At 43.9% G+C, this 1153433-nt stretch overlaps 5 protein-coding genes, 1 long non-coding RNA gene and 4 pseudogenes across 18 annotated transcripts in view; 4 read left to right on the plus strand and 6 right to left on the minus strand.

Moving 5' to 3' along the window:
- The first annotated feature begins 25032 nt into the window (after positions 1 to 25032).
- Positions 25033 to 142313, plus strand: RAB3C (RAB3C, member RAS oncogene family). Its single transcript, XM_066616097.1, has 4 exons — positions 25033 to 25260; positions 71651 to 71769; positions 134372 to 134496; positions 142126 to 142313. The coding sequence occupies exons 1-4, from the start codon at positions 25033 to 25035 to the stop codon at positions 142311 to 142313; spliced, it is 660 nt and encodes a 219-aa protein (XP_066472194.1).
- Positions 142314 to 205561: 63248 nt separating this feature from the next.
- Positions 205562 to 829769, minus strand: PDE4D (phosphodiesterase 4D). 10 transcript variants are annotated; one of them, XM_066614472.1, is made up of 16 exons: positions 829722 to 829769; positions 742871 to 743106; positions 354966 to 355157; positions 346417 to 346453; positions 344948 to 345021; positions 343786 to 343835; positions 281874 to 281986; positions 228527 to 228620; positions 223038 to 223210; positions 221378 to 221476; positions 221120 to 221284; positions 218838 to 218937; positions 212137 to 212291; positions 211301 to 211423; positions 210655 to 210837; positions 205562 to 210296 (listed from the first exon to the last, which is right to left on the minus strand). In XM_066614472.1, exons 1-16 carry the CDS (start codon positions 829755 to 829757, stop codon positions 209871 to 209873), a joined length of 2256 nt encoding a protein of 751 aa, XP_066470569.1. In that variant the 5' UTR covers positions 829758 to 829769; the 3' UTR covers positions 205562 to 209870. The 10 variants fall into 10 exon arrangements, with proteins under 10 accessions (XP_066470569.1, XP_066470570.1, XP_066470573.1 ...); XM_066614473.1 differs by lacking the exons at positions 742871 to 743106; positions 829722 to 829769 and adding an exon at positions 631193 to 631670; XM_066614476.1 differs by lacking the exons at positions 742871 to 743106; positions 829722 to 829769 and adding an exon at positions 555388 to 556635.
- Positions 483837 to 511261, plus strand: LOC136639877 (uncharacterized). 3 transcript variants are annotated; one of them, XR_010793743.1, is made up of 5 exons: positions 483837 to 484066; positions 494446 to 494606; positions 499414 to 499589; positions 501700 to 501801; positions 510764 to 511261. It is a non-coding gene; the product is annotated as an uncharacterized lncRNA (long non-coding RNA). The 3 variants fall into 3 exon arrangements; XR_010793742.1 differs by lacking the exon at positions 499414 to 499589; XR_010793744.1 differs by lacking the exons at positions 499414 to 499589; positions 510764 to 511261 and adding an exon at positions 503473 to 504829.
- Positions 633328 to 633445, minus strand: LOC136642976 (5S ribosomal RNA; annotated as a pseudogene).
- On the plus strand, positions 636695 to 636813 carry LOC136643201 (5S ribosomal RNA; annotated as a pseudogene).
- LOC136642259 (5S ribosomal RNA) lies at positions 784679 to 784795 on the minus strand (annotated as a pseudogene).
- A 170272-nt stretch (positions 829770 to 1000041) lies between the features above and the next one.
- Positions 1000042 to 1037989, minus strand: DEPDC1B (DEP domain containing 1B). The gene is made up of 9 exons (XM_066616424.1): positions 1037742 to 1037989; positions 1027826 to 1027961; positions 1027426 to 1027553; positions 1025012 to 1025142; positions 1021302 to 1021349; positions 1019411 to 1019551; positions 1011281 to 1011447; positions 1004891 to 1005067; positions 1000042 to 1000203 (listed from the first exon to the last, which is right to left on the minus strand). The coding sequence occupies exons 1-9, from the start codon at positions 1037972 to 1037974 to the stop codon at positions 1000042 to 1000044; spliced, it is 1323 nt and encodes a 440-aa protein (XP_066472521.1). The 5' UTR covers positions 1037975 to 1037989.
- A 9455-nt stretch (positions 1037990 to 1047444) lies between these two features.
- On the minus strand, positions 1047445 to 1072036 carry ELOVL7 (ELOVL fatty acid elongase 7). Its single transcript, XM_066616708.1, has 7 exons — positions 1071973 to 1072036; positions 1064931 to 1065121; positions 1061686 to 1061766; positions 1060902 to 1060958; positions 1059092 to 1059197; positions 1048681 to 1048817; positions 1047445 to 1048024 (listed from the first exon to the last, which is right to left on the minus strand). The coding sequence occupies exons 1-7, from the start codon at positions 1072034 to 1072036 to the stop codon at positions 1047815 to 1047817; spliced, it is 846 nt and encodes a 281-aa protein (XP_066472805.1). The 3' UTR covers positions 1047445 to 1047814.
- A 41076-nt stretch (positions 1072037 to 1113112) lies between these two features.
- Positions 1113113 to 1113234, plus strand: LOC136642851 (5S ribosomal RNA; annotated as a pseudogene).
- A 20930-nt stretch (positions 1113235 to 1134164) lies between these two features.
- Positions 1134165 to 1153433, minus strand: part of ERCC8 (ERCC excision repair 8, CSA ubiquitin ligase complex subunit) — a 21637-nt gene continuing 2368 nt past the window's right edge. Inside the window, exons 2-12 of one of the 2 annotated variants that reach the window (XM_066616128.1) lie at positions 1152272 to 1152367; positions 1152021 to 1152122; positions 1149806 to 1149929; positions 1146563 to 1146644; positions 1144987 to 1145055; positions 1143432 to 1143498; positions 1140574 to 1140677; positions 1139477 to 1139601; positions 1137227 to 1137424; positions 1136125 to 1136211; positions 1134165 to 1134433 (exon numbers count right to left, since the gene is read on the minus strand). In XM_066616128.1, the coding sequence (XP_066472225.1) occupies positions 1134362 to 1134433; positions 1136125 to 1136211; positions 1137227 to 1137424; positions 1139477 to 1139601; positions 1140574 to 1140677; positions 1143432 to 1143498; positions 1144987 to 1145055; positions 1146563 to 1146644; positions 1149806 to 1149929; positions 1152021 to 1152122; positions 1152272 to 1152367 (1126 nt within the window). In that variant the 3' untranslated portion in view covers positions 1134165 to 1134361. Of the gene's footprint in view, positions 1134434 to 1136124; positions 1136212 to 1137226; positions 1137425 to 1139476; positions 1139602 to 1140573; positions 1140678 to 1143431; positions 1143499 to 1144986; positions 1145056 to 1146562; positions 1146645 to 1149805; positions 1149930 to 1152020; positions 1152123 to 1152271; positions 1152368 to 1153433 lie in introns of those variants that run through there. The other variant, XM_066616129.1, reaches the window with a different exon arrangement.

A 1153433-nucleotide genomic window follows, 5' to 3' on the forward strand; every position in this document is an offset into this window, starting at 1 on the left:
GTTTTACCAGCCGCTGCTCCTGCTTTAAGAGCAGCTTTCTTTGCAGACATTAACAGGTGATCATGCTGGAGAAATTTCACCCTCTCATTTCTGCAGATCACACTCCTGCTGAAGTCACAGGGAGGTCATCTTTTCCTGAACAGCTGGCAACCTCACATAAGATTTTCCAGAAAGTGATCTTCATTCATTCTAAGGAAACCCATTACAGTTGCAAAGTAAAAGCCAATGCCCAACAATCTTCCCTCCAACAGCCTCAGTAAATCATTCCACGTCATTAGTGAGCATACAGAACACCAGTGAATTTTGAGCATGGTGACCAGGTAACCATGGCAACGACAGTGCTATGGTGATAAGTTATCCTAATGCTTTCTTCAATCACAACAGGGCACTGATGATTTATCTCATTTCATTGTATCTCTGTCCACAGTGATAGGGAATCCAAGGAAAAAGGCTATGTGAAGTGATTGCCTCCCTAGCTACACACAGCAATGTACTGTGAATCACATTTAGAATGACTTTGCTGACAATGGTTTCCATGATGTACATTTATGTTCATATGCGTCTTTCTGCTGTGACACAACTGTGTTCATAAAGTGGGGGGGGGGACCCAGCTTTTGGACACTAAAATTACCGTCCTGAAGCCCTTCGGCATCACAGGCAAACTGAGGCTTCAGTCTCTTCCTCTTCCTCAAGTTCTGCTTGATGGGCTCATGATGAATGCTTCACAACACCAAAGACCTGCTCTATACATGTGGCAGAATGGGGTGAGAATGTGATGGTAGTGTTCTGGAGGTGGTAGAATGTTATGTACTACTTGAGAGCATCACATTTTGTCAGGCTCCACTATGTGAAAAATTTCCTCCATGTAGAAATGAGAACAGCAGTGAATGAGCTGGACTAGAACCATATGTAAAATACATGTAACATAATGTCATGTGCTTAAGGGGGAAAGCCCCAGGGTGCCAGCAAGTGGGTATTCACTAGAGGTCACAGCAGTGGTCACTAGAGGTAACAGCAGGGAAAACCAAACAATCAAAGCATCTCCTTTCCTCCCAATATGACTTCAGTACAAACCCTTCAAGCATCCCTACGATAGTAGGAGAGAGGCTCCAGATTTTTGCATAGGCTGGCTGAGCTGTTATTCATGTGATGAGTATAATATGTAGTTAGGTTCTTATATCAGAGTTTTCTTTTTACCATTTCAGCTCTCATGGCTTCCCCCAAAGGATATTGGGAACTATAACTTGGTGAAGGTGCTAAGAATTTTATATTAGAAATCCCTAACTCCTCCTTACAAAATTGCAAAATTAAAACATCTCTCCAAAACACCTTGGAGAGAGAGGTGCTGATGATTAAATCAGTTCAAGTCCATTGCGTGGATACTCCCTTTATTAAACACTGCTTGGACGCCAAGCCTTGGAGGCTTCTAGATATTATCACCAGTGTGTCAGTTTCATTTAACCCAATGTTTTGGGCAGCCCAATTCTAATTTGCGCTGGAACAGGCAGGCCAGCGGGCCTTCGCTGTATCCAGCGCAAGTTTTGGGCTGCTCATGGGTCAGCCTGAGGCAAGGGGAGACCCTTATGTTGTCATGAAAGAGATTTTCTGCACTTTCACGACAACATTGGGCTGGCACAAGGGACTTGCATTGGCCCAAGGGCGCCTTTAGATTGTGCCCTCAATGTTTGCTCCCCGTCACACTACTTTGCATGGTCTACCTATTTGAAGTACCACTGGAAGTAAGTGGCAATGACATCATGGCCAGTTACTTCTGGATTGGGAGGCCAGAAGCATCCTGACAAACACCTGTGGAGGGCTGTTTGTTGTGTTGCATTCCTGGTCTCTCTGCCAATGAGCAGGTGTCCAGGGGTTCCACAAGTACCACGAGTCACCATCACAAAGTACCACTGGTGGTACCCGTACCACTGGTTAAGGAACACTTATTTAACCTAATGTTTCATATTGTATTTCCCAATTTTGATTCACAATATATACTTCTCTGACATAGAAAGGAAATAACAAAAACCATTGTATTAGAAATAAAGTTTCGGATTCATCATAATATTTAAAACTGATCTTTTGTTCAGCACAGAGGAATGAGATATAAATTGCACCTGCAGAACGTACAACTCTGCTTTCAAACAGCCTTTAATCAACACAATTGCAGAATACAATTAATAACTTTTTTCTGTTCTTTGGCTGCTTTTGTTTAAAACTTAAAGCTAGGATCATCCTCAGATGGGAATGTCCTTGCGATAAAATTTCACCAGATTTGAGTCCCTTCAGTATTTTATTGTCAAAAACTACCTGAAAAATGATTCTTACAGGGTCCAATCAATCTTTGTTTTATGCTGTTTCTTTTGTGAGTAAAAATATACTAGCGATTGTAATCAGAACAAACTGTCAGACAGTTCATTCATGTTGCATTGGAATCAACACAATAGTTAAATAATTGCTTTTACCCAACCGTCTTTTCATATAACACTCTGAAGTATTCAGTTTAATTTAAGGGCTTATTTTCAATCTGTATAATTCCATATTGTAGGAATTAGAGATTGCTTCTGCTCTTTTCTTGCATTAAATGGCTGAAAATCAGAGTGGCTCATTCAGAAAGATGCATAAATCAGATGCATGACTATGCTGAACTCTTGAAACAACATTTTGACCCAATTTGCATATTAATGCACTAGAAGATTAACAAAATCACAGAAACTTATTATGAATATTTCCTGGTTAGCTGGAATGCCTTGGCACCCCAATATAATCAATGTATGACCCAATCCTATTCAGCTGGCAGGCTGTTACAAACATGCCTTCCATAAATTGCATAAAATTGTATAAATTGCATAAATTGCATAAAATTTATGGAACTTCCATAAAGTTCCATAAATTGCATATTGGTAGCACTTCTAGCCAGTGCACTGGTGGGAAGGTCAGAGCCTTCTTGTGTGTGCTGTGGTTGCAGGGACCTGCTGGTCTAAGTAAGTTTGGTGCAAGGGGAAGGGCTGGAAGGAGTGGATAAGCACAGGGGAGGATGGCAATGGGGTGGGGCAGGTGGAGTGGTGCAGGATTGCTGCTGCAGGTCTGAGTTGGCCCATTTTGGCCACTGGGACTTACCCTGGGGCAAGGGAACAAATTTCCCCTTGCCCCAAGGAGTCTTTAAACAGCTGAAATCCCCCATAGGATGCTGCAAAATTCCTCAGTCCTTCACAAATTCCAGTCCCTAAATCAGAATTTCCACAGTCTTCCAGGTGCTAGATTGAAATGAAAACTAGAGCTGAGTGTCTTTAGGACCAGGCCAACAGTGCTATCCCGTGGAAATAGGAGCAGAGCCACCATAAAACTAAACCCCATGAGTATCTGCTGCTTGTGTGAACTAGGATTAATAGGGAGTCACACTAGGATTCAGATGGGGCCTTCAGAGTACAGATGGCAATGGGGAAGATTATTATGGTCACCTAACTGGGTAACTAAGGCTACAATCCTATCCACACTTTCCTGGGAGTAAGCCCCATTGATTATAATGGGACTTACATCTGTGTACACATGCATTGGATTGGGCTCTAACTCTCTCTTGCTGACCTAGGAGAAGCAGATGGTGTAGCTTAGACATGTGACACTTTTCTTCTAGGATAACAGCTGCAGGTGCACACACATGCTTGCACTTCTGGTCTTAAGTATCCATGGGATAATAAGTATGTATGCAGAACAAAATTCTCCATATCAAAACATTGCAGCAATTGCAGTTGTGCAGAAGCTCTAGCAGGTGCAATTACACCTGGATCAATGTTTATCTTCAGGTTGTATAGAAAGCATCACCTGCTGATTTTTATATATCAACAGCAGCCCACTAGGAAGTGGCCATTCTCCTGCTGCTTTATGCCAGTTCCCCAGGACCTGACACCCCCCTTGTTTAGTCTTCCCTGTTTCTTTCCTCTCCTGCCTGTGTCCTGCTTTCCCCTTTTCAGTTTGCTTTCCTTTTCTTCCTTGTTGTCTGCTCATTCTCCCCTTTCACTGCTTTCCATCCCTTCACATCTCATCCATGCCTCTTCTAGCTTCATGCCTTCTTTCATCATCTCCATTTGCACCTCTTGCAGCCCCTTATGAGGGCTTGGACCAGCTGCCATCACTTGCTGCTGATGGTGGAGCAGGAATTAGGCCAAGTGTTGGAAGCATGTGAGGATGATATCACTAATGGATGTCTCCACAGAGGCTTACTGCAAGGGGGTGATACCAGCATGGCTTGTGGGTGGAGTCAAGGAAGCTATAAATGACAAGGAGGCTTCCCTCAAAAAAATCAAAGTCTTGCTGCAATGAGGACAACCAAGCGAAATAAACTCTGACAAAGGACATGTGATAATAAGAGACAGAAAAAAAAAAGGTAAGGAACACATGGCTAAAAACATCAAGGCAAAGTATTAAAATACAGCAAAAGCAGGGAGCCTGCCCGGGAGGCAATTATAGGACACAAATAACAAGGGAATAAAAGAGAAGTTTAAATGGGGTCTGCAAGGTTGCAGCAAAGCTGAATGAATTATTTGTAGCAGAAGAAGACAAAGGGCAGATAGCCATGCTTGAACTGACCTCCTCAGAGATAGAATCTAAAGATCCAAGTCAAAACAAAAGTGACAAGAGATGAGGTTCTGAAGTGCATTAACAAATCACAGGGTCCTGGTGGCATCCACCCAAGAATTCTAAGGAACTCTTAGGAAATGTCAAATTGCTTAACTTCTTACAAAGGGCCCACTCCTAATAGGCCTCTGTGCTGTTGGAACTTCCATTCCAGTGGCTCAGTGGCCCTTCTGGTGTGACAGAGTGTGCTGGCACCTGCAACTGGGGGCCCAATCCTATCCAATTTTCCAGCAGCAGTGCAGCCGCAATGCAGCCCCAAGCTAAAGATACAAACATTCCCTTATCTTGAGGAGGCCTCTGTGACTGCTTCCCCACCAAAGGATGCAGTGCACCAGCCCACTGGCACAGCTGCACCGGCACTGGAAAATTGGATAGAATTGGGCCCTGGGTCAACACTGGAAACAGTAAGTGGTGGCCGCTACACAACAGTAGGACATCCCAACACTAGTAAGTTGGAGTGGGTGCATGGGTGAGTGGAATGGGGAAGGATGGAGAGGGTGTATGTTGAGGTTGGGGTGATTATTGGCGGCAGTGACTCTGTCAATATCCAATTCCCCTTCCCGGCCTTGATCCACCTCCCCAGGTTCACCCAGAGTTGCTGCAGCCAAAGTGCTGACTCAGTTCTGAATAGACCAACAGGGAAGTGGAGGCTTATCCTGAAGTAAGGAAAAAAAGGTTCCTCTGGGATTGCCCTCCCACAGGATACAGCATGCACTCTGTTGGCATTGCTGCATCAGCGGGGCAGAGGATTAGGCTAAAAAATGTGTAATTTGTCCTTTATATTGGCCCCCATGCTAGAGGATAAGAAGGTAATTTAGCACAAATCTTTAAAATTTATTTAATGATTGACAGCCCAATCTTATCCATACTTTCCTGGGAGTAAGCCTCATTGACTCTAATGGGACTTACTTCTGAGTAGACATGCATAGGATTGGGCTCTTATTTATTTAATGATGATTTAGCACAAATAATTAAAAAGGGATCCAGGGGGATCTGGAAAATTACTGGGCTGATCAGCTAAATGTCTGATAAAATAAAATTACTAAACATATAAAACAAAAAACCTTACTGAACAACAGGGTTTCATCCCTTGAAGAATTTTACCTTGTTCTACACCCATCAAAACAGTTCAGAGCTCTACCTTTTGGAAGTCAATGAGCTCAGCCACATTTCCAAATGGTCTTGGAAGAAAATATTTTGTGAAAGAATGAAGATGTTCATTCTCAAGGTCTTCAGTTCTAGGGTTGCAGTGCTGGTCTATGGCAAATCCCAGCTGTCATCTTTGAAGCTGTTTTCCATTTCATTGCTACAGATAATAACATGCTGACAAGGTGTCATCTCAACCAGAAAAAAATGCATGTGATGGTCTTGTCAACAACTAAAACCTTTTAGTTCTCCCCCCCCCCCAAAAAAAAATGTAGTTTAGAGAATAAAAATGTAAAATGCAAAGGGGGTGTCATGAGTAAGGGACTAGTTTCTGTCTGCTGAAGTACACAAAGATAAACATCACAACATTAGTCTATTTTTTGACATTTCCAACCCCTTTTGCAGGTCAGTGTACTGGAAGCAGTTGCCAAGTATATGGTGGAGGCTGGAGTTATTCCAGTTTGAACATCTGGCACTTGTGGGATGACTTTTTATCCTGTAAACATATCCTTGTAGAAAATTACACTGCAGTGACTTATCTGCATGGCTCTTCTGGGACTAGACACTGAGCGATAGAAGGACTTGCTCTATCACAGTGGTTCCCAAACTTTTTAGCACTGGGACCCACTTTTTAAAATGATACTCTTTTGGGACCCACGTAGTTTTATGAGACAACACAAGATAGGGCCCCAAAGTGGCTCAGATAGAGGTAAGGGGAAACACTTCCCCTTACCCTGGGTAAGCCACTGCAGCCCCAATGGGTCTCCTCAGACTAAGGTGACATAAGTTCAAGGAGAGTGGAGTGACTTGAAGCAGCTCCATGCTGCTCAAGAACAGGGGTTGGGATCCTGCATAAAAGCTGGGTTCCAGCCCCACCTCCTGCTTCCTGCCTGCCCACCCCAGAGTCTTGTGTTAGCTGAGCTCAGCCAAAGAGAGGCTCCCCAGCAGATTCGGCACAGCAGCTGGATTCAGCCTCCATGGGCTGGCGTGCATCCTTGCACCAGCCCAGCTGACTTATGAGGAGGCACAAATGTGCTTTATGGCATGTTTGTGACCCTCCTGGGCTGGCGCAAGGGACTTGCAAGGGCCCAAGGGCACCTCAGGATTGCGCTCTTTAAAAAAAATTGAGAAATTATTTATTTACAAGTAATAATTCCAGAAAAGATGCTTAAATATTTATCTCCATATATTTACACATGCTTGCAAACTGCTGGAGCTCAGTTTGCAAGGATCTGACTCTTTGTAGAATAAGCATATGAATTTTGAATAGCCTCAGGGCTTTAGACAGTTTGGGAACCACTGCTCTATAATATTGTCAGGCCTGTGGTCCACACAGTTTACTGGTCTCAAACCTGCCTGGCAGGGTTTCTCAAATCAAGAAGTTCCTCTATCTTGCTTGGCTGACCCATAACAAACTGCAATGACTATATCACAGTCTCCCATGTGCTGGGTTTAGAAGTGACTCCCACCTCCCCCATCATAGAAAACCCAGGACCAAAATCATGTTGTACACACTGGGAAATAATGAGTAAAAGAGATGAAGGCCTGTTGGTGCGATTCTTGCACTTTCTGTTGCCTGGTTTGGTGTGGCATTTGTTTTTGCTGTGGCTTCATTGGTGCTAAGTGCTTTTTCCTATAGCAAACATACTGAGTGCAAACTATAGCAAAGTTTTCTGTCAGCCTAGAGAGCTGGACATTGTATTGGCAACCTTCAGTCTCGAAAGACTATGGCATCGCGCTCTGAAAGGTGGTTCTGGCACAGCGTCTAGTGTGGCTGAAAAGGCCAATCCGGGAGTGACAATCCCTTCCACACCGGGAGCAAGTGCAGTCTGTCCCTGGTCTGTCTCCCTGGCTATGGGCCTTCCTGACTGTTGGCAAAGTGTCTCTTCAAACAGAGAGCTGGACACACCTACACTTAGACTGGTGAGTGTTCTTCAACAGGTGGTACACACAAAGCAGGGATCTGCAGCCAATCGGAGCTCAAGAAGGGCTGAGACAAACCCAACTGCTGTTCCTACTTGATGTGTTTGCAGCAGAAACACTGATGGAGCCACAGCACAGCAAACAGATTGGAGAGTAAAGCATGAAGCGGTTATGCTAGCAGTACAATAGTAAACCAAACCGTCATGATTTCAGAAGAGCTAGATATTCTTGATGGAGCTCTTCACCTTTGAATTGGTACTACAATATGTGGACATTCAATCACTCATGGGTTCTTTGAAGAAGAAAAAAGTATGTTTGAAAGCAATGTGGCAATCCTAAGCATATTTACCCAGGAGTTGGTCCCATTGAGATCAGAGAGATTTACTTCTGAGTAGACTTGCCGAGTAGACTTGCTAGGACTGGGCTCTGAGTTTAGATAGCTTGTTTCTCCCATCTGATAGCTATTCAATGAGTTCATTGGGTAGACAAAGGTTGGCAACCTTCAGTCTCGAAAGACTATGGTATCGCGCTCTGAAAGAAACAACTTTCAGACAGTAGACAACTTTCAGTAGACAAAGAAACAACTCGAAAAAAAATCCTATACATCTAACTGGCCCTAATTTTCTTGATCATCCTACATCTTAAGAGGAGGCTTTGAGTGCCTCTGGTAAGTGTTCTATCTCCTTTCAGATATGAAGCTATTGTACTGTCTTTAAAGCAATCAAAGTATTCTTTGATCTGTACGATACTTGCAAACTACAGCAAAGCTCTGCTATCAGCCCACAGAGCTCAACACACGTGCACTTGGCACATAATAATAGATTTGTCCAGTGATTGGAGCCAGATTCATTTACTGTTTTCTTGACTTAACTCTTTCTCTACCTGTTTATTCTTGCTGATGCAAAACATCCAGGCCTCCCTTTCACTCCCACAACCTGTGCCACAGAAATGAATGAAGACCTTCGGGTCAAAGAGTACTGTATTTCTGCAAAATTTGAAAGAAATGAATTCACTCACACAAAATTAATCCAAATGCTGTCAATAAGATTACATTTGGCTCTAAAAAAAATTGACTCTATTCTGGAAAGCAAAAGATGTAGTTAGTGTAGTGTGTGTGTGTGTGTGTGTGTGTGTGTGTGTGTGTGTGTGTGTACAAAAACAGAACATAAAACTTCATTGTAACTGCTTGCTTGCTAGCTCACTTTCTTTCTCTCTCTCCCCCACACCCAGTTTTCTTGATGTTTGTGATTTAAAAGCTGTGAAGCTGTTCCTAGGCAGAGAAGAGTTTAAACAAATGCCAGGATGTTGGCATGCAAACATATGGGGGACACACACAACATAGGCTATATATGCATATAAGATGCTTGCTTGCTTTGGGGGTATTCCAGATGCAACAGCTCTCCTGCCTCATAGCCTACATAAGGACTCACATAGAGAAGATTTAGTTGTACATGGTGACAAATAGACTAACTGAAGAGGGATCTAATTATTCTCTACACTTGTGGCCGTGTTGCTTGATCTTGGTGATTTAATGGCTTCATTTTATATAACTGGCTTTGTATAAATAACCCTTCTTTCCCCCCCCCCCACCTCCCGCCCCAGGGCTTCTCCACCTGCTGTTCTTCTGGCTCGAAGTTAATTAATGCAAAAGGTGCCTAAAGGGAGGTTGGTGGGGGTTGTGCTAAGCTAACGCTCGTGCTAATATCGCTGCTAGGAGACTGGGCTCTAGGCTGGGATTGGTAAAGCTCCGGACTGCTACTTTATTCCACCTGCCAATCTGGGGAAAGAGGGAAAAAAACAAGCTTTCCAGCTTCCTTCCACTGCACGATCAACCAGGCTCCCTCCCTCCCTCTTGGGTGGACTCTGGTGCTTCATCTCCTTGGAGAGATATAAATGGAACTGTATGGCAAGGTAAGGTCTTGTGCTCCTTTTTCCTTCTTGGCACCTCTTGCAAGCATCCAATAGTTTCTTCTTCTTTTCCCCCCTAACTAAAGCGATTCAACAGCATCCAGTCTTTTAAAGGAAGACTCTCCAGGCACCTGATCTCTGCTTGATCAGCCAGCCTGGAGAGGGGAACTGAATTGCATCTGCAGCAGCCCTAGAAAATATTTCTTTTTTTTCCATTTAGAAAAGCTTATGAAATGGGGTGAGGATGTGAATTCACTTTTCTCTCCAAGCCAGTCTTTGCAGGCAACACACACACAGCAGGATCCTATTCTGGACACCTGTGAAGCTGGTGGTGGGGTGGCATCATGTCTGGTCTCCTGCCCAGATCCTGTGGGGCCCATGGCTAAGGAGAGCCAAACGCCCGGGCAACCAGGACTCACCCAACAGCTGTCCAACTAGCTGGCACAGCTGTCTCACTTAGTTTGTACCAAGCCAGTGCCAAGAGAGAGAAAGCTGAGAGGTGGAGCTAAAGGTGGGCGCGAGAGGGGCTTCCTGGGAGTTGTAGTTGTGGGTCCAGCTGGTTTCCCTTCCATCCTGGCCAGAGCCCTGCGCAGGTTTGCACTACAACTCCCACAGGCAGCGGCGGGGAGCGCTTGGAAAAGCCCTGGAGGGAGGCGAGCAGGGTGGACAGCTCCGGTGCTGATCTGTTGGCTGCTTAGTTCGCGCTGGAGACGCGGGTGCGCGCGCTGAGCCAGGCGTGCCTGCTGGATCCGAGCGGTCATCGTCGAGGGCAGGGAAGGACCCCTGGCTGACAATGAGGCACGAAGCCCCTGCGCAGGTTGGTCACTCCGAAAGGGGAATGCACAGGGAACTCCCGGGGAGGGAGGGAGGGGAGAGGGTTGTGGCTTTGGGGTGGGGTGGGTGGGGGTCCTCTTTTAAAGTCCCTCCTTGCTTTTCTGATTGCTGTGATTGCCCATCTGCAGCCTGACGGGCTGGGTATTCGCAAAATGGGGTGCTGAAAGGAGACACCCAGGCAGACATCGTGTGCTACCCCCATCCGCCCAACTCGGAGCTCCTTGTTCTTTTGCAAGGCAGGGTCTGAAGAGGAAGGCGAGGCACTACTTACTGCCCTTCTTCCCTTGTCAACATGCTTCCTTTCTCAGGGGCTGGTGATCACAGAGACCATCTCTACATAGAGTAAGATCAGAGATCAGGTAGTAACATCGGAGGAAAACTGGCTTCTGTTCTTGAACAGTTGCCATAAAGGTGCTGCTTTTTCGAGTAAACCTCCAGTATTAGAACCCTTGACAGTCCTAGTCGTTGCATGTTTACTCAGGAGCAAATCATACTGTGCTCAATAGGGCTTACTGCCAAGAAAATGTGGTTAGACCAGCCATTTTCAACCACTGTGCCGTGGCACACTGGTGTGCCATGGGAGTTTGGGGGAAGATTATTTGTTAGTAGGGCCACTGGGGTATCCAAGCCCCTGCTGTCAGTGCAGTGTGCCTTGTCAACAGCCAAAAAACAGAAGGTGTGCCTTGACAATTTTAGTGTCTTGTCAGTGTGCCATGAGATGGAATAGGTTGAAAATCACTGGGTTAGACACTTGGTGAGAAGCCCCATTGCATTGTAAGTCAAGGGGACTTATTCCTGCATAGACATGCATAAGACTAGGCTGAGAATGTTGACTTGTCTAATGAGTGGTATCTTCATTGATAAGACATTTTTTTTGCCTGAGAAATCATGGAAGAGTATGATCCCTTAACCAGTTGGCATTAGAATTGATTATAGTATAAGTTCTTAAAGCAATATACAAGTCTTTTGTTGCCATTACATTAACATTGTTAACTACATTGACAATAGCCATTTATTTATTGAAGAGATGTGGCTGTTCTGGAATAAAGAATGATGTATGATTCATAAAAATTAAGAGCAACCTTTTCTTAAACGTTTTGGTGTGGAAATGTTAGCTTTTCATGCTAGGGAAATAGTTCAGGCATTTGTAATTTAGATGGGTATACATTTCTGTAGCCTCAAGGAAACTGCTACTGTTGAATGAGAAATAATTTCTTATTTATAGTGCATGGCCATTCTCACATCCATTATGACTGTGATTTTAAATGAAAACTCTACTAAAGTTTCATTGACAAATTAAACTGAAGTCATTTTTGGTATTAAAAATTTGGCTACAAATCTAGGTGTGTAACCTAATGAATGCTTGCAGTGTGTAAGTGAATAGGTGTGTTTCTAAGCCTATAATGTGTTTGGTGAATACTGTTTCGTATAACTTCAAAAGAAAATGACATTCTAGCTTTGACAACATTAATTCTTATGTAGTATTCCTCTAATCACAACTCTCTATAGCTAGAGGTGTTTGAAAATGGTGTTATTTACCTTACTCAACCCACTGTGTTCAATAGGACTTGGACTGTAAATCTAGCTTACCCACAGGAAACAAACACTTCTAACATATATTGAGCATATTTGCCTTGCAAAGGTGATCTTTCAAATCCATAGTTCATAAAATTTGAGATGCTGCAATCTTTTTACCCACAATAAATTACAAATAAATCAATATACTACAAGTATTGCATTCAATCTCCTGATAAAAGATTATGACAGCTGGATAACTGAGTGCATATGCAGTGAATCTTCAGGATATCATTTAAGCATATTTCACTGTCTCTTATAGTATCATAAGAGTAGAAATATTGTACAAGAACTAAAATAATAGTTCTGTTTACCTGTATAAAATTAACTTATTGAGGAGACAAATAAGATATGTTTTATCTGGATTAAAAAGGTAGGTTAGTTTGCTGTTGGATGAGTTATCACATCTGTTGAGAAAATACATCAAGAGCATCATCCTATGCACACTTATTTTGGGGTATGTTCTATTGAACCTATTTGTAGTTTGAATAAATGTGTATAGGATTAGTCATAGGATTAGATTGTTAAAACTTTTCTAATTTTGTAGAAACAAATGGTGGCCTTAAAGTAATACAAGAAAACTGTTTGGTCAAACCTATGTTACTTTGCATTGGTGCATTTTCTTTTTGAGCATTATATCTGGATGTCTCAGGCTGCCCATGTGGTTACAACTACCCAGTTCCCATCCCTATGTTTCATCTCCTTAAGCAGCAAAAGGTAAAAGAGCTCATTTTTATATAGTGTGGTAGTAGCAAAGCTGTCAAAAACAAAAATGGGGGGAATACTGAGATGGACTAATCATGTATTTTTTCCATGTCTCCTCCATAATTATAATTACAGAGCATCCAGGATTCTCTCAGATATGAAAATGTAATCAGGCAGAGTACTTCAGATTAGCATTTTAAGTCCACAAATACAAATGCTCTCCCCCAATATGTCTAGAGTTATTCTTATTAAACGTTCAAACAGTTTCAAGTTCCATCATGAGGATGTCTTCTGATGAGTCTCCTTTTTCCAAATGCATTTCACAATCCTTGCAAAAAAAAAAAAAAGCTTGAACAAACTAGTTGCTTAATTGGATTCATTTTAATTTGTCTGTAAAAGGAAATGTTATCTTCGTTTTCTTTCAAAGCTTTATATAATTGTGTGTTTAAAGTACATCACTTCAACGGGCATTTTTGTTACAGAGCAGATCTTGTGAGCCTTAGATCCCTCTGGATTAGTAGAATAAGAAGTCGGTTGTTGAGCCTGCTGGTGTATATGAATAGTTCGAATCAGCTTCAAACTTTCCAGTAGTTTGAACGGCAGCAATCAGAGCATATGTTACCAAGCATGTGGACATCTACCAAAGCCATACAGTAGTTGAAGAAATTCAACACATGAGAGTACCCTCATTCCAGGAGTTGGATGGGCTCCTGTAATTTCTAGTCCTGAAGTTCAAACCAGATTAGTTGAATCAGCCTACACTAGCTCTGGCTGTTCATGTGTTTGTTAGGGAGCAGTGCACATTGTTGAAGAGTTCTTTGATATCCCAGACATAAAAGGTAATCTGCCTTTCTCCAGGACGTTTCTCAGTTGAGTGCTAGAGACCTGATCCACACATACATGCTCACTGCTCAACAGTTTGCCTCTAGAAGTTGACAATCTTCAGCTAAATAGGTGACATGCCTGCATTGAAAACATTGTGCTTGAGAAGAGATTATATTGGGTGATAAGAGTGCTCCATCTGTAGTGTTTGATCAGTGACAGCTGTTTCACACATGCAAGGCATCACCATTCCACATCATCCAATATCCCATTTCTTACTGTCACACCATCTGATCCCTAGAAAAGGAGAGTGTATCACCATTCAGAAACTGTCAGAAGTGCTGAAAGTTAGGATGTGACTTCAAGAAGACTCAGAAGTCTGTTCTTTAACAGGCCTGTAGCAAGCTGGACAAGAGCAATGGTGATAGGTAGAGTGTACTGCGATGTCATAAATGTCTCCCTGGCCACAAAAAAGCCTTTTCCTGTCACAATGAAGATGATATAGGAGACAGTTTGGGACTTTTGCTTGGAGGTCAAAGACCATGCATGCATTAACATTCTGAGAAAAAACGTACTAAACATGAGCCATCCACAAGGTTCTGATTAGTAGAATATCTACTTGCATGACATCCTAAAGATATTTTGGCCATCATGAAGCCAACAATATTGGCAGAACCCTATGTGGTGAGTCTTTGTTTCTAGCAACTTTTTAGGATAAGATTGTAACTGACAGGCAGAATATTGCAATGGACTTGCATCTCTTGCCAAATATCCTGCCTCTCTGCAACATAAGTACAGAGACCAATGGTAGACCATTATGTGAACAATTGGAACTCACCCACCTAAGAATGGTAGGTACTTTCATTGTGGTTTCTAAGCCCCACACTATTTATTTATATGTGACAAACAGGTAAGTGCTTATACAGTATAGAGACTGGCAGCCCAATCCTAAACCAGCTCCCATTGGTGGGACCTGCACTCAAGAGGTTGCAAATGTGTCGTAAAGCACACTGCAACCGCGTGGATGCTAGTGCCACCAATGGAGAGGTCTGCACTGGCAGGCCTCTGCCAATATTGGCTCAGTGCCTGCTGATCCTAGTAAGGCCAATGGGGGAGGACAGAATGGGGGCAGAAAAGGGTGGGGGAAGGGAGGGGAGGAGGGCAGTTCAGATTCTGGTGGAGGGCAGGGATGACAGCCTCCACCACAGCCTAATCCCCTTCTCATGCCTGAAAGCCCTACATGGAGCTACTTGGTTCTGCACCAGCGATTGAGTTGGCACGACTCCAAGTAGACTCAGACACTGCTGGGGCTTGACACAAGGTAAGGGAACAAATGTTCCCTCGAGGAAAAGCCCAGCTGCCTCTACAGGATACAGCAGCAGCCTTTTGGCACCACTATATCATTTCGTGAGCACCCCAGATAGGATTGGACTGTAAAGCTCATTACATAAGACTCTGTGATTAACAGCCCTATCCTATAGGTGTTTTGTAGTGGATTAGGTGTGGGGGGGATGGTGGATTCGGAGGCTTCAGCAGGGAAATCCATTTACCCTTACATAAGCCTCCAGCTCCACCATGGCTATCTGATCCATGCTAGTGATTGTGCAGTGCACATCCAAGGAGAGAAGGGGGGCCAGGGAGGCTGATGCTGGAGGGGATACAATTCAAAGTGCAGCACCACACTGGATTTGCCCCCTCCTGTAACCTCCCTATCCCCTGTTACATCCCCTTCCACATCTTGTTCTGCCTCTCCTGCTGGCTCATCTGCTCTGGTGGGCAGTGGAAGAGCCAACAATGTACATGGGAAGTCACCAACCTTCCTGCTGGTGTCTCAGCAGCGCACTACTCAACATACTGACAGAAAGTACTCTTGCAGCAGTTAGCAAGAGCAGAACTCACATTCTGCTGGAGGCAAGGTCCAATAGGATTGGGCTGTCAGTTACTGACAGACCAGTGTAGTGTCTTGGTGAGCAACTCTCTTGCAGTTCTGTCTGGTTTCAAAGATGTAGCACAATTTGCTTCACCACCTGGTAGAATGCAACAGTTCCATGGTCTCCTTTTTGTGGTGAATGTTCAAGCAACTCACCATATAGCCAACAGTTGTCTATAGTGACAGTCGACTTCATTTCTAACCCATTGAATTCTAGGGTAAGAGTAAACAAAGGGAAGTAAAATCACTTGTTATGATTTCAATTGTTATGAAATCAATTGTGGCTACCAGTGAACACATCTAACTGTTAATAGAGAAAAAGAAGTACAGTACATTAAAGAGAACTGCAGCAAGCCTTCAGTTTCAGAGATGAATAGGTACGTTTTGTCAAAGAGAGGAGTGGGAGTCTGTTTCTATGTGGCAATATTACTAGTAATCCTGAATCAGACAGTGTTGTGAATCATATATACATAAAGAACTGACACCCTGTTCTTTGAAGTGCTCTGTAATTCATCTGTCTGGAAACACCCATCAATGATACAAACTTCCCACTATCATGAGCAGATACTGCCAGTGAATGTTTAAAGGGAGGAGGGGTGACCCATTACATAGAGAAGAAGAATTGTAAGGCTGGCGAGCACCTGAAAAATACCCAGCCCAACCCACTGCCTTGATCAAGCACCCCATCCCATCCCACCCCACCCAGTTTAACATCTTTTCTCGATTTGCCTATATCATTTACAGCCTGATACGGAGTAAATTCCTCTGTGCCGATGCAACAGCACTGGCATGGCTTGTACTGAATCCCACAGGGGAATTTAGAAGGTGGAAAGCCTCCTCAGGGTAAGGGAACATTTGTCCCCAACCTGCACAATGGGTCTAACCAGACTTGCACCAGCTGTATAGCAGCTGCAAGTCAGTGTTGATCCTTGCTTATGAATCAGGCCCATGAAGGGGGATAGGATGCAGCTCATGCCCCCCACCACCACCAATCCACCTTCCCCATAACACCCTTCCCTGCCTTTTCCTCGCCCCCATGCTGCTCGGCATGGAACTCACCATACACCATATCCTGTTGCCAATCCCGTGCATGTGTCAAGGGTGCCCTTCACCCCAAGTCTGCTGCTGTCTCTGTCCAGCCTGCTGCAAACAGAGCCACATTGGTCCACTTCCTTGTTCCTTCCTTGCATGGTTCTTTAAAAGAAAGAAATGCTGGACTTCATGTTTTCTTTAAATAGACGTCATAAGGAAAAAGTGAGGTTAGGGGGTAGGAAAAAAACTCACAACTTCCCATGCAGGGGGGGGGGAACAACTATGGAGGTAGAGATCTGTTTCCCTTCTCCTTACCTGCACAAGAAAGGAGAATTATGAGGCAGTAGGGAAGTGCTCCTTCCTTGCAGGTTTGAAGTTTAAAGGGGCCAAGCAAGGAAGGATCACTTCCCTATCCCCTCACCTCACTCCTTCCTTGTTCAGTTCCTTTTAAACTAAACAGGAAGTCACACACTTCCTGTTTCTGGAAAATACCATGCAAGGAAGGAGCACATTGAGAATGTAAAGGCTTTTTTTTTAAGCTTGTGTGTATGCCACAGCAGCAGCAAGTTGGAGCAGCCTTGAGTGCTGGACCTGATTAGGCCATTCCTGCTTTGAAAGTAACCCAAAGATGAGCTTCATTCAGTCAAGAGAACTGCTCAGAATAGTCTGGCTTAGGCATTCTCTCTTACGTGGAAAGGGAATGCATTCTGGGCTTCTCCAGAATGAGTGTGGTCACTATACCTGCACTGATGATATGCTCTGGTTAGCCCAAGTCTTCTTGTAGTGTTTGTCTGCAGGTGCAAATGCTGAACAGGTGCATAATCTGTATGGGCAGGACTATTGAGGACCATCCCACAGAATCCATCATGTGTTCCCTCTCTACAGGTGAGAGAGGGAAGGACTTAATATGACTAGAGAGACTGTTCATTCCAGCAAGGTTAATGCAAAGATGAATTTTGAGAGCTAAATTCAGCAACAGTCCATCAGGAAGCAACATCAAATTCAAGGTTTAAAATAAGAACAGAAACAAAGTTGCGCATGATCAGATGTTAGTACTGTTCTCTTTGAATGCCAGGGAGCAATTTCCTAAGCATTATTGCCTTCCTACTTTCATTAAATTATTATGAACATGTTTGGTAACAGTGAATACCAAACAGTGTAATAACACTTGTAATCTTTAGCACTTTGAACTGTTGCTATATTATTTATAATGGAGTAAAGAAAGCAAGAAGTCAGTGTTCCATTACAAAATGGAAGTCTTGCCCAAATGAAGAGAATGAAAAGGAACAAAAACTTTGGTAAAAGAAATGAATGCTAGCAACAAGGATTGTGAAGAAATGATATGTGATGGAAAAGCATCCAAACAAACAATAAAAAGTTCTTTAAGCCATATCTGCCCAACGTTGCATATACACAACAGGGGATCAAATGTGTACACCTGTGGGCTGGCAGAAATGGTTTAAATACATCAAAAGGAGGTAACTTGCTGGGGAGGTGGTGGAACCATTAGATAACAAGAGAATCAAAAGGAAGCTTAAAGAGGTTATGGAAATTGCAGAGTAGCTGAATAAATTATTTGCATCTCTCTTCACTGCAAAAGACACAGGGCAGGTAACTATGCCTGAATAGGCAATGAAGTTTTACAGCATAGTGACAAAAATTAACAACTCACTGGTCTGGATGGCAACAACCCAAGAGTTCTTAAGGAACTCAATTGTGAAATTGTTGCTCTTCTACCAAAAAACATGTTCTTTAAATCAAGCTTAATACCAGAGGACTGGAAGTTAGTCAATGCAACACTAGCAATAAAAAGTGATCCAGCAGAAATCGGTTATAGACTGCAGAGTTATAGGCTGATTGGCTTAGCATCTCCTCTGAGTAAACTGGTAGAAAGCATAATTAAACTTATTAAACAACCTTGCTGAAGGAAAATTTGCATAGTTTCTGCAAAGGGAAAACCTACCTAAGCGTGTAGAGTTTTTTGAGAAAGTCAGTAGGCATGTGCACAAAGATGATCCAAATGTCATTGTGTACTTGGACCTTCAAAAAGCTTTTGACAAGTCCCTCACCAAAGACACCTGAGCATGTTTAGCAGTCATGGGATAAGAGAACATGTCCTTGTATAGAGTCATAACTGGTTTCAGCAGAGAGTAGGAATAAATGCACAATTTTCATAGTGGAGGAAATGAGAACCCCAAGGATCTATCCTGGCCTGGGACCAGTAGTTTCCAACTTGTTCATAAATGATCAGAAAGATGGCCAAGTTTAGAGATAGTACCAAATTATTCAGGGCAGGCCTGGCTGCTGCATCCACCCACCCAAAAAACTGCATAGAAAGTGGTGATCTGTCCACCTACCTCCGAGCTTGCTCCTTTCTCCTGTGGTTCCTTTTAAAAAAATCAGAAAGTGTGGGAACACACTGGCAGCACTCTTAGCATGTTCCACACTTCCTGTTTTGTTTAAAGGGGTCATGCAAGGAAGGAATGAGGTGAGGCAGCAGGGAAGAGGTGTTCTGCCTTCCAATCTGCTTTAAAAGCAGGTTGGAGCAGCTCCATAAATGGCAGGTTGGAGAAAGTGGCAGCAGATGTGGTGTGAAAGGCACTCCACAAGTGGTGTGCAGATGTGGTATGAAAGGCAAAGTTTCTTTGCTCCTCCATACAACCTGTCACGCACATTATGGATGGCAGCCATGATTCAGGATGGTAAAAGCAGATTGTGAAGTGCTCCAAAAGGACCTCTCCGAACTGGGTGAATGGGTAACCAAATGGCAAACACAGTTCAATGTTAGTAAGTGAAAAATGAAGCCCTCCCCAGCCCTCTGAAACCTTTTTAAAAACTTTAAACATAACTTCTGGTTTTAACCTTCTAAGGCCTCCAGAAGGCCTTAGAAGGCATTCTGAGGGTTGGGGAGGCCGTATGTGGCCTCCATGGGCCTCAGAACACCTTCAGGGGTGCATGTTGGGCCAACCCTATGGGTTCAGGACCTGTGGATAATAAAATACATGCAGTTCACAAGCATGTATACCCACTGTTGGCTATTCCTTTTGTGTGGGTGTGGACTCTTTGTGGCTGGTCAGAGCTCATGGAGAGAAGTCAGCATGCTTGGAGTAGGTAGGCGGGCGGGCGGGCATCCAAAAGGGACAAAGGAAAGGTTGCCTCTTAGGGCCAAATCCTATCCAGTTTTCCAGTGCTGGTGTAGCCATGCCAATGGGGTGTGTGCTGCATCCTGTGATGGTGGGACAGAGACCTCCTCGAGGTATGGAAACATTTGTTCCTTTACCTCAAGGTTGCATTGCGGCTACACCAGGGCTGGAAAGTTGGATAGGATTGGGCCCTTAGTCATCTGGACAGTCTATCACCACCTGGTATCCTGTAGGCAGCATTGTACCTATTTTCCAAAACTTTCCAAAACTAGGCAGAGACAGGTGATTTGGAGTCCACTGAAGGCCCAATCCTATCCAATTTTCAAGGGCTGGTGCAGCTGTGCCAATGGGGCATGCACTGCATCCTGTGGTGGGGAGGCAGTCACAGAGGCTTCCTCAAGGTATGGGAACATTTGTTACCTTACCTCAGGACTGCATTGCAGCTGGAAAGTTGGATAGGATTGGGATCTCAACTGCCTACCCCTTCCCTGCACTTATAAAGAATGCTGCTCACAGCCTCCCCACTCTGTCCCTCTTCTGTTTACAATGCACACAAGCAGGGAATTCTGAGTTTCCAGCATCCCCTGCACCTATTTACTTCAAACAAAAGAAGTTCAGACTGAAGGCACTGTGGGGCGTGCACTTTGTAAGTAAATGGAGGGGGCGAATGGAAGGAGAAGCATGTATAAGCATTTAAAGGCGGGCACAAGCAGAAGCAGCAGTGGGCAGCAGATTCAGGTGGCGCAGAGGCACATACTTTGCTGGTAAAAACAGGTATTAACAGAGACATGATTGAGACTAACAACACAATCTTTTGCATGCCTTCTCAGAAGTAAGTCTCACTCTAAGCTCAATGGGACTTACTCCCAGGAAAGTGGGTATAGGAGTGCAACCTTTCAAAATTATGTATGGTGTGGATATGCCAGCTATGGAGAAAATCATTAGGTTTTCTGGCCAAACCACCACGGGCCTTGCTTTCTCTTCAGTAACAAGCTCAGCCTTTCTGGCATTTGCTGAGGACCAGGAGACATCGTTTCCACCCCCACTCAGATACAAATCCAATTATACCTAATGTAACTTGGGAATTTTCCCTTCCAGGAGAAATCCTTTTATTAAGATTCTATATGACTTCTATTCCAGTCTGTCATTTAAAATGCACTCAGGATTTATGTGGCCTCTGCAGTTCTGGCTTGTTCGTGTTCTTTTTCTTCTTGTTCTTACAGCAGTAGTTGTTTTCTCTCAGTTTCCCCAGTGGCGGACTTACCCCTCGCTGCTCCTGGAGCAAAGGTCTGCAATGCTGCCCTCCCATGCGCTATGCCGCCCCCTGCACAATGCCACCCCTACTTTTAAAGTGTGACGGAGCCTCACGTGACTCTAGGACCAACCGAGGAAGCGTTCCGAGTCTCCCTGTGGGGTCCTAGAATCATTTAGGCTCAGCGCCCAAGGCATTTTCCCTGTTTGCCCAGCACTAGGCCCGCTGCTGAGTTTTCCCATCTTTCTTTATCCCACATGGATGCAAGAAGTGTTAAAACATGTGTAATGTCCTGGTTAAGAGACTGAGCTGAATTGGAAAACTCCTGGTTCAAATGGCGCCTGTTTGAACCTGTTTGCCCCTGTCCCAGACCCATCCAGATCCCCATCACAGCTGACTGCTGTTTAAAGAGCAAAAAGCAAGCATGTGCTTAAAGTAGTGTGTAGGTTGGCACTCACTGGCTGCTCTTAAGTAAGCCACTCTTTTCCAACCTCTGTTCCCAAGGGAGGTTGCCTACTGAATCAGGGACCAATCCTATCCAACTCTGCAGTGCCAATGCAGCCATGCCAGTGGGGTGTGGGCTGCATCCTGCGGTTGGGGGCCAGTCATGGAGGCCTCCTCAAGGTAAGGGAACAAATGTTCCCTTACCTCAGGGCTGCATTGCAGCTGCACCAGCTCTGGAAATTTGGATAGGATTGGGCCCTCAGTCCATTGGCCAATCTAGGCCCTTACTATAGTATAGCACAGTCTGGTAGGAACTTTCTATTATTTTAAACAGGAATTTTGCCCTACCTTAGCCAGAGATGGAACCTGGAACCCTCTGCATGCAAAGCATATGCTCAGTCACTGAGATATAGCCTTTCCCATATGTACTGTGGGAATAATTATGCTATCCGTCATCCAAACAAATCTTTGCTGATTAATTGGTCAAATTTTGTTTAAATTTGCTTAAAGGTAAACAGAAACTTCTGAAGCAAGCATGCTTCCTTTGTTTTTCCAATGATGTATGCATGTGTTGCAAGAATCACCATGGTAGGAGAGATGCTCCTCCTCCTATGTAAAAGAGAAGGGGAAATGCATCTCTGAAGATGGTTGCTTGGCTATTTGCAGCTTTTATAAGTTCTTTTATTATTATTTCTCAGAGACACAGTTTTAGCAGATTCACTTTTTAATAATTCAGAGCCCAATCCTATGCTTGTCTACTCAGAAGTAAGTCCCATTATAGTCAATGAAGCTTACTCCCTGGAAAGTGTGGCTAGGACTGGGCTCTTAAACACTGCAGCCCTAATTATAATACCTTATTGTAAGAATTATGTGTACAGGTTAATGAAGCAATATATACATATGAAAAGCACTCTCTGCTAGTTATATCTGCTGGAGGTGGTGTGCCTTAATTTTTGTATGCATCTGTGGTAAATATGCATTTTTGTATTTATTGTGGAGATTTGTTAAAGAGAACAGTTGTTGAAAGCATTAAAAAAAAATAAAGAAAACTAGATTGTTATTCCCCTACAGGTGTCCATTGGCACTTGTTCTGAACTTAACTTGCAAGATTAATTATGTGATTCATTAATATTAGATTCTGGGTAGGCAGGAGAAGACAAAAAGATGCCAAATGATGTGGGACCATGCCAGAAATTCTGCTAGCTGCCTGAAATTTTGCACATTTACTCAGAAGTAAATCCCAATAACTGTGAATAGGACTGTGTGGTTATGTAGCCTGATCATGTACAGAGTTACATGTGTGTGAGCACTTTAAGAGAGGGGTTCATTCTGGTTATGAAAAGGATGTGTTATGCTTGGTCAGTTAAGTGCAAAATAGTGCCTACCTGATGCAGTGTTTATCAAGTCTTGAACTCAAGATGTGGATCCCTGGGTCCAGAACTTTGCTTAGTCATCTTTACTTAGTCATAGGCTGCACGTAGGCCATACCTCAGGGCATTCATTATCTCTCACTCTATCCTGCCTCACAGGGTTATTGTGAGAGATGAGGGATAAAAGTACGCTGCCCTTTGGAAGAAGAGACATATTGATCATTACATATTGCTACTCTAAAAAATAGCAGCGTTTCTAAACTCATGCAAATGTTAATGTAGACATGAATAGTTTCAAATTGCAACAAAAATAGACCAAAGCAGCAAAGCAAATGACCAAAAAAAAAAAAAAAAGAAATTTTTCTACTTCCTGGCCTGACAAGTGAAATTGCTTGTTTATTCATTCTGTCCTGCTGAGGTCCATAAAGGCTTCTACTGCTTTTCACAGCAATTAATTTTTACTTCAATACTGCTGCTACTTGAGGAACTGTTCCTTTACATTGCTGTTTATGTAGTACTCATTCTCCCTGTCCTAAGTAACCAGCCATTATGACCTTTTGGATAGTTTTTCAGCACCTGTCAGCATTTAAGTTCAGGGTCAACAATTAGCTTTTTCTGCTACTGTGCCTTTTACTGCTGCTATTTGTTCAGAATAGAAATGTTGACTGTGGATATCTGGGTAATAGGTGGGTGGGGGCGAACATAACTTTGTGGTAAATGTGTCCTCTAATACTCTGATATTCAGTTCTGGGGAACACAGTAAAACATTTTTCTTTTTGTTTTAAGCATTTTATTATTTCTTTATTTTGTTTAAAATATATGTACGAGTATTTTGCCCTTCTCCTCTCACAAGGGAGGTACTCAAGGTAGCTCACAACATTTTAAAAACACAGTAAAATACTATAAAATAAAATCAATAATTAATACGAGCAACAAACAAGGAACACATTCAGCATTTTACAACACCAGAAAAAAAATATTAAAAAAGTATAACTAAGAGGAGACAAAGTAGATAGACATAAGCTGAGGCCTCAAAGACTAAACAGATCAGAAAAGTTTTCAGTTGCTGTTGGAACAGTGGAAGGGATGGAGCCAGTCTGACAGTTTCATATGGGGAGTGGCAGGTTTTCAGATATTTTGGCTCCAAGTCATTTAGGGCTTTAATGGTCCAAACCAGCACTTTGAAATGCAGGGCAACCCCAGACCACCTTCTTGAATCTACCCATCTGTAAAGACTGGTGCCATTGCAACATAGTGCCCCCAAGGCCCGCCCCAGTTTGGTAAGCCAGTAGGCTATAATGATTGATGGTACTGAAAGCTCCAAGAGGTTCAGTAAGTCCCCAGCTTAGATCATCAATTTGGCATCCAAGGCCTTTTCTATTCTAAAACCTGAAGAAAAGCCAGATTAAAATGGATCAAGTTAATTTGTCTCATTCAGGAATACTTGTAGTTGGGGTGGCACTGTCTGCTTGAACAGCTTACCCAAGAGTGAAACTTATCTGTCAGTCACAGTTCTGAGTTACATGTAGCACTGAAACTCATCTTTCCAGTTCTAAGCAGTTCAGAATTCACTATGGTTCACTCACAGCACAAATATACACATCTACTCAGAAGTAAATTCCATTGTGTTCAATAGAATTTACACCCAGGTAAGTGTGTATAGGATTGCTGCCTCAGCCATTTTATCCTCACATCAACCCTAGGAGACAGGTTAGACCAAGACTTATTGACAGCCCAAGGTTACACAGTTTCATAGATGGGGGCAATTTGAACCAGACCTCTCCAGTCCAGGTCTGGTGCTTTAACCCCTAGATCAATAGCTCCCAAACATTTTAGCACCAGGACCCAGTTTCTAAAATGACACTCTATTGAGACTCACCTAGCTTTACGACAGTAAAAAAAAGTTTCACCTTATCAGCCCCTCAAGATTTTGTTTTTATCCTTTTTACTATGTGGGGAGGGAACCAAATTCTGAATCATTTGTTGAGTTTCATGTTCATCAGATTGGGACCATTCTGGTAGCCTTGCATTCCCCTTCACCTGAGCTTCAATAAGAGCTCAGGCTCGATCACTTACTATCAAGTAAATGCTAGTGTGCATATGCTTTTCATAGGACTCAATACATTTTCCTTGGCAGCTATCAACCTGCCATTTTTGCAACCCACCAGAAATCATGTCATGACCCACTGATGGGTCCCAACCCACAGTTTGGGAATCATTACCCTAGATCACATTGTCTCTGTTGAAATGTAAGCATTTAGGACTTGCAACAATGCAAAGACAAAGCAAATTCTCTTGTTTTTTCTAACATTGCAGATGGCATCTGCTCAAGACTCCAGGTATGGCCAGAAGGACACATCAGACCAGAACTTTGATTACATGTTCAAATTGCTCATCATCGGTAACAGTAGTGTTGGGAAAACCTCGTTTTTATTCCGTTACGCCGATGATTCTTTTACATCAGCTTTCGTCAGCACGGTTGGGATCGATTTCAAAGTAAAAACGGTTTTTAAAAACGAAAAAAGAATTAAGCTACAGATCTGGGTAAGCTGAACATATTTCTCTTTGGTAGTTTGGGTCCTGATTGTTAATGGCAGATCATCATATTTGTAAGGGTGACCAACCAGTTCCTCTCCTGGGAGTCACTGTGCTTGCATGAAGATGGACTGTGCCCCTTAGTGTTCTTTTCTTAATGAGCATCCTTTTCATTTTCTCACTATGCTATGGGGATTTCACCTTTGCTATCCATATATCCCGTCTCCCGAATCCTGTATCCTTTTTCACACTTTGTTTCTATCATTTGTGGTGTTCTGTGATCTCCTGAGATCATAATCACCCTTGCCTTCTGCGTTTCCTTTGTTTAACATTTCACATGATGTTAACATGTGGGGCAGACTGTATAACAAGGCGCTTGCTATCTTATGTGAAGTCCGGTAACTCCCTTAGAAACAGCCATGATAACATGCTAGTGCTTGTTGATGCTACCTCATTATCGCCTTGTAATGCAGTAATAAATTGCTTTCCTGCCAGAGACTTTACATGGCTCTTTATTCTGAATATCCCTCAGAATGAATATAATGGATCAAATCTCCCTTTGCTTTGGAGGATATTCATACAAGTGTGTTTACAGTTGAATTCTGGTAAAGCTCTCTCCCAGTTTTTTTCTGTTGATTGGCAATCTAAGATGTGTATTGTTTATCTGGAGTTAAAGCGCTGTAAATAAGATGAGGATTTCTTCTGTATTGAATTAATAACCTTAAGTAAGCCTTCAGTTCCTTCCAAACAGACTTACTTTACAGTAAGATCTGAGTAACCACATGCCCATTTCCTGCAAGAGTAACCATCTGTACTTAGTGGCTACCCACAGTTTTCAAGCAGCACAGGTGGCTAAACTCCGCCATCACTTCAGCCTGATCTTGCAGTCTGCTCATGAATGGCCATGATGACCTACTTTTTAGCGCAATGTCCTGGTATAGCATAAAGGTGAGGAGCATTGTAAAGACAGTTCAGGCAAACAAGTAACATCCTCTAAAACTTGATTCTTCTCAATCCTTTGGTAGTGTCACGTCCTAGTGTTTTCTGATGTTGTGATGGGTATGTGTGAATCATGGTGTTGCTTAGTGCCAGGGCTAATCAATCCACCTCACTGCTAGAAAGTACTTCTGGTGGCTCTGCTTCCTCCAGAGGTGGAGGAACGGTTGACATAAAATCAGGGGTAAGAAATCTACCCTATCTAAGAGGGAACAAATGTAGAAATGGTGTGTATGCCTGAACTTATGACGGGGATTCTAGGCTGCTCTCACAGTCAGATTTGATAGACAATACTATAACCTCTACTACTTAAGACTGAAGGTCCTTGTTCTCCTTTCTGTTCTTTTTCCACTTCTGCTGTTTAATGGCAGGATGATTTCATTGCCGAACATCTGGAGGCAGCAGCACTGCAGGTTGCGACACATTATACAGCTGCTGAAGGGGTCTATGCACTGATGCAGACCCCTTAGAGCAGGGGTGTGACGTCCATGGCTGGCGGAGACCCCGCCCCTTTGGGTGTGCCCAAGCACGGGGGGCTTACCCGGACGATGCGTGTCGGTCGTCGGCGAAAAGAAGACCGTGAGGCAGATATAGTGGATTTACACAGTCGGTTTACTCGGGTTAAGTTCTTCACACTCATGGGGCCTGTTACGTCACAGGCCCCTTTGTTTTACATAGACTGGTGGCGTCGGCGCATACCCGGCCCGTTCCCCACGACGGCCTGACCCCTTGAGGCTTCAGACCTGGCTCTCCCGCTGCTGTCCGTCGGCCAGGGGTATGGGTGCCCGAGAACTGCAGTACCTTGGCTGGGGGTCTGCTCAGCTGTCCTCAGGAGGGCCCCTTGTATCTCCGGTCTTGCCCCTCGAATCCCTGGCCTCCAATGGGGTTTGTTGAGAGGGGGTCCTGGCTGTTGTAGACTCGCCTCTCTGATTTCTACCCCAGGACCCCAGGCATGACTAGGGTCTGGAGGCTCCCAGCCCCTGGCCCTTCTCTCCAGGGCTGAGGTCTGCCAACTTTCCTGAGGAGCCTCAGTTGTCTGGATGAGGCCGGGGTGGCTACCCCCTTTCGCCTCCTCTGGGATCCCTCTCCCGACTGGAGAGGAGCGACCTCTCCCTAGGCCTCCCAGCCTCCTTATGAGGCTCCCCTTGTTCTGCTCCAGCCCCGCCCTTTCCACCCACGTGCCTGCTGCCTGCTCCCAGGAGGCACCAGGGCCTGCTCCCTGGGAAGGGACTTGGCTGGGGTCCCAGTCCTGATAGTAGTCCTGTTTTACTCCGGAGGAGGCCCTTACCCCTGAGGAGGACCCTGCTCCAGGTTGATTCCAAGCCACCTGGGCTGGGCCTAGGTGACAAGGGGTCTCCAAACATTTTGGCCAGAGGGCTGCATGAAATATCTGGCGCAGTGCTGAGGGCCAGAAACAAATTTAAATATAAAGTTTAAATAAATAAATTAGAGATGTAAGATGAATGAATAAATGAATGAGTGGGCTCATTCATTCAGCCTCTCTGGCACTCAGAACACCCTCCAGATGCAATCAGAGCACAGCTCTGGTCATGTTCAGTTGAGTGGGCCACAGGCTTTCAGGGGACAAGAGACTGGCCACAGGCCGGATAGAGGCTAGCTGCGGGCTGCATCTGGCCCCCGGGCCGGTGTTTGAAGACCCCTGTCTTAGAGCACTGTTCTTCAACCTGTGGGTTGCAACCCTAATGGGGATGCAAAGCCTTATTTTGGGAGTACACTACAACCTTTCCAAGCCAGTGCAAGAGAGGGCTTGGATCCAATTCAATGATGGTATCACCTAATCAAAACTGAGTTCCTGATATAATCTTGCACAGCCTCTTCTCACTGTCTTGCCCTGCAGTTCTTAAAGCTGGCTCAGCTCAGGCTGCTACTCACAGGGTTGTCGTGAAGACACAAGAATTAGGGAGAAATAGGGGGAGTGGGGGTAGGTAGATCGGGTCCCAGTAGTGGGGCAGGATCAGCAGGACCAATCTCATATTTTATCTATCTATCTATCTCTCTGTAACATGAAAAAGGTTGAAGACCCCTGCTTTAGAGGGAACAGTAGTCACAGCATCAAGATTAAGAACAGTACCAAGTTCAGTACATGTCTATACTAGACCATATGGTCTAGTAGAGTTCACATCATTGCTCTGTCACGTTTCTTTCTTTTTGTTTTAACTACACTTAGAATGTCTCTTGTGATGCCTCAGCTCTTTCTGTATCCCCTACCCTGGTCCCAGTCTGCCAGCACACAAACCAGTGAGAGAGGAGAACCCTGTGGCATGGTGGGAAAGAACTTGAACTGAGCACCAGTTGGAGCCCAGGGTCAGCAGGAGAGAAGATGTCTGCAGTAGCAGTTGCAGCTGAGAACTTTGAATGTTACATTAAGAACTTGGGGCAGAGAAGGAGAAATAGGGCAGGAGTCTTGGAGTTACAAGTGGAGGTGGCCAAAGGCATTTTGGAGCCTGGGGCCAAAAAATTAAATATTATTAACAGTATTTATACAGTAAATACTGTATCCCATGGTGGTAAAAATTAATAATTAATTGACAGTGTGTTTTCTTTGGACAAAATGTGCTGCCTGAGGCAACCTACCTTACCCTGTCTCACAGTAGGACTGAACATAGTTGGATGACAGTATTTTGACCTGACAATAGGGAAATTTGTTCTTTTAGCTGTAGATATATATAAGCTCAGGCACCAGAGATGTAAGAGTAGTAATGTGCAGTTTGTTGCACAACGTGATTAACTTTGAAGATATTTGCAAAGAGAATATTTGCAAGAAATACAGAAGGAAAATGTGGGGAAAAAAACCAGAAGCATAAAAATTGGCTGTGTGTTGAGGCAAGAGAAAGAGGCAGAGAGAGGGAGAAAGGAGGTTGTTCATGCAACAAATTAATGTTAATCCAAGAATGGGTATGGGGTTGTTCAATCCTCATCTGCTGCTCCACCCATTAAACTGCATTATCTCTCAGGATGAGAATTGGTGAAAATACTATCTCCTAAAAAGCCTTGTCATTGTAAAATGAATTGCAGTCCTTACTGCTTCATACTGTTGTCTGCTCATTTAGATTTAGTGCTGTGCATTAAGTCATTTGTGTTGCACTTAAGCCAGCTAAGGTAAAATGGTATGACTGCTTGAGGCCCTTGAGGCTACTAATGAAATAAGATATGAATCTTGAGAAAGCTGTTCCAGTGAGCAGATTTTAAATAAATGGAACACCTTCACCTCATCTCATAACCTGCAATGACAGCTATATAATCCTAAGTGTGGAGGAGTGATACCTGTAGGACCAGAGGATATTCTGTTTTCTTGTTCTTTTCTTGCTATTCCGTTTCTGAATGGAACGGAGCTCCTGGACTATTCATTTAATTTTGAAATTGTTTTTTTCTAGAGTTTTTCTCCTTTTCTCACACCACTAGAACCAAGGGTCAACCAATGAAACTAATTGGTGGATGATTTGAGATGGACAAAGGGAGGTACTTCTTAATAGCCTCACTTAGCAGGGCTTTTCTTACACCCACTACAACCCCATGAGATCAGTTAGGCCACTCTCCTTCCACCTTGGGGGTCAGGACCTCAATGGGGTTGCAAAGCCTCAGTTGTGGGGTCATAGCAACTTACAGGAATGAAAAAGGTTGAAGACCACTGGAATAGACACCACCAAGAAACAGGGAGGCATCTTGTATACCCCTTCAGGTACCAGGAAATTTTGTCCCAATCCTGCTCAGGTTCTTAGCAATTGTGCTAAAATAACTTTCACTAATGCCAGGCTTCATGGTAACTTTTTCTGCTCTCTTTAATAAGAGAGAATTTTTTTTTTTACAGTAAACAGTGCCAGGAGGGCATAATGGGGGTGGAGAGTGGGTGGTGACAAGGGCAGGGACCAAGTGGATAGGGTCCCAGGAGGGGAGTGGGACCAACAATGGGCCCCCTGTCACTTTATTTATTTGGGTCGTGGCATGAAAAAGGTTGAAGACCACTTGATTAGGTTGAGTGGTAGTGATTGACCAAAGGTAATTTAGCAAGCTTTATGGCTAAATGGCAATTTGAATCCAGGTAACCTCCTGGCTGGGAAGTTGCCTTCTACTAAGGGAGCCCATCTCGGTCATTGTTGTCTGTGTTGCCTGGGCACAGCTTCCCAGGGTTTTAGATGGGAGTCTAGCCCAGTCCTGCTTGGAGATACTTGAGACCTCTGCATGTAAAGAGTGCTTGTCTACAGAGCTTTAGGTCCCTTACAAAGTCCTAATCCAATTTTCTTACCATTATACTACAGTGCCTTTATTGTCCCTGCATCACACATGGCATGTCAGCCTACATGATGCTCAATAAACTTCCAGTTTTTGCAGTCCTGTCAGGCGTTTTTTTCTGTTTACATTCAGTGCAAATGAAGAATGCCATCCGTCAGGTTGACTATTCTATATAATTATCATGAATCATTAAGCAATCCCGGTTTGTCAAAGCCCTGCAAATGGTAGTGGGGGTGAGGGCAAGCAAGGAGAAATTGTTTGTGCACTCACTTGGGTTCATTTTATGCTTATGTCTTCATAATTCCTTGTGAAATTCTAACTGCAATGCAAAATGTGCTAAAATAACTCTTGTCCCTTGATTTACATTTCCTCACTAATCCCAACATAAAATTAATGAGCTACTCAGGAGGGAGTTATAGGAATGATCAAAGGCTCTGTGGTGGACTCTCTTTGATGGCTTTAGTGAGCCATTCTGGAGATGGGTTAACCCAGGGATTGAGCTGTACAGTTCTTAGTTTCTAGGAGATATAAAGCATTTTTGAAAGATGTGTATAATCTATGGAAACTCTTGGCAGTGATGATTGATGGTAAATGAGCATTTAAATATTGACAGAATTGGCGATCCTTGTCTGCAATATTACTTGTTTGCGTTGTATTTATTATTATTTTCTTATTTATTATTCTGGGGCCCACAGACACCAATGGATTGGGACACAGGCCTGGCACGATCTGGAAGCAGCCTCCTGAATCTCCCAAGAAGGCATTGCAGTGCTACAGGGAGCACTGACATGACCCAGCACATGGGTTCGTGACCCACCTCACATCGGGTCATGACCCACCAGTGGGTTGCAACCCACAGTTTGAGAAACCCTGCATTACAACATTTACCTCCATTTTTCAGGTGGTGTTTTGTGAAAGCTCCAACACTTGAAAACTTTCCCACATTTGTGATCTTGCCATTTGGAGGCTGGCAAGGTGCTAGCTACATCTGAGGGAGAGGCGAGTCTCCCTTTATGTGCCTGGATGGGTCAACTGCCATTTTGTTTTCTTGTCCTTGCTGCCTCAGGGCCCAATCCTATCCAACTTTCCAGTGCCGGTGCAGCAGTGCCAATAGGGCATGCACTGCTTCCTGTGGTGGGGAAGCAGTCACGGAGGCCTCTTCAAGGTAAGGAAATGTTTGTTCTGTTATTTTGGGGCTGCATTGTGGTTGCACCGGTGCTGGAAAGTTGGATAGGATTGGGCCCTGAGTCAGTAGGCATTTCACCTCTGAGTAAGTTTCAGAGGGAGAGGTGAGAACCAAGGCTGACTGGGACCAAGCGCCAAACTGTTTTCTGCAGTGATGGTTTCCCCAGGTCATTATGTGGCTTGATTGTGCAAGACTATGTAGATGACTTTGCTTATTTCCCTCCTTCCTTCTTTTTCCTTCAGTATTGTGTCCTGGGGATTGTATGTCATTATTGTAAATTACCTGAAGGGCTAACACACAAATGTATTTAAATAAGTAAATTAATAAGGGGTTTTCTTAGGGAAATGGAGGAGAGTGGTTGGAGGAGATAGTAAAAAATGGAGAGGCACATGGGTTTGTTCACTTGGCAGCTCCCCCAGAGGCAAATGCTACTGTTCTGAGATGAGCAGGCAAGTGGCAAATTGCAAGACCAAAGGTGGAACCAAGCCCTCATTGCAGTTCTCCCATGGTTTGACTTTGCTAATCAGCAGCCTCACAGGAACACTTTGAAGATCCCGGATGTGGTTCTCTTTGGAAAGTTTTAACCCTTTGCTCCCATTTCTTCTTTCTGTTGTGTCACATATATAGACAGAAGCTACTATTAGCTCTGCGGGGGGGGGGGGGATAGGTATAGTGTTACTTTTCTTCCATCCCTCCTCTTGGACTTTAGTGGGAGGGAAATTAGGGGAAAGGGCATGACAGGAAAGTGTAGATGCCAAAAAGGAGCAAAAAAATTCCCCAATGAGAATTTTCAGCCAAACTTGCAGAGGGATCTGCCTTGCATTGTTCACATTTTTGGTTATGGAGGTAATGGGGCAGTAGTGGCAAAATTACTGGGACTCCTCCCAGTGGACAGCTGCCATTTTTTGAAGAACACTCCTCCAAATGCTAGGTCATGATGTAGCATTCTCATGTGAAAATGAGAATGCCATGAAAAATTGGTGGCCTCCAACTGGGAAGTGTACTGGTAAGCTTTGCTTGTCACCTCTGAAAATTGCTGCAATGGCCCCTCCCCTCCACTCTCAACACCTGCCAACAAGGCCACAAAATTGTGGGGGCCATTTCAGCTCTCCTCTGCTGTCCATCCTGTCCAAGAGCACCAGTTCCCTAAATAGCATATGGCTGCTAATTAGCAAAATTAAACTACAGAAGTCTTATTAATCACGGATCTCTCACATCACACCTGGTCTGGCTCTGAGCTGATTAGTTTTCAGAATATCTTGGAGGATGGGGTTGCTTAGAATTTCTTTAATAACTGCTGTAGAAGGAGTAACCCTTAGCTCTTGGTGTTCTGAAAATGTGTTTTATTATATGAAAGAAAGCCAAATAAAAGGTGTTTTTTTTTCTTTCCCAAGGCATCTGAGCCACTTAAATACTACCTGCTATAGGTACCCTGAATCAATTACTAGAGGTTATAAACTGAGAAATGAGCTGACAGTAGTTTCCTGTTTTCTTTTTCTCTCTATAAGAACACGAACCCGAGAGATGTTTTGTAACTGCACCATAGAGAAAAGACTGTGGAGTTAATTTCCCCCGATCGTGAATTGTCCTCTTCTGTCTAAAAATGGCGAAACCTGCTGCTGTTCTTTGTGTGAGGCTAAACTCAATTGCTTATTCACTATTTTGTGATTTTTCCCCCCTAAGTCTTCATAGAGGGAAAATAACTCCCCATACATTTCAATACTATATCCTTGGAACAAAGAAGCCTGTTAGTTTTTCAGCTTCCAAAATGAAGGGTTCCCTCCCTTGAGGATGGATAGAGGAAGCAATAATTGAAGTGGCATATCTGGTACTAAGATTCTCTGATTATTTCATGTTGGGATATTTCTGCTTCAGGAAAATAGCCAAAATTTATTTATTTGCATTTATTCAAATTTGATGTCACTTTGAAGCAGCTGCTATGCAGTTGTGTACTAGTTTTGTTTTGTGCCAGTAGCATGTATGGGACGCTTGAATCCAGAGCACAGCAGAGGGTAGAAACTTTAACCCTTTACCTCCACTGTAATCCAAGTCCAGTTTTGGTCACCCCCATGGCTGCTATCTGACTAGGGAAAAAAGTTCCAGTGACACCAATGGGAGTTTTACCCCCTGATCAAAGAGTAGCTGGGGATGTATTCTGTCTGAACAAGGACCATGCAGAGGCAAAGGTCCTTTTTGTGCTAGCTGTCCCAAATGGAGTGTGTCTATACAATCAGCAATAAGTTGTTTCAAGGCCTGTGTCTCCTAGGTGATACCTACATTACAGATTTAGTCTGGTTTATACTGGGAACAATAGTTCTGTAAGGGGGTTCTAGAGATCTCTAACAGATAATTTTCATCACCTTCATCAAACTACAGTTTCCAAGATTCTTTTGATGTGTCATGGCCATTTAATTGATGTAAAACTATATAAAGTGTATAGTGAGTATGTAGTCCTCTGGTATTCTGTTCCTAAGGTGGTGAACTCCCACCTGCAAAGACCTAAGATTGGAGGGACAGAAAAGGTGGGTAAAGCTGGAGGTGATTTGCTAAAGGCTTTTCAATCTCCAGAGAGCCTCCTCTCCTCTGTCATTGCAGTGGGACCCTTTTATTCACAAGCTTGGCATCCACAGATTTGACCAACAGTAGATTGAAAAATTATTTTTAAAAATTCACATATCCAGCCATTGCTCAGTGCTTGGTCACCTTGTTCATCTTGCGCCAACCTTGCAATGCCATTAACAAATGTTTAAGCAATTTCCATGTGTCTTAGGCAATTTCCATATCTCAGTGTTCACAGTGTTAGGCATTGTACACTATTTGTGCAAATGTATGCAATTTTCTTAAATTTGTGCAAATGTGTGCAATTTTTGTAAATTTTCACAATTTCCACATATTAACAGCATTTTCTTACCAGGACTTTCAAAAGCCATTTTTATCAACACCAACTCGAGCCACTTCCTGCAGGGCTACTTTCTAATTTTGTATCCAGGGCTACTTTCCAAATTTTTATATCCAAAAAAAGTCAATCAAATCCACAGTCAAATTAGGTTAGTATGCCTTTAAATGACCAAAAGAAAAAAAAAATTCAAGCCTCTTGCTGAGAAACCGAAACCGAAACCAGCAGTGTCCAAGCTTAAACAAAGGCTTTTTGCTGGGAAAATGAAGGTAGACTTTATTTCCTTCATTGAAGATTACTTATTTATTTCTCTTCGGTACATACCATTAAAAAATATAATCTTGTACTTACTCCAGCAGGGGAAATACCAATTCACCTATTCCCCCCCTGGGTGGCTAATGGCCAGCGTGAATAATCTTGAATTATCTCCTCCTCCTCCAGACTTCTTACTTACAGTTCTCAGTAAAACTTAAGCCAAGTTCACTCACACCAAGTTCACTGTTCATTTACAGTTCTCAGTAAAACTTTAAGCCAAGTTCACTCACTCTTAATAGCTTTTTTCGCTGCGATGTTGTTGTATCTAGGGCGTGGGAGAACGGGTTTTCAGCTCTCCGAGTTTCTCAAAGATGTCGCCCGGGATAGATATGCTTCAGCACAGAGCAAAACAAAGAGAAATCCTTGAAATTGCCTGTTTCTAAGGACCCCCAGTTCAAGCTCTCAGCTCTTCGTACCGTCTTCCTGGCACCAAAGCGTGCCTTAGTTGTTTAGGCACATGAAAACATATCTATTTCGCAGTCTCTTCGGGAACCCCCAAAGTTCACTGCAACTTCGCTGAAAGTTAGCTCCGCCCCCCCCATTTTCTTACCAGGACTTGACCATCTGCAGAATTTGTTGTTCTCTTTGTTTGTAAATGTGAAACATTCTCTAATAAAAAAGTTGATTTGTGCGGGGTTCTGGAACTGAACCCCCTTGCATAAGGAGGACCCAATATACATACCTGCACTTGTGACATATTGAAAGACTATATTATAATGACATTGCAAGCGTACAGTGGCTGCTGGCTGTATAGCAGGTGAACATATTCCCATTGACTTGCAATGGACGCTGATGTAGCTGTGTTGGCACAATCTCCCTGGGCACAAGCACAGTACCATACACTGATGGGACTGGGGTTGTTGTATTTTCAAAGTGAGAATAAACTGATATCAAGCAAGCATCATTTTCCAACAGCTCAAAGAAGCTCAACAGCATTGTGATTAAGCTATAGCTGACTGGAAAATCAATTCTTCAGATTAGCATTGTGTACCATCAAGAAGATTTTTTACTATTGGATAGCTTTACACACCTTACAGATTGGAAGCTGATGACTGCTTAACAGGGATTGTCACAAGGCATTTAAGCACAACTGTTTCAAATCAGGAGTTTTAACTGGTGTGTTAGGATGAGCAGATCAATTCCAGCAGCCTAGATTAGCATGATTGTCTCTGTCCCTCTTGTGTCATGCTTACATCTACATACTCTGATGTGCAGTAGCCCATAGCACAAAGGGCTATTTTGGACTGGGTGGCTCTGACAGATTTGCCATGGACAAGAAGTTGTTTTGTGGCTTCCTGGTAATGCACGTCAGGTACATAGGGTAATCTTGGAAGTGCTGGCTGTCACTGATTTACTGCTATGCATTTCTGATATTCATAGTGCAATCTCACTCATTAAGATTTGCATCTATTAAACAACAGCAAATGAACCTTGGAGAGCCTTGCCTTTGGAAGCTGTCACTCTTCAAGCCTTAGAGACTCATTAGGAGCTTCGAGTTTGGTTTCCATGAGGAGACAGTCTATTGCAAGAAAAATTCAGAACCTAATTTGGCCCACTGCTCATGCATGAATGGCACTCCCATTGACATCAATATGGTCAGTGCCCAATGTTTCCCTGGGCAAGAGCTGACCAGCACATTATAGCACATCAGGTCTGAAAATATACAATGCAGAAAGTAACAGTAATAGATTTGGGCTGCAATCTGTCTGCATTAAAATCAACAAACAATTTTGCCAATTGTTTATCTTGGAATAGAATTATACACTTCAAGAGCAAACTGGCAAATTTTGGTTGGGTCTAGTGATGCAGCAAGCCCATAGAACCAATTGCATTTTTTTAACCTCTGATTCTAGATACAGAATGTTTTATGAATCTGCAGAATAATAACAGCATTAAGCAACAATTGAACATTTTTCCTTTTTTAAATAGGAGTCTTAGGAGGCCCTGATCCAGTTAAAGCTCCTCATTTTCCCACTGTGGTCCTCCTCTGGATTGAAGGCCCCCACAGCTGCTATTTAGAAAGGAAAAGTTGAGACACACAACTATTCACCATGCAGTAAAATCTCATGTATTTTGACCAAAGTATGCCGGGGGGGGGGGGTGACCTAATCTCATCATGTAGGCCGAGTTCTTGTACAGGCAGGGCTTAACCCAGAGGTGTCAAACTCATTTCATACAGAGGGCCAAATATGATGCCTGCTGAGGGCCAGAAGTTATGTCATCAGGCAGGAAGTGATGTCATTAAACAGATCATAACCAAAAATAAGAACCTTTTCTCACTTAGGAAATCATTAGCTTCAAATGACAGAAGAGGAATTACGCAAATCCAGATCATATTTCAAGAGATAGGAGAGCACTATTTTCATGTGGGCTGCCCTTTCAGCAGTAACATCCCAGCACTGATCAGCAGCTGAGAGCCTGAGGGCCGGATAAAAAGCCTCCATGGTCACATCCAGCCCCCAGGCCTTATGTTTGACACCCCTGGCTTAACCCATTGTTGCCCAGCCCACAGGTGTACACATTTGGTCCCTGTTGCATATGTGCAATGTTGGGCAGAAATTAAAACCGTGATTTCAGAGCCTGCAAATGATTTTCCCCTTTTCACTGGAGGAAAAGGAGTTGAGGGAAAGGAGCTAGTCTGACATGCCTGAGGGTAAGGAAATGAGAAGATGGCATACAAAATGTTATATGGGACAAGTGATTTTATTTTCATCCTGTCCCTCCATCTATCCATCCTCCATCCCTAAACTGATGTTGTTTGTTCATTCTTGTATTGGAAATTCTCCCCCACTCCACCATCGTCTTTCACACTAAATGTAAGCACAAACATAGGCAGAAAATGAAGCAATGTTTGTATGGTGTGCTTTGATGGTGCACTGTTAATTGTGGTGATTTTGCAGAAAATGAGAAACTGACAAGAGCCCTGCTAATATGTATTATTATTGGGACTTTTCACTCATTAAAGTTTTAGTAGCTTTTTAATCATCCATCCTCTGATTGATTAAATTTAAATAAATTTAGAAAGCATTTCAACCTCTGTATATTTCAGGGTATTGAAGAAAGTGTGCATGTAACTTGAATGAACAAAAGCAGTTACTCTTTGAAAGAAGTGTCATTTTGAAAAAAACATTTTCATCCCCATCAGCAACAGACCAGGCTTAAAACTGTTTAAAGCATGTTCCAATCCATGTTAACTCAGGAGTAACAGCCCAATCCTGAGCTGCCTGACACATGGGGCTGCCACGGTGCCTAAAATGGCTACTGTAGCATCCTGAGCACAATCAGGCAGGTGGTGGCAACTCCTTGGAGGAAGTAGACATTCGTCCCCTTCTCCTAAGTAAGGGAAGCAGCCCCTCAGTGGGGCTACTGACTCTGCATCAGCTATCACCCCTGCTAATTGGGTAAGAGGCACTTTTTCAAGTGGGTGCTCCTTCTTTTAGCAGGGGGAGAGTAACTGGCCCACCTCACCCCAGCACTGTCTGTTCTAGTGGCTGTCTGCTGGTATTCATTTGCAACTTTTTAGATTGTGAGCCCTTTTGGGACAGGGAGCCATTTAGTTATTTGATTTTTCTCTGTAAACTGCTTTGTGAACTTTTAGTTGAAAAGCGGTATATAAATACTGTTAATAATAATAATAATAATATTTAGCTGGCACAGAATCAAGAAGACTCGGACACAGAGCTCTGGATCCAGCGGAGCTGAGCCCAGCTGGTCCCACCCCACCCCACTCCCTCCCCTGTTATGCCTTCTCCCACCCTCTCTCCACCTACCCCAGAATGCCTCCTCCCACCTCCCCCCACACCCCGACTTACCTCTCCATCACCAGGCACTTTGCATAGAGTGCCTGGCAGCAGATCGCCAGCCTCTGACTGGTGCTTTCCTAGCATGGGCTCACACTGGGCCAACTCCTGTGCAAGGCAGGTACTAACCCCAGCAAACGTGCCTTATGGCTGAGACAGTGCACACCAATGGTGAGCTGGCATGCATTACATAGAATTGGGCCCTAAGTCCCACTGAGTTGACTGCAACTCTGAGCAGAATCCTATACATATCTACTCAGAAGGAAGTCCCATTGTGTTCCATGGGGCTTACTCCCAGGAAAGTGTGTGTGTATATAGGTTTACAGCCTTATTCTCAAGGAAAGTTTGTCTAAAATTGCATCCTTTAAGGACATGCAATTATAAGCTTTCAGTCTTAGCCCTACTGATTCATATGTGTTCTCACCAATAAATCAATTCAAACTTTAGCTTGATGGATCTACCAATTAAATTAATTAATGCTTGCAGTGGTAATTATTATGTGTGGCTACTGAGATTTAGAAAACTGCCTTGCCAGCTCAGAGTATGAAAAGAGCCTAATCATTAAGGAAAAATAACTCTTAGCTTGTAGGTGTCTTTCTACTAAGTCAATATCTTCAGGCAGAGGCAGTCACCTGGTTGCAAGGCAATTCTCTAAATCCCCTTTTGACACAAGTATATATGGCAATGAATCAATGGTTGCTTTTCAGCAGTCATAAATCTTTCCACTAGCAAATACATTTATCTTGGCCTGACAGTGTGTAAAGGTTTCAAATTAACCACTTGCTACTTACATATAAATATTATGGAAGAAAAGTAAAATCAACAGTTAAGTCATTGTCAGCAGCACAAAATGCTAATTAAGACCTATTGCAAACGCCTGGACTTATCAGGTGCACAAAGGGATGTTTTACAGCAACTCAGCAAAAAACGAGGGAAGTGAAGTCTTCATGATTTTGGCAGGTTTGAATAAAGGCAGTTAACCTTCTTACCCCCATTAAAAAGTTTAAGCATAGAAAATTTTTCCCTCTATCAAGACTCATGATTTTGTAAGTCTTGCTTATGTCACACGTAACCCTTAGTTATCTCTTAGTTTTCCTCTCCAAACTGTTCTGTCCAGCATGGACAAAGCATTATTAAGACTCTTGGTGCTGTGCAATTAAAATGTAAAGAGGACATGTTTAAATTCAGCCCATTTTATTGATTCCCCTGGCTGGAGGATCAATGCAAGGGAATCAGCCTCTCACATAGCCTTTCTAAAGCTTCAATCCTATGCATGCTTATCTGGGAATAGACTCCACTGAACTCATGTAGTTTCCATCTGAGTAAAACATGCATTGGCTTGCACTGTAAAACCGTGTCATGGTTTCTCTTCCCATGGGGTCAGCAAAATATGCTGACCTTCTTTGTGGTGTTGCAGAGAGGAGTTATATATGTGCTGATTTATAGCTACTGCATTTCCTACTTTTATAGCCTGGTCCTTTCTTGGTCTGGCTCAAACTCTGCTACATGTTATGGCTGGCTGAGGACCAGGCAGTGATGGAGAGGTAAGTAAAAACTTACTGTGTGCTGCCTGGTCCCCAATGGATCTGCACCAGCTCGTTGGCTGGCGTAAATCTGAGGGGGCCGTAGGGGGCATGTCAAACCCAGGATAGGGGCATTGGATATCACCTATGCCACTACTTACATTATTTGCCCCCAGTCTACCCTCAACACACCCCTGATCCAGCCAGAGATTCCCTCTATTGACCTATCTAGTCTGGCTGCCAGCCATTTGCAGAATTTCATTAGCGCAAGCCCTGGATAGATTTGGGTTGTGAGTGTATACTTTAGACTACGATCTTCAACAAATGTTCCACAATGTTAACCCCTGCTAATTGGGTAAGAGGCACTTTTTCAAGTGGGTGCTCCTTTTTTTAGCAGGGGGAGAGTAACTGGCCCACCTCACCCCAGCACTGTCTGTTCTAGTGGCTGTCTGCTGGTATTCCTTGGCATCTTTTTAGATTGTGAGCCCTTTTGGGACAGGGAGCCATTTAGTTATTTGATTTTTCTCTGTAAACCGCTTTGTGAACTTTTAGTTGAAAAGCGGTATATAAATACTGTTAATAATAATAATTAATAATAAGTGTGCTGCAGGAGTTAGGGAGAGGGTCATTAATTAATGGGGCCATTGGGTGATGTGAACCCCCCACTACCAGCATGGTTTGTCAATTGTCAAAAAACTGATGGTGTGCCTTGAAAGTTTTTGCAGCTTGTCAATGTGCCATGAGATGAAAAAAGGTTGAAAACTGCTGCTTTAGGTTGAGGTCTTTGTCTTGAATATCTAGTTGTTCCTCAAGTGCCTCTCCTCTCCCTCAGGTTTGGCTACATCTTCAGTTGACAGTTCTTATTAGTACTAATTTCTTTTTCTCCAGAATAAAAAAGCTTCAGAGTTCCTGATCACATATTTCAACACTAGGGCAGCAACCAAACCTAAAGTTAAACATGCTTAAGCCTGTTGACATCAAAGCCATTCCTGCAGTTGTTTATGCTTTCAGAAACATCTCCATTTTTTCTCTTCTGTCTCAATACCTTTTGGGAAATGCCAACATTGTTACAATGATTATCAAGTGTAAAGGGAATTTGGCAAAGTCACCAAAGCAACACTGTCCTCAGTTAACCTTGTGTTGCAAGCTAAATGTCACCTCCAGAGGTATTCCTACATGTATTCCTATAATAGCTTCCTGGAACAAGATCTTCTGGAACCTACATAAGGGGAGTCAACCTTTGCTTTAGCTTCAGGCAACACCCAGGACTTGTTCAAAGAATAAAGTGCAATACAGATTAGACTAATTCAGCATTCTCGTATGAGGAGAAGGGGCCACCACCCTCAATCCTGACCTAACTTTCCCTCTAAACTGCTTTTTGCCTACTGCAGAAAATATTAGGGCCCATATGGTACCTAACTCTGTTGCATAAACATAAAAACTTAACAACAACTCTGCTGACTTCAGGTAAAAGATCCATCTTAGACAGTAACCTGTTTTGTTCAGCAGCCTATCAGCATCCTCTGGGAAGCCCACAAGTGGGAGAGAGAGGCATATTTTTCTCTCATCATCACTCCTCTGCAGCTGGTATTCAGAAATATATTGCTGCTGGACCTGGAGGTAGCACACAGCCACTAGTAGCCATGGAGAGACCAACCCTACCTCTGTGATGATTTCCCAGTGAAAATCTCACCTTAACTATGAAATCACTAGATGACCTTAAGACAGCTTCAGACTGTGCCTCTTCTAGGTTGTAGTATGAGATTTAATAATAATGACAGTGATATTGTATGGATTGCATACATAGTTCACGTGAAACGTTTTAAATATTTGTAAAATATTCAAACCCTCTCCCTCAAATGCTCCTGTTGTTGTTTTGTTTATCTTTCTTAGATATGCTTGACAGATATAAGCCCCAGTCTTGCATGGAAATGCTGTAATAAAAAGACCTTCACCTGTTTAATTTTTGCCCATTGTGCAGCATAGAAGCCCTGCCAGGAAAAACAACAACATGGCACCCTAATCCCTCATTCTGCAAAGATGCCAACCTACCAGAAATGAAGTCCTTCATTATCTACTTTCAGTTCAAGACAGAATTTTGTTTGTTGTTTCTTCAAAAAAAACTCCAACGTCATTCCCCGGTCACTACAATTTTGCAAAAGATTTGAGGGGGAAGCTAGGAAGAGAATTGAAGCACCCAGCCTGCCTCCAGAACCAATACTAACAGACAGAATATATTAGAATATTGACATTTTCTGAATGCCAGAATCTCCTTTCTGTATTGGTTTAATCATTTCTCCCACTGGTACATTTTAGATAGGAGACAATGAAAGGATATGACTCAGTTGTTTAGCTGGAAACCATCTTCTCAGGTATCAAAAACAATATCCATTGTTTTCTGTTTGCTCTGCTCACTCCCTTCCACAGGAATAATTAGTTTTATACTTCTGATGGAGCTGGGCTACTTTTTCTGCCAGCTCACTGTCCACTGTCCAGAATATGATTTATTCTGCTGAACTCACTAATGTCTCTCCATTTAAAGGATCTAATAACATTCAGTTCTAACTAAGAGTAACTGTTCACCCAACACTGGTTGCTGCCTTTGTATGCTCAGCTGGCATGCTCACATGCAAAGTGCATACTATGATTCTGGAGGTGGAAGAAAATAATCGTGCATGATTGTGCACAACCTTGTGTCTTGATGGGGCGGGCTATAGTTCAGTGATATACCACCTACTGTATATACCTCCCTCCCAGTGGCATGGCTAGGGGAGTATGGGTCACACGAGGTGACGCACATGGGGGAGTGACACCATTACTGGCCAAAATTTTTAAAATCTTGGCATTTTCTACTAATACCATCACATATACCATACGATGCGTAATTTCATGCAGAATTTAATGAAACACACAACATTTAAATATCTCTATTCTATCAAAAGTTATAGCCAAAAAACCAGAGGGGGCGGGGCAATGGTGCATCACCATGCCTACTATCCAGGGCGTTGCCCTGCGCACTGCATGGGAGGAGGTCCATTATAGATAGGGATGGCTTGCTGGCCTCCTGCACCAGGTGATGCAAACACCACTGCCCCCTCCCAAATTCCAGAAAGTTACTGTCAGTCACAGTTCAGAGTATATGTACCATTGGTAAGGCAGCCTTCATATGCTTTTCCTGTGTAAAATGGGGGTGGGAGTCATCTGGGCTTAATTCTTCTCTTCCTGTCATTTCCCCTCTCTGCTGCCTTTCCTCATCTGAAATTTTAGCCCCTTGTTTGCAGTGGGAACATGGGCTTAGAACTTGGGTGAGGTGCACAGTCCAGTCAAAACTGGACAGTTTAAGTTTTAAGTCCCATTGACTTCACTGCTTAACAGTGCACTCCTGTACCTTTATACTTGAAACTGGGAATTACCTACAGGGGTATGTGTTTGTAGGATTGCAGTCTAATAGCACTTGTAAAATGGCCATCGATGAAGCTCGGCATGCTCTATTGGCAACCATTTTAAAACATCAGAAGTGTCTTCTGCTGTTGCACAGAGGGGTCTACAACACTTCTGCTGTCATAAAATGGCTGCTGATGAAGCACGTAGTGCTCTGTTGGTGGTCATTTTGCAAGCAAAAGGTAGCAGTGCAGTACTCCACCAATACACCTGCCGCACTCGCTGGACCGGGTAAAGTAGTGGTGGAGTGGGGGGCATGACGAAGGTGAGAGGGTCTGTGTACTGGTGTGCTCAACTTGCACCAGTATGCTATCTCTCCCCTAACCTCACCTTGCCCCCTTTGTTTCCTCAGACTTGCACAGGCTAATGAGCTGGCGCAGGTCCAAAGAAACCCATTGGCAATTGGGAGACGAAGTTAAAAATTGTTCCTTACCTCTCCCAAGCCTCCCAATCTGCCCCACCACAATCCCATGATGCAGTGCAAGCCTTTTTGGCATGACTGCATTAACAGAGGGAGGGGAGATAAACTGGGCTCTCAGACTCCTATTGAAATATGTGGGACAAGGAAGCACTCAACTTTAGTTACAACTGCACACAGTATCATATCATGTTTGCCGCTGTATCCAGAGCAGAAAGACTTGCCTGATTGTTTACAGAAGTGCATGGCTAGCAATCCATTCTCAATCGGGCTTTACAGTTGTAACTAACTGCTGTCCCTTGGACTGCACCGCAAACTGCTTTTTAAAATTCTGAGCAGATTCAGAAACAGTTTGCAGTGTAGGGCGATGGCTGCTATAAAGGGGAAGAGAAAGGAGGAAAGCTTTGGGTCCACAGGAGCTCTTCTGAGCATCTACATTGCAGCTCATGGCTCAATTTCTTTGTGGGCTCATAAGGGATTGTCACTCACAAAATCACCAGTTTTTCTATGACATTTATGCTGCTGTCACTCACATGGCCTACCAGGTAAGCCAGTATTAAGATGGAAAGCAACTTGCCTACTTAGGTATGCAAGTGGCTGTAGAAAAAGATTTACAGGCATCCAGAATGCTATTCTTGGTTCTACTTTGTTTATGTATATACTATACTGTAGCTTCGTAGGATCACGTCCCATATAAATACTGTAGGTGTAGGTGTTGGTCTTGTCGTCCCCCCACTTTGTAAGTGGCTAGCAGATTCATTCTAAATTCTCGATATTAAAAGTTAATCATAATAATGGTTGCATTACAGACAAATTGCTGCCTTTTCCCTTTAGCGCAAAACAAATTCAGACACAAATTCCATGGAAAATGCCACTTTAAAATTAAGAGGGTACGATTGCAACAGCTTGCAAAAAAAGGCTGTTTTACAATCTCACAAATGTAGCATCCCCTTACCCATATACTGGCATCATTCTTAACTTTCTCATGATCCCTCCAGGTTGCTTGCTAGTGATCACGCATGGGCCAACTGGAATCTAAATTGAGCCTGAGTGAATAAGTGGAACATGACACTTGTTTGAAAGTCTTTTTTGCTTTCTTGCTATTAGATGAGGAATGGAAAATGAAGCAAATGGCAAACAGAGATGCTTTGCCAACAGTTTTTTCAATCAATAATAGTGTGGGGGGTTTGTTTGTACTTTTTGTCAGCCTTCAGCTATGATACTTAATGACAGGCAAATATCCTTTCCTCTCTTCTGATTGAATTCACCTGGAATAAGCAGAACAATTTCCCCCACAAATTAGGAAATAGCTTGTTTTACTTCAAGCTAAACCAAGTTAAATCAGACTCTGTTGCATCCCTGATCAGTCGCCAACTGTTTGATTCCTCCCTTGACCTCCTCCCCTATGACATGAGCTTCTGAATGCATGAATAGAGTGTGAAGGACTACATTTCCCAGTGCCCCTGGCATTTGGCTTGCTGCCTTAGCAGTGTCAAGCACCGTGGGAAGCTGAGAGAAAGAGACAACAGTATTTGGCAAGCGTTGCCTGTTATATAGTGGGTCCATGAGAATAAAGGAAGGCATAGTGATAACAGCTCAATGCGTTTATTCCATTTTCAGAACAGAACCTAGCAAAATACAAGGCAAACCCCTGGCTTTTTATAGCCTTTAACTCCTCCCAGACTTCCCATGATTGGTGCAATTGAAACCTTAATTAGAGGACCAATTGGATGGTAGGATTTCAATCCATCACCTGATTGGCCAGAACTTACATTAACTAGAGGGCCAATCAGATGGTAGGGTTTCGATCCATCACCCAATTGGCCAGCCATAAGTCTGGGCCAATCAGTTATGCAGGATTTTGATCCTGCATAACTTACATACATAACATTGCCCGTCCTGTGATTTGTATTCCGGGCCAAATAATTGGTGCCATCTCTCATGATAGTTGCTGTGTTAGTAATGCACTCTACAGTGCTGCTAGTTAGCATTAGGAAACCCCTGCTGCAACTAAGAGGTGGATTTTAGAAATCAAAGGGAAATTTAAAAGAAATAAAAATGGAACAAGCTGAAATTGGAGCAAATCTACAGGCAAAACCCCATTTCACTTTACATTTTATAAATTATTCAGCTCTCTTCTAGATCACTTTAAAGCTTTCTTCCTATTTGGGTAGTGCACCCTGTCAAGATGTCAGCTCATCACAAGCAACCTTGTGATTTCAGGGTATGTTAAACACACACACACACACACACCACACACACACACACACACACACACACACACACACACACACGTCAAATATTCATAATTCCTACATGCTTGTGTTTTGTCACTTTCAGCCCTATCCTTTATAGCCTCTGCTGTGCAAATTATGTCATATTACTTTGGGAGCTTAAGCAGCATCCTGTGTTTAGCAAACAGCCCAGAGCCACCTAGTTCTGCCCTGTTTGCTGGACAAGATGTCTAGCTGTAGCAAAAGAAATATGTGCTGTGCTGCCATACAGTGCTCCGTAATGCTGCCGAAGCTCAGCCAACTGTTCAAAATCAATTGCTGGAAAGCTAAATGACTCCTGGTTTTTGTTTTAAATGAAGAGTTACTGCAAAGGTGCTGGCTTGGAATAATCAGCTAGTGTTCAATAGTATCTAGGGCATGTTTTCCACTCTACCAGTAAAAAACTTAAACTCACTGTGTCACACTCTCATGAAATCAATCATTTATTCTGGTCACCCTGAAAATAATTATTGGAGCTCAGCTCAAGCACCACTCTGCCCTACAAAAGATGTCTGCATCTAACTGGTATCAATGAAAGAAAAGGTATTTATAAAGAGAACAGTATTACTCAGGCTGGATTTTTTTTAAAGCTTAAAATGCATTCCCCGTAAGTGATCTTGGCAGCCTAATTCTGCATTATTTAAGAATAGCATCAATTTAATTGTAGCAGCTGAAATAAGAATACAACCCTTCCCATAACTAAATGAGAGAATCCATAGTTCTGTGGTAGAGTGAATATTGTGTGCCTATATATTGTCCCAGGCTTGTTCCTTGGCATCTTCATTTGAAAGAATCTCAGGTAGCAGCTTTAACACAGTTTTGGAAATCCACAGGAGAAACTTCATAAGTGGGGGGCCATGATTTAGAGCAGGGGTGTCCAAAGTTTTTGGCAGGAGGGCCACATCGTCTCTCTGACACTGTGTCAGGGGCCGGGGGGGAAAAAAGAATTAATTTACATTTAAAATTTGAATAAATTTACATAAGTTTACATAATTGAATATATTAAAGATGAACTTATATGAATGAATGAAGGTCTTGCAATAGCTCAAGGCCTATAAAAGGCCTTGCACAAAGCAAGGCTGGCCTTTCCTTTGCTGCCACTACTGCATCACAGATGTGAAACAGCAAGCAGTGGAGGGAGCCCTCATCCCACAGCTCATGCGAGAGGTCAAACAGTCGCCCTCACAATGAGAGCAGTTGCGTTGGGCCAGTGTGGGCTCCAACAAATCTCTGGAGGGCCAGAGGCTCATTTTAGATTAGGGGCTCCCTGAGGGCCGCATTGAGAGGCCTCGAGTGCCGCAAGTGGCCCCAGGGCCGGGGTTTGGGCACCCCTGATTTAGAGAGAGGAAGCAGCAGACAAGGAAACACATTCCACCAGCAACAGGAGATAGGACCATGCCTTTACAGTGCAATCCTGTGTGTTTGTTTACTTAGAAGGAAGCTCAATTGATTTTCAGAGGGACTTATTCTCAGGTAAGTGTGCATATAATTGCAGCCTTACAGCCCAATCTTATCCAATGCTGTTGTAGTAGGGCCACCAGGCGTGCTTCACCATCCCTACCACCCGCCTGGGCCTGAACCGCCCCCTTCCCTGACCTCCCCCATCCCAAGATATCCTCTCCCTGCATCCGTTCCACCCTTTCCCTGCAGCCCAGCACAGCACTTGCCTGCCCTGGCAGCCCTCAAGCATGGGCAGACCTTTCTGCCCTCAACACTTACTTGTGCAGTGTTGAAAACCACTGTATGGTGCTTTTGACACCCAGCACCGGTGGTTTCACCACAGCACTGGAGCTTTATGCTGCTTAGGATTGGGCTGTTAGTCTTCATTTTTTTCCTCATGCATCTCAGTTCTGCCTGCCTGTCTCCTCCCCCTCCCCACCTTTAGACAAGAATACAGTGTCTCCCTCCCCTGTGGAGTCTGTAGACCAGCACTGAATCTTAATCTTATTTATGCTCTGTAACAAACAGTAGCATTAGCCTCTGCTTAAACAAGGTCAAAGGAAAGTCCCAAATTCAATCTCATATTGGTTTTTGTGGATTATGCTGACAGTGTTTCATAGTTCTTAATCAATATATGCTGCTTGTTTTTAGACTTTGATTGATTTATTCATTTTAGCATGTATGAGTTTTTAAATTAAGTGCAAAAATCTAGCAACAAATCATTAGGGTGCAGTACTTTGAATTAAAAAGAAAGCCATTAGTGAATTTGACCAAATAAAGGGCTGGAAGGACAACTCAAGTCCTCGTGCTCAATAGAAGCTAATTAAAGAAGAATGTTCATAAATGGCAGTGCTACCAATCCCCAGAACTAGGAACATGAGGGCAAAATAAAAAAAACAAGTTCACATTAGCCAAAAGGTGAGGAGATAGCTGCCAGGCAGCCATCCATGCCTACTTCCAACTCCAGCTGAGAAAACCTGCACCTGGCCCACCTCAGCATGCAGCAGATGCCAGCATAGAGCTGTTGCATTGTGGAAGGAGAAGCAGTAGTGAAGTGATCATCCATTGTGCCTGGGGATTGCGCAGCCTGGGAGCTGTGACACCCACCCCACCCCCCGAAACTGGAACCACTGCGTTCGCCCTTAAGAGGAGTGGCCACAGTGGTTATAGTGGCAATTGCACTTCAGCAATCACACTGCTGCTGCCAAAAAGTTTTTTTTTTTAAACAGTACCTGGGAGTAGCACCTACTATTCAGAGGAATGACCCCCTCTGCAGGCCTCCCTGCTGCAATCATGACCCACTTCTGGTTTGTGATAATGAAGTATAAGTCAAGGAATCAACACAGGGCCAAAGGGCTAGGCCTCCCCTCCTCCCATTCCATGACTCTGATTCAAACCACCACCATCACCACCACCCCATTGATTCTGGGGAAAAAATGAGGAGATGGAACTCCCACACTCATTGTTGGCAACAAACTACTGAACTTCGAACATAGTTTTGCTGCTAATTACAATGGATTCCATTTTAGTAAAAGTAATTGGGACTATTTTGTAACTACTTCAAAGTAGTTGAGTACTGTTTCAGCTATATTTTTATAACCACTCCCTTAGGGGTTGAAAATAAAAATATTAAGTACCATATCTGTTGAATAATTTAAACAAAACACTTAACTGGAGTTTAGGGACATTTGTGCAAAGAATACCCGTTCCTGGAGGCTTGAGTCCTGTAAGTAGTCAAATTCTATACAGGCAAGAGTTGTGAGCGTTCTCCTCTTGGGTCATGTGGAACTGCTCGAATATTCTGAACACAATCAAGCCCCTTGGAAATGCTACACACTGAGCATGCAACTAGGAGTGGAAAGGAGGGTTGCTACACCCTCTGCTGGTAATTGCGGACATGCATGTATTCTTCTTAAAGTGGGTGAGAAACTATTATCTGATTCTGCATTGTTTCTGTAAACCTGTACCCATCCCTTAGACATCAGCCAAAAACCTCACAAAATTGTTCCCCATGTTGACTGGACTGAGTTTAGGGCTGATCTATTCCTCGCTGTCCCTTTTCTCCAACTCCAAAAATTCTGGACAAAATGGGGGAGGAGTTCTTCAAGTTTTGAGGGTACTCCATGAATATTGCCCTATTTTTTATGAAAGAGGGCTTCCTGGGGTGGCAGAGGTGAGGGACCTTTCTATTTTTTTGGGGGGGGGGGTGAACGGGACACCAGCAAAAGCTATGTTGGCAGCAGGGCTTAAGTGTTACTTCTGTGTTGAGCACCTGGCTGTTGTTGGGTGCTATTTGCTGCATGCCCTGTGTCTAGCACACTCTTAACAGCAAGAGCTGGGCATCCTATCCAGAAGGGTGCTTTCAGCCCTGCTGTCCCTGAAGCTTTTGAACACTATTATTATTATTTTAAGGAAAGATCTCCCACCCCACCAATAGTGCCTGATCCCCCAAGTAGGTGAAGAAAACTCATTGGCAATTTGCTCGAGCTGCAAAACTCGTTCAGCACTAAGTGGACAGGGTGCTTCTTTGGTCTGATTAAATTCAAGGCAGCTTCTTATCAGAGCAGATTAGTTGACCTTTCCAACATTAATGTAATTTTCAAGATGCATTCGGGAGGTTTCCAGCAAAGGCTGGAATCTGCAGATTCTTTTAAGTTAGATTTATCATCCGAACATAATTTTTATATGGGTCATGATGGGAAGTTAACTGCTTTGAAACAGATTGCCTGAGCCATTCTTACAAGGGCTACTAACATCCTGACTGGTGACATGCCAGCTCAAATAAGGCCCAGTTGAAATACTTTCATATGCTCTTAAATCTGTTTTAATTTTGCTGATTGTTCTTAAGGCTTCAGTCTCTCTGAGGTCAATCAGTGCTTATGAATTTTATTATTTAAATCAGTTGTTAAAAACTACCTTTATTCATACTAAAATTAACCAAATGGTCAACTCGGCAATCATATCAGAGTTTCAGGCATGGTGCTTGGTGAATAGGGCCATGACCTTAGAAATGGCTCATAATTCCATCCTCCATTTAGTTTGGAGTGGAGTGGAAGAGCAGGATAAAAATGATAAAATAAAAGGTATTCCCCCTTCTGCCCTTCATTAATACGTCTTCCCTTCACTTATGGTAAATGGAAACAAACAGCAGGTCCCCAACCCCAATCAGAAGTTGCTTTTTAAATGCAAGGAAGGTTTTAAAGCAGATTGCAGTGTGAACACAAAAGCCATTGTGGGTGGAAATCTGAAAGTCCAACTCATTGCATTTAGCTATTGGATATATGAGGACAGCCACATGCAGCTGATCTAGCAACTCACTGAAAAAATTCAGAGCATAATAATTATATTGATGGGAAAGAACAAGCAAAAGCAAAACTGCCAGATCATTCAGTCTTAAAGAGATCACACAGGCCAACCCATTCCCTCAACCAAAACTGGTCCCCCAATTCTCTTAAGTAACCTTTGCATCCTGAAGCTGTCTGGGCTTGCCTCTTAAAGAGACAGTACGGACAAAAACAAGCCTTTTCATGAGCCCAAAGAGGCCTGCTGGATTATGATCTAAATGAACAGACCAGACTTTCCCTGTATGCACAGGGTTTCCAGTGCCAGTCATAAGTTTGAAGTTCCATGAATGTACAGGACTCCATATCCACCCTTTAAGTCAAGTTGAAAAGTTGATTACTGTTACCTATCTTATAAACCAGGGGTGGCCAACTCACAGCATGCCACCTGCCACATTTTATGAACAGAATCTTGAATGTGCCACACCACCTTAATGTCACTGAACAATGGTGTGGCAAGGTGTGTTATCTCAGGAAGGACTTCTTGGCCTAGAATCTGAAAAGGAACTACCCATTTGGGCCATTGTAATTCAATTTAACATTCAGGCAGGACTTGTTTTTGCTAGCTATCCTTTGTCAGACCTCAAGCACCCAGATTTAATCAACCATAGAGGGGGCCTTTCCTTGATAGCCAGCAAAATCTCATCCCTTTTGCACTTCAGCAAGGCCTGCCCAACTGAAACCAAGATGGAGTCAGTTTAAACTGGACAGTTTAAACTGGTTTGGGGAAAGGGGGTGTCTATAACACATCCCACTTCACAACCAGCAGGTTTATGATTCAGTTTAATTTGTTGAGCATGTGAAATACCCCATATCACAATCAAATTGTGGACAAAACAATCCTTTTGTGGGGGAGGAGGGTTCCATTCTCAGATCAATGAGATGGTAACACAATTTCTAATGAACCTATTTCCAATTACCATGTTATACTCAAAGAAACAGCACTTGGGTAAACAGAACCCATATTAAGAGATGAAGCTGTGGTAAAACATACAAGCCTAAGTGTAAGCATAGCATTATAGAGATCAGGGGTGCTCAAACCCCGGCCCTGGGGCCACTTGCAGCCCTCAAGGCCTCTCACTGCAGCCTTCAGGGAGCCCCCAGTCTCCAATGAGCCTCTGGCCCTTTGGAGATTTGCTGGAGCCCACACTGGCCCAATGCAACCGCTCTCAGCATGAGGGCAACTGTTTGACCTCTTGATGAGCTGTGGGATGAGGGCTCCCTCCACTGCTTGTTGTTTCACATCTGTGATGCAGTAGCAACAGCAAAGGAAAGGCCAGTCTTGTTTTGTGCAAGGCCTTTTATAGGCCTTGAGCTATTGTAAGACCTTCATTCATTCATATAAGTTCATCTTTAATATATTCATTTATGTAAACTTATGTACATTTATTCAAATTTTAAATGTAAATTAATTATTTTCTTCCCCGGCCCCTGACACAGTGTCAGAGACACAATGTGGCCCTCCTGCCAAAAACTTTGGATACCCCTGGTATAGATGAATTCACACACGAATTTCCTGTGACCAAATGTTTAACTCAGCAATCACAGCAGACTTATAGGCATAGCATCTCATGAATAGGGTTGTAACCTTATAAATGGTTCATAATTCCAACCTCCATTTCCTAAATTCATAACCTCACAGGACCATTTTTATATTGCATTTTTCAACATTCCCACAAGTACCTTATGCTATCTCAATCTCACTCCTTTTTCAGTCTCAGTTTGTGTTTCCCTTCTTTATTTATACTAAATCAGGACCAAACCAAGCATTCAGCATAGTCTGACTGTGTCTCTGTAAAATCTAAAAAAAAATGGTAGCATGGAAAAGAGCCTGATTTGAAAGGGAAATATGTTTGGGGAGGGATCCTGACTCCTTTACCCGCACACTGCATCTCCCCTGCACTCCTCTTCCCCATCAATTTTTCTCCATCCTGCAGCAAATGCAGCCAAGACATGGCAAATAGAGAAAGGGTTAAGCTGCTAAGCTCTTACTTAGAGGTTTAACTCTTTAACTTAGAGGTTCATTTGAAGCCCAGATTTCTAGAATCAAGTCTTCTCAAAAGAGTGTGTGTGTGGAGGGGGTGCAATCCTATCCAACTTTCTAGCACCGATGCAGTCCCAATGCAGCTCCAAGGTAAAGAAAACAAACATTCTGTACCTTAAAGAGGCCTCCATGACTACCTCCCCCAACAGAGGCTGCAGTGCATGTCCCATTGGCACAGCTGCATTAGTGCTGGAAAGTTGTATAGGATTGGGCTCTCTGTGTGTGAACATCTTGTGATGCTTCTTGTTAATCTCCCTTCAGCTTTTTTTTTAAGTTTTGCACATCTGTCTGTTTTACAATCCCATGCAGAGTTTGAAAATTAGCTAGTGCACCCACTATACCTGAAGCAAAATACATGCAAGGAAGCAATCTGAAAACTCAGCAATACGGGAAAAAAATAAGGCAGGGAACATATGTCTAGTTATAATGTAATTATCAAAGCAGGAGAGCCATAAAAACCTTTAATAGGCTTCTGCTTGCTTGCTTGCTTGCTTTTCTTTCTTTTTAAAAAAACCTTATAATTCATATCCCACAATCCACTGGCGCACCTGCTGGCTTAAACTGATAAGAAAAGCATTTGAAATGTTAGGCCTTTGATATCAGAAAATGAGTCTTCAAAAATGTCCTTACTTGCTCTCTAAAAGGGCATGTTTGTAGCTATAAGGAGAGAAAATATTAACAACATATTTTAATAAAAACACATCTGTTTAGTGTCAAGCCACTTAGACTGGCTGCTGGCTCTATAGCGTAGCACGTCTGACTTCCTACGAGAAACCTTGAAGCTTGTCAGCTTGCTAGTTATTACTGTGCCTTCTCAAAGGAAATATTTGGGCCTTGAACAGGTCTGCTCTTAATTCATGAACCGATTGCACGTTGCTTTTAATTGCATGTTCATTCGTTATAACAGGAGCAAGGCAGAGAAATGCAAAAGGTAATTCTGTGGGGATAAATATGAGTTGGGGAAACCACTTCTGGCTAGCAAAGTAGCCAGTTTTCATGGTACTGGACAGTTTTCATGGTACTCTGAAGCTTCTCTTTCTGTGTGCCAAAACTGACAGTCAGGCATTCTATTTAGAAAGGATGGAATAGGGCTCACCACCCCTTCTGCCCTCTGTGTATTAGATTAGTAGTTCTTAGACTGTGGGTCATGATCTAATTTTTGGTGGGTTGCATGCCAGTGCTATCTGGAAGCTGCAAGGCATTTTGGGGCATGATATGGCCAATGAGGTGGATCATGCACCAGCACTACCTGGAAGCTGCAGGGCATTCTGGGGTGCTATCGGGGAGCTGAAAGGCATTCTGGGGCACAAAGTGGCCACTGCTGTCAAGGAAGTTGGTCGTGTCGGTAAAAAGATTCAGAAGCACTGTATTAGATCATATAGGCTTATTCATCAGGAAGAACTCTGATTATTATGTGGTATAAAAAGTAACTACAGCATATACTGTTAAAAATATATTAGTGGTGATGGTTGTCTTGAAATGTAATTTTCATTGTCCCTAAAAGGATATCTCTGAGTCAGTGATACATTTTGCCCCCCTCCACCTGTGGAAATCTGAAATCATGCCTTGCCCACCATGATGGTGATGTACAAAACACCAGCAGTGGGTCAGGTGCCAGAGAGGCTATATGTTTGAATGAATGCCCCTCTAGTCTGGCCAGCATCATAAGCACATCTCCTTCCATGCCTGTTCTCAGACCTAGATGGTGTTATGAGCCTATCAGGCTACATTCTGGCCTTGATAGTGGTGCTTGAGTTGGAGCGGTATAGCTCAGTGGTAGATCACTGCTTTGCATGCCAAAGACCCAGTTTCCATCTCTGGCAGCATCTCTAGGTAGGACTGGGAAAGACCTAGGTCTGTAACCTGGAAGAGCTGCTGTCAATCAGTCAACAACATTTTGTTGTTGGATGGACCACTTTGGATAGACCAACAGTCTCACTCAGGGAAAGGCAACTTCATATATAAGCGTGTGACTTGCTATAAGTGCATGGTTGCATATTCTTCACCAATTGGGTGATATGTGTGTCATTAGCCCACAGCTACAGCATAGCCTTCTTTTATGAAAATGTCCTGTGCATGTCTACTCAAAAGTAAGTCCCACTGAGTGCAGTGGCAGTTACTCTCAGGAACATGTGTACTGTATAGGACTGTAGCCTTAGAGATGGTACACATCTTAATTTATCTTGAAAGTGACATGGTGAATTGTTTGAAGCCCAAAGATTTATGAAAGTTACATAGATTAAACATGTATGTGTGTGCTAGTACAAACTTTTGAGAATAGATCAGTACAGTGAATCCAAAGGAATCAGTTGTCTCAGTGTCACCCTCTTGCACTGTAGAGTCATGTTCTACATCATTTGGTCATTAGTGATGAGTTAAATGCAAGGAAGGAACAGGAGTTGTCTTTACAAACTTTATCTCTATGTAACTGACAAACCAAGTCAGTTTCTGAAAACATGTTGATGAAGCCAACAGGGCATTAATATTGGATGAATTGAGGTTACCAATGAATAAATGAAGCACCAATTTATAACTTTACCAATGAAGCACATTTATAACTTATGATGTGCTAACAACTTCTTAGATGTTCCTTGCATTTGTTGAATGTGCTGCAGGAGCATCAATGTCCATTGTAAATACAGAGTAGGCATGAATTAGAAAATAGATAAAATTTTATAGCATCTGCACTTGCTTGACAGGAGGAACCTTCAAGGAAAATACCCAATACCTGTTTTGAATGAAAGTAAGTCAGGGAAATGTTTAAAGAATTCTTCAGTGATTTGATCCATTTGTTTTAGGAAATTGAATAGTTATTAGGAACGTTAGAGCTGAGGAAACCCTGAAACGTAATCCTTACTGGATAAAAATGTGAGCACATTCCTCCCTCATATTTTCTCAAAAGTGATATTATGTTAGCAATAAACTGACACATATAAGGTGTAATTAAATTTTTATTACTATCTATGTTTGTTCCCTTGAAAATTCATATCCATTCAGACTTGTAAAAGAACCCCTTTCAGTGCTTGTAACTTTCCCAAATGGTAACGGACTACTTGTTTCTTGTTCTGAGAAGGTGATCACATGATGCACTTCTTGTTTCTTTTAACCCAGGGGTTCTCACACTTTTTTGGCTTGAGAGCTACTTTGAAACTCAGCAAGGCCCGGAGATCTACCAGAGTTTTTTTACAATTTTACTTAAAATTGGAGGTAACTCGTTGACTAGCTTGTTAGTTTTGCTGCACTTAGCGCCGTTGTTTGCACATGCGCCGTGACCTAAAGGTCAGAAAAAATCAGTTGTCATCTGAACGGTGAGGTGAACGGCAGATTCAGGAGCTATCTGTTGGGACATATATTTGAGTGACAATCCACTTGAAATTAATAGTGAACAGTATTTGATTAAGGGCACAATCCTAAGCAGGTCTACTCAGAAGTCAGTCCTATTGTGTTCAATGGGACTTACTCCCAGAAAAGTGAGGTTATGCACACTTCCCAGACAGTAAGCCCCAATGAAAACAATGAACTTACTTCTGGGTAGACAAGCATAGGATTGTGCTCCAAGTGGTATTTAATAGAAGAGAAGGTTACTTTTATCAAGTGAGCAGTACTAGACGACATGGACTAGGCTTGTGGACCTTAGAACAATCACGGGTTGCTCAGCATCCTGCCTGACCTGCTCTCCTTCCTAGCTGTGAGAAACCTTGATTGCCAGCTCCTTGGGGCAGACACCTACCTCCTGCACTAGAGGAGTGGCAGCAGCTCCTTCCCTTTCCTCTTGCCCCGGAACAATCTTGGGCTGCTTAGCTTCCTCCCCTTTCTGCTCCTTTCCCTCCTGGACTGCAGGCCCCTCAGGGCAGAGACTTGCCTCTTGCACTGGATCAGCAGCAGCAGTACCTGCTCCTCCTTCCCTCCCTCTTTCCCTCCCCCTGGCACAGTCTTGAGCTGCTGCCCAGTTCTTACCCTGCCTCCCACCTTCCCCCTGGACTGCGAGCCCTGCCCTCCTCCCTCCCTACCTGCCCCCTTCCCTCCTGGATTGCCAGCAGCCCCTCGGGGCAGAGACCTGTCTCTTGCACTGGAGGAGCAGCAGCACCCCCTCCCCCTTGCCATGGCAGGGTCCTGGGCTGCAGCCCGGCTCCTTCTCCCGGCTGCCACCTTCCCCCTGGACTGCAAGCCCCTCGGGGCAGGGACCTGGAGAAGGAACAGCACCCCCTGGCACAGCCCTGGGCTGCTGCCTGGTCCTCACCTGCCTGCAGCCTCCCCCTGGCCCGCCAGCCAGCAGCCCCTTGGGGAAGAGCCCCCTCCCAGACCCTCCTGCACTGCCAGCCCCTCGGGGCAGAGACCCCCCCAGGGGAGGGGAGCATGGCCATACTCACTCGGTGCGTGGCCACCTTCCCCTCAAGTGCTCCGGCGGGGACGCCAATGGCCGGCCGAGGCAGGGTTGCGAGGGGGGGTCACGGAACACCCTCTCTGCCGAGCCTCCCCGCCGAGGCACCTCCGACGCATCCTGGTCGCTCCATCGTGTGCACGCCACAGCTCTGCCCCCACCTCCCGCACATGCGCGCCCCACGCGCCTCCACATAGGCCTTTGTTTGGACTCCGCGCGCCCTGCGCACGCGCGCTGAGGGTATGGGTGGCCACTCAACCATCACTGGGCGGCCAGCCAATCGGAGCGCACACCACGGAGGCGGGAGAGGCAGTTGCTAGGAGACGGCAGGCTGGGTTCTCTCCATTGTCCTGTGGGCTGGAGTCACCCGACCTCTAGACTCTCGGAGTCTAGACTCTCAGCCTGACTCTAGACTCAGCCTGACTCTAGACTCTCAGACTCTAGACTCTCAGGCAGGGGTGCTCACACTTTTTTGGCTCCGAGATCGACTCATTTTGCCCTCACGATCGACCGGTAGATCGCGATCGACATATTGAGCACCCCTGTTTTAACCCGTTTGCCTATACAATGAAAGATGCATTTTCAGGTTCCACTCTGTATGAAATGCCAGTTTTTTTGCAGTTAGTGGAATCCTTAGCATTGACTTCAAAGGTATTCTGGATGTTAATACTTACTAGTTAAGGCTCCTTCTTGAACACTCTTTGAGCTTTCCCACTTCCCTTAGCAGACATTCAAGACCAATCAAGGGTTTATAGACATCTAAAGTATCATTAAATGCCTCCAGGGAATCTATGTTACGAATTAATCTATCACTAGTAGTTGGCAACCTTCAGTCTCGAGAGACTATGGTATAATCTATCACTAGATAATAACTTTGTAGCTCCAGAAGTAGTTTGAAGTTTCCTGTTCACAGCCAGGCTAAAGATGGAACTAGACGTGATGAACAATGTGGATCTGCTGCTGAAAATGGCAGTCCTATATTGACTTAGGAACATGAGAACATGAGGAATTTAGGAACATGAGAAGAGCCGTGCTGGATCTTTTCCACCAGCATCATGTATACTAACGGCCAACTGATGCCTATCAGAAGTTCACAAGCAGGCAACGAGGGCTATAGCCCAGTGTTTCTCAATATTTGTCTGCTGCGTACCACTTTGCATGGTCCTCCTATTGGAAGTACCACTTGCCATAGCCTGCTCCCTCAATTGCTTCCAGTCAGTTGGGATCCAATTGTATACTGCCTCTGAACCTTGGAAGTTCTATTGAGCTGCAATGGCAATCATTATGTTAAGCAACATCATTATGTTATGCATTTCCTTGCGCTGCTCCCAACAGCTGTCAAAAATGTGCAGCAGTGGAGAGGGGGAACTCACAATGTGAGAACATTTTGTCACACATTTCCATAACAACTTGTTATGGGCAGAGGAGGAACTCAAAACAAAGTTTCTGTTTTTGGTAGCAAAACCATGTGTCAAGCCTATCATTCAATTTTTTTTATATCCTACCTTCTGTCATGGAACTCAAGGTGGAATGCATCAGGGCACAATAAGTTGGAAAATCAAGGTGGGTCAAGGGTTATATTTTCTTTCAGTACTGCAGTCAATGGAAACTTCCCTACCAGGAGTAGAAGCAGCTTTGATGGGCAGGGCACATTGTTGATCTGTACTTCAGTGCTAGGGGAAAGTGTTACACCCCTGTACATCATGGTCTCAATCCCAGTTGGAGCCGCTCCCCCCCCAGGTGCTATTTAAATTGGAGGGGGGGGAAACGCGAAGGGCCAAATTACACATTTAAGCTAGCATATAGTTTGGCTTTGAGTCTTCAAGTTTTGAGGCAAGAAGGTGCAAGCTGCAGAATCTCAATTCATTCATATTTGCTGGCTCTTCTAAGAGATGTACTTCTAAGAGTACCCGAGTTAAAATCAGACAGAACAAGTATTGCATTGCAGTTACATACAGGTTGAGCCTCATTATTCGAGTGGGTTCAATTCCAAGCACTTACATGGATGGCAAAAAAAAAACAACAATGCACTTTAGCAAATCAGTTTAAAAAACAAAGTTTCTTTGCTCCAGTGATTTAAAAACAGCCTTGATTACCTTTGTGATGTAAGATAAGAGTCATTAAGAAGACAATCCATCAATCAGTCCTCCTCCAAGAGCTTACAAAGAGCTGAGAGCTTACACTCAACCCCTCCCTTCACCAATGCAAAGCTATCACCTTTCTTTCAAGTGCTCAGGAGGAAGGGAGGGGTCTGCTAGAGAGAGAAGGATTGATGGATTATCAACCAGCTTCTCTCTCTCTCTCTCTCTCTCTCTCTCTCATTAAGGAGGCTATTGTTAAAGGACTGTTCAGTTTTTTAAACTGATTTTAAAGGGATGCATTTTTCCCCTTCTCCAGGGATCAGCACATTTCTTCTCATTTGCAGGGGCCATTCCTATTGAGTCAAATCCGTGTATAAAAAATCCGTGTATAAGTAGGCTGGACCTGTACAGTCATTTCTGCTATAACGCGATAGTTATGTTCTTGTCTGACCTTGCACCATAGAATAGCATGCAATAAAAATAACAGAAATAGGGAAAATAGGGTTGGGGAAGACCATCAAAATTATTACTCAGAATTGCAACAAAACACTATATAATATCTAGCTTCTCTTCAAGTGTTATAGCCTTTCTTTTACACTCATCACCTGCAATTTTTTCATGAGGGCACTTCCTATAAACACTTTTGTTACTTTGTCCTCCCATATTTAGGGAAATATAGCAAAATTTGCAAAAAAAAGAAAAGAAAAAAAGAACAAATTACACACCTTCACAACAAAGCATACAAGTCAACTGAACATGTGATGTTGTTGTGGAGACTCTGCTGGCTTAACCCATTTCTGCCCCAGCCCACAGGTGTACCCCATTTGGTCCGTTTTGTATATGCAACGAATATACAGGTAGAAATGGTTTAAGCATTGTAATCCTCTGTGCACTGAAGGAATCGCATATTAGCTGTGCCAAAGTTCGTGTTTTACAAAACACGTTTACCTATTCATTTATCATTTTACAGATGATTTGCATTGACAAAACGTGCTTAATAGCAGAAATGACTGTGCAGTACTGTAAAAATGGCAACCCTACATTTCTGTTACAGTACCAGAAACTCCAGTATGAATGAATATTGTTTTAGGAAATCAGTTCCTTAATTTGTGCCTTAATCTATTATATTGCTATATGATGCCCCTGAAATTATATCACATAACTATCCTTTTTTCTTCCCATCACGGAATCTGAAGTGCTGCTAAAATTGCCTCCCAGAAAGAAAAGTGAGTCCGTACACACTTTTTGTGAGGAGAAGGTGATAGATCAGGCGAGAAAACCAAAAGCATTCAGCACATCTGTGAAGGAAAATAAAACCCCAGACCTCCTGTATGGCAGGAACATGTCTATTTTTGGGCGATCAAGTGTTCTGTGGGCAGAAGAGCCAATATTAGAAACTCCATCAAATTGCAAGAACCTTTTGAGGTCACTGAGGCTAAATGACAGAGACGGGTGCTCTTTAGAAGCTGGCTGTCTTATAGGACATAATAACCTTCCCGTGTTTTTCTGTGACAAAAAGAGAGAATGTGTGCTTCATAGCTTAAATGGAGCAAAACAACGTTTTAAGCTTGAACCAACTGTCAGGTACGGATAAATTTTGTATTCCATTAGAATAGATGCTGACACTTTAATTCTCTGGACAAGGAAGCATTTTTCAGCATAGTTCAAATTCACGTATCAGGTCTAATAAGGACTCTTGTGGCTTCTTAAAGATTGACAAATTGATTGTGGCATACACTTTCATTGGCCAGAGTTCACCTTGTGCATCATCCTGCATTTAATGAAATGACTTTGGCCCACAAATGCTTATTCCATAATAAATGTGCTAGTGCAGCACTTCTCAAATGGTGGGTTGAGACTCACTAGGAGGGTCATGAGGCAATTTCAGGTGGGCCCCCGTTCATTTCAATGTGTATTCTATTTTTACTATATTAGACTTGATGCTACCATGGTATGTGACAACATTTGGGGAAATTTTACAGAACTCTACTTTCAACAGGCTACTATGTATATTCATTTTAATAATGATAGTCAATGGGGCTCACTCCTGGGTAAGTGTGGATCAGATGGCAGCTTCTGGGATGTTTGGGGAATTTTTTTTTTTTTTAAACAGATCAGCAACCGTTTGGGAGGGTTAGGAGGGATCTTTATTTTAAATAATTTTTTTAACTTATACTTATTGCAGTGGTTCTTAAATTGATGGGTCGCAACCACCAGCCCAAGAACCACTGCCCCTTTCCCCTTAAGGGGTGGGGTGGGGGGAAGGCAGCAGCACAATCCTCAGGATCATGCTGCTTCTGGGTTCTGAGGAGTTTTGTGTTTAACATCCCTCTTGCTCTGGCCTCCCAGGGGTGCAGGGAGCCTTGCCGAACCCTCTGCAGAACTCCCTACATCTTGGAATGTTAAAAAAAAAATGCAAAACAGACCCACTTCCAGTTTGCAATCATGAAACTGGAAGTGGGTTGCCATCGCATTTTTTTAACATTCCGAGAAGCGGGGAGTCCTCCAGAGGGCTCTGTGGGGCTCCCCGCACCCCCAGGAGGCTGGCACAAGGGGAGTAAGTTGAACACAAAATCCCTCAGTCCCTGGCAGTGGTGCTATCCTGAAAATTGTGCCGCTGCCTTTCCATGACACCCCCCCCCCCACTCCTGCAAACACTTAGTGGTTTGTAAAATCTACACGGGATCTTGAGAACCACTGCTTTAATGTAAATCTTTAATTTACTTATTTAATTAATTGATTTGATTTGATTTTGTTGAATGGGGGGTGCTAAAAATTTTTCCTGCTTGATGATTCCACTTCCAGCCATGGCATCTTGGCCAATGACATCACTTCTGGTGGGTCCAAACAAACTGTCATTCTAAAAAGTGGATCACAGTGCTAAAAAGTTTGAAAATCACTGTGCTCCTGTATTTAAGATGCCAAAACGCTGTTGTTTTCTCTGCCACAGACTAATATGATTATTCTTCTAGAATTTATCAAGACTATCCAAATTATACATAACTTCATTTATCCTTTTTTTAATAGTGTTATCTGTTTGAACTGCTAATGATATTTGTTTTGTTAAGGCCTTACAGCAGTTAGTAAATGTGTTCAATTTACTGTTGGAGATTTCATTTCATTCTATCTCAAAATGATATGATTGTATCTTTTCAAAATTTGGTAAGTTGTAGCCACATGAAACTTCACACATTGGAGGGCAATAGTTTATAATTGCTGGACAACCCAATCCTGAGCTGCCAGCCCGCAGGGCTGTAGCAACCCCAAAAATGGCAGCTGCTGCATTCTGCACACTCCAGGCAGCTGCTGCCTCCTCCTTTTGTTCCCTTCCCCCGGGTAAACTGAGTGGCCCTGCAATGGGGCTACTTGATTCTATGGCGACCCAAAGGTCGCCATAGAATCAAGAGCCTCCATGTCAGGTGGTCAACCCAACACGGAGGCTCTGGATCCAGTGGAGCAAAGCTCCACCTGTCCCACCTCCCTCCCCCGGCAGCCTGCAGTTGTGGCTCCAGGTGATACTGAAACTAGGATAGCCACTGTCTCCAGGAGAAAAGAAGCTGTGAAGTGCGACTGATTTGGGCTGGAACCACTTTGAGGGAAACATCCCTATTCGCCTGCACCATGATCCCAATCCAGATCAGTGTTCCTGCGGCTGTTATGTATAGATCTTGGGTTTATTTTAAAGCACAGAAGTACAAAGGATGTGCGTTTTGGAAAGTACAGCGTGACTGTATGATGCTCCAATGTGCAGGAATTCACCCATGTGTATACAAATGGTTTATATTGTTCTTTTCTGAAAAGCAGCACCTTCCCAGTCATGTCACAGCAGTTAGTAATAAAATCTTCTGAACTTCAAACTCAGCATGTGATATAATGGGGGAGGGGAATGGACAGGAAGAAAAGTGCTATCATGAATTTGGAAGAGCTGGAAGAAAATAGAGACTCCAAAAATTGCATACTATACTATACTGCAACCTCTATACTGCAACCTCTGCTGCAGTCTTGTTTGAAGAGTATCTTCTTAATGTAGCTATTTACAGTGAAAATGAAAGGTACACTGCCCTTCTCCAGGAAACCGACCTGACTAAGCATCACCTCTGAGACCTTACAGAAGCTTAAAAGTGGTTCTAAGCATTACTACATCATGCAGGGAGGAAAGCGACAAAGGCATACATTTCCTACACCTTTTGTTCTCTGTGCATCTCCTTAATGTTCAAGGTTTTCATAGCTGTCATGGCCTTACTGGTCTTGCAAGTATTGAACGGAAGGAATTGCTAGTAGATTAGAAGATGATGCACTGCTAAACTCATCTATTTTTTAGGGAACAGTTCATTTGGCCCAGCAAAACCCAATGCAAAAAAAAAAAAATAAATCATCATTCAGGAGAAAAAGAATCTGATAATAAAAGGCAGATTTTCCAACAACACATCAAGTCAAAACTCATTGCAATAAAGGCAGGGCTACTAACAGTGTCCTGGAGAAGGGTTTCTCCCCTGCTCCCAAACTAAAGATGATACCTGTTGCCTGTCAGCACCTTATGTCTTTTAATTGAATACATAAAGCATGACATGCATGTATACATGTGAACATGGTGCTTGGTTCCTGCCAGGAGAGCATAACCCAAGCCAGTAATGAAGCTTCAAATCTCACAGGCATAGAGGAAGGCCTAATTGTGAGAGTATACACACACATACACACCCCCACCAGTGATCAAGCTAACTTAGCAGGATCCTTGCCTGACCATAGCTCTTTGGAAAGTTCCAGGAATGGCCACACCATGCTTGCATGGTGCATTTGACCTTGTGAACAAAAGCCACATCATGGGAGTCTCCTGACTTGAAATGAAGAAGTCATTAGCAACACAAAAGAAGGGTCCCCAACCCTAGCTATCCTTACCAACCCTAGCTATCCTTACCAACCCTAGCTATCCTTACCTTATCCTTGCCAGGAGTCCATGCTAATGAAGCAGTTGGCCACCAGAGTTTGTCACAAGTTCTTTGTGTCAAACAAGTAAGGTGCCAAATGATAGTGGCACCCATTTGGGGCCAGGGATGAGCACTCAGGGCCATCAATCCCGAAAGAAGGTCCCTTGATGAGCTTATCTCACAAAAGATCCAATAGGAGTCTATGATAATAATAAGCATAAAAGGTTTCAGGGAAAAGAAAGGAGGACAGGATCATGGCCTTCTGCCAAGACCCTGCCCCCAAAGCAACTCCTGCACAGCCTACTCCCCTGCCCAAACCACTCCTGATCCTGTTCTGGCAGGGTGTCCATGAGCTGTTGTCACTGTTTGCATTGGAGGCCCTGGCACCAATGGCTTTTGTGTCATCAGTTTTGGACTTATGGTGGCAGATCATGAGATCCTCTGCTGTAAGCCCCGGATAAGATTGAGCTGTCAGAGTAAGACAGCTTCATAGATATTTCTCAAATAGGCACGAAGCTGTCACATCAAAAATACTAACATTCTGTGCCTGCTATTGTCTGGTGTTTACTAGTCTTATTTCCTTTATTAAATCCATGTTTGCTTTTAAGTCCAAAACATGCTGCAAGGTGTGCCTGGAAGGAGGAAAGGATCTTAATCCACCCAAAGCGGCCTCCAAACACTTCTTCTTCCCCCTGAGTATATCTGGTGGCTGGAGAGGGTAGCCCTGCACCCAAAGTGCTTAGCTTTCCCCTTCTTCCCTCCTGTCTTTCACACATTCCTTGAGTCCTCTGGATCTTTCTTGTCTCTTCCTTTTCCTTTCTGCTTGCCTTTTTCTGTCTTGTCCCTGTACACTCTCCTTCTCCCCTTCTGTCTCTACCCTGGCAATCTTAATTTGCCTCCCCAGCCTCTTCTCATACTTCACCTCCATAGCACTCCATTTCTGGTCACCTTACTGGTCTTCCTTCTCCCACTCAGCTCCATCTGCCCTCTCCCACCTGCTTTGCCTCTGCCCCCCTTTCCACTCTTCTTCTCTTTCCAACTTTCCCACTGCCCCTCAGCCCCACTCCAAGACTGCTGTCAGCTGTGAAGCAGCCAACATCTCAGGGAACTCTGATGCACAGAAATGATGTCATTGCTGAGCACCAAGCCAGCTGACCACATCCCCTTCTGGCTCCACAAAGGAACTTGAGGTGCCTTGGCTCAGAATAAAATTGGGCTGCAAGACTGCAATTGGGACTTAACTATTGAATACAGTGGGACTTGCTTTTGATTAAATATGCACAGATTGGACTATAACTGCTGGATATTTCCTACTCCAAATTCCACATGGATCTTCACTGGAGGATGTCTGTAAAACAGCCGCCAAGATGAAAACAAATTTGAATCTATTTCCTGCATCTAAAGCTGTGACCATTACACCTGAATAATTGCTTTGTACTAAAGTGAAGAAAGGGCTACATCGGAAATCTTTATGTATTTCTCTGTTCATCCAGGAAGAAGATGGATTGCCATGGTAACACCATCACGGAAGAATAGGTCAAGTTTTTATCAATATTCGTCAGGCTTATGCTATTAGATTTTGCTTAGGAAGTGACTCTGGAGTAAAAAGCAAATGGTTTTTTGGAATTAAAGATAATCTGATCTGTGGGTAAATTAATATCAGTTCATAACCAAGGCTGAATCGATAAAATAACTAGTTTTACATAGAGCCTCATGTCAAGGTTTAATGAGGAAAATCAGGATTGATTTACAGCAAGAAATGTAAATGAAATATGGAAATTAATTCTGCCGTGTTTTTCATTTGCATAAAAACCAGGCATAATAAAAGCAACAAGGGGGCTACAAATTCATTGTATGGAGAGATGGATTGAGAAAATAGAAGTGTATTGTTCTAAATAAATGAAGCAATTTTGTAATAATATCAATGTTAATACTAACTATAAAATTCCGTCCATAATAAATTAAAAGTATCCAACAAGAATTAAGATGCTTTGAATCTCATTGTGATGAATGAAACTTAGCAACACTATTAATTTTTTCTGGATTACTCTATATGGGCACAGTCCATCAAGAAATCTCCTGTGAAAGCCCCACTGAGATGAATGGAACTATGTAAGAGCGCATGAGTTACTCTTTCTTTGCTCCCACTTACTTCAGTGGGGGTTGAAGAACTATGAGCATTTTCTTCTTATATGTATATTCACTTAATATTGAAGTAACAGTCTATAAGACTGAACACAATAAGGGGGGGAGAGTGAACATTTAATGAAATGTTTAATTCTATGTTAAACTTTCAATTTCAATTCAAATGATCAATATTATGGGAGCTGTATTTTGGTACCTTTTATTTTCAGCTGGTAGATATCAGTTATGCTTTACCAGTATTTCTCAAACTGTGGGTCAGGAACCACCAGGTGGGTCATGGGTCAGTTTCAGGTGGGTCCCCAATTCATTTCAGCATCTATTTTATTTTTAATATATTAGACTTGAAACTACCATGGTATGTGACTGCATTTGGGGACATGTTACAGATCTGTACTTTTAACAGGTTACTGCGTACTGTATATGCTTTTAACAATGATGGTCAATGGGGCTTACTCCTAGGTAAGTGTGGATAGGATTGCAGTCTTTAGGATGTTTGGGGAAAGTATGTTTGGGGAAGTTTTCTTTAAACAGATCAACAACTGCTGTGGAAGGTTAGGAGGGTTCTTTATTTTAAGTAAATTTTTAAACTTATACTTATTGTAAACTTTTAATTTACTTACTTAATTTTGTTGTATGGGAGTGTTACAAGTTTTCCTGCTTCATGATTTCACTTCCAGCCATGATATCACTTCCAAGTTAATGACATCACTTCCAGTGGTTCCCATCAGATTGTCATTCTAAAAAGTGAATCCAAGTGCTAAAAAGTTTGAGAACCACTGCTTTACACAATAGAAGATGTGAAAGTTTGGAGAACCAGACAAGACCATGGTATTCTTCCTAACTTTTTTGATGAGGGAAATATAAATATAATCTGTCAGGGCCACATTATCAGTCACTTCATTGTGGAACAAATACAGGTTGAGTTTCATTATTTGTGAGGGTTCCATTCCCAGGACTCATGTGGATGGTAAAAAAATGCCCTAAAGAAACAATTTAAAGAACAAAGTTGCTTTGCTCAGGTGATTGCCTTGCTGACCTTTTGAAATGCACACAGAGGCAATCAGTCTCTCTCCAGGTGCTCAGGCTTCACTAGGAGGCAGCAATCCCTCCCTTCACCAGGAGCCACAGTGGAGGAGGTGATTAAGGAGGAGGTACCATTAAGATTTCTTTCACCATTAAGAGCTCCTCAGGGGGAAGGGGGGAATGAAGCTGGAGAGAATGATTGATGGATTGTCAGCCTGCTGCCCTCTCTTGCATTAATGAGGCTATTGTTAAAGACTGTTTTTAATTTAAGGGGTACTTCTCATCATGTTGAGATAGAAAAATCTGTGGATAATTAGTTTATACCTGTAATCACTTGCATGACTGTCTCTCTACAACAGTAAAAAGCAATTTTTAAAACTGTGATTTTAAAGGGATGCATTTTTCCCCTTCTCCAGGGATCGGCACATTCCTTCTCATTTGCAGGGGCCATTCATGTTGAGTCAAATCCGTGTATAACAAGGTTTGACCTGTATACACATTTGCAAATTACTGTATTTGTCTATACAGATGCAACCTTGGTATCTGTGGATCCAGCATTCGAGGATTTAACTCAGTGTTAAATAATTTCATTCCATTCCATTCAGCACCTTTAGTGCTGGCAGACCCAGAAGTGCCTACTTTAAGTTATTTTTAGCCCTGAGAGCAGTGGTTCTCAAACTGGGCCATCGCGATGCCCCAGCCTGACAGCCCTGGGCTCTGCCCCATTAAGGGGTGAGGAAAGCAGAGACATGATCCCCAGGATCACTGTCTGTTAACTTCCCCATTCACTTCAGTGAACTTCAGGATGTAACTCTACACACAAAAGGCTATGTATTCAAAGTTGCCATCTCCATTAAGTCAAATGTGCAAACAGCTCCTACAGAAAATTTCCTGTGCATGCTGAAACATACTGCATTTGGAACACCAGCTCAGGAGCAATCAGGCTATGTAAGTTGATGTCTGGGTGGGTACTGTAAGTCAATACATTTTAGAAGGTGATACAGAAGATCATTTGTTGTCTCATCCATCTATCCATTCGTGCATTCCATATCAATAGTAAAAGGAAGGACATGGAGTCAGTTGAGGTAGGCATGCAAATGCATCTTCAGTTATGAGACTGGGGCTATGAATGTGATAAGCATTGCAAAGTGCTGTTTATCCCACATCCCGAAATCATTATTCAGTCAAATGCATTCCATCATACGGCAAGCATTTTAAATTCATCCATGGGTCAGCAAAACACACAGATGATTGACTTGCTAGATTGGACATTCAGAAATGGAAGCTTTCTGTGAAGGCTCTTTGTGCTTTCACTCACACCCCCCAAAACATAGTGTACTGCAGGGTTTCAACATACTTATCATGCCCCAACTCATGATAGCCTCATCTAATGCAGCATTCTGTTTTCAGGAGTGGCTAGCCAGATGCTTCTGAAGTAGAACTCAAAGGCAGGAGCATTTTTAGTTTGTTGGTTCTTTGCATGTGGTCTTCATGGAGATTCTGTTTACTGATCAAAGCTAATCACTACAGATAGGCCCATCTTCTATGAACTTGACTAATCCTTTTTTAAAGCCATATATTATTGATTTATGGGGAGATGGAGGCAAGGTAAATAGAAAAAGTATATGCACCTGTTTCAGTTTCACATTCATAATTAGTTTAATTAGGGGGGAGGAGTAAAAGAGGTGGTACCAAAAGCTTCACAGAAAAAGTGGATTTGAAGAACGGATTTGAAGGAAATTAGCAAGGAACACTCTTGCAGGTGCTCCAGGAGGCTGTTCCAAACAATGTCTAAACCAGTGATTCTCAAACCAGTGGGTCGCAACCCACCAGTTCATGTAACGCTTCCCCTGTCCCTTTAATGGGTGGGTGAAGGGGAGGGAGGCAGGACGCTGGGGATCACATCACTAGGGAGGGTGAGGGGGGTGCTTTGCACTTACTTCAAGAAGGCAGGGCTGCAGCAGGAGGTGCGGGATGCCCTGCACAGTGCCCCCCCCCCAGGCTTGGAACGTTCACTAAAAGCAGGCACAAAGCACTTCCATTTTGCAGGAGGTGCTTTGCACCCACTTTTAGCAAACGTTCCAAGCCTCGGGGAACACTGTGCAGGGCTCCCTAAGCCTGCTGCAGCCCTACCAACATAACATGAGTGCAAAGCACACCCCCTCGCCCCCCTTAGCGATGTGATCCTGGGGATTGGTTTGCTGCCCTAGCCCCTCCTCGCTCCCTCAGAGTTTGAGAACCTCTGATCTAAGCTAATGGCTATCACTAAATCAGAGGTGTGACTAGGGTTTGTGCCACCTGGTGCAAGAACTCATTGTGTCACTCCCATGATGGACCTCCTCCCCTACCAGACCATACAGAATAAATTACAATATCATACACACAGCCTAAGTACAGTGGCATCACTAGGATTGGTGTAATCCCCATTAACTTTATTTATTTTAATATATAATAATAACAATAATAATAATACAGGTATTTATATACCACCTTTCTTGGTCTTTATTCAAGACTTTATTCAAAGCGGTTTACATAGGCAGGCTTATTTAAATCCCCGTAGGAATTTTTACAAATGAAAGAAGGTTATTTCTTTCAAGAACCACAACATTCAGGTGTTTCTATCTGATCTGGTTTCACATTCTGGCCTCCATCGTAAGGCCATGGAGAATTATATGACAGGTATTATATGACAAGAGAGGTATATGAATTATATGACAGAACAGGTCACCCAACAAATCACTAACCAACAGAAAACCAGTGGCCAGCTTGATGACATTCACACTGAACTGAATAAGAGTTCTGAATTGAAAAAGAACTGAATAGAACTGAATAAAAGTTCTAGTATTAGCTCTTATACATGGAAATGAAAGCTGACTCATATTGATACCTTACTGGTTCCCTGCTGTGTCATAATAACACTTCATTGGCTCTTGGAACAATCAGCAACAATTCTGCATTAAATTACATATCAAATAGATTTTCACAATTTTGGCCAGTAGTGGTTTCAGCCCCCTGAGGGTGTCACCAAGTGCAGTCCACACCCCTTGCACCCTCTGGTGAGGCCACTGCACAAAATCCTGTGGCAGTGAATTCTTTCAACTGCTTGAACCTAATTCAGAGATTAGTAATCCATCATTATCCTGGGTTGAGCAATTTATTTATCATTGGTGGTCACAATGAAATTACAGGCAGTTATACATAGGTGATGTCTGATGAAGTAGACTGTAGTCCAGAGTCTGCTACAATAAACTGTTAATCTTAAAGTGGCTGCCACAAACTAGCTCTCTGGATTATTTGAACAATAAATCATCTAGAGCCGCTGCAGCCACTCAGTAATTTACAACACCAGGATCAAACTTGACTTTGATTTCCTGAATCCCAAGCTTTACGGACCAGAGCTACATGTCAAGCAGAAAACAGGGGATTCCTGACATTGCATTGGCTGCTACATGCAAAGTGGCATTTGTGGTGAAGAACCGTGGGTCAGAGAGAGGGGATCTTAACCCTTCTCCTGCAGCAGTTGTGTCTCTGCAACATCTCTTCCAGATGTGTTTCCGCAGCCAGAGTTCTAAAATATATATGCTAGTCAAGCCAGGAAACACAGCAAGAGGGTGGTTTGCATGTGAAAAACAACAGGCAGTGGGAATGTTGAACACCTCTCCTGCAGTGCAGCACTTCTGCCTTGCGAATCTCCATCCTCCCACTTCATTAGCAAACAGGGGCCTCACCAAACAGCAAATAGTATCCTATTTGCCATCAAGTATGTGACCACTCTGTAAAATGTCTGTCTCGTTGAAAGGGAAGCAATGCTTTAGAATTTCACTCAGTTATGGGCTAAACAATTCAAAATGTCATTACTGATTTTAACAACAGGACTTTTGCCTAAGTAGCCATGTTATGCGTATATTTTATTCTTTCAGGACACAGCGGGCCAAGAGAGGTATCGGACAATTACTACAGCCTACTATCGGGGTGCGATGGGTTTCATTTTAATGTATGACATCACCAATGAAGAATCTTTCAATGCAGTGCAAGACTGGTAAGTAATGGGACTAAGCAGAATAATTTACTGCCACATACCTGTTGCTGTTGGGAAACGTCTCAGACTTGTTCACTAGGAGTGGTCACAGCTTTATTTTTTTTATTACTTTCTAAGCAACATGAACTTGATTCTGTGAACATTTTGCACTCCCTTTCTCTCCATATTGATTTCAAGTTTCTAGTCCTCACATTTAAACCTCTCCATCCCTCATTTCAGACCAGCTCACAAGATCAACATAGAGTTATGTTTACATGAAAAAGCTGCTAGAACAGTGTTTCTCAACCAGTGGTACATGTACCACTGGTGGTACTTGAGGTGATATCTGGTGGTACACTCAGGACCCTAGACCCCCACCACCTGGCAGCGAGACCAGCAATGCAACACAACAAATAGCAATAGGAGGCTCAGCTTGGTGGGTAGAGATCCAGTATGCACTTTTCCCGTGCTCGAAAAAGCTCTCCCATTTACCCTGAACCTCTTACCAGTTTTGTTGCATCACATCTGACCTCCCAATCTGGAAGTAACTGATGAAGACATCACTGCCTGTTACTTCATGTGGTACTTCCAATAGGTGGACCATGCAAAGTGGTACATCGGGGGGGGGGGGGGGACAAATGTTGAGAAACAAAAAGCTGTGCTAGAAGGATCATTTGTGATGTAACTGACTGTGTTAATGTTTGGGCATGGTTGGGTGAATGTTGCTGCTTAACCTGTAGGTAATGGAAATGAAATTGGCAAGAAGTTTAAGTCTTCAGCTGATTAAGAGGAAGTACATGAGACTCTCCCACTGTTGCTTCCCATCTTCCCATCAACTGGCATTCTGATGAATACTGCCTTTCTGAACCTGAAGGCTAGAATTTTGCCATTATGACTGTTATACTTGTCCTCAGTGAATGTGTCTCATTCCTTTTGAAAGCCATCTAGGTTTAAATATTCTTACAACACCACTCTTAGGCAGATCAGTATAAGGGTCAAACTACATGTTGAATATGTCTTTGCCTTTCAGTTAAAATAAAAAATAAAAACAGCTCTGGTGACCTCCAGTGACCATGGCATGGAGAGAGGAAGTGGAAATGATGGAAACTGCCACTCCCCAGTGCTGTTGTTTGGCCCAGGAGCGAAGCTGCCCTTTGCAACCATAGCAGCTTCTGTCCAGGGTAGCAGCAATACTCATAGTATCATGATGAGATGTGGAGTGGGAGAATGGGTCATTTCTGTGTTGTCATTGTAAGGGGTATACAATGTAAGGGGTATACAATGTAAGGGGTATACAATGTAAGGGGTATACAAGGACATCTGCAAGAGGGATCTGAAGGCCTTAGGAGTGGACCTCAACAAGTGGGAAACCCTGGCCTCTGAGCGACCCGCTTGGAGGCAGGCTGTGCAGCATGGCCTTTCCCAGTTTGAAGAGATACTTGGCCAACAGTCTGAGGCTAAGAGGCAAAGAAGGAAGGCCCATAGCCAGGGAGACAGACCAGGGACAGACTGCACTTGCTCCCGGTGTGGAAGGGATTGTCACTCCCGAATCGGCCTTTTCAGCCACACTAGACGCTGTTCCAGAACCACCTTTCAGAGCGCGATACCATAGTCTTTCGAGACTGAAGGTTGCCAACTACTATTGTAAGGGGTATGTGTGTCTTGCCTATCACAGAGAAATCAGGGCAGAGGTAACATTTAAATCAAGGACTTCCTAACTACAGCTCATTCTTAGCTGCTGAGCTATTCAAGCAACCCCTGCTTAATTTCAGCAGAATCTACACATGAGAATTACTCTGCCAGTTGTACCTTAATTAAACAGAGTCTTCCTTACCCACCTTATTTAATTCTGAATGTCCCAAAGGGCATAATTTCTATGCTGAGAAAGACAGTACTTGAAGCTCCACTACTTTATCACTCATTGGGCACTCCAATGCTCATTAATATTTGAACATTTGTACTTTTGCTTTCGATTATTTATAGAATTAAATCAAATGTGCCACTAGCATGAAGAATCATCTAAGAAGAAGAGCTACACTAGGGCATGCCGCGATGTGAACATGTAGGAGGAAATCATAATGGCCGCTTTGAGATGAGCTTTGCAGTTCCCACCCATTTCCCACCCATTTATAGGCATTTTCCAATGTTGTTGACAGTAACACTGTACTTAATATTCTGTAAGCTGGTGTAGCATAGAGATGAGCTATAAACAGGGACTTCCCTAGTTCAACATGCCTCTACCAGGATTTCACCAGGTGGCCTTAGGCAAGCAGACTCACCACAAATGCCAGTAGATATCAGGGTTCACATTTAAAAAGTTTTAAAAAGAAAAAGGTGCCAAAATCATGTTTCCTACCTTCACACAGCCAAATCACGCCATTTCCCAGTCTGCAGAGCTATTTTTAGCCCTTAAGATGCACACTCAGTTCATATGCAGGTCCCTTGCTCCTCCCAACCTTGCTCTAGAATGCATTGATTCCGGAATGGAACCCCCATGGATACCAAGGTCCCACCTGTACTTGCATATTTGTTGTTGTTCCCACAAGATCATGGCTATGAAGCATTTTGAATACTCGAAAGGACAATATGAATGCTAAGTATCATTCTGTTGTTGCACTCGCATTTGTCAGAGGCACGAGGAAGATGGGAAGGTTTCAAGAGTGGGAGGATAACAAAGCCATTCGCAGCACCATGCACTGCCTTCTCTGTGGCTACCCTTGAGGGCACAGTAGCGAATGTGGTATCAAGGGGAAGTTATAGCATGTAGGGCTTTATAAAACAAATAATGCAGAACTGGACATCTGAAGAGGAGCTGCACAGCATGTGAGGCTAGCATCCACATTCAAATGCTTCAAATGCAAAGCTAAAAATGGAAAGTGTGTTTTCAAACCCTCTGGCATCCAAATTGATTCATCATAGGCAACAACTGGTCGCTTTAAGTGTACACAGCAGTTTGCCTCTGTTGATGGACCTGAAGGAGGACCAACTCACTCATGAACCTGCCCATATATTAAAGTCTTCTTTGGAGTCTCCTCTGCAAGTGCCATGGCTTCTGAAGTGAGTGGAATGATGACTAGAGTGAGAGTTTTTTAACTGTAGTGCATCCACCTGTAGAACACCATCTCCAGAGGGCTTGCCCGGTGCCTACTCCCCTATCATTGAGGTGCTTGACACAGACCTTTTCTTTTTCCAGGCCTTTATAAATTCTGGTTGGCTTTTATTTTTCTGCTGTGATTTTTATCTTTTTATAGCTATGTTCTTTTTAAAACAGAAAAAATAAGGTATGATTGTTGAAAAGGTTTTGAAATGTTTATTTCAGTAATTCACAGAATTTGATCATTTTAAAACAAACTCCACCCCCTTATTAATTACAGCCCTTGTATTCCCCACTGTATTCACAGAACTGGTTTCAGTCATTTCAGGTATCCATGGTTCACAAATTCTCCCCGTTGTGCAAACCCAGGTTTGCCTCTGTTTGATGCAAAAAAAATGGCCAGAGGAATTTTGCCAAGGAACAGAATTAGCAGTTCTAAGACTTGTGCCTGTGTTTGTTTGCAGAAAAAAAGTTTGCTGAAAATCTGAGTGTATAAGCTTCTTCAGGATTTAAGTTTAAAAAGGATCCATCTATTTTTGTTTTGTTTGCCCATTTGCAGCCCTCCAAACTGCTTCCTCTTGATGCCTGCTTGTTAGCACTATCAAGCAGGTGCAAAAAGGAAGCCATTTGGAGGGCAAGCACTAACTAGCAGGTACTAACCAGCGAAGAGGAAGCAATTTGGAAGGCTTGCATGGAGCACAAGAAGTATAGGGTTTGCTGTTATCTGCAGTTTTGGGTACTCGCAGTAGCAGCAGAAACATATCCTCTGCTGATACAGGGGGATGACTGTACTTCTTTCCTTGAATGTGCCAGCTGTCTTTGAAATAGTAATATTGAAGGGCAGACTATAATGTTTTTAAATAATAAATGATGTGTGAAATGGCCCTGACAGACACATGTTGCAAGCTTGTGCGTCATGGAGGTCTGTTCATTCATGTCTGTTCAGGGAGTCCTAATTGGTTGCAGCTCCTTGTTGAGTGAACTCTCAATGGCAAACCCAGGTTTGCCTCTGTTTGTTGTAAAAAAAAAATAGCCTGAGGGATTTTGCTGAGGAACAGAACTAGCAGTCCCATGACTTGTGTCTGTTTTTATCTGCAGAAAAAAAATGTTGCCGCAAACCTGACTGTATAAACTTTCTCAAGATTTAAGTTTTAAAAGGATCCAAATTCAACCAAGTACTTCTGTCTAAAATGGAAATGAGCTTTGCCTGTCTCCAATGATAATGTTGGATTCAAGCCATTTATAGCTACAAGTTCTTTGAGTTTCTTGCCTGGAGCCTTTTTTAAAAATAGGAGCAAAGTGTAAGACTATTTTTTGTTGTCTTGATTATGCCTTCTTGCCTGATTGCCTCCCTACCTTTTTCATCTGGTGCTGCTTGTCAGTTTTCCATGCCCAAATTAACAGTATCTGAGTTACCTGCTGAGAGAAAAACAGAAACCCTTGCAGAGTAAAAGCTAAGATGAGAAATACTTAATCCATAAAGCACTGAGATAATAATAGGCAATGCACTTTCCCTGTGGTTTTGAAGGGTCTGTCGGAGTGTTCTGTTTGGCATCTGTGGGATAACTTGCACCGTTCTTCTTGTGGATGTGTAAACACTTGAACACATGTTACCAGAATATGTCAGACATGCAGTTTTTTCAAAGACTGTCCTGAAAGCTGGATTTTATATCCATTTTGCAAACTGTGCAGGTGATAGATTGAGACAGTACTGTAGAATGCTTTTGTACCCCTTCAGTTTCTAGGTGGGTGGTAGTGACTTAAGAAGAGCCTTTGGATCAGACCAAAGGCCCAACACCCTGTTTGTGACAGGAGTCAGCCAGATGCCTCTGGGAAGCAGGTACTGAGGGTCCTCAGTTGCTATTGCTCCCTTGTAACTGGCGTCCAGAAATACACTGCCCTTGAACCTGGCGGTAGTATAGAGCCACGTGGCTAGTAGCCATTGATAGAATTGTCCTCTGTGATTTGTCTAAGCCACTTTTAAGGCATTACTGCCCATTATCAAACCTCATGGCAGAGAATTCCATCAGTTACACTGTGTGAAGATGCACTTTCTGTTGTCTGTTGTGAATCTCTTCCCATTTAGTTCCATTGGATGACTCTGGATTCCAGTGCTTTAGAAATGTTGTGTTCCTCCTTTCTTTGATAATTCAAGGAGGCTTACAATATAATGTAAAAAAAAAACCCATAAAAATACAATAAAAAAAACAAAAAGCAACTGAGAGAGTGAGGAAAAACTCTTTCTACCAATTTTCTCAATACCAGTGATTCTCAAACTTTCCCTCTCCATGACCCACCTTCAGTGTGGAGCTCAGCAGCCCAGAAGTGTTGGTGGTGACATGATGATGTCATCGCACCACTAACACTTCCAGGTTGCTGAGCTTTAGCATTTTTGTAAATGTGAAAAGCCTTCTAGAGTGTGTTTTCCCTGACAAGTGTGTTTTTGTCAGCAAGAACACACCACAACTTGGCCCAGAGCGGACCAAAGACTGCCAAGCAGAGCAGACTGCCAAGAAATTGAGTCACGATCCATTTGTGGGTCACAACCCACAGTTTAAGAAACCCCGCTCTATACCATGTATAATTTTATAATCTTCTATCATATCCCTCCATAGCCACTTTTTTCTCTAAATCAGGGGTGTCCAAAGTTTTTGGCAGGAGGGCCATATCGTCTCTCTGACACTGTGTCGGGAGCTAGGGGGAAAAAAGAATTAATTTACATTTCAAATTTGAATAAATTTACATAAGTTTACATAAATGAATATATTAAAGATGAACTTATATGAATGAATCAAGGTCTTGCAATAGCTCAAGTCCTATAAAAGGTCTTGCACAAAGCAAGGCTGGCCTTTCCTTTGCTGCTGCTACTGCATCGCAGACATGAAACAACAAGCAGTGGAGGGAGCCCTCATCCCACAGCTCACGCAAGAGGTCAAACAGTCACCCTCACACTGAGAGCAGTTGCGTCGGGCCAGGGTGGGCTCCAACAAATCTCCGGAGGGCCAGAGGCTCATTGGAGACTGGGGGCTCCCTGAGGGCCACATTGAGAGGCCTCGAGGGCTGCTAGTGGCCCCAGGGCCGGGGTTTGGGCACCCCTGCTCTAAATGAAAGGCCCTGAAGTGTTTCAGTTTTTCTTTATAGGGAAGACATATATTTGAATGCTTCCCCACATTTTAGTTCACTTTTATACCCCATTTCTCTACGCAGAAGTGCACTAAAAATCACTTACATTCAGATAAAATGGCAATATTTAAGTAGAAACAGATATCATTAAGGACAGCAAATGCTACATCGAGCAGTGAGGAGATGCGGTAGAGCAGAATGGGAGGGGAGAGTGGGTGTTTCGGGGTGGAGGAAGACAGTTCAGACCCCGGAGGGAATGGGGATGACGAAGAAGGCCTCCACCGCATCCTAACCCTTGTCCCAGGCCTGAAAACCCTACATAAAGCTACTCAGTTCTGTGCCAGTGATTGAGCTGGTGCAGATTTGAGTAGACTCATATGGGGAGGCCCCTGTATCCACAGCTCCCATATCTGCTCCCCCCAAGCACACTCCACATGTGCCCCCTCCAGTGGTGAGGGGAGCTCCCCTTGCCTCCCGAGTGTCCTCTAAGCTCAGCAGAGGCAGCAGACATCCATTTGCAGCCTCTGCCAGGCTCAGATTGAGCTCCAAGGGTTGGAAAAAAATGCAACTTCCAGTTTCACTGAGAAACAGGAAGTGACATTTTAAATACCTTATAAGTCACTGGGAGCCTGGGAAAGCCCTAGGCCCATTCTGCAGGGATGGACGTTTGTGGTATCTGCAGTTTCAGCTATCCACAGTGGGAGGTTCCAGAACAGAACCCCTGCAGATAAAGGGGCACACCTATAGAGGCTGCCACAGCACAACATGGGATAAGGGAATTAATGTTCCATTATCTTGAGGAGACCTCTGGCTGCCTCTCTGGCTGCATGGGATACAGAGGTGGCCATTTCGGTGCTGCTGTATTGTGGCATAGGCAACCTGGATAGCGCGACTGTTAGAGCCCAAGATTCTTCCAGCTCCGTCTAAACACCCTTTTTCACATAACATGTAAATGGCTCCAACTGATAGTTTGTTGTAAATTCAGTGGTAACATCAGAGCTAGTCAGAACTCCACATCTGGACTGATTTTTGGAAGCAAGGAGGATGTTTTAGTGGACGCATGAGGGTGAGCATGGTTAAGAACTGATCAATAGTCAGTGTGAGAGCCTAGCTGGCACAATGCCACATGTCAGGAGGAGGTAATTTCCACACAGCTGCCCTCCCCCGCTGCTCTTGATCTCCACTTTATTGCTTCCATTTCACAGTTCGTAATTGTTTTCAACGAGCTGAGGCTCTCACATTAGTACAAGGCATAAAACTGTTGCCGACCACTGTGACAATCAGAAGAGCTAAAGGACCCTGCAAATGGCAATGCTGCATTACACAAGTTCAGAAAGTGCAAATAAATATCTCTGAGCTTTGCTGGAACTTTACAGTCAGCTTTGCCAATAGATCTAGTGAATCAGCTCCTACAGGTCTACCATATGTGTTCACTGGCCCTGTGCAGTTTGTTTCAAAAAGGCTGTGTATGACAACCATTTGGATATGACCCACCCCAGAATTCAGCATTTTTACATTCCATTGAAATCAATGGGAAAGTTTAGGCACAGATTTCAGTTTCTCCCATTGAGATAGAAGGTATTTAAAGTTCTTTGCTTTGGCTGGATCATGTCCATTGACTGTTAAAATTCTTCAGTATTTGATAAAAAGAGTACAGTTTAAAATGGCACCTCATTTTAAGTTCTATATCAAAATGGGGTTAGTTTGTTTCTACATAGGTACAAATGAGCACAGGCAGCTCCCTTGTGAAAGTGAGGCCTCTGTTCTTTCAAGTTCAGCAGCCCTCCAATGTTTCCCTGTTCCACTTGCAGGAACTGAACAAGGAACCTTATAGAGGTTCCACACACCCTTATAGAGCATGTGCTTGTCCAATGAGCTAGAATCAGTTTATTCAGAGGGTCACATCTCAGAGCATGCTTCTGACACCAGTTTCTCCATGTTTCTTGCACCCATTTTTACCCTGATTTGAAGTCCTCTGTCCCACCTCTGGTTCCTACTTCACTATTCTGCTGTAAGTGTAGACCAGGTGTAAGTTCAGTGCTTTCCCAGGAAACATTGCAGTTTTTCAACCAGTATTTTTGCCACCTCTAGCCAGGATGCTAGCTTTTGCAAGCGCAGCTAGAACGACTTTGTTGTTCAGTCTTTGAAATCTTCTAGTCGGCGGAAAAACATACTCGTCTGCTTGTGGGGATGGGCTTACCTTTTGTGATAGTATCAGGGAAGTTTTTTTGTTTTATTTATTTTCACCATGCCTCTGAGGGCAGAGAGTGGGTGTCAATGGGCAATTTTCACAATGGAGAGAGGTGAAAAGTGGTGTGCCCCAAGGATCTGTCCTGGGACCGGTGCTTTTCAACCTCTTCATAAATGACCTGGAGACAGGGTTGAGCAGTGAAGTGGCTAAGTTTGCAGACGACACCAAACTTTTCCGAGTGGTAAAGACCAGAAGTGATTGTGAGGAGCTCCAGAAGGATCTCTCCAGACTGGCAGAATGGGCAGCAAAATGGCAGATGCGCTTCAATGTCAGTAAGTGTAAAGTCATGCACATTGGGGCAAAAAATCAAAACTTTAGATATAGGCTGATGGGTTCTGAGCTGTCTGTGACAGATCAGGAGAGAGATCTTGGGGTGGTGGTGGACAGGTCGATGAAAGTGTTGACCCAATGTGTGGCGGCAGTGAAGAAGGCCAATTCTATGCTTGGGATCATTAGGAAGGGTATTGAGAACAAAACGGCTAGTATTATAATGCCGTTGTACAAATCGATGGTAAGGCCACACCTGGAGTATTGTGTCCAGTTCTGGTCGCCGCATCTCAAAAAAGACATAGTGGAAATGGAAAAGGTGCAAAAGAGAGCGACTAAGATGATTACGGGGCTGGGGCACCTTCCTTATGAGGAAAGGCTACGGCGTTTGGGCCTCTTCAGCCTAGAAAAGAGACGCTTGAGGGGGGACATGATTGAGACATACAAAATTATGCAGGGGATGGACAGAGTGGATAGGGAGATGCTCTTTACACTCTCACATAATACCAGAACCAGGGGACATCCACTAAAATTGAGTGTTGGGCGGGTTAGGACAGACAAAAGAAAATATTTCTTTACTCAGCATGTGGTCGGTCTGTGGAACTCCTTGCCACAGGATGTGGTGCTGGTGTCTAGCCTAGATGCCTTTAAAAGGGGATTGGACAAGTTTCTGGAGGAAAAATCCATTATGGGGTACAAGCCATGATGTGTATGTGCAACCTCCTGATTTTAGAAATGGGTTATGTCAGAATGCCAGATGCAAGGGAGGGTACCAGGATGAGGTCTCTTGTTATCTGGTGTGCTCCCTGGGGCATTTGGTGGGCCGCTGTGAGATACAGGAAGCTGGACTAGATGGGCCTATGGCCTGATCCAGTGGGGCTGTTCTTATGTTCTTATGTAGTAGTGGCTTCAGCAGCACTTGATAGTTTTTCCTGATAGTTTTCCCTGCATTTTCTGTTTTCTTTAAAAATGCTATTTGTGCCATGGCCCTGTGGACAATATCAGCTCTAGCAGCTCTCCCACTACTGGTAATGTTCTTGGCAGCGTCATTTTTTCCCCTTTAGGAATACTGTTGTGTAGGGTCATTTCTTTCCCATTCTAAAGGAAAAAAAACAAAACATGTGACAGGCAGGAGTAAGTTGTGATGGATACTATCAGCACTTGAGGCACTGCTAAAACTGCTGTTGCCTGCAGAAGCACCACAAAATGGTGGTTGTTTATGTAAAGAATAAAGCCTTGTAGCAGCTACTCACTCAGACGTGAATGCATAGTCAACAGCAGAGACTGGCCAAGTGGTTAGCGACAATGCTGGAACAATTTTTTTTCTTCTAGAATAGGATTGTGTCTCCTTCATATAACCATCAATGTCCTGTACACCTGTCAGCCATAAACACTAGGAAGTAGTTTACTGGCTTAGGACGAAGCTGGCAGCCAACTCAGAATGTCAACCATGCTGCAGTCCTGTACACAATTTCCTGGAAGTAAGTCCCACCCAACACAATAGAACTTGGGGGTTGGCATCCTTCAGTCTTGGAAGACTATGGTGTCACGCTCTGAATGGTGGTTCTGGAACAGAGTGTCCTCTCCAGTGTGCGAAGCCTGGGTAAAGTAGGTATGGAGGATAGGCTGTTACCCATGCAGCAAATCCCCCCTCTCCACGTCGCTGAAATGGTCCAATGGAAAGGCAGAGGCCAATACGGTTGGTTCCAGCGGCGTCGCAGGAGTTGCCAGAACATGACTGTGTTCAGCCATGAACTGCCTCAGGACTCCGGCTCCGGATTTTGCCTCGAGGTTGACTCCTGAAGCCTTTTCCATAATTGGATGTAGCCACAAGGCAGTGGAGGTTTGGGATCAGAGTTTTCCTTCTCTCAGATGAGCTGCCTTCCCAGGCTGACGAGTCCCATCTACCCGGTGGCTGTTTAGTCGCCTCTTACGACAAGTACAGCCAAACTGAGGGCCTATTCTTATCCCCAGCCCCCAGGGGTAGAACTTACTACTTTGTAAACATGCATAGGCCTTTAATATCAAATATCTGAGTATTTGGTAAAGGATTATTAGTCTAAAACCACAATCTCACAGAGGCTACTTTTATTCAGGAAAGGAAACTGATATCCTATCCTCAAATATTTCATAGATGAAAATAAGCTTATGCTGGTAACACCCTGGTTATTATTACAAAAATCATTCTGTGAGTCCCCTCCACAGTTACATGTTCTTCAGTGTTCTTCATGATACCCTCTGTACATTCACTTTGCAATAGTCTGCCCTCCTTATCGAAAAGCCAAACTTGTTTTATACTAGAAATACATGATTGTCCTCCAATAGATTGAGAACAATTCAAAATACAGGCATCCATATCTGCGAAACCAGCATCCAGTTTCTGTTATCCACGGATACTGGGAAACCACTTTAAAAATGGGTAGAAAGTAAAGGAAAAAGCCCAATATAGCTTCCCCTGCCATTATGCAGCAGAACCACTGCATTTTGAGGGCTTCTGAGCTCCATGCAGCTTCTTCCTGGTCATGCTGAAGCCCCTCCCTTAACTTAGGCTTTATCTTCTTCTGTATCTACTTTACCTGTTGGATTGCTGGCAATCCAGCTCCAGTCAGATACTGATGGGTCCCTCATCACAAGAAGACTACCACAGAATAGCTGGATATGTTTCTGAACTAGTGTGCTATTTACATCAGTCTAAGGAACCCATCAGTCTAATGGGTCAAACCAGGGATACGTTCCCTGAGATATTCTCTATCCCTGTCCATATCCAATGCACAGAGACATATACAGTGGTGCCTCACAAGACGAAATTAATTCGTTCCGCAAGTCGTTTCGTATTGCGAAAATTTCGTCTTGCGAAGCGCGGTTTCCCATAGGAATGCATTGAAATTTAATTAATGCGTTCCTATGGGCAAAAAAAGTCAGAACAAAGTCAAATTTGTTTTACAAAGTGTTTATTAAGTGCTCTTTAAAGGCATACATACTGAACAGAGGATTTCTAAAATTTCAAGTACAAAACTTCAACTTTTTAACCTCCAGGCACAATGCATCCTGGGTATTAACGGTTGTGCAATTTAAAACAAACCAAAACAAAGAAAATGCAAAAAAATTCATCTTGCAAAGCACGGCCATAGAAAAATTCGTCTTGCAAGTCACCAAAAAATTGCAAAAACGCTTTCATCTTGCAAGTTTTTTTGTTGCGCGAGGCATTCGTCTTGCGAGGCATCACTGTATGTTATATTTTGGCTCATTTCCAGTCTCTGTACATTTTAGTAACAAGCGTACATTATAACATTTCAGTGAAATTAGATTAACTGTCATGATTCTTTCTTTCCATTTTTTAGCCTGTTAGCTACCACTGGGAGTAAAAACACTGTATTATGATTTTACATCCCCTCCTCTTTGGAGAGAGGCATAATTGATTGTGATGGAAAATAAGGCTGCAATCCTAACACTTTCCTAAGCCCCACTGAACAAAATAGGACTTACTTCTGAGTAGACCTGGTTAGGATTGTGCCCCAGCTTGCACAAAGTTTCCTTCTGACTGTGTCTTTATGAATCAAGCTGCAAAATGCCCTATTGCTGAATTCTGTACTCATCGTCTCCGAGATCCATATAATTGGGTTGCTGGATTTAATTTATTTTTACTAATTACCTTTACCAGATTTGAACAAGAAATAAATTAATGCTGAGAGCCATTTCATGCAGCGTTCATGCACCTTATTGGATTAGTTCTGAAACAGATTACAATGGTGACTGTTCCTTGTCTTCTGTATGGGGCTACAGTCTGTGTGTGTTTGCACGCCATTTGTTCCAGCTTGAAGAAAATATATAATGGCTTCTACTGAAGAATATGGCAATTCAGCAGATTGAGTCTCAGAGTGCAGCCTGTTGGTACAACCACTGGGCATGTGTTAGCTAGGAGAATGCTTGAATAAGCTGCTTGTTTTGTTTACATGCCAGCCAATTAGGTACACTCACTTCCACATGCAGTATTCAACTTTTGGGACACCACTGCAAATTCTCCAAAAGGGGATGCTAAAGTGGTACTTTAGAAGCTGAATCCTATAAAAGAGAATGGACGCACAGAGGTGACTTGCCACAGGCTGGTAACCCACATGGGCTTTCTATAATCCCTCCTTGGCCCAGTGATCATGTGAGCCCACAGTTTTCTCTAAATGTAGGCTCGGTATTGACTGCATTCCTTGCAGGAACTCAAGAGAGGGGATTAGTCAGCAAAAGAGGTTCAGCAACCTGAAATTCACTGAGGTTGTTCTGAAGAGAGAACAGCAGATTGCAGTTTTAACTCTTTTGACAGTCCAGAGGTCACTACCACATATATTCACTCCTCAAAAACATATCACGAGACTGGATGTGTTCTGAACCTAAAAGCGCTCCTTCACTTCCTTGTCTTTTTAGTCAAAACCTTGCTAGCTCTCCCAACTCCCTAATTTATATTAGATCTGGGGGCTAGTTGAATGGCTGATTGTCGCTTCCATCATGCAATAAGGAAGTGTTCTATGATAGACACTACACAATTGTGCTGCCATGGCAGAGGGGCAATTATTAGTTATAGACATAGTTGTGTATGTTGACGCTTGGCCAAGCTAATCTGTATCTCCTAAGAAACTTTTATCAAACTGTTATACACAATGACGTGCATATTTCATTTGCAGGGAAACCCTCTTGCATGTTCTGTCGCAGTCGGAGGCTTGGCTGGTGGTAACATATACAAGGGCATTTTTTTCTGTTGTGGCATCTGTTATGTGAAACTCCCTGCCTTGTGAGAGTCAATCAGGCTCCCACTTTGGCAGTGTCCTGCAAAAATGCAAAACAATCTCATATGGGCTATCTCGGTGGTTCCCATGCTATTTAGCAACGCAACCCACTTCTGATCCAAAAAGCCTCTGCCCCTGGCTCCCCCCCCCCCACTTCCCCACTCCTGCTCACCCCGACTGCTCACCCAAGGGAAATACCATTCCAATAAATTCCTCCCCCATAGTTTCCACAGAAGCTCTTAAGTCAGCACCGAAAAACTCACCCCAGGGGGCCCAGTTGCCTCAAGGAGAAGATATGGGTGCAAACAAGGCCAGATTCAATTGCGCATGTGCACTCCTGCTGATGAAAGAGCATCTGTTCTGATGAAAGGGCAGAATTGTAATACTGTGCTTCAGGATAAGAACAGAATGGGGGTGGGAGGAAGAAAGAACTACAAGACCAATGGAAGAGGAAATTGTAGGAATGCATTATGCCGCTAAGCACCGTGGGACGTGTTTTTGGAAAAATTAAATGATCCTCTGGGTTTGCCCCCCACCAGAAATTGACTTGCCACCTCTGGTGGGGCATGACCCACGTTTGGAAACCACTGGCACTATCTGGTAAACATAACTTTCTGCAAGCAAGTGGAAGAGTACACATCAAATAGTGATGTGCTAACCACCTGTTAGATAAACATGCAAAATAATGTTTCCAGCCTGGGTTCCATTCAGCCTGTTTCTTCTGTTGTAAGTTGTAGATAGCCAGAGATTTTGAAAGTGTTATTTATTTTATCTTCCAGTCACAGAATTTGCTTTTGGTAGCATTATGGCTTATATTCCCCAGGGGCAACAATGACCGATTTTATTGGCTGAGCAGCAGCCAAGGTGCTCTCTTCATTTTCTACTGTCTTTTATGTGCTGACAAAATTGTGCTGTCATTCAGCATTCCCAAATGAAATTTCTGTGTCCAGGAAATTGAACGTGAGTGCTCTGCTACTGACTGCATTATAATAATAATGAAACAGCTACACTTAAATGAGGAAAAGGATTGAAAAATGCCTTATAGGTAATTTTAAAAGAAAATCACCTTTACTCCATGTACAAAATCCAAGGAAGGGGCATAGGCACAGGTTAGTTCCCTATCGATAGAGTTATATAACCATGTGCCTGAGAATATAACCACTGACAGAAAAGAATAATTTTGCCTAACCAAGCAACCAGCACAAAAATTTAACAGTCTGAAATGTTTTAATGATGCATAAAGGTTGAGTATCCCTTAATCAGACTGCTTGGGATAGTGTCTGGATTTTGGATTTGTCTAGATTTAAGGAAAATTGCATAAATATAATGAGAAATGCTTCATCTTGCTCTTTTTACTGTTACCCATATGGCTGCAATCCTATGTACAGTTGCCTGGGAGTGAGCAGCATAGACCAGTGTTTCTCAAACTGTGGGTCAGGACCCACTAGGTGAGTCACGAGCCAATTTCAGGTGGGTCCCCATTTCAATATTTTATTTTTAATATACTAGACTTGATGCTACAATGGCATGTGACTGCATTTGGGGAAATGTTAAAGCTCTGTTCTTTTAACAGGCTACTATGTATATGCTTTCAACAATGATAGTCAATTGGACTGAGTCCTGGGTAAGTGTGGGTAGGATTGCAGCCTAGGATTGTTAAAAATTTTCCTACTGGATGATGTCACTTCCAGTCATGACATCATTTCCAGTGAGTCCCGAGAGATTCTTATTCTAAAAAGTGGGTCCTGATGCTAAATGTGTGAGAACCAATGGCATAGACCTGAGGTATTCAATCTGTGTGTCCCACCTCCCTAGTGAGGCAGGGCTAGCCTCCAGGGACATCGCCAGGAGAGAGGCTGCTCTGCTCTGCTCCATGTGCTGCCTGCTGACTTGCTGCTTTTCTGCAGCTGTGAATGAGGTGGGTGGGGCAGTGTGAGGCTGGGAGGGCATGTGAAACATGCTGGGGGGAGGTGGGAAAGAAGGCTGGCTGGGCAGGCAGAAGTGCTGTATCTCATCATGGGGTTTTCTCCATGTGCAACCTCGCCCCAAGGACTACATTTCCCTGTGTGCCCCTCGCCCTGGGCATCCTGGGATTGGCCAAGGCTGATTGGGAAGGAAGGAACAGCCTGCTCCTAGTGTGGGGTGTCCAAATGCCCCAGCCTGTGTCCTTCCATCTTGCCTGTGGGAACAGGGGTGGCATCTGCATGTTGGGTGTGTGTGTGTGAGCAGCCCCTATCTACTTTGGGGTGAGTTGTAATCTTGCTGGGTGTGGCTGCAATCCTTTCCACACTTTCCTGGGAGTAAGCCCAATTGACTCAAATGGGGCTTACTTCTGAGTAGATCTACTTAGGCTTGGGGTCTGTGTCAGCTTAACACAGGATCCTCACATTTCTCTTTCCCCCCCTTCAAAAAAGAAAAAAAAAGCCACTCTTGTTGGCTTTGTCTCCAAAAATTGATTAAAAATAAAAATCCCCATTCCTTTTTAGCCATTTGCCTTTTTCCTCCTGCCTCCTTTTTTTTGGGGGGGGGGGGTACTCTGTTGGCTGCTATTGTAAGACAAAAGCCACAATCCTAGCTAAGTCTACTCAAAAGTAAGTTCTATTGTGGTCAATGGGACTTACTCCCAGGAAAGTGGGGTTAGGATTCCAGCCAAACAGTCTCTAGGTCTCAGTTTGCATCAGTTAGCAATTAGCAGATACATACAAATCAAAGTCTTCCCCTCCTGCAAATTCATCACTTCCCCCCTCCCTTTCCAAAACCCTGCAGGTGTGCTTCTAAAAAACTCAGGGCACAATCCTAACCAGGTCTACTCAGAAGTAAGTCTTATTTTGTTCAATGGGGCTTACTCTCAGGTAAGTGTGGTTAAGATTGCAGCCTCAGAGTGCTGGCAGCCTTGTTTCTAGTGTGTAATTATAACACTTTCATCCCCATTTTGGGGGTAACTGAGGTGAGCCGTGGGGAGCCGTGGCCAATGGCTACAAGAATCAGGGGAGGCGCGAGCCAGAAAAGTTCGAGAACCACTGGCATAAACTATTCAGGTTGAGTATCCCTAATCCAGACTGCCTAGGATGGGAAGGTGTCTGGATTTTGGAATAATTACATAAATATAATGAAAAATGCTGCAGTTCGCTCTTTTCACTGTTACCCATATGGGTATCTGCAGGCCACGTTGATATTTTTCAACGTTGTCAGTACAGGTACACATCACAGAGCAGAGAATAGAACTTGCAGACTGTACCTGCTTTATATGTGGGAACGAGCACAAGAACTTCTAGTGTTCACACTACAGAAAGTTAAGAAAATGTCTTAGACAAAAATGTCAGGATTTCAGAACAGTTCAGGTTTTGGATGTTCGGATAAGGAGCAATCTCCATAAGAACATATAAGAACATAAGAAGAGCCCTGCTAGATCAGGCCAAGGGCCCATCTAGTCCAGCTTTCTGTATCTCACAGTGGCCCACCAAATGCTTCAAGGAGCACACAAGACGACAGACACAACCTGCGTCCTGGTGCCCTCCCCTGCATCCGACAAACAGAGGCAGCCTGCCTCTAAAATCAAGAGCTTGCACATACCTACAATGCCTTGTAACCCGTAATGAACTTTTCCTCCAGAAATTTGTCCAATCCCCTCTTAAAGGCATCTAGGCAAGATGCCATCACTACTTCCTGTGGCAAAGAGTTCCACAGACTAATTACACGCTGGGTAAAGAAATATTTTCTTCTGTCTGTCCTAACTCTGACAATACTCAACTTTTGTGGATGTCCCCTGGTCCTGGTGTTTGTGAGTGGGAAAAGAGCGTCTCTCTATCTGTATACAAAAGTTTATTCAGTCATGAGGTAAGACGCATAGTTCGAAAACATCCAAATCTGAAGCAAGCATTCTCATACATGCAACAATACAAAAAAGCATTTAAATAATAAAATAATAATCTTATTAACAAATAACTACTGATGAAGCCATTTCAATACTTGAAAGTGTAAAAATGAGGGGCTGAAATAGCAAGTCACAAAGTGCACTTTGACCGTTTAGATCTTCTTCAGGGATTCACAGGGCAATTTATTCAGGTTTTCTCAGAAGTAAGTCCCAGTGGCATCACTAGGGTTTGTGTCACCTGGTGTGGAATGCCAGTGTGTTACCCCCATGATGGACCTCCTCTCATGCAGTGGGCATGGCAACGCCCTGGGTGGTGGGTGTCATGATGTACCATTGCCCCACCCCACTAGTTTTTTGACCATACCTTTTGATTGAACACAGATATTTCAACATGGTTTTTCCATTGCTTTCTGCTGTAAATTACGCATCAAATGGTATATAACATGATGGTATTATTCCTACAAATTATGATTTTAGCTATTTTGGTCACTATTGGTGTCACCCCCTGGGAGTCACCTTACTAATACCTTTTTGGTTCCATGCTGTATCATAATATCTCATTGGCTCTTCGAACAAGCAGTCTCCTTGGTCCATTTTGAATTAAGGAAATTTATTTTTTAGTTATATAAGACAGTTGCATTTTTGTTTTCTGATTTTTTTGGCCATAACATTTGATAGAATGAAGATATTTCACTCTGGCTTTTTCATTGAATTCTGCTGCAAATTATGCATTGAATGGTATTTAACATGATGGTATTATTCCTACAAACTGCAATTTTTATTGTGCATATCATCCCCATGTGCGTGTCACCCGGTGCAGCCAGCACCCCCAACCCCGCTACTAACACCATTGGTAAGTCCTACTGTGTTTAATGGGGCTTACTGCCAAGTAAGTGCGTCTATAGAATTGCACTGTTAATTACAGTAAGTAGCAATTTTCTTTTTCCAGAGATGCATTGATAGTAATTTCTAAGCCAATATTCTGCAAAGAAATTCCAAAAGACTTTAATATCTTTAGATATATGTCTTCTTTTTCTTCATGTAAGTGCAGCTTTTACAGGGTCTGTCTTGCAGCAAGTCAAGAACAGTGTCAGCCTGAAAAAGAAGTTGGTGACATATTCTTCTTGGCAGCCAGAACAAATTATAAGGAACTGGAAAACAGTGAACTGCTCACTTGGAGAATCTAAGGACAAATATATGTTCTGAGCATGTAGGGTCTTGTGAAAAATCCTGCAGGCCTGTCAAAGCGTCACCACATTAACGCTGTGTAATTGTCACCAAAAAAGGCTCTAGTTACAGAGTTAACTAAGACCCTTCAATAGGAAATTACATTTCTTACTTGAAGGTGATAGGCAAGGAAACATGATTTAGGACATCCATCACACAGCTCCATTTGGTTCAATTTGTATTATTAGTTTTGTTTAAGAAGCTAGGAAAAAAGGCAACTGTGTGAATTCAAAGAGGAAAATACTAAATCAAACATATCCATAGTGAGGACCATTTGATTTGTACTTCTGATTTATAGCTACTTAATATGAACTTGCTCGAGCTTGTTTCAGTTTCAAGCCAGGTTGCCTTTTCCTCAATCTAGTTAGAATTATTAGCACACAGTGATTTGACATGGGATTAGATTCGCCACATGCCCAGATCACCAGCTTGTCCTTCTGTCACTTCTTATACATAGCCAGGAAGAGTGCTGCCAGATAAAAAGGTTTGCAACCCAGTTTACTTGAAGTAAGACCTAATGATCTTAGTGGGACTTTTCCTTAAAAAGTGAGGAAAGAATTGCAGCCTGATTTCCACCTGCCCAACACTTCTGTCTTCTAAAACAGAAAACCTTGTTTCCCTGCCTTCTCCCCTCCCCCCATGATGGAAATGTAGACAGAGGGAGTCTTTGTTAACTAAGTAAAGATGCAAAATGAACCCTGCAGAGGCTTAAGTGGGGGAACAGCAGCCGCAGGGATCTGGGCTCCATCTTCCTGGACAGATGCTGTGCCAGGAGTGGGACATCCAGGGATTTTGAAATGGTGTCTGGGAAGGATTGCTATTGTTGTTCTTTCCCCCATTGGTCAGTCAGCAATGGGGATGCTTACTGAGCAATGAGGGCAAGCAGCAACAGTGGGCCAATTGCCAGGGTTAGTGCTAGAAAGTTGGATAAAATTAAGCCCAGTGTCAACCGGATTGCCCTTATCCACGTGCAACTTCAACAGAACTCTGGAAGATTAGTAAAGCAGGACTTGTCTTTGTAAAAATTATACTGCTACTTCTTCAGCAAGACATCAGTTTACCTGGAACAGATGTTAACCTCACCAGCCTGTAATTTCCCAGATCCCCACCCAGGATATCCAGTCCTATAAATCCTGGACTTTCTAAAGCTTGCTACATATTATAGAAGAAAAACAAATATTGGCTTTTTGACTCTAAAAATGATGAAGCACCATAACAAAATCTTGTACAGTCTTGACAGATGCAAGGGAGGGCACCAGAATGAGGGCTCTTGTTATCTGGTGTGCTCCCTGGGGCATTTGGTGGGCCACTGTGAGATACAGGAAGCTGGACTAGATGGGCCTATGGCCTGATCCAGTGGGGCTGTTCTTATGTTCTTATGACTTGGTATCCACGTGGTTTCATTTTTAGAACCCTCTCGGATGATGAAATCCGCATATAATAAAATCCACAGGACAGGCACCCTGGAGTGGTGCTCCAGTTGCATCCAGAGGACTATTTAAGGGACAGGGAAGCCTCGCCAACACTTAGAAGGTCTTCTAAGGCCTCTAGAATGCTGCATTACATTCACCACCTCTAGTGGCCGAATGCGGTATATTCTGATGGTGGGAGACCCTTAAGTGTATCTTTAGAGCTCTTTTTAGCCCTGAGAGGCTTGGAAATGGTGTGGTTTTGTCATGCAAAGGTAGGAAACTCAATTCTTGTGCACTTTGTTTCTATCTAAAGATATTTAAACTGAGACCCCAGCATCCACAATGAGTCCAATCCATGGATGATGGATCAATGGATGCCGCGGTCAGACTTTAACATAATGTAACTTTCAGCCCAATTGCCTGGCAGCAGGAGAACATGTGATCCACTGGCACTAACTGCGGCAAAACAGTCGGCGCCATCTATAACAGGCTCAAGACTGTCATTCAAATATACTTAAAATTGTTCTTTGGTCACCATGGTAACCTTTTTTGTGGGGGCTGCCACTGCAATCAATCTAAATATAAAGATAGGAGGTTGTGCATTATACTTAGATTATGCAGTCGTATTTAGATGACTTCTTTACACTTTCACCTCTTCATTTTGCTCATTATAAATTAACTTATGCCTCTTGGAGAATTGTTGAATGAATTTTTTTCTTAAAGACATTTTTTTTTAGTTAATGAAATTACTAACTTAAAATGTGTGGCTGTTCATCTGCCAATGTGTAAAGAGAAACTGACTCCATAAATACTATTTATCTTCTCTTTATGAATCAAACTGCTGAACATTTTTGCATAGGCATCTGATGATGATGATATCATTTAGCTTACTTCTCCACAAAGGCCAGATGTGGCTTGCTAACACCTGAAGGCCCAATGACCAGGACTACTTCTGTTTACTACTTTTATTTAGAAATAAATTGTTAAAAAATGAATGATGATTTTTGGTGATAATTAGATTTGTGAGATATGACTGAGAGAGAGTCCTGGTCTACAAAAGCAGCACAATAAGGTTCTGACATGATAGAGTGGAGTGTAAGTAGGTGTGGCATCAGGGGTTGACTACGTCTGGCACTGGCCAAGAGTCCACATCCGTCATGGGAAGATAAACCTTGCTAGGCTGACCTCTCAATCCCTAGTACCTACTTCAGGGCTTTGTCCCAAAGAATTTGATATCTATAAAATTGTGCAGGGGATAGAGTGGATAGAGGGATGTTCTTTTCCCTCTCACACAACACAAGAAGCAGGGGACATCCACTAAAACTGAGCATCAGGAATCTTTGAACAGATCAAAGAAAATATTTTTTTACACAGTGTATAATTAATTTGTGGAACTTCTTGCCACAGGATGTGGTGATGACATCTGGTCTAGATGCATTTAAAAAGGAATTGATCAGATTTCTGGAAGGAAAGTTCATCATAGTTTACAAGCCATGATGGGTATATGCAACCTCATGGTTTTTAGAGGTAGGCTACCTCAGGCTGCCAGGTGTAAGGGAGGGCACCAGGATGCAGGTTTCTTGTTATCTTGTGTGCTCCCTGAGGTATCTGGAAGGTCATTGTGAGATACAGAAAGCTAGACTAGATGGGTCTTTGGCCTGATCCACCAGGGCTTTTCTTATGTTCTTATATTCTTAAAGCCTTCAACAATGTGGCAGTGACCCTGATTGGTACAGGTGTGGCATAAGCTACCTGGCACCTGAAACCATGAGGCCCCACCCGTGACTGAAGTGTTGTATGAAGTATAACACACACACTTTCCCCTTCACTCTCTGATTGTTCCTCTGCAGGAAATTTTATCCCAGGCGCTATTCTACCCTCTTCCAATCACAACCTCGGCAACAAGCTCTGCATTGGGATCAATATTAAACCTACAATAAACTGAGATATTTTTCAGTAGATCTAGATCTACTGCCTGCCTGCCCAGCACTAGAGAGCTTCTCAGTCTGTTCAAATGTGAAAAGTCACTTCTGGTCACAATTAGATCACACAGCAGCAACACACAGATGTGTTGACTGTTGAGTAGTCTCCAGGAAGATTTGCTTGTCCTCATCAAGCTGTCATAAATCCTGTACTTGTGACCATTAGTAATGAAAGACTGCTTGAGGTGACTTGTGACAGAAAAGGTTATCCTGGGAAGAGGGTAAAAGAAATCCAAATGGAAGTTTTAAATATTGCTCATCTTCTGTAATTGGAGTGCACTGCTGATGTGCAGCTCAGTAACCTTGGAGAGAGTCTGCTTGCTAAGGAGGAACCCAACTGCAGGATTGCACCTTGAAGGCAAAGCTCTGTTCAGAGGAAAACTGTAAGGTCTCCTTCACAAGGTACTTTGCTAGAATGAAGATTAGTGCTGAATATGTGAAGAAAGGCATAAGACTGATAGCACAATCTCCCCCACTAATGCAGCCGTACCATAGAGAATGAATGCACTGTATCCTGTGGGTTGGGGCAGTTCAGGAGGTCTCTTCCAGGTAAGGAGATATTTGTTCCTTTGCCTGGGGTAAACCTTGACTACCATGATAAGTCTACTTGGACCCAGGAAGGGGAATTGAGGACCGTGAAGGGGACAGGATATTGGTGGAGCTGCTGCCACCCATACTGTCCCCTTCCCTGCCTCAACACACCCCTTCCCTAGCCTGTTCTCTGCCCCAATCCTCTCCCTCCTGATTCCACCCGCCCACCCCATCTCCACGCTGACTTATTGGCACCGGGGCTTTTAATATCTTTTACTGAGAGCACAATCCTAGGCATGGTTACTCCATTAGTCCCATTGAGTTCCATGGGACTTATTCTCATGTAAGTGTGTATAGGATAGCAGCCTGAGTATCTGAGGCAAAGAAAGAAAGAAAGAAAGAAAGGCCATACTACCTTTAGTGCTATGCTTTTAATATGCCTTTTCTTCCCCTCTGACACAGAAATTTAGGGTGTTCTTCATACATGAGCCTTCAAGCTGTTCTTGATCCTTTTGTTTTGTTACATAGTTGCAAAATCTGTATTAACCAGCATGCTTAGTTTAGCTGAGTAAGTTTAATTTAAAAGTATAGATTCTTCCTGTGTGTCTTGTAATGCACAGATCAAGAATCTATGAATGATAATACCTGTTGGTGTTCTTGAGCAAGTATCTCCTACCGCATAGCTTAAGATTTTCTTTCCTTGCTGTTTTTTTTAAAACTATAGCTTCAGCACTTGACAGTCAGCATGGATGAGTTCAGTCAATGGCTCCTAATTAAGCAGCTGAAAGCTATGCAGGCTTGGGAGGAAGCCTATTGAGCATTTTGTAATTAATTGCATTTTTTTTCTAAGGCATCTTTGATGAGCATTTCCCGAATGGTAGCAGTGTTTGATGCTGATTAAAAACAACAGGGAAAAGAGGGTGGAAAGGAGAGGCTTGGGGAAATGTCTCTCTGGTTGTGGACCGACAATTTTAAAGAAAACTCAGGTGGGGGGGGGAATGGTAAGTTGTGCAGGTGCCTCAACTCACTGTATAGGTGGCTCCTCCCCCTCCCCTTTGGAGCCTTTCCTGATGGTGAGAGCAATGCAGAGGTGTCAACTCCCAGTTGCTGACATCATCTGGAATGGCTTCAGAGGTGAGGTGAGGGGCCACTTACACAGTGAGTTGAGATACCTGCACAACTTGCTGTTTTGCCCCTCGTCTGGAAGCACCACTACTGCTCAGGTGGTGCAAAAGAGTTACTGACATTGACCACTCTGTACACCCTCATTTCTCTTTCACAATTGTCTGCTCAAACAAGCTTGGCAGATTTCTGAAGCTCGGCAAAAACCTGCAAAGCTTATTTGGCCAGAAATGACTGTAGTTCAGAAAATGCATCTATTTACCATGGATATTTAATGGGCTAACATTAATGCCCATTTCTAAAAACATTCTTCAACACTTGGGGAAAAAAATGGCCCTGTCCAGTCTTAAAATCACCAAAAATCACACAAGAGGTGGCGCGGGGTATTAGAAGAAGCAACTACAGTCACATAATCTGCATTGTATTACTGGTTTATTTCTTTAAAAAATTGTCCTGGCAAGAGCCTGTTTAAAGGAGAAAATTGTGACTTCTTGAAGGATGGGAGAAGTAATATGGAAACCTCAGACTCTGGCAAAAAAAAAAAAAATTGATCTCTCAAACAGACCAAAAATCAATTCAATAGATTTCTTGATTTTGGTATTCTTAATTCCTGGTGTGTTAAAATAGCTTTGGTTGATTTATTTGGAATCATTGATAAGATGGAAAATAAGAGAGCGTATACTGATATCTTCTAGAGCAGGGTTTCCCAACATTTGTCCTCCACTGTACCACTTCACATGGTCCACCTATTCAAAGTGCCACCAAAAATAACTGGTGATGACATCATTGTCAGTTACTTCTGAGTTGAGAGGCCAGAAGCAATGCAGCAAGCACCAGTGAGAGGTTCAGGGTGGACAGGAGAGCTTTTTCAAGCATGGGAAAGCATGCTTTTGAGCTCTGCCCACCAAGCTGAGCCTCCTACCACTGTTTGTTATGTCACGTTCCTAGTCTCGCTTCCGGACAGCAGATGTCCAGGGATGCTGCAAGTATCACCAGACACCACCTCAAGTACCACTGGTGGTACCCATACAACTGGTTGAGAAACCCACACCACTGGTTCTAGACCAGTGCTTCCAAAACTCCTTCAAGGGCGTTGGGAGCACTGTAAGCGTGTGCGGGGAAAGGATATAGCAGCAACACGATTCCTAGGATCACACTGCTGTCAAATATGGGAGGGTTCTTTTTCTTTTCTTTTCTTACCTACCAGCAGCCATCACTGGAGTCCTGGGGAGTCGGGGGGGGGGGGTCCAGGGAGCCTCCACAGGACTCCCCACGTCTCCAAACATGTTAAAGAAAGAAAAAAAAGGCACTTCCAGTTTCAACAAAAACCAGAAGTACCCATTTTCTCCTTTTTTAGATGTTTAGAGACCCCACAGGACTCTGACATAAATACTTTTGTAAATAAATAAATACTATAAAATGGGTGGACAAAGCATAAAGAAGCATGTTTCAGTCAGCACTAAAACTGACATCACCCTGTTTGCTCAGAACAAGGTAAGACAGAAAGTACTAAACAAGGAACTCTCTAAGGCTCCAAAGTTAACAAGATTACAGCTTGGCTCTGGATCGTACGTTCTTCCATAAGTGGAACTGTTAGCTGAGGTCATTTTCTATGCTTCTGTTTCTAAGGCCTCCCTTGAGTAGAGTGGGCATCGTGCTTGGAAGGCACTGAAGGGTACCAGATGCACAGCCTGCAGCAGGCCTCATGTCTCTGGCTCAGAACATAACCGGCCAACATTCTCAGACTAAAGAGAGAACATTTAGTTAGAACGACACCACTTACTATGGACAAATGGTAAACTTCTTTTACACGATTGTAATCTGTTTTGAAGTTTTTACTCCCATTTCCCTACATAGCTCCCAAAGTAGCTTACAAAAAACCTCATATAAATTTACAATCATAAAACATAACAAGCAAAAGATAAATAGCAGAGAGTAGTATAATCACTACTCTATAATATTTATTTCCAGCTCCAGGATGTCCCATATTGAGATGGAAAGGCTCTTCTAAAAATGGCCCATCTTTACTGGCCTTAAGTGAAAGATGATGATGAGCTAGAAAGATGAGCCTTTCCAGAAAAAGTGTTCTTTTAAGCACTGGTGCTTAAACCAACAAGGCTCTGGTTTTTGTCACCATTCTTTGTTCCTCTGACAGAAGCAGCATCCATGACAACTGTGATACCAGGAGAGGCTCTGTCATGACCTAGGTTGGGTGGGAGGTTAAAAGGGTCAAAGGGTTTGCGAAGGAAAGAGAGAATAAAATGCAGGAAGGAGAAATAGAGAAGTGGAAATGGAGAGGGATACCCCTGCAAGCAGAAGAACGTACAAGCCATAGCAAAGACATTTATGTAGCATTGTAACTTTTTCCCTAGCTATGGCTTTTGGAGCTAGCCTGAGCAGGTGGCCGACCTGCTGCTCATGGCTGCTTCACACCCAAACAAAGAATGGGTTTCTTTCTAGGACAGCTTCTAAGTTACTCAGTCAGGACAACCTGGAGACATAGCAGGCACAACACACATGCTGCCCACCATTTTTCCCTACTCTGGGTGAAGGGAGAAGGAGACAGACAGGAAGGAGAGAGAGAAAACCTTTCATCCAGGTTTGCCACACCGAACCTTATATTGGCAACCTTCAGTCTCGAAAGACTATGGTATCGCGCTCTGAAAGGTGGTTCTGGCACAGCGTCTAGTGTGGCTGAAAAGGCCAATCCGGGAGTGACAGTCCCTTCCACACCAGGAGCAAGTGCAGTCTGTCCCTGGTCTGTCTCCCTGGCTATGGGCCTTCCTTCTTTGCCTCTTTGCCTCAGACTGTTGGCCAAGTGTCTCTTCAAACTGGGAAAGGCCATGCTGCACAGCCTGCCTCTAAGCGGGCGGCTCAGAGGCCAGGGTTTCCCACTTGTTGAGGTCCACTCCTAAGGCCTTCAGATCCCTCTTGCAGATGTCCTTGTATCGCAGCTGTGGTCTACCTGTAGGGCGCTTTCCTTGCATGAGTTCTCCATAGAGGAGATCCTTTGGGATCCGGCCGAACCATGGATCTCAAAATGTGTACTATAGATACTTGTGTCTATGTATTGCCAACCAATGTGTGTTGGTGAAAGCTTGCAATTTGTACCAAAGCTGCCATTTTTTACCACCCCCAAAAATCTGAGACTATTATTGGACTGTGGAGTGATAAGCATGAAAAAAGAATTAGCACATCTTGTGCTCATGGCATTTTACTTAAATGCCATGAGCATTTACTTTTACTCAACCATGGCATTTTACTTAAATTTAAGGCTCCAGAAGTTGTTGTATGGCATCTGCTGATATCAAGGAGACCCTGGGAGATGCTACTCTGCTCAGGGACCATATTGCATGGCAGTAATGTTGCAGTGAAGAAACAGCAGTAGTTGGGGACCCACAACATTTCTAGGGCCTTCAAAATGAGTCCTAACTATGCAGTGATATGTTGTTTCCAGTTTGGACATTCTGTCCCCGCATGACCATGCGTGGGCGGGTAGCGAAGCATCTGTGCTCTTTTTTGCATGCTCAGTTTCCACCAGGCATATAATTCAAACCAGCCCATTCAATTCAGGTGGCTCTTTAAAATGTACATATTTGCAACAATATATTGAGCCGCAGACACCTGCAAAGAGTAAGGTATCAAACCTCCACATTTTTGCCTGCATTTTTCATATTTCAAAGCAATTGAAATCATTAAATAATACGTGTAAGGGAAGGCGAATTAAATGTGAAAGCCTCTTATGCTACACAAATGTCGTCGTCCCCCAAAGTGCCACCTTAAATCCTCGTAAGGCAGCAGTGGGAAAAAATAGGCCAAAATTCTGCATCTTGTTGTTTGACAAAAGATTCTAAGCCTGTTTCCAAGGTAACCAATCTCATCCTTTCCAAAACCCCTGCCTTGATCCCACCTGTTTCCGCTAAATTTAAATGCCTCTTTTCCAGGCCTCTTGGAAACATTTCACTTTTAACACACCTGTCCATGCTTCTGATGTGGCTTGTTCTCTTCAAAGACAAAAACAAACATGAGGAAGTTTAACGTTGAAACTGTTGAAACGCCTTGCCACTGTGCAGCTTTCATGGAGGCCATTGTTGGTGGTGATGACTAGCACTAGAACAAATGGCTCTTCTAGGAAAGGTTGATTAATTTTGGCTGTAGTCCTGGGTGTTTTCTTTCCGGCACACAATGGTTTTCTTTGTTCTGCTATCTTGTGATGGAGCAAACCTGAATACCAATGATTGGGGCAAGGTCTGCAGGAAGGGAGCTTTAAAGGAAAGGGAGCCAGGCAAAGACTGTGAGTAGAAAAGGAGGTTGCGGAGATGAAGGAAATGGTGAAGAAGGCAGGGACAAGGGCAAAAATGAGGGCAAAGAAGGAGGAGGAAAGAAGGGCATGAAACCAGGTGAAAAGATGGAAGCAGGGTGAATCTAAGCAGAGAATGGGAGACAAAGGTTAGGGATCCACAAGAGGAGAGAAGCGGTGGAAACACAAAGCGTGAAGAAGAGGGGAGAACTGCAGCAGCAGAAGGAGGGGATTGCAAGGGCAGGAAGACACAGGACAGGAGGCTGCCAAGGACAGGTGAAGAAAGTTGGTGGGTTGAAACACTGGAAGAGGGAATCTGAAGGTGGGGAGGAACTGGCCCAGGAGAGGATGGGTGGGACCAGCAGAAGCCTCATCCTCAGGATTTTATCCTTCATGCAGGGTTGAAAAGCCGGACACAGAGGTTCTTAAGTCTATGCCAGCAAAATCCCCTTCGAAAATCCCCTTCCCCCGAGGAGACCTGCAGCAACTTCCCAGAACTTGTGGGATACAGCAGGCGCCATTTTGGATTGGGCTGAGAAGGATAGGATTGGGCTGTAAATCTCCTTTTGAAGATGCCATATTCCCTATATTTCCCTAGGGAAAGTCTATGGGTACCCATATGGTACCTGCATGTCTCCCTTGGGGTAAATAGCATATTGGGAGGGTCCAGATTAGAGAAATGCTGGAAGAGGCAAAGTGTTAATCCAGTTGAAAGCTTCTGGATTGGACACGGACACACACACAGACCTAGTCAACAGCACAGCATTTTCTGACCCTGTTTCTCAAATTGTGGGTTGGGACCCACTTGTGGGTCATGACTTGATTATTGGTAGGTCATGAAACTGAAACTGACAAGCAGATAGCTGACAAGGAGAATGTATGAGCCCTATGGAAAGTGAATGTGGAACTTAACAAATGCTCCAGAACACAGTCCCCACCACCACCATAGTAAAAAGGAGAAAAAATAGAGACGAGGTAAAGTGAAACTTTTTTTAACTCTAGTAAATCAAAGTGGGTGCTGATGCAGGGTCATTTTAAAAAGCGGGTCCCAGTGCTAAAATGTTTGGGAACCACTGCCCGAACATACTGGTCTGTACCTGAAAAAGAGCGAGCCAGCTGACATAGGACCCAATCCTATCCAACTTTCCAGTGCTGATGCAGCTGCAATGCAACCCTGAGATAAGGGAATAAATGTTCCCTTATCTTGAGGAGGCCTCCTTGACTTCCTCCCAACAGCAGGATGCAGTGCTTGCCCTGTTAGCACAGCTGCATCAGCAATGGACGGTTGATTAATATTGGGCCCATAGCTATTGGTGGTTTGCACCACAGGGAACATTTACTACCCCATACATTAGTGCCTCAGGCCCAATCCTATCCAATTTTCCAGTGCCGGTGCAACAGTGCCAATGGGGTGTGCACTGCATCCAGGAGTGGGAAGGCAGTCACAGAGGCCCCCTCAAGATATGGAAACATTTGTTGCCTTATCTCGAGGCTGCATTGCAGTTGCATTGGTGCTGGAAAGTTGGATAGGATTGGGCCCTCAGTTTATTACACAGAGTGGCTGTAAATATTATTTTCTACCACTCTTTGCTTTGTGCCTTTTCGCTATTTTCTGTTACTTTGGGCACAATCCTAATCAGGTCTACTCAGAAGTAAGTTCTATTTTGTGCAGTGGGGCTTACTCTCAGGAAAGTGTGGTTAGGATTGCAGCCTTTGTCTCATAGCCCATAGCTACTTTTAAAAATATGTTCCTGCGGGGCCTTATCAAAAAACTTTTCAAAGACTATATGAATTGGATTAGCCAATTGGTTATTTTAACAGCTTTCTTTCTTTTTCTTTTTTTAAATTAACTGTTCCTCAAATATGCAGTAAGTATATAATAACTCCTTAGTCATCGCAGACATGACTTACGGCACATTTGTGACACTCCTCAGCCAATGCAAGGGACTTGCACTGGCCAATAGAACACCTGAGATTGCACTCTTAGGCATCTGGCACCCAGAGGCACAAAAGTGTTTACCACCCTCCCACACAACAAAACAAAATATAATTAAATAAAAGTTTACAATACATACATACATTGATACATTGATGGTCCATGCTCATTGGCAATCTTTCCAATGTGGCCCACACTCTCTCCATGTTTTTGGGTCTAGTGCGACTATTGTCCAGTGCGGCAGTCCCTGTTGTTTAAATGACCTGGAAAAGGTATCTGACCAGTGAGTAGCTGGTCGACCAGGGGTTCTTTTGACGTGGTATGGGATCCAGTGTGTGATTCTGGTGCTCCATCGGTTGTCTGTTCGGTGGATGACATGTCCTGCCCTGTGCTTTGAAGAAGCCACGTACTTGAGCGGGTCGCGGATCTTGGATTCTTGCCAGAGGTCTTGACTTCTGAGACCATGTTGCCATTGCTTTTGGCAGTTCATTCCAAGGAGGCATCTTTCAAGTGCCTGGTGGGCAGTTCACATGGCAGTAACTATGGTCTTGTTGTTGGCCCATGTTTCTGTGGCATAGCAAAAAGCCGGAAGAGCTATGGAGTCAAACAGGTGGGCTCTCAGCTGCGGATCCTGGATCTGACTGGTGACTTCTCGGATTGATCCCATGGCGGTCCATGCAGCTTTCCTTCGTCTCTCGATCTCAATCGTTAGATCATTGGCCATGTTCACTTTACATCCCAAGTAGATGTAGTTGTCAATTTTATCCAGGGTTGCACCACAGAGTTGCACATTGCCATTGTCGCACCATTGGTTGGTCATCGTCTGAGTTTTCTTCATATTCATCTCCAAGCTGATAGCTTTGCCTACTTTATTCAGCTCGTTCAGCATCTCGTTAATCTCCATTGTATTGTTGCTGATAAGCATGATGTTGTCTGCGAACCACAGATTTGAGAGCTTCTTTGCATTGATCAACGGACCCTTATGGTCCCAATCAAGTTGGCTCATGGCATACTGAAGGGCTGAGGTGAAGGCCTTTGGGGAGATGATGTCACCCTGTTGGACTCCTTTTTCAATGGGAATGTGCAGCTTGCGGTCAAACAATTGAATGGTTGTTGATGTCCCGGTGTTGCATTGTTCTAGGATGTTAATGTATGACGGGTCCACTCTGGCATGAAGGAGAGAGTTGAGGATGGTGTTGATGGCGTTGAGTCAAAGGCCTTTTTGTAGTCCATGAACGTCAGTACAAGCGGCATCTTGTACTCTCGGCATCGCTCGATCAGCTGAGCCTGTGGCCTGATCGTGGGGCTGTTCTTATGTTCTTATGGGTAATGGTTTGGATATGATCCATACAGCAAAAGCCCTTTCGGAAGCCGGCTTGTTCAACTGGCTGGTACGTGCCCAATGTTGACTCCAGTCGGTTCAGGATGATCTTGGTAAAGGCTTTGTAGGGGATTGATAGCAAAGCGATTGGCCAGTAGTTGCCGATGTCTTTTTTGTCACCCTTCTTGTGGTTCAGGACCATCTTTGAGATTTTCCATTGGTCCAGGATATTCCCAGTCTCAAAGTAGGAGTTAAAGTGAAAGGCCAGCAGTTTGTAGATGCTTTTGCCTCCTGCTCTGAGGAGGTCCACAGAGATTCCGTCAGGTCCCGGTGCTGTTCCCTTCTTCAGCGACTAAATCGCTTTCTCGACTTCACAGGTGAGGATGGGTGGTGGCTTCTCATCTGTTGGAGAGGGACACCTTGGGACAGGCGTAGTGGATCGGTATAGCTCTGTGTAGAAGTTTGCAATGTGTTCTATGTCTGCTCTTGCGGTTCTCAGCCGTCCTGTGCTATCCTTCAGGCAGGCGGTGACAAGTCGTATGTCGGTAAGGTCTCTTCAACAGCTTTTCAGACTACCTCGCTGAGCAGCAGTTGAGAGGAGTTTCTTCTTCCAGTACTCAGCAATGGATTCTTTAATGGCAGCGTGGCAGACCTTGTTGATGATGGTTCTGCAAGTGTGTGGCTGCTGGATCTCTTTTGGTTTCTCCTCGACGCTTCACAAGTTCCTTGGCTTTCGCATTCAGCCGTCCTTCTTCTAGTTCTAAGTTCTTCATGGCTCTCTCTGCACAGTGGGTGAGTCCCTTGGCCAGTTCTTCATAGTCTCTTATGGGGTCCTTGATCATCTTCCATGGATAGTTGTTGATGGCCAGTTCCAAAACTGTCTCACTGTATTGAGGGTGGCGGATTGGAGCTTGACGGGGAGTGTCATGTTTGAAGAATCGGACATTAAGGCGGATCTTGGCACGAAGGAGCCGGTGATTGGATACACAGTCAAAGGAAGGCAGAACGGTAGTATCCAGAAGACTCCATCTATGGTTGGTCAGGATGTGGTCTAGCTCCAAATGGGTAGATCCATTAGGGCTTTCCCAAGTCCATCTTCGATGTCCTGGCTTTTCAAAAAGGGAGTTGCCGTGGAACAGGTTGCATGAGGACATCAGGTCTAACAAACGGAAGCCTTTGTCATTCCTTGTTCCATTTCCATGTCAGCCCAGTCTCCAGTTGCCATCGGTTCCATTGCCTATGATGGTGTTGAAGTCTCCACAGGTGTACTTGTAATAGAACTACTCCTTCTTGATGGTGGCATCAAGAAGGCATCTTTCTCCTCTTCTTCAGCAGCAGAGGTGGGATCATAGCAGTTGATGGTGGGTATCAGCGTAGTACAGCTAGTCCGTAGTCGTAGTACAGCGAGGCATGGGTTGAGGACTTCGTGGGAATGGACAATTGGTTGTATTCCAGGATGCATGAGGAAACTGACTCCTCCAATATTTTTTGTGCTGACCTTTTCACCCATGATCAGCAACTCTCCATAGTCCATCTAGAAACTTCTTGCTTGCAAGAAACGAAGACAAAAACCGCATAAGTTTACAATAAGTTTTAAAAAATATTTAAAATAAAGAAGCATCAATAATATACTAAAATAAAATATACATTTCATGTATATGAATTACAATGTGTCATCCACAGGTTTGCAATTAGTGGATTTGGCCCAATGCAGGTCCTGACCCATGTCAGGAGGGCCACACTGTACCTCCTGGATGCAACTGGAAGAGTCTTAAGAAAGTCTCAGAAGGCCTCTTTGAGGCCTTGTAAGGCCCGGGGAGGCCACATGCTGCTGTTGGAGAGTTCTGAAGGGCTGGGCTCCCCATCAGTACCAGCTATAGAAGTGGTATTCCCCATGTGACCCAGAGGCCTAGAACCCAAGGCCCTGTACCCCTTGTCCCCCCCTTAGGTATGCTCGAGGTCAGTGTTCAGAATGGAGCTGACATGGCACAGGTCTGCCTGATTCCATTCCTCTAATTATGAATTCTTTACCCCTCGTGTTTCTATGCCCAGGCCAGATGGCCATCCAGAAAGTATGTGGGGATATGTCAGCCTATCTGGCCCCAGGGCCTTTTTGAGCAATGCGCAAGAATGCTGGATTCTGATGGTCAAACCTGCCCATTTGCTATATTCACAGACCTGACCATAACTTGGGGGGACGGGTCCAAAAATAGGGCTACGTTTACTGCCTCAGGGCTGCCAGAGAGACACGCTGAACCTTATCTCCAGGTGCACCTTAAAGGGAACAATTTGTTTTGAGAACTGGATTTGAATATCTCTATTCAGTGTTTATTGTACATTATTGTATTACAAATATTTCTTTTATTTTTTAATTTTTGCTGACAAGTACAATGCACGTTGTGTCCAAGACAGAGCAAGTATAGAGCAATGTTGCAGACTGAGATGAGCTTCCTGTTTTTCTTTTTTTGCTTCATTTCCAAAACCAAGTTCATTCATTCTCCTCGGAGCATGACTCCTTGACTCTTTGGAGCATTGCTGTTAAGGTTTTATTTTGCCTCATACAAAGGCATCTATCTCAGTATTTCAAACAAAAAGTCATTTTCCATGTAAATATTTATCTGATGAAGAAGAAGCCACCCACGTCCAAACTGCTGGTGGGACATTAACAATTCAACTTGGATTTGGGAGAAAAGATAATAAAGCTCAGATATTAAGTGCACATTCAGTCTAAGCAGGCAGAAAACATCCACATGGATTAAAAACAATTTTGGATTGTCTACATTGTAAACCCCTCAGGGCAGGGACCTGTCCTCTCATTCTTTGAAAAAAGTCGCAGGGATGGGCAAGTCCAGCAGGGTTTGACTCAAGTCGAGTTGCCAAGCCACCATCCCCCACGACGACTCGAAAATGAGTCACCATCCCCTGTGACACAACTCGAAAACAAATCATAATGGGCACTTTCCAAGTCACCGAGTCACCCTTTAGTGACACTAAAAGACTAAAAGTTGAGTTGCCCCTCTCTTTAAAAAGCCCATTGTGGAAAAAACGGGGCTGCTGCCAAGGGATGTGTGTATATGTCATTTATCTTTACTCACTCCTCTGATTTCACCGCCCATCTGTAAACAGGGTGGGAGGGACTGCGAAAGAATGGGACAGAAGCGACAAGAGGGAGGAGGGTCACAAGCAGCAGCTGGGAGGCTTACCAGGATGACCTAATCCTTGGCAGCCCTGCTCAGAAGTAGTCCCACTGCAGCTGGTCATTCATTAAGGCTTCCCCCTCCCCCCATCCATGGTGGAAAGCATGATCTCTATGAACTGCCTTCCTCCCACTTCCCCACCCCTCCTGCTAGTTGAAGGCAAGAACCCCCTTGGGCTCCTCCTACTACCTTCCCTCAGCCAATAAAAATACTAGATGCCCCATCCTGCATCCAGTGATCATCCGTTCCTTTTATCACAGATGAGCAAAAGAGCTTTCTCCTGCGTCTCCCCTCCTGCTCAGATGCATTTACTCTTTCCTGATTCTCAGCTGGCACTCGCTGCTGATCTCCTGGTTGGAATGCTGGGCCCCTCCTCAGTTTTTCATGCTGAGAAAACAGTAAGCAAGTACATCTAGACACAGGCAGACTCGAGTCAGCATGAGTGAGAACGAGTGCTGAGTCGGGGGATCCTGACTCGAGTCTTTTTCAGAGTTTTCCGAAGCACTGGGCCCGTGTTCTGCTGCCCAGTGCTCCATGTGAAGCGCCGGCTGGTGGAGAGGTAGAATGGGGTGGGGGGAGATGGGGGGGAGACATTCTGGGGAGGGGGGGAAGGTGTGGCAGGGGAAGGGAGAGAGGCAGGGGAGGAGTGGGACCAGCGGTGAGCTCTGCTGGATCTGGAGCCCTGTGTTGGGTTGTGCGGCCTGACACGGGACTCCTTGATTCTGCACCAACTAAAGAGCTGCTGCAGAATTGAGTAGCCCATTGCGGGAAAACTTCCCTTACTCAAGGAAAGAGGAAGAATGTCTTCTTCTGAGGAGTCATCAGTGGCTGCCTGGCACTCTCAGGATGCTGCAGTAGCCATTTGGTGCCACGGCAACCCTGCACACCAGACAGCTCAGGATTGGGCTGCCCAAGGTACCAGGAATAGGTTAGCAATGGGAGCTGATTAGCAATAGTTACAAGCTAGTTATTTTCGTACATTTACCCCTGCTAAATGGGTAAGAAGCGCTTTTTCAAGTGGGTGCTCCTCTTTTTAGCAGGGGGAGAGTAACTAGCCCTCCTCACCCCAGCAGTGTCTATTCTAGTGGCTGTCTGCTGGCATTCTTTTGCATCTTTTGAGATTGTGAGCCCTTTTGGGACACGGAGCCATCAGTACAGACTTTTCTCTGTAAAACACTTTGTGAACTTTTAGTTGAAAAGCGGTATATAAATACTGTTAATAATAATAATAATAATAATAATAATAATAATAATAATAATAATACATTTTGTTGTGTTAAATCATTTTTTGTGTATTTCTGTGCTGTACATCAGGATCTCTAAACTTTTCAGTACAAGGGCCACATTGCATATTTGACACATTATCATGGGCCTAAAAAAAATCAGTTTTATAAATGAATGATGAAATTTAAATGAATGAATAAGTTTTACTTGGATATCTTTTGTAATCAGCATGATATGATTCATAACAAAAGAGAAATGTGACAATTGTAAAGAAACAATATCATGCTTGCACTGAGGAATGATATATAATAAGTAAAAATATCAAATATTAGCAAATGCTCTGCCAAAAAAGCAAGTTACTATGGGCTGGATAAAATCTTGTGGTGGACCAGATTTGGTCCCTGAGCCATAGATTAGTGACCCTTGCTATACATCACTTGTTGAAAACACTTCCCACCAAGATAATGAGAGTCCCTGTGTCATCTTCCCCACCACAACTGATTAGAAAAAGGCTCTGCCGTCGGCAGCATCCACAGAGCAAAGTATTTGGTCAGTTCCCCCTGCCCTCAATGGAACAAAGACGAGTTATACCGGTACAAATAAAAAGATTAATGTTAGATTAAATTATTTTTCCTTTCACCACACGATGGCTTTGTAGCCGAAGCCATTGTTTATTTTCTGTACCAGGTCTGCCCAGAGTAGTCGGCTGGGAGGCTTTGAACTTAACTGATGTGCGAAAAGCAAGCTGTTCGTTTTAATCTGCACACTTAATTCTCCCTGCTTTGCATGCTGCTCCATGCTGTCTTCTCCTTGCCATATAAGGATTCGGTGGTATCTTCCTGCAGCACCCCTGTCTCTCCTGAAAACAGCCAAAGATGGCTTTGTTGCATATTCCATGTCTGTGCTGTAGGCCCCACTCCTTCTGGCTTGCAGTATAGCAGCTGTTTCCTTGTGCATCTACCCGCAGGTAAGTAATATTCAGGTTCTTTTTCCATATCTCTGGGGACTTCTCTTTATTTAACATGCTGTTTATTATCACTGCCCCCTCCTGCCGATGAATGACAAGAAGTGAATCAGCAAACAGAGTTATGCTTGGGTTTGAGGTTGTTTTTTTTTTAATTAGTGACAGATGTCTTTTGCCTTAAGTGCTCCTTTTTTGTGTGAAAACATTGCTTGGATTTCTGCTGAAATACCCCTCATACATAACCCTTAGGAGAATCCTTAATGTGATGTTTGAAAATTGGAGTAGCAAACGTCTCATCCGCAACATTCACACTCTGTGAATTCACAAGAGGAGAAATGATGCTGCAACCAGCATAAAGGTGATCTATACTTTGCTTATAGACTTCATTATAATTCTTTCTGCAGATAGGTTTGCTCATGCGTGCTCATGCATTGTGCACAGATATACAATACAACATAGAATCTCTTAGTGGCATCTTCCTTGTTAGTCTTTGCTCTGAGTGGTATTTGTATATGTTTTTCCCCTGATTCATCTCACCCTTTCAAACAGTTAAGAACTAAATACAGTAATGTCCTTAAGTTGAATTTGCAGGAATGTAAATAAACAGCAGTAGGTGACCTTGCAATGTCCAGAAGTTCAAAATACTGCTTTTCCCTCCCCAGAGGACTGGGTTCAGGGAAGTCCGTGGATATCTCCCATAGTTGGATTTGCGGCTCTGCTTCGGGTTATTGGGTCTGTTGAACTTCAGAGACTGAGGCACAGGTTGGAGCTGGGGAGCTCAAGGGCAGAGCCTACTGGGAGCTCAAGGGCAGTGATCCCTTGATTTTAAAGTGATCCCACATCTCCCTGCTTAACAGATCATGGCAGGATTACTGGTTTGTTTTCTGCGTGTTTTCAGAGTATATTTATTACATTTATCTTGGAATCCACTTCTCAATCAGAGAGGGGGGAACATCTTGGAAAACAGGGGTAGTTGAATTAGGAGGATGGTGAGAATGGGCCCTGTGGAAAATGGTTTTGTTTCTTCTGGTTTCTTACCCTGTTGTTTATGTACCTTGATAGGAATGCATGTGGATCCAAATGAATGTATGTGTAAGAGGGAGGAAGCAACATCATGTTAGAAGGCTTTGCCCTAATCGATTAACATTTATTAAAACAGGTGTAAAGAGCCCTGTACACATGCAAATATACATCTGGGGGTTCTCCCACACGTTCTAATGAAAATGCCTTAGTTGGGAGAGGTGCTGCACAATCTGACATGGGGCTCCAGACTGGGCAGAGCTGAGCTTTGCCTGTCCCGCCCCTCTCATGTCCCACTTCCTTCCTCTGCAATGCCTTCCCCCTGCCCACCTCCAGCTCTCATCCATTAGCCCTCAAATCTTGAAAGAGAAAATGCAAAGGAGTTAACACTGGAAAATTCAGCTCACGCTGTAACTCCTGGTAATGGTAACTCTGCTTCATTAGGTGTGAACAGTCATCGTTTCTATAGTGAACTCAGGGCCAAATCCTATCCAGTTTTCCAGTGCCAGTGCAGCTGTGCCATTGGGGTATACACTGCATCCTATGGTGGGGAGGCAGCCACAGAGGATTCCTCAAGGTATGGGAACATTTGTTCCTTTATCTCGGGGTTGCATTGCAGCTACGCTGGTGCTGGGAAGTTGGATAGGATTGGGCCCTTAGGCATCATGGGAAGCAGGAGCCATGCAAGCACATTCAGTCTGCATTAATTAATATACTCTTGTTCTTCCTCCATGTGACTCCTCTCCCAGTGTCTGTTGTCAGCTACAGGAGAATCTTAGACCACACTGAACTAAAGGGTTATGTGTGATGCGCCAAAAGCCACTCCCAGCACATGGTGCTATGTGGACTCAGGCATGCTGGGTGTATGCAACTGTTGTATTCATGATTGAGGCTGCTGGCAGTCAGTATAGGGCCTGGCTTTTCCTTCAACGACCATGGGCTACAACAATTATAAGAATGAGCCTTTGGTGTGAACAGTGCAGAAGCTAAAATGCATTGATGACACAGGCACAGATTTGTTAACCGAAAGTAACTATTCCTGTTAACGTGGTTCCAATGTTTCAAAAAACAAGCAAACACATCTGCCCACAAGGCCAGAATTGCATGATACGTATTATACTTTTGGCCTCTTTGCATTTTTTATTATATAAAATATATAATTTATATTTTTTTTATTTTATATGTATTCAGATGTCAGCTAGGATAGTACGTGAAAGACACTGGAGAAGCAAGCCTGAATCCACCAAGAAAGAGCAGCTCAGGAAAACATAAAGTTGGTTAGACTCATAGATTAGGGCTGGAATCCTAAACACAGTGACCAGGAAGTAAGTCCCATTGAACACAGTGGAACTTACTTCCAAGTAAACATTCACGGGACTGCGTGGTTAATCACAGTAGCCAGTAAATCAGATTTTGAGACCAGAGATAAGAGATATGGCAGCCGCATAGGTTTTAAATGATCGTATTAATTAATATGATTACACTAAGGGTGCAATCCTGAGAACTACTTGGCGGGAGGGAGGCGTTCCTCAGCGGGGAAGGGCAGGCTGTGGGTGGGTGGGTGGGTGGGTGGGGAGCGGGAGGTGGGGCTGCCCTTCCCCCCCAGGGAGTTTGGAGCAGCATGAAGCCGTTCCGCTCTCCTCGGGCTTGTGCCACCTCAGGAGGTGGCGCAAGTCCAAGGAGACCCATAGGGGCAAGGGCACCTTACAGGAGGTAAGGGAAAAAATTCCCCCTTGCCTCTGGCTAAGCCGTCTTGGGCCCCTATCCCGCGATGTATCCAGCACAAGCCTCTTGGCTTGCCTGTTCCAGCGCAGGGTAGGATTGTGCCCTAATACATGCATACCGTATTATGCCTAATGCATACCGCTTTTCAACAAGTGGTTCACAAACCAGTTTACATAGCTCAATACATCAATAAATGGTTTCCTGCCCCAGTGGACTCATACTATGAAAAAGACACAAAAGAGACACCAGCAACAGCCATTGGAAAAGACACCATGCTGGTCTGAAAAGAGAGAGCTGCTCTCTCCCTACTAAACATAAGATGGCACCACTTTAAAAGGTGCCTCTGCAGAGTCAGCAGGGGACAAAATGTTATGACATGGCCATAATTTTTGTAAGGTCATTAACAGTAGAATCCAATTATTCCTCTATGCTGGCGGAGCAAGTGCACCACTAGCGAAGGCTGTGGCAACAGTGCCATAAAGTATGTTGCAACAGCACAGTAGTTAGTGGCTCTGGCAGGAAGGCCTGTGCCATCCTGCTAGTGCCAGATTCAGATATAGTGTGCTCCAGAGCAGGTAAGGGTTGCTCTGAGCAGCACAGGGGTGGGGGAGGTCAAGGGGGGTCAATGAGCAGGGAGGGCAGTGGTGGGGGTGGGGTCGTCTGATTGGGCTTGGGAGGGTGAGGTGCACAGTGCACCTTGGTGCCACATTGGTGGCAGCAGTGCACACTGTATCCTGTCCCCCTTCCTAGGCCACATATGCCGACACCAGGCAATGTGGACTTGTACCAGCTATTAAGCTGTTGCCCCATTGCAGCAGCTGGGGCTTACCCCAAGGAGACTTCCTGCATTGCAGTATCCTTCCCATAGTATGCAGTATAGCCTGTGCTGGCATCGCTGTGTTGGCATGGACGGTTGGATAGGATTGTGCTGGTAGTAGTAAAAGTGACAGTATTATTTTTATAGGAGGGATTCAATTCTTTTTGACAACAATTCAAATGATGCTGTACAGTGGCATAGCGAAGGGGGTGCAGGGGGTGGCAGTCGCACCAGGCAACAAGCTTAGCTTGACACCAGTGGCCAAAGTTGTGAAAAAACTTGGTTTATATGAATAATGCCATCATGTTATATATCATTGGAAAGGTAATTTAAAGTGGAATGCAATGAAACAAACCCCATTTGAATATCTGTATTCTATCACAGGTTATGGCCAATTAACCAGAAAACAAAAACGCAACTGCCTTATGGAACAAAAAGTGGATTTTCTTAACTTAAAACTGACCCATGAGACTGATTGTTCTGAGAGCCAATGAGATGTTATGATACGGCTTGGAACCACTAAGATGTTAATATGAGTCAGCTCTCATTTCCATGTATTATAATAAAGCTACTCCTGCTAACTGGTAAAGAGGCACTTTGTCAAGTGGTGTTCCTCTTATATTTAGCAGGGAGAGAATAACCATCCCTCTTTACCTAACACAGTGTCTCTAACCAATAAGGGGCACACTTTTTATTTATTTACTTAATTAAATTTGATTTTGTCATGTAGGGGGGCTACAAAATCTTCTTTGTTCCCAGGTAGCATATAGATGCTTTAGCTATGCCACTGGCTGGTGAGAGGTGGCAGATCAAGTGTGTGGTGAACTGCTGAGGTAAGGAGGCAGGTTTCCCCCAATATGCACTTTTTAAAAAGCCCAAGTGTGACATCACTTCTTGGGCATCATTTTGAGCTCTGCACTGGGCTACATGTTCATTAGCTATGCCACTGATGCTGTAAATGTTTTATGCTTTGAACACAGTAATACAATATATTCTTCAAAGACTTAAAAATGCAGATAGTGCTTTACACTCAGTGGAACAATTTCTGCTTCCTGTTGCAATCAGTTATGCTTTAAGAAATCTGCTCTCTCTGCTTTTGATGTTGTCTGTTCATGCAGTTGCAACACAAAGTGGCCCACATCTCCTCCTCTGAGAGCCAACCAATGCTTTTGAAAAACCATTTTAATTGTTTCACTCCCACTGTCTTGCGAGTGCCAGCCTGACTCATCAATATCACACTGCAATTAATGTAATTACGGTTTGGCAAATCTCATTACAGCCTCCTGAAAAATAATGGCATGAGCGCAAGGGTCAATAATTCCACATTTTGAACTTCATTTGTGGTTATTAATCTTCACAATCAGATTAGCCATCAGGCATACAAAGCAGCATTTGGTGAGAGATGTTATCTCTTTAATTCTATTGTCTAAGTCCAAATGAAACCTAGTATAAGAAGTATACCAGTTATTAGTGAGGTTAGTAAGAACACCCTTATACAAACCCATAGTGCAGCCACAATTGGAATATTGTGTGTTTTTTTTCTGAACACCTCATCTCAGAAAGGATATTGGAAAGCTAGATATTGGGAAAGGTGCAGAAAAGAGCAGCCAAAATGATCAGGGTGTGGATGGAGCATTTCCCCCATAACATTTTGTTTAGGTTTTTTTAAGCAAGGAAAAAAGTGACATGATAGAGGTTTGTACAATTAAGCACTGTTTTCAGAAAGGGGATACAGAAAATTTTTCTCTCCCTCAGTACCTGGTCATTCAATTACTCCTACCGGCAGGGATTCAGGACAGATAAAGGAAATGGCAATTGCTGGGAAGCAACAGTGGGAGGGCCTACCTGCCTACATGTCCTGCTTGTGGGCACCCACTTTAAAAGTGCCTCTTACCCAGATATCACAAAGGCAGGCAGGCAGTGTTTGGAAAGGAGATTAAATGCAAATGTTAGCAGTCCCCTGCTAATTGGGTAAGAGGCACTTTTTCAAGTGGGTGCTCTTCTTTTATTTAGCAGGGGGAGAGTAACTGGCCCACCTCACCCCAGCAGTGTCTTTTCGAGTGGCTGTCTGCTGGTGTTCTTTTTGCATCTTTTTAGATTGTGAGCCCTTTTGGGACAGGGAGCCATTAGTTATTTGATTTTTCTCTGTAAACCGCTTTGTGAACTTTTAGTTGAAAAGCAGTATATAAATACTGTTAATAATAATAATAATTAATAATAATAATCCCTGCTAACTGGGTAAGAGGCACTTTTTAGTGGGTGCTCTTTTATTTAGCAGGGGGAGAGTAACTGGCTCTCCTCACCCCAGCAGTGTCTTTTCTAGTGGCTGTCTGCTGGTGTTCTTTTGCATCTTTTGAGATTGTGAGCCCTTCTGGGACAGGGAGCCATTAGTTGTTTGTTTGATTTTCTCTGTAAACCGCTTTGTGAGCTTTCCATTGAAAAGCAGTATACAAATACCATTGCTGTTATTGTTATTAATAACAATAATAATAACTATTTGCTTTTTGGTACATACCTTGCTTCAATTCTTTGCACTCCCCTCCTCTTTTTGATATATTGTTCATTCAGCCTTTTAATAAACTCATGTTTTTACTGATTTACCTTCCTGGTTCAAGTTCAGTGGAATAAAGAAGTGAGTTATCATGCCTACCAGGTGGCTTATGTTCCAGTACTGTTTGGCTTCAAGGAGGAACCTTGCAAATTTAAGATGTCTTGGTAACCTGGGAGAGGGTCTTTCCCAAGGTGACATATTTCAGTTTGGGCTTCTTAGTCTTGGGTGATAGCAGTGAGAAGACTACAGTCAATTCTCATCCACCAGGGTTCAGTTCCTGGAAACCCTGACAAATAGCACATCCACAAATAGAGAGTCATTGATCCTATGGGATCAGTGGGATGAGGGGGTGGGATAGCTTATCTGCCAGCAACAGAGACCCTCCAAAATGCAGCTGAGACCTTCATAAAGAGTACAGAAAGCTTTAAACTTTAGAATGCCAGCAGATAGTACCCCTTGGCATTTGGAAGTTTCCCATGGCCATTTTAAAACTCTCTGTACTTTCGCATGTGCCATTTTGAAGGTCTCCACTGCATTGCTCTCTGCTGCATTCTGTAGATCTCCACTGGCATTCTGAATGCAGCTGAGATTTTCAAAATGGCTTGGTGATCTTTAAAATGGCCCTCCCACATGGAGACCTTTAAAATGGTACATGTGAATACATTCAGTTCAGCTTTAGGATGGTTGTGGATGGTGCAGAGATCATGGATAGCCAAGAACAGACCACAAATTGGGGGAGGTGCCAATCCTGCTTCCCTCAGATAAGTGAATCTTCAAGAAGCAAATTTGCAGGTAGCAAGGACTGACTGTACCCAGTGGCGTAGCTAATGATTGTGTAGCCGGGTGCCAAGTTCAAAATGTTGCCCCAGAAGTGATGTCACAACCGAAAGTGACATAACGACCAGGCTTTTTAAAAAGTGAAAATTGGGAGGAATCTACCTCCTCCCCCCATTGGCTCACCACCCACTTGCTATGTTGCCTCCCCCCAGTCAGTGGCATAGCTAAGGCATCTGCTACCTGGAGTCAAATAAGATTTTGTAGCCCCCCCATGACAAAATCAAATTTAAATAAATATAAAATTATTAGTTCCATGCTGTATCATAACATCTCATTGGCTCTCAGAACAATCAGTCTCAAAGGTCAAAACGCAAGTTAAGCAAATCCACTTTTTGTTCCACAAGTCAGTTGTGCTTTCATTTTCTGGTTAATTGGCCATATCTTTTGATAGAATACAGATATTACAGTGCAATTTGTTTCATTGCATTCAGCACAAAATTACCTTTCCAATGATATATAACATGATGGTATTATTCATATATGCCAAGATTTTCACAATTTTGGTCACTAGTGTTAAGCTCAGTTTATTGCCCCCCTAAATCTTGATGCCCGTTGCAGCTGCTACCCCCTGCACCCCCCTAGCTATGTCACTGACTGTACCAATTTTCCAGTAACCCCAGTAAGAAGAATGAAGAGGTGGCAAGAAAGAAAAGGGTCTTCACTAACTGCTAAGCATTGTGGCTGCAATCCTGTGCACACTCACCTGGGAGTAGATCCCATTGACTATAATGGGACTTACTTCTGAGTAGACACACATGGGCTTGGGCTGTGTGTCGGTTTTGCCCTCCAACCCTCTTCCTTCACACATGCCACGAATACAGAGGCAGCATCTTCCACTATTGCAAAAGTTTGTTTTCCCCATCACTGCAAGTTGTTCCCCTAAGCACCTGTGCAGTTTCTTGTACCATCTTCTGAAATGCCTAACTATGGTTATAGTCAGAGATTGGATATCACTTTATACAGGAAAATGATCTCATCTGATCCAATTTCAGTGCTCAACCATTTTTGCTGTGATTGCAACTTTAGGCCTCCAATTTTCAAGTGGCTCTAGTTTGCAGTAATTAGAAGATTTAATAGGTTTTTCTTACAAAATAAAGCACGGCTTTAGGTCCTTTGCCAAAAGGCAACTGTGAGAAAAACACATTTCAATCCAGGGGGATGAGGAAAGTTGCTTAGAGGGTAATCTTGAGTAGAAAAATTACATGGGGGGAGAATCAAACACACACACATCCCAGTGCCTGGAGCAGTGCGACAAATACCACTTTCTCCCTTGCATTGTGTCTTGCCACACCAAGACACATTATGTCCTTCTCCTGCTCCCTGAATTTGACAAGGAAACTGGGGTAGAAGAAAAAGTGTAGACAAGAAAAGAATCACAGGCTGGAGCATCTCAGACAATTGTTTCCCCTCTTCCTTGTCAAATCCAGGGAGCAGGGAGAAGAGTATAGGAAATGTCAGCCTCATAGGTAGGCTACCCTGCACACCTGTTTTCAATCCCAATCCCTCACCTGGAAGTTTTTTTTTTTTTCTGGTTTGAAAAGGGCCATCAGGGTTACACAAAGCTGGTTTGGTTGCGAGAAAGAAATGGGATGATGAAAGAAGGAAAATGGCAGTGAAGGTCAATGAGTTCTTTGCTTCAAATTGCACTGAAGAAGTTGCTGGAAAGATCCTTCACAGCTGAGCCAGAACCATTCTGTTTGGGGCATTCCTCCAAAATTAAAGGTGTTTATACGCATGAAGATTGAGTTGAAAACTTAAGGAACATGGTAATCAAATGTCTTGGCAACTGTCTTGCCAAATCCCAATCCACTGGGCCTCATGCCCGCTTAAGGCTGATTAGTTTCCCTTGTGAAACTCACCAGTGCATCAAGCAAAAGTCAGAGTCCGGTTCCAGTCCACAGATTCCAAGTAAACCAGTCCAATCAATGAGAGTTGCCAAATCAGAGTCCAAAGCCAATAAGCCAAGTTACAGTCCGAGGTCAGGTTCCAGGTAATCAGTCAAAGTATCCAAGTCAAAGTCATTTAAGCCAAGTCACAGTCAGATTCCAAATTCAATAAGCCAAGCCAGTCTCCTCTCCAACCTGCACTCCTTCTATAACCCACCCCCACTAGTTCCTCCAGATGCTGTTTATATGCTCCCAGGTTCACTTTAGCCTCTAGTGGCTGCAGCTGTGCAGCACACCTCCAGCTACCACCTGGGCTTTAACCCTGCATTTACCTAGAGCAAGGGGCACTGTGGACACCACACTCTACCTCCTCGCCAGTTCTTCCGCTATTCCACTACAGCAACAAACTGTAGCCTGCTTGCAAATGTTCCTTCATGAAATGTATGTTTTTTTGTACAACCATTGTCTTCTCCTTTAAACCCTAAACTTTAAAAATGAGACATGTTGTGCATTTGTCACACAAGCCATGAAGGCTCATAATTTAATGGCAGGTTTCCCTACAGGGAGAAGATTAAATGTACAAACTTTTCTTTTTATCATGAACCCCTTAATCACTTTTGCACAATTGGGTTCAGTGAGAAATATTGTGTATGATATAAAAACTCTCCATTAACATGCATTGTTATCATATCTCAGAGTGGAAAATACGTATATTTAAGGATCAAACCAAATGTAACTCTAAATGTTATACTTACTGTAAGCCTCCTATCTCCCTTAACATTTTGGGGACTGTTTCCCTCCCACCCACCCAACGAGAGAGATGTACGAGTGGTATTTCCTTAAAAAACAAAACAGACAGAAGAGGAAGGAACACATTTAGGGGCCTTGTTCAACCCTTAATGAGTTAGCTCATAGCTCTTCTATGGCCCATGTGTCAGGTAGCATGACCTAGAGGTGCAAATTTGCAATTAATTGCTGGGGGTGGCAAGAAAGGTGGGGAACACAATGAAATACAGTGGGCTCACCTTATCCATGGGCTGAGCCTCTGCAGTTTCTTCAGAGGGCCTACAGGGGAGTTGGGAGACAGGGAAGTATTTGACCGGAAAGGGGATTTAATGAGGGTCCGGTGTCGCCCCCAGATGAGTACTCTGTGGCACCATGACCGTGGTCTCCTGTGGATTTCATTATCCACAGATTTATGTATCCACAGATGGTCATGGAACCAAAGCCCCTCTGATACCAAGGGCCCCCTGTAACTGCCAAATCCTATCCTCTCTCTCTCCCCCCTCCCCCTCCCACCCCCGTGCAGCAGCACCAAAAAATAGGTGCACTGTATGGGGGGGATCAGGAGGCTTTAGCAGGGAAGCGGGATTTAAATTCCCTTACCTCTGTGTAAGCCTCCCACTCTGTGTAACCCTAAACCTCCCACTCTGCAGTGGGTTTTGCAGACCTGCACGAGCAATTTTGCTAGCACAAGGAAAGTAAGGGGGCATGGAGGAAGGGGTGCACAGAAGGGGCATCACCATCACCACAGTAATTACAGCGGCAGCCATCGCTGCTATCCCTGACTTCCAGTCATGTCTGGAAGGTGTTCTGAGGCAGGGGAAGGCCCATGGCCCACTTCCTGGGCTTTCCCTGGTGTCAGAACACCTCCCTGATGTGGTTGGATGCCAACTGGAAGTGTCTTCTGGTTGTGTCTGGGAGGCCTTCTAAAAGGCCCAGAATGGCCCCCAGGTGAGTACCTGCAGCTCCACAATCTTGGCCTCCTGTGGATTTCATTATCCATGAATTTATGTATCCACAGAGGGTCGTGGAACCAAATCCCCTCTGATACCAAGGGGCCACTGGAACAGCCCAATCCTATCCCCCCCCCCACTGGTGCAGCAGTGCCAAAAACAGGTGTGCTGTATCTAGCAGTGGGTGGTGGTGGTGGATGAGCAGAGAAAGGGGATTTCAATCCCCTTACCCCTGTGCAAGCCTCTTGCCCTGCAGTGGGTATCCTCAGACCTGCACTAACAATTTTGCTAGCACAAGGAAAGTCAGGGAGCATGGAAGCTGCTCTGGAGGGGATAGGATCCAGTGCACCATCACCACCAGATCCACCCCCTTCCACAGCTTTCCACTGTTTTTTCAAGCAAGTGAGATGGACCAAATAGAAACACCTTTGTTATAGAATAAAATGTTCTTAGATATGCAAACAAACAAATAAACAAACACAACAGATAAGACATCAGGTCTGCCTTTTCATTGCCTGTCGGTGGTTTTTTCTACCTTCATTTCCCATTGTTTTCCATGTCTTTTTATATACCTGCTTGCCCAGTGGAACACAGACACAATCTTGCAAACAGAGGACTTGGGCTTCTTCTCAGTACAGGGTTACTTGGTGATGAGCATGGGTTTACTTAAGGAAGAGCAACTGGAAGGCTCCCAGTCTGTAGATTTGTAGTCCCTTCTTCCCTCTCCATCCTTGTTCCACAGGGTATATGAAAAATAACTGAGCATTTTCCATGAGTCATGCAACTGAGTAGTGGCCAGAAGCCCTGCTAAAAAGACAACTTGGAAGTGGTTGAATTATTAGGAGTTAGCAGCACTGATGGCACATAAATGTTTCTCTGGCAGTATACAGCACTACAGTTAATTGCCTACTCCTGATTCAAACTAGCACCTCAAGGAAACTAGCACATCAAGGTTACAGTGTGTTCCCAGAAATTTGTAGAATAAGGAGCGTGCACAAACCCCTGCAGCAGTATCTGTGGGGCCTCTACCTAGACGGAGTATGATTTGCAAGGTATTTCATCTCTTAAATCACCAAAACACAGATGTTAAATTAATCCCTTTAGGTTAGAATACTGTGACATTCTTTATCTTAGTTTAGAGATATACCCACATATATGCATTCACAAAAGAATGAATCTGATCTCCATAAAATGTACCCTTCAATCTTGCCAGATCTGTTACATGAGAAAGTGTTTTCTTTTGTCAAGAGTTCTGTGTGTGATCTAGTGTAAACATTACTAATATAAAACAGGAGCAGTCCTGATTTAATTTCAATGGGACATCATTCTCAGAATGAGCATCAGCAGACAGAAATTAGTAGTTTCCAAATGGAAAAAGACAGTGCTGTGGGCACTGAAGTCCATGCAGCAGGAATGGTAATTAATTTTGATTTTATTTTAGATGTTCTCCGGTAACAAACATTCATGCTCCAAAGTCACAAGGAAAGTGGGGAGAAATAAACCATTCAGAGAATAATTTAAAGGTGTCACTGATACAGAAATAGCAGAAAGCTCTTATATTGCAGCCCAAGCCTAACAAAATCTCCCTCTGCTGGTGCAGCATTGTCAACAAAGTGCATGCTGTACCTTATGGGAGTCCCAGAGGCCTCCTCGAGGTCAGAGAACAAATGTTCTCTTACGCTGCATTAAGCCTTTCCTTTTCTGATAGGCTACTCTGACTTGAACCAGCACTTTGTCTGGCTCAACTCTGAGTGGATATGGGGAGGTGGATCAAAGCTGAGAAGGGGGGTAGGATATTGGCAGAGCCACTGTTACTGATAACCAAGTCTTTCTCACCCTCAACACACCCCATTCCTACTACAGTCCCTGTCCCATATTTCCCCCACTATGTCTCATTCTGGTCACCCCCCCCCAACCTGTACCAACTCACCAGTGATGGGACATCTTTGTGGCCTACTATTATGTGCCTGCTGCCACCACTCACCATTTCTAGCTGCAGGCCCAGTTGCACATGGCAGTGCATCATGTTCTGTGATTCAGAAAAGGCCACTGTACCAGAACATAAGTTTCAGTGAGTTGCTATAATGCAGCAGCCTGTTAAGATTGGGATCTTAGCAATCAAACTCTTTAATGTTACTCTCTACTTCTGCCAATATTTGGCAGCATGAGTGCCATTTAATGAGGGAAACCGAATCCTGAGATCTCAGCACCCTTTTTATAAAGTTAAAACTCTAGATCTCGTTGAGGGAGAGTAACACTTGAGAGAGCATGGTGACACAAGTTCTAAAGGCTTAGACAAGGTTTTGAGTACAGCTTCCAAAGGCCAAATGATGGCACTTCTGGGAAAGCACTTCTTGCCATTAGCGGATTCTCGTAACTGTAAAAAAAAAATAACTGTTTAAAATAATTCAGAGTGCATTTACAGGCAAGCATTTTGTCCGTTCCTTTCTGTGTTGATGTCTCCACTAAAGATGCACATGTAATGCATGCCAGGGTGCCACAGTTCTGAACTTTAAGTGCCTCTTCTTTCATTAAAAACAGCCACAGGTTGGGTCGGTTCTGCCTGGGAATTTGACACAAGGCAAGGGGGTGGTTCATTCATGGTCTTTCATTGCTGAACACACCCCTATCTTTTCTTTGCAGTTAAGAAAACTGCAAATGGCCACTAGATGGGACCATTTTCAGTCTGGTCAAGGCACAAAGGGAAAGTTAACTTCCCCTTCTTCCCACACATTCCTATTCAGGATCCCTGCATTGTGACTCTTTTTAGTGAAGGAAGAGCCCTGGTTCCATTTGCTTGACTGGTTTGACCTTGTTTGAGACCTCTTGTTTCCTTGGTCAATTATTGTAATAACCTGTTCACATTTGTTTGCTCTTTTCTTTCCTTTTGGTTTTCTGTCTTGAGATTTTTCATGTATGTATCATCTAGTGTTCACACTGGCCTTTGTTCCTCAGCCTGAATCCTAGTTTGTGGTGATGTTCTCTGCTTGACCTCCTTCTCTCTTCTTTTTTGCGCCATGTCTACTTGAACCAAACTCGGTGCTACATCACTCCAACTCCCCTTTAATAAAGAGAAAAGCCCCTTTCAGCCCTGGTGAGGTTCTGAAAAACCTCAGGGCAGAGCTGGATTTATGCCCAAGCTAAGTAACCTGCAGTGTAAGGCTCACAGTATGAGGGAGAGGGCCCTTTAAATATGAACATTTCAAGTTTTACATAATCTGTTGAAAAATAAGAAAGAGTAGGAAGAAATGCTTTTTAAAATTGTTATTTTCATTCGGATATAACTAAAATTTAGTTGTATAGCATCAAGGTTAGATTTGTCCATATTATTTTTTGAATTCTGGTGAAATGAAAACATGTCCTGTTTTCTTTCCAGCCTAACATTTGAGGACATAATGAATGACTCTGTTTTTTTTAAAAAAAAGATCATGAAATAAAATGTTTTAAATGTTACTTGATGTGCAGAGAGACATGTTGCAGGGCAGGGCCTCTGAGAGGGGGATACAAAGGCCTCTGAGAGGGGGATAAAAGAGGGCCTCTTTTATCAGGGGATACAAAGTTTCTTTTGGGCCCCTTTCCCAAAGGCAGAGGGGGCAAAACAGTACAAGGGGAAGGGGACAATAAATACAATACCCCCTGTACTCCCTCTCTCATGGGCTCTGCCATGCCAGGGCCCCTCACCTAATTGAGCATCTGGACATCCACTACACATGTACAGATTATGCTAGTCATGCCTGGATGTCCCAGAATGAAAACTTTCAATGAAGGGTTGCTTTAGAGCCCAATCCTGTGGTCGGCAGCATGGAGGCGTGCCGCCGACCACAGTCACAAAGATGCTGTAAGGCACGTTTGCAGGGCTCACCGCTGGGCTCCCACCAGTGCTAGCCCAGCTAGCCCGGCTGGTGCTGGGCTAGCGTGGGGCCGTTGCACAGCTTCCACAGCTCAGCGGTCTCCCAGACCACAGAGCAGTGGAAAGGCAGGCGGGGCTGTGAACGGGGGCGGGGAGGAGGCGTTCCAGGGAGGGGGGAGGCCAGCGGGGGGCGGATAGAGGGAGGCGTGCCAGGGGATGGGTGGGAGGCATGCTGGTGGGTGGGCGGGAGGAAGATCCATGGAGCTCTGCTCCACAGGATCCAGGGTACTCGTGTAGGGCTGTGCGCCGTACATAAGCACTTTTACCTTACTACCAACCTTTTGGTCAGCAGTAAAGTGAGTAGCCCCATTGCGGGGCTGCTTACCTTACTCGGGGAAAGGGACGAGCGTCCCCTTCTCCCAAGGTGCCTCCCGCAGTAGTGCGGGAGGCACAGGATTCGGCGACAGCCCTTCTTGGTGCCGCCAAGCCTGGGCACTCCGGACAGCTCAGGATTGGGCTGCCCGACTCCTGACTTGAAGTGCATAAGGAGCAGAGTGAGCTGAGACTCCAAATAATGATGCCATCTCCAGCACTTCCAGGAGATTGGTCAGACAGTGGGCATCTGATTGCCTGAGGGTCTGGTTCTGGCCCTCAGGAATGTTGAGTCATGCAGGGAGTTCAGTTTCCCCTTTTGCGCTGAGAATTTGAGCCATATTGGTAGATTTTGCGTGATGGGGGTGCCATTTTTCCACAACTGCACAGTGTGTGGTTTTGAATTCTCCATGATTGTTTACCAAAGGGTCATTGGAGAAGAAGGGCTATAAAGGAGCAGCCAGGGAACACAAACAATAGGGCATCTCTGGGACTTTCCCCCGACCTGTCAATGGATCCCCAGCAGTGAGATCAGCAGTTGACTTGGGCTTGCAGAATTCACTGATGGGTTAGAATCTCTGGTATGCAATGGAATCAGTTGTTTCCAGTCTTTTGGGAATACCTGCATGGGCACCATTCATCATATGTCCTTCTGCTGCATCTTGGCAAGATTAACCTCAGGCAAAGGAACACATTGTCTTTGAATTTCAGTGCCAGCAGGGATTTTGTTGTCAGTTAGGTTGGGTTGCTGGGCTGGGCATTCCTTAGTTGGTGTGCAACCTGAGGTTAACTGATTGTTTAAAGGGTACAGATGTCTGATCTCAGAGGTCTTAGTAGGTTAAATGCTGGATGTAGCATCTGGATGGGCAAGGGCTGCAGAATGAGCCCCAAAGACTTTGCTACTTGGAGCTGTACCTGCAATTCATATCTTCTTTAACACCCCCCCCCCCCACACACACACACACACACACACAAACACACCTCATGGGGCATAGACAGTGAAAAGCTGGGAATTGTCATTCAGTGATTCTTGGCTTCAAGTCAGGGATGAACGCCCTAAAGTGTGATTCCCAAACCTTCTGGCGCAATGACCCACCTCATCCTTCCCAGTGGGTTGCAACGTGCTGCTCCTTCTTACTAGGTCCCAGAGGCCTCTTCAGGGCCTATGACCCCCTCTGTGAGCCTCAGAATGACCTGCAGAAGCATCCAAAAGTCACTTCTGGTTTTCGGACGTCACTTCTGGTTTGACTGGGAGTGACTTCTAGATACTTCTGTGGGCCATTCTGAGGCCTGTGGAGGCCAGTAGTGTGGGTCACCAGCCCATGAAGAGAACGAATGCTTCTGGCATGTCTCTGGTTTGAAGCCATGTGGAGGCAAAGATGGGCAGGAGGGCCCAGGTCACAACTCACCTGGAATAGCCTCGCCACCCACTTGCAACCCACACTTTGGGAAGGTCTGCCATTAAGTGTGACCAGGGGAGCCGCGTAGAGAATCTATTTAATAAATCCATGAGACACACTGACAAATCACCAGGTCCACCGGCATATCCTGTGGGCTACCTTCTGCAATCCTTCTGCATTCTATAGAGCTGCTGAAGGTGTAAGACCCTTGGAATCTCAGGCCACCAGCAGCATTCCTCAGACTGGCCATCAACTGGTGTCAGATGGCAGGAGGGACAGATCAAGGGTGAAATGGGGGGAACTTGGTGGGACCAAAAGTTGCCAAATCCCATCTACTTGGCCCGGCCCAGGTATTCCCGCTGCCGCTCTTCAGATCTATGCCAGCCAAAGAGCTAGCATTGATATGAACTGGAGTGGGTGCCCCAGCACAGCCCTGCTCCATTGGGGTCTGCTGGCAACAAAGTCCTTCAGCTATGACTCACTGCCTGCCTGCCTTTTTCTCTGGTACAGAGCCCAGCAGTCATGTGAAGAAGAAAAAAAGGATGATATTGGCCTTTGTTGCCAGTGACTCTAGAGCAGGCTGCTTGCCTCCCACTTGTCTCCAGGTTTCCCCATAGACACTATAAAAGGCTGCCCTGCTTGAGGATAGGAAAGTGCAAGGCCTCTGAGGAGGTACAAAGTTTTTTTCGGGGGGGGGGGGGGCTTCCCTTCTCCATTGGATCATAATTTCATGCGATCACTGGATCAGAATTTCTACAAATTACGATATAAAAAACCATGTAGGCTTGCAGAAAATGTGAATGCTAGTCTTCACACAATATACACACACATTTTCTGAGATCCTGGATCTAGCTCCCCTCCTTTGGCTTTCAGGCCCCCTTTTTGACCCCCAGTCCAGGTACAATGTATCCCCTGCACCTCATGGGTCCTGATCAGATCAGAAAATGTAAAATCCCAGGAAATTTGTGGGCCCCCTCCTTTGGTTTCTGGGCCCCCTTTTTGACCCTGGGCCCAGGTACAATTTACCCTCTACACCTCCCTCTCCTGGGGGTTGTACTGTTGCTTGAGCCTGCTTCCATTTAGTAATAGTTGATCTGCATAATTGACTTTGGGTTGCTGTAGAATGAATATTTTTATATATGTTAATTACAAAATCTGAGAGATGAGATATCTAACTTAAAAGAACATCATAATGCAAAAAAAGCTTAGTGGGTGTTATTTATGCTTAACTATTGTAGCATCTTCACCTATGAATATATGCAAATATGAAGCTTTAATACTGTATTTCTATTTTCTCGTTCCTTTCTCTTAGAATGATAAACTTTTTTTATATAACGTCACGGGACAGGGCTTCTTAGGCTTGATATAGTGCAGGGCCCCAGCATGGCTTAATCCAGTCCTGAATAGAGAAAGGGAAACTTTACTGACCTACTACTTCCCCTCTCCCATAGCTTTTCCCCTGCTAGCATTTAAATGTGGAGAAGCATGTATTTAAACCCATGAGAGGAAAAACCCATGGGCAGCCTTCCCTGTAAGCTGCACAGCAGTCAGCTCTAATTGAAGCCCTGTGCACCTTCCTTCCCAGCATTCTGGAGATAGCAATGATGTCATCACTGAGCACTACACATCTGCCCCTGTAAAGCCACCATAGGACTCTGCATATTCCAGGGGAAAATTAGAGGGAGCATTGCCCATGAAGAAAGGATAATGTGGAGTGGGGAAATGGTGGGTATGTAAAAGGTTGTGCTCCGTCTCCCATAATTGCTTTCCCTAATCCAATCATCCAAAGGAGCTTCTAAGCGATCTTGCATACGTCTTTTCTAATAACCGCAATCCAGTGTAGAACTGTGCCTTGATTTTTGGCTCAGGTCTCTGAAATGCTGTCCTCTTGTAGATACTAGAGCTTCCCTTCTCCTATGATAACTGTCTCCATTAAAGATGGGTTGTCAGAGGTGGGAATTATCCAACCAGTCCTACAGTATTTGCCTATTGCTGTAGTAGCACTGTGGTTTATAGACAGCACTGTGGTTTATAGTCTCATCCCTCCCATACTCACACTGCAATATTTATTTGCCAAATGAAGTGGAATAATGAAAATATTAATCTGGGGATTTCTGAGTCTTTAAAAAAAAAGAAAAAAAAAGATTATTTTAAGGAAAATTCCAAGCATTTCTTTATGAAAAGACATTCCCTACTTTGGCACAAAGGAGCTGATGCTTAAGCAGGGGATTGTGTGTGCATGTGTATATTGTATATCTCTTGTCTTTCTGGCTAGAGTGTGCACATGGTGGAGATGTGGTTGGCAAGTATCATTATACTACCGACTGCAGGGCAGAATGAAGGAACTGTACGGTATTCTTGCTAAAAGGGTGTTCCACCACTGGCCTCCAGTATGCCCAATGAGCTAGAAAAGGTGAGCAGAGAAGCTTGCATTGTTCAGGGCTTCTGACTCCTGAAAGATTTACAAGACAGGTTTCTATTGACACAGGGCAGGTCAGCCAGAGTGCTGTCATCAATTCGCTACAAACATCAGCTCTGCCTTTTCTTAGCTTTTATCCTTCTAAGGCTAAAGCTCACTTGGCAAGCAAAGGGAACTGTGCAGCCTTTGACTTGGGGAAGTAACATTCTTCAGTTGAAAGAAAACCACATACATAAAAAGAGAGGATTAAAAAAAAGAGGGGGGATAGTAATGTCGACATTGTGGCATGTTGTAAAAATAATATAATCCAAAGCTTGTGTGAAGTTGGTGTGTAAATCAAAAAGAAAGCAAAAGTGGGGGAGCCCTATTAAAAAGCACTGATGTACAGCCAGGGGGCATGGTGGGGAGCGAAGTGTATTCAACGGGATTCTCTTTGAGATTCACTTCTATTTCTGAATTACATATCTGTAAATGGAATGGCATTAGGTGGTAAGATGTCTGCTGCAAGACATAACTTGTGCCAGTAGAGAGTGCCAGTACAAGTGGATTGTACTCTAAATTAGTGTTTCTCAAACCATGGGTTGGGACCCACTAGCTGGGTCACGAGCCAATTTCAGGTGGGTCCCATTCACTTCAATATTTTATTTTTAGTATATTAGACTTGATGCTACCATGGTATGTGATTGCGTCTGGGGAAATGTTACACATCTGTACTTTTATCAGGTAGTATGTATATGCTTTTAACAATGATAGTAAATGGAACTTACTCCTGAGTAAGTGTGGGTAGGATTGCAGCCTAGGATTGTTAAAAATTTTCTTGCTTGATGATGTCACGTCATGACATCGCTTCTAGTGAGCCCCAACAGATTCTCATTCTAAGAAGTGGGTCCCGGTGCTAAACGTTTGAGAATCACTGTTCTAAATTATTTGAAAATGAAGTTATCTTTTCTTTTTTTAAAAAAATGGGAGGGGGGAGATTGTCTCAAAGTAGTAAATGATCCATGGTAAATGCCTTTGCCAGCTTTTCCACCCCTCAAGCACCCTCTCCACCAACCTTCTACTCTCCCAATACACTTTTTATTTACCCCACCAGCTGCTGGGAGCTCCTTTCTTACCTCCTCACTAGCAGAGGCAGCAGCAAGTTAAAACTATGTGGTATGTGGCTGCAAAGTGATGCCTCAGTAGAGGCACTTCCTGTTTAGTGTCACTTCCTATTTCCTGTCACTTTCTGTTTAATGATGTCACTTCCAGCCCTTGGTAGGCGCCATGAATGCTCCCTGTTTGGCTCCCTGTATGAAGTGAGTTTGACCCACCTGGACTGCAACTTCCTGTTTTTGGACATTCACATTTCCATTGTGGTGTAGAATTTCGAACTCCCCAAATTTAATCAGAAACCCACAAACTGACAACACATCTAGGTATAATGCTTATCTATAATATTCAGACTAGGACAAGTGGGTTCAAATTTGAAGACCTGGGTGCAAATTCGCATGTTTCTGTGAAGCTCACTGAGAGCTCCATCCTATCCAACTTTTCAATGATGGTGCAGCCGTGGTGCAGCCCAAAGAAATGGAACAAGTATTTCCTTACCTGTAGGAGGCCTCCGTGACTGCCCTTCTACTGTGGGATGCAGCGCATGCCCTGTTGTCATGGCTGCACCAGTGCTGGAAAATTGGATAGGATTTGGCCCTTGGGCTTGGGCCAGTTACCATCTTTCAACCTAACTCATCTCACAGAGGTGTTGTGAGGATAAAAGCTGCGAGAGAACCATGTGTGTTGCCCTGAGCGCTTTGAAGGAAGGGCAGGACAAAAATAAATAAATTAATTACTAAACCTGTACTGTCACAAAGCAACCATCCTGAAAAGTCAAAGGTGTAGCTCAGTGTTTCTCAACCAGTAGTATAGGTACCACCAGGTCACCCAACAGCAAGATCATGTGTGCAACACAACAAACAGCAGTAGGAGGCTGCAAAGATTTCTACCTCACTTTTCCCTCTGAGAAAGCTGGGAGCACCCAAAGCAGCTCAAGGAAGCCCTCCTGTGCACCCTGAGCCTCTTACAGGTGTTTGTCGCATCACATCAGGCCTCCCAACCCAGAAGTAACTGGCAATGGTGGCACTGTCAATCGTTGGACCATATGAAGTGACACAGTGGAGGACAAACTTTGAGAAACACGGGTGTGACTCATTCAATCTTATATAAGACATTATCACTGCAGGTAAATAAAATAAAGAGCTAAGTAAAACTGAATCCACTTAAACAAACCTGATGTTTGTCAGAAATCCATATGCTTAAAACAGATTCTTAACACCCATGTATATGTTATCAGTTTATGGCATTTGTTGCAATACATTTTGTTCTTCGTTTCTGTGCTATTGTCGCAAATTCTGCACTGTAATATTTTCTCTCTGTTAAACCGAAGGCAAATTTTAGTTAAGTTCTCAGTAAAATGGTCGTATTTTGCCAAGACACGTACTAGTTCAGTGAATTTCCTCCTTGGCCAAGGGCAAAAGAGACATGTATCAGTTTAGACATCACTAATTTTTCTCAGCCAGACCCAGGGAAGTGGGAAAGGATAGCAAGGGAAAGGTGAAGGGAGGGTGCAAGGACATGAAAGGTCTAACTGCCCACAAAACTCGGCAGGACTGGCTTTCAGAGCTGGTGCAGAGTTCATCACACTGTCTTACTTTGTAAATTATAGTGATGAAACTTTGATCCTTGTGCATAGTAACATGATATTCCAGCACATTAACTAAACCACAGAACTAGTTCCTGGCTGTGCAAAAAGCAGGTGATGCTCATAATATTGGCATCATTGCATGGTAAGATACTAGTGCAGGCAAGCTCTGGCAGTCCAGTTTGAAGAGGATGCTTTAACCACAGCAACGCAAGCATCTAAAACAGCTTCTGCTATGTTTAGCAAGTAGGGCAGAGCGATGCAACTCTGCCCTACTTGCCATATAAAGCCCTGAAGGCTCTTGATACACAGAGAAAATAAGAAAGCAGGATTGTACTGATGGAAAGGCTCCTGGGCCAACCCGAATAGCTCAGAGGATGCTGCAGAAGGCACCGGAATCATTGAAGCCCCCTGTATAGCACAGCAGTGGCACACACAGGCAGGAAGAAATCACCAGCCCTGTGCACTGGAACTAAGATGCTTACAATTGTCTGATCCTATAAATGGCAGTGCTTTCACAGTGTTTCAGGGGCAAACTATGTATTATATGAAAGCATAGTTTGGTCCTTGCAAACTTGTTGTTGTTGTTGTTGTTAAAAATCAGGTATGGAGGGCGATCAGATCATGATGGTGGTGAAGAAAGACTTTAACCTTTTCCCTGTACCATAGCCCACATCCAAATCCCTCTCTCTCTATTTCTGCTAGGCGGGAAGCTCCAGTTGGTGCCAATGGGAATTTCTGTCCTGGGGGACATATCTGCAAGGCCGTCAGATCCAGATTTGAACCATGACAGGGAAAGCATCAAGCTTCTTTCCACTCTTGTCATGGTCCTAATCCAGACTGTAACCCTAAGGCTTATTATTATCAAAAGCAAACCCCAAAAGCAAGTATGAGACATTTAGGCCCAAATCCTAACCAACTTTCTAGCAGTGGCATAGCTGTGTCAATGAGGCATGTGCTGCATCCTGTGGTTGGGCAGCAGTCACAGAGGCCTCCTCAAAGTAAGGAGATGTTTGTTCCCTTACCTTGGAGCTACATTGCTCTTATGTCAGTGCTGGAAAGTGGGTTAGGATTGCACCCTTAATCTAATGTAGTTTGGCTTTCAGGGAACTAGTCTGCTAAGCCAGGGTTTATCAGCCTTTTTTTGCTCATGGGCCCAATCTGAACTTGTTTTTTCAAACACCTGACGGGGGTGGAGAAATGGCCGCCTACCACGTTGTATTTGCCAGTCGCTCCTAGTTGTTTGTGCTTTTTTTCTTCCTTAGACTGGTTTCAAACCCCTGGCAGTTGGGTGGCCCCCTTTGAAACTAACTATACCCCCCAATGATAGTTTTTTCTTTCTATGTGACTCCGTAAAAGTATGACATGGCCCCCTGAGGTGCAATACAGCCCATGCTGAAAACCACTGCACTAAGCAGTCATTTTAGCAGACTCCCTCACACTGAGTTTTATTGCTGCGTTCTTTGGATACCCTTAAATATAAAAACAATCATCAGTAACTGTGTCAGTCCATTTGGAAAAAAAAATGCAAAGTAGGACAACGCCTTCATTAAGACCAGTTAAAATGTCACAAAGTCATGAGCAGCCTTTTGAGTTTTTCCAAAAGCTTCAGGCTGTGTGTTAAAACAGAGAGAGGGGTCAGAGAAAGATTTAGGCAGAAAGGAAAAGTTTTCATTTTGTAACAGTCTGGAGATGAAGTGCAAGAGGTTTTATGCAGACTTAATTAAATGAACCTCCTCTTTGGACAAGACAAATTACCCTTTGCTCCAAAGAAAACTGGGACAAGGAAGAAAGAATGACTATCCCCCCCCCCATTATCTGAAAATGTAAAATATCCTTGGTTCTGCCAGCACTATGTAAGAGTGGAGCATCATACTGAAAGCAGATTACCACTGATGGTGTTAACATGACTATTCATCATGACCATGTCCACAATCGCTGTCTATGGTGGTCTCTTATTCCTGTATACTAAGTGGATATGACTGTCCTGATTTATTTCTCTTGAACTCTTTGAATGGAGAAACCATTTAAAAATGGGTTCTCTAAATTGATGATGAGTAAGAAGAAGCAGGAAGGCAGTCAATCAGGCCTCATTCATCTTTGCTGGAGACAGAAAATAGCTTGAAAAATTTTGAAGGTAGTATGGGGGCCTTGGCATTCTCACAAGGTTTTGAGCCCCTACAAAGACCTGCACAATTGTTTTGACCAGAGGCAATGGGAAGACAGAAAAAAAAGTGCCACACAATATAGGCAGCGATGGCTCATTGTATCACCTTCAGCTTTCTTACAAAACTATCATGTGCACACAACCTAGGAATTAATTCACACAATGCTTTACAGAAGAGGGATTGGTGGTTTCTGAGCTTGTAGTGAATGTTCCGCTTTCACCAAAATAATTATATACCTGGTGCAACTTGCCCTAGCACAGTGATTTTCAACCTTTTTCATCTCACGACACAGTGGCAAGGCACTAAAATGGTCAAGGCACACCATTGCTTTTTTGACAATTGACAAGGCACACCATGCTATCCCCGGGGGGCTCACATCCCCAATGGCCCTGCTAATAAATGACCTTCTCCCAAATTCCCATGGTGCACCTGGGGACCATTTGTGGCACACCAGTGTGCCACAGCACAGTGGTTGAAAATGGCTGCCGTAGCACCGGCCACTCAAATTTCAGATCAACCCATGAAATGCTGAGTGAATAAACAAGGGAAATTGAATCAGGCTCACCAATATCAGCAAGTGCACTTGTGAAATATTGAATCCCTTTTACATCAGTTGGATTTAATGTTTTATTGCAGTGTTGCCCTTGAAGGTAAGTGGCTGAATGGTAACATAAAAAATCATAATTCTTACTCTGCCTACAGTTTATAGCTTGAAACATCTTCCCTATGTTAATGAAATACAGTTAGACGAGTAGGCGCTGACTCACAACTGATCAAAAAAACGAAATCTTCTCAGGCCACTAATGGGCTGACACTGTAAGAGGTCTGAGTTACTGCCATTTGCAAGGTTACCATGGTGACCAGTGCATCTTTTGTAAAAAACCATTTATCGTATTTTGATTAGCCACAAATTCCTAAAGAACACAGCAGGCTTCCCAAAAATATATATATTTCTACCAAAGTGGATTTATGACTCCTGCCATTAAAAGCAATGGTTCATTTGAAACCAAACCATGAATATTAATGCAACTCTCCCCTCTGACCTCGGTGTCTTATCTTAGCTTTGTGACCTTGCTTGAGGGTGCCCTGTAGGAAGCAGTATTTGCAGAGCTTGCTTTTTAAAAAAAAAAAGTAGTCTGGTATCCAATTTAATTTAAAAATAGCAATGAGAAACTAATAAGAAATCTACAGTTCACCCCTCCTTGAATTCAGTTAAGCATCTTCTGCCACAAGCAGATGGGACAGCAGAAGCAATACTGTCTTGGGGATGTATGAACATCCCCAAGAGGCATGCTGCAAATATGCTCGCCATGTAAAAGTCCTGGTTTTTATATCACCACTGTGTCGTGGGAGTTGCTTCTACATGTTTGGATCACATGTTGTCCTGGCAATGACTGTATACAAGAACCACAACAGATCAATGGATGAATGGAAGTGGGAATGGAAGTGGTTTTCCTAGCACAGTGGTAACACTAAAATCAGTACTAACATGACTTTATCCAGAAGTCCCTATCTTGAATAAGCACACAACTACTGTGGATAAATGTAGTATACAAAGGGCCCAATACAATACAGCATAGGAGTAGCGGCTCCAAAAGGCTATGCTGGATGCAAGCAGGCCCGAGTAAAGCCCCAGCCCGCTCAGTGGGGCTACTCAAGTCTGCACCAATCACTGCAGACTCGAACAGCCCCGTGTTGGGTTTCCAAACCCGACACTGGGGATAGAATTCGGTAGAGGAGGCCTCTGCTGGTCCCACCTCTTCCCGGGCCAGTCCCTCTCCGATCTGCCCTTCCTCCACCTGGAAATGCCTCTTTCCACCCTCCCACCACCCTCCCCATGCTCTCCCACTGCTTGGCACTTACCTCTGCTTTGCCAATGGCCAGTGGTTGATCTGCACTGTTGACAGGCCCTCCCCACCAGTGCTGCTTGCTCTCTGAGTGCTGGTGCTGGGGTTGCAGTGCCATCAGAGGCATAACTCACTGCCCCAGCACCCAGGGCAGTAATGTAACTACATCCGTGACATTGTGATGTCACTTCTGGGTTCTCCCCAGAGGACGGGGCACTCATGCGGCAGCTTTGTGCCCCCCACTTATTCTCCTGTGGAGGCTTCCCTTTGAAGGAGAAGGAGCAGGGGGCATGAAGCTGCCAGCGCCTTCTCTGTAACTAGGGCAGAGACTGAGGGGCAGTCATGCACCCTCCCCTTTGGCACAGTGCCCAAGGCATTGGCCACTCAGGCTCCACTCTAGTTACACCTCTGAGTGCCAGCACTGAGGCAGCTTAGGATTGGGCTGCTCAATGGCAGGTCCACAACCCACATAGGTCTTAGCAACAGATTATCTTGCAGAGATAGCCCAGAACATTTTGGTTCCTGAGACAGAAAATTCAAATGGCTACTCCCTCTACACATTGTGGTAAAATGTAATCATAAATGAAATAATTTACCATTTGCAGCCCTTTAATGGCATGCGATGATCTGCCGACTGAAGCAGGCCACTTCACCCAGCCTAATGGTAAGGTAGCTTTGTTCCACTTTTGACGGATTTTCTTTCTCTTTCTCTTCTAAGGTCAACCCAAATAAAAACATACTCTTGGGATAATGCCCAGGTTATTCTGGTTGGTAATAAATGCGACATGGAGGAAGAACGGGTAATCTCCACTGACAGAGGAAAACATTTAGCAGAACAACTTGGTAAGACGAGAAATGGCAAAAGAATTTTGTTATTGTTTATAACATGGAACACTTTACTGACACAAATTATTACAAGAGTTCTAACAAACTTCAGTCACCAGCTGTTGTAAAAAACAAATGGTAGCAATTGCGAAGTGATGAAATAATGACCAGATGACATTTGCATCCCTTGCAGCTTTATGTTTCCACAGTTCCTAACTTCATTTTTGTGAAATATTTCTTTACCACACACAAAGTTTCTTTTTGGTTCATTCTAACTTTACTATTAGACAATAGAGCCATTGTTCATAAAAGAGCCATTGTTCATCCTCGGCGACTTCAATGCTAGAGTTGGTGCTGATAACAGTTCGTGGCCCACTTGCTTAGGTCAGTTCGGCACTGGGAAGATGAACGAAAATGGTCAACGCCTGCTAGAGTTTTGCTGTCATCATGGTCTCTGTGTCAGCAACACGTTCTTCAACACGAAGCCCCAACATAGAGTCTCTTGGAGACACCCAAGATCAAAGCACTGGCACCAGCTCAACCTGATTCTCACCAGACGCTCCAGCCTTCCCAGCATCAAGATCACACGCAGCTATCAGGGTGCTGCCTGCGACACCGACCACTCGCTGGTGTGCAGCAGAGTGAAACTGCAAACAAAGCGACTGTACCACACAAAAAAGGAAGGAAGACCTCACATTGATACGAGCAAGACCCGGGATCAGAGAAAAGTGGAGGAATTTGCACGAGCGCTTGAGGAATCTCTTCCAGGCCCGGTCGATGCAAACGCATCCAACAGATGGGAACATTTCAAGAATGCCGTTTACAACAACGCCTTGTCCATATTTGGCAAGAAGACCAACAAGACGGCAGACTGGTTTGAAGCCCACTCTGAGGAGTTGACACCAGTCATTGAGGAAAAGAGGAGAGCTCAAGCAGCATACAAGGCCTGTCCCAGTGAGTGCAACCTGCAGGTCCTCCGAGGTGCTCACAGCAAAGTCCAGCAGACTGCCAGGAGATGTGCTAACGACTACTGGCTCCAGCTCTGTTCCGAGATACAGATAGCCGCTGACACGGGCAACATCAAGGGGATGTATGATGGTATCAAGCAGGCCCTAGGTCCAACACAGAAGAAAATTGCCCCTCTGAAGTCTGCCGCAGGCGAAGTCATCCAGGATCGGGCACAGCAGATGGAACGCTGGGTGCAGCACTACTCTGAGCTATATTCCAGAGAAAATGTAGTCGCCGAAGAAGCGCTGAACAACATTGAGTGCCTGCCTGTGCTAGAGGAGCTTGACAGTGAACCAACCCTAGAAGAACTTCACGTGGCCCTGGACTCCCTTGCCTTTGGCAAGGCACCTGGAAAAGACAGCATCCCTGTTGAAGTCCTAAAGTGCTGCAAAGAGATCATCGTCACTGAGCTGCATGAAATCCTTTGTCTCTGCTGGAGAGAAGGTGGAGTGCCTCAAGACATGAGGGATGCAAACATCATCACGCTGTACAAGAACAAAGGCGACAGGGGTGACTGCAACAACTACCGTGGCATCTTTCTCCTTAGCGTTGTAGGAAAGTTGTTTGCCCGAGTTGCACTAAAGAGGCTCCAGGTTCTTGCAGAGAGCGTTTATCCAGAATCACAGTGCGGATTCCGAGCCAACAGGTCCACCACTGATATGGTATTCTCCCTTAGACAACTGCAGGAGAAATGCAGGGAACAACGACAGCCACTCTTTATAGCCTTCATAGATCTCACGAAGGCTTTCGACCTGGTCAGCAGGGATGGCCTCTTCAAGATTCTCCCCAAGATTGGGTGTCCACCCAGGCTCCTCAGCATCATCAGATCCTTCCACAAGGACATGAAGGGCACTGTTGTCTTTGATGGCTCCACATCAGACCCCTTTGACATCCGAAGCAGCGTGAAGCAGGGCTGTGTTCTTGCACCAACCTTGTTTGGGATCTTCTTCACTGTCCTGCTGAAGCAGGCCTTTGGAACTACAACAGAAGGCATCTATCTCTGGACCAGATCAGATGGAAAGCTCTTCAACCTCTCCAGACTGAGAGCAAAGTCCAAAGTCCAGCTGAAATGTCTACGTGACTTCCTCTTTGCCGACGATGCAGCTATCACTACCCACTCTGCCAAAGATCTCCAGCAGCTCATGGATCGTTTTAGCAAGGCCTGCCAAGATTTTGGACTGACAATCAGCCTGAAGAAAACACAAGTCATGGTTCAGGATGTGGACTCACCTCCCTGCATTACAATCTCTGCACATGAACTGGAGGTTGTCCATGACTTTGTGTACCTTGGCTCAACGATCTCCGACACTCTCTCGATACCGAGCTAAACAAATGCATCGGTAAAGCAGCTACCACGTTTTCCAGACTCACAAAGAGAGTCTGGTCCAACAAGAAGCTGACGGAACATACCAAGATCCAGGTCTACAGAGCTTGCGTCCTGAATACACTTCTGTACTGCAGCGAGTCATGGACTCTTCACTCACAACAGGAGAGGAAACTGAATGCTTTCCACATGCGCTGCCTCCGACGTATTCTCGGCATCACCTGGCAGGACAAAGTTCCAAACAACACAGTCCTGGAACGTGCTGGAATCCCTAGCATGTATGCACTACTGAAACAGAGACGCCTGCGTTGGCTCGGTCATGTCGTGAGAATGGGTGATGGCCGGATCCCAAAGGATCTCCTCTATGGAGAACTCGTGCAAGGAAAGTGCCCTACAGGTAGACCACAACTGCGATACAAGGACATCTGCAAGAGGGATCTGAAGGCCTTAGGAGTGGACCTCAACAAGTGGGAAACCCTGGCCTCTGAGCGGCCCGCTTGGAGGCAGGCTGTGCAACATGGCCTTTCCCAGTTTGAAGAGACACTTGGCCAATAGTCTGAGGCTAAGAGGCAAAGAAGGAAGGCCCATAGCCAGGGAGACAGACCAGGGACAGACTGCACTTGCTCCCAGTGTGGAAGGGATTGTCACTCCCGAATCGGCCTTTTCAGCCACACTAGATGCTGTTCCAGAACCACCTTTCAGAGCGCGATACCATAGTCTTTCGAGACTGAAGGTTGCCAACAGGAGATTAGACAAGAAAAAATAATAATGACAGAGAACCAGTAATTAAGAGTCTAATCCTGAGCTTGTTGCACCAGCCTTATGCCGGTGCTGGGTGTCGCAAACATGCTGTAAGGCATGCCCGTGACCCTCAGTGCTGGGTCAGCACTGGGCTGGCCCAGCACCGGCCACAAACCGACTGCATGCCACCTGGCGCAAAGGACATGCTCCAGGAGGCAGATAGGTTTGTTGGGATGGGAGGGGGGAGGCCTTTCAGGTTGGGGGAGGTCAGGGGAGGGTGGGGAAGGATGCAGGGCAGGAGGGCAGAGCTGCCGGATCCAGAGCTCCGTGTCAGGTCTTCTGGCAAAATAGCCAGCACAGACTTGAAAACCCCATTGCCGGGTTTGGGGCTTTCCCCAGGGGGGTCTGGGGAGACCTCCAGCTGTTTCCCTGAGCCCGCTGGTAGCCATTTTGGTCCCGCTGCTCCAGCAGGTGCTGGGAAGTTTACAATTGGGCTGTAAATCTCTCCCACCACTACCTCTATAGGAACAGGAACTTACACAAGGGGTAATGAAGAGAGGCTATTCAAGGGACAATTAACAGACTGTTCATCAGTAATGCCACTGCTGTGCTCAGCAGAAAGCAATAAAAAGAGCAGAACTGGTAAGCAAAAAGATTTTAATTAACATGGCAACAGGACTTTTACTTAACAGGACTGACTTCCAAGTAAAAATTATAGAAAGATCTATAGATGAGTATTGTGGGATGAAATACAGTGTTATATTAAACATTATGTGAAACTACCATTTTAATTCCACTCTGATCGGATTGTGGCAAAGCAATGCCTCAGCAGGACTAAAGGGTCTTAGTCTGGAAGCTATATAGATCCTATATTCTGATCCCCTATCCATGCAAAACAGATTCTGATATGCAATTGCAAGCATAAAAAAATTGAGCAATCAAGCCAGTAGAGGGAGCCAGTTAATGTAATGTAAGTCTAGACCAGCAGAAAAGCAGAAGCTGAATTTTAAAAATCTTGCTCATGTACTGACACAAACCATGGATGGATCCAACCATTGGTTTAAGTCTTTCACCTTCCCTTTGAAAGATATATGAAACGAAATGAAATATAACTAACAGCCCAATGCTATCTCCCTCACCATTGCATAGCACATAGCGCCGCTGCTGGAGCTTTTGTTGCATGCTATGCGGGCGGGGGGGGGAGAAACAACAACTCAAATAAATCTTACTTGCATCCCTGTAGGCTGCCAGGCCTCCAATGGGTCTCCTAAAACCCTCACCAACTATTTTGCTGGCATTAGTCCAAGGAGACTCAGGGAGAATTTGGGGGTAGGGAAAGGGGAATCAGATCTCAGTGTGCACCACAGCAGCTGAGATCCTCCCCTCCCTACTCCTGCTGCTGACCTACCTCCTCCAGGGGACATCAGGAACATCAGAGGATGCGAGATCTCGGTCAGTTTGCACCAGCAGCCCTGAAGCACACAGCAGTGACACAGCTTTTGCACCAGCCTCCCAGGCTTCATGGTGTCGGATCACAAGATTTGCCACCAAGGCCCCCATATGATTCAGCCACAAAGCTGCAATTCCTGCCTGGGAGATTTTTTTTTTTAAAAATTGCTGTCTGTCTTCAGAATGTTAAAACAATTGCTCCTGAAACTGAGCTAAAACTGCTAAAGTTGAGCATACTATAATATGTAGCTTCAGTAAACACACCCTACTTCCTTATGTGATGGGCTTGATTGTGCTGGCAACTGTTATTTATTATAAAGCTGTATACCCTGCACTTTCCCCTCCTACTCAGGAGGTACACAAAGCAACTAACAATATAAAAATTAAAAACAGCAATAAAATCACACAGTCAGAGAATTAAATCCCTCTATGTTCAATGGAGCTCATTCCCAAGTAAGCATATATAGGACTGCAGCAGCAGTCAGGCTCCCATCACATACAATTTGGGCTTCAGACAGGTTGGAACAAATAAAGCTCAAACTTTGCATGCAAGACAGTTCCATTACATTGACAACCGCAGCATGAAATCATTTTCTTCTCCCCTGAGAAATGCGTATTCTGAAGTCCTGGAGCCAAGATGACCTTTTAAAAGTTATGGGTGCTTTTTGGTTGCTTGACCTTTTCTTTCAGTCTTAGTAGTAAAGACTAACTAGGGCTGGCATAGAGACTACTGCCAGTTGGCAAAGTGTACCTAAGAGGCCTATGGACTCTAGGAGCTACAGAACACAGGTGCCAGTCAATTCCTTGTTGCCTTGAACAGCAGGCTGTATTTCTGTGTTCATATTGTGAAAATGCTGTCCCCATCTGTAATTGCCTCCTGCATTTTTCGTTGGGGCTCACTTACGAACTGTCTAGAGCAGTGATTTTCGATCTTTTTCATCTGGGGCACACTGACAAGGTACTAAAATTGTCAAGGCACACCATCATTTTTTTTAACAATTGACAAGGCACACCATGCTGTTGGTGGGGGCTCATATCCCCCAATGGTCCCACTAATAAATGATCCTCCCCCCCCCCCCCCCGAACTCCCATGGCACATCTGCAGACCATTGGCACAGTGATTGAAAATGGCTGGTCTAGAGAGATTGAATAATAAAGAGAAAATATTTGCATTTGTCTTTGTTTTTCTCAGAATGCTTGAGTTTGTGATCATCCAGTTGGTTGACTGGAAGTGAGGTTAGGGCACTCCTGAAGAGTTTCTTTGCAAACAATGAAGGATTTAACTTTGTGAAAGATTAGACTAAATTAAACTAAATCATATAGAGGATAGCCTCAGGGTACCATCAATATTCAGAGGCATGGTACTGCTTATTGAAAGAGGTCAAGGACAAACCAAAAGGAGTGATGATGAATTTCAACATGACTTCCTTATGTGCTTCCCGGGGCCTCTGGCTGGAGAACTAAACAGCTTTTTGGTCTGATCTAGCATGTGGCAAGTCTTGTTTTCTTAATAAACAGTTCCAGTGCCGCTCTTGGATATACTAACATAAATACTGTGCATTCATGTGAATTTACGTACTTCACTGAGTGATGGATATTGTTGGTTACCTGGTTTATTCCAACAGCCTGAGCCATAACTGTGTGACAGAGCACACATTTTGCATGCCAAGGCTCCACAAATCTCAGCCCCCAAAATGATAAATTGTCACCAACTGCACAGATTAAGGCTGATGGTATTTCTTCTTTATTTTAGCAAGATTTACACCACAAAACATGTAAAATAGGCTATAGATTTGCAGCAAGTGATACCTCAGCAGAAGCAGCACTGCTGAAAGGGCAGTGCTGGAAGAGCTCAGTTATCACAGGGGCTTGATAAAGAGCTTCTGGGAGCCGCATCCAGCACACTGGCCTTTTGTTTGACACCCCTGCCTTAGAACTTGTCAGAAATGTCAGGTATATAGAACAAAATTTTATAGTCAGTCAAAAAAGGCACAGTACTACTGAAAGCTTTGCAAGTATTTAAGTGAGAATAACCCAGCAGCTTTTCTGTGCCTAAATTCTGCGCTGTCACTACTGCTAGTGACATGACCTTTGTAAGTATTCTACAACCCCAGTATAAGGGATCTCATGCCCCAGATTTCAAACACAACCTGTTTTAAACCTGTTTTAAACAGGGCTTTTCAGACTGGGGCATCGCGACACCCCAGTCTATGGGCCCTGGCCTGTTTCCCTTAAGGGGTGGGGCCAGCTTCAAAGCTTCACAAGTGAAAGTGGGTCGATAGCATGCTGCTTCCACAAAACTGGAAGTGGAGTGTGATCGCTCCACTTTCACTTTTGAAGTATCGGGGAGCCCAGCGAACAGCCACGCAGGGCTCCCTGCACCCCCGGGAGGCTGCAGGAGGCTCTGGTAAGTGTACCCAAGCCCCTGCAGCCTCACTGAGTGGCACAATCCTGGGGATCAAGCTGCTGCCTTCCCCCTGCCCCCGCTGCCTCTCCCTGCCCCCGCAAGAACTTACTGCAACTTTCAAACTCCCTGGGAGTTTGAGAACCGCAGCTGCAAAAGATTGATGAAGCCTCATGCTTGCAGGAAGATCCTCTGCACAGCAGTTAGCGCAGCAGAAGTATGGATCAGACCACCTGCTTTCACACACATAGGAAGAGGAATCCTGCTGTTTTGGACATGACTGAAGCAGTGCATAAATAATTGTCAGGATGAAGGGGGTGTATACTGAAATCAAGGTGTAAGTCTTGCAAAAATCATCACCATCAACCTTATTCTGCTCAGATGGCAACAACATTCCCTGGCATCTCTGCAAAAGACTCGTCTCTGAAACTGTGGAAAGCCACTGCTAGGCAATGTAAATACTCATCTAGATAGATCAATGGTCTCCTTCAGGATCAGGCCATTGTCCTGACTTCCTTCCCTCAACCCTGTGCAAAGATTCAGCTGTTTAAGCTCTGGCAGTCAATCCATGTGGCCTACTGAAGCCAGTTATTCTTCTGCTTGTGTTGTTTTTTCCTCTGTTCATCTACATTTGTCCCACCCCCAAGTGGAATTAGACATCACTGAGGAAAAAAGGCCAGCAATACCTCCTGACCACAACATGTTCTGTCTGTTTTATCAGGTTTTGAATTCTTTGAAACAAGCGCTAAGGATAACGTCCACGTCAAGCAGACGTTTGAGCGGCTCGTGGACATCATCTGTGACAAAATGTCAGAAAGCCTGGAGACAGATCCTGCCATCGCTGCTGGTAAACAGAACACAAGACTAAAGGATACCCCACCTCCACCGCAACCCAACTGTGGCTGTTAATAGAGTCATCATCGACAGAGGCAGCTCCAGTGTGTTCTTTTGCCAATAGAGTATTTCCATAGGGTCTATATGCCTTTATTTATAATGTCTTACTGGTTCATTTCAAGGGGGGAAATATGTCTTATTTAATGTCCACTGCTGGTACAGTATGTGCATAGATCTCTTGGGTGGAACTGATTGTAAATGTCTAAGGAAAGGACTTTCCAATTTGTCTGCTTTTGGCCTCTGCATGTAGATGGCTGTCTTTTCTCTTATGTTTGCCTTTCTTCTACACATATCTATTATTACTTCAGCTGGTGCTGTGACCTCAGGTCCAAGTTTTGTCTGGACTTAACCCTTCTTCCATCCATTCCAAATTACATTCAATTACGGTGAGGATTCAGGAATAGGATACCCACTGCCCTGCGCTCCAAATCAATGTTTCTATTGCAGAGGAGCAAACTCATCACACAAGCAGAGCAGTGTCTTCCTGGTGGTTTGCCAATCTATATTCCCCAGAGGAGGTTCATGCTGCAAGGCAGTGGAGTAGCTAGAGGGGGTGCAAAGCACTAAGTTTTGCAGGGAGCCCCACCGCAGCATGCAAGCGACCCCTCCCCCTTCCTTTCCAAGCCATTCTGGGTGGGGGAAGCATCCGCCTCCCTTTTACTCCCCCACCCAGAATGGCTCTGAAGGGGAGGGGAAGGGACCACTTGCACACTGTGGTGGGGCTCCCTACAAAACTTACTGCTTTGCACCCTCTCTAGCTACTCCACTGGTACAAGATGAAGGTAGCCTTGTGAGAAAAACCATAGGAATGTCTCTAAGTAACAGCAAGGGTGGAACTTTAGGCTTTCCTGTTCTTAGTCATGGCTACCTGCCTCTCAAATGACTCTCATGGTGTGGGATATCCTGTGCTCAGAACCAAGATGTAAAGTTCTCTGGCTTTCAGCCATTCACCCTGCGAAGTCTGATTGTTTATCAAGTTATCTAGGACTTTGGGATTTCCTTCATGGGAACATTGCCTGTTCTGAGGGATATTTGTCCGTATTTCACATCACACCAACTTTTACTTTGGTTAATTATAAAAAGCACCCCTGTAAACCCTTAACACTCTGTAACTTCTGTAAGGATCTGTAAATGGAGGGAATACTTAAAAAAAGGAAGGAGCAACAGCATGGACTATTTCTTAGAGTAGGTGGCTATTGTAACTCTTCGGTTGTTTATCATGCTCGCAGTCAGATGTGAAACTTTTTTGTTGTTTCAAGAACCACCTTTTGTGGATACCACTTTTGCAAGTACCACCATTGCCATGGAGGCTGTAAGCAGGAGGGGCAAGTTTGCCCCACATTTTTCCCTACAGCAGGGGTGAGCAAATTTTCAACTTTAGGGATCCTAAACAATTGTATAGAAAAGGGAATTTCAGCAGGTGCAGCTTCTCCACTCACAGATGACAAGCTGTACCTGCTGAAATTATCTCTCCTGCACAATTGTTAAAGGTCCAGGTTCCATAAAGTTGAAAGTTTGCCCACCCCAATGTACAAGAAGAGAGAGGCTTCTTCAGGGGCTGCTGCCTCCTGATCTTTCTTTCACTTGGTACCCTCCCATCTCCAAACTGTACCAATTTTCAAGGGCCAAGCAGCTGCACAGCTACATCTTGCTCCCTGTGCACCACAGTCCCACCCATTTCCACTTCCAGTGCATTTGGGACTGATGGGACACTGCCCCATGGTCACCATGACAGTGAGGCCAAGCACCACCTGCCATACTTTGACAAATCACTAGCGGTGCTAGTACCACTAGTTAAAAAACACTGCGTTAGTTGCACATGGAGGGTTCCCATTATGTGTGCCAGGCTTTCTCTACATCCAAGTAAACAGAATACCCCTGGTATATGGAGCTCCATGTGTGCACTGAACATCTGCAAAACTTTGGCAGGTGCCGTTAATGTGGAAGTATATCCCTCTGAAATCACAGGGACTGGTTCCCACATGCATGCTCATCACAACACTAGTTGACTAAGATTAGGTGATCAGGCCTGTGTGAATGACACATTGCAGATGAATCACCACAGCTAGCGCTTTAGTATTTGTATTATACATTTTGACCCTGCTGCTCTGCCCAGGTGCTCCCAGGGTGCCTGCATCACCCAAAGTCCACTCAAATGCAGTATCTTTTTTTAAAAAAAACTGGAGAATGCTTACATATACTATTGAAAGTTAGCAAGTAATGTATGTGTAGGTGAACTGGCTTTGGGCTCCAATTCTTTTCTTGGCCAGCCTGTGCAGTGCAGCAGCATTCATGCAGCCTCCAGTGCATCTTGTGAGCTGGCTGGGGCCATGACATGATGGAGAGGTAAGTAAAATAAATGTTTACTTACCTACTCTGCCATGCCATAGTCCCTAATGGGTTTATACGAATCTGGGCTAGCTCTTTGGCTGGCACAAGTCCAAGTGGACCCAAGGGGCAGGACAAGGCCGGGCGTGGGGGCATATCATATGGGTGGCAGACCCAGTTCTCGCTCTCCCTCCTGACCCCTTACTCCTCCTCCCCACCCACTGCCTACCATTCACACTGACCTGCCTCTGCTAGGGGAACCAGAGGAGCCATTGCCACATGCGCGGTGCCACTTGCCATTTGAGACAGCAGCCTGGCTTGGCTTTCATGCCGCCAGAATGTGCCCTGCACTGCTAGAACACAAAATCCAGCAGCATAATCGGTGGATAGGATTGGCCAATTAGTTTCATGTAAAATACTACAGAATAACTTTATCTTTGTTTCTTATAATGATTCATTTCTTCCCTCTGATACCCTTCTGGTTAATAACAGTGCCCTTGGAGTTGCCTGAGAGGACAAATCTGGGTCATTACTTCAGAAAGGCAGCTTGCCCCAAACTTTCTGGTTGATGATTTTCTTATGATGAGAAAGTCAGAATTTGGCAGTGTTTTTAGAAGCCCCACAAAAACAAAAAACCTCCTTGAACAATTTCTAGAAGCAGACCATGCAAACTGATTATCACAAAAACACTGTGAAAACAACATGACAAACATGTAGAGTATTCTAAGTGTTTCTTTTTGTTCCCCAGATATTTATTTCTCACCCTGTTAATAAGCTCCCTCTCTGGTAATTGGAGCTGCTTTTTCACCTCTTCACCCTGCAGCATCCATCTTGGCTGCTCTATCTGGGTCACAGCAGTGAAGTTTTTCAAGTAATTGTCAGTTTCAAAGACATCTTAAGCACTTGCAGTTCTTTTTAGATCATCTTTAAGATGATCTAAAGTGTTATCGGTTTGAAACAAAGGGAGGAGTGAAAGGAGTGGGCATTACAGTTTGCTGCGTAGAAAACTGTTGAAGGCCCACAGCTGCAAGGAACCCCCTTGGCCCCATTCCAGCATAGCACAGCATCACAGGGGAAAGCTCCTATCACACCGTAATCATGAACCCCAATCAGCACAATCAGGGCTTGTGTGTGTGTGTGAGAGAGAGAGAGAGAGAGAGAGGAAAAAAAAATTCAGAGAAATTTCAGAGAGACAGAAAAAATGCAGCAAACTGGAACTGGGTGGAGAGAGGGCAGGCCAGAGGGAAGATTGGGCTGGGAGGGGGCGGAGATGGCGGCAGACTGCTGCCAAAGCCTATGCCCCCTCCCAAGCCATGGAGTCCTGAACAGGCCTCTCAGTTCCGCACCTGCTGAAGAGCTGGTGCAGCTCTAAGGAGGCCCAATGGGACTGCCAGGTTTTGATACAGGGTAAGGAAACATTTGTTCCCTTACTCTGAGGAGACTCGGGTGCTGCCCCAGCCCCGCAGGATTCAGTAGTGGCCATGTTTAAATGTGGACAATTTTGTGAGTTTCCACCTGTGGTCTGAAGTGTTGTCCATATACAGATTTACCATCTCAGGGAAAACTAGGCCAATATCACCTTGGTCAGCTATGTTGTCAAGATCTCTTGACCATTCATACTTTAGGCCCTCCCGTGCAACTGAATTCAAGAAAGTTCTTCACTTCCCTTATGGCTTTTTCTTCCTACAGTGTGCTCCTGTAGAAATATCCTGCTTGCCAAGCAAACTATTATCCTGTAAATCGTGATAATAATAATAATTAAAAAAGCAAAGTCCTTCCCATGTTAAGATGATAGTGGAAGTAGACACAAAGTCAATTCTACAAGATCCAGGTTCATGTGTAATGAGAGGAAAATATTAGGGCCAAAAAAAAACCCGTTCATTTTTCCCTGTATTTTTGTGAGTGTGACTAAACGCAGCCTATCAGTCACCAGCCTGATAGAAAACTCTTTTGAAAACATTAGTAACCTAAGAGGGGGTGTTTTTTTTAAGCAATTCTTTATTATTTAAATTTTCAGTTATTTACCCATTTTCTCTTAAAGATTTGGGGAACAAGTTTTTGATTTTCAGAGTAGCAGTGTGTATAACAAAAGAAGTCCCGGGTATGTTTTCACTTATTTTTTTTTAATTATTTCCCCAATTGCCTTCTCTTTCCTACTCTACAGGCACAATCCAGAAGAAGTATGCCCATGAAATCAATGGGAATTTAAGAGTGATTTCTTCCCATTGTATTAACCTTCTCTGGATTGCATCTGAGGTATTTTAGACAGCAGTTTGTAGCTGAAGGAAGAGCTTCTGCTTTGTATGCAGAAGGTCCCAGGTTCAAGGCCTCTCCAGCTGGGGTGGGGGGATTCCTGTCTGAAACCTTGGAGAGCTGCTGCCAGTCACTGCTGACAGCACTGAGCTAGACAGACCAGTGATCTGACATGGTTTAGAGCAGCTTCCTATATCCCTAGATGGGGGGGTAGGGATTGGGCAGAAGACTAGTTATCACCCATTCTGCTATAGTCAAAGTGCATATTAAAAGGAAAAAGCAATATGTGATCAGTAAAAGAATGTATAGTAACAAAAATAAGTGAGGAAGTACTAAAAATACAAACCTTTTTGGTGCATAAAAGGACCAAATGAAAATTATCTCAGAAATTGTAGTGTTGATGTAAAGTCCAGGTTCAGTATGTGTAGATTTTCCAATGAGCGAACTTCTATTGCATCATCATTTTGGATCCATGCAATTGTCACCATCATCACCTTTCTTTTCTGCCACCCTTCAATGATGGATAAATATTCTTGCTAATGGACAAGCCACTAGACAAGCCTGACCCCTCAGCACCAGCTGAACTATCACCACTCAAGAATACAACAACAGCCACTCTACAAGTATAGCAATGCCTTGCATGGTTTAAAACACCCACTTGCCCAAGCAGGGCCTTGCTTGATCCCTGGGCAAAGTATTGCTCCTGAGTTCCACATACAACCAACTGGATCATGGAGGCATGAGTTGAATGCTACAGTGTTCGTGAACACATGTACCAATGGAGTCTATCACAATGGTCTAGTACATCTTATCGGTGAAGTGGCAGGTTTGTGTTTTGATTTATATAGAATGACTCATTCTCTGATATGACAAATGTGCCTGTCCGTTTTAGTGCCATTAATACAGAATGGCGTTTTTATTCCTGCTTATTTTTAGATCTGGTTGTTTGGTATCTGAAATACTGATGAGCTGGCCTGCCTTTCTGTCGAAACCGCTTTCTGTCTCTCTCCACTGCAGTTTATGTGACTGTTACTGGAACCATTTGTTCCTTTGTGCTTATACTCAGAGGCTCTCCAAGCAATCAGTTAATAATGCAATGGAGGCACAATTGCTCATGTTTGGGCAGAATACAGGCATCTTTGCTAATGGGTGTTTTTCTGCTTCAGGATACCATATTTTCTTAGGACTCAAACAGCAATATATTGTTGCTGATAAAATGAGATTCTTTCCCCAGCTAATGGGACAATTGTGATCTGGAATTTTGATGTATGAGTGTCACAGGCTCCTATAGGACAGTGTTGGTGACACCATAGATAACACAGGCCTGTGCAATTGAGAGTCAGAAAAACTTTTTTTCAAAAGTTATGATGGTTTTATATGAATTTGGGATGCTGATTCCAAAAATGGCATTTTTTGGAATCAGTTTTGTCCTGTTATGTCTAGTTTCTGAAATATGGCATAGCCTTGTTAGTGAATGGTTCAAGCAGCTTCCTCATGAGGAAGCCATGGCATAGGCAAGGAAGCTGCTTGAACCATTCACTAACAAGGCTATGCCATATTTCAGAAACTAGATGTGACAGGACAAAACCAATGCCATTTTTGGAATCAGCACCCCAAAAATACCCAGGAATTGGTCTGACATTTAAGACAGCAAAATGTGTGTTGGCCTGACTGCAGCATGCCTGCACTATATTGTGATGCTAGCACTGGCACTCAGCCTGAAAAAAGGGACTTGTACAGGTGCTAAAGCTGATTGGTCTCATAGCAATGTTCAACCAAACCCTTCCCCTACAGCAGCAAGCTTTCAGACTTTGCTTTGAGATTTCTTAGAGTCATTGACCAATTTAATCTGACTTAACATTTTCTGGATTTTGCTTTGAGAGCAGCAGCAATTCAGTTTGATCCCTGTGGCCAGTCCCTCTCTGCAACCTGAGTATCCCTCATCATGTACTAGAGAACCCTGTTTTGAAATATCTTAAGTGGGGGAATAGGAGTATAGATACCCACTTGTATCTCAACCTACCCCCTCTTCTTTCTGTGTGTTCTGGACATTGCACTATTGCCTGTGATTTGGAATAAGCCCTTGATATACTGCATAGGGAAACTACCTGAACAGCAAAATCTATGTGGCCTTTCCAGAGTGTGAGTCCTTTTCTTTCCGCTTGACTCAGCTCTGTTATGTCCAGCTGTACTGCCTGCACCTTATTTATTTTAAGAATTAAGTGCTATTTAATGGTACACTATGTTCACTGGAGTTTGATCCTAACTTGCAGGATTGTTGGAATGTTTTGTTTTCTAGGAGACAAATGATGGTGCAAGATTTACGTCTGTTGATAAAGTCTTTGTCAGTCACAGGAAGTTCCTAGACCTAGTTTTCATAAGCATGTTTGATGATGGCACTGTGTAAATGGGCATCTTGTTGAATAGGGGTATTTTTTCCATGGGTTACCCATAAACATCCATCTTACATAGATCAAATACCGTAACTGCTCCTGTTACAGCAGGGTTTGCATTTATCCCATTCAAACCATGTTAGACAAACACAGAGAAATCTGCAGTAATTCTGAAGTGTCCATGGGGATCTATGTTGAATTGTCAATGGAGATCCTTCTGCAGTAGTGAGAGTGTACTTTTTTTCTCTATGGATACAAGCTTCTGGCATCTGTTCATCCCATCAGATCACTGTGATGCTGGAGTTACAAGAAACCAAGGGTCAACTTATGGAATGTGTTTCTAGTAGATGTGGGCAAATTCTCATGTACCTGCTTTTATGTTAGAAAGTGTTGACTCTCAGGTAGCTTTGAGGCACTATTGAAGTATAGAGTCTTTTACCTAATCAATAGAAAATTATCTACAACATGTCCAAGAAGTGAACCCATTTCCTTTGACCTAAGTCCTTTGGGCACCAGTAGATTTATGGCACAGCTGGATTCATCATACAAGACACTCAGTTGTTGTCCATCATCATAATCCCATTAAGACCAATGCAACCTAACTTCTTTCTTTCAGACAATCAAGTCAACGATAGGTTTTTCTTTCACATGCCACAAGAACTTGGTTTTGTCAAGATTTTCTATATATAAAACTTGAATTTAAAACACAGTGTGACAACTATTTAGATTGGTAAGCCAGATTGTTGAAATGTATTTTTATTTTACTTCTGTCAAAGGATATTTATTTTACCTAACAGCTTATCATTCACTTTCCTCATCCCAAGGCAATTTGATATACTGGTTTAGCTATGGTTAAGTCATTTCATTTACTGGTCTTCCCCTCTTCTCCCCCCAAATCTTTCCTTAACCCCTTCTTTTGTGGAACTTTCCAAGAAATTCACTTTGTCACTAGCAAGTTCCTGTGGTCATTTCACAAGCTGTAGCATCCATATTTATAACGGCAGCAAAACAGATAGCACACTGTTTGGTTACATGGTATTTATTATAATAGGGGAGAAGACTCATACCCTGCACCTTCCAGCAATGTTACACCCCTGCCTAACATGCGAAACAGATGCTGGGACTTGCTCAGCCATTACCGCAATGAAGCAACCTAAATGGGTAATCCTGACATGTACTTTGCAACTTAGTGTTCAATGGAAGCAGTGCTGTAATTCCCGTTCAATTTATTGTTGGTAATGTCAGCTGTTTTGTGGTTCAGTTGGATTGTCCAAACGTGTATACTATTGAGTAGTGTTTGTGGAACTGAAGTGTCTTAAATGTTGCATGAAAATGTTGTTTAAAAAAATAGATTTGTTTTCTATTTTTGAACACCTCTAACCTGAGGGATCATGGGCCAATAAGTGCAATATTTAATGACTTACTCAGTGTATATAAACTTTGTGTGAAAGAGAGACGCATTGTGAATGAGTGGGCTGCTGCTGCTGACTGGAGACTGCGTGGCTTATTTAAACAATTTCTAGTAACTGTTACATGTCCAATAGTCACATTTATACTGTATAAATGCTTTTAATTGTGTAGTGCAAGAATCTTCTATTCCTGATTCTGTTAAAATATTTTTCCTATATGAGATAACTATAAAAAGATGTCTATATGTTTCCTTGCAAGTGCATGTCAATTTTACTTCTAGAACCATGTCTTTAAAAAAACAAAACCAAAATATTGTCCTATAAATAAAAACAATGAAGAAACTTATTTTCAGTCAAAATATCATAGATTATTCTCAGTCAATTTGTGCACATTTGAGAGACATGTTCTGTAAGAATGTTATAGACTACCTAGAAAAACATTTTTTTTCTGAGGCATTAGCTATGTATTCTGCCAGCTTATGTAACCATAGGTGAATGTCTCCAGTAGCCGTTTCTACATTCTAGGATATTATTCATTTAGGTGATATATAGCCCACTTTTCAATTAAAAATATTGTCAGACTGGGGTACAATTATAAACAAACAGTAGCAATGGATGGGATAAGACTAGGATCTAGTACTGAAACAGAAACAAGAAAACAGAACTCATTGTAAAAGTCTTGTCTGAAAAGAAAAATCTTGAGCCTTCAGAAGGAAAGGCTCACAGATCTGCTGTATGGTACTGGGAAGCTGGTGCCAAAGCTGAGAGCCCATCACCAGAAAGCTCTGTCAGTCAATGATGGAACCTCCTCACCAGATCTTTGAAAGAAGGATATACTGTACAATATGGTCATTATGGTTCAGATCATAACGTTAAATAGAATTATCGTGGTGGGGGTTCAATTGGCAATGTTCCATTTGGTTTGCCCTCAGTGCATGGGCAGGATAGAACTTCTGCATAAAATCATAGAATGTTAGCGTTGAAAGAGATCTCGGAGGTCATCTATTCCAACCCCCTGCTCAGTGCAGGCAACTACAGATAACTAGAGCATCTTACAGCTAAATTGATAGAAAGATTAATGAAAACTTTTGTAATTACAGAATTATAGAAAAAGAGGATTTCTTCCAAATTATGTTTCAGGAGACTTCCACAAGAGACATGTGTTTTTGTAAATATGCAGAGGGGTACATTATGGAGCCACTATTTGGTACAGCTCCCTGATGCATTTCATGGATATGTTTGCGTGCACAATGTCTCCCTTCAAGCATTGGTGTTTGCCTTGTGGAAACTGGGAAGATAGCTACCACATGAAATGGGAAGTTACTTCTGGAAAGGATGTTAACAGTTCTGTTTTGTACAGTTTGAGGACTAGTTCACGTATTACAATTCAAGAAGCATGATTACTGTATTTTTTATCATTTCTATGCACAACTAATAGAAAAAACCATTAGTCATAAGCACCATCCTATGATATGATATCATAACTACAATACAGAGGGATCAATTGGGTCAACACAGAGCATCTTGCCAGGGTCACCTGTGAGTGCAACTGAAATGGGATTGAATACATGTGCACATTCATTGCTCTTGCCCATTGGACCATGTTAACTAGAGAAAAAAGTTTGTATAGCATGGGTTAAATCTGTAGCAAGTTTTTCCTGTGCCTCAAGTAGCACTTTATGCAGGCATGGGCAAACTGTTTAGTTGTGGAGTTGAGGGTGGAAGGAACTCTTAACTGACCAATCATGCCTAGTCAGCATATTACAATAACCTAGAGATGTTCCTATGGTAAGCACATTCTCTTAAGCAAAAGGCAAGGCTTCCCTTTTCTGTTTCAGCCACAGAACCTCAATTAGAGCTGTGCAGAGTAGTTTCAGGAACTGAGGACCAAACCACACATGGCACAGAAGGGGATCTTCTAACTATTAAACCCCCCCCCCCAAAAAAAAATAATTCCAGGAGGTACAGGAGAGTGGTGCTAAGGAAGGGACTGTCTAACCCAATTATTTTCAACATTTTTCTTCTCATGGCACGCTGACCTCTATGGTCTTTTCTTCTTGTGATATCACTTCTGGAAGACTCTTCTGGGTTCTGTGGCTCTGTTTCTAGAGCATCTGTCTGTAGTAATGAATTGTCTGTCCCTCTTCCCCCACCGGCAGAAACAGCCCTAGAAACAGAGCCACGGGACCCAGAAACGTTTTTCAGTGATTTTCAACCTCTGTGCTCCAAATTTCGGTGGCATACCTATGGGCCTTTCACAGCACACCAATGTGCAGCGGCACACTGGTTGAAAATCAATGGTCTTTAATCCTTTCCCTCATACTGTTGTTTTTTTTAAGTGAAACACTCCACTCATATAATGACTTTTTTAGGAGACGCAAAGTAAATCTTTTAGACAGGCAGGCTAATCACAGAGGCTCCAATTCAGCTAAACTTAGTCAACATTAAATCCTTATGAAACCAGTAGGACAAGGGAGCAGTGACACATCTAAGGATGCAACTCTGTGCACCTCTCCAATTCATGCAGGGTGGAACATACAACCTTCACCGGATGCCTCATCTGAATTTGTAGCTTTTGCAGTTCCTGGTTGCCAACCTACAAACCAAATAGAGAAACGGCTGGAATTCAACTCCTTTCCCTCATCCTTTAACAACTACAAGGTAGTGACTGTGCTTCTAAAAATAATAGTTCAAAATGCTGCTGGGTGATATATGTTGTGAAATCTCCTTCATTATGTTCACAGGAGTTTTTGTTTGGGTGTAAGTACCAGTATTATCCATGTGAAGAGTCTTAATTATATGTGGAAGTAAAGACTACGTGTAAACCATTGGACATTCTAGTTTATGTGAGTTCTGTATAAAAGTGCACCTGTATTAGTTTGTCATTTGGATGAATCTGTAGAAATGATTCAATAAATACTTAAGAGACTATATTCATGAATTCAAGTTGTGTCGAGATAATTTTCTGTTATTCCCTAATGTCACCAAATGGGCGGCATTCATCACATCACACATCAGCAAAATAATCAGTGAGACAGAAGCTGACATTCCTTTTTATGTTAGGGAAGAACAACATGTTACAATGAATGTAAGTCTGCCCCTGAAAATGGCAGGCCCGCATAGAGCCCCTGCCCTGCCCTGCCCTGCACAATGTCTAGTTCAGCCCAGTCATCACGTCCTTTTCCTCGCCTCCATCAGCGGCAGGCAGTGATTTAGAGCAAGTTCAGATAAATACAGATTGTAATAAATTGGTATAGTGTAGAGTTCCATTCAGACCCAGAAGGAATGTGCACATGTATCTCTAGCTGTGGATTTGCAAATCCAAATGAGTGCTAAATGTGGGATTCCTAGCTTGGTTCAGCATAAGAACATAAGAACAGCCCCACTGGATCAGGCCATAGGCCCATCTAGTCCAGCTTCCTGTATCTCACAGCGGCCCACCAAATGCCCCAAGGAGCACACCAGATAACAAGAGACCTCATTCTGGTGCCCTCCCTTGCATCTGGCATTCTGACATAACCCATTTCCAAAATCAGGAGGTTGCGCATACACATCATGGCTTGTATCCCGCAATGGATTTTTACTCCAGAAACTTGTCCAATCCCCTTTTAAAGGCGTCCAGGCCAGTCGCCATCACCACATCCTGTGGCAAAGAGTTCCACAGACCCACCACACACTGAGTAAAGAAATAATTTCTTTTGTCTGTTCTAACTCTCCCAACACTCAATTTTAGTGGATGTCCCCTGGTTCTGGTGTTATGTGAGAGTGTAAAGAGCATCTCCCTATCCACTCTGTCCGTCCCCTGCATAATTTTGTATGTCTCTAGCCTTTCCTCATAAGGAAGGTGCCCCAGCCTCTTCTGTTCCAGCCAGCAACTGTTCCAGCCAGCCTTCTGTTCCAGTTCCAGCCAGCAACTGGAGCTACGTGCAACCCTGTCAGAAAATGAGCCACAGCACAGATCAGCTGTTTGGGAGGGAGGACTCGACTCAATCTCCCTTCTGAATAGTTGATCAGCACAACTGCCGAATGTCTGCAAAGACTATGCGTATGTAGCCTCACTCGGCTGTTATGTGAACATATGGTTGGATCTGGCCCTACAATCCAAGTAGATTGTGTTGCAATTTGTCAAAGGTTCAGGGGGGAAAAACATTATTCAGGCCACAATCCTATAGGCACTTTCCAGGGAGTAAGCCCCATTGACTATAATGGGACTTACTTCTGAGTAGACATGCCTAGACTTGGGCTCACAGTCCTCTAATTTCTGCCCTCCATAGGCAGATGTCTTGAATAAGACATCACAACTACTCTTTTGGTTTAAGAGAGCTCAAATAATGTAGCAGTGAGCAAACTGTAGCAAGAACCTGGCAGAACTAGCCTCTAACTTTTCTTTAAACTTCTGAAATCTGGATTTATATCTATCCTATTGTCTTTTCTCTACCCACAGTTAGGGCAAAATGTGCAGTATGTAATTGCACAAAAATAGTAAAGAGTAGCACTGGGATCGAAGAAGGATGATTAATGCTGGAAAAACATCTGGTTGATCTCTGAAGTGGAACTTCCCTTAAGCAATTTCTTTTATTTCCCCATAGTCTCTTCCCCCCTCCCGCCACTCAACCCTTTGTTTTCAAACTGAAAAGGTGTTCTCACACCAATTCAATGCACATTCCATCCTCTATCAAATCCAGCAGCATTTCTGGCTCTTGTTGCACCCAAGGCTGTCCCTTCAAACACCACTCCCTGACTCCGAAGTAACCGTGGTGATGTGAGGATGTCATCACTATTACTTCTGGTTGTACACCACTCTGAGCAGCTGCCTGCTTTTTTCACTTTGAAAAAAGTGGAAGAAGCGGGCAGCCACTCCAAGTAGCTGCGATGAGGGGTTCCTGGCAGGCAGGTTGCACAGTGCAGTTGATAGCTGTGGGCCACCCCCTACAGAGTGCCACCCCCTACAGAGTGCCACCCAGGAACACAGTCTCCCCCCTCAGCTATGCTACTGATCAAATGCAGAGTACACACAACCCATCAAAAGCAACTTTAATGGAACAATGGTTTGCTATAGATTATAGACAGTTTGCTCTGAGGACAGCCAATGCTGGGATTAAAATACATGAGCCAGTCTCAATTTGGCATGGGGGGGGGGTGGATTATTTGATCAGCTTCCAGCATGTCTACTCAGAAGTAAATTCCATTGAGATCAATGGAACCTACTCCCAGTTAGTATGCACAGAATTGCATCCTGATTCCTTTTCTTCTGTTTGCATTTCTGGATACTGTATTTATACAAAGGCCCACTTTCTAGCCCTCTCACCTTTCAGTGCGCCGAGAAGAGGACTTCAAAAACCCTTCTGCAACAGATGAATCACTTTATTAAAATGAAGTACATGCTACCTTTAATAATAACTTCTGTGTGAGCCAATAGATCTTCCTCTTTCCTCCTTGACTGTCATGCGAATATAAGTTTGTGATCTGCTCACATGAGATTTTTACCCCCCATATAACATGAAAATGCATCTCTAATGTGGTCTGCACATCCTATTTTTGGTTGTCTCACTTCATGTCTCACTTGGCAAGACTGCGAATTAATATTATTAAGAATATACTGTATACCACATTTCAACAAAAAATATTAATATAGCCATATACAGAGAAAAATCAAACAAAGAAATGGTTTCCTTTCCTCAAAAGGGCTTACAGACTTTTCTTCGGACACATCCAATGTCAGTCACAGAACATTACCCTTGGTCTCAAAGATATTGTGAAGAATACAGCAACCACCACAGAAGCAAATTGTTATTTGCATCCACATATCCTTCCATGCAGTGCCAGTGATATTTGAATCTTCCAAATGCTTGTTCAGCCAAAATCTTGTACTTATTGGGTACACTGTTGAACTTCACTTATGGGACTGTTTTGAGGAAAAATGGCCTCATTGATCTACCTCTTCCACTGTTTTTGTCTCACCAGAATACGGGGGACTTGTAGCCATACCTAAGCCATACTTACTTGGAAGCAGGGATTAAATACAACCCCATCTATGCAAGGAAGCTTGCAGATCATTTTCCACTAGCCTGTCTTCACTAGGTAGCTGATAATGTTTTTCACTGCATGCTCTGTTAGCCCTGGGGTGTCAAACATGCTTCATAGAGTGGGCCGAACTGCATTCATGATGCCTGCTGAGGGCTGGAAGTTGTCATTAAGCAGGTGATGTGGTTAAGGAGGTTATTACCAGAAATAAGTGCACTTTTTTCTTACTTAGGAACTCATCAGCTGCAAATGACAGAAGAAAAATTGCATCTTTTAAAATATTTTGACAATATGGGAGAGCCCAAGTATCATACAGGCTGCCCTTTCAGCAGTGACACCTCAGCCCAGCTCAGCAGCTGAGAGCAGCTGATGGTGGTGCCAGGAGAGCCTGAGGGCCAGATAAAGAGCTTCCAAGGGCCACACCTGGCCTGTGGGCCTTATGTTTGACACCCCTGTGTTAGCCACAGGTGTACACTTTTTATTCCTGTTGCATATATGCAACATTGGGCAGAAATGGTTTGGGTTTCTTTGGAAAGAGTGACATGTTAAAAAATAAAATTAAATAATGTGTATTGGATTCCTACTCTGGCATCTAGACTCCCCCATATTTTCTTCTATCAGGGCTGCTGTGCTTTTCCCCTGACAGGAGACATTCAGTAGGGCAGGTAGATACAGTTTGGGGGAAAGTTTCACCTGCTGGTTTTCTGCCTGCTGTGCAGCTGTTCAAGACACAAGTGGGGGGGGGGGAAGACTTGGAAACTCTACTTCCTAAGGCAGTATCCCTCTTAGGCTGTGACCCTCTACGCACTTTCCTGGGAGTAAGCCCCATTGAAGACCATAAGGCTTACTTCTGAGTAGACAGGCCAGGATTGTGCTGTTAGTGCAATCTAGCAAAACAAGCAGCTTTTTCTTCTGTTTGTGGTGGTGGCTTATGACTGTTTTATTACTGTTGCTTCATGCTAGATCAGCCATTTTCAACCACTGTGCCATGGCACACTGGTGTGCCACAGATGGTCTGCAGGTGTGCCGCAAGAGTCTGGGGGAGGGTCATTTGTTAGTAGGGCCACTGGGGGAAGTGAGCCCCTCCTGCCAGTGGTTGTGACTTGTCAAAAAACTGATGGTGTTCCTTGATAATTTTAGTGCCTTGTCAGTGTGCTGTGAGATGAAAAAGGTTGAAAATAACTGCGAGATACTCGCATCTCCGGGTTTTTACTGCCCCTCTTCTTTCCTGCTGTCGCTTTCACTGCATTGCCAAACCGCATGGGGTCGCTGCAAGGCTCCTTTTTTAATGGAACCATCATTAAATGCAGGCTGCGGATTCCCGACAGCTTTGTTTCCTCCTCCTCTTCCTAGTCACTCTGCAGCTCCAAAGATCCCCCACTTGCCAGTGGCCACTGGAGCCTTGGGTCCCCTTCCAGGGTCGTGAAGTCGGACATCCCTCCCACTCTGGCTCCTTCTTGAGCGCCAAGTGCTGCTCTCCAGCAAGCGCTTCCAGTGCCGTAGCTAGAGGGGGGGGCAAAGCACTCAGCTCTGCAGGGAGCCTCACCGCAACGTGCGAGCGGCCTCTCCCCTTCAGAGCCACGCCTCCCTTTTGCTCCCCCCGCCTGGAACGGCTCTGAAGGGGAGGGGCCGCTCGCACGCTGCGGTGAGGCTCCCTGCAGAGCTGAGTGCTTTGCCCCCCTCTAGCTACGCCACTGCGGGCTTCCACGCGCCTGCTACAGTGTAACCCTCCGTAGGTTGGTTTCAGGCACAGCCAAGGGTGCTCCAGCGCGCCACCTGTCGGCCGTTCCGCAGCACTGCTCCACAGACCTTCCTTCCCCCTTCTCAGCGGTCTGCCCGAGGCTCCGCTTCACTCCCCCGCAGAGGAAGCAGCGATGTAGGGCGAGTGAGGGGGGAAGCTGCGGAGCCCTCAGCGCCAGCAGCCTCCCAAACCACCCCTCCAGCCAGGGGACTGAGGCTGCAGTCCCATCCACACTTAACCTGGGAGTAAGTCTCATTGACTGTAATGGGACTTACTTCTGAGTAGACAGGCAGAGCGTGGTTTGTGAGATGCCTGTCTACTTAGAAGTAAGTCCAACTATACCCAAATGGGACTTACTCTTAGGTAAATGTGGATGAGGCTCTAGAGCCCAATCCTATGTGTATAGGATTAACTGACTGTGTATAGGGACTGACTCAGAAGTAAGTCCCATTATAGTCAATGGGGCTTACTCCCAGGTAACTGTATAGGATCGCAGCCTTAGAGCCCAGTCGTAAGCATGTCTACTGAGAAGCAAGTCCCACTATAGTCAATGGGGTTTACTCCCAGGTTAAATGTGGATAGGACTGCGGAACCCAATCCTATGCATGTCTACTCAGAAGTAAGTCCCATTATAGTCAATGGGGCTTACTCGCAGGTAAGTGAGGAACCGCTTAAAAGGAGAGGAAGGGCCGGACCAAGACGGGGTGGGGGAGGCTCCATTGCACAATCCTCGGCAGGGCTACTCAGAAGTAAGGCCCTTGATGTCAATGGGACTCACTCCCAGGAAAGCGGATGCAGGAGTGCAGCCAAACCAGGCGGCAAGCCTGGCCGGCGCGTTCCCTTCTCATCCTTCCCCAAAGCGCAGCTCTTCGCCGGGCCGCCTGCAGGGTCGGGCCAGCTGGACGAGAGCGGGAACAAATCGCCACCCGCAGCTGCGCAGGATCCGGCCGATCAGCCGCTTGGAAACACCCTGCGGGGGCGTCACAGTCCCTCCCGACTGCCCTCGCCCGAGCGTGGGCGACCTCCTGAATGGCAGGCGAGGTTGCTGGAGGGAGGGCTGGCAGGGAGCCGGGCACAGCTGCGCAGAAGGGGTGAGGCAGCCTGGACTCCCCTTCCACGCCCCCTTCTGGAAAAGTCTGGAAAAGTCCGGTCAGGGTTGGCATCATGTGGCTGGAGGAGATGGTCTCCCCACAACCTGCATGCCGCAGTGGGGAGTTTCTGCATTAGGTTGACACACACACAGGCACACATTGGCAGAAATGGCCTACGCAAACACACGCATCTATGGGCAGAAACGGCTGCACGTGCACAACAGGGATCAAATGTGCACATCTGTGGGCCTGGCTGAAATGGGCTAAACATGACAGAATGTTTTGCACCAGTGCAGAGGCCCACATTTGTGCCCATGTTTGTTTACAGATTTATGTCCTGCTTTATCTCCCCAAAGAGCATTCAAACTGGCTTACAACAATAGGAACATTATAAAAGTATAAACGTCAAAATAACCGGAAAACAATATAAAATCTGAAAATCTCATGAAAAGCCAGCAGCGCACAATAAAAAGAGCAGAGCTCATAAAACCTTAAATGTCCGTGTTAAAAGCCTAAAACTCAGAAGGCAAGTGTGAAAAGAAATGTCTTCCAGGTTATATGGAAGAAGATGATTCTCTGGCCCTAAACCATACAGGACTTGTTACAATCTTAATTTTCAGGTTAACATAAGAAGAGCCCTGCTGGATCAGGCCAAAGGCCCATCTAGTACAGATTCCTGTATCTCACAGTCACAGTGGCCCCACAGGGAGCACAGAAGACAACTAGAGATCTGCATCCTGGTGCCCTCCCCTGCATCTGGCATTGTTAAGCAGTAGATGTGTCTCTCAAGCTTGCTTAGCCAAGATCAGTGAAGCATGTGTCCTGACAGTTCTTTTTATTTTATAAAGCTTATCTGCTACCACCCACAGAAGATCCAAACCTGCCTTCACCATAATCATCAAAACAATAAAAATCATTATAAGCATAAGAATGTAAAACATAAGAAGAGCCCTTTGGATCAGGCCATAGGCCCATCCTGCTGTATCTCACAGTGGCCCAACAAATGCTTCAGGGAGCACAAAAGATAGCAAGACACAGCCTGCATCCTGGTGCCCTCCCCTACATCTGACATTCCAAGATAGTCTGCTTCTAAAATCAGGAGCTTACACACACCTACCATGACTTGTAAGCTGTGATGGACTTTTCCTCCATAAATTTGTCCAATCCCCTCTTACAGGCATCTAGGTGAGATGCCATCACCACTTCCTGTGGCAAGGAGTTCCACAGACTAACATGTCCAAAAGTCAAGTGAAATAAAAAGTGAGTAATAACTTGTGGTGCTGCCTAATGTTTCTCAGAGAGCCACTTTTTGATCAAATTTCTGGTCCCTTAGAGAGCAGCAGCAGCATCTCTGACCGCGGGTTTAGTAACACAGTATTTGAATAATATTAAGGGCCCAATTCTAGCCAACTTTCCAGCACTGATCAGCCACAGTGCAGCCTCAAGGTATGGGAACAAATGTTCCCATTGGAACAAATGGGAACAAATGTTCCCATACATTGAGATGACTTCCTTGACTGCTCTCCCCCCCCCCCCCCCACTTCAGGATGCAGTGCTTGCCTCTTTGGCACGGATGCATCTGTGCTGGAAAGTTGGATAGGATTGGACCCTAAAGGTATTGATACTTTTAAATGTCACAAATATAGCAACAGTACAGTGTTAAGTGCCTATAATGCACTTGATGTTCATAAAGTTAGGAACAGATAAGGAGATCAATATGCCACAGAGATCCCCCCCTCCCAAATTAAAACTCCTAAAAAATTTACATCTCTAGGTTGGGGTGTGTGTGATTTTCTACAGAAAATAAGCACTGGAAAAAAGCCCCTCACTACACACAATTTTTTTTTTCACTTCAAATTGCAGCTTCAGGGACTGACAGCCCAATCCTATCCACACTTTCCTGGGAGTAAGCCTTATTGACTCTAATGGGACTTACTTCTGAGTAGACATGCATAGGATTGGGCTGTGAATGTATAAAGAAAGGAGACATCCAAAAATAGAATTGCATGATGTATCATTCCACCCCAGATCTTGGCTCTCAAGGAAATCACTCAGTGATAACCCAAAACTTAAGGGCGCAGCTGAAAGGGCTGAGTTTTCAGTATGGCTTTATGAGAATTTGCCTGCCAGTTGCTTACAGACATAATGAAATTTCTTTCCAGTATCTAAGTTGTGGCCCATTTGGGTCACATAATGAGGGATCTTGGAGTCATCATTTCCTGACTGATGTCAAGATCTGCTTTCCTCTCTATAATTTCGTAACAGCACAACATGCCAAGAGTACATGCTGTCCTTAACTAGGTATTAAAACTGTAATTGCACTGAAGGGGACAATTGCGTGACTTCTTCCTCTTCATTTAAGAATGTCTCAATAGGTATTATCCCAATGACGAGTCCTCTTCTGATCAAGGCAAAGGCTGAACGTTTGGCTTGGTTCCTAGTCCTCTTATGAAACCTCATGTCCATTTGGTGACATGAGGTTAATCAACTCAAAAAAAATTCCTTTTTTATTTATTTATATTTTATTTGGAGGAATTTCTGTGTTGCTTTTTTGTCTATAATTAAAGTGGCTTATAAAATAACAATGATATATATCAAACATCCAATAAAAACATACCTATGTTCAAAAAAAAGAACAGCACAGAAAAGCATCAGCAGCAAAATACCAGTTGAAGCAAGTCACCAAAAGCAACCAGGAATGGAGCCAGGTGGATCTCCACACTTGGGTGCAACAAAGAAGACCCTATACTTGTGCCTGCCAGTAACCCATCTTTCAGTGATGAGGTAGAGAATATGACCACAGATATCAGCCCAGATCTTGGGCAGTTTTTATTCTGTTCAGTGGTCTAAATCTCTGTTGCAGGACAGTGAAGGCAACACAATGCTTATGTGCTGGGGGAGCATTTATCCCAGGGAATACAGCAGTCATAAACCCAAGAAATATAATATTTAATCTTCATCACAATGAATCGTATATACAAAAAGTGTTGATTCATGGCTGAAAATAACTGAACGTTGAAATAAGTCTCCATTTGGTGTTTATTGGATGAGAATTGCTTTAATTGAACACCAGAGAGAGCCTTTGAGTAATACTTCAGAACCTGCGCTTCATTCACAAATGCTGTACACAGGCCAAAAGAAACTCAATCAAGCACAGAATAGTTGAGTTCATTCAATATACTCAGGCACAGTTTTAGGCCAGCAACTCTTCTACGTGTAGTTAGTTTCAAAGTACTTCTGTCTTTATGGTGTCCAACAGCACCTGGGTAATTCAGTGGATGGAGGGATAGTTCATAGAATGTGCTGGAAACCTGTTCAGTATACCATATGCAACCTGTTGCTGTCCACATGGCTTGTTTACTTTCAAAAAGAAAGAAGCGTGTACTGTTTGAGTGTTTCTATTCTCATTTTATTTCAAATTTTGGAAATGGCCACTAAACAAATAATAAGGTCATTACCTTTTTTTTCCTGGCAGAAATCTTGTGCTATTCCAGTAATGTATGATTTGGGCCTCAGAGGACTGGTTTGCACATGTGTGTTCATCCCTTGTTGACTAGCATCAGAAGATGACTTGCACATTGGAATGAAGCACTGCAGGTTAATCACAGATGTGATCCCTATGCAGATGTTATCTTTCTGAATTCATTGAATGCAGGGGGAGGGTAGGAGGAGAGCAGTTTGCCTACATGCTCACTGGGCATGCCCCCCCACACTAATCCACATTTTAGTCACTTGTCTACAGATACCAGCATCTAATGCAGGTACAGGGCTCCTTCAGAGCACAATCCTAACCAGGTCTACTCATAAGTAAATTCTATTTTGTTCAATGGGGCTTACTCTCAGGAAAGTGTGGTTAGGATTGCAGCCTCAGACAGTGTAGAATTCTAAGCCATCCCAGGGCTATCCTCTGCAGCCGAGCACCAAACATATTAAGGCCTTGGGGAAGTGGCAGCCAATAGCATGGTTAACGCATGCACATTCCCTCCTACTTTTCCCCTGCAATGAATGATTGGCAGAAGATTTAAGTACAGGGAGGGGAAACCACATAACGCATAATTCTATGGAGTTTGCTGCTGCAAAATGTGGTGACGGCTGTCCTTTTAGACTGCTTTTAAAAGGCATGAAAGTCATGGAGAAGAGCTTTCACTGGCTATTAGTGATATGGCTATGTGGCACATCATTTTTCAGACTAGGAAACCTCTTTTTGGTCCTCGGTCATGTGCTCAGTGCATCATGACAGCCATTACTTTTAACAAAGAACTTGTTTCCTCTCTCTCAAGGTCTTCAGTCCACAGCTTATTCATTATTGGAGCATGAGTAACTGCAAGTTTCTGAGAACCTGAGGAGGAAAGGAATGGCAGAATGTTATGAGACATGCACATATACCTCCCACTGAAGTAGTGGTTGGCCCATCACCGTGCATGTTGAGGGCCAGCCAAAGAGACAAGAGAAGAAAGTGATTCTTCTGGCAGTTGGTTTCTGTGCAGAGGGCTGCACCCATTGAGGGTTGGATTGTACCCTATGTCCATATATATTTAATGGCGGATAATTGTCTAGAGAGTAGCTACCTAGCTTGACATTCCCACAATATCTGTTGAAAAATGAGTGTACAGAAGTATTCTTGGAAAGCTCTCATTTGTTTTGGTGGTTCATGTGAACTTCCTGGTGGATTGAGCAATTGGTCCCTGCAGTGGATAACAAATGAAGCATCAGTTAACCCATTTCTGCCCTACGTTGCATATACCCAACAGGGATCAAATGTGTACACCTGTGGGCTAGGCAGAAATGGGTTAATGCAGCAGTTCCCAAACTCAGGGTTTTGCGATTATGTCCAGAAGTGGGTTGTGTTTGCATTTTTTATTGTTTTGAGGTGTGGGGAGCCTGCAAGAGGGCTCCACAGAACTCCTTGCAAGCCCCCCCCCCCCGCTAGTGCAGAAGGGGTAAGCTTAAAAATGCCCCTTGGTCCCCAGCAGTGCCATGATCTGGGGATTGTGTTGCTGCCATCCCCCCCACCCCTTTAAGGGCCAAGGACAGTGCTTCCCAGGTTGGTGGGTCACAGTCTGCCAGTTTGAGAACAACTGAGTTAATGAAGTGTGAATTTCAACTGGAAACAGGTTGCTGAGGGACAAAGGTTTGATTTCCCCCTTCCCAAACAAACTTTTTAGATCAGATTCTGCCACCACTATTTGTCCTGTGAGAGAAAACACAAAGGTATTTTACAGGTACCTGTTGTTTGTTCATAGGGCAAAACATCCTTAGTGCATGATTTCCTTAGGGAAGTATGGGGAGAAAGGTTTAAGCCCATCTCCTCTGGCACAAAAGTCCCAGTCCTAAGTGCTTCCCTTGCAGCTGCTACTGATTAACACTTAAAAAACAATCCAGGAGATTCTGTTCACAGATCTTTGTGCTGTATTGCATCTACAGTAGTTTCAGCCTTCAGTTGAATGTTGCATTACTTGACCCATTAATTGTCCTCCCACTCTTTAGGTCTATGAAAAATGGTTGTATCTGCAAGCCTTTTATCATCATGGAGTGATTGATGTAAATGGTATCATACTCAGAGAGGACATGAGCCTGACAAGAGTAAGTGTTGATTGTGACTCAAAATGATAAGTAGGTGATATTGGTATATAGATAGCACCTTTTATTTCACTGAAGATATGAACAAACTGTTATACTAATTTTGGATAAAAATATGAAATTAACATTCTTGCTATCCCCACGTCATTTAAGGCAGTCCTACTGCACTATTTATGCATTTTTAAATTTAGGAGAGTAATGGGTTTGCTTAACTCTCTTCAGTCCCTGTTGATAATTTCTATTGCTATTTATAGATATTTCTAGCTTCTGCATGAATTAGACAATGTGTTGGTGATTATATGTTAGCAATTTTTCTTCTAATGCTTTGTGGAAGTTTTGGCTGTTTTATTTATGGCAGTGCCAAGAATGGAAAGTTCTCTCATCTTCATTTGGTTGATTGGTTGATCTGGTGGGAGATTTTGAAAAGAGTATGAGTATCTCTTGGAGTCATTAAATATGGGATCTATTGGTAGCTAATTTGAATCTTTATTTTTTAACTTTTATTTTCTGAAGTACTCACTTGGTAACTTCTCTGAAACTGATTCAGTTTTAGTACCAAGGTCATAAATGTAATTTTATTTCCAATAGGCATATTTCTACGTGAATTGGTATAACATGAGCATATTGGCATGGGTCACGCAGCAGGGCCTCCAATGTCATCTGATGTTGTCTGACCACAAAACAGGGACATGCAGGGTGGGGGATGGCAGGTGAGGCAGAACCATCCCATTGGAGACTTTCGAAAGTGTCGCCACCACTGCTGCCATGTGAGGTGTGCACATATGCACAAACCACATGCTCCAAATAGTGGTTGAAACGCATGGCTTGTGAGTGCTTGCACACTCACAGCTATGGCAGTGGCCTTTTTGAAGGACTCTGGTGGGTGAGTTGTGCCTCACCTGCTGCCCTCAGACAGCACGTCCCTCCCCAAAGGACAGTACCACCTCTGTTCTGGTACTGAGATGCTGGCATGCACTGCTGAGATAAGTCCATCTGGTCCCATCGCTGCTTGTCTTCTGTGGAGCAGCTAAGCTTCATCCTTTTCAGTGGACATTCTTGAGCACTGACTCTTGGCTGTTTAGTACTGCGTTGGATTAATCATTCACATTATGCATCTGATCAAGTTCATGAAAGCTTATGCTGAAATAAATTGGTTAGTCTGTAAAGGTGCTGTAAGACCTTTTGTTGCAACAGATGAGCAGCCCAATCCTGAGCTGCCCATTGCGCTGGGACTGTCACAGTGCTGAAACAGCTGCTGCAGCATCCTATATGTACCAGGGCAACCACTTGGCAGCTCCCTGGGGAAGGGGACTTTTTTGTCCCCTTCCCCTGGGTAAGGCAGGTAGTCCCGCAATAGGTCTACTTGATTCTGTGGCAACCCTTGGGCTGCCATAGAATTAAAAGCCTCTGTGTTGGGCCTGCAGCCTGAGACAGAGGCTCTGGATGCAGTTGGAGCAGAGCTCCACTGGTCCTGCCCCTCTCCTTTCCCCTGGCATGCCTCCTCCCCACCACCTCCTGCCCCGAGAACACCTCATCCCCGCCTCCTTCCACACCCCTACCTACCTCTCTGCTGCTCAGTGGTTCCGAGCACCGATGTTCCACCAGCACTAGGGGCTCACAAATGCACTTTACAGCACATTTGCGACAGTGCATGCCAGCGTGCGCTATTTAGGATTGGGCCCTTAGGCTGCAGTCCTGTACCTGTTTACCTTGGGGTAAGCCCTACTGAAACTAGTGGGAGTTGCTTCTGAGGATGGGATTATGCTGCAACATAGCAAATCCTCTGGAAATGTTGAACTTGGTAACTTCCAGGGTGTGTAGCTTTTCATGTGTAACTGGAATGCTCTTTACTATCTTGGGTATCTTTATAGAAAGTCAATAGAAATATTGGAAATAAAGAATGAAGTTTGAGCCTTCTCAGATACAGGCAACTTTCAGTGGGCATCTTTCTTCACTTTGATAATGGTCATTGAAGGAATATGGTTGGAAAATGTTGGCATCCTTCAGTCTCGGAAGACTATGGTGTCGCGCTCTGAATGGTGGTTCTGGAACAGAGTGTCCTCTCCAGTGCGTGAAGCCTGGGTAAAGTAGGTATGGAGGATAGGCTGTTACCCATGCAGCAAATCCCCCCTCTCCACGTCGCTGGAATGGTCCAATGGAAAGGCAGAGGCCAATACGGTTGGTTCCAGCGGCGTCGCAGGAGTTGCCAGAACGTGACTGTGTTCAGCCATGAACTGCCTCAGGGACTCCGGCTCCGGATTTTGCCTCGAGGTTGACTCCTGAAGCTTTTTCTATAACTGGATGTAGCCACAAGGCAGTGGAGGTTTGGGATCAGAGTTTTCCTTCTCTCAGATGAGCTGCCTTCCCAGGCTGACGAGTTCCATCTACCCGGTTGGAAAATATTGGTCAGATATTTCATCTCTACTTGGTTGGCAAAGCTGATGTGGAGAACTCTTGCTCTTTGAGGCCTCTTTTTAAACACAATTATCTTTTTCTCCGGATACCCTGCACATGCCATCACCCACTCAACTCTTCAGCATATATCAAGCACCCCAGATGCACACAGTCAGGAAATTTCTGCACTTTTCTTGTCTGGGGGCCAACCTAGACAGGACATTAACCTCCTTGTTTGGCCTAGCATATTTTGCGTTAATGTAAACAGCATCCTGATCCTAATTTGGATCAAGATGGAGGCAGGTGCAAAGAGTTGCATCTTTTTTCCCCTTGAGGTCTTGCAGTATGGGGACCTCCACAGTTGTTGTTTGTTTTGTTTATCTTAAATGCACGTACAAGATCAAATGACATGATTAATGCCATGTCTAATTTTGCCTTAACAGTAAAGATTTGGAGTACTCTGCAGTTCTTGTCTGTGTCTTCCCTTCTTTTGATCTCTTCCTAGAGAGATCACAAGGCTGCCTGGAGGATCTGCCTAGTCCCAGGTATCAAGGCTTTACCCTGAAGGAATTGCAATGAAGGAATTCTTTCCTACCCTGAAGAAATTATGGGAAAATCTCCTTTTATTGGCTAGACTAGAGGCTGGAATCTTCTTTCCACTTCCTAAGAGGTGATTGGCTAGACTGTTCTGCCTCAATTCACTCTCACTCAGTGGCAATGCTGAAAATCCTCCATCTGCCCTGTGGTTTCGGCTAGTGTTTGGCACCTTCAAGAACATGCTCTTCCTAATGTTATGTGTAGGCAGGGCTCATGCTATTATTAGGGCAACCAGGTAGCCACTGAGGGCGCAGAACGTAGAGGGGTGAAGTACTGACCTATGAGGGGCACAGTTTTATTCAGATTAGTGTTTTTAACCCATGTAAAAAAAATTCCTGTATTTTTTATTTTAAATTTTATTGCTATGGAATATAATTACGGTACTTATAAAGAATTCTGAAAAATTTATATATTTATATTTTTAATATATTAATATAAATATTTTTAAATATTAATATAAATATATTAAATATTTATATATTTTTTAATTGCTCACAATGCAAAATAGCCTGGCACCAGCCCTGTGTGTAGAACCCACCTAGAAGTGTGTCGGTAGGATGGAATTTTCAGAGCGGTGATCACATTTGTTGCAGTAATCACAAGGAATCTTGGGGCACAATCCTAACCAGGTCTACTCAGAAGTAAGTCCTATTTTGTTCAATGGGGCTTACTCTCAGGAAAGTGTGGTTAGGATTGCAGCCTAAGAATCTTAATGATGAAGTGGCTTATTTCACCATAAGCTTTCTTGGACTCCAGTCTATGTCATCAAAAGCTCTTTTTAAATTTTTATTTTAATGTTCTCTGTTCAATACTTTGTATTGACCTACCCTGATCCCAATAAACTGTTCTTTATCTTGGCCTCTGGGTTTTGACTAAGTGCCTTTTAACTTGTGGAACTTTTCTGTCATGAGCCAGGTGACTCCTCCCCTTCTCGGGTTATGAGAAGAGGCAGAAGAAGACAGCAGACTAAAGTTTTGCTCAGTAGTGTGTGTGTGACAGGGATGGAGAAACTGTGCCCCTGTGTTTTGTTCAGAGTTTAACCTATTTTGTAAGATGGATCTGATATAAGAGCAGAATCCGAAAAGTCTTGCATGGAATCAGTGGTAAGAACTATCCACTATTTTGGCAGAGTGGGGCCAGCCTGTGAGTCAGTGGCAGCCTTGAGTCTGTTGTACTCATTCATCAAGAACTGATGATGGATGGATAGATGGTTTGGATGAAGTCAAATGTTTTCTCATGTATTTTTGTGGCCAGTTCTTAAGTTTTACTCCAGGATACCAGATGGAGCCCAAATGTTATATGGAGGCAGATGGTGCAGGATGCAAATAATTTTTTTCTTTAATTTTTTTTTGTTCTTTTAACATACAGTAGTTGGTAATAAACATCAGTAGTGCAAAAATGTGGCTGTGGTTCAACTTCTTGGAAAGAAATGAACTTGGTTTTCATAATATATACTGTGATTTGTCAAGAATAGATATATCCTTTCATTGAAGCATTATGGTTGGCTGATACCACTGCAAATCTTGGCAACTCGGCCAAAAATACCTCTACTCTGCTTTTCAACTGCAGTCTAGTTCAGTGGTCTTCAGCAGGTGGATCAGGATCCAGAAGTAGGCCATGGCAGTGCTGCTGCCAATATTTTATTTTGAGACTCAGTCCTTCACAGTTTGAGCAGTAGCTGGGGCTCACCATCCTAAATAATGTCAATCTGCACCCGATACTTTGGTGGAGTTGCTTTTAGCAAGCCCCCAAATTTAACTCGGCATGACTTACTTCTAAATGCATAGGATTGCACTGTAGAATCTTTCTCCGTTAGACAGCTCTTGACGGCCTCTGTGTCCAGGAATAGAGAGGTGTAGACATAGCATTTGGTGTGCTGTGTAACAGAAGCCTTGTATCTGCAGAACAGCATTAAGTGCATTCCAACACATATCGGATAAAGGGCTGACCCCTTTAATTCATTAAGTAGATTAGATAATCCATTAAATATCCTTCTTTTTAATACAAGTATTGAACTGCTTGTCCCATCTGAGAAGAGGCATTCCTCCTTCTCTTACATTTTTGTAGGATTAAGCCATGTAGGCCTGATATATCTCTGTATGTTTGTTTCCCTTGGCTTTGGAAGTTCATATACTATTCTATACTGTGATATACTGTCTTCGGAAGTTCATATACTGTCGTCTTTTTCTTTTTTCGTTCATTCCCTGTGCTTTAATATGCCGATAAAATATAAGCATCGGCAACTGTCTGTCGTCCTCTTTCTTTGTTCTGAATGGTATTTCTGCAGTTCTTAGCAGAACTCTTTCACTCTTTCTTTGTCCCCTCCTCCTCCTCCTCCTAATGACATATGGGGGAGAGGTTTTTCAGTCATACTTGAGCTGGACTAGCCCATTCTCTCCTATATAGCTACCGATCTCCTTCACCTTTTCTACTCAGTCTATAATAAAATGTCTGAGAAACTAAACTAAAAATTAGAACATTGAAATATATATGAAGCTGTCTTTACACTAAGTCAGACTATTGGTCCATCTATTTACTCATTCCTACCTACCAATCCTATCTACACTTACCCAGGAGTAAGTTTCCATTGGTTATCATTGTTAAAAGAATATACATAGTAGCTTGCTAAAAGTACAGGTCTGTAACATTTCCCCAAATGCAGTCACATACCATGGCAGCATCAAGTCTGATATATTAAAAATAAAATATTTAAATGAACAGGGACCCACCTGAATTTGGCTCGCGACCCACCTAGTGGGTCCCAACCCACAGTTTGAGAAACTACTGTAAAGAATTTTTTTTTGTGATTAAATACCTAGTATTTGCTGAATGAGTGGGTAACATTGTCTCACTAAGGTGCTGCTAAGTCACCAAATTATTTTTGAGTTTTTGAGCTGTATTAACATTTTAGATGTAAGTAGATGGTTATCTTATAGGATGAAGTATAGTTTCAGAAAGTAATTGTGATATGTGTGTTATTACTGGACACAATAGTTTTTTCTCCTTTAGCGAAAATCATTGCCTTTATCCTAAAGTTTAATACTCAATTTAAAAAAGGGAAAATTATCCAGTACTGAAGCATAGTATGTCCTTACTTTTAATCTACATTCAGTTGTGTGTGATTTCCCTACAACCTACACAGTGCGTTTTAGCTTGGGTCTTAAAAGTAGAACTTAGGTGGAAATAACTGTTGCTGTTTAGCTTCTCTTTATCATAGGAATAGGTCTTCTATTTTTTTTTTAGATGACATGACCTTGTACTGTATCTGCAGTAGTACTCTGTGTGTCCATTACAGCAAACCATAGAGAAACTCTGAATTGGATCACAGCAGGAGATGAATAACTGAACAAAGCAGCCCACAGTGACAAAAATAAATCCCTTCATTGCTTTGGTATTGGAAGAATGCTTTCTGTAGGCCATGGCTCACAAATATCATGCATCAGTGCAAGAGCAAATTTATTTTATAACTTGCACTGGGCTGTATATTTTGTAGACTGCATAGCCTAAATGCATATAATATACCCATTGCGACTTACAGTATATGTATTTAGAAGATAAAGTCATTGTTTTGCATTGTTTAAGATGGGTTAATATAGGAGAAGGGTTGGATGAGAATTGCAGGTAGATTTCTGGGGACTTGTACAATGGATCAATAAGGGATTCTGGGCCCCAATTATTGAACTCCAGCACCAACAGGAATTCTCCCACACCACAGCCCACGTCCAAGAAATTAGGCTGAAGGTGGTAGGGAGAATAGTAAGAGTGAAATTTTGTGTGAATGAACTGTGGACTCAGCTCTGGCACTGAAAGCAATTTTCTGGTCTGAGCATGTGCTTGGAGATACCAGTTCCTTAATAATTCTGTCCTTTCCTTCAAAGCTGTTGCTTCACATCTGACTCTGGCTGGTGCATTTTGAGATTCTGGTGAGAGCTAGAAGGCAACGAAGCAGAAACCGCAAAACTGATGTCCACATACCCATATTTAGTTTAAAAGGGACAAAAATTGTTTTTCAAAATAGCATTATTAAAGAATTGCTACCAGATGCCATTTTCTTTGTTCCATAGTTTCTAACAGTCCCCTCTCCCTTATATGGCTTTCAAGGGCTGTATTCAGAAATCTGTTCACCTTGTTTTTAGCAGGAGCCTCCAAACTATGGCCTGGGGGCCACATCCAGCCTGTCACTTGATTTTATCCAGCCTGCAAGCAACCTTTTTTTGTCAGAGCACTTGCTAATGTTTGACATTTTTACTCATTGTATCTAATTTCTTGGTTTAAGCACAGCACTGTTTTTTGTAATTGTCACATTTCTCTTTTGCTCTGAATCATATCATATGCTGATTATTCAAAAGATTCAAGTAAAACTTATTCATTAATTTATAAAACATTTTTTGACCCATGAAAATGTGTAAAATATATGATGTGGCCCTTGTACTGAAAAGTTTGGAGACTCTGGTTTAGAGGAAAGGTCTTACAGTACATTATCCCTGTGCATTTTCCAAGATGGAAAGCCATATAGGCAGCGAATCTTCTGTGTTATTGTCAAAGTTTGGGGCTCTGCAGTGAAAAGAAGATTTTTCTCAGTCCTGTACATTAACACAGACAGTCTCTTACAAAATGAAGTATGCTTGTTTTAACTCTCCTTGTGCGTTTGGAATCATAAACTCTAAAAAGTCTGTTATCAAAAAATGATTAAACCTTTCCCTTTAACCCATTGGTTCCCAAATTGTCCTGTGTTTGGGATTTCATTGTGGCAATTTTGTCGCTGCCTTTGCCCCTCCTGCCACACACTTACCCAGTTTGGGTAAGTCTCCAGTTTGAGAACTGGGGTAAGTGTGTGGAGGAAGGGGCAAAGGCAGTGACATAATCACATGATCACATCACTTCTTGGGCCAGAAGTGGTTTATGATAGCTTTTTAAAAAGCTTTTTGGCGCCTTGGAGAGTCCTGCAGAGGAATCTATGGGGTTCCCCACACCCCCGGAGGCTAGCACTGCCTTAGATAAGTCTAAAAAAACAAACTCTTTGGCCCTGACAATGATGTGATCATAGTGATCACATTGCTGCTTTCGCCCTTTCCCCACACATGCATATCCCATTTCCCAAACTCCCAGAGTGTTTGGAATGACTGCAGTACGGCACCCAGGCTTTTGCTTTCCAAGCATAGCAGGTGGAATACAGAGATGTCTCGTGACATTTATTTTCTGGTATAGCGAACTTTGGGATCTGAGAGGAGGGGCACACAAACTAAGAGGCCTTCCCGGAAATGCCGAAGGAAGGGGTGAGCAGACAGCATCTGATACACTTTGCTCTTGATGAGGAAGAGACATGTGAGAAGCAGAAAGTGTCAGGTACAGAGGAGGATGTGAAAGTTAGCAACCATTAAGTCTGAAGTGTCAAAGAGGGAGAAAAAACTGTGGCAAATCATGTACATGGTTTTCAGTGCCTTTCACATTTTTTTATCTCTCAGAGCCTGATCTCTGGTAGTGGTGCTGGCTGTTGAAACTGTACAGCATATGGCAATAAAGTGTAATTGAGAAACTATGAGGGAAAATAGGAGAACATGGTTCTCCCAGGACTATTTGGAGAGAGCTCTTGTTCCTTGTAAGAATGATATTTAAGAAATTGTGAGATGTTATCTGGGAAATCGGCTAGCTACAAGAAATGTGTCTTGTTAAAGTTCAGGAACTGTGAAACTCGTCACCTCCACAGAAAGTAGTTGTTCTTAAAAATATCAACCATTTTGTCAAGACATGCTGTGTCTGTGAAGAGCCCTACCAGGAACCAGATTTTGGAGTAAACTGCATCAAGTTTGGAACTACTGCAAATGAATTTGGAACAAATGGGCACTGGCTATAGAGTTACTTTGAGGCTAAATTCAAGGCGCAATTGCTCACCACAGATACTTGCCTATAAATCAATCTTACAGATAATCTGAGGACAGGTTTTAAGCCAAAAATCATGGAATTTTCTATGGTCCTCAGATTAAGTTGGGTGAGTTAAACGTGGGGGGGGGGGGTGTCTGAATATAGTTTTGTCTGATCTTACATAAGAACATAAGAACAGCCCCACTGGATCAGGCCATAGGCCCATCTAGTCCAGCTTCCTGTATCTCACAGCAGCCCACAAAATGCCCCAGGGAGCACACCAGATAACAAGAGACCTGCTTCCTGGTGCCCTCCCTTGCATCTGGCATTCTGACATAACCCATTTCTAAAATCAGGAGGTTGCGCATACACATCATGGCTTGTACCCCGTAATGGATTTTTCCTCCAGAAACTTGTCCAATCCCCCTTTAAAGGTGTCCAAGCTAGACGCCAACACCACATCCTGTGGCAAGGAGTTCCACAGACCGACCACATGCTGAGTAAAGAAATATTTTCTTTTATTTGTTCTAACTCTCCCAACACTCAATTTTAGTGAAAGTCCCCTGGTTCTGGTGTTATGTGAGAGTGTAAAGAGCATCTCCCTATCCACTCTGTCCATCCCCTGCATAATTTTGTATGTCTCAATCATGTCCCCCCTCAGGCGTCTCTTTTCTTGGCTGAAGAGGCCCAAACGCCGTAGCCTTTCCTCATAAGGAAGGTGCCCCAGCCCCGTAATTATCTTAGTCGCTCTCTTTTGCACCTTTTCCATTTCCACTATGTCTTTTTTGAGATGCGGCAACCAGAACTGGACACAATACTCCAGGTGTGGCCTTACCATAGATTTGTACAACAGCATTATAATATTAGCCGTTTTGTTCTCAATACCTTTCCTAATGATCCCAAGCATAGAATTGGCCTTCTTCACTGCCACTGCACACTGGATCGACACTTTCATCGACCTGTCCACCACCACCCCAAGATCTCTCTCCTGATCTGTCACAGAGAGCTCAGAACCCATCAGCCTATATCTAAAGTTTTGATTTTTTGCCCCAATATGCATGACTTTACACTTACTGACATTGAAGCGCATCTGCCATTTTGCTGCCCATTCTGCCAGTCTGGAGAGATCCTTCTGGAGCTCCTCACAATCACTTCTGGTCTTCACCACTCGGAAAAGTTTGGTGTCGTCTGAAAACTTAGCAACCTCACTGCTCAACCCTGTTTCCAGGTCATTTATGAAGAGGTTGAAAAGCACCGGTCCCAGGACAGATCCTTGGGGCACACTGCTTTTCACCTCTCTCCATTGTGAAAATTGCCCATTGACACCCACTCTCTGCTTCCTGGCCTCCAACCAGTTCTCAATCCATGAGAGGACCTGTCCTCTAATTCCCTGACTGTGGAGATCCAGATCCTGAAAAATAACCTACAAGTTAGCCGAGCCAGATCCTGAAAAATAACCTACAAGTAATTGTTATCTAAGAACTATACATTCTCTATTTTACTAAAAATTTAGTAAAATTTTACTAAAAATTTACTTAAAAATTTACTAAAAATTTAGTAAAAGATCCTAAGATATATTTTATTCATTAATGTTTTTAATTCTGGTCTTCACAACCTTTTTGTAAACACTATCGGAATAAATGCACTGTAAACAACATATCAGTAGAACCATTAATCAAATCCTTCTTTAAGGTGGTGTATTAAGCCAGAGACTCTACATATAAAACACATAGCTGGAAGAGTGCAATTCAATTCACAGTGGAGAGACAAGCAACAAGGAATGACTGTGAACAAGTAGAGCTACACATAGTTGCAACCCTATTTACTCAGAATTCAACCCTCTGCTTTCCATGGGCCTTTATTAGGCATACATTTGATAGGTGAGAACTCTGTACAGAAATCGTAGAGAGTATAAACCTAAATAGTGCACAAATATATGTATAAGTGCACACCTATGTATACACACAGATACAATGTACATTACATTTTACAAACAAACATGAATTATTTAAAAAACAGAAACATTCAGTTACTCTGCGGATCTTGCCAGAATGTAGCCTACTCAGTGATTACTTGGTACAGAAAGCTTGGCTTGATTCAGGATACTCAGATTTAGGAACTGTGCGACTGAGAGGGTTGTATGTTCTACATCACCTGCTAGAAGGAATTGAATTATATCTTTCTCAGAATGCCCTGTTTTGGGATGGAGCAAGGGAGAGAGAAATTGCTGCCTTAGTACTTGATATCTAGGACAGTACAACATGATGTGTATGGATGATTCTACTTCGCCTAAATTGCAGCAACATAAACGGTTTTCCCTGGAGGCGTTTCTAAATCTGCCATGCAAGTCATTAGAGGGGGTCATATTACAGCGTGCCAAGGTAAAAGCCCTTCTCTCCAGGGGGTGGCTTTCCATGGGTGTTATTCTTAAGTAGTGGTGCACTGAATGGTAGCCTGGGACTTTGTTTCAGATGGAAACAAGGATTACATCCTGGTGTTTTAAAAAAAAATACAGACCTCTGCCAATTATTTGCAAAACGGAGGGTGCAGAAGGGTCTGAAAGAGAACAAGGCTTACTTGATTTAAATGGAAGCCTTGAGCCCTGGCTTACTTTTTTCCCAGGAGGAGAATAAAAGGTTAACTCTGGCTGCAACTTACAGCCTCCTTGCCAAGGAGATTGATTGCCCTGTCATTATCTCTGCTGAAACAGCCCTGACCCCTCAGGGTCCTTACAGATAAGGCAAGGAGATTATTTACACTTGACTTATTGGCAGAAATTTCTTGACTTATAGTTGAGTATCTTCTGTATATTTAAATCCCAATATGTCTTCAGTTAATGTGATGGAAGAAAAAGGAGAGATGGCAGAGGTCAGATGAGGCACAGCACTTAGTGGTTAGTGACTGCCCTGCTCTTCCACTCCACTGTTCTTACTGATCAGACTGGGCTTAAACTGGTAGTCTCTTCCTTGTGACCACCCAGGCTAGGAAATCCAAGGAAAAAGAAGCTGGGGGAGTCCCTAAATCTGACAAAATGACAGTAGTGGAATGTGATGGTCAGCTTGCTCCTGAGCAAACTTGACCAGGCAGGCAAAACATAAAAAAGCACGGCGTTTAATAAAGGGCCAAAGGAACAAACAAAAAAGGACAGTAACTCATGTTTAAAAGTGGTATTCTTTTTGCCAGAAAAGAACGCCTTGCCTTGTAAAAAATATGGTTCATACTTTATTTTAATATGCTTTTTTAAAAGGACAAATAAAAGCTAAACATAAGCTGAAGAAACAATGCAAAGTATAATTAGCTCCTATAAGATGTTGGAAAGATAAACAAAGGATTCAAAGGAAAGCTTTAAAAAGTGACAAATGATAATGTATATAAATAGAGGTGTGGAACGCAAGCTGCTGGAAGTTATTTAGCACCATATGAGATCATTCAGGAAATAGTGGGCTTGATTCCCCCCCACTTGTACTTATGACTCACTTTGACACCCTTCCCCTTATGCCCATTGTGTCACCAATGTACTTTGCCTTTACTACATACCCTGCATTACATACCCACTATATGCTGCTCCCTGCCCCAGTCAAATTCACAACACCAGCTCTCTTCCCAAAGACTGAGAACAAGTGGGTGAATGGGGTGAACTGATAGACATATTCTTGGATCTTCATCCTGAGTAATTTGGTATCATCTGCAAAGATCTCCAAGCTGGGTGTCTCCAAGCTTGGATCTCTCCAAGCTGGGTGTTGTTGTTGGCATCCTTCAGTATCGGAAGACTATGGTGTCACGCTCTGAATGGTGGTTCTGGAACAGAGTGTCCTCTCCAGTGCGTGAAGCCTGGGTAAAGTAGGTATGGAGGATAGGCTGTTACCCATGCAGCAAATCCCCCCTCTCCACGTCACTGAAATGGTCCAATGGAAAGGCAGAGGCCAATACGGTTGGTTCCAGCGGCATCGCAGGAGTTGCAAGAGCGTGACTGTGTTCAGCCATGAACTGCCTCAGGGACTCCGGCTCCAGATTTTGCCTCGAGGTTGACTCCTAAAGCCTTTTCCATAACTTGATGTAGCCACAAGGCAGTGGAGGTTTGGGATCAGAGTTTTCCTTCTCTCAGATGAGCTGCCTTCCCAGGCTGACGAGTCCCATCTACCCGGTGGCTGTTTAGTCGACTCTTACGACAAGTACAGCCAAACTGAGGGCCTATGGTAGACAAGGCTTAGTACAGAAAGCATGCAGTGATGCATACTGAGACTGAGGGCCTGGCCCAATCCTATCCAGCTTTCGGCACCAATGCAGCCCTGAGATAAGGGATCAAATATTCCCTTACCTTGAGGAGGCCTCCGTGACTGCCTCCGCCCACCGCAGGATGCAGCGCGCTGCTGCATCAGTGCTGGAAAGCTGGATAGGATTTGGCCCCAATAGTATACACTGATGGGGCCTGAACCAGGGTAACTAATCAGGAAAGAGATGTGGATGGGTCAGTGAAAACTCAGTATGCAGGAACTATGTACATACAAATTTTGTTGAAAGACTGAAAACTGAAAACATGGTGTGTTTTTGCTAATAAAAAGAAAAGGCTGAATATTTGTGCCAGATTGTGATGTGTTGCCCTATCTGTAGTATTTGATTGATTAGTTGGATTAACTGATTAAAATAAAACCTTCTGATTGGTTTAGAAGTGCCCCATGCAAAATATTTTTTGTTCTAATGTACATGCAAGTACTTTTGAAGCTGCAGGTGGCAAGTACCTTCCTAAAATCCTACTCCCATATCAGCGTGCCCATTCACTGGGGTCATCTTTGGAGTACCTCCTCTGAATGCCCTGCACTCTGATAAGGGTAGCAATGGGGGGGAAAGGCCTTTTGGTGGTGATGCCCCATCTTTGGAATGTTGCCCAGGGAGCCTCGCCTCATGCCCACCCTGATGTCTTGACACTGGGCATTTTCCCACTCTTTTGGTTTCTAGTTCCTATTATGTTTTTATGATACTTCTTTGCTGGTCTTCCTCTCGTCGGAGGCAGCGCATGTGGAAAGCGCTCAGTTTCCTCTCCTGTTGTGGGCGAAGAGTTCATGACTCGCTGCAGTACAGAAGTGTACTCAGGACGCAAGCTCTGTAGACCTGGATCTTGGTATGTTCCGTCAGCTTCTTGTTGGACCAGACTCTCTTTGTGAGTCTGGAAAACGTGGTAGCTGCTTTACCGATGCGCCTGTTTAGCTCGGCATCGAGAGAATGAGTGTCGGAGATCGTTGAGCCAAGGTACACAAAGTCATGGACAACCTCCAGTTCATGCTCAGAGATTGTAATGCAGGGAGGTGAGTCCACATCCTGAACCATGACCTGTGTTTTCTTCAGGCTGATTGTCAGTCCAAAATCTTGGCAGGCCTTGCTAAAACGATCCATGAGCTGCTGGAGATCTTTGGCAGAGTGGGTAGTGACAGCTGCATCGTCGGCAAAGAGGAAGTCACGCAGACATTTCAGCTGGACTTTGGATTTTGCTCTCAGTCTGGAGAGGTTGAAGAGCTTTCCGTCTGATCTGGTCCGGAGATAGATGCCTTCTGTTGCAGTTCCAAAGGCCTGCTTCAGCAGGACAGCGAAGAAAATCCCAAACAAGGTTGGTGCAAGAACACAGCCCTGCTTCACTCCGCTTCGGATGTCAAAAGGGTCTGATGTGGAGCCATCGAAGACAACAGTGCCCTTCATGTCCTTGTGGAAGGATCTGATGATGCTGAGGAGCCTGGGTGGACATCCAATCTTGGGGAGAATCTTGAAGAGGCCGTCTCTGCTGACCAGGTCGAAAGCCTTTGTGAGATCTATGAAGGCTATAAAGAGTGGCTGTCGTTGTTCCCTGCATTTCTCCTGCAGTTGTCTAAGGGAGAATACCATATCAGTGGTGGACCTGTTGGCTCGGAATCCACACTGCGATTCTGGATAGACGCTCTCTGCAAGTACCTGGAGCCTCTTTAGTACAACTCGGGCAAACAGCTTTCCTACAACGCTAAGGAGAGAGATGCCGCGGTAGTTGTTGCAGTCACCCCTGTCACCTTTGTTCTTGTACAGCGTGATGATGTTTGCATCCCTCATGTCTTGAGGTACTCCACCTTCTCTCCAGCAGAGACAGAGGATTTCATGCAGCTCAGTGACGATGATCTCTTTGCAGCATTTTAGGACTTCAGCAGGGATGCTGTCTTTTCCAGGTGCCTTGCCAAAGGCAAGGGAGTCCAGGGCCACGTGAAGTTCTTCTAGGGTTGGTTCACTGTCAAGCTCTTCCAGCACAGGCAGGCACTCAATGTTGTTCAGTGCTTCTTCGGTGACTACATTTTCTCTGGAATATAGCTCACTGAGCGCTTTCCACATGCGCTGCCTCCGACGCATCCTCGGCATCACCTGGCAGGACAAAGTTCCAAACAACACAGTCCTGGAACGTGCTGGAATCCCTAGCATGTATTCACTGCTGAAACAGAGACGCCTGCGTTGGCTTGGTCATGTCGTGAGAATGGATGATGGCCGGATCCCAAAGGATCTCCTCTATGGAGAACTCGTGCAAGGAAAGCGCCCTACAGGTAGACCACAGCTGCGATACAAGGACATCTGCAAGAGGGATCTGAAGGCCTTAGGAGTGGACCTCAACAAGTGGGAAACCCTGGCCTCTGAGCGGCCCGCTTGGAGGCAGGCTGTGCAGCATGGCCTTTCCCAGTTTGAAGAGACACTTTGCCAACAGTCTGAGGCTAAGAGGCAAAGAAGGAAGGCCCATAGCCAGGGAGACAGACCAGGGACAGACTGCACTTGCTCCCGGTGTGGAAGGGATTGTCACTCCCGGATTGGCCTTTTCAGCCACACTAGACGCTGTGCCAGAACCACCTTTCAGAGCGCGATACCATAGTCTTTCGAGACTGAAGGTTGCCAATACAATTGCTGGTCTATATATGTTTACATTTTTTTATTCTAGTGTACTTTTTGTTGTGTACCATTGAAACATTGCTGTACTATATGAAGAATATTTATATGCTGTACCAATTTTAAGCAAAAAAGTTCACAGAGCATTTTCCTGAGAAAATCAGATTACTGTATGAAGAATATTTATATGGTGGGGCCTTGGGATCTGCTTGGGATCTGTTCCCGCCCCGCCCCCCCTTGCAGATACCAAAAACTGCTGATAAGGAAACCCATGGTTTTAGGCCTTTTAAATGCTTTGAAGGTGACCAGAGCTGCACTCCAGTTGCCTCTGGAGGGCTTTCTAAAGCACACATAGGCTGCATGCATTTACCTGCAGGCTTTAGAATGGCCCCATAGTGCAAAAAATTGCTACTTCTCGTTTCCCTTGGGAAGCCCCTCTGGAAACTGGAAGGGACATTTTTATGCCTTTTAAGGCATTTTGAGGCCTGGGCAGGGCTTTCCTGGGTTTCAGAATGCCTTAAAAGGCATAAAAATGTAGCTTTTTTTTTTTGCTATGGGACCATTCAGAAGTCCACAGAGGCTGTGGGTGGACGTGCATGACCTCTGTAGGCTTCAGAAAGCCCTCCAGAGGTGACTGAAGCATTGCTCCAGTTGCCTTTGGAGGGTTCAGCTCAGCGGCTTTCCTGGGGGTCCCCATGCCCAGGGCAACCCCCAGGATTCTGCCCCATTCCCTGTTTCACCCCCCTTCTCCGCCCCCGCGCACCTGACCTGGAAGTAATTGCGATGACATCACCATCACTGCAATTACTTCCACGCAGCTGCCTCTTCCATTCCCCTTTGAAAACAAGGGAAGTGGCATGCGTCCCCTCCAACTTCAGAGGGGGCTCACGCAGCTTCCGTTCCGCCTCTGAGGGATGCCCTCAGAGGCGGAGCAGGGGCACCCAGGAGCACTCCTGGGAGGTAGCAGGAAGCTGCCTTCCAGGCAGCATCTCGGCGCCAACTGGGCTGCCCCCCTCCTTTGTAGGAGGAGACAAGATGGGCGCCCTAGAGTGTCAGTGCCTCTCTAGGGCACCTGTCTCCTATCCTATAAAAGAGGAGGGGCGGCTCAGTTGGTGTCCAGGTGCTGATGGAAAGGTAGCAAGCTGCCTCTCCACAGCGCTCCTGGGTGCTCCTCCTGGGGGGCGGGGGTGGGGCAAGGGCGAGGCTCCAAGGCACCCCTGGAGGGTCAGCGCTCGGGGCATTTGCCCCGTTTGCTCCCCCCAGGTATGCCAGTGATTCGGGTTGGGCCAAGTCTGGCTCAACACGGTTCCAGGGGATCTGCATTGGACCAGACTTGTGGATAAGTAGGCTCAACCTGTATACCTTCCTTCAAAAAAGTTCATGAAGTTTTTTCACAGCTAAATAAATCATTGTATGTTCTGAATGGCATGGTCAATATGGAAAATGAATGAGGCATTTCCTTCTGTCTCATGCACAGGAGTTAATGCCTCTGCAGCTAAGATTATGCTTCTTCCTGTGACATATGTGTGCATCTTCTTAAAAAAAATTGTCCTTTGTTTCAAGAACCTCACCTGTACTTATGCAACTTGAACCAATTAATGAATTGCTCAACCAACTAAACTTTTTCATTGTGTGGCAGCATGATTGGAAACCTGATCCACAGAGTCTAAATTAAGTAAACTCTTCCCCGTGGGAGTGAGAAGTCAAAAAAGTGTGTACTGTAGTGCCTGTTTGTTGGAGGCTCTCCTATGGAGAGGACCCTTCTTTCAGCACATTCTTTTCTCCTGTCTTCACTGCTTTAAGTCTCCTGTGGGTTTGTTTTTTTTAAGAGTGCTGATCCCTCCCACCTTGCCTTTTCCCTTTCTCTCACCTCTCAGTTCACACTGCCTCATTTTTCTGTGACAGGCTGGCACAAATTTACATGTAAAAGAGGCACTTATGTTTCACCTGGAGATCAGCTAATAGCAAAAATGCTTTCTTCTGCATGTCAAATAAGGCCCCTAAGAAACTCTCTGAATCACATTTACAGATTCTGTTCAAGCGCACTGGAATTGCTCTGGATTCTTAGAACCCCAAACTGTGACTTAGTCTCATTCAAAACACTTGTACTAACCATATAATCATGTTCCTTCCAATGATAACTCACACCACCATTTTCAGAGTCATGACTGAGAAATGATTGGTATGAGTGCAGTTGATTTCTTCTTACAGGTGTTTGTTTTGAATTGCTTGTGTTTTTTTTTCCATTGTTAAAAGCCAAAACTTACATGTCAGGAAATGTGCAATTTTGTTTTTCAGATATATTGTTTGGTTCAGTTGTCCACAGGGGAGTATATGCACAGAGATACCTACGTGCACAATTTTTGAATATATAGAAGGACTATAAAGTTTAGTTAAGTGAGCTAATTAATTTTTTTAACATCTTTGCCCTGCTTTTTAAAAAATGGATCTGATTAACAGCACCACAATGCTCATGTTCCAACATGTAGAAGAAGGTGGCCTCTCATCTCAGCTGGCCTGTTTTGAAGTAATTAAGTACAGAGCAATTTTTTTTGTTGGCAACCTTCAGTCTTGAAAGACTATGGTATCGCGCTCTGAATGGTGGTTCTGGAACAGCGTCTAGTGTGGCTGAAAAGGCTGATTCGGGAGTGACAATCCCTTCCACACTGGGAGCAAGTGCAGTCTGTCCCTGGTCTGTCTTCCTGGCTATGGGCCTTCCTTCTTTGCCTCTTTGCCTCAGACTGTTGGCCAAGTGTCTCTTCAAACTGGGAAAGGCCATGCTGCACAGCCTGCCTCCAAGCGGGCCACTCAGAGGCCAGTGTTTGCCACTTGTTGAGGTCCACTCCTAAGGCCTTCAGATCCCTCTTGAAGATGTCCTTGTATCGCAGCTGTGGTCTACCTGTAGGGTGCTTTCCTTGCATGAGTTCTCCATAGAGGAGATCCTTTGGGATCCAGCCATCATCCATTCTCACGACATGACCGAGCCAACGCAGGCATCTCTGTTTCAGCAGTGCATACATGCTAGGGATTCTAGCTTGTTCCAGGACTGTGTTGTTTGGAACTTTGTCCTGCCAGGTGATGCCGAGGATGCATCGGAGGCAGCGCATGTGGAAAGCGTTCAGTTTCCTGTTGTGAGCGAAGAGTCCATGACTACCAGTAAACCCCATTCACCCCTAACACAATCTTTTCTTCCCAGCTCCCCCTGCTTTGCTCCTTGCATCCCAGCAGAATGACCAACTGCCTTCCTGGATTGTTGCCCATTTTAATCTGTAATCTGTGGGCAGTAAACCATCCCATGCTGAGTCATGTCAACAGTCTCATAACTCAAGCATTCATTCCTGGAAACTTCTGTCTTAACTTCCACTTCCCATTTGTAGAAACATCCCCTTTCCCTAGAACATTGTGTTTTCCTCATACCACACTGATTCTGAGCCAGTTGTAAGGCTTATATGGCAACAATGTGGCAAAGAAACAATCTCAGTAGCTATACCATATTTATGGAACTCCACCCTATAGATTCCCCAAGATCCAAGCCTGAGCATATTTCAGATGCAGTGTACAGAGCAAACATAACATGGAATTGTCATCATCCAAGTGTTCTGATGGTGTCTGGAACAGGTAGCTCTCTTCTTAGTTGAGGGGATTAGTAGTGGAGGAAGGCCCAGGTAGTGCTGATTTTTTTTTTTAAGGAGTTAAGAGCTGCGGCAGTTCTCCTCTGCACTCAAGATTTCAATTTACAGTCGCAGAAGTTCTTGAAAGGGGAATACTGAAACATTTGTTGTAAGAACATAATTTGAACCTTCCGTTCTGTGGAACCCAAGGACCTTCCTCCAGTATTGTTTCCATGTAGAACTTGGGTAGAAAAGCACTATTGGTTGGTGGACTACTGATTTGGTATAACACAGAAGATGCTAGAATGCAATTGGTTCTTGCTGGAATGTAATTTTGGGAACCTGTACACTTGTTCTCTGTTCAAAAGTATCTGTTCAGGGCAGTGATTGGCTTTTGTGGTCAGCTAGAACATTTTGTAAGAACTTTAGTAAAATGATGCACATTTGGGGCAAAGCATGTCAGATGCAGATATCTACTGATGAAATCAGAGCTGCTGGTGATGAACCAGGAAAGAGATCAGTGGTGGAATGAAAATGAATGTTGGCCCAATAAGTGTGGCAGTGGTGAAGAAGATACATATCCTACTAGGAGTCATTAGGAAAGGTACTGAAAACAAGACTGCTGACAAGATGTTCCCCTGTCCATGGTGCAGCCACATTTGAAATAGTGTGTACACTGTGTGGGTGACTTATTTTAATGTAACTCTGTACATGGTATTTGAGATTGTAAATTTTGGTTTCTGAGTGCCTTCTTGCCTATATTTTCTTCTGCTTTGTTATCCCAAAAGGACAAAATAATAAGCTTTCATCCCTAAGTCTTTCTCATGAAGAGTTTAGTGAAATCAAAAACTCACACATCCTGGTCCAATGAGCATAGGTGCCAACACTCTTTTGCCCCCCAGAGGCACCATCGTGAAGCAAATGGATGGACTATGCCTTGGCTCTGCAGTTCTCTGCAGAGGTAGGCATGGTTAAAGCTGTTGATTTCCCTGGGTTTAGGCATGTCTAACTCTGCATGAGATTGAGCTGCAAACACCTAGCTCTCCTTGATTCAGGGGCAAAGCAAAGATAGACAGTAGTGGTGTAATCTTACTGAAGTGGCTCTCCAGATAGTACACAAGAGCAATTCTATATTGTCCAATTTAGCTAAATCATTTGTGTCCTCAGCATATAGTATATAATTTATCATGCTTATGTTGCATTGATTTCTAATGAAAGCCATGTTAGTATATTCTCCTTCCTACTCAAACACATTTCAGCTGCTGGTCGTCTTGACCTTCAAAAAAAATTGTTTCTATCTGTACTGTCTTTGGATGTAGGAAATACATGGCATGCACATACACAAACAAATCCAATGTGTTGTATGAAACTAGTGGAACCCATCACCCAGCTGGCTCTGATCTGTCTGGCTTTGCTCCAGCTGTGATTAATGCACCACTTAAATTTGCTCATGCCTCTGGCACTAGTCAATGGTGAATTCAGAAAAAAAACACAAAGTATCTTGTTTTTGCTGGAATCAGCAGAATGAAGGTGCTGTTTTGACTCGGTTGGTGGGGTGGGGTTGTAACCTTGGTGTGGAGGGACGTGACATTAGGAAATGCCTCTCTTGTATAAGCCAGCTCACCTTTTGAGAATGGTGGAAGAGGTCTTCTTTTGGGGTCCTCCTCACTATGGGATGTTTACCTCTGGGGACAATGAGTGGGACCACCTCTGTGGTAGTTTCAGGACCTAGCTGTCCAGGTAACCTGGCTTGCTGCAAGGTTATTTAGAAGTCTAATTACAGTATTATTGTTTCAGCTCATTTTGTTAGATGATATTTTGTTATTTGCAATCTGCTGTTTGTACATGAACTGGGGAGGAGGGAACTAGAACGTAGGTAGGAGTGAACCCAACTCCTAATGCCCAGGTAAATGCTTTTCTTTTATCTCAAGTGCCAATGTCTGGTAAATGTGTGCATTTAACCAACACCAAATGGCCCAAAACTGCACCAGGGAATTTAGGGGGCTGGAATGCTTGGCTCCCATAGTAGTCCTCCCATAGCAACCCCCAATGCTATTTATAGTTGTTGGGTTTTTTTGCAGGTTCTGTAGAAGATTTAAAAAACGATGAATAGTGCTGTGGTTTCAGGCTGATGCGCACCCTCATTCCAGGGCTATTTGTACATAACTACATTTCTGATGCAAAGCACACATTTGCTCTGTAACTCTCCCCTGGTTCCCCAGTAGCCTCATTTTACCTCTTGAACAAATTATTTCCTGGATACATTTATAATTAGTCACTTTATTCATGTACCTAATGTTCTCAGTTTTGCTCATTAAGGTTAGGTATTGGAACTGATTTCCAGTGTCTTGCTATAGCGATTAACATATTTCCAACTTAATGCACAATTTGTGGTGGTTTGTTTTTGCATCTGTGTAAGTGGCTCTGCAATAGCTGGAATCTTTTGCAGTATTGGGCTTGGACCTGACCTGCAAGGTCTGAGTTCAAAATCACAACTTGTCATGAAGTTCAGTGGGTGTCTTGGGTCACCCACTCACTCTGTCAGCCTATATTTCATAGGCTGCATCTCTGTCTGCACTTCCTTGACAGTAGGTGCAGCTTAGTAGGACTGACGGGGAGATATGCAAAAGATTGGGCTGTTAGTTTTTCCTGGGCTGTGAAAGAACCATTTACAAACTGTGCCCTCCCCTCCTTATCCATGGGGCTCTTATACTGTCTCGCCTCCATAGCAGCAACATGCCAAGGCTCTGACACACAAAGGAAAAGTTTGAAGATGGAGGAATGCTGGACCAGCGAGCCCAAATAATTGGATTTCATGTCTTGTCATGGTAATTTGCCAGGCACTGGGGCTATGAGTAGCTTAGGGGAAGCCTACCTATAAGCCTACCTGAGCATCTCCATCCTTATCGCCAAAAAGAATGGTCAGTGGGGGAAACCGGACTGCCGGAGGGGGGGATAGGATCCAATGCATGCTTATTGCTGCCGGATCCACCTCCTGCAGCCACCCTGCTCCATTCCTAACATCCCTCCCCACCCCCTTTCTGCCCTCCCCCACCCTCTTACCTGCCTTGGTGGATTTTTGGGTCTGCTGACATACTTTCCCACTGGCTTTTTTTCCACCAGTACTCAGGCAGTGCCCTACTAGGCTGCTTTTCAGCTGGTTCGGTTGGTGGCTCCTAGTGAGCTGTTAATCTCTGAGTGTATTTTCAAGCCTTTTTTCCGTAACTTAGTTATATAGTACAATTTTGTTCCTGAATATATCCTTGCTTTGTACTGGCTGCCTTGAATCTCTCTTTGGGAAGTGGGGTGGGAACACTTTGGAAATAACAATAAAACAGAAGTGGATCATACCACCTCTTGTCACGAATGCCTCTCAGGGCTAAATTTCTTCAACTAGCATGCTCAGCACTAAATAGGCTAAAATGCATTTCCTCACTGGATGGAACAAGTCCAGAAGAAGTGGTTGGTGGACTGCAGCCTTGAGCTACTTTTCTCATATGTCACTCATCTGCTCCAAATTGGCTTGAAATAGGGGGTAATTTTGTGCTGCTTAAGGATGCATGAAAAAATAGCCCTTTAAAATTGGGGGCAGCTGCAAAATGGAGTGGGGGGAATGACTCCTGTGATCTTTCAAAGCAGCTGATGTCCCCAGCCGGCTCTCCATTTTTCTTGCCTGCATCAACTGGCTTTGGAATCTCATGCTGTGATCCAGCCCTTCTGGGGACCTGGCCTTGTGTGGATCTGTAAGGTGGACATGAACTTCCCCCAGTTTATTATAAGTAATAATTTGTAACTGCCAGTCTGCTGGTTACTGATTATTGGTTTGGTTTTCATCCTCTCTTTTAGATCTGCCATTTTAATGAGCAATACAACATAGGTATTGTTTGTTTTGAATTATATGTACTGTATGTATAAATTGTAATTTTTTTTAATTTCTTGCAAGCTGCTTTGAATAATCTGTTAGGGTTAAGTAAAGTTGGGTAAAAATATCAGAATTAACAATATTGTGGAAGTTCCACACCTAACACATGACTGAACCACCAGTGCAACTCAGGTATATCAGAACGTCTTCCCTTGTCCTCACTGTTCAGTAAAGCTTTATCTCTACCCTGAATCTTACTGTATTCTTGGAATCCTTCATTTCCCCTTGACTATCAACATGCTTTGAATTTTTTTAGCTGCTCTAATTAGCGTTTGAGAAAAATGAGGGAGGGGATTTTTTGTTTGGGTCTTCCAAAAGATATAATCTCCCTTTCATGAATCCCAGCACAGTGTAGGCTGTGAACATCTAAAAACATTCTCTGCCTTCCTTTTGTCACGAAAGACAATGCAAAAAGACCACGTAGTTTCCCCGTGGATTAATTATTAACAAAGCCTGAAGTGTGGTTCAGCTTGAAGATGGCACAAAGGGTGGGAGAATGATTCACGCCATTATTGCGCAGCCGCTCTGCCAGGTTGGTAATGCTTTTGCATTGATTGTCTATATTTACAATGACCTGTAATTTAAGCCCAGTTATTTGTTTTCAGCAGACACCAGACAGTGCCCTGTACTTAGGGGGATTTAAATATAATTATCACACATGGAGTGCCTAGCAAGACTCTGAAGGACAAGCGTATAGACTCAGGAATAGACTGCTTCCAATATGAATCTCTGGGTGCATGTAACCCTTTTGGGGCTCCTTTTAGTTAGGAATTGAACTACCTTGCCCCTCTCAAAAGGCTTGGAATGGGAAACCTATTAAAATGACACTGTAAAACCAAAATGCTAAGTTCAAGGTATCCCACTCTCTGGTGAAGGCACCTGATGCCACAACCTAATTTCTTTTGTTGTTTGTTTTAAGACGATTTTCATTCTGACCTTTTGCCCTTGTAGAGGCCACCATTGCAATTCACAACAGTTAAAGCAATGAATACAATTTAAAGCAAGACAAGGTAAAACAAAGATAGTTTATAACAGGGGTGTCCAAAGTTTTTGGCAGGAGGGCCACATTGTCTCTCTGACACTGTTGGGGGCCGGGGGGGGGAAGAATTAATTTACATTTAAAAATTTGAATAAATTTACATAAGTTTACATAAATGAATATATTAAAGATGGACTTCTATGAATGAATGAAGGTCTTGAATAGCTCAAGGCCTATAAAAGGCCTTGCACAAAGCAAGGCTGGCCTTTCCTTTGCTGCTGCTACTGTATCACAGACGTGAAACAACAAGCATTGGAGGGAGCCCTCATCCCACAGCTCACGTGAGACGTCAAACAGTGGCCCTCATGCTGAGAGCAGTTGTGTCGGGCCAGTGCGGACTCCAACAAATCTCTAGAGGGCCAGAGGCTCATTGGAGACTGGGGACTCCCTGAGGGCCGCATTGAGAGGCCTCGAGGGCCACAAGTGGCCCCGGGGCTGGGGTTTGGGCATCCCTGGTTTATAAGAACACAGCAGAAAAAAAGTAGTAAAAGAACAGATTTAATATGATCAGGACAATAAATCAGGAAAAAAAACAGTTGGTTATAAATCAAATGTTGACAGGAATAAACAAGACTAAATGGGCATTGAAAATACCTGGTGTCTAGGCCATTCAGGCTTCCCAGGGGAGGGGATTCCAAAGTCTGGACACTGCTGTTGCAAAGGTCTGGTCTGCCAGCCACAGCTAACCTTGAAGCTAAGTAGGTGTAGACGTGGTCAGTGTTTGGATGAGAGCCCCCCCTCCCAGAAATCCCTTGTGCTGTAGTTCTGTATATGCTTACGTGAACGTAAACATTGTTGAACCTGGCAAGACTTTCAAGTAAGCATGCACAGGGTGAGACTGGCAGCCCAATTCATAACAAAATGTCTTGTTATGGATTCTTTACCCACAGTCTTGGATTCTTTATCCACAGGCAAAGCACAAATCACGTGGAAGAAGCCCATGTGTATTCAGACCTGGTAGGGGAACATGTGCCAGCAGTCCATCTGGAGGGAAGGATGTTTGGCAATGCTACCAGCAGCCATCCCACAGGGAAACTGCACTGTGGCCCAGCTCCAAGCACAAGGCTGGCAGAGATCCAGGTACAGAAGTGGAAAAATTGACAGAGCAGAACTCTCAGGGTTGGCAGCCACCCGAGACAAGATAGCAAAAGGCAGTAATTTAACAGAACCTGCTAAAACAATGAAAAACAACTCCCTGTTAGCTTGCAAAATGCTGTAATCACTCCTGGCATTTGTGTACCTACATGAGCACCTGCTCTTTTTACCCCTTATCAAAGTGACCCTTTCAAAGTCAGGCTCATAATGCAGATTTTCTGGAGAGGAAAAAGGGAAAATGGATTCATGCATTTTGTACTTAACATTGCTTAATATTAAGAAAAACTGTGACACTAGACATGTCCTTTACCTAACTTATGCTTCTTCAGATTTAAGAGGGACCCAGTGCTATGCATTGCTGTTTGGTGGGTGGTCAATGAACTCCTTATGTATTGAACTCCTCAGGTAGCTCAGAATAACATGCTTACACTGCATCAGACTGAAGGTAGTCGTAGCCCAGCATGCTGTTTCCAATAGTGACCAGCCAAGTGCTTTTAACAAGTTCAGGACATAAAAGTGATAGAATCCCTGTCTTCTTCTTTTAAAGATTACTCTCTCTGAACATGGATGTTCCATTCTTAGCTAATGTGGCTAACAGCCATTGAAAGATTCATCCTTTTATTTTTAGTTTTCTATATATACTCGTACGTACAATCCCACAATCTACCACCATTCTACGGTTATAGCTAATTTATCATATAACCTAGGTAGTAGCAGTAGTTGGCAACCTTCAGTCTCGAAAGACTATGGTATCACGCTATGAAAAGTGGTTCTGGAACAGCGTCTAGTGTGGCTGAAAAGGCCGATTCGGGAGTGACAATCCCTTCCACACCGGGAGCAAGTGCAGTCTGTCCCTGGTCTGTCTCCCTGGCTATGGGCCTTCCTTCTTTGCCTCTTTGCCTCAGACTGTTGGCCAAGTGTCTCTTCAAACTGGGAAAGGCCATGTTGCACAGCCTGCCTCCAAGCAGGCCGCTCAGAGGCCAGGGTTTCCCACCTGTTGAGGTCCACTCCTAAGGCCTTCAGATCCCTCTTGCAGATGTCCTTGTATCACAGCTGTGGTCTACCTGTAGGGCGCTTTCCTTGCACGAGTTCTCCATAGAGGAGATCCTTTGGGATCCGGCCATCATCCATTCTCATGACATGACCAAGCCAATACAGTCCTGGAATGAGCTGGAATCCCTAGCATGTATGCACTGCTGAAACCTAGGTAAGTCTTTTAAAAACTATTTAAGGCATTTGTACCCTGACGTTCAGTCAACAAGGCATTTAGAGCAATTGCCATAAAGTCAAGCAATGGGAAAATAATTACTACTGCAAAAGTGGGGTCGGGAGAGAGGGAATAGGCCTGCCTTTCTCCTCCTCCATGATTTTGTCAACACTCCGTGAAGTCTTCTGAGGACCAAACTACATGCAAGTTGGAACTATGGAGGGTGGTTTAAAACCCTTATCTCTGCCATAGTCCTGAACTGGCTGCTATTCAACTTTGAAAAATGCACCCATTGGTGCTTTTGGAACCAATAGCAGCTGCTTGAGGAGCCCAGGCATGAAGGCTGTGGTTGAACTGTAGGGCTAAAATTCCTTGCTGCTCACTAGTTCTCATCCATGGGGATGAGGTCATCCAACTTCTATTGATGAAAGCAAAACTAAGCACATCAGGGCTAACTGCATTGTAAACATTACATGCTCTTTGACCCTACATTAATTGGAGAGCTCCTAGTGCTCGCTGTAAAAGGTTCTGAGATCCCTGCATAATTTATTACATGCCCATCTGTATCACATATACCAACAGACCACCTCACATTGGCAAAACTGCCTGTGTCATATTAGGCCACCTCAAAGCACTGCCAATTTTCTATAATGTTGCCCACATCCTGTTATAGCTTCTAGTGCCTACGTGTAAATATATACTATGAATTGCATGGTTGCAATTCCATGGTTCTTCCATGCCCCAATGGCTATCTAGATAGACATTCTAAAGACGTTGTTACCCCTGCTTTCTATTAGATTTGTAGTAGCTAGTTTAGGGTGACAGTGGTTTCACAAAAGAAGCAATGAACAGAGATGCTACCTTTTACTTCAGCAGTGGGGTAATTACTCCAAGAACGCTCCTGCCAGCACCGTCACTTCAATGCTATTATTAGATCTATTTCAGTTTCATGTTTATGTATGAATTAAAAGCTGTTCACCAAAGCCCCAACCCTTTCATTATCAGAATGTTTAAAATCAAAGGTTAGCAGTGATTCACTTGTTCTTGTGCAGTTTCTGTCTGAGTGGCACAACCCTTGCTTCTAGTGTCTCCACTGCATAGTACTGCATGAAGATTTCTGCCTCAGTCCCAGATTCTCACTTCTTAATATGGTTTGGGGTGACGATTCTAATCTGGTGTTCCTGACAGTGTCAGATGCTTCATTCCCACACAGCAACAGGCCAACCCAATCAGTTCCCCACAGCTACCAATCCCCCAGCAAAGCTACCTGGCTGTTGTGTCTCTTGCTGTTGGGCAGGTCTGTGAAATGCCCTCTGCCTTTGCAAGAGGAGAAGGAAGCAGCTGCTGGGCTTGTGTGAATCAGGTGCCCTGATATGGGACACTTCTCCCAAGTGCTTCCTGCTAACTAGAACAGAGGGCGAGATCTAGATTTCCAAGTACAGTGCTAGGATAACCTTAATAAGTAGCACCTCCATCTTCAAACTTTTCCTTTGCGTGTCAGAGCCTTGCTTCTGCTTCTTCTCTTACCTTGCTGCACTCCATCGCTTTCAGCAATTTCCTCTCTGGCTTGCTCACTTCTAATATGCCAGCCTGAAGGAAACCCCCTTGAGGCGGTGGAATGCTGTAGACGGGACTGGCTTTTCCTCTCTTCCCCCAGTTATGTTCCTTTTTGTGTAAAGAGCAGACACCCCACCCCTCACTTTATAATTGAATGGGGTAGGCATATGCATGGCATCTAGTTTGCTCTCAGGGTGAAGACAAACCCAAGCCTCTGGAAGTGAGTTGGGAGGGTGAGTGGAAGGATTCTATAGAGGTCTCTGTTGGCCTCAGAAGGCTCCCAGCAGCTGGAGAATGTTCTGGGAAAGGCCCTTATGTGGCCACTTTGTCTTCCTATCAGGTGTATCTAAATTTAAAACATGGCCCAAAATAACCCAATAATGTTTGGCAGAGTGTCTGATGTCCTATCAACTGAAGCATCTAATATCTTCAGTGCTGGGTTAAATATGAAAGATAACGCAGATAAAACAAGCAATCATTACTAGTATATGCAGGGGTTCAACACTGTACATGGAGCCAATCTGGCAGTTTATCCTTTGGCTATGTGTGTGGCATGGGTGATGGATGGCAATGGTACAAAGACCTGTGTCAAGAAACGGTCTAAGGCCAAAGTGCCCAGCCTCTTGCCAGTTAAACCTTTGCCAATCAGACCTGGAGTCAGGAATAGGCAGCAAGGTGTCCATGTTTGTGGTGACACTAAACTTTTCCTGATGGTGAAGACCAGAACGGATTGTGAAGAGCTCCAGAAGGATCTCTCCAGACTGGGAGAATGGGCAGCAAAATGGTATATGCATTTCAATGTAAGTGTAAAGTCATGCACATTGGGGCAAAAAATCAAAATTTCATATGTGTTCTGAGCTAATGGGTTCTGAGCTGTTTGTGACAGATCAGGAGAGAGATCTTGGAGTGCTCATGGACAGCTCAATGAAAGTATTGACCCAATGTGTGGTGACGGCTGTGAAGAAGGTTAATTTCATGCTTGTGACCATTAGAAAAGGTATTGAGAATAAAATGGCTAATATTATAATGCCATTGTACAAATTGATGGTAAGGCTACATCTGAAGTATTGCGTCCAGTTCTGGTTGCCACACCTTTAAAAGGACATAGTCGAACAAGAATAGGTGCAGAAGAGAGCGACCAAAATGATTACTGTGCTGGAGTACCTCTCTTATGAGGAAAGGCTACAGCATTTGGGGCTCTTTAGAAAAAAGGCACCTGAGAGAGGACATGATTGATACATACAAAATTATGCATGGAATGGATATAGTGGGTAGAGGGATGTTATTTTCCCTCTCATGCAACACCCAAACCAGAGGACATCCACTAAAATTGAGAGTTGGGAGAGTTAGATCAGACAGAAAAAAATATTTCTTTGCCCAGTGTGTAATATAAGAACAGTCCTGCTGGATCAGGCCATAGGCCCATCTAGTCCAGCTTCCTGTATCTCACAGCGGCCCACCAAATGCCCCTGTGTAGTCTGTGTAACTCCTTTTCTCTGGATGTGTTGATGACATCTGGCCTGGATGCCTTTAAAAGGGGGTTGGACAGATTTTGAGAAGAAAAGTCCATCACAGGTTACAAGTTGTGGTAGGTATATGCAACCTCCTTCTTTTAGAAGTAGGCTACTTCAGAACGACAGGTGTGAGGGAGTGGCAATAGGATGCAGGTATCTTGTTGTCTTGGGTGCTCCCTGAGATGGGCCACTGTGAAATACAGGAAGCTGGACTAGGATGGGCCTTTGGCCTGGTCCAGTGAGGTTCATATTTGTAAACCCCCTTTAATTTTCCAGATGACCCAAAGGAAAGGACAGTTGCAAAAGCCATAGCAAAATAATCTTGAAGATATGTCCTCAGTTGAGTCTGATTAATGCTGATGAACGTACTGATTCACTATTCTTGAAAGCCATATCTACATACCAAAAAATAGTTCGTTGCCCTCAGAATCCGGCAGGATCTTCTTGATGCTCCTATGCATGCATACCTGTGGCTGTAGTGCAAACCAGGAACATAGTGCTCAGGTTGTGCCTGGCAATCTGCATCTGTTTCTGTGTTCCTACAGATTCCTTAAATGAACAGTGATGGGGGAGTGATGATATGAGCTAGGAGATGTGCAGCTTTGTTCAGGACATTGTGTGGGCACTATCCTGTGCATGAGCATGGACTCCCAAGCATATTGGTCTTGGGCTTGTTGAGACCAGACAACACAATCTGTAGGGGCTGTTTGTAGGGGGCATTCTGTCAGCCATGCAACTGGTGCTGGCAGAGTGAGAAGAATTAACATCTCCTCCAACACCACCATTGCCAAAAGAATTATAGATAAATTTTTTAAAAAATTGGGCATTGATACATTCCATACAATATTGTAAACAACTGAATTATTCACTGCTCATTTGATAATTCTTGAATCCACAGTAGATGAAAATAGCGAATTTCACTTTCCCCAGACATTGGTTTAGCAAAGAGACCCTCCTACTCCTAAAGCACACAGTAGCATAAAGGCAGCCAGCAGATGTTAAGATGAAAGGTTTGAAAGTCTGATTCCTTATAAGCATGTCAGACAGTTAACCAACTTCCTTAACATCTGATGAGTGATCAAAAGCACTGTACCCGTGGAAAGGTGGTTCGGCAGCAGTGAATAGAACCTGCAGGGTTAACTGATGTGTCTTGTATAATCTCACAGATCCATGATGATAATCCATCAGTTCCATATTAACAAGTACTGTATTTAAGGAAGTGACCTGTGCCAGTTAGCAGTCTGTAAAAGTGTTAAGTATAGTACCAATTTTTCTAGTCCAGGTGATGATTATGAAACGATAACTACTAATACTTGATGAACATTTCCTAACACCTGGGACAGAAATTACCATCAGCCCTGGTACAGTAAGGGCAAGGAGCTGATATGGGCAAATGTAACACAGTGAAGTCTCCCAATTACATTGTTAAAACTCTGCAAGTACCCCAAAGCAGTTGATTAGCATGTGAATGTCTGGGAGTAGCATTGCTTCATTGTCCTTGTGCCCACCAAGCCCCCTAGGAGGGTCTTTCACCCCCATGTACAGCTATTCAAACCCATGCTAGGGTCACAAACAGTCCAGACACTAACTCCACTGCAACTAGTAGGCAGACCACAGTCAGGTCCTGCAACTACTTATAGCTCTCCCAAGGCAGTGGAGTAACAGGTACACTGGGGTGGCAGGACCTCATGTGCCATAAGGCAGGCCCCAGTATAAAGCAGTGTCAGTGATAACACCCCCATATGACAAAATCAAATGAAACTAAGGAAATAAGAAAATTAAAAAATTCCACTAAGTATAAAAATTTATTTAAAATTAAGAATCCTCCTAATCAGTTGCTGATCTGTTTTAAAAAATTCCCCAAACATCCCAAAGGCTGCAATCCTATCCACACTTACCTGGGAGTAAGCCCCATTGACTATCATTGTTGAAAGCATATACATAGTAGGCTGTTAAAAGCACAGATCTGTAACATTTTCCCAAATGCAGTCACATAGCATGGTGGCATAAAGCCTAATACAGGTGTGCACTACTTAATGACAGATATGTTCTCCGATACCCATTGTTATGCGATTGTTGAAAGGCCAGATGTACATCTGCTGCAGGTATGCAGTCAGCTCAGGGCATGAGGTCTGGTCTAGAGGTTAGAGCCTCCATTAGCCCGAAGATAACATCAGAAGGTCGCCAGTTCGTGGGCACCGGCAGCTCCCTGAATGACTGAGAATGGAGACCTTGAGGCAGCTGACAAGCCGAGCTGAGTGATTCCACCTGCTCTTGGTGTGATCAAGAGGGGCTGCCCTCCATGTGAGAGATGGAGCTGCTTGTCAGCCTGCATGGGAGGCAACTGGAGGCCAGAAGTGAGACCAAACCAGGGAAGACCCACTCTGCAATGTTGTTGGTTCTTGAAAGAGAGAACCTCTAGGATTCTAAAAATCCCCTTGAGGGATTTAGAAACGCCTGCCTATGTAAACTGCCTTGAATAAAGTCAGAGGAGTAATCCGATGACCAGAAAGGTGGTATATAAATACCTAGTTATTATAGTTGTTGTTATTATTTTCATGGAAGCAAACAAAGCTGAGACAACCTGCTTCCTCTCTGATGTCCTCACAGTGAGAGGAAAGAGCTGCAACAGTCGTACGAGTTGATGACTGCTGGTGGAAATCATGGAAGAATTATCATGATCAGCTAGGAAAGATTGCCCCAGTCTTCAGGAAAGCCATCGGGAGACATGACAAAGTATAATATTTCATGCTTGTGAGGTAGTTGAAAGAAGTTATGAGAAAGTTATTTCCGCACATATGGATGTTATGCTTCTGCTGTTGTACTTCCTGACCACAAAAGCACTTTACGCATGGATGGTTCTGGAACAGCTAGAAATTAAGCTGGTTTCTATTATGTGCCATTGCCAGCAGGCTTTCAAAACTAGTAAAAAACAACTTGCTATGCTATTGTGCAGAAACAGAGTGTGACATCATTCCTCAGTGGTTATGGAAATGAGTCCTTGCTGGAAGGGTGTTGTGTTTCTTGTTTTTAAACACCTCATCAGTGATATTGATGGGTATCAATATGATGCAGAGAGCTTTTGTGTCCCATGTATGGCACCCCAAATGGAAAAACCATTGATGACATGAGACTGCAAAGGTTTACCAAGGGCAAGAGGAATCTGCAGGTGCTACCATCAATGAAGGATGGTATAGGATACCATATTGTGTCTGATAACCACAAGTCAAAAATCTGGCCACAAGCAGATCAAATTCATATGCTGTTCCTCCCGAATGTACCTCTGTTTGGAAGGAGGAGTCTGATGTGTCATCAGCTGTCAAAACTTGGTTATCTTCTGAGACTTCTCCTATGTGGGTGCCACACAGCAAGCTGCACCTGTTTCAAAAGTATGTTGAGATATACAGCTCTCTGTGTTGGCCTCAACTTTGCTTTTGCACAGAACTGTCAACTGTGCTCCCCCCCAGGCTACTAATAGCCATTAAATGCCTGAGAATATGGAATTGGGGTTGACCCCTCAGAATAAGGTTTGGGCCACCCCAAAACATACACTTGCTGCTCCAGTAGACTACAGTGGGGTAGGGCCCATGTCTTTGGTCTCTGCAGACTCATGTTCAGTTTGTAGCCCCACATACAGTACAATCCTATGCATATTTACTCAGAAGTGAATCCCATTTTGTTCCATGGGACTTACTTGAAGGTAAGTGTGCATAGGATTGCAGCCTTTGTGTCTAATGCCCAGCTTTGTGTCATTTGCAAACTAAATATTATTATTATTTATTATTAACAGTATTTATATACCGCTTTTCAACAAAAAAAGTTCACAAAGCGGTTTACAGAGAAAACCCGACCAACTAATGGCTCCCTGTCCCAAAAGGGCTCACAATCTAAAAGATGCAAAAGAACACCAGCAGACAGCCACGAGAAAAGACACTGCTGGGGTGAGGTGGGCCAGTTTACTCTCCCCCTGCTAAAAAGAGGAGCACCCACTGCAAAAAGTGTCTCTTAACTAGTTAGCAGGGGTAAGTATCCCATGTTTACTCTCATCCCGATCATCTATTAAAAATGTAGAACAGCACAAGGCCCAAGAAAGAGTCCTGCTTATTGTTCTTTTCTATCCCCATTCCCCTAATTTGTTTTAATACTTTCCCTCTGGCTGTTTAATAAACTATTTAGTTTTAGACTCTTTGCAGGCTTAGTCCATGTTCATGGGTAATTCAGTGGGTTGTCACATCTGATGGCTCAGTGGTGGTCCTGGGGGCACCACGCCACTAAAACCTTCTGAGGCCTCCAGAGGGCTGTTAAACAGTACTTTCAGTTTTCAGATGACTTTTGTAGCACCACTGGACATCACACAAGGCTCTGTAATGGCAGTAAGTCTCCTCTTTGGGGGAGCGCAGGGGCCAGGTCTGCAACTGCAATAGCGCACGGGTACTGCTGGTGTTTGATGTTAAATAAGAACCCCCAGAGTTCTGTGTTCTCTGGGAGGGTTTTTTCCCTAAACAATCCCTCTCTGCCTGGCTTCTTTAGCCTGGGATAGTGGCAATAGATATAAATATTAGTTTTCATCCCATGCAGCTGCTGACCCAGTAAAAAGGGAGAGAATTGGAAGAGGTTAGCACTAACCCCAAGACGCTACAGTGTTCTGCTCTGTCAGCCTGCCTTTTCTAGCTACCTTCACTGACCATTTCCCCAAAACTAGCCTAACCCAGGGTTGCCCAAACTTTTTGGCAGGAGGGTCACATCATCTATCTGACATTGTGTTAGGGGCCTGGGAAAAACAGAATTAATTTACATTTAAAAGTTGAATAAATTTACATAATTTACATAAATGAATATATTAGAGATGGAACTTACATGAAGGAAGGTCTCAAGAGAGCTCAAGACCTTGAGCAAAGCAAGGCCGACCTTTCCTTTGCTACCGCTTCACAGACATGAAACAGCAAGCAGAGGAGGGAGCCCTTGGCCTGCAGCTCGTGGGAGAGGTCAAGCAGTTGGCCCTTGTGCTGAGAATAGTTGCAGTTGTCTAGTGCGGGCTCCAGCAAGTCTCTAGAGGGCCAGATGCTCATTAGAGACTGGGGGCTCCCCGCAGGCTGGATTGGGCTTCTTGGACACCCCGGGCCTAGCCTATGTCACGTGGTGACTTTGACATTTAAAATGATATTAAACATTTTTGGGGTGAACTCCCCACATCTTCTCTGTCATCCAATGCACAATGCCTCAATGTGTGTGAATAGCCACATTTATTTATGTATTTGTTTTTTTGTAGTATTTTTGTCTTGCCTTTCTCCCACACCAAAGGGGACTCAAGGCAGCCACATTTTACACACAACTAAATTTTCTAAGCATTTTTTGGTGTTGATTGGTCAAGGATTGCGGTTTGTAGGAAGTCTCCAAGTTTCTGGCAGAAATGTGTATCAACCTGAACAGGGTTTAGCAGCCCCAACAGTCAGCCATGACAGCTTTCCAAACAAATAATCAGAGCCAGCCAGATTGGCCAACACAGGAGAAAGAGGGTTGTTCAGTTCATTCATAAAATTGATTGGCTCTTCAGCAGCCCAAGACAAAAGAAATAATGCCCGCAGTCGCATTGGGACCAGCCTGGACTTTCATTCAGAAAATGGTCATGTACCCAGAGCATCTCTTTTATACAATCCCTACACGTTTAATTCTTTATAAAAAGCAAGTGGAGCCACACTAATGCTCCACAAGGGATGTCATTTATATTAATGGGAAGGCAGCATGTGAAAAGCAGGCAGGAGGGAGGATTCCTGGGCTCATTCATTTTGCACATCAGATTGCTTCTCTTTCACAAAAGGTTGAATGGTGCTTCATTCATACATGGCACAGCACATGGCTGAAGTGCACTGCTGTCAGCTCTTATTTCAGCAAAGAATAGAAATGATGAACACGAAGCTAATGCCAAGTGACACAGAGTTAGCAGCACAGCACATCACAGGGCAGTGATCAAATGTGCACTGATTTTTTCTTCTTGTGCTGAATGACTTCCAAGTCCCTTTTGAGGGAGAGCAAATAAACAGGGTAGCGTTGCACGGGGAGGCTGCCACGTGCCTGCCAAGGTGCACTCCTGACCCGGCAAATGTCCTTCACTTTCTCTGCCAGCACGTGTGGAAGTAATAGGGCAACGCACGGCACTTGAGCTCTCTCTTAAAATAGATCCGTTCATAAAAATAAAGCTCTTGGAACTCCTGGGGCTAGAAAACACTTTGGTATTTCTCAGTAAAGCTTTTTCTTGCTTAATTGTGGAGGAAGAAAAAGAAAATTAACCACTTGCATTACACAGCCCTTTACAAGCAGCTGAAGTATAAAATGGTTCTCTCAAAAGAGGGCTGGTTTGTGGCCAATCCTACCTAAGTGGCACGCTAATGGAGCCTCTGTTCCACCAGCTGCCAGGCCTTCGCACTATCGTGGATGTGCCATAAAGTGCTTTGCACCAGGGTGAAGGCTTTGCATGCTGGCAGGAAGGTCAGAGCCTTCCTACTGGTGCCAGCGCATGGAGAGAAATCCGCCGGAGCAGGTCAGACCGGTGTAGGGGAGAGTGGGAAGGAGGTGGAAGGAGCAGGGAGAGGGTGGTGATGGGGCAGGGTATAAGTAGCTCAGGCCCAGGAGAGAGGCGGGCTCAGTAGCACTGTCACACAACGTGTCCTATCCCACTTCCCAGGCCTGATCTACTGACATGGATCAACTTGGACTTGCATCAGTGATATCATTGATGTAGGTCCAAATTGACTCATAGTGGCTGCTGGGGCTTACCCCCAGGGCAAGGTTACAAATGTCCCCTTACGTCAAGAAGACTTCATTGGGGGGGGGGGTTAACTTGGGCATCTGAGTAAAAGCAATCATTCTGAAGCCTACAAACATAAATCTCCTTTCCCACTCATCTGGGCTTACATTTTGGTTCGGGGGGGGGGTGGGGGGTTCATGGATCATTTCTGGCAATAAAAATATTTTAGCCCTCCTCAGGACTAATCGGAGAAGAAACGAAGACATTAGACTCAGCCATAAAAGTAGCTCTGTAGTATAATATTCATTGTGGCTGAGCCAGACCAGCAATGCAGAGCACTTGTCCATGGCAAATGAGGGTCAAATGAAATGAAAAGCACAAGTTTCACAAGGGCTCTCCCAACATTTTCACTTTTCCTTAAAGCAGTCACTTGAGGCTCCAATTTAGATCGAAGCAGTGGTGCTGGGGAAGAGTCCTCCAGGATCCTTGCGCTCCTTTCTGACGATGGGCGCGGCTACATGTAAAGCATATGTTGTACCCCTAATTTACGATTTTGCTGGAAGACCTCCAGGATCCCATTAACCACTCAGGTTGAGGGGTTTTGTGACCCATACTGGTGGGTCTTTTGTTGGCTGTGATTTTGTATAAAGAGATGCAGCCAGAGAACACAATCACTTTCCCAGAAAGTACCTTCAGCATAGGCACAGTGGCCACCAAGCCAGCAACTCTCACTTGTAGGAATGTGCTAAATACATGCTGATGCATGCGAGGACTTCTCCTTATCAAAAAAGCTTGTCAGTGCTGTCATCTTTAATACCTGTAGTGAGCATTGCCGCTTTGGAAGCATCAGTATCTGGATGCCATTCCTAACTCCACATATAGTTGACGCTCAGTATTGTCCATGCTGGCATGATGGGCCAGGTGGTCAGAGATGCACAAGCTCTGTTTCACAGCATGCTCTCTCTCTCTCTCACATACACACACGTTATAGGATTGTTTGTTTGTTGTTTGTTGCATGCATACAGATCCCATCTAGGAATGCGAGCCAAATGCACATTGCCCTTGTTGGATTGGGGTGAGCAGATTCATGTGGTTTGTTTCCCTAGGGCAGCTGCAGCCTGATTCAGTCAATACAGCTTTAACTCATTTGTAATGGTCCCCCCAGGGCATCCTCAGTGCCTGATTTTTTGTTTGTTTGTTTGGGGTTGCTGTGGATTTGCGGAATATTCCAGTATAAAAACTCCAGGTTACTTTGGCATTGCCCAACCCTTGCACCATTGTTGTGCGTCTTGTGAGATGCCCAGTTTTGGGACTGTGTCTTAAAATGTGGCCGCATACATAGGTCGTAACTAACTTGAGCAAAAAAGCATGCCAGCTCCATCTTCTCTTTCATTCCTGCCCAGGATTGCTTTAGCTTTGCCTCCACTTCCTTTCTCTTGGTTGCTAGTTGGGGCAGTTGGCAGCCATCAATCATCTTCTCATTGCATCCTAGGACTGTCCTAGCTCACCCAGCTAATTCTACTACAGCATGCCATCATTCTGATATCTGCTGCCTCCATGCTCAATTCCATTGTCTTTGTCCCACCTGCTTTTCAGTTCTACTTGTTTAGAGCCCATCAATAGGGCTGGCCCAGATATTCCAATTGGAACATGTTTAGAAGCCTGGCTTATTATGGGGTAGCTGAGTACACGTGCAATGAGCAAACTTTTCTTTTTTTTAAAGGGTGCATTTCCTTCTTCTGTCACTCAGTTTTCCCAAGTAGCAGATGAGTAGCACCAGTATTTGACTATCCTTGTACATTCATAACCCCCCTTACCTTTTTCTGGTACTTCAGTGCACATGGAAGATCACCGCCCTCTGAACCAGGTTATTTGTTTCTCAGTTTTTTTCACCTTGACTTCTTACTGTATGCAGGACATTTAGGTTCCCTGAATGCTGTACATGAGTATCCACAACCAAGTGGCCAGATGTGTTGTCTCTGATGAAGCTTACTAAAGCTTAGCCTGTTCCCTTTTGAAACTATTCTCTTCAAATGCTTCTTCTTCCCCCAGTAAGTAACCCTGTTTGGTTGCTAAAATGTTGGCTTCCTCATCACTGAAAAACTGATCAGCTAGTACTTGCTTTGTTATCTTCCAGGCCCACTCTTCCTTTGAAAAGTTTAGCGTAACTTATTTGGAACATCAGTGAGGGCCCCACCCCCAGTCCAAGACCTGCTTAGGCTTTCCTAAACAATAATTATGTTGCTAAGCTGTCTGCCATTAAGGAACTCCTGATATGCTTTGGAGGAACCCAAGGGTTCTTGGGAATCTGTTTTGTAGCTGATGAACAGAATATATGAGAAAACGCTGCCTAAATCCTAGAGAGAGTACCATACAGTATGGCTAAAAAGGATCTGAGGGGAAAGCTGTTCTCAAGACGTGGACATAGCACAGGGTTTCCCTGCTTAGGGATTGGGATGAGAACATTCTTCTAAACTCTGGAAGTTTCCAAAATGCTGTTCTGGGTAGGCATGTTAACAGTGTGTGTGCACCCTGTGTAAGAACATAAGAACAGCCCCACTGTAAGTGCTATGCATGCCCCAATCAAGCAAGAGTGAACACTTGTCAGTTCCTCCAGTGGCGTAGCATGTGTATTTGACACCTGGGTCGGTATCATCCCTCCTCTATACGTTGTACCACCCCAAGAAGCCAGCAAGAGGAAGGGTTGCCCTGTGAATTGACTGGTTGGTCTTGCCCAGTTCTTATTTGCATGTTTTAAATTTGTCTGGTTTTCTGTTCTGTAGCTTCACTTAAGAGGATGGGGTGGGAAGCTGCAGTGTTTTGCATCAAATATAATTGTTTTCAGATAGAAGTACAAAATTATTTTTCTATTTTCTTTTGGTAGTTCTTTAGAATAAATCTTATTACTGAGGGGCACATAGTACAAGAGGTTTATTTGTAAAAATGATTGCCAAGTACAGTATCTAGGCAGAATCAACCCATGCTTTTATTTCCATTGCATATAAAAATTTCATATGAAGGTATTGACGTACAGTACTATCCCATAGGCTGTAAGAGAGGCTAAGAAACCGTTGAATTATTTGCAATGTTCACACAACTTGCCACTCTAAAGACATACCCAAAGGAAACAAACCAAATTGAAAACAAACAAAAAATATTGTTCAATAATTCTGTTGTTATAGTGTCCCTTTTATACTGTTTAAAACAAAAGCAATTGTATTCCTTTGGGCCAGGGCTGCTATAATCTACAGTTTGTGTCAAAAAAGGAGGCTCAGTTTTTTCCTTGAAAAAGCATCTCTCCTTTCACTGGACAGTCAAATGCTACAAGGGCTGGGCATGGAATGGAATGGTGACGAGGTATCCAATACTACAAAATTTTGCAAAAACTAATGATAGTGTTTGAAAGATCTAAAAGATTGCATTCATTCTTTACACTTATGCTACACACACACACGTACATACGTACGTACATACATACATACAGAAGCAAGCTTTGGCTGCTTGACATTTAATGTTAGTGTTTTTTGGGATGGAGGGAGTGGTTCAGAAAAGTTGCTTTACCATGAAAAATAAAATGTCCCTAACCCGGGGGAGGGGGGGGAGAGAGAATGTAGTCATAAGACTAATAATGGGCACAATCCACTTGAACCAGTTCCTGTATAAGCCCTGTTGAAATGATTAGGAATTGACTTGCTCATTGCAGCGTGGCAATGAATTGTGCCCAACCCTGTGTGCTATGTAAAGCAAACACCATCAATATTTTAAGAAAGAAAAAGAATGGATAAAGTAATCCCTTAACACACATTGTGAAGAAGGGACAGTACTCCACCAGGCAGGTAATGCTTATCAAGCACATATGTATTTGAACGTCCAATGTGATCTCAGCTATGTTGGAATAGGGGCGGTGGCGTAGCTGGAGGGGGGCAGAGCACTCAGCCTGGCAGGGAGGTGGGCAAGTGACCCCTCCCTTTAGAGCCATTCCCAGCGGGGGGGGGGGGCAAAACGGAGGCGTTCAGCTCCATTTTGCCCCCCCCTGCTGGGAATGGCTCTGAAGGGAGAGGCTGCTTGCCCATCTCCCTGCCAGTTTGAGTGCTCCGCCCCTCTCCAGCTATGCCACCGAGTAGGGGCCATCCTACGGGGGACACACAATGATGCAAATCCCTTAAAAAAAAAACCTAGTGGAGATATGCCCAGCCCATGTTCCACAAAGACCTCTCTTTCAAATGCAGCAAAACAGAAGAAAATATTGTTTAAAGTTAAGGCACAGCCCTGGGACCAAAGACCTGCAGCTTTAAATTAATTTATATATCTATGTATTTTATAATTTTTCTCAACTCTTCCATAAACAAGCTCTAAGGTGATATCAGGATATATTACAGGAGGAAAAAAAATGTACAAGGGAGTATGTATACACAATATTAATTCTCTCACCAAGAGTTTCAAATATAGCAACACCACCCTGGCAAGGGTGATGTTATAATAAGAACTTATAATTTACAGTTAACATTACAGTATATACATTACAATAAATACGTGGTTGTAAACAGAGACAAACAAGACTTATTACAAGTAAGGTCATTTGGTGAGAAAAAAATATGCATGGCACAAATAAAAATAAATAAATGCATTTTAAAAAGAATTGTCAAAAGCTTTCTGTAAAATTCATTTCATTCATAAGTTTTTTTTAAAAAAACCCTTGAATGCAATTTGTTCTACCTCTATTGTCTGATCACAATTAAAAAAACAAACAATGACATAAAAACCAGAAATGAAAACAAGCACAGCATTACTGAGTACAGTAACTTGCAAGCTAAAGTGTAGACGCAAAGTCAGGTTCCCTTTTTTCTTTTCCCCCTCACTGTACAGTATCCAATTCATTGCATTTTTCTTATGGCAAAAACACAGAAAACATGTAAAGTTGCTTCTCAACGGTTTTGTTTTTTTAAAGCAGTGTGCAATGCTAAAGCACACTTTCGCAAAATAAAAACAAAAGATTGTACAGTGCATTCGATCCCTGGCTCTAAAAATTATTATGTTTTTTTACCACTTGATTGTCCGTGTGTATGGGTTTGTTACACAATATGGTTGCATTTTCTTTACATCTGGTTTCTATGAAAGCTTAATCTTACACAGTGGTGGACAGACTAACCAGATCCAGCAGCACACAAATACCCTTTAAAACCAAGCAGTTGGAAAATCGCATTAAAACCAAAGGTTCTCATGTGCATAGGGCCAGAATTACATCAACTGCAGGCTAAATGCTCAGTACCTTGTGTGGATTAAGTTAGAATGTGCTCCAATTCATAGGATCAAGTCTTTAGTGCAGATAAAATACCCTTCCAAGTCCATACTGATTTTTGGAACTGATATTGCTTTTTTCAATAAGATTCCAGGCACTCTTGGGGACTGAGCAAATGTTTAAGTAGAGAAGGGAGGTCATGAGCCAATGCTGACAGTAACATGGCAAAATTCTTTCATTCACTTCCCCAGCTAGGTTTTTTCCCCAGTGAAAGCCATTAAGAGCTAAAAGATAGACTAGAACACATTAAAATGCACATTAAAAAAAACAAACACCTCTTAGTACTTCCAGTAAAATCTATTTAGGCATGTCCCAAACATTCCCTGTTTCAGCCACACTAAATGCTCTTCTTGTTTTGTTGTGCCAAAATAGTAACCTATTTTTTTTTCTTTTTTAACATCATAGGACAAAAGATGCTCAAATTCCAGAATCACTTTATCTCTACACTAGGAATCTTACATATTCAGATGTTTTTTCACATTCATAAAGGAACTGCTGGGTGTTGCTGTGTACAGGTAATGGACTGCGATGATACAGCACCAGATCCACTGGGATATTTAAAGAATTGTCCTGCACATTTCTCCTGTCCAATTCATACTGATATGCTATTTATATAGAAATTAACCTTGGGAAGGAGACTGGGCTTTCAGAATAGCTGAAACTTGTATACCTATTAAATGATGGCCCAGTAGATGTGCTGGTGGACACTGCTAATTTTCTCTTGTCAGTTGCAGAAAAGTATGGAAATAGGCCAGTGTGATATGATTTATTTGTATTTTAATCTTAAAATTTGGGTTTTTTTTCTTCCTTTTCCTTTCCATATTTATAATTAATGACCCATTTGTTGGAATAGATGAGTTGATGCCAATAAAGGTCTCTCTTTACTCCTGCACATACCAATGCAACCGGTACAGTGCACTAGATGACTGGATGTCCCTATGCAGATGAATCTGCATCTGCCATTGTATGGGAGGATCCTATGCATAGAAGTAAGCTCCATTATAGTCAATGGGATTTACTCCCAGGAAAGTGTGGATAGGATTGTACCCTTAATCTTATTAAAATCAATAGACAGTGACTTTTCACTCTGTTATGGATTGCAGCCTACGCTTTTCTGGACCTGTGAGTTTTATTGGGCATTTCACACCCTCTTATTGTGTCCTTAACAGATCAGCAACTCTAAGCATGACCTCTTAATAGGGCAGAATAAAGCAAATAAACTTTTTTAAAAAGTCAAAATCATGGATCAAGCAAAAATGTAGGATCCTTTCCATAAAATTGGCAGATGTTCATTTAAAAAACATTCTTGCTACATTATGGGCAGAAGCTATATATCTGAACTTGGAAGACCCTGAATGAACAACAGACCCTACAACAAAGCTACTAAAGGTGACTCAGTACAAGGGAAATGTCCAAGCTGTTTTTGACACAACAAAACTCTTGGAAGGTATTAGTTTTTATGTACTCCAATCTTGATTCCTTATACAAGCGTAGTGCTGCATCCTCAGTAGCCGTCAGTGCAATCCCATCCTTTGCATTTATTTGCTGGCACAGCAAGTCTTTGGGGCAGACCATTAATGATGTCAACCACAGAGCTAGACATGGCCTCCCGGGAATAATTTCATTAGCAAATAAAATATTTGCATTTATAACAGAAGAGTCACATTTATACTGGCCATAGTCCTGCAAATCCCAACTCTAGCAACAGTTTCCCAACTTTTCAGTATTAGGAATTACCATTGAAGAGATTTCCAGACAATGGCATGAGGTCCCATCTGCCCACACTAATGTCATTGCCTTCCATCCTCTGGACCCTACTGCATCTGTCGCAGGCAGCCCGACACTCAATCGGCAGGTCTCCTGCCACCCAGCAACAAGTGGCAACCAAAACTTTTGGGAACGGCTACTCTAGTGGTCCACTAGATTTCAAAAAAGGTATTTTTGGTAGAGCACAGATAGCCCACAGCAGTGGGTTTGCAGGACAAAGCCATCTCTGAAAGTAAAGAGCTCATCACAGATTTTGTATTGCTGCTCTTGGAAATTACAATTAAAAAAGCCAGATATTAATGCAAACAAACCTGAAGTGTTTTCTGCTCCTTAGAAGGTGACAAAAAAGCCAAAGACCATCCATACATTATGGATGAAACTTGTCTACAAAGCAATGAGTTATTCTTATAACATTTGAAAGAATTGTTATGAAAATCTAAGTGCAAACAAATATAAACTTGATTTATCCAGTGTAGCACATATTTGTACTGAAAACTTGCAAGTTACTCTTTGGGGGAGAAAAAGAACCAGTGGCAGATGAAATTCTCAGGGTGTTGCATTCTTTAAATATAATACCTCAATACATTTAATAAAAGAAAACGCTACAAAAAGATTTCTGTTTTACATATTATACAAAATTCAGATGCCAGTGCAGCCCACTGAGCTACACTTTTTCAGTCATGTGTCAGGAAGACTTGAAATTAGAAAATTATGTGATTTCCACAGCTTTATCTTCCTACTGGTAACAGATTCATGTTGTGTCCCGTTATTTGAGTGCATTTATTTTCTACTAGAAACCTTGGTTCACTTGCTGGCTGCTTTCTTTAGATTCTGGTGATTGCTACTCTCTCTCAGAAAATTAAAAACCAACACAAAAACACACACACGCACACGCACTCTAGCTTTGGGCCAGCCTTTACTTGTTTTCAAAACAGCCTGGAGTAGATACACACACACACACACACATACTCTCTCTCTCTAATAGTTTCTGCCAAGTTGAGCTCTTATTAAACTGTTCTTTGCAGGTATTTTTCTTTGCTCTCTGATGCCATGGAGATGAACAATTCTGGTTACAATATTCCTGAGTGCCAAACTGAGTAATCAAGGTCAGTTTTTGATCCACAAACATCCCTGGCAGATGACAGTGAGGCGTGACCATGGTTGTGCCGTGTGACGTGCACTTTGGAAACCATTTTCAATTTTGAAAGAGAGAGAAAGAGAGAGGAGGACAGACAGAGAGTTAAAGAGCCATCACACTGTTACGTGTCAGGAGAACGCTCTTCTTCTAGGGCACAAGGTTCTGTCTGGCTCTCCCCCTCCTCCTCTTCCTCTACCACTTCCTCTCCAACTTGTTCATCAAGTGGAATTTCAGTGGATTCCGAGTCTTGGGTGCAAAGAGTCTTGGAGTCACTGCAGCTGGTATCTTCTTCCACTTGACTTCCACTGTCCTTTTCTGTGTCTGATTCACCATCTTCCTCCAGCGTTAGTTCAAACTGGAATTTTTCTGTTTGGCCCTGTCTACCCTCCTCTTGGTCATCTGGGGCAGGAGAAGGACTCTGAGGAATTGTGCTCTGGTACCATTCACGATTGTCCTCCAAGGTGTCTAAGATATCCTGGGCATCCGGGTGTACAAGATCTGCCCAGGTCTCCCAGAGAGGATGAACAATGTAGTCTATAAAGCCCACCTATTGCAATGCAAAATTAAGAGGAAAATGTCATTCCCAAGTTAGAATACATGAACCTTATCAATTTGTCTTTTAAAATTAACTAAATGGAAAACAAGCTCAAGAGGCATACTGTAACCCTCCTGTCTGCAGTCACATATTACCAAAAAAAAAAATCATGGCAACACAACTCACCAACTTTCCCTAGAGTATAACTTTGTTATTTATGTAAATAACTATTAAGATCTCAAATTTTCTGAGTATTTTCATTTTAAATTGTGAATTGTAAAATATGGGAATGTTACCACAAAAAGGCATTTAGTTGTCTGTGAACCATATTCCACATTGTGATTTCATCCTTCTGTGTTTAATGGATTACCTGTGATTTTTCTACTGATGCATTGTGCTTATCACACATGGGACTTATCTCCATGCCCCTTTCTCTTTCTCGATCTCCCTGACGAAAGAACTCTTCCATTATTCTATCTGTCCATTGGCGATACAGTTGAAGTGGCTTTGTTGGATTGCTTAGATCTGCACAGTGTACCATATTTTGCAGAACCTAAAAAAGACAAAAAAATATTTTTCTCTAGAGAACCTGTGGTGTTGTTTCACTGGAGACTAAGGCCCTTTTTCCATTTTCACATCTGGCAGGCGTGAAAACAGAATCTCGAAAATACATTTAGTGCAGGGTTTATTCTGAACAGCAAAATGATGATGTGTCTTGTGTTGTTCACACTGACATTAATAGCTTCCCAATTATCTCACATCTGTAGCTTCTGGTTATAACAGGCCAAAAATGTTGTAAGTGCAAGACTGATTAGTTTCAAAGAAATTTGGAAGTTAGGCCATAGCAAATTCAGTCAAGAAGAACAGAAAAGACAATCTGTGACTAACAGAATGTGGTAAAGCACAGTTAACATGCATACTACTACTTGAGGGAACTGGCAGCTAGTTCAGAAAGCAAGATGCGTGGGTCAACTGAAAGGCATACGATGGCAAGGAGAAAGCATGTGGCATCTCACCTGGATCCTGTCTGAATAGTTATCAAGGAGCAGAACTCCAGAGCTAGTCACTTTCTTTGTTTCAACCATTGTCTTCAAATCAGCCAACAGATTCATATGCTTAGACATATCTGTTGCAAGTACCTTGAAGGAGAAAAGATAAGTGACAGATCACTAAAAACAGTCTACAGTCCAAGTTTATTACAGATTCGGACAGAATTTAAACTGATATAGCCAACAGCAGTGTATATATTCTGAAAGCATTCAGAATCTACAGAGGCACCAACTATACTAAGTTTGGCTAGCACAAAACAAATTATATTGGAGTGTGCCACGAAAGGACAAAAACTTATGAATGGCCACTTCACACAGGACAGCCATGATCTGGACAAGGCTCATTCACATAATTTCAGCAGCAGTTATTCAAAGCAGGTTGTCAAGCTCAGAGAACAAGCTCTACAATACTGCTCTAAACCAGACCAAGCAGCAGGGCAGACAAACTACAAGGGCTCATCCCAATTAAAAGAAAATAACGCACAACATTTCTCAAATACACGTTTTGTTGTGCTGTATTTTTCCAAACAGCTTTTCATTTCAAAAATTTAATGTATTTATTTATTGGATTTGCAATCTGCCTTTCTTCCTGAACGGCACCCAAGGGGGCCAACAACAGTTAATACATAAAATATATGATACAAAAGGTAATAAAATACAGATAAAAGCTGTAAAAACAACAATAAAACAGACAATATAAAAGCAAAGCAACCAGCAATAAAATGCATATAAATAAAATAAAAAATTCTACATCTTGTTTTTGCACACAGTGCAAAATAAAAGAAATTCCAAAGGCAACTTACAATGTCGATGACCATTTTCCTTAATGACTGCCTTTGCTTTTTTGTCAGATTCTGGAAAATGTCGCAATTCTCTTCCTGCAGTAACTTGAAGCCCACAGCTAAATGATGGTTTTCTAGGACTGATGAATCGTTGTACATCAAGGCAAGTTCAGAGTCTGCAAGATATCCATAAGGCAGAATTTTACAAAAGCTTGCATCTCTTCTTCTATCCATTCATAAGTTTTATTTCTGACTCCTCACATTCTCACGATTTCCAAAAAGCTTCATTTATCATTCAAATATCAAGAAAAGCACAGTGCTTTCTGATAACAATATCTGGTACATCTCTCCTTCTGTTGACACTGGCATGCATCAAATACCCCTCTCCACCCCAAAGCCAAATTTGATTTAAGCTGAATATAGCCTAAAACCATAACCAAAGAGCTTCCTTTGGTTACAGTTGCCTGTACTATTCTCCAGAAGAAAAGAGGCTTTCAGAATTCCACAAGGGAGAGAAAAATATCAGCACATGAAGACTGATCATCACCAAATTCTGCAGCATGGACATACTCTGAAAATGAAAAGTACTCAATAAATCTGTAAGGAAATTATGCAGTGTTTTTGAAACTCTCTCTCTCTCTCTCTCTCTCTCTCTCTCTCATGTATGTATTTCAGATGGGGCAGAAGTCCCTCTATTACAATTACTAGAATTAATACTTTTGTCAAGCTTAGAGCCAGGCACACATAGGTGATATGTTGTTCCTTTACTATTATTTTAGGGTGAAGCAACTGCACTGTAACTAGTTCCTTGTGAGATGATGTAATTCATTTCTTGTTTCTTTTCTCCCTTGTGCTCTTCTCCCACACTCAGTTCTTCCAAATGATTGTTCAACACAGGCTAAGCATTGAGACCAAGAGCCTGCTCTTGTATCATGTTATACTGACTTCTCTCAAAAGACAATTCCAAACTTTTCACTGCTGCCAACTCCAGCAAAAAGGAATTTGCTTTCTAAATGATAGCTTTACAAAAGGAATGTCTGTTTATATTTGTCTGTACATGACCAAGAAATCTAGTAGGGCTCACATAACTTCTTCGCCACATCTCAAAAAGCACATGTGTGTGTTGGCAACCTTCAGTCTCGAAAGACTACGGTATCGCGCTCTGAAAGGTGGTTCTGGAACAGCGTCTAGTGTGGCTGAAAAGGCCAATTCGGGAGTGACAATCCCTTCCACACTGGGAGCAAGTGCAGTCTGTCCCTGGTCTGTCTCCCTGGCTATGGGCCTTCCTTCTTTGCCTCTTAGCCTCAGACTGTTGGCCAAGTGAAAAGGACATAGTGGAAATGGAAAAGGTGCAAAAGAGAGCGACTAAGATGATGACTGGGCTGGGGCACCTTCCTTATGAGGAAAGCCTATGGCATTTGGGTCTCTTCAGCCTAGAAAAGAGGTGCCTGAGGAGGAACATGATTGAGACATACAAAATTATGCAGGGGATGGACAGAGTGGATAGAGAGATGCTCTTTACACTCTCACATAACACCAGAACCAGGGGACATCCACTAAAATTGAGTGTTGGGAGGGTTAGGACAGACAAAAGAAAATATTTCTTTACTCAGCGTGTGGTTGGTCTACGGAAGTCCTTGCCGCAGGATGTGGTGATGGAATCTGGCCTGGATGCCTTTAAAAGGGGATTGGATAAGTTTCTGGAGGAAAACTCCATTATGGGTTACAAGCCATGATGCTATGTGCAACCTCCTGATTTTAGAAATGGGCTATGTCAGAAAGTCAGATGCAAGGAAGGGCACCAGAATGAGGTCTCTTGTTATCTGGTGTGCTCCCTGGGGCATTTAGTGGGCCACTGTGAGATACAGGAGCTGGACCAGATGGGCCTATGGCCTGATCCAGTGGGGCTGTTCTTATGTTCTTAGAACATCCGTTTAAAGAAACACAAAACCTTGCATTTACTAAAACCCACTTAATGAGGGGCTCAATTGCATTTCGACAATATACAGCTGGATTTCATTCCCTCAAAATCTGTCCAGATACCTTTGGATTCAAGGCTTATAAAACACAAGGTCATTCGTTGACATTCATTTCTGTTTGTTACAGTTTCCACATCCTGAAGTCCTGAATCAGCCTGCTTCACTGACAATCCTTTCAATTTTTAATATTCAGCCTTGAAATCCCTACAGCTCAAGAGGACTGCAAGCAGCAGCTCTTGTACTTAAATTTCAGGAGCTTTATGGTGCACCACGCATGTGAGCCAATAAATTCTCTCTTTAGCTCTTTTTCTCCAAGTGGTAGTCAGAGGGCTGAAAAAGGCCTTGTTTGCTAGTGTCAACCTTTTCATCTAGTAATCACATCCAATAGGTATAAGATATGAAAGAAAGAAACAAAATCTTTTTTAGTAAAGTGACTTCCTACATGGTGATTAAGAGCCCAATCCTGGGCTCAGCACGCCAGTTCACTGCAGGCGCGCACTGTCGCAAACATGCCATAAGGCATGTTTGCGGGCCCTATTGCTGGTAGTAGCCCAGCACTGGGCACCCGACGTCTGCTGCTTGGTGGTCGCACAGACCGCTGAGCAGCGGAGAGGTAAGTGGGGGCATGGGGGAGGTGGGGAGGAGACATTATAAGGAGGCGGGGAGAGGGTGTGGGAGGCATGCTGCGAGGGAGGGAGCGGGGAGACAGGACTGGTGGAGTGATGCTCCACTAGATCCAAAGCCTCTGTATCGGGCTCACCACCTGACATGGAGGCACTTGATTCACCGGCTTGCCTGGGGGAAGGGGACAAAAGTACCCTTCTTCCGAGGAGCTGCTGGCAGCTGCCCAAAGTGCGCAGTATGCAGCGGCAGCCATTTTCGGAGCTGCCACAGCCATGCACTCTGGGCAGCAGAGGATTGCACTGTTACTCATACAATCTTCAAGCTTTTAGAGTTCTGTAGTTTTGAAATGATTTTAAGATAGGGAAACATGGGAATAAAAAAATAACCTAATCATGATCTGTCATGGTGGGGCAAGACAATAGGGAGTACCCAAAGGGATTTTTCAAGACATTAGCATTTTAGGAATGAGTTGCATGCATTGCTTTATAACAAAACATTCTTCTTCAAACAAATAATTGCTTATTTACTTATTTTCACATTTTTATACTGCCCTTCCTCTAAAGAGCTCAAGGCAGTGTACACAGCTGCTCCCTTCCATCTGTCCTCACAACAACCCTGTGAGGTAGGTGAGGCTGAGAGAAAGTGACTGGCCCCAAATCACCCAGGAAGCTTCATGGCTGAGGGGGGGATTTGAACCTGGATCTTCCAGGTCTAAGTCCACCTCCCAAACCACTACACCACCCTGGCTCTTTCCACCTGGCTATTTCCAGTGCAACAGATATGTGGATTACTGGAAAGCCAACTCCGTACACTGAGTTTGTTTCTCAAACTTTCTGAACTTTTCTCTCAGCCATTAAGAGTCAAATTGCATGTTACATTAAACACATCACAGGATCTGATGCACTTAATTTTTGCATACTAAATAACAGCTGTTTAGAGGGAATCCTGATTGAGACCACAGCATAAGGAGAGTCTTTCATCCTTTGCCCCCTTTGCAATCCCAGTTTGAATAATCCCTCCCACAGCTATTTGCCCTAAGAGGAGACAAAATGTAGGTGCCAAGGCTGTTGCTGAAGGTGGACCAATTTATGTAGTAACTATTTTCTCTCTGGTCCTGGATAACATTACAAAAGTTGTTTTCTCCCTTGTGGAAGAAAGAGATGGTCCACTCCTTGTGGGAAGAAAAGCAGTGGGGGGAGGAGATTCTGAACAGAAAATCCACCAGAGTTGAAAGAGTCAAGAAACTATGCCTGACTACCCATTGACCCCCCCCTTACAACCACTACATCAACAAAATAAAACATCCAAGAAAAATGACATGCAAATGTCATTTGAGCCTGAGAACCAGGCTACAGACAGAGGCAACCAGGGACTTCAGCAGCAGTCACTATAAGTATGTACTGAAGAATGAATAAGCTATATTGGTGAGGAAATGGGAGGGAAATTAGCTCTACAACAGATAATTATACTCTTGCTTTTATTATTCTTTTTCCCTACTCCCTCACTCGTTCCCCTTCTCTCCCCCCCCCCCACTGCCTTTAATCTCCTATTTTGTTTGTACCTAATCATTTTCTTCTCAGGAAGTCTTTGTGAAAAACAGCACAATAACCTACTCCACCTGAAATACTACAAATGTCTTATCAGAGCCATTTCTTTTAACCTCACACAGTTCTATTTAGAGTACTCATCTTCTATCATTAGAAAATAAGCAAAAATGACAGTGGAAAGCAAGGTAAAAGGAGGAAGCCTGTGGCATTTTATGACCCCCTAATCCCATGTGGGTCAAAACAACAAGGGAAGCTGGAGAAGACATAATCACACCAGTCATGGCACCTCTAGTTAGAGCTCATATTTATAGCTATTAAAGCACCAGAAGAAAAGAGAGACAGAGACAAAGATGCTAGGAAACAGGAAATGTTTGCAGCCAGTTTACTTTCCCCTGTAGCTTCCTAAAGCTCTATTTATATTGTGATGTTTCATATTATTTTGTACTTATTGTGGTCATTACTGCTGTCAGGCACAGCCCAACCAGATCCACCACCCTGTCCCACTACTGCCACTGCACACACCTGCACACTCCCTCTAAGCCCTGGGCAGAAGAATCCAGCCCCTCACCTCGCTCTTTCCTGCGCAATCCTGTTTGACAAAACAAGAAGTGCAGGATATGCTGGGAGCACTAAGCGTGTTCTGCACTTCCTGTTCCACTTAAAGGGAACATATGAGGAAGGAGCAAGGTGTGTGGGTAGGGAAGTGGAGTGCCACCTTCCATATGTTTTTCAGTTTGTTTTTTTTAAGTGGGTAAGGTCTTTTCCCCCTACCCACTCACTTTGCTCTTTTGTTAAAGGGACCTTGCGAGGTAGGTGAGTGCACACGAAAGTGGATGATCCATTTCCAGCTTGCTTTTAGAGAGCAGGAAGTGGATTGGTGCTACTCCATGTGCAGCAGGCTGGAGAAAGGTGGCAGCAGACTTGGGCTGCAAGGTTCCCCAAGGTTTCTCACTCCCTCCTGCTTGTTGCTTTGTCCCTCACTGTCTGCTTTATGGATGGGCTAGCTGTGCAGCTACCAGAAGATTAGACATCTATTACGTAATTTGAATAAATTAGAAATAGCTGGATGTGAGTATAAAGTTCTGTTTTACATTAACAGAACTTCAGTATCTTAAAACACCTTGTGAGCTGCTCTGATGTGTTAACATTCAGACATAAATACAGTGTCACTTAACGACAGGGACGCAGACTGGCACTCTTGTCGTCAACCAAGGCTTGATGCTAAACAAAGCCTCCAAAACCAAGGGGAGCGGTGCTCCCCTCGCCTACAGAAGTTTTTCTGAGCCCGGAGAGGCAGCACACATCCATGCGTGCTGAAACCGTCAAAAAGATGTGACTTCCATTGGGAAACAGGAAGTGACACCTTTTCGCCTTATAAGGCATTTAGAGATCTGGGGAATCCCTCCAGGGGCTTGGGGGACTTGAGGGGGAGGGGGACAGGGGCTAGCACCAGCTGTGACATATGCAGGCCATCGCTGGTTGGAATGTCACTAAACAACATTCACTTGTACATTTAGTGGAGATACAACAATTTAAAAAACTTGAATACCTAACAATACTGAATGAAATAAAGCTGCATATGAAACCCACTTCTGTGACAATTTCAAGCTCTTGTTTTCTGAGAGAGGTACTGGTCTGGGGAAGACCCTGGGCACATTTGTAAAGTGCAGTATAATGCCGAGAGCACTGGACTGCACTCAAAGGCTGAATGCAGAACAAGTGGAAGGGACTGTAGCTCAAGACAAATTGATGCTCTGCATGTGTCTTCAACCCCAGGAATGTTCCATGTTGGCATCCTTCAGTCTCGGAAGACTATGGTATTGCGCTCTGATTAGTTGTTCTGAAACAGAGTGTCCTCTCCAGTGTGCGAAGCCTGGGTAAAGTAGATATGGAGGATAGACTGTTACCCATGCAGCATATCCCCCCTCTCCACATTGCTGAAATGGTCCAATGGAAAGGCAGAGGCCAATATGGTTGGTTCCAGCAGCGTTGCAGGAGTTGCCAGAACGTGACTGTGTTCAGCCATGAACTGCCTCAGGGGCTCCAGCTCTGGATTTTGCCTCGAGGTTGACTCCTGAAGCCTTTTCCATAACTGGATGTAGCCACAAGGCAGTGGAGGTTTGGGATCAGAGTTTTCCTTCTCTCAGATGAGCTCCCTTCCCAGGCTAACAAGTCCCATCTACCCGGTGGCTGTTTAGTCTTATGACAAGTACAGCCAAACTATTCTTATCCCCCAGCCGCCAGGGTTAAGAATCCTGGTTAACCCCAGGAATACCTAGGAAAGAATGAACAGACTCCTGCTTGAAACCCTAGGGAGCTGCTGTCAGTCAGCATAAATGCTGAGTGAGGTGGTCTGGCTCAGCGTAAGACAACTTTTATATATTTATATTTTTTACATAAGTCCTATTATATTTATCCTATATATATATTATAGGATATATTTATATAATAATATATAATATATATTTATAATATATATTTATATTATTTACATAAGTCCTATTTCTGTGTGCAGAGCTTGCAGAACAAGTACAAGGAGCTGTAAATGTTACTAGAAATAAACCAAACTTACTTGTGTTGATAAGAAATTGGTTTGAAACCCCCGGGTGATCTACATCGTGTATTGCACTGGCAAAAATAGCAGCCAAAATTTCCAGGTCCGTGAACACCGCCTGAGGAGGAGATTAAAAGAAATTATGACATGGAAGGCACTTTTTTCATGTAAGATGAGGGCACTGATTCTCCCGTTTTGTTCTAACTGTCTAAATATAGATGTGTGAAAGAGGGCCTATGTTACCCCTCCTTCCTTGTAAGAGCTTACTTAAATACAAACGTATTTGGGCAATGGCTCACCATATATTTCAAAGTCTTTCGTGGCTTTTTTTTGGGGGGGGGGTGTTCCTCAAATCAAGCCATTTTATTTCTAGAGCAATGGTTCTCAAACTGGTGGGTCGTGACCCATCACCTTATGTAAAGCTTCCCTCGTCCCTTTAAGGAGCAGAAGGAGGGAGGTAGAACACGATCCTCAGAATCATGTCGCTAACAGAGGTGAAAGGGGCTATTTTTACTTACTGAGGGCTGCTGGCAGCTGCAGGACTTGTGAGGAGCCCTGAGCAGCCCTCCACAGGGCTCCCCCAAGGCTTAGAATGTTGAGGTAGAATGTTAGAATTTTGAGAAAAATTGGTCGCCAAGCATTTCCTGGTTGCTTGGCAACCGGTTTTTCTCAACATTCTAAGCCTCAGGGAGCCCTGCAGAGGGCTGCTTGGGGCTCCCCCCAACTCCTGCAGCTGTCAGCAGCCCTCAGTAAGTAAAAGCACCCCCCCCTTTTCACCCCCTGGATGAAAGTTCTGGAGGATTGTGTTGCTGCCGTAGTCCCTCCCCTGCAAAGACTTACTTAAGGAGTAAAACTCTCCCTAAGTTTGAGAACCACTGTTCTAGAGTCTAACAATTGGGAATTCCGCTGTTTGAAACCAGAGTGTCAAAAATTAAGTCTCAAAATGAATGTTTTTCCCATCTACAAGGAGCCATTCTAAAATTTCAGCCTGCCTTGAACCAAATCTTAAATATTTGCATTAGAAATTCATATTTTCAGTACAGGCAGAATATCATGTTTTGTGCAGGAACAATAGCAAGTATGTTGCTTTCAAAGCATTTACTTCCTGGCATGGCGAGTCTTACATCTGTTCTCTGGGTACAAATGATGCATGCACTGATATGCCTACATTACAATTCAATATAGCATGAATTTATTTCATTTGTTTTACTAAGCAACAACTCCCTTTCCATCCGCCGCCCTGAAGCTAATCTTGAGAAGATTAGACTTGCTTAATTCAGCTTCTTTTAAACACACAATTAGATGTTGAAGTTCCACTGATTTGAAACAGATCTCCTACACTCATATCCAGCTATTTCTAATTTATTCAAATTAATTTAAAAAAAAACAACAACAGGCACTGAAATACTAAGTTTGCTGACCCTGTTTGAGTATTTAATGGCTTGTGCAAAACAGGAGTATTGGGTGTTCATTTCAGAGAAAAAAAGCAAAACAAACAAAGCCACTGTCTTAGTCCAGAAGGGGAATGTATACTTGTGCATGAGTATTTTGCTATGCTGCCGTAAAAATGAAACTGCACTTCCTTCAAGCCACCAGTGTAGTACTGAAGAGGGAATGTGCTGAAGTTACTATACTTTACTAGGCTGGCTGCATGGTAGGTATAAAACAGTGGTGTAGCATTTCACATTCTAATAATGCAAATATGGGTGCAATTCTGAGGTGCCCTTGGGCTGGCGCAAGTCTCTTACAATGGCCCAGGAGGGTTGCAAATATGCCATAAGGCATGTTTGTGCCTCCTTGTGAGTCGGTTAGGCCAACATACGGAGGTGCACCAGTCTGCGGAGGCTGAATTCAGCCAATGCAAGGCTCTGGTGTGGGTGGGGAGTAGGCGTTCTGGGGCAGGGGGAGGGCAGGCAGCCCCAGGGATGGGCAGGGAGCGGGAGGCGGGGCTGGGACCCGGCAGTTATGCCGGATCCCAACCCCATTCCCCGAGCAGCACCAAGTAGCTTCAAGCCACTCTGCTCTCCTTTGACTTATGCCACCTCAGGAGGCAGCGCAAGTCCAAGGAGACCCATAGGGACTACAGTGACTTACCCGGGAGTAAGGGGAAGAGTTTCCCCTTATCTTCGGCTGAGCCACTGTGGTGCCCTATTTTGCACTGGATACAGCGCAAGCCTCCTGGCTTGCCTGTTCCAGCGCAAGATAGGATTGCGCCCTATTACTGTTATGCCATTGGATTTCTGTAGGAAAAGGCAAGCCAGATTTCCTGGTTTTGTTTTCCTGCCATGTTGTGAACTTACCTCCAAGGCTGGGGTTGACAACAGCACGTGCGTAGATTGCACTACATCAGCAGCATGTATGTTGTTGTGATATGCCACGTCTGCATGATAATGATCCTCCAGTGTCATCAAGTATGTTATTAACATGTCTGGTGGAATTTTAAATGTCTTCAACAAGTCCCGTTCCTGGAGTTTTGGAAAGAAAAACAGCTGCCTTTACAACACATGTAAGGACTGCAAAGAAAAGCAAAATGGAAAGCTGCCTTCTATTAAACTTACCTGGAAAATGGTATACATGATGACAGTTAAAGGTCGGTTCCCAGATAATTCCGCTATTTTAAACACCTGCAGGCCCCATTTGTTTACATCTTCTAGTTCCTAAGGTCAAATCAAATAGAAAACAATCTAGGTTTGGTTTTCCAATTGGTTTATGTGTGAAACAGCAATATTAGACTACTGTTATTAGTCCTCTTCGTATTCAATATCTCAACAACTAATTTTCTAGACTTTAAAAAGGTACCTTGCTACAGAAGGGGAACTGATAAAATTATCTTGCACAAATGGAACTGTAAAGCTTCCCTCAGGTCACCTGTGTAAAGCAGTGTTTCTCAAACTGTGGGTCAGGGCCCACTAGGTGGGTCGCAAGCCTATTTCAGGTGGGTTCCCATTCATTTCAATATTTTATTTTTAATATTGATGCTCCCATGGTACATGACTGGGGAAATGATACAGACCTGTACTTTTAACAAGCTACTAGGTATATTCTTTTAACAATGATGGCAAATGGGACTTACTCCTGGGTGTGTGTAGGATTGCAGCCTAGGATTGTTAAAAATTGTCCTGCTTGATGTCACTTCTAGTGTGTCCTGAAAGATTCTAGTTCTAAAAAGTGGGTCCCAGTGCTAAATGTGTGAGAACCACTGGTGTAAAGCTTTAGACATGATCAGTGCAGCATTTCTCAAACTGTTTTCGGGACCTACTTGGTGGGTTGTAGCTTGATTTCTGGTGGGTCCCATAGAGCCTCCAATGAAAACAGAGTGATAGAAAGATCATATAATTAATTGCCACAAACCCTGAGACTGCTAACTGCCCTGCAAACAGCTGAGCTCCTGTAGTTTGCAAGATAGATGCTAATTGTCCTGCAAACGGCTGAGCTCCTGCAGTTTGCAAGAGTTCCTTGCACTTTGCGAGCTTGTGTAAATACAGGTCATGACTCGTTATCCACCTTGGTTCTGATCCGGAAACCTCAGTGGATAAAATAAAATCAGTGGATACCAATTCAGTGGAAAAATAGCTTTAAAGATCCACTTCTGGGTTTCGTGCTCCTCCATTGTTGGCCCAGAATGTATTGGTATAGACCAGCCATTTTCAACCACTGTGCCGTGGCACACTGGTGTGCTGTGAGTGGTTCACAGGTGTGCCACAGGAATTTGGGGAAGCGTCATTTATTGGTAAGGCCAATGGGGGATGTGAACCCCCCCCCATCAGCAAGATGTGCCTTGTCAACTGTCAAAAACCTGATGGTGTGTCTTGACAATTTCAGTGCTCTGTCAGTGTGCCGTGAGATGAAAAAGGTTGAAAATCACTGGTATAGAGGCTATAGGGAGATACATGTTTGGCATCTTTGTTCTGATGTGTTTTTTTTCCAAGTCAGTCAATGACAGGTAGTGGGAGCAGGTGAAGGCTGGGTTGAATAACTAAGCCTCAAGGCTATTCATCAGGGCTGCCTCATTATAAGAAATGGATCCTTTTTTTGCAAATAAATGTTATTTACAAATCAAAATATAATTTCTTTCTAGATCACTTTTTTAAAAAATCCTCATAAAGCTAGGCAGGTCTTAATAGAGTGTCATTTTAAAAAGTGGGTCCCAGTGCAAAAAAAGTTTGAGAACCACCGTCCTATAGTACACAACTGGTTAGCCATTAGCATTGCTCTTACCTTGGCCAGAATATCTTCTTGGTCAGTTTTGACTCCAAATTTGGGGATACTGGAATTTGTTAAACTGGAGCTATGCATCAGCTTTTTCACTCCACTGATCTGAGACATTGGCCGTTTTTTCTTCTCTTTCTCTTTCTGTGTTGGGGATGGAATTTCCACTTCATGCTGTTTGTCTTTGAAAGGAGGGAAAAGAAAAATTGTAGTATGCTTGTATACTAGAGCAATCTTGAAGAGATTCAACACTAAGCCAAACACAGTGTTTGTAATCTTACCAAATGATTTTCAAATTAATTTACAAGTTATAGACTGAAGGGAGGGGATTCCAGCCAACATCTCTGAATGGTCAAAGTGTTAAATATTGCCATAAGGGAAAAAAAACAACTTTAGAGTTCTCATTCAAGTTAAACCATAGATCCACTCTGTGTTTTAACAAATATTCTCAATCTTATAGTACTATCTATAAGCAACAGGTGCGATTTCTAATACAGCAATGGTGAGAGTAATGGCACCGATTTAAAAAAACAACACTCTGAACATTGCAAAAGCATTCTTTTTAAGAACAGATCTTTCACGTTCTATTCCAAAGGTTCAGAGTGAATTATACATCCTTACTGCATTTAATATTCACAATCACCCTTTGAGGAAGGTTAGGCCAAGAGATAAGTTATATTTCCTCCATAGCTGAACAGGGAGTGAATCGAGGTCTTCCATGTCAAACTCAAAATATTTTATTTATTTTTCACATTTTTATATGTGAAAAATAGCTCCTCCAAGGAGCTCAGGTTGGTGTACATATTTCCTTCCCTCCTTTTGTCCTCACAACAAGCCTGTGAGATAGGCGAGGCTGAGTGGCCCAAGGTCACTCAGGAAGCGTCATGACTGAGCAGGGATTTGAACCTGGCTCTTCCAAGTCTAACACCAGAACCACTATGTTGCTGTGACTCAATAATTCAGCTACCTCACATTAGGACTCTCCCTGAAGTGAAATGATAATACATCTCAATATATGATTTTTTCATATTTGAAATGTTTAGCTCATGCAAAACATTTGACTTCGAAGTATCATATGGAAGTTAAAGTCTGAAGTTCTTGCCAGACAATGCCAAAAGGCTCATATTCCATTGCCAGGTAATAGACATTGCTGTAAAAACAGGAGAGCAAATGGGTATTTGTGTTGCTCAGAGCTGAGATAGTTGCTGAACTATTCAGCTCTGACATTTCCAGAAATAGGCAGCAAGATTTGATTAACTACAGAAGCCAATATCCCAGGAACAAGCCTGCTATTTTTCTACAATCTTTTTATTACTACAAAATGGAAGGGGGACACCTTAGATGTGATACAGCAATGACCCAGATAAACTGAAGAGTCAGGATTGCATTGTGTGACTTTTTTTAAAAAACAGAGCTCAAAGAATGATTTCTGCCTTAAATAATTCTATGCAAAGGTCAATGATAAAGAATTAAATGAGAATTTCACTCCTCTCCACTTTAGTTTGGTAGTCTATGAAAAATCTATGCTTTACTTCCAATGAGCTCTTCAACATACAGCATGAAAGAATGGAATGTTCTTCATGGTACGAATGGCAGCAGACATAAACGCAATTTATAAGACAACTGGTTAAAGAGAAAAGAAGCTTCATATTTTGCTTTGTTTTACATTAAGATGTATTAGATACAAACATGACAGGATTTTTAAAACAAATCATTTTCTATCTTTAAGTACAGCCTTGTTTCTTCCACACTTTGAAGGAAAGATGTTGGATTAACTCTTCAGATCTGTGTTGAAAACTTTGGAAATTTGTTGGATTAACTCTTTGGATATTACCCACACTCACAAGATCAGAAGTGGCTTGTGGTCTTGCTTCCTGCTTTTCCTCTTCCATACATAGAAGATAATGATCAGACTGGGGATCCCATGTTTAATTCAACATAGGTGCTCCATGACTCTTTTGTCACATTCACTGATTGCTTAGGAGTGGGAATCCATATCACATCTGCAGTTCTCACTCCCTATCTCTATGCATTCAGCTGAAGGTGGGCCATTGTGAGATACAGGAAGTTGGACTAGATAGCCTTTGGCCTGATCCAATGGTATGAACAGAGCATAAGAATATACAAATTGTACATGGAGGCTCTCTTCCTGAAAAAAGCAGAATCCACAATTGCACAAAGGAACAAATTTTAAGCTAAATACAAGGAGATTGTGGCCACTGATAGTGGATGCACTCTGGTCACCCCCCTTCAGATGATGATGATGATGATTAACAACCGTATTTATACATTGAATGAAGTTGTATCATCTGAATAGGGCTACAGAACCAGTTTTTCTTTATGGGGAAAGAGGGATAAGGAGGAAGTGGGTAGCCCAAGATGCAACTGAAAAGACAAACAACAACCAAAACCCCACAGAAATTGTGCTGCAGATCCAAAACATTTAAGAGATGTGCATATATTTGTTCCACCTAGAGGCCTATATGAATGAGAACAAATGAAACTGTAACAGCATCGCAGCTACATCTCTACATATTATTATTTTCTTTCTTTCTTTTAACCTGTCAGAAGGGTCTGGCACTTACTGGAAGCAGCAAAGAATTCTGAACTGCAAACAAGGGAAAATGTCACCAAGCTTTTGCCCAGCGGCACTCAACCCCCTAGCACAGATCACTGCTTCCCTCTGATCACCAATTAAGTAAAATGGGGAGGAAGGAAAGAGCAGGTGATTGTTGCAAACTGGAAGTAGCTGAAGAATAATGACTCCTGTGCATATTTTGATATTTATGATTTTAGTCATATGTACAAAATTTAGAGTCATCAAAGGGAGGAATCATAAAACCAGCTGTCAGATGAATTCAAGTGAAAGGAAGTGTCTGTCTGGAAGATTTTAAATGAGCCATGGGATTCCATGAGGTTTTGTTCAAAGTGAGCAGCTAACATTATCAGTTCTGGGTGTATTTCTGAACTCTGAATCCCACTGCTACCTTTTCTCAAAATTAGTGCTTTACAGAATTACACACTCATTTAATAGGTCCTATCACACTCCTTTCCCACAGGGAACAGAGTAATTGTACTCAAAAGAATGAAATAGGATTCAGAAATGTCACGCTGAAGCTGTAAATGCAGGCTCAGTGTTATGGATGAAACTATAAAAGTATGTAAGGCCTTAATAATAACTGACAGAAACAATTTTCAAGAGATTTCATGAGTCAGAAATACTTTCAGTAGTGGGGGGGGGGGGTTCATGATACAATCTTCTGCATGACTATGTGTGATCTGTCCCAGTCAACTGGGCAAGAGCACTTTTTCCATTGGTGCTCCTCTTATATTTATCAGGGGGAGAATAAATGTCCCTTTTCACCCCAGCACAGTGTCTTTTCTAATGGCTATTTGCTGGTATCAGCATCTCTTTAGACTGTGAGCCCTTTTGGGAAGAGAACCATTTAATTATTTGATTGTGTTGGTAAACCACTTTGTGAACTTTTTGTTGAAAAGCAATAAACCATTTGGATTAGAGCTAAAGCTTTAGTCATGCACCCATTTAGGAGCTACTAAAACTATCTGGTCTTTGCAATGGACCTGTGCTGCCTCACTTGAGACACGGCTGGAGCTGTTTCAATGCTTTTTGTAGGCTAAGACAGATTGTGGGCTGATGGCAGTGCATATCCTTAACTTTTATTTTTTCTCCACATGGAAACACAGACAGATGCTGAAGTCTTGCTTTTTTTAGTGAGTGGGAGCAAGAAGGATCTTCTAAGTAGGTCAACTCCACAAGCAATCTTATTTCAGGGTTTCACAGTTTCTAAAACTAGGTTGACAACTTCCCTGCCAGGGTACATGAAATTCAGTTTTCCATCTGATCCACATTAGGCTGGTGGATTGAATTCAAATGGACCTAAACTAACTAGAAAACAAGATTTTCTTTTCAAAACTGTAACACCATGAGGACAAGTTCTGTTCTAATAAGTTGTTAAAACAGAAATTTATTAAAGTCATGACTGTCTACTGTAGCCTATTCTTGTTCTCATAACAGCTAATAATTACAACTGGAATATCAGATGTTAACGTCAGCAAAATGTCAAATTCTTTGAGCTGTAGGCCAGCATGGTAGGCCACAACATTGGGTCACTGACTGTTGGCAGTAATTCCAGAGCACCACGGATGCTCTTGCACCAAATGCTAAAACTCTGCCTGGCCCTAGCAACGCTAATCCATTCCCATGCACCTCAGTATGGCACAGCGAAAGCACAGGGAAAGCTCTGCTGAAACAGCAGCACCCAATCCAATAGGCAGGGTTCAAGCAGTCCCCAGTGAAGACCAGGACCAGACATACCTTGGCTTTTGGTGCAAGTATAAATGAGTACTACACAGACTATGTTAAGTGGGATAGCCCTGCCTCATATATATTTTTTGCTAATACTGTGCTGGGTTTTTCCAAGTCTCTTGTTCTGTGTTCCTTGGCCAAAGGTATTCCCCAAACAATAATCTATTGGAATGCAGACTTTGTTGTGTTTATCTGCCTTTGCGTCACCAAAGAGGGAATAACAATGGGCCACCTCTGTGTGCCAGTAGATTTCAGTTGCAATCATAAGAAATAACATGTTGGTATGGGGCACAGCTGGGCACACAGCCAGAGTACTGTTTGATGCTGATGCCACAGAATTTCCCACTGTCAAAGGGACAAGGTGCTTAAAAACTGTCTGGCAGCATGTCTTCTCAATGAGCAATGAGAACTGCCGCAGAGCCAACATTAAAAAAGGTATGTGTTCTGGGTCCAGACGTGGATATATGGACTGTAGCTTCAATGTAGTAGTTTTTAGTCATGCAATTAAGCTAGAACATATTTAGTTGACAGCCGTATATCTCATGATCAGAATGGGCACACTGGAAGCAAGAATAACCTTTGAAAGCATGTTGTCGAAAAACATGGCCTTTTTATAATGTTTTCTTTCATGTTCCTAGAACAAGGATTTGTAGAAAGGCAGCATTCCAGTTTTAGAAATTGTAATTAGTAGTTGTATCATGTATTCTTTTTGAGCTACTAAAGCATCATGTCGTTTTTTTAAAGTTGTTGGTATTACTATATAGAGCTGGTCCTCCAGCTCCTAAGTGGTAAATTAACCAGGATAGTGTGGGTCCATCATGGAGTCGTATGAAATATCTGTGCACATCCACACAGCACACACATTCAGTGAAGGGAAGTGAAATTTGGGGACTGTCCAGTGGAACTTTCTGAACACAAAAGGGCTGCATACAATGTAAAGATGAAAACCCATGAAAGAAGAAAAGATGAAAAACCAAAGATGAAAAGCTTTGCATTTTATTCACATAATTGTTATCTATCGATCTGCATGGAATGCACTGTGAAATGAACAGTATTCCCAGCTTTGTGGGAATTGCTATAACCTATTGGATGTTAGTGATGGAAGGAGGAGAGCAGGGGGGAAAAGCAGGATAAAGCACAGAGGGTACTGTTTTCACAATAGTATGCTTACCTAAAAATGTGTTGGATATATATTCAGAGACCTGATTGCCTGATCGGCTCATTTCAGATAAGTGGGTTAGCTCTCGATTGAGCATTCTTTTAAACTGCAAGGGAAAAACAAAAATAGCATACATCAATGACTGAGATACATGGCCTTTGGTATAAGAAAGTTCACATTTCTTTTAACAGACAAACAGTAGTCACATATAAGTTAATAAACCACCTAAGCTCAGTAGAGTAATGAAGTGTGAAAGCATCAAATTTCCAGAAAAAATTCAAAATAATCATATCACTCTACAATATTTTATATCAAAAATTAATTGAGGGTATGAATAGGTACCAATTTTATGCTCATGTTCACAAATTTCCTAGATCTTAATTTAGAGAAAAAAAATTACTCCTTTTTAACTGCTTACACTCATATAGCCCACCTTTGTTCTATGTAAGAAAGAAAACAACCACTTCCCTCAAGTTCTTGTATTTCTTTAACATATCTCTTGTCATCACCATAAACTGAAAATTTTCAGCCCCCTGAACAATTGTCAGGATCCTTGTACGCAGGAGTAGATAAAGGTCAAAGCTCTCCTCTATTCTCTAAAAGTACATCTGTGTATCTAAAGTTAGGCACCCAATTTGCAAAAATTTGATCCAATTACCATGGGAACCTGAGTACTGTAATTTTGTTTGGGAATAGATACAGCTTTCTTGCAAAGAACAGAGCATTTCTAGAAAATGACACATTTTTAATAGATTCTGGGTCATGAAGCTGTAGGTGGATGTGACCTTTGACAGTATGATGTCCTCCAGTGAATGCTAACACTGTAGCACAGTGGTTCTGAAAGTCCTTCTTGGACTTTAAGACCACAGTAAGTAATTGTGGGAGCAGCAACAGGGCCACAACATCATGCAGCTACAGCAAATTTGTGGTTTGTAAACCTACTTGGGGGTACTGCCAGCAATCAGGAGGGTAAAAGGGGGCTTGCAGTCCCCTCAGTGGACCTCCCCACTGCAAAAGCAAAGCCAGAAGTGGATTGCGATTGACGAAGAGAGCAGTTTAGAGCAGCAGGGAGGCCCACAGAGAGGGCTGCGAGCTCCCCACACCATCTAGATGGCCAGCACTACCTTGCAGGTATGCTTACAAGCCCCAAATTTGCTGCATTGCCGCAATTGTTGTGGTGCTGTCAATGCAGTCATTTCTGGGCCACTCCCCTTAAGGAGAAATGGGCCTCTTCTGGTTCTCCTGGAGGGTTGCAACCCACCAGTTTGAGAACCACTGCTGTAGTGCCTACCAAATTCATATTGAATGCCCATGTTTGTGAGATATTGAAGACAATGGCGTTCTGAGTAATTGTAACAACTGCAAGGAGGAAAACTTCTTGCCATCATTCCTAGCTATTTTTCCTAACTATTTATTTATGCCCCCTTTTTCTGCCATGGTGGAACTCAAGGCAGCATAGTCAGGATTCCCAAGCAGTATCCAGGCACTGAAAAGAATCAAACCTTCAGTAAGGTGGCTGCAGCACCTGTATTCAGATGCTGCACTGGTGTTAGGACTTGCAGACCTGTAGAACTTTAATTGGGGAATGGGCAGGGCATAAGGGGTCAGTGGTGGGCCCACCCACATCATGCTTTGCAAAAATTCCTTCTGCAGTCTTTCCTAACCTAAGGACTAGCACAAACAATTGCTGCTGGTTTGATGCAAGCAGTGAGGCCAGCTCTCAGCAAGGACACCAGGTTTGCGCTGGGAGCTCATTCTATGTGCAATATGTACAGAAGAGCATAGGATGAGGCTATAAGTGAGACACACTCTGAACTGTGATTTCTACATGGACAACTGTGTTTGCGACGCTGTTAGGGTAAAGTAAATTTTGAAGTGATGATCTGTCAAATTTTTCTATGTTGAGCAAGTCAGCCATCATATGCAATGGCAATGAGTTGTTCAACCTCCTTTCTTTTCAGTTTCCTTCTACTGATTGATTCCTGTCTCATGTAGCAGTGAAACTCTTCTGCGTCTAGGGACGTTTTCGCACATGACCCATAAAACAGCTATTGCTTATGAATGTAATATCAGTGCTAACTATTGTAAGTTGCACATTTGCTGGAGAGGTTGCACACCTGCCATCACAAATGCACCACCTCTAATTTCTCTTCTGACTTAATAACCAGGCAATAAAAACAGTATGGAAGAAGTTCACACATGAAAAAAGCTACAGTGTAGGATGAATAAGCAAACTGCCTCAAGCACAGAACTGGGAACTGAGTATGTTTTCTCACCCCATTCTTATTCATGCTATCCATTCTCCTGCACATTCTGCTTATGAACTATTTAAAGTTGCAATGGAAGAAATAACTGGGTTTTCGGAAGAAATGGAGTAAGGAGATAATAAAATATCCACCTATTCACACCTGGCTCCTTCTTCTGCTCTTTTCAATTTCCTTCACCTCCTCTTCCCCCCCCCCCCCCCGAGTATTATTTTTACTGCACTCCCTTTGTGCGTCAGTACCTACTTTAAATTGCAAGTCTACAGATGCAGGAAAATATTGAGAGTGTCAAAATGCTTCCCTGTGCCTCCACCCAATCTTTCAAAGGCAACCCTTACGAGTGTTCTCCCATGCATTCTGCTCCTACGGAACCTTCTCAGAAGGGCAACATGCAGTCACTAGACCCGAGTGAAGACGGAAAGTGAGACTGGGTGGAATAATTGTATGGCCAAGGAAGTGGGCTCGGCTCATTTCCTTGAATCAAAATATAAGAAGCCACAAATACCGCCCCTCTCACAAGGTCACTCTTGGGACAAACATTAAGTTAAACCCTTCTCTTCCCCTCTGTACTGACCAGAGGAAGAGGAATGGGGGAATTCTGGCTCAGAGCCAGGGTGCCCTTTGACCCCTGTTTTGTCAGAGAGCCCAAATGATTGCGTCAGTGTTGAAGGGTGGCTGAGTCCCTCCCTTCTCCTCCAAAGCAGTCATTGGAGGGAGGATTCTTTCCATTGATTTCTCCACATTAATCTTATGCAGTTTAAATAGATCTGAACTCGGAATCACAATAAGAGTATAAAACTGAGCAACAAGCCACACCTCCCCCCCCCCAAACACAACAGACACACTTAAGCGAATCAATTTATATTCTTATAGGGGCACCAGCAAAAGCCAGAATGATCACTTTCCTGCAGTGTCCGGGATCCTCCTGTTATACTTTGGGCAATACAACAAGATGTTTGATCCTCATTCTGGGCCATTCTTTAACAGTGAATACCTTCTGGCTAATGCCAGTCATTCTTGGGGCTCAGCCACGGTGCTGGGAGACCACATATCAGCCATTATGTTAGTGGGATCTGCTCGTCTCAAAGCAATACAATTCAGTAAGCAGGGAAGGGGCTAGTGATAGAGCATGGTCAGGATACAAAGACTGAAAGCACATCAGCCTTCAGTGAGCTGAGCACACTTTTCTCAGGCTCAGGTTTGCTGTTCCTTTTGTAATCTTTCTCCCTTTTGAGCAGTTCCTACCACCCTACCTACTTAATCCATAACAAAGGGCAAACAAGTGTGGCCCATATTTTGGGCTTCAGTAAGTCATAAAACACAGTACTAGGAAGATGGATTGGCAGGAGATTGAAGATGGAGAAAGGGAGTGACATCTTTACGTAGCACACTATTAGTCTGTGGAATTCACTGCCACATGATGCGATGATGGTTTAAAAGGGAATTGGACACATTCATAGAGGACAAGTCTCTCAAAGGTCACTAGTCACAATGACTACGCACTGCGTCCAGGTTCAGCAGCAGTATGCCTTAGTACCAGTTGCAGGGCAGGATTGGTGGGAGAGAAGTAATGCTTGTGGGCTTCCCAGAGGCAGCTGCTGGGCCACAACCAGAAACAGGATGCTGGTCTAGATGGGCATTTGATCCAGCAGGGCTTTTCTTATGAGTGGGAAACTCCTATCTCTTCTAGAAAGAGGGCAGAAGTGTACAAACAACCCAGAGCAAGCTATGCATACTTAACCTATTTTTGCCCAGCCCACAGGTGCGCATTTGATCTGTTGTGTATATGCAACGTTGGGCAGAAATGGCTTAAATCTTATTCCCAAGAGTACTTAAGTGCCTAACTCCCATGTATTTCAATGAAACATGAAGTGAAGTCCTGTGTGTGTTTAGTCAGAAGTAAGTTGTACTGTGTTCAACAGAGCTTGCTCCCAGGTACACATGCACAGGGCAGCACTGTTAATATGTGGAACTTCTTCTGTATATGCAGAATATTCTTCTGCCTATCAGCCCAAACACTGTTAATTTCAATGCCATGAATACCAGCTGTGACGGCCTTAGTATTCTTTGAATTGTTCTTACACTCTTCATCCTACAAGAACCTCCAAAGTGTACATCCTCTGAAGCCAGAGACTCTTCACATCTGAAGCAACAATGCTGTGACTACTTAATATGCATGATGAGGCGGGGCTTAATGCTGATAAAAACAGAGTGCCTCCAATCATTGTTAAATTAAATGACAATTGAAGATTCTGTTCCTCTTGGAAAACACACTTTAAAGTTATTTAAAAAGGTGTATCTACAATAGGTCTTGAAGTGTAATCAGTTCAGTTTCAGTATGAAGTGTAATCTATAATAGCGTCCTAGAAAAGGAGATGAAGAAAAAAATCTAAATTACACCAATCTGATCGATAAACAGATTTGCAGCCTTGCCAAAATAAATATTATAGCTGCAAGTTTTGCATTATGCATTAATTGCAGATTTATGGAGGGATTTACCTTCAAATCTAAATTTCTGATAAATACATTTGGAGTTAATAACAACACATAACCCATCCATAGGAATATTGTTTACTTTTTAAAATGATTCGCTGAATAAACTTGCACAGGTAAAGGATTTTTTCCTCTCCGAAACAGCACATAATAAAGCAAAAATATGAATAATCTCTCTAAAACATTTTCAGCCATTTGGTTAAAAAAAAAAAAAAGCCCCTGCCTGCACACCTGTATATATTCTGAAGCCATTTATGATAATGTCTCATCAGAGAAAGCTCTTACTCTGCTAAAGTTCAATTATCAACAGTGTATATCTTGTAAAGCTCAAAGCCCCAGTAAAAACACCCTTGCGCTCAGCAGCCTATATGTGGGTTGATGTCTCCAGTAATCATCTGTAGACTGACTGCTTGGAGTGCTGATCACTTTGGGGTGGAGAGAGGGAAAATTGTTGTCTGAAGGCAGCCACCACTATTAACTGCCCATGCGGTTCCGTCAAATGCATATTCAAATTTGTTTTTTCCAACAAGATCAGGGCAGCATAAACATCAGTTTATCCCATTTCAGTGGTGTGTCCAAGGCTACCTGTAAGCTTCCTAGTGAGGCAGGGATTGGAACCTGCTTCTCTTTAGTCCAAATCTAGCACTCCAGGCACAACACCACTTGAAGTTGCAGTCCTGATCCTTGGTACTATCAGGGCTCAGATTGCTACCTATCCATTGATGCTAAAGGGTGCAGAAGCACTTCACACTTTTTTTCTGGATACAGGATGGGAGTCCCTTTTGGCAGGCAGTGACCACACTAAGGAGGAAAATCTCATGCATGAGAGCCAGTTTTTGCATGCAAAATTGCTGTTGCTGATCAAGAATATTGGTCTGTCTTTGATCAAGTAATGATATGGTATCTGGGGAAGTATTTTGAACAAAGACAAGTTTCTCAAGGTCTTGAGTAAAGTAGTGTCCCAAGGAAATATAATATAAGCACCACATGATTTGGGGTGGAATTCCTGGAGGAATTTGAAATAAAACACATGGGGAACATGGGCACATGGGGAAATTACTTCTTCAAAAATTAGTGAGAAAATTTTTTCAGAAGATACAGGAAAACATTCAGCCTAATTACTTAACCAGCTTTCGATTGTCAAGTTTTGAAACAAAAATAAATATTTTTATCTATTATATCCAGGACAATATATTAACAACTTAGAAAATTGAAGAAAATGAATTTCCTTACGCTGGGCTGTTTAGTTGAGAGAGGATCAACAATTAAGTGAGAAGATGGACTTAAAATGTCATTGAGAGCCCCATGTATGTCTACTCAGAAGTAAGTCACAGTATGGTCAATGGGGCTTACTACCAGAGAAGTATGGATAGGATTGAAGCCTGCATTTTAGATTGATGCATTATTAAACACACAAATATCAGTTATTATTTGATAATTATTTAAATGTATGTTGTCCACATATAAATAAAATACCTAATCTAATAAAGTACAGGATTCTGTCTCAGGCTTATTTAGTATTATATTCTCGACAGCATCAATACTGAATGAATCACTTTTACATACACAGCTTTATATAAAGGAGGCAACTCAATCTGATTTTCTTTTTTTAACAGCCTTATATCTCAAGGTGGATTCTCAAGAGCTCTTCATTGCAAGTCACTGAGGATGGAGGATCATTTTCAGTCTACCATTACTTTAGAGAAGGTTTTAATCAATGCAAGCTTTGTATCACACATCAGAAGCCAGAAACTGATAGGAAAACAAGTCCTTGGTCACCTTAATATACTCAGAAAGTCATATGAATTCATGTATTCTGCCATTATTATATACCTATTGTCTATTATTACCTATTAATAACCAAAAAGTAGCTGGTTTATGGAATATGGTACCACATCTGAAGCTTGATTTGCTTTTCCCCAAAAGCAGCTTCTCTCTGAAGGATACATTGCTAAACTTTTAACATAAATTGTCTTTATTATAGACAGGTTTACACAGGCATGGCTTGGAGCCTCACAAGGAGAATGTCTCTTTCAACCCTTATTAGTGACATATTACAACCTGTTTCACTGTGCTAATACAGCCTCGGTCTACAAAACAGCAGATCCATGTTGGATGATTTAAAAAAAACAACACATTTCTCTCCACAATTATATTTGTCCACAATTTATGTTTTCATGCAAATACATATGGTTAAAAACGTAAAGACATTCCTACCTTGATGTAGCCCCAAGATACTGAGAGTAAATAATTTGCTTCGGGCATTTTTGATTATTTTTTCAGTAGTGCCAATTTAAACAGAAATGCTCAGTCCTCTGCTGCTCTTGAGATACAGAAAGAGAGTGTGCTGGAATCTTTAAATCAGTTTTTTTTTGTTCTCAGTTTTGTTAGTTCTGTTGACCTATAGATTCCCAGCAATTAGGTACACAAGAGTATATCTAACTGGCTTTCCTGTTGTGGGATCTCCTGGTTATATAAGATCCATTTGCAAAATCCAAAAGTGCTGTAAAATTCAAGGACCAGGCTGGAAAGACATATTGCACAAGCTGAAGAGAAATCTGAAGAGCAACTAGAAATCTGCATATTTTCAGAACACAAGTCTTAATGAATTATGTATGTCAAGATGCTCAGCTGCTGGAAAACACTTGCTCTATGAACAGCGTACCAAATAAGGCTCTGCAGGGAAGCTACAACCACTGTCAGGTAATCCCTCCCATAAACCTCAGATAACAGCCAATCATGTTCTAGCTGAAAAATATATAAAAGCAGAAGAGAAAGCCATAACACATGTGTGCTATTTTCGGATTGGTCAGCATGGGTGACTCTCCTGGGAACAGGGTGGTTCTCTTCTTTTGTGCTAAATGCCATTTAATAATGGCTTCCCTGCAGAATTACATCTATGCAGACAAGATTAATTAGCTTAACTTTTGTGTGTGTGTCAGTTGCATTTACTAGCTCAGTTAGAAGGATTCATTGAACCCATTCACTGAAGCAGACATGGCTGCTTTAGATAGACTAAATGTCATTAACTTAGTTTTTCTTAAGAGCTTAGTTTTTCTTAATTTTCTTTAAAAAATTCTTTTTTTAAGAGCACGTTTTCTTCAGCAAAAACTTGAAAAAACCACGATGAATCTTGAGCTGAAGCACAGCAAACCTTAGAGTACAGCACTATGACAGCAGCTCATTCAGTACAGCATTCATGCAAAAATGAATCATTATGTGCCTACTGCTTTGGGTCAGCTTGGTGCAGGGGGTTCCCTGCATAAATTGGGGCTAGAGACTAGCAAGCTTGGCCTTGTGACAAAAAAAGACTTATATAAGAGAACTTTCTACCATAAGAAATAATGTAAATATGGGCTAATGGGGACAATACATACATCCATGCTCATATATGGACTTAAAGAGCAGAATTTAACCCCATAAGAAACAATGGGATAAAATAGATATAGGGAATGTAGAGAGTGGTATGCAGTTTTGAACATGTATAAACCAGCATGCCCTCCTCAAAGGCAGCCTGTCCACGGTACCAGTTCAGAACTTTGCGTCAGGCAGCAAATTGGAGGAGTCAGTGACTTGGCCGGGGGGGGGGGGAATCCCACACTCATCTATCACCTCCCCAAGCCTTCTGCATCCATAGGGTCCAAACTGGCTGCATCCTCTTTTTGTGCTATTGCATGCAAGAGAAGGATGAGGAAGGCTCTCTTCTCTCCCTTGGCATCCAGTGCCTCCATCAGGCGCCTGAGGGGGGACATGATTGAGACATACAAAATTATGCAGGGGGTGGACAGAGTGGATAGAGAGACGCTCTTTTCCCTCTCACATAACACCAGAACCAGGGGACATCCACTAAAGTTGAGTGTTGGAAGAGTTAGAACAGACAAAAGAAAATATTTCTTTACCTAGCATGTAATTAGTCGGTGGAACTTCATGCCACGGGATGTAGTGCTGGCATTTTGCCTACATGCCTTTAAGAGGGGATTGGACAAATTTCTGGAGGAAAAGTTCATCACAGGTTACATGTCATGGTAGGTATGTGCAAGCTCCTGGTTTTAGAGGTAGGCTGCCTCTGATTGCCAGAAGCAGGAGAGGGCACCAGGACGCAGGTTGTGTCTGTTGTCTTGTGTGCTCCCTGAAGCATTTGGTGGGCCACTGTGAGATACAGGAAGCTGGACTAGATGGGCCTTTGGTCTGTTCCAGCGGGGCTCTTCTTATGTTCTTATCACCTCCTCCTCTATTAACATCCAGCAGCCATTAGAGGAAGCAATGGTGCTTAGCGCCAAGGGAGAAGTAAGCCTCCAATCCCACCCTGCTTCACTTATCTAACTTACCTCTCTCCCTCAGTGTCCACTACTGCCTCCTCTTATGGCTGCTGGTTTCCCAGCATTTCCTCACAACTGCTACTGGCGGAAGCAGCGGCAGTAGTGCTGTTGGACACTGAGGGAGAGGGAAGCCCTCTTGCTGCTGCCACCTCATCAAATGGCTGGTGAACAGAAAATCGGAAGTCCAGAATTTCAATTACAGTCATTATAGGAAATGGCAGTGGTGCTGGATGCCAAGGAAGAGAGATAAGGAAAGCAGACAGGGACTGGGGGCTGCTCTTCCTGTTACTCCAAATAATAACAACAACAAAATTGAAAATACTGTAATAAATAATGACGTTCCTTTAAGAGCTTGGAGGGTGTGGAGGGGAGAAAAGAGGGTGCAGGCCCAGCAATGACAAAATCTAAATACCTGGGATGCTGCTTTAAGAGCTTGGAGAATAAAGAAGATATATAGGCAAGGCTACAGTGGTAATGGACTTTAAGTGTGGTTAATTTTTATGCTTAGTTCCTCAAAAGGTTGAGGATTTAAATGTGGGGGGAAAATATTGGGGACCCCTTTTAGCTCACAAAACAAGAGTCAGGGCGCAATCCTAACTTGCAGTTCAGCCGACCCAAGTTCCTTGGGCCAGCCTGTGAGGGTCACAAACGTGCCCTAAAGCATGTTTGTGCTTCCTCGAGGGGAAGCCAGGCTGGCACTCCGAGAAATGCCGGCCTGCGGAGGCTGACAGACACCTCCGCACCAGTTTTCCCTCTGGTGCATGCATCAGTCCTGCAGTTATGCTGGATCCCAACCCCCATTCCTGGAGAGGAACGGAGCTCTCCTCGGACTTGTGTCAGCTCAGGAGGTGGCGCAAGTCTGAGGAGACCCAATGGAGCCAGCAGCCCTTACCCGTGGGTAAGGGGAATTTCCTCTTGTCTCTGGCTAAGCCACTTCTGGCCACAGTCCTGCACTGGATACAGTGCAAGTCTCCTGGCTTGCCTGTTCCAGCACAGGTTTGGATTGCACCCTTAGTTAAGATGGGAGTGTTTGTATGCATCACACAGTGCTATTTGTGGTCAGGTGAAAACATTTCCTAGAGTAATATGGACAAAGAAACTGCAGCAGCAATGCAGAATTCTCTTTTTGCGTCACAAGGAACAGAATCAATTTCTACAGGAGTGTTAGGCTTACAGTAAACACAACAGAGTTTCTTGGCATCTTATACCTCATGGCATAAGCTTTTCTGGACTAGAGCCCACTTCATCTGATGCAGAAATGCTATTCTTAGTGTTATCAATTTATGAAGTTGTTTAGCCGAGGTTCTCTGTGCCCACTGTGAAATCCCAGTGACAATCAATCCTAAAGCAAAACACTGTTCTCAACATACATCCAACTAGAATGCAATGTGCTCCGAGATGAGTATTTTTTTTTTTAAGAACATGAATACATTTTGTCTAAATTAAACAAAGTAACTTTTGACCCAATCCTATTTTCCCATTGTGCCGGCAGAGTGCAAGCTCCACCACACACATTGTTGCAACTGCGCCATAAAGCACTTTCTGACAGCGCTACTCCCAGAAGCACTGGTGTGAAGGCCAGAGCGATCCTGCTGGCACCAGAAGACATCTGGATTCCTACAAGTCCAGGTAAGTCTGGCACGGGGTAGGGAAAGGTGAACAGTCAGATTGGGCAAAGGAAGGGGCAGGAATAGCGGTGCTGGTGCATGCCATATCCTATCCATCTTCCTGGGCCTGATCTGCCAACATGGATCAACTCAGACTTGCGCCAGCGATATTCCTGGTGCAAATCCAAGTTGATCCATAGCAGCTGCTGGGGCTTACTCAGGGACAAGGGAACAAATGTCCCCTTACCCTCAGGAGACTTCCAGCAGCCAGAATTCCTCCATAAGAATGCAGCAGAAGCTGTGCTGATGTGAACTGGGCTATGTGGAAGTTTGTGTGTATGCACACATGCTCTATATACATATAGTGTCTGCAAACAAATAGGACAAAGCATACACACACCTTTTCCTAACTACAGTTTTCACAAATGTTATCTCAGTTCTGTCTTCTAACAGCCATGGAGGTAAACCAATATTATCATCCTCACATTAAAGATAGGAAGTTGAAGATAAAGGTTCATGGTTTGTCTAAAGCTACCATAGTGAGTTCATAACTGAGCGAAACACCTCAACTCCATAACCCATGTTCTGTTTTCTATGCTGTAGAAAGAAGGCACTGCATTACTACATCTAACTATGCTACACCAACTCACAGTGTTTTAAAATAAGTGTTCCAATCAGCAGACTCACATGATTGAAATGAATTAGGTTACCATCTGGCATTCAAAAATCCCTGAAATTTCAAGAAGGCGGTAGGTAGGTTAACTTGCACCATCATGTAGGAAGCTTGTTTCCTGCTATGGCTATGGTTTGGTGTGAACCAGTTTAGCTAAAAACTGGTTCACACCAAACTGCAGTCTGGTATCACGAGTGACCCTTAGACTACTCAAGTGCCCACCCCAATTCAGAGAGATACTTCCTCTTTAGTACAAAATATAGTCTTGCAATCACATCTGAATTGACAGTCAGGCTTGTGCTTGCCTTCTAAAACAGGATTACAAATCAGTTTCAAATAATACTTTGCAATCCGGTTCGGAGGACAAGCAAATTAAAAAAAACACAATCCTTTGCCAGTTTGGATATAGCAATGCAGCATTCCCTTTTTGCAGCACAACAAACAGAATAATTTATAGAGAGTGTTAGTCTGTTACAGCAAAAATAACAGTGAGCCTTTACTGCACCTCCCTGCAAAAGGGAAGGGTGGAGGCTCTCTGAGTGCAAGTCTTGTTCACATAATATAAAACTGTTTTTTGGTGTTACTTCTGACCTGAACCAGCCACCTCTACTGAGCCACAAAACAGAAACTTTTTTGTTAGTATAATGGAGAAATGCCTCTGGCCAAATGGTCATTTCAACGGTATTTGTGCAGGAGCACACAAGAACTGGATGAATGGCACACAGCTACGGAACTTAGATTGCATCCACTGCATTTGTGAGGGAGATGCAGATGAACGCTCCTGTTTCACTGAATGCTGCTGCAGGGGTTTATAAAGCAGTACACACGTACAATTAACCCAGAATTCTAGAAACATTCCCAAGAAAATAAAATAAGAAGAGGAAATAAGGATACATGCATTCAGCATGTAGGATAAATTCAATCAATCAATCTAGCCCTTAAATAGTGGCAAGAACAAGAAAAACAAAATAAACCATATACAGTAATATGGCCATTTGAAACTCAGACAGAGGTGCATTTCTGTTAGCCAACAATCAATGGGGGTCCAACCACCTCTCTAATATCATAGTCCTGCTACACATATTTTCTTTGAAATATGTTGCAGTGCCAAAACAAGGCCAAGTTATTGCAGCTCTCCCCATCTGTCTTGCCAAAACCTTGCATGCATTGCAAATATCCTATGCACGAAACTCAGCATGTCCTTTCGCTGCTTCTCCCAGAATACAGCACGAGCCAACTTAATTCATTTACACCCCACCTACCCCAGTAGCTCATAGACCAGATATATACAACCCATGTACAAGGACCTATCTGTTGAGTCTCTCATGAAACTGAGTTCTCAAAACAGATGGGTTGGCTCTTTAACTTCTTTTGGGGTGGAGGAGGAGATGGATCTTGACACCATACGAATAAGAAAGCAAAAATTGCCTAGTCTGAACTTGTTGCAAAACCACACTATATATAAAATGCATTAAAAAAAACCCCTTAAGATACAAGATTCATTATCAAAATAATAAACCAACTCTCCTCCCAGGGAAGCCTAGATTAAAAAAAAATAAAACAAGCTCCACAAAAACAAAAATTCAAGTTTTTCTGATACACATAACGTACATAGAAGGATATTCAGAGATTATCCTCCTCAGCAACGATTTGCTGAATAGAGCAGAGTAACCTAATTGCAGGACAGATATTTATTCAAAAGGTTTAAGGAAACCACAATAGCAAGAGCTGTTGTAGACTGTTCTCCAATTTTACTAGCCCAACTCTAATTCATTTGTCTATTCATTTTACTTTAATACAACTGAAGATCTCCATAAATGGAGCACAATGTTAAGACATAAACACTTATTAATCCAAATGTAACTGAAAGAATGAAACACATATTATGCATGTGCTATGTTTTTCAGTATTATCTATCCATCTGATATTTACACTGCTTTCCTTTCAGATGGGCATCAAAGTGGCTTACCCAAAACACAAACAAAATATACACTTAAAAAACAAAGAGTTAAAAATATTAATGGGAAGGATCTGGGCCAAAGAGAAAGTATGCAGCATTGGAAGCACCAGAGTACACTGCAAGGCATGTGTATCAGAGATATGAGAAGAAGAAGTACATGGAGTTAGTTTCATACCACTTTCAACCCTCCAAGAGCCACTGGCCTGGTCGAAGTGTAGTGGGAAACCCTGGTTTCCCATTAAAAGAATAAACCCTGGCTATCTGGGCTTGCATGTTCCCACACCTTGTTGTTTATGAGAAAAGGAAAGAGAAGCTTATTGTTTTAATTTGAAGGAAACTACATGCTGTTACAGCCAGGCTCAGGAACAATGGTTTGTTTCCTAACTGTGGTTTGAAGTAATCAGGAACCTAAACCATAGTTTGATCCTGGTTCCCCACCCCATCTTTGGTTTGAGGAAAAGCATAGCTTTTGGAATTCATTCATGATGTGGAAGTGGTTTCCTTCAGAACTAAAGTGAACACTTTCCTCCCCAGTCCCTCAGTGGAGGAGGGGAGGCACGAGTTCTTGGGTTGCAGAGGTTAACTCATACACTGGGGAATCAGTTCCTGGTTATGTCTGAACCAGGCCACTGTCTGTCTCCAGCTTTAGATATATCAGAAAGATGATATGATATTGAGAATGTCTTGACATTACAGGAAGAAGCTTTTCCAACTACATTACTTTCATTCTGCAGGAATTTAACTATTGGAGAGGTGACAGGCAAAGAATATATTCAGGTTGTATTATCTATCAAAATGCTGGCTTATCATTGACAGGGAGCTGGGTTGCCACTGGAAACTAAGAATTAAACAGAGGCAAGCTAGAAACTGTCCAGGTGGTCACTTGGAGTCCCTAATTTGTAGTACATCCCACAGTGTCATGAATCTAATTCCTCCTCCCCCCCATCTGCCACCTCCTTTAAATCCACTGAACATGCACAACGCTGGTTGAACTCTTGTCACTGAACTAGTCACTTACTGAGCTGAGTCAGTAGGTTTGGTGCCAGAAGCCTCTTGCAAAGCCTTTTGCAAAGAGTTTGTATCCTTTCCTTGCCTCATCAAGACACAGTACAATTTACGTAAGGGTTCAGTCTGTGCTCTGTAAGTGGTCTCCTGTCTTTGTTTACCTTTTACAAGCTCTGAGTGAAGTCACATAAAGAACTATGTGATGATAATGCCTAAGGCCTAGAAAAGAGGCGCCTGAGGGGGGACATGATTGAGACATACAAAATTATGCAGGGGATGGACAGAGTGGATAGAGAGATGCTCTTTCCCCTCTCACATAGCACCAGAACCAGCGGACATTCACTAAAGTTGAGTGTTGGAAGAGTTAGGACAGACAAAAGAAAATATTTCTTTACCTAGCATGTAATTAGTCTGTGGAACTCCTTGCTGCAGGATGTGGTGATGGCGTCTGGCCTCAAAATGGCCACGGTGCCCGAAGATTGGAGGATAGCAAATGTCACACCGATCTTTAAAAAGGCAAAGAGGGGGGACCCGGGAAACTATAGGCCGGTCAGCCTAACATCCATACCTGGTAAGATGGTGGAATGCCTCATCAAAGATAGGATCTCAAAACACATAGACGAACAGGCTTGGCTGAGGGAGAGTCAGCATGGCTTCTGTAAGGGTAAGTCTTGCCTCACGAACCTTATAGAATTCTTTGAAAAGGTCAATAGGCATGTGGATGTGGGAGAACCAGTGGACATTATATATCTGGACTTTCAGAAGGCATTTGACACGGTCCCTCACCAAAGGCTACTGAAAAAACTCCACAGTCAGGGAATTAGAGGACAGGTCCTCTCATGGATTGAGAACTGGTTGAAGGCCAGGAAACAGAGAGTGGGTGTCAATGGGCAATTTTCACAATGGAGAGAAGTGAAAAGCGGGGTGCCCCAAGGATCTGTCCTGGGACCGGTGCTTTTCAACCTCTTCATAAATGACCCGGAGACAGGAGTGAGCAGTGAGGTTGCAAAGTTTGCGGACGACACCAAACTTTTCCGAGTAGTGAAGACCAGAAGTGATTGTGAGGAGCTCCAGAAGGATCTCTCCAGACTGGCAGAATGGGCAACAAAATGGCAGATGCGCTTCAATGTCAGTAAGTGTAAAGTCATGCACATTGGGGCAAAAAATCAAAACTTTAGATATAGGCTGATGGGTTCTGAGCTGTCTGTGACAGATCAGGAGAGAGATCTTGGGGTGGTGGTGGACAGGTCAATGAAAGTGTACCCAATGTGCGGCGGCAGTGAAGAAGGCCAATTCTATGCTTGGGAGCATTAGGAAAGGTATTGAGAACAAAACAGCTAATATTATAATGCCGTTGTTCAAATCTATGGTAAGGCCACACCTGGAGTATTGTGTCCAGTTCTGGTCGCCGCATCTCAAAAAAGACATAGTGGAAATGGAAAAGGTGCAAAAGAGAGCGACTAAGATGATTACGGGGCTCTTCAGCCTAGAAAAGAGACGCCTGAGGGGGCACATGATTGAGAAATACAAAATTATGCAGGGGATGGACAGAGTGGATAGGGAGATGCTCTTTACACTCTCACATAACACCAGAACCAGGGGACATGCACTAAAATTGCGTGTTGGGAGAGTTAGAACAGACAAAAGAAAATATTTCTTTACTCAGCGTGTGGTTGGTTTGTGGAACTCTTTGCCACAGGATGTGGTGATGGCGACTGGTCTGGGCGCCTTTAAAAGGGGATTGGACAAGTTTCTGGAGGAAAAATCCATTATGGGGTACAAGCCATGATGTGTATGTGCAACCTCCTGATTTTAGAAATGGGTTATGTCAGAATGCCAGATGCAAGGGAGGGCACCAGGATGCAGGTCTCTTGTTATCTGGTGTGCTCCCTGGGGCATTTGGTGGGCCGCTGTGAGATACAGGAAGCTGGACTAGATGGGCCTATGGCCTGATCCAGTGGGGCTGTTCTTATGTTCTTAAATCTGTGTACAAATGCTAACTGAAGCCTTCAGAGGCTACAGTTTCAAAGAGACAAACAAATGTAGAATAAAACATTGTGTTTCATATAATGGAAACTGGCAAACACTGAGGAACAGATTTTTTTCTGCACTTACTTTCCTAGTGATGGGAATAATGATGGAGGAGGGACTAACAGAAGTACAGTGTAGCCAAGCGTATAAGGATACAGGGGAGGAGCAGAGTTCAAAAGTGTTCAGGAAACACTCATAAGTAGATAAAGAGTACCAGAGATGCAATGATTCAATCTCTTCAGAAAGCTTTTCTGTGCCTCTGACCTAGATCTGCCCTCTTTTTAAGTATTTAGACTAAAGAAAATAATCCCATTTATATTAGCCACCTCCACCGATTATAGCTGAAGGTGCTCACCAAGCAATTCAGGGCAGCTCTCTGTGTGTGGTTGAAGAGGGACTCCTCGTCAAGGGTTGTGAGAATCTCCTCCCATCTGGATATTTTAATTGTGAACATGATTTACATACTGAGTTTGTGAACTTGGTGGGTGGTTTGGCACCTGTACTGCAGTAGTCTGACATTGCCAGGCTGTGCATTTATGAGAGTCCAGATATAAAACCTCTGTTCTCTAGCTGGAGGCAAAAAGTTCTGAAGAGCAAAAACCAGAATGAGACTGTTTGAACTAACTTCTAAAATTCCCTGTTTCAAATATGGTTTAGAACAGTCTACAGCCCAACATGGAGATGGCAGACAGCTTCAAGAACAAGATGTCTTGTGTCATGAGGAGCAGGAGGAGTTGAATGTATACTGAATTTCCTGAATGCTCAGACCAATTTACATACATTGTCTCAGCAATCCTGAAAACCATCGTGAAAGGTACGGCAGTATTATGAACTGGAGGGCAGGGATGAGGCGTGCCAGGGGAGGGAGTGGGTTGGGACCGGTGGAGCTTTGCTCCACCAAATCTTAAGCCTCTGTTTTGGGCCACTGGCCCGACAAGGAGGCTCAAAATTCTATGCTGACCCTATGCACTGGCTACTTGGCTCACCCAAGGGAAGGGAATGAAAGTCCCCTTTTCCCAAGGAGATGCTGGCGCTGCCTGCAAAGGGTGCAGGATGCAGCGGCAGCCGTTTTCAGTGCCGCTGCAGCCCTGGGCACCAGGAGCGCAGGATTGGACTGTCCGTCACAACTTAGTTGTAACATCTATTTCAGTAGTGCATAGCCATGATTAGATTTCTTAGGATGTAACCCAGTCAGTGTACACCCTAGAAATATCCTTTGCAATGAGTACAGATGAGTCCCAGAATCCTTTGCAATGAGTACAGATTCCTCAGCGGAGAACACAAAATGGAAATGGTTCCCTGAAGGCAGAAAATTTGAGACACACTGCTTTAGGACATACTGCTGTCGTCTTTACAAACGTCGTTTTACTGAATGATGGGATCTTTCAGCAGATGAGGCAAAGAGCATACATCTGCACTGTTTAAAGGCATGGTGATTGTTTTTGCAAGCCAGAAGATTTGGGTATTTCTTGGTGTGCACACTGTCAGTTCCATTCCGTTTGTACTTACTGCCCTCTGGTGATGACAATAACAATAGCTCAGAGCAGCAATTTTACCATTTTGTTACATTATAAACCCACTACTAAGGTGTTCTTTCAAGATCATTATATTTTTATATTTTATGGCAAGCTAACAAGAAATAGTTCTCCATTAAGATGCAATTGTTACTGCACTCTGAACATTAATGTTCATTCATGACTGTAGTAAGAGTCTGGTTTTGTTTTTACATTCTTGGTAGTTTGGACATATCCAAACTCTCAAATTATCTTCATAGACATGTTTATGCTCTCTTTCTTTCTATGTTTTTCTTCTTAAACATTTTAATTTTCAATTTTAGCCTGAAATATTTTTCTGTTGCTTCAACTTTTTGAATTGTCACAAGAAATGATGGGGGTTTTGCTGAATGCCCAAACGAGTGCAATGGGGTACCTTTGTTCAAAAGAGTCACTGAAAATGCTGAGTATGTGTGTTAAAGCAGGGCCTCATTTTGCTCAGCCAATACAGGACATGAAAGAATGCAGTTTTCATTATTAACCCTGGCTACTGGCATGGTAGGAACTTAGATCATGTATTCTTATTTCAATTTAACAAACAATGCTATTAGAGACTCCAAGGTTTGAACCTCATGAGACTGGATGAAATCAGGCATCAGAGCCCAATGCTATTCAGGTAGATAGTTGTGTACTAGCAGTATGAAGCCTGGATTGGGGAATCTACAAATACAAGGAGACTAGTTTTGCGCTCTTGCATGTTCAACAGAGCAAGACTTTCCACCTGCTTCTTCAAGTTCAATCTCCAATTCCTATCTTCTGAGAATCCTGGGACCTGGACGACACACTCCAAGTCTGAATCAGGATATGGCTGCCTTTGGTCCCAATGAACATTGTACTGTATTTTTCTCAGTAAGGCTGCAATCCAATGCACACTTACCACTGACTCTAATCAGACTTCCTTCTTATTAAACATGCATAGGATTGGGTTATGATGAGGAGGCAAAAGCAATGATCCTTTTTAAAAAGAAATGTATGAAATCCTATTACTCCTGATTTTGCTTTTTCTTCTGAACATTAAGAGACTAGAGCTCCCTCCCTTCCAAGGGTGATCTGTGTCTGCCATAGAAACGAAGACTCTAGAATAGGTGTGGGCAGGTGTATGGAAACTACTTTATTAGAAGCCTAGGTCTATCAACTGGAACTAAATTAGTGGACAGCTACAGCAGGAGGCATTGGGCCGAATACAAAATGGTGCCTCCAGATGAGTGGCCAGTTACTAGCTGTACCCCATAAGAACTGGAATGTTTGACACTTACAAAGTACAAGTCTTTATCCAAATCACCCCCAAGTTAGGGATAAAGTAGTATTTTTACTGCTGCAGTTTTTTAGACAAAAACCCTTGCTCTACTGCAAATCATCCTGCAATCAACAGACAGATCCCCATCCACTTTCTGCTCATCTCCGCACTGGAAGGTTGAGCAGAGGAGATCTGTGAGATGATACACGGCATCGCTGAATATGATCCTCCTTGTGAAGGAAGAATATAAAAGTACATGAACAGAAGTGGGGCAGGCCTTCTTGAAAAATCTCTACAGAGGGCTTCATGCTGTTTGATTTGTAGTTGGGAATGCAGACTTGTGGAGGGAGGTAAGTGGAATGGTGTCTAACCCAGCTTGGATTCCCCCTTACTTTAATCAGGGATGATCTGGATCCTCACTGCAGGCAGGAGGTTTTTTCTCTCACCACACAAGGAAAAGGACAGCAGTGTATTACTTTATAAAACATTGCATTGGAGATTCAGGATTTTACGCAAAACTCAGTTTCAGGATTTTACACACACACACACACACACAGCCCAATCCTAACTAACTTTCATGAACCAAAGCAGCCATGCCAACTGGGTGCATTCTGTGGTGGTGGGGCAATCATGGAGGTCTCCTTAATGTAAAAGTTTGTTCCCTTATCTCGTGACTGCATTGTGTCTGCATCACTGCCAGAAAGTTGATTAGGATTGTGCTGTAATAAACCTACACCCTGCCTTGCAATGGATGCAAAACTCTTCATGGTGGCAGTTAGTACAATTAAAAAACAATAACTCATCATTAAAAATTCAAAATACAACAAAGCAAAACTAAAACAAGACCAAAAGCAGCAGCACAGAGTAGAAGTAGCAAAACGAACTTAGTATGTTTTCTCAGTGGTATTCCAGCTCACCATACAGTGATTTCAAAATGACTCTACTAGAACAAATCCAAATGTCACCACATGAGGGCTACATTGCACAACATTTTTCTTGTCTGCTTTCTCCTATTATTTGTAGAGCTCGCAAGGTCAATTTTAAGCACTGTACACCACTTGTCAGAATGCAGTCATAGCAGCACACAAAAAAGATCAATAAGAAACTAGGATTTCATGTTTGTTCATAACTATAAGGTCTTGGTTTTATTATAAATTGACATTGTTTTTCAAACTGGAATCTGAAGACCATCTTCCAAAAAAGAATTTTCTTTTCTTTGCATAGCAACTAAGTTCATTTAGTGTGAAAACTGCAATAAAAACTTGAGACTCTCCAATCAGCACAGCACTCCTTATCAGAAGAACAGAGCACAGAATTTGACCAGGTGAAAGACTACAATGCCAGTATACTCCCCCTCCTCTCCCTTTCTTTCGCAAACTAAGAGAAATACTAGCACGTCCCAATTTCAATACGGTGTTGAGATCATGCTGAGTCTTGTTCGTTAGCTGATTACTCCAAAACAACACCATGGAGCATTTGAAGCCTAAAATACCCCAATAAAAATAATGTATGCAAGAAAATGTGAGGTTTGCATAGCCTGGAAGGATACAAAACCCAGTAGTAGTATTGGCAACCTTCAGTCTCGAAAGACTATGGTATCGCGCTCTGAAAGGTGGTTCTGGAACAGCATCTAGTGTGGCTGAAAAGACCAATTCGGGAGTGACAATCCCTTCCACACTGGGAGCAAGTGCAGTCTGTCCCTGGTCTGTCTCCCTGGCTATGGGCCTTCCTTCTTTGCCTCTTTGCCTCAGACTGTTGGCAAAGTGTCTCTTCAAACTGGGAAAGGCCATGCTGCACAGCCTGCCTCCAAGCGGGCCGCTCAGAGGCCAGGGTTTCCCACTTGTTGAGGTCCATCCCTAAGGCCTTCAGATCCCTCTTGCAGATGTCCTTGTATCGCAGCTGTGGTCTACCTGTAGGGCGCTTTCCTTGCACGAGTTCTCCATAGAGGAGATCCTTTGGGATCCGGCCATCATCCATTCTCACGACATGACCAAGCCAACGCAGGCGTCTTTGTTTCAGCAGTGAATACATGCTAGGGATTCCAGCACGTTCCAGGACTGTGTTGTTTGGAACTTTGTCCTGCCAGGTGATGCCGAGGATGCGTCGGAGGCAGCGCATGTGGAAAGCGCTCAGTTTCCTCTCCTGTTGTGAGCGAAGAGTCCATGACTCGCTGCAGTACAGAAGTGTACTCAGGACGCAAGCTCTGTAGACCTGGATCTTGGTATGTTCCGTCAGCTTCTTGTTGGACCAGACTCTCTTTGTGAGTCTGGAAAACGTGGTAGCTGCTTTACCGATACCAACAAAAAAGGCAGCCCCGTGACAGAGAAATGGTGAAATGCTGGGCCTTATCTGTGATGTACGATAAAGGCAAATTATTTTGATAAATTTAACCCAATTTATGGTTTGGGGATTAAAACCTAGCATGTTGAAAGATATATAACTACAAAAAGCCCAATGTATTTATTTGCTTTTATTTATTTTAAATTATGTATTATATTTGTATATCACTTTGACCCTTGTGTAAAGCAGGATAAAGTATGAGGCAGGGTAGGCCTTGCACATTACCACCAATGCTAACTAGTTGTGATGGCAAAATGCTCAGGCATCTGGTTGGCCTCCAAAGGACCAGGTGAGCCTTTGGCCCAATCTACCAGAACTCTTCTTATGTTCTTACTACAAGGGCGTCATGTGGGATCTCTGTCAGTGAGGATTAAATCACCAGCATTGGTGTAAAGCACAAGAATTGCCCTGACTAAAAATTTACCCAAAGACGACACTCTGCTTTTACCTCATAGAGACAAATGGCAGACATTCACTTCTATGGAAGAACATGAAGTCAAGTACTTGTACTGGAATAGAGGCCAAACTTGCTCCCTGACTCTGATCAGCCCACATGCTGACACTTAAGCCTGCTCCTATCTCCAAACACATCCTGCAGTGTTTTTGTCCTCCTTTGGTTCCTATCACTATTATTAGTCACACTGAAATGTGATAGTATATTAGCAGGTATTTGCACTTCTTGCAAAGATTTCTAGAGTGGTACCTTTTCTTCACATAAACCCCATAAAGTACTGTGAACTAGCCAATAAGGGAAACCTAGATATTTGCCTAGTCACCCAGGGACCATCACAGTATGTGGATTTGAATCTGGTTATCTCCCTTCCAAATGTAACATTCTACCCACAAAGTCCACTGACTCCTCTTTTTGATATCTTCTTTATGCATGTTACTTTTTATCAATGAAGACATGCGTCACTCCATGACGAAAGATACTGCTGTTCAAAACAAAGGGAAGGTAGCAACGCAAGCTCCTGCAAGCATACTTTTTATCAGAGGAAGTAAAAATGAACACAAGCTAAGTTGAAAGATAGGATAAGGTCAGCCAGTGAAAAACACAGGAAACCAGAAATGTGAGGAGCAGCTTCCTAAGGCAAGTGCATTTGGGGTCAAGAATGAGACTTGCTGATGGTGTTTATCCAGAAGCAGTATGTAGAAGCTTGTGAACAGAAACAGATGATGAACTAGCATGCGTGGAATGAGCGACATTAGCCCATGAAGGGAGAACAGAAACAGCCTTGAAAGCAACTTACAAACTATGCAGACAGATAAAACAATGATAATAATCCTATGGCAAAGGCAGGGAAAAGTTGCAAGCAAGCACAAAAGTGAAATTATTCAGAAAGTTTGTAAGAGGCAAAAACCCCTCTTCAAAGAAAACAAACCACCACACAAGCATTTAGTAGTTACGAGCGAAGACCTGAATGCCAGCCTTTAACTGAGATGCATTTGGCAGGCACCAGAGACAGGGTCTTTTTGGTGGCAACCCCACAACTGTGGAACTTTCTCTCCAGAATAGTACAACAGATTCCCTCTTTGCTATTTTTAAACAGTAGCTGAAAGTTTTTCTTTAAAAAAGCATTTAACTTTTTAATTAGCAAAACCAGGTGGTTAGTTTTATTTTGAAACTTAAATTAATGTTATTATGTTTGTTGGCAGCTTTGTGATGCTTTGATGAGACAGGCCCTCAAAATACACACCGACATGGCGCTCAAATGCAGCCTTCCTAGATTTCTGTTTAGGGTACACACAGCAGCAGCACTTGTGCTGTTTGTTCTACACTTCCAAAGGCCAGAAAGTTGTTTCCCTGCAAAAAGTGGAAGATTTTTACTTTTTAAAATCAGATTTTAAATACTGTTAATAGTAATAAAATAAAATAAAATAATAATAATAATAATAATTTAACACTCGAGAACCAAATAAAATTGCTTGAGACTGAAGACCTGCTTTCAGGCACACATCCTGTAGTTGTTGTTCTACATAGCCTATACAATACAAGGTTTCTTCATTGATATAGTAATCTCCTGGTTGCAAAAGGTGGAGAGGTGGGGGGGGAGCAAAGATACTCCCAGGAAAATTAAAGAGCCCCCTTTATGTTCTCCAGTGGGGGGTCAGCAGAGCTGACCCCAACTCTGTCCTGCTTGCCAAAAGGCTGAGGCCAGACTGGGGAAGTCCAGGCAGCCCCTCCCCCTCAAGAAGTTCTGGCCTGCTCACCTGAGAGGGAGGAGCTACCCAAATAGAAGACTAACCCAAACATGGAGATCCCACTGGAGAACCCCTTATTTTCAGTTTTTACTATTTTTTTTCCTGGAAAAAAGAACACACTTGAATTCAACTGGCTTAGCTTTCAAGGATACAGCTGAGAAACTGGCAGCCCAATCCTAACCTGCCCTGTAGTAGGCAGACTGGCTGACCTGCACTGCATCCAGAACAGGGTTGGGGCTGGCTGTGGCGCAACCCAGGGCAAGTGAAAGTAATTCCCCTTACCCTGAGCAATGCTGCACCAGGACAAATGGGGCTACTCTGATTTGCGCCACCTAAATAGATGGTGAAGATCCTAGCAGCCCGGTGTTCAGCGGGCCGCTTGGGAGGCGGGGTTAGGATCTGACCTAAGTGCAGGATCCTGCACCACCCCCTCCCATGCCTTGTCCACCCACCAGACCATTCCCCCTCACCCACCCCAGAACACCTGTGTTCCGCCCTCCCCAAGCCTTATGGCACTTTTGTGACACTCCCAGGCTAGCACAAGGGACCTGTACCGGCCCAAGAGCGATGCTAGATTGCACTCTCCTTCCCACAACCCTTGCGGCAAAGTACATCTTAAAAGATCTCAGCTGATGTTATGTGAGCTTCCACAAATGAATGGGGTATAGGCAAGTATTAATGTTTTGCATACATTTTTTTTGCAGTACAGCTTCTGTGTCAAATTACATTAAAATGGATTTACTAAGCTTCTTGTTGACAAGAACAGGTGTCCTACCCAGGTTGGAAGACTGCCTACGCTGGTGGCCTAACTACACCGCTTGGTATCCGGTATTGTACTTAATTAGTATGACATCTGATTGTGCAACAACAGTGACAAAATAAAAGCCAGGACAAAAAAGACATGATCTGGACAAACCATATCAAGGAAGCAAGAGATTATAATTCTTATAATAATGGCTAGTGTTATTGACACCTGCTTTTGGCACTCTCAAAGCAATTTTCTTAAGCTCTTTTATGTTACAATGCAGCTGTGATGGCACCAGTTATTTATATACCAGTGTATTCCTATTCCTACCTACTATATAGTATTCCTTTCTATCCAGCCTTGTCTATTTTCTTTGCCCATTATTCCAGAGGCCATTTCAAGCTGTGCCCAAGGCAAGGTAATAGACTTGGTGAATCATGAGGGAAGGAAAATAACTTAGAAAATGTATTCCACCCAAAAAAAAAAAAAAAAAATCCAGGTTCCTTTTACAGTAACATTTCTCCAAAGAGGAAGTTCTGCTGTCTATGGAAGTTAGCTACCTATCCTATTTAGAATGTCACCACTTTTTAAATGTGGTACTACACAACAATGTAGCATACATTCCTGAACATAAGTCAGTTGGAAAGGTTTAAGTTGTGGTCTTCAATCTTTTCAGACCAGGAGCCACTTTTGGCTACACTGGACCACGTAGGACCCACTTTTTTGGGGACATGCCTCAGCATCTTCCTGCTTTTCTTATGGTGACTAGCTGCAAGAGAGAACAGAGCTCCTATACCTTTTGCCACTGCACAGAAGTTGGGTTAATGCAGTTTGTCATGCAGGGCCAAGAAAAGCTACACCTACCAAATTCCTTCTTCAAGGTGGCCACAAAGTCCCTATGCAGTCTTAAATGGCTTCAATCCTAAATTGAACATTGAATTCGGTCAGGGGTCTCCAAACCCCAACCCAGGTACCAGATGCAGCCCGCGACAAGCCTCTATCAGGCCCATGGAAAGACTCTGAACCCTTCTAAGCCTCTGACCCACTCAACCAAACGTGACCAGAGCTGACCTGATCAGAGCTGACCAGAGGGATCTGAAGGCCTTAGGGATGGACCTCAACAAGTGGGAAACCCTGGCCTCTGGGCGGCCCGCTTGGAGGCAGGCTGTGCAGCATGGCCTTTCCCAGTTTGAAGAGACACTTTGCCAACAGTCTGAGGCTAAGAGGCAAAGAAGGAAGGCCCATAGCCGGGGAGGCGGACCAGGGGCAGACTGCACTTGCTCCCGGTGTGGAAGGGATTGTCACTCCCGGATTGGCCTTTTCAGCCACACTAGATGCTGTGCCAGAACCACCTTTCAGAGCGCGATACCATAGTCTTTCGAGACTGAAGGTTGCCAATACATGACCAGAGCTGTGCTCCAGTTGCATCTGGAGAGTGTTCTGAGGGCCGGGGAGGCCATGTGCCTCCCCTAAGAATACCTTCGAAAGGCCTAAAAACATCACTTCCTGGTTTTCCTGAAAAACCAGAAGTGACATTTTTGGGTCGTCTGAAAGCCTTAGGCTTTGGAGGCTTTCTAATGTATTTATTTAAATTGTATATTTAATTTTTTTTTTTTTTACTTTTTCACCCCTCAACACCATGCCAGATATTTGATGTGGCCCTCTGACCTAAAAGTTTCTATACCTCTGGGTTAGGTGAACAGGTTAGAATACTGTTCTGCTTGCAGAGTATCAAGTGTAATGAAGTAGTAGGTTTCAAAAGCAGCCTGAAATAGTAGGCATCACTAGCCTGGGAGTAAGTCTCATGGAACTAAGTAGAACTTACTTCCAAGCAAAGAGCCATAGAACTGGTGGAAGAAGAAATGGTTTAAGCCAGTGGTTCTCAATCTTTTTCAGCAAGACATTCTGTCAGGAATGACACCCTGAAATGATGTCATGGCCAGAAGAGACATCATCAAGTTGAAAATTTTTTAACATCCCCCCATATGACCGAATCTAATTAAGTAAAAATAACATGGCTAGCAAGGTCTTTGTTTACCTCTTCTTAGAGGTCTTTGCAGAAGAACTGCCAGCTTTGTTTCCTGCCCAGGCTCCTATGCCTTTAATGGCAGCATGACATACAAAAATCCACCAAGGAAAGTCTTTCTTGGTTGGGAATGCAATGAGGGGAAAAGCATCACCTGCTATTACAGGTGCTCTATAAGAGCTTCTTAGATATTACAGAGACTGCAGAGCTGTTGATGAGGAAAAAAAATTGAGAACTCTTCTTTAAGGTCCTCTGAAGGTATAATAGTAGGAAAGTTAGAAGTGTGAAATAAGCAGGGAACTGCTGCACCAGAGTTCAGCAACACTCAAGAAAAGCAGGGAGGCAAATAAGTGATTGTGTTTACACTGCTTGCAATAATTACAACAGGAAGGGTAAGAACTGCCTCCTGGTCCAGCCCAGACATCCAAAGGCCTTTTGAAAAAAGATGGTGTTTCTTCAGAAGCTTTTTAGATTGTGAGCCCTTTGGGGAAAGAGAAACAACTTATGTTTCAGTTAATGTTCTCACAGCATCATCCTATGCCTGCTTATTCAGAAGTCCCACAGTTTTCAATGGGACTTACTTCCAGGTAAGTGAGCATAGGTCTGCAGCCTCAGCAAACAGTGGCAAAATCATCAAAGATTGTCTTGGCAGCTTAAACATGAAGAGGAGGAAGTCCAGCAATGAGTATGAATTTGCAGGGCTTTGCATGGAATGGTCTTTATTTCGAACACGTATTCAAAATTCATGTGGAATCTGAGGAATTGATAGTATCTAAGCTGAATGCCCTAGGAATATCATTGGCGCAAACAAATTCATTCCCATTTGCTGCTCCCACCCACATTCCCCTGGAAAAGACATAGGGAAGACAAACATGAAGTTGAGCTGTGTAATTCTGCTTTCTTCTACCTGTGTCGATTTCTCTCTCAGAAAGGGCAAGGCAAGATTTCAGTACTTCTGAAGGATATATAGGACAGCAAGCCAAGACCGAGGTCTGCTCATCCTGGACATAATCCAGTGGGAATATCTGCTCTGCAAGCCTCACTGTAACAAATGGTAACAAGTGCAAGAACATAGGGGAGCGTTCTTGTGAAGGTTCCATTCAGTTCCATGGGATTTGCAGCCCCAGTTCTTGGTACACTTTGCCTCATATTCAGCCAGACATCCAAGGACAAAAAAATCTGAAATTTAAGTTTTCAATAGTAACTGTTACAAATAATACAGTAAAGAACTCTAAAAAAGAAACTTGGGATCTTCAAAATAATGTTTTATTTTTATCCTGCCTTCCTCCTCCCCATTATGGAACTTAAAGCGGCATACTTAAAGGTTCCCAGGAGGTGTCCTATCCAGTCCTGCTCAGCTTCAGCATGCTGGCTGCAGCACCATGTGTCTTTGGACAAAGGTCAGCTGGAAGCCACATTCAGCTTTCAGATTATTATTACTATTACAACTTGCCATAGGAGAAGTTGAGGAACTCAAAAATGCATTTCCCCCTCCCTGTAATGCCAAGTGTTTCTGTGTGAAGGCAAATGTAAATTGCAACTGGAAGTGAGGCCGCCATTCTCGTCACCCACCTCCACTTTTGCAGAGTCCTGCTGCCTGAATTCTTTGTGTGTCACCTTTTTTTTAGCCACCACTTCAGGGAGTGCTAGGTAACGCCGCTAACACAAAAACAAACAAACTCAGTAGGGCCCCAACACGTACATGCCAGAGCAAGAGCCTCTAAATCATCCTGACTAGATATCAGGATTTCAAAGGCACACTGCAAGCTGTTTCACAGAGACTTGTTGATTCAAGCTCCAGTTGCTATTAAAGCATGACTATCATCTCCTTTCTGAAAAGGGTAACTGGATGATATTACTACTCCTTTAACGAAGACATTCAGCACTGGGTCACCCCAATAGACCCTTCCTGTTTTCCATGTTAAATTTATAATTGGATCCATTATATATTTTAACTGCATGTGTAAAACACTGACATTGAGTCCTGCAATATCACTTCCAAGTTGCTTCCCAGGCTGATGTGCCATGTAGGCATACAGGGGAATGACACAAAAGAAATTCATTTATTTCTAATAGGAAAAAGAAAAGTGAAAAGCTCCATTACTATAACCTGGTAAATTTTGGAGTTTTTTTAGGGAAAAGGTATTAAAAATCTGCATAAATTCAATTTATGCTGATAAAAGTTAATTTATTTAAAATATTTGTCTCTCATCTTTCCCCCTTCCCATCAAGAGGATAGGCAGATGCTCTTTACACTCTCACATAACACCAGAAGCAGGGGACATCCACTAAAATTGAGTGTTGGGAGGGTTAGGACAGACAAAAGAAAATATTTCTTAACTCAGCATGTGGTTGGTCTGTGGAACTCCTTGCCACAGGATGTGGTGACGGCATCTGGCCTGGATGCCTTTAAAAGGGGATTGGACAAGTTTCTGGAGGAAAAATCCATTATGGGTTACAAACCATGATGTGTATGTGCAACCTCCTGATTTTAGAAATGGGCTATGTCAGATGCAAGGGAGGGTACCAGGATGCAGGTCTCTTGTTATCAGGTGTGCTCCCTGGGGCATTTGGTGGGGTCGCTGTGAGATACAGGAAGCTGGACTAAATGGGCCTATGGCCTGATCCAGTGGGGCTGTTCTTATGTAGGTGCCCCAGATGATTGACAGTACATTGAAGCCTCACTTTAACGGACTTTGATTTAGCAGATTGGAAACAATGGATGTTTTCTGCTTAATTAAACTAGTTGTGTACATTTTGCACATGCACATCTCCACTGACTTCAATACATTCAGTTCTAAGGGACTTTCAGCACAGACACTCCTCCCCTCCTAGTCTGTTAATTGAGGATTCAATGTATTTTCTCCACTACATAGCCCTGTCTTGAAGGGGTTGGCTATCCTAAAAAAATGATCTGGGAAATTAAGAGGGCAAATAAACTATAAAATAACATTAAAAGGACAATTCTCCTCCTCACTGGCCCATTGGTCGCCCATTTCTAGGGCCACTGTGAGGAGAGGGGAACAAACAATAGCAAGTGTATAACATTTCTAGGTAAAGCTCAAAGGCATACAAAATTTAAACAGTGACTAAAGTATTCACAAAAGCACCGATTAGCAATAGCGGAGGCTCTGCTAAGCTAAATTAACGACTATAGTGGGAGAGGAACATATGATCTCGAATGAATCGAATCAGATTGCTGATAAATTCTAGCTTGGCAATTTTACAGTGCAATCTTCCTTCAGAGTCTGTTTCACTGAAAAAGAATGGTGACTTTCAGCATTCAGCAGCAGCATCCTCGGAGACTGAAACATTCTCCCACTGGCCTTTGAATGCTCCCACTGTTGAGGACATGTTTGTCCTGGATAGGTGATGGCATATTTCACATTGGTAGCTGAGAAGATGAATGAGTCCCTGACAGCATGGAAGCAGAAGGGACAGTGACAGTGCACTGCTTGTTGTTCCCTACAACTCCCCAGCTAAAACCACAACAAGGTGCCATAATATAACACAGCTAGTCATTAGCAACAACGGACAACCAAACAGACATAAATCCAGATTCTGCATGTCAACATTGTCCCTGGATCCACATTAGTGCAGGATCTAATATCATCTTGTGCTTATTGACACCTACTCAACACCTCTGCCAGTCTTCAGAAAGCCAGGATGGTAGAGGTTTGGGAGTTAGACCTGGAAAATCCAGTTTCAAATCCCCGCTCAGCCATGAAGCTTTCTGGGTGACCTTGGGCATGTCACTATCACTCGAATGCACCAACCTTACAGGGCTGTTGTGAGAACAAAAGGAGAGGAGGAACTATTACACCATCTTGAACTACTTGGAGGAAATATGAAAAATGAATAATAAAAAATAAAATCCCAGAAGAAATGTTCCTAGTCCTAAACCTGCTACCCTTCAGTCTCAATGAATACAATATTATTGGTCTTGATCCACAAACCTGAACTTCTCTGCAATGCAACGTTGAGGTTAGATCCAGTAAATTATAGCCTGATTGATGTTGTTGGCAACCTTCAGTCTCAGAAGACTATGGTATAAAAAGAAGCTCTTCCCAGCTGTTTTTCCCCTTTTAGAGAAAGACCTAGAAGAGTGCAATCCTATCTTGCGCTGGAACAGGCAAGCCAAGAGGCTTACGCTGTATCCAGCACAGGATAGGTGTCCAAAGTGGCTCAGCCAGAAGTAAAGGGAAACATTTCCCCTTACCTCTGGGTAAGCAACCCCGGCCCCAAGGGGCTCCTCGAACTTGCACTACCTCCTGAAGTGGCACAAGTCCAAGGAGAACAGAGTCGCCTGAAGCTCCCCACCTGCTTGCCCCTGGAGCCTCTAACCACCCGCCCTCCCCCCCGCCCAGGAACACCTCCCTCCCGCCTCCTACCCACCCACCCAAGGGACTTGCGTTGGCCCAGCTCGGCTGACGGAAGGCTTGGTGCCTCTGTCAGTGCGGAGGCTTATGTCAAGCTCTGCAGGCTGGCACACCTCCGCGTGCTGGCCTAGCCGACTCACAAGGAGGCGCAAAGATGTTTTATGGCATGTTTACGACCCTCCTGGATCGGCACAAGTCCAAGGCAAAGTTTGGATTGCGCTGGACGTTTTATAGCAAGCACTCTTCCAACACTACTAATTCTCCACATTAAATTACCCTGTCCAGAAGCTTTTCCTTAATTTTTTAAAAAATTGTTTTGTTTTAACTACACATGTGTGTAGTTAGACCAGCAATTTTCAACCACTGTGCTGCAGCACACTGGTGTGCCGCAAATGGTTCACAGGTGTGCCACAGAAGTTTGGGGTGGGTCATTTATTAGTAGGGCCACTGGGGGATGTGAGCCCCCTGCTGGCAGTGCAGTGTGCTCTGTCAATTGTCAAAAAACCGATAGTGAGCCTTGACAATTTTAGCGCCTTGTCAGTGCGTTGTGACATAAAAAGTTTGAAAATCACTGAGTTTGTTAGACCCTTAGATTATGAGGGAAAAAAGAGTTGTGAGGGACCCCATTCCCACAAGACAAACTCCTGGTCAGAGACTTATGTTCATTATCTGCAGAAATGTAAAACACAGAAGAGTCAATGGATCTGTATTTTCACCTCTAATCTTGTGAACAGCCTCAGCATCTTCCTTTTGCAGCAGCTCAGAGCTTTCAAGGGAAGAGGGGAACACAGATGAAAATTTCCTCACTCAATTTTTGTCACTCAATTCCTCACTCAATTCCTCACTCAATTCCTTTGTCAATTTTGCCTTTGCTCACAGTGATATCAATAAAATGATAAAGATGTAAAGAGAGTAGACACATACTCAATCCAAACCCATTTTAATGACTACGAATAAAGTCCTCACTGGCGAAAACCAAGTCATAACTGAATCCAAAGAATGAGTCATATTAAAATAAGCCGGTTTGGGGGGAATCAAACAAAAATCTGATTTCCTTCATTGGAAACAATTCAACTTCTGACGATTCAAGATAAAAACATGGAACTTAATAGATACTTGATGAGGCAAATACAGCACCGTCAAAAACAGCAGAATCCTTATTTTGAGCCAATTTCTCTACTGTCCATTGATATCAAAGTTAATATTGGAGAATATTACAAAAGCACTGATCATAGTTAATTTTCCATTCAACATGGGCAAAAGAAGGAACAGTCTTATGGATCTCTATGAGTTTTCACATCTCATGGATCTGCTACAATAAAATATATATAACAAAAGATCTCTGGCTTCCAACTCTGCAGCTGAGTCAGTGATAGGGGACGTAATCTGTATAAACGCTCAGAACACAGAGATAACTGCTGCAGCAAGACATCTTTTCAGATGTTATTATGAAATAAAAGCAGGTCAACATTTTCCAGGGTGGACTAATTCTTTCAGGACCAGAGGGTTCCTCTTTCTTCATTCTTTCAGCAGAAGCACTGTAGCAGCAGGGAGAAAGGCAAACCTGGCCTGGATTCTTGTGTGTACTTCAGAACGATTGAATCTTGTTTAGGAAGGAACTAAACAAGTTCTTCATTCTCTTTGGACAAAGTAACAAAAAGAAGAATGGGAATCGCAAATTCTGAGATAGGTAGGACCTTTCCAAATGCTATTATTGACTCGCAGGAAGACAACAACTGTGCTGCTGTATCTCAATGCCATCGCTAAAGATGACACCAACCCTCATGTTGAAGGCGTATCGCTGTTTACTAGTACCCCGACTGGTAAACTGCCCCTCTTCACCCCAGCACGGCATCTTTTCTAGTGGCTTTTGCTGGGGTCTCTTCTGTAATTTTTTAAAGATTGTGACTCAACTGAAATAATACTAGCACACTGAAAGAAAGAAAATGGTTAGCAATGATTTATCTCTCACCTTTCCCATCAAATAAACAGAGAGAGCAGCACAGCCCCCCACAGACTGTCATCTGGAAACATCCTAATAGGCTGAGATGAATCCTTTCCAATTTCTATTGGATCAGAATCCCTCCCTCGCCCCCCCTCTCTCCCATAGTAATGTCTTGGCTAGCCTGAAAAACTCAAGTCCAGCTAAAAATTCCAGGCTTGGAAGCATTTCTTTCAATTTCTCGGCTTCTTTTATAGCTGGGAATTTCCATTCTTACCCGGCTTGCCGCCATCTAAAGCCACCTGCCTTGCTGCAGGCCATGTTGCTTTTGCAATACTGTTTTCAGCCCTCCACGCTCGAAACTGAAGATTTCATTATTTATTTAAATCACCACCATCAGAGGCATGAAGTTATTCTTGAAGCTATTCTCCTTCAGAGTGTATGTACGAAGTGCAACAATGCCTGAATTTGTAGCACTGGTTCCACACGAGGAAGGTGTAGCCAAGTTCTATCAGTGTTCTCTGTCACTCAAATACATTTAATCAACAACTAAGTGACAAAGAAAAATGGCCAACTCATAGTTATTTCATACCCAACAAAGCAAGACACACCCACACAAACTCAAGCAATGAATTTATTCAGGCACCAAGATCCAAAAGAAAACTGGGGGTGGTGGGGAAGTCGTTGAAAACTCAATCCTGTACTGTTGATATAGGATGGCAGCAAAAAGTCTTTCCCTGTAAAACATCTAAATGCAAAACCAGAAAGCTACCGGTATGCAGAACCAGAACTGGTATGCAGAACCAGAATAGCAGCACGTTTTGTAAAGTTCTTACTATTCCATTTGAAAAGAAGGACCCCTGCGTCCAAGGTTAAATCTAAAAGCAAGGACTTGTAGGTAAAAAAGGTTTTACTTTCAACAAGGATAGTTCATTCTGCACCCAGAGCATGCTAGTGAAGACCCTACGCTAATCGTATCACATTTATTTATGGCTTAATTCTCCATGCTCATTGAATGATTTGGGATCTTAAAAGTCAGTAAGAGATTTCCCTCTCAGCCATATGCATGAATACAAAAAGCCACTTTATGCAACAGTACTATTACAACCACTCCTCTTTTCCTTAAAAAAAAAAAAATCTATTCAAACATAGTCTTAACAAAAATGGCTAAATACTTTCTTCTGTAGTTGTATCATGTAACCACTATATCTCCTCAGTTTTATTACCATTCCATTATGCCCTTTAACTGATCTTTCTGCAAGACCTGTAAATATGAATAACCAAAAAGAGCTTCAAGTATGCAGAAAAGAAAGCAAGAAAAGAAGGGGGGGAAAGAGGATACATAGTTCCTTTTCATCATCCTATCTCAGGATTGCTCAATTCTGGCGACAGTTCCCTATACTTTCCCAATTTCTCTTTACTTTTTCTACTTTCATACAGTAATTTCAGGCAAAAGGTGGGATCCTGTAAAACAAAGGCTTTACTACAGCCAGTTCCAGAAATTCCCAGCACATGCATCTGACAAGATCATTCGGTACACTGTAACAGCATCTTCATACCATCAAGATTTCAAAGCGCTCCAATCAGCTGACATTTAAACCCCGGCTTCCCACACCATACCAAAACTGCTGCAGGGTTCCTCTTTTCGCAAGCTATGGAATGTATTCACTAACTTAATTCATTCAGAAAGTTGAACAAAAAACAACAGGTCAGTTATCAAACATTTAATGGAATCTTACCTGCATCCAAAATTCAGGTGCACAAAACTTTGGCCATACTTCGTAATGTAAGGAACTCACAGTCATCTTACTCAGAAAGATGTGTCTCCTTTCAGCTTTAATGACTAAGCAACCAAAGAGATCGCCTCTGAGCATCCAGATAAATATTTCTTAGGTGTAAATGCACTATCATTCTCCAACAAAACTTTCTATTGCATTTGGAGGAAAAAAAAACACAATTCAAATAAGCCACTTAAATGCCCCCAAAAGTTTGCATGCAATGATGCTAGTTTTGCAAGCTGCCTCTCCTGCAAACAGCGTCTCTTGCAAAAGCTCTGATGTATACATAGAGACAGCTTTTGAATCCTGTCAGGTACTTTCCTGGCTTCTTGTAGAGCTATACTAGCCTGCATATACTCCAAAATGGCAACCTCATCTCTCCTCGTTGCTATGGACACGCCATACGTCAGACCTGCACTTTTTTCCCTCAGACCTGTTTGTTTATGACAGGCCTAGGTGCTTCCTATTATGGTGCCTGCATCAGCACAGCATGCCATTCGCCAGTAATGAGAGCTCACGGCAGCCACTGAGGTGATCAGCATGCGGCAGAGGACAGAGATGCTGAGGAATCCGAGCATGCTCCTTGCAGCCCTGCACAGAATGGCAATTTCAAGAACGGTTAAGCAGCATACAAATCACAGCAGCTGGATTCACCCGGACCAGCCTTATTTCTGGTGGGGAAAAGCTTAAAGGCAGGCAAACCGGTGCAAATAAAATCCTGGAAGAGGACAGCTTTAAACAGCGATAACAAATTGACCTCGAGAAGTTTAACTTAATTTGCTGCCTGGAAAGCCACTGTGGAAGATTGCGTTGACGACAGCGGCAAAGTCCCCAAATCTCAGGACTGCCACACAGTCTGCGCTGCTATTACTTATCCTTTAGCGGCTCTCACTTTTGACCTTTAGAAGTATACTGCGTTTCCACTGGCTGCAAAAGCAAGTCTGCTTTGTTTCTCCTATGGACTTGATGGGAGGCTGCCCTTGGGGATACAGGAGACATAACCCAGAAGGAAGACATGACAAGTCTCAGACTTCCTATTTGCCAACACTGCCAGTCCAATATACACAACCTCCACTTAGTTCAGCCACCCTGCCAAATGACCTCACTTGGTTAGATGAGACAAGGCTGAGCTCATACTTGTATATCTGGGTCCATTCACTATAAATTTTGAGATAATACAAATAATGGTCTTTCCAGTTTCCAGGCAGCTCCAGGCTATGTAAATCTTTAGCAGGAGCAGAGGCTATGGCATCACTGACCATGTTGAAATCCATAAGAATGCCCAAGGCTTGCAATTCTTGAGTAACCACAGAATCAGCAGACATCTGCAGATCTGTCAGCACCCTGATAAAAGAATGATTGGAGAAGCACAATTCAAAATAAAAGCCTTCCTTTACACATTTATTTTTTTTTAATTACAGAACTCAAAAGTATTTCAGAACTTGACTTGTACAAACTCTGCACTTTTTTTTTCTTTTTGCTACAGAGGAAAATTTGGATTCTGTATCATAAAACACACACTGAAGCAAAATAGGATTTCCAGTCATCCCTCGGATGACTTTTTTTAAAGGGGGGGGGGCTAAAAAGAAGTAGTCACTTTTCTCCTGATTATGCAGGGAGACAACATATTTTAGCTAGGAAACCAGGGCATTGAAACCGTGAAATATCTTGCTTGAAATAAGGAAGAGAACACAAACCTACACAGAGTTAAGAGTGTTCAGCGTGCTTGATTCTGTTAGCCTCTATTTCCAGCATTCATAGTTGGATACCATAATATCGACACCAACTGACTAGCTAGGTGCAGTTCCATGGTAAATAGAACATCTGCCTGTAAAGCCTTTCCCATCCAAAAATGAAAGGGTATGAGTGACCAGGAAAGAGGACTTTTTCCTTTTCTCCTAGGGCACCCCCTCCCAATCAGCCTTGTGTTTGGATAAAGTATTTACTTTTCTTATCCTTCCATTCTTCCAGCAGCAAGTTGTCAGCTTAACTTGTCCCTGCTGTTTGCAGCTAAAAGAAGGACAAAGTTAGAGGTTGCTGCCTCCAGTACCAATGAAGAGAATGGCTCTAAGGCATGTTGTTCTCTGCTGTGCTGGACAACACAGTACATGAACATTAGAGATGCTCTTGTGACAAATACACATTAATCTACAAAAACATCCAAGCTAACCTACAGAACATTAGATGGCGGACAATATTTGTGATTCAGGATCCCAGGGTACTGTGTGCAAAGAAGCAGCAATGAGGCAGACACAGAGTAAACTACACCAGTAGTTCTTAGGGGAAAGGGGGCAGGGATCAATTTGAGCCAAGATTTAGTAACAGATTGCTCTATCAAGATCTTGGCTTGTATTCAAACAATCACCTAAAATACAGGACTTATGCATCAGTGTCTTGGCCACCAACCCCTCCTCCACTATCATCCCTAACAGCATTCTAAGTGTAAACATGACCAAAGGGATTCCAGACCATTTCCCATGGGGCAGGGGAAGAGTCAAGCGGGTCATGACTGAAACCTGGAGTAAAATAAATGGCCGACAATGGAAGAGCAACTCCGCTAGAACCCAGAATGTTCAGTAAAGGTTTCTTGAGTTCTCCCCTTCATACTTTGATGCTGACAATGGCAAACACAACTGGAACACCACTGATCCTGCCCTGTTGCATGAAAGTGCAAACTAACCCATAACTGAACTAGAGCTAAATCTCATTTTCAGAGACCTATCTTTGGGGTCTGCCACTGCAGATTTGGGGACACTAAACATTTTAACGTTTTTTGCATGGACAATTACAATGCATTCTAAAAATGCAACATCCAAGATGGACTTCAAGCAGAGGAAATTAGAATATGTTCTTCTTGTACTGCTTCCTTCCCTGGAAGACCCCCCAACCCAAAAATGTTTGTGTTGGTTTTTTTTGGTAATCTGAAGACTTAACAGCATATCTTCTGTCATGAGTCGCCTGATTTTTTGTTTCATATACTCTTTCTTTGTCCAGTACACCTTGACATTCGTAATCATTACCTAAATTCTTGGATTTCCTCTGACCTAACCCCTTCTGATATTACTCTCTCCAGGTTCATGAGTGATGTTTGTGACTCTTTAACTGCAGCTGTTGCTGGTTATTTATCCGAGATTTTTAAAATAACGTTGTCAGAATGTAAATAATTCTGGTATTTTGTTTTAAATTGTTGGGTCGTTATGCAAATTATTATGACAATTGTAAAGTATAAGTGTTAATTGTGTTGTGTTGATATGCCAATAAAGGTTTCAGAAAGAAAGAAGATTTAACAGCATGTCCTGTTTGAAACTCCATTAAGACTGCATACTAGGGAGTGAGCAAACTGAACACAATGGGACGTACTTTAGAGAAATTGGACATGAGCACTTTAAGCGTGAGCTCCAATTTACTTCTCCATTGTGCAAACATGGGAGACCCAGATGTCTTAGCAAGATTACTTCTAGATCTGGACCATCTGAAGGGTATGGAGTTGCACAGAACTTCCATACCTTAAGCTGCATATTAGACTGCATTGTACCAGCTACAGCTTTCCCCATTTCAAAGTTATAATGAAGAGAGGAGCCAGCAGAATTTTTCCTTCTATGCATCTCTTTAAAACCCAAGAGCCATCTCAAAACCTGAAAACTATACATAGCAATCTCTCTCCCCCACAACCTTAAACAAAAAAAATGAACATGCTCCTAAAAAGAAAAAATTATGGGCAACTCAAAAATCCACACTATGGATTTTAAACACAAGCACCCAATGAAAAGGGATTCTCTCATCTACTCTATGCAAGCCTCAAGGAAATGAAGGAAGCTGTTCAAGAGCCTGGTACTTTTGTTCTTGCTCTACCCCAATTCATTTTTAAGGGGCACGCAACAAACAACTTCCCAGTGAATTAGTTCCTCTGACTTTGATTTAACCTTTATGGACCAAATAGCTTCCCCATTTAGAAACACTGTGTGGTCTTCTTGAATCAACATAATGACAGGAAATAGGGATGTGCAATATAATGGTGGAGCATTCACTCCATGAGTTTGTTCATTCTTTCTCATTTTTGAATACTGGAATATTTCAGCTTAATGTTATTTATCACAAGTAATGAAACCAAACCTAAATGATTTTTACTGTAAGTAACAAACTGAAATAAGTCATGGGTTGGGGCTCTGAATTTCTGCTTCACAGTAAGAGAGTTATATATTCATGTAACTCCTCTTTATTAAAACTCTTTTGAAGCAGCCAGATTGTCCACATTCAAGAAAGTTCTATGTTCCAACTGCTCCACTCAGCAGAATAGGATAATATCCACTTTGAGATTTTGTTACGACCATCAAAATGTCAGTACTGTTCATTCCAGAGTGGAACCAACATTAGTATGTTGCAACAGAAACTACAAGGAATTTGAAAGACTCAGGGCCCAATCCTAATTAATTTTCCAGGGACGGTGCAGCCATGTCGATGGGGCGTGTGCTGCATCCTTTAGAGGAGAGGCAGTCACAGAGACCTCTGCTACAGAAGTGGCAGTGCTTCACACATATTTATAATGAGGCCAAGTACCATCTAACTCTAACATATCATGCAATACCACCAGCAGTAGTTGTATTACTGGTTAAAAAGAAGTGCTCTGAGTGCAGACAATGATCGGATTAAGGACATTAAAAACAACATTATAGCAACTGTATGGCTGAAAGGCAGGTAGGGACAGTGTTTTTGGCTGCTATGACCATACAAGTGGGAAGACAAAGGACTTTAAGAAACTGATTTCAGACAATTAACAAGAGCCACAGTTCTGGGGTATTTGAGAGATTAAAAGGAAATACCAACTAGAAAGAGAAAAGAAAAATTTGGAATAAGGAATTAACTCAGACAAACTCTCAGGTATGAAACTACCTTTTTTCATAAGTATATACATCTGCATGCATATTTATCTGTAAAGTGATGTACATGGAGGCCAAAAAACGAACTTCAGATGTATATTGATATATGAGCTGTTGGTGACAAATGAGGAAAGTGACTTGGGGGTCTTGGTGGATAGCTCAGTGAAAACACTGACAATGTGCGGCAGCGGTGAAGACAGCAAATTCCAAGATAGGGCTCATTAGGAAAGGGATTGAGAATAAGACAACTACTATTATATTGCCTCTGGATATATTTATGGTGCAAGCACATTTGGAATACCTTGTACAGTTCTGGTCATCACATTTCAAAGGATATTAAAGAGCTAGAAAAGGTGCAAAAGAAGGCAACCAAAATGCTCAGAGGGTTGGAACATCTTCCTTGGGAAGTAAGATCACAACTGGAGAATGGTTGAGTGTTCTTAGTCACTCTAAGTTGCTTTCTAAATTATGATTTTCACTCATGGCACTGACTCTTGTGAATGGCTCCCCAAAATGAAAGGATTTATACACATGACTTTCTGCCGGTGAACAAGAGGTATGCCAGAAATCCCTGAATCCCTGGTTTATCAATTTGTATTCTGCTTTTCTCCCAAAAAAAGACACCCAAAGCAGCTTGCAATAGCTATTAAAAATAACTATTTAAAAAGTGTAGCACAAATGTCACTGTTCTACAGATAAATGCAAGTTTCTCTCCTTCACTACAACTGTACTTACAAGAGTCACTTTCTGGAGGATTTCTGTGAGTGAAAGACCTCTTGTTTTTCTTCTAGTGAGAAAAAGACTTCCACTTCTTTGTGGAGTCCCACTCCTACAGGCAGCTGGGCCTGTCCTGGTTCACAAATACAGGGTCCCTCCTCCAGTCATTATCACCACTTGATTTGCTTCTCTCAGATTAGCTCTGTGACCTGCTATCCTTGGCAACTCATCCTCTCTCCCTAAGAAGTAGCAGTTCAGCATTTGTCAGGCTCAGGGACAAGCCTTTCTCAAGAAAGTGTAAAACCCCACTCTGCACACCTCTGCTGTAGCTGTGTGGAAAGTGAACAGGGTTTTTGCATATTTGCTTTGTAGCCTTGCCTTCTGCACCATGCCCTTGTGTCTGCAAGCCCTTTCTACAGGGGAGAATGATGTCTACGCATCCCACCCACACTCATCTCCATGGTTACCTGAGTGGAAGTCTGTTTGCTCCAGCACTACCTAGAGCAAGTACGGCTGAGACACGAGGCACTCCTTCTTCGACACAATGTAGAACAAAGACTCAATACTCTTGTATCTCATGCCAGCAGCATAAAAAGAAGCTGCTGAGTAGGTGGAGAGGCATTATTTAATTAATACATTAAATATAATCCTTTGTGCACGCATGAAGAAATATTTAGCTAAACTTTTTTGCTTTATTCCTTCCTGCAAGCTATGGTTAGTTTATTGCTCTAAACAAAGTGGTTCCCAAACCCACGGCTTCCCATTAGGGCTACAGTCCTATACATTGATAGGATGGCAGGTTTTTCGCAAAGATTCAGTGGGAATCTGTACACTTTGGGAACCACTGCACTTAAGGCAATCCCCATGTAGAGTCATTCTCATGCAGTTCCTGAGCTAGTTGAAATCTGATCATGCTTTGTTCCAATCATCGAAGGCAGTGTTTCTCAAACTGTGGGTCGCGACCCACTAGGTGGTTCACAAGCCAATTTCACGTAGGTCCCCATTCATTTCAATATTTTATTTTTAATATATTAGACTTGATGCTTCTATGGTATGTGACAACATTTGGGGAAATGTCACAGACCTATACTTTTAACAAGCTACTATGTATATTCTTTTAACAATGATAGTTAATGGGACTTACTCCTGGGTAAGTGTGGGTAGGATTGCAGCCTAGAATTGTTAAAAACTTTCCTGCTTGATGATGTCACTTCTGGTCATGACATCACTACCCGTGGGTCCTGACAGATTCTCATTCTAAAACATGGGTCCTGGTGCTAAATGTGTGAGAACTACTAATCCACGTATCACATCCACATCAAATTAGCCCATATCCAGTCTACACACTATACAGAGAGAGAGAGAGAGAGAACGCAAGAAAGATGCTGTTTGTATCAGAGCAGTCTGGAAAATTCAAGAAATCAGCATACTTAACCTATCTAAGGCCACAACCCTGTGCATACTTTCCTGGGAATAAGAGTCACTGAATACAGTGGGACTTCTGGGTAAACACAGATAAGATTATGCTGATTCAAGTGAATAAATTAAGGGCATAATCCTAACCAACTTTCCAGTGCTGGGATAGTTGTGCCAGTGGGGCAAATGCTGCATCCTGCAGTTGTGGGGCAGTCACGAAGGCCTCCTCAAAGTAAGGCAATGTTTGTTCCCTTACCTCAGAGTTGCATTGTCCTTACCCCGGTGCTGGAAAGTTGGTTAGGATGGTGCCCTATGTCACACACCACAGAACCAGGCAGAGCAGCTCCAGGGTCACATTCCCATCTGACCTGGAAAATTACTTTCCTGTGCCAATTCTTGCAACCATCTTAGAGCCAGATGATTAAGCAAAAACCAGCCACCAAGACTCTCCAAAAGCCATTCAGACCTTAAACATTTGCATACCTGGCAGAAAAAGTAAAAATGATCCCCCCATCTCACACATCTTAACTTGGTTTTTAAGAAGGAAGAGAGCACTGGAGGAAAGAAAATGGCACTTACTCTGAAATTGGCTACCTGAGTGTTTTATTGACCCATAAACCCAGGTCTCCAATGTTCTGCCCAACCCAATTATTATCAGTGGCAATTAATTTAATGCCGGGGGGGAGGGGAGAAACAGAAGAAAATTCCTGGATGATTTGGTGGGAAAAAGAGCTTTCCAAATTGTAACAGGCAACAGATAAGGAATAAATATATCTTCCATAATTTCATACCCTGTTTTGAAGTCTACTGCTTATAGTTGGAATACAGGAACTATTCAACAGGGTCACAAATTTTGAAAGGAAACAAGTATCAAAATGCACACCTTGGCTTTAAAGTTACTTAGAAACTTGCAAAAACGTAATCTACAACACAGAATCAGATAACAACAAGTTTGCAAGGAGCTGAACTGCTGCACTTTGCAAGCTTGTGTAAGCTTGTGCAAAGCTTGTGCAAGCTTTGCAAGGGACATAAATGCTGGGCAGTCCAAACCTAATGTGCCCTAGAGCAGGCAGGCCAGCCGGCCTGCATTGCATCCAGAGCAGGGCTGGGCTGGGTTGCAGCGCAACTCAGAGTAAGGGGAATAAATTTCCCTTACCCCATGTAACATGGGAGCTGCCCATATGGGGCTACTCAGATCCGCACCACCTAAAGAGGTGGCACAGATTCAAGTGGTCTGGTGTAAGGCCGGGCCACCTGGAAGGGGGGGTTAGGTTCCAGCCTACGTGCCAGATTCTGGTCCTGTTCTGGGTCTGGTCCTCCCACTGGCCCCCCTTCACCATGCCCGCCCCAGAATGCCTTTGTTCTGCCCATCCCCCACCCTCCCACGCTGGCTGCCCTTGGACAGCACAACTAAGTGGCCAAAATCCAGGAAGCGGCATCAGGAGACTGACATGTGTCCTACACCAGCCTCCCAAACTCTAAAGGAAGCTTCCAGGTCAGTGCAAGGGACTTGCGCTGGCCTAAGGATGACCCAGGATCGTGCACCAAGCGTCTTTTTTTCTGCTGTGTTTCCCCCCCTCCCCAGCGCATTCACGACAGATAGTGGGGGCAAATGAAGGCTGGAGCACATAACAGGCAGCCCAATCCTGAGCTGCTTGGAGCATGGAGCATGGAGCTGCAGCGGCACAAAATGACATCTGTGACATCCAGTGCCATCTCCTTGGGAAAAATGGATGCTTGTCCCCTTCCCCTGCATGAGCAAAGTAACCCCTCAATGGGGCGATTCAATTCTGCACCTGCTATCGAGCAGGTGCAGAGTAATGGTTCCATGTCAGGCCGACAGGATTGATGCGGGGCTCTGGATCTGGTGGAGCTGACTCCACCAGTTCCCGCCCCCTCCGCCACATCTCCTTCTTACCCTCCACCAGCCTCCCCCCCTCCCCTCACACCCCCACTGAACTCTTCGCCGCCAGGAGGTCTGGGCGACCACCGAGCAACGGATGCTGGCCTCCCACCGGCACTGGCTCTTACAGCATGTTTGCAACAGTGTGTGAGCCGGCGGTAAGCCAGCATGCAGAACTCAGGATTGGGCTCTAAGTCGCTTAAGGCAATTCAACAGCGCTGGCTCATTATGATAAATGGGTTTTTTTTTGCTAATAAATAAATAAAATATTACTTTTAAATAAAAATATTGTTCCCTTCTCAATCATCTTTTTTAAGTCTCATAAAGTTAGGTGGGTCCTGACAGAATGGCATTTTAAAAAGTGGGTTCTGGTGTAAAGGGGTTTGAGAACTACTAGATAAGTGGTTTGGGAGCTGGACTTAAACCTTGAAGATCCAGGTTCAAATCCCCAAACAGACATGAAGCTTTCTGGGTGACATGGGGTCAGTCATCTCAGCTTCACCTACCTCACAGGGTTGTTGTGAGGACAAAAGAAGGGAAGGAAGTATTAAACCACCCTGAGCTCCTTGGAGGAAGGGCGGAATAAAAATGTGAAAAATAAATAAAATAAATATACACCAAGCTCCAAGTAACCATGAATTCAGTTAGCCAAGAGTGAAGGCATGGCCAGACATTATATAAGAGTAATGACACTTAATGAGTTGCAGATGTTAGGGAATCCTATTATCAGCTTTCATGATCTTACTATGATCACTGGGGCATCTGCCTGCTTTGCAAGAAGCAGTATTTACATTTATAACAATAAATTCTCATTTTCACTATTTTGATATATGCAGTGGTTGAAATGCAAGAGATTAGCTGATAAGTAAATCCTTTTAAATGGAATGTGACAACATGATCCTTTCTAATTGAAAACAGGTTGTCTATGGTGGGAGAAGCTTACATCAGTGGTACAAATGCATCACAATGCTGAAGCTTATGGAGAGGCCTGGTATGCACTTTACTATTGCTACAAGGAGGCTGCTTTGAAATAAGCTATGTGTAGCAGTTACCACAAGCAGCAACCACAATGTGTAGAGTGGCTTGCCTCATGCATAGTATCCATTGCATGGAGCTTTCATCTCTCCAGCAGATATTCCTAGCAGAAGTTGGTGAGCATTGCGTGTGCGCGCGCGCGCGCGCACGTGTGTGCGTGAGAGAGAGAGAGAGAGAGAGAGAGAGAGAACACTCTCCTTTTATACATGCACAGACTTTAATCTTTTTTAAAGTTGCGAACAAGCAAATCTTACAGCACTGGGGAGAGGGAATCCCCGGGCTCCACCCAACATCATTAACTCCAGACCCTTTGTCTCAAAACTGTAAACACCACCTGGTAGGGGGTGGGGGGTGGTTTACTATGTCTTCCGTACACCAGTATCGCTCAAACTGTTTTTCAAACAGTGTTTCTTATCTAGTGGGTCCCGACCCAATTTCAGATGGGTCCCCAAACATTTCAATATTTTATTTTTAATATATTAGACTTGATGCTACCAAGGTATGTGACTGCATTTGGGGAAATGTCACAGATCTTTACTTTTAACAAGCTACTTGTATATATGCTTTTAACAATGATAGTCAATGGGACTTACTTCTGGGTAAGTGTGGGCAGGATTGCAGCCTAGAATGGTTAAAAATTTTCCTGCTTGATGATGTCACTTCTGGTCATGACATTACTTCCTGTGGGTCCTGACAGATTCTCATTCTAAAAAGTGGGTCCCGGTGCTAAATGTGTGAGAACCACTGCCATACACAGTTCCAATTTGAGACTAGCATTCCCAATTCACATTACAGTTTAGCAACCTAGCAACCTGGGCATTTCAGATGGCAGGGCGGAGGGAGAGAAATCTTCTGGACCTTTTTGAGGTCTTCCAGAAAGTGAATTTAGATACCTTCATTAAAACTGAACTAATAGGCTGTGGTTCAATAATAATTCTCACAGTCTGAACACCCTTTACTTGCCTTGCTCAGTATTTTGTACCTCCCTTTTTTAGCTATAAGGTATGTCTGTTCTCTGGTCCCATAATTTCGTTTTCCCACAGTAGAGGCAACAAAGTGCAGACGACAGCAGCAGGTAATACCTCAAAGGTAAAATCCAGGATGGAATCCCAGGGAACACTCATTCACAAATTGACTCCTCTTCCTACAGCTGACAGTGAAGAGGTGGGTTTCCCTTTTCTCTTCTTTGCCTGTCATCATCACCTGAATTCTCATCTCTCATAGCATAGCATGTCCAGTTTTGGTCGCCACATCTCAAAAAGGACATAGTGGAAATGGAAAAGGTGCAAAAGAGAGCGACTAAGATGTTTACGGGGCTGGGGCACCTTCCTTATGAGGAAAGGCTACGGCGTTTGGGCCTCTTCAGCCTAGAAGAGAGATGCCTGAGGGGGGACATGATTGAGACATACAAAATTATGCATGGGAAGGATAAAGTGGATAGGGAGATACTCTTTATACTCTCACATAACACCAGAACCAGGGGACATCCACTAAAATTGAGTGTTGGGAGGGTTAGGACAGACAAAAGAAAATATTTCTTTATTCAGCGTGTGGTCAGTCTGTGGAACTCCTTGCCGCAGGATGTGGTGACGGCATCTGGCCTGGATGCCTTTAAAAGGGGATTGGACAAGTTTCTGGAGGAAAAATCCATTATGGGTTACAAGCCATGATGTGTATGTGCAACCTCCTGATTTTAGAAATGGGCTATGTCAGAATGCCAGATGCAAGGGAGGGCACCAGGATGAGGTCTCTTGTTATCTGGTGTGCTCCCTGGGGCATTTGGTGGGCCGCTGTGAGATACAGGAAGCTGGACTAGATGGGCCTATGGCCTGATCCAGTGGGGCTGTACTTATGTTATGTGCACGTGTACAGCTCTGATATCTGGGTCTAGTGATGCAACTTCAGTTTTGGGAACAAAATGCCAAATATTAGTTTGTATTACTATAGATACTACCACAGACAGTAGTATTTCAAAGGCAGACTTCACGAAAATAGCAAAAGGAAAGAATTTCATTGGAATGCACCTTTTTGTGAAAAAAGACAAATTTGGAAGCATGCCTATAAAAAGACTAATTTGCAAGAGATGCTTCTGCTTTAATTATTTACTTAGACTGCTAAATTATTGCTTATCTGTGTCTTTTGTTCTATATGCAATCAAAAAAATATGCACTTGTTCAGTCTTGCTATTGTTCAAGTAAGTCAAGCATATGCAAGACAATAATACATAAAATCAAAAAAGCTAAAAGAATGCTGTGTTGAGGAACCAGAAACTTATTGCTGCTTTCTGTTCCCAGCAATAAATGCAGTGCCTTCCTTCCAAACCACAGCACAATTCTCCGAACATGCATACATGTGTGCAAGGAGTGGGAAGGTTCTGCAAGCCATGAAACAAATGATGCCATTTGCACTGAGTGATGGATTGGGAGGGAGGGCAGAGTGGGTGGTGATCAGATGGACACTGCCTTTTCCCCCAATTCCACCACCATGGACACAGCCAGCCTCCTCACTTGCCCCTCTCTTTGAGCAGGCTCTTTAATAAATTAGGAAATGGAGGGATTGCTGGGATTGCTCCCAGCACGCTCCATTTTTCCTGCTTGATATAAGGAACCCACAGGGAGTTAAAAGCAAGATCGTTGCATTCCAATCCTTTAAAAGAGCTCATGGGAGAATGGAGCAATGTGAGAAGTGGGCAGGGACACACCAATCCTGCCCACTTACTCAGCTCCTTCCTCTGCCACACTTTAAACAATGCAGGAAGTGAAGACCATGCTGGGATCACTCCCAGCATACGCCACATTTCCTACTGTTTTAAGAGCCCCTGCAAAGAAAGGAGCAAGATTGCTTTTTCCTGCACATGGGTTCTTTATGCAATGCAAGAAATATGAAGTGTACTGGAAGCAATCCAATGCTCTGCATTTCCTGCTTTCATTCAAGATCCTGTGTAGAGGAGGGAGCCAGGAAAGGGATACACGGGCTGGGGGGAGAATTAAATCCTCACAAAACAGGGGTCTTCTAGTTTCAGAAATCCACAGCTCAAATGCTGGATCATCAACCTGTTCTTAATGGGGTTGCATTCCCTGTGCTAGAGTAGGTTCGCAGCTTGGGAGTCCTCCTGGATTCATATCTACTCCTGGATCATCACGTGGTGTTGATTGCCATGAGGGACTTTGCCGAACATCTGCTTGTGCACCAGATGCAGCTGTACACAAGCAGGTTGGACCTAACCACAGTGGACCATGCCTTGGTAACATCAATATTTGACTACTGTGATGCAATCTCTATGTGGGGCTTCCCATGAAGACTGTTCAGAAACTGCAAATAGCGCAGAATGTAGCAGCACACAAGATGTTATGAGCTTGGTGGTTTGACTTAGTCCAGCTGCTGCTCCTTCACCTAGCCTGGCAGCTGGTTCATTTCCAGCAAGGTGCTGGGTTTGACATTAAAAGTTTTATATGGCTTGGAACCACAGTATTTGAGGAACCATCTCCTTCCATATGAACCAATCCATTCTCTAAGATCAGCTGAGGGGGCCCTGTTGTGTGTGTTGGCCACACAGGCTGGTGGTGACAAGGTGCAAGACCTTCTCCATGGCAGACCCACCATTACGGAACTCTCTTCCAAAAGAATCAAAAACTATGCCCTCCCTACTACCAGCAAGGCCTGAAAATGTTTAATTCTATTATCTTTAATATGTTGGATTTTATCTCCACTGTCGTATTTTGCATTTTTTATACTTGTTTTGTGCCTAATTTACATATGCTTTTGTATTTTATTTCGCACTGTCTTTATTTTATTTTGTACTGATGTTTTACTGTTTCTGGAGGAAAAATCCATTATGGGGTACAAGCCATGATGTGTATGCGCAACCTCCTGATTTTAGAAATGGGTTATGTCAGAATGCCAGATGCAAGGGAGGGCACCAGGATGAGGTCTCTTGTTATCTGGTGTGCTCCCTGGGGCATTAGGTGGGCCGCTGTGAGATACAGGAAGCTGGACTAGATGGGCCTATGGCCTGATCCAGTGGGGCTGTTCTTATGTTCTAATGTTTTAACAGCTGTTTAAATAGCAAGCTGCCTTGAGAGCCCTATATTTCAGGGAGAAAGGCAGGATACAAATCTTTTAAATCAATGGTTCCCAAGCTGGGGTACATGTACCCCCAGGGGTACTTGCAAGGATCTTTAGGGGTAATTTAATAAGAATTGAATAATGGTGGGAAAAGGCAGGTCTGTACTACAATGCCTTAAAGGGCCGGCAAGGCAGGAAGGAAGGTAGAGAGCTGGCTGCAAAAGCACCACCAGCTGCTAGTTTCTGGTCATCAATTCATGTACAGTATTATCAGATATGGATCAGTAGCTGAAAACATATAAATCTGAAATAACAGAAGCTATATTAATTGCAAATATTTTGCTAATATGAGGGGTACATATTTATGGAAATGGGCCGCCAAGGGATACACGAGTGAAAAAATGTTAAAACCACTGTTTTAAATGAATAAAAATTATGCTCACACTGTATGCTCACTGGCCATTCTCAGCCATGGAAAAGCTAAAAAGAAGAGCTTGCTGCTGCTCAGTGGCCAGATTACTGTGCCCAGCCTTGTGCAAGTTCCACTTGCTGATCTTGGGGATAAGGAAGCCCCAGAAGCCAGCACGGAGAACCAGGTTGAAGTATACATACAGCCGAAGGACAGGTTCTCTAGAAGTACAGTATTTCTCCTCAAAATTGTCCTTGATACCCAAATCCAAATTGTATTTATTTGTGCAATTTTAGTTTTACAAGTCAAAGGCACTCACGGAGTTTAGAAACTTGAAAAAGAGTGAGGAGAGCTGATTTACAAGATACACTGTATGAAACAGTTCTGAACAGAATTATCTCCTAAACATACAAAAAAACCTACTTAGAATTATTCAGAACAGGTACTTTCACCCACCAAGGATATCATGCAAGGGTATCACAGAGATTTTGTGCTGACATTGCTTTCTCAACAGGGGGAAAAAAAACTACGGAGGGAAATTCCTTTTAAAAAATTCCAGTTTCTTCTATGTAGGGCTGGAAAATCCCAGGCAGTCTGGTTGCCTGGGTTTCTAAAACCAGACTGGTGCAGGTCTAACATCCTAAAAATTTGGTGCTGGTGCCCAAAAATGTGAGTCTGTGGAATGCCAATACAAAGGGGCCTGGCAGCAGCAGACTCCAGTATCAGGCGTTTCTTGAGCTGCCACTTTCACTCAAGTGTGGATCAGGCTACGGGCAAATTGCCTGAACAACCCTTTCCATGTCTACAGAGAAGTAAGTCCCATTTGTGTTCAGTGGGGCTTACTCCCAGGCAAGTGTATACAGGATTACAGCCTGCAGTAAACTGCAGGCAGCAAATAAATTAAACTCCTTCATTTCTATTTTACAGACTAAAAAAGTCCCAATCATTTTGCGCCTGCTATATAAATTTTCAGTGCTGATGTAAGGAATGGCATCATTCAGAATGACCTTCAGAGTGGCTATGGCAACTTAGCTCACTGTACATCTCATACAGGAAACCTTGGCTATACAATCTTATTTCTGGGATCATGGGGAGAGCAGCTCCCTTGTGAAATGTTTCCTTTTCTCTCATATTGCTGAAGGTTCTTTAACTACAAAATTAATCAAATACACAAAACAGCTCTGCAAGGGTCTTCATGAACATAAAACACCTCGCCAGACAACACATTAGCAACCATGTAACCTACCTTTCAATTAAATAATGTTTTCAAGCAACTTCTGAATATCTTGCATTTGGGAAAAAAAATGTTGTAATAAAAACCACAACCCTGTTTCTTCAGGTCATAAAAATGCCACTGTCTTACTGTTATTGCCAAATTAACCTACAAGCTAAGATAGTTAATAATATGGGGGCGGGGGGGGGGGAAGAGGAATATGCTGATAAGGGAGACAGATAAATCAGCTACTCACTAAATTGAGAACCAGGATGGTGTAGTGGTTTGGGAGTCAGATCAGACTTGGACCAGGGCTATCTGGGCTCAAATCACTGCTCAGACATGAACTTCCTGGGTGACCTTGTGTCAGTCACTATTTCTCAGCCTCATCTACCCCACAGGGTTGTTGTGAGGACAAAAGGAGGGGAGGAACTGTGTACCTGAGCTCCTTGGACAATGGGTGGTACAAAGACATAAAAAATAAATAAAATAAAGAAATATATTCAAAAACTGGCTCACTGCTTGCAAGAAAGATTGTTAACCAGAGCTTTCTCATTTGCAGCTACTGCCACATAGCTGTCATCAAAAACATTTCACCTGTTGCATTGTTTAGGTGTACCCCCAAGATGTTTTAAGTGTTCTTGGGTCCCTTTGGGGAGAAAGGCAGGGTATGTATGTATGTATGAATAAATAAATAATTCTCCTAAAAATGTAAGTGCTGTATCTGTTGAAAGCACATTTGTCAAACAGGTACACTTTGTGGGAAGCTGCAATTGGATCTGTTCCCTGATCCAAGGTGGAAGGTGCCACAAGGTGGCAAATGAGAGCTCAAAATTATATAATGTGCAGAACTACTCTCTGTGTGCTAAACATATGCCTAAGCATTTGCGGAATTAAATCCTTAATGAAAGTTTGCTTTGCAATAACTTTAGGCTCACTGTCATTAAAGGAAAAGACACAGCCATTAAACATCCAGAGCCATGAAGAAATGCCACACAAACACACAACTAAGGAAACACACCATTCTTTATGCTATCATTTTGTCACCCAAATAAAGCATTCCAAATACTGGAAAGCGTACAAGGGTGAAATCAGTGATAACCTCCATAGCCTAATTCAGATGCTCGAACAAAGCAAAGATCCACCAAAGTATACCATAGTTTGATAACCTGTTTTATTGGAATCTCTTGAACCATAGTATCCTGATTTGGATGTCAAGGAAAACTGTAGTTTAACAAACCATGCCACTTCACATTGAATTGCATTGCACTATGTGCAGAAAGAGGAGGGAAAAAAAGGAGGAGGAGAAGAGTGCACGCAGGTTCACTGACTTATTCACAAGCCAACAAATTATGCTTTGCTGAATTGTCTTATCCAGGTCAGCAACTCCAATGCCATGATCACTGGGTGGATGCTCAATGGAACTGTGATAGTCAGAAGTATCTCCCCCATCCCCTGCTAATTGTGTGGACATGCCTTTAACCAGAAATGTTCAGGACAGTGCAGGCAAACACAGAACAACAGTGACTAGTTACAACAATAATACAACACAGAAGTAGGAAAATATTGCTCCTTTGCAGAAATGTAAACGAGTTTAATTACATTTTAAGAACATAAGAAGAGCCCTGCTGGATCAGGCTATAGGCCCATCTAGTCCAGCTTCCTGTACCTCACAGTGGCCCACCAAATGCCCCAAGGAGCACACAAGACAACAAGAGACCTGCATCCTAGTGCCCTCCCTTGCATCTGGCATTTTAGTGTTAACTGAGTCTCACTGGTCATCTACAAAGAAGCAAGATGACATTTTTATCGTTACATATTCATGTGTGCTGCAACCTTTCAAAATTATTTCAAAAACAGGATGACAATGTGGATCTTTGCCCAAACCTAACCAAATTTAACTCAGAAGTAAGCTTCTAAGAAATCACTGGGATTTGCCTCCAGATCACTATAAGCCTTCCTAAGTGCAAAATGTAGCATCTTCTATATAAGTAGCACTCGTGAATGATACACACAAATGCGTATACTAATCTGTTTCCCCCATATACAAGACCTTTCTTATAACTATCCTGTGAATGGAGAAAAAGCAACAGGCCATATAACCACATCTGTGACTACCTTCAGTAGTGACATTTACAGCAAAAGCCTGTGGGTTAGTTGCCTTATATAATGTTGCACAGACACTATTTTCCCATTCTGTTTTGTTTTTTTTAAAGAGGCAACTACGCACAACCTTTAAATGACACAGGCAGCTACAGACCTCAAACTGTACAACCTCTTTGGATCTCCTGTCAGGGTCCATTGTACTTTTTCCCCTTTTATAATTCAGTTGCAATGGGCAAAAGAAAAAAAAATTGTTGACTTGTCAAACATCATATGAACTACTTTTCAAATTCACCCTTCATTAACTCACAGTTGCACTTTTATAAAAAAAAGGAACATTCAGCAGTGTTTAGATCACTGTAACATTTTGCAATCCTATGCATGCTTATGTGGGAGTGAGTCTTCCTGAATTCAGTGGAACTTGTAAGCAAACATGGATAGGATCGAGGGGACCTTCAAGTGTGTGTAGACTGCAATCCTATACACACTTACATGGAGTAAGTCCTATTATAGCCACTGGGATTTGCTTCTGAGTAGACATGCCTAAGACTGCACTGTCAGAACACAAGGATTCAAACAGTTATGCAGTCCAATGCATCTTCACTGCCGCCGGCGCAAGGAGAAGTAGAGCGACCAGGAAGCGTGTTAAGTCCCATCAATTCCAAGGAAACCAAGGGCACAATCCTGTGCGTGTCTACTCAGAAGTGAGTCCCATTGTGTTTAATGGGGTTTACTCCCAGGAAAGAGTGTACAGCATGGCCCCTTGACTCCCAGAGTTGCACCCTGGAGATCTTCAGTTGCATCTGATGCAAGCACACCAAATAACTATTCCGCCAAGGGCCAACCACAAAAAGTGTCCAAGCTGCGTGCACACTGGAATGGGCGACCAACAGTGTTGTGAACCAGCTGCAGCCTCCCAGTGGCCAAGGATGCCATGCCCCCTGGCACAGGCGGGCTAACCAGCAGCACAAGGGCTGCTGCCAGTGGCCAGGTCTTGCTGGAGGGACCAAACAGGGACAAGGCAGCGGGGGGGGGGGGCGGAGAGAGAGAAGAGCCGGTGGTCCTACCTTGTTAGAGGCCATCTCGCTGACGGAGTGCCTGGTCTGCAGGGTCTCCAGCTGGTCCAGGCACCAGTCCAGCTCCTCCAGGGTCTCGCTGGCCAGTTTCTGGTAGGCCTCCTCTGCGAAGAGATAGGGAAAGGAGTACTCAGTCCGCAGGCGTTTCACGGGGCTACCAGCCAGCTCCAGCGGCTCCATCCTGCCGTACGCGGCCATGGGGGGATGCCCAGTGCCCACACATGAGTGCTGCTCCTTCATATTGTTGGGCGCGGGCAAGGGGGAGAAGGGCGGGCTGGGGGGCTCCACAGGGAGCCGACAGGCGCCTCCAGCCTTTCGCCAGCGAGTCCCGGCCGCGGGAGAGCCGGGCAGGAGCGCTCTCTCCGGCGCACGGGCAGCTCTGAGCGCGCGTGCTGTCGCCTGCCTGCCTGGCTGGGGAGGAGGAGGAGCAGGGGGAGGAGGCGGAGGCGGGAGCCGCCACTGCCTGGGGCCGCCGTGCGCCGTCTGGCGAGCGGGAGACTCGGGGCGCCGCGCGGCAGCTTCCCCGGGTCGAGGCGGCACCTCCTCGCCTCCTCCCTCCCACTCCGGGGAAGCTCCGAGCCCAGTGAAGCGGCGCGGCCAACACGCTTCCTGCTCGCTCAACTTCTCCTTGCGCGGCGGCAGGCAAGAGAGGCGCTGCTGCCGCCCCTCCAAGGGAAGCCCTGCTCCGGCTGCGCCCCGCCCCCCGCAGTGGAGCTGCTCTGCCTCCGCGCGCTCCCCCCGCAGCCCGCTCCTGCTTTGGAAGCGAGGCTTGTGCGCAACGCTGCGAGAGGGAAAACTCGGCGCCGAGCCCGCCGCCCGCTTGCGCCCCAACACACGCAGCCGGGCTGCGGCCGGGCTCCTCCTTCACAGAGCTGCGGCCATCCGCACTGCACGGGTGGGGAGCAGACACGTGGGGAGGCTCTGCCTCACCGGCCATGCGCTTTTACGCATGGGTTGTGAGCGCCTGCACGCCTCGCACGGCGGCAGCGCTTTTCGAAGGACTGGTGGGGAGGCTTTGCCTCACCTGCTTCCCCACGCAACGCCAGGGACGTGCGGTGAGTAGGGAGGCAAGCGAGACAGTGCCTTCCCCCCGGAGTCCTTCCAAAAGCGCCACCGCCGTGTGAGCTGCACTAGCACTCACAACCCACTCGCAAAAGGACTCCGGTGGGGAGGCACTGCCTCACCTGCCTCCCCACCCACCGCATGTCCCTGCCCAACGCACATCCCTGGTGGGGAGACTAAGGGGAAGCGCAGCCCCTTCCCCCGCAATCCCTCAGACAACAAGCACCTTCTGGAACCCCAAGCGGGCAGGCACAGGACGGAGCTCTGGGTATTGGCTTGGAAGGGAGCGACATGAGAAGGGGGGGGGACGACGACCCTGTTGTCCCAACCATCCTGTGCTGGCTGGCGGCATGCCGCCACAGGAAGAGCGTCGTGAGGGGACCCTGCGCTCCACCGTGTTCCTGGTGCCGGTGTGGGGATGGCCCTGTGGATGCACTTTGCAGAGCTGTGCTCACTCCTACACGGAGCGACAGAGGCAGGAGACTGGGGCTACCATCATAATCCATATTGAAGTGAGAGTAATTTCTCTTGACTCTAATGGGACTTACTTCTAAGTAGACATACGTAGGCTTGAGCACTGGTTTGGCATCAGCTGGCATCCAACAAGGGCAAACCTCCCCAACCTTTTTTCTCCATCTACCCTGAACCTCTTGATCCTTTAAAGGGGATTGGCTCTGAGATGGGCTTTGAGAAGGGGTTCTGCCTGTCACTTCTCAAGGCTTCAAGGGGTGGAGAGTTATGTTCTAACAAGGTACTGTGGAACCTGAATGGAACGCACCATCCCTGCTTCTCTCCCTCTCCTCCCCCCCACCCCAACCTTGGAGCATTCTTCACTGATCTGATCACAGCATGCTGGATTCTTAATGTCCATACCATGCTTCCTATCTGGTACCATTATTGTTACTAATTGTTTATATAATCCAGTTAATGAGCAAAACATTTTACCATCTTTCAAGATAATCAAGATGCAGATAAGCACTTTTATGTCCCTGTTGACTTCAACCAGGAGGGAGTCAATGACGTCATGACATCTCCTCCTGAAATCAATAACACCAACTTGTGCGTAACTTTGGTTGGATCCTGCCTATAATCTCTTTTGGCCCCAGCACAACACTTGGAAGGAGCCTTTATGGTTCTCACATTTCCAAAGGGGAACTGAGGTCATCTTGTACGGAGGTGATATTTGGACCCAGGTCTCTCCTATCTAGATCTGTCTGACCACACTGCCTTTGTTTACAACATATTCCTTATTTTCTTTAGGTAACTGTCATGCATTCTGAGAATTTCAGTTAATATTTGCACAGTCCATTTTAAAGCAATGTATGTCAGTTGGTCTAGCCAAAGATTCAGCAGGAAAGACATTTACAAACACTGCAATATATTTACTTTAAACCAAAACCCAGGGGAAGCAGTGTGTATTATGTGTGCATTACACAGTTTGCTTTGGGAGGAAAAAAAAATATGCTTCCAAAGATTTACTTCAGAGACCCAGTATCCCATGGGTTTTGATTACCCTTCTTTTCCCATATGAGAAGGTGACCCAGCAACTGAATGAGTCTAACAGTGCAATCCTATGCATATCTATGTGGAAAAAAGTCTTAGACAATTTACTGGAACTGACTCCCAGGTAAATGTGCATCGGATTGAAGGCTTAGAGACAGGGCTACATTTCAGCCACAGTTCACAAGGATTGGAATCCCACCATTTATTTTCAATACTCAGCTCTAGAATATGCAGAGTGATAATAAAAAGGTGCCTTGGGGCATCCACATCATGACTTTCCTGCATTGCTGAGTAACCAGAAACAGCCTCCAGGAATTTGAGGACAGATGTAGGAATAGGATTGCAGCCTCCATTCCCTTCTGAAACAAGGGTGGCCAACCTGCAGCGCGACACATGCCACTTTTTATATATACAGAATCTTGAACATGCCACCCTCAACTTATTTCAGACTGACATGCTCAGGTGGTTTCGCTGGCCCACATGATCTGCCCAGCCTCTGCTTGGCTATCTTCACCCCGCCCTGGGCCTTATCACTCCCTTTCTGTGCTCTGTGCTGGGAGAAGCGCCTTGGACTCACAGCTGTGGAGCCCTGTGTCGGCCAGCACAGCCGTGACAGGCAACTTTGCGTGCGCCACTGAGGAATTGTCCATGTGTCACTTGTGGCATGCATGCCACAGGTTGGCCACACCTGTCATTAAAAGCCTTGCAAGAACTGGCTGAGAGGCTATTAGAAACATGGCCTATAAATGATATGAATTGTGAACCTGAGTCTAATCCTATCCATGTCAACTAAGAAGTAAGCCCCATTATCTAGGTAAGTGAGGCTAGGATTGCCACCTGAGTCAATCATTTTAGAATTCCAAGTTGGCAATGCCTGAAATAAGTGTTGTGCCATTTTTGTTACCTCCTTACCACTATTGCTGCACTGGACTGAATGGAAGAAGTAACAGCATTGTTCAAAAGAAGATCTTAGTACCTAAAAGCACCCTTTCTACATTTTCCTAGATGACATTTAATGCAATCACAAAAAAAACAAAAAACATTAAGCCACTTTTAAGGAATGTTCAGCAATGGCTGGCTGCCACCGCATATTAATGCACATTTTGCTGGGTTTATACATGCTTCAACTACACAATTCACACACAATAAGCAAGGGAATGCCTCAGTCCATATGAACAATAAATGCTTGTCCATATTACAAAGGGACTTCCAAATGTTGCAGAATTTTTCTCATATGGAGCAACTTGGAGCTTTGACAGAAATGCATTAGCAGAATGATACAAAATGAGTTGCCAGGCTCTGCCTTACTGTGTCTTTCAGTTCAGCATTAACACTGTTAGCCACTCACCTCTCCAGAACAGTGTCCTTCAGATATAGATTCTATCCCATGCAAAAATATCTTGTGGCATATAGAAATGGGACTTTTCCATGAGTTTAGGAATTGAAACAACCTGTGATATTTGTGGAAGAATGTATGTCACACTTCAGTGGCTGCAGTGTTACTAATACAAAAGAGGACTGCTAAAGAGCTGGCTTGCTGAGAAGCAAATTGTACCAAATTTAGTGGAACTGAGGACTCATTCCTAGTGCATGTTAGCATTTGACATCCAGGGATGACTTGCATGTGCAAATGAGCAAACACCAAAGAACTTTCAATCCCCTTGGCCAAAATGGTCTGCTATGGAACCCATTCACGGCACACTGTCTTACCAGTCATTAGGTGATATTGCATGCATTTGCGAAGCACCCCTCAGTCCCTTTGAGTACGATGGAATTTTCTTCCAAGAAAATGGTCTTAGGATTCAACTGGCCACAAGTATTTATCCTTGGGGCAGCAACTGTGACCTATTCTACACATGTAGACCAGGAGGTCTGGTCTAGAGGGTAGAGCCTCGGTTAGCCCGAAGATAACATCTGAAGGTTGCCAGTTCGAGGCCACCAGCAGCTCTGTGAGTGGCGAGACCTTGAAGCAGCTGATGAGCTGAGTTATTCCACTTGCTCTTTGGTGTGAGTGAAGAAGCATCTTGGCTGCCCCTCAAGTGAGAGATGAAGGAGCTGCTTGTCAACCAGCATGGGAGGCAGCTGGGGGCTAGAAGTGATACCAGACTGTGAAAGATCCATCTGAAATGTTGTGCGGTTCTTGAAAGACAGAACCTTTCTGTTATTGTAAAAATCCCCTCGGGGGTTTAGATATAGTCTGCCTATGTGAACCACCTTGAATAAAGTCAGAGGAGTAATCCAATGACCAGAAAGGCGGTATATAAAAACCAGTATTATGATGATGATGATGTAGCAAAATGAAGGTGGTGATAGAGTCCTGGGGACATAACTTTTCGGGAGCATTCAATGTAGAATGCAACTCCTGTACAGCATTCTATTTTATAGGCGCAAAATGTAGGTGATGATGTAGATGAAAGACTCATGCATGTGGCTGCACAGAGATAAAGATCACACTTTTGTAATGTTCTCTGTGTTTAAAAAACTCACAAGTAGAAAATGAGCAGGGCAAGGAATGTGTTGGGTTTCCACTTTATTTGCTAGTTCATTACATGCAGAGAGGTTTTTGTATATGGGCAGGGGCATTCATAACTATATCCCCAGCTTTAGTGGGCTCTCTTGAACCACCCCATGATCCCACCATGTTCTATGTTGCATACCATCTTATCCTTCTGCGTATGCATGTGCATACATGTCCTTCTGCATGTGTAGGGTCTTAAGCTATACCAGTCATCTGTGCTGGCATGCATCCTGGTTTGAATGATGAGAAAGAGTGCTACCAGGGGCCCTTATGGCAATGTATTCATTTAATGAAAATATAGTAAAGTATTCTGATAACTTTGAATTGGATGATTTTGTTCAGGCTAAACCAAATTTAAAGCAAAGTTACTGAAGCACACTCTCTATAAGCTAGCAATTGAGGGTCCAATCTTATTCAATTTTCCAATGCCGGTGCAGCCATGCCAATGGGGCATGCACTGCATCCTGTGGTGGGACAGCATTCACAGAGGCCTCCTCAAGGAATGGGAACATTTGTTCCCTTACCTTGGGGCTGCACTGCAACTGCACCAGTGCTGGAAAATTGGATAGGATTGGGTCCTTAGTTGGCTCCTTGCCAGACTTTAGCCTGCCTTTCAATATTATTCTGAAGTTGAGAAAATTCAAATTTTCACAAGTACTGTATCCCTTTGGGCAAGATGGAAAACAGTAAAAGCAAAAATGTTAACTGTAGTCAATAAACAAGTGTGATGTATCTATTCAAAGGCCACATCCCACACTTAGGAGGTGTCAACAGTATCAAAATAAGTTATGAACTTTAAAATGTCTATAAAATGACTTCCTAAAGGATTGTAAGAAACCTTCCTAAAGGATCATAATTCTAAAGGATCTCAGATCACCCGACTACTATCTGTGAGATACAGGAAGCTGGACTAGAAAGGCCTTTGGCTTGACTAACAGGGATCTTCTTATGGGTTGTCTTTTCCTCTCACTACCAGAGAACTAGAATTTTCAGATTTCAGGTTCCAGAGGTAAACAGAATTCCCCTGTATTGGCATTAGTCACTAGTGTTGACGAATCATTGGTTGGTTTCCAGAGGGTATTCCAGCTCTGCTATCTGGACTGGGGCATCACGATTACACATAATGGGGCATCAGCCTAACAAGGAACTACTTGTGGCATGGAAGCTTACATGTAGGCCTGGGTCTCACTATGCAGGTAGAAGTGGCTGAGGGACAGAAGACTTACAGAGGAAAATGTAGTGGGCAGGGGAAGGATTTAGCAACCCCTTTCTCCTCTACAAATGCTTGACATATTTTTATTTTACAGCCCAGGGGCAAACACAAGAGCTGGCTATTCCATGTTTGTCACCAAATTAGTAGTTTTAACTTTTGACAAACACAACTCCAGGAAAAGTCAAATGACCTCAGTTACACACTCAGGCCCAAATCCTAACTAAATCCCTCTCCCACTGATGCACACATGCTAGGAAGGTGTGTGCTGCATCCTGCAGTAGGGGGGCAGGACTAGAGGTCTCCTCAGGGTAAGGGAATGTTTGTGCTTGTACCTATGCTTTATCTGATTCTCTTATGCATCTCTTTGGTTCTGTTCCAGCTACTTTAATGATGCGGAAGGGGATGAGGAGGAGGAGTGTAATGGCAGCAGAAAGCGAGAGGATCCGGCTGCATGAAAGTGACACAATCCCATACCAGCTTGTTCCAACTCCTTCTCTGTCCAGAAACTCTCCTGTTTCTTCCACTCCTTTCCAGTCCCTCCCATTGCCTGGCCCTACCACTGTGATTACCTAGCACCAGAAGATGGCGTCTTCGCCACTGGTGAGTGCACGGTGCCAACAACAACAATATCCTGGCATTGTGTGCCAGGATCCAGCCACTTCCACCAGGATCTTGCTGCCTCTGCCGGTGGACTGCACATTCCACCAGTGGAGCACTTTTAATAGGATTGAGTGGCCCGTCGCAACACAAAAGAAAATCAAGGCAGTGGCGTTCCTGGGGGTCCCCGCGCCTCGGGCAACCCCCAGAATTCCGCCCCCACACCCCGTTTCACCTCTCTTCTCCGCCCCCTGTGCACATGACCCAGAAGTAATTGCAGTGACATCATTGTCACCACAATTACTTCTGCGCAGCTGCCTCCTCCGTTCCCCTTTTGAAAACAAGGGGGAACGGAGGAGGCAGCCAAGGCCCCCACGGAGCCCTCTGCGCCGCAGGGGTCTCCATGGCAGCGGTCTAGGGCTGCTGTTAGTGGCCCCAGACCACAGCAGTGGAGACTTCTGAGCAGATTGTAAGCTGTGCGGAAGGCTCCGTGGGGGCCGGGAAGTGGCATGCATCCCCTCAGAAGTTGGAGGGGGTGAACGCCGCTTCCGTTGCGCACCTGACGGACGCCCTCAGCGATGGAGCAGGGTGACCTGGCTGGAAAGTGACGCACATCCCCTCCGAAGTCGGAGGGGGCGCGCACCGCTTCTGCTCCACCCCTGAGGGACGCCCTCAGAGGCGGAGCAGGGGCACCCAGGAGCACTCCTGGGAGGCAGCTGGACACTGCCTCCCAGGCAGCGTCTCGGCACCAACTGGACCTCCCCCCTCTCCCCTCCTCCTTTATAGGAGGAGACGAGATGGGCGCCCTAGAGCGTAAGTGCCTCTCTAGGGCACCTGTCTCCTATCCTCTTATAAAGAAGGAGGGGAGGGGTGGCTCAGTTGGTGCCCAGGCGCTCCTCCTGGAGGGGGTGGGGCGAGGCTCCAAGGCGCCCCTGGACAGTTGGTGCCTGGGCTTTTGCCCTGCTTGCCCCCCCCCCCCAGACACACCAGTGAATCAAGGCCTCGCTCAACTGTTTCTGGGCTTATACAAGTAGTTGCAGTTTGATTAGCCAGAGGCCAGTGCTTTGAGCAACCACTACAATGCTGAGCGCTTGCTTAGTGTAAATCAAATGATTACTACCAGGTTACAGCAGGTCAGACGGCAATTGATCTCAAATGACTGAACCTAGTCCAAATGAAATGCAATGTTTATCATGAGGTGTGATGAAATCTGTGCCATCTGAAAGTATGCTTTGTGTGACAGGAACAGAAGTGGCAGACTGGAAAGCCACGGAATCTGTCTACTGGAAATCTCTGAGGGTGTGAGGCACTTTCATGTGGCACAGAACAAGTACTGCAACTATGATGTTTGGGCAGCTGGAACTGTTTTATAGACTGCAAGAACCCAGCACTTGAACTTTGGTCTGCAGAGACTCTGGAGGGGCAGCCAGTCTATCTACAACTTTTGTTGACATGCTGTCATAGTCAAGGAATCAGTGTTTGGGACTGTTAGGGTGCAATCCAAACCTGCCCTGGAACAGGTAGGCCAGTGGGCCTACACTGCATCCAAGGCAGGATTGGGGCTGCAAACGCCTCACCCCGGGGCAAGGGGAACCCGCCCTCCCCCACCCCAAAACACCACCTCCCCGCCTCCTCCTTGCCCTCCCACACACCCCCAGACCAACGCAACCAACCATTGGCCAACACAATCTACCTGCCTCCTGGGTCCCGCTTCAGCGTGGGGAGACAGGTGCATGTCCGTGTGCCAGCCTAACCCCACTTAGGTCATTGCAAAAGTGCTTTACCGCACTTTTCTGACAGCGTTGGGCCGGTGCAAGGGACATATGCCAGTCCAAGGCCTGGTTTGGATTGGGGCCCTTAATCTAGTACCACACCTGGCTCACCTTTCTTTCTGATGGTCTTACACAGTCCTTATTTCTACATAATAGCAGGTTACACAAGGGTATAATATCATTCTACCAAAATGCAGGGAAGAAAGTATGACCATCATTTTAAAAAATCTTCAAATGCCTTTCCTCTGCTGCTTTTGAGCACTGTTATATGTATTGTACACTATAGATACTGGTTTTATAACACTGTGGGCGCAATCCTAACTCCTTATGTCAGTACTTTCCAGCAATGGGACATGTACTGCATCCTGCAGTTGGGTGTCACTCACAGAAGCCTCCTCAAAGTAAGGGAATGTTTGTTCCCTTACCTCAGAGCTGCATTGCCCTTATGTCAGTGCTGGAAAGAACTGACATAAGGGGTTAGGATTGCGCCCTATGACTGACACAGCTTTCCCCAAAGACCCTTTGGGAACTAAGGGTGCAGAGAATTTGCTATTAGAGATTTCTCACTCTCCTCACAGAGCCACACTTTACTGGAGAGGAATGACTCGTAACCCAGTTTAAGTTTCTACTGCGTTTAACTCTATAACAACAGTTGGTGGCAGGGAGGGTTAGAGGACCACTTTCCTACAGAGACCCAACCACATATGATTTAGCACAGAAGCAGAACAGGTTCAGCCTGCTAGACTGGATCCTGGAAGCCTGATAGACAGGAAAGAGCCATTCCATGTGTTTCGGAGTGAGGGGAAATTGGAGGGGGTCCAAGAATAGCTGGCAGAGAAAACAGGAGTAAAGGGGTGTTTAGAAGACTGCTTGATTTTACACAATCCTACCTATATGTTGAGATCTTTGAGGGAGACCTTTCTCCATGACCTGCCACCGCCAAACGTCTGGTTGGTGCAAACATAGAACAGGGGTCTTCGCAGTTGCAGCACCCAGACTGTGGAATTCCTTCCCTAGGAGCCCTTCCTTATTAACCCTTAGATAGCTGGCAAACTCTCCCCTTTCAACATGCCTTCCATAATACTTAATTCCTGCCCTGCCTGTGATTAGGTTTTGAGTACATTGTTTGATTTTGCTGTGATTCTGTTCATTTTGTCCTCAGTTGCTCAAATATTTATTTATTATTTGCTCTTATATCCCACTTTTCACCCAAAGTCCCAGTCGCTAATAGTAGTTTTTTATACCTGTTAATGGTTGAATTCTTGTTCATTGCGTTGTTTCTTTTTCTGTTTTATCCTGCCCTGAAGGCTCTTTTTCAAGTGGGAAACCAGCTTATACACTTTGATATACATTAATGTATACATTTAAATAAAATGAGGGAAGGGAGAGCCCCATTTGTTTGGTAGATTTCTGATAACCTGAAAGCCCAGTTTTGAAACAAAGACAAAGAAGCACAGATTTCTAATGCTTGCCTTGCTTAGAGAACAGCCTTTCTTTCTTGGAACCTTTTTAAAAAAATGTTCCATCCTATGTTTCAAGAAGACCACCTTAGACCCAGCTGTGCTATCATCGGAGGATGACAAACAGGCTGATTTTTGGCATGTGATGATCTACAAAATCCCCTTGACACATCAGCTTAAGTTATGCCAGTGGCCTCAACAAAGCATGTCAAAACAGCCTTCCCTTGTTCAGAAGAAAATGTAATAGCCTCAAGAGCAACAGGAGTAGCTGACTGCTGAAAACTGCTCCCTTATGCAATACTTCCCAGGCTGCCTGGGCCTCTCATTTTATACAGCTGAAGGCCATAGTTTTACACAGACAGATGTGGGACAAAACACACAAGGAGCTATGGAGACAGACTCATCAATTACAGAGTAACAAATTGGGGTTTTTTTTTTTCCTATACACTTAAAGTTAATGACTGCATTTGGTAAGCTCTGTTTAGTATTTGGGGGAAAATCTTCCCTGCCAACGTAGGTGCTTGATGCCATGCATGTGATGCAAAGCAACTATAAAGGATAGCAGTTTCAATTGAGGCTGGATAGTACAAGAGTTTTTTTGCCACTGGTTCCAAACCCTTTTCCAAGACCTTGGCTGTATTCAGTAGCCTCTCACCCGCCACCAGACTGCAGATTTTCCAGTCACAACTCTCTCATGCCATTCTCTACCCAACACGTACTTCCAACAGTCTGGTAACCCCCACCCATAAGGTTTCTGGGACCAAATGGTAGACTGAGGTTTTATGTTGTGTCTTCTAATAGCATTCTTCAGCAGGGTTCAGGTTGAATTTTGACATTTGTTGATGCTCTACAACCAGAATTAGTATTTGAACACAGTGATTCATTCATTGAGATAGGACCCAATCCTATTCCCCGCTGGCCCATAACACACAATGCAGCTGGCAGAGCGCTCACTTCATGCTATGGGGTGTGTGTGACCAGACAGCCCAAAGGAGATAAGTAAAACTTTTTCTTACTTACTTCCCTGCAGGCCATGTGGTCTCCAACAGGTCTCCTCAGACCTACACAGGTTATTTTGCTGGTGCAAGTCCTAGGAGTCTTAAGGGGTAGTTCAGGGTGGAGAAATGTGGATAGGATTTTGTTGTGAGCTTCTGTAACCAAGATCCTGCCCCTGCCTGGCCCACTCATCAACCTGAACCTCCCACAATCCTCCCTGAACTTCCCCCACTCCTGACCTACCTGCTCAAGTGGGGCATCTGGAAGCCTCTGCTGCAGAGCCTCCACTGCAGTGTTTCTGCACTGTGCAGGATAGGATTGGGTCATTAATAATGCCCCCCCCCCCAATTTCTTTTTTTCAAGTTAAAAGTCTGGATACTTTCAAAAGGAAGACGTTCCAGCCCTCTGATCATTTTGGTTGCCCACTTTTTCATGTTTTGCAGCTCTACAATATCTTTCTTGAGGTATGGCAAACAGAATTGTTCACAGGATTCTAAATGTGGCCACACCAAAGATTTGCTTAGGGGTATTATAATATTAGAAGTCTTATTACAGGTCTCTTTCCTAATTATCCCTAGCTTGGAATTTGTTTTCTTTGCACACTGGGTCAAGGTTTTCATTGACTCTATCAGGACATATGTGAAGTTCTGATGTTTGGCCCCAATACGTATCACTTACTGATATTATTTAATTATTATTTCCACCAGTTTACCCGGAACACATGTTAAGCTGACTGACTTGTAATTTCCCGAATCTTCACTGGATCACTTTTTAAATATCACTGTTGCATTGGCTAGTTTCCAGTCCTCTGGCATGGAGGCTGATTTAAAGGACGTTGCATACTTTTGTTGGAAGTTCAGCAATTTCACATTTGAGTTCCTTAAGAGCTTTTGAGTGGATGCCATCTGGTCCTAGTGATTTGTTAATTTTTTCCTTGTTATCTGTTTGAATCAGTTCTTCAGAATCCCACCCTGAGAAGGTCAGTTCAAGCATGAGTATCTGCCCTATGTCTTCTTTGCCCTATGCAAAGAATTCATTCAGTTTCTCTGCAATCTCCATATCCTCTTTAACCTTCCCTTTTGTTCCCTCATCATCTAATGGTCCAACTGATTCCCTGGCAGGTTCCTGCATTTGATGTATTTAAAATGTTTATTGTTTGCCTTGCTGTTTTTAGCCATGTGTTCATGATATGTCATTTTTTTGTTCCCTTATTATCAAGCTTACATTTCTTTTGCCAGAGCTTTTTTACTCTTAAGTGTAACTTTTTGTTCTCTTCATTTGGGCAAGATTTCCATTTTCTGACCTTACTCATGAGCCATGCTGGCATCCTTCTAGATCTGGGGGCAATATTCCTACATATTGGAATACATCAACTAGAACATATACCACAAAGTAGGGAAGAAAGCTCCATCTAGGAGGACACCAGTTTGTTACTGTGGTTTTAAATAACTTCTATATACTCTGGAGAGGTTTGACTCTCTTGACTTCTGCTTTCAGCTTCCTTTTTACTTTTCCTCTCATTTTTCAGAAATAAGTTTTCAGAAATTTTCCATTTCTCAGAAATTTTCCAGTTCAATATATATTGAACTGACTAGCACTATTGTCACTGTCCCTTACATCTCACAGTAGATCCTGGGCACCACATAGGAGTACGTTGGGAGATGCCTCCTCTTTGGTCAGTTCCAAGACCAACTGTCATTTAGGGTGCAATCCTAACCCATTTTCCAGCACCGAGGTAAGGGAACAAACATTGCCTTACCTTGAGGAGGCCTCTGTGACTGCTTCCCAACTGCAGGATGCGACACATGCCCCACTGGCACAGGTATGCCAGTGCTGGATAGTTGGTTAGGATTGCGCCCTTTGTGTATCTATAAATTTTCTCCCTTAATCATAGTCCCAGTACAAATTTACAGAGTCAACATCAGGGTAACTGAGGTAATCCATTACTACAACAGTTGAATCAGTCGATCTCCTTGATTTCTTTTCTCAAGTCAAAATCATCCTCAGAATCTGATCAGGAGGGTGATAGCATGTCCCAGTATTACATTGTTGTTTGGGTCTGGTATTACCATCCGAAATGATTCAGCAGTGCAGCGTTTTCCTCCTAAATTTTCTTTGTTTGATTCTATAACCTTTCTGACATACAGAGCTACACCACCCCTAATATGCCTCTTTATGTCCTTTCTGTAGCATTTGTGTCCTGGAATAATGGTATCCCACTGTATTCTCTCCCTTCCACAAGTATCCATGATGCCCACTGTAAATCTTAGCCTTTTCAAAAAGTACTCCGGTGCCTCCAACTTGGTATGGAGATTGCAAGTATTTGCATATAAACACCTCTAAACTGTATCCTCTTCCAAATGTTGGTGCTTTTTTTTCTGCGTGGTTTTTTGCTTTCTTTGATCAACTGTCCTGTACTACTGTATGCTAATTTCCAAATGGCAGTCTTTCTCCTTCTGAATGATCTCTAGAACATTTACACCCTCATCCCTTAGGAATAATTTGGTCCAAACTAGATGTCCCCCCAGTTCCTGTCAATTTTCTTCCAGAGGTTAGTTTAAAAGCAGTTCCATATAAGTTTTTATGTTAAGCACTTTGTCTAGATTCCATCTCTGTTCAAGTGGAGTCCATCCCTTTTGTACAGGCTTGGCAGCTCCCAAAATGTTCTTCAATGCCTAAAAAGTCCAATCCCCTCCTGATACTACCACATGGTCCTCACACTGAAGTTTATCTAGCTGACCCTGAATGTGGTAACCTTTCTGAAAACACTACTCTGGAGTTCTTGGCTTGCAGTATATTATCTAGCAACCTAAATTTGGCTTCTAGGACAGGCCATCTATATTTTCTATTAGTGTCAATGTGCACCATGGTTGCTGTATGCCCAACACTATCTGCTAGCCTATCTAGACAAAATATGATGTCCTCCACACTCCTCAACATAGCAGACAAATCACCATGTGGTCTACATGCCCCATCATGAACCCATCTTTCTATATTCCTAATGACCAAATCCCCCACTATGAGTAGCCCCTCATTCCTAGATGACTGTCCTCAGTATGAGAAGATATGGGTGCATCAAGATATGGGTCCACAACCATCAAGAGAAAAGGACAATTTTCCTCTTTCTCAGAATGACACCCTCCTTTCTCACTCTCTTTGATTGTAGTGGAGCTGTCAGTCCAGGACTGGGAAAGCTCTATCAAGTTCCTGAAGGTTTCAGCCACATACCTCTCTGGCCTTCTCTGGGTCAGCAACTTTGGCTTCAAAAGAACAATTTTGTTCCTTAGAGCCAAGAGCTCATTGCATCAAGACCACATCAAGACCACACTTGCAATTTCTGCCCAACAGATAGATAGGCTTCATACCATGCTCTAGGAAGAACCCAGTCCCCTGCTGGCTTTCCACCTTCATAAATATTGTGTTTTATTTTGTTTTCTTTATCAGAATTTTATGGATCGTTTACTTAAAAAACTAACAGCACAATGCTATGCATGTCTACGTACCCCATCAGTAAGTTCCATTGCTTTCAATGAATTCCACCATGTTCAATGGAGTGCATACAGGATTGCAACCCAGGTCTTATTTTGTATTTTAGTTCCATATTTGCTCAGCTTGCACAGATGCTTACATTGCCTATTTGCTTGGGTATAGATGTCATTGGTACTTACAAGTAGATCTATTAGGAGTGCTGTCCTGCATTAATCTACTTGTGCCTCATTAGACTTAGAGACAAGTAAATCAATGCAGGGTATCATCCTAGTAGATCTACTCATAAGTAGATCAACCTTGAACCTACCTTATCAAGCTTGCCTGGTTTGAGATACTTGGGACAATCATTTGGGACTCTATAGAGAGGATTGTTAGGGCTGCTCTGAACTCCCATTCCTATTTCCATAGTGGGGGAAAAATGCTAAAAAACAAAGCTAGTTTCAGGCATCGCTATGTCCTGTTTGTTATTCTACAACATTGTGTCACTAAGTAGGGAGGGAGCAGAGGAAATAAAAGTGCCACCCATCAGGATGTCCTTCGAATAGCTGGGTTGTTGAACTTTATCGTTAGCAGAATTAAACCAGCATGAGATATCAACCTGTAAACTACACAGGCTGACTTTTTCAGTTTAGTTCTAGGGTCTTCAATCTTCCTTCCCTAAGATTTACATGACCGCATAGTATTAAAACAGTAGAAGTCAGACCTTTAACACCCTTTTTGACACAGTAATATGATTGTTATTGTGGTTACGCTATATGGCATACCAAAAGATTACCACTTGGTGTTAGAGATCAAGAATCCAGGCTTTAAGGACTCTGCGCATGTATTAGTCAGACATTTAATCTGTGCTAGTGGCTAGCGTCTTTCTGAGTCAACCTGTTGGTTTTACTACATTTCCCTGTCATACTGTCTCAGGAAATCAGCCTAGAGGCTAATAAGCACCACAAGTTTCAGTTAACAGCAACCTGATAAACTGTTGAGAAAGAGCCAGCTGGGAATGGTTTGTTTGACGTGACAGGTAGGCCTCTGGAACACATCATAAAACAAAACCACAAAATGAACCTGCTCTTCCAAGTGTCAGGAATAAAACTTGAGAAATCTTTTCTTTGTTTTTCTTAAAACCAAATTTTCCTTCTTTCATAATAGTAATTGAAGCAGCCTGACTACTTCTCTGAAGAAGAAGAAAAAGCATACCTCTGCAGGATTCCTTTCCAGGTTCTAAGAAAGAGTGAGTACTTGCAGATAAGAATCTGTACGATACAAAGTTGTGGTTTGTTCATGATGCCTATGGGGCAAGGCTTGTGTAGCAATTTTTCAGGGGCCCATATGACTCAAATCAGATGCCCTTGCTCAACCTTTGAATCTGCCTGGATCAGTCATGATTTCAGCTAAATCACACACACAGGCTTTGCTTTAGGGAAGAATTTACTAAAGGATTACCCCTCCCCTCCCCAAAGGCTACTGAAAAAATGACTAGGCTTCAGTTTCAGACTTGAGTGTTATGAGGACTGGAAAGAGCAGAGTTTAAGAGCATACACAATTATAAGGTAGCAATGCCTGAGAGCTTGCTATTAAAAATGGGAAACAATCAGTGCTTAATTTCTAAAAGAGAGGTGCTCGGGTTCAAGCCTTCTAGAAACTCTATCCTTCATCTTGATATCTTTCCCATTCATCCCCTATACTCAGGGGCTGGTTGAAGCTATTCAGTAATAAGCAAAAGTACTTTGTACATGGTCAAAGGCACTGCCTTCTTTAATATTACTTCTTATGTTTCATTGGAAGCCCAAGACACAAATTAGGTTTGAGGACTGAACCCCAGGATCTGATAAAACCTTAGGAAAACATTGTCTTCTTTGAGAACGAAAAAAGTAAAAAATCTGGTTAATTCATTGGTATGGTGCTCCCACCCAAAGGACATATTCTTGTTAGTGAAATTGACAAGAATTGCCCCTCAGCATTGTTTGTTTCATCAGAGAATAGGGTGGAGACATTTCTCTAATGCAGTTGTTCTCAAACTGGTGGGACGAGACCCACCAGTTCGTGTAATGGTTCCCCTGTCGCTTTAAGGGGCTGGGGAAAGGGAGAGGCAGGGAAGGGGAGAGGCTCCTATGGGGAGGGCCAGGGGGGTGCTTGTGACTTACTTTATGAAGACAGGGCTGCAGCAGGCTGCAGGAGGTATGGGGAGCCCTGTGCAGCTCTCTGCAGTGCTCTCCGAGGCTTGGAATGTTCGGAGAAAGCGGGCGCAAAGCACCTCCTGCAAAACGGAAGTGCTCTGTGCCCGCTTTCTCCAAACGTTCCAAGCTGCACCTCCTGCAGCACTGTCTTCATAAAGCAAATCACAAGCAACCCCATTGCCCCCGCCCCCTTAGCGGCATGATCCTGGGGATCACGTCGCTGCCCTAGCCCCTCCCCCGCAAGAATGTACTGAGGGAGTAAAGCTCCCTCAAAGTTTGAGAACCACTGCTCTAATGGTACCATTTTTCTGGGGACCCAAGAAGGGGAATTGTAAGGAAAATCACTGGTAAAACTACCAAGTTTCAGTTCCACCTAAGACATGGTGTGGGGGAGGGGGGGAAATGAAGATAGTGGCTGTGGGGTGAGCAGGTAATGTGCTGTCTCACTGACACCAACCACATCATAATATAATAATAATATACAGTATTTATATACCGCCTTTCTTGGTCTTTATTCAAGACTTTATTCAAGGCGGTTTACACAGGCAGGCTTATTAAATCCACGCAGGGATTTTTACAAATTGAAAGAAGGTTCTCTCTTTCAAGAACCACCACGTTCAAGGTGTTACACTCCGATCTGGTTTAACATTCTGGCCTCCATCCTCCCACGCTCCGAGCAGATGGAACAGCTCAGCTGCAGCTTGCCAGCTGCTTCAAGGTCGCACGGTGCCGGTGGCCTCGAACTGGCGACCTTGTGGATGTTAATCTTCAGGCAAATGGAGGCTCTACCCTCTAGACCAGATCTCCTGCCCCTACATCATGATGGAATTGTATCTGAGCCTACTGGTCAGGCAACATGGGCCAGCATCAGAGAGAGCCTAGCGGGGGACTGCCCCTTCCCAGACTAGGAGGAGCCATTATGGTGATCTTTAAAGCACGATAAGGATAACTTGCTAATGGTGACAGTGCATACTAATTGACCCAGGAGAAGATTTCCATGATCATTAAGCTGGTAGAGACTAGTTGTAGCTCGAAGGGGCACTATTATTATTTCTGATCATTTTTAATATTACTACAGAAGCTCTCCATGGACTTAGGCAGAAGGACTGTCCCGGACCTCCTGCCTGAAATCCTTTAATGGCAAATGCCATGGACTGAACCTGGCACCCTATGCAGGGAAAACCCAGGTTCTACCACCAGTGGCATTACTAGGGTTTGCATCACCTGATGTGGGAGGCCAGCGTGTCATCCCCATGATGGACCTCCTCCCATGCAGTGGGTGTGGCAACACCCCAGGTGCTGGGCATGGTGATGTACCATCACCCTGCCCCTGCTAGGTTTTTTGGCTGTACCTTTTGATAGAACACAGATTTCAGTGCAGTTTGTTATACTGCATTCTACATGACATTACTTGCTGATTGATATATAACAAGATGCTATTATTCCTGCAAAACATAATTTTATTTTGGTCACTAGTGGTATCACTCCCCCCCCCCCTCCTGCCTTACTAACACCTTACTAACATGCTGTGTCATAATGACATCTCATTGGCTCTCTGAACACTTAGGGCGCAATCCAGAGAAGAACTTGGGGCAGCGCAAGTCCATTGTGGCGGCCAAGGAGGGTCACAAACGTGCTGTAAAACATGAGCTCCTCATGAGCAAGCCGCACTAGCGCACAGAAGTGCACTACCACACGAAGGCTGAATGCAACCTCCATAGCGGTTTGCATGGCGAGCCTTCTGTCAGCCCAGTTGGGCAGGAGGTCTGGTCTAGAGGGTAGAGCCTCCATTTGCCTGAAGATTAACATCCACAAGGTCGCCAGTTCGAGGCCACCGGCACCGTGCGACCTTGAAGCAGCCGGCAAGCTGCAGCTGAGCTGTTCCATCTGCTCGGAGCGTGGGAGGATGGAGGCCAGAATGTTAAAACCAGATCGGAGTGTAACATCTTGAATGTGGTGGTTCTTGAAAGAGAGAACCTTCTTTCAATTTGTAAAAATCCCTGCGTGGATTTAATAAGCCTGCCTGTGTAAACCGCCTTGAATAAAGTCTTGAATAAAGACCAAGAAAGGCGGTATATAAATACTGTATATTATTATTATTATTATTATTATATTAAGGCTCTGGGGTGGGTGGGGAGGAGGCAGGGAGGAGGTGGGTGGGGAGCAGGAGGTGGGGCAGCCAGATCTCAACCCCCGTTCCGGGGGAGCTCGGAGCGGCATCAAGTTGATCCACTCTCCTTGGACTTGCGCCACCTCTAGAGGTGGTGCAAGTCCAAAGAGACCCACATGGGCCAGGGTGCCTTACCCAGAGGTAAGGGGAAAAGTTTCCCCTTACATTGGCTGAGCCACTTAGGCCCCTATCCTGCACTGGATACAATGCAAGCCTCTTGGCTTGCCTGTTCCAGTGCAGGGTAGGATTGTGCCCTCATCTGTCCATTTTGAATCAAGGAAATGTTCTTTTTTTGTTAAATAAGACAGTTGCATTTTTGTTTTCTAGTTTCTTAGACATAACGTTTGATAGAATGGAGATATTTTACTGCAGTTTTTTCATTGCATTCTGCTGTAAATTACACATCAAATGGTATATAACATGATGGTATTATTTCTAAAAACCGCACTTTTAGCAATTTTGGTTACTAGTGGTTTCACCCCAAGGTGCATCACCCAGTGCGATCCGCACCCCCACCACTCCCCTAGCAACACCACTTCTGCCACAAGCTATGGCATCACCACACTTCTGATGGAGCTATGGTTTCCTATCTCTATGCTAGTTGGAAGATATCAGACAATGAGTGAACTTTTGACTATTCCTACTGCATAACTTTTGAATTTTCTGGCAAGCTGCTCTGAAGGACCCTGGCAACACTAGTGCTGACCCCTGATCCTGCTGGTACTCAGTCAGTATCAGTTTTGTCTGCTCATGGTTTAATGCTCACTGAGAACCCCTTGCCATTATGCAAAAAGGCTGCTTGGAATTCATACAGCTTAAGAGTTAAATGGCTATACTTGCTTAGAAGAGCCAGAAGGAAATAAAGCGAGGTCACCGAAAGGTGATTTGAATGATTTGAGTGACTTGACAGCACTTAAATATACTGCTCTGTTTGATCAATTGTTCAATATAAGATCACGCCCTTTTTCCAGTTTGAGATCTTTTTTTTTCCACACAGCACAGAAAGTAAACTTGGTATATGATATCCTTTTTCCTTATATACAGGGATAGTGTGAATTCATGGAAATGTTCTGTGCTACCCATGTAAGAAATAATCTAGACAATTTATTTCCCGTATAATAATTTTTTCACTACTGTGTAAGGTAAACACAATTGTTAGAGAGTCCATGTTTATACACTTTTTTTGGTGCCAAAATGAAAATACAATACCTTTATAAATTATATGTAAGACCAGGAAACAGCACACTTGCAAGTACCCAGGTAGCAAAACAAATGGAAGTAGATTAATTACTACCTCCATCTTTTTTGCTAAATGTACAAGCTTGCCCTTTATTGCCTTTTTACCTTACTGTATATCTATACCAAGCACAAGATAGGAAGCTAAACATCATTTTATTCACACTGGCTATCATCTAAGGCTAACGTATGACCTGCGGAATCTCTTTATTCGGCCCACGTGATAACTGGGCTCTCTCAGTGCCACCCTTTAAGCAGCACTGCTTCTGCCAAGGCTCTGCAAGGGAGAGATAGAAGGAGACCTCAAATGCAAGGAATGCTGTGAGGAAAGGCACAGACCGAGAGGGATGAGAGGGCAAGACACTGCTGAGGTACTGGGAGAGCCCCATTATTATGCAGGCCTCCATTTCAACAGCACCACTTCTGACAAGGCATCACTTTGCAGACCACCTCCCAGCTACTGAGCTATGAAGTGATGCCTTGGTAAAAGCAGAGCTGCTAAAAGGGCAGCACTTTAATAATTTGGGCATATCCATATCTTGAAAATATGATCAAGATTTGAACATTTTCTCTTCTGTCATTTGCAGTTAGTGAATTCCTAAGTGAGAACAAAGTACTTATTTCTGGCCATCATCTGCTTAATGACTTCAGATCTGGTCCTCAGCAGGTTCTGCTATTTGGTCCGCTGTGTGAAACACGGTTGACACCCCTGATCTAGACAAACAATGCAATTCTGTATTCTAAATGCTTCATTCTGAGCAGTCGAGGACATAGCATATGCCCTTGGATGCTAGTAGAACTTTGCTGCAAATGCACTATGTCACAACTTCACCCCAACCCTGGCAGCAGTTCAGCCTGACACTCACACAACTCCAAAGTGATGGATCACAGACATTTGCACAATCTTGCTGATGCAAGCCCCTAATTGGGGTGACGACATGAACAGGAGAGGGACAAGGAGGAAGAGGAACAGACATAGGACATATCCTATATCCACTACAGATGTCAGACACACCCCTGACATTGGCATAACATTGCTGCAAGTTTAAATGAACCCACAGAAATCAATGGAGAGGAGGGAAAAAGCACCAAAGTCCCAACATCCCCCAGCACTTCCATCCTGCTCACTCTGCCACGACAAAGTGTAGGATACAGACAAGCAGCCTAAACCTATTTAGTGCCCATGCTGTTTCCAGCGCTGAAACTAACATAAGAACAGTCCCACTGGATCAGGCCATAGCCCCATCTAGCCCAGCTTCCTGTATCTCACAGTGGACCACCAAATGCCCCAGGAAGCACACAAGACAACAAGAGACCTGCATCCCGGTGCCCTCCCCTGCATCTGACATGGCCCATTTCTAAAATCAGGAGGTTGCAATACACATCATGGCTTATAACTAAGAAGACCAGAGGTCTCCTCGGGGTAAAGGAACATTTGTTCCCTTACCTGGGGGTAAACCCTTGCCACCTGAATGAGTCTACTCTGACCTGGGCCAGCTATATAGTTGGCGCAATTTCGAGTGGATCCCGGAGGACAGAACAAGGCTGGGATGGGAGAGAGGATATGAGCAATGCTGCTGATGATACTGCCCTCTTCCTGGCCTTGTTCTGCCCTTCTCCTGGTCCAATCTTCAGACCATTCCTCCCCCTCCCTGCCCTGCCCCTCTGCCCACACTGACTTACTGGTGCTGGACAACGTGGACAGCCCACTGCCATACAAACCCAGTCACTTGCTGCTTGTGGCGTCAGCCAGGCTGTGCAGTGCTTGCAACAACTGTAAAGGGCCTTACACAGGCCCCAACCAAATAGAATTAGGCAGCCAGACTACAGTCCTGAGTGTGCTTACTTGAAACCAAGACCATGTGAATTACTTGAGAAGAAACATACACAAAAGTGGGCTTTAAATGTTGTTTTTTTTCTCCAGTCACTGATTTTTGCTTCAAATATATTTGCTAAATGTTAAACCAGCAAATTTACAAGCAAGAATGAGACAGAGCCTTTTACTAGTAACAGTCTAGTAGGTCACGATAGTTTCATTCAACATCTTCTGTTTCTTCTTTTTTTTTTTTGGCAGCTTATTACCAATGATTCAACTTTGGCAAAATATCTTGTCTGATATCATTTCAAACCATTCCCTATCTAGCTGTCCCATGTGGTAGTAACCTTGGCTACAAACAGAAAAACATTTATTTTATCACCACTTCCCACCTTCCAGCAATATGGAAAACCCTGTGTGCTGTAGGATATTATGTAATACGACCAAAATGCTTGTTTTCTTGTTCGTCCTCAGATAAATGTTAAAAAAAAAAAGTGGTCATTTCTAGAGAGAAAAGGTAGCTCAGTACATACATCATCAGCCCAACATGTCCTGCTTTCTTTGGATTTCTAGGCCAGGCTTTTGACTTACAAGGTCCACTTTGCTTTTTACAAGAACCCCTTGAACTTCACCAACTAGATCCAGATGCAAATGAGTGGGGGGATGATAGAGATGGATCCAGGTACAAATTGGTAGCTCGGGTGGTAGAGCCAAGTACACCATGAGCCATAAGTTAGAATAACCTACATCTGAGTTACTGTTGATCAGGGCCTCTAAATTAGAAAACTCTGAGACTTGCCAGCAGAACTGCACAGAGACAACCCATGAATATTTATATTTTACAGGTAAGGAACACCGAAGTTGAGAGATGAGTGACTAGCACATGACCAGCCATGACAGACAATTTTTTTTAAAATCACACAATTTAATTTGGTATTGTCAACCTACAGAAACCTTTGTTCATCTTCTGCAAACTGTCCTGAGCTCTACCAGCAGAATTTTGGGCCCAATCCTATCCAACTTTCCAGTGCTGATGCAGCAGTGACAGCACGCTGCGCACTGCATTCTGTGTAGGGGGGGGCAGTAATGGAAGCCTCCTCAAAGGAATGTTTGTTCCCTTACCTAAGGGCTGCATTGTGGCTGCATCAATGCTAGAAGGCTGGATCGGATTGGGCCTTTAGTCTCCTTTTTGTCCATCCCCACATGATATACTGCAAGTTTGTGCAGGGGTCTTTCCTGTGCTGCTCTGAACTAGATCGATGATGACCAACTGGTAGGAACTGTGAGTGCTGCCCAGGTCAAAAGGAGTCCCTGAGAGTCTTGTGATGTTTGTAATACCTTCTGTTAGTTACAATGCCCCTTGCTGCCATGCCTGCCATGCAACATTTCAAGACCCTTTATAAAAATTGCTTTACATTTTACCTATCTTGTCGGCCCAGTGGCATAATCAACTGGCTTGCTGCCCCCAGACATGCTGGTCAGCCTGCAGCACCCCCACCTGACGTGGAAATAATTGTGGTGACATGATGAGGATTCTCCAGGGGTGGGTTCTGCCTGCCCCTAGATCCTTTCTTGGTGCAGCTGGAACTGAGCTGGTGGCTTCTGAGGAAGTGGTCAGCTCTACTCTGGCCACAAAGGAATGCTCTAGGGGCAAGTTCAGCCTAAAACTTCTTCGGCACGACCAATCAGCCTCACCTGAAGTAATTGTGGCCAATCAGCCATGCTGAGGAAAGCTCCAGTCTCTCTTTGAGCAATCATGAATGGGCCTCAGAATGTCTTATATGGCATAAAAATTTCATTTCTGGTTTCCCTCGGGAAACCAGGACTTGCATTCTTTCAGCTAAAACGGCTGTTCTGAAGCTCGCTACCTCTGCAAACTTCAGAAAGCCCTCTGGAAGCAACCAGGGCATAGTTTCTGTCCCCCTTGGAGGGCTTAAAGGGGCCTTGTGGATTTGATTATCAGTGAATTTCGGCATTTGCAGGAGGTCCAAGAACAGATTACCCGCAGATACCGATGCCATCTCTACAAATGAAAACAGTAAACTAAAATCCACCTGAATTGTGCACTCTAGGTTCCCACTGCAGTGTAATAAAAATCAGATTGCTGGTTATAGATTGCTTACACTTACCGCCAACACTTTGTTCTCTTTGTAATATTACTTTCTTAATACATATTGTGCTGGGGTTATTGAAACCCAGACCCATTTGATCAGGACAAATAAACAGCGAGGACAGATCAGTAGAGATAACTAGAACTCCTAACCTTTTCAAACTGTGATAGAGAAGAAATCACACACCTAAACAATGAGGGCCAGTAACAGTTTCACAAGGAGGAGGTCTTGGAAAAGCCAGCACTTCTACATAAAACTTACATGTGCTAACAAGTTAGTGTTGAGTTGAAGGTGAGCAATCACCTTGACCAGCCAAAGTGACTGTGGCTTCTACAGAGGGAGGCCTGAGTTGATAAATACCTCCACAGGAAGCACTCAGTTAGACAGAAATTTCCAGAGGAGGAGAGATGGTGAAGGAGTTATTTGCTCTGCTGATTTTTGGCTGCTTTCCTGCCTTAGGCAAAGGTTGCCCCAAACCTGAATTTCTTTTAAAAAAAACAACAACAAAAAACCTGCGTAACTGTCACCTTCTCCATTGTTGGGCAACATACATAATCTCAGTTAAGAACAAAAGTTTTCCTGCTGGGGGCCAAACCAGAAATTATGCAGAGCTGCTACTGCTATGGAATTCTTTTACAGAGGGAGAAGAGACATGGAGTAGTGGCAGTTCCATGACTCTTATTACCTCTACCCTGGTCCTCAGATATAAAATCTGAGTTGTGTCTCTGTGTGACCCATTCACTGTACTTTAGCTTTGAAAGAGGCTGCCTAACTGCTGTCATGTTTGTTTTCCCATTGGGCAGTAAGGGAGGGAGAGCAAGGATTAAGCAAACCAACAGAATCCCATCTTGGGTCTGCAAAGTTGAGAATCTTGAAAAGCACTGTGACTGCTTTATTCCAGGTACCTATAATACCAGGTTATTTAAAAAAAACAAAACCGCTCTGACAATTCCAGTAAAATCCTGTTCCAGTGTCTAGGTTAACTGCATTGGAGGCCTGGGACAGAATGCACAGGTCACAGGATGAAGCTGTGACTCATCTCCTTTTGAGAAAGACACAAGGGTACTAAGCCTGAAATACTTAACTTGGAGACATGCACATCCCTAATGAATACTCTGTTTACATCAGAAGTGAACTTCCTTTTACATGGCATAAATAGTGGTTTCTTAGAAGTATTCTTTGCTTAATCCCCAGACCCATTCATTAATCCTAGTGTGCTAGTGATAATTTTTTTGTTGTTAAACAGAAGAAAAAGGAACTACCAGAACAACTAGGAGGGGATGTCAATTAGGGATTTGCACATGGCAGTGAATAGACTCCTGCTAACTCTTTCCTAATCTGATGAACTGTAAGCTTTGACTCCTAGCCTCCCCAACATGGTGTTCAGCCTGCTTTATAAGCATACACAACTCCAACCAACAGGAAACTCAGTGTGCCACTGCGGACTAGTAAAATGCTTTGAACTGCAGGCAATACGCACACCCAAATTACATACTGTGATTTTCACAATATTTGAGCTGTTCCACAATGCAGAAGCCAATTATTCTTGGCAAGAGCTCCCAGCGTGCTTTCCAGCTCGCCATCACTCACATGTGGAACTGTGCCACATCAAACGAACCAAGTCATAAATTCCATAAATCCCTTGCAGATGAAAGTCAAGTATGTGAGGGGAAAAGGGCTTGTGGTGTGCAGACCGTTTAGAATAAACAGGCTGTCATTCATCCGCTCAGAGGTGTTATCACTGCAACAGGAAAGAATGATGGCTAAACAGTCAGCCAAGGATTGGCTGCTGACCATCACCAATGAAGAAGGTCCAATACGGATTTTAAGAAGCGGCAGACCAGCGTTCTTGTGAAGAAATAACATTGCAACAGGAAATGCAAATGTCCCCCCAAAACAGGCTGCTTGTATCTTGCTACTTCATTGTGTCCTGGGCATTTTAGGCATTGTTTTCTGCTGGAGTTTCATTATTTGTGGTGTGACACCAAAAATACTGGCATTCAAAGAGCCTTTGGGTCTCCAGGCAGAAGCTTCCAACCCACAACCCATCCTAGGAGGCTAAGGAAGTGGTAAGATCTTCCTGTCTGCCGCGTTGGCATCACAGGCTAGGCCAATGTATTGCCCCACACACACTGTTGCTCCTGATGACTGTTCAGAAAGTTCAGCCCCTGAAGGAAATGACACGGGCTTGCCTCCCGACAGGACTGGGCGATTGAAAGCATATTCCATCAGGACTTCTGCTTCTTGCACTCAATCTGGGTTGCTCTTGCACAATTCAGAGCATTTATTCTTTACTGGGGAAGTGTTACCCCTGAATTACTGAGAAAAGGAATGCGAGAAGAAAGCACTTCTTAAGACCAATATGCATTTTCTATCATTTCACAAGAGAATGCCAGGACAGCTGGAATGTTTAGCCACGGTCAGTGCCAGTGCAAATACACAGTGTATTATTCATCTTCTATAATAGTCCAGGGGTGCCCAAACCCCGGCCCTGGGCCCACTTGCGGCTCTTGAAGACTCCCAATGTGGCCCTCAGGCAGTCTCCAATGAGCCTCTGGCCCTCTGGAGACTTGCTGGAGCCCGCACTGGCCGGATGCAACTGCTCTCAGCATGAGGGCGACTGTTTGACCTCTCATGTGAGCTGTGGGATGAGGGCTCCCTCCACTGCTTGCTTTTTCACATCTGTGATGCAGTAGCAGTAGCAAAGAAAAGGCTGGCCTTGCTTTGTGCAAGGCCTTTTATAGGCCTTGAGCTATTGCAAGACCTGGAGATTCATTCATTCATATAAGTTCATCTTTAATATATTCATTTATGTAAACTTATGCAAATTTATTCAAATTTTAAATGAAAATTAATTCTTTTTTCCCCTGCCCTGACACAGTGTCAGAGAGATGATGTGGCCCTCCTGCCAAGAACTTTGGACACCCCTGTGTAATACTAATAACCTATACCACGGCAAGTTTGTTAGCCTCTGTGTCCATCTAGGGAACCTGCAAACTTTCACGTTGTCAAGAGCTTTCCAAATGCCCCTTTCCTATAGGGATTATATGTGGGGAATTTTTGTATTTTAGGGATTCAGCACTTTAATATCAGAAGTCTCTACACCAATTTTCACACCCTCCTCTCAAATCTATTTGCACGCAGCAACAGAGTTAGAGAGGACCGTCATGCTTAATAGGCCTGAAACCAAAAGCGCTAGAATGGACAGGCTTGTGGGTTTGGCATGAGGTGTCATCAATATGCAAATGACTGCCAGCTCTACTCCTCTTTGCCAGTCCCCCATTGGAGAAACAGTGGATATCCTGAATCAGCGCCTTGAATTGATGAAGCACTGGATGTGGGAAACCAAACTGAGATTAAAAGCAGACAAGACAGAGGTTCTTCTGGTGATGAAATCTGCTGATTTGTTGTTGGTGAGTTTACTTGTTCTGAACAGGGTTGTACTCCCCTTGAAAAATCATATTCGTAGCTTGGGAGCACACACTCCTGGATCTAGCCTTGTTCCTGAATACACAGGTGATGGCTGTGGCCAGGAGTCCTTTTGCTCAGTTTTGGCTGGTGTACCAGCTGTGCCCATTTCTGTCTCAGTGGTGTGTGTGTTTGTGGGGGTGGGGGCTATCCTACCTTGCACACCTGATTTAACCTCTGGGTGCCTCAGATGCTTTGATAGGGGAAAGGGCTGAATCACTCTGGTCCTCTTCATAAGGCAACTGTATGGAGCCTCCACTTAGGTACATTCTTAGATGCATGCTATTTAACATCTACATGAAACCACTGGGAGAGGTCATCTGGGGATTTGGAGTGGAGTGCCATCAATATGCTGATGACACCCAGCTCTATCTCTCCTCCAGGGTGGCGGTTGAGGTCCTGGAGCGCTGTCTAGAGGCAGTGAGGATCTGGATGGGGGCTAACAACCTGAAATTAAATCAGGATAAGACAGAGGCTCTCCTGGTTCGGAAATCCTCGATGCAGGTGCTGGACTATCAGCTTGCGCTGAATGGGGTTGCACTCCCCCTGAAGGAGTAGGTCTGCAGCTTGGGCGTCCATCTGGACTCGCAGCTGCTTCTGGATTCCCAGGTGTCGGCTATGGCTGGGGCGCCTTTGCTCAGCTTCAGCTGGTGCACCAGCTGTGGCCATACTTGCATCGTGCAGACCTGGCCATGGTGATCCATGCCACGGTGACATCAAGGTTAGATTGTAATGCGCTCAGTGTGTGGCTGCCCTTGAAGATGGTTCGGAAACTGCAATTAGTGCAGAAAGCGGCAGCCTGAGTACTTACTGGTGGTAGGCAGTTTGACTCTGTCAGTCCGCTTCTCCAGCGGCTGCACTGGCTGCCCATTCGTTTCTGGGCCCAATTCAAGGTGCTGGTTTTGACCTTTAAAGCCCTATACTGGCCTGGGCCAGGGTATCTTAGAGATCGCCTACTCCCATACAATCCGACTCGTCCTCTTAGGTCATCAGAGAAGGCCTTTTTACAAGTGCCGCCACCTAGGGAGGTACGTGGGGCGGTGGCAAGAAATAGGGCTTTCTCAGTAGTGGCACCAATGCTATGGAATTCCCTCCCCCTTGACTTAAGAACTGCTCTGTCTCTTGAAACTTTCCGGAGAGGCCTGAAGACTCTTCTGTTTAGACAAGACTTCTGAGTTCCTGGCCTTTTTAGCATTTGTTTAACATCTTTTAACACCTTTTTAACACCTGGTTACAGACCTGATCCTTTTATAAACTGCTGCTCTATGCTCTTTTACGCTTTTATCTGACTACTGTTTTTTAATGTTGTGTTGCAAATATGTTTTTATCTGTTTTTAAACTATGTTTTTAAATTTGTTTTTAACCTTTGTTGTAAGCCGCCTTGAGTCCCTCCGGGGACCAGTAGCCTGTCCTTGCTCTTTCCTTATCAACACATTACTGACTGGTTTCTTACGTGCTCCCATTGTCAGCTGTGCCCCATTTCTCCGCCCTTGCCCTGGTGACCAAGGAGGCCAGAACAGGAAACCCTGGCTCCTCTCAAGAAAACCAGAATTGCCCACCATTTCCTGCTGTGGCTTCCCCAGTGTCTCTTCTGCCACCTGTGCATCATCCCAGTGTTGGTGTTGTCCATAATGGAGAAAAGGTGTGCCATGTTGGACTCCAGCCACAGTGGACCAATTGAATTTATCCAAGCATTTGTCATCTCCAATTTGAATTACTGTAAAACAGAGTTGATCCTGAAGACTGTTTGAAGCTTTGGAACCTTCAGCTGGTACAAAATACAGCTACATAGGTATCAAAAAGGGGTAGATAATATGATCATGTTTTGCCTTTGTTATTTAGATCAGTGGTGTCCAAAGTTTTTGACAGGAGGGCCACATCATCTCTCTGATACTGTGTCGGGGGCTGGGGAAGAAAAGAATTAATTTTCATTTAAAATTTGAATAAATTTGCAGAAGTTTACATAAATGAATATATTAAAGATGAACTTATATGAATGAATGAAGGTCTTGCAATAGCTCAAGGCCTATAAAAGGCCTTGCACAAAGCCAGGCTGGCCTTTCCTTTGCTGCCACTTCTACACCACAGACATGAAACAGAAAGCAGTGGAGGGAGCCCTATCGCACAGCTCACATGAGAGGTCAAACAGTCGCCTCATGCTGAGAGTAGTTGTGTCAGGCCAGAGCGGGCTCCAGCAAGTCTCCAGAGGGCCAGAGGCTCATTGGAGATTGGGGGCTCCCTGAGGGCCACATTGGGAGTTCCTGAGGGCCGCAAGTGGCCCCAGGGCTGGGGTTTGGGCACCCCTGATTTAGATGGCACTGGGTTGCCAATTTGCTTCCAGGCATGTTTAAGTGCTGGTTATGACTTTTAAAGAATTAAACAGTTTGGGATCAGTGGCATACCAAGGGCAGGGCAGGAGGGGCAGTTCTCCCCAGGTGTTAAATACACCTGGGATGCCAAATGCACTAGTGAACATCCAATAGACCTGGATCCACCAGGCGATCTCAAGGCAGAGGCCATGTTTACTTGTGGCTTTGAGTGACCCACCATTGGTGTCAAATACTATGAGACTGCTTGGGATCCCACTATTTTCTGAGGTGCAGCCTGCTGAGCTGCATGATAAGGGCCTCTTCAGTGATGGCCTCCTCTCTATGAACTTCCACATAAGTTCATTTTGCTCCTTCCCTCTCACTTTTTCAGAGAAGGCTGAAAACACACTTGCTTTGGTTGCCCTTCCCCAATTATTTCTAATTGTGCTGTTCTCTCTCTCTCTCTCTCTCTCTCTCTCTCTCTCTCTGATTAGATGCTTTGTAGTTGCTGGTTTTGTTCTTATTATTTTTATTGTATTTAATATTTTGCTATAAACTAACTTCAATCATAGGGAAGGGCAGGATAAAAATATTAAAAATAAATAAAATATAGCAACAACCCACTTGGTTACAGTCCAGTTTTACAATCAAATTTTCACATACTTTCCCATCACTTGACAATAATACCACTGTGACAAGAGATGTTGTTGAAATTTTTTTTTAAAGATAACCGGAATCCAGAGGTGGGTTTGTAGCTTTACTTTAAGCAAACCCAGTCCAGACCAAATGGGAGGAGGTGTGAGGCTTACCAGATCTAGTGGGGATTCTGCCAAGGGCCTAAAGAATTCATAAACAGTATAGGGTACATCTATGAAAACATGGGACAAAGATGTAATTGTAACAGGAGGCCTGGGCACATGTTTCTTCTTAAAATTCAAGACCCTGGAATTTATGGGAAATAGAACTTTTATGAACTGAGAGGCAACTGGTTTTATGTATCTTTTATAAAGGAAGCACATTTTTTTCCTGAATAAAAACTTAAGGAAAAATGTTTACTATTTCCATTGTTTAATATAAACCAATTAAAGAAACAACTTTTAATCCAGTCAAAGCACTAAACCTACAATGTGAATATTATTCAGAAGGGTAACGGTGTTTGCAAACAACTGTTATGGGCCCTGCAATAATTTTGGTCATATCCTCCCTATTGCATTTTGTAACAGTTCCAGACACATCCCATTTGCTGTTACTGGAAAGATGAACAGAACATACAACTGCTTTTGTTTAAGCCACAGCATATGCCGGATGGCGTCTTTTTCATCATGTAAAATGGGAAATTCCAGATTTCATTGAGATTTTCAATGAAATTTCTGCCATGGAACAATGCAGGATTTCACAACAATTTTTTTACTGGATTAAAAAAAAAATCGTAACTCATTTGAGCCCCAGCATAATCTACTGGTATTTTGTGTGTGTTTATAGTGGAAGCACCAAACCATTGTCATGTACATCAAACATAGGACAACAATGCCTGGACAAACAAAGAAATGAAATGGCAGGGATGAAATGGAAACTTACTACTTTTAGGCTGCAATCCTAACCATACTTCCCTGAGAGTAAGCCCCATTGAACAAAATAGGACTTACTTCTGAGTAGACCTGGTTAGGATTGTGCCTTTAAAGATTTTTCTGTACATCAGACATTCTAGTTCAAGCAATTTTGTTTTATAGTAACTATAATGCACATGGAGAGGTTTTAAGAATAATTATGGTCCTTAAAATGCTTAGCACCAGGTTTTCAGAATCTATGTAATTCACAGTGGCACTGAGTACTACTTTCTCCACTGAGAACATGGAAACCTGTACAGACAAGATAACAGACTTCTTGCAAAAATATTTGTTTTTTTCTCCTCCTTTTCAGCAAGAGGTCATGCAGGAAAAGCACCAACAATTGTCCCATTGTTAAGACACCAATGAGATACCATTTGAAAATGAATTATAGAAAGGATGATCCTGAGGATGTATTGAATGGCAGAAAAAATTCTGGTTATTGGAGATACAAAGTGATGCTACATGATATATGGCAGCAATGTTAAACATAAACTAGATCAATGGCAGAAAGATGTAGCTCGGAAAGTACGAGATCGAGATGAAAAGACACACACAAAAACAACCAACTACCCAGGAAGTGAGCCAAACATATGACAGATGAGTCCATATGGCAACATCTTTGGGAAATCAGAACTGAAAACAGTCTAAATGGAGAATTAGCTCCCATTTTTGTAACGGGACAAATATTCAACAAAGATTTCCCTACATCCGGGGAGACTGCATTCATCACATGTATATCCTCACTTCTCTTCCATGAAGTTCTGTGAGCGAGAAGAGAGGTGGACTAGCCCAAGGTCACTAGTGAGTTTCATGGCCAAGCAAGGGTGCTTCCTTTCGAGGACAAAGTAGCCACACATTATCAAATAACTTTTGACTGGTGGGATGTTCAAACTGAGAAAACAATGGTAGCTGCTCAACATAGTTTGCCTCCAAACCAAGAGATGAATCTGTAGAGTAGTGCGTTTCAGTCCTTGTTTGGGGCAAATTGTGGTTAACAGCAACTATAGTTTCCCAGCTTGGATGTCACAGCAAACAATGGTAGTCTAAAGCATGGAAGTGAAGGAGGGAAGACTGCACTCAGGGCATGATCCTGTGCTTCGCGTGCTGGCTTACCGCCATAAAGCACGCTTGCAGGGGTTAGTGCTGGCTGAGCACCAGAGCCAACCCAGTGCAAACCCACACTGGGACAGTGCCAGTGGGAGGCTGGCGATCTGGTGCCAGGTGCTCTTTGTGAAGTGCCTGGGGGTGGAGAGGTAAGATGGGGCATGGGGGGAGGCAGGGAGGAGGCATTCTAGGGGCGAGTGGAGGGTGGGGGAGAGGGATGGCAGGGGGTGGGGAGTGGGGCGGGAGAGATGGGACCGGCAGAGCGCAGCTCTGGCGGATCCAGAAGCCCATGTCGGGCCGCATGACCCGACGCGGAACTCCTTGATTCTGTGCCAGCTAAAGAGACACTGCAGAATTGAGTAGCCCCATTGCAGGGCTACTTCCCTACCTGGGGGAAAGGGGCAGAAGTCCTCTTCCCCTGAGGAGCCAGCGGCAGCTGCCTGATGTGCACAGGATACCACGGCAGCCATTTTTGGTGCTGCGGCAGCCCCGTACAGCTCAGGATTTGGAAGTGACTGCCCAATCTATCTAAACCTCTCCACACTGCTGCACTGTGCTGGCAGGGGTTATGCTACATCCTGTTGGGGAGTTCAACTCAGACCCCTGCCAGCGATATCACTGGTGCAAGTCTGTGCTGATCTGTGTTGGCGAATCAGAACTGGGAAGGGGGATAGGATATCGTATGTGCCAGTACAGCCTATCCCATCCCTCTCCTGGGCCCATTCTCCATCCCGTCACAGCTCTTCCCGCATCCCTGCACTGTATAGCATTGAACTTGCATGCTCCGGTGGGTGTCTTCTGCTGTGCCAGCATGCACGGGAAAGCTCTGGCCCTCCCACTGGCACTACTAACTGTCGAGCTGTTGCAATGTGCATTACAGCACGTTTGTGACAGCTTGTGCTAGACGAGTGCAAGCTCCACTGACACAAACCACAAATAGGATTGGGCCATAAGAGACTGTCGAAAGGAAAGGGTGGGCATGACTGCAGTGGTACTCCCATGGTTTGGCTGTCAGCAGTTATCTCTGAATTTATCTACTGAATGACTGACTGGATAAGCCCTTATTAACTACATGCATGCATGTCAGGAAAGTGGACTAGGGGGTATAAAAATTGTGAATTTGTTGACTGCCAACATGCTTCTCAGCTGTACTCAAGGTAGCTAGAAAGCAAAAAAGGGAGAGAAGCTTTTTTTCTTGCTCTTTCAATTCATTTTCACTAGAGAAGCTTCTTCACTAGAGAAGAAGTTATTCTAGGTTGTAGTTGCTACTTCGGGGATGAGTATTTTCTGTGCAAGTGCTGACCTTGAAGTATCTTTGGCGGCTTTGATGCCTGGAGAGCAGTGTGCCTTACTTTCATTATTTGCTGAGTGCTCACAGACAACTTAATAAGTAATTAATACTAATGTGTTAAAATTAATACCAACGTGGGCCACTCACATGGCATTAACTCATTTGAATGTAGAGTTCACTTATCTGTGGACCTCAACCTGTGTATCACACTGCTTGGCCACCCTTGTGTGGAAAGGATGCCTGTTACGCAAACCCAGACCACTGCGTCCTGCTTACGCAGCATGTATCCTGTACCCCTGTGGTGTTGCTGATAGTGATCTGTGGCTGCCCTTCTCCAGACTTTCATGTCCTGTTGTGGAGAAGGATTTCACAATTGCTGTTTGTCATGGGCTGTGGACGCTGGTACACATGGTCTGGCTTCTAAGACACCATCTGCATCTCTTCCTGGGCAGTTGTGTTCATCTGCATAGCTTCGGGGGAGAGGGGACCATGATATACTTGCCCAGCTCCCTTCCCTGTTGGGTTCTACTCCGCTATTCCAGCAGCACAGTGTTTGCCTAGCCTACTGCCATAGCCATCCCTGTCATAACTTGAATGCCGATTAGATCACGGCCATAGTTTCTATTGTTCCCCAGTTCCAGACATTTGCTTTCATTTTGCAGATAAGAACCAAACTGTTTGGAGGGTGGTGGGAAGGGACATAGGACACCCCCCCCCCCATCACAGCTCCTGCAATATACCTTTGAGACCTTTCCAAACTGAAGGATGGAGACTTTTTCTGCAGATGCTTGCTTTCCAAATCTTTCTGATTCAGCCCAGAAAAAATATGACACTTCAGGGGCACTGGAAATTTTGTTTTGTTTGGTGGCCAAAGGCCCCTGACCAACAACCCACATGGGTGGCACAGCTTGTTTTCCTAGAAAACAAAAAAGGCTCAGAAAATCTAATTATCCCTTTTCGCTTGGGTGAATTTTAAGTACCTTCATCAGTACACTGCAGCTTTTTTCCTCCCTTTTATTTACAGGAAATGCAGAAGCAACTGGAGAGTTCAGCTGGAGCCACAGCTTCCCTCGCCTCCTGCTAACAGCGGCTTTTAATTTTCAAAAGCCCTGCAGTTGCTTGGTGTGGTTTCAAGAGCAGGGGTGCATTCTCCCTGCTGATGACTGTGCTGACGTCAATGGCATTCTTATCATGCTTAGTACAACATCAGAAACCAACCCTCAGAGGCTACTCTTGTTCAGCGCACTTTGGCTGCTGCTAATCTCTGGACTGGAGTCTTCGAGCAGAAGGGATTGCACAGACTGCTCTTGGTTTTGCAAGACAGCATGTCCTGCAGAGAGATGCATGTTTCTGAAAGGGTTACAGATTCCACTTTTGTTTTTAAGAATTGTTGAAATGATTGTAATTAGCCACACTAGGGCAGTTTTACGCATGGCCCTTATGCATGTGGAGAGAAAATACACTATTTATAACACAAGCTGTTTCAACCTCCTCTTTCTCTTTTTCCCCTTCCCCTTTAATATTCAATTTCCTTATGCACAGTGTCCCTAAACTTGGCGCTCACCTGCCAAGTGAACCTACGTGGCTGGCACAGGAGGATTTGTCTTTCTTGAAAACAGGAGCTGCCAATTTTTTCTTGTGTAGTTCTGAAATCTAGAATGTACACACAGATGACACTTAAATGTGAATGCTTGCTATGGGTCAAAGGGAAATATAAATTCATACTGAATGAGCATTCCAGAACACTCCTCCATCTTATTTATAAATAAGTGTGGCATTCCCAAAATGACACCGCACAGAACAAGTGCCCTTCAGCACAAGCCTATGCACTGAGTTCAGTGGGGCTTACTCCAAGTAAAGTGTGCAACTGGATTCCAGCCTCCTTGTGTCCAATATTGGTATATTATCATTATTTATAAAGTGTCATCTGTGCATATGGTGCTTTATAAAGACTAAGAGGAGAATGAGAGGGGCTTGCAGTCAAGATGTAGACACAAGGAGGCGACAGAAGAAGGGAAGGGGAATGGAGCTTACAGCACAATCCTATGCATGTCAAGCTGCTCAAGCCTCTGTGGCTATAATGGTTATTGGACAGCAGTGCTTCTCCCCAAGCAGCAGGTTATTTAATCCCTGATGCATATAGTCTAATCTACCTTGTCAGTTTTGGGAATGACCACCACGAAAATTGGGTTGTGACCCACTGGTGGGCCATGGACCCACAGTTTGGGAACCACTGGGGTAGAGGATTGCAGCCTTAGGGCCCAATCCTATCCCATTTTCCGGTGTCGGTGCAGCTGTGCCCATGGAGCATGCACTGCATCCTGTGGTGGGGAGGCAGTCAAAGAGGCCTCCTCAAGGAATGGGAACATTTGATCCCTTACCTCGAGGCTGCATTGCAACTGCACCGGTGCTGGAGAGTTGGATGGGACTGGGCCCGCAGTCAGGAGAAATATGCTAATAATCATCTTAAGATCAGCTTAGGTTTCTTGGCCTTCCCAGTGTGGGATCGAGATGGATGTGTGCAGAAACATGCCTAATTAAAGACATAATTTCATTAGCAAATTATCCCGTCTAAATTATATAATGGCCTCCGTTGTCTCCTTTGTAATCCCCAACTGCATCACCCAGACTATCCCTTAGCTGTCCGGACTGACTTCAGTAGGCTCCTCTTACAGTTCAGTGAAGGCAGCTTTCTGGTCAGGTGTCTCTGGATGAGTGAAAGAGGGTTAATCTTCCAGTGCAAAGAGGGGTGAATGCTGCTGAAGTTTTTCTCAAGTTGCTGTGTGTGAAGGAGAGACTGGTTGCAGGATTCAAACTCTGATTTCTTAGCCCAGCAGTATTACATGGTCCCTTCCTCATTTATTTTGTTTCCTTTTTAACCCCTACCCCATATAATGGTGGACAAACAAGAGATTTCCACCGATTTGGAGATCGCTCTCCGATTTGGAGATCGCTCGTTTCAGATTGCTCTCTCTGTGTGTGTGAATTATGCAGTTGATTTAAACTCTGTGGTTATCAAAGAATGCCTTTAATTAAAAACCTTAGTTTGTGAAGATTATTTTCCTCTTCTATGCAGTTTACACCTGAGTAATATTACTGAATTGTCCATGGAATTATTTATTATTAATAAAACGGCAGATTATCTATTATAATTAGTTGGGGATTGTAACTCAATCTCTTACACTGTCATATTTTCATCTCACAGTAATTTACTTTGGTGTGCCAACCCAGATATCCTTACCTCTCTATGTCTGACAAACTGTTCTAGTAACTCCACGTCTGACAAACTGTTCCAGTTTGGGACCAGAAAAAGGAAACTTAAATCACGGTTTCTGAGCTTACAATTGGGCAGTTTACCTCTGGGTTAAGGGCTGACTGCCGTGCCATACATGTGCAGGCTTTTGATTTACTCCAAGGCGAAAGGAGATTAAGGTGAGCTGCTTTGCATGAGCTTAGAATCAGGTCTCCTGAGCCCGCAACAGTTTTCCTTTGCAGCTGTGCAGCTGGAGACCTGTTTTGTGAAGATGCCCTGCATCATATTCAGGGTTTGTGAATGTTACATTAGCTTAACTGATTGCTGGGGGAAAAAAAACAGTGCAAAAGTGAAAGCACACATTCAGAATAAGAGCAGCAGTTAAGAGAGGTCAAGGCCGTTTATATACACAGAGGGAGATATGACATGGAACTGCAGCGCCTGCAGCACAGAAGACAAAAAGGACAAAGCTGTTCTGAGGCTTTATAAAATTAAATCCCGTGTTGCTTCAGCTAGAGGGAGAAATGTGATAAAACGTCAAGGGTTCAAAAAGGCAGAGCCAAAAGCTGAACAGATGTGGAGATGACAGTTTTTACTCTCTGTATGAAAATATGCAAAATCTAAATTACATTTCCATTTCATGTGAGTTTTGCTGTAATAGTCATTTAAACTTCACTTTACAAATACACTGTTCTAGTTTTTCCCTAAGGTATCTCTTCTTCCAACGTGGTGAACATAAATAGACATTGAGCACGATCCAGTGCAGGGTTATGCATGCTTAAGCCCCCTCCCCCAAGGACTTCATAACTGTGCACTGCATTGTATTGTATTGCAAAGATATGAGCTGCCTTATCCTAAGTCGGACCATCTGTTCACCTAGCTATGGTCTACGCTGACTTGCACCAGTAATTCAGCATTTCAGGCAGGGGTTTTTCTCAGCCCTATAACAGATGCCAGGAATGAACACGTGTCTCTATAAGTAATACAGTAGGTACACACACACATACACACTTTACACACACTTTACTTTGCAACTGCAAAAATACTCTATAACAGTGATAATTAACAATATTAAAACTGTTTGGGTTTGATGGCTGTGGTCCATCTCCTATGTTTCACCTGCAGCTTTGGCAGGATTTTTAAAGGTACAGAAGCACCAGAGCACTCCAAACCATCCTGGCCTCCTGAGAGAAAATTGCACTTTATAGATAGCAGACTTGGCTAGTTGCTAAGCTAGATCGTTAATTGACAGTGCTTCCACATGACTCTAATTGAGCAAGGCAGCATCTACCAAACCACAGCCTGCGGGCCAGATCCATCGTGACACTGAATCCCTCCCCACTGTGAGCAGCACTTACTGTTCCACTATGCTGCTCACAAGAAGTCCTTCCATCTTTGTCACACAACCATCTGCGCAGTCACATCTGCCTGGAAATCCAGGCATGAAGCCTGCTGGGTCAGTGGGCTGTAGACGCGACTGCCCAGCATTGCATGATGAAGATGGAGGGGCTTCTTCTGAGCCGCGTGACAGACCGGTAAGCATTGGCCTGAACAGGGACTGCTTTTTAGTGCAGTGCAGCAGTTGTGAGTTTGGCGACCACTGGACGAAGGGATTATCTGGGTGTTCACTGGATTCTTAAAGAAGAATCTGACAACTTTTTCTGCCTGTCATCCTGCATGTTCTTAAAGTCCTGTTCTTAAAGTCACATTTTTAGGACAGGTAGCCAGGCATTGCTAACAATCAAGGGTTATTCCTTTCTATTCATGTTGTTTGTATGTTTCTGTATTTCTGTTGCCTCCCTATAGATGCGTGGGTAGTATTATTTGATTATAGATCATACCCGGGTGTGTTCAAAATCCATCCGGTGGCCCGTTTTCGGGACACGTTCAGCAACAGCTGATTTTTCTGGTTGTTGTAAACTGCGATGTCTCTTCTGTTTTTATTTTTGTGCTGATAACTTCTTTTTGTGGTGCCAATGTACACTTCTTCTTTTTTTGCGCAACTACAGGGAATGCGATACACCCATAGTGTTGAAAAGTCTGGGTCTTTGGCTGAGCATAGAACTTGCTGCTTCTTACATGTAGGCTGACAAACAGGTCTCAAATTGGCTTGTTCTAACACTCTGCCAATATAACCCATCACGCTACTTATATATGGTAAGGACACTTTAACTCTTTTGTCAGGTTGCCTGTTTAGTGATGTACCTCCCTGCTAGAGTTGCACTGCTCTTCTGATTTCTCACCTGGAATTTACTTGCAGAACCTGTGAGATATCGTCAAGCTCTCCCTGGAGATTCTGTGGTTCAGAAATCCATTCTGCACAGGACATCAGAGTGTTTATTAGTGAATTAGTGATGACAATGTACAGATGAGGGAATTTCTTCAAGATAGAAAAAAATACCCTCACCAGATGTATTTATTAGATTTGGACAAAGGGATGAATATTCAGGTATAAGTCTATACTATTTGTTTTTGTATTCAGAGATTGTCAATGAATAATCTCCCATGTACTTACTACTGTACTTGTGTTCTGTTGGAATCTACTTCTGATAACACCCACAGTACCTTGTTACTTGTCTCCTGTTGTCTTGTGACTTGTGCAGCACATAGGCAGAAGTCTTTGCCAATCTTGCTGCTCCTGGTAAACAGAGAGGCTGCCAGGGACCCCATAAAGCATATACTCTACCACTGAGCTTTGGCACTCACTTTGGTAAAACCAAATTTGGTGTGTGTGTTGTGCTATGCTCTTGAAACATATGGTTGATTTATAAAATATTACACAATGGAACAGACAACTCACTGCAACCGTTTTCTGTCTCTGTGGAACTAACTGGCAGCTGTTTGAATTCAGCTGGCTTGCTTTGATCTCATGAGTTGTTTCTACTGCTTGAGTTCTATACTGCTGTTAGTGATGAGAGTTAAATGAGAGGCTGCTCACCTAAAAGGAATAAAAGTGAGGGCAAGGTGACATGACAAATCCACCATGTGTCTCCCCATTTTTTCTTTTTGGACTTGGAGGTGCTCTGACAGCTTGTTGTCAAGATTGCTGCTTAGTATGTTAAAAATGGTTATCTGAACTGGCTGTTAGATCCACATTAAAAAACTCTCTGCTTTCACTGTGAGTGCATTGTAGTGTTATATGATGGTGGAATTACACCATGAATGCAATTTCATTATTCTTTTTAGAAGCCTCTGCTTTCTTACACAATGCAGTGACTGAGACCACAGTTTGAAAGAGAAAAGTGGAATGCAACAGATATGGAGACTCTTTGACCAATACCATGGACATACTTTTTTCAAAAGGTTAAAAACAATCATAAATCCCATCTGTGCCTGTGGGTGTACACATGCAACATATAGGTGCTGCTTATAGGACATGTGGGCAGATATGGGTTAAGGTTAATTTGACGTTCCATGCACCATACTAAAATATTGACTTGGCATTTTGATTCCTTTCTCAATTATCATGATGTACTAGATCAGCAGTCTCCAAACTGGAGACTGCTGTGTTTCAAAAATCCCTTCCTCCGCTCAAATGGAACTTACCATTCTGCTGGGGAGCTTGCTATTTTCATTGCTGATCTCCACTAAAGTTCACGCCAGCCAGTCATATTGGCCTGGAAATCCAGGTGCAAAGCATGCTGGCGCAAAGGAATGCGGAAGTGGCTGGCTGGCACAAACTTTAGGGGAGATTGGTGATGAAGATAGCAGACTCCCCTGTGGAATGGTAAGCTCCATTCACATGGGGGAGGTACTTTCATGAGCGCTGGATCCAGCCCACAGGTCTGGATTTGGTGCTTGCAATACTTGATAAATTACTATCATATTGCTATTTAAAAATTTCCACTCTGCTGGTTAAAGGTGACATTCATTATCCACAATTATTTCTATAGTATTAACACTGAAACATCATGTTAAATCTAAGAAAGTTCATCAGTCACAAATGATTACATTGGATTGTGGGAACCAATGTGGTGTGGTAGATAGATTTTTGGACATGGACAGACCTGGGTTAAAATCATTAAGCTCCCTGGATGACCTTGGTGACCACTTTACTTGAATACACCAATGCAAGATGTTATGAGCTCTTTGAAAAAATATTATATCTGTGCAATGCTAACATCAGTATAGTGGAAAAAATACGTAGACTTTATTATGATAACGGGTCCTTTAACTCTAAAGTGAAACCTATGAGTTGTACCCTATAGTTTCCTTCCTCCAGAGGAAGAACACCTTAAGATACACTCCTATGTCACATCTGTTTAAGCAGTTTGTGTAGGACAGTTTGTTCAGAAAGCTGTCCGATTTCTTCAGCAACATTCTATTATTGCCTAACAGCAACAGAAGAAGAACAGAGTCTTGTGGCATAACTAACCAGTTGATTTCAGCATAATCTTCAGGGCTACAAGTCCACTTCATCAAATGCATGATGTAGTCCACAAAAGTATACCCTGAAATAAATTGGTTAGGTGAGGTGCTGCAAGACTCTTCGCTAAGTTGGTTTCAACAGACTAACACAGCTGTCCCTCTGGAATCTATTGGAATCTGGCCCTTAATGCTAAAAATTCACAAAACAGGGAAAATAAAATGCCTACACAAATTACAAAAGGCTGTCAGTCTTTTTCTGAAAGCACCACATGTTCACAAAATGATGCTCCACCTGGAAAATCTTAACTTGGTTTTGCTGACTCATTACTGCAGAAATTTCATTATTCCATGCTGCCAGAATGAAGGGGACACAAGATGTCAAATGACTAGACCAGACAGGAACACAAGAAACAGTGAAGCATGGGACAAACATGCTAAACTTAATTTTCATCTGCTCATTATAACTGTTTTGTTAATGGGGATAAAAGCAAACACAAAAGCCTTTTCATAAATTCTACTGAACTAGTTATCTGCTTCCTGGTAGCAAACCACTTCTTCCTGATTGGGGAGACATGGCTGGAAGATAACAACAATGCCAGTTCTGGCCCAGGGAGGTGTGGTGGCACAATGTGTCACTGTGTTCCAAGGAACAGAGATGTGGATTACTCGACAGGAGTACTCAATGAGGACAGGCACACACCCATTCTAAAGAGACACTGGCATCACCAAGGGCAGAAAACCAAGCCCAGAAGATTTTCCTAACAAATGGACTCCAGGTCAGTAAAGGAGACCTAAAAAAAAGTAGTGGGTGGAAACTAACAGTGATTTTCAACCTTTTTTATCTCAGGGCACACTGGTAAGGCACTAAAATTGTCAAGGTACACCATCAGGTTTTCTAATAAATGACCCTCCCCCAAACTTCCACAGCACACCATCCGCGGCACACCAGTGTGCCATGGCACAGTGGTTGAAAATGGCTGTGTTAGAGTAACTGTGCCATCAAGCAGGATGACCAGATCAAAGAGTTGACCACAACTCCTGTACCTTTAAGAGCTTTCTAGGAGAAGGAACGTGGCAGGTTCAACTTTTCTTAGCCTGCAGCTGCTAGGATATGACAAGCCAGGGCAGTCAAAAATCCCTCTTCTAGACCACTAATAAAGAGCTGTGTCTCTGTGGCACTGGGTCATCCCATTCCATAGTGCAGCAATTCTCAAACAGTGGGTCTGAAACACACCAGTAGGTCGTGACACAATTTTTATCGGGTCACAAAATTGACAGGGCAGATCAGGCTATGCCAGTGGTATTCAAACTGGGATGTCTTGATGCCCCAGCCTGTGGGTCCTGGCCTCTGCCCCCTTAAGGGGTGGGGGCAACCAGGAGACGGGGGAAGGCAGCGGTGCAATCTGCAGGATCACGCCACTTAGGGGGGCTGCAGGGGCTTGGGTACACTTGCCCAAGCCTCCTGCAGCCTCCCAGGGGTGCGGGGAGCCCTGTGCAGCCTTCAGCAGGGCTCCCCAGGTCAGGAAAAGTGACAGGCTTCTGAGGGGGCTGCAGGGACTGGGGTGCACTCACCAGTCCCTGCAGCAGGTGTCCCTGTGTGCGGAGAGTCCTGCGCCAGCACCTGCAGGGCTCCCTAGGTCAGGGAAAGGGAGAGTGGGGCAATCGTGCACCGCTTCCGCTTTTGCGGAGGCAGAGCAGATTGCTCCACTCTCCCTTTCCCTGACCTGGAGAGGCCTGCAGGCACTTGTGCAGGGCTCCCTGCACACAGGGACAGCTGCTGCAGGGACTGGTGAGTGCATCCCAGTCCCTGCAGCCCCCTGAGCCACGTGATCCTGGGGATCGCATCGCTGCCTTCCCCTTGCCCCTGCTGCCTCCCTCCCGCCCCTGCAAAGACTTACTGCGGGTTTCAAACTCCCAGAGAGTTTGAAAACGCAGGGCTATGCGCATCAAGGGTTAAACAAGCTGCAGCTTGGGGGGAGAGCACTGCTACCCAATCACCATTATAGCCACACCCCTTGGCATTTATAAATCAGACAGCAGCCTCTAGGTTCTCTAAAAAGTTTGAGAACCACTGCCTTAGGGTTTGGAAGGAAAGTCAATTAGTGGTTCTCAAACCTTTAGCACTGAGACCCACTTTTTGAATGACACCAGAAGTGATGTCATGGCTGGAAGTAACTTTGGGCACAATCCAAACCTTGAGTTCGGCCGGCCCAAATCCCTTGGGCTGGACTGGGTGGGTTGCAAATGTGCCGTAAAGCACATTTGCGCCCCTATGGGAGGAAGCCAGGCCAGTGCTCCCAGACGTGTCAGCCTGCAGAGGCCAACGGAGGCCCCCGCATTGGCTTTCTCTCAGCTCCTTGCATCAGCTCAGATGAGCCGACACAAGGGTGACAGGCAGGCATGGGAGAGGTGGGGAGGGGGAGGGAGGGAGGCATTCCTGGGCGGGGCGAGGAAGGGCAATGGGCGGTTCCTGGGTCGGGTGTGTGGAGAGCCGGAGGTGGGGCTGGGGTCCAACAGTTATGCCAGACCCCAACCCCCATCCCTGGGGAGAACGGAGCAGCTTCAAGCCGCTCCGCTCTCCTCGGACTTGCGCCACCTCAGGAGGTGGCGCAAGTCCGAGGAGACCCATTGTGGCCAGCAGCCCTTACCCAGAGGTAAGGGGAAAAGTTTCCCCTTGACTCTGGCTAAGCTGCTGCTGGCCACAATCCTGTGCTGGATACAGCACAAGCTTCCTGGCTTGCCTGTTCGAGCGCCAGTTAGGACTGCGTCCTTAATCAATTTAGACTTCAAACCTAAGCATAAGGTCAAGAGTCCCATCAGTCAAGGGTCTCATTACGCAGTGCACTCATGCTGTTATTTTGCATAGCTCAGAATTCAAACACTCCAGCTCAGAAGTCAAAGTAGAATGCAGACTTGGAACTTCCTCCAACCACACAGCCCTCTACTCTTTCCAGTGTCCAGTCTTCCCCCTTATTCAGAGTAAAGCACCATGCTTCTTTCCCACTGGGAGCCTGCCCTGTGCAGCAGCTCTGTACTCTGTATTTTCAGCTCTGCATTTTCAATGGCAGCTGAGTTAGATGTTACACAACCCACCTGAAATTGGCTTGTGACCCACCTAGTGGGTCTCAATCTACAGTCCGAGAAAGGCAGAATTAGAGAGAGAAGGCACAGAGACAGGAAGGACATTTTTCTTCTTCCAGGGTCTCCCTTGATCTCATAATTACGTCCTGGATTATGAACCTAGGAAGCCACCTTATACCAAGTCAGACCACTGATTCACCTGGCCAGCACTGTCTACCCTGACTGGCATTATCTCTTTAGGGTTTCAAACTGGGATCTTTTCTAGCCCCATATGCAGATCGCAGAGACTGAGCCTGGGACCTCCTGTGTGTGCAGAGCAAGCAGTCTTCAACTCTTTTACTGTATTTTACTAATAAATATGGCCTGATACTTGCCCAGACAGGAACCCTAGATCTGGTTTAGTCTCACAGCTATGACCTGGAATCCAGAAAAGCCCCTGTAGCACAAATGTTACCTCAATACTCGAGTGGCCATAAACATGAGACTGATGTCTTAGCCTCACAGCCCAATTTACCACAGGGAATCAGCTGGTTTCCCCTTTGTATCAGCACCTGTTGCAATAGGTGCTCCAACAGTGTGTAGGCCTGTGCCTTCCTGCCCCATCATCCAAGGTTTCTCTGCTCACTGTAGCAAGTAAGATGATGGAAGAGGCGGAGGGCTGGAGGGAGGGCAGAACAGGGCAGGGAGGGCGAGTGCAGGGGATAAGCAGATCTGGTTCTGGAAGGGGACAGGATAAGTGGCACCAGCACCAATGATATCCTAACCCCCTTCCCAGGCCCAATTCTGTGGCATGGGTCAACGCAGACCTACACCTGCAAAATAGGTTCATAGGTTTGAGTAGACCCACACACAATGCTCCCTTGTTCCCTTACCTAGAGGAGACCTCCTGGACTGCCCCCACCATAGGACGCAGCAGTTTTGGTGCCACTGTACCAATGGGTGGCAGAGGAGACAGGATTGGGCCCTCAGTTGCTATCTGTAGTGTAGAAATTAAAACAACAGTCAGTCTTCCAGGGCTGCTGAAAGGATTGCTTTGAGAACGTGTGTGGATTGTTTTGAACTGCCAAAGAGGACCATGTACATGCCAAGGATTATTCCAGTAAACAATATGAGAAACTTGAGGTTCAGCTTGATGCACATGCCAATAGACTGTTGAAATTCCTTCTGGTTTAAAAGTTCTACATTGAAATCTGTCTATTCACAAGCATTGGACTGGTTTCTGGTTTCACACTTCTGAAACATTCCATTGCAACCACTATTGGGCCCTTGGTTGCAGAGGAGCTGAGGAAAGCTCAGCTCCAGAAAGACACAGCTTGTGCTTCTAATCAAAAGGATCATGCATGTATTATTTCCAGCTGGGGTGGAGGAGTTACATGTGATAGATCTACATTACTGTGTTTATTGTACTTTTCCATCGACAATCAGTTAACTTTGTGATGGGTTTGACACGAAAAACCCACAGTGAAAGCAAAATTGGAGAGTTCAATTTAAAGGGCCTCCCCATTATAACCAACACAGGCCTGCACAACCTGTGTGCAATCAAGGGAGATATGGCTCCCCACCCTCCCATCCATGTACTGTAGCCAACTTGGGGCTTAACAGTTGGTTCTCCCTGTTGGAGTTGATTTTGCAGGCCCAGATAGGTGCTAAAACAGTACGCTTACCAAGACCCTTGTAAGCAGCCATTCATGGCTGGGGGGGGGCGCTTTGGCTTCATTCAATGGCAGACCTGCCATTAAATTAATGGGGCAAATGCCCAGGTGTGGAGTCTAGTGCACCTTTAGGACCGTGCAGACGCCTCCCTGAGGCTTTCGACATGGTCGGAGACTGTGCTTCCAGTTTGCCAGAAGCACAGTTTAAAGCATCGGAGAAGCTTCAGGAGGCTTCCCTGACACATCGTGCTTCCCGTTTTGTGGAGGCAGAGCGCAATTGCCCCACTCTCACTTTCCCTGACCTGGGGAGCCCTGCAAGCGCTCGTGCCTGGCTCCCCGCAGCCAGGGACGGCTGCTGCAGGGACTGGGGGGTGCACCCCAGTCCCTGCAGCCCGGTCAAAAGGGAACTTGGAGCGATCATGCTCCACTTCCAGTTTAGCGGAGCGGGGCACAATCGCTCCGCTGTCACCTTCTCTGACCCAAGAAGCCCTACCGAAGGTCGCGCAGGGCTCCCTGCACCCCCAGGGGGCTGCAGAGGGCTTGGGCAAGTGACCAAGCCCCTGCAGCCCTCCTGAGCAGTGCAATCCTGGGGATCGCACCGCTGCCTCCCCCCTGCCCCCACAAAGACTTACTGCAGGATTCAAACTCCCTGCGAGTTTGAAAACCGCAGGGTTAAATGAAACTTCTTGCCAGAAGGACTGAGCAGTCCTTACAGAATCAACATCAAATTCTGCAACAGCAGAAGTAGAGTTGTCATTGGAATCAGAGTGGTAAAAGATAATAATGAGAATTTCCTGTAAGAACTTCCCAGCTAAAAATCATTTACTCAAAGAGCCCAATGCAATTGGTAATATTCTTCTCCCTACATAGGAGACTCAATACTGACAATGAGCACCCCAGGTAACCAGCAAGCCTGTGTCCACCATGAGAAATTACAATTTGTTCAACTGGGAATGAAGGCACAGTTGGGAAGGAGGTATAGAAGGACATGAACAAAGCTACAACCGCAGGCCTCTTTTTGTATCATTGTGGAAGTCACTGAGACCAAGGGCAGCTGAAAAGCCACCCAGACGGCAAAAAACTTGACTCTTGAGCAGCTTTGTTTGCTATGTGAATTCACTGCAGCTGCAACACAGAATACAGGCTTCTACAGTTTCTGTTGAACTGCTGCAAAATAATGTTGTGAACTGAAATCTCAGCTTGACAGTGAATTTGGATTCAGTAGAGGGTATATTCCGGAAATTAGAAGTTGCACGATACTTTGCTAGTAAAAGCCAAGTATTGTGGAGTAGCAGCCTCAGTGTGCTCATTCTAGAGTACCACAGCCAATCAAGTCCAGGCTGTAGATGTTTCGATTTAAATAGGGTGAGGTCAGGTCAGGCCTTGGAACTCTGGCAAATGCTGGAGGTAATGCTCTGAGAGTCATATCAAAGTTCTGGAAGAGGCTCACAGGAGTGCAGGGCTCGTCTTTTATTCTTGAAAGAGGGCTGTTAGCTATACTTTTCATCTCAGTGAAAATCCACTTTAGATAAAGCAACCACTTTTCCTGTGCTTTGGAACTGCTTTTCACCCTCAATTTCCTGCAGGAAAACATCAAAGCTGCATATTTTCTAGTACTGTACACCTACCTAAGACAGACTTGAAGTAGCTGAGAGCCCCAAACTTCTCCAACAATAAAGTGGATATGAGGAAGACTTTTAGCCTTCAGCTACAAGACTAAAGTCCTATCTCCCACCACCTTCCGCCATGCAGCTGTGCAAATACCTTTTTTGCCACCTAGTCACCAATGGTCTCCTGAGACCTGTGCCAGCTATTTTGCTGGCTTAAATACAAGGAAAGGAAAGGGGCAGTTCAGGCTGGAAAAAGGGGGATAGGATCTGGGTGCATACTACTGACACTGAGATTCACCTCCCCAAACTGCCCCCTGCCCTAAACCTCTCTGAAACACCCATGACCCAGCCTTGTTGTCACCATACCTGCTCTGGTGAGAGGATGGGTCTGTCAGTGGCAGGTGTGTGTAGCTGCTGGCCATTTGGGCTGGTGGCTCCAACGCTAATAGCAGCAGCATGCCATTTATGGCACTGCTGCAGCCTTTATGATGGCAGAATGCAAGATCCGTGGGCGAAAAGGCCCCATAGGATTGGCATATAAATCTAAGAAAGAGACACATGTGTTTTGCTATAGAATCAAACCTCTTATATGTGTTTGTTGCTGTTGCAGAGAAGACAGAAGGTTCTACATGCATTAAAAAATATTTATGTTACATGCTGCGGTAAACAGATATCTACTGCCAGACAATAGCAGCATACATCCCTTTGTGTCCCTACAACCTGGATGTGCTTGCCATACCAAGCCCCAGCTATTCACAACAAGAGGCAACCATGAAGTCACTGGTTTGCTCCATTCATTTGTATAGGTCCCAACTGCAACTATGGCTACCATGCATATTTTTTTTTACTTCAGTTGGAGTCAAAACTAAACAGTAGTTCGAGAATCCCTGTTCCATGGTATTGACGCAGCTCTGGGGCTGGGGCACAAATGACAACTTCCTTGGAGTTTCATTTGCAAAAACTGGCAATCATGATCTGCTTTGTGAGGCTTGCCATTGACATTTTCTCACATTTGAAATGCAGTCTAGAGATGTAGTGAAATTCTCCCTCAGCAGGAAGATGATACCAATAACTGGCTTCTCATGTGGCTGTAAGCCCATCCTGGAATATTACCACTGATTAAAAGGGGGGAAAAATGTTTCACATCTATATACCGCCCTTCCTCTAAAGACCATATGTTGCTCCTTCCCCCTAAACGTGCGAGTTGGGTTAGACCACTGGTTCCCAACCTGTGGTCCATGGACCACAGGTGGTCCATGAGACCCTGAGAAGTGGTCCATGAGGTCTCAGGAAAAAAAAAATCACCTTTGATCACTTCCAGTGTCTCACCGAGCAAGCAATCTCTCACAGACCACCAATGAGAGCAAAGAATGGACTGCTCACAGTCATAACTACAGAAGTGTCAGCTGTAGCTGTGGGTGGTCCATTCTCCGTCCTCTCTGATAGTCCATGGGGGAGCGTTGGGGGACAGACCACCAGAGTGGGCAGAGACCAGACCCCTCACAGTCACATGTGGTCCAGGATGATTCCAATTTTTGCTTCAGTGGTCCATGGGTTCCTAAAGGTTGGGAACCATTGGGTTAGACTGGGGCTTCCAAGGTCACCCAGTAAGCTTCATGGCTGAGTGAGAATTTGAACCCAAGTCTTCCTTTTCAAAATCTGAAACTCTAACTTAGTGATCCTCAAACTCTCCTAGAGTTCAAGAACTGCTGGGATGTGCTGGCAGGCGCAGTGACTGGGAGGGGGAATGTGCTCCAGCAGCGCTGCAGTGATTGCAGTGCTATGGGCACCCAGAGGCTTGTCTCTCTATCGGGGCGGGAGAGTCTGCAAACCTCAGAGAGGGTCCGGGAGGCCCGCAATCCCTCTGCAGATTTATCGCTCCAATCTGCAGGTCGAAGCAACTTCTGGTTTACCAGAAGTATGCTCCAACCTGCAGATCAGAGTGATAATACCGCTTGGGGGAGACCCACAAAGGGGGCCCTTAAGGGGGAATGCCCTTTTTTAGTTCCTATGGTGAGTCATGACCCACCACTTTGAGCACCAGTGCTTTAACCTTGACACTGACTCTGTGTAGTCATCTGTATTCACTTTATATATATACAGTGATGCCTCGCAAGACGAAATTAATTCATTCCGCGAGTCGTTTCGTATTGCGAAAATTTCATCTTGTGAAGCGCGATTTAAAACAAACCAAAACAAAAAAAAATGCAAAAAAATTCGTCTTGCGAAGCAAGGCCATAGAAAAATTTGTCTTGCAAGTCACCAAAAAAATCACAAAATGCTTTCGTCTTGCAAGTTTTTTGTTGCGTAAGGCATTCATCTTGCGAGGCATCACTGTATAGTACTCCCCAATCCTGCTAAGAATTGGGCTCTGTGTTGTTATCATCAGATGCATCTATCGTGAGATTCAGGGAGGCAGGATTTGCAAGGGTAGCCAGGGACGTAAGACTGAACATAGGACAAAACTATAAACGAGATGGATTTTTCCCTTTCGTGCATCTTAGTGATCCTCAAGATTGGGAAAGATAAAAAGCAGTGGCTGCCAGGAACATATCTGTCCTTGAACATGGTTTGTTATATTTACTAGTGGGATATAAACATATACTGACTGTGGAAGTACTTGAATTCTTTCTTAATTAAGGCTTAATTCTGACATTAGTTTTTAAAGTGGCAAAGTTTTTCTTTTTTGAGTAAAGGATATTTCTTCTGTGCACATGTGATGGGATTTGTGACATCATGTCAGTGGGCTTCAAGACTGTAGTCTGCCTATGTCTACATCCAGAAGAAATGTTCACCATGTGAAAATGATGATACAAGTCACACTGTGGTGACTTCACTACTTAAAAATGACTATGATGGCCTAGCTGTCCCTAGTATGACCTAACTGTCCCTATTAGCTAGGCCTATTATGGCCTAGCTGTCCCTATTGGGACAGAACTGCCTGTCTCTATGGAATGTGGTGCGCTGAGTTCTAGGTTCGTGTTGTTAAGTACTATATATATTGAAAACAGGCAATGCTAGGAAAATGAAATTTTTCATTCCTTCCTTCCCATTTAATCCTCTGTTTGACCCAAGGCCTCACCATTGCCCAGGAATTTTGAAGCAAGGGCACTAATTGCAGTAAAAAAAAATTACCTACAACTATTTCTTGTACACAAATGCAATCCTGGATAGATGGTGACCAAGAAACAGGCATTCTAGAAAACGGGAATAACAGTTCGGCTGCAGAAGTTGAGTACCAGCATCTGGAACCTTTTACCCATCAAAGTGAAAAGCTGGAATATTACACACAGTTCCATCATCAAAAGCCTTGCTCAGTAACATGATAGATGCAGTTCAGAGTCTGGCCAAATGGGACTACCCACCACCTTGTGTCCTCAGTCAACCTTTTCTCCAAATCTCCACTGTATACGAGAAAGAGAAAAAGTCATGCCAGATCTCTCTCTCTCTCACGCACTCTCTCTCTCTCCTCCCCTCCCTTCTTCTTCCCCAAATAATCAAGGTTTCCCTTTTCTCTGTTCCCCTTGCCTGGGTTCAACAATCTTTCCCTTAACGCATTACAACGGCTTTCCAGCCCTGCCACTGGATTCTTTCCCACTTGGATCACTCTCCTCATGTGTCAGACCTTTGCACGCCCCATGAATAATGTTTGGTCAGGCTGGGTAACTTGGTTATGTCAAACTGTTTTCAGGAGATTTTCCTCATCATTTGTTTTGGCACCGTCCACACTAAGGCTTTTTTCTTCATCTTCTTTCTGTCATCTTTGCAGTCCTTTTCATGAAAGCTAATTACTCAGTAGCTCCTGCTGTCAAATTAGTAGGCCACCAGTAAAGGGTTTACCAGGAAGAGAATTTTAACAAGTCGACTGACCAATAGCCACTTGCACAACTTGACTTCTGAGTTATTTCCTGTTCCCTAAATACAGTAATAAGTTAGCTGTTCACTTGGCAATAAAAATCACACAGACGTAATTCTGTAGCATTCACAAGGACAGACAAAATAAAGTAATTCTTCACATAATACACAACTAACTTCAGGAATTTGCACAAGATGTGGTCATCACCACTAGCTTAGGCTTTAAAAGGAGATTAGACAAATTCTTGTGGGATGTCTATCAAGAACTATTAAGGCCCAATCCTATCCAACTTTCCAGTGCTGATGCAGCTGGAATGCAGCCTCCAAGTAAAGGAACAAATGCTCCCATCCCTTGAGGAGGCCTCAATGACGGTCCCCCAATGCAAGATGCAGTGTGTGCCCGGTTGGCATAGCTGCATTGGCGCTGGAAAGTTGGATAGGACTGGACCCTCAGGATGCAATCCTATCCTACTCTGGAACAGGCAAGCCAGGAGGCTTGCGCTATATCCAGCGCAGGATAGGGGCCAGACGCAGCTTACCTCCGGGTAAGGGCTGCTGGCCCCATTGGGTTTCCTCGGACTTGTGCCACCTCTCGAGGTGGTGCAAGTCCAAGGAGAGCGGAGCGGCTTGAAGCCGCTCTATTCTTTCTGGGAACAGGGGTTGGGATCCAGCATAACTGCCAGATCCCAGCCCGCCTCCCTCTCCCTGCCAGCCTGCCCCCAGGGCCACCCACCGCCTGCCCTCCCCCCACCCAGGAACACCTCCCTCCCTCCTCCTCCCTGCCTCCCTGCCACCTACCTTTTCCGCCTGCGTTGGCCCAGTGGGGCCGACGCAAGCACCTGAGGGGAAGCCGGTGCAGAGGCTTATGTCAACCTCTGCAGGTTGGCACTTCTCAGAGCACTGGCCTGGCTTCCCCTTGAGGAGACGCAAACACGCTTTACGTTGAGTTAGGATTGTGCCCTCAGTCTCTGATGTATGCTTCTGAGGCTGCAATCCTAACCACACTTTCCTGAGAGTAAGCCCCATTGAACAAAATAGGACTTACTTCTGAGTAGACCTGGTTAGGATTGTGCCCTAAATCTGACTTTCTGGGACAAACAGCTGTTACCTTCATGTCCAACTGTGGACTTCCTTGTAGCATCTGGTTGGCCAATGTGAGAAACAGGATGCTGGCCTAGATGGACCTTTGGCCCAAACGCGCAGCAGCGTTCTTACATTTTTGTATTCTTACAAATATTACCTGTAATCGTCCCAGTTTGTTTCCCCATCTTTGAGTAAGAAAACTCCTTTATTGCATTCCTCTCATGTTCTTATTTCTTAATAGATGAATGATTAATAAACATAAGTACTTTGAAATATGACATGGAAAATCATATTGTGTACCTGCTTAATAATGTTTGTGAAGAAAAAGAGACTGATGGATTGACTACACTGAGAAATGGAATAACACTTTGGAACTTGATTCAATAATGATGTACAACTCAGTCATTAACTGCGGCAACTTTGAAAGTTTTCAGAAAGCCAACCCACACAGACTTTTGTATGTGGTATTGCCAGCACTGACCTGACCAGCATAGCTAAAAGGCACCATGTGCTAATTAAAAATGGTGACTGCCAAAACACAGAAAAGGTCATGAGTCTCTGCCCTCATTCCCGCCCCATAATTTCAAAGAAGAATTTCAGCTGCTCCTCTGTGGAAATACATTTCACAGCAATCTACCTTACAGCAGCAGGACAAAAGTTGTGGTTTTTGCAGACTGACTGTATGCACATGCATGTGCGCATGTGTATCACTCAGCAGACCCCAAGTATCTGATGAACAAAGCTATCAACAACAAAAAGGGTCCAATCCTATCCAACTTTCCAGCACTGATGCAGCCATAATTCAGCTCCAAAGTTCCCCTACCTTGAGGAGGCCTCCATGACTGCCCTCCCACTGGCATGGCTACATCAGTTCTGGAAAGCTGGATAGGACTGGGCCCTTAGCCAGGATACAGTAAAAGTTTAGGCCAGTTTCAGAAAAAGATTGGTGCTTACTTTTCCATCATCCATCAGCTATGTCTTTTTTGCAATGTTTCAGGGGCACTTGCCTATATAGAACAAGGGGACTTGTCCCTTCTGTAAGGTATGAAAGATTGCTATGGCTCCAATCCTACATACATTTACCTGGGATTAAGCGCCACTGAACTCAATAGAACTTCTGAGTAAGCACTGTAAGGATTGCATTGTAAGGCATTTTCTGTCTTTTTTGAAGACAACATTTCATGTACTCTTCCAGTGGAGCAGAAATGAAATGGACAGTAATATGGTAGCTTCAACTCTAGGGCCATTTAGAGATCCTGAAGCATGGCTTTTTCACAATGGGCTGGAAACTGAATTAAAATGGAGGTTCACACACACCACTGCTATATTATCCAGCAATCCCTTTCCCAAGATCAGGATTCTTTTATGATGCCAACTCATAAATCAGTTCAGCAAAGCTTCTTTCTAGTGCTAATTAAAAGTGTCCTGGTGGCAAGCTCAGCCTGTTGCTCCTCAGATTGGTTTAGCTGGGTCCCCAGTGCTAAATTGCCCCTTATTTAGTCAGGCTTTATTTCTGTGAGGAACAGCTATGATTACCATGAAGTGAGGAAGGGGAGCACATGAGGGGAGGAGTAAAGCCAGGAGCCTGAAGCCCATTCCAAATGGCCAAACCACGGAATAACTTTGATGAGAATCAAATATGAATCTATCTGTCCATTGAGATCAGAGAGGGAGGTTCTCTTGCATGTCTTACTGCACTCTACAGTGTGGATGAATTGATACACTGCATCTCAGCAGTGGCCCCCATTATGTGGAATTCCCTGCTTAGTACTGTGTTGTTGTCCCCTTCATCATCAGTATTCTGCTGGTGCTGGCTCTTTTAAAAAGCTTTCTCCAAGCTACTTTGATCTGTTAAGTTATCCTGATGATTTTTCTTTGCTTCATGTGCTGCTGTTTGCTCTAGTTTGCATTTCTGCATTAATTTCTTTAAGTTGATACAGTAACCAATCTGGGAGAAAAGTGGACAGGAGAAAAGTGGGCAGATTTTCCTTTAATAAAATTTAAAAATCCCTGAACCAGGTCTACATCTTTTACAATACCTGCAAATTACTGTTTAATTTCAGAGAGAGAAAACAGGTTTTCCTAACTGGCCCTCCATTTTATTCATTTCATTTTGCCACTGATTGTTCTCTGAAGGTTTGGAACCTAACATTTTGCTTGCTGACAAAGCTCTCTTATTTTTAAGGAAGAATAATGCAGTGCAGTGGGTAAACCACGATAATACTTTACTCAGTGGTTTATACTGAATGGGTGGAAACATGTACAATACACAGATCTAATCATCTGTTCAGGATTGAGGGGGAACAAAATGGAAAGTATTGAATCTGTTCCCCCCTCCCCACTTTTCCCTTATCAACAGCCGCAGTTTCTGGATTGGCCTTCTAGCCCAGGGAAACGCACACACAGTTAGCATCACTGTTCACCAGATGGTTGGTTGGCAACCTTCAGTCTCGAAAGACTATGGTATATAAGCCTACAGTACCTGGTATTCCCAGACGGTCTCCCATCTGAGTACTAACCAGGCCTGACCCTGCTTAGCTTCTGAGATCAGATGAGATTGGGCATGTGCAGGGTAACAGTTGCTTCACATTTATGTTTCTGCATATTAGATGGATGTAAATAAATGGCTGCTTTTCTGAAAAAAGAAAGAAGACATAACCTAAGGGCCCATATCTGCATGTGTCTCAAGGTAGTAGGAAGATATTTCAAAGTCAATTCACAAGCTTAATACTGATGACAGTTTCTGTTGCAGTTGCTTCACGTATCTAGGGAATTATAAATATTTCCCATAACAACTGTATTTTTTTATATTTAAAAATTATGTTGGGGGGGGCAGTGAAACCTCAGATAACTATTGCTTTGTTTACAAGTATGTGGAACATTTCAATTTTCTACCCTCAAGCTTTTACTTTTCTATCCTCAAGCTGAAGTCCCCCGCAGAACTTCAGATTTAGCAGCAAAACCTCAGCACTGAAAGAGATAAATGCTATGACATTTTCTGCTCTTTGCTGCCCCCTCATGTGGTTTTATGTGTTAACAGATAACTTTATGATTTGTCATACAAGTGGAAAAGGCAAGCACCCACCTTATCTCTCACTTTATTTTGGCTGCAGCAGGGCAGGCCCAGGACTACCTGATGCCTGAGGAGGCATGCCAAATGCTGCCTCCCTTTATCTAATGATGTGCTCCTCCCACCCTACAATTTTCCAGCTCAGTACTCTACTTCCTTCCACATTTCCTCTTCCTCTCTGTGTCCCCCTCTTCCTTTTCCAATCCTGGGAGTGGAAGGAGAAGGAAGAGCAAATGGAGCCAAGTAGGCAGATAGAGATGGGAATCTTCCACCAGTCTGGTGACTGAGGCAACCACTTCATTTGGCTTCATGGAAAGGCCAGCCCCAGCTTAATAAAATCCATGTGCAGAGGACTTGAACTTGGGGGACAAGCAATGATCACACTGACTCATCCATCACCAACTTCTAAGCATTGATAAAATCTTCTAGAATCTAGTTGTAAGAACAGCCCCACTGGATCAGGTCATAGGTACATCAATCCAGCTTCCTGTATCTCACAGCATTTGCCCACCAATTGCCCCCTGGAGCACACAAGACAACAAGAGACCAGAAACCTGGTGCTCTCCCTTGCATCTGGCATTCTGACAGCCCATTTCTAAAATCAGGAGGTTGTGCATACACATCATGGCTTGTACCCCGTAATGGATTTTTCCTCCAGAAACTTGTCCAATCCCCTTTTAAAGGCGTCCAGGCCAGTCGCCATCACCACATCCTGTGGCAAGGAGTTCCACAGGATGTAGTGATGGCATCTGGCCTAGATGCCTTTAAAAGGGGATTGAACAAATTTCTGGAGGAAAAATCTAACACGGGTTACAAGCCATGATGTATATGTGCACAGTATCTGTATACTGTAAATCAATATGTGGAGGTCAGACGTGGGCCCAATTTTGCTTTTCCCTTCCAAGCATTGACAACTGTGTTTTCTTCTGCTGGAACTCACAGTGACATCTTTATGGCTGCAATTTTAATTAAGTTATGCTTTGTTTTAATATTGGGTTTAAATCAGTGGTTCCCAAACCGGTGTGTCGCAAACCACCAGGGGAACCAGAGGCAGAACACTCCTCCTTTAGGGGAGTAGCCCTGCTCTGATGGCAGCAACAGTGCTGCAGAGATCACAGTGCTGCTGTTGCCAAGTTTATTTCTTATCTTGGGGGCAGATGCAGCCCCCTCCAAAGTTCTCCAAGGCTTCTGCAAACAATCCTTATCTCCAACCAGCTCCAAGGTAAGAAATAAGCCACTTGGTGGCAGAAGTGCTGCAATCTCTGCAACACTGTTGCTGCCCTCCTCCCTGCCTCTCTCCCCACCCACACAAATACTTACTTGGTTCCCAACTCCCTGTAGGAGTTTGGAAACCACTGGTTTAAATCAAAGGGCATTTAAAACTATCAGTGGTTTGGGACCCGCATATCTGAAAGTGTGCAGAAAGTTCCATTTCCTCCCAAATGAGACTCTCTACACACTTTTGTCTACAAAGGCAGTCCTTCTGACTCCATTGGAAGCATAATTGGCAGAAACTAGGGACAGGACCTTATTAGTAGTGGCACCCATACTGTGGAACAGTTAATTCTATTCAATTTAAAATTACTCTTTAGGTGAACTTTTCAACAACATGACTGATGTTTTGATGGCTGTTTGGTATTTTAAATTATTTGGTATGTGATTAGAAATTACCAGCAAATGATCACTTGTGGTGTCTTTTGAGGATATGTTATTGATGTTGCCAACTGTCTTGGATGACTCAACTGCAGAGTGGACAGATGGGACAGCAAGTTTCCAAATCAAAAATCAATGATTTTTTTAAATTTCATAGCTCAGTGAAGGAAACCACAAATGAAATAGCAACTTTAGTGGCATCTTAAACCTCTGCAGTCTTGATGCAATGCAAATAATGGGCACAACCCTGCCAAAGTTCAGCTCGACAGAATCCCCCTGGTTTGATGGAAAAGCTGGACTTGTGCATCAGTCTCTCCAACTCAAATTCAATGAGGCTTAAAAGTGCTTAACTTTTGTTGGACTGGGCCCAATGTTTTATTTACTGAAGGCTTTCTTTAACAGGCATGCTTCAGTGCATTCAGCTATGATTTACTGAAAGGGAAACACCTGGCTGGCTGGAGAGTAGAAAACAGTAAGTTTTGAAAGAACACAATAAGCTCAAGCCATGTTGGTTTAGAAATACCAGGTTTAGGCAACTGGAGGCAGTGGTGTAGCTAGAGGTGGGTGCAAAGCACTAAGTTATGCAGGGAGCCTCACCACAGCTTGCAAACAGCCCCTCCCCATCCTCTGGTGGGAGTGGATGCCTCCATTTTGCTCCCCCTGCCCAGAATGGCTCCAAAGGGGAGGGGGAAGGGATGTTTGCATGCCACGGTGAGGTGCCCTGCAAAACTTAGCACTTTGCACCCCCTCTGGCTATGTCACTGGTTGGAGGCTTTGCTCCTATAAATGCTCTCATTCCAACAGGAGGAAAGGTAACAGCAGCTCCTGCTGCCCCAATTCCAGTTTCCTCATCTCCAGTCTGTTGGAAATAATCCCTGCATAATAATATTCAGAAACAATATTCTAAATATACTATTCCACAGGAAGTGGAGGAACCAGCAATGGAGCAGAAGGAGCTGCTGCTGCTTTTTCTTCTATCAGAACAAAATCTTGAAGGCAGGAGGTGATCTCTTATGCCTAACCAAGCAACCCTAGTACGACTACGTAGAAATGTTAATGCCCAACAAGCAACACTACTTTTTGGCATTGTGCAATAAGGGAAGAGAAAAGTAGGGGTCAACAACAGGGGAAAGTGGATTCATACATCAAAAATGTTAAGCATAGATATGGGGAAGGAAGCAGAACTGTGGAAGTGGGAATTAGTTGCTACAAGGATTCTAGGAGACCCTAACTGCAGTTTAGTCCAGGTCAGGTCCTCTCCTGAATTGGCAGGCTAGAAGGCACTCTTGGCAGAAGCACCAGGAGTATTTTTACAATGGGCCCAAAGGAAACTGGGGATACTGAAACTATCCAGTGTTTGCTAGTCTTTTAAAGCTTCAAGTCTTGATGCCTGTTTCTGAAGGTCTCCATGGTATACACTAGCTAGGAAAATGACAAAGAACCATAAGAGACAGAAAGAGAAAGCAGCAAAGCAAGAAGAAAGCAAAAGGGACAAATGATCTAGTACTCTGTCACATCCCCCTTCCTTCTGGCTTCACAAATGCCATAATACCTGAAAACTTTGGGCTTATTCTTCCAGGTCATGGCAACCGGCAGACTTTGCCTCTTAGTTTCTCTGGGTACTTTCCCTTTTCTACTCATTCATCCTGCTCCAGGACCAAGTCCTTGCAACTACCCTTTACCAGGATGAGCAAGTGAGCCCCCATGAAGAAGCAGCTTCCCATGTTGGACCTGGGCAAATAAGCGCAGGGGAGTCAATGGCTCTGCTTTTTATAATCTGTTGGTATTACTCTGCTTTACCTGTGGGATTGAATATGGGGAGGGGTCACCTGAGCCACTTGAGTTTCCCACTCCTAGAAATCAGGTGGCCTTCATAGCCCAATGAGGTGGGTCAAAGTCAGGCTCTTTGTTTACCATTCGGCTGGAGAAAAAGATGATGTTCAAACAATAAACACCACCATGCAAGAATGGAGCAACCGGGAGCACCACCACATAGCACACCACATGCTGCTGTGGCAAGATTTTTTAAAATGCCTCTTACTGTGCTCCAACACATAGTTTTCGTAAGCCAGGAAATGCAGGTATTTTAAAGGAACCATGTGACTGATGGAGGTGCTTGCTTCAGACAGTCCCCTTAAAACTATGTCACTGCAGTTCCTGTTTCATGAAAACCATATGACAGAGCATGGTAAGAAAGTGGATCAGTGTGCCTCATATCCATGGTGGGCTGAAGGGAGATGGCAATACACTTGGGGTGATGAGAACCCCAAGTCCACTGCCCCCCTGCCCCCACCATCTGCCACTGATATCAGCTGTGATACCAGCTGTGATGGGCACCCCAAGTCCACTGCCCCCTTCATCTGCCACTGATGCCAGCTGTATCAGCCGCTTCATGGCAAGGCTGGCCCTGCCACTTCAATAGAGCAAACCTGGCTACTATTGTGAAGGACTCAAGAAGCCCTTTAGGATGTTGAGGCATCACTGAAGCTTCTGAGATGACTGAAAGGCCCCAAACATGTGAAAAGTAGGCAAGGCAATAGGAGAAAATCAATAATTTTCACAAGAGCTTGCCTTTGTACGCACTGAGCAATAAACGAGGAACTTTCCAGCAGTAACAAAGACAGGCAGGCAGCACTTCTCAAACACCCTGGCAGCCTGTGAGGAGAAAAGCTGGTGCCAAATTTCTAAATTACTGCAAAAGGGGGGGAGGATTGGGGGTAAAATCCTCTATCATCCTTTCCCCTTTGGCATAAAGTCTTCATATAATGTACACTGGCCCAATTACCAGGTGTTTCTAGCCCTCTGGTAGCAATTCTGTGCTTGTGCCACAAAGTCTGTTGTTATGGCAACACCTATAACATCAAACAGAGCACCTCTGACTCGGGATGGGCCAACCAGTTCAGGCAAAGTACTATCTGAGTTGAAACTCGGGTGCACCTCAAGTCAGTGCATCAGTTTAGCATTTCCACAGTGTAGCCAAACCATACAGTCAAACTGCAGCCAAACCGTTCAGGCACCAAAACACACCCTTCAATTGAAAGTCAAGGTTGGTAAAGTTGGCAGAGCTTCTAATGAAAGACGAGTCATCTAAGCTCACAGCTTTTCCAGAGGAAAAGCTGGACTCAGCCCAACACTGCCTCGCTTCTTCAGTCTTTGGTCCCCTGAAACACTTCCTAGTTTCCAAAATATTTTACTGCCCCTTTTACAGTTAGGATGTAACTACAACAGTGCTCACAGTTTATGGACACAAGCTATTTATTGTGTTTGTGCACTCGAAGGGATTAAAGCAAAAAGGAAACTCTAGGCCAGTATCCAGTTTAAAGAAGAAATAACAAACTTCAGAGATTATTGGCTCTTCCCATCTTGGCAGGAGCTGCTGCTCAGGGGGAAGGAATTAATATAATACCTGTTAGACTGTAAAATATAAGTGACCACAGACTGACCAAGCATAGCAACGCCTATGCTTGGTTCCATGTGCATTGAATGTGCAGGAACATAACAGTATGACAAAGGGGCAGTTAGGTTTGTTGAGCATGGCTATTGAATACATAGCACCAGTTATCTCATATCTGGGTGTGCCTGCAGGATCAGGGCACCCAGGCTTAGATTGCCCCATTCAGGGGACATGATCACCATCTTTCTGGCCATTGCAATGGCCATTGACAACAGAAGCAACTTGGGAATCATCCAAGCAGCGCAAGGCTGATTCAATCAGTGCCTCCATCGCTCCAGCAACTAAGATGTTTGATCTGGGTTGCACAGGAGAAAGAGAAGAGAACAGAGCCTGCACAACCAGCTAGAAGGGTTTTTAAAGTTCAGACAAATGATGAGAACCAGAGGGCAGAAGGCCGAGGGCTTCCTGCCAGCCTCCTAGAAGTAAGAAGGGCTGTTAGCCCAGAGAAGCAGCCCATGCAGGAGCTGGGTGTGTTGAAGGAGCTGTTGAAGTTCTCACAACTGGCAAACGAGTTTGAAAACCAAACCACATCTTAGAGTATAGCCATAAAAACAATAAGGAAAGGTATTTTGCTTCATGTGTAGTTTCCTTGCTTGTATAAAATATACATGTATATATAAATGTAATATAAATGAATAAAATGTATATAAATGTATAAAATATACATTTTAAAATAATGTATAAAAGAACAACTGTAGTCACTAGTATTTAAGTCACAGGAAGAAAGAAGCACATCTTGGACATCACAGAAGGGCAAATGTTACAGGCAAAAATGGGCCTTTTAAAGAGCTAAAATTGAACATGTACACGATTATAACTTAATAACATATTATCTAGAATTTGGTGGATTTCACTTTTTTGATTATAAAACTGTAACCATGATAATATCTCATCAAAATGGTGTGACGACATCAAAGTATCTTACCTGTTATGGTTGCTTTGTTGATGGATGGTTGGTTACACATGGGTGACCGCCTGATGAAAAAAGATATAATGCAAGGCATAAGCTTTTCTAGGTGTGGAAAACCTGGGTTCAAATCCACACTTAACCATGAAGCTGGTTGGGTTGCCTTGGTCTCTTTCTAGCCTATCTCACAGGGCTGTTGTGTAGGCAAAATGAGATAATTCCTCCGATCTTTGGAGGAAGGGCAGGATAAAAATGTGATAAATAAAAAAACAAAATGTATGCACTTTTAAGACCTACTGCTTTCGATGGGAATGAGTCTTATGTTACCAAATTATGTGCTACATGAATTGTGTGGCCACACCTCTAATACCTAGGATAACTTGTCCTGACATTGCACCACTGTGCATTTTTCCACTTCTTCCCAACAGTAGCCAATGGATTGGAATACAAGTGGAGAAAGCACAAGGTCAGCACAGAAGTAGGCTGCCACAGATATTATGAAGGATAATGGGGGAATGAAACACATGGTTGCTGTTTCCAGTGCTCTTCAAGAATTTAATGTAACCTGTGCTCTTGACCTGAATGAAGAAAGGTCACTGCTGTACATGCAATGAGCCAGGAGCCATCTCTGCAGTGGCCTTTCCCAGCAGCTGTGATCACAGAAATGGGCAAATGGTTGCTAGTTCACCATATATATGGACATCCTGGTTCACAGTAACCATGTCAATCAAGATGCGAATGCAATCACATCATTGGCCCTGCAAATTCACCCTTTCTCATGTAAATAGAATGTGTGAGGAACCCCAGACCAGGCTGGTACCATAATAGGCAAGGGGGCTTTAAATCTACCCTTATCATGGTCCTGATGTGGACCTCTGTATGTTATTTGCCCTGAATAGCTCTCTACAGACAACACCAGCTCATCCCCTGCAAAGGGCCCCCAATTCAGACCAGGACTGTGTAGGGCTAGGAATAAAGCCTTCCTACCCCAGGCCCTGCTCTTGATTTCTATTTGCATAAGAAAAAGCAAGCATGACAGAGGCGGTAAATGACTAAATACTCATCTAGGGTGGCCCCATAATAAATTTGTATCTGCATAAACAATAGCATGGGGGAGGGAGTTAGAGTGTGAAGGGGCATGAACTCAAAATGTTATGGAGAAGAAAAAACCCACACTTACTTGCTGGGTGCTCGATCCTGTAGGTTGGTTAATGCAGCAAAGTTATTCCGTACAGTACGTAAACTGGCCAGCACCTGAAACACAGAAAGAGGATGCTTCATTCTCGGTCTGTTCAGGTGTGCTATGGACTCCTCTGGACAGATGGCAAAAGACTCCCTAAATGGGCCATTTCACTTTGCAAAATTGTTTTGGTGTCTTGAGCCTTTGACCGTTACTCCACAATGAGGTTGTTGTTAAAACTAGGACAATAGTTTTGTCACTTTCTTTCTTGCTAAAGAAACCATTATTTGTTTAAAAGCAGCCTTGTTCAAAAAGGAGGAAAATTTTCTAACAAAATGCTCTTTGTCTTTCCAAACTGACCAGACTTGGAAAAGAATGGGCCATTGCTATCCAGTACCCATTTGAATCACGATTACTACAGCAGTTAACATCTGCACTGAAAGAACCTTTGACATTTGACCTCCGATCCACGCAAAGTTATTATCAAATAAATTCATATGAGTTCATAAATCTGTGCACAAACACTGACAGCACATGTGAAGGAACTCACACTGGTGTCGTCGTTGTGAGAAGAGTAGCAACAGTCTGAAGGTAGGTTCCTAAGGCATAATAGCCTACACTTCCACACCCACTAAACACTGTGGTCCTGATTAGTGGGGATAGGACTGAACACGTGGGTGTGGGTGAGAAAGTGGTATGGACAGACACAAAATATCCCTTAGCAGACTCTCATGAAGAGCTGACTACCACAGTGAAGCCAGATCCAAGGGGGGCATGGGTGTGTGCCCCCTAACTGTTGCACCAGCAGGAAGGGCATCTGCTGGGATGAAGAGCAGTCCAAGCATGGCTGGGACCCCAGGTCTACCGACCTGGAAGAGACTGCTTCAGAGGGCAGTTGGAATGGGAGCCCAGGTCTACCCAGCAGGTAGATCTGGGCTTCAAGTCCGGGCAGGAGCCCTGGTCTACCCACCCAGCAAACCTCAGCCACAGAGACCAAAGTTCAGCTGGGAGTCCAGGTCTACCTGCCTGGTTGATCTGGACTCTGGAGTTAAGGTAGTGCTTACGCCCCAAACAAAAACACTGGATCTACCCCTGAATGAAGCTGACCATGTTTCAATAGCAGTTTATGATATAGTATAGCAAGGTAGTCTAATATTCGAAGAAAAAAAAAAGTAAAATAATTCCATAGGGTTAGCACAAATCCTAGTGCATGAGGCTAAGGCACTCTTTTGATCCTAGACAATGGATGTTTGGCATTGTCTGATACATCTCAAGTCCTAGGTCATTGCACTGCCAAGCAATAGGTAACAATGGAGGCAGTTCCATTTCAGAATGTTATTTTTGCTTGGCTACATCCCACGATCAGCAAACAATTGCAGCGCCCTTTCAAATGTAGGGTTCAACATCACCTAAATATACAGCTTACCCATTTGATCTTTTCCCAGGGCTACTTGGCATGTTTCACCTACCTGAGCAAATGGTGTCACAATCAAGTCATCTCCATGTCTGGAAAAGAAAAGAAACAAAAAACAAACATCAGCATTAGGTGGGAGGGGGGCCTTTTTCAGTGTAGATACTGCAAAAATTACCCTACGAAAAGATCAGCTCACAAATGATGATTGTCTACATGATTTTCATTAACTTTACCATAAGTTACTTCCTCAACCTGCATTTATTCCAGCTTTGCTATCAGAAGTATAAAAGCATAGTCTAGCTATAGCATAGTCACCTGAAGACAAGTAAGTGCCCATGACTTCAGTTTTACTTTTTTACATAGCAGTAGAGAAGTCAAATGAGCAGACCGGATCCTCTGGCTTGTGTTTCCCCACCTTTTAAATTCAATGGAATCCTGTAGCTTTAGAATTAAGCTAGGTATTTCCTGGAAGTTGATAGCATCCGCAATTACCATTTATTGGGGAGTCCAGCCCACTTAAACACTGCAAATGATTTGCATTAAATGAGATTAACAGATAATAATTTGTGCAAATTGGACAAGCAAGTAACTGAAGATGACAGGAAAGTGCTTCATAGGCTAATAAAAGCCCAGTAAAACTTTTTGACTGACTCACATGTCCGCAGCATTACCGAGTGTGTGCTGTTGCTAGAGCAACGGTACCCACGTCACACTGTGACGTAGGAGCAAAGTACCAGGGTGATGTGTCTTAGCGGGCAAGGGGAACGAGCGAGAAGATCACCATCATAACCACAGAAAAATAATCTTCCATCAGGTCCAAGATATTTCTCACTCTCACAGAAATAAAACTCCAGGGTTATGCAATGTTAACCCACGTAGATACAGGTTATGTGCAATACCTTGTTTCAAGCACCACTTAATAATCTAAGGGAAAATGAACTAAGGAGATGGCAAGTCATTCATTATTGTTGAAATGTTCACAAAGACCAAAAGCACACAGCCAGGTCAATCTTTCTAGCATCACAAAATTGGGAAGCCCTGTAACTGTAAACAAAGAATTCTATCAAAAATATGTCTTGTGTGAACTCTTTTTTATTTATTCTGGTACATAAACTGCTTTGTGAACTTTTACATAGTAGTAGTAGTAAAGATAAAGGTTACAATTCTGCTCCAAGTTCATTTCTTTGAAGTTACCAGGATTACACACATGTAACTGGCTGCAGCCAATGGCTCCCTCTTCAGCTAAGGAGGAGGAAGAACTCCTAGTACAGCCTTTAGGCTCCTTCTCTCCTCCCTGACCGGCTCTATGACTTCGGTTGCATTGCTACATATGTGGCTTTCCCCCAGAATGGCTTGGTTCTTAATTACAACTGTGTGCCACTATGTGCTTCCTCTATATGAAAAGAGTTCAAGAGAGGGCAAAAGTAAAGGATTTCTGCTACAGCATGGCTCTCTCCCCATTAGGAAAATTTTTGAATTGCCCAGACTGAGAACAAGGATACTGGAACACATAGGTTCACAAAGAAATATCATACAAATAGTCTCTTGCATGTGTGTGTGGGGAGGAGGGGCGAGGTCTCTTTCAAATTCAAAAGATTTCAAACCCAAACCCTGGAGTGTTGTCCAAGTCTATGTCTGCCCGTCTGCTTAGAAGTGCTATTCAGGCACAAGGCCCCTTCTCCCCCATCAGAGTGAACAGCAACACCACCAGTCATTGCAACTGGTGTGCCATGGCACATTGGTGTGTTACAAAAGGTCTGCAGGGGGTCCATGGGAGTTTGGAGAACAGCATCGAAAATCACGGAAAAACTCTTCTGGGTTCTACAGGAGTCAGTGGAGGAAGAGGAACAGACTGTTTGCTACTACTGACAGTTGCCCTAGAAAGAGAGCCACAGAACCCAGACAAGTCTCACACAAGCCGGAAGTGACAACTTCCTAAGAGGCTAAGACCATAGATGTCAGTGCGCTATGAGAAGACAAATGTTGAAAATCATTGGCTTGGACCAAACCCTTCCCTTACAATGTGGCATCGCCAGTCCTATGACAGAAACAGCCAGGAGCAGTTGAGGATAACTCTGGCTGAGCCTTTGTTGCCGGTCACATTGCAGTCACATTAAAGAGTTTTGTAAGGCAGTACAATGGAATTGTGTCTTACGTGGGGGTTTGGTTCTATAGTAAGCACATAAGGTGAAAATTGCATATTGTCAAAATTACTTTGGTTTCTTTGGTTGAGCAGCATATGAAGTAGTTGGTTTGTGTTTAGGGACCACATTGTACAAAAGAAATACATAGTGTATCTTTAAAAAAATTAGAACCACACTGTGAGAGGCATACAGGAACTGAGACCAACACAGGGAACAGCAGATTCACACCTCCCAAATCACGCTCACTCTTGGAGTGAAATGGCAGGTGGGATCTCCTGCACAATTTAAACAGATACAGAGGCACCCCTGTATTTGTGTGTATGTGTTTATTTTATCCATTCTGTCGTGTCCAACTTTTGGTGACTTTATAGGTGAGAACTCTCCATGCTACCCCGTCAAGCTCAGTTTCTTTCAATGGTTGGACATGCATCTTTGTAACTGTTTGATGGTATCAAGCCAGCGCATTCTTTGCCTGCCCCTTCTTCTTGTTCCACTGACAATCCATAACATCATTGACTGCTCTTGTGAATTCACACATATGACATGTTTTATGTATTTTGTGGTATTGATCTTAAAAAATTTTTAAAAATCATTTTTATTGCATTTATTGCAGTTGCATTTTTCACATGGGTTAAAAAACTAATCTGTATGAAACTGTGCCCCTCAAAGGTCAGTACTGTGCCCCCTCAAGTCTGCACCCCAGGCAGGTGCCTAGTTGTCCTAATGATAACATTGACCCTGGTCACACCTGTGCACATCTTTCCTCAGCTGTGGAAGGAGAAGCACATATTCAGCTAGAATGCCCCTGACAAGGGGCAAGGAAGCAAACAATAGAATACTCTGCAATTCAGGGCTTTCATCACAGAGGAAGCTACGCTAGTCCCTTTTCCTGCACTGCCAGTCAACCTCTGGCAGACTTCCTAACTCTGTAGGAATCCCAGAAGCACTTGTGGTGAATGATGCAGGAGTTTACCTCTGAGGCAGTGGCATCACTAGGGTTCGTGTCACCTTGTGCGGGATGCCAGTGTGTCACCCCCCCATGCAGTGGGCGGGGCAACACCCCAGGCGGTGGGCGTGGTGATGTACCATCACTCCACCCCCACTGGTTTTTTGGCTGTACCTTTTGATAGAACAAAGATAGAACACATTCTGCACGAAATTACGCACTGATTGATCTATAACATGATGGTATTATTCTTCCACATTATGATTTTAGTCACTTTGGTCTCTAGTAGTGTCACACACACACACACACACACACACACACACACACACACACACACCCCTCCGGTGTCAACTTACTAACAGTTTATTGCAGCAGTTCTCAAACTTTTAGCACTGGGACCCACTTTTCAAAATGACAATCTGTGCAAGACCCACCAGAAGTGATGTCATGGTGGAAGTGACATCAGGCAAATTAAAATAAATAAGTATAAATAATTAAAGTAAAACAAATAATTAAATAAATAAACAGAATCCAACCCTGTAGCCTGCCTGCAATAACACCCTCCCCCCAATCAGTAAGGTTTTCAGCCCTACCCAGTGCCCAGTTAAATAGAAGAACTTCTGTTTAAACTAGTTCACTGTCAGGATCCACCTGGCTTTGTGAGTCTTGAAAAAGTTCACCTTATCAGCTGAAGCCTCCGTTTTGATCCTTTTTTTGGGGGGGGGGCTGCCTTCTGGAGCACTTGTTTAGCTCCAGGTGCATAGGATCAGGACCATTCTGGTAGCCTTGCACTTTCCTTCACCTGATCTTCCACACCAGCCAAGGCACGTTTGCTTACTTGCGAGTCAATTCGACCATGAGGCTTAGTTTCGCTTTCCATAGGGCTCAATACATTCATCTGCTTGGAGGGAGGGACTTCCTTCTCAGGTGTTTTTGGGGGCTGCATTCATTGGATCAGGACCATTCTGCTGTCGTTGGATTCCTCTCATCCTGCCCTTTCCAAAGGACTAAGGCAAGTTCACCTACTCGCCGGGGTGGGGGGGTGGGGCCAGAGGCAACTGAATGGCTGTACTTTTCTGAGCTCTTGAAAGCTCTTGGGAAAGCATGCTATTTCCTGCCAAAAAAACGTGGGTCTGATGAGATCCGAGGATCTGTGATCAGGAGAGAATCAATCCTACAGAAGGTGTATGGTTTCGGAAAGGAAGGGTCCAGCCAGGGGATGTTTTTTCTCCAAGGGAACCCAGCCATCAATGTCAGTGTTGGTAAGGATTCATGTTGAAACCAAGCCAAAGGCCCCAAGCAGGGAAGGATGTTGGAAGAACTAAGTGAGTGTTGTTCTGCTGTGTGTGTCTGGCATTGATTGATTAATTGACTGCCTGATTAAGCTTTTGCCTGAGGGAAGAAGAAGGAGGGGCAGGTTTTCCCCCCTCTGGAAAGAGGGCAGAGGCTTTCTCCGCTCATTTGTTTGCTTGTGTGAGAAGAAGCTTTGGAGGAGACCTGCCAAGATTGTTATGGAAATATGAGAGCATAACTCTAACTTTACAAATCTAAAACTCATTGGATTACAAATTAATCATTTTGGAATATAAACTTTGCTTTGAAACGTCCAGTTTCATTTTCCTGTGGATATCTTAGAGTGCCTGTGGAGAGGGCAGGAGATCTGCATTTCTTTGTTATGCAAAATCGGTTTCATTGTTTTGAATTCCTTGGACTATCTCTTGGAACAGAATGTGGTTGATATAGCAACAAACGTAAGCAATAGAACCAAGATAACAGAATAAGAAGAATAGAACATTGGGGACATCTAGTTGATTTAAAAAGACATTGCAAGGATAAGAACAGGACTTGGCAAGTGAAGTAAGGAGGGCGATACCCTGAGGACACCTAGTGGCGATAAAAAAACATTGCAAGGCAAAGGTTTATTTGATTTAAAATTTCCCTATGTTGGTTTTTATGGGTGAACAGTTGAATTTTTTTTGATGATGTGATGTATGAGTAACTGATAGTGATAACAGATATTTGAGTTTTACAGGAAAGAAGATATAAGAAGGAAGAAAAAGGATGGCAGGAAAAGGAGCGAAAGTTAGGGGCTCTCCCGCCCAGGAGTCAAGCTTGGGAAAACTAACACAAGAGGAACTGAAAGGGAAAGACTGGAAGCAGACATTACAAGACAATATAAAAAAATTAGTGATGATGGGACAGCAGCACACAAATCAATTTTTGCAGGTTCAGGTTAGTCTGGATGTTTTAACTATACAACTAAATGATCTTAGTGTGCAACTGAAAGCCTTTAAGATCAAGCAGATGAGAATACACAAAAGATTAGAAAATTAGAAAAAAAGACAACAAAAGATCAATCTAGAATACTGGAGATAGAACAAAACAAATATGATGGAGAGGCAACTTTAATGAAAATTCAGATGGAGAGTGCAGCTCGAGTGGTGAGAATACAAAATGTACCAGAACAGAAAGGGGAAGATACACGACATCTGATTGGTGATTTAATATCAGAGTGGATCAACACGCCAACAGAGGAGATACTCATGGATCTGGATTCAGCGAGAAGAGTAAGCACTTTCTATCTAAGAAAACATGAACTACCAAGAGAAATCCATGTGAAATTCATCAGAACTTTTTACAGAGATAAAATATTGAAGATCTCACAGGAAAAGGAATGGATGGTGGAGGGTAGCAAAGTGAAAATTCAGAGACATGTCCCATGGAGAGTGAGAAATAAGATAAAAGAATATGAAGAGCTAGTAAAATTTTTAAGAGGAAAGCGAATACCATATAGATGGCTTCTTCCAGAAGGTATGTTTTTTCAATTCCAGTCACAGAGATATAATATAAATTCAACAATGAAAGCAGAAAATTTTTTGAGAACAGTGATGAAAGGTGAGACAAGAAATGAAGAAAATGAGGAAGAGGAATTGAGAAGAAAAGAACTAGAAAGTGTAGAAATGGAGCTGGAAGAAAAGAAATCAGATGATTCAGAGACAATTGAGGAATCAGAGAAGGAAGAAACTAGAGGCGCGAGGAGGCACTCACCGATAGCAACAAGAAGAAGACAAAAAGAGGTGAATAGTAAAAAGAAACATGATGGTTAAGGCAGGATGGAGTATTTACTGTCAACATAAATGGCTTAAATTCATCTCAAAAACGAAAGTCTTCCTTCAATTGCAAAAGTTATTTGCTTAATATTATCTTAGATATTATAAAGAAATATTATATAATAAATGTGAGGCCTCCCTGTGGGGGAGGGGAGGGCCCGCCCGGCCTTTCTGAGGGGGACCCCCTTGTGGAGGCCTCAGATTCATTCCCCACAAGAAGGGGGGGTTGCATCACCCAGTTCCCCTTCTTTGGGTTGGCAGCATTTGCTAGTCAGGAGCAGGGGCTGCTAGCAGCAGGTCCTCCTGCCTGCTCTCCTAACCCCCAACTGCCTTGTCATCCCTGGCCTCCAGGTTTATGTAGGGCAGACCCCTCCCCTTTGGCCCCTCCCCTTCCCTCACAGGGATGGTATAAAAAGGGCCTGTCTCTGGGCCTGCCCTTCCCTGGGCTTACCATAACTCCTCCCCTTCCTCTCTCTGTTTCCCTCCCACCTCCTCTCACCTGGAGTTGCAAGGGTTGTTCCTGAGAGGGCTGGGAAGGCTGCTGCCTCTGCTCTGGTCCAGAAGCCTCCTCCCTGGGTAAGCTGGGAACTCGGGGGAGGAGGGGAACCCCAACAATAAAGATATTAAAGAAAATGATGTGTATTTAGTTAATATATTAACTGCTATAAGGATTTTATATGCTAGATACTGGAAAGTTATTAAAATTCCAACGAAAGATGAATTAATAGAGAAAATAATGAATGTGGCGGAAATGGATAGGCTTACAGAGACTTTGGATCAACCGCGTAAACCGACACAGATAGAGCACTGGAGAACATTTTATGCTTGGTTGAAAATGAAGTTGTAGATGTATGAGATAGGGCATTTAGATGAATATATTGTATACATGATATATTATACAAGATATGATATGATAGATAAATGATATTAAGAGGCTAAGCTAGAAGAAGAACAAGATTAGAAGATACGTATTGACTGATTAGATATATTGATATATGATTGCCTGTACCCTCCAATGGTGTTTTTGTGTTTTGTTTGTGTGTGTGTGTGTGTGTGTGTGCTGTGTATTGAGTTTGTGTTTGTTTATATTTGTTGTTTGCTTTTATTTTGGAAAATAATAAAAAATAAATTTTTTTTTAAAGTTCGCCTACTTGCAAGTAAACACGCTATATGGCTCACTTTCACTTTCCGTAGGGATCCATGCATTTTTTGTTCTCCAGTTTTTTTTACCATAACTTTTGATGGAAAGGAGATATTTCACTCTGGTTTTTTGCATTGCATTCCGCTCGAAATTCTGCATCCAACGGTATATAATATGATGGGGTTACTCCTAAGCACTGCAATTTTAGCATGTCACCCCCCGTGCATGTCACCCGGTGCAGACTGCACCCCCCGCACCCCCTAGCAACACAACTGCTCTGAGGCTTTGCTCCTGTGAGGGCTGGAAACTAACAGATGCGCCCATATCATATGAATCCCCACTCCAACTTTCACAGGGGAGTTCCTCCCCATGCTCTGCACCTCTGGTTTTCAACCAAAGAAGCAGGGTTCCCCTAACAGGAAACACATTTTGCTGGGATGTATTTCCCAATCCTGGTTCTTTGGAAGGATTTTTCCCAAGTATTAAGTGAAGTTGGGTTCTCACTGCTGCAACCCACTAACCAAATCAATCACTGTGCACAATATATCAACCAGCACTCAATACATGCCTCTGCTTCCCTGTATGCCAGTGGTTCTCACACTTTTTCAACTGGTGGTTCCCTTGACCTACTGGGCCATTGGCCATGGCTCCCCATAAAGGGCTCCAATCCTATACATTGTATAGGGTGGTGGGTTTTTTGCAAGGATTCTGTGGCTCCCCTGGCTGGTTTCTGTGGCTCCCCAGGGAGTCAAGACTCACAGTTTGGGACCACTGCTGTAAGTACTTTCTCAGGTTATACTAAATGCACATAGGAAGGAGGGCAACACCAACACAGACAACTCTTAATGTATGAAGAGTCCTAATGTTACAAAGCAAGGCAGATACACTTTGATCAATACCTCACTATTTTTTTCCACCACATGGTTGACAGGCAACAGATGTAAAAAAAAAAATAAAAAAATAAAAAAGTAAAACTTGTGCCACTAAGCTCATTTTAACATGAGAGGATTTTCAGATTCAGGTAGTTAGGACTCCACCTTCCACAGCCTTGGTGCAATCCTAGCTGTGATGCCAGATGCAAGGGAGGGCACCAGGATGCAGGTCTCTTGTGATCTGGTGTGCTCCCTGGGGCATTTGGTGGGCAGCTGTGAGATACAGGGAGCTGGACTAGATGGGCCTATGGCCTGATCCAGTGGGGCCATTCTTATGTTCTAGCCTATATTAACAGAGGAGACCAGTTTAGATAGTGAATGACATACTTACATATCACTGGCAATGGAGGAGTTCCTGGACATGGATTTTGGAGAGAGGTCATAGTCACTGTCTGACCGGTAGAGGAAGGACTCTCTACGTTGACTGTGAACAAAGTTAGCCTGGAGAATTAGCCCTGATCCAGGGCTTGTCATGGGATCCAGGGGACTCCGTCCCGATGAGGTGCCATTGTCAACGTCAAAACTGTAAGAAAGAAAAAAAAGTTTAATGCTAAAAACCTAACAAATCTTCGGAAAAATAAACAGCTATTTCCAAAGGACGCTTTCACTCATTTTGATCTCTTCCTGTGGGGAAAAACCACAGCTAGTCATGAAATTAATGGCCGGTATCACAGATGCATTAGAAAAGGTGATATCTAGAAAAGAATAATAAGGGAGGAACTGACAAGGAGACACACTATGACAATTATTTTCTTCTATACAAATTTTAAAAGCAGAGAAATTTTCTGGTTTACTTAAGCTCCCCAATATGTTACATTTCAGGTTAAATTATACCTTTAACCTGCTTGCCACACTTGAAACCTCTTGTAAAATAAAGGTTCCTTTATTCTCAACTATGCTTCCTGCAGACAAATATGCTTCCAATGGTTTGGAAATGAAAGGCGGGTTCTAACAAACAGTTGATGATGGGTGTAAACCTGTGTCTGGACTATATAATTTCAGACTGCAGGTGGGTCTCTTACAGTGGAAAGCTTCTCAATGAAAAGAAAAAAAAAAGCCACATTTCTATACAGTTAGGTTTTCTGTGAGAAAGACTGCAATGCTATCCGCATACATAAATTCAAGGAGCTATCACACATCATGTGATTCCTTCTTACCCACATGACCATAAGAGAGGCCTGCAAGAGAAGCCTGCCCCCGTTGATATCAAATTGCCACCCTGGAATGAAGCAGAACCCGGAGGGAGCATAACACTAGTGGAAGCAAATCTTGATACGCAAAGGAATCAATGCACAAAATTCCTTCTTCCATAGTAATGCGCTATGAACTAGATGCACATAGGAAAGTCCATATATGTGCACTGGAGCTATGGCATCCATAAGAGATCACTGGATTTGGGCCACTGGATGCAATCCACTAAGCTCTACTGCTATACAACTCCATCAATTCAGTAAGTCTTGTATGGGATGTTTATTATGTTACTCTAACTCAGGGGTGTCCAAAGTTTTTGGCAGGAGGGCCACATTGTCTCTCTGACACTGTGTGGGGGGGGGCGGGGGGGGAAAAGAATTAATTTACATTTAAATCTGAACAAATTTACATAAGTTTACATAAATGAATATATTAAAGATGAACTTATATGAATGAATGAATGGTCTTGAAATAGCTCAAGGCCTATAAAAGACCTTGCACAAAGCAAGGCCGGCCTTTCCTTTGCTGCCGCTACTGCATCACAGACGTGAAACAAGCAGTAGTAGAGGGACCCCTCATCCCACAGCTCACTCGAGAGGTCGAATAGTTGCCCTCACGCTGAAAGCAGTTACGTCTGGCCAGTGTGGGCTCCAACAAATCTCCAGAGGACCAGAGACTCATTGGAGACTGGGGGCTCCCTGAGGGCTGCATTGAGAGGTCTCGAGGGCCGCAAGTGGCCTCAGGGCTGGGGTTTGGGCACCTCTGCTCTAACTGAAGAGAGGTACACACATCTCTGAGTGTTGGGTAGCCCAAACTTGCACTGCATCCAAGGCAGGATTGGAGCTGAGAGCGGCTCAGCCGGGGGCAAGGGGAATCGTTTCCCCTTACCCCAGGTAAAGCCACAGCAGCCCCAATGGGGCTACTCAGATCTGCGCCACCTCAAGAGGTAGTACAAATCTGAGTGGTCCGGGACTCCCCAGCCAGCTCAGGAACAAGGTTAGGATCCAACTTAACTGGCCCCGCCTCCCACTCCCTGCCTGCTCCCAGAAATGCATGTCACGCACCCTCCTCCTGCCCTGAAATGCCTCCTCCCCGCACTCCCCACACCTCCCCCAGAGCCCTGCGTCAGCCGAGGTTAACTGATGCAACTTGCCTCTCCCTGGGGCCCACTTCAGTGCAGGGAGGCTGGCACACTCCCTTCCAAGTGGTGCAAAAGTGCTTTATGGCATTTTTGCGACACTCTTGGGCAAGGGATTTGCACTGGCGCAAGTGAAGGGTGGAATTGCACCCTGAATGACTTAATTGCATAAGTGTTGCATTGCATGGAAAACATTTTTTCTCTCCTTTTTCAAGGTGTTGCAATAGCATCCCATATATCAATCAATCCCAGGGGTGTAGTCAACGGGAAGCAGGACCCTGGAACTTCTCCTATAGCAAAAGCAGCGACACCATCAGCAAGAGTGCTCAGGTGCTGCCTTGGAAACTTATTTTTCAAAACCCAAGAAGGAGCATCAGGCTCACCAGGAGGCAAACTAGAGGCAAACCCACCAGGAAGTAGGAACTCTTATTTCCTTCCTCTAGAGTGCAGTCTGACTGCCTGCACATTCGGGTCTTCAGTTAAGCAAGACATAATAGAGACTATGGGTCTCCACATTAATAAATATTATTAATGAAGGTAATAAATGTTGATGTGTGTTGGCAACCTTCAGTCTCGAAAGACTATGGTATCGCACTCTGAATGGTGGTTCTGGAACAGCGTCTAGTGTGGCTGAAAAGGCCGATTCGGGAGTGACAATCCCTTCCACACCGGGAGCAAGTGCAGTCTGTCCCTGGTCTGTCTCCCTGGCTATGGGCCTTCCTAAATGTTGATGTGATGTACCTATTCTCTACAGTTTTTACCTATTCTAAACAGTCTTGTTTAACCAAGCCTTCTGACGTTATGGCCTTTTTAACATCTTTTATATATCTTTTAGTTGCTTTTTTACAACTAGGCCCGATTCCTCTAAGAACTGCTGTTTTATGCTCTTTTATTCTGACTCTTCTGACTACTGTTTTTATGGGTTCTGCTAATGTGTTTTTTAATATGTTTTTATCTGTGAAATTATGTTTTAATTTGTTTTATATGTTGTTAGCCGCCCTGGGTCCCTTTTTGGGAGAAGGGCGGGATAAAAATAAAGTTTTATTATTATTATTATTATTATTATTATTATTACAGTTAGCAAATGAAAATACCATTCAAATGCTAGTTTGAAATAACCAAGGTGTTAATTGGTTTATTTATGTAAGTTCATTTGTTTGTTTGTTTAAAAGATTTAGACCCAGCCTTTCCTATCTCAAGGGAAATGCCCAAGCAGCTCACGCAATTCATACTATAATATACAATATATGAGACAATCATTAAAATAACAACAGATGCAATAAATAAAACAATTGCAGGGATAACTACTAACACCAAAGCATTATTATAGCATAATCAATTTTCATTTTTCAGTTCAGGTTTTCTCACACCTAGGACATCTGTAAGTTTTCTCTCTGTATAAGTATCTATCAGTATGAAATTATTGAGGGAATGCTTCTTTGGCTTTGTTAGTATTTGACAATAAGATTTTTTTTTTAAAACTTCTAAGACCCAAGAGTTAAGTTACCACCACCCTCACCAACTGTCTTATTTTAAAACTAAGGGCACAATCCTAAGCAGGTCTACTCAGAAGTAAGTCCTAATGTGTTCAATGGGACTTACTCCCAGGAAAATGAAGTTAGGATTTGCAGCCTAAATAACAAACATGCAAAGAAAAAACTGCAACTGAAACATTTGTAATTTGCCCCAAGTGATGCAATTTTTCTACTGCACTGTAACAATATGGCCACTAGGTGGCAATCCACAACAAAACCAGCTTCATCTATAAATGACACTATCACTTGAATGGAGAACTGATTGAGAGCCGAAATCAGTCTCTGCCCCACTTTGGCCATTTTAGCATCAAACATGGATTTACAGGACATTAATCAACATTAATAGGAAAGGTTGATTAACTTCAAGTGTACAAAACAGTATCGAAAATGAAAGTACAAAGCTTCCATGAGGACAGATTAATAATAATTTCTATTGGCCTTTTCAATATCTTGTGCTTCACAGTTCTGATCTCATTGATCATTAACAGAACAAAGATCTGGTGGATACAGTATTAAAATTCTTGCCCTGTTACAAAGTCTTCAGGTACATGCAGTAACCTGAAAAACAGAGTATGGATAAAGGACACGTTTAATTTCAAAGGAGATCACTGATACGTAACTGATTGGGTACAAACTGCGTAAGAACCAAACAGGACATTAAATACAGCATTTAAAATCTTAAAATAGCATCACATGAGGGCCCAGTTCAGACTGGGACTGCAGCACAGAAGTAGAGAGTGTTTATTCTTTTAATTCCAAACAATTTTTCCCATCAAAAATCGCCACTCAGAGGCCGATATGAGCCCACATAGCTGCACTGAAGCAAGTTGTGGTGTGAAAATGGCACTGAATTAAAAGACTCTCTGTTGCAGTCTTGACAAGATCAGGCCCTTGTATAGCAGTCATTCTACACTTTAAAACCATCCCAGACTAGGTGATGATGAGTTCAATGGTATATCTAGTTTGACCCTTTGTTTCACCCTTTTCAGAATAATGTTTGAAGGTGAACTCAGGGTTTTGTTTGTTTGTTTTTGCTGCCATCCTTCATCAGTCAGGCTGTCAAGAGCAAGGGAAACCCTGTCATGACATTTGTACCAGTCTCTTATTTTTAATATTGATCATGACAAAAAGAAACTGATTTAGAAACGTTGGGTATAGGACTGGCCCAAGATCACCTGAGGTGGTTTCCCAAATGACACCTTCCTTATTCAATGATGTGCCAGCCTCTGCTTCTCCCATTCCCCAATGTTCTACCTCAGCACTCCCCCCCCCCACATTTCCTCTTGTTGGGGGATGGAGAAGGCACCTCCCACCAATCTGTGGTCTGAGGCATCCATTTCAGCTGGACTCATGGAACAGTCAGCCCTGCTTGGGAATCACTGACCTGTGTATGAAAATATTTGAAAGCAGGAATTGGGCCAAAGCTGCTTTGTTCTTCTCTTTCCTTGCAGCAAGCCTGCCTTATCCTGTCTGTCAACCACTGGTCAGTCCCACTCACCATTGTCTACACTAAGAGTGAGTCCCCAGCAGGGATGGGAACTCGAGTTAGTGACTCACTCTCAAGTCACAAAAATGCGCGTTTTCGGTGACTTGTTGACTCGTGAGACGCATGCATGGAAGACTCTGAAAAACACTCAAGTCAGGGGCCCCCTGACTCGGCCCTTGTCCCCACACATGCAAACTTGTCTGCCTGAATCTGGGGGTGCTTGCTTACTGTTTTCATGGCATGAAAAATCTTATGGGACCAGCATTCAAACCGGGCGAACAGCAGGGAATTCCAGCAGGGAGGCAGGGAAGGGTTGATGTTTTCCGCTTGCAGTGAATAGGAGGGGGGAGGCAGCAGTAGGTCTCTGATAGGAAGGAAGAAACCCAAGGGCATTCTTGCCTTAAGATTGGCTACAGAACCCCCTGGGAGGGAGAGAAAGGAGGCAGGGAAGTTAGTGGGGGAGGGAGGCGGTTTGTTGCAATCACACTTTCCTCTGCATGGCTATTACTTGGGCAGAGGAAGCCTCACTGAATGACTGGCTACAGTAGGACTACTTCTGAGTAGAGCTGCCAAGGATCAGGCCATCCTGGTAAGCCTCGCAGTTGCTGTGCATGAGCCACTTCTCTTCTGCCGCTTCTGTCCCCACTCCTCATGGAGTCCCTCCCACCCCTTCCTGCCCTCTTTACAGATGAGACAGGACAGCAGAGGAGTCTTTGGGGGGGCAACTCAACTCAAGTCCTTTAGAGTCGCAAAGGGGTATCTCAGTAACTCAAAAAGTGCCCCATTATGACTCTTTTTTGAGTCGAGTACCAGGGAGCAGTGACTCTAGACTTGACTCGAGTCAAGCCCTGCTGGATTTTCCCATCCCTGGTGCCCAGGGTTTCAGTCAGGAGTCTTTCCCAGTCCTGCCAGGGGATGCAAGTTAATAAAGAGCTGAACAATAAAGGTGTGTGGGGGGGAGGGCATTATTGCAGGCAGGTTACAGAGAAAATTCACTTGGTGGAACAGGGCTGGCTTCCCCTTATTTAATTATTTGTTTTGCTTAAATTTAATTATTTATATTTATTTTAATTTGCTTGATGATGTCACTTCTGGTCACGGTGTCACTTCCAGTGGGTTCCGGACAGATTGTCATTCTAAAAAGTGGGTCCCAGTGCTAAATGTTTGAGAACCATTGGGCTAAACAGTGTTCAATTCTTGCCATCCTATCTACGTACCTATGAACTGAGAGAACTGAAAATGATATAGGAGAAATACATCACATGATTGAGGGCTGGGTTTGGTACCTTATAAAGGAAGGTTAAAAAGTTTCATTTTGAAAAATAAATTAACTGGGGAAATGACCACGCAATTTTGTCTAAGCAAAAACAAAAAACAAAAAAAAGCGCCAAACATTCTGCTCTTACAAAATTTACGAACTGCAGTTCTTTACATCTTCTGTTTCTTTAAATTAAAAATTGCAATGGTGAACTGAATAGACATGTTCTTTTTACCAGAAAGCAAGAGAAACTTTTAAAAAGATTTATGACTTTGTTCTGTTTATGGCAATCTTGATATAAACTTGTACTGGCTGATGGACCCAAGAATGTCTCAAGCTAAGAACAAACTGAAAACATGCTTTTTCAAAGATGGAGCATCAACACTGGATGATCGCATTGTTTATCAAATAAACTTGATTTGCAATGAACACACAAGACCTTTAGCGTCACATGGAACATCTTTCCTTTCAGATAGCTTAATTGCAACCTTTACATTGACATATTTTAACTCCAGTTTACATTATCTTTATAAAAAAAATACTTTTTAATTAAAAATTCTACAATTTGCATGTGCCACTTAGGACTTTCGGCTGCTGTCAGTTACAAGGTACAAACTACCAAAAGCACAGACTAGGTACTCAGAAAAAAGTTTTAGCACCAAAGCAAATTTTTTACAAGCACTGAATAACTAAATTCGCTGAGCTACGTACTATCAGCAAAGACAGCAGTATTCCAAGAGCCAGGCCCCAATGAAAGGAAACAGCTAAAGTGCTGCATTTCTTTTGTCTTCAGACCACTGTTTGCCAAAATCAATGGCTATATAGCCTCTGGGCAGTGTAGGTGCAGAATTGCAATTTTGCATTCCTTATGAAAAGTGGTTCCTGAGAGAATGATGTAGGGAGCATATTACGTCATGCCATAGCATCATTCTGGAAGCACTTCCTGGGAAAAGAGGCAGTGGGATGGAGTTGACCATTTGGGAATCCCTCCAGCTCATTCAACTCTGCCACTGCCAATGCTCACAGAGGTACAGCAGAACATCATTTTTTAAAAAAATGAACAAGGATTACCCACTTGTGTCAAGAATTTCACATCCCACCCCTGAAAATTCATTCTTTCTTTCTTTCTTTCTTTCTTTCTTTCTTTCTTTCGCGAGTATTCAAAGTGGCACTTACAGTCCAATCCTATTCAGGGACTGGCAGCGAAAGTCATGATCCACAGCCATAAACCCAGTTCTGGTTGCATGAAAACAGCACCACCATTGAGTGCTTTGGAGTCACTGCCACAGATGGCTGGCGGCTCTGTACACATGCTAGTGGCTCCCAGATGTCCTGCCAGAGCAGGTAAGGTTAAGGTGGGGCAGTTTGGAGGGGGATCAGGGTGGGGACCAGGTTGAATAGCACATGGGAGGTGGTGGAAGGGATAAGACTTTGGTAACAGCAGTGCACACCAAGATCCTATGCCCCTTTCCTGACTCGATATGCCCCTTGAGGTTTCTTGGAGTTACATCAGCTAAACAGACCCATTAGTAGCCAGGAAGCTTTCAGGGAGGTAAGTAAAATGAAAGAATGACTTTTACTTACCTCCCCAAAAGCTGCCTGGCTACTAATAGGTCTGTTTAGCTGGTGTAAAAGAAGTACAAGAAGTAAACTGACTTTTACTTACCTCTCACAGGCCATCTGGTTGCCTCAACACCACCACTCTGTTGGTGCTGCTGTATCATGCAGGCTGGTGGGGGATAGAATTGGGCTGCCCACGGTCCCCCTCATTTTAACCACCTAAGAATGTGACCTATTCAGGTCATCACTAATCCTAATGTAACATCATTCTGAGGGGGTTCTGGGGGAAAATGGCAGTTGCCAGAGAGCTGAGAAATGTCTCAGGCCCTCCCCGAAAACTGGTGGAGAAAATAAGAGAGAAATTTCAGATCAGTGCTCATAATAACAGATTCTGCAAGGCAGAATCAGATCTCTTTCAGTTGTAGAGCTGGTTTCCTGGCTCTTTTCAGTCCATTTGACAGGAGTTATTCACTGCAGGTTTACAGTTATCTCCTAAATGGTTCCTATCTTATGTCTCCTGGTCACAGCAAAGTCATGCTGTTTGATTGCTTGCCAGGCAGCGTAATCTTTTACAGTGTCTAGTATGTCTAGTATGTCTAGTATGGCAGTGTCTAGTATGGATCTATCATCAGTGTCTACAGCGTCACTTACTGAGTGCCTGGAAAACCGTCCCATGACCTCACTATTCAGTATTTATTTGCTGGCAGATCCATTTGCACTAAGCAGGTTGGATATTCCTCAAATGCCTGAAAGTGTCTTCTTGAGGAGCTACTCCCTTTGAAGCTAAATGCCCAATTCATATCACATATCATGTGATAACATATCATGAATGCTCAATTCATATCTGCTCTGAAGTGCTTTTGGGTTTTTTTTAAATTGTCCCTTTGAGCATCTGTCCATGGATGCTTGCCTAATGGCAGTATCTTCACTTGGGGATCCTTGTTCCCTGGCAATCTTTTAACTTACCAGTTGCTTCGAGTACCTTTTCAGGGGATTGCCCCTCTCTGTTTAACACTAGTTTTGCATAACACTAGTCTTTCCTTTAAGTGTTGGTTTTCAGATGAAGTGCTGTTATAATCTATTTGCAGTGGTTCTCAAACTTTTCAGCACTGGGACCCAATTCTTCAAAGGACAATCTATCACAACACACACATCCATCTAGTGCCCTGCCACCTTTAGCCCTGCCTCATTAGCTGCTCCTGTGACTCACAAGGGCCCTGTTCACATTGTGCTCTCCACCACAGTGTTCCACTCCTTCCTTGCCACCTATCCAGATGAAAGCCCTGTCAGCCACAGCCCATCCAACAGCTCTCACATCACTGGGAGGGGGAGGAAGTCACCTCCTCAAGTTGCCAGTGGCATCCAAGCTTGCTGTGCCCTGGCGCTCCTTTCCTTGCCAAGTGCTGTGCCGGCTAAATAGCACCCCAGCAAGTCTTGTGCACAGCCTGCAAAAGGCCAGCCACAACCTACCAAAAACCGGCTCACGACCCACAGTTTGAGAACCACTGATCTATTATATTACTGCTGCTTTTGTAATTTAATAACGCATTCCTAAACATGTCTACTCTGAAGCAAGTCCAACTTTGTTCAATAGCACATATTTCCAAGAAAGTATACAAAGAATTCTGCTATAAAAAATAAAAACAATCCACCTATCAGTGAAGTTCTGTTTAGAAGCAAACCAAACTGAAAATTTGCATTTGTTATACATAATTACATAGCGTACTTTTAATAAAATTAAATCCAGAAACAATGTACTGTTAAGATTACTTTTAAATTTTCACTTGAATTTGTCCTAGGGCTTCTTAGGGCTTCTTATTTTTCATGGGTCTCTTTTTTACATTTCCAGTGCTCAAGCAGAAACAAATATGATATTTCAGCATAGTTTTTAACAAAAAAATAATAGTGAAAAGACTAAAGTGGCAGAATGAATTTATGTTGCCAAAAACAAAAATGTCAAAGGTAGTTTTGCTCAGGCTATGCACAGTTGCGCCACTGAAAAGGATTGTCAGAACACTTTGACATGTCGCTTTTCCTTGAGAAAGTTAATCAAAATGCCTTCAGGCATGCTTTCCAAGTGAAATGGACTATCCACTTATTTCATTTACTTAAGTCCACACATTCCTTGAATGCTGATAAACAAATTAGTTCAAGACTTTTTAAAACAATATTGCACTTAAAATACTAAGTTCTAATGTGACGTTTGTGACTATTTGTACAGGCAAAAAAAAAAAGTACTGAATGTTCCTGTGCCAGATGCATTTTAGTTTGATCAAGAGCAAAGATAAAGAACATTGTGTTTAAAACATAGCCAGGCTTTCTTTGGACCAAAAACTGATCTTAAAGAAAGGGGAAAAAAACAACCACTACTTAGGCCAAGCCCCAGCAAAAATGACGACTTCTGCTTTCTGTCACCAAAAGCTTTTATGAGACCTGGCTTGGAATAAGATAATTATATTTAATAAAAATGAGCTAAGAGTTGTTTGTAAAGACCAAAGACAAATTAGAGAGGGCTTTGAAGTTTTCTCAGAATTCAAAGGATCTAGAACTGTTCCTTGGAAAAAGTGATTGAACTGCAGACCAGAGAGGCACAGGAACAGAACTCTCTTCAAGCTGCTGTATGAATGGGGGGCTCTAGCTCAGACTGCAAAGAATCAGTATCACTGCTCTTGACTTTCTCCACGTCTTAGAGCACTGCTTATACCAAGGGTGTCAAACATAAGGCCCATGGGCCAAATGCAACCCCCCCAAAAGCAATTTCTTTGCTCCCCATTATAAATGGGCTCTCCCAGTTTGATAATTGGGCTCTCTCATATCCTGAAAATAGTATCAAGATTTGCACATTTTCTCTTTTGTCACTTGCAGCTACTGAATTTCTATGTGAGAACAAAGTGCTTATTTCTGGCCATCATCAGGTTAATGATGTTTCTGTTTAATGATATCACTTCCAGCCCTCAACAGCCACCATGAAAGCTAGTTGGCTTGCTGTATGAAACGAGTTTGACATCCCTGGTTTATGCATTTGAACAAAACTGTGAAAACAGTCCGCACTGAATTTTCCACAGCGACTGGGAATAGAATCATTGCCACCCATTAAAGATTAATCTAATAGTGCAGCTATGAGAACTCCAAGTCCCTACGATATGAGCTGACCCCATGCTAACTCAGCAAGTCCTGGAACCTACGGGGGGGGGGGTACCACAACAATATATAATAATTCCCTAGGAGAATAATTAAAATATTTTTCTCCGAGGCTCTAATCATTTTAGAAATTTGGGGTAACGTTCTGAAAAATGGCAACAAGTCCCATTTTCAAAACAAATGATACCAAGGATACAGTTCCAAATTTTGCTAATTTAAGCCCCACCTATAGCTGTAGATCTTGAGTACGCAGAATACTTCTGAGATTCCGTTCGAATGACCTCATCATAGGGAGCATTGTGTCAGCAAATAAGCTGATTATACAGGTGTTTGTTCCAGATAACTGCTAAGACAGAGCAATGTCATGACACGTGGCAAGGGACATCTCCAGCTGATCTGCCACCCACAATGGTGACTGATGTGTCAACCCACCCTCTACCAGGACCCCAGCAACAGGCAGTGTACACACCCCCCCATCCTTTTGCTTATTTGTATGCTGCTTTCTCTGAGCTGGTTGAATCCCAATGGAGGAGTGTTAAAGTTGATGGTGGGAGGAGTCAGGAACCTTGCTGCAGTGACAGGGGCACTCCCACCCTCCACTGCCACAATCTTTGGCAACAGTGCTGGAGGAGGCCCCACAGCAAATCTGCTCACCCACGGTCCCCACTTGGTCCACGGACCCCACAGTCCTCCACTTGGATGGAGGTTTTTCCTCCTCCATCTTTGCTGGCTGGAACAAGGAAGTCAGGAGAAGCACTGCAACACTTGCAAGAAAGGTTTCCCCTGACTTTGCTGTTCAGGCCTGTTCTCCAGCTCTATTTCAAAACAGCAGCACAGCAAAGATGGAGGAGGTAAGCAGGGACAAGATGAGGCAGCTGCAGAGGTGGCCAGTGGGTGCAGGGTGCAGCCCGAGTCTATTTGTATCCTGAGGCAGTCCACCTCACCCTTTCCTCATGAATAGGTCTGCCCTGCCTGCGGTGCTGCAAGATGATCTTAACGGCACAGAATCAAAAAAGTTGTTACAAGGCACATTATAATGGCTGAAGAGAAGGCAGAGAAGTGGTCTGAGTCAGAATTAGTGACCTGTTTAGCATCAATATCCAAAAACCAATTACAAGAAAGATAAATTGCAATTGGCTACTCCTGTGCACAGTCATAGTTTTCTGATAATGGCAGTGTGGTGGGGGGTAGAGGTACCTCCCAAGACAGCGCAATGCATATCTATTTGTGCAAGTGTCCCTGAGATAACATGCATGCTCAGCGTCATATTTGATTTGCTAAGCCCACAAAAAGCTAGAATCGGGTCTATTCAGTCACTGCAGACTGATACAGAATTATCTGTCTTACTGTCTGCTTTAGGGCACAATCCTAACCAGGTCTACTCAGAAATAAGTCCTATTTTGTTCAGTGGGGCTTACTCTCAGGAAAGTGTGGTTAGGATTGCAGCCTTACTGTCATTAATGGGATTTCATCTGGCTGCTCTCCACTCAACCATCAGATTTTCCCCATCCATGCTACTGGCACAGCTGTGTAAACACAAACTTCTGTGTGCATAGTTGCAGAAATGCTTACATTTAGGAGTCAATACCTTTAAAATTGAAGTGCCTGCCAAACTTAAATATAAACCTTATTCGTGATACTGATAGCACAGTCCTGTGTGTCTACTCAAAAGTAAGTCCCATTGTTTTCAACAGGCTTACTCCTAGGTATGTGTAGGATTGCAGCCTTAGAACCCAATCCTATGCATGTCTACTCAGAAGTAAGTCCCATTACAGTTAATGGGGCTTACTCCCAGGAAAGTGTGGATAGGATTGGACTGTTAGAGAGTGTGCCTATATCACAACCACAGCCCATACTTTTTTTCATCGACAAGCAAGTTGAAGCCAATGTACTTTTGTCAGCTGAAATATTGTACATGGTTGTGGCGATAATTTACAAGTAATTTATTTAGGATGTTGTCTTCTGTTTTTAGGAATGGTAATCATTTTTATTTTATATATCCGGGATTGCATATGCTTTGCAGAGGACTGTGTTCACCTTTCACTCTGTTCACTACAGGCTTTGGTGACAAAAATGACAAGGGCTTGATTTAACTGAGTGCTAGATAAGAATGCACATCTAAATGACTGCTAGACTATGAATTAACTGGGTAAGCAAGTAATCATACCACAGGTTCACCTCACACACAGCTGTGAACGCTTGTGGAACAGGAAAGGCAGGACCCAAATATTTTAAATAAATAAATAGCAGTAGTTTTGGGAGGACAAATGAGGAACAAGGTTAACATACTCTTAGTGCTGATATCACAGAGTGCACCCTCCATTGCCAATCCTGCACACTCAGCCCAAACCAGTCAGGCCTGCTGGGCATATTACTAGCCTTACATAAATAATGCTTTACTGGTATGTCTCTTTGTCCCACTGGGCTTCCGGTACAGTGCACTCTCCTCTCCTATAGAGGACTGTGTATTCCTGTATGCATGCACGCATACATGAAGCAAGGAATAACCACGAGACAGTGAAACTTTGTATGTGTTGTACCAAGATCTAATACCCCCATTTCCACAGAATAGCTCACTATGGAGATGCCGCGGCATCAGAGTCGCAAGGGCTGCCTTATCCTTGTTTTATGGAAGCATGTTTAATACCACATTTTGTCCAAGGTCAAATTTGGAGGTTCCTATGTGGGTCACATTGGGGAAGCGGTGGAGAATTGTGAGGGAAGTCAAAAGTCTTTTGATAAAACTTATCCAGGAGATTTAATATACATCTCTTTGGCGTCAACAATAATAAAGTCAGCGACAATAATGAGAGTTTTTATGGATATGCAATTACAGTAGGACGACAGTAAAGACAAACCTTTGCTTTTCCTCTGACACTGAGAGATCTGGAGCCAGACAAGTTTACTGCCATTTCAACCAGGAGTCCAATAAATGCAGCTCTTTCATTGTCTCCCATAGGAATGAATGACTCTTATTGCCTTCTGATGGAGAAGATAACTAGTACAGGTGGGGCCTCCGTATTCATGGATTTTGCATCTCCAGATCTAACTAAACACAGGTCCCCTGGAACTGCATTGAGCCAGTCTTGGCCCCACCTGAGCCCTGGAAGGCTTCCTTGGGCCTCAGAATGCCTTACATGGCAGAAAAAGTCACTTCTGTTTCTTGAGGGAAACCAGAAATAGCGTTTTTTGGCCAGAAACAACCATTCTGAAGCCTGCAGAGGCACTGGGTGGACATGAGCTGCCTCTGCAGGCTTTCGAAAAGTGGTCCAGAGGCAACTGGAGCACAGCTCCAGTCCTCTTCAGAGGGCTTATGAGGCTGAAAAATGCAGATTTGATTATCTGCAATTTCTGGCATCTATTGGGGGGGGGGGGTCCGAGAATGGCTCTCCCATAGATACTGAGGCCCTACCTGTATACAATTAGGTATGCCTTGAGGCAGAAGACTTTATCTCCCACTCCAAATACACGTGATCCCCCCTCCCCAAGGATTGTGGCCCTTTTATCTTTCTCCATTGACGTTAAGAAGAGTCATTCTCTTCCATGGCAGAAAAGAAATACAGTCTATCATAGCGATGACCACTTCGCTAGTAAATTATGATAGCCAAATTGTCACTAAACTTGGGCAAAAGGCTAACTCAAAAACTACATTCACACCAGAAATTTCAATACAGAAATTAGCTACAATAAGGGCCAAATACATGAAACACCTTAGAGATGTGATGGATCTTATTGTGTGCTTTGGGTGCAATCCTATCCTGTGCTGGAACAGGCAAGCCAGGAAGCTTGCGCTGTATCCAGCACAGGATAGTGGCCATAAGCAGCTCAGCCAGAGGTAAGGGGAAACATTTCCCCTTACCCCTGGGTAAGCGTTGCTGGCCCCAGTGGGTTTCCTTGAACTTGCGCCACCTCCCGAGTAGAGCGGGGCGGCTTGAAGCCGCTCCGTTCTCCCCAGGAATGGGGGTTGGGATTCAGTATAACTGCTGGATCCCAGCCTGCCTCCCGATCTCCGGCCACCCGCCCCCAGGGCTGCCTACTGCTCGCGCTCCTCCCACCCAGGAACTCCTCCCCGCCTCCCCCACGCCTACCTTTTGTTCTTGCGCTGGGAGGAAGTTGGTGCAGAGGCTTCCGTCAGCCTTTGCAGGCCAGCACTTCTTGGAGCGCGGGCCTGGCTTCCTCCCAAGGAGGTGCAAACGTGCCTTATGGCCTAACTACCAGTTAGGATTGCGCCCTCTAAAATCAGATGCTGACACTTGAACTAGACTCAGTTTATCTGTTTTTTTCTCCCATGCCATTCCTGCAAAGGAAATCATGTCTCATACACACAGTGGCTACTGGCTCCACTGCTGAAAAAATACTGGTTCATATATCATGGCTGTCTTTTTTTCCAATAGAGCTAAAAACAGCTGGAGGGGGTAGCACAATTCTGATATTAGAAACAAGACAGGGAGAAAGGGTTAATTCCCTCCAGATGTTGTGGCTCTAATAAAAATCAGAGCCCTCCAATCAGAGCTATTGTATTTTTTTAATCAGGAGATCTAATCATGGATCTGCTTGATCAGGGCTGTTCTTATTTTTATTTATTCACTTGTTCATTCACAAATGTATATCCTGCTCTTCCAGCCCAAGGCAGGTGACAACATAAAAATATACACAAGACACTTTACATTTCAATAACCAAAAACTACACTAAAAACAGCAGATAACAAGAGATGAAAAAACAAAGGGATGTGAGTCCCTTAGAAAGCAGCATAAAATTCAGGATATTATCCATCATTTGTAAAACAACACAACAAGGACACAGTTCCATTTATAGGTTGTGAAGCTATAGTTCAGTTTATCTACATGTTCCAAGATGTGTCCTTGAGGTTAGGATGGAGAGTGATGTTCAATGTGTGCATTTCCTTATTACTCATCACTCGAAGAAGAATATACTTCTACAAAGCTATAAAACTCTGATTTGACAAACATGTGACCGTAATCATTACCTATAAAAGAGAGAGCAAGAGAAAGCTGGTATTACCAACCATTACTACTGGTAATGAAGATGGGGACAGCCAGAGAAGATTTTCAACAGAACTGACAGGCAGATTCACATAGGAGCAAATGGTCTATCACGGAACCTGGCCCAAGACCATTTATGAGTGTATAGATCAAACCCAGCACTTTGAATTGTGCCGGAAGACAGATTAGGAGAAAGTGAAGTTATAGGGGAGTCATAATTCAAGGTAACAACTCAGACAAGGCACAGGTTTTAAACAGTCTCAGAAAGCAGCCCCATTTGGTAACACAGCAGTAATCAAGCTTGGAGATGATAAATGTTGGAAGCATGACAGCATGCGAGCTAGATTTAGAACCCACTGTGAATACCTAAATCAGTGGATACCAGGGATGCCCCCTGCTCTCTGGTGCAAGGGGAGCTGTGCTCTCCTTGCCTCCAGAGGCTCTTCTGAGCCCTACAGAGGCTGTGCGTGTCTGCCCGTGGGCTCAGAATGGCCTTTGCAGCAGAAAAATGCAGAATGCAGAATGGCCATTGCACCTCTGGAAGGTGTGGGGCGTGCAGAGGGTCCCCCCCCCCGCATCCGCAGTTAACTGAAACTGCAAATACAGGATACGCCTCCCCGTATACGTGTTAATTCCCATCAGTAGGGGAAGCTGACACCTATTCAGTTCCTACTTTAACCTACGTATTACTGCCCGACCCACAGGTGTACACATTTGGTCCCTGTTGCATATATGCAACATTGGGGAGAAATTGTTTAAAGGCTTGTGATTGCGCTCTCTTACTCTGATTAGACTTCTCATTAGTTTCTATTCCTGTCTTGTTGCTTTATTTCTCCCTGCTCAAGCAGCCTTGACCAGTTGCTTCTCTTGCTCTTATTTGGCGGTACGTATAAAAAATGTTTTATATAGCTCAGCTCTTCTGTGAATGAATTTTTTTCCATAGCTCTGCTAACAACAAAAACATGAATGACTCTACTGGAAAGGAACGTAGCTGGTACTGAACTTGGAGAAATGTATCATGTGCTACGGATACTGGTTGCATATCCATTCCCAAGACTGGATCTAATGGGACCCCAAACTGAACCTTCATGGTTCACATAGATTCTATGTATTTGCTATAGATTACATAGCAGCAGTACTTCTGTCTTGTCTTGAAATATCTTGAAAGTGGAAAGTGACTGCTCCTGGCTACCACTGTGTTCCTTCTTAATTCTACAATGATCAGGAACACCAGAACCAGCTTTACATATGGTAACATTAGTACTTGTCAATAGCACACATCGCTTTTCTCCAGCCTTGGTTGCTACATCAATTGTGATAATTCTGGGAAAAGTGTACTTTGACACTGTGATGTGCAGTGGCAGTATTGGAACGTAAACTAGCCCCTAAGTGCCCCACCAATTCATTCTGTAGGTGTCATGTTTTCTTTATGTGTGAGTTATACAGAAAGTGTGAATTTAGAGTCCTTGTGTGACAACACGTTCAAAGTGGATTTTTTAAAAGTCATGAGTCCTGTGGTAGCCCAGAACCCCTCTAAGGTCCTTTGAAGCAAGCCTGTTGGCCACTGGGGAGGCAGACCACTTCCTCCTCCAGGGGTCAATGGGGCCAGTACACACTGAAACAGCAGGACGGTTCCTGGCAGGATTCCAGGAGAGGTCTGAGGGAGAGGTCTGAGGGAATTGCCCAGAATGAGCCACAGACGCCTGGTAAGCTGCAGAGGAAGGAAAAGGATGAGGGACAAGCTGGAGGTACGGAGTGAACTGAGGGAAGTTCCGAGTGGAGAAGATGCAGGTGGAAAATAGGTCCAGAATCAGGCCATGCTACAGGATCTGACAGAACCTAGCATTGAACCACATAATTTGTGCTTTGGTAACATGCAGTCTTGTTTCCTGCAGGGCATTATGCATCTTTCAATGTCTAAATATGGTGAAAAGTACTGTTTGAAGGAGCACAATATATCTAAAGAAGGGCTTATAAATGTAGCAGCTACTACGTACATATATCTCTAGTAGTTCAGAGGCTTTGCTAAACTGAAAACCATGGCTTGAGGCCAGTTGGAAAAGGGGATGGGTTTAAGCCAACGTTGAGCAAAACTAGACAAACTGGAACTTATTCTTTGGGAGGCACGTGGGTGGTCATGCATGGGTGCTTTGAATGCCGTCCCTGGAGCCACCTGGCTAGCCCCAAGTGAGCAATGAGGATTTTGGCTCTTTTTTGCTCTTCTTACAAAAGCATCTCACAGCACATGACAACTTTTTTTAAAACACAGAATTTCACATGTGATGGATAAGGTTTGAACACATGGGCAGTAACTGTGCAAGTCTAGGCATGCCTACTCAGAAGTAATCCCCACTGAGCTTACAGCCCAATCCTTTTGGGCCCAGTCGCCAGCATAACGCACATTCCACTGGCGGGAACTGCCTTATGGTAGTCATACAAAACACTTCAGCATGTGCAAAACAGAGCTGGTGGGAAGGCCAGAACCTTCTTGTGCATGTCATTGGATTACCAGCAACCCACTGAGGAATGTAGGATGGCAGAGAGGTGGGATGAGGTGGGCAAAGGGCAGAATGGGGCAGCAACAGGACAGGAGAGGATGGATCAGGTCTTGGAAGGGTGAGTTCAGCAGCTGCAGTGGCTGCTGAATCCTAGCCCATTTCCTGAACCCAATCCCGTGGCATGGGTCAACATGGACCTGCACAGCAAATTCACTAGAGCAGGTCTGAATAGATCCCCCACTGCACTGCGGAGGCTTACCTGTGATCTCTGTGATTGTCCCCTACAGGATGCACTGGTAGCCATTTTGGTAGTGCTGCATCAGCAGTGGGGGGGGGAAGGGGGAAGAATAGGATTGAGCTGGTAGTGGAATCTACTCCTAGGTACATCTGAATAGGATTGCAACATCTTCAAACCGTTCTTCAGACCATTTCCACAACACTCAGTTTGTGAAGTCTGTCTGCAATCTATGCAGATTCTATGCAGGAGGCTATTTGAGGAAAACAGTCACCGGTCCCATTGCATTGGGAGTGCACATCATGCGATTCGCTGAACTAAGGACGTTTCCCCTAGTGATGCACTTGAACATTACACTTAGACCAGTGTTTCTCAAACTGTTTCTCAAACTAGGTGGGCTGCAAGCCAATTTCAGGTGAGTCCCCATTCATTTCAATATTTTATTTTTAATATATTAGACTTGATGCTACCATGGAATGTGACTACATTTGGGGAAATGTTACAGACCTGTACTTTTAACAAGCTACTATGTATATTCTTTTAACAATGATAGTCAATGGGACTTACTTCTGGGTAGTGTTAGGACTGCAGCCTAGGATTGTTAAAAATGTTCCTGCTTTATTTATTTATTTTTATTTATTTTCACATTTTTATATCGACTTTCCTCCACAGAGCTCAGGGCGGTGTACACAGCTACTTCCCTCTTTTTGTCCTCACAACAACCCTGTGAGGTAGATGAGGCTGAGAGAAAGTGACTGGCCCAAGGTCACCCAAGAAGCTTCATGGCTGAAGGGGGGATTCAAACCTGGGTTTTCTAGGTCTAAGTCCATCTCCCAAACCACTACACCACCCTGGCTTTCTTGATGATGTCAGATGGCTCATCTTGATGATGTCACTTCTGGTCATGAGATCACTTCTGGTATATCCTGACAGATTCTCATTCTAAAAAGTGGGTCCTGGTGCTAAATGTGTGAGATCCACTAACTTAGGGCACAATCCTACCCTGTGCTGGAACAGGCAAGTCAATAGGCCTGCGCTGTATCCAGTGCAGGATAGGGGCCCAAAGCAGTTCAGCCAGAGGTAAGGAGAAACTTTTCCCCTTATCCCTCGGTAAGGCACCCTGGCCCGAATGGGTCTCCTTGGACTTGTGCCACCTTCTGAGGTGGGAGTCCGAAGAGAGTGGAGCGGCTTACTCCCAAGGAGGCACAAATGAGCTTTACAGTATGTTTGCGACCCTCCTGGGCCAGCCCAACTCATTCTCAGAATTGTGCCCTTAGACTGTTTCACAAGGGTCAGAATGGAAAAACAAATGTTGGAGTTGCAGGAAAACTAAACCCCCATAAGGGTCATATGCATGGCCCTCTTACTCCCAATTCATGATGGCCACTTCTTTTGCATGCACTTACAATGGCTGCTAATGGCAAATGGATCTTCATGAGTCTCAGTTCATAAGCAGAACCTGCAATTTTGTATGCCGCTGCAAATGCATTTGAAATGGTCACTGACACTGTGAATTCATGGTGATGGAGTTGGACTAGCTCACCAGAAATGGGGAGAGGTTACTAGATCAGCCAAGCAGTCTTGTGTTTACTGACTATGTGCCAAGACAAGATTGAATGGGTGGTAATCCCTCTTTGGCAATGGGAAGGCACCATGTCTATTGGCTGCATATGGCTTCCTGGGCACTACATGCTGAAAGGGACCAAGGAAGTTACTATGTAGCTGACATGCCTGCCTCTTTCCTGCTCCTTCTTGGCATGTGGGGCTGTAATCCCTCGAAAAAATAGGGTGTGGTGTCAACAGTGGCCCCTTGCTCTGGTAGGCAAGCATGGGGTTAACACTAGGGTGTTAGATTGCAGTGAGTGTGCTGCACAGTTGAAGCCACTTGGAAGCAAAAAGGCCCTCAGGATTAAAAGCAGCACCTGCAGGAAGGAAAAGGGTGCAGGTAGTAGAAGGAGAAAGTCTTGGAGGAAGGAAGGAGAGAAAACTAAACAGATGTATTAATGCTGTGGTTTTCAAACTCCCAGGAAGTTTGAAAGCTGCAGTAAGTTCTTGCGGGGGGGGGGGAGGCAGCGGGGGTGGGGGGAAGGTTTAGTGGATGTGGAGCGCGATCACTCCACTTTCACTTGTGACGCTATGGGGAGCCCTGCAGATAGCCGTGCAGGGCTCCCCGCACCCCTGGGAGGCTGCAGGTGGCTCTGGTAAGTGTACCCAAGCTCCTACGGCCCCCCTGATCAACGTGATCCAGGGGATTGTGTCATTGCCTCCTCCCTGCCTCCTGGCTGCCCCCTCCCCTTAAGGGGAAACAGGCCGGGGCCCACAGGCTGGGGTGTTGCGATGCCCCAGTTTGAAAAACCCTGGATTAATGGACTGTCTGATGGATTACTGGACCTGTTGTCTGACTAATGAACTGACAAATGAACAGATGGGCAAAACGACTTCTGAGGATTGCTAGAAAGGGGGCTACTGGAGACACTGGAGACTTCAAGTGGGCATAGGTTCTCTAGGTGAAACTTGGACAGGAAATTTGGCAAAACAGGCTCAGGCAAACAACAAGATTTGGGGTTAAGATGGTGGAATGCTGCCCCTAACCCAGACATGGGATGCTGCCATCCCTCCTCCACAGGTACATTGAGCATGCAGTTTCACAGCCAGTGTGCAGATGGGCTAGGTCATCTCTACCGCTCTTAGGCTACAGTTACCTTAGAGTAATTCCCATTTAATTTGAAGGGGCTAACTTCTGAGTAGACATGCACAGAACTGTGCTGTTAACTGTGTTAGAAAATACAGTATATAGGGCAAAGAGCTGGATCATTTCCAAAAGAAATTCCTTGAGATTAATAATGCAACAGTCACATCAATTTTGTCTTAGAATGAAGTAAATGTTCACGACTGAATGTATAAATACATCAACATCACTATTTCATGAAGTGCCATCTCATTAGAACTCATGGTTAAGCAGAGATTGTTCTTTATGTTTGCCGAGTTCTCCAAATATCACTTCAGCATGGAGTGTTCCTCTGCATCCTTTTAATCTTTTTTACATCACTGAACATGCCTACCACTGAAAGCACATCTGGGTAGAGTGGAGGGGGGCAGCAAAGGAACTATTCACTCATATAAAGGAGGATCTCTTAAGGGCCTCATTTCCATTTTATGGATGCGAAGAATGCATTTTTTTTTCTTCCACTGAGTGACCCTCTTGGGTCATGTTCTACAAAGCTTCGGTTTTGGTATTTTAGCTAACACTTTCACTTTTGAAAAAAAAAAAAAAGCATGACAATTTATAAAAATCAACTTTTAAAGGCAAGGGCATCATCTTAAGTACCTTATCGTCATAAGCTTGTTAATTTGTGTTGATCACGCTTATCCATTATCACAGAAGTGCAGCAGATGAGATGGAAATGAAGTAGAATGGACTGTACCATACCATTTCAGACTGCAGTGTATGGTGGGGTGTGCAGTGCATGGCACAAGTTCAAAGAGAGAAAGGCGGTGGGGACACTGCCCACAGAGGGGATAGAATCTGCTGCTTGCTACTTCCCCATCCTGTTCTGCCTGCTCCCTGTCCTCCTCCATAACCTCCTGCCTCACCTAATGTCCTACCTTCCTCTACAGCTCCAGCTCACTTCTCTGGTAGGCACAGGAAGGCTCTGGACTTCCCACTGGAGCTTCAGCAGTGTGCTGTTTCACAAGCTGCCAGAGTGCCTTTTACAGCAGCCATAAAGAAGGTAGCACTAATGGAACATTAAAAACATAACAGCCCCACTGGATCAGGCCAAAGGTCCATCTAGTCCAGCTTCCTGTATCTCACAGCGGCCCACCAAATGCCCCAGGGAGCACACCTGATAACAAGAGGCCTCATTTTGGTGCCCTCCCTTGCATTGGCATTCTGACATAGCCCATTTCTAAAATCAGGAGGTTGCACATACACATCATGGCTGGTAAGCCAGAATGGATTTTTCCTCCAGAAACTTGTCCAATCCCCTTTTAAAGGCATCCAGGCCAGATGCCGTCACCACATCCTGTGGCAAGGAGTTCCACAGACCAACCACACGCTGAATAAAGAAATATTTTCTTTTGACTGTCCTAACCCTCCCAACACTCAATTTTAGTGGATGTCCCCTGGTTCTGGTGTTATGTGAGAATGTAAAGAGCATCTTCCATGTCCCGGTCCCATTAGAACGTTAGTTCTGCCAGTGCCACCAACCCATAGGATTCAGCTGTTACTTCTGAGTAAATGCTTAGAATTGCAGATGCAGAACTGCACTGTAAGGGGCTGAGGGCCCAAACCTGAGCTCACTCAGCACCGGCTCTGAGCCCTAGCGCTGGCGCTGGGTACCGTAGACATGCTATAAAACACATTTACAGCACCTGGGGAATAAGGAATTCTGGTGCTGGGCCTGTGCTAGCAGCAGTTCGGACGAGGTGAGGAACCAGGACAGGAGGGGGGGTGGGACCATTGGAGCTCTACTCCGCTGGATTCTGAACTCCACGTTGGGCCACAAAGTCAGACGCTGAGTCTCTGAAGTCTGTGCTGGCAAACTATCTCCCCTCCCCGAGGAGACCTTTGGCAGCTTCAGCAGTGCCGCTGGATGCAGTGGTAGCCTTTTTGGTGCCACTTCACCCGGTGGAGCTGCCAGCTTTAGGACTGAGCTGTGAGTGTCTGAATATATAGACAATTTCTTTCAGAACTGCCCCATCCTCAAACACCAGGGCAAATTATACTGTGATGGCAGCCTTTTGACTTTTTAATATTTAATTAAATATTCATATTTAATTCAGAAGGTCATTGTCTGCAAAATACTACTGCTCCTTCTCACAAATAATTTACAAAGTGGCAGATACACTAGTGTCAAGCTCAATAAATCTATGAATGCAAGTGGGACTGAACAGTGGTGGATATCAAAGTGCTTTGCAAGATTAAGCAAGCATCTTTCCCTACCATTGCGCTCATGTTTATTCATTTATTTAAAACATTATATTACATTTTAAGTCATAAGAACATAAGAACATAAGAACAGCCCCACTGGATCAGGCCATAGGCCCATCTAGTCCAGCTTCCTGTATCTCACAGCGGCCCACCAAATGCCCCAAGGAGCACACCAGATAACAAGAGACCTCATCCTGGTGCCCTCCCTTGCATCTGGCATTCTGACATAGCCCATTTCTAAAATCAGGAGGTTGCGCATACACATCATGGCTTGTACCCCATAATGGATTTTTCCTCCAGAAACTTGTCCAATCCCCTTTTAAAGGCGTCTAGGCTAGACGCCATCATCACATCCTGTGGCAAGGAGTTCCACAGATCGACCACATGCTGAGTAAAGAAATATTTTCTTTTGTCTGTCCTAACCCGCCCAACACTCAATTTGAGTGGATGTCCCCTGGTTCTGGTGTTATGTGAGAGTGTAAAGAGCATCTCCCTATCCACTCTGTCCATCCCCTGCATAATTCTGTATGTCTCAATCATGTCCCCCCTCAGGCGTCTCTTTTCTAGGCTGAAGAGGCCCAAACGCCGTAGCCTTTCCTCATAAGGAAGGTGCCCCAGCCCCGTAATCATCTTAGTCGCTCTCTTTTGCACCTTTTCCATTTCCACTATGTCTTTTTTGAGATGTGGTAACCAGAACTGGACACAATACTCCAGGTGTGGCCTTACCATAGATTTGTACAACGGCATTATAATACTAGCCGTTTTGTTCTCAATACCCTTCCTAATGATCCCAAGCATAGAATTGGCCTTCTTCACTGCCGCCGCACATTGGGTCGACACTTTCATCGACCTGTCCACCACCACCCCAAGATCTCTCTCCTGATCTGTCACAGACAGCTCAGAACCCATCAGCCTATATCTAAAGTTTTGATTTTTTGCCCCAATGTGCATGACTTTACACTTACTGACATTGAAGCGCATGTGCCATTTTGCTGCCCATTCTGCCAGTCTGGAGAGATCCTTCCGGAGCTCCTCACAATCACTTCTGGTCTTCACCACTCGGAAAAGTTTGGTGTCGTCTGCAAACTTAGCCACTTCACTGCTCAACCCTGTCTCCAGGTCATTTATGAAGAGGTTGAAAAGCACCGGTCCCAGGACAGATCCTTGGGGCACACCGCTTTTCACCTCTCTCCACTGTGAAAATTGCCCATTGACACCCACTCTCTGCTTCCTGGCCTCCAACCAGTTCTCAGTCCACGAGAGGACCTGTCCTCTAATTCCCTGACTGTGGTGTTTTTTCAGTAGCCTTTGGTGAGGGACCGTGTCAAACGCCTTCTGAAAGTCCAGATATATCATGTCCACGGGTTCTCCAGCATCCACATGCCTGTTGACCTTTTCAAAGAATTCTATAAGGTTCGTGAGGCAAGTCTTACCCTTACAGAAGCCATGCTGACTCTCCCTCAGCAAGGCCTGTTCGTCTATGTGTTTTGAGATCCTATCTTTGATGAGGCATTCCACCATCTTACCCGGTATGGATGTTAGGCTGACCGGCCTATAGTTTCCTGGGTCCCCCCTCTTTCCCTTTTTAAAAATAGGCGTGACATTTGCTATCCTCCAATCTTCTGGCACCATGGCCGTTTTGAGGGACAAGTTGCATACCTTAGTCAAGAGGTCTGCAACTTCATTCTTCAATTCCTTAATAACCCTTGGGTGGATGCCATCAGGGCCCGGTGACTTATTGATCTTTAATTTATCAATGAGGTCTGAAACATCTTCTCTTTTAACCTCTATCTGACTTAACTCCTCGGTCAGGTGGGGCCGTTCGGGCAGCGGTATCTGCCCGAGGTCTTCTGCCGTGAAGACAGATGCAAAGAACTCATTTAATTTCTCTGCCATCTCTAAGTCTCCTTTTATCTCCCCTTTCCCTCCCTCACCATCCAGAGGGCCAACCGCTTCTCTGGCGGGTTTCCTGCTTCTAACATATTTGAAGAAGCTTTTATTATTCCCCTTAATGTTGCTGGCCATGCGTTCCTCATAGTCTCGCTTGGCCTCCAGTATCACCTTCTTACATTTCTTTTGCCACAGTTTATGTTCCTTTTTATTCTCCTCATTAGGGCAAGACTTCCATTTACAGAAGGAAGCTTCCTTGCCCTTCACAGCCTCTCTAACTTGGCTGGTTAGCCATGCGGGCACCCTCCTGGATTTAGTGGAACCCTTCTTTCTTTGTGGTATACACCTCTGCTGGGCCTCTATTACTGTTGTTTTAAGCAGCCTCCATGCACTCTGGAGAGATTGGACTCTTTTTACCCTCCCTTTCAACCTCCTTCTAACCAGCCTCCTCATTTGAGGGAAGTCCGCCCGTCGGAAGTCAAGGGTTTTTGTTAGAGATTTGCCTGGTATTCTTCCCCCAACTTGCACGTCAAAACGGATCGCAGTATGATCACTGTTCCCCAATGGCTCAGTAACGTTTACATCTCTAACCAGGTCCTGCATACCGCACAATATTAAATCCAGAGTCACCTGTCCTCTGGTGGGCTCCGTGACTAGCTGATCTAAGCCACAGTCATTTAGCACGTCAAGAAATCCGGTTTCCTTATCGTGACCAGAACACAAATTGACCCAGTCAATATGAGGATAATTGAAGTCCCCCATGATTACAACCCTGTCCCTCTTTGTCACCTCCCTGATCTGTTTCCTCATTTCAAGGTCCCCATCAGATTTCTGGTCTGGAGGACGATAGCACGCCCCCAGTATTACATCGCTGCACAAGCCTGGTAATTTAACCCACAGAGATTCTATGGTGGAGTCGGACCCACCTTCAATCTCTACTTTGCTGGATTCTATCCCTTCCTTAACATAAACGGCCACCCCACCTCCAACACGCCCCTGCCTGTCCCTCCTGTAGAGTTTATAGCCCGGGATTGCGGTATCCCACTGATTCTCCGCATTCCACCAGGTTTCCGTTATGCCCACTATGTCAATATTTTCCCTTGTCACCAGACATTCCAGTTCTCCCACATTTGCTCGTAGGCTTCGGGCATTCGCATAAAAGCATTTGTACACAGAATGCCCCAGGATGCGCTGCTTATTCACTCCTTTGTCCCCGCATCCTCTCATTGTGCCAAACCGTCTATCACATCCCATCACACTACCTTTCCCAATTTCTTCTCCTACTCTGCCTTTGTCAAATGCTTTCAAAGTCGGTTACATATGACAACAGAATAGAAGCGCATTGATTACAAAATAAAAATCAATTAAAACACAGAACAGACTGCAATGAAACAATGAAGCAGGAAAGTAATAATACAGTGGAATGAAAAGCAAACAGCAGAGATAAAGCAATAGTTTGCTGATCTTAAGGAAGTATGGACACATGGGAAGAGAGGAGTCCTGCATTTTCACTGTGGGCATTCCTGCATTTATGCCCAGTCAACACATTAACAGCTTTACAGCCTGATAGGCTTTGTACAAGACAAAGCTGATAGGCTTTGTACAACCTTCTTCCCATCCCCAATCCTAAAAAGAAATGCTGAATTCGGATTCAACTAAACCAGAGAGACAAAGTATTATTAGATGTATTCTAGTTCAGTCCACACGTCCCCATGAACCAGGGCAGCCATCCCTGCGTATGTGCCATAAGGCAAGCCAGAAACACTGGCAGGAAAGCCCATGCTGGCCCATTGGCGCTGCATCCAGAACCCTGGTTGCCTGTACAAGGAGGTAAGGCAGCATAGGGGAATGGGAAGGGTGGTGGGGAGGGGGCTTTTCCGGGTGGGGGATGGCAGAATGGGGGCAGGCCCAGGAGGGGGTGGGATCTACGAAGGCCTCCTATGCCATAACCTAAACCCCTTCCCAGGCTATCCAGTGTTACACTGGGTTTCCCAGATTTGTTCCAGCTAAATATGGGCTCAATACGGGTTCAGGAAGTGGTTCCCAAACTGTGGGTCAGGACCCATTGGTGGGTTGTGACCTGATTTTTGGTGAGTTAACAAAGGGTGATGGAAAGATCAGGTAACTAATTGCCTCAAACCCTTAGGCTATTTAGAAATGATATACTGTAGCTGCTAATTATCCTGCAAAGAGCTCAGCTCCTGCAGTTTGCAAGCATGCATAAATATAGGGAGATAAATGTTTAAGGGTCTTTTTCTGGTTATTACTTATAAATAATTATTTCTTTCTAGATCTTTTTTAAAGTATGGTAGGTGGGTCTCAACAGAGTGTTGTTTTAAAAAGTGGGTCCTGGTGCTAAAATGTTTGGGAACCATTGTGCTAAGGGTAAAAATATGCGCTTACCCTGAGGTGACCTCCTGCCGCCTCCTCACCTGCACGGGATACTGCGCAGGCCATGTGGCCTGGCTGTGCCAGCACAGGTTAGGATTGGGCTACCTGTGAGAAAAAAAATCACTGAGTACTGTATTGGTGATATCAGATTTCTCTCTTGGCAAACCAAGCACAATAACGCCAAGTCTGCAATTTTTAGTTAACGGAGGCTACAATCCTATACATACACATCCGAGAGTAAATCCCACTGAACTCAATGAGGTTTTCTTCTGAGTAGGTATGCATGGGATTGCACTCTGAATCAATCAATCAATCAATCAACTAAAGTTTTAGCTGATAATTGGCATGGGGAAATTTTAATCAGTGGGACTGATTAAGTTAAAAAAATAACTTCAGCTGTTCTGTTACTTGAGAGTTCAACAGAGATTATGCATAAGTGAGCAATGCTGGCTTGTTTGACCATTTGGTCATTGACAAGATGACAAGTCATGCACACTTCTTGCAGCTTGCCATATGTACATCACGCGAATGACTGAGTAAAAGAGTAGCCTCCACTGATCTCAGAAAGTAATTTGCAGTGGGAAACCAGTCAAGGGAAATGATGGAATCCCAGTAAGAACCCTTTGCCCAACCACCGTAGGCTTTTGGGAGAAAAGGTAGCATTTTCAGCAATGAATTCGCTTACTAATGCAAGCGGGAGCGTTTTCTGATGTGACCCACAGTTCTTTCCCTTTGTAGAACATACCACATTAATCTCCTAGCAAATACACAGTTGACTATTTATAGCTGATGCAAAGTTCTAACACAGTCTTGGGAAAATTTATTTTAAAAAGATGTGTAAAATTAATCTGAAAACCATTTGCATGGGAGCTGTGCTCTGGAAGCAGAAGGAACGCTGTAATAAGAAATCTGGCAATCGTGATGAAGCAAAGGTCATTGGGTAAGACTACAAAAAAGCATTCCAAAAATTAGGGATAAACTGAAAGCAGTCAGGATAGCACAGAGTTGCAATGTGAGCCATGGAGGAATGGAGGAAAGACAGAATAGGAATGAGCTTGCCATGTTAGAAATTCCACACTGGTTACATACACTGGTTACATAGACCAACCCAGAGGAGATGGGATTGTGAGTTGAAAGAATTGACAATAAAAAGTTGATCTGTTGAAAGAAGGAAGGTAACTCAGCGGTAGAGCATCTGTTTTGCAGGCAGGATCAATCCCCCAGCAAGCCTGAGAAGGATCCCTCTCTGAAACTCTTGAGAGCCACTGCCAATCAGTGCAGACAACACTGATCTAAATGGCCTGACTCAATTTCAGGCAATTTCCTGGAATATTGCAGGAAAAGAAATAGTTGGTCACAGCATATGAACCGGCCTTATACGGAGATGCCTGCCTTACAGCATTCTCACGGATAAAGGAAACATTTCAGTTCTTCATATGAGAGCATACTCAATTCATACTTACAAATGACAGGATTATTCCGGCAGAAATTCGGTAATCATTTACTAAAGATGGTTATAACTGTGCTCACTACCATCTACCACTTAATGCTAGGAAAAATGACTTGACGAAATATGTCTATGTCAGGGTGCACTTAAAAGTGTCTCTAACACAGCTGAGGACTGATCAGTTCATATTTTAACTATGTAAATTAGTAGAACAAAGAGTCACACAACATTATCTGAATGCTGGAAAAAAGAGCTATGTCTCCCCCCCCCCCTTTAAGGCAAAGCCAAAAAGGAAGGAAAGGGATGTGGTTTCTTAGGAACTGGCAAAAACGTCCAGGATACAGAGTGCTTGTCTATAAAACAGCATGCAGAAGTGTCTGTGACGTCAGTCAGGGTTTTGCCTGAATAAGGATTGACGATGACAATGTTTGCTTATGTTTCTCAAAGACTTGCCTCTCTTAACACAGGAAAACTGGCAACAGCTTACTATGAAATTACCATGTGTGTCACGTCTGTGGCTGACGTTACTTAGCACCAAATCAAATGCCTCTTCTAAAGGCACGAAGTTTAAATAGCACGAAGTTCAACAACCAACCCTAGTCTCACATTCTGAGTACTTTTAAAACTAATTTTGCTGTGATTCTCCAATCATTGCCACTTTCATTAATATTTCCACCGATCTATATTAATAATTTTATACAATCAGGTGTGTTCCTGCCCAGACACAGCAGCAAATAAACTACATTTTGTCAGGGGAAAAATATGTCTTACTGACTTGTGACGAAAGCTGGTACAAATTACACAGCTTAGTTTATACTTTGCTTTTCTGTGCATGCAGCCATAAAAGATGACGTAAATAAAAGCAATAGAGTAACAGGGCATCTAGAAATAAATGGAGATATGTCTACAGGGCATGCATAGCAGTGAAGTGCTACGTACTAGCCAGCAGTCCTAAAAAGTATTATGATTGTATTATAGAACATAATATAAAATGGAATACAACTTTGCTTTGAAAATATGAAGAGAAATATATATATATATTATACACACAGACACACACACACACACACACACACACACAAACACACACACACCAATGTTGCCTCTAATCTTGGGCTCCTTAGAAAAGGAAAACACACTGCTAATTTTTTCCTCCTTTAAAATGTTGGAAAGGGAAGAACACAAGATACAGTCTCTTGTCATATCACTATACTTTGGTCTGTTTTCCTGCACAGTGTACGATTTGTCATTGCTTGGTTTATTAAGTGCAGGAATAATAAAAGAAAAGGTATCAAAAACTAGCCATTGGAATCAACTATCTTGAGGCTCCAAAAACACAGTCCAGAAAGTTTTTCATAAAGAGTCAAGATTCCGATTTGTCTCACGAAAGCTAAACATTAATACACCTCCCTCCAAAACCGGGTATGACTGTGAGTTTAGACTAAACCTCACAGCCCTTTATCTAAGATCACTATGCAAAATTTATGACCACACAATAAAATAGAACTCAAGAGTATTTATGGAAAGAGGGGAGGGGGGAGAAGGTGGAAACACATTACCAAGTTGCGTCTGCGGTTCTTAAGGAGCTGGTAGATCGGGATCTTGGTTTCATAATAATGCTCATTTTGCACATAAAATCCCAGGTATTTTTAGCAGTGAAACTTCAGTTGTCCTTGCACAACTCCCATCCCGCACCACGTATTCCATTTACAAAGGAGGCTTGTTTTAAAAATCCAGGCTTTGGGGAATGCATACTCCTTGCAACCACCTGGGCTCTCCAAGGCAAATCCTAAACCACTGGAATCACTTTGCTTTTTCCTCACTTCATTTACGCCAGCACTGTTTGGAAGTGACACTGTTTTTCTCTTCTGCTTGCAGTGCCGGGGGGAGGAACCGCATTTTGAATCTATTCTCCATCTAGGTCACATGGGAATGAAGGCAGCTGAAAGAGCCTCTTGATCGTTTTTCTCTCGCAATCCTATAATAACAGGTTTAAAGGTCAGCTACATTCTAAAACTGTTGATGGGCAGTCAAAAGAAAATGTGAAGATGAGCTGTAGGAGCACCAGTAAGTACCCAGCCAGAGAAGCCTCATTGTCAGAAGTGTGATGGAAAACGGAGCAGAACAGCCTTGTGCCCTTCTGTTTCAACCTGCAAAAAATAATTATTTGCTCACTTTCTGTCCAACCCCCTGCTCTCTCTCCTGACAGTTTCCAAAAGAAAATCAGCTGCTTAAACTTGCAATAACCGAAGTGCTTAAGAGCCAAGGGGAGAACACTGCAAAGAAATTTAAACAAAAGAATGTACAGGAAAAAATGTTACTTGCTAGTCAATTTCTCTCTCCCCCTCCCTGCTGCCTGCTTACTCAAGAGTCACAAGTTAGTGTATCATGTAGTATAAATAAATATTGTATCGTTTTATTACCGTATTTATAGGTCTGACTCAAGTAAGCATGCACTGCAGCCATAAGTCCTGTTTCATACATGGGGGAAGTCATACATGTGCTGCTCTTTGTTCAAGATGCCCAGAGACCTACCCTCTTGAGTAGCTAACGTATCCAGCCAACCATTCATCGTAATAGCTTCCTGCCTAAATGCAGCCTCATAAATTCACCAAGTTAACATGCTCAGCTTGTGAAAGGGGTAACGCACACTCTATATTACATATAATGGTGTGTGCTAAACATATGAGATTTCGAAATGCACTGTTGTGAATCTGCTTCAGAATTTGCATTTACAACTAAGACGGCTATGTCCCTGGCAAGTGGCAACATGCAGAGAAACTTTTCAAGAACAGTAGGTTCTATACTGCAGAGGATTGAGTAACTGTTAGGAAACCAAGCCTCTTTGGGCATGAAACTCAGTTCATGTGATCTTACGGTGCTCTTGCTTACCTTTTTCTCCACAATGCATTAAAATATAAAACAAAATCTGGGCAATGAGATTTGCATCCATACCTGGATGGTTGCCAGTAAGTTTCTCTTGGAATCAACCAGGGTTTACCGGTTGTTATTTTAGGAGCTACAAAACGTGCACCAGGGTCTTATGTACCATTCATTGTCAAGAAGGATCCTGTCTGCCCTGCAGGCTTATACCAATCATTTCTGTGCAAATTGTTCCATGACAACAGAAAGAATTTTAATAAGGCATCAAATCACCCAGTCACATCTTCCTGCTACCAAGCTTTGATCTTCCGTGAAACATTTAGTGGCAGATGATTAGGGATGTTGAAAAAGGATCTTGGCCAGAAGGCCAGGTCTACTAGGTGAGTAGACCTACACTCCACGTGGGAAGCCTGGCAGACCTGGGATCCAGAGACCTTTCTGACTGTTGCCACCCTCCCCCCGCCCCATTTACCCCCATTCACCCTATAGCTGCCCTCCTCCACCCTGTTTCGCCCCCTCCCCATCCCCTTTGGGAAGGGACACAAAAGAAATTTTATACCCTTTGATAAAATTCCTCTTGGAGGCCCTGCACTCAGTTATGCTAGCTCTAGGTTTAGAAGATTGTGTGGTGAAGTGCGCCCCTCCTTAGTACAGGGTCTGAAATGCATCAGAGAGAAGTCCAACAACAGATGTGTGCAGTCTCAGATCTCTAAACATCTCAGCCCTCCTTTAGAAGAGAGCTTTTGGCAGGACAAAGAGAGAAGAGTGATAAATCCAAAGTAGGTCCAAAGTGTGATTTTGGAACATTAATGTGGTTTGTTTGCACAGAAAAATGAATTTAAACAATTTGTCTGAAGCATTTATAAACCTGCCATGTTAATTATGGATAATTAGCTGGGTTTTCTCTGCTATTTACACTGATGCCAACGTTGACCTTTCACAGCATAGCAGCTGCCTTTCAAGGCCTGTTTTTTTCTTCAGTGCTCTGCAATATCTTTCACTGCTGCTTGCGAAAAGATTTTATTTTTTGGAACAATTTAAAAACAATTCTGATGATCAAGACAGTTCTTTGGACACACACTTGCAAAATCTGGTTTATTTCAGAAAACCTTCCCAGGTCCATAGCATTGAAAATAAACACAGAGCATGACAGAATAGCATGCATTCAAAATAGGATTTGAATCCTATATTGAATCCTATGCAGGAAAAAAAAAGATAAGTTTTCTTTCTGACATGCTGTGTGAGAATTGGTGCAATAAATCGGCCTGTGGCCCAACAGGGTCACCCCTACTTCCAACAAACCTTTGTGCCCTTCCCCCTTCCATGGAATGTGTTAGTAACCATGTGCTTCGTTTGGTAACTTCATGTGCATAATCTCAGCTGTACAGCTATTTTTTTTAAATTAACTGTTCGCTTTTGTGAACAAGAGTTTGGGAAAAGCGAATGCCTGCTTTTCAAATTATTTGTGAATAATCCACAGCCCCCCTTCTTTAATAAACGTTTCCTATGAGTAACATGGGTAGGACAATAAAGGCCCCAATCCTATGCAAGTGGTGCACTGGTGGAGTGAGTGCCCAACTGGCTTGCCAGGCCTTCATACTGTCGCAAAAGAGCCATAAAGCGTTTTGCGACTGTGCATCTGTTAGTGGTTCTGGTGGGAAGGCTAATGTCCCCTTATCTTGAGGAGAACTTCAGCAGTTGAAATTCCCCAGCAGGATGCAGGGTAACCCACATCTGTACTGCAGCACTGGAGCAGAGGAATTTAGGTAGGATTGGACTGTCTGAGTTTTGGAGTACAGACATGAGGTGGGGCTTCAACACTGAGGCTACAATCCTATGAATACTACCTGGCATTAGGTCCCACTGGATTCAATGCAGCTTACATCTGAGCAGACATGCATAGGACTGTGCAGTAGATCATCAACTGGTTGATAAATCAATTTAAAAGATCTGACTGATCAAAAAGGTGCCCCTAATCAATCAGGTAGTCGATTGCCTGGGGGGAGAAATGTTTTTTAATTCCTTTGAATACCAATAGTTAAAAAAAAAGGTGGGTGTTTGCGTATCTTAAATGTATACTGCTTTGTGTTGCTGTAGGGAGTATACCTTTTAAATAAATAAATAAATATATTTCCTTAAACACATTAAAAATGATAAGTAGCAACTACTACGTAGAAGAGGCATTCCCCCTTTCCTGCTCACTTCTACAACCAGTGGTGTAGCGAGAGGGGATGCAAAGCACTAAGTTTTGCAGGGAGCCTCATCACAGCATACAAACGGTTCCTCCCCGTCCCCTTAGGAGCCATTCCAAGTGGTGGGAGCAAAGCAGATGTAAATGCTTCTGTTTTGCTCCCATAATCCGGAATGGCTCTGAAGGGGTGGGCCGCTTGCACACTGCAGTGAAGCTCCCTACAAAACTTAGTACTTTGCACCCCCTCTAGCTATGCCACTGTCTACAACAATACCTATTAAGGAATATATGCATAGCTTCTGAAAGCCATTTTTAATTCACCCAGAGTTATTTTAATAATTTGCAAATTTAAGAAATTAAAACAGATTAAACACTCAATATTTCTTTGAATGACCATCTCAGGTATTTCCACATTACAGGGAAACTGGAGAGTAACAAATGGATGGTCATAATACAGTATATCTATATTCAAAAACCTCATTTCTTTACAGCTCGGGTCCGGGGTATTTGAGGGATCGCCTCCTTCCTTACAATCCTGCCCGGGCTCTTAGATCATCAGGGGGGGGGGGCCTTTTGACTGTGCTGCCACCAAGAGATGTGAGAGGGGTGGCGGCCAGGAAGAGGGCCTTCTCGGTGGTGGCCCGTGAACTTTGGAATGCCCTCCCCTTAGAATTGAGAACTGCTCCCTCTTCGCTAACATTTCGGCATGGACTGAAGACCTTTTTATTTCAATAAGCTTTTAATTGTTGACAGGCTTGCTGGCTTTCTTGCTTTTTTATATGAGAATCCACAGGGTTTGTTTTCAGATTTTTAATTATTTGTAAATTGTTTTAATTATTGTTTTTAATGTTGTATTTCTAATTGCTGTAAGCCGCCTTGTGTGCCCTTTGGGCATAAAGGCGGGATATAAATTAATAAAATAATAATAATAATAATAATTTCCTTTATCCATCCTTTCAATCCCTACCTGACCAACTACTGCAGAAATGGCCACAATCTGGGATGTTCTTTGATGTTACTGAACAGTTAATCCAAGGTGCTACCTTGTCAGAACTGATACTTAAGATGTTCCCTGGATGAAGCCTCAATACAATCAAGATGCCCTGAGGTGGGATGATTCCCTTTCTAAGAGACCAGTGGGTTGGTTCAAATGGATAGAACCTGCTTGCTAGAGCAGTGGTGTCAAACTCGTTTCATTCAGAGGGCCGAAGTTAGCATTCAGGATGCCTGCTGAGGACCAGAAGTAACGTCATTAACCAGAAAATGACACCATTAAGTAGCTGATGGCCAGAAATCAGCACTTCGTTCTTATTAACTGCAAATGACAAAAGAGAAAATGCACAAATCTTGATCATATTTCAAGATATGGGAGAGCCCAATTTTCATGTGGGCTGCTATTTCAGCAGTAACACCTCAGCACTGTTCAGCCGCTGAGAGCCTGAGGGCCGGATAAAAAGCTTCTGGGGGCCGCATTCAACCCCCGGGCCTTATGTTAGACACCCCTGTGCTAGAGCATACCACTTCAGATTCCAGACATGGACCTAAATACTTGAATGCTCCCTCAAGCCTAGCCTTTAAAAAAAAAGTTATGTAGAAAGATTATCCTTTTCTTTCTCAATCTGAATCAGCAACAGTCACTTCTGACCTTGTTGATCTGAAGCCACAACAAACAGCACAGCAGATTTACCTTTTTCTATCATTATTCTGTCAGCAGTGAAGGACATTCTTCAAATGAGTTTCTCTAATTAGAAGTCATTTGAGTAAAGGCTTGTTCTATTTTTTATTTTCTTAATAATGATTAAAGATAATTCCTTAACACTAAAAATTCCCATGTAGAGTGGTACATATACCACTGAATAAAACATATTCTTGTTTTAATTGTTTTTAAGTGCTTTGTATTTTTAATGTTTATCTGTTTCCTTGTTTCCTTGTATTTTAACTTGATTATTAGCCGCCTTGGGTGCCCTTCGGGGAGAAAGGCAGAATACAAATCTAATAAATAAATATACATGAGTGCACCATCCACTGGGAAGAGATCATGGCATTTCATTACCCATTGAGATGTATTGTTTATTAAATAAATGAATGAAGTTTGTGTGGTACTCTTGCTCAATTTCAATTAATTCCATTTTTGCATTTGCAGAAGAGAAGTTCCCACTGGATTATACTCTAATTACTCTAATTTGGTTGCAGTCTATTATTTATCCTCTTCATTGCCTGCCTTTTGGGACACAGCATTAGAAGCAGATACAGTAAGAAATTAAATACTTGATAAAACATACAATTTTATAAACTCACAGTAAGACATCTATTGGTCTTAACTACCTCCCTCAAAGATTCATAATCTGCCATAAACTTGTTCAGGAATAACTCGTTCATAGCCAAAGCAATCCGGGGGTTATTGAGTTGAAGCTGCATCAAGAAGATCTAGATTCTGGGTCCTTTCCTGCTACAACCTCAGTGTGACTATTTCTCAATTCTCCATCTATAAAAGGCAAGACTGGACAAAGACAAGTTGGGGATTGGACAAGTTTTTTTAGAGGAAAAATCCATTACGGGTTACAAGCCATGATGCATATGTGCAACCTCCTGATTTTAGAAATGGGCTATGTCAGAATGCCAGATGCAAGGGAGGGGACCAGGATGCAGGTCTCTTGTTATCTGATGTGCTCTCTGGGGCATTTGGTGGGCCGCTGTGAGATACAGGAAGCTGGACTAGATGGGTCTATGGCCTGATCCAGCGGGGCTGTTCTTAAGACCTTCCGGTGATTGAGGTGGCTTTCCAAAAGCTGCTGATATACTGGTATGATATACCAGCATCTGCTACTTCACTTCCTGGATTAGAAAAAAGAATGAAGGGTTAGACAGTAGCATCGCGTCAGGGGGCACAGCACTAAGTTTTGCAGGGTGCCTCAATGTGCTGTGTAAGCTCCCCCCCCCCCCCGGTTGGAGCCATTCCCAGCAGCAAGAGGAAAGCAGAGGAGGAGATGCCTCCACTTTGCTCTCTCCGCTGGGAATGACTCTGATGGTGAGGGATAGGGGCAGCTTACACAGCTCATTGAGGCACCCTGCAAAGTTTAGTGCTGTGCCCTCCCCCCCCCCAATAGCTAGACTACTGCGGCTAGAGCATGAGAAGAGAATGGTGAGCTAGGGCAAGAGACGCTAGCCCACCATTCTCCCCTCCTCCGTCCTTCCTTTTTCATCAGCTGCAATCAGCTCATTTCCGTTATTAATAAAAGAGATAACATCAAGACTGGGATAACTTGTACCCCAAGTTGCTGAAGAGGAGAACTTAATATGAGTCTGTCATTTTTAGTGGCAACCCCATGTTTTGCAAAGCCAAAAGATGTCCTTAAAAACCTCTCCTTCTAGTCCTCCTGCTCCTCACCTAATAATTGTTGCTTGCATAAGTGTGTTTCTTTCCTTTTTGTGTCAGCCTTTTCAGACTCTCACATACAATCTAGCCATGCTTTCAGCACTCCTGCCCACTCTGGTCTGAGATAACATTCTTTCCAAGCCTCAGTCTCTCACTCCTTGGTAGGGTAAACAAAAATAAACATACTGTCTGGTCCCATGCAGCTTACTCTGAAGTAATTCCCAGTATGCTAAATGATGCTTACTCTCCTAAGCAAGTGTGCACATGACTGCTATCTTAAGACCAAACTGCACATGACACCAACAGCCCAATCCTACCCTAATGATATTTTGATTCATTGGGTGGTTTTGTCCTTAGATTCCTATACCACATGAGCAAAAGTTTCTTTTAGAGTTTTTTCTTTTTCTGTAATTAAAATGTCCACCAACTTACTACTATTAATGCACTTTCCACCAGAAGATGACCTAGATTCTAGATAATTATTCCATGCTACTTTGCAACTGAAAGATCATATTCACACAAGGAGGTCATGGAGAAAACTCATTAACCCTTGAACCATTTTATATTTACTCCAGCCACATTCAGCAACAATTGCCAAGGGGCTCAGAGGAATTCAACTTCCTTGTTCTGAAAGAAAACAACAACAACAACAAATTACTCATTTCAAAGGTTTATTGTATTGCTATGTGCTCATGCCCTGTTTCCCTGATGAATGAGTTGTTTCAGGCATTAAGCACTATCTGGATTCTGTTTTCTTTTGGAGGAACATCACTGGAGTTTTATGGCCCATTAGAAAACATGCAGAAGCATTTATTTTGAAATATTTGCTTTATTTACAAGCATACAGGTTTCTACATTTGTACTGAATCAAGCAGCACACTCTTGCAATGTGCAATGACAGGTTATTTCCCTCACTGACAGAAGTGTACCTTTGCTGACTCTTTTCTTTAGCACCCATTCCAGCCCCCCCCCCCACCATCACATGCTGCCTTTGTTTCTCTTAGGGCGCAATCCTAACCCACTTTCCAACACCGACATAAGAGCAACGCAGCTCCTAGGTAAGAAAACAAACATTCCCTACTTTGAGGAGGCCTCTGTAAGTGCCCCCCAACTGCAGGATGCAGTACATGTCCCATTGGCACAGCTATGCCAATGCTGGTTAGGATTAGGTTATGTTAGGATTAGGGGATTTGGGCCTTACTAACTCAAACAACAGGGGAAGGAATCACCCTGTACCCACCCTGCTTCAGTACAGAGTATGGAATGCAAGGTCCCATTCAAGGAACTTTTTGGACCACTATGTTGTTAATTTTGTCAATTCTAGGCAAACTGGCTAGGGCTTAGGCCAGCCATTTTCAACCACTGTGCCGTGGCACACTGGTGTGCCGCGAATGGTCCCCAGATGTGCTGTGGGAATTTGGGAGAGGGCCATTTATCAATAGGACCATTGGGGGATACGACCCCCATTGACAGTACAGTGTGCCTTGTCAATTGTCAAAAAGTTGATGGTGTGCCTTGACCATTTTAGTGCCTTGCCAGTGTGCCGTGAGATGAAAAAGAATGAAAATCACTGGCTTAGGCATTGACTCAGGGCCAGTCTCTAATGACGTATTTATTCACAACATTTAATAGCAGCCTATTTTTTTAATCAAAAGCAATATTAGTCTGATGAATATTGTTTGTGCCCTGACAAGGTAGTAAAACCAAAAGTTTCAGAATAAGAATAAGGGAACCAATATTAGTATGACAATAAGAGGAAAATCTCATTTAGTCCAATGCTTGCCAGATTTCTTGTAATTGGGACATGGAGAAGTGGGGTTGGAAGCAAATTGCACTCAACACTCAAATAGATACACAGGTAGTTCCTGACTTACGTAGATTAAGGAACTGCATTCTGATGTAATAACATTTGTTCTGTTATGGGTATGTAAAGCTTTCTGGGTATGTAAAGCAATTGCAATGCCCTGTCTTGATGCTGCCCTTTATAACAATTCTGTAAGGTGAGAAGGATCATTCCCATACTGCAGCTATGGAGTTGAGGCTGGAAGGAAGGGTTTGCCTAAGGTCCCCCAGCGTGTTCATGGCAGAAATGTGATTTGATCTGAGGGAGTCCTGATCAGCAGATCAGGCTCCTAGTCGCTATACTACACCAGCTCTATGATATACCCATCAATGCATGGGACACAAGGGTGGCACCAGGGTCAGTCAGGCCAGATACTGATTGAGGCCAGCCGGCCTGGTTTTCAGTGAGAGAGCCAGACTGGCCTGGTTGGCCCCTGAACCTTCAGTACTGGTGGTAGTACCCAATGAAACACGTCATCAAGGGCAGGAGGGGAGCACTATGAACAGTTCAGGACTTTGTGCTGACAGTTTGGACAAACTGCTAGATGTTTTTGTTCACCATCTTAACTCTTTTTATATGCGGGTTAATGGAAATCCAAATGAAGGTCAGCACCAAAAACACTCGTATGGTCTATATGGCCCATTTGATTCTCAACCTTTAAATTATCACACATGTGTTGAAAACTTTTACAATGGGCCCTCCTTATCCACAGGTTTGGCATGCATGGATGCCGAGCCTGCACCACAGAGCGCCCCCTGGCTGCGACCAGAAGTTGCCTGCACAAACTGGAATGGCTTCCAGTCGTGTCCGGGAAGTTTTACAAGAGACTGGCAGGCTGTGCACAACCTCTGGAGGGCTGGGCATGGCCTCCAAGTAAGTTTTGTGGCACCACGTCACCCCCGCTGCAGATTTCATTATCTGTGGATTTTGGTTTTTGTTTCATGACCCCCCATGGATCCCAAGGGCCCACTGTATTAAATATTTATCTATGATAGTGGTTCTCAAACTTTTTACTCCGGGACCTACTTTTTTAGAATGTCAATCTGTCAGGACCCACCTGAAGTGATGTCATTAACCTGGAAATTATGTCATGGCCAGAAGTGACATCATCAAGCAGAAAAAAATTTTAACACCCCAATATGACAAAATCAAATCACTCAAGTAAATTAAAAGTTCACAAATTGTAGAAGTTTAAACGCTTATTTAAAAATAAAGAACCTCTGAACCCTTCCAAGCAGTTGTGATTTGTTAAAAAAAATTCCCCAAACATCCCAAAGACTGAAATACTATCTATACTTGGGAGTAAGCCCAATTGAATATCATTGTTAAGAGCATATACACTGTAGTCTATTAAAAGTACAGATCTATACCACTTCCCCAAATGCAAGTCACATACCATGGTAGTATCAAGTCTATTAAAAATATACATTTAAGTGAATGGGGACCCACCTGAAATTGGCTTGCGACCCACCTAGTGGGTCCTGACCCATAGTTTGAGAAATTATGATCGATGACATTTTAAACCCTGCTCTTTCTCTAAGGATCTCAAGATTCTGTCCCCCACCTGCATTTCATCCTCACATCAGACCTGTGAGATAAGTTGAGAGATATAGTGCCCAAGGGCATACTGGGAGCTCCATGGCTGGGAGAAGCATACATATGCCAACCATGTACCATGACCTGCCAACTGAACAATAAATCTCTTATTTTGCAGATCTACGCAGGCGCCAAAACCAGGATGTTTATAAGCTCTTCCCTGGAAAATGGGCTTATGCAAGTTTCCACTTGGAGTGTGAAACCCAGTAAAGAATAGGAATGTCCTGCTACTTCATAATTATAGAAGGTGGGAAGAAGGGAACCGCCTTCTAATGGCCTCATCCTCTGTGCCCAGCGACTAACCGTACTTCTGTCAACTGCAGATTCTCCATAAACTCTACACAAACGTTTGTGAATGTTCCCAACAGTTTCTTTCTCCGCAGTGAGAAATTCAATGACGACACGCTGCTTGTTACGTACATCACTTACAGACGCCATTTTGAAACACTGCTGCAGCTATGCTATCTGCCTGAAGAAACCAAAAATTTGTGTGCGCACTCCTGAAAATTCAAATAATGTATATCTAAAGTTTCGCATTCGTACCATTACTGTAGGCTGAGAAAAAAAATGTGGTGCATTACTTTCTGGGCGACCCTCTCGTAGGTGATGATTAAAATCTATGCATTTTATGCTGGTGAAGTTATTCAATCTGAGTTAGAAAAACATATCAAAATTCAAAGCTGTCAACTGCAATTCCATCTTTGGCTTTCAATCAAGAAGCTGTTTCAGTTTAACACGCCTGCAGGCCTGAGTTCAGAACATTTAATATCTAATGTTAGCTTTATAGGGCTGAGTCTTCAAAATTGTCTGAGTCTGCAAAATTCCCTGCAGAACATAGGCTAAGAAGAGAATTCAAGGAGAAAAAGAGTATGCAAGCATTTGTAACCACACAACTTTGTGGTTGCCATGGGAACCCCTTGCAATGGGGAACATTTTCCCTTGTTAAGGTTATGAATAAGAGAAGTAGCTAAACAGTTCTGAATTCCACACTCAAGGCCCTTGGAAAAAGAATCAATGCAAGAGGCTGGAGTTAGATCAGTATTCAGTAAACCACGGCTCATTTATTAGTTGCAATAACAGATAACTTTTCAGGAGTGCTTGAAGTGGGAGAAAAAAGCAAGTGGGCTGGTTCTGTTTCAGATTAGATGAGACACAATTACATCAGTTGAAAAGATGTTGAGTGGTTTTAGGCTCCCCTGAGAAGCAGTGGGATGGCACCCTACTCCAATTTTCCATATTTTCTTATACAGAATGCACACATGACTCAGGATGAATACAATGCTGTGTCAACGCCTTCCCCTCCTCCTAAGTCCTACAGTTCAATCAGCACAAAAGATTTTAAAGGCAAGGGGTACAATCAAGCAAAACCTAGCCATAACTAAATCCCACTGAAATCAATGGAACTTGCAGCCAATCCTTTTCCCTGACACTCCATAGCAGGGTCTAGGAGAGGGGGGTAAATTTGTACCAGGGCCCAGGGTCAAAAGGGGGGCCCAGGAGCCAATGGAGGGGGCCCAGAAATTTCCTGGGATCTGACATTTTCCTATCAGACTTGTTGCCCATACGGGATGCTGGGGACACTACCATGACCGGGGATGCTGGGAACAATACTGATGCCACATGGGTGGGTAGACCTTGGCTCAAAAGACTTTTCCAGCTGTGTCTACCCTCCCCTCACCCTGCTTCGCCTCTCCCTCCCATTCTGCTCGCCCATCACCACCCTCCCCCACTCTGTTTCATCTCTCCCCCTTTGCAAAAGGGCCCAAAAGAAACATTGTACCCCCTGATAAAATTCCTTTCAGAGGCCCTGCTCCATAGCATGCAAAAATGACAACAGAGGCTGCATTGCATGCTGGGAAAGACAGGACCAGAAGGCAAAACAGAGGTAAGTGAAAACTTACCTCCAAGTAGGCCTTCCGGTCACCTATGGGTCACCTTGGAACCACTACAGAAAAGGAGCTGGTGTAAGTCTGAGGGGAAGAAAGGGGCAGGATGGATTGGGAAAGAGGGGACAGGATCCTGGTATGACACCGCAACCAGGATCTACCCCCTCCCTCCCCCTCCCACCCCCAAGCTCCCCCTGCCCTCTCCCTCCCTATCCATGACATGCTCCCTTCACCTACATACCACAGTTGGTACAGTTCAGGCTCTGCAGCGGCTGCAATTCGCTTGGCCACACTGAGATTGTTGCTCTGCTTTGGGAGAAACATTGTCCACAGGCCCATTGGATTGGGCCATTAAGCATGTCATTCCCCCAGACAACTATGATTGAAAGCATATACATAATCTTATATAAATGGATTATGCTATTAAGTTTCAAATACTAACTTCCTGATAATAACCACTTGAAACAAAATTTCATGTCATTAAATACTTTTGGAATGCTTTTTAGGACCCTTGGGGGATAAAAGCAGAGTATAAATTATGAAATAAATATATCATCCCTCTCCCACAGCCCAGTCCTGTACTTGTTTACTCAGAAGGTTGTTCCACTGGCCACAATCCTGCAGAGAGTTTGTTGGATTGGTTTCAGCTCTGTGGTGGATTGTGACCACTGAGGCCAATAGCTCTTATGCCCAAGAAAATGGATGGGGATCTCCTAAAGGAAAACATTTCACATCACATAGTTCTCTTGCAATGTTTCTGCACACAGTCCATGAATATGGGGAATATGTAATATTTATGGATGGAGCTGACTCCCTGCATATCCTGATTTGAGCTTTACTTTTGCTCTGTGGGTGTTTACAACTAGGATATCCTACATGAGGAGCACAGAACATTCTTAAGCAACACCCATGTCACCTTAAGAGAGCTCCATTCACATAAACAACTATGAAAACTGAGTCTTCTTTGCACAGTTTGACCTGATATTGCTACTCCCATTTCACATATCTGGGGAAACTGATAATATGACTAGCAGTCGCCCGCCACCCCCATGACAGCATGCAGTACATCTGGTTTGGGCACGGCTGTGTGCAATGGTGTGGAAAACCATAGGATTGGGCTGCTAGTTTTCTTGAATCTTCTGGACTCTTGAGAATTCTGGGTTCTGTTTTCCTGGAGGACTACTGTTCTAGCTTTTAAAAGTGAAGACTCTTATATGAGCAGACCTTAAAAATAACTTCCTACACTATGGATGCTTCTTTATTATATAAATGTCCCCATCTCTCCCTCCTTTCTCTTCCTGGGTAAGAATTCATTTAAACCAGCCATTTTCAACCACTGTGCCGTGGCACACTGGTGTGCCACGAGTGGTCCACAGGTGTGCCACAGGAATTTGGGAGAAGGTCATTTTTTAAGAGGGGCAATGGGAGATGTGAGCCCCCACTGGCAGCATGGTGTGCCTTAGCAATTTTCAAAAACCTGGTGGTGTGCTTTGACCATTTTAGTGCCTTAGCAGTGTGCCATGAGATGAAAAAAGTTGAAAATCACTGATTTAAACAGTCTGCAGAATCGAGTGGTAACACTTGAATGCTTCAACATGGGGGGGGGGATCCTCCCTCATATAGTAAACTGTCATGTCTGGGAGATTGAGCTTTCTCTTGGAATACTATTTTTCTATGTGCAAATATTTTTCACAAGATACAACCCCCCTCACTGCAACCTGAAATGATGCAGTTCAAGAAAAGCTTGACCACTTCATTGACAAACCCTCAGAATTAGTGAAGCAAGGACACCACCTCAGGAAGACAGGTGCCACCAGCCTGTGGTATCCCATGGAGGTCTCAGGGCTAAACCTTGTTTCCTATGAAAAAGGGACAATGTAGCTATTCAACCACAGCTTTGCACAGTGTTTAATTAAAGTCGACAGGAAGAATGTTGTGTTTCCCATCACAACTGGTATGTGTGTTATTTGTGCCTGGGGAACAGTTAAGACCTTATTTCTGTATTCTACCCTTTGCCAAAAAAAAGGCTTTCTAATGCAAAGGGGTGTATTGCTTGAGTAAGGCCCTGAGAAAGTGACCCTGGCAAGGTTATATAGCCAGGCAGTCTATGATAATAAGCCACAAAGAGGCTGTGCCAGCCTGAACTGGTAGAGAGAAACATGCAACATACTACACATATCTCTGGAATTTAAAAGGTGCACCAGATGCTTGGGGCCTGTTCCTCACATTTCTAGTAAACTTAGGAATAGAATGTGGTGTGAGATGGCACCTCAGCAGCCCTTAGGAAGTGCTACTGTAGGGATTACTCCAGTTAGGCAGCACAACAGAGGACAGAGGGCAATAGGTCCTTCTTCTAACAAGCTGCAATGGGAATGCAGAAGGTAGGATGCCAGCATTCCTGGTTCAAGCCACAAACTGTGAAGGGTATAGGCTGATGGTGCGGCATACACAGAGTCTTAAACAATGTCCACACATTTTAATGAGCTCTCATTTGTGCATACTTCACAGTAGAAAACCTGCAACACACAAACATCTAAAGCAGGCAATTGAAGAGATGCATGGAACCATACAGGCACACACGGTTGCAGATCCTTTAGGGTCCAACTTTCCAGTGCCAATGCAGCTATGCCAGTGCTTCATCCTGAGGTGCGGGGACAGTCATGGAAGCATCCTCAAAATGAGGGAAAATTTATTCCCTTAACGTGGGGTTGCACTACGGCTGTATCGGCGCTGGAAAGTTGGATAGGATTGGGCCCCCACTCAACAATGTCAGCAGTGTATAGATGCCAATGGGGAACACTTTGAGGACTTGGTCTAATTCACTAAGTAATTTAAGCAACTGATTCTGTATATACTATGAGCAGTATATATGTGAATTATAGTATTTTTGTATATGTATGAATTAGCGGTTCTCAAACTGTGGGTTATAACTCAATTTTTGATAAGTCACAAAACTGATAGGGCAGATTAGGCTATGTGCATCAAGGATCAAACTGCTACTTGGTGGGGAGCACTGTCACCCAATCAGCATTATAGCCACACCCCTTGGAATTTATAAATCAGGCGGCAGCCTCTAGGACCTTTAAAGTTTGGGAACCATTGTGTTTCTCAATCAGTGGTACAGGTGCCACTGTGGTACTTGAGGTGGTGTCTGGTCATACTCACGGGATCCCTGGACACCTGCCATGTGGCAGCGACACCAGGAATGTGACACAACAAACAGTGGTAGAAGGCTCAAAATCAGGCTCGAAAAAATCAAGCTTTTTCCATGCTTGAAAAAGCATGGGCAGGAGGTCTGGTCTAGAGGGTAGAGCCTCCATTAGCCCGAAGATAACATCAGAAGGTCGCCAGTTCGGGGACACTGGCAGCTCCCTGAACGGCTGAGAATGGCAAGACCTTGAAGCAGCTGACAAGCTGAGCTGAGTGATTCCACCTGCTCTTGGTGTGAGCAAGAAGCGTCTTGGCTGCCCTCCATGTAAGAGATGGAGCTGCTTGTCTGCCTGCATGGGAGAACTGGAGGCCAGAAGTGAGACCAAACCAGGAAGATCCATTCTGAAATGTTGTTGGTTCTTGAAAGAGAGAACCTCTATGATTGTAAAAATCCCCTTGAGGGATTTAGAAATGCCTACCTATGTAAACCGCCTTGAATAAAGTCAGAGGAGTAATCCAATGACCAGAAAGGCAGTATATAAATACCAAGTTGTTGTTGTTGTTGTTGTTGTTAATAAAAAGCCCTCCCTTTCACCCTGAACCTCTCACTGGTGTTTGTCGTATCACATCTGGTCTCCCAACCCAGAAGTAATTCGCAATGAAATCTTCGCCAATTGCTTCCAGTGATACTTTGAATAGGTAGACCATGTGAAGTGGTACAGCAGAGAACATATGTCGAGGAACACTGAATTATAGCATATTAAATTTGACACTATAAAGTGTGTGTACATTTTTTGAGACACCTTGTATTTTTCAAAGTGCTAAGGAATGCGCTTGCTTCTGACATTTGTATCCTGCCTCTTCTCCAAAGAATTCAAGGAACCTACAAGCAAACAATGCTCGAGATTCCTTAATAAAATGTAAAAAAACCGAAACCTGAGTTTTTCCACTGAAAATGCCCATCTCATCTTTGTTTCATGTTTCCCTATAAGGTACAGATAGCTTTTCTGAAAATTATTTTTAAATACAAATGAGAAAAGGAAACATACACAGCTTCAGATCCACCTGGTAGTATAAAAATAGGAATTAACAAGACACAAGAAAAATAACTACACCGTTTCCCAAGAATGAAGAAATCATATAATTGGCAGTCGTTAGAGTGGGTGAGTAAGTGTTTGACATTTACAAACTGATCTAATCTGATCACTCTCTGTTTGCATTGTCTGGGTTGTCACTTATCTGGCACATTAGGGAGTGGCTCCATAGTAAATTTACCTAAGTGAAATTAGTGTAAAGACAGAGATAGTGGTCCATGGATAGATGCACACTCCATGCTAACTCCTCAAGGCCCACCAATGACAGCCAGGTGCAAAATTTAGCTTAGAATGCCAGTTGAGCTTACAATGAAATAAATCTTAGTATGTGCTCAGCCAAGAATGTGCTTCCAGTATCACACTTGAGCTCACAGTCCTTTCTCACAAAACCCTCTACAAGTTTCCTCCCAAGCTTTCTTCATTTCACAGCAGCTTAATTTAGCAAAGAAGGCATTTCACTGTTGATAAATAAATAACTGGTTGAAGAGTCCTACTAGTAGATGCCAATTTTCCTGCTACCAATCCCTGGGCTAGAAGCAGCCTTTGACAGACAGCAGCAAGCAGCATGAGGCGTCAACTAGATGCATCTCCAAGATGCATTATTTTTCTAGGACCCACAGCATTTCCAGGGCTGAGGCTTCATTAGGTGATGCTGACGTCCCACTGTTCCCACACATCTGCCTGGCTTGCTTGCCTCCTTGCCTCAGCTACCAACCTTTCCAATGAAATTTGAACCCCATCTCTCTGGTGGTTCACGCAGTAATGGATGTCTGGCAGCATGAACGAATGGCTATGTTTTGAAACAGAATGCCAGTAATAGCACACTTTGCTTGGCTAACACAACCGAGTAAGTAAATGCACCATCTGTGTCCTATTAAATAAAGTGCCTGCACATCAACAATTAGCAATATTTTGCCATATTTAGATTTGACAAATGTAGGTAATAAGCCTGCTGGGCCCAGACTCTCCTCAGTGCTTCAAAAGATGCTGAGTACACATTTTCAAGGAGTGTTTGGTTGTATCACAACAATTGCTTTGAATGATAGGTGATGTGAAGTCAAAGTCTCACTGGTCCTTACGTCCCATCCATTCACTCCACCATTTGAGTAGGAACGAATGACAACATGTGCTAGGAAATTTCCAAGCAATAAGTACCCACATTTACAGACTGATCAAAAAGAGTAAAATTTAAAGTCCCAACCCAGAACCCAGAAAGGACAGGGGGAAAGAGAACAGTCCAAGCCAATATACTAGAACAGCAAGAAAGAATATACAACAGTGCAATCATGCATGCTTTCTCAGAAGTAATTCCCATTGTATTCAATAGGATTTACTTCCTAGTAAGCTCATCTTCAAAGGCTGCCCTATAGCCCAATCCTAACTCACTTCCTGAGCAGTGATGTAGCATTCCCAACACACCCAGAGACCGCTGGTATGCAGAGCCAGCGACTTGCAGCAGCCTGGCTGCACATTCCAGCATGTCGCATTTTATGATAGCCAGAAAATGCCACACACAGCTGGAACAATTCTTCCTGCAGTGTACGGCTCCAACAGGACTAAGCTTCACGGCTGTGATCCTATACAGACTACCCTGGGACAGTAGTGGACCTGCCATTTATTGAAAGGGGAAAATGCCCCAGGTGTAGAGCTCTGCATGCCTCTAGGACCATGCGGAAGACTTACTGAGGATCCTGACGCGGTTGGAAACTGTGCTTCCAATTTGCCAGAAGCACAGTTTAGGAGTGCTGGGATGGCTTCCCGGTTCATTCTGGAGTCTCACGAGGCTCTGTTACAATCCTGTGAGAGGGGGGATGCCGCCACAGACCATTACCCCAGGTGTATAGTTGGGGAAGTCCACTATTGCCCTGGGACTAAACCCCACTAAACTCAATGGGACACATCTGAGTAGTCATGCATAAGCTTGCACTGTTAGTTTCATGATCAAAGTTCAGTGATGATGAGTTTGTGTGCTCTTATTTTATCACGCCCATAAAATAAATCCCTCCTACTTAATATTTGACAGAAGCCTTTCACTAATATGCACTAGTAGACCATTATTCAAGTGCTAACCTTTTCTTGCATATAAAACCAAACCGCAAGAACCAAAATATTGCCTTCTAAGTCAGAGAAATAACAGACTTCCTCTCTGATGCATCTACATGTGTGGGATCTACATGTGATCTACATGTGTGGGATCTCCAATTTGCACACAGGGTCCCCCAATATGGAACAGCTTTCCCATATATTTCAACAGAGAGAGTTGTGCATTTCTTTGTTCAGGTTAATCGGCTTCCTAAGCTTAAATGAATGAAACCCCCCCCCCCGTACATCACATGTACAACAGAGCAAACACATACATTTTCTGGATTAGCATATCTGAGTGCTGAAAATCCACCAAGTTACTAACTGTAGACAACTCCCACCAACATCGTAGGCCATGCCCTGAAGTATGAAGCTGTAGTAAAAGCATTGTACAAAAATGCATATATTATTAACATATATTAGTTCAGTCATCTTTTACAACAATCCTGTACATTCAGCTCATATTATTACAAATGCAGAGAGGGCAGGGAGTGGGGCTGAAGCTCAAAATGTGTTGCTTGTCCAGGGGTCACCCAGTCCATTCAGAGATATATTGACATCACACTACTCTGATTCTAAGTCTCAGATCTGCATTAGAAGTAAGAGGCCATGCTGAATTTTACATTTGAATTTGGGTACAGACACCCAAGTCTAAAAGATAAAACTGAGTGTAAATGGCCAGCAGATGTTTAATTGCTGTTTTCTTCAATGAAATGCACTGAAGGGACCCAGTCAAGAAATGCAATGAAGACATGTGTGCTGGGGGGTGGGGTATTGTGTACTCAGATATCCCTACTATACTAACTATAAAATGAGCATTGTCCCCAGTATAGGTTGCCAGGATTGCTTTAGTGTGCTTTTAGCATACTTTCTGCCATTAAACACAAAGCAAATTTTAGTAAATGACACACAGTTACCACCTTCAGGTTGCAGATGGGGGGGTGGGCTGGCGCAAAGTCCTGCACTGATACCCCTGTGGTCTGGCCCACCAGATCTCAACAGCATACTGGACACTACCAGTGCCACCAGGGTGGGGGTTCAGGAGTCTTTCAGCCAGGTGGCTCCTCAGTCTGTGCCAGACACCACCCTGGCTCATATGGCAGTATGCTACTTCTTTCACCAAAGAAAGGCTATTATGAACCATAGTATAAACCCCCAAAATGTTTAATGATTCCTATGACTTTCACAAACAACTAGCACTAATCAAATGGCAGAAGAACATTTCAGTTGACTGCCTATACCAGGTTTATTCATGAGGCTTCTAAAAACTGTTCCTAAATTCTGGCATAGTACATGCTGATCTTGTGTCAACAAGTGTATCTGATGTATTGCGTATCAGTTCTGATGTCTGCTCTATTTATAGCCCTGAGGGTGTTTTTTTTTTTTTTTTAGAAACACGAAATTTGAAATGCAAGCCCATAGGAACTAGAGACTCTGCACTGAAAGCAAATAAAACCTTGAGGGAGAAGAAAATTTTTAGATCACAATTTCTCTAAAGCAATCTTGTACAATTACTACCATTTCTCAAAGATACTAAATCAAACTGTAAGAGAATGATGAAATTTCCACTTGCTACACCAACACAAGTCTTTAAGAATCAGAGAGCAGCAAAGGGCTTCACAGCTCCTGCCCAAGGGCCTTTAACTAGTCATTAAGGCTAAAACTAGAGCACTGTAGCAGCTGAATGTAGCTACCAAGGGCTCATTCCCACATTCCACTGGCCACATTCTTCATCTTTACCCCTGAATCTTTACCCCTGTGCTTTTAAAGCCTGTTTAAACTCCCTCTGCCAAGCACATTTCACTCTATTCTAACCACTAGTCAATTTGTCACAACTTGTCCTGCCTGTTACTTGATATGTTCCATATTTGGCCCCTGAATAGACAATACACATGAAAGAGAAGACTAACCTCAGGCACATTCTCCAGTCAGTGCATTTCAAAGACTCCTGAAATTCATGTTTTCATTGGACTTTTGCAATATGGATCCAAACCGTGTCCATTAGCAACAGTGATATTGAAATAGCTTGTGTTATTGCAGCTTTGCCGATCAAGGCTTAGAACACAATTTAGTGGTGTACGAAATATAGTTAAATAACTGCGTTGAGTTTATCTGCTGTTGCACAAACCTCTTGAACATCTGCCTAAGGAAATGAGCTGTTGGCAGCTGTTCACCATCACATGATCAGACATTTTGGCCCAAAGAAACATTTGAGGTGGAAACCAAAGAAGGAAAAGGAAGCGGCCAGTAAAACAAAGGCACACTCAAAATATGATCTTCCATTACTTTCCAAGAAATACATACAGCATGAGAGAAAGAAAGAGAGATGATCATTGTCCAGTACCAGAATTTAAGCAAAGCTTAGATTAGACAGACCTGGAATATTTACTTGCTTACACCTTGATCCAATGCTGATTTACTGAAAAGTAAGTTGCAACGGGTTTATTGGTTTGACACACTTGTGAGAAAGCACTGGGTTGCAATCTTACAGCTCAGTCCTATGCACACTTGTTTGGCACAAGGAGTATGCTTTTTCATAAGCCTCAGGTTTTGTTTTGTTTTTTAATAAAATCCCCCGTTCACATGTCATGCAAAGAAGTGTGTTAAGACAACTGAAGGTTCACGACTAACAATATTTGAAATCTTATTTTCAAAGTAAACATGACTACAAAGCAAAAATTTGGATCTTGGCTTCATAAAAACTCGATATGACCCCCCGTATTGCTTCACTTTCTACAAACATAGGAGACATAAGACTTCACTTCCCTGCATGCTCTTGGTTTGTTTGCAGTACAAAAAAAAGAGAAAGATTTTGACCCTGTTCAGAGGTCATGCTCATAGCAGTGCTTTGGAGATCGGCCATTGGTTGACATGGATTCCCCTTCCCTTCCCTGGTTTACATAACTATAGTTTCCTGTGACACGTGAAATGAGCAAACCGCTAACCAGGTTTAGGGGAGGGGCAGGAGGTCTGGTCTAGAGGGTAGAGCCTCCGTTTGCCTGAAGATAACATCCGCAGGTCACCAGTTCGAGGCCACCGGCACCGCGAATGGTGAGACCTTGAAGCAGTTGACAAGCCGAGCCGAGTTATTCCACCTGCTCTTTGGTGTGAGTGAAGAAGCATCTTGGCTGCCCTCCATGTGAGAGATGAAGGAGCTGCTTGTCAACTTGCGTGGGAGGAAACTGGAGGCCAGAATGTGATACCAGATCAGAAAGATCCATCTGAAATGTTGTGGTTCTTGAAAGATAGAACCTTTCTTCAATTGTAAAAATCCCTACGGGACGTTAGGACAGCCTGCCTATGTAAACCGCCTTGAATAAAGTCTGAGGAGAAATCTGATGACCAAGAAAGGCGGTATATAAATACCTGTATTATTATTATTATTATTAACCAGTAATTGTCTCCAAACAACAATTTAAACCTATGGCCAATGAATATGCATATAGTGGTTTAGAAATGATCCTTAGGAGCACAGCTCATAAATTTACTAATTTTGACAGCACAGGTGCCTGGTAATGCAAATGAGGACAGGGAAGGAAGACTTCATCTGTGAGAGTGGAAGAGGCACTGCACAAGGAGTTCCCATGACACATTTCTGATCCTACAAACTAGTACTTGGAATGCTGAGAATGTAACGCCTGAACTGAGCCCTTCTATTATTTCTTCCATTTGAGATGCAATATAAATATAGTACCTGCACTTGTACCTAGAAATCTTGTGGTTTTCCTCTTCTAATATTTGCAGATTTATAGAATTTTCCCCTGGCAGTGTGGCCCCTCCTACCCCCCCCCCCCCGCTTCCTCGCAGGGGGAAAGGAAGGTCCATGTTAGGTGGGTTGGGAAACGACAGTATTTAGTTTCAATAGGGAATGAACTCAAGACACTGAGAGATGCTGATCAATTCCAGGTCTTTATTGGGGGGAGTCATGTGCAGGGAGGATATGATGGGGGGAAGGTCCTTCAGGGTTAGGGGCTACTTTGTTAGAGTGACCCTGCTAGAGTGCCACCTTTCTCTTGCCTCTTAAGAACACAAGAACAGCCCCACTGGATCAGGCCATAGGCCCATCTAGTCCAGCTTCCTGTATCTCACAGTGGCCCACCAAATGCCCCAGGGAGCACACCTGATAACAAGAGACCTGCATCCTGGTGCCCTCCCTTGCATTGGCATTCTGACATAGCCCACTTCTAAAATCAGGAGGTTGCACATACACATCATGGCTTGTAACCCATAATGGATTTTTCCTCCAGAAACTTGTCCAATCCCCTTCCAAAAGCATCCAGGTCAGATGCCGTCACCACATCCTGCGGCAAGGAGTTCCACAGACCAACCACACACACACAGTAAATAAATATTTTCTTTTGTCTGTCCTAACCCTCCCAACACTCAATTTTAGTGGATGTCCCCTGGTTCTGGTGTTATGTGAGAGTGTAAAGAGCATCTCTCTATCCACTCTATCCTTCCCATGCATAATTTTGTATGTCTCAATCATGTCTTGTCAGACGTCTCTTTCATAGGCTGAAGAGGCCCAAATGCTGTAGCCTTTCCTCATAAGGAAGGTGCCCCAGCCCAGTAATCATCTTAGCTGCTCTCTTTTGCACCTTTTCCATTTCCACTATGTCCTTTTTGAGATGTGGTGACCAGAACTGGACACAATACTCCAGGTGTGGCCTTACCACCGATTTGTACAACGGCATTATAATATTAGCCATTTTATTCTCAATACATTTTCTAATGATCCCAAGCATAGAATTGGCCTTCTTTACGGCCGCTGCACATTGGGTCGACACTTTCATCGACCTGCCTACCACCACCCCAAGATCTCTCTCCTGATCTGTCACAGACAGCTCAGAACCCATTAGTCTGTATGTCAAATTTTGATTTTTTGCCCCAATGTGCATGACTTTACACTTACTTACATTGAAACGCATCTGCCATTTTGCTACCCCTTCTGCCAGTTTGGAGAGATCCTTTTGGAGATCCTCACAATCACGTCTGGTCTTCACCACTCAGAAACGTTTGGTGTCATCTGCAAACTGTGCCACCTCACTGCTCAACCCTGTCTCCAGGTCATTTATGAAGAGGTTGAAAAGAACTGGTCCCAGGACAGATCCTTGGAGCACACCACTTTTCACCTCTCTCCATTGTGAAAATTGCCCATTGACACCCACTCTCTGTTTCCTGGTCTTCAACCAGGTTGCAATCCATGAGAGGACCTGCCCTCTAATTCCCTGTGGAGTTCATTCAGTAGTCTTTGGTGAGGGACCGTGATGAATGCCTTCTGAAAGTCCAGATATATAATGTCCATGGTTCTCCCGCATCCACATGCCTGTTGACCTTTTCAAAGAATTCTAAAAGGTTTGTGAGGCAAGACTTACCCTTACAGAAGCCATGCTGATTCTCCCTCAGCAAGGCCTGTTGGTCTATGTGTTTTGAGATTCTATCTTTGATGAGGCATTCCACCATCTTACCCAGTATAGATGTTAGGCTGACCAGCCTATAGTTTCCCGGGTCCCCCCTCTTTCCCTTTTTAAAGATAGGCGTGACATTTGCTATCCTCCAATCCTCTGGCACCGTGGCCGTTGCATATTTTAATCAAGAGATCAGCAACTTCATTCTTTAATTTCTTAATAACTCTTGGGTGGATGCCATCCGGGCCCAATGACTTACTGAACTTTAATTTATCAATGAGGTCTGAAACATCTTCTCTTTCAACCTCTATCTGACTTAATTCCTCGGTCAGGAGGGGCCGTTCAGGCAGCGGTATTTGCCCAAGGTCTTCTGCTGTGAAGACAGATGCAAAGAACTCATTTAATTTCTCTGCCATCTCCAAGTCTCCTTTTATCTCCCCTTTCCCTCCCTCACCATCCTGAGGGCCAACCACTTCTCCGGCAGGTTTCCTGCTTGTAACATATTTGAAGAAGCTTTTATTATTCCCCTTAATGTTGCTGGCCATGTGTTCCTCATAGCCTCGCTTGGTCTCCCGTATCACCTTCTTACATTTCTTTTCCCACAGTTTATGTTCCTTTTTATTCTCCTCATTAGGGCAAGACTTCCATTTATGGAAGGAAGCTTCCTTGCCCTTTACGGCCTCTCTAACTTGGCTGGTTAGCCATGTGGGCACCCTCCTGGACTTAGTGGAGCCCTTCTTCCTTTGCGGTATACACTTCCGCTGGGCCTCTATTACTGTTGTTTTAAGCAGCCTCCATGCACTCTGGAGAGATTGGACTCTTTTTACCCTCCCTTTCAACCTCCTTCTAACCAGCCTCCTCATTTGAGGGAAGTCCGCTCATCGGAAGTCAAGGGTTTTTGTGAGAGATTTGCCCAGTATTCTTCCCCTGACGTGCATGTCGAAACGGATCACAGCATGATCACTGTTCCCCAACGGCTCCGTAACATTGACATCTCTAACCATCTCACCTTTTGTTTCCAGCCTTTTGCTTCCAGCGTCTCCCTCTTTCTCCTCTCTCTCTGCCTTCCTTACCCCTTTCGAACCCTCCTACCACCATGTTTCCGCCCCCAGGAATCACCATCAGCTATGAGGCTGACGGAGTTCCAAACCTTAACTGCTCGGCGATGACATCACTGTCAAGTGCCAAACAGGGAAGTCCTGGCCAGGACAAGCCCCATGCAGTGTGGATAACTGTGGATTCGCTGCCGAAGGCAATGAAGTTGTTTGACATTTTGGCAGTTCTGACTCCAGTGTGCAAGACATTTTTACAGTTAATTCAGCATCACAGCAGGAATAAAACAGAGAATTACTTGACTGATTCTTCCAGAAATTATATTTAGGTCCTATGTCTGACAAGGCAACCTGGAATTTAGATAATTTTGAGTAAGAGTGTGACATTTGCTCATGAAAGCTTGCAATTTAAAAAGCTTAATCCAATTACACAGAAGTTTCACTACTATCTATGGAACTTAAGAATGGGCCCTTTACTGGATTTTTTTTATTCCACGCATAATTTTTTCCTTCTTTGAAAATACTAAGAGAAAGGGGGGGCTGTGTGTGTGTGCGAGAGAGAGAGAGAGAGAGAGAGAGAGAGAGAGAGATCACTTACACAAACAGCAAACTATGAGGCACAACTAGGGCTGGGCAGCCCAATCCTGAGCTGCCCGGAGTGCGGGGCTGCTGTGGTGGCAGAAACAGCTGCTGCGGCATCCAATGTCACCGCACCCTTGGGAGAAGGGGACATTTGTTCCCTTCCCCCCCAAAAGGAAGTAGCCTCACAATGGGGCTACACTATTCTACGGCAGCTGAGGAACTGCCGCAGAATCGGAGAACTCTGTGTTGGGTTGCAGGGCCTGACATAGAGTTCAGGATCTAGTGGAGCTGAGCTCCTTCCACCTACTCCCTTCACTGGCACACCTCTCCTCGCCCTCTTCTCACCCTCCTCCCTGCCTCCTCCCTGACTCTCCCACGCCCTCAACTACCTCTCAGCCGACCAGCGGTTTGGGTAATCACCAAGTAGTGGAGCACTGGCTGTCCACCAGTGCTAGCCTAGTGCCAGCTGCCACTGGGCTAGCTCCAGCACTGAGTCAGTGCTGAGGGCTCACAAACATGCATTACAGCACATTTGCCACAGTGTGCGCTGGCAGTGAGCCAGTGCGCACTGCTTAGGAGTGTGCTCTCAATTATGTTCACAGTGATATATTCACATGTGCACATTCAGGAGAAATAACAACATGGATTGAAAAAATTACAAAGATACACTAGTGTCTTGGCCCTCATATTTTATCTTATTATTAAGATGAAATAAACACTTCTCACAGAGAAAATCATGATGACATTGCAACTTAGAAGAAAGAGATCACAAATCTATTCTATTCATCCAGAAATGAATAAATGGCCTATAAATTCCTTGAAAACAATCTTACAGAACAATTCTATGCAAGCTCATTGAGTTCAATGGAGCTTACTTGCACTTTAGACTGTCTGTTTAGAAACGCAGCCTCTATCAGTTATGTCACATCAAAATAAAGCTAGTTATCCTGGAACGTGCTGGAATCCCTAGCATGTATTCACTGCTGAAACAGAGACGCCTGCGTTGGCTTGGTCATGTCGTGAGAATGGATGATGGCCGGATCCCAAAGGATCTCCTCTATGGAGAACTCGTGCAAGGAAAGCGCCCTACAGGTAGACCACAGCTGCGATACAAGGACATCTGCAAGAGGGATCTGAAGGCCTTAGGGATGGACCTCAACAAGTGGGAAACCCTGGCCTCTGAGCGGCCCGCTTGGAGGCAGGCTGTGCAGCATGGCCTTTCCCAGTTTGAAGAGACACTTTGCCAACAGTCTGAGGCTAAGAGGCAAAGAAGGAAGGCCCATAGCCAGGGAGACAGACCAGGGACAGACTGCACTTGCTCCCGGTGTGGAAGGGATTGTCACTCCCGGATTGGCCTTTTCAGCCACACTAGACGCTGTGCCAGAACCACCTTTCAGAGCGCGATACCATAGTCTTTCGAGACTGAAGGTTGCCTGCTTCCAATTATCAAAATAAAGCTAGCAATATACCAATTTGTTACCCATTTCTACACAATGAAAAGAGATGAACTGTACCAATTCTGCTGCCAATATTTTTCCTACTTTTACAGTAAATTTGCAATGATTTCATAGAATCACAACCTCTAGGATAACCCAATAAAACTAATGGATTTTCCAGAATTGAAAAGGTCACAGTCTGTCCTGTCTCTGAACATACCATTAATTTTCCTTGTCCAATTTTTAAAGGCTATCTAAGCTAAGAGGCCACCACTGCAATTCGTCACTTTGTTCTTACAATGGGAGGAAATAAACAGTAAGATCCTGCAAGGATTTGTATCAGAACCTGGCTAGCCTATACATGTTAAATAGTAGCTTGCATTTCCTTTCAGGCCCAGTGTTGCTAAAAATGTAGCATGCAAAATTCCTTCCCAAGTGCTATATGCAATGAAGGACAGTGGAAATGTGGAATGCAAAAAGGGAAATGGCTAGTGGAAATCTAACACAGTACAGATCACTTAAAATTATTTATTTGCGACACTTTTTTGTCATTTTTCTATCCTCAAAGCAACACAGAAAAATAAAGCCTAAAAATAAAACCTGACTTTAAAACCATATTTGAAATAATCAACAAAAACAGCAGTGAGTTTCATCCAGTGGCAGAGCCATATCTAGCCCAGCAAACGCCTGCCAAAATCACAGTGTCCCCATCCATACTCCCCAGGCATAGCAATACAGGTAAACTGGCATATGAATCAGGTATCCATCCATTGCCTGGTCATCCAGAACCCCTGCATGCAGTATGGATACCTGGTTCACATGCTAGTCTACACATGGTCTTTAGTTGATAATGAAAAGGCATACAGATAGTGAACCATCTATGTAGGAAGCTCCTAAGGGTGGGACTTACAGCTAAGAAGACCTGCTGTGTGTGCTTTCTGTGATTTCACCTGTGAAATAGGTGGGAGAGTCAGCAGAGGCTTCCTTAAAAATATCATGAGTTAGGACAGACAGAAGAAAATATTTCTTTACCCAGTGTGTAATTAGTTTGTGGGACTCTTTGCCACAGGAAGTAGTGATGGCATCTTGCCTGGATGCCTTTAAGAGGGGATTGGACAAATTTCTGGAGGAAAAGTTCATTACGGGTTACAAGTCATAGTAGGTATGTGCAAGCTCTTGGTTTTAGAGGCAGGCTGCCTCTGATTGCCAGATGCAAGGGAAGGCACCGGAACGCAGATTGTGTCTGTTATCTTGTGTGCTTCCTGGGGCATTGATGGGCCACTGTGAGATACAGGAAGCTGGACTAGATGGGCCTTTGGCCTGATCCAACAGGGCTCTTCTTATGTTCTTAAAATGGCTAAATAGTGAACTTGGCTCTCTGGACTTCACATAAGATTTGATTGTACTTATTCAGATGTTAACTATTTTGTGTACAATGGCTCAGGTTAGATTAAAAAAAACAGCAAAACATAATATTCTGAGAGCCAAGATGGTGTAGTGGTTCTGGTATCAGGACTGGAAAACCAGTTTCGAATCCCAACTCAGCCACAAAGCTTCCTGGGTGATCTTGGGCCAGTCACTATTTCTTAGCCTACCCTATCCCACAAGGTTGTTGTGAGGACAAAAGGAAAGAAGGAAATATGTAGTCCACCCTAAACTCCTTGAAGAAAAGGAATTATAGATATGTGAAAAATAAATAAAACACACCTTTTAAAGTCATTAACATAACTTTTACAGCATATTCAAAATTAGCTATCTGAAATTACTTTAGCGCATTGGCTTGTTCTACAGCTCTTCTCAACAGTTTGGCGCCTAAGGAATGAAAGCTTTATCGACCATTGAAGATGATGAAATTATTCTGTGTAGTTCTAAAGTGTAAACATTTGTGCTCTTTTCTAACATTTATTTCCAATTCAGAGAATATTCGGAAGCAAAGCCCAGAAAGTAGAACAGCTCTGAAAACGTGGACTCCACGGCTGTGGTACATTACTTTTTTGAAGATCACAGATACTGACACTGTCACCAGATATTTCAGTGACGGGGAGAGACCTGACAACTGACGAAGGCTATATTCTTAAGTTACTGTGAAACAAAGTACTGTAATGTTCTGTGGTAGGTTTCCAGACGTAACCTAAAGTGTGAATGAAGCAGTAGTGCTGGAATTGCAGTAGGCAAGATTATATAAATGTTCCAACTTCAGCATATTTTTTTCCACTATGAAGTCTGATTAAAGAACAAAATGTAGGAAATTTGCAGTCAATTAAGATTGAGCCTTCCCACATTCTGCACCAATTTTGTTTTCAAGTAGCTATACTTCTAGTACACTCGGAAAATCTTGAAAACTATACAAAGTATAAAATACACAATACTGTTTTATTGGGAAGTCAGTGGATGGAATCAGGTTCCCTCCCTGACCCTACCAGCAAAAAGGATGAATAATCCTGTTTCAGTTGCAAGCAGTAACAACTTATTTAGTTGTGGTTTCATGCGTGCATTTATGTGTGGGTGTATGCATATGTGCATCTGAAACTCCAAAAAGCAAGGGTCTGTGTGTGCTTTCTTTCTTTCTTTTTCTTTCTTTCTTCTCACACACAGTAAGACATACTTTTGCATGCCTGAAAAGGTATGCATGAGCAAAAACATGTCTCCTAGCACAGATTGGTGCGATTGCACTGGATGAAGACATAGGATTTTTCTATGTCAGAGTCTGACTGAACACAAATCAGACATTTTCATTATAGTAAAAAACCCATCCCACATAGACAAAAATACTAGCTTAGAATGTCTAATACTCAAATATTAATACTAGTTTAATGTTATTTAAATTTTTAGTAGCCAAATAGACGCACCAGTGCCACTGTCTGGTTGCTAGTGGCCCTGGAACAAAGCCCTGGAGTGGGCCCTCATGCCACCCCCCGCCCACCCACCAGCCACCTCTCCATGATACAATGGGTGCTACTACTATCATCAGTACTGAGGATTCAGTGTGTACTGTGTGTACTGAGGATGAGTGTGCCCTCTTGGCCATGTTCAACCTGGCCAACCTATGAGATCACTCCAGATTGGGAAAAAAAATTATAAATACACATATGTAGGTTGAACTCAAAGAAGGATAGAAAAGAACAATGAAATGTTAAGATATGAATGAGATCTGTGATTGTAAGGTTAACAACTCATAATAGCTATAATTACATTTCCTGTATAATCAGATCTACTTAAAAAAAACACAACAAAGCAGACTGTTGGAGACGGACTACCCATTGATTAAACATTTAATTTTCTTGTCCTGAAAGAAGAAATGCCTGTAAAGTGTCTTGTTTCACAAATAAGACACAAGAAGGAAAAGAATTGTTTCTTGCAACGGCAATTGATCCTCCTGATATTTATTCAAAAGCAAGTTGCATTACTTTGAACAGAACACTTGGAAGTAGGTGTGCCTCAGATAAACTTCAAAACACTTGTCTATTGTGCTGGAAGCACCAGATTCAGTTGCTACATTCCATAATTCCATAACACAGTATATTCAATTTCTAAATTCAACAACTTGCCCAAAGCCCCTTTAATGTGTTCCATTTTAAAAGAATGATCCACATTGTTTGGAGTAAAATTGCTTTTCTTATGCCAAACTAATCTTCAGAATTTTGAGCCAAGCTGCTAATTTAGAAGTATTAGAAAACAACAACATGCAAAAAAAATATGTATGTTGCATGAAATCCTTTCTAGAATAATTAAAGCTCAACTAGAATCTCATTTTCGTATGTACTATAAACCTTAGACAAAATTATAGACAGATAGAACCACCATCCACACTAAGAACAGTTCAGATACCTGTATGACTTCAAAAAAAGAAACCTCTTGCTCCTTGGAGAAGAATTAGGGACAGATATTCCCAGAGGATCCCGGACAAAGGCCATTTACCAGGGCGTGCAAAAGGAGACTGGAAGCAACACTTGATTCTGCAGAGAGGCACCTCGACGAAGGTGCCTTATGCTATTCATAAAAGCACTTGTGGCTGTCTAAGGGAATGTCCTTTCCTTGGGCTGTGTGTTGGCAGCAGTGACTCAGGCTGAAAGTGCAAGGTAGAAAGGATCACCAGGATTTCCTGCAGGGTGACACTTGCCCTAAACAAGAACACTGGCAGCATTCATGGGCTTATCTCATTATTAAAGAGAGGAACTCTCATGGAAAAGCTGTTTATAAATACAGCACTGATTACAGGAGAACAGTGACATGTGTTGCTGAAAAGTACACAGAGCAGAGCAGAGGAGCAAAGTGTAGGAGTACAGATCAACAACTTTGCTCATTGTTACAGACTTTAAAACAAAGAGCAGCCAAGCTTAAGAGTGTGTGTATACACACACTACAATAATTTACCAAGACACTGAGACACTGAGCTTGACTCAACTGAAATCAACCAAAGGGGGAAAAACATAGAGGTCCAACCACAACATTGACCTTTGACCTTGTTGGGTCAAATCTGCAGGTCCCAAATCTGCAGATAAGGAGCATGGACCTGTATTTATTATCCAGTTGGTGTTGTGGCAAGGCAAAATTAGTAAATGGTATCTCTGCAGGTAGATTCACAGATTCACAGTGCTGCCTAGCAGAACGTCCCCTCCCTGAATGTATGATAGAGCATGCGTTGCACACAAGTTCACCCTGGTTAACCCTGCGAACTGGGTAAGAGGCACTTTTTCAAGTGGGTGCTCCTCTTTTTAGCAAGGTGAGAGTAATTGGCCCGCCTCACCCCAGCAGTGTCTTTTCTAGTGGCTGTCTGCTAGTGTTCTTTTGCATCTTTTTAGATTGTGAGCCCTTTTGGGACAGGGAGCCATTAGTTGTTTGATTTTTCTCTGTAAACTGCTTGTGAACTTTTTTGTTGAAAAGTCGTATATAAATACTGTTAACAACAACAACAACATCCTTCTTCTCAAAGAAGGCATAAAAGGATTAGGGGAATTCAATATCCATGTTTACATTTTACACCACACCTAAACATATTTTGTGTGTGATGGAGTAACCCCACTACACATAAAGGATTTTAGGGTGGTGATGGTGAGCTGGCCCTAAGAGCTAATTACTCTATCCACTTTAATTTTACTTCTCTCCTCCAGAGAGCCATCCATTTATGGAGCTAAGCAGCTTTTTGTTCCAGCAGGACATAATCATTTGTGAGGCATCAGCCAGTCCAGGAGAGAGAGAGTCTCAGATGGGTAGATTATTTTCAGACCTTTTGGCAGCTTTTCCGTCCAGAAGGCTTTGTGCCTTTCTCCTATTACAGTGAATGACTTTGACAACTCAGCTCTGCTTACTGCAAAGCTAGACACAAGAAGTACTGTCAGTGTGCAGGTATTCTGAAATTCTACTTTTTAAAGGCCCAGAGACTCTCTTCCCCAAAACAAGCTCTGATTGGCTTAGAATTAGACTGGAAGTAGATGTGTTACCACATAAAACATCACTTATTCAAACTATAGTAAAATCATGAATGAGTTCACTGTTGAAGCACAAAGCAAATACAGATTTGATATTATACTTAGGCTACATTTTAAGAATAGCCCTAAAGGTATAAGCCAGTGGTTCCCAAACTTACCAGGGTTACTGCGCCCTTGCAGCCTTGTGAGAAAATCTTGCAAGATCCGAGATGGGGGCACCAAAATCTCATGAGATCTTGAGCAATTCAAGGTGGCAGAGCCCACATCGCACAAGATCCAAGATGGCAGCACCCAAATTTTGAGGGATTTGGATGTTGCTATCTTGGGTCTCGCAAGATTTTGCAAGATCCAAAATGGTGGAACCTTAATTTTCACTGATATATAAATTACCATATAACAAAATAACAATCAATATGAAATAGTTTGTCTTCAAACCATAATACCTATATAATTAGAATTCCACCCGTCATAACATCAAGTTGAAATATGTATTTGTTGTCAGAAACAATTTCACAAGCTTCTCTCAACAACCTTAACTTGAAAAGCACTAAAGCAAGTTTGGGTACAATCCTATCTAAGTTTTCTGCACCAATGCAGCCATGCCAATGGGGCATGCACTGCATCTTGTGGTGGTGGGGACAGTCATGGAGGCCTCCTCAAGGCAAAGGAATGGGGCTGCAATGCGGCTGCATTAGTGCTGGAAAATTGGATAAGATTGGGCCTTTAGTTTCACTGTTATGCAAGGGCTGGATATCGTAGGATATTGTTCCCCAGTTCCTTCCAACCTGTATTTAAACCAATTAGCACAACCAGACTGAATGAGGTCAAAGAAATAAGCTTATTACGATTCAGATTATTGTCAAATAAATTTTATCCTTGGACAGGAATAATAGGAAAACCTATCTGGAAGTAAGTTCCTCTGATATAATGGGAATTCCTAGTAACCATGTCTTACATTCAAACACAGATTGCAAATATACTTATTGATTCATTGCAATGAGCCATCATAAAAAACTACAGGAAGCCAGTCACATTTCAGATTATTGTAAGAATATACGATGAATATACAAGCACGTGTGAGGCAGACACACAGTTGTCTGCTCTTTGCTACTTATAACAACATTAATAATTTTATTCCTGAAATATTTTGCAAGCTTTAATTTGGAAAACATACAAACATTACCGTGCAGGGAAAACCTGAACCACCACACTGTAGCAGCTAAAAGACTGAGATGAAAATTAGAACTTTCTTGGTTTGAATCTTGTCTCTAGCATTAATTTACTAGGTGGCCTCCTCATGAGACCACTCCCTCTTATCCTCCAGCTGCAACATGGGGATAATAATACTTACCCTGCAGGATTGTTGTAAGGAGAATACACGTGAAACATTTTGCATTCTGAGAAAGCATAATATAGCAATGATTCTCAAACTGTGGATCAGGACTTACTGGTGGGTCGTGACCTGATTTTTGGTGGGTTGCCAGATGGAAAGATCAGGTAACTAATTGCCTCACACCCTGAGGTTATTCAGAAATCAGATACTGTGGCTGCTGGATTGTAACTGTACAGTAGCTTGGCTCCTGCAATTTGCAAGCATGAGTAAATAAAGGGAGAAAAATGTTGAGGGTCTTTTTAAGGTATTATTACTTATAAATAATAAAATATTTTTTCTTTCTAGATCTCCCTTTTTGAAGTATGGTTAACATAAGAGGTTATTGAGGTCATTTATATATAAGAGGTCATTGAGGTCAATATAAGAGGTCATTGAGGAAAAGAGGAGAGCTCAAGCAGCATACAAGGCCTGTCCCAGTGAGCGCAACCTGCAGGTCCTCCGAACTGCTCGCAGCAAAGTCCAACAGACTGCCAGGAGATGTGCTAACGACTACTGGCTCCAGCTCTGTTCCGAGATACAGATAGCAGCTGACACGGGCAACATCAAGGGGATGTATGATGGTATCAAGCAGGCCCTAGGTCCAACACAGAGGAAAATTGCCCCTCTGAAGTCTGCCACAGGCGAGGTCATCCAGGATCGGGCGCAGCAGATGGAACGCTGGGTGCAGCACTACTCTGAGCTATATTCCAGAGAAAATGTAGTCACCGAAGAAGCACTGAACAACATTGAGTGCCTGCCTGCGCTGGAAGAGCTTGACAGTGAACCAACCCTAGAAGAACTTCACGTGGCCCTGGACTCCCTTGCCTTTGGCAAGGCACCTGGAAAAGACAGCATCCCTGCTGAAGTCCTAAAATGCTGCAAAAAGATCATCGTCACTGAGCTGCATGAAATCCTCTGTCTCTGCTGGAGAGAAGGTGGAGTACCTCAAGACATGAGGGATGCAAACATCATCACGCTGTACAAGAACAAAGGTGATAGGGGTGACTGCAACTACCGCGGCATCTCTCTCCTTAGCGTTGTAGGAAAGCTGTTTGCCCGAGTTGTACTAAAGAGGCTCCAGGTACTTGCAGAGAGCGTCTATCCAGAATCGCAGTGTGGATTCCGAGCCAACAGGTCCACCACTGATATGGTATTCTCCCTTAGACAACTGCAGGAGAAATGCAGGGAACAACGACAGCCACTCTTTATAGCCTTCATAGATCTCACAAAGGCTTTCGACCTGGTCAGCAGAGACGGCCTCTTCAAGATTCTCCCCAAGATTGGATGTCCACCCAGGCTCCTCAGCATCATCAGATCTTTCCACAAGGACATGAAGGGCACTGTTGTCTTTGATGGCTCCACATCAGACCCTTTTGACATCCGAAGCGGAGTGAAGCAGGGCTGTGTTCTTGCACCAACCTTGTTTGGGATTTTCTTCGCTGTCCTGCTGAAGCAGGCCTTTGGAACTGCAACAGAAGGCATCTATCTCCGGACCAGATCAGACGGAAAGCTCTTCAACCTCTCCAGACTGAGAGCAAAGTCCAAAGTCCAGCTGAAATGTCTGCGTGACTTCCTCTTTGCCAACGATGCAGCTGTCACTACCCACTCTGCCAAAGATCTCCAGCAGCTCATGGATCGTTTTAGCAAGGCCTGCCAAGATTTTGGACTGACAATCAGCCTGAAGAAAACACAGGTCATGGTTCAGGATGTGGACTCACCTCCCTGCATTACAATCTCTGAGCATGAACTGGAGGTTGTCCATGACTTTGTGTACCTTGGCTCAACGATTTCCGACACTCTTTCTCTCGATACCGAGCTAAACAAGCGCATCGGTAAAGCAGCTACCACGTTTTCCAGACTCACAAAGAGAGTCTGGTCCAACAAGAAGCTGACGGAACATACCAAGATCCAGGTCTACAGAGCTTGTGTCCTGAGTACACTTCTGTACTGCAGCGAGTCATGGACTCTTCGCTCACAACAGGAGAGGAAACTGAGTGCTTTCCACATGCGCTGCCTCCGACGCATCCTCGGCATCACCTGGCAGGACAAAGTTCCAAACAACACAGTCCTGGAACGTGCTGGAATCCCTAGCATGTATTCACTGCTGAAACAGAGACGCCTGCGTTGGCTTGGTCATGTCGTGAGAATGGATGATGGCCGGATCCCAAAGGATCTCCTCTATGGAGAACTCGTGCAAGGAAAGCGCCCTACAGGTAGACCACAGCTGTGATACAAGGACATCTGCAAGAGGGATCTGAAGGCCTTAGGGATGGACCTCAACAAGTGGGAAACCGTGGCCTCTGAGCGGCCCGCTTGGAGGCAGGCTGTGCAGCATGGCCTTTCCCAGTTTGAAGAGACACTTTGCCAACAGTCTGAGGCTAAGAGGCAAAGAAGGAAGGCCCATAGCCAGGGAGACAGACCAGGGACAGACTGCACTTGCTCCCAGTGTGGAAGGGATTGTCACTCCCAGATTGGCCTTTTCAGCCACACTAGACGCTGTGCCAGAACCACCTTTCAGAGCGCGATACCATAGTCTTTCGAGACTGAAGGTTGCCAATACAATACAATAACATAAGAGGTTCCTGACAGAGTGTTGTTTTAAAAAGTGGGTTCCAGAAAGTTTGAGAATCACTGTTATATAGTGTTGTGTATTTGTTATACAGGCCTACATTTTTTTTTTAAGTTGCTAAGGATGTTTAAATGGATTTAGGATATTTTGGGGGTTCTGAATCAAAAAATGGCATCAGTTTTGCCCAGTGCTTTTTTTTGTAAAAAAATAGGTGCAGGAACTCACAACTTTTTATTTATTTATTTTTAAACCATTTTTTATACATGCGTGCGCCCACGCCCACGCCCACGCCCACCCGGTGTGGGCTCCCTGGTAGCAAAAGCACTCCTGCCACAGCTGGAGTGAATCACCCCATTTTTTTTTTTAGGTGGGGAGGTGCTCCATTGGGCTATAGGAAACTCTCTCCATTGGGCTATAGGAAAGCCTATACAGTAGTTAAAGTGTTCAGAACAAATATATAAGGTCTTTAGCCCAGCTGGTGGCCATCAGTGCCTCAAGTGTTAGTTCCAAACACTTTGAACCTAAGACCTCTGGTGGCTCAGTGGTTAAATTATAGATCTGTGGAGGTGGAGGCCTGGGGTTCAAATCCCACTGAGGAATAATTTTTTTTTTTTTTTTAGGTGGGAAGGTGCTCCATGGCTGCAAAATATAAAGGTTGGTTGCTAGTTGCCAAAAGGGGGGCCAGTTGAGGCTGCAAAACTCCTCAAAGTTCAGTCCCAGGCAGGCTCTTTTTTGAACTTTTTTTTTTTAAGTCCCAGGTAGGACTTAACCCACAGCCTCCAGCAGGGGGCTCACTCCAGGAGCTTAACTGTGGGTTAAGTCCTAACTGGAACTTAAAAAAAAAAATTGGTGCAGGCAGGGGGAAAAAAGGTGGGGGCAGAGAGGAGGGGGAAAAAAAGGTGCCGGAACGCCGTTCCCGTGCGTTCCATTACAAAAAAAGCCCTGGTTTTGCCAATTGGCTCTAGTTTCGGGACTTTGGTATAGCCACCTTATATGCTGATTCAAGCACCTTCCTTTTAAGGAAGCCATTTTTGGATTCATACCCCAAGTATACCCAAGAATAGGTCTAACATTTAATACAGCATAATGTGTGTAGGCCTGAATTATTATATGAACTTTCACAGTCCACCAGTTTGGACTGGCATTTTTTCTTCTTTTTTGGACTCTTACTAGTTTGAATTCTAGCCAAGAATTTAGGAGCTAGTGAAGTATTGTTGAAAAATTTGACTTGTTCCCAGTAGAGTGACTTTTTGCAGCTGTTTGATTATCATCCTAACTATGACAGCATTGTCCAGATGTTTCCAGATGCTACAATGCCCCTGTCCCTATCCCTTTAAGGGGCAGGGAAAGACAGCAATGTGATTACACTGCTGTTGGGGATGGGAGAGTTTTTTTTTTTTTTAAACTTACTAGGAGCCAGCACCCTCATCCAGGGTGTGTGTGTGTGTGTGTGTCTATTTTTAAACATTTGGAGGCACGGGGAGCCCTGTGAAGGGCTCCCCAGATCCCCAGGACAATGGTGTTGGCTCCTAGTAAGTTTTAAAAAAAACAAACAAAAAAACCCTTCCCCAGTAGCAGTGTGACCCTGGGGATCGCTTTGCTGCCTTAGCCCCTCCTCCCCACACACTTACATTCGTTCTCAAACTCCCAAAGAGTTTGAGAATTTTGGCTTTAAGGAAATGTGGAAATGGAAAGAGTGGAATTGGAAAAGGTGCAAAAGAGAGCAACTAAGATGATTGCTGGGCTAGGGCACCTTCCTTATGAGGAAAGGCTACGGTGTTTGGGCCTCTTCAGCCTAGAAAAGAGACATCTGACAAGACATGATTGAGACATACAAAATTATTCATGGGAAGGATAAAGTGGATAGAGAGATGCTCTTTACACTCTCACATAACACCAGAACCAGGGGACATCCACTCAAATTGAGTGTTGGAAGAGTTAGAACAGACAAAAGAAAATATTTATTTACTCAGCTTGTGGTTGGTCTGTGGAACTCCTTGCCACAGGATGTGGTGACGGCATCAGGCCTGGATGCCTTTAAAAGTGGATTGGACAAGTTTCTGGAGGAAAAATCCATTATGGGTTACAAGCCATGATGTGTATGTGCAACCTCCTGATTTTAGAAATGGGCTATGTCAGAATGCCAATGCAAGGGAGGGCACCAGGATGCAGGTCTCTTGTTATCAGGTGTGCTCCCTGCAGCATTTGGTGGGCCGCTGTGAGATACAGGAAGCTGAACTAGATGGGCCTACCTATGCCTGGTCTAATCCAGTGGGGCCGTTCTTATGTTCTTATGATGTCACTTTCTGCGTAATGATGTTACTTCCAGCCAGCAAGCACCATGAATGGATGTAACAAGTTTGACATCCCTAGTCAAGACTCTTCTCAAATTTTTACTTACAAGTAAATCTGCACAGCAGATATTTTCAGTGCTAATTAAAAGTTTTCTATGTGCATGTTCGGCCCGTTTTATTGCTTTCTGTTGTGTGGGGCTCTGGGATTAGTGACAAATTGCTTGTTTTTACTGTCCCATCATCAGTCTCTGTTCTTCAGAAGGGGAGCAAGGAGGCTTTAGTTATTTGATTTCATTTTTATAGTGACGTATACTCTGTTTTGCTATAAAAATATGACAAGGAAAAAAATAATGTAAGGAAATAAGTAATTAAAACCACCTCTAAGAACAGAAACAGATGTTGTGGAAATTAAAAGCAACTATTTAAGAGCCAACTCAGGGAGAAATTTTTCACAGATCTTCAATCAACAGGAAGCAATTAAATGGACAGAAACTGCAAACATGATTGTTAAATAAAGGAACAGGCACCTCCAAAGCATCACTAGTTCTTTGTCTGTTCAACAGAACAAACAGGTAAGGCAATTGTGTTTCATTACAAACAATAACATATTGCCACAAATTAGAACAACATAGTTAACAGTGGATCGAAATCTGAATGCCATCTGAATGCTTTGTAAAAAGTGAGTAAACAAAGGATGGAAATTCCAAAGGGTTAATGTGGAAGCACTCATGTGGAAAGTCAGGCAAGACACAGCCTTTAGAAAACTATTATCAGTGCATTCTGTTAATGAGTCCCCAAGAGAAAGCTGTCTTCTCTTTCTGTTTTCAGCTGATGATGAACTTACAAGGACAAGTGGCATCTCAAAAATCACAGAGGAAACCTAATTTTAGTTCAGATGAAATTGAAGAACTTGTGCAAATGATTAGCAGACACCTTGACAAGTTTCAGGATAAGATTTTCAAAGCGAACTTGATCCAAGAGGGAAAGTTATAGGACAGCAAACATTCCCTGTAACACTTCCAGTTGTTTTAGGAGATTTCAAATACAACTTCAGCTCTGCTTTAGAATACGGATGTCAGACGTACGGCCCGCAGGCTGGATGTGGCCCAGAGAAGCTCTTTATCCAGCACGCATAATTGTTGGGCTGTACAAGCACCACCATCAGCTGCTCTCAGCTGCTGAGCTGTGTTAAGTGTCACTGCCAAAAGGCAACCTGTGTGATAATTCGGCTCTCCCATATCTAGAAAATATGATCAAGATTTGCATATTTTCTTGTCTGCCTTTTGCCGCTAAGGAGTACCAAAGTGAGGACAAAGCACTTGTTTCTGGTCATAGCCTGCTTAATGATGTAAATTCCTGCTTAATGACATCTGGTCATCAGCAGGCCTCGTGAATGCTATTTGGCACACTGTATGAAATGGGTTTGACATCCCTGATCTAGAACAATAAAAGCTACACAAAAAGAATGATTCACAACTCTAACACATTAACCTGTCAACCATAGCCTGGGCCCAAACAAAGGTCCTAAGGAGCTGAGGCCCAATCCTATCCAACTTTCCTGCTCTGGTGTAGCCACAATGCAGCCCTGTGGTAAGAGAACACATGTTCCCGTACCTTGAGAAGGCCCCAGTAACTGCCCCTCCACCAAAGGATGCAGTGCACACCCTACTGGCACAACTCACCAGCACTGGAAATTTGGATAGGATTGGGCCCTGAATCTGTGATGTGTACAAGATGCAAAGCCTTATACCTATGTATGCAACATAACATAATACAGTATAAAAGTCAGTTAAAATAAAGCCTGGTCCAGGGCTGGCCCATCCATGAGGTCAACTGAAGCAGCTGAGGTGTCCATCTCTGTCCACCTACCTGCCTTCACTGCTCCTCCTTCACTTTCCACTCCTTGGACTAGAAAAGGAAGAGGGGGGCAGAGAGGAAAAGGAAATGTGGAGGGGAGGTGACTGCTGAGCTAGAACACTGGAGAGTGGGAGGAGCAGTTGCCGGCACATCCATCCGGTAAGGGAACAGCATTGGCCTGCTGCCTTAGGCAGCAGGATGTCTTAGGGCCAAATCCTATCCAATTTTCCAGTGCTGGTGCAGCTGTGCCAATTGGCTGTGCACTGCATCTTGTGGTGGGGAGGCAGTCACAGAGGCCTCTTCAAGATATGGGTACATTTGTTCCCTTACCTTGGAGCTGCATTGCAGCTGCACCAATGCTGGAAAGTTGGATAGGGCTGGGCCCTTAGGCTGGCCCTGCCTGGCCAAATAGAAAGGTCTTCATTTGGCACTGAAAAGAAAATAGTCTTTGTGCCAGGCACCTTCCACATATGGGTTGCCCTCACAGAGGAGGCCTTCTCACAACCCCTCACATTTGCTGGACTTCTGCTGCTAGTCTCTAAATATTGTGGAAACAAATTCTCAAATATTGAGTCTTCTGTGGAGTTCTGCCTAATGATCCTAGGCAAAGGGAGTTTGTGGAGGATACTGGAGCAACAAGCAGTCCTTTGCCTTTGGTTTCTTTGAGATAGGCTGCAGAAATTGAGAAGCATTCTGCCCTTTTTTTAAATAGTCTTTGAAGTCATGTGCTGTTGTTCATTCCAATATTATATAAACCTCTGCCTCTGTTTCATTCTGTTTCAAATGGAATGTTCTACAAATGGGTGTTCCATCCTTGCACAAATTGATGAAGTGTTTCACCTTTTGCTAAAGTGCTTACCTCATCAACATACTAAAATTGGAGGAAACAGAGGTGACCTACCTGAAGCAAATGTGGGTTTTTTGTGTTTTTTTTTACAATCCCTTTCGGAAGCTACATTAAATGGTCACATTCAGAATTTAACACAGGACAGATATATAAAGCTGCCTGGCATGAAATCACTTTATTTGTTCACCCGACTCTGTGGTGTCTGCTCTGACAACATCTCTCTAGGGTCACAAGTGGAAGTTTTCCAAGGCTTGCTTCCCAAGATCCTTTTAATAGGAGATGTGAACTGAATCTGGAATTTGCAAAGCACGCACTCTAATACTAAGCTTTGGACTGTTCCATTCCAACTCAGACCTCAGTAACTATAGGTGTGCCTCGGTATCCACGGGGGTTCTGTTCCCAAACCACCCACCCAGGATGCCCTCCGGAGGTGGGTTGCACTCCCCTCACCTCTGGAGGCTCTTCTGAATCCTGCAGAGGCTGTGCAGATTTGCTTGCAGCTTCTGTGGGGCTCAGAATGACTGCTTAGGCTGCAAAAACATCAATCCCGGCCCTCCTTATGCCGCCTAAAAACTGGCCCTTCCCCAGACCTCCTACTGCCTTTTAAAGGCATAAAAACATCACTTGCGGTTTTACAAAAAAATTGTAAAATGCTGGCAGCTTCTGCGGGGCTCAGAAGAGCCTCTGGAGGCGAGAGGAGCACTGCTCTCCTTGCCTCCAGAGAGTGTGGGAAGGCCTCCCTCTCACATCAGTGGTTAAGTGAAACCACAGATACAGGATCCACAGATAAAGGGACTCCTCTGTACTGGGAAGGGGAGAGGAAAAAATATTGTTCAACATGAGATTAAAAGATAAATTAACATACCAATTACAAAGGCGATACTATAACATGAATTGACTGACACTAACAAGACTCAACTTTGCATAAGTTTCCCCCTGCACACATACATTTCTATGAGTGCATATGACATCCATCACTTTCGCCTATGAAAAATCAAGAAATAATAACTGTCATTCTTTAAAATGCCTGATTAAAGTGATTCACAGTCCAATCTTATGCATGTCTATTCAGAAGCAAGCCCTATTCTAATCAGTGGGACTTACTCTTAGATAAGAGCACATAGAATTGCAACCTAGTTCAGCTCCTCTTCTAGAATTCATTCACAAAGATACTCCATCTTTCTGAAGAATACACTTCTATGCCCTCTAGTGTTCAAATAATATACATGAATTAGTATGAAAAAATAAACAGCAGGCACCTGGTTCTGTGGGAGAACCAGAACAGGGGGGACAGTTCATTTTCACAGAACAAATCAGTTCTTTCTAAGTTTATAAAGCCTTCCAAATAGAGACATAGAGGTAGCATAGCATAGTGGCTAATATTTTGAGACTGAGATATGAACCAGAAATACCCTTTGCCAGAATAGTGTATCTGCAAAGTCATAACATCATCATATTTGTATTGCAGTGGCACATTTGGTATACCTGATCTTATGTGCTGAATCAGCAACTCTTAAAATTTTTTTTTGGGGGGGGGGGTGGTAGCAGGGAGGCAAAAAACTTCCTCTCTGGATCAGACCAAAGATTCACCTTGTCTAAGATCCTGTCTACAGCAGTGGTAATCCGAGGAATACAACTTTAGAATATAGAGGTTCCATTCCTACTTGTTATGCCATAACAAAAGTTTACTCTGTTTTTTTAGCTTACCAATACTCCCAGGATGGCTTGCTAAAACAACAAACAAAAGCAAAAATACAGAAGAAAATACAAAACCCCCAAAGCAGCAATGAAACCACAAAGATTAAAACAGCAGAGCCAGTAAGAAACAAAAAAAGCAATTGAAAATTCTTTAAAAGGTCTCAAATGACTATTGACAACCATAACTTCCATAATCATGTTCACAGAAGATAGATAAGTGTTCAGTAGACAATACAATTTTATCCCTCCAACATCCGCATCCCTCCACATCCTTAGCTGAGCTTGTCTTGATCTCCCAACCTGTCTGCAAGCTAGATGGGGATGATAATTAAAACAATGTAGGCCGTGTCATCCATGCAACACTATGGTGCACCTACTTTTTTTGGGACAGTCACTAAAATGCCAGACTGAAACTAGAAGGTAACCCAGTAGTGTAGCTAGAAGGGGAAAATGGTAAGTATTACAGGTGCCACAATGTGCTGTGTAAGCAGCCCCTCCCACTTACCATGGGAACAATTCCAGGCAATGATGGCAACACACAAGTGCTTGCTAAACCAAATGGCATTTCCTACACGTTGCTGTTGCTGCCTGGAATGGCTCATATGAGGAGTGAGAGGGGTTGCTTAAACAGCGCATTGTGGCACCTGCAGTACTTACCGTTTTGCCCTCCTTCTAGTTTTGCTACTGAGATAACTCCATGAATACGAGTTATCATTTATCATACATAATCATTTATCAGATTGTCCTGGACTCTGGAGAAATCTGGTGTCAACTACACATAGCCTTATTTGTATGGCCATCCCTTTGATGAGTTTCCACTGTAACATCTATCTTGCTAGTGTGAAATCATGACATGAATCCTATGGCATGGAGTTTCCACACCAGCAATGTTCTCCAAGAAGTGGTGACGAAATTTTCCGCAGAATTTAGATTTAGAGGAATCACTTGACGAGTAGGCTAGAGGCTAAAAGCAGGGTGGAGTGGAAAGTTGCTACAGGCAAGAGACTACTATGTAGATATTATAACCTGTAGCTCAAAATTAATGCTGAACTCTGGCATACTTTCCCAACAGTACATGTTCACTGGTGCGCTCTGCTCTAGCTCTTGTGCACACAAGCACCTAAGTCTGGTTGAGCATTTCAGATTTGCAGATATATTAGAAAAGCAGCAAATGGAGAAAAAGTTACAGTCCTACCTGCCTTATGCCAAAAATGAAATAAATGTTTCTGAACTTAACTGCAAAGAAAAAGAAGCACATTATTCATCTCCTACACAAAATAATTCTTACACGAGGTATAAAAGAGCAGCTTTACTGATGTAGTCTAGTCAATAAATTATGAAATGAGAGCTGATCAGATAATGGCATGACCCAATTCTATGCTGGTCTATGGCAGCATCTGTCATGATCGGCTGCCATAAGTCCAGTTATAACCATGAAAAAGGCACCCCATCATAAAGAGCTCTATTGCTACTGGCACTGCCAACAGCCTGTCTATGGTGCACTGCATCAGGTAATGGTCATGGGCAATTTGGTGGAGCATCCCAGTTTAGGGAAAGAACCAGGGGCATCTGGGGACTGGGAAAGGTTTGGATCCTAGCAGCAGCAGCACATGCTGGATCTTATCCTCCTTTCCTGGCCTGGACCTATCCCCTAACTCTCCTAAGCCAGCAAAAAGAGCTGTCCTGGGACAAAGGCAACCCACTGGTGATCAGGCAGCCTACCAGGATGTAAGGAAAAAAGACCTTTTCTTCTCTCTAGCCGGCCATCTGATCCTCTCCCTGTCCACCATACCATGTAGTGAGCGGTTCATCAGCAGCACTGTATGCTGTGGGTTGGTGGGGGATAGGTTTGGGTTGCCTATCACTGTGTATGACAAAACAACCTTTTCTTCAATCAACAGATCAGCAACTGTTAAAATCATATGGTTGTATCTGAATAATATTCGGTGAATGAAAGGCATTTCTGTCTGAGCAATGGGGAGGAGGGGTTTGCTGGTTGGTTCCCCCTTAATTCTGCAGCCCCCTGTATTCCCTGAAAATCAGCAATTAAGGATTGAAGGAATCTTAAGAGTAGGATGTCATGCAGCATGGAATGCCGCAGTAGGAAGAGGGTGTCGGCAGAAATTATTATTAATAATTATATATATACATACTTTTCAACAAAAAGGTAGCTTACAAAGCAGTTTACATTACAAAATTAAATGATTCCCTGTCCCCAAAGGGCTCACAATTTAAAAAAAAGATGCTAAAGAGAAACCAGCAACAGGCCCTGGAAAGACATCACACTGGCATCTTTTGCAAAAATAGAAGTTCCTTATGATTACAGAACAATCACCTAGGATACAACCTATCAAGAATTAATTCTCACATAAGCTGAAACTGATGTATGACCAAAGATAACTTGATGACTCAGTAAATGTCATGCATTCCAAATGCATTTGCTTAGAAGTGAGTTTGGGGATTTCGATGTTGAAAGCCTGCAGTTTAACTTCTAAGTAAGTGTTTGAGTTCAGGTGCAAATTGCATTAACAGAATGCAAGGACTTAGTGATATAAATAATCCACTTTGCAACATAAAGATCTATCTAAATTGACTTTGCTACATTTGCTGATGCCATAAATCCCGAGAGAAGTGGTTGGTCAGATTGACATTAGCATCTTCTCTCTTTCACTAGAATGGAAACAAGCAGGATAAAATGCATTTTAATGAGAAAGTTGTATGCCTGATAAAACCGTGCACAACTTCCGATGGCAAGAGTACTACGCTGCAGCACAAAATGTTCAACTATAAGTACTGGTGGAAGAATATTGCACTTTTCAGAATAGTTTTATCTACCTAAGGTTTAGGTAGGTTTTATCTTAGGTTTTATAAAACCTAAGTTTTATCCTATTTTTGGACATTGTTCATAGCTATTTGCAGTCATTATTTCCCTGGGTTACTGCTTTGACAGTACAGTGGAGTCATATATACATGCATTTAACTTCTTCAACTAGAAATGTACGTATCCACTCAGACCCCTCCCAAAAATATGCCAGAGAAAAGCAATTTCAATAGTGTGGTTGATTCTGCCTGCCATTCCAGTCATTAAGGGCATGCCCTGGAGTGAGTATAAGATGGAGACCTGAATCTCCTGTTCCCTCAGTTGGTCTCAGTTCCCATGTGCCTCTCATAGTGTTTAAGGATATGTTTAGACAAAGAGTTGAAACCTAACTCACTCCCCACACAGCGATGCAGCAGTACCAACATGGCTACCACTGTATCCCGCAGGGGCGTTAATGCCCTTTGGAGGCCTCCTTGGGGGAAGCCCCAGCAGCTGCCATGGGTCAGCTCAGACCTGCGCCAGCAATACAGCTGGTGCAAGTCGGTTAGAATTCAGGAGGTGGCAATCGTGTTGGATTTTTTCTTACCTTATATCAACCAATATAGATGTAAATTTATTTCCAAAGCAAAAGGAAAGAGCTTCAGTGGTAACAGCATGGCTTGAGAGTCTAGGACTGAGGAGGCGGGAAAGCTCATCATGTTGGCAACCTTTAGTCTCGAAAGACTATGGTATCTCGCTCTGAAAGGTGGTTCTGGAACAGCATCTAGTGTGGCTGAAAAGGCCAATTCGGGAGTGACAATCCCTTCCACACTGGGAGCAAGTACAGTCTGTCCCTGGTCTGTCTCCCTGGCTATGGGCCTTCCTTCTTTGCCTCTTTGCCTCAGTCTGTTGGGCAAGTGTCTCTTCAAACTGGGAGAGGCCATGCTGCACAGCCTGCCTCCAAGCGGGCCGCTCAAAGGCCAGGGTTTCCCACTTGTTGAGGTCCATTCCTAAGGCCTTCAGATCCCTCTTGCAGATGTATCGCAGCTGTGGTCTACCTGTAGGGCGCTTTCCTTGCACGAGTTCTCCATAGAGGAGATCCTTTGGGATCCGGCCATCATCCATTCTCACAACATGACAGAGTATTGATTCATGTCCCAATGGACAGTGGCCAATCACAATCTTCGTATGATGTGAAATAGTATTTCTTTGCAAAAGGTCTTCTTTGCAATCAAAATCTTATTGCAGGAAACCTATGAGTAATTTTTAATATTACATGCTTATTGTAGCCCTAAAGATTTTACTACATAATAGTTGCTGTGAAATACTATCTTCTTCTCAAATGGCCCTTTGCAATTTTCTAATGATACCACTGGTTTTAGGTAAATCCCATTATCCAAGGAAATCACACACACACACAAAAATATACTATATATTTTTCCTGTACTTGACCCAGGGTTGAGTTTGCTGTATGGCAGGGAATAGGTCTCTCCACTAGATGTCACTGTCTTATGCAATACCATTCTTTCTTAGATATAAAGCATGAATGAAGAGTCTACAATTGAGCAAATGCACTTCTCTTAGAGACGACCTACACAATTTATGGCCCAGCAAGCCAAACATAGCCTGTGAGCCTTCTGGATCACATTTTAAGACTATCCCCCCCCCCCAAGTTGTTATTTGTTGATTTCTAAAACTGAGTAATCAATCAACTAGCCCAAAGGGTTCTTGTAACAGCTTACAGTAAGACTGCAATAAAATACCATTTCAAGTAAAAACAGGTACCAGTTAAAAATATCAGCATCTCCAGAAAACCAAGCACCAGGAACAGCAACAATATATGCAACCCTTACCTCCAAACTGCTGCAAAAAGCAGGGGGAAAAATTGTACATTTTACAACAAGAGTGAGGCTCCATGGACTCACAGGCTGCCTAGAAACCCCCCCCCCCCAACCACAGTGACCTTTGGGTAAGTAAAAAATCCCTTTTGTCCCCATCAGCTGTGAAATAATGATAATTACATGGTCACCATTGCCATCGCCCTGCCCCTTAAGGGGGCAGCGACAGAGGTTCCCTGGCTGAGGCATCGTGACACCCCAGTTTGGAAACCTCTGCACTAGGGTCGTGCAAAATGGTCACCCACAAATATTTAGGGGGATAATGTAGTCTTTCCTATGAAACTGAAATATTCCCTGGAGGTAAATGGGGTCAATATCTTTCTGCGCACTGTCCACAGCTGTTAGCAGCCACTGATTTCCTGAACTCTTTCACCACCTTTTCCTTGTGATTTTCCCCCCATTTCTTTCAATTATCCCAGTCAATCAAGGATTATGGAGAGAGTTTAACAACATTACTGATGGTAAACAAAGACAAGTTCGGGTGAGGACAATGTTTCCAGGACTGCTGTAGGCAAGAGGTGTGCTGCTTCTCCTCTTATCAGAACCATGCCGCGAACAGCTGTCAAGGTGGAGACAGGAGCTGAGAATCAGGAGCCAGAAACCACAGAAAATGGGTTTAGAATCAGGAAGTAGAGGAATGAAGCCATGAGTCAGAAAAGCAAGAACACTCACAAGGCAGAAGGACAGGCAAAGTCCCAGGTAGGCAGAGAACCTCTTTGTACTTCTTGCCTAGGAGGAGCACATGCCAGCTGGGATTGGTGGGGTTAGTCTGGAACCTGAGAACTCTTCACGGAGAGCTACAAACTGCAGTCCTGGTTGCTCACCACATGATGCTAGACATGCACAGAGTTAAGAACACCCAGTTCATGGTTCCTGACACCTCTAAGCAAGCAAAGGAACACATACTTGCAATTACCCAGAGAGGGTCAAGGGAAGAGACCTCAATGCTCTCAAACCACTGTGCTTCTCCATGGCTTTGGCTCTATCTCCCTATTATTCAAGAAGAGTGCACACAGAAACACACAGCAGAAGCAGCCTTCTCATCATCACTCATGGTCTCTTGGTGTCCCCCTTTCAGCACCTTTTCCTATAGGTCAGTAGTTCTCAAACTCTCTCAGAGAGTTTGATCCGCTGTAAGTCTTGGTGGGGGGGGAGAGAGTGACATGATCCCCAGGATCCTGTCGCTCACAGGACTGCAGGGACTGGCATTTACTTACCAGTCCCTGCAGCAGCATCCTGGGGGGTACAGGGAGCCCTGCACGAGCGTCTTCAGGGCTCTCCAGCCTCCAGAAAGTGAAAGGGGAGCAATCACGCTCCACTGTTGCAAAACCAAAAGTGGAGCGCAATCACTCCACTTTCACTTTTAGAAGGCTGAGGAGCCCTGCAGACACTCATGCAGGGCTCCCTGCAGCCCCAGGACGCTGCTGCAGGGAATGGCAAGTAAATGCCAGTCCCTGCAGCCCCCTGAGTGATGCAATCCTGGGGATCATGTCACTGCCTCCCCCCTGCCTCTGCCCCTTAAGGGGGCAGAGGCCAGGGCCCTCTGACTGGGGCGTTGCGACGCCCCGGTTTGAAAAGCCCAGCTATAGGTGAACACTTTTAACCCATTTGCAGTAGCTCTTTGGCTCCTTTCTTGGCATCAGACCTATGGGTCTATTCGGATCTCCACCAGTGAAATAGCTGCTGCAGAGTCAAGTAAACTATGTCGGGCTTTCAGGCTTGGGCAGGTGGGCGGACAGGAGCTAGGATTCTGGGGCAGTCTCTGCCGCCACCCCTGGACCGGAACCCTCTCACTGGTTGTCCTCCCCCCACCCAAGAAATGCCTTCCCACCACTCAGTGGGACACTAACTGACAGGCTCTTGCACCGCTCCTGCCATTGGTGCAGAATGGCACAAGCCTCCCTGCCGCTGCCTCCCTTATGGCATGTTTGTGATGGCTGTTGTCCAGGCAGCGTGCAACAGTGAGCGGCACTGCCCATGTGTAGATCGTACTGTGAGGCAGTAGACTGGCAGGGGGCATCCACCTCTGTTCATTCATTTGTATGGACATTTCATCTTATATCTGGGGGAGGGGGTGAGCAACTGTTCCTATTTACCCCACTTCATGGGACCCTTTCAGGTAATTGTTGCTGGTGGTGTGTGTGTGTGTATGCATGTGCTTAAGGGCACAATCCTAACCAACTTTCCAGCAATGACAAAAGGGCAACTCAACTCCAAGGTAAGGGAACAAACACTGCCTTACCTTGAGGAGGCTCCATGACTGTCCCCCAACTAAAGGATGCAGCACTTGCCGCAGTGGTACAGCTATGCCAGTGCTGGAAAATTGGTTAGGATTGTGCCCTAAGTTTGTGAGCCCTTTGGGGATAGGGAGCCATTATTTCTTTCATTTATTTTGCTATATAGACTGCTTTGTGAATTTTTTTAAAAGAGAAAGCAGCATATTTTTGTTATTATTATTTAATTTGCCTCTACTGCTGCTCCTCCTTCCACTGCCTGAATTGGAAAAGGAAGAGCTGAATGGAGCAAAAGAGGAAATATAGGCCTCCTCCCTCCCCCTCTTTCCTTTCCAATCCAGGGAATGCAAGAAACAGAGGCTGGCATGTCATTGGGTAAGGGGACCAAGCAGTTGGCATGCCACCCCAAGTGCTAGGGTGTCTTGGACTGGTTCTGATTGCAGTAATTTAGCCCTGAGTACAGTACTGTCTTACCAAAAGCTGTAGTAAAGGAAGTTTATGCAGAGATCAAGGGAGGGACAGGATTGGACTATAATACAAATTATATTGTATTGGCAACCTTCAGTCTTGAAAGACTATGGTATCGCGCTCTGAAAGGTGGTTCTGGCACAGCGTCTAGTGTGGCTGAAAAGGCCAATCCGGGAGTGACAATCCCTTCCACACCGGGAGCAAGTGCAGTCTGTCCCTGGTCTGTCTCCCTGGCTATGGGCCTTCCTTCTTTGCCTCTTAGCCTCAGACTGTTGGCAAAGTGTCTCTTCAAACTGGGAAAGGCCATGCTGCACAGCCTGCCTCCAAGCGGGCCGCTCAGAGAAATGAGCACTCTTTTAAATTGTTTTTTTTCTTATATACACATGAACCACATTTAATAAAATCGCAGGGGAAAATATTACAACACAATTTCATGGCCTTTACCCCAACCACCATTACACATTTTTATATAATAGTCACATAGCTTGCATTATAGGGCTCTTAGCCTACAAAAAATATTAATGATTAACTGTTACAAAAGCACATGATGGAAAGGCATTGACTGATATGATATACTGGATGATTCATAGGTAGAAACACATGGGTGTGTGTGTTCTCAACTCTCATTGCAGTAATGGGGTCATGAACTAATGAGAGTCAGTCTAATCCAGTGGGGTCAAAAGCAGGAGTAGGACAGATTCCTGCAACACTGATTTCTCAAAGAGCTTTTGAAACCATTGGTCTATTAAGTCTTCTCTGATTGGCACCAGCTCTCCTAGATTTCAAGCAAAGGCCTTGTTATCTGAGATTGTTAACTTGAGATGCCAGAGATTGAACCCAGAATCTAGCTTGTAAAGTATGTACTTTGCTACTGAGCTACAGCCCTTCCCAGCAATGTTCAGAGTTGTATGCTCCTCCCCCAGTTAGAGATTCCTAACTTTTAAAACAGTAGCCACAGCAGGGAGGCAGGCACCATGGGCTATCAAAGACTGGCTCTTAAGATACATTGCACTAAACCCGATTATTGGTTCATCTATCCCAGTATGTTCTATTAAGAGTGATAGTGGCTCTCCAAATCTGAAGTCCAGTGATCTGCTGCTAGCAAGAGCCTTTCCTTTCTGTTCTAAACTAGCTTCATTGTCTCTCCTTTGCCACTTGAGACTTCCATATTTGGCCTTGATCCACCCTCCTCCCGCCCCATTCTCCACTCCATTCGCCCCCCTCCCTGGCACCCTTTCTGCCCCCTGCACTGACTTAACTGCTCTGTTCTGGATGATTAGCTTACTATTTTTGCATTTTATATTTCATTCTTATGTATATTTCATTTTATATTTCATTCTTTTGTATTTTAATGTTTTTCAGTTAAACTGTACACACCACCTTGAGCGTTTTGGGGCAGGATTGGGCTTATTCAAAGAGAAACATGGGAAACAAATTATTTCAATAGGTGACAGTAGTACTAGAACGCTTTCCACATGCCTCCTGTACGCTAGTAGTACTAGAACGCTTCCTCATGTATCCTTGGTATCACCTGGCAGGACAAAGTTCCAAACAACACAGTCCTGGAACAAGCTGGAATCCCCAGCATGTATGCACTGCTGAAATAGAGACGCCTGCGTTGGCTTGGTCATGTCGTGAGAATGGGCGATGGCCGGATCCCAAAGGATCTCCTCTACGGAGAACTTGTGCAGGGAAAGCACCCCACAGGTAGACCACAGCTGTGATACAAGGACATCTGCAAGAGGGATCTGAAGGCCTTAGGAATGGACCTCAACAGATGGGAAACCTTGGCCTCTGAGCGTCCCGCTTGGAGGCAGGCTGTGCAGCATGGCCTCTCCCAGTTTGAAGAAACACTTGACCAACAGACTGAGGCAAAGAGGCAAAGAAGGAAGGTCCACAGCCAGGGACACACACCAGGGATAGACTACATTTGCTCCCAGTGTGGAAGGGATTGTCACTCCCGAATTGGCCTCTTCAGCCACACTAGACACTGTTCCAGAACCACTTTTCAGAGCACGATACCATAGACTGAGACTCCTGAGACTGAAGGATGCCCATGATGAACTACTAGAAGAGCTCAATCTTAACCTGCACTTAAACCCACTCAGATTCCTTGTGCTGCCTTCCAGGCGTCGCAAATGTGTTGTACAGCATGTTTTTGCCACATGGGAGTCAGTTAGGCCAGCACAGAGGCCCATGCTATTAGAGGCCCATGAGGCCATATCCAGCCCTGGACGCTGCGAGTTTGTGCTGGCCTGGGTAGGCTAGTGCAGAGGATAGGACAAGGTAGCAGGAGGGTGAAACAGAGGAGGGGAGGGACATTTTTGCGTGGGGGAGGGAGGACCAGGGATTGGGCCCAGAAGAGGGTAGGATCGGCTGTGGCAGCGCAGGCCAGGGATCCCCCATCCCTGGCCCAACCAGTGTTGGATTTGCACCTGCAAAACCACTGGTGCAGATCTGAGTGGCCTCATGGGTGACTGGGGCTCAACACGAGGTAAAGGGGAAAATATCCCCTTTTTCCAAGTTGGGCTCCAGCCGGTACCTACTTTGCACTGGATGCAACACAGGTAACTCACAGCCCAATCCTATCCACGCTTTCCTGGGAGAAAGCCCCATTGACTGTAATGGGGCTTACTTCTGAGTAGACATGCATAGGATTGGGCTCTATGTCTGCCTTTCCCAGCATAACTCAGGACTGCGCCCTAAGTCTGTCAAATTTACAAGTGCAGCACTCAGACAGCCTATTCACATACCTAGCTGGGCAAGCGGTGGCCAAATGGGGGAAATGTTGCCCCCAACCTACAGCAGGCCAGTTACTGCACCTCCTGCTTTGCAGAAGATTTGATTCAAGGGAAGAATTAAACATAATAGAAAAAAGCCAGAAAGCAGGAGCCACAGTCCCAGCATTATGCAATTCTTCCAAAGCAAAGGGTGCAAAGCCTTGCATTCTAGCCTCACTTCTGGTGACTTAAGAGTTTCCCAGTTGGGTGCTGCAGGCTATTCTCATCTATTACGTGAAGAATTAGCCACTTTAAATAAGCTTTTATAGGCCTCTTCCTAGAAAGGCAGGCCTGTAGCAATGGGTGGAGGAACCAAAAGAGTGACACGGTCTCTCCTCATCTACTTCTGCTTCTGCCAAAATAGGAAATACAGGTTGAGTTTCATTATTTGTGAGGGTTCCATTCTAAGACATGGATGGCAAGCACTAAAGGAAATCAATTTAAAAAACAAAGTCCCTATACTCCGGTGATTTAAAAACAGCCTTGCTGACCTTTTGAAATGCACACAGAGGCAATCAGTCTCTCTCCAGGTACTTAGGCTTCACTAGGAGACAGCAATCCCTCCCTTCACCAGCAGCCCTAGCAAGAGGGAAAGAATGAGTGATAATCACTGCCATTTAGCCTTCCTTCACATGCTCAGGGAGAAGGAAGGGGTTTGCCTTGTGCATGGAGAGGGAATGATTGATGGATTGTCAACCTGCTGCCCTCTCTTGCATTAATTAGGCTATTGTTAAAGGACTGTTTTCCTTTAATTTTTAAAGGATACTTCCCATCACATTGAGATAGTAAAATCTGTAGATAATTAGGTTATACTTGTAATCACTTGCATGACTGTCTCTCTACAACAGTAAAAAGCAGTTTTTTAAACTGTGATTTTAAAGGGGTACATTTTTTCCCTTCTCCAGGGATCAGCACATTCCTTCTCATCTGCAGGGGCCGTTTGTGTTGAGTCAAATCCGTGTATAAAAAATCTGTGTATAACAAGGTTGGACCTGTAGACTCCAATGGTCTTTTTAAATGCGATATCTTATAAATCCATCACTGGCCCAGACATACTTTAATTTTCCTGTGGTATGAGGCAGAGACATCAGGGTGCAAATGGACAATGATGCAGTAGCTTAGCTGCAGGGGGGCCATGGTGTGGCAAGTACTGCAGGCGGTGCAACATGATATGTAAGCGGCTGTCACCCGGGCCTGGACCAGAGCCCGTGGGTTTCCTCGGGAGCAGGGGTCTCTGTGGGAGCATGTAGCAAGTACCATCTGGACTTGGCTCTCATGCTGAAGGCCGTACTGAGAGTAGGGCCCAAGATCAAACCGGTCACATGGCTGGAAGGGGTGGGGTTGACCAGGCTGGCTGCTGGGCTCATAAGGAACACAAGGAGGAAGGCCACATGAGGTAGATATTTTGCTCTTCCCTTGCCTGTCCATGGCCTGGAAGGCGTCCTTGAGGCCCTGGCTACAGGCAGAACCCTCTGGGGTTCAAAATGGGCTGGAGCCTGTCCCTCAGGGGAAGAAGCCCCTCCTACCCTTGGCCACCTCAAATGCCCTGCAGGTGCCAGCTGTTGGCACCCAGACAGCAGGGACTTCGCTGGGGGATGCTCTGAATCAGGCCACCAGCTCACTGCCCAAAGTCATGAGATCTGGCCCAAGAACAACCTTGGACCCCTGTTGGACTGATCAGACCCAGCCTGGGCCTCAACACGGACTCTTGGTGGCAGGTGGGAGCAACCGGCCTTCCTATAAGGAGGAACTGGAGGTGCTTGTGCTGGGGCACCCTTTTGGTGTAACAGGGACCCCATGAATGTTATTTGATTTTCTCTATGAACCACTTTGTGAACATTTTGTTGAAAAGTGGTATATAAATAATAATAATAATAATGAATGTGATGGCCTTTACTCGAGTAAACCGTTTCTGCAAAGCTATCCATTCAGTCTCTTCTGTCTCCTAGAACCCCAACCGTCTGATACAAGGGTAAGCACCCCCTGACCGGCATCCCCTCAGGGGGAGGGGCCCCACACTGCAACAGATATCACAGCGGCCCCTCCCACTTGCCACTGGAGCCATTCCTGGCCGTGATGGCAATGTGCAAGCACTCCAGTATGCTGTCACTGCTGCCCAGAATGGCTCTGACGGCAAGTGGGGGGGCCGCTGACACGGTGCGTTGGGGTGCCTCCAGTAATTACTGTCCTGCTCCCCTTGTAGCTATGCTCCTGCCAAGATGGGGATAGTGTGTCTTCCACTAGCGTCATGTGCAATCTTTAATACTGTACTCATTGAGTACAATCCATATAAACTGGCCCCTTTTCATGCACTCTGTCTAAGCTGAACTACATGTTATACATAACCATATAGTAGTTTTCACCTCACTTTTCCTCACAAGAAAAAAGAAAAGCCCTCATAGGAAGGTGGAATATTTACAGGAATGCCTATTAGGTGGTGAGGGGAAACTACTTAACCTTTTCTTTGCCATCCATTTCCCTGCTCAACATGCCTTTTCCCCACACTAATTTCCCAGTCACAGGGGAAAAAAAAAAGCTATGGGCCCCAGTCCTTATTTTCCCACACTGACAGAAAGGAAGCTATGGGGAATTTTCAGCAGACAAACAGCTGGTATGGAAAGGTTTAAAGCAGCCCTTCTCTCACAAGTCCTCCATTTAAGATCGTAACTTGCGTTGACTGCTTTTCCTTGAGGGAAAAAAGGCTGAGGAAAAAGCATCATGTAACTACACATAACTAGTAGTTGGTCAAAGTCTCCACAATCCCACTAGGGGCCCTTTAGGCAATGAGGATTCATTTAAAAAAGAAATTACTGTACACTGCGCAGCTTCTGAGAGAGCCTTCCAACTTGATCTTGTAAATTTCAAAGCCTTCCCTTAATGCTAATGCATAAACACTTATTAAAATTGCATTTTAAGAAGTTATGAAACGCTTCTAAGAGGACTATTGGATTTAACTGTATTAAATGTAACTATAAAATATAAATGCAAAAAGTAAATACTTCGAAGTACAGCATTACAAAGAGCTGTTGCTGTATTGACTGCAAGCTCACATGCGATGGCACACATTTGCTGTAGGGTAGCCAAGTCTTCTGAGGTTGGTTCCTAGGACTCCCTGTGCCTAGTGATGCAGGGAGTCATAGAAGAGTTGTGTTCTATGCATCAGCTGTGCCTAGGGCAGTTGTGGCCCATAGCTCACAAAGCATGACCCACCAGAGCCCAACTACGGCCTGAAGGCCATAAAGGGAATGGAAAGAGAGCAAGGGACACTGATGAGAGCTCCCTCACACACCCTGCATTTCAGTTAAGCCACAGAAAGGCTGGATTGGGAACTCCCAATCTAAACCTTGTAGATTTTGTAAGGGTCATGGCTAGAGTGAGGGAACTACCATGGGCACAGAGTACATTCTGAAGTCATGTTGTCAAGGCTTTCACAATAAGCACATTTGTTTTACAGCTGGTCCCATTTCCTCCATGGTGATGCTGTAGCACCAAGTGGCTACCGCTGCATCCCATGGGAGAGTTTCAGCCTCCAGATGCCTCCTCAGGGTAAGGGAACATTTGTAAGCCTGTGCTAGCCTGGCAGGACTACTCAGAGCTGCACCAGCAATAGTGCTGGCAAACATCTGCATGGATTCGGCCTCTGAGAGGGTTAGGATTCTGCAGGCATGGCTGTCACCAAACCCGTCCCTTCCCAGGCCGATCCACCCTTCTCCCCATCTCTGTCATCAGCTCATTCTGCTCATTCCCCACCCACCCTACACCTACCCCTGACTTCCTCCTACTTCTTACATGTTCTTACCTGTGGCAGCAGGCAGCAGGTGTCTGCTACCACATGGAGCAGGCCACTTGCTGTGCTCAGTGGCAGCCAGCCCATGCTCCTGCAGGTCACATTTTGTGACTGCCAGAAAGTGTGATATGCCCCTGGAATGCTCGTTTCAGAAGCACAGTGTGCAAGTAGATTTGAGCTGTTAGATATGCCTAGTGGATAGAAGGTACTTGGTGGATCTGAAGGTAAGCACTTCTGTGCTTACCATTTCCCTGGAAAGGAAAGTGCTTGGAACTTGCCATCCATGGCAGGTAACTTGGTTTTTATCCAGCTTCAAATCTGTATCAATAGTCAAAATATGTCAAAAAATTAACACTTTCCAGCTCCATTAACAGGTTCAATTTTGGTGTATACATGTTAAAGGATGTAAAGTATTTTTCTTTCATCTCATATCATGTGGTTGAGCGAACTTCACTATATTCATAGGTCATTTTTCCCTATGACCAAGTAAGGAATAGGCCTTCAGAATAACACTTTCCAGCTTGAATTTCCTGGCTTTTGTTGATTTGTCTCATAACTATTATGCTATTTAAACACTGGAGGTTTTGTATTTAATAATGGCAATATAATAAGCTTACAATTGCAATGCTTATCTAGCGCTCAACATCTGTTGCTCTGTGGCTGGTTCTTAATATTTACTTTTTGCAAGATATTTGCTGGTGAAGTTTCAAGATTCAATAACCTTTGCTAATGGCTATTTGTCTTCACTTCTACTGAGAATTAATGAGATGTTAAGGAAATATACAATCCTATTATGTGCTTACAATTCATGTATCTTGTAATTTATCAAGGCCTTAGTTGATTTCATATAGGTGGGGGATGAGGCTGGGTAAGACTGGAGGTTTCTTTCTAGTAATTTAATAACATTTCCCACAATTCATAGCTGAAGGTTGGGTGAAGTTAGAGTGCCGTTACAGATATCAGGTGGCTAGACCTGGGATTAGAAAGTATCCACTGTAGAATTGCCTTTTATCCTCACACTCTTTGAATACCTAACTATAGGTGTCTCAGATCTGAAAGTCCTATCCTTTTAATATGGGAAATAAATTTTATACCATTTCTAAACTCTTTCATAACATTGTTTATGAGGCATTGCAAATCAGACACTGATGGCACAGCTATCTTCATTTAGGTCAATCATGCATTATTAGGACTCCAAAGATTCAACAGAAAATGGGGGAAAAAGGAGCAGCAATGGAATTTATTAATGAAAAACACAACAGGAAACCTAATGCATTCTGAGTTAAAATGAAGTGAACTAAAACAAACTGAAGGCACTTGGGTTCTTCTGCAAAACTGCACTGTGTTACTAATCACTCTCCCTTGGACACTAGAGAATGTAAGTGCAATAGGGGTAATAGAGCTGTGTGTGTGTGTGTGTGTGTGTGTGTGTGTGTGTGTTGAAGTTATCGGTAGAATTTATTTAGCACTTTTGTGCCAAATTATCAAATGCCTACCCACTGCATTATAGCCATTGCTGGGTACTTTGATATGCATCTTTTTAATTGACAATAGCATGATAGTCCATCTGTGCATAATTGATTCAGGACATAGCTTTGCTGTGGAGTGATCTGCCTGCTGTTTATTTCCTTTCAAAACAATCTGTCTAGCTGTGCCTTTCTTACAATTTTTTTTTAACCTTCACAAAGAACAGTTGGGGGGGAGAGGAATAGTAGCATTGCCAATTTTTTTCAATATTATTAAAAACAACTAAAGTGTAACTTTTGGCTCTTTGCCACAAAGGTGAAACAAATGTTTTTGTTTGTTTTTGTTTTGCACACAGCAAAGCCTTTAGAGACTTTATGTAGAGCACGTGTTCTACCACTGAACTACCACCTGTCCTTATACACTGCTACAAATCTCTTATGATTTCATAGCACTGTATAAGGACATGTGGTAGTTAAGTGGTAGAACATGTGCTCTGCATATGGGAGGCCCCACCTTTAGTTCTTAGGCCAGAGGTGTCAAACATAAGGCTCTTGGGCCAGATACGGCCCCCAGAAGCTCTTTATTCAGCTCCCATGATAACTGAACTCTCCTAGTGCTGCCCTTTCAGCAGCACAACTTCTGCTGAGGCTCTTTGAGGGAGAGGCAGAAGTAGACCACAGAGGGAACACTATGGGGGAAAGGGCAGACCAAGTGGGGTGAAAGGAGATGCTGCCGTGGTGCTTGGAAGAGCCCAATTATCATGCAGGCCAATGTTACTGCTGAGGTGTTACTTCTCAGCTGCTGAGCTATTGTGATACTGTGTCAGAAGCGGTGCTGTTGAAAAGATGGCCCACATGATAATTCGGCTTGCAAATATGATCAAGATTTTCACATTTTCTCTTTTATCATTTGCAGCTAATGAGTTTCTATGGGAGAACGAACGGCTTATTTCTGGCCACTTAATGACATCACTTCTTGCTTAATGACGTTATTTCCAGCCCTCAGCAGGCACCATGAAAGCTATTCGGCCCGCTATATGAAACATATTTGACGCCCCAACTTAGGCCTGTAGCAGGGCTGAGAAATTTTCTCTCTCTGTTTCTGAAATCCTGGGCAGCCTCTGCCAGTCACTTTGTAGGCATTTACTACTGAACAAGCAGGATCAACAGCCTGATTTTGTGCAAGGCAGCTCCCTTGCACAGAATCTTTGGAAATAAACTTTGGAAATAAAAACACACAACACTGCTTTCTGCACTTCTCATTTTTGTGGGGAAAAAATACCAAAAAAAAAAAATTAAAAAAAATAAACTGCAAAATCTGGGAAAAAATAAAAAATAAATAATGGGCTAGGCTGGGGCTGTGTGCATGGGTAATGACTGTGGCTGCATTTGCTGATACTATACCACTGTGAAACTAATACTGCACATTAATACTCCAAGAAGCTCAAGGGGCTCCCAGACAGTCATCCATCCAGGCACTAACCAGATCTAGATCTGCTTAGCCCCAGCAAGGTGGCAGGATCAGATGCTCTCTAACCATGCCCTGGATAAATGGCATTTTACCCTATTTGCAAAAAAATAATAATAACAAAAAACTACATCAGCTGGTTTCATTTTCCCCTAAACTATATTCACTTATGCTGCAAGTGTGCTCCTGAATAGTCTTAGCTTATGTCTCACAACTCTCAGGTTTTTCTTGAATGGCATTAAATACATACAAAAGGATTGTCTGATATATATCCGACCTTGGTTCCAGTCCATTACGCACAGTGAAGGCAAGTGCTTGTAAAGTCAATAACATTTGCATACTAATTTGGAGAGAATTTATTTGTTTGGTCTTTAATGTCCGAGTCATTACACTGTTTGCTCAGCATGTCAAACAATGATCTAATATTAAATTCTTTACATTGTGTGAAGTGCAGTTTGAAAGATATTCACTTTATATACTTATATCAATTTTATATACTTTATGAGTTTCATACAGTTTCAGCCTCTGCTTTCACAAATCCTTTGTGGCCACATCCAAGGCTGTAATCCCAAGTGACTAACTGAAATGAGTTAGGTAGTAACTGACAGTCCAAACCTATTTGGAACTATAGGCTGGCAGAACATGCATTCTGCCTGCACAGACTGCCTTATGGCAGTCATAAAAAAAAAAAAAAACCCACCCTGGCAGCATGTGAAGTTGTGTGCTACAGGAGCACTGGTGGAGAGGCCACAGCAGCCTCTTGTGCACCGGTGGATTGCTGTGGGCTTGTCAACAAGCTGGCAGGGGAGGCAAACCGGGGGTAGGGGAGGCAGAAACAAGGCAGTGATGGGGAAGGAGAAGGCTGAATTGGGTAGCACTGGGGCAGGGGAGGGTGGATTGACTCAGGGAAGGTGGCAGGTTTGCCAATAGTTGACAAATCCTAGTACCCTTCCCGGGTCCAACCAGGCCTGTGACAGTGATTTAGCTAGTGCAAATCCACATAGACCCCTCTGTGCCATGAAAGCCTACCCCCAGCTAAGGGAATGAATGTTTCTTTACCCAGATGATACCTCTGTAACTGCCACCCCCACAGGATACAGCAGTAGCCATTTTGGCGTTGCTGCATCAGCAGGGAAGGAAGGTTAGGATTGGACTGTGAAGGGTATCTGCATCACAGGCTTAATTTAACACTCTTTCCCCAGAAACCCTAGCTGTTATTTATTATATAAACCCAGTTATGAGGCTAACTGGGTCTTTAATTCTCTCTCAGCACTCTTGGTTAAATCCAATGCTACGATTCTTTGAAAGAAGCCATGACAGTTAAAGTGGTGCAGAACTGATGTATTTCTAGTGTAGATCTGTCCTGACTGTAAGATGATATAAGCTACTGTAGACACCTCTTAATTCAGACAGAAGGGCAGGGAAGAAATGTTTTAATAAATAAAAATAAATACTTAAAATGATGAGGACCTCCAATTCATTGGAATGTTCCTAACTGAAAAAGTATAGGTTTTTAGCAAATATTTTTATATTATAGTATTTATACTATAGTATTCTTTTGCTTGAACTGGTAACAATAGTCTCCTTTCATGCCACAGTCCATGTCTGCTTAACTTTTTCAAAAACAACCTTTCAACACAGTGGAATTGATGGATGGAATAAAGCTAAGGGTCAAACTAGATATTACACTGCACACCCATGGAACATTTTCCCCCAAAGAAAGCAGCATATGGGGAGGAGCATAATTGGGATCAGTACTGTGGTTGGACAAAGTCTTAAAACTTTCCTCCTCATGACGTTTTGCCCCATTTCACGACCCCCTTGGCCACTATTTTATTTTTAAAAACTCTGGGCTAGGTTCAACATTCTGTTTGGTGTGTAGCTTCACACTTTGTGTTTTTTCTTGTTTACAAGACAACTTGGGAATCTCAATGTACTGCATGAAGCAATAACCTAACTTTCTTCCCATTTTCCATACCAGAAGAGCTCCAAGTCCGTATATTAAATTGCCAAAGTACAACTTAAAAAGAACACTTTATTTTTCTGTATACCAAAAGAAATGACTCTGTTATTCAAAATGTTGGGAACTGAAATAGAACAACCATTTTAAACACCAAGGCATAGTAAGAAATTAAGAGTTCAAGAAATGCTAAGCTTGCAGTGTTTACTCCACTGATCCTATGGACAAGGAGAAACAAAGTAAATACCGGACAATACCTGCTAAAGAACCAACTTCTGCTGATAAAAATATGGATATAATAACTTTTTTCTCTCTCTCTTGACTGGGAACAGTCAGCACCCTGCAGCCCAAACTTAAGCTCACAGAATGGGCCTACAGTTCCTAAGGCTAGCACAACCTTCCAGGCTTATAACTCCAAATAGGGCAATGTTTCTCAAACTGTGGGTCGGGACCTACCAGTGGGTTGTGAGACAATTTTTTTGTGGGTCGTGAAAAGTTTCTGAATCATTCAAAAAAAGCCACTTTGCAAGCACTCTTGTCTGGTGCAGAAAAAAACTGTTAGCTGGAATGCTAACCTATAATCTTCATACCCCCAAATTAAGTCATCACATTTTCCATTTTTCTCTAGTAATTAGCCAAAGATCACATGTGAACCCAGTATCAGCCTTTTATCTGGCCTGGAAGTCCCTAACTGCATATCCTGCTCTCCAGTTCAGCCTTCTGGGTACCCTGGAATGACTGTAAAGCACTGGTTCCCAACCTGGGAGTCAGGACCTCCAAGGGGTTGCCAAGCAGATTTTTAGAGGGTCTCAGAGAGCTCAGCAGAGCTCTGAAAAGCAGAGCTTAAGAACATGGTTGGAGAGAACATGAGGTGAGAGCCTGAGCATTAGCAGTTGTTCTTGGAGCTGTTGTTCATTTGTGATTGTTTGGTAAATGAATATGCTTTCCTGCTGTCTTTACAAAAGATATCGTCTTTTCCGTGTTTCTCTCCAAGTGGGCATGTCACACCTTCTCTGTGCATACCTAGGTGAGTCTTAACGCACAGGGAAGATATCAGGATGAAGAGGTGGCATGAACCTGGGGGAGGGTAGTAAAGGAGTGAGGGATTGCATGAATAGATATGGAACGTCTGGATCTTGAAGTTTAAATATTTTTGTGGGGGCAAGAGTAGGGAGTAGGAGGAGTGAGAGTCAAGGTCTGTATTGAAAGATGGTGATAGAGCAGCAGGAGGCAAGGAGAGAAGGCTTTTGAGAGCCAGCTGCAGGTTACAGGCTATTGCTGGACCTCTGTTGCAACGCCTTTCCTCCTTCCTATGCTTTCCTCCCCCACCCCAGTCATTCACCTAATTTTCATTCCATTCTTACAGCCTTCCACTCCAATCCTGAAATTAATTTGGTGCTGGTATTGCTGCAGTGTCTTTTTAGCTGCATTTCCTCCCCATCCCTGTCTCTCTGTCTGCCTCTGCATGACATTGTGTGTGTGTGTGCATGCAGAGGAGTATTTGCTTGCCATTGATTGTATCAGTTAGCAAAAGTGTAAGCCTCCACTCCAGTTAGAAGGAAGCACAGACAAGTTGCTCCCTCTGCGCCTCACTCCCTGGCTGCAGTACAGAGACATAATAATAATCATTTGTGAATAGCTGAAAATTGAAAATCTCTGATGGCTTTCTTACACACAGATCCATCCATTTTCCACCCATCAATTTCTGCAAATGAGGCTGTTTATGAATGGGGCTCTTTATCCCAACTTTAAAAATGTAATTAATTCAAAAAACATCATTAAAAACAATGACTTCACTTCCTGCTTAACATCATCACCTCTGGCCCTGCCAGCACAATGGCATCACTTCCTGTTTCCTGCTTAATGACATCATTTCCTGCTTAATGACATAACGTTTGAGGTTGTACCTAAAAAAGGGATCCTGGTGCAGAAAAGGTTGGGAACCACTGCTGCAGAAGTTTGGGGGAACTGTCCTTGAACTCCATTTCTAGGAAGGGTCTAGCACATGTCTATACACACATACTATATATAATATCTCTAGCAACCTTGGGAGTTCAGGACCCTGATTATTATTAATTAAAAATTAATTATAATAAGTAAAAATGCTCTGTCTTTTGTCTAGTGCAGGGGTGCCCAAACCTTGGCCCAGGGACCACTTGCGGCCCTCGGGGGCTCCCAATCCGGCCTGCAGGGAGCCCCCAGTCTCCAATGTGCCTCTGGCCCTCCGGAGTCTTGCTCGAGACCATGCTGACCCAATGCAACTGCTCTCAGTGTGAGGACTGTTTGACCTCTCACCTGAGCTGTGGGACGAGGTCTCTCTCCACTACTTGCTGTTTCACATCTGTGATGCAGCAGTGGCAGAGAAGGAAAGGCTCGCCTTGCTTTGTGCAAGGCCTTTTATAGGCCTTAAGGTACTACTTCATTCAATCATATAAGTTCCATCTCTAATATACTCATTTATGTAAATTTATTCAAATTTTAAATGTAAATTGATTTTTTTCCCAGCCCCCGACACATTGTCAGAGAGATGATGTGGCCTTCCTGCCAAAATGTTTGGAAACCCCCGGTCTAGTGTGTCATGATAGACTGTGATTTTAAAAGTGTGCCCCAGCGCTAGAAAGTTTGGGAAGGACTGAAATAGGGTATTCCACATGAGCAATAACCTTCCCTGAATGGCATGGTAGGATGATGTTAGTGAAGATATGCACCTCTTTTTATTTCTGAAATACTGAGAACTTCATTTTGCAAGATAGTAAAACCACTTGATAGTCTCTCTCTTACTATTATTTTCAAAAGAAGAGTGTACATGTTCTTCTGGTGTTAGCCAAGTAAAGAAAAGTTGGGGGTCAAGGTAGGGCATTTGCTTCAGAGTGAGAGAGACCACACACTCCCTGCAATCGGTTTCTAATCAACAATACTGATGTCTGTTAGACTTTCCATTTTTTTTAATTTTATTTCTCAGAACCCGATGTACTCTTCAACAAAGCTCATCCTAGTGCACGCTGAAGGATACTGTTTTCCATTTAGTATTTCTTTCTATTTTTAGAGGCACTAAGGCACAGCTAATAACAACGCCATAGTTTGGGTCCCAGTTCCTACCACGAGATCATTACTGTTGATTCATTTCCATAGATACCATTCAAACAAGACAATGAGCTGACTGATGGCATGAAATAATTCTGTCTCCAAGGCCTTTTCTCTGAAGGTTTACCGTTATGAGGCAATGCCTCCTGATGACACAAATTAAATGCTGCTCTTCATGTTCCAGCAGATGCATTTCACTTCTCCTCAAATTCTGTCCACAAATACTAACCCAAGAACGTCATTATTTGGTTGGGTGTTTGCACAGAAATACACAGAACTCCCAGATACAAACGAAAATAGTTTTCCAAAATAGCTGTTGGCTGGTGTGTGAGTGTGTTTTAACCACCAATGGGAGGGAGAAGGATGTACATTATTACTGGAACTAATAAGATGCCCATAATGTACAGATCCACTTGTGCATGCATGCACATAAACTCTTAATTTGAAAAACAAAACAACACCATTTCTCAACAGAAAACAAGGATTTCCATTTTATGCAGTTACCTGCACTTAGCAGGAGGGGACTGAACTAGATGACCTCCAAAATCCCTTGCAAATCTAACATTCTATTATTCTATGCTGAGAAACACCTTGAAAATTAAAAAAAAAAGTACATCCAGCAGATCTCTTAGTGTGGAAGTATTTTCAGCAAAGGTTCAAAGGATTTAGTGGGTGTCACCACAAAACATTCTCAAACGATATGAAGCAAGGGATTGATTTCTGGTAGCTAGAGACACTGTTGCTCAGGAAGACAGTGAGACAGAAGCCAGACCAGAAGCTATGCAGCAGATGTACAAACCAGTTCTACATACAGTCTTTAGTGGGAGACTACAGTTTAAGTATTACTCCTATTTATGCAGCGTCACTAGTATATATGGTGCTTCAGTTCCCAGCCCTGATTGGCTTAAAACCTAGATTCTGACAAGAGAGAGACAGTAGGGGTAAGTGTGTTGGATGAGGAAGGCATGTGAGCTGAGCCACCCAGTGATATGGTCAGCCAGTGTGTTAATGTTCGCCTCCACCAGTGGGGGATGTTTATTGCCAGTTTGGAAGCTTGTTGGTTGCCTTCCTTCCTACATCAGATGGACTACTGCTTGGCTTCTTTTCCTGTCTTGTTTTCTTTGTGTAGCAATGGCTGCAGTTCTCTCTATCTTCAAGTAAAACACTTAACAAAGTCTGTCTGTCTTAACAAACTTAAAGTTTGTCTGTTTTGCTTTACCTATAGATAGCTGCAGTTCTCTCTTTGTTCAAGTAAAGCAGTTACCAAAGTCTGTTTTGCTGTGTGTGTTTTAATTCCTCAGCTCTGCCAGCAAAGGGAAGAAGAGGGAAGCATAAGCAACTACTTCAGTTACTTGAACTTAGGCTTAGTTACAGTGGGGAATGAGGACGGAGATGCGATGCCAATTTTATGAATACTATTCCTTGTTTCTGCTTCTAACTCAGCTCTATCCCTTTTACCATTTTCCCAAGGTAGATCAACAGTGGTATTCCATAATTTATGGAAGTAGGAACTGTCAGAATTTGAATTCACACCATGCAACACCTATATTGTGGAATACTTTGCCAAGCAAAGCATGGTGGGTTACATCTCTGCCAGCCTTTCACATCTACACGACTCTATCAGAAAACACTTATTGTTGGCAGTCGGAGCAGATTTCTCTCTGCAGGGACTGAAGTTGAAATCTTTTTGGCTGCATTTTATGCTGGCTGAGTTCATTTTCTATTGTTTTGGGAATGTTTTCATTGCCATTATGACGCACAGTCCTCAGTGCTGTGTCTCTGGCAAAGAAATGTAGGACCTATTTTAAATATGCAGACAAAAGGAAGTGCAGTTCCACACACTATGCACCATCAACTTATGGCATTTGCTCCTATAATATAGAGGGAGGGTTGGTACCTCAGATGAAAACCCTATGCTTAGGGGGAGTGTATTGTTTGAATATTAGGTTCTAAGGGGTGAGCAGCTGGGGAGTGTGATTGCTGTCTTTCCCGGGTGGAACTCAGCTGGTCAGTACTGGGAACAGGGTGCTGAACTAGATGAACACCTTGTCTGATGGTTCTTTATAAACACGCTTGACCCTATGTCCATAGATCGCATGAGTACCTGTTCTCAGCATTTCCAAATATTCGCCATCTTATCCTAATAATCTCCTGCAAGTCCTGTTAGTTGACTTTTCAAGGTAATACCAAACAATAGAGGGGTACTGTAACAACTTACAAACAGACCTCTGGAACCTAACCTGTTCTTAAGCCCTAAGTGTGTGTGTGGGGGGGGGGGGAGTGAATGTGTGTGTGTGTATTTATTTTAAGTAACATATGAAGTCTACCCTCTCCCCCCCTCACAAGGGAAGTTAATTCTACACCAGGGGTGTCCAAACATTTTGGCAGGAGGGCCACATCACTTCTCTGATACCGTTTCGGGGGCTGGAGAAAAAAAGAATTAATTTACATTTAAAATTTGAATAAATTTACATAAATGAATTTATTAGTGATGGAACTTATATGAATGAATGAAGGTCTTGCAGTAATTCAAGGCCTATAAAAGGCCAGCCTTTCCTTCTCTGCCACTGCTGCATCACAGATGTGAAACAGCAAGGAGTGGAGGGAGCCCTCGTCCCACAGCTCAGGTGAGAGGCCAAACACTTGTCCTCATGCTGAGAGCAGTTGCATCAGGCCAGCATGGGCTCCAGCAAGTCTCTGGAGGGCCAGAAGCTCATTGGAGACTGGGGGCTCCCCAAGGGCCTGACTGGGAGCCCCTGAGGGCTGCAAGTGGCCCCCGGGCCGGGGTTTGGGCACCCCTGTTCTACACTAAGGAGGAAACATACATGTCCCGTAGATAACAAATAACATATCTTACCACATGGGGTATTAGTTAAAGGGAATTAATACATTAAGTGCACATTATGGGGTGCAATGGTGCAAATGACTTCAAAGTCCACTTGAGTTAAGAAACTTGTTGTCAAAAGCATTTGGTGTCTCCCTTCCCAATCAAAGAGTAGCAATGTCTGATCTGAAGTATCAATGCTTGATATTGAAAAATACAGTTGTAAATAGACGTTTATTTCCCCCCCCCCAAGACCTTAATTCCACTGTAAAAAGGAAGTCGTACATATATATACTTTCCTATCAATTAACAAATCATAGAGCCTGTGTGTTTGGGAAGAAAAGGAAAATTACAGAAGTTTGAAACGCAGTTGCAGAAATGGGGAGCTCACAAAACAAGCATCTAAGCAGGATATTACACTGGTGGCATGGATATGATCATATGAATTTATGAGCGCTTGGAAAAGAAAAACCAACGCTAAAGATATTGGAAAGTCAGAGCCATTCCAAATAATGCAGAACGCTGGAATTTCACCATTGGCTTCAGTGGGATGTGGTTTACGCCCACTCAACAGCAGGGTGTATTGATACACCTAGCTTCCTTGTATTTATGAGCTGAGATCCAAAGAACAAGTTTAGGTAATTCCAGAAGGGTATTGCTTACGCTTTCCCACTTCTGGAGAACCCTTCCATGCCCCATCACAAACTGCTTTGTCAAAACCACTTCAGTTTCAAAGATGTTCTTAAACAGAGCAAAAAAGTCTGCTGTTTTAGAAACACACCTCTTGGAAGACTGAACTATGTATGGAGCTCTCTAGACCTTGGTTGTGCTCTTTTTATTTTAAAACCACAAGTCATTGCTGCTTCTTATTAAAGAGCTTACACAGGCATACAATGTGCAAGTACCAGGATCAGGCATTGTGTGTGGCTATAATACTTTCCCTAGTTACTGATGCATGCCCTACGGAAGTCATTACACATGCAGTCCTAGTGTTATGACTGCACATTTTGCTTATCTTTATTTTGCACAGAACGATCATTTAAAGCAAGAATAGTTGGCTATTTTATCACACAGATAAGCTGCTTTAAAAGTTATCAACTCCAACCCAGCCTTCAGAGTCAAAGTCAAGACAAGGCAGTTGTAATTCCCGGCTTCCCCCCCCCCCCACAAGCTTCCCACCTTCCCCATGGAATGAAATGTTATAAAAGATATTTTGCTAAAAAAAGTAACCCCACCCCCCACCAAATTACCGTTTCCTCTGTTGTTTAATATCAATTGGCTTGTTAATAGCATAAGGAGATCCACGAATGAAGGCACTTCGAAATCTAGCCACTTTCTCCAGAGTCAGGTGCTCACAGCTGGATGGCAAACTCATTTTATCCAGATACAAGCTGTAAAAAGCTAATGGCAAAAAGGGCACATTCCTAGGAAAGCTGGAAACAAAGAGCTGGGTGAATGTAGCTTTGCGCTCCTCTGCCTAGGAGGGAAACGGTCCTGGTCCCTTCAGTTGCTGCATTCACCCTGATGGACTGGCAGCTGCTTACATCCATTCAGAGCAATCAGAGAGCGGCGGAACAGATAAAATGGAAAGCTTCAGTCTTCTCAGGAGCTGGTTGCTGCTCCCCAAGTGCCAACAGACACTGAGCACAGCTGGATCAGCTGGGAATTCGGTCTCAAAAAACTAACTCTCTGCCAAAACTGTGCAGCAATAGGTGGCTGAGATGGCTTATTTATACCCAGATGACGCTATCCCTGGGTGAAAGAGAAATTACTTATTCAAATTTGCTGGTACTTCTCTTGCAAATCTCTTTTCAGAGGGCATTTTCTGCACCCAGAACAGTCAACATATATGTGAACATTCATGACAAACCTCAAAGTTATTTATATAGGGAATCAGGTCTGTTTCACATGAATCAGCACTTAGGTACAAGCTAAGCATGGCATCTGCTTCTATCGTGTAAAGTGTGCAGCAGGACATATCTTTGTCTTCATGGCATGCACGCTCTGAAAACAGGGCTAATTGTGTCTTCCCACAACTTATTTATGCAGTGTACACACAGTGAACACCAGTCACGTAGCTACTTCACTCAGTACAGAGTAGCAGAGGTACACTGAAGCTCTTATGCATGTTCTGCTTCTATGGCAACATGTGAAGCTGCTCCAGGTGGTGGGAAGCTTCTAGGTGGCTGAAGTAGCACCTCCAAAAGCTGCTACAGCTACCTGCAGAGTGCCTCGTTTCCACCCTCTCTTAGCAGCATTAAAGGTGGCCACAGCACTGAGAGAGTGCTGAAAGGTGGTTCTCTTTTAGCAGCTGTAGCAACCTTTAGAACCTCTAGCTCAGTGGTAGTCAATCTGTGAGGCACAAATCCCAGGAGTGGCACAATGAATATACAGGGGGGTGCGGGATGCCCACTGCCTGGCAGGGAAACAACACTTCAAACAGAGGCAGGAGGCTTGGCACAGGGTAGAGCATCAGCGTGTGAAAACTGCACACTGGGAAAAGCCCTCCTATCTGCCCTGACCTTCTTACTGCTGTTTGAAACAGCGCACAATGTCTCTGAACCAAGAAGTAACTGGAGATGATGTCATCACCAGTCACTTATGGGAGCTGCACACTGCTGCTAGAGCATGCGGGTTGTCGCTGAGCCGGTAAGTTCAGGAAGTGCTGCCCTAGCTGCTACAGTTGCAGAGAGGCTTTTAATCACATAAATCCTTGTTCATCAGCTGCAATGTACACATGGTGAACACTGTAGATGCTCTACCACTCAATCTCATTGCACAGCCATATGAATGAGCTCAAATTATTTCATTTTTTGAATATATTTAGAATATCTAAATTACTACAAGATAATACCCATAAACTGAATTTTCTTGATTTAGTTTAATCAGGGTTCAAACAAAAGTAATGCAGAAACTTCAAAGTCAGAAATAGTTGTCTATGGTTCTTTACCTTGGAAGCTAAGCAGGGTCAGGCCTGGTTAGTACTTGGATGGGAGACCGCCTGGGAATACTGGGTGCTGTAGGCTTATACCATAGTCTTTCGAGACTGAAGGTTGCCAACCATTTTACCCAGGCACCTCCCAAGAAGGACACGATATGGAGGCTTTGGATGACTGTAATTTATTGAATTAATAAAAATAACCTGCAGCAGGGAAAAATTAAGCTAGTAAAGACCCCAAAGCTGCTGGCCCCCAAGAACTTGGGAGAAAATGGTACTAGCCGTTTACTTCCCCTGAGACCCCATGGATGTGACATCCTGACTCCAGGCAACATTCCATCAGAGACAGGTTTAGCCTATCCCAGCCAACCCCACGGGGTCAAGGCAGCTAGCCAGCACTGACCCACACAGGCTAAGCCATGAGCTGGCCCTTGTTTAACAAGTCAGGGGGCTTGCCAGCCAGCCTCACCAACCTGGACAAGTGTTGTCAGAGCAATCCTGGTTCACACCCTGACCTTGCTTACCTCAGCATGCATGCCACCCCATTCCTGGCTACCCAGCCAGCACACCACCTACCACACGGGGAGTTAGCCTAGCACTTAACCCCCACCACCCCACAAAAGGCTCCGCAGACCCTGCTGCAGGTCAAAAAGAAAAGTATATCAGCCCCAGCCGTGGACAAAAGTACTCCATCACCTCTGAACAGTGATGGTGAGCAGAACATAATACTGGGTGAGAAATAAAAGTCCTACCAAGCTGAGACACAACTGTTCTGAGAGCCAATGAGGTGTTATTATGACACAGCAGGGAACCAATACAGTATTTGTATGAGTCAGCTCTCATTTGCATGTATTAGAGCTAATACAGTACTAGAACTCTTATTCAGTTGTGTGAATGTCATCAAGTTGGCCACTGATTTTTTTGGTTTCTGATTTGTTGGGTGACCTGTACTGTTATATATTTAAACGAACAAATAAATGAAGTGAGTGGGGGTTACAACATCCCTAGTGATGCCATTGCATTTAGGCTGTGCATATGATATTGCAATTTATTCTGTATGGTCTGGTATGGGAGGAGGTCCATCATGGAAGTGACACAATGAGCTCTGCATCGGGTGACACAAGCCTCTGAACCTAGGGTCACAATCCTATACACACTTGCTTAGGAGTTAGTCCCACTGAATACAAAGGGACTCATTTCTCAGAAAGAATGCACAGGATTGTGTTGCGGGTCTATGTTCCTACTCAAAGGTGTCTAGGCACATTTGAGTTTTTAACATTATTCTCTAAATGATGTATGTGGCACAGAACTGCAGGTAAGTTCAAAGGAGAATGCAAATGGTTCAGCATTTGCTCAGGATAACACAAATCCTGAGAGCAACCTCTAGGGAAAATAGACAAACTGGGATTTATTAATGCTTAGCAATGTCAATAAGGGATACGTATCTGAGCAGGCTCATGTGCTGATGTTCCTATTTGGTTAGCAAGGTACTGCTAAGCCTGACAGCAAGAGGATATGGGCCTGTTTGTGATGGAAAAACAGAACAGAGATTGTACGCTCAAGTCTTCCAGCAGGCCAGTGTTTTAGCAAAATTGCCCCCAAATGGGAACAATGGTCACTGGTCCAAGAAGCGTTAACTGAATGAACATTCTTTAGTAACCATTTAAAAGCTGTATCAGGATGCTTAGTTTGCCACTCCACCTCCTGCATTCCTCAAGGAAAAAGGGCCTTGCCTTGGAAATGCGGGGAGGGGGAATGATAGGTGACATGGGCTTGTTACTACACAAAGAGAAACTGTGCAAGGCCTCTCCCAGGGCTGGCCCATCCATGAGGCCAACTGAGATAGTTGCATTAGGCAGCAGACTGGTGGGGAGCATCCATGTCTTTCTGCCTACTTGCCTTCATTGCTCCTCTTTCACCTTCCAGTCTCTGGATTGGAAAAGGAAGAGAACAGAGAGGAGAAGGAAGAGAAGAATGCTTAGCTGGAACACTGGAGAGTGGGAGGAGCAGGGGCTGCCACACCATCAGGTAAGAGGGGACAGCATTTGGCATCAGGAGGGCTTGGACCAGCCCAGGCCTCTCCATAGTTGAAAATGAGGCTCAGAAAAATAGCAAATATTGATGTTTTTAGTATATAAATTTTTGACACAACTGCTGGATCCCTATGAGACAGTTGCTTCAAAGGAGAAGTTAAAAAGATCCAGACGTCAGCTTTTGACCCATTGCTGCCATTGTGTATAGAGTTATCTATTAAAATACATGTGAAGCATATTGCTGAAGCTCCATAGCAGAACAATTGTGTTTATTCATCGTCCTAGGTGAGTATCATGTGTGAATATCAGCTGTTGTTGCTATGTTTAGAATATCTGGGTTGTAGCACAAATGTTGCTTATTGAATAAGCAAAATAAAGACATTTTAGAAATGTTAAGTCAGCATGTATTGTTAATGTATATTAGCTTTGTGGCACATGGTGTATCAACTGCTGAAAATTAAATTTGCATTCTCTGTAGAGACTGGCTGTCTCACTTTTAAGCATGCATGCTGTCCTTTTTTTATGCAATATCACCTTCCACGGATTTACTTTCCAATTTAAGGTAAAATGGATATGGATGGAAACAAAATATGTATGCATGTATTTACACATTACGCACCTGGCTGTATTCAGAATTAACAATTTATAGCTAGAAATCCTTCTCTCCTATTACTAATCCTCCCTCTGCCACCTAGTTACCAGGAAGATTAGTAATAGGAGAGAAGCATCTCTAGCTATACATTGTTAATTTTGAACATGGCCCTGGTAAGTAACGTCCAATGAGAGAGGAAAACATACATAGCAAATGTCTAAACCCATGAAAAGCATTATGGATCTGCCTTGCAAAAATAGTTAAATTTACAATGAGACAAGAAACTAACATATATGTTTGTGAGGCACTCTTTCTTGTAAGACACTTTAATGTCCAGCCTTCTACAACTTACTGAACGTGAGCAAAATTCATCCACCAAGTGAATGTTCAGGGATTATTTTCAAAGAATATGCAGGGAGAGATTTGAGTCTTGAAGCCTACGGCATACTATCAGTACTACCCCCAACAAAGCTCTTTTTAATGTCCTTGACTGCAGCTATTTTTGCTCTTACAGGTTCCATTTTATCCATTATTTCTTATTTATTTGAGCACATAATTGTATTGTTAATAAGTTATGCAGTTCCTCTACCTATGTGATAATTTCCATTTTATATTCTGGATTGTGCCTTATTAGACTGTGAGCCCCCTGGGGACAGGGAACCATTTATTGATTTATTTGATTACGTAAACCACTATGTGAACTACAGTTGTTGAAAAGGGGTGTATATACAGGCATTCTTAATGATAATAACTGTACAGAGAAGTCCAACACACCTACCAACATGGATATTCTAACCATGATTCTGTTTTCAGTATAATATCTTTCATCCTGTACAAACAACAGCCCAATCCTAACTTGGAGCAGGCAGCCAGAGGCTCAACCATGCACAAGGGGAGATGTTTCCCCTTACCCCAGGGAGAGCCACTGCAGTCCCAATGGGGTTACTTGGATTCGCACCATCTCCGGAGGTGGCGCAAATCCTAGCAGCCCAGGACTGCCTTGGGCCACATGGGAACAGGATCAGGATCTGGCATAACAGCTGGGTGCTGGTCCTGCCTCCCACTCCCAGCTCGCCCACCCTCGGGAAGGCCCGCCACCCGCCCTCCCCCTGCCCCAAAATACCTCCCTCCAGCCTCCTCCCCTTCCTCCCCAGCCCCCAACCCCTGCGCCTGCCAAGCTCGGCTGACTCAAACTCATCATCCCCAGGGCCCATGTTGGCGTGGGGAGCCCAGCGCACATTCTTGAGCCAGCCTCCCTCCTCTCCTGGTGGCACAAAGTGCTTTTCGGCATTTTTGTGACACCGGTGGGCCGATGCAAGGGACTTGTATCAGCCCATCTTCTTCTTAGGATTGTACCCTAAGTCTTCCATTCTGCTACACAGGTTTATACAATGTAGAGAGACCTCAAGTGCTGCTTTCCAACTTTACCCAAAGTCCTAACCTACTAGCATGACAACTTATAGCCTATAGCCTCATCAGATACGTATTTCATTCTTAACACTTCATTTAGTACATATTCTCATCTGCCTATCAGCAAATTAAGCCTTTTTTGTCCTAAGAAAATTATTTCTGTAAAATTTAAGTACATATTTGAATGTTCGAGATGATTACAAGTAAAGAACCTTTGAAGCTTGCCCCGCCAGTAATTTATATTGTCCAGAAAAAAAGGTGATAAAGATGGAGACTATTATTACTTAATCTTTATACAAACATTTGTGTGTTATCTAACCATGCAAATATTTGGAAGGATGCTGTTGAAAAAAATAAGTACCTAGTTCCATAAAGAACCACAGCATTCACCCTTATTCTTTCAATCCCAGTTCTTCAAAAGGTCTACCAGTCTTATTGCTAATAGCAAGGCCTGAGCCTGCTACAGACCCTTGGGATACAAGGACCTCCATGTAAGGAGGAAGTGAGTCTCCTATAAAGAATTTTCCAGACTGTACACCTTTCTGTTCCTTGAATGTGCTCCATGTACTTGTATAGTAGCCAACAGCCCAATTCTAACCAACTTTCCAGCACCAATGCAGCTGTGCCATGCTGTATTCTCTGTATAGGGGGCATTCATGGAGGCCTCTTCAAGGTAAGGGAACATTTGTTCCCTTACCTTGGGGTTGCATTGCATCTGAATCAGTTTTGGAAAGTTGGTTTGGATTGGGGTGCAAGATTATTTGGATTTGCACTGCTTCTGTTCCCCAGTTGTGAGCCAATTCTTGGCTGCCTTACTGGTACATAATATGCACTTTCACAGACTGCAGTACAAGGAACACTCTTTAAAGAAAAATATGGTGAATTGCTTGAGCTCTGATCCATATCACCACAATCACTGGCCGGGGGGGGGGGCGAAGAATTGCAATGCCATCTGTTGGCTGATTCCACACATCACATAATCATAAAAACTCAGTGACATTCTTGACTACGAATATACCATTCCTTAACTGGATTTCTAAAGGGTAAAGTAAAACTTGGGCAGCCCAATCCTGATTTGCACTGGAATGGGGAGACTGGTTGGCCTGCCCTATATCCAGCAAGAGGTTGGGGTCCAAAGCAGCACAGCCCAGGGCAAGAAGAATCACTTATCCTAACCCCTAGGCAAAGTCACAGCAGCCCCAATGGGGCTACTCAGATCTGCCCCACCTAAAGAGGGAGATCTGAGCTGCAGCTGCAGATCTGAGCAGCTCGGAGCTGTGTAGGGCTGCCTGGGAACGGGATCAGGATCTAGCACAAGTGTCATATCTCGGCCTCACCCCACCACGCTCTCCTGCCACATGCCCACAGGCTCACCCCCTGCCCACCCCAAAATGCCTCCTCCCTGCCCTGCCCACGCCCCTCCGACTCCCGTGCTGGCTGAGCTCAGTCAGCGTGAACTTAACCCGTCCTTTTGCCACGGAGGCTGGATCTGGCCTCTGAGGGCTGGCGCACCTCTATGCACCTGCCTGGCTGACTCCAGAGGAGGCACAAATGTGTTTTGGACATGTCTGCAACACTCCTGGGCCGGCATAAGCCCAGAATTGCGCAATCTCAGAATTGCGCCCTCAAAGCCTCAATCACATAGTACAGTGGAGGATTCCTCATAGGTTCAAATGGGACTTGGACCATGCACAAGTGGCATAAGAATATAATGACATCACATCATACTGCTGTTGTATCAAATTTTGGAATGAGTCCTCAAAATGAATTAACCCTCTTTGCACTGTTATGTAGTCCCAATCCAAATCATGCAACTCTCCTATGAATGCTTGGGGGGGGGGGAAACCCAGAAGTTAAGAACATAAGAACAGCCCCACTGGATCAGGCCATAGGCTCATCTAGTCCAGTTTCCTGTATCTCACAGCAGCCCACCAAATGCCCCAGGAAGCACACCAGATAACAAGAGACCTGCATCCTGGTGCCCTCCCTTGCACTGGCATTCTGACATAGCCCATTTCTAAAATCAGGAGGTTGCACATATACATCATGGCTTGTAACCCATAATGGATTTTTTCCTCCAAAAACTTGTCCAATCCCCTTTTAAAGGCATCCAGGCCAGATGCCGTCACCATATCCTGCTGCAAGGGGTTCCACAGACCGACCACACGCTGAGTAAAGAAATATTTTCTTTTGTCTGTCCTAACCCTCCCAACACTCAATTTGAGTGGATGTCTCCTGGTTCTGGTGTTATGTGAGAGTGTGAAGAGCATCTCTCTATCCACTTTCCATGCATAATTTTGTGTGTCTCAATCATGTCCCCCCTCAGGTGCCTCTTTTCTAGGCTGAAGAGGCCCAAACGCCGTAGCCTTTGGGAAGGAAGGTGCCCCAGCCCAGTAATCATCTTAGTTGCTCTCTTTTGCACCTTTTCCATTTCCACTATGTCCTTTTTGAGAAGAGGCGACCAGAACTGGACACAATACTCCAGGTGTGGCCTTACCATCGATTTGTACAATGGCATTATAATATTAGCCATTTTGTTCTCAATACCTTTTCTAATGATCCCAAGCATAGAATTAGCCTTTTTTACTGCCGCCGAACATTGGGTCGACACTTTCATCGACCTGTCCACCACCACCCCAAGATCTCTCTCCTGATCTGTCACAGACAGCTCAGAACCCATTAGCCTATATGTGAAGTTTTGATTTTTTGCCCCAATGTGCATGACTTTACACTTATTTACATTGAAACGCATCTGCCATTTTGCTGCCCATTCTGCCAGTTTGGAGAGATCCTTCTGGAGCTCCTCACAATCACTTCTGGTCTTCACCACTCGGAAAAGTTTGGTGTCATCTGCAAACTGTGCTACCTCACTGCTCACTCCTGTCTCCAGGTCATTTATGAAGAGGTTGAAAAGCACCGGTCCCAGGACAGATCCTTGGGGCACCCCGCTTTTCACCTCTCTCCATTGTGAAAATTGTCCATTGACATCCACTCTCTGCTTCCTGGTCTTCAACCAGGTCTCAATCCAGGAGAGGACCTGCCCTCTAATTCCCTGACTGTGGAGTTTTTTCAGTAGCCTTTGGTGAGGGACCGTGTCGAATGCCTTCTGAAAGTAAAGATATGTAAGGTCCATGGATTCTCCCGCATCCACATGCCTGTTGACCTTTTCAAAGAATTCTAAAACGTTTGTGAGGCAAGACTTACCCTTACAGAAGCCATGCTGATTCTCCCTCAGCAGGGCCTGTTCGTCTATGTGTTTTGAGATTCTATCTTTGATGAGGCATTCCACCATCTTACCCGGTATATATGTTAGGCTGACCGGCCTATAGTTTCCCGGGTCCCCCCTCTTTCCCTTTTTAAAGATAGGCGTGACATTTGCTATCCTCCAATCCTCTGGTACCGTGGCTGTTTTGAGGGACAAGTTTCATATTTTAGTCAAGAGATCAGCAACTTCATTCTTTAATTCCTTAATAACTCTTGGGTGGATGCCCTCCGGGCCTGGTGACTTATTGATCTTTAATTTATCAATGAGGTCTGAAACATCTTCTCTTTTAACCTCTATCGACTTAATTCCTTGGTCAGGAGGGCCGTTCGGGCAGCAGTATTTGCCCGAGGTCTTCTGCCGTGAAGACAGATGCAAAGAACTCATTTAATTTTTCTGCCATCTCTAAATCTCCTTTTATCTCCCCTTTCCCTCCCTCACGATCCAGAGGGCCAACCGCTTCTCTGGCGGGTTTCCTGCTTCTAAGATATTTGAAGAAGTTTTTATTATTCCCCTTAATGTTGCTGGCCATGCGATCCTCATAGTCTGCTTGGCCTCCCGTATCACCTTCTTACATTTCTTTTGCCACAGTTTATGTTCCTTTTTATTCTCTTCATTAGGGCAAGACTTCCATTTATGGAAGGAAGCTTCCTTGCCCTTTACGGCCTCTCCAACTTGGCTGGTTAGCTATGCGAGCACTCTCCTGGACTTAGTGGAGCCCTTCTTCCTTTGCAGTATACACTTCCGCTGGACCTCTATTACTGTTGTTTTAAGCAGCCTCCATGCACTCTGGACAGATTGGACTCTTTTTACCTTCCCTTTCAACCTCCTTCTAACCAGCCTCCTCATTTGTGGGAAGTCCGCTCATTGGAAGACAAGGGTTTTTGTGAGAGATTTGCCCAGTATTCTTCCCCCGACGTGCATGTCAAAACAGATCACAGCATGATCACTGTTCCCCAATGGCTCCGTAACATTGACATCTCTAACCAGGTCCTGAGTACCACACAATATTAAATCCAGAGTCACCTGTCCTCTGGTGGGCTCCATCACTAGCTGCTCTAAGGCACAATCATTTAACATGTCAGGAATCCGGTCTCCTTTTCATGACCAGAACACAAATTGACCCAGTCAATATGAGGATAATTGAAGTCCCCCATGATTACAACCCTGTCTCTCCTTGTCACCTCCCTGATCTGTTTCCTCAGTTCAAGGTCCCCTTCCGGTTTCTGGTCTGGAGGATGATAGTACGCCCCCAGTATTACATCGCTCCTCAGGCCTGGTAATTTAACCCACATAGATTCTATGGTGGAGTCGGACCCACCTTCAATCTCTACTTAGCTGGATTCTATCCTTTCCTTAACATAAACGGCCACCCCACCTCCAACACGCCCCTCCCTATCCCTCCTATAGAGTTTATGGCCCGGGATTGCGGTATGGCCCCAAAATGTGGTATTTTCCGCATTCCACCAGGTTTCCGTTATGCCCACTATGTCAATGTTTTCCCTTGTCACCAGACATTCCCGTTCTCCCATCTTTGCTCAGAGACTTCAAGCATTTGCATAAAAGCATTTGTACATGGAATGCCCCAGGATGGGCTGCTTATTAGCTCCTTTGTCCCAGCATCCTCTCACTGTGCCAAACCGTCTATCACAACCCATTATGCTACCATTCCCAATTTCTTCTCCTACTCTGCCTTTATCTTGTTGTTCTCTAACCTCCCCATTTTCGTCCCATAGGGATGAGGAGGCCCGAACCGGATGCCCCTCGGCTCCTGTTGGCTTTCCCCCAGGGATCAGTTTAAAAGCTGCTCTGCCACCTTTTTAATGTTATGTGCCAGCAGTCTGGTTCCATTCTGGTTCAAGTGAAGCCCGTCCCTCTTGTACAGGCCCCGCTTGTCCCAAAATGTTCCCCAGTGCCTAACGAATCTAAACCCCTCCTCCTACACCACCGTCTGATCCACGCAATCAGACCCATGATCTCTGCCTGCCTAGCTGGCCCTGTGCATGGAACAGGTAGCACTTCCGAGAACGCTACCTACCTTTGATGTCTTGGCTTTCAGCTTCCTACCTAATAGCCTAAATTTGTTCTACATATCAAGCTTGCATATCACATGATCATCCAGTTTGGGTCCTTTGTGGTTGGTGCAGGCTGCTGTGTCAGATTGGTATACAGTTCATACCATGCTGTTCCTTTTCTCTCTTTAAGGAATTTCCTTGCAGTTCTTGTCATGAGGCCGATTTCTCTGTTTTGAGCAGCTGCAAGCAGCTTCTTAAAATTTCGCTCAGCAGGCACACAGCTCTTAGTCACATAACACTTGCCAATCAAATCTCATAATGAGCACAGAAACAAAAGCTCTCTGCCTGGGAAACTCATACAGTGACAGATATCAATATTTGCATGCACACACACAGCTAGGTCTTTTGCATTAAGTCTTTTATATTTATACTAAGATAGGGTCTGAATTGGCTGGGGCTACCCAGGAAAGAGATCTGATTGACTGAGAATTGTGCGATGGCAGGCAGAGGGAAAAAAAGGAAAATTTCAATTGGGAATTATTAGGAAGAGGTACAGAAAATAAAACAACAGGTTCCAAGCTGTCATTATATTAGTCTATGGTGAAGCTACATGTGGAATTCTTTGTACAGTTCTGGCTGTCCCATCTCAAAAAGTATATGACAGAGCTGGACAAGATATTGAAACAAGAAACTAAATAAACTCTAATAAAGGGATTAGAGTAGCTCCCTATGAAGGCCTTCAGCTTTTTAGCTTGGAGAAAAACTGATAAAGAAGAGAAATCCACCTTCCAGTAGATTGGGAGTGACCTTTGGTTCAAGACAGACAGAGGAAGTGCTTCACGGCATGTACGTCAACCTATCAGTGGCATCACTAGGGGGGTGCAGGATGCACTAGGTGATGTGTTCGGAGGCGGTGACAACACTACTCGCCAAAAATTTTTAATATTTGGTATTTTTGAATAATACCATCATGTCATATAATGTTATATATTAATCGATGTGTAATTTCATGCAAAATGCAATGGAACAAACCACGGTGAAATATTATTATTAACAGTATTTATATACCGCTTTTCAACTAAAAGTTCACAAAGCAGTTCACAAAGCACAAATATCTCTATTCTATCAAAAGTTATAGCCAATGGTACATCACCCTGCCCACAGCCCAGTTGCCCTGCCCACTGCATGGGGGGAGGTACATCACAGGGGTGATGCACTGACCTCCCCCCCCTACCGGGTGACACAAGCCCTAGTGACACCACTGCTCACTATCACAAAACTGATTATGGCCATTAGGTTTAAATAAGACTCACTTTAAAACAGATAAATTCATGGAAGATTAACTTCTACCAATCAGACATACTGATTTCCCCTGTCAACAAAATGGAACTACCATATTCTACCATATTGCATTTTTTAAAAACTGTTAATTGTAAGCTGCTTTGGGCATCTGCTTTCAGAAGAGGAAAGGCAGAGTAGAAATCCTTTAAATAAATAAATAAATAAATAAATAAATATTCTGAGTGAGTATACAGTATGTCTGGTTATAAGATGTTGGGGAAAGCTAACAGGGGAAGGCCTTATATTCATATTCATCTTGTAAGTTTCACTATGCATATATTAAAGTTCATATATACATATTTTTCACTCAGTTACTATAACATCGATGAGTTGCATGTGTGCAACAGTCATTGTAGGAAATGCCATACACAAGCTTTCATAGAATTTCTCTCCCGGAGTTTGAGAAGTGTGATAAGTCTTTGTGGGGACAGGGCATGGTGGTGACGCGATACCCAGGATCACACCACTGCTGGAGACACAGGGGCTTTTTTTAAAAACTCACCTGTATCTGCACCAGCCTTCAGGGGGTGCAGGGAACCCCACAGACCCATCTGCAGGGCCCATCACGGCTTAGGAAAACTAAAAATTGTGATCACGACCCACTTCCAGTTTCACAATCACAACCCTGAGTCCCTGGCGGCGAAGCCCTTGTGTCCCCAGCAGCAATGTGATCCTGGGGATCACGTGACTGCCATCCCTTGGCCCAGCCCCATAGAGTGGCAGAAACAGGACTTCTCAGACCAGTGGCTCATGACCCACCAGTTTGAGAACCACTGCTCTAAAAGACATGCCTTACAACTCTTCTGAAACACACAGAGGGTTCACAGTTCCTTTGCAAACAAACTGATGTAGAAAGCCATTCCCCAAACACAGGAAGTCTGAAAACCACAGATGATGAGCAAAAGAGCCAGGCCTCAAAACAAAGATTTTTCTGACACCTCCAAAGCCAGGCACCTGTTCGCTATGCATAACCATTCAACCCAAAACAATTTCTCTCCCCCTTTCCATTTTAGCAAAGGATCAACCTGTGCTTCTGAGATTGTGATTAATAGTCAGACTGATCATTTCAGCAGCAACACCTGCTGCCCATACAGACAGCACGCAGGCACAAATGAATATCTCACCATCATAAACCTTATTTTATGTTTTCATATCAAAATCAAGCAAAAAGTCGAGTTTCGGTTCCCAATTTGCAAAAACAGGAATCCTGAAGCTGTTCTGAAATTCTTACCCGGGGAAGCAACGCTGACTTTCTGCTCCTTGACTTGTTTTTATACCATTAGAATGCAGGCAAGAAATTTTCTATCAGCTTAAAGTAGAAGAATGACGTACTTACCTGTAAAAAAAAGAGAGAGAAGCACATTCATTACTGTGTGAAATACTGCAACCTAACTGCATCATTTATATTCATTGTTCTTTGAAGAATATTTATTGGCTTTTCTGTCACATTCCTATCTTTCCTTTCTTCAAGGAGCTTCACAAAGTTCAAAAGCAGCCTCCTGTTTAAAGACTGGAAAAACCTGGCTTCAAAAATTAAGTTGCATTAAACTGCTGTGACACAAACAGAATAGAGAATCTTGCAGCACCTTAACAATTAAAAGGAGTATTGGGACATTTTGTGGACAACAGCCTCCTTCAAATAGATGCAAATGACAGTTCTCCTTTGGTAGATGTGTGGGCATCATATATATTAGTGTGCAATTTAAACAATTGCATTTAAATCCCCTTACCCCTCAGACCCACAATGGGTCTCTTCAGACCTGTGCTAGCAATTTCACTAGAGCAAGTTCCAGAAAATGAAGGGGTTGGGGATGCAGCTGGTGGATCCATCTCCTTCCACATTCTCCCCAATCCTGTACAACCTCCTCCCTGCCCAGTTTTGCCCCTTCACCCTTTTAAATCCCTTTCTCTGCTGAAACCTACTGATTTCCATCCCACTGGACACAGCATGCCCTTTTTGGATGTGGCTGCACCAACAGAGAGGGAAGGACAAGACTGACCTGGAAAGCATACATACTCTTGAACACTATGACGACTGGGATCTTTACACTCCCTGCTGAAAAGCTTACATGTAGATTAGGAATAAGAAGGGACATAGGGACACATAGGGGCAGGAGGTCTGGTCTAGAGGGTAGAGACTCTGTTTGCCTGAAGATAACATCCACAGGTCGCCAGTTTGAGGCCACCGGCACTGTGAATGGTGAGACCTTGAAGCAGCTGACAAGCCGAGCCGAGTTATTCCACCCGCTCTTTGGTGTGAGCAAAGAAGTGTCTTGGCTGCCCTCCATGTGAGAGATGAAGGAGCTGCTTGTCAGCTTGCGTGGGAGGAAACTGGAGAACAGAATGTGATACCAGATCAGAAAGATCCATCTGAAATGTTGTGGTTCTTGAAAGATAGAACCTTTCTTCAATTGTAAAAATTGCTACGGGGATTTAGAACAGCCTGCCTTTGTAAACTGCCTTGAATAAAGTCTGGATGACCAAGAAAGGCGGTGTATAAATACCTGCATTATTATTATTATTATTATTATTATTATTATTATTATTATCTTGGAGGACTTTCCAGGACATCTGAACTTTGCCTATTGGGTGATTCCTTCTCCCGGGATTTTTTGCACTGTCTGTATGTGGTTGTGGTTAGAGCTTCTCAGTAAAGTTTGAAGAAAGAAATTAGGAAACTTACAATGGGATTTGTTTTGGGGGGGGGGAGCCCAGGTGCAAACTTGATGCCAAAATGTTACCTGTGTGTGTGTGTGTGTGTGTGTGTGTGTGTGTGCCTGTGAGCATATGAGTCTGTTAGACTTGGGATTGTATTCGAGCAGTTAAGTGGCGCACAGAGCAATGGTCTGAGAATTTGATTGTACAAATGCATTACGTTGATGGTGCTCAGAACTAGTCCCCTGTCACATCCATGTGTTTCCAGCTGCCCTCTTTTTAAAAGATCTTTCTTCATTCCAGACCACCCAAGGTTTCACAGAAACTTAACATCTCTCACTGCACAAAAATGAGCGTTGAGGCACCTCAAAGATGAACAGATTTCTAAAGGCCCACGTTTTCATGGATGACAACCCACATCTGACACTAAGAGCTCTAGTCCACCAAAACATATAACACAATAAATTTGTTTATCTGTTCAGCTGCCCTCTCTGGAACTTCTGGTTTCAGAGATTCGCCAGCTCAATTAACAGCCTCAAAACCAAGTTTCCTTTGTTTTGCATACTTTGATCTGGAAACCTAAACTGCATAACTAAACTAACTTGGATAAACATATTTGCAACTCAGTGCATGAAAGGAGCCACTATTGTTGCCAAAACATTAGTTCATGGACTTTTAACTGCTTACCATGGGATCTTTCATGTTTTCCCTGCATTTTAATGTGCCCCTTAGCGCTACAGCATTTATACTGATCTAGGTACACTTTTGCCACAAGCAGACTTTATTACTATTGCTTCCAGATGCCTCCTGTATAAACCAGGCATTCTAGAAATCTTAGATACAATCAAATGGTATACTGCCACCTACTGTGAGACAGGACTGCCTGCCTAAACTACATCCTGTGGCTCATTCCTTTTGAAGGGCAGATTGCTCAGGGGTGCCTTCTGGTTTTTTTCATGCTTCTTTTTGCTGTTATATGTATCAACTGCCTGGATTAAGCCAAAAGAAATAGGAGATATTGTGAAGACAGCCAAAATGATTAAGGAGCAGGCATACAAGGAAAGTTAAGATAAACATGCCTGAACTTTTCCAAATAACATAGGAAACTTAACACAAGAACATAAGAACATAAGAACAGCTCCACTGGATCAGGCCATAGGCCCATCTAGTCCAGCTTCCTGTATCTCACAGCGGCCCACCAAATGCCCCAGGGAGCACACCAGATAACAAGAAATCTGCATCCTGGTGCCCTCCCTTGCATTGGCATTTTGACATAGCCCATTTCTAAAATCAGGAGGTTGCACATACTCATCATGGTTTGTAACCCATAATGGATTTTTCCTGCAGAAACTTGTCCAATCCCCTTTTAAAGGCAACCAGGCCAGATGCCGAACTTGCTTCATAATAACAATTTAAAATATTTAAAGTTTTAAATAATTTAAAATAATAATTTAAAATATTTAAAGTTTTAATAAAACTTGCTTCATAAAAATTTTCTGATCTATTTTATGTTCTGTGTCTGTACAACATAAGCATCTAGGACAGATAGAAACTGTTGGTGGTATTCCAAGGTACACTTGGAGGGATGATAGGAAATTCTAAGATATTTGCAAAGGAAGTTGAGTGGATATTATTAAAAAGAAAATGGGACATCTTAAATTGCCATAGGAGCCCCCCCCCCTTATTGCAACTGGCAAACACACATCTACCTTTACTAGTAAATGCCACAAATTGCCTAATAATTGCATCACAGGATTTGTTTGGACATCTACCGACATGACTTGGTAAATGTCATCCTGCCGTGATCAAAGGGGTTGCTTTCCTCATCTGGCGCCTTGGAAAGGCATGATGTAACAAGAGCAGCAGGCACTCATACCACCCCAGCCTCTTAGCAGAAAATCCATCTATATATTACAGTCAGTTCCAACATTCTATCACATATTTATGTGACCAAAAAACAGAAATTAGGATGAGGCTCTATAGATAGTTGATCCTCAATAGTTAGTGGCACCAAATGTAGGGCACAAGCTGAGCCCACCCCTCTGAATCTGGGTGCACTCCTTTACCTTGTCTCATATTAGAGAATGATGAACGCCCATGAACGCCAATGGGGAAAAATTAAAGCATTGAATCTGGAAGCCCTGGTGGTACTAGGGTATTTGAATCCTGGAAGATCAGAGTTCTGGTTTGAACTCATGATCAGAGTTCATGCATCTCAGACATTGGCATCCCTGGACATTCACATCTTTATTTTTTAGCATCCCGGTCATTTGCATCCCAATATAACTGGGCAACAAACCCCATTATACGTATAAACTAAACTTCTTATCCAGTCCTAATCCTAACCTACTTTTTTCGTTTTAAAAATAAAAAGTATATTGGGACACAAATGATTGGAACTCAGAAAGAACAAACTCAAATGACCAATACGGGGATGCCTTAAACTGGGATACAGTTGTCTAGGACATGATGGTCCTGTCACTAGCCCTGATGGAGTGGGTAAAAGCTGCTCTAAACCCCTTAAGCCTGAGTTGGCTCAACCCATGCTGACTTTGGTCTTCTCCAGTCTTTTTCCTCTAAGGATGCAAGTTATCTATGTGTGTGGAATGCAGAGATGCACTTGCCCCACACCAGAGACAATACACAAGCTATCCCTCTGCACACAGCCGCATCACAGTGATGGCTATTCCACTAGGGTGTTCATCTGTGCAGAAAGCAAAAGGGAGTCAATGCAGAGATTAACAGGGTGGTGAACTGTGATCACAGCATTCATAGGGAAAGAACTATGACCTTGGATAAATGGCTTTAGCCTTCTTGGTGCATTAGTGCCAAGAAAAAAGATGCAACGTTGGTGCTCGTATTTGGTCAGTGAAAGCAGAGTAGTAAAAGCAAACTTGGTGTAGTTTTGGTCATTGGTTCCGATGTTCTTGCTTTTTTCTTTTTTTAAACAGAGCAAACTATGCACACGTGTGTGTGTGAGCGGGTAAGGTATCCTGATGGATTGGTCCTTGTGTGCATTATTTGCCGGGGAGGGGAACCCTTTCATTGCCTCCACTGGGTCAACTGCATGCGTAGGGAGGCCAGATCCAGGACCACAATGAAGGATAGGGTTAAAGATCCCCTGCTCTGACAAAATCCTTATCTGGTTCTTTCTTTGTGCCTCTACCTGTGTTATTTACAGAAACACACCCACACACATACACAACAGGTCCAGTGATGTAACTGAAGTCATGCCCACTTTGATTCTTAGGTTAATTTGTTCTTCTGCTGCAGGGAGAATGCTGTCTTTTGAACTTCCTTACTGCAGCAGCAGCAAGGGACCCTGAGAGATTATGCCCCTTTCTTCCTAGGAAGAATATCACCACGAGAGAAGGTCAACCTCGCATAAAACACAAAACAATGAAAGAGCAAAACCAATGTAAAACTGTTCAACGTAAGCAGAAGCAATGATATGGCTTGGCATTTTACTCCTAATACATTTCAAAATATGATCATTTTCCAAGGGAAAGCAATTACTTGGAAGATGGAAACAGAGCATTTGACTGCTATTCCACAATCAAGAGTTTTGTTTCAGTCATTCTTCTAGTATAGAAGTGAGACACTCACCACTGTGCTATGCTCAAAAGATGGGGGTTCTGTGCATAAATCATGCTTAACTTCTTCCTTTCATGGTTTCTCCATGTGTTTCCATGACACAGCAGGGACTATGTCCCCAGGACACATTGGGCTAACCCCCCCCCCCCATTTCCCTAAATACAGAATAGGAGATTCAGTTCCAAAATTTGCTACTTTCTTTGGCTAAGAGCAGCTTTATACATTAGCTTTTGAGATATACATCTCAAAACGCAAGGCACAAAAGCTATGAATATATTTCCAAATATGTGTTATCGTCATATAGTGCGCTTGTGAGAGGGCTGGGATTGGCTGCAACTTCCCATACACCGTACAGCTGTAAAATCTGGGATTGCTGCCATGTGAAATGCCCATAGGGGAAAGCTGTTCTAAAGAAAGGCAAGAGGGCAAGATGATGTTAGCCCAGCCCCACAACACAAGGTGCCAAAGCAAATAGCTTTGAGAAAGATAAGTATATTAATTTAAGGTAAAAAAAAAAAAAAACCCCAAGTGTTGGCACTTTGACTCTTGGCACAAGCTAGACACATGCAACAGAGAAGAGTACCAAGGAGGAGCCCAAATTGTCCACACCTCTCAAGGGATGTCCCTGTCACACTTTCAGAACCACCCTCTGGGAGCATGTTCCATATGCAGGGGTTACCTATAATAGGTTAGGATGCTACTGATAAGCATAGTATCAGTGATGGAAATAAGGACTGGCAACCAAAGGTCTAGGTGTTGTTTACCACTTTTTAGCTTTACAGGTGCATTGGTTTGTGAAACAGACACACATCATTAGCTTTCTTGCAGCAAAGGCCATGCTTGCTATGATCACAATACACAGGGAAGCTCCTCTCTAACAGATTTCTGTATTATTAGAGGAGACAAGTATTAAAATACTTGTCATTTCATGAATGCCATCACAAAAGAAAAAGGAATTCAACTGGGATGGCAGAGATATCACATGATATAAAACAAAATGACAGCAGGAGTGAGATTCAGGATCATTTGAAGGATTCCAAATCTGAAAAGCCTTTGTTCTAAACAACTCTATCATGGTATTTAAGAAGATGGGTTTTTGATTTGCTAACTGTGGGAGCTCCAGATCATTTTTGTCCTTCAATTTATAGCAAGTAGGGATCTATGAAAATTCCTGGCAGAAATAAAAGGAGGAAATGAGCGGGAAGGGGGGGGGAGAGTAACTGCATCCATTCCTCCTCTTCTGATCATCCGTTGGTTATCAAGGGGACAGTTGCTTTTTACTGGTGAAAGGACTGCAGAGAAACAAGGACTGGTGCAAAACATGAGGAGAGCAAGTATAATGGGGAGCTCCCATTCCGGTGGGAACAGAGAACAGGTGGGACAGGGAAGTGGGAGGCAGAGCGAGCAGGACTTCTCCTTAAAACTGCAATGGTTGGAAAGCAAAGGCAGACCAATAGGGCAGAGTCAGTTTCATCAACATTATAATGAATGCCAGGGAACCAAACCACAGTAAGTGAGGACTTCCTGTAACTGAAGAAACTCTTAGGAGGAACAGGAATATCTAGAAATAATTACACAAAGCAAATTAAAGGTAGGGGGAAAGTGGCACACAATGACCTGAAAAGGCTTGCACAAAGTAGAAAAGGGGGGACTACTCTACTGAGAGACAAAAAGGAGGAGACTCCTGCTATGAAACAAACACTGTAGGAGAAAAAAAGAAACAGCAAGGCTTCCAGGGAGCATTTAAATTGTAAAATTATCTTATACACAAAAAGCGCCATGCAAAATTAATCTCCAAGTCTGCTTTCCTCTTTTTGCACAAATGAGTATATTAGGAAGACTCTGAAATCAACACAGTGTACTAATAAGGTCCGGTTCAGTCCTAGGTAGTGTGCAGAATATATAAAACTTTTTTCTAGAAGGTGCCTCTTGTGAGGGAGATTAATTGTGGCCTCGGAAATTGCTTGTAATCTTGGAATGCACTTGAAACATTGGCTTTATAAGCACAGCATACAATACCCTTCTTTATCTCCCCTCAACAGTGCTGCAGGCTGAACCAGCACTGGAAAGAGTTAGCCTATTTTTTAAAAAGTGTTCTTGAACAATGATGTTTTACCCTTTGCCTGCCTCCCCGCCCCCAGTCCCCATAGGCAAAACCATAAAGCTTAATTCAGTGGTTCTCAAACTTTTAGCACTGGGACCCACTTTTTAGAATGAGATTCTGTCAGGACCCACTGGAAGTGACATCAAGCAAGAAAATTTTTAACAATCCTCAGCTGCAGTCCTACCAACATTTACCCAGGAGTAAGTCCCATTTACTATCATTGTTAAAAGAATATACATAGTAGCTTGTTAAAAGTTCAGGTCTGTAACATTTCCCCAAATGCAGTCACATAGTATGGTAGCATCAAGTCTAATACGTTAATGAAATATTGAAACGAATGGGGACCCACCTGAAATTGGTTCGCAACCCACCTAGTGGCTACCAGTCCCAACCGGTTGAATTCATATCAAATTTTTATCCACACCTGGGTATATTGTGAGTGCTATCTTATTATTAGTTAGTTAGTTGGCAACCTTCAGTCTCGAAAGACTATGGCATCGCGCTCTGAAAGGTGGTTCTGGAACAGCGTCTAGTGTGGCTGAAAAGGCCAATTCGGGAGTGACAATCCCTTCCACACTGGGAGCAAGTGCAGTCTGTCCCTGGCCTGTCTCCCTGGCTATGGGCCTTCCTTCTTTGCCTCTTAGCCTCAGACTGTTGGCCAAGTGTCTCTTCAAACTGGGAAAGGCCATGTTGCACAGCCTGCCTCCAAGCGGGCTGCTCAGAGGCCAGGGTTTCCCACTTGTTGAGGTCCACTCCTAAGGTCTTCAGATCCCTCTTGCAGATGTCCTTGTATCGCAGCTGTGGTCTACCTGTAGGGCGCTTTCCTTGCACGAGTTCTCCATAGAGGAGATCCTTTGGGATCCGGCCATCATCCATTCTCACGACATGAGCGAGCCAACGCAGGCGTCTCTGTTTCAGTAGTGCATACATGCTAGGGATTCCAGCACGTTCCAGGACTGTGTTGTTTGGAACTTTGTCCTGCCAGGTGATGCTGAGAATACATCGGAGGCAGCGCATGTGGAAAGCATTCAGTTTCCTCTCCTGTTGTGAGCGAAGAGTCCATGACTCGCTGCAGTACAGAAGTGTACTCAGGACGCAAGCTCTGTAGACCTGGATCTTGGTATGTTCCGTCAGCTTCTTGTTGGACCAGACTCTCTTTGTGAGTCTGGAAAACGTGGTAGCTGCTTTACCGATGCGTTTGTTTAGCTCGGTATCGAGAGAAAGAGTGTCGGAGATCGTTGAGCCAAGGTACACAAAGTCATGGACAACCTCCAGTTCATGTGCAGAGATTGTAATGCAGGGAGGTAAGTCCACATCCTGAACCATGACCTGTGTTTTCTTCAGGCTGATTGTCAGTCCAAAATCTTGGCAGGCCTTGCTAAAACGATCCATGAGCTGCTGGAGATCCTTGGCAGAGTGGGTAGTGATAGCTGCATCGTCGGCAAAGAGGAAGTCACGCAGACATTTCAGCTGGACTTTGGACTTTGCTCTCAGTCTGGAGAGGTTGAAGAGCTTTCCATCTGATCTTGTCCGGAGATAGATGCCTTCTGTTGTAGTTCCAAAGGCCTGCTTCAGCAGGACAGCGAAGAAGATCCCAAACAAGGTTGGTGCAAGAACACAGCCCTGCTTCACGCCGCTTCGGATGTCAAAGGGGTGTGATGTGGAGCCATCAAAGACAACAGTACCCTTCATGTCCTTGTGGAAAGATCTGATGATGCTGAGGAGCCTTGGTGGACATCCAATCTTGGGGAGAATCTTGAAGAGGCCATCCCTGCTGACCAGGTCAAAAGCCTTCGTGAGATCTATGAAGGCTATAAAGAGTGGCTGTCGTTGTTCCCTGCATTTCTCCTGCAGTTGTCTAAGGGAGAATACCATATCAGTGGTGGACCTGTTGGCTCGGAATCCACACTGTGATTCTGGATAAACGCTCTCTGCAAGTACCTGGAGCCTCTTTAGTACAACTCGGGCAAACAACTTTCCTACAACGCTAAGGAGAGAGATGCCACGGTAATTGTTGCAGTCACCCCTGTCGCCTTTGTTCTTGTACAGCGTGATGATGTTTGCATCCCTCATGTCTTGAGGTACTCCACCTTCTCTCCAGCAGAGACAAAGGATTTCATGCAGCTCAGTGATGATGATCTCTTTGCAGCACTTTAGGACTTCAGCAGGGATGCTGTCTTTTCCAGGTGCCTTGCCAAAGGCAAGGGAGTCCAGGGCTACGTGAAGTTCTTCTAGGGTTGGTTCACTGTCAAGCTCCTCCAGCACAGGCAGGCACTCAATGTTGTTCAGCGCTTCTTCGGTGACTACATTTTCTCTGGAATATAGCTCAGAGTAGTGCTGCACCCAGCGTTCCATCTGCTGCGCCCGATCCTGGATGACCTCGCCTGTTGCAGACTTCAGAGGGGCAATTTTCTTCTGTGTTGGACCTAGGGCCTGCTTGATACCATCATACATCCCCTTGATGTTGCCCGTGTCAGCTGCTACCTGTATCTCGGAACAGAGCTGGAGCCAGTAGTCGTTAGCACATCTCCTGGCAGTCTGCTGGACTTTGCTGCGAGCACCTTGGAGGACCTGCAGGTTGCGCTCACTGGGACAGGCCTTGTATGCTGCTTGAGCTCTCCTGTTTTCCTCAATGACTGGTGTCAACTCCTCAGAGTGGGCTTCAAACCAGTCTGCTGTCTTGTTGGTCTTCTTGCCAAATATGGACAAGGCGGTGTTGTAAACGGCATTCTTGAAATGTTCCCATCTGTTGGATGCGTTTGCATCGACCGGGCCTGGAAGAGATTCCTCAAGCGCTCATGCAAATTCCTCCACTTTTCTCTGATCCCGGGTCTTGCTTGTATCAATGCGAGGTCTTCCTTCGGCATAGCCACAGGTTGCTTGCTTGCGGGGACTTAGGATGCCCTCAAGGTATTCTATGATTTTAGATTATACTTTTTTTGTGGGGTGGAGGTTGAATCTCTTGTCCTTTTACTTGTGGAGAAATAAGGACAAGTATTCAAGGGGATTCTACCAGGTCCTCAAAAAGAAGCAACACTAACAACACAATCATATCATCAGTGAGGTGGCAAAGTTTCCAGACAACACCAAACTATTCTGAGTGGTGAAGACCAGAAGTGATTGTGAGGAGCTCCAGAAGGATCTCTCCAGACTGGCAGAATGGGCAGCAAAATGGCAAATGTGCTTCAATGTCAGTAAGTGTAAAGTCATGCACATTGGGGCAAAAAATCAAAACTTCACATATAGGCTGATGGGTTCTGAGCTGTCTGTGACAGATCAGGAGAGAGATCTTGGGGTGGTGGTGGACAGGTCGATGAAAGTGTCGACCCAATGTGCGGTGGCAGTGAAGAAGGCCAATTCTATGCTTGGGATCATTAGAAAAGGTATTGAGAACAAAATGGCTAATATTATAATGCCGTTGTACAAATAGATGGTAAGGCCACACCTGGAGTCCAGTTCTGGTCGCCTCATCTCAAAAAAGACATAGTGGAAATGGAAAAGGTGCAAAAGAGAGCGACTAAGATGATTACTGGGCTGGGGCACCTTCCTTATGCGGAAAGGCTACGGCGTTTGGGCCTCTTCAGCCTAGAAAAGAGGCGCCTGAGGAGGGACATGATTGAGATATACAAAATTATGCAGGGGATGGACAGAGTGGATAGAGAGATGCTCTTTACACTCTCACATAACACCAGAACCAGGGGACATCCTCTAAAATTGAGTGTTGGGAGAGTTAGAACAGACAAAAGAAAATATTTCTTTATTCAGCGTGTGGTTGGTCTGTGGAACTCCTTGCTACAGGATGTAGTGATGGCATCTGGCCTGGATGCCTTTAAAAAGGGGATTGGACAAGTTTCTGGAGGAAAAATCCATTACGTGTTTCAAGCCATGATGTGCATGTGCAACTTCCTGATTTTAGAAATGGGCTATGTCTGAATGCCAGATGCAAGGAAGGGCACCAGAATGAGGTCTCTTGTTATCTGGTGTGCTCCCTGGGGCATTTGGTGGGCCGCTGTGAGATACAGGAAGCTGGACTAGATGGGCCTATGGCCTGATCCAGTGGGGCTGTTCTTATGTTCTTATATATGCATTTGCTTGGATGTCAGATCAACAGTGATCAATGGAGTTTGCTGCCAGATAATTGTGCATAAAATTGTAGCTTAAATCATTTTGAACATATTAAGCTACCTTTATTTATGTTTCAGCTGTTCTGCAATGATTTCCAGTCCCTCACCATAAAACATCCGGCTACAGGCCTACTTTGCTACTCCACAACACATTAGGAAATCCTGAGATACAACTGCAGGCAGGTTCTGGATATTTTACTACATTTCAGAACTTATGAAATCTTGACAAATCTAAACAGTTTTAAACAAAATACACTGCAAACATTTGCATGCCTACTCAGAAACAAAATCCAATGAGTTCAATAGGACTTACTCCCAAGTAAGCACGTATAGGCTCACAGTGTAAAAATGAGAGTTGGCATTCAAAGGAAAATGCCAAATGTAAGACATGGTCAAGAAAGCAGCAACACATTTGTTGAATAAGACAATCTTGTTTTACTCTACTCACATTTGCTCTCTCTTTATACAATGCCTACAACACCAAAGAAACTTAAAAATGCAGAGGAAGACCTAGTGTTGCTTTCAGGGGCTCTAGCTCCTCCATCCAGAAGTCAGGCAACTAGATCATCATCAGCTGCTCTTTGCATCACCCACAAGCCAATTTGACCTGATATACTAAAGAAGAAGCCACACATTATTCAGGTTCCGCAGAGGAGCAGCAGCACATATCATGGCACTGCTGCTCACACTTTCTGCACACTCCCTCAAAAATGCTTGCAGCTCTCCCAGCGCTGGAGGGAAACTTTGGCCTTTTGAGTTTTGGGTAAAGATGTACACGCACGCACGCACACACACACACACACAGAGGCAAACACACAGTGCTGCCGGGGGCTCGGTAAACCCCCTGTTTATGCTGTCTGCCTAGGAGCATAAAGCACCTCACAGTTGGCTACAAATACACAGCTGGTGGGCAGCCTTTGGATTAGTGATTAATAAATCAGGCAGGCTTACATGAAGGGATTTTCCTCTGTTCTGAAGTGTGCAGACACTGTAGACTACGAAAGGTGAGGTCAAATAGGCCATTACTGCAGAGACAGAGTTTGGAATGCCATCTTACAGCCGACCCTACTGAAAGTTCTGCACTGTGATCCAGCAGGACCGCAGCAGTCTCTGTCACATCAAGTGCGGGACTAGAGGCTGCTGGAGATGTCCTCAGGGGAAGTGGACATCTGTCCTCTGAGATAAAGCCTCTGAGATCCGTGGCAGCAATATCTGCAACAGTAGCTGCAGTCGCTGTCCCCACCCCCTCCTGGCCTGAACTGTTCCCTCGGCACCCCAGGCCCTGTTTTGCCTTCTCCCTGACCCCTGCTCTGGCAGGTTTAGGCCTCCAAGTGACAGTGGCAGGCCAACGCAGGCCTTGCCACCAGCGTGTGGGCCTCTGTGCTGCTGCAATGTGCCTTACGGCATGTTTGTGACAGTGCACATGCCTGTTTCACTGGCACGAGCCATCATAGGATTGGACCGTTGATTAACTACCCAATTTTCTCCTGTCGTCTGAAATTTAAAACGTGAGTGACTAAGTACAGACTAAACTTTGTGTACAGAAATCTGCAGGAACTGCTGACTGGTCTTTACATAAACTCACACACATATAAGCATTTTATCTTCCCACATTTGGCTTTCTCCTCACACAGTTTCTGCCTCACTGCCTCGTTAAGCAATCTTTAGCATGTCATGTGGAGTCAGGCACATCAAACAGTTAGGCAGATAGGAAAGGCAAACTGATAAATGAAATGGAAAGAAGATTGCATGTTTCTGAATCTTCTGCTTCTTTTCCAAAGCAAGAAGAAACCTTTGCCTTTCTTTAGACAAGTATTCTGTGCATATTTAAATATTCATTCAGACTGAGGAAGTGTGGGTCCCCAAAACACTGCATAACTTTATCTATGTGTCTATGAGCCAAATTCTAAGCATATCTACTCAGGTGTAAGTTCCATTATAGCCAATGTGGCTTACTCCCATATTAATGTGGACAAGACTGCAGCCTATGAGATTTTCATCCTAAACCTATCAGCATATTATGCTGGCAGAACATGTGTTCTGCTGGCAAAAAGTGCTTTACAGCCTTTGTAAATGCAACCATGCCAGAGTGTGGCCTGGCTACCACTAAAAGTGGCATATGGTGGGGTTCATGCTCTGACAGACTGGGGACTCCCACTAATGCAGATAAGGCCACACAGGGGGTGGTACAGGGTGGGGGTGGGCTAAATGGGCGGGGGTGAGTTGAACTGGGAGGAGATGGGGTGGAAGGCAGATTGGGCCTGAGAACTAGGCATGTTTGGTGACAATGGTGCCCACCTAATCCTAACCTCAAGCCCAATTCACCTTCATGGGTCAACACAGACTTGTGCCAACTATAGTGTTGGAGTAAACACAGGTTGACCCATGGCAGCTTCCCATGCAGCTGGAGCTTACCCCAGGACAAAAGAACAAATTTCCCCTACTCCAAAGAGGCTTTGACAAGCTGAAACATGCTGAAGCTGCATTGGCACCGCTGTATCACCACACAGAGAGTTACACAGGATTGGGCAGTTTAATCTTAGACACCATTGGAAAGAAGAATATTTAGCGTATTTACAGTACATTTCAATGGACAAATAGTAATTTGCCAGCTGAAGGGCTACCATATTTTGAACGTCACCTCAAGAACTTCAACTGGTAGGAAGGCTCAATAAAGCGCTTGCTTTGTCGATAGCATTAAGCAGAAATGGTAATCGTAAAGCCAGGTGAGGTTCAGGAATTTTGTTTAAACAATGGATCAGAAGATATAATCTACTGATTCTGAATTTTCTCAATTTCCATGGCAGCATGAAAAATACCTGGTTGGCCTATGATTGGGGTGGGGATGGGAAATACACCTGGAGAGAACAATAGAATGCTGAAGAGGGGGAGAGAGACTTATTATTATTATTATTAACAGTATTTATATACCGCTTTTCAACTAAAAGTTCACAAAGCGGTTTACAGAGAAAAATCAAATAACTAAATGGCTCCCTGTCCCAAAAGGGCTCACAATCTAAAAAGATGCAAATGAATACCAGCAGACAGCCACTAGAACAGACAGTGCTGGGGTGAGGTGGGCCAGTTACTCTCCCCCTACTAAAAAAAAGGAGCACCCACTTGAAAAAGTGCCTCTTACCCAATTAGCAGGGGTTACAGATAAAGGTGGGGCCTCGGCATCTGCAAAGTCTCGTTCTCAGTCCCCCACAGATACCAAAAATTGCAGATTAGCGAACCCATGATTTTCAGCCTCTTATGCCCTCCAAAGGGGATGGGAGCTGTGCTCCAGTTCCCTCTGGAGGGCTTTCTGAAGCCTGGAGAGGCAGTACACATCCACACACGGCCTCTGTGGGATTCAGAATGGCCCACAGAGCCAAAAAAAACTACTTCCTGTTTCCCTCAGGAAACTGGAAGTAGTTTTTTTTTGTTTCTACAGGCCATTCTGAAGCCCGCAGTGGGCGGTTGTGCGCTGCCTCTCCGGGTTCCAGAAAGCCCTCTGGAGGGCTTTGGAGCATTCCAGGTGAGGCCCAAGCCTGATTCATAACGGCTCCAGGGACCCACGTTGAGCCAGGTTCGCAGATATAGGATCTGTGGATACAGAGGCCCCACCTGCATAAGCAGCTGAATTCACAGAATATTAGTCAATCCATGGCTGGGACCTATGTAGTCTGAAGCAAACTATGATGCTGCAAGCTGGTCAGACACAGTTTTCTGAAAAAAATACAGTATTACTTTTTCATAAATTCAGATGTCTCAAGGTCATTAATTAGATTCAACAACTCAGAAAATGCCCTTGTGTCTTTATTAAAAAGAGCAAAATATAGACAAGTTTTCATATTACTCTGAGCCTGAGCATGTTCTGACATTAACCAATTAAAAGCACAGATGCATTCATTGTTGGGAGAGTGCATGAGGAAGCCAGCTTCAGAGCTGCCCGAGGCATTCCCAGAGCTCTGACGTCAATTTATATCAAATGTTGATAAAAGGCTCTGTCAGCTGCCTGATTCTCCTGAGCGCATGAAATATCCTTTGTTTTACAGCTAGTTCTAACCTCAAGATTACAAAAGCAACTTTAAAACCTTGACAAGAAGGGAGATTTAACACATAACTAACCTAAAACAATAGGCCCCATCTTCCATGCTGCTGTGCAAAATTATTTTATACTAGCGTGCTTTGAATAGTGTTCTCCATCACTGATAGTGGGAAAATGGGCACATCTCTCGAGATTTTCACAAACATCAAGGTAAGCTGGAAGATTTAAAAACTAAATGGCAATGATAATGATGATTTGAAGGGCACATAACTTGATGAACATCACTTAAATGTCCGTTTACCTTCAGATTATTAAAATGGTTTCTTTCAGCCATGTCATTTATTTTCAAGCAACTTTTGTATTTTAATCCTTGGGACGTGTTTATCTTCTGTTACACCCACTGCAGTAAATCACTGCTCATGTTACTAGAAGTGATTCCTAATTAGGTTGTGCTTTTCGGTGTCCTCTGATGTTGCTCTATAGTTCTCATTTATTACTTTTGTGTTCAAAGAAATATAGTTTTTATTTTATTAAAAAGGGAAGAAAAAGGGGGAAGCCATTTATGACCGCAGCACTTAACTTCCCGGGGAGGAGGTTCTGGGGTAGGCAGCAATTCTGCACCACTGCAAGATTTTGTTTCGTGTTTTCAGAACACACTTTGGTCTTAACGAATGACAAGACAGGTGCCACCTCTGACTGCCTCACAGCAACTGTTGCCAAGGAAACCATATTCTCCTGTTCTCTTCCTTGGCCCCTCCGGATTTCTTTTCACTAGCTCAGCATCCTTTCTAGCTTGGGAAAACAAGAAAAGAAATGGTTTCCATGGTTGCTGACAGATAGGAAAACTGTGATGCCTTCAAAAGCTTGTAGCAACCATCACAGAATTCCGATATGATAACAAATTATAAATACTTCTTGTCATCAGAAAGCCCACACCTTTTTGTCCCCTTACATTCTGCCACAAATAAAGCACAAATAAGGCACACTTAAACCCCCCCCCCCCAGAGATAATGGATGATTTGTAAGTATTGAGTTGCCATTCGGGGTTTCAGTGCATGGAATATCCATTGTTTCTATTGCACTGCAAAGAGGCATGACCAAGAAATGCGGTTGTATGAGACCGAACATTAATTGCTTGTAATCAGATAGTACAATAATTCAGCATTTATTTATTCAGCAAAGATGCACTGGACAGATGAAAAGAAAAACAGCCACAACAGATTTTCATATAAGGAGGAAAAACCACACACTAGAAAGTCAATGGATATAATTGGGCTTTTAATTACTTTTATACCTTTGCGCTTTCATCAAAGAGTTCAGATTGACATACATGGGTCTTACTCCTTTTTATCCTCACAAGAATTCTGTTGGGTAGGTTAGGCTAAGACATGCGGCAGTGCAGAAGAGAGCAACCAAAATTATTAGTAGGCTGAGGAAACTCCTTTATGAGGAAAGGCTACAGTGTTTGGGGTTGTTCAGGCTAGAAAAAGGCACCTGAAGTAGAACATGATTGAGCCATACAAAATTATGCAGGGGGTGGATAGAAGGATGTTATTTTCCCTCTCCCAACACCAGAACCAGGGAGCATCCACTAAAATTGAGTGTCAGGAGAGATAGAACAGACAAAAGGAAATACTTGTTTACCCAGTATACAAGTAATCTGTGGAACTCCTTGCCACAGGATGTGGTGATGGTGTCTGGCCTTGATGCCTTTAAGAGGAGTTTGGACAGATTTCTGGAGGAAAAGTCCATCACAGGTTACAAGCTGTGACAGCGGTGTGCAACCTCCTAATTTTACAAGTAGACTACTTCAGAATGTCAGATGCAAGGTAGTGGCAACAGCATACAGGTGTCTTGTTGTCTAGTGTGCTCCCTGAGGCATCTGGTGGGCCACTGTGACTGATGGACTAGCTTCCATCAGACCACTGTGATCGATGGAAGCTGGACTAGATGGACCTTTGGCCTGATGCAGAGAGGACAACTTCTTATGGTTGTCCCAAGGCAAGCTTCAGGGATAAAAGGAGATGTGAATTTGGGTCTCCCCAGTTCTCGACCAGCACTATACCATTCTGACTCTACATCAGTTAAGTATTGCATTTTCTTCACTGGATTATGCGGATGTACACAAAAGTCAGGACCTGCAGCCATAAGTCTTTCCAACTAGGACAGAGTGCCAAGCATCTCTGTGTGAAGTCACTTGAGTGTCACCTTATCCACTTGTTCCCTGTTCACACATAAATAGACACATGCAAAGGCAGGCTTCACTTCCCAGTCCTACTAACCTTATCTCTGCAATCTGTTATTGCTGTTCTTTGAGATGGATGAGGTAAGAACATATGCCCCCGTTACCCCTGGAATACATTTACAGCCCAAACCTAGACTCCAGATATGCCAATGTATCTCTACATACACCAAAGCAGTAACAGCCTCACACACACAGAAGTCCACCTGTTAAAAGATGAAGTCCACCATGTATCAACATGGATGCTGATACAACACTGGAGAAACAGCACACTGATTTAGCTCAGATATCCCTCAGATGCCAGTTCAACTTTGCCAGTGGAGAGTTCAAAATGGGGAGGAGATTTGAGCGTAGCATGGGAGGGATGAGGAGGAGTCGATGCACATCATAAACTAACCCCCTTCAGAAGATGGACACGCCTCTGATGTCAGAAAAACACTACACCAACAAAGCTGATGTAGGAGTAATCCCATAAGGAGCAATGTGGAAGGGAAGGGACAAGCCAGGTGAGCTCTCTGAAAGGTGTATGCCTCTGACCTATCATCAACTTCTAATTATTGTCTTTACATTTATGCAATTTTAAAAACTGTTCTGTTTTTAAGCAAACTGCTTTAAACGGAGGAAAATTCTACACAAACGGCTGAACTAGTTGAATGAATGAATATTTTACAGTTTTGCTTTTAAAAAAATATTAAAACAATGCTTATGTTTATTATAGAACAGACATAAATCAAACACATTCAGAAAGTTTTACTATCTGGATAAACTTTTATAGTTGGTACATGGAAGGAAAGCACCACAGAAGCATTTTGTTTCCATATATGCATGTATTTACATGCATTTGTCGTATCCCACCCCTACTATATTCTTGTTAGCACCAGATCAGAAGTAGATGAGACTCCCTCAGTGGAAGTGAACCTATCATTGGCCATGAGTTGGTGGACACAGAGAACCTTTCCTAGCTCGTTATCCAGGATGGCACTGAACTCAAAATGGCTGCAGATTTGGAAGACTCAACTGAACCTAACCAGTTTCAACCATTCCCTAGCATCAGCTACTCTAAAATCATCACCTGGACCTCAGGAGTAGAAGTGACACGTATGAGCAGTGCCCTAAACCTGAAGGTACAGTGCCCATCTGACAGTCTGCAATCTCTCATCCCTACGCCCTTCTTGTGAGAAGACAACCAAAACCAATGCAGGCTCTAGATCAATGCCCCACTGATGCTTCAGGAGGTGGTATGGGGCAGAAAAGCTAGTTATAAAGCTTTTCAGTTGGACAGTAACATAGAGCTAAGCTCATAGTTCCAAGTGACTCCTTAGTCAGACAGCTCCCCCACTCTTTTGAACCATTGCTCACTGACCTGCTTGGGTAGTTTCTGGCCTTACCAGTAAAGTGGATACTTGAGACACACAACATTGGTAGCAGAAATGGGACTGCATGTGTACATCAAGATAGATCTAATCTTCACTCAGATATTTAACTTTTAGAGGGAGTGAGAAGAATCCTGAAGAACCTGTATGTTCATGTTTTGCTAACAAAAGTTAAGAAAGCCATCACCAACATCTCTCCAAAAAGCCAGAAAAGGAAGAAACCAGGACAGTGTTTTGGCAGTGACAAGGACAAACAGAAAACAGGAACTGTCCCTGGTAAATGGGCACAGCTGAAGCATATGTAATCAATAAGACATCAACTTGGGGAACAAATCTCAGAGATTGCTAGATTTCGCATTGGTTTAAAGTGAGGTAATGCCTCAAAACCCCTTCTGTCAGTGGCATAGCTAAGGGGGTGCAGGGGGTAGCAGTTGCACCGGGCATCAAGATTTAAGGGGGCAACAAGCTGAGTTTGATTTTAGAAATGGGCTATGTATCAGAATGCCAGATGCAAGGGAGGGCACCAGGATGTAGGTCTCTTGTTATCTGGTGTGCTCCCTGGGGGCATTTGGTGGGCCGCTGTGAGATACAGGAAGCTGGACTAGATGGGCCTATGGCCTGATCCAGTGGGGTTGTTCTTATGTTCTTATGACACTAGTGACCAAAACTGTGAAAATCTTAGTATGTATTAATAATACCATCATGTTATATTTCATTGGAATGGTAATTTAATGCAGAGTGCAATGAAACAAACCACACTGGAATATCTGTATTCTATCACAAGTTAGGGCCAATTAACCAGAAAATGAAAACACAACTGGCTTGTAGAACAAAAAATGTATTTGCTTAACTCCAAACCGATCTATGAGACTGATTGTTTTGAGTGCCAATGAGATGTTATTATGATACAGCATAGAACCAATAACTTCTTATTTATTTACTTAATTAAATTTGATTTGATCATGCAGGAGGGGGCTACAAAATCTTCTTTGACCCCAGGTAGCAGATAGATGCCTTAGCTATGCCACTGACTGGGGGGAGGCAGCAGAGCAAGTGGGTGGTGAGCTGCTAGGGGAAGAAGGTGGGTTCCTCCCAAATTTTCACTTTTTAAAAAGCCCGGGTGTGATGTCACTTCCAGTTGTGACATCACTTCCGGGGCAACGTTTTAAGCTTAGCACCGGGCGATCATTAGCCACAGCACTGCTTACTGTTTTTTTTTCCTGTTTTTTAAAAAATAGTGAGTCAAAATGCATTGCAAAACTTATGATAACCTTTTAAAAAAACTCTTTTAAAAACAAGCTGAGTTTGAATCAAAAGTGATTGCAGCAAACACCACATTGGAGCTTAATATCTTAAAATATAGATTGCCCGATGACTCAATGCCTGGAGGAATAGGGACTAACCAATCCTGGATGCAAGAATCATCTATTTCTAGACTCGGAGGCCAGAATAGTACGTATTTGCAGCCAGACAGAAGGCAGAGTGCTTTCAGCTGTTCCCGTATCACTGGGTGTTGAAAACAGATAAATAGATATACTGTATGCAAAATTTCAAAGACAAATTGTGTCAGTTTCCAACAAGGCTAAGGTAAAAAATTCATGGAGCAGTGCTGATAGTTGCAAGTAGGGGCTCTTGGGAACTGACCTTCATTGTTTTATTAGCTACTGACTGATGATTGCCAGACCTCTTTATGGCATGTGATATTATCACATCACAAAAGTGCACAGTTTGTAGGACTCCTTTCCTAAAGAAGCTCACCTGTGCAGCTGAAGGAATGATCATCTCCACATCCATCTGCCTTGATGATAAGGTAGTCTATGGAGGCTCTCTCCTCTTCCTATGGGTGTCCCACTACATGAGGTGAAGCAAGAGGTCACTGCAAGGAGTATTTTCTCAGTGGTGGCACCCATCTGTGGAACTCCTTCCTCAGAGAGGCTTGCCTGGAACCCATACTGCTATCTTTTTGGCACCATGGCAGGACCTTTTCTATTCTCCCGAGTCTTTTTATATCTTATTTATGTACTTAATACATTTTTACCTACCTTTCCCCCACTGCACTGGGTGCCCAAGACAGCTTACATAAAATCAACTATGTGCGTGTGTGTGTGTTAACAAACACACACACACATAGAGTCCAAAAAGTCTCCACCACAAACCAACACTACATAACACCCACCACTACATAAATGCTAATCTAAATAACCTAAATAAGTTTTAAGCCCTTTGCACTTCAGTGAAGGGGGCAGTTCATAACTAATAAGGGAGGGACTTCCAAAACGGGGGTGCCATAGCTGAGAAGGCTCTACTTCTAGTCCCCGCCTCCTCATTTCTGTTGGGGTTGGCACTTATAAGAAAGCCCCCCTGATGATCTCAGAGAGCAGGCCAGAATGTGTGGGATCAGGGAGTCTCTCAGATATCCTGCTCCCAAGTCATAAAAACTCAGTTGTGCTGCTGCTGTCTATAACTGCTATTTCAAAATTGTTATTGTGATGGCTTTATGCTTTTTAACTGTAAACCACCTTGAGAAACTTGTTAAAAGGTGAAATATAAATATCCTAAACAAGCAAATCATGTACACAATTCCAAACTTCATCATTTGCATTACACCCTGTGGATGGTCTCACTTCTAAAAGATAAGCTTGTTGTTAATCACTGTGGATTCTTCACTTTGCTATTCCGGAGGAAGGCAACAAAGTAGCCCCACACAATGAACACACCTTAAGCTTTTTGGGTCATCACTATTTAGAAATAAATTATGAGAACTTCCATTGTAGGGGATTGGGTTGTATGTCCTCTAAGAGCCCTTATAACTGTACAAATGCAAGTCAAAAAGTCCATGGTGCCCGATGTCATTTAATGAGAACGGAAACCAGGGCACACCCACAGATATTGCTCAATATTTGTGTTCAGGCCTCCCTTCCCTGCATTCACAAAAAGATTAGCAGAATGCCAGCTGATAAGTTAAATGGATAAATTTGAGTGATATGCCTCTCCTATCTTACAACAAACAGCAAGGAAAGCACAACACAGGTTTCTTGAGTGTTTTGTTTTACCTAGTTCAGATATTAATACAGGCAAATCCTACTGCAATCAAAACACCCTTTAGAATGGGAGCAGTCATCTAAATAACTTACCCAATTGTTTTAACTATTGTTTTGTCAGCAGCTTGCCTTAAACTCAGGTAATTTTTTGAAAGGAACCCTGTGGCTCGCCCTGACTATCCATGCAACGTCATCTGTGCTCATTAATACCATGGCGTAATATGCTTCATGCTTCTCTAGTGGTGATAGATTGGCCAATCTGGCACATTCATTTGCAAACCATTGCTTGTTAATGCTTTAGCATTAATCATAGTGGCATGGGCCAGGACCAAGCTATTCAAGGGCATCCTAATGCCTTTCTTCCCATTGTTTTCAGTTTTCATTTTTGCTGAGCATACAGCATTTCAGGAATGTTGGCGCTATCACATAGGGGATTTCTTACAAATCTGGCAGCTTTAAAAGTGATTAAGCTTCAGTATAGCCAAAAAGTAGCCAAATTCTTATGCTGCAGATGTTTATCTTTGTTGACCTTGCTCTAGCATTCCAACAAGGCCCCTCTCCCAGTACGCATCTTTTTTTTCTTTTATCTAGAACAATGGATTTTCACTTTTATATACCATAGACATACGTCAAGATTTCCAAAGAGCTATTTTAGGTGTGTTCAAGGGCTAGAGGATATACCTGGAAGATTTTTAAAAATTTTCCTTTTCTTTGAACAGCAAGTATTCTTGCTCTATTACAGACTGCTCCCCCTCTTTGTTTAAAAGAGTAATCCCACATGGCAGGGAAGGTTGCTTTAGAGACACACAGAGACCCCTTGGGCACATGCAACAAATAGCACAGTTCTTTGTATCCCACTGATTACAATAAAACAGGAAATCATAAAACACCTGCTTTCTTCTTGTTCTAGATTGGTCTAGACCTAACAAGATTAACACTCTTTGTAAGCTACCCATTCTGTGTTCACTGAACATGCATAGGGAGGAGTGGGACTGCACTGGTTAGCTACACCTCCACAAATACACCTGGACACCCTCACTGTAAGAACTCAATGGATGGGGCACTGCTGAGCATGGGAGCAGTTCCTTCATGTAATTTAGAATTCTGACCAGCAAGCACAGAATGAGGAAATGTAAAGGGCATGGCCAGTGGGCATGTCAGCAAGGGTCCTGGCTAGCCAACACACTCCTGCTATCAAATTCCTGCTAGTCTCAGAGGAAGAAGACTTGGATCTCATGAATGGCCCTGACACCAATTGTGAATCAGCCCATGAGGAGTCAAAGGAAATGCTCCCTCCTCACCAAAGTTCTCTCTGGTAAGCCTGAGATCCCAGGCAATTCAGCACATACACTTCTATGGAATGCTGGATCTACTATACATCCCCATTTATCTCTCGTGGGTCCCCATGAACAGAGGGAGCACAAAATCAGAGCCAAGGACCAAAACTGGTATAAGTTGCTTACCAGGTTGTCCCTATTCCTACTAGGTCTACTCAGGAGGAGGTGGACGCAGGCATGCTCACAAGCCCCTTGATTGTTTCTTGCTTCTAGCCTTCTGCTCTTGCTATGGTTTCTGACTCTTGACCTCCTAACCTGTCTCACCATATCACTGCTCTGAAGGCCACCCCAGCATTTGCTTATGCTAGCCAGACTTGCCTCCACAGGCTAATCAGGAGCCAACACTCACTGCCTCCACCCCCTCCCCCCCCCCCTCCATAGGAACATGGAATGGTAAGGGATGAAGAGGACAAGTTTCTCATTCAAAACTAGTGCTTCGTTGAATGCTCTCATTTCAACACTCATTTATGAAGAAGCACATCCGATGCAGCCAAATGACTGAAAAAAACTCCCTGTCAAACATTTGCATGGTTATGATGTCATCTGGTTGGTTCCCTTCACCCCTCTGAATGCTGCTTCTTGGCACTATCCTTCTCTGTCCTCACTATCCTCAGCATCATTTACCCTCACTGCCACTTAATCCAATTAACTGTGGCAGCCCATGCAATTTTGTTCATGTGCCCATAACATTAAAATGAGATGCAGCATCATGATGGCGTTGACACTACCACATGGGTCAGCACAGTCGATAGGGTTACTGAGGGCAAATTGTTCAATTGCACTGAGGGCAACTGAGGCTGACGACAGAAAAGGAAAATAGGGCTGAATGTGTCCACAACAAGTGTTGATAATCACAAAAAATAAGAAGAGGTTTTCACCAAGTTATAACCCAGCCTCAGATCCCTGAAGTACTAAGTTGAGGCATGCCTGAAAAAAATTGTACTGTTCATGTGTATGTTGTGCATGTTTACTCAGAAGTAAGTGCCATTGTCTTCAGTGGGGCTTACTCCCAGGAAAGTGTGTACGGAACTGCAGCTTAGTCCTGTGGGTCTAAGGCTCAGTCTAGCTGAGTCTAGACTCAGTCTAGACATTTAAGTCTAGACATTTGAGGCTCAGTCTAGCTGCTACCTACAGATAACCTAGTGGTTGGTTAAACTCTCCAGTTTCTTTCTGTAACAACAAAATTAGATTTTGATTGGCATGGCAGTTTGCTGAGAAACAGGACTTTCACTTGGGAATGGTAACAAATTACCAAGTGTGATTGTTAGCTAAAAGATCTAACTTGTACATATGTATCTTTTATATTCCCATCTCAGTATAATTTTGGGATTGCTGTCTAAGGGCGCAATCCTAACCCCTTATGTCAGTGCTTTCCAGTACTGACATAAGGGCAATCCAGCACTGAGGTAAGGGAACAAACATTCCCTTACTTTGAGGAGGCCTCCGTGAGTGACACCCAACTGCAGGATGCAGCACACGTCCCATTGGGACCGCTATGCCAGTGCTGCAAAGCAATGACATAAGAGGTTAGGATTGCGCCCTAAGCTAACATTCAGAGGCAGAAAAGTCTGTATTTAACTATCAAGGTTAACTCCCCCCCCCCCCAAAAAAAAAGAAATTACATTTAAAGGGAGATACAGCTTGTCACTTTGTCATTGGTAACGTTATAACAGAAAGCAGGTAAGGTGATGTAAGGATACTAAAACATGACAAAAGCAAAGCCAATAATAGTGTGTGCACTGATAAAGAAAGCATTTCACACACCATATTTTTACTTGTGGAATGGATGGTTTTACAGTTGCATTGCAACAGTATAACATGTGTCTGTATTTATGTGTTAGATCTGTGCAGCAAAGCCAAAACTACCTCTCTGTCTAGTTTGTATTTTCTCTGTGGTGCAATCAGAATTTATCTATAAAAAACACCAACCACTAAATCTCCAATTTTATACACCAATCGCAATTTGCTATGGTGGCTCTACAAAACTGCTACAGTGTATGCCCTGAAGTGAAAGTAAACACAGAATGAAATAACATTTATCAGTAAGGACTTGTCTTGAGAGGTTTGGTAGGTTTCATTGCCCTTATACTCCACTAGCCTTTACTAACTGCACTGGCAGTAAAGTGTCATTCTAAAATAGGAAATAAGGGGGGAAAACACACACCCTATCACAATGAATAGACGTCACTTTCCTGCGTCATCGCAAAGCTCACTGATTAGGCAGCAGGCATTTTCAGCCTTTTGTTTATACACAGAGACGCCAAAATACTCCAATATGATTGATGAAAGGCAGCCCACAAAGCTTCAGGATGAGATAGTGGAGTGTCCTATTACATAATGAATTAAATGTGTTACCTAAGCGGGGTGGGGGAATCTTTAACATAGACACATAAGAAAAATTAACCCATAAGTACACTTCTAAGTTTGAACTGAAATCACAATATGAGAACAGGAGGGAAAAATCAGATCTAGGAATACTGCGTGTCTCCAGCAGGACTATATGCTATAATTCATATAGCAGAGCAGTATAGAATTCTTATGAGATCTCTAACACAGCCGTTCTGTAAAACAGGTCGCTATTATTCCTATTTTACAGGTGTAAAACTGCAGCTGCGTGGCAGTAGTTTGTCGAAGACCCTAATATCCTTTTATTTGCCACAACCTGCTGCCACTAGAATCTCCTGTTTTGACATCTGGTGCTACTCATCAGGTATTTCACGTCTTCTTTGCCAACCTGCATCTCCTGAACAGCAGAAGGTAATGTACTTGGAGGAAACTTACTGCTGCTCCAAAACCATTTGCTGCTCCAAAAACATGCTGGCTCTTAAGAAATGAGGCATTAGGCAGCAGCATGGGATTGCAGGACTGAATCTGACTAGAGTTAAGGAATATTTTAAACATTTTTTTCCATCCAGAGGGGAGATGGAAAAGCTCCACAGGCACTTCCCACGCTCACACCCTGGACGCGATGTGCCTTTATGCTTGCAGCTGGGGGGAAGGGCTTATATTCTTCAAACAATTTAAGCAGAAGCTTCAAACAGTGGCATAGCTAGACAGGGTGCAAAACACTAAGTTCTGCAGGGAGCCTCACCATGGCGCACAAGTGGCCCCTCCCCCTCCTGCCTGTAACGGCACCCAAGGGAAGGGGGAAGGGACACTTGCAGAGGTTGTCTGCAAAATTTAGGGTGCAATCCTAACCCCTTATGTCAGTACTCTTCAGCACTGGCTTGGCGTGTGCTGTATCCTGCAGTTGGGTGTCACTCATGGAAGCCTCCTCAAAGTAAGGGAATGTTTGTTCCCTTACCTCAGAGCTGCATTGCCCTTATGTCAGTGCTGGAAAGCACTGACATAAGGGCTAGGATTGCGCCCTTAGTGATTTGTATCCCTTCTAGCTATGCCACTGGCTTCAAAATGACTCTCATGGTTCTGTAGCTGGTGCAAGTCCAAAGACAAAAAGGGGGGAGGTATCTCATAGAGGAGATAGGATCCGGCACGCACGATTGTCACCAGATCCACCCCTTCCTGCAGCCTTCCTATCCCCATTCCTTCCTCTCCCCACCCACCCCATTCCTGCTGTTGTCTTACCTGTTCTGGTGGGTGCAGCAAGTTCCAGTGATGGCTGGGTAATGCTACTGATCCCTGTAGCAGTACTCCCAAAATGGCCTCTGACAGAGAGCTCTGCATGCTTTCAGCAGTCATTTTGCAACAGTGGAACTCTATTCCACTTTTGCGATGCACTGCTGCCAGTAGCCCAATCCTGCACAGGAAGGGCAGAGCACAGGGATGGGGATGGATTGGGTCCAGAAAGTGGGTGGGTTCTGTGCCAGTGGTGGCCACCAAATCCGAACCACCTTCCCGGACTCAATCCCACAGCATGGGTCCATGCGGACCTGCACCAGCTATATATTTAGCACAGTGCGGGTTCAAGTAGACTTCTTGCACCACAGAGGATTAATCTTGGGTAAGGGAATGATTATTACCCTTTGCAACTCTCCCCCCCCCAAGCAGGATACAGAGGTAGCCATTTTGGCATCGCTGCATTGGCAATGGGAGGGGATGGATAATAGGATTGGGCTCCAAGTTGGGCTTAGCCAGCCACTTCACCCCTTTCAAAACATTTTTTGAAAAAATTTTAAAAGGGGGAAAGAAAAATCACATGAAAGTGATCTCTGCATAATCAGGTGCATATGTGGAGTCTCTAACTCATGTGGCAAGTTATTTTTGGGAGAGAGGGGAGAGGCTCACAGTGCCACCCCACAATGCTTCTGCCAGCTCTTTCTAGATGTATAGACCAGGACTTGCTCTGAAAGATCAACCTTGCAATCCTCAAAGAAGAAAAAGGATATATGAAAGCAAATAAGCAATTTCTTAAAATTAAGAAATCAAAGAAAACAACATAGAAACAAAACATAGAAAATTCTCCAAAATTCTGTATCGCATTTGAGGTTTAAAATATCTTGTGAAACAGACGACACACTACAATGACAGGGATGAATGCAAGGAGATAAGCAGTTGCCGAATAATTGCCTTAAGAAATTATATTTTGAGAGATACAATTGATTGGAAAGTGGAAGAAAGGAAGCTGCGCCACGCCTGAAGCAGCACAAGAAAAAGACAAACACAAGTAAAAATAGAAAACATTTCCAAAGTGTATGACAAACTGTTGAATGACAATGTGAAGGAAATTTTGTGCTAACAACTTTTATAAGGGTAGTGCAACAATACAGTATATGACAGAAAATCTATCTCTCAGTGTGTATAACATAAAACTACAACTTAATACGAAGCACAGAAAAAGACAATTCGGTAGTACGTTAAACTGAGGTGAGCTTTCACTGAAGAGTGTGACTGAACCACACTTATAGCTCAGAGAAATGAAGAAAGGTGATGGAGGTTCTGGCTAATGACAGGGGTGGGTGGGTGGGAGTTGTCTTCATCATCCCAACCTCTTCAGCTCCACTGAACCATTGGTGCTGCAGAGAGGCCAAAGTTGCCACTGCTTTTGGGAGGTGGAGAGAGGTGAACTTCAGTTCCACCAGACGGGCCTCTCCAGCTCAGCTGAGGGAAGACGGCCTAGAGCAAGGTTGTCAAATAGAAGGCCTGTGGGCCAAATGTGACCCAGAGAACCAATTTATCCATCCCTCACCCCATTATAACTGGGCATGATAATTGCGCTCTCTCACATTTTGAAAATATGAACAAGATTTGCACATTTTCTCTTCTGTCATTTGCAGCCTATTAGTATCTATGTGAGAATAAAGTACAGTGGTGCCTCGCATAACGAAATTAATTTGTTCCGCAAGTCCTTTCGTATTGCGAAAATTTCGTCTTGCAAAACACGGTTTCCCATAGGAATGCATTGAAAATTAATTAATGCATTCCTATGGGCAAAAAAAGTCAGAACAAAGTCAAATTTGGTTTGCAAAGTGTTTATTAAGTGCTCTTTAAAGGCATACATACTGAACAGAGGATTTCAAAAATTTCAAGCACAAAACTTCAACTTTTTAATTTTAAAAATTCACCTTGCGAAGCACGGCCATAGAAAAAATTTGTCTTGCGAAGCACAGCCATAGAAAATTTGTCTTGCGAGTCACCAGAAAAAAATTGCAAAAATGCTTTCGTTTTGCGAGTTTTTCGGTGCGCGAGGCATTCGTTATGCAAGGCACCACTGTACTTATTTCTGGTCATCATCTGCTTAATGTCACGTCTGGCTCTCAGCAGGCAGGAACCATGTACACCACCCTAACTTCATTGGAGGAAGGGTTGTATATAAATAAATACTCACTAGGCTCTCAGTCTGACAATACTCCCATTTTCAAGAAACTTTCCATGTCCAGTTCTTTCGATTGCTCAATTCTAAAATCACATTTCCCTCCATGAACCTTTTTCTTGGGTCCTCCTTTCCTCAACTTTTATGCTTCTACTGTCCACAAATTCCTTAAATCCCTGCTGCCTTTCCCTCACACTCTCTGTATTCTGTTTCTTTCAAACACCCTGACTAGTACGGTAGAACTGAATCACAGTTCCCTATGCAGAAGTTCAAAGCATTCATCAAAACACAATATGCTTAGATCACAGCACAGGGACTGAAGGCCAGGCTACATCACCCAGCAATTAAAAATGATCTCAGCTCCAGCTACCTACTGTACACTACCCAGCATGTGCATATCTATTTTGTTCTTGGTCTCTTTCCAATTCCCTCATAGTTTGGCAAGGGGCTTGAATAAGGTTTAATTTAACTGAATGTCAAGGAAAACAAGGCTTGCAAAACCAGAAGAACCTTTGCAAGGATCAAAAGTGATATTCTAGTAACTGTGGTAGAAATGTTCCGCTGCCTCACCTTGAATGTGATTTGGTGATAGCATTCTTCCTGGCATATGTTCAAGCAGCATTAGCAGGACTAGTTGCTGAGAAAGGCACAGGAAATTGCTTTTCTTACGCCTACCCCGCCTGACTAGCCACTTTCAGTGTGCTTTATATATAGTCATGCACAAGATACCAATAATATTTGCAGCAAAAGCTATTAGGTGAACTTTAAAAAACCCAAATATGGCATGACAACAGCAGGAGGGTTTTGAAAATAATGAAACATGGGAGAGGTGTTTTTCTGAGGCTTAATTGTTCTGTCTTGATTATGATTGTCATCTAGATTTGCACAAAGAGAGCCTTTAAAATCCCCAATTGCTTGCTGCTCACAGATCTTGGACTATCCTGAATACCACCTCACATTGCTTAAAACGTAAAGAGAGTACAGTACTTTATCTTTAAAGACTTCATTCAACATGGTTAAGAGCAAATTCAAACCATTAGAGAACAACACACACTTCAGCACACCAGTTCCAACATGGAACACACATCAATGAATACTGGTTTTAAAGTCCTCTCAGACCAAGATCAATCTCCTTGCACTAGGAAGAAGGAACCTCACCAACTCCTCTGATCTTCCACCGCCCTCCAGGGTTCTTAAGAGTTTAATCTACCTCTTGTCTCCACTTCTGTATTTCCTGCGCTATTCCTAACTGTCCCTTTGGCTCTCATCCTTGCACTCCAGTGAAATTGCTTACCATCAGAGTCATTCTGGACAGCAAAGCACAAACCTAACTAGCATTAGTGTGTTCAGCTATGTTGACAACAGTGCCTTAGTTGAAACTACAGGGATATATACCTACACAAGGATAGTTAACACTACTGGGATATCTACAATATTACCTAGAATTTTGGGGAAGCACTGAGACATGTAAAGGTACATCATGAAGACAATCATCAGGTACATTTCAAGCAAGTGATTGGGAAAATTTCAGTGGTTGATTTTCTGCCTGGATTCAAACCCCTCCCCCCTCCCCAACACTGAGCTGAAAGTCTAAGGCAGAGTATGGGTACACAGAAGCAATTTTCAAGGCCAGCATCACACACAGGACTGCACAAAGTTTTTAGTGCTTCCATGATGTTCAAGTTAAGGTGGCCACCTTAAATTCCTATATTCACATATTTTGGAGCAAAAATGAAATGGTTGGTTTGTCTCAACTAGTAAGGCTACCTCTTCTGTCATTAAATATCCAAACAGCAGGGGGAGCTGTAAGACAAGCTGGCCTGTATAAATGAAAGAACATAGCAAGGGTTGACCTTCAATAACAGAACTGCTAGAGAAGAAAAGGCAAGAAGACTGGAAAACTGAAAACAACCCAGATGTTTATAGGAAACAATAACCAAGTATATAAACAAACACAAAACATGACCAAGGTAAGTGTGGAAAGTCTGACACTGTGTGTCACAGACAGTGGCCATCATAATAACATGAAGCAAGAAGCTGTAATGGTTTTGCTTAAGTGGTAAGGTATAAAACTTTGATCCATTTGTAACAGGTAGATTTTTGTATATATGTATCAGGAACATGAGCCTTACAAAGCAGCTCTTGGGTGTTAAAGACCTAGGGCACTTTTAAAATAACCTCCAAAGTATCTTTGGGTTAAGCCAGGGGTGTCCAAAGTTTTTGGCAGGAGGGCCACATCATCTCTTTGACATTGGGTTGGGGGCTGGGGAAAAAAATTAATTTACATTTAAAATTTGAATAAATTTGCATAAGTTTACATAAATGAATATATTAAAGATGAACTTATATGAATGAATGAAGGTCTTGCAATAGCTCCAGGCCTATAAAAGGCCTTCAACAAAGCAAGGTTGGCCTTTCCTTTGCTGCCGCTACTGCATCACAGACATGCTGTGAGATACAGGAAGCTGGACTAGATGTTCTTATGAGCCCTCATCCCACAGCTCATGCGAGAGGTCAAACAGTTGCCCTCATACTGAGAGCAGTTGGGCCAGTGCAGGCTCCAACAAATTTCTGCAGGGCCAGAGGCTCATTGGAGACTGGGGGCTCCCTGAGGGCCGCATTGAGAGGCCTTGAGGGCCGCAAGTGGCCCCAGGGCCGGGGTTTGGGCACCCCAGGGTTAAGCCATAGGAGATAAAAAGGTCAAACACTTAGGTCCAAACACCCCTATGTTGCTTTGTAGAACCCATTTCTTGTATGAATATTGAAAAACTCAGTTCATTGCAATTGTTGGGAATTTACTACTTGAGCAAAACTACACATCATGTTATGATCATCATTAGCTCCTGAGTACTTGCTTTTTGTTTCATGATGTAGTTGTACAATTAGGCTTGATGGAAGGCAGCATGGAAGGGAGATTATTAAATCTCTGACCCTTGCAGCAGTCCTAGCTGGGACTGAGAGACTGAATGCCATTTACCTCAGGAGACAAATCAACTGGGCCGAATCTGCTGGTGGATGGCGAAGGGCCTTCAATATTAGTGATCCAGTTTGGCGGAGCGGCAGTTGAATTGGCGTGCTCTGTAAAGCATCATTTTTTCCTCAAATGATTAGCTGAGGTGCTTTCCAACACTGCTGGTCTGTGTGGACATTGTAAGCTTCCTTGGCACAGTCCAATTGTTGGCAAAGCTTGGCCTAGACAAAGTGTGTGCATTAAAGATGGGCTTCAGCAGCCACACAGGGCAAATAAAAACTTAACAGCTGCTTCAAAATTGGGACAATTCAGAGGTGGCATCTGGACTGTACAAGATTCTGAATATTGTGACTGTCCCACCTCTGTCCGTTGGAGCAGGGGTCTCCAAATTTTTTAGTATGAGGGTCACATTGTATATTTTATACATTTTCATGGGCCCCCCCAAAAAATCCGTTTAGTAAATGAATGAATGAAATTTAAACGAATGAATAAGTATTACTAGGAGCTTTTTTTTATAATCATGACACGATTCAGAAGAAAAGAGAAATGTGACAGTTACAAAGAAACAATGCCGTGCTTAAACTAAGAAATATATATATATAATGAGTAAAAATGTAATGAGTACAAAATGGGTTAAAAATATATCTAATGAGTTAGCAAATGCTGTGACAAAAAAAGTTGCTGCGGGCTGGATAAAATTTTGTGGCGGGCCAGATGTGGCCCTGGGCCATAGTTTGGAGACCCCTGAATGGGAGGGTAAGCCACTGCAATCCAGAAATGCACATTTCCCCACTTGTGAGCATGGCTGCCTCAAAATGGAACAGAAGTAGCAATACTTCAGTCGTACACTCTCGCCTTTCCCATGGCACTGTTCCCTGCACAAGCAAGGCTACTCAACACCAGCTTGTGCATAGTGTCTAAGGACAGCATGCAACACCAGTGCAAGAAAACTCTCTTTATCCAAGTACCAGTTTGAGAATTGCCTGTGCTATAACTATAATGAGTGGAGAATGATAGTCTCCAAATCTGTAAGAGATCAGTTCCAATCTGTAAATGCATTAGCACAATGTAACACTGACATGAACAAAACATTCTGTTCTGCTTTTTAGCAAAATCTTTCCTAAATGTCAGAAAGATTCCCAGAACTACCACAAGTGTTCTCATCTGCTTAACGTTCCCCTTTCAGTACAGAACGGAGGACACCAGATCTGGTGAGTAAATGCCTGAAAAGCAACATGCACCCCAACCTTAGGGATTAGTTTTTGCTGCATGTGATAAGATCACATCTAGCAGGACAGCTTCCCATGCATACAACTGCTCTTCATTACAGTAAGGTCCTAGGATGTCATTCAGTGAGACAGGGACTCGAAAGACTGTCATGTGGTGCTTGTTGAAACTATACCCTGGCATGAAGGCATCAATTATATGATTTACAGCAGGGGTGAGCAAATAAAGGCCTGTGGGCTGGATCTAGCCCATATAGGGCTCAGCTTGGGAGGTGAGGCCTCCCACCCAATTCACTGCACACTGGATGGGTAATAGTGGAGCCGCCTGCCCAGGCTCAATGAGTCCCTGTGCCGCTACACAGAACAGGGACTCTGTGAACCCATACGGGTGGCTCTTCCATTTCCCATACGGCACATGACAAATTGGGCAAAAGGCCTTGCCTCCCAAGCCAAGCTCTGTGTAGCCACTTCCAGGAGCTCAGCAACCTGGAAGTACAGCAGTGGCGCAATTATGTCATTACCGAATGTCCGGCCCCTCTCCTCAAAAAGGTTGGCAACCCCTGGTATACAGGATCAGAAGGCACAATTTCTCCTATTATTTAACACCTGTATAATATCTAGCAAGAAGTCCAGTGCTTACAGAACAGAGAAATGACACTATCGCAGCCAGATCGTTTATATTCTATTTTAGATGGAACTGGGGTCAAGGATCTACAGGTGAGCAGTGAGTGATGTGGCTCAAGAACGTCTAGTGTCTGTGGAGGAGCAGATAAGGTCAAGGTGGTTCAGGAACGGCTTAGTTAAGTAACTGGATTTTGTAAGAGAAGCTTAAAGAATGAGAGGATAAGGCTTGATAAAAGGCCAATAAAAGGTATGTAGACTACATGCCTCAAATGCAGAAGGTTCTAAATCCAATCCCTGGCACCTCAGGCAGTAAGGATGGAAAAAACCTCTGTCTGAAATCTTCAAGAATCTTGCTGCCTGTCATAGTAGACCGGGGTGGGCAAACATTTTGGCAGGAGGGCCACATCATCTCTCTGACACTGTGTTTGGGGCTGGGGGAAAAACCAATTTACATTTCACATTTGAATAAATTTACATTACATAAATGAATACTTTGGAGATGAAACTTATATGAATGAATGAATTTTACTGAGTGTATTTATAATACACATGAAAACTATAATACAGGCAAGTAGAATCACATGAGAACTATGAACTGTTTGCCACACACCTCTTGCACAGTGAAAACATACAGACCAAACCAGACTAAGCCAGAAACACATGGAGACATAGATTGTTCAAAGGCAATGGGGAGGAGGGTTTAAAATAATGCCCAGGCCAAAACAGAAAACACATGCAGACTATAAAACGCCTTGCTCTAACTTGGCCTGCAGCTTGCATCTTGCGGTCACGAGCGGAAGTTGTGAGCCAGCATAGTTGCCAACAGTCTTCGAGTGGCCAGAGGCTCATTGGAGACTGGAGGCTTCCCTGCGGGCTGAATTGGGGGTCCGTGAGGGCCACGAATGGCCCGCAGGTCAGCGTTTGCCCACCCATGGAGTAGACAATGCCTGGCTATAAGGACCAGTGCTCTGATTTAGTATAAAAGCAGCTTCATACATATTTATATGAAGAGACACACTGTTCCATGCCTAGGACACAGCATGGTAGAAAGCATGAAGGGGTGCATCAGATAATACAACAAAGAAGGCCAGCAGAGATGCATCCAACAGTCAAAAATGAAGGTATCAAGAGCTTGGAGACACCATCCAATTCATTCAATGTTTACTATTAAGTCAATACCCTCAGAAAATGTTCAGAGGATGTGGTCTAGATTCATTCAGCCAGCAAGAGCATAAATGTCACTTCATTGTACTTCAAACAGCAATACCAGCTGTGCCACATGGGGGTAGCCAATCATCAAGAGAGCATATTTCCACTGTCATAACATTAGCTTTTATTGAAGAATCAGCACAGCTGGAGGATGCAGCAAGACACACAGAAATGACACACCAGCTTCTCCAGCTTTTGCGATCTACTTGGAGAACGAACTGCAGGTAGCAATCTTTCCTCTTTACCAGGGCTTTCTACTTCAGCGTCATTTGGCAAACCCTGAAGTGCAATCTCATTTCAGAAAAAAAGAGGCTGACATTAAATATTTAGAAGCCTGTGCAACACTGCTTAGCTTCTGTGCACATCTAAGGCTAAAGTATTTGAAGAGATTTAAGACAACTTGAAAATAATTAATACTGTCAGCTGTGATTGAATGACAATTTTCTCCCACCCTGAATGGAACATCTCATATTCCCTGTGCCAACCAGTTTTGAAAGCAGGAGGTGGCAGTTGGCTTGAAGAAATTTTGAACCAACTGATCCCAGTGGGAAAAAAATGCAAAAGAAATATGCTCCTGATTACAAAGATTTCAACTGGAACAGCAGTGTTAATGGCATTTATGCTGCAAGTTCTCAATTCACGTACGTCCATCACAGTCTCATTAGCTTCAGAAGGACTGTTCAAAGCAAGTACTTAGAGCATCCTTCAGACTGTAGCCTAGTATCTGAATTTCAGCTTGCAATCTATATTATTGTAATGCCTTTCAGTGGTTCTCAAACTTTTTAGAGGCACCAGAAGCTGGTGCCTGATTTATAAATGCCAAGGGGTGTGGCTATAATGGTGATGTAGCATTGCCCTCTCCAAGTAGCAGCTTGTTTAACCCTTGATTCACAGAGCCTAATCTGCCCTGTCAGTTTCACAAACCACCAAAAATTGAGTCCCAAATCCACAGTTTGAGAACCGCTCCAATAAGAGATTTGGAGGTAGTGATGAAGTTTTTGGTAGTTACCGGTGGGACCTCAGTATCCACGAATTTGGCAGCCACTGATCTGACTCACCACTGATACCGGGGCCTACATTTAAATGCCTTATAACAGTGGTTTTCAAACTCTCTGGGAGTTTGGAAACTGCTCTAAGTTCTTGCAGGGGGGAGGCAGTGGCGCAAAGGCAGCGGCGCAGTCCCCAGAATCGCGCCACTCAGGGGGGGCTGCAGGGGCTTGACTGTACCTACCAGAGCCTCCTGCAGCCTCCCGGGGCTCCCTGATGCTTTAGAAGTGAAAGTGGAGCAATTGCACCCCACCTCCGCGAAACCGGAAGCGGAGCGCAATCGCTCCACTTTCATTTTTGAAGCATCGGGGAGCCCTGCAGACAGTCGCACAGGGCTCCCCACACCCCCGGGAGACTGCTGGAAGCTCTGGTAAGTACAGCCAAGCCCCTGTAGCCCCCTGAGCGGTGTGATCCTGCTGCCTCCTCCCTGCCTCCATACTGTCCCCGCCCCTTAAGGGGAAAGAGGCCAGGGCCCACAGTGATGAAAATGTGGACTGTTACTGAACAATGGCAGGCGGGGTGGGAAATGTAAGTTGGACAGGAGGAATCTGAGATGGCAAGAAAATCAGGGAGAATGTTAAAGAGTTATGTACATGGCTGCATAAAAGACAAATCTGAAGTCCTCACAACTGGTGCTAAATATTGGGCTGCAGGCAAGGTTGGCCCAAGACCTCCTGGGGCCTATGACAGCATGCTAAATGCTATCCTCCCATTACCTGGTGCTTTGCCAGCCTCTGTTCCTCTCCCTCCCTGGATTGAAAAAAGGAAGAGGGAGATAAAGACAAAGATACTTGGAGACGCTCTAACTCAACCCCTCCTCTCCCCTCCTCCATACTTTCTCTTCCACTCCACCCAGTCTGTATTTTCCAGGGATGGGAAATGAAGTAACTGAGCGGGTGGACAAAGGCAGCAGCCTTAGCCAGCTGCATGGGTAGGCCAGCACTGTCTGGAAGCCCCAGTACAGTTGCAATGTTCCTGCGGTGTCTGTGTACTATTAGGGCTTTGTAATGCAGTTCTGTTCTGTTGAGGCAGAAATATGAGATAAATATGCTATTTCTTTCATAGCATTTATTTGCCAGTGCAGCAAGTCTTTAAACTGGCCTGTTGTCTGGGCGTCACAAGTAGCTACAAGAGAAGTTGTTTGAAAGTGTACCCATTAGAGCCCTGAAAAGCCTCTATTTCATAAAATGTTCCATGTTTTTTAGGACTTATGGTTATTGGTGGTGGTGGGCAACCTTCAGTCTCGAAAGACTATGGTATAAGCCTACAGCACCCAGTAGTCCCAGGCGGTCTCCCATCCAAGTACTAACCAGGCCTGACCCTGCTTAGCTTCCGAGATCAGACGAGATCGGACATGTGCAGGATAACAGTTGCTGCAATGGATAAAAAAAAAGGCGATGACTAACAGAGGGTGTGAGTGGAATCAGGAAGAAATTTTTGACGGTAAGGGTGGTTCAGCAGTGGAACAGATTACCGAGGGAAGTGGATTCACCCCCACTAGAGAACTTTAAAGCAGAGGCTCGACAGGCACCTGCTAGAGATGCTCTAGGAAAATTTTCAAGTGTCAAATATAAGACCCACGGGACAAATGCAGCCCACAGAAGCAATTTATCCAACCCCATTATAAATGGGCTCTCCCAGCGTGATAATTGTTCACAATACCTTGAAAATATGAACAAGATTTGCACATTTTTTCTTCTGTCATTTGCAGCTACAGAATTTCTATGTGAGAACAAAGTACTTATTTCTGGCCATCACCTGCTTAATGATGTCATTTTCTGCTTAATGATGTCACTTCCAGCCTCAGCAGGCAGCATGAATGCTAACTTTGGCCCTCTGTATGAAACCAGTTTGACATCTCTGGACTAGATGATTCTGTAGGTCCTATGGTACTCATACTTTAGTCCAGTGGTTCTTGAACTTTTCCGGCTCGCGTCTCCCCTGATCCTTGTGGCCATTGGCCACGGCTCCCCATTACAACATCTCACCTCAGTTATCCCCAAAATGGGGATGAAGGTGTTATAATTATACACTAAAAACAAACAAACAAACAAAAAACAGCTGCCAGCACTCTGAGGTTGCAATCCTAAACATACTTACCTGAGAGTAAGCCCCATTGAACAAACTAGGACTTACTTCTGAGTAGATCTGGTTAGGATCGTGCCCTGAGTTTGTTAGAAGCACACCTGGAGGGTTTTGGAAAGGGAGGGGGAAGTGATGAATTTGCTGGGGGAGGGGAAGACTTTTTTGTGTGTGTATCTGCTAATTGCAAACTGATGCAAATTGAGACCTAGAGACTGTTTGGCTGCAATCCCAACCTCACTTTCCTGGGAATTAGTCCCACTGAACACAATAGAACTTACTTCTGAGCAGACCTAGCTAGGATTATGCCTTTTGTCTTACAATAGCAGCCAACAGAGTACCCCCCCACCCGCCCCGCCAAGGAAGCAGGAGGAAAAAGGGATGGCTGAAAAGGAATGGGGATTTCTATTTTTAATCAATTTTTGGAGACAAAGCCAACAAGAGTGGCTTTTTTCTTTTTTGAAGGGGGAGGAAAAAGAGAAAGGTGAGGATCCTGGATTAAGCTGACATAGACACCATGCCTATGTAGGTCTGCTCAGAAGTAAGTCCCACATGAGTCAATGGGGCTTACTCCCAGGAAAGTGTGGAAAGGATTGCAGCCAGACAGAGCAAAATTACAACTCACCCCAAAGTAGATGGGGGCTGTTCACACACATACACCTCAGCAGATGCAGATGCCACCCCATTCCACCCAGGCAAGACGGAGGAATGCAGGCTGGGGCATTTGGACACCCTGCCCCCACTAAGAGCAGGCTGGCTCCCTCCTTTGCTGAGCTGCGCTTCCCTCCCAGTTTGAAGCCAAGCCAGCGCGCCTTGTTCTGATGAGATGCAGCACCTCCACTGTTGCCCAGTCAGACTTCGCTCCCACTTCCCCCCACCTTGTTTCACACGCCCACCCCACATGGCCCCACCCACCTTGTTCATAACCAAAGAAAAACTGAGCAGCTGTGCCCCCCTCTCTCCCCCAGATGCCTCAGGACCTCCCTGGGAGCAAAACTTACTCTACCCTTCCAGTTTGAAGCCTGCCAGGAGTGCGCCCTGTGCTGATGAGAAGCAGCACCTCTGCACTCTTCTCTCCTCCAGCTTTGACCAATCCCAGGATGCACAGGGAGAGGGGCACACTGGGAAATGTAGTCCTTGGGGCAAGGTTGCACATGGAGAGAGCTCCATGATGAGATGCGGCACCTCCGCAGCTACCCAGCCAGCCTTCTCTCCCACCTCCCCCCACCATGTTTCACACTGCCCCACCCATCTCGTTCTGAGCCTCGGAAAAGCAGCAAGTCATGAGGCAGCACCTGCAGCTGAGCTGAGCAGAGCAAAGCAGAGCAGCAGTGGCTACCTCTCCCCCCAGATGCATGGCGATGCTCCTGACGGCTAGCCACGCCTCCCTAGGGAAGCGGGATGCACAGATTGAATACCTCAGCTTTAGTCAAATGTAGAAGTCAGAATCTGTAATGCTTGGATTATTTACACCAACAAATTTACTTCATAACTAATCTGTAAAAGAGTGACAGAGAGGCCTACAGAAGCAGGGGGGAAAATACTCAGCTTCTATGTCTTCTTTTTTGTGCACTAATCATAATTATTATTGTTCCCTGTATTCTGTTTATAACCCTTAAGACAGGAACTCTGTAATTTGCTTTTTTCCATTTAAAGTTATAGGGACCAACATAATTAAGAGTAGAATACTACAATCCTCTCCAACCTAGCTGTCAAGTACCCATTTCCACATGGAACACCTGCAGTGTATAATGAAGTATAGATGGACAACTTAGCTTTTCCCAAGTTTCCATCTATGACCAGTCAGTTTAGTCCCTACTATCCATTCCAAGCATAATTTGGGGACGGGGAGTACAAACTTATAACATGAAACATCTCGCCCGCCCCCCCCCACACCACAATTCCATTTTAAACATACAATCCCATGAAAAAGTTTCCATTTTAATTCTAATATTACATGTTCTAGATGTAATAGACATCCCACAGCTCACGCGAGATGTCAAACAGTCGCCTTCATGCTGAGAGCAGTTGCGTCAGGCCAGCATGGGCTCCAGCATGTCTCCAGAGGGCCAGAGGCTCATTGAAGACTGGGGGTTCTCCGTGGGCCGGACTGGCAGTCCTCAAGGGCCGCAAGTGGCCCCAGGGCTGGGGTTTGGGCACCCCTAGATTTCTGAAATTATGCAATGGTACTTTTCTACCTTGCCCCCTCGCTTTTCTATTAATTTTGTCTAATAAAACATCCAACTTGAAGGAGAGTCCTACAAAGCTTGCAGGCTATTTTGTATGTTTGTTTTTTTAAACTCTAATAAAGGTTTTATTAAAATGTTGATTTTTTTTCCTATTCTAATAGACCAATGTGGTTGAAAACCATTTTTAAGTAGACCAACTCAATTTAAAGCTTTGTTTTTTTCTGATCCTTTTCACTGTAAAATCATGAATTATCTCCCCAAAGTTAATTTGTCTTGCAAGTTCACACTTGTTAAAAAAAATAGCTAGGCAGCTTAACTTGTTCCTGCTCCATAATAGAACATCTGTAGGTTGCTGGAACCTCTTTCAATTTCCACCAGTCATTGACAGCATGCAAAAAAATCTGCAGGGCAAGGCATACTTGGCTGAAAATTAGCTGCAGTTGTTTTGGTGACCTTTAGCTTCTTACAGTTCCCTTTGTTTAACCTCTGTGCAGTTCAGCAGCACAGACTCCCACTATCCCCAGGGTCATCGTCCTTGATTATTATGGTGCTTTGTCCTGCCTGCATCCCTCCTGCCTATGCACAAGGACCTCTGGGAGCGATAGTTCTTGAGAAAGCATGTCACATAGAGAAGCATAACCCCCTGTCTCTCAACACTACAAGTTCTAGGTCTGGGGAGTCCAACTTTTGGCAGCCAGAGCGGCCACATGACCCTTCCATTACCCCAGCTGTGCCGATCTAGAAGTAACTGAAGGCTTCGTGATGTTGTTAACACCAATTCTTCCGCTTTCTGAATCTGCCGAAGTCATTTGGCAGGCTCAGAACAAGAGGAGCAGAGGCAGAGGTGGGTGTGGCAGGGTTTTTCTATCTCATTGCAGCTGGAATGGCACGGCAGGGAGACCAAAAGCTTTCTGAAGCAGTAGGAGGTGGGGGGGGCCTACGGCCTAGCTTTCAGGGGCAGCCAAAAAGGGCCTTGCAGGCCACATGCGACACATGGGCCTCATGCTGGACCACCATGTCCTAGATTAATGGTAACATAAGTACACTGCTCTCTGTTCTAAATAAAAGCCTAGGTTAGCAACTCACCATTCAGAATGTTGCTTTTTCTTCTCTAACACTGCTTTCAATTGGCTCCAGCAAATCTCATAAGAGGTACATGGATCCAGGGAAATATTTGGTGTCAGTGTACCCTTCTGATACCTGCCAACAGCCTATGGATCCAGTCCTTCCCCTCTGTTTTCCCACTGCTGATTTATTTTATAAACAGAAAATCATTCAGCTTTTAAAGATAACACCGTAAGTAGGAAAAAACACAACAGTAAAGGGAAACATATGGTAAGAACTGAAGGCCTACGGTCATTTTGATAAGCAAGCTAATGTGAAATGAGTGCAGCTGAAAGTAAAAAGGAACTCAAAAATAATGGAAAATTAATGTATAAAGAGTATTATTACTACCAACTATTTATTAGTACAGTGTTACCAATATAGTTGTTCACATGACATATATAATTCTGCAGTACAAAGTGTGGGTCCCTTTGGGGAGAAGGGCGGGGTATAAATAAAGTTTATTATTAATTATTATTATTATTATTATTATTATTATTATTATTATTATTATTATTATTATTATTATTATTATTATTTGCAAGCCTTCTTTTGTTAAGGCTTACACCATACTTGTGATGAAAGTGATATCGGTCTGAGGGACACTAAAGGCTCTTCTCACTGCTGTGCTGTTGTTCCAGCCAAAGTTTCCTATACGTAAATATCTTTAGGTTTCTCTTCCCTGTATTCAGATGTTTTCAGAAGGAAAACTCTGACCCCAAACCTCCATTGCCTTGTGGCTACATCCAGTTATGGAAAAGGCTTCAGGAGTCAACCTCGAGGCAAAATCTGGAGCCGGAGTCCCTGAGGCAGTTCATGGCTGAACACAGTCACGTTCTGGCAACTCCTGCGATGCCGCTGGAACCAACCATATTGGCCTCTGCCTTTCCATCGGACCATTTCAGTGACGTGGAGAGGGGGGATTTGCTGCATGGGAAACAGTCTATCCTCCATATCTACTTTACCCAGGCTTCGCGCACTGGAGAGGACATTCTGTTCCAGAACCACCATTCAGAGTGCGATACCATAGTCTTCCAAGACTGAAGGATGCCAATGCGATTCAGATGGTGGAACTTGCTTGTGAACTGGAAGTGCTTCAGTATAAAAAGTGAAAAGAGACCCAAGGATTGCTAAGCTAAACTTCCTAGGCAAGAATTTTTAGCTTCTTCAAGTGCAGTGCCCAGGCAATGGCACCAGGTGGGCCGCACTGGGTGACATGCACGGGGTGTGTGTGTGTGTGTGTGTGTGTGTGTGTGTAACACCACTACTGGTTAAAATTGTAAAAATCCTGGTATTTTTGAATAATACCATCATATTATATATCATTTGACGCAGAATTTAATGCATAATGCCATTAAACATTCATGAAATGTGAAATGAAACATGTTGAAATACCTCTATTCTATCAAATGTTACAGCAAAAAAACCCAGAAAAGGAAAACATGACTGCCTTATGTAACAAAAAGTGGATTTTCTTAACTCAGAACTGACCAATAAGACTGATTTTTTCAAAACCCATTGAGGAGGTGTTATGACACAGCAGGAAACCAATAGAGTGTTAGTATGAGTAAGCTATCATCATTTCCATGTATCAGAGCTAATACTAGAACTTTTATTCAGTTGTGTGAGTGCCATGAGGTTGGCCACTGGGTTTTCGTTGGTTATTGATTTGTCGGATGATATTTAATATTTAATATTGATTTGTTGGGTGATATTTAATATTTATTTATTAAAATAAATACATCAATAAAGTAGGCTGTGTGTATGATATTGCAATTTATTCTGTATGGTCTGGTACAGCAGGAAGTCCATCATGAGGCTGATGCAATGAGCTCTCGCACTAAGTGACTAAATGTTAGTAACACCTCAGGAGCTGTTCACCAAATGTTGCACTGTTTGTGTATCTTATTTGTCCTCCTCATTTTTAAAGAAATTACAGTGCAAGTTCGGGGCTGGCTGAGGCCTCAATAATTCCCTTTCACCTGGGTAGAACTGCAGCAGCCCCAATGGGGCTACCTGGATCTGCATCATCTAAAGAGTACAATTTAAGACCACGGGGAAGCCTCAGAATGCTTCCTCTGTCAGACCTAATGTTTCATGAGGCTCCATTGTGTTTGAAAGGTAGGGGGTTGTATTGCAGACCTTTGCCCTGGGAGAGGGGAGGGACAATTCTGCCACACTGGATACCTGACCCTCTTTGCTATTGCAGCAGCTTGCAGGGAGAAAAGGCCTCTGTCTTTTCTGCTACACTGCAGCACCACAACTTAGATGGCCAAGGAGTGGTCTTGCACCTATCAGTTCAGTAGAGATCATGCAACATAAGAGGTAATAGGGTTCCATCTTGTTTTGCACAGCTGCTGGCTTCGGTCCTCAACCTGCACAACTTATCATTTGGGCACAAAGTGAGCTGCTCTTGAACTGGCCATCCTTGGTTATCAGCAGGCCTGACTCGTGCCTGCATAAACTGAATGTGTTCCCCAGAATTGTGTACAAAGTGCATGGGGAGGGTTCATAGCAGATGACCAGAGGCTCCTCAGCAAACAAGCATGTGGAAAATATTTCCCTGTGGTGTGAAGTTATGGAGCATCAGAGTCAGACGTGCATCGGATTCCTCTGGCACTGGGGAAAACTGTGATGCTCCTCGTCCCATCTCTCTGTTCAGAACAGCTTGTTCATAAACGTGGTCCTATACCTGGACTCAAGGAAATAGCCGAGGCTGTTTCAAGGATTAAGGATATGGTGCCCAAGCCCTGCACCATGAGCTTGCTCTTTAAAGCTGTAGGTACAAGCATACCAGATGCTGCGATCAGTTGTGAGCGGGGACTTATTTGAAATATTTTATTTATTTATTTATTAGATTTGTATTCCGCCTTTCTCCTGGAATACAAAGGATGGGCACCCAAGGCGGCTGGGTACAAATAGATACAAGAAGAACTAGAAAACATTGAAGAGAATGTGCCCATCCCACTTAATTCTCTTAATGTTTTCATCTATGCAGCGTCATGCAAAAATAAACAGATTCTGTTTCTCATGGTCAGCAAGTGGATCAATCTACACATAACAAATCTGGCCCTATCACAAAATAAATGTTTAATAAGGAAACAGTGGCTATAATCCTAAACACATTGGACTTGGGAGTAAGTCCCACTGGACAAAATGGGACCCGCTCCCAGGTAAATGTGCTTACAGCCAATATTTGCAACAATAAATTGAAGCTTCATTTGTTTGCTGTCTGTCACTTACTTATCAAGACCCTGTATCACTTCTGTAATTTACAATGTCAAAGCGGCCCATTCTGTCCAGAGCAGCTAGACACTGTTGCGAGTGTCTGTAGGAGCTGAAGGCATTATTATGACCTATTACAAAAGATTGCTTTGGGTGTCCTTTGGTGAGAAAAGTAGGGCACAAAACGAGTAAATGAAAAAATAAATAAAATGCTAGCATCCTTCTGTGTGTTAAATACAAAATTATCAGAGATGAAGGCAATTCAGGATGCCAGGATTGTAAGACCAGTAAGCCTCCTATTCAGTTGCTTATCAACAGTCACCTTCATTTTAAAGCCTTCTCTGGCATTTAAATTTCTTCACATGTCTTTCCTCCTTTCAGCTTCAGCTTAAAGCAATCATTAAGCAAATGATGCCCGGAGACCAAGTTGTGTCTTCCTTCTTTGGGCTTCAGGAATGATTGAAAGAGAGATGATGAAAGTGAAGCATAAAGGTCAAAATGGATGACTCTGCTTCTCAAATAATTCATATTCTCATAATGATAAGTTTAGTTCGCGCTCCTTATAATCTTCCTGGCTAAGGGCACTTCCAGATGGAGGGCTTCTCAAGTGTCAGGCAGGCACACTGATTGAGCACACCCACCTCTTTGGAGGCACATAGGAAATGCTAGACCCAGCACTGGATTGAAACCTGGTTGAAGACCAGGAAACAGAGAGTGGGTGTCAATGGACAATTTTCACAATGGAGAGAGGTGAAAAGCGGTGTGCCCCAAGGATCTGTCCTGGGACCGGTGCTTTTCAACCTCTTCATAAATGACCTGGAGACAGGGGTGAGCAGTGAGGTGGCTAAGTTTGCAGATGACACCAAACGTTTCCGAGTGGTGAAGACCAGATGTGATTGTGAGGAGCTCCAGAAGGATCTCTCCAAACTGGCAGAATGGGCAGCAAAATGGCAGATGTGTTTCAATGTAAGTAAGTGTAAAGTCATGCACATTGGGGCAAAAAATCAAAACTTGACATATAGGCTAATGGGTTCTGAGCTGTCTGTGACAGATCAGGAGAGAGATCTTGGGGTGGTGATGGACAGGTCGATGAAAGTATCGACCCAATGTGCGGCGGCAGTGAAGAAGGCCAATTCTATGCTTAGGATCATTAGAAAAGGTATTGAGAACAAAACAGCTAATATTATAATGCTGTTGTACAAATCCATGGTAAGGCCACACCTGAAGTATTGCGTTCAGTTCTGGTCCCCACATCTCAAAAAGGACATAGTGGAAATGGAAAAGGTGCAAAAGAGAGCAACTAAAATGATTACTGGGCTGGGGCACCTTCCTTATGAGGAAAAGCTATGGTGTTTGGGCCTCTTCAGCCTAGAAAAGAGACACCTGAGGGGGGACATGATTGAGACATACAAAATCATGCATGGGAAGGATAAAGTGGATAGAGAGATGCTCTTTACGCTCTCACATAACACCAGAACCAGGGGATATCCACTAAAATTGAGGGTTGGGAGAGTTAGGACAGACAAAAGAAAATATTTCTTTACTCAGCATGTGGTTGGTCTGTGGAACTCCTTGCTACAGGATGTGGTGATGGTGTCTGGCCTGGACACCTTTAAAAGGGGATTGGACAAGTTTCTGGAGGAGAAATCCATTATGGGTTACAAGCCATGATGTGTACGTGCAACCTCCTGATTTTAGAAATGGGCTGTGTCAGAATGCCAATGCCAGGGAGGGCACCAGGATGCAGGTCTCTTGTTATCTGGTGTGCTCCCTGGGGCATTTGGTGGGCCACTGTGAGATACAGGAAGCTGGACTAGATGGGCCTATGGCCTGAGATCCATTGGGGCTGTTCTTATGTTCACTGATCTCTACTAGACTGAGAGAGGGCTGGTCCAGAAAGACCACCATCACCACACATTTGTTTGGTGCCTTCTGAGTGTGCAAAATGCTTCACACATATCTTGATGAATTCCTCAGTACAGCCCTGTAAGGCAAGGATTCACAAATTGTACATTACTGTGACCCCCCACCTCCAAATAATACATACCAGGAGTCACCAAACTTGCTTAACATAAGAGCCACATATGATAAACTTCAGGTGCTTGAGAGCCGTAAGAGAGATGTTTGAGAGCAGCAATATTTAAGAGGCATTTAAATTCTTCAATATATTTACTCACCATGAACATTAAACCTACATTTCAACCCAATGGACTCTGATTATACCTGGTAAATAATTATAAAGCTTGAAAATTTGTGCACTTTTTGTGCACGTATTGATGCAAAATGGTGCTCAGCCAATGTATTTCTGATATCCGCACAGTATGCATAAAAGAACCAAGCTGCGGTTTGGCCACCCCCAGATATACATTTACATAACCACCACCACCCCCCCAATATTACAGCTAGTTGCAACCCACACCTTAAAAAACCTTGGAGTAGGACAATTTGTCTGCCTAGCTCAGTTTTGCACACACTTACTGGCTGCAACTTTGAGGGTCTCAGAGGGGGTCTTCCTCAACCTTACCTCGAGATTCCAGGGATTGAACCAGAACTTTGTTACTTCCTCTGAAACTGTTTGTGACTTCCTGGGAGTCAAAACCCACACTGTGAGAATCCCTGCTGCAAGCCAAGTATTGCTTTCCCCATATTGCAGTTGGGAAGGCTGACAAGGAGCAGTTTGCTTAAGGCCACCTAGTGAGCTTGAGGCAGAGGGGAGATCTGAACTGGGGACATCTTGATTCTGAGCTCAGGCTATTAGCCATGATGCTACACCGGGCACAGGAGCACCACCCAGATTTCAGGACTTGAACAGAAAAAAATCACACTACAGGTCTAGCCTATTTATACATGGATTTTTTATACATGGATTTGACTCAAATCCAGATGGCCCCTGCAAATGAGAAGGAATGTGCTGATCCCTGGAGAAGGGGAAAATGCACCCCTTTAAAAACAGTTTAAAAAACTGAACAATAATGGTCCTTTAACAATAGCCTGCTTAATGAGAGAGTGAGAGACAGGGCAGCTGGCTGACAATCCATCAATCCTTCTCTCTCCAGGAGACCCCTCCCTTCCCCCTGAGCACATGAAAGAAAGGTGACAGCTTTGCATTGGTGAAGGGAGGGACTGAGTGAAGCTCTTGGAGGATGACTGATTGATGGATTGTCTTCTTAATGACTCTTATCTTAGAGTCAAAAGGTCAGCAAGGCTGTTTTTCAATCACCAGAGCAAAGAAACTTTGTTTTTTAAATTGATTTGCTATAGTGTGTTTTTTGCCATCCACATGAGTGTTTGGAACAGAACCCATGCGAATAATTAGTCTCAACTTGTATATACCAAAATCCTACTTTTGGAATTACACAAGATTCTAATTCAAACAGCATACAGCTTTAAACAGTTCTAAGCAGTATATTGCTGTGGCATTATTTGTTATACAATGAACCCTCTATCTAATGGACTAATGGGGGAAAAGGTGTTCAGTAATACTGAAAGCTTGCTAAATCAAAGGCATTGGAGTCAGTGCAGACTGACTCCATGTTAGCATGCACCAAACAGCATCGGTGCTACCAAGTTGGTTAGGACTGGGTTGGAAAAGCCTTTTTTAAAACTCAGTTTTAATCCTTACTTTCTCTGGTTCACACTTCCATTCCAGAAATCAAGTATTCAATCTTGACATGTGTCAGAAGTTGATTAAGTAGAGGATAAGGGCTTCAAGAAACCCATATTTCTATCTGGGATCCTCTGTTTGTGCTGGAATAGAAATTACCAATCTAGTTTTCATATTCCTTGTTCTCTACTTCTAACTGGACTGAACTTTTTTGCTAGTTCAGTTTACCTTTTGTTAATTATACAGTTACCCAGGTTCTTGTAAAAGGAACTGTTGTGACGCTGGAGCAGGTTGTAGAGATAAAAACCACCTATGAAGTCTTACTTCTGTTTTCATTGAAATCTGCTGAAAGGTCATTTTCCGCAGTACAAATATGGGCAACGAGGTAGATGATAAAACATCTTTACTGCTGGCACCAGCAGATATGACGCCTACTAGCTATTGATCCTTTTAATGTGATTATGATACATCAGGAGTTGCCAAAATTGAGTTAAAGTATTTTCTTTACTCAGCATTTTACAATGTGTGATCCATTCACTTAAACAGCTATGTAAAAAAATCACTTTTATTTGAATAGTTGTTTTTTTTTTATCACCATTGGGTTAATAATTTTATCTATTATTTGCACCCTCTCATCTCCATCATGCCCAGATGTCTATATGTGGGCAGGATATTTCACAGGACATGCACACACAATGCAATACACATGACAACTGGGCCTCACTCCAGGACTTTTTGGGAGGATGAAAACTAACTGGTACTGCGATCCTATACACACTTCCCTGGGGATAACTCTCATTGAACTCAATGGGACTTACTTCTGAGTAGACATGACTAGAATCGTGTGGTATGTTTATTTGGGCTTACCTGGAATGGATTTTACGCACACGTATGCCAGAGTTACACCAATGTATGGATATCCAGGGGTGCTGGAGACAGGCCAGCCCAACCCTGCCCAGTAGGCAGTGCAGAAAGGAAGGCATGATCTTGCTCCCTCACTGTGCACAGGTAGAAGGTAGGAAAGGACAGCATCTAAACTTACCAGTGTTCTGTTGTGGGCTTTTGTCCCATTTAAAATAAAAGTAGCAGCTAGGTAACATTGTTGAAAGGGCTAATTTTGGAACTGTGGCCTAAAACAGCTACAAAAACATGCTAAAAGCAAATAAACGGTAACAACATTCTACAAAGGCACATTTACTTTGTTCACTGCAGGCTTGAAAACCTCTCTATCTTCCAACATGTAGGAAGAGAATACCCTAATGTAGCACTGTTCAAAGGGTTGATTTTGGTATTGAGATTTAAAGCAACTATGAAAACATACTAAAAGCAAATGAATGATAAGAAAATTCTACTAAAGCAAAACAGCTTACTTTGTTCACATGTCTTACTATGTAAGACATTCAAGACAGACTTGAAAACCTCTCCATCTTCCAAAGTATAGAAACAAAATACCTAACCTGGTCGAGACCTGATGTCTTTACAGGCTATATGTGGTGGAAGAATGGCATGGGAACCAAGACTCAGAGCCCAGACCTATTCTACATCTCCTCGCTGGTACAGCCGCACCAAAAACAGGCACACTATGGGGGGGGGGGGGAGGCAGATTGGGATGCTTCAGAGGCAAAAGAGGATTAAACCCCTGATACCTCTTTAAGCCTTCCACTACACAATGAGTCTCCTCTTCAGATCTGCACTGACAATTTTGCTAGCACAGGTCCAAAGAAAGAAATGGGGCAGAGAGGCTGCAGGAAAGGGGGATAGGATCTGGCATGTGTTATCTGGCATGTCCATGCTTTCCCAGAGCCTTCCCACTCTGTTATGCTCCCTCCCGGCCATGTTTTGCCCCTCCCCGCCTTGTTACACCCTCCCCCACTCCTTCCTGCCTCTTCTGCTGACTAACTTGCTTCAGTGGGCAGTGGGAGAGCCAACAACGCACAGAAAAAGGCTCCAGCCTTCCCACTAGCAGCCCAGGCAGTGCGCTATTCAGTGCACTGCCAGAGCACCTTTTACAATTGGCACTGACTGCTTTATGACAGTCAGTACCAGTGGAAGAGGTGCTCCAATGAGGCAAGCCCAGATAGGATTGGGCCATAATTATCCCAACTGCTATGAATGCCTGTTCCACTGAACATCCAAAGATGGGCACCTTGTTTACAGGGGGCCAATACAAAAAGGATCCAACACATCTAGTCTCACAGACCATGTTCCATTGTCAGATTTTAAGAAGAATATTGATTGAACCTACGTGCACTGAATTTTTCATGTGAAACTGCCATGATAATGAATTGCCCACACTTAAACTTCTAGAGGACCTGGAAGTAAAACTGATGACTGCAATCCTTCAGTCCCACCGCATATAACTAGTAGTTATCAGAACTCTTTCATTGCATGGATAAACCCACCATAAATTGAAAGTTCTTGTATTTTTAAAAGGGGAGAGCTATTGTCCCTCTATATTTCAGCATAGCATCACTCTCAGGCTAGTATCTTCATAGCGTTCTTTAAAAAAAAAAAAAAGATTCTGAACACGGTAACACACTAATGTTCACTCTCTCTTTGGAGGGTGCTACTGCCATTAAAGTCCCCTAGGCCAGGAAACCACTTGGGTCAATCAGGTTTATTGTGCAATCCACAGATAGTCACTTCTATGAAAGTGGGTCATGGAGGGGTTAGTTGCCAATGACGAAAGTGCAATGTACCTGCAGAGTTCCTAGGTTGAACAACCTGGTATCACTGACAGATGCCTTTATATGTTTCCTCCATGGAGGAAGGTTACAGTGGGATCTACTATTGCAGGCATGCAAGAAGGCAAAAAATGCAGAACAGAATGAAGGAAGAACATCAGTAGCCTTCCACCTGCCTTGAATTGTACAGTACCACTTGTATAATCCATAGTAAATATACTGACTAGAAGTCAACTTACTTATATCTTCTTTTCTTCCCTCAGCACAATGATAATATAGAAGAAAATCAGATCTTGAACAAGTTCCTGAATACAAGCAGGTTTTTCAGTAATTAATATCCAGTGGCACATTTGAAATTAATGCCAGATCAGGCATCGTACAATGTGTCAGGTACTTGTCATAATTTCTAGGTAATGAATTGAGTGAAATGAACTGGTTTCTACTTCAGTCTGTTGTTGGTACGGCAACCTTTGACAGACAAAATCCACAATTTCTGTCCTCTATGTAACTTGCAGTTAACAATATTTATGCTTGGCAGTAAGCTTCCCATTCTTCACCTGTATCTAGAAAACAAGTGGTTGAGTCTCCTTTGTGCTGTCATGGCATAAACAGCTTCCTGTGGGAGGGAAATGGGGAATCAATTAGAATGAGTCCCTGTGGCCTCCATGTGCTCCCTTGCTGTGTTATGTACATCAATTTTAATGACTCTGTTATCAGAGACTCTAAGCTGAACATTTTGCAAAAGTCCAAATACTGTCCTACTTGCAATAAAGGGGTTAGATATTCTCTTTCAGTATGGATATCCCACTGTATCCTATTACAAGGTTACTGAGGTAATATAAATATATGTAAGGTATTGGATGGTTGCGCACATGTCCTAGTAGCTGTGAATGAAGGTACAAGCATGTCTCCTTATCCATGGTAATTCCGTTGCGGAACGCCTGCATAGATAGCTGAAATCATGGATATGAGCAAACACCCATCCCTGTGGTCTTGATCCTCTGGAGGGTAGTCCAATTCCCCTCCCTCCAGAGGGGCCCCTGAGCTCAGCAGAGGATGCAGTTGTCAGTAGCGGACCTAGGGGGCAGGGGGTGCAAATGTCCAGTGAACCAGGAATTTAGGCACCCGGGTGGGCAGCACTATGACCCACTCCCCCGCCCCACCATGGTTTTTCAAGTGGTGGGGAACTAAGCATTTCCATGCTGATCTAAGGATCGCCCTCCTCTCCTCCTCTTTCTTTCAAGGGAAGGAGGGGGCGGCCCTCCGATCAGCAATGACCTAGAGTGCCTAGCACTCCTGGCGCAGTTTCTGGCTGAGTCAGAAACTTAACTTTAATGAAAGTGGAGGCGGGGAGGGTGGCTCTCAGAACTGCTGAGGAGCGTAGCATGTCTTCTCCAATTTTGGAGACGCACACCACTTCAAGCGCCAAAGAAGGCATTTGCGCTGCTTCTAGTGGCGCAGTTGGCTCCTTTGGAGCTTTTTTACGCCTTCCAGTGGTATGAGAAAGCTCTGTTGGAGCCTGGGCTACCTCCTCCCTGCCCCCTTATTTCAAAGGGGAATGGAGGAGGCAGTGCACTGGAGGTAATTGATGTGATGATGACATCCGGAGGCTCCCCTAGCCTCCAGAGGGGCGTGCATGGAAGGGGGTTCGGGGGGGCCATCGCCTCAATCCACAGATATAGGGGCCCCCATTATAATGTTTCATATCTCCTAGTTACATTGCCATGTTCTAAAGATGCTATGCATGCAAAGTATAGGTGGCAGATTTCATACAGGAAAACTGACAAAATGCATTCTGTGGGGGTATATTTATGATAAGGTTGCGTTTCCTGCAGATCTATTTCAGTCAACACCCCAGATTATTAGATAATTTGAGGTACAGATCTGTCTAAAAAGGATCCAAAACATAGCAGTGGTTCTCGAACTTTTCCGGCTCGCGCCTCCCCTGATCCTTGTGGCCATTGGCCACAGCTCCCCATTACAACACCTCACCTCAGTTACCCCCAAAATGGGGGTGAAGGTGTTATAATTATACACAAGAAACAAACAAACAAAAAAAAAAAACAGCTGCCAGCACTATGAGGCTGCAATCCTAACCACACTTACCTGAGAGTAAGCCCCATTGAACAAAATAGGACTTACTTCTGAGTAGACCTGGTTAGGATCGTGCCCTGAGTTTGTTAGAAGCACACCTGCAGGGTTGTGGAAAGGGAGGGGGAGGTGATGAATTTGCAAGAGGGGAAGACTTTGTTTTGTGTGTATCTGCTAATTGCAAACTGATGCAAACTGAGACCCAGAGACTGTTTGGCTGCAATCCTAACCCCACTTTCCAGGGAGTAAATCCCATTGAACACAACAGGACTTACTTCTGAGTAGACCTAGCTAGGACTGTGCTTTTGTCTTACAATAGCAGCCAAAAGAGTACCCCCCCCCCCAAAAAGGAGGCAGGAGGAAAAAGGGGAATGGCTAAAAAGGAATGGGGATTTTTATTTTTAATCAATTTTTGGAGACAAAGCCAACAAGAGTGGCTTTTTTTCTTTTTTGAAGGGTGAGGAAAAAGAGAAAGGTGCAGATCCTGGGTTAAGCTGACACAGACCCCACGCCTATGTAGGTCTACTCAGAAGTAAGCCCCATTTGAGTCAATGGGGCTTATTCCCAGGAAAGTGTGGAAAGGATGGCAGCCACATACAGCAAGATTACAACTCACCCCAAAGTAGATGGGGGCTGTTCACACACATACACCCAACATGCAGAGGCCACCCCTGTTCCCCCAGGCAAGACGGAGGGATGCAGGCTGGGGCCCTCAGACACCCCCCACTAGGAGCAGGCTGGTTCCTTCCTTCCCAAGCAGCCTTGACCAATCCCAGGATGCCCAGGGCAAGGGGCTCACTGGGAAATGTAGTCCTTGGGGTGAGGTTGCACATGGAGAGAGCTCCATGATGTGATGCGGCACCTCTGCCTTCTCTCCCACCTCCCCCCACCATGTTTCACATGCCCTCCCAGCCTCATGCTGCCCCACTCACCTCATTCACAGCTGCAAAAAAGCAGCAAATCAGCAGGCAGCACTGCAGCAGAGCTCAGCAGCAGAGCAGCTGCCGGCCACCTCTCTCCCCGAGATGCCTGGCGACGCCCCTGGAGGCTAGCCACGCCTTACTAGGGAGGCAGGACGCACAGATTGAATACCTCAGCCTTGTAGGTTGTGATGCCCTAGTATGCAACAATGTCATCATCACCATCAGTCTCGTCATCAAGAGATTGAGACTCAATTGCTGCCTTCAGGGCAGAATGGAATTCCTGCCTCATACCACAGCTCCATGCAGATATAACATGTGGAAGGCTCAGACTTCTGAGCCTTCCACAGCCTCATACTGTGAAGGCTCAGACTTCCACAGTATCCTTCCCTGCTTTTCCTCTGCACTGGGAAACCGAGATGTCTTCTGAAGCCAAAGTGAAAGCTTTCAATTCCTTTCACTTGGGAAGGAAAAGGAAAAAAGAGACGAGAGAGGGGTATGTACAAGCCCCAGTGTTCCTGAGCTCTGCATGCAAACCATGTATGCAGCCAGTGTGTAAGTTACTGGAGGCAGAAAAATAGCAAGAGGACTCCATACATGGCTCAAAAGCTGTCACAGGCTGTGCATGTGCTGTGTGTCTTGGAAGCTGGGAACTTCTGGAGCAGGGCTGACACCAGTTTTTTGGTGAGCTGCTGGACAAAGTCCTCCCATTTTGCACAGAGTTTTCTCCCCTCTCAATTCCCCACTCACTGTTCAACTCCTCTAATTCACTGCTTGTCCCACACTGGCTTCCCACACAGCTTTTCCCTTCCCTGTTCATTCCCCCAACCCAATGCCTTGGTTTCCACTCCCCCAGTTCCCTACGTATCCACCCAGCTCCTCAGTTCCCCACCTGAAACACCTCATGCAGATTCTTCTTTTTTTGGCTCCCCAGTTTCCTACCCAGTTCCCCCCAATTCTCTGACTGTCTCCTCACCCAGTTTATGAGGCAGAAGCAGGACTGTTTCCCCTTCCTTTAGGGTATCCTTTTCAAATTCCTAGATCTCAGGGCCTAAACCTATCCAATTTTCCAGTGCCTGTACAGCCTTGCCAATGGGGTGTGCACTGCATCCTGTGTTGGGGAGGCAGTCACAGAAGCCTCCTCAAAGTATGGGAACATTTGTTCCCTTACCTCGGGGCTGCATTGCGGTGCACTGCACTGCGGTGCTGGAAAGTTGGATAGAATTGGGCCCTCAGTCCCCTGATGTGGGTGAAGAGGATAGTGCATCTGGGAATGCCAGATTAACCATGTGCAGAGTTACTGAAAGAGAAGCTGCTGCTGTTGCTGCCTTGTAAGTTTTCTAGAGTTGTGGAAAAGGAGAAAAGAGAAAAAAAAGACAACAGGCAGCAATGGTAGGCACAACAGCTCCTTGTTCAGCACTGCCTTGCATGTATGGAGCAGCAACACCATTCAGCACTTGCTGGGGATGGGCCTCACAGGTCAACTGTTGGCCCCTGGAAGAACATGGGCCCTTCAGCCAGGGTTCATGTTGGCAGTCTCTTGATGCCACCCCTTTAGGAGAATGATGATGTCATTATCCTGCAGGAAAAGCCTAAACTGAAGTCCAGATTAATTTACAGGGTATCCAAAGGTGGAAGTGGATACATGTACACAGAAAGCATTAAAAAAAAAACCCTTGTCTGTAATCTTTCCCGTTTACATACACAGAATAATGGTTTATTTAAGCTTTCCATAACAGCGATGTGGAGTTAAGAAATCCTGAAATACAACAGGTCAGGTGCAACTGCCAGTTTAACGGCAGAAATTATAGGAATATGAACTCGTACTGTAGCCAAATGTAAAAGTCAGAATCTGTAATGCTTATATTATTTGCACCAACAAATTTACTTCATACCTAATCTGTAAAAACATGCCTCAGAGAGGCCTACCAAAGCAGAAGGGAAAATACTCAACTTCTACATCTTTTTTTGTGAACTAATCTCTTTTCATAATTGTTATCATTGCCTGTATTCTGTGATAAACTCTTTAAGACAGGAACTCTGTGATTTACCTTTCTCCATGTAAACTTATAGAGAACAGCATAATTAAGAGTAGAGGATTATAGTTCTCTCAAACCTAACTGTCGTTTGCCCATTTCTTCATGGAACACCTGCAGCGTATAATTGTGTCCAAATTATTAAGCTATTAAAACCAATACTGCAACAAGCATAGCTACTTTTGCATTCCCAAAATCATGGTTTATATGTAGACACTCCCATTATTACTAGAGTTACAATAAATAAATAATTACTTTCAGTAAGGTGTTTTGTTTTGGGGTTTTTTCCCTCCACTGGGTGGGTTAGGATGAGGACATCATCATCCTAGGATTACCAGCATGTAGTTAGTCTGTGGAACTCTTTGCCACAGGGTGGGTGATGGGATCTAGCCTGATGCCTTTAAAAGGGGATCGAACCAATTTTTGGAGGAAAAGTCCATCACAGGTTACAAGCCATGATGGGTCTGTGCAATCTCCTGATTTCAGAAGTAGGCTACCTCAGAATGCTAGATGAAAGGGAGGGCACCAGGATGCAGGCCTCTTGTTGTCTTGTGTGCTCCCTGAGGCATCTAGTGGGCCACTGTGAGATACAGGAAGTTGGACTAGATGGACTTTTGGCCTGATTCAGCTGGGCTTTTCTAATGTTCTTATGAGGACAAACATGCATTCAATTTCCAAAAAACATGGGTGTTATTACGGGAGTAATGGGTGTTCCAATAACATTTATGTTATCAAAAAACATTTAAAAAGGCAGTATTACATCAGCCCATTAAGAATAGTTACTGAGATATTTAGTCTTGCTATGTTCAATGGCAACTATTCCCATTAAATGCCCTATGAAGTGTTTGTCACAAGTGAGTGTCAGATCTCCTTGTGTCTGTGTGTCCGTGTCCACTTCCTCACAATATCTCATGAATGACAGATCATGGTGTGGCCTACCTAGCAAAGCTGCCATTAAATGTTATAGGAGTTAAAAGGCATGAGTCATCTGTTGGGAGGGCTATTTATTCATTTCTGTTTGCAGATGAAATTGAGCAATAGAAGCCAGAGGCCAGGGACAAAACTAAAGACTAAACTAATGGTTTAGCAGTGAGGCTTCATCCCAGGCTCATTTTGTCTTGGGCCCCTTATATCTGCAGCATGCAGCCCCAGTTCTCGCAGGTCCCTTCTCTTCAGCTCACTTTTTATTCTGCCCATTTCCTTCAACTACCCCAACTCCTGTCCAGTTCCCCTGCTTTCCCAGAACCCTCACCTATCACAAGCATATCACCTTAGCAGTCTTTAGCCCCTGCACTCCTAACTACCTTTACCTTCCCTTACCTCCTCTGTCTTTTATCTCCAGAAGTCCACATCTCCTTTTCTCTTCCTACGCTCTTGTTTTTCAGCTCACTCCCCATGTTACACCCTTTCTCTGGGCTCTCTGCTTTTCTGTTTCCTTCCCTCTTTAGACCTCTTCTGATTTAGCTTGCCAGTCCCTGCCCACACAGCTTTTTCTGTCTTCCTAGCCAGACTGACCTTCCTCACAGCAGCCACCCTGTTTGCAAAATATTGCAGCTCATAGTTTCATTCTCTCAGTGTCATGCTTGCAGGACTTCTACAACATCACAATATCTCAGCCAATTGCTTCCAAATGTTTTAATGCCATTACAAAATCCTTTAACTCAGGGGTATCAAACATGTTTCATACAGAGGGTCAAAGCTAGCATTCGTGGCACTTGCTGAGGGCTGGAAGTGATATCATTAAGCAGAAAGTGACATCATTAAGCAGAAGATGGCCACTTTGTACCCATATAGAAACTCAATAGCTGCAAATGATAGAAGAGAATATGTGCAAATCTTGACCATATTTTCAAGATATGAGGGAGACCTTTTTTGACAGGGGCCAGATAAATTGCTCCCAGGGGCCGCATTCAGCCCATGGGCCTTATGTTTGACACCCCTGCCTTAACACATTACAATACAGACTTGCAACTAACATTCAGCTAATGTTGCTGGGACATTTATCTAGAAATAAAGGCAAATGTGATGCTTAATACAGACAACTTGCCCAGTTAAACTTATTCAAACTGGGCAAGGTGGCATCTTTTAGAATAGTATCCTCTTAGAACGGAAGGAAGAGCAATTGCCTGTCTTCATCCCAGCATGGCATCTTTTCTGTTGGTGGTGTCTCTTTTGTATCTTTTTTTCAGACTCTGAGCAGTATTTATTCTTACTACTACTACTACTACTACTACTACTACTACTACTACTAATAATAATAATAATAATAATAATAATAATAATAATAATAATAAACCAAGTTCCATGACCACATCATGAGAAAACACACCACCAAATTGTCAGAAAATCTTTATTTTTGCACTTCCAAAATAGATGTTTCTAAAACAAATACCTTCTTCTTTCCAACTTACATATTCACTTTGCCTGACCAGCTGCACAATGTGTCAGTTCACCATGGTTTGGACACTATAAGCTTGTGCACTTACCAAGCCTCTACTATCTTCCTGCCTTTCCTCCTTCACAGCAAACTATAATTTGCTGTTGACTATAACAGTCAAGCAGGTAAACTTAGGCTTTTGCTTGCCTCACCCCTACCCTCCAAAAAAACCAGAATTGCAAACCACAGCTTGACTATAGTCTCCTGTTCCAATTTAATTGGGCACACAACTGATTGGCTAAAATTATACCCTCTGAACATTCCCAGAATTAAGGAATCCCTGAGCTCAGTCCTGGAACTTGCTTTCAGTACCAGAACTCAGCCTACATCCTTGCAAAGAAAATCCTTCCACCTCACCACCAAGTGTTCATCACTTCAGCAACCTAACTGCTAAACAACTGAAAGTCAGAACCACTTTCCTATGTACAGAAGGTCTCCAGAGACCTATCAGGGAACTCCAATTTACCTTCTGTTCCCCCCTAGAACAATTGTTGCCTTTTATTTTTTATTCTGCTTTGGTTACTGTGACATGTTGTAAGCTTTTTTTGAAAATTTTGAAAGACACCCTATGTCCGTTTTAAATTGATACAATAAACACAAAAAAATATTCCACCAAGTTAAAAAAAAAAATCATTTTCTTGCTTAGGTTTCCATTTTCACCAAGAAACAAACACACTGCAGCCAATTTAGCTTGGGTGTTTGGCTACTCAACTCACTCCATGATCTCTCCAGAGTCGAGCATATGTTAAAGGCTTAGTCTTCTCTGACTGAACTATGGCTTTCCCCCAGCAATAGTAGAAGTAAGGAGGCAAGAATTGACTTAGCTGTACAAAGTGCTATCGGCATCAGCTTAAGAGGAGACACTGTTAGAAATCTCTTATTGGTGATGGAGTAAGCAGTATAGAGTAGGCAGTGCACCCTTCCTTTGGGCATCACCTCAGGGAATCTCTCCCACCCAGGCTGACTGCTTTTAATAGAAGACACACAAAAGGCAGAAGCTTGGTAAAAAAGGAAATTTAACGCACAGTTTCATTGGATGCATATTTACAGCATCTGATTAGGATCAGAAGTTGAACTAACACTTAGAGATGGCAAGGCCCTGGAGCTGCCTCGCCCTTCATGAGGCAAGCTTAAGATGGCAGGGACATCAGAGCCCCTGATATGCACATCTTATCAGGTTGGTGGTCAAAGGACAAAAGAAGATGCAACTTGTCCCTTAAAACGGCAACGGTGCCAGAGGATTGGAGGATAGCAAATGTCACACCAATCTTTAAAAAAGGAAGGAGGGGGGACCTGGGAAACTATAGGCCGGGCAGCCTAACATCTATACCAGGTAAGATGGTGGAATGCTTCATCAATGATAGAATCTCAAAACACATAGACGAACAAACCTTGCTGAGAAAGCCAGCACGACTTCTGTAAGGGTAAGTCTTGCCTCACAAACCTTTTAGAATTCTTTGAAAGATCAACAGGAAGGTGGATGTGGGAGAACCCATGGACATTATATATCTGGACTTTCAGAAGTTGTTCAACATGGTCCCTCACCAAAGGCTACTGAAAAAACTCCACAGTCAGGGAATTGAGGAAAAGTCAGGGCAGGTCCTCTCATGGATTGGGAACTGGTTGAAGACCAGGAAACAAAGCCCGGGTGACAATTTTCATAATGAAGAGAGGTGAAAACCAGTGTGCCCCAAGGATCTGTCCTGGGACCGGTGCTTTTCAGCCTCTTCATAAATGACCTGGAGACAGGGTTGAGCAGTGAAGTGGCTAAGTTTGCAGACGACACCAAACTTTTCCAGATGGTGAAGACCAGAAGCAATTGTGAGGAGCTCCAGAAGGATCTCTCCATACTGGCAGAATGGGCAGCAAAATGGCAGATGCGTTTCAATGTAAGTAAGTGTAAAGTCATGCACATTGGGGCAAAAAATCAAAACTTGACATATAGGCTAATGGATTCTGAGCTGTCTGAGACAGATCAGGAGAGAGATCTTGGGGTGGTGGTGGACAACTTGATGAAAGTGTCAACTTAATGCGCAGCGGCAGTGAAAAAGGTCAGTTCTATGCTTGGGATCATTAGTAAAGGTATTGAGAACAAAACAGCTAATACTATAATGCCGTTGTACAAATCTATGGTAAGGCCACACCTGGAGTATTGCGTCCAGTTCTGGTCACTACATCTCAAAAAGGACATAGTGGAAATGGAAAAGGTGCAAAAGAGAGCGACTAAAATGATTACTGGGCTGGGGCACCTTCCTTATGAGGAAAGGCTAAAGCGTTTGGGGCTCCTCAGCCTAGAAAAAAGGCGCCTGAGGGGAGACATAATTGAGACATACAAAATTATGCACAGGAAGGATAGAGTGGATAGAGAGATGCTCTTTACACTCTCACATTACACCAGAACCAGGGCGACATCTGCTAAAATTGAGTGTTGGGAGAGTTAGGACAGACAAAATAAACTATTGATTTACCCAGCGTGTGGTTGGTCTGTGGAACTCCTTGCCACAGGATGTGGTGATGGCATCTGACCTAGATGCCTTTAAAAGGGGATTGGACAAATTTCTGGAGAAAAAATCCTTCATGGGTTACAAGCCATGATGTTTATGTGCAAACTCCTGATTTTAGAAATGGGCTATGTCAGAATGCCAGATGCAAGGGAGGGCACCAGAATGAGGTCTGTTGTTATCTGGTGTGCTCCCTGGGGCATTTGGTGGGCCGCTGTGAGATACAGGAAGCTGGACTAGATGGGACTATAGCCTGATCCAGCAGGGCTGTATGTTCTTACGATGTGCTCAGAGAGGAAGGGAAGACAATAGGGTCAAGGCCAGGTGTGCAAAGATCACAGAATGAACAGATGAGAAGGGTCTGGGTCACTGGGCATTAGTTGCCCCCTTTGGACAATAGCCTGACCCCTCTGCCAATTCCCACACACACGAAGATTGTTCTCTGGACAGGGAAGCACCATTGCTCTGTGGTGAAGCTCCATGCGTAAGGCCTCATGTGCAATCCCTTACACATCCAGAAGCAGTTGCCAGGAAGTAGGCTGGGAAAAGTCTCAGCCTGTGACGCAGGAGAGCTATTACCAGTGACAGGGGGCCATCTGAAAATCTTGCGCTGACTTAATGCATGACTCTCACAAATTGGCCATCTTTACACTACCTTTTGACTTAACGCCACAGTTTCGTTCTCACCATCGTCACCTGCAGCTTCTCCTTTATACTCATTAACAGGCCCTCCAGAGAAATGACTGTTTTGATATTTTTAGCTGCAGTGGCTCACATTTATTTATTTTCTCACTACAACTATCCTTCATAATCAGGGTTTTTTACCACAATAACAGTGACCTGAAATGCCAATGTTGATAGCAGGTAGCATATATAATAGCGCTTACAGGCCATTCACAAGAGGTACTGTATATTTTGTTCATGAAACTCAAACAGATGAAGAACAAAATTATCTAAAGCCTTATTTTAAAGGAAGTTTCCTAGAATCCTGATGGCCACATGTGTTCTTTGGAGGAAAAAGATGGTCAATTTGTTTCGGTGCTTATTTCCACATAGTCAGCTTGACAATGGCCGCAGTTCAGCCTGTCATACTTATGTTTAATGCAAGGCTGTGTTATTTTTTGATAAGCTTCAAAGAGAAACATGCTTGTAAAGAAAAAAGGGGGCGGGAGCAATGCGCAGCCTTAACTGCCTGCAGTCACTTTGGTATAGTATGATTTGCTTGGAATGAAAGGATGCTACTCTCTTCCTGTAGCAGACAATAGCTACTTTGTCAGACATGGCTCCTGACAACAGTAGGAGATGGGGACTTGTACAAGGCAAAGTACTGTACAAGAAAGACAGCAAAAAGTCCTTTTGCTGCTCAGATTAGACGTTTTCATGGGGGGGGGGGTGGGACTGTCATGGACTCCAGGACATCCACTAGCTCAGTGGTTCCCAAATGATGAACTGTTGTTACTCAGGGAGCTGAGGAAACCAGCCAGGGGAGCCACGGAATCCTTGCAAAAAATCCACTGCCCTATACAATGTATAGGATTGTAGCCCTAATGGGGAGCCACTGCCAACAGCCCAGTAGGTCAAGAGAGCTGCCAGTCGAAAAAGCTTGGGAACCACTGCACTAGCCTGTTGTTGTGAAGAAGCTTCTAGTCTGGTTTGGCTAATTCCTGGTCATTCTAGCCGTTGGTAAGAACTAATTGGTAGTACATAGAATGGATCCCTGCCTGGCATTTCTCCAGTTCTCAGCAAGTTGCAGTCCTGCCAGCATTTGCTCATGCCACTGAATTGGTAAAGGCCATCCAGGGGCAGCTTGTGCCTCCTAAAAATGGGGATGTGGCTACAAGTTCCACTCAGTTTGCCAAGCCACTCCCATCAGCAGAAACTGGCAGGTTCAAGAGGTGGAGTATGGTAGACTGGGAAGCTGATCCTACCCTATACACTGTTCCATGTATCGCTCTAAAGCACACAGCTACTCATGTGCTACCAAGTCCCCTGCTGCCAAACAATGCCATCTGTACTTCCTATCAGGCCACCACGGATCACCACAACCCAGACTAAAATTGTGCCACGATTAGAATATGGGAAATACTCCACATGCAAAACATATATCTCAAGAAAGTGAACTAAGCCACACACAATTTGCATTACATGACCAAGAAATTAAGCATATAAAAACTTTTTGTCAAAAATAGTCATGTCAGGGAAGACTGAGAGCTTGACACAAAGTCTAAGAGGTAACACACATTGCATTGCTCTCTTTCCCCCTTTGAACACCACATGCTTGAGAAAAACAGGGGAATGCTGTTACCCTCATGACATGCTTGTGAGCTTCACAGAGGCTGTTTGGTCGGCTTCCAGCTAGAAGCAATGTGCTACACTAGTCCAGACTCTGGCCCACAAGCCAGATCTGGTGCCCTGCCAGATCCTGCATTAACTGCACTTACCGTTCCACGGGGAGCCTCCTGTTCATGCCTCAGATCGCCCCCAAACTTTGTGCTCACTAGCCACTTTCAGGTTCTTTCGCCGCAGCAGGTTTTGCACCTGGATTTCCAGACATGCACAGCTGGCTGGTGCAAAGGTTGGGGACAATCTGTGGCACGAACAGGTAGTCCCAAGGCAGAACAGTAAGCGCCATCTACACCGGGGACAGCTTTACCAGCTCACAGCAGCCTCCACTTTGGAGACTGCTGGACTAGATGGAGACAACAAATGAGACAAGTGAGTTGCCCGAGGCCACAAATCAAAGTGAGTTGCCCAAGGCCACAAATCAAATAGTAAGCAGAGATGGAGATCTGAATCTCACTACTGGTCCTTACTACAACACAATAGCCCTTATACAAGATAAGCTCGTAATTTTCTAAGAACCTACCCCAAAGCAAATCTCCTTCATCTAACCCCCCTTAATTAATTGCCCTTCAGATTTGCCAAAATTCATGTTGCTGCAATTGATTTATCTCCAGAAACTTGCCGTTCAAATCACCTCAATTAATTCCCAATACACAATCTTATTATTTGAACCTGGTCATGTGAACATGAACCCCAGGCCAGGTCTCTCTCCTCTCCTCCCACCTACAAAACTGCAGTCATCCTGTGAGTGCCGGATCAGAAGAGCTTTGAACTTGTTGAACTTGTTTGGACTTGTTTGTTTTCTTAATCACTCTGTGACACTAATTTACACCTTCACACAATTCTACTAGGAGGGATGCTCTATTCCCTCACCATCAGTTGCCCATAGAAACAGTTGCAGGTGGATTTCGCCTGAGACTGTTCTGAAGTATCTTTTAAAGAGCAACTCCTTCCTACAGACACCTTTTTGATGTAGGAAGGAATGATATTTGTATGTTAGCCCTCTGCTCTCTTGCAATCAAACCTATCTAAATTGTGTTCCCAATGGATCCATTAGTGCAAACTGTTATTAATATGAGCCAAGGTGCTGTGTTAAACATGCTTTTTGTGCTCATTTCACTCATGGCACATCCTGGTGTGTCAAACCAAGTTTTCAGGAGCTTTATGTGTCTCTTTTAAAAAGTGTTATAAATGTCAAGGTCATTGAAGGCTAAGACATGAGCGGGAGAGTGCAGTTATATGGCAACAGGTGCGTGACAGGTTGTTAGGCTAATATTCATCTGACTGCAGGAAAAAAAAGACGACCCATCACATGGTATCAAGAGCCCACGCAAAAGTGAGTGGCAGCTGCTCACATCTCAGGGGAAGCACAAGAATTGCCAGATGCAGTAAATTAAATATGTTGAGTTATTAATATATAACAATTTTGTATAACAGATTATACTGTGAGTGCTTTGCTGGAAAGATATAGCCCTTTATCTCAGGAAGGGTTATAGCACAGATCTATACTTGACACAGTAATTGCTATACTGAATATGGAACATAAGAAAAGCTCTGCTGGATCAGGCCAAAGGCCCATCTACTCCAGCATCGTGTTTCCCACAGTGGCTCACCAACTACCTCTGGGACATCCATAAGCAAGAGAAAAAAAGCAAACTTCTCTCCCACTATTGTTCCCCCATAGTTGGATACTCAGAGGCATAAAGCTGCTGAGCCTGGAAGTAGTACATAACTATCACTACTAGTAGCCACCGTCAGACCTCCAGGAAAGTGCCCACTACCCTTTTAAAGTCATCCAAAGTGGCCATTACTATATTATATGGCAGTGGTTCTCAAACATGTAGCACTGGGACCCACTTTTTAGAATGAGAATTTGTCAGGAAGTGTTGTCATGATTGAAAGTGATAACATCAAGTCAGAAAGTTTTTAATAATCCTAAACTGCAATCCCCCCCATACTTATTGAGGAGTAAGTCCCATTTACTATCATTGTTAAAAGCATATATACAATAGCCCAGGGGTGTCGAACTCATTTCATCCTGGGGGCCACATTGGATTTATGGCACCTGCTGAGGGCTGAACTCTAAATGTGGCACCTGGAAGTGACCTCAAAACAGGAAGCATCACTTCCTGTTTTTTCAACAAAAAACAGCGAGGCTTCCCCCTCACTCTGCTACCTCACCCCACCCCAGACCCCATCTTCTTAACACCCCCCAAGCAGCCTCTCTCTTCTGCCTCAGCCCCCCAGACCCAATTCTACCCCCAAGCAGCCTCTCTTCTGCCTCAGTCCCCCAGACCCCATCCTCTTAACCCACCCCAGAGAAGGCTCTGTGGCTCTCCTATCTCCTACCCCCAGCTTACCCCCCTCCTGCCCTCTCAGCCAAGTTCCTGGTCGCTGCTCCAGCCCCCACCTACCTGCAACTGGAGGAAGTTCCAAAGGCCGGGGAAGGCGCGCGCAGCTCCTCCGGCCCTCGCTCTCCCTCTCCGGCTGCGGACCAGCTGTGCCCGCAAGTGGGGATGGACCAGAGACCGGGGTAGACACGCGCGGCTGCTCCGGCCCTCAGAATGACGTTCTGAGGCCTCATAAGGCCTTGAATGGTCGTTTCTGGGTTTTCCGAGAACCCGAAGTGACCTTTCAAGGCCTTATAGGGCCTCAGAACGTCATTCTGAGGGCTGGAGAAGTGGCGCGTGGCATTCCCACCCCTTAGAATTTACCTCCAGGCGCAGTTGGAGCAAGTGGGTGTGGGGCGGCCCCAGAACTCCCCCAAAGCCTGGGGGCCGCCTGAAATGGCTCTGTGTGCCGGATCCGGCCCGCAGGCCTTATCTTTGACACCCCTGCAATAGCCTGTTAAAAGTAGAGATCTGTAACATTTCCCCAAATGCAGTCATGGTAGCATCAAGACTACTATATTAAAAATAAAATATTGAAATGAATGGGGACTCAAGTGAAATTAGCTCGTAACCTATCTAGTGGGTCCTGACCCACAGTTTGAGAAACACTCAAAATAATATATGGCAATGAATTCCATGGATTAACTATATGCTTTTTATTGTAAGATATATGAATAACCAGCTACAGCAACCACCAGCAACTAGCAATCAGAATACAACATTTATACAGAGTGCAAATTATAATGGGCCTCAGTATGCATGGGGCATCCTTTCCAGGATCCCCACAGATACCTGTTTCCATGGATACTAGGGTCTGCAGAAAGTCCTCAAAGATCTCCTGAACATGCCTGGAAGCACCTTCCACTCACATCTGGGAGGTGTTCTGAGGCAAGTCCAGAGGCGTCCAAAAGATACTTCCAGCGAAAACTGGAAATGCCTTTCCGACACCTTTCAGATGCAGGGCAGCTCCTGCAGTGAGTCAAATTCACAGATCCAAAACCTCTTCCCTAAATTTCACAGTACTAGCAACACATGTAGAGAGCTCCCCATGGGGAAACCTTGTGCAAACAGGAGTATGATGTGGGAAAATAGTGAGTTTTCCCCTATTTTCTCATAATTCAGGGTCATCCAGTGAAAGTGATTAGCAACAGATTCAGGACAGATGAAAGGAAGTGTTTCTTTATACCACACAGACAGCCCAACCTGTCACTGTTAGTCCTAGAATGACAGTGTGAAAGTTATTCTGTCGCTTGGTGGGTCATGGTTGCCAGGCAAATGGTCAGAGGCCGAGAGCAGGTGACAGTGGCCACTGAAGCACCTCCATCTTGTGCTGCCACTAGTATGTCAGCAGAGAGGCAGAATGGGGGGGATTATCAGCAGTTCAGGGTGGGCCAAATTGGGGGCAGGATAGGAAGCATCTCATCTGTGGTAGTGCACATCAAATCCTATCTCCCTTTTCGCAGCCCATCCCCTAACTCACCTCAGACCTATGGCAGCTAAACAGCTGAGGAGACCCACTGGAGTTCAGGCAGGCTACGTGGACGTAAGTATAAAAGGTTTTTATACTTTGGCTGTCTGGTCCCGCCCTCCCCATGATAGCATGCAGCACGTGCTCTCCCAGTGGCACTGCATGCTATGGGCTGTTGGAGGATAGGAATGGATTCAACTGTTAATTAATTTATGGAATTCCCTGCTACAAGATGTGGCGCTGGTTTCAACAGTCTTAGAAAGTGGTAATTCATGGAGGACGAGTCTATCAACAGTCATTAGACATGATGGCTAACTGGGACCTGAAGGTTCAGAGGCAGTATGCTACTGAAAGTCAGCCATGGAGACCCAACAGTGGCTGCCACTGTCAAGCCCTGCTTGTAGCACATTTCATCAGCAGCAGATTGTGACGGGTCTGGGGGGGGCAGCAGACTTGGGGTACTGCCAGTGCAAGCCACAGTGACCTGCTTCCCGCCTGCTTGAGGAAAAAGCAGATCATTCCCTTTCTTTACCATGCTCCTCACACACTGCCAGGAAACCCAGAAGTGTGGGCCTTCTGATTTCATTTACAAGGACAGTGCAAGTGCATGAGAAGTCCCTCACTTCTGGGTTTCATGGCAGGGTAAGGAGCACAATTGGTTTTTATTTTTTGACACAAGATTAGCATACCCAATACAACATCAAGGGCCATTCCAGACTGTGCAACCCTTGCTTCCAAAGGCACTTGGCTGGCAATTGTGGAAACTGGGATGCTGGACACGATGGACCTTGGATTTGATCCAATGAAAACCTTCTTATATTTTTCTCACACGCTTCCTATAAACATCATAATTCAGATTCCTCTACATGGGAGGAAACACTGGAGCAGAGCAGTAGATGACAGCATTAAGTACAACATCAAAGAAAAACATCAACACTGATGGGAAATTCCAATGTGATGCCTTCCACTTTGGGAAAAAGAGGTAACAGCTCATGTGCATTTATAAGTTTGAAAGGTTGTTTTCAATAAGTCCTTGGTCACATCACAGTACATTTCATCTTACTACTGCAACTTAAATGTATTTCCACACCACGACAAACCAGGCCAAACATGAAGTGTAATATTATTAATGCAAATGGCAAAAATGGAAAGGAAACTAATTCAGATGCATTACCACTTATATGTAGATGATTGCAGAACATAAATGTCACTTGCGATTATAGTAGTAATCTTATTTAAGTTACTGTATCATTCAGTTGAAGGGTTCCATAAGGAAAGAGAGAGTGGAGGGATCAGATTCTATGTAACCAGTGCCACCCTCTGTTTCACCATTTGACCTGGGATTAAACTGGTTGTTGCTGTAATCACTCAAGACAAGAGGAAATGTAGACAGAAGGAGGATGACTTGGGGAAACTCCCTGTGAGAGTTCCCTGTATAGCAGAGAGCCCCCAAGGCCTAGGGAGTCTTTTGAAGAGCCAGACGATAGCTAAGTTGAAAAATAAACTTAACACTAATGTATCTTTCTGGATGCTTTCCCTATACATTAAGGTTCTTAGTTCCTACACCACTCTGTGCTGGAGTGGCTGAACCTTGCTGGTCTATCTGACACACCAGATAAGTAACCAGGGCAAATGTGCCAAGAAGTGCTCTGACTTTGCTTTATATAACCTGTGGACATTACCTCAATTGACCTGTGGGATTAGACACTTGGTGCCACCTGAGTCCCTTGGCCTTCTCAGTCTTGGGAATCAGGTGGGCTTAAAGGTTCCATAATGATCTGGCTCAAAGTCAAGTTTTTGTTTACCACTTAGTTGGGCACAAAGGAGAAGGCTGACAGCAACAAAGGAAAAAAGTGCTGATGCTCCAAAATGATTCAGCAGCTCTTCAAGAATGTGAGAAGAAGTTTCACCTGTTTCAAAACAGGTGAAAACAGAGATTTTCCCACAGTTGGAAAATGTTGAGCAGTGTGATCCATTGCAAAGTCCATCCCATACATTCCGTCCAGTAGTGCGTTTAGGATTTAGAACACTGAGTACAAATGTTTGCCTCTTGTTCCTTCTGAAATGCAGAAGGACTCTGGTGCCCTTCTTCAATGACAGATGATGACTCAAACCTATCATGGACTGGGCATAGTAACATAATCAAAGTCTCTTTTGGCATCAAGAATGGCTCTTGAGCAATAACTATCAGTGTCACTAATGGAAATTATAATGACAACAGCACTGCCGGTCTTCACAGGTGAACAACAGAAAGTGGAAATCATGCACTCATCTCAGCTTGAGTGATCAACATTCTCAGGGTACTCTGGCCTGAAAAGCAGCCAGAGTACCCTGCTGAAAAGCAGCACTGAAGAACTGGGCATTACAAAGGCGATTCCCCAACCCCCACCCCAATTAAACAAACTGTTCTACTCTTTACTGCTTTGGTCAAGGACTCTATTCATTGTTACTTTCGCACCACAGCTCCTTCAAAACTCCTTTTTTACCTCTTTTATACTGTACGCCTTTGAAAAGTACATTTTCTACTCCTATGATAAGGGCAAATGACCCATTACATCACAACCACGTGCAACAAACGCTAGTGCCACCCTCCCCCATTCACACCATTTCCTCCTGTCGTTCCTCCCTAAGGGGAGAAGAGCCATCAGGATTTTGTTACAGCTGCAACACAATGTGCAGCTTGAATTAGCAAAAGGCACTACTTTTCAAGAGTGCCTTCTCAAAAGGATAAGGTAAGGCCTCAACTTTGTTTCCCTGAAAGGTGTTGAACCGAGCCTTATAAAATGTATAATTCACGGGTCTTTCCATATATGCCATCACTTTGTACAGATACTCAGTTTGCATTCTAGAAAAGTGCTTCAGGTTGTTAAAATCACTGCTGCCCCAGGGTAGACGAAATAGTTCATATGAACTCATGCCCTACTTTGATGCAGCTGAGAGACTTAGAGCACAATCCTAACCGCTTATGTCAGTGCTTTCCAGCAATGGCATAGCGGTTCCAATGGGAAGTGTGCTGCATCCTGCAACTGGGTGTCACTCAGGGAGGTCTCCTTAAAGTAAGGGAATGTTTGTTCCCTGACCTCAGAGCTGCATTGCCCTTACGTCAGTGCTGGAAAGCACTGATGTAAGGGGTTAGGATTGCGCCCTTATTCGATTAAGGTGGAATATTTGTATTAACGCCATTTACTAGCTTAACTTTAAGTGATCTAGCTTAAATGGCTTGTTCAGTACTGCAGTGCCCCATAAATTGCTGCAGTGATGTATAAGGCACTAGGACAGTGCAAAGAGTCAACTAATGCCATTGTCCACAGACCAGTTCAACGGTTGTAATGACAGATGTTGCTACTATGACCCTTGCCACCTCTCTGCTTCAGGACCAACTCTCTGCTTTCCACTTGAGGTAAGCAGGCAGTTATCTGGAATAGGGCCCTTTTCATGGTGGCACTGAATTCTCTCCCAGGGGAAGTGCAAGTGACAGGGCCACCACGTCCTGGACAACTGTGACCCAGTAAAACCCATCCCAGTACAGGACATTTGCATCCATTCTTTTTGCATCCCTGACATTTGTGACCCAATATATCAGTGGTTCTCAAACTGGGGTGTTGCAATGCCCCAGGCAGAGGGCCCTGGCCTCTGCCCCCTTAAGGGGTGGGGAAGGCAGTTACGCGACCTGCTAGATTGCACCATTATGGACGGGTGGAGGAGCTTGCTGCCACTTACCAGAGCCTGTAGCAGCCTCCCGGGGGTGCGGGGAGCCCCTGCACCAGCCTCCACAGGGCTCCCCAACATGCGGAGATCCTCAAAATCACAATTGCAACCACTTCCAGTTTTGTGAACGGGATTCACCATTTGCAATTCACAATTTTGTGAGGAGCCCTGCGGAGGCTGAAGCGGGGACTCTCTGCACCCCTGGGAGGTTGATGCAGGCTCTGGTAAGTGGCAGCAAGCCTCTGCGCCCCTCCAAAGCAGCGCAATCCAGCGCATTGCGTCGCTGCCTTCCCCTGCCCCCACACACACTTACTGTGGCTCAAACTCTCCCTGAGAGTTTGAAAACTGCTGCAATATATGTATGTTGCAAGGTCAAAAGCAAAGTCCAAAAGCAAACTCAGTAGACAAGAGTGGTGATCATCTGCAAGCTTTATTTCGTTGCCAGCAACGGGCCTCTCAGGGACTCCTTGTCCAAAGCGAAGAGAACAATGAGAGCCACGTGGGAGCTCCCAGAGCCCTCAGAGAGAGCAATTTTCCAGTGTGAGCCTCTCACTTATATTTGATTCTGGCTCCTTTGTTTGAGGAGTCTTACACTTCTCATTGGCTGGTGTGTGACATCAGAAATGGGGCTTTCTCAGGATTAGCTAGAGATTGGTTGGTTTCAAGTTACAAGTTCCAAAAAAGGCAAAAACATACATTGAGACATATAGAATTTAAAGATTTCAACAACCACTAGGTGGCACTCTTTATTCATTTATTACAGAACTGGATTTTTTGGTATGTCTTGTACTTATCTCTGACCTTGGCAAGAGTTACTAGTGCTATCTTTCTAAATTCCTTTCTGTCTAGTCTCATCAAACACTGTGGGCTTTCTGCCAACCTCTGTTTAAACTAAGCCCTTTGGTCTTTCCTCTATTTTATGTGTGATTCTCTATATGTGAACTGTTACTGTGATGTATAGTGGTATAAACACATATTTAATACAAGACAAACTAACCTCATTGTAAAAAGGATTTTAAGAGACCTTTCTTATTCATTTTAACTAAATCCAGCTTCTTCTGCCAGCTTTTAGCTCAAACAGACGCTCTCATTATGTTTTGGCTTAATTAGAGGACTTTCCCATAGATGTTATTTCTGTTATCTTCTGTCTAGCTGGTATTTGTAGGTGTCTGTATCTCAGAAAATGCTATTTTTAATTAGCAACAGATAAACTGTCCTTGCCAAGGCCTTTCTATCTAATGTTGCTAGTGTTCCTCAATAAAATGTTTCTAACCTGTGTATAACCTTTAGTTTTCTTGCTTCTTGGTGCCAAGAGATATAACTTTTCCCAATTAATTGTTGCAAGTGCACCCTGCTTCCTGGCTACTCCCTATTTGTTCTCCTGTATTTTGTATCCAAATCTCTCTTTGAATTGTAACTCCCTAGTTCCAATTAAAAGTATCAGGCAGGACCTTGAGTCTACAGAGGAGATACAGAGTTAGAAATGCTTTTGCCCAAGATAAGAGTCTTATCTGTGAGGAGTAACTTTATCCCACATTCCAGTGTCTCCTTATTAGACTCTTTTAATTAACTTTTGCCAGACATCTGCCTCTCAAGGTTACATTTTCAGACCTGTGACTTTAAGCTTTTTAAATAGCGTTTCCACCTTTCTATGTATTTTATGCTTTGATCAAACTATTCTAACAGCTAAAATTCACTTTATACTACTATATATTGCTACTAACATTAATTTACACTTTTAAGCAATAATTATTAAAATATTAAAGAATGCATGCAAACATTGGCACTTCTATGATACTTTGTGATCTTTTAACATGAAACTTTCTAAATAGCTCTTGTTGACATGAAGCTTTGGTGTAAATAGCTCTTCCCAGTGCATATTTTGGTTTAAAAGGGAAAGCCTGTTTGAATTATGTTTTAAAATCCAAAATGCTTCTCTGTTCAGCCTGACATGCAGGCATGGACCATGGCTTGGATGCATTTCAGCCTTCTCCCTTGTATTCTATGGTGCATTGTTTAGTTCAAGCAAGCAGGAGGGAGTGTGTGTCACTCCCAACCTCCCTTTTCATGTATCTGATGCTTTGGCAGTCTGCCAAGAGACATTCCTTGAGACTAATTTAACAGCCTATCTGCTGCTTGCAGTTTCAGACTTCTTCAGACAAACATAGTGGATTTCATATGCTTTAAGCATCATTTTCCCATTAAGCTGCTAAACTAATGTGTTTGTGAGCATGCTAAGCATATAAACATTTTTTCCCCTATTTCTTAAATATATAAACCAATAATTTGTTTTAAAATAATTTAGCTATAAACACCCATAGCATGGCATAAACATTTGGTTCATTAAGTTTGTAAACATTTGATTTGTTAGCATAAGTGGCTTTCATGGCCTTGTCTCATGTATAGTTATTTTAAATGTACTGTGTAGTGGGATACAAATAACTGGGATGGGGGGGAGAGAAACCAGATGTAAATGTCCAAGGACACCAATGACCAGGATGCATTTGATCAAGACGCAGTTGTCTAGAATGCAAATGCTCGAATATGGTATTGAGAACAAAACGGCTAGTATTATAATGCCGTTGTACAAATCTATGGTAAGGCCACACCTGGAGTATTGTGTTCAGTTCTGGTCACCTCATCTCAAAAAAGACATAGTGGAAATGGAAAAGGTGCAAAAGAGAGCGACTAAGATGATTACTGGGCTGGGGCACCTTCCTTAGGAGGAAAGGCTTCGGCGTTTGGGCCTCTTCAGCCTAGAAAAGAGACGCCTGAGGGGGGACATGGTTGAGACATACAAAATTATGCAGGGGATGGACAGAGTGGATAGGGAGATGCTCTTTACACTCTCACATAACACCAGAACCAGGGGACATCCACTAAAATTGAGTGTTGGGAGAGTTAGAACAGACAAAAGAAAATATTTCTTTACTCAGCGTGTGGTTGGTCTGTGGAACTCCTTGCCACAGGATGTGGTGATGGCGTCTGGCCTGGACGCCTTTAAAAGGGGATTGGACAAGTTTCTGGAGGAAAAATCCATTATGGGTTACAAGCCATGATGTGCATGTGCAACCTCCTGATTTTAGAAATGGGCTATGCCAGAATGCCAGATGCAAGGGAGGGCACCAGAATGAGGTCCCTAGTTATCAGGTGTGCTCCCTGGGGCATTTGGTGGGCCGCTGTGAGATATAAGAAGCTGGACTAGATGGGCCTATGGCCTGATCCAGTGGGACTGTTCTTATGTTCACATTCCACACTTCTCTGCTGACATTTCTGCAGAAAACAGACATTTCAGAGGGCTTGGAGGCCCTCTGGAGCTGATGTATAGGGGATTGGATTTTTTTTTTCCCTGCTGCTGATTGGATTGTGGTTTTTCTACTGCTTAAAACTATTTTATGTTTTTAATAAGATTCTGTGCTTTTTTTTTTTTAAGTTGTAAGCCACCTTGGATTACTCTGACACAAAAGGTGGCATCAAAAATGTTACAGTAAATAAAAGCACTAACCAAAGGAGCACTAGAATGGCTTCCTCTGACAGAGGCAGAATCTTGTGAAACTCCACCCCATGTGATCACACTTTTGACCGTCCAGATGCAATGTAAGCCACTCCTTTGGTTAGTGGTCCAGGTACATATTTGTTGTCCAAATGAAAGCCTTTTTTAAAAGAATGCCTTGCTCTTTTATAGAGCACTGGGGAATCAAATGTTTGTTTTATTGTCCTTCTCATTGCTGTTGAGCAGCAAACTGCTCTTTAGATGCCGTTGAAAGGATAGGCTATTTGGAAGAAAGTGAACAAAAAGAATCTGTTTATCTCAAAAAGTGTGCTGTTATTATTACTGTGTGCTTCACTGCAGGCAGAAAGGTGCCTTACTGCATTTGAGCAGTGACCTTAAATGGTGCCTGAAGCATACTGAGATTGCTATTTAGCCTTGGGATTACCTTTCCTATTTACCAACCCTACACTGAAGTGCTGCTTCAGTTTATAACCTGTTTATATGTTTATAACCTGGCCAGCATTTTGCTTCATCAAGCATTGTTAAACAGAAATCGTTGAGCTTTCTGATGGGCTAGGTCCAATTCCCAGCTTCAAGAAAGGAATTCCTGAGCAGCCATGTTGCAGGTGCCACAGGGCTCAAACCAAGATATTAACTCTTTTCTCACTGCACCCCTAGAACAAAAGGTTAGAGAAGGGAAACTATACATCCTTCAAGGCAACAGGCAGAAATCTCTGGAATCAATTACACACAGAGAAACAGTCCTTCTATAGCAGTCCCTGAGGTTTAGGTGAATTATTTAGGAATCAGGTGTCAGAGGAACACCCACTGGGCAGGTGTCAAGGAGATTGGTTGGAATGGGAGCCCAGGTCTACCCACACAGCAAACAGCCACAGAGGCTTTCAGCTCAATCAGGAGCCCAGGTCTACCCAAATAGGTAGACCTGGGCTGCAAGTCCAGGTGGGAACCCAGGTCTACCCATCCAGCAAATAACCACAGAGGCCTGAGGGGAGACATGATTGAGACATATAAAATTATGTAAGGGACGGATGGAGAGATGTTCTTTTCCCTCTCACATAACACCAGAACCAGGGGACAGCCACTAAAATTGAGTGTCAGGAGAGTTAGGACAGACAAAAGAAAATATTTCTTTATCCAGCATGTAATTAGTCTGTGGAACTCCTTGCCACAGGAAGTGGTGATGGCAACTTGCTTAAATGCCTTTAAGAGTAATTTGGACACATTTCTGGAGGAAAGTTCATCACAGGTTACAAGTCATGATAGGTATGTGCAAGCTCCTGATTTTAGAAGTAGGCTACCTCAATGCCAGATGCAGGAGAGGATACCAGGATGCAAGTTGTGTCTTGCTGTCTTTTGTGCTCCCTGAAGCATTTGGTTGGCCACTGTGAGATACAGGAAACTGGACTAGATGGGTCTTTGGCCTGATTCAGCAGGGCTCTTCTTATATTCTTATGTAGGTTATAAGCTCAATCAGGAGCCCGGGTCTACCCAAGCAGGTAAACCAGGCCTCCAAGTCCAGGTGGGAGCCCAGACCCAGGTCTGCCTGCCCAGCAAATGTCCACAGAAGCCATAAGCTCAAGCAGGAGCCCAAGTCTACACAGCAGGTAAACCTAGGCTCCAAGTTCAGGCAGGAGCCCAGGTCTACCCACCCAGCAAATGGCCACAGAGGCAATAAGCTCAAGCGGGAGCCCAGGTCTACCCAGCTGGTAGACCTGGGCTCCAAGTTGAGAGTCCAGGTCTACCTGCCTGGTTGACCTGGGCTCTGAAGGTAGTGCTCATGGCCCCCTCCCAAATACAGACACTGGATCCACCCCTGGTTCTAAGGAGATTCAACTCTCAGAAAGCTGAGAGAATTCGGCTCAAGCAGGTAGATTCAACAAATTCAGATCTGATTCAACTCTCAGAAAGCTGAGAGAATTCGGCTCAAGCAGGTAGATTCAACAAATTCAGATCTGTACTTTGCTTTTTAAAAGTAATGAATATTGTAAAAAAAAAACTAGTGTTCCAATGACGTTACTGTATTTGACTAGCATATCTTTCCTCTTGCTTTTATGTAAAGTAAATAAATTTTATTTTAATATGTATCAATGCACCAATAATGTGCCATCGACAAATGTTATATAGGTGCTAGATAGGTGTTATATAGCATTATATTGGTGCTAGACAGGCACTATATAGCTGTTAAATAGGCGCTATATAGGTGTTAGGCATTATATAGGTGCTAGATAGACGTTATATAGGCACTATGTAGGCGCTATGTAGGCGTTATGTAGGCGCTAGAAAGGTGTTATGTAGGCACTATATAGGCAGATAGATCTTAAATAGGCACTGTAGAGGTGTCAGATATGCTAGATAGGTGCTAGATAGGCGCTGATCTGCCAGCGCCTATCAGAAACCAGCACCCACCAGAGCAGGCAGGCTGTCTGTGGTTTGGTGAAGGTGTGAGGAAAGAGTGGTGGGGAGAGGGTTAATGGGACAGGGGGTGGGTGGTGGATCTGGCCTGGGAGGGGTGTGGGGGTGGCAGCAGAGGCTCCTGCTGGATCCTATCTGCCGTTCTGGGCTTGATATGCTGACAGGAGACTGCTTGGGCCTGTGTCAGTGTTTTTCCTCATGCGAGCCCAAGCAGCCCCATAGTGGCTGCTGGGAGACTCCAGCGTGAAGGAGACATTTGTCCCCTTCCCCCGGGGTAAGCTTTCCATGCTGGATGCAGCAGAGACCGTTTCAGCACTGCTCCATCATGGAGCGGAAAGGCTGGACTGGGTTTAAGCGTATGTTTTTAAGGGAGAATGCAGGGAAACTTGAGAGAATTACCACAGAGCAAAAATTGGTGGGTTCAAAAAGTGAGGAAGAACATTTAAATTAAATAGGGGAAAATACTAATAGTGAGAATAGTTGCCCAGTTAAACAGGGTAGCTAAGAGAACTGTAGAATTGCCTTCTTTGATGTTGGTTCATGGCATTATGGTCTCGGATAGTGGTGATGGTTTTCCAGAGCCCCCTGGATGTTGAACTGCACCCCTAAAAAAAGGAGAGGCCCATGGCAACAGTGCAGAGCAGAGCTTTACTAATTTTCTTGTCTTGGATACTACACTTGTACTAATTATACAATCTGTCCCCTCGTCTGACTCATTGCTGACTCATGTTCCATTCAATGTACTGTCCATTATAAGTTAGCCTTGGATTCTACCCCATTAGGCTAGATACCAATTCTCACTTTTTCACTTTTATCCATTTGTTTTCTTCCATTATCACTATGTGTCATGATTAGTATGCATTGTTACTGGGCTTTATTTTGCTTACAGATGAAATATCTACAATATGAAGATCATTTGAGGCCTCCAAAAATCATTGCAATTTCTCTCCGTTTCATGTCATCTGTAGATCTGATGAATGTATGTTCTATTCCTTAAGAACTGCTATTTCATAAATATGCAAAACAGAACTATTATTATTATTATTATTATTATTAATAATAATAATAATAATAATAATAATAATAATAAATTATTATTATTATTATTAACAACAGTATTTATATACCGCTTTTCAACTAAAAGTTCACAAAGCGGTTTACAGAGAAAAATCAAATAACTAATGGCTCCCTGCCCCAAAAGGGCTCACAATCTAAAAAGATGCAAAGGAATACCAGCAGACAGCCACTAGAACAGACAGTGCTGGGGTGAGGTGGGCCAGTTACTCTCCCCCTGCTAAAAAAAGGAGCACCCACTTGAAAAAGTGCCTCTTACCCAATTAGCAGGGGTTATTAAATGCCTGAACTAAATGCCCAAAGCACCAAATTTCATATTAATATAGAATTTTACATAATCTTTTGGCAGGTCTTTTCTGTCAACATTGTTACTGAGCATTTTACAAATATGCCTATCCATGTGACAATCAAGTGGAATACTGTTAAATGTTTTGCTAATAATACCTTATACCTATTTTATTATTCATATACATGAAATCAATATACCTTGCTATTGCTGGTTAGAAACCATGACTCTCCTCTATGCCTACTGAACTAGAGCAGCAGTTCTCAAACTTTCAGATCTCCGTATCCCTTTACACTCCCTAAAAGGAGCCCTGGGGAGACACAGAACGCTGGTGCATGTGTGGAGTGGCACAGCACTGAGTGCAATGCCAAATACCAAGGAAGAACGAGAAAGGAATGAGGAAGGACAGCTGCAAACAGGGGAGGCGGGAGGAACAGATGAGCAAACCAGGCAGGGGCAGATGGCAGCTACTTATGGTATGCTATGGATTCCCTGAAGGGGTTTCAGGGAGCTCCAGGGCTCCTAGGAGCTTGGCAACCTTCAGTCTCCAAAGACTATGGTATCGCGCTCTGAAAGGTGGTTCTGGAACAGTGTCTAGTGTGGCTGAAAAGGCCAAGAAACACTGAACTAGAGCATTCAGTAAAGGTATCCATGACAAAATCCTAAGATGTGTAATATGCTCTTTTGCTAGAATACCAGATTGGTCAAGAAACATGACAATCTCTTAGCCTGTACCCTAACACTTTGTCAATGCTGAAATCTAAAGTGCATGTTCTACATCCCAGAGGTCAGTTGCTCAGGCCAGAAGTGCAACAAGCAGAAGATAGTCATCTCTGGGCTAAGTGGGGGGAGGGGGCCAGGATCCTAGCACTGATAGCAGGTCTGGCAAACCCAACCTCTTTATAGTACTGCCTGCCATTAAACAGGATGATATTGCACATCCTATTCCAGTGATGGCTAACCTTTTAGAGACCGAATGCCAAAATGCAACCCAAAACCCACTTATTTATCACAAAGTGCCAACACGGCAATTTAACCTGAATATTGAGGTTTTAGTTTAGAAAAAACAACTCCTACATTAACATCTTTTACCCACTATTATTCGTAACCCTTAATGAACTTTTCCTCTAGAAATTTGTCCAATCCCTTCTTAAAGGCATCTAGGCAAGTTGTCATCACTGCTTCCTGTGGCAAGGAGTTCCACAGACTAATTACATGCCAGGCAAAGAACTATTGTCAGGGAGGGGGTGGCTGCAAGACCTTGCCACTGCTCATTTTCTCAAACAAGAAAACATATTTTTTTAAAAAGACCCACCACAGAAGTGGGCTCTAAGGCTGCAATCCCAGACACTCTTTCCTGGGAGTAAGCCTCATTGACTCTAATGGGGCTTACTTCTGAGTAGATATGCACAGGAGTGGGCTCCAAGGCTGCAATCGCAGCCACTCTTTACTCAGAAGTAAGCCCCATTAGAGTGGATGAGGCTTACTCCCAGGAGACACGCACAGAAGCAGACTCCAATCCCAGGCACCCTTTCCTGGGAGTAAACCTCATCCACTGTAATGGGGCTTACTTCTGAGTAGACATGCATAGGAGTGGGCTCTCAGGCTGCAATCCCAGCCATGCTTTCCTGGGAGCAAGCCCCAATGACTCTAATGTGACTTCCTTCTGAGTAGCCATGCGTAGGCTTGGCCTCTTAAACTACCAGCACCCCCCCCCCCCTTTTGACTAGGGCTGCAATCCTACCCTCACTTTCCTGGGAGTAAGCCCCACTGACTACAGTGAACTTACTTCTGAGCAGACATGCAATCCTACAGTAGGATTGGGCTCTGAGGCTGCAATCCCAGCCACACTTTCCTTGGAGCAAGCCCCAAGCAGCAGCAGCAGCTTTGCTGAGCCCGCCCGACACGCTCGCTGCAGCCTTCCGCCTTACAGGGGAGGGAGGAAGCGCTCCCATTGGGCTGCTGGGGGTGACTCCTCCCCCGGGGGCCTGGCTCTTCCCCCTGCTGTCTGTTCCTTTCCCCCCCCGCTGGCCTCGCCCCTCCTTCCTTTGCCCCGGCTGCTGGTGCCTTCCAGGGGCTGCGAGCAGAGGCTTGTGCCTGGCAGCTGGGGCGATGGCTTCAAGTGCCCACCAACAACTGTGTGGTGGGCACTTGTGCCACGTTAGCCACGTTAACGTATGGCACGCGTGCCACGTTAGCCATCACTGTCCTATTCCTTTATGCGCCTCAGGGGGTCCCTGAATTCTATGCATCCACAATCCTATAAAGCTTCCTATATGCTATATCTCAATCTCAAAAATCATGACATTTCTGATGTAAGCCCAAAAACTGACCAATATGAACCCACTACTACTTGTAGACACATCTTAAGTGATTCCTGCTACCTCCATCCCCTCTCCCCAAAAAGATACAAGAACAAATACGCTCAATTTTCCAGTCTTCCAACTAAGTTAAGAACTGGGAAAAGATCTACAAAATGCTTGTCTGCCCCAAAGATACATCCTGTAATTAGATGCAATGCTTATCTTTTCATTTGGCATTAAAAATATTTAAAAGTGTTGTGTTTTTTTTTTCCCTTCAAACCCTCAATAATGAAATGCAGTGGATATTGTTTAAGTTCTTGGAAATAAAGCAGATAATATACTGAAGATTCCTCACATATCCATTCAAAACTTAACAGATTTTATTAGAGTAGAAACAATTGCTATTAGTTGGTAATAGCTGCTAACAAAAGACTTCTGAGAAATGACAAACTTTCGTTATACTCTCCTTACCAAAGATATCCAGTTTATTATACTGAGTTATTGGCATAGTGGTGAAGAAGAACAGAACTTCTCTAGTCCAAGTCTCACCTCTGCCATGAACTCACCAGCTAGCTTTGGACAAGCTGCTCCCTCTAAGACTCAACATTCCCACCTGCAATATATTACCAAAATTACTCTGTTCTTCTGTTCATACAATTCACTGTACATTGGTCACATATTCTAATGGCCCACTCCTAACCAAGGGAAAAGCCAGTGTATTGCCACATGCCGATACACATGCCCCTCCATCAGTGAGCGCTACAGATGCCAGTGCAGCAGCAGAAATCTACGTGCTGTTTTTAACTAGGCTCAGAGCAGCTGCTGGTGTAATCCAACCAGCAGAGAAGCTATAACAGAGTGGAGAGCGGAGCAGGGGCAGGATGAAGCAGAGCCAGAGGATGAAAGATCTCAAAACCCCCTGCCCACGCTAGACACATCCCCAAAGGCTGCGTAGCACTACACCAGCAACAGAGCTGGCATCGCTCAGAGAGGTCCCCTAGGAAGCTAAGCAGCAACCGGAAAAAGCTCATAAACACTACACCTCTCACCCTTCTCAACCAGCCTCTCCATCATGACATGTTAGGGATGCATGACAGAAAACAAAAGAGACACATTTTAAAGTTGATGGCTCAGGACCGGTAAGAAAGTGTCTTCCAAGACAGAAGGGAAGCTGCCCTCTACAGGGACAGTACTTCTGGAACAGGAGCTAACTCCACAGGAGGAACCTGAGATCTTGGGAGATTCAGTGCTCCCAGCCTGGATCCTTAATCATGCTTCATTATTAAGGATTATGTCCTGCATTACCCCCAGCAGTGGAACTGGGTGAGAGCCAACTTCCAGAGTCAGTGGAGGAATATCTACCTGGTTGCCAGATGCCTCTCTTTCAATGGGCGTATTTTGAAGGAGGGGGCTGAGCTGTAAGCACAGGCCTTGGATTGGGGTTGAATTATCTTATATAAACCCGGTGTTTCCATCTAGTACAAGCTAGTGCAGCACCTCGACCCAGGAAGCTTCCTGAGAGAGGGCTGCTTCAATTCTCTTCGTTCCAGCTTGGCTGCTGCTCCCTATTTACCAAACCAGCAATCTACCTACTTTCCAGAAACCCAATTACTACCTTTCTTGCCCTATCGGTCCCCGCTCCAGCCTTGGCACTCACCCTGGTCACCTGCCTTGCAGCTGACATGGCCTCAGCCTGGGCTGCAGGAACTGACATACGACAAATCAAATCAGGAACCAGCTCTAGAGTTCTCCATGAAGTTATCTTATACTGAGTCAGACCATTGATTTGTCTAGGTCAGCACTGTCTTCTACAGTAACTGATAGCAGTTCTCCAGGGTTTTCAGACAAGGGGTCCTCTCCACCCCTATCTGCAAGGAAATGAACCCAGGGTCTTCTGCACGCAAAGCAGAACTATGACCTCTGAACCACCACCGAATTATGGCCTCATCCCCCAATATAGTCTGAGGTTGGAGCCCAGAGAGCAAAAGCAGGAGGCTCTGCTCTGTTCATGACAGGGCAGAAGGCCAGGCGACTAGTATTTATGCCTTGGTCTGTCAATGCAGTGGTCACATTATAATGCTTTCTGATCAGAAGGACTGATGTTGCACATTCCTGTTCTATTCTGTGCCTGAAATGGGATTTGGGAACTGAGTACACAGTCTCGGTTAGCTCAACAGTAAGGCTTTTCATCCTTTTTGTTGTTACAACTACCACTTTTCCAAGTGCCACCAATGCCACGAGAGAGGCCAGTTGTGCACAGAAGCAGATGACTTGGCCCACAGTTGGGGCTTTACTTTGCACCCTCCTTCCCCAACTTAGGGTCCTTCCCTTGCTGCCTGATAGCAGCGTGCCTCTTGTGACATCATCACTTCCAACATGGTTGGACTAGGTGAGACAATGACTTATGGCTAACAGAATGGTGGAGCCAAGTACTACCTCTACTATCACTGCCAGCACCAGGTTGCTGAAAGCTCTGGGGAAAAACTTTGCACTGAGTCCCCCATGGCAACTCCAACTCCCTCCACTGACACTATCACAACCACCAGTACTGAGAGGTCAGGGGCTGGCTGGGCCAGGTGGGACCTCCAATATGTGTGAGACCACAGCCAGTGCGTAATTTAGCCAAACTGTGGCACCAACCTTGCAGGTATCTCACTGGTTGCAAAGCAATGCTCTATACCGGGGGTGCCCAAACCCCGGCCCGTGGGCCACTTGCGGCCCGCGGTAGGTCTCCACCCGGCCCCCACGGGGTCCTCCCATCTTCAATGGGCACCCAGCCCTCACCACAGCCCGCGCTGGCCCGATGCGCGAGCTCCGGCTCTGGTTTTCCCTCACTGCCGCTCACAATGGCAGCGAAGGAAAGATCAGCCAACTGCGCATGCAGTGCCTTTTATAGTGGGAAGGTAACACAAGACTTGCTGGTCTCGCATTAGTTCAAGCCTTGTAAGTGTCGCGTTACTTCCCACTATCAAAGCCCTGCGTGCACGCTGGGCCCGTCATTTCCTGGCTGGCAGGTTGAGGGCAGGCAGGCAGGCAGGCGGCTGGAGGACCAGGCAGGCGGGCGGCAGCACAAGCCACCTGAGCGAGTGGGCAGGCGGGAAGGGCGGCTGGGTGGGCAGGCAGCCGAGCGAATGATTGAGCAGGCAGGCGCCTGCAGCACAAGCCGAGTGAGTGAGTGAGTGAGTGAGTGAGTGAGTGGGTGGGTGGGTGGGTGGGTGGGCTGGTGGGGGAGGGCAGCTGGATGGGCAGGCAGCCGAGTGAGCGGGCGGGCACCTGCAGCACAAGCCACCTGAGCGGGCGGGCGGGTGGGGGGGGAGGGCGACTGGATCGTCAGGCAGCCGAGAAAGCGAGCGAGCAGGCAGGTGGCCAGCTGGTCAGCCAGTTGCAGCACAAGCCGCTGGAGGGAGGGTGGCCAGGCAGCCGAGCAGGCAAGCAGGTAGCTGGGAGGGTGGCCAGGCTGCAGCACAAGCCACATGAGGGAGGGAGAGAGGGCGGGCAGGCAGCCGACCGGGCGAGTGGATGAGTGGCCAGGGAGCAGCACATGCCACCCGAGTGAGGGAAGGAGGGAGGACGAGGAGGCAGGCAAGCTGGCGCGTGTGTGTCAAAGTGTTTAAGAACTGACTGAGGGATGCCCCCCCCTACCTGAGTGTGAAAGTGATTAAGAACTGACTGGCAGATCACCCCCTTTCTGTGTGTGAAAGCGCTTAAGAACTGGTTTGAATTCATTCATTCATATAAGTTCCACCTCTAATATATTCATTTATGTAAATTATGCAAATTTGAAATGCAAATTAATTCTTTTTTTTCCGGCCCCCGACACAGTGTCAGAGAGATGATGTGGCCCTCCTGCCAAAATGTTTGAGCACCCCTGCTCTATACGCTAGTTCCTATACATCCACTTTGGGGTCTTATTTTTCAATCCTTGCAGATTTTTGTTTTCTCTGTGAGGATCAAATCTGGGTGTCATGCACAAAAAGGGATCTAGTCAAGGTGGAGTAACGCTTCAAGACCGCTCTTATAGCAGGAGTGCTCAGGTGCAACTTTTGAAACTTTTTTCAAATGACTTTAGTTGAGAAGAAACATCAGGCTCAGAAGAAGGCAAACTAAGAAATTTGCCTACGTGCACATGTTAAAATCTAGACCATTCTTTTCTTAAAGACTACCCGAGAGATAGTATGTAGCTCATCTCACATTAAGGTTCCATTCCTAAGCACATTTTCCTGGGGCAAAGCCCTACTGAACACAGTGAGTTTTCTTCTAAGTAAATGTGCATAGGCTAGTACTCTCATACACCTTTTATATTTATTTGCAGTATTTTAAATCCCATTTTTAAATGTTTATACAGTGTTTTCAAACTATTGTAGCCCATTCCAAGAGTCTGGAATGAAATTAGCTAGGTCTTCAACTGTGTAATCCTATCTTGCGCTGGAGCAGGCAAGCCTGGAGGCTTTTCCCCTTACCCCTGGTAAGCCACTGCAGCCCCTATGGTCTCCTCAGACTTGCGCCACCTCCTGACTGCTGCTGCTCCATAACTGCTGGGTCTCAGCCCTGCCTCCTGCTCCCCACCCTTCCTTTCTTTCTTCCTTCCTTAATAACACTTATAGATAGAAATTTGAGGCAAAAAAAAAAAAAAAAAAAAGGTGCTCCCTCTGGAATCTGAGGCTTGAACCAGCTGGTTTACATTGTTTCACAACAGAACCAGCCATGATCACTGAGTTTTCCTGCAGGCCTGCTGGTAATCTGCACTCCTGCTAGGCCAGCATACCCATCAGAAAGCTCCTGTCCAACCTGAGACTGGATCAGGATGGGATGCCAGTCACCTTTTCATATCTGCTGATCTGTGATAAGATAGCAACAATTGCCAAGTTGATTCTGGATCATCCCATACAGATGGCTGCTTCAGATGAAAAGGCACCTACCTCCTTTTTTCAATCTTTCCCCTCCCAGTCAAACTTTATTATCATAAATGGAAAGTCAGAAGAATAGGGAAGAAAATAGAGTAAATCTGAAACAGAAAAGAATAACTTTCTAATACGATTATTCCAATGTCTTGTTTGCGGGCCGCGTATGCTGCCTTCTGCACATGATGAAAAACTGAAGATGTGCGTAAGATAATCGACATAAGGATGAGGGTGGAAATGTTCACTGAACAAGAAAGGAAATCTGGGATATATGTGAAGTTCCGAGGATGTGGTTGCCACCAAATGCCTTTAATGTGTTGCTCCAGGGCTGAGGAAAGCCCTATTCAAGGCAAGGAGCATCAATTAATAAAGCTTTTAACGAAGCACTACATTAATTGGGTCACATAAAAAAAAACCTTTTCCCCCTGTTAGTCCATTACAATCTTCGTAATGGATGTGAGAAAGCCATCCAAAGCTCCCTTTTCTGCAGCAGTTTTCAATATATTACGTGGAAAGTTGCCATGCTTGATAGTGTATAGGTATGGAAAGATTCCCTTGCAGATTTTCAAAACAGAATGACTATGATTTTTGGAAGCCTGCCTTCAAAAATCTGCTTGCACTTCGCATTTCACGAATACACAAATTTGTCCAGTTTCCAGAGCACAGTGTTTAACAACCATGCAAGCAATCAAACCATTTTATTATATAATAAAAGAGGGAGGGCTGTAGTGCCAGGATGAGCAATATAATGAGCCAATCCATTATTTTACTATTTTATAAATATATATGCAAATAATCTCAAATTGTACATGCAGAACATTGAAGTGACATCACATACAGAAGAAAAAGATTCCTTTTTCTGTGCAGTTCTTAGAGAAAGCATTATTCAGATTCTGGTGCAGATCCTAGCAAAAGGGGGTGGGGCAGAGGGAAGGAAGAGGGGAGAGAGCTAACTGTTTACTAGGAAAAAAAGGGGGAAGGGTGGAAACAACCCCTTTTGACCAAATATCCCTTAGCTGGACTGGCAACAGCATAGAGTGGAAAAACACTGGACCTAAGAATGAGCTTCAAAGGGTTAAAAATCAAATTACTATGTTCTTTAAAGTAGATCCCAATTCAACAAGATATGGGGGGGGAGATGTGTATTCAGGGGACCTTTTCCTTTCTTTTATTTTTTTAAAAGAATGACAACATGAAATATACATGTGCTTCCTGCTGGGTGGTTCATTGGCAATAGCTTGCAAAACTTGTATTAGGTCATCACCATTTTTGTTTTAATGCGCAGCTTGATGACAGTCCTCACTTGCATCACTGCCACTCTGTGCTAAAAGAATCAGTTAGCCGACTGTTGTTACAGTGTATAGCAAACAAGCACTGGAATGCAACCTATGGAAGTGTGCGGCGGCAGCAGCTACTCACCATATCCACGAGTGCCTCCTGAATGGAAAATTGTTCACATGCATCATGTTCATAGCTCTTTCAACACCAGTCTTTTCCTTGTCTGAAAGCTTGATCAGTTATGGTATTCATAGGTACATTCCACAACAAACTGCAGCATCAGTTAGTGTCATGGACTATTGCAAGAAAAGTATTGTATTCCACATTTGTGAGAATCTCCAGGATCCAAGGACAGGTTTTCTAGCTATGTGTCCATCCATTAATGCAATTCACTGAATTATTTTTTTTCAATCGCAAGAGTAATCACCTATGTGTCAACAGCTTATTCTAAATGAAGGCAACGGTTCCCACTTGATAAATCCCAAGTATAAATTAAAGCATCTTCATGTGCAGCATTTTAAACAGTAGGAAAAGGTTAGTCAAAAGAGAGTTTCTCATCATCTGTGCTAGATCTGTTTTTAAGAGGAAATGCAAAACTTCAAACTGTTTTGCCATGCTGTCCTTTAGAAACAAATATTGCTTTTTCTTTTTTCTTAAACACATATTCACCAGCTGTCACTTTAACGCACTTTCCTTTTTCTTTCAAGAAAAAAGGGACAAAGGATGGAGGTTAATCCGATACAAACAGAGCAAACTTTTCATCTGGAAACGTATCCTCTCAATTCATTCCATGAGAGCAAACCCCAAGGAAGTTGGCTTGTAGGCTGATCCAACAGAAAGGGCTACAATGAAATACCACCACAAACTGAAGTCGTCATGTTCCAATTCATTGTTGCTGCCTAACCCCATAATAATGTCGTCTTCCTGCACATAAAATGACTGATGCTGCAAGTCTATGCCCCTTTACTAAGGAGTGAGTCCCACTAAAACAAGTGGGACTTACTTCCAAGTAAACATACTTCAGATCATGCTGAATGCTGTCAATTCCTTCTAGAGTTTATTTAAAAAGCATGCATGGGCCTCCATGTTTTCTTAAAAGAAAGTAGAGTTTACAGTCCTACGTAATCTAAGAATTCCTTCTCTCCTGGTTTTTGTCCCCAGCAATCGGCTCTTCAGTACAGGTTCACTCCTGAACGGCTGGCAACATCCTTGAGCAGACTGTGAACTTCAAGCTAAGACAGCCCTTGTAGAGCTCCCGACAGGGCAGGCGGCAGGATCTTGCTCGCTTCCTTCTAACGATAATTTCCAGCCTACCCTTTGAAACCTTTGTCTCCTTTCTTACAGTCGGCTCAGGACACTTGCAGGCTAGTCTGTGGCACTATAATTCTGCAGCAGCATTAGCTCCAGGCTGCAGTGAATGCTGCCCAAAAGAGGATGTGCTAGCGTCAAGGGGGCCCTCTAGGTGGGTTCCCCACATCTTGGGCTCGCAAGAGCGTCGCCTCCTGTGCTTTTCCAGCAGGCAGCCAAGTGGAAAGATGCTCAGTTAAAGGAGTAGGGGGGAAAAATAGGCAGTTCGTAACAGCCTTGCCTTGTCACATCAAAAATGTGGGCAAATACAATCACACATCTATAAAAATTAAAAGCACACACATACCAGAAGCAAATATTTCACCATCATATTTCAAGTGTCTGATATTTTCATGGATTCTAAAAAATTCATTCTGTGTTCAACCTTCAGGCTAAAACAACCACAACAGTTTAATCTACCAAGAAAACCTTGCAATGTTCAGAGTTTCCTTCAGTAAACGCTGTTTACGGGTCAAGCTCCACATGAACTTGAACACTCAGCCATTGGGACAGGAAATCCTGTACTGTGAAAATCCTCAGCAGGAACAACAATGCCATAAACTACATCTTTGATAACAGCCTTTTCTAAGGAGTGTCCATGATAAGAGATATTGCAAGGCATATATACTGGCGCTTCCTATTTCCTTAAGAATGACTCTCATGCTGCTGTTCACAGCTGCCTTCCACAATCCCTTCAAAGAGCCCCAGCACTGTTGTCATTCTGGAGCAAGAATCAGATAGTAAACTATTTGAGACTAATAGGCTATTGGGGATGAAATCGCCTTTGTTGCAAGCTCATGAACAAAGCATCTGCTTCTTATTTGCAGGCGGACTAGACAAATGTGCATTCACCTGCTTTAAATGCAGTTTCCCAACCCCCATTCCAAGGCTGTTGATACAGTGAGTTTTGCATCTCAAAGGGAAAAGGGGGGCGTGGCAGCCTGGTCATTTCATGCCAGTTACAGGGCGGGAAGTTTCCTCCCTCCCCCCTATAAAGAGAAAGACAGTGTGTATACCTCATCATGTAGGAATAGATACTGAAAATCAGTGAGACTGTGATCATTGTAGGAACAGACACTAAAAATCAAAATTTTGCATAATAAAGATAGGTCACCAACATCATTCACTTGTATTTACCACCTGCAAATGCTTCCATTTAAAAATATATATATATTGAAAGAGGAAAAATTAATAAAACAAGTCAAAATAAGAAATAATTTAACAGGACAGCCAAACTCTCCCTCCAAGAAAGGCCCCAAAGTACAGTCAAAGAAGGCACAACTAAAAGTGCAAAAATGAAATACTGTGAACATTGCATTTCTGCCTTTGCCATTTCCATTCATTCACTGCCTGCATTCTCTCTCCCTGCTGTTGGTAAAGGCTATGACTCATCTTGCTGTAGAATGTCTTGAATACTGTGGATGCAATGAACATCTTTTTCTTTTCCCCTTGCAACACTGAGATCACTTAAAAGCATCATGTGCTATCATACGTATGGAGAGGGAACTTCTGCCCCAATTAATATACATGCTGAGCAGAGCATGTATGTACAGGACATAGCACAGCAATAGGCAAAAGACTAAACATTACACACAAAGGCAAGTTCAGACATACATGTTCGCCCATTGAGGAGTGCAGGAAAAAGTGATGTATGTGGAAGAGCAGACATCACAGATGGAATGCCCAAGACAAAGCTTTCACAGACCCAGCTGCTATGAGCATGTGAAGCTGCCTTATACAGAGATGGATGATGGGTCCGGCCAGCTCAGGGTTGTCTAGAGTGACTGACTGTGACTGATCACCTGTAAGAGAACTTTCCCAGCCCTACCTGGAGATGCCAGGGATCAAACCTGGGACCTTCTGCATGCAAGGCAGGTGCTTCACCACTGATCTACAGATTCTCTCCCAAAATGACCCACCTAGCCAAATTATAAATTTTGCTTGGCAGTGGCAACATACTTACATTATAATATACTGTATATAGTAAGAAGTATATTATATACTTTGCTTCTCCAGGGTTTCAGACTGGCCAGGTTTGCTGATATCGTTGAACAGGAGAAGCTGGACACTGAACCTGGGGCCTTTTGTGCGCAAAGCATATGTTATCCCACTGTGTTATGGGGCTCCGCCACAGCAACCAAGATTGCAGCAGGGGAGGGCAGAGGGAGAGCAAAGCAAAAGTGGTCTTTAACCAACAACAACAGATCTTCTAGTTTCTCAGACCCCAGCGCAAGCCTGAGCCAGACGTTTTCCCACAGGGTCAGGGAGTACCACCTGACTCACTCTAGCTGATTGATGGAACCTTCTTGGCTGGTCTCCCTGTAGTCTCCCTCCTTTGCACAAAGTGGTGACCCACAGAAGGGATCCCCAGCTGACATTTTTCTAATCATCAGGCCGACATCTGCTGCAGGCTCAAGTGCCAACAATCACCTTGAACACAATACATTTTGACAGAGGTAGGTAACATGTAGTACCTGCTTTGCCATTGGAAGGGCCCAGGTTTAATCTCTAGCAGCATCTCCAGGTGGGAAACCTTTCTCCAGGCTGGAGAAAACCCCTGCCTGAAACTTTGGAAGGCTGTTTCCAGTCAGTGTAGATTAGTGTTTCTTAAACTGTGGGTTGGGACCCACTAGGTGGGCTGCGAGCCAATTTCAGATGGGTCCCCATTCATTTCAATATTTTATTTTTAACATATTAGATTTGATGCTACCATGGTATGTGACTGCATTTGGGGAAATGTTACAGACCTCTACTTTTAACAAGCTACTCTGTATATGCTTTTAACAATGATAGTCAATGGGACTTACTCCTGGGTAAGTGTGGGTAGGATTACAGCTTAGGATTGTTAAAAAATTTTCCAGCTTGATGATGTTACTTCCTGTGGGTCCCAACAGATTCTCATTCTAAAAAATGTGTCCCGGTGCTAAATGTGTGAGAACCACTGGTGTAGATCATACTGAGTTAGATGGTCTGACTCAGCATAAGGCAGCATCATATAGACTGAAAAGGGTTTTTAAAAAATGCTTAAAGTGATGCATTTAAGGGCAGCAATTAGAGGACTCAATAAATTGATTAAAGTAGCATTTATTTGTGTGTTGAAGAGTGGTTCAGACTTATTCCCCCCTTACATACACAAATAGGTGGCAGGGGGTGGTACAGAGGATAGGGGGATGCCAGATGTCCTCCCCCCATGTGTTTGAGACAAAGGCTGGCAGACTGGACCAGTCCTATGTCAATTCCACATTATATGCCATGCTTACCATATAGATGTGCTTAGAAAAGATATTTCGAAAACAAACCCAAGGCCCTCTCACAGGCTAGGCTTAAGCGGAGTTCCTATTTCAACCAGCTTTGAAATGAAAAGTGTATGCAAAGTGAAATGGAAACCTGTGCTTCCCAGAATGTTCATTTACATTACAACTGCCTGTCTTTTTCCCATTACCAGAGAAACAGAGAATCCCATAAATACGAGCACTGGTAGCACTAGAGAGGCTCAAAGGATTAGCTAAGTGCAGAAAAGTCTATATTTGCCCACCTTGGTGTTCATGATTGTGGACATAACTGTTCCAGCAAAATGTCTGATTAAGGCATAGATATTTTCAGGTACCAACTCAAGTTCTGAAAAAAAATGTTCAGATTACAGAGGAGAGGGCACAAGTGGCCTGCCCCCTATCTTTTATGTTGGCCCCACTGGTTCCTGCCTTCAAAAGGCCCAGGAGTGGCAGAATTTGGCAAAAACAGGGAGGAGGCTTAAGGACCCTCTGCCTTTTCCACCTAAATTCAAATGCTACCTGAAGTACCTATTGCAAATCAAGAATATGAGCAAAGATTAATTTCACTGATGCTCAAGAGCACTGAGGAGCAGCACACAGAAGTCACTACAGGTTATTCGTTTTGCCAGAAAACTATGTAAGTGTTATTTCCACCTCACCATTTAGGCTATATTAGTTGGTACATAATGAAAACCTGTAGAAAAAGTGTTCTAATTAATTTAATGTTGCTAGTTTGGGGACTAGCTGAGATCAAAGATAAAAAGCTAAATTTGTTTACTTTCCAGGTCTGAAACACACATCACACAGGTCTGCAACTAAATCTCCCCCCACCCTTTTGAAGCAGTTGCAGAGGGTTCCAATTTGATCAGAGCACCAGCACTGGGAGATGGAGCATATAACCCAATGTGGTGTAGTGGATAGCATGACAAACTAAGCCTGGGGAGACTTGGGATTAAATCTCCATTCAGTCATGAACCTTGGGCCATTCACAGCCTAATCTACCTCACAGAGTTGTTGCAAGAATAAGACACAGGGGAGAACCACACACATTCTTCTGAGAAGAAAGGCATAATAAATTGTGGTAAACATTTTGCCCTCCCCTATTTCCACAATCTAAGTCTGAACAGTCCCCCTCCCTCCCACTTCTGAAACTGCTAGTAGACGTGCAGTGTAAAAGAAGTACCTACAGAATGCCTGAGTTTTTCCCACTGGCATCTAATAGCAGCTGAGAAATCCAACAAAAACTCCTGAATTGCAGTTTTAGAAGATCCAAGCAAATGTTATGCTCTTATATTCTTATGCTGTTGGGAGACCCAATCAGAGATTTCCCATGTCACGGCTGTCTGAGTCCTCAGCTTCAAAGACAGATATGTACCTCCCCAGAATAAAAGTGGCATCTCCTTCATCTCTCTCATACAAACAAAACCTGATCCATCATACAGTCCTTTCAGACTCAGAGGAAAGAAGAGAAAGGAAGCATTTTCTTATCATTTATGTAGAATTCCCTTATTCACAGGCAGAAGCATAAAAGCAGCTGCTTTACTAATGGTGAGTAAAGACCTCATCACCTAGAATTATGACTGGCATAAGACACTTAGGAGGTCTCTCTGGGTTGATGCCCCATTTTTACGTGGTGAGTTTACTGTGTGATCACTTCCACAAATCTACACTGCGAGTCAAGCAAATCACCAACATGTGAAATCACAAGCCCTCCCAAAGCAGACTGAACAAAGACATAAGCCCTAGTCAGGCATTCCATCACCCTACAAGTGACATGATCCAGGGTGGTAAACATAGGATCTCTCCCTCTGTTGAGCACTGGTCACTGAAGAGAAAACCTGGTCACAAGGGAGTGGGGCCACCATGCAACTGTTAACAGCACACTTCTGGGAAGCCCTCACTCATTCATCTCCACAGAGAGGTGAATGCCTGGATCGGGTACATAGAAATCCCAGATCTCTTGATTTTGGCCCTGCAGAATGCAGTAGCAGGGACACCAAGGCAACAGGAAAGGCCAATTTCACATCTGAAGGCAGCTGGAGGATCACATTTTGAATGCATTATTCACTTTTGGTTAAAAACCAAAAGAAACCAGCATAGCAGACACAGATACTAGGCTAGAACCATCTCTTTGATATACTGTACTACTTTGCTGTTTGAAGGGAAGGTTTTTTGGTTTTTACAAGGGAGAACATTCAAATCCAATGGCCTTCGCCTGTTCCTGTTCATTCTCCCACCTCATTCTGCTGCAACCTTCCTAAACATTGTTTCTATTGTTGAACTGCTGAAAGTTGTCGCTCATGTTTAAACCCAGAAACATTCTGGAACGCAAACTAATCATAGATACACAAACCAGCTTTTATGGCCTTGGTGTATCCATCTCAGTATCATCTACACACTGACTGGCAGTGGTGCTCTAGACTCTTGGGCAAGGGGTCCTCCCTGAAGATGTCAAAGTTTGCAACCTGGATCCTCTGCAGGTGCCCTGCATTGAGCTACCTCCTCTAATTTCTAACCCTCCTCTAACTTCTTCCCACCTTGTCCTTGGTGAATATAGCCAGCCATTCTTCACCTGTTCCTTTGTAGGATGCTTTTAAATACCTGAAAATGATCAGCATCTCTTTTTTTTATCCCTCTTTTTCTTAAGTCTTTTTTCCCCTTTAGGCTAATAAGTTTCAAATCCCCTCAAGCTTTCTTCTCATGATTTGCCTCCCAGATTCTCTGTAATCTATGTAGCTCTCCTCTTAATACTTTACAGTTTGTCAACACTCTTCTTGAACTGCACTGCTTAAAACTGGAGCCAGTATTCCAATAAAATTCTGAGAAACACTAAAACTGGGTGGGACCTCAATTGCTGTATGCAGATGATGCTTCAGTTCATGCAAACTAGTATTTTTTTTTAAAAGCCACTGCACAGGCTGTTGACCAGTATTCAATTATTCATCACAAACACTTCCATTTCTCTTGCTGCTTCCACAGAGAGGACACTTTTTGCTAATTCAAGTTTACTCCCCCACTACTAGTCCCAGAGGATCTGCGCTAGTTCTGGTACTGATTTCCAGACCAGAAGATTAACAGAGTTAGCACATGTGCTTGGTGGTACATGTGACACAGTGCAAACAGGTGACTTCACTGGAGCTGTTGCATACACACCTTAAAACTCTCTCTCTCTCTCTCCCTCCATCCCCCTGGGAACTGTATCCTGGACTTAGTAAATTATGTAATCCGCTGTATATGAGGCTACAGCTTGGACATAGCCTCAGTAAGGCTACTGCCCATTGTGTTATACTGAGTTCAGACATATTAACAAGCACTGAAACAGGAAGCCCAAGTTAGTTGCTCTTCTGGGCTTTCTGTCCTTTCTACAGTATTTAAAAATGAATACTCTGCATCACTGCAAAGGGACAGATCAGGGATGTCAAACATAAGGCCTGGGGGCCGGATACGGCCCCCGGAAGCTTTTTATCTGGCCCTCAGGCTCTCAGCTGCTGAGCAGTGCTGAGGTGTTACTGTTGAAACAGCAGCCCACATGAAAATTGGGCTTTCCCATATCTTGAAATATAATCAAGATTTGTGTATTTTCTGTCATTTGCAGTTAATGAGAATAAAGTGCTGATTTCTGGTCATAGGCTGCTTAATGATGTCACTTTCTGGTTAATGACGTCACTTCCGGCCCTCAACCTGCCCCCAAATGCCGCTAATTCATATGCCACTCTTTCCACCACCTACCCACCCACCCCCCTGTGCCAGCCTCCCTAGACCAGCGTTAAATCACCAGGTCTGTTGCTGCATCTGGTGTCAGTAGGCTGGCATGCATCCTCTTACCAGCCTACCCAGCTTACAAGCAGGTGCAAAAACATGCTTTCTGGCACCTCTGTGAAACTCCTGGGTCAGCACAAGGGATTCGCTCCAACCCATTCCCCTCTTTGGATTGCACCCCAAATCTATCTTCAGTCTTCATTGATGCACAATATCAGCTCAGGAACAGGATCCTTCCCATGAGCTTCTGAAATCTTAAGTGCCCTTTTAGTGATGGCAGAGGAGTGAGCAAGGAGACAGTCATCTTTACTCAGCAGTCTCAATGATATGGAGTAACAAATCTGAACACTAATGCATTAACATCTGATCAATAAAGGCTTCAATTCTATGCACTTATTTGAAAGTAATTCTCCCTGAAGGCCATGGAATTTTCTTCAAATATGCCCAGGATCTGGCTGCATCATTGCTTTTAATTCTTTGACAGCAAAATTACAGTAGTTGCATTATATTTAAAATGTTTCAACAATACTTGCTTCAACTAACACTTAGCAGCGGTTTAGTGGCTCATCCTGTCTATATTGTTAGAGGTTGACTTCAGAAGTCAGTCCAAGAGAGATTAATGGCCTCTCATGTCCTATTTTCTTTTGTTATTATTAGAAACAGCCTCTATGCTCTTAGTAATGCTCTACATTCGTTGGCACAATGACTAGTTAATGAGACAGACACTACACCAGCTAGTGGGCGTTCCATCTTCTGCTTGTCAGAGCTTGGTATTATATGCTGCAGTTAAACAAAATAGCATGGATGTAATGTTGGGCGGCTTGGAACCATTTCAGGTTTCAGTATTGTAGTTTTAAATGTATTATTATTATTGTCATTGTTTGTGATAATCTCTTCAACCTCTCCAGACTCAGAACAAAGTCTGATAATCTCTTCAACCTCTCCAGACTGAGAGCAAAGTCCAAAGTCCAGCTGAAATGTCTGTGTGACTTCCTCTTTTTTTGACGATGCAGCTGTCACTACCTACTCTGCCAAAGATCTCCAGCAGCTCATGGATCGTTTTAGCAAGGCCTGCCAAGATTTTGGACTGACAATCAGCCTGAAGAAAACACAGGTCATAGTTCAGGATGTGGACTCACCTCCCTGCATTACAATCTCTGCACATGAACTGGAGGTTGTCCATGACTTTGTGTACCTTGGCTCAACGATCTCCGACACTCTTTCTCTCAATACCGAGCTAAACAAACGCATCGATAAAGCAGCTACCACGTATTCCAGACTCACCAAGAGAGTCTGGTCCAACAAGAAGCTGACGGAACATACCAAGATCCAGGTCCACAGAGCTTGCGTCCTGAGTACACTTCTGTACTGCAGCGAGTCATGGACTCTTCACTCACAACAGGAGAGGAAACTGAACGCTTTCCACATGCGCTGCCTCCGACGCATTCTTGGCATCACCTGGCAGGACAAAGTTCCAAACAACACAGTCCTGGAACGTGCTGGAATTCCTAGCATGTATGCACTGCTGAAACAGAGATGCCTGCGTTGGCTTGGTCATGTTGTGAGAATGGATGATGGCCGGATTCCAAAGGATCTCCTCTATGGAGAACTCGTGCAAGGAAAGCGCCCTACAGGTAGACCACAGCTGTGATACAAGGACATCTGCAAGAGGGATCTGAAGGCCTTAGGAGTGGACCTCAACAGGTGGGAAACCCCTGGCCTCTGAGTGGCCCGCTTAGAGGCAGGCTGTGCAGCATGGCCTTTCCCAGTTTGAAGAGACACTTGGCCAACAGTCTGAGGCTAATTGGCAAAGAAGGAAGGCCCATAGCCAGGGAGACAGACCAGGGACAGACTGCACTTGCTCCCAGTGTGGAAGGGATTGTCACTCCCAAATTGGCCTTTTCAGCCACACTAGACGCTGTTCCAGAACCACATTTCAGAGCGCGATACCATAGTCTTTCGAGACTGAAGGTTGCCAACATGTCTGTGATATGATTGGTCTTTTATTTTTTTTTAAAATGGAAGTTGGCTCATGAAGGATCCAGAGTTTCTCTTCCTCCAGAGAAAGCATCTCAGGATGTTATCTATAATAAATAAATAAAATGTAATAAACCGATTAAGGGTCCAATCCTATCTAACTTTCCAGCACTGATGCAGTGACAATGCAGCCCCAAGGTAAGAGAACAAATGTTCCATTACATTGAGGAGGCCACTATGACTGTCTCCCTTACACAGGATGTAGCATACACCCCATTGGAATGGCTGCATTAGCAATGAAAAGTTGGATAGGAGCGGGCCCTAAGGCAGCAATCCTATACACACTTGCCTAACTCAGTGGTACCCTTGATTAGGTATGTACATCCTTGTGCTGTGAAGAAAGTAGGGAGAGAAGATTCACAGTAAAGCTCCATACATAGTTTGAGTCAGGGTATCTAAGGCCCAAATCCTAACCCACTTTCCAGCACTGGCATAGCGGTGCCAATGGGACGTGTGCTGCATCCTGCAGTTGGGTGGCACTTACGGAGGCCTCCTCAAAGTAAGGGAATGTTTGTTCCCTTCCCTCGGAGATGCATTGCCCTTATGTCGGTGCTGGAAAGTGGGTTAGGATTGTGCCCTAAAGGCCCGGCCCCTCCAACATGATCCTGCCCACCCTCTGGGATTAATAGAGAAGGCCATGCTCCATGTACCTCTTCCCTCTGGAGCAGCGGTCTCCAAACTGGAGACCACTGCGCGCTGCAAACAGCCTCCCCAGTGTGACCAGAGCTTACCGCTCCATGGGGGGAGCTTCCATGGTCGCTGCTGATCACCCCCCATGTTTACTTTGCCCTGCCATGTTTGCCAGGAAATCCTGAAGCAGAGCCTGCTGGTGTAGCAGAACGCAGAAGAGGCAGGGCAGAGCGAACATGGTAGGCAATCAGTGGCAACAATGGAAGCCTTCCACACAGAATGGTAATTCATGTGGGGGAGGGATTAGCAAGGGCGCTGGATCCGGTCCACGGGCCGGAGTCTGGATAGCCCTGCTCTGAAGCATGGGTGGTGGGTAAATGGGATGGGGCACTGAAGCTTTGGAATTCTTTTCCTCAGGGAGTTCCCTCTCTTTTGGCATTTGGAAATCAGGGAAGCCTATCATTTTAAGAGGAGAGATTACTATCCCTTGCACTTTGGATTCTGTTGCTGCTGTGATGCAATATCTAACTATAATAAGAGTTGGCCCATCCATGAGATCAACTCAAGTGGGTGCTGCAGGCAATAGGCTAGTAGAAGGGTGCTCATCATCTGTTTGCCTTCATTCCTATTCCTCCTGCTCCCTAGATTGGAAGCGCTAGAGAGGGAGAAAGAAGATGATGAAATGTAGAGGTGAGGCGGATGCTGAGCTAGAACATTGAAAAATGCCAAATGCTGCCATCCCTTTACCTTATACACAACCAGGTAAGCGAGACAGCATTTGGCATTCTGTCTCAGGAGTCAGGAAATCATGGCCCAGCCCTGATTGCAATTTTGTATGCTGCTTTTAAAGCAATATATTGCTTTTAAAATATCAAAAATTGTTCACTACTTCGGGCACTTTGGCTGAAAAGTGGCATACACATTTAATAAAATAATAAACAAAGCAAGCTCAGTCAGACAAGCTGTTGCAGACAACCCAGATTTCTTTCAATTTCTCCTTAAACAACCCAAATAACTTTTATTGTTGTTAGCCATGTTAAAATAAAAGATTTCAAACCAAAATCATTCTTCAGGCCATTCCATCCTGCACAATATGTTTATTAAAAGAAACACAGTCAACCCAATATTTTTGCCTGCATAGTAGCATGTTAGTAAATGCTCTAACTCATTGCCTTATTATCCTTGTTGCAGATGGAAATTTAGGCTAATGAAACCTTTCCAAAAGCACATTAGAAAAATATGTGTCGGGGTTCCCCTCCTCCTCCAAGTCCCCAGCTTACCCAGGGAGGAGGCTTCTGGACCAGAGCAGAGGCAGCAGCCTTCCCAGCCCTCTCAGGAACAACCTTGGCAACTCCAGGTGAGAGGAGGTGGGAGGGAAACACAGAGAGGAAGGGGAGGAGAGTTGTGGTAAGCCCAGGGAAGGGCAGGCCTAGAGACAGGCCCTTTTTGTACCATCCCTGTGAGGGAAGGGGAGGGGCCAAAGGGGAGGGGTCTGCCCTACATAAACCTGGAGGCCAGGGATGACAAGGCAGTTGGGAGTTAGAAGAGCAGGCAGGAGGATCTGCTGCTAGCAGCCCCTGCTCCTGACTGGCAAATGCTGCCGAACCAAAGAAGGGGAACTGGGTGATGCAACCCCCTTTCTTGTGGGGAACTAGTCTGAGGCCTCCACAAGGGGGTCCCCCTCGAAAGGCCAGGTGGGCCCTCCCCTTCCCCACAGGGAGGCCTCACAATATGAATGCTCATCCAAAAAGTAAAGAATTCCAGAGATTGCAACATCTCAGCGAGATTTCCAGGTCTTTAATACACACACACACACACACACACATATTAATGGAAAGAATGTTCAATTGTATTAAAATGTGCTGATAGGAATTATTAAAACATTAACCATTTACAGAAAAGCCCTACATGGACGATACCACTTCTGACTGCGGGAGGGAGGGCCACCTACTGTATTTGAATGCCTCCCTCTGTAAATGCAAGGAAGTTCAACCAACTTCCCTTCTGCAGTAATCATTCATACCAGGGTGAAAGATTCACCATCTGTGTGATGTTTTGAACCTCAACCCGACTTTAGCAGCACATGACCACAGCAAGTTGTCTTCTAAGGAATCAGACCAGTGGTCCAACTAGCTCAGTTACTGTCTACATGGACCACCAGGGTTCACCAGGGTATCAGGCAGATATTTTTCCTAGTCCTTCCTCAAAAAAACCAGGGATGGAACTTATGGCCCAATCCTATCCTGGGGCTGTGCAGGTGAAGTAAGCACTGGTGAGAAGGCTGAAGCCTTACCATTATGCTGGCAGACTTCTGGATCACACACTGTATCCTATCGCCCTTCCTGGGCCTGATCCTCCAACACGGGTCAATGCGAACTTGAGCCAGCAATATTGTTGGTGCAAGTCCAAACTGATACAAGGCTGGGGCTTACCCTGAGGCAAAGGGACAATGGTTTCCTTACCTCAAGGAGACCTCTAGAAGCCGCAATTCCCCTGCAGGATGCAGCACAGCCAATGCTGCTGCACTGCCACATCGGAATTTGGTTTAGATTGGGTTGTTAGACTCTCTTGTATACAAAGCAGGTGCTTGGACACAGCTATAGAACCTCTGCTACATGAAGCGAGTCTCACAGTCAGTACCAGACACTGGGGCACTCTGACTTTGATTTCAAACAACTTAGGAGAGAAAAAAAAGATCTAAAAGGATAATCTAGGCCCTACCAATGAATCATAATTCTTTTAGTAGATTTACTCATGATTTATTCAGAATATTTTTAAATTAGATGAAACTTTCCCTTGGGGGGCTTAGTCAACAGTTTTATACCTTTTGTAAATACATAATCTAATAGAGGGTACCAAATCAGCCTTTAATATATCTGAAGTGATTCATATTGAGGAGGTTTTTCACCTAGCTTAGAAGATGAATTTTACTGGCGACCCACTAGTTCCTGCTCACCCACAAGGATCCTTCCAAATATTTTAGGACATAAAGATTATATCAAAATGTTTTACCAACTTTTATGGTCAGGGACCAGTTCTGAGATTTTATTTGCTCTCTTTGAACTAACACAGGGGTCAGTTTCATATAGTGGGACCCATTTCATATAATGGGTCGAACAGCATTAATGGCACTTGCTGAAGACAGGATGTTACCTCATTAAGTAGATGATGGTCAGAAATAGGCACTTTGTTCTCACACAGAAACTCACTAGCTGCAAATGCGCCACATTCAAGAAACTCATCTCTATGCTGGAGTTGGCTTTGTGCCACAGTACTAGCCCTCACACCATGGTGCAATGCCTTGATGACTTTTTGTTAATAGGGCCAGCAGGATTGGACCAGTGCCAACAGTTTCTAGATGGGCTCATCAAGCCCATATCTGAGCTGGGGGGGGGGGTCCCCCCTTTGGGGAAGATGCTAGGCCCAATCCTAGGCATGTCTACTCAGAAGTACGTCCTATTATAGTAAATGGGGTTTACTCCCAGGTAGGTATGGCTAGGATTATAGCCACAGTCCCTAGTTTCTGTCAGCTTCTGCTGGATAAATTGCAAGCTCTGGTTGCCACTATGAAGGATTGTTTGTCGACCAGAAAACAGACACTGCCCCAATTGCAAGAGCTGGTCTGCCATCTCAAATTTTCTTGCAAAGCTGTGGTGCCTGGCAGGGCATTCTTAAAGAAATCATGTGATGCTATGTCAGGTGTACTGATCTAGCAATACGAGTAAAGGCTGATCTGCATTGTGGCTTGTGCATTTGGTTAGAGTTTTCAGAAGACTTTATTATCACTTTGGTGAGCTGACTGGCTTCTGGAGATGGAGCTCTAAATTCACTCTGAAGCTATGGGTGGAATGAGCTTTGGGGTTTATTTTAGTGCTGAGGTCCTCAAACTGGGGCGTCACAATGCCCCTGCCTGAGAGCCTCAGCCCCTGGCCCCTTAAGGGATGGGGGAAGGGGGAAGGCAGTGATGCGATTCCCAGGAAATGGTTTGCAAAACTGGAAGGGGTTTGTGATCGCTTTTTTCAGTACTCTAAGGATTCCGGGAGCCCTGCAGAGGGCCGCACAGGGCTCCCCGCAACTCCTGGACCTTGTGCCAGCCCTCCGCCTACCTCAGGAGTTTTCCTACCGAGAAGTTTGATAACCCATTTTAGTGGCTACTGTACTCTGGCCCGAGGAGCAGATACACAAGAGTATCAAGACTGACTTGACCAACAAGAGCTGACATCGACTGGGCCACTATTACATTGATCTAACTTGTGAAGTCCAGAACTGGTCCAAGACCTCCAGACAACTGAGGAGGCATGCCAAAAGCTGCCTCCCCTTACCCAATAATGTGCCAGCCTCTGCTCCTCCTGCTTTCCAACGTTTAGGCTCAGCACTCCCCTCCCCTCCACATTTCCTCTTCCTTTCTACCCCGCTCTTTCCTTTTCCAATAAGGCAAAGGAAGAGCAATGGAGGCAAGTTGGTGGACTGAGATTGATGCCTCCCACTAATTTGCTGCCTGAGGTGACTGCTTCAGTCAGCCTCGTGGATGAGCCGGCCCTGGTGAGGCCCAACCTTATTCATCTTGGTTGATATATAGGTGGTTTTGTCTTCTAGCAGTGGATCAGGCATGATATTTACAGTCCTTTTCCATCTTGTCAAATTCATTATCTGTAGCACCCCCTTTTCAGTAGCAACATGAATTAGATAGGAGGTGAAGATGAAAAAGACATGTTAGAAAATGTATGAACATTAATGTTTAATAGACCTGGCTGCCTAATACGCCATTTGCACTGCTTTAATTATTTAAGCAGAAACCCACATGAAAGGTATCATTTTTTCCTCTACCTTGCAAACCTGTCTTTGCTGTACAGTAAAAAACAGGGCAGATTCTTCCAAATCAATGAGGCTTGCCAGAGAAGATGGAGAAACCATCAGCAGAAAAGCCAACTATAAATTAGTATGTGTTACAATATGCTTTACATTTGTACATCATACCAGTCTCCATTTGACTGGTTATCCACAAGCTGCTTATTAGAATTCTAGAAGTGGTGAGGGATGGTCTACAACTGAGAGTCACAATCCTGTATTTACGGTTAAAAATGTTACATATTCAGGATAGTTATGGGCAGAAATCAGTACTTCTACACATCACTGTATGTTTAAGCCTTCAGCTCTCATTCACATGGTTTTCGGAAACAATAAACTTTGGGGGGGAGCTTATTGGGAAGAAAAATTAATATGCACTTAGCATTTAATTTCATGCAACAATGGTGAAGATGTACCTAGAGTTTCTTCCCTTTCTTAGGACAGATTTGGACATATACTGCCTGGCTCATGCTTTTTAATTCCTCTGAGTGTCACCCTACTCCACACACTGACATACATCTCTATGCATACATCAATAATTTATCCTGTACTGCCAGGCACTGGTAAAGGTCTTTCCAGACAAATTTATTCTTCTGGTGTGGACTGGAAAAACCAAATGGAATGGCTCTCCTGTGGGGGTGAGGTGGGGAGTTTCCCAGCAGTGATATCTCCAGACAGAGTTATTTGTAAACCGCAATTCCGAACCCCGCCTTGTAAAACGAGTCACAGTGCAATTGTCCCAATGATAGTGCAACAGCAATTCAGTTGCAGTTATGAGTGCACAGAAAGCGAATTAGGCTGCTTCTCCACATGGCCAATTGCACTTCTTGCTGTTCAGCAACTGCCAGGCCCTTGGGCAAAGGACCTCATTTCCTTCAACATGATCTATCAAGAGATACAAGGTCCCTTGCCCAGGGGCTTTCAGATGCCTGCAGAAGTACAGTTGATCATGTGGAGAAGTTGAGTAATATGCTTTCTACACCCTTGTAACTGCAACTGAATAATGAGCTGATTGTTAAATCCTTAATGAGATTTATTAAATGAATGCAAGTCAAACATTCCCAATCTACTAAGCCTTTATTGCTTTCCTTTAAATCTAAAGCAGTCCAGCCAGGAGCATGTGATAGTTTAAATCATAAATCTTTGCTGTTTTCCAATTAAAGGACATGTTTGCATGATGGACTTTTATTAAGTGTTCGGCAGCCCATGATGATGCAGTGTCGTGGGCTTTGCTGCATCCCACAGGGCAGTGGTTCTTTTCACACACATTTAGCACCGGGACCCACTTTTTAGAATGAGAATCTGTCAGGACCCACCGGAAGTGATGTCATGACCGGTAGTGACATCATCAAGCAGGAAAACTGTTAACAATCCTAGGCTGCAATCTTACCCACACTTACCCAGGAGTAAGTTCCATTTATTATCATTGTTAAAAGATTATACACAGTAGCTTGTTAAAAGTACAGGTCTGGAACATTTCCCCAAATGCAGTCATATACCATGGTAGCATTAAGTCTAATAAATTAAAAATAAAATATTGAAATAAATGGGGACCCACTTGAAATTGGCTCGCAACCCACCTAGTGGGTCCTGACCCACAGTTTGAGAAACACTGACACAGAGGATTTTTGGCCACAGGAAGTCTCCTTGGGGTAAAGAGGCATTTGTCCCTTTGCCCCAGGGATAGCCCCAGCAGCCACTATGGGTTAATTTGGAAATGCGCCAGAGGTATCATTGGCACAAGTCTGTGTTGATCCATGAAGGCATATCAGGCCTGGAAGGGGGTTTGAATATAGCACATGAGACAGTTTATATTTGGATCACATCTTGTATTTCCTTTATCTTTATGCACACGTGCTATTCAGAAACATCCCTTGGTTTTATATTTATTTAAACTTTTATATCTCACACTTTACAAGCTCTGGGCAGTTCACAACAATAATCTAAAGCAGTGGTTCCCAAACTGTGGGTTGGGGCCCACTGGTGGGTCGTGACCTAAGTTTTGGTGGGTCCCACAGCAGAGCTTCTAATGAAAACATAGGAGATGGAAGGTTCAGATAACTAACTGCCTTAAGGCTTTTCAAAAATCAGAGAGCTACTAACTGTCCTTCAAACAGCTCCTGCAGTTTACAAGCATTTGTAATATAGGGAGATAAATGCTGGAACATCTTTTTTCTGGTTATTATTATGTGTAAATAAATAAAAGATTATTTCTTTCTAGATTTTTTAAAAGTCTCATAAACCTAGGTGGGTCCCGACAGAGTGCCATTTAAAAAAAGTGGATCCCAGCACTAAAACATTTGGGATCCACTGATCAAAAGCTCAACTAAAACACTCCTACATAACAATACAATCAGCAGGTATTGTAGCCAGTAGACCACATCTTCCAGGATCACAAATTCCTTATTCTTCCTCATCTTTTGTATGATGTGTTTTATACCAATAAAAGATGGTGATGATGATTCCTTTATGGACTAATGATGCAATCCCATTAACAGCTGGACTTCCTTTGATACTTGAGACTACACCAGCAATGGCACTTGGAACAGGGCTCTTTCATTTGCTGAACATCTGAGGGTCTAGTTACATGTGTGCTTAATTGCAGAATTTACCCAAATCAAGAATCAGATTTAATAGTAAATAGCAAATAGGAGGCCATAGGGGGCCATGAAATAGGGGGAAATCACAGTGGGGGGAAGGGAGCTTTCATAGTTTGCATCCACCATGGTTTGGGCTTGATCAGCCTCCCACCACGCCCACACACCATTTTAATTTTTTTTTTTTAAAGCTTCTATTAAAAGCCAACAAAAGGCTCCTTTCATTTAAAAATCAAGTACTGTGGTGGGGACAATCAGGATGAAAGCCACGATGAGGGCATACTACTAAAGCCCCCAAATTCCCAGCCTGCTTTTGATATTAAACCTAAGCCTGTTTGGGGCAAGTGGAGTAACTGAGCACATGTAGAACTGGGCCCTTTATAAACAAGGGGCTAATATTGAAAGAGGTAGTCTGTCTGAGGTAGAGTCTCCCCAGACCACATGCAGCTTTATAGATATTTCAGCTAGTCAGTATCATCACATTCATACAGGAAAAACAGACAAATTAGAAAAGTTTAATTTATATGCTCTAATTGTTCTTCTCCCCCAAACCAATGTAAAAATACAGTATGAGAAGAAATCTGCAGACACGATTATATCCATTTGAAAACTTCATACAGGAGGGTCTTGGTGCTTGATGCCCACCTGCAACATAATAAGTCAGTCTGCAATGCCATTAATATTCCCAAGTGCAAAGGCTGCAAGAATGTTACGGAGCTGATGCTTGGCAAAATCCCAGGGATCTTGGCTGACCTTTCATGGCTAATCCTCTGAAGCACTTCAGGTCAGTCTGTCTTAGTTTTACAAATAGCACTCTTCATTTCTTAACCAAGAATGGACAGTGGTATTTATCTGTTTCCGGACTTCTAGTAAAATCTGCACTTCTGTAAATAATGGATTCCAACTTCCCTAAGGAAATGGGGGAGTCAACAGGAATCTTTGCTGAGGCTGTTTCAGGGAAGGAAACACAATTCCCCCATCTGCTAAAAAGGAAGTTATACATAGGTGTGGTTGAATTAGCAGGGTCAGTCAGTATTCCAGACTCCTTTTAATTGCCCCTTAACAAAATTTAAAAGTTATATAAAACAAAAAGTACATTAATAAATTAAGCTCCAGATAATCCTTAATTTGGCAAACACAAAAAGGTATTTCAGCATAATATTTTATGCATAACAGAGGCGTTTCCAGGCTTTCCTGTGCCCGGGACCACTTCTGCCTTGCCGCCACCCCCCACACGCCTGAGTTGGAACTAATTGTGGTGATGTCATTGTCACCACAATTATTTCCGTGGGACTGCCTCCTCCGCTTCCCCTTCGAAAAAAGGAGGAGGCAGCCCAGGCCCTGACAGAGCCTTCAGCATCACTTGTAAGCAGAGCAGAGGGCTCCATCAGATCGTCTTGGAGCAGCTGGAAGCAGCACCCAAGACAGGTGAGAGCTGCTTCCAGGAGAGAGGTGGCCTCACTTCCCCCCCCTGCCACTTTCAGTGGTCCCAAACCACTCCAATGGACCACTCTGCACCACTTACAAGTGGTGCGGAAGACTCCATCAGGACTTGGGAAGCAGCACACATTTCCATAATTGGAGGAATGGCATGCAACTTCCATGCCATTCAGAGGAGCACAGCCTCCCCTCTCCTTTCCCTAAAGGAGAAGAGAGGGGGCAGCCCTCAGAAGCATCTGAGAATCACGCCAAGAGTGGCTGCAGGAGAGCAGCCACTCTTGGTGGGGTTCCTCGCTGCTCTGAGCGCTGCACACCGCTTCTCCCCTTGAAGGAGAGGGAAGGGGGTCAGCCCTCAGAGCAGTACTGCTCTCGGTATGCTGTCACCAGGCCATTCCCCCTCCCTTCCTCCTTTATCAGTGGAGAGGAAAGTAGAGCCCTAAAGCACCTGCACATGGAACTTACAACTCCCTGCATGCTGATACTCTAGGGTGCCCCTTTCCCCAAATCCAGATGAGATGAGAGAACGCCCTAGAGAGCCAGTGCACTGGGAGTTGCTACTCCTGGGACGATGAAGCTCTAGGGCGACCTCTCATCTCCTCCTACAAAGAAGGAGGAGAGAGGGGACGGCCCAATCTGGTGCTGAATCGCTGCCGCCCTCTGTCAGGAGGAGGGCTTTTTTTTTTTAAAGGAAGAGAAGCCAGTGGAGCTAAAAAAAACAAACGGGCAGCATGGGGGGCAAGGCTGGCGGAGGCACTCCCAAAGGGTTGGCACATGGGGATTTTGCCCCGCTTGCTCCCCTCTAGGTCCACCACTGATGCATAATCAAATTGACTATCAAAAGACAATTTTGCTAATACAAAGAAATTCAGGAAAATTCTTCTGCAGAGATTTGCACTGTCAGGTCAGAAGTGAAGGCAAACATTAAGTATTTCTTCAATGCAATACTACTGGAGGTAAGCAGAGTTCAAAGTACTTCAGTATCAAGCTCTGGGTCGAGAGTCTTTGACATTGTCTTTGTATATTATTAAAAGTTGGAAATCTAAGTGGACTTCAGAATAATGTGAACAACATGCACTGGGGGAGCAAAGTCATGGCTACCTAATCTGCAAGCACCGGTCTATATGTACTGAATATTACATTCATGGAGAATCTGTGCATGCATAGTCCAACTCATATAGGCTCCACAGCACTCCAATTTTATGGTTTAGAATCACACATAGGGCCATACAGGATGACATTCAGTCTCAACAGGGCAGTCTAAAATAAGGAACATCCATGATGTTCCTCAGATCTGTATCTACCAACTTTGTGTCAACCTTAGCACCTACCCTATCCAGAGTAACCCTAGCTTTCGTGCTTGTTGCACCTTTTTTTGTTTTGTTTTATTTTTGCAATTTGCATGCCCAGAAAGCCCTGCCTGGCTTGGAGAGGAACTACTGGAATTATTTCCAGGAATTGTATTATGCCTTCCTTTTTGCATTTTTTATGGTCTGTTCTTAATGTTTTATAGCCTGGTTTTATTTATCAGATGGGGGGGGGGGGTTAGGTTTACTGTACTTTAATTGCAAGATGCTTTGGAGCCTTTGAATAGAGAAGCAGAATAGAAAATATTTCTTTACCTAGTGTATAATTAATCTGTGGTACTCCTTGCCACAGGATAAGGTGACGGCAACTGGCCTAGATGCCTTTAAAAGGGAACTAGACAAATTTCTGGAGAAAACGTTCATCACAGGTTACAAGCCATGATGTGGAAGTGCAACCTCCTAGTTTTAGAAGTAGGTTACCTCAGAATGCCAGATGGGAGAGAAGGCACCCAGGTCTCTTGTTGTCTTCTGTGCACCCTGAGGCATCTGATGGGCCACTGTGAGGAGCTGGACTAGATGGGCCTTTGGCCTGATCCAGCAGGGCTCTTCTTATCAGGGTTGGAAACTCGACTTGCATGACTCTGACTCCAGTTGCAAAAATGTGCATTTTTCGCTGACTCATGGACTTCTGAGTCACACACATGGAAGACTTGGAAAAAACACTTGAGTCAGGGGCCTCCTGACTTGGCACTCGTTCCTGCTCATGCCGACTTGAGTCTGCCTGGGTATACTTGCTTACTGTTTTCACCATGTGAAAAACTGATCATTGGACACAGGATGGGGGTCTTGGTATTTTCCTTGGCTCAGAGAAGGCAGGAGAAGAGTCCAAGGGGGTTCTTGCCTTATGATTTGCTGCACAAGCCCAGGGAGGGGGAGGAAGCAGGGAAGCTGGGGGGGAGGCGGTACATAGCAATCACGCTTTTCACTGCATGGCATGGCTCCTCTGAGCTCCATTGTTACATGGGAGGAAGAACCATCATTGAATGACTGGCTGAAGTGGGACTACTCCTGAGTAGAGCTGCCAAAGATTAGGTTGTCCTGGTAAGCCTTGCAGCTGCTGCTCGTAACCCTCCTCCCTCTTGCTGCTTCCGTCCCCATTCTCTTGCTGTCCCTCCCACCCCTCCTGCCCTCTTTACAGATGGGCAGGGACAGCAGGGGAGTGAGTAAAGAAAACTCCGAGAGAGAGAGAGAGAGAGAGAGAGAGAGAGAGAGAGACACACCTCAGCAGCAGCAGCCCTGTTTTTCTGCAGTAGGCTTTTTAAAGGGGGGGGGGAATTCAACTCAAGTTCTCTAGAGTTGATTCTACAACTCAGAAAATGGCCCTGTTCTGACTTGTTTTAGAGTTGAGTCACAGGGTTTGGCATCTCTAGACTCAATTCGAGTCAAGCTGTGCTGAACCCTCCCATCCCTGCTTCTTAGGCTCTTAATAAATATTCAAGAAATTAAAAAAAATTGAAATAAAAGTTTTCTTCCTTTTTTTCACAGAGCAATTCTACAAGGAAGGGACAAGCATTGCCACAGGGGATGTCTCTAGGCTGTGGCAAGTACAATTTTCACCTAGGAGCACTTAAGTCTTTGTAGAACAATGGAGTGGCAGAGTCTGATGAGAAAACAGCATCACCTGAGATGCTGAATGCTTGAAAGGCTCTTGGGGCTGCCAAGTAAAGCTCATTAACAGTTCTTCTAATCAGTGAAATTGTGCACTCTCACTACAATGCCTTTCTTCTTCGCTCACAGAACAGAACCCAATGAAAATCTACAGGAACACTTAATGAATTGACTTGTTAATCACCGGGCTTTATTGGGAAAGCAACCTGTTGCTTTTATTACTCAGCAAATCTATTCCCAACCACTATACTTAACTTCTTGTGGAGCCAGTGTAATTTATGTTAATAGAAGGTTTTCTTTGTTTAAACTAACTCTTATATATGCCTATTAAGTTAACTAGGAGGGAGGGCAAAACTCCTGTACAGAAAATTACCAGGTTTTGCCAGTCATGATTTTTGGAAGTGTAGGACAGCTAATACCACCCACAGAGCCAGCTGTCCTTTGTTAGAACATTGGAACTTAGACCCCAGATAGCATCATGAACAACGGAAGTTCCACGTTCCATTTTTAAACACTTAGGCAGGAACTGCATTCCACTACGCTCCAATTTAATCCAAAAGGCTTACATAGATGAATAGCTGGCATAGAATTTGTCATCCTATGAATCTCATATATATATGAATCTCCTTTGTATATTTCAAGAAAAACTTGGAAGAACGTGAGCCAAATTTAGGGAAAAGCAGAGAAAAAGGAACTGCTTTTAGTGGTACTGCCTGAGTATTCTTTTGTTAGGTGGAATGATGGTTAATAGTACAGGATGGCAGGTTATTATTTATCAATGTGGTTAGAGATGCTCTCCCATAGCTAGTGATCTCTTTGTGCTTTTGAGGGAGTAGTGTGGAGATAGGGGCACCCTGCCAGTTCAGAGAAGGGAACAGGGGTGTATGTGAGGGTGGGTGGGGCTGGAGGATCTTCTCCCAGGCATAAAGGGAAGCACATATAAGAAAGACACCATAAGTTAGCAGGACGTTCTCATTTAAGAGAAATTAATCCTAGGAGCACCGCTCCCAGAATATCTCACTGCTTGGGGATGTCTGTGATACTTTATGTATGTACATAATACTTTAATAACACTATGCAAACTATCACCTGTGTTTCTCCATTCCAACCTACCTCTTGACCTTCATGGGCACCTAGTTCTTGAATGTTTGAACAGTGTAAGTTTAGAAGTCCCACTTTGGAACTTTGGAGGTTCCAAACATAGATCTTGATAGTCATAAACTCTTTAGGTTTTTGAAGCTTTCTACATCCAGAAGCCCTTTTGACACTTGTTTGCCAGCCATGGAATCTCTGCAGGCCTGCTATGGAACCCCTATACATTGGGCATAATGTTTATGGTCTACACCAAGTTAAAATGGGGCACTGAACAGATATAATGCAACACATTATTGCCTTGAGATAACTAAAATATGCCCTAGCTCAGGGCGTCAAACATAAGGCCCATAGACCTAATGCAGCCCTCAGAAGCTCTTTATCCAGCCCCTTGATAATTGGGCTGTCCCGATACCATCCCATAGCAGTTCTGCTTCTGTCAAGGCTCTGGAAGGTAGAGACAGAAGGAGGCCTCAGAAGGCAAGCACTTAGCAATGCATGCACCTAGGCCAGCAATTTTCAATCAATGTGTTGCAACACATTGGTGTGTTGTGAATGGTCAACAGGTGTGCTATGGGAGTTGGGGGGGTTCATTTATTAGTAGGGCCATTGGGAGGGTGTGAACCTCCTACTGGCAGCATGGTGTGCTTTGTCAATTGTAAAAAAAACTGTTAATGTGCCTTGATAATTTTTACACCTTGTGCCATGAGGTGAAAAAGATTGAAAATTGCTGACCAAGGGCCAAATCCTATCCAATTTTCCAGTGCCAGTGCAGCTGTGCCAATGGGGCGTGCACTGCATCCTGTGGTGGGGAGGCAGAAACAGAAACCTCCTCAAGGTACTGGAACATTTGTTTCCTTATGTCAGGGCTGCATTATGGCTGCACCAGTGCTGGAAAGTTGGATAGGATTGGGCCTCTAGACCCTCAGATTCTACTACATAATCCCAGGGGAGAAGCCACGAGACTGAGATGGCCATACTGCATGTCAGAGAGTTTGGGCAAGTCCATGAGGTTCAGGGATCTCTTTCGGCTGTGTTGTGCTGGGTAATTTCATTACATATTTTGCTGCTAAGTGTTCATTCTTGCTCATTCTCTGCTTCTGGTTTGGCTTTTCTCATCTCACTTATTTGATGTCTTCAATTTTATATTGATTTTGTCAGCCACCTTATGAAGCTATGGCCCAAAAGGTAGGTTACAAATGTTTTCAATACATAAACCAATACTGGAGCTCTTATGCATTAATAAACACACCCAACAACACAGAAGTAGTGATGGCCACAGGAAGTAGTGATGGCATCTTGCCTGGATGCCTTTAAGAGGGGATTGGACAAATTTCTGGAGGAAAAGTTCATTACGGGTTACAAGTCATAGTAGGTATGTGCAAGCTCTTGGTTTTAGAGGCAGGCCGCCTCTGATTGCCAGATGCAGGGGAGGGCACCAGGACGTAGATTCTGTCTGTTGTCTTGTGTGCTCCCTGGGGCATTTGGTGGGCCACTGTGAGATACAGGAAGCTGGACTAGATGGGCCTTTGGCCTGATCCAGTGTGGCTCTTCTTATGTTTAGAAGCAGGATGACTCCCTGCATAAGTAGGAAGTTCCCCAAATCTAAAGGCAATTAATTATAATGTAATCAAATAGCAACTGAAGGAACAAAATAATAAATCCCCAAACTACTGGCCCTTCAATTTCAAATCAGCAAGGATGATGCACAAAAGCCTCAATGAAGTCATTGTTTTTAACATTATCAGTTGCAGCGACTGAGGCACTTCACCTTGATGTAAAACAAAGCAAGGTTCCAAAGACTTTCACATCAATGTATTAATAAATAACAGGTTCCATCTACCATAAAAGCTGGTGTGAATTCAAGCGAACTCACATATCAGGCCATGATGCTTCCACTGGATGATATGTTCTGATGGGCTTCTCCCTTAGGTTGCTTCTTAGAGACAGGGAGATTTTAATCATCTCTCTAAATTTATTTTAAACTGATTTACAACGCAATTCTGTCTTGTGCTGGAACAGGCAAGCCAGGATAGGCTTGCGCAAGATAGTGCTGCAAAGTGGTTCAGTGGAAACTCTTCCCCTTACCCCCAGGGATCTGAAGAGACACATGGTGGCTGTGGAGGCTTTCCCTGGGGTAAGCAAACAAAAGTTCACTTACTCCAAAGAGACCTTTCTGAATGCCCCCTCCCTTTGTGTGATCATCAACCACATGGTGAGTTCAAATTTGATCTGGGAGAGATTACAATGGACGGCAAGAAGAAAAGTAGACCCAGATATGCTTAGAAAACACGTGTAGCTTGATTGTTTGAAGGAGTGTTGTTAGATAACTCCATTCAAATGCTCAACCCTGTAGACTAGTAAATAAAGCAAATATTACAACAATACCATAAGCCTCCATTGATTTCTCCTCCAAAAGAAGGGCTGAACCTTATTTCATTCAGATAAGTGAGGCACAAACTAATACTATAAACCTACATCTGAAAGCATTCACTGCATTTACAGTTGAAACTTAGTGGAATACTTATAAATAAATGGATATGAGTGCAGACACTATAACAAGATAAGGCATTGTTAAATGCACCAAATATAATTAAAGCAATAGAAAACCATCAAAGTGTTTACAATGATTCAATAAATTGGGAGTGGTATGGAATTAGGCCACATCCATCATTGCTTTCAATTGATTGTAGATTTGCACACAGATATATGCACAATAAACAAAATTAACTATGAAAATCATCTTAACATGCACAGGTTAACATAGTTTGGATCATGGATTAACCTTCAAAAGGACAGGATTTACAATTTGGAAATGACTGTTAAATGAATTATTAATATGAATCTCTTTATAGACGCATTATATAATTGTATTGCAAACCTACAATGAAGTACAGCCTCCATTTAGAAATATCAGATCTGCCATTTGTTTTGTGAACTCATGGTGGTGCTAGATTCCATGTCATAGTGACACTGATTATGACTCTGGGAAAATTTCTGCCTGAACTACAGCTGTACAAAGTTTAAACTGGCACCTCTTTCTTCAACAGATACTAGTCTTTCAGGATACTCCATAACTAGTTGAGAAAGAGAGAGAGAGAGAGAGAGAGAGAGAGAGAGAGAGAGAGAGAGAATGTGTGCTTGTGTGTGTATTAATAATTCAATTCCATTCATCAGTGGAACTAAACAGGCTTAAACACAATTACTTTGTCTTAAGGAATCAGTTGAGTTCTTGATTTAGGAATAAAGAGAGACTGTAGAGAGACTGAGCTGCATGGACCAACAGGTTGACATGCTACCAGTTTCATATATTCATATGTCATCCAATGGTTCTCCCATTGCACTAAAATTTGCTTAAATACATGCTACCCATACCCAATACATACAGGTGGGGCCTTGGTATCTGCAAATGATCCATTCTCTGACACACACACACACACACACACACACACACACGGATACTCAAAATCGCAAATAAGCAAACCCATGGTTTTCAGACCCTTAAGCCCTCCAGAGGGCTTTCTGAAACCCATAGAAGCCACATTGCTGCCCGTGGCCTCTGTGGACTTCAGAATGCCTCCTAGAGGCAAAAAAAAACACTACTTCAAACTGACATTTTTATGCATTTGAAAGGCATTCTGAGGCCAGGGAAGCCTCAGAATGCCTTTTAAAAGCATAAAAACGTCACTTCTGGTTTTCCTCTGAAAACCTGAAGTAGCGTTTTTTGCCTCTAGGAGGCATTCGGAAGCTCACAGAGGCCACGGGCAGACGTGCACCGTGTCTGTGGGCTTCAAGAAGCCCTCCAGAGGTGACTAGAGTACAGCTGTGGTCGCCTTCAGAGAGTTTAGGTTGGCCAGATCTGGCTCAACATGGGTCTGGGGGACCCGTGTTGAGCCGGAGCCAATGCTATAAAATCTGCTGATAAGTAGGCTCAACCTATATGTTACAACGATTATTGACAATGTGGGGATTACACAGCTGATGATCCTTTGCATTCACATTATAAGTCAGAACCTGCAGACAATTAGCACTGACACTTCTTCCAAAAATGTACAGACCTTAGCAAGACTAAGTAGGGCAGAAGCACATGGCAGTATAAATCCCATTGGTGATTTGCAATAAATTATATTCATGAAAATGAAAACCAGCCCACGCAGCTCCTAAGCTGTCATAAACTAAGCGCCCAATCCTATGCAGAAGTCCCATTATAGTCAAGGGATTTACTCCCAGGAAAGTGTGGATAGGATTGCAGCTGTAGCTTTATAAGTGTGTATGTGCAACCTCCTGATTTTAGAAATGGACTATGTCAGATGCAAGGGAGGGCACCAGGACGCAGGTCTCTTGTTATCTAGTGTGCTCCCTGGGGCATTTGGTAGGCTGCTGTAAGATACAGGAAGCTGGATTAGATGGGCCTATGGCCTGATCCAGTGGGGCTGTTCTTATGTTCTTAAGTGTCTAGATTTGAAAAAGACCACAACAAAACAACTTAGAGAAACCTAAGTTGTAGAATAACCAATACCTAAAGTTTTTACTATGGATTCCTGACCACCTTTTTCTTGAAAACCTTCGAAAAAGACACCACTGATCCCTGGCAGTTCAATCCATCAATAGACTCTCATATTACAAGCCAAATGGTGTCATAGACGCAGACATTGCAGCACCATTGCAAACCCTTCTTTTACTCTAGTCCACTGGTTCCCAAACTTTTTTGACTGATGGCTCCCTTGACCTTCTGGGCTGTTGGCTGCAGCTCCCCATTAGGGCTACAATTTTATACATTGTGTAGCATGGCAGGTTTTTTGTGAGGATTCTGTGGCTCCCCTGGTTGGTTTCCTTCCTGGGGAGCCACAGCTCACAGTTTGGGAACCACTTCTCAAGCCTATTATAACACTGCTCGTCTGGGTATCACAAATGCCAGCTAATGTTCATGTTTTGTTGTCTGCTCAAATTCCCAAAACTTTCCTGGCAATGCTACTGCATGGCCAGTTATTCCTCAAGTTATATTTTCATTTGTTCTGGTCTTCTCTTCAGAGTACACTGCCTCCTCCCTAACTGGGATGAATTGTAATTAATCACCTAGTGATGAAAAACATTTTCTTTAAAAGCATCTAAGCAAGCTATTTGTTCTGTCTTTGCAGAGTTTTTCACAGATGGGGAAAGAAATGAGGCCATTAAGCATTCATCACCACACACACACACACACACACACACACACACACACACACACACACACACACACACACACTACAGTGCAAAGTTTCAGACCAATTCCATAGATATGGCCTCTATGTAAACTCAAAGATATCAAAGACCAACACTACAGTTTTGTACCTCGTACCAAACTTCACATCTGAATCTAAATATATATAGCCAGGCTTTTCCTGCTTGCGGATAAACATTTTAAATATTTATGGCTCTCCTTCCTGTGCTTTTGACCCTCTGCTGATTTTAGCTGGAATTGCAACAGAACAAAGCATAGGTGGAAAATGTGCAACAATTATAGACCAAAAGGGTTTTAAAGATGTCATTTTAAGCTTTAGCTATGCTAAACGGGAGGACGGGGGACGACGACGACGAGACATTGCTGTCCTTTCTGAGTTTATCTTAAAACATGAAACAAGGAAACTGTAATCCGTGAACCAACACAGTTTGTAACTTGAGCACTCTTTGGCAAGACACAGACTTCCACAATATCAATATCATGTATCATGGAATTGCTTATGAGGTTTCAAAAGAACTGTCTTTGAAGCAAACACTGTTAACTCTTAACTGTTCTTCAATATATTCGTCTCTAGATGTTTACTGTTTGGATGATGTAAAATATGTGACTAACAATTTACAGAAATATACACTTTCCTTCCCCCTTAAAGATATGTGTAAAAAAAGAGATCCAATTTAACTCTCCAACTGCAAAGCTAAAGAGGCGACATTCTCATCAAGTGAGACATATAGTAAACAACCTATAGTAAACAAAATACTTCTCAGCAGTGTCCCAGCCAAGTTAATGAACAAACAGACCATCCATGAGCTATGTGGCAAAGATCTTTGCTACATGGCAAAGATCAGCTATTTTATCTTTGAGCTCCAGATTCTTGGGCAGATGACATCAGGATCCACTGATTTGCTAATCTTCAAATTTTCAACACCTTCTAGAAACTTACATCCCTTGTTTCTCCTTATTGGACTCAAGATGCAATTCTACCAAAACTTTCCTGGGAGTAAGCCCCACTGACGATAATGAGGCTTACTTCTGACTAGACATGCATAGGATTGGACTCTCAGTTCTTCAGACTTCATTCTTGAGGTGATCAGTTCAGGCATAGTTTACATCTTTTGTAGTGAAAACTGATGCAAATAATTCAACCAGCTACTCCACAGTCTCCATACTCCCTTTTATTCCCTCACGGCTGAATGAGGATTTGAACCCAAGTCTGCACCTCTGCAACTGAATTTGCAACCAGAAACTGTTCTGGATGAGAATAGTCCCTTAAATTTTTTTTTTTTGCAAAGTGCAACAGGGATATTATTAAATATATCAGCCTGAATGGCTGCTTCTCCTCTTCTTTGTGTCCTGATTTGCAACAGCTTGGCTCTTCTATTTTCTTTAGGGAAAGACAGAAGAGCCTTTCATGAATTCCACAAACCCCCACCCTGACATCCCCCAAAAGCTCAGGTAATTTTAACTATGCCAGCATTTGAAAAAGAATACCATATGCAGGTTTGGCAGCCCCTATCAAGTGTTAAGCCAGGGAAAGCCCAGATATGTGCCAAGTATTCTGCCAGCACAGGGCATTTCAGCTTCCACGGAAAGTAATGAATGACTTTCAAGACAGTAAAGGGTCTGCCTGTTTTCAATACAGAATGCAGATAAGTAAGCAAGAGAACCTGGATTGTATGGCACACAAGTTACAAGAGGATCTGTGAACTCTGTATTTAAGGATTCTTCAAAGAAAATGAGATTACTAACTATAGCTTAATCTAATACATATAAATTAGAGATCAGCTTATCCAGTACTGCAAATTTCAGTCCTTTATGAGCTCCAGCTATTCAAAGGCAGAGTATAGCATCTTTCAGATAAGTTACAATCAGGCAGATGGCTTCCAAAAAAAAAATCTTGATTACACAAAAGGGTTTCAAGCTCTTTCAAGAACAGCATATAAAGAGATTTTTCAAAAACGTTCCTATCCAACAGCTTGCAAGATAGAAGACTATCTCTGGATAAAGAGTACTGCAATTATGTCACTGCCATGATGGGTCATATTAGCTTCTTCTAAACTTCCTACTATCTTGGTAAAACGCACAGGATATACACTTCAACCAATAATGTTCATAAACTGTTACTGGCCAACCCAGCCCAACCCACTCATTTTCATTGGGGAATACAAATGGAATTGATTAAACACTTACAATGGTAGTTCCACAACTGGTATTTAAAGCACTTGCCCCAAAATGTATTGTTCATAATGGTACTTACCTACAAAAGAAACAAAAAGAAAATATGTCAACAATAAGGAAAAATTTTCCAGGTACACTACTACTGAAACAGCACACTGGATGAAGGTATACTTTTAACAATTATAGAGGACATTTGATACACAAGAAAGAACATAAGAACAGCCCCACTGGATCAGGCCATAGGCCCATCTAGTCCAGCTTCCTGTATCTCACAGTGGCCCACCAAATGCCCCAGGGAGCACACCAGATAACAAGAGACCTCATCCTGGTGCCCTCCCTTGCATCTGGCATTCTGACATAACCCATTTCATAGCTCTTCAGCCTAGAAAGCACATAGGATGAGAGAACCACAGAGATTAGTATTCCAAGTTGTAGGATTTTACAACAGGCAATGAGTGATAAGGCAAAGTATTCTTTAATAATCCATATGTAGCCTCTCCATAAACAGGTTTTATGGAGGAAAAGTTCATCATAGGTTATAAGCCATGATGACTACAGGTTGTGCCTCGTTATCCACTGGGGTTCCATTCCAGAAGCCCCAGTGGATTAAAAAAAATCAGTGGATACCAAATCAGTGGACAAATAGCTTTAAAGACCAACTTCCAGGTTTCTTGCTCCTCCACTGTCACCTCAAAATGCATTAGTAAAGATGTTATACTGCATTCAGCCACTAGATAGGGTGAATAATGGAATCTAATGGAATGAAATTATGGCTGAATGCCTTATAGTGTCTATACTAATGCATTCTGGGGCAATAATGGAAGAGCAAGAAACCCTAAAGTGAGTCTTCAAAGCTATCTTTAAGAAGCTTGCAACCAGTGTGGCTTACACAGTACAAGACATTTAAAGGTGAACCCTGGTATCAGTAGCGAGTCAAATCAGTGGATGCCAAAGCAGTGGATACCGAGGGTTCCACCTGTATATGTAACCCTCTGTGTTTTAGAGCTAGCCTACTTCTGAATGCCAGATGCAAGGGAGTGGCAACAGGATTTAGGCATCTTGTTGTCTTGAGCACTCCATGAGGCATCTGGTGGGTCACTGAGATTCTGGAAGCTGGATTAGATGGGCCCTTGGCCTGATCCAGCAGAGCTCTTATGTTCTCAGGTGCTCCACGCGAGATACAAAATATACTAATAATTAATAAAACATCATTGTTAAGCAAGTTTACAACAAACTTTCAATATTAGGAGACAGCAGCGCACAATACAAAGGCATTACATTATATAATAAGCGTAAGTGGCTATTGGCCGTTGTACAAATCTATGGTAAGACCACACCTGGAGTATTGTGTCCAGTTCTGGTCGCCGCATCTCAAAAAAGACATAGTGGAAATGGAAAAGGTGCAAAAGAGAGCGACTAAGATGATTACGGGGCTGGGGCATCTTCCTTATGAGGAAAGGCTATGGCGTTTGGGCCTCTTCAGCCTAGAAAAGAGATGCCTGAGGGGGGACATGATTGAGACATACAAAATTATGCAGGGGATGGACAGAGTGGATAGGGAGATGCTCTTTACTCTCTCACATAACACCAGAACCAGGGGACATCCACTAAAATTGAGTGTTGGGAGAGTTAGAACAGACAAAAGAAAATATTTCTTTACTCAGCGTGTGGTCAGTCTGTGGAACTCCTTGCCACAGGATGTGGTGATGGCATCTAGCCTGGACGCCTTTAAAAGGGGATACCATTACGGGGTACAAGCCATGATGTGTATGCGCAACCTCCTGATTTTAGAAATGGGTTATGTCAGAATGCCAGATGCAAGGGATGGCACCAGGATGAGGTCCCTTGTTATCAGGTGTGCTCCCTGGGGCATTTGGTGGGCCGCTGTGAGATACAGGAAGCTGGACTAGATGGGCCTATGGCCTGATCCAGTGGGGCTGTTCTTATGTTCTTATGTTCTTATTTCTCCTTCCCTCTACCTCAACTTGTACGAGTGAACTAAATTCTTCAGTTCTGAATATTGCCAATAAATAAAAAGAAATTAACAGACCAACCTTATCCTGGGTGAGTATACATGGTGAATTCATTGCAATCTGTAGGCTGGCTGGGAGAGGTAAGGAAAAATTTTACTTACCTCTTCAGCCGCTGCCTTGTTCCCTATGGGACTCCTCAAATCTATGACAGCTCTTTTGCTGGTGTAGATCTGAAGAGCAGCAGGGGCTATGTCCAGGCCAGGGTTACAGGAATTGGCACCTGCTGCTGTCACCAAGATCTTTCTCCATCCCACCCTGATCTGCCCCCATTTCAGGATAATCCTCACCCCAATCCATCCCCCACTGCCTGCAGTGGTGCCGCCCACAGTTTGACGGGTTCCACTGCCTGCACAGAACTTCTGGGCCTTGCACCAGCACTCCACAGTTCAGAGGAGGGACTGGTTTGGGATCTGCCAGCATACCGTGAAGATAGGATTGGGTCATCATAAACATGAATGAAAAGCAACCAGAACTCTCAAGGTGGAACTATGTTAACTGGGAACATAAAAATACTTAAGTAGAGGTATCATGAATAAACAGGGTAAGAATCAGTGGTGAATCAGTGGGCAGTCCCACCCAATCAGGAAGAATCAGTGGACAGTCCCACCCAGCCCTGCGCCTGGTGCAAAGGTTCATGAAGCCACCCCCCCTGTGCAAAGCTGCCCCCACTCACCTGAAGCGAAACGGAACCCTGCACAGCTCCAGGACCGACCTGAGAAGCCTCCTAAGGCTTCCCTGCAGTCTTACTGTGCTTCTGGCAAACCAGAAACACAGTTTCTGGCTGCATCAGGAGCCTCCATCAGGTCCTAATGGTATATGGACTCAGCCCCCGGGACATTTGCCCCATTCACAAAGCACCAGGTCCACTGTTGGTATGAATTCCAGAAATGCACATGTAAACCACCTTGTGCCTGCCGATTCCTCCCCACAACTCTCCTCCAGCCATTCCCAACCCACCCACTTATGATGTTACACCCGTTTTTGGAGCCTGACCAGAAGAAACTGCTTGAAAATTACCTGTAGGACATTTGCAGAGAGAACTGGCAGGAACAACACAGACAGCAAGTATCATGTCTCAATATTGACATAAAAACCTGCCTGCATTTCTAAGTTCGAATGGAAAAAGGAGCACTTATTTAAAAGCATCAGTTGCCAAGCAGAGTCTATGGTTTGTTGTTTCCATTTCCCTTACCCAAGCATTTTAATTTATATTCTAAGAATGTTTGAGTTGATTTGAGTTGGCCTTCTGGGCAAAATATGTATGCCAGAGGTCTGCTGAAGAATGAATGGCTATGATTTTAAAAAAAATTAAGTGATTTTTAATCTTAACCTATCTGTCAAGTGCAATCATTTCCTAGTGTGGAGGTATCCAAAGCCTGGAATTAAAAAGTCTCTTTTTCAGAGACTTCAGAAGAGACTGCAATATTATTCCCTTCCCTACAATAAATTTTCAGTAACATAAATAAGGGTGCAATCCTAACCAACTTTCCAGCACTGACATAGCTGTGCCAATGTAGCGTGCACTGCATCCTGCTGTGGGTGGTAGTCAAGGGGGGGGCCGCCTCAAGGTAAGGGCATATTTGTTACCTTACCTTAGGTCTGCATTGCGGCTAAGTCAGTGCTGGAATATTGCTTAGGATTGCACCCTAAGTCAAACAGCAGTTGTCAAGCACTGAAACCCTATGAAGCATCTTTATTTTTTATTTTTTTAAAAGCAGACAATTGTGCTGCACTGTTAATCCAATCTTAAATCCAATTACTTAGAGCTGGGCTGTCAAACATAAGGCTCATGGGCTGAATGTTGGCAACCTTCAGTCTCGAAAGACTATGGTATCGCGCTCTGAATGGTGGTTCTGGAACAGAGTCTAGTGTGGCTGAAAAGGCCGATTCGGGAGTGACAATCCCTTCCACACCGGGAGCAAGTGCAGTCTGTCCCTGGTCTGTCTCCCTGGCTATGGGCCTTCCTTCTTTGCCTCTTTGCCTCAGACTGTTGGCCAAGTGTCTCTTCAAACTGGGAAAGGCCATGCTGTACAGCCTGCCTCCAAGCGGGACGCTCAGAGGTCAAGGTTTCCCACCTGTTGAGGTCCACTCCTAAGGCCTTCAGATCCCTTTTGCAGATGTCCTTGTATCGCAGCTGTGGTCTACCTGTAGGGCGCTTTCCTTGCACGAGTTCTCCATAGAGGAGATCCTTTGGGATCCGGCCATCATCCATTCTCACAACATGACCAAGCCAACGCAGGCGTCTCTGTTTCAGCAGTGCATACATGCTAGGGATTCCAGCTCATTCCAGGACTGTGTTGTTTGGAACTTTGTCCTGCCAGGTGATGCCGAGGATGCATCGGAGGCAGCGCATGTGGAAAGCGTTCAGTTTCCTCTCCTGTTGTGAGCGAAGAGTCCATGACTCGCTGCAATACAGAAGTGTACTCAGGACGCAAGCTCTGTAGACCTGGATCTTGGTATGTTCCGTCAGCTTCTTGTTGGACCAGACTCTCTTTGTGAGTCTGGAAAACGTGGTAGCTGCTTTACCGATGCGCTTGTTTAGCTCGGTCTCAAGAGAAAGAGTGTCGGAGATCGTTGAGCCAAGGTACACAAAGTCATGGACAACCTCCAGTTCATGCGCAGAGATTGTAATGCAGGGAAGTGAGTCCACATCCTGAACCATGACCTGTGTTTTCTTCAGGCTGATTGGGCTGAATACGGCCCCCAGAAGCCACTTATTTGGCCCCCTGTTATAATATCAAGTTCTCCCAGCTTGATAATTTGTCTCTCTCATATCTTGAAAATATGAACAAGATTTGCACATTTCTGTCACGTGCAGCTAATGAGTTTCTTTGTGAGAACTAAGTGTTATTTCTAGCCATCATCATTTCTAGCCATCATCATCATCTAGCCATCCTCAGCAGGTACCATGAACGTTAACTTCAACCCTCTCTATGAAACAAGTTTGACATCCCTCACTTACAGGTTACAGATTTCCCAAAGATTTCAGTGGAATTTATACCATGGGCCCTCTATCAACGAGATCAATTTCAGGACTCACCCACCCCATGGATACTGATTTCCACAGATAATTAAATTTGCGCAAAACCCATTAGTTATCTCTTGGACATGACCAGAAGGCCCTTCTGGCACTGGGAGGTCATGTGAGGCTCTCCCGTGTGGTTGGCATCCATGTTGATTCAAATCCACAGGTGCTGAACCCACCGATAAGGAGGGCCCACTATATTTTAGTACGAATTTCCAGCTGTGCTCATTAAGTACCTTGACTATAACATAAGAACTTTAATGGTTTCAGATTCAGGTCTGCCTCAGTCCTACTGAGAGATGTGAGGAACCTGGGATCTTCTATACGCAAAGCATATACTCTGCCACTCAGCTACAGCCCTAAACCTCTGCTCAGTCCGTGTTGGTTTAATTCTGGCTGTGGCTACAAGAGCAACTTTTGTACTAAAATCAGGAACAACTGTTGCTCCTGAAGGATGCCGCGGATACCTCATTGGCATTACTGCATCACCATGTGGGGAGTTAGGTAACATTGGGCTATAACTATATAATTTCAAAATTATATAATACATAATACCTTCAAAAATTCAAGGTGTATTATGTATATAATTATACAATTATGTATAATTGTGCATAATTTCAAAAGGAAATGTTTGTAAGTAATTTAACTTTTCTCTGAAGGATGGAGATCACCATAACTCATTGTCGTCATCCCCCCCCCCCCAAAAAAAAGTCATTTAAGAGTATCTACATTACAGATTTAAAACGGGCTTAACCATCATTTCTAGGGAAACTTGGGATCATTCTGTGATTTGAGTCAGAAATCACTGATACAGACTTCTTATCACCCTCAACAATTTACAAATGCCAGGATTCTTGGGGAGAAGCCATGACAATTAAATTGGTATAAAACCGATATAGGTTTGTAACATCAACAGGCCCTTAGAGGACAATCATGTTGCAAGTATTGCTTCAAAAGCATCAGGCAGCCAAAAGTTCCTCATGGGAAAAGAGCTTCCAAATGAAACATGAAAAGGGAACTGCCAGACAGACCACTAAAAGTATATTCTTGATCTATAGAGAAAAATGCACACAATCTAGAAATGTATTTGATACAAAAATATTGTTTCCAGAAATAAAATACAGAAAAGCCAGCCAATGCACTCATGCATTATGTAGCTGGACATATGTTTCTGTAACAGCTGGAGTTATGGAATGATAGTGGTAAAATCTTGTTTAGAAAAGTTATACACAATGACCAAGCATATCTGGAAGAGAGCAGAATTAGGGAAATGCATTGGTGCTATGTGTGAAGAGAAAAAGTTACATAAATGCAATCCAGAAGTACACTTGGGCCAGCACAAGTCCTTTGGGCTGGCCCAGGAGGGTTGCAAATGTGCCAGGGACGTTTGCACCTTCTTGGGAGTTGGTAAGGCCAGAGCGCAGAGGCGCGCTGGCCTGTGGAGGCTGACATAAGTCTCCATGCTGAGAGAGGCACCGAGCCTTGCATCAGCCCATCTGGGCCAACGCAAGGCTCTGGGGTGGATGGGGAGGAGGCAGGTGGGAGGGAGGCGTTCCAGGACTGGGGGTGGGTGGGCAATGGGGGGTCCCGGGAGCAGGTGGGTGAGAAGCAGGAGGCAGGGGTGGGACCCAGCACTTATGCCGGATCCCAACCCCCATTCCCGAGGAGTTTGAAGTGACTTCAAGTCACTCTGCTCTCCTTGGACTTGTGCCACCTCAGGAGTCAGGGTGCCTTACCCAGAGGTAAGGGGAAACGTTTCCCCTTACCTCTGGCTGAGACACTTTGGCCCCTATCCCATGTTGGATACCGTGCAAGTCTCTTGGCTTGCCTGTTCCAGTGCTGGATAGGATTGCGCCCTAAGGGCCTTGCAAGCCCTAGCACTGGTGCTCTGTCAGTGCTAGCCCAGTCACAGTTGCAACTGCCCAGTTGCACAGACCGCCAAGCAGCGGAGAGGTAGGTGGAGGTGTTGGGGGAGGTGGGGAGGAGGTGTTCTGGAGAGGGAGCGGGCTGGGAGGGAGACGGGACCAGTGGAGCTTCGCTCTATTGGAGGCTCTTGATCCAACACCAACCTTTGGGTCACCATAGAATTGAGTAGCCCCTTTGTAGGGGCTACTTGCTTTACCCAGGGGAAGGGGATGAAAATTCCCTTCTATTGAGGAGCCACCGGTGGCTGCCTGGAGTGCACAGGATGTGGTGGCAATCATTTGTGACACCACTGCCACCCCACATGCTGGGCAGATCAGGATTGGGCCATTATGACTGGTTGAGACAATAATGTCCAACACTTCCCCACCCCCATTATGGATATGTATGAGCACATCCTGATCTCCCTTCTGATAGCAGATCATTCCATTTTTGCTAATTGTGGGGGATCTCTCTCTCTCTCTCTCTCTCTCCAGACACACATGTCTGTCTGTGCACGCTCACACATGAGCACACGTATTTTGCCCATGCTTAATATTTTCAATGTTGGATTGTTTTGGTCTTGTTTGATCCTTAAAAGAAAGAGTTTTGTGTGAGGAAAAACAGTAGAATGTGGCAATTTTTCTCCAGCAGAATTAAGTTCTAGATGGGTATCCAACAAAATGTTTCAGGCAGACAAAGTAGTTAAATTGCACTTCTGAATGAATGAATGTATCTAACATAATTTAAAATTTCATCAGCATATGGCAGACTTTTCATTAGAGTCACCTATTTATTCATGTGTAAAACAGGGTCTTGGAAACGAAAAGTGTTAATTGGAATCCTAGCATGTTCTGTGCTGTATAAGCAAATTAGAAAAGAAAAGCAATGGTTTATGTAAGCGCATGCTGGCACAGGAGACGGGCTTGAATGCATAATTAAATGAGGAATCAAATATGGCCATGGAACGTGTCATATTTCTTTTTCTTTCTTTTTTTACCATTAATTGCAAAGGAAATGGTTGGAGAAAAAAGGTAGCTCAAGCTGGGCTCCATCAATCACTCCAAAATTATTATTATTATTATTGCAGAAACAGAAGGAGAGAGAAACTTCAAAAGTGCATGATTTGTTGCTGTTCCATATTCCGTTGACTCTGATGCAGCTGCTAAAAGGTGTGGTAGGTCAGGACTAATCTAAGTCCTGCACTGTAGTTGCCAAGTACGTACTTCAGAGCTACGAGAGTCAACTGTGTAGTTAATTAAATATTACGCAAGTTGAGTTACCCCAGGGCTGGAAACTTTTATATATTTCTTTTTGGTAGTTTAGTTATATTTTTTGACTGTGATAATTGTGCAAAACGCATGTATTCCAGAGAGCTTTGCTTTCTATGGCACCACTGTATGTAGTACCCCTTAATAGCTGTTGAAAATCATACAGCCCTACCTGGGGCTGCTCTGACATGCTGGTTGTTCATCAGAGAAGGCCTGTGGAGAGGCAAAATACTGTAGGGTTGCACAATACGTAAAATTTAGAACACGTAATAAAAATATATGAATGTTGCGTCTATCAACCACCTATAATTCTGTAATTACATTGCTGTAATAGAGATATTGTTCACCTGCTCCTTTGTGACTATAGATTCATATCAGGAATTAGCAGAAATCATTTTGAAATATGTGCTCATTTACTCTTTTTAAAAATTAAATTTAAAGTAATTTTACACTGTTGAAGCGAAGACCTAGGTGTGGAGCACTTACCAATCAATTACATTTCATTGCACAGCACAGATAATATATAGAATATATACTTATTTCTCCCTTTCTTCTTACAAAAAAAAAAACAAAAAACACTTAGCATGAGAACAGATAATTTTAGGCACACTGGGCAGCTGCCACTAAAGCACATGTGAAAATAGCTTCCTCATCTTGTGGTTGCCATGAACAACCATACTGTTTATTTGGCTGCTGCAATGGAAAAGCGCTTGCAGGCTAAGGGCTGAGTTGCTACAAGCAGCTGATCTCACAGTGACAGGACAACATCGACTGAAAGTTTGTAGAAATGTGTTCCAAATAGGAAGAAAGGGTGTTTAGAAGTGTGCTGGAGGTACAGGAGATGCCTTTCTGTCCAGATTTAAGCAATTTACTGCCTGACATTTACAATCCATTACAGTATTTTGCTGTAGCTGATATGAAAAGGCTTTCGTTATAAACCCCTTTAGTCTTTTCCAGCTTTTTGAGAAATACAATTATTTCTCACATATCCAAGACCCAAACTCTAGCTCCAAACAGAGAAACAACATGTATTTTGAGCAAGACAGTGCTGCACACAAGTTACACCACGAGCCTAGTTACATCAACTTAACAATAGTCCATAGCCCTATACTAACTAGTCCAGCACAAAGAGCAAGAAGCAAAAGAGCTTTAAAACCCCAAGTTGAAACGCTGTCCGCTGGTACCTAAGGCAACATCCCTTGCATGTTGCAATCATCAGGCAATTTGCTGGCATTCTCTCCACATGGGCGAGGTATGGAAAGCGCCAATCAATACGTAGTAGTGGGGAGACACTACCATGACATCAGCGCATCTTATCCACAATCTTCCTGAGACAAGGATGCCACTGCATCTTTTATGGGTCTGCTGATACTATGGCATAGCCAGAATGCCAGCACTCAGTTTGACTCCTATTATGCCACTCACATAAACCGAGTGCCCTTTTGCCATAGTCCCCATTACCAAAGTTCCCCTGTGTGTGCTCCAGTATGAGGCTAGAGAAGTATAGTCCTATACCATGCCTCCTATCATTTCATTTGTGATCTCCAGGATGTGGAGTGGCATTGCCATCAGAGTGGAACTGCATTGGTGCAGGGTGAGGTTGCTGACATAGTGCAGTCAGAACACAGTGGCATACAAAGGCCATTTGGAACCCAGGGTCCATAAAATTTTGGCACACCTGTAACAACATTTTTCAATAATAATAATAATAATTAGTAGTAGTAGTAGTAGTAGTAGTAGTAGTAGTAGTAGTAAACCTTTAATGGCATAAATACATCTGTAACAAATTTTACAAAACAATGATGCCAAAGAGCATACAGGACAAGCGACACACATCAAGGAAAAATCAATCCACAAGAGTAAACTGTTCAGCCAGCCTTGTCTGATCTTGGAAGCTAAGCAGGGTCAGGCCTGGTTAGTACTTGGATGGGAGACCGCCTGGGAATACCGGGTGCTGTAGGCTTATACCATAGTCTTTCGAGACTGAAGGTTGCCAACCACTATGACTAAGAAATCAGTGCTCAGGATCAACTGTAGAGCATTCTGGAGATACCCACAGCAAATGAGAAAATAAAACAAATCACAAATTTTGCAAAGCAAAATGCATGCAAACATGCTTTGACTTCAAATTATTTTTTTCACTCTCACTAATCCACAGTTGAAAAAAGCCTTTTTGTTAGCCCGTTTTAACATATTCCCTTCTGCAGTACATTATGGTTGTTTTTTGCGTATCCCATGAGATAAACGTCTTTGTTTATTTTGTAAGGAAGTTCCAGACACTCTGTCTCATATATTATTTTTCTGTTCTTATCATTCTTCTCTACGAAAATTATATTTAGCCACCTGGTTTTCCCATTATCCTCCTTCATGTGAATTTTCTCTTTCAAGGTTTATGGAAGATGCTACTGGGTCCCTGACATTTGCTGTTGCCAGATACTTGGCTCTTGTTTTATCTAAAACTCCTGCTTTTGGGCAAGTTAATCTGTCTTTGCAATAATAATTAATAATTAATAAATAATGATAATGATAATGATAATGATAATGATAATGATAATGATAATGATAATGATTATTATTATTATTATTATTATTATTATTATTATTATTGAAATTGAGATTAGCCATTCCCCAACAGATCAGAGCATCCGCGTCTTTAAGCCACACATGACATGCCCAAAAGGGTTTAGCGATCACTGGGGGGACATGTACTCTGCACACACTCAGAGGCAACTTCATTTTATTGTTGCACTCAGATTAAGCATTCCAACAGTTCGGAGCATACCACACAATTCCCCTCACCGCACAAAAACAGCATCCTTTGAATAGCAGCCCCCCAACACATATCCAACAGCTTTTGTTCTCCTTTCTCCCAATTCGCCCTTAGTCCCCCCCATCTGTTTCACCCTCACTGAATTCAGCACAAGCAGGCAGCCTGAGTAACTCAACTCTCCCTTGTTCCTCCTCACAATCACAACCAGGCAGACAGCCACCATCAGCCACTGGCTTCTCCTTTCTCCGGCACGGCACAAGGTTCCCTCCTTGCATGAGCCACCATGAGGAGAGGGAGAAGAAGCATGAGCTCCTTCCCTCCTCACTCCTCCTCCCAACTGCAGACTACGGGCAGCACCAGCCAATCAGTGGATGATGTGAAATGTTGTGCTGTGAGGGGATCCGCTCTCATGGTTCCCTACCCCCTTCCCCTTTGGCTGGGCCAATAATGCTATTGGCACCAGCCAGGCTCACCCACTCTATTGGCCCCACACTCTCCCTTACCCCTGCAGTCACTGGCTGGCTCCCCCCCATCTCTCAGGGCCATGGTTACCACCAGCTGACTGGCCGGCTTACTCAGCTGCCCACCTGACCTCACTGCTTCCCAACCCCAGTGGGCAGCCGCCCCCTGCCCGTGCTAGTCGGGACAGGGAGACAGCTCTGCTTGGTTGCAAACCCCACGTTGCTCTCTGTCGTGGGTGCACCGCCAACAGAAGAACTGGCACTGCGGCAACCTCCAGCTCCCCCCCATCAGAAAAAGGGCAGGTACTGCCATGCCACCCAGGAGCTCAAATAATGTTAAAGCAAACTTCAATCACACTACAACAGAGTTCACGGACACATTGACCGACTGCCTGTTCTGAAAGTAATCCTGAGATATTCAGGATCAAAGGCAAAAGGGAAGCTAACAAACTCACCAAATCAATGATGTATTATACTGTCATGAATATGTACAGTCTAGGCCTAGTAGCATGCAGCGCCTGAACCAAACTAAACCAGTAACAGAGAAGTGGCTTGCAGTTCCTAGCTGCAAGGATGTGAGTAACAACAGCCAACGGAATTTACAACTCAATGGAAGGTGATAATAAAGCACCTACACAGACAGAAAGGCACCCATCAAGGAGGGGAAGAACTAGGAGGACTAGTATCCAGCCCCACTTTGGGAAGATTCTGTCCCCAAGAGTTCTGATTGGGCAGTTTAAATGAGTACAGAGTCACCTCAGTCCTGTTAGCCTGAAAAGAACAAAGCCCAAGGGGTGTGTCGGGGTCTTTTTGGGAAAAAAACGTTGTGGGTGCAACATCCTGCAGGGAGAGCCTGGTCCACCAGGGCCATGCGGCCTCATAGGTAAAGGAGCTGAAAAATCTACAAAAGAAAGCTGACCCAGGTGAGAGTAGGGAATAATAGAGATAGCCAGTTAGCTTTGTTATTTTAATGCTGATATGTTTCCTAGAAGTTTTATGCCTCTAGCATTTGCTGCCTTTTGTAACTTATGTAACCCTATGTATTTAATAAAGTAAAAATCCTTTTACTAAGTTGTTGCATTGTCTGTTGGGGACAAAGTTTCAGAATCCTGCCTAGCCGTTCAGCAAGCTACCAAATACTCATTGAGGACTAGTAACGAGGATTGAGGCTTTAATTAAAGAAAGTGCTCAGTGCCTGCAAGGGATAGAATTAAGCCTAGAGGGTCTCAGTGTCCCTGGACTGAGACACTGGCACATACAGGGTGGTGGCAGTACTACCGAACAGGGGTCCTTGAGAGCTCTAGGGTTCAAGAACCAAGCACTCTGAGCAGCCCAAAAACCTGGGAGTGTACGACATATACTATATGAATGAGAACTGAAATGCATTTTTTATTGAAATTGCACAAAACAATGCATGATTCACAACAGGTACAGAACTGAACTAGAAAGCTCTAATATAAGACCTAAGAAGAATGAAATGGATGAGTGCTATCATGCACTGGTATATATTGCACTGGTTGCGTCCAGACTTCTTGGGCATGATTCAAGTACTAGTTGCTACCTTTGAGGTCTGATATCGCCTAGGTCAAAGACACCATAAGGAGTTCCTTCTCTCATATGCTTCTATCTATCCTGTATAATCTGGAAACAAGGCCTTTTTTCATGGCCTGCTGCCTTTTGTGACTGGAGCACCAGTTGGAGCAGCCTGCCATGTTAAGTGTGCCCAACTTCTTCTTCACACAGATTTCAGCACAAATTAAAGACATGGATTTTCCAGCTGGCTTTTCCAACTCTTCCCTGATTTTGTTTCTCATATAATTTTGTTTAGATTGGGTCCTGCCTGATTGTAGTCCTTGATGTACTTGATTTAATTTTGCTTCTGTATTGCTCTGCTGTTTCCTATGGTTATTTGTTATATTATGTTTTGTGAACTTCCTTAAGTCCACTGTGGGGGGAGTAAAAAGTGAAATGTAAGTGCTAAAAATAAACAAATGCTTCAACAGCTTTACAATGGATGTTGGGAGAATACAGGAAGTGACTTGAAAACCACATTTATTATCACATTTACAACATTTAGGCTACAATCCTATTCATGCTTACCTGTGAGTAAGCCCCATTGACTATAATGGGACTTACTTCTGAATAGACCTAGGATTGGGTTCTTATTTAGTCAATTTATTTATCACAGTCATGAATACATCTACTGTCCAATCCTATTGGCAGGCTCTGTAGCTGGAAATAGTATTCCACAGCAGAACATGCTTTATGGTGTCACAAACACTGTTCCGCTGGAGAGCATTGCCATGTGCTTCCAGATTGCCACCAGAGATTATATGCTGCAGCAGTAAGGAAAGTCTCCGCTCATTCCAGTATATTGAAGGGTGCAGGGAGAGGCCATTCCTTGGTGGATCAGGGGGAAGATAGGAGGTATATTAGAGGGAGGAGGGGTATATCCCAGTGCAAGAAATGTGTGCCAGGATGGCATCCCCTCTGGAGCCTCCTGGCATGCCCCCTTTCTTTTCTTGGACTTGCGCTGGCTATATAGCTGGTACAAATTCAAGGAGACTCATAAGCAATCAAGGGGCTTATGGATGGGTAAGGGAAAATATTGTCCCTTGGCTCTCGCAAGCCCTCCCCCAGAATAGTATATAGCACTGCCTGTTTTGATGCACCTGCATGCATCTTCTGCTAGCAGGGGGAGAGAGACAGTATTGGGCGCTGAGTCCTATTTGGGAAGATTAGCTGGAAAACAGTTTCTTTGATTAATAAGATGTTTGCTGTCAGATCTTTGTTCATGTGCAGTGGGGAGAGCGAAAGGTCCATTCCTTGTCTAACAAGATTAAGACAATGCCTGGACTCGAGAAGTACATTACAAAAGAGGATATAAATAGAAGAAATTGAAAGCTTCATTGTCCACTGAGAAATATAAGAACTCGGTGAAACAGATGTACTGGAGCCAGCGGTGTAAACACTGAATGCGAAATACATTATCATGCATAACAAAGAACTTCTGACACCTTTACACAGCAGCAATCCACTCTGGCAGTACAAAGCTTGTCGTCAGCTCTGCTTAATGTCAGCAATTCAGTGGGAACAATTTGAAGTTATTTGATATAGTTGCATGTGTGATAAAAGCCTTTTGTATGCACAAACTCCTTTCCACCTGTGGTTACAAGGTTAGGGTGTGTGGGAGGAACCAACACTTATCCTGGGCTCTTGGTAGTTGTGTTTCACGTGGGCGGTGAAACATTCAAGGAAGGGATGGTTGAGTTTTCACTGGATCTGTGTGTGACCCTTTACCACTGTGGATAGGCTTCCCAACCTTTTCCCCTTGCAGCATCTTTCTTACTGAAAGATATGACACAAGACATTAATATATTTAATGTATTACAGCCCTACGATAACTTTAAAGAATTTATAATTTACTGTCCTTTGCTGTTACTCCAGAAACCGGAGATGGGCCAATTAATCTTGCTTAATGGTTCAAAAGCTTTTGAAACCATTACCTAATTAGGTTATCTTTTTAGAGGTAAACTCAGCCATGCTTCCGCTTCTCTTCCCATCCAGTGGCCGCAAATCAACGTGTGCTGCTGCTGATACCATTGTTGGGAACTCGAATCAGGTGACTCAGACTTCAGTCACAAAAATGTGTTATTTTGGGTGACTGCAATTCATGAGTCACACATATGGAAGACTCTGAAAAAGACTCAAGTCAGGGACCCTCTGACTTGGCACTCATCCCCACGCATGCTGACTCAAGTCTGCCTGTGTCTGGGGGTGCTTACTTACTGTTTTTATGGCATGGAAAACCTCGTGGGTCATAACTGTGACGAGCAAGCACCAGGAAGTTCCAGACAGGAGGCAGGAAAGGGTTAAAGTGAGCAGGAGCAGGGAGGCGGGACTGGGATCTCTCATAGGAGCGGGTGATCATTGGACAAAGGATCGGCAATCTCATATTTCCATTGGCAGAAGTATGGCAGGGGTATCCCTCATTGAATGACCGGATGCAGTGGAGCTACTTCTGAGTAGGGCTGCAAAGGATCAGATCATCCTGGTAAGCCTCCCAGCTGCTGCTCGTGACCCTTACCCCTCTCCCTGCTTCTGTCCCAGCTCTCACTTAGTCCCTCCCACCCCTCCCGCCCTGTTTACAGATGGGTGGGAAGAGGAGTGTTCAAAGAGAGCACTGACACTGATACACAAACACACACACAGACTACCCAGCAGCAGCACCATTTTTTCCACAGCAAGCTTTGTAAAGGGGTGGTGACTCAAGTCTTTTAGAGTCACTAAAGGGTGACTTGGAGACTCAGAAAGTGCCTCCATTATGACTCTTTTTCAAGTCGAGTTAAGTGGGGGCAGTGACTTGGTGACTCGACTCGAGTCAAGCCACACTGGGTTTTCCCGTGCCTGGTTGATACTGTGTCATTTTGCCTCTTCTTTCTTTCCAGGCCAGTTGGAAGATGAGGAGGGGCAGAAAGTGACATGACAACAGCATGTGCTCAATTTTGAAAGGTTGAAGGAGTGAATGAGAAAGCAAAGGGAGGCAAGACAGAGAGCAGAAGGAGTGATACAGTAGGAGTGTTCACTGAAGATTGGAGGACTTGGCTTGGATCTGTGTGGGACCCTTTACCACTGTAGATAGGCTTCCAACCTTTTGCCCTTGCAGCATTTTTCTTACTGAAAGATATGACCCAAGACATTAATATATTTAATGCACTATGGCCCTACAATAACTTTAAATAACATCTTGCTTAATAACATCTTGCTTAATGGTTCAAAAGCTTTTGAAACCATTAGCTAATAACCCCCCACCCCCGACAGCGGCACAGCTCATTGAAGACCCTGAGCTAATTGGAGAAGAGGAGAAAGGGTTGCATACAAATAATATACACATAAATACTGGAGGTCAAATTTATGTTGCCAGTGGTACTTCATAGTCATTTCAGATGCAATTCTAAACAAGACTAATGGTATGGCAGAGGAAAGATGATGCACTGCCTGTCACCCCTTCCAGAATTGGCTTCTAATTACACTTGAGACCCTTCCATGTATTCTACCTGACTGCACCCTCAACTCAGAAGGCTTTGTCTATTTTTCTCGCTCTGGAGCTCATCACTCATATTCAGAGAAAACTGCAAGACTGGAATCTTGTGAACATGTTCTTTTGTCCCTAAAATAGTAATTACTTTTTAAAGAAATTATTATTAAAATACGTACATAATGCTTTTCAACAAAAAGTTCACAGAGTGGTTTACACAACAAAGAAAAATACAAAAAGAAAAGAAAAGATGGTTTCCTAACTTGAATGGGATGATGATCTAAAAAAAGATGCATAAGAAACACCAGCAAATAGTCACTGGAAAAAGATGCTATGCTGTTCAAAAGAGACAGTTGTTCTTCCCCTGCTAAAAAAGGAGCACTCAATTAAAAGTGTCTCTTTGTGTCGTTAGCAAGTGTTGACTAAACTGGATCTATTTCACAGAAGAGCAAGAATCTATAATTAATTCATTCTTTAAAATAAATTCAGAATAAATACTATGGCTGCAATCCTAACCTCACTTTCCTGGGAGTAAATCCCATTGAACACAATTGGACTTACTTCTGAGTAGACCTAGTTAGGCTTGGGCCCTTAGAGCAGTGATTTTCAACCTTTTTCATCTCGCGGCACACTGGCAAGGCACTAAAATGGTCAAGGCACACCGTCAACTTTTTGACAATTGACAAGGCACACTGTGCTGCCAATGGGGGTCACATTACCCAATGGTTCTATTGGGCAGGAGGTCTGGTCTAGAGGGTAGAGCCTCCATTTGCCTGAAGATAACAGCTGAAGGTAGCCAGTTTGAGGCCACCGGCACCGTGAACGGTGAGACCTTGAAGCAGCTGACAAGCTGAGCCGAGTTTTTCCATCTGCTCTTTGGTCGCCCTTCAAGTGAGATATGAAGGATTGTCAGCTTGCATGGGAGGAAACTGGAGGCCAGAATGTGATACCAGATCATAAAAGGATCCATCTGAAATGTTGTAGTTCTTGAAAGACAGAAACGTCTTCAATTGTAAAAATCCATATTGGGATTTAGTATAGCCTGCCTGTGTAAACCGCCTGTAAAAGTCTGAGGAGAAATCTGACGACCATGAAAGGCGGTATATAAATACCTGTATTATTATTATTATTATTATTATTATTATTATTATTATTATTATTATTATTATTAGAGTGTTAAATCACCACCACCAAATGCCATTTATGTACTGAGAGCTAGAGAGAACCCAGGGCAACAGACTGAACTGAACACACCTTTACAATTTAATAATTCTGTCCTTTACAAGTTGGAGGACAGGAAGAGTTAATCAGTCTACCCATCAAAAAAAAATAAAAGGACATTTGTTCAACTCAAGAGAACTTTTACATCCAAAGGTAATTCATTTTATTCTCAGCAAGGCAGAATTTATGCTGAACAACCGCGAGACTGAAACACACATTTGTGAAAATGAATACCGATTTAAGCAAGAACCAACAAAAGGCTGAGATAATCCTTTTAGCGCATGTTCCTCTGAATACATTCCTACTTAAATCACTCTAGTTCTCCATCAGCAATTAATCTCATTGTCCACCTCATGCTTCTGCTGTATAATTAGTAATACAGTACTTCATTACATTACAACTCTAGCCCCAGTCACAGATACTTTATTGTGGACTTCTATCCAATGCTTTCTGAGAAAGTCTATTGTCCATAACATATGCAAGAATTTGAAAGAAAAATATTTGCTCAGCTGTGAAAATGATAATTTGCCCTGCACAAATAAACCACAGACCATTATCAGGGCAGAGTTATTTACACAGAACCTGGTAGAATGGCACTCTTATCCAGCCGGGAATCTTAAGTAATACCGGAGCATAAATAATAAACCAAACAGCAATAATTTATTTGCCCTGTGCCAATGTTTAGTGTTCATCTACATGGCAGGAAGGAACTGAGATGCTGACCGAGGTGTTAAAACCTTAGAAACAAGAGAACAATTTAGATAGAAGGTGATTGGCTGAATCCATTGGCTTAGTTGCAGCAAGGAAACTAAAATCTCCTGATTTTAGAAGTGGGTTACATCAGAATGCCACATGCAAGGGATAACACCAGGATGTAGGTCTCTTGTTGTCTTGTGTGCTTCCTAGAGCTTTGGGTGGGCCACTGTGAGATACAGGAAGCTAGACTAAATGGGCCCATGGCCTGACCTAGCAGGGCTGTTCTTATGTGGCTTTATTTGAAAACAAATTAGGAAATTATTTCTACTTCATGACTAACCTCCATGACACTACCATATTAAAAATAAACCAACCAAGCCAGGGTTCTACGCCAATGAATTTAGAAACAAAATTTGAACAATGGAGAGAGAAAGAATTAAAACTGGTTAGCTGTTAAGGTCAATGAAATCTGGGTTGGAGAAGTTGTTTCAAAAAAGTTATAGAAAATAGAACAGAAATTGTAAAAATAAACATGCACACACACACTCTAAGGGTCCAGTTCTATCCTCCCCATCCCCCCAGTCCACTTCTATCCTCCTCCTCCCCCCCCCCCGTGCCCTGTTGGCAACCTTAAGTCTCGAAAGACTATGGTATCGCGCTCTGAAAGGTGGTTCTGGCATAGCGTCTAGTATGGCTGAAAAGGCCAATCCGGGAGTGACAATCCCTTCCACACTGGGAGCAAGTGCAGTCTGTCCCTGGTCTGTCTCCCTGGCTATGGGCCTTACTGCTAATTGGGTAAGAGGCACTTTTTAAAGTGGGTGCTCCTTTTTTTAGCAGGGGGAGAGTAACTGGCCCACCTCACCCCAGCACTGTCTGTTCTAGTGGCTGTCTGCTGGTATTCCCTGGCATCTTTTTAGATTGTGAGCCCTTTTGGGACAGGGAGCCATTTAGCTATTTGATTTTTCTCTGTAAACCGCTTTGTGAACTTTTAGTTGAAAAACGGTATATAAATACTGTTAATAATAATAATAATAATAATAATAATAATAATAATAATAATAATAATAATAATAATTACTGACTGGGGACTGCCCAGCTTAAGGCGGGCGGTAGCTGCCCAATGAGATGCAATGATCTCTCCCACCATCAGAAGCAGCCCCTGGTGTCACGCTCTACGCCAATCGAGCGAAGACTTATAACTGGTAAACTGCTGCTTCCCGTGTTGTGCCGACGCCGTATGGCGAAGTTGGAGTGTCCTTTCCAGTGCGTGAAGCCTGGGTAAAGAAGGTATGGAGGCTAGACTGTTACCCATGCAGCAAATCCCCCCTCTCCACGTCGCTGGAATGGTCCAATGGGACCCCCCCCCCGGTGCAGCTGTGCCAAAATTGAGCACGCTATATTGAGCAGGGGTGGTGGTGGACCAGGAGGCTTAGGAAGAAAAGGAAAATTAAATCCCCTTACCCTTCTGTAAGCCTCCCACTCGCAATAGGTCTCCTTGGACTTGCGCCTGCTCTTTAGCTGTGTTGGACAGATTGTCCTAGCTTTGTTCCTCACATGTTGGGTGGTACATTAAAAGGGCCCCTGTGCAAATGTATGGATGTTGGTGGCAGAAGAGGCATACTGAAGGGCGACAGAGAAATCCATATCAAATTCAACTACATGATTCTTAATGAGATTCTTTAAAACCTTACTAATCAATGCAAGGAGTTTCAACAGACATTGAGAGCACATGAAAGCACTGAGCAAAATACGTATGAACTAATTTCTCTTCTGCTGAAAATCCTCCTAATCTAGTAGGTGGAATTTTAATAAAATGTTCGCATCAATTCATAAGAGCAGAAAACCCAATCTGAATATGCAGAGAGATGAAAGAAAATCAAAACAATTCATTTTCATTCATAAAAAGCTACTAACGTGAATAACATTTACAGAGAAGGGAGCTGGCTATGCTCGGTGAAGAAAGGAAAGAGAAGTAGATTAGATTAGCATTTCTGTTTATCTCCTCCCTTTTGTAATATGGTTAAGAGAAAATAAAGAACTGGTATTCTTAGCATCACTTTATTAACTTCAAAGGAGTGGCTGCTTTTATACATAAAAATAGAAAGCCCTGAAGTGGCAGAGACAAAAATGGGAGAATTAGAACTTTGTATTCTGATCCACACATCATAATCCACCATCATATTCATACCAAAACTAACACAACTGGAAGTTCTAAAATCCCATGTAATGCTCTAGTGTGGAATGAATCTGACCTTTATTATGATAGGGCAAGAACCATTCCCAGCTAAGAAGGCTCGGCATACAGATGAGTGGAGCTCTCATCCCACCTCTCTAGATCACTTGAACATTTGAAGGGCCTTATGCTGCGCTAGCTCGAGGTCTGTTCAGCCCCCATATTACCTATTTTAATTGACTGGAAGCAGCCGTCAAGAGTTTCAGACAGACTCTTTCCCAACCCTATCTGGAGAGAACAGATATTGTTTGGCTTGGAGGGAAGACCCATCACTAGATAGGATATGTGTAGGAGATGTGCACAGGCTCCCCAGTCTGGGCAATGAACAGCATGCTACAATTCATGGTGGTCCATGGCAAGATGGGGAAAGAATGGGGGGAGAAAGAGGAAAGCTCCCCTGAGCCATCCAATGATTCCTCCCTGTTTGGGAAACTGCACCGTCACAGTGATAAACTGTGCCCTGTTTCTTGGCTACTGTATTTTCAAATACAGAGCTGGAACCATAATATGGCATGACTGGTTCCTTGAGCTGTAGGGAGATATGGTTCTTGAGCAGGAGTCCCCCATGCTCTATTCCAGGGTGGGCTGAACCCCGGACCGAGGGCCAGATTCGGGGTTTGGTCGAATCCTTCCCTCCTGTGACCGGCGCTTACAATTCCGGAGCACTGCAGGACTTAATGTTCCCAGATCCGGCAGTCACATCTTTGCCTAAATCCAGAAGCTATGCCTACTGGGACACCATAGAAGTGACTGGCCAGAGAATCACGTCATCCCAATCTGGGGACATTAAGTCCCACAGTGTGCCAGTACTGTAAGTGCCGATGGAGCCGGGGACCACATTCCCAGTGTGCAGTGGGCTTGACTTTGAGCACCGCTACTCTATTCCAAACATTTTTAAAGAGGAAAGTTTCAAAAGCAGTTTTTCATATGGCTTGGAGATCTGCCACTCATAAGGAAAATGCCAAAGATTTTAGTGGGCAAGCGCACGTTCTTAAATGTGCCTAAGGAACTCTTTGGATCCAATGACAGATTCACACTGCGTTCTTTTACTCAACAGTCCAATTGTGGATGCAATATATTCACAATGCAATCCTATACACATCTACTCATATGTAAGTTCCATTAAGTTTAATACAGTTTACTCCCAAGCAAGTGTGCACAGGATTGCAGCTTCACTCACTCTTTTTTAAAGCCCAGGATCCACTGACTCCTGGAAACCCAATGGGAAAAAAATGTGACTGCATTAGAACACATCTAGAACAGAACCTAGAATTATTGAGAAGCAAATTCCACTTCTGAATTGGTTACAATTCAATTGTAATGCCAATTTTTTTTAACGAGCAAGTGAAAGACATACGTGCATAGAGCATATTGCGTCACACACCAAAGGCTGCAGGCTATAACTTACTTTATCAGTGCCATTAAGTTGACTGCATTCCTGATTAAATGGCACACCCTACCAGCAGCTCTTTCTTTAGTAGGCACTTATCCCTTGGTATCTTACTGGGAAAGCAAGCAGAAACACATTTATAATGGGTGGGGATGTGGGTTGGTAATTAATTGAAACAGCACACATAGCTCAATGCCCCTTTCCGGTGCATTCAATATCAAACCTATTATTTGCAACCTGTAATAGAAAACCCAGGAATTGAAATATCTATACAGGTAAGTGTACATATATAGTACCATCACAGTGTGTTGGGGTGGTAATGCACACCAGCACTGTTTTCTTCCATAATCATAGCAGACTTCTGTTATTTTATTCAACTATGCTTGGAACAAAAAAAAAGATGTAAGTTTCTGTGAATGCCTACAAGGACAGGCTTGAGATCTTGCATCAAATTTGTCTAGTCTAATTAACAGTGCAGTGCTATGCACTGAATTCAGTGGGACTTGTATCCAAGTAGAACACTGCCCACCTGTGTGGCACATCCTCCAATCCACATCTTACAGACTCAATTTTTTCCTCCTGTTCCACAACTTCTGCCACTCTTCCTCTGCCACTTGCACTGAGGCAAGACTAAGGCACATGATGTCAGAATTCTGAGTGCGCAATCCTAACTTGTGCTGGAAGCAGGCAGGCCAGCGGGCCTGTGAATCCAGTGCAAGTTTGGGGCCAAAAGTGGTGCAGCCCGAGGCAAGGAGAAACATTTCCCTTTACCCTGTGTCACACTGCAGTGGCCCCAATGGATCTTCTCCAATCTACGCCACCTGACGTGGTGGTGTGAATCCGAGCAGCCCAGGAATGTTCTGGGCTGCCCAGGAATGGGGTCATGATCCGGCATAACTGCCAGGTCCTGGCCCCGCCTCCCACTTCCCGCTTGCCCCAAAACACCTCCCTCCCACCTCCTCCCTGCCTTCCCCATGCCCCCCCCCCAGACCCCTGTGTTGGCTGAGCTCAGCCGATGCAACTCACCTCATCCCCTGGGCCACAGCAGCCTATTGCCCCTTTGAGTGCCACTTTTGTGACACTCTTGGGCTGGCGAAAAGAACTTGCGTTGGCTCAAGTGCGGGTCTGGGTTGGGCCCTAAGTCACTCAGTGATGCTGGTTGCTCAGAGGTTCAGGACAGAAAAAAGGAAGTACAGTACTTTTTCATGAAGTACACTATTTGAGGAATTTGCTTAGGCAAAGGCGTTGGCTAACATTCTATCTATCGATGGTTATTAACCATGAAAGCTAAATATAATATCCATATGTTGAAGGTCCAAAAGTATCTGTTTGGCCACTATTTCAAACAGAACTGGATGAACACTGATCTGATCCTACAAATTGTGTTGGACTTGAAATGTACTTTCAGATCTCTTTAAAAAACGCATTATTTATGCTGTCTCTTGTTTAACCAAAACCAAATTTTATCTGCTTGTACAAGGCTCTGCACATACTTTTCTGTAGTATTGACAAACCAATTTTTTAAAAAGCTATTCTTTGTGAATGAAGGATAATGATCTACTGGAAGATTCCTATGAGAACTTTATGTCAATACATTTCAAAGAACGCATCCTTGTGAACACGGTGCTAATGCAACAACGATTAGAATTCTTATGGCTAAAATGTCTTTTTCTCATGGAAGGTGACATGACTTTGGCACCAACCTTGACAGCAATAAAAGAAATAGAAAGAAATAAAAATAGAAAACAAGTAAACATCATCACAGATATGAAGAGTATACTGTTTAGCTTATTGTACGTTCCAAGAGCTCTTCTGACTCAAGTTAAATGTCACAAGCAATTGTGCCTTCATATAAAAAAGCGTGTCCTGCTTACTCTGAATTTTCATACTTGCTGTGTTAGGCGTTGCTTATATTTGTTAGTAAAAGCTCAAGCAAGCAGAATATATCTCTCTGAGGAACATTTCTACACCTTGTTTGTGCTTTTCTAGCAAGTGCAGTTGCAACTAGTGTTCCTATTGGTCACCATTTGCCAGAATTCAGTTGGGCTCCTAGCCACAGAGCAAGCATATGAGTCTTACTTCTTTAAAACTCTGATAAGCAAGGAAATAAAAACAAGTCCATATAATTGTATAAGTGGTATTACATTTCAACAGAGCTTTGCCTCCTAAAATCAAGATAAGAAGACATGCCTAGCAGAAAAATATGTCCAAAAAACATTCTATAAGATTATTCTGACATCACATAGTTCTTATCTTTATTGTTATCAATTTTGTATTGATTTAGTGTAATAGCTTTATTCAATGTTGATTTTGTTAGGATCCTCAAGTATACCAATGGAAAGACAGTACAGACATCTGACAGAATCAGAGCACAATCCTATGCAGACCTACTCAGAAGCGAGTCCCACTGTGTTCTGTGGTATTTTCAAGTGCTTAAGCAGAAGCACACAGAAAGCCTTGGTGCGATGGCAATTGCGGGCAAACCCCCCTTGTTAAACGGCAAACCGACAAGGCTGCTAGTTCCCAGGCTGAAGTGTGACAATAGCTGATACAGCACTCTGAGAAAAGAAGCACCCATTGTTCTCACCCCTGTATGAGATTCTAATGTGGCTTTATCTGAGAACTGAATGTAGCAATGTTGCAAGTACAATAAAAACGCAGGAGGAGGCTAGTAGAATCAGCTTCTCTCTCTCTCTGCACTCTCAACCCTCAATATGTCTGCTGTCTCTTGATTTTCTGTCTGACCATTCATTGCTTCTGCTCTCGCACCTATATCCAGCAACCTGACCCCTGGGCTTTGGTTGCTCCCCCAAGGGTCACTGCAACAGTGTTCAATGGGAATTACTCCCAGGAAAGTCTACTTGGGACTGCAGTCTTAGACAAGGAGAGGGACAGAGGATGAGCTGTCTGATCTATGGGAACGTTCAGGGGCTATTTGAATATGATGTACAGAATGACATTGATATTAGTTTAAGGACTGGAAAAACACAACCAAAGGGTGGTCTAATCGCTTCGGCCCGGTACCTTGATCCTATAAAGCAGGGGTCTCCCAACTTTATGGCCAAAGGGCCACATCTGGCACAGTGTTGAGGGCCAGAAAAAAAATTTAAATATAAAATTTAAATAAATACAGATGAAACTTAGTGAATAAATGAATGAATGGGCTCATTCATTCAACCTCTCTGGCCCTTAGAACACCCTTCAGACACAACCAGAGCATAGCTTCAATTGTGTTTGGTCGAGTAGGCCAGAGGCTTTCAGGGGACTAGAGGCTGGCTGCGGGCTGGACAGAGGCTCGCCGCAGGCAGCATCTGGCCCCCGGGCCAGGGTTTGGAGACCCCCGCTATAAAGAGACATAAGCTGCAAGAGCACAAAGAGGCTCATAAACCAGTTTTAGACTAGATGGATGGCAGATAAAGAATGGAGAAACAGACGGTCCAAACATTTTTCTTTAATGTTTTTCTTTATTTTTTCTAAATCAATTTTTTTCTACTATATTGTTTTTCTAATTTTTCTTTAATTAGGTTTTCAAAGATCCCAATACACACACGTAAAAGACAGTTGACCTATGGACATAGACGAGAAAGGACTCAAACACAGTAAAACATTAAAAGAACACACGGCGTGGCCCAGTCCCAGTTAGGGCTGGACCTGCTTTAATGACAGTGGAACATGGTTCTGCTGTCATAAATTGTTTTCTGGAGGTGTGCACAGCTTTTTGCTAGCAGCCATTTTAGAAGCAGCGATGCAAATGATGGTAGTGCTGGGGGCTCACTACTAGACCAAGCTACCCCCACCACTGATAGTAAATCAATGGGATGGGTGGAACAGTGAAGGGATCAGGGCTTGGGGGATGGGAATGGGTGGAGGGCTGTGATAGCTACACCAAAATCCTTCACTCTCTTTTGCCCCCAACATGCCAGCTTGCATCTACTTGGATTTGCACCAGCTGAAGAGGTAGCACAGGTCCGTTCCGAGTAGACTCATACAGACCCATGCAGGAGATAAGGAAGTGAAAGAAGTGTTTACTTACCTCTCCACCTCTGCATGGACTCTGGCCGCCCTCAGGATGCAGCGGAACCTGTGCTGGCGTCATAAGAACATAAGAACATAAGAACAGCCCCACTGGATCAGGCCATAGGCCCATCTAGTCCAGCTTCCTGTATCTCACAGCGGCCCACCAAATGCCCCAGGGAGCACACCAGATAACAAGAGACCTCATCCTGGTGCTCTCCCCTACATCTGGCATTCTGACTTAACCCATTCCTAAAATCAGGAGGTTGCGCATACACATCATGGCTTGTACCCCATAATGGATTTTTGCTCCAGAAACTCGTCCAATCCCCTTTTAAAGGCGTCTAGGCTAGACGCCAGCACCACATCCTGTGGCAAGGAGTTCCACAGACCGACCACGCGCTGAGTAAAGAAATATTTTCTTTTGTCTGTCCTAACCCGCCCAACACTCAATTTTAGTGGATGTCCCCTGGTTCTGGTATTATGTGAGAGTGTAAAGAGCATCTCCCTATCCACTCTGTCCATCCCCTGCATAATTTTGTATGTCTCAATCATGTCCCCCCTCAAGCGTCTCTTTTCTAGGCTGAAGAGGCCCAAACGCCGTAGCCTTTCCTCATAAGGAAGGTGCCCCAGCCCCGTAATCATCTTAGTCGCTCTCTTTTGCACCTTTTCCATTTCCACTATGTCTTTTTTGAGATGCGGCGACCAGAACTGGACACAATACTTCAGGTGTGGCCTTACCATCGATTTGTACAACGGCATTATAATACTAACCGTTTTATTCTCAATACCCTTCCTAATGATCCCAAGCATAGAATTGGCCTTCTTCACTGCCACCGCACATTGGGTCGACACTTTCATCGACCTGTCCACCACCACCCCAAGATTTCTCTCCTGATCTGTCACAGACAGCTCAGAACCCATCAGCCTATATCTAAAGTTTTGATTTTTTGCCCCAATGTGCATGACTTTACACTTACTGACATTGAAGCGCATCTGCCATTTTGCTGCCCATTCTGCCAGTCTGGAGAGATCCTTCTGGAGCTCCTCACAATCACTTCTGGTCTTTACCACTCGGAAAAGTTTGGTGTCGTCTGCAAACTTAGCCACTTCACTGCTCAACCCTGTCTCCAGGTCATTTATGAAGAGGTTGAAAAGCACCGGTCCCAGGACAGATCCTTGGGGCACACCGCTTTTCACCTCTCTCCATTGTGAAAATTGCCCATTGACACCCACTCTCTGCTTCCTGGCCTCCAACCAGTTCTCAATCCACGAGAGGACCTGTCCTCTAATTCCCTGACTGTGGAGTTTTTTCAGTAGCCTTTGGTGAGGGACCGTGTCAAACGCCTTCTGAAAGTCCAGATATATAATGTCCACGGGTTCTCCCGCATCCACATGCCTGTTGACCTTTTCAAAGAATTCTATAAGGTTCGTGAGGCAAGACTTACCCTTACAGAAGCCATGCTGACTCTCCCTCAGCAAGGCCTGTTCGTCTATGTGTTTTGAGATCCTCTCTTTGATGAGGCATTCCACCATCTTACCCGGTATGGATGTTAGGCTGACCGGCCTATAGTTTCCCGGGTCCCCCCTCTTTCCCTTTTTAAAAATAGGCGTGACATTTGCTATCCTCCAATCTTCTGGCACTGTGGCCGTTTTGAGGGACAAGTTGCATACCTTAGTCAAGAGATCTGCAACTTCATTCTTCAATTCCTTAATAACCCTTGGGTGTATGCCATCAGGGCCCGGTGACTTATTGATCTTTAATTTATCAATGAGGTCTGAAACATCTTCTCTTCAGTCAATATGCTGAGGGCAGCCTTTAGGTAGGATTGGGCCCTAAGTGGGCCCTATCTTTTTGCGAAACAGCAGCAAACGTTTTGTAATCAATTTAATTAAAATTGGACAGCAAGAAGAGTACTGCACCCCATCAGCTTCCCAGTCATGTGAAAGGGCAACTGAGACATCTCATCAGGTTGATGAAGTATGTCTTGCAAATAGAAATAAATTATCTCCCAAAATAAAAGTTCAGCAAAAATTGGCATAAATACTTTCTAATACTTGAATGGAAGGCCGTCTAAACCAGGAGATTACCAGATTCCAGCCCCTTAATAATGACTGACATGTCCTTCTCAGTAACAGGATTATCCAAGCTAAGTCAAAGGCCCCAATCCTATTGGAGCCTTGTGATCCCTAGTGTTTTTGCAGCCACGGCCCTTTTCCACAGCACACAAGTTTTTTTTATTTTTTACTTAACATATGAGCTACTGATTTATAGAACTTATGGCCTTTTTATAAGAAAAACTGTCTACTGATTATTAGATCTTTACTAGTTTTAGAGTTTCTTTAGTGACATTTTCCAACTGCAATTAATTTATCCTGAGCCAGATAATTTATATTGATGCTCTAATGTTGCTGTTTCTTGACAAATAGCTCAACTGTCTTCCTTGTGTTTGTTATTCAGTTAAGAAGAAATACGAACAAAATTAATATAGGACTTGTATCATCTCAAACATTCAAATGGTTCACCTCTAGGATCTGATTATTAAACTTTAAAAAACTCATTCAATAAACCACCCAGTTTCTGAGTGGTTGGGCAATCACAGGAGAGGCACAGATGACACTGCTGCAAACTCTCAAATGGATTTTCCGAGACTGTCTAAGAGCCCAAACCGCCCAAGTGCTAGTGCTAGTGCCGGGCTAGTGCGGGGCGGGCGCCCAGCCTCCACAGCTCAGCAGTCTCACGGACCGCCGAGCTGCGGCACAGTAAACAGGGTGGGGAGGGAGGTGGGAAGGAGGCGTTTCGGGGAGGGGGTGGCCGGCAGGGTGGTAGAGAGAGGGTGGCGGAGGCATGATGGGGAGGCAGGGGCAGGTGGGAGGCATGCCGGGGGAGGGAGGGAGGTGGGTCCGTGGAGCTCCGCCAGATCCAAGGCATTCATGGAGGGCTCGGCGCCCTACACGAACGCCTTTACTTTACCGCCGACCTTTTGGTCGGTGGTAAAGTGAGTAGCCCTATTGCAGGGCTGCTCACCTTACCCAGGAGAAGGGGACGAAGGTGCTGCCCGTGGTAGCCCAGGGCGTGCAGGATCCGGCGGCAGCCGTTCTCAGTGCTGCAAAGGCTGGGCGCCCTGGGCAGCTCAGGACAACAACAACTTGAGACAACAACTTGCATCAGTGACAGTGTCTGCTGTGATTGCAGAGACACTGGGGCTTCCTGGTAGCTCTTAGCCCCCCTTGTGGCATGACGTCACCCAGGGAGCTCCATGTGCTGTATCTCCCCAGCCTGGGACTTCAGGGCATATCCCTGTAACAAAGTATTGCGTCTCCACTGGAAGGATCTCTTTTTTTCTATTCTGAATTCAGAATTGGGTTATGATCAGTGTGAAGATCAGGCCCTATTGCTGTCAACTATACCAGTATAACAGTAGTTTCTTTCCTCTGGATGGAGATATCTCCAAATATTAAGTAGCAGCAATTTCAAGTTTGGAAACAATGCCCTTCTTGCCAGCACAAAATGAGACCTTTCCCAAGATACAGTTAATTAATGAATTCGTTATGAGTGAATTTTCAGGCCATAATAGTTTCATGTTCAAAAATCTGAATTAATTTTGTAAAAAAAAAAAAGACTAAAAAAGAGCATATACTTTTTCCATTAGATTTCCTTGATCTGCGATGATATATTCTAGCCTTAAAATCATCCACTATACAACTACGAAGTCTTCTTCCTTCTTCCAAACTGAATATAATTATTGTTTTTCCTTATTCAAAACCATCAACTTGAAAGGTAATCCCCATAGTTACTTCATACTTAGTTCTTGAAGATCACTCGTAATTTCTTTTAGCTTCCTGTGTTTATACAAGGCACAGGGATTTAAATCAGGAAAAGCAGATATTTCACCCTCCTTTGTTAAAGGTTTATGTCTAAAAGAGGTATCATTAGCTGCTAAGTCTTAACAGCAGATAATTTACCCAAAGCATCTCATGGACTAGAAGTCTTCCTGGGACTTTGCGAATTCTCATTGCTGATTCTCGATGAATTCGTTCATGTACAGTAGAACCTAGTTCTCCCACAAATGTAGTAACGTTATTTGAAACATCCTCCAATGTCCCTTTTAAAATACTTTCACCTTTTCCAATATTTTTTATCTCTAATTCTGAACGCCCCAATCTTGTTCATTAGATTGCTTTTTTAAGTTTCTTTATCAGGTCTATAATTTCCCTGCTCTGCTCTTTAATAAAAGTTTCCTGTACTATAATCTCAGTTTCTTTCTGTCCTGCTCAGTTGTTTTGAAAAATTACTTTCTAAAGATACCAGCTTTTCATTAAACCTCTTCTCCACCTCCTCCTATACTTTTTCTGTCGTTTGACATATTTCAAATAAAAATTGCCCAACTTTTCCCTCAAAAAAGATTTGGTTGCTTCAGTGAAAAATTATTGACCTTTAGCCATTTCCTTAATAATTTTTATTTTATCTAGTTACCTGCTTTGCCTCCCTCTAGTGAAAAAGCATTTTTTTGGCCATTGCTTATCCTTGCTTAATACCCCTGCTAACTGGGCAATGAGCCCCCTATCATCATCAAAAATATTTATATACCACTTTTCAAAAGGAGTAGTTCACAAAGTGATTTACATAGTAAAATAAATCAATAAACAGTTCCCTGTCCCCAAACAGCTTAGAAACTTAAAAAAAGAAAAAAAAAACACAGAAAAAGATGTCATGCTAGGGTGAAGAGGGATAGTAGCTCTCCCCCTGCTAAATATAATATGACATCACTGTAAAAGGTGCTCCTTTGCCCAGTTATCAAGGGTTAAGGTGGTGCCTTTGTATATTTAGTGGGGGGAGAGCAACCCAGCCTGGTGACTTTTCCAGTGGTTGCTGCTGGCATCTTTTTGTGCGCATGCGTATGTGTTGTGAGTCCTTTGGAGGATAGAGTATAATTTCTTTATTCAGCTTTGTGAATGACTTCTTGTTGAAAAGTGGTATGGAAATATTCTTAATTATTATCCAATCAAAATCAAATGCATTTAGAAAAAGAAAATATGTCAACCATTCTAAAAGAAAGCAGAGCTTTCACTCTCCACCCAGTTTCTGAGCAGCTGAGCAATCGGAAGGGAGGTTGAGCTTGTGCTGCACCTCCTCTCATTTCTCAAAGGATGAGCAAATCCAGCATGGCTCGGCTCGAGTCACGAGTCTCCACTCCCGTGACTCAACTTGAAAATGAGTTGTAATGGAGGCACTTTCCAAGTTGCTCAGAGTGTTTTGGCAACTCGAAAAGACTCGAGCCACAAGTCTTTTTGATACATGTGTCAGGCGTGGGGGAAAAAATGCAGGGCTGCGCTGCTGCCAGGGTGTGTGTGTCAGAGTTCTCCTTAACCACTCCTCTGATGTCCCATCCCATCTGTAAACAGGCCAGGAGGTGGTGGGACGGACTGCGTGAGAGCAAGGACAGAAGCGGCAAGAGAGAGGAGGGTCACGCACAGAAGCCGGGAAGCTTACCAGGATGACCTTTGCAGCTCTACTCAGAAGTAGTCCCACTGCAGTCGGTCATTCAATGGGGCTTCCTCCTTTCAAGTAACAACGAAGCTCACAGAAGCCATGTGATTGGAAAACGTGATCGTCACGAACTTCCTCCCCTACTTCCCCATCTCCTCCTTCCCTGGGTTCCTCCAGTCAATTCCAAGGCAAGAACCCGCTTGGGCCGCCCTGCCTCATCCACAGAAACAAACTAGACCACCCATCCTTCATCCAATGATCTTTGGTTACGTCCTATCAGAGATGGATAAGACAGGTTGCTCCTGCCTCCCCCCCTCCTGCTCGGATGCAAAAGCAAACATTAACCCTTCCCTGCCTCCTGGCTGGAATTTGCCTGCTATTCACCTGTTCAGACAGACACAGACAGACTCGAGTCTGGATGCATGGGGACCAAATGCCAAGTCAGGGGCCCTTGACTCGAGTGTTTTGCCGAGTATTCCACATGCACAAGTCAAGTGCGCATGAGTCAGTGAAAAAGCTGATTTGCACATCTCTGACTTGAGTCACCTGACTCGAGTTCCCATCCCTGCATCTCTCCCTACATAGTGGCAGACACCATGTCTGTTACTATTGGGAGAGACTAGAAGTGCAGCAGCACTCAGTCACCTTAAATAAGTAATTCAGATGGTTACTATATGGGTAGTTTGTATATGTTAACTTTTCATTGCTGAGAAACACCCGAGCCCAACTGATGATTAGTGATGTAAAAATAAGTTGGACATATGAAGGCTACAAATATTATCTACAAGAATGTGTGATAGCATTAATCTATTGTGAAAACTTTTTGGAAGTCCAGATACTCTAGGGATCTGTGGTCAGGGGAAGCAAGGCTTCACCTGTCATACTCCAATGAAAATAGCCTCAGGCACGCTATTATTGTTGAAACTTTGCCTAATACATTGTAATACACGTATTGTTCAACTGCATAGATTTTGGAGTAGCATAACTATTGATGCCATGTCAAAAATAGTGATATTTTTAAAATCTTTGTACCAAAATTAATAAAGAAGCATCAAAATATTCAGATAAATATGAAATTGTTCAAATTTGCACAGTGTTATCAATAAATGCAAAATTGAAGGTACTGAATTATTACTGCTCTAGAAGAACAAGTTATTGTTGATGTCCCCCTACGAGCACTGAGCTTAGGACCCAATCCTGTCCAATTTTCCAGCGCTTGTGCAGCCATGCTAATCGGGTGTGCGCTGCATCCTGTGCTGGAGAGGCAGTCACAGAGGCCTCCTCAAGGTAAGGGAACATTTGTTCCCTTACTTCGAGGCTACGTGGTGGCTGCACTGGTGCTGGAAAGTTGGAGAGGATTGGGCCCTTAATTCTCTACAGCAGGGATTCCATACAGAGGGCCAAAGTTAACATTCATGGTGCCTGCTGAGGGCCAGAAGTGACATTATTAAGCAGATGATATCCGGAAACCAGCAGATAAAAACTCATTAGCTGCAAATGACAGAAGAGAAAATGGGCAAAACTTGTTCATATTTTCAAGATATGAGAGAGCCCAATTATCAAGCTGGGAGAGCCCAATTATAACAGCGGCCTGGATAAATTGCTTCTGGGGGGCCATATTTGGCCTGCGGGCCTTATGTTTGACACTCCTGATCTACAGCTTTCAGAAAGCACAATTGGGACTGAAATAAAAATCAAGATCATAATGCCCCAACAAACATCAATAATATGCTAGCACTGGACGCAGTCCTGGTGATCCCTTCACAGAAAGATTATGCTACAGCTGGAATGATGGTATGACTAATAATGACAAAGTGGGATCAGTAGCTGACAGTGATGGTCAACTATATATAAACAGAACCGGACATGAGAAGCAGCAATATCAGTGGCTGGTTATTCAGCAGAAACCCTCAGGGTGTCCTTATATTTAGAACTGTCATAGAATAGAAGTGATTTGACAAGGACTGCTATATTCAAGTAGGTCCTGGGGTTGTTATAAGCTTCCGTGAGCATCCTTCTGTGTAGCCTTCTGTGTAGTTTGGGATTGAGGTAGGATGGATCACTGGCCTGATTCTATTGGACAGTTCTTCTGGCCTACAGTTCACTACGCATAAAGCATCCCTAAGCTAGTATAATTCATTAGGAGAAAAACAGATAAATAGCTTCATTCACTACAAAGGAAAGAATTCATAAGCACTCTTCATGAAAAGCAAAGCAAAAAAAAAATCAACTGAATGGGGCAAATTTTCATTTGTTCTGAAATGACTGACAGAAACTCAAAATAAATAATGAACTAATTAATTCACAACATTAGAAACACATTTGTTATTCAGCATGGTTAGTGAGAATTTAAGCACCACGTACTGTATATTTAGTGGTTCCCAAACCTTGTAGCTCCAGGACCCACTTTTTAGAATGACAATCTGTTGGGACCCACCGGAAGTGATATCATTAACCTGGACGTAATGTCATGGCCAGAAGTGACATCATCAGGTAGGAAAATTTTTAACATCTCCATACAACAAAACCAAATGAACAGAGTAAATTTGAAGTTTACAATAAGTTTAAAAATGTATTTAAAATAAAGAACCCTCCAAACCCTCCCAAGCAGTTGCTGATGTGTTTAAAAAAAATTCCCCAAACATCCCAAAGGCTGCAATCTTATCCACATTTACCTAGGAGTATGCCCCAATGGCTATCATTGTTAAAAGTATATACATACTAGCCCGTTAAAGGTACAGATATGTAATATTTTCCCCAAATGCAGTCACATAGCATGGTAACATCAAGTCTTATATATGAAAAATAAAATACACAATGAAATGAATGGGGACCCATCTAATGGGACCTGATACACAGTTTGAGAAATACTGCTGTATACAGCATATACATCGTAAAATAACTGGGAGACAAAGTAGCAACAACAACAACAAAAACCCATAGGAGATATCTTGGACACAAAGCTTCCATGCAAGGGTGAACTTGTGCCTCTTAGAAGAAGTTTTCTGAAGTGCAAGGTGTTTAAACTACCTGTCTTCTTTAAAGGAGGAATGCTGTTTTCCTAGAGCAAAGCGCCAACCACTGTGCACTGGGAATGCATTCCCTGGTGCGGCCGGCACTTTGAGTTCCAGAGCACCATGTCCCGATTGGGAAGACATGAGGCTCTGGGCAGTCGCATCTGCCTGGAAACCAGGGTGACACCGGCCAGAGTGTCACGTCATCCCAACCAGGGGACATGAAGAGACATGGCACTCCGGAATGAGGAACTCTGGTCATAGGACGGACGGATTCAGCTGAATGCTGGATCAGGTCCTCAACCTGGAGTTTGCCTGGCCCTGTACTAAAGTCTTTGGGCGCAATCCTAACTGCGCCCTTGGACCAGTGCAAGTCCTTTGTGCTGGCCCAAGAGGGTTGCAACGTGCCATAAAGCAAGTTTGTGCCTACATGTGAGTCGCCTGGGCCACTGCAGGAATGCACACTAGCCTGCAAAGGCCACATCCAGCCTCCATGCCAATGCATAGGGATGCAGTAGGTCCACCCCAATCAAGCTCAACCAGTGCAGGGGTCTGGAGGTGTGTAGGGAGGGTGAGGAGAAGGTGGGGAATGGGTGTTTCGGGGTGGGGGGAGAACGGGCAGCGGGTGGGAGGCGGGGCCAGAACCCAGCAGTTATGCCAGATCCTAGCCCCGTTCCTAGGTAGTGCAGAGTGTCGCAAACTTCGGGGGGTTTGGGGTGCTCAGAGTTCTTGGTTCTCAAACCCGAAAGCCCTCAAGACCCCCCTGTCCAGTAGTACTGCCACCACCCTGTATGTGCCAGTGCCTCAGTCCAGGGACATTGAGACCCTCTAGGCTTAACTCTATCCCTTGCAGGCACTGAGCTCTTTCTCCAATTAAGGCTTCAGTCCTCAAGTTACTAGACCTCAATGAGCACTTGGTAGTTTGCTGAATGACTAGGCAGGATTCTGAACCTTTGTCCCCAACAGATAATGAAACAACTTGGTAAAAGAGATTTTAGTTTACTAAGTACATAAGGTTAAATAAAGCAGCAAAAGCTAGAGGCATAAACATCTAGGAAACATATCAACAATAAAATAATAAAGCTAGCTGGCTATCTCTATTAATCCCTAACTCTCACCTGGGTCAGCTTCTCTTGTAGATCTTTTAGCTCCAGGCTACCTGTGAGGCCAGGTGCCCATTGTGGGCAATGGAGCTCACTGTGTGCAAGATGTTGCACCCCAAAAACTCTGCTCAAGAAGAACCGGACACACCCTTTGGGGCACTCATTAGTATACTTCTTATGCTAATAGTGCTGAGGTTATTTCATACTTATTTAGACTGACCAGTCAGAAACTCTTGAGGACATAACCTTCCTGAAGTTGGCTTGGTTGTCAACCCTCCTAGTTCTTACCCCTCCCAACTGGAGATTCATAGCTGCATTCCTTTCTGGCGCCCCTCAGTCTACTGAGGTGTTAAACATTCCAATGGGTTGTAATTCTTGTTGTCTGTCCTTTCTGGCCAGCAAAGGAGAGACAACAATCTTTTTGTTTGCTTACTCACATTCTTGCAGCTAGGAACTGCTAGCCACTTCTCCGTTACTGACTTAGTTTGGTTCAGGCTTCACATGCTAACCAAGGCCTAACATGTACATATCCATGACACAGAGCAGCTCCAGGCTGCTCCATTTGGCGCCATCTCGTCAGGTGGTGCAAATCCAAGTAGACCCATTGGGGCCCCTGCGGCTCTCTCCGGGGTAAGGGGAAGGGTTTCCCCTTTGGCTCAGGCTGAGCCTTAGCTAGCCCCAAACTTTTGAAAGCTGACCCAGGTGAGAGTTAGGGATTAATAGAGATAGCCAGCTAGCTTTATTATTTTGCCTGTTCCAATGCAAGTTAGGATTGTACTGCCCATTGATTTCAGCATCCTGTATCCTAGAAAGCAGTTGATGGTGGGCAAAACCTCACTCCTTGCAGGAGACCCTCTTGCTTGGGTTCCCACCAAAACCAATGGAAATCTAACACAAATGAGATGACAAGAACTAATGAAACAATAATGAATCTTATGTGATTTTACAGAACAATCCCCTAATGAAATTCTTAACAATGAAAAGAAATGGAATGTGCAATTACAAAGCCAGGATAGTGCACTTAATAGCCAATCTGAAAGAAAGTATTTTAACTTCAGTCTTCTTATCTCCCAAGATAATCTCTCTCTGACCAGCATTAACATTCATATGCAGCCCAGATTAAGTGGACACAGAGTGACATCATTTGAGAACTCCACCACACCTCCCAGATCCCAAAACCCCTACTGCAAACAGAAAAATAAATGTAGTGGTTCAGATGAGATCTGAGCACTCAGCTGAACACTCAGATGACCATTTCACACACCAATTCAACCTAGTAAGAAGAACTGACAAAGAACAGGATTTCAGGTACTATCAACAGCAAGCACAGGAAGTGGGTGGCTTACTGGGCAATTGTAGTTGTCCCTTCAGTAAGGGAGAGATTTCTCCAGCTGCCATGGGCTTATGATCCCCCCACCTTCCAGTCAATGCCTCTTTTCAAGGGGCAAACTTCTGTCACATACCATTTACACTAACCTTTACACTTGTACTTTGCCCCTTTGTAACCTTGCTCTGTGAATTAATGAACGAATGAAAGTATCAAAGATGAAGACTGTGCTTTGAAAATTTGTATTTTGTATTGGCAACCTTCAGTCTCGAAAGACTATGGTAATCGCGCTCTGAAAGGTGGCTCTGGCACAGCGTCTAGTGTGGCTGAAAAGGCCAATCCGGGAGTGACAATCCCTTCCACACCGGGAGCAAGTGCAGTCTGTCCCTGGTCTGTCTCCCTGGCTATGGGCCTTCCTTCTTTGCCTCTTAGCCTCAGACTGTTGGCAAAGTGTCTCTTCAAACTGGGAAAGGCCATGCTGCACAGCCTGCCTCCAAGCGGGCCGCTCAGAGGCCAGGGTTTCCCACTTGTTGAGGTCCATCCCTAAGGCCTTCAGATCCCTCTTGCAGATGTCCTTGTATCGCAGCTGTGGTCTACCTGTAGGGCGCTTTCCTTGCACGAGTTCTCCATAGAGGAGATCCTTTGGGATCCGGCCATCATCCATTCTCACGACATGACCAAGCCAACGCAGGCGTCTCTGTTTCAGCAGTGAATACATGCTAGGGATTCCAGCACGTTCCAGGACTGTGTTGTTTGGAACTTTGTCCTGCCAGGTGATGCCGAGGATGCGTCGGAGGCAGCGCATGTGGAAAGCGCTCAGTTTCCTCTCCTGTTGTGGGCGAAGAGTCCATGACTCGCTGCAGTACAGAAGTGTACTCAGGACGCAAGCTCTGTAGACCTGGATCTTGGTATGTTCCGTCAGCTTCTTGTTGGACCAGACTCTCTTTGTGAGTCTGGAAAACGTGGTAGCTGCTTTACCGATGCGCCTGTTTAGCTCGGCATCGAGAGAATGAGTGTCGGAGATCGTTGAGCCAAGGTACACAAAGTCATGGACAACCTCCAGTTCATGCTCAGAGATTGTAATGCAGGGAGGTGAGTCCACATCCTGAACCATGACCTGTGTTTTCTTCAGGCTGATTGTCAGTCCAAAATCTTGGCAGGCCTTGCTAAAACGATCCATGAGCTGCTGGAGATCTTTGGCAGAGTGGGTAGTGACAGCTGCATCGTCGGCAAAGAGGAAGTCACGCAGACATTTCAGCTGGACTTTGGATTTTGCTCTCAGTCTGGAGAGGTTGAAGAGCTTTCCGTCTGATCTGGTCCGGAGATAGATGCCTTCTGTTGCAGTTCCAAAGGCCTGCTTCAGCAGGACAGCGAAGAAAATCCCAAACAGGGTTGGTGCAAGAACACAGCCCTGCTTCACTCCGCTTCGGATGTCAAAAGGGTCTGATGTGGAGCCATCGAAGACAACAGTGCCCTTCATGTCCTTGTGGAAGGATCTGATGATGCTGAGGAGCCTGGGTGGACATCCAATCTTGGGGAGAATCTTGAAGAGGCCGTCTCTGCTGACCAGGTCGAAAGCCTTTGTGAGATCTATGAAGGCTATAAAGAGTGTCCATATTCGGCAAGAAGACCAACAAGGCGGCAGACTGGTTTGAAGCCCACTCTGAGGAGTTGACACCAGTCATTGAGGAAAAGAGGAGAGCTCAAGCAGCATACAAGGTCTGTCCCAGTGAGCGCAACCTGCAGGTCCTCCGAACTGCTCGCAGCAAAGTCCAACAGACTGCCAGGAGATGTGCTAACGACTACTGGCTCCAGCTCTGTTCCGAGATACAGATAGCAGCTGACACGGGCAACATCAAGGGGATGTATGATGGTATCAAGCAGGCCCTAGGTCCAACACAGAAGAAAATTGCCCCTCTGAAGTCTGCCACAGGCGAGGTCATCCAGGATCGGGCGCAGCAGATGGAACGCTGGGTGCAGCACTACTCTGAGCTATATTCCAGAGAAAATGTAGTCTCCGAAGAAGCACTGAACAACATTGAGTGCCTGCCTGTGCTGGAAGAGCTTGACAGTGAACCAACCCTAGAAGAACTTCACGTGGCCCTGGACTCCCTTGCCTTTGGCAAGGCACCTGGAAAAGACAGCATCCCTGCTGAAGTCCTAAAATGCTGCAAAGAGATCATCGTCACTGAGCTGCATGAAATCCTCTGTCTCTGCTGGAGAGAAGGTGGAGTACCTCAAGACATGAGGGATGCAAACATCATCACGCTGTACAAGAACAAAGGTGACAGGGGTGACTGCAACAACTACCGCGGCATCTCTCTCCTTAGCGTTGTAGGAAAGCTGTTTGCCCGAGTTGTACTAAAGAGGCTCCAGGTACTTGCAGAGAGCGTCTATCCAGAATCGCAGTGTGGATTCCGAGCCAACAGGTCCACCACTGATATGGTATTCTCCCTTAGACAACTGCAGGAGAAATGCAGGGAACAACGACAGCTTTGAAAATATCAGCATGGGAAATGTGCCCACCAGCCAATTTTCATTTCATTTGAATCTGGAATGCAGTATGTAGTTTGTGCAGCCTACACTTTATTGCAGTCGATTCTGCTCAGCTCTATCAACTTGCAGGTTTTTTGTGTGTGAAGATTAGGAGCCCACTCAGTGGTAGTTCTACTTTTCCTGCAGTGTTCCTTTAAATGACCATTTAGCACATCTCTCATTATTCCTCTTTGCCTTCACTATCACAGCCTTTCCCTTCATTAAACCAATTTTAAATGCCTCCCTGGTTTTTACTGTTCCTTTGGGCAACAGGAAAGACAACAGAATAATAAAATATCAAGATAACACCTTGCTCAGCACAAGTCACTTGACAGTCCTACAGAGACACTTCTAGGCCTCACTCCCTGTTTTGAACACAATATCCACATTATATACTGTGCACATATTCAGTATTAAGAAAGAAAGGGGCAGCTCAACCCTACTGAAATTTCCCTGCACTGAGGTAACAGGGCCAGTGTGGTCTTGTGCTGTATCCCATGGGGGAATTTTGCAGTCTGGAAGCTTCCTTAAGGTAAGGGAACATATGTCCCTTGCTCCAGAGAAAGCCCCAGCTGTGGCAAAGGGTCTACTCAGACCCGCACCTCCTATATCACTGGTGCAAATCCAAGAGGATCCATGTCAGCAGATCTGGCCCAGGAAGGGGGATAAGATTCAGCACACACCAGAGGTGCTGATCCTGCTTCCCTCTTGGACAACACTAGAAAGGCAATACTGAACTGTTTATTTACAGTTATATATTTTATAAGTGTTACACTGATATCCCACTTTTTCTTCCAAGGCAGAAAGGAGGCTTGCATTTTCTTCCAAGGTGGAAATGAGGGGTTTTGTCAGGCTGTCTCCTATCCTGGCAAGGTGGCTTGTATCATGTGCTCTCTAACCATATTTTGGGAACCATGACAAACCCCTTTGGAAACTGAGGAGACTTTTAAAAGCAGATTGTGATGGGGCAGAAGAAATGCTTTTGATCTTAGGTTCTGTACTGCAAAAGTGGGAGGGAAAAGCAGCATGGAATTTGAAGAGGACAGATCCTTAGGCCACAAAGCATCAGATGAGAACTTTAAAGTTATTTATTGAAAACATTTATATATCTCACCTCATCCCAAACTGAAGCACCCTCCAACAATACAGCAGTAAAACAAATATCAATAATAATAAAAAGATGCTCAGCGGCAGCAATACAACACAGGAGCATGATGTCCACTCAAAATGCCCTTTTCTGGAAGAAACAGGCTTTTCCTCTTTCCCAGTCTTGGTGGGTATAGTCAGGTACCTGTGAATTCTTTATTACTGAGGGAGACAGCAGTAAGTTCACCTGTAAATAGCAAGTTTACTCAACCTATACGTTCAACAAGACAATTATGAACAGCATTGTAGGTCTGTGGTTTTAGTCTTGAAGTCTTGACAGTGCACTCAGTTTTGATGTATCTTGAATCAAGGGAAAAAATGGTTTCCTAAATATCATTCCATCTATTCTACCACTTTCATAAATTCTTCATATCAAAAGGCATTCACTGTACACAGTGACATGAATCTTTCTTTTGTTCAAAGCAGTAAAGCTATATGAAAAAGCAATCCTTTTAAGTTTCATAAATGAATGAAATTCATTGATTTTCTTATGAAAAGAAAAATCTGTATCATAAACAGGCACATAAAATGTCCCTGAAAAGCATAAATGTGTCCATTTCTAGGAAAGACTGACCACAGATAATTGCATCCGCTGCCATACAGAAGTTTATGCTTTTTGTACATCAATTCAAAAATCATTTTTCAAGCATTTGTTGATGGATGCAAAAAGCTCAACCTTGCACTTGGTCACAGCCCCATGTACCCAGCCTGCAATAGACATGAAACCAACATAAAAATATTTCCATTGGCCACCGCACACTCAAAATCAAGATGATGGATGTTAACCTGAGCAATATAAAGTAGGTGCCAGGAATTGGAAACCAGAATCAATGTGGGATGGGGGTTAAGATAGTTATTAAAGACCATCTTAACCCAGGTAAAGTTCTAGCTTAGAAGAACAAGAAGCCTTTATAGCCCCCTCCTGTTTAGAACCAATGGCCAACCTTGGTGAGAGGAGACAGTTCAGAATCTGGAGACCTTTTCCTGCCTGAATATGTTGTAACCTTTCTCTATGTCCACATGGCAAATGTGAGCCATGGTCTCCCATGTTCCCAAAAAGGGAAAGAGGGGGGACCCAGGAAACTATAGGCCGGTCAACCTAACATCTATACTGGGTAAGATGGTGGAATGCCTCATCAAAGATAGAATCTCAAAACACATAGACGAACAGGCCTGGCTGAGGGAGAATCAGCATGGCTTCTGTAAGGGTAAGTCCTGCCTCACAAGCATTATAGAATTCTTTGAAAAGGTCAACAGGCATGTGGATGCGGGAGAACCCGTAGACATTATATATTTGGACTTTCAGAAGGTGTTCAACATGGTCCCTCACCAAAGACTGCTAAAAAAACTCCACAGTCAGGGAATTAGAAGACAGGTCCTCTAATGGACTGAGAACTGGTTGAAGACCAGGAAACAGAGAGTGGGTGTCAATGGGCAATTTTCACAATGGAGAGAAGTGAAAAGTGGTGTGCCCCAAGGATCTGTCCTGGGACCGGTGTTTTTCAACCTCTTCATAAATGACCTTGAGACAGGGTTGAGCAGTGAGGTGGCTAAGTTTGCAGACGACACCAAACTTTTCTGAGTGGTGAAGACCAGAAGTGATTGTGAGGAGCTCCAGAAGGATCTCTCCAGACTGGCAGAATGGACAGCAAAATGGCAGATGCGCTTCAATGTCAGTAAGCGTAAAGTCGTGCACATTGGGGCAAAAAATCAAATCTTCACATATAGGTTAATGGGTTCTGAGCTGTCTGTGACAGATCAGGAGAGAGATCTTGGGGTGGTGGTGGACAGATCGATGAAAATGTCGACTCAATGTGCGGCGGCAGTGAAGAAGACCAATTCTATGCTTGGGATCATTAGAAAAGGTATTGAGAACAAAATGGCTAATATTATAATGCCATTGTACAAATCGATGGTAAGGCCACACCTGGAGTATTGTGTCTAGTTCTGGTCGCCACATCTCAAAAAAGACATAGTGGAAATGGAAAAGGTGCAAAAGAGAGCGACTAAGTTGATAACTGGGCTGGGGCACCTTCCTTATGAGGAAAGGCTATGGCGTTTGGGCCTCTTCAGCCTAGAAAAGAGACGCCTGAGGGGGGACATGATTGAGACATACAAAATTATGCAGGGAATGGACAGAGTGGATAGAGATGCTCTTTGCACTCTCACATAACACCAGAACCAGGGGACATCCACTAAAATTGAGTGTTGGGAGAGTTAGAACAGACAAAAGAAAATATTTCTTTACCCAGCGTGTGGTTGGTCTGTGGAACTCCTTGCCACAGGATGTGGTGATGGCGTCTGGCCTGGATGCCTTTAAAAGGGGATTGGACAAGTTTCTGGAGGAAAAATCCATTACGGGTTACAAGCCATGATATGCATGTACAACCTTCTGATTTTAGAAATGGGCTATGTCAGAATGCCAGATGCAAGGGAGGGCACCAGAATGAGGTCTCTTGTTATCAGGTGTGCTCCCTGGGGCATTTGGTGGGCCGCTGTGAGATACAGGAAGCTGGACTAGATGGGCCTATGGCCTGATTCAGTGGGGCTGTTCCTATGTTCATGTTTAGTTTTGTGTTTAGTTTTAGTTCTGACAAAAGGTTCATAGACCTTCCCTTCATATATCTTGAATCTTACATGCTTTAGTTTTAGTTCTGACAAAAGGTTCATAGACCTTCCCTTCATATATCTTGAATCTTACATGCTTTTTTCACCACTTCTACATAATTTTTTATAGGCTTCATGGAAACGTCTTGCCCATTTCTGGACAATATACGGGACAATATACTGAAATATATTTGTCATTCAAGCAACCTTTTCCTTTTTGTGTCTACAAGCTGTTCTCTGGTTTCCATATGAAATTTACTTTCTGGGGACAGTCAGGTAGTATATTAGGCTCATTTGGACATGCACTTCATAGGCTAGATACACTCATCTTCATTTAATTAAAACCAATGAAATGAATATAAAGACCAAAGGTCTGTGACCAGCACACATCATTCCTCATCCTCACCTCTTATAACACTATTCTCAGGGCCACTGATGTCCAAGAAAAAATGTTTGAATGATACCAAACAAACAAGAAGCAGGGCATGTCAAGCGGCTGTCAAAGCCATCAGAGAAAAAAAACCAATGGATTATTCTCAGAGGGAAACAATAGATTTCACCAGAAAAGAAAGTAACATGACAGGTATATACATAAAATGCAACAAAATGCTGGTATGCATCTAATCTGACCACACTCACACAAGAATGCACGAACACTCAAATCCATAATTACAATGCAAATTAATAACAGGTTCTTCCCACAATCAAACAGGTAAGTTCCTTTCTCTAGTCCTGCAACAATTATTGGAATACAAAGGCTTTGAGGCACACAGTTTGCTCACCATTCCTTCTATCTATTTTTGGTGTAGAAACAGATTCACCTGCAGAGGTTGAAAATCTGAGATATTGCTCCCCAGACAGACCTCACACAATAACTAGGGGAAAATAATCTCTACTTCATTGTTCCAACTCTAGCAGTAAGTCAGGTAAGTATTTTTTTTTTTATGATTGTCACTCAAATACGGTCAGAAAGAAAAGGAAATGAAGAAAATGACCTTTAAAAGAAATCAGCCAGCAAATGCAATTTTGAAAGCACAGCTGGCTTCCTCTTTTGTTATTTAGAATAGCATCCATTTACTACCAGAAGTAGCTTCAGTGGCTGGGACCCTTGTCTCATGGCTATGAATTGTCTTTATGATATGCAGCCCTGTCTTTGACTGCTGGGATCTGAATTGCAATTCCTTGCAAGTCTGCAGGGAAAAATGAGAGGCCACCATTTCTTTCCCATGCAAAGCTGACTATTACTAGAGGTGGGGAGGGAAGGGGCTGCCGTCCTTACCAGGTGTGTGCCACAGTGAAGCGGCGCTGCTTTGGTATGTTGCTATTCAACAGCATCCTGCGCAAGAGCCTTGGAGAATTTCTCGGAGAAATGACGGGTGACAGCTTCGGAGAAATAGATGAAGACTTCCTGGATGACTTGAGTGTTTCATGCTGCAACAGGTTCTCCCTCAGAGTCTTCACAAGGTCCTCATTGAGCCAGGGATTTTGACAGTGGGGATTATCCACTTCAGGTACAGCCAAAGTGTCCGGACTTGTTGTTTGCTGAGTCATGTTTCCAAAGCAACTTAGACTCACCAAGAGTCTGTATTCTATAAAAAATCTAGAGTAGATATGCTCTAATACACAGGAGGATATTTGTTTTGGTCGCTAAAAATCAGATACACTGTACGCTTCCTTTTCTAATTCAGTTCAAAGGAACTGTGCAGAGCTTTGGCTCTGGTTCCGCCTATTCTGCCTTCAGCATGGTGTTGCCCGCTCTCGGAGCGCCTCGGTACAGATAACGAATTGCAAAAGGGAAAAAGAGCAAGCAAACTCCTCCGCTGAACTCATTAGACATTGCCACTCCTCTCGCAGCCCACTCTTGTCAAACACCATTCACTCCTGCTGGCTATACTTGCACGTCAGCGGAGGGGAAAGGAACGGCTGCATGGAGCTCAGCTCCTCTGCCAGAGCCGCACGGCTGTCTGTCTATCTGTCAAACTATTGGAACTAATGCACCGCAGCTGCTAGAGTGACTCCTGATTATGTACACACAAAGTGCCGGGAGGAAGGCTTAAACATTGGCGCGTCGTTTTGTTTGGCTATTTTTCCATCTGTTCTTTCCTCAGTCAGAAGGGAGGGGTGGAAATGTCAGGCATATTTTCTCTTTTTGTTTATCACCCCCCCCCCCCAGCAAATAATCCCAGCCCTGTCATGCAGTATTTGAACAAATAATTCACGTCAGAAAGAGCTCAGCTTGTTTTGTTTTGTCTTTTTTAACCAATTTGCCACCCCAGAAGAGTTGATCTTTCTGAGGCAAACAAACAGGTTTCTTACAACATCCTCCAGTTCAATCAGGTATCAGTGGTGGACTCACCACAAGGAAGGTAGCTTAGCCACCTGAGGAGGTGAATTTGAGGCGTAACTAAGGGCAGCAGAGCAGAAGACAGGTATATCTGGGACCATCTTGAAAGAGCTGAAAAAGGTGCAAGAAATTACAACCCAGATGATCTGGCCAATGTAGTACCTTCCCTCTGAGACTGAAAGCATTGGGGGTTGCTGAATTTAAAGGCCAAGTGACACATTGCATGGAATGTGTGATGTGGCCTGATTTTTTTAAATTTTAAATTAATAGACAAAATAGAGAGAAACTGTGGTGGGAGAATAAGGGGCTTTTAGCACTGCAGTTGTAAATCTGATCAGGATTCCTTCCCCCCACCACAGACACACACCCACACTTTTAATTTTTTTTTTTTTTAAGTTTACAGTGAAAACAAACAGAAACTTAAAGAATTAAAATAGCTTGTATGGGGTTGTGATTGGAACTAAAACCTCAACAGGGACAAAGGGCGATGGTCCTCTCCCCTACAACATGGTTTTGCCCCATTTTGGGTATCCCTTCCCCCAGGGCAACTGCTTTAAAAAATAAGCATACTGGACCACATTACAATAAGTAGTTCAGCCCTAAGATAACTGACATGGTATGTTATTATCATGATTATTTACACAGCATTTTTCACCCCACCCCCCAAATCACAAAGCTATTTACAGAAAATTGAATAACTATAGGTGTGGAGAAAGAGGAGAGAACAGCTCTCTTCCATACTACAAGAACTCGGGTTGATCAGTGAAAATAATTTTCAGAAGATTCAAAACAGGCAACATTAAGGATTTCTTTACAAAACACATCATTAATAGAATGTGAGGTGTGGAGATGGTTGTTGGCTTATATGGCTTTGAAAGGAGATTAGCCAAATTCATGGAAGAGGAGAGGTCTATTACTGGTTATTAATCATGACAGCTAAATGGAACCTCTGCAGGGAGGGAAATTGCCTTATGTCCTGTTTTGTAGGCTTCTAGCAGGCATCTAGTAGACAATTGTGGAAAGCAGGGTACTTGGTTGGCAACCTTCAGTCTCGAAAGACTATGGTATAAGCCTACAGCACCCAGCATTCCCAGGCGGTCTCCCATCCAAGTACTAACCAGGCCTGAGCCTGCTTAGCTTCTGAGATCAGGCAAGATCAGGCATGTGCAGGCTAACAGTTGCTAGAGGGTACTTGACAGATAAACTTTTGTCTGATCCACAAGGACTCACTCTCCCAGTGTTCTATTCTGACCCATGGAATACAATGCTCTGGGAAGGGTTCTGGTATCTGGTGCAAATCCTGTCAAAATAAAGAGGAGTTGTGCAAGGGCACCAGAATATCCTGGTGAGAAATACAAAGCAGAGCAGTCAGTCTTGCTGCTGCACAAAAGCCAGGATGCTGAATACATCCCTTCTAATTAGATATTGCCAGTTCCTAAGCCGGTAGCTTCCTGTAACCATTAATGATTTCTTAAATGTTACAATTATTATTTTGAAATGGCTCAAAGTAATTAAGTCAATGTAATCACCATGACTCTTACTCTTGAAGACTTTTATTAGATCTCGTTCTGAACACGAGATCCATCTTTGCTCTAAGCATTTGTAAAGGGCACTCTCCTGCTGCATTTATTTTTGATTTAATTTTTAAGTATTTTCTACCAAGGGATCTGAATGAAATTTCTGTTTTCAAAACTACACCCAACACTGCTTAGCTACATACAAAGGGGAACGTTTTTATAAACAGCATTAATTTTCCCTGAGTCAGACAAGCTCCTAACGCAACCAAAGACAACAAGTTTACAACCCTTTTACTATCATAATAATAATCAGCATTTATACAGTACTTTCAAACATGAAAAGGTCCAATCCATGGGTTTCCTGTCACTGTATTAGATTTGTCCCTTAGGGTGCAATCCTAACCTGCACTGGAACCGCCAGGCCAAGCGGCCTGTACTATATCTAGCACAGGTTAGATGCAGGCTGGAGGTCACCTAGTGGTAAGGGGATTTTTTTCCCCATACCCCATACTGAGCCCCAGTTTGCCCTATGGGGCTACTTGGAACTGTGCCAGCTCTCAGGCCAGGGATGGAGGTTAGGATGCAGACTTCACTGCTGATCCAGCCCCCTCCCAGTCCCAATCCTCCCCCGTTCCACCCTTCCCCACCCAAAAATGACCGCTACCCAACCCCGGAACATCTTCCCACCACCCTCTCCTACTCTCATACAGTCCAGCACCTCACTGACCTGTGCCAGCCTCCATGGAGCTCTGAGCCAGAGCTGGTAGGCCAGCACATGTCATTGTACCAGCATAGCTGGCTCATGAGTCAACACAAACTTATGGCATCTTTGTGACACTTCCAAGCTGGCGCAGGGGGCCTAGGCTGGCACAATGCACAATCAGGTTGCTGATGTGCTATTGTTTTCCCTACAATTAATCACTAGAGCAAATTTAAGAGGAAAGTTATTAACTGTATTATTATTATTAGGCATGATCCAATCAAGAATTAACACTTTTGATTTGGACTGTAACGAGTTAAGTACATGCGTAACACTCATCAACTGGAAGCAATGGGACTTAGAAGTACTTAGATTGGGCTGGATTGTGTCCATTATTATGAATTCATCCCCCTACAGTTCTTCAGTAATGGTCATTCTTCATTGTCACAGCTGAAAATCTCCTCCAAAAAGACTCCTTATATAGACTATATAGGGACAATCCCATGGTCAAGCTGTACTGAACTATGAGAAACCATGTGGTCATCATAGTCTTGTCTGTACTGAGGTCATGCAGACACTACTAGGTAAAACAAATCAGGCTCTAGTAACTGAAATCTTGTTACTTGCTGAGGCCATGATTCACAAATGAGTTGCTTCTAAAATATTTTGGAGATCATGGACCCTACCACCACTAACTATTTATTCATGTTATTCATTTGTTATTTAGATTTATATCCCATTCTACTTCATGGGTTCAGAGCAGCTTCTAGGAATTTTTTCCCCTACATGTTTGTCATCCTGTCCCCAAGAGAGTCACAAAGAAAAAAACAACAACAATGTGGAAGATTAAGACAGACCAACTTAATGGCAAGTGACATTGTAAACATAAAAGAAGAACAGAGTTCAGGGCTTTATCCAAAAAGCAATGGAGTCCTTGAGATGCCCTAAAGAGAGGCAAAAGCTGAATGCCACCTCCTGGAATGCTACTCTTTTCCAGCACCAACAATCTACAACATAAACACAAGGCAGGAACTGATTCTTTCTCAGAGTATTACCAGAGTCAAATAAAAAAATCTGCAGGTAAAGTCCTAATCACTTTCACAGATATGAATTATTCCTCAAGATGGCTATCACCATGTAGGCAGAGTATATGTTCTTATACAGGCACTTTCTGTGGTCTATTTTATCCACCACTTAAATTAAATTTATTTTACCTGATAAACACAGAAGAGGGTACTGGGCAGAGGCTATGGGCCACCACACCTGTGTTGGCAAGCACACTCACATCTTCCCTTCTCCTTCTTCCCTTCCTTCCTTACCCACTACCTCATGATGCTGGCTGGGCCACCTCTTTCACCCCTCCTGTGATCTCAGTAGTCACCACTCCCACCTATTCCCACTCCAGCCTTTTCAAGCCAGCAGCAGAAGGGGAGGTGTGGGGAGGAGGAGAGGGAGTGAAGGTGACCTGGAGTGCCCCTGCCCAGGTCTACACATCTACCCCTGCCCAGATCTACAAGAGTGGAACATCATGGTGCTGCCCACAATCAATATGTATAAGGTACAGACACTTTATTTCAAACTATTCAACCAGTCACTTCCTTATTTGGGGGGGTTCTGAGGACATATTTAGAGATATCTGTATAGAAGCAGGATGTCAGCAGCCTGATAAGTCTGCTTTGCTTCAGTGAAAGTGTAGTAGAAAAATAGTTACCATTACACACAAGTTCAGGGGTGGCCTGTTAAGGAAGTTGGGTGAAGCAGCTGCTTTGGGTAGCAGGCATCCTGCTCAGGATGCCGAGCAATTGACCCATGGCAGTGGCCATAACTAGCATCAAGGAGCAGGCCACATGAGGCACTGGCTTAAGGTCCATGTCCATGAAAGGGCCCACCTGGCTAGGCCTACCCCTGAACTCTCTGTACCAGTGGCAGGGAATGTCACCAATTCACCAATCGGGGGGCAGGTAGGGTGCTGCAAGTGCTCAGTGCTGAGCTTTGCCCCAGAGCCCCAGCAACTTGATGCCTGCCCTGGCATTGGCTCTTGACTCAACAGTCAGATGCTTATAGTTTGGCCAAGAACTGGGTAAGTGAAGAGTAGCTGCGAGAACCTCTTCTTGCTGGCTTCCTGCATGAGAAAGGAAGAAGCAACTGAAGAATCATCCAGCTCTTTCAGTTTGAGAGTTGCCTGATTCTCCAGCTGTCACCTCCAGGGACCCAGCAGGATGAGGCAGCACTGTTACCCTGCACATGCCCAATCTCATCTGATCTTGGAAGCTAAGCAGGGTCAGGCTTGGTTAGTACTTGGATGGGAGACCGCCTGGGAATACCGGGTGCTGTAGGCTTATACCATAGTCTTTCAAAACTGAAGGTTGCCAACCATCTCCCACTCCGGCAGCAAGAGCACACATGGGGTGGAGGTGGAGGTGGGAATAGGCCTGCACGCATTCTTGTATAAGCAGATACGTTGGACTTGGACCTGCAACATCCAGATTCAAATCCCCATTCAGCCAAGAATCTTCCTGGGTGAACCTTCTTGGGCCAGGCACTATCTGTCTGCCTCAACCACCTCACAAGCTTGTTGTAAGGACAAAAGGAGGGAAGGAACCATGTACACCACTCTGAGCTCCTTGGAGAAGAACAGTATACAAATGCAATAAATAAACATTCAAGAATAATTCTTAGTTATCATATAGCACTTTCTGAGCATGCTTCACACACATTGTCTTTATTTTAACCTTACAACAACCCTGCAAGGTAAGTATTATTAACTCCCATTTTGCAGCTGAGGTGCTGAGACAAAGAAGGATACCTGGGTACTTGGGCTGCAATCCTACACACTTTCCTGGGAGTAAACCCCATTGAACACAATGAGACTTACTTCTGAGTAGACACGACTAGGATTGCACTGTTAGTGAGTTCATGGCAGAGGCAAGATCTGAACTGGAGAAGGCTTGATTTGTAGCTCAGTCTCTTAACCACTATGCTACATTACACATTTGTGCGTGTGTATTTAAATTCTGACACGGCAAGAGGCTTTCCAGTCAATTTTAGGCAGATGTTCCTTTGTTAGCTCTGCCTAATCTGTTTGTCAGGAAAAGGAAAGTTGAAGAACAAAGAGAAAACATCATCTTTTTTTCTAAACTCAAAAAATTCATCTTGTTACTTACTAAAATGTATCAGCGATATTATTAAAAAATCTGATTATGTTTCAACAGAGTCATTTACACTGCTTGGAGATTTTACACATACACTTTTTAAAACATTTCCTGCTATATTTAGGAATTGTATACAGTATTTGAGCATTTCCAGTCCAGCGCCATCCATCATTACTCCTCTATCTTCCATCATTGCAAACCTGAGAAACTGACTAAACCTTGAGCAGATAAACCCTTATGAGCATTAACAATGCAATTTGATTCATGCTTACATAGATGTAAATCACACTATATTTAATGAGGTTTGCTTGCTGGAAAATGTGTTTTCCAGCCTTATTTATGTCAGTCTTGACCATTTTGCAATATACGATTAGAATGCCTAAGCTACAGTCACTTGGACAGCGGCTGAGATGAACAAGCTTTTGCTAAGCAGTGAAGTAAGCTGCATTCACCCAAAGAGGAAGTGAAAGCTTAACTTGAATTTCAAGTAGATCCAGTATTGCACAATGAGCACACGGCAATTTAAACACGGAGTGTTTACCTTAGGATCTGAAAAAAATCTTTGCAATGTGATTTGCGTAGGCAACGTTCTTATCCTGCTGTTATAGACCCTTTACAAGCCAAACATGCCATACAGTGAAAATATTATTCATTCATCGCTCCCTGAGCTTTAGACAGCCTCTGACTTCTATGAACATAAAGAGAGAGGTGCAGATGCTGCTGTCCTCCTGTAAAGGCAGGCACAGTTAAGTTATCATGAATCACAAGGACAAAGGTTCAGTTGCTTCAAAAAGGAGCACTCTGAGCTATTATATTTTTATTTACATTTTTTGCACGTATATCTCACCCTTCCTCCAAGGAGCTCAGGGGGTGCACATAACTCATCCTCCTTTTATCGCCACAGCAGCCCTGTGAGCTGAGAGATGAGTGAGATGACTGGCCCAAAGGTCACCCAGTGGGTTTCATGGCTGATCGAGTTTTGAACTCAGATTTCTTTGGTCCTTGTCTAACATCCTTAACACTATACTACACTACACTGACACTGGACTTTTCCATCACCAAACCAACCCAGTGAGGCCCAGCTCACTGTTACATGATCAGTATTTTATTTCCATTTATTTCAAAGTGTGTAGGAAACACACATGCACTTAGTGCTGAACGCTGCCCAGGGAGCAGGAGCCAGGTCAGTAATGTTGCTATTTACAAGAATGATGGCTGAGGCCCCAATCCACAGATCAAGGACACACTTTTGATTAATGGTTGGCAACCTTCAGTCTCGAAAGACTATAGTATAAGCCTAGAGCACCCGGTATTCCCAGGCGGTCTCCCATCCAAGTACTAACCAGGCCTGACCCTGTTTAGCTTCCGAGATCAGACATGTGCAGGGTCTCTTGGCTAAAGCACAATCCTATGCCTGAGTAACATGGGAGCAGGGACAACTGTGCTGGCCCAAGCAGTTGCACAAGTGCAATAAAGAGCTCTGTGACACACTGGTAGTAAAGAACACAGGCAGGAAAGGCCTTCACTGTCCTACTGGCACTGGCCCCCATCTCACAGGGTCCAAACAGAGTGCCCAATGGAGCAGGTAAGCACTCAGGCATCACAGGGGTTGGGGGAGGGTGGGGAGGGGGTTAATGGTGTGGGAGGGGGCGGAAATGAGGCAGATCAGATCCAAGAGGAGGAGCGGCAGGATCGGCAATGCTGGTGCACACCGAATTCTATCCCCCTTCCTGAGCCTGAAAGTTCGACAAAGAGCTGCTCAGCCTTGTGCCAGCTATTTAGCAGGCCCAGATCCGAATTGCTCCATTGAGTAGCTTGGAACTTACACTGGGAAAAAGGATAAATGTCTGTCCCAGAGCTGGTAAAGGAAGAGGGACAGACAATTCAATACTATTAACAGTTGCCCTAGAAACAGAGCCACAGAACCTGGAAGAGTCTCAAAGAAGTTGGAAGTGACATCACCAGAGTGAAGACTATACAGAAGACCATGGAGGTCAGTGGGCCATGACAAGACAAATGTTGAAAATCACTGCCTTGGGGGTAAGTTAAGGACCAACCTTGACCCCCTTGACATACTCATGGTAGGAAAATGTTACTATAGTCATGTGACACCTGACCAGGACAAAGATCATCTCTTTGGCAGCTATGCAACAAAGGGCTCAGTTAACACAGAAATAATTCCCTGCTGACCTACCTGAAGGCCTTAAGCCCAGAAGCCAAGATTGGAACTTTACGTTGGCCCAAGAGTGTTTTCATATCCTTATATGCAGCCGTGGCCTCCAACCATAAGCAATGCCTACCTGCATCATGTTTCTGTTGGCAAGCGGAACATCTTGACCATTTAGAGCAGTCACACAATGCCTTTGGATGTCAGTTGCCCAGCTAGTAGCATCATGAGACAAGTGAGTTCCACAATCAGAAAGATTTTCTATGAAAATATGTGCACACAAAACAATACATACACATACACCCCTCAGGGGATGGATTTTTCATAATTTATTTGGATTTCAATTCCGTGCAGCTTTAATACCAAGACTCTAAATTCTAAATAACATAATTTGTTTATTTATAAATGTATAAACATACATTGTTCAGAGAGGGCTGGAGGCCCTGTCTAAACCAAACCAAGAAATGATATCACTGTTTTCTAAATGTTATTTAATTAGCCAACATAGATCATATGAGAACTGGCGCAAATCTAGCCAGCAGTCACAGGACCTTAGCAATCTATCACAGACACCCAGTAAAATCCTATTCATGTCTAGTCAGAAGTAGGTCCCACTGTGCTCAATGGGTTTACTCCCAGGAAAGTGTCTAATATAGCCACAATCCAGCACATGCAAAATCGCATGCCAGAGCGAAGAGCTGACATCTAGCCTTCTTCGCTGTGTGGCAAACTGTGAAAATACAAGGAGATCATCTAGATCAGCCATTTTCAACCTTTTTCAGCTCAGGGCACACTGTCAAGGCACTAAAATTGTCCAGGCACACTCCCAGTTTTTTACTTACATTAAATTACTACATTACAATTAATTTTTAATTAATATAATTAATACAGTTAAATAATTACATGACAAAGGGCACAAGCCTAACCAGGTCTACTCAGAAGTAAGTCCTATTTTGTTCAATGGGGCTTACTCTCAGGAAAGTGTGGTTAGGATTGCAGCCAAAGACTAGCTGGGAATGTGCCTGTGGGATTTACGGCTGAGTAGACATGCCTAGGATTGGGCTTTTGGTTGCACTCTTTTTTCTCAAATACATTAGCAGGCAACTGGTACTTCTCTCTCCTCCTCTCCCCCACCCACCCCACCCCCTCCCACAGGCACATTCCCCCCTCTTCTCATAACTGCAGTTAGCACCTCTCCTACTGTCCCTCCCCTCACTGGTCCACACCTTCCAAAGGTCCAGAATCACTTGCCTCACATCCCCCCCCCAATTGCCTGTTCCTGTATTTCTGAAAAAGTGTGACCAAAAGCCCAAGCCTAGGCATGTCTACTCAGAAGTAAGTTCCATTATAGTCAATGGGGCTTACTCCCAGGAAAGCGGGGCTAGGAGAGGAGCCTGAGAGCTGAGCTCAGCTCAGGCATGTCTACTCAGAAGTAAATCCCATTATAGTCAATGGGGCTTACTCCCAGGAAAGTGTGGATAGGATTGTGGCCCAACACCCCTCCTCTAAAAGGCAAAGGCTAGGCAAGAGGGTCCCTTTTGGGAGCTGCAGGCAACTGTGGCAAGGAAAAGGGCTTTAGTGGCTGCTGGCCTCAGCAGACTGGCTGGCTTCCTACTTGCTTGCCTCCGCCCCCCTTCTCACTCACTCCACCCAGACCTCCTCCAGGCTCCTCTGGCTGCCCAATAAGCACACGGGGCAGGCAACAAGGGACTTCATACCCAATCCTAGGCTTGTCTACTCAGAAGTAAGCCCCATAATAGCCAACAGGGCTTACTTCCAGGTAAATGAGGATTGGGTTACAGCCTTCCTTTTGCTGAGCAGCAGGAGATGCAAAGCAGCCGCGGCTGCTCCTTTTTCCACTGCCACCGCATGAGGGTCAAAGCAGCCGCTTCCCGCACCCGAGGCTGCTGCCTACATCCTCTGGCCCTGCGGCACACCTGAGGCTGCCTCGCGGCACACTAGTGTGCTACAGCACAGCGGTTGAAAACTGCAGATCTAGGCACAGAGGCATACTGAGACACCAAAACCCCCATATGCTCTGAGATGGCCCAGTCTGCTTTCTGCGTATTTGAATCATCCCATCCATTCTATCAACACTCTAATTATATTTTGCTGCTAGCAAGTCTGGACCATCTCATACCCTCCAACATAGTATAAATGGAAACAGGGATAAGTGCAAAAGACCCAAATTCTTATAATGATCAATGCCCCCCCCCACTAACATACATTGTTGAAGGCTCTTCTCCAACTGATGCATATCACAAGGGTTTACTTTGCACTGATGTAAAATTTAAGAGAACGTTTATTCTAATAAGAATACTGAGCATTTATACAGTGCTTTTGAGTGCTGAAAGCCCTCAAAAGTACTGAAAGTACTGAAAATACTATCTGACAATCCTTACAGCAACCCTAAGGTAGAAGGCATGCTTCCCACTCAGCAGTTGAGGCTGAGAAGGAGTGACTTGCCTAAGGCCCCAATGAGTTGATGACAGAAAGAAGATTCAAATCAGGAAAAGCCCTCATACATAGCTTACAGTCCAATCCGAAACAGGGCAGGCGCATCAGGGCCACAAGGCCTCCGCTGCATCCAATGCAGTTTTGAAGCAGGCTGGAGGTCTCCTAGAGGTAAGAAGACCTCCAGGAGGTCTCCTACCCCACCAGTGGTGTTGTCAGAGGGGTGCAGGGGGTGCAGGCTTCACCCGGTGATGCACAAGGGGGGTGACGCGCACTGGGGGATGATGCGCTAAAATTGTGGTTTTAGAAGCAACTCCATCATGCCATATACTGTAGGATGTGGAATTTCCAGCAGAATGCAATGCAAAAACCCAGAGTGAAATAGCTCATTTCCTTCAAAAGTTATGGCCAAAAAACCGGAAATAAAAAAATGCATGGAGTCCTATGGAAAGTGAAACTGAGCTGTATTGTGCGTTTACTCATGAGTAGGCATACTTGCCTTAGTGCAATGGAAAAGGCAGGCTGAGAGGAATCCAACGACACCAGAATGGTCCTTATCCAATGAATGCAGCCAAAAAAAAAACCCCAAGAAGGCGGTCCCTCCCTCCCAGTTGCGAATGTATTGAGCCCTATGGAAAGTGAAACCAAGCCACATGGTCACGTTTGCTTGTGAGTAGGCAGACGTGCCTTGGCCTACTTGGCCTGTCTGAGATCAGGCCAGGCAAAGGGGAATGTGAGGACACCAGAATGGTCCCGATCCAATGGAACTGGAGCGCAACAAATGCTCCAGAAGGCAGCTTCTCCCCCCCCCCACACACACTAAAAAGGACAAAAAAAGAGGCTTGAAGTGGTAAGGGAAATGTTTTCTATTTTGCACTTGTAAAGCCAGTAGGGTGTTTATCTTGATATGCTTGAAATAGAAGAACTTTAAACTGGGCACTGGGGAGGGCTGGAAATCTCACTGATTCTTTTGGCGTGGGGGGGTGTTATTGCAGGCAGACCACAGAGAAAATTCACTTGGTGGAACAGGACTGGCTCCCCCTTATTTAATTATTTATTTTATTTTAATTTAATTATTTATAATTATTTATTTAATTTGCTTGATGATGTCACTTCTGGCATGACATCACTTCCAATGGGTCCTGGACAGATTGTCATTCTAAAAAGTGGGTCCACTCTACAAGTTTTCAAAATCACCAAAATCAGAATTTGGAGGAATAATACCATCATCATATATCAATCAATGCATAATTTCATGCAGAATGCAATGCAACAAACCACATTGATATATTCATTCATTCCACCTTTATTGGCATAAACACACATTGATGTATCTGTGTTCTATCAAAAGGTACAGCAAAAAAAACCAGTGGGGGCGGGGCAATGGTACATCACCACGCCCACCACCCGGGGTATTGCCCCGCCCACTGCATAGGATGATGCGCAGGCCTCCCGCACCGGGTGACGCGAATCCTAGTGATGCCACTGTACCCCACCGCAAGTAACACCCCGGCCTGCCCCTGGGGCTACTCAGATCTCTGCAAGTTATGTAGCTGGTGGAAGTCCAAGAGCCCTTTGAGAAAGGTTAGGATACAGAGGAGGCCTCCTCTGAGGATCCTGCCTCCATCCAGACCTGATCCACCCCTGTTCAATTCTCCTCCCCCTTGATGCCCTTCCCTGCCTTCCCACCACCCTCTCCATGCCCCTCTGCTGCCCAGCACAAATCCTCCCTCAGCTGCTGGCCATGAAGCAAGATGCAGCATCAGTGGGGCAGCACAGTCCTCTCCTCCAGTACTGCCTTTTCTCTGGGTGTGGTGACATGCTTGATGGCACATTTGCGACACCCTCTGCCAGAAAAGGGACCACTGCACCAGCAGATCTTTGAGTTAGGATTGGGCTCACTGCCTGACCCAACCTAAAGGACAAAGTTACACACGAAAAACATACATGCCCTACAATGTCATTGACCTTACAAAATATATCTTCCCAACTGCTGTGTGTGAAGCTGTGTACTGCACAATGCCTCATTGAACATGTAGATGCATTTTCATGGGTATATGCTCCCATTCCAAGATTTAACTTCCAGAGATCCTGTGAAGAGAGCTAAATCTTGCAGCATGCCAACTTCTCACATGGACACGCATTGGTTCATTTTGCTTAGCATTGCCTGCATTGACCAGTAGTGAGTCTCTAGGGTTCCAGGCAGGGATCTTGCCCAGCTCAACCTGGGAATGCTTGAAATGAAATCTGGGATTTTCTGCAAAGTATTATTAGTATTAGTACTATTTGTATTTTTAAAATTGTATGCATTCAGGTTTTTGTGATTAGTTCAACTTATTGTAATTACCAGCTCCCAAGGTATTAAATAAACATGAAATAAAATCAGTAACTGTAACCATATGTCTGGAGATACCCCTGATTTGCCACGCAGGTAGGGGAAATATTGCCTTGAACTAGTCTGAAAGCAAAAGGGCAAAAAGTGCAGATGGCACTGCACTGGTATGTGTTATGACACAGTTTCACACTGACTCACACCAATCTACAACCAGGGGTTGCATTCTGTAGTAGCTGAGGTTTCTGGAGCATTTTCAAAGGAAGTTTAACTATAGGCTTTATTCATCACTCTATGCAGCTCGTACCCCACTTGCACCCGTATTCCCAGTGCTTTTTGACTTTGATATGACCATACGAAATTGAAAACTATTTTCAGCAGCATTAGTAGAAGTCCAGAGATAAGAAGCTGTAAGCAAGGCTCCCAAGTTCTTTAAGTCTATCATACAAAATACAGGTTGAGACTAATTATTCCAGTGGGTTCCATTCCAAGCATTCATGTGGATGGCAAAAAACGCACTATAGCATATCAATTTAAAAAACAAAGTTTGTTTGCTGTGATTTAAAAACAACCTTGCTGACCTTTGTGATCTTAAGATAGAGTCATTAAGACGACAAACCAACAATCAGTCCCCTCCCTTCACCAATGCAAAGTATCTTTCTTTCAAATGTTCAGGGGGAAAGGAAGGGTCACCTGGAGAGAGAAGGACTGATGAATTGTCAGCCAGCTGCCCGCCCACCTGCCCGCCCGCCCACCTGCCCCTCCTCTCTTTCCATCCCTCTCACACATTAAGGAGGCTATTGTTAAAGGACCGTTCAGTTTTTTAAACTGATTTTAAAGGGATGCATTTTTCCCCTTCTCCAGGGATCAGCACATTCCTTCTCATTTGCAGAGGCCATTCCTGTTGAGTCAAATCTGTGTATAAAAAATCAGTGTATAAATAGGCTGGACCTGTATTATTAATTCAAGCATGCCAACAGTCATGAAATTGGCTAAAGCCATCACTTACACACACACACATAGATGTACAACATGATAATCTGGTGGAAAAATGCAACTGAATGGCCAGCTCTGCATCTGAATATATGAAGCTGCCTTCTGCTCAGTTAGACCTTGATCAGATTAGTATTGTCAATAGTGGCTGATAGAAGCTTCCCAGACAGGGGTCTTTCCAGTCCTACCTGGAGATGCTAGGGACTGGATGTCTGAATGTGCAGGATGGGACATGCTGACCACTGTGCAAGATGACATGGAACTGCAGGGGCATTAAGCCCCATGCTGAATTACCATCCTTCATAATTGTATCATCTGGTTAGCCCACTTGAGTTCCTGCAATAGCTCACAGATTATGTTTTGAATAAATTGGCTACTGCAGAGGACTCGGAATGCAGGTGGTTATGTAGGTTGGTCAAAGCGGTTTCCTTCCCCCCCCCTAAAAAAAAAGCCTTGGGCACCATTTTTTGGGGTGGAAAGGTATAAATGGAGTATAAATCCCTGAAATAAATAAAATCTCTACTACATTAACAATAAGAATACTGTATTTAACATTTACATAATGCTTTCAAGTATTCAAAGCACTTCATAAACTTGTACTGTTGCAATTGCTACAACAGCCCTGGAAGGCAGGTCGGTATTATTATCCTCACCTTGGAAATGGGATATGATGCTGAGAGGCTGGAGGCCTAAGCCCCCTTGTGAGTTCATTGCAGAGATGAGCTTACAAGCAGGAATTTCCTGGTTTATAGTCCCTTAGCCATGACAATGCATCAGTTCTCAAATCAAAATATTTTACTTACTTGAAAACATAGCCAGATTTTAAATCAGATGTTTATCTGTCATCTTCACTGACAGTTTTATTTTTAGAGTTAACATTTCAAGACTGTTCTTTGAAAAGGGAATCAACATGAAGATCCTATTTTTCTCAGACACAAATTTACAGTTCAGTTTTACTTATTGGAAGGATCAAAAGACTCCAGTGTCTCATATGTGTATTTCGCATTTGTGAGTCATAAATATGTGTCAGTTAAATTATAAACTTGGAGGCATGTGGTTTCCAGTATTTGCAAACTTCCTGGGTCTGAAATCTCAATTAAAATGTGTGGCTAATAACCCTAAAAATGAGCAGGATTGCTACTGCAAAGAGAGAGGAGCGGCACACAGGACCACAACATTGTATCCTTCAGCAACACAGCTAGAGGGGGTGCAAAGCACTGTTTTCCAGGGAGCCTCAGCACAGCATATCCTTCCCTTCTGAGCCATTCTGGGCAGGGCAGCAAAATGGGGCATTGGCAACTCCGGCGGCAGTTGCCCTAGAAACAGAGCGGAAGAACCCAGAATAGTTTTTCAGCAATTTTCAACCACAAACTTCTACAGCACACCTGCAGACCTTTGTGGCACACTGGTTGAAAATCTCTAATGTAAGGGGTGCTCCATGAAGGCACATTAGAAAACCCAGGAAACAGATATCACTGCTCCACAGCACCCATTCTTGTTGCAGTTGGGATCCAACAAACCCAAACTGGGAGGTAGAACCCTAACTGCCAAATACAAAAGACATGTTCTAGTAGACCCTTGAGTCCTGTCTCATTTATAAAGGGGATTCAAAATGCCTTTACCTAATTGGATCTTGCTAAGGAAGAGGGAATGGTGGCACTGCCATAAATAACTCAGATGCAGAAAACACAAAGCAAGGAGGCAAAAGAACTTGTAATTGGACCAGAAGTTGAAAGGAGTACAATGGAAAAGCAGTCCCAACACCTCAGCTTCCTGAGTTTCAAGGCCAGGGCCAGAGAGTGACCCAACTCATGTTACGTCAGTCGTTCTATTTCAGAGGTGGGGGTGGCATTGAAAACACTGCTGACAGGCAACTTCAACAGCCAAATAAAACAAAGGAAAAAAAAAACCCATCTCCTCATTCCTCCAAACAGTATGAATCATCACTTAACTTCGAATGGACAAACACAGAGCAATCACAGAAATAATGCATTTTCTTGTACAGCAGAAAATAAATCAGCAGCTGCCTGGCGTTGTCAAGGTTTTGCGCCACTAAAAATGAAGAACTCCATGCACATAGGTCTGTGCAAAGCATGTTTTACCAGGGACAAAGAAAGTCATGACTAAAGGGGAGCATGACACTATAAAGAGAAAGAAAGAAAAATGCTGGAGCTGTCTTGGAAGTGTGGGTGGGAGGGCAAAAGGTACACCCTCTGCAAACTTTTTAATATAGCATAGCAATCATTGGCTGGAGATGATGTGCTGGAAGAGAATGGGTAAGGCAAGTAAAACTTGGTTACAGGCATGAGTAAGGCTAAGTGGCCTTGGGGCTGCTGAAGAACACAACATGTGGTATGGGGCTCAGAATTAACCTTCTTGAGAATCTCTGCTTCCTTTAAAATAACACCTCCCAAGTTTCTACCCCTTATGACTATGAAGCTATGGATCACGCATATTAACATATTACTACTTTATACCAGGGGTGTCCAAAGTTTTTGGCAGGAAGGCCACATCATCTCTGTGACACTGTGTCGGGGGCCGGTAGGGGGAAGAATTAATTTACATTTAAAATTTGAATAAATTTACATACATTGACATAAATGAATATATTAAAGATAAACTTATATGAATGAATGGTCTTGCAATAGCTCAAGGCCTATAAAAGGCCTTGTACAAAGCAAGGCTGGCCTTTCCTCTGCTGCCACTACTGCATCACAGATGTGCAACAGCAAACAGTGGAGGGAGCCCTCATCCCACAGCTCACATGAGAGGTCAAACAGTCGCCCTCACACTGAAAGCAGTTGCATCAGGCCAGTACGGGCTCCAGCAAGTCTCCTGAGGGCCATAGGCTCATTGGAGAATGGAGAATGGGGAGAATGGGCTCCCTGAGGGCTGCATTGGGAGTCTTCAAGGACAGCAAATTATCTCTATATTATCTCTATAGATATATATCTGTACCTTTAGAGTTGCAGAAATTAGGGAGGAGACTACTTATTGGTTGCAGATAAAGTTTCAGTGCCCCGAGGAGCTCCTTGGTCCTTCCCATGACCCATGAAAGCAGAATATGTTAAACAAAATAATAAAGGAACACCAGGAAGGGTGGCAACAGAGCTGCCTTCTGAACTACGTGAAGATGGCCTCAATATGCCATCCACCAATGATCTCTCATCTTTGTAAAATGAGAGTCACCAAAGGCAAATGAGATGCAAATTGGAAGGGCCATAGCTGAGTGGTAGAGCAAATGCTTTGCATGTAGAAAGTTCAAGGTTCAATTTCTGGCACGTCTAGACAGGACTGGAGAAGAATTCTTGCCGGAGAGCCTAGGAAGTCAGTACCCAGAGGTGTGCTGGAAGGAGTGTTGCCCCAGGGCACACTTCCAGGGCTTCCCCATAACCTGGGCTGCCCCCCCTACCTGCATCCCTCCAAATGCAACTGGAGTGCAGCTTTGGTAGCATTCAGAGGGGACACGGGGCAGTGATCATCACAGGGTCAGCACTGCCACACCAAAAACTGTGCCACCCAGGAGCACAGCATTGCCCTGGCCCCCACTTAGCTAACCAAGTGTCAGTACCAGTCTGTGTGAACAGTACTGAGGCAGGTGGATCAATAGGCTGACTCATTACACTGCGGCTTCATACGTTAATAAATCTGGAAAGACCTTTTGGTGCTTCTTGGCTTTTCATGCATGTCATGTCTTCCCCTTGCTATATCATGATGGTCCTCAGGATATTCCAGCAAGGAGAGAGAGAGAGAGAGAGAGAGAGAGATGGGAAACAGAAACTTATGACTTCATCATAATTAAAACAGGACAGAGATGCCCAGTTGTCATTACCATTGTGATAAAAATCACAGTTTTGTGATTTCTTTTTCTCATCACATCCTGACATTGTCACATGAAATTTTTTCCTCAAAAAAATAACCCTCCCCCTTCAAAGCTGGCATTTTTATTAAATCTGCTCTTCTTGCAAGAAGAACCCATTGCTTTTAGAGGAAAACAGTTGGGACTGTGGCACTTACTTAGACTGTGAAGGATCTGTCTCCATAGTATGCTTTGAATTAAAGCTGCTACTGTGTCAACTTAAGAGTCGGGGAGGCATGCGCAAGGCCCTGCACCTGATTCAGGCCCGGCACAGTAAGCTTGCGTTGGCCGAGCTCAGGCTACGCAGGGGGAGGGCGGGAAGGAGGTGGGAGGGGCACTCCAGGGTGGGGGCAGGGTGGATGGTGGGCAGGCAAGGAGCAGGAGGCAGGGCCAGGACCCAGCAGTTATGCTGGATCCTAGCCCCATTCCCTGAGCAGCGCGGAGTGGCTCCAGGCTGCTCTGCTCTGCTCCATCTCCCGACATGGCGCAGATCCAAGTAGACCCACAGGGGCCACTTTGGCTCTCCCTGGGGTAAGGGAAAAGTTTCCCCTTGCCTTAGGCTACACCACAGTTGGCTCCAACCTTGTGCTGGATGCAGCACAGGCCCGCTGGCCTGCCTGCTACAGCGCAAGTTAGGATTGGGCTGTAATTCAATTATTATTTGTGAAACGATGTGATTTTTAAAAGTGATTTAAAAAAACACATTACGTATGATGTTAAAAGTTTATTTTAAATGAGTAAAATGAAGAATACTGACTATTGATCCTTCTACTGAGTATCATGAATTCATGTATGCAGTATGAGTATATAATGAGAATTATTATGAGTAATTGCATTATTACTTCAGCATACATTGTGCCGTTAATGTTAATATTAATTGTATTAGAAATCAATTGCTTCAAATGGCAGATACCATCTTAGAAGAGACATTCCCTTTTCTTCTCACATAAGTGGGAATGCCTCTTCTGAGATACATGCATCACCTAAAGAGAAAGCATTTTTTTTTCCAATGGTTTTTTTTTTATTCAGGTGCAAATTTTGCAATTAGTCAATTGAATTAAACACATTTGGTTGACTGAGATTTCTTTAACTGGATGATAGTCCTAATTATGACCTGTGTCTATAAATGGTAAACTAGCTGAATATTATAGTAGTCTCTGGAAGAAGCCCTAGTATCATGTTTCCATATTTGACTCCTCAAGCCACCTTTGTGGCTTTGTCATTCACTGTCTCTCTTTGCTGTGTAAGATTTGTTTTGCTATATTTTAATGGATTGCAAGCTGCATGGGGGCCCTATGAGAACAAAAGACAGAATATAAATCCCATGGTCACATGTCATTTATTTTATGATGTTAACAGACTCCATCAATGTGCATAAATGAATGGAGTGCAACATCTTTTGTAGTTCACTCCTGCTTCCACCTTCCTTCCCTCTTTCTATGGATTACAGAAATATGTAATCCATATGGATTATGGATATGCAATATGGATGACAGAATATGCACATTCTATGTTATATGAACATCAATAAGTGTGCAAAAGAGAGCATTTGGGCAGGTGCACTTTTGCCTCCATCACCAAAATTCCCTTCTAGAGAACGATTCTTAAACAAGAAGAAGAATCTTTTCTTCTCTGTTGCATTTGGCCATACAACACACCCCCAATTGCCTTCTGTTGTCATACTGCAAGAAGAAATTTCTGCCTCTTGAAAATAAATCTAATTCCCCCCATCATCCACTCTTACTAGGGAGTAAGTCCCATTGCATTGGGGGAAAGTCTTACTCCCAAGTAAGCCTAAGTGGAGTGGAGCTGGGATGTCTAAGAAGCAAGCTGAGCAAAATGTCAAAACAATTTAACACAAGTGGGTGCGTGAAGAGCTGAAAGCATGCAAACAGCTCTCCCCGGAATGCAAGAAGCCGGTTCCCACTGAAGCCCAGTCATACTGAGGACACCACGGGGGAGCCTTTCCATTAAGTTTCTGAGTGTGCCCGCACCTCCCTCCCATCCTGCACCTGGGGATTGCCTTGCCTGGCACTGCAGGCTCTGCCAATAAGCGGAGACAGTTTCCTCTTCTGCAAGAAGGCCAGATGATCAAAACAGCCCCCCCCCAACATTTTGCTTCTCTCAGGCCGGGATGAGGGACAAACACCCTCAAGCCTGCACTGAATGCAGCCTCCGAAGCTTGAAGAGGCTTGCCCTGTGCAGAAGGCTTTGGGGGGCCCTTCCTAGAAGAGCCTTGATGGGGGCACTGAGGGTGTGGAGCTGGTTGCTTCCAGAAGCCTTCATGTCCAGAAGAGGTGAGGAAGGGCGGGGGACTTGGCACCTTTCTGGAAGCCCCCTTGCTGGCAGAGTCTCCTGTGGGGAAGTTTGGGTTGTAGGTGAGGGGCAACTGGCTGCCAGACATCCTTGTTTGGAGGGGGGGCTGCCCTTTGGAGGCTCTGGTGCAGTGAAAGGCGTCCTCTGAGGGCTGAGGTTGGGGGATCTCCTTTCCTCTTTCCCACTGGTGGGAGCTCCAGCTGAAGAGGCGGTGGGGTGGGCTGCCTGACCTCAAGGTTGAGAGATCAACTGTCAGGCAAAAAACAGCGAAGAAGTGCTGTGCTGCAGCCGCAAACAAATTTTTTAAAACCCAGATCTGGGGGGGAGGTGGATCACAGTGGTGCCCCCTCCAGTCAGCCTGGGGTTCGCAGCCTGGGGCTTTTGTCTCACTTGCTCCCCCCCAAGTCTCCCACTGAGTGTAGAGATCAGAACCCCAATGAGAACTGCCACCGAGTTCCAGAGGTGAGGAACTTTCCAGGTGACCTATTTAGTAGAAGGGATAGTTGTACATTGAAAAAGAGAACAAAAGTGCTCCAACCAACATCTTGTGTAGCCAGCAGTGAGTATAAAACGCAGGTAATAGAAAATTCTTGGCAAAGTAAATAGCGGCAATTGTGAAGATACAACCAGAGCCCTCCCTCTAGTGGCAAACGAGAAGAAAGGAAACTAATCTAGTAAACTTCTGTTTCATTCACAGCACACTCTGAAGAGAAAGTAAGAAACTTACTTAGGGCACAATCCTAACCAATTTTACAGCACTGGCATAGCTGTGCCAGTGGGGCATGTGCTGAATCCTGCAGTTGGGGGGGGGGCAGTCACAAAAGCGTCCTCAAGGTGAGCAATGTTTGTTCCCTTACCTCAAAGTTGTATTGCCTTTACCTCAGTGCTGGAAAGTTGGTTAGGATTGTGCCCTCCCTCCCTCCCTCCCTCCCTCACTGGAGGGTGTGGCGACTCAGAAACTGCCCCTCAAATACATCAGACTAACTGTACTAGTTGAAATTAAAAAGAGAAGCTTCAAATGATGTTCAGGCAGGACTTGTAAAACCATCAGATGCAAACTCAGTGGTGGCAACAGAAAGGGAAAAGAGAGAGACAGCAGTGAGTTCCCAACTTGTTTCAATAGGCAGGAACTCGGGCTACAGAGGGTCCAAAGAACAGTTCCACTTGGGTCCACTATGTTCTGAACAGGTGCACCCAGCCCATGCAAAAGACGTCTGCGATGTGAGCCCTTTTCAGATGTTTATCATGATTAGAATCAGGGCCTCTGAGAGGAATTTTATCAGGAGGTACAAAGTTTCTTTTGGGCCCCTTCCCAAAGAGGGAGAGGGTGAAACATTGTGGGGGTGGCAACGGGGGTGGGCGCAATGGGGGCAAGACGGACAGGGGGAAAGTGGCAACAGCTGGAATAGTCTTTGGAGACCAGGTCTACCAGTCTTCCCAATGCAGAGCTCAGGTCTACCTGCCTGTACAGCGTTGACAGCTAGATACAGTAATACAGAAAACCAAACTCATTCGTAAGTCTCTCTAAACCTTTCAAATACAGAAAATAATTGCAGGAGATTAGTATCATTGTACTTAAGGTCACACTAGAATGGAGAGTGACATATGTACACCAAAACTAACTTCTGCAGCAGCTGCAGTCCCACAGCTGTGTCAGTGAGCTCCTCTACACTCCTTCATGGTAAGTGGATCCACAAGCCAAGAGCTATTGTAGCAGGTCAGTTTCCTTCCAGATGTGACACAGTTACAGAATGTATGCATTCCTGGGCCTTGTGGCAGTAGTTGCTACCATGTGCCCACAGTAATGCCCCCAGCATTCCTCATGGACAGTGAGTCTGAGTAAGATTGGAAAATGTCAGATCCCAGGAAATTTCTGGGCCCCTCCTTTGGCTCCTGGGCCCCCTTTCTGACCCTGGGCCTGGGTACAAATTATCCCCTTTACCCCCCTCTCCTAGCCCCTGATTAGAATGCATATGTGCAGACAAGGGAGCATCACAGTGGCAAGCTCTGCCCCCTACTTACAAGTATTCACTATTATGTGTGAAGCAGCTTTACACACAATGCGAACAAGAATTGTTTACCCTTCACATGAACTAGAAGCCAGGAAGGAGAGGGTTCCTTTGGGTTAAGGCAAACGTACACAGGTCAGGGACAGAACCTACCACTATGATGGCCAATCTTTTGAAAAATCCAGGATTCCCCATATTAACAGGTGTTATGATGCATCACAACTGTTATCTGAAATAGGATTTCCCCCAGTAGCTGGATATCAGCCATCACTGGGTATATGTTTTAGGGTAATTAAACAAAGCTGCAGTGAAGCATGGTAATGTGTTACTTGGTATTCTTCCAATGAAACACTCAGCCAAAAGGCCTGAACTTATGAAACACTGTGAGCTGGAAGACAGGCGATTCTCTCGGAATGAAATAAATAGTGCTTCCAGTAGCTGACACTGCAGTCTATCTAGGATACGGAGGGGAAGGAGAAACAGCTTGATCAGTAAGCATCACACCGAGTGGCACCAGCTCTTAGAAAGAAAGAAAGAAAGAAAGAAAGAAAGAAAGAAAGAAAGAAAGAAAGAAAGAAAGAAAGAAAGAAAGAAAGAAAGAAAGAAAGAAAGAAAGAAAGAAGAGATGCAGTTTGCATTGGAGGGGAAAAGCAGTGCAAGGAGAAAAGGTATGTGTGCATCTCTTCCACGGGGTGGTGTTCCTTGCTCATTTCTGTTCATTGCCTGGGGCACATATTTGGAATCCAGAAACCTGACATCTACTGAATCAAACCACGGGTCTACCTAGGTGAGTAGTGTCTGCATCAATTGTCAATTCTGGTTTCCAGAATTTCAGACAAGTGGTCCTTCCTAGCCCCACCTGGAGATGCTAGAGATTGAACCTGGTCTAGGACCTTCTGGAAGCAAGTGATCTACCACTGACTTTTTGCTCCTCCTTTACTTCTCTCTACAGATTCTGTCCTGAATCTACAGCTTGATTCAGAATTCAAGCTTTAGCCTTTCCTCAAAAGAGAAGGTGCTTCAACCCCTGAAGCCTTTTCAATTCATTTTGAAGCAATACCTTGATAGCCTCTCTTACATGAGGCTGTTAGCAGGGTTGAGAGAATCATTCAGTCTGACACAGAGAAAAGCTGAGTTTTCTTAAGAACTTTACAGCAACACCGAAAGAACTACAGCCACTGTTGTGCAGGCAGAACAATAAGACAGGAAAAAAAGAAGCTAAATGATGGTCTAGTAAAACCAGGAGAGAGAAAACCACAAGTGATAAGATAGGTGGCAGTACCCCATATTGGTGGAGGCCAGCACTTACACCTGCAAACTCTCAAGAAGTTTGAAGACCACAGTAAGTCCTTGCAGGGGAGAGGAGGGAGGCAGCGGGGGTGGGGGAAAGACAGTGATGCGATTCCCAGGATCGCATTGCTAAGGGGGGCTGTAGGGACTGGGATGCACTCACCAGTCCCTGCAGCAGTCTTCCTGGGGTGCAGGGACCCTGTGTGAGCTCCATTTCTGGTTTTTCTAACTACAGTGGACCCTCTTTATCTGAGGGATCAGCATCCACAGATTGCAGTATCTGCAGATGTCGAGCCCACAGCTGGACGGCCTCAGAAGGCCTCCTGGCCGCAACCAGGTTTTCAGAGATATACCTCAGAAGGCCCCATGGACATGACAGGAAGGCACTTCCAGTCATGTAGAGGAGATGTTCTGAGGCCCTCCAGTTGTGGATTTTGTTATATGCGCACTTTGGTATCTGTGGGGGTCCTAGAATGGATCTGCTCCTCAAAGGGCCCACTGTATATATGGGGTGGCTCTGCTCTTCCAACAGAAATCACCCACACTATGAATATTCAATAAGTAAAAATGTGTGAAAAGACAAAGTTTCAAAGTGAATGAACTCAGAAGTGCAGAAAGAAAAACATCTGAAACTTTGAAGAGTCCTGCCACTTGAGAATACTTAGCCCAAAAAAAGGGCAATTCAGGACAAATGTGAAAGTTCTTGCTCAGGCAAAAATCCAAATAATTCAGAAAAATGAGAAAAGAGTGTTGACAAACTAATGAAATTTCTCAAGCCAGTTTCTCTAGATTCCTAGCCAGATATCACCTAAAAATAACATTCAAGGAAAACTCATAGGTTACCAGTAGGGCAAAACATCAAAGGGAACCTGCAATACAGTCTGAATAATGTTATTTCTCAAAGGATATTTGAACAACTTTAGAAAAGGACTTGCAGGCTAGTGAAGTGTCTTGGTTTGTTGGCTACGCAAAGTCCATAGGTAGCAGGGTGGTATCCTAATGAAATGACTTGAATTCATGTGAAGATGAACAAGAAGTGACTGGGAGTGGCAGCCACAGGAGTGTGGCATCAGGCTGCTGCGTTTTAGGCTCCTGGGGACACACAAGCTATCTGACTCTGTGGGCCTAGACAGGACTGAGCAGACAGGTTTGTTGAGGGACAACTCAAGTGGCTGATGGGGTAGGTCTAATTTATCTAAAGATAGGGAGGGGAAGGCTCCAGTTCTCCTCAGCTGTGCACATATTTTGTTGTAAAAATTAGAGGCGCGCACACACACAGAACACACACATTATTTTTTAAAATATACTATATAACAGTTCTGTCACCCAGCAAATCAGTAACCAAAAAACAATCAGTGGCCAGCTTGATGACACTCACACAATTGAAGAAGAGTTCTAGTATTAGCTCTGATAAATGGAAATGAGAGCTGACTCATGCTAACACCTTATTGGTCCCTGCTGTGTCATAACAACACCTCACTGGCTCTCAGAGGGAACCACTGTAAGTCAGGCACAATCACTAGGTTCGCACTGCTGCCGGAGACAAAGGGTTCTTTTTATTAAGCTTACTGTCAGCAGTGTCAGCCTCCTGGAAGGTGTCGGGAGCCTGCAGATGCCTCTGCAGAGCTCCTCAAGCCTCAGAGTGTATAAAAGTAATTATTGTGACCCAGTTTCACAATCACAAACTGGAACTGGGTTGTGATTGTTATTTTTAGACATTCTAAGGCTTGGGGAGCCTATAGAGGCACCTTTGTCCCGACAGGGGTGCGATCCTGGAGACTGCCCCACTCCTAAAGGGGCAGAGACAGGGCTTCCCTGAACCTCTGTTAAGGAAATCCACCCCCCCCCTTTTTTTTTTTACATAAGGCAGTTATGCTTTTCTTTTCTGGTTATTTGGCTACAAGTTTTGATAGAAGACAGATATTTCAACATGGTTTGATTCACTGTATTACATTAATCATTAAATGATACATAAAATGACGGTATCATTCAAAAATACCAAGGTTTTCACAATTTCGACCAGTAGTGGCGTCACATACACCGAGGGTGTCACCTCATGTGGTCTGTACCCCCACACACACCCCCGGCACCTCAAACTTTGAGTAACTGTGGGTTCTAAACCTGCAATGAAGGCTAGACCTGAGCTCCCAGACCCAATCACATATGTTCTACAGTTTTTGGAAAAACTGGAAGTGCATTTCTAGTACCACTGGAGGCCTTTCTAACACCCACAGAGGCCTCTGCAGGCCTCCATACAGGAACCAGAGAACATCTCCGGTTGCCTCTGGAGGTTCAATGAACCAGAACTTGAGGTCAACATGACACAGAGATCTTCAGGACAACATTTCACAAACAATCCACTAATAGTTCATATTAATAAAACAAGCATTCTACCAGTGTCAACTGCCTTATGGGAGTTGCACAGGGGGCTCCAACACCAGGTTGTTCAATTGCTTTCTACACATGAGATATTTAATAGGATTCTATTTCTTCCTAAAGAAACCAGTCATTGGGTGGAGACAATAAAAGGGGACAAAGTTCAGCACGCTGACAGCAATCCTGTTTCACAATTGACAAAAATGCTTAAGATGAGACGTGACTCATGCACTGAACTATGCCATGAAACTGCTCTAATTTCTGCTGGGGGCCATTTCAAGAATCATGTAACAAAGAGAAAGAAACAGCGAAAGATGCCAGGACAATTCTTTAAAATAATCCACACCCATGTCATTTAAAAATGAAACAAACAGTAACTGATGAAAAGGACAAGAAGTTGTTCTGTGATAGGGACCAAATACTGATGTCTTCATTCCCCCGTCCTTCCCCCCAAAGGACACCTCCACATTGTAGGGGACCAACTCAGTAGCAGACCTCCCCAGCTTCGCGTCAAAGGTCTGCAATGGCGCCCCCTGCTGGATGCTGCCACATCTCCTCCCTGCGCAAATCTGCTCCACTTACCTGGAGTGTACGGTCTCTTGCACAACTCCAGGATGCACTGGGGAAGCCTACTGAAGCTTCCCCAGGCTGTGCTTCCGGCAAATGGGAAGCAGTTTCTGACCACGCTGGGAGCCTCAGTGAGGTTTCTGTATGGTCCTAGTGGTGCATGAGGCTCCACGTTGGGGGCATTTGCCCCTTTTACTTAATGGCAGGTCCACCATTGGACCAAGTAAACCAAGGTAACAAGATTCCTTGACTCAAAAAGCGGATGCAGTCTGAGTGCTTTGTGAATGAATGAGCTTCTAGGCCAGTGTTTCTTAAACTGTGGGTTGGGACCCACTAGGTGGGTTGCGAGCCAATTTCAGGTAGGTCCCCATTCATTTCAATATTTTATTTTTAATAAGTTAGATTTGATGCTACCATGGTATGTGACTGCATTTGGGGAAATATTACAAACCTGTACTTTTAACAAGCCACTAGGTATATTCTTTTAACAATGAAAGTAAATGGGACTTATTCCTGGTAAGTGTGGGTAGGATTGCAGCCTAGGATTGTTAAAAATGTTCCTGCTTGATGATGTCACTTCCGGTCATGACATCACTTCTGGTGGGTCCTCAAAGATTCTCATTCTAAAAAGTGGGTCCCAGTGCTAAATGTGTGGGAACCACTGTTCTAGGCAATATCCCTGGAAGGGACCAGACACAGCAAGCACTTCTCCATCATTGCTCCTCAGCCCAGTCTGTCTAGGCTCAAAGGCAGGTGTAGCTTTGTCTGCTCAGACTTGTGCCCGCTAAAGAGCTGGCACAGGTCCAAGGAGACCTGTTGGCAGTTAAGGAGCCTAAGGAGAGCTAAGGGAAAATATTTTCCTTTTCCCCTCCCGATTGCCCCCTACTACAACAGCATGCTGTGCAGCCCAGTTTGATGTGGCTGTGTGCTATGGGTGGGGGGAAGGATAGGATTGATCTTTAAGTGAAGGAAAGAAAAGTCATTCTAGCCCAAAGACATGCTCACTGGAATATCCTTGTTTCCTATTTTGTTGTCATTATATGGTGAAATATTTATGATTTCAACATGCAGGATCTTCATAGAATGGTTGTTGGCAACCTTCAGTCTCGAGAGACTATGGTATCGCGCTCTGAAAGGTGGTTCTGGCACAGCGTCTAGTGTGGCTGAAAAGGCCAATTCGGGAGTGACAATCCCTTCCACACCGGGAGCAAGTGCAGTCTGTCCCTGGTCTGTCTCCCTGGCTATGGGCCTTCCTTCTTTGCCTCTTAGCCTCAGACTGTTGGCAAAGTGTCTCTTCAAACTGGGAAAGGCCATGTTGCACAGCCTGCCTCCAAGCGGGCTGCTCAGAGGCCAGGGTTTCCCACCTGTTGAGGTCCACTCCTAAGGCCTTCAGATCCCTCTTGCAGATGTCCTTGTATCGCAGCTGTGGTCTTCATAGAATATCATTGCTAGAAGCCCAACACTTGGGCTGGAACAATATTCACAAGGCTTCCCCCCCCCCCCCCGCTTCTGTATGTAGAGGCAACACCCAGCCTGGGGATTGTAGAAACTTCTAAAGGATTTTCAGTGATGGCTGTATATTATTTTTAACAATGTAATTTGGAACTAAAATGTTTTGATGAGTCATTTCCTCGTCCATTAATTGCAACATGAGAGCACTGAGTGGCAGGAGAAGAGGAGTTTGCCCTTTGAAAGCATTCTGGAGAAGGCATTAAAGGTATCAAAACAACATTTAAAAGCCCCTGAAAGCATTTCCTGCATTGTTGGGTTGCATCCTTCTTCCCTTTCCTGCCAACCAGTGAAAGAGCAGTAAAGAAAGCTAAACGCCTACTGATATGTGGGTGAGAACTTCTAATATCATCTTTCTAATCTGAGAAATGAGTACAAAGTGGTCTCCAATATAGCTGCAAGCAGATGAGGATGAGGATGTTATAAATATTTATAATGTATTTTGTCTTTGCAATTAAAAAAAATGTTCTCAGAGCTGTTCACATAGTAAAAGGAATTAAAAAGAGACCCCCCCCCAATTCTAAAAGGGCCTCACAATCAAAAAGACATCAGCGAATAGTCACTGGAAAAGATACTATACTGGAATGAACAGGGACAGTCGCTCTTCCACTGATAAATTGAAGAGAGCAGGGGCTTTGAAAGGTGCCTTTTCACCCAGTTTCTTTCCCTGGAAAGAGCACGTGACTATTTTATATATCACAACCCATTCAGCACTTATATAGAACTCTTCAAACCATTTCACACGCATGATTCCCCATAGGTCTTTCAACAACAATTTTTCTCATATTGCAGGAAAAAAGCAGGCTAAGGGACGGTGACATACACAGGAAAAGTAGTTCATGATTCAGAGGCAATTAACAAGACATGCAGCAAAATCCTAACCTTACAGTGGAGCAGCGGCTACAGCAGCAGGCTAGAGTGTCACAAATGTGCTGTAGAGCATGTCTGTGACAACTTGTGAGCAATCTGTGCCAGCAGGAAGACCTGTGCTGCCCCAAAGCTGTGGCCACCAGAGCAGGTAAGAGCTGTTCTGTGCAGTAAAGGAGAGGGGGAGGGTGGAGTAGGACAGGGAGGGGGTGATTCTAGGTGATGAAAGGTGGAACAGGGGTCAAATCAGACCTGGGACAGAAGCAGGATCAGTGAAGGATTATACCGTATCCTATGCCCCCTTCCTGAGTCTTGTCCCTTGACATGGGTTATTTGAATTTGCACCGGCTATTTAGCTGGCACAGATCCAAGTAGCCCCATTGGGCAGGCTGAGACTTTACACAGGGTAAGGGGACAAAGTTGCCCTTACCCTGAGTAGACCTCCAGCCTGCTCTTGACCAGCACAGGATACAGTATGTGCCATGTGGCCCCACTGCACTGGCACAGGTTAGGAGTGGACTGATACAGCCTAACTGCTGTTTAAACTAATGGGAAATAGAAATATTGAGTCTGGATTCAAGTCCCATGTATGCCTGAGATTCATTGGTACAGCTTTGTGGACACATTGCTTGCTCTCAGCCTCAAGTCTCCATACGTGAAATGGAGTCACAAAAGATGACACCTTACAGAAATGTTCTGAGGTCAAGGTAGGATAAGAGCTGGAATACGTAGGGGCATATGTGGAGGTAGTGGTAAAGAATGCACAGTCATGGCTCCAATCTCTACTGATGAAGAGGCAAGCCTTTATTTTTAAAAGTGACCTGCCTCTTTGACAAAGAAAACTGCTGCCCTGAAAACAAGAAGTGAAGCACTAGGTATGTATGTGATTCACACACACTTACCGCTTCCTTCACTGTGAAATGACTGAAAGGCACTTTGCTGACTAAAAGCATTGTATAAAATAATAATGTACATTATATAGTATGAAGTCAAATAAATAACGGGCAGTCATGTAAAACAATAATGTAAACTAAATATGCTTTTTCATGATCAAATTATTCCCACCATGATTTTTATAATGGGTTCCAATATACATGCATTCCAGGAAACTCACTTTCTGTTTGCAAGAACATGAATCCACTTAAACGAGGGATTGGACCCCGTCTTCCTAAAAAGATCCCCATCTTCCCAGGACAGTGTGAGGAAAGGACAATTCTCCCCCAGGCAGAAACTTGCTCAAAGATGGCAGATTCCTAAACCAACCCAACTTGTAATGTGATAGAGAGAAACTATACAACGAAAGTGGGCAGTTACTCCAGCAACAGCAGTTGCCAGCAGTTCCACTGGACCATTTCATTGGCCATCTTTGCACAGATACAAGAGAACTGTGTGTGGTCTCCACATATCAAGAAAGCTTGCCCCCCCCCCAAGGTTGACAGTCCTTTCTGTCTTATTTGGGGGCAGTGCAGCATAGCAAAGCAAGCATCCACCTTCAAATTGCCATTCAAGCTATGAAGTTCACTGGGTGACCTGACAGTCAGCTTTCTTCCAAATGCACGTCACAGAGGATAAAATGGGACAATCTCTACCCTCCCTACTTCTCAGCTGCTTTAAAAGAGAAATGGGAAGATAAAACAGGATAAATAAAGCACCTTGACTAAATGTACTTGAAGTTCTGTTGCAATTGTGGGGATTATTTGTTGTGTTGGGAAGTGATGTCGCAAGGACATTTTTTCTGCCACTGTAGGATTATAAATACTGTTAATAAACAACAACAACAACAACAACAACTATTATTATTATTATTATTATTATTATTATTATTATTATTATTATTATTATTATTATTATTATTTAAGGGTGCAAAGAAAAACGTATTTTGTGCAACTGCAGCAATGATTCTTGAATGACAGCAGAGGGGGCTCTTTTCCTAAAAATCATATCAACAGTCGCAAGCTGTCTGCATTCTGTAATAAGGGTAATACACAGTCTGTGTATTGCTCAATACAAAGAAAAATCTAATTAGGAAGCTCAAATTTCTGTCCCAAATCAAACCTGTTTATGTACACAGATGTCACATCCTCTGATGTGTGAGTCAAACTGATGGAATTTGCAAGTGAATCAACATGTTCAAAACAGAATGCTACAAGTTACATCATAAACCATCCTGATTCTACTGATATGTGGAACTAGGACAATATAGTGCATATAGTGGGACAATACAGTGGGACAATATAGTGCATATAGTAGCATGCACTAATAAATCTTCTGTTGCTTCTACAGCTTATGTCAAATAAAAGCATGCAGATGAATATCACTTTTGCTTCCTAATGCACTAATAGCCTAAAAATCATGCTCCCAATTTACTTTTCCTCCACCAATGTACTTGCCATGTATCAGGTTGGTATACAGCCAATTTCATAGACCTAGCAGTTTCTGTTGCCAGTGCAAATCAGGTCAAACCCAGGTTGCTGGTCCTGTTGAAATGTCCTGAACCAGATTGTGTCCCTAACACCATGCCATATAAATATACTGTAACACTTCACAGTATCCCTGTTAGGAGTGAGTATGGAACGGGACATTGCAGTTACACTGGATCATTATCTAGGAGAAAAGGAGGACTGTGAATAAGGTTTGGAAGAAGACTGGACAAGTGGCTCTGAACCCAGCCTGGGTTAATACCACCACTACCACTTTAGACTCCTCAAAGTATTTCACATACCTGACTCACCATAAATCTTTCAACAACCTTGCAAGGTATACTTTACTTTTCTCATATTGCAGGAAAAAAAACAACAGGAGAAGGGACAGTGAGATACATAGGAGAAATAGTCTCCATTTCAGAGTCAACTAACAAGGCACAGAGACAGTCTAACTGCTGTTTAAACTAATGCTAAACAGGAATTCCAAATACAGGTGTTCAGATCTGTATGCCAGGTTTGAGCAACAGACTTTGGCATGGCAGAAGAGTAGCCAGGGTGACAGACTTTGTCAACAGTCTAGAATAGCATGTTTCAGCAGGGCAGAAGAGCAACTAGGCAAAAAGGTTTTGGTAACAAGCTTTAACAGCACAGTTTGGCAAAGCAGTGGAGAAGCATAGAGATGGACAGAGCCATATTTTGACAGCAGGGTTAGTCAGGGTGGCAGGGGTATAAACAGGTGGGCAGACTTTGGCAACAGAATGGACCTGCATGGAACATCTGAACCTACTTGGGAAAGGGGACCTCTTCAGTGCACAAAACACTGAACTTGGTGTCACAGGCAACCACTAAATAATGATAAAATGGTAATGATTGATAAAATACTGGGTTGTGGGATGAGCTATGGGTTGTGTCTGAAAAGTGGGTTTCAAATGAACTTTGCAAAAAGAAAGTTGCAAAGAAACATTGGAAAAAGGAAGTCCCTTCAAACAAACCTGATCTCACACAGGCAGCCCAGAAATAATAAGTTGGGAGAGCAAGGAATATTTGGGCTGGGGATACCAGAACTGAAAACTGGGTTTCAATGAACAGCCTCAACTAAAGTTGAAGCAAGTTCCTCTAAACACAATGTTGTCAATTTGCCCTGTTCTCACTGAGACACTGGACATGTGTCCTTTGTCTCAGGATTAATGCCAGAATAACGTGATGCCCAGCCATAGTTAAAACACAATTTTTTCTTTCCTCTTTCTTCCACCTCCTCTCCACCATATGAAAAGTCACACAGTTAATAAGCATGACATGAACATTGGCACATCCTCCTGCCATCACATTTAAATAAGTCTGCTTGGAAGAAAAAGGGACCCTGGCCCCAAGGGTGTCTTGGACAATCTGAGACCCCTGTTAGTTAATTTCATTTACTTCTGGCTCTTCTCTCTTCTATTAACCTATCAAATGCCAACCACAGTATGGGTACATCATGACCTAGCCAACACTAAAAGGTCCCTTTACATGAGCAAGAGCCACACAGGTACCCTCACACATGTGTCTCTGGAGAACACTCACAGTAACAACAAGCATGTTGTTTTCAAGAGACAAATGCAACCTCTTGAATAATATGAGAGTATAAGAAAAACAAAGTAGAGTCAGGTGGAATTAAAATAAAATTCCAAATTCAAAGTGCTTAAATGAAAAGCCTGAACTGAAAGAGAAAGTGGGGAGGGCTTTGTCTTCATCCCTCTCAATGGAGCAACATAGGAAGAAAGGAGTGACCACACATCACTTGTCTGTTTTACAATCCTGCACATCCCTTCCCCTTGCCACTCTGTGGTTGGAGGTTTTGTGCATCTAGAAGCTGTAACAGAATCTTGGATACTTTAGCTCACTGGTTCTCAACCTGTGCTCTGTGGACCACAGGTGGTCTGCGAGACCATAAGAAGTAGTCTATGAGGTCACAAGAAAAAAGTAGCCTCTAATCACTTTCAGGATCTTGCAGCGTGCTCCCCAACAGACCACCAGAGAGGGCAGAAAATGGACTGCCCACAGCTGCTGCTGGCACTGAAGTATCTGTTCTCCCCCATGGACTACTAAAGAGGGCAGAGAACAGTCTGCTTATAGCTGGGAACAAAAGCAGCAACTCACACATCTTTTCTATAATGAAGAAATCAAATAAATCTTCTCTAATTATTACAAATTTAATTGTATTTTTTGTGTGCTGGGGAGGGGGCTTGCATGTGGTCCACAACAATTCCAATTTTTACATCATCGGTCCACGGGCTCCTAAAGGTTGGGAACCACTGAATGGGTTGAATTGAAGATTGGAGAGTCTGCACTGATCAGTCTCTGCTCCCTTCATCTCAGCTGCTGCTAGCTTTGGGAAACGAAGCATAAAGCAATGAACAATACCTGAATGAGAACAATGAATTTCTGCTCACTTGGGACTTATTCAGTCCTAGCATATGGTATTTGTTTCATCATGAGTGCTGAATTCCAATTTGTCCAATTTGTCAAGTTTTCCTGTTCATCCAGAAATGAAAGTACTGTATAACCTTAGCCTCCATGTGTTCACTTAATGCTGTAAGTCAGCTTACATGCATACAAAGGGCATGTCGGTAGGTGCTGTATGAAAAGTCTTTCGTAGGAGATCCTTTGCTGAAGAAAAAAAAAAAAAACACCATGGGACCATTTCAATGTTTCACCATCACATTGCCAAAAATTAAAATGATAAGGTTAATGTTGGGCTGGATAATGATAATGTTGGGCTGACACCGGTCAGAAGCTACCAACCCCCTTCCTTCTCTATATTGTGTGAACAAGTCAGGTAGGCTACTGCCTAAAACAAATTATTCCTAACATAATAATAAAATGCCTACTTCTTTGTACAGTGCTAAAAGAAATTACCACTCCCTGAGGTGGTTTTAATGATTGACTATGAATATTTAAAAGAAAAAAAAGTACATCTACCAAGAAAACATCAGATCTTCCCTGTTAAGGGCTGAGAGGTAATTAAGGGAAATACTTTTTCAGAAAGGTCACATCAATTTTCAGAATGTACTACATATTTTTTCCCCAAGAACATCATAGTAAGCAAAGTGACTGGCTGCGTACCCGAAGCTTCCACCCGCCCACCTCTCTGTTCCAGCCTTCAGTGGTGGACCACATTGTTAGTACCTCGTGCACAGAACCTGGCAAGGGGTATCAAACTGCCCAAGGAGGTTCGCAGACAGTGAGGCTGCAGGTGCAAGCTAGGAAAGAGGCAACCCCTAACGTGTATGCACAAGAAGGGGTTGGGGGACTGTGACCCCAAATGTGGAGGAAGGGTTCCAGTGATAGCAGTCTGGCTCAGAGGAACTATCCTCAAGGAAAGAAGTGAGGATGAGACCATGATACTCTAAGGGTGCAATCCTAACCCACTTTCCAGCACTAACCTAAGGGCAATGCAGCTCTGGAGTAAGGGAACAAACATTCTGTGACTGCTCTCCAACTGTAGGATGCAGCACATGCCCCACTGGCACAGTAGCTGTGCCAGTGCTGGAAATTTGGTTAGGGTTTGGGCCTATGCCTCTATTATAGGAAAGAAAACAGCAAAAACAGAATGAGGGTGTGGGAACCGTTTCATATTTGTATGAAGAAGTTCTCGTTGGCAGTGGGCAAGATGGAAAGCAGCGGTCAAGGGCCTGTGCTGATAAATATTCAAAGTTGGTTCCTTTAAAAACCTAGGACTGAGCTGAAAGTTGTCTAGTTAATGCCATCTGAACAGTTCTAACTGATTCACCACACAAGCCTATGCATATCTAGCTGGAAGTAAGTCTCACTGAGTTCAGTAGGACTTCAAGGTAAGTGCGTATAGCAGTATTTCTCAAATTGTGGGTCGGGACCCACGAGGTGGGTTACAAGCCAATATCAGGTGGGTCCCCATTCATTTCAATATTTTATTTTTAATCTGTTAGACTTGATGCTACCATGGTACGTGACTGTATTTCGGGAAATGTTACAGACCTGTACTTTGAACAGGCTACTATGTATATACTTTTAACAATGATAGTCAATGGGACTTACTCCTGAGTAAGAGTGGGTAGGATTACAGCCTAGGATTGTTAAAAACGTCCCTGCTTGATTATGTGACTTTTGGTGGGTCTCACTCTAAAGAGTGAGTCCCATTGCTAAAAGTGTGAGAAACACACTGTTGTATAGGATTACAGCCTTAACTTGGCAACATCAAATATAAGATCCTACTAAGGCTGCAATCCTATCCACACTTTCTCAAGAGTAAGCCCCATCAAACACAAAAGGACTTACTTATGAGTAGACATGCATAGGACTGTGCCCTCAGTCACATTTCTCAAACTTTTTGAACTTGCCTCCATATTGTTCTGTGTGCCAACACCCCCCCCCCCCACAATATAGTCTGTTCCTGCTGCTGTATATGAGGATCTGTAGGTGGTAGTACTGATCCAACAGTGGCATTAGAAAAGGGCTAAACAAGATGGCCCTGATCCTCTTCTAAAGTTACAAACAGGGAAATCATCACGAGAACAAAGCCATAGCTCCTCTGGAGCTTCCTTATTCTCAAGTCGAGTTGGACTGATGGAACAGTGGAAATGCAATTGTGTCCTGTGGATCAGTAGGAGAACTCATCAAAGAGGCATTCAACACACCCAGGTCTTGACTAGCAAGGGAGAGGAGACCATCTCTATCTGTTTCAGCATCCTATCCTTTCCTGGACCATCACACTTGCTTCAGGTGTCCTGTATTTCCCACAGGACACAACTTGAGAACTGTGCTTCAATCAAAGTTAAGCAGTCTACCCAAGGAAGGCTCAAGTTCTAGCCATCTAACTACTAAAAATTCTAGACAGTCCTTTAAATGTACCAGGGGACTTAGGCATTTGATTTGACACAGGCACCTTATTCCCTGCACCATCGGAGTGGCCCTCAAGCAATGAGAACTGTTGCCCTGGTCTTTCCTGCAGTGCAGCACCACCTAGATCAGCCAACCTTCTCAACCTTTTTCATCACACAGCACACTGACAAGGCACCAAAAGTATCACTAGAGTTTCCATCACCTGGTGTGAGAGCTCAATGCATTTCCCCCAAGATGGACCTCCTGCTGTACCAGACCATACAGAATAAATCACAATATCATATGCAGTGGGTGTAACCCTCATTAACCCATTTCTGCTCAGCCCACAGGTGCACACATTTGATCCCTGTTGCGTATATGCAATGTTGGGCAGAAACGGCTTAACTTTAATATGTAACAGAATAGGCCACCCAAGAAATCAACAACAAAAAAAGTGGCCAGCTTAATGACACTCACACAACCGAAAAAGAGTTCTAGCGTTAGCTCTGATTCATGGCAATTAGAGCTGACCCATACTAACATTTTACTGATTCCCTGCTGTTTTGGTCAGAAAACAAATTTTCTTGTGTTAAGAAAATCAATTTTTTGTTGCATAAGGTTGTTGTGTTTTCCTTTTCTGGTTATTTGGCTATAACGTCTGATAGAATACAGATATAGCAATGCGGTTTGTTTCATTGCATTCTGCATTAAATTACGCATCAAATGATAGATAACAAGATGGTATTATTCAAAAATATCAACATTTTCACAATTTTGGCCAGTAGTTGTATACTCTGTCGAGTGTGTAACCTCGTGTGATCTGCACCCCTGCACCTGCTAGTGATGTCACTGCAAGGTGCTAATATTCTCAAGCCACACCATCACTTTTTTTGACAAGGCACATCACACTGCCAATGGGGGGTTGACATTCCACAATGGCCCTACTAATTAATGACCCTCCCCCAAACTCCCACAGCACTGCTGTGGAACATTCGCTGCATTCCATTGTGACCCGGCACACTGGTTAAAAATCATTGACCTAGATAATGGTCTGTTAATCAGGTCTGGTGACCCGAGAAGTCAACAGGAACTAGCTGGCCATATATAGCTGCTGCTTTCAGTCTCGGTCTCCATCTGAGGAGCAATACAGCCTTGCTTGCTTTCTCCCAGACTGCCACCTTTTGAACCTGACCATCTGTATACCTGGCTCTGGCCTCTTTGATCTCTATTTGCTGCTCCAAACCTTGATTTACCCACATCCACAATAATATCATAAACATTCCAAAAGTCTGCATTCTCCAAGGCAGCTATTGCTAGACTCAACACCTAGAATTGGAATTGTATTGGAATTGTGGAAGATCTGGCAAGGAGGTAGATGTGGTATCAGCAGTGGCCCCTTTAAGGGTAAGGTCTGGGCATCCAGCAGAGTGTGCTGCACAGCTGCAGCCACTTGAAGGCAATAGGGCCCTCAGGAGGCATAAAAGCACCTGATTAAGGGAGAGTTTGGTGTGGGTAGCAGGAGGAAAGCTTGAGGAAGGACAGAATTAATGGACTTTGGAAGCTGCTGGAGCAGAAACTACTGGAGACACTAAGACTGGTGTTTGGCTGCTGTGCCCAAGACCTGCTGAGGACCAAGGGGCTGCTGTAGTGGCAGGAGGCTGCTGGCAGGAAGGAGGACCTCTGTAGGTTAAGCAGGCAAGCTACTCTGGTGGTGGGGTCCAGCAGTACTGCAGGGTAGAACCAGGGTCATTTTTTGAGGAAAGAAGGGGAGCTAATTAGCTAAAAGTGGGCATAATTCTCCAGGCAGAGCTTGGACTGGGAATCTGGCAGAACAACACCTTCCAAGGACATCGCAGCCCTTGCCTTTCAAGTTGGAAAGAACCAAACTTGAACTGTCCAGTTTAAAATTACAATGTCTGGCAAACTCCACTGTTTGGAAAAGTCCATACCCATCTGTCATTCTGAAGCAAGCTGTACAGGAGCTAATAAGCCTGACAGCTGGGGTGCGGAATAAGACCTGTATGAGGAGGTCGCAGGCCATGGCAGGCACAGGAAACAGGATGCTTTCTCACACAGCAGGTCTGTTTGCTCTCTCCTGACTTGCCTGGCTGAAATGCAAGTGGCTAGATACTGACATCAAAAGAACCTAGGGTGAACTGTGACATCTGCAGTTTGCAGCAGACTAGCTGCTGCCAGTCACCAGTTAGCACAAACAGGGAGAAGGACATTTGAAGTAATGAGACCTGTGCCCAACACATGCTGGCCATCTGCTTTAGATCCCACATTCTTTATCAGCAGATACACAAGAAACAGAGAAGGAAGAGGCTAAGAATCTAATCCCTCATATCAAAGCAAGCTAGCCACACACCAACTTCTCAGCTATCAGTTCTCCTAATATCTTTTTACTGATGCTCTCCTAGGATTTTTTGCTTTGCTATTTGCAGATTCCTTTGTGATTCATGTTCTCCTTTACTCTTACATATTATTTTTCCCCTTTTCCAGTCACTTCCCCTACTTTATTTTTAATGCTAGATTTCTTTGTATTCATGTCCTTCTATTTTAAAAAGTCATTTATCCAGGGAAGGCCTTGCCATTTTTAGGTATTGTACAGCAACTAGTTTTTTTGGGTTTTTTTAGGGGCTTAATAAATGATCATCATCATCCTAAACCCTGTGCACAGTTTGCCACAAGCAAACTGTAACACTTGGAAGCCCACAGAGCTTTCAATGACTCAGGCAAAGGAATGAATTTGTTTACTGAATCTTGCCTGTTTCTTTCAACTGAAAAACTTCAAGGTGGCTAACAAAAGAATACATAATGGAAGGGGCCTCAATCTTCCTCTGTGCGTTCCCTGTAGAGTGGTTAGTTCCTAATGGTAGTGGGAAGGAGGCAATGGGCCAGGTAAGCTGATGGAAACTCTTGTTTCTTCACCCTCCCAATCCTGTAGATGGCTGGCTGTTGGCAATAGAGTCTGTTAATTGAAGGGGCTGCACAGCTTCTAAACCAATGGAACTCAAACGCTTTAGCACCAGGACCCACTTTTTAGAATGACAATCTGTTGGAACCCACTGGAAGTGATGTCATTAATCTGAAGGGATGTCATGGCCGGAAACGATATAATTAAGCAGGAAAATTTTTAACACTTCCTATAAACAATATCAAATTAAATAAGTCAGGGCACAATCCTAACTTGTGCTGGTAGCAGGCAGGCCAATGGGCCTGCACTGCATCCAGCACAAGTTTGAGGTCAAAAGCAGCACAGCCTGAGGCAAGGGGAAGCCTTTCCCCCTAACCTGTGTCACGCTGCAGTGGCCTCAATGGGTCTACTTGGATCTGCACCACTTTAAAGAGGTGGTGCAAATCTGAGCAGCTTGGGACTGCCCTGGGCCACCTAGGAACAGGGTCAGGATCCTGCATAACCACCAAATCCTGGCCCTGCCTCCCACTCCCCACCCACCTGCCCCCAGGAACATCCACCTGCCCCCACCCCAAAACATCTCCCTCTCGCCTCTTCCCTGTCCTCCCCATACCTCCCCAGACCCTTGCATCAGCTGAGCTCAGCCAACACAATTTGCCCATCCACTGGGGTCCACATCAGCGCGGCCTATCTCCCCAAAAGTGGCACACTTTCGAACTGGTACAAGGGACTTGCCCTGGCCCAAGTGAAGGGCAGGATTGTGCCCTAAATAAATTAAAAGTTTACAATAAGTATAAGTTTAAAGATTTATTTAAAATAAAGACCGTCCTAACCCTCCCAAGCAGCTGCTGATCTATTTTAAAAAATTCTCCAAATATTTCAAAGGTTGCAATCCTCCTGTCCACACTTATCTGGGAATAATCCCCACTGTACATGCGTATGTTAAAAGCATATACGTAGTAGTTCCCCTGGGGGCTGGGGATAAGAATAGGCCCTCAGTTTGGCTGTACTTGTCGTAACAGGCGACTAAACAGCCACCGGGTAGATAGGACTCGTCAGCCTGGGAAGGCAGCTCATCTGAGAGAAGGAAAACTCTGATCCCAAACCTCCACTGCCTTGTGGCTACATCCAGTTATGGAAAAGGCTTCAAGAGTCAACCTCGAGGCAAAATCTGGAGCCAGAGTCCCTGAGGCAGTTCATGGCTGAACACAGTCACGTTCTGGCAACTCCAGCAACGCAGCTGGAACCAACCTTATTGGCATCTGCCTTTCCATTGGACCATTTCAGCAACATGGAGAGGGGTGATTTGCTGCATGGGTAACAATCTATCCTCCATATCTACCTTATCCAGGCTTCATGCACTGGAGAGGACACTGTTCCGGAACCACTATACAGAGCGCAATACCATAGTCTTCCAAGACTGAAGGATGCCATCTGTAATACGTAGTAGCCTGTTAAAAGTACAGATCTGTAACATTTCCCCAAATTGAGTCACATACCATGGTAGTATGAATTCAAATATATTAAAAATAAAATACACACTGAAATGAATGGGGACCCATCTGCAAATGGCTTGCGACCCAACTAGTGGGTTCCAAGTCACAGTTTGAGAAACACTGTTCTAGACCATCTTTCATGTTTGAAGAAGGCTCCCAAGTGTTGAAAAGGACTCAATGCAGAACTTACATGTCAAGAATTTAGTCACACACTAGGAGGGAACAGAAATCCCAAGGTGTATTCAAACTGATCTGAGGGTTAGCACCTTTCTGACTCCTTCCCACAAAGTTTGATTCCAACTAGGAGCAGAAAGCAGTAATCCAATCTCACCAAATGATCCTGTAAAAAAACAAACAACTGGCTTAATGGTCTTGTGCAGGTGTGTCACAGTGACACTGGGAGCTATCCTTGCAAAGGTTTGAAAGATTATATAGGGAGAATAGAAGGACAGATATTCCAAGGACAAAAGAATCAAAATTTATGCAAGCCTGGTTTCAGCAAATGAAAAAGCATCAACGAAAAAAAAAAGATGAGGATATTTCTGATAGGCATTTAGAGCTTAATTTCTAGGAACCATGATGAATCTACAAGTAATCTTTCCATTATGATTTTCTGAGATCTTGATGCCTGGCAAAATCCAACTTGTGGAGGATTTCAGAATTCCTCCCAAGCAAATTTAACCAGTCGGAAAGAATTATCCAACTCTTAAAAAGACTGACAGGTTCCAAGATTTTCAGATTACTATCTTCCTGGGCCAAGAGAACTACAGACTTTGCAGCAAATACAGCCCAGAGCTCTGGATTCCTTAGAATCTTGTTCTGAGTACAACATCAAAGACAAAAACAAGAGAACTGCACATTTTTCAAAGTTCCCTAAAGCACAGTGTTAAAAAGAAGATCTAGAAGAATGAAAAACAATAGTACGGTACTCACTGCAAAAATGTTCAGATGGCCCATCTTATCTTTTAAAATATTGTTGGACAACTAAGGGCACAATATAATACATATTTTCCTGGGAATAAACCCCACTAACCACAATGGAACTGACTTCTGAGTAGACATTCATAGGACTGTGCTGTAAAACTGTTGACTCATGACATTAAAAACTCTTTTGCTTTCAGAAAATAATAGCCAAAAATAGCCTGTAAATTCAAGTGCAAGAGGTTTGTATCCCTGATGGTTGAATTGAAATGAAACAGCTTGTCGAGTTGGGATGAATTTCTCAGTTTTTTCTCTGGAGGATTTGTGCAGGTTATTTCAGGGTCAAACCATGTGAGATGACGGAGATATGAGACTGCTTGACTCTCTCTTCTCTTTAAAGTATTGCAAATCAACAGTTGAAGGAAGGGTGGTTTTGGATTGGGATTGCAGTGCTGGGGAGATGGGTTAACCCTTTCCTCCTGCACTGTTCTCCTGATGAACATCTCACAGACACACACACAGAGTTACTACTTTCCCTACTAGGTGCAACATATGGATACACATGAGATTTCTCTAATGGGATGAGTAGCCACAGACGAGTCATTTTTGCTCAGGAAAATGATGAAAGGGAAAGGTTTGTCCCTCTCACCATGATCTAAATCTTCCAAATCTGCTGCCAGCTACCTTGTGGAAGAACATAAAGAGACAGGAGATCTGATCATATCTCTCTGCCATCTCATCTAGTTTATCTCTCACAGTCAGTTCACAAGAGATTCTTTCTTCTACACAAGCAGTCTCAACTGCTTGATTGTGCATAAAAAATTCAGCCATGATTATGGCTATATCCACAATCACAGACCACTGTTGAGCTTGTCTTATATGGGTTGGGACCACAACTGGCCCAAGACCTCCTGAAACCAATTGCTGTAGCTCCTTACCTGATAATGTGCCAGCCTCTGCCACTCTCCAAAGTTCTAGCTCAGTACTCTTTTCCTTCCACATTTCTTCTACCTGTCTGTCCCCCTTCCATTCCAGGGAGTAGAAGGAGAAGAAGCAACAGTGGAGTCAAGCAGGTGGACAAAGATGCATGTGTCCTACCATGCTGCTGAGGTGGTCCACATCGTTTGGCCTCATGGATAAGCCAGCTCTGGTTGGGACTGCTGGCACAGTGAATAAAAGATCTTTTATAATCCACTTCCTAGGCTTGCTGGTAGCCATGCATTTTTCTTCTTTTTACTGTGCAACTCATGGGCTTTGCTATCTTTTTAAAGGATGTCTCAGAACCTGTTGTCAACCTAAGCATTAAAAAAAAAAATTCAACCTCTTTTAAACAATGTAGCTCAGTAGTACTATAAGTGCCATTAAAACTCATAATTATTCATGGTGAATACTTCGTGGGAGCCAGATTTGCATGTTAAGAAGCAACACTGGCCCTTGTTAATTAAAGAGAACTAATCCTTGGCAATCAAAACACGTTCACTCCACACTCAAGCTGCCTGATTTATTCCAAATAATGATCTCTCTTTCTCTCTTTTCCCAATTCAAAGTAGGAATAAACTGCAAGTAACAATATGAGAGTCTGAAATATACATAGAATTAATGATCTGGCACCCAAACAAGGTGTATTCTACTTGAACTCAAGGCTCAAGATGGAACCCCCTAGAAAAAGCAGATTGTGTGATTCAGCCTTCTGATATGATTATACATGCAGTAGAATCAAGAGGTAAAGTTCTTGCTAGACTATATCATTGTATTTTGCAGGTTGTAAGCTTGCTGTAAATTTGAATGATCACTGTGGGGTGAATTATCACTTTCTGTAAAGGAAGGATAGGGGGCCTTTATTTGAAAACAAATTAGGAAATTATTTCTACTTCATGACTAACCTCCATGACACTCTACCAAATTAAAAATAAACCAACCAAGCCAAGGTCCTAAGCCAATGAATTTAGAAACAAAATTTGAACAATGGAGAGAGAAAGAATTAAAACTGGTTAGCTGTTAAGGTCAATGAAATCTGGGTTGGAGAAGTTGTTTCAAAAAAGTTATAGAAAATAGAACAGAAATTGTAAAAATAAACATGCACACACACACTGTAAGGGTCCTGTTCTATCCTCACAGATAGAACTCCCGAATAGATAGAACTTCTGCGATAGGATGCAGAAAAAGGGTAGTGTTTTTAAAGTGATTTATTAATCTTGTTGTTTGACTGAAGAGGAAAGGCTGTATTTTTAAAGTGATGAATCTTGCTATTTGAAGGGAATACTTATCAGCCATTGGTGAAGTGATTGCCAGCCCAATCCTATCCACACTTTCCTGGGAGTAAGCCCCATTGACTCTAATGGGACTTACTTCTGAGTAGACATGCATAGGCTTGAGCTGTGCATCTCCTAGTATAGGAGACAAATCAGCTTCCTATCAAACCCTTATCAGCTCTGATATATTTTCATGGTCTATTTTTGTTTTCCCCACCAGCTGCTGGAAAAATTTAATTTCATTAAATTAATAAAAGGTTCAATCCTATCCAAGGAGAATGGGAGAAATGACTAGTTGGATTGGGGTCCGCAGGGGTGTGTGTGTGTAATGTTGGTCAGACTGGTTGTTCACAAAGTTCATTTGATAAAACAATTCTATTGGTATGCTTACCAAGTTTAAAAAAATGAGAACTCCTGGACCAGACAAAATCTACTGTCTCCAACAGTGATCAGCAGCTGATCATTTATAAAGCAAGTATATTGCTGTGTATTAATAATATATTTTAAGATCTGCATTCAATTAATAATATGATTAATATAATTAATATTAATATAGTTAATATATATTTAATATTATATTATAATATTATATTTAACTTAGTTAATATTTCTGGCCACTTCCTGTTCAATGATGTCACTTCCAGCCCTCTGGAACATGATGGGGAGTCATGGCCAACAGTCACGGGGGGTCAAGGGAGCCACTGGTTAGAAAAGTTTGAGTACCACTGCCCTAGTGGATAAAAAAAGTGGATAGAAAACAGTGGAAAAATAGATTTAAAGACCCACTTCCAGGTTTCTTGACCCTCCATTGCTCCTAATAAGGTCGTGTCTCAACATTCACAGGGGTTTGATTCTGGGACTCCCTGCTGATCCCATAAAATGTGTTAAATAAAAGCAATTTTTAAAAAAGTGCGCCCCTTTACAGTAGTGGTTAAAAACAGCTTTTCTTATTGTTGTTGAGAGGAAGTCAGCAATTAGAAATGCAAAGGACTCCTTACCTTTGCCTGGCTCCGCTGAAGAATGGAATGATTACTTGCGTGACTGTCTACAACAGTAAGAAAAGCAGTTTTTAAAACTGTTTTTAAAGGGATACATTTTTCCCCTTCTCCAGGAATCAGCACATTCCTTCTCATTTGCAGGGGCCATTCCCGTTGAGTCAAATCTGTGTATAAAAAATCTGTGAATCACAAGGTTGCACCTGTATACAAAACCCAAGAACAACATGCACATGTAGATGTATTTTTAAATGCAGATGCCTCTTCCTCATCCCTGCATTACATACTTTTCATGGGATAACCATATATTGTACATTCCAGTGTGAAAATGTGTCAGTTGGTACTAGAGTGCTTGCATCCTGAACAATAATGTTCTGGTCAAATGCCTCCTGGTCATTGGCAGCCTGGACATTCGTGTCTGGGTTTTTCCATGCCCCAGTTACTTGTATTCCACTATAACTGGGCAACTAATATATTGGGACACAAATGTCCAGGATGCCAAAAAAATAAAATGGCTGCAAATGGAGGGATGTATTTGACTGAGACACAGTTGTCCAGGATGCAACAGTTTTATTACCATGTCAGCTTAATTGCCATACAGCCCAATCCTATGCATGTCTACTCAGAAGTAAGTCCCATTTGAGTCAATGGGGCCTACTCCTAGGAACGTGTGGATAGGATTTGGCTGTTAGTAATGAGGATGTGTTTCTACAACCCCCAGACACAGCAGATCAGGTGAGAAAAATCATGAAAGAGGGGAAGGGTTTTTGTGAATAGTTTCGTACCTTCTGAAAAGGCAACGTTTGCAGCAAAATAATCAAACCTTGCAAAAATTTAGCACAGCGCTAAATATGGCTGCTTGAGTATTTGACAGTGTGCACTGCTTGGAAGCAAGAGCTCTGCAAACAGCCGTTGAGCAAGAGGCTTCAAGGGAGCATCAGGAGTTCCAAGGAGATGGTCTAGTCACGGCTGTCACTGAGATGTGTTGACTGACGGATGCTCAAGTTTTATTTAGCATAAAGAATGTCACATTGATCATTGTGGCTGCAATATCTAACAAATGGAAACCAGCACTCCTCTAAGTGTTGACTTACTCTCCTTTTACTGCAATATAGTCTGGCCATAGGAGTATGTTCATGTCCCCACTCCTTTAAAGCTGGAATATTTTTTCTTCCAGTCTTTGCCATATGACTCTCTTGTTAGAGTATGCCATAAATTTTTTCATTCTTTGGCCTTAAAGTTTTAGGGCCCAATCCTAAGCAGTGAGTACTGGCTTATCAACAGAGCGCACTGTCACGAACATGCCATAAGTAACGTTTGCGAGGCTTAGCACTGGCCAAGCACCAGAGCTAGCCCAGCATCAGCAGGTGCTGGGCTAAAGCCATTGGACTGCTGGTACTCCACAGCTCAGCAGTCACCCGAACTGCTGGGCAATGAAGAGGTGGGGGCTTGGGGAGGCGGCATTCTGGGGGAAGGGGGAGGCGGGGGAAGGGTGGGAAGAGTTCAGGGAGGGGTGAGCCAGGGGAAGGGAGCAGGGCAGGAGGGAGGCAGGACTGGTGGAGCTAGGTCCACTGGATCCTGAGCTCTGTGTTGCACTGTCTGGCCCAACACAGAGGCTCTTGATTCTACGTTAGCCCAAGGGCTGCCGCAGAATCAAGTAGCCCCATTGTGGGGCTACTTCCCTTACCCAGGGGAAGAGGATGAAAGTTCCTTTCCCTGAGGGGCAGCCAGCAGCTGCCCTGTTGCATAAAGGATGCTGCAGCAGTCCCGGCAGCTAAGGATTGGGCTGCCCATCAGAAAAAAAGGAAGAGGATCTAATTCTATTTATTTTATTTTCTCTGTAAACCCTTTGTGAACTTTTTGTTGAAAAGCGGTATATAAATACTGATAATAATAATGAAATTTATGAGTTTATCACTTAATCACAGAAGAAGAAAACACAGTCCAACAGCCATTAGCCAGCATAAAAATCCTTTTGAAAAACCATTTTTTTGCTAAGTACCAGAAAGCCAAAAGAGAAATGGATGGGTGTGCTTCCATTGGCAGAAGAATTTACACTGAGGTGCTGCTCAAAACCCCATCCCTTATAGTTCTCACTATAGGACAGGAAAGGAGCAGGCACTGAACAGCATCATTCTCCACATTATCTGAGGCAGGGAGGGAGAAGGAGGTGCTCCTTTAGGGATGTCTCAGCAAATAAATCACTAAAGGTGCAACCCTGACCCTTGCACTGGCCCAGAAGGGTCACAAATGTGCCATAAAGCATGTCTGCGCCTCCTCATGGGTCAGCTGGGCCAGTGCACAGATGTGCAATGGCGCACAGAGGCTGAATCCAACATTGGCTGAGTTTAGCCAGCAGAACGCTCTGAAGTGAACAGGGAGGAGGTGGGAGGGAGGCGTTCTGGGGCAGGGAGAGGGCGGGTGGAAGGCAGTCCTAGGGTCGGGTGCACTGGGACCTGACACCTCAGGAGGTGGCACAAGTCTGAGGAGACCCATTGGGGCTGCAGTGGCTTATCTGGGGGTAAGGGGCAGAGTTTCCCCCTTGGGCTGAGCCATTTTGGGGCCCTATCTTGCGCTGGATAAAGCACAGGCCTTGTGGCCTTCCTGCTTTAGTGCAAGATAGGATTACGCTGCAGCAATGTTAAGAACCTCTATGGAGCACTGAGTTATGTATGTGCTATAAGGAAATAGTTAAAACCAATTTATCTATATTTAGTAAAATCAAGTCAAAAAGTTTCTCCCAGTTGTATACTTCGAACTGCACAACAAGAACAGTAATCTCTCTGTTGAGAGATTACTCAACAGAGGAATGCATTCCTGAAAAAGCTGAGTGCTGTCAGAACGAGGGCTATAAGAAACTGATGCTATACAGGATGAAGAGCACTGTATCAAAACAGCACTAAAGGAAACAGTGTTATCAGAATTATTGTTATACTGATGTTTTGAAGCTTAAAGAATCAAGATAAACTAGGTCTCCTGAAAGGCGATAATATTTCATTTAATTAAAAGATTTATACATGTGCCCAACCTTGCTGGAGTGGAGATGAACTTCTAAACTTCAGTTTATCCAAGGATGATAACTTCAGAATTTAATGCTCATAGGACCACCACAGACAGCCCTAGTTCCACTTGATTCTTGGAATCAAGGTTGCAAAAATATATGTTTTTGGCCTTCTGAACAAATCCATTTTACAAGCCACTCAAGAAGTCTCATATACAATTTAAGGAATGGGATTTAAAGAAACCCAGTGCTCGCAGGAAATCTAGCCCTGCTAAAAGGAAAATTATCAGTATTTCAGCAAGTCTGAGTTTTGTTTGAAATCTGTGTACTTTCAAAAGGGTTAAACAATGCTCAGGACAACCCTCTTATAAAAACAGCAATTGTAGGATATATGTGAGAAATATGTAGGATATTTATTATCATGACAATGGTTGGTATGTACTGGGGAGGGGAAGAGTAGGTTTGCCAACTGACAAACTATTTCCTGCAGGGTTTTTTTCCAGCCTGATGGAAATTCTGGAGGCCCTGTTAAAATGCCTAGAATTGTTGCTGATAGTCACCTTGGAGACTCAGGGTTTGCTGGAGGGTTGGCAACCTTAGAGGAGAGCAAGAATGCACTCTAAAAAGGTATATGCAAATGTACATCATTGCAATCATTTCTTGTTCTTTCATCCTAAATCAAAGTAAGCCAAAATACTTAGTGCCTGGGATTCCAGAACTCAACCATCTATTTTCAAAAATAGAAACATACAGTGAAATCAGAGCACATCTGGTGACAAGTACAAGGTTGCATTACTCATCTAGAAACCACAATATGACTAACCGATGCCTCCATAATTTTTATGAAATTTTTATTTCAAAAAGTTAAAATGTTTAAAAAGTTACATGACTATAGCATAAAGGGAAGGGGGAGTGGAAGCAGACTTCACATGAAGGTCAAGAGAACAAAAATCACCATCAAACTGAAAAAAGGAAGATAGTCCAAAGGTGCACCTTGGCACCTTTCTTTACAGAAACCAGACACTGTCTCAACCTCCACAGTCAGTATTCTGACAATATAGTCCAATTTGCCACAAGATATGGTAATGGTCACTAGCAACAATTGCTTTAAATGGGATCAGACAAATTCATGACGGGGGGAGCAAGCTGGTCAATGTATGCTCTGATAGTCAAATGTTCAGAACTAGTATATGTTCTGAACATATACTATATATATATGTATATAGTATGCATATGGTATGTTCTGTATATACTATATGTATACGGTACGTTCTGTATAGTATATACTATGTGTATAGTATGTTCTGAACAGGGCCGGCTCATCCATGAAGCCAAGTGAAATGGTAGTCTCAGGGATCTAATTAATGAGGAGCACTGTTCCTGCTGAAGTGTGCGTTGATGCAACTGCTGAGCTTCGCAGCCCAGAAGTTCAACAATGACATGATGGCATAATCGACAAACATCCAGAGGCAGCGTTGTGACTCGTCGTGACACCACACAGCTGTAAAAGGGGTCTGTACACCAATGCAGGTTCCATGGAGGGGAGCAGTAAGAACCTTAGTGGGGATGTGCCCTTCTTTGTCCACCTACTTGCCTCCACTACTCTGACTCTTTCCACTCCCTGGACTGAAAAAGAATGAAGGGGACAGAGAGAAAGAGGATATGTGGAGAAAAGGAGAGTGTTGAGCTAGAACTCAACAGGAAAGAGGGAGGAATAGAGACTGGCAAATCACTGGGTAAGGGGGAGCAGCAATTGGCTTGGGTTGGAGAAAACTACAGGTTGGACACTACAGGTGTCAGGAGGACTTGAGCCAGCCCTCGTCCCAACCATCCTCATCTACATGTTTGCACAGACAATAACATGTGGTCTGAGTGATTGTGGATACAGCTATGATTGTGGCTGCACTTCTTCCATGCACGGTTGAGACTGCTTTTAAAGGGGAGCAGCTGTTGGCATGCCATCTCAGACATCAGGAGGTCTTGGGCTATCCCTGCCTCAAAATATTAGTTGCTGGAAACCAATCAGGAGGGTAGTTATTGCCTTCCTTATTTTGCGTTGCACCTCCCTTCTGGCTAGCATTGTGGGAAGAAGACTGCTAGACTTTAAGGCTCTTTGGTCTGATTCACAAGCCCCTTCTTATACAGTATTCTAATTTCAAAAGCATTTAAGCAGCAAGAACCTCATGACGCACTAAACCTTAGAACTGGCTCTCCATACATGGCCACTCTTGTTCACTTTCACCACTGATCCTAAGATTAATTATTCAAAACACCAGATGTTTTAGCCCACTTGCACTACTGACCATTACTAGAGTGGAGTGAGGTTGAATCTGACATACTGGGTTCACAAAACTAGCCAGATTTCTAGCTGCCAGGCTCCGGAGGTTCCATTTTATATTGAATAGACTCCTATTTAGTGAACGAACAGTCTGCCCTTATTGGTTTCATACACCCTGCTTGGGATAATCACTTCCTGGTACCAATGAAAGCCAACAGAAATATTAAGCTGTTCAAATGTTTTGCTCATTTTGTCACAGACGGAGCAAGGAAAACAACAGCCCCTTTTTAAAATGTTTTGAATCCTTGCTGTCTCTTTTATCCGTGAATGCATACAGTTTACTGACGCATTCTGGTATTCACCCCTTTGCTGCTAGTAAAGCAGAGAAACCAATAAGGGACTGTTCTGATGAAACAATGAAAGAGAAGCCTTCACATAATGTGGCAAAATGCATCAATCTGGAGACCGGTTTCAACCACTGATCAAAAAGGCTGCAAAAAGTACAGGTCTCAGAGGAAAAAGAAAAAAAAAAAGGCCTCCTAAGCTATATGCATAGGCACAAAACTATTTTCTCCAAGTACCAATGAACCAAAAAGTACACACAGTGCAATTCTGCAACTGTCTTGTTCCATGATACGGCATCTGCTCAGCACATTGAGACCTACCTTGAGTCAACATATTTTCATCCTCCATTTCCATAAGGATGAAAAATAAATAAATCCCACCCTACCGCTGGCTAAAAGTGAGGCCAGCCAAGAGCAAAATTAAAAGAACAGGTAGGGCATGACAAATGCTGAATGTGGAAAGGCAGGATTTGAAGGGGAGCCAGCACTTCCTAAAATACCCAAATTAAATGTTATTTATACATGTGCTGAAAGCTGGTTTGATGCTCCGGGGCTTGCCTTGTCATATTTGGCATTCCAGCTGTGAAAGTTAATGATTATTCTTAGAGATAAACAAACCTAGAGGGGGAAAAAAAACCTTAGCTCTCTTTCGAGTTAATTGATGGGGCTTTTCTGCCTGAACAGCACTCAATTAGCTCAAGGTAAAAGAAAGACATACCTAGAAGGGTAAAGAGGGACTTGACAATAGGGACTAGGGAGAATAGAACTGAAGTGAATTTTCTCCAACCCAAGTTCTTCCTGCAAACATTGATGGGATGTGAATGTTGTCATCAGTATTGGACTGATATGCAGCACTGGCACTTGAAATTTGTTGATTTTGCAATAAGACTCAACATTTGACAGTATCCGACAGCTGATGTGCTATGCCAATTAATACATGAACATTAACTCACATGCAGTAGTCAGCACTTGATAGCACTGCAAGGGTGAAGCACTAGGATATGAAGTGGAGAGGGGAAACTGACACAGAGGGGTGATATCCCTGGAATCGCTTGAAGTACAAAACCCTCCCCTGACCCTGGCACACCAAGAGATCACTGAGTAAACTGGCTGAGATGGGTGTCTAGATACTTCAACTTTCCTACAGGGGGCTAAAGCCATTCTAAATATCAACCTTCCCAAACAAAAACACCTAACTGTAGTCTGTTCATTGGCTACATCAGTTCCCTCCAGTCTGGGAACTGGAACCCTGTGCTTGTGGAGCTCCACCCGCCTTTTTGTTGGCCCTGCCTCCAGCAGCAGTGAGGGACAACCCCATTGATGAGGAATGCCCCCACCTCCACCAGGGAACCAGAGTTTGGGAGAAGCTTTCCTCCGCCCCCCCCCCCATGAACAGTGTACCATTCTGTGTGCCCATGGCTCTTCTTTGGCCCAGATCAGGATGACATGACGCTCAGGGCAGTCACATCTGCCCAGAAATCTGGGCACAAGCCCACTGGGGCATTGCACCATAGATGTGACTGCCCCGAATATTGTGTCATCCTGATCTGGGACAAAGAAGAGTTACGGTGCACCGGAATGGTAAGTGCCGGCTGTGCCAGGGAAGGCATTCCTGGTGCACAGCAGTCACCAGTTTGGAGACCACCGGGTTAGATTAACAAGTGACAGTAGAATCTTTTAAACAGATGAAAAAGTGCCTCCAGCTCATTGGGTACTTGGGTTTTCTTCTAAGTTAGTAAAAATTTGTATTAAAAATAATTAAGAAAAACTGCTGGTGGCAGGCACTGTTATAAGAAACATTCCCCTGTCTCTCACACATGAGGAAATGCCTCTTCTAAGTGTGCACCTCAGAAGAACTGTTTCAGGGCACAATCCTAACCTACTTTCCTTGCCTAACAAGGTAAGGGCATTGCAGGTCCGCGGTAAGGGAACAAACATAAGAGCGTAAGAACATAAGAACAGCCCCGCTGGATCAGGCCATAGGCCCATCTAGTCCAGCTTCCTGTATCTCACAGTGGCCCACCAAATGCCCCAGGAAGCACACCAGATAACATGAGATCTGCATCCTGGTGCCCTCCCTTGCATCTGACAATGCCCATTTCTAAAATCAGGAGGTTGCACATACACATCATTCCCTTGTCTTGAGGAGGCCTCTGTGACTGCCAACTAACTGCAGGATACAGCACATGCCCCACTGGCACAGCTATGTTAGTGCTGGAAAGTTGGTTAGGATTTGGGCCTTAGTCACACATGTATGTCACTAGTCAGTTATTCAGCGAATGCTCACAAGATGAACCAATAAGATTGTTTTAATTGGGTGACAGCCCTATAAAAATCAGTAATTGCAATCACCTAGCAGATTAAAGAGTAATAGAGAAAGAGAGATCCTCTCCTGCGGGACAGCTCTAACTGGAGTACAACACTGCTTGCTCTTTATCTGTGAACAGCCAACTCCTCTCAAGGGCTTAACCCATAACAGCCAAAAGGAAGGAATTCTTTTGGAGAGAGGTAAGGTTAGTTAGAATCCCCCCAGATCAGAACACACAACTTTACTCAACCAAAATACTACGCTCATAAACACAAATGCTGTGAAGGTGAACTGCAAACAAGTCCAAGACTTGGGTATTGCACTATCGTCCTGCTCTGAACAGGGTTGCACTCCCTCTGAAGGAGCAGGTTTGCAGCTTGGGGGTGCTCCTGGATCCGCAGCTGCTCCTGGATTTCCAGGTAGCTACTGTAGCCAGGGGAACCTTTGCCCAACGTTGGTTGACTCACCAGCTGCAACCATACCTGGGTCACTCAGACTTGGCCATGGTGACACATGCCCTAGTGAAATCTAGATTAGATTACTGCAACGCACTCTACATGGGGCTGCCTCTGAAGACAATCCGGAAACTACAATTAGTGCTGCCCATGCGGTTGCTGGGGCTTATCAATTTGACTTAGTTGGCCCGCTACTTCAGCAGCGACACTGGCTGCCAGTTCGTTTCTGGGCTGAATTCAAAGTGCTAGTTTTGACTTTTAAACCCCTATATGGCTCAGGTCCAGGGCATTTGAGGGACCGCCTCCTTCCATACAATCCAACCCGTCCCCTCAGGTCATTAGAAAGGGCCCTTCTAACAGTGCCGCCACCAGCAGAGGTTATTGGAAGGGCGGCAATAAAGAAGGCCTTCTCAGTGGTGGCTCCTTGTATGTGAAATTCCCCCCCCCCCGGACTCGAGAACAGCTCCCTCTTTAGAGTCCTTTCGGTGGAGTCTTAAGACCTTTTTATTCAGGGAAACCTTCTTATGCTGACACCGGGGGCACTGTGCTTTTATATGAATATATTTTAATCGGGATCCAAATTTTATTGTGTTTTATTGTTTTTTGACTGAAGTCTACATTGGACACATACCAGCCAGTGGAACAAGCCAGCTTCCGAAGGGCTTCTGCTGCATGGATCATATCCATATATTACCCAGCTGATCGAGCGATGCCTAGATTACAAGATGCTGCTTATACTGACCATCATGGACTACAAAAAGGCCTTTGACTCAATGCCGTCAATGCCATCCTCAACTTATCCTGCACACCAGAGTGGACCCATCGTACATTAACATCCTAGAACAAGGCAACACTGGGACATCAAGAACCATCCAATTGTTTGACCGCAAGCTGTGCAGCCCCATTGAAAAAGGAATCCGACTGGGTGACATCATCTCCCCGAAGCTCTTCACCTCAGCCCTTCAGTATCCCACGAGCCAACTTGATTGGGACCATAAGGGTCTGTTGATCAATGCAAAGAAGCTCTCAAACCTGTGGTTCGCAGACGACATCGTGCTTATCAGCAACAATACAATGGAGATGAACGAGATGCTAAATGAGCTGAATAAAATAGGCAAAGCTATTGGCTTGGAGATGAATATGAAGAAAACTCAGACGATGCCCAACCAATGGTGCAACAACGGCAATGTGCAACTCTGTTGTGCCACCCTGGATAAAGCTGACAGGTACATCTACTTGGGACGTGAAGTGAACATGGCCAATGATCTAATGATTGAGATCGAGAGACGAAGGAAAGCTGTATGGGCTGCCATGGGATCAATCCGAGAAGTCACCAATCAGATCCAGGATCCGCAGCTGAGAGCCCACCTGTTTGACTCCATAGTACTTCTGGCTTTTTGCTACGCCACAGAAACATGGGCCAATAACAAGGCCATAGTTACTGCCATGCGAACCGCCCACCGGGCACTTGAAAGATGCCTCCTTGGAACGAACGACCAAAAGCAATGGCAACATGGTCTCAGAAGTCAAGACCTCTGGCAAGAATCCAAGATCCATGAGCTGCTCAAGTACATGGCTTCTTCAAAGCACAGGGCAGGACATGTCATCCACTGAACAGACGACCGATGGAGCACCAGAATCACACACTAGATCAATACCACTTCAAAAGAAGCCCCGGTCGACCGGCTACTTGCTAGTCAGATACCTTTTCCAGGTCATTTAAACAACAGCGACTGCCACACTGGACAACAGTCACACTAGACTCAAAAACATGGAGCGAGTGTGGGCCACATTGAAAAGATTGCCAGTGAGGATGGACCATCAATGTATGTACGTATGTGTATGTGTGCTTTTAGTATTGTTTTATTTGTAAGCCACCTTGAGTGCCCTTTGTGAAATAAAGGCATGATATATGAACAAACAAACAAATGGTTCTACCTTCACATACTTATGCTAGCTGATAGAATCAGTAGAAAGGTTATAGCTGGCATGGCTACAGAGCATGCACATCAAAAAGCAGTATGTTGAGTCAGAAATCAACCTCTTTCTCTTTTCCTAGCCAATGATGTGCTTTGACATCCCAGGAGAATAACTTTTGCTAAATGAAAATACTTTACAAAAGTCTTGGCTCAAACCCACATCCTCCACAAAAATCCTAGACTTCCGGTGGGTGGACTTCCCTCAAATGAGGAGGCTGGTTAAAAGGAGGTTGAAAGGAAAGGTAAAAAGAGTCTAATCTCTCCAGAGTGCATGGAGGCTGCTTAAAACAACACTAATAGAGGCCCAGCAGAGGTGTATACCGCAAAGGAAGAAGGGCTCCACTAAATCCAGGAGGGTGCCCGCATGGCTAACCAGCGAAGTTAGAGAGGCTGTGAAGGGCAAGGAAGCTTCCTTCCGTAAATGGAAGTCTTGCCCTAATGAGGAGAATAAAAAGGAAAATAAACTGTGGCAAAAGAAATGTAAGAAGGTGATATGGGAGGCCAAGCGAGACTATGAGGAACGCATGGCCAGCAACATTAAGGGGAATAATAAAAGCTTCTTCAAATATGTTAGAAACAGGAAACCCGCCAGAGAAGCGGTTGGCCCTCTAGATGGTGAGGGAGGGAAAGGGGAGATAAAAGGAGACTTAGAGATGGCAGAGAAATTAAATGAGTTCTTTGCATCTGTCTTCACGGCAGAAGACCTCGGGCAGATACCGTTGCCCGAACAGCCCCTCCTGACCAAGGAATTTAGTCAGATAGAGGTTGAAAGAGAAGATGTTTCAGACCTCATTGATAAATTAAAGATCAATAAGTCACTGGGCCCTGATGGCATCCACACAAGAGTTATTAAGGAATTGAAGAATGAAGTTGCTGATCTCTTGACTAAAATATGCAACTTGTCCCTCAAAACGGCCACGGTGCCAGAAGATTGGAGGATAGCAAATGTCACACCGATCTTTAAAAAGGGAAAGAGGGGGGACCCGGGAAACTATAGGCCGGTCAGCCTAACATCTATACAGGGTAAGATGGTGGAATGCCTCATCAAAGATAGGATCTCAAAACACATAGATGAATAGGCCTTGCTGAGGGAGAATCAACATGGCTTCTGTAAGGGTAAGTCATGCCTCACAAACCTTATAGAATTCTTTGAAAAGGTCAACAGGCATGAGGATGCGGGATAACCCATAGACATTATTTAGCTGGACTTTCAGAAGGCGTTCGACACGGTCCCTCACCAAAGGCTACTGAGAAACTCCACAGTCAGGGAATTAGAGGACAGGTCCTCTCCTGAATTGAGAACTGGTTGAAGACCAGGAAACAGAGTGTGGGTGTCAATGGGCAATTTTCACAATGGAGAGAGGTGAAAAGCAGTGTGCCCCAAGGATCTGTCCTGGGACCGGTGCTCTTCAACCTCTTCATAAACAACCTGGAGTCAGGGTTGAGCAGTGAGGTGGCCAAGTTTGCAGATGACACCAAACTTTTCTGAGTGGTGAAGACCAGAAGTGATTGTGAGGAGCTCCAGAAGGATCTCTCCAGACTGGTAGAATGGGCAGCAAAATGGCAGATGCACTTCAATATCAGTAAGTGTAAGGTCATGCACATTGGGGTAAAAAATCAAAACTTCACATATAGGCTGAGGGGTTCTGAGCTGTCTGTGACAGATCAGGAGAGAGATCTTGGGGTGGTGGTGGACAGGTCGATGAAAGTGTCGACCCAATGTGTGGCGGCAGTGAAGAAGGCCAATTCTATGCTTGGGATCATTAGAAAAGGTATTGAGAACAAAACGGCTAATATTATAATGCCATTGTACAAATCAATGGTAAGGCCACACCTGGAGTATTGTGTCCAGTTCTGGTCGCCTCAAAAAAGACATAGTGAAAATGGAAAAGGTGCAAAAGAGAGTGACTAAGATGATTACGGGGCTGGGGCACATTCCTTATGAGGAAAGGCTACAGTGTTTGGGCTTCCTCAGCCTAGAAAAGAGACGCCTGAGGGGGGACATGATTGAGACATACAAAATTATGCACAGGAAGGATAGAGTGGATAGAGAGATGCTCTTTATTCTCTCACGTAACACCAGAACCAGGGGACATCCACTAAAATTGAGTGTTGGGAGAGTTAGAACAGACAAAAGAAATTATTTCTTTACTCAGTGTGTTGTTGGTTTGTGGAACTCTTGCCACAGGATGTGGTGATCGCATCTGGCCTGGATGCCTTTAAAAGGGGGTTGGACAAGTTTCTGGAGGAAAAATCCATTATGGGTTACAAGCCATGTTGTGTTTGTGCAACCTCCTGATTTTAGAAATGGGCTATGTCAGAATGCCAGATGCAAAGGAGGGCACCAAAATGAGGTCTCTTGTTATCTGGTGTGCTCCCTGGGGCATTTGGTGGGCTGCTGTGAGATACAGGAAGCTGGACTAGATGGGCCTATGGCCTGATCCAGTGGGGCTGTTCTTATGTTCACTTCCCAGTGCACTGCTCTTTCCTCCTGAGTTACCAGCTACGGGCCCAATCCTATCCAGTTTTCCAGTGCCAGTGCAACTGTGCCAGTGGAGCATGCACTGTATCCTGTGGTGGGCAGGCAGTCACAGAGGCATCCTCATGGTATGGAAACATTTGTTACCTTATCTTAGGGTTGCACTGCTGTTGCACCGGTGCTTAAAAGTTGGATAAGATTGGGCCCTACATCAGCCTGTAACCAGCCTGAATTTAGAGTGCCCATTCTTCTTTCAGCTTTAATGTGATGTTATGTTGGCTTGACATGCTTCTAGAATCTGTGTAAATTTACAAAGAAAGTCAGTTTTACTAAAAGAAAAAAAGAAGTAATTTCATGATTGGCCTTATTATGGAAAGCTGGAATTTCTAACATGCCTAAAGAATAATAAGAGAATAAGACAAGGTTGTCCTTTTGGATTGTAGCTACAAGTGTCATGCCCTCGTAGCTGCAATGCACAACCATAGTTGCTCAAGGGCCCTCATTAATAAACAGATTTCAAAAGTCCTCTTTTCTGCATTTTATTTTTGGAAAACACATACAGACATTCCTTAAAATATGTCTCTTTTGGTATTCTCCTACCCAAGCACAAACGAGACACAGTCTTATTACTGCATTCTTCTTACTGCTTGCATCACAGCCCAGTGTGATTTGTCTTCAGGTTAAGATGAATAACCGAGTAGAAAAGTGGAATTCTATTAAAACCAGTTACATTCATATATCTTATATTAATATATCTATAAGGGTCCAATCCTAACTAAATGCTGCCCACAGGGTGCAGTGCTGCTGTCACAGGCTTTGCTGCATCCTACAGCTAGCCCAGAGGCCATGTGGGGGCAGAGAGGTAAGTAAGTGTTTCTGTTACTTACCTGACTCAATCCCGCAAGGGCCCTTATGAGTCTACTTGGACACGTGTAAGGCATGTCAGATCAAAATGGAGCAGTTTATATTAGAGGAACCATCACCGGCCCCTGAGAGAAACATCACTTCCACAGGCAGGCCGGCACTTAGCCTGGCAGAACTTGTATTCCACTGGTATGCATCCCAATTAGTATTGGGCTATCAGTCTTCTATTTGATGTGTTTGCCTGATCACTGCAGGTAATGTTTAAGCAATAATAATAATTTTTACAACATGAACTATTGCTTGCTATTTTTCTTCTTGAACAAGTAGCTTGCTTGTAATTTTTACGTAATCCTCCTCACACTATTATTTTGACAATAAATGGACATTTCCTTTATTTACTTTCTTTATTGGTCCTCTCTGAGTGAATTCCTGATCCACCAAGCTAGGGACGGCACCAGAGGTCAGTCAGGTGTAGCACTGGCTGAGAGCCAAGCTCATCAGAGGACCCATCTGGCCAGGCTGACCCCTGACCCTTCAGAATTAGTAGCCAATGCATCATAAGAAAGCAGGCAGAGGGTGCCATGGGAACCCATTGTAAGACTTTGCCCCAGGGTCTTCAGTAACCTGGCGCTGATGCTGACCAAGTAGGAAATGGTGAACTCCATGCTGGAGCACACTATTAATTTATGTACTTATGATGAATATTTATACCCTGCCCTTCAGTTCAAAGACTTTCTGAGCGGCACAGAACTGTGCAGCAAGGGTCGGGGGTAAAGTGTGCCTTAACAAATTTAGCCACCATGTTCAGTGCAACCACTGCTCTATGCCACTTGAAATAGGGAGAATCTGTTCACCATTGATCTCCCTTTTTATTTGCCAATACATGGACCTTGCCACACTTTCAAAAATACAAGTTCACTACACTGAAGCTGCCTGCCCGCCTAAAGGTGTGAGGCAATTCTAGAAGCACAAACAATGCTTGTAATATTGTCTCCCAAGTCATCATTGGGCTGAGTAAAAGAGGTGTCACAAATTTGGGAGACAATATCCACTGGGCTACCCTCAAGTAGCAAGGAGAATGTCTGAAGTATTTTGTTGTGGAACAAAAGATACGTATGCCTGTGTGGTTTAAGATATTATTTAATTCCAGAAAAGAACTGTTCTCCTGGTATTAAAATTTTGGGGAACACTTAACTGAAGTCTTAATTCTTGCAGATTTTACTGTAAGAAATTTCCATCTCTTCCTTCCATCTCTCCCAGGAGATTCTCCAACAATGTCAGTAAACCTGCTTCTTACTAAGCTACCACTATAAATACAGAGCTTAACATGATAGGGCTCTAAAGGATTTCCTGGGAATTGTGTTTCCCATATTTTCTGCCAAGTTTTTTTTTCATTTATTGTGTACTACCAGATTACCCAGGTCTGAGTGATCAACCTTGCCCACTAGAGAAATCTCTCTCTCTCTCTCTGCTCTTTTAAGAACACCCCAGCATTGCTTGCAATTGCAATGAAACACTTGATTGCTGTATGATGATAAAAGGTAGTGATTAGCTTTCCAACAATTTTTTTTTTACTTGAAAATGGATGATCCTATCCTGACTAAGAGCTCTTTTGAACAACAAAATTCTTTTCTAATTAAGTGGAAGAAAAGGCAGGCATTCTGTCCTGGCCTGTCTCATAATAGCTTAAGTAATGAAAAGAGTAATCTCTTGTTGGATGTTAAAATAGGGCTGCATCTAGATTGCTATACATATATTCCAGAGAAATTCATATCATTGCTCTTTTTCTTAATAAAGATCCTGAACAGTAGCACCAAGTTAGCAAAAGAAACTACTTAGATACTTCAAAATCTGTCAAGGAGAATTCTGACAGCCAAATTCTCCCCCCTGCCCCTCCACTGTACATGATGCAGCTGTGCTGATGGAGTGCAAGGAGTGCATTCAGTGATTTGGGCAGCAACAACCAGAAGGCAACCAGTTTTTAACTTAATCAGGTAAGTTAAAAACTGTTTCCACTAACCTCTGGGTATGCCTTCTGGTCACCTATGGGTCTCCTTGGACCCATACCAGCTATGTAGCTGCATAAGTCCAAGGACAGAAGGGGCGGGGTGGGTTGGAAAAAGGAGGATAGGATCTGGCATCTGCGTTTGGCACCAAGATCTGACCCCACCTCCTCCCCACCTCAAACCATCACCAACTTAAATGGGTTCAGCAGGGGCCAGGGTCCTTGGCAGTAGGTGTGATGAGCAGGTGACCAATTTTGTCAGCAGCTCTGAATTGCCCAGCAGCAATGCCCAATTTGTGGCAGCAATGTGAATTTACAGCAAGTGGCCCATAGGATTGGGCCACGAGTATCTAAAGGACAATGTTAAGTCAACTTGTAGACAGGAACACCCTCTAGTACTACAGTGCAATGTCCGCATTGAACCTGAGATTCAAGCCACCAAAGTGAATTGTGCTGCTGAAGGAGCCCTGTACAACTTGTTCATGAACTTACACTGCAATCCAATGCATTTCTACTCAGAAGTAAGCCCCACTGAGTTCAATGGGCCTTAGTCCCAGGTAAGGTTTGCTTAGGAGTGCAGGCTTGGACTCTAACAGCACAATCCTATGCACACTTACCTGGGAGCACAGTGGGACTTACTTCAGAACACAGTGGGACTTACTTCAGAATAAACTAGTACTCCTAGTGATGTTTCACCTTCTCTTTTGAGGGATCAACAGGACCAACTAACTGTCCAGAGCGGGGCTTACATTTTTACCATGACCCTTGTGGGTGTTGCTTCAATGGCTTCCTGAAGAGAATTTTGCAGACTGCTGCCTGCTTTGAGGAAGTCATTATTTGTCGTGAAGCAGGCAGCAAATTCACAGGAAGCGCTGAAACTGTGAAGGGAGCAAGAACCAACTCCCCCAGCAAGAACTCCTCAGTTCTTCATTTATTTAGGGCGCAATCCTAACCCCTTATGTCAGTGCTTTCCAGCACTGGCACAGCTGTGCCAATGAGGCATGTGATGCATCCTGCAGTTGGGTGTTACTCATGGAGGCCTCCTCAAAGTAACGGAAAGTTTGTTCCCTTACCTCAGAGCTGCATTGCCCTTATGTCAGTGCTGGAAAGGAGTGTGCCCTCAGAGACAGTAAGGGGCACTTTTCCCAGACAGAAAAGGCAGGAGTTGTGGTTGGCAGCTAGCCCCACCATGGACACACTTTTTAGAAAGCCATCCTGCTCACCATACAGTGGTTTGGGACTAGTTAACAAATTCCTTTTTTTCTTCTTTTTGTAACAACAAATGCTAACACTAAAGCTCACAATAAAACTAGCTGAGGTAAAAGTTGTTTTAATTCATTTTTGCTCCTAAAGGAACTGAGGAATTGGCCTCTTCTCCCACCCTTGAAACACACAGTGTGCATGGGGTTCCCCCCCCCCCCACATCATGAATATGTACAGTTTAGGCCTAGTAACATGTAAAGCCTGAACCAAGCTAAAACAGTAACACAGAAGTGGCTTGCAGTCCTAGCTGCTAAGAATTTACAACTCAATGGAAGGTGATAATGTAGCACCTAGGCAGCCAGAAAGACACCCATTAAGGATGGAATACAGCTGTAGATCTCCAGGGGGGAGGGAAGAGCTAAGAGGGTGAGCATCCAGCCCCACTTCCATAGGACAGGGTCTTTGGTCTTTGTCTCTTGGTGAGATAGGTGGTGGGTGCACATCCTGCCCCGCCAGGACCATGTGGCCCATAGGTAACTGGGGCTGAGAATCTACAAAAGAAGCTGACCCAGGTGAGAGTTAGGAAATAACAGAGATAGCCAGTTAGCTTTATTGTTTTATGCTGATATGTTTCCTAGAAGTTTTTATGCCTCTAGCATTTGCTGCCTTTCGTAACTTTTAGTAACCCTATGTACTTAATAAAGTAAAAATCCTTTTACCATGTTGGTTCATTGTCTGTTGGGGACAAAGGTTCAGAATCCTGCCTAGCCATTCAGCAAGCTACCAAAAATCCTCATTGTGGACTAGTAATTTGAGGACTGAGACTTTAAGTAAAGAAAGTGCTCAGTGCCTACAAGGGATATAGTTAAGCCTAGAGGGTCTCGGTGTCCCTGGACTGAGACACTGGCTCTTACAGGGTGGTGGCAGTACTACCGAACAGGGATCTTTGAGGGCTCTAGGGTTCAGAACCAACAACTCTGAGCACCCCAAAACCCTGGGAGTGTGATGAAGTATACGACACACACACACACCCCCCCCACTTGAGAGAAGAGATAGAACACTCAGTAAAGCTCTGGAAGCTTCCAAGGTCAGCTCTGCACATGTGCTGAATTCCACTACACGTTTCTGCTCAGGAATCACAAAGAAGAAGCATTATTCATTAGTTGTAGGAGACAAAGATAATAGGGCTCCTTCTCTATGGGCCTAAAAACCACCACTTCAAATGCTATCTTCAGAAGCAGAGACTTGGAATCACAGAAAAAGATGATCAATCCCGTCATCATATGTCTTCATAAAAGAGGAAAATGTTTAAAAGAGAAAGAGATCCAAATGCAGTGCTCCATTTTAAGCTGTTTTCAGTTAGCCAAAAAGGTGGGGGGGGGGAGGACACTAAGAGATTTTTGTATATTTTTTTTTCTGAAAATGACAAAAAACCGAAATCTTCCTTCCATTGATGGCCCCTGTTGCATTTATGCCATTTGAACAATGCACTTGTTTGTGATAGAAATCTCATTAAAGAAATGAGATCTAGATTTATGGATTGCACTTGTGATTCACTTAGCACATTTACATCAAAGTCATCAGTTAGTGGAAATGATGAATGATGCTGAAGCCCTGGGCAGAAACAAAAGCAACAGAAATCAATTTATAAGCGGGTTCCTTTTTTTACTACCAAATTGAGCAAAGGAATTCTTTAAACTGGACAACAGACAAGAAGATCCTCAGTACGGATAACATGACAAATATACTGTACAGTACAGTCAAGAGTGCATTTTGGAAAATGGCAAGTTCTATGTCTGCTCAAATGAACAGAGAAGACAAAAGTTTCAGCCCAACCCTAACTGACATTAACAAAAGTGGAACAGAGGTTCCAATGCTGTAAAAGCTATATGATGGTGAGTACAGTTCAGTGCACCACCTTTGGAGCCATCATTGCAAACAGCGACACTGTCTGTGGCCCGGTGCTGATGCCAGCTACCTGCAGGAGTGCAAGTAAGATGGTGCGGGGGGGGGGGTGAAGGGAGTACAGGCTGTGGGGGGAATGGGGGAAGGCAGGAAGCAGAGTGGGGAGGGAGGGGGAAGATCCCAGGGGTAGCAACTTCTGCTGGGATCCTATAACCATTTCCTCTTCCTTACACTCGGACTTATGCCAGTGAAATAGCTGGCATAGATATGAAGAGAACCATTGGGGGAAGTGGAGGCTTGCCCTCAGGTAAGGGAATGAAAGTTCTCTTACCTTGAGGAGCCCTCCATGACTGCTCCTCCATTAAAGGATGCCGCGTGAGCCCCATTGGGGAATTGCATCAGTGCTGGGAGAGTGAGTTAGGGCTCCCATTGGGTTGACTGAGGTCTGAGATGCAAGGTACTCCTGCTGTATCTTCTTAATCAAGGTGTTTCCACATGGTAAGTTATTCCCACACGAGAAAATCCAAAGAGAAAAAGCTAGATTTCCCAAGGGGCTGATCCAGTCCTCTGTTGCAATACATTCCCATCACACTTCCATGTTTTCACTGTTCCACAAACAGGAATCCCTTGCCACCTACCCACTGGCAGCTCTTGAATAATCAGAGAGCTGCACTTCTGGAAGGGCTACGCACATCTTATAGTGTACTTAGGAGCCAGACTGACTTGGCCCCTAAGTGTTTTCTCTGACAAGAAAAGATTTCATTTTTTTCCCACAGGAAGACACACAAACACCTAACTTTTGATATTCATATAAGAACATCATCCCCCCAATTCAGAACTGGTTTGTCCGTGCAATATGAATGCCACACAAGTGGAACAGCAATACTGTATGTGCAAATCCACAATGGATGCCACTAGTTACTATCCAAAATACTGATCCAAATACCCACATTTCACATGGAAAGTTCAGCAAACTGGATGCTGCTGTTGTTCATGAGTAAACCAGTCAATAAACAGATACAGATCCTGCATGTTTCTCTTCTGACCAATTCTGTGTGATTCTCAGTGCCCCTATGCATGATGGATACAATTACATGCACATCTCTTCATATTACAGAAGCAAATGTACATTCAAAGATGTTGACATCTGCCTCTGCCAACCTTTTTCCTTGTAAATGCATGAAATACATTGCTGTGCCTGATGATCTCTGTGTTCGATCATGGTGGGAAGAGTTTGCCACATCAAAATTAAGGTGTATAAGATTTCTAACTAAGTGCAGATTCATGAACTATTCCACACAGATAGGCCACAGTACATTTCTGCATCACTTTCAGCCATGCCTCATTGCTTCCAGTCTCAGTCATTCACACCAGTTACATATTGCTTCCAAAGCAGTATGCTCCAATTGAGGCATAGTCTCAACGGGACCCACACTAGCCAAGGCCTTCCCTCCAAGGGATCCCCCTAGATGTTTCAGAGAAATGTTCACAGCTTGTTTGAAGGATGGTTCAGAGCCTGTGTGGAGGTGGAATTCTTGGGGATGAAAGGAACAATATTACTAGCATAGCTGTCTTTAGTTGTGGCAGAACTATTCTACTGGTAGTCCAAGACCCTTCCAAAAGAATTTAGCTTCAGTCATTTTCATTCATAGGAGCACTCCTGCACATCAAATTTTGTTACCCAAAGAAGGAAGAGTTTGTGTGGGTCACCTGTATTTTAGATCTTGTTTGGGATCTACAAATCACACCATGGTTGGTTGGCAGACTGACTTTCCCCCCTTTTCAGGACTACTTGTGAATTTCAAAGGTGGATATGCTAGCTATTTCTTACATAATAATTGCTGTTGAACGACCATGTAAATATTTTCCATATCACAATTTTTGTCACAGAAATGGTTTGCTAGTGTCCTTTCATGACTAAAAACTGCAATGTGGTCCATACATTCTAGAATCTCAGTCCTTAAAAAGAAATACCTCTATTATATGGCCTGTAACATATATTCTATTGATCCAAGGTTTTGTAGTGATTGTTATGAGCCCTGAGGCCCTCAAGAAATTTCTTGTTGGCATCCAGTCAAATCCATAGCAACGGTGAGATGAGGAGATGGCTTGGGCAGTAAACACAGAGCACAATTCTAGGCAAGTTTACTCAGAAATAAGGTCCATTTATGTCAATGGAACTTACTCCCAAGTAAGTGTGTATAGGATCACAGCCACAGTTACGGTCCATTTTGATGCTAAGCAGGGATGCAAATTGGGTGATGCTAATCAGGGTAAACATGGTGTTTACCAGGGAACTGGATATTATGAAGCAAGGAAATAAACAGCTTGAAAGCAAATGGTAGAGAACTCAGTGAGAATCCAACTGAACACAAGTAAGAGCTCATTATTGAGCTTACTCTGTGATGGTGATGACAGTAAAGCTGCAATATTTGTTACCACTGCATGTACAAATTGCTCCTCTGTGGAGCTTTTAAAAATGATGTAAACTTAATCCACAAAATGATACGAAGGTACCTTTTGAAATCTGGTGCAATCTCTTTGCTAAACACTTAAGGATACCTCAAATTAACTACCATAATTTGGATGCTACTAGTTTTCTAGTCACTTTTGAAGAATGGATTTACGCTCATGGAAGCATGTGCTATACCACTTGTTTGTCCAGTCCACCGAAACTAGGGCACTGGGTTTCGGTGCTATCTGTACCATCTTAAAGGCAATGCTGGCAGAATCCTGTCTGGCCCCATGACACTTATGCTGAAGGATTCCTGTAGGGTTACATCTTGACTCCCACACTTTTTAACATCTACATGAAATTAAATTTGGTTATTTGGGAGTTTGGAATTAAGTATGGCCAACATGTTTATGACACGCAACTCTATTTCTCCTTTTCATCCAAATACAGGTGGAGCTTGTTTATCCATGGATTTTATATCCACGGATCTGGCTCAATGCGGGTCCCCTGGGTGCACACTGAACCAGACTTAGCTCCACCTGAACCCTTTGAAGGTGACCAGAGCTGTGCTATGGTCACCTCCGGAGGGCTTTCTGAAGTCTGCAGAGGCTATGCACATCTGACCATGGCCTCTGCAGGCTTCAGAATGCCTCACAGAGGCAAAAAGTGAATTCTGGTTCCCCTCCGGAAACCAGAAGTGACTTTTTTAAAGCCCTCTGGGGCTTCCCTGAGCCTTCCAATGTCTCATTGAGAGGACTGGAGCTCAGTCCTGACAAAATGGATTTACTGTTACTGTTTTCTATGTCTGTCTGGGTAGATGGTGTAAAACTCATCCTGGATGGGGTTTCATTCCTTCTAAAGGATCAGATCTGCAGCTGAAGGTGATTATGCCTTGTCACTGGAGACCAAAGTTGTTTCCACATCATAGAGCATCTTCTAGCAGAGAAAGCTCTCAAGCTAGACCAGAGACTTTTGAAACAGTTCAATTTGCTTTTTCTATTCTACCAGAACATGACAGACAATTAGTTACTGATTACACTGATTATGTTGTCCAGCCTTATAAAGTAAGTAAGTACACTTCTCAAAACTAAGTCCTACTGAACTCAGTGGGATCGCCTTCTCAGTGGGAAAACAAACCACAGGATTGAACTACATGATAACTAGCCCCGAAACAGATTTAAGAAGATTCTCTCATGGTATGATAGATGAATAAGGGCCCAATCCAATTCAACTTTGCAGGGCGAGTGTAGCTGCAATGCAGGCCATAGGCAAGGGAACAAATGTTTCCTTACCTTGTAGAGGCCTCCATAACTACTCTCCCTCCACAGGATGCAGTGCACACCCCATTGGTATAGCTCCATCAGGGTTGGAAAGTTGCATAGGATTGGGTCCTTAGTTGCCCTCCTCAGTTCTGCAAGCAGCTAACATGTATAAGGAAACAAGTATCTGATGTGCCATATGAGCTCCTTGGTATTTTTTTTTTTTATTATTATTATTTTGGCAAGAGATGACAATTCCATACAATCTCATCAGCATTTCTAGTTCATTGCATGTTAGTGCCCAAGAAAGTTATTTTTCATCTTGGCTGTTACGGTAAACCAACAAAATTTTGAATATTTTACCAAAGTACGTTAAGCCAACACGATAGGTTAATCAATCCACAATAATTTTCTGGCAGATGTAGAAAACCTACATCTACAATATGAAGTGTATATGCAACTTGTCTCCCTGGTAAATAGCACAGTTCTGTGCAGGTTTATTGCTACAGCAGCCCTTATGGTCTTTGGCTGGTTTCACCTCTTTTGCCTTCCTTTCTGGTCCTTCGAGTCAGGAGATCTATGCTAGCCCATGGCAAAACTTGACAAACTCACCCCCCCTCAAGTCTGGTTTCATGCCTGCATTCAGTACTGGCAGAGAATTTTAGAAAAACCATTCAGCAATGGTTATGCTGAATACAGAACCTGCACTCTTGCTCTCAACTTCTACAGCACAAGAAGTTTATTGACTTCTAAGTAACTATCAACCAAGTCCTATCACTGGGCTCTGCCACTGGAACTAGCATTCTGATGGCAGAATGCACTTTTCAGCACCACAAAAGATACACTGGAGGTGCGCAGAGCTGAGTGCCTTCAGACCTGCACTAGAGAGGCTGCAGAGGCCCAGCACATGCTGGTGGACAGAGGAGCACCCACCAACAACAGTGAGTCAGTGGCAGGAGTGGAATGGGACAAAGCAGTGGGGGGTATGTTGGGAGGAGGTGGCACCCAGTGTGGGTGATGCGCTCTGGATGCTAACCCCTTCCTAGCTTCCCAACATGCCCCCTTTCTCTCCTTAGACTTGCACCAGCTAAGGACATGGCTCAGGTCCAAGGAGACCCACTGATGAGTTGATAGTTTCCCTGACATCTTCCAAGTCTCCTGATTTGGCACAGCCTCATGCTACGGTGGGGGAAAGGATAAGACTGGGCTGTTAATTCCACTGTTTTCAGCATATGGAAACAGCATCCCCCATATTGCAGCTGGGGCTGAGAATGAGCAGCTTGCCTAAGGCCACCTAGTGTGTTCATGGCAGAGGCAATATTTGAAGTTCTGATTTGCAACTCAGCACAATCCTATACATGTCTACTCAGAAGTAAGTCCCACTGTGTCCAATGGAGCTTATTCCCAGGTAAGTGTGCATAGGAGTACAGCCTTTGTCTCTCTCTTTGTCCCTTTGAAATTTGTGAGACTATTTCTACTATAAGACAATTTCTTCCCAGATATTATTCTTTGCTATGACTAGCTGGTCCAGAGGATTTGAGGTTCAGTAGGCCTAAACAGGCTTAAAACCCAGGTGTTCTTGCTCAAGTAAACTGGAAATTAAAATCACTCAGCTCATTAAACAGGGATGAACTTTTTCACTCATCTTAGTCTAAGACAGATTTCCAAGACTAACAACTAAAATAAATTCAAAACTCCAAAACATGATTGTTCTGTTTTTAAAAAAGATGCAAAATCCAAAGGGTCCAAAGGGATCATGCATAATCCAATACATAATCATGGAATAACTTCAGCTCTTTAAACTGTCACAGATAAAGTTCAACCTAATATAACAGATACATTGCCCTCAGGGCTGGCCTTGGGAGCTGCAGGGCCAAATGCAAAACATTTTTGCTGAGCAAATCACCCCCACAGCCTGCCCTACTCACCAGGATGAGCAGCAACGGCAAAACTTCTGGCAGTGGCATCACCACCAACTGCTTGGGGGGGGGCAATTTCAAGCCAGTCGGATGCAGGGGCAGGCAGGACAGAGGGCCGTCTGATGGCAACGTTCCGCTTGCCACACTTCGAGGCTGGAGTGTCAGCTATGGAGCGAGGTGCTGGCTGTGGGTGTTCCCCTCCAGGCATGGAGCCTAAACTGGTCAAATTGCCCTAAGATTGGCCCTGATTACACTGTGCCTTCAAATAGCTGGTTAAAGTAGTCTGTACATAGGATATGCATTGTTCAATGCCAGTTCTATCCAAGAATAATGTGATACATATTGGTCCACTCAAAGAGCTATACAAGCGGATGTTTCATCATGGCCACTGAAGTTTTATGAGAGAGAAAACAATAGACACAAAGAGATTAATTTCCTAGTTCAAGACAGTAAAAGTGACATCAGGAACAGATTTATGGTCATTTGATTGCCATTTCAGTCAGCTCTGACCAGTAGACCACACTTCATTTGTGTGCTTGATTTCACAGTAGATCTCTGATTACCAAGAACAGTTCTGCAATTAAGAAATTCAGTTTAATTACAAAGAGTCCCAAGCTAATCTAGGTGCACATACTTTCTGAAACTATACTCAAATATTTAATATATCTTCAACACTTGGGGCTTTTAAAATCTTTCTTATGTGTATAATCTGTATCATGCTACCACTGTTTTATTTGCTTTTGATTTCTACAGCTTTATTTTTCCATTTTCACATATCTGTGAAAAGCTTTTATACAGGAGTGAACTTCCCATAAAGAAGACGTTGTAGAAAATTTTCAGTGCAGAAGACTGTGTGTCAATTCATTTGTCCTAAGGGCCATATATCATTCAGCTATGAACTCAACAGCAACAAAACCAACTTATACTACAAAGGTCTGAAATGAATGCCATTTTGCCAAGAAGCATCCCTGTGTGATACAGTAGTTTTAAAACATCTGCGTGTCACATTCGCTCTTACATAGTATGTGCAAACCTGAGGATGAGCAAAGGAGCTCTTATTTATCTCCAACTCATAACCAGGTTTTCTAATGATATTACACGCACAGCACATTCTGCAAAAATTCTTCTATCATTTTGGTCACAAATCTCATCCCATCAGTTTATTATATACATTACTCACATGTACAGAAAGTCATTTATTTACACCACTATGAAGTATTATGGGTTAATTGCTATCAGGGCTCAGTTTAAAGCTGTTTTAAAAAGTGTGAATGCCCTGAAGTTATTTAGAATCTTTCAAAACTGTGCAAAATAATAGTGTAATGTAACTTATTTTTATATAACCCCCCGCATGTTATCATATTAGAGCACATGAAGGAGGAGGTGGAAAGGAAGATGAAGCAATGAGGCATGGATGCACAGGTAATTTTAAACCTCCCTGAAACTCTGTTTGAAACTGATTACTGAAATTCAGACAATACTGTTCTTTTAAAGGTCTCATTCTTTCACAAACCAAAGGATTACACTGAGCACATAAAAAAGCAGTATGGATTATTCTTGAAAGCATTCTGTCTACACTTTACATAATTAATCTTTTGTTCCCAGAAGATGCTGAAATCCAATGCACTTATCGTTCTAAGAAAGTCGACCATTCAGCCTGACCCTAGGTATACTTACTGGGAAGTAAGTTCCAGGAAGAGCAACAGGACTTGCTCCCAAGTAAGTGCACAGTGTATCATGCTTTGTAAGTCTCACACTGAACACTATACGATGTAATGCAATGGCTACAAGTACACATCAGATCATCTCAGTCATATGAATGATAGCTATACGAGATTTTTCTTGTGAATAATAACAAATATAATGTACACCACTGGGCTGAAATTCTTGCTTTTACCGAATGTTTTCACTTCCAACTGGTTCCAGTGCAATGAGGAAAGAGTGCAAGTGTAAGACTGCTTAAGAGCTAAGCTTCCCTCTTTACCGGAGGGGCACAATGACACCATCATGGACAAGGTCGTGTGTTGGAGAGATGTGTGGCATGCAGTCCATTTTAAATGTCAAGTCTAGCGTTTGTTTGAAATGTGCAAAACGCACTTTAGAGTACATTATCCTCGATTATAAAGAAACCAACACAGTTACCCAGATGAAAAATTAACATCCCTTTCTCCACATTCTACTTCTCCATGAAAACAACACGGTCCTGCATCATGTAAAGGAAGTCAGAATCAAGTATGGAGCTGTTCTATCTTGCCATCAGCAACTCGCCCCTGATTGCAAAAGGAAGTGCTCCTTAAAGAGTGATGTCACTCTGTGAACCATCAGCTACTATGTAGCAGCACACTGCAACAACACAACCTATAGCTCATTTCACAGGGAATGACTGAACATGGGTAAAGATCTCCTTCTTTCCACTTCTAACCTCTTCCTCCTAATCACTTCCTAGCATGTAGTTTCTCCAGTCAAGAGTGGGTTATGATCACATTAGCCAGTCTTAATTTACCACCTTTATCCAGACAGTACAGAGTTACACTCTTCAGTTTCCACTCCCCCCCCCCACATTAGAGGCTACCAGCCCCAGAGCGCTAACTGCAATTTTAAAAGGGCAGGTTATCTTGGAAATATGCTCACAGATTAGTGTGTGTGTGTGTGGGGGGGGGGGGTGATAAAAGATGCCAGAGAAGATGGAGAGTGAGAGCAGGATCGTTTGCTGAGGGTGTTGTGCTAGAGCCTATTAAGATACACTCATAGCAGAGAATTCCAGGGAAGGCTTACTACACATTCCACACTCCAAATCTCTCAAAATCACCCACGTGCTTAGGTTCGGCTTAAAAAAATACTCATTTCCTACTCCTACGACAAACAGAAATGCATTTGCTGAATTGCACTCCCTCCCTTCCTCTTCTTCCCCCCCCCCAACCTGGGCCTATGGGCAAGACAGATCTGTGGCAAAAGTGGCAGCAATGCCCAAATGTGTGGGACCTGCATCCTTACCTGAACCTGGTCCCTGCTATCTAAGGTGTCTCTCATAACTCACTTTACCTACCACCTTCACCATCCTTCTCTGGTACCTACAGCCTCATTTCCTGGTCCCCAAGGACTTCCCCATCCCTGCCTTGCACCCTGAAGTCTCTGGTCTCTTCCAACCCATGCCTTCATTTCCCCTTCCCCAGTGCCCTCTCCTTCCATCACTCAAGCCATCTGCTCAACCCCCCCTCCTGCTTTCTCCCCCTCCAATATCTAACCCCCCCCCCCCATTCAGGGCTCTCTCAGAGCCCAATCCTATGCATGCCTACACAGAAGTAAGTCCTAGGAGGCTTACTGCCAGGTAAGTACGGATAGCACTGCAGCCCCACGGCCCAATCCTGTCCACACTTACCTGGGAGTAAGTCTCCTTGACTATAATGGAGCTTACTTCCGAGTAGGCACGCCCAGGATTGGGCTCCCAGTGACGGGCAGCCCCTTCCCCTGCGGGCAGGGCGGGGGGACGCGGGGCCGACCCCTGCCCACCTCCCTACCGTCTGAAGCCTTGGAAGGACGAGGGCCAGGACATGCGGGATTTCTTCAGGCCGGGCCGGTGGCCGGTCTCCAGGGCGAAGGACGCGCGGTCCATGGCTCGGCAGTAGAGGTAGCGCTCCGTGTCCGAGTAGCCGCGGGCCCGCACCCTGCCTCCGCCGCCCCCGACGGCGCGGCCCCGGGACGCCGGAGGGGGCAGAGGGGGCGGGGGAGGCGGCGGCGGCGGCGGGCAGGGGGGCGCCTGCGGCTGGTGCACGAGGAAGTGCTGCTGCTGCCGGAGCTGGTGGCGGCAGCGGTGCTCGTGGCGCCAGAGGTGCTGGGGCGCAGGCAGGCTCCCGCCGCCGCCCGCCGCCCCCTCGGCCCGGCTCTCCTCCGCTTCCATGCCGGCAGGACGCGCTGCTGCTGCTGCTGCTGCTGCTGCTGGCTGCAGAGGCTGCGGCTCCTGCCGCTCCGCTCGGCGGCAGGCTGGCTGGGCGAGCACGGAGCGCGGCGGCGGCGGCTGAAAAGTTGGACAGCTCCCTGCCGGCGGCGCCCAAAGGAACTCCCGCCGCCGCGCCTTCTCCTCCCGGCCGCTAGGAGACCGTGCGCCGCCGCCGCCTGGCCGATGCTGCCCCTTCCGCGAGCAGCAGCGGCGGCGGCGGCGCCGCCTGCGAACAAAGCCCCCCGCCCACCGGAGGCGCAGCCTGGCTGGAGCGCGCAAGCGGCTGGCGGAGCGCACGGGCGGTGCTGACCTCGGAGGAGCGCCTCGCCCGCCCTCTCCGCAGCTCCCTAGAAAGCAGCGCTTTGGCTGCACTCCTGGCCACGCTTACCTGGAGTAAGCCCCACTGGCTACAATGGGGCTTGCTTCTGAGTAGGCATGCATAGGATTGTGCCCTTTGGCTGCAATCCTATCCACACGTACCTGTGAGTAAGCCCCACAGAACACAATGGGGCTTACTTCTGAGTAGACATGCATAGGATTGTGCCTTATTCACATGTACCTGGGAGTAAGCCCCATTGACTATACAGGGACTTACTTCTTAGTAGGCATGAATAGGAGTGTGCCCTTTGGCTTCAATCCTATCCACACTTCCCGGGGAGTAAGCCCCATTGACTCTAATGAGACTTCTGAGTAGACATGCATAGGATTGGGCTTTTTCTCCGCTCACATTCCGGAGAGTGGCAGCCCCTTCAGCCAGACCCCCACCACGGCCCGCCTGCCTGCCCAGCCACCCCCTGGGGACGAAGGGGGCAGAAGAAGCAGCGAGGCCCGGTTGAAAAGTTGCACCAAGTGGAAATGGAGATGAAACTCAAGGCTTCGGAGCGCCTGCTGATCCCATTCCATTTTAAAGACATTTCTACCCAACGTTGCATATACGCAACAGGAACCAAATGTGTTCACCAGGCAGAAATGTGTTAATCATATCCTTGGTGCAGCCAAGTTCTCCAAAGTACCCGGTTGCTCCCACTTCCAAAGCTGGGCTGATGCTCAAGCTCCCCACCCCTTTTCTCCCTCCCAGTCTTCTCCACTGCCGATCAGCCTGGGGAACATTCAATTAGAGGGAGCCTAAGCCTAGGCCTTACAGGAGATAAGGCTGATCAAACTCCCCCCCTCCCATAGAGTGCATGTGGTCCAGGAGTTTGTGAGAGCCTGAAGAAAGAAGGGGGGGGGGACTGAGAGCCCAATCCTATGCATGTCTATTCAGAAGTAAGTCCTTTTAGAGTCAATGGGGCTTACTCCCAGGAAAGCATGGATAGGATTGGGATGTCAATCCTCAAAAAAGGAGACAAATTCAGAATGAATTCCAAATAATCCAGCCAACTTCACTGAGAACAATGCAAATCCTGTGTGAAAGCAAACCTGTTTATAGACAGCCCAATCCTAGGGGTGTCTACTCATGAGTAAGTCCCACTAAGTTCAATGGGGCTGACTCAAAGGAAATCATGCATAGAATTACAGCCTCAAAGTCCAATCCTATCCACACTTTCCTGGGAGTAAACTCTATTGATTCTAAAGGGACTTCTGAGTAGACATGCATAAGATTGGGCTGTCAGGGATGCCTCTGAGTGATAGCAGAAGCAGCAGCTACATGTACAACTGCATTTATTTATTGCATGTATAAGCCGTCTTTCTCCCCCCAGGAACCCAAGGCAGCTTACAAAAGTTCAGGTACAGAAAGTCTGGGTCAGACCCTGGGGCTGCATGGCTTCACTGACTGCCAGCCCTCTATTAGTCTTTTCCCAGCCTGATCTGGGAAAATGCTTATCAGGGATGCATGCATTTGATTTATATCCCACTTTTCTCAGGACAGAATCTGGGACACTCTGCATGCAAAATGTCTTTCCCACCCACCCCCAGCTGTGTACAAAAGAGCCACAGAAAAAGTGGCAGTAGCCTTGCTCAAGTAATGAATGAATTGGACTTTAGTCAATATTATTCAAGATCAGCTTAAGATCTAATCTACCCATTACACACAGGGAGGTGAAAAGCTAGTGGAAAAATCAATTACTTCAGATACAGTAATTGAGTGTGCACATGCACACAAGAAACCAAAGGTGTAATGCACTGCCTTGGTACGTCACAACATCATGTGATATGATGTTGTGGGAGTCAAGCCGCCGTGAGTCCCTTTCAGAGAGAAAGGTGGGGTAAAAATAAAGTTATTATTTATTTATGTGACATTGTGTCACATTGCATCGCTTCCAGGTCCTCCCTGGAGGAGAAGCACTTGCTGCAGTGGCTTCACACCTCCCATTCCTTCTGCTGTTGAGACTCCCCTTCACAAGAGAAGGAACAGGGAAGTACAAAGCTATCAGTACCTCCGCCTCCTGGAAGAACCCAGAAGTGACTATCTTGTGCTGATTGCAGCTGATTGCATTGCAGCACAAGGCAGTCACTTCTGGGTTCTTAGGAGGTCATCTCACTGCAGAGGCTTTGAGCCTCCCATTCTTTCTGCTGTGGAGGCTTCACAGGAGAAAGAACAGGGGTGTGAAGCCACCAGTGCATCCTCCTAGCTAGGGCAGAGCCCAAGGGGTGGTCATGCACCCCTCTTTTGCATAGTGCTCAGGACAGATGCTCCTCAGGCTCTGCCCTCATTACAGCTTTGCAAGAAACACCCTTCATCACAAACACCCTCACTGCTTGTAGCAAATGAGCACACTGAAGGAAAGGTTTCCTGCAGACCTCTCCCCAATTTGCTGGTTTATTATATGCAGGATCTCTTCTGCATGGAGAGGGCTTGGACATATTCCACCACCTCAAATTTAACACCTTGTTCTGCATCATGTGCAGATGGGGTGAAATCCACAGAACCTTCACTGGAAAAACTTTGGGCATGATATCTCAGTGACTGGGTGTACTGTACCCATTCAGATTTTTTGCACCATAAACTGGCACAGATGGCAGCAGAAACTTCCTGCTGGAAAAATCATCACTACATAAATCAGCTGAACACATGAATAAGTAAACCAAAGACAGCAAAGCCTTCCAATTACATTAAAGAACAAAAGTGTATGGAGATAAATGTGTAGAAATCACACACTGTAGCAAGAGATGGTAGCAGTCTTACCAATGCTGCAATGTAAATTAAAGCAGTTCTTTTCAAGTACAAGACAAAGGAGCAACCATTTGTCAACATATGTTCTGAAGCCTTCAAGGGTGACAGAAAAAAAATCAACAGTGTGTGCTTGTTGAATATCTTACGTGACTACCCAAGCATACTTGGAAGCAAGTTCCACTGAGTCCAGTGGAACTTACTCCCTAAGAATAAGTAAGGGAGTAAGAGTAGTCCCTTACTCCTGCATAAGATTGCAGTCCATGTACTTTTTCTCCAGTGAACTGTACATTCTTCAGTGATTAAACCAGACCACAATGATGGGATAAGAATAGGCCCTCAGTTTGTCTGTACTTGTCATAAGAGGCGACTAAACAGCCACTGGGTAGATGGGACTCGTCAGCCTGGGAAGGCAGCTCATCTGAGAGAAGGAAAACTCTGATCCTAAACCTCCACTGCCTTGTGGCTACATCCAGTTATGGAAAAGGCTTCAGGAGTCAACCTTGAGGCAAAATCTGGAGCCGGAGTCCCTGAGGCAGTTCATGGCTGAACACAGTCACGTTCTGGCAATTCCTGTGACGCTGCTGGAACCAACCGTATTGGCCTCTGCCTTTCCATTGGACCATTTCAGCAACGTGGAGAGGGGGGATTTGCTGCATGGGTAACAGTCTATCCTCCATACCTACTTTACCCAGGCTTCGCGCACTGGAGAGGACACTCTGTTCCAGAACCACCATTCAGAGCGTGACACCATAGTCTTCCGAGACTGAAGGATGCCAACAAGAAATGATTTAGAGCCCAATGATAATAAAACAACATTGTCCATGGTGAGTTCACTTAGATCAGGGGTGCTCAATAGGTGGATCGTGATCTACCGGTAGATCGCGAGGCAAAATGAGTAGATCTCGGAGTGCCGACCCCCCCTTCAGGTGCCTCTGGGAGGAAACGCCGGGAGTAAGGCCCATTGTACTCAATGGGGCTTACTCCCAGGTAAGTGTGGCTAGGATTGCAGCCTCACAGCCTAATCCTAGGCATGTCTACCCAGGAGTAAGTCCTGTTATACTCAGTGGGGCTCAAGGTACACCAACATACATTGTACACATAAATGTTATATGTTATGATGGCGCGAACATTGTAAAAAAAACTCTGGTAGATCTCCTGGCTTTGCTGGGTTTCAAAGTAGCTCTCGAGCCAAAAAAGTGTGAGCACCCCTGACTTAGATGGTCTCAAGGGACCGAGCATGCCTCATAACATTCACCCATTCCCCCTCCCCCAGCAAATGGCTAACTTCTTCAACTGCTGTTGAAAGTCTCATCAGTCTCCAAAAGTGGTTTCGCCATACAGTTTGAAGAACACAAGTCACTAGACACTTTCCAACGTAGATGTGCAGGTCTTTGGCTCCTGGCCACATTGTAGATTCTGCTTGAATTTCATTGTGCAGGTTGATTTTGGCTTAACTTATGCAATCACTTTAACATCTACTTTCTGAAGTGAGAACGTCTACTTTTTGAGAGTGAGATTACAGACGAGCAAAACATATTATCCAGATTGCTAAGAGTTCATCAGCACAATGCAAGTCTCTCCTGGCAGCAACCCTGTGACACAGCACCAGAATATCCACCGACAATTCTGCATGCGAATGCTGTCTGCGTTGCACAGTCAGCTGTGGCTGTGATATAACACAGTTGAAACCCACTTGTCTATTGACAATGAAAACATAGTGCAGCAGGAGCCCAGTGGGATTGCTCTGTATTAATCAGGCATTCTCTGGCATGTACTGAAATAGGCCTGACACAGGAAAGGGAAGGAATGTTCAGGCTTGGACTGTCAGATTCCAGAGGAAGAAAAGTACGAGTATACAGCTGAGAAGCATATCAAGAATGTCCATCTATACATTATGTCTCTTCTGCTTTTACTTGATGTGCACTGGGCAAATTGTGCAGACAATCCAAAATGCCCAGTGAGATAAAACAACATAATTTATGATGGGCAAAATCAGCTTGATTTAGAATCGGCTTGGGATTTGAACAAGTTTTCTTGGTGGATCCATGAGAAAAACTCATCTGTCTTCAGAGAGTTCTGCCTTTCAGCTTGCACTGCTGGTGCATGTGTGCTGATAGGTGTCATGCACACGTGCATGCGGTTACCTAGGAGTTATGGATTGATCTCACCTGCCCAGAAGCCAATCCATAGTCATTGGGGAGATACACTTAGAAATTCAACTACCTTGTCTTCCAAACACACACATCACGGAACAAGACTGAGTTTTAAGATCTGAATGGGGGATACCACCACCTTAAACATTTGAAAGAAACAATCAAGATAATTTGTTGACTCAGATAAAGACAATACAAGCAAAATGAAATGGTTCCTGGTCAAGTAATTTGTTAATACAGCTCACAACAGTCACTGAGAGATCAGTGGAGAGTATAGAGTTAACAAAGAAGATTTGTGCCTTGGCAAAGCAAATTGGTCAGCCTGTCAAAGAATTACTTCTGGGAGAAATGAAACTCATCATATAGCTGAGAATGGAAAGTGAGAGAAATTCCTGTTCCAAACCAACTAATTGTGAACGTCACTCTTTGCAATTCCTTGCACAAACAATTATGCAACTATTAGCCGTGTGAGAGCCCAATCCTATGCCTGTCTACTCAAAAGTAAGTCCCATTATAGTCAATGGAGTTTACTCCCAGGAAAGTGTGGATAGGATTGCAGCCTGAATCATCTTGTTGAACAGATTAGTTGAATACCATTATTTTGATTCCCTTCACACAAATTTTTTCTGTTTAAGAAAAATAAATTACTCCACATGTATGAGGGTTCCTGGTTCACAAACTGTAGCAGTAGAATATGGTTGACTAGGCAGTATCAGAGCTGGCGCTTCCATACAGGCCTTTAGGGCTTATTGACAAGCCACCTTCTTCCATATGAATCAGCTCACCCCAAGGTCACTGAAGGGGCCCTGCTGCAGGTATTGCCTCTGCAGCTATTTTTATCCTAAGTAAATTTTTACTACTTAAAATATACATACATGGAGGACAATTTGGGATCAAATCTGCCAGCACAATGCATTTTTAAGGGGAAAAGGTGTTAAAAGTGCCTGTATATGTACTTCATATTTGATGTGACATGTGTGAATTTTGAGCTCAAATATTCATTCCAGAGAGAGAACTTAAAATCTCTTAAGGACATGCATGCACTTGTACTGGGGAAGCACAACCCACCTGACCTTGGAAACCGACTAGATGGGTAGTCCCTTGGAAACCAGGTGTGTATCTCCCTGAGAACCTTGACATGAAGATGGGAGAGGTATAAATGTGCAAAATAACCATTTATAGACAACAGTAATTGAACTGATATATGAATTGACAACCCCTCTAGCTAACAGAGAAAAGAGGCATCTTCTGAAGTGGTGTCATCTTATATTATCACAGGGAAATCAACTGTCCACCCCAGCATGGCATCTTTTCCAGTGGCTGTTACTGGTGTCTCTTCTGCATCTCGATTTAGATTGTGAGCCCATTGGGAACATGAAAAAACATATAGATTTATTTTGCAATGTAGACCACTTTGTGAACTACTTTTTGTTGAAAGGCTGTATATAAATATTCTTAATAATAATAATCACAATTACTAATTTCACCACTTTTTAAAATTAAAAAAATCCTACTCTCATTTTCCACCATTTTCATAAAAATAAGTGAGTTTACTCTAACCATTCTATGTGGTTAAATGGATACACCCACACTTCCAGCCATGTTAAGTGTGCTTGCTCTCCAAAATCTCCTGTTCTTTAATGATACTTTAACCCATTTTTGCCTGGACCACAGGTATACACATATGGTCCCTGTTGTGTATGTGCAACGTTGGGCGGAAATGGCTTAATCCAGCAATTTTCTACCTTTGTCATCTCATGGCACACTGGCAAGGCACTAAAATTGTCAAGGTACACCACTTTTCTTTTAAGGCACACCACACTGCTGGTAAGTGGCTTATATCCCCCAATGGCCCTACTAATAAAATGACCCTCCCTTAACCTCCTGCAACACACCTGCAGACCATTCATGGTATACCAGTGTGCCATCGCACACTGGTTGATGATCGCTGCTTTAATCAACACATTTCCAGCAGAGAAGGACCAGTTCAAATTGGACAATCACAGTAATCCACAAGACGAAACCAGGAGAATCAACCTGAACTATTTTTAAGTTTTGTCTCAGAGACTAGCTGTGAGTAAATGCAATGCACAATGCCTTAAAATAGAGCCAATTCAGTCATTCCACCCAAGCCTTATAATGCTATTTCCACAATGCTTTGTTGAAAACAGGCTGGTGGCCTAGACTCCCTCAGGACAGCCAGCAATCATTTCTAACAAACTCCACTCATTCCTGGGAATGGATTTAAGTCAATAACATTTTTTAAATTCATATTTGCATCATTATTGAACAGTTTAACTTAAGTGTTCATTCAGTCTTTTTCAAGCTGCTGCACAGTATACCTGTTAACAAAACCTAGTTCAATACACCGACAGCCCAATCCTATCCACCACCCTCCTTCTGGTGCAGCTGCACCAAAAATGGGGACGTTGTGTCAAGTGGATTGGGAAGCTTCAGAGGCAAAAGGGGATTAAAACCCCTAACACCTTTGTGAGCCTCCTGCTCCACAACTGGTCTCCTCAGACCTGCGCCAGCAAAATCACTAGTGCAAGTCCAAAGAGAGAAAGGGGGTGCAGAGGCTGCAGAAAAGAGGGGTAGGATCTGGCAGGTACCATCACTGCTGGATACACACTCTTCCACAGCCTCCCTGCCCCATTAAGACCCATTCCCTGCCCAGTTTCACCCCACCCCATCCTGTTTTGCCCCCTCCCAGCCCCTGCCACTGCCCTACCTGCTCCGGCAGGTTGCTGGCAATCTGCTAGCAGACTGGGAACACTGCCACGTCACACAGCAGCGCTCCCAAAATGGCCACTGATGGAATGCCCCATGCTCTGTCAGCAGCCATTTTGCAACAGCAGAACTTGCTTCCACTGTTGCAAAAGGCTGCACACAACAGCCCAACTCTCAATAGAATTGAGCTCTCACTCTGACTTTTCTAACCTGATCTTGGGATGCCTTGAGGTTAGCAAATGGATCAGTAGAAAGCATTCAATCAAGACATCTTTAAACAATGTCAAGTCTCCAATGTTCTGAAAAAGATACAGTCTTACTGAGCTGCTTGGGGTAAAACATAAGAACATAAGAACAGCCCCACTGGATCAGGCCATAGGCCCATCTAGCCCAGCTTCCTGTATCTCACAGCGGCCCACCAAATGCCCCAGGGAGCACACCAGATCACAAGAGACCTCATCCTGGTGCCCTCCCTTGCATCTGGCATCTGACATAACCCATTTCTACAATCAGGAGGTTGCGCATACACATCATGGCTTGTACCCCATAATGGATTTTTCCTCCAGAAACTTGTCCAATCCCCTTTTAAAGGCGTCCAGGCTAGACGCCAGCACCACATCCTGTGGCAAGGAGTTCCACAGACCGAACACACGCTGAGTAAAGAAATATTTTCTTTTGTCTGTCCTAACCCGCCCAACACTCAATTTTAGTGGATGTCCCCTGGTTCTGGTATTATGTGAGAGTGTAAAGAGCATCTCCCTATCCACTCTGTCCATCCCCTGCATAATTTTTTATGTCTCAATCATGTCCCCCTCAGGTGTCTCTTTTCTAGGTTGAAGAGGCCCAAACGCTGTAGCCTTTCCTCATAAGGAAGGTGCCCCAGCCCCGTAATCATCTTAGTCGCTCTCTTTTGCACCTTTTCCATTTCCACTATGTCTTTTTCGAGATGCGGCGACCAGAACTGGACACAATAGTCCAGGTGTGGCCTTACCATAGATTTGTACAACGGCATTATAATACTAGCCGTTTAATTTATGCAGGGCTGAATATGCTCTATTTTAACCAAATATATTGGGCCTTCTAGTCTGCCCCTCACCCAGTGGATACAGCATGCTCCTTTTCTGGTGTGGCTGCACCAGGATGGGATTGGGCTCTAAGATTCTGCACATACAATTCAAGTTCTGGCAAAAAAAAGCCCCAGAATTATGTGAACTGCATAACTACTAGAACTGAGTCAATGTGTGCAATTTTTAGCTTGCATATTTCCCAGCCCTTTAAGTCAAGTCACCCCCCCCCCCTTTAAAAAGCCCACTGTGGAAAAAAATGGGACTGCTACCAGGAAGTGTAGTTCTCTTTACTCATTAGTAAAGTAGTTCGGAGTCCTCTTGACTCATTCCCCTGTTGTCCCCACCCATCTGTAAACAGGGTGGGAGGGACGTCGAGAGAGTGGGGACAGAAGCAGCAAGAGGGAAGAGGAGAGTCATGAGCAGCAGTTGGGAGGCTTACCAGGACGACCCGACCCTTTGCAGCCTTAATCAGAAGTAGTCCCACTTTAGCCAGTTATTCAGTGAGACCCCTTCCCCTCACCAACCTTGCTGGCTCCTCCTCCTACCCTCCCTCAGCCAATGGAAATATGAGAATGCCCATCCTTTGTCCAATGATCATCCATTCCTTCCTTCTTATCAGAAACAGGAAAAGAGAGCCCAGTCCTGCCTCCCCCTCCTGCTCACATTAACCCTTCCCTGCCTCCCGGCTGGAACTCCCTACTGCTTGCCAATCAGAATGCTTGCCCCAGACACAGGCAGATTCAAGTCAGCATACATGGGGACGAGTGCTGAGTCAGCATGGCCCTAACTCGAGTCTTTTTCAGAGTCTTCCATGTGCACAACTTACAAGTCACTGAGTCACACAAAATTACACATTTTTGTGACTCGAATCCAAGTCACTGACTCAACTTCCCAACACTGGTATATAACCACTGCAATCTTAAAATGGGCAATGGCCAGAATGGCCACTAGGTAGTAAGTGAGGAATGACTCACACATCACAAGTAAGGTAAGTGGATGACATGTTTATCAGGTTAGATAAAGAACAATGTAATCAGTATGCACATTTTTTCAATGAAATGTTCAGGACTCTGTGAATAGTTCCCAATCCCACCTCACTGCAATATATACCATGTTCAGCCATATCCCCTGGGGGCTGGGGACAAGAATAGGCCCTCAGTTTGGCTGAACTTGTCGTAAGAGGCAACTAAACAGCCACCGGGTAGATGGAACTCGTTAGCCTGGGAAGGCAGCTCATCTGAGAGAAGGAAAACTCTGATCCCAAACCTCCACTGCCTTGTGGCTACATCCAGTTGTGGAAAAGGCTTTAGGAGTCAACCTCGAGGCAAAATCCGGAGCCAGAGTCCCTGAGGCAGTTCATGGCTGAACACAGTCATGTTCTGGCAACTCCTGCGACGCCCCTGGAACCAACCATATTGGCCTCTGCCTTTCCATTGGACCATTTCAGTGATGTGGAGAGGTGGGATTTGCTGCATAGGTAACAGCCTATCCTCCATACCTACTTTACCCAAGCTTCGCGCACTGGAGAGGACACTCTGTTCCAGACTGAAGGATGCCAACAGAGCCATATATGAAGAATGTGTTCATTAGAAGCAATTGTTAATTATTTCTAGTGATGCCTGCAATGACCAGATCCTTATGAAAACAAGGTACAACCCATGTCCTAATGAAATATTTGGAGGAAAAGAAACCTAGTACTTCAAGCATGCAATGTAATTGATTTGTGCAAGAAAATCTCATGTCATGCGATGCACCAAGCTGAATCAAGTCCACCAGCATATATGGTGGTCCATCAGTGTTTTTGGTATTGCCTGGGGCTGCAAGAACAAATCAAGTACCTGAGCGGCCACAATACGTGGCTGGCGGGCTTCATTTGGCGTGGTGGGTAATAAGTAGAGGTGGGTGAAAATGGTTTCATTTTTTCATGGATTTTGGTGTTTTCCAGAGTTAGAGGTGCAGAAAGTAGTGTTATATGTTTTTATTCCATGGGCAGATTTTTATAAATTATAAGTACTTTAAAAGTGTACTAGGTAGGGGATATAGGTGTTATTGGGTCAGCAGATGACCGCATGCATGTAGAGATGTTAGTGAATGACCTTTGTTGTTTTTTTTTTGCAATTTCAAGGTTTTTTGTTTTTACAAAATGAGAAGTGCAGAAAGTGGCGTTATGTGTTTTTACCTCATTATCAACCAAAAAACCCACCCCTAGTTATAAGTCATGCAAATCTGAATTAAAATCTCTCCATTAGTATCCCTGGAACATGGATTATCCAGACCTATCTTCTAAAATGATGAAGCTAACTGGAAATGAATAACATCACTTTTATGTTCTGAAAGCTATTTGAAAGAAAAAAAATCGTAGGGCTAATGAGGTTGCATCTCTCATTTACCCTATGAATTACTTGCATCTCCCTGGGATTGTCCCCTGAAGCAAATGTAGTAGCTGTACATTTGCTTACAAAGCAAGAGATAAAGCAGATGTATACTGCCTTACAAAGAAGGAGAAGGGGCAGGCATGTGTGAGTGTAAGCAAAATGTGGGTCAAACAGCTGTGAAAATGGGTCACTGAAAGAAAGGACAGAAGACAAAAATAACTATTGTTAGAAAACACACAAAACATTTGCTTCTCCCAAAGCATTCTAAAGGGCATACCATCTCAAGGGTCATTAAAATTCTCAGGAGAAGGGGAGCCTAAGTTTCCTTGATGAATAATTACAGCCCAGTTGGTTTTCCTTAATTGTAGTCAGTGGCGTAGCTAATGATCGTGTAGCTTGGTGCTGAGCTCAAAATGATCCCCTGGAAGTGATGTCACAACCGGAAGTCACATCACACCCAGGCTTTTAAAAAAGTGAACATCAGGGGAATGTTCAATGTTCTCCTCCCCAAACAGCTCATCATCCACTAGCTTTGCCACCTCCCCCAGACAGTGGCATAGCTAAGGCATCTATCTGCTACCTGGGGACAAAGAAGATTTTGTAGACCCCCGTGACAAATTTAATTAAGTAAATAAATAAAAACTGTGCCCCATACTGGTTAGAGAAACTTTGCTGGGGTGAAGAGGGACAGATTTCTCCCCCTGCTATAAGATGAGCACCACTTGAAAAAGAGCCTCTTTACCCAGTTAGCAGGGGTAACTGTATTATGATAAATGGAAAAGAGAGTTGACTCATTTTAACATCTTATTTCAATGGTATTCAAACTGGGGCATCGCGACACCCCAGCCTGAGGGCCCTGGCCTCTGCCCCTTAAGTGGGCAAATCCGGAAGTGGAGTGCAATTGCTCTACTTTCACTTCAAACCAGCTTGGGAGCTCTGCAGGCACTCGTGCAGGGCTCCCCGCACCCCGGGAAGGCTGCTGCAGGGACTGGTGAGTACATTCTAGTTCCTGTAGTGCTGCCTTCCCCCCGCCCCCGCTGCCTCCCTCCCTCCCCCGCAAAGAATTGTGGCTGCCTTATTGGTTCCATGCTATATCATAATAACATCTCATTGGCTCTCAGAACAATCAGTCTCATAGGTTAGTTTAGAGTCATAGGTCTGTTTTTGTTCCATAAGACAGTTGTGTTTTCATTTTCTGGCTTGATAGAACACAGATCTCTCTCTATCTCTATACAGATCTATCTCACAGTGGTGGGCAACTGTGAGAGACAGGAAGCTGGACTAGATGGGCCTTTGGCCTGTTCCAGCGGAGCTCTTCTTATGTTCTTACAGATATTCTACTCTGGTTTGTTTCATTGCATTCTGCATTAAATTACTTTTTCCAATGATATATAACATGATCGTTTTATTTGTACATACCAAGATTTTCACAATTTTGGCCACTAGTGTCAAGCTCAGCTTGTTGCCTGGTGCACTTACTACCCCCTGCATCCTCTTAACTATGCCACTGATTGTAGTCAGGATATAACAGTATCCTGGATTAATTCACACTTTCAAAATCTGACTTTGGAAGGCAATGGACAAAAAACATGAAAACTGAGTTTGTGTCAATATCTTTAACTTTAATAAAATAAAATTGTTACCATCATCTCTTCCCCCCCCCCCCACAGCATATATGAACCCAATACATGACAATCTAAAGTGGCTGCCTAATCTTGTGTAATAGTAAGTCTCAGCCTTAATTTGCAACTTACTGACAGAAGCCATATTCCATGGTCCCCAATGCTATATTAGGAGAGATGAATTGTGAATTGTTCCTTGAAGTACTGGAATTCAGCTTGCTAGTTGATTAAAAAAACAGCCTTGATGACCTTTGTGATGTAAGACATAGTCATTAGGCAGACAATCTATCAGTCTGTCTCTCCAGATGCTTAAAAAGGCTTCACTCCAGCCAGCAACCTCTCCCTTCACCCAGAGCGCAGCACTGGGAAAGAATGCAAAGTGATTATCTTTCTTTCACATGCTCAGGGGAAAGGGAGGGATTGCTTGCCTTGAAGCTGTTCTAAGTGCCTGGAGAGAAAAGTGCCCAGTTGCCCTCTCTCGCATTAACGAGGCTATTATTAAATGAATTTTTTCCTTTAATTTAAAGGGCCCTTCTCATCACATTGGGATAAAACCATAGGTGAAAAATTTGTGAATATTTAGGTTATACGTGTATATAAATGTAGAGATAACCAAAATGGGAAAGGGAATAAAAATTTGCCCCAACAAAAGACATGCTTCCATTTGGTGACAGTATACAGTACATTGTGTGGTAGCATATCACGGAAGACTGTTGTGGCTGGTGAGTTAATGATGTCCACATGCTCCTTTCATTCCCCTAGGGCACTTCAAGGGTTAAATGGTCCTATTTCTTCACTTCTCAGAACCACACTACATCCAAAATGTGTCAACAACCTTAAATGCATCTATTCTGAATTAGAAATGGAAACTCTTAATGATTACTTCTGCCTCTGATAGAACATCTGTGCTAATGCTTATGCACTTATTCAAGTGCTCCTTAAAACATTTTATGTCCTAATGGTTTAATGCCATTCCTAGATAACCCCATCATTTCCTTGTACTTTATACATATGGAACTTAGGAAGGTCCTTCAGTATTTTCTTGGAAATGCTTTGAAATAGACCTCCCGCGGCTCTTCCACTTGAAGAGCATTTTACAGCAACAAATGAACTCTGATAAATATTTTTAATAAATAATGTTAATACTGTTAATAATAAAGAGACAAATATTTTTTGTCTCAATCAAATTTTTATTTGATTTTTCTCTGTAAACCGCTTTGTGAACTTTTAGTTGAAAAGCGGTATATAAATACTGTTAATAATAATTAATAAATATTTTAAAAAAAGTTGAAAGGGGGTAGTCATTTATAGAATGCCAGCAAATGTATTAGTAGAGCCTCTACCAGTTTAACTGTACATCAGTTAACTGGCTACCTTAATTTTCACTGCAGAGTCATGGTCTGAATGGATCACTTGCCTGCTTATTGCAGTCAGTGCTGATGGTAATGGAATAGTGCCTGGCATAGAAATTGGAGGGAAATCTATGTTTAGTGCAACAAGTAATCTGGCCTAAGGAGTAAATCCTGCAAAGAACAAGGACTCTTGGAAATGAGCAATTTTTTTAAAGAATAATTTCTCATGAACAGTGGAATCAGCTGTATGTGATTATGACATCCCTCTCTCTTTCACAAACTTGGAACTCTAGGGTATCCTTGATGTCTAAAATCTATATATTTGTCATAACAAGTAATTTATTTAATTTATTATTAATAATTTAATTTATTATTTAATTTATTTAAGATTTAGGTTCCCTGTCTTTTTCCACTACAGAACAAATGTCCAACATTATCTTCAGTGGGACAAAATGAGACTCCTTTGGGTTCAGAATTAACCTTCACATAGCTTTTAGAAACAGTGGCAGAATGAGATACAGTTCCTACTTAGTGGTTTCTATGAGGTCTGACTACAGGTTTAGAATCTAAGGCTCCAATTCTTACTAAATCTCCCCTGCTGATGCACTTGTGTCAAGGAAACACATGCTGTATCCTATGGTGGGGGGGGGCAGTCTTGGAGGTCTTCTCAGGGCAAAATAAGCTTTGCTCCCTTACCTTGGGAAAGCTTCCACTTCCCCTATGGGTCTCCTTGATTCTGCACTGGCTACTCTGAAATCAGACCTACTTCTGAGCAGACATGCGTGAATTAAACTGCAAAAGTTCCTCAGGAACTTGAATGGAGAAATATGAAATGAAAGCTCATGTCTGCTATAACCCCAGAAATTACTCTGAGTGACCCAAACACTTGTTACTGTCAGAACTGCTCTGGAGGTGACTCCTTGAAACGAAAGTAAGATAATCTGATTTTACAAGGCATTGAACTCAATGTGCTGCCACCAACCAATTCCTTTGTTTATATCCAGGCAGATAAAGATTTCTGGGAATCCACAACAGCCAGGAGTAAAACTCGCATATGAGTGTCTACACGGTACCTATTTAATTCAGATGGCTTTCCAGTTATTTCATGTGTCTCTGCCCTGTATAATATCTGGTAAGTATGTGAAGGCTTTCTTGAGTCTACAAGAACTTCTGACTAAAGGGTAGCATAAAGAAGCAACATTTTTTGTTTAAACAAATGTTAGAATGCTATTTTATGTTTGATTTTCTTTCATGACTTAATTGGTCTTCTGAAATAAATCTAACTATTAAACATCACTAGTTCACATGTTAATTGGTCTAGCAAAGGTTCAAAATAATAAGTCACAGACATTCCATACTTCAGCCAGCTATGGAAAGAAAAAGATGTGTGTAGCCCACTGTACGAAACTAGTGCATTCATAAGCCTTGATTCAAGCATCGCAGGATAACAGAGGGGGTCACTGGCCACAAAAAAGTTCCCCATGAACATTTTCCCATTCATTTCAATAAAGGCAGCTGCTCCATGCAATAGCAGCTTGTACACATCAGCATGGGCACTTGCTAAGCAGAGAAAGCAACTAATACATGGTTGGCAACCTTCAGTCTCAAAAGACTATGGTATAAGCCTACAGCACCTGGTATTCCCACGCGGTCTCCCATCCAAGTACTAACCAGGCCTGACCCTGCTTAGCTTCCGAGATCAGGCATCTGCAGGGTAACAGTTGCTGCTCCAGCAGAGGAAAATAGACAACTACATAAACCAAAATAAAATGTCACTTTTCCTGGGACAAAAGTGCCTGAACAGTGATCTAGTTCTTGCCCTTGTACTGACCTATGGCACTGGGTGTCCGCATGATGCCCAGACTACATTAGAGGCTTCAGCATATGCCCAGCCATTACATTCCAACCTAAACATCTGCCAGTGTCTCACCCCTAGTTTGAAAGGAAGTTAAACATAACGAAGGGATTAAGAAATAACAGGGGATTGACAGTGACCACACACAGATATTCGACAGCCAAAATACTAAAAACCAAAAAGGAAGATGTTAGAAATATTTCATAGAGCAATAATATGAAGAAAAATATACACTGGGTCCCTCAATTACAGGCATCTGAGTTATGGATGGCCTCATTAGAGCTTTCATGTAGGTGCTGTCCATCTGTTGTGGTACATTTGCACATGCGCAAGAGCACTGAGTTGGTAAGACCCAGCTGATTCAACCTATGTACATTCTGTCTTCCAGACAAGCCTGTAGAAGAGAATCAGTACATATTCTCAGGGCCAGCCTTAGGGTGATTTGCCCGATTTCCTCAAACTGGGTTCCAAATTTTGCCTCGCCCCACACTGGGGCAGTGGGGAAATCACCCACTGCCACAGCTGGCAACTTGATACCTGAGAAGGTGGCATGGCAATCGGAGTGTCAGCTCACGTGGGCCCACCTAGCCTGCCCACCCCTGTTTGGTTTGAAATGGGCCTCCTGGAAGGAGTTGGTGGTGACATCATCTCATCACCGCTAACTACTTCTGAGCATCGCACTTCACGTGCAGCAATACAAGTGTCTGGCTTGCCACAGCAGCAGTCACTGCAGCTGCCTGGTGACGGGAGGACCACAGAGGGAGGGGCCTTGCATGCGCACTCCACATTTAGCCCTGCTGTTCCTGGGGCCAGTCCTATGCATCCTGGTGACTTACTATGAAGCAACATCTTACTTGGCTAAGAGTTCTTTAGCCTGAAGTAGTCTACCCAAAGAAATGATTGAAATGTGTAGAACAGGAAAGAGTCACTGCTTTGCCACAATTTCTAGTACCATGAAAAGAATTAACTGGATAAAGGATTAAGGGGTATTTTTTTCCCTTCATCATCTCTAATTTCTACAACTTTATGACTGAACTGCATAGAAAGCAATTAAAAGGCCACAGCAGTTAGTAAAGTGTATTATCTGACCAAAAGTCTTTTCACTCATCCACTCTAATCAACAAATTGAATTAAAATCCTCTCTTAGTCTCCTGTTTTAGTCATATATTCAAGATGGAAACAAATCCTGGAAGCAGATGAAGAAAGGAGGCAATAAAATGTAGCTGGAAATCTCATCTTGGCCGCTTACAGCCCAATTCTGAAGCTGGCAGTTTCACCGCTACAGGGGCGCCAAAACTGCAACTACTGCATCCAGCGGCACCACCGAGGCTACCAGAGGTCTCCTCAGTTGAAGGGGACTTTCATCCCTTCCCTTGAGTAAGGGTGCAGGGGTTGCAATAGAACTCCTCCAGTCTGTGCCAGCTATTTTGCCAGCACAGACTAGAGGAGCTCAGTGTTGGACTTTTCAGCCTGACACAGAGCATATGTCAGGCCTGAAAAAAGAATTCCCTGAAGATCTCCAAGAAAGTACCATAAGGGTCTGATGTTTGTTTGTTTATAAATTTATATCCCACTTTATCTCCCAAGTGGGCATTGAAAGCGGCTAGCAGGGGTTGAACAAACAGATACAGGGAGATGACAGATCCATCATCAAAGACAGAGAACAGAATTATGTAAAAAGCCACCTCAGAATGCAAACACCACTTGCCAAGCACAAATATTCCCAAACCAAGGCATGACAGTAAGGTGAAGATAGATTACAAACCAATGGACAAAGCAGAAAAAAAAGTGTGTGCTTTAATCCCGTATTAAAAGACAGTAAAATGGAAGCACTCAGCTAAGCCTATCTATCATGGAATATTTCCAAAGCACTTCTAAGTATACTAAGCACTAAGCTATTTCTCAAGTTTCACTGACTAACAAATTGCAAGTGCCCCTCACTTTCTCTGAAATGGCTCCCATATCCTTAATTCATTACACGTGGAAGAGCCCCACTTATTCTTCAAACCCAGGCTTATCTCCATACACCAGCTAAAGCTAAAGGATTCACAGTCACCAGGTGACTGTGAATCCTGCCCTGCCAAAGACACTTATCCTGCAATTGATTCACCTGCTTTTTTCATGTGTTGCACTGAGTGAAGGGGAACAATGTTTCACAGTGATAAAAATATGCTAATGAGGTCTTTCTCTTAATTAAAAGATGCCTGACATACCTTTTCCATCAAAATGTTGAAAAGATCCATTGTTTTCAATCAAAGGGGAATGTGATAGAATCCCTTTAATTGGGGTGCCTCAGTGGAGGGCCTTTTGCCCTTATTAGCAAGATTTCTAGAGCCACATTTCAGAAGAAACACTGCAACCTGGGAAACGGCATGGGCTGCCCTGGTAGGAAGGAAGCCCAGAAGAAGGCAGCATTCACTGTTCTGGGACAGGCATACATTTCCAGTCCCTTCTCCCCTCCTGCTGTTAGCAGAAGTAGTGGTGTAGCTAGCCACCCTGGAGCTGGACCAAAGTTAAAAATGATGCCCCCCACGTTACACCCAGAAGTGACATCGGTTCCAGGTATGATGTCACACCAATGGTTTTTTTAAAATTGAAAAATAAAAAAATCCATCACCACCCCCACCTCCAGCTCCCCTCCTGCTCATTCCCCCAGAGGTGCAAGTGGCAATTGGTGCCTCTGGCAGACAGTCATGATTATACTTCTGCATCCCTCATTCACACAAAAAAGGCCTGTAAACATCCCATGAGGAAAAGACACAGCAGGTCCAGGCCGCACTAAGTAGGGCCAGCTTTCAGCCAATTGGACCAGTTGCTCCCAATTGGACCTTGTGCCTAAGGGGACTCCATACCAGGATAATCTATTCAAGTCTTGTCAAATACACACAACACATTGCAATGGACACCTAACACCACACTGCATGTTTTACAGAGAACAGCAAGGATGTTAATTTTCTTCCGAATTCTTAAAAAGTCAGCAGTGTTTATAGTCTTTTTATTTTGATTTTCTTTACCACACTGAGGCTGCAATCCTCACCTCACTTTCCTAGGAGTAAGACCCATCGAACACAATAGGACTTACTTCTGAGTAGACCTGGTTAGGTTGTGCCCTGAATTACATAATATGATGATGATAGAACAGCATAAAAATTCATTTCTCTGAAAAAGTTAAAAAGACAAACATGTAAATATATGTGAAACTTTGGACCCTGCAAAAAATGGTTTCCGATTGGGTCCCGCAGCTCCTGAGGTTGGCCTTGCCATTAAGCCATCTGGAGGTGTCCTCATCAGACAGATTTATTAGCCCTATTAGCTACAGTCATTGCTATTAAGCACAGTACAATCATTGTCTTTTGAAATATTTAACGTTACTGCATTTATCTGAAGCAAAGCCTCAGATTAACGATTCAGACACTTCGATACGCATAAAAGGCAATGGGTTCTTGATGTTGCTTATCATTCCTTCGTAGAGGCATCCAGGCACTTAGTCCTGGCTTCTGCCTCCAGTGTTGATGTATTTTCCCATCCTAGCATAATATTACGAGTAATTGGCTACCTTGGATAAGTCAGGATTTGCTAGTGCTCCATGTATGTTTGCAGGCATCAGCATCCCTCTAGAACAGGAGTGCCCAAACCCCAGCCCTGGAGCCACATGCGGCCCTCGAGGTCTCTCAATGTGGTCCTCAGGGAGTCCCCAGTCTCCAATGAGCCTCTGGCCCTCTGGAGATTTGTTGGAGCCCGCAATGGCCCGACGCAACTGCTCTCAGTGTAAGGGTGACTGTTTGACCTCTTGTGTGAGATGTGGGATGAGGGCTTCCTCCACTGCTTGCTGTTTCACGTCTGTGATGCGGTAGCAGAAGCAAAGGAAAGGCCAGCCTTGCTTTATGCAAGGCCTTTTATAGACCTTGAGCTATTCCAGGACCTTCATGCATTCATATAAGTTCATCTTTAATATATTTATTTATGTAAATTTATTCAAATTTAAATGTAAATTAACTCTTTCCCCCCCCCCCCGGCCCCCAACACAGTGTCAGAGAGATGATGTGGCCCTCCTGCCAAAAACTTTGGACACCCCTGCTCTAGAAATATGAGGAAACAATTTCAAGCAGTGTGGACTTCCCTGCAATCTGAGTCAGAACAGATCTGTGAAAAATTGAGTCATTGAGCAGGCATCCATTGCATGCAGAGGATTAATCTGTTTTTAATGGATCACTTCTGAAACAGCGAAGCTTCTAGGCTCCAGCATGCTTCTGATGTCATCAAGACCAAGTCAGGCCTAAAGGTCGCCCCGCAGTCTGCTTTCCTCACAAACTCAGTAGGATCTTCCTTCAAAACACATGGTTTGCTGGGGGCAGTCCAAGCCTCCCAGTACTCCCGAGGCAGCAGCAAGTCTGCTCACTGCTCCCTTTTCAGGTAGGTGTGCAAGCATACTGGCACATGCATGCACATCCCCTTTCTGATGTCTCCCCTCAGGCTCAGGGGAGGGCAAATGGCAGCTGAAGCAGTGACTGAAGGTCCTAAAACCCAGGAGTTGTACCACCACACCATCATCCTTTCCCGAGAAACCCACCAAGCTCTTGGAAACAATCAGGATGAGATCGCAGTGCTGGCAACTGACATTTCTGCTAGTTCAAAAATCGGCCAGATCTTGGCTGACCAGAGCAGTAACTGTGGCTGCTGTGGTTTTCTAGTGGCTGCTCCTGGTGTCCTTTTTGTATTTTCTTTTTTTTATTATTATTATGAGTCCTTTGGGGACAGGGAACCATTTGATGTATTTTACTGTGTAAACCACTTTGTGAACTACTCTTGTTGAAAAGCAGCATATAAATATTCTTAATGATAATATTGCAATGCTGGGGGAGAAGGGGGTTGACTCTTTACTCCAACGTTGTTTTCTTGATGCAACTTCCAACTACCTTCTGCTATTTGCCCCAGCTTCTCCCCATGCTCCAGGCTAGCCTCTGCCGGCAACTACAGGTCATGCAGATGTTCTGATATGCTGCTGTTAAACATTATGTTCACCTCTCCTCTTCCATGTACTGTGTGCCACCAGTTGTGGTATTTGTAAAACATTCATGTTCAGCTATTCCCTTCACAGGTACAGCCATCAATTATTGATGGCACATATAAACTGGAGACATATAGACACAGAGAAACACCCAATGCGGAAAACAAACTTGTGGCTAGTAGCAGGAGTGCTACTGAAGGTTACTTCAATTGGTTTGCATTGACAACGCAGTCATGGACTTGAGCTCTGCAGGAACTTCTTGTACTGCAAGATTGTCTGCTGAGAACAGATGGAGCACAGAATGAATATTGAAATTTAAGCAAAGAGAGCCAATGATAAAAACAATGGGGGAGAGAAGATTACACCATGCCATCTGAGAGTTAACTGCACCCCACTCTGTAGATCCTGAGATCGCAATACAGTTCCATCCGTTCAAATCACAAAAATTTTATTGTTTCTATAGCTAGCACCATTGTTGCATATATAAGCAAAAAGTCTGCCCCAGGGAGCTTACATCTACCACAGGAAGATGGCAAAAGGAAGGGGGAAAGGCAGGCAGAGATAACTCTGAGCAAATGCAATTACAGGTGCTTAAGCTTTTTCTTAGTTGGAGAGGAAGACTCCCAGGCTGTGTGTGTCAGCCTGTGACCTCTGCAGGGCTTAGAATGACTATTACAAGCAAAAAAAAAAAAAAGAAATTTCTGATTTTTAAAGAAAAAATCAAGTGACTTTTTATGCCTTTAAAAGGCATTATGAGGTCCAGGGAAGCCACTAAGGGTGGCTCACATCCAAAGCCTGCACACGAGGGGGTGTCCCACACATCTGTGGTTTGTGGTATCTGCAGGGGGTTCCGGAATGGGGAACTTCTGTGCTTCAATATGAGCCTTGGTGCAATGGTGCAAGAAGAATAGTACCTGAACCTGGCTGCTGAAGGTCCTGATTTAAGCTGCCATCACCACCCCTCCATCACCATTCGCTACAGAAACAAGCATAAGACTTACAACATAAATTGCCTTAAAGATTAATCTTTGAAGGGCAAGTCCAAGATATGGGTGTGTGTGCATGTATAAACACACATACTGAAAACAATGAAGCATGAGTAATCTGCATTTTCTCTGCAGGTACTTCTCTGCTGACCACCTGCTCTGTATGACATCCAGAAACCTGGCTTGCTTGTGACAATTAGGGAAAGAGGGCAGAGAGGCTGGTGAGTGGATGATTCTGCCTCTGGCCAGGAGACAAGTGACAAGCAAGTGACCTTTGGTTCCTTTCAGATCTATTTTTCTGTGCATAGTAGACACAGAACACAAAGAAATGGGAACCCATTCAAATTCTACTGAATGATCAAAGTAAGTCTGAACTATTATAAACCGATTATGAGGTTATTTTTGGCAATGATCAAGAGCCTGAAGAACCACACAATTATCTCTGCACACCCAGTAGGGATTTGGACTTGCATTTTGTGAATAGCAGGCCTTTAACACAGCAGGGAAAATAACTTCTGAAATGCATCGTATTTCCAAAATCAGTTTCTGTTGAAGACACAGGAGTCTGCTATTCTAAGAAAACAACTCAGAAGTGGCTGAAAGCTCTTGGATGTGCCCAAAGTAGCTCTTTTGATCTCACCTTTTGTTCAGACATTGCATCAAGCATGGAGGAAGAAATGTGATTTTGCAGTGATACTGGCAACCATTAGGTAGGAAGAAGGAGGATCATGCATTCTGGCCAAAGCTCAGGTATAGATTGTAATGTGGTTCTGTGTTTCCTCTCCTTCTACACAGGTATGGCTCCACAGGTGAGGCTTGAACTCATGGCCATGCAACGGCCTACAGCTGTGCCTGGTCAACCCTTGAAGGAGAGTCCACAGTTGTCATGGGGGTGATAATTGGGCAATTATAGAGGACCAGCCTCATCAGACTATCTCCTTTCCTTCCCATCATTCTTTTAGAATGCCTAGATGTGCTGTCCCTCAAGGCTGGGAAAGGTCAAAGGTGGAAGAACCATGGTTTAATGCTAGAGTAATGTTTTTTGCATGCAAAAGGTTCCAGGTTCAATCTCAAGCATCTCCAGATAGGGGAGATAAAAAATCCTCCCTGAAACCTTGGGGAGCTACTCTGCAAGTCAGTGTCTACAATACTGAGTTGGATGGACAAATGATCTGACTTGGAATAAGGCAGCATCCTAAGAAATAGCACCAGGGAACAAAACGATGGCCTGTTTCTGCCACCCACTCTCTGCTATCTCTCAGGAAGCTTCCCCAGAACCCCTGGCTTTCTTACTGGGAGGCAGTGGGAAGCAGTAAAAGCAGCAGACCATCCTCTTCTCCCACTGTGCCATTTTACAAATTTTATTGGCTGGTAAGCCAGACAGGGACCCAGAGCCCAATGAGGATGCTTACCAGGAGCCAGTGCAGAGCACACAAAACCACTAGAGAAAAGTCCTCTGTCACACCCACCCATAACTATAGATGTGGCAGTGAAGGAGGACGTTGTGCGTCCACACTGCCCAGTGCCTGAGCATTGGGCACAGGAAGCTAGTATGTCATACTCTATCCAAAGCACAGGGTGAGTCATTGGGGGTTCCGTGTGTCTCAGGACTCAGACTCCCCCAAAGAGAGTCGCCACAAATTCCAAAGGTATGACTTTTGAGGGCAGGGAGGCTTATAGCTGACCAGATTCATCTCCGCCACCTAACCATGCAGAAGACCAATCTGCCAACAGAAAAACATTATGAGAGAAATCGACAGTCTCCCCTTGTAGCCTCAACAGCAAGTCAGCAATTTTCAGCCAAGCAGGTGTGTGACATCAGCAGAAGGGAAGCACTGACATGGCCATTAATTATTTATTTTTAATAAGAAACAGAAGACAAGACAAGAGCAGGTTTGTTCCAATAAATATTTCAGGTAGGCATAATGGGGAAGTCACTAAACAGACAGGATACAACCAGACTGGAGGCACGATCTATCACCTACCACTAAAGACATTGGCAGGCAGATCAGAAGGCATGAGGAGTCTGGCCAAGGCAAAGAAAAGAACTCGGAAGCAAATTGATGCTTGAGTCTAGGATAAAAAGGACATCTGTTTTTTGAAATGAAGCTGTGTGTATTTCTTCTCTATTTCATTACACTTCAAATATCCCTTGGTAAAAACTCGATATCTACTATCCTGTCCCAATAATGAACTCAGACAAATGAAAACGGATCTTCCACCTGTCTTGATAACAAGGTCTACTAGGAAAGATGAAACATTCCAATGCATCAAGGATTCTTGTACAGAAAACTGTCAGAAATTGACTGTTAGGAGAGAAACTTTTCTCCCCATTGAACAAAGCTGATAGAGCTGGATTTAGTCTGCCACAAGCAACGTGACAATCTGTAATGAAGTTTCGTCCCATGCTGCAGGTCAAGGTCTGAGCTGGGAACAAGTTGAAGGCCACTAATCTAGACAATTTCTGTCTACCCTGATTGGCAAAGCATCACTCCAGAATCTTAAGGAGAAATACCAGCGTGAGACACTTTGAACTACAGATTAACTTTTTATTAGAGAATGTTTCAGTTTCATAAGCATAAAAACAACTGGATAGCAAATATAAGATCCCGGAACACGGTTACATACAGTGAGAGAGTGTTGTCATTCGCAAACACAGAGCATTCAAGTCTGGTATGTAGGTCCGTTCCAGGGGGTTACATGGGGTGAGTTGGAAGTCCATAAGTCACTATATTCAAGGCTAGAGCGAGACGCGCTCACTCCCGCCTTGCACGTGGCCAGCAGTGCCAGGCCAGGCTTCTTCCGCCGAGGGCAGCCTCCGGTCGCGGGTCCTGGATCCAGGGGGTCTACTACAGATTGAACAGACCTTATACATGCATCTGAACTCCTCCTCCTCCTGAACATGTAGTATCTGAACTACAGATACTACAGACCTTATACATGCACAACTTACTATCACTGAGCTAGGATCTGCTTTGAGATTTTTGGGGAAAGAGTCGAATGCAAAGATGAAAAAATAATAATAAATATAACTAAATGGGGAGAGGTACTGCAAGGAGAAAGGTATCATCTTTGCAGTTGCCTCACTGAAAGGAAGGATAAACCTGTGTTATTAAACAAATAACTGCACTAGTTATACCCTTGGCTGGTTCTTTTACCTGCTTGAAAAGAACTAGCTGTAGCCCTTATCTTCTTCAGCCAGGTCAAGCCCAAATTCACCTGCTACCTTAAGGTTAGCTCTTAGCTCCCACTCAGTGACATAGCTAGAGGGGGTGCAAAGCACTAAGTTTTGCAGGGAGCCTCACTGCAGCATGCAAGCAGCCCCTTCCCCTCCCCTTTGGAACCATTCCTGGTGGGAGAGCCAGAATGGTTCCAAAGGGGAGGGGTTGCTTGCATGCTGCAGTGAGGATTCCTGCAAAATTTAGTGCTTTGCACCCCTCTAGCTATGCCACTGCTCCTACCATAGAATGCAAAGCATGTCGCACATACTTTCACAATCTGAATCCTTCTCACTCACCAAGCTTACCTCCCCATCCTACTCTTTTCTGCTCTCACTTCAGAAGGTGAATAGAGGGGGAAGCGATGGAAGAAATGGTAGCAAAGACGATTGCTGGGCTACTCCACCTCCTTTTCTTCCGCCCTAGCCTCTGTCTGCCTTTTTAAAAATCAAGCAGAGAACTAGGAGAGGGAGGAACGGAGATGGGAAATGTAAACTATGTACACCGCTTGGCAAACAGGGGATGCAAAGTGGTCTATAAGCTTCAGAAGTAAATAAACACAGCTATCATCTTCTAATGACTGGCCTGAACACGATATTATTTTCTCTGATTCACATAAAGGCCAGAGACAAAAACTTCTTGATATCAAGACAGTCATTTTCAATGGACAGCTTTGAAAACTAAAGACGTTCAGCTATAAATTGCATGGAAAGGAAAAGGACAAGAAACTCTGAATTTTATTCCAATCATTGCTACTTGCTTGCTGTGTAGCCTTCGATGAATCACTTCATAGAAACACATGAACCAGCCAGATGATTATACTGAATCAGGCAATTGGCTCATCTAGCTTATTATTGGCTACACTGACTGGCTGTGGTTCTCCTGGGTTGCAGACAGGGTCTTTTCCAGCCCTACCTGGAGATGCCAGGGATTGATCTGAGGCATGTGCATATAATTAACAATAGCCCATTTGCTTCTTGGCAACTTAAATTTAACCTCCCACCCTCTCCACAACTGTAGAAATAATGGCAATCACTTGTGCCCCTTTATCTATAGGGATGTTGATTTGGGAATTAGCTCATGTGTTGCTTAGAGTGTTATAATTTGAAAACAAATTGCACCAAAATTTTCAAGGTGATCATTATGTTGTTCTATCCTTTGTTCACCTAACAGTGCAAAACAACTATGTGTAATCACTTCCCACCCTAAGAGGCAAAATCCACGTAAACCTTCTGGAGACAGGTGAGACTTCTAAATCTACGAAAGGCCTTTGGAGTTTGAAAATAAATCACATGGCAACTTTCCTTGCTCTTTAACTTTCAACACCATATTCATCTTGATTCCCACTTATTTTCAGTGCAGATGCTACCCTGCTGAGTTGCAAAAACATCAACCCAGGCAGCAGCTTTCTCTCTGAATTCATTTGCAGTGCATGCTGCTCTGTTATGGTCCAAACCCACTTTCTGCTTTTCTATTGATACAAGAAATCCTTAAACTCACATGAAACAGCACACATGGGCACTGCATCTCAAATACATCACACAGGAAATTAGTAATTTATTGCAGGATGCCTAATCCCTACTTTTCTACACTTCATTATACAGCAAATTCTTACAACAAATTTACCCATAAAAGATATCAGAGCTCTGCTGGATTAAGAGCTCAATCCTATCCAATTTTCTAGTGCCGGTGCAGCCATGCCAAAGGGGTGTGCATTGCATCCTGCGGTGGGGAGGCAGTCTCAGAAGCCTCTTCAAGATATGGGGACATTTGTTACCTTACCTTGGGTCTGCATTGCAGCTGCACCGGTGCCAAAAATTGAATAGGATTGGGCCCTCAGTCTCTCAAAGCCAATCCAGCATAACATTTAGTTTCCAAGAGTAGCTGGCTGGATACTTTCAGGAAGCATATATGTATAGAATGAAGGCACTAGACATCCTACATTATTTGCTTGTCCTCCTTATTGGGATTCTGAGATAAACATGACAGTTCCCTTGAGTGACCATAGTCATCCATAGACCTATTTTCCATAAATTTATCTAGTCCTTTATAAACTTTATCTAAGGTAGCAAATTTAATTTTGTGGTAGGAAATTCCATGTGTTATGCATTGTGGCTGCAATCCTACACACACTTACAAGAGAGAAAGTCCCTTACTTCTGAGTAGACATGCATAAGGTTGCATTGTGTGTGAAATAGTACTCCCTTTAGTCCTCAACTATCCAGGGATGGAAACTTGAGTCAGGTGACTTGAGTTCGAGTTGCAAAACACATGTTTTTTGCTGACTCATATACACTCAAGTCACCTGTGTCAATAACTCAGGTATTGACTCGAGTCTGAGGCTACTGACTTGGAAATGCATGCAGACTTGAATCTGTTTGTGTCTGGGTGTGCTTGCTTACTTTTTTAACAGCGTGAAAAACCTTGTGGGGCCATCATTCAGACCAGGCAAGCAGCAGGAAAGTTCCAGCCAGGAGGCAGGGAAGGGTTAATGCTTTGTTTTTTACATTGAGCAGGAAGTGGGGAGAGGGGAGGCAGGAGCAGGCTCTTCTGTCCATCTCTGAAGGAACTGATGATCATTGGATGAAGGATGGGCAGTATGATTTTTTTCTTTGGATGAGGGAGGGCAGGAGGAGGAGCCCAAGGAGGTTCTTCCCTTAGAATTGGCAAAAACCCAGGAAGGGAGAAAAAGGAAGCAGGAAAACTGGGGGAAGGTGGTTCGTAGCAATCATGGTTTCCAACCACGTGGCTCGGGTGGGTTCCGTTCTTACTTGGAAGAAGGAAGCCTCACTGAATAGCCAGCTGAAATGGGACTACTCTGAGTAGAGTTGCAAGGGATTGGATAATACTGGTAAGCCTCCCAGCTGCTGCGCATGGCCTTCCTCCCTCTTGCCATTTCTGTCCCTGCTCTCACGCATTTTTGTCCCACCCATCTGCCTTGTTTACAAATGGAATGGGAACACCAGAGGAGTATTAAAGGAGAACCCCAACACATACACACCCCAGTAGCAGCTTTTTCCATGGAGCCATGGCTGACTTTTTAAAGGGAAAGACTTGTAACTCAAGTCTTTTTGAGTCACCAAAATGCTCTGGGCAACTCAGAAAGTTTGCCTGCTAGGACTTGTTTGAGTTGAAGGAGGGGGAGACTCAAGCTGCGCTGGATTCACCCATCCCTGCAACTTACTGTCAAACAATTCATTGGAAGGTGCTTAGACCTAATATTCTAGAAAACAGAGCAACAACTGCCAGTTGAGTTAACCACTCATGCTATTGTAGGTATAACTGCTGGCCAATCCTACTAGGACCATTGGGCTGGTACAACGAACTTCAGTTCAATCTTAATAGTATACTCTACTAAGAATTACTGGGCATATAGGTTAGCAGCATGTACTGCAAGTTTGCAAAAGCTTTTAGGATGATGCACAGGGCAACACCCAATCCCATGGCTGTCATGATCCATCTCTTCCCATTTTATGGTTACATCCGAAACCTTGAAAAATCACTTACTTGCAATTGATTCCATGTTATGTACAAATAATTTAAGATTTCAAATAAACAATTTGTCATACAGTCTATTTGTGCCTGATGAGTAATGTCTGAACAGCACAGAAAGCTGGAATTAGCAACAGGAAACTGCAATTACAGTAAGTGTGGCAGGATGGAAAGAAGAAAGTTGTGCAGCAGTTAATAAGGTATTTTTACCATGCCAATTTTGTCATTTGCTTGCACGTTTCTGTGACGCACATTCCCTGCATTTACTTCAGTGGCAGTTGCAAGATAATCCTTCGTTCAGTGTTGGCCTAAATCCTACAAAACCCAACCAAGGTTTCTTGCTTAATTTGGAAACTGTAATGTGGAACTTGCCTTCTGGTTCATCCAAGTTAGCAAAACTGGTGCTTCTAGGGGTACTGCTAGAGGGGAAAAAGCAGCAGCATTCCAGGGTTTAGGAGCGAGCATCTGCTTGCTTTCAGGGCAAGCTCTAGGGACCCCATCACAACTAGCTCTGCCCACAGCCGGCACACCTCACACTGAAGCACCTTTTCCTAAGGCCACCACACTGGCAGCTGGTGCTGCTACTAGAGGAGGAGGAGGAGGAGGAGGAGGAGGAGGAATACTGCAAAATCTAGGAGATAACAACTACGGGGCTGTGTGCATCAACAATTTTAGTGACTTTTCCGTGCGCCATAAGCTGAAAAAAGGTTACAAAAATCTCTGCACTACAGACTGTCACTACCGTACCTAGGCAGTGGCATAGCTACAGGGAGGTGGCATGGTGAGTATTATGGGGCTGCAAGCGTAAGCGGCACCTCCCTCTTGAAGCCATTCTGGACAGCAACAGCACATTACCATCACTGCCCAGAATGGTTCTGACAGCAAGTGGGAGGAGCTGCTTACATGACAAGTCGCGGCCCCTGCAGTACATATCACACTGCCACTCTGTAGCTACACCACTGTAAGTCTGAGCTATTTTCTACATTTCTATTAACAAATATCCTATTCACTACAGTTAAATGTAAAATTTTCAAACTACAGGTGTGTGCTGCTTAACAACTATTCACTTAATGACTGACTGCATATATGACGGTGGTCAAAGCACAATAAACATGCTCTTAATGAGGCAATCACGTCTCCCATAGCCTGCAGCAGAGTGTCTGTTTACACCAGGAGTCTCCAAACCCCGGCCTGGGGGCCAGATGCGGCCCACAGCAAGCCTCTTTCCGGCCCACGGCCAACCTCTTGTCCCCTGAAAGCCTCTGGTCCACTCAACTGAACTTGACCAGAACTGTGCTCTGATTGTGCCTGGAGGGTGTTCTGAGCTCATTCATTCATTTATTCACTCATCTAAGTTCCATCTCTAATTTATTTATTTAAATTTTATATTTAAATTTTTTTCCCGGCCCTCCACACCACGCCAGATATTTGATGTGGCCCTCTGACCAAAAGGTTTGGAGACCCCTGGTTTACACAACAGAGAGGTTATTAATGCAAAGAAGAGGCAATCTGTCTCTAGTAGCCTGTGCAGCCAGCTAGTGTCTGGCAGGGAGTGTCTGTTTGTACAACAAAGGCAATAGATTGAACTGAATTGGTCACCTAATGACCAATCACCTAATCGAAAAACAACAGGGATCAGAGAATGTATTCCCGTCATTAAGTGGTGCACACGTGTATTAATTTTTAAATTAACTATTAGCATGAGGAGAGATGCTGTGAGTTCACAGGATAGAGCATCCATTTTCAACCACTGTGCCGTGGCACACTGGTGTGCCGCAAGTGGTCCACAGGTGTGCCACAGAAATTTGGGGGAAGGTCATTTATTAATAGGGCTAATGGGAGATGTGAGCCCCAACTGGCAGCATGGTGTGCCTTGTCAATTGTCAAAAACCTGGTGGTGTGCCTTGACCATTTTAGTGCCTTGTCAGTGTGCCGTGAGATGGAAAAGGTTGAAAGTCACTGGGATAGAGTGTGATATAAATTGAAAAATAAATAAAATATTATAGGGATAAGCAACTGACACCTTGGAGCCTTAGGGCCAAATCCTATCCAATTTTCCAGTGCTGGTGTAGCTGTACCAGTGCAACATGCACTGCATCCTGTGGTGGGCAGGCAGTCACAGAGGCCTTCTTATGGTATGGGAGCATTTGTTCCCTTGCCTTGGGGCTGCATTGCGGCTGTACCAGTGCTGGAAAGTTGGATAGGATTGAGCCCTTAGCCCCTCAGGGGCCTCATCCATGCTGTTCTCAGCATAGGTCACAGTTCTGAAGACCTCCCTAGTTATTATACACCTCAGCTGCTTTCTGCCATACAAGCCAGCACATTTTTCTCATTTTCATATTTTGCAAGCCAGGGATCACACAACTGCATAAAGTGAAGCTAGCCTTGAACAGCAACTAAGACACCTGGCAATGATGTCATCGGCAGGTGCCATCGACTCAAGGTAATTGACAGCCTGGGAGCTGCTCCAGCAGAAGCACTTGGAGGAGAAGAGGCCAAACAAGCCCAAAAGTTGGCCTACAAGAGCTAAGCCCCCCCCCCCATCTGCAAAAAGAGAACCAGGTGTTATATTCCTGTTCCCCTCTGCAGAGCCGAAATTCCTGACCTGATTGCAAGGAACCAATGAGGTGGTCCACCAGGTGGGCCTGGTTGACTATGAAATATGACAGCTGATGCCTTTACAGACATCATATCAATTTATTAAAGGGATGGCAAGATAGCGAATTTCTTGTAATCAGTGTTTCTTGTGTGGCTACAAGGCCACACAGCATGGAGCTCAACAACTCATAAGTTTGACAATGATCCGCAATGTCATAGCTGAAAGAAATATTTCTTTCTACCCAGAGGTAGGCTGGGCTAGTCCTTAGGAGAGTCAGAAAGGAGGATTTAGTATCTACAGCCTGTTTCAGCCTCCCAGTGCCCATACCATTGGGGATGAGCCAAGGCAGAAGTGCATCTCAGGCAGGATAACTCAAGGCACCCTCTTTGTAAGAAAGCACCTTCAGAACTAGAAGACCCTAGAAGGTCTTTCTAGAGCTAGAACTAGAGAGGAACCTGGAAGCCATCTTAGCCCAACAGCTTAGCTGGTCCCTAAGATAGCCCCACTCCCACAATAGATTTGGCTGCACTGAGCGTCCGCTTAACTTGCCTGAAAAGGGGACAGATCATAGTGAAGGAATAGCTGGGCACTGAGACTGTCTTGACCAAGGTGAGTAAACCTTTACTGTGTTCATCCATATTGGCTGGCATTTTGGTCATTCAAATAATTCTGTAGAACGTATTCTCCTCTCCTGCTTCTCTTCTTCTTCAGAATGTCTTAGCTCCACACCCAGGATATGGAACTTGCTTTCATGGGAGAAAGAGGAGGCAGGGGAGGGGCCATCACAGGTAGCTACTGTTAGAACTCTGACAGATACAGAGTCTCTGTTGTTGGTCGCAATGCTCCATATGTTAAGGAGTCCTTTGATTTGCCCCATTTGTCATCTAGGGAAATGTACACATGGAAGGAGGTGGGATTGCACCTAACTGGCCTGGCCTGCACTCCACTCAATCCAGCGTCCTATATGCATGCAGCCAATATGCGAGCCAAATGTATGGAGACTCTGTCCTACACATTTCATCTGGGACCCTCTTTTTTCCAAGTTCACACATATCAGTGAAGGACTAACAAGTGGCAGGTGTAAGGCATGGGTTGAATGCTGTAACAAATATGCTTGCAGGGATTGTGTTGTGGGGGGGGGGGTAGAAGGGTGAGAATCAGTGGACAGAGCTTGTGCTCAATTCAAAATATTCAACTCATGTTTAATGCAAACAATAAAAACTAGCTGTTAAAAACTAGCTGAAATCAGGCAATATTCCCATTTCTTACCTTCGCCCAGGAGGCAATAATGCACCACACTGTGCCCACTTTAATATGCAAAATCAAATGACACTGTTTTCTATGTCCCTTTCTCTCCAGTAGTAGAATGTTGGGGCTGCCTTTGGAGACTCAATTAGTTTTGCAGGAGGCCGCTCTAGAGACTTGGGAGTGAGCAAATTCACTTGTTGGGAAGAAATAATATGAGCATACAAGTAAGTGGAGTTTTTCCAGTCTCCCAGAGATTCAACCAAACCGGCCTCCAGAAAACCAGACTGCTACCCAGTCTCTTTCAGCATCTAGGTCCAAAACCAACCTATGCTTTTTAATGCTTCCTTTCTTGCCAGTAAATGGCTGTGTTCAGATCAAAATTGATTGAAGGAGTTTTGCTCAAGTGGAACTGCCTAGTTAATCAACCCACATTGCTGCCTCTCATTTAGGTGGGATAACAGTTACTGCTCTGGAGAGAAAGCCCCAGGAATGTTGATCCACTGACTATTTTAAATTTAGAAATGCTTTGCAGTTTTCTCAAACAGTTAAGACCTTTTAAATGAAAGGATCTCCTACCAAGATCCTAACAAGATACATACACACACACACACACTCTCTCTCTCCCCCCCCCCCTTTCTGGGTATCCTCAAAACAAAATGCCAACATTTAGCAGCAGATAAATTAAAATGCATACAGTACTCTGATGAGCCTTAACAGGCTTATAAATCCTGGATGAAATGAAAATTCCTCACGAAATGTGCTTTTTGAACCAAAGATTAAGACTTCCTATTGTTGCCTAATGCTGCCTCTTGTCTGTTTTAAGTTCCTCCTATAATGTAAAGACTCTTCAAGCCTATTTATCCACCTTCCCAAATCACTTTTTTAGAAGTTTTATTGGAAATATACTGGCAGAGAGAATTCCCAATGTTCCTTCTCTCAGGAAGTTCACAGAAGAATATCACTACGATCGCCTACTTTAGAGAGCCAACTGTCTTTATGATATCACCAGCTGTTATACCAATCTCGAACCTCATCCCAGACCTAGCTGCATACCTAGCAATCTGTGCATCTCACACTAAGGAGCTAAGACTATTTCCACTCAATTAAGAAAGTTACTGAGCTTCTAGTTACCTACACTATTTAAAGCAGTGGATCCTGATCTTTAGGAGCCCGCAGACCACTGAGGCAAAAACTGGAATAATTGTGGACCATATGCAAGCCCCACTGCTTCTACACAAAAAGTACAATTAAATCTATAACAATGAGAAAAAGATTTATTAGAGATTTATCATTTATAAAGATTTGTGAGTTTCTGCTTTTGTTGCCAGCTGCGACTGTTTGCGGTCCATTTTCTGCCCTCTCTGGTGGTCCATGGGGAACTGTCTCCTGAGTGAGTGCTCCCACATGGACTACAGAGAGGATAGAGAATGGATTGCCCACAGCCACAGCTGACACTTCAGTGCCAGTTGTGGGCAGTCTGTTCCCCACCCTCTTTGGTGGTCCTTGGGAGGGTGCTCGCTCAGTGACACACTGAAAGAGATAGAAGGCAATCTTTTCTGAGACCTCGTGGACCACTTCTCATGGTCTTGTGGACCACCTGTGGTCAGACCACAGGTTGGGAACCAGTGATATAAAGAATGGTAATCAAACGGGTATGTGTGCTAAAAATTCTCACTAAACAGTCACACATCCAATAAGGCTCTTTCCTGAATAAGAGAACAATTATTGTGAATGCCATGGCAAAACTTTGGCCTCAGGACATAGGTCACTTACAGAGGTGCAAGCATCTTGTAAGAATTTCCCAGTAATCATGTTAATCAAAGCAAGCTGTTTGCAATGATTACTGGGAAATTCTTACAAGATGCTTCAGATACACTTGAAAGGTAAGCAAAGTTTTAATGCTTTGCAGGCTTTATAGAAAAGGTGGGCTATAATGTTTAATGCACAATATACACACATTCATATGGCTGGGACAGGATTAATTCATTGATAAAACCCATTTTAAAATTCATTCTTTCTAAGCAAGGAGATCAGTTTATGGATAGGTACCTACCGAAAAATTAGCTGAGTTTATAATACACCCATGTGTTTTCAAATCCATACAGGACCTTATAAAGTGCTTTTTCCACAGTTCAGTTATTTTCAAACATACTTTTAACTTTTCCTGTGGTTTCAGCAGACATCTCTTTGTTGAGACATTTCACATCAGAATAAATTAATCACACTGCGTTTAGATAGGGAGATGACTATGAACACTTGGCCTTACTGCCATGCCAAGGAATACGTTTTGGGACACTTTGATGCCACTCATTATCCAGGCTCAGTTGCATCTCCTCAATTTTAAAATAGCATTTTGAAGGAGATCATAGTGGGTGTGACAGGATGGCTTTTCATCCATTTTTATCAGATGACAGTAAGTTGGCATCCTTCAGTCTCGGAAGACTACGGTGTCATGCTCTGAATGGTGGTTCTGGAACAGAGTGTCCTCTCCAGTGCGCGAAGCCTGGGTAAAGTAGGTATGGAGGATAGGCTGTTAACCATGCAGCAAATCAGTGAAGTTACAAATAACAGCTGTCTGTGGATAAGAAAATCGGTTGAAGAGGCAAGAATTGTGTGTATGTGTTAAATTTTTTCTCTCTTCCTCTAAGGATTGCACTTAATGTGACAGATCTTTTTACCGTCATACACAACTTGATAATTCCCTGACTTTGTACTTGAGTGCAGCTGCCCTTGAAGACTGCTTAGAAATTGAATCTGCTCTCTCTCTCTCTCTCTCTCTCTCTCTCTCTCTCTCTCACACACACACACACACACACACACACACAGAGAGAGAGAGGGGGGAGAGAAAGAGAGCGAGAGCTGTTTGGCTCTTAGCCTAGACAAACAACAGAAAAACATCTGTATCAATGCTTCATTCCCTGTCATTTAGTTTCTGGCATAATTCAAGGAACTGTTTTTGATCAGGCCCATTCCACAAAGTAGTCTGCCACTCCAGAAAGTTTCATTTCCCATGGCCATTTCCCCCCGCCACCTGTCTTTCTCATGTTTGGGTCTGCATCTCCTTAGGGCCAGAATGTCTATCCTATATACAATAACATTTGCATATTTTTGGCTAGCAAGGAGAAGAGTTGCACTTTCCCTAGCAATAAAATATGACCTTTAAAAATAAAGTAGTATTTCCTCTACAGAAGTGTGGCTTCATGGAAAGACATTTGCACTCCCTGCAACAGAATAGGAACGACATAATTTGGGGAGAAAAGTGGTCTGAAACTGCTCTTAGACTGCAATCCTATATACCACATTTCCAAAAGTGTGGGTTGCAACCCACTGGTGTGCAACTCTCCCACCTTCCCACCTGCCCCTGGGACTGTTTAGCTCAAAATCAGAGCCATTCCACAAGAGAGGAGGGTCAGCTCACTGACACTGCTGGCCGCAAAGCCTTACTGGGAGGTCTCTGAGGTGTCTTCCGGATCACACTGGGCAAGCCGGATCAGCCTACTGGCCTCCACAGGCCTCAGAATAGCCCTCAGAAGCGTCTGAAAGTGACTTCCAGTTTTTTTTTGGGGGGGGGGCAACTTCTAGTTTGTCCCATCATGAATCTTGAAGTCCCATCATGTTTCAAGTTTTAAAGTGAACTTTTCACCTACAATACATTAGGCTTTCTTTAACATCATCAAAAGGAACCTTATCAAAGCCCTCAAGTTTCCACACAGCACATGGATTTTTCAAAATTCTTGAGAGGGAGGTTCACACAGAGAATTCCAAATTATAGACACAAATTTGAACTTCTGAGGATGACTACCTACCCTGGTCAAAATCTGCAAGCACATGTGAAGGAAGAAGCCTAATTCACTTGCAATGTCACAAGAGCAATTTTCCACAATAAAGAAATAATTATTATAGATTTTGAGAGAATTACTGCAGTAATTGCTTATGTTCGGTTTTTTTGTTTATACAGTCTGGCATCATTACCCAATAGTTTACCCATGGCATTATTATTTTTTTTTCTGACCTTAGTTATTAACATACCTTCCAGTAAATCAAAGCAAATTAAATGAGTCCAATGACTGAACACACAAGCTTGTTAGGAATAAAACTATGTTCTTCTCTTTACTGTTTGAAAGATTTGCCCTGTCTCTTTCATATCACTACCACAAACATAATGCTGCACAAGAGGAACAAGTATTGGCATGTCCACTAATATGAACATCTCCATTTTAGTCACCAGGAGAAACATTGTAATTTTAAGCTCTCTTGCACACGTCTTCCTCTTAATACAAGACAAGCACAGACACATTCTTCAGGGACCCAAGATATTTTCTGTTGCCAATTTGTGACATTTTAAACATATCAGCTATATTGATTGGTTCCAGAACGCAATTGCCTCATGTGTAATGCATGAGATCAACTTTCTTGGATAGGTGTTTTCAAATTTAAATGACTTCAGCCTTGTCATCATTTGAAGAACGTTATGATGGATACATTTGCTATGTAGTGCTGATATCCCATCCCCTTACCTCCAGCACCAATGTAAGCTGCTAAGCTTTAGAAATTGTGAGAGAAACCTGGACTTCACACAACCTGCAACCACCACCAAAAAGTGATGATGGGGTTCATCAGAGGAACTATAATCACAGATGCCCCCAACTAGGCTCATGTACAGATACAGGTAGAAGGGACTACCATGGTTGGGCAGCTTCAAACTGGCTCTGACAAGGCACATCAGTATCTTCTTCAGCTCCTAGCCATGGCCTGGATTTTTGGGAACTTGGCTGCCTGCCCTAGCACTGGTGGGGTACTGTGTCCTTCTACACTACCATGAATCGCTGTCCTTAATTTCCCCTTCCAGTAACCTCAGTCACTCGGGGATCACATCAACAATGAGATGTCTCATTATTTTTCTGATACTTGACTTTGGCAGCATACTGAACAGCCAGATGGTCTCAGGTTTGGCTTGTTGACAAGGATCTTAAAGTCATATGTGCAGCTATACAACATATGATGCTCAGCTCTCTCCCTGCCCCCTTGGTCCAGTACTACTATGGAGTTTGGCAGTAGTGGTGGTATGGTTGTTCAGAGTCAACAAGTACAACAGCAGAAACTGTAGCTAGGTTTCAGTCTTTACCAAATATGTGTCTATCTGTTGTCCTGTAGCCAGTGCCAACTGACTGCATGGAAAGAGGAGTTTGTTACATGACAATACAGGCACTGTGATCTGGAACAAGTCATCATAAAAGCAAGGCATGTTTACCAAAATGACCATTATAAGAACCACCATTTTATTCAACTAAGATTTTAAAGGCGTTTTGTGTTCTTGCTGTGAGAGCTGCATTAATTTTCTCCATGATTAAGAGTCAAACATTTTCATCAAAGGCATCCACGACATCAGCTGCCAGAAAGCAGCCTTTCAGCTGTCATACAGATGGAAGAGGAAGGTTCCAAATCACTGTTTACCTGACAGAGTCCGCAGAGGTGATCGCAATTAGTGGAAGAGTTCTCAGTGGAAGACTGGTTGGCCGCGGCACGCTCTCTGTGTCACCCTTTCTGTCCCAATCTGTCTGCTCCAGCTGTCTGAATGCCAAAGGAGGAAGTTGGAGGTTACGACAGGAAAGTCTCCTAACACGATATTGATCCATTCCTTGGAGAGCCCCTTCCTCTTCATTTTGAGGGTACAAAGTTTCCTCCGATACCTGCAACAGAAGATATTGTTTTAATAATTCTTTGCAGCTTCTTCTTCTATAAATTGCATCTGTTATTCTTCTCGAGACAGATTCTGACATTCATATATTGCTTTTCCACCCGTGCACTCCGGGTGGGTCATGGATTAAAATAATGAATTTCATCATAACAGGCATGATACAAAAATGAAAAGGACAGGAAAGGAAGAGGAAATAATCACATTTTCTTCTTCCCTTCCTGTCCTTTTAATGGGGTCTTGATGTTGACACGAGACTGTTCCAGAAAAGAAGAAACCAAATGGAAAGGTAAGGTATAAACCTTTTAAATAAATAAATAGTTGGTCCTAGCCAAGCTGTTGGAGACAATCTCATTGTCCCACTTCTCCCTCCAAGGCATCCAGATGGAATGGCCTGTTCTGGGAAAGAAGAAGTCAAAATGGCTCTTGGTCTTAGCCTGTTAAGGAACTGTACCTATCTGAACTGCCCCTTGCTTCAAAGGGTGTGCACCAATTGGGTTTTTATTATTTATTAGTGCACTAATATTATTAGTGCACTAGATGGGTGTGCACTAACTGTTTGCTTTGCTTTTCACCCTTCCCACCCCATGCCCCAAGAATCACATTACTAGCCTTGTCAGAACTCTCCCGCCACAAGGGAGTAAAATGCTTTATGGCCCATCAATGGGCTCACCCCTTGCCCGTAGTCAGTTCTAGGTTACAGTGCTCAATATAAGAGGGCAGCACTCTAAAAGGTGTCCCTTTGCCCAGTTAGCAGGCATAATTAGATATTGCTGGCCTACTCATGAAACAGCGTGAAGTGGTCATCTCAGGCTGTGATTGCCCCATGCACATACCATGACTGCCCACTGTCTCCACCAGTTGACCCATCTGTTTACCCATGGTTGGTCATGCAGCAGCAGCAGCAGCAGCCACAACTTCTATGTCTTCCTGCTCACTTCCCAAATAAAAAAACTCTGGGCTGGTCAAGAGCCTAGGGAATGAATGGCAGAGGAAATGTGTGGAGTAGAGTGGCATGGCCTAGAGCAAACATTTTCAACCACTGTGCCATGGCACATTGGTGTGCCGCAAATGGTCCCCAAGTGTGTCGCAGGAATTTGGGAGAGGGTCATTTATTAGTTGGGCCACTGGGGATGTGAGCTCCCAGACAGCAGCCATTTTAGTGCCTTGCCAGTGTGCCATGAGATGAAAGAGGTTGAAAATCATTGGCCTAGACGGTCTAGGGGAGACTGATCATCATAATGTGGATATACTAGACCAGTCTGCAATGAAAAAGGCAATTTACAGCAGGTTCATTCTTTTCCTGCTCAACATAGCCTAATAAAACATGCTAAAGGCAAATGGTTTTGAGAACCAGTACTCCTCCTGTTCTTCTGCCAGAGTTTGGCAGGGGATGAAACTGGAATTATGTCAGGGTTGCTGACATTTTTGTCCGTATACACAAAACTAGGTCTAGGTCTCTGAGATGGTATGAAAGATGGTTCTGCTTCTAGTTTGTTTTAAATGTTCCTTAAATGTTAGGAAGAAAATTTTGTTTCTGGAAATGGGAAATATATTTTGCTAAGTAAATCTCTCTTCCATAGAATATTATTACAAGCTCATTATTTTTTGAGTATACAGCTAACTTCTTCCCTGTATTGTCTGCAGTGTGGCAAGAGTCTAAGAAAATTGAGTTGAAAACTGTCCGATAGATTAGTTTGAGCTGTCTTTATGATAAATGTGATAAATAGGGGCTTCTGAATATTAAAACAAAAACAACAGAAAAGGTGGCCAGCTGGCTGCCTAATCAGTATACTAAGACTGTATCTGTAAAATGAAAATCTCAGCTAAACATGGCAAGCTTTAAAAAAAATATGGCAATCTAAATTCAGCATTCATGCCAAATAGCTAGCCCACCCTTAAGAAAATGTGAAATCATAGGAATTATGGGTTTGGGGGCAGACTGCAAAAGTAAATCAGAATCATTGATTGCTATAAAAATGCCATGAAAAGCCTATTTATAAGTCACCAAAGGAGATGTTCAAGTACACTTCCGATATATTTTTAGTACACTACACAAAATGAAAGGACAAAATTGCATGTAAATTACATTTCTGTTCTAGAACTACAAGCAAAATTGAAAAAAATGTTAATTTTACGAACTGCATGAAAAAGGGCATGTCCCATTTAAGACCACTTTATCATAGTCACTGTACATAAACAGCGAAGTGTTTTAGAAGAGGAAACTCTTTTTTACAATTACCAAAATAAATGCCTTAAAAATCTTCTAAAGAATACAGGTGTAACAAGCCATTCAAAGAATGTTCCCCAGAGACTAATTTTGACAATTACAACTCACCAACATGCTTATTTCAGCAGTAATCTGACAAGCAAATGGTTCATGAACTGTAGCCTACATAATGGGAAAGATAGGTGGCCTATAGTCTCCCTTCTTAGTAGTAACTGTATGTGAGCACTTCTACAGGCACAAGCAAGTAATTCGACTCCTCTGACTACTGTGTGATGGGTAGCTAGAACCACAAAGCAGCAAGGCCTATCCATACGGACGGAAACACATTTTGTCCAATGACAGACAAAGCACAACCTGTGCACCTACTGGGGCAGTGAGCTTTATTGTAAGATTCTAAATTTCCAACTGGCTATCTTGCATGTAGATGTGGATACCACATTGCTGAAAAAAAACAGTATGACTTCATCATAGGTTCTCATAGAGTCTTGGTTTCTTGTTCTTTCTCTAATAGCAGCAAAGTTTGCCCACCAGTGGGAAAAACATCACCAGACTGTTCAGCATGACACCCACAAATAAACCTTGGCTTTATAAACCATCTTGTTTCCCAAGAAGGAGCAGTTAACTGCAGAACTACAGCTGCCTCTTCTCCACTTGCATCATTGGGCAGCACTATTTTTGCTTGGCTGCCCTGGTCCTTTAGAGCTGGAACTGGAGGGCAGCAGGGTGTTCTCTTGGTTGGGTATACAGCATCTCTCCTGAATGTCATACTACCCTGTTTAAATGAGATATCCAGGATAAATGACTGCATGTAGGAAAAGAGGGAGACTGCAAGAGAATTCAGTTGAACATCTGCTTGGCACCCACACATGTATAATTGTAGGGCACTCTGTGTGTTTGGGGGAGCAAGGAGAGGAGGCTTCCGCCATATCCTAACCATCTTTCAGGGCCTGAAAGCCCTACATGGGGCAACTTGTTCTGCACCAGCAGTTTAGGTGGCGCAGATCCCAACAGCTAGAACCCATTGGGCAGGCTGGAGCTCAACACAGGTAAGGGAACAAATGTTTTCTTATCCCAAGGAAACCTCCAGTCTGCTCAGTTCCAGCACTGGATACAGCATGGGCCATCTGACCCTATTGCAACAACACTGGATAAGTTTGGGCTGCCCATTGGTCTTTTTAACGATGGCAGCATACTAAGTGCAATTAGTAGTAGGACATGCTGAGTGGGTTGGAAGCAACATGAGAGAGACTGTAAAGTTTATCTCTACCTTTTGTGCAATTAGAACTCCCAGCTGGCTCACCATTATCTGATCAAAATATAAGATTTACGAGCCACTTCCAGCTGATCCAAGCAAATGCTCCATGAATCTGCACCCTATGCCTGGTCCTACATGCCCCAGCTGCCAGCATCCATCTATGCCATGCCAGGCCTTAGCATTGTTGTTGGCAGTGGTGTAGCTAGAGGGGGTGCAAAGCACTATGTCTTGCAGGGGGCCTCAGCATGTCATCCAGTTGGTCCCTCCCCTTTGGAGCCATTCCAGGTGGTGGGAGTGCCTCCATTTTGCTCCCACCGCCCGGAATGGCTCCAAAGAGATGGGCCAACTGCATGCCATCCTGAAGCTCCCTGCAAGACTTAGGGCACAATCCTAACCAACTTCCAGTACTGGAATAGCTGTGCCAGTGGGGCAAGTGCCGCATCCTGCAATTGGGGGGCAGTCATGGAGGCCTCCTCAAGGTAAGGCAATGTTTGTTCCCTTACCTTGGAGTTGCATTGTCCTTATGTCAGTGCTGGAAAGTTGGTTAGGATGGCAACCTAACCTTAGTGCTTTGCACTCCCTCTAGCTACGCCACTGGTTGTTGGCATCCCACAACAGAATCCAATGATTCCAAGCCCAAATCTGGAGTAGTTGTTTTCTTGTGATTCACACTAGGAAAGTGACAAATTTAAATCACAATAGTTTGCTGGACAAAATATCACACCTTATCAGTTTGAGTGACACAGCTAGTGCTAACTTTCTGTGAATTGGTTTGCAAGCAAGAGGTGAGAAGTACTGTTTACTTACATCAACTTCCCACTGTGCATCCCTTTCTTCATTTCACACTATTGTCATGCTCCATGACTGTTGGAAAAATCATCGTTTACCCAAACAGGTTTTTTTTTTAAAAAAATTTAAATAGCAAGTGACAGTAAGTTCATTAACTACAAGAGAATCATCTCCCAGTAGAAATCATTCCTACCAGTTAACCAGAAAGAAAATTGACACCCACTTGTTTTGACTGCATTATGCAAATATGCAGTTTTCTGTTTCACCACTGAGGTCTTGAAAATAATGTTCATTTCTCATGATCTCAGTTTCTGTCTGTGTCAGCTCTACCTTAGAGACATGTGGAAGGGAAGCAAACAAAACATGGCAGCAGTATGAGTGAGAAGTGACTCCATCTCCCAGATAATAGGATACATAGCCCCTCTCAAAGTGCCCAGTTCTCCCTTTATGTTTTAATCTGTTTTTAACCTGTTGCAAGCCGCCCTGGGTCCCTTTGGGGAGAAGGGCGGGGTATAAATAAAGTTTATTATTGTTTATTATTATTTATTCCTGTGTTCTCCTCCTACAGGGAGTCTGGTCTGGCATGAGCTTGTCACAATAATCACTCTTCTGTAAGCTTCCAGCTAAGAAGGCACAACGCATACCTGGAGGTCAACCAACAATGCCAGGTGGTACACTTCAAAACCAAGGCCTTTTCTCTTAAAATTCTTGCTTGCTGCATGCTGAGGACCAGCACCTTGATACTCAACAGGTCTATTTGACTAGTCAGGAGCTCAGTTGGGTTCTGACTATAGTTAGAGAGAAACCTCTCTTGTTTGGAAACTCCCTTTTATTTTTTGGAACCCGACTTTGATGTGAAAGACTGTTGTCCACAACCATAGCTGAACGACTCTAAGTTAGCCCTCTTGAAGCCCTGGGCAGTGCTCTGTGGGCTCTCAGCCTGGATGGAAAAAGAACATTTCCTCTTCAACAGCTGTTTTCTATGGGATATCATGAAAAACAATTCTGTGCTTCCCATTATCTGGATATACAGTAGTAATAAACCAAGAGTCAAGACAGGACACAAAAACAAAACATTAATACCTCTCAAATATATTATGACATTCTTATCAGACATTTTTTTTTGGACAAAATTAGAATGGGAATATTCCAAAGGAAAAACAGTATTAGAAAAAAAACCGCCCAACAAATTTAGCCAAATGCCAGCTTTCTTTAAAAAATAATTAGTACACAATGTGACATGGCAAGATAATGTTTCATTCAAGGTCATAATATTGTAATGTTCCACAAGTGTTTTACAATATTTTTAGTTTAGGCATACTTGCAAGCAGAATTATCTAAAACAATTATCTGAATTATTAAGGTATTTATAGGTGAAATATTTAACGTTAAATCTAAATGTCAATCAAATGAAATGGTAGACAAAAGTGAGAAAACAAGAGGAGATAACCAAGCTCAGAAATACACTCACATTGTAGAATTCAAACTTGAATGTATGCAAATGTATGCACCCCTCAAGAGCAAGCCAATATAGTTATTTTTCTAGATAGAAATCCAAACTACTAAAATTCTAAAAATAAAAAAAGACTGACAGTAACCCCAAGTCTCAGCAGACAGGAAAGCAAAATGGCACAGATGATAGATAAAACAGTGTAGCATTGAGATGCAAAGCACTCTTAAGAACTGTGCACTTTAAGAAAACACAATGGAAGAAATTAGCAAACTGGAGCATCATACAGCCCAATCCTAAAGGCAGTGCAGCCACCAGGTGCCAAAGCAGCTACCACTGCATCCTGCAGCTGCTGAAGGTCTCCTCAGGTAAAACCCCAAGCCCTGCAATGGGGCTTCTCAAGTCTATGCTGGCTATTTTACTGACACAGAGTTGAGAGACTCTACATTGGGCCAGAAGGCCTGACACAGAGTTCAGGATCTGGCAGAGCAGAGCTTATCTAGCTCCAGGCGGCATCCAGCCAGCACTGGGCTCAGCACTGACTGGCACTGGGCTGGTACCAGCGCTGACTCCGCACAGAGTGTCATGGGTGTGCATTATGGCACATTTGCAACACCCAGTGCCGGTGCTGGAGATCAGCACCGGCGCTGCCCCAGCTCAAAATTCAGCCCTTAGGCTGCAATCCTATACACATGCTTACCTGGAAGTTGGTTCCATTAAGCTAAATGAGACTTACTTCTGGGTAGACATGCAAAGGATTGGGTAATTAATGTCCTTGCATGTGGTTCTCGATAGCCAGCACTTCCAAAAAGTGTAGGTTGCAACAAGTATGTTGTGATATTTATCTTATTTTGGTAGCAGAAATTCAGCCTTTGAAGTTCTTTATTTTAAAATTCTCAATGAATTAGAGAACTACATTTAAAAAAAAAATTTCTAGGGTTTTCTCATTCACAGTATTGTATGTACATAGGAATTTTTTTTTTTTAAGTTTGCTTGCATACCAATCTGGCTGGTAGCAGACACTGAAATTTAAATCACTAGCAGCTGTATTTCATAAGCCCTTTGCCTATGGGGATAATGCAATACTGCCACCAGAAGCTTTCTTGGTGTTCTGAAATTATAGACCTGCTTCAGATATGCATAGGCATCATTGATTGTTCAACCGCGTTCAAATGCACCACTGTAAGGGCTTCTTCCCCGCACTTTTTCAACAATGCATTGCAGCTGGTACTGCATAAGAGAAGCAAACTGGTTTATTCCCATATCAGATTCTTTCTCCTAGGGGGGGGGGTGATGTTAATTTGGAGAAGGGGGAACCACAACATTCATCCATGTGGTTCCTTCAGCCATTCATAACTGTAGCAGAATCAGAAGAACTTCCATACCATCATGATGGCAGAAAAAAAAAGACCACCTATCCGTCCCCCAATGATCATCTGTTCCTTCAAAGATGGACAAGACAGCCAGTTTATGCCTCCCTCCTCCCCACCTCTTGCTCGATGCAAAACATTAACCCTTCTCTGCCTCCTGGCTGGAACTTTCTTGCTCCTGCTTGCCTGGTCTAAATTATGGCACCATGAGGTGTTTCATGTGCCAAAAAAAGTAAGTAAGCATACCCAGACACACAGACTAGAGTCTGCACAAGTGGGGACTCATTTCCAAGTCAGTGGCTTATCAGTGACATGCCTGACTCAAGTGGACGTGAGTCAGCATAAAACACACATTTTCGCAACTCAGACTTGAGTCACCTGACTCAAGTTCCCTTTCCTGATACATAGTTTCAATTGCAAGTTTGTTGATTGAAGCATCTTGTTGCTTGAAACACTGACAAGCCAAAGCGAGAGAGAAAGAGATTTGCAACTGTAGCAGAGAACCGCTGCTGTCCCACACCATATCTGCAAATGGTCTCTTAGCAAAGAGGACGGGGACAGTTGGCCCTGCCTGCTCACAGCATACTTACTTGCTTCACATAGACTACAGCCAGGCCTCATGGGCCCACCAATACACCAGCCTAAATGGAGGTCACCAGCTTCTGCAAGTCTTTCTACAAAAAGCAAGGAATCAGCATATTCCAAAGGGGTGGCAGGAAAGAGCAGTCCCACTGTGAGTGGGCAGCTGAACAAGGATCTGATCCAGTTGTCTTTCAGCACACACACACACGTATCTGGGAAGAGGTCAGCCTGAAGTTTAACTGCTCAAGGGTAAGTCAACTATGGAGGTCTTATTCCTCCCCTCTGCACCAGGAGTAAACTGCCCTGCCCAGAGTGATGGAGCTTCAGCCTTTGCGCCTATTTGGTGATTCCCTGCCATTCTTTTGGTAGATGCCAATTCATTTGCTGCCATCCGCAAAGGCTGGTGCACTGTTGGGTATGTGAGGCCTGACTTTTAAGCTAAGAAGCATCTTGTTAGCTTTTTCTTTCTTGTTTTCCTTCTCCTTTTCTCATTCAACTCTTGCAGCGATTTTCAACCACTAAGCCACAGCACATTGGTGTGACACAAATGGTTTGCAGCTGTACTGCAGGAGTTTGGGGGAGGGTCATATTTTAGCAAGGCCATTGTGGATGTGAGCCCCTGGCTGTCAGTGCAGTGTGCCTTGTCACTTGTAAAAAAAACTGAAGATGTGCCATGAGAATTTTAGCGCCTGCTCAGTGTGCCATGAGATGAGAAAGGTAGAAAATCGCTGGGGACTCACTCACCGAATTTTGGGGTGAAACAAAGGCTGAGCTCAACCAAGGAAGCAGAAAGCCCTGGCCCCACTGAACACTGTAGGTCCTTATCTCCACACTCTAGCTCTGTTTGTGACTTGACCTTGTCTCGTCTTGGCAACCACATGCAATACAGGCAGTGTACCATTTATGTAAAGGAGTGTCACAAGGAGCCACAGCGACTGCATTCACCCCCCTCCACCACTCCCCATCAACACACACAGGAAGTTTTAGCAGCATGGTTATAACTGTGTGAAAAGCTGTTGCACACAAACCACTTGCCATTTTACAGGTGCACCTACACAGCTGCATTTTGAGCAGCAACTATGGTGTTGATGGTATGTATTAATCAGGCCCCAGTGACTTGCTAGCATCTTAAAAGCACCTGGAGCAGAGGAGGACTATGTTCTCTTCAGTGTTGCTTGCTGAAATCACACAGTACATTAGCTGCCTAAGCAGTCACACATTCTCTGCTACAGTGAAGAGTAAACAACTTCCTCTGCAGTTCCCCCAAGTCAGTTCAGTTTCTTAAACAATGAACGACAGTGGATTTAGAAATAGTTTTCAATACTTTAACAGTAGAAGTAGACAACACAAAACCAGACATAAACATAAAAATGTAGACTTCCGATAAAGTCCATAAGTTACAGGCAGAGAACCCACCTTGTTCAAATTATCACTGCTTCTCCAGAAAAAGCAGAGGAGAGCACACATTTCACATTGTTCTACAGTCCAGTGATCTGCCAATATTCAAAGGCTGTATCATTCAAATACAGGCAAAAGAGCCCTTTGTCATTAAAAAAGATGTTCATGGATTTCAAAGTGAGTACGTGACACAGACTGCAGTCCCATGCACACTTACCTGGGAGTAGATCCCATTGAACTCAGTGGGACTTACTTCTGAGTAGATATGCATAGGATTGGGCTGACAGTCTCCTTTGAAATCAGATAAACATTTCAACTCTCTGATGGACAACTGGGGACCCAATCCTATCCAATTTTCCAGTGCCAATAGGGCATGCACTGCATTCTGTAGCAGGAAGGCAATCACAGAGGCCTACTTAAGGTATGGGAACACTTGTTCCCTTACCTTGGGGCTGCATTGCAGCTGCACCGGTGGTGGAAATTTGGATAGGATTGGGCCCTGGGTTGGGTATGGAAGGATATGAGCAGATCCAGTCCAAACTATTAAAATGACTTCTGTGTTGACAAGTTATTTCCACACTGAGTTCTGGGAAACTCTGGAGTTCTTGGAAGTTTATCAGGTGACTTCAATAGCAAGGACAGGCAGAAAAACCTTCCTGAAAGGTGGATTCCTGTTCAGTACTGATCTTCTGAAACACGGCTGCAGGAGAGCATTGCGTTTAGGTTCCACTCTCAGCTCACGATACAATCAACGTTCTAGAACTGAATCTGAAACCAAACCCAAAACCCAGTTCCAAGAGATTCATTTTTATTTTATTTTTTTCCAGTGAACCAGAACTAAGCCCAAGCCTAAGATGTTTGCCGTGAACCTGAATCAAACCTCTAAAAACACAAAAAGCTCAATCCTAAGCTTCCCTAGAGTCCTGGGCTCCAGTGGTGCCAAAAAGGCTGCCACTGAATCCAATGGGGCCAGGGAAGTAACTGCAGTCACCTTGGGGTAAGGTATATCAACCTATAGTGGACCCAATGAGTCTACTCAGATCTGTGCCTGACTTTGAGACCCACGTCAGGTCTCTCAGCTCAGGACAGGGGACAGAATACAGCAGCAGAGTCTGCTGCCGTCTCCACCCCCCACCCCGGGCCTGAGCCTCCCCTGCTTCTGCCTGCCTCCCCTCCACCCTGAAAACCTGTAGCACTGGCTGGCTACGACACTCACCGCGCCAGCACCACAGTGTCAACCTCCCAGTGCTGAGGCACTGCGCCGGCAGCACACTGCTACTGCTGGTGGCAAAGTGCCATATGACACTTTTGCAACAACCAAAGCCAGCAGTAGCCGCATACCACCAGCACTGATGAGATTGGGCCCAAAGTAATAGTAACTCATTCAGACAAAATAACTGGGGAGACAGGATATACTTTAGATGAGCAGCAAGAGCTTTTCTTTGCTCTAGCTGTATTTGGGAAAACTAGACTTCCCAGTGAGCCATCTGAAAAGAAAGGGAGTGTGAGCAAGAGAAAGTGTTAGGTTCAAATCTAGGACAATGAGTTACTGCTAAATCCGGTAAATGTTTATGACCAATGTAGTCTTTGTACAGATACTGTGCATGCATCTCTCTCTCTCTCTCTCTCTCTCTCTCTCATACACATTTTTATTCTACTCACTAGCCTGCTATCTTTTAAAAATTTTATAGCAGCAAGTCTATACAATTGCACTACACGAACTCTCCACTCAAATAATTTATGCTGTGGATTTTCCGAAACTATAAATTGAAATCCATCAGCTACATTGCCTTTTGCCCTGACAGTGGTATATCAAAGCCATCTTCAATTACCAGAAACTCAAGCTTATAGGACGTCTGATTTCTAAGGTTACTGCTTACCGAGTTTGCTCTTGGCTACTGGTTTCATTTTTATTCATCATATACAAGATTAGACCTTGCTTTGATTTTGTGGTTGCTTGACTCAGGGCACTTACTAGAACTTAATTCAAGTTGACCTCACAGCCCATCTAATCTATGATATTATGTTGCATATTAGTTTGATGCATCAGTGCTACCAAAGCAACTTTTCCCTTCATTTATCCAATTACACTCTACTGACAGAGCAACACCTTGGTGTGAGCAAGCAAAAGCAGGTGAAATAATCCCATCCAAGACAGGTTATCAGGTCTGTACACTTCCCTTGAAAAGTTCCTCAAACATCCCAACCTTTTTTTCTTTTTCTTTTTTTTTTAAAAACTGAGCTGGAATTTTTCAAAAATCAAAAGTAACCAAATCTACATCATCCAGTCAAGAAGCCATGCCATTTGAAACTCATTGAATGAACACTTTGCAAAGATTCACAAATGTTTAATAGTCACTATGGAACTTATACGAAAACACGCTTTGTGAAAATCTTCAACATGGGAGAAATGCACCGCTAATTACTAACAATGGGCAATCCATGCACATCTACCCTCCACAGCAAATAGCTGGTTCCATAAGATCTAAGGGTTCTTAGATCTATACTGCAAGAGTACATACAGTATACAGTGCTTGCAAGACTACTAATGCTCTGAGCAAGTTGTATTTCTAGGAATATCAGGTTATTATTAACTAGCTTTAGGGCCCAATCCTATCCGATATTGTAGTGCCAACACAGCTGTGACAATGGGGCGTGTGCTGCAGCCTGCGGAGAGGCAGGCAATCATGGAGACCTCCTCAAGGTAAGGGAATATTTGTTACCTTGGGGCTGCATTGCTGTTCCATTGGTGGTGGAAGGCTGGATAGGATTAGGCCTTTAGTTCTGTTTCAGTTACCAGTACGTTTGGGATCATTTTGACATTTTTTTTAACCGCAACTAATTCAAAAGAGCCAGCTGCTTTGATCATTTCAAAGTCCTTGTCACATAGACAGCTCACGGGAGAACAGGAGCAGGAAGCACAAACCAATGGGGAATCTTTTTGAAAAATTGGTCCAAACATTTCCATTCTGATCTCTGCATGTACGAGTCAGTTAACTAAATAATGGAGGAAGCTCCTCCACCACTTTCCATTTACAGATGAACACATGCAATGCACAGCTCATTTCAGAGTACCAGATGTTCTAGTACAGTGGACTGAATTGATTGAAAGCCCAGTGCTATAGAGACTGATCTAAGGGGAATGTCAGTCAGGACAGATCAGTAAGGTTCAAACTGATGAATAGTTTTGCAAACCAGGGGGCAAAAGAAGTTGACTGAAATGCTTCCAAGTCCAGTCAGTGAGCTTTACTTATACCTGGGGAAAATGTTACCTTCAGCTACATTTTTAATTCAAATGCGTAATTACATGCTTCATTTGGGGGGGTGGCAATTTTGAGTTTACTCCCATTTTTCATTTAATATTCTGTTGCTCCTTCCTTAAAAATGAATTAAAAGCAATAGCTGCTCAACTGTTTTCTTCAGATCCTGCTCATTTGTACACACTTTGATCATGTCTATTTAATTAGTCTTGTTAACGAGATAAACCACTCTGTCTTATAAGACTTTCATGTCCCTGATCCTCCTGGTCCTTTTAAGTGCTTTGCAATAAACTTCCTCTGATCTGTTAATAGCTTTTATTATAAGATGAGCATTCACAAACCATTTGTGAGGGTAAACCAGATTTATATACTGGTATACCAAACTACACACTCATTTAACCAGAAGTAAATACATAAAAGCCTCTATAACTTCTGCCTGTTTCAAATAGCTTCTGCTAGGTACTGCTTCATTGAGCTCTTAATTGTTGTTTTAATTAAAGTATAGAGCCTTTTCTTCTCCAGTGCAGGAGGGCACCTGGAGCACCAGCATTGTCTTGCAGAGGGTTGAAACTGGAAGCTCCAACCAGACACCAAGCAAGACTACTATACATCAGCCCTCCATGGGCTGAAGCATCATTCTAGTTCACTGTTCTCAGTGCATCATATTCAGGCTGAATCTATGCAGCTCCACCATGAGCCATCAATTATCCTGTTCCACTATCTGAACCCTGCTAAGCTTCACACCTTACAAGCCCCAGCCTGCAACAGGATAACAGTCACATTCCATTGTTTATAACAATAATCAACTCACAGCTCAATGCTGTAACTTGAGCCAGAACGGCCATCCCCATGCCACTTCAGAGTGCTGCAAATGTTTTACCATATCTGTACCTACTCAGGACTCAGCTGGGCTGGTCCAAAGGCCTGTGCTGACCTGACAGCACCAGATACTAACCCTGTGTGGACAGCAGACTCACCGGGCATCATGGGGGTGTGGGGAGGATGGCGGAGAATAGTTTGGAGGCAGGGAGGGGGCATTTTTGGGTGAGGGGGAGTGGAATGAGAGGAGTATAAGGTCCGGTAGGGGGGCAGGAACAGTGGAGGCCTCCTCTACCATATCCTAACTCAGGCCAGGCAGCCTGTCCCACGGGGTGGCTGGGGTGTTACTTGGGGTAAAGGGAAAAATATCTCCTTAGCCTGAGGAGACCTCCAGCCTGCTCCTAAGCTGCACTGGATGAAGTGCAAGTCGTGTGGCCTGGTTGTGCCGGTGCAGTTTAAGATTGAGCTGTCAATGTATAGAGCCAGTAGGCTTCCACCCACTGAAACATGGGAGAGGGGGTGTGTATGGCAAATGCCCTCCCTAATTGGCACCTCCATTTCTCTCTTATCTTCCTGACAGATCTCCTTCCTGTCAGTATACTGACAGTACAAAACAAAGGGCCTTATGTTCTTTAGTCTAGCAAGATGTCTCCTGTCAGTCGGCAGCTACTTCTCCTATGGTTTCGCCTTTGAGTTTAAAATGAAATAGTGCATTGATCTGTCCTAAGCAGATCACCTAAGTGTGCTTTCAGGGCCTGCAATGAAAGTAGACAGCACTCATCCTTCACTCCCTGATGTATGCAATTGTTCATATTTGTGTCATTCCATGAGTCATGCAGTGAAAAGCAACAGCAGTTATTTATCACAGAGAAAGGTACTTTTCTGTATCAGATGCTGGAGCTTTGGAAGGGATACCAGATTTTTGTTTGTATGTTTAATGAGGGGCACCTTGGAGCGGTAAGGTTTAAAATAAAGAACTTCCATTATTTTCCACACAAGTGTCCACTGCACCCTGCATCAAGAGATAAGTGCTTTTCCTCGGCTATACCACTTCACAGGGCGGCTTTAAGACAATGGGACCAATTGTTCCCAATTGGGCCCTGTGCCTAAGGGGGCCCTGCCAGAGGGTTAAAAAAAAATTAATATTTTTACTAAATTATTTCACAGTCACTAAAGCAAGTGGTTTTGTAACGATTTACTTTTCAAAGCTAATCTACATGTTTTGTTTGCTTACTTGTAGGCTTACATGGATGCAATTTTATTTTAAAATTTGTTAAGATTCATTTAGTCCATTAACTCACATGCACTTTGCAAGCGCATATTTTTATTGCTTTCCATTCTGCCATAGAGTTATAAGGTCTATAATAAATGTTATTTATATCTCCAAGATTCTACAGACCTTGGCTATGAACTTAGGGCCCCCCCCCCCAAAAAAAAATGTTTCCAACTCAGCCCTATAATTCCAAAGGTCGACCCCGACCCCTGCCACTTCAAGCTACCGCACCTTTGAATGTTCCCACTAAAAACAGCTAAATCCCCTTCCCAAAAACCGTTATTAAGCTTTTTCCTTGACATTTATACAAATGTGGAAAAGAAATCAAACTGTCGTTAAAATTCTCAAGAATCCCACTTTTAATATAAAAAAACAGCCTTAAAGAACATATCATATGGCACCCCTAGATACACACACAGAGCAAAGCTAACGATCAGTTTGAGATACTGTCTCTACTCTTCAGCAAGTGAAAAGCAAGTTGTGTGGCTTGATAACAAGTTTTTACAGCTCCGCAAAGGTACAGGAACTTTCAAGGAAGGTTTGGTAAGCGTTGGTGGTGTAGTTACAGGGGGCAGTGCAGTAAGTATTGCAGATGCTGCAATGCACCATGTATGTGGCCCCTCCCACCCACCATTGGAGCCATTCTGGGCAGTTTCAGCAATGATTCTGATGGCAAGTGGGAGGGGCTGATTACACTGTGTTTCGGCACTTACAATACTTACTGTGCTGCTTCCACTGTAGCTATGCTACTGGTAAGTGTGTGGCTATATTTCTCTCCTACAGCAGCATGCATCTCCCTGCCACAGAGCAGTGGCTTTTTCACCAACAGAAAAATGGCTTAATAAAAAGCAGAAGTCACTCTCTGCTTTACAAGCTCAGAGGGTGCTTGAGTGAAAGCTGGAAGCAAAATGCATCACCTGTGGCTCCAGCCTACAAGCATGACTGTACAGTGACAAGAAGGCCTTAAACAATGGAGCACAGAGAGATTGGAAGTTACCTCACCATAAAGCAGTGGGTTTTTGTTTTTGCTTTTTTCCCCCCAGGCTTTCAGTTCTCACAGCCTTGAAACCATAGCGCACAGTCCCCAGGCTCGAACTTGAAAAGGCTTGACTTCCAGGATTCAGAACAATGTAGAAACCAGGCCTTGAAATTCAGAATGCATTGGACACATATTTTATTACTTAGATATGATATGAATATATTTCAAAGAAGAGCCTCCTCTTAAGAGGTAAATGTTTGTGGAGCCTTCAAAATGGAAAAAGACTCAGGACTCCATACACGTTCTTGCATACAAAGACTGTCCTGTTAAAGTCAACAGAGGAGCTCCCAATGAATACAAGTATGTGCAATGTGGGAGAGTCACAGACAGCCTCTGAAAATTTAAAAGTGTTAATAGCACCTGCAAAACCCTCCCCCCTCTAATTGTGAATTGGACCATAGAGCTGGGTAAAGGGACTTAACTATGTCCACCATGCCATTTTCCAGGGTTGCTCCTATCATGAAGCCAACAGCAGCCATCAACCAGTTCACAGGCACAATTCACTTGGCCTCCTACTCAGCATCCCTCCCACAGATGACCTGCAGAGGGTAAAAGCAGCATTTCTGCATGGCTTCCAGAGCGTCCCACTATATGACCCTTACAACCATCCTGTAAAGCAGTGGTTCCCAACCTGTGGTCCAGTGACCACAGGTGGTTCATGACACCCTGAGAAGTGGTCCGCAAGATCTCAGGAAAAAAAGATGATCACCTCTGATCACATCCAGTGTTATATAGTGGGTTCATGCGAATAAAGGAAGGAATAGAGATAACAGCTCAATATGTTTATTCCATCTTCAGAACAGAACCTGGCAATGAAACACAAGGCAAACACCCCTGGCTTTTATAGCCTTTAGCTCCACCCAGACTCCCCATGATTGGTGCAGCTGAAACCTTAACTAGAGGGTCAATCAGATGGTAGGATTTCGATCCATCACCTGATTGGCCAGCCATAAGTCTGGACCAATCAGTTATGCAGGATTTCAATCCTGCATAACTTACATACATAACATCCAGTGTCTCACCAAGTTAGCACTCCCCCACAGACCACTAAAGTGTCAGCTGTGGCTGTAGGGAGTCCACTCTCTGCCCTCTCTGGTGGTCTAGTGCTTACTGAAGTACCAGCTGAGGGAGAATCCATTCTCCACCCTTTCAGTAGTCTATGGAGGAGCGCTCACTCTGTGAGATGCTTCCCCATGGACCAAAGAGAGGGTGGAGAATGGACCCCCTCCCCCCCCCCACAGTTGGCATTTCCAGTGTCTTGCTGAATGCTCCCATATGGGCTGCCAAATTGTATTTTTCTGTGTGGTGGAGATGGAAGGGGCTGCATATGTTCCACAACAATTCCAATGTTTGCCTCAGTGGTCTGCGGGCTTCTAAAGGTTGGGAACCACTGCTGTAAAGTGACTCTGTTGCAAGTAGGGGACTGAAGCTCGGGGAACCAGTGGGTTCACAGCAGAAGCGACATTCAAACAGAGAACTTCCTGATCAATTAGGCCAGTGGTTCCCAAACTTTTTAGCACCAAGACCCATTTTTAAAAAATGACACTCTGTTGGAACCCTCTCTAGCTTTACGAGACTAATTTTTTTTTAACCTTACCAGCTCAAGCCTCTGTTTTTATCCTTCTTTACTTGAGGGAGGGCTGCCTTCTGGGGCATTTGTTGAACTCCACATTTACTGGATTGGGACCATTCTGGTGGCCTTGCATTCCCCTTCACCTTTAACAGGAGCCAAGGAACAGTTGCATACTCATGATTAAATGCACACACATAGCTCAGTTTTGCTTTCCATAGGGCTCAATACATTTATTAGGTTGGAGGAGCTTCCTTCTCAAAAAGGGGGGAGAAGTGGGAAAGGGGAGCTTCTTTCTCAAGTGTTTTCTAGGACCTATATTCATCTTATCAGAACCATCCTGGAGGCACTGCGTTCCTCTCAGTCTGCTGTTCAGAATGGTATAAGGCAAGCTCACCTATCTGTGAGTAAATACAAAATGCATCCCAGTTTCACTTTCCATAGGGTTCAGTGCATTTTCCTTGTCAGCTATCAGCTTGTCAGTTTCAGTTTCAAGACCCTCAGAAATTAGGTTTTGACCCATTGGTGTGTCCCAACCCACAGTTTGGGAAACACCGCATTAGGCTCTTACTACATGACTCCCCTCTTTAGTTAGATCCATATTTCTGCATCAAAAAATGTGTATCATTTTGTCCCAATGACAAATCTTAAATTCAAACGTTTCAAAAGGCAACATTTCATTTTCTGGAGGACTGCGTAATTATTTGAAAGGCTGACTCCCCAATTCATTTCCCCTTGACATACATTCATTTTGCTTTGTTTATGTGAATGTCACAGAGCAAAAGCAAAATCATACGGCTGCTGCTGTTTTATCAAGCTTGATGTTAAAAGAACATCAGAGCATACATCAAAACAAACAGGAATACGCCTTCTTCAATAACTCCCCTCTTGCCCCATTAGGGCAAGCCCAAAATATAAAGTCCCTGCACAGGGCAGTCTCGGGTCTCATGGATTCTATAGCATTCACTCTCAGATAAATATGTATAAGAATGCAGCCTGAGCATCTCTCTCCAGCTCATTCATCTTTAACTATTTCCTCTTCTCCATAAAACAAATGCATAATTGGCATCCCCGCTACTCACCCACCCAGAAGAAGAATCGGAAAGAGCAGGAACGTACTCGGCCATGGCATGTTTAGTCCGAGTACTTTAAAAATTGATCCACAACTTTTTTTTTTTAAAGGGTTGTAAAGCTTGTCTTCTTTTGCAACAGTTGCCACTGTTTGGATTAGAAGGTGAACTTTGCTTTCTAGCTGCTGGGTTGAGGACTCCCTTTATTTTTAGCTTAGCAAAGTTTGTGGTTTTTAAAAAGGTTATAAAGAACAAACAGAGAATCAAAAGGCAGAAAAATGTGAAAAGCAACAGAAGGCTAGACCGAGGTGTCCCGGACAGCCTGTAGACAACACTGAGAAGTCCCATAAGCCAGGCAGGCAAACGTGAAAACAAAAAAAACTGAGCACGTTTAAAAAGTATCAATCCAAGCTGTATAGTTTCATACATTAATACTTATGTAGTGTATTTATTTGCTGATCTTTTCATTGTTCATGTTTATATGGGACTGCCCTTATAATACCCTGGAGCATTTTACTAAAAATGGAAGGAAAGAATGTAGCCATTTATAGCAGTGATTTTCACCCTTTTTCATCTCATGGCAAGGTACTAAAACTGTCAAGGGACACCATCGGTTTTTTGACAACTGACAAGGCACACCATGCTGTTGGTGGGGGTTTATATCCCCCAATGGTCCTATTAAGGAATGACCCTCCACCAAACCCCAGCGGCACACTTGGGGACTGTTCACAGCACACAAGTGTGCCATGGCACAGTGGTTGAAAATGACTGATTTATAGTGAACAAATGAGGAAAGTGCTTTATGGGCTTCACCACTATTTCGACACCAGTCCTGTGGGGGTAAGCCACTGTACCTAAAAATAGATGGGACTAACCCTACAATCCTCAAATAATAACTAGTAACTTACTTTTGAGCAAACAGGCACCAGATTGCTCTGCGAGATCCTAGTGGGACATCTCCAGTACTAAAGCCTCTCCAGGGCTGGACTTACTCAACCCAGGGAGTGGCCTACCCGATGGACACAGGGCCAGGGAGAGGCAGGAAAAGCCTTAGCAGGGCGCAGTGTGGGCCGTTGGCCTATTGAGTGGAGTGCACATGCACATGCTGGCACAGCCAAGGAGCAGCAAGGCATGGCAAGTGTTCATAGGAGCCTTCCTCCCTCCCAAAACAGGAGGCTTAGGACCCAGAAGGCAACCAGGATGGGCAGATAGAACCGGGAAGGGACTAGCCAAGGCCAGGGAGGAGAGGGCCAGGCATGAGAAAGCCTGACTGAGGGCTGGGCACTAGCTGGAAGGACTTTCCAGAACCCTGTGAGGCTGGAGAAGGCTCTGAGGAGGAGGAGGGTATTGCAAACCCCCTCCCTGCCTCTGCTCTGAGGCCTGTGGGAGGAAGAGGAGTACCACCCAGAGAAGACAAGTCTGGTGGTCATGGCCCTGGAGGTCCTATACAAGATACTGTCTCTATATGGGTCAGAACCCAATGTGATGGGCCATGTAACAGTCCAAGACCCCCCCCTTTTAAGCACCAAACCCTCTTTTTCAATTATCTTAAACTTTTCCTGATGCAGAAAAGTTTTCCTTCCGCTCAAGTTTTAATGAAAACAATAATATTGAAAGAGCAAAAAGGTAAGATAGCTGAGGGAATGAGCGCATGGCAGTACAAATTACCACATCTAAGGTTGAACTGTGTAATATGCAAAAGGGAAGAATAATTTCCATTTGAGGATACTGAAGCAAAGGGCAAAAAGGAATTGACAGTCCAATAGCAAGGGTTTTAATGAGCTTGAGATGGTACCCTGTGACTAGAAAATAACTAATAATCCTCTTACATTTGAGGAAGGGGAAAAAAGTTGCCCAGAAAATCAAAGACCTGCCCAGAATGGAAGGCATAGCTCCATGGCTAATTCTGAAAGAATAACTTAAAACCTAGAGGCAAAAATGAAGAATTTAATGATAGGGAATATTAATTTTCTAGGGCTGCAATCCTATACACACTTCCCTGGGATTAAGCTACATTGAGCATAAGGGAATTATTTCTGAGTAAACGCGCATAGGATTCTGCTATAAAACACATATTTTTCAAGGCTGTTTTAAAAACGTGGCAGCGATTCACCTTCAAGTCTTGCCCAAAGAACGATTAAAACTGGCTGAAAGCGTTTCAGCTGAAGAGTAAGGACAGTTATCTCAATCTCAGGTGACACAGAGGGGCACAAAAGGAGTCTTATGAATACGGTACTTACTGAAAATGTTCACTGGCCACTCTTCAGCCAAGGTTCTCAAAAATCACTTGCAGTGCAATCCTTCGAATGTCTACTCACAAGGCAGTGCCACTGTGTTCAATGAGGCTTATTAATGCCAGTTATAGCACAGAATAAAATAGTGAACTCCTGAGGTTCGTCAGTAAACATAAAAATAGCATAAAATAGTGAACTCCCAATGCTCACCTTTAGATGCTGAAAGCTTCAGCTCCACTTGATTCCAACTGAATATAAACTAGGTCACACTCCAAAAAGACAAATTCATTCCTAGCATATTCGCTGCTGACGTTACTCAAGAAAGGAAGACTATCTCCATATAGCTGTGATAATTACTTAACCCTATGAAATACAGACATACCAACAAACACAGTTTGTATCACTGTCTCTTCTCTTCACACTAAACACACAATTTCAGACTAACCTGAAGTAGCGACCATCTGCAAGTTCTGTACTTGCTTACTAGACATGAAGGAAGACTAGGAAAAAAAACCCCACTCTTGGAGCACCCTAATTCTGAGTACTACAGGATAGCTGCAGTATGTTCAAGGGCATCATCTACTTTACCAGATCTTGAGCATGCATTGATACTAAAGAGAAAAGAACCTTCATGTCACACTGCTTTATTCACCAGGGGTTTGTGTCCACTAAACAGATCAGGATGTACCAGATGCTTAGGCTTTTGATATCCAGAGACCCCATATCCCTACAGTGTGTTCTAGTGCTGTGATCTGGGCCATCTGTTCATGCACACTGTTCGGTTCAGCATAACCTTAATGTAGTTTAACTCCTGTTGGGTTTTCACTTAGTTAAGACTTAAATTGGGGAAGAGGAATGCAGAGCTCCCTTAAGCAAGAGAGATGCACCTCTGTTTGTTAATTGTTTGTTCACAAAAGCATCACAAGAGCTCCACTTTTTCTCAGGGTGCCTGTATCCAACATGCAGAGCAGAACAGCATCACCTGGGTCACAATGTCACTGTGGCCCAATTTAAATGAAACTCCAGAAGCATCTGGATCTTAGCCAGCATCTTAGAAAAAGCTTCTCCATGTGATCACATAGCTGTGCCTGCTGTGATTTTAAATTTGGTCAGCAAGGGTTAGAAGCACTTCAGCCTGTGTTGAGTCAGTTTGTGAACAGGGGGGAAAAACTGGTTGCTGCTAAGATTCCTGCAGTTCACTCAGTTGCACTCGCCCTTCTGTAAAAGCCATGCAGGCAAGGTTTTTCATCTCCATGCTTTTATTACTTCGCAAAAGTCTAACTTGTTTACCTAGTATTCTAGCATGTCTTTAACAGAAGCTTAAGAACCATCACCATAAGTGATGGTTCACCAGAACCATAAGTGGCCACCTTGAAAATCTGAACTAAAATTGTAATGACTTTGAGCAGGGGGGAAAAAACTATTACTTGAATACAGAGAAATATGCAACACGGAACTCCTACCCTTTCAAACAGTAGGAAGAAAAGCAAGATATCTAGAAACTGAACACACTTCATTGTTCTGGACAATAAAGTGTGTATTGGTTTATGTGAGTCTTGATCACCCATAAGGCTAATGAGAAAAGAAGACCAACAAATGAGACTGCAAAGAAGCAGAAGCAAGGGTATAGATATATATCTGGTGTAATTTGTGAGGCTGGAGGTACATGCCCATGGTGGGCAGCATAGACTTTGCATGTGCAAAGCACACATTTCTGTGGCAGGTTGGTGCAGTGTGCATGGGCATCTGTGATGAATCCTTGTGTTTCCATGAGTTTGTTTCTCTGTGCATTTTCTATTTTCCTATGTTTTGAGTTTTTATCATCAAGGAGGCAAAAAATATTGCCAACAATCACCAAAAGTAGAAGTGTGTCATGAATGTCACACAGATTCCAGTGGCACCTATAGCAGCACCTTGGCTAAGAGGACAACCAGATCACCAAGCACCAGCTAAGGACTGAAGAAGAAAATGTTTTGAGCAGCTTTTGGCTACCCAGCAGCTTCTGTGGATTCAGCGTTGGCAGACCATCATAGGGAATAAGGAGCTTATCTGCCACCAGTTTATTGTACTTGAGAACCTTGACATCATCTGCCCGCAAAGGAAAAAGATATTTCTTGTGATACAATCCCAGATATTGACCACACAGTGATCCGCAGCAGAGTTCACTCATTCAGTAGGGATTTTTGTTTGAACCAAGCCTCCTGAGCAAGCTATTTTGGACAGTAGAAGAGCTATAAGGCCATATGGGAGGAACCCAAAGGTATATATTCATATCCTGTTTCCTTTCACACAGCCTGTCATTCACTTGCCAAGTGTCATCATGTACATGTGAATCTTTAGAAGGAAATCTCAAGCTGTTCAGTGTTAGAGGAGATTTTAACGAGTGCAGAAATATGCTGTATGATGTTGAAACACTCAGACAGTAATGACTCAGGCAATTTTAAAAGTTTCCATGGAAAAATATGGACTTGGTTGCTTTTATGGTATTTAATTACAAGCTTCTGGGCCATTAGCTCATAAACATCTCCATAATTCTCCCATCTGTACCTACCAAATTCTTTACTGCTTTCCTCTTCCTCTATAAAACACACTAAAATGTTTAAACAACAGAGTGGTCTGAAGGTTCAACTTCCAATGTGGGTGGGGGGGATGTTCCAGTCTTTGTAACAGTCATGTGCCAGGTGCCAGGAGGAGGTTGCTCTCAGTTCCAATAACTCAGATCCAGGTGTATGGTCCAAAAGTGGCAGAGTTCAAGAATCATGGCGGCAACAGTGGCTCAAGAAGGTGAGAAGCAGGTACATAATCAACACTAGGTCGGGGTGGTATCCAAGGGAGCAATCAAGGAAATGGAGTCACTTAGGCAACAGCCTTACATCGTTGGCTGATGGAACAGTCTCTAACATTACAGCTTAGTGGTTAGGGCCCCCTCCATCTGCAATCTGAGGATAATAATACTTATCAGACAGAGTTTTGTAAGGATTAGAACAAGATAATGGATGTGAAGCACTCTGAAAAGCACTATGCTGATGCCATTATCATTACTGAAGTCATAGATGCAGTAATGAATTACAATACTCCAGGAAAGTCTTCTCATCTCAGCTCTCCTAGTTTAACCATTAGAACTGGTGCTGTACTTTATACAGCACCACCTACGTACATACTGCCTTGCAAGGTATTAAAAGTCAGGTCCCTGCTACCCCCCCCCCCCAAGAGCTCACCAATCTCGTCAATGCAAGGGGGACAACAAAAGAAGGGATGGAAGTTGCAGGAATAAACTGAGGAGGAGCATAGGAATTTTGTTTTTTTTAAGTTACTTAGGTTTAAGCTGTAACAGCAGGGTAGTGGTTTTCAAACTGTGTGCCATGGTGCCATGGGATGTCCCCAACAGCCTCTTCTTCCCAATTCTTCCAAGCACCTCCATTTTGGATCACACAATCTAAGGCGGCAATCCTAACCACACTTTCCTGAGAGTAAGCCCCACTGAACAAAATAGGACTTACTTCTGAGTAGACCTGATTAGGATTGTGCCCTATGATGGCAGTACTCACCTTCATGGCTCTGATGGGTGCCACCATCTTGGATCGCACGAGATCTCACAGGATCCAAGATGGCACAACCAGGAAGAAAAGAGGATATCATAACTATGGTAAATTTGGGAATTGCTGGAATAGGGGGATGAATTGTTGGGAGCATAGTTATAGGATCCCTTAAGCCAGCAGTTCTCAACTCTCTGGGTTCTCAAACTCATTTACCTACCAGTCCCTGCAGGAGCCTCCCAGGGGTGCGGGGAGCACTGCACAACCTTTTACAGGACTCCCCAGGTCTTAAAAAGTAAAAGTGGAGCGATCTTGCCCTGCATACACAAAACAGGAAGTAGAGTGCGATTACTGGGAGGCTGCTGCAGGAACTGGCAAGTAAATCTTAGTCCCTGCAGCCCCCTTAGCTGCCTCCCCCCTGTCCCCGTACCTTAAGGGGAAAGTGGCCAGGGCTCTCTGACTGGAGCATCACGAAGCCCCAGTTTGAAAATCACTGCCTTAAGCCATGCATAAGTAAACACTCAGTCATTTAGCCTCATGGTAGGGTCCTGTAGCCTGTTCTTAGTGCAGGCCACATGCAATAGCCCACATATTACTAAAAGGTATTAGTGCGTAGAATCTAGGCTTTATACCAAAAAATGATACATTCAGAAAAAAGTGGAGAGGGATTAAAAAGAAGGAAATAAATATCTCACATAAAACATGAACTGATTTTGAAAAGGTCAATGGAAGGTTTCAGAAAAACGTGAACAAGCAGGAAAGGAAACACATCAATGTACTTTTAAGCAGCAACAAGCCTCAATGGACCCTGCTTTATGGCCATTACCTATTTAGAAATCCATGTTCTAAGCACTGCGAGTCCTATGGGCTTAACTGTAGACTCAGACAAATACAGTAGTTGGAAGATGTAGTTTTAATTATGCTACAGACTGATGTTCAAATGAGAAGCTACTGCATTTTAAACAAACAAAAAATAGCTTCTGCAATGGCATACCCTACTGCAGAACTCTCAATTTTCACAACAGCAGTGACTAATTCTGGTCTATTAAAACAAACCATGATTTAGGCTCAAAGTGGCAAGCAAAGCAATGGGCTTGATTCCACTGATTTATCATCACTGCTCCCTCCACCATCCCTGTACCACCCCTTAGCCCAACTGCTACCTCTGCCATAGGCCAAGCCTAGCAGTATGGTCTTAAGGAAAATATAGATGATAGCAATGATGGTGAATGATGGCACAGTCTATGTACATGGTGCTTTACAAAAAACAATAGGACAGGTCTCTACCTCAATATCCCAATCCAGGTATCAACCCAAGAGAGACAACAGAGGAAGGGAAAGAAAATCAGGGCAGGGCAAAACAGGAATAATACCACTTAGCACCTATATGGTCATTTGTGTGTGTGTAAAGCACTTCATATGTATTGTCTTAATATAATCTTTACAACAACCCTGCAAGGTAAATAGGGGCCCAATCCTATCGCGGCGCTAATGTAACCGCAATGCAGCCCCAAGTTAAGGGAACACACATTCCCTTATCTTGAGGAGGCCTCAATGACTTCCCTGACCATTGCAGGATGCAGCATAGCAGTGGAGTTGCTAGGGGTGCAAGCCGCACGGGGTGACGCGCACTGGGGTGTGACATGCTAAAATTGCGGTGGTTAGGAGTAACCCCATCATGTTATATACCATTGGATGTGGAATTCTGAGCGGAATGCAATGCAAAACATCAGAGTGAAATATCTCCTTTCTATCAAAAGTTATGGCCGAAAAACCGGAGAACAAAAAATGCATGGAGACCTATGGAAAGTGAAAGTGAGCCATATCGTGCATTTACTCATGAGTAGGTGAACTTGCCTTAGTCCATCGGAAAGGGCAGGCTGAGAGGAATCCAACTACACCAGAATGGTCCTGATCCAATGAATGCAGTCCCCCAAAACACCTGAGAAGGAAGTCCAGCCCTTCAAGCAGATGAATGTATTGAGCCCTATGGAAAGCAAAACTAAGCCTCACGGTTGCATTTACTCATGAGTAAGCAAACATGCCTTGGCTGGTGTGGAAGATCAGGTGAAGGAGAGTGCAAGGCTACCAGAATGGTCCTGATCCTATGCACCTGGAGCTAAACAAGTGCTCCAGAAGGCAGCCTCTGGAGTACTTTGACACCCTGGGGTGTGTGTGACACCACTAGTGACCAAAATCACTAAAATCACAGTTTGGAGGAATAATACCATCATGTTATATATCAATCAATGCGTAACTTCATGCAGAATGCATTCTATCTTTGTTCTATCAAAAGGTACAGCCAAAAAATCAGCGGGGCTGAGTGATGGTACATCACCACACCCACCACCTGGGGTGTTGCCCCACCCACTGCATGGGGGGTGACCAGTAGTGGGATTCAAATAAATTAACAACAGGTTCTATGTCCTAACAACCATTTTAAGTATACCAAAAGATGGTTTAATAATTCATGCATTAAATACTCAAATAACAATAAATGAGGTACACAAAACTAGTTTATGTTTTAAGAAAGAGTTTTAAAATAATGAAAAAATATTAAATACCTGACAAACTGTTATTGAAGATATTTCCATATCAACTTTTTGTTGAAAAGCAGTATATAAATACTGTTAGTAATAATAATAATAATGAATGGAAATCAACTCAGGGAAAACTGCTATTTTTGAGAGAGAGACAGACAGATTCTGTGCATCTGAAAAGCACCTTTTTAAGTTGGCTAGAAGGGTCGAGGAACAGGAGTTGTGGTGAGGGGGAAATGACTCTTCCCTTCCTCTTCTGGTCAGGATGACCAGATGCAGTGGAGCACAGAGTGCATATATCTTTAATTAGTGTTTCTCAAACTGTGAGTCAGGACCCAGTGGGTTGTGAGCCCATTTAAGGTGGGTCCTTATTCATTTCAATATTTTATTTTAATATATTGGACTTGATGCTACCATGGTCTGTGACTGCATTTGGAGAAATGTTACAGACCTGTACTTTTAACAAGCTACTATGTAAATGCTTTTGACAATGATAGTAAATCGGACTTACTCCTGGGTAAGTGTGGGTAGGTTTGCAACCTAGGATTGTTAAAAATTTCCCTGCTTGATGATGTCACTTCCAGTCATGACATCACTTCTGGTGGAACCTAACATTCTCATTCTAAAAAGTGGGTCCTAAAAAGTGCTAAATGTGTGAGAACCACTGTGAAGAGGGAATTTTGGCAGGTGCAGCTTTTTAAACTCTTCCATGTTGAGCTGCACCTGCCAAAATTCCCCCAGCTCTACAATGTTTAAAGGTATAGGCACTCTGTCCTCCATTACATCTAGTCACTCTGCTTCTGGTTTGATAGCCCCATAGCACAAGTCTCTCACCTTAGGCTTTACTTGAAGGAGACCTGCCATGGGGATATTTGTGTGGAAACTTCTGTAGGCGTCTAACAGCCGAATCCTATGAATGTCTTCTCAGAAGTCACTCCCATTATAGTCAATAGGGCCTACTCTCAGATAAGTGTGGATAGGATTGCAGCCCAATTCCACCCCCACCCCCCAAAATGTGCAATCCTGGACTGCAATCCTCCTATCCACATTTACATGGGAGTAAGCCCTATTGACTCTAATGGGAGTTCTGAGTAGACATGCATAGGATTGGGCTCTAAGGATGGCATCCTTTCCTCGGGGTAAGCCCCATTGACTGTAATGGGACTTACTTCTGAGTAGATGTGCACAGGATTGGGCTCTAGGGCTGTAATCCTATCCACACTTTCCTGGGAGTAAGCCCCATTGACTCTAATGGGACTTACTTCTGAGTAAACATGCCTAAGAGTCAGCTGCCATCCTATCCCCACTTTCCTGGGAGTAAGCCACATTGACTATAATGGGACTTACTTCTGAGTAGACATGCATAGGGTTGGGCTCCTGGTCTCCAGAGTCCAAGCTGCCGGATTGCTCCGTGGCTGCTTCTTGCCTGAGCAAGGCTGGCTTTCTGCCCCAGCGCTGCCTGCCTGCCTGCCTTCCCTGCCATTCCACCGCCGGCTGCACCCAGCTGGCCACAGGGTTGTCTGCAGCAGCTGGCCCGGTCCTCGGTTGCCATGCAAATGAGGGGAAGCGGTGGAGCTGACCTGAGGTCTGGGTGGCGGGGCGGGGCTGGACACGCTGGGGCTGAGCAGCTTTGGGGAGGGTGAGCTGACGCTCATTAGCAAATGGTTTGCAGAACCAAGACCTACATTAGGTTTTGGTTCTGTAGAACCAGAGCGAACCGGCTGAATCCCACCACTGGGGGTGACACACTGGCATCCCGTACCAGGTAATGCAAACCCTAGTGACGCCACTGAGCATAAGCTCCATTGGCACAGCATGCTGGAAAGCTGGATAGAATTATTCCCATACTGCAGCTAAGGGGACATAACTGTCCAAAGTACATGCAGTAATGAATTATTGAGAATTCATAGCAGAGGCAAAATTCTGAACAGCAAAGATGTGATCCGTAGCTCAGTTCCATAGCCACTGCACTACAGCAGCTCTCAAAAACATGCAGTTAGTTCAGTTATACATCCTGAAGCTCAGTTACAAGGAGGGTATTAGGCATGATTACGGTTGATCCAAAGAATTGTGGAACTATTTCTTATCAAGTACCTACTTGGATCCCAGTCCCTCTGCAACTAAAGGGTAAACCCTATTTCTGTAATTAATAATAGAATTGCAGCAAGGAGGTGCCAGGATCAAGTGCTACACACAGCAAGTAATCTTCATTTTTGCTTTTTTCTGATTTATTTATAGGACAAAGTTTACTGTTTGCACAGCTGCACAAGATGGATAGCCATTATCTTCTATGCTTGAACAGAAGCTTCAGAGAATGAAACCGCTAGGTAAAAGTCTCTTATCAGTGTAAATCAAAGTCTGCCTGTGGAGTAAAATAAAAAAACAACCTGATATGCTACAGGCTTGAAAAACATTCAAAGCCATCTTTTTATACCCATATATGTTCCAATTGTTTTTATATATCTTTGGAACCTTCAGACATCAAACTGGAACCCAGTTCATCTTAAACGTCTAGGACACAAACTCAAAAAGGTGTACAAGAGAAATTAACTCATTTGGAACAAGCTTAGTCATTATCATCTGGCTAGTTTTAAATTAATGTTGTATATACTAAAAGAACTCTGGAGAAGATGAATCCCTTAGCTTTAGCTTAGCCAAGAATGATAAAGAACAAATAAGAAATTAGGATAAAAATGTATCTTATTCCAAAAAACAAGAGGTAGTGTCACAGTTCTATGGTGGGGGTCTATCACTGCTTACCTTCCATATATGCACAGCCAAAAAGGACACAGTGGTAACATCTTGATTCTCAGTGGGATAAACTACTCACCAGGGCTCAGTGAGAGGGCATGTGATTCAACAGACTTGCTGAAGCTAAGTATGCCTGTGTCAGGTCAAAGCCTGGATGGAATCTGCCTGGGAATTCCAGGAACACCACCTTCAGTTTCACCATGGAAGAAAGCGTGGATAAGTGCAAAGGTTTTTAGATGCTTTTACTATTATTACTGCTTCTGCTGCCTTTTATGCATCTTGGCATTGTGTGCATGTTTTAGGACATTGTTTCTCAAACTGTGAGTCGGAACCGACTAGGTGGGTCGTGAGCCAATTTCGGGTGGGTCCCCATTCATTTCAATATGTAGTTTATTTTTAATATACGTATTAGACTTGATGGTACCATGGTATGTGACTGCATTTGGGGAAATGTTACAGATCTCTAGTTTGAACAGGCTACTATGTAAATGCTTTTAACAATGATAGTCAATGGACTTAATCCTGGATAAGTGTGGATAAAATTGCAGCCTTTTGGATGTTTGGGAAATTTTTTTTTAAACAGATCAGCAACTGCTTGGGAGGGTTAGGAGGGTTCTCCTTTATTTTAAATGCATTTTAAAACTTATTCTGAACTTTTAATTTACTTACAGTGCAATCCTAACCAACTTTCCAGCACTGGCATAGCTGTGCCAGTGGGGCATGTGCTGCATTGTGCAGTTGGGGGCAGTCACAGTGGCCTACTCAAGGTAAGGCAATGTTTGCTTCCTTACCTGCATTGCCCTTGTGTAAGTGCTGGAAAGTTGGTTAGGATTGCAACCTTTGATTTTGTTGTATGGGGATGTTAAAATGTTCTTGCTTGATGATGTCACTTCCAGCCATGACATCACTTCCAGGTTAATGACATCACTTCCAGTGGGTCTGACAGATTGTCATTCTAAAAAGTGGGTCCCAGTGCTAAAAAATTTGAGAACTGGTGTTAAAGGTTTGTTGTTAGGATGTTGTATGCTGACTTTTATTTTTGAAACCTTTTTACTGCTTTTACCTTCATATTTTAATGCACTGTAAGCCACCTTGGGTGCCCTGTAATTTGTGGGGCAGAAAGGCTAGGTATACATGGTTAAAACAGGGGAGGCCAACCTTTTACTTGAGTGCTCCTGGACCTTTAACAACTGTGTAGAGGAGGGAATTTCAGCAGGTGTAACTTGTCATCTGCGAAATAACAAGGGACACCTGCTGAAATTCCCTGTTCTTCACAATTGTTAAAAGGTCCAGGGTCCCTAAAGTTGGAAGGTTGGCCACCCCTGGTTGAAATAAATCAGAATAAAATAAAATGTCAACAGCCTCCAACCACCATTACATGTTGTGGAATGCAATGCCTGTGGCAGTGTGAGAAGCAGTTACCTGTTTCTCTGCAATGGTACCTTTGCTCATTTAATTGCTAGAGACCTGGGGAGGAAGTTGAACCCTGAGCAATGACAACTCTAGCAACAGCTCGTGTTTAAAAAAAATTAATAAGGCATCCTCAAAAGACCAAAACTAGGGATAGTAGCTTGCCATGGATAAGAATAACTGAAGCATATATCATTACCAATGATAGTTCCAGATCACTTACAAAGTTGCTGTCTTGACCAGTGAGATAGCTGTAATGCAGGGGTGCTCAAACTTTCAACTTTAGGGACCCTAGACCTTTAAAACTGTGTAGGAGAGATAATTTCAGCAGGTGCAGCTTCTCATCTGTGGGATGACAACTTGCACCTGCTGAAATTCTCTCTTCTATACACTTGTTAAAGGTCCAGCATCCCTAAAGTTGAAAGTTTGAGCACCCCTGCTGTAATGGATTCAAACTCCATAAAGCCTCAGACCAATAGAAAAACAGAACAGGCACTTAAACAGAAGATGAATAATGTGAAGGTGGGACTGTCAGAGGCTCACTCATCCGCTGAAGGCCAAAGCAGGCATGACATGGAAGATCAGTGATTAGAGTGCCTGAATTTTTTTTTCCACTTTGAAGGTGTGGGGCCTCCTTTGAAGCAGAAGCACTGGGGAGATGGTGGTTAAGCTTTCCAACTGCATCATTTTCCCAGGTGAAATTGCTTACTCATTGCTGCCATTAGATCCACAACAGGAAGCAGGGAGGAAAGAGGCATGATACAAGTAGCTGTTTTCCACTATTAGGAGCTTTGAGGAGCTATTTAGATTGTGAAAACAGAGTTAAATACATCTTCCCCCAATTGTACTGCTCCAGTCTAAATCAGAGCTCATCAGGGTCCTTTTAGTGGGGTAGAGGGAGGAACATCAGCAGATACCATCACAAACATCTCCCACAGCACATCGGGTTTTGCTCTCACTTCTCTGGCATAAAGCTTTGCAATTTTTGAAGCTGTTCAAAAACTGCTAAAACCAATTTAAACACAGATGACAGTGGAATAAGAGTTGATAGCAGCAGGATAAAAGAACTGCGTGTGAATACCTGGAGCACCCCTGTCCTTATTATACAATTGCCAAGTTTCTTAGAAACTACAGCATGTGGTTGGTCTGTGGAACTCCTTGCCACAGGATGTGGTGATGGCATCTGGCCTGGATGCCTCTGAAAGGGGATTGGACAAGTTTCTGGAGGAAAAATCCATTACGGATTACAAGCCATGATGCGTATGTGCAACCTCCTGATTTTAGAAATGGGCTATGTCAGAATGCCAGTGCAAGGGAGGGCACCAGGATGCAGGTCTCTTGTTATCTGGTGTGCTCCCTGGGGCATTTGGTGGGCTGCTGTGAGATACAGGAAGCTGGACTAGATGGGCCTATGGCCTGATCCAGTGGGGCTGTTCTTATGTTCTTACTAGGTGTTTACAGCCAGAGGGAGAGCAGCAAGTACTGAGGGACAGGATCTAAAGGTGAATATACAGTTGGAGAGTCCCTTTCATAAAACAAAAGTTTACTCTTTTTCTTCAGAACTATCTTTTTATGCATTTTGTAATTTATGCAAACTTATTCAAGTAATTGCCTCAGGTTTTTTTTTAGTCAGAAGAGAACCCTAGTTGATTACCAAGTTATTGAGAAAGAAGATTCACTTCTGGTTTGGGGAATTAGAAAATTAGTCCACAAGGCTCCATTCCAGATTCCCTGTGACATGCAAACTCCCAGAAATCAATAAACTTAATTCAGCTAGAATGAAATTCCCAGTGATCCAGATTTTTAAGGGAAGCCTTTGACTAAAGGCTCTCCTGAGTTTCAGTCTGTGACTCCTTCCCCCATTGGTTTGCAAGAGGCCAGAAACTCCCTTAGTTGCAGAGTGATGAGAATTAATGTCACAATCTTATTACTGCAAATACTTCTGATAATTCACGAGAACAAAGACACAGCCCCTGAGAGCGCCGGTGAAAGATTCCTTTCTAGCACCTCCAAAAGAAAACTTTTTTTTTTCTATCAATGCTTGACGGAAATATCCACGTCTGTTTTTAGATCTACATGCACACAGACCTGTATGCAAATTCACAATCACATGGGACCGTTTGTTCCAAGTGCAACTGGCTATGATTGGGAAAAAAGACTTTTTTCAACCTGCTTTCTTGGAAAAACACCCACCCCAGAAATCTCCAAGAGTACATCTTAAAAAAAAAAAATGAATACACCAAATATACAAATACCCACATAAATATCTGCCTCCCTCCCCACTCACTTAAGCTCAGTCTCTCTCGGTGGATCTTGCTGTCCTTGAAACACTCTCTAGAAATAAAATTTTTAAAAGTTATCTCTTCTTCCCCCACTCAGTGCTAGGGAAAGCACAGCGACATGCCCCTGAGGCAGCTCAGTAGCTGCCTTCCCTGGTGCTTTAAAGAGCCAGTCCATTTGCGCAGGATCCTGCTGTCTTCATGGTTTTCTTATGAACAGAACTGGCAACTCTGCCTGCTGCCTCCCCAGTCATTTCTGATGGAGGTGCCCTGCTTTTTTCTCATTGGAAGCCAGCAGCCCTGCCTGTTTTTGACTGGAAGCCAGCCATGATTGCAGCCTGTCTCCCCAGAAATTGCTGACACAGCCACCATGCCTGTTTTTCATTTGATGCCAGCAATGGTTACAGCGAATCAGCTGCTAGATTACTCCCTGTGTATTGCTCTGTGTGTGCGCACATGTGCAGGCATGTATGCGTGTATGTGCTGCTTAAAGCACTGAATGTGCTAGAGAAAAAAGGAGCAGCACAGAAAGGCAGGGTACTTTTTTTTTTTTTAATTTGTTGGGTCCAGTGAAGCACCCACTCACTTCCCCTGACTGCACATCACTGCAACAGTTGATTGTTTGAGAGAGCTTCAGAAGAGAGTTCTGATTTATGAGCAGTTCTTTATAAAATAAAGATTGGTAATGAAAAATGGACAAATTCCAGGGAAAATAAAAGACTGCAGTACTAAGCAGATTGAGTTAGAAGGAAATCCCATTGAAATCTATGGGGCATTTTTGAGTATATAAGCTTAGGAACCAGTGGATCATCTGAGAACACATGAATTAACCACTTTGTTTAAGCTAAGGAGGTCTGTGCCTGACTGAGTAACAGCACAGGAACCATGTATGTTGCTTTGAATGCCGTGATAGATGAAAGACAGGATATAATATAAATAGGACTGCTAATTTGATTTAATGGTTATGAAGTCCATGGCTTTAGGGAACATAGTGGGAGTGTGTGGCCCAAAAGAAATAAAGACAACTGATATGATTCTCCAGTGAGTTGCTGACATGTAAGGCAAAGAAAGGACTCTGACCACTCAGCAACAATTCCAATTACACATCCCCAAGTGTCCAAATAATGAATCCAGCTTTTACATCCTAAAGTCTCCATAAGCACTTGCGGAATCAGGATGATTACAGAAGAAATGTGGTAAACGCATGCATGTGCATGAATACCGACATCCCAGGGATAGCGGCACTCAATTCCAGTTGCTGTCTTTCATAAGGCATTTCACTTCAAATTGATTTAGGGGCAGGAAAGCCTGAAATTTTTGGCAGATGAACTGCTTTTGAACATGCTGATGCTATAAACAAGGACTCTTTTTTTCCCCACTGCAGAATACCCTTCATATAAATCCTTTTGGATGAGCAGTACGCTGCACACATCGCCAAGATTAATTGTAAAGGCTGATTAAATAGGCAAGTTTTCTATCCCTTCCATTATTCTAATAATGAATAATTTAATATTGTTCCAACAAATATGAAATGTAATCAAGTTAAATGCTGAACAGGAGGGAGAAAAGAGCCACTTCATCCTTTGATTGCAGATGATTGAGGCTTAGGCTTTTTCTATACCAGTGGAGGAGCAGAAGTGAGTTGACCCTACGCCTTGCACTCATTTAAAACATTCAGTGCTGCAAACACTTCAGATGCAGAAAGAGCACACAGAACTCCACGGGATAATATATGTGGGCTCAGCTTCTACATTCAGAACAAGCGTGGGAAGAAGCAGCATAACTCAGTGGTGTTCTGGCCAAACAGTTCATCATGTGGTAGAACTGTTTTTGGACTGCACCACTGGAAGAACTGCACCGTTGTTCTTGGACTGCATCATAACTGTACCATGTTCTTGGACTGTACCATGTGCCTACTATGAAAGTGGAAATTGCTCTCCCACAATCTTACATATATGAAAGTAGCCTAGCAGGGAGAAGGCTAAGCTGGGACTCATTTTTTAATTATGTGCACAGACATGTTTATTCAAGCATCCGCACGCCCAACCCACTTGCAGCCCAAACTATACAATCCAGAGACAGTTTTATCAGATGATTTGTTGGGAGAACTGTCACCTGAACCCCACTTGTTTAGGATGTCAGAAGTAACAAGAAGTGCAAGATGTGCTGAATCAACATGACACTGACCCCTTAATTATTATTAAGAATATTCATACACTGCTTTTCAACAACAACAAAAAGCACACCCACTTCACAAAGCAGCTTACAGAGCAAATTCAATAAATGGTCCCGTCCTGAGAGGCCTCTTACAATCTAAAATGATGCAGAAGAAACATCTGCAAAAAGCCACTAGAAAAGACACCGTGCTGGAATGAACAGGGGCTGTAACACACCCTCTGCTAAATAAAAGAGGAACACCACTTGGAAAAGTGCCTCCTTGGCCAGTTAGTGGGGGTCTTTGCTTTGTTGCCATGTTAGCCCCCGCAGCTCCCACTGCTAACACACAGCCCAATCCAGTGCAAATCCCCACACAGCAAGGCAGCACTTTGAATGCACAGGAATGCCATCTGCTGGAGGTCTCCACAGGGTAAGGGGACATTTGTCCCCTTGCCCAGGGTAAGCCCCAGCAGCCAAAATGGTGCCGCTCAGACCTCCATGAGCTCAATCCCTGGTGCAAGTCCACCTTGCCCTGTGTCAGCGAATCAGGCCCAGGAAGGGGAATATGATGCAGTGCGTGCCAGCACTGCTGATCCTGCCCCCTCCCGGGCCTGATCCATGCACTCGGCCCCCTTTACTGCCCTCCCCACACCCTGTTCTGCCTCCATGCTGCTGTGCATGGTACTCACCTTTTCCAGCATGCGCTGCTTCTTCTGCCAGTATGCAGGGACCTGTGTGGGCCTTTGCGCCAGCACTGGCAACAGCTATGCTGTTGCAAAGTGCATTGTGGCACTTTTGTGATGGCAAGCACCTGTGTCCCGTGTGCTGTGCCAGCGCACATGCTGCCTAGGATTGTGCTGACACTCTCTTCAACTGTGAAATGGTTCTCTACGGCTGTATAACTCTTCCTTGGATCCTGGCAGTCGAGGAGGCAGTGAAAGCCAACTCTTGGGCCTTCCAAGAAAACTGCCACCAGCTCCTCCTAGATAGAATTTCAGGTTATTTTCCAAAGAGCATTCCAGCAGATCTTAATGTTAGTCTCCAGTGGGAGAATCCCCAGGAAGAAGTCTCATTTGTATTCTTGACATCACACATTTTTCAGCTTTAGTGCCAAGAATAATACAAACCATTGCTCATCCCATCTCTCAGTGCAGCTTTTACAACCACAGAAATCTGTTATAATCCAATAGCGCTCCTTCTCTACAGACTCACCATATTCCTTCCGTTTTTGTCCGTTATAACTTTTAATTTAGCTATGTCAGCTGCTTGTGAGGTACGTTTTGCTGAGAGTGGGATACTGTATAAAACGGTAATTAATAAGAAATACCTCTGAAGATTTGGTCTATTCCATTTTCACTGCCAAATCGACCCCTCTGAAAATAAATGGATTGAAGAGGGAAGGCCAGCATGTTTGTACGGTCCTCCAGACAGACGAGGACCATACTGGGTGTATGGAAGTGAAATACACTTGATATGAAATACTGTCAAACAAGGCAATATCATCTCCAGTTCTACACTTCCTCCAAAACATGTGGTACAACTTACCACATGTTCAGAAGTCATGATGGTGACACTTTTCCCCCACCTTCAGTCATCAAGTACATGGAGTGGGATGCACTGTATAAGGATGTGAGGACAAGGAGAAAGCTGTGCTTCATATTATAGCGAGAGGAAGAACTTAACACAATTCTGCCTCTGGGGCCCCATGCTTCATCCAATGCGTAATTTGACCTTAAAGACACAATCCATTGTCAAATTCACCTCTTGTACTAGCCCACTTTTCTTGTGTTTCAGTTAGGCTTACACTACTGAAGTCTCCCATAAATTGTGTCCTATCTGTGTTAGCTTGCTTCATTTGTCCTTAAATTGGATGATTGTTTACAAAAAAAAAAAAAAAATGGCAACTAGGCTCATGCTCTCCCAATATTTCACAATTCATATTTTTAGTACTTGAGAGCTTTATTGCCTCTACTTCAGTTGAAATGACACTATTAATCCTTTTAGGTTTTAAGAATTTCCCTCCTAAGCTCTTGAGCCTTTCATCTGTCTTTGCCTCTATTGCAGCAGAATTCAAAAACACATCTCTTTTTCAACTCGAGCTCAGAGTTATAGCTCAATCCTTAATATTTGCAACGTAGAAACACTTATTTTATACATGAGAACGTTTCCTACAGGGAAACTGAGTTTTAGTTTTAATTTTTGCTATGAAAGTACAATACGTACTCTATTAATGGGGAATACACCTATCTAAAGGTCAAATTAGACATGATTTTAATGGTACCTTTAACAGAATGCTTAGCACCAACCATGTCTGTTTACAAAAAAACAGCCACAGGTTTCTCAATGATGATCAGAACCAAGGTGCAAGGGTTAACCCTTCTCCTGCACCAGTTACCCACAAAACATTAACTCCCAAAACTGCTATTTGCCTTGATCTTTAAACATTCTGTAATTTTTGAGAACTGGGATAAACACCAACTTTGGGAAAGGGTTCAGAGGAAAAACAGCATGCAGGAAAAGGGGAAAACTACATATTGCATCACAGTTCCAATCCAGTCATACACCCTCTCCCCTCCAAGGCTGCCTTTTTTTAATTTTACAGAAAGAGAAATGGACAGTCTCATTCTGTTAAGAAATACAATTCAATACAATCACCTTTGGATCCAGGGCTGCTCCTAGTCTATGTTGTGCCTTTGGAGGCAGAAGAAAAAGGCCCCTTCCTACCTGCCAGAAGTGACATTCTGATGGCATCCTCTGAAGTCTGAATGGTGCCCCATTAGATCTGGCACACTTGTTCAGTGATCAACCTATACAACTGCATGTGCCCGATCTCATCTGATCTCAGAAGCTAAGCAAGGTCAGGCCTGGTTAGTACTTGGATGGGAGATCGCCTCAGAATACTGGGTGCTGTAGGCTTACACCATAGTCTTTCGAGACTGAAGGTTGCCAACCATATGGGATGGCCATGTTTGGACCTGTAAGTTATCAAAGGTGAAAACTGGTCCTACAATCTGATCCTGTCCTGGAATTTGCCATTCAAGTACATAATGATAAAGCTGACTTTTTTTTTTTTGTACAAAGCCAGTCTGTTTTCCTTCTTTGATCTTCTTTAGCAAGTCATTTTTATAAAGAAAGCTATTGTCCAGATATCAATCCATAATAGATAATGTGATGATTTTCGTTTAGAAGCAAGTTCACTTTAGCTGCAGTTAGCAAACAAATAATCAAGACCTTCTTTTAAAACAATGCCCTTTAATCCAAAAGTTAGGCTACTGCAAGTTGTCATATCTTTAATGTTCCCAAGAATTTTGAGTTCAGAACACCAGAACATGAGTACAGGACCCACAGTTACAGGAGATATCTGCCTTTGGTGGTTGGCACTTTCAGCACAAATCAGTTTGTAAATTAGAAATACATTTTAAATGGGCAGGTGTCACATACCATGAGACAAGATTTTTCTCTTTAGATTAATAGCAAACACATACTTTTCCACATTCCTCCATATTCATGGTCATTCCACTGAAAAAAACTGGGCTCCAAAGTAGGGAAATAAAAACTAAAGGGTCATAGAACAATAAGCTGTGTGCTTTCAAGTTCGACAGGAGTCTTCAGCAATCTAGATCAGCAATTTTCGACACTGTGCCATGGAACACTGATGTGCCACGGATGGTCTGCAGTTGTGCCACGGGACTTTGGGGAGGGTCATTTATTAGTAGGGCAATTGGGGGATTTGAACCCACTATAGCAGCATGGTGTGCTTTGACAATGGTAAAGAACTGATGATGTGTCGTGACAATTTTAGCTCCTTGTCAGTGTGCTGTGAGATGAAAAGGGTTGAAAATCGCTGCCCTAGGGGCCAATCCTATCCAAATTTCCAGCACTGATGCAGCCACAATGCATCCCCAAAGTAAGGGAACGAACATTCCCCTGCCTTGTGGAGGCCTCCGTGACTGCCTCCCCACTGCAGGATGCAGCACACACCCCACTGGCAGAGCTGCATCAGAGCTGGAAAGTTGGATAGGATTAGACCCTTAGATAGTTAGCAAATGTTGGAGTATGTTGGAGGTATACCAAATGGTCTGCATACCTAAATACTGTATTATATTGAGGAGGTTTTATGCAGAATGTATCTTCCTCTTAAAGGTGTGAGAAGGTTTTAATACACGGAAACAAATATGGATAGACCCTCATACTTTCAGAAATATTCTCTTGATATCTAGTCTCCAGTTATATTAAAAATATTACATTCTTTTGCAACATTTTTTCCCTATCAGACCTTTCAGGTCAATTTAATATCAAAACTGAAAGAATTAATCAATCCAAATACTGAAATGGATCACTAGTCAGTTGAGTTTTGCTTTTGATGAATGCCAAGTTGGATGACATAGGACCTGTTCATTCTAGTTTTGCATTCAATCTGAAAACAAATACACACCCCGTAATACATCACTGCTGGCATTACAGAACATCATCGTCCATGACATTTGCACAGCCACAATAACTGGGGTGGGGGATGGGGAAAGTATCACATCTTACCAGTCTTAAAAAAAATGTTTGAATGTTGGAAAAATGCAATATCATTCCAACCAACAGTACAACCTTCATGGATGGTACACAAACTTTTTACAATAAATGAAAAACAAGTGGGTATTTATTGTGCAAAATACTGATAGGATGAAAAAAACTTTGTTACTGGCAGATCCAAAGGGCCCAATCCTAAGAGTACATCAAGTTGCTGGAACGCACATTGCGCTGGCATAGCTTTTTGACTTTCCGAATGTCAAAAACATAACTTTGCTGGAGAGCATGGCCTAGACATCACCAGAAGCAGCAAGTGGCTGGGTCCACATGGTGATGGACTGTGGATGCCCACTGCTTCAGGTAAGGCCGTGTATGGGGTCAGAGAGAACTGGGGGAAGGTGGAATGGGTTGGCACAGAGGTGGGGAGGAGAAGGGCAAACTGGGCACAGGAAGGAGGTGGGTTTAGAGGCAGCAGCATCCTGACCCCCTTTCCAGGCTTGATTCGCCTTCACTGGTCAACATAGACTTGTGCCAGCGATATTGCTGGTGCCAGTCTGAGCTGACCCACCAGGCCTGCAGGGGCTTATCCCAGGGAAAGGGAACAAATGTTTTACTAAGGAGCTCTCTGGAAGCCAAAACTCCCCCACAGGGTTCATCGGATGCCACATTGGCAGCACTGCATCACTGTGCAGGAAGTTGTGGTGGATTGAGCTGTAAGGTACTACTGCTGGAGAAGATGCCTAGGAGTACACAGGAAAATGTTGCAAAAGTCTAGGATCCCAATCCTATCTATCCCCGCCACTGATGCAGCTGCATAAAAAACGAGCATGCTGTTTCCAGGGGGGAGGGGGTACAGAACAGGAGATTTCAGAGGGAAAGGGGCATTACCCCTCTGTAAGCCTCCCACACTGCAATGGGACTCCTCAGACCTGTGCCAGTTCTGTAGCAAGGTCCAAGTCTGAGGAGGTAAAGGGGGCAGGAAGGCTTGCAAAATGAGGGATAGGATCTGGTTCATGCCACTTAGCTAGATCCGCCCCTCCTGCATCCTCCCTGCCCCATCTCTTCTCCCTCCCTGCTCATCCCAAGCCCCCACCATGGCCTTAACTTCTCCAGTGGTCACAGTGGGGTCCGAAGTGTTGCTGGCGTGTTGCCACCTCTTGCGGCAACCATTTTATGGTAGGAGAAATGTCTTCCACTTGGAACCCAAGAGGCACTTTATGAAAGGCCAGCCCTCAATAGGATTGGGCTGTAAGTTAGTTGAAGTATAACAAGAAAAATCTGGGCTTTTAAAATAATAGGAAGACAACTGAAGCATAGTTCTCCACTATATTTGTACACCACTCCATCATAATTTATATAAGTACAAGTAAAAAAATAATGGGGGGAGGGGAGAAATCTGTCATGATGAGTCATATAATGTAGCCAACAATACTAGATCAGTTTTGTTATATGAAATAATAAAAATTGCAGCACTGATATTTAAATGAAGCATTGCAATCCAAACTACAAATAGACCAACCGCTGGGAAAGACAAAAACAATGAATGAGCTCATGGGTGGCAATATTACTTTTGCATAAATAAGCATTATAAAAATGATTGTTTATGTCTATTTTAGTGTTCAATTGCTGCCTTCCATCATTCAAAAATAAGCAGTTTATAGATGTTTTGAGTGTAGTCTTATGACCTGTAGGAAGTGAGAAATATAATTGATGAGCCCGTCAGAAATACATTATGAAAATTTACAGTTTGACAGCTATCGTGGTATTTCCAAAGGGATCTTTTTCCATTTGCAAATTAAAGTCCAAGCTACCAGCATTTGCATATTGTATGTTAAAAATAGCTTTCTCTGCTTGAAATAATGCCGGCAGCTTATGAAATGGCCCATGTGCCATTTCAAACTAAATAGGAAGGTTTTAAACAGTTGCTCAATTCAGCCAGTCAGTCATCACTGGGGGGGGGGGGAGGGGGAATGACAGACCACCCCAGCTGCCATGCTCAGTTGGCAACCTTCAGTCCCGAAAGACTATGGTATAAGCCTACAGCACCTGGTATTCCCAGGCAGTCTCCCATCCAAGTACTAACCAGGCCTGACCCTGCTTAGCTTCCAAGATCAGACGAGATTGAGCACGTGCAGGGTAACAGTTGCTGCCATGCTCAGGTGTGGGGCATGTTGACTCATGATTGTAGTTTGGAACCCAAGTCACAGTGCTTTTAAATCCAAGGCAGTATAAAGAAAGACTTTATGTCACCTTCTCCTTTTCTTTTTAATATTTCCATGGTCACACAAGCCATTATTCCCTTTTGGAATTCTCCCTTCACTATTGTTATTTAACAACAGACACACATGCAGTAAAATGACACTAGGACTTGAGATCCCACCCATCGCTGAAATTCTGTATTCAAAATTAAGATGTCTTAGACCTGTGGGCTTCTCTTTACTTTTTTTTTAATTTTTGCAGGTTTCAAAATCTCCTACACTGTCAAACATCCAATTTGACAGTAACATTTAAGTAATATTTGACAGTAGTTGGCAACCTTCAGTCTCGAAAGACTATGGTATCGCTCTCTGAAAGGTGGTTCTGGAACAGCGTCTAGTGTGGCTGAAAAGGCCGATTCGGGAGTGACAATCCCTTCCACACTGGGAGCAAGTGCAGTCTGTCCCTGGCCTGTCTCCCTTCCTTCTTTGCCTCTTAGCCTCAGACTGTTGGCCAAGTGTCTCTTCAAACTGGGAAAGGCCATGTTGCACAGCCTGCCTCCAAGCGGGCCACTCAGAGGCCAGGGTTTCCCACCTGTTGAGGTCCACTCCTAAGGCCTTCAGATCCCTCTTGCAGATGTCCTTGTATCGCAGCTGTGGTCTACCTGTAGGGCGCTTTCCTTGCACGAGTTCTCCATAGAGGAGATCCTTTGGGATCCGGCCATCATCCATTCTCACGACATGACCAAGCCAACACAGGCGTCTCTGTTTCAGTAGTGCATACATGCTAGGGATTCCAGCACGTTCCAGGACTGTGTTGTTTGGAACTTTGTCCTGCCAGGTGATGCCGAGAATACGTCGGAGGCAGCGCATGTGGAAAGCATTCAGTTTCCTCTCCTGTTGTGAGTGAAGAGTCCATGACTCGCTGCAGTACAGAAGTGTACTCAGGACGCAAGCTCTGTAGACCTGGATCTTGGTATGTTCCGTCAGCTTCTTGTTGGACCAGACTCTCTTTGTGAGTCTGGAAAACGTGGTAGCTGCTTTACCGATGCGTTTGTTTATCTCGGTATCGAGAGAAAGAGTGTCGGAGATCGTTGAGCCAAGGTACACAAAGTCATGGACAACCTCCAGTTCATGTGCAGAGATTGTAATGCAGGGAGGTGAGTCCACATCCTGAACCATGACCTGTGTTTTCTTCAGGCTGATTGTCAGTCCAAAATCTGACAGTAACATTCAAATATGAGTAACGTTTCAAATTATTTACCAAATTCTGTCAAATATGAACACACCACTGTATGAGCCCAATCCTATCCAACTTTCCAGCACTGGTGCAACTGCAATGCAGCCCTCAGGTAAGGAAACAAATGTCCCCATAACTTGAGGGGGGCTCTGTGACTGCCTCCCCACCATAGGATTCAGTGCACACCCCTCTGGCACAGCTGCACCGGCACTAGAAAATTGGATAGGATTTAGCCCTATGGTATCTAACAACTACTGTCAAGTATGATGATACATAATGATCTCTGATACCATGGCCCTACCTGTTTGGTTGCTGGAATATATCCTATGGGATATATCCTAACTTTTGCTCTTCTTCTGTGAAAAACAGTGGTTCTTCTGTTCATGAAAGGTGAGCTGTGATCATGGAAGATATCCTTCTGTGACCAAAAGAGGTTCAGCTGTGAGCACAATTCTCCTTCCTCACACAGAAATAAAAATGAATGAATTCTATTTATGGAACACAAGAATGAAATACAACCCACCGATTCTAGGGCAGGAGTAGCTCAAGATGTTTTTAGGTCTGAAGCTCCAAATGGCATCCCTATGATGAGAACATATAATCATAAGTAACTGACAATTTGCTGGCTTTCAGTGGTACTCAAAAGGCAGGGGCTGTTAACTCAGTGGTAGAACAGGTGTTGCCAGCCTTCTTCCAAACACCTCTTATCTTCTCCAGCAGATGACCAGTACTATCAATCTGAAAGCCACAAGGTTACTAGGCGATGGCCTCATATGCAGCTATATACCATACTCAGACACCTGGACAGTGAGCACAAGGATCAGGAACATGAAATGTATTACTCAGCCTCTTTAGAGGAACTGAAAGCATGAGAAACAATAACATTAATTCATATGCTTGACTTTTCCGTTTCAGGTATTAACACTGCTGTTCGAAGAACGTGTTGAATGAAAATTCTAGAGATTTTGAGCTTGGCCAAGCATGATGAAACCACCACTACACAAGCCCAATTGCTTAAAGTACTGACCAGGTGGATTAAAAAAAGAATCCAGAAACATTTTTAACACAGCAAGAAGAAATACTGTACAACTCCATAGATACCAAGGTATCTCCCCCTGAGTAATCTGCAGGGTTAAATTCTGTTCTTTTCGTTTTGACGTCCTGTACTTTTATACATAACATTATTTCTGTTGAGAATTTGTCCGGTTATTTAGGATTCCCCTGCATTACTGTCTGATTCTATGAAAAGGAAGGGTTATAATTGCCAGTAATGTTCTCCCAAACTTATGGAGGCAAACTTTGGGAGCTCACATAGCCCATTTCAGATGAGAGGTACATAAGAGGACATAAGAACAGCCCCACTGGATCAGGCCATAGGCCCATCTAGTCCAGCTTCCTGTATCTCACAGCAGCCCACCAAATGCCCCAGGGAGCACACCAGATAACAAGAGACCTCATTCTGGTGCCCTCCCTTGCATCTGGCATTCTGACATAGCCCATTTCTAAAATCAGGAGGTTGTGCATACACATCATGACTTGTAACCCGTAATGGATTTTTCCTCCAGAAACTTGTCCAATTCCCTTTTAAAGGCATCCAGGCCAGACGCCATCACCACATCCTGCAGCAAGGAGTTCCACAGACCAACCACACGCTGAGTAAAGAAATATTTTCTTTTGTCTGTCCTAACCTTCCCAACACTCAATTTTAGTGGATGTCCCCTGGTTCTGGTGTTATGTGAGAGTGTAAAGAGCATCTCTCTCTATCCACTTTATCCTTCCCATGCATAATTTTGTATGTCTCAATCACGTCCCCCCTCAGCCGTCTCTTTTCTAGGCTGAAGAGGCCCAAACGCCGTAGCCTTTCCTCATAAGGAAGGTGCCCCAGCCCAGTAATCATTTTAGTCGCTCTCTTTTGCACCTTTTCCATTTCCACTATGTCCTTTCTGAGACGTGGTGACCAGAACTGGACACAATACTCCAGGTATGGTCTTACCATCGATTTGTACAACGGCATTATAATATTAGCCGTTTTGTTCTCAATACCTTTTCTAATGATCCCAAGCATAGAATTGGCCTTCTTTACTGCCGTCGCACATTGGCTCGACACTTTCATCGACCTGTCCACCACCACCCCAAGATCTCTCTCCTGATCTGCCACAGACAGCTCAGAACCCATTAGCCTATATCTAAAGTTTTGATTTTTTACCCCAATGTGCATGACTTTACACTTACTGACATTGAAACGCACCTGCCATTTTGCTGCCCATTCTGCCAGTCTGGAGAGATCCTTCTGGAGCTCCTCACAATCACATCTGGACTTCACCACTCGGAAAAGTTTGGTGTCATCTGCAAACTTGACCACCTCACTGCTCACCCCCGTCTCCAGGTCATTTATGAAGAGGTTGAAAAGCACCGGTCCAAGGACAGATCCTTGGGGCACACAGCTTTTCACCTCTCTCCATTGTGAAAATTGCCCATTGACACCCACTCTCTGCTTCCTGGCCTCCAACCAGTTCTCAATCCACGAGAGGACCTGTCCTCTAATTCCCTGACTGTGGAGTTTTTTCAGTAGCCTTTGATGAGGGACCATGTCGAACACCTTCTGAAAGTCCAGATATATAATGTCCACGGGTTCTCCAGCATCCACATGCCTGTTGACCTTTTCAAAGAATTCTAAAAGGTTCGTGAGGCAAGACTTACCCTTACAGAAGCCGTACTGACTCTTTCTCAGCAAGGGTTGTTCATCAATGTGTTTTGAGATTCTATCTTTGATGAGGCATTCCACCATCTTACCTGGTATATATGTTAGTCTGACCAGCCTATAGTTTCCCGGGTCCCCTCTTGTTCCCTTTTTAAAGATTGGTATGACATTTGCTATCCTCCAATACTCTGGCACCATGGTCGTTTTGAGGGACAAGTTGCGTATTTTAGTCAAGAGATCAGCAACTTCATTCTTTAATTCCTTAATAACTCTAGGGTGGATGCCATCCAGGCTCGGTGACTTATTGATCTTTAATTTATCAATGAGGTCTGAAACATCTTCTCTTTCAACCTCTATCTGACTTAATTCCTTGGTCAGGAGGGGCTGTTCGGGCAGCGGTATTTGCCCGAGGTCTTCTGCCGTGAAGACAGATGCAAAGAACTCATTTAATTCCTCTGCCATCTCTTCCTTTTATCTCCCCTTTCCCTCCCTCACCATCCAGAGGGCCAACCACTTCTCTCGTGGGTGTCCTGCTTCTAACATATTTGAAGAAGCTTTTATTATTCCCCTTAATGTTGCTGGCCATGCATTCCTCATTGTCTCTCTCGGCCTCCCATATCACCTTCTTACATTTCTTTTGCCACAGTTTATGTTCCTTTTTATTCTCCTCATTAGGGCAAGACTTCCATTTATGGAAGGAAGCTTCCTTGCCCTTTACGGCCTTTCTAACTTGGCTGGTTAGGCTAACCTAGCCATGCTAGGTGAGCCTTTAGAACACCCAAATTTTTCTCCAACTCAGATCAAAATTCCAGCTTCTCTCTCCATCCCCACTATTTCTCACTGTCCCCTAAAATTCTTCCCAACAGCCCCTGCCTCATCTTTCTTCTTACTTACCAGGCAAGTGTTGTGTGGTGGCCTACAGAGAGAAGGAAAGAGGTTTGTAACCTCCTTCTCCATATCCAGAACTGGTTCACAGCCCAGCAGGACACAAAAGTCTGTTGTGTCTGGTCTAGTGTGTTCCCTGACACATTTGGTGGGCCACTGTGAGATACAGGAAGCTGGACTAGATGGCCCTTTGGCCTGATCCAGTGGGGCTCTTCTTATGTTCTTATGTTCTAAAGCACAAGAGATCATGGGAGAGGTAGTTCTCTTGATAGCTACTACTACCATTTCTTTCACCTCTGTAATTGTTCTCACAATGCATTGAGCAAAACCTGCATATTCCATCCAGGTGATGGGGAATCGATGAGATGAGTTCATGAATATTGTACATATGGATGTTGGCAGTGATGACTAAAAAGTTGAAGTGGTATGCATCTCCAGCTAATAAATAAATGAGTCTGATCACATGCACTGTTTGCCCACCTGGACCATAAGAGCCTCTTTGTGTTGCCTTCTTCCGCCCACCTACCCTGCACTGTCCATGGCTGTGTATGGCTCACCACATGATTCTACTATCAGGAATGGGCTGTACTGGCAAGGAACATCTCCACAGCAGTGGGAAGAATCCAGTGAAGAAGGCTTGCCGTGTTACTATGGTGATGCAGATAAGGCACCATGCAATGGCTGTTTCAAGCACCCTTCATATGAGAAAACAAGATATACTCTATATACCAGGCTTTAGAAAGAGAAAGACTGAGCAACAGAGGAGTAAGACCAAGAGAACAAAAGAGAAATAGATTCATGCATGACCTGAGCAAATATGCTCCAAGAAGATCCCTCTGTCTGGACCCCTGTGAATCCGATTTTGCGACCCACTGCCTTTCACAGCACAGCTGTTAGTTGGATTGGCCCAGTCTTTGTGAATGAAAGATCAGGGCTATCGACAGAATAATGTTAACATTTCGTAATGTTCCTTCCTGAATGGACCATTTTCCTGCCAAAAAAAAAAAAAAATGGTGTGTGTGTGTGTGTGTCCCCTCCACACACTTAAGATGCTATTTCACCTTGAAAGTGCCATTTACCACAATGACACTTTCAGGATTAAATAGCCGCTTGAGAGGAGATTTTCAGCACAAAAATGCTGTGGAAAGAAAGGGGTCCTTGCCTCCTTATGGCATTATGGATCTGAGTTGGAGGTAGCTGGGCAGCTGCTTCCTTAGGGTACAAGCAAGCACTTAACTTTCTGATACCATGTTTAGCACTGCATCTAGTCTGGCCCTGTGAGGACAGCCCACATTGCTCTTTCAAAGGATCATCTATCTACTTAAGGAGTGCCTGTTTACCTCTGCTTATGTTCTCAATTATGAAATAGAAGTCTCCAAGGCTTTCTCATCCAGAAAAACCAAAATCCATTAGCCTCTGGAACCTCCCACTGCTCAGTGAAAAGGGAAGCAGGCAACACCCTCAAGCAAAATTCAAATTAATTATTGTATTTGAAGGAATGTGTCCAGTTCTAGATGAACTAATTCCTAGATGCAACTGCATTGATCTCGTGAATCCTAAACTAATTATTTTTGGAAGGAAGAGTTGATTCACAGGTGACAGTTTGGACCACTGGTATAAGTTGGCTCCTAGGACCTGGAGGATGGACTGCTTTATAGGTGTCTCCATTTGAACTGCTTGCAGCAGTGGCATAGCTATGCCATTTGACTTCTGGGAGCACACATTTTTAACACCCCCCAAAGGCATAAGGAAGGGCACTTCTGGTTTTCAGTAAAAACCAGAAGTACCTTTCAAGGACCTCCAATAAGCCATCTGAGGGTTGGAAAGCCCATGCATAGCCTCCCTGGGGTTCAGAAGATCTGCCAGAGGCCTTAGAAAGTCACTTCCTGTTTTCGTAAAAATGCCTTTCTAAGGCTTCCGGCAGGCCTTTTGAGGCCTGGGGAGGCTGTGCATAGTCTCTCAGGGCCTCAGAAATATACCCCCTGATACCCCCATGTGGCACCCAGGAAAATTGACCCCCCACCCCACCCCCTAGCTACACCACTGGCCTGCAGTTCCTTCTATGACCTTCTACATGTCCTTCTGACGACCGGGCAGAACAGAACGCAAGAAACAAGGATGTGATTCGTGGGGCTTCCGGTCCTATGGTAGTTAATAAGGTCACGGTTGCTCATGGGAATACAAATGACTTAATCCAACACAATTTATGTATGCATTGCCTGTGACTTGGGCAAGTAAACAATTTGTGATACTACAGCAGACACAAACATGCATAAGAAAATGAGTTTAAAAAACATTATTCTGAAGTGTTAAGGCAGGCCCTTGGCAAAATAGCACCAGACTACAGCCACTCACGGCTTCAGAATTAAGAGGCTCTAAACTGAAACAGTTCATCAGCCACCATCTCTTTCCAATAATGCAATCTCACATAAGAAGTGCAGTGCAGGTAATCCATTCAAGATAATTGAAACATTTATTTAAGTGAGGGAACAGGCATGAAATGTCAATATTTTAGTCAAGAGTGAGCTTCTGTGAAAGATGACCGAGCCAGGCTTGGGAATTGATTAAATATAGATCCTCGCTCCTTCAAGTATAGTCCTTCCTTATTTCAGAAGGTGAGTTGTCAGTTAGTCACAGATAATAAAATCCAAATCCCCTGATACAGTAAGCAGTAACATATGAGATTTTCTTTCAGCTCTATCTTCCAGCTTGCTAGAGCACACCTTCCTTCTGCGTGCACTGATCAAGCTATAGGCAGAGGGGGCTTTCCCCCAAATTGGCTGCCTACAGAAGGATTTTTTACTCTTGCAATTAGAAGCTAGCAGCTAATACAGGGTTTATAAATAGCGCACAATGCTGTAGCAACCCCTTAGCAGGCAGTAACTTGGCCAGACAAAAAGGCATCCTGAAGTCAGCAGCTCAGGTGAAAGGTTTGATATTCTCTCCCAGATTCCACTCATGTACAATCGCTTAATGGGAGGTAAGCAGGTGGTGTTGCCTGTGTCTGTCTGTCCGGCATTAGCAGTAACGAGCATTATTTGCCAGCACAGGGACAAAGAAATTTTCCCATGGTATTGCTATAGACATCTTCCATTTTTTTCCCCTCCCCAAATATATATCTTCAAAAAGCAACAGGTTAGATATATAGCTAGGAAGAAAGTTTGCCGTTTTCTGCAAATAGGTTCAGAGGTTTATACAATGTGGAAGGATATTTTCTTCCATTGTCCTCCCCCTTGGGCAAATTGCTATGAGTGTATGTTGACCTTAATGATAGAAAAAAGGCTTTATTTTGGAAAATGCATTGTACTACTTAAAAAAAAAAAAATTTAAAGCTGCATATACAGGATAGCCAAATTGTAGACTTGTCCAAATGGGAAGAAAATATAGGTAGATGTCACAGGCTACTCTTTTGAAAAAGGAGCACCAAGAAACAAAAATCAAAATGCATATACTGTAGCTATCTGAATGGAGAAAGGATATTAGCATTTGAAGTTTTAAAGATACATGGCCATACGTATTATAGAAGAACACAAACAATTCATTTTAATCTACATAGTACAGATACCAGATAACACGGACTGTTCAAATAAATCCTATATTCACAAAACATTGTATACTGTAACTAAGGCCAAGCCACAGGCTAGAGCCCATTTTTGACAGGAGATTCTGTTCTCAGAATAACAGCACAATCTTAACTTATGCTGGAACAGGGAAGCCAGCAGGCCTGCCCCACATCCAGCACAAGTTTCGGGCTGTAAGCAACTCAGCCCAGGGCAAGGAGAAATGCTTTCCCTTACCCCAGGGAGAACCACTGTAGCCCCAATGGGTCTACTCGGATCTACTCAGTGCTCTGCACTACCTGGGAACAGGGTCAGGATTCTGGATCTAAGTTGGGCAAATAATTTTCCTCTGAAGACTGGCTTTCTAATTGTATTGTTGTCAAACGTAGTTTTATTTGTCCTAATTATGGGTTGTAAGTTGCCTTGGCTCCCTTTGAGAAAGGAGATGTATAAATGTTTAACACACACAACCTAAGTCCAAAATGTTTTGGGATATTGAATATTTGCTCATTTCAATACATCCTCCATGCACTTCCATGAATTCATGGTATACTATAACAGAGGTTGGTGCCAGTGTCAGTGATAGATTGCTGGGGGGAAAGTCCAGCACTGACCTCCTCCCAGTGGCATCGCCAGGGGGGTGTGGGCCACACAGGGTGACATGCATGGAGGGGTGGGGTGACATACCTACTGGCCAAAATTTTTAAGATCCTGGTATTTTCAAATAATACATCAATGTTACATATTAGTCGATGTGTAATTTCATGCAGAATGCAATGAAACAAATCACGCTGAAATATCTTAATTCTATCAAAAGTTATAGTAAAAAAAAACCAGCGGGAGCAGGACAATGTACATCCCCATGCCCACTGCCCAGGACACTGCATGGAGGACTGCATGAGAGGGGGTCCATCAGAGGGGTGATGTGCTGGCCTCCCGCACTGGATGATGCAAACCCTCCTTCCTATCCTTCATACCACATTAGAAGCTACCACTGGCACCAGTATTGAAGGTTCAGAAGTCAACCAAGTTGTGGACACACAGCCAGTGCCCAGTCTGTCTGAATACAGACTGCATCCCTGCTTGGTGCCCTCATTCACTTTCAGAACTCTCTGGAACACCTTTCCAAAACCTGTTCACAGTTTAAGAATCACTTATTTCAACCTCTACTGGGTCAGGCCCAGGGCCCATCTAGTACAGCTTCCTGTACCTTGCAGTGGGGCACCAGATGCCTCTGGAAACACACAAGTCAACAGAATACCTGTTGCCAGAAGGCTGGATGTTATGGTCGTAGATTTTTAAAATATATATTTTGATCTGCAGTTGGTTGGATCTGCGGGTATGGGGCCCATGGATATTGCGGGCCCACTGTATCTTTAATGATATTCTGTGATTTCCAAACATTTCTTTAATCCAGTTAACTGAAGGGGTTTGGTCTCTGTTATGGACTTCTCTGCTGATCCTATTGACACCTTAAATTGCCTGAGCAGCAGGAATTCCATAACTGTGCCATGTCACTTTCATGGGTTCTCTTTTTAACATTTGTGAAAAACTGCCAACACTATTTTCATTCGGCAATACAATGCCAAAAACGAGACTTTATAGGTCCTATTGCCAGAAATCATATGTTATTTATTTGCCTGGCACATTTTCCTGAGTGTTTCATAAATAAAAAGGAAGTGAGTCATATTAAGGGTCACGCTGTAATGCTTTGCGTGTTTCTTGTTAAAGACAGTTTGCTTACAAACTGTCTGAAGGAGAAATAAATAAATGCGCAGGGGAATGGCAATTTGGAATTGCCACCAGCTGTCGCATCCATTGTCTCCCCACTCACGAGCTACCTATACGTTCTCTAAATAGATCATGGCATTACACATACTGTGATCAGTGACAACCCTTTCAGTTATATATAAAGGATTGGAATTTCTTTCCAATCATTTCTCAGCAGGTTGACATGGGAATATATATACTGAAGTTATATACAGTGATGCTCAGCTGAGCCAAGGCCAAGATGCCTGCTTCATAGGTCATCTGAGCTGCGTGAGTGGTGCTTCCTTGTACCACATGTTCTACTTCTACTCTATTCCTTCCGGCGTGTTATGTGTGTCACTAAACACCTTGAGTGCTGCTCTGACGTAATAGTGCAGCTTTGTCACACTCACTCCCCCACTAGGTATCTCATTTGTGGAAGGATAATGTATCTATTGCTGTAGCCATTCTTTTGCACCTGGCATTCAGAGACAGCATACTTCTCATGGCATATAACCAATGATGAACTTCCCCTTTTAAAGACATCTAGACCAGATGTCATCACCACATCACCACAAGGCAAAGAGCTTGGTAAAGAAATATTTTCATTGAACAATATAATGGTGCCTCAGCATCTGTGGGGGTTCCATTCCCAGAACTCCCATGGATGCCAAAACCTGCAGATAATCAAGTCTGTGGGTCTCTGCACCTTTAACCCTCCAGAGGTAACTGCAGCTGTGCTCTGGTCACCTCCAGAGGGTGTTCTGAAGCCTGTGGAGGCCACATGTGACCTCAGAAGGCCTTATAAAAGCCTTAAAAAGTCGTTCCCAGTTTCCCCTTGAAATTTCTGATTTATCCCAAAGGCCTCAGAACACCCTCTAGAGATGATTGGAGCACAGCTCCAGTCACCTCTGGAGGGCCCAAGTTGGGCTGACCCCTCAGGTTTGGGATCCACAGCTGGTCAAATTCACAGATCCCAAATTTGCAGATAAAGAGTGTACTCCTAAACACACAAGTGGGCTTGTGGGAAGTGTGTTCCCACAAGCAGGACACTTAAGGCACTTACTAGAAGTCACAAAATGTTTACTGATTATGTTGCATCATTACACAGATCTACATATACATTTATGATTTCTAAGATGTATTTCAAACACACTACACTGTGTTTAAAAAATAAAAGGTGAGCTGACTGGTGTTGGGATAGGTGGCTGATGCCACCTTTAATGCCACAATTAATGCCTATTTCTACCAACACTATTGTCAAAAATATTTCAGAAAAAAATCATATCCTATAAGAACAGTATTAAGAAGAACACAGATGCCTTCCACTGTAGTGAATATTTTCCCTTATGGATTGCAAGGCAGTTATAAAAAACAAGCCTCTCTGTAGGTCTCTTTCTAGACCAGTGGTTCCCAAACTGTGGGTCTATGTCCCACCACTGTGGGTCCGTCACGACCCAGTTTTTGGTGGATTGTGAAACTGCCAAGGCAGGTTAGGCTATGTGCATCAAGAGTTAAACAACTGCTACTTGGGGGCGGGGAGCACTGCTGCCCAATCATAAAGGTTTCAGCAGCTGGTAAAGTGAAACTTTTTTTTAGGTGGGTCCCAATGCTAAAAAGTTTGGGAACCATTGTTCTTCCCTAAATAATTTTCAGGACTTCTTCAAAAAGTCTGTCTCTAGAGCTTATTTAGAAGATATTGTCTCATGACATCACTCCCAAGGACATAACAAAACCACACTGGATTACTCTATTGGTCCAACAGTCCCAAATTGTGGGTTGGGACCCACCAGTTGGTTGCAACCCAATTTTCGGTGGGTCACAGAACTGGCAAGGTAAATTAGGCTATGTGCATCAAGGGTTAAACCATTTGATACTGGGGGGGGGGACACTGTGACCTAGTCACTATGCCTCTTGTCATTCATATATCAGGCAAGAGCCTTTAGGGATGCAGAAGCCTTTAGGGGGAAGAGGAACACAATGCCACCAGGATGATCCAGTTTCCAATGAAAGCAGGCCACAACAAACTTTCAAGAAGGAAGTCCCTTTTGTCCTTGGCTCTTATCAAAGGCCAGGCTAGGGGAAACACAAGGCCACTAGAATAGTCCTGATCCAATGAACATGGAATTGAACAACTGCTCCAGAAGGTGGTTCCCCACCTCCACTATAGTAAAAAGGATAAAAACAAAGACTTGATCGGTTGGTAAAAGTGGAACACTTTTTTAAAGGCTCATAAAGCTAGGTGGTTCCCCATAGAGTATCATTTTAAAAGTGGGTCCCACTAAAATGTTTGGGAATTTCTGCATTGGTCCATCTAATCCAGGATTCTGTTTCCAACAGCGGCCAACAGTGTCCCTCCAGGGACCTCATTAGGATGCATGTAGGCAATAGCCCTCCACTGTTTTGTCCCCAAAGTCTGGTACTATGAAAACCACCTCCGAACATGGAGGTTCAATTTAACTATCACAGCTAATAGCTGTTGATAGATTTTGCTTCTATGAATTTGCCCAATCTTTTTTGAAGGTCAGGTAAAGCTATTGGTTATCTCCAGTCAGTGCCATAATCCAATGATATACTGTGTAAAGAATTATATTATTAAAAAAAATAGTATAAGAGTTGCCATCACATTTCCTCTACTGGAAACATAATTTGCTAGTTTTAAGCCTCTCCTGAGCAAAACGGGCAAAGCAATCCTATGTTAATGAAAAGATTGCCCTAAATGTCAATTTTGCAGTGTGAAAGAGCAGACCCCAGGGTCGAGGCTGACACCGTCAACCAAACTATATTAGCTCATCTATTCATTTGTGTCTGACTGCACTTTAGATAGCTTTTGCAGCATTTCAAAATTTAACCTTGAAACTGTTGTGTTTTTTTTTTTGAACACACATCAGTTTCATATTCTCCCATGTGCTGACAGCAGCTGAAAAAATGAATGGCTGTTGAAGGCTGTGCACGGGCAATAGATCTTCTCTGAGGCCAAATTTTTAAAAAATGTTAATTTCAGGGATTAAAAAAATGATTAAGAATATTTATTATTAAGAATCAGTGGTGTAGCTGGCCAATCTGGAGCCTAGTGCACAATTAAAAATAATGTCTGCCCCATGTCACACCCAGAAGTGATGTCAGCCACCTCACCCGCCCCCAGCCCTCCTCCTTCTCGCCTCCCAAGGGGCAATTGGAATCGCTGACCACTCGCTCCCTTGCTCTGCCACCTCCCCCTACCCGCATCCCCCTCTCCAAGCCCCCAGAGCAAGGGGAGCAAGCAGACTGCAATCCCCTCTGTCCATCTTGCAGACTGCCTTTTTTTCCAGAACTTTTGCAAGAGGCATGAGCAGTGATTGTCGGTGGGGGTGGCAATTGCGTGGGCAGGCAGGCAGCCAGACTGTTTCCCCCCACAACCTGCAGCCCAGTGCAATAGACACCCTCTAGCTATGCTACTGTTAAGAATAGTTATATAATGCTCTTCACCAAAAGTAGTGTTTGGTTGTGCCCTTTCTTCTAATAAATTGCCTACGATGAAAAATGAAACCCAAGATGTACAGACACTGAATGACAACAAAAATGTTTGAGAAGTTTACCTAGATGTTGTTCAGTAGCACTTAATTGGATGCTACAGTTCCCTTGAAACCCTTATAAGTAACAGTCACACTAAGAATACTCTTGTGTGCGTTTTGTTCAAATGAATTCATTAAGAGAAAATGCACTACAAAGTGGAGTTCTGCTCTGGAAAGTGACTGATGGTTAGCAATGGCACCACAGGGTTCCACTTTTATTGCCTTTCTATGCTCTCTGCACCTGTTTAATGTATGCCAGCCCATCACCACCTCTCTATCGCACATACACTGCGCCTCAGCAGTATAGGAAAAAGATCTGGCCTTTGCTATCCAAGGTGTTAATGTCCCCACTAAACTTAAACTGCAATGCACAGTGAGTCTGTTCAAAGTACATTTTGTCCTTCCTATCCCCTCCATAACAATTTTATTGACCAAAGGCAGCAACAGTAGGATACAATGAAAGTCATTGTCTGGATGGAAGAAAACATAGCAGAGGTAAAATAAGAAAAACTGAAATAAAACTTTACATGCTTATAAAATCAAAACTTGGCAGTATCTTCACTTTACTGTTCATATTTCCAAAATGACATTTTAAATGTTCAGTTCCAGGTTTTTAAATGGGAAACGATCATCATAATTTGAAAATAAAACACTTTACATCTTTAGTATTTCTTGATTATTTTCTTTTAGCAGGGGACAATGATGAAATCTTATAAACTGTCAATTCTAAATAGTATTGTATGCATGTTAGTTATCTAAAACAGTGAAAAACTGAATGCCACTACAAATTAGCCATCACAGAGTGACATCATAATTCTACATAGGTTTGCTCAGAACAAAGCAAGACCTTTCAAAGTAAGTGGAGCCCAAATACAGATGTCCATCAAATGGCAAACAGCATATCAGATATTTTATCAATATTGAATGAAATATTCAGATCTGCCAAGAAACATCCAATGAACATGCAACATCAAGAAATTTTGAGAGCAAATTAGTTCCATTGTAGTACAGAGGAAGTGAATTGATTCCTCTGAAAGACAATTCTAAATTATTTATCCAACATAGTAGAGTTTGCTAAAAATAGACAGCAGCAAAGCATATCATTCAAGATAGCTGTGTTACAGCTCAGTTTTTTAAAGGAAAATTTTATATACATCTATTTCAACTTTCTTGCAGGGCGGACTGTCTTCCATCAGATTTCTTGCTTGTTTCTTAATGCTGAAAATAAACATTTGTGGATTTTAGAGGGAAAAGTATTCCCTTTCTCTCCACCTTACAAAAGTTGATGGATGCTGCCAAGAAAAGATAAAGCAACTGAGATATGTTCCCACATCCTCTGATTTTTTGAAGCTCTACTTGAACAAGATACAACCACTAGCGAAAACATTTATTTGAGCAGGAACTTCAATTGCCTATCCCCACTGTCAAAGTTAAAAAATACTGGCTTATCTATGTGGTGTGCTGAACACCAGGAATCTGTGACCACAGTGGATAACAGGTCAGCATATAGATGCTACACTTGTGAACCAGCACAAGATGTATGCAACACTGAACACTGACATAGAGATTGGCTTGTGGTCCCATCTCACTTAAATTGTACCATGTTTACCAATTCTAAATGTTTTCAACTAAAGAGAAACTGTCCCATTCCCCTTGCCCCCAGCATGCATACCTGTTACTTAAACCAGACTTTCAACACACTGGTTGACATTCAAAGAGCTACTTTGGACATGCTCAGTGATATTTTAGCTGACTTTTTGTTTTGACTGCTGGTGCTGTACCGTAAAGGTAGGACCAACCCATCCATGAGACCAACTGAAGCAGTTGTTTCGGATAGTAGATTGGTAAGAGGTGCTTATCAGTTTCTGCCTACTTCCCGGATTAGAAAATGAAGAAGGGGCAGAGTAGAGGAAGAAATGCAGAGGGGATGAGAACATTGGAGAGTGGGAGGAGCAGAGGCTGGCATAGCATTGGGTAAAGCTGTGCCCCATGCCCTCCTCATATACAATCACAGGGAGGACCTCTCCCCTTGATCAGTGTTTGTCACTGCAGGCAAATGCAAGGTCATCATGGAGAGGGTGAGGCTTCAGCAGGGACAGGTCTTGCTGGCGAAATTGCCCTGCTCCTCCCTACGTGCGCAGAAAGCGTGGCGGGGTAACATGCAACAAGGACTACAGTAGGGCAGGCTGCTTTAGGAGAAACATATGTTTGAACACTTGCTTTACATGCACAGCATTAGGCTGCATAGCTTTTTAGATTCCGGCCATTATCTTTTGAAACAAAATGTTGTACACTTTTTTTATTTTCTCTTTTGTTTCCTCTTTGCATCTTTTCATTATTGAACATGGGAGAAAGAACAAAATTCTCTGCACTCTGTCGCTTTCCATTTGTATTTTTAATTTTTAAACTCAGCAGTAAAATTATGGACTACATAAAATCTCCCCTTTTATTTTGACGCAAAACTCCAAGGTCCATTTATTTTGTCATGAAGCAATGTTAATATTTCCAGATTTTAATTTTCACATGTCCTATAAATTATTCCAGATATTGAAAGTGAAATAGATTACTCAAAATAAGTTTCCAAGTTTCATTCTGTTATGGTGAATATTAGGAAAGATTTAGGGCTACAAATATAGTAGAGGACCAAAAAGAACTAATTAAAAATAAAGGCAAAAGCTAACAGAAAATCTCCATATAACTGTTATCCAATGAGATGGGGAAATGAGACTTTTATTGAAAAATTAATGGAAAAATGTCTGAGGATGTAATTCTGAAAAGACTGTAGTAGCCAAGTTCCTCTCAACCAGTTCTCCCTCTGCCTCTGGTAGTTGCTGGGCATACCCTCTTACAGAAGTCAGTACTCTACTGAAGTTGTCCTGCATACCCAAATAGTCTTGGCAGGCTGAAGCCATCATTTCTCAAAAAGCATGCAGCAGAATGGGAATTCTGGGTGTTTTAAAGAAACAGATACACATAAAAAGTGTGAAGCACATAAAGCAACAGAACACGATAAAGGTGCAGGACTGTGCAGCTGTTTAAAAGCATTTAAAATCCCATAAACACTAAGCACAGGATACTTTCAATTCACCCACTCCCCACTCAATTAGAACAAGAAAGCAGCAGCTGCCAGAATCCGCAGAACCAGGGAAAATTCCAGGAAAAACCAATTAGATGAAAGCAGTAGAGCCACAGGTTGCTCATTAATAGCCTTGGGGAATAAAAATGTCTTAACCCAGCAACTACAAGATAACAATGTTGGTACCTTGCAGATATGCTAGGGGACTATATGCAACTGATGCGGTGGAACCTCTAAAAAGGGCATCCACCTACTCTCCAATGATGAGGAAATACCCAAAGCAAAGTCTTTAAAACACACCTTACAAGATGGGGCAAGGGTTTATATAGGATATAGCAGCATTCAAGTATTTTCCACATGGAACCATTTCATTGTTGGGTTTTTCCTCCTTCTCCAGCATCTTTTAAAATCTCCACTGTTGGGGAACTGATTTGGATCTGGCCTTTGTGACATCCCCGCAGCAGATACCTCCCCCTCCATTCCATGCTCACCTTCCTTGCTCTCGGGGCAAGGAAGTCATCCAAGAAAGGGAAGCCAACCCAGGCAAGTCCTAAGCACATCTATTTGGGAGGAAGTTCCACTGAAATCAGTGGAAAGGAAACATGAACTAGGCTATAAATCCTGCTCTTACACACCTCCATTTCAGTACAGCTTGTGCAGGAGATTGTGCCCAATACAGTGGTACAGCTAGTGGGGGGGGGGGTGGACACCCTGGTGTGTGTGTTATACCACTAGTGGCCAAAACTATGGAAACCTTGGATAATGAATAATACAATCCTGTTATATATCATTTGATATGTAATTTAATGCAGAATGTTATGAAACAAATCAAGCTGAAGTATTTGTATTTTATCAAATGTTATACCTAAATAAATAAAAAAAAGAATACACAACTGACTTAGGTGAGAAGAAGCTGATTTTCTTAACTCAAAACTGACATAAGAACATAAGAAGAGTCCCACTGGATCAGACCATAGGCCCATCTAGTCCAACTTTATCTCACAGTGGCGCATCAAATGCATCAGGGAGCACACAAGACAAAAACAGACATGCATCCTGGTGCCATCCTTTGCATCTGGCATTCTGAGGTAACCCACTTCTAAAATCAGGAGTTTGCACATACGCATCATGGCTTGTAACCCATGATGGACTTTTCCTCCAGAAATTTGCCCAATCTCCTTTTAAATGTGTGATGACATTACCACATCCTATGGCAAGGGGTTCCACAGACTAACTACACACGCAGTAAAGAAATATTTTCTTTTGTCTGTTCTAACTCTCCCAACACTCAGTTTTAGTGGATTCCCCCTGGTTCTGGTGTTGTGTGAGAGGGAAAAGAGCACATTTCTACCCACTCTATCCATCCCCTGCATAATTTTGTGTGTCTCAATCATGTCCCCACTTAGGTGCCTTTTTTCTAGGCTAAAGAGCTCCAAATGCTGTAGCTTTTCCTCATAAGGGAGGTACCCCAGCCCAGTAATCATTTTAGTCACTCTCTTTTGCACCTTTTCCATTTCCACTATATCCTTTTTGACATGTGGCAACCAGAAATGGATGCATTACTCTGGGTATAGCCTTACCATCCATTTGTACAACAGCATTATATTAGCCGTTTTATTCTCAATACCTTTTCTAATGATCCCAAGCATAGAATTAGCCTTCTTCACATTGGGTTCACACTTTCATCGAGCTGTCCACCAGCACCCCAAGATCCCTCTCCATGAGACTGATTGTTCAGAGAGCCAATGAAGTGTTATTATAACACAACAGGGAACCAATAAAGTTTCAGTATGAGTCAGCTCTCATTTCCACACATAAGAACTAATACCAGAACTTTTATTCAGTTGTGTGAGTGTCGTCAATTGGCCACTGCTTTTTGTTGGTTACTGATTTGTTGGGTATAACCTGTACTGTTATATAGAAAGTTAATGGCAGTTACACCAACCGTAGTGATGACTCTGGTGGGAAGTTTGGGTGGTGTTTGTCACCGGCATGGATGACTTTAAAAGTGGATTCTAAACATTCATGGAGGACTATAGGTCTGTCAGTGGTTGTTAACCATGATAGCTACATTGAACCTCCAGATGCAAGGGCAGTATGTTACTGAGTACTACATGCAGAGGACCAACAGCAGTGGAGGACACTGATTTTCATTCCTTGTTTGTGGAGAAACGTTCATTGTGTTCATTTCCTGGCTGTTGTTATTATTCATTTCATGTCATGACTTTTACTGAAAATGATTTTGTCATATCGAGGGCGTTGTAACGTTTATGGGCCCTGGATGTCAAATGTAAAGTCACCATTTCTACTTTTGATTTTTTTAAAATGTTCAAGTGGGACATTGAAAAAGTCTCTTTTTTACACTGCTAGTCTGTGTGGTTCTTTGGCTTTGGACTTTTTGAGCAGAAAGTGACTCTTCAAGCCATCATGCTTCAAATGAGAACCCATTCTGATAGCTAATCTGGCTTGTTCAGAATGATCCTGAAGAAGTTCAGAATTGTTTTTTTATCCTGTCTGACAGATGCCATCTTAGTATAAATTGTCCACATTCAAAGAAAGACTGAATTACTCTCTTAAGGATTTTGACAGTGTAATTTAGAATACAGCATTTGATGATCAAATTCTCCACCCTAGTCTACCCCTCCCTGCTCCCTCCTCCTGCATCAGGCTTCATCGGTTTCTCCACATAACTGACAGATGAGAAGCAGTCAGGAGACAAATATGAAGGCCAATGAGGACAACTCTGCCGATCAGCAATAGGTTCACAGATCATTGCAGAGTGGGGAGGTAAATTGTTCTCACTGAATAGTTGTATGGCCAGAACTGCCCCAACTGCCCCCAAAGCCGTTCTTTGGACATGTGGCAAGAATAACTTGTGCATGAAGACCTGTGGGTGTTTGAAATAAAGAAGCAAACATATACTGCAAAGATGCCTTATAGTCTAGCAAGAATGGTAGAAGGCAAAAGATACAAAAGCATATACTGCGTATGAACCCGGCTAACTGGGTAAAGAGGCAATTTTTCAAGAGTGCTCTTCTTCTGCTTAGCAGGGGAAGAGTAACTGTCCCTCTTCATCCCAGCACAGTATCCTTTCTATGGCTGTTGTGGGTGTACTTCATCTTTTTAGATTGTAAGCCCTTTTGGGACAGGGAGCCATTTAGTTATTTCATGTTACCTGTAAACTGCTGTGTGAATTTTTTTTTTTAAAGCAGTATATAACTCCTCTTAATAATATCCTTGCATCCCCAGTAATTTACTCTCAGAATCTTGGGCCACATCGCTGTATTGAAGTGCATCAGAGGTGTGTCTAAGCACATGCAAATAGGGCATATGCTTTGGGCACCGCTTGAAGGGGCACCACTGAAGGAACAAGAAGGAATGGCTGAATTGCAGTGCCGCTGTCAACTCTTTGTGTTTTGGCAGCCCTGCAGTCCAGCTGCCACCCCAGTTCCTTCTCCTTTGGAGGCTCTCGTTGACAGAACAGGGGGCGGCCAGATTGTGGGGTAGGAGCTGCTGCCAGCACCTCAGAAATGGAACCCAGAAGTGATGTCACAACATCATGATGTGATGACATCTCAGCCCCAGGAGTCACTGCCTCCAGGGAAGGCTCTGCATCAGATGACTTCATCTCTTGCAAGAATCAGTTCTTAAATCAGTTTCTTACATTTTAAATACTCAAGTGTGAAACATGTCTGTCTATCGCAGATCCTTAGATTTCAGAACTAAAGATAAAAATTAGCAGACAACCATACTGAAACAAGGCCTAATATTGCACTAGTCTATCTTGTCCAGAAGCTTCTCAATTATTGTCTATTGAGACAATAGCACAAGTACCATGTTGCCGTGGATTTATATCTTGTCTGCCTTGCAACTTCATATTTGATGCATAATTTTCTCCCTTAGAGAAATGTTCCACATTTCCCATTGAGCTATAGACAGAGCTGTGTCTTGCTTCCATAAACAAATGCCATGTGAGCCAGTTAGCATACAAACAAGCAGTCTCTTGTGTAAGCAGAGACTCTTATGCTTGGCTTCAGAAGCCTAGGGAGGGGCAAGGAGGATTTTTCTCTGGATGAATGAGGGGAGAAGGCGGGGTGGCGGTTCCTAGCTATCCTGGAGAAATTCATAGCACGGCTCCAGCAGGTTCATTAAATGACTGGCCAAATGGGACTAATTCTCAAAAGTGCTGCCAAGGATTGGGTTGTCCTGATAAGTGTCACAGCTGCTGAGTGTGATCCTCCTCCTTCTTGCTGCTTCTGTCCCCGCTCTCCCACCTCCCACCTTGTTTACAGATGGACAGGGACAGCAGGGAGTGTTTAAAGAGAAGTTTCTCTCTCTCACACACACACACACACGCTGGCAGCAGCCATGGTTTTTTCCACAGCAGGTATTTTAAAAGGGGTGACTCAACTCTAGTTCTTTAGAGTTGAAAAAAGGTGACTTGGTGGCTCAGAAAGTGCCTCCATTATGACTAGTCTTCAAGTCAAGTTGCAGGGGGGGAGTGACTAGACTTGTCTCAAGGCATGCCAAACTGGATTTGCCCATCCCTGTGTTTTCCCAAATGTGGTGAATTTAAGGTAAATTCACCTTATCTGCAATATTATCCACAATATTAACAGTTATCTGCAATATTATCAGTATTCTCTACGCATCACCAAAGAGACCTTGAAGATCTTAATTACATACAATGCTCAGAGTGGAATAACCTTCCCTTCACTATATAATGGCTACTGTTTGGCTCAACTAGTACACATACTTTTTCTGCAAGAGGAGAGTCGAGAGCAATAGCATCTTAAATGCGGTTTCCCTGCATGTGGCATGTACACAGAGACTTGAGCTGAAATTTTCCAGATTTTATCCCAGCCATCATCTTAAGTAAGATTCGCCAACTGAATCTGTTTTCCCATCTGACCATGTAGCTTGCTTTGGAATTCAAGTTTATGTACAGTACATACGATAGGAATTAAGCTTCTAAAATTTATGTGAATCTGCAGCAAGCATTCGGACAAGGTAAATTTGAAACAGATCTGAAGCCATTTCTTTCCCCCCTTTTATAACAAGTTTTTGAAAGGATCTCACAGCCTTGGAAGCAGCAATCTACCGTTCTAGTTTAAACCCTGTTTCAGGATGAAACTGGTTAGAGTGGGCAACAGTTGCAAAAAACATTTCCCTGAGCCCATCCATCTATTACTGCACAATCTGTGTCAATTATAATGATGATGATGATGATGATGATGATGATGATGATGATAAAAATGGTGAAATAAGGACTCCTATAGTCGGTTTTAACCAAATTATTGCATTAAGTTACTGTTACTGTTTGCTCCATCCAAATCCATTACTTACCCCTGGAGTTATTTTCCAGAAAAGCTACAGCGCTAACTGGCGCACTGAATAGTTATTGTATAGGTAAGGCACTTCCATTACAATCAATACATCTTCTATGTGTTCTAAGGCCTTCTATGTTTCTTTGTTGGTTATTGAGTATTACTAATGAGGTATTAAAATCACCACGAGCCCCATGTGCACACGCACATACACAGAGATAGAGATAGAGAGAATTGTGTGGATGTGGAAACACTCAAAGAATGTCAATTGTCATCCTTTTGGTGATAAATTGTTGTCTCGACTTTCTGTACTTGGGATTTCCATATAAATGAAATAAGCAATATAAAGACTTCGACAGACCTGAATCATGACCTTGTTTTACATAGTACTGGAGACAGCATACAAAATGCCATGTTTTGGAACATGTTTCCTTTTGCTAACTTTTTATTTATTTTCATCTTGCATAGATCTTTTTTTCCCCCAAATCATTTTAATATTACTTTGTGAAAGAATGGCTAGATATATACCAAACAAGAAATATAACAGAACCCATTTAGGCCGAGATCACTACTATTCATGCATGCAAAGGCTAATGGGTATGAGTCATTATGGTTATATGTTACCTTAGGAACATGAATCATCACTATAAGTCCAAAATCCTTGGTGCATTAAAGAAGAGAAGGACCTATACAGTGGCTTTTTAAAATGCAGATCTGAAGTAGTGTAAGGGACACAGCTCATGTCTAAGCAAAGGGCTAATCATCAAGGCAGGGGTAGAGAAGAGCTGTGAAGTAAAAACTAAGAAGAGCATCACTAGGGCTCCACAGGAGTAGTTCCATATCTTAGAGCAACAGTTCCCAAACTTACCACTATCCCAACGCCCTTCTTTCCCAGCATCCTATCACAGTGGCACTGCCATCTCGGATCACACAAGTTCTCAGATCTCGCCGGAACCACACAAGATCTTGGACAATCCAAGATGGTGGCTCCAGGAGAGTCAGAAAGAAAAGGCCACCAGGAACATCCCATGGTTCACCTCTGAGATTGCCATGGTGCCCTCAGATGCCATGGCACATTGTTTGGGAACCACTGTCTTGAGGGCTAGTGTCTCCATCGTTGCAAAAAACACAAACTCACAGCAAAAGGAGATGCCTTATTTTTATTCAAAATATCACATAGGCTACAGATAAGCTTTATGTCTCCATGTTTGCCCCATTGTTGTGTTTCCTGAAGGGACAGAAGATCCCCCCTTTCCCACAACATTTTGGGCTTCCCAACCGTAGATGGAGGGTCATCTCTCAGACCTCCTTGAAAAGGAGTGTCAATCTAGTCCTCTTAGCAGAGAGCCACCTCAGAGCCCAATCCTGACCTCTGTGTGCCGGCTTACCAATGGCACACACTGTTGCAAACATGCCATAAGGTCTGGTCTAGAGGGCAGGAGGTCTGGTCTAGAGGGTAGAGCCTCCGTCTGCCTGAAGATAACATCCACAAGGTCGCCTGTTCAAGGCCACCAGCACTGTGCGACCTTGAAGCAGCTGACAAGCTGAAGCCAAGCTATTCCACCTGCTCTGAGCGCGGGAGGATGGAGGCCAGATCAGAACGAAACATCTGAATTATTGTGGCTCTTGAAAGGGATTTAAATAAGCCTGCCTATGTAAACCACCTTGAATAAAGTCTTGAATAAAGACCAAGAAAGGCGGTATATAAATACCTGTTATTATTATTATTATTATTATTGTGAGCCCTAATGCCGGGTGAGCACCAGTGCTAGCCCAGCACTGGTTGGCGCTGGGTTAGCTCCAGGCAGGCACCCAGCCGCCACTGCTCAGCAGTTGCACGGACCGCCATGCAGTGGAGAGGTAAGCAGGGATGTGAGGGGAGGCAGGGAAGAGGCATACTGGGGAGAGGGGAGGCGGGCAGAGGGTCAGGAGAGAGCAGGGAGGAGGCGTGTCAGGGAGATGGGAGTTTGGGAGAGGGCAGGGGGAGGCGGGACCAGTGGAGCAAAGCTCCACCGACTCCAAAGCCTCCATGTTGGGCTCACTGTCTGATACAGAGACTTTTAGTTCACCAAGTAGCCCCACTGTGGGGCTGCTGTGTTTCACCGGGGGAAGGGGACAAAAGCTGGCGGCTGCCTTGGGCACTCAGGGTGAGGCGGCAGCCATTTCTGGTGCTGCTGCAACTGAGCACCCTGGGCAGCTCAGGATTGGACTTTCAGTCCAGATTGCTCATACTTTGCCCTTCTCTTTCTCCTGCTTTGCTGGCCACCCAGCCTCTCCTTTCCAATATCAAGCCTCTGCCTCTTACTGCTCCATGAGGGGGCCACACCCCTCCCAAGTTGATGCTTCTTGAACCGGAGTCTCCAGATGATGCCCTTTGGCCAGTGGGCTCTAACTTGACACCAGTCTGCCCAGTCCTGAACTTGGGTCTGAAGTGCCAAGTTGTGTGGGGTCCAAGGCAGGCTACCTCACAGCAGGGCACATAGTAAAAATAAAAAATGATAAGGAACCGTGGCCAAGGAATTAACAAGATGAGCAACTTGGAAACCAGTGCATCAATCAATTTTGGTTGTAATTAATGCTTTGCTGTCTCATCATTTCCATGGCTAGAGGAGACAATATTTTCAGTGCTGAGAAGATCCTGAGATAGTTTACACTTTCCTTCGTACATGCCCATATAAATAGCAAGCATACAACGATTAATTTGTGTGGTTCACCAATCAAGACATAAATTGAAGTCCCAACCCCTTAAAAGTTGTGGAAACTGCATTTCCTTAGAGGGAGCACCTTAACACTTATTTGAGAGATAGATCGATATGACATTTTACTCCTTTTTATTATTTGTACATGTGCCAAACTAAATTGAAGGACAAGAAAGGAGTGTCAGCACTTCTGCAGATAGCTTATTAAAAAAAAAAATTCTGCTTGCATTCACCTCTCAGTCTTGTCATTTAATTTACTTCTTTTAAAAGCAAAATGTAAAGTAAGGATGAATATCAGATTACTCTTCGATTGTAGGACACAGGTTGCAACCAATGAGACCTCAAACATTTTAGTTTATCGTTAGCTGTCAATGAACAAAAGTGAACTATCAAGTGTTTGCTAAACACCTGGGCCACCCAATGTTCCTAAACAAAAAGAAAGTTTTCCTATTACAAGAAATAAATGCATGAAGTCGATTCTGAATTTGTAAGCAAGGCCACATAAGCTGGAAAGCTGTTTGGATAAGCTGCTCACTATCACTGAAGGCACAGACATAAAAGATGTGCTAGATATTTAAATAAAAACACCTTGAATTTTGAAGGCCAATATTAATTGCATCAGACAGGCTACATAATTGAATTAAGGCAGTCATGTTTCATTCAAACGTTAACTTGCAAACCAGAAAAGCAGGTGAAAGCTTCCAAATAATTAGTTATGTTTTATTCAGTTGCCTATATTCTTTCAGAACATCCAATGCATTTCTGATTTAAAAAAAAAAGTTGCATGTTAAACTTGGGTAAAAGGATTCCAGCTAGCAGAGCTAGAAAAAAAAAAACTTTGCCTAAGAGCTTCTGATAGTCAGAATAGCTAGTACAGTATTGGGAAAGATGGACAATAGTCTAACTCCATCCATATTCAGAAATGGTACAATCACTCAAAAGGATTCAGAGCCTGGGAAAAACATGGGACAAGAAATCCAAAGCATTTTTCCTCACATTAAACTCATTAAATCACTTGCCTTACTTTTCCAAGCTCTCTGCCAAACACGAGATTACTTTCTAATTTCTCAGACACAAAGCAAGTTATAGTAGTTTATATGATTTACAGTACTATGTTCCACTTTGGTTAAATCACGACAAAATCAGCAAAACCTTCTTCCAAGTAAATACATGTATAAAATCAAGCTGAGTGTATAGGGTCAGCTGAAAAGATTAAAGTGGTTGAAATGGAAAGTGCCAGGAATATCAGTTTTGGACATCTTCAGAATCATAATGTGATTCAAATTTCAGAATCACAGTGTGCTTTTGAAAGTTTTAGCCTTTTGGTAAATATTAACATCTGCCAAAATACATTCAAATGTCCAGGCAGTGGTTCTTGAGATTTACCAGTAAATTTCCAAAATGTGTGACTATCTCTACTAATCTCCAGGTCCTTCTCTGGAGAGCGAGGAAGCAGGGTCACCTCCTATTCCCTACACAGCATCCTATGGGCTTTTAAGAGCCATACACACTCTCTCTCTCAATACCGAGCTAAACAAGCACATCGGTAAAGCAGCTACCACATTTTCCAGACTCACAAAGAGAGTCTGGTCCAACAAGAAGCTGACAGAACATACCAAGATCCAGGTCTACAGAGCTTGCGTCCTGAGTACACTTCTGTACTGCAGCGAGTCATGGACTCTTCACTCACAACAGGAGAGGAAACTGAATGCTTTCCACATGCGCTGCCTCCGATGCATCCTCGGCATCACCTGGCAGGACAAAGTTCCAAACAACACAGTCCTGGAACGAGCTGGAATCCCTAGCATGTATGCACTACTGAAACAGAAACGCCTGTGTTGGCTCGGTCATGTTGTGAGAATGGATGATGGCCGGATCCCAAAGGATCTCCTCTATGGAGAACTCGTGCAAGGAAAGCACCCTACAGGTAGACCACAGCTGCGATACAAGGACATCTGCAAAAGGGATCTGAAGGCCTTAGGAGTGGACCTCAACAGGTGGGAAACCCTGGCCTCTGAGCGGCCCGCTTGGAGGCAGGCTGTGCAGCATGGCCTTTCCCAGTTTGAAGAGACACTTGGCCAACTGTCTGAGGCAAAGAGGCAAAGAAGGAAGGCCCATAGCCAGGGAGACAGACCAGGGACAGACTGCACTTGCTCCCAGTGTGGAAGGGACTGTCACTCCCGAATAGACCTTTTCAGCCACACTAGACGCTGTTCCAGAACCACCATTCAGAGCACGATACCATAGTCTTTCAATACTCAAGGTTGCCAACGATTAAAAAAATGAATCATTGGATTCTGATACAGACATGAGCCTTCCATGTCTTTCTTTCTTTCTTTCCTTCCAAGAATCTCCTTGATGGCTTCTTCACTGGGAACAGAATTTGCTTCAGCTCCTGCGTCTTACACCATTCGGTGGGATTGCTACACAGGTATTATTGTGCAGATGGCATGTGTCTGAATCTTAAGCAGGTCCTTGGATCAAGAACATTACAGGTCACGTGGTGGTGTAGCTGGAGGGGGGGCGGAGTATTCAGTCTGGCAGGGAGTCTCAGCGTGGCGTGAAAGCGGCCCCTCCCTCTGGAGCCACTTGCAAGCCGCACTGAGGCCCCCTGCCGGACTGGGTGCTCCAACCCCTCCAGCAACACCACCGAGGTCACCGTAAGTGAAGACAAAACAACCCCAGAAAGAGAGAGGAGTGAGGCAAGGGGTGAACATGTGTCGATACAAAGCACACACACTTATGCAGGCTTCATTTTAGTTGGGGAGCTTAAGGCTGCTGTAAAAAGATCAGGCTGTTGGTTCCACAAGCCTGTCTGAAATCTTGCATGAGCACAATAACACAGTTCCAATTAAAGCTGTCAATCTTGATTTGATTCTTAGGGGATCAGTCTGGCAGTCACACTCAGCAACTTTATTTTCTCTGGAGAGAAGCCATCTCACTTCTTTCAGTGAGGTGGCAGTTCTTCTGTCCCTGTCTTCTTGTTGGGGTATTCTGGTGGGAGAAAACCAAAAGACAAGGAGTTGTTTACAATACGTCTCTGCACTTATTTCTGCTGGAAAGTGCTCTTCCTCTTCCATTTCCACATACAAACGCCTCCCTTCAGATTTCCAGCCACCTTTTTCAGAGGCTGCTTTTGCTATGCAATGTCTGGCACTCAGCATGCATTGTGTAATGTTGAAATAGCCACCTGCTGGTAGATCAATGAGATGAAATGTTCTGCCCTAGGACAAGAGGAGTTGGGCATTAAATAATAATATTTGCAAAGCTCACGCAGAGAAGAAAAATCGGGTCAGTGTTTCTTGTGTGGAGTTTTTAACTGCTTATATGGAAACTTCAGGAATATTTTTGTTGTGCGGCAAAAAATAAGAACGCCACTGGATCAGATCAAAAGGCCCATCAGCTCCAGCTTCCTGGTTTTCCTGGTGGCCAAGCAAACGCCTCTTAAGCATGTCCACAAGCAAGATGAGAAAGCAATGGCCTAGCTCACCACTGCTCCCCAATAATGGGCAACAACTCAGGACTCTGTGCCATTGGGGGGGGGGTCACCTGGATGCATGCAGTGGAGATGGAGGCAGTCCAGCATAGCCTCACCTACAGTAATTAGTACAAGTACTGAAAGGGGGGAGTTGATTTATCAACTGCCAGTTGACTGCACTGCACATTTTGTTAACTGTTCGGAACAGTGGTTGGTCTCATTATCCATGTCCATTCCGGTACTACCAAGCACGGACTCTGCCTTTTTCGCTACCGGCACAGACTGAATTAACATTTTCATTATGCTATATCCCCCACGATCCCAAATGTTCCTTCTTAATTAATCACCACCAGTTCAGACCCCCATGTGTGATGTTAGGACTTTTTTTACTACACTGTGCATCACTTTGCACAGTTTGCACTGAACTTCAGTTGCCTCTCTGTTGTCAATTGCCCAGTTTAGCCAGATCCTTCCGGAGTGCATTGCCGTGTGCCTGGGTTTTCACCAACTTCAACGATCCAGTGTCATCCACATACCTGGCATCAGTAATGGCTCACTCTAACTCAGTTTTGTCTATGCTGACTACACTGACTGTCAGTGACTTTCCAGGGTTTCAGGCAGGGAGCTTCTCCAGCCCTACCTGGATTGAACCAAGGAGCTTCTGCATGCAAAATATGCAGGCTTCCATTGTGCTTCAGCCCCAGTCTGGCCTTGTCCAAGGTGAACCATCACCAATCTCTCCCCCCCACACACACATGTTCTTCCAGCTTGCTGCTTCCAGCAGTCTCCTCACTGCCATGACCCTCTTTGCTGCTTTCAAACAGATAGAGCAAGCAAAGCTTGAAGAGAAGACCAAAGTGGAAAATTTCTAAACAAGCTGCTATGAGCATAGACTGAAGAGAGAGAGAGAGAGTGCAGAAAAGTAGGATGAAGTAGGCCCCTGTTGCCAAAACCAATATCCTCTTTCTGGCTCATTCTCCTCTAACAGGATAACTCTGCTGGTGATGCCCTACCTCCACCTCCTCCAGCCCCATCACCACCACCACTGTCCTCATCTCACTTGCTTTCCTTCCCTTGTGACTTCCTCCGTCAGCTTCTCTTGTTCAGCTATCTTGGCTGCAAGGGAACAGAGTGAAAATCACACCCATAACAGAACTGCCTGCCTGCAGGATAGATATGTGTGACATGCTGTGCAACCTGGATAACCCCCCACACCACAGCTCTGCCAGCTTTCAAGCTTCTCAAGTCATTTTGTCTTTAAAAATCCTCCAAATTGCTGCTATAGTGGGGGACAAGAGCTTCAGTGTCCTGGCTTGCTTCCCTTACTGCCAAGCCCCCCCCTTCCCCTGCAAGTCCTATGTAGCCAGTTGGGGTACAAGGGTCTTACTCCAAAAGAACACAGCTAGCTAATAGACCAAAGGCTATTCAATCCAGTCAGATGACTCACCTACCTTTGATTATATCAGGTGATGGGACAATTACTGGTGACACAAATTAAAGGGAATTAAAAGTCACTTCAGTTCCTCTGAGAGCACAGAAGTGTGACCTACTTTGAGCTTAGCTAACGCTTTACTTAGCTAAAACCTGCAATCAACACCTTTTCATTTTAACATGGTGCATGAGCTTTACCATTTTCAAACCTACCTTGAATGTACATTCCTGTGTAATACAGGTTTATTTCTGAAACCAAATTTAAATATGGAATGGAATACATACAGACAAAATAAAATATTTGTATTCCAAATTATCATGTCAGCTGAAATGTAACTGAAACTGTTGGACTGTAAGGTAGTCAAATTACTTCAAACAATTTTTGCTACAAGTTCTTAGAATACTAAATACTGAATACTAAAAATAGAGTGGCTTCCACTGGGGCTGTCAACCCATTAAACACATTTGGGATAGATAAACCTTTTCATTTATTGATCAATTAAATTTAAATGCAGCTGCATATGACAAGAATATCAAACAGCAGCAACTTCTGAGATGCTACAACTGATATAAGAACTGGGGCTGCAGAGAGGCTAGGTGGCTTATTTTTAACAGGGGTCTTTTGGTGCCTGCACACCTGACCCCCCCCCCTCCATTCTCCCTGCTCACAGCATTTTGGGATATCTGGGAGCTGCAAGGGTTGTTCCTGCTCTGCTCCCATCAGGCAGGTCTACTACTGGACACTGTTGAAGTCAGGGTGGCAATCCTACTTGGGGCCTATTTTTATGTATTTTTGGACACACAACTCCCCAGAAGCATCGGTGTAGGTTCAGCAGCTTACAAAACTGCTTGGACATCCTTTGCAATCAGCCTTTGTCTTTTGTTCAGAAACTCCATTATTCCCCAAATGTATACAGTTTGTGGATTCAGCTTCTCTTCCTGTTTGGACTGGCTATCTCCAGCCTTCCCTGTGCAGCAGTGTGGCCATGCTGTAATCAAAACCCTGCACAACCAAACAAGGTTGCCACACACCATCCACAACTCTATGGCCGCACTTTTCCTCTAGACCAGGGATGTCAAACTTGTTTTATATAGAGGGCCAAAGTTAGCATTCATGGTGCCTGCTGAGGGCTGGAAGTAACAGCATTAAGCAGAAAGTGACATCATTAAGCAGGTGATGGCCAGAAATAAGCACTTTGTTCTCACATAGAAACTCATTAGCTGCAAATGACAGAAGAGAAAATGCGCAGATCTTGTTCATATTTTCAAGATATGAGAGAACCCAATTATCAAGCTGGGAGAGCCCAATTAAAATGAAGAGCAGATAAAAGACTTCAGGGGGGGCGTGTATTTGGCCCGTGGCCATATGTTTGACACCCCTGCTCAAGACGCTCTGCAGCTCAGCAATGACATCATCACTAAGCACTTTGGATAGCAATGGTGTCATCTCTGAGCACTCAGGATAGTGACAATCACCCCTCCTAAGTGCACTCAAGGAAAATATCCCAGAGGAATATTGAGCAAGTCAAGGGGATGGAATGGAGTGACCAGGTGGGTTCCTCTTCTCCAGTCAGCTAACCTGATGACATCATCAAAGTGAATCAAAGCAAATATTTCTCAACACACAGCAAGTGTGGGTTCTCTGCTGGATGCCTAAGAGCCCAATCCTATGCCTGTCTTATCAGAAGTCCCATTATAGTCCGTGGAGCTTACTCCCAGGAAAGTGTGGATGGATTGCAGCCTGTGTGACCCATTCACTGGGTGGTCAGAGAAGAGCACCTACTTGCTCATGCATTAGTGCAAGGACTGCAGATTCCTTGAGCAATGCAAGTAGCTTAAGCTAGGGACCATCTAGCTAGAAAGATTTTCAGCCTTTTTAATCTCACAGCACACCGACAAGATGTTAAAATTGCCAAGGCACACCATCAGCCTTTTGACAATTGACAAGGCACACCATGCTGCTGGTGTGGGGCTCCCATCCCCCAACGGCCCTACTAAAAAACGACCCTCCCCCAAACTCCCACAGCACACTTGAGGACCGTTCACAGAACACTAATGTGCCACGGCACAGTGGTTGAAAACTGCTGTGATCAGGGACTTTTTGTGGCTTTGTCTGGTAAGTGACTCCAGCCCGTGTGCAAGTGTCCCTAATTTAAACCAAAAACTCATGGGGGTGGGATTGTGTGCCCATGTTGGTAACTCCTGATTTTATCCCACATCTCAAAGCAGTTTGTATTTTCCACCTAAAACTTCATCAGCTTTTGGAGTCACGAGGTAACTTGAGTTTTAATTATTATTTTGAGAGAAAAACAGACTATTATTCAAAATTATTATTTTTAGAGAGAAAATGCCCGAAGGAAGTATGTATGAGTATGAGTAAGTGTGTGTAACAAGAAAAGGCCCTGCTGTTGCATATGTGGGTCTCCCCTCATCTCTATGAAAAAGCATGGATGTGCTTTTCGACCAACACAACAAGGTGATAGGCTATTGCAGTGAAAGCAGCAGAGGACATTTTGTATCCCATACTGAAAGCCAATTCAAAGGAAAAACAGCATCCAAGGGGCATGCACAGATGCTCTGGAAGACATTCTTTAGCACCATGACATTTTGATATATGCACATAGCCCTCCACAAAAGATATGCTGACTGTACCAGCATTCAAGAGTAAAATTTGTAAAGCAGATATGTCATATAGTACTCTCTGACAACAAAAGGACGTATTACAAATTCAGCACTCTGTAACTGTGAGCGTATCCTTTACTTATCTTTATGCCCTGTTATTACAGATAACTTGGTACATGTGATCACATTCTGCGTGAAAGCCCACTGGAAAAGGAACCTTGCTTGCTTGACAAAAGAACAAGAAAATGGACTACAAATTCAAAGACTTAGTCCAAATTCTGCATTTCATGGTTTTGCTTGACTTGCTGTGCATCTGCAAGCACTTTATATTTAATATTAACTATTTTATTGCTTTCAGTGAGCTAAAAAAAGTGATTGTGTCATAGTGACAGTGATTGTGTCAAGCAAAAAAACAGTGATTGTGTCAAGCAAATTCTTGATGTACTAAATCCACCTACATTTTCACTTGGACATTATAATTTCACAGCCTGACTCCACAGCCTGGCAAAATGAGGTGCATCTGAAACTCTCTGAAATCAATACGCCTATCGCAATGTATACAAGTGAAACAGCAGCCTCCTTTACCATTTTAGCTACTGCATAGAAGTTTGCATGAATTAATCAATGAACTCAATATTTCAGAGCTCCCAAAGAACCAACAACACTGTCTGGCTAAAAAATTAAAAAATGCCCAAGGACAGAAACAAGAAGTAGTTGTCTGTGCTGTGAAGAAGTTATGATTTGGGATGCCACACACACAAAAAGATGTGCACGACTGGACCAGAGGTAAAAATGTGCATCTATCATTCTCAACAATTGAGAATTATTATTCTGCACTGGAAAAGATTCTGTTGACTGCAGACAGTGACAGAAGCTTACTGTCATGGCCAGATCACCACCACCTTCCAAAGCACGTCCACTAAGCATATAAGCAAACTTCACCAACATGGCCATGTACCATAAAACAACAATTGCAGCAAGAAGAACAGACCACAATCAAAACACAAAATTGCAGAAGTCACAGCAAACACACCAAAATCCAGCAAAATCACAAAAATTACCTGAACACCAACTATATAAGGTGCTGGATTGCCTTGCAAATAAAAGTACCTTGCCTGGTGCCAAAAAGGCATCATAACAGGTGCCAGGTAAAATTAAGAACATATGAAGAGCCCTGCTGGTTCAGGCCAAGGACCCATCTAGACCAGCTTCCTGTATCTCACAGTGGCCCAGCAGATGCCTCTGGGTGCACACAAGACAACAAGATCCTGTTGCCATTCATTTCATTTGCCACTCTAAAACCCAGAGGTTGCATACAGTCATAACAACTTGATGCTTTTTTGGAAGGTGTATTCCGCTTTCAAGGTGCCACAACAGGGAAGGCTCTCCCTAGTCACTGCCACTCACCATTAGATGATGAGGAGACACAGAGGAGGGCATAGGATTAAGAACCAAGAACTTGGGTGGGAAAAGACAGTCCTTCAAGTTATTAGTTGGCAACCTTCAGTCTCGAAAGACTATGGTATCGCACTCTGAAAGGTGGTTCTGGAACAGCGTCTAGTGTGGCTGAAAAGGCCGATTCGGGAGTGACAATCCCTTCCACACTGGGAGCAAGTGCAGTCTGTCCCTGGCCTGTCTCCCTGGCTATGGGCCTTCCTTCTTTGCCTCTTAGCCTCAGACTGTTTGCCAAGTGTCTCTTCAAACTGGGAAAGGCCATGTTGCACAGCCTGCCTCCAAGCGGGCCGCTCAGAGGCCAGGGTTTCCCACTTGTTGAGGTCCACTCCTAAGGCCTTCAGATCCCTCTTGCAGATGTCCTTGTATCGCAGCTGTGGTCTACCTGTAGGGCGCTTTCCTTGCACGAGTTCTCCATAGAGGAGATCCTTTGGGATCCGGCCATCATCCATTCTCACGACATGACCAAGCCAACGCAGGCGTCTCTGTTTCAGTAGTGCACACATGCTAGGGATTCCAGCACGTTCCAGGACTGTGTTGTTTGGAACTTTGTCCTGCCAGGTGATGCCGAGAATACGTCGGAGGCAGCGCATGTGGAAAGCATTCAGTTTCCTCTCCTGTTGTGAGTGAAGAGTCCATGACTCGCTGCAGTACAGAAGTGTACTCAGGACGCAAGCTCTGTAGACCTGGATCTTGGTATGTTCCATCAGCTTCTTGTCCCAAAGCAGGTAGGGCTTTTATGGGCAATATCTAGAATTTCAAATTGCATCTGGAAAATTGGCAACCAATGTAGCTATTTCAAAATTGGGAAGATATAATTGCCCCAGTTAGTAGCCTAGCAGTAGCATTTGGTACCAACCAGAACTTATAAGAAGTCTTCAGTGGCAGTCCCAAGTACAATGTATTGCAGTAATTCAAAACAAGAAGTTACCAAGCTCTCTCTGTTCAGAAAATGAGAATGACACACCAGCTTATGAAAGGCACTTCATGACACAGAATACTGAGTAACAATCCAGGAATTTTGCCATCCCACAATTGTGGATGTGATCCTTTAGGGTAGCACAATCATGTCCAGAACAGGCTGTACACCATCAGCAGTACCTCCAGACACATCTGGACTGAATGTCAGTTTCTTGGTCTTCATCCAATGCATTAGTGATCCCAGGCCTTGATTCAGCACTTACAGTGCTGAATCTGGTAGGAAAGAGAAATAGAGCTGTATGCTATTACTCCAAATTTCCACTTGACTCAGCATTTCATAAAAATGTGGATATTAAAAAACATGGGAGACAGTCTGGAACCCTGCAGAATCCCATTAGTAAAAAGATGAATAGAGTCACCATACCTCTTGTATCCTTTGTCTCTCTGATCTCTGGCTACATGGTGTACTGAGACACCAACGGATATGAAGTACATTGGAAGACTATTTGCGTTCCAGTGGCAAAAGACATGCTAAATCTTATTGGGCTGGTGACACATCCCCAGTCATTTGCAGGTCTTTCAGCTGGTGACAATGGCAGCAAATACCCTCCACCCTGTGTGTGTGTCAGTGAGAGACTGAGTCATGTCAGCAGAGCCCTGCTGGGTAGTGGGTGTGCTGTCACATCAAAATACAAGACGAATCATTCTGGAATGCCACCAGAAGAGAGGCACTGCAGATGCCAAGAGGAAGGCCATTCCACAGCCCCAAAGCAGCAGATGCTTCTAGCTGCAATTACTCTGACCCTCACACAGCAATGAAATCCACAGCAGGGTCTGGCCAGGTGAGCATACCCAGGGGCACAATGGAAGGAGAGGCAATAAACATCTGATAAATGGAACTCTGGTTCATGAAAAGTTATGAAACAAACACTGTGTATTGTCTACTGCCAGAGTCAAGCTAATCAATCAGAGATCACACATTTTTTCCATCACTTTTCCCCCCAAGCCAACATGAGCATGCAGGGCAAAGACTAGCCTTTGATTCCTCCCCGACATTTGCTGCTACTGCCATCTGCTCCATAGCACTGAGACTGATTGTTCTCTCTCTCTCTCTCTCTTTGAGGAAGTGCTCCTTTCAAGAGTTCTTCTAGCATTTCCCTTGTACGCCCTCATTTTTTCACACCAGTTGGTTCCTACTTAACAGCTTCCTGTAGGAGTACGCTCACTGGTATCCGGAGCACATTACACCAGAAACCCAGGATTTGCGCTCTCTCTCTCTCTCTCTCTCTCTAATAACTTTCTAGAGTTCTTCATTAGCCAAAAAATCCTTTTAATCCAATGCTTTGATTCTTCCAACTTTAAATACCTTGTTTTCCACATAACATTTTGGTCAATGTCAAGCACTCACCACTGATAAGTCAATACCAAGGCTACATCTGAGCAATGCTCATTGACATTTGTTTATGTCAGGGGCTTGGCTTCAGAGCTGGGGAGGCAGCTGTCCTCTAACCTGCCTCAAGCACATTATACTTTCATACAGATTTCTACCTTGATGACTAAAAAAAAAAAAAGATCTACCACATAAAGTGAACTTTTGATGTAAAAATCAAAGCTTGACAAATGCTCTATCTACCTGCTTGCTTCACTACACTACATCATTTGCCTTCATTCCTGATAACATGTAGAGGAAGCCAGTGGTATAGACCATCATTTTATGAATAACTTTTCAGGAATAACCCTTGAACTTGGAATTGGAGTTTCATGAGCTGTTGAAAACGCCAACAGAGATTCTAGCCCACTTCACAGAAGTGCAATTCCTTAGGAAGAAGGAATTACTCTCAATGCATTTTACACCTATGATTATACTCTGTGCACATTGAGATGGATGTATTCACAAAAGGAGCATTTATAATGGGCCACGCAGCAAGTTCCACAAGTACAGGTAGGCTTCTGAAATCCCCACTCCAAAAACAGCCTCCCAAGTGACTCAGAAAAGTCATTCCCAGTACTCAGGACTTTAGAAGTTGCTTCCAGTTCAGCACAAAGGATGCAGTAGGACAACAGGGAGAAATGGTCTCTTATGTATGCCTAAGGGCCCAATCCTGCCCCCTCTGCCCCCACTGATGCAGCGGCACCAAAATGGTGAGCACTGCATCCTATGGTGTGGGGGGCAGTAGGATTCCTCTATGTTCCCAGAGGTAACTGCCTGCAGCGCAGGTGGGTCTCCTCAGACTTGTCGCAGCTATTTTTCACCTTGACCCTTGCTGCAAGATCAGGCCCAGGAAAGGATATTAGCAGCATTGGGGCCACCAATCCACCAACCCCGCCCAGGGCCTGACCCACCTACCCCTGCTCATCCCCCGCCTCATTTTTCCCCCTCCCTACTTCCATTCCATCCTCCTGCCACTCCCTCCCACCTTATCTTACCTGCTCCAGGGAGCAGACAAACCTCCAATGATGGGGGCAGGAAGGTGCAGGTTAAATTGTGCATGGCTGGAGAGCCTTTTGCAACCATCACAAAAGGAGAACTAGCACTGGCCGGTTCAGCACAGTAAATATAAGATTGGGCTGCCTGACGTTAACATTCGTTTTTGGTTTGCATTTCTGCAATATAAATAAATATATAATAAATTCAAGCTTGTAGCATAAACATGCTCAGTATCAACAAGTGGTGAACATACACGGGTTCAGCCAACTTATCCACAGTTATCCACGGATGGACCCACATTGAGCCAGATTCAGCCCAACCTGAAACCTCCAGAGGCTCTTCTGAGGCCCATAGAGGTGTAGCCTTTACAGGTCTCAGAATGGCCTCTGGAGGTCCTAGAAGGGCACCCAGTTTTGGCCAAAAACCAGAAGTACCCTTCTAGGACCTCCAGAGGTCCTAAAAGCTTTGGAAGGCCACTTTGGTTTTACCAAAAATGCACAGTCTCCATGGGCCTCAGAACAGCTCTGGTCTTGTTCATAGCTCAGTGGTGCCCGAAATCCACATGATTTGGTATCAGCAAGAAGTCTGGGAATGGAACCCTGACAGATTAGCAGGCACCACCTGTAGCTCTATTCTGGGTCACATTACTGTGTGCACACAGTCACTTAATCAAGCACAGGGTATTCCAGATTTTGCATAGGGGTGACACTGTTCTTTCCAGGACTAGCATTTGATTTCCCCAGGTTTACAACTCAATGCTGATACATCAGACAGACCAGGGCCTGGCATCCTCTTTGAAACTATCGGATACTTCAGTTTGTACTACCTCCTAGGTGTCTATTGTCCCCTTTGCCCAGGTGATTGGCACCCCAAAATGAGACAGTAAGGCAATGCCAATACTTCTGGGATTCCCCCACACCAATCAACTATATGGTGTGCAGTGTCTGTAGGCGATTTCCCCCACAAGGCAAAATTCTCCTTTGCCAACAAACAAGATCTTACTTGTTGAACAAATGGTCAATTTTCTTTTCCCAAGTCACTGACTCTCAATTTTAATTGAACACTATTGGCAGTTCTGTCAAAATGACGTTTACAAGTGCTTTTAGAATGTTCAGTCATAATAGGATTGTCTTTCTATTTGATTTTTTTCTGCAACTGAATGCACTTACATATCTATACTTCTCACATTTTTTTCTGCCAAAATGTCCTGATGCACAGGTTTTACTGACATCATCAGGCATTTGATTTTTTTAAAGGCCAAGAAATCACTCTTGACACATTCCTATCCTTCCCTCCCCCTACCGGTGCAGCCATGCCAAAAAGACGCATATGCTGTGTCCAATGGGAGGTGGGGGGGAGGGAGACTTTAGAAGGGAAAGGATATTTAAATCTGGCTACTGAAGGAGACCTGACCAACTGCAAGAGTTTCATCATGGGTCAAGAACTTGGGGGAAGTCAAGGTCCGGGGTTACAGCTGCTGCTGTCATCAGTAGTCACTGCCAATAAGCTACAGCTTCTGATGTATGAAGGAAAGCAAGGTTAGACAATGAAGAGAGCAAACAGCTACAACAAAGTGAGAGGAGGCAGAGGAAAATTGAAATGATTGATGCAATCAGGTGGGAATAGGTGAATGGTGGAATAACTCAATAAGATGTATAAACCCAGGAACCCAGTCATGAGAGAAACAAAACATCGACAACAAGGGATGGAGCCAGGAAGAGAAGCTGCAGGTACATCTGCTCAATACTTTCTGAAAATTCTCTGCACATCAGGTCCACTGAACCGCTTCCATTTTGAGCATTTTTCATTTCTGATGCACCTGTGCCCGACTTTGTAATTAATCACTTGGTACCTGACAAACCAGTTTCAGCCTTCGCAGAGGCTTCCACTTCATTGGCTAAGTTAGCAGCGTGACAACATTTTGCTTTCTGTGCATCGTTTTTCCGCTGCTGATTTCCACACACCCCCACACACACACTCCTCTTCTTGTGCCAACACTCCTCCTGTTCCTATTGTGCCAGAAGTTTTAGAGAACTGACTTGCTGGTTGCTTATTTTCACCACATGATTCTGTAAACAGAAGAAAAGGCAAGAAGAAAATAAAACAGAGAGCCTGCCCAGGGTTACCAGCCCTAAGATCTCCTCCTTATATTTCCCCAGGACGGGCTCTTCCCAAATAGTTCAGGATTTTCTATTTTATCTTAGTGGCAAGGACCTATGCTAACATAAGAAGAGGACAATTGTGAAAGTTTCTTTCATTTCACAGTGAAGGCCCTTAGTTCTCAGCTTATCCAGCACTTGTTCTCTCGACCTCCATCTGTCAGTACTAAAGCCCTAAAGACCTTTCCATCACAATTCCCACCCCCAAGTTAGTAGCAAAATGTTGGTTGCCATTTCTCTCAAAGTACCGCCGCATTTTTGGAATATTAACAATAGTTTTAGTATCACATATACAGTCAATCAGTTGTACTGTGCCTTCAGAAAATATTTTGTTTTAATATGAGAAAGTGATTTACCAAAACATTTCACTCCTTCCAAGTCCTTTATTCAATTCTGTCCAACCCTAGCAAAGCTTAGAACAGGCTTTTTTAAAGCTTCTTCTTTGTAATCCCTGAAGAGCAAATCATAATTCACGTTGGCATTTCTCACAAATATCTGCAGCCTGCTCTGAAATTTAGCAAAGAAAGGTTTTCTCATGAGCTGTTAAAAAAAGAAAAAGAACCACTGGAAAGACTACATATTAGTGAGAATCCAAATGGAAAAGGGAAAGAAGCTCTTTCCTCTGAAGAAATCCATTAATAAGTTTGCCTTTTTATTGGTCAAACTGTTGTACTGAAATAAATATGTACAGTGCATGACCACAGGAATACAGGGTTCTAGTCCACCATTTATCATCCATGATCAATTATTCCAAGGCAAGAAATACCCAGGAAAGTGGATCATCCCCTCTGTCTCAAGGTACCCATGATCAACTAAGAGGGCCTGCTTGGAGAATTACTATACGTGTCTTAAATCAGGTTGAGCTTCTATCTAATATGAACACGATCTAATCATTGTTCATTTGAAATTGGAGGAGAGGCAATTATAAGGCAAGTCACCACCAATGTATGCTTTGCATTTGCACTACAGATATACAGTAGATACTCACCTATAGTACATGAAATTTTTGCCAGGTAATCAAGCTCCAATTCTCACTTTGCCTTATCTCCAGGTCAGTCAGAGGGCAAAGACTTTCAACTCTGAACAGTTTCCTTTCTCAAGGGCAGACAGGCGCCAAGTTTCTCAAGCAGCAGGCAGGCACATCTCCTCAGAAGCAATTTGTTAACCTTTTATTCTCCTTCCTTCTGCAGGTCTGTTTTTTGAAACACCAGGATGGGAATCCTCCTTTCCATCTGAAGCAGGCTACAATTCAATGCACCCTTACTTAAGAATAACACCCATGGAAAGTAGTGGCTCTACTTCTGAGTAAAAAGTGTTGCAAATATATGCAGCTGCATCTCTCTGCTGTGAATTGAATTGCACACTCCCAGTTATGTGTTATGGGTTGTATGTTGTACATAGAGCTTCTGGCTTAACACACCAGACACCTTAAAGGTGGGTTTGATTCCTGGTTCTCCTGCAGTGGTTCCTAACCTTTTTCACTTGCATATCCCTTGGCAGCCCATTTCCATAAATTTTACCCTTCATATTAGCAAAATGTTTGTAATTAATACAAGCCCTCATCTCCTCTATATGAATGCCCAGACTTCATGTATTTATCACAGTGCTTTCTCTTTTTATCTGTTTGAAGAACAGAAGACTCTGCCTTTGCACTGTTTTGTACCAGAAGTGTGCTGAGAAATTCTGGGTGATTGAAAACTAGCACAGTAAAAAAGCTGAAACATAATATGGAAAGTGATCAATCACTGGTTCATAAATTAATTGATGACCAAAAACTAGCTATTGGTGGGGCTTTCACAGCCAACTAGCTACCTCCCTTCCTGCCTTGCTGGTCCTTGCAAGGCATTCCTGTCTTGCAAGGCATTCTGGAGCATGACGTGCCCTTTTCTGCCATTATTCCATTCTTTTTCAAGTACCCCTAAAGGTCCTGTTGAGTGTTCCTGGGAGTATATGAATACCAGGTTGGGACAAACTGTTTTACTGGTATGTTGTTTACAGTGCACTTATTCTGATAGTGTTTACACAAGGTGGTGAAGACCAGAATTTAAAGAGAATAAAAATCTTATGATCTTTTACTATGTTTTTAATAAATTAGAGACTACAGTTCTTAGGTAACAATTAGTGGTGGGTTATTTTTCAGGATCTGGTCTCCGGTAAAATCAGACAAAACTATAGTCAGACCCCCCCCCCCCAAAGTTATCTGAGGGTCATAGAAAATTCCATGATTGTTGGCTCAAAACCTGCCCTCCACTTATCTGTGGGATCAACTTATGGGTGGGTGTCTGCGATATTTTAAGGCCCAGCAGGGAGTCTGCTGCAACCCACCACAGCTCCATATTGAGTTCTCCCTCAAGAGTGTGTAGTACAACCAACCCTAGTTCCTGATGTCATTATGCAACATGTTTTCCCATGCTCACACCAATGGAATGATACTGGCAAGAGCAGGGAAAACAAATAAGAAGATGTCACAACCTAACCATTATTGACAATGTTTATATTATTTTTATTATAATATTTATAATATCCCTTTTTTATAATCAAGGTAGATCACCACAAAATCAATTCAAATGTACAATACAGAATATGAATTTATAAAAAACAAATTACACAATTACAGCAGACTAAATCGGCAGCATAAAAACAAATGGAATAAAATAGTAGCAATTATTGTCTCAGGCTAGAAATGTTCACTGAAACAGAATTGTCACTGCAACTGTTACCCTGCACATGCCTGATCTTGTCTGATCTCGCAAGCTAAGCAGGGTCAGGCCTGGTTAGTACTTGGATGGGAGACCACCTGGGAATACTGGGTGCTGTAGGCTTATACCATAGTCTTTCGAGACTGAAGGTTGCCAACCAACCATCTAAAACCAGGCTATGATGGACACATGCATAACCCTCTTCAGAAACTATTCCAGATCTTGGGCACAATGACTAAGAATGTCCTCTCCCACATATCCATCTGCCATCACTGATGACATGAGGCCTTTTAAGAGGGCCCCAAACCAATGGAATCTGTTAACACTACTTTGTAGGGATCAAACTTGTCAAGTATTAATAGGAGTGGAGATCTCAACACGAGGCTGCTGCTTTCAACAGTAGCTCTGTGTTTCTTGTACTGTCTTCTTGCCCTGAAACATCTCTCTCAGTGATGCTTTTTGGACAGCTGGCTCTTAGTTCACATTTCTTCTCTTTGAAGATCCATCAAAGCCCAAACTTGCCTCAGAAAGTACTATATTGCCAAATATTTACCTTTGGGCTGGCTTCTGTGCTTGGAGTGAGTTAGTGAAGACTGGCATGATCACTTTGGCTTGGACAGGTGGTGTACTGAGATCAATTTATACTAACATTTGCACATGCTCAGACACTGCAGTATGTCAACATGGGTTCAGAGGGCCAGCATGGGTATGGCTTGCAATTCATCTGAAGTATGTTTCCAACAAAGTATCTATTCCAAACCTCTGCTTCAGTCAGTGGTGTCACTAGACGGCTGTAGGGGGTGTGGCCTGCACTGGGTGACGCGCAAGGGGGGTGACACACCCTGGGGGGTCACGTGCTAAAATCATGGTTTCTATAAATACCATCATGTTATATTCTATTCGATGTGTAATTTTCAGCAGAATACAATAAAAAAAACAGAGTGAAATCTCAATTCTATCAAAAGTTACCAAAAAACCAGAAAACAAAAATGCAACTCTTATGCAACAAAAAAGTACATTTCCTTAATTCAGAAAGGACAGATGAGACTTATTGTTTGAAGAGTCAATGAGATGTTATTATGACACAGCATGGAACCAATAAGGTGTTAGTAAGGTGACTCCCTGGAGGGGTGACACCACTAGTGACAAAAATCACTAGAATATTGATTTTTAGGAATACCATCATGTTATATACCATTCAATGTGTAATTTACATCAGAATGCAATGAAACAAACTGCTTTGAAATATCTCTATTCTATCAAAAGGTATGGCCAAAAACCAGAGGGGGCAGGGTGATGATACACCACCATGCCCACCAAGGTTTTTGCCCCGCCCACTGCATGGGAGGAGGTCCATCATGGGGGCAATGTGCTGGCCTCCGGCACAGGGTGATGCCAATCCTAGTGACACCACTGGCTTTAGTCTCCCACAGATGCCACTTTCACTCCAATTACACTTTATTCAAGTTCACCCAAGGAAGAAAGTTCCACAACATCTGCTGGCAACATTTTCCATTGTTCAACTGTCACACACCCAACTGACCCAAAAGCATGATGACTGCTCGACACTGGAATCAAATCAAGGATGTGCCACATATTGTGTCGCTTTTATGTGCAATGTGTGGAACGAGCAATTTTGTTACCATATTGTGAAATAAACCACCCTCATTGAGCTGGGATTTGAAGTCTTTCCTACCAGGTACGTTTCCAGTCCCTCTCTTGTACTGAACTGTGTAATACCTTTTCTGCATAATTCTACAGCGTGAGAGAGCAGAAGCTAAGCTCTAAAGCATCTTTCATGGTTGACTTTATGTGAAAGCAGCAAACAAAAGAAGAAGAAAGCCAAAGCAGCCTCGGTTTGGCTTTGATGTGCAGTAGCGTGAATATTTGATAAGGGGCAGAACACACCTGCAGAGAACTCTGATGTACAGAATAATGCATGTGAGTGACACTGCAAGCCCCTGAAATCAGGAAAGAGCTACAGACAAAGCTGAAATCCTAGAATCACTGTGCCACTTCTAAATCAATGAATATGATTTATGAAGGGTAACAAAACCAGTACATCATTTTCTCTTCTTGTCAAGGTAAGAAGCCTCACAAATTCCAGTAATTAACTAGAGACATTAATGCTTCACATCGGCAGGTTCTGTTCTCACAGCACAACAAACTGTTGTAATGGTGACATCTGAAATTGTATGGAAACTCAGGGCAAACAGATTGAGTGATGAGAATTTTCTGCTCTCTGCATCTCCTAATATGGGTAGTCTTTAAAAAATCTAATATAATATTGTGCCAAATGTTAACCTGATGAAACATTGTTAGTGAAACAGTATTTTAAGTAATACTAGGCAACAGCATACCAAAAATTCACTTAGCATCGCTCTTTTTTTTCCAGACCTATAGATTTTGTGAATTATTTGCGCATCAGCTAGAAACAAAAAAGAAATAATCACAGGGTTACAGCAGACTTATACAAGACAGAGCAAGCAAACACATTTGCTACACATTTGTTAATGATTTCATATTACTGTTGTCAGCATGCCAATTTTCTACTTTGGGGCTTGTACACCCATGAAAGGGGTATATCGTTTTTCAGATATTCAATACAGATGATCAGAAAATTCTAAGACGTCAAATGCCATGAATCAGTAAGAGAGCAGTTTTTCCCTTAAGATGATCTTCTGCATAATAAGGAACAGAAAAATGGGAAACATACATGTGAAGCCACGCATTAATTTGTCAAGGTTCTGATTAAAAACAGGTGATAGATGACAAATAACTTTCACAACTACTTTCAAAGTGATTTTAAAAGGTGTGCTATAGTATCACTTAAAAAAACCTCAAAAGAAAAACCATGATTAGCTGCATGAATAGGGAGTATACTGTAGTCAAATCACTTACACTTTTACTCCTAATGTATAAGGTGTTCTTGTTCATGATGCTGCAATTGCTGATCTTGTATGGGTTTTAAATGTAGCTTTTCCAACTCCTGTCCATTCAAATGCCAGCCAACTGGGAAAAAAATATTCATTTATTATTTCACACATCTCAGCATGATGCTGTACTATCTTCACAATTAAAATCAGTTATGGAACTGCAATCCATTGGTTTTTATGGGTACATTACTGCACACACACACACACACACACACACACACACACACACAGGGGCTGATTGTACTACACATTATAGCTAGGGCTATCAGTCCATTTACATGACCATAAAGCACAAGTTGTGTTCTTTATACTAGAATTGTTTGAACAAATACATTCCAATCCAGATTTATGGAAAGTCTCCCCTTTTGAGTACAAATGTACTTAATGAAGGACAAGATTGGGATGGGCAAATCCAGTGTAGCTTGACTCGAGTCAAATCACGAATCTACATTCTCCCCCCCCACAACTCCACTTGAAAACAAGTCGTATAGGAGGTACTTTTCGAGTCACTTTTTCACAACTTGAAAAGACTCGAGTCATGAGTCTTTTTGATATACATGTTAGTGTGAATACAGTCTAGTTGAACTGATTTGGCCTTTGAGCAGTCCTTGGAGACTGGGCCATTTCAAGTCAAGCACCTCAACTGTTTTAATAACCCATTTCTGCCCAGCCCACAGATGTATACATTTGTTCCCTGTTGTGCATATACAACATTAGGCAGAAATGGCTTAAAAAGGTAACACAACAATTAAAATGTCTGGCCATTTGTGAATTGCCAGATAATTCGTTCCAAACTTATGTGTGTCATTTAAGGTTAGAGGATGGTTGCTGTTTCCAAATGTTGATTTTAAAGCACAGCTCTTCTGCAACAATCAACACAAAAAGAAGAACCGCTTGATGTAAACTGCTCAACATGCTCTCCCTGAGTCATTCATTGACCGGTGTTGATTTTGGCAGGATCTAATATTTGCTTTCTTTATTCTCAGTTGGAGACGTTGTTCACAGACTTCCGATTTCTCCAGCACACAAGAAACAACCTCAGAAAACAGAAGAGGGTGAGAAAGACCACAGCCTTCCACACTGATAAAATGTGCAAGTGGGGAAGTCTCAGTCATATGCAACAGTCACACAGCAATTACAGAAAGACATGGGATTCCATGGTACCATTGTGGATTCCAGTAACAAGGGCAAAACCATGCTCTTATAATTTTCATAGCCTGGTGACAGCTGGCAAACAGCACAATCTGTTGCATGACAGCTCATAGGTAAATCTCATTACATTCAACTGGACTTATTCCCAGGAAAGTGTGCATAGGATTGCAGCTGAAGACAACACCAGAATGCATGATGAACTATGGGAAAATGCAGTAAGGCCAACAGACAAACAGAGGCTGCTATTGTGGCGTAATTAATCCGCTGTGGTGTGAGCCAGATCCTTGCATTGAACAATCCTATAATTCAGATACCATATCACATGACAGAAGATACATTTACAACTGTAGTAACAGTTAGAATGCTCTTGTAAAGAGAAAATCCAGGGAATGCAGTTGTGTGCCACACTTGTATAGGCCTTTCTCTGGGTTGGATTACAGAAATACGGTATACCAGAACAGGACTCAGCGTCAAGGGCATGCCCCAGCTGCTAGCCCTGTTGCTCTTGAAAAATTTCTACAGGGTTACAGGAAGCAACACAAAAATCATAAGAAATGTTTTCATAATTATGAACCTATCAAGCCCCACTATCATAAGCAATACCACCTATGATCTAGTTCTGTATATGGCACATGCCCGAGGAGAGGAATGGGTTGAGTAGACTGCAAAATGGGAGAATATCAGGCGTGCATCATTGTCACTTGGTTCATCCCACCCATTACTCCCAACCTCCCCACCCTATTTTACCCCCTCTCTGTCCCTGCTTCTGCCTAACCTGCTCCACCTGCTGTGGCAAGGCCCAGGGAGGGCTGCCACCTCTTGCAACAGTGCTTCAAAAATTGCCACCAATGGAGCACTCCATGTTCCATTGGCAGCCATTTTATGACAGTGGAACTCTGTCCTGCTGTTGCAAAGTACTACTGATGGCAACATAGTCTGGTATAGGATTGGGCTGCCTGGTTTGTTACAGGGTCCACCCCCCGGTGGTTGAAGTCTCATCTTCCATAAATCTTCATTATGTCGATTAAACAGATCAACCTTGTCCCACATGCTATTTGTAGTGACCTGACCTACCTCACAGCCCTGTCTAAGAGCACAATCCTGAACTGAGCAGTGGAGCCGAGCAGCAGAGAGGAAAGAGGGGGCGTGGGGGGAGGCAGGTGGAGGGCAGGGAGGAGACGTGACTGGGAGGCGGGAGGCATGCCAGGGAGCGGGTGCGGGGAGGGAGGGAGGCGGGACTGGTGGAGCAACACTCCACTGGATCCTGAGCCGGATATAGTGTTGGGCTCGCTGCCTGACACAAAGGCTTTTACATCACCATCAACCTTTTGGTCAGCGGTGAATCAAGTAACCCCATTGCAGGGCTACTCCCTTTACCTGGGGGAAGGGGATGAAAGTCCCCTTCTCCCGAGGTGCTGCCCGCAGCTGCCTTGGGTGCGTAGGATGCAGCAGCAGCTGTTTTTGGTGCCTCTGCAGCTGTGCACCCTAGGGTAGCTCAGGATTTAGCTCTTAGACAGCTAGAAAAGAGCATTATAGATACAGTACTTATCCTTAATAGCAACAGTAGATATGTGCTGTAATAGGATGCATTTTCCCACTTAGTGAAAGAAAATTCATGTTTTTTGCAGTGGCTCCTCATTCCATTCCTTAAAGCATTGGCAGGATTCCTCTCTTGCTCTTTCCTAGTGACTACGGAAGACCTTCTACATTCAGAACTAACAAGGAATTTATTACCTGAAAATACTTTATTTGCTGTGCATAATTCTTCACCATATGGATCAGTTCCTCACCAGTGCCATGTGCTCACTAGGTAGCTTTTAAGAAAAGCCACTTTCTCTGCTTCAGTTCCCAGCTCCAATATGGGGAGAATACATATGATCTGCTTTGCACCCTCAAACACACTATACAAATGCTGACTGTTTCATTTTAGGTCTAATTGAGTTTTTTCTATTTTGTTGATTTTTATCTTGAACACAAGATACAAATATATTAAGATGAATTCATTAAGCCAGTGGTTCCCAAAACTACTGTGGTCATGGTGCCCTATTGGTCACATAGGCACCATCACCCGGATTTCCCGGGCACCACCTTCTTGAATCATGTCAGATTCCAGAAGGCAACAGCTGGTAGAGCTGGTCAGAAGAGGCTGCTGAGACATCCCACGACCCCTATCAGTAGGGATGTGCAAATTCACCTTGGCTAGACTTGAGTCCTCAGTCCTTGCCTACTTTGACTTAACTCATGCACAAGTCTTAATGGGCAGCTGTGAGCATTTTCAGGACTCTATTTGACTCAAATCTGTAGTCTTTTTGATACACGTGTCAGGCGCAGCTCTGCCGGGAAAAAAAATGGAGCTCCTAGTGGGATGTGTGTGTGTGGGGGGGAGTTCTCATTTAATACTCCCCTCGTGTCCCCATCCCATCAGTAAACAGAAGATCTGCCGTTCTTCGATTGAAGGTACCAGTGCAGAAAGCGCCAATTGATTCCTAACAAACCCCAGCAATGAAACACCTTCTCCCTTTCAGATCATGACTCTTGATTCCACCTTCAGAACACCAGAACATGGAGCAACAGGGACTTGGAGGTGCCTGAGCTTGGCAAGGCAGGAGGAGGTGGGACTCACTGCATGAGAACAGGGACATAAGCGGCAAGCAGGAGGAGGGTAGCACGCAGCTGTTGGGAGGCTTACCAGTATGACCCAATTTTTTGAAGCTCTACTCAGAAGTAGTCCCATTGCAGCTGGTCATTCAATGAACCAGCTGGAGCCATGAGTTTCTCTTTGATTGCTACAAACCACATTCCCCCGCCTTCTCCCACCACTCATCCAAGGAAAAAAACCTTTGTCCAATGGTCATTGGTTCCTTCAGAGATGGATAAGAGGGCCCAGTCCCGCCTACCTCCTACTCAATGCAAAACCAAAACATTAACCCTTCCCTGCCTCCTGGTTGACACTTCCCTGCTGCTTGCCCAATCTGAATTATGGCCCCACAAGGTCTTTCACGCCACAAAAAATGTAAGCAAGCACACTTAGACTAGTGGACTCAAATTGTTCACATTCATGACTCATTTCAGGGTCAGTGGACCAAGACTCAAGCTGGTGCTTGAGACATTGACACATGTGACTTGAGTATACACATGTTTTTGTGACTTGGACTCAAGTTCCGAAACTCGCGTTCCCATTCCTGCCTATCAGTTCACCAGGAAATTACTGTACTAAGCCAACAAATATTTCATTAATAAAAGCTTAAGGGGCATTATAAATTGCCCATGTCACATTTTTGTACACATTTGTCGTCTAAAATCTAAAGGCAACGGTAGAAGGGAAAGGAAAAATATCCTAGCTTTGATAGCCAAAGAGATCCCGCCTCCCATAAAGTGCATAGCCACAGAATATGCTATTCTAGGCATGTTCTTTTAAATGTTTGCTTCAGAGAAATCTCCTGCTTTAAATTCTTGTCACATTCTGATGACAGCCAAGGTCAAATTGCTAATCCAAACTGAGAGACTATAAAAGGTAACAACATTTCTATGCCAAAGATGTGGGAATTTAAAGAAAATAAGTAGTATATACTGTGCATTTAAATTATGGCATTCAGTAGGAAATAGAAGCTCGTGGTTAAAAAAAAATCAGTTGCAACAATAGAAAGTGGTCAGGAAGGAGACCAGCTGTTTGCATGCTTCAGAAACTAAGCATGAAATTGGCTGCATGTTATGCAGAGAGACCAGACTGAAAATGATTTAAGCAAGGTGGGGAGAAAGCTTTTATCCTCTTCTTTAGGGTAAACTTCATTTGGCAACTGAATGAAACAACAAAATGGTTCTGCTCTCCATACAATTGTTGCTGATGGCTTCTGAGGGCAAAAGGCTGTGTTATCTCAGTGGTGCATTTGGACTGTATGGGAGATGTAATTCTGTTTTAACATGTGTTTACAATCTCCGAGCTGTGAAGTTCAGCTTTTCTCTTTCTAGAGAGAAAGGAAAAAATGAGCAGGAAAGTGCAAATACACATTAAAATTCCATTGGCCTTAATTTAAAAAAACAATTTACCAATCTGATGTCTCACAATAGTTTAGCATTTTAATTATAAAAAGAATTGTGGGCATAAAAAATGAGCTTATGTTGTTTCAAGTGAAGCAAATGACTCTCTAGACTTTTCTTGTGGCTGGAAACTAATGAGCACTGATGGTCAGTTGACTTGCCCAGAGCTAGGAAAATTAGTCACGCTTCACTGCCAAAGTGGGGGCTGCAAACAAACAGTAATGGAATACGTTTACAGTGGAATCCTAAACCCTCCCCTGAGCCTACGTTCCCGGCTACTCAGGAGCAGGCTAGACCAGCATGAGGACATGCACTGGCCTAGCTGGACCTGCATCTGGACAGGGTACATTTGTCCCAGCTTGGGCAGGCCAGCATCGGAGATGGGTGGCGGGAGAGGGACAATGGAGTTAAGGAGGGAGCATTTTGGGTGGGGGAAGGACAGACCAGCAGGCAGATCAGGACTGGGAAGGGGTTGGGACTGGCTGTGGCATCCCAGGCCAGATCTGAACTCCCTTCCCTGGCTTGACCAGCATTATATGGGTCACAGTGCAGTTCCAAGTAGCCCCATAGGGCTGGCTGGCACGCGATATGGGGTAAAGATAATAAAATTCCCTTACTCTGAGTTGCGGCCCAGTCCACACCTACCTTGCACTGGATACAGCGCAGGTCAGTCAGCCTTACTGTTCCAGCGCAAGTTAGGATTACGCCCTTAAATAATTAAAGTAAGAAAAGGCCTAAGACCACAAAGGAATATATGCAGGCTGTAGATAAACATTTTATATTAAATGCCAGTAATTCTGAATTACTTAGTTTGGGTCTGGTCAGAACCCAAGCAGACTTGCATTGAAACAACTTATAAAGGGAAATTTTCTCCATGAGAAATAACATAAACAGGATGTTAACGGAGACCGTACATACATCCATATCCTTCACTGGATGTAAAGGCAGGAATTTTCTCCCATTAGAAACAATGTGATACGGTAGGTATAGAGATTGTGCAGCCTCCAGCATGCAGCACCAAATGCCCATACACCCACACACACACATATATCCACAGGGCAGCCTACCCATGACACAAGTTGTTAACTCAATGTCAGGCAGCAAATTGGGGTAGTATACTCTGCACCTATTTGCCACCTCCCTCAACCTGCCATCTCCATGGAGGCACCATGTGCAAGAGAAAGATAGGAAGGGCTTACCTCTCTCCCTCAGCATCCAGTGCCAAGACTGCCTCCTCCTCTGATGGCTGGTGGAGGAAATACAGTACCAGGAATTGAGCATTCCTTCCTTGGCCATTAAAGGAAGCAGCAGCAACAGTGCTGGACATCGAAGAAGAGAGGTAAATGGGGAGAGGCTACCTCTAAAGGACAATGGCCCAAATTCTAACCAACTTTCCAGCACTGATGTAGCTGTGCCAATAGGATGAGTGCTGCATCCTGCAGTTGGGTAGAACTCACTGAGGCCTCCTCAAAGTAAGAGAATGTTTGTTCCCTTACCTTGGAGTTGCATTGTCCTTATGTCAATGCTGGAAAGTAGGTTAGGATTGTGCCCAACATCAAAACTGACAATAATATCATAATTAATGACAACCTTTTAAGAGCTTGACAGGTGTAGGGAGAAGAAAGAAGAGCACACAGGCCCAGCAACAGCAAAATCCAAATATCAAAATTTATCTTTAAGAGCTCAAAGGTGTAGGAAGATATGCAGGTGAGGCTACAGCACCAAAAGATAGAAGTGTAAGGGATTTTTATGTCTAGCAGCTCAAAAAGTTGAATACTTAGTGCATGAAAGGGGAGAGGGTCCTGTATACGATATTTATATTTGTAAATTAACATCTTGTCTTGGCAATTGTTAACACCTGTTGGCAGATTTTATTTGCCATTACATCAGTGTAAACCAGTTCTCTAACCATCATTATGAATAAAGCACTTGAGACTGCTATCCCATAGTGGGCAGTCAAGGATTTTGCTTGAATATTGCTTTTTAAAGCAATAGATACACACAATGTTCAAGTGTATTATTTGCAGTGGGCTTTAAGTATTTGTGGTTCCTTCAAATTCTGAAAGCTGGAATCATCCCACCTCTGGCTTCCATAGTGAAAATTAAATGAAACAGAACGCAACTGCAAGACAGATATCCTAGAAACTTCCCAAATGGCTGACTGGACAAACACTGCCCAAGTCAAAATAATTAAGTGGTTTTTGAACATATGAGACATCTGTTTCACCAAAGCAAAACTAGCTAGTATGGAGCAATGAAAACTCACATTTGGCATTTTGTAAAGTGTTGCCACAGGAAACTCAAGTGCAGAACTCACACATTTAAGACTACACAACTCTTACTACAGCCAGTTTCAAAATAGATGTTGCCTTATGTTTCAGTTCTCCATTCCCCAGAACAGCTTCCTTCCATGCACCAGCTCGAAAAGCGCTTTCATTCCTGCCTACTGTTGTAAAGATCACACACTTTTTTTCTGAACAAATTTAATCAGGGTTGCTTTCCATAGAATTTTAAGGTTGCAATCCTAACCACACTTTCCTGAGAGTAAGCCCCATTGAACAAAATAGGACTTACATCTGAGTAGACCTGGTTAGGATTGTGCCCTAAGTTGTAGCTATTACCCCCCCTTCCCCAAAAGACCTTTCTGGGTCTAATCAAGGGTGTCAAACATAATGCCTTGGGGCAAATGTGGCCCCCGGAAGCCATTTATCTGGTCCCCATTATAATTGGGCTCTCCTAGCCTGATAACCGGGCTCTGTCATATCTTGAAAATATGAACAATATTTGCACATTTCCTCTTCTGTCATTTGCAGCTAATGAGTTTCTACATGAGAACAAAGTGCTTGTTTCTGACCATCATCTGCTTAATGACATCATTTCCTACTGAATGAGATCACTTCCGGCCCTCAGCAGGTACCATGAATGCTAACTCAGCATAACTCAGGGCCCAATCCTATCCAATTTTCCAGTGCCGGTGCAGCTGTGCTAATGGGGCATGCACTGCATCTTGTAGTGGGGCAGCCATCATAGAAACCTCCTTAAGGTATGGGAACATTTGTTCCCTTACCATGGGGCTGCATTGTAGTTGCACTGGGGCTGGAAAAATGGATAGGATTGAGCCCTCAGTTGTTAGCAAATCTGAAGGAATCCAACAGTCCCACACACAGCCAAATTGACTTAAAGAGCTTTCCATGAACATAGAGAAAATGGCAGCCATTGCTACACATGGCAACATGACGACAGAAAAAGCAGGATTGAAACAGAATGCTGTAGAAGTACAGCATAGTACTAAGTACCCATGAAAGTAGAAGACAGTACCCACAAGTCTTCAACTATGATCCAACTTCTCTTCTGGGAGAAGCCAACATACAACACATTTGCTGACCCTGTACTGGGTCTCACATCATGTCACTTCCCCAGTGATGAAAACATATACATTATACAGTTCAAAATTATATAGTTATGCTGCAAATTTAAAAAAAGGTTAGCACACCTACGTGTTTCCCGTAAGTAGGTACATGCATAAATCAGGCCCTCTGAATCCATTCAGAGTGAAGCATTTTAAAATCCCTTTGGTTTTAACAGGAGAGCTAAGCTGGTGCTTAGCATTCAAAGCACGTTGGAGCATTCCATGGAAGTTATTCTTTTAACAGTTCATTATTACTGTATTTAACCTTTTTAGCTTGGGGGGAGGACAGTGAATATAGTCAAGAGTTCAAACACTACTGAGCCATGACCAATGGAGCTCTTAACAAGGTGTTCCTCCAATTCCTTCACCAGCCCCATCCAGATCTTATAAGAACTTAAGAACATAAGAACAGCCCCACTGGATCAGGCCATAGGCCCATCTAGTCCAGCTTCCTGTATCTCACAGTGGCCTACCAAATGCCCCAGGGAGCACACCAGATAACAAGAGACCTGCATTCTGGTGCCTTCCCTTGCACTGGCATTCTGACATAGCCCATTTCTAAAATCAGGAGGTTGCACATGCACATCATGGCTTGTAACCCGTAATGGATTTTTCCTCCAGAAATTTGTCCAATCCCCTTTTAAAGGCATCCAGGCCAGACGCCATCCTGTGGCAAGGAATTCCACAGACCAACCACACACCAAGTAAAGAAATATTTTGTCTGTTCTAACTCTCCCAACACTCAATTTTAGTGGATGTCCCCTGGTTCTGGTGTTATGTGAGAGTGTAAAGAGCATCTCCCTATCCACTCTGTCCATCCCCTGCATAATTTTATATGTCTCAGTCATGTCCCCCCTCAGGCGTCTCTTTTCTAGGCTGAGGAGGCCCAAACGCCGTAGCCTTTCCTCATAAGGAAGGTGCCCCAGCCCCGTAATCATCCTAGTCGCTCTCTTTTGCACCTTTTCCATTTCCACTATGTCTTTTTTGAGATGCGGCGACCAGAACTGGACGCAATACTCCAGGTGTGGTCTTACCACAGATTTGTACAACGGCATCATCATATTAGCCATTTTGTTCTCAATACCTTTTCTAATGATCCCAAGCATAGAATTGGCCTTCTTTACTGCTGCCGCACATTGGGTCGACACTTTCATCGATCTGTCCACCACCACCCCAAGTTCTCTCCCCTGATTTGTCACAGACAGCTCAGAACCCATCAGCCTATATGTAAAGTTTTGATTTTTTGCCCCAATGTGCATGACCTTACACTTACTGACATTGAAGCGCATCTGCCATTTTGCTGCCCATTCTGCCAGTAAAATGGCAGATGCGCTTCAATGTCAGTAAGTGTAAGGTCATGCACATTGGGGCAAAAAATCTTAGGTAAATCAGACTACTCAGATTTCACATAAGCTGTCTTAAGACCACTGACATCTTTACAATTCTTTGTGAGAAAGTTTTACATGTTCCACATTCACCTTTAAGCTACAGCTTTCCTACTGGGCTTTTATCTTTAGCTGATAAAATGCTTATCCACTACTATCGGAAAGATTTACCATTAGAAAGAAAATGCCGTTATTTGTTTTGCAATTTACTGCTAATCCTGAGGTTCCGCATACGTGCCCAACATCATAAGATACCCACTGTGGCTAAAATCACTGAACACAGGACTTTCAAAAAACAAACAAAACTGGGAGCCAATTTTACATGAGTGACTTGGAGCACAATCCTGTCTACAATGCTGTCTACTCAGCACTAAGTCCCACAGAGTTCAATTGTACTTACTCTCAGGTAAGTAAAATTGAACTCATCCTGTATAGGGTGCAGCCTTCCTATATCTTGCCTCAGTGACTTTGCAAGCCTTCATTTATATTAGGGGATAAAAACTACTTCTGGTAACTCCAGTAATTGTAGTTCTAGTCTGGACACAAACACTAAATGAGCCAACCGCCTTATGAAAAAGGGACATTGCATATATGACATAAGCATTCGGTCAGAAGGCACCAAGGGCCAGACTAGAAACATGGAAGTTCCAGAGGACCATGGGCTGCTGAAGGTCTGTACTCCCCGACTCCCAGGATAAATGCTGTGAGAAGGGGAAGATTAGCCAGAGAACGGAGCAGCTGCAGGGACCCTCTCTGCTGGAAAAACTGTTCTATCCCCACATGGGATACTCTATCCCCACATGGATACATACTCTATCCCCACATGGACTGGAGAAGCAAATGGAGGCACTGGCCAGAGGACAAAGGGGCTCCGAGGTTGCTTTCTGTTGTTTTTGTAAGCCTGTTGCAAGGTGCAAAAACCAAGATGTTACAAGGGATCCTAGATGTTACAAGAGATCTCAGATGTTGCACTGTAATCCAGAGCAAACTCAGAAGGCAAAGGTGATCAAATCCAGGCCTTTATTGTAAATCCAAAGTGAGAGAAATCACACTAACGTTGCGCGAAGCTTTGAGAGAGTGTGTGTACAAGTCAGAAGTGGAAGTAGAGAAGCGAAGCGAAGCCTAGAGTGCCTTCTGCAGCGCACTTTTATAACAAACTGGGGTTCCCTCCTCGAGACACATAGATTTCTCTTTGGAGACAATTCATTGGTGGGTTCAAAACATCTGTTTTATAATAGGCTATCTTATACATCCATCATATACAATATACCTCCAACAGTCAGCAAATGGCACTGCACACAAACCTGACCTCATCCATAACCATCGGATGATGTACTGTGGCCTTCGTGTGCAGCCCGTGAAATGCAACATACTTGCCATTGATGTCACGGTGTGTGTGTTCATCTAAAAACTTCTGCGAAATTGTTTTCTCTGGGATGTTGACCTCTTGATGTGAACCAGAAGATAGCCTTAAATAAGGTGTCTTAAACCTTTAATGCTATTAGACTACTAACTTAAAATATTACTACTTGCTAGTCACATGTGTTAATGCACCAAACTGGTTCTAAAATGAAGAACAAGAATAAAAAACCAAGCTGACTAGTGTTCTTTTATGATATAACTTGTACTATAAATACTAGCCCGCTATGCATGTAAGGCTTTTCAGCATATATATTAAAAAAAAACCTGTTGCTCCTTCAAACCAAAAAGTTCAAACTGCTAGAATGTTCCTTATCTGTAGCACAAAAGCCTCTTCATTCAAATGTATCAACATTGTTCTGCAGTGAATGTGAGCTCTTGCAATCGGCCTGACTTTTTAAACCGCAACTGTTTTTTTTTTACTCAAGTTGAACATTCAGAGAGAGAGATCAAAACCCATGCTGTTTATATTTCATCTTATACCATCCTTTGACCCTGCATCAAGCCAACAGAGAACATTTTGATCAAAAGTCAATGTCTATAAATAAATTCCATCTTTTTTTAAAAATGACCACAGGAAAGACCATTTGAATCTGGACCACTACATTGGGGGAGGGGGCGGGAGGAGAAGGGATATTTGGCATTCCTTTCCTCAGACTATTATAACTACCTTCCACCCCATTAAAACTATTATTTGTGAAAGGAAAACATTTATAAAAGTACTTTTATGTATAACTAAATAAATGTGTTCTCACAAGATTCCCCCTCAGCAGCTAATAGCAGTCACAGGGATGCAATTTAACTCAGGAATTCCTCATAGGGCAAAACAGTTAACACCAGTTTCCCTGCCCCGTTGTCCAAATCCAAATAGGACATTCTTCCCGATGCCTGCTTTTTGGAGAAAAGAAAAAAAGTCCATAGTTTTGGTAACAGCATTTGCACATCATGAAGTTTTGACCCTGAGTTGAGGACCTGAACCAAGGTTCCCCAAGTCCACCCCACTCTTCAACCTTAGCAGAGAAAGAGAAAACACACTTAACATGCGCAAAATATTTTTCTTGTCCAATTCTTTTTGACAAGCCTTCATCAGGGGCACTACAGAAGTATTCCGCCCCAAACCACCAGAACTATGAAACATAATCCCATTTGCTTGAAATCACTAATAAAACATACGTTAAGAATATGTGTCGACATATGTTGGACACAAAAGCCATAAGCCACTGGAATGCAAACTTTAAGCTATGGAAGAGGAGCAACATAATACCAAAACACCAAGTGTATAGCTAGATTATTAACCAAAGTTGGGAATACTAGTACAAAAATTGCACTCACCCCCATATTTAATAAGGTCTTTTCATAAACACACCACGCACAGACAACTGCTGACCTGAAGAAATGAAACAGTGTGTTCACCTGCTGTGTTGCAAATAGATCCTAAAATGGAGCCCAAGAGAGCTGATTTGTGTATCTGTGCTTCCAATAAAATCAACACATACAACACGTGTTAACTTCCTTCGTGAGGCAATGAGCTTCACAGGTGCGAGTGGTCAATACAATGATAAAATTAACACTCTGATAATAAAAAGTGTTTGTAAGGAAAAGAGATAACGTTATACAAACATGTCGTGCATTCAACACGATATTCAACAGGATATTGAATGCATATATCTATGGCAATAGTAAACTCAGGTGGCCGAGTGCCTAGAAGACTGGAAACAGAACAGGTTCACCCACAAACAAGGTACATACTCAGGGAACTTTCTAGGTATGCAGAAATAGATAAAACAAGGACAAAGAGACACCAAACAGTCTGGGCATTCTCAATGGACCCCAAAAGTCACAGGATGTTGAGGTGGCACTTGGGGAGGGCGACCAACAGCAGAACATGAAGAGGTGCAGGTACTCTCGTGAGCCTCTTACACCTGGAGATGGGCATTTGGATTTGGGAGATACAACATTTTGTTGCAGAGTCCTCTTGACTAAACTCAGGCCATCTCCTGCCCCTAGAAGAGTCATGAGTGTAGTTGGGAAAGCAAGGCAACTTGCAGCCACAGAATGGTCCAAGGAAAATTGCAAAGAAAGGGTTCATCCAGTGGTTCTCAAACTGGGGCATCGAAACACCCCAGCCAGAGAGCCCTGGCCTCTGCCCCATTAAGGGGTGGGGAGGGGGGAGGCAGCAACATGATTGCCAGGATCGCATCGCTTTGGAGGGGCACAGGGGCTTAGCTGGACTTACCACAGCCTGCAGCAGCCTCCTGGGGGTGTGGGGAGCCCCATGTAAAACTAACCCCCCACAATCGCGAAACCGGAAGTGGGTCACAATCGTTATTTTCACCACCCCCCACCCTCAGAGGCTGCTGCAGGCTGTGGTAAATCCAGCCAAGCCCCTGCACCCCTACAAAGTGATGTAATCCTGGCGATCGTGTCACTGCCTCCCCCTTCCTCTGCAAGAACTTACAGTGGGGCTCAAACTCCCTGGGAGTTTGAGAACCACTGGGTTAATCCCTCTTCCAGCCTGGATGGAAGCTGCTTGTAGGCCACCTCAGCCTAATTCCTGCTTATGCTGACCCAGCATTGGCCCACAAATCACTGCCTTGAGAGCTCTAATTGTTCAGAGGGAAAGGCGGAACATAAACCATTTGAATAAATACATTTGAATGTGTTGGTGCACCCAATAAAAGCAGCTCCAATCAAGGAACTTCATCTACAACTTAGCACTTACTTTGTTTTCCACCTAGGACAAGGCAGCCACCTCACCCAAGGCTTACAGATGGGATAGGGCAGATACCCACGGCTGAACTGACCTTCTGAGGGGGCTGGAGAACTGAATCCTATTTGACAAGGGATGAAGTGACAAGGGATGAAGCCCTAGAACTAACTGACAAATTAAAAATGTGTACTCCTAAGAATTCTTAAGGAACTCAAGTATGACATTGCTAATCCCCTGACAAAGATATGCAACTTGTCCTCTAAATCAGTCTCTGAGCCAGGACTGGTAGACACTGCACCAGTTAAAAAGGGATCCAAGTGGGATCTTGAAAATTACAGGCCCATGAGCTTAACACCTGTTCTGAGTAAACTGATGGAACTGAGTAAACCGATGGAAAGCAATATTAAATATTTTAGTAAGCACCTAGAAGAACAAGACTTGCTGAGAGAAAATCAGCATAGCTTTTGCAAAGCAAAGTCCTGCCTCATTAACTTTCTAGAGCAGGGGTGGGCAAACCTTGGCCCAAGGGCAAGACTGTTGGAGCCCACACTGGCCCATAACTGCTGGTCGCTACCACCAGATGCAAGCTGCAGGTCGAGGTACAGCAAGGCTTTTTAAAGTCTCTGTGGTTTTTTTGCTTTTTCCTGGACATTATGTTAACTTCCCCCCTCCCCACATTGCCTCTGAAAACATGTCTCCGTGTGTTGGCTTGGTGTGTCTTTTGGTGTGGCTCCATGTGTCTCCGGCTTGGTTCGGCTGCGTAAAAGGTGTGTGGGCAAACAGTTCATAGTCATGTGGTTCTACATGTATTATAGTTCTCATGTATATTATAAATAAGCTGAGTAAAATGCATTCATTCATATAAATGCTGTCTCTAATGTATTCATTTATGTAAACTTATTCAAATTTGAATTGTAAATTAATTTTTCCCAGCCTCCAGCACAGTGTCAGAGAGATGATGCGGTCCTCCTGCCAAAATTTTTTGCCCACTCCTGTTCTAGTGTGATATCTGCATAGTTGGGGAATTACCTCCTTTTGCATGCATACTGAGGGAAGTTTGTAAAAGCCAAAGAAAATCCTCCTAAAAACAGCCTGATGCACACCAAGCAAGCATGCTCAGTGGCCCCCAGAGCTGTGGAATTTGAGGTGTCCATGGGGGGGGGGAAGTATATCAGAACAAGGGGAATGGTTGCAGGAAGACAGGATTGGCCCGCCAGAGCCAACTGGACAATTAGGATTCTGGAGAGGCAATTTTTTTTGCAGGTCCCACTTTTAAAACTCTTTGGTACTTTCATACAACAAACTTTTGTCATGCTCCTGGTGAATTATCTGCACTATCAAAACAAGTCGGGGCAGAATTGATGCTTTCTACAGCATCAATGTAGAGATCCTTAGACTGTACAAACTCTTTCAAAGGTAAACAAACTCTTTTCCTTTTTTCTTGGGGAAGGTACCTTGTAATTAGTCTGTGGAACTCCTTGCCACAGGACATAGTGCTGGCATCTCACCTGGATGCCTTTAAGAGGTGATTGGACAAATTTCTGGAGGAAAAGTCCATCACAAATTACAAGTCATGACAGATATGTGCAAGCTCCTGATTTTAGAAGTGGGCTACCTCTTAGTGGCAGATGCAAGGGAGGGCACCAGGATGCAGGTTGCGTCTTGTTTTATGTGCTCCCCAAAGCATTTGGTGAGCAACTGTGAGATACAGTAAGCTGAACTAGATGGGCCTTTGACCTGATCTAGCAGGGGTCTTCTTATATTCTCCTCTCCCCACCCCCCCACTCTAAACTCTCACCTTAGAGGCATTCCTTCTTTATGAGGTTGGTTGAACCAGAGCATATAAAAAGAAATTAAGAACACAGCACCACAACACCTCCAATGCCAGCAACCAGCTGCTGTGGTTCGTATAGTTCAGTCTGTTCCCAGCTGTGCTTAACCAGATCAAGCTGCTGCTGTCTAGTCCAATTGTTTAGGATCAGTGTCTGTCTCAATTTTCAGATTATCTGACTAATCTGATTTAAATTATACGCAACTGATGTAGCAACTTTGGAGAAGCAGTTGGGTGTTATGTCCTCTGTTTTCTATCCCAGTTGTAATGACTCAGTCTCCTGTCCATTTTTTTTGTGTTTTTTTTTGTTGTGTGTGTGCAAGCCAATGCCATAAACAAGACAATTAAAAAAATTTATTGGATTTTCTGTTCCATTCCTTTCCCAATTAAAAGAACAACTAGCTTAAAAGAAAGCAAACACTTTAAACAAATATTTCATTGTACATCTCTCCCTAAACATTTGATCACGGATTGCTGAGATGCCCTTCACTTTCAGCTGATTTTGGTAAAGTCAACCAAAGTCAAGTCTAGCCAATAATCATGCAATTGTGGCAACAGCAAGGGTGCTTTCACCCCTCACTTTCTTCAGTTCTCAGGAAAAAGAAAAATTATTTGTCTCCAGCCTAAAGCAAGACCATTTAACTGCTGATGTAAGCCAAGACACAATTGTTTACATTTTGTTCCCCACATACAAGTTTTACTGCCAAAGGCTTTGCAAGTTTCACAGGTGTAGGGCAAAGCTGTGTTTCAAGCAATACTATAATAAATTTGCATGTGGTGTTCAAAGTTCATGACTTTACAGAATATTAACAAAATAAGCATGGATCATCAAACAACATTACAGTTAGAGAATGAATTATAATTAGAATGATAATGAAAAATCAAATATGTACTATCAATTAAGCAAACCTACTTAACAAAATTATTCTTGAGAGACTGAGGGCTAAACTACAGTTTACATAAACCCCATCAGGAATGGGGAGGTTGGAAGCAGAAAAAAATGGCCAGGAGTAGTCACTTAAGTCCCCAAACAAGCATGGGAGGTGTTCTGCCAAATCCCAATCCACTGGCCCTTGTGCCCACTTAAGGCTGATCAGTCCCCCTTGTGCAACTCACCAGTGCAGTAAGCAAAAGTCAGAGTCCAGTTCCAGTCCACAGATGCCAAGTAAACCAGTCCAATCAATTAGAGTTGCCAAATCAGAGTCCAGAGCCAATAAGCCAAGTTACAGTCCAAGGTCAGGTTCCAGGTAGGTCAGTCAAATCCATCAGGGCATCCAAGTTCAAAGCCAAAGTCCAGTCACAATCCACAGTCAGATTCCAAATTCAATAAGCCAAGTCAATCTCCTCTCCAACCTGCAGTACTCCACAACCCACAAACCCTTTCTGCCTCAGGTGCTCCTTATATCCCTGAGAGCCCTATTGCCTTCCAGTGGCTGCAGCTGTGCAGCACACTCTGCTGGATGCCCAGGCCTTACCCTTAAAGGGGCCACTGCTGACACCATATCTACCTCCTCATAAGTTCTTCCAGATTCCAATACAGGAGGGCCCAGCCCAGAATCACAATGCAATTCCTTTCCCCCTCCACTGCAAATCTCCCCACCCACTCCCAGCAGCAATTTGCAGAAAAGTCATTTTGAGGGGCAATTTGGGGCATACATAAGGCTCATGGGAGATCTTTATGAAGCCTGTGTGATAGTTGGGCTCCCCCACCACCAGTTGCTCTCAGCTGCTGAGCTGTGCTGAGATGTCATTGCTGAAAGGCTGACCCTCATGATAATTAGGCTGTCCCAATTCTTGAAATTCCCAAAATCTTGAAAATACTAGCAAGATTTGAGTATTTTTCTGTTCTATCATTTGCCACTAATGAGTTCTTGACTGAGAAAATAGTGATTTCTGGTCATCACCTGCTTAATGATGCCACTTCCTGCTTAATTACTTCTGGCCCTCAATGTCATGAATGCTATTCAGCCCACTGTATGAAAAGACTTGGATCTCTCTCCCCCAGCTGTTATGAAGTTTAAAATGATTACTACCTGCACTTTAAACCCTCTGTTAATGATAGGTTTAAAGCAAGGGGTTCTTAAATATTGTTACTGTGAACTCCCCAAATATATAAATATGGGACCACCTATATTATAGCTACTGTAGTTATGACCAACACTTTGAGAACACCTGGAGTAAGACAATAGGTTCATCTAAGTTGAAATGGAAATGGAAATGGAAAAGGTGCAAAAGAGAGCGACTAAGATGATTACGGGGCTGGGGCACCTTCCTTATGAGGAAAGGCTAAAGCGTTTGGGGCTCCTCAGCCTAGAAAAGAGACGCCTGAGAGGGGACATGATTGAGACATACAAAATTATGCAGGGGATGGACAGAGTGGATAGAGATGCTCTTTGCACTCTCACATAACACCAGAACCAGGGGACATCCACTAAAATTGAGTGTTGGGCGGGTTAGGACAGACAAAAGAAAATATTTCTTTACTCAGCATGTGGTCAGTCTGTGGAACTCCTTGCCACAGGATGTGGTGCTGGCATCTAGCCTAGAAGCCTTTAAAAGGGGATTGGACAAGCTTCTGGAGGAAAAATCCATTATGGGGTACAAGCCATGATGTGTATGCGCAAACTCCTGATTTTAGAAATGGGTTATGTCAGAATGCCAGATGCAAGGGAGGGCACCAGGATGAGGTCTCTTGTTATCTGGTGTGCTCCCTGGGGCATTTAGTGGGCCGCTGTGAGATACAGGAAGCTGGACTAGATGGGCTTATGGCCTGATCCAGTGGGGCTGTTCTTATGTTAAGTTCACGATTGCCCACACTTACTGCTTTCCAGGGTTTCCAGGGGCAAGGATCTTCCCCCGTTCTACACAAAGATTCCAGGAATTGAACCTAGTTCTTCAGAGTTTTGCAACCCCCTTTCAAGCTGCCCACAACCCCTTCATGGTTTTGACTGACATTCTGAGAATCCCTGGTTTAAGATAACATGCAGTCTGGCCTTGCAGAAGGTAGAAGAAAACAGGGCACAATTTTAGGTCAGTTTTTTAAAAAAAATATTTTTAATCAAGTGTTTTAGTTGTTCTTTCTACACACAAAAAAAAGTGTTCAGTCTTTGTATCACTTTTATCTAGCCTAAGCTTTGAGGAGTGAATGAAACCAAATTAAATACACACTGTTCTGAAAGTTCCATTACGCTCAGCAAGACAAATACTCTCACTTCTTTCTCACTTCTTTCTTCTCCTCCTCTGTAGCTTGTCATGAAAGCCACACAGAAAAATTCATTGTATTGCTGAACAGCAGGGTTGGCCTTTCCATGAAGTGACACAAAATGAAACACATATGGGGGGTGCTGCAGTCCCACTCCCACCTGCCTTGCTTGCCATCCACCTCACCTCTCTTGCCTAGGCATGCCTCTCCCTCTCTGCCCCCTGGGGCCACCTCTTTACCCCATCACTGTTTCTTTAAACCTCCCCCCCCACCAGGAAGGGGGAGGAGCGGTGTGCACTGCTATGACCCATAGGGGAATACAACTTTTCATGCACAGCTTTCTAGCCATCGAGCTCACTTTCTGTCTCCCTTCCTTGCTTTGCTCACAAGCAGCTATGAGTGCTGGCCTGAGACCCCTACATGCCCGAAGCAGCATGATATTGGCTGCCCCCTCTCCCTCTTTTTTGCACACACGCATTGCACCACACCAGCAGTGAGGAAGAGCTGCATCACTCCTGCTCTGATCCTCTTTTCACTTGCTCTAAATGAGCCACAGCAGGATCAGAATACAAACTGAAGTGGCTGAATGGGGCAGTGAAGGCAGGGGAGGTGGTAGACAGGCATGGGGTGGGGCATATCCCTTCCAGATCACTGCCTCCCCCATGGATGAGACAATCCAACTCATGAATAAAGACCAGGGCTGGTCCATCCAGGAAGCCAAATGGTCGCCTCAGGCAGCAGACTGGCAGGGGCACTCAATTCCTTCCAGCCAGCTGCTGCCATGGATCCTCCCCTCCCCTGGATTGGAATGGAAGACAGGGGCAAAACTGAAGCATGGAGGAAAGCAGTTCCCCGGTGTCAAAGGAGCAGAAGCTGGCACTTCACCAGAAGTGTGAAGGGGGCAGCATTTGGCATGCCTCCTTAGGGCACCAGGAGGTCCTGGTTTGGCTTCAAGTAAGTCTATTCTCCCTCATAGGCTATTTACTTATGAGGCGACTTCTTGCAGACTTGAGAGAACCAGCCAACTTGGGAAGCAACTATTTCTCACACGGCTCTCCTTCCTACTCAGTCTTTCCTCTCCTCCTGCTCTCTTCCACATTAATAGATCCCATCCCAGATCTAGGAGCTTTTGAGAGGTGGAAGAGCCCTCTGAATACCTCCTTTCTGCACTTGGGGTCATTGCTGTAGTAACACTGCTACATGCCTTCCATCTCTATTGCTGAATGGCTCCCCAATGAGAGAGATCTGTCAAAATGGTACAGTAAGACACCTTTAGGCTGCAATCCTAACCTCATTTTCCTGGGAATAAATCCCATTGATCACAATAGGACTTACTTCCGAGTAGACCTGTTTAGGCTTGTGCCCATAATCTCCTAGTGGTCTTTGCAAATGGCACAAGACAGCCATTGTGTGATGAACTTAGCCAGAGTGCCAGTTTCTGTACAGAGTACAGACTTGAGACTCCACCAGCATTCAAATGCATATTTACTTCATACCAATGGTGAAGATGTGTCTGGCACATCTTCATAAGGTTAACAAACTGCATTACTACTAAGAAAAAAAAAACTCATGCTTCAGAGAAAAAAATTTAATAGGCACCAAGCATATTCATCTTGTTCGTGCAAAGAGACCAATACCTAATTTACATATTTTTATTACAGATTACGCCTATTCTGCACTAGCAGTTTGGTAAAATTAGCAAGAATTTTAATTTCATGCTGTTTTACTGCACATGTCATTGGAATCTGGAGAGTCTATAATGAGAAGCCACTTCTCTACAGAGCTCTTGGCATGAGAATCAAAGTAATGATGCTTTAAAATAGTGGGGGAAGACATCAAAAATGCTCCCCTGAAATGCATTTGTGATTCCTCTTATGCGCATCTTTGTCCTTCCTGAAAAAGAAATATATTTCTCCTGTTTGAGATGGACAAAAATTTTGTTCCAAAACTAAACACACCTCAATAAATAAGACAGACAGCTAGACAGACAGAACCTCCACTATTTCACAGATCAAAATTAGGAGAAGCTTGCTATATTTTTGTTCTCTTATCAAGAATCACTGGCCAGGTCACATCCCAACCCCCATTGTATACTGTTGAAGGTTCTAACTCCCCCTGCTGTATTGGTTTATGTAGCAAGATAAGTCAAGAGGATGTTTACTCTTCAGGGTAAAAATATGTTACCAAAACGTTATTAGTCCTACAATTACTAAAGGGCATTAACTACATCTATGATCTAAAAAAAGGTACTTTGACTATTAGTCAGTCAACTCTCTAATAATTTTCTTTTCTAGACACTTAAGGAGTCAAAGTGGCAAACTCCATGCAAACAGCAAACTCCATGCAGATTTTCCCACCCCTTTGGTGCAAATGCTCTCTTCTTTGACGAGGTTGAATTGAAAGAATGTTCCAAAAGCTGCCAGTCTATACATTGAGCCCCTACCAGCTGTAGGAGTGGAAGGGAGCTCTGTCATATCATCTGCTGGTAATTGCAATTTGCCTATATTTTAATAGCATTCTGGAAGCACAAGATTCTTTATGATGGCAAGAAACCGAGTTGCTACTGCAAATTGCAGAAGGTGCGGTGCTCATGGCAGTGGCTCCAAGAGCTCTTGCAGGCACTGATAAGTTGGTGGCAGGGAGAGGCCGTAGGTGGGGAGAGGGAATAATAGGATGTGTCAGGGGTGGAAAGCAGGGTGTGTTGGGGAGAGAGGGAGTGGATCCTGCAGCTGTCACACATTCCAGATCTTATCCCTCATTTTTCTGTCCACCCTACTCTCTGGGTCTCTTCTGACTTGTGCCAGCAAAATCAGGCAATCAGGCAGCCTGCCAGGGCATGTTTTTATTACCTCCTGCAGGCTGTTTGATCGCACCCTCCCACCCCACCATAGCATGCAGTGCTCACTCTGCTGGTGTGGCTGCATGCTGTAAGGTGACAGGGGATAGCAGTGGCCCTGTTCATGACCTGTGTCAAGTCTGCAGTAGGATAATAAATAATGAATTTCAACAGCAGTTGAATTTTCCCTTAGGGAAAGAAATTTTTAATAATTACGATAACACAGATGTTAATTGCCCACAAGAGTAGTTTGACCTGTAGTGCAGTGATGTAGTTTGTTTCCATAAAACATATGATGCTGTTTTGTAACAACTCAGATCACCTATTCATCTTGGTCAGTACTGTCAGCACTGCCTGGGAACAGGGCTGTGTTTTGAAGAATTGCAACAATTTGCACTACCAACATTATAACGGGCCAGCAAACACTAGGGGCAAAACAGGGGCTATGACTTACCATAGATAGGTTCCAGAAAGAGAGACAATGCCAAAGAGGGAAAATATGAACAGTTGGAGCACAAGGGCAGTTTGTAGTCTTTCCACTGAAGAGGGCATTCAAGGCAATGTACAGCACCAGCAAGTACAAGAAGAAAATGAACAATTAGGAAAAAGCACTTCTGATTTAGGACACACTGTACTGGGAAACTAAGAACTCCTGCATCCGGTTGGTTTCAATGGAGGAGAATTAAACACACGTTCAATTTTTTGATTGAAATCAATAGCACTGAAATGTGCTTCATTTCGGCTGGATTGTGCTTTGCTTCCTGTTTCAAATGGGGTCGGGATCACAGGTGAGGTGATTACATTGGCTGCTTATCAGAAGCTGGAAGATAAACCTTTTCAAAAAAAAAAAAAACTTCAGAAACTCTGGTTTCTGGGGCTGGTTATGCCAGTTCTTTTCAAAACATGGAGATAACAATGACTAGATTGAGATCGTCTGAGAATAAAGAGGACACAAAAGTGCATTCTGTATCCTTATTGCATTTCATTATCTTCCAGAAGAGAACAAAAACATGCAAGGGAGTTATTTGTTAGTACAGTGAAAACAATGGTGTCTTGTGGCACCTTAAAGACTAAACACATTTATTTTTATCTTTTAAGGGTGAACGTTGCTGCTAAAGCTGTCTGTGTGCCTCTTATTCTCATAAATGCTGATTTCTCATCTGCCATGCCCTTGTGTCACCAGTACATTCCTGGATAGTTTCTTGAGAAGGAAACGGGTGGAGGGGAAAATGGGTGCAACGCCTAATGGTTAAGAACAGCCCGTTATCTCTTGCTCTCTGCTTGTTTCTTCCCATGGGTCAGACTGGGGGCTCTTGGGAAACTGGTAGTCTTCCCATTACCACCACTCAGGTTTAGAAAGCCCAAACAGAAAGAGGCCATCTTGGGAAAGTCCCTCTCCTAGGTTAGCAAAGGGTCCCCCTAAAGTCCAATGGATTCCCGCTGAAACCAAGAGTAGCAAAGCTTAAATAAACCGAGAAGCACGACTGCTTGACAATCTGCTTCATTACCTAACTAAACTCAGACATGGCAGATAAAACAGCATAAATTTTTAAAAAACAGTTTACAGAAGGACCTGAGGGAACAAAGCAATGCAAAGGGGGAGGGGAGAATCAAAGCAAGGAATGTATCAACAGACAAGTATGACATAAAGGGGAGAGTGGTTTACAACAGTTGGCAAGGAAATTAAAATTTCCTTTCTACAGGAACAGGAACACAATTGACTATGAACTCTATTCTTATTTTCTCCTGCTGTCCTAGGGGTATGGTCCTTTTGCTCACAATGCAGCAGAGTGATGGCCTCTATCTGTTTGGATTTCCTAATCTTGGGTGGTGGCTTTCTGTCAAGCACAGCTCAGCATCTTTGTGCAAGACCTTAAAAAACTGGGCTGATAATGTCATGGTTCCATCCAATGGGAGTGTTTACAATTACTCAGGCATCTCTACCTACCTCTTGCCGCAGCCAGGTGGGCTTCCATGCTCACCTGATTGCTGCATACCAATTCTAGGAGAGGGCTGGCTGCAAGCTACTGCCAAAGCTGGACAGAGAGCCCAATCCTATCCAACTTTCTAGACCTGATGCAGCTGTGCCAATGGGGTGTGCACTACATTCTGTGGTGGAGCGGCAGCCCAGAGACCTCCTCAAGGTAAGGGAATGTTTGTTCCCTTACCTTGGGGCTGCATTGTGACTGTATCAGTGATGGAACTTTGAATAGGATTGGGCCCAGAGACACCAGGGGCAGGCTGTCCACCAACTGATCCCATCTGCCCTGCCACATGGGCTTTCAGGAATGGTGCTGAACTCAGTCTTAGGCCCCTGGCTAATTTAGCAGACTGTCTCCACGACCTTTTTTTTTTTTTATTTTTAAAGAAGCTGATATATCACAAAAGCATCTGGGAAGATGGGAAGGTCCAAAAATAGGGGGAAGTCATTGAAAAAATAGGGGGAAAAAATCAGACATGTGGTGAAATCCTTTAATAAGAAAGAGACGTGAAAATGCAAATGCTGAACACCACTTGTTTTTGTACCAGAAATTGTTTCAGAGACCTTCACATGTCTCATTGCAAGTACAGGGGATCCCCGTATTCATGAATCCCGTATCCATTTATCCATATTTTACTTATCTGTAGATCAGGTCCACGGCCCCACCCATGTGCCCCCTCCAGAGGTCTGTTCTCCTCACTTTCGGAGAGTCTTCTGAGGGCTTCTGGGGGCCATTGAGCACTTCCTCAGACCTCATAATGCCTTATAGAGCATTGCAAATGACACTTTCATAAAACTAGAAGTCACTTTTTTTTTTGCTGTGAGACTCAGTCTGAGCCCAACAGAGGCCACAGACAGACACATATTGCCTCTGTTGGGCTCAGAAGACCCTCCAGAGGGTTGGGGGTGTTCCCTGGTATCCGCAGTTTCATTTAACCATGGGGGGTGGTTCTGGAACTGAACTCCCCCCCCCCAGGCACCGGGGTATGCCTCTACCACCATTTCAGAATTCAGTTGCCAGCATCCCATAATGAAGAGAAATCTCTCCCTGCCACAGCCTGTATCTCAAGCCATTGCTTCAGGAGGTTCCCTTCCATACTAAGTAGGAGGCAAATGACAGAAAAAAAATAATTAGTTTCCTCCTCTTTCAAAACAACACAGTCTGGAACTGAAAAGGAGAAAAGTGTTTTGCTGCAAACTGTCAGGGCTGCATCTGGGACAACCAAGCTCAGGAGTGCAGATTCCAAAGCAGACCTTGCCACATTGTTGCCCTTACAAACCATGCCAAGCAATACAGAGATCATTTAAGATCTATACAGCAAATTGGTTTGCCACACAGATGTCATCTGTCCAGAGCTGCAAGCTGATAGCAACAGCAATATATTTCTCAGCACAGGCATATACACTGGCAGGCTGAGAGGATGTTATGGCCCTCGGCTGCTTAATGACCTGAAACCCAGCTTCTGCCAATGCAGGGGACAAGATCCTGGGAACCTTGCAAAGCCGTGCACATTGAGGTTGAGAACTGCAGCAGCCTGCAACAAGACTACCCAGAATCTTACTTGCATGGCCTGACTTGACCTATTAGGGAGACTTAAGCTCCACCTGACTGAGCACTACTCATGTGGTCCACTTATTTCAGGATTGCCAGCATCTACACGAGAACTTACAGGTCAGTAGCTCTTTTGAAGTAGACTGTTTTTTCACATTTTCATCCCATCCCTCCTCCAAGGAGCTCAGCATAGTGTACATGGTTCCTTCCATCCTTGTGTCCTCACAACAACCCTGTGAAGTAGATTAGGCTGATAGTGACTGGCCCAAGGTCACCAGGAAAGTTTGTGGCTGAGCAGGGATTTGAACCTGGATTTTCCAGGCCTAAGACTAGGGTTGCCAGATACAAAGGAGGACAGAGTGGCTATACCTTTAACCATTGTATATGAGAATTTGGCAGGTGCAGCTCAACTTGGAAGGGTTTAAAAAGTTGCATCTGCCAAAATTCCCTTTTCTATACAATGGTTAAAGGTATAGGCGCTCTGTTCCCCTTTGTTTCTGGCAACCCTACCTAAGTTCAACACCAGAACCACTACACTATCCTGGTTCTCAACTTCTGTAGTTCCTATTTTGGTCAGAGAGCAGCAGTAGTGCACAAGCAAATTTCAGCCCAACGAACAGAAAGCAGGCACCTAATCAACATCTTATTCATAGTCTTCAGTCTATCATCTCAGCTGAGCAAAGATATACTACAGCATGCAAGCCTGATGACTCAGAGCCCAATCCTATTCAACTTTCCCATGCTGGTACAGCCACAATGCAAGCCTGAGATAAGGGAACAAACATGAACTTACCTTCAGGAGTCTTTTGTGACTGCCTCCCTGCTGCAGGATGGAGAGCACACCCCATTGGTATGGCTGCATCAGTGCTAGAAAGTTGAATAGGATTGGGTCCTCACAACCTCTATATTCCTCAACATGGACTAGTCAAATCAGGCCCTCCCCACCTCATTTGGGCCTTTGGACAATATAGGTGTGCCCCCCATATCTGTGGTTTCACTTATCCGTGGTTCACAAATTTCTCCCACCATGCAAATGACTAATCTTTGATTTCAGCACTCCTGTCACTGTCTCCTCTGTTCCTCCGTCTCTGTGCTGCCTGCAAACACTAACAGGAAGCAGGAACATCTTACAGAAGGTGAGCTGGAGGGTTGCTATCAGACAGGCAGCCCAATCTTGAGCTGTCCGGGGCATGCAGCTGCAGCGGTGCTGAGAACAGCTCCCGCTGCATCCTGCACACCTCAGCCTGCCATGAGTGGCAACTCAGGAGAAGGGGACTTTCGTTCCCTTCTCCCAGGTAAGGGAAGCAGCCCCACAATGGGGCTCCTCACTTTACCACTGACCAAAAGGTTGGTGGTAAGGTAAAGGTGTTCATATAGGGTGCCAAGCCCCAAACAAACACCTTGGATACAGTGGAGCAGAACTCCAAGGGACCTGCCTCCTTCCCTCCCCCCAACATGCCTCCTGCCCACCCTTTCTCTGCCCCGCCTCCCCCCACCCTCTCTCCACCCTCCACCTGCCTCCTCCCCTCCCCGCTTACTGTGGGCTAGCATGGGAGCTGGCCGGGTGGTAAGCCTTGTAGACATGCCTTACGGCACGTTTGTGACACTGCACTCTGGCGGAAAGCCGGAGCACCGAGCTCAGGATTGGACTCTAAGTCATTTTCACAATGCAGGGAATTTGTTTTTAATTCTGATTTGTTTTATGCTCCAGTGTAGTGGTGGAGGAGTACATAGCTTAAAAGTGTTTAGAAGTTTGTTTGTTTTTTAAAATCACTACAATGTTTCTCAAACTGTGGGTTGGGGCCCACTAGGTGGGTCATGAACCAATTTCAGATGGGTTCCCATTCATTTCAATGTGTACATTATTTTTAATATATTAGACTTGATGCTACCATGGTATGAGACTGCATTTGGGAGAAATGTTACAGACCTATACTTTTAACAGGCTACTATGTACAGTATATGCTTTTAACAAAGATTAAAGTGGGGCTTACTCCCAGGTAAGTGTGGATAGGATTGCAGACTTGGGATGTTTGGGGAATTTTTAAAAAAGAGATCAGCAACTGCTTGGAGGGTTAGGAGGATTCTTCTTTATTTTAAATAAATTTTTAAACTTACACTTACTGAAAAACTTTTACTTGATTTGGTTTTATCGTTTGGGAGGGTGTTAAAAATTTTCCTGCTTGATGATGTCATCTCCGGACATGACATCACTTCCAGCTTAAGGGCACCTCTTCTGATGAGTCCCAACAGATTGTCATTCTAAAAGGTGGATCCTGGTGCTAAAAAGTTTGAGAACCACTGCACTAAAACATTCAATGGCAGACACTGCTCCAGTGGTAGAGAGGGAAACAGTTTGGCAGCTTTCCTGTGTCATTCCATGTTTTTTAATGGTTCCCAATAGTTTCCTACACCTCTCTGCCTCTGGCTACTAAAGAGCAGGGATGAGACTTGAGTCAAAGTTGCAAAAACTTGAGTTAGGCGTATCAATTATTCCGGCACTGACTCAAGTCTGAGACCACTGACTCAGGCATGCAAACTCAAGTCTGTCTGGGTGTGCTGGCTTACTTTTTTTAGGGTGTGAAAGACTTCATGGGGCCATCATTCAGACTGGATGACCAGCAGGGAAGTTCCAGCCAGGAGACAGGGAAGGGTTAATGTTTTGATTTTGTATCGAGCAGGAGGAGGCGATGGAAGTGGCAGCGGGCTCTCTTGTCCATCTCTGAAGAAACCAATGATCATCGGATGAAGGATTTCCCCCTGAATGAGAGGAGAAGGTGGGGGGGGGCAGTTCCTAGTCATCCTGGAGAAGTGTCATGGCTCCAGCATGTTCATTGAATGACTGGCCACAATAGGACTACTTCTGAGCACAGCTGCAAAAGATTGGGTCATACATTTAAGGCTCCTAGCTGCTACGCATGACCCTCCTCCCTCTTGCCACTTCTGTCCCCACTTTCACACAGTTCATCCCAACCCCTCCCACCTTGTTTACAGATGGGGTGGGGACATCAGGCAAGAGTTTAAAGAGAACTCACACACACAGGACCAGCAGCTGCTCCATTTCCCCCCCCCCCCCTGGAAATGTGGCTGACTTTTTTTAACTGAAAAGACTTGGGACTTGAGTCTTTTAGAGTCCCCCAAATACTCTGGGCAACTCGGAAAGTGTGCCCATTAGGACTCATTTTTGAGTTGAATTAAAGGGGACAGAGACTTGTGACTCAAGCTGTGCTGAATTTGCCCATCACTGCCAAAGAGTGCCCCACAGATCCTTTGTTTGTTGTTTGCTTCATTTGCATGACTCTTCTGGTTGAAAAACAGAGATGTTGAGTTAAAGGATAAGTGATGGATGAGCAATGAGATTGGCTCACGTTTCTGCCAGACCCCTCCTCCCAAAAAGGGGAGAGATAGGGAACAAGTGACAGATGGCATCACTTCATCTGAGAAAGAAAACAATCCCAGCTGGAAGCCATTTCTCTTCTTCTTCATGGGGGGGGGGGGGGAGAGAGTCCACCAACACGCTCGTAGAGGAGGCCAGTGGGATGAGCTGGTGGCTCCATCGTCCAGGTAAGATTAGATAGCATCATTTAAGGAACAGTGTTTAGTCAGAAAAACCATAAGGATTTTATGTTGTTTTTAATTTATCTTCCCTGTGCCTTACAAGTTCATTCATTCATGAGAAGTTAGTTAAGTTACAATGCATGCATGAGATTCCATAGGTTCCTATTGTCATCTGCTGGCCAGTGATTGCAGGTGGTTAGCCTTTGTACCAGATTCAGTGCTCCTTACTTTTTTTCTTGTTCATTTGGCTTTGTTATCCTTTTACTTTTCTATTAGACTTTTAGTAAACATTTTACAGTTAACCTTGAATCTTTCCAATTCAATTGCATTGCAATTCTGGGAAATGCAATGCATTGTCACACTGCAGATATTACTGTGAGAGTCATTTTGATGAGAGACTCCTGGGTTCAGTACTGTTTTAGCAGGGAGGTTCTTCACAGGGAGCCCCTCTAGCTAGCCTGATCTCCTGGGATGGTGGCAGTAGATTCAGTCTACCAAGGCTTTTCCCCAGTAAGCTGCATATCCAAACGGGAGAGAAGACAACAGGAAAGGAGTGAGCATGTTAACTACCAGGCACTACTGCCATGAATCAATGTGCAGTCACTGGAAGCCCCTCTCTGGACCCTGACGGTAGTGTTTATCATTTTAAACAAACAAAAAAAATAATGGTTAGATCCAGCTACTTATGAAATCGCTTTGGTACACTAAGATGTACTAAGATCACTAAGATGGTGTACATCTGACACTGGAAATTGGCAGTGGTTCCAACCATTCCAGAATGGTTGATCAAAGTACTTGAAATAATGGAAACTAATAATATTCTTGTTGGTAAGAGGAACTCATCATCTTAAAGCATTTGCAAGGAATGTTTTGACATATACATTCTTTAAAAAAATAAGACTACATGAGCAGCCCATTTTCAAAAAATTTTTTGCACATAATACAGCTGCAGATAATACAGCCTCTCAATTAAAAAAATATTTTTGAAAATGGATCAAAAATTGATGCGGGGGGGGGGTGATCTGTGACAGTTAAGTCCCAAAATAATCCTGGAAGTCTCAGCAAAGCTTATTCCACCACATTCCATGCAGGAAGGAATGCTTTGGCTTTGGAAAACCACTGCATTTTCTTCCGTTCAAATACTCAGAATATGCAATACTCCCTGAAGAAGAATCCTGAAAGTGTTCCTTGGCCTTTCTTAGCAGTTAAAAAAGATTGCTGAATACTGCACATGCAGCATACCCCCAGATACTGGCATGGAGGCTTCAATGCATACATCAGCTTATCTGTGTAGTGGAATGAAGAGGCTCACAATCACAACACACTACCATTATGCTATTTTAGAGTTGGTCCGAGTAATTGTATGAACCAAGGTTTTTTGTAGCTCACATGGATAACAGCTAAGCCTTACCTCCAGTGGCATCTCTAGGGGGGTGCTGGCCACACAAGGTGTTACATACGGGGGGGGGGGTGACACCACCACTGGTCAAAATTTTTTAAATCATGGTATTTTCAAATGATGCCATCATGTTATATAATCATTTGATGTGTGATTTCATGCAGAATGCAATGAAACAAACCGTGTTGAAATATCTCTATTCTATCAAAAGTAATAGCAAAAAAAACCAGTGGGGAAAAGCAATGGTGCATTATCATGGCCACCACCCAGGGTGTTGCCCTGCCCACAGCATGGAAGAAGGTCCATCATGGGCATGATGTGGTCGCCTCCCGTACCGGTGACCTAAACCCTAGTGATGCTACTGCCTATCTCATCAGTTGTTTACCATTTCATTAGAGACATAAGCAGATTTTAGTACTCCTATCAACTCCCATGGGAGAAACTGAGATCGAGGAATAGTTTCCTTCAGACTGCGGCCCCCAAACAACCAGTCACCGCAGACTCCTCTGGAATTATGGAAAGCAAGGAAGGAGCTGCTGAGTAAATGGGCACAAACATATGCCTGGCCAAGAACAAACCTCGTCTGGATGGAAATCTTTAAACAGATTGCAAGCTGGGTAGGAAGTTCAAAAGATAATTTGAGGAAATGGGGTTGTCCCATAGAAGACACTCTGTGTGAATGTGGAGAAGAACAAACCACTGCACATATGTTACAGTGTATACGGTGTTCTTCAGTAAGCACAGAGGAATATCTTATGTTGGCAAGGGGGAATGCTATTGAAGTGGCTCAGTATTGGGAAATGATATCTAGTTTTAATCTTTTTATGTGTATTGTCATTTTATATGTATAAAACTTCATTTCTGTAGGTGTTTCAGACACAAATAAAATACTGGCCTGGGTACTGGTTTACTTCTAATGTTGCTTGACAAAATACAAGCTCATGAACAGGAGAAAATGTATTCCAGTGAAAAATCTGCTTGGTGCAATTATAAAGTCATTCAAACTCATGTTTTCTAAAAAAAAAAAAAAATCTAAAAGACCATTTAAAAAGCAGGATGAAGCATGACTGTTATTTACACAATTTCTTTGGAGGCTGTAGCTTTAAAGTGAGGAACTGTGTCTGTAATAAAATGTTAACTTGCACACAATCCCTTCTGGAGTCACTATTTTGTGAATATTGGGCTCAGGGCACAGTCACAAATAGTCAGACAGTACAGAAGGAACCAAGGACACAGTGTGAGCTCAGGCAGGCTTTCAAGGGCTCATGAGTTTCTGCAGGCACCAAAATAGTGACCATGGACAGCCCTTAGGGAGCCCCAGATCAGACCTGGCCCACACAGCTTTCAAGACAAACTCTGATGTTACTCCAGCAGAGACACAAGATTAACTGAGATTTTAGGTAGCTACAGAAGAGTTTAAGACATTCAGCTCTGCCCAATCTCCTAGGAAACCTGCTCTGGCTTCCCAAACCAAAGTTTTAAACACTGATGCCCATGGCATACGGCAGGGGTGCTCAGTACGTCGCTCGCGATCCACCGGTCGATCGCGAGGCAAAATGAGTCGATCTCAGGCTTCTCTCCAGTCCACGCATCCTTGGGAGTGAGCCCCGCCCTGGGAGTGATGCACCCTGGGAGTGAGCTCCTGTCCATGCATCCTTGGGAGTGAGCCCCGTTGACTCTACTGGGGCTGACTTACCTTTCCCCTATTTTTGCACTGGTATGTATGGAGATCTGCCCCCCCCACCCCAACTTCCATCTGTTGGTTCTGTGTGCAAGGGGTTTTGCACTGGTCTTGCTGTGATGTCTATATAGAGATCTTCCCCACACCTTTCCCCTGTTTTTGCACTGGTCTGTATAGAGATCTGCTCCCCCCCCCCACTTATATTGGAATCAAGGAAGATCTGGTGAGGAGGTAGATGTGGTGTCAGCAGTGGCCCCTTTAAGGGTAAGGCCTGGGCATCCAGCAGAGTGTGCTGCACAGCTACAGCCACTTGAAGGCAATAGGGCCCTCAGGGATATAAGAGCACCTGAGGCAGGAAGGGCTCCACTTATTTATGTGAGTCAGCCTTTTCCTACATGAAGATCATTAAGTCCAATGTTCCACCATGACTGATGAACATTTGGAAGTGTGCTTGAGGCTGGCTGTCAGCAGCTACTGTCCGGACTATGCATCCTTGGCTGATTCACTTCAGTGCAAGTCATCAAAGTAAACTCAAGTAATTACAAAAAATGTTTATAGTTAATTATGTTGTGTTGTGCAATATTGGCTCATGGGGTTATGCAAGGTACACCAACATACATTGCACACATAAATATTATATGTTATGATGGCGCAAACATTGTAAAAAAACTCTGGTAGATCTCCGGGTCCTGCTGGGTTTCAAAGTAGCTCTCGAGCCAAAAAAGTGTGAGCACCCCTGGCATAGGGGAAACTGTGGGTTCTTTACATGTTCCTCCAAGGAGTACTCTAAATCCAGAGAAAGGGGCAGAACTATGTCCTCTGGGCCAGGGCCGTAACTAGGACAGAACCTGAGGCACCTCTGGCCAAGGGGGAGATGCCGAGTCCAATGTGCTGAGGTTTTCTGGAGAAGGGGCATCACAGGTCTTTGTGCAAGAGAGACCCAGCTCTGTCTCCTCTTCAGATTCACCCAGCCCATCCCACAATTCATCCAGCTCATTCTACAATTCATCCAGCCTGTCCCCAGAATGTGGGGACTCCAGGGGTTTGGATAACGTACCAAGTTCTTATGGAAATATTCCTTCAGGGAACCCTTATGACATCTCTAGTGAAGTGGAAACAAAATGATTATGATCCAAGTCATTTTTGATGCTTCAGCTACAACATTCTCTAAGTCAGGGGTGTCCAAAGTTTTTGGCAGGAGGGCCACATCGTCTCTCTGACACTGTGTCGGGGGCTGGGAGGGGAAAAAAGTGTTAATTTACATTTAAAATTTGAATAAATTTGCATAAGTTTACATAAATGAATATATTAAAGATGAACTTCTATGAATGAATGAAGATCTTGCAATAGCTCAAGGCCTATAAAAGGCCTTGCACAAAGCAAGACTGGCCTTTCCTTTGCTGCTGCTACTGCATCACAGATGTGAAACAACAAGCAGTGGAGAGAGCCCTCATCCCACAGCTCATGTGAGAGGTCAAACAATCACCCTCACACTGAGAGCAGTTGTGTCGGGTCAGTGTGGGCTCCAACAAATCTCTGGAGGGCCAGAGGCTCATTGGAGACTGGGGGCTCCCTGAGGGCTGCATTGAGAGGCCTTGAGGGACGCAAGTGGCCCCAGGGCCGGGGTTTGGGCACCCCTGCTCTAAGGCAGTGATTTTCAACCTTTTTCAGCTCACAGCACACTAAAGAGGCGCTAAAATTGTCAAGGCACACCATCAGTTTTTTTACCATTGACAAGGCACCTCATGCTGCAAGTGGGGGGCGCACTTTCCCAATGGCCCTAGTAACAAACAACCCTCCAGAGCCTCTGAGAGGAATTTTATTAAGGGGTACAAGGTTTCTTTTGGGCCCCTTCTGAAAGCGGAAGGGAGCAAAACAGAACAGGGGGAGGGTGGTGACACCTGGAAAAGTCTTTGGAGTCCAGGTCTTCCAGGCTTCCCACTGCGGAGCCCAGGTCTACCTGCCCCTGCAGTAAAGGCAGTTAATTCAGAAAGCCAAGCACACTCCTAAGTCTCTCTAAAAACTTTTAAGTATAGAGAGTCATTGCAGAAATTGAGCATCATCATATTTAGGCTCGCACTAGAACGGAAAGCATCCTGTGTGCACCAAAACTGACTTCTGCAGCAGCTGTGGCCCCGCAGCTGTGTCCTTAAGCTGCCATCCATGCCTTCATAGCAAACAGATCCACAAGCCAAAGTTCCCCCCAGATTTGACACTGTGTTCAGGAGTGTCATGCATTCCTCGGCCCAGTGCATAAGGCTTGTGGCTGCAGCAACAACTACCATGCACCCACAGTGGTGTTCCCAGCATGCCACGATGGCAGCAAGTCTGGGTGAAATCAGAATATGCAAGATCCCAGGAAATTTCTGGGCCCCCTCCTTTGGCTCCTGGGCCCCCTTTTTGACCCTGGGTCCAGGTACAAATTACCCCCTTTACCCTCTCTCAAGGGCCCTGTGACCCTCCCCCAAACGCCCACAGCATATCTACAGACCATCCATAGAACACAAATGTGCTGTGGCACACTGGTTGAAAATTACTGCCCTAAGGGGTCTGCACCACTGCTTAGACCAGTTTGCTAGCAGTACCTCAACATTTTCCGACACAAGTCAATTTGCAGACTTTCAGGAATGCCAAGTTGCATGAAGCTCAGCTTCACATTACTTTGAGCTGTGCAGCCTTGCAAATTAACAGGAATAATGTTCCACTACTGTACAGATCACAACAAGAACCACTGAGGCATGAAAGAGTTGCACTTGCACTCACATGCTTCATGGGTTACTTTAGTGCCAGATAAAAGACATTTGAAAATGTAATTGAGTTTACAATTCAGAGAAACAATGAGAAGCCTCCTTGTGTCTCTCGGTGTATAGACAAAATGTCAAGCAAAGAAGACCTTGAGTAAATAAATAAAATGGAAATTCTTATGGCAATGTGGCAGATCTTGCAAGGAATTCAGGGACATAATAGTCACACACGACGACGTGCTATCTTGGTTCTTCATAAAGGCTTTATCTTTGGACATTTTAAAAGACATTTTGAATGTCAACCGTCCCAATTCAAGAATGGAGATTGTCATTTCAATTTTACTGCTTCCTACAATAAAGTAAAAGCCTGAATGTCTGACAAAACAAGCTGGTATTGCCCTAACTTTTTAACGTACAAACCAATTAAAATAGCTGTCCTTTATTATCCTTTGTGAATCTCACATCCATACAGATTCATTGCCATGTTGTCTCTCTTCCTGCAAGAGTGGCTGAAACTTTCAATTATCTGACAACAAAATCCTGCCAGCACTATGTGGAAAATGTAAATGCCTTTTCTTGTCAGTCAAATGAGTGATGACACTGACTTGAGGATACGAAGTGGATTGCCTGCCACACAGAACACTAAATAGCAGATTCCACAAGCATTTTCAGGCAGAGCTAGATGCTACATTGGCAATGTGCTTCCTCAGCACACATCACTAACACCACATTAAACACCAACGGAAGGCTTTTTCAGGGGAGGAATCAGAAGGATCAGGTGTTTAATCCTTTCGACACCAGCCAATTCTCTCTTGCAAAATGTCCTTCCCAGGGTCATTTTTCTCTGCAGACAGACTTTTTTCCCCCATGCCTCAGCCAGAACCCATCTGAGTTGAGAAGAAACTGGCTGAGAATCATTTGCAAGGTAGAATCAGTGGCTGAGAGAAGGGTGAAACACATTTGTCCTTCTTGCTGCTTCTTCCCCGTGAATATCCTCCACTTCACATTCATTTTACAAAAGAAGCAGGGTGTCCAATAACCACTGTCTTGTTCCACCCTTGGTACACTATAAATCTTTTCCCCACCCTTGATTCAAATGAGACTCTGCTGGTTGATTTTGGCTGAGAAAACTTCCACTAGCAGGTAGGAAAATCCAGTGCCCCAGCTGGAGCTCTCTTCACCATTCCTAAAGTGGATTGGAATAGTCATTTCCTATGTAAACACGTACATACTACTGACAGAGGAACCGGCATGCTTCATTCCTTCCATCACTGTGGCAGCTTGCCAAAGGAAGGGGCTGTTGGGGCTGCTGAGCCAACCGTATTGCTTGGGCCAGGTGACACAAAGTCCCAGTGAAGCCACCAAAATGTAGCCTGGCCTGAGCAAGTTGTCACTCAGGCACAGACTGAGCACCTGGAGGTTTAAACCTGCATGACTGACTACTTGCTTGCTTGCTTCCTGATTCACCTCCAGGCCATGAGCCCTGACTGACCACCATGTGGGGTGGAGGAAAAAGGCAGCTAGCCCCATTGTTCCATTGTCCTCTATGGGGCTTACTCCCAGGAAAGTGTAGATAAGATTTCAGCCTCCAAATGAGATTCTAATTGAGTTGTGCCAGTGTTAAAAGATCTTTACCAATCCAGAATATGTTTCCAGGCACAACTCAAAGCACTGATGTTCACTGTCAAAGTTCCAAGGAACTTGAGATGTATATCTTCTAACACACCCCTTTCCCAAACCTTTCTGTTTGCTTCAGTGGGCCTTAACTCTACCTTGAGTGATTCCAGGATCTGTTTTTGGCCTGTTGGATCAGAAACTGCCTACTCCAGAATCAGATCCAAACCCTGCAGTGACTTGGTACCAGCACAATCCTATGCCACTCAGCAATCCTCCCAACAATCATGCATTTATTATATTAAAACAGGGGTGTCAAAGGTACGGCCCGTGGGCCAGATCCGGCCCGCACAGCCTTTACGGGTGGCCCGCATGATCCTGCGGGAGCTCCAGGGCCACCCCACTCGCACCAACTGCAACCAGCTCCAGCCGCGTCTGTAGGAGACTTCTGAGGGCCACAGATGCTGTGCACAGCATCCCCAGCCATCAGAATGACATTTTCAGGCCCCGGAAGGCCTTAATGTCACCCCCTCCTCCTCCGCTGCTCCTGCTGCTTTCAACAGCAGGAGCAGCAAAAGAATACCAGCCTCACTTTTGCGCATGGGCTTTTATAGGCTTTGAGCTCAAGTGAGAACTTCTGGAGCTCGAGGCCTATAAAAGCCCATGCGCAAGCACGCACTCACCTTTCCCACGCTGCCGCTGAGGTGTAAGGTGCCCTCCTGCCTCGCTCCTCTCCGCACAGTTACTCCTCGGGGCTTCGCACCTCCCCGTGCACCAGCGCTCCTGCTTTGTAGCCACTAGCAGGGTTTTGCAGCCACCAGCGAGCGCTCCTAATTAGGGTTGAGCCCCCCACACCAGCCACCAGCGAGCGCTCCTGCTTGGGGCTTCATCCACCCTCCTGCACCAGGCACCAAGAAGCGCTTCTCCTCGTCAGGGTTCCCCCCCCCCTGCACCAGCCACCAACGAGCACTCCTGCTCAGGGATTCAACCTTCCCTCACACCAGGCACCAAGAATTCTTTGTAAAGGTCAACAGGCATGTGGATGCGGGAGAACCCGTGGACATTATATATATGGACTTTCAGAAGGCGTTCAACATGGTCCCTCACCAAAGGCTACTGAAAAAACTCCACAGTCAGGGAATTAGAGGACAGGTCCTCTCATGGATTGAGAACTGGTTGAAGGCCAGGAAACAGAGAGTGAGTGTCAATGGGCAATTTTCACAATGGAGAGAAGTGAAAAGCGGTGTGGCCCAAGGATCTGTCATGGGACCGGTGCTTTTCAACCTCCTCATAAATGACCTGGAGACAGGGTTGAGCAGTGAGGTTGCAAAGTTTGCAGATGACACCAAACTTTTCCAAGTGGTGAAGACCAGAAGTGATTGTGAGGAGCTCCAAAAGGATCTCTCCAGACTGGCAGAATGGGCAGCAAAATGGCAGATGCGCTTCAATGTCAGTAAGTGTAAAGTCATGCACATTGGGGCAAAAAATCAAAACTTTACATATAGGCTGATGGGTTCTGAGCTGTCTGTGACAGATCAGGAGAGATATATTGGGGTGGTGGTGGACAGGTCGATGAAAGTGTCGACCCAATGTGCGGCGGCAGTGAAGAAGGCCAATTCTATGCTTGGGATCACTAGGAAGGGTATTGAGAACAAAACGGCTAATATTATAATGCCGTTGTACAAATCGATGGTAAGGCCACACCTGGAGTATTGTGTCCAGTTCTGGTCGCCTCTTCTCAAAAAGGACATAGTGGAAATGGAAAAGGTGCAAAAGAGAGCAACTAAGATGATTACTGGGCTGGGGCACCTTCCTTCCCAAAGGCTACGGCGTTTGGGCCTCTTCAGCCTAGAAAAGAGACGCCTGAGGGAGGACATGACTGAGACATACAAAATTATGCAGGGGATGGACAGAGTGGATAGGGAGATGCTCTTTACTCTCTCACATAACACCAGAACCAGGGGACATCCACTAAAATTGAGTGTTGGGAGAGTTAGAACAGACAAAAGAAAATATTTCTTTACTCAGCGTGTGGTCGGTCTGTGGAAATCCTTGCCACAGGATGTGGTGATGGCATCTAGCCTGGACGCCTTTAAAAGGGGATTGGACAAGTTTCTGGAGGAAAAATCCATTATGGGTTACAAGCCATGATGTGTATGCGCAACCTCCTGATTTTAGAAATGGGTTATGAGGGCACCAGGATGAGGTCTCTTGTTATCTGGTGTGCTCCCTGGGGCATTTGGTGGGGCCACTGTGAGATACAAGAAGCTGGACTAGATGGGCCTATGGTCTGATCCAGTGGGGCTGTTCTTATGTTCTTATGTTAAGGGCTCCTCGTTGGGGTTTGCCCCCTGCACCAGCGAGCACTCCTGCTCAGGGCTTCATCCCCCTACACCAGCCACCAGCCAGCGCTCCTGCCTCACCACCCCTTGGAGTTCCTGTGCCCACCAGCCAGCACACCTTGTGCTTCAGACGTTTGGGTTGCCTCCAAGCACTCTCCACTACTTCTTTCCACTACTCTGCTACTTTGAGAAAGGTGAATCTGCCAGCAGCTACCTGCTGTTTCCCCTGCTCTTCTGTGTAAAAAAAAAAAAAAAAAAAAAATCATAGCCATGTGCATGTGTAACTCTCATTTCCCTGAGAGTAAGCCTCATTGAAGAAAATAGGACTTACTTCTGAGTAGACCTGGTTAGGATTGTACCCTGAGTTTGTTAACTGCTATTTTCTCTATTCATATGAACAAGCCAAAGTATTGTACTCAGCTCAGTGTGAATACTGTTCTGAGGGTTGCCACCACTCTGCACTAGCTCCCAACTTTGATGCTGTGGTCCAAGCTAAAAGATGTCAGGCATCAGGAAGCAAGTAGCAATGTAAATTTTCATGTTGCTGAACCCATTTTCTGCCCAGCTGAATGAGGTGCCATAAGAACTTCCCATTGGAGTTGATTTACAGTTGATATGCAGTGTGGTTCTGTACTGAGGGGTAAATTCAGTGCGTTTGATGTGGGAGCATTTTACTGCTTTGCAAGTTCAAACTACCTCCAGTTGGCAGCCTTTGCTGCAAAAATTTATGTTCATGTTTGGGACAACTTACTCTTGTTAACTGCTGTTTTCTCTGTTCATATGAACAAAACAAAGTATTGTACTCAGTTCAGTGTGAATGCAGTTCTGGGGGTTGTAGTCACTTGCAAGTAGCAACATAAATAAATAGCAATCACTTCATGGTACAAAAATGATGCTTATTTATTTGTATTGTTTCAAAATTGTTCAGTTGTGAGTAACAGCATTATAGGGGTAGATGGATATAGCCAATAACATAGTTGTGAATAGTGATTACCCACTCTGCAGTCAGTGCCTGTTATACAAATACAATGTGCAATACCGGCCCTCAGCAGGTGTCATGAATCCAATGTGGCCCCAGGGATGAAATGAGTTTGACACCCCTGTATTAAAACCTGAACATCTGGCAAAAACTTTCAACACCCAACCAGGTATTTGCTTTTATTCTCTATTTTATGGTTTTATTTGTGTTTTACAGTATTTGTATGCATTTATGTATGCATTGTATTTATACAAATTTGTATTCATTCATTCAATTTGTAATCCACCTTTCTCTCCAGAGGGCACCCAAAGTGGCTAACAGCAATTAAAAATCTTTTATGTATTTTAATTGCTGTTAGCTGCTTCGGGTGCCCTTGGGGAGAAAGGCGGATTACAAATCAAATGAATTAATAAATATTGTGCTATTTATTAATTCAGTGGTAGAACTGGGGCTTCTACATGGTTTCAACAATACACCTGTTTAGAACCCCTCTCAGTAGACCTCCACTCTTATCAACGGCCAACAAATTAAGCATGTGTTTTGCTTAAGAGTAGCAGACATTCCACTTACAATGGGCTGTGCTCATTCCTGGACCCTGAACTGGAGCAGTAATTCAAATGTCAGTCCTTAAGCCACTTTCCCAAGAACAGCCACATGGATCAAGTTTCTGGGATTTCACCACTACATCCATATCTAGCATCAACACTCATGAATTTTTATGCCAACTTGCAGGGAGATTCATATTTGAATTCAATATTCAGAGATAATACATATCTATTGCCAAAGCCCTGTGCTCTGCAGTGCAAATTGTATTTCCTACTCAAGTCAGTGCTACAAACACAGCAACACAAAACTAAGGTATAATGGATGGAACAGACTCTTAATGAAGGTTTTTCTGTGCTTTGCTTTTCTCCTTTCTTGAAAAGAGGAGCAAAGAGGGAAGAAGGTACTCCTGCATATTGGCTGACCTGAATATTTTAATTAATTCAACACTTTACAGTTTGAAATCAATCTACAGTCCCTAATCATACCTCTGTTGGGAGACATAAGTGGTGCTTGGAAGCAGTCACTTTGGATTGGGGGACAACAGGGTTGGAGAAGCTTCCCAAATCCAGGATGAAACACATTTGCAAATCAACACCCTGAACACAGAAGAATGTGTTCAAGCATGAAAAGAGCTTTTTAAGGCAGGTGGAGAGTCACAATTTGATATATCAGATGAATACCAGTCATTTAGCCACATCCTCTCTATGCAAACTTGCTCATTAGGCCAGTGTCAAGAGGACGGGTAATACTAACCACCGTAGCATTAAGCAGATACTATGACATCAGTGCTGGCAGAATACCAAATTCACAACACAAGGTCACCACAGATTTTATTTAAACAGGTAATTTTCTTGCTTAGTTCAAATCAGAATTTTAATTCCACAAAGTGCAAACACCATAAATTTAAGAAGACTTCACACATTGCACCTTCTCTAGATGATAACAAAGATGATCTCTGAGCTGATGACACCTACTAAATTCAGGTGTACTCACCAGGAAGCTCCATTTGGCAGCAGCTTTCTATTTGGCAGACACTCAACAGCAAACCAGGCTTTCCTCTGCATGAACCAGGAGTGACAGGCGCTAATATGGTAAACCAGGAGCCCCGGTTCTGAGCTCATTGCAAGAGGAAACTGTGCAACTAGGATTATAGGTTAAAGCACCTCCCTAGGCAATAAAGGAATCCTAGATATTGGAGTGACCGTTCCTACCCAGGATAGCCATTAGCTCTCCCCCGGAGGAAGGGGTATAAAGTCCTGTTCAAGTCAGGACTTGTCAAAGATAAAATAGTCAGTTGTGGCTCCCTCTCAGCTACACTATTGATTGTTTATGCCTACTGCACAATATGCATGGTGACCTGAGATTCCAAGCAATCATGTTTATATCCTCTCTTCCTTTGCAGGTCCACTGAGGCATATTTTTGGAAGTCAAGTGTTAAATTTCTTGAGTGCATGTTTGGAGGAATGCTGAAAACACCAATAACCCCTGCTTTGCTGTCCAGTTACTGTTCTATGTAAGATGATATTTTTCTCAATACTTCAAACACAATAGACTTTAAATGACTCAATTACTCCAAATGACTCAAAGGAGGATGCCAAGTCTCACGAGAAGTGCCAAAGGGGAAGAGAGATCACATAAAATTGATTGCAAGAGATCTTAGCTGCTATTACATGTCATAAGACATCCCACTCACAGCACATCCCTCTGACACATTCTCAGATTTTTAGCATAACATTGCACTAATTGTTTGTTTTTTTTAATGTATTTTTAAGTACACTAAATGTATAAGCCACCCTTCAGCAACAAGATCCTCTTCAGTGGCACACATTGCAAAACAGATACACTAGCTAAAACAGAGCATCAAGATGATACACTAAAATCCATGAGACAATACAAAAACCAGTAATTAAACATATAGGCCAGTGTTTCTCAAACTGTGGGTCGGGACCCACTAGGTGGGTCGCGAGCCAAATTCAGGTGGGTTCCCAGTCATTTCAATATTTTATTTTTAATATATTAAGACTTGATGCTACCATGGTATGTGACTGCATCTGGGGAAATGTTACAGACCTGTACTTTTAACAGGCTATTATGCATTTGCTTTTACCCATGATAGTAAATGGGACTTACTCCTGGGTAAGTGTGGGTAAGATTATTAAAAATTTATCTGCTTGATGAAGAAGAAGAAGAATCTTTTATTACGGTCACTGACTAATACATCTGCTTGATGATGTCACTTCTGGTCATGACATTATGTCCTGTGGGTCCTGACAGATTGTCATTCTAAAAAAGTGGGTCCCAGTGCTAAACATCTGAGAACCACTGATATAGGCAAATAAAACGCCTGGCACCAAAGAGATATCTTGGTTGGGGCTAGGTGAGTTTACCTAGGGAATGCATTTCATATTCAAAGTGCCACAACTAAGGCCCCTCTCTGTGATCACCACCTGCTTAATCCCAGGCAGAAAGAGGACACAAACAAGGGCCTCAGATGAAGAATTAAGGGTCAAAGTCTGGCTTATGTGGAAGATGGTCTTTTATTTAGACCCAGTTTTTCCTCTCACAAACTCAAAGTTACATTCATGGGCTGCTCAGGAGGTCTCCCAGTCAAGCACTGACCAAGGGACTAATGGCAAATATTTCATATGCAGATGTATACACTCGTAATTCAAAACACTGTTTGGATTACACTGTCTCCTTTCAGAAGCAGCAGTCATACAGATATGGCTTCCCTTGCAACATTAAAATGTCAACGAATACTTACATCATTATTATCATTATCATCATCATTACAGATAGCCTCTTAAAAATGGTGTCCTAGACAGAGGCCAATCAGTCTCTAGCAATCTCCTTCAAGTTTCCCATTGCCAAAACAGAGTCCACACATCTCCTTGAGGCAAAGAGCCCTAGAAAGTAGAGAGCGAAAAAGGCGAAAGGAACCCAAGTCAAGTTGTTCAGGTTTATCCTACAGAATCTCTCTCATGTTCTTCAACTCCATTAGCAACATGTGCTAAACTGAAATTTGGGAAGGTGTAACACCAGAAAGCTCTCACTGAGCATATGCAGCTCCAGCATTCTCATTCCCTTTACTTTATTTAATCTTAAAAAGGTAAACACCAAGGCTGTACAAGTCTGAAGTATCCATATTTAATGAGAAAAGACCTTGGATATGCACAGGAAAAGGCCCCAATGGCAAATCAAGCAGTGTGAATCTCTTATTCATGTCTTTTTATATTTGATTAACACGTCAGATTTTATTTGACATCAGTTGCACCAATGGAAAGGAACCTGCTCTGCTAGGCACCTAAGTACACACATTTTCCAGGTTGTCTCAATGGTAAAAAGAGGACAACTCCTAGACATTTGAACCTGTTCTTCATAGCTTAATATCATAGCATAGCATACATACCGCATACATACCATACCATAGCATACATACCGCAGACACTCGCCTATAAGTCGATCCCACAGATAAGTGGGGCGCAGGTTTTGAGCCAACAATCATGGAATTTTCTATGACCCTCAGATAAGTTGGGGATTAAACTTAGGGGGGTGTCTGACTATAGTTTTGTCTGATTTTACCCGAGACCAGTTCCTGAAAAATAACCTACCACTAATTGTTACCTAAGAACTGTAGTCTCTAATTATTTAAAACATAGTAAAAGATAATAAGATACATTTTTATTCTTTTTTAAATTCTGGTCTTCACCACCTTGTGTAAACACTATCAGAGTAAGTGCACTGTAAACAACATACCAGTAAAACAGTGGGTCCCAACCTGGTATTCATGTACTCCCAGGGACACTCAACAGGACCTTTAAAGGTACTTGAAGAAGAATAGAATAATGGCAGAAAAAGGCAAGTCATGCTGCAGAATGCCTTGCAAGGACCAGCAAGGCAGGAAGGTAGGTAGCTAGTTGGCTGTGAAAGCCCCACCAATAGCTAGTTTTTGGTCATCAATTCATGTATGGACCAGTGATTGAAAACCAGCACAGTAAAAAAGCTGAAACATAATATGGAAAGTGATCAATCACCCAGAATTTCTCAGGACACTTCTCGTGCAAAACAGTGCAAAGGCTGAGTCTTCTGTTCTACAAACAGATGAAAATAGAAAATATGTGATGAATACATGAAGTCTGGGTTTTCATAGAGAGCAGATGAGGGCTTGTATTATTACAAACATTTTGCTAACATAAAGGGTACAATTTATGGAAATGGGCTGTCAAGGGGTATGCAAGTGGACAAGGTTGGGAACCACTGCAGGAGAACCATGAATCAAATCCACCTTTAAGGTGTCTGGCATGTTAAGCCAGAAGCTCTACATATAACATACAACGTATAACACATAACTGGGAGTGTGCAATTCAGTTCACAGCAGAGAGATGCAGCTTCATATATTTGCAACCCTTTTTACTCAGAAGTAGATCCACTGCTTTCCATGGGTGTTATTCTTAAATAATGGTGCACTGAATTGTAGCCTGGGACTTCGTTTCAAATGGAAAGGTGTTGAAAAAACCCATCCTGGTGTTGAAAAAAACAGACCTGCTTTGCATTTGCAAAGCAGAACCAGGCTGCAGTAGCATTTGCAAAAGGGAAGGAGAATAAAAGGTTAACTTTGGCTGGAATTTCCCAGTAAAGTTACTGTAGAAACAAATTTCTGCATTGCTTCCAATGAGTGGTGCCTGCCTGCTGCTTGAGAAAGAAATGAAACTTTTCAGAGTTGAAAGACTCTGTCCTCTGATTGACCCAGTGATAAGGCAAAGTGATAATTGGAGCTTGATTACTTGGCAAAAATGTTATGTACTATAGGCAAGTATCTAAGGTAATTCACTTCCAGAAAGAACCACCACAAGTTGCAATGATGGCCTTGGCTTGTATGGCTTTTAAAGAAGAATCAGATATGTCTATGGAGGACAGTGTTATCAAGAGCTACTTCCTCTGATAGCTAAATGGAACCTCTGTGTACACAGACAGTATACCTCTGCATACAAGGTGTGGGGGAGATAGAACAGAGGGAGGCTACTGCCTTTTGCTTGTGCTTATTTCAGAGTTCCCATTGAAATCATTGACAGTTGTAACCTCTTTTTTTCTGAATGCCACATTGTGCAGAAGCTTTAATTCAAGTGCACTTCTTCCTGGGACTTTCTGGCTTGGATACCTTGGCTGCTTTCCTGTGTCTGGGATTCTTGGCCACTGGCTACAGACACAAGAGTGCAATGCCAACAGGCAACTTTGGGGTCACAGCAAGCATGTGTAGCTCCAGAGCCATGGTCCGGGCCAGGAGGGAGGTTGATTTCCAAAGAGCTGATTCATCAGCTGATCCAAGACAGAGGCAAGGCAAGAACAGTGGTTACCCTGACCAATGCAATGCTCAGCAAGCTCAGAACTATGGACTTAATTATAAAGGCTATTGGGTCTGGATGGGCTTGCGGTGTTAGCTGAGAGTATTCAAGCTGGTCTTGCAACCCAGAGGGCACCCTTCACCTGCTTAGCTCAGTCTGCCAAGGAATCAGTGCTGGTGGAGGTTAAGCATTAGAGCAGGGGTGACCGAACTTTTTGACAGGACGGCTATATCATCTCTCTGACACTGTGTCGGGGGCTGGGAAGAATTGATTTACATTTCAAATTTGAATAAATTTACATCAATGAATATATTAGAGATGGAACTTACATGAATGAATGAAGGTCTTGCAATAACTCAAGGCCTATAAAAGGCATTGCACAAAGCAAGACCGGCCTTTCCTTTGCGGCCGTTGCTGCATCACAGATGTGAAACAGCAAGCAGTGGAGGGAGCCCTCATCCCACAGCTCACACAAGAGGTTGAACAGTTGGCTGTCACTCTGAGAGCAGTTGCGTCGGGCCAGCATGGGCTCCAGCAAGTCTCCGGAGGGCCAGAGGCTCACTGGAGACTGGGAGTTCCCTGCAGTTGAAAACTATAAGTTTTTTTTTTCCTTTGAACTTCTTTTACTACCTCTGCTCCTATTTTACTGTTAGCAGAAAACTTGTGGGGAGCAATCAGAAAAAGGTTCTTCTGCCATGTTCAATTTACATCCATAGCCCTTTCTCCAACAGACACCTCTCCATTTATTAAATTTACAGCCACGACTGGCTCCCAAAGCACTTGGCAATTAAAAGCCACATAAAATGATGCTACAGTCGGATTATGATTTGTGTATATATGGCAGTCTCTTCTGGCCCATGGCAGTTGGAGATACAGTCCAGGTTCCAGGCTCTTCCCTTCTAAAGGGAAATAAATATTGACACAACGCTGCAGGGGCAGAACTGGCCTTGCTGGTATTCGGCAGCATTTTTATTCCTAGGTTTAAAAAGAGCTCCAGTCTGGTGAGAGAATGTTTGACTCTTATTTATGGTACCAAAAGAAAGGGGAATTATTCATTTATATTTCCTTTAGGCACCGGGGGAACCCAGCCCTTGCTTCAGAGAGAGAATACAGTCAAAATGAAGGGCACAGCTCTGTTTGATAAAAGGGATCTAGGACAGGATAACAGACCAATGTGTTGCAAAGAATCTTCTCTTACAGCCAGTCCTATCAGGGCTGCCATCCTGAAGTACAGCTGCATGGAAACAGCTGCTGCTGCATCCCACAAGGCGGCAGACAGAGGTCTCCTTGGAGTAAGAGAACATCAGTTCCCTTACCCTATGTCATACCCTATGGGTCTATTCAGATCTGTGGCAACTCAATCGCTAGTGTAATAGTTCTGGAGTTGGACTTAGACCTGGAAGATCCAGGTTCAAATCCCCACAAAGCCATGAAGCTTCCTGGGAGACACTGGGTCAGTCACGTATCTCTCAGCCTCACCTACCTTGCAAGGTTGTTGTGAGGACAAAAGGAGGGAAGGAACTATGTGCATCACCCTGAGCTACTTAGAGGAAGGGTGGTATAAAAATGCAAATAAATAAATAAATGCCACACAATTCTATTTTTATTGATTCTGTCTTGGGGGAAAAAATCAATCATGTAAGTGGAAATTGCAAGACGCTGAATGTAATTTTTTTTAAGTCTCACTGAGCGCACTACAACATGCCACCTGGTGCTTTCTCAAAAGTAAATAAAATCCGACAGAGCTTCTGGTATTAGTCCAACAAGGAGTTGTAATCCTGTTAAAAACCCTCAACTGTAATAAATTAGCCCTTTTATCCTTAAACCATGGAAAGTGCTTTGAAAAGTGTTCAGAGGATAACTGGTGCCCAGTTCACCTGTAACATGGCTGGAGAGTGTGTGCCTAACTCCCAATATTCCCCCTAAGGGGCCTGTGCTGCTGAGCAGACCCCAGCAGTTCAGCAGCGTTTCTGGACAAATGGTGATGGCATCGTAGTTCATCGTCAAGCTTCTGAGAACGCCAAGCTCCAAGTTGCACAATGCTCAACTTGTCTTGGTTTTGAGCTGCATGGCTCTGCAGCTAGAGAGTGTGTAGCACAATCCTATCTTGCACTGCAACAGGCAGGTCAGGAGGCCTGTGCTGTATCCAGTGCAAGATAGAGGCCCAAAGTGGTTCGACCGGAGATAAGGGGAAACTCTTCCCCCTGCCCCCGGGTAAGCCATCGTAGCCCCAATGGGTCTCCTTGGACTTGTGCCATCTTCAGAGGTGGCATAAGTCCGAGGAGAATGGTGGCTTGCAGCCATTCCATGCTGCAGGGGCTAGGATCGAGCATATCTGCTGGGTCCCAGCCCTGCCTCTTGCTCCCTGCCTGCCCCCAGAATCCCCCTCCCCCCAGCCTCCTCTCTGCCTCCTCCCTGCCCATCCCAGACCCTTGTGTCAGCCGACGCAAGCCCCTCTGCCCAAGTCGGTGAGGAGACTGGATTCAGCCTCCGCCGGCTGGCGTGCATCCCTGCACCGACCCAACCAACTCTAGAGGGTGCACAAACGTGCTTTACAGCATGTTTGCAACCCTCCTGGGCCGGTGCAAGGGATTTGCGCCGGCCCAAGGCGCACTTAGGATTGCACCCTTAAAGGGAACAGGCTGCAACTACAGAGTCCCAGACAGAGGCATAGAGCCAGAAATTTGTGGTGAGAAAGCCTAAGAAGGCAGGGGATCACTGCAGTACAGGCAGGGCATAAATATAGGAAAGAGTTATTTTAATTGTATAACTAATTGTAGGGAGCTACCGTTCTACTTTTACTTATATACTTACAAGTAAAATGACTAGACTTCCTTTTTTAAAGGAAAGCTGAACAGTTGCTTCCAAGAACTTTTCCTTCCACCCTCTTTTCATTACAGTGTATCATGCATAATACCTGAATGAGCTCCAATATGCTAATTTTCCCAGAACGGCTGTAACTTCCACAACATGCCTCAAGTGTCTGATCTGCAAAAGCAAGACTATTTGGTGTCCCAAGAAAGCCATGGACTGCAGCTGCCAATCCTCTCTATCAAACTTAGATCAAGCCCTGCCCATGCCACAGAGGCAGACAGTGCTGAGATTCTACTGATTAACACATTTCAGCCTAGCCCACAGGTATACACATTTTATCCCTGTTGCGTATATGCAACGTTGGGCAGAAAAGGCTTAAGTAAGGAACAAAAGCCACCCTCCAAGTTAGTATATGGAAAACATGCCCTATAATAACTGGCTAGAGTTTCACAAATCAGACTCTCTGCCCCTCCAGTTGGAGAGTTTCCTTTTGCAATACCCCAAGTTCCTTTGTATAAAGATGGTGCTCCCAGAAAGCCAGGAAGGTAATAGCTCCTTCTTTACTCTGTTCTGCCCCCTCACTTTGTCCTTCTCTGTTTTCTTTCTGGTTCCCCCTTGAAGCACCAAGTCTTCCATTTTTGCTCTCCTAGAACCAGGCCGATCCACTTGTGAAACGCCACATTGCCCCTGCTGCTGCACAGAAGAAAGCTGGTAGAAGGCTAAGATCACTGCACACTGAGATCAAGACTTACTCGCTGAGGATGCAATCCTAACCACACTTTCCTGAGAGTAAGCCCCATTGAACAAAATAGGACTTACTTTTGAGTAGACCTGGTTAGGCTTGTGCCCTCAAAGTCATAACTCGAGACTGCTTAGCTCTTCCTGTATACCCTCTCTCTCCAGTGGATATGCCTGGTTACTGACCCAGAGCTTTACTGAGCCATACAGCAGTTGTATGCCTACCATAGACCTGCCTTGGGCAAATGCCCCAGGCACTGGCTGCTGGGACCCCGCAGAAAACTCTCTGAGGCTCCCGGCAGGGGCGGAAACTATGCTTCCTGTTTGCCAGAAGCACAGTTTATAGCACCGGGGAACCTCGGCATGAGGTTTCCTCGGCATAGGAGGAGGCCGCGCGAGGCTCCATGAGCCTCTGGTGAGTAGGGTGGGGTGGATTTCTGCCTGGGGGGCAGCGATAGCCCACGGGGGGCGCCATCACGGAGCTTTGTCCTGGGCACAGGGCTGTAGAGGTCCGCAGCTGCCATACCGGCTCGCGCAACTTGACTCAGCTCATCAAGTACTAATTCATCTCAGCAGATTGGAACAGGTAAACTCTCTTGACCATTGGCCTCACTCTAAGCTAGCAATTTTCGACCAGTGTGTTGGAGCATATTGGTGTGCCGTGGGAGTCTGGGGGAAAATTGTTTATTAGTAGGGTCAATGGGGGATGTGAGCTCCCTCCCCAACAGCATGGTGTACCTTGTCAAAAAAAATGATGGTGTGCCTTGACAATTTTAGCACCTTCTCGCTCCTCTAAGGTGCTAAAAGTCTCCCTTCTTTCCACTTGTACCCTATTAACTATACAATCTTCTACGCTTTCTCTTTGCCTTTAGTGTTTAATGTTTCTCTATTTCTAGTTTTCAGCACATATGAGACTAGAACCTGGAGAATCAGCCTCCAGGCTCTCCAGAACAGGAGTCCCTCTAGCAAGACCTCCAAGCATACAAAGTTCGCCTATGCTGAACAAACTGCTTTTCGTCCTTGAATGAGTAAGTACAAGTGAATCCACTGTCTGCTCATGCAGAGACATGAGGTTTTATGCCTTCCCCACTCCCGTCTGTCACATCATGACACCAAAACCACAACTGACTTCTTTGCTGTCAAATACAAAACGCCCTGTCTTCATCTTTGATTTCTTCAGTCGATAGAAAGCCTATTGGGGTCCTTCAAAATCATACAGGCTGATTAATCCTGAAGTGGGATAAATCACACCCACTGGTCCTTGGTTCCCTAATCTCTATATATGCAGAGAGTTTTGTTCTGTTGAACAGACAGAGATTGAGAGTGAACGCAATCCAACTCTCCTACACATATTTGAACTACACCATTCTGAAGTTCTTGACCAGGCTATATTCTTTCACCTTAACTCTTTTTTCATGATTCCACAATGCCGTTTCTCCCTCTCCTTCCATTCAATCACTCTGCATCTCAATGGCAGTACCTTCCTCTGCCTTCCTTACTTGACGTTTTTCATAGGCATTGAGTGTTCAGGTGGAGAAACTATTCTCCTTAGTCTCTGACACACACTGAAAATGGCTTGAAATAGAACCAAAACTTACTGCAGTTTCAAAACTGTCCCTCCAACATTTTGGAAGTGGGTAAAACCTTCATCACATGAAAAAACTTCATCACACTGATTCCGCTAAAGGCCTTATTTTCTAAAAACAAGCAAGTATTCTGTAATAATGAATGTATACATTTTAGTAATATCCACACAAACATAGCCCTTAGTACGGTCAAAGTTTTGCAGTTTCCTGCACTAGGTCATAGATAAATTATTTGTGCCGAGGATTGAGATCAGGACATTCCAACCCTCCAGTTCATTTCAAACTGGTTCTCAACAGGACATGTAATTACAGCATAAGGAGGAATGCAACAAAAAAATGGACACTGTTTTTTGGTTTCCACAACAACCATCTCTTGATACATCCACTAAGTTCATAATAAACAACTCTACAAGGTCTAGGGTCCCTGTGTCTGTACACTTCTCTGATGCAAAAGAAGTCTCTGTATTCATCTGTTTTCTTTTGCTTGCATTTTCTGACCACGTTTCAGCCCACACATGTCAACATTAGAAGAACCTATTGCTAAGGCATATGCGACTACAAAACTGTGCAAAAAAAGCACACAGTGAGCAGACTGTGGAACTGCCTCACAAAGTATTTCCCCCTCCTTACCTTATTTGCATGTGAATTCAAAATGGGGTTTCCACTTTAAATTGTGATTGGTCTGATTTCATGCTGCTATACTTTTGAGTTTCTGCTAGTTATGCTGTAGTTTTCTGAGATTGGCTCAAAATTTCATTATGTTTTCAGTTGCCTTTACAACTCAGATTTTAAACTCACTTTACTACTCAGATTTTAAGACACAACAGAAATTCTTGACATATACAGTGGGCACATGGTACTGGCAGGGAATTAGTTCCAGGACCAAATGCAGAAAATGAAATCTATGGGGAAGCAGCACAGTGCCATGATTACTTCCCAGGGGGCTGCAACCAGCCCTTCAGAGGTTGCATGTGGCCTCCTCAGAAGCCTCCCAGACACAACTGGAAGTCACTTCCAGTTTACCAGTGAGAACCAGACATGGCTTCTGGTCATGTCCATGAGATCCTCTGAGGGCCTCCAACCACAAGCTGGTATCTGTAGTTATTCAAATCTGCAGATGCCAAGGCCACGGATAAGGAGAGCCCACTGTACATATGTTTACCATTCATAATTCTTCTTTGCGATACCCCCTCAGCCTTAAGCTTTCACCTCCCAAAAAGGCCACTTGGGCTGCAACCCTTAAGATAGTATCACTGGGTAAACCAGCCATTCTCAATCACAGCCATATGGTCCACTGGGGAGCCCTGGCACATTTGAAGGGGACCACAGATGGAAAACTTTGAGAAGGGGATTTTATATTTGTTTGTGTTGTATCATTGATTGACAGGGAGGCCTTGGACCTGAGAAGAGCTCCTAAGCGGCCATAGCCAAAAAGAGGCTTGAGAGTGCCTGTAAACAGAACTCATACTATTTCTTGAAAGAACATATCTTTTTTTCCATTATGAAAATGGAATTATATTCTATTTAGAATTATATTATATAATTATAATTATATTACATTTAGAATTATATTCTATTTTTCCATATGAAGCCATCTTAGGGCTGTTAGGCAGGGGTCATCAACTGGCTAAGATATGCACAGATATGCACAAGAGTAGCTTGTATAAGCCACTCTAGTATCCCAGAGAAGCATATTCACAGGAACTACAGACAGCTGCTTGTCCAAGTCAGATTCTAAAGGAATTATCTACCTGGTTACAATTAATGTTGTATTTCAACCAGTTTGGTGTTAAAAACAACAACTATTTTTAATGTGATACTTCAGCAGTGCTGTAATTTTTCAGACCAGAGCTCAGATATTCTAATTAGATAAGGGTGCTTTAGGATATGGTATTTTTGCAGACATAGGGCACTTCTGACATAAGGAGGGGCACTGGGCTTATCTTCATGCTTGTCTGTATGCACCCGCGCTGTATTGGGAGAGCAAAATTAGCCTGGAGTGTTTTGTAGCAGATGGGAGTGGCAGGAAATTCTTCATATATGGTGTTTTACTGATGTGCAGATCTCTCTCTCTCTTTCTCTCTTTCTCTCACACACACACCTATCTTGAGACAATACCAGCGGTTCCAAACTACGGCCCGGGGGCCCACCACAAGATTATATCTTGGCCAGAAGTAACTTTCATTTTGCCAGTGCATTTGCTGATATTTGATGTTTTCACTCATTAGATATCATTTTTCAGTTTCAGCACAGCATTTTTCTTTCTAATTGTCAACATTTCTCTTTTGTTCTGAATCACATCATGCTGTTTACAAAAACAAATTCAAGTAAAACTTATTTGTTAATTTAAATTTAATTCATTCATAAATAAAACTGATTTTTTGCAGCCTACAAAAATGTGTAAAATATACAATACGCCCCTCACACTAAAAATGTTTGGAGACCCCTGATCCATACGATCACATCAAAACTGTTTTATTGTGCTGTTTTACCAATGCATTCCCAAGCACTGGTAAGAATACCAGACGTATTGGGGAGGCCTGTTCATGGTTCCTAAGGTCCAAGTGGTTGTGATTAACAATTCCAGGGGGAAAAAGACCCTTCTTACTCCTTATTTGTCAGAAGACAGAAGTAACAGATACTCGCCTGCCCAGCGGTCCTGGTGAGCACCGGGTGGTAGAATGTGGGCCCAACAGTGGCTCACACTGGGCTAGCTCCCGTGCTGGGCCCGTGGTAATGCTCACAAATGTGCCTTATGGCATGTTTGCAGTCGTGTACACCGGCAGTAAGCCAGCACACAAAACACAGGATCGGGCCGTTAGTCATCTTTACAGGCTTTCCCTTTGGTGCTTTTTGAATGCATAGAAAATCAATGAAGCCAGTAATTTTCAGCCAGTGTGCCGTGGAACATTGGTGTGCCACAAAAGGTCTGAACATGTGCCACAGAAATTTGGAGCGCAGCAGTTGAAAATTACTGAAAAACTCTTCGGGTTCTGTTGTTTCATTTTTAGGGCATCTGTCTGTATTAATGAATTATTCGTTCTTCTTCCTCCACTAAGTAACTGGTGGAGGAAGAGGGACAGACAATTTGTTACTTCAGAAAGTTGCCCTAGAAACAGAACCACAGACCCAGAAACATCTCCTGAAATCCAGCAGTGACATCAGTAGTGAGAGGAAGGCCATACAGGTCAGTGTACCATGAGAAGAAAAATGTTGAAAATGGCTGGTCTACACCACAGCATATGTACCTCTGCATCTTATCCAGTAAAACAGCTATGGAAATCAAACTGCTTTGCTGTGATAAATGCACATTTAGGCTACCACAAAAAAAACAAAAAAAATCACATACACACACATCTCTAAAAATTCTGTTACAGGTGCTCACTGCCCCACACCACAGTGTATCTCCTATTACTTACATGCAAAACAAATTAACGCACACATTATACAGTGCAGCACATCTCTGGAAAGAAATATTTGACAAAAAGCATTTTATCCCTGGCTAGAAGAAAAGGATCTGCATTATTCCCAGATTTTACTTTTCTCTCTTTTTTTTACCACTGTGTTCCAGTCTGCAAATGCAGAAATGTTTCAAGACTTAAACAGCTTATAATGGGAATTTTATCTTAAGTCACAGGTGCTGCGCTATTATAATGCATTCTCCGTTCAGCCATGACAAGGAGCAATTCGGGGTTGCAGAACTTGATGGCTATTCATTCTTTCCACCTCTCAGGAAACTAATAATGGCCTTTTCCCAACTAAAAAGATACTGTATATAGCTCTTTGTCATCATTCTTTTCCTCACCTTTTGGAGAAGTACTGAAAAAGTTCCCCCAAGTCACTCTGCAACAATAAGCAAAGAGTCAGATAGGAAGGGGGATCCTACTTCAGTGCAAGGAAGGGGATTAACAGGGTCTCTCAAAGAGCAGATATAATACAGGTGATTTCTGTAGAGCACCAGACCTGAACCAGTGCTGGGCGACCAATAGCAGAACACAACTGCCTCAACTTTCTGTATGGCACTTTCCCTTTAGCATTGGCTGGCTCTAAACCTGCAGTGGTCACTTGATAAAAATGGAAGGAAGAAAAGGGCAATTACAACATTCCCAATTACTAGATGAAGTCCTTCTTTTAATCCTGTTCAAGGCTGCCTATAAACCATGTTTCTTTACTCAGCATGTGGTCAGTCTGTGGAACTCTTTGCCGCAGGATGTGGTGACAGCATCTGGCCTGGATGCCTTTAAAAGGGGATTGGACAAGTTTCTGGAGGAAAAATCCATTACGGGTTACAAGCTATGATGTGTATGTGCAACCTCCTGATTTTAGAAATGGGCTATGTCAGAATGCCAGATGCAAGGGAGGCACCAGGATGCAGGTCTCTTGTTATCTGGTGTGCTCCCTGGGGCATTTGGTGGGCTGCTGTGAGATACAGGAAACTGGACTAGATGGGCCTATGGCCTGATCCAGTGGGGCTGTTCTTATGTTCTAATGAATAGATTTTGCATTTACCCCTCTTTGGGCAGATATGAGCTTCTGAGCTGAACAGATCTCAAAGCAATTGGTTCTTCAGCTTTTCAGCTAAAGCTGACTGCACAAAGTGCTGATGGACAGGCCCTTGTGACAGACATTAAGCCAACCCTTTTTCCCAGAACATCACACCATATGCCACAGACACAGACACAGACAGAGAGAGAGAGAGAGAGAGAGAGAGAGAGAGAGAGAGAGAGAATCCTCGTACTAGAGAAAGGAAGCACACTAGGAAGAAAAGTAAATTATAAAAAAGTAAAGAAAAATGTTCACAGCTGAAGTATGAGGTTCATGCAAAAGACAATCCAAAGCATGCAACTTTTCAGCATAGTCTGACTTCACTGTTAGTTTCCTTTTGTTATCTGAGAACCAAAAGAAAAAGTCAACCTTTTTAAGAATCCAAAACATGTTACCTTTCTCGTGAATAATTTTTATAAATTTGTGGAAAAATATTATTTGTAAAAGACTGAGGTTTCTTCTCATAAAAGGAGTAGAGCATGAGAGATGATGTAGTATGATACTTTAAGAGATGGAGGTGCAAATGAGATCTTCCCCAATTTGACTTGCATGTCTGCCATGATCTTTTCAGGGGGTCTTAGGCAAGATCCTCCCCCCAGCTGCAATATGGGGACAATACTTACTCATCTTATTGGGTTGTTGTCCTTACAACATCAAAGATGCACATGAAGTGGACTTATTTGTATACCACATTCTGATTATATAGGGCAGGGGTGCCCAAATCCCAGCCTGGGGGCCACTTGCAGTCCTTGAGGATTCCCAATCTGACCCACAGGGAGCCCTCAGTTTCCAATGAGCCCCTGGCCCTCAAGAGACTTGCTGGAGCCCATGTTGGCCCAGTGCAGCTGCTCTCAGCATGAGGGCAACTATTTGACCTCTCACATGAGCTGCGGGCTGAGAGCTCTCTCCACTGCTTGTGTTTCATGTCTGTGATAGAGCAGCGACAGTGAAGGAAAGGCTGGCCTTGTTTTGTGCAAGGCCTTTTATAGGCCTTGAACTATTTCAAGACATTCATTCATTCATATAAGTTCCATCTCTAATATATTCATAGATGTAAATGTAAATTTATTCAAATTTTAAATGTAAATTAATTCTTTTTTTCCCCAGCCCCCGACACAGCATCAGAGAGATGATGTGGCCCTCCTGCCAAAATGTTTGGACACCCCTGGTATAGGGGACTGGAAGCATTGTAGCAGCCTATTCCTATACTTAAGGAACCATTCACTCCCCATACATAACCATCACTCTTGGGATGTCAACTGGGGGAAGAACCAAGTCCCTTGGCTTCTGGCCACTTATCTAACATGTGATCAGAGCTTGTGCTCCTGATAATCTACTCCTGATACTCTTCCTTGGTGACCGTGGGCCAGTCACTATCTCTCAGCCTCACATATCTTGCATGGTTCTTGTGAGAACGAAAGGGGGAAGGAATTATGTACACCACCCTGAGCTCCTTGGAGAAAGGTAGTGTAAAACACAAAGCAGGAGCATAGCATGCAGCTCCAGGGTCTGAGAAGCAAATCTTCCATTTTATCTTGCTTGATGTGGGGGGTGGGGGGGGGGGTGGAGCTGCCATCATTCCTACCTTGGCAGATTTCTCCTCTTTACTACTCAAGTGTGATGCTCTGAGGACTTTCATATTTACAGAGCTGCCAATTAACAGAAAAACGTTTGGCACATGAACTCCATTGCTTTCGCATGAAGGAGTTTTTCGTAAAGATTAAATCTCCACGCTCCTTCTTTTTCTAATGGCCATGTGCAAGTCACAGAGTCATTTGTCAGCTCCTGTGACAACTCCTTTGAAACATCACAAGCCATCTGGTGAGTGCTTTTTAGTTCCAGTCAATCCAGGGGGAAAAGTCAGATTAAGTCATAGAAAAGGGGAAGGAAAAGGAAAGGCCTATTTGGCTACCCTGCCGCGTAGCTCCGGGGAGCCGAGCTGTCCTGTAATCCAATTAACTACCTGTTGTGGTAAAAGCAAGAAGCAGCTGCAGACATGTGGAGCAGAGGGGAGAAAGCAAAACATGGCCAAAAAAAGGTTTTGCTGAAGCCAGACATCGAGCAGATATTGTTCACCTGCTGTAAAAAAAATAATAAATCGTCAAACTCTTTGCATCTAATTCAGAGGAAAGAAGCAGCTGCCAGCTCATTGCAGTTTTAGGAGATGTGTATTTTAAAATAAGCCTTTCTGAATCAGGGGGTGATCATCTCCTTTCCTGGACAATCTCAGAACTCAACAAATTATTTAAATGTTCTTCATTCCATCTTTCCTCTTCCAGAGGGAAGCACTCAGGGCAGCTTAAATAATTAAAATATTAAATAGAAATATATATATTTAAAAAATGACAACCACTACCACCCAACCTAGAAGGCGTTATTAAGTAATGGCTCAAAAAGGAGATATTACAGCAACCAAAAATATCAGGCAGCAAAGAACTGCTGAGAAGCAAAAAAATAATTTGATAGTAGAATAGTGGTAACAGAAGGAGCTAAAACAGATCTCCTGGGCATAGCGTTCCATGTTCTGACAACAGAGAAGGCTCTCTCAACAATGTTCCTTCTAATTCCTCCCCCCCCCCCACTATGCAGCATTGTTAGCTACCCAAGCACTATATAACCATTGTAATCTTTAAATTGGCAATGGGCAGACCAGACTGACTACTAGGCAATATATGAGATACTGCTCATGCATCACGACTAAGGCGAGCAGGTGGCATGTAAGAATGATATAATCAGTATGCAGTTGGTTTTTTAAAATGAAACTTTGTCCACAAATAGTCCCTGCTGCCATTGCACTGCAACAGAATCTGACCTCAGTGTCCGTGGAGGTTCCATCCCGGAATCCTCCACAGATACCGAAATCCACAGACACTGGGGTTGCCACTGAAATTCCCATTAAAAAGAAAAAAGCACAAAAATTGCACTTCTTGAAACCGCATGGTTTCCAAGCCTCTCTCGGCTAAAAATAGCAGAAACGACCCACTTCCGGGACACGGAGATTCCTGGTTCCTTCCAGAGTTGCCACAGAATGTATCACATTCTGGGAGGAGCCAGGAACCTCCGATGCTTATGAAACAGCAGGACAGTGGTACACTCCATGCCCTGGTGAACTCTTGTCTGGAGGAATTCAGATAGAAACTTTGTACTTCAAGCATGCCATGTAATAGATTTTTCCAAGAAAATCCTTTTCATATCAGATCCCTAATTCTGTCACGTTACCAGTTAATATAATTTAGTTTTTCTAGAAGGATTTTGTTACCAGTGATTATTGCTGTTGTGACTTGGCACTGGGCTTACATTATATGTATTTAACCTTTGCATAGAAATGTCAAAGGTAACACAACATATAATACTTCATGAACATTCTGTTCCACTACTTGCATTTTTTTTTAATCTACACCTGGGTAGTGAGTGAATGAATGATACAAACTCAAAATATTCTCCATTTAATGAATATTAGGTGTAACGGCGGTGTAAGGCCCAGCAACCACCTTCCCTACCTGTTAGCTATCTTCTGTGTGTTTCCCAGCCCTTGGGAACGGCTTGCTTTCCCACTGAGCTGTTCCCATGAGAACCTGGACTCATAAGTTTGCCACTGCATCACTCCACAAGCCCCCCTGAAACACCCAGCAAGTTTTGCTTTGCTCTATATGCTTTTCTTTACACTTAGAAAAAATAAAGTGCCTTTTTGCATCCTGATCCTGGGCTGAGCATATTTCTTCCTCAGAAACTGAAAAGAACTCCCTACTGGCAAATGAGCTGCTGACCAGCTGACCAGAACACTAGGTATTCTGCCAAAATGGTAGCAGACCCTCTGAAGTCACTTAGGACCCAATCCTATCCAACATTCCAGTGCAGATGCATCTGTGGAAACAGGGCATGCACTGCATCCTGAGGTGAGGAGGCAGTCACAGAAGCCTTCTCAAGAAAAGGGAGTGTTTGTTCCCTTGCCTTGGGACTGTGTTATGGCTGCAGCACTGGAAAGTCGAACAGGACTGGGCCCTTAGATTCTGAATCAGGGTCTTTTAGCGGAAATTTCACCCCTACCTGGGCATGCCAATGACTGTGAGCAGGACCTTATCCTTATTAAACTTCCATATGATGCTGTGTCTTTCTGGATGGTATTAATAGAGATATTACCATATTGTAACTTTTGGAACTGTTGTTTTTTTTTAAATCATGTCTAATTTCATAAACTTCTTCCCAACCCCAACCCCACCCCCTCATCATTTTTTCCCCTAACAAAAAAGCCCCTCATCACCTTGGTAGCCCAGCTTTCTACCTACTTTCATGATATCCTTTTCGAGATGGCAAAAACAGAACCACACCTTATTGTATTACCTCTATCTGCACAACATGCCAGAAGGGAGAAGATAGCATCCAATAAAGGCATCAGACTCTGCTAGTGATATATGCTCAGGTCTGGCTGTTCCAAGCATCCTTTCAGTGACCTGCACACAATGCCTGGTTCTCCTTCAACAAGCTGAACAGAAGGAGAGCAATAAGAGAACAAATGGGAGATATACGTGTGCGGCAAGCTCTTTCAGATGCATGGGGCATTAATTATATCCACATACCCACACAACTTAGAGGGAACAGCACTCGTGTGTCCCATTCAATCATGTGTCCCATTAAAAGGTGGCAGAATGCCCAAGAGGGTCTTTATAAGAAGATCTCAGCAGACAAGGGAGGCGATCTCTCATGTACTGTGATCACAAGCCATTTATATTTCTAAGGGCGCAATCCTAACCTGCAGTTGCGCTGGAGGAACGACAGAAGCGCTGGCGCAACTGTAGGTATGCCAGCAGAGCAGCAGCATAACCATCTGGTGCACCACGGGTGCCGGCACAAATGCCCCTGGGCGCTGGGCTGGCGCAACTTGGGAGAAGCGCTGCGCTGACGCAGGACGCCTGGCGCTAGGGCTGTTCCAAGGGCGTGCTGGGGGTGTGTCAGGGGCCGCGGAGCAGCAGAGCCATATCCAAACTCCCATTCCCCAGGCAGACACGCCCCCCCAGATGCCGATGGTCACTGTGTTGAGGAGACCCATAGGGGTCCATGCAAGTGCCTACAGCGGGGAAAACACTCAGCAGCCACAGACCGGCTGAACCATTGCCCCAGCCAGACAAGGTTAGGATATGGCCCAACTCTGGCAACCAATCCCAATGCATGTTGCTCCCCATAAAAGCCCCACCCCAGGGCCTACACTCCCTCAGAGAACAGGGTGCGTGGCCTGGGGCTATGTCACCATGTCCTCTCAGGGGATGGGGGACTTAGGTGGTGGGGAGCACTCCTTGCACACACAAACACACACAAAAAAACACAAACACCCCACCCTGGCACTGGGTGCTAACCATACCACGTCTGTCTGTTCAGTCCTTCTCTCTTTGCAGGTTCCCTCCAACAGATCCTCTGGCCAGGTAAGAGGGGGGATGGGACTCAGGTGCTGGGAAGCACTCCTTGCACACAAACACCGCACTCAGGCACTGGGAATGGGCTTGCACACACAACCGATGCTGAATGACCAGACTTCTCACCATGTTTGTCTGTCTGCCTGTCCAGTTCTTCTCTCCTTGCAGGTTTGCTCCAACAGACCCTCCAGCCAGGTAAGCAGGGGGTGGGGGTGGGGGCAATGCAACCCTGTCCCACGCAGCAACAATCTAGGGTGGCCATCCGGGCTGGCTGCGTTCCCCCCCCCCCAAGGACAGTACGTGGGTGAGTTTGCAGCTGGCCCTGTTCCCCATCCCCCACCCCCATGGCGTGCCACACCCAGCCTGGCAACTGCTGGCTGTGAGCAGGTGCCTCCTATTCCCCATCAGGGCTAGCCAAGGGTGCCTGGTGCTACACACCTACCCCAGAGTAAGCCCAATGGGACCTGCCCTGGAGGGTAGTCTACAGGGTACCCTGCAGTAGAGTGCAGCTGCCCTGGCTGCAGGCCCCTCTGCTGCTGCCTGCTCTCTCTGCTTCTTTCTCCCTGCAGGCTGCCACCACACCAGGAAGGATGCTGCCAGGCTAGAGGCCTCCAGGTCTAGAGGGGGCTGCTGCTGTGGCTGTTCAGGCTGCCAGAGGCCTCCAGCTCCAGGTTCCCATTGAACGCTGTGGCCACAAGTCCAGTCCTGTTTAAACAAGCACACCACACAGTCTCCACGAGCACACAGTCCCACCTGCAATAAAGTGATCAACACAGCCCCACAAGCCCAGTCCCGTCTGCCCACCCCAACACTGGTCACAAGGGGGCGCCATGGATGGGAGCTGCAAGGCCTGGCAGTACACGGGCCCCCTTAGGCCAAGGGAAGCCAGCTCTGCCGGCCAACCAAACACCCTGGCCCGGGGGGGGGGGTTATTGGCCCGCTGTTGCGACGGAGGGACGCAGGTTGCATGCCCAAGGAAGGGCTGTTGCACCGCCCTGCCATGCTGAAAGGTGACGCCCCACTTGTGTGCTAGCAAAGACAGATGCCCATGAAGCAACCGTAGCACGCCCTCCGGCCCTTGGTGCAATGACGTCATTGTTGAGCGCCAAGCAGACACTGGAGGAAGATGGTGGAGAGCCTGACGCACTGCAGGGCCTGGACGCCCGAGACAGCTGGTGTGCTTGTCTGTGCTGTCTCCAGGAGCCCCCATCTCCCCACCCTGATAGCCAGCACCACAGCTTCCAACAGGACAGTGTGGCAGGCGATTGGGCATGCCATGGTGGACACAGCTGCCACCGAGCTCTCACGCACCTCTTTGTCTCCATCAGGTATCACCACAGGCTCTGGGGCAGCACTGCATAGGTGCAGAGGGTGGTGCCAGGGCATGCTGGGACTGACTCCTCCTTGTCCATCCCTGGCCTGCAGAGGCATCCTCCCACCAGGGGCAAGTGGAGACCCCTGCCCTCATGGAGATTGACTGGCCATGGCTGCTGGACATCCACATCACCACAGCTGAAGCAAGCACTGGCGCCCAGGCGGAGAGGAGCATCATTGCCCAGGCGGGGAAGGGGGCTGTCACCCAGGAGGAGGAGGAGGGGGCTGTTGCCCAGACGGGGGAGGGCATTGTTGCCCTGGATCCTGCTGACAGGGCAGCAGAGGGTGCAGCTGCACATCCTGCCCTCCCCCCTGGGGAGCGTGCCATCTGTCCCCGGGCCCGGGGGCCCCAGCCAGCCCAGCCTGTGCCCAGAACAGTGATGGGCATGTGGGGCCAGTGGAGCACGAAGGCCTGTAGGCCGGACACATGTGGCAGTCAACCATGGATGCCAGCCGTGAAGGGCACATTACCCTGCCTGCTTCCCTGGAGAGGCTGGGGCAGACCAATGAGGAGCTGGTCCAGGGGCTGAACACCATGTCCGGGCACATGGTGGACCTGCTAGGAGCTATGTGGAAGGACAATCGCTTCCTCCTCAAGATCCATGAGGGGATGGCCACATGAGCTGCTGAGGCAGCTGCTGCCCTGCCACACCATCCCCGTGAGCAGCAGCCTCAGGATGCCCAGGAGCCGCAGCCTGCATGTGCCCGCACCAGCACCCTGGTGCTGCATCCCCACCGGCCCTGTGATGCAAGCGTGTGAGGCGCCCTGTCAGCTGCCAGCCCCAACACAGGTTCTGACATGGAGGCAGCAGTGACAGCAGCCCAGGGGAGCTAATGCCATTACCATCTCCTTCGGATGCCCAGAGGTCTAGGTGCCCTGCTGGGGTGTGGTGGGAGCGGGAGGTGGGCTCTCTGAATCTCCATTCCACACTCCTGCCCTCCTCCTGGCTGTGATACGACTGGTTGCGAGAGACGCTCGGGCTTGGTCACCTGGCAGGCGCTGTGCAGGCGCGCCCCAGTTGCGAGGGATGCTCGGGCTCCATCGCCTGGCAGGTGCTGCAAGGCGCGTCCCAGACCCTGCGCCGGCACCAGCGCCAGCACTGCCCCATTCCCTGTGTGCCTTTTCCCTCCATCTCCTTTGGTGTTTACGCCAGCCAACTGCTCCAGCACCTTTGGATGCAGCACAACTGTAGCCTCTGGATATGGCCTACACTATCCCAGCACCCCTAGGCCACTGCCTTTGGGGTAAGTTAGGATTGCGCCCTAAGTTTATTCTCACGCACAGCAACTCATTCTTGAATGGTCATTTCTTCAAACTTCTTATATTGTTCCATGAAGTTAAAACAAAGGTGCAAGTCTTTCTGTAACAGTGCAAATGTGGAACCAGCCATAAAAGAGGGAAAGATGGGGACCCAAACGCACCAGCACAGAAGACAGATTCTACTCTTGGTACATTCTGGTCTTTTTCCTGACTCAAGCTTCTTTTCAGGCAGCTCTTAATTAAAAGGTGATAGAAAATATAGCCTCTAAAAAGCCCCTAAGGTAGTGGCATAGCTAAGGAGGTGCAGGGGGTAGCAACTGCACTGGGCAACAAGCTTTAGGGGGCAACAAGCTTTAGGGGGGCACTAGTGTCCAAAATTGTGAAAAAATTGGTAAGTATGAATAATACCATCATGTTATACATCATTGGAAAGGTAATTTAATGCAGAATGCAATGAAACAAACCACACTGGAATATCTGTATACAATCAAAAAGTTATGGCCAATTAACCAGAAAATGAAAACACAACTGCCTTACAGAACAAAAAATAGATTTCCTAAACACAAAACTGACCTATGAGACTGATTGTCTGACAGCCAATGAGAAGTTATTATGATACAGCATGGAACAAGTAAGGTTTTAATATGAGTCAGCTCTCATTTCCATGTATCATAATATAGTTACCCCTGCTAACTGAGTCAAAGTCAAAGATTGTTTATTGTATTAGCTAATAGCCATCACAATAAGATAAAACATGTAAATCCAAAAATACATCAAAGATACAAACAATGATAAAATGATAAAATGAAGTTAAAATCAAGCACAAAAGGCACCTACACCCATCATATTAAGGAATCTCCTTTACAATCTACTGCTATTTCCCCCAGGTAGTTGGCACGAATAGTTCTGGCAGCTTTGGCAAACAGCGCCACGCTATAGGTGACCGATGGGTCATAATCGGAAAGTAACCAATACAATTTTGTAAGTGTGTTCTCCCCTTGAAGGGTAGCCAAAATAGGCTCCAAAAATCTTACTCTAGGATTTTGGTAAAGCTGACAATGAAGCAAGTAATGAACAATATCTTCAATCTGTCCTGCTCCGCAAATACAAAGCCTCAAATGCCTGGGAATGGACATATATCTGCCATCTAGAACTGCAGTTGGCATGGTTTGAAAACGCAGTTCAGTGAACTCCTTTCTCAAGGAGGCAAAGGTAAGTGAATATAAATATTGCACTCTTGAGTGACTTGGTTTCAGGAAACAGTACAACTGGGAGAAATTTGAAGATTGCTAACTGAGTAAAGAGACACTTTTTCAAGTGGTGTTCCTCTTATATTTAGCAGGGGGAGAATAACCATCCTTCATCACCCCAGCACAGTGTCTCTAACCAATAAGGGGCGCATTTGTTTACTTAATTAAATTTGATTTTGTCATGGGGGGGGCTACAAAATTTTCTTTGACCCCAGATAGCAGATAGATGCCTTAGCTATGACACCAGCTGTGGGAGGCAGCAGAGCAAGTGGGTGGCAAGCTTCTTGGGGGAGGAGGCAGGTTTCCCCCAATTTTCACTTTTTAAAAAGCCTGGGTATGACATCACTTCCGGTTGTGACATCACTTCTGGGGCATCATTTTGAGATTGCACCGGGCTACACAATCATTAGCTACGCCACTGCCCGAAGGAACTGGAAGTCAAGTTGCACTTAAAGTGTGGTAGAATCAACAGCAAACTAAGGGCCCAATCCTATCCAATTTTTCAGTGCCAGTGCAGCTGTGCCAATGGGGCATGCACTGCATTCTGTGGTGGGGAGGCAGTCACAGAAGCTTCCTTAAGGTATGGGAACATTTGTTCCCTTACCTTGGGGCTGCATTGAGGTTGAAAAATTGGGGCTGGAAAATTGGATAGGATTAAGCCCTAAGATATGAAAGAAACAAAGCAGGATGCAGTGGGTAGGTTCTACAAATACAATACTACCTGGGGAATGGAAGATTGACTAGCTTGGGCTATCAACCCAAGTTTCAGGTCCATTTTTTAGGAGCAACTGACAATAGAGCATCTGTATTTTTGTATCCCTGCTGTTCAATGTCTTCTTGAGCCTGCTTTCCCATCTCATTTATACATAAGCATCCCATCCTAGAAGCCCTGTGCTGCTTGGTCTAGAAAGGTTTCTTTGCCTAATAAATAGCCTGTTGGAGATATGAACCAGAATTCAACTCCTTGCATAAGTCATGTCCAAAGAACTTGTTTCACTTTTTAAATTATTCTTTGCTGCCCCTCCTTTGCGAGAAAGGGAAATTAACAGGCAACTTCTGTTGATGCCAAAGAGTGTTCCTCTGTCCCCATGAATGTTCATCTTTTTGACAACACACACACTAATCTAAGCTGGGTTTCGTTTATGTTCTTTTCCTTCTATGGCAATAGGAAATCATCAAGGCAGGAAAGAAACTTTCATAAATTTGTTTAAATTACTTTGTCAGGGTTGAATTTAAAGCAGCAAACTAGCCTTTAAAACAAGCTTGATGATTTACTACCAAGTCCATTTTACGAGCTGAGATACCGCCAGTCCTCGGCAATCTGTATTCCACTGCCTATGAGCTGGTTCACACAAGATGTGTTTGAGCAGGGCTTAAGGTTGCTCAGATCATGACCTGATTAAATCTGTCATGCAGAATTATGCTTGCATTCAAAATACTGAGCCCTGATAAGGTTAAGAGTGCTCAAACAGACATTACCATTATTATGTGAACTGGCCTTAGGCTGACCTTGAGAAAGGAAACTTCTCACCTTGTTGCAGTTTTGTTATACCTTGCAAATCTCATGCATACTGTGGACTAGACAGCAGTAGCATAGCTGAGGTAGGGCCAGAGGGTTACATGGCCCTGGGTATCACACGTTGAGGAAGTGTCAAGGTGGGGGTACCTTTTAGTTTTACAATCCCCTTCAGGGGCATTCGAAGTGGTTGTGAGCCATTCTGAGCGGCTGACCACTTAGGGTTTTTTTTTCTTTTTTTCACCACTTTGTAAGAGGGGAAAAAAGATTTTTAAAAAGCCATCAGCTACTCAGAGCAGTGCGCAACTGCACCAAATGTGCTGTAACCCAGAAGTAATTGGTGGTGATGTCATCACACCACTACATTACTTCTAAGTCAGGCACTTCTGGGGGTGATATTACAAGTCATGGCCCCAGGGGGCCAGCTACACCACTGCCAGGGAGATAGTTCAGACTACCCATCTGCTTATTGGTAAGCTTAACAGAAATCATTTCTAGAACATTCTACAGACTCCCCCTTTATTAAATCTGCATGACTGAAGTCAAAACTTCCTTCAGTGTTAGAGGCAGTATCTCTTCAAGCAAGGTATCGATTTCAGGACTCAAGAAGCTGAAGAACCTTGCTTGGCTGCTGGGATAAAGCATCAGAATATGAACATAAGTAAAACAAAAGGAAGAAACTACTTTCTTGCTCTTTCCACCCAGATGCAAAAACTAAATGAGTGTATTTGAGGGTTTGCACTCACTAATTATACTAATTAAATTATTCAAAGAATTATTCTGAATTAACTGTAAAAAAAAAAATACAGTTCAAGATAATTTAATTCACAGTGGGCTTTCTTCAATCATTTTGTACAATTTGTGTAAAAAAAAAAAAAAGAGAACTGTCAGACAGCCACATAGCAATAGGTTCTTTTCCATGCTTGCCCATTTTTTTCTCTGCAAAAAGCGACTTTCTTATAGTATCCATCTCTCTTGAAATCAGGAGTCCTTGTGATAACACACATTATTTATAAATAACCTTCTTTCAGACAAGGCAAGGCATCCATTTTCACCAGAGGAGTAAAGTGCAAGGTCACATTAAGTGGCTGTCAGTGACTACTCCACAACAATAGACAAAATCAAAAGAATTCAGAAGGGGATGCATGACATTGAAAACACACAATCAGGCTATAAATCTGAGTGTAGGAAGCAGGGAAGTACCCCTGATCTAGGTACACAGAAACTCTGCAGTGGTACAGTGCTGAGCATGCGAATATCATCTCAATATGAGTCTGAGCATCATCAACATGTTGAACATCATCAACATAATATCAACAGACCATAGAGCAATGGAATGTTAGCAAAACAAGGGTGGAGACTGGCAAAAAAAATGACAGATGAATTCAAGTCATATCTGGCATTTAAGGGAGTGAAGACCTAGTTCTTCTATTCCCGACCACACCACCCTGAGTCAAATTTGCACATCCTTCTATTAAAATAAATACAGGCGTATTTAAATACTATTCCATTCTATTCTATTCAAAATAAATACAAGGAACACCTTCTATTAAAATAAATACAGGTGCGCACCGCTTAACAACTGTTTGCTTAACGACGGACCGCATATATGACAGTTGTCAAAGCACCATAAACATGCTCTTAATGAGGCAATTGTGTCTCCCATAGCCTGTAGCAGAGTGTCTTTACACAACAGAGAGGCTGATAATGCAAAGAAGAGGCCATTTATCTCCAGTAGCCTGTGCAGCCCGCTAGTGTCTGGCAGGGAGTGTCTGTTTACACAACAAGTGGATTGGATTGCATCTTAATGTCACTTAATGACCTAATCACATAACGGAGATTGGCGAGCGCATCCCTGTCGTTAAGTAGCACACACCTGTACTTGAAGATGGAGAGGGAAGAAACCATAATTCAGGGGCAGAGCCTATAATCTGCATGCACAAGATTCCAGGTTCAGCTTTACCAATCAAAAGCATCCCAGGTAGTAGAGGTGGGAAGGCCTTAATTCCTGAAGCAAAACCTTTGAGAATAATTACCAGGTTGAGCTAGAGCTAAGCTAGATGGATCAATTGATCCAAGCTTCATAAATAAGCTTTTTACATGCTCACTTGCTAGGCCTAGATCTTTTGGATTGTATTATGCTAGTTCTGTCCTAGCAGTTTACAGTGTACAAAGTGTTTTACAAGTCTTTTCTCATCTATCCCAAGAGACAGGTTAGACAAAAGCAGAGGCATCACAAGGGCAGAGCCTGAGGGGCAACTGGCCTGGATACTACCAAGGGGGGACATGACTGCTTTGCACCACTTACATTTCTCCCAGAAGAGGGGGCGCTTGTTGCAGAGGCTTTGTGCCCTGTTCCTTCTGCTCAAGTGGAGCCCCTTCAAGGGTGAGCCTCCACAGGAGAAGGAAAAGAACCTCCTCATGTGGAGAGAACCCCAAAGTGATGTCACAATGTCATGTGATGTCACTGCCCTGGGTGCCAGAGCTTCTAGTTATGACTCTGGTCAAAAACATCTTGCCTGGGGGCGGAGTTAACACTCAGTGAAGTAGCAGGGAACCTTGAAGGGCTCTGGGGGGAACTGCTAAATAGATGTGTTTTCCAAGGACCTCAACAATGAAGTACTCTTCATTGCCAAGAAGGAATGCAGGCTTGTACAGGACAGTCTCTTGAACAGGGCGGTCTCTTGAGATGGCGGTTTCAGAGATATTTTCCCCGATTGCTCTGTGCTGAATTATATTGTATCCTGGACACCATCTTCAGAGTCGATTTGGACAGCTGAGGACTTCCCCCCAGGCCTAGATAAAACATGAAAGCGAACAAAGCCTTTAACTGTGAGTAACCAGTTCATTAAAAGGCTATAAAAAGAATTGCAATCAAGAGGTTGGAAGGAGGGAAAGACAACTTTAAGATTATTTACGTTGGCTTGCAGCCACCCAGAGGGGGAAAAGAGTGAATGCGGATTTAAAGAAGCCCCTGCTGGAGCAGTTTTTGTTTTTTTTTGTAACAAGGAAGATTGGAAGAAAAATAAATAAGAGAAGATAAAGGATCACCCTGTTGGAATCATATGCATGGAAAAGAAATTAACAATTAATCTTTAAAGCAGGCATGCCCAACTTCGAACAGGTCGTGATCTACTTTTTCTGGCCAAAAGTGCCGGTGATCTACCACCATGAAAATTAAGTTTCAAATTAAATTTTAACCCAATAAAGTTGGAGGATTCCCTTCCCCATTTTTAATGAACCTTCTGTCATTTACTTGGATGTGATCTGCTGTTAAGCAAATTAAGCAAAAACAAAACAGAGACAAAGATCTAGTAAGAACTGCGAGGGGAAATGGAAAGTACATTTTTTTCTTAAAGTTTTATTGAGTAATCACTTTCTTTAACTGTCTTAATAACTTTCTTTAACTTTTATTGAGTAATTTGTGTTAAATTTAGGTTGAGTATTGATCCAGACTGATCTTACACAATCTTTAATATTTCGCTCTTGCTCATTAGTGAGTCGTCTGGGCCTGCATTTCATCCACCAGCTTTTTGAAGTTGGGTGAATATTGCGTGAGGGCCAGTCTCAGGGAATCCTGGAGATGTTGATAGAGATTTTAGAGGGTTAACTTATTTTCTCTTAGATAAAAACAACTGAAATAGGAGCCAAGACAAAGACTGGCATTTCCCGTAAAAAGATAAGAGATCATGTTATATCAAAGTGACCTAAAGAGATCATTATTGACAGAACATGTGGAATTCCAAGAGCTTGTGTAACCAGAGTTGTGGGCCAAGAACATTTGATTTCAGAACAAGATGACCTCCTAGTTAGAGCTGGAGCCATGCAGTGTCGATATATGTCACATAGTTTGTCTTGTTTGTCTTAGGTAATTAATATGATTTCTGAGTGTAGTTCTGGGAGAAGCAAGATGAGAAGGAAGGAGTGCACATCTGTATCCAAACTGAACTGATTTGGCTTGTAACTATGTAAATAAAGCCTCCAGAAAGCTTTTAAAGAGTCTGTGGCTGTTTAGCATTGCGTCAGTGCCAAAAATCTGGAAATCTTTCTATCAATGTTCATCTGTCATGTTGGAACGTTGTGTACTCTTTGTCATTTGCAGATGGGAAAACACAGATTCATGTTTGAACCGAAACAGTTGAACCGAAACAGGAGTGTACAGCTTCACTGCATCTTCTCAAGTTGGGAAATGTGTCTCTAGGCACTAGCTTCCAAAACAATTCTTGCTCAGCACAGGTCTTGAGAAAAATGTCATTATTAAGGGTTAATATTTCGTTTTCAAGAGATGACTTGTTCAATGAGTAATTTTTACTGATAGCAGCTGCAGTTTCTTTAATGTCCACATCTACTTTGAATGGGTATGACAAGTACTCCACAACTGTTCCAATTTTTTGGAAGTCACAGAATCTATTTTCGAATTCTTGGATAACAGAACAGATACATTCTTCTCGTTCTGAAAAACAAAATTTGGATATTGTCCCAGATGGTCCTGCGTATTAGGAAAATGATCAAAAGTGTTGTTTGCAAGGTCAGTCATCATTAGCTCAAATTTGTTCTTGTAGGATGAAACTGTACTCATTAACTCGCCAATGCATTTGTTTTTACCTTGTAGTTCAAGGTTCATATCACTCAGTTCACCTGTAAAGTCAGCGAGAAATGCCAGATCACATAACCACTCCTCATCTTCCAACTCTGCTTGGTCATCTCTCCTCTCCTTCAAAAAACTTCTTATTTCATTCAGCAAATCACAAAATCTTTGCAGAAATTTGTGCCTACTTAGCCACCTTACATCTGTGTGCAAAATGATTTCCGCTGCCCCTTCATCAAGAGTAAGATTGAAAAGCTGTCTTTGAAGTGATTTTCCATGAACTGAATTTACAATTTTGAAAGTGATGTCCATGACAGTCTTTGTATTGAGTCTCTTGCTTGCCAAAACTTGCTGGTGAATGATACAGTGGTAAGAAAGGAAATCTGGGAAGTCATCATGCTGTCTACAGAGGGCTATGAAACCGTTAACCTCACCCGTCATTGCTCTTGCTCCATCAGTACGGATGGAAACAAGTCTGTGCAATGGAAGATTACACTTTGTCACAAAAGAATGGAAAGAACTGAATATTTCCTGACCAGTAATTCTCCCTTTTAAAGAAATCATTCCAAGTAGTTCTTCTTTAACACTGAAGTCTTCAAAAACCATCCGGATAAAGACTAATAACTGGGCTATGTCTCTTATGTCTGTAGATTCATCCAGCTGGAGTGAGAAAGCAACATAATTTGAAACATCCTCCAACAATTGTTCAGTTGTGTCTCCACGCATCTTTTCTATTTGCCGCATGACGGTGTTTCTTGACAATTGTGCATCTTGAATAGCAGCTATGATCTCTTTCTTATTTTTAAATCCTTCAAAAAGATTGTCAGCTGCTTTAAGAAAACAATCTTTTACAAATTCCCCTTCAGTGAAAGGTTTGCATTTCTTTGCAATCAGGTTGCTGACCTTGAAGGATGCTATGGTTGCATTGATCGAATGTGACCTTGGCTTCGCCATCAACTGTTGCTGAGTAGCCAATTTCGAGCTTCAGTTTACAAATTTCACTTTTGGGTGGAAAATCACCATCAAACTTATTGCTATGCAGAGCCTTATAATGACGTTCCAGATTACCCTTTTGGGGCAAGGATACTGGGGTGTTACAAATTAGACAACACCACTTGTCTTTCACCATGATGAAGAAGTAGTCCATTTTCCATTCATCATGAAAGTGGTAGGTTTTGCTCTTCTTTGGAACACTCATCTTCGTTATACTGGGGTGGCTGGATGTAAGAAGGCCAAATCTGCTAAGTTAGTATAAACACTGGCTGAATCAGGTTCAAAACTGTCACTGTTCCAAAGTATTAAAGATCAACAGGAACTGAAGACCTCTGGATGATGTGCAATACAAGGACTGGAGATACCAAAACCACACATGCAGTTCTAAAAGTAAAAATAAGAATTCATCATACTGGCACCAATAATCAAATACCACCAAACAATCATCAAAAAAACTCAAACACCTGTCCAGCAAACCAGATAAAATCAACTACCACCAAACAAGTTCAAATACCACCACACGCAATTTAATAAAATCTGCACACAGTGTAGAATCAACGCAAAGGCAAGGTGAAATAAAATTGCAGTGTAGAATCAACGCAAAGGCTAGGCAAAATAAAATGGTTTGAACCAATTCGAAGGCAAGGCATAGGCAAGTTAGAACAAAATTGGAAAATCCTGCCAAAATCACCAAATTCTTGACACTTTGTTGTGTCTGCCCAAAAATGTTTAATGAAAGCAAACTATAAAGCAACCAACGACCAGTACACAACACAACTAATACGGTAAGTGTATTCCGTGAAAGCCCGGGCGAATGGATATCGCCTGGTATATAACACATTTCTAAGGGGTGTTGGGGCGGGGACAGGAATGGGTGATTCTGAGAGGCAGGAAACCAGGTATGACGCTGGGCCTGTGGCGTCTCGTCACGGGGCATGGGCGGTGGCCCCCTGGGGTACCCACAAACTATTGGCATGAAAACAACAAGCGCCCCCAATACACCCGCAGGCAGGGAAGAAGAAAGGATTATTGACTTATTCCTTTTAGATATAAAATTTGGGAATTAGCCTTACAAGAAGGTGAAGCAAGATAATGAGACTTAGTTGATTCTTTAATTGTTGGACCATTTTGTTTTCCTTTTTTATAGCCAGAGTTATATCGGCTTGATTTGATAATGATAAGAATGACATCAAAAAGTTTAAAGGAAGTTAGCGAAAGCCAGACCTCATTAATGGATATGTTGCAAGAATTCAGAAGTGAAATGAAGCAAGAGGTTGGAAAACTATCTGAACAAATGAGGCAAATAAACTCCTCCCTGACAGACAAACAAAGAAAAGTATGGAACGGATGGAAAAAAGAATGGACCAAATGTCAGATGAAACTAAAGAACTGGAGATTTTTGTAATGAGACAGGAGATGGAAAAAGCAGCATTTATTATTAGAACTCAGAATTTTCAGGAAGAAAAAAAGAGGGAACTCTCAGAGAAAGAGTGTGTGTCCTTTCAAGAAGAAGAAGAATCTTTGGATTAAATTCAAAAAGAATAAAATGGTGAAAACGGAAGAAGAAAAGAGAGGGATCAAGAAATATAAGAGAGTTAAGAGGAAGAAGGAGTGGAAGGAGCAGTGGCAGGAGCAAGAAGGAAAATATCAACAAGACAGAGAACAAAGAAAATACTAAGACAGGGAGTGAAAATGGCTGAAGAACAAGTGGATTTTTTTTTGTAGATATTAATGGATTGAATTCTCCTCAGAAGTGAGGAGTATTCCATTAATTATGTCAAATCAAAGCAGATGTAAATGAAAACAAAGTTGGAACACAAATATTAAGATAATTATAGTGGTATTAAGATAATTAAAGCGGTATCGTCTATAGAGAATTTATATAAATTGTTTTATAGATGATATTTAATTCCAGAAGAAGTAGCAAAAATGTACCCTGGGTCATCAAATAACTGTTTGATATGCAAAGAGATTGAGGGAATTCTTTATTATATGTGGTGGACATGTGGAAAGTAAAGAAATATTGGATAATGATATATATTGTTGCAAGAGATATTGAATTGTGTAGTACCATTCAAACTGGAAATATTCCTCTTAAATGTAGTATCAGAAATTTAAGATCAACATAAGAAACATTTTATTGTACATATCAGTATAGCAGCAAGAATATTGTATGTGCAAAATTTGAAGCCTTTTTATGACTGGATAATTTTAGTTAAACAATATTGATTGTTTAGTTAAATCATTAATTTGTATAAAGACTAATATGAAATTTTTGTATCAATGACTATTTTTCTTTTCAGTCGTTGTTGATTTCTTTTTTGGATTAAGACATGTTGTAATCTATGGCCAATATCCTCATGTGTAACCTATGTAGTCCCAGCCCTAAGTTTAACCCATCTTCCTTACCTGTATCTGTAATAAATAAATAAACTTTGCACACACACACACACACACACACACACAAGCATCTTGCCTGAATAATTTCCCCAGATCTGCTACCCCAATACTGTCCACTGCATTTTATAGCAACATCTCCAAAGATGGTGCAAGTCATTAACTTCCACATGCTCACTCAGTTCTTTCCCCACCCCTTTTTTCCTTCTGTATCCTGTAAAACTTTAGGTAAGCTGTAACCTTCAGCCAGTAATGGTGGAAACAAGAATTGCAACATCATGGTGAGGGAGTCCAAGGCTCATTGCTGAAAAAGGTTTCTTCATATGCCTATGGAGCAAAGTTCCTTCAATTCTACATTAAACTGTACACATTTAAACCAATTGTGCTTGAAGTATCTATGGATATTCTCCAGCCACCCTCAGTGAGAGTCCAGGTGCTGCAACATCGTGACCACCAGCAACAGCAGATGCACAGGTATTGGTGGAGCAAAAACTAAGTTGAGAATTATATATAAATCTTTCATTATAAACAGAGCTGGCAAAGAGCTAATTGGTTGTCACTGAATATTATTACAAGGTCTACAGATGTAGAAGAATTTATGGGCTAAAAGTTCAAGATACAACCCCAGCTGCAGTTTCAGTTGGCTGAAATCATAAATACGTGGGTTCTTCCTTCCTTCCTAGCTGAGGTCGTATATCACGGTGGAAAGTATAGTGCAATCTTAAGAGTTGGGATCTTGCTCTACAATCCCCATTGATTTAAGTGGCAAAGACCAGACAAATTTGAGAACTGCTTGGGCCACCTTCTAGACCAGTGATGTCACTATAGGGTTTGTGTAACCTGGTGCAATAGGCCAGTGTGTCACCCCTATGCTGAACCTCCTCCCGTGAGGTGGACAGGGCAGTGTCCCGGGCGGTGGGCATGGCAATATACCATTGCCTGCCCCTGTTGGTTCTTTGGCTGTAACTTTTGATAAAATAGAGATATTTCAACCTGGTTTTTTCATTGCATTCTGCATGAAAAAACACATCAATTGATATATAACATGACGATATTATTAAAAAATGCCAAGATTTTAAAGGTGAGTAGTGGTGCCACCCCCTACCCACACATCACCCGGTGTGGCACACACACCCCCAGTGACATCACTGTGTGGACTAGCCTTATTTTTGTGGCTCTCAAATTTTGTTCTCATGAAACAGCATGCATAGTACAATCAACAGCATCCAAGGACGGTCTACAAGCAAAACTAACGAGCTCAGACTGATATAACTAGACAGGCAGGTGGGCAAAGAGCAAAGAGTTTCTGTTTAATGAGTTTTGTCCATGCTTTTACTTCTGTTTGTTACATTTAAATGGTACTGTTACTTGACCACATCTTAGGTGTACGCTGAGAGAAGAAAGTTACACAAGTATCAAAACCAAGTCTCCCTGGGTGAGCACTCCCAGTTCAATCCTATCCACACTTTCCTGGGAGTAAGCCCCATTGACTCTAATGAGACTCAGAGCCCAATCCTGTGGTTCGCACCGTGCCTCCGTGGCGCAGACCACAGTCACAAACAAGTCACAAAGGAGTCATCCATAAGGCACGCTTGCAGGGCTTACCACCGGGATCCCACCGGAGCTGACTCAGCTCCAGCCGGTGCTGAGCCAGTGTGCAGCGGGTGCCCATGTTCCGTGGCTCGGCGGTCTCTGTGATTGCCAGGCTGCGGAATGGGAAATGGGGGCGTGGTCGGGGGCATGGGGGAGGCGTGCCAGGGAGGGGGGAGGCGTGGTCAAGGGCGTGGGGGGTGGTTCCCAGGGGCAGAGGAGAAGCAGGTCCACGGAGCCAAGCTCCATATGATCCAGGGCACTCGGGCAGTGGTCCAATCAATGGACCACTTTTTGTTACCTGGCACTGCCCGATTCCCAGAAGAACTTTGGGATGGAACCAATAACTGCAAGCACAAAAACCTGAGTGCCACTGGTGCAGCCTTAAGAAATCAGAGGTTCCATTTACTTTGAGCCACCCTGAATGTGGGCATCTGTTACTTTCTATTACTCATCTGGGCTAAGTGCTTATTTGGCAAGCAGCAAGGGAGGTTGTTCAGTACACCTTGATGGGTCAGTTCAGGGGGCATCAAAGTTTTAGCTCAAGCTGTGCAAAAATGTCTCCATCAGCACTTCTTGCATCATCATTCTTTATCCTGAGCCAACGTCTGTTGGCACAATTGCTTTCCTTGCACCTTGCCAGAAATCAGTATAAAGTCACTCATCATGCTATCCAGAAAACAACTGACACCATCCACAGATAGGCAAAATAAATGTGTGAACATTGAGATTGTTTTATTGTTGCTTTTACTACTAATTTTACTCATTATTTGCTAAAGAACTAACTACCCTGTGAGAAAGTGTGTGTGCACGTGGAACAGAAGCAGTACCCTTGGTATCTGCGGATTCAGTACCCACAGATTTGAATATACACCATTCCAAACCCACAGGGTGGGCCACCTGTTGCCCTCTGAATGCAACTGGAGCTATGCTCTGATCGCGTTTGGAGGGACTTTGGAGGGTTGAAAAGCATGACTTCTGGTTTTCGGTAAAAAACCAGAAGTCGTGCTTTTCAACCTTCCAAAGGCCTCAGAAGCCCTCTGGACAGCTCTGATCACATTCAGAAGGCAACAGGGTGTCTGATCCACAAATGTGAACATCCATCAGTTTTGGTATCTGCGGGGAGTCTGGAAGCAGATCCCCAGCAGATATCAAGGGCCACCCTGTCCTGAGAAAAGCAGGTATGACACAGGATTCCTTGCCCCAACACTCCTTCTGCAATTTTCTCAGGTGGGTAACCTATGGACAGGGGGTGGTTGGCATCCAAGCACAAGATAGACCATTTCAATCCCAGTGAGGCTGAAACCAAGAACTGTAACATTTGCTGAAATTATTTTAATTGAAATTTTTTTTTTTTTACTTTGTTGTACACTGCATTGTGAACTATGTGGAAAGATAACTCCTACTACCACATGCTGTTAAAAAAGGTCAGCATAAACGACTGTTTTGTTTTAAAGGCTGCTTCCATACTAGGACTCTTTAGTGGTGCTGAGAAAATGCTGTTCCACAACCAGCTGAAGCAGATTTACAGGGAGCTTTAGCAAGGCGGGCAAGCGGCCCCTCCCTTCGGAGCCGTTCTTGGTGGAGGGAGCAAAACAGAGCCGTACAGCTCCATTTTGCTCCCCCCGCCGGGAATGGCTCCAAAAGGAGGGGCTGCTTGCCCGCCTCGCTGAGGCTCCCTGCCAGCCTGAGTGCTCCGCTTCCCCTCCAGCTACGCCACCGACTGGCAATGACATCTTTGCCAGTTACTTTTGGGTTGGGAGGCCAGACATGATGCTACGAACAGCTATAAGAGGCTCAGGGCAGTGGGCTTTTTCAAGCACATGAAACTGTGCACTGGAGCTCTGCCTGCTGCACCTCCTACTGCTGTTTGTTGCCTCACAGCAGTGCTATTCAAACTGGGGCATCATGATGAACCAGCCTGAGGGCCCTGGTCTCTGCCCCCTTAAGGGGCGGGGGCAGCCTAGAGATGGGGGGGGGAAGGATCACGCTGCTGCCTTCCCCCCGCCCCCGCTGCCTCCTCCCCCCGCCCCTACAAAGACTTACTGGCTCTCAAACTCTCCCAGAGAGTTTGAGAACTGCTGCCTCACAGTCTTGCTGTCAGGTGGCAGGTGTCCCCCAAGAGCCACGCATACCACTGGACACCACTTCAAGTACCACTAGTGGCTAGCATACCACCAATTGAAAAACACTTATCTTTAGAGTTTGATATGACAAAGCATCAATGCCAGAAAATTGTTCCATGTAAGCTGGAGATCAGAGTTCAGGAAGGACCATCCAAGGAGGTGCAGGCACTGAGGAAAGGCAAGGAAACAAGGAAGAAAAATTATAGGGCTCAAGCAAAAATCCTTCCAGGCAGATAGTGTCACCAGGGGGTTGAGTTGAGCACAGAATCTGCAGATATCTGCATATCAATACATACTGATATTTGTACATATCAAATACATATGTAAAGCACTGCAGCAGAACTTGGGGGGAACCTGTGGGTCCGAGACTGGCTGATCCCTGTCATTTACACAGTCTATATGAAGTCAATCAGCCCCCCTATAGAGTCCATGCTGACTCTACCCTACCTGCATGCCAGATGTGAGGTGGCACACAGTAGATAAAAAAAATGCCAGTAGACTTCTCTCTTTTCTCAGTTGTGCAAGTTATGCACATACACTCTGACTCACAAAGACAGTAGTCAGCTATGCAGCAAGTTAAGGTCCTACCACCGTGGGTGAGTCCAATGTGTATGGCCCTCAAACAAGACAGCTACATATAGTCAGGCTTGAATCATCTGGCACCAAACTATTTTAATATTCTGAAGCATCATCTCTTTTTGTTTCCTGTGAAAGAAGCTGTCAGCAATCAGCGTAATGTTTGTAGTTTCATGTACACTTAAAGAGACTCAAGCAAGCATGTCACAGAGGTGGAAATATTTTCTTTTAAACCCTCTCTTCAGAAAATTGCCTTTACTACAGCTGTTAAAGCATAGAAAATACAGAATTATAATAAAATTATAGTTTTCCCTTTTAGGTACTTCTTACTCATTCTTATTAGAAACAAAACATACCCAAATTTACTATGAGTAAGTAGCTATCAAGGTAAATCAAAGTAGTCACACTCTAAAAATACCGTTACTCATTCCCTGAATATGTACTAGAAATTTGAAGGTACTTATCTCTCAATCATAAATAAGCAACAAGGGGACTGAAGGGCTTACAAATTGCCCTCCAGTGCAGAGGGATCTCTCTACGGACTCGAGCACCTCCACCGCCTTGTATGCTGATCCCAAAGTTCATTGCCATAAGCCCAGCAACTAGATCTGACCATGCTCCTAAGTGCCCAGGTGGCTGTGGCCCAGTGGCACACAGGGAAGCCCAGACCCAGGGAGGCACAGCCACATGAAGACACGCACTCTTCCAGGAGGGGAAGGCCCTTAAGTTCAGTCTTTCTCAGTACCTTCCTTGAAAAACTCTCTCCCCCCCTCCCAAATAAACTCACCTCCTCTTCCCCACTCGAAAAAAGAAAGGATCGGTGTGGAAAGGCAAGGAACTCTTTGTACTTGTTGAGTCCTTGGCTTTGTTGTTTTGCTTGTTGGGTCTGGTGAGGCTCTGCCTTCCCTGCCTCCATGCCACTGCTGTGGTCCAGGATGCTTTTGCCTAGCTTCCGCCTGTGCACCAACTACACCTGTCTCTGCCTCAAGGAGAACTGGACATAGTTATCCATGTCGGGGGGGGGAGGAGTCTTTCCAGCCCTACATCCCATTTCAATTATCTTGAACACATCCAAGAGCAGCCTTTTAAGACTTCCTACAAACCTCCACACCCCAAAACTTTTTCTGAAACCCTTTCTAGTAAACCATGGAACAGCACCCTTGGAAGTACTTGGATACTTTCTATGCTGTATCATTTCCACATTTCTCTTTTGGTTTCCTCCATCCATTTAGGAGTTGCACTCGCTCTCCTTCAGGGGACAAAAACTCGTTATCAGAGCCAGAATACAGTGGAGAGGGACAGAAATTACTTCCTTTCATGGCTGGTGAAAAATTCTTTCTGCACTTAATATGTGATTACAGAAGGCAAGAGAGAGCCAGAGAAAGTTCTCGTACAAACAGAAAGTTGGTATTCTGGTCATACAGGATCTAAACTGGACAAAGGAGAAGATATGAGCTGCAACTAGACTCTGAACTACACACACCATATATATAAGTAAATAACACTTACTGCTTATTAAGAAAGTTGGGTGCTGCAAACAGAATTATCTTCACACCCAATTGTGCTAACAGCAGATTAAGACAACTGAGTAATTCAAACTGAATGAGGGTCTAATCCTATCCAATTTTCCAGCACCAGTGCAGCTGCAATGCAGCCCCGAGGAAAGGGAACAAATATTCCCTTACCTTGTGGAGGCCTCCATAACTACCACCACAGGATGGAGCGCACACCCCACTGAGGGCGCATCCTATCTATCTCTCCAGCCCCAGTGCAGCTGCAATGAAGCCCCTTGGCGAGAGAACATAAGTTCCCTTACCTTGTGGAGGCCTCCAAAACTATCCTCCCACCACAAGATGCAGTGCACACCCCATTGGCATGGCTACACCAGAGCTGGAAAGTTGGATAGGATTTGGTCCTTAGAGAGAAAAATGAACAGTAATTTTTAATTTAAAAACTACTGCAGCCTGTGGGTTTGCAGTCTACTCAGTGCATTTCACATAAAAAGCACCTACCAAAACAGGATCAAAACGATGTGTATGTGAATTTTAAAATGTGTTATTTGGAAAGTGGTGGAAGTGGGGAGGAAAGCAAGTAAGCCAGCCTCCCTTTCCTGTGGATTGTCCCTAGAATAAATTGTAACATGACTGTATAGCACACGCACATGCATGCATGATCACATAAACCATTTGCTTTAGATGAACTCATGTTTGATATTAGGGAATGCTTTCTATTTAGCTCCTCTCTATTATAAAAACCAATTTTCTCCTGCTTCCCTCCCCCTCCTGGCTCTTGCAGCTGCCACTAAATGTAGACACAGATTGAACAGGAGTATTGCCAGATTTCTCTTCTAACATCACCTAAACAGCTTTTCAGGCTGGCATTAATGAAATGCCTTCAAAGATATGAAGTGTCTTTTTGTTCATTTCCTCGTAATTCACAAAACTAAAAGCCACCCAACACATTCGCCGGAGCAGAGTCTTAGTGAAGAATAAAGAGACCACACAAAGCTCAAAAGCTGTTCGCACACACAAAGAAGAATAAAGCTAAATTCTGAAGGTGGCTCATCCCAATGGAGCAAACAGAACGATCACTGCTTTCCCACTTCCCCTTTGCTGTAGGAAAGAACAATGAAGCAAAACAATTCAAACACAACAAAACAGAACCCTTACTGGGCTCTTACTGTGCTTACCAACCCCAGCCTCTGCAACTCAAATCACAAATGAGTTGCTTTTTGGCAATATCTACTTGATATATATGCTTCTGATATTCATAAGGCAGCTCTTAGTGAGTAGTAACACCATAGTATCATGCTATTAATTTCTTTCCTACTCCCTCACTTTGTGTCTTGAATGAGTGCCGGCCTATTTATACATGAAGCAGATTCAAGCTGGAGAAAGATTAGAACCATAACCTGAACCTAACATATTTCAATGCAGAACCTACTTTGCAACAGTGAAGATGATACAAAGTACTTATTTCTCCATCCCCATTGTAATTGCTTAGGATCACTCAGTGTACTTGTTCATCATGAATCAGTAAAAAAATTGAACCTGGTCAAATTAGACCAGGACAAATTTGTTTCTTGCTCCTCCACAGTGAAGTTTTACCACTTCAGTCTCCCAATTATATAAGCTGGTCCTTTCCCAGGTTCATTGCACAGTTCCATAGTAGTTGCTACAATAGTAAAGTTGTAGCATTGCATGTGCATACAAACTTTAGCTCCAACCACCACCTCTTTGGAAGTTTTGCATCTGTAGAACGTGAAGGGTACAGCAAGTCCTCAGTTAAAGTTGTTGACAGGTTCTTGGAAATGGCAACTTTAAGTAAAATGATAAATTCGGGACAGGTGGTCTGGTCAAGAGAAAAGAGCCGCCATTAGCCTGAAGATAACATCTGAAGTTCACTGGTTCAGGTCACCAGAAGCTCTGTGAATGGCAAGACCTTGAGAAGCGGCTGACAAGCTGAGCTGAGTTTTTCCACCTGCTTTTCGGAGTGAGTGAAGAAGCATCTTGGCTGCCCTTCAAGTCAGAGTTGAAGGAGCTGCTTGTGGCAAATAACTCCCATGTTTTTCAGAGCTTCTCTTTAGAGTGAAATAATTTCATTGTAGATATTCAACGTTTCATGAAATGTTCGATATGGGTTTGCATTTTGAAAACATCTCTCCTTTCTGCTTTGCAGTTAATGAATTCTAAAAAGACCAGTCCCCTAACTCTGAGGTTCTCAAACTGGGGAATCGCAATGCCTCAGCCTGAGGACCTCAGCCTCTGCCCCCTTAAGGGGCAGGGGAAGGCAGCAATGCGATCCCCAGGATCAGGCTGCTGCAGGGGCAGGGGGCTTCTTAAAAGTACCTGCTGCCAGGGTCCGTGGGGTGCAGGGAGCCCCACGGGAGTCCCGCAGAGTTTGGGGGCAGGGTGACCAGATACAATGCACCAGATACACCTGCACAGGGTGGCCAGATACAGTGGAGGACAGAGTACCTTACTTTTAATAAAGCAGAGAGAATTTTGACATGTGCAGCTTTTTTAATCCTTCCATATTGAGCTTCACCTGCCAAAATTCCCTCTTCTATAGAATAGTTAAAGATATAAGCACTTTGTCCTCCATTGAATCTGGCCATCCTGTGCGGGTGTATCTGGTCACCTTGTCCTTGCATCCCCTGGACCCTGGCAACAGGTATGTTAATTTTTTTTTTTAAAGACCCCTGCCCCCGCAAGGATCCTGGGGATCACATGGCAGCCTTTTCCCCCACCCCCCACACAAACTTAACAGGAGTTTTATTTCCAAGTAGTTTGAGAACCCCTGCCCTAACTGTAACCCCCCAATTGCACACATATCTGGCTAATATACTCTTTTTTTTTGTTTTGCTAATATACTCTTTAGGCACCATGTTTAATCATGCATTTGAAAAGATTTATGCAGTTATAACCTATGCTATAAAAACTATGCTCTGACTGTGCTGTATTTAATAAATAAAATATTTCAAGAACAAAATTATGTTTTTAATATTAACCTTGCCGAGATATAATTTAAGTTTCTTGTCAGGATGAAAAAAAAGACTTGGTTCAAAGCTTATATGAAATTGCTTACTCTTAAATGGAGGGGGGAAAGGATTTAGGCAAATTTATTTTCAGGTCTACAAAAAACCCCAGACTCCCCTTTAAATAACAGTTACAACTTTAGTTTTGGTTTACTGGAAAGAACATGTATAAATTCCGAGCAAGCCCGCTTGAAGCAAGTCTTCAAGATAAGGAGGAGAATTTAAGACGATAGCTGGTACATCATCAGAACTGAGCTGGAAACTGCCTCCCAGCCAGGAGCCAGCACTGGGAAGGAGTACAAAGGACGTGCCAGGGGAAAAGACACTCCTCCTTTACAGACCATTATCACATGCTCAGCCCCACAACACATGCGACTAGATGGCACAAGAAGAGGGCACAGGCAAGAAACACGCTCAGCAATACCAAGGAGCTGCTGTGATTTTATGCTGCTGGATGAATGGAGACAATGTCCATGGAGGCCTAAAAAGGAGTCATCACTATAGCAGACATGGCCAACTCACAGCATGCATGTCGCCATGGCACACAGACGCTTTCCAAATGGCACACACAGCAGAGCCTATTTCTCCCCCCATTTGTGACCTGGGCAAATTTTCTCTGCCCAAACATACAAACCGACTTGGTGCAAAGGCCGCCACCAAGTCAGGGCTAGTGCAGGTCAGCTGGCCACCGGATGCCCACACGCAAGGCATCCTGGGGTCCTATTTCCCCAGCCCGGTGTTTGGCAAGGCAGGACAAAGTGTCGTGGGTCCAGCCACCACCAGAGGCAAACAGTACGGGCTCCATCCCCTCTTGACAGCATGGGGCATCCCAGCCCAGCTGCATCCTGCAGGGACACCACCAGAGGAAAGTGGTACAAGGGGGTGGGATGTGGGGTGAGGGTGGAGCCCTTCTGGGTGGGGAGTTGAAGGGGGTGGGAAGGTGTGTTATGGAGTGGCACGTTGATGATTATTTCACTAAAAAGTGGCATGTGACATGCTGCAAGTTGGCTACCTCTGCACTATAGGCTCCTGCATATCAGAGAAAAGTTGGAGTGTTTTGCAGGCCTTTTGACTGCAAGCAGCTGCTAGCCTCTTTGAGACTTCCTAGAACCTCAGAACATTGGAAGGGCCTGAACGCAAGTCTCCCTTATGAATTACAAGGGCAAACATATGAAGCTGCCCAATACTGAGTGAGGCCATTGGCCTTTCTAGCACAATAGGGATCTGAAGGTGCCAGAGACTGGCATACCAGAACCTTGTGAACATAAGAACAGCCCCACTGGATCAGGCCATAGGCCCACCTAGTCCAGCTTCCTGTATCTCACAGCGGTCCACCAAATGCCCCAGGGAGCACACCAGATAACAAGAGACCTGCATCCTGGTGCCCTCCCTTGCATCTGGCATTCTGACATAGCCCATTTCTAAAATCAGGAGGCTGCACATGCACATCATGGCTTGTAAACCATAATGGATTTTTCCTCCAGAAACTTGTCCAATCCACTTTTAAAGGCATCCAGGCCAGATGCCATTGCCACATCCTGTGGCAAGGAGTTCCACAGACCAACCACATGCTGAGTAAAGAAATATTTTCATTTGTCCGTCCTAACCCTCCCAACACTCAATCTTAGTGGAAGTCCCCTGGTTCTGGTGTTCTGTGAGAGTGTAAACAGCATCTCTCTATCCTTCCCATGCATAATTTTGTATGTCTCAACCATGTCCCCCCTCAGGCGTCTCCTTTCTAGACTGAAGAGGCCCAAACGCCGTAGCCTATCCTCATAAGGAAGGTGCCCCAGCCCCGTAATCATCTTAGTCGCTCTCTTTTGCACCTTTTCCATTTCCACTATATTCTTTTTGAGATGTGGTGACCAGAACTGGACGCAATACTCCAGGTGTGGCCTTACCATCGATTTGTACAATGGCATTATAATATTAGCCATTTTGTTCTCAGTACCTTTTCTAATGATCCCAAGCATAGAATTGGCCTTCTTTACTGCTGCCGTACATTGAGTCGACACTTTCATCGACCTGTCCACCACCACCACCCCAAGATCTCTCTCCTGATCTGTCCCAGACAACTCAGAACCCATTAGCCTATATGTGAAGTTTTGATTTTTTGCCCCAATGTGCATGACTTTACGCTTACTGACATTGAAACGCATCTGCCATTTTGCTGCCCATTCTGCCAGTTTGGAGAGATCCTTCTGGAGTTCCTCAGAATCACATCTGGTCACCACTCAGAAATGTTTGGTGTCGTCTGCAAACTTAGCCACCTCACTGCTCAACCCTGTCTCCAGGTCATTTATGAAGAAGTTGAAAAGCACCGGTCCCAGGACAGATCCTTGGGGCACACCGCTTTTCACCTCTCTCCATTGTGAAAATTGCCCATTGACACCCACTCTCTGCTTCCTGGTCTTCAACCAGGTCTCAATCCAGGAGAGGACTTGCCCTCTAATTCCCTGGCTGTTGAGTTTTTTCAGTAGCCTTTGGTGAGGGACCATGTCAAAAGCCTTCTGAAAGTCCAGATATATAATGTCCATGGGTTCTCCCGCATCCACATGCCTATTGACCTTTTCAAAGAATTCTAAAACGTTTGTGAGCCAAGACTTCCCTTACAGAAGCCATGCTGATTCTCTCGTAGCAAGGCTTGTTCGTCTATGTGTTTTGAGATTCTATCTTTGATGAGGCATTCCACCATCTTACCTGGTATAGATGTTATGCTGACCAGCCTATAGTTTCCCAGGTCCTCCCTCTTTCCCTTCGTGATAGATCGGCGTGGTATTTGCTATCTTCCAATCCTCTGGCACTGTGGCCGTTTTGAGGGACAAGTTGCATATTTTAGTCAAGAGATCAGCAACTTCATTCTTCAATTCCTTAATAACTCTTGGGTGGATGCCATCAGGACCCAGTGACTTATTGATCTTTAATTTATCAATGAGGTCTGAAACATCTTCTCTTTCAACCTCTATCTGACTTAATTCCTTGGTCCGGAGGGGCTGTTCGGGCAGCAGTATTTGCCTGAGGTCTTCTGCCGTGAAGACAGATGCAAAGAACTCATTTAATTTTTCTGCCATCTCTAAATCTCCTTTTATCTCCCCTTTCCCTCCCTCACCATCCAGAGGGCCAACCACTTTTCTGGTGGGTTTCTTGCTTCAAACATATTTGAAGAAGCTTTTATTACTCCCCTTAATGTTGCTGGCCATGCGTTCCTCATTGTCTCTCTTGGCCTCCTGTATCACCTTCTTACATTTCTTTTGCCACTGTTTATGTTCCTTTTTATTCTCTTTATTAGGGCAAGACTTCCATTTATGGAAGGAAGCTTCCTTGCACTTTACGGCCTCTCTAACTTGGCTGGTTAGCCATGCAGGCACCCTCCTGGATTTAGTGGAGCCCTTCTTTCTTTGCAGTATTCACTTCCGCTGGGCCTCTATTACTGTTGTTTTAAGCAGCCTCCATGCACTCTGGAGAGATTGGACTCTTTTTACCTTCCCTTTCAACCTCCTTCTAACCAGCCTCCTCATTTGAGGGAAGTCCGCTCGTCAGAAGTCAAGGGTTTTTGTAAGAGATTTGCCTGGTATTCTTCCCCCGACGTGCATGTTGAAACGGATCACAGCATGATCACTGTTCCCCACTGGCTCTGTAACATTGACATCTCTAACCAGGTGAAAGATGGGTTAGGGTTAGACTCTTTTTACCTTCCCTTTCAACCACCTTCTAACCAGCCTCCTCATTTGAGGGAAGTCCGCTCGTCAGAAGTCAAGGGTTTTTGTAAGAGATTTGCCCAGTATTCTTCCCCCAATGTGCATGTTGAAACCAATCGTAGCATGATCACTGTTCCCCAATGGCTCAGTAACATTGACATCTCTAACCAGGTCCTGTGTACCGCACAATATTAAATCCAGAGTCACCTGTCCTCTGGTGGGCTTCATGACTAGCTGCTCTAAGGCACAGTCATTTAGCATGTCAAGGAATCCAGTCTCCTTTTCATGACCAGAACACAAATTGACCCAGTCTATATGAGGATAACTGAAGTCCCCCATGATTACAACCCTGTCCCTCCTTGTCACCTCCCTGATCTGTTTCTTCATTTCAAGGTCCCCATCCGATTTCTGGTCTGGAGGACAATAGCACGCCCCCAGTATTACATCGCTGCACAAGCCTGGTAATTTAACCCACAGAGATTCTACGGTGGAGTCTGACCCAGCTTCAATCTCTACTTTGCTGGATTCTGTCCCTTCTTTAATGTAAATGGCCACCCCACCTCCAACACGCCCCTCCCTGTCCCTCCTGTAGAGTTTATAGCCTGGGATTGCCGTATCCCACTGATTCTCCGCATTCCACCAGGTTTCCGTTATGCCCACTATGTCAATGTTTTCCCTAGTCACCAAACATTCCAGTTCCCCCATCTTTGCTCGGAGACTTCGGGTATTTGCATAAAAGCATTTGTACATGGAATGCTTATTAGCTCCTTTGTCCCCGCATCCTCTCATTGTGCCAAACCATCTATCACATCCCATCATGCAACCATTCCCAATTTCTTCTCCTACTCTGCTTTTACCTTGTTGTTCTCTAACCTCCCCATCCTCATCCCATAGGGATGAGGAGTCCCGAACCAGATGCCCCTCAGCTCCTGTCAGCTTTCCCCCAGGGATCAGTTTAAAAGCTGCTCTGCCACCTTTTTAATATTATGCGCCAGCAGTCTGGTTCCATTCTGGTTCAAGTGAAACCCGTTCCTCTTTTATAAGCCTCTTGTACAGGCCTCTTGTTGGCTTGTCCCAAAACATTCCCCAGTGCCTAAGGAATCTAAACCCCTCCTCCCTACACCACCGTCTCATCCACGCATTGAGATCCCTGATCTCCGCCTGCCTAGCTGGCCCTGCACATGGAACAGGTAGCACTTCAGAGAACGCTACCTTTGAGGTCCTGGCTTTCAACTTCCTACCTAATAGCCTAAATTTGGCCTCCAGGACCTCCCGGCTGCACTTGCCCATGTTGTTGGTGCCGACATGCATCACAACCGCTACCTCTTCCCCAGTACTATCTACCAGCCTGCCTAGATGAGAAGTGATGCCCGCAACCTTAGCACCAGGCAGGTAAGTCACCATGCGGTCCTCACATCCATCGCAAACCCCCCTCTCTATGTTCCTAATAATCGAATCCCCCACTACAAGAAGCCCCTGACCCCCCTCCTGCCAAGGAGTATCCTGAGTGCGTTCGGATACAGGCCCATCCCCTGGAGAAGGGGTCTCCCCTAGGGGATTATTTCCCTCCTCTCCAGGATGACTTCCTCCAGCCCCGAGCCTTTCCACCCGGGCAGCTGAGGAGCTGCACGCCTGAGGTTGGGACGAAGCCTGATCATCCCCGGAAGTCTCCCCATGGTCCTTCTCTGCCTGCCTCTGTTTCTCCAGGACGGCCACCAGGGCTTCAAGGGAGCGGACATGTTCCCTGAGTCCCTGGAGCTCCTTGCACTGAGGGCACACCCATGATTTATGCCCCAGAGGCATATAGTCATACATGTTGCACTTGATGCAAAACACTGGATAGCCCCAACCCTGCTGCTGGCTGTCTGACTGCATAGTTTTGTTTGTTTGTTTAGGGGTACTTAAAAACCCTTCACTGGTTTGCTACCCTCTTCTCAAGGGAAGTGAAGGGCAGTGTCTGGGGCCCTGGCTTCCTCGCCCTGCTGCTGAACTCGCACAGAGGCTAAACTCGCAGTGCCTTACCTGGCACTTTGTTCTCGAGGCACTGGGTTTCCCAGAGGCCATGTGCACTTCTGTCTGAGAGGCTCACGTGGTGGCAGGCCCTAGCTTTATACTCCTGTGCCTATACTTTGTGCCTACAAAACTCATGCTCTACTGAGGAGCTGAGGTCCTGCCTCATTTCCAGGCAGCTTTGTAACTGTGCCACAACCCTCAAATAACAGAAGGGCTCATTGATCCCTGAAAACTTAGTAATGGCTACAGCGTCATGCTGAACAGTAGAGCCTTTTCCCACTCCCCTATTCAATCAAGTTCTCCAGGATTTTAACTAGCTTCATTCTGGGTTGAAGCCTGCAGTGTTTATTTACACTGAGAAGTAGGCAGCTAGTTACACAATAGCTCTACCATGTGGTCATACAGAAAAAGGCAAGCACACAATGCATTTGCGGAAACAGCCGGAACCGATTCTGCTCTTTATCAGTCAATCAATACACAAATTAGTTCCTTGAAAACAGGATATGTGTTAAGGACATATAAAACCATGGAGACATGCAAATAATAAAGGGGCCAAAGTGTTTTCTACACAGGCATACAATACAAAGGCAATACCAATCTCTGAAATGACTGAAAAACGAACACCACCTCTGCCACATTTGAGTTATCCATGAAGTTAAAAAATGAGATTCTGCTTACCTATAAAGTAGACTGGCTGTTCCCAAACTCTTTTGCGGAGCACTCTTCAGGAGAGAAATTTGTCACGGAGCACTATAATCACCCTTCTGCCAAAGGCATGTATGTGCATTTTTTGACCGTTTTTACTTAACTATATTTTTCAAGTTATTAGTCAATATTTTATTGTATAGTAAAAGCACAAATTTTTTGAATTCAAAATAGCTTAAATTTTGATCTAAACTTAACTTTTCCCATTGAAAGTCTTTAAAAATTGGAACTTTAGAAATGGTTTTCTCCAAACATCAATTTTGTACATACGTGTCTTTGGCAAAGGACAACAATGTTTTCATACATACATGGTTATCAATCCATTTTTATGGTCTGATACAGACCAGTATGTTACAATCAAAGAAGACAAACCTATTAGATTTAGCCCTTACCAGACAATTTCTGCTGTAGTACTTCACCCCCTAGTCCTTGAAGGGGCACTAATCACATAATCTCTAAGCTTTTGATATTAACAGATTGTGTCAGTGGTTATGACGTTAACCACCCTGAAAAATAAAGCTATAGCTGACTCGTTTCTGGCCAACATCTGAGACAACTTTTTAAGCAAGTCGCTATTCTGATCCAACACCAGCCATTATAAACACACAGCACAGAAACAGGTGATCATTTACAATCATAAAATACAGAACACTTACCCTGTTCTCTTTTTCTCACATACACACACTCATCCCACGCCTGGGAACTCCTCACTTGAAAAAAGGTTTGCCCTTTCACTATGTTGCTGGCAGTTAGCAGCGTCAACATCTCATTGATATCAGTTCTGTATGATACATAAGTAGGCAGGGATCCCAAACCCCAACACAGTAAGTTACATCTTATCTTTGGATTAGAGTCATGTAAACAGTATGATACTGAAACAGTGTGATACTGTTGCTTTCATGTGATACAGCGTGCTTTCTACTTCAGAAGAAAGCAAGAACTTTTCTGCAGTTAGGGTTGGGAGAGCCTTCCAGAGCTAAAAGAGGCCATAACGTAAAACAATACTATTGGCCTAACTCAGGTATTCAATCTGTGCGTCCTGCCTCCCTAGTGAGGTGTGGCTAGCCTCCAGGGGCATTGCCAGGCACCTCAGGGGAGGGCTGCAATCCTTTCCACACTTTCCTGGGCGTAAGCCCCATTGACTCAAATGGGGCTTACTTCTGAGTAGACCTACATAGGTGTGGGGTCTGTGTCAGCTTAACCCAGGATCACCTTTCTCTTTTTCCTCCCCCTTAAAAAAAGAAAAAAAGCCACTCTTGGTGGCTTTGTCTCCAAAAATTGATTAAAAATAAAAAATCCCCATTCCTTTTCAGCCATCCCTTTTTCCTCCTGCCTCCTTTTTTTTGGGGGGGGGGAGGGGGTACTCTGTTGGCTGCTATTGTAAGACAAAAGACACAATCCTAGCTAGGTCTATTCAGAAGTAAGTCCTATTGTGTTCAATGGGAGTTACTCCCAGGAAAGTGGGGTTAGGATCCCAGCCAAACAGTCTCTAGGTCTCAGTTTGCATCAGTTTGCAATTAGCAGATACACACAAAACAATGTCTTCCCCTCCCCTAGCAAATTTATCACTTCCCCCCTCCCTTTCCAAAACCCTCCAGGTGTGCTGCTAACAAACTCAGGGCACAATCCTAACCAGGTCTACTCAGAAGTAAGTCCTATTTTGTTCAGTGGTGCTTACTCTCAGGTAAGTGAGGTTAGGACTGCAGCCTCAGAGTGCTGGCAGCCTTGTTTCTAGTATATAATTATAACACCTTCATCCCCATTGTGGGGATAACTGAGGCGAGGTGTTGTAATGGGGAGCCATGGCCAATGGCTACAATGATCAGGGGAGGCACGAGCCAGAAAAGTTCGAGAACCACTGGCCTAACCCATAGAATAAAACTGTCCAAATTCCATGAGATCATATACTTCTCTAGTTTTGGCTGCCATCCTAAATACATTGAGGGTACAATCCTATCCAACTTTCCAGCACTGATGCAGCTATGCCAATGGGGCATGCGCTGCATGCCGGAGGGGGGGCAGTCATGGAGGCCTCCTCAAAGTAATGGAACACTTGTTCCTTACCTCTGAGCTGCATGGGAGCTTTATTGGTGCTGGAAAATTGGATAGGATTGGGCCCCAAATTTGAAAGGCACACACTATCAAATGCAGAACGGAGTTCCATATGGTTAATTTTTCCCATCACTCAGCCCAATCCTATGCATGTCTACTCAGAAGTCAGTCCCCTTACAGTCAATAGGGCTTACTCCTAGGAAAGTGTGGATAGGATTGGGCTGACTCTCTACTATGAATGTGCTTCAATGTAGTCAGAATCATACGTATTACCACATCAAGAGGAAAGGCCAGAACATTAAAACATTTTTTAGAATGGCAGGGAGCCTCCTTTGTTATTAGGGATATTTATGTATCACTTTTCAACAACAAAAGAGTTCAAAGCAGTCACATAGCAAAATAAATAAATGGTTCTCTGTCCCAAAGAGGCAATCTAAAAAGAGGTAAAAAAAATACCAGCAAACAGCCACTAGAAAAGATGCTAGACTGCAATGAATGGAGACAGTTGCTTTCAATATTAAGAGGAGCACCACTTTAAAAACTGCCTCTTACCCCTGTTAGCAGGACTGCATCTGATCATCCTATACTAAATTCTTTGGGAGCTGCAGAGTAAAATAAAAAAAATTGCCTACAAGAAGCTAAGAAATATGAGAGATTCATCGTAGGAAAGACTCAAGATTACTTTTGTGGGAGGTAGGGGTGAGGAAAAGGAACAATTTTTCACATTACCAAGAACCCAGCTGGGAAATCTTACACACACACACACACACACACACACACACACACACACACGCACGCACACGCACCACAGAGAGAGAGAGAGAGACAGACAGACAGACAGACAGACAGACAGTTATAGATATATTATTCTACCCTATAGGTAGTGCCCTCTGTTTAAATCTTGTTACTTCTAGTGGTTTTCAAGCGGGAAAAGCACTGTAAATATGATACATTCAACAAGCAATTAAATTACAGCAAATAATAACAACAGATGCATGTCATAAAGTTGTTACCACCCAATGCCTCCCTAACAAAAATGCCTTCTCCATCCATATAAGGAGGGGACCAGATGCAAGATGAGTGACACCACTCTGGCACCTACCAGTCAAATTCTGGCGCCTATCAGTCAAATTCTATCTACAATGAGGCAAAGACCAGCACCTCAGTGGCCAGTCTCAAGGTCTGGGGAGGCTCATATATGGGAGAAAGTGATCCTTAGGATAACCTGTCCCCAGATCACTTGCCTGTGGATGTCTTTCCAGCTTCTGCCACATTTGTCTGTAATAGCCCACTCATTTGTTAAACAAAACCCATTGCCAATAGGAATCCAAAAAGGAAGGAAAGTCATATTATTAAAGATGCTACGGTTCTATGACTACAACCAAATACCTTCATTATTTTCTAACACCGCCAAAGCCTGCACAATATAATGCCTTGTGCATTAAACAAATAATCTGCCTCGAATTTACAGCTCAGTGCAAGCATAATACAATTGGACTGTTGTCAGTGCAGTCCACTTCTGTTGTCGAAGCATATCGATTTTTTAAAAACCTGTGTTGCATCAGCTAGGAAAATGTTATTTTTTACCATTATGATCTCTGTTGTTTCTCTGTAGGGTGAGCAAAAGGGCTGAAGTTTATCAAGATTCTTAGGACAACAAGGTGGTTAAAAATGGGTGTGTAGCTGTAGTCTACCAGGACAGGGAGAGAAAGAAAACTGACCAACTTCAATTTAAACACATAGTTGGCTGGGTGTGTACCTCCCCCACAACCATGTTGCCGATATCCCCTACAAGGATAAAATACAGGTACAGGTGGGACCTCGGTATCCATGGATTTGGTATCCACTGATTTGACTCACCACTAGTACCAATATCCACCTTTAAATGCCTTGTAACAAGGAAAAAAAGCACCAAAATCCAATTTCCTACCTTCGCGCTGTTAAATAATTATAATTTCATTCCATTAGATTCCATTACTCACCCCATCTAGTGACTGAATGTGGTACAATATCTATACCAATGCATTCTGGGGTGACAATAGATGAGCAAGAAACCTGGAAGTGGGTCTTTAAAGTTATTTTTCCACTGATTTGGTATTCACTTTTTTTTTTTTTAATCCACTAAGGGTTCCGGAACTGAACGCCAGTGGATAATGAGGCACAACCTGTACCTTTATTTTTTTCACTCTGTATGGATAAATATTGATGGATGGATGTGATTAAGATCAGAAATGAAGGGGAATGGTTACGTGACCCCTTCCCCCCCAGCACCATTCAAAAGAGCTCACTATTACTCCTCTTAAGAAAAAAAAAACTACTCTGCCATGTAACATGTAGTTTAGTTCAACAAACACACACAGAGAGAACTTAAGATACTGTCCATACATTCAGGTAAGAGAGATTGTGGCCTGTTTTCAATTTGGGGGAAAATGTTCCCCAGTAAGTGTGCAGAGATATATTCAGTATAAACCATTACTATAAACTATAAACCATTTTAGAATTGCCTGGTCCCACTGGGAAAACTCTGCACTGACAACTCAACACTTGGGTGGTGCAGGCAACATAGTCTTGAACGGTCCCACTATTTTATCTATCTGTAGTACAAGTCAGCAAAGGACCAGCACATGTTTTGCTCAGGGAATGCAATGGCCTATAGGACTTTGATCTGCTTGGAGACTAAGGACCCAGACCTAACCAACTTTCCAGCACTGGTGCAACCGCAGTGCAGCCCCAAGGTAAGGGAACAAATGTTCCTGGACTTTGAGGAGGCCTCTATGACTGCCACCCCACCATAGGATACCCCATTGGCATGGCTACACCAGCATTGGAAAATTGGATAGGATTGGGCCCTAAACAAGCATCTATGAACTCTGGAAAAAGCCACACTGGAAAGGGCACATTTAGGGCTTAGCTCTTGCAATCTCTCCCACCAGTGCTTTTTCCAGTCTTCCCCAATTCCCTTCCTGTTGTACCAAGTAGAACACCAAATGTGTTTATAGAAAGAGGAGGAAGAGGCAGAACTGGGAAAGGAACAGACAGGCACTGTGGCTCCCTCATATCTCCTGCTTCCTTATGGATTTCAAAGGATTAGAACAAATCTCTGGTTTGGCGACAATAGCTGTAAGTTTTCACAAACATACAAATGGTTTTCAAATGTGCGCACTGTGAACAAGGCAACAGAATGCTCCAACTATCAGAGATGTGGAAAATTATACCCCTAAGTTTATACACCAAGTGTAGCAGAAAATGAAAGCTGTGTTTGTTTCTCAAACAAATGGGTGCCAGATCACAAAAGTATGGCAAAACAAGAGTAACACGGACACTAAACAGAAATGAATCAAGAGCTGTTTTCTCTACAGGACCCAAACACACAACAAAACACATTCTCTGTAGAATTAATTTGAGCTTGGGGGGGGGGGGAATCAGGTGATGGACTTGCAATCACCTCATTATGTTCCTTTCCTTGAAAAATGAAGGAAGGTTAATCATCCTAGATGGGAAGGAAAAAAACCCTGAGAGGACAAGTCAGCTTCAGAAGGAACAGTGACTTCTTGAGTACATCGTGGCTGCAAGGAGGAGCAACACTGGTTGGCTTCCCAGGGCCTAGTCAGATGTCTGGCCTTCAGCCCACATTGGGCTACTGCCCAAGAAGGTTTTGGTTATTTCATCAAGGCAAAAGGCTGTTGGCAGAAACCATTGCATTCTCTCCAGTTATTCAATAATAAACCATATGGGAGTGGAGTGAGTCAAGGTTATTTCATTCCGGCCCAGCCCGGCCCTGCCCTGCCAGGCAGAGGGTGCCACCCTGCTTACAGTTCTAATGGGAGACCCATGGAGTCCCCAGCTATTTGCCAATGTCACATTCTGTGGCTGCATATCACCGATGACTAACACTGTAAATAAATCGTGTTGATATACACGTGGATTAAAATCCACTATGCTGAACTGAAGTTACCTGTGAGGAGGATAAAAAAAGGAAACTACTAGTGAGGGCTTCTGAAGCCCTTGATTAGAAAGGATATATAAACTTAGAAGGCCGAGCTAGCACAGAGTGCCATTCAGCCATAAGTGATGAGTTACCTCATTTCAACTGCATGTTCGGCTCCCCAGTCTTCATCACTCCCCAGTCTTATTTGCATTGCAGCTGCAGTACCTTCAGGCCAGGACCATTACACTGGAGTGTTGATCTCTATTACCATATTTATGTAACCTTGTATGAACCACTGACAAAGTGGCAGGCAAACCAAGCTGGGCTTTAAAAATAGAAACTGGAACACTAATGTGGGGAGGGGGAGAGAGTTCTCCTGCTTCTCTGAGCCACATGAAGATTGTCTCATGGAGAAGCAATCCTATCACGGGAAAAAGCAACATGCTAGTGGCCTGGGGTGAAAGATGAGTAGGTCAGTTCACATACTCTTTGGTTCATACAAAGCCTATATTATGCTTGGCATTTATATATCATTTTCTGGAGCATGTGAAGTGGTTCTTCATGCAATATCTTCACATGTTCTGCCTTGGCTTGGCTGTACCTTACAACAACCTTGTACAGTAAAGATTATAATCTCCCGTAGCGTGATTGAGGCTGAGAGGGAGTGGCTTGCCAGAGGCCAACAAGTGAGTTAATGGCAGAGGTGACCAATTCTCCGCTCAGTCTCTCACAGCAAGCTCCTCCGAGTTCAGTATGGCTACTCCCAGTTAAGTGTGCATAAGATTACAGACTTAGCAACTACACCAGTGATTTTCAACAATCGGTGAGCTGCAAATTATCTGCAGGCGCACTGCAGGAGTTTGGGAATGCAGTGGTCCATGCGGTCATGGGGATGCAGCAGCTTCCATCAGGCCACTGCTCGTGGGGCTGCACTGGTTGCCAGTTTGTTTCTGGTCACAGTTCAAGGTCCTGGTTGTGACCATTAGAGACTTGATGGTTTAGGACTAGAGAATCCAAGGGATTGCCTGCTCCCCTATGAAACAACCCATCCCCTGTGGACATCCAAGGAGCCCTCCTGCACATGCCACCACTGGTTGAAGCAAATTTAGAGACAATGAGAGAGGGAGCCTTCTCCTTAGTGGTGCCACAGGTATGGAACACCACCCCCACTGGAATAGAGAACTGCCCTCTCCCTGTTGACCTTTAGGCAGGAGCTGAAGACCTCTCTTTTTTGCTTGTCTTTTTCTATTTAGGGGTTGATAGCTTTGCTTTTTTATCCATTTTTATTGCTACATGCTGCTACTATTTTTACTGGATTTTTATTCATTTTTTTACTGATTGTATTGATTTTTTTTTAAATTAAACTGTAAGCCACTTTGGTCACCTCACAGTTGTGGGAGGGCAGGAAGGTGGGATATATGTATTTGAATTAAATATTTAAAAAAACTAACAATGAAAACTAAAAGACATCTGCAGTAAATGACACATAAGGGACAAAAAGCAGCTTTGTGGGGAGATCTTCAGTGTGAAAACACACTAACAAGAGCTAATCTTCTCCCACCCCACATGCACACTTCTCTAAAACACCTTCCTTCAAAAGTCTAGTTTGACTCTCAAACGCGTATTTCCTGATAGGAAAAGAATGGAAACTGCACTCTCTTTTCATAAATTGGAGAAGAGTTTGCTAAGTCATCACTGTCCAAATTTTATTCACCCAACCTCTGTGCAGCCCAGATTTCACATTATCCTAAACATGCAAAGGGGCCTGCTTTGTTCTCAAAGAAAAAGGGCAGAGCAACCATGAAAGGGAGTGAATGAGGGGGGAGCTTTAAGACTTTGCTCAACTGTGTTTCTGGTCCCATTTTACCTTTACACACCCATGTGCATGATACAGTATTTTTAAGGGGAAAAGCTTTGTTTGGCTTTCAGACCTTAAAAAATAACATGAACAGAAGCAGAGATATGGCAGGTCCTAAATGCCTATAGTCCTCTAACATGTTCTTTCCTTTTTTTTAAAACAAACACATGAAGTCATGTTAGGTGTTTAGGGCAACATGTAACTTGGCTCTAAGAGGGTGAAACAGAAATTCCAATCGCTTGTCCATATATTTTTGGCTGTTAGAACAAGAATTTCAAAGCAAAATGTTATGGGAGTACAACAAGCTACAGAGGGCCTCCGTATCCGCGGATCCTGTATCTACAAACTGGCTCAAAACAAGTATTTCAGAGCCTCTGAAGGGTTCTGAGGCTTCCCTGGCCCTCAGAATGCCATAAAAGGCATAGAAATGTCACTTGCTGATTCCCTTGGGAAACAGGAAGTGGCCTTTTTTTTTTTTTTTTTTTTGCTTCTCCTGGACCTTCTGAAGTCTGCAAAGGCAGTGGAAGGAAGGACACTGCCTCTCCAGGCTTCGGAAAGCCTTCTGGAGGGCATAAGCGGCCAAAAATGGCAGATTTGCTTATCAGCAATTTTGGACTGAGAATGGATCCCCTGCAGATTCCAAGGCCCCACATGTATTTGCAAACAAAGATTTGCAAACAAAGTTGTGTTGAATTCTTAGGAATTACTGATTGCATTAAAATAGGGTTTCACATTTTGCAAACACTATGTTGTACAAATATAAGAATCTCACACTTGGGGGGCATTCTCAAACTTGATAATAAACTCTCATAGCATCTTTCCCCCACCCCCCAAAGGCTGAAAATAAGGAACATTTTTATGACAGTGAAACAGTTTAACAGAAACAGTAAGATGGGTATGCCCGATGACTACACAACAGCACACTGGACTTTCAAACCCCAGCTCAGAATACACACATAGTTAACTAGTAGCATGAAATTAAAATGAAGCGTGGCAAACTAAGCTGGTCCAGGCTGGTCAGGGGACCTGGAGCAAGTTGAATTCATGAAGGTCTGCAACAACATACAGTATCTTATTTTTATCTTTTCTCTAGATAAATTGCAAAACTCAACACACCACCCTCACAGCAGCAGCAAAACATTTGCGAACTGTTCTGCATTTGGGAGAGACAAAAGGCAATTAATGATTGCAGTGTATTTATTTAGTTTAATAATGGTACAATACATATACAGGAGAACAGGGTTACTGCCACCTATTTATTAGGATGCAAATTCAGCCACATGTGGTTGTAAATACTGTTCCATACTTCTGGACTTCCCCCTTTGACTTCTGTTGTCTGTTACCAGCCAGCTGTTCCACCATTTTAACACCATCAAACACCATTGTTTTACTGCTTGGTTTTTACTACTGCAGTGGTACTCAAACTTTTCTGGCCTTCCCTTGACCCCCGTGGCTGTTGGCCATGACTCCCCATCATGTTCCTGAGGGCTGGAAGTGACATCATTAAAGAGGAAGTGGCCAGAAATATTAACTATATTAAATATAAATATTATAATATTATATTTATCATAATATTAAATATATAAACTATATATTAATTATATTAATCATATCATTAATTAAATGCAGATCTTAAAAATATATTATTAATACACAGCAATATATATGCTTTATAAATGATCAGCTGCTGGTCACTGTTGGAGACAGGATGCTGGAGTAGGTAGATTTTGTCTGGTCCAGGAGTTCTCATTTTTTTAAACTTGGTAAGCATACCAATAGAATTGTTTTATCAAATGAACTTTGTGAACAACCAGTCTGACCAACATTACACACACACACCCCTGTGGACCCCAATCCAACTAGTCATTTCTCCCATTCTCCTTGGATAGGATCGAACCCTTTATTAATTTAAGGAAATTAAATTTTTCCAGCAGTTGGTGGGGAAAATAAAAATAGCCCATGAAAATATATCAGAGCTGATAAGGGTTTGGTTAGGAAGCTGATTTGTCTCCTATACTAGGAGATGCACAGCTCAAGCCTATGCATGTCTACTCAGAAGTAAGTCCCATTAGAGTCAATGGGGCTTACTCCCAGGAAAGTGTGGATAGGATTGGGCTGGCAATCACTTCATCAATGGCTGATAAGTATTCCCTTCAAATAGCAAGATTCATCACTTGAAAAATACAGCCTTTCCTCTTCAGTCAAACAACAAGATTAATAAATCACTTTCAAAACAGTACCCTTTTTCTGCTCCTGGCCAAGTAAAGTGTGTGCTTGTCCCTCCCCTCCCCCTTTGCCAACTGCATGGAAACAACTTTAAGGGGAGGGGGAGAAAAGCGGAAAGTTTGGAGATCGAAAGGGGGGAGTGGAAGAGGGAGGGGTTGAAAAGAGATATTTCACTTTGATGAGAAGCGATCCCAGGCTGGGAACTAAGAACCAACCAGACAAGGATCAGCGAGGGTTAAGGACTGCAAGCCGAGCATGCTCGGAAGAGGGTGGGGTGGTGGCAGCCACTCTCGCAGCTGAGCAACTCCTGTTTCTTGTGCTTTAAAAAAAAGCGAAGACGACGGGCAGAAGACGAGCTCATATTCAGCCCAGGGGTGTGACTGTATCACTGCAAGAGGACATCCCATGCTTCCCCTTTGAGTTCCTGGCGCCGCCCTTCAAGAGCCACGCCTCACAGTTTGAATAACACTGTACTACTGTATTGTTTAATCATCACCAGGAGCCATCCTAACTGTACAGTACTACGCATATCAACTTACAGGTAAGTTCCAAAGAGTTACTGCCAGGTGTTATTAAAGTTTGCCTGGAAAAGAAATAAGAGCATCCCAATTGCTTCATTTCCTGTTGGTTTCTGCCACAAACTCTGCCTTTGCCTGCCAGGAAGCTGCATAACCATTAATTAGCTGAAAGGCAATCTCTCCAGCCAAAATCTTGCTTCTACTCTCTCATCTATCACCGTTTCAGAAGACATTTAGTGTCAAACAACCTGGCACAAGGACAACGCATGGAGTTTGAGCCATTTCATTTTTATGGGACAAAGGGCACAATCTTACCCTGTGCTGGAACAGGCAAGCCAAGAGGCTTGCACTGTATCTAGCACAGGATAGGGGCCAAAAGCAGCTTAGCCAGAGGCAAGGGGAAACTTTTCCCCTTACCTCTGGGAAAGGCACTCTTTCCCCTATGAGTCTCCTTGGACTTGTGCCACCTCTTGAGGTGGCACAAGTTCGAGGAGAGCGGAGCAGCTTGAAGCCGCTCCATTCTCCCCAGGAATGGGGGTCGGGATCTGGTATAACTGCTGGATAACTGCCAGATCCCAGCCCCACCTCCCGCTCCCCACCCGCCTGCCCCTGGGGCTGCCCACCACCCACCTTCCCCTCACCCAGGAACGCCTCCCTCCCGCCTACCTCAGAGCCTTGCATCGGCCCAGCAGGCCACGCAAGGCACACGGAGGAAGCCGGCACAAGGTTTGCATCAGCCTCCGCAGGCTGGCACTTCTCTGAGCGCCGGCCCAGTTTTCTCCCGAGGAGATGCAAATGTGCCTTACGGCATGTTTGCAACCCTCTTGGGCAGGCGCAAGGGAACTGCGCTGGCCCAAGTCAAGGGCTGGATTGCGCCCAAACTTGGTCAAGTGGTACAAACATAGGGAAAGTCTATTGCAACTGCAATGAAGCTGTCCATAACATACTGTACTTGTAAACCAAGTAGCCAGTCCCAAAATAGCTTAAGGGTCAAATCAACTCTGGAGCAACTGGAATTCCCTGTATATGGCATACTATTAATGTTTCAGAATTGAAACGAGAGTCTCCTTACCAGCTATTTTTCTTAAAAGTTTCATTCACGTTTGCCAAATTCTTTCAGATTTCAGCTTTGACTGTGGAGCGATTTAAATAGAACTGAGTGCAGGTTTTACTATTATGGAGTGCATTGTCCCGTCCACACACACACCCCCCACTTTACTCTGAATGTACTTCTAGAATAAATACTGTTTCCAAATGCTTTAGACAGGCTAGCCACTTGATTTTTGTTTTCAAAAGCCTTGTATGTTTGTCAGCTCAGACATTTATTGGGTGCTTTAGTTATTTATGGTTACAGTTTAAAAACTGCTGCAACAAGGTGGGGAGTGGTGGCTTCATGACTGGCTGGCTCTTGTGTCAATCACTACTGCAGCACAGCTCTAGCCTGAGAATCCAGCAAGGTAGCTTTGCAACACGGATTTCGGATCCTGGAACAGATCCCCTGTGGATGCCAGGGCCCACTGTATGTCTAACAGCCCAATCCTATTGGACCTTGCCACCAGCAAAACGTGTGTTCCAATAGCGGCGACTGCTGAAAAATAGCCTTAAAGTGTGCTCCAGCCACACACCAAGTAGTGCACTGCCTGAGCACCAGAGGGAAGGCCAAAGACTTCCCACCTGCATCAAGATGGCAGGAGAGGGTGAAATGCAGCAGGGAGGCTGTGGGAGGGGTGGATCAATTGCTAAAGGTGTACACCAGATCCTATCTCCTCTGGTAGAAGCCTTCCCGTTCTTTTCCTCAGACGTGCACCAGCGATTTTACTGGAGCATTTCCAAGGCGACCCATTGGGGGCAGGAGACTCATGGAAGGGATTTAAAGCTTTTTTGAAGCTGAAAATGTCTGCCATTATTCAGATGAAGATGAAGTTTTTTTGGTTTTTTTGTTTGTTTTTTAAAGCTTAAATATTCTTTTAGCAAGTTCATGGAATAAAACTTGAGAACTCCACACATTCTTTGAAATGCTCAACATCCAAAAAAAAAAAAAAAAAAAGCAATATACTCGTACAAAAATTTAAAACCACATTTTGCTGCCTGTAGTCTTGTTTCTAGACTTTTCAAATCCTGAACAGGCTTGAAATCAAATAAATTAAAGCAACCACCGAAATAAATCCAAGACGTAACCTAAAAAATATCTGGCAATTCTAACCTGCTATTAAAAGAAAAGAAACTTTGGTTCAATGCTCCCTGGGGGCAAAACTATAGCAGACTGAGGAAGAGGGAGGTACTCCTTCCCTCTGAGTCTGACAGATTATCTCTTCATCAGATTGCAGAAGGAAATGGTAAACAGACTCATTCCAGACCCCCCAGGCACCACTAATATCAGCCCTGGAGAGAAGAGCAAAAGCCAAGATCAACTACATGTTTCTGCTTCAAAAATTGAAGGGAGGAAGACTCCCAGCACCTGATTTGCTGAGACAGAACATGATGGGAGCCAAACATAATATTTGCGAAGGATCTATCTCCTGATCTCAACAGGCATCCCAGAGTACCACAGTTTAGACCAGTGTTTCTAATAGTGCACTCCCAGGAGCACTGGATCTCCCTGAGACCCTTCAGGGGCTCCACAAGTACACCATAAGCGGCTGCTGTCTGTCCCGCACTGCAACACTCCACGTATGCACCAGCACTCTGGGTCTCCCTTAGACTCTGCACATGCACTGGCAGGGATCCCCAAGACTCCTTTCAGGAATTTAAAGGGCTCTGGAAATTGAGAACCCCTGGTCTAGATTACCCTAGGTCAGTGTTTCTCAAACTGTGGGTTGCCGCAAGCCAATTTCAGGTGGGTCCCCATTCATTTCAATGTGTATTTTATTTTTAATATGTTAGACTTGATGCTACCATGGTGTGTGACTGCATTTGGGAAACACTACAGATATGTACTTTTAAGAGGTTATGCATGTACCTTTAACAATGATAGTCAATGGGGCTTACTCCTGGGTAAGTGTGGATAGGATTACCGCCTTTGGGATGTTTGGGGAATTTTTTAAAAACAGATCAGCAACTGCTTGGGAAGGTTAGGAGGGTTCTTCTTTATTTTAAATACATTACTTATTGTGAACTTTAATTTACTTAATTTAATTTGAGTCCCTTCGGGGAGAAAGGTGGGGTAAAAATAAAGTTATTATTATTATTATTATTATTATTATTATTATTATTATTATTATTATTATTATTATTATTAATTTGAGTTTGTTGCATTGGGGGGTGCTAAAAATTTTCCTGCTTGATGATGTCACTTCTAGTCACGTCACATCACTTCCAGGTTAATGACATTACTTCTGGTGAGAACCTACAGATGGTCATTCTAAAAAGTGGGTCCCGGTGCTAAAATGTTTTGCAAACCACTGTACCTAGATTTCAAGAGAAAAAAAGATATGGACAACCTAGTGAAACAGGACTAGGGGAATAGTTTGTTACACAAATGAGATCCAGGACATTGTCCGTCCAATGTTATGTTAAATCTACTTAATCATCAGGTTTCAGGACCTATTTCATCATATATGTATCTTTCTTCCTTTCCATTTATAGTATGCAAATTAAACAGAGTAGAATAATCCACTCAAATATTTTAATCTCTTCAACAGATTAAGATCAGCTAGTTTATGATAGACAGGCACGCAGTACTAAACCACTGGGGAAAAAGCAGTATTAAACCATTTCACTTCCCTTTTGCTGTGGATACACAGCAAGTGAGTAGTTGGGACATGTTCCTGGATCTCTCAACACTCCTGGAGACCCAGATGGGAACTGTGACCAGAAGTGCTTTTTATCCGCTCTAGCCACCCTAGAGATGGACACTCTAACCACTGGTTTCTGCATTTATTTTTATATGTACTTTTAACAAGAGTACATGATGAAGTTGTTTATGCCACCAGATGAGATATATTATGACGTTTGTTTAGGTTTCATTTGTCCTGCCATCCACACAGGATTCCATAAATTAGACATTCCATTCTAAAATAAGACAGTAGATATGCCAGCACTCGAGATGTGAAACAAGCATGTATTCATGCATACACAAGCCTGCCCCTCCAATGACACTTTATTAATGGTAAACTCTGAAGATGGAAAAAGCTGGATCACCAACAGGCAAATATAAACCATTCAAAGATAGATGGGATTATGCATGGCTGAAGCGAGAAAGATAAACTGGCCCTTGTGTAGCTTTTTTTTTTAAAGGAGCCAATGCCACTGTACATGATGTTCATCCATCGTTGAAGAAGAAGAAGAAGAAGAAGAAGAAGAAGAAGAAGAAGAAGAAGAAGAAGAAGCCGCCGCCGCCGCCGCCGCCGCCACTGTACATACAGAGCAGGTGAAGGCTATAAAGGTCAACAAAGCCAGCATTCTGATCAGAATGCCACCAGTGGGGTGATCAATGGGTATGACCAGGTTTTTGCTTGGGTATTGGCTAGAGATAAATATTAAAATTAAACGGAAATGACAATGGCTGGAGCCACATTAGAGATGGGGCTGCTGCTCAGTGGTACAACATGGACTACCAGATTCCAGGCCTAATCTCTGGCACCTTAAGTGGGGATAGAAAAAGACCCCAGTCAGAAACCATAGGAAGCCACTACCAATCAGTGTACACTATACTGAAGTGGTAGGTGGACCAATCGTCTGACTCTATAAAGAATGCTTCATGTAAGTCTCTATCCCATCATGTTCTAAGCAAGCCTCCACACTGCTTCATCAGCCAATGTGCCTGTTGGGAAGACTGAGGGACACCATAGTTGAGGCCATCAAAACACAGCTGGGAGTATCTCAAAGAGTTACACACTCCTTTGTCTCTCTTACTGCAAGAGTTGGCCATTGGCTGAAAGTAGTTCCCATTCTCAAACCAGATCATGTTAGTAAGAACCCTGTCACAAGCAGAAGCTGCTAGATGTATGCAGCCAGCATGCAGAGGATCACAAGGCATTAATATGAGTTCATGTTTCTGGGAATATCCATTCCCAGTACTTCAAACACTGAAATGAATGCATAAATCTCAATCCCATAAAATGTCCCACATCATCAATTCTCTATAAAGGGAATATAGTTGTGCTTACAGACCCTGTCTGCAAATGCTGACCCTTTATGAAATGCCTATTTTGAAGGGTAAGAGTTGTTACTTAAGTTACCTCCTTGCGAGAACAGCAGAGCCACCTAAGCTTTCAGTGCTTAACCATTTCTTTACTACAAAACTACCTGGAAGATCCAGGGCAAAAACCTAGTCCGATGTAATCTAAATTACATGGCTTTCAAGCTTAGCACACTGGAAGAAATTAAATTAAAGCAACCACTGAAATAAATCCCAAGGCGTAACCTAAAAAACTCACTGGAAGAAAGATGAATCCTACCAGATTCAAGCACTGCAAAAATGCAGTAAAAAGCCTTGACTTTTGTGGTATAAAGCAGCATGTCAACAAGCACCACTGTAGCTGAAAAAAAATGCTGCAAGAGTGGCAGTTTTCTAATAGACGCATTCTTCAACTTAATTGTTTTTAGATACCTTTTATTCCAGCTCTGCCTTGTCTGCTGTTTAGGCTACAGTTTGGACCAATACTCTGATTATCATTATTCAGTTACTGCCATTATTAGCTAGATAAGCAGTTCTATAAGGTACAAAGTGCCCTAAAAAGTGGCTCATTAATAATCTGTTGTCACAGATAGAAAGAACTAAGGTTAAACTTGCTCTGCTCAGCGATGGGGAACAGTAGTAGTGATGTAAAGGGCAGGAACATTCAGGTGCTGCCTTTGAAACTTTTTGAAAGGACCTTAGCTACAAAGCAGCATCAGGCAGAAAACAGATTTTTCCTAGTCTAAGCCATTGTCTTTCTCAATAATTACTTAAGACAATACATATTACATTAACAATGTAATCTTGTGTGCTGACTAGTCAAAAGCAAGTCCCTTTAAGTTCATGAGACTTACTCCCAGGTAAGTATGTATATACAATGTATACATTGTAGCCCAGTACATCTTTCATATCTATCTGGGACATTTTTAAAAATTTCTTTTTTTAGACATACAATTATTTTAAACTATTGCGATTCACTCCAACAGTCTGGCCTGAAATGAGTTGGGGCCCAAACCTAACCAGCGCGTGCTGGCTTACCACCAGCATGCACTGTCGCAAACATGCCATAAGGCACGTTTGTGAGGCCCTAGCGCCGGTGGAGCACCGGTGCTAGCTCAGTACTGGCCGGCACTGGGCTCGCACCGGTGGATCACCGGTGCTTCGCTGCTCAGCACAGAAGTAGGTGGGGGCATGGGCGGAAGCAAGGAGGAGGCATTCTGGGGTGGGGGAGGCGGGCAGAGGATGGGGAGAGAAGGCATGCCAGGGGAGAGAGCAGGGCAGGAGGAAGGCGGGACCAGTGGAGCTCTACTTCCCCGAATCCTGAGCCTCCATTTCAGGCCACCTACAGTGACCCAAGGGTTGTCGTAGTATCAAGTAACCCCATTGAGGGGCTACGTGTCTTACCTGGGGGAAGGGGATGAAAGTTCCCTTCTCCCAAGGAGCCACTGGTGCTGCCTGGATAGCACTGAGGATGCCGCGGCAGCCATTTTTGGCACCGTGGCAGCCTTGCATGCCAGGCAGCTCAGGTTTGGGCTCTTAAATCTATACATGAAGTAAAAGTTACTAACTAGTAAAAAGTGGCTGGAGAAGAAGAAAACGCTCTTAAGGTTGATTTTTGTGTGTGGGGGGGAGTGAAAGAGCAAGTCTGTTTCAGTGCAGCCAGGTGGGAATAAGGTAAGCATCTAGACAGACAAGGAGGTGGTGGTGGAGGCTGCGGCAGTGGGAGGGAACATTTACATGTGCACTCTAACAGGTGTGCATAACCAAAGCAAAGAAAAATGGGAGGGAGGGAACTATTTGTACTGGGAAGGGCGGCAGATCTGCGCCAATGCAGGCAAGCAGATCAGCTCCAACTATCCTAGGACACACCACTGCCTCTGGGATGATTTTGGAGGACCTGGAGCCGGCACCAGTCAGGGTCCATTGGATTACCCAAACCTGCAGCCTTCCCAAATATATACATTCTTGCATGGTAGTCGGGGGGGGGGGTCCTAATATCTGCTGTCTGTCCTTACCATTCATTGGGTGTTAGAGCAGATGGTGGGGTTCTACTTCGAAAAGGTCCAAGAGTGCCAAATGCAGACACACCGATGTGTTTAACTTTGCATGTAGGCTGGTCCCTAAGAAGCTGTTAAAGATTACCAAGATAATAGGTGCTCTGAAGATTTGGAACGTACTGCATAAACGCGGAGCATTTGTGTTGCTGAACAACATGCCAGAGGCCTAGAGAATCAATCCATTGTTCAAACCAATCTCCTGGAGAACATTGCAGAACTTCTCCTGCTTAGCTTTCCTCCAAGCAAAAACGTTCTGCAGGTGTCCCACCAGTATCCGCAGGGATAGGTTCCAGCGCTACCCATAATAGCAGATAACAGCAAACCCTACAAAAGCAGTTTACAAATCACCCAGTCATGCAAATGACTTATCTCGTCTCTGACTACAGCCCTTCTGTCACTGTTTCTGGTGTCTCTGCGCTGTCTGCAAACACTTATGGAAAGTGGGAAGTGCTAACAGGAAGCAGGTTCAAGGGCTGAAAACAACATGATGCTAAGGCTTCCTGCTTCCTGTTAGTGTTTGCAGACAGCAGAGACACAGCAGACAGCGGACAGGAAGGCCGCAATCAGAGACAGATAAGTGATTTGTGTGATGGGAGAAATTTGAGAACTGCAAGTAAGTGAAACTGTGGAAATGGAATCCATGAATACAGAGAGGTTACTGGGAGGACATAGTCCTCCAATAATTCCACATCAAGTGGTCCTCATTTCTTTCTTTGAAAGGGGCTCCAATAAATCTTTAAAATAACCATTGTCAGACTGAAATATGTAGAGGGAGAGAGAAAGAGAGAGACAGTCTGTCTGTTATTTTAGGCATTAATATTCCAACAAAGAGCAAAAGAACTCAGTGACCCCAGCTGATTCCGACTCATCAAAATAAAACAAGCTCTGTTTTATATTAATGCATTGGTTGTCAGCTAATCTCCCTTCTGTCCTTCATCTTTAGGTGCCTAGTGGCACTCCCTGGCCTTTAGTGCTGGACCCCCAGGCTAGGCGGGCTACCAAATTCATGCCATGGGCCATCTTTGGTTCAGAATGCATTCAGAAGGCGCACTGGTCTTCATGCAGCTTCACATTACAGCTTCTCAAACACATTCAGAATTTTATTCAGCCAACCACAGGTGGGAGATGTCCAAGCCCAATCTCCCTTCCTTTGCAACGTGAAAATCTCCCAGAGTGCTTGTTCATGGATATATATTTTATTTTTCAGACATATATTCCACCCTTGAACACATTCACAGTCTCAGTGCACTTCACTGGAAGTACAAAGTCAACATCAAATCTAAACAATTTGAAAAAAAATAAGTTTTTTTAAGCACATTAAACAATCAGTAGCAATTTTAAATGATTAAAATGTTTTTTAAAACCTTGGCGGTGGTGTAACAACCTCAAACTGGTCCCTGGTGTGAACTTTTTATAAAACCGGGCACGACCACTAGATAGGCCTTCTATCCAGTCATCACCTGCTTTACCCCAGAAGGTCAGGGCAACCAGAGAAGATTCTCCAAAGACTATGACTTCAGAATATCAGCAGGCCGGACAAGGGGGAGCAGAGAGACAGCCTAACAAGCACCAAGGTTCTAAACAATGTGGATTTGAATGCTAGTACTTTGAACTGTGTTCAGAGACCGATGGGAACCCAGTGGAACCACTTTGCACAAAGGCAAAATCAGTTTAGATAAGTTGCTAATTTGGAACCAAAGCCTGTGTGAAAACTTAGATAAAAACAAATGTCGAGTCACCAGAGTGTTGAGTCCCTGTGGGCAAAACAATGCATTGGAGTAGTCTAACTTAGAGATAACCAGAGCACAGATAACCAGGCTTTCTTGGTCCAGGAGAGACCACAGCTGTTGCCAACAAACAATTAAGGCAAACTTTCCAAAGAGTTTCATTTGCTAGATCAAGACATCTTTGTAATTCAGTTAGGCTTTTCAACAAGCAAGATAAGGTTGTGCAATGCTCGCCAAGAACTCCAACTGTCTTGTAAAGATGTAGCAAACTGAGCTCTTAGGAAACCTTGCCCAAGGCTGCAATCCTTACCTGGAATTAATTCCCATTGGGCTCCATCAAACTTACTGCTGAGCAGACACTTGTAATATCATACTGTTAATTGTCTAAAGCAGGGGTGTCCAAACTTTTTGGCAGATAGGTCACATCTCTGACACTGTGTCGGGCATCAGGGAAAAAAATTAATAACAACTAGGTATTTATATACCGCCTTTCTGTTCATCAGATTACTCCTCTGACTTTATTCAAGGCGGTTTACATAGGCAGGTGTTTCTAAATCCCTCAAGAGGATTTTTACAATCATAGAAGGTTCTCTCTTTCAAGAACCACGCAACATTTCAGATGGATCTTCCTGGTCTGATCGCACTTCTGGCCTCCAGTTGCCTCCCACACAGGCTGACAAGCAGCTTCTTCATCTCTCACATGGAGGAAGTGTGCCCCCTGGGGCATTTGGTGGGCCGCTGTGAGATAAAGGAAGCTGGACTAGATGGGCCTATGGCCTGATCCAGTGGGGCTGTTCTTATGAGGACAACCAATACGCTTCTTTGCTCACACCAAAGAGCAGATGGAATAACTCAGCTCGGCTTGTCAGCTGCTTCAAGGTCTCCCCATTCAGGGAGCTGTCGGTGGCCTCAAACTGGCAACCTTCCGATGTTATCTTCAGGCTAATGGAGGCTCTACCCTCTAGACAAGACCTCCTGCCCCAGAATTTCCCCAAGAATTAATTTGCATTTTAAATTTGAATAAATTTACATAACTGGCTATATTAGAGATGGAACTTATATGAATGAATGAAGGTCTTGCAATAACTCAAGGCCTTTAAAAGGTGTTGCACAAAGCAAGGTCAGCCTTTCCTTTGCAGCCACTGCTGCATCGCAGGTGTGAAACAGCAAGCACTGGAGGGAGCCCTCATCCCACAGTTCATGTAAGAGGTGGAACAGTTGGTCATCACACTGAGAGCAGTTGTGTCAGGCCAGTTTGGGCTCCAGCAACTCTCTGAAGGGCCAGAGGCTCATTGGAGACTGGAGGCTCCCTGCAGGCCAGATTGGGAGTCCTCGAGAGCCACAAGTGGCCCCAGGGCTGGGGTTTGGGCATCCCTGGTCTAAAGCCTGCAAAACTAGGATGGCACATTTGTCATTCACGTTTCAAAATGTCTCATTACCCAAATTCACTAAACGTTCCACAAGTAAACATGAATTACAAGTTATCCCCAGGTATCTAGTTAGTCAGTGGAATGCTTTATATATAGTCACTGGGATTTTTGGATGAATTGTAGTCATTGTATTTTGCTAGCAATTCAGAAAACAATTTAAAAATCATCTTAGACTTTCTTTCCCAATAGAACTTACTCCAAGTTTTGCTCTGTCAAATTTATCTGCGCAAAACAAACAGAGAGTTGTCTATTGAGCAAACATTCCACCAGGAAAAAGAAATTCATTCAACAGCATGGATCAAGAATATCTGATATTTGCTATGGTGGAGCAAAGGACAGTCAAATGTTTTGCTGCTGTACTGTTTCCTCTTTCTCATCAACTGACTGCACACTGTGAGCCATTGGGATGCATGCCAAGCACATGGAAAAAAACACAGAAAACCTTCATTTGTCAACAGACAGCAAATATCACTGCTGATAGATGTGACCTTTAGAATGATGCCCTCCACCAATACAGTTAATTAAAAGAAACTCTATCCACTGAGCTTTCAGAATCCTCATTTCTTGTTTGCTCAGTGCTTTCCTGGCTAAAAACAGCATTTTCCTTCAGTTTTGGTTGCAGCTTTCTTTGTTTATTTTGTATACATCATACCATTCACAAACTGCCGCTTGTGATGAGTCTGTGAACACACATTGGTAGCATTCCAGGTTCAGCGAGCATTTTACATGATACGCAAAATGCATTCTGTTCTTATCCTCCAAAAATCGATGGCAAGCACATTTTCAGGGAAGAATCAATGTGCATTTTTTTCCCCCAAACAAAGGGGACTTATTATTGAGCAAGTGGGTTTGACATACTGCTAGGATTTTGAATGGAAGGGAGAAAGACACACCTAATACTTGGCAGAATGACACGGGGCACAATCCTAACCAAGTCTACTCAGAAGTAAGTCTGCAGTAGTACAATAGGCTAGTTCACAGATTTATAAATTGCCCCATAGTCATCTGACTATCCCTGTGAGGACAACTGTGTGGTAGTCGTAACATCTGAACTGGCCCAGTGGGCCTCTGAATACAGCCACCATTTTCTGATGAGAATCTACACCAGAGATCACTTGTAGGGGGTATTAAGTTGCTGATATTAGGTGTCAAACATTACTTTCTCCATGGAGCTACACCCCACTGCAATGAAATCACTATATGGTGTGTGTATTCTATTCCTTTTCCTGCAGGGTTTTGCTTGTTTCACTGTGGAATTCTCGGTGTGTTTGGGGCACTCCCCCCTGCCTCTTGCTAGCAGAGTATTTCAGAGTCTTTATTTGCTTCATTTACGTGACTTTTCCTGTTGAAAGCCAGGAGTGTCTCAGGTTACTGCTAGCTGCTTTGCAGGCAGAGAAAAAGTAGAGGTCAAGTATCAAGGAGACTGGACAAGTGACCAGGCAGCTGACCTCTAATGGGAAGGCAGGATGGATGTTATCATTCCCATGGAATAACAACTGTCAAATTGGCCAGAAGTTCCCTCTCTTCTTTTTCTGGCTCCAGGCAAGGGAGCCCACTAGCCCATTCACTTTGACTGCAAGCTGGTGGTTCCACTCATCCAGATACAAAGATAGGAATCCACTATTAGCCAGAAACTGTAAGTTTTAAGTTGTTTGGGGGGTTGCCTTTTTTACATCATGTATTGCATTACGGGGGGGTGGTGGCCATATTCGTGGATTCACTTATCTGCAGATTGGGTCTGTGGGGCCCCTTCATGTATGCCCCCTTTGGAGGTAAGGCTGTGTGTCCAAACAAAGGGGAATGGGAAGGGAGTGAGCATACTAACCACTATAATTGCCCTGGATCAGCATGCAATTGCTAGCAGCCCCTTTCTGGACCCTGCCAGATGGTTAGGCTATTTTATATGAAACAATCTGCAAAATCTCTGAAATGACCCCAAATTCTCGTTCAGTCATTCTTCTATGTTGGTCACAGCCCATAATATAAATGCGAACTTCAGTTGCAAAATATGGGACAATACCTAAGTAATGTATTTCAGAATTATTTCAGTGGGCAAGAGGCAAGTCCAAATAATTCATTTTCACTACAGTAAGCATAATGGCAATTCACAACAGGAGACTTAAGAGCAGCATGGGATTTTGATAATGCTAGAGTATAAGCTGCTAACTTAAGTAGTACTTTTGGACATCTGCTACCTAGCAAAATGTCAGTCTTTTAAGGATCTAACCAATTTTCTTTACCTGACAGCAGCTGGGGAGGAAATTCATTTCCAGTGGATATATGGCTTCAGATGTTTTAGAGTTGATCCTATTGTTTTTATTGTTGACTTATTGTGCTTTTATTGCAATTGTAAGCCGCCACCACCCCCAGCCACCCCCCAGACACACACACACACACACACACACACACACACACACAGAGAGAGAGAGAGAGAGAGAGAGAGAGAGAGAGAGAGAAGAAATACTGCATCTACTAAATACATTCTATAAAATAATGCACAAGAGCCTCAGTTGCTCCTGGGTCACAAAAACAGGAATGGTCAGTGTGGTAAAAAAAAAAAAACACCAAAATCAATTAGCCCTTTTTCCTACTTTTGGATACTTCTAAATGGCAAGGGCTGGTATGATGCTTCTCTGTCCAATACTCGGCTGTGAACACATCCTACTCCAAAAGTCTCTTTGAATTCAGCGCTACTATTGAGAATCATGTATCAGGGCAGCAAGCTCAGAGAGTGGATTTGCTATCATCTTCTTGTCTGGCTTCCCCACAAATAATAGATCTTAGCCAGCCCTCCTGCTACTGTGGACATGGCTCAGTGGATTCGGCACCTCCGCCCACCAGGTAACGGTGCCCAGGTGGTCATAAAACATCTGATTAGATGGACCCAGCAATCATCAAGGGTTAGTTTTCATAATGTCACACACAGGGATGCAAACGAACGAGTAAGAAAGAGAGGAGAAGAAGTGTTGCACAGTGGCATCACTAGGGATAGCATCACCCAGTGCAGGAGGCCAGCACATCATCCCCATGACAGACTTCCTCCCATGCAGTGGGCAAGGCAACACCTCAGGCAGTAGGCATGGTGATGCACCATTACCCTGCTGGGTTTTTAGCTATAACATTTGACAGAATAGAGGTATTTCAGTGTAGTTTGTTTCACTGCATTCTGCATGAAATTAAACATTAAATGACATATATAACATAATGGTATTATTCAAAAATACCAAGATTTTAAAAACGTTGGCCAGTAATGGTGTCACCCGCCCTTGTGAGCACCACCTGGTGCAGTCTGCATCCCCCCCCCCCAGTGACACCACTAGTGCTCCATTACCTGCATTGGAGATTAATTTTATTTGATGTTTGCCATTTAGTCTCTGGCATCCTTTATCCAAAAATAAAAAATAAAAAATCACAAAACCCTTTTGCCATTCCTGCTCAATTGTTTTTAATGTTTGTCTTGTGTTGATCTTTTGAAACCTGCCCCCCTTCTTTTTTATTTGACCCTTCAGATATTTAAATAATCTGTTTTACTTTCACCTCCCTTTCAGTTCATTAGGAAGTGCATTGTCAAGCCTACCAGACTGCCTCAGTTTCTCTAAGTTTTAAGGGTGATACCTCAGCCTTTAGGGCCGCCTTCGTTATCCTGGAAGAGGGGCTCTTTCTGTGTGGTTTTCCTACTCTTGGATGGTGGCAGCAGGATCCTACCAGTCCCCTATTCAAACCAGTTTGACCAGTAAAAGGAAATGAAATTTAAAGACTAGAGTAAAGGGTCGTCACTAACAGCTAGGAATTAAGCTTGCAATCAATCACACTGACTTCCACGCATTTACAGAGGCCTGTTACATAAAAAATCAGGGATTAAAGCATATTTACACATGCAATTTAGAGGTAGGCATGCACCATGGTTCTCCCTACCATCATCCATCCAACATAAAGCAGCAATTTGGGGATAAAAGCTGTGAGAAGAGGCACCAAGATAAAGCTCCAGTGCACACGTTATTGCTTGCTCACAAATAGGCCACTATCCTGGATAGTGGCAAAGTGCATTTAGGACTGCAGGCACCAGAGGCATGTCTATTCTGCCAATTATGGGGGATCTGTAATGTTATTCTCCTACAGCAGCAGCAGAATAGGGTTTGCTAGCATATAAAAAGGATTCCACACAATGGAATCAGGCTACTTCTCAGCAGATGTGTTACTAGAAACACGCCCAGCTCCCAGTAACCGAACAGATTGCATCCTTTATATAACATTTTGCTCCTAATACGTTAAAATTCTCCTGATATTGATCTGTGATCCTAATTCCCTCCCAAGCCTGAAATTAGAATTCCCCATTGCTCTGAAAATCCAGCATAAATCCTTTAAAATGCTCCTACTAATCCAAGTTTAAAGAGGCCTAGACCCATTTCCCCCTGTTAGGCTCTATATATTGGGAGTATAAGTATATTTTCAGCAATAGTTCACAGCAAACTCTCATTTTTCCCCCTTTAAAAAAAACACCAGGAGAATGAAATTATACATAATATATTGTGTATAAAAACCCACAAACATAAGGAGCAATTTATTGCTGCCTTTCAATGCCATACAGCTTCCACCTGGTACTTTTGTATTAATAGGGAACCAAAGGTCAATCCGTGTCCGTACATACAAACCACTGTTCATCTGACCAAAAGGGAAAGTCTCTTTTTGCTCATTTAAAATAAAAAAAGACAGACTAGGCCCAGCTCCAGCCTGTTGGTAAATGAATTCAGTTGGTCTCCTGGGGAAAATGGCCGCCTAGTAGGTTATCTCTGCCGGCCGCTCCTGTCGTTTCTACATTCTTTTCCTTCCCTAGATAGGACCTCTGGTTTACTTCTTCTCTGGGAGGTTCCAGTAATTGTCCCTGAACCGAAAGGCACTGGCAGCTCCTGTTTTTGCTTACAATTACGCGTGGATTACAGTGGATGGTTATTCCAAATCTTGAAACGCGGAGACCATGGGGAAAAAGAGGAGACAGAGAAACCATTCAGAACATGGTAACTCCCCCGGCAAGTCCTCAAAACAGAGACGCCTGGATGAACGTGATAAAAAAAGACAGACTAGGCCCAGCTCCAGCCTGTTGGTAAATGAATTCAGTTACTGATGTCTCAGAATTCCAATCACTCTATGTATTGCTGTATTATTTTGACTATATAATAATTTGCATAATTCTAGAGAACTATGTGCTGTACTACACTTTCAAAAGTGACAGAGTACCCATAAGAGCAGACTGGTAGTTATTTTTGCACAAGGCAGTCACTTTTCACTGCATTGAACAGTTGCCAACTATTCTTCCGATCCCTGCTCCTATATCTTTAGTAACAGAAAGACCCACAGAAATTAAGTAGGTGAAGCTTCGCTCACCACTTTATTTCTTCAGGCAAGAGAAGTGTGTCTGCTTAGTTTCTATGCTTGAGGCTGAATATACATTCAGAAGAGAGGGACCAGTAAACACAGGTGGCAACCCCATCTAGATTTTTTTTCAAAACCACAAGACAACAGTGCCTGGGAGCAGCATTCCCTGCAAGTAGCAGGGCTGCACAGTTGAAATTGAAGTCCTGCACAGTTGAACAAGGTTGCCACACACCACCTGCAACTCCATGGCCACAGAGCTTGGCTAGGACAACGACTTCATCGCCAAGCACTCTAGATGCAGACCGTCAAGCCCACACAGCCACTGTAGAGCTCTGTGCAGTCAAGAAAAAGATAATAACAAAGGGAACATTGCCAAGGAGGGGGCTCGTACCCTTATTAATAAGGGTAGTAAGGGACTTTCCACATGCGCTGCCTCCAGCGCATTCTCGGCATCACCTGGCAGGACAAAGTTCCTAACAACACAGTCCTGGAACGAGCTGGAATCCCTAGCATGTATGCACTGCTGAAACAGAGGCGCCTGCGTTGGCTCGGTCATGTCGTGAGAATGGATGATGGCCGGATCCCAAAGGATCTCCTCTATGGAGAACTTGTGCAAGGAAAGCGCCCTACAGGTAGACCACAGCTGCGATACAAGGACATCTGCAAGAGGGATCCGAACGCCTTAGGAGTGGACCTCAACAGGTGGGAAACCCTGGCCTCTGAGCAGCCCGCTTGGAGGCAGGCTGTGCAGCATGGTCTTTCCCAGTTTGAAGAGACACTTTGCCAACAGTCTGAGGCTAAGAGGCAAAGAAGGAAGGCCCATAGCCAGGGAAACAGACCAGGGACAGACTGCACTTGCTCCCGGTGTGGAAGGGATTGTCACTCCCGGATTGGCCTTTTCAGCCACACTAGACGCTGTGCCAGAACCACCTTTCAGAGCGCAATACCATAGTCTTTTGAGACTGAAGGTTGCCAACAACAAAGTAAGGGACTATTACCCTTATTTACTTATTATAGTAGTTTCAATGTCCTTTTCCTTTACTCATACTGGTCTCTTAACAGCCTTGCTATCATTTTGGTTGGCAGAATCCTGTGGATTCTGTGATCAACTACACCACAGGGAACTCCAAATTTGGAGGTCTTCAAGCTGAGCTTCATTGCTAAGTTTGGTGGGTTTTTCAGCACATCCTTAAGAAGGAAAATAACAACATTCCTTAAAAATTCATCTCTCCCCAAGCATGGTTACATACAGCTGCCTGTATTTTAACAGCTATTTAACAAACAGACGACAATATGTTTAAGTACTGGATATGAAAAATCTTTTCTTCTTAATAGAGCGTCAGCCTCAATTAGGGATGATGGTAAGTTAACATCATTCCCTGCTTGTTTGAACTAACCCTGCTACCCATTAGTTCATGTTGCCACACATTACATGTGTTATGGTCAGTACGGGCCCCATCAGCATTCTGTGAAATGTCAGCTATAAATAACCCAAGTAATAAATTACAACCTTTTGCCCGAATTAGTCCCCGATAATATCTAACCATATGATAGCTTCCATTATGCATCTCCAGCCACAGGACAGGACACAGCTACAAAATTCATTTCCCAGCAGGCTGGAGCTGGGCCAAGACTTCCTTTCTTTTTCTGTTTTAAAAGAGCAGAAAGAGATTAGCGCATACACGCTGGTGCTGAACCCTGCTGGGTGCTCTGGTCTAGGACATCAGAGGACAAGCCATCTGTGAGGCACAGATGTTCAAGCCTCAGCCTGGGCCAAGGTTACACATCACGTACTGTATTTTAGGCTATGGGAAAAAAAGATGAAATGATTAAAATATCCTGAGCATGACTGTATTCTTAAGGGATCTGAGCTCCATTGCTCCTCAGTGAATTGACAGGTGTAGCCAACTCAGATGTGCCTAAATTCTTATTGATTGCATTTATTAGAATACTAAGTATGCATCTTATGTGTATCAAAGGATGTGCCTACAACTTCTGAGAACCAAAAATTATTGCTTAAGCTGTACAGAATTGTCTGATTTGTGCAGACCCTCCTCTGCTGCTACTGCATGCCGTGGTGATCATGATGATATAAAAGAGGTTTGGCCAAACTTTGGCTCTTGAGCCACATGTGACTTTTTGAAATATGTGTGGCTCACAGGTGAGCTCCTCTTTTGCATCACAATTAATACGAGTATAAAAGGTAAAGAAGAAATTTTCCAGCTTTATAATTATTTACCAAGTACAAACCAAGAGTCCACTGGACAAAAACGTAACTTTAATGTTCATGGTGAGTAAACATATCTAAGAATTTAAATGCTTCTTAAATATTGTGGCTCTCAAACATCTGAAGTTTATAACATGTGGCTCTCACATTAAGCCAGTTTGGCCACCCCTGATACTGAAGGTCTGTAGTGGGACAGGTGAACCGATTGTCATCCCTTGCAAGAGGAGGCTGGTTCGCTCTTTGCACACAGGTTGCTCAAAAGCAAAGGAAGATGTAAAGGTGCGCATGAAGACCTGCATCAGATTTACTTCTCATTGGTTGTAATCCCCAGAAACATCTTCTTTGGGTGCAAAGACAGAGGCAAGGTGGTGGCCATGATTTTCTTCTGTGTAAGAAGATCTTAGGTTACTGTATAAACTCTGCTTTACCTAATGTCATTTGTGAGGATTTTACAACCCCAGAGGTTCTCAGAGTGAAAGCACTCTGGATCACAGTGGGATCGCCCAGATCAGGCAAAGGCAGTTTGTAAAAGGGACTTACAAAAGGCAGTTTGTAAAAGGGACTGACCATCAGGTAACAAGGAAAGACAAAGGCAGAAGGCTTTTTTCAAGCTATATACATATGCAAACAAGTTGTTTAACTTTACCAAGGGTTTGCTTCCCAAGAGGACTTCTCCAGGCGCATCAAAAGGCTGGCACTCCTCCTGAGGGCCAGCCCATCACTTATGCCATTTGAGGCAGCTGCCCCAGGCAGCAGATTGGCAAAGGGCACCATCCCCATCCACCCACTTGTTTCCACTGCTCCTCTTCTCCCTAGTTCCTGGATTGGAAAATGAATGGGAGTAAAAGATTTCAAACGAATGCAAGTTGTAGAATTTTGCAAGTCCCAACACTTATTTTGCAGGGATGGCCAGATCCAAGGGTGGAAATTCCAGAAAAAATATGTATGCTTATTGAAACTATAGCAAAACATTTAGTATGCGGAATGGAGTTGCTTTTGAAGCGACATCATCATAGACCCACAACGCCTAAGAAAAGAAGTACTGACCATGAAAGTCATCCAGGAACTGAACGAGGTAAAAGGAAAAGAAACTTTTCAAAGCAGACAAATGCTGGAAAGAGTCCAGCTCCTAACTGATTACTTTTCAAATGACACAGAAGTCTGTATGCTTAAGGACATTGTAAGTCAATCAATAAACACCCACTGCAAATCCATATTTGCAAAGCATGGGATCCCCGAAGAGACTGTGAGTCACATCTCCCTTCTGTTTTGCTCCAGAGGTTCCAGGATGTTTGCAAGAGTGGCACGTTATTGCTGTCAATCAAGTCCATCGTTTCCTGGGCTGGAGGGCTAGAAGGACAGAATAACTCAGACAGGAGTTCTGAAGAAATCTGATTGAGGCAACACAGAGCCAACTTCTATTCTACAGAAATACATTGGCAGAAGATACAGGGTGACCTGAATGACTTAATAGGGAGAGATTTTAAAAACAAGACTGCTTATCTCATCCCCATTACCACCAGCTGGAATTGCACAGGAGATAGATGAGCACTTCTAAATTGAAGTCGCTTTCATGCTACTCTTTCCTGGAACTGTCATCCTTTCCTCACTCCTATTTTATAGAGAATCTAGATGTATCCTCAAATCAGTTCAGTCCAGCCTGTCTAGCGAGGACATGCTGAATGCTATTAAGGTTTTTCAGGACCCCTCTGCCTTTAAATCTGACACTTCCTCTTTGAAAGAAGTGGCATTCCTTTTATATTTCCTGTTCCTGTTCCTAATACTGTTAATCCTGACTGGGAGTTTCCTGTTCCTTAAATCTCCGAATTGCCTAAACTTCAGTTTCTCTTCCGGTGGGGGTGGGGTGGGAGAGAAGAGTTTTTAATTACTGATTTCCTCCCCCCCCCCTTTTTTTAAAAAATATCAGTATTCTGCTATTAAAAAATAGCAAGAGGAAACCAGTAATTAAAGCTGTTCCCCAGCCTGAAGTGACCTCCCCTATTCCTCCAGTTAGGATCAACCAGAAGCAATAAAATGGGTTGAACTTGCAAGCGGTAAACTTTTGTTTCAAGACATCTGGGACCTTTTTTTGAACAGGAGTTACTCAGGAGTGAATATTACAGAAGGATCTTGGTCATGCGGGAAGGTGTTGCTCGATAATATCACACCATGTAAGGGCTGTGTGGAATCTCCACATTAATTCCAATTCCAGCAACTGGGACTTCATTGTTTTGGTTTTATGGCATTTTTATTGTTTGTTTTATAGTTTTGTACTAGGTTATAGTATTTGGTTTGTTGTTAGTTGCCTTGAGCACTGGGTGATTAAGGTGGAAGGGAAGAATATCCTTGTTCATAAAAAGCATGTCTCAGCAGTACTGAAGTCTCCTGTGTGGAAAGCAACTAGAGACAAAGGAATCAGAAACATAACTTATAACAAAGGCGTAAGGACTTATTTCCTTTACCTGCCACTTTGAATGCCTGTTAGGGAGATAAAGTGGGGTATAAATTTGTAAATAAATAAGAGTGAGGGACCTACTTACCAGCCATGAAAATGGATTGTGAAACCTTCAATAGTGACGGAGCAACATATGACACCAAGTTCTTATTTGGTTCAGACCAGGGACATGTGGTGGGTGGGGAGGCAGATGAGGCAGTGCCTCCCCACTGGAGTCAGCCGCAAAGTGTGTGGGTTGTGAGTGTTTGAGCACCTCTCATGGCTGTGACATTTTTCAGTGAGAAGGCACTGCCTCCCCTGCCTCCCCACCCACCACACATCCCTGATTCAGACTGATGAAGCAACAGGAGAGGAGGAAAAAGAAGAGATCTGCAGAGAGCAGTATAAGTATTTTAAAGTTTCTATGACACCCTTCGGTTTTACAACAAAAACAGTTGCAAATAAAACTCAGTGGTAAATATAGCATAATATAAGAAATACCACTGAGTAATGAAACCACAAATTAAACCCAGTCATATAAAAAATCCTTAGCCGGACACCAGAAAGACATCAGGTTTGGTGCCAGGCAAATTGTACCAGGGAAGGCATGAGAAGTCCTTCTCTCTAGTCAGCACCCACCCAAACTTCAAAAGGCAAGGGAGCACAGAGGAGGAGCTCCAATTACCACCATCGGGTGCAGACAGGTCCAAGTGGAAGAGTGACAGCTGTAACTGCCGAGAATGCAGGTGTACCTCCATCAAATACTGACAAGCCAGAGCAAGTGAAATTGTTTCAGCACAATATGCCACAGAGATGAGAAAAGATATTGGACATGGAGAAACCCATGACACCTGTAAATCTGCATACCTGTACACCTGTATACCCGCAGCACCTGTAAATCGAATCAGAAGACCTGCACATCTGTGTTTGAAAAAACAGCACAAGGAGCACAATAAGGAAGCTCCTTTTAGAGGCAAAGAGCTAAGAAAATCTGCTCAATACAGAGCATATTGTTTTCCTTCTAAAAATACACAATCGAAAAACAAGGTGAAGCAATTTTTAAAAGGGGTTGCCAGCTTAGTTTCATTCAGATAAAATTGAATCGCTCCAGGTGAAGAGCAGAGCCAAATAGAAATTCTTAAAACAAATAAGGAAGTGTCATTTTAAATAGGGGCTAATTTACACAGAACACATTGGGACGGGTCTCACGTCACTCCCATCTGCAGGGAACCCCATGATGACAACAATCAATCTATAGATACTGTACACTGTATAAACTCCTAAATCTAAGACACTAGACGTATCATATTTTAGTAAGGGTCACGTCAATGGGGACACTAAACTTTTGATATCTGTCAGGTAATGCTTTAAAAGCACCTGCAGATCCACTAGACAGTGACCCTCTATTCTAGATAAAAATAAGTTTTTATTTTTCCAAGTTTCTAAAATGTGTAACCAAAGAACAGTATTGAGTTGGCATCCTTCAGTCTCGGAAGACTATGGTATTGCGCTCTGAATGGTGGTTCTGGAACAGAGTGTCCTCTCCAGTGCGCGAAGCCTGGGTAAAGTAGGTATGGAGGATAGCCTGTTACCCATGCAGCAAATCCCCCTTCTCCACGTCGCTGAAATGGTCCAATGGAAAGGCAGAGGCCAATACGGTTGGTTCCAGCGGCGTCGCAGGAGTTGCCAGAACGTGACTGTGCTCAGCCATGAACTGCCTCAGGGACTCTGGCTCCGTATTTTGCCTCAAGGTTGACTCCTGAAGCCTTTTCCATAACTGGATGTAGCCACAAGGCAGTGGAGGTTTGGGATCAGAGTTTTCCTTCTCTCAGATGAGCTGCCTTCCCAGGCTGACGAGCCCCATCTACCCGGTGGCTGTTTAGTCGCCTCTTACGACAAGTACAGCCAAACTGCGGGCCTATTCTTATCCCCAGCCCCCAGGGGAAAAAGAACAGTATAGCTGTCAGTAAAACCATTAGAGCAACATACTGAAAAGTAATATTTTATTAATTTGATTTCAATTGTTATCCTTTCTTTCTTGATTTCATATTGTTTTCCTGTTAGTTTGGGCAGTTTTTTGTTTTAGGAATGGAAGCATGGTCAAGACGTCAAAAATAAAAATGGTACAGTAGTGGCAAATAAGCCACCTTTCTTCCACAATTTGTTTTTGGACCCTCTAAAGCAGGGGTCTCCAAACCCCGGCTCGGGGACCAGATGCGGCCCGTGGAGAGCCTCTATCCGGCCCGCGGCCAGTCTCTGATCCCCTGAGAGCCTCTGGCCCAGTTGACCAAACACAACTAGAGTTGTGCTTGTGGGGTGGGGGAATGGGGGTCCTTTAAGTTTGTGTGCTTCATTTCTTGGGCTGTGTTGGTGCTTGGAGAAATCCTAGACATTTGAAACCATTCATTCATTCATTCATTCATTTCAGTCATTCATTTAAGTTCCATCTCTAATGTATTTATTTAAATTTTATATTTCTTTTTTTTTTCTGGCCCTCGACACCACGCCAGATATTTGATGCGGCCCTTCGGCCGAAAAGTTTGGAGACCCCTGCTCTAAAGGCAACTGAGGTTTAACTGGTTCATATTTTTACCATAGCATGATCAGTGCAACTTGATCCTTGATACCTTCAAATCAAAGGTTGGTGTACTGGGAGCTGTGTTTGCAAGGATACAATTTTCTGTGTAAGAATCAAAACCATATCCAATTTTTAATGAATGTACTAGATGTTGAGGCCAGCGGTGATGGCATGACCCAGAACACCACCTGATGCAGCCCTAGATCCACTACTCCTACACAATAAAAACACACTAGCAGCCATTTACCATGCTCCTCATGCTGTTTCCTCAGTTGTGGAAGTGCAGGACTTCCATGCTTAAAAGGACTGTGACTGAAGGAGCTCTTTCATTCATGCAGTGTGTTGGCAACCTTCAGTCTCGAAAGACTATGGTATCGCGCTCTGAAAGGTGGTTCTGGCACAGCGTCTAGTGTGGCTGAAAAGGCCAATTTGGGAGTGACAATCCCTTCCACACTGGGAGCAAGTGCAGTCTGTCCCTGGTCTGTCTCCCTGGCTATGGGCCTTCCTTCTTTGCCTCTTTGCCTCAGACTGTTGGCCAAGTGTCTCTTCAAACTGGGAAAGGCCTGTAAATCAAATCAGAAGACCTGTGTTTGAAAAAACAGCATAAGGAGCACAATAAGGAAGCTCCTTTTAGAGGACAACATGCAGGATCAGTGTGGGTTGCAGCCACAGCAGGCTGGAGGGAGGCAGTAGCAATGGAAAACTCTAAATGAAGGGCACCTCAGACCTGCCATCCTCTCACCCCGTGGAATCTGCTGGTGACACAACTCAAATCACCTCACTTAATGGGTGGGCTGCACTGGTTGAGACCTTCACAATGGGGGCATCTCAGAATAAAATGTGCCCAACAGGCAACACTCCATATTTCTGGTACTAGACTGGTTTAAGGTAGCCTGGACATCAAAGGCAATGTTGTATCATGTAAATTGTGAGAATGATGGATGATAGAACACTTAATGATCATCCGTCTCCAAAGTCTAATGGATTCTACTGATTCCAGAACTCTCTGGAGAGATGTATACATTGATCCCAAAGGTCATTCTGCATGGTTGATGAGAACACCCATGGCTACTGATCCCTGTAGAACATCTTTCTGCACTTTAACACAAATCCTGATCCTTTGTCTATCAACCAGCTGAAAGCCTTGAAGGCTGGGAGGACTGCTGAAACTCTTGTCGCCTGGGTTCCATGCCTAACCCAACTGAATACAGCATATCACTCATACAATACGCGATTTATTAAGCAAAATACTTTGTACTGTGCATATTTTTGTGAAATACAATGCAAAGACTGAAACTGTCAACAAATGCTTCATTAAAAACTTTCTTTTTGTCCTAGATGTGGAAAATGCATCCAACCTTACCCAGAAAGGAAGACTGAAAACCTGAAATCTCACCCACCCCCCCTTTCTGAGAAATTCACATGCAAAAACTCTTTTGTTTGGAAAAAAAACACAAGGATGTTAGACTGACTTGTTTTTCTAGTTCCCCTCAGAAAAGTACTGTACTTCATATGTGGAATGAATAGTTGGAACTGCAAACAGGAAATCTTTAGTCAGTGACAATAGTGAATGGCAAATTTAGAAAGAAGGTCATAATATTAATATTTTGTTGGCCTGTCAAGGGTTGCTTGACCCAATCCTATTCAGATAATAAGAGCATGCACAATCAACGCTGGAAGGAACAGGACAGAGACTGCACGTCCGGATCTTGTCCCAAAAATCTGTACATTAACCAAACATTCTGCTCAAAGCCCACATATGCACGTTAGTACACACAACCTGTACCCTGCACAAATGCAGGCTACAGCTCATCTTTACAAAAACCAACACATCAGCAGCATGATTGTCTATCATTTCTGTTCAAAGATTAATCAATGGGTAACGTTCAAAGTGCAGGGTCAATGGGTTTGATCCTGCCTTCCCCATGCATTTATGATATACTGTAGATATTCGCCTATAGTACATAAAATTTTTGCCAAGTAATCAGGCTCCAATTATCATTTCGCCTTATCTCTGGGTCAATCAGAGGGCAGAGCCTTTCAACTCTGAAAAGTTTCTTTTCTTTCTCAAGCAGCAGGCAGGCATGGAAGAGATCATTTGTTTCTATCGCAACTGGGAAATTCCAGCCAAAGTTAACTTTTTATTCTCCTTCCTTTGTTCCCTTTTGCAAATGCTTGCAAAGCATGTCTGTTTTTTTCAACACCAAGATGGGATTCTCTTTTCCATTTGAAGCAAAGTCTCAGGCTACAATTCAATGCACCATTACTTAAGAATAACACCCATGGAAAGCATTGGGACTCCTTCTGAGTAAGGGTTGCAAATATATGCAGCTGCATCTCTCTGCTATGAATTGAATTGCATACTCCCAGTTATGTGTTATACGTTGTATGTTATATGTAGAGCTTCTGGCTTAACACACCAGACACCTTAAAGGTGCATTTGATTCATGGTTCTCCTGCAGTGGTTCCCAACCTTGTCCATTTGTATACCCCTTGACAGCTCATTTCCATAAATTGTACCCTTCACATTAACAAAATGTTTGCAATAATACAAGCCCTCATCTCCTCTCTATGAAAACCCAGACTTCATGTATTCATTACAGTGTTTTCTCTTTTTATCTGTTTGAGGAACAGAAGACTCTGCCTTTGCACTGTTTTGCACGAGAAGTGTCCTGAGAAATTCTGGGTGATTGATCACTTTCCATATTATTATGTTTCAGCTTTTTTACTGTGCTGGTTTTCAATCACTGGTTCATATATTAATTGATGACCAAAAACTAGCTATTGGTGGGGCTTTCACAGCCAACTAGCTACCTCCCTTCCTGCCTTGCTGGTCCTTGCAAGGCATTCTGGAGCATGACCTGCCTTTTTCTGCCATTATTCCATTCTTTTTCAAGTACTCCTAAAGTACTGTTGAGTGTCCCTGGGAGTACATGAATACCAGGTTGGGAACCACTGTTTTACTGGTATGTTGTTTACAGTGCACTTACTTTGATAGTGTTTACAAAAAGGTGGTGAAGATCAGAATTTAAAAAGAATAAAAATGTATCTTATGATCTTTTACTATGTTTTGAATAAATTAGAGATTACAGTTCTTAGGTAACAATTAGTGGTAGGTTATTTTTCAGGATCTGGCCTCAAGTAAAATCAGACAAAACTATAGTCAGACACCCCCCCCCTAAGTTTAGCCCCCGACTTATCCGAGGGTCATAGAAAATTCCATGATTGTTGGCTCAAAACTTGCCCTCGGCTTATCTGTAGGATTGACTTATAGGCGAGTATCTGCAGTATATTTTTCTTCTCCAAACAGGGCCACTGGGTTTCCTAAATAGATATCAGTTGTATGTCAAGTTCAGGGCCACCTCTAAAATGAACACATTTATTTATGCAAGAACTTCAGTAGGTCATAACCTACAAAGATCCATATCACAATGTGTGCATTCCTCATGGAGGTGCCACTCTGTGTTGTTTTTTGGTACAACAAACAAAGTATACTCTTCTGGAATACTTCGATGTACAAAATCACAAGACAATCTAGCTGGACACCGTCATGCGCAACAAATGCACATGTGTTCCAATGTGCACATAACAGCAGGAAGCCCTAACTGTTGGTGGTTCCAGCTGCATGTTCTCAGTGAAACTGACACATATAGTATGGTATTCATTTATCACACATAGTATGTGTGCAGTATTATATACTGTGTGCAGTATTATATACTGAAAGGATATCCATGAAAAGTGGCTATTAAGAGTACAGGCAAAACTATTAAGGGAGCAGCAAAGAGTTACAAGATATGAATGTGAGTAGCCATTGTCAGAGGGATATTAAAGCCATTCTTCACATCTGGGCATAAGACAAGTAATGTGGACCAGATTCTGTACAGCAGTTTTTTAAAAGCCTGTTCTCAACTAAAAAGCATAATCCTGTGCATATTTACTCAGAAGTCAGTCCTCATATGTTCAGTGGGGCTTATTCTCAGTTAAGTGTGCATAAGATAACAGGCTAATTCTGTGTAACGCCCCATGTAGAACTGTAGCAGCGCCAACGTAACTTCCACAGTATCCCTTGGGGGGTTGGCATGTTGAGGTCTCCTGTGTGGGAAGAAGGGAAATTTGTTTCCTTCCCCTGGGATAAGGCCCAGGAGCTGCCATGGGTCAACTTGGACCTGCACCAGCTCTATAGCTGGCATACTTCTGTGCTGACCAGTGAAAGCAGATCAGCTTCAGGAAGGGGGTTAGGATTTGGCGGACCCTATTGCCGACAAACCCACCCTCTCCCTGGGCCTGATCCACATTCCTTTCTGTCCCATTGGTTCCCTGTTCTGCCCACCCCACCGCACCCCACATTCCACCTCTTCCCCACCTCCCTCACAGCCTCCCTTCTCAGCCTGAACTGACTTCCATCATGAGCGATTTCCACTACCTGCAACAGGCTAACTGCCCAGAAAAAGACTACAAAATGGATAAGTAGGGTACAGCTGTGTCCAATATTGCAGACCACTCTAACCCATGAAAGTGGAATTTTGTTATCTGTACGATAAGGAACATGTGCTACAAATTGCCCCAGACAAATTCTCGATCTCAATATATTTTTTCTAGCCTTAGACTGGGGAAGGGCAAGAAGAGCCATTGCTACAGCCAGCCCCAGATTGCAGCTGGGAGTGCAAATGAAACTGGCTGAGACGACATCCTGCCCTGACCAAATTGCTATTCATTCTTGGTGGTAACACCATCATACCAAAGCCAAAGAGATAATTTAAAGCCCAGGCTCAATGCAAGTTCAGAGCAGCATCCAGCACAAGCAAGTTTAATTTCTATGTGAGTGTGCACCCCTCTTATTCCTTTACATTCTGTGCTTGTATCCAAGGATATTCATGCATTTGGTACAATCCTGCCTAGTGCCAGGATCAGCAGTCACATTATTGTCAGCTGTGCTGGGAGTTTGTATCCAGCAAAGAGAGGTAAGCTAGTTGCATTCATAAAATGCAACTGCTCTGTAATATCCTTAGTTAGATCCACAGTTATGAAGAACATTTAAGAACTGCATAGAACTGCCTATTCAGACATAAAACCATCACAGCAACTAACCAAGTGATTCTGGATGAGCAAGCTGACCAGGCATATGTAACCGAAACCCGTTGGGGATGGGTGTTATCCTCTCCCAGTTCTGTCCAGCAAGTCTGAGAGCAGCAGCAGACACAAGTTGGAGGTCAGGGACATGGCAGCATGTTGTGACTCCATTCCCATCATGGTGCCCTATCACCATGATTTTGTGGTGCGCACACCAAAGGTTTCCCTGCTGAGCAGGGTTGGTCTCAGGGGTGATGTCGGCTTTCCTTGCCTAGACAGACTATCCTGAGGGGTCCCACTGTGTAAGTGTTGAATTCGCCTAGATGGAGCAGCTCAGATATTCGTGGTCTACGTGGCAGCTATGGACCCCTCTCAATTAACCTCTGGACCTTGCAGGACACACAAACAATTTGGTGATTTTGCCTGGACAAGATGATGGTGGTCTGAAGCTGGAGGAAGTCACTGTGGTTCCTTTGTCATGGACTGATCATAAGTGGTCTACTCTAAGATACTTAATAAATGCTACAGAAGTCTTCTTATATGTAAATTCTGAGAGGGAGACAGCTGTGTTGAAGCAAGTGGTGACAAGACCTTTACTTAGAAAATCCTTGCTGACCTAGGAAATGACCTGCCAGTTTCTGATCTACCTTTTTTACGGCCCAATTCTACCTGGGCCAGGTGATGCCTGCATGCCTCTTCCGTCAACTGCCATGGGGCTGCCCACTGCTGAAGGTAAGGTGGCAGGGGAGGTAGGAAGGGATGGTGGAATGGGACGGGGAGAATGAAACAATGCAGCAATGGGGGTGTGTGGAACAGAGTGGCAGTGGGGACAGGTGGATCAGATCCAGGCAGTGGCGTAGCTAATGATCGTGTAGCCCGGTGCCAAGCTCAAAATGTTGTCCTGGAAGTGATATCACAACCGGAAGTGACATCACACCCAGGTTTTTTTAAGAGTGAAAGTTGGGAGGATCCCACCTCCTCCCCCCAGCAGCTCACCACCCACTTGCTCTGCTGCCTCCTCCCAGTCAGTGGCATCCCTAAGGCATCTATCTACAACCTGGGGTCAAAGAACATTTTGTACCCCCTCCTGCATGACAAAATCAAATTTAATTAAGTAAATAAATAAAAATAAATTGGTTCCATGCTGTGTCATAATAACATCTCATTGGCACTCAGAACAAACAGTCTTATAGGTCAGTTTGGAGTTAAGCAAATCCACTTTTTGTTTCACAAGGCAGTTGTGTTTTCATTTTCTGGTTAATTGGCCATATCTTTTGAAAGAAAACAGATATTCCAGTGCGGTTTGTTTCATTGCATTCTGCATTAAATTACCTTTCCAATGATATATAACATGATGGTATTATTCATAAATACCAAGATTTTCACAATTTTGATCACTAGTGTCAAGCTCAGCTTGTTGTCCCCCTAAAGCTTGATGCCCAGTATAACTGCTACCCCCTGCACCCCCTTAGCTATGCCACTGGATCCAGGAAGGGAGCAGGTTCTGCAACAGCGGCACCTGCTGAATCCTAACCTTCCCAGACCCAATTCCATGGTGCGGGTCCATGCAAACCTGCATCAGTTATTTAGGTAGCACAGGTCTTGGACTCCCCCACCCTGTGGAGGCTTAGCCCCAAGTAAGGGAACAATCGGTATCTGGAGGACATGTCGAAGAAGCTGGTGCTAGGAGACTGCTGTTTGGTCTCCCTTGGTCTACAAAGTCGCTTCTTTCTCATTTCATCTCCCATGCTTTTCACTATCTACATGAAACTGCTGGGAGAGGTTGTGGGGTGGGTGTTACCAAAACATGGCTGATACCCAGCTCTTCCTCTTTTTTTCATCAGTAGCTGGGAAAGCAGTGGAGGCCTTGAATAAGTGCCGAGGGCTCAGTGGATGTGAGCAAACAAGCTAGTGTTAATACACACAGGCCACCGGTGCTACTGGTCAGTAGGAGAGAGACCTGGTTTTGGGTATACGGCCTGTTCTCAGATAGTCATACTCCTTCTGAAAGAACAGGTGTGCAGTTTGGGTGCTCCTGGAAGGTCAGGTAACAACCACGGCCCAAAATGCTTTTGTGTGGCTTTGGCTGGGGTGCCAACAGTGCTCCTTTCTAACAAAAGAATAGCTGTCTAGTGTAACATATGCCCTAGTCACATCAAGATTAGACTACTGCAGTGCACTCTGCACTTTGAGAGGCTTAAATTGATTCGGAATAGGACAGCACATTTCTGGTTGGAGCCCAAGCTTTCGAATACAAGTTGAGACTAATTATTTGTGTGGGTTCATTTCCAAGCACTCATGTGGATGGCAAAAAACTGCACTATAGCAAATCAATTTAAAAAACAAAGTTTCTTTGCTCTGGTGATTTAAAAACAGCCTTGCTGACCTTTTGACTCTAAGATAAGAGTCGTTAAGAAGACAATCCATCAACCAGTCCTCCTCCAAGAGCTTAGAAAGCTTCACTCAGCCCCTCCCTTCACCAATGCAAAGGATCACCTTTCTTTCAGAGGGAAAGGAGAGGTCCACCGGAGAGAGAAGGACTGATGGATTGTCAGCCAGCTGCCCTCTCTCTCACTCTCTCATTAAGGACTGTTTAATAGTGTTAAAGGACTGTTCAGTTTTAAAGGGATGCATTTTTCCCCTTCTCCAGGGATCAGCACATTCCTTCTCATTTGCAGGGGCCATTCGTGTTGAGTCAAATCCGTGTATTAAAAATCCGTGTATAAATAGGCTGGAACTGTATGTCACGTTTTGTACTGGCTACATGTTCAATTCCAGATGTGGGTTGTGATCTTTAAAACCCTGAACAATTTGGAACAATCAGGATATCACTATGAATCTGCCCATTCCCTTTATTCATTATCCAGGGATCTGTTCCACGTTCCCTCACTCTCAGAGGTTCAGGCAGGGGTAAGGTAAGACAGAAAAGTTGTAGAGCTCCCTGTTCTTGGAGATTTGTTTGGATTATTATTGCTTTGGCTTGCAACAGAGATGGTTTGTTTTGCCAAGGATGTCAGTTTGGTTGATTATCCCCCTGCCAAGCTGGTTTATATTTACAATATTAAATATTAAAATATTTAATAATAATAAAAATAATAATACAGGTATTTCTATACCGCCTTTCTTGGTCCTCAGATCTCTCCTTAGACTTTATTCAAGGCGGTTTACATAGGCAGGCAAATTAAATCCCCATAGGGATTTTTACAGTTTGAAAGAAGGTTTCTATCTTTCAAGAAACCACAACATTCAGATGTTTCTTTCTTGATCTGGTTGCACATTCTGGCCTCCATCCTCCCACGCTCAGAGCAGATGGAATAGCTGGGCTCAGCTTGTCAGCTGCTTCAAGGTCGCACAGTGCCGGTGGCCTTGAACTGGCGACCTTCGGATGTTATCTTCAGGCAAATGGAGGCTCAACCCTCTAGACCAGACCTCCTGCTAACAACAGTTTCACTGTTTATAGGTTTTTTTCTATGTGAAGATGTAAAAAACTTGTTTTATTTTGTTGTTGAAGGGGAAGAAAGGTGGGAAAAAATCCCTAAGCAAATATCAGTCAGCTGCAACCTATGAAACCTACAAGGAAATTGTCATTTCTATAGTATTTACCTTTGAAACCATTTTGTCCCTTTTACTTATCCTAAACCCCCTCCAACCCCCCCTCCCCACCAAGGATGCTAAACTAATGTAGTTCATAGAATTATTTTGTATTGCGACAACTTGAATGTGCTCTGGTTGATCCCAACTTCAAGATGAATTTTTCAAAAAAATTTATTTTTGCTGCTGAAAAATCAAAGTGCAGGGCACAGTCCACCAGCAAATTCCCTTGGGCTTTCCCAATCCTTCATAAGGGAAAATTCAGTTCTTTCCCTAGGTAACATGGCCACTGCGATATGGAGGGTTGTCTGAACTGTGGGTGCATGTCATAAGCACATGTTGGCTATTGCTGTTGCATCATAGGTGATATCCCAACTTCTCCCCTTGCCATAACCTGAGCATCAGTGGTCAGCCTTACAAGATGAGACTCCAATGGACTCCTTCTCCATTGCCTTTTCTCAGGGCAAAATGCAGAGCAACACCTTGCTTTACCCCAGGCTGGACGTTCCACTGAAATCTCAAGATCCAAGACTTGTCTAGACATTGATTCTGTTCAGATAACTTAGCCAGCTTTTGCTCAGTGGAGAAGTGGTTTTGTGACCTTCCCCGCTATTATGTACATAGTGCAGGTATGATGCTGGATATCTCTATATGTAAATCCTATTTCTGTAATCTCCAACATGCATTATCCAGTGGGAGCAGAGAACAGCAGGTGCATAGCTACCTATACAAATTATATGAAGATTAGATGTTGCAGTCTTGCCTTTTAATGGTGAACTTGTAGATGAACTTTCTCTCCTAGAAAGGAAGCAGGGCTCCTAGACATTTTGAGCCTTTGTGTAGATAAGCCCTAAAACTCACTGTATTATGTTTGCTTGGTTGATGCATAACACGTTTTGATACCGTCCATGTGCACTGTGTGATTCACTCCCATTACAAAATGGCAGAATTTCAGGAACTGCATTTCATTAATTATCTCAGAGGAACACAGAATATTAGACAAGTTACAGTGTATGGAAAAAGAAAAATCAGATTGCTCCTGCAGCTCATCTCTTCCACTTCTGTTACATTCATACTGACAGCTGACCTACAAACCCATCTTCGAAAAGTAGAGAATGGTGTGCAAACATTTTGGAACATACAGAGCAACATATTTATGTGCATAATCCTCCTTTAACATACTAAAGAGAACTTTTTTTTTTAACTCTTAATGGATCAAGGACATTTAGCACAGCACAAATTGTAAATCACCCAAAGAAGATATGCATAATGTTCAAGCTGTTTGTAGTCATCATAGCAGAAACACCAAAGCTGTGCTTTTAAATGAACAGCAGATGAATTTAGGCTATTCAGGTTGCAGCTTACATTATCTGTCCTACAGGATTGGGGTTGGGGGGAGCAGAGATTTAGAAACTGCAAACTCTGGACAACATCAACAGAAAGGTGTGTGCTTACAATACAGGACAAACTATTTCCCTATAAAGCAAAAGTTTCTAGAAAGCATTCTAAAGAGCTGTTTCACTTAGAAAATAATCTTTGTGAAAACTTGGCACATTAGGAGATATCATATGACACTGTCAAAACGTAATGCGACCCAAGGTATTTACCACAAGGAGATTGAAATGCATTCGGTTCCTTTCTACTCACATATTCTGAAGTCAGATTCTCACTGTGGCATTTTAAACCTCAGCTGCAACACCTGGAAATCTTAGGAAGCCATGGAATCCCCAAGATAACTCCATTTAGTTAATTTGTAAATCTCTATGTCTCCTGTTCCCCCTCTTTATTTACTTCATATACCAAGCGCCACACCATACAAAACATTGAGACATGGCCTTAACTCTAGGCTAACAATAGGTTCCTTTTTGGGGTTTCATCTATGAGCTATGGCTCCAATCCTGTGCATGTTTACTCAGAAGTAAAACCCAAGTGCTTTTACTTATGGTGCTTATTATTTTTCTCAGAAGTAAAACCCAAGTGCTTTTACTTATGGTGCTTATTCCCAAGAAGTGCATATGAGTGCAACAAAAAATTATAAGTGTAATCTATGTGGCTTTACTCAGAAGTAAGTCTCATTGTACTCAGTGGGGCTTACTCCCAGCAAAGTGCTCTAGGATTGCAGCATGAGTGCTCACTATCAGGAGCGTCAAGTAGCAATTCTGTGAATCATCAGTAATTTCAAGCCTCGTTGTGAGCTGATTAAAATGCTAAATTAAAAAGAAGACTGTTGACTGGGGTTTAATGTCTAAGGGTGCAAGCTTATGTCCACATCTGTGGGAGCAAAATGGAATTTACTTCTGAGCAGACATGCATAGGATCATGCCATTCTTCCTTTTTCTCCCCACCATTTCATGCTGCACTGTTGGAAGACCAGGGCATGTTTTTTTCCTAACCCAAAATGCCTTATGTGTCTTTGATCTGAGGCAGCATCAGAGCAGACAATCCACAAACACAGTAACCTCATACCTTTTATAGTAAGCCTGAGGATCAAGCACAGCAAGTTTCTGAAATGAATTCATCCAAGATATAGCGGACTGCAGTTCAACAGCACGTAGGCAGGTTAGCCCTCTTGGGTTCAGGGGGACAAGAGTTAATTCATACAGTGCAATCAGTACAGTTGTCCCTCATCCTACTACTGTATTTCCCAAGAACAGGCACTCTCGTTTCAAAAAGTGTGTCATTAACACACAGAGTTGAAAAAGTCAGCATTACTCACAGAGTCCTCCTGAAGATGCCACAGCCAGCTATTTACGACAGGAAATTCCAGCGCAACATCATGCACGATGCAGAACAAACAGGCATGGAGTCAGGAACAGACAGGCCCCTGGGATTTCAGCAACCATAGGGCTCGTGCTAGTGCATGCTGAACTATAATTTATGAAACAGAGCTCAGTTCATCAGCCAATCGGTTTGCTGCTCCATAACAAGTCTAACTGGCTCCGAAGAGCAGAAAGCACTGCAACAGAACAATAAAAAAGAGAAGGTATCCCACACACTAAGCTGCTTATGTTGGAATTGCTTTCTGCAATAGAGTATCCGGGGGGAGGAGGAGGAGACTGGAATCACTGGCTCTTTTCGGTTTTTAACTGAGCAACAGGTGACTTGCTTCACCACAACAAAATAATTGAAGTCAGAGCTCCACATTTAATGCATATCACATGTGGGGTACAAGTGATGATCATAACAACATTCCGCCCTCCCCCACCCCAGGAATATGCAACTTTCCCCTTTCCACAAGGCAATGGCCACAGAATTCACTGCTGCCTGTCCAGATGCTTCTGCTTACAATTTCTCTGAGAAGCAAAAATGACTTGCTTTCCTACCCAAGACTGAAGTTTGAGATTTCTACCAATTAGGGAGGTGGTCCTCAAACTTTTTAGCACCAGGACCCACTTTTTAGAAAGACAATCTGTCCAGGACCCACCAGCAAATGATGTCATGGCTGGAAGTGACATCATCAATTAAATTACAATAAATTATAAATAACTTAAGTAAAACAAATAAATAAGGGGAGGTGAGATAGGGAGACCAGTTCTGTTCTGTCAGGTGAATTCTCTCTGTAGCCTGCCTGCAATATCCTTATTTCCCCCCCCGCCCCACCAAAAAAAAAAAATCAGTGAGTTTTTCAGCTCTACCCAGTGCCCAGTTCAATTTAAGTTCTTATATTTAAACCATATAATTATCAGGACCCACCTAGATTTACAGGTCTAAAAAGGAAAAAAACTTTACCTTACCAGCTCAAGCCTCTGTGTTTTTATGGTGAGGGGGGCTGCCTTCTGGAGCACTTGTGGAGAATCTGGGATCATTCAGGTAGCCTTGCATTCACCTTAGCCTAACCTTCAATAGGAGCCAAGGCACACTTGCTTACTCACGAGTCAACATGAACATGCAGCTAATCTCGCTTTCCATAGGGCTCAATACATTTGTCAGGTTAGAAGGAAAAATTCCAGGACCTACCAAGTGGGTCGTGACCCACATTTTGAGAAACCCTGAATTTGGGTGAACTTACAGGGGTCTGGTTCACACATACCATGGACATGCCTTGATGAGTCAGCACTTGATCATTCACAAGCATTGCCTTTGTGGCAACACAAGAGTTCTAGCAGTGTTGTCTAAATAGAGATCACACAATCATGCATGAAAGTTATCTCTTGGTGCTGAAAACATCCAGTGATGAAAAATGCAGGCAGGAACTGGCCCAGAACAAAGTTTTAATTCTTTTCTTCTAGTGGTAAATTAGAGCAAAACAAAACTTTAGTAGAAGTTCTAAGGGTATTACTGCCAGAGATCTACTTTGGATCCAACTTCAGTCTTAGTTGTAGGAGTGAGAATACTAGTAAGTTGTGCTGAATTTCCAAAATGAAACATGCTGAAGTTTGAGGCCTTGAAATTTTGTCCTCAAAACCTTCCCCCACACCCTGATCTACAGTAGTTTGATCTACAGAGGTTGGCAAATGAAGCTTTTCATGGAACAGTGATTGTGTACGTGGAATTGTTTTGCGTTTTTAAGGGACTTGCATTTGTCAGTTGTACCTGAGCTGAGTTATCTATAGGCAAGGTATAAATGCCTTGCATAAATCCGTCAGCTTAAAACAACCCCAGTGCACAACAACAACAAAATCTCAGTGGAACCTATTTAAAACATTTATCTCTTATCAGTCAAAGGTGCTGGGGTCAATCCAAAAATGGTACCCCTAGCACTGAAAAGAGCAAGAGGGAGTAAAGTCTAATTCAAATAAGTTTTTATAAGAGCTGTTCCTCCAGGTGTCATTGTCCTTACGTTCCAGGTACCCAGCTTTAGGGCAGGAGTTTTCTGTTTTCTGTTGCATGGTGCAGAGTTGTCGATCCGCTTGTCAGTTTTCACCCTAAACCCCACACACCCCATGAGGTTAACGGACCGTGGCGAGGCAACACCTTACTGGCTGGGGACTGCCCAGCTTAAGGCAGGCGGTAGCTGCCCAATGAGATGCAATGATCTCTCCCACCGTCGGAAGCAGCCCCTGGCATCACGCTCTACGCCAATCGAGCGAAGACTTATAACTGGTAGACTGCTGCTTCCCGTGTTGTGCCGACGCCATATGGCGAAGTCCCTTTGGCATCCGAAGCACCCTTTGACATCCGAAGCAGAGTGAAGCAGGGCTGTGTTCTTGCGTCAACCTTGTTTGAGATTTTCTTCGCTGTTCTGCTGAAGCAGGCCTTTGGAACTGCAACAGAAGGCATCTATCTCTGGACCAGATCAGACGGAAAGCTCTTCAACCTCTCCAGACTGAGAGCAAAGTCCAAAGTTCAGCTGAAATGTCTGCGTGACTTCCTCTTTGCCGACGATGCACCTGTCACTATCCACTCTGCCAAAGATCTCCAGCAGCTCATGGATCGTTTTAGCAAGGCCTGCCAAGATTTTGGACTGATGATCAGCCTGAAGAAAACACAGGTCATGGTTCAGGATGTGGACTCACCTCGCTGCATTACAATCTCTGCGCATGAACTGGAGGTTGTCCATGACTTTGTGTACCTTGGCTCAACGATCTCCAACACTCTTTCTCTCGATACCGAGCTAAACAAACGCATCGGTAAAGCAGCTACCATGTTTTCCAGACTCACAAAGAGAGTCTGGTCCAACAAGAAGCTGACAGAACATACCAAGATCCAGGTCTACAGAGCTTGCGTCCTGAGTACACTTCTGTACTGCAGCGAGCCATGGACTCTTCGCTCACAACAGGAGAGGAAACTGAACGCTTTCCACATGCGCTGCCTCCGACGCATCCTCGGCATCACCTGGTAGGACAAAGTTCCAAAAAACACAGTCCTGGAACATGCTGGAATCCCTAGCATGCATGCACTGCTGAAACAGAGACGCCTACGTTGGCTCGGTCATGTCGTGAGAATGGATGATGGCCAGATCCCAAAGGCTCTCCTCTATGGAGAACTCGTGCAAGGAAAGTGCCCTACAGGTAGACCACAGCTGCGATACAAGGACATCTGCAAGAGGGATCTGAAGGCCTTAGGAGTGGACCTCAAAAGATGGGAAAGCCTGGCCTCTGAGCGGCCCGCTTGGAGGCAGGCTGTGCAGCATGGCCTTTCCCAGTTTGAAGAGACAGTTGGCCAACAGACTGAGGCAAAGAGGCAAAGAAGGAAGGCCCATAGCCAGGGAGACAGACCAGGGACAGACTGCACTTGCTCCCAGTGTGGAAGGGATTGTCACTCCCGAATTGGCCTTTTCAGCCACACTAGACGCTGTTCCAGAACCACCATTCAGAGCACGATACCATAGTCTTTTGAGACTGAAGGTTGCCAACTACAAATGTTCCTCCAGAGGTAAAGAGGTGTGGGAGAAGCCTGATCAATATAATTATCCCGCCCCTATATAGGCACAATTCTCTGTGCTTTTTCCTCTATCCTATCCTCTCAACAGAATGAGCAGAATACCGGAACCAGCTAAAAGCTAACATGCGCACCTGGACAGCAACATGGCAAGGATATTCCTGGACTTATCATTTGAGATTAGAAGGCAAACTGTACAACTGAAAACTTCCCATATTAAAACAAAACAAAAATAAAAACCACCATCTCTCTGCACATAGAAAGCTAGACCCAAGATGGAAGCCTATTTTTCTCTGTTGCAGGCATATGCTTTTTGTGGGGGAACAACTAAGATATGCAACCTTTGTAACTTGCAGCCTGAAGTAGTACAATCAAGGCTGGCTTTACAATGCAAGCTGCTGCTTGTGTAGGCTGCCCTGAAGAGGCGATGCACTGTAGACTTTGGTTAGATGCACAGTGGACACACATCCAATTCCTGCCCACCCAGCCCCTTACAAACGGTTCGCACAAATGCCACCTACAATTTGTTGCAGTAGCCCATTATTGCCTGCCTGGAGTCATCATAAACTTTCAGAGAGCCAATGGTATACAGTCATCTTGCTTGTGGGCAAATGTTCCTGATGACAGGTACAGGAGAGCCAGTTGGACTACCGTGTTCACCCATCATTATTTGATTTGGAAAATGTATTTGGCTTGTAGAAAGAACTCATTAATCTCACTAAATCCTCTCCCCGCCTACTACCTGTCCAGCTACCTACAGACTAGCAAATATTCATTTGCAACAACAGCACACTTTTGAAAACCGCTCTACGTTCATAGCACAGCTATCATCGGATCCATCTTTCTTATAGAAATTTATTCCTTGCCCTACAGGCGCTTATTACGTGCTGTGCCTCACTTGCCTCCATTCACTGCCTGAGTCACCTTATAATGTGGATGATTAAGGACCTCATGCTTCCATTAGACGTGCTAATCTGGTCAAAGAATCTGATATTGTAAAGGTTTGAACATGACAGTTTCAGTTCTTTCTTGCCCAGTTCTGACAATTTCATATTAGTTCAAGAAAAAATAAACAGTACCAATAAACTACAATTTCTCTCCAACTGCACCCATTTTCTAGACATACTGAGAAAAACATGAGTCATATTCCATTCCAGGTTGAAGGCTAGAACAAGATGGTAAAGGCTATTTAATTATATAGAACAGGGGTGCCCAAACCCCGGCCCACGGGCCACTTGCGGCCTGCGGTGGGTCCCCATCTGGCCCCCACGGGGTCCTCCCATCTTCAATGGGCACCCGGCCCTCACCACAGCCCGCGCTGGCCCGATGCGCGAGCTCCGGCTCTGGTTTTCCCTCACTGCCACTCACAATGGCAGCGAAGGAAAGATCAGCCAACTGTGCATGCAGGGCCTTTTATAGTGGGAAGGTAACACAAGACTTGCTGGTCTCGCATTAGTTCAAGCCTTGTAAGTGTCGCGTTACTTCCCACTATCAAAGCCCTGCGTGCACGCTGGGCCCGGCATTTCCTGGCTGGCAGGTTGAGGGCAGGCAGGCAGGCAGGCAGCTGGAGGACCGGGCGGGCAGGTGGCAGCACAAGCCACCTGAGCAAGTGGGCAGGCGGGAAGGGCGGCTGGGTGGGCAGGCAGCCGAGCGAATGATTGAGCCTGCAGCACAAGCCGAGTGAGTGAGTGAGTGAGCGGGCGGGCGGGCTGGCTGGCGGGGGGGAGGGCAGCTGGATGGGCAGGCAGGCGAGCGAGCGAGCGAGCAGGCGGGCGGGCGCTTGCAGCACAAGCCACCTGAGCAAGCGGATGGGCAGGGGGAGGGCGACTGGATCATCAGGCAGCCGAGCAAGCGAGCGAGCAGGCGGGTGGCCAGCTGGTCAGCCAGCTGCAGCACAAGCCGCTGGAGGGAGGGTGGCCAGGCAGCCGAGCAGGCAAGCAGGTAGCTGGGAGGGTGGCCAGGCTGCAGCACAAGCCACGTGAGGGAGGGAGAGAGGGCGGGCAGGCAGCCGACCGGGCGAGTGGATGAGTGGCCAGGGAGCAGCACATGCCACCCGAGTGAGGGAAGGAGGGAAGATGAGGAGGCAGGCAAGCTGGCGCGTGTGTGTCAAAGTGTTTAAGAACTGACTGAGGGATGCCCCCCCCTACCTGAGTGTGAAAGTGCTTAAGAACTGACTGGCAGATCACCCCTTTCTGTGTGTGAAAGCGCTTAAGAACTGGTTTGAATTCATTCATTCATATAAGTTCCACCTCTAATATATTCATTTATGTAAATTATGCAAATTTGAAATGCAAATTAATTCTTTTTTTCCCGGCCTCCGACAGTGTCAGAGAGATGATGTGGCCCTCCTGCCAAAATGTTTGAGCACCCCTGATATAGAAAGAAGCAGGGCTGGCCTTGCCATGAAAGGGTTGTGTGGAGCGGCACACTTGGAGGGGTGGTGGAAAACAACAAGCACCCAGCTAGTGTGTCTGCCTGCCGCTTCACTGGGGGCTCCAATCCTCTTCCAACTAACTGAAAGCGAACCAGAAGAGGATCGCAATAGCTGGAGAGAGGAGAAAATGTCACAGCTCCAAATTGCTTCTCCTCAACCATTCCATGCTTACAAATCACCAAGCAGGCAAAGAGAAGCAATCTGGAGTCGACGCACCACCTTCCCTTCCACGTCCCTTACTGGAAGCTCTGTGTGCAGACCAGCCCTCTCCTCTGTGCCACTTCTTTTGAAATGAACAGGAGTAGCATGGGCTAGGAAAGAGAAGTGGCAGGGGACGCCTCTCTCCCCATCCTCCAACCATGGTTGGTGTCCACTTGTCAACATGCTCTGCTCTGGTTCATTTCAAAAAGAAGTGACAGTGAGGAGGGAGAGAGTCTGCACATGGACCTCTGTAAGGAAGGGTCCATCCAGCCCAATAATGTCTGCTCTCCAGGGTCTCAGACAGAGGGAGGTGTTTTCATGTATCTGCCTCCATTCAGATGCCTGGGCTAGATAATTCTGTGGCCTGATCAGCAGGGCTCCTCTTATGGTTGCATCTGAAATGGCAAGCTGTGCATGGCACTGTACATTTGCCTCCATGCGCTGTATTTCTGTGCACATACATTAAAGACAAGATCGAACAATCATACTGCGCTCAGAGATTTAACTTCTAAAGACACTGAAGAACAACTCTAGCAACATTTTAACAAGGCAGCCCCACACAGTAAAAAAATGGAGACTTAGGAACCGAAATTTGCCAGGTTCAGATAATGACAAAAGAGGTTCTGGTGAGTAACATCATTTGGAGCATATGTTTTGGCAAGTCACCAAAGAGAGCAACACAACTCCTGGAACTTCCCAATGCGTGTTGCTGCATCACTCCCTCTTTGCCAGGGAGCTGCTCTGTCTGGTTAATTCAGAAGACCTGGATTCAGGCCCATCGATTACATCTAATGTGCTACTGGAGAAAAACAGATGTTCTCCTGGTGCCTCTTCACTAATGAATCAAACCCAATGTGGTTAAAATCCTTGGATTTTCCCTTTATCCAGAAATGAACGACTGAATATTTTAAGAACCAGTTTGTGTTCTTTTATTTAGGAATTCAGCTCCCTCATCCCAGAAGGCATCGATCCAGCATGCCCCTTTTATTAGAACTGGTACAAATTCAAATGGGGCATTCCTGCCCAGACTCCAAAGTTGGGTTAGGATACCCAGGTGACCATGACTTAACCAATGAGGCAAATGGCAGCATCTCAAAACCAAGGGCATTAAACTGAAGGGTGCTCTTGACCCTGATTTTGACCATGTAACTGGCATACAGTTGGGATCAAGAACACCTTTTGCTATGACAGACAGGAACCTTCACCCCAAATAAGTAAGATTCGAGGCTAGGTTTACAAAGTTATGTTAGATTTCTGTTTATTTCCAGGACTTGATTTTTATCTACTTGTCACTGTGTTGTATGAACTGTTCCAAGGCCATCCATCACCCAAGTGATTTTTGGGGGCAAAAAATCAAAACTTTAGATATAGGCTGATGGGTTCTGAGCTGTCTGTGACAGATCAGGAGAGAGATCTTGGGGTGGTGGTGGACAGGTCGATGAAAGTGTCGACCCAATGTGCGGCGGCAGTGAAGAAGGCCAATTCTATGCTTGGGATCATTAGGAAAGGTATTGAGAACAAAACGGCTAATATTATAATGCCGTTGTACAAATCGATGGTAAGGCCACACCTGGAGTATTGTGTCCAGTTCTGGTTGCCGCATCTCAAAAAAGGCATAGTGGAAATGGAAAAGGTGCAAAAAGAGCGACTAAGATGATTACTGGGCTGGGGCACCTTCCTTATGAGGAAAGGCTACGGCATTTGGGCCTCTTCAGCCTAGAAAAGAGGCGCCTGAGGGGGGACATGATTGAGACATACAAAATTATGCAGGGGATTACACTCTCACATAACACCAGAACCAGGGGACATCCACTAAAATTGAGTGTTGGGAGAGTTAGAACAGACAAAAGAAAATATTTATTTACTCAGCGTGTGTTTGGTCTGTGGAACTCCTTGCCACAGGATGTGGTGATGGCGTCTAGCCTGGTCGCCTTTAAAAGGGGGTTGGACAAGTTTCTGGAGGAAAAATCCAATACGGGGTACAAGCCATGATGTGTATGTGCAACCTCCTGATTTTAGAAATGGGTTATGTCAGAATGCCAGATGCAAGGGAGGGCACCAGGATGAGGTCTCTTGTTATCTGGTGTGCTCCCTGGGGCATTTGGTGGGCCGCTGTGAGATACAGGAAGCTGGACTAGATGGGCCTATGGCCTGATCCAGTGGGGCTGTTCTTATGTAAGTCTTTTTGCCCATGGCTAACTTTTATCACTCCTGTGTCTGTTGCCTGTCTTAATATACTGCCCTCTTATTTTGATCGCTGACTTGTTTGACTTGGCTCATCCAGTGGAGATCATGTTGCCTCATCTCGGATCACTAGCTTGATGCTACTGCGCTCACTTTTGGGAATCCCCTGTCAATCTGTGGTAACCAAATGCAGCTGGAAGGATGGCCAAGGCAGTCACCCACTCTATGCATTTAGCCATGGCAGCAATCATTACCATTTTATCTTGAATAATGGTGAGTCGGGGGAAGGGAAAAAGGGCATGCAGGGCCCCCTTTCTCGACCATCTGACCCAACTGCAAGCAAAATTCCAGAGGTAGATTCCCCCATTTACATAGTCTCAGTGACATAACTGAGAAATTAAGAATAGCTTAGTACTTAGCTCATACTTTCCAAACTTCATCATCTGGAAACATTTGCTCAAACAAGAAAAAAAGAAAAGAAAAGCAGCTTCCCAATATGGAAATGTACACATCCAGCAACACCAGTGAGTTTCTTGCATAATTCCTCTTCTCTGCAGTGTGGAGACACCAAGGAGGAGACGATCTTTTCTTCTCCACCAGCTTTGCTCAGCAGGGGCCTGTGCAATGGCGCATAAGGCAATATCCCGCAACCACCACAGCAAAGTGACAGCTGAGGACAGGAAATGACTGATGCACATACCAGACACCATTGCTAAAGGGAGATTGAGCAGGCAGAAAATTACACAACCCAACAGCAGCATTGTTATGCTGCCACAAACCTACACAGTGCTTGAGCTTGATGGAGCAGGGCTAGATTGCTGCCCACCAGGGCTAACGCTTGGCTAACTGTCATGTGGGTTTTGCATGCACCATTGCTTCTTAGTTTTGTTTAGGCTCTGTCTGTACCACTGAACACTTTTGTACTAGACTAGGTGCACAACCTGTGCACCCCAAGAATTCCCACTATGCACGCATTATGAAGCCAATTGATCAGAATTCCAGGGGTGCTTTATATTTATATTTTAAAGGCAACGAAAGTAGAAGAATAGATAGTAGTATGATAGATGACACCTTCTCTCCTCTCTTTTGCCCTAAAGGAAGTGCCAGATGATGGGGCTTCTTCTACAACATGTATGCACCTTACCTAAAACAGTTTGCTTTCAGAACTGGTGTGGTCCACCCCCCCCCCCCGGGGTTTTTAGCAGCTACAAGCAGTTTCAGCAGGCAGTGGGACTCTGTGGTACATCTAGTTTGGCCCCAACTTAACTAGAACAATTAAATACAGCATAGGATGGTGCTGGAGAGTGGACGGTGGAGACTATGTGGACCCAGGAGGCATGCAAGTAACAAGGGTAGGTAACAAGTAACTCCTGTCTAGTTTCTGGAGGAGTCCAGGTTCAATAGCACTCCTTACTTCTAATGACAATTATGCCTGGCTGTAACAGCAATGTCATGTTCAGCCTTGTTTGGAGAAATATTAATTTCCTAATCTGTTAAACAAAAAAAAAAACCCATCCAACTGTCTGACATCCTGAAATCTTTGCCATATGTTCCAGCTGTTTGTTTTCCAGGGACAGGGTCAACTTTTGGGCACCTATCTGTCACTGCTAAATCACTGCCCTTATTTTGCCTCTTTGTGGAGATGTCTTTTTGAATATTTTATTCATGCCTGCATGTATGTAGTAGTGACCACTCATATCCTTTCCATCTTTCTTACAACTGTGCATCCAGGAGTAAGTGATACTGCCTGTAGTTGAATTCCTTTCTATTCTGCCATTTTAGAATAAAGCACAACCAGATCCATTGCAAAATTATCTATTTAACATTTAACAAGTTTTTAAAAAAATGAAACAGTCAAGGTCAGTTTCCTAATGCACACTTGATTCAGAAAACTGCGCAGGATAGGCTTTTGTGGGGGAAAAATGAACGGAATGTAAGTAGGCAATATACAAGATAGTGTCAAAGATGGGGTAGAGGGGCTCATACAGCAGTGTGAAATCAGAGGTGTTATTCATACAAAAAAAGTGTCCCTATTTTCATCTGCAAGATATTGAAAGGTATGTAGAACTGAGGACCCAAGCAGAGATGTTCACATTTAGTTACAAAAATTGTAAGACTTTGCAAGGCCTTTGCTCAGAGGTTCCTAATTGTGAGTCGTGGCTCCCTGGGGCAGGGCCTAGGAGAGGGGGGTAAAGGGGGTAATTTGTACTCAGGCCCAGGGTCCAAAGGGGGGCCCAGGAGCCAAAGGAGGGGGCCCAGAAATTTCCTGGGATCTCACATTTCCTCTCTTTTCAGACTTGTTGCCTGCTGGGGACACTACTGATGCCATATGAGTGGGTAGACCTGGGCTCCAAAAACATTTTCATTTGTCTCACCTTGCTTCATCCGTCCTTGCCCCTGTTCTGCTCACCCGTCACCATTCTCCCCCGCTCCATTTCACCCCTCCCCCTTTACAAAGGGACCCAAAATAAACTTTGTACCCCTGATAAAATTCCTCTCAGAGACCCTGACGGATGGTACTAGATAACCAAATTCAGTACCTGCAGCTCAATTTATTTTGAACTCTTGATTACATTTTGAACCCCGGGAGCCAGTGTGGCGTAGTGGGGAGGTGGGGGGGGGGCCTTGTTAGATTAGAACCAGAGAGAACTGGGTTTAAATAATCCCTACTCAGTCATGGAGCTGACTGGGTGAACTTGGGCCAATTATGATCTCTTGACCTAACCTGCCTCACAGGTAACCCACCTCACTGATATGAGGATAAAAGCCAAGAGGGGGGAACCATGTACACTGCCCTGAGCTTTTTGGAGGAAGGGTGGGATTTTTTTAAAAATTAATGAAACAAAATGAATGTTTTTTTTTTGTTACTTTACCTTTACCAAAAAGTGCAAACAGCCCCCTGGCTTTTAAATTGGTGCAAGACAGGCAATTGCACAGTCAACAAACAGAGCATCCTGCAGATGATGGAAAAACTTCAGCTACTCGCCACACAGAGTGGTGGGAGAATTGATCCATGGCGTGTTAACTGAAGCATCACAAGCATGTCGCTATTTTCATTTGTGAAACATTGGATTCTGTGGAACCATATGGGGACATTCTTACCCTCTGGACCATACTCCCTGCCTTGAGGTGAGGATGGAATAGGACATGACCTCATCCTGGCAAGCACTTCAGAACGTGTCTGAAGTCATTCCCCGTTTCCTGCTACAGCGGTCAGTGGTTGATGGGTTGCCAGATGCATCCCTAGCCCACCTCACTCCACCCCAAGTGCTCATTGGCTTCCCTACCTGAGCTCCCCTGCCTGAGCTCCTGACTCAGTTTCCTTCCACCACCCTCCCTGTCCCCCAAACTCATAGGTTTCTGCCAAAACATAAGGGGGGGAAGCAAAGAATGTTTGGGACAGCTGAGCCTCAATGAAATATTATTGCTGTGTCTAGCTGGAGCTCTGCTGAGGAAGGGAGGAGTTGATGCAGAAGCGTCCTGGCTCCCACTTTCTTTCCTGCCTCAGTACAAGATGCTGGTGTTGACCCAAAGGCCTTCATAGATCCGTTGGTCTGGCCCTGTAGAGAGACACCCTAACAAAACTGGAGTCAAACTAGGAACTTGGGGCAGCAGAGGCACTCTGGAAAGTGTCAGAGAACGGGCAATTATTGTTGGGAATAAAGATGGAGGAAAGGATTAAACCCCTTTCCTCTGGCACTGTTGTCCTGACCCATATTGCCTTTCCTCAGGGCTACTCTTTTAAGGGAATGGGTTTGACCCTTGATGCTTTTGAGGGAGAAACAGGGTCTTTTCTGCTCTTGCCCCAAAGCTATAGCAAGACCTCCTAGAGAAGTTGGGCAACACATCTTTCTGTTCGATGTTACAGTGTTATCATTGGTTTGGAATTATCCCATATTTTTCAAGACTCCGCTGTCTTCAGTATCTGAAGAGGCATCAGATAAATGAAAGAAAAAAGATTAGGGTGGGAAGGAAAAAAGAGGCAAAAAAATATTGGAGGGGGAGAATTAGGCCTGTCAGGGGTTCTGCCCACACTCACTGTTTTCTCCAGTATGGACATCCTTCATTTGATCATTTTTTAAGGGGGATCCAGACTACATCACTGCTAAACTGATGCATTCCAGTGTTTTCCCTGTTGTCGTCCTATCTTTTTCAGGCTCCTGGGAAAGTAAGCAACATTTCTTGGAACAGAAAGACTGGCCAGTGAGGGGCAGCATCCAGCTTTCTCCATTTGCTAGATCTGTTTCTGTCCTTCAACTGCAACTTGCAAAGGGGCCCACCTTCCTTCCCTCCCAGCTCCTTAGGATTTTGGCCTCCAGCCCAGGCCATACCCCACAGCAATTAGCATCTCCTTTAAACATTCTCCTCTTTAGGAAGAGTGTGGAAGGTCCCTCCTGCCAGCTCCCTTGTGTCTCCAGTTATGTAGAAATCCTCATGGTTTTTTCCCCCTCTCCAGGTCTCCCTCCCACCTAGCAGGTTTGTGTATTGCATGCCAGCAACTGAGCTGGGGTATAAACAGGGAATAATCTGAACCAAGGCCTAGTAGGGCTCTGTCCCAAGTCTGATTTCAGTGTCAGGAATCAACCTAGAACCATACAAATGAATGATAAGGGAGGTATAGTCCTCTGAGCATGTGCAAAGTGCTCAGCCACTGTGAAATCCCAAGTTATCCCTTTATCCCAAGTTAGAGGGATGACGACACAGGGGTGAGCCTAGTGGTGTTACTACTTTGGAATTCCCTACTGGGGGAACTAAGAACTGCCCCCCTTCCTCATGGCTTTTCAGTGAGGGCTTAAAACATTTCTGTTTACTCTTGTGTGTATGTGTGTATGTGTCATCTGTCTGACCCCTGTGCCTTTGAATACCCTTATTTTGTTTTATATACTGTGGTGCGTTTGTTTTTGTTTAAAGTCTGAAATTGTAAGCCGCCTTTGGCATCTGCTCTGGCAGAGGAAAGGTGGGGTATAAATACATAAATAAATTAGTTTTTTTTTTAATTTGACAATATCTGTATATTATTTTTCAACTATAGTGCTTCTGGGAATATGGAGAAGGGAGTGGCTTCCAAGCAGCCTTAAGTATCGGATATTTTTTAAAAATATCACACATTGCCAGTGAGCATGTTTAGAGTACATTTCTCGTCTTACTCATGATTGTAATCAATCACTTTTGGTCCCTTCACATCTCAGATTGGAGGAGGGTTGGCTTCCAGGTTGAAAGGTGTGATTTCCAGGGTTGAACCCCTCCTGGACCTCTCATTTTGGAACTGAACACAGATTAAGCAGTTGGGGGGAGGAATACAATCAGGCTTTTGGCAGTGTTTATGACATTTGTATCCAACTTTTCCTACAAGGAGCTCATGCCCCTCCCTTGCCCCAGTACATCCAAGAGTATACTGGCCTCCTAGTGCAGAAATTCTATTTAGCAATCATAACCAATAGCCACTGATAGACCTCTGTTCCCCAATAATTCTTCTAATCCCCTTTTAAAGCCATCTAAGCCAGTGACCTTCACTACATTTTGTGACAATAAATTCCATGGATTAATAACACATTGTATGACAGCGGACACTGCACCCAGGCAGGAAGATTGCTAGGACAAAAAAGAATTACACATTATATGAAGATCTCTTTTGCTTGTCCTGAGATGACGACCTATTAGTTTCATTGGGTGACCCTGAGTTCTAAGTAATACGAATATATATTAATACATTGATCGGAACTGCTTCTTTATGACAGGACCGTTGAGAGAACAAAAGGAGGGGAGGAAATATGAACAACACCCTGAGCTTTTTGGAGGAAGGGCGGTATAAAAAAAATGTGAAAAAATAAATAAAAATGTTCCAGTTGGTTCTGACAAAGGTGTTTTTATGCTACTGTCATTCTTTGATTATGTGCTAAAAGATTGTCCAGGTACTTTTGCGTGCTCTAGAAATGTTTTGCCCTACACACAAACACACACAGGCACCCTGCACATGCTCAGAGGAAGCACTCACTCTGAGGTGTGGAAATTTTTCTAAACGAAATATGGCAACACTGGTTGGAGAGTATAGTGTGTAATTCCTCTGTGCGGTCACCAGGTGGTCCATTCTGTCCTCCCCTTTGGCCTGTTCCAGGAGCAATGATGGTTTCGGGTAACCCTCCACTGGGGACTGGCGCAGGTGAAGTCAATTGTTGAGATGCCAAGTAGAGCTCAGCCCAGCCACTATCCTGGTTAGCAGTGTTTTCAAGGAGCTGCCCATAATTTGTTTCTGCACATGCAAACTAAAAACAAAGAAGAAACTGCTGGAGCATGTGCAGAGTGTCTTCCCCACACTATGATCTGTGATTGGGGATGAAGGATTGACTTGCAAACTTAATTTGATGTGGGACTCACCAGCTCTTAACCCTGTCACAACCTGTCTTTGGTGTCAGTGCTCAGACTTGGAATATGAGCAGTCATCTTGGAAAATTTCAGAGCATGTGTAAAGTGCGCTTCCTTCATCTTTGAAGGAGACACAAGCAGTCTGGAACTTGGGTTGAGATTGTTCAGAGCCAGGGCCTAGGAGAGGGGGGTAAAGGGGGTAATTTGTACCCAGGCCCAGGATCAAAAAGGGGGCCCAGGAGCCAAAGAAGGGGACCCAGAAATTTCCTGGGATCTTACATTTTCCAATCTTACCTGGACTCAGAGCCCACATGAGATGCTGGAGGCACTACTACGGGGCATCTGGCTGCAGCTACTGGCAAGCCATACATGCTGGGCTGAGGAATGCATACGTGACACTCCTTAACACAGTGTCAAATCTGGAAAGCAGCTGGCCTGCTACAGTAGCTCTTTGACTTGTGAATCTGCTTAGCATGAAGAAATATATTGGATCTCAGGGACACAGCTGTGGAACTACAGAAGGATGTTTTGGTGCACACAGGACACTTTCCATTCTACTGTGAGCCTAAATATGATGCTAATTTTCTGCAAGTTTTGCTATATTTAAAAGATTTTAGAGAGACTTAGGAGTGTGTTTGTTTTTGCTGTATTCCTGTATCTACCTGCCAATACTGCATGAGCAAGTAGACCTGGGATCCAGCTGTCTTTTCCAGCTGTCTTCACCCTCCCCCACCCTGTTTTGCCCCCTGTCCCCATTCCGCTTGCCTGTCACCACCCTCCCCTGCTCTGTTTCACCCCTTCCCCTTTGCATAGGAGCCCAAAAGAAACTTTGTACCCCCTGATAAAATTCCTCTCAGAGGCCCTACCCTGGGGAGCTGGGGAAATAAGCCAGGGGAGCCGCAGAATCCTCACAAAAAACCCACTGCCCTATTCAATGTATAGGATTGAAGTAGGTCAAGGGGGCCCAGTAGGTCAAGGGGGCACGCCCAATGGCCCAGTATGGTCAAGAGAGCCGCAGGTTGAAAAAGTTTGGGAACCACTGCCTTAGCTCATGTCAGCAAGCTAAACCCAAGTTCTTCATGCAGGAGGCTATGAATGAGGCTTCATTGGCTGCTCCAGTGGCTGCTCCAGCTCCTTTCAGCAACACTGACAGCAGGCAAGTGAATGGCCAACAGAGACCAAACTATTCCTAGGGGACTGTCCATCGATAGCTGTGCAAACTCCTAGCTAAAGTCACAGGGAACTAAAAAACCGTATATGACTCACCCAAAGTCAGACATTAGCCCATAATTGGGATGGTAGATATTAAGCTCAGGCACATGATATACAAGATCCTGTTCTGTATGTGAATTATGAAAGGGCCACCAATTCCTATCCACCCCATTGGTTTCTAAATTAGATATAATCCAATACATTCCATGCCTGGAAACGGTCCCCCAATGATCGGTTTTTCCAGCAATGTCTAGAAGCAAGAGTTTCTCAGTAAAAGGACAAGAGGCAGAAACACACTGCTCTTAAATAAAGGCAGTTTAATTTTGCAACTGCCAAATGCTTTGAGCCCAAGCTTGCCTATAATGTCAACACAGGACATAAAAGATCATTATATTATTGTGGGATCCACTCTTTCTGCGCTCATTCCACTGTTTCTGGAATGGAACATGTGATTAGTCTATGCTAGAGTCATGTGATAGAACAAAGACCTTTCACATGTAGCCCAAAAGTGGCAAGTGGCAGTTCACTAAGAAGCACCAGACAAGTTTGTGGCATGTGCAATCACCAGCGTGATGCCAAACATTGCCAAAGGGAGCCCTAATACTGATGGCAGCAAAACTCTCACTTCCTCCCAACATGCTGATACAAAGATAGGCATGGGGTTGCAGCCGCAGCTCCCAAGGGCCAGCCATATGCATACAGGCACTGCCAACTATAGCTTTTCCTGCACTTGGCTCAGAGTCAGAAGCAAGAAAAGCCAACAAGGCAGTTCCTTGCCAAATACAGATATAAAAAGAAAGGCATAAAAAGCATAAAAAGAAAGGCATGCTACGGAGGCCCCACAGACTGCTTGACCTGCAATAGTGCCAGGATTATGATAGTCTGGAGAATAGAAGCAGCAGCCCATAGCACATTCCACCCTAGTTGCTTCAAGCCTGAAGGAGCAATGTTGGAGTCCTGCCAAGGCTCAAGAGAGGGAAGGAGTTGGCAGAAAGAGATCCATCCATTGCATAAGGCTTTTGTCAAAAGCTGACTACAGGGACAGATGTGTACAGGGCAGGGGGAATTAGCATTCAGATTTTGTGTGTTCCATTTCTTGCATACTTTGTACAGATCTGAACAGGGGCTGATGGAGCCTAGGTGAGGTCCACATGCCCAGCCACAGAGCACCTCCCCAACACTAGGCCTGCTGAGGCTGCTACTCCTCCAAATGGCTCATTAAGTGTTGCCATTGCATACCAGGCTGTTGGGTATTCAGCAGCAATGGCCTGTTCTACTCCAGTACTATTTTAAAATCCCCAAACGCCATGGCCTCCAGTACTGCATCAGGAGTACTGTACCAGGGAAAGAAGTTCTCTACCTTCCCCACAATCACCTGTAAACCATGGGAGCGCAGTAACCACAGTAGAGCACTTCAACAAAGGAGAACCCTCCTTTATCTCCTGCCCAGCTTCTAGCTAACCCTACTGTAGCTGGTCCCAAGCCTGGCTGAGAAAGCGGGAGGGTGGTCATCTTGCCGCAATGACCAGAACCGGAAAACTGGGGAAACTAGGAAAGAATCTGCATGGAGATTCATCATTTAAACTACATGCTCATACTACCACATCTGGGGTACCCGATCACCAGCATTACAGACCTGGGGTGTTACCAGGAAGCATGCAACTGGGCAAACAAACAAAAATAGAAAGCAACAAAAAATAAAATTCGAGGGGGGGCATAGATAGATGTGTGCATGTGAACATTAGGCAAGGGATTACCAAGTTTGTTATCAAAGGATCCCCAAAGCTGGTGCCAACCTTGGCTCTGTGCTATTTTAACTCTCTCTGACAATGATACAGCAATTTATGCTAAAGTGAAAGTTATCATTTACATTTTAAGTCCATCACATCTCAAGATAACATGAACCAAAAGGGCCTTCAAGTGTCAGGGTATTAAAATACCTGGGAGTGTGCTACTGAAGTGTACCAACATGCTCCTCTGGATGTATTGTTATTACTTGTTCTATTTGTATGCTTTTACTTTTATGCTTTTATGCTCTTCTGATTTTTGAATGACTTTTACAATCCTATGTTCAGAATGCGATTTATAATTATGTACGTGCCACCTCAGACATCGGTTTAAAATAGATCACCAGTTTACAATACAGCAGGGTTTCTCAAACTCTGGGTCCAGACCCACGAGGTGGGTCGCAAACCAATTTCAGGTGGGTCATACAGCATCTAGCTCAGCCACCATTGAAATAAAAATAGAGGGTAGAGAGCTGCTGGGCAGGGCAGGCTCTGGGTGGGAGAGAGACATGATGATTTGCCCTGAATAGGTGACAAGGTAGAACACTGGAAAGGGGGAGGGCTGTGTGGTTGGAGAAGGATCCAAGTCTGTGTTCTGCTTTCATTTCCAAGTCAGAACGTTTGAAGTCTGAGCTATGCAGAATAACAGCACAAACACGCTATGTAACTGGACCTTTGGCTGACTGTGGCTTAGGTTTGAAGCCTAAATTGATGATTGTCACTTCCAGCCATGACATCACTTCTGGTAGGTCCCAACAGATGGTCATTCTAAAACGTGGCTCCCAGTGCTGAAAAATTTGCAAACTACTGCAATATAGTGTACAATACCTATAGTTTGTCAGAATACAGAACACAGTGCCTTTCCCGTCCCTTCAAAAGAGCTGCAGAACACCTTCCCATCCCACCTCAAAAAGAAAACCTGCAGTGTTCCAAATACATTCACTGTAGCTGGACTGCGACAGACAGAAGAAAGCTTATAAGACCAAAAAAAGCACTCACGCTTTTTATCGTTGCTTTTACTTCAACGAGTCTAACTGGGCTAGGCACGCACCTGTACGCTACAAGCATAGAGGCAGATACAGTGTGCGCAGAGCAGATTTAGCAGCGCATAGGAAGACAGAGGAAGCAGAATGCTGTCCACTGGGTTGCAATTCATGCAAAACATAGGGCCTGCCAGCAGGGTTGCAAACTTCTCTACTGGCCTTGCTCCTGCACTTTCCTCAGCAGCTGCATCAACAAGGATTTTGGACATGAAGCTTTCCCCCTTCCCCACTCTTTTGTTTTCATGCCAGGAGAAGCTTTGCCTGTTTAATTTCTAAATGTCAAGTTGCTGTTTGAAGGCACTTGGCTTCTTCCCAGTGGTTTATATATATAACTTTGTATTATTCCCTCATATTTATGTAACCTATGAGCTATGTATTTCTGAACTATTTTTCCAAGTCTCTTCTCTTTCTAGAACTTGGGTCAGGTGCTGACAACACCAAGAGGCCAACTCAAGCAAGTCTTAACTCTAGAACAGGGCTCTCCAAACTTTTTGGCCAGAGGGCTGCCTCCCCAGAGCTTGCTGATGGAAACATCCTGCTATTTTTTGATTGGAAGCCAGCCACCCTGCTTTTTTTTTTTTATTGGAAGACACCCATGATTACAGCCTAACCTGCTGGAAGCAACTCTTCCCATTGCCTCCTCAGTGATTGATGACACAAGCGCTGTCTTTATTGTTATTGGGCAAGCAGAGGTAGCTCCCCCTGGTGACATTAAATGCACAGATGGCCCTGCCTATTTTGTCCCATGCAAGTCCACAGCGACTGAGCTTATTGGCAGCTCTCCTTGGCTATGTTCTTTTTTCAGCTTCTAGTGCTAGTGGGTTTTTCTTTCCACCTTCCAGCACACTTCTGTCATGTTCATTTTTCAAATTCTAGCATGCTAGCAATTTGAAATGCGAGCTCAGAGCTAGAAAAGAGGGCTTTCTCCATGCATATGATTTCTGTGTCAGAACCTGGTGGCCTCCATGCTGTTGATTTCAATGACAGAACACCATTTTGTCATTTTTTTGGTCATCCTGGAAGCATGCTAGCAGCATGCTACAAGTACCACGTTCACCTATTTTCTATCTGAAAAAGGAATTCAGCCCTTGTTCCCTCTGTGTTTGTATGTGTGCTGCTTTAAATGAACTGTGGCTTGGAAAAGAAAGGCGCAGCTTGAGAAAGGCAAAAGGTATATTTTTTTTAACTTGCTGGGTCCTTTTTTAAAACTTGCTGGGTTAGGTGAGGCTTTGCTTACCCTGACCGCATATCATGGGCTTGTGGTCCATGTGTACAGTGCCAGCCAATTGTTTTTTGCTGGCAACATACTGCCTATCTCTTGTGGAAGCTGGAACTCACAACTTACCAGCGCCAAGATTACAGTCATTAGTCTTGCCTTGCCCTTTTGGGAGACTGTTGCTCTTTTTTTAAAATCATTTTGGGATGTACACTCTCTCCTAGCAATGTTGAAGCACACAGAACACTGGACCTCTGGTGCACATAGGCACCTCTGGGCATGGAATTCACTGGGGGGCAATAGCACCAGCCACTCTCCAAAATATATCCTACCACACAAGATTGCTGGATAAGGAAACTGGTGTGTACCACCTTCAGAACTTTAGAGAGAGGATACTAGTATACAAAGTACTGTATATGTATATACTGATAATGAATGTGGCCTTCAGAATGCCTATTATTAGCTACTAGTGGGGGCATACAGTTCTCCCTTCCTTGCCCCAACCAGTTGTTCAGGGACAGAATTTTGCCTAACTACTGATGGAACGAGCCTACTCTTGAGTGTATCACTTTGCACAAGACAAGAGAGATGGGTTTTAATTGTCTGGGAATGCACTTGTCTTATAAGTGCAATGTGTATCTATGCTTTTATTAAATTTATTTAGCACTTATGTTGTTTACAGTGCCAAACCAAAACTGTCAGAGCTGAAGTAAATAAAGAAAGCAGTTTCACTGACACAGAAAGAGTGGACAAAACCAGTTCGGTAGATTTCCGTGGGATCAATTTGCTGAGTGTCTTGGATTTGCCAAATACAACAACCTTCAGCAATGGACATGATTTAGGAGCCATGACATTTGAGATGAGGCAGAGCAGAAAGGGGAATGCATGTAAACAATGCTCAAACAGCAGAACGATTGAACTTTTCCATGTCCTCATCTCCCACAGTCTATGTTGCCTCTCTGACCTATGGTAACTCAAACCCCACACAGCTTCCTGATGCAAAGCCCAGAATGTGCGGAGGGCCCTTGATTTAGCATTAGTAATTTAGCACATTTTTCCCCTATGAAAAAGAGGAAATCAGTAATTTTGCTACAGAACGCCATGATAAATAGCTTTGCACTCTGGCAAAAAAACACACACACAGCACCTGAAAGTAAACTCAAATACACCCTAAACACAAGACAGTATTTAAACAAGCTTGTTAACATTTAGTACAGCTTATGAAACCATTCAACCTTTAATTAACCTGTTTCCTACACATCTTTACATAATTTTACTGCTATTGGAGAATGGGAATCTACCGTAGATACTCGCCTGTAAGTCGACCCCACAGATAAGTCAAGGGCAGGTTTTGAGCCAACAATCATGGAATTTTCTATGACCCTCGGATGAGTCGGGGGTTAAACTTCGGGGGGTGTCTGACTATAGTTTTGTCTGATTTTACCCAAGGCCAGATCCTGAAAAATAACCTATCACTAATTGATACCTAAAAACTGCAGTCTCTAATTTATTAAAAACATAGTAAAAGATCATAAGATACATTTTTATTCTTTTTTAAATTCTGGTCTTCACCACCTTTTTGTAAACACTATTAGAGTAAGTGCCCTGTAAACTACATACCAGTAAAACAGTGGTTCCTAACCACAGTAGTCATGTACTCCAGGGACACTCAACAGGACCTTTAGGGGTAATTGAAAAAGAATGAAATAATGGCAGAAAAAGGCAGGCCGTGCTCCAGAATGCCTTGCAAGGACCAGGAAGGGAGGTAGCTAGTTGGCTGTGACAGCCCCACCAATAGCTAGTTTTTGGTCATCAATTCATCTATGAACCAGTGATTGAAAACCATCACAGTAAAAAAGCTGAAACATAATATGAAAAGTAATCAATCACCCAGAATTTCCCAGAACTTCTGGTGCAAAACAGTGCAAAGGCAGAGTCTTCTGTTCTTCAGAGAGATGAAAAGAGAAATTATTTGATGAATACATGAAGTCTGGGCTTTCATAGAGAGGAGATGAGGGCTTTTATTATTATAAACATTTTGCTAATATGAAGGGTACAATTTCTTATTGCCAAGGGATATGCAAGTGAAAAAGTTTGGGAACCACTGCAGGAGATCCATGAATCAAATCCACCTTTAAGGTGGACATGAGGAGAACCATGAATCAAAGACACCTTTAAGGTGTCTGGTGTGTTAAGCCAGAAGCTCTATATACAACATACAACCCATAACACGTAACTGAGAGTGTGCAATTCAATTCACAACAGAGAGAAGAGATATTTACAACCCTTTGTACTCAGAAGCAGACCCACTGCTTTCCATGGGCATTATTCTTAAGTAATGGTGCACTGAATTGTAACCTGGGAAGGAGGGTCCCATCCTGGTGTTTCAAAAAAACAGACCAGCTTTGCAAGCATTTGCAAAGCAGAACCAGGCTGCAGCAGAAGGAAGGAAGAATAAAAGGTTAACTTTGGCTGGAATGTTCCTGGAAAGTGCTTGCTTGTTTACCTGCTTTTTTTTCTGTAAAACATCTACTTTTAGAAGGTGTCTTCTATGTAAGAGAAGTAACTGTATGCACTCTAAGTTATCTATGGGTCCCTGGTGCACTTTTTCCTCTGTTAGACACACATGGGCTGGTTGTAGCAATTAGGGAGAATGAATACAGGTGCCTTCTGTTCTCCAAGAAGTAATCAAAGTCTACAGTATGGAATAAAAGGAACAGGGATAGCCCAGAGGTATTGCTAGGAACAGGTTGTTGCAGCTGATGCTTGCTGGTAGACACACAGAAGGCAAATATAGCAAAACTTTGCCATTCAATGAGCTTCTGGTGGCTTCAAACTAGCAACCTTCAGATGTTATCTTCAGGCTAACAGTGGCTCTGCCAATGACATAATAATACCGGCTATTTCATTCTCAATCCCCCTTTTTAATTATCCTGAGCATGGAATTAGCCTTCTTCACCACTGCTGCACACTGGTTGACACTTTCATTGAGCTGTCCCCCAGCACCCCAAGATCTCTCTCCTGATCTGTCACAGACAACTCAGAACCCATTAACCCAGTGTTTTTCAAACTGTGGGTTGGGACCCACTAGGTGAGTCGCGAGCCAATTTCAGGTAGGTCCCCATTCATTTCAATATTTTATTTTTAATATATTAGACTTCATGCTACCATGGCATGTTACTGCATTTGGGGAAATGTTACAGATCTGTACTTTTAACAAGCTAATATGTATATTCTTTTAACAATGATAGCCAATGGAACTTACTCCTGCGTAAGTGTGGGTAGAATTGCAGCCTAGGATGGTTAAAAATGTTCCTGCTTGATGATGTCATGTCCAGTCATGATATCATTTCTGGTGGGTCCTGACAGATTCTCATTCTAAAAAGTGGGTCCCGGTGCTGAATGTGTGAGAACCACTGCATTCGCCTATATAGAAAGTTTTGATTTTTTTGCCCCAATGTGCATTGTTTTGCACTTATTTATATTGAAACACAACATAAGAACATAAGAACAGCCCCACTGGATCAGGCCATAGGTCCATCTAGTCCAGCTTTCTGTATCTCACAGCGGCCCACCAAATGCCCCAGGGAGCACACCAGATAACAAGAGACCTGCATCCTGGTGCCCTCCCTTGCATCTGGCATTCTGACATAGCCCATTTCTAAAATCAGGAGGTTGCACATACACATCATGGCTTGTAACCTGTAATGGATTTTTCCCCCCAGAAACTTGTCCAATCCCCTTTTAAAGGCGTCTAGGCTAGACGCAATCTCCACATCCTGTGGCAAGGAGTTCCACAGACCAAACACATGCTGAGTAAATAAATATTTTCTTTTGTCTGTCCTAACCCGCCCAACACTCAATTTTAGTGGATGTCCCCTGGTTCTGGTATTATGTGAGAGTGTAAAGAGCATCTCCCTATCCACTCTGTCCATCCCCTGCATAATTTTGTATGTCTCAAACATGTCCCCCCTCAGGCGTCTCTTTTCTAGGCTGAAGAGGCCCAAATGCCGTAGCCTTTCCTCCTAAGGAAGGTGCCTCAGCCCCATAATCATCTTAGTCGCTCTCTTTTGCACCTTTTGTACCTTTTGCACCTACCATAATGGGGGGGGGCTAGGACAAACTTTTTAATAAAAATAATGTTTTTGAGAAATCCATTTGTTCTCTCATGCATTGGGGCAAGACAGTGAGCTTCTGTATGTACACAGGAACTTTGGTGACAGTCTGGAAATGTCAGTTAGTATAAAAATATATACTAACGACTGTGTAAACACTTCTATGTACATATAAGAGGATCAGGATGCTCAAAAGATCCTCTCCTTTGGCATGAACCAGTAAAGATCTGCAAGGGTTGCCCTTCTGTGCCTTAGCAATGTCAAACACATCGGTGGTAAAAGGCCAAGGGAGAACTTTCATCTGAGGGGGTCTGATGTACGTTGTAGAATTCTCTCCCTAGATAGGAAAGACTGGCCCCATCCTTGCAGGTCTTCCTGGAAGTCTTTTATCTGTTCTTTCAGCCAGCTTTTAATGATCACTGCTGTGTTTTATGATGCTGATGTGCTGTTCTTTTTATTGCCGTCTCAACTGTTTTATTGGTGTCTGATGCTTGTTTGTTTTATGGGCTGTTTTTATTATTTTGCTGTTTTATTGTAAGCTGCCCTGGGCATCACTTCATGAAAGAAAAGCAGGCAGTGAATGTCTTGTATAAACAAATAAATGTGGCAGCTAGGCTAGCTGCTATTTTGATTGTAAAGTTTCATCCAAAATTGAATGAAGGGATCACCTATCAAGTACAAATTCTCTCGTTTATTCTTCCTCAGCTTGAAATAAATATATAATTTTTAAAAATTCTGTCACATGCTGCTACTCTACTCAACTACTTGAGTAGTCGACTACTCTCTAGGTGTTTTTCAGAGGAAATCAGTGCAGACATACTTGCCCACAGGCGGCACCAACCTGCTCCAATTTGAGCAATATATCAGCTACATGTGTTGCATAATGCTCTAGATGTGTTTTCCTTTAGTGAAATGCTCTTGGACTTTAATGGTATATTATAATGGTTCTCACAATAAAAATAGCTTTTGAAAGAAAGAAAGAAAGAAAGAAAGAAAGAAAGAAAGAAAGAAAGAAAGAGATCCCAGTGCCTTAAAGGTGCCTTCTTTCCTGCGAACCTGCCCAAGTTTTTAGATCCTTCTCAGAGGCTCTTCTTCAGGTCTTCTTACCTTCTGCCTTCAGATGTAAGGCAGGTAGTGACCTGGGATAAGTCCTCTTCAGTTTTGGTACCCTGTGTCTGGCATACTCTTCCCAGGAAGGCTCATCTAGTATTGGATGATAGAAAACTCCTGGAGGCCAGGTTAAAATCTCCAGGATTGCTTTCATTTGTCAGCGGCAGACTCCAGGCCAATTCTGGAGTTTTGGAAATCTTAGTACCATCCTTTACCTGACCTGCAGGAACATAGGAAGCTGCCCTGAGTATGACTAATGGTTCATATTCTCATAAGCTCATTATTGCCTGTGTTGCCGGGCAGTGGCTCTCTAGGGTTTCAGACAGGGGCCTTACCCAGCTCTTCCTGGAGATGGCAAAGATTGAACTGGGATGTTCCCTACCACTGAGCAATGGTTCCACCCACAGGAGAAAGCCACTGAGCTCTAGCAGCCTTGCAAAAGTAGTTGAGCATGTGCATAGGTCTCTTGGAGTCCTAGTTGCATATTACAGTATATCCATTGAAGGTGTTGCCATTGTATCAACTGTTCTTTTCCCCTTTTCAGATAAGTGTTTAGTTTAGTTACTTGGAAAAGGAAAAGATTCCATCTGTGTGACCTTTCAGTGTTATTGTTTAACTATATTATAATCCTCCATTTGGAACAAGACAAACTGTTGCATAATTTTTTTTTGTTTTGTTTTTGTTTCCATAGCATACATAATTGAATTAAGTGCATAACGTGCGGTCGTTGCTTTTAAAAAAAATGCATACAGAATCAATGGCAGCCTTGTCGAGGGAACTGTTCTGATACATGCATCACAGCTGGCCAATTCTAGGCATTTCCTCCCTGCATTCCAGTGATGACAGGTACAGACCCCAGAGCAATCCAGATAAAGTCCTGCTTACACAATCCTATTGGCATCAGTAAGACTTGAGAGCAACCAACTTTCTCTCAATTGAATCCTTCCTGCAATCGCCCAGTAGATCATAGCTTTAAAAATGTTTCACAGAAGGAACACAAAACCAGAGAAAACTCTGCATGTTCAGGTTCCAAAATGAATGTTAGAATTTCTTTAATTAATCTGGAATTCAGGAGGAGTGGAATTAAGGGCACAAACCCAGAGAACAATAAAGGGGCATGTCTGCTTTGTGATTGTGTCATTCCTTGGTCCAGGCTAGTGTTTTGAGAGCCCTGGGCTGGTCACAGCCTATTCCAGGCCTTGTATTGTGCTGAAGCGGCAGGGTGGATTCTGAAAAGGAGCAGGCCCCAGTCTCTTTATGGCCCTCGGCAGAGAAAGAACCTCAGCAATCAAGTCTGAATTTTGTTAAGACCATTCTGAGTGCCTAGTCTCATTTTCAAGAGCAGCCGGCAATGTAGTATATAAAAGAGCTAGGAAAATCCATTCATCCTTAAGTGCGGCTCTATGTACAAGAGGAAGCTGTATGGGTTATGAGCTGGCAACCCTACAAAATAGCAATCAGCTCACTGGCGCATAGTACACAGGAGCACCTCCTCATGAGACAGCTGTGACCGGTGGTCGATTATTGGGGTTGGGTGAGCCTGAGTGGACCAGGTCACCCCATCTGCCCACAGTTACTGCCTCAGTTGGATCCAAATGCCCAGAAGGGGGCAGAGTGAATGAGGAGGTGAAGGCGAGGAAAGGATCATGGCAGTATGCTCTAAGCCAGGGGTCTCCAAACATTTTGGCCAGAGGACCACATCAAATATCTGACACAGTGTTAAGGGCTGGAAAAAAATTTAAATATAAAATTTATATAAAAAAATTAGAGATGGAACTTAGATGAGTGAATGAATAAATGAGCTCATTCATTCAAACTCTCTGGCCCTTAGAACACCCTCCAGATGCAACCAGAGCACAGTTCCAGTCACGTTCGGCCAAGCGGGCCAGAGGCTTTCAAGGGACAAGAGGCTGGCTGCGGCACAGATTGAGGCTGGCTGCGGGACGCATCTGGCCCCCAGGCCGGGATTTGGAGACCCATGCTCTAAATCAGGGGTGCCCAAACCCCAGCCCAAACCCCAAACCCCAGCCCAAACCCCTGTGGCCCTCAGGGGCTCCCAATTCAGCCCACAGGAAATCCCCAGTCTCCAATGAGCTTCTGGCCCTCTGGAGACTTGCTGGAACCCATGCTGGCCCAACACGACTGCTCTCAGTATGAGGACGATTGTTCAACCTCTCATCTGAGCTGTGGGACGAGGGCTCCCTCCACTACTTGCTGTTTCATGTCTGTGATGCAGCAGTGGCAGCAAAGGAAAGGCTGGTCATGCTTTGTGCAAGGCCTTTTATAGGCCTTGAGCTACTGCGAGACCTTCATTCATTCATATAAGTTCCAGCTTTAATATATTCATTTATGCAAATTTATTCAAATTTTAAAAGTGAATTAATTTTTTTCCCTGGCCCCTGACACAGTGTCAGAGATGATGTGGCCCTCCTGCCAAAATGTTTGGACACCCCTGCTCTAAGCCACCACCCTTCCCTTCTCCACTTCCTCCTTCACACCATACGCCTCCTCTCTCCCAAACTGGAGCAGCGTGGCACTGCCAGGGGACAGGTGCTCTCATGCCTCCAAGGTATTTAGCCCCTGATAGCACATCACAGATGTGGACTTCATGCCAGGTCATTTGTCAGTTGCCATATTAGTCTTCACTGATTTTCTCCTAAAAACACATAAGGAGCAGTTGACTAAGAACTAGTATGTGACAAAATTAAAAAGATCAAATAGTTATATTGAGCTGAGGAAGAATAAACTTAAACAAGGGAATTTGTACTTCATATGGGATCCTTTCATGCAATTTTGGATGAAACATTACAACCTGAATAACTTAGAACTGTATATACTAAGTGTACAGTGTACAGATTATAATGGAATACGAATAATAAAATAGCCTGATTTCATATTTTGTGGATATTAGCAAGGTCTCTGAGAGTATTTTTAACTTATATGTGAGTTTCACCATTGGTGTAATCACTGGTCTATATAATGAATTTAATGTTTCTTTTTAAAAAGTTATGTAAATGATAGGCATATCCTCTATTCAGTAGATCCAATTTCAATATGCGCATGTTTATATTTTTTCTGAGGAAATCTTTATTAAAGTATAATTCAGAACATCAGATCTGGAGACAATGGTAGCTATGTGAATGCGAACACTTTACGCGCACTGCTGTCATCCCAACAATGACTTTGTTTTCATAATGATGCAGGTACTTGGTAAAGGAAAAAGCTTCTTATCCTAATAAGCTGTATAGTGGGAGGGTTCGGCCAGAAAGGTCAAGGCTTATCTGCTAATAAGAACAGCAAAGGGAAAATTTGTGGAGTTCAGCATTGACACATTGCAACATTGTACACCTTCACCGACAGTGGAAAAGAGCTTTCATGAAGAAATGATATTCCGGACAAGGCATGCCCAAAGTGGATTGTGCTCCTGTACCAATTAATGACTGAATTATGACTGAATTATGACTGAATTATGGTATTAAAGACATAATCTACCTAGCAATGCACTGGAGGAGAAATGCCTTTTGTTTTGGTAGAGAGAAATATCTGCAGTTCTATGCATAGACATGTTAATTTAACAGTTACTCGGTTTTAAGGTCTATTGAACTCACTAGGAACTCAGAAGAGCAAGCTGTACCTGACTTAGAAGCAGAGAAAGGAAAAAATATTTTTGAAACACTTCCAAATGTTTGAAAACTTGACTTACTGATTTCCCAGTTGCCTTTATTGATCAGTAGCAGCAGCAGCAACACAAGTTGATTCTTCCTCCCTGGAGATCTTCAAGCAGAAGTTCAACACACACCTGCTTGAGATACTCTAGGAGGATTTCCTGCTGCAGGTGGGGGCTGGATTAGATGACCTTGTGGGTAACTTCCAACTCTGTGATCTAAGTACAAGTTTTAAAAAACCACTGTGGGTGTCCCATCCAAACAGAAGATGAATATTTATTTGTTCAGTTTGCTTAATATAAGGAAGTATTCTTTTGTTTTAAAAGCAAAGCTTTATTTATTTAAGTAATTTATATCCCACCTTTCCCATACCGAAGCAAATGCCCAAGGCGGCTTACAAAGCTTTATAATAAAGTATCACAACTGGTAAAAAGAAAAACATCAAACAAGGCATTAAAACATTAATTTTAACATTACATAGCGAAACATAAATCAAAACAGAGCAAAATATCATTGGGTCAATGGGGAACAAATTAATCCACAGAAGCAGTCAAGTCACAGCTGTATTTCAGAGGCACAGAGGGCAAATATCCACTTGGCACCCAAATGTCAGACGAAATAGGTATGCTTTGAACCCTTGCCGAAAAGCCATGAGGGAAGGAGTAGTTCTCAGTTCCCTTGGAAGGCAATTTGATAGTTGTGGTGCCACTACAGAGAAGGCTTGCCCTCTCACTTGGGACAGAGGTGGCACTTGTAGAAAGCCCCTTCAGATGACCTAAAAGGGTGGACTTTAAGTAGCATCTAAAACAAACCTGTAATCTATGAGTGGCCTGTTTAAAATGGCAACACATGCATTTCTTCTTCACTGTGATTTTTCAATGCATGACACGCAAGCGGCTCAGACCAGTGAAGCGGTGCTGCTGTGCCACTTCCATTCTTTGTAAAGGGGATCATGCCAGTTCTTTCTTTAGCTGCTGCTTCTGTGGCCTGAAACAAGACTGACATCTGCTGGAAGACTTTGCTGTTTCATGAATGATCATAGATCAGTACCCTGTAAAAATGAAGTCCAAGTAATATACATACCTAAGCTCAAGGAGATGGAAATTAATAAGCATTTCTTCTAGCTCTGCTCTGCAGGTCCAGAACCAAAAGGACTTCATTTATTCTGAGCTAAGAAAGCTATGATTAGATGGGATGTTTTAAGACAAGAAGATTCTGGCCAGCCCTGACTCCTTATGTTAGTTGAACCATGTTATAGTTCCTGTATACACCATTCTCTTTATGGTTTTAAAGCATAAACACTAAACAATGTTAAGAAACCATAGAACTTCATAATGGAAAATAATGACATTCAGTATTGACACTTCAAAGATGCCAAGATTACAATAAGCACACCTTGAAAGTAACAAAATAAAGGAGGGCAAGGAGAGGCTGCTTAAATGTTACTTTTCATCAGATGGAGTGCTTTAGAGACCAAACCAGCTCTTTTTTTCTGTCTTTGTTTTGAGCCGTGCCAGATATCCACCGATTTTGTATCCACTAATACCGAGGTCCACCTTTAAATGACTTGTAACAAGGAAAAAAAGCGCCAAAATCCAATTTCCTACCTACGTACTGTTAAATAATTATAACTGCATTCCATTAGATTCCATTATTCACCCCATCTAGTGGCTGAATGCAGTATCGTGTTTATACCAATGCATTCTGGGGTGACACTAGAGAAGCAAGAAACCTGGAAGTAGGTATTTAAAGCTATTTTCCCACTGATTTGGTATCCACTGTTGTTTTTTTAAATCCCCTAGGGGTTCCAAAATGGAACCCCAGTGGATAACAAGGCATGACCTATATTATTATGACTATAGACGCTGTGCCAGACCCACCGTTCAGAGCGCGATACCATAGTCTTTCGAGACTGAAGGTTGCCAATACAATTTCATCTAAAGTTTTCTTAGTATAAAGTCTTTTTAAAAAATAAAATAAATGCAATACAGTCCCTCTCTGCAGGATTAAACTCTGACAGCATGCAAAACAGACAGGGGATGGGGAAGGGAAGGAAAGCAGTAACATTAAGGCACTAATTCTTCTGCAAGTGACATAAATGCACAGTGACCAGCATCTGGGGAAAGCACAACTGAGTGTCATGCTTTGATCTTATTGCCTCTGATTTGTTTTATTTTTAAATTATTGTGGGTTGAATTGTATTGTCTTCACTACATGTTAACAGCAGCCATGGGCCCAACAGGTGAAGCCCAAGGTTAGAAAATGAGCCTGCAGAATAGGCTGTGTTGTCCCATCCCTAGAGGTGTTCTTAAACATTTTTATCTTTTCGCAGATTTTGTTTGTTGACAAAAATGAGAAGTGCAGAAAGCTGTTATGTGTTTTATTCCAAGGGTGTATTTTTATAATTATGCATTATAATTGTTCTAAAAGTGTACTAGGTAGGTGATATAGGTGGAATAGTGTTAGCAGATGCAGCCATAGTCATTACCCATGCACCACCACCCCCGTCCAGCCCAACCAGGCTACAGTGACCAATATGTAGAAGTGCAGAAAGTGGGGTTGTATGTTTTTATTTTGCTATCACAAAAAAACAAAACAAAAAAACAATCACACCTATACCTATTCCTCCCTCTCGACAACAGGCAAAGAGAATGGCTGCTAATTGTAAATTGTTCTGGGAGAGAAGGAAAGTTTTGGTTTCTATCCTAAGCAAATCATTGCAAATAATTTCCTGGTTAGCAACATTAATGTTATAACAGAGCCACAGAAACAATCTCATGGTACCTTAAAGGCTAGCAAATGAAATGAGTTTGTCACACAGAAGCTTAAGCCACAATACAGGTTATTTTTTTAAGGCAGTACAAGACACCTTCATGTGGTTGCAAAATAGATGTAAAACACATTGCATGATCTGAACCACTGTGACTAAAATATGATTCAGGGAGTGGTAGGAGATTTAGAATTCTGATATCTTCATTATGCTGACATTGAGGGCATTTGTTTACTGTCCAGGTTAGATTGAGCCTATGGGTGGTAGAGAAAACAAAGAAGTTGGGAAGGGGGAGTGCTAGTCCTGAAGAGAGTGGTCATGACTTGCTTGAAAAACAAAGGATAGGGAGGACACATGACAAGATTTTCATTTTAGCTTTTCCTCAGATTACAAAATTACGTATCTTTCAGATATGGATCCTCCTCCACCCATCCAATAGTTAAGATGAAACATACCAAACCTGTTACAAACCTTTGCAAGTGTGTGTGTGTGTGTGTGTGTGTGTGTGTGTGATATAGCTAAATAAATGGGTCAACATGAAAGATGTCATTCCTAAAGGATCTTGGAAGAAAAGCCCACCAAGTTCTCAATAGGAGGTGCTCCTATGGTAGGGTGGGTCAAATAAGGAGTTTCTGGTTAACTGAGTTGGGTGTTCTGCTACAGTGTGCAGAAATAAAATCTGACCCAGCCCAGGCCAATCTCTCACCTAGTGACAGCCTCGTTTCCCAACAGTCTCCCTCACTCTACAGGTTAGCAAAGGCTTTGGGTACTGCCCCCAAATCTCCCAAGCTAGAGAGACTTGCATCAGAAGAAAAGATTGCTGCTAATAATAATAATAATACAGGCATTTATATATCGCCTTTCTTGGTCGTCAGATTTCTCCTCAGACTTTAATTCAAGGCGGTTTACATAGGCAGGCTGTCCTAACGTCCCATCGGGATTTTTACAATTGAAGAAAGGTCCTATCTTTCAAGAACTGCACATTTCAGATGGATCTTTTATGGTCTGTTATCACTTTCTGGCCTCCAGATTCCTCCCACACAGGCTGACAAGCAGCTCCTTCATCTCTCCAAGAGCAGGTGGAATAACTCGGCTGGGCTTGTCAGCTGCTTCAAGGTCTTGCCATTCATGGTGCGGGTGGCCTCGAACTGGCGACCTTCAGATGTTATCTTCAGGCAAACGGAGGCTCAACCCTCTAGACCACACCTCCTGCCATCTTTGTCTTACTTGAACAGCATCCCAATGCACAAAAATGAAGCAAGTGAAATGGTTGCCTGGCAGGCTTTTATTTGCTGGATGCATGACACTTGTATATACATGTATGTGGCACTGGGTACTTGCCAGGACAGCACAGCAAATAACTCTTTTGAAGTGTCCTGGGTTCAACAGGATGTGTTCCTTCACTTCAAAAGAGTTATTTGCTGCATACTTATGAGCAAAGATAAGAATAATTCTGAAGCAAAGACTTGAAAATCATAAAGAATTTACTGCTTGAAATGTTTCAGAAGTGCACATTTTGGAACATTCACAATATACATATACAGTACAAAATCCATTCTGTGCAGCAGTCATGTTACATGAGAGTCTTGTGCCTCATCTTTGATTATGCTTGCATCCTTAATATCTCTAATTTTACAGAAACACAAAAGGTGATCCACAAGCAGCTGAAACGCCTTCAATGTAGATTTGTTTAATGCTGGTTAAGTTTCTGGGGACCAATTCTGTTTCTTTTTCCCATTTTCATGTTGTTTACAATGTCCATCACTCGTTTTTGCCCAGCCCACAGGTGTACACATTTGGTCCCTGTTCTGTATATGCAATGTTGGGCAGAAACGGCTTAATTGGCCATCACCCTGCTTCAGTCCCAACACCAACCCCCACAGCTTATGAAAGGAAAACAGGTTTGTGGGTGAGCTAGACTGAGAGCCAAAGCTTGATTAGGAAACAATGGTTTGTACTTGAGTAAATGTGTTTGGGAGGGAAAGCAAACACCGGAACAAACACTGGTATTTGTGGTGATTGGAAATACCATTTTTCCCTGCTAGGAAGATGCAAGCTTCCAAATCTGGAGAAGGCATTTGGAAACATTTAATAGAGTAGTAATAGCAACCAGTGATGGACCACCCCAGCCCCGTGCCAAAGGTCCAGGATGGCGCTCCCCCGCAGGCTGTCACCACCACCACCAGATGGAAAAAACCCCTCTCACTTGAGGCTCACGGAACCTAAGTCTGCTTCAGGAAAACTCCCTGAGGCTTCCGAACCCATTGGGCACCTCAGAGAGGCTTCCATGGGGTCCTACAGGTTCATGATGAGGGATTTGCCTCATCAGACATAATGGGAGGTCTGCAAACTGATAGAAACTTTGCTTCAGTAGGATTCCCTTGCTGCTGCAGCAAAGGATGTTACCTACTTAAAAGATTTGACACGAGATGGATCTTGTGGGAGATTCCACGATTCGACATGAGACTGATCTCATACCCCTAGGAGCTATTTATGGCAAAACATCCTGAAAACACATTGAAAAAGAAAAAGATCTTTAACTGGGGGTGAAGGCATGTTCCTAAGTTGGGAAATGGAAAAGAGGGAGAACCCTTGTACTTAACAAATTTTGCAAGTACTGTGTAAGGGTAACTGAGAGGCATAGTAGTACAGTGGCTTATGATCAGGAAGATTCAAATTGCCCATGGTCCTCACTGAGTCGCTTTGGACGAATCAAGATTAGCATGTTTTGCAGAGTGTGGCAAGGAAAAAATAGGGAGGGGGAAAATCAAGGAGATATGTGCAATGTCCTGATAGCAGGACGAACATGTAATAAAACTACAGTACAGGGGGGCCCTGTAGCTACGCACCTTGTATCTACAGGTTCAATTATCTGTGGTTCTGCAGATGCAGCCCCCCCCACGCTCCCTCTAAGCGTGAAGGGAGCTAATCTCCTCACCTCCAGAGGCTCTTCTGAGCCCCACAGAGGCCACCCACATTTGCCCGCAGCCTCTGTGGGAATCAGAATGACTGTTAGAAGGGAAAAAAGTCACTTCTGGTTTTTTCATGATGTCCAAATGTGCAGGGATGGGTGTCCTGCATATCTGTGGTTTCCAGTATCTGCAGGGAGTTCTGGAATGGGACCCCTGCAGATATTGGGGCACCACTGTACTTGTATTCTTGCCATCTGTTATGATAACAGCCTTAATACAGCTACCTCAATAGCAACAGAGTGTGTGAGGTTCAATTGTTATAGTGGCTTCTTTTCAATGAAGGCACCAGCATCCTTCCCCTCCCCCCCTCCCCCCATGAAACAAGTGCTTCTCCAGAGGTGAATGGGCAATATATAAGCAAGATCATACAGTAGGCACTCACACTTTCAAGTGCCTTTTTGGAATTAACATTCCATCTCAGCTACATGACTGAAAACAGCAGCTTCTTGGCCAGTAAAACAGTAGTACAAAGTGTAGCTAGCTCTCTGATCTACAGCTAGCCAAACACAATAAGATCCAGTGTTGTAAATTCATACAGTGATTTACAGCAGTAGTTTCCAAGCCTTTTAGCACCAGAACCCACTTTTTAAAAACAACATTCTATCAGGAGCCACCTAGCTTTCAGAGGCTAAAAGAAAACATGTCACTTTACCAATTGCTTAAGCCTCTGCTTTTATCTTTTTTACTATGGTAGTGGGAGGACCATCTTTGGAGCATTTGTGGAGCTCCACATTCATCGGAGCAGGACCATTCTAGTGCCATTACATTCCCTTGGCCTGTCCTTTGAAGTGGACCAGTGCTGTTTGCCTATTCATGAGTAAACATGCACATGACACTCTATTTCTGTTTCGATAGGGCTCAATACATTTTCCTTGTCAGTTACCAGCTTATCAATTTCACAACCCACCAAAAATCTGGTTGCAATCCACTGGTGCATCCAGACCTACAGTTTGGGAACTGCTGATCTACAACATTTTACCACCCTTCAGTAGCTCATGAATGCCTGGTATATACACTTTACCTTTCTTTTAAGACTAATATGTTTCAGATTATAACTTGACAACCAAAGTACTAATTGCTACATGCTGACAGCCAACCTTGACCTTTTTTTTGGTAAATAAACACAATAGATTTACAGAAATACTGATAATGGCTCAGCATAGCAGTTTGCTGCCCCAATTCTTTTCCCTTTTAAAAGAGATTTTCCGTAGTTAAGCTATTTGCAGCTGCACACATCTGTTTGTTATTGAGATGCAGCACTTCATAACCCTACATTCGAAGGCTTCTTGTTCTCTGAAATGGCTGGAAAGGCTTTTTAAACGTCCACCTAAACATCATTGATTTTTGTTTATTTTTTTCTGGAAAGAGAACTGCTTCACTTTCAGGAGTAGGAAATTGCTTCTTGTAGACATCAGGATGGGATTTCCGAAACTGGAAAAAAAACCAACAGTATTTGTCAATGGATTTTTCTTGGCCATTTAAACACAGCTTATTCACAGCTTAAACACAGCTTATTATACAGTAAAACTGTTCCAGTCTTTGGGCTTCTTTATTTTGCCCAACATTACAGCACTGTTGCACCATTTCAAAGTCAACCCACATTTTTTACTCAAATAAAGACCGGCAGGATTTGAGCTATGAAATATGTGAATACATACACACCTGCAAGCCTATATGATTGTAGAGCCTCTACAAAAATAGCCTACATTGCTGGTTCTCAATCCTTTGATTTGGAAGCCCCATACTCTTTCGTACATTACAGAGCCCTATAAAATAGCTGAATTTTATACCTGGATATCAAGAAAATATTTATGAAGAAAAAACACCAGAGGCTTTTTTGTACCACTGCTAGTAGAAAAGAAGAGGACCGTCCCAAGTGATTTCTTATTCTGCCTAAGAAGCTTGGAGGCAGAGAAACTTTCACGGAGGAATATTATTTTCAAAAGAAGATAAGACTGAGCTGAGCCAATGATTTCTAAGCACCTACTAGGCACCAAATGCTATTTCAGGTACCAATTAAACTTTAAAAAGGCAGGTGGGTCTCTAACAGTTTCTGGGTCAGTTCAGAAGTCTACAGAGCCATCTAGTTCATGGCTTGTCTGATCAATATTTATTTAAGTATCACATTTTTCTACCTCTCTTCTTCCAAGGAACTCGGGGAGGTGTATATAGTTCCTCCCCTCTTTTTGTCCTCACAACAACCCTGTGAGGCAGGTGAGAATGAAGGGAAGTGACTGGCCCAAGGTCACTCAGGAAGCTTCATAGTTCAAGATCTTGTCCAACTCCCAAACCACTACAACTTCCTGGTTCTCAACAGAACCAGAACCTTCAATTAACCATGGTTTATTTCAGACAAACAAACCAAAATTAATGATCTGTTCCCATACTTTGAAATTGGTTTGTTAAGTCAGGCTTTTGTCTATCACAAGTTCATAGCTAACAAGGTGACACTTTGTCAGCAGCCAAGAAGAAATGAGCAGCTTGGAATTTCATACAATTATGTCATGGGAAAACAGATGGTGGGAGGGACAGAACACTCTTTCATGGCAGGGCGGGTGGCATCCCTGGATGTCTAGTGATGATGTCGCCACATCGTTGCTGACTCCTGGGCAGCCAAGCTCTGATCTGTGTGAAGCTCAGCTATGAGGTGTGTGGCCGCATACCTTAGGGGGAACAGCGGTGGTGGTGGGAACCAAAACAAGCCAAGATTTGGCAAGCATCTGTAATCAATCCTAGCTTCTTAAACAAACCACAGCTGAGATAAACAATGGCTCCATGTGACACCTAAATGGACTCTCCATGTTCTATTTCATCACTATTAACTGCTTTTGTTATTTTTAGAGCTTCTTTTATGGTAACAGAAAACTTTATAGCTTTATCATGAGCCTATATGCAATGAAAAAATAGGCTATAAAATGGAAAGAAGTGTGAAATTCCTTTATCCAGTCCAATAAATCTGCTCAGGACTGGGAGAAGGGTGGGAGAAGCAGAAGGAATCTGCTCATACTCTTCAGATAATTCTTCACTGGGAAAAGGGGGTACCCAGCATCCCTCTACCTCTCAGACCAACTGCCATAAGCAAGTTCCAGAACCTAATCCAGTCTTTTATTGCTTGTGGGAACTATTCATTTTTTAAAAAAACATTTATATCCTATATTTCAGTTTAGAAGATCCCCAAAGCAGGCATCTATTGCATAATATACTCTATCGCAAAATTGGATTATTGCAAAATTCATTACAAAGCTATGGTGGTTGGAGAGCTAAAATAAATGCTAGGAAGATGAAATGTCAAAACTTTCCCTTAGCTCTTTGGTGTTCCTTCCATTGTTCTTTGGGGCCTTTAACAAGTCCAGAAAAAAAGCACACACAGATGCCTCCGCAGAAAGTACACTCTTCCCTCTATATAAGTACTTTCACTACAAGGATTTTCATTTTTCCATACTGCACCATCTCACTTTATCCATACCAAGATTTTCAATATAAGGTCCAGGAACGGTGGGAGATAAAAAGGACCAAGTGTCTCATGGAGGCAAGGTCTAGCTCCCATTTTACCTAATGGGTACACTTCGTCTCCGCTTTGAGCTCCAAAGACAAAGAAGGGAATGAATTTTCCTCATGTGCCCAAGAACGATTTTGGATTTTTCACCTTGGTAGGTTTAGAAGTACCCCCTTTCTTAGGTGTGCGCCTGCAGTCTTTAGGGGAAGCAATCTTTAGGACTCTCGGAGGACCAAGCACAACTGGGCAAGAGATGTCCTAAATGGGAGATGTACTCCCTGATAGGTAGCACATCCCTACACTTTCAAGGCATGTGTAATATATGTTCCCTTTTACAGAGTATGTTTTTGTGTTGTTTCTACAAATTACTGTGAATATGGGTCCTAGAGAATAGAAAGTAAAAAGAAATGGGGAAAGTAGAAAAACAGGTGAAACTTAAGAGAGTTGCTCATAGTTTGCAACTAAAGCTTGAGGTACTAAACTTCATTATGTGATGCTAGAATTTCTGAAACAAGTTCATCGTTGACTTGAACACTTTATTGATGCTGTATGTTATTTATCCTATTTTAACTGTGTCACACAGTGTTTTCTTTATAAGGCATTTAGGAAGATTTTGGTGTGAACCTGGAATGGCTTTGGAATGAGTTAAAATTTTTCGAATTTAAATTAATGTAATAACTTCATTATTGAGATTTTGAAGGCTGTTTTCAGGAATGGATTAGGTATGTATAAAGAGGGAAAGGTGCATGCTGTTAGGAAACACAAAATATATCCATCACTCAGGGCCAGGGCTTCCCTCACAGAGGCCAGATGAAAAGCAGCTCCTGGCCTGTTCTGATTGATGGAGCAACAAAGAGAGATGCTGGGAGTCATTGTATTAAAGCCCCTTCCTCAGCTCCCTGTTGTTCCTGCTGCCACTGCCCCTCGGAGCCTGTCATGACTTCAGCAGAAACAGAAACCTATGTTGCCAGATGCAACTCTGAATGAGAAGCTAAAAGGGGCTAGCAAAATAATAATCCCACCCTGTCTGCAATGCAAGATCAGTGGGGTTTTTTTTGCGGAACTTTCACCTATGGAAATATTTACACATGCAGTTAGTTTATTTGCCCACTTCGAACTTAACACATCCTAATGCTGCAAATATTTGCCAATATCTAGTCCCATGACAATCTCTGACAATTCTGCAGCAGAAGCAGCAGAGTATACAAATGTATATTTAAAGGAGAAGAGAGGCACAACAGAAAAAGAAAATTATATCAGGGGGCTATTATCCATAGCAGTTTATGTATTTAAACACATTAAAAGATGTCAAACTATGGGCGCAATCCTAACCAATTTTCCAGCATTGGCATAGCTTGTGCCAGTTGGGCATGTGCTGCATCCTGCACTTGGGGGGGCAGTCACGGAGGCCTCCTCAAGATAAGGCAATGTTTGTTCCCTTATCTCAGAGTTGCACTATTGCTGGAAAGTTGGTTAGGATTGGGGCCTATTTCTTTTTTTAAAAGTGTACACAATGAATAGAAAACATTAAAAGACAGTTTGACCATTTTCTTTACCTGTTTCAACTTCTTCTTTTTCTCTTTGATGGACATTTCTGTATTCATTGCAATCTCTTTCAACAAGCCTGCCAATTGTTCTTGGCAGCCATTGGTTTTTTGGTGTTCAACTTCATCAGTGCTGATTTTGTGACAAAACGATGACACAGGCAGAGTCATATCAGTATCAGCTCCTGAATATTTTATCTGCATTAAACAAGGTCAAGATATGCTGAAAAGAAACTCCAATTCTGCATTTCAGGACAAAGTGTCTCATTCATGCATCTCCTAGGAATGAACTGTACCATCACCATGGGGAAAAACACACACATGTAAGCTAACCGTTAAAGGAGAATGTCCTGAAACAGGGCGTCCAGGTGTCTTGTGTCACTAAAGCAGCTCTCAGACAGAGTTATTGGCCTCATTTCTGATGCACTGCCATACTACCCAGATAATGGCACAAGAGGGTACTTTATCTTATCAAGCTCAGCCAGACCAGGTGTTCTGGTCCTTAGCACTAGGGTCCTTAGGTTCTATTTCTCAGTCTGAACCAACAGCTAATCTCTACAAATAGAGACTGCAGTACAGACTGCCTTCCCCAGCACAACTGTCACCTTTTGGAACCCAGCTGTACCTGCCTCCCCGCCATCTCTGGAAGCTGATCTATACCCCACTGCTTGTCCTTGAACTCAGCGATGATGTAATAGTTGCAGGTTATGGAAGCTGAAGTTGGTGTCGATTCTGCGTCCTGTCCCAGCCACCCCCCCACTTGCTTTTGTGATGTGTAATCTATTTTAATGTTGCATTTATGTTGGAATGGCTGCTGCAAATGCTTTGGGGACACTCTAAAAGCAGGACGCAAAATGTAAGAACAATAAAGAATAAATTACATGAAAAAGACACAACAAAATTTGTTCTCAACCTGACTCATCCAACAGTCAGACAAGTAAAATCTTGTTCCACATCATAGCTTTAGATATAAGAATGATTTGTGGAAGCGTTCCATTAATAAAACCATAATGACAGATTTTTTTTAAGTGGTTAAACATAGTGCTGGGAAGAAGAAATCTTTATCCTATAGCCCCACCTGGACCCTTTGGAGGTGTGCTACATGTTCCTCCACTGCAGCTTTCAGGGCAGAAGGAATGTTTAAGATCTCTTGATAATTGTCTATCAAGAATGACACAAGTTTAGCAGCTAGTAGTTCATCCAAGTCCACATCATCTTTGGAACAAAGAATACTGTGAGAAAAGGCTTGAACCATCTGAAAAGAGAATATGTAAATCAGAAAACCAATTATGGCATAACAGACAATGTTACATTATACTGCACTCTTCTTTGTATGCTGAGACTGTTGCAGTTAGTATTTTGCAACGTTAGGAACAAACTCCTTGTGCTACCTGCTTAAAATATACATGTGTGTCAAATGTGTTCAAAATATTTTCCAGAAACTTCTGGCTTAAACAAGTACAGTACTATTCTAAAAAATGGCCTACTACCATATGAACACTTTTTAATGACCCTTCTCTGGCCTTCCCCTCAGGAGTTTCACGGAACATCCAAACACATAAGAACATAAGAACATAAGAACAGCCCCACTGGATCAGGCCATAGGCCCATCTAGTCCAGCTTCCTGTATCTCACAGCGGCCCACCAAATGCCCCAGGGAGCACACCAGATAACAAGAGACCTCATCCTGGTGCTCTCCCCTACATCTGGCATTCTGACTTAACCCATTCCTAAAATCAGGAGGTTGCGCATACACATCATGGCTTGTACCCCATAATGGATTTTTCCTCCAGAAACTCGTCCAATCCCCTTTTAAAGGCGTCTAGGCTAGACGCCAGCACCACATCCTGTGGCAAGGAGTTCCACAGACCGACCACGCGCTGAGTAAAGAAATATTTTCTTTTGTCTGTCCTAACCCGCCCAACACTCAATTTGAGTGGATGTCCCCTGGTTCTGGTATTATGTGAGAGTGTAAAGAGCATCTCCCTATCCACTCTGTCCATCCCCTGCATAATTTTGTATGTCTCAATCATGTCCCCCCTCAAGCGTCTCTTTTCTAGGCTGAAGAGGCCCAAACGCCGTAGCCTTTCCTCATAAGGAAGGTGCCCCAGCCCCGTAATCATCTTAGTCGCTCTCTTTTGCACCTTTTCCATTTCCACTATGTCTTTTTTGAGATGCGGCGACCAGAACTGGACACAATACTCCAGGTGTGGCCTTACCATCGATTTGTACAACGGCATTATAATACTAGCCGTTTTGTTCTCAATACCCTTCCTAATGATCCCAAGCATAGAATTGGCCTTCTTCACTGCCGCCGCACATTGGGTCGACACTTTCATCGACCTGTCCACCACCACCCCAAGATCTCTCTCCTGATCTGTCACAGACAGCTCAGAGCCCATCAGCCTATATCTAAAGTTTTGATTTTTTGCCCCAATGTGCATGACTTTACATTTACTGACATTGAAGCGCATCTGCCATTTTGCTGCCCATTCTGCCAGTCTGGAGAGATCCTTCTGGAGCTCCTCACAATCACTTCTGGTCTTTACCACTCGGAAAAGTTTGGTGTCGTCTGCAAACTTAGCCACTTCACTGCTCAACCCTGTCTCCAGGTCATTTATGAAGAGGTTGAAAAGCACCGGTCCCAGGACAGATCCTTGGGGCACACCGCTTTTCACCTCTCTCCATTGTGAAAATTGCCCATTGACACCCACTCTCTGCTTCCTGGCCTCCAACCAGTTCTCAATCCACGAGAGGACCTGTCCTCTAATTCCCTGACTGTGGAGTTTTTTCAGTAGCCTTTGGTGAGGGACCGTGTCAAACGCCTTCTGAAAGTCCAGATATATAATGTCCACGGGTTCTCCCGCATCCACATGCCTGTTGACCTTTTCAAAGAATTCTATAAGGTTGGTGAGGCAAGACTTACCCTTACAGAAGCCATGCTGACTCTCCCTCAGCAAGGCCTGTTCGTCTATGTGTTTTGAGATCCTATCTTTGATGAGGCATTCCACCATCTTACCCGGTATAGATGTTAGGCTGACCGGCCTATAGTTTCCCGGGTCCCCCCTCTTTCCCTTTTTAAAAATAGGCGTGACATTTGCTATCCTCCAATCTTCTGGCACTGTGGCCGTTTTGAGGGACAAGTTGCATACCTTAGTCAAGAGATCTGCAACTTCATTCTTCAATTCCTTAATAACCCTTGGGTGTATGCCATCAGGGCCCGGTGACTTATTGATCTTTAATTTATCAATGAGGTCTGAAACATCTTCTCTTTTAACCTCTATCTGACTTAACTCCTTGGTTAGGAGGGGCCGTTCGGGTAGCGGTATCTGCCCGAGGTCTTCTGCCGTGAAGACAGATGCAAAGAACTCATTTAATTTCTCTGCCATCTCTAAGTCTCCTTTTATCTCCCCTTTCCCTCCCTCACCATCCAGAGGGCCAACCGCTTCTCTGGCGGGTTTCCTGCTTCTAACATATTTGAAGAAGCTTTTATTATTCCCCTTAATGTTGCTGGCCATGCGTTCCTCATAGTCTCGCTTGGCCTCCAGTATCACCTTCTTACATTTCTTTTGCCACAGTTTATGTTCCTTTTTATTCTCTTCATTAGGGCAAGACTTCCATTTACGGAAGGAAGCTTCCTTGCCCTTCACAGCCTCTCTAACTTGGCTGGTTAGCCATGCGGGCACCCTCCTGGATTTAGTGGAACCCTTCTTCCTTTGCGGTATACACCTCTGCTGGGCCTCTATTACTGTTGTTTTAAGCAGCCTCCATGCATTCTGGAGAGACTGGACTCTTTTTACCCTCCCTTTCAACCTCCTTCTAACCAGCCTCCTCATTTGAGGGAAGTCCGCCCGTCGGAAGTCAAGGGTTTTTGTTAGAGATTTGCCTGGTATTCTTCCCCCAACGTGCACGTCAAAACGGATCGCAGCATGATCACTGTTCCCCAATGGCTCAGTAACGTTTACATCTCTAACCAGGTCCTGCGTACCGCACAAAATTAAATCCAGAGTCACCTCTCCTCTGGTGGGCTCCGTGACTAGCTGATCTAAGCCACAGTCATTTAGCACGTCAAGAAATCCGGTTTCCTTATCGTGACCAGAACACAAATTGACCCAGTCAATATGAGGATAATTGAAGTCCCCCATGATTACAACCCTGTCCTTCCTTGTCACCTCCCTGATCTGTTTCCTCATTTCAAGGTCCCCATCAGATTTCTGGTCTGGAGGACGATAGCACGCCCCCAGTATTACATCGCTGCTCAAGCCTGATAATTTAACCCACAGAGATTCTACGGTGGAGTCGGACCCACCTTCAATCTCTACTTTGCTGGATTCTATCCCTTCCTTAACATAAAGGGCCACCCCACCTCCAACACGCCCCTGCCTGTCCCTCCTGTAGAGTTTATAGCCCGGGATTGCGGTATCCCACTGATTCTCCGCATTCCACCAGGTTTCCGTTATGCCCACTATGTCAATATTTTCCCTTGTCACCAGACATTCCAGTTCTCCCACCTTTGCTCGTAGACTTCGGGCATTCGCATAAAAGCATTTATACACGGAATGCCCCAGGATGGGCTGCTTATTCACTCCTTTGTCCCCGCATCCTCTCATTGTGCCAAGCCGTCTATCACATCCCATCTCCCTACCTTTCCCAATTTCTTCTCCTACCCTGCCTTTGTCTTGTTGTTCTCTAACCTCCCCATCCTCATCCCATAGGGATGAGGAGTCCCGAACCGGATGCCCCTCGGCTCCTGTCGGCCTTCCCCCAGGGATCAGTTTAAAAGCTGCTCTGCCACCTTTTTAATGTTATGCGCCAGCAGTCTGGTTCCATTCTGGTTCAAATGGAGCCCGTCCCTCTTGTACAGGCCCCGCTTGTCCCAAAACGTTCCCCAGTGCCTAACGAATCTAAACCCCTCCTCCCTACACCACCGTCTCATCCACGCATTGAGACCCCTGATCTCCGCCTGCCTAGCTGGCCCTGCGCGTGGAACAGGTAGCACTTCAGAGAACGCTACCTTTGAGGTCCTGGCTTTCAGCTTCCTGCCTAAAAGCCTAAATTTGGCCTCCAGGACCTCCCAGCTACACTTGCCCACGTCGTTGGTGCCGACATGCACCACAGCCGCTACCTCTCCCCCAGCACTGTCTACCAGCCTGTCTAGACGAGAAGTGATGTCCGCAACCTTCGCACCAGGCAGGCAAGTCACCATGCGGTCCTCACATCCGTCGCAAACCCCCCTCTCTATGTTTCTAATAATCGAATCCCCCACTACAAGAAGCCCCCGACCCCCCTCCTGCCGAGGAGTATCCCGAGTGCGCTCGGATACGGGCCCATCCCCTGGAGAAGGGATCCCCCCTAGGGGATTGTTTCCCTCCTCTCCAGGATGACGTCCTCCAGTCCCGAGACTTCCCACACGGGCAGCCGAGGAGCTGCACGCCTGAGGTTGGGACAAAGCCTGATCGTCCCCAGAAGTCTCCCCACGGTCCTCCTCTGGCTGCCTGCGCTTCTCCAGGTCGGCCACCAAGGCTTCAAGGGAGCGGACGCATTCCCTGAGAGCCTGGAGCTCCTTGCACCGAGGACACACCCATGACTTATGCCCCAGAGGCATATAATCATACATGTGGCACTCGATGCAGAACACTGGATAGCCCCCACCCTGCTGCTGGCTGTCTGACTGCATAGCTTTTTTGTTGTTGTTGTTTTATTTAGGGGTCCTTTTAAAAACCGTACACTGGATAGCAGCCCTTTTCTCTAGGGAAGAGGAAGGGCAGCGTATGGGGCCCTGGCCTCCTCGCCCTGCTGCTGAACTCGCCCAGATGCTAAACTCTTGTGCCTTACCTGGCACTTAGTTCCCAGAGGCACTTGGTGTCCCAGAGGCCACATGCGTCTGCAGAGAGCCTCACGCGATGGCCCGCCTAGCTTTATACTCCTGGCTGGCTCCTCCCCCTCCTTCCTTCCTGATTGAAAGGGGGCTGGCCTTCCCAGGTGAGTTTACAAAAGCTCAGGAAGGCAAATGGCTGCTGATGGGCGTGACCTACTCTGCAGGCTCCTGAATGGACTGCTTGGATTAGCCTAATGGGGCTCTTAATGGGTTGGGAATTGGCCCTTCCCCTCCTAGTTCTGTTCTCTTAGGCTGGACTGTTTTTGTAACCTCAAGCTAGTTTTTATTTGGGTTTGTTTAATTATTTATTGCTCTCTAGATCCTGTGTCCCACCAGCATCTGATATGTAATGTTGCATATCAGCTGTTATTATAGCTCTGTACTGATCATGAAGAATGAAGGGAGTGAGGGTTTGGCACTAAGCACTGAAATGCCTTTGTGCCACAGAACACCCACAAACCTAGCAGATCTCCCTGAGCAAATATAGCACAAAAAACCTTCAGTCTGGAGTTTTTCAACACAGGCTCTCAACATGGCAGCAACAACATAATAAAATGTTGTGTTCCACAAAGAAACAAACCAATGCAATGATTCACAACATAGCACACCTAAAGAACAGCTGCAGTAAGGTTATTTAGATCCTACATCAATCACTCTGATAAAACCAGAACAGAAAGTTTCTGAAGGTCATTGTAAAGTGTTATGCACGTATCTGTCCAATTACAGGGGGTCCATGCTATTCATGTCTCCATTAATAGGGGCAGGAGGTGTGGTCTAGAGGGTTGAGCCTCCATTTGCCTGAAGATAACATCCGAAGGTCGCCAGTTTGAGGCCACCGGCACCGTGCGACCTTGAAGCAGCTGACAAGCTGAGCTGAGCTATTCTATCTGCTCTGAGTGTGGGAGGATGGAGGCCAGAATGTGCGACCAGATCAAGAAAGAAACATCTGAATGTTGTGGTTTCTTGAAAGACAGAAATCTTCTTTCAAATTGTAAAAATTCCTATGGGGATTTAAATTGCCTGCCTATGTAAACTGCCTTGAATAAAGTCTAAGGAGAAATCTGAGGACCAAGAAAGGCGGTATAGAAATACCTGTATACCTGTATTAATTGATCCCCTGCAGTTACATATGTAATTTATTGGAGAAAAATTGTAAACATGCCCTGCAGTCATGAGGATTATTGGAGAAGCAGGCTATCTCCAATACCTCCAATGAGGCCAGTGGCTGCCATAGAAGGCAAGTTCTTTCACCAGCCCCAGTTCACCCCAGTAGTAAACAGAACTTCGGTCATTGCCATGCAACAAGCAGTGGAGACAGACTAAAGGCTTCATGGGTAAGGAAGGGGAGATGTGAGACTACAGCTTTCAAGTCTCTCTTGTTTGAGTGGTGGACTTAAATGGTACAATGTCGATCTCCAAATTACCTCTGAATTCAGCTTAGACAGAGAGGAAACATGAGTTTTCCAAACCACCCAGTCTATGAAGGCTGCTAATTTCTAAAATGAACAACTAAGAAAAGGTCTTCCCCAAAGCAATTTCAAAATTATTTTCCAAGTCCAGGTACGTCTTTCTATTCCAGGCAAAACATACCAGTGTTCTTGTCCCAACTGAATCACAGAGAGGAGGCAGATCCTTATTTAAGCTGATCCGGGCCATCATAGTTGTCAGCAGCTGTAACATTCGACGATTTTCTGGTGGCAGAAGAAGACAGCAAACTTGCAGTGCTTCGATGGCCAGCTTCTCGTTCTGCAGGAGACCTGAGTCAGGACATTTAGAGATGATCACATTTCAGCATTAGGCACTCTTTTGGAAGGCAAGTTATCCCTCTCATAGCTAGAAGTGTTTAAAAATGGTGCTACAGGTGGAGCCTGTTTGTCTGCGGATTTTACACCTGCAGATCTGGCCCAACATGGATGCCCCGAATCAGTGTTGGGCCAGACTCAGCCCCACCTGAACCCTCCAAAGGCAACAGGAGCTGTGCTGTGGTCACATCCAGAGGACTTTCTGAAACCCACAGAAGCAGCACGTGTCCGCCTGCTGCCTCTGCAGGCTTCAGAATGGCCCATGGAGGCGAAAAAATGCTGCTTTCAAAAGTGACATTTTTATGCCATATAAGGCATTCTGAGGCCCGGGGAAGTCACTTCCAGTTTCCCTTGGGACCAGAGCACAGCTTCAGTCCCTTATGCCTTCCGAAATTGACCAGAGTAGAGAAAGATTAACATTCAACAAGAAGTAAGACAAGGTTGTGCACTTTCACCATTGTTTATTTTGACACTAGAAATATTGAATAATGTAATAAGAGAAGATGACAGGATGAAACCACTCAAAATTAAAAGTGAAGAATACAAATTACAAGTGTTTGCAGATGATTTGGTATTTATCTTGGAAGATCCACTCAATTCCATAGAATTTTTGATAGAAGACTTAAAAGAATATGGGGAAGTGGCAGGTCTAAAAATAAATTACCAGAAGATCAAAATGATACTTAAAAATATAAAAGACAATGATATAGAACGATTAAATGAATTTGGACTACAAATAACAAACAAAGTAAAATATCTAGGAATTATAATTACCAAAAAGACAAGTACATTAATGGAAAACAAATTAATGAAAGAAAAAAAAAAGATAAATTGCAACTATCCTTAATGGGAAGAATAGCTCTACTGAAAATGAAAATATTACCAAAATTAATGTTTTTATTCCAGACTATTCTGATTATTTTGAGGAGAACTTTTTTTGAAGAAATGAGTAAAATTACTACAAAATCCGTCTGGCAAGGTAAAAAACCGAGAATAAGGTTGAAATTACTTCAAGGGGATAAAAAAAGAGCAGGATTTGGATTACCAGACTGGGAATTATCAAGCAGCAGCCTTAAACTGGATAAAAGATTGGGAACTCATACCAAATTCCAAAATTTTAATATTAGAAGCACATGATCTACAAATAGGCTGGCATGCATTCCTGTTTTATGATAAAGTCAAACAGCATGGATATTTTAGACAACACATTTTAAGAAGGTCTTTAATTTGGATATGGGAACAGATAAAATACAAGATATACTCTAAATTACCCAGATGGATAAATTCGCTTGAAATAGCAACTAATCCGAACTGGATTTAAAAAGACCAAAATAAATCATACAGCGATCTGCTGAATATTAAAGGAGAGATCCTAAGTAAGCCTGAATTAGAAGAGAAAGGAATAAAATTGGACTGGTGGAACGAAATGCAAATAAGAACAAGATTATGAGAAGACCCAAAAATAGGTTTTTATGAAGAAGATATAAGTTTTGATAAAATATTTTTGATTGATGAGGGGAAGTATATAAAAAACTGTACAATTTTCTCCTTGAGATAAGAATGGAGAATGAGACAGTTAAAGATGCAATGGTGCGCTGGGCAAAAAATTTTGGATATAATATATTGATGGATGACTGGAAACAAATTTGGAATATAAATATTAAGATAATTAAAGCAGTGTCTTTTAAAGAGGATTTATATAAAATGTTTTATAGATGGTATTTAACTCCAAAGAAATTCACAAAAATGTATTCTAAAGCAAAGAAATACTGGAAAATGATACATAAATTGTTGCAAGAGATATTGAATTGTGTATTACCATTCAAACCAGAAATATTCCTCCTAAATGTGACATCAGAAATTAAAGACCAATGTAAGAAATACCTTATTGTACATATTGCTACAGCGGCAAGAATATTGTTTGCGCAAAAATGGAAATCTACAGATGTGCCAACTAAATTAAAGACCAATGTAAGAAATATCTTATTGTACATATTGCTACAGCGGCAAGAATATTGTTTGCGCAAAAATGGAAATCTACAGACGTGCCAATTAGAGAAAATTTAATAGACAAAATTTATGAAATAGCAGAAATGGAAGTTTTAACAGAAAGAATGAAAGAGAGATTTAGGTAGAATAAGAAAATATTGGAAGCCTTTTTATGACTGGATAGATAATTTTAGTTAAACGATATTGAGTGTTTAGATAAATCTAAATTTTTATACTGATAAATAGCTATTGTATTGATGATTATTGTGTTTTTTTCGGTCGTTTGATTGCTTTTTTTTTTTTTTAATAATGCATGCTGTACTCTAGGGCCAATACCCTCATGTGTAAACTGTGTAGTACCAGCCCCAAGTATAACCCATTTTCCTTACCTGTATCTGTAATAAATAAATAAAATATTTAATTAAAAAAAACAAAAACAAAATTGACCAGAGTACAGTTTCAGTCTCCTTTGGAGGGCATAAGGAGCTGAAGATCATGGATTCGCTTATCCACAATTTTCAGTATCTGCAGGGGAGGGGTCTGAGAACGGATCTCCTGCGGATATCGAGGCCCCACCTGTTTTTATTTTGCTCAGAAGCCCACTGTATTCAATAAGACATAGGCTGTAATCCCACCGTACTCACCAGAACAAACACCTTTACTCAAAGCCAGTGTTTATCCTATTGATATTACAAGCACAGATTAGTTAGAAGTGCTACGCTGAAGACCCACAACCACCAAGGCATCCAATAAGAAATCAAGAGCAACTGCAAAGATATTAACATTAAAATGGGAATTTGGGTAATTTGTGAAATATAAAATGCTAACGATGTATTCAAGAATTTACAAATAGCTGCAGTGGGGGGTGGGGGTTGAGGAGAGACAGCACAGTCTGCTCTACTGGTTTGGCTAGGCCCAGCTACCATTTGGCTTCTCCCAGAACTGCTTCCTCAGTAGCCATTCTTCCTGGTCACTTAGTAATTTGAAAAATTTGGGTACCCAAATGGGCTTCACTCATTCTCTCTTTCCTTTTATGATGTATTAAATTGTAAGCCTGTGGGCTGGATTTTTGTCTTTTAAAAATTTAAGTAATCTGCCTAGCAAATGTCAGCTGTTAAAATTGTTAAGGGCAGAGAATTCCTGCTAGAGTGGGGAGTGAGGGAATCTTCACGCCATCCTTTTCAATCTTATAACCACAGTTCACAGATGAGCAACATTATATCTACAACGGCAAAAGCTTTTGGGGAGAATAAGGTACATTTATACTCCTTGTAGAAATACTGTGGCAAATAAAAATGATAGGCACGTATCTCAGCACTTTGTTGCATGAAAGATATATCTACGCAGCGGTTCTCAAACTGTGGGTCCATGGCCCACCTGTGGGTCATGACCCAATTTTTAGTTGGTCATGAAACTGACAAGGTAGATTGGGCTATGTGCATCAAAGGTTAAACTGCCTGCTACTGGGATGGGAGCACTGCTGCCCAATAACCATTATAGCCACAGAGATTTGAACGGCTGCACTGGCATTCCTGACTCCTGTGCTGCCCTGGGAGGCAGAAACACAAATACTGTCCTCTCACCTGGAAATAACTGGGGGTGCTGTTTTTTTAAAGCAATAGATTTGAGCAGTAGCTCTGAGAGCGGCCCACTTCCATTGCTCTGAAAGAAAAAAGCAAAAATGTGGTGGCACTCTGGAGTTGCGGGGGGGGGGAGTGAATGAGGCGTGGTGGCACCCTCCAGCTCCCCACTGACGGTCCCCCAGTATGTCAGTATGCTGCAACTGGTAAAGTGAAACTTTTTATTAAGGTGGGTCCCAATGCTAAAAGTTTGAGAACCTCTGATCTACAGAATATTTTAGATGTCTTTTTTAGATGTCTTCTTTTGTCTGAACAGCAAATTCAGAACTTTCATTTAGCATTACGTTTTATAAATATGATTTAGCTTTAGAATCAAAACTGCTTTCTAGCAGGCTTTCAGCACTGAACTCAATAAATCTAAACCTGTACATAAAAGTTGACATTAATTTCAGCCTTAATGAGCTGTTGACAGTCAGTCGATAACCATAAAATGTGGTTGTTCTATCTAATCCATAAATCTTTAAAAATTATAGGAACTCTTTGATATTCACATGCTTTATATTGTGACAAAAATTCTATGAATGATGTAATAATAATAATAATAATAATAATAATAATAAACTTTATTTATATCCCGCCCTTCTCCCCAAAGGGACCCAGGGCAGCTTACAACATGTTAAGAACAGATTAAAAAAACATAATTTAACAGCAAATAAAAACGCATTAAAACACATTAACAGATACCATAAAAACAGTAGTCAGATAAAAAGTCAGATAAAAAGAGCAAAATGCAGCAAATCATAGAGGAATCAGGCCTGTAATACTAAATGATATAGAAAAGATGTTAAAAAGGCCATGAACTCAGAAGGCTTGTTTAAACAAAAGGGTCTTCAGGCCTCGCTGAAAAGTCTCAAGTGAGGGAGCCATTCTCAAGTCAAGGGGAAGGGAGTTCCATAACGTTGGTGCCATTACTGAGAAGGCCCTATTTCTTGCTGCCGCCCCACGTACCTCCTTAGGTGGCGGCACTTGTAAAAAGGTCTTTTCTGATGACCTAAGAGGATGAGCCGGATTGTACGGAAGTAGGCAATCTCTAGGATACCCTGGCCCAGAGCAGTATAGGGCTTTAACGGTCTTTAAATGTAATAATAATATATAATAATATACAGTATTTATATACCGCCTTTCTTGGTCTTTATTCAAGACTTTATTCAAGGCGGTTTACATAGGCAGGCTTATTAAATCCACGCAGGGATTTTTACAAATTGAAAAAAGTTTCTCTCTTTCAAGAACCACTACATTCAAGGTGTTACACTCCGATCTGGTTTGACATTCTGGCCTCCATCCTCCCACGCTCCGAGCAGATGGAACAGCTCAGCTGCAGCTTGTCAGCTGCTTCAAGGTCGCACGGTGCCGGTGGCCTCGAACTGGCGACCTTGTGGATGTTAATCTTCAGGCAAATGGAGGCTCTACCCTCTAGACCAGACCTCCTGACCTACATTTCACTCAAATGTAGAGTGAAAGCCAAACTGTTCTTTAAGATGTTATATTTTTTTCCACAAGCAATTAAATTACCAAAATCACAAACAACCACTCAGTGTACACATGATCTTTGTTCATCATCTGTTTCCATGTAAAATGACTGAGGTTTTGTTCCAATAGCCTATTTTTTTTTGTATTGGCAACCTTCAGTCTCGAAAGACTATGGTATTGCGCTCTGAAAGGTGGTTCTGGCACAGCATCTAGTATGGCTGAAAAGGCCAATCCGGGAGTGACAATCCCTTCCACACTGGGAGCAAGTGCAGTCTGTCCCTGGTCCGTCTCCCTGGCTATGGGCCTTCCTTCGGAAGCAGCCCCTGGCGTCATGCTCTACGCCAATCGAGCAAAGACTTATAACCGGTAAACTGCTGCTTCCCGTGTTGTGCCGACGCCGTATGGCGAAGTTGGAGTGTCCTCTCCAGTGCGCGAAGCCTGGGTAAAGAAGGTATGGAGGATAGGCTGTTACCCATGCAGCAAATCCCCCCTCTCCACGTCGCTGGAATGGTCCAATGGAAAGGCAGAAGCCAATACGGTTGGTTCCAGCGGCGTCGCAGGAGTTGCCAGAACGTGACTGTGTTCAGCCATGAACTGCCTAAGGGACTCCGGCTCCTGATTTTGCCTCAAGGTTTTCTCCTGAAGCCTTTTCCACAACTGGATGTAGCCACAAGGCAGTGGAGGTTTGAGGTCAGAGTTTCCTTCTCTTAGATGAGCTGCCTTCCTAGGCTGACGAGTCCCATCTACCCGGTATTGCAAGGGTAGATGCAATAGCCTAGTAGGGCAATAGCCTAGTGGTTAATGATTTTGAGATTGAAGCTGTGGGCCTGCTGTGCTGCACTGAGAGACTTCTGACCCCCTTAGCCCCTGGACTGCATCTGGGGCAGTTTGGGGCTGCATCTCTCCAACCACCCACAAGCATAATTAATAGTTGCTACCTGCAATATGGCATCTGAACGAAAAAGACTAGCTCAGAAGGAGAGCACATGTCTTGCGTGAAAGAGGTCATGATCTCCAGTGCTATCAGTTAAAAAAAAATCTCTAGCAGCAGGATTGCCCTATCTGGAGATGCTCAAGATATCTAGGTAGGGTTGGGCAAGCAGGCCTGAGAAGAGTGCAGGCGACGGGGGTGCGCAAATCCCTGGGGCCAGGGCCATGACAAAACTATAAGCATGAAACAAATTTAGTAAAGGGAGGCCAGTCAGGCATCTTGCTCCAGGCTCAATGTCACTTCTCAGCAGTCCGGCGGACAAGACCTGAATCACAGTTAGTCAGTGTATTGACTAATGCAACATCATCTGTTCATAGAATCCCTGATGTGGCAGGGCTTCCTGCACTGGTGGTGGTGGTGACCATGTCAGCATAGGGCAAGGCTGCAGAACAAGTGCTATGTACAACTAATTCAGCAGTACTTAGTGTCATGGAAAAGTAAGAATTAGGGCTATTTCCCTTCAAATATCAATTGAGATATTTTTTTCTCTTGATTTGGGGTGATAAAGCCTATAAATAGAAATTTAAAAATATCTGTGAGGCTAAAGGGGAAGGAGGAGGAGTGAGTTAACTTACTTATAAAACCTCCCCCAGTTGTTGTTGTATTAATTATTAATTATTATTATTATTATTAACAGTATTTATATACCGCTTTTCAACAAAAAGTTCACAAAGCGGTTTACAGAGAAAAATCAAGTAACTAATGGCTCCCTGTCCCAAAAGGGCTCACAATCTAAAAAGATGCAAAAGAATACCAGCAGGCAGCCACTAGAAAAGACACTGCTGGGGTAAGGAGGGCCAGTTAGTAAGGAAGGGCTTAGCTTTCCTGGGTTCTGCTGAGTTTCTTGTTAATTCTTACTTGGAGTGTATTGGGGAGAAAGACCTCTTAGATGAAGATTAATGTTTTCTTATTAGTCTTGTAAGAGTTTATACTGTAATATTTGCATGGTTTGTTATTATTCTGTGCCTTCATAATGCTATGCACTTTATTATATGGAAATAAATTACTCTTCTGTTATTAATGTAGGAGGACTTTTGGATTAATTCAGATCTAGATTGGTTAGTATTTGGAAGCTGAAGACCCTTATAACCACATGGTTGCCTGTTGTAGCAGAAGGGGGCAGGCAGCATGTGTGATATGGTGACAGTGGTGGGATTTGACTGAGAAGCCTGTGCCATTCCCACAGTCATAGAGTTGGACTGAGGGACCTGGGCCAGGCTTCTCAGTCAAATCCTACCACTAACACCACACACACACACACACACACACACACACACACACACACACACACACACACACACACAAAAGCCTTGTCTCCAGCGAGGAAAGTGATTACAATATACATTACTATGTACAATATTACAATGTACAAATTAGGCATTCCAATAAAATATGAACACAAAGAACAGGAATTAAAAGCCAACTATTCCTCATAACAATGCATCTAGTACACTGCACAAGATATAAACTAGCACCAATAACTTCAGATGCCAGTATATACTAGGCCAAACAAACAGTGTTTCCCATTTGGCTTTCAACACTATCCAGTTTCTTAATAAAGTGCTTCCCAGTCACTTCTGGGAGCCACAAATGCAGCATGTGGGGGCATCATGGAATGCCAAAGATTGGGAAACACTGCTTTAGCTTATTACTATTTCATTCACAGCAATAGTCTTCAGGATCAAGATCTATTTACTATTACCTTACACAGAATAGCTTTTAATTCTGCAAGAGCCTTACAAAAATTGTCAAGTATCAACTACAGCTAAAATCATTGAAGGTTCAGTAACAGATACAGTATGGCTCACTACACTGGAGGATAACTTACCTAGCACACTGACAAAGACATCAAACAACTGGAATGTGAGAAGAGGCTCTTGGATTTGGCTGTAGTAATCTGCTATAGTTCTGAAGACATCTCTTTCAAATCCTGAGTAAGTAGGCTGTTTCAAATCTGGACACCTGGGCCCTAATGAGAGAGAATTCATGTTTAGCTTGTGCTGGCTGCAGAAACTTCAGCAAGTATGTTTCTGTTTGGAGAGGCGCCACAACTTAGTTGTAGAACACATGATTTCTACACAGAAGTCCCAGGTTCAATTTCTGGATCTCCAGATGGGTCTAGGAAAGACTCCTGTCTGACAAGCATGAGTCATCATGACAAGGTCTGAGTGACCCAGGTATGGTCGCAACTGGCAAATCAGCTGAGCAAACGCTCTCCTAGCCACAAGACCCTCTGAAGCTGGGACGCCACCACCCACTTGACTACCTTGCCCAAGAATGGAATATTTGAGAATGGCTGAAAGTTGTTCAAATTAATGGGATCCAGGGAGGATTTCTTCAGGAGACAGTGAACCACCTTCTGTTACCTTCTGGCAACACCTTCTCTGAGGGAGAAGGTAGTCACTACCCTCCCTGTCCACTCAGCCAGCCCTCCCTGGGCAGATCTAATTAACCACGCTGGACAAGAGTCAAGCGGGCAAGAAGATGGTCTCACACTCCAGAGAATCCTGTCCACATCCTCAAGTTCTACAAGCTGAAAAGAATCCCAGAAAAAAGGACAGACAGGCGCCCCGGGGCATCACTGGATACTCCTAATGTGGTGTCGAGGTCACGCTGGATCTGATCGATCCAGCGTGAAAGTGCTGTGCAAACACGTCACAGTGAGCCTCTGTGTGCTCCACCTCATCAGTGGGGGGCCAGATGGATTAGGCCACAGACCACACAAAAGAGCTCAGCTGGACGATTCTCCACAGACCTGATGGTAGCAGAGAAGTATGCCCTCTTAGCTGCCACCACTGCCACAGAATAGGTTCTCAAATGAGCTCTAGTCTGTGTGCGGTCAGACTTGGCATGAGACTTTCACCACTGTTGCTCAAGATGTCTGCCCTGCCACTTCATCGTCTGTAGCTCCCCAGAAAACCAAGGAGCCGTTCTTACTCTGCTGCTGGGCAGAGGCTGCTCAGGATCGACCTCATCCAGGGCTCCGGTCATCTTCCCATTCCAGAGATCAACCAGAGTGCTGAGCAAGTCACCAGCTCTGGTAACGAGAAAATCCCCTAGAGCTGTCAGGAATCCATCCAGATCCATCAGGCTCCTGAAACTGAGCATACAATGCGGTCCCCCACCGCTGCCGAGGTAAGAGGCTGTGATAAGCCTAAATCCCATCAGGAAGTGATCTGTCCATGACAAAAGAGTGATCTTAAACTCTTCCACATCCAGATCACCATCAACCTGCCCAGCAGTAAACACTAGATCCAGCGTGTGTCTTACATCATGTGTTGGGGCAGATATTCTCTGAGACAGACCCATTGTTGCCATGGGTCTATCCTGAGCTACATCTGTCCCAGGGGCCTTGGCATGGATGTTAAAGTCCCCTAGCACTCATAGGCGATGGCACTCCAACACCACACTCAAGATCGCCCTGGTCAGCTCAGGCAGGGAGACTGTTGGACTGCACAGTGGGCAGTACACCAACCAATTGCACAAGAAGGCATCTCACAAGTTCTCTTTCATAGCTTGCACTGATTTATCTGCCCATCCCACATGTCAAGCCCAAAGAATCCAAACACATTCAAGCCTCTCATTACCAAACTCAGTGCTGACTTGAAATACTTCCAGGTGCAAGAGCAGTTAAGTGCCCAAGATCAGTTAAGTGACACAACTTGTAAAGTCCGACAAGGACCTACGTGTTTCTTCACTAAAATGAAATTGATACTTACAATTTGCAAGACACTTCATTGCGGACAGCACCCAGTGAGGCATCTCCTCTGAATTGAATACAGATGACATTTTTAAAAAGAGAATGTTAAACATATCAACGTGGATTATACAAAGTTTTACATCTTTTAAGTTACAAATCGTGATGAATACTATTTCCCCCCTATTTTTTGAAACACTTCTAACTCCTCAGAAGCTCCTGAGGTTTAGCAGTCTAACTCCTACAGCAGTTTTAATCCTTCATTGCAATGCTATCACAATCTGACTCCACAGTCAGGGAATTAGAGGGCAGGTCCTCTCGTGGATTGAGAACTGGTTGAAGACCAGGAAACAGAAAGTGGGTGTCAATGGGCAATTTTCACAATGGAGAGAGGTGAAAAGCGGTGTGCCCCAAGGATCTGTCCTGGGACTGGTGCTTTTCAACCATAAATGACCTGGAGATAGGGGTGAGCAGTGAGGTGGCTAAGTTTGCAGATGACACCAAACTTTTCCGAGTGGTGAAGACCAGAAGTGATTGTGAGGAGCTCCAGAAGGATCTCTCCAAACTGGCAGAATGGGCAGCAAAATGGCAGGTGCGTTTCAATGTAAGTAAGTGTAAAGTCATGCACATTGGGGCAAAAAATCAAAACTTCACATATAGGCTAATGGGTTTTGAACTGTCTGTGACAGATCAGGGGAGAGATCTTGGGGTGGTGGTGGACAGGTCGATGAAAGTGTCGACCCAATGTGCGGCGGCAGTAAAGAAGGTCAATTCTATGCTTGGGATCATTAAAGAAGGTATTGAGAACAAAACGGTTAATATTATAAAGCCGTTGTACAAATCGATGTATGGCCACACCTGGAGTATTGTGTCCAGTTCTGGTCGCCACATCTCAAGAAGGACATAGTGGAAATGGAAAAGGTGCAAAAGAGAGCAACTAAGATGATTCCTGGGCTGGGGCACCTTCCTTACGAGGAAAGACTACGGCGTTTGGGCCTCTTCAGCCTAGAAAAGAGACGCCTGAGGGGGGACATGATTGAGACATACAAAATTATGCATGGGAAGATAAAGTGGATAGAGAGATGCTCTTTACACTCAGGTCAGAGCGTATCCCCTCTCATCCCCTCAGGTCAGAGAAGACCTTCTTACAAGTGTCACTGCCTATGGAGATGCAAGCAGAGGTAGCAAGAAACAGGACCTTCTCAGTAGTGGTACCAACCGTATGAACTCCCTCCCTCTTGATTTATGAATTGCTCCCTCCTTAGAGACTTTCTGGCAGGACCTGAAGACATTTCTGTTTAGAGAACCCTTCTGAGTTCTTGGTCCTTTTAAAACCTGGACATTTGGTTTTTACAGGTTGGTCTCTTATAAGCTATCTGCTGCTACCCTTGTATTTGAATTGTACTTTATTTGTGTGTAATTACTTTAGGTTGATGCTTTGTTGCTCTTCTCTCTCCAAGCCAGCCTGCAAACTTCAGCAGTTTAGCCACGAGACACAATATGGGGGTGGGGGTGAGAAGGCTTTCAACACTTCGCTCTTGAGTAGCATCCTAGCTGCATGTGCTAGGCATTACTGGTTACTGCACCTAGTTTGGTCATGTTTTCTGTTTCAGTTCACCCACCTGAGTACAGGCATTTTCCATCAGCCTGCTTATAGAGGTGTACCCTGCTCATTTGATAGGTTAGTGACTGGAGCCATGGAGAAAAGCAGAAATGCTTGAAAAGCGGAAGCCAGTATTTTTTTAGTTTACAAATGTTGCTTCCCATGCTTTTTTAGCTAGCAAATAGCAAGTGCCTTTTTAATCTTGCAAAGTTCTGCTGTCACACAAAGATGTCTGCAAATGGACTCTCATTAACACCATCAGGAAAGGGAACAGACCTGGAGCTGAAGTTGGTGTGTGCTCTCTCTCACGCACACTCACAGACACACCACGTCTGAATGCAAAACAACATGGGAGAACATTGAATCGCCACGTCATATGCAAAACAACATGGGAGAACAACATTGAATCACCACGTCATATGCAAAACAACATGGGGAGGGCTGTTTTAGCCTATAGAATAGCAGAGAGAGGTTGAAAGAGCTGAGCACAGCATTGAATGAGTGACTTCCAGGTATAACTGAAATGTGTTGAAAGAGTGGAACATTGAAAAACGAACTGTCAGAAAGTGGGAGATGGCTGAATTCCTCCCCTTTGGTTTAATTCTCTTTCTTCCAGACTTCTAACAAACTATTTTTTTACTTTTGGCTGCCTAGTCATAGGTAATCTAGTGGGTTATCATGTCTGATCACTCTCAGATGCTACTGAGTTTTGATCTTTATTAAGAACCCTTGTGGTTCAGTGCTCTCCTGAGAGGGTCTTTGTTTGGCAGATGGTTCCCCTCTACCTGGTCTCTATAGTCTGGGTTCTGCTAGCCAACAGAAGCTACCCAGTCTGTTCCCGCCACTTAGCTGCTGCTGAAAAAGGGAAAGATGAGAGCAGAAAGGAGTGCGCGGGGAATAACCACTACTGCTATTTCTCTTGGTCAGTCTGTCTTCTCTGGCACAATCAACTCCATTGAAGTTGATATCATGAGTTGATGGGACACCCCATCAACTCATCACATGGACTTAATTGTCTGCACAATTTAATTGCCTCCTCCGTAAAAACCTGAATTACGAAGACAGTCATGAACTGTATGTAGTTCTTTGTGGGAAGTAATATTCACTCTTTTCTGTTGAAGAGTTTCTGTACTAAGGACTACCATATATAAAAGAACTTTGCAGGAAATAAAATGTGTGTGCTTGGGCAAGTATGGGGATGGTAAACATGTTTAACTACTGGCAACAGCATACTGCATACAGAGGCTTCCAACATATGTGGCTGCAGCAATTCATACATTCAAGTTAGTTTCAAACATGATGGGACACATAGGCATGCACTTTCTGCCCACTCTACTTCATGCAAGGAAATTGTCACATGCAAAGTGATGCATAAGAAACTATTTACATCATACTGGCACTAGGATTCATAAACCTATGGATGATTCTTTGTCATTTTCATAGTTCAATATGCAGTGAAATCCACTCAGTGGATTTCTTTAATCCAGTCAGGGCGCAATCCTAATGTCAGTGGTTTCCAGCAATGCAGGGCAATGCAGCTCCGAGGTAAGGGAACCAACATTCCCTTCCTTTGAGGAGGCCTCCGTGAGTGACACCCAACTGCAGGATGCAGCACACGTCCCATTGGTACTGCTATGTCAGTACCAATGGAAAGCACTGACATAAGGGGTTAGGATTGTGCCCTCAGTGGATTACTTACATCTAATAAATGCAATATGTAAGGAAAGGGTCAAATATAACTTCCTATTGACTGTAGTGTATGGTCAGCTGCTATATTCTACAGATCCTCAATGCTTCCCTTTTAATTAGTCTTTAATTAAAACATGACCCAAACTTATTCCCACTAAATATCAGACTAGAACTTTTGGAAAAGCTGTAATAAAAAAGTCTGGGTGGTATAGTGGTTCAGAATTTGGACTTAGACCTGGAAGATCCAGGCTCAAATCTCTGCTCAGCCATGAAACTTCCTGGTTGACCTCTGACCAGTCACTATCTCTCAGCCCCACCATCCTCATAGTTTTGTTGTGAGGACAAAAGGAGGGAAGGAACTATGTACACCACCCTAAGCATTTGGAGGAAGGGCAGTATGAAAATGTGGGAACAAAGACAAGAAAAATGGTTCCACTTACTTGATTTATCTTCTAAAATGACAACTCCCTGCTTGTTGATATTATATACATTCTGGATTATATGCTTTGGATTCACAAACTTATTGTCCAGCATGTCATCCAGAGAATCCAAGCCTAAAATTTTCTGCAAGCTATGGGAGATTAGAAAAAATGTTTATCAGACTAAATGTAGTTAGTTGGGGGAAACTCACATACTATAAATAAATAGTTCATATTTTCATTTGGATGCTGAGATTTATGAATGGTATAATGTATTTTTAATTGGCACTATAGGCCACAATGAGGCAATATTAATGGAAAGCAGCAGCTCAATTTTAAGGCAAAGAAACCGCTTTACACAGAGACTGCATATATCAATTTCTTTACTGCAGAGATTTCCACCATCAGAAGACTACAATGCCATAGAAAAGGGTGCTTTTGTCATGGTATTCTCAAGGGAAGCACACTTCCTTAATGAAACCATCCTGTGAGACATCATACATCTGTACTTTTGAAGATCAAGTGACAGCAAAAGCAAAATCTGCAAAACAGCTCATGCAAGTTTTGATTAAGCACACAAGTCAGCAAGTAAAGGCCACTGCACAAATATTGGAAGAAAAGATTTCATTTTGTTTTTATAATTAGGCATCTCACTTAGATTGTGAATCTTTGGGCAGGGACCTGTTTTTCACTCTACATAAAGCACCAAGCACATGGACAATGCTGTATATAATGATAGCAAAAACAGGGTTAAACTGCAAGCTCAGGGACATGTACTTCTCTGAGAATTTTCTTTTATGAAATGCAACTATGGAGGCTAAAATATAAAGGGTGGTGGAGAGAGGACCTTCTCTCTTCCAGCATTTTTTGATTTAAAGTCTTCCCACCTACTTTTCCTTCCCATACAGGAAAACGTTAGATGGCTATTCTATGTACAGGTTCAGCCTTGTTATACACGGATTTGACTCAACACAAATGGGCACTGCAAATAAGAAGGAATGTGCTGGTCCCTGGAGAAGGGGGAAAATGCACCCCTTTAAAATGCTTTTCTTACTGTTGTAGAGATTTTTATCTCAACATGATGAGAAGTATCCTTTAAATTAAAGGAAAACAGTCCTTTACAATAGTTAGATAGAGGGCAGCCAGCTGACAATCCATCAATCATTCCCTTTCCAAGTGACCCCCTCCCTTCCTCCTGATAATCCTTTCTAAGGGTCTGGAGAGAGATTGATTGTTGGATTGCAGTCTTAAAGACTCTATCTTAACATCAAAAGGTCAGCAAGGCTGTTTTTAAATCACCAGCAAAGGAACTTTTTAAAAAAAATTGATTTGCTATAGTGCAATTTTTGCCATCCACCTGAGTTCTGGGAACTCAGGAACCCTCGAGAATAATGAGACTCAACCTGTATTCAACTCAACCTGTATTCATACATTCATTCTAGGAAAAGACTCCCAGAATATCTAAAGACTTCTATAGATATGCAAGACGCATTCTTGAAGCACAGTCATTCATAAGCTAGTGGAATAGAAAAAGTCTTGGGATGGATCAGAAGCATGGGCAATGTGCATCACAGGATTTTAAAGGGAATGATTATTCTAGCACTGATCAACAACTGCCACCAGGTTGTGGAAACACTCAGAAATACATTTTTGAATTTATTAAGGACAGATTTTAGATTTTCATAGCACTGAACTGGATTTTTTTTTGGGGGGGGGCAAGCAATGTGTAGTTCAGGGGTATCAAACATAGGGGTGTCAAACACAAGGAACTCATTTAGCTAATGAGTTCCTATGTGAGAACAAAGTACTTATTTCTGGCCATCATCTGCTCAATTATGTCACCTACTGCTTAACGATGCAACTTCCAGCCCTCAGCAGGCAACATGAATGCTGTTCGGCCTACTGTATGAAACAAGTTTGACACCCCTATCTAGTACTTAGCATACATGTAGTCCAATCTTATCCAAAGCTTACAGTAGTGGATTTCCCTGTAAGTCCTGGACCAATGGTGTGAAAGCCACACGACTGTCATGCACGCCAGAGCAAATGGCCAGAGTCCCTGCATGTGCAACAGCAGCTCGCAGTTGCCCCACTAGAGCAGGTAGGTCAGTGGCAGGGGTGGTTTAAGGCAGTTTGGGGGCAAGAAGATCTCAGTAGCAGCCACACACACCAAGATACTATCTCTCTTTCCCTGCCCTGAGTCACCTCGGATGTGCCCTTCTCCTGCCCAAACTACCTTCTCAGTATCCTTGGAGACCCCTTGGAGGCCTGGCAGCCTATGGAGAAGTCAGTAACAAAGATTTTTACTTGCTTGCCCTGGCCTGTATGGTTACCCTCTCCATAGCATGCAGCGCACACTCCATCCGAGTCACTAAGTGCTATGGGTTGGCAGAGGATAGAACTGGAAACTATCTTAAGAGACTTAGTACACTTACTGTGACAGTGTCATGGATTTCCAAATCTCTTCTAGATTTGCCTCAGTTAACTGGTGGCGGTGTACAAATCTGCATGTTGGCACTTCTCCAATTGCTATACTGTGACGTTTGAACCACATTTCAGAATTCTACAGCAGAAGAAAAAAAAACCACCAATTTTGGTCTACAATTTTTTATTTATTAAACACAGTGCTTCCACAGCAATAAGGTACGGCCCCCAATCCAAAGAAAGGAAGACACAATTAAGTCCCACTGAAATCAATTGGCATAATCACCAATTCTTCTTCCCCTCCCCATTACTTTTCAAAAAAACATAAGAAAAGTTCATTGTAAGGTATTTCTTCCCAAGACGTTATTTGTTTTTACATCACATCAATATTTGTATAGGCAGAAATCTTACCAACATGATGGGCTTCACTGGGATAGGTTCTTGGAAAGTATCTGTTTCAAGGTAATTCCAGTTTGGGAATTTAACAATTTCTTTTCGGTATGGAGAACATTTAGGATATGATTTCAGAGGTGAGAAAGGAGGAAATCTAAAATTAAGAAACACACTTTAAATCTACAATGAAGTCCAACTTATGAACACTGTTAAAAGTCTCATTTTCTTCTTACTGTTACCCAGCTTGCTGCACAGACAATGTATTTACACACAGGGCTTGTTACCATGGAACAAGATATGGATTCTGGCTGGAACAGCAGGTGACGACTCTGTTGTTTTGTCAAACTGGGTTCTTTAAAGAGCAGGGCTGGCTTCTGTAGAGGTCCACACAATATAGAGATATGGGCTGGAAAGCCGAGCAAATTTTGGTTTTCCTGGAGAACAAACTCCTATTAACAATAACCTTAGTTATGCGAAAGGGGCTACAGATTTACACATCTCCTCTTAACAGTGCAGCTTGTTGGAAAAAACACAATGCTTTACCTGAAAAACACGCTAAGCACAGCCACAGCGGATACCGTCTGTTAGCTTTTACCTGTCTGCGATATGAGGAACCACCCATGCACTTATTTTGAAAATACTATAGGTAGGGCCTCCATACCCATGGGCTCTGTATTCGTGGATCCGCCTCCTCTATCCTGGAAGACTTCCCCAGGCCTCAGAATGACTTATATGGCATAAAATTGTCACTTCCAGTTTCCCTTGGGCCAAAACCAGAAGCCTAAAATGCCATTCTGAAGTCCGCAGAGGCCGCGGGCAGACACATGCAGTCTCTGTGGACTTCAGAAAGCCTTCCTGAGGCAACTGGAGCACAGCTCTCGTTATCTCCCAAGGGCTTAAAGGGGCCAAAACCGCAGATTTCATTATCCACAGTTTTCTGTATCTGTGCGGGGGTCCGAGAACGGATCACCTCCCGCCGATAACGAGATTCCACCTGTACTTAGCATTTGCATAGCACTTACTAAGTTCATGCAGCACTTCACATACAAGAACTACATCAAGATAATACAGTAACTCTGCCAAAGTAGGTGTTGAGCTCTATAAGCATGAGGGATGAACTATCCGGATGACAAAGCATCAGGGAAACAGGCAAGTTCATCAACTATATATAACAAAAGCACCTACTAACTATTCAGCTATTCTGAAGGGTTAAAGAATGCGCTAACAGCCAGTTGCTGAATCTCAGGGAATCTGTGGGAACCTGCAGCTTTTCAGCAGTGCTTGTAACAGTTAGGTTTGACCTAGGGTACAGCAAAACCCAGTCAGAATACCAGACCAATTCCAAGCTTGAGGAAGGGAAAACTAGTATATAAAACAAGAAGAGACAAAGTTCAGGCTCAGACAGAAAAAGGTCACTTTAGAAACTTAAGTGATGACTCGAGACCAATCCTATCCAACTTTCCAATGGGATGTGCGCTGCAACCTGTGGTGGAGGGGTAGTTACTGGAGCCTTCTTAAGGTATGGGAACATGTGCTCCCTTACCACAGGAGTTGCACTGTGGCTACACCAGAGCTGAAAAGTTGGATAGGATTAGGCTCTCAGTCTTCAGTTCAAGCTCAGCCAAGATATAACACCTGTAGCTAACTAAAGTGGTAGGTTTACCATGCAGGCCAGTTTAAAAACCTGAGTGCAGATTCAAAAAGAGGGATAAATTGCAGCAGATTAATAAAGTAAGCCAGATCTCTCAATTTGTTTCCTAGAAGTCAATAATGCTTTGGTCTCCTGTTTATTTAGCATCAACTCTCCACTCTCCTGAAGAAATCACTTTTCCCAGGGGCTGACTCCACCCTAATCTACATTCAATTGACATGCATCGTAGTGTGGAGCAGCCAAGGAGCTGAGATGCACCCTCTTCCCTTACACAAGCTCCTCCTACTATTCTAATTAGATACTAGAGGTATACATTCAGAGCTAGTTGGTAAATGAGCAAGCTCTATGAGATGCTGACATCAAGAAAGCTGGGAAATATAGTTGAAAGGTACTGGAAGACAAATTTAGGTTGCTAGGTAGGATGCTCAAGGCAAGGAGCTCCAGGGTAGCATTTTCAGAAAGGTTACATGTTCCACACGTATGATCAACCGGAAAGTGGAGATGATGGGTCTCAATGTATGGATTAGGTAATGGTGCCAGGAGGAAAGCTCTCCATTTAGGCATTGGGGAACCTTTTGTGACAAGTTGAACCGATACAAACAGGACAGGCTCCCTCTGAGCTGGAATGGTATTTGACTGCTGATGCTTAACATGAAAACAGGGCAGAACCGCTTTTAAACTGTTGGAAAGCCAATAGGAGCTGGGCAGCATCTGCTTCGGGCCAAAGCGTCTGTAAGGAAAGATGGAGGAAGGATACAATTTGGGACTGAGAATATGTTACCACAAGACAACAGACCAATGAAAATAAAAATATGCAGAAGAAATACTCCAACAGCATTCAAAAGAGGATACAACACAGAGATGGTTGCATGAAAGTATCAGAAGCCTCCAAGCTAGAATGAGGGAGCAGGAATGCCAGGTTGCAAATGAGAATATAGATATAGCGGTACATAACATAAGAACAACCCCACTGGATCAGGCCATAGGCCCATCTAATCCAGCTTCCTGTATTTCACAGCGGCCCACCAAGTGCCCCAGGGAGCACACCAGATAACAAGAGACCTGCATCCTGGTGCCCTCCCTTGCATCTGGCATTCTGACATAGCCCATGTCTAAAATCAGGAGGTTGCACATATGCATCATGGCTTGTAACCCGTAATGGATTTTTTCTCCAGAAACTTGTCCAATCCCCTTTTAAAGGCGTCCAGGCCAGATGCCATCACCACATCCTGCGGCAAGGAGTTCCACAGATCGACCACACGCTAAGTAAAGAAATATTTTCTTTTGTCTGTCCTAACTCTCCCAACACTCAATTTTAATGGATGTCCCCTGGTTCTGGTGTTATGTGAGAGTGTAAACTCTCACTCTATCCACTTTATCCACTATAAACTCTATCCACTTTATCCTTCCCATGCATAATTTTGTATGTCTCAATCATGTCCCCCCTCAGGCGCCTCTTTTCTAGACTGAAGAGGCTCAAACGCCATAGTCTTTCCTCATAAGGAAGGTGCCCCAGCCCAGTAATCAACTTAGTCGCTCTCTTTTGCACCGTTTCCATTTGCACTGTGTCCTTTTTGAGATGTGGTGACCAGAACTGGACACAATACTCCAGGTGTTGTGAGGAAACCCCCCAGAATTTAGAGCATTTGAACCCATTCAGGCCCCCGTTTGGGTCTAGCTGTGAGCATAAGCAGGGTGCTTTGGCCAAAGTAGACCCTATACTAAGCTGCTTGGGTCAACAGGACATTTTAGAAGATGCCCCTTGAATGCCTCTTTGTGTCTGTGTTAAAAAGGAAGTGGTGTTGCAGACACAAGCTTTGACCCCAAGAAGTTGTTCTGTAGAACCTTTGCAGTTAAAAAAGAAAACAGAAAACTGCTAGCTAACTGCAACAGACAGTTAGAAGAGAAAAGAGACTTTTGTCAGCGTGCTATTAGCCAATGCAGGGAGGGAGATGGGACTTTTTGCAGCTAGAAAGATTTCACATATTTAAAGTGCCATATATGGTAGAGCATGCAGCGCGGAATTTGAGTAGTGGGCTGTGTAGGCAGGGACAAAGCGTCACGTGATATGCTGTCTGCCAGTCAAGAATGTGTCCAAGGCTTTGCAATTTGCATTTTGCCAATCAGAAGTTCAGCCAATGCTTTACAATGGAAGTTTGTTTGTATATCAACTCACACCCCGAAAAAATCAGTGTCACAGACTTTGGAAGCTATTCCTCTGTGACCAGCAGCCGGATGAAAGAATAAAAGCTTGTTTTCCTTGAAACCTCCTGATGTCTGCTTCCATCCTTGCCTGAACCTGCAACAGTGTGGCCTTACCACTGATTTGTACAACGGCATTATAATATTAGCTCTTTTGTTCTCAATACCTTTTCTAATGATCCCAAGCATTGAACTGGCCTTCTTTACTGCCACCGCACATTGGGTCGACACTTTCATCGACCTGTCCACCACCACCTCAAGATCTCTCCCCTGATCTGTCACAGACAGCTCAGAACACATTAGCCTATATGTGAAGTTTTGATTTTTTGCCCCAATGTGCATGACTTTACACTTACTTACGTTGAAACGCACCTGCCATTTTGCTGCCCATTCTGCCAGTTTGGAGAGATCCTTCTGGAGCTCCTCACAATCACTTCTGGTCTTCACCACTCGGAAAAGTTTGGTGTCATCTGCAAACTTAGCCACCTCACTGCTCACCCCTATCTCCAGGTCATTTATGGTTGAAAAGCACCGGTCCCAGGACAGATCCTTGGGGCACACTGCTTTTCACCTCTCTCCACTGTGAAAATTGCCCATTGACACCCACTCTCTGTTTCCTGGTCTTCAACCAGTTCTCAATCCATGAGAGGACCTGCCCTCTAATTCCCTGACTGTGGAATTTTTTCAGGAGCTTTTGTTGAGGGACCGTGTCGAACGCCTTCTGAAAGTCCAGATATATAATGTCCATGGGTTCTCCCACATCCGCATGCCTTTTGACCTTTTCAAAGAATTCTAAAAGGTTCGTGAGGCAAGACATACCCTTACAGAAGCCGTGCTGACTCTTTCTCAGCAAGGCTTGTTCATCTATGTGTTTTGAGATTCTATCTTTGATTAGGCATTCCACCATCTTACCTGGTATAGATGTTAGGCTGACCTATAGTTTCCCGGGTCCCCCCTCTTTCCTTTTAAAAAAATTGGTGTGACATTTGCTATCCTCCAATCTTCTGGCACAGTGGCTGTTTTGAGGGACAAGTTGCATATTTTAGACAAGAGATCAGCAACTTCATTCTTCAGTTCCTTAATAACTCTTGGGTGGATGCCATCTGGGCCCGGTGACTTATTGATCTTTAATTTATCAATGAGGTCTGAAAAATCTTCTCTTTTAACCTCTATCTGACTTAATTCTTTAGTCAGGAGGGGCCGTTCGGGCAGTGGTATCTGCCTGACGTCTTCTGCAGTGAAGACAGATGCAAAGAACTCATTTAATTTCTCTGCCATATCCAAGTCTCCTTTTATCTCCCCTTTCCCTCCCTCACCATCCAGAGGGCCAACCGCTTCTCCGGCAGGTTTCCTGCTTCTAACATATTTGAAGAAGCTTTTATTATTCCCCTTAATGTTGCTGGCCATGCATTCCTCATTGTCTCTCTTGGCCTCCCGTATCACCTTCTTACATTTCTTTTGCCACAGTTTATGTTACTTTTTATTCTCCTCATTAGGGCAAGACTTCCATTTACGGAAGGAAGCTTCCTTGCCCTATACGGCCTCACTAACTTAGCTCATTAGCCATGCGGGCACCCTCCTGGACTTAGTCGAGCCCTTCTTCCTTTGTGGTATACACTTCTGCTAGGCCTCTGTTACTGTTGTTTTAAGCAGCCTCCATGCACTCTGGAGAGACTGGACTCTTTTTCCCTTCCCTTTCAACCTCCTTCTAACCAGCCTCCTCATTTGAGGGAAGTCTGCTTGTCGGAAGTCAAGGGTTTTTGTAACAGCGGAATGGAGAGAAGCGGAGTTGTGACATGGTTATTCTAGGATACAAATTATCTAGAAAGGATAGAGAGGGTTGTATTGGGGAGTGGTGCACCTCAATATGCCAAGGTATAGATTCCAACCCTACCATGAAAACTTGCTTCAGAACCGAGACTAAGGGCACAATCCTGACTGTGCCTTGGCCCGGCGCAAAGTCCATTGCGCTGGCCTAGGAGGGTCACAAACATGCCATAAAGCATGTTTTTGCCTCCTTGAGAGTCAGCTGGACCGGCGCAGGGACTCACGCCGGCCCATGGAGGCTGAATCCAGCCTCCGCACTGACTCGGGTAGGGAGGAGGAGGTGGGAGGGAGACGTTCCAGGGTGGGCAGAGGCTAGTTCCAGGGCAGGTGGGGCTGGGACCTGGCTGTTATGCTGGATCCCAACCCCATTCCTCGAGCAGCGCGGAGTAGCTACAAGCCACTTCTCTCTCCTTGGACTTATGCCACCTCCAGAGGTGGAGCAAGTCTGAGGAGACCCATTGGGGCTATGGTGGCTTACCCAGGGATAAGGGAAAGAGTTTCCCCTTGTCTCCTGTTGAGCCACTTCAGGCCCCAATCTTGCACTGGATACAGCGCAGGCCTCCTGGCCTGCCTGTTCCAGTGCAAGATTGGATTGCGCAGTAAAATTTACCAATACTGTATTGCCCCTATATACATCTATGATGCAGTCACATTTAAAATACTGTGCAAAGTTCTGATCACCAGATTGGCGTACACCTCAAGTAGGGTATTATAGAGCTGGAAAAGGTGCAAAAAAGGGCAATCAAAATGGTTAGAGGACTTAAGCAACTTCCTTACAAGCAAAGGATACAACATTGGAGGTTTTTAGCTTGGAAAAAAAGGTGACCAAACGGGATATGACTGAAACCTATAAAATTATGTATAGTGGGGAAAAGAGTGAGAAGCTTCTCTCCCTCTCTCAGAATATTATAAGCAGGGGTCATTCCAATGGAAATCATTTGTCAGAGAGACAAAAGCAAGCAATTCATTACAGAACACATAATTAGTTGCCACTAGCTGTGGGTGATAGTTACTTGTTTGGAGGGCTTTAAAGGGAGACTGGATAGATTCATGGAGAACAGATCCATCAATGGCTCAAATAGCTGTTATGGTTATACACTACCTCCTGGCAGTACCTCCTAGCCAATCAGATGTGTACCTCCTTCTACACATCAGATGTATCACATATGCAAAACTCATGTGGGTTTCCTTAACTGCATTTCCCCCCATAGAATAAGCAGGTCGCTTTTTCAATTTTTAGCCCATGACTTCAGAATTTTCCATGTGGTTTTTGAATGTATGGTTGGAAACTCACATGGTTGTCCAATACCCATGGGTTTTGAGTCCTCAGAAGTGGCAAAATGGCAAACTAGATCACCACCTGTGTGTGTGGGAGCGCTCTCTTTGCCAGACCTTGGGCTCTCCTTGTTTTCTCAGAAGGTCAACCTTCAGAGGAAATGTACACCCTTTCCAGCTGACAAGTGCTACTGGGATGTGTGCAGACATGGGAAGACAGCCAAAGGATGATCAATAGTGTCAGAAGGAATAGAACAGACAAACCCTCAGCTTGGAGAGAATGTGTGATTGCAAATTCCACATAGGCTGACACTCATGAATGTACTGGATATTTGTTCTGGGTCTTAGTTAGTATGCTACTCAAGCTCTCTTGCTCAATATTATTCAATTTTGCAAGAATGTCTTGCTCAATATAATCTCCAATAAATGAAAATTTTAGATTTGCATACTTTGCTAACTGCTGTATGAATCAGCTTCTAGGACATGTGTCTGACAACTGCATCAGCTGAACGACTGTCGAAAGAACTCAAGTCTGTAATTATCAAAAACAATTACCACTGAACACACTTAAAACACAAACTTTGTCTAAATAGTAACGCTGAGGGCCACCAGGGGGTGCTCCAAATAAATTCAATATACAGTACTTATTTCAGCACAGACACTGTGACAGAAAGCGTACAACTTCAAAATCACAGTTTAAGCTCAACACATTTGTTGCTAGCAATGATTTTTTCATTAAGTGTTTGACAGGACAAGCAAGCAAGATTCTTGAAGAAAATTGGATGAATGCTACAACTTGGACTTTCTTATAGCTCGCAGGAAACAGAAGCTGAAATCATATTTCACTATAAAAATGTTGTGTCCAGTACACAGTTCTATGTCAAAATGTAGCTTTCTTAAAGCACCAGTATTTCACTTAGCAAGAGGAGGGTTGTGAAAAACATTTTCTTCAGCCTGGATCTTATCCCCCCACTATCCCACCTACCTCTCATTTACCAGGGAGAGAGAAAGAGTAGGCGTGTTAAACATAAGGCCCATGGGCCAAATATGGCCCGCAAAAGTTCTTTATCCAGCCAGCATGACAACTGAGCTCTCCCAGCAACTCTGCAGGCTGTTGAGCTGCAAAGCGACACCTTGGCAGAAGCAGCATTGCTGAAAGGGGAGCACTGGGAGAAACAAATTTTCATGTGGGCCACCCTTTCAGAAACACTGCTTCAGCTGAGGGGTCCCTGCCAAAAGGGTGACCTGTGTGATAGTCGGGCTCTCCCAGTGCTGCCCTTTCAACAACGCCGCTTCTACTGAGGCACCAGGAAGGAGAGATAGAAGGAGGCCTCAGAAGTTAATACGGAGGAAGGGACAGATCAAAAGAAGTGAGAAAGGAGACAATGCCAAGGGGCACTGAAGAGCCCAATTATTGTTCAGCCTCCCTTTCAGCAGCACTGCTTCTCCGGAGGCATCACTTTGCAGAGCACTTCTCTGTTGATAAGCTGTCAAGTGACTAAATGAGGTCATTTGCAGCTAATGAGGTCCGAGTTGAGAAAAAAATGCCTATTTCTGGTTATCACCTGCTTAACTATGTCACTTCCTTCTTAACAAATTGCCTCTGGCCCTCAGCCAATGCCAAAGATGTTATTCGGCCCACTGTATAAAACGACTTTAACACCCCTGGTATAGAAGCGCTGGCAATCAAGAGTCATTGTAGACAAAATCATAGTGACAGACCCATTAAAAGGGCAACAATAAAGCAACGAAGAATACTCTCATCCTATGACCCAAGAAAATGAAAACAGGTTTTTAAGAAGTGAAATCCAAAAAACTATTTCTATAATAGCTTAGCTAAGTACAACTAGAATGCATAAGACATTTTGAGAGCTGGGATGGCTCTCAAAGTGCAGAGGCTCCCAAACTGAGTGTTGCAATGCGTTTCTGAGAGCATTGTGGGATCTGTGCTGGCCAAGCCACTTGATGGTTGCAAGGAGGCCCAGAGTGGTAGGCACTCTGCAAAACTTGAGAAGAAAACCTGTCCACTCCACACCATTGCAAGCTATTGTGGAGGCACACCTCAGAACTAAGTATCACTGACATCATCACATCATGTGCGACTGGCACTCACTTCCAGGTCCAGAACTCAAGGAGGTAGCACCTGGGGCCAAGACTTCAGGCTGCAGCCCACCAGTCAAGCTGCTGCCCCCTGCCTCCCTTCTGGAGGCCTAGGAAGGCAGTGCACTGCCTCCCCAACCCTCCGAAGGCCTTGTGAAGGCCTCAGAGGACCAAAAAAAAAATCACTTCTGGTTTCATGGAGGAAACTGGAGTGACAGTCTAATGCCCTTAGAAGGCATTCTGAGGGCCATCACAATGCCTTTGGAGGATCAGGGAGGCAGCATGCTGCTTCCCTGGCCCTCAGAACGCCTCTGGGGTGAAAAGCCCTGGGTGGTGTGGGAGGGGTGGCACCATGGGAGGTTGGGGTGGATGGTGGCACGATGCTGCATTTGTCTCCCCTTCTCCCTGGTACACTACTGCATTGTGGGCCAGATTTCAGGGACCACTGGTGTAGTGGTTTAGGAGTTGAATTTAGACCTGGAAGATCCAGGTTCAAATCCTGGCTCAGCCATGAAGCTTCCTGGGTGACCTCGGGCCAGTCATCATCTCTCAGCCCCACCTACCACACAAAGTTGTTGTGACAACAAAAGGAGGGGAGGAACTATGTACACTACCCTGAGCTCCTTGGAGGAAGGGCACTATAAAAAAATGTGAAAAACAAAAAATAAAATAAATAAAATGTTGTATCCATTTTATTAAGTTGTATCTGGACACTGGAAGATTCAGAAGAATGTTTTTATTAAATAGCCTTTGAAGTCACAGTAAGTCTACAAATAACAGAAGAATTCACAAACAGCAGTAGATAACACAATAGTTTATAAAATGTAGCTTGTTTTGTTATTCACGTTTGCCCCAAAATCCTATAATTCAGCTCTTTACCTGTATAAGTGACCGTTATCCTCAAAATCCAGTTTGGCCCATCTTCCTTTGATATCTTCAATCACGTGATTCTTCAAGAACTTTCTAAGGAGCTGAACTGTTTGAGTACGAGTTACTTCTGGGCTAAAATTCTGGTTGTGCCTCAACAGTCTGTGTAGCCAGTCTACTGCCTCTGAAGCTGTGAAGCAACGCTCATAGCTTTTGAAGTGACAACGATGCTTCCGTAATGGCATCCCATTTCGAAAGAGCTCAATAGTCTCATTCCACTGGAAAAAAAGAAAATAGATAATGATAAAAGGTAAATATGATATTTAGAATAAGGGCCCAAACGTATCCAATATTCCAGTGCCAGTGGGGCATGCACTGCATCCTGTAGCAGAGAGAGACAGTCACAGAGGCCTCCTCAAGGTATGGGAAGATTTGTTCCCTTAACTTAGGGCCGCATTGTGGCTGCACCAGTGCTGGAAAGCTGGATAGGACTGGGCCCTAAGACCACAAATGTGATGAAGATGTAACTGTTTCAGATTTAGACAGTTCCAGTGACATACCCTAATCACAAACAGTATGTTCATTTGAAAGATAAATCTGCTGAGAAATGATTGACTTGTACATTTTCAAAAAAGCAGAATGGACAGCTCAATCCAATGCACATCTACTCAAAAGTAAGCCCCATTGTGTTCATGGGGGATTACTGCCAGGAAAGTGTGTATGGGATTGCAGCCCTAATCACTCTCATCACTCTGTTTTTCCTTGCAGTCTCCTCAGATCAGTTTCCTCACAGCTTCCATATTCCTCCTTGATTCTCTGCCCTAAAAGACTATTAATACTCAAGAGGGAGGGGTTTGGAACTAGATCACTCTCTAGTCACTCCCTTCCCCAGATCCCAGTATGTGATAATCAGAAGTTTATTGCCTTTAAAAGGGGAGAATCTCATTTTTAGATGTCATGGCTAGTCATCATGGGCAAACTGATTATCTGGGACCTGATGTAAAGCTATCCAGAGCTGGTTCACTCACACCTGCCAACTGATAAAAGAAGCATCTTCAAAAGTGGGGTCCTTCTATATTTAGCAAGAGGAGAGCGAGTGTCTTTCTTCACCCCAGTATGGCATCTTTTCCCATGGCTGTTGTGTGTGGGGGGGAGGGTGTCTTTTTTTGCATGTTTTTAGATTGTGAGCCCTATCTGGACAGAGAAGCATTTATTTATTTAGCTCTATAATCCATCATACATGTTCCTCCATTTCACTTCAATACCACTTTTGTAGCAAATTTAAAGCAGGGCTTTAAAATGCCTGAAAAAGAAAAAAAATGCATTTTTTTTACAACAAATTGAATGCTATCCAACAAACGCAGTTCACATATTCAGTAGTGAGTCTTTTCATTGATCAATCAAGTTACAATCAGCTTGTGCAAAAGCATGCATACATCCCAAGTTAATGCTGGGCTGAAAGCATGCATAGGCAGCTCCTTGGATTATGGGCTGGTCTCCACAGCAGGTACACCTGGGGCATGGCATTTGACAGGTCACAAGGTTTATATTCTAACAATTGAGAAGGTATTACTTCTCCACATGGAAAATAGAGCCGCTACCCTGCTCCCATTGTTTAGCTAGACCAGGAACTGTTTCTCTGGCAAGACTAAACAGTGCCAGCTGAGCCCAAGTCAAGGGCCTCAAAGTAGATGCAAACTCTACTGTTGTCAGACACTGAATCACACTTGTTCAACAAGTTCAACCGAAAGTCCAGGAGCACTGTCTGGAGTTGATAAGGGACTACATTTTAGTTAAGAAGCTGATGTTAAATCCAAGTTAAACAGAGGTTGTCTTGATTCAGAGATTGACTGAGGGGCTGGACTATCAGCCTGTTCTGAAGGAGGCTGCACTCCCTCTGCAAGACCAGGTTTGTAGCATTGGATTCCCTGTATACCTGGATCAGCAGGTGACAGTAGTGGATAGAAGGGCTTTTGCCCAGCTTAAGCTGGTGCACAAGCTGACGCTGTACTTGAGTTGATCACAAGGGTCTATATGCCTTGGTGACATCAAGACTTGATTACTGTGTATTGCAGTTATCATCAAACTGGTGGGCTGTGACCCACCAGTTCGAGTAATGCTTCCCCCATCCTTTTAAAGAGGGGTGAGGGTGTTCTTTTACTTACTGTATGTTAGGGCAAGCAGCAGGAGTTGCGGGGAGCCCCACACTGCTCTCCATAGGGCTGCCCGAGCCTTGGAATCTTCAGCACAAGCCACCTCCTGGCTGCATTTGCAAACCGGAAGTGGCTTGTGCATGCTATTTCTGAAGATTCCAAGCCTTGGGGAGCCCTGTGGAGAGCAGCATGGAACTCCCAGGACATAATGCTGTTTACCCTATCACACAGTAAGTAAAAGCACCCCCCTCGCCTCCTTGACCCTCCCCTGCAAAGACTTACTTTGGGAGTAAAGCTCCCAAAAAGTCTGAGAACCACTACTGTACTGTATTATTCATGGGGCTGCCTTCGAAGACGTCCAAAGATTGCAAATAGCACCAAATGTGGTGACCATTGCGGTCTCAGGAGCTTGACTACACAAATTGTTCGAATGGGAAAGGCAGGATATAAATTTTTCAAATATCCAGAAAATTTCTGAACGAAATTCAAGGTGCTGGCATTGGCCTTTAAAGCCCTTTACAGCTTGGGACTGAGGTACCTCCAGAACTGCCTTCTTCCATATAAACCAGCTCATCTCCAGAGATCATTTGAAGGTGCCTGCTGCAAGCACTGCCTTTAGTTGAAGCCAGATTGACAGCAAGACAGTGTAAGGTCTTCTCTGTGGTGGCACCATTTTTGTGGAATTCCCTCCTGTTCACATTAAGAACCATGTAATCATAAGAAGAGCCCCACTGGATCAGGCCATAGGCCCATCTAGTCCAGTTTCCTGCATCTCACAGCTGGATGCCCCAAATGCCCCAGGGAGCACACCAGATAACAAGAGATCTCATTCTAGTGCCCCTCCCTTGCATCTGGCATTCTGACATAGCCCATTTCTAAAATCAGGAAGTTGCACATACACATCATGGCTTGTAACCTGTAATGGATTTTTCCTCCAGAAACTTGTCCAATTCCCTTTTAAAGGCGTCCAGGCAAGACGCCATCACCACATCCTGCGGCAAGGAGTTCCACAGACCAACCACATGCTGACTAAAGAAATATTTTCTTTTGTCTGTTCTAACTATCCCAACACTCAATTTTAGTGGATGTCCCCTGGTTCTGGTGTTATGTGACAGTGTAAAGAGCATCTCTCTATTCACTCTGTCCATCCCCTGCATAATTTTGTATGTCTCAATCATGTCCCCCCCTCAGGCGCCTCTTTTCTAGGCGGAAGAGGCCCAAACGCCGTAGCCTTTCCTCATAAGGAAGGTGCCCCAGCCCCATAATCATCTTAGTCGCTCTCTTTTGCACCTTTTCCATTTCCACTATATCCTTTTGAGATGTGGTGACCAGAACTGGACACAATACTCCAGGTGTGGCCTTACCATCGAATTTGTACAATGGCATTATAATATTAGCCGTTTTGTTCTCAATACCTTTTCTAATGATCCCAAGCATAGAACTGGCCTTCTTTACTCCCGCCGCACATTGAGTCGACACTTTCATCAACTTGTCCACCACCACCCCAAGATCTCTCTCCTTCTTCAGGGGATCTCTCTCCCATCTTCAGGGGATGAACAGAGTGGATAGGGAGATGCTCTTTACACTCTCACATAATACTAGAACCAGGGGACATCCACTAAAATTGAGTGTTGGGCGGGTTAGGACAGACAAAAGAAAATATTTCTTTACTCAGCGTGTGGTCGGTCTGTGGAACTCCTTGCCACAGGATGTAGTGATGGCGTCTAGCCTAGACGCCTTTAAAAGGGGATTGGACAAGTTTCTGGAGGAAAAATCCATTATGGGGTACAAGCCATGATGTGTATGCGCAACCTCCTGATTTTAGAAATGGGTTATGTCAGAATGCCAGATGCAAGGGAGGGCACCAGGATGAGGTCTCTTGTTATCTGGTGTGCTCCCTGGGGCATTTGGTGGGCCGCTGTGAGATACAGGAAGCTGGACTAGATGGGCCTATGGCCTGATCCAGTGGGGCTGTTCTTATGTTCCTGATCTGTCACAGACAGCTCAGAACCCATCAGCCTATATGTAAAGTTTTGATTTTTTGCCCCAATGTGCATGACCTTACATTTACTGACATTGAAACGCATCTGCCATTTTGCTGCCCATTCTGCCAGTTTGGAGAGATCCTTCTAGAGCTCCTCACAATCACTTCTCACAATTACTAATCACCATTAGTCTTCCAGCAGGGACTGAAAACTTTTCTTTTTCATTTAGTCTTTTCTTCTTAGTTCTACTTTTTTTTTTCTTTTTAATTACTTTGTTTATGTTCTTTTGGCTTGTTCTGCTGACTGTTTTTGTTGAGATGTCAAATTTTTTATTGTTTATGCTGTATGTTTTTACTTCTGGCTTTTTAAATTGCAATATTGTTTTTATTATAATTTTATGAGTTTTACAAGTTGCTTTGCACACCCCAGTAACCAAAGGGAAAAACAGGGTATAAATATTTTAAATAAATATTTGTTTATTTGTAACATACACACACACCCAAGGGATATGAATAACTAGATCTGTCAAGAGGGCTACATGAGATGCCCAGACAAGATGCAGGCCTCAAGACAACACAAGCTCCTTCCTCTTTTCTAAGAAGGTCCATTGTTAGTGCTTGCTCGCTCATCACAAGTATAGGTAGCATGAACAAAGGGGGCAGAGGGGCTGGTGAGGAAACCTCACCATTTCATGCAAATCTTGCTGAATCAGCAAAACAGATAATTTTCACATGTCCAGGATCCTCTCAACACATCACGAAGCTTTTCCATATTATAAACCAGGGGTGTCAAACTCATTTCATACAGAGGGCCAAAGTTAGCATTCAAGGTGCCTGCTGAGGGCCGGAAGTGATGTCATTAAGCAGAAAGTGACACCATTAAGCTGCTGATGGCCAGAAATAAGCACTTTGTTTTCATATAGAAGCTCATTAACTGCAAATGGCAGAAGAGAAAATATGCAAATCTTGATTGCATTTCAAGATATGGGAAAGTCCAAATTTCAAGTGGGCTGCCGTTTCAGTGGTAACAACTCGGCACTGCTCAGCAGCGGAGAGCCTGAGGCCCGGATAAAAAGCTTCCAGGGGCCACATCCAGCCCCTGGGCCTTATGTTGGACACCCCTGTTTTAAACAAAAGCGAAGGGTTGGAGAAGTGTGTTTTTAAATTTCATTAAGAACAAATAACCATCCCAAGACAGTAACTAGCAATTATATTCCATTTCTCAGTGCAAGATTTCCTGCAGGTTACGCAAATATCTCAAAATAGGTTATAATCATCCTGTTATTGGTAAAGGCATGAAAATAGAGAGGAAGGGAAATATCCTGTTGGAAAGAATCGGGGGAAGAATGTCTTAACCACAAGAGTAAAGTCTCTTGCAGTAGCCACAGGGTATGAAAACCATTCAGTTAATCATTTAATGCCAATCTCACATTATTCAAGTTCAAAACAGACAATTGTGTATTTTTTTTTTAAAACAAGGCTGCAGTCCTGTCCTCACTGCCCTGGGAGGAAGCCCCACTGACTGTCCTGGGACTGGCTTCTGAGCAGACAGGCACAGGCTGGGCTCTGAGGCTGCAGTCCCGTCCTCACTGCCCTGGGAGGAAGCCCCACTGACTGTCCTGGGACTGGCTTCTGAGCGGACAGGCACAGGCTGGGCTCTGAGGCTGCAGTCCCGTCCTCACTGCCCTGGGAGGAAGCCCCACTGACTGTCCGGGGACTGGCTTCTGAGTGGACAGGCACAGGCTGGGGCTCCAGCCCTCCTCTCGCAGCCTACCCACAGCGCAGGGACAGCAGGGCGCCCAGAGGCGCCAACCCTGCAGAGGCAGCAGGAGCGCGTTACCAGCGGCGCTGCCTCTGCCAGCCTTGGACGAGGAGCAGGCTCGCGAGACAGCATGAAGCGAGCACGCCCGCGGCACGAACAGCAGAGGCGCTGCTCGGACGGAGACCAGAGTACCTCTGACCATGTGCAGAGTGCGCCTCCCCTAGCTCTGAAGAGACGGCTGTGGTGGAGGCTGGAGCTCGAGCCCTCTCCTCTCCCTCACAGCACGGCCACCTCAGCTCACTCACCAGCCGGGTCGCTCGGTACGGCCCTGGCCCCACCAGTCGGGGCTCCGCAGGCCGCCGTGACACACCAAGGCTCATCTCCGCAACCCGTTACCACGGAGACCAAGCCGCCACACACCATGCCACCCCTCCGGACCTAGAGTTTGAATCGGAGGCCGCTGAGCTCCCATTGGACAGAATGGTGGTCACGTGGTTGCTCGGGAGCGCCGATTGGAGGAGGCGGGGAGCAACCCGGCCCCTCCCTTCAGCCTTCCAACGGGCGCTTAAGCGGAGACCCCACGCATCGCCCCGGTCTGCCGCCGGCATGCGGTGCCCCGCCCCCACGAAAGTGATTGCTCGCTAGAGGAAACTCTGGAGCTCGTAATAAGTCCGCGATGTGGGCCTCATACGATAGTGGCCAATGACCGGGCTGAGGCTGAGGGGGCGGAGCAAGGGGTTGCCAAGGCTGCAATCCCTTGCACTCTCATGGGAACAACCCCCATTGAGTTCAATGGGAGCTGGTTCTGGGGAGACAAGTACAGGGTGGTCCCCTGAGGCTCTCATTGTTCCTTCAGGGGCAGGCGGGCCTGAGCTGGACCAGGAGGGGTCTGCTTGGGCTGGACTGGCCCTGTGTGGCCCCTCCGGAGGTGGGTTGGGGGAAGCACTGTAAGCAGGGAATAAAAACCCTTCTCATGCTCCAGCCCACTCACTGACTTGCCTTGTCTTCACTCCAATAAGACTTACCCCTGGTAAGTGTGCACAGGCTTGACTGACCTTGTACAGTCTGTTCTCCTCATATGTGACTTTGCTTACCTGTGAGGGGCAGAATTGCTGCTTTCTCTCCTCTCCACTGTGCAAAGACCACCTGGAGGCCACCGGGACCTTCTGAAGACGCCTGTGACCCACATGGGCGTCTTTAAAGCCATTTCTGCCCAACATTGCATATGAGACCACAGTTTCTCAAACTGTGGTTTGGGACCCACTAGATGGGTCCTGAGCCCATTCCTGGTGGGTCCCCATTCATTTCAATATTTTATTTATAGTACATTAGGCTTGAAGCCAACATGGCAGTTTCTCAAACTGTGGGTCAGGACCTACCAGGTGGGTCATGAGCCAATTTCAGGTGGGTCCCCATTCATTTCAATATTTTATTTTTCATATACTACTTAGTATATTACTTTTAATATACTACACATGCTACCATGGCATGTGACTGAATTTGGGGAAAGGTTTCAGACCTCTACTTTTAACAAGCTGCTATGTATATTCTTTTAACAATGACAGTCAATGGGACTTACTCCTGGGTAAGTGTGGGTAGGATAGCAGCCTAGCAGCCCAATCCTATGCCTGTCTACTCAGAATTAAGTCGTGTTAGAGTCAATGATGCTTACTCCCAGGTAAGTGGGGATAGGATTGGGCTGTGGGATTGTTAAAAAATTTTCCTGCTTGCTGATGTCACTTCCAGTAGGTCCTGACAGATTATCATTCTGAAAAGTGGCTCCTGGGCTAGAAAGTTTGAAAACCACTGCCATATATGTAACAGGGACCAAATGTGTACACTTGTGAGCTAGGCAAAAATAGGTTAAAACAGTTTTCGTCAGTCATTTTAAAGGGGTCCGAGCTGGTCTATGCCAGGGGTGTCAAACATAAGGCCCACAGGCCAAAAGCAGCCCCCACATTCCATTTATCCAGCCCCTGTTATAATTGGGTTTTCCCAGCAAGATAATTGGGCTCTCTCATGTTATGAAAATCTGAACAATATTTGCACATTCTCTTCTGTCATTTGCAACTAATGAGTTTCTAGATGATAACAAAATGCTTATTTCTGACCATCATCTGCTTAATGATGTCACTTTCAACCCTCAGCAGGCAGCATGAATGCTATCTTCAGCCCTCTGTATGAAAAGTGTGACACTCCTAGTCTATGCAGTGTTCAGAAATATTTTGGCTCTTCCGCTGCTCTCTGCTGGCTGCCTGAGGGTCTCTGGATTCTTCTGACAGCAGGGAAGGCACCCCTTGCACCTAACCCATGATCCCAAAGGATCAATAGTTCGTTATCGGTGAATTCACTATCCAGTAGGGCAGCCATTTTCAACCACTGTGCTGTGGGAGGGCTATTTATTAGAAGGGTCATTGGGGGATGTGAACCCCTACCAACAGCATGGTGTGCCTTTTCAATTGTCAAAAAACTGATGGTGTGCCCTGACAATTTTAGTAAGAACATTAGTAAGATCCCCGCTGGATCAGGCCATAGGCCCATCTAGTCCAGCTTCCTGTATCTCACAGTGGCCCGCCAAATGTCCCAGGGAGTACCTTGTCAGTGTGGTGTGAAATGAAAAAGGTTGTAAATCACTGCACTAGGGTTTCCAGAAACCTAACCCTAGCAGATAAGAACTGGCTGTAATTGCATCAGTCCAAAACACCAAATGTAATTGGCTTGGACGGGGGGGGGGGGGGGGAAGAACCTCTTGAAACCATCATCCATTGGCAAAATGTAGCAATAGGGAGTTCCCTTGGTCACCTCATTCATTTTAGTAAGGACCATAAGCAGTCATTTAGTAGTTGGGAGATTTGCACCCCTTTTATCCTTTTTCTGCTCCCCCCCAAACCGCTGGACAACTGACATAAATACATTACAGATAGAAGCTAAGGCATGCAGCACTTTAGGTGAAGTGTAGACTTCCACTCCAAAATATTCTACAGGGCATTGCTTCCTCACTTCTTAGCACCTGATGGCAAACCTTGCCCTTCAAAGAGGGCTGTTAAGTTGCACTGAAGCCTTTTTTGAAAAATTTAGTACCAAATCAAGTATCTAAAACTTCTACCTCTGCCAAAATCGAGCAAGTACCTTGCATATAAATTCAGGCTGCTGCAATGTACAACTATGTCATGGATGTGGACTTGCCCCTGATGTTGCTCCACAAAAGGCACAAGAAGGCCCAGGGCGGGCAAAGATAGCTGAGTGAAGGCTCGCTGATCATGTGGGCTGGTGGAACCACCCCAGCAGGTCCAGAGAGGGCTGAAATAAGGTGGAGTGGCACATTCAAGGTTATGTATATAAAAAGCAGCACATGGCAGATTGGCCATCCCTCCTCTATGCTTATGCACATTTATTTCCACTGAATACAGGGGATTTAGTAAGCATGCTAGGTTCAAGTAAGAAGGCAAAGATCCTCTTGCACTTTCAGTCGGGCATGATTATCCCATCCCCTTCTGCTGCAGCCCCTTTCACTACATCAAATGTCATTACAAAGAACCTCCCATCCCTCAAGGAGTAGCTTGAGTGGGGGATGGCTGCAAATCTGTCTTGCACTTCAAGTTACACTTGTGCTTCTTTGGCTATTATACAAGCCAGGTTTGCTATCGCTTCATTCCTTTCTCCGATATCAAAATTTTGCAGACTCAAGAATCCGTCTTTAATATGGTACACTTGTATAAAACACATTAATGTTTACAGTAGATGTATTAAACAAGGTCTGTAATCCATAAATTATCCATGAATTTTTAAATTCCATTTCAGCTAAAAGTAGCCCACAGTTTTCATAATTCAATGTGAGTTAAAACAAGGATATTTTAGTCAGTGCTCCAAGTACTATTGCATACTTATCAGATGCACTTCATTCTCATCATGAATATTCCTGCACATCTGTAACAAATGCCATTAAATATTCATTTTTTGGATGCATGGAAACACACTTCTAATACATACAGGATCATAAAACTGCAGGCCCAGGGTTTTTAATTAGTAGGTTTATCCTCCCCTCCCCAATTAAATCCCAAATAATTTATAGTAAAAATACATTCTGTCATTTTGGAAAACCATATACAAAACATAGTATGTTTGTACAGCTAAGCATCTTGATTGTCAAGTAGTATAAACCAGTTTGTCCTTCTGGCAGAGTGCTTCATTCGGCTTTGTTTTTGCTAATCCCATTTTTCATAGTCTTTGGGAGTCTTTGGCCTTTTGTGTAAGCGTGGTACCAAAAATGTAGAAACAGAATTAAGAACAAGAACCCATATAGCCAGATGATGAACATGAAGATTGGGTACTGGTATGGGCAATTATCCATCAAGTAGATTTGTCCTATATGGACAGTAATAATAATGAACTGGATCTAGAATAGAAAATTGTGGAAAATAATCAGTTATGTTTGTTTTAAAGCAGATACAGGGCAAAAGAAAAACAGAACATGAGGCAGCAGAGATGGGCCTATAAAATAAATTTTTGTAGAGAATGTTCTATAAAACTAAACAGCATCTTGTCCTAAGCTGCACAGTAAAGGCTATGGGTAGCGTTTTGAGCCATTGTGCAACCTCTCTGAGGCTCAGAAACACACCCAGAGCAGAAGTCATCACCACTGTAAGGCTTTAAAATGCACTAATGGGTGCACAGGGGGGTTATCTGAATCTGTGGGGGGCAGGATCCATAGAACAGACACCCTGCAGATACAGGGGCATGCCTGTACTAATACTATAACTCTTAACACTAGTGTTTCTTGAACACTTCTGTAGTTATAGAAAACATCATTTAATTCAGTTTTATTAAGCAGTTGTGATCTTCTGTTTTGGAAAAGTTAACCCAAATGGTACAGTGAGGGGAAGTGGAAGGACATATTATGTATTGAGCTAGCTTCTGAAGGCTTGTTAGACCATGCACACGAGTTACAGAAATACACACTTTCGTGCATGACATATTGATTTGAGATTCAGTGAATTGAATCTAACCCCACTCCTGACCCATTTTTCCCCATGTGTTCTGAAAGTTACTCACCAATTGTATAGTTGTCATATGTTTTTTCCACCACAGGTATTTTTGAAAAGCAGGTCCCAGTGTACAGAGCCCATAGTAGGTGTACATGATGATGTGCACCATGGAATTCACCATACCATGAAATGTTCCTAAACCACCTGTGGGTGGACAAAATAAAATCTTATCAACAGGTATCATCAAGACAAAGATGAGGGAAAAAATCAAACTTAAGACAATCTTGTGCAACTTGAGGAGCAGCTTGCATGTTACCACAGTGGTATGGAGCCCATTGGAAAAAAAGGTCTGAACAAGTTCCACACCTCTGCAAAGCAAAGGCTCTGTGAAACTGCTTTAACACATGAAGGGTGTTCATCAGCTCAATTTTGCTTGCAAAGTATTAAGATTTATGTACCATTTTTCACTAGGAGTAAAGCAGAAAGCAGTTTACATAGTAAAATAAAATGTTTCTATGCAACTTCTTAGGGGGCTACAGATGCCTTGAAGATGTCATACACAGTAGCATCAGCTCACATGGGGAACCCTCTATATACACAGTTAAGGAAGCCACATGGAACCTCTTCTTCACAGAAATGTTTATCAGCAGAAACAGCAAAATAGGAGGAAAAGGGAGGCCCCAATGCTACCCTTTTATGCAACCAAAATATATGAATGGAAAGTCTTCAGAATGTGTCAGGGGTTTAAAACCTAAACTTCACATGAAGCAGTGATCCAGGGCTGGGCAAACGCAATCAGCATCAAGTCTTATTTTGGGAATTATATCCAATGGATATCTCATTGCAGCTAAAATCAACCTTACTCACGCATCAAATAAGCTAAATGCCTAAACTAAGTTTTGCAGGTCTTTGCCTGTTTTAGAATACTATTTTCAGATTGCCTCTTTTCAAAAAATCTGAACCTTGGAAAAAAAAAATCTGGATCTTGAAAAATCTCAACATGCAAATCTGGAAGATATTGAGGTTTATTTGCAGTTGTTTCCAGATTTTAAATATTTGGCACTCATTTTCAAGTATTTCTCATCTCTTTCCCACATCTCAATTTTTAAACACTGGAATTCCAATAGTCTATTGAGTAATGATTTCCCACCTTTTTCAGACTCATGCAGTCATTAATTTAAAAATATTCAGCACTTTTCTATTTAAGATGTTATTTGTATGTTAAGTACATGAAGTGTCTGTTTGTATGAGCATGTATATATGAACCAGCACAATCACTTTTTGTGTACAAGTTATGCATTAAGTAGCATTTAGTACTTGTCTCTCAAAATGCACACATGTACAGGTTTGGGCATCAATGCACAACAGAAGAGGCACAGACATAAAGGTGACACAAAATAGTAAGCAAGTAGCAGTAAAACACTGGGGGTCCAATTCTACTGCTGGGCAGCACCAGTCACCCATGTGCTGTCCTGGCAATGGCTATCACAAATGTACCTTAAGGCACATTGCTGCAACTGGGAGAGGAAAGGCACCAGCAGAGAAACCAGTGCCCATTAGTGCTGGGCCTCCACATCAGTCGGATGACTACTGGGACCTGTCAACGGTACGTTTGCCACCAAGTGACGGGGTGGCATCCTGGGGTGGGTGAGAATGGCAGCGGAGCCTGCCACCACATCCCGCCTCTTATGCTTTGAAGACCTGCACAGCTCTCCTTGGTTCTGCACCAGCTAAATAGCTGGCACAGATCCAAGTAGACTCATAGGGGTTGCAGGGCCCCAACATAGGATAAGGGAACCAATGTTCCCTTAATCCTAAGAGACTTGGCTGCCTCTATGGCCCCATGGGATACAGCAGTAGCTGTTTTAGCACTGCTGTACTATGGGGTGGCAGTCTGCATAGGATTGGGCTGCCCCAGTCTTAAATTAGTTCATTCATTGCTCTCTGGATTTGGTCATTTTTAAATACAAAATTAAACCATTACTTTTGCTTTTTTAAGAACAAGAAGAAGCTTAGTAATAATTAAAGCAAAAGTAAACCAAAAGTGAAACTCCATGAATCCAAAAAAGTATTTACCATACTTTGATCAGGGTCAGGGTGATCAAGGCCAGGCTCTGAAAACAGAGTCACAAGCAGCTCCCAGTTATAGATGTATATCAAGCTACATGTGTACAGCACAGATGCACTTAATTTGTTGTATAAGTGGCTTTCATCACCAGTGACTGAAGTCCCAACCCTTTTGGGACCTTTCTGTTGGAACTAGTGTTCTGACAATGCAAGAGCCTTTACAGAGGTGCAAAAGTCAGGCTGCTGCTGTATGTAACTGGAGTTGTAGGCCTGGGTTCTCCAAAGTACGGGCACAATTTCACATAGTCCTAGTAATACTGAAGTCATATTGAACACACCCAAGTTGTGATGCTGGAAACCCAGCCCTCTCTTACTCAATGTACTGATTTTAGATTACAACCTCAGTTTAGATCAACTACCTCCTGAAGGAACACAGTCAGAAACCAGTAATGCAAGCTCCAGAAAGCTGCAAGATGAGATCAAATTGAGCAACAAATGCCTGGGGGACCATCATTTGCATGCAGCTAGTTATCCCAGCTGAGCAGGGATATCTCAGCTTTCACAGGGAAACTAGCCCAGTAAACATGACACAGTCCTTGAAGTTCAGAAAACACTGATTTTGTTCTACTCCCAAGCACAGCTGTGAGCAGAACCAGAATTCAGAGCACTTTCTATTTTAAAAAAGGCATCAAACCCAGGCTGCTCCTGTTACAGAGAATCCCCCCATTTTATTGTATGTATTTCTGGTTGTGCTACTTTGATATCAAGGACAGGTCTTCATATATGGATGCTAGCAGGCAAAATGAAATATTCTCCCAGAAAACACTGGCCTACAGGCCTCATTCCCACTTTGGTCAAGCTCAAACTCTTGGTTGTGTATTCCCTCTTCTCCCCTCACAATCACACATCCTGGAAGGAAACTGATAATCCTACTTGTATCTAGCTCAGGGGTGTCCAAACTTTTTGGCAGGAGGGCCGCATCATCTCTGACACTTTGTCGGGGGCTGGGGAAATTTATATTTCAAATTTGAATAAATTTACATAAATGAATATATTAGAGACTGAACTTATATGAATGAATGAATTTTACTGAGCTTATTTATAATACACGAGATTCAGAAAAGGGGGGTTGTTAAAATAATTCCTGACACATATAACACACTTCTTCCTAGGGAAAAGTACAGAACAAGAGGAGTCAGCATGGGATCCTTCCCCCCCCCATGCAGGAGCATGTTTTTACTCTCACTCTCCCCCCCCCCAATCGTGGCAACAAGCAGCAGCAAAGGCAGCCAGGGAGCTGGTGGGCATCTGACCCCTCAGGACAGGAGTTTGTTTCTCCTCATTCACACAGAGAAGGGTGCTGCCTGTCTCCCTCTCTCAGATCCCCCTCCCCCAGCCTGCACCCTGCACCAAACAAACTTAGAAGCAGGCAGAGAGCCACCGCAGACACTCGGCCATAAGTCAATCCCACAGATAAGTCGAGGGCAGGTTTTGAGCCAACAATCATGGAATTTTCTATGACCCTCGGATAAGTCGGGGGCTAAACTTAGGGGAGTGTCTGACTATAGTTTTGTCTGATTTTACCCAAGGCCAGATCCTGAAAAATAACCCACCAATAATTGTTACCTAAGAACTGTAGTCTCTAATTTATTAAAAACATACTAAAAGATCATAAGATACATTTTTATTCTTTTTAAATTCTGGTCTTCATCACCTTTTTTGTAAGCACTATCAGAGTAAGTTCACTGTAAACAACATACCAGTAAAACAGTGGTTCCCAACCTGGTATTCATGTACTCCCAGGGATACTCAACAGGACCTTTAGGGGTAGTTGAAGAAGAATAGAATAATGGTAGAAAAAGGCAGGTCATGCTCCAGAATGCCTTGCAAGACAGGAGTGCCTTGCAAGGACCAGCAAGGCAGGTAGCTAGTTATAGCTAGTTTTTGGTCATCAATTAATGTATGAACCAGTGATTGAAAACCAGCACAGTAAAAAAACTGAAACATAATATGGAAAGTGATCAATCACCCAGAATTTCTCAGCACACTTCTGGTGCAAAACAGTGCAAAGGCAGAGTCTTCTCTTCTTCAAGCAGATAAAAAGAGAAAGCACTGTGATAAATACATGAAGTCTGGGCATTCATATAGAGGAGATGAGGGCTTGTATTATTAATTACAAACATTTTGCTAATATGAAGGGTACAATTTATGGAAATGGGCTGCCAAGGGATATGCAAGTGAAAAAGGTTGGGAACCACTGCAGGAGAACCATGAATCAAATCCACCTTTAAGGTGTCTGGTGTGTTAAGCCAAAAGCTCTATGTACAACATACAACCCATAACACATAACTGGGAGTGTGCAATTCAATTCACAGCAGAGAGATGCAGCTGCATATATTTGCAAGCCTTTTTACTCAGAAGCAGACCCACTGCTTTCCATGGGTGTTATTCTTAAGTAAGGGTGCATTGAATTGTAGCCTGCCTCAGATGGAAAGGAGGATTCCCATCCTGGTGTTTCAAAAAACAGACCTGCTTTGCAAGCATTTGCTAAGCAGAACCAGGCTCCAGCAGAAGAAGAATAAAAGGTTAACAAATTGGTAACCTGTCTGCCCTTGAGAAATGAAACTCTTCAGTTGAAAGGCTTTGCCCTCTGATTGACTCGGAAGTGCTGGAGCTTGATTACTAGGCAAAAATTTCACTTACTATAGGCAAGTATCTAAGGTATGTGTATTTCCCCATTCACAAACTGACCCCCCATCTTCCTCCCTCTCTGCCAGCAACCCCAACCAGCAAAAGCAGTAGGTTTCCTCCCCATTCAAACATCCAGTGAGTTCTCCCCTGCAGCACCCACCTCCAACACCAAGCACTCACAGCCCAATCAGATCCACACTTTCCTGGGAGTAAGCCCCATTGACGCTATGGGACTTACTGCTGAGTAGACATGCTCTCCAGCTGCATTCAAGCATCCCCGGGACTTCTCCCCTGCAGTGCCAGCCCCTGACCCCAAGCACACTCTCAGCCCAATCGGATCCACACTTTCCTGGGAGTATACCCCATTGAGTCTAACCCATCTACTGCTGAGTAAACATGCTCTCCAGCAGCATTCAAACATTCTGTGATTTCTCTGTTGTAGCGCCCGCCCCCAACACACGCAAGCAGCACAAATAGACCCACAGTTTCCCATCCCTCCTCAGTACCTACCCCTGCCCCCCCAACCCAAACAGCAGGGCAAACAGACCCAGGACTTCTCACCCCCATCCCACACCTGGACTCAGTTGCAGCCTCCCCAACTTTACTTCAAGTGGCCCAGGGCCGGGGTTTAGGCAGCCCTGCTCTAGCTGAATGGAACTCAGTAATCCTGTCAGACGGTTTTCCATTGTATCTTTAGTTTGTGTTCGCTTTCCTGAATGCAATTTCAGTAACTTCTGTATTTTGTACCAAAACATTGGAGTATACCTGTATTTTGCATTAACTTAGGTAAACCTCACATAAAGTTGCTAGACATCCTCTGGCAGCAAAAAGCTAATTTGTGTTTTAGCTGACAATGCTAGCCCTGTTTACCTGCATCCTGGTTGATTAAGAGGAATTTCCTCCATTTACACCCAAGTTACCTATTGGTACATTAAAAGCAAACACTCCAAGTTACACATTTATCCCCCAAACATTCTGCTTACATGTAAGCAACTTTTCAATATCCTTAAATACTAAGAGGGTTTGACCAGCAAATGGTCACTCTCCTGAGTACCCTAACACGGGATCACTCTCCGGGGTGTCCACACACGCTGCTCACAGACCAGATGTCCAGACAGGTAGCTATGCCTTGCACTTTCCCTCACCCCCCTTGTTCCCTTCTCTCCCCATCTTTAGCTAGCAGCTGGAGTTGGCAGAGCAGGGATCCCTGACATTCTTCCCTACCATTCCCCTTTCTGATGTCTTCGGATGCACCAAATACACTCTCACGACAGTGCACTCACCATTATAGGACACTCTGGTTAGGGCATTACAATAGTCATCTACCAATTCTTTTGGATATCTATTTTGTAAAACTGTAATCATGTATGGGAACATTTCTCTCAGTCTCTTCTTTAAAAGGAATTTCTGTAGAGCGCTGGTTCGCATCCAGTCTAAGGTCCCAGTGTTCCAATAGAACAGGTATACTAATTCCCCTAAACAACTGCACCTAGCTCATTTGGTAACACTCCCAAACCATTATATCTGGACATAAGTCTCTCTTCACTGGAACTAGCAATTAAGATCAAGAAGCCCTCTAGAACAGTGGTTCCCAAACTTCTATGGAGGCGTTGGGGACCATGTAAGTAGTTGTGGAGTAGGGGCTAAGGCAGAGACACAATCCCCAGGATCATGCCACTGTTAGGAATGGAAGGTAGTTTTGATATGTCCACCAGCACCAGCCTCTGGGGGGGGGTGTGTGGGGGGGAGAACCGCAGACACCTCCACAAGGCTCCAGAAAGATAATAAATCATGATTGAAACCACTTCTGCTTTTTCAATTGCAATTGCATAACAAGAAGTGGTTTCGAGTTGTGATTTTTACCTTTTTTGAGCCTTGGGAAGCTCTACAGAAGTGTCTGTGGGGCTCCTCACACCTCCTAGAGATTGGCACTGCTGGAAATAAGTGTTAAACACCCCCTTCCATTCCTGGCAACAGCACAATCCTGAGGATCATATGCTGCTGCCTTCCCCCTTCCCTTAAAGGGGCAGACATAGCTGCTTCCCAGACTGGTTGGTTGCGACCCACCAGTTTGGGAACCACTGCTCTAGAAGATCAAGAAGCCTTTAATTTTTTTACCTATAAAAAGTAAAAGAAAAGTCAGACATACTACCAACTCCGTTCCATATAAGTAGTCTCTTTCAGAGACAGACTTCTAGTGGAATCATGACACATGACCAACTATTTCAGATGCATAAAAGGACTGGTAAAGTTAAAGGAAATGGCTTCATATCCTTTCATGCTTATGGTTCTGGTCTATTCTTCAAGTATGCAGGCTGTGTGTTCTCTTCACCCTCTTCATTTCTCCCCATGATAATTGCTCACTGTTAGCCACTTTTTGTATTAATCCAAAACTGGGGTAAACCCAGTGACAAAAAGGACTTCTTCAGACACAGTGTGCTCCTACAGAACCTCTTGACACCAGGTGTGTAGATAGGTAAGTAGCAGCCTTGAACTAAAACTATGCAACAATCCTGGGGATTCAGATTTTAACTTTATGGCCCAAATACTGTATTATTTCCTCATTCTCTTGCAAAGTTTGACCTCTTCCTCAATCCCTCTTAAAAAAAAAATTAATCCTGGCCTTCATTTTAAGTTTCTTAATCTCCAAGGACTGAAAAGTACATTAAATAAGAAACTTCAAACCAAGTTAATTAATGCAAAAGCATTTCAGTCCAGAACCACTCCATGCAATCATCTTTTTCCATTTCTATTTACAGCAAGTACACCAGAAAGAACAGCAAGAACTCATTACAAACATTTGGATTAACAGAGCTGGGTATTAGGCAGCATTATGCAAATAATTTTGAAAAGACAATGTTGTCCCTAAGGAAGTTCAACAGGAGGCAATACTTTGCTACTGTTTCTATGGACAACAAAGAATGGGTGATGTTCAAACATTCCTTTCCTCCACCAGAGGAAAGATGTCTTTGCATGCAACCTACCCTTTTGCAATATAGTTTTGAACCACAGGCAATGTGGTTGAATGCACTGTGGAAGGGACAGCACAGGAGGCCTCTTCCACCATTTCCTACAAATAATTTATTAAGAGGTGGATACAATGGAGAGAGGTGAAAAGCGGTGTGCCCCAAGGATCTGTCCTGGGACCGGTGCTTTTCAACCTCTTCATAAATGACCTGGAGACAGGGGTGAGCAGTGAGGTGGCTAAGTTTGCAGATGACACCAAACTTTTCCAAGTGGTGAAGACCAGATGTGATTGTGAGGAGCTCCAGAAGGATCTCTCCAAACTGGCAGAATGGGCAGCAAAATGGCAGATGCGTTTCAATGTAAGTAAGTGTAAAGTCATGCACATTGGGGCAAAAAATCAAAACTTTAGATATAGGCTGATGGGTTCTGAGCTGTCTGTGACAGATCAGGAGAGAGATCTTGGGGGGAGGTGGACAAGTCGATGAAAGTGTCGACCCAATGTGTGGCGGCAGTAAAGGAGGCCAATTCTATGCTTGGGATCATTAGAAAAGGTATTGAGAACAAGATGGCTTGTTATAATGCTGTTGTACAAATCAATGGTAAGGCCACACCTGGAGTATTGTGTCTAGTTCTGGTCACCACATCTCAAAAAGGATATAGTGGAAATGGAAAAGGTGCAAAAGAGAGCAACTAAGATGACTGCTGGGCTGGGGCACCTTCCTCACGAGGAAAGGCTACGGCGTTTGGGCCACTTCAGCCTAGAAAAGACGCCTGAGGGGGGACATGATTGAGACATACAAAATTATGCATGGGAAGGATAAAGTTGATAGAGAGATGCTCTTTACCCTCTCACATAACACCAGAACCAGGGGACATCTACTAAAATTGAGTGTTGGGAGGGTTAGGACAGACAAAAGAAAATATTTCTTTACTCAGCATGTGGTTGGTCTGTGGAACTCCTTGCCACAGGATGTGGTGATGGTGTCTGGCCTGGACGCCTTTAAAAGGGGATTGGACAAGTTTCTGGAAGAAAAACCCATTACGGGTTACAAGCCATGATGTGCATGTATAACCTCCTGATTTTAGAAATGGGCTATGTCAGAATGCCAGATGCAAGGGAGGGCACCAGGATGCAGGTCTCTTGTTATCTGGTGTGCTCCCTGGGGCATTTGGTAGGTTTGCTGTGAGATACAGGAAGATGAATTAGATGGGCCTATGGCCTGATCTAGTGAGGCTGTTCTTATGTAAATCAAAACAATGTACAGAAAGAGGCAAGGAAGGCACTGGCCAACTGGAGGGGGAAAGGGGGGAAGGCAATGGAGATTGAAAGGCAGATAAAAGCCAAATGGCTATGTCTTGATCCTAGCACAGTGGTCCTAAAATTCATTGCGCAGCAAGATGAAGCACCAGATGCTTCTGGCAGCAAACTTCAGCAAAACTATAGGGATGTATGTGACCCTGTTTCATTTAGCCTGTAGGTGTTAATCTTACTTTGCACCTGAGCAATTGGATGGGAGGAGTTACTGGGGTCCTGACTTTCTTGCTCTTGGGAACCATATCTGTTTTATGGTCCAATAACTGGATACTGAGCATCTTCATCCTCCCTAAAAATGAGGAGCTTTCACTACTGCAGTATAAAGTCAAATGCCATTTGTGGCAGGATTCAAAGGCTCACTGCAGCCCAGAATGAAGATACACAGAAGACCTGGCTAACTTGATCCATATAAACAGACCTGAAATGAATAGCCATTTAAAATAGAAGAGGCGATGCCAAAACGTATCACCTGCTTCAGTCGGATACAACAGAAAGTAAACTAAGTTGTAACTTAGAAGTTACAAACCTAATTCAGCCGAATGTAGAACTGTGCTAATTAAAGCTAATTTTGAAATGATCCTGAATTTCAATTTTTCTGTTTCACAGGGAGAAGATCCACGTGTTAAGTACTCCAAGGTTCAGATTTCATTCATAAACTTGGACTTTCAGTAAGGAAACCTTGGTTTCTTCTTTTCTGTAACCATCCACATCTAACATTCAGTACTGAAGGGATTTCAGTTGTACTTAAGAACATAAGAACATAAGAACAGCCCCACTGGATCAGGCCATAGGCCCATCTAGTCCAGCTTCCTGTATCTCACAGCGGCCCACCAAATGCCCCAGGGAGCACACCAGATAACAAGAGACCTGCATCCTGGTGCCCTCCCTTGCATCTGGCATTCTGACATAACCCATTTCTAAAATACTTCTCACTATTAATTTCAAGCCTGAGAAAGTTTGCATGTTAATCCATTTAAAAAAATTAGCAAATCAGAAGCCACCTAAACATTAACCCATGACAAAGAATTACCAAAACAGAAAAATAGAGGAAATGAGGATTAAGATTAATAAATCCAATTGTTTCAAAAGGACACTACTAATATGAAGTCTATTGTTGGCATTTAGAATATTTACACACTGCTTGCAAAAACAAAATCTTGAGTGCACTGATAATAACCCTACTGCAGAATTATTGTACTGATTGGCTTTTTCTCTCAGTCTCAAAGTTCCACAGGGTAATATATCCTTTTTACCAGCTGTAGAGGTTGGAGGCAAAACACACAAACAAATTTCATGTCCAACACACCTAACTTGAGGAAAGTTGGCATACATGTATAGAGTTTCAAGAAAATGGGCCATACATTAAAGCTGTTTCAACATTTTGTATTATTCCTAGAACACATTTTTACTGTTAAGATTTATGATCTGAATTGACTACCTGGAGCAAATTTGACTCCAAACCACCAGGTAAAGGGCATGATGGTGTGATGGAAGATGTGCAAGAAGGTAACTTGGGCATTCTTCTTTCGAAGGACAAAGAAGACCTGAAACAGTCGAAACAGATTTCATTCCAAGTCACATTTAAAACAAGCTGCATGCACTGGAACAGATTGCTCAGTACGGTAAATTTCAGAGTTCATTATCTCTAGCCCAGTGTTTCTCAAACTGTGGGTCAGGACCCAGTAGGTGGGTCGCAAGCCAATTTCAGGTGGGTTCCCATTCTTTTCAATATTTTTAATAGATTAGACTTGATCTAATCTATGTGTGGTATGTGTGGTATGTGACTGCATTTGGGGAAATGATACAGACCTGAACTTTTAACAAGCTACTTTAAATGGCAACCTTCAGTCTCGAAAGACTATGGTATCACACTCTGAAAGGTGGTTCTGGAACAGCATCTAGTGTGGCTGAAAAGGCCAATTCGGGAGTGACAGTCCCTTCCACACTGGGAGCAAGTGCAGTCTGTCCCTGGTCTGTCTCCCTGGCTATGGGCCTTCCTTCTTTGCCTCAGACTGTTGGTCAAGTGTCTCTTCAAACTGGGAAAGGCCATGCTGCACAGCCTGCCTCCAAGCGGGCCGCTCAGAGGCCAGGGTTTCCCACTTGTTGAAGTCCACTCCTAAGGCCTTCAGATCCCTCTTGCAGATGTCCTTGTATCGCAGCTGTGGTCTACCTGTAGGGCGCTTTCCTTGCACGAGTTCTCCATAGAGGAGATCTTGGGATCCGGCTATCATCCATTCTCACAACATGACCGAGCCAATGCAGGCGTCTCTGTTTCAGCAGTGCATACATGCTAGGGATTCCAGCAAGTTCCAGGACTGTGTTTGGAACTTTGTCCTGCCAGGTGATGCCGAGAATACGTCGGAGGCAGCGCATGTGGAAGCGTTCAGTTTCCTCTCCTGTTGTGAGCGAAGAGTCCATGACTCGCTGCAGTACAGAAGTGTACTCAGGATGCAAGCTCTGTAGACCTGGATCTTGGTATGTTCCATCAGCTTCTTGTTGGACCAGACTCTCTTTGTGAGTCTGGAAAACATGGTAGCTGCTTTACCGATGTGTTTGTTTAGCTCAGTATCAAGAGAAAGTGTCGGAGATCGTTGAGCCAAGGTACACAAAGTCATGGACAACCTCCAGTTCATGCTCAGAGATTGTAATGCAGGGAGGTGAGTCCACATCCTGAACCATGACCTGTGTTTTCTTCAGGCTGATCGTCAGTCCAAAATCTTGGCAGGCCTTGCTAAAACGATCCATGAGCTGCTGGAGATGTTTGGCAGAGTGGGTAGTGACAGCTGCATTGTCGGCAAAGAGGCAAACAAGCTACTATGTACATTCTTTTAACAATGATAGTCAATAGTGCTTACTCCTGGGTAAGTGTGGGTAGGATTGCAGCCTCAGATTGTTAATAATGTTCCTACTTGATGATGTCACATCTGCTCATGACATCACTTGCGGTGGGTCCCGACAGATTCTCTTTCTAAAAAGCGAGTCCCAGTGCTAAATGTGTGAGAACCACTGCTCTAGGCTCTCATTTTACCAATGAAGCAGAGAGACCAACACAAATTTAAGATCTACTGAGAATGTATTAAAGCCACATGAGGCATCAACATTCACTGAGTCTTACGGATTCCAGTAACTTCACTAAGGCAGTGGTTCTCACACTTTTAGCACCAGGACCCACTTTTGAGAATGAGAATCTGTCAGGACCCGTTAATCTGTATCTCTTTGCTTGTTAAATTCTGTGATTGCATACTTACAGTGTCTAACAACTCAATAAATTTGGAGAAGTAATACAACCAGCAGATACGAACCATCTGCAAAGAACAAAGAAATATTTATTTAATGCAAGTGTAGCAAGTTGGCCATTGTGGAGCACGTAGCCAAGAATGGACAAAAAATGGATTTTAAATGAACACAGGCATTATCTACAACTAGTCACTATCATACTTGGATTTACAGAGAAGCTATTGAGATTTATAAACATCAGAACATGAACAGAGAGGAGATGCAGAGAGGAAATGGCACTTGATTACTAGCACTCAAAAATATGGGCATCTGGGATTTTAAGATCAACAGGGAACCAAGGTAAAATATAAAGTTCCTGGGACTTTAAGTTCAGTAGTGAACTTTTTTAGAAGACAGTGCAAGATGATCAACAGCTGGTGCTTTTTAAGAATTAATTGGAAAACAGTGTCTTGTCAGTATATATAGTTTCTTAGAGTCCAAAGAAGCATCATGGGGGCAATCTACGTACATTGAGATGGGGGACAGGTAAGTTTTTTCAAAAAAGGTCTACATGGCAGCATGCAGACCAACAGCAGTATTTACAACAACATCTGGAAGTTTCAAAGACCTTCAATTCACTCTGGGAAAGGTACTGTGTGTTGTTGTTAAAGTAAAGCCACTCTACATACATGCTGTTACAGTCACATCTTTCATATCTCTCTCTCTCACACACACCTTCTAGATAGAATCTGACTCAGCTGACTGAACAAACTCCTGGAACTTAAAGTAGTAAAATACTTTTATGACATTACTCACTCTGAGAGCCATAGGTGACCTTGAGTAATCAACTATGTCACAGCGAAAGGTATAGCCTGTGGCCCAGCCAGACATGAGAAACTGCAGGAAGAAAAGGAGGATTAGTAAATGACAAGGGAAAAAATACATTAACGTGCTGGCTTCATGCAAAATGGAACTAGTGTGAGAAATGCCAATAGCTACTTATAAGCAAATTCAAGGTGTGCCTCACTTAATGACCTTACTTAATGAAGGGGATACCTTCTCTGGTTCTCTGATCCCCGTTATGCGATTAGGTTAAGTGAACATTCAGCCCAATCTAGTGCCTTTGTTGTGTGAACAGACATTCCCTGCCAGATGCTAGCTGGTTGCACAGGCTTACCAGAGATAGATGCCTTTTCCTTGCATTAAGAGCCTCTTTGTTGAGTATACACTGTGCTGCAGGCTATGGGAGACCTGACTGCCTCATTAAGAGCCTCTTTGTCATGGTTTGACCACCACCATATATGCTGTCTGTCATTAAGCGAAAGGTCATTAAGCAACACACACCTGTATACCATTCTGCTGTACGCATGCTGTATACCATTCTGCTGTTTGAATGACTACACGCACACACTGGAATTGGATGTGTGGTGAAAACCCCCAATTTTTCCCTTATCTTACAGCTATTTTTTATCTTCCTGTCACCTAAGGGGCTCCTATGTAGTATCAGTGTTGGGAGAGGGCTACTGTGACATTCAGATACAGTAGCCATTTTTGCCCTATTGTTTGTTCCTTCTCCCACTGATCAACCAAGAAAGGACTTAACACTGAGCCTGTTCATTGGATCATGGCTCCCACCGATTCCTAAGAGCAGAAAACTCAAATAGTTCAGGTGATACCAAGTATCAAATCTCACAGGTAAAGCTGCATTAATGCCTACAACTTATACAACAAGGGGTCACATCCCCCCAGATGGATTTACACTGGCCTGACATCTGGGTTGCCTACCCAACTGACTAAGTATTGGGGCAAGGATCAAGACCCTGAGTATGTAGCATAAGTATGTAGAGTAACCAAAGTTGCCTCAACAGTTTTTTATTGTTAGCTGGTCCTTTAGCCTCTAGCCAACTATTTGCACAAACACCATCACCTCATTGCCTGCGCAGTTGCTCTATTTTTGCAAGTATCCAGTTCTCTCCTTTTAAATTACCGTATTTTTTGCTCCATAAGACGCACTTTTTCCCCCCAAAAAAGTGGGGGGGGGGGAGTGTGTGCGTCTTATGGAGCAAATACTGCAAAAAAAAAAAAAACTTCTCCACCCTGGCCCCGGCCCCGGCCCCTGCCTGCTCGCTCTGCGTGGGTGGGGCGGCAATCTCGCTGCCCAAGCCAGGGTGTCTACTCAGAAGTAAGTCTCAGAGTCACTGGGGCTCACTCCCAGGAAAGCGTGGGTGGGGTGGCAGTCTCACTGCCCAATCCTGTGCATGCCTACTCTGAAGTAAGTCCCATTAGAGTCAGGGGGGCTTACTCCCAGGAAAGCCTCTCTCCCCCCCCCAAGCCTGGAGCATCACATCCTCTCTCCCCCCACCCCAAGCCTGGAGCATCACAACTTCTCTGCGACACAAACACTTCCCCCCCTCTCTCTCACACACAGGCTGCCCCCTTCTCTTACACACACAGATGCTCTGCCCCCCCTACACACTCACACAGCAGGGGAGGGGCGCTTTCACTCACCTCATCCAGCATCTTAATGTAAGCCCCCCCATCACAAAGAAAAAACTGTCTCCTTGGTCAGAATGCCAGTGTTTGCTTATTGCACAAGCCCCAGGTAAGGCTCGGTTCTCACCATAAATCCAGAGGTTTGTTGTGTCTTGAGAATTCAAGTTGTGGTTGGACTTTCCACTTATTCATTTGTATTGGAATCACGGAAGAACTGGTGAGGAGGTAGATGTGGTGTCAGCAGTGGCCCCTTTAAGGGTAAGGCCTGGGCATCCAGCAGAGTATGCTGCACAGCTGCAGCCACTGGAAGGCAATAGGGCCCTCAGGGATATAAGGAGTACCTGAGGCAGAAAGGGTTTGTGGGTCTTGAAGGAGTGCAGGTTGGAGAGGAGAGGAGACTGACTGGGTTTATTGAATTTGGAATCTGACTGTGGATTGTGACTGGACTTGGATACCCTGACGGATTTGACTGACCTACCTGGAATCTGACCTTGGACTGTAATTTGGCTTATTGGCTCTGGACTCTGATTTGGCAACTCTGATTGATGGGACTGATTTACTTGGCATCTGTGGACTGGAACTGGTCTCACTTTTGCTTGCTGCACTGGTGAGTTGCACAAGGGGGACTGATCAGCCTTAAGCGGGCACAAGGCCCAGTGGATTGGAATTTGGCAGAACATCATTGTAGCAGAAAGATAATGTGATCCCCTATTTGCGTGCACCTGCTTTTGTGAGCTTCATAAATTCTGACTCTAGCGATGATGAGTTCTTGGGGTTTCCAGAAAACTAGAGTACTCAAACCTTTAAGTCGCTCCATTTGTTAATGACAGCGATAATGGTTCTTAATGCCACTGTTGACTGCTGTTCACTTTACATGGTTCAAATGTTGTTCTGTTATAGTTTATTAAATATTTTATTACACTATTTGGTTCAGAATATTTTTTTCCTGTTTTCCTCCTCTAAAAACTAGGTGCGTCTTATGGTCAGGTGCGTCTTATGGAGCGAAAAATACAGTATGTTTCCATCATTCAATGTAATTTTAAACTCTATTAAGAGTTTCACTGTTTTGCTTGCCTGGGCTCTGTTCTCTAGACAGGGAGCTGGTTTGCTCCATCTTTCCAGGCTGATCATTACTATTTTCTGACTTCTAAGGAAATTCCCAGGGCTTTTGCTCCCCCCCCCCATTGCATCTACAAGCAGCTGGATAAAAATCTAGAGTAATGCCTCACGTCTTAGCAGCTAGGCAAAGTGGAAAAGGCTGCACAGTAATTTCTAAATGTCTGTGGCTCAGACATTTAGTTCAGCAGGCAGCCCCCAACCACAGTGCAGAAGCCTATGATGAAGTTAGGAAAAACAAGAAAGCTTGTCTTAATAAGAGCTTGAATACAACTATTCAAAGTGACTTAGAATTAGGATGTAGTCTCAGAGAGAGTTCCCATATTCATGTGTAATAATCCTAGTTACACCAGAATCTCATAAAAAGAAACACACACACACACACAAAATGTGAAACTGGGTACACTTAACTGGCAAAACTACTTAAAAGTTTATTCTCAAATAGTACTTACCTCATAGCACATATAAATGGAAAGACCCACTACACCAAAGTTGTAAAGAGCCATTATTTGCCTCAAATCAAATGGTTTTTTGTTTTCCATGATCTTTGGTCCCAGATTAGTGACAAAATACATATAGGTTCCAAGGATAATTGTCTGTGGCAGTGGTGAAGACATTAGCGGATAGCCATCAACTCGTGGATCTAGAAGACATTAAAAAATGCCTTAATGTTTACAGATTTCAAAATCAGCCATCAAGGTTATTTTTACCCAAGACAGGTTTCACAAGAGAACAAACCTTCTGCTGCTAATGTTATTGCATACCTCATTTACCTTTTTGCTTTGCAAAAAAAAAAGGAAGCCTTATGTGCTGTAACAATAGCCTAACCCAAGCTATTCAATAGCAATTAGCTTATGAACTAATCTTGGACACAAAATCTCCCATTCTTGCCCCTAAAAGGTGTTAACACTTTGCGCTTCCAGGTTGCCAGTGGTTCTATGGCAATAGCAAACTGTGGGTACCTATGCCTTGTGCCTCACTGCATGTTAAGACGTATCTGTGCATTTAATCACTAAAGGAGCCTTTGGCCTATCATAAATGGCTCCAACACAATTGAGAAATTGTTTTCCAAAGTCAAAGAGTATGAACAAAGAATGTCACTCCACCTAATCAAAGGTCTTTTCACCACAAAATAAACAGCCAATTGTTCTGCCAGCCTCTCACCATCAGCGATGGGCCCTTGCTATCACAAGCAGCTACACTGCACAATCTGAATCCCTTGCCAAACCTTGTTATAGGGAATGCTGGGACACAACTGCCTTGAGCCACAAGAGATTAAGAACAGCTGTACTGTAGAATTCTGTGGGATGTTATAATGGATCCATGAGCAAGCAATATTATCAACACCAAAACCCTGGCAACCCAAGCAGCCAGTTTGTTTGTGCCACCTGGGCCAGCTTTACCCAAGATCTTTTATTCATTCATTCATATATATACATAAATCTCAAATACAAAAAATTAAGTTAGGGAAAACTGCAAAGGATCTACTGTTCTGAAATGTGTCATTCCTGGCCACAGTGATCCATGCCCTAGTGGCATTCAAATTAGATTACCGCAACATGCTCTACATGGGGCTACCTCTGAAGACAGAAACTGCAATTCATGCAGAATGCAGCCACCTGCATGGTTACTTGGGCTCATTGGTTTGACTCAGGGCTCAATCCTACACAGTGCATGCTGGCTCACAGCTGGCACACACTGTTGCAAACAAGCCATAACGCACATTTGCGGGCCCTAGCACAGGTGGAGTGCTGATGCTAGCCCAGCACTGGCCAGCACTGGGCGAGCACCGGAGCTCCACTGCTCAGCGGTCGTGTGGACCACCGGGCAGTGGAGAAATAGGTGGGCATATGGGGGAGTCAGAAGAGGCATTCCAAGGTGGGGGAGGCAAAGCAGAGGCAGGACCGGTGGTGTTTTGCTCCACCTGATCCCGAGCCTCCATTTGGCAGCATGGAGGCTCAAAATTCTAAGCTGACTCTCGGGTCAATGGAGAAGCCCTATTGTGGGGCTACTTGATTTACCCAGGAGAAGGAGATAAAGGAGCTTCCGACAGAGCACGTAGGACGCAGCAGCAGTCATTTTCAGCACCACTGCAGCTCTGGGCGGCAGGAGCACTGGATTGGGCTGCCCATCAGGCTGTTGCTTCATTGACTACACTGGCTGCCAGTTAGTTTCCAAGCTCAATTCAAAGTCCTAGTTTTGACTTTTAAAGCCTTTTACAACTCAGGGCCAGGGTATTTGAGGGACTGCCTCCTTCCATAAAATCCAACCCAACCTCTCAGGCCATCAAAGGAGGCCATTTTGACAGTGCTGCCACCAACAGAGGTGATGGGAATAGCGGCAAGAAACAGGGCCTTCTCAGTGGTGGTGCATTACTTGTAAAAATGTTAATAGCTAACAAGACCTCCCTGAACATACCTGCCAGGCTTGACATAATATTCCAAATTCTATATAACCATTCCAATATAGGAAGTGAGATTTTGTTCCCAGAAATAAATTCCTACAAACTTGTTAAAGTTACTGTATCAGTCTCTGTAACTGCTCCATATAAATATTTAATAAGATACATATAGGATCTTCAAGAATCTCTTCTTGGGGGGGGGGGGGAGGAGAACCGTAGCAAACAGAAATGGTTCTTGCAAGACTAAAGATTTTGTAACAATTCTGGTTCATACTCATGAATCAGATTTCATGTTTTCCACTCTGTAGCATTCAGTATGCACACACACACTTCAAAACAAAAGATAAGAGCAATTGCAACTGGTGCAGCAGGAAACATAGCTCACAAACCAGGTTTCCCAGTCAAATTAAGATGTGCTACACCCTCTCCACCTACTCCTTGGAATATCAAAGTGTCTATTCTTCATCACTGTAACATTCTCTACATAAACTCACCTCAGGTTATGTGGGAAGAACAGAAACATGTGAGCCACATCTGCTAACGAAGGTGTGTGTTCATCCCCAACCAATAGGGGGAGCAATCACCTATTCAGTTCCTCATATAGGAACTGAATAAGGCACATAGCTTTCTCTTCTGCTTTGACTAGACTTCTCACTAGCTTCTTTTCCCTGTCTTGTTTTAAGTCCACCTCCCTAAATAGCCGTGGCTAGTTTTCTTCTCTTGCTTTTATTCTGCAGGAGCTATAGGCTTATACCATAGTCTTTCAAGACTGAAGGTTGCCAACCAAGCTATTTGTGTAACTCAGCTCCCATGTTTCCCCGAAAATAAGACACTGTCATATTTTTTTGGCTTAAAAAAACACGCTAGGTCTTATTTTCATGGTAGGTCTTATTTGCCTATCTACCTGCCTACCTGTCTACTCAGAAGTCAGTCCCTTTAAAGTTAATGGGACTTACTCTCTGGAAAGTGTGGAGAGCCTCAGAGCCTCAGGTAGGCAGGGTTGCCTCGCTTGCTGCTTCCCGCCTCAGCATCCTCTGCCCAAGGCAGCACAGCAGGCACTTTCTAGGTGGTGTGCGGGGGAGTGCAGCGTCCCGGTTACGTTGTTTGGATCTGCCTATGTGCCCAGGGCTTCTATGGTACCCCTTCCGCCCCCCTGGCCCTGATCACAACTAGGTCTTATTTTCGGGGTAGGTCTTATTTTTGGGGAAACATGGTACAAATAAGTTGTTCTCTCCATAGCTCTGTCAACAAGATAAGCCTGTAAGATACCATAAAGTCAAACAAAAAGCATTTTCTAAAAGGCTTCACATTTGGATGCCTACTCTCTACATGAAGGTTCAGTTCATGGTTAAGAGAATCTGAACTTCATCTGCACTTCCCTGTAGAATGGAGCCTGCAATTTTTACATTAAGAGAGTGATGCTTCTTAATATTACTTCAGAAGGAAAGAAAATGCTCCACTTACAAATGTAAGACATTATCCTGCAAATATAAAGTATGTACTTATCTCGCCTCCAGTTGTTCCAACAGGAACTAAAAAGTTGGCAAACTTCCAGAGATGATTGAGCTACATTTTTCCCTTGACAAATGTACACACAGTATCTCAATTTATTCATGAGCATGATATTCTAAATCTTAGTCAGCATACTCCCTACCACTTAGTCAGTACCACCACTATCACTACTTGACAAATCCAAGAACAGTAGCCTTCAATCTTCCCATACTAGGAACCACCTTCAGCTACAACTGGAAACATGGGACCAACATGATTTTTACAGCCATCTTCCTGCTATGGCAGAGGTTTTCAAATTAGAGCATCGCAACACTCTAGCCAGAGGGCCCCGGCCACTGCCCCCTTAGGTGCGGCGGGGGATGGCAGTAACATGATCCGCTGAATTGTGCCGCTTTGGAGGGATGCAGGGGCTTTCTGCCACTTATCAGAGCCTGCAGCAGCCTCCCAGAGGTGCGGGGAGTCCCTGCGCCAGCTTCTGCAGGGCTCCGCACACTGAGGAGAACCTTAAAATCTCAATTGCGACCACTTCCGGTCTTGCGTTCGTGGAACCAGAAGTGGTCGCAATTGTGATTTTTACTGACTCTGCAGCCAGCAGAGCCCTGTAGAGGCTGGCATGGGGGCTCCCTGCACCCCTGGGAGGCTGCGGCAGGCTCTGATAAGTGGCAGCAAGCCCCTGCGCCCCTCCAAAACAGCACAATCCAGCAGATCACATCAGTGCCTTCCCTCTATCCCCGCATATGCTTACTGCAGCTCAAACTCTCCTTGAGCTAATAATAATGACAATGATAACTCGAGAGTTTGAGAAACGCTGTGCAATGGTGGAAACATTATATAGCAATTTTCAAGTGATACATGTTGCATTCATAGTGTTGGACTGCACATTTGCAAAATCAACAGGACACTCTTATGTCAGCTTCAATTAAATGTTTTGCTAGAATGGTTATTAGTGTCAAGTGGCATTCAGTTTGTGCCTCCTGCTGAGGTTTCTCTTATACAGTCATTGAAATTTAATCTGCCACACAACCCCACATGTATTTGATGTGCATTTCACTCATACCATTAGAACTCTAATGGTGCAATCCAGAGTTCTCAATCTGCTGGCACAAGTCCCTTGCACCAGCCTAGGAATGCCACAAACGTCCTTTCCATGCCAGAAATCATGTTTGTGCATCCTTGTGAGCAGGAGTCCAGCGCAAGGATGTACACCAGACTTCCCATGCCAGATATGTTTGTGTGCACCAAGGATGGCCAACATGGGACATTGGAGAGGATAGCATGAGGGCGGAACAGGGGCATTTTGGGGCAAGGGCCCAAGGCAGTGTGGAATGGGTCTGCGCAACCTAGGCCATATCCTAAACCCTCTCCTGGTCAGCCCAGTGCTACAACGGGCTGCTTGGATCTGAGCCAGTGGTTCTGCTGGCACTAATCCAAGTAGCCCCATAGGGGTGGTTGCCACACTATAAGGGGCAAGGGGAAATCAATCCCCTTACTCCAAGTTGCATAGCAGCCACCTCCTACTCTGCGCCGGATACAGTGCAGACCAGTTAACCTGCCTGTTCCAGTGCAGGAAAGGAGTGGGTTGGGCGTTACCCAATAAAACTAATTAGCAAAAAGTTCAGGATGGACAAAAAATAAAGTCCTTCATCACACAATATATAAAGAAACAGAAACTATTGCAGCAGGGTGTGGTGCTGGCCATAGGTTCAGATGGCTTTATACAGAATTTGATAGATTATGTAGAGGTAGACAGGTTCTGAGGTGGTCCACATTTATGGGGAAATGCTAAAGAGGCACAGCACAGCAGTGCTCTAGCCTTCATTTCCTGCCTGTGAACTTCCTGAGAGCATCCAACTACTGGAAACATCTGATCATTGAAAACAATGATCTAGTCCAGCACATTGGACTAGATAGATTCTCAGGTCATACTAGATCACCAGGATTTCAAAATTACTTTATGATATCTGCAAACTGCATGAAGAAACAGTTTTTCAAAATGAAATACTGTTACATTTAGCAGGGAGAAACCAATGGTCCCTGCTGATCCCAGTATAACAACTGCCAGCATGTGCATGCTCTCCTTTTCAATGCTAAACAGTCTGAGAATGCTTGCTTTAGTTGAAAGGCTTATGTCTTATAAAATCCTTTTTCAAGGCAACCAGTGCTCCAGTAGAATCAGGTTGAAGCAGCACTTTACAAGGGTGTGTGCCATTTCATATCTTCAGAACAATGACAGATGACCTGTAGCAGTCTGTTAATAAGCAATCAAATGACAATGCCAGAACCTACGCAATTAACATGTAACATAGCACCCAGCCCTAAGCTATACACGCTCCCATCCAATGACCAGCAACCCGAGTACAAATGGTGGAAGAAGTACAAGATGCAAAGGCTCTCTTCCTGAAGAGTACCTTGGGCTCTAGACCAGGGCCACATAGATTCTGAAGCCAGAATCTTGTCAGCTATGTAAAATATACCAAATTCAGGAAATTTGCGTACGTCTTCTTGGAGTGAAACACTTCACTCAGTAACATATTTGTGCTCTGGTGGAATCACAGCCACTGTAGCCTGCTTATTAGCGTTAGACAGTTTTGTAAATGCAAAAAACCCACTGCTGATATCTAGTAACCTTTCCCAACCTTAAAAAATTAAATAATTTAAAGTATCTCTCAGAATAAAACACTGCAAAAATGTTATCAGTTTATATACAGGTGAGGCCTTGGTATCTGCGAGAATCCATCTTTGGACTCCCTATAGACGCCAAAATTTGCAAATAATCAAATACATGATTTTCAGCCCCATAAGCCCTCTGAAGACTGGATCTGAGCTCTGGTCCCCTCCAGAGGGCTTTCTGAAGCCCATAGAGTCAGTGTGTATCTGCTCACTGTCTCTGTGGGCTTCAGAATGACCCTTTCTAGCCAAAAAAGCTACTTCTGGTTTCCTGAGGGAAACAAAGTGACATTCCGATGCTATATAAGGCATCCTGAGGTCCGGAAAAGCCCTCCAGGGGTTTCTAAATACCTCATATAGTAGTATTAAGACGTCACTTCTGGTTTTCCTTAGGAAACGAGAGAGGGTTTTTTGGCCAGAAAGGGTTATTTTCAAACCCACAGAGGCAGATCAACCTTTTTATCATACTTAAAATTCTCTTAAGCCATTCTAATTTATTCATTTAAGAAGTTCCCAACAAGTTCCCAATTCATTCAAGAAGTTCTCTATTCATTTCAGCTTTTTGCTACTTTTTTACGCTACGTTCCTTTATATACGAAAGGGTGCTCTGCATTTTGCAAATACATCCTAACAAGATACATTTTGCTCCTCAGGAGAAAGGCATGTTCAGAGATGGATCACTCTGGCTTGTTTTTGTATTTTATCATTTGTGTACATCAGGAATATCTAGCACAGTCTGTCTGTAAGGGGTTTCCTTCTTAAAGAAAAGCAAATGTTCCCATGATGCCCTATCTGATATCCATCTGAACAGCCAAAAATGCCTTGATCTCTGCTACAGCACACAATTCAGTTTAACATTGCAGTTTTACATTTCACATTTGATTAAAGAGGTATTATTGGAGATCCAGACTTACCAGCATTTTTAATCCACCCATCATAAAGCGATGCAGCCTTCAATGTCAGATTGCTAAAAGCCATTTTACTGAGGTATGTAGGCCTTAGAAGTTCTCCTGAAGGAAAGCACATAGGATGAATTATTAAACTCTGAAGAACGGAGGTTCTATTCAAAAGTCGCCTCTGGACTTGCTGAGTTAAGTTTGCTCCAGCATCCCAAGTAATAATTGCAGGCAGTGAGCATTAGCTACAGATCTCATACTTTAAGCACTTCTTAATTATATAGTACAATCACATATTTTCATCACAACATATCAACACGCACCCTTAATCCCAAACCAAGTTGCATAAAAGTAAACCCTGCTAAACATATTGGAAGTTGCTTTTCATTAAGCATGCTTAGGTTCACAAGTGTTTCAACTTAAACAATAATCAGTCTATGAATTACACAACCTTATTTGAACCCATGCAATTCTACATTTCACAACAGAAAGTAGATGTTTCTCCATCTGTTAAGATTTCCATCTGAAGACACATTGTTAATGACAGCACTTAGCACAATGGTCAAATATTAAACCCAGTGAGGAAAGAGCTGGAATGTAGGGAGCAAATATATATACACGGCAAGAAGTGAGCTTAAAAAGCATTAAACAAAAATAAAGGTTTGTAAATACCTGTCATCCGAGTGCCATTCATCAGAACACCTCCCACATGCTTATCCCAGTTCTCCTCCTATTTAATACTTCTGGCCACAAGCCACTCCATCAAACTCAACTGTACATTAGCTCAGCTGCTTGTTCTCTACTGGCAAGCTAAACTGCATGGGCACCCAGAAAACGCCTCCCTTATTACGATGGTTTCCCTGACTTAATGAGAGTCCGGGACCAGCCACACGGGCTTGGGCTAACTGTGCAGCTGAGAGTTTGGGCAACTTCTTTTCCCAGAAGCAACCGTGCCTCCTGTATATTATACAACCCAGTGTTAAAAATGATAAAAATGTGATTCAAATTTGCCTAACTTAAATGGTCCCAATGGTAAATTGGTTGCATAAATCACAATCGTTATGAAGAAGTTTCAATTCTTGTATTTAAACATACGTAACCCATTGCATTGATTCTCAGTCTCCACTTCTCTCCCCATACCAAGCAATCATGCAACTTGGTTCTCAACTTCTGTTTGAAATAGACAAATTATACACAAAGATACAAACACTCTCATGCAAACAGACCTTCCTTCAAATAAAGAGCTGACACGTCAGAGACTAGTATTCATTCCCAACATGCAGGGACTACTTTCAGACAAGCAGAGTTGGAGTCAACTCCCATGCCACTGAACATCTGAATTGGCTTTAAGATTCAGCTTTTGAATCAAAAGAAACACACCCCTTCTCCGACTCCTTCTGACATTGTATGTTGGGTTTTGCTTCTAATTTCATGTTCTTGTCCCAGCCCCACTTGAAACTGTTAGTTGCATACAGAATATTTTTCCCTTCCTCAAGAAGTATGTGTAGGATTTTGACATTTGTTTCTTGCTTACACAGTACTTCCACATGGATCAAGAAAAGAAATATGAAACCTATCACTGTCACTTTTTGAGGAGTCATGCTTCACAACCTCTCCACCAAGTTTCCCAAACAAAGTATTTTGCATAGTCTTAGGTGGGCAGCCTCATCATGCCCAGATGTTTAAGCTGATGTGGAACAAAAACATAGTTCATGCTATAATTGTCAAAGGAACATTTTATGCTCGGCAAATAAGGCACAGCCAGCTACTTCTGAATGGACTTGCTGCTAGGACCCTACAAATTTATGCAATCAAAAGGCACACAAAAACTGTTATTGCCCCACCTTGGCAAACTTCTCCTTGGGCCCTGGTTGTGACAAACTAGGTCTCTGGATTTTCCTTTTGCTGTAATACCTAAGAGTCTTCCTAAAGGTCCTTTCTAGTGCCTATTCTTGAGCCAGAGTTTAATTCTGCCTATATGCCCCAGACATAAAGCTGCCCAACACTCATGGTATCAGACAACAAAGCAGACCAGTTTTCTTGTGCATTGATTTTAACTGCCAGTTGCTTCCCAGTCACAATGCAGAAGCACCTTCTATAATGCAGATGCAGGGCAAAACCTTCCAGTTGCCAACCTGACACTACAACCAGCTAATATCCGCAGTGAGATAGAACTCAAAGGGTAAGCACAACTGCCTGTATTAAAAATGCTTATACAGGAGTGCCCTGGTATTAATGGGGGTTCTGTTCCAGAACCTCAATGGATACTGGAAATTGTAGATATGTGGGACATGCCCACCCACATGCCCTGCACCCTTCAGAGGCTCTTCTGAGCCTGGCAGAGGCTGAAAAGTCTGCCCATGGTTTTTGCAGGCTCAGAAAGAATGTAAGAAGAAAAAACACAAGGGCCCAGCCCTCATAATACCTTTTAAGGAGGGCAGGAGGTCTGGTCTAGAAGGTTGAGCCTCCATTTGCCTGAAGATAACATCCGAAGGTCGCCAGTTCGAGGCCACCGGCACCGTGCGACCTTGAAGCAGCTGACAAGCTGAAGCCGAGCTATTCCATCTGTTCTGAGCTATTCCATCTGCTCTGAGCGTGGGAGGATGGAGGCCAGAATGTGCGACCAGATCAAGAAAGAAACATCTGAATGTTGTGGTTTCTTGAAAGACAGAAACCTTCTTTCAAATTGTAAAAATCCCTACAGGGATTTAATTTGCCTACCTATGTAAACCGCCTTGAATAAAGTCTAAGGAGAAATCTGAGGACCAAGAAAGGCGGTATAGAAATACCTGTATTATTATTATTATTATTATAAGAACAAAAAACCAATCCAGATACTTAATAGACACCAAATCTCGTGGGAGGATGGAGGCCAGATCAGAATGAAACATCTGAATTGTTGTGGCTCTTGAAAGATAGAGCCTTCTTTAAATTGTAAAAATCCCTATGGGGATTTAAATAAGCCTGCCTATGTAAACCACCTTGAATAAAGTTTTGAATAAAGACCAAGAAAGGCAGTATATAAATACCTGTATTATTTATTTATTTTATTATTTTAAAGGCATAAAAACATCACTTCCAGTTTTTCAAAACTGGTCATTTTTTTTGTTCTTAAGAAGAGTCTAAGGAGGTGAAGGGAGCATAACTCCCCTCACCTCCAGAGGGTGCAGGGGGCCCACATCAGCAGAATCACGGATTAGTGAAACCATGGATACAGGATCCACGCATACAGGGGCCCTCCAGAGTACTAAAGTTCTGTTATTTTGAACTAGAATAGTTCAAAGTGGTTCACATAATAAAATCAATCACTATGCAAAGCACACAGTGAGTTCTTGAACAAACCCACATTTTATAGCAAGGGTTGTAGAAACCATTCAGAGCAAATATACCGTTTAATAAAGACATCATAGTTTCTCTTTTTGCATACAAGATGAGATTTCAAGTGTTCAAGTACACATTAGATCTTGAACACCTCCAAATATGCAAGTCAGTATACTTCCCTAAGCAGTAAACTGAATCCCAGGAGTTACACAAGAAGATTCCTTAATGTAAGAATGGAACACAGACAGTTCCCTTCCCATGGACATTAATACTTAATTAAGTATTAATACTTAATTAAGTATTAATACTTAATTATGGGCATTAATACTTAATTACATTAATAATGGTTTCCCAAGAAGCAGGTATTTTTCAAGGGGCTAACTTCAACTGCTGTCACAGTTGACAAGAGCCACTGAAAGAGACTTGCTTAGAGACTGAAATCCCAGACAGCAGTTATTCCATCTCAGTGCGGACTGCACCTCATCAGTGAAAACTGGTTCCAAGATGTTCAAAATAGTCTTCTCTCTATATCACATGATCTAATAACCTGTAAATTTGGAAACACACTGCTAGGGAGGGCGGATGCCTCCAGCCCTGCTCATAAGCTTTCCATGGGCATCAGGGTTGGATGGTGTCACAAACAGAATGCTGCACTACACAGACCCAGATTTAGTCTCATCCAGAGGGGCTCTTAAGAATTTGAATTCAATGTCAGCTGTATGGAAAAGTACACATCATCTCTTTGAAAGTTGAATAGTTTTTAATTTTATCCTGCTTTTTAGCAACAGGGGGTGGGGGCTAATGGCCATCCAATATTAGGATGTTTACATGTGTGAACCAGAGCAGCATTTAAAAGCAGTATTCATCTCTTAATTATTTTACAGTCCATAATTAATCCACTTGCCTCCCAGGAAAGTATTTTATTTTACCGATGAAAAAATGGAAATTTTAGATACACACTCACAACCAGACACCTCTTTCCTTGCTTATCTTTCTTTTTATCAATGTATTTGTGGCTTGGGGTAGAATAGCTGCAGTCAAAGCAGATGTCTCTTTCCTTCATGTTGAACTTGTGGAGAAGCAGATATGGAAGACATCTCCAAGGAAAAGTGTCAAACAACAATCTTATGCAAGTTTATTCAGCAGCAGGTTCCACTGTATTAAGTAGAACTTAAACACAGGTAAGTATGAATGCAGCCAAAGAATAAGATTTCAGACCAGCCTATCAGCCATTAACTGAGCTGGACAAATCAAAGCTCAACCTCATTAAGCAATGTTGTGGAGGAAGATGAACTAGATAAGCTTTAGAAACAGGCCATTAAAGCATCTAATGGTTACAGATCATGTCACAGCCTGTTATAAGGAAAAATACAGACATCGCACAGGGCGTCCCAGTTTTTCTTTTAACACATTGCCACAGAAGATTTGTATCTTGATCTGAGTAGCAGCACTGGGTCTACCTTCTCTTATTCTACCAAGTGCGTTGGTTTTGCATATAGGCCATCTCCCACACACTGGAGTTCCCAAGGCAACTTACACGATTCTGTGGATTCACCTCCCTGCATTACAATCTCTGCGCATGAACTGGAGGTTGTCCATGACTTTGTGTACCTTGGCTCAACCATATCCGACACTCTTTCTCTCGATACCGAGCTAAACAAACGCATCGGTAAAGCAGCTACCATGTTTTCCAGACTCACAAAGAGAGTCTGGTCCAACAAGAAGCTGACGGAACATACCAAGATCCAGGTCTACAGAGCTTGCGTCCTGAGTACACTTCTGTACTGCAGCGAGTCATGGACTCTTCACTCACAACAGGAGAGGAAACTGAATGCTTTCCACATGCGCTGCCTCCGACGTATTCTCGGCATCACCTGGCAGGACAAAGTTCCAAACAACACAGTCCTGGAACGTGCTGGAATCCCTAGCATGTATGCACTACTGAAACAGAGACGCCTGCGTTGGCTCGGTCATGTCGTGAGAATGGATGATGGCCGGATCCCAAAGGATCTCCTCTATGGAGAACTCGTGCAAGGAAAGCGCCCTACAGGTAGACCACAGCTGCGATACAAGGACATCTGCAAGAGGGATCTGAAGGCCTTAGGAGTGGACCTCAACAGGTGGGAAACCCTGGCCTCTGAGCGGCCCGCTTGGAGGCAGGCTGTGCAACATGGCCTTTCCCAGTCTGAAGAGACACTTGGCCAACAGTCTGAGGCTAAGAGGCAAAGAAGGAAGGCTCATAGCCAGGGAGACAGGCCAGGGACAGACTGCACTTGCTCCCAGTGTGGAAGGGATTGTCACTCCCGAATCAGCCTTTTCAACCACACTAGACGCTGTTCCAGAACCACCTTTCAGAGCGCGATATCATAGTCTTTCGAGACTGAAGGTTGCCAACTTACACGATTCGTAAAAATCACAACTACAAAGCTAGCATCACAATAAAAATATCAATTAAAAAAAGCCAAAAAACAAAAGAAACTGCATTAAACACACACTTGACATCCCCACAAACACAACAGCCAGCAGAACAAATCAAAAAATCTAAACAATGCAATTAAAAACAAAACCAGCAAAACTAAGAAGGAAAGGCTAAATGAAAGAGAAAGTTTTCAGTCCCTGCTGGAAGACTAATGGGGAGAACATAGTTATTAACTCAAATGGAAGGGAATTCCATAGTAATGGCACCACCATGGAGAAGGCCTTACCCCTTGCTGCTGCCAATCTGGCTTTAACAAAGGCAATGCTCACAGCAGGCCCCTTCAGATGACCTCAGGATGAGCTGGTTCATATCGAGGAAGATGTTCCTCACATACCTCAGTCCCAGGCTGTAAAAGGTTTTAAAGCTAGCACCTTGAATCATGCCTGGAAATAAAACTGGCAGTTGCTGTGGTTAGCCAAGGAGCAGTGGTGCCCCAATAGGGTTGCCCAAAGAGCAGTGGTTAGCCCAAGTTGAGCTCCTGAAACCACACAGACTGCCAGATTCTGTACTAATTGCATTTTCTGGATAGATGTCCTCAGCCTCTGCTGAGCTCAGAGGACCTTCAGGAGGTAGAAAACGTGCAAAAGAGAGTGACTAAGATGATTACTGGGCTGGGGCACCTTCCTTATGAGGAAAGGTTACGGCGTTTGGGCCTCTTCAGCCTAGAAAAGAGGCACCTGAGGGGGGACATGATTGAGACATACAAAATTATGCACAGGAAGGATAGAGTGGATAGAGAGATGCTCTTTACAATCTCACATAACACCAGAACCAGGGGACATCCACTAAAATTGAGTGTTGGGAGGGTTAGGACAGACAAAAGAAAATATTTATTTATTCAGCGTGTGGTCAGTCTGTGGAACTCCTTGCCACAGGATGTGGTGATGGCATCTGACCTGGATGCCTTTAATAGGGAATTGGACAAGTTTCTGGAGGAAAAATCCATTATGGGTTACAAGCCATGATGTGTATGTGCAACCTCCTGATTTTAGAAATGGGCTATGTCAGAATGCCAGATGCAAGGAAGGGCACCAGGATGCAGGTCTCTTGTTATCTGGTGTGCTCCCTGGGGCATTTGGTGGGCCACTGTGAGATACAGGAAGCTGGACCTATGGCCTGATCCAGTGGGGCTGTTCTTAAGAGGTGAGGGGAACAGAGCTCCACTCATTTCCAAGGGGGCAGTCTCTCAGGACTGGCATTCCCCCGTATTCACAGGTCTCAGCTATCTCTGGGGAGTTCCAGAACAGAACCCTCGCAGATAAGGCAGCATGCCTGTATTTATTATCCACAACTATATAGAGGAATATTCAATAGTACAGGTATTAAAGAAAAATAAAGCCATATGTGCATGTGTCATTTTGATATTAGGCTACTGATTCATTTTCTATGCACTATGGTTTGAAAATATTTAAATACAAAAACTTACTCTGATTGGGGTGGGAAAGCATGGTATATACAGATAGAAATTAAGTCTCTGAAATAATCACCACCATACCACAGTAACACAATGCCATTAAAAAGAAAGTCGGTTTTGTGAATAAACCTGCTTTACCAAGTGACATGATCTAAACCAGGGCTGTCTATCTTTGAGCAGCCGGCGGTACTTGACCCCCAGCAGGGCCAACGCAAGCTGACCCAGAAGTAATTGGCAGTGATGTGATGCCACGTCACTGCCAATTACTTCTACATTCTGAGCCTGCTGAAGTCATTTGGCAGATTCAGAATGCAACGAGAGGGACTTTTCTAGCTCCCTGCCACACCATTCTGGTTTCTTCTCCAAAAGAAGAAGCTGTAATGGTGCAGCAGGGACACCAAAAAGCTGCCAGCATGCTCCACCCCACTCGAGTTGACAAACGAAGAGGCACTGCGGAGTGCGTGCAGACAAATGGAAAGATACTGCAGCACCTGACGGGAGAATGGGAGGGCTTGAAGTTTAGCCTCAGTGCAAATCTGAAAAGTTGCCTTCCCTTGACAAGCTGGCAGCTCACCAGGAAAAACGTGGCTATACAATTTAGTTGGCAACAAGTTTCATTAAGGTGTATCAGACAAACTAATGAGGGGAGAAGAATATTGGCTCTGTGAACAAGGCAGGAAGATTTTGCCATGCAAGACATTCTTACACTTCAGAGCTTGCTATTTTCCATGACATTTGAAAAACAAGCTCAGCTACCTTAACCAAGGGGTGAAAGAAACAGACATACAATGGCCAACTGGAAGACAAAATCCACTTTCCTAACTCCTGGTTAAGTGCCAGAAGAACAGCCAGCTCCTCCACTTGTGTACCTTCCCTCCACTGGTTTTAGGCACACAGAGTAATAGCAAGGACAAGTAATGCCAATGTTTATAAAGCAATCGGTAGCCAAACTAAAATTAAAAGGCAATTGCTTAGCAACATTCAGGTGAGCAACCAACTGAACACTTTTCCAGAGGGAAACCAAGCAAACTAGATCAACCAACCATTATTCAAAGAGGTCCCTTAAAAAGAGTAGATAACCCACAGAAGTAGTGCCCCTGTTACTCTGAAGGCCATAGCATCATAACATATACTATGCTTTGAGGTAAAGTTCAACATTATTGATCTGGAGCAATTATTTTCAACCTCTTTCATGACATATGGAGAAGGCACTAATTGTCAAGGCACGCCATCAGTTTTTTGACAATTGCCAAGGCACAGTGCAGTGCTGGCTAGGGGCTCACACCCCCCACTAATATATGACCAACACCCCCCAATTCCCATGGCACACCTGCAGACCATTCATGACACATTAGTGTGCCATGGCAGAGTGGTAGATAATGTGGAGTCTAAAAATGTGAACCAGACACACCACCTGTTGGAAAAGGCTAACCTTGAACAAATTTCAGACTTGCTCTGAATCTGTTAAAGGCATTCATGCCAACAAGAGAAGACGTGCATCAGAACTATAGTAATACAACCCCAAAGTTCAATTTTAAAAAAAATTATATACCACTTTTGAAACAAAAAATTTTCACAAAGCAGTTAATACAGCAAAATAAGTTAACCAGACAAGGGTATGCACATTTAAGTCCTGGGCAGGAACTGATTCTTATCTCTGCCCCATCCCTTTCTTGATGCAGTACTATACGTACTACTTCAGGAGTGGTCTAGCCCCATAAGGTAGGTTAAGAACTTGCTTCAGACAGTGGACTTGGGGAGGCAACAAACTGGAAAGGAAATGCTGTGCACCCAGCTCTCACCTGCCATCTTTCTCAGCCTACTGCCTATCCAGTTGCTACCCTGTCTTCTTGCGTGCTAGGGGAATGGGGGGGGTAGCTCCTCCAACTGTGCCACTGCGATTCTTTGGCCAAGCACTCTTCTTCTAGGGTAGCATTTGGAAAGAGGGTCGCTGCCTCTGCTACTTCTTGTAAATTAGCTGGGTGGAGAGGATGCTAGGTATGAAGAAATTCTACTCCTCACCCAACCACTTTGCAAGAAGGGACCATAGTGGAAAACAATGACAGTATCGTACAGTGTGCAGTGGTAGATGTGCCATCATGGTTGCTGGTGCAAGCATGCACACTAATGGAGATGAGAGAGGGCATGCGCACCAATGGAGATGAGAGGGGGCAAAATGGGGGGGAAAGATGGTGGTGAACTGACACTTCCGAGTAGCAGATAAGCTTGGGCCACCACTTCATACTGGCTCTTAGTCAGGGTCATACTCTTAAATAGCAACAGTTACCATGACACGCTGCAGCAACACTGCCACCTTGACTACTTGTGGCATGAACATTTGTAGGTGGTGCTTACATCAGGTACACGGAGCTGAAGCAAGAGTCATAATCTGGCTCAAGAGGCAAATATTAACCATGCTCACATTTTCCTACCCACTGCCTCTTGAGCCATACAATGACTTTTCCACAAGGTGGAAATCACAAGGTGGAGCAATAATTAAAAACCACAATAATCTCTTGCTATATGGATGAGCCTCGATGGCCATAGGTTCACATGCTACCTCTCCTCCAAAATGCAAGTGAGAGGAAAAGCTTTTATTTTCAACTTTGAAATAAATCATAGTTTGATCCTGGTTTGTTTTTCCCTGACTGTTTAAGTAAACCACAGTTCCCAGATTCAGAAATAATGCACAACAGTGGTTTCCTTCATGAAGGTAAAAACTTGCCCAACCCTTCTCATGCTTTAAGTGGAAGCGGGGTTGGGGGGGAGAAGTGCACAAGCGCATGGCTCAGAGGCTCATTCCTGTAGTAGGAAACTATTGCTTCCACCCCATTAGTTCTGAATTAGGCCTCTGTAGACAGAAGGACAAAGAAGTGTGGGGGAAGAGTCATGGAACAGTAGATAAGAGTCATGGAACAAGTAGATAAGATAGAAAGATGCTTGATGCTGACAGAAAGATGAGAGCAGCAAATGGAACAAGAACCAGGGGCTCCTAGAAAGGATTGCACAGTGGTATGGAGTTGTGGATAAGAGGGGCCTAGCCTGCCGAGGAAAGCCACCTATAGGACTACTGAATATCAGCAGTTGTGTGGACAGCAACAAGGTTTGTTGTTAAACCCCCTCACTAGGATTTCATGTATAAAATTCAAGTTTTAAAATGAGATGGAAGGTGGTCACACACGGTACCCCCTGCCCCAAACTGTAACCCAGTGATTTTCAACCTTTTTTGTCTCATGGCACACTGACAAGGTACTAAAACTGTCAAGGTACACCATCAGTTTTTGGACAATTGACAAAGCACACCTTGCTGTTGGGGGGGGGGGGGCTCATGTCCCCAATGGCCCTATTAATAAATGACCCTCCACCAAACTCCCATGGCACACCAGGGGACCATTCGCGGCACACCAGTGTGCCACGGCACAATGGTTGAAAATGGCTGCTGTAACCCATACGTAAAGGCCACAGTAGTCACAAAAGCAAAGAATCATAGGCTGCTCTAAACTGAACCAAAAGCTGCTTTGCTGTGTTACAGAAAACCTTGGCTTTGCAGACGTCTGCAGAGGGCCCCACAGTGCTTTACTAACACATAGGTAAAGAATGCAGAAGAGATACGGTAGGCTGCTCGTGCCAGGCCACCCTGATGAGCGACAAGAAATGGTTTATTACTTGTGATTTATTTTGCTTTCTACCCAAGCTTGAATATTTGTATTATACTGCACTCTGCTGGCTTCTAGAAACTGTTGTACTTTTCTAAGTTTTAAGGTGAGACCCCACCTGTAATATAGTTCAATAACCAATCAGTTATGTGCCCACCTCTTGCCCACCTCTTCTCCATCTCTGATGCAAATTTCAGCCAATGAAATGTCTAGATTAGGAAACAAAGAACCAGAAATTGTATAAAAGTTGAAAATTACTATTGGTAAGTGTGCTCATTTGCTTTGGACACAAGTCCCGGGAGGACCCATTGCATGCAACTGAATAAAAGCCTGCAAACTTTCACTCCTGAGTACTGAGTCTTTTGAGTTGCTTTCTTTCAACCTTGCAACAGTGGCAGAAAAAAATCCAATTCTGAAGGAACAAAAAGTAGCTAGTATGAAAAAGCCCCCACACAGTTTGTTCCACAAAGGCAATTAGACCTTGTTCAGTGAGTTAATTAACTGTGGGATGTGACATGGACATTCAAATGATGTCCAGGTACAAACCAGGTGAAATAATCCAGTTGGTGACACACCCATAACATTATGCAAAAGTATTATCAGGCACCCACCCTCCTCTTCCTCTGGTGACATTAAGGCTGACAGTAGGCAATTTTCTGTGCCAGCTTTTCTGAATTTAGTATAATCAAGTATAAAAAAGTGATTACACCATAGTAATAACAATTGTTACATGAGCCTTGGGACATTTCAGCCAAGTGACCTCAGGCCTACAAACATTTCAAGAATCATGCTGAAATCACTGGGAAATGTATTCATTATAGACTAGCATTGTAGAGCATTAAGTACAAGGAAGCTCTTAAGAACATAAGAACAGCCCCACTGGATCAGGCCATAGGCCCATCTAGTCCAGCTTCCTGTATCTCACAGCAGCCCATCAAATGCCCCAGGGAGAACACCAGATAACAAGAGACCTCATCCTGGCACCCTCCCTTGCATCTGGCATTCTGACATAGCCCATTTCTAAAATCAGGAGGTTGTACATACACATCATGGCTTGTAACCCATAATGGATTTTTCCTCCAGAAACTTGTCCAATCCCCTTTTAAAGGCATCCAGGTCAGATGCCGTCACCACATCCTGTGGCAAGTTCCACAGACTGACCACACGCTGAATAAATAAATATTTTCTTTTGTCTGTCCTAACCCTCCCAACACTCAATTTTAGTAGATGTCCCCTGGTTCTGGTGTTATGTGAGATTGTAAAGAACATCTCTCTATCCACTCTATCCTTCCTGTGCATAATTTTGTATGTCTCAATCATGTCCCCCCTCAGGCGCCTCTTTTCTAGGCTGAAGAGGCCCAAACGCCGTAGCCTTACTTCATAAGGAAGGTGCCCCAGCCCAGTAATCATCTTAGTCACTCTCTTTTGCACCTTTTCCATTTCCACTATATCCTTTTTGAGATGCAGCGACCAGAACTGGACACAATACTCTAGGTGTGGCCACTCTTGCATAATTTTGTCTGTACAAATCCTAATTATTATACTAGTGAGCCTATGTTAGTTACCGAAAACTATTTTGAAAGAGATCACAGGGAATTCCATAGCACATGTGCTGCTGGCAACTTTCTAGAACATCTATATTTGAATACAGCTGGAAAAAAATGAGGCCACTCATTTATATGTAACATACAAAAGGAAGATTCAAACTGTTGGAAAACCTTAAAGGAAATTTAGAAATGAAACCACCAACCGTTAAAACTCTGAGTATTTCTTCTCCCCTATTTCTGAGCAATACTAGTCTTGATACCAAGTGCTGCTCACAGAGCAGCCAGCAGGAGCAGACCATTATTCACGCCAACTCAAGACATCTAGAAGGCATAGAAAATAAACTTCATAACAATTTAGAAGGAAGGTGCAAAGTATGTCATTTAGTATAATGGACAGAGATTGTTCAAGAGAAAAAAATTAGTAACATTCTTGAATGGCCCACAAAAGAGATATTTGTCATTCTTTATCCTACTTAATATTTTACACAAATGGACAATATATAATGGACACTATATAAAGATTTTAAGTATGCATACAAGCTAGGGAAGAAATTAAGTACTGTAATTGTTTCTGGGGGGAAATTATACAAGTTGCCAAGCCGGCCTTAATGATAAGCCTCTGCCTATTTAAAATACTTGTAGACGGCATAACCACATCTTTTAGATCTCTGCTAGTGTTGAATTTTCAAACTCAAACTTAATTTTAAAAAGAACACACTCGAACTTAAGTCTCTGAAGATCCAACACAGATATGGCTAGCTCAAACCAACTACAGAAGAGAATCATCCCTTTCATGCTCCTCTCCCCATTACAATAGGTGTGCTAACCAGATTCAGCGTCATCCTTTGCTGAAATCTAAAACTTACTTATCTCTCCTCTGGATAACATACAATATAAAGGAACTATTCTGAAAATATACTGCGTGATAGGAGCAAGCGAGTTGAACAACCATTACAGAAACCATTCTGTGCCAACATGGTAACTGAACAAGAAGGCTGGAGTCTTTAAGTAATGTATTTATTCCAGTATCACTGGATTTATTCCAGTATCAGTTTGAGGGTCCAAGTTGAGGAATACCTCTCGGATTCCCAGGAAGCCAAGTGAGATCTTGACCACACACAGATGCTTTCTCTGAAGGTGTCAAGCTGGAATACACACATCCACCTTAAGAAGTCTAGGTTTGATGAACCTATTAGTCCGTTCAACTGAATGTTAATTCCCTTGTGAGCATCCCTATCAGTCCTCTGAACTGTTCAAGAGGACTTGATGTCCAAACAACTGGTACATGACAATCCAAATATGTGGGCTGGCCAAGATCTACTGTTGTTGGGGATGCCAAATGAAGACAGTACAGAGTATACAGAACAACCTGTCTGCTGGGCTGTGCAATCTTTCTGCAATGGCACTGAATTCAAAGTGTCTCAGGGAAGCTTCTTTTCTGCTAACTTCAGACTGAGATTTTCCTTAAAAATATGGGGGGGGGGGGAGAACAAGGGAAGCTCAATCACTGCAGCAAGTCATAAAACAGCATGAACAAGATAATTATTTGATCTTACTTTAACTACAAGAATAAATAGCTCAGAATTCAGCTGAGGGTCAGGATCTAAACCAGGGGTGCTCAAACCCCAGCCCTGGGGCCACTTGCGGCCCTCGAGGCCTCTCAATGCGGCCCTCAGGGAGCCCCCAGTCTCCAATGAGCTTCTGGCCCTCCGGAGATTTGTTGGAGCACGCACTGGCCTGACGCAACTGCTCTCAGCATGAGGGCAACTGTTTGGCCTCTCATGTGAGCTGTGTGCGATGAGGGCTCCCTCCACTGCTTGCTGTTTCACGTCCATGATGCAGTAGCAGCAGCAAAGGTTGGTCTTGCTTTGTGCAAGGACTTTTATAGACCTTGAGCTATTGCAAGACCTCATTTGTTCATATAAGTTCATCTTTAATATATTCATTTACATAAACTTATGTAAATTTATTCAAATTTTAAATGTAAATAAATTATTCCCCCCCCCCGGCCCCTGACACAATGTCAGAGAGATGATGCGGCCCTCCTGCCAAAAACTTTAGACACCCCTGAGCTAGAGCAGTGGTTCTCACACATTTAGCTCCAGGACCCACTTTTTAGAATGAGAATCTTTCAGGATCCACAGGAAGTGATCCCCAGAGTCAATACGAAACAGGAGATCATTAGGTCATACAGAGTCAATACAACGCCCGAGGGGAGGGAGAAAGAGACACTGGTCTTGAAGTCCTTTACCTGGGTTGCATAACTCATGGCTATGAAAGAGAGAAACTTAAGGCTAAATTGTAAATCATGTTTGAGGTCTATGCAAAACACACAGGTAGTATGTTCTGCTTTCCCCGCAACTCCTGCCACTGTATCATCAGTTTAGGTTTAAAAGCCAGCAGCAGTAATCGACAAATGAGACTGCCATATGTCAGCGATCATATGAGCTGCCATTTCAGTAGTACTTGCCAGGACAAAGAGGGAAAAGAATTAGAAGCTGAAAACCACCACAGCCAGTCATCTTCCCCCATGCCATCTAGCAGTATTCTGAGTGTTCAGGGAAGTAACAAGAGAATTCATTCCCTGGAGATTTTAAAATGGAGAATGGATGAGCACATAACCATGTGCAACACTTATGCACAGTCACTGTGACTAAACTGGACTAGGGGATCAAAGCAGGGGCTACAGCTCAGCAGCAGATCATCTGTTTTGCATACAGATAGCTGCCGGTTCAATTCTCATCCTCTCCAAGCAGAGCAGAGAAAAATTCCTATCAGCAAGAATATTGAGCTAGAGCAGTGGTTCTCACACATTTAGCTCCAGGACCCACTTTTTAGATTGAGAATCTTTCAGGACCCACAGGAAGTGATATTCAGAAGTGACATCATCAAGCAGGAAAATTTTTAACCATCCTAGGCCGCAATCCTACCCACACTTACCCAGGAGTAAGTCCCATTGACTATCATTGTTAAAAGAATATACATAGTAGCTTGTTAAAAGTACAGTCTGTAACATTTCCCCAAATGCAGTCACATACCATGGTAGCACCAAGTCTATTAAAAATAAAATATTGAAATGAATGGGGACCCACCTGAAATTGGCTCACAACCCACCTAGTGGGTCCGGACCCACAGTTTGAAAAACACTAACCAAGAGGAACCAATGACTTGATATAATGTACCTTCCTGTGCTCCTATTATCAGGAGCTTTTCCTACTCATGAATGCATCTGAAAGGGGTACTAATGCCAGCCTCACCAAGGAGATCTCAGAGAGTCGTTTTCTAATCTAGGTGCAAAGCCAAGTACAAGAACACAACTCCCCCCACCCACAGCTTAGCCTCACTGCAAGCTATTTTTCCCAATGTAGGAGTTTTTAAAAGCTTTTTTCCTTCCTATGCAGAGGTATATGCACCATGAAAACATACTTTAGAGAACATAACTTTAAGAACCTCCTTACGTACATGATCTCTCCACACACCTCCTGAAATGGAACCTAAGACATTAAGCTCTAACCATTTACTACTTCCTCCCCCACAAGCTTGTGGATTTTAGAACTCTGAACACAGCGACTCTAACCCTAGCCAGCTTCACAAGCACAAAGGAGCCCCAGCAACAAAGTGTCGCAAGAACAAAGCACCAAGGTAAATGGAAGCAAAGAGGTGAGTTTAGCAAAATAGTGAAATAACTGCCAGCGCTTATTAAGGGAGAAAAAGCACAGTAAGGATGGGCATGATTGTCAGCAGCTGAATCCTAGGGAGTAGGCTCTGTAGAAAACATATAGCTTTTCATTTCTGCTGCAGCAACACGTAAATCACAGACTAATGCCAAATCTGAAGAGGGGAGAGCTAGTTTATAAATATAGACTGAAAAGGGTCACAGTACAGACTTAGCTTGAGAAAAATCAGTTTATAAAGCATCCCAACATCAAATGTACCAGGACTGCAAAACACAGCTTTTTGACATACGTGTGTCTTGAAAATATGTTTCAACATCTATTGAAAATATTTTATATTACAATTAAAAGTTCATCATTTACCAAATATAAACTGCTCCACTGGAGTAAAACGCAAATTTAGTGTTCATGGTGAGTAAATATATTTAAGAATTTAAATGCTTTTTAAATATTGTGGCTCTTAAACATCTGTTTATCACATGTGGCTCTTACAGTAAGAGAGTCTGGCCACTCCTGAAATATACCAAAGGGAAGAAGGTAAACCAAACAGGCAAGTTAAAACATCTGTGTTAATTGAGCAGGTGAGCAAAGAGCCATCATCAACACACATACCCTTAAAACCAAGCTTTCTACAATAGGATACAAAAGACAGACTTTGCTTTTCAACTAACAAATAGCTAAGACAACCAAAGCAACAAACTAGTTGCCAGAGGGGAGGCAACTCTTAACTTTATCCTATGTTGCACTCAAGACCCATAGCACTATAGTCACACTTTTCTGTCCAGTTCAATATAATGTAATTGGAAAGTTTCCAAGGACGTTCAATACAGACACATTCAACAGAAAGGCTAGTAAAAAGGAAGCTGAAAGGGAAAGTCATGAGGGTCCAATCTCTGCTAAGTGTATAGAGTAGTGTTTCTCAAACTGTGGGTTGGGACCTAATTTCAGGGGTCCCCCCACGCATTTCAATATTTTATTTTTAATATATTAGACTCGATGCTACCATGGTCTATAACTGCATTTGGAGAAATGCTATAGACCTGTACTTTTCACAAGCTACTGTGTATATTCTTTTAACAATGACAGTCAATGGAACTTACTCCTGGGTAAGCAGTGGTAGGATTGCAGCCTAGGATTGCTAAATACCTTCCTGCTTGATGTCACTTCCATTCATGATATCACTTCCTGTGGGTCCTGACAGATTCTCATTCTAAAAAGTGGGTCCCAGTGCTAAATGTGTGAGAACCACTGGTATAGAGGTTACTGAAAACCACTACAGAAACTCACCCAGAAGGAGAAGAGGTACCACCAGATCCAGGAGTTAAGGAAGCTAAGAAAGGCATGAAATCTTCCTTCAGAAAATGGACATCTTGTCCAAATGAGGAAAACAAAAAGGAACACAAACTCTGGCAAAAGAAACAAAAACAGACAACAGAGCCAAAAAAGGAATATGAGGAGCAATGTGGAATATGAAAATTGAGGTAAACAAGAACTACTTCAAAGACAAAAAACGGACAATTACCAGAAAGGCAGTTGGATTCTTACACAATGACAGAACACTGAGGATTAAGAGAGGACATGGAACTTCTGAATAGAAGCTAAATGAATTAGCTTTTTCTAATGATTTTTCTCTGTAAACCGCTTTGTGAACTTTTAGTTGAAAAGCGGTATATAAATACTGTTAATAATTAATAATAAATAATAAATGAATTATTTGCATTTGACTTCATTACATTATCTGTGCCTCACCTGGCTTTTTCAGGGAGGGAGTTTGCAGAACCAAGTCAAAACAAATGTGACCAGAGATTAGGTTCTGGAGTGCACCTACAAATTAAACAAATCATTGGGAAAAGATGGCATCCACCCAAACTTGTTAAGCAACTCGTATGTGAAATGGCTGATTTGCCAACAGAAGGCCTTTAATTCAGCTACTGGGCCAAGAGACTGGCAGGCTGCCAATGTAACAACGTATATGCCATTTGAAATGTGATATAGTGAATCTGGAAAATTACAGCCCTATAAGCTTAGCATCAGTTTTAGGTAAACTATTGGGAAGCATAAAGATACAAAGAGGAACCATCCAGAACAGCAAATGAAAAAGGCTGAAAATCAGAGATGCAGACCAGAAATGCTCAAACATTTTGGCAGGAGGGCCACATCATCCGTCTAACGCTTTGGCCAGGAAAAAGAATTTGCATTTCAAATTTGAATAAATTTGCATAATTTACATAAATGAATATATTAGAGATATAACTTATATGAATGAATGAATTCAAACCAGTTCTTAAGCACTTTCACACATAGGAAGGGTGTGCATCCTCCAGCCAGTTCTTAAGCACTTTCACATAGGAGGTGATCTTCCAGTCAGTTCTTAAGGACTCTCACACACACCCGCCAGCCCCCTCGCCCTCCCTTGCTCGGGCAGTATGTGCTGCTGCCTGGCTACCCTCGCTCCCTCCCTCCATCACGCGGCTTGTGCTGCAGCCTGGACACCTGGCCACCCATCCACCCGGCTGCCTGCATGCATGCACACCGGCCCTCCCTCCCTCAGCTTGTGAAAACACAATTGCCTTATGGAACAAAAAGTGGATTTTCTTAACTCAAAACTGACCTATGAGACTGATTGTTCTGAGAGCCAGTGACATATTATGTTGTTGACAAGTTGTAATTGAGGCACGGTGACCCCTGACTCCAGACTGTAAAGTCACTGGATAGCCCAGTATAAGTATAAGCAAAGAAAGAATCATTTTAAAAGTCTGACTAAAGCATGAAAATACACAGAATGGTAAAGAGTTGCTTGATTTTAGAAAAGTCTTAAGGAAAGACAAAGAAGCTTTTAGTTTTGCAGAGAGGCTTCACAGGTGTTCAATGTTTGGATTAACACAAGGGAAAGGAATGCAGAAGAGATATGATAGGCCGCTTGTATCAGGCCATCCTAATGAGGGATGAGTAAGTTCTGCCAAGAAAATATCTTCTGAAGGCGGCTTTCACACCTGTCTTTGTTATACTGCTCTCTTTTAACGATGTTGATAAGAGGACCTGTCAAGGCAGTCCTAATTGGATTGATGGATGTAAAGGAGGGTCAACACTGGGTCAATACTGGATAAAAATGATATTATAGCACTCCTTGCTAGCTTTTGAAAACTTTGTAATTCAATATGTTTAATTGTTTAATTTTAACTTTTAACGGAACTGTAACCTGAAACAAGCCTATCAGGTGTCTCTAAAGTTATCTATAGCCTATTAAGTGTCAGCCCCATCTATGATGTCAAACTTCAGTCAATGGGAAGTCTAAATTTTCAAACAAAGAACCCAGAATATAAAGGATCCAGTTAATATTGGGAAATTGCTCTCAATTGCCCTCAATGCTTTGGACACGAGTCCCTTGAGATGTTCTTTGCATCTGAGGAGTTCTTTGCATCTGTCTTCACGGCAGAAGACCTCGGGCAGATACCGCTGCCCGAACGGCCCCTCCTGACCGAGGAGTTAAGTCAGATAGAGGTTAAAAGAGAAGATGTTTCAGACCTCATTGATAAATTAAAGATCAATAAGTCACCGGGCCCTGATGGCATCCACCCAAGAGTTATTAAGGAATTGAAGAATGAAGTTGCAGACCTCTTGACTAAGGTATGCAACTTGTCCCTCAAAACGACCATGGTGCCAGAAGATTGGAGGATAGCAAATGCCACGCCTATTTTTAAAAAGGGAAAGAGGGGGGACCCGGGAAACTATAGGCTGGTCAGCCTAACATCCATACCGGGTAAGATGGTGGAATGCCTCATCAAAGATAGGATCTCAAAACACATAGACGAACAGGCCTTGCTGAGGGAGAGTCAGCATGGCTTCTGTAAGGGTAAGTCTTGCCTCACAAACCTTATAGAATTCTTTGAAAAGGTCAACAGGCATGTGGATGCGGGAGAACCCGTGGACATTATATATCTGGACTTTCAGAAGGCATTCGACACGGTCCCTCACCAAAGGCTACTGAAAAAACTCCACAGTCAGGGAATTAGAGGACAGGTCCTCTCGTGGACTGAGAACTGGTTGGAGGCCAGGAAGCAGAGAGTGGGTGTCAACGGGCAATTTTCACAATGGAGAGAGGTGAAAAGCGGTGTGCCCCAAGGATCTGTCCTGGGACCGGTGCTTTTCAACCTCTTCATAAATGACCTGGAGACAGGGTTGAGCAGTGAAGTGGCTAAGTTTGCAGACAACACCAAACTTTTCCGAGTGGGGAAGACCAGAAGTGATTGTGAGGAGCTCCAGAAGGATCTCCAGACTGGCAGAATGGGCAGCAAAATGGCAGATGCGCTTCAATGTCAGTAAGTGTAAAGTCATGCACATTGGGGCAAAAAATCAAAACTTTAGATATAGGCTGATGGGTTCTGAGCTGTCTGTGACAGATCAGGAGAGAGATCTTGGGGTGGTGGTGGACAGGTCGATGAAAGTGTCGACCCAATGTGCGGAGGCAGTGAAGAAGGCCAATTCTATGCTTGGGATCATTAGGAAGGGTATTGAAAACAAAACGGCTAGTATTATAATGCCATTGTACAAATCTATGGTAAGGCCACACCTGGAGTATTGTGTCCAGTTCTGGTCGCTGCATCTCAAAAAAGACATAGTGGAAATGGAAAAGGTGCAAAAGAGAGCGACTAAGATGATTTTGGGGCTGGGGCACCTTCCTTATGAGGAAAGGCTACGGCGTTTGGGCCTCTTCAGCCTAGAAAAGAGACGCCTGAGGGGGGACATGATTGAGACATACAAAATTATGCAGGGGATGGACAGAGTGGATAGGGAGATGCTCTTTACACTCTCACATAATACCTGAACCAGGGGACATCCACTAAAATTCTGTTGGGCGGGTTAGGACAGACAAAAGAAAATATTTCTTTACTCAGCGTGTGGTCGGTCTGTGGAACTCCTTGCCACAGGATGTGGTGCCGGCATCTAGCCTAGACGCCTTTAAAAGGGGATTGGACAAGTTTCTGGAGGAAAAATCCATTATGGGGTACAAGCCATGATGTGTATGCGCAACCTCCTGATTTTAGAAATGGGTTATGTTAGAATGCCAGATGCAAGGGAGGGCACCAGGATGAGGTCTCTTGTTATCTGGTGTGCTCCCTGGGGCATTTGGTGGGCCGCTGTGAGATACAGGAAGCTGGACTAGATGGGCCTATGGCCTGATCCAGTGGGGCTGTTCTTATGTTCTTATGATGCTCATTGCTTGCAATGAAATAAAGCCTGCAAACTTTCACTCAGAAATAAAGCCTGCAAACTCAGAAATCTGAGTACCGAGATTTCTTGAGTTGCCTTCTTTCTACCCTGCAACAGTAATGACATGTTATCATGATACAGCATGAAACCAATGAAGTGTTAATATGAGTCAGCTCCCATTTCTATGAATCATAATACAGTTACCCCTGCTAACTGGGTAAAAGATAGTTTTTTCAAGTAGTGATCCTCTTATATTTAGCAAGGGAAGAATAACCAGCCCTCTTCATCCCAGCACAGTGCCTTAAATAAAAAGTGTGCCCCTGATAGGTTCATTTACTTAATTTGATTTTGTCTGGGGGGGCTACAAATCTTCTTTGACCCCAGGTAGCAGATAGATGCCTTAGCTATGCCCACTGACTAGGGGGAGGCAGCAGAGCAAGTAGGTGGCAAACAGCTGGGGGGAGGAGGAAGGTTCTTTGCAATTTGCCCTTAAAAAGTCAGATGTGACTTCTGGTTGTGACATCACTTTTGGAGCAACATTTTGAGCTTGTCACTGGGCTACATGATCATTAGCTATGCCACTGAATGGAATAAGATGACAAGGATTATTGATTGGTAATTGGTTAAAAAGATACAGTTGAGAGAAGTCCCACAAGGATCTGCTTTGAGAAAGGTACTTCTTTGAGAAAGTTGTTCTTAAATGATCTGGAGCTAGAGTGAACACTGAGGGGGCCAAAGTTTACAGATGGTAGGAAATTATTCAGAATGGTAAAAAAAACCCAAGTAGATTGTAAAGTGCTCAAGAAGCACCTCTTCAGAGCAGATAAATGAACAGCCAAATGGCAAATACAGTTTATTGTCAACAAATAAGGTGATGCACATTGGGACAGAAAATCCCAACTTCTCATATATACATGGGGCCTGAGCCATCAGTGACAAGCTAGAAAAAAAGACAAAAGGGATGTGTTGAAAACTATGTTCAATGAAAACTTCAGCCCAGTGAGCAGCAGCAGGGAAGGCAGCAAATTACATGCTAAGGATAATTAGAACAAAGACTGAGAATGAGACTGCTAATGTTGGCATCCTTCAGTCTCGGAAGACTATGGTATCGCACTCTGAATAGTGTTCTGGAACAGAGTGTCCTCTCCAGTGTGCGAAGCCTGGGTAAAGTAGATATGGAGGATAGGCTGTTACCCATGCAGCATATCCCCCTCTCCACGTCGCTGAAATGGTCCAATGGAAAGGCAGAGGCCAATACGGTTGGTTCCAGCAGCGTCGCAGGAGTTGCCAGAACGTGACTGTGCTCAGCCATGAACTGCCTCAGGGACTCTGGCTCTGGATTTTGCCTCGAGGTTGACTCCTGAAGCCTTTTCCATAACTGGATGTAGCCACAAGGCAGTGGAGCTTTGGGATCAGAGTTTTCCTTCTCTCAGATGAGCTGCCTTCCCAGGCAAACGAGTCCCACCTTCCCAGTGGCTGTTTAGTTGCCTCTTATGACAAGTACAGCCAAACTGAGGGCCTATCCTTATTCCCCTAGGGGTAATGTCATAATGTCATAATACTAATGTCATAATACCTCCATAAAAATCATGCAATCACATTCGGAATACTGTGTACAGTTCTAGTTGCCACACCTCAAGGAGAATATTGGGAAAGGTGGGAAGGAGGACAACCAAAATGATCAAAGGGTTGGAACACCTTTCTTCCAGAAAAAAAATTTGGCGGGCTTTAGCTTGGAAAAAAGAAATTACAGGGGACATGAATTGAGACATACACACATACACGGTGTGGAGAAACTTTTCTCCCTCTCACAATACTAGAATCAGGGATTACACACTGAAACTGATTTGCAGGAGATTTAGGACCTCCTTCACACATAAGAAGTCTGTTGAATTCACTGCCACATGATATGGTGATGGCCACAAGAGGAGAATGGATAATTGGTGGTTTGATATGCTCAATTTCAATGACAATATGCCTCTGAGTAGCAGTTGCAAGGAAGCAGTGGAGGGAAAGGAATATACCTTTCTCTCCTGTATGACAGCTTCCCAGAGGCAGCTGATATACCACTGTGGAGAACAGGTGGTCTAGGTGGGCCTTTAGTCTGATCTAGCAGGGCTTCTCAAGATTTTCAAACAGGTAAGGATCTCTACAGACTTGGCAAAGTCACCATGTAATTACAGAAGGGGTGGCCAACCCACAGCACACCACATGCTACTTTTTATGTAGATAATCTTGAATGCGCCACTCCACCTTAATGTCACTTTTAACAAATACCGCAATAGCTAAATAAAGCCACCAAGTTCAAGGACAGTATATCACCAAGTGTCAGAAGGTAAAGAGCAAGAAACGCAGGAGAGCTGTTGCCTATTTGGGGCTTTCCAAAGACACCTGGCTGACTGATGATGAGGCCAGAAAGAGAGCCTGCATAGACATTTAGTCCAGCCCAGCAAGACCCATTCTGACGTCCATATAAGGTGCATTCATTAGCCTTCTGCACAGCCCAACCTGCCTCTGCCTGCCCACCTTCCCATGCTCAAAGATTATCTTAGCTGGGATCTCTTTGGGAATGATGTTCCTGAAGATGGTATCTCCACCTCGGTGGGCCACCTAGGCTTTGCTGATGTCACTGCACTATCCCACTCAGTCTTCCACAGTCTGCCCCAGGCCTTCTTGGGCGACTCACCAGTTAGTAGAATGCAGCTTTCTAGCACCTCCCCTATTGACTTTCTCTCCTGTCCACTATTCATTTTCCCCCTTTCATCCCATTTTCCAACTAGAGCAAATCAAGCAAAGTAGGTGTGGTTGCCCTGAGTGTGCCCACTGCAGCATTAGAAACTTGAGGGTGTGCTATGTAAGGAATAGCAAAGAATGAAGCAAACCACAAACTGCTGTGGTGCAGTTTGCTTTCTTGTTTTCTTTCAAATACATGGCAACTTTGCATGTACCACTCAGAAATGTGACCATGTGTCACTAGTTGCATGTGTGCTGAGGGTTGGCCATCCCTTACAGCAAGGTTGCTTTCTTCTGGTCAATATGCTATTTTATAAATGCTTTCCCAGCATGGTTTGAGAAATTCCTAGAGAACTGATGTTAAAGTGTTTCCATTTCTCCTAGAACACCTTCTGAAGTCACAATCAAATTCAAATTTGTTCTTTTGTGTTTTGTTTTGTTTTTTTGCTACATGTCTTGATTGACTAGACATGCAGGGCTCCTTCACTTCATCAGATCAGTTCAGAACGAAATAAGGCACCTGAAAAAACATCATACTAACTACAAACACCACATTTCAGATGACATGCTGCATGCATTTCCATTGCTAACATAGAGGAAGGAGTAATCAGTTAATTAAGAAATGCATCAAGACTGTCGTCAAAGATAACAGCATCCAACTCATAAAATGAGATATAGTCAAGCAGCAAGATAAATGGCAAAACACTGCAAAAGATACTCACTTTAAAAAACAATACAGTAATTATCTCTGAGAACAGCTCGTATGCAGTACCATTTTGACATCTGCATTGTTAAAAAGTTAGCTAATAAGCACTTATACATGAAAACACAGTATGAAAAATAGATTTCTCCCCCCCCCCCCCAGTTGAATTCTTGAACTGGACCCAACAGGAAAAGATGTAGAATCCTGCACATAAAGCCACTTTGGAAGAGTTAAAGTTCCCACACAAAGTTTCCTTGCAAAGGAAGGCAAAACTCTAAGCAAGGGAAGTGGGCAAAGCCCAAACACCTTTCAACACTGTTTCTCTATGATCAGGGTCAAACAATAATTTCATGTGGAGTTTGATCCTGCATGTCATGGTTTTCTTGTGTAAATAGTGAATGAGAATCTAAACTGGGATGTGGGAGGTAGGGGAACAGTAAGGCTTTCCCCTGAAGAAACGTAACATGCTCAAGGGATCCAAATCACACCAGTGGCAATACGTTAAAGCCTCCTATCTCATTAACCCAAATCAGTCCCATTCCCTTCACTTTATAGAAGAAAATCAAGACTAATATGTAGATTTGATGCTCAGAACTTTCCTACAATATTTATAACTCTAAAGCAATGTAGTCTAAGCCATCTTCAGACTGCACTCCAAGAATGATTCAACTAAACCCAATCCTACACACATCCTATTCAAGCATGAGCCCTGCTGAATTCAATACATGTAGCAGCAGATTCTTCCTAACTGGTGTACATGGGACAAGAGAGATAAATGTACCTGCATGTACAAAGATGTGTACTTCTTGCTATACTGATGCAGCAAAAACACATTATGTAACCAGATCATCCGACTTATTTTTCTAAGTTGCCTTTCCTTTACAATAAGACTACGTTCATGGAGAAGGCAATGGGTACGTGCACACCTCTGGGTACATTACAGACCACTCCTCTCGGGCAACTGCGCAAAGAATGCTGGCGCAGCAACAGCTACATCCTATGCACCATCCCAGGGAAGAGGCTGGCAAGAGGGTGGGAAGGATATATATTTGGTGACATGTCATCAGCTGAAGGGTCCCCTATGGGACTCTTTAGCACTATACCAGCTTTGCTGCTGCTGTAACTCTGAGGAAACTGCAGAGGGAAGTGTCTGGTCCAGGAGAGGGATTTGGGATCTGCCTCACCTGCCCTGCACCCTGTCCCTTTCCTGCCTCCCCACTGGCAGAACACCACCAGCAGTGCATACTTTCCAGCTGCTACACAGGAAGCCATGCAGCAGTCACCGGCAGGCTAGCTGGTTCCAGAGGGTTAGCCATGTGTTGCAACAAGTGTAGCCAAGTATTTTGTAGCATATTAGATACAAACAGATTATGTTGCATTTTCATGGACCAGAACTCACAAAAACATATGCCCCATTTAATTCTTTTGTTTATGTGTCACAAAGTGACATCTTATTCACAACAGCTTTTCCTCCCCCTCAAACCACACACCTCAGTTTCCCAGTTGTGATTTAATTCTTCAGGACCAGATCAAGTAACAAGTTTCTAGGACCGCAGTCCCCATGGATGACCTGAATGGGCAAACATTCCAATGGCCACTGTACTCATTTTTTACATTTACCACATTTCTACAATGCTAGGACTCTGAATTGGCATACGGGAGCCCCAGGCACCTTCCCATCCAGGCACCGATGAGTCCCAAATCTGCTTAGCTTCAGCAAGGTTACTGCATTTTACAACTTCAGATACACCTTAGATTTTATAGAGTAAGGCAACCCCATTTTGCTGTGGCTTTAAAGGTAATTCCTGTATCAGAAAAACTATGGCAGGGTAGGGAGAGAAGACGAATAGAAGGTGCAGACTTACACTAGCCTTTTTCCTTGCCCAGAGCAATATGGTTTGTGAATGTTCTAGAAAACATTTGTTCTCTCCACTGTACACATTCAGAGCTTTTTCATAATTCAGCTGAAGTTATTCAGCACAAATATTCCAGAAAAACAAGTAGGACTGTTGATGAACATTCTTGTTCTTGAAAGAATGCTACTCTCTGTCCCTACCCTCACAAAAACTGTGAGCAATTTTTATTTCAGGCACAGAAACAAGCTTATAGGGAACAAAAACAGTGTTCCTTCAGAAAGGAGGGTTGCCTAGGACTCGGATCATCAGGACAAACAGTCACCCTGCCTTTGACAGCAGCATGGCAGGCAGGCAAACTCTCAGTCACAGCCTTTCCATGGCAAGCTGGGCACAATGACTATCTGCCTGCCATAGAGCAATTTAGCTGGGTTTGCAAGCAGAGTAGCAGGTCTGGTTACCAACAAGATGCAATACAAGATACATAGTAACAAGAAACCCACCACTGTGATGACATGAACGCTATCATGCAACATAGGTGTGCCACTCACAATGTGCTCCCAACTTAATCTACAGATTTTATAGAATTAGTGTCAGAAGCATCCACTGCACCCAAGCCCCTAGCCATCTCCCAGCCTTATGCATCAACCAATCTAATCTCCAAAAGATGCAGAGCAGATACATGGTAACACAAGTAAGTCAAACCACATGCTACAGGCAACAGTAATTGTCTCTGACAACCTACCCTCCCAAGCTTGTCAAGACAGTTTCCACCGTAGGCAGGGGAACAATACTTTCCCAATTCCAAGAACAGCAATTGGCCAGGCCCTGTGTGTCAGCAAAGCATGCACATCCTTTTTTTCTGATATAACCTACACACAGGCACTACATGAAGTGCCACACCATAATCACATCCGCCATACCAGTATTTCTCCAGCCTGACCAGGCTGCAGCTCTCTTTAGAAGGTGCTATGACTCACACATGTGCATGCATGCTGTACTTATCTCACTATGCAACATGATGAAGACTCCCATCTGTCCTTACATCACCGCTGTGCCGTTATTCCTATTTTCATTTTGCTGAAGGGCAACCATTGTGTGCCATAGCAGACTTGTGTCCACGTGCTGCAGGTCCATGTGAAGTACATTTAGGACCACAAAGTCTTTGAGATGGGAAAAGAAATCAGATCATCAAAGCAGGGTTAGAAGAATATGAAGGAAAAGCAGGATGGCTCTCACACGAGGAGGGCAGGAAACCCTCATGCTGAAAAAGCCCCCTGCTACTCCTTTATTACAGGAGAGATGAAGGGAAAAAACAGCAGCTGGACAAACAGTACTCAACAAACTAATTTTATTATTCCTATTGTAACAGCCAAGTAACTTGATTCACTCTTCTGAGTGCTTAGGTAGGTTTGAAACTGGTCAAATAGGCTGTCAGCAAACACTGCTTGAGAAATGCCTGTGGAATTTTTCCAGGCTTCTCTCATTAAACTGCATTCCCTCGAGCAGTTCAACTTGTCAAGCCGTATCAGTTAATATTAAAAAGTCACAGCCACTCTTACAAAACAGCCCCCCTCCTCTTTCTAGACACAGCACACAGAGGTAAGCTAAGAGCAGAAATTTAACCCTTTGTGGCAGGTGGATTTCTCAAGCACTGTGTGGATACAGACAAGAGGGAAAAGGTAACAAGCCAGGTGCTTTGCTTAAGGACAAAGACAAGCAACTCATCCTGCCAAGTCTTCACCAGTCAACCAATTCCTGTTTGGTTCTCCAGATACACCCAACCTCTCTGCTTAAGTCCTTGGGGTGTGAAGTAGTGGCTCCCCTGAACCTGTTTCCCAGCAGATGACATCACTCATCTAGTACTTAGTACATGGCAGGAATTGATGTCTCAGCACCCGGTATTGCATCCTTGATGCAAACTTGTTGTTACAAGTACAACATCTTAATGCACACACCAGAGGCAGAACAATCTGCAAGGTACCAGTCAGTCAGGAAGAGAGATCTGGAGATTTGCTGACTTACTTAAATAATCTTATCATTTTAGGTTTTTAGCTGATAAGAGTAGCTGGGCAGCACTCCTAAGAAATTAAGAAGAGCCCTGCAGGATCAGGCCAAAGGCTCATCTAGTCCAGCTTCCTGTATTATTAATTTATATAGCAATCCTCAATGAAAAATTCACAAACCAGTTTGTAGAGAAAAATCAAAACAAATGGTATCTCACACTGTAGTCATTTCTTGGACATCATACTCATTTCTGTGTATCTCACAGCGGCCCACCACTGCCTCAGGCAGGGATGTGTGGTGGATGGGGAGGCAGAGCCTCCCTACTGCTGTCCTTCAAAAGCACCAAAAGTGTCAGGCGTGCAAGCACTCACAACCCACACGCTCTATCCTCCTCAGCTCTTGTGCATAGGTTGTGAGTGCTTGCACACCTCCCACGGCTGTGGCACTTTCCAAAGGATTCCAGTAGGGAGGCTGCACCTCACCTGCCTCCCTGCCCAACTCTCTGGTCTGTGGAAGCACCAGAGACAGCAAGAGCCCTGCGTCCTGGTGCCACTCCCTTGCGTTCACTGCCAGATTGACAAAGCCAAGAGAAGGAAAATGGACAGGACTGGCTATTTGCAAGTGAAACGTTAAACAAGCAGCGCACCAGGAGCAAACAAGCCCCGCCAATGCTCTCTGGAGCGCCTCCCTGGGTGGGCAAACAACTGCCATGAAGGCAGGACGAGGAAGGTGTTTCCATTTCGTGGGTCAGGCTGGGAACACCTTGGTGCCCCTCCCGTCGGCCTCGGTTTTAGAGCCCAATCCAATGCATGTCTCCTCAGAAGTAAGTCCCAGTAGAGCCAACGGGGCTTACTCCCAGGTAAGTGTGGCTGGGATTGCAGCCTTAATGCGCCCAGAGGCAGCTTCACCGCCTGCCGGTCCCAGGCAGGCGCATGCGACCTCCAGCAACTCACTCCAGGGCGCCCCACTCCAAAGCGCTTCCATCGCCCCCCCCGCCAAAGACCCAAGATGGGGACCGGGATGGGAGGCGCATCCTGCCCCACAGACTGGCTCAGCACAGATCAGAGGGAGCCGGAGGCAGTGCTGCTCCTGCCCCCAGCCCCGAAGTCCCCCTCACAGCCAGCCTGGCCCGTTCCTCACGCTCCGGCACTCCGTCCAGCCCAGAGGCCACGCCAGGGGACCAGCAGCCCGTCCACGCCCGCGGCACCCTCCATCCCCCCGACACCCAGCCAAGCAGCGCCTTTGGGAGGACTCCAGTGGGGAGGCTCTGCCTCACCTGCCTCGCCGGGAACTTTCCCAGGAAGCCGGGGACTCCCAGCAGACGCCCCAGAGCTGGCCGGGCAGCACCAACTCACCTTCGCGGAGCTCCAGCAGGCCCGCCCCGCGAGCGAGCGAGCGCGCGCGCCAGAAAAAGGCAGCGGCTCCGGGTCTCCCTCCAGCCCAGCCCTCGGCCCGCCCCCGCGGCCAGCCAGCCGCTCGCACAAAGCCCGCCCCTGGGATTGGCCCGAGCGGGCGGTGAGTCACTTTCCCACCGCACCACCGGTCTCCACGTGACGCCGCCTCCGGCGCACCCTGCTCGGCCGCTGCCCGCCAGACACCTGGCCAGGTGGGCGTTCCTGCGGCCTGCCCGGGAGGCACCTGTGCGCCGGTGGCATCTCTCGGCTGCCGCAGGTGGGTCGCTGCTGAGGCCAACTGAGTGCAGGTTCGACCAGCCCGCCCCACTCAGTGGCGTAGCTAGAGGGGGTGCAAAGCGCTGGGTTTTCCAAGGGCCTGACAGCCCAGCCCTATTCACACTTCCCTGGGAGTAAGCCTCATTGACTCTAATGGGACTGACTTCTGAGTAGACATGCTCTAAGGCTGCAATCCTATTCACACTTTCCTGGGAGTAAGCCCCACTAATTCTAATAGGATTTACTTCTGAGGCTTTGGATTGGGCTGTGAACACGCCATGCAAGCGACCCTCCCCTTCAGAGTCATTCCAGGTGGGGGGAGTAAAACGGAGGCATTTGCTTGGCACGTGAGGCTCCCTGCAAAACTTAGTGCTTTGCACCCCCTCTAGCTAAGCCACTGGCCCCCCTTTCCAGCGTGGGCACAATCCAGGTGATTCCCCACCCTCTCCAAGGTAAGACACCTTATTCTCATTATTACAGCAAGCAGCGTCTTAACATTGGACTGTAAGCACCATATCTACCAGTGATCACTGTGTGCATCTGTTGCAGGTGGAGGACCCCAGCCAGATTCAGTAGCTTGACATCTTCAGGTAGGAGGCCTGGGAAAGACCCGCACCTGAAATTGCAGATAGCTGCTGCTGGTGTATTGACTACACTGAAAACCCAATCCCATGCCTGTCTACTCAGAAGTAAGGCCCATTACAGTCAATGGAGCTTAGGGCACAATTGTAACCAGGTCTACTCAGAAGTAAGTCCTATTTTGTTCAGTGGGGCTTACTCTCAGGAAAGTGTGGTTAGGATTGCAGCCTTATTCTCAGCAAAGTGTGGGTAGGATTGCAGCCTGATCTCTGTTGAGCAATTGTATGATTAAGCATATGGTGGCTTCCTGTGTTCCTACAACAACTGTAGGCTTGTACAACTGTACCCCTGGGGGCTGGGGATAAGAATAGGCCCTCAGTTTGGCTGTACTTGTCATAAGAGGCGGCTAAACAGCCACTGGGTAGATGGGACTCGTCAGCCTGGGAAGGCAGCTCATCTGAGAGAAGGAAAACTCTGATCCCAAACCTCCACTGCCTTGTGGCTACATCCAGTTATGGAAAAGGCTTCAGGAGTCAACCTGGAGGCAAAATCCGGAGCCGGAGTCCCTGAGGCAGTTCATGGCTGGACACAGTCACGTTCTGGCAACTCCTGCAACGCCGCTGGAACCAACTGTATTGGCCTCTGCCTTTCCATTGGACCATTTCAGAGGTCCAATTTCAGAGGAGAGGGGGGATTTGCTGCATGAGTAACAGCCTATCCTCCATACCTACTTTACCCAGGCTTCGCACACTGGAGAGGACACTCTGTTCCAGAACCACCATTCAGAGCATGACTGAAGGATGCTAACAACAACTGTTGTTCTTACTCACAAACATAAGAGTTGGGGCATCTGCCAGGACAGGTTATTGCCTGCATGTTTGAGTGAAATCTTTATGAAGCAAGCATAAAGGCAGGAGGTCTGGTCTAGAGGGTTGAGCCTCCATTTGCCTGAAGATAACATCCGAGGGTCGCCAGTTCGAGGCCACCAGCACCGTGCGACCTTGAAGCAGCTGACAAGCTGAGCCGAGCTATTCCATCTGCTCTGAGCTTGGGAGGATGGAGGCCAGAATGTGCAACCAGATCAAGAAAGAAACATCTGAATGTTGTGGTTTCTTGAAAGATAGAAACCTTCTTTCAAATTGTAAAAATCCCTATGGGGATTTAATTTGCCTGCCTATGTAAACCGCCTTGAATAAAGTCTAAGGAGAAATCTGAGGACCAAGAAAGGCGGTATAGAAATACCTGTATTATTATTATAAGAACAAAAAACCAATCCAGATACTTAATAGACACCAAATCTCTCTCTCTCTCTCTCTCTCTCTCTCTCTCTCTCACCCACCCCAGTCTTGGGGACAACACTTGTGTCGCAGTGTTGATGCTACACTGATGCCACACTGGCAGCACAGGCATGAGAATGTACTGTTGGTGGAACAACTGCCATATCCAAATCCTATCTAGCACAAAGGGGGGCAGAACAGCCCAAGCAATACCACACCAGTCCAGCCCTCCCAGTGAGACCAGCAGAATCCATGGAAACACCAACACCCCAACATCATCCGTGGAGTGGCAGCTTGGTGTCAGAGCAGCATCAACATGCCAGGAGCCAATCTCCACATCCACTCAGCCCTAATGCTAGTGGCCAGAGGACTACTATGGTGAATCAAGCAGCGAGTAGAAGCAGGTATCTAAGTGGCCACTACTGGGCTGCTGCCCCCCTCACCAGTTCCTAGGAATTGGTAATGTAGGAACAGTCATCGCTGCCAGCCATAGGAAGATTGCCCCATGACATCACACACATGAACACATGCATACATAGCACAAGAATGCCACAGTATCCTTGCCCCCTACAGGAGCTACTATGGTGTAAGCAGCAAAAGCAGAGAATGCCTAGGAATCCCACTTCCCAGGTTTCAAGTTCCCTGATACCACTCACACAACTCACATGTGCAAGAAATACTTTTATGACCACAGCAGAGCAAAAGAGAGCAAAGTTAGCTCCCCTGGAAGAGGGCAGCCATATGAAATAAACACACAAGACTCTCTGTGGCAAGAATTCAAATCCTCCAACTGTCTGGAAACCTTTTGCCAGGGGAGGGGCTAGGACAGGTCATAATGGGAACATCAACAGCACTCAGGTAAGGCAGGGTGCTAGTAGCCCACCACACAGAGATGCAGGCTGGGAACCAAGCAAGATAAGTTTAAACCTAGCTAAGGGCCCTGGCTTAACCTTTTGCATGACTGCCCAGTAGTACCTGTCACAAACATCACCCTTGGGGTAGGGAAGGACCAGGGGAGATTCCCAAGTCAACCAGGATTTAACCCTCCTCCAACTACACCATCCTCCACAAACCCCCAAGAGCAATGTTTATTTATTTAGCTTACTCCAAACCTCAGGTCCTATTAATATACATGTCCTTGGTTAATCATTGCACTCAATTTTCATGTAAAAGATTTTTATTATAGCTTTAAGGGAGCTTCAATTACTCCAATAACATAGCTACATGAATTACAGTAGCTTAAAAACAAGAAAAGATCATATCTAAAAAGAGGCTAAAATTACCATCTTACAGGTCTATCAGCATTTCTTCCAGTATAAAAGCTGTTAACCCCCAGCTCCCTTCCTCCTGCTGTGTGTGTTTTCAGGCACCCATGCCCAGGTTTTATTCTTTAAATTACTAATGCACTACACCTGGGTAACAAACACCCAACTTAATCCATCTTAAAGGGAAAGGGACTTGCCCCGCCCCGTGACAGTACCCACAGCAGAGACAAAGGAAGAAAGAGAGGCAGGTCTAGAACCCACACTGGCCAGCCCACAAAGTTAGTTCACAGCCCAGTCCATTCAGTTGCAGGGGAAAGTTGGCACAGAGCACCTCATGAAACATTTAGCATCCAGCATCACTACAAAGAAGCACACCTGGCTGGGAGGCTGTCATGTCCTATCAGAGGGAGTACTGCATAGGCTTGCATGTGACACAGGGTGCCTACAGCAATGGCCCACCCATCTAGACACACCCACACGTACCCCATGCCCTTTGCATCATTGTTGGTACCTGCAAGCTTGGCTGTTAGTATGCTGCCCTCCCTGTTCCCCTTGCATAAGTGACTACCTTATGCAACATGGCAGCAGAGAACAGAAGGCTCATGGCTATTAAGGAACACCCACCACCACCACACAAATCCAAAGAATCAGATAGTGAGGACTCTGCAGATCCTGACCAGAGAAACCAAGGCTCCTGGTTGCTTCCATGCAGAATCCCATCCTGAGGCCAGGTGAGGTGAAAAATAACTAGGCGGATAAGAGAGATCTCTAACTACTAACAAGGAGACAACAAGTATGATAAGGTCAAAGTTTTTATTGAATTAGATCAATGACAAGAGCAGTGTCTGAAAGAAAGGTATAGAAACCGGGTTGCCAACCATCTCCTCTCAGCAAGGCTGTTGTGCCATTGCAAATTAACACAGGCCTACAAAATTGAGAGTCAGAAAAGTTTTTCCCAAACTTTATGGTGGTTTGATATGAATTTGGGGTGCTGATTCCAAAAATGGCTTCCATTTTGCCCTATCACGTCTAGTTTTGGAGATATAGTATAGCCTCTTTAATGAATGGTTCAAGCAGTTTCCTCATGAGGAAGCCATGGTGTAGGCTTCCTCATGAGGAAGCTGCTTGAACCATTCACTAAAGATGCTATACTATATCTCCAAAACTAGACGTGATAGGGCAAAAGGGATGTCATTTTTGGAACCGGCACCCCAAATATACCCAGGAATTGGTGTAAGGTTTAAGGAAGCAAAGTGTGTGTTGGCCTGTGTTATCTGATAGGCAGCCAAGTAACATGTGCCTGTCATGCCTGGCTACACCAGATGGTTCACTGTCTGCCATGGAGTTTGCAAAGCCACAGGGACCTGAATGGAAGGAGTAGGTCAGCAACCTCACTGACCAGCAGCTGGGTTCACACTGTATCCTGTGGACGGGGAATTGTGGGTTTTCCTTGGGGTCTGCACTGTATCTTCATAAGAACATAAGAACAGTCCCACTGGATCAGGCCATAGGCCCATCTAGTCCAGCTTCCTGTATCTCACAGCGGCCCACCAAATGCCCCAGGGAGCACACCAGATAACAAGAGACCTCATCTTGGTGCCCTCCCTAGCATCTGGCATTCTGACATAGCCCATTTCTAAAATCAGGAGGTTATACATGCACATCATGGCTTGTAACCCGTAATGGGTTTTTCTTCCAGAAACTTGTCCAATCCCCTTTTAAAGGCGTCCAGGCCAGACACCATCACCACATCCTGTGGCAAGGAGTTCCACAGACCGACCACACGCTGAGTAAAGAAATATTTTCTTCTGTCTGTCCTAACCCGCCCAACACTCAATTTGAGTGGATGTCCCCTGATTCAGGTATTATGTGAGAATGTAAAGAGCATCTCCCTATCCACTCTGTCCATCCCCTGCATAATTTTGTATGTCTCAATCATGTCCCCCCTCAGGCATCTCTTTTCTAGGCTGAAGAGGCCCAAACGCCGTAGCCTTTCCTCATAAGGAAAGTGCCCCAGCCCCGTAATCATCTTAGTCGCTCTCTTTTGCACCTTTTCCACTTCCACTATGTCTTTTTTGAGATGTGGCGACCAGAACTGGACACAATACTCCAGGTGTGGTCTTACCATAGATTTGTACAACAGCATTATAATATTAGCCGTTTTGTTCTCAGTACCCTTCCTAATGATCCCAAGCATAGAATTGGCCTTCTTCACTGCCGCCACACATTGGGTCGAGACTTTCATTGACCTGTCCACCACCACCCCAAGATCTCTCTCCTGATCTGTCACAGACAGCTCAGAACCCATCAGCCTATATCTAAAGTTTTGATTTTTTTGCCCCAATGTGCATGACTTTACACTTACTGACATTGAAGCGCATCTGCCATTTTGCTGCCCATTCTGCCAGTCTGGAGAGATCTTTCTGGAGCTCCTCACAATCACTTCTGGTCTTCACCACTTGGAAAAGTTTGGTGTCATCTGCAAACATAGCCACCTCACTGCTCAACCCTGTCTCCAGGTCATTTATGAAGAGGTCTTCACACATGAGACAGAAAGGATAACAAGAAATAGACATCAGCATCAGTAACACACATTCTCTGGATTGAGATGCATATCATGTGGGGAGAGTGGGGCTACCAGAGTGCGCATGCAGTGGTACCCTATGGAGGGTGAGGCATTGTGGCTCGAGCATTACCTTTCCCTGCCCAGATGGGGTTCTGCTAGAACTCTGTAAAGGACAACTGTGGCAATGGTGCAGTCCCAAAAAACAAAAAGGCTTTAGATGACTGTTTGGCAGCAATGGTTGGAGTACCTGGCATTCATCATGGGAAAGCAGACAAACAGCAGACAAAATCTCAACTTCCACCTCTGCCCTGTGCACTTTCCTAATGTGGAGCACAGGATACAGACTATAACTTTTGCAGTCAATCACAGCACACCAACCACCGTGCTAAAACCCCTGCCGAGGAGACCAGAACTAGGATGCCATGGAGCAATATCTCTCTGATCTCTTGCTGTGCACACTGAGACCACACACACATGAAAACTGTGATGATGGGAGCTATGGACACTTTGCACACAAAGGAGCATTTTGAACATGCAACCTGTTACCCCTCACAGCATGTCTGGCAAGATGCTTTGATAAGAACTCTGCTGGATCAAAAGAGCCCAGCTGGATCAGGCCCAGGGCCCATCTAGACCAGCTTCCTGTATCTCACAGCAGCCCACCAGATGATTCAGGGAGCACACACAAGACCACAAGATACTTGCATCTCACTGTCACTTCTCTGCTTCTAGCATTCTATTTATGCTCATGCCCCCCAGCGAAGACACCAGATTGCAATTGGGTTTAACTTGTGCTACTTTATTAAGCACAGTGACCAATTTTTAATGCTTGAAACCTACTGAATATACCTTCACTCCCTTGCCATTCTGGGGTAGGCGAAAAAACTGCCATCCACAGCCAATTCAAATGACGGGAAAAAAATTCCTACCTGGCCCTCATAATGAGTGACCAGCTAATCTCAGACTGTACATACCCATCGTAGCTTGTAACCTGTGATGAAAATTTTCTCCAGAAATCTGTCCAATCCTGTTTTAAAGGCATCGAGGCTGGATGCCATCACCATATCTTGTGGCAAGGAGTTCCACAGACATAACCACTTGTCCTCTCAGAATTCTTACTGCCTGGACTCTGCCCCTGGAGGACTCCACACTCAAACATTCATATGGAACCTCCACCACCCCAATAGGGGAGCAAGGGCAACACGTCCAGCACAGGTAAGTCACAGAGGGGAGGGAATCCTGTGCCACAACACGTTAGTGCTGCATGTCTTTCTCATGTCTCTACCCAACCCTAAAATATTGACCCTACAGTATGGTCCAATGTGTCTTTACTATGAACAGCTTTGCCTAACCATCCCTTCCTTTAGCAACAGCTAATAGCTGTTTCTGCTCCCTCTTGGTGAATGTCAGGAACTCCAACCATTGCTACTGCTGCCGCCGCTGCCCAAACACTCAGCTGGAACCCTTTTGTTTTTCAGGACTGCAGCATTGCCACGTGGGGCAGAACCATTATTAACTAAGTTCCACTGCAACCCCATTGAGGAGAGAAAGGCACCATGCTCTCACACAGTGGCGTAGCTAGAGGGGGGCAAAGTGCTAAGTATTTTCTGATGCCCGATTGTGCCGGAAGCGGCCCCTCCTTCTTGCTGTCAGAGCCAGTCAGGACAGTGAAAACAGCATCCCAGTTGGCTCCAGCAGCAAGGAGGAGGGGTCGCTTACTGGTACAATCGGAGCTGGGCCTTTGGCCTGACCCAGCTGGGCTCTTCTTTTATTCTTATCTGCACCCCTCTAGCTACGCCACAGCTCTCACACTCAACAGGGCATTGCTGCATGTGCACCCAGGCGGCACCAATCTCCCTCAGAAACACTGGTATGCATTCCAATCCAATCTAGAGACCATGTGTTACTGATGCTGCTGTCTGTGTCTTGCTATGCTCTCTGTGTTTTTCTTTGCCCTCCCCAGACAGCTGCCCTAGAGGACCCTCCACAAGTTCAGAGCAAAAGGAAGGGACTGTTACACAGCACAGTTATAGGAAAGGCACATTTAATAATGCTGAAGGGTTGGTATTTGCAAGAAGAGATGAGACAGATATGCAGCATCAATATGTTAATTCCTCCATGTTCGTCCTGCATCTCCACTCTTTTTGGTGTTTGCACCAGTCAGTGCCTAAGGACATGAGCACAGCATTGTGTCAGCATGGTTACAACTATTGGAAGAACTGGGATTACGATGGTAGGATTGTTGTTGCACCGTCATCAGAGGGCCTGCATCCCATATCCTATGCTGCTCAGACTGGTGTTTCTGAGGTATAAGACAGCACCCTTTGGCTTACTGTTTAATTTCCAGTTTATGACTCAGTTATAATTTTCATGTACTGGTACAATTTTTTTTTTATAGCTAGTGAATAATAATGAAAATGTATTTCATTTTTCCTGCAGAAAGTGTGCATATGAACAGGCTTGTCAACGACTTTTCCATTGCCTCTAGCAGTTGCATGACAAGCAGAAATTGAGCATCTCAGAATACAATAGGTCATCATTCCTTAGTAAAACTTCCAGCGAGTCAGTTTAAAATCAGTACATCTATAAAAAGATGCCTCCACCTCTCCTGCCCTGAATTCCTCCATCGGAGTGTCACAGACACTTACGTACACTGTTTGACAACTACAGTATGTACGTAGTTGAGGCACACAGGAGTGTAAGCTGGATAGAAGCTCAAAAGTCTCCTTCCCCCAAAACTGGAAAGGATAAGGCAGTGAAAAACAGGGAGGACTGTTAGGAAGGGAGGACTACAGATCCTTTCCTAAGGGAGGAAGGTATCATGGAGAGCTAAATGTCAGTGGCTTGGCAGTGCCCTTGCCAACTTTCTTCCAGTCCAAAGTTCTGTTCCCCATCCCACTTCTGTCACCCTGGGGAACTTTATATTAATATACAGGTGTGCGCCACTTAACAACAACGGTATGTTCTCTTATCCCTGTTGTTATGTGATTAGGTCATTAAGTGACCAATTCAGTCCAATCTATTTGTTGTGTAAACAGACACTCCCTGCCAGACACTAGCTGGCTGCACAGGCTACTGGAGATAGATGGCCTCTTCTTTGCATTAAGAGCCTCTCTCTTGTGTAAACAGACACTCTGCTGCAGGCAATGGGAGATGTAATTGCCTCATTAAGAGCATCTCCGTTGTGCTTTGACCACCGTCATTTATGCAATTTGTCATTAAGCAAACGGTTGTTAAGTGGCACAAGCCACTTTCTTGTTTTCTTGTGTTCAGTGCATAGATGACACCAGAGGGGGTTCAGTAGAGTCAAGCACACACCCCCACACACACATTTAAGTATAAAGGTCAGCACTCTGCAAATGTGGAAAATATCTCTCCTTCAAATAAGCAAAGGGGTCATGGGAGATGGGCATGGGAGATGAAATACTTGAATGGGGCTTGCTCTACTCTAATGCACACCCTCTGGTGCCATCTTTTCACTGAACACAAGAAAACTGTATCACTGAAAAAGAATACTAGAAAATACAGAGGTTTTGGCATCTGCAGATTTCATCATCCACGGACAGCGGGGTCAGTCTCTGGTGTTCCCAGAAGCCACTTCCAGGTCAAGCCACATGCTTTTAAAATAGTGTTCCCTTTTAAAACATTTTAAAGAGTTAAAAAGAAGTTGAGTGCTGCATATCATGCCGAATCCCATAACCCCCTCCCTTGCCCTGGCTCATCCCAGATTGCATGGAAGTATTTGAGAAACACATTGGGCAATCCCTCATGCCAGTTCATGCCATGCACTCTGAAGTTTTCAAGGTATTAGTCTGAAGCTGCAAGTTTTCAACCTACAAGTCAGATGCAATCATGGGAAAGGCTAACTGCAGATCTCCTGCCTCACCATCTGATAGCGGGACAAGGTGCTAAAGAGGACGACCTGAAAGATGGAAACATGTTTCCACAACACTCCTCTGCACCCACTGGCATGCTTGTGGCTGTGCAAAGAAGTCAGCTTTTGATGGGTAATTACCCTGTGAGAAGCGCTAAGGACCGGATGGCTCATGCACAAACAGCAAGCTTCTGAGCAAATCACAGACTTTCGGAGTGAAAAAATAGACACATCTATAAAAATTGGTGTGGAGTTCAGTGGTGAGACAACAGTGATTCCAAAGGAGATGCATCTAGAGATGATGAAAATAATTCACAAAGGAAATCTTGGAATTGTACACTGCAAATCATTGGCAATTTGGTAGCATTTGAATACCCAGATTGAGGAGAAGGTCTAGAACTGTGGCATCTGTGTAAAGAACCAAAGAGAGAACTTAAAGAGCCTGTGAGTGTGTAGAATTCACTCCACTGGACTTCACAGCTGCTGACAATCGGCATGATCAAGTCTATTGGCAAGCACAATCTACCTACAAACTAGTTGCTGCTTTGAGGTGACACAAAGCATAAAAAATGCTTTCCAGCACTGTAAGACATTACACCGCAGCTATTTGACAGGTAAAGCAGACAACGGCCCTTGGAACTAAATGTAATATCCAAGATAGTCGACTTGCTAGCTGACTATCACACTATCACAAAAGCTGCTATAGTTGGATCAAGTTCATCAACTTTGTTGAAAACTCAGAAGTTTTATTTGGATTTAGAATAAATGTTCAATTAATTGTTACTGTTTTACATTTTATTGTTATTACCTTCCGGGCAGCCCCATCCTGAGCTGCCCGGCACGTGGGGCTGCAATGGTGCCGAAAATGGCTGCCGCTGCATTCAGCATGCTCCAGGTAGCCACCTCCTCCTTCTCAGGAGAAGGGGACTTTTGCCCCCTCCCCCCCGGGTAAACCAAATAGCCCCACTATGGGGCTACTTGATTCTTCAGCGACCTGAAGGTCAGTGTAGAATGAAGAGCCTCCATGTCAGGCAACCAGCAAAGCTCCACCAGTCCCGCCCCACTTTCTCCCCTTGGCATGCCTCCTCCCTGCCCTCTCCTCACCCTCCCTTCACCTTCCCCCGCCCCAGAATGCCTCCTCCCTGCCTCCCCCCACACCCCCAGCTACCTCTCTGCTTCTCAGCGGTCTGCGCGACCACCAAGTGGTGAAGCTCTGGTGATCCACCAGCGCTAGCCCAGTGCCAGCCAGCACTTATGGCACGTGTGCGACAGTGTGCACTAGCTGTGAGCCAGCATGCACTGAGTAGGATTGGGCCCTTAGTGAGTTGTGCGCACAGCTGTTCTAAATACCTGCACATGCCTGATCTCATCTGATCTTGGAAGCTAAGCAGGGTCAGGCCTGGTTAGTACTTGGATGGGAGACTACCTGGGAATACCGGGTGCTGTAGGCTTATACCATAGTCTTTCGAGACTGAAGGTTGCCAACCATAGAATCGGTAGGAGGCACTAGGGTGAGTTTATGGAAGCAAGGCGGTGGTGACCTGAGAAGATTTGGGAACCACTGTCTTAGACCCTCTAGGAATTAGCATCAATCTCCAGGTGAGTGCTGAAAGCAATTAGATTCACAAGGTCTCCAGAAATTTCCAATATGACATCATGTTGGAGAATAAGTTCAGAATAACTTCAGTCAGAGTTGGCAACCCTATTTCTGCCCAGGCGGAGGAAAAAAATACACCAGAGAGCAGGAAATCCTGTTTTTACTGTTCATTGGGGAGGTGGAGGAGTTGGGGGTGGAGAAAGGCTTCCAAAGAATCTGGTAATTGTCAGTAAGTCTTGTTATTACAAATCTATGTAACGTCTATGCTATGACCAATTAAAACTTGCCTTCTTACTCACCTGAACTCTACTTTGGCTCTCAAAAATTGCCTTAGCTAAGGGAACACAAGAGGATTGTTTGTACTAATTTGTATTCTGTCTTTACACCTTCTGGAGTTTAATTGGCTTCTACACCAAAGTAATTTTAAACAGAAATATCACATGCTTTATTGTGAACTTCCATGTTAGTCCAGTATTTCAGTTGTACGTTGATCCTAAACATACCATACTTACTATGAAGTACTAACTTTCACGTACCCTCCTAACCACAGATCTTAATACTGCCATGATCCTAATCACAAACTCTTCTTTCCCATAGCCCCTCATTCTAAGCCCCCCGACCCAAAAGTATTGTGTATGAGGAAGAACAAATATTTGTATTCTAGGAGTTGAGTAGAGAAAGTTTGCATAAAGTTTAGCAACTTACATACAATCCTATATGAGATAAGACCCATTGTGTTCAATGGGACATATTCTCCCATAAGTGTGTGTAGGATTGTAGCCATCCAGCCCCATCCTTTATGTTTACTCAGAATTAAGTACCAATATGTTCAGCGGGACTTACTCCCAGGTAAGCACATGGGATTGCAACTATAGTGTGGTTGGATTTGTTTGTTTTTCCATTCACAATCGTATTAGAGCATATTATCCATGTTTGCTAGTTCCTGTCTTTGGAAAATCACGATCCCTCTTTTGTTCCTGTTCTTGCCATTTGAGGATGCCTTGTTAAAACATTGTTGTCTTTGTTGCTGAAGGTGGTGTTTTCAAGGCTCATCTCCCAACCCAAGTCTTCTGTTCAGAAGCAGGTGACAATACAAGGATGCACAAGATGGCAGCCCGAGTGGAGAATGACTGCATCTTGGCCAGTGTATCTATAGGCATGTACACAGGCAGGCACCTTGAAATGCACATCCTGTTATTTCATACATAGTAGCTGCTTTGATATATACTGAACTGCTTATAGGACAATTACTGTGCATTTCTCTCTCTAACAGAAAGAATAATTGCCTTGAACATTCAAATCAGAGGCAGACAGATTATAGCAGTATAGCTGAATAGCCAGGCAGGCCTTCAACAATATACAACAATGGAGGGAGTTGGGCTTCCAAAGTGGGATTTGGTATACAAATCATAGTGTGGCAAGCATGTTTCTATTTTCATCTATGAAATGGTGTTGGCATCAAAAAGTGTTTGCATCCAAAAAAAAAAAAAAAAACACCTGAAAGTGTTTGCATCAAATGGCACACAGCAAAAAATATAGTAAAGCTTTTCTGTTCATCCAAAGAAGAGCAGGTTGCAAAAGAATGCACCTTATGCAATGAGTTGACACGTAATCTGCAGTGCAATCCTAAACATACCATACTTACTACCAAGTAAGCTCAACTGAACAGTGGGATTTACTTCTGAGTAGAAATACATAGGATTAGGCGGACTATTTTTGTTAAGTTTTTCTATAGCTTTCTAAGAGTCAACAAAACTGCCTTGAAGTCAGGGCTGCCCTTAGGGCAATTTGATCAATTTTGCCAAATCAGGCCTTGTGCCTAAAGGGCCCCCACACTGGGGCACTGGGCCGAGCGTCAGAGCCACAGCTGGCACCTTGCTCTGTAGCTGATGCTCCAGAATGGAATCTTCTCTGCTGAAGCATCACAAGGACAGCATGGTGAGCAGAGTGTTTGCTGGATGGCCCTCCCACCCTGCATCCGATTGGCTGGAAATCTGCCCCTGGAAGTTTGGTAAGACATGCCAAATTGGCTCTTGTGGGAATATTGTTAAGCTATCTGTTGTGTTTCTTGACTCCCATTCCTAATCTGAAACTCATTCAAAACAGTTTTATGAAGCTACTAGGTATGTCTGAGTTTTCCAGTCAATGAAAGGTGTGGCTTTCTTTATTGAAATACACAACCTGAGAGACATCTGGTTGGACTTCAGGTGCCAGCAGCTGTGGGAGAGTTCAGAAAGATGCTGCTGCCCTAAAGGTAATTGATACCTTATCTGAAGCATAAAACTGGTGTGGTCTTTAGAAAACACAATTGTACGTGTTTAGAGCAGTGGTTGTCAAATTTTTAGCCCAGGTTCAACTTTTTAGAATGACAATCTGTCAGGACACACCAGAAGTGATGTCATCAAGCAGGAAAATTTTAACAATCCTAGGCTGCAATCCTATCCACACTTACACAGGGGTAAACCCCATTGACTATCATTGTTAAAAGCATATACATTGTAGCCTGTGAAAAGTACAGATCTCCCCAAATGCAGTCACATAGCATGGTGGCATCAAGTCTAATATACTAAAAATAAAATATTGAAATGAATGGGGACCCACCTGGAATTGGCTCGTGACCCACCTAGTGGGTCCTGACCGACAGTTTGAGAAACAGTAGTTTAGAGCAGGGGTGTCCAAAGTTTTTGGCAGGAGGGCCACATCGTCTCTCTGACACTGTCAGGGGGCTGGGCAAAAAAAAAAAAAGAATTAATTTACATTTAAAATTTGAATAAATCTACATAAGTTTACATAAATGAATATATTAAAGATGAACTTATATGAATGAATGAAGGTCTTGCAATAGCTCAAGGCCTTTAAAAGACTTTGCAAAAAGCAAGGCTGGCCTTTCCTTTGCTGCCACTACTGCATCACAGATGTGAAACAGCAAGCAGTGGAGGGAGGCCTCATCCGACAGCTCACATGAGAGGTCAAACAGTCACCCTCATGCTGAGAGCAGTTGCGTTGGGCCAGTGCATTCTCCAGCAAGTCTCCGGAGGGCCAGAGGCTCATTGGAGACTGTGGCTCCCTGAGGGCTGCATTGAGAGGCCTTGAGGACTGCAAGTGGCCCCCGGGCTGGGGTTTGGACACCCCTGGTTTAGAGCATTAAGATTGCTGGATCCATGGATATGATCTGTGAGAGAAGCAGCCAGGCTGTAGCTCTCCCACCTTTCACTTTAGGCTCCTGAGATATTTTCTGCTCTCCAACCTGTTTTGGAGACTAATAGTTTATCTGTATGTATCCAAATCTAATTTAAATAAAGGCCAACCAATGTGGGTAAGTCTTCCCATCTTGTTTATGACATCTTATTTAAATATTTCAAAACTAATCTTTCTTCTTCTCCATTTTATTTTTTGCTGTAATCAAAAACCAAACCCTATCCTTCAATCTTGTGTCATAAATGATGTTATCAGTCTACCACAATTTGGATTGTTTGGTATCATTTATTTCAACCTGCTGATTCATTTTGGCTGTGAATAAAAGCCTAGTCAACAGATCTGAGCACCCTAATTGGAAGATTATGCAAATCACTTACTAATTATACACACTGAGTGGTGGGCTTGGAGAATTAAGCATTGCTTTGGGCTGGCCCATCTACAAGCTCAACTGAAGTGATCACTTAAGGCCAAAGATTGGTGGCAGATCACCAAATCTCTGTCTGTCTACTTGCCTCTACTGTTCCTCCTTTCCCTTCCTCTCCTTGGACTGAAAAAAGGAAGAGGGAGAAAAAGACAAAATGTGGAGGCGAGAAGGGCGCTGAGCTGGAACACTGGAAAGTGGGAAGAGCAGAGGCTGGCACATCATTGGGTACAGAGGGCAGCATATGGCCTGTCGCCTCAGGCATCTGGAGGTCTTGGGCCCTACTGCTTCCCAGTGATGCTTTGCAGAAAGGAAATGATCCATTTGGCTTTTGTTGCACACTGGTCCATACAACATGTGTGTGTTCATTTCTTGAAAAGGATCCTCCAAAATGCAGCTGGATCTGATGTACTGGGAAAATCCAATGAGGCACAGTGCAGTGGTGGCAAAGCCTTACCATTCCACGCTGTAGCCTCTTCATGCCTGATCTTCATGCAGCCGCTTTCCCCAGGAAATTGGTGTACAGAGCCTTCTTGGGCAACAGGTAGCAGAAACAGTACTGGAATGAAAATACAGTGGGATGATGTCTTGGCTGGCTCAAGACCTCCAGATCTGTTGACTTGGAGTATGACACCCAAAATCTATTCACAGCCAAAATGAATCAGCAGTGTTACGTTGTTTGAAATAAACGATACCAAACAATATAACACGTAACCCAGATTTGTAGTAGACAGATAACATCATTTATGACACAAGATTGAAGGATAGGGTTTGGTTCTAGATCACAGCAAAAAATAAAATTAAGAAAGAAAAAAAGTAGTTTTGAAATATTTAAATCAGATGTCATAAGCAAGATGGGAAGACTATTATTCTCCTCCATACTGACTGGTATTTATTTAAATTAGATTTGAATATAAACAGATAAACTACTAGTCTCCAAAACAGGTTAGAGAATGGAAAACATCCTAGGAGCCTAAAATGAAAGGTGAGAGAGCTACAGCCTGGCTGCTTCTCTCACAGATCATATCCATGGATCCAGCAGCCTTAATGCTCTAAAAGCGATTGTGTTTTCTAAAGAACACACCAGTTTTATGCTTCAAATAAGGTATCAATTAGCTTCAGGGCAGCAGCATCTTTCTGTAACTCTCCCACAGCTGCTGGCACTTGACGTCCAACCAGATGTCTCTCAGGTTGTGTATTTCAATAAAGAAAGCCACACCTTTCATTGACTGGAAAACTGAGACATACCTAGTAGCTTTATAAAAATGTTTTGAATGAGTTTCAGATTTGGAATGGGAGCCAAGGAACACAACAGACAGCTTCACTCAACAATATTCTCACAAGAGCCAATTTGGCAAGAGACACAAAACTGAATAGCATAACAAGGAAATCAATTGTCTCGTTATGAATGGCTCCCCATATAGATGGCAGAGCTCGTCCTTTTGGTGTATGAAATATTCTTTGGCTGTCACACTGGGCACCTGCCCAAGACCTTCTGACGTGGCATGCCAAATGTTGGCTCTCCTTATCTGATAATGTGCCAGCCTCTGCTTCCCTGGTTCTCCAATGTTCCAGCTCAGCACTCTCCCCACTCCTGCATTTCCACTTCCTCTCTGACCTCCCTCTTCCTTTTCCAATCCAGGGAGTGGAAGGAGAGAGAGAAGTAGTGGAGGGAAGTAGGCAGACAGAGATGGATGCCCCTACTGATCTGATGCATGGGATGACCGTTTCAGTTGACTTTGTTGATGGGCCAACCCTGCTCTCACAAGTATGGCTTTCAATTGTACCAGTACTTTGGTCCAGAAAGATATTCAAATTTGCATTGATCAGAATGCTCTAGGTTTTGCCCACACTCTGCAGGGTGACCAGATGTCGGAACCACAAAAGAGGACAAGGCACCCCAAAATGTTGGACATCCAAGAAAAATGTAGAACATGACAAAAGCTAAAAACACTCGCATATTATTTCATGTGGTTAATTTAAACACTATATTACATATTATTAAATTTAAAACTATAATACATACTATTTATTATATACAATTTATTAATTACAAGAAGGGTATGTGCTGCCTACAGGGGCCTGCCCACAGGGAAAAGGAGGACATTTAAGTTCTTTTCCAGGAAACAAGGCGAAAAAAGAGGACATGTCCTGGAAAAAGAGAACATCTGGTCACCCTGCGCTCATGTGTAATATACAAGCAACTTAAACCACAAATTCCAGTTGAAGCATTTCATAGTTGTTTTTCATCTTAGCTGTGAGCTGCCTTGGTGAAGAGATATGATATGAATGTTTTAAAAAAATTATAATTAAGTCATGGGCAATTAGTATAACAGGTGCCATCTTCCTTATTGGGTCAGGGTCAATTGCTGCTCACCCAGGAAAACAGGGGGCGATGACACTTGTGATTCCGGTCCACAGAACAGTTCCAAACTGTTATTTAGTAACCAATATGATTCATGCAACAGTATCTCCTGCCATTGGGAGTGTCCCTGTGCCAGGTTCCGCTCTTCCTCTGCCCTGCCCTGCTTTGGAATGTAGGCTCACCCGACACCCATTAAAGTTACTGTTTTGATTGTCTTCAGCCTTCTGGTAAAGGGAAATAGGAAAGGACAATGTAGGAGTTAGTGACTGAACACCATATCTGTATGTTCATCTGTGGCTATAGCTCTGAACCGGCCTGTTTTTCTCCTTCTCTTTGTCTGTCTTGTTCTGGTAGTTATATGTGATGCTGTATTTTGAAACATTTTCCAACTTTTTTTTTAAATGTATGCATTAACATCTGAGTGCAGGCACAGGAGATACCACATGGCTCCTTCTGTAATTGGGGAAAATAAGGGGGGGGTTTGTGTTCTTTATTTTTTAGCTGTGAAATGATCAAGGTGTTGTGAAAAGCACAGGAGCACAGGCCGGTAAAAGTGGGCAGTACTATGTGGCTTGAACTCACTTCCAGCTCAGCAAGCACAACACGACCCTTAGGCCATTTTCTGCCCAACGTTGCATATATGCGACAGGGACCAAATGTGTACACCTGTGGGCCGGGCAAAAATGCCTTCGTCTCTGCCTAGTGACTTCAGAATGAAATAGGCTTAGTGACAGTGCACCTGTTGGCTTGATGCTTAGTTCCCTTCCAGTAGCATTAACTGTATGGTGGAAGGAAGGATTTAGCTCCAAGACAGTGCCCACCCCATTGGTCACTTCAGGGATCAAGGGTTATGTCTTCTCTTCATTCCAGAAGCAATCATGGGAGTTGCGTGGAGGGGTTGGGCTCAGAGGATATTCATTCTGAACAGTGGCATATCAGTGTCATTTGGCACCTGGGGCCATAAATTTTTGGCATCCCCACATGACAAAATTATTTTCAGTGCAGTCAGGGTCACCTCCGCTGCTGCCAGCATCTTGGGGTGGTCTCTCAGGCACTCCCTTGCAGCCTGGCACCGAGGCTGGGGACCCCTCACCCACCCTCTGTATATGCCACTTTTCTGAACCCAATCCTCCTCCAACAATCAATTTGTTATGGAGGAAAGATGAAGAATGAATAGAAGAGAGTTGTTTCCTTGCCACTTCCTTCCGCTTAGGATTCCTTGAGGGCTCCTTGTGCATGTTTACTTTTCGAACACATCCATCAGTTTAGGATTGTCTGACTCTGATCTCAGCTGGTAGCATTTCCACGTTATGTCCAGGTGTAGGAAAAATATGTTAAATGGTTTCTCATTCAAATATATGATCTCATACTAAATATTTATTTATTTACTGTGTTTCTACTCTGCCTTTCTCCCTGAAGGGATCCAAGGTGGCTTACAGCAATGTCAGAAATAGAAAACCATAACATTTGTGTTAAAAACACAAATTAAAACACTAAAACCCTTCACAAGTAAGAGCGTCTTAAAAACAGCAATAAGACATTAACAGCCCAATCCTGAGCTGCCCGATTCAGGACCAAAAATGGCTACCGCAGTATCCTGTGCGCACCAGACAGCCACCGTCAGCTCCTTGGGAGAAGGGAATTTTTGTCTCCTTCTCCCAAGTAAGGGAAGTAGTTCCACAAAGGAGCTACCCGACTCTGTGGCAGTTTTTTAGCCAGTGCAGAATCGAGAAGCCTCGTGTTGGGTTGTGCGGCCTGCCATGGGGCTCTGGGTCCAGTGGAGCTGAGCTTCACCAGTCCTGCCCCCCTCCCTTCTCGCTATACCTTCCGCTACACTTTGCCCACCCCACAATGCCTCTTTCCTGTCTCCCCCCTACCCCTACTTACCTCTCCACCACCAGGCACTTTGCACGGAGTGCTGGCAGCGGATCATCAACCTCCAATGGACACTGTCCCATCACAGGCTCACACTGGGCCAACTTGGTGCTCAGCTGGCAGTAATGCCTGCAAATGTGCCTTATGGCATGTTTGTGACAGTGCGTGCTGGTGGTGAGCCAGCGCACACTGCTCTGGATTGAACCCAAATACTATAAAAAGAGCATCAGAAGCAATTTTATAAAAACCCCAAGCCTGTAAAAACCAGATGTTAAATAGGCCGAGAACTTAGAAGGCTTGTCTAGAAAGAGATTTAAGCCCGCCCCTCCGGAAGGTTTCCAGGGAGGGAGCAGTTTGTACATCAAGGGGGAGGGAGCTCTAGAACATTGGTGTTACTACTGAGAAGGCCCAATTTCTTGCATCCTCCCTGAGTACCCCATGCACCTCCCTGGGAGGTGCCACTCATAAGAGGGCCTTCTCCGATGACCTGATGGGACAAACCAGATTATATGGATGTAGGCAGTTTCTCATTTAAAAAAAAAATGATCATGGCAAATCTAAGCTTACCCTTCTATAAGGGTAAGCCTTGCATAACTAATCTTTTAGAATTGTGCGAAAAGATCAGAAGGCATGTGAGTGAACCTGTTGATATTGTATATATAGACTTTCAAAAGACATTTGATACAGTCCCTGACCAAAGACTCCCGAGAAAGCTCCATAGTCAGGGAATAAGAGGGCAGGTCCTTTTATGGATTAGGAACTGGTTGAAGAACAGGAAACACAGTGGATGCCAATAGGTAATTTACACAATGGAGTGAGATGAAAAGCAGTGTGCCCACAGGATAGGTCCTGAGTGCTTTTCAACTTGTTCATAAACGAGCTGGATAAGCAGCAAAGTGGCCAAGTTTGTGGATGAAAATTTTTCGGGTGGTGAAGTCTAGAAGGGATTCTAAAGAGTTCCAAAAGGATCTCTTCAAACAGGGGAAATGGGCAGCAAAATGGCAGATGCATTTCAATGTAAGTGTAAAGTAATGCATATAGGGCAAAAATATACACGAAGTCGTTTCTAAACGAGGTGATCTCACAATAGTGAACATCTATAAGCCACCTCAGATACGCTGGCCACAGCACGTTCTGGACGTCAAACCACACCCTACGATTTGCGCAGGCGATTTTAACAGTCATCACGTCAACTGGAAATATCGCTCTTCGGACAATAGTGGGGAATTGTTACTCAACTGGGTTGCTGCAAACAAAGTCCAACCGATTTTTGATGCCAAAGACAAGGGCATGTTTCAATCTGCAGTTTGAAAATGTGAAATTAACCCAGATCTATGTTTTGCCTCAGAAGACCTAAATTTGCAGCCAGTTCTTGTAACCAGGAAAGCACTAGACAAATTCCCACACAGCCAGCATCGTCTTGTTTTGCTTGAAACTGGAATTCAGATTTCTTTAATCCGCTCTACTCCCAGACTCAAATGGAACTTCCACAAAGACAACAGGCCTAAATTCACCAAAAATCTTGACAGGACCATACAATGGATTCCACCTACAAACCAACATTATCAAAGATTCACAAGGGCAATAATTGCCACAGCAAAAAGAAACATTCCCCGAGGATTTAGACAAGAGTACATTCCAGGGTGGAATGAAGAGACTAAAGAACTTTATCAGACCTTCCTACATAGCGGTGACCCAGAGATTGCTGATGACCTGCTACATAGTCTGGATGCAGCTCGACACAAGAAATGGGAACAACTTACATCATCATCCAGCAAATCAAGCAGATTCAGCAAAATCAAGCAGAAAAACTTGGAGCCTTTTAAGGAAACTGGGTGGTGCCAGTGAACCCATACGACAAATACCCAGTGTAACCCCTGATCAAGTAGCCTCTTGAGTTGTATCCCTTTCCAAAGCCCCAAAGGGGAAAGAGCACTCTATTACCATCAAGAGAGCCCTTACAGTTTTCCCGACGGTCGTCCCAGTCGCATCCTGAATTTTTCCACCCATTTTCAATGACGAAATCAACGCAACTGTCAGCAGTCTGAAGTGTTGCAAAGCCCCTGGCTTTGACAGCATCCATCCTGAGTTTTTCATATATTCTGGGAGACATACAAGGAAGCGGCTTGGCAAATTCTTCTCGGACATACTTTCTAGTGGACATCTTCCACCGGAATTTTAAAAAGCTAAAGTAATATCAGTTCTGAAACCTGGTAAACCGTAAGACAGAGTAGGCAGTTACTGCCCAATTGCCCTTCTGAGCTCAAGCTACAAACTTTTGGAGAAACTAATCATAAACAGAATTGGCCCTATAATAGAGGAACACCCGCTTGTAGAACAAGTGGGCTTTCGAAAAAATTGTAGCTGTGTTGACCAGCTGTGTTGGACAACATACTCCAGAAATTAACAGGATCAAGATGGGGAGCTTCAGTCACCACTCTCAGAACATCTGCATTAGGATTGATCTACTCAGCAGCAGAATACTGTGCTCCAGTATGGCTCAACAGCTGTCATACTAGCAAGACTGATGCCAGATTAAAGGAAACCAAGAGGATCATAAGTGGCTGTATAAGACCAGCTCTTGTCTGTTGGCTCCCCATTTTGAGCCACATAGCACCACCAGCCTTACGAAGACAAGAGGCTTTAGTGAAAGAATACCGAAAAATCACCAACAACCCACTTTTACCAGTGCATGCCGATCTTCCTCATCTTTCAATCAGCAGGCTCAAATCCAGGAAGTCTTCTCTGGCACTCGCACAACATCTGCTCAACAGTTTTAACATCAGTGCCCAATGGAAAGCTAAATGGGCAGTCAAACACCCTGAAATGGGTAGATATATAGACGATCCTACACTTAAGGTGCCAAGTTTCAACTTATGTCATGAACACTGGAAAACTTTGAATAGGATCCGTACCGTACATGGTGATCTTGGGGTGCTGGTGGGCAGCTCAATGAAAGTGTTCACCCAGCGTGCAGCAGCTGTGAAGACTTATGAATTCCAAGCTTGGGTTAATTTAAAAAGAATAAAAGGGCCAATATTGAGAATTAGCCAGCTGGTCAATACTGAGATTGAGAATTAAACAGCCAATATTATTATGCTATTGTTCAAATCAATGATAAAGTCACATCTGGAGTATTGTGTCCTGGTCACCCCACCTCAAAAAGCATTTGTGGAACTGGAAAAGGTGCAGATGAGAGCAACCAAAATGATTAGTGGGCTAGAGCAGCTCCCTTACAAAGGCAGGTCACAGAGTTTGGGACTCCCCAGTCTAGAAAGAAGGCACCTGAGAGGAGACATGATTTAAATAAATAAAATTATACTTGGGATGGATAGCGTGGGTACAGGGAAGTTCTTTTCTCTCTTGCACAACACCAGAACCAGGGGTCATCCACTAAAATTGACTGGTGGGAGAGATAGAACAAACAGAAGTAAATAATTATTTACCCAGTGTGTAATTATTCTGTGGAATGCCTTGCCACAGGATGTTGTGATGGCATTCTGGCCTAGGTGTCTTTAAAACAGGATTGGACAGAGTTATGAAGGGAAAGCCTTCATATATAGGATTACCAGATACATGGGGGGGGGGATAAGAGTGACTTTTTCTTTAACCATTGTATAGAAGAGGGAATTTTGGCAGGTGCAGCTCAACATGGAATGGTTTAAAAAGCTGCACCTGCCAAAATTTCTTCTTCTATACAATGTATAGGCACTCTTGTCTCCGTTGTATCTGGTAATCCTAAGCATAGGCTACAAGTTTTGATGACTGCATATCCACAGCTTTCAGAGATAGCCTATATCCGAGTACCAGACGCAAGGGAGTGGCAACAGGATACAGGACCTTGTTGTCTTGTGTGACCCCAGAGACATCATACAGGAAGCTGGACTAGGTGGGCCCTTGTCCTGATTTAGTAAGGCTCTTCAATGCTCTTATGATGAAATATAAATGAATACATAAAGCAGTGTGGAGCAAAATGCACGAAGAGCACAATTTGTTGGGAAATCTCCTTGTGCAAGCCGCATTGCAACAAATGGATTCTGAGCACGAGACTACTCCAGAACTCCCATTCATTCATTCATTCAACAGAGGAGTGTGCAAGACAGCTTCCTGGTGAATTTTGCTCCCTGCTTTTCCTGCTGCTTCATCTTTAAGGGCTCTTTAAAGTACACTTTCCCATAGCTGTTTAGAAACAACAGCAACAACTGTTCAGCAAGTTAAATTAATCTCCCTGGTTGCCAGCATGATATTGAAAATACTAATTGTTAACAAGTCCAAGCATGAGCAAAGCAATTTTCTGGCAAGTATAATTAATAGCTATGCAGGTGCATTTCATAATCTAGAAATCATTGCACTGAGACTTGAAAACCAGTTGTAAACATTTCCAGTTTTGTCCATGGGCAGCTCCTAACTACCTCCAGGGGAGCAAATGAGTGAGAACACTGACAGCCCCACATCTTTTGTTGTTAGGGAGGATGTTAGGGAGAACAGGGTATATGCCAAACTGCTAACCCAAATATATTGGGTGGAGGCACAGGAGGAGACCATCTTGGTAGTGCCACTCAGCTTTGGAATTCATTGCTGTTTGCCTGGCTCCCTTTCTTGATTCCAGGAACCAGATCAAGAAAACACTTGAAGTGGAGGGGGTTGCTGGTGGCTTTATTATACATTTGCAGCTGTTTTATTTTATTCTTTCTGCTATTGGCATTGCTGCTGTGTTTGTAATCTGTATTTTAGATATTGTGAGCCACTTCGAATGTCCTTGATGGAGTAGAACTAAATAACCAAATCTCCTGTGTTTTATTCTATGTACAATACAGAAGCATCTACTAGGGCTAAAACTAGAGCATTAAGTGCATTCAAGTGGTTAGACCGCAGTACCCCTGGTGTGTTTGAGCGACTGTGAGCCCAATCCCGAACTTTGCACAGTGGCTCACTGCTAGCACGCACTGTTGCAAATGTGCCATAAGGCACGTTTGTGGGCCCTAGTGCCAGTGCTCCGCTGCTGCTAGCCCAGTGCTGGGCTAGTGCCGGAGCTCCGCTGTTCAGCGGTCTCGTGGACCGTCAAGCAGCAGAGAGGTAGGTGGGGATGTGGGGGGAGGCAGCATTCTGGGGCAGGGGGAGGTGGAGAGAGGGCGGGGAGGAGGTGCTCTGGGGGCGAGGGAGCAGGGCATGAAGGAGGTGGGACTGGTGGAGCTTTGCTCCACCGAATTCAGAGCTTCCATGTTGGGCTCACTGCCGAACATGGAAGTTCTTGCTTCCACACCAACCTTTGGGTTGCCATAGAATTGAGTAGCCCCATTGCATGGCTACTTGCTTTACATGGGGAAAAGCTCCTTTTTCTGAGGGGCTGCCGGCAGCTGCCTGGAGTGTGTTAGATGTGGCAGCAGCCATTTTTGGCACCGCTGCAGCCCCGCATGCCAGGCAGCTCAGGATTGGGCTGTCAGTGGTCCTTCCCATTTATTCCTTTGTTATGCACTGTTATCCCACCTTTCCAGTTCCCAAGAAAAGCTGAAAGTGGCTTTTACAAGGAAAGAACAGTACTTCAAATACAATAAGCCCCATAAACCACAAAGAGTTGTTTGGTATTTTGTTGGTTACATTAGGTTCAATTGAAACATATTATATTATGGTACTTTTGGATGGTAGATTTTTCTTCAAATGGACCAACACAGCCACCTATGATTTTAACAAAGTATACTACCTGTCAGTTGCAGCACTAGGGGGTGCAGACTGCACTTGATGTGTGTGTGATACCACTACTGGCCAAAATTGTGAAAATCTTGGTATTTTTGAATACAATAATGTTATATATCATTCAATGGGTAATTTAAGCCATTTGCTGCCCAACATTGCATATGCACAACAGGGATCAAATGTGTGCACCTGTAGGCTGGATAGAAATGGGTAAATGCAGAATGCAATGTTGAAATATCTGTATTCTATCAAAAGTTATAGCTAAATAACCAGAAAAGGAAAACACAACTTAGGTAACAAAAAGTGGATTTCCCTAACTCAAAACTGACCAATGGGACTGATTGCGAGAGCTAACGAGGTGCTATGTCGCAGCAGGGAACCAATAAGGTGTTAGTATGAGTCACCTCTCATTTTCATTTATCAAAGCTAATACTAGAACTCTTATTCAGTTGTGTGTCATCAAGTTGGCCACTGGTTTTTTGTTGGTTACTGGTTTGCTTGGTGACTTGTTCTTTAATATATAAAAGTTATTGTCACCCCCATTATCTGTAGTGATGCCATTGCATTTAGGTTGTGCATGTGATATTGCAATTTAGTATTGTAAGGTAAGGGCATTATGCAGGTATTATGCAGGTGATGCAATGTATGGGTGATGCCAATTGTGATCCTGACCTATGCCATCTCAGGCCAGGACCACAAAATGTCCCCCATGTGCCACCTGCAGGCTCCCTGCCCCCTGAAGGCCTTCTGAGGCCTCCAGAAGCGGGCATTTGCCCACTTGATCCCCCCAGGTATGCCAGTGAGTGACACAAACCCTAGTGACACCTCTGCTACCTGTAATAGGTGTATACATGTGATGCTCTCACATGGAACAGCCTTGAGTAAGTGCCCCTTAACAAGACATGTGATGCTCTCACATGGAACAGCCTTGAGTAAGTGCCCCTTAACAAGAATGTTAAAGCACACCAATTGCTTTATGGGAATCTTAATGCAAGATATTGTAAACAGCAGGGTTTACCTGATTTGCTTAAGAGCTTTCTTTCAAAATTGCTAAGTTGCCTGTAGAGAACTCAATGTGATTCTGGCTGGTACCGATGGGCACTTTCCCAATAAGATGGCAGGAAGAATGTGGGCATAGAGAAGCAAAATCAAGGTGTAGAATCTCAATATAAAGTCTAAATTCCAGCTAATTGAAGAGCACTGAAAAAGAGACAAGTAGCTAGTGCCCTGCTAAGGCAAAATCATACTGTATAGGTTGGGGCATCATTTGCTTGTAGTAAGCCGTTTGACACACTTCCAAATTACATTTTTAAGAGCAGGCTAGGTGAGGTGGGAGGGAGCTCTATAGAGTTACTATTAGATGGAATCATGTATGGTTGAGGCTGAGAGGCTGTACAAAAACAGGACTTAGCCCTCATTTGCTACAAACTGGGGAGGTGTAAATGAGCGGAGTTTCACAGCATCTGATCCTGTTCATAGGTTCCAGCGAGGAGTTAAATGAGCCTCTTCAAAGGAAGCATATCAGATTTGGCAAGAGGAAACAGAGGAAATCAAGGCAGTTGGTATCACCAAAAATGGGAGAGGTACAGAAGTACTTCCCAGTTCCCGCCCCACCAACTTTCCTTCCAAAGGAATGACAAAAACAACATCAGAACACATCTATCCGGTTTTCAGCTATAGCCAAAGCACTGATGATAGAGGTCAACCCTCGTGGGAAAAAATAGGAGCTGGGAGCTGTAATTTGCCATTGCAGCAGAAGACAAAGAATGGATAGAATGTGAGGAATCTGAGCCTACATGATTACTATGTACCACTGAGATCAGCACTTCTGATCCTTGTAGCCCAGTGGGTCTCACACATTTAGCACCAGGACCCACTTTTTAGAATGAGAATCTGTCAGGACCCACTTGAAGTGATGTCATGACTGGAATTGACATAAGCAGGAAAATTTTTAACAATCCTAGGTTGCAATTCTACCCACACTTACCCAGGAGTTAGTTCCATTTATATTGTTGTTAAAAGAATATACATAGTAGCTTGTCAAAAGTACAGGTCTGTAACATTTCCCCAAATTCAGTCACATACCATGGAAGCATCAAGTTTAATATATTAAAAATAAAATATTGAAAGAATGGGGATCCACCTGAAATTGGTTCATGGCCCACAGTTTGAGAAACACTGTTGCAGCCAACATGAACAAAGTGTTTCCCGCCCTGCTTGCCCTGCTTCTGAAGCCAAAAATTCAAATGGCACAAGAATGCAATAGTAATTTAAGCGATTGATAATTGGCTGCCCTTTAATCCAAAATTACCATCCAAAGCCATCTGTTTCATGCTGCTTAACAGTAGGCTCACTGCTTATTTATGTATGTATATATTACACAATTTACGAAATTTAAAACAGAAGCTATAAAACGAACTGGTATTATACAGCAAACTAAAAATTCAACAAAACAAGTATACTGCATAGCACAAACAATATAGAGTGAGGAATAAATCCTCAGGAAGGAGTTTCACAGTGTGGGGCTGCTATTGGAAAGTCCCTGTTCTGGTGAAGATTAATCTCTGAAAAAGAAGGAATCTGGACCTCAGCTCATCAGATCTTACGTTCATATGGGAAGAGATTTTAACTTCTTGTTTGCACTCAGTAAGGATTCTGGAGGAACAGCTATGTGATACCTATAGGTGTGGCTTGCTGCCTCACTTCAGCTTATGCAATCTGCAAGATAAGTTACCTTACAAATATATGATCTAGCACAGGTGTGTCAAACTTGTTTCATACCGAGGACCAAATGGTATTCATGATGCCTGCTGAGGGCCAGAAGTGATGTCATTAAACAACTCATAACCAAAAATAAGCACTTTTTCTCACTTAGGAATTCATTAACTACAAATGACAGAAGAGAAAATACGTAAATCTTTATCATATTTCAAGATATGGGAGAGCCCAATTTTCGTGGGGGTTGCCCTTTGAGCAGTAATACCTCAACACTGCTTAGCAGCTGAGAGCCTGAGGGCCGAATAAAAAGCTTCTGCCGGCCACATCCAGCGCCCAGCCTTATGTTTGACACCCCTGATCTAGCACATCCTTCATTATTATTTGAAGAATGGCATAAACATTCTAAGACACTAGGTCTTTTCCCATCCTGGGACTTTTGAACTGGAGGTGGTTCTCCTCATAAGAACAGCTCTGCTGGATCAGGCCAAAGGCCCATCTAGTCCAGCTTCCCATATCTTACAGGGGCCCACTGGATGCTTCTGGAATAAATCACAATATGAGATACCTATATTCTGTCGCCACTTCCTTGCACCTGGCACTCGGAGATAGGCTACCTATAAAACCTGGAAGTTACATATAATCATCATGACTTATAACTTGTGATGAATTTTTCCTTCATAAATCTGTCCAATCACTTTTTAAAGACCAGATGCCATCACAACATAACAGTGCAAAGAAGTTCCACAGAATAATTACATGCTGGGTAAAGAAATATTTACTTCTGAAAATATTTTGTAAAATGTTGTTTGTATTTGTTGAAACAGAGAAACACAGAACACCACATTTTGGTGTTTAACATATCTGAATAAAAACAAAAATTACTGCATTTTGGTATTTAAGATCTTTTCCAGAAATTAAAATGGATTAGTTTTCTAGTTCGAAATAATACTGTGGCTGCATCTGCTAATACTATATCACCTACCTAGTACACTTTTAAAGTTATATCAGTAATATCTTAGTTTGTGGACAAAAAGCAACTCTGTTCTGGAATGGGATTACCTCTTCTACCTACCTTTTGTTATACTGATGAGTGAGGATTCCAAAATGCAATTGCAGAAAGATTGCCATTCACAGATGTAAAGTGCCATATTTAGCATACCCTACTATATGTAGCAAGTTCATTGTTGCTTTTATAAGTTTTATAAGGTTTGGTGATATGTTATCCCTATTTGTAACTAGACTCCTGAGTAAAGTATCTCATTTTTTATTTGGTGATCAACACATTTCAAGCCATGACAGTTTGAAAGAAAGAAAATGAGCTGAGTGACTTTAAAAACTATACCTTGAGATCGAGAAACGCTACGTAGAGTTTCCTACCATAATGGACAAAATATTTTTCAGCTAGAAAAGAGAGCAAAAAGGTATGGTCATTCATAAAGGACCCGGGACGAAAACCGATTTGCTCCTTGCCTGGGAGGGGCACCAAAAGTGCCCATGTGGTCAGTCTTGAGAGCAGAAGTTTCGAGTATAACTTACCGATGATGGAGAGTAAGCTGATAGGTCTGTAGTTCTCAGGTAGGGTAGGATCACCTTTCTTGAAAATGGGGACAATAATGGATGAGAGCCAGGTTGTTGGAATGCAACCTGAGAAAATAAATAAGCTATAGTTTATAAGGGTAAATAAATTAGCTATAGGGAAAGCCCACCATGTGGGCTGACTGGAAAGAATCTCACTAAGAATACCGTTGGGGCCTGGTGACTTGCCTGCTTTTAAAGAGGAGATTAATGATAATATCTCACTTGGTTCCACTGGGGGCCATTCCGGAAAGTTGGGAGCAGGAGAAAATGATCTATCTTGGGAGGGAGCAGAGAAAATATTGGAGAAATACACCTCCCAAGAGACAGAAGAAACAGAAGAGGGATTTGAATTTAAGGAATAAAAGGAAGGAGAGACTAAAGCCCAAAAGGCCTTATGATTATTAGAAGAGACTGCAGTTAAAAGCTGCCTCCATTTGCTCTGGGCATAATCATGTTTTTTGATCTCTAGCAGTTCTTTATATTGCAATCTTAACTGAAAGTATGATTGTAAAGATGAAGGTGTAGGGTTATGACGAATTAGAAGAAAAGTCTGTCTAATTGAATCCTTAAATAACCGACATTCCCTATCGAACCAGGGAGAGCGGTTTGTAGGTTTAGGAGAATTCCTATACGAAGCAAGAAATGTAGATAAAGAAGATGAGATGGTAGACTAGGCAGAAACAGCCTCTACAGGAGAGTTAGTTGCAATCAAAAGATCTATGAAGGGCGATAATCGCTTCAGATGAAAACCAAGATGTTAAGGCCTCCTCTAAGTGATAAGACCATTTAGGGCGAGAAGGAAGAGGATTGGTGGAGTTATTATTATCGTTAGTGGAAGGAATGGCTATATGTAATTGGAGAGGAAAATGATCACTTTCATGAAAGGGAACAATCTGAAAGTCGGAAAGGGAAGGAAGTAAGACTGGGGAAGCAAGATCAAGGTCAATAACGCTAGACCCTCTTGGGGCAAAATGCGTAAAGGCTCCGGGGAGGTTCGCTTCCAAATATCCATTCAGGATAGTAAGATTTAGGGCAATACATAAGTCAATCAAATAAGGCGCGTATTCATTGACCGTCTGGTCTAAGGAACAATGAGGGGATAAGAACCAAGGATGAATAGAGTCGTCCACTTCCAATTGTATACACCGAGCTAAAGCAGAATTATTGGGACCAAGTCTAGTATTGAAATCTCCTAAAATAAGGAGAGGGATGGGAGGTTGTAAAGAAAGATAATTATAACAAAGAGCCTTCACTATACCCCAAATGTGTAAAGTTGAAACATCAGATGGAGGAAAATATATATTAACCAACAGAATTTGAAGATTTTGACACCGGAATAAAAAGGATTGGAAATAAGGGGAAATAAAGGCGAGAGGAGTTAAAACAAAATGGGAAGAAATTTTGGGACTCTTGAGTTTGGAGTTCACCTTCCTTCAACTACTGCATGGGCTTTAACATTTAAATTCTGGCTCCGCTTCCATCTGTCACTTCCATCAGATTCCCTTCTTAATGACCTGCTAAGAGACCCTTTTTTTGTCCAGTTGGTTTCTAAAAATTGACTCTAAATTGAATTCCCTAGATCTTTCTTCGGAATCTTTAGCGGATCTTGATGTCAACAATGCTTACAAGCTTATTCGAACTAGGCTCTGGGAAGCTGAATTTGCCTCTCTTTCTGCTGATCTTAATCCAGTATGTTCTCCTCTTTTTTTTGGTCGCTGTCCCTCACCAGGTCAGTCAGCTAAATATTTTGTTACCCTAATAAATCCCTCCCTTTGAAGGGCTTTTATGCTTGCGCGTATTAACATTTTCCCTTCTTCGTATCACCTTGGCAGATTTTCCCATATTTCTCGGAACCTCAGATTATGCGCCTTTTGTTATCTTGAACCGGACACACTTGAGCATATTCTGATCTATTGCCCAGCGCACTGTACACTCCGAAAGCTGTATTTGAAGCCCTTTTTATGTCATTCTGCCAGTCCATTTATTGATCCCCTTTGCTCTGCTTAGTGATAATCAAGTAAACATTACTATAGCAGTTGCCAGTTTTCTATCCCAAATTATTAAAATTTTCCCCCCTTCCTAAAAATTGCCTTTTACTCCCCCCCTACTTTATTTTTGGATTATTTCCCTCCTCCTCCTCCCTGCCTCATTATGTTTACCCTTTTAGTGATTGTAATAATTTCTGTGTTGTTTTATTTTGTTCATGTTATATGCCAATAAAGGTTGTGATGATGATGATGATGAACTATACCTTATATCAGAGGTTCTCAAACTGGGGCATCATGATGCCCCAGCCTGAGGACCTCTGCATGTATTCCTTTAAGGGCTGAGGAGGGGAGAATGCAGCAACAAGATCCCCAGGATCGAACCACTTTTTTGGGGGGGCAGGGTCTTTTACTTACACAAGTCAGCATCAGGTTTCTGGCAGTGCAGGAAGCCCCACAGAAGCCTCCTCAGGGCTCCCCAAGCTGCAGAGACTGTGAAAAGCATGATCACAACCCACTTCTGGTTTCACAATCGCAAACTGGAAGTGGGTTGCGATAGTTCTTTTCAGTCTTTGCAACTTGGGGAGCCTGCTGCTGCCTTGTGTAAGTAAAAGACAGCCCCTGCCCCCCCAAGCAATCCTGAGGATTGAGTTGCTGCATTCCCCCCTCCCATGCCAAGACTCTCAGACTAAAGGAGTTTGAGAACCCTGTCAAACTTGTACTATGGATGTTTTTGAGGAGAAAACCTTCTGTACAATAAATCCAAAGATACGACTGTGGCATCCAAGTATGTGGCCATGAAAATTTCAGTTGTATGAAGTACAAATGTAAGTGTACATGGTTTTTACTCTGGAGAATAAAAAAAGAACACCAGTTCAGTGAAGTCAGAGAGGCACTGCCCTGGCTAAAGGTAGAGAGTAACCCCCCCCCCCCCAAAAAAAGACGGAACACACAAAAGCATAATTTATCTTAGGAAAACTACATAGACAAAACAAAAAGCCAAGAAAAGTAACTGTACAGAGAATTATTTCCTATCAGATTATAAGGATCCAAAGTCCCTCCTAACAGTGAGTACTTGTCCTGTAGACAATGCCCTGCCTTCAGAACTGCATGAATGCGAGTTTTATGTTAACAGCTCATTAGGAATTCATTCTTCATCACTGCTGCTGCTGCTCCATGCATCTTCGTATGCAGGTTTCACAGACTGCTGAGGTATCAACTAAAAAGAAATAAAGAATCACAATGTCAGGATGGGAACTTGTAAATGGCTGCCATCTACACCAACACTTACGTACAGAGCAGTTTGGAAAAGTTTCGCTGCAGTCACAGAAATTGCTATTTGTGGAATCTGTGACCAGCAACATTGCATGTTTCTTCATGCCAGGCTCATGACCAAGGCTGGGTAGGCACTGAACACAGTGCATTACGTGGAAAGGCCTCAGGTTCCAGATTTCAAGAGGCAGTTCCCAAAACCTTTTACAAAACCCAACCTGTTAGGTATTCCCTTCCTTCTGGCAGCACACACCAGCATGTGAAAATAGTGTAGCTTGAGCCAGGTTTCTCAGTGTTCCTAGTGCTTTGTTCCCAAAACATTTCAAAAACACATTGTCCTGTGGTGCCTTAATGACTAAAGATTTAAAAAAATAGCACAAACAATAAGAAATTGATTACAAAAATACATTCTAAGCCCAACAACTTTCGACTTAGATGAAATCAGAGGAACAAAAAGAAATATTGGTGATCGCAAGGAATCCCATTAATTGTGGTAGTCCTGGTAGAACCTAATGCCTGGATGGAATGGGGTGGGTTTGGTGGCGGTGGCATAGTTCTTGTACCTGGACTTGGGTCCACACAGATCTCCACCAGTGATTTTGCTGGTGCAGGATTACCCCTGGGTAAGGGAACGAATGTTCCAGAGGAGACCTCTAAGACTCCCCCCAACCCCATAGGATGCAACATGAGCTATTTTGATGCAGCTGCATCATTGGGAGCAGGGGGAGCATAGGACTGGGCTGTAACTGATTGTGCCTTAGAACAGCTGGTGTTGTAATCAATCAGAGGCTTAATCCTATTAGACTCTAGACTTCATCCTACCTGGGAACCAGGATTTAATGCAAGATAATAAGAGTGGTCAAAGAGATATGAATAATGATCATAGTTCAATATGTACATGAAGTTTCCAAGGAAGAACAGCCCAACACAGATACATTTGATTTCAAAAGAGGGAAATGGTAAAAAGGAAATAAAAGAAAAGGCAAGAGTCTCTCCAGAGTGATGCTGATTATTTAAAACCATAATAACAGAAGCTCAACTAGAATGCATATCCAGGAGTATGTCAGTATGGCTCATGAGTGAAGTCAAGGAAACTACTAACGGTAAGAAAGCCTTCTTCAGAAAATGGAGTCTTGCCCAAATGAAGAGAATAAAAAGGAAAACAAGCTGACAAAGCTAGAACAGGATGTGATAAAAGAACATGAGAAGAGCATAATGTGAAGAGAGGGAAATTTTTCTCCCCCTCTCATGACAATAGGACCCGGGTAATTCAATTCTGAGAAATTTAGGATGGACAGAAGGAGGTAATTCTTCACATAGCATGTGAAGAATCTGTGGAATTCATTGTCACTAAATGTGGTGATGCTCACTAGCTTGGATGGTTTTAAAGGGGATTGGACAAATTCATGGAGGAAAAGGCTATCAATGGCTACTATGATATCCATGTGATGCCTCCTGTACTACTGTCTCTGAATCCCAGTCTCAGGGAAACAATAGTGGGAGAGAAGCATGACTTTCTCTCATGCCTGTGTGCCACATTGGACAACAGGATGCTGGACTAGATTTTGGTTTGATTCAGCAGGTCTTTTATTAAGTTCTTATATAGCCCTAGTTTTGCTCTAGTGCAAAGCTGTTCACCTTTTCAGAGGTATCATCTGGTTCAGGTTCCTGCAGAGATGGTACCCAGGCAAGGATATTGCTATCTCGACCACTACTATAAAGTTCCTGCCATTAGGAAAAAGTCAGAGAAGTTATTGAATACTGAAGCAGAAACAGTTGCAACACTTAAGGGAGATCTGCTTTTTAGACTTGGGGGGAAAAGGCCACAGAAAATTCACACACACAAAAAACAAAGGAACTTCAATGAGACTAAAGCACTAAGCACATCCGTTACAAGCAACATTTTCCTTTTATTATTCTATATTCTTTGTTATCTACTTCCATGTATTAGAGTAGGGGTGTCCAAATGTTTTGGCAGGAGGGCCACATCATCTCTCTGACACTGTGTTGGGGGCTGGGGAAAAAAGGATTAATTTACATTTAAATTTGAATAAATTTACATAAATGAATTTATTAGAGATGGAACTTAAGTGAATGAATGCAGTAGCTCAAGGTCTAGCACAAAGCAAGGCCAGCCTTTCCTTCGCTGCCGCTGCTGCATTGCAGACGTGAAACAGCACGTAGTGGAGGGAGCCCTCGTCCCACAGCTTAGGTGAGTGGTCCTCATGCTGAGAGCAGTTGTGTCGGGCCAGCATGGGCTCCAGCAAGTCTCTAGAAGGCCAGAGGCTCATGGGAGACTGGGGGCTCCCCGGGGGCCAGATTGGGAGCCCCCATGGGACGTTTGGGCACTCTGTATAAGAGTAATCTATGAGCAATGGACCGTATCTCAATTGTCTATAATTCATACAAGGCTGCACAGCTCCAGTCAATTCCTGTCCACCAACATCAACGGTTATTTATGTTCTTACTGAAATCCCTATATGCGCTATGGGCACTGCTTTTCTAGGTCAAGCTCTCTAAACTCCATCTTGATCTCTGTTTGCTACCAAGATGCCAGCTCATTTAGGTCAATGTAGTCAGGGGAAAAGGCATGAAGTTGCAAATTCCTATCTCAGAATTTGCCTGAGAGTCAGTCCCTTTGAAATAAATAGGACTTACTTCTGAGGATTGACTTACTTCTGTTGATATGCAAAGGACTGCACTGTAAATGTTCTAAAATTCCCCCAAAGACTTCACTTACCTGAAAATTAGGTTGAAAGACACAGCAGTCAACAGAACTATAATGTCCCCTAAGCATAGTGATCAGTTCTCCTGAGTAAATTGTATAAATAGCAACAGTGCTACCATATGGCACAAATGCAAATTCTGGACTGCAGCCACGAGAGACAGTAAATTTGAGTCCCTTTCTACTGTCATTGCACACCTTCCCGTAGTTCACCTGTAAAATGCAGGATTGCAGTGTTAGCCCATGATATCACAAAAGCTGTTGTCTGTACATTTCCAAACTGAAGTTCATTTCCTAAAACTGAATATTGCATTGTTTCTACCACAATAGCCTTCTCTCCAGTTTTTACACAGTTGATGGCTTAGAGCAGAGGTTTTCAGACTGGAGTGTCATGACGCCCCAGCCTGAGGGCCCTGACCTCTTTCCCCTTAAGGGACGGGGGCAACCAGGAGGCAGCTGCGCAATCCCCAGGATCGCACAGCTCAGAAAATAAAATAATAATAATAATAATACAGGTATTTATATACCGCCTTTCTTGGTCGTCAGATTTCTCCTCAGACTTTATTCAAGGCGGTTTACATAGGCAAGCTATTTAAAGCCCCGTAGGGATTTTTACAATTGAAAGAAGGTTCTATCTTTCAAGAACCACAACAACCCAGATGTTTCTCTCTGATCTGGTTTCACATTCTGGCCTCAGAGGGCTGCAGGGGCTTGACAGTACTTACCACAGCCTCCTGGGGGTGCAGGGAGCCCTGTGTGACTGTCTGCAGGGCTCCCCGAAGCTTCACAAGTGAAAGTGGGGCAATCACACCCCACCTCCGCTAAACCAGAAGCAGAGCGTGATCACTCCACTTTCACTTCTGCTGACCTGGGGTGCCCGGCAGAGGCTTGTGCAGGGCTCCCCGCACTCCAGGAGAGCTGCTGCAGGGACTCGTGAGTACACCCCAGTCCCTGCAGCCCCCCTGAGCAGTGCGATCCTAGGGAAGAAGCAGTGTGGAAAAGTGGAAGGACCTGCCACTGGCAGGTTTTTGAATGCATGCTTATGTAAAAGACCTCCCTGAAAGTAGAAAACAGTTACATAAGGAAGGAAAATTCTAGCCTAGTCTTTGCTTGATGTGCTGCTTTTCTACATGCAGGGAAATTTTGATGCAGTGGAACTTTAAAAATGGTATCTGCCAACTGCAGCCCTAAGTGCTGCAATAAATTCTATTCTTTCTTTTTTTGCATGTGCAGATGAGCCAAAAACATCTCCATTTTAAACAAAATCTGATCCCTGAAAGGAGGCAGCAAAGTATGCGGGAATGGAGGTGAAGGCAAATGAAGGTGTGCAACTCCAAGGTTCTCATTAAGCCCTTTCCCCGAATTCACTCTCTGCCTCTCCCTCTCTGGACTATTTGAGTTTGAACATCACAGAAACAAGGTTTACTGGTTTACAGTATTAATTTCAACCCTTTCTCTTCATCAGGCTTAACAATGGTTTAACAATGATACAGAACAAGCATACAAAAAGTTAATATCAAATTGCATTGAAAGTGGCATATACATGTTCAAGTGACAGATTTGTTAAAGCTAGATAACAGGTAATTTCCTAGTCTAGCTCAGAAGTACCTCATTGGCCTCCTAGTTGTTTTCAAATATATGTACAGCTTAAGAGATACAGTTATAGGAAAAGCTTTACCAAACTGTAAATCTATGCAATTCATTTCCGAACGACATTAAAAACACAGTAGTGTGCCTTAGGGTGTAATCCTAACTTCTTATGTCAGTGCTTTCCAGCACTGGCATAGTGGTGCCAATGGGCCATGTGCTGCATCCTGCAGTTGGGTGTCAGTCATGGAGGCCTCCTCAAAGTAAAGGAATGTTTGTTCCCTTACCTCAGAGCTGCATTGCCCTTATGTCAGTGCTGGAAAGTACTGACATAAGGGGTTAGGACTGCACCCTTATTCATATTAATTACTGCAGATGAATGAATTTTATGACAAGAGAAATGAGATGTTATCTCAGACACATGTTGCCCTCATATGTATTTAATGAAGTTTTATACTTCAATAATCTATTAAATATACAACAATACACAGTGGGAAAGTGTCAACTTGATATCAAGTGATAATCCAGGATCACAAAACTGTATTCTTTCTGTTTCCCTGCAGGAGAAATTCTTGCATGTGGACAACTCTCATTCTGTTCTCACCTTTTGATGACAAAGCAAATGCTCCAGAGAAAATCAGGATCCAACCCAAACCATCCATAACAACATCATCTTACCAGTGTGTTCTCTCCACTGGAACTGTTCCAGAGTCTCATGCGGTCATCAGTACCAATTGTCAGAAGGTGAAGACCATCACTTGAAAAGCACAAGCCATTAGCTCTCCCATTATGTGCAGTATGTCCTGCCAGGAAAATATAGACAAGTCTAACAGATCAATCTTATGCTTATCAACTCCAAATAAAGTCCCACTGATTTCAATGGGACTTATTACCAGCTAAGGGCCCAATCCTATCCAACTTTCCAGCCCTGGTGTAGCTGTGCCAATAGGGATTGCACTGCATCTTATGATGGGAGGGTAGTTATGGAGGCCTCCACAAGGTAAGGGAACATTTGTTCCCTTGCCAAGGGGCTGCATTGCAGCTGCACTGGGGCTGGAAAGTTGGATAGGATTGGGCTCTAAATGTGTATAGCAGTGGTTCTCAAACTTTATAGCACTGGGACCCACTTTTAGAATGACTATCTGTTGGGACCCAAAGGAAGTGATGTCATTAACTTGGCAGTGATGTCACGGCTGGAAGTGACATCAAGCAGGAAAATTTTTAACACCCCCGTATGACAAAATCAAATCAAAACAATCAAGTAAGTAACTCAAAAGCTTACAATAAGTATAAGTTTAAAAATTTATTTAAAATGAAGAAGACCCCTCCTAACCCTCCCAAGCAGTTGCTGATCTGTTAAAAAAAATTCTCCTAACATTCCAAAGGTTGCAATTCTATCTCCACTTACTCAGGAGTAAATTCCACTGACTAACATTGTTAAAAGCATATATATAGTAGTCTGTTAAAAGTACAGATCTGCAACATTTTTCCAGGTGCAGTCACATACCATGGTAGCATCTAGCCTAATATATTAAAAATAAAATACACACTGAAACGAATGGAGTCCCACCTGGAATTGGCTTGTGACCCACCTAGTGGATCCTGACCCACAGTTTGACAAACACTGGTATATAGGATTGCAGCCTCATTCTTATACAGAACAATATAGCAACAATTTATTGCTACATTATGAATAAATGTAGCCATGGAAGATGAAAAATTGTGTAAGACCCTACATGAACGACATAACTGTACTGCATATATTCACTAATTACCTGATTCACCAGCTGCTCCAGACTTCTTGCCATTGTGTTGGTCTAGGTTAATCAGACAAGCAGATGCTCGCCTCACATCCCATAATTTCACTCTAGTGTCAGCACTAAAAGGGGGAAAAAAAGCAGCGGGGAGGTGACGGGAGGCGTGGGGAGTGACGCACACAAGAGGGTGACACTACTCCTGGTCAAAATTTTTTAAATCTTGGTATGTTCAAATACCATCATGATATATATCATTTGATGCATAATTTCATACGTAATGCAATGAAACAAACTGAATTGAAATATCTCTATTCTATCAAAAAACCAGTGGGGTGGGGACAATAGCGCATCACCACGCCTACCACCCGGGGCATTGCCCTGCTCACTGCATGGGAAGAGGTCCATTATGGGCGCTGGCCTCCCGCACCAGGTTACAAAAATCCTAGTGACACCACTGGGTAAGAGGAATTGTTTCTCTTCATCCCCACATCACTCTGATTGGCACAATGCCTTCATTTAGATGAGAATTTCTCTGTTTATCTGAATATGGCTATGTGCAGGTATTTTTTTGCCAATTAATATGCATCCATTGGTCTTCCCTATCCCACTATTTTTAAAGCCATAAAATGCTATTTTCCTCCAAAGCAAAGAGCATTTCTGATGATCTTGTGAGTTACAGAAGGAGAAGGTTTCATTAACTCCCCAAAATTCTTCTCTACATTTGATTGGTCTCTTTCTATTTTCAGAGCATAAATTCAATGCATCACAATCTGAACAGGTTAAAATTAAGCAATGTAATAAATAATTTCCCCTTGCTTTGAAAAGTAACAATTACTTCTTATGAAACTTTTCAAGTATCTTTATCCCACATTTTGACCCGAGTCCTCAAGGTGGCTTACACAGTTTTATTAAGCTGTTATTCAAACTATTATTCAAATTCAGCAAACACCACCATAACACTCATAGAAAACCAGTTAAAACAGATCAATAATAATAATAGCAGAAGAAGGAGGAAGTTCAATTTAACAAACCCCATTAAATGCCATTAAGTGTCTGGGTAAATAAAAGTGTTTTACCTGGTGCCTAAAAACCATCAGAATATATGCCAAGAATACACTAGTTTACTTAATGGGTTATTTTTCTTGTTTAAGTGTTACCGTGGTCTTTCTGCTGCTGTCTCTGTGAAATTGCTGTCTCACTAAACAAAACAAGTTTGCTTTATATTAAGCCCCACAGAAATCATTAGTCTGAAAAATGTCCACGTTGGGGGGGGGGGGGGGGCTTTGTTCAGCTTTGGCTGTTGTGCCAGTTGCAATTGCACCTGTGTAGTTCTGACCTAGTCACAGTGGTCCATGCCTTTGCGGACCATAGACCTCAGTGGTTCATGACATTGTGATCCTGCAATGCAATGCGTTCTACATGGAGCTGCTCTTGATGACAAGTCCAGAAACTGCACTTGGTATTGAACGTGGTGATATGAGGTTGCAGAAACTTGGTTGCTGAAGTTTTAGTAGCTGCCGGTTTGTTTCTGGGCCTAATTCAAGGTTCAAGTTTTAATCTTTAAAGCCCTTAATAGTTTGGAGCCAGATCTGAAAGCCAGATCTTCTCCAATATTTATCAGTTATTGCCTAGCAACTTCAAAGGCTTTTCTTTGTGTGGCTCCCTTGACTGAAGCAAGGGGGCAGCAGTGGGAGGAAGGTCCTTCTTGGTTCTGGCCCACTAAAATGTGGAATTTCTTTCCAAGGAAAATATGATCAATCACTTCCCTGGACACTTTCTGACAGGGCTTAAAGAATTTTTTTTTTTCAATTCAATTGGCTTTTGTTGGTGGGTAGGGTGGAGGGGGAATACTGATAGGTGGGAATGTTGGATGGGGTCTGTTGGAATTATTATCTGTTGTCTCTATATTTTTATGTTTTAACTGTTTTTAGGTTTTTTAATTTATGCTATTGTGGTTTTAAGCACTGAAGTTTGTTGCACATGTTTTATTATGTTTGTTGTAAATAGTCTTGGTTGTCAGGTTTTGTTACCCAAGGAAAGATGGTATATAAATCTGCAAATAAAGTGAATACCTGTTGCATTCTTCAGCAATAGATAATATTTCTTAAGTGCTTATACTTTTATGACATGGACAGCCCAATCCTAACGTGCTGGAACAGGCAGGCCAGTGGGGCTGCGCTGTATCCAGTGCAAGTTTTGGGCTGTCTCAGGCTCTGCCTGAGGCAAGGGGAAACTTTTCCCCTTACCCTGGGGAAAGCCACAGCAGGTGGCGCAAATCCAAGCAGCTTGGGACTGTCCCAGGCCACCTGGAAATGGGGCTAAGATTCAGCATTACTGCCAGATCCTGGTTCCACCCCCCACTCCCTGCTCACCTGCCCTCAGGAATGCCCAGCGCCCGCTCTTCCCCACTCCAAAATGCCTCCCTCCTTCCTCCCCCCATGCCCCCACAGACCTGTGCACCAGTCAAGCTTGGCTGATGCAAACTCACCCGATCCAGGGCTTGTGTCATTGCAGGGAAGCTGGGGCACGTCAGGGCTTATCACCCTGAAAAGTGGTGCAAAACTGCTTTACAGCACTTTCGTGACATGCTTCACAAAAGGATTGCTGCTCAGGATTGCACACTAAGTCAAATACAGTCTAGGGAACCAATATTCTGATAATGAAAGCTCAGGTTATCTTTCCCACTTCCTTCTCTCATACATATACAAACACAGCACAACCCACTCAAATCAAACTGACCTTGCTTTAAATTCCAGAAGAAACACATACCTAACACAAGCCAAGAGAAACTAACTTAAGAGTAAAAGATAACACCCCCAAAAATGCAGAACCATTTTTTTTAATGACCAGCTTTCATGATAATCATTGTGTTTTACCTTGCTGTTGCCAAAATGTATTCATAACGTGGTGACCAACATACTGCTAGTACTTCCTGGTAGTGACCTAAAAATATGAAGCATAAGAATCCTTAGAAGTATTCAAGTGAATCCTTATAGGCTGGGGCATGGTCTTCCCTTGCAAGGGACTGTCAAAGGAAGGAAAGAGCCTAATTTTGCCTCTTGGCACATATGCACAGCACATAGGTACTGTGCCATGGCAGTCTGAACGCAAGCTCTATGTGCACCACCCATATTCTCGTCCAACTTTTTAGCTCAAGGGATTGAATGACACTGAAGGGGGCTGTATATAGATATAGCAGCTCCATATATATCTCCCGTTCCCTGGAATAGAGTCTTCCATATGCCTACACCAAGGGGAGAAACACAGCTCCGGTTTTCTGGGAATTCCATCATATATGGATCCTTGTCCCTACCTGGGAGGAAACTGTGGGTACAATCCTAACCAGGTCTACTCAGAAGTAAGTCCTATTTTATTCAATGGGGCTTACTCTCAGGGAAGTATGGTTAGGATTGCAGCCTATGTCTCATAATACTTTTACAAATGAAAATTAGACACAACTTTTTTGTGTACAAGACCTCTCTTATTAACCTGCATGATTAATGTAAGATATTACTTTATACTTAGGTCATTCACTTATCTAGCCTAGCAGTGTCTGCTCTGGTTGACAGCAGCTCTCCAAAATCTTAACTGATGTCCTTCTCTGCCTTACTACCAGAGATGGTAGGGCTTTAACTGGAATCTTTTTGTATGCATTGTGATATGGTCTCTTATAAAGCTCAAAGTACAAACTGTGTAAGCTTATTTCAGACAAAAATGAGCAGGAAGATTTTGAAATTTGAGCAGCAATATCCAATATGGCAGCCACAGGGAGAAAAATTAGGAGAGAAAAGATTGAGAGTTTGCCCAGGGAATAGGAATGATATTTTGCACTGCATATATCTAGTTGCATTTAAGAATATAAGAACAGCCCCGCTGGTTAAGGCCAAAGGCCCATCTAGTCCAATTTCCTGAATTTCACAGAGGCCCAGATCTCTATTACTGATTACTCATTTTCTGGAATAAAAAGCTTTATTTCATGGCTCAACTAAGCCCAGTTGTATGCATGTCTACTCAGATATAAGTCCCATTATAATCAATGGGATTTACTTCCAGGTAAATATAGATAGGATTGCAGCCTTAATGGTTGTATTGGATTCAGCCAAATACATGTAAAACTTACAATCTTCTCTGGCTAAGGCTAAGATAAGATACTATCTTGGTTTTCTTAGTCCCCTTTGAACACCAAGTATTTTACATTTTAATAATGTGAAACTCTGACTAAGTAAAGCCAATAGTTTTCATAATAATGATTAACAGTTCTTGTTTCACAGATCCATAGTACCAAACTTGACACATGGAAAAAGCCCCTTTCCCTGTGGCGTTTGCACAACTGACACTAAACACATCCGTCACAAAGAATAGAGCATGCCCCTATACTGGGCAGTTTACTCAAAGTAGTTATTGTCTAACATTCATATTTCAGATAAGTACCCTGCAGAATGTGAGAACAAGATCCAGACTTCAAATCACAAAGCTGTACTTTAGGGCTTTTGGTACCAACTGTAAAAGAAAAAGACAAAAAGCCATTGAAGGAAACAGGTGCAAAGGCTGCACATTAAAATTAGAGTCATAAAAAAGCACACCGAAGTCATGGAAGCTTGATTACATTTATTATACCTTTGGGGCCCTCAGATAAGTGGACCACATCCATTTTTCAATGTCCAAATATTCTTTTAGACAATTACGCTGCCAAAGCTTTTGCATCCCCATTCAGCATATTTCCCAGAGATGTAAAATAAAGAGGCAAAGGTGAACAGATTCTAGTTTCTCTACAAATTGATACAATTCACTGATATATTTGAATGTGCAGACAGAAGTGAATCATGTGTAAGTTACATGACACACAAAAACAATCTTCAAAACAAATCAGCTGTTAGGATTAAATGCCAACTTGATTCAAAGAAATCTGAGCCACCCCAAACACTGACGTTTATCTTGGTTATCTAACAATACTGAATCTGAAGTACTAATTAATGAATACAAGAACTGTTACTGAGGATACACTGATTTGGCAGAGGAATACAAAACATATATATTCCACTCACTGCATCAACCCCACTGAAATGAATCTGTGCTATTAAAAATTACCCTATTCTGGTGAAGTTTTTAATAAAGAAAACTGGGGAAGGAGGAGGAAAGCCCCAAGCAAGTCAGGGCACTGCCCACCAAAGCAGGCTGCTTGATGTCAGTTTTTCCAAACCTATTCTAGAATGCTTGGCATTTGCCTAGGTATGAAAGAAGCTGAAATAAAAATTGTTTCTTATGGTGGTTTATTTCAACAATATAGACTCCTTCCCCTAACCACCAGCAACCCTTTTTCCTACACAGCCCAAACTATTACCTAAAATTAGCTAGAATGAAAACACAGGCATCTAGAAGCTAACACATTCACGTCAAACTCTTCTTATGAACTAACTGATATACAGGTTGGTCCTCAGCATCCACAGGGTTTCTGTTCCTGGAACCCCCATAGATGCAAAAAACGGTGAATAAAGAAATCTATAATCTGACCTTTTTCTGAGGTGTGAGGACATCCAAAGTATTCCAAACTTGTGGCTGGAGGACCCAATGAGGATGTCCTGGATGTAACTTCCAGTTGCATCTGGGAGGTCCTTAGCCATGGGTTTGGAACCCACAGTGGGTTAAATCTGCAGGTTTTGAATCCACTGATAAAGAGGACTCACTGTAACCATGAGCACCATAGTCACTTCTCTACTTACATGAAAACAGGTACAAATACCAGCACAGTATGAAGACAGCATCAGCAGACATGCCCTAGTAACATTTGTACTAATGTAAACATTTTCTAATGACTAACAGGTCTAAGAAAATTACTTAAGTGAAACCAAATGCACATGTTTTAAAATCACAATGATGGATGAGACAAAATATGAGTCCTGGTTCAGGTTGCACTGTGTATAAACAAGCTGCTCATTCATTTACAGAAAAATGAAGACACTCTGATTGGTTTTTACCCTAAAAAATAACCTTTAAAATGAATACAAACCTGCAATTAAGCAATGCTTTGTGGCAACAGGAGACATGTGATGATTATATACAGTTTCCTCAAAATTAAACACCTCCGCAGGCTGTCAATTGAAAGACAATTATTTATTAAGCTTCTGTCCTGAGCCGAATCCTAACAAGAATGTAAAGCCACTGGCTTGGATCTAACTAACCACAAGTGGAGATCTACTTATGGAACAAGGCAGTCCCTTTCTCCTTCTGCTGCCAACTCTTTGGAAACTGCTTTTCAGGCAGGACCCTCCAGAATGGCATGGGGGACTGCAGTATGAAGAGGGAAATCAGTGTAAATTGGGAGGAGGTACTATCCTTTGGATCCAAGCTCTAGCCTACACTTGCTCAACCATTTAAAAATTATGCAGGATTAGTAAGTGAGCAAACTTAAGACGAAATCAAGCTCCAATCCTGCAAATACCATCAAGATATACAAGAAATACATACTTGTATTTGCAGGGTGGGATCCTAAATAGTTGAAAGAATGAGTCTGAACTCAGAGAAAGGAACACAAAATAGAAGTAGCAGAACGGAGCAGTACCAGAAACTCCTCAGTAAGACTAGTTGTTTTAAAGCAGTCACCATCTGCCAAACATAAAAAGAAAAAGCAAGCAGAGATTGTTCTAAGACAATGGATGAAACTGAACTTATACTTTCATTTGGGTTCTACTTTTGACATTTTGAAGCGTCTGGTATTTGGGGAATTCATACTTGTTGAAAGAAGCTCAAAGAGTCTATATACAGTTTCCTCAAAATTAAACACCTCCATAGGTTGTTTATTAAGCTTCTAACCTGAGCCAAATCCTAACAACGTTTTAAAATCACTGGCTACCTTTGACTGTGTCCCAGTATGTCAAAGTTATGGGGAGAGGCAAAAAAAATCCACCCTGCAAAATAGAAGTACAGTAGCTCACCTTGACTCGACCCAATGTGGTTTTGGAACCCATGTCAGGTGTGCCCACAGTGGAACGCTTGGATGTGACCTCTGGTCATGTCCAGGAGGTCTTTTGAAGCACAGATAGATTGCATGTGACCTCTGGTTTTTGCTAAACCAGAACTGCCTGCTAGAAGACTCCAGCAGGCATTCTGAGGTGCAGGAAGGTAGTGCGAGACCTTCTCATCATCATCATCATCATCATAAATACAGGTATTTCTATACCGCCTTTCTTGGTCCTCAAATTTCTCCCTAGACTTCATTGAAGGCGGTTTACATAGGCAGGCAATTTTTAAATCCCCGTAGGGACTTTTACAATTTGAAAGGTTTCTATCTTTCAAGAAACCACAACATTCAGATATTTCATTCTTGATCTGGTCGCACATTCTGGCCTCCATCCTACCACGCTCAGAGCAGATGGAATAGCTAGGCTCAGCTTGTCAGCTGCTTCAAGGTCGCATGGTGCCGGTGGCCTCGAACTGGCGACCTTTGGATGTTATCTTCAGGCAAATGGGAGGCTCAGCCCTCTAGACCAGACCTCAGAACATGCCTCAGAACACGAGCTCTGACCATGAATTCATGATCCATGGCTTTTTGGCATTCATAAGGGCTCTGGGAATGGAACCCCTGTGAATGCAGAGGGTTGACCTGTAGTATATCATGAAGGTCACACGCATACTGATATGAAACTGTTTGGTCAGTGGACTTTGAGAAATATATGACTGTAGTTTTGATACCCGATCTGTCCTGCTTTCAATCTCCACCTCCTATTCCTTTCTTCAAGAGTAACTACACTGACAGCACCTACTTGGTCTACTACATCAACAAGCAGACCTTTTGAGAAATAACCAACTCCGCAGTCTTGACTCTGTTTACCTGCTTTACTGAATCTGCTTTACTGTTAACTGAATCAACTTAAGCCATTTCTGCCCAATGTTGCATATACGCAACAGGGACCACATAGGTACACCTGTGGGCTGGAGAGAAATGGGTTAAGGTGGGATTAAAAAGTTTCTAAATAAATAAATAAACTTAAGTCAATTTGCCATCATCTGTACTTTGCAGCCAATGGCCTTTACAAAAATCCAACTATCAATTTTTATTGATTCTAAATGTGTAAGAGCCCAATCATGTGGTCTGTGGCACGGCTCTGTGCCACAGACCACAGTTGCAAATGTGCCCTAAGGCATGTTTGCGTAGCTCAATGCCGGGCTCCCGCCGGAGCTAGCCCAGCGCCGGCTGGCGCTGGGCTAGCGCGCGGCAGTCACCCAGGTTCCCTGGCTCAGCGGTCTCCCAGATTGCTGGGTTGTGGAACGGGAGGCGGGGGCGTGGCAAGGTGTTCCAGGGAGGGGGGAGGCATGGCCGGGGGTGTGGGGAGGTGTGTCAAGGAGAGGCAGATCCGTGGAGCTGAGCTCCGCAGGATTCAAGGCACTCACGGAGGGCTGCACGCCCTACACGAGTGCCTTTACTTTAGTGCTGACATTTTTGTCTGTGCTAAAGAGAGTAGCCCCATAGCGGGACTGCTTCCCTTACTCGGGGGAAGGAGACGAATGTCTCCTTCTCCTGGGGTGCCTCCTGCAGTAGCGTGGGAGGCGTAGGATCCAATGGCAGCCCTCCATGGAGCCGCCGAGCCTGGGCGCTGCGGGCAGCTCAGGATTGGGCTGTAAATCATCTTTCTAACTTTGTCTGCTTTCTTTCTCCCACCACAGACTGATCTTCTCCAGAGCTTGATCTCACATCAATTTCTAGTGTCTGCTATTTTTCAGTATTGATCCCGCTGCAATTACTTCCTACACAGCCTGGAAATCCTTGCAAAAACAAGGGTGTGCTGGAATGCCAACAGGTTGCTTCTGTTACTTATTTAAATAATTTATACCCCACCTTTTCCTTTCCAAAGCATTCCCCTGCTAAAGCACTTTCCTTGCCAAATGCTCAAGGCAGCTTATAAAATGTTCATAAAATACAATACCACAATATGGTATTTATTATTGCATTATTAGGTTTGAAAACATTTCAGCTACTGATTCTATTGGTTCGGGCTGCTGCTTCTCTGATTGGCACTATATTGTTCTATAGTAATATTATTACTTTTATTGTATGGTGCCCTGGGTGCCTTGTACTGAAGGGCAATCTCGACATTATACAAAAATGAAATACATAATACATGAATACAAAATTAAATACATAATACATGCTCATTGCCTCAATTCAAATTAAGCTTGGCAAGAATGTGCATTTCACATCCTAGATATGCAGTACTTCCCAAGATGAGATCCAATAATTAAATACGTTTCTTACTTGTAATGTGTTTGTATCCCATATTTTCAATGTTTTATCAAAGGAGCTTGATGTAAACATGCCAGTGTCATGAGGGTACCACTGAACTGTCTCTACGCTGAATTTGTGCACATCAGGATGGCTTCTACAATGCCGTAATAAAAAAAAAATTTTAGACAGGCAAGGTTGGACCACAACTAAACATAACCATACACAGATGTGTGAGGGTATACTGTAGCTCTCAGAAGCAAATGTGCAGGAAGTGGCTGGGTCAGCAAGAGAGCTTAACCACCTTTAGTTTAAAATGGGGAGAAGGTCTTCATGAGTTAGCAGTCTTCCCAGACAAGTGCTGTACTTGCACTTCTTGTCCTCTGGTTCAATGGCACAGCAAAGCCTAAATAAGATCTATGAACACCATCTACTGGACAAGGAACTAATCACAGTTCTAGGATCTATATACTCCAATTCAAACCAGTAGTCTTCAAAGTTCAACAAGATCCATTTCTCCCCATTTTCCAGTGAAAAATTCCTGATGCCAAGTTGTCAAAGCTTTGCAAAAACAACTTCCTTCTCCATGTGTAATACAAATCCACATTATGTGACTGGTAGTCTTGACAATGGAGCATACATACAAATTATTGCACCTTCACATACAGTGGAAATTAGTGTAAAAGGGCAGTGCCCTTTTAGCACCCTAAACAAGACTATTTCAGTGAAAAACCCAACTATCTAAAAATCCCAGAATTTTCAAATTAGAGCAAAATCCTCATAAACGCTTTACTCTCCCCATTCCACCAACATACCTGTCATTCCTCTTCTCTTAAAATTATTGCCCTCACAGAATACACAGTTGGTAGTAAATTTAAAGGAATATTATTGCTATGAATTTAGCAGTCATAATGGACACCTATAATGGGCAACTCAATGTTCACATTCCAAAAGCTAGGATGTAAAAAAGCATGGCTCCTCAAAGGTGGGGAAGTAGGTACAGCTATCTGACTCCCCAGGTAGGAAAGTACTAAAGAACTCTGTTTTTAATACTTCCAGATCTCTCTCTCCCCCACCCACGACCCAACCCACCTTGATATCAAATTCCAAATCAATCACAAGTGGAGTAATTTTCCCACTCATACAAAATTTTTTACACATCCCAAACAAACTTTATTCAAAGAATTCCAATTTCCAACCAATAATACTCATGTATTAACTCCATGAAGAAGTTGAGATTAGTATTCACCTTTTTTGGGGTCACTGAATTCACATCAGGCATGACATATATTCCTATTTCTCCTTTTGATTCAAAATGTTGAATCCAACACAGTCATCCTCAGATTAATAGACAGTGCTTCTGAAAAAAATAGAATATTCAGGCCCATCCATGAGGTTGACTAAGATGACTGCCTCAGGAAGCACAGTGGTGGTGGTGGAGACACCCACTTCCATCCATCCTTCTTCCACCCCTTTCCCTCTGGAATGTAAAAGGATGAGGGAAACCAAACAGAAGAGAAAATGTGGTAGAGATAAAAAGTGAAGGACTATAGTGCTGGAGAACCCAACTGTTTTCCTCCACACTTCCACTTCTGCTCTGTTTTCCTTTCCTTTTTCCAGTCCAGGGAGTAAGAGGAGCAGAAGCAGTTCTCATGCTACCTGAGTAGCTTTTATCCTTTTTCTGAGTAGCTTTTTTCCATAAGAAGAGCCCTGCTGGATCAGACCAAGGACCCAGCTACTTGTATCTTGCAATGGCCCACCAGATGGACCACACAGACAACAAGATATTGGTATCCTGTTGCCACTCCCTTGCATCTGGCATTCAGAGAGAGGCTACCTTTAAAACCCGGCAGTTGCTTACAGATCATGGCTTATAACCATAATGGACTTTTCACTAACCTGTGATGGACTGTTTTTCCATAAATCTATCTATTCCCCCTTCAAAGGCATCTAGGCCAGGTGGCATCATAACATTCTGGTTCAAAGAGTTCCACATATTAATTATATGCTGGGTAAAGAAACCACCTCCACGTCCTCTATGTTGCTCTTGTCTTGGCTCTGCTGATACTGCCCGATAGGCCAGCATATCCAATAATCCAGCACCATCTAAGTCTCAAACATGTCGGATCATCAGAAGTCTACTTTTGTTTTGTTCATTATGCTAATACAGTAAAATATGAATTTATATTGTGTGTGTGTGTGTGCGTGCGTGTGTAAGATAAGGATTTCATTTCTAAGGAATACATACCTGCCTATAGAGCAAACTGCTTTGCATGTATAGCATGGTTTCCTGCTAAAATTTTCAAGGTCATACAATACGATAACACCATCTGAACCACCTGAAAGCATACTGTAAAGAAAAAAATTACAACATTACACAGTAAAAAAAGTGCAGTCTTGTGTTCATTAAAAAGCCTGTCCAAAATAAACTAGTTAATATATTTTTAAATCTGCTTTATGAACTTCATTTTGTAATCAAATATAGTATAATGTACATACTATCGTCCTTCAACAGGTTCGATATCCAGAGTACTAACGCCGCTTGCATGGATCCTCTGTATGTCTTTATTCTTGTTTAACTCCAAACTCAATACCCTTTTAAAAAAAGTTAATCAATGATGAACAATAAGGAATACGAAGATTTTACATGATTTACAGCTGTTCAAAATCATAAATATCAGTCCCTCCAAATGAAGCCATGGAGCTGAATGTTCTTGTACTTCCTCTAGTACAGGGATCTCCAAACCCAGGCCCGGGGGCCAGATGCGGCCCGAGGTGAGCCTCTATCCGGCCTGCAGCCAGCCTCTGATCTCCTGAGAATCTCTGGGCCCCAGAGTTGTGTTGTGGGGTGGGGGAATGGGGTCCATTTAAATGTGTGCTATATTTATTGGGCTGTGTCGGCATTAGGTGTCACAAAGGCACAGCTGGGACACTTTGCGCTGAGTCAGCACCATCCCAGAGCTAGTCAGAGCCAAGCCAAGCCCAGCCAGATGCCGCCTGGAGCTAGGCAAGAGCTCCAGGCTGTGCTGAGGGCTTTGGGGGAGGTGTTCTGGGGTGGGGGAGGAACTTGAGCAGGGGTAGGTGGGACCTGCAGACCTCTGCTCTGCCAGATCCTGGACTCCATGTCAGGCCGGCGCAGACCTGAGAAGCCCCATTGCAGAACTTAGGGCTTCCCCCAGGGAGACCTCCGGTGGCTGCTATGGTGCCACAGGATGCAGCAGTGGCCATTTTGGTGTCACTGGGTGGCAGTGCCACCTGTAGAATTAGACTGTTATTCCTGTGAGAGATATTTATTTCCAATGGGTTCAGTACTAACCTGGATGAGATCACAGCATTTATTTCAACATGTGATGAATTAAATTGCAAACAAAGGACACCTAGTGGATAAGGTCCCACCTGTACAAACTAATGTGCAGTCAGAGCCCAGTGAACAGGCAGGACCCCAGCCTGTACGCAGGGCTCATGTACCTAGTACCAGGAAAGCTTTTTCATGGGTTTTGTCAAATGCAGAATTAGCAGGGCCAACAGGAACAAATCCCATTTTCTCCTGCAATCAGGCTAGCGCCGTGGGGCTGCTACATGTGTAGACTCAAAGTAGCAGTCTATCAGAGCATGGGCTGGGCTGGGCTGGGCTGAATTTCATTCCCTTCCCAGAACTGAG

Source organism: Tiliqua scincoides, chromosome 2 (genome assembly GCF_035046505.1).
Source record: "Tiliqua scincoides isolate rTilSci1 chromosome 2, rTilSci1.hap2, whole genome shotgun sequence".
NCBI lineage: Eukaryota > Metazoa > Chordata > Lepidosauria > Squamata > Scincidae > Tiliqua > Tiliqua scincoides.

What these genes read in the sequence shown, in the direction of transcription:
- RAB3C (XM_066616097.1), top strand. Translation starts at nt 25,033, where the DNA reads ATGGCATCTGCTCAAGACTCCAGGTATGGCCAGAAGGACACATCAGAC. An exon ending in TTCAATGCAGTGCAAGACTG is followed by an intron (nt 71,770 to 134,371) that starts GTAAGTAATGGG and finishes TTCTCTTCTAAG; the next exon opens with GTCAACCCAAATAAAAACAT. An exon ending in ACATTTAGCAGAACAACTTG is followed by an intron (nt 134,497 to 142,125) that starts GTAAGACGAGAA and finishes CTGTTTTATCAG; the next exon opens with GTTTTGAATTCTTTGAAACA.
- PDE4D (XM_066614472.1), bottom strand. Translation starts at nt 829,757, where the DNA reads ATGAACAAGAACACCTTATACATTAGGAGTAAAAGT. An exon ending in TATACATTAGGAGTAAAAGT is followed by an intron (nt 743,107 to 829,721) that starts GTAAGTGATTTG and finishes CTTCTGTTGCAG; the next exon opens with GTATCGGAGGAAACTTTGTA. An exon ending in CATCAGTAGAAAAATCACAG is followed by an intron (nt 210,297 to 210,654) that starts GTAATCCATTAA and finishes GCATTGCAATAG; the next exon opens with GTGGGCTTTATAGACTACAT.
- DEPDC1B (XM_066616424.1), bottom strand. Translation starts at nt 1,037,974, where the DNA reads ATGCCATTACGGAAGCATCGTTGTCACTTCAAAAGCTATGAGCGTTGC. An exon ending in CAGTGAAGCCCATCATGTTG is followed by an intron (nt 1,027,554 to 1,027,825) that starts GTAAGATTTCTG and finishes CTTCTGCTGTAG; the next exon opens with AATTCTGAAATGTGGTTCAA. An exon ending in CAGTTGGGACAAGAACACTG is followed by an intron (nt 1,005,068 to 1,011,280) that starts GTATGTTTTGCC and finishes TTCTCTTTTCAG; the next exon opens with ATGGTTCAAGCCTTTTCTCA.
- ELOVL7 (XM_066616708.1), bottom strand. Translation starts at nt 1,072,036, where the DNA reads ATGGCTTTTAGCAATCTGACATTGAAGGCTGCATCGCTTTATGATGGG. An exon ending in CCATTTATATGTGCTATGAG is followed by an intron (nt 1,061,767 to 1,064,930) that starts GTAAGTACTATT and finishes TTCTTCCTGCAG; the next exon opens with TTTCTCATGTCTGGCTGGGC. An exon ending in ATATGACAACTATACAATTG is followed by an intron (nt 1,048,025 to 1,048,680) that starts GTGAGTAACTTT and finishes TTTCTATTCTAG; the next exon opens with ATCCAGTTCATTATTATTAC.